Below are 1,110,734 nucleotides of genomic sequence, written 5' to 3'. Positions count from 1 at the left end.
AATAACAAGGCAGTGCCACACCACAATAGAGTTACGAGGATGAGAAGCTGCGCGGCCGAATTATAGCGTCGCGGGAATACAAAAGACCCGCTCACAGGCTACTTCCTCGAGTAGTCCGCCGGTATATTTTCCGGTCGTTAACTTCCACGTAAACGGGGTATTAAAGAGCCTCGGACACAACGTTGCAATTTTTCAACCGTTCATTATCAAATTACGCGACGCGGATCGTCCCGACGACAAAATTGTAACAATTCGTGCCTCTGGCTCTGGCATTAACCGTGGTAAACACCGACTTATTCATGCTATTCGCTTCCTCGTTACGGAAACCAGGAAAAGAATCGCACAATACAAGTATACCCCCATAACTGTTTCTTGCAATACTTTCTTCCTGCAAAATTATTCATACACCATGTTTCTTTCTCTTTTTCTCACGACGATGAACGACTACTATAACTTTTCTCCATTACACACGGGAAGTTCCGTTTATAGGAAACGATACGACTGCGATCATAAGAAAATTGTATGAACGCATCTTTTTTCGTCTTGTGAACAATAACAAAATCGCTATAAATTTTCTTCTGGCAAAAGCGAAAGTTTCATAGAAAATGAAGAAAGTCCAGGAAAAATTGGCCAGGTTCCAAAGGGTGAAAGGTTCTCGCGGCAGGTTGCACACGCATCAAGTATCCTCCCTCTCTCTCTTACTCCCCTCTGCCCTTTCTCTTTCTATTCCTCGAGTGAGCGGGAACGCGCAAAACGCGCGGATCACGCGAGCGGCCGCTTCACGATCTGCGAAACATCACGTGAAAATCACCGATCCGATCTCTTGTGTGCGCGGCCGCACCATGGGGGGGTACTTACCGATTAAATCGACAGGATATACTTTATTGGCTATTCCGTTATTACAGGCCGTAGCTGCGGGGGAATAGTCATTATGGATCGATGAACTCGATTGTAACGACGCGCCATCGGATCGCGCACGAGAAACGCTTCTGTGCTGCGTCCTGCGATACAACCTGTTGTCCTCCGTTGGCGCCAAAACGATTGGCCGCGAGATCCGTTCGCTTTGGCCCAAGATATTCTCCCTAATTCGATTCATTTAAGGTTTCTGTTGAACTATAATGGACTAATATGTAGATTTACTACCGTTCTACACAAGAGAATACAGTTATGGAATTCAGATCTCCTCAATTAAGATAGAAAAAAGTTATAATAATGTAATTACATGTAGCTACACGCTTATAATCCCGGCTTGACAATTTGAAGGATATCCAAGTTTTTCTCTCTGGGTTTCTCTACATTTTGTTTAGTGTATAACGAAACAGTTACTTTCACGAGGAGGAGTATGATGCGTGTGCAAACACAATGAAACTGGCCAAGCGGAGGTAAAAACCGCCGAAAGACAAAGGATTTTATATTGTAGCTTTTTCCACTGCAGGCGAAATAATTCTGGACCCCAACTCTTGTATCTTTGTAATCCCAACTTTAAAATTAGCTAACCCGTCAACTCAGCGTTCAGAAGGATACTGTAGGAATTGTAAAATGGGGCTTGGAAGAAGCAGTTAGAGGATTAGCAGCGGGGTTGCCGTGGTAATCGCGCGTAACCCCAGTAAAAACCATAAACTGAAGGCTGGCTGAACGCGACTTTTATAACCTGTTGTTTGTCCTATACATTCTCTAATTCTTCGACCAGTTTTTTCCTTGGTACTAATCATCTCTCTCTCTCTCTCTCTCTCTAATTAGGAATGTCCGAAATTTATCACTTTATTCTATAAAAATTTATAACGATTTGACAACAATTTGTCGAGATAAATGCACGGAAGAAATAATTTTTTTTAACAAATAAAAACAGCCTGCAAGAGAAAGTAAAATGAATACAGTTTTCGTGGTAAACGGGTCACTGGTAACAGATACTATTGATCTAGCAATAAGTACGTTTTCTCGGAAATACGTTCTATTGTCCAATCGATATAGTCTTGCATTTGAAAACCTCTGACCAAAGAGACCAACTGACAATTATCAGAAGCCTCTTTTCACTCCTACAAATTTTGCGCTAAAGGATCTTCCCACTTTCGAGTCCTCCGTTCGCTCCAGTTATTCCGTTCTTAGAGGTCCCAGCAATCCGTCCAAGGGTTAGGACACAGTACCAACGAGTGGTTCTCCTCAATACCGTTACTAGTTCCCCGGTCGGAAGCTCGCAACGCTCGAGTTGAGACGCGTCTCGGTCGTACAAGTCGGAAGATCGACGTTATTTTCTCGTCTAAGATCGATCAATGGAAACGCTGCACGCGAAGACACGCGAATCCTGATGAAATATTAATGCTCTCCCGGAGCCATCGCGCAATAACGTAACAGCCGGTTCTGTTACTCGTTCTCGGGCTGATGGACTTCTCTTCTTCCACCTGAAGGTATTTACCTCTTGTACACGCGGTGATTCGATGATAACGTTCAAGAAATTCGTAAGCTGCGCTGTACGCTTCGGAATAATGGAAGAAGAACTCTCGCAACTTCTCGTAACTTAGCGGTTAAGTCAATGACATTAACTATTAACCGCAGATTATTGAGTTATCTTATGGATACATACTGGATCAGCTTGTTAGGTTATGAGTAATGACCATTCGCAAGTGACAATTGAATATTCAATAGTGGCTATCGATTATTAATTACTGACTATAAACTGTCAATTACAATTGTCTATCTACCATCGAGTACTATTCATATGCGTTATCGATTACCTAGTATCGACTGTCAACTATGATATATTGTCTGTCGACGATCAAATACGAAATATCGATTACTGACATAACTTCAAAGACGTTACGTTACTGGAGTGAAACCCTAGAGCAAGCGTCCATGCTAGATTTCAATTACTAAAATCGAATTTAACTAGGCGATAATATATAGTGTACGTTCTTCTATCAGCATGTTTCTTCGATGAACAGGCCTCAAATTACAATTCCTTCTTTAGTCACGCGACAGAAATTGAAAACACGACACTTATTACTCGGGTAAAACGATTATACTGGAAATACGTGCGAAAGAGATAACACGTTCGATGCTCAAGCACCGGACATCGTTATCACGACTAGAAAAATAAGAACGGTTCAAGTTGACTGAAAATTGCTTTCGAGTGATTATTCGTGATTTGCATCCGGAGATCGTGGAGCTTGTTATAGTTGTAGGGTTTTTACTTTACTGAACGCTCGAGTGCGCTTGATAATACATAGGGAATTAATAAGTAATATAGTAAATGGACATGATAATGAGAAAGTGGGTTATTTAATTAAATGGAGCAGTAGTAGATAGACGAACGCGATTATAGCTGTAAGAAGTTATATTTGGAAACTACGATAAAGTTTCCTGTACTATATATTCAACAACGTCGACTGCAACGGTACATTTGATTGATTCCTTAGTAATTCCCATATTAATTAATCTAATGATTACCTGAGAATATACGTAACAACTTAAAAACGTTCCTACTACAACTTTACCGCCCTCGGCTAATACAACTAACCTAAACATCCACCCACTCCATTGCCGCCACAACTGTAATTATCCATACTTCAATTCAACTTCGTGTCTCAATGAAGTATATCAAACCTACGCAATAAAATCGCTGCGTGAGTTAATGTAATAGATATTAATAAACGCTATACAACAAGATAATAGAAAATGAAGTAAAACAAATTCTCTTTGCGGTTTGAATTATCTACGTGTATGGTCAATAATGAATATACAACGAGTGATCCTTCTCTGTGGCACAAAACGTGATCCAATTCATTGCACAACGATCCCCCAAGCTTCCAAAAGCTTAATAAAAACCGACCACGTAAATGTACAGGTCTCTTAGAACTTCCTCTAACCTATAAACTCTGTGTTGGCTCGTTAACGCGTAGAATATTACTCGAGGCATCCTCTCGTCATCGTAGTCCTGCGACGGTTTTGAATTTTCACGCGGTAACATGACTCGTCTCATCCCCCCCGCCATTACCCCTCTGCGCGTTCAACACCGCGTTGTTCCAGATCACGTGGCACGATCCTGAACCGCGCAGGATCAAGCCAGGCAGAGGCGGCACACACGGAGAGAGGATCTACAGTAGAGGAGGAACAAGCAGGGCAGACAGAGAGAGAAAGAGATAGACGGAGGAGAGGCCGTTGTCAATAGCCAGACTTGACTCATAGAAACGGGTTCCGCTCGCATTCCGGACGTCCAGCCTCCGCTGGTCACGCTGCCTTCCTTCGTCCAAGCACTCCAACTTCCACGACACATTCTCTTCTTCTTCTGTTTACACGTAGATATCGATATGTATCTGTCTGTGTGCCTGAACCGTATACCCGTGTACTGTATGAACATAAAAGAGCGTAGAAGCTCGAGCACGCGCGCAACCGTGGCGCGAATCGCGCCGATTCCACGCTTTTACTCGATACCGATGGAACACACCTGTGTTGTGCGCCGACTCCGTGGGAGCGCCGAGGAGGATCCGGCGCGTATTTACGAACTGAGCGAGGTTACAGTATTTGGGCAACCGAATAGTTTTCGATTTAAGGTACCATGTACTACTTCTTAACGGTTTAAACGAGAACCTGTCTTTGTTTAAAAATTAGTCGACTCACTGCGTTTACTGTACATAACGATTTCGTCAAATGATAAGATTCGAATTGAACTTTTCTCCAGGCGTCCACTACAATTTTATTAAGCGGATACTTTTCAGCGGCAGTGTACGCAAAGGATCATTGAATGTATCGAAGGTACATTCCAGAGAGTTAAAATTATCGTGTTTCACGACGCGGTCACGAGCAACGAGTAACAGCTCTGTCGTCGTTTGCCATTTTAACGTGAAAATGATGTATGACTCTTGTTTGCGGCCGATGCACGTGCAGACACTTCTACAGTGTGTCCGGTGAAACCTGGCACGTGTCATTCGCTGATAGCGGCTGTTACATCTCCGACATACTCGCGTAACTGTTCTTCAACCGCATACTGCGAAAATTATTCCGCGTGCCAAACTGACACGTGTTCTACCGAATACAAAATAATATATTCGTTCGTTTACTTGATCGTTCATTAATTTAATAATGTAAATTTTAGATTTGTACAATTATATTAATGATCTACACGTATACGATTAATTCTGTGACAAGAGGAAAGAAAAGACTTCGACACGTGCCGCAACAGGTGTTCCAATGGATAAGGAAGGAAAGAATGTCAGACAGTTGTTGGCTATTCTTTAGAAACCACTTCTCCTGCTTTAGGAACACTTAATCGAAGTAAGAGATGGATAAATAGAAAGTTAAACGAAGACTCTAACTCGACTGCTATCGTTAATGACCGCTCTCGATTTCAATCAAATTTATTTCCATTCGTGGCTTGTAAATGCGAACGTTGTCAGTGTGTAGCAAAAAGTAATTAAATGGTTTACACGATTACATGTTTTTTCAGTTAACCGAAGATATCGTATTTGCAGGAAGTTCTTCTAAGACAATAAGACAATATGCGAATGTAGGTCTCGGATATAGATATACTCACATGCAGCAACATTTACTCCCACACAAATATTTACCGACACTTCATTCGAAGCTGACATTCAGTCACTTTGATTTACGCGCGTACTCAACACCTTATTTTCTACTCATTATATTTCCCGGCCATTGTTTGAAAATACTTGACACGTGTCAAGTATATATTTAAAAATAGAATCTAATAATAGATAACTACAACGTATTGCACATATCCAGTGGTATACGCATGCAATGCTTACAAGCACGATCGACCACCCCTAAAGAAAATTTCAAGAAGCCAAAATACGACAAGAATCATAACTAACAAATTGCATTTTCACAAGTAAACTGGATACAGTCCATAATTTAGTTTAACGGGGATGCACCCACCAAAAAGTAAAAAGATTTTTAGAAAAAACTTTCCTCCACCAGTTACGTGTATTCGATCATTATTGGTGTAATCATTTTCGCAGAGGTCACCGTCAGGGTTTCGGTGCCGAACACCCTGTATACGCCTGAAATGTTCACCGAGGAACAATGGCGCCGGCATTGAATCTTTGTGCGCGTCCAAGCCGCGTGATTTACACCGGTTCCTGGGCCACGCATCGGACGCCAACGGCTGGAATTAAATTACTTTCCACGTGGGGCGTTCGCCTTTTGTGAAATCGACGCGATCCCTTAACAACGGCAATCTTATTATCAACGATACGCGCCGGACGTCCGTTTCATCAAGCGGCGCGTAAGAACCCGACGCGGGCACAATGCGGGCCTATTTCGAAGATGGTCGGGGCAATAATTAAGCGTAATTAATGTCTCGGGTAATTGGACTGGGAGGATGCTGGCCAAAGGAGGTTCCCAAAATCAGGGTAAAACGCCCCCATCTGGTTCGAAGCATGTGGAATTAATCGGCTAGTTAGCCGAGCGTAAGTCCACGTTGATCAGACGATGTGAACGAAGCCAGCGTGGAACACGATAAGTTATTCGTTTCTTTCATAAAAAATGATTCTCCGCTGGTTCTTGTCTTTTAAGATTGTGTCACAGTCGTTTATATAACTCACAGGCATAGATACAACGCGTTACCATTTCGTTTCTCTGCGAGCTACGCACATTGCACGAAAAAAAAATCACTCACCACTGTCCTCCCACGGAACATCAGAAATTCCAGTACGGCTAAGTCACTTTGTACAAGAAGCAATCATTTCTCTATCCGTCTCTATCAATACCCACACATCGTGTCACAGTCCTGTGCATGGAAGTGCAGAGAAAGGTGTGGGAGGTGGGGGTAGCGCGCGACGGAAACCACAGCGCAAGACGGTGAATTTGTGAAATTGGATGAAACTAGCTCGGATAGGACTTCACCCGTCATCGAAGAAACCCCGCGTAGCTCCTAAGCTCGCTAATAATTTTAGTTACGGTCCGTTCGTGTATCCAGAAAAGCAGCTCTCGTGTAACTCGAGCTGCCTTTTGTTGATTTCTATTACACCCCACCAGTCGTAGAAACCCGTTTCTGATCCCTGTCGTTCGTTCTAACTTCTGTTTACGAGTTCGCGATCTCAAGTTTAAACAATTACTTCAATTCGATATTTGCAGTCTGACTATTTAATACAAAGCATGTTTTTAGTGAAACTTGATAACTTTATAATGTTAGAAAAATTCTCTCTCTCTCTCTCTCTCTCTCTCTCTCTCTCTCTCTTGAAATGTAGCAAGTATTTTTTAATAAACCAGAATTAATGAAATGATGCAACCTACGTGGATTTGAAATTTAATGGAATGAAATGTAACGTTAACGTTGGAAACAGCAATTAGAAACTAACTAGCTGGTAATTAAGAGGCATACCGCTTTAATTCCACTTGATGGTGCACAATTTGCAAGTTGCATTTTTTATAACGTGTATCTGAAACCGTTTCATCGTTCGAGATGTGCACGTCTGTTTCACCAGGAGGGTGTTAACGAATTACGTAACATTTCTTTCATTGCGGGGAAGTGTTTTCATTTTACACGAGCCACGTGACTGATGAATGGTCACGGGACACGTGTTATTCACGTGACTAACACCGTGTGTCGCAGATTGTTTCTTTTCAAATTAAAATTATCCATCTTTTAATAGTAGATAATACAATTTTTCAATTTTTGGTTTAAAATAACATCAAGATGTATTATAAACGAGCAAAGGATCCGATCTTATTTGTATAAGAGACACGCGTACATAGTCGATTGAATAAGTGATTGCGAAACGGCTCGATAGTGAAATTTTTTTATCTTCGAATGCCTCAAATAACTTATACTACTCGAATCGTTTCGCCCGAGGGAAGTACACGTTTCAAAGACGGTAATAACACGTTTCGTTTCAAGGTCGCCGCGGCTCTATGGCATCCCGGCCCGCCAAGAGAAGTGAAAAAAATCTCTGTAACGCAGGAAATTTAAACTTCGAAACCCGAGACCCTCGATCCGTGCGCATCCCGGCTCTGTACTTAATGTAATGCGCTAATTAACTTTTCAATTTCCGCTTCGTCCCGTTCCGCGATAAACTTCCTTTCCTTTTGTGCCTCTACGGTTCCCTTTCGATTCGATTCGATATTCTTTTACCTACTTTCCCCTTTTTAAAATAAATTAACGAGTGAGAGAGAGAGAGAGAGAGAGAGAGAGAGAAGTAAACATATAAAATTGAATTTTCTTTAGGGTAAATTGAAGTCTTTGCCCGATTTGTACATACGCACTGTGAGCGTGCAAGACATACACGTGTACCAAAAATGACCAATAAGTATTAGACGTAATTTACCACGCCATCGCCCATCTTCCAAGAGCTTTCCCGCCTACAACGAAATACTCTATTCCTTATATTTCTAAGACTAGGCACTCGTATGAAAGTAAAACTATCGCGAGTTGTCATCGAGAGTCGTATCTACTCTCAGCTGGACATACATGTAAAATACCTTCACCGTCGTGACAGCATGATTCGTAATGATCATAGAAATCGCCTTATATTTACCGTCGCATAAAAACGAACCTTCGTTTCACGTTCTCCGTAGAAAGAGAGACGCGACGCAGCAGAACCCCTCGGAATCTCTCAAAGGTAACCCGTCTACCGCAACGCGCAGATCCTCCATTAGAATACTTGCACACGAGCACAAGAAACAAAGGAAATAGCCTTTTCTAATCTCAATTTTCCTCTCTCCGCGGAAAGAGAAATGTACGTACATGTATACCACGATGGAACCTCGCAGAGCCTATCAGAAGTAGAGCATCTACCACGGTAAAAGATCCTTTACAACACGCTACCCGCAGACACGCCTAAGAACAAAGGGAAAAAGCATTTTCCAACCGGAATTGTACACTGTCTATAGAAGAAGCGATGTACCGCTGCGGAAACTTCCCACTGTCAGATGTAGAACGTTCACCGGCGGTACTTAAGACAGACGGCTAAGATGCCAAGGAAAAAAGCGTTTTCCAACCACCCGGTTCCCACTTCCCCGTAACGGGCAACGAACGACGTAATAGGAACTGGAGGAATCCAGCGACGACGCTAGATCAACTGCAAGGTCAATGATTTTCCGAGCGGACCGATGAACTTAGGTTGCGCGCACGTATACCGTAGAGTAACCACCGCCGTCGGAGAGGAACCGAAGGAATAAAGAGGAACAGAGAGGGGAAGAGCAACAGAGAAGGCAAGGTCGTTGCCTAGATAACAGTTGCAAGGTACAGTTGGCTCGCATGCCTGGTACCATGCGACCAGACGCGATCATAGAACGAGGGAAAGGATTCCTGGGCCTCCATTAGCAGCAAATAGATATTTATTGTTCGCCAATTCGGTTAGTCAATTTCCCCAGGCTCGGTTGATGCACGTGCACGCTCGCTTTCGCGGAACAGGTTGTAGATATTCGCTGGGACCCAGGCTCGGGGAGAGCCGACTCGATGAAGAGGATATCCAGCGCTGGGAAGGGTAGAGGAAAAAATGGTGGATAACGTGTCCACCGTTTTACCGTTCAACGTAGCAGGATGTTACATTTCAATCGAGCCACGCGACTGAATGTGTAACTATCCTGGTTGTCTTGGGGACGAGTCGCACAATCGGGCGGGAGGAATTATTCAACGCGCAAACGTAAGTCAAGAATGTTGAATAAAATTGTTTCATTGAAGGAACTAATCGTACACCGTGTACGCGAGCGTATGTAACGGAGGCTTTTCATAAAGCTACTATAGTTATTGGTTTTCATTTAGTGCTCGAATTAATTTTTCTTTGAGCAATTTTTGCCTTTATACGTCATGTTGTAAAATTGCGTCGTTGCGTTAAAAAAGAATCGCAAGAAGTAGATGTTTCTAAATATTCAAATATTTAATCGGCATACGTACACGAATGCAGCACAACCTTGTCTCTACAGTAGCAGAGACTTCTTCCGGCAACAGTGCTTACAATGGCGTTGAAGCGCGTAGGAATCACCTTCCAGCATATTTCCCCAATGGATTTCGCATAGTCATTCCAACAATGTGGTTACTCGCATCAATAACCCCGTCTTCCTCTGTTTTTGCCAACGTTTACACTCATTATACTGATTCGCAGGTCCACTTATCCCATGGCCGCATAACAAATGTCCACCGAGTCTCCCACAAGCATCGGTTCCTTCACTTCCTCGTATTTGTTTCCACGAATGCCTCGAGCGCGACAACGCGATATCGATCACTGGATACCTAAATACCTTTTTTCTTGTTTGCTGCCTTTTTCTACACGATTCAAATATCGATGGAATTTCCAGATACTCTTTGAACGTCTAAATGAACGTTAACGTCGTCCACGTATTGTAACGCAACGGTAATACGATAGAGGAACACACGGCAAAGTGGTTGCCCATTTTTCTACATACCCCAATGTACCCCAATTTCCACCGTCTCTTTGAGATCCCGCATTTCAAATCTCTCTCGGCGCAGCGTAAGCGAGTAAGCGGGAACGAAACGGAGCGGCAGAACGTAACAATTTGAATCGGGCAGCGCGAGAGAATCGGACAGAAAAAGACCTTAACTCGAACGAAGAGGAGGCGAAGGTTACATTATCGGCGTGATATCTCGGCTTATTTTCTTTGGTCCGGTCCGGACACACGGTCGGGAAGGACGAGACGGGCAACGAGTGATGTAAGAGAGATGTACCTACAGGGCGCCTCTTCTTCCTTCTCCTCTTCCATCCCTGTCCTACACGCCGGTTCTTCGTCCTCCTCTACCCCTTTCGACCGGACCGAACGCCTCTCCTCCCTTCAACTTTCACGGAACGGTTCTCGCTTTCTTTCTGTTACAGGCACGCTGGGCCCGTTCGAGGGGAGCACCTATCCAGCCGTGGCCCGGTTGAATTTAACGTGGCAGGTGCCTGCTGAATGGACATTGGGCCCCGGTTCTCTTCGTTTCTTCTCCCTCTTCGCATCTCCCGCTCCTACGTCTCTCCCTCGACGATGCTCACGATGTCTCTCTTCATCGTTCGCGATCTTGCCGCTGCTTCTCTATCTGCCGAGTCTATGCCAGCGTTTCCCAACCGTTCGTCTCAACGGGCTCGTTACGTACACCGCCGGTATCGTTTCTGGAGTTTTCTCAAGCCAACATTCGGGTGCTCGGGACGACTTACCGGGACGAGGAATAGTTCGTTGACTTGCCACTGAAACTAATTGAATCGGTGGCTCGCGGAAGGGGACAAGATTGGCCGTTTTTGAATAACCGAATACTTAAATGTATCGCGTGTACAAGTATTGTACCGTACAAAAGTGGCTTGGCCCACTTGTAATATTTGACAATTTCTGCACAACTCGAACACTGTGCCATCCAAACAGACATTACTCTTAACTCTTCCCAGTGATTAGCGAAAAAGGTCTTGACTCGCAATAAAGGAACCTCTGACTGTGTAACAGAACAACTTTTGACTGTCCAGCTGTCGTCAAGCTGTGCCCTCTCGTGCGTCCCGTGTGGCTACAGCAATTCCAGTTTACTGCTTAAATATCATTTCAATTGACAACTGGTGTTACCATCCCTGAGACATATTCCATCGACTGACCGCCATAAAATTCTAACGGTCGGCTTGATTGACAATCTGCAGAGAGGAGAATTAGCTTCTACTAACCAGATGTCTTGCACGACAACTTTCCCTGCAGATGCGAATGATTTATTCGACGTTACACTCTTCTGAGGAGGCACAAGGGAAAACCTGAACCGAAGTCCAACTGTCTATTCATAAATCTTCTATTATTGGATTATACCATTCTAGGATTAAAAAAACATCTCATGTATCCGTATAATTTTGCAAAAAAAATTATGTATTGTACGTACGATTTTATAAATATTTATATACGTGTGTACTACAGCAATCCAGAGGGAAATATACAGGCCAGGCGTAATAGAAAGTTCAAAGGAGGAAACGTCCGAATAATGGAAGTTCCCCTGTGAAACGAAAGTATCGAGGATGCGACCGCTCGTATTTATTTGTCTGCATTCATCCCTGCGCGAAGCCGTACCCTACATGCTTCCCCAATTGCAAATGAATCCCGATGCCCCCCGGTCTAACTGCCTCGTTCAGTGGGAAAAATTAAGAAGAACAGCCCGTGCGACCGGTGGGGCTAGCGGACACGCCGGTTTCGCAAGCCGCCGCGGCTCGAAAAGGCAAGAAGTAAGAAGAACTGTCCGGCGGCGTGCTCCTGATCATTTACAGAGAGAGTCACTCTCGTTGACGAGCCTTCGCGTTACTTCTTTTTCTGCCCCGGCGACCTTCCATATCCCGTCCTCCCATCGAGAAGTCAACGCGCGTACGCGCGTACCATGGCGACCGGAGGCTGGTCTCCGTGCGCGCCAGCAAATTTGACGTGACGCCGGCCTTTTGTTCGCCTGTACGAAGCAAATTAACGCTGAAAACGTAAGGCCGCACGGGGAAAACCTGACTGTAACCGTTCTCATCGATTTTCTAATTTTCACGCCACCGGATAACTAAAAGGGTGAAGACAGACTTTGCATTTTTTAAAAGAAAGCGTGTACTATTAAATCTTTCTGTTTTTTTGAAATAATTACATCATTTTTGAAGATGTGACTGAGTGTCCTTCATAAAGAAAGGGTTAAGGAGTTATGCATACCTAGCCAGGGATAAGATAATGCGCTTGCGAGAAGGTGCAATGAAAGAACGGCGGGAAAAAGGAAAATTACAAAATAGCCGCGAAGCGACCGCACAAGTCGACAAGGCGACGAGGCGAGTATCGCATTGGCTTGTAACCCGACGTTTTGCTGGCATTTGCGCCTCTTAATGCGATCACTTTTCACTTTGCTTCCGTTTCTATTGCGCTCGTGTTCTCCTGATCCCTTGCTTCGCTCCCATCACATCCGTTTTATCGCATTCCATTTGGAATTTTATCTTTAGAATCGTGTGCTACAGAAGAAAACAATGTACATGAAAACTTTAATCGTTTAAAAAGAAACACGATACGTACACTAAAGTTCGCAGAGAGATATATTTCTTAAGGCAATGGTATTTCCCACATTGGTGCTTTGTTGATTGAAGGTTAATTAATAAATTACGACGACGCGTTAGTTCGTCATTCGTCGCAAACTAGTTAGTCAGCAACAGTTCAAGGTCGAGGGCGATTGCTCGATTCAAGGCCAGATCCCAGTTTCCTCGATTTTTCAACGTCTTATTGGTAACACGAGATGAGCGCGCGCAACCAGCGTGTACCTCATAAATTCGAAACCATTACCCCTCTAGCTTCGCGTTCCTCTCACCAAATTACGGGATTATTACAAAAGAAGCAGATAGTTGTGGAAATACTGGAGATATTAAGATACGTCTCAAACTGGGTCGTATATAAGGACACATTTCCAACGTTTTATTATTGCAACTCGAATATTCAACGAGCTCACCCTCTTAAAGTGAAAATATACGGCACGCTTCAGCTGGAATTGAGAGCAAACAGGAAAATAAGAATGACCGTTTCTTTAGGACCACATACGCCATCTCTGGGTCGCATACTAAGATCAATGAATAAATGACAATCGCGATGGAAAAGAGAAAAAAGGAGATGCACGTCTGCATTGCTTCAGTACCACGCGATTATCGCGCCGCAATACTGTCGTTTGGGAACCATTGGTGTGAAACCATCTAATAATCCACTTGTATCGTATTTATCCAGAATGTACGTTATATCGACGTTCGTATACAATAAATTAAGTGTACATCAGAGATCCTGTCGCACAGTCAATTCCTCTCTAACAACACACAGCACCATTAAAATGCAATTTACGTTCACACCATTTTCATTTGCTTTCAATTGTACAGATTCTTTCCAAGAACAAGAATGTGGCTGTAATTTATAACCGTAGCAACTATATCATCAATTTTTTTTCAAAATTGACTTCCACGCATCTTTCGAAATAAACGGGCCGTACAATATCGAACGCTAATGCGCGCTATTCAGCCGCGAGCTGAAGTCGAGCCGAACATAACCTCGCTGGGCGTTCAGCACTCTCATTAACGTTTGTTTTTCTCGACGACTAATTGCAAAATGTCGTGCGCCATCAACCGGCGCGGTAACGAGATACTTGGACGGAATTTAGCGTGCGCTCATGATTCACTAACGACCGACATTCAGTGACTCCGTTGTTAAAGAAAAGAAGAGGATATATATCACTTTGCGATGAAATATGGGATGCGCTTTCTCGCTGGACGCTGGCTCGAATGAACTGATGCTAGTTTTAAAAGGGATGAAAGAGCAGCTCGTAAACTAGAACACGGCGGGGAAAAAAATTGAAGATGGCGGTGAGTAGTTTCCTTTTTCTACAATGTTGCAAAGGGAGATAATTGAAGTGAATGTTTCAATCTCTTTAATAGTAATGATTCTCGATATTCTTCTATTTTAACTGGTTTTGGATTTCCACTTTTCATTTAGTACGTGTACGTATCTGTATATAATCGCGGCAAAGAGGTAACACGTGATTGTCGCAAGTGAAGTTCGTCTCCCCTGACTTTTCGCTGTTTTCACTATTTCCTAACTCCAACTTTGTGCTACAAACACGACAAGTCGCTCTTCGTGACGACGACGTGCGTAAACCCGTCGATGTGCTTTAGCCTCTTAATAGTCCGACCTTGAGCCAGAACTAAGGAGTGCCTTTGCTACAGGCACAACCTTCGTATACCTTCATCAGCAGGGCTCAGCCAACGGCTGACGGAACGTATTTTTGTTTCCTCGCGTTCTACGCTAATTGAATCGCGGAATTCTCCTTACCCACGTCCACCACATTTCGCTCTTGTCGGTCGTGTCGCTTTACGGATGTTTTCGTTTCGATCGCAATCGAGGATGCCGATCTCGAGACGAATTTTCAACAATATATCGATCCTTCGCAACAGACAATTATTTTTACAATCTACTACGTATTCATCTACGATAACTAATAGAAGATTCATGCATTCGAAGGACCATCACACTCGTAGAAATAGAAAATCAATTTCTGCAGGTCGATCATTTTTTCAAACAGTCTACGCGGCACCAATAGCCATTCATGCTTTCAATCAGGTGACAAGATAAAGGCGCGAGAACGGATACCTGTTGTGCATTGTGTGTAGCCTAACACAGAGCTGTGGAAGCTCCTTTTCCACCTTGAAAACTTTACCGATTGCGCAATTGACTCTTTGAAGAAGCGATAATATAACGTTCAATCTTTAAAATGGATTATCGTGGCTGCCAGACAAGGCCAACAACTGTGTAATACCGTAACACATGCTGTATAAACATTCTACGCTATGTGCCTCTAACAACACGTCGGAAAAAGAGAAGAAGAATATAACGTACAGATAACGCTGATTAAATATTACACAAATTTACGAAAGCAGCGATACAAATTAATCTGAAGAACAGTTCCACATGGATGAGAACAGTAATCTGTGTGAATTTGCTTTAATAGTCTATGCATTGTACTCGAAAACTTCAATCATTTGAGGCTTCTGCAATTCTTTTACGTTTCTGTAATTCTAAAGCTATGTTAGACTAAAACCGTGCTATAATCAACGTTATCATAAAATCAAATTATCGACGCACAACAAGAGAAAAATTCTCGGTCGATAAAACGTCACGGGGAACGCGGAAAATGTAAATGGAGTATTATGGGGCATGGTAGAATCGCGTTCCATCGGAAACAACAGAAGCGGCGTGTCTTCGCACGCAACTAACGCTCAAACGTCCGAAGACAAATTAATCTTCGCAACGATTCAATAGCGTGAGATGGAACACGTTCGAAGGAGTAACGGGTACAGATCAGAGTCGACGTGTCTACGAAATTACAGGGGATCGTCAATCTCGACTTTTCCGACATCTTTTGAGCGAACATGTATTCACATTGCTACGTAGATGCCAGAACAGTACGCCTCAAGATATTGTGTATATAAACGTATGTGGCGGAAGTTTGCAAGAAGTATTTCGGGTAAACACCTGTAGAGGGTGCAGTGTATACTGGAAGGATAATTCCGTGAATTTAAAAAGAATAGGCGCACTGCCACGCGTGCATGTATTTCATTCGTCCAATTGTCTTTAATTTAATCAAGAATGTAAAAGAATCATAATCTATACGCCTGTATACTCGTTAAAAGGAAAGAAATAGGTCAATTAAGAATTTAACACAGATATGAAATGCAACAAAGAGAATAAAGTTATGGCCATGACGTAAGGAACATACTAATCTCATACGTGACCCCATTATTTATGCCAACTGTGAACCATTTGCCTGATACTACGTCTGCTCACCGCATAACTGGAATTCTTTGACCCTTTCTGATTTCCATCTTTCTAACACGATTAATCGATTATTCTCTCGCGTACTACGATAATTTATTCGGTCTGTTTGATTCATGGCTAGCATATAAATGTGATATACAGATTTATTCGAGAAATTAAATAAAATAATTATTTTTTTATTTTATAAAGCCTATAACATCTTAACTGAATTATTTCGAATCGATTTGAGGATTGTGATATATATAGAGAATAATTAACTATTTTTAAGAGCCAAAAGTCGCTAACGTTTAAACAGCGCCATATGGTGCAGGATAAAGTAAATCATTGTTTAAATCCGTATGTAAACACGTAGAGATAGTATTTTTAGCACCGTTAAACGCTGGCTTGATTTAGTAGTTCACAGTTTGTGGTTTCAACTAATAAAACCAATCTGGCTCCTAATTATATACAAGTATGTTTTCTTGAATTTTAAATAACCGCGCTAATTTTTAGCGCAAGTAGATAGGAATATTTTAGTAACGCTCGTAAATCTTCATGAATTACCTGATTTTTGTAAAACGGATATATGAAGCATGTTTTGCATCGATAATGCATTTTACATAACGTATCATTCAACTTATATTCTCTTACGATAAGAAATGAAAAAAAACTAAACAGTTAGCGACAGATATAATTAAACATTAAATAAGTGACGACAAATTGAAAATAAATCTGTAAATCATATCAACTATATTAATATACTTATTAAATAATAATGATAGAGTATTATATCACTTAAAACGGTCTTATAGTTTCAACTATAAAAACATTGATGCATATACTGTTCTGCGAGAATAACGAGGCAGCTCGAAGGCGCACCATCTTTTTAAGTTTTTCGTTGAACAGTTGGCGCGTAACGTATTTATCGATCGTATCCGGCTGAAAAAATCGTTACAGCGATGATACGTTTGAAACAAAACTTGTTTACAGTTACCAGCCGTACGCCTCGGTACACAATAACAAATGAACTACTAAGAATCGGTGAAGACCTCACAAGTCAAGAATCGCGAAATCGATCGGTATTTCAAAAAGGCGAGAGCAACTATAAACCTATCGACAATTTGATCGCATGGCTCGTCGAACAACCGATCGTTCGAAAAGCAATCACGCGTCGACATTACTCGTGAAGCCGACAAAATCAGCCCTAAAACACGTTATGTCACACGCGCGGTTACAGACTCCGAATGTAACAACAGGTTGTATCGTAACTAACTTTGGCTGGCCAAAGCGAGCACCGCGACAGACATACCGCGACCGGCGAATTTTCTCAAACAGTACACCCATACGTACCCTTTCGAATCGGCCCGCAAAATTGGCCACTTTAACAGGCAGAAAAGATTCGCACGGGCGAGAAGGGTTTAACATAGAAGGAGCCGCGAAACGGCGAGAAAGAAGAGGAAAAGGGCCCGTCCAGATCCGTCCCTGGCCTCGGCGAAACCGGGCGGGCTGCTAACTCACCTCGTGCCACATTCCGCTGGCTCTGCCAACGTTTTCGAAGACGAGAGAATGCACCGAGCCGCGGGCCTGGCCACCGCCACCTTTTGCACCGAACAAAACCACACCTGCACCACCACCCGTTCCGCACTCGTCTCGTTTTTCTCCCGACGAAAATTCAAACGGCACACGTGAGAGTTTCAGCGGGCTCGCATGCCCGCGCGACGCGATTCGTCCGCGCTGCCCGCGCGCAGACTCCGAAACGAGGCTACCTCACACTACGAAGGAAACGTCAATCCGACGGATCGTCACGCGTTTCGCGGTACAACCGAATTCGTTACGAAGCCGGCGTTTACGCACTCCGCCGCGGGACGTCACACCTTAAACGTAGACCGTGCGAGCGATCAACACAGACTGAACCGCCGCCGCGCCAACCGACCGGCCGTGGTATACAGTGCAGTTCGTCGTTACGACGCGGTAGTGGGGATGCGCAGATCGCCCGTTTGTATTGGATTACCCCCACTAAGAAATTTGAAATTCGAGAACTGTTAAACAGTCGATGCCGCAATACTTAAATGTTTAATATCATTTAGTATCATTGTAAAAGAATAATGCAATAATTATATTTTTCATTTAAGTATAGATAATATATAAATTTTACGTGAAACATTTCTTCTAATGATCGATTGAAATTACTTTGTACTCCTTAACTGATCAAATCAATTTTTCTATTTGCATTTCTGTTGTATCGTATTGTCATGCCCGGCTTTTTACACGACGCAATAATATGAAAAAGAAACTGTATGTAGTTTTTGTAGAAAAGTGTTAAAACATCCACTCTGAAAAAAACTTTCCGCTGTAACAACACATTCTTAGTTGAACTCGTATCGAGATTTCATTAGAAACATTTTATCGCCTACTAGAAATAGCTTAAATATGGCGACCCACATAGGTATAGACCATTCTGTATAAGTTGACTAAGTTAAAATTAAAGTCATACACGTATATGATAATACGAAGTAACAGCCATATGTTGAAACCTATGTAGCAGTAAAAACGCAAACCTCATCGAAATTATAAGTACGTCGAAAGTAACGTTGAGATATATTTAATAAAATTTTAATTCATCATTATTAAGATAGGGAGATGTAAATAAGTAAATTGTGTATGTCAATTTATTTTTTGCCCATAATTCTGACTGTTATCATCTATATGTATATAATATATTTACGTATAAAAGTGCGTCTATAGTTGATATAATTCTAGCATTGAAATAATGATTATACAGATATAAGGATACGAATCATTATATAACATTCTAATAAAGTATATATTAATGTACGTTCTAAATATCTTGATATTTTATTGAAGATAGCAAATATATTGCGTTTCTGGGAAAGGATTTTACTGAACACATTAATTCGATTTAAAATGTATATTTTACATAGGTTCCAGTCTATGTTATTCCTAAACATATTTTTTATGTTCGCATATCATCCACTCAAGAGTGTATTGCTAAAGTAATCCAATATTACCTCAAGATGTATCATCGTATCTGAAAGCCGGTTGATATGAGTCAAACACAAATTTATTTTGTGATATAATCACTTGTACAGAATATCACGTTTAGTGAAGATTTACTGAATACACATAAAAGTTTAATCATAATGCGCATAGGTACTTTTATGCAATCGTATATTAATAAAAATTAGTAAAATAATAACCACGTTTCCTCATTTATCTTCCTTTCAATAAAGATCATTTACAACGTCTGCCGTTTCGTTTTTCGTCCCTCTCGCTTGTCCTAAACCTAACCGACGATTACATTCCCAAATTAACACATTTACATGTAATATTCTTTTCGTTTATAATCAATCTTTTTCTCGCGTGTTTTTCTATAAACAACCTACACCATAAAATTCTCAATCATCACACTACAAATCTCTAAATTTGTATTTTAAAGACATATAGTGCATAGTACTTTTTTATACTTTTCTTCATATATATATATATGTATATATATATTTTTTCAGTAACGTAAAAACTAAAGGAAAAAAGACAAAGGAATGAAGAGGGGAGGAAAACAATGTGCGTCGGGATAAAGAAATGAAAATAAAAATGTTCCGCTCTTATCGCCGTAGATACAAAACTTACATGGAAAACACTAATGGATTACCGGACACTTTCTCCTTTTTCAAGCAAAAAACAAATTCTATTCGCAATTTATTCGACTTGGTGACCGCGATTTTTCAATTCTTGACGAGTCGTTTATTTCTCCGTACATCGAACGTCATTTAGCACTAAAAATTATTACCCCCGTACCCACTTCTGATGTTCGTGTAAGGAACAAGCCTGTATATGACAAGATACCGATCTCTGTATATGGCAAACATATGAACGTTTTCATGCAATACATTTATTCTAATATAATTATTACGTAGTACACTCAAGCAAATGAAATAATCGTTTTTTCTTTTTTTCCCATGATAATTTATAATGACTGATTAAGCCAGAAGCATATTTATTTTAACGGCAATCTATTTTCCATGCAGGTTCCACATTTCTAAGAAACATCATAAATGTACAATATAACAAAGAAGGGTAGGTATCCTTCGTATATACCATCTACTATTATTCTTTTTCTCTTCATCTTTCTCTCCCTTTCTCTCTTTCTCTTTCGCTCACTCTGGCATTCTCTCTTTCTCTCTCTCTCTCTCCCTTTCATACACTTTCTTTCTATTTCATGTGCACTATCTCTCCCTTGAATATGCGATAAACAAATTTACACCGACGAAATACATTAACAGAGCTATCTAGTACTTAGAGCACATCGAGAAATACAGAATACAGAATAAAACTAGAAAATTTCAAGATTGAAGTATATCGCGTAACAAGTTTAAACATTTAGATTACCAGGGTACTTGTATTATCGAGGCGCGATAAAAAAAGTACCGATCCGAAATAAAAAAATGCATATTGAACAAGTCAGTAGCGTGTATTCTGTCAAGAGTTGGAGTAAAAGTTTATAATTATGTGTGTGTATGTGTGATTTCTTTCATTTTACTTTTCTGACAGTCAGTTACCTCAGATATCTCTCACCACACCTGTTGTAAGAGGTAAATAAGGAAAAAATTAGAAATTGTAATGGAATAACAGTATTGCATATTGGTGGTTAGCTCATAGGAACTTGTCCGTTAGAGAGTAGCCGTTCAACAGCAGCATTTATATCTCCAAATGTGGCGATTAGAGCTGAAAATTAGGTTAAAATATATATGAATAATTAACGATACATATCAGTGCACTCAATACACAAATTACAAGTAAAGTATAAATTAATTAGCCTAATAAGAATCAAATGATTCAATTTTATCTTTTATAATTTATACAATTAAAATTACTGCGAGCATTTCTATTATAAAATACAATGAAATGAGAATTACAGCAAAAAATGAGTTTGATTTGGTATTTCAAAGTGACGATGGCAAAAATTACAACAGAAATAATGCGCGCCGTTACCTTGTAAATTAGCCTCTCTATTAAGAAAGCCCATGGCTGTAAGTTGTTCTAATTGCGCTCTGTAACGTTCTTCCGGTGGCGGGACAGGTTGACCATCGACTTCTACACCCTGGTTTAATGCCATTGCCGACACCTGGCCAAATATAAAATTAATAGTTCGATTTTTTCATATGTAAGTCTTAACTATTAAAGAAATTTACCATGCGCGCCATAAATTGAGAGAATGCGTCTTGCTGGTTCGTGTCCGATGATTCTGTTGTTGGCGGTGTTGGAGTTGTCGCAGCTGCATTTGGTGTTGTAGTTGTAGGCGGTACTGTCAGTCCCATACTGAAAATTTTATATTATATAAATGCTGACACATAATGCTGAAATGAACGTATCGATATGTTCGCAACAACTTACTTTTCCACAAGGTCCGGAGCAACAGTACGTAACTGTTCCATTCCCTGCTGGATTTGCATAATAGCGGCCAAAGCATCCGGATTGGTGACGACATTCTGAATCTGTGGATTTTGCATCTGTTGAATAAATGCAGGCATCATAGCTCTCATCTGTTCCTGCATCTGCGGATTTCCACGAAGGAAAGGATTAGCAGAGATCATTCTGTTCGCCATAGCTGGATCTGCTGCTAGAGCTTCCAACATAGATCTCGTATACGGAGCGTTTAACATGTTTCTTATCAACTGTGGATTCTCCATCATTTGAGCTGCAAGACTTTGCATTCCTGGTGAATTTAGTAGACCTCTTCCTGGTTGTTGTTGCTGCTGTTGCTGTTGTTGTTGTTGTTGCTGCTGCTGCTGTTGCTGTGGCTGTTGGTTCGGAGAATCACTCTGATTCTGGGACCAGGGATTCGGCAATGGATCTCTATTTTCTTGACCTTGTTGTGGATTATTCTGACCGTCCTCACCGCTGTTATTTTGCACCAAAGCAGCAAATGGATTATTCTCATTGACTGCCGCCGCAAACATGGGCTCCTGAATATCACGATACATGCGACGAAGTGCACTATAACCACCAGGAATACTTTCTAGATTAGATATAGCTCTATCGTGAGAACGCATTAGTTCTTGAAGCATCGATGGATTACGTGCCAATTCTATAGTTTGTCTAAAACACAGAAGAAGATAATCAATGTAAAATTTATACCTTAAACTTATTTATTGTACTTCAAATCACTTTATGCTTACCTTAGCAACTCAGGATTATTTAACATATGACTAATTTCTGGATTACTCTGCATCAGTTCTCGCATTTGTGGATTAGCTGCAACCAAGCTACGCATGCTCTCTGTATCGTTCATCAAACTTTGCACCAAAGGATGGTTAAGTACTTGACGTAATGCCTCTGGATTTAACAACAACTCGCGTTGCATACGCTGTTGCAAATCTATAAAGCTAGTGGACCCTGAACCAAGAGATGCCAGTCCTACAAGCCCCCCTAAACTTCCTAATCCAAAAGGGCTCGCATTTATGTCAGCTATAAAATGTAAAATAAGATTTAAATTCGAATGTTATACTAAAACTAATATTTAGTAATATTTTTAAGTGTACATCTAATATAAATAGAAACTTATAGCAATAGATTAGTATTCACAATAATTGTCTTAACATTTCTTCATATGTACATAACATTTATTAAAAAAAGAATCTAAGTATCTAGAAACGTTTGACACATATTGATATACCTTGTGATCTTTGAGGTGTGGAATCTTGACTCTGATTAGTGGGGGTGCGTGGTGCTTTGATAACCAGATGCACCGTCAAACCATCTTTAACATTATGCGTACTTAAAGTTTCATGATCTTTCATGATCTTCCCAGCAAATATTAAGCATAATTGCTCCGTCTGGGCGTTGAACTTCTTCGAGATTGCTTCTTTGAACTACAAGTAAATATTAAAGAAACCAATTACCAGAGCTAACCCAACAATGACAAGTTCCTGTTATTTAGCTGAAAATTCGCAATATCCGGTGATATTTAAAAATACAGAACAAGGAAGCTTACGTCCTTGATACTAGCATCCTCCTCGATCTCGATACTTTGTTTCTCTTTCGGCGTTTTGACATTAACAGTAATTTTCTTTCGAGTATCCTGGCCTTCTGCCATCTTGAATCGGTAGATGACTCGTTACTTTCGACGCTTTCGATTCTCCCTCGTCGAGGGCCAATTGCGCACCGCTTTCCTCCGGATACTCGAATCCTCACTTTTTTTTTCCACCGAGAGGAATTTTCGTTCGCGAACCGATTCCCCGTAAGAAACTACGCTAAATTTTGTTAACAAGTTATTCCAAAGAACTATAAAGATCACATAGAAGGATCAACTTGCGCGACTATTCTATACTAAGCCATAATGTATAAAACGATGAAAAATACACGATATGTCAAGCCCCCGTAATATAGTTTCGTTTGGACATCAATAATGTACCGCGGTTAATGTAATAATAATCCTATTGTATTTATGAATAATTGCTACCTAAATGCGTGGATGATGAAGCAATAATCTTACTGAGAAAGTACTTGGTCTTATTTACAAAAAACCACGAATCGTTGCATTAAGAGGTTATGTCGCGCTGCCACTACCGTAACATTAAAATACTACCTCGACCAATAATCACACGTCACACGTTAAACATGTATCCAGGCACAGACCGTATCATTAGGATATGATGTATTTTATGAAGAAATTGTGAAATCTACGAATAATCATATTCTAAAATCGGCATACGAAAATTTATATTCAATGACTAATGTTTTAAACTATTTCCTTTTTTTTTTTAATTATCCAAAATAAAATGATTACTAATCGTTTCGAATCACAGATGTATTCCTGTATTCCATAGCAGAGTAGATACGTGTATTCCGATAAGTTCGATAACGTATTACCATGTTTCGATTTACCATATTATTCCCTTAAAAAATGTGGCTACCATTAGACAATTACGAACGATAAATATCTAAACCTTCCTGTTTTTTAATAAACGGTGAGAAATTGCGAAGGTAAGTTTATTTTTATTGAAAAATGTTTACCTAAAAATACATAATTCTTTTTAACACAAAAGACAATACGAGTGATTAAAAGGAAACCATTTTATTCTTTAGAATTCGTTCACGGAGGGGGGGGGGGGGGGGGGGAGATATTAATTCACTGGTCGTGTTTCAGGAGAACCGTCGATTTTTCTTTCTGGGTTTCCAGCCCTCTCTGACTCGCCCGCTCAGCTGATGTGCCGTAGCATCGCCTTGTTCGTAGCTCTTAAGAAGGGCCAAGTTTTTTATACCTTTCATTTCAGTACAAGGAAGCAGCAGATGATCATCTCCGTTAACCCAATGGGTTCAACCGTGACTTTTACTCGACGCCTTCCACTTTGTGTGAAATGATTCAATATATTCGATATTGACACCTGCAATCGAATAAATTGAGTTTAATTATTCGCGCGCAAAGTGCCTCCCAAAAATTACCTGTATAATATGTTATAATTAAAACTACCTGCACTCTTCGCCAAACCCTCGGGACTAAAAGTGAGGGTTCTTTTATCATCTGGGCTGCATCCGGTCAATAATGTCACTACTGGTGTTTCGGCATCGTTCGTCATGCCAACTTTCGTCTGTTGAGTAAGATAGTGACAGCATTCTATAATTTGAAAGAACAACCATGCTTCTTTATCCTTTGGTCTCGGCCCTTTAATATACGGTAGCGCCAAACACTCGTGAGGTCTTTGGGCTCTTAAAAATCTTGATCCACGTTTTAATTGAGCTTCCAACCAACGTGTTGCTTCTCGCGCTCGACCACTAATACGTTTCACCTCGTCCAATGCAGAAACAACTAGAAAAAAAAGAAATACTTGCGTTTAGCTAAACGATAATTAAGAAAGCATACCGTGTATAAAAATGAATCGATAAGTTGTACGCGTTCAAAATGAAAAATAATAAAATAGTTACATACCAACACTAGGGATCACAACGATAAACTTTTTAGCATACACTAAGCGCTTTAGCGCAGGTGTATGCTTGGCTAGAGCCTCATGATCGGGTACCAAATAGGGAGACATAAATCTAGATCTCAAACGAGTCTCTAAAGCACAGACTTCAGCTTTCAACCACAATTTTCCCATATGCCTCATTAATTTTCCACGAGAGTGCTCCACTTCCCAATCTTTACCGTTACCCTTCACATTTGAAGTATTTACATCAATTGTTATGAATAACCGTTTCGTTTCTTCATATTTTACTCCAGCGTCTTCGACGGAGCTAAGAAAATGGCCGAATTCAATTAATTTAAGTGCTCTCAATAAAGTCTCTTCTCGCTTGTTCATTCTATGTTTATGTAATATCTTCCAGTTCAAAGATTTTTGAGCATCTTCTAAAAGATTAAATCCTTTCAAATCAATATCTTCTGGTAACGGAATAATTTTTACGCATTCTTTCAATTTATCCACACTCGATAAAATCATACTGTCATCCTTACAATTTTTCAACAATGATTCCGCGTTTATGTTAATTAAATTTAATAGAATCGTAATGCGTTTCAATAAAATCCGTGAACTTTTCCCGCATATTCGTATAATGTCCGGATTGCTTCTTAACCAATCGCAGCATATCTTGATAGATGCCAGTACCTCTTTTCCAACTAAAATATTCAATACATCTTCCGATTTCAAATTTTGTTTTTTCAATTGAGCGATATATGTCACCCTATCCGAGGATGAGCTATTTTCATCGAATGTATCATTTGAATTAGTTGTGACAGTACTTCCGGAATTTGTTACTGAATCTTTATCGGTGACTTTTTTCTCCACTTGATCTTCAGGCGTTTTCTCGCCATTTTGCGAACAAATATGATCATTGGCCATATCGGATGTTTCACTTTTCACTTCAGTCTCTTGTCCGTTCATCTTTATCGTTTCAGAATTGTTGGCATTCTCCTGATTCGCTTGCTCAGACACAGCTTCGTCATCCGTAACGTCTTCAGACAATGCGTTTTCTTCGCTTAACACATCATCTTCCGTTTCAGATACGTCAGAAATGATCTCATCGCTAGAAGAGCCCATAGCTGTTGGATCAATGTCGCTTGCATCTGAATCGCTGCTATTTCTTCGTTTTCGCCGTCGAAGTTTTGTTAATAAACTTTTTGCTTTGTCACGAGTTTTTCGAACACCATTATGCATATCTCCATTGTTTCTCTCTGAAGATGTTCTATCATTTACTACCTTACATTCGTTATTCTCATCCGAATTTGTCTGTTTCACAACGTTAGCTTTTTCATCGTCCATAGCTTCATAATTGCAAACGTTATCTTTCGACTTTGATAATTCTAAATCAGGTAGAGGTAAATCTATGAAACATTCCTGGAATCTTGTTATTGTAAATTGTATTATTTGAGATAATATTGCCAATGTTATAGCAACAACACCTTGCACCTCACTCGATTCTTTGCTTTTCAATCTTGAGATGGACATTAGACAAATAGCTATTAATTTGAATATCATATCGTCGGTTAAATAATTCGTTTGTTCATTTTTGCAATTTTGAAGATATATTTCCAAATTGCTCTCCTGCTCATTGATAGCTGTATTATTTGGCTCAGGTTGTTCTGCACTTAAGCAGTTTTCAATACTAGTTAGAAGATCCTACAGAAGGTATAGAGTAAATAGAGATTAATTTTTACAAGAGTGGATTTAGAAATAACAATAGAGCACATATAAAACATTGATTCCCATTTTCTAAAAGGTAGTAAAATGTAGAGCCATCACTATACTGTCTAATCTGGTATAAACTAAAATTTGTATCAATTTGTTTACCTGACATTCTTGATTTATTCGATCAGAATTTGGTGTGTCATAATCCCACAATTGTAACAGGGAAAACAATTTAGATACACACATGTATGTAGGACATTTTTCATCAGTACAAATAGAGTGTGTAACAATGGCTCTCTTCAGGTTTCCTTCTGCTCCTTCAAACGGTTCATTGCATAAAACGCTATAAAATAATAGCTGTTATTAACTTATGCAACCATATTTAAAAAATATGAGATATTTGTTAAGTTAAAAAAAAGCATCATTTTTAAATTTTATCAAAAATTATAATAGGGCACTTTACAGGTCATGATTTTTTTTACATGAGTTTTTTATACCATACTTTCTGAAAATTATAATGTGTAAGTTCTTATACATTATAGTTAATAGGAAAGATGAAAATCTTGTGCTTCCATTCGATACATAAAATAAAAAGGTATTCTAACCATCTCATGTAGTGGTACACCGCATCTAGTCCATAATTTTTATTGCCTGCTATAGTACCCAATTGATTATGCGGCATTCCGATATTTGGATCGATCGCTATAGCCATTTTATAATACCTCTTTGATATCATTGGATCCCAATATGGATCTAATTCTAATTTATATCTAGCTAAATCCCCGAGGCATACCAAACTTCTATGAATCAAGCGCATAACACACTGTTTCACTTCTTCAGTATGATGTTTCGACTGATTTGTTTTACCCTTTACCTTATACAATATAGGGAAATAAAAGACTAGATTAGTTTTATTCTATCACGTCAATTCTTCTTCTTGTGTCCTACATGTACACTGTGTACATTTAAAAATAAAATATTGACATTTCCAGAAAGACTTACACTTGACAATCCCGTTACATTTTGTGTAAATGCAAAATCAATAGTACCAACTAGATCTAAGGCATATTCTAGTTGTAGTTTTAAAATCAGGTGATGGTAAAATCCAACCCCTACTGCCAAATGGACAGACAACAGTGCTTTCTCTGTTTCAGTCCATGTATTACCCTAAAATGAAATCTTACTGTAATCTCCATTGAGATATTAAGAATATCATGCTGTAACATTATAAACAGACTATGGTTGTTTATGCAATTGCACATTTAACATGTACTGCATACATTTTTTAATAAACATTAAATACCTTCCGTAATTTTTTTAATGCATAAACGATATCATAAAATGCTTTTCTCCATAGTAACTCCTCTGTTTTACGTGCATACCCAACAGGATCTTTAGTTATTAACCTTACACAATAATCTTTAAGCTTCACCCGCAATGTTTCCCCTGAAGGGGTAAATAAGTCTGTTATTACTAATGCACGGCTCTTTTGTTCGTCTAATCTTTTTGCGATGTCTGTTATACCCCTGTTAATTGAATGCATTTGTTACAAAATTCCACAATATCATATTGCTCTTAATAACATTACATGCAAATTTTGGTATCAGTTTGACGATACCTATATCTTTGAAATATACAAATTCGTTTTATACTTATAGTTAAGTTACATTAAATATTCATATAATAATGAAATTTTAGCAGGGTACATAGAAATTGATAGAGTAATCCCTTATAAGCAATATTTTCTAACAAATAGTATTAAGCTGCGCATAAAAGCGCGCCAATGTAACATGATGGTGTTACGGGTATAGGTTATGTTAGCGCAAGGTGAATTACGGATATTCTAGCAATATCGAAAAAATTTCGTAAAAGTGTAATGGACGAAAAATAAGCCTAATGAAAAAAGAATACTGTCGGTATAGTAGCTAGATATTACTTGTGCAAACGTCTCGTTTGTTCGAGGCAATCAGTCGTACGGACATCTGCTGCAGTGTTGTACGCCCTCCTCATTTTGCTTCGATCATTTTTCACTTTCTGACCGCTTCGTCATTATTCATTTTCCCGCGGTCTCCTGACACGCGCATCTCCGTCCTACGGTGAAAAAATTCGACATTCGCCCTCGTCTAACTCCAAAAACCTCCCACGAACTACAGAGCTTATCACAATTACACTGTACGCACACGTTCATATGGTTCGCTTATAATCGTCGCAAGGAAGTCATCTGGGATACCTATGTGGCAGTGTTGCCAAATAGAATATTTAGAAACTATACGCTGAACAATTGGAAGAATTTATCGCGAGAAATTTAAAGCACAAATTTTTATGTCTCCCATCGATTCAATAGATATCGAATCGTTCGAAACTCTATTCCAGCTGAATAGAATATTGTGCTTTAATATCATTTATATAATTGCTGACAAGATACATCATTGATTAGAAAAACTTGTCCATCTCACTCTTGTTCCTCGGGGGACGGAACGAGCAACGCTATTGCCATCTATGTATACGATGTGCGATTCTATGCCACTATGCGGCAGATTACAATACGCATGCCTACATGGTTGTTCTGGATTAATCGACTCGTTTGAATTTCTGACTTATGATGTAACTAAATTTTGCCGATTTTAACACTCTACAAAAATAATAGAACAAGAGATTTACTGTTTAGTTGTACATTAATTCTAATTTTAGACTTACTTTGCTTTAAATATTATTTAAAAAATTTTTTATACATATAAAATGTTGTCATTAAAAATTAACCTTGTTTCTACTTTATAACTTCTAAATAAAAGAATTTACATTATTTTAACAATTGATTATCCTGTATCCTCTGTGCTTCAATCTTTATAATGAACTTTATTATATGAATCCAAGAAGCTTAGAATGCTGTAATTAAATTCGAAAAATCTTAATTCGTTAAATGAAAATTGTTGCTTTATATTTTAAAGAACAGATTTACATTGAGAAAGGATTGCTATAAAGGTACGTTGAGAAATTGATGTGAATGAAAATTATATTATATATAATTTATTATTCAGATTTTGTGTTTCGTGACAATGAAACTATGGACGTCACAACTCCAACTCCTCAAGATCTGCAAAGGAAGCTGTATTTTTTAGTGGAACAACTCCAGCACATGGCTGGCGAACTTCCGCCGAAATATCAAATGCGCCTTCCTTATGAGTTATTATCAGGTCTAGCTAATTCTTTGTTAAATGACACAATATTTGAGATTGTTAAGGGACTAATGGAAATTCAGCATGTTACGGAAAAACATTTGTTTCAACAACGCCTTCAACTTTTAAATCAGCAGAAAATTGAAATGCAAGAATCTGTAACTTCAACGTCTACAGATGATGAAAGAACTGCAATAAAAGCAGCTTTACTTAAGAAACATAAGGAGGAACTAAAGCAAATGGATATGAAGTTGGTTCTGCAATTGGATCAAAAAGTAGCAGACCAACAAAGCATTTTAGAAAAGGCTGGTGTGCCTGGATTTTATGTTACAAATAATCCAATAGAAATTCAAGTACAAATGAGACTTTGTGACTTCATTATCAGACTGAGTAAAATGGAAGTACCAAGCTAAAAAGAGAAGAAAAAATATATTTTAATCATACAAGACACGAAGGAGGAATGTACATAAAGTAATTGCTTATCAATTTATTTATTTTAATAAATATTTTCTACTGTTTAATGCAACAGCATTATTGCATATTGCAAATATATTAATAAATCAATGTACAAAATAAAAAAATGATAAAAATTCCAATTTTAATTATTTATTTTAATTAACAAATTGTACAATAGTTGGATTAACGCAGTTTTTTATTGTTTATTTTTAGTTTGGTAGCACTTTTTAAAAAACTGGTATAAATAATTTAAAGAGCAGTATAACTGTTCTTATAGAATTTAACAAGGTAATTTTGCTTATAGAATGTAACTGTTCTCATAGAATTTAACAAGATAACTTTGCTTATAGAATGTAACTGTTCTCATAGATTTCTTTAAAGTAAAGGTATTTGCAAGTAACATATTCATAGAAAATATCTTTTTATTAACTATAAATTTGTTTATATAGTTATATACTAACATTTGCTCTAATTTATTTATCTCTAAAGTTGTTCATAAATTATATACATAATATTTATTTATATAGTAAGCAACACTGTACCATGAATAGAAGAAAGATGTGTGCACAAACAATAAGTCTTATTTACATTACATCATAAATATTGATATTTCATTATTCTTATTATTATTATTATTATTATTATTATTATTATTATTATTATTATTATTGAATTATTACAACCATATGCGATAATAACAAAAAATATTTGTTTGTATTTACAACATTTTTCTTTAATAAAATGTTCATAAAAAAGAAATTACACACTGCATCATGATGATAGCGAATGAATATATGAAATGAAAAATAAAATTTTTAATTCCTTCTTCTGGATACAAAGTGATACTATGTAAAACAGTGCGCGAGAAAATAAATCCTTCAATATATCTCGACTCCAATTGTTTTAAGCGGAGAATCATGTACGCGTACAATCATACGATGATTAGTTCTTAAAATGCATAAGTACTTGTTGCTCAAATAATTCAGTTTGTATCTTTACCCAAAAGTGGTGCACTTTGTGGTGGTGAAATATCTATATTTAAGGATTTTTGATCCTGGAAGGTAGTTTCTTGTTCTGGCGCAAAACATATGCGATATACGTCTTCGAAAGTCGAGGCAAAATGAACTTCAAGGCCGTCCGTAATATATTTGGGAAGATCATTGTAATCTTTCTTATTTTCCTCTGGTAAAATAACACAATTTACACCGACTCGTTTAGCCTTAAAATAATAAATGATTAATTACTACTTAGAATATTCTTAAATTACAGATTAATCGAGAGGAATTTAATTTGCTTAATTTTACACTTACGGCAATTGTTTTTTCTTTAATACCACCAACGGGAAGAACTCTACCCATGAGACTAAGTTCTCCGGTCATCGCAACGTTTTGCCTGATCGATTGATTCTTAGCGAGTGAAATTAACGCTATCGCGATAGTGATACCAGCACTAGGACCATCTTTCGGTGTGGCACCTTCAGGTACATGTAAATGCAGATGAGCGTCGTTCAAGAACGTATTTGTCGGATCTACCTGGCTCATAAAGTTTCTTGCTACTGTCATCGCTATACGGATAGACTCCTTCATCACGTCACCCAAATGGCCAGTGAATTCAAGAGTACCTTCAGCTTTCTTCGCGTCTGGAGGTTTTCTTATTCTTGTCTCAATGAACAGAGTAGACCCGCCCATGGCTGTCCATGCAAGACCCATGACTACTCCCGGAGGAGTCACTTCGTACATTCTGTCATGCGTAAACACGGGTTTCCCTACAAACTCGTGTAAATTATCTACGGTCACGTCGACTCTGTCCGTTTCTTTTTTAACAACTTTGAATGCGACTTTCCGATGAACTTTCTCTATGTGTTTCTGAAGACTTCTCACCCCCGATTCTCGGCAATAAGACTTGATTAACAAGTGAAGTGCGTTATCGTCTATAGTGATATGTTCACTAGTGAGGCCTGAATCGTTCATAGCTTGTGGTACTAAATATTGTTTGGCAATTGCCAGCTTCTCTTCCGCTACGTAACCGGACATGTCTATCATTTCCATACGATCTCTTAGCGGTTCTGGAATAGTGTCTATCACATTCGCCGTACAAATGAAAAGCACTTTCGATAAATCTACAGGCACGTCTAGATAATGATCCAAGAAGTTTGCGTTTTGTTCTGGATCTAGCATTTCCAAAAGGGCAGATGCTGGATCACCTTGATGGCCCCTGATTGAAAATAAAAACACCGCTTACATTTTTCTGGCAATATTTTTATAGTGTAACAGAAAAGGGATTAAGTAAAAAGTTAGTCAAAATAAATTTGTTACTACACACTTTCCAATCTTATCGACCTCATCGATGAGAACAAGAGGATTTTCAGTCTTGGTTTTTTTTAAACATTGAATAACTTTGCCAGGCATCGCACCCACGTATGTTCTTCTGTGACCTTTGATCTCTGCAACGTCTGTCATCCCACCGACGCTAAATCTGAAATACTCTCTGTTGAGCGCACGGGAAATTGACTTAGCTATCGATGTTTTCCCCACACCCGGTGGCCCATGAAAACATAGTATTTTTCCCTGTGTTGATCCTTTCAATTGACTAACAGCGATAAATTCTAAAATTTAATAATATGGACAATAAAATGAAATAATATGGACAAGAGGTAGAACATATTCTAGTTGAACGAATCACCTTTTACACGTGTCAATTATCATTTGCATCAAATATTAAATTACCTAAGATTCGTTTTTTTATATCTTCCATCCCGTAATGGTCTTTGTCTAAAATTTCAATTGCCTGTTGAAGATTCAAATTTTCTGTACTAGTTACACCCCATGGCATGGATGTAAGCCAATCCAAATAGTTTCTCGTCACACTGGAAATAAAATTATGCACGTGTTTAATGAGTACTGTTTGCATAGAAATGAAAAATTATTACGCACTTAAATTCACTACTGTGACTCTCCAAGAAATTCAATTTGTTTAATTCCTCTTCTAACACGTCCATCACTGTTTTTGGAACTGTTTTTTGCCTTATACGTTCCCTATATTTTTCTCCTATAGCATCCTTATCATCTTTTTCTAATCCTAATTCCTTTTTTATAACTTTTAGTTGTTCATGAAGTATGTATTTTCTATGTTGCTGTTTAACCTTCTCTTCAACTTCCCTGCCGATTTTCTGTTGAAGTTTACTTAGTTCATATTCCTTTTTTAAAAGCGCGAGTGATAATCGTAATCTTTTTGAAATCTGTAAATAAAATTATTACTTTAGTTGTACGAAATATTAACTTTAAGAATAGGAATATAAACAGCTTACATCCATTTCTTCTAGTACTTGTTGTAATTCTTGCGCATCTGCTCCCGTCAGTGCTGCTCCAAGATCACTCAAGTAAACTGGATTATCTACAACTCTTTGTCCTTGGTGTAACATTTGTTGTAAAGATTCGCGATATAACGGATTCATACTTATTATATCTCGAATTGTTTTAATTAATTCTTGTGTTAGAGCCTGTTGTAAAAAAGGCAACATTTCTTAATAACTAACGTTCTCTCATTCTAAATGTTTTCTACATTTACCTTAATTTCTTCAGTTTGCCTAAATTTTTCGTGGGTAATATTTACAACTTCTGCCATTAACAAAGGTTGAGTGCTGGTTTGAGCGTCACTTTGAGCGCCGGTTTGAGCGCTAGATTGATTATGAAGTGGAGCATTAGATTCTATGCCAGGCTCGGTTACAGATTCCGTTGAAGGATTTATTTTTTCTACAATCTTTTCCGGCGCTTCTCCTGTCACCTTAGTTTCTAATGGATTATCAATTTCTTCAGTTTTCTGAACTTTATCCGGGTCTGGCAATCTGTTTTCCATTTTCTTACGAATTAGCGACCTACGACTCGGTTTGCCACCAGAAACTGAATCGTCTACAGGGACGCGAATTGTGATATTTAATAGAGGAAACGTCAGTTTCATCTCTGTATATTAGCATTTATATACAAGTTATTTGCAATTACATACAAAAATAATTTTTAAGAAATACAATTAAAAAACAATTTTATTCGTTACAATAACTATAAACAATAGAAGATTTAAACATTTAATTGAACCACATTACTTACCATGAGTAGGTTTTGGAAGATCCTCCAGGATTTGACCAACAATTTTAATTCTCCTGTGCGCCATTACAACTAATCTTAATCTGTTCCCTAAATCTTGCACTTCATGTATTTGTGCAAATGTCCCAACCGAGTAAACATCATCTAAACTTTGTACAATTTCCGATTCGTTTCTACCAAAGTAATTAAGTTCAAGTATTAAGAATTATACTCATCCAATTCATCCATAAGAATAACTTTTATATCACTTACTCTTCTGTTTTCTTCAAAAATATCCCGACGTAAGGCTGATTCAATTTTACTTTCCTACGAATTAAATCCATGAGAATCGGATTACTAAGTTCTATAAGCTTTATAAATCTTGGAAACACAGGATTTCTATTAATCGCTATAACAGGAACATGGGGCCATACTTCAGGCACGACAACAGTCGCTGGCAATGAAGCTGGATCTCCGAGATCATCTTCGGTCGTTCCACTAGAAAACAAAATGCGATGCAATTAATGATAACTTCAAATCTCTGGCTAAATAAAAATCTTCTGGTCGATTGTAACTGTACAAGAAAAGTCTCAATGATACGAACATATTCTATCTCAATGATGAGAGAATAGAATTATAAATAGATTTAGAATGAACAGAATTTACTTGGTAGGATCGCTGGGCCGTTTAGTGGCAAACGATCTAATCGAAATGATAGCCGCGGTTTGCCGACGGCTGGAAATATTTCTGCCAAACATCCCATGGTTCTCGTTGAATTTTATCCTCCTGAATTGCGGTCGTGTATGCACTGAGAGCTCTTCGTAATCCGGGCAACGATTTCTGCAGAACGATCGAACGTTCGTCACACGGTGCCGGAATACCGGCAAAATCTTGAAATTCGCCGCTGTCATGAAGCGCATCGTTCCAAATTCACGGTCCCGTTTCGCATAAACGTTTCGTGTCGTAATAAAATTTTTTCCGTCGGCTCGGTGTACTTGAAACTTCGGAGAGGTTATGTATGTTACTCTTTGGTGCGGTACGCTGAGATTCGATCTGATGAAACTTTGCTAACCTAGAAGAAATTATTCGCACGCCGATCAGCTGTTGTGCGCAACATTACGAGTGTATAGAGAACTGGAAGATTATTTGGGACGGTAATCGTGCGTTTCCGCGAGACGATTTACATATTTCACATTTTATGAAATTTTTCGTGAGACAGGCAAGAAGGTGAAAAGAAATTGGTGATATTCGTTTGTTGTGCGAATGTCTAAACAGCGATAGGTATATTCTTTCACGCAAATACGTTATCATTGCTCGTTAATTTACGTGTAACCGTGGACATGTATAACATCGATGCGGATAAAGTTAACATAGAACATTGTAAAAAAAAATATTATTAGTTCAGTTAAGTATTAACGTAACGTTTAATTTTATGTTTACAACATGATTATTAGAAATAATACGATAACAATAGTCATACGGTGACTTTTCATGTTAAAGCGTATAGGAAAATGTAAGACCGTGAATGCAGCGCCGAGACTCGTAGTGCGCACGTCCTCGATTAGAAGTTAGCCGAGTGCATGCGTACGAGAAATTTTCGAACTCGAACCTTTCGAAGAGAAAACCCTGAACGAACAAATTTTGTTTTATTTTTGGCCTTTCTGATTGTTACTACCGTTTACGACACATTCTACATATGTATGTACATAACTATAAATACAACCATTCTAAAATTATATTTTCGAGGATATTATTATACATAATAGTACCACATAGGTATACCAATTAAAAATATTTCGCGTTCGTCTATTCCGAACACGATGCGAACAATTTATTTATAGTATCAATGTCTTTAATAAAACTTCGTTAATGATAATTATATACGTGAAATATAATTGTAAACAGAATAATAGTGAGCAATGGATAGATTTATCTCGATGGACTCGAATAGCTCAGGACCGTCCATGCAGCCCTTAAATAACGTTGCAATAAGTAATAACACATCAGTAAATAAGGAAAATCATATGATGGATTTAAAGAAGCTCTCCTCAAGTAAATAAAACGTTCATTTTAATTAATAAACGTCTATGCTTCGATTTTATTTAACAAGGCAAATTTTTATATTCATACTTGATTATAGGAGTTATATTTTCTGATAATATTACCAGACATAACTTCAGTAGGAAAGCAAGTTTAGACCCACCTTTAATTGCAGATGAAGACGACGATCAGTTCCTTGAAAAGCTAAAATCGAAAATTGATAAGAATTTGTCGTAAGGAAAGCTTTGCACTACCATAATTTTTACCTTTTTAGTTACTAGACTTTAATTATCTGTTAAAAATTTAGACACTGTAAAGAGAATTACAACCCACTTATAAGATATCAAGGTAACAGTATCACGAGGAAAAGGAAGTCTGTAATTGACGAAGCAACCGAGAACGTGATTAAAAGATTTAAATGCGATACAAATCGTTCGAATTCCGTGCAATTATTAAGTAATACAGACATGCAAACTAATACTCTATCTACTTCCGATATTCTAAATACAAATTTCAGGTATTTTTTTATCGACGACGAATATATATTCCTACATAAATTTAGCACGTAAAGTATATATATGTGCATGTATAAAAAAATTGCAGGATCCCTTCTAGTAAATATATATTTGAGGTGACTTCGAAGATGCAAACGAATACTGTAGATGAAACAACCATTTTTCACCAGCAATACGAGGAGTCGTTACTTTATGAAATGATGTTCCTCACACCTCCAGATTGTAATACGATCGAGGATGGTAGTGATTCATAAACTGAACACATGAAACGATATATTGAGATACAAAAATTATTCCGAATAATTTCTTTCATTATAGATACATATATATATTATTTTATGTAGATTTATAGATTGTCGCGTTTCAGTATATGAGAAAAATAAACATAAATGGTAATACTACGTGTTAAAATTAAACAATGTACAAATAATAATGCTCTTTGTAAATTCCAAATGATTATTGATAATATCAATAAAGAAAGGTTTATACGTTTGTCATTGGTCGTTTGACAAATTGGTCAGATTCAATTAATATGTAATTCGAAATAATCTAAAATTTAGTAATCAACATTATAATATTAATGATTTCAAAAGTTGAATTAATGTCTATAAGGAACAATATTCAGAAGATACTAACACTCGTTTGAGTTCAAATATCTAGTGATAATTTCAATTTAATTCACTTTCTGCCGTGTCTGATCTAACCTAACCTAATATATTTCATCTAACCAATTACAGTAATAGGGACGGTAAACAAATATTTCAAATGATTCGACGAATATCTTTGTATTAAACGAATTTAAACATGTTAGTAGCCCTAGCAGTACCGATCGTAACCATAATGATGCAAATGAAATAAACATTTTTTGGGAGTATGTAACGCGTTCGTCAGTTTAAAATAATGAGCGAATTTAAATTACATCATTTAGTGGTTGAATTAATTGGACTACTGGGGTGAGTGAAACTGAAATGTTTTTATACTGTTTTGTTTTTAACAATCTTTCGTTAATATTGACACAAACAAATGTTGATTTTTCCTAGGTTTGTTTGTATACCTAATGTAAATGTATATTGTAAATATGTTGTTATTGTTATTTGAGTTGTCGTTAGATGTTATTTGTTTCGAAAATTAGGTCATCTTCTGCGCCAGAAAAATATGTAGAAAAGATACAAAAGGAAGGCATACCAACGAGTCCAAGTGCTTTAACTATTGTTGCGTCGCAAAGCTCTATTCGTCACTTAGCAAAGAATTCACCAGCTCCTGAACTGTTTCTACAGAAATATGAAGAATTGAAAGCGAAGAAGTTAGTACATCACCATTTATGGATTTAATGTAATAATAGTACTGTAATGTTAATAAATAATCATTTTTTTGTAGGGTTGATTTATTAGGTTTATTTATTCAGGTATTAGAACTTATATCTGAAGATAAAGAATTAAAGAGTTGTTTAGCTAAACAAGCATTAACTTTGACACCGAATGCTACAAGAAATGCTGCTATTACAACAGAGGATTTACCGCAGGTTCCTTGCATTTTTTAAATACTAATTTAATAATCATTTAATCATGTATAATGCAGATTCATCATGTATAACGTATAATGTAGATTTGCAAGAATGTGATTAAAGCTGCTGTGGAAGGAGAGAAGAAATTAAATAAGCAAGTATGTGCAATTACAAAGAAAACAGAACCATCTGTAATAAAACATAACTGGGTACATGAGAGGCCTCGAATGACTTGGGACTTTCACAATGAACCAAATGTGATGCCATGCCAAAGTAAACATTGTTTTGTTATCATTATAGTCTAAAATATTAATGTAATTGGTTAACCAAGTAATGATATACTTGCAGAAGTTGTACCAATAATTTCACAGGAATCTATATTACTGTGGGACATCTTGTATTGCTTGAAAGGTATAGATGGAACTTACATTGTTTCTGAACCTTTAACAAGTCCATTTGCAGTGAAAACATTTAACATATCTTCAGATGTCGGTAAGAAAAAAGTAAACATAAATTTCATACATATACATTAATTACATATAAAACAAATATATTAAATTTTGCATTATTGTTACTTGTGTAGGTATATCATACAAACAAATGACACAACAGATATTACCACTTGCATCTCATTATTCTATGACTGCTAGATTTGTTGAAAAGAAAGTTTTACCTGAAGATGGTCAAGTAAATCATGCATTGAGAGGAGCTATTAAATGTTTACTAAAAGATTACTTAGTACGTATAGCATAAAACAATAAAGTTGCTTTTTGTAATGTAATAAAGTAGCAAGGAGTAAAAAATGAATAATCAGAAAAATATTGCCTTTTTTTTGGAGGGGATGTAAAATTATTCAGTTTATAAAATTTTTCAGTTATTTGTTGTACAATTGGAAATGGAACACGTACGTGGCAAATTAAATTTGCAAAAGTTATGGTTCTATATTCAGCCAACTATGATTGCAATGTCTATACTCTTCCAAATTACATCCACTATATGCAAAGTAAGTTATAATCTTGATTGCGTATTTTATCCTTTTAGCACAATCGATTGATCATGTAAAAGGATATTTTATTTTAGGCTAATGCAAAAGGTGGAAAAGTGCTCAGTCTTCTGCACGAACAAGCCAATAATATTAGTGGAGAAGCAAAGTTTAAAGAATTATGTTTGTTTCTCATACAAACAGCAAGTGTTCCGTACATGCAAATACTAGAAAAGTGGGTGTATAAGGGAGTTATATGTGATCCATATGAAGAGGTAAAAAATAGGATATTTGGTACAATTATTAATTTTTATCATGCATAATAAATACCATTTAAATTCATTCATATTTGTTAGTTTTTCGTAGAAGATAATGAATTAATACACAGAGAAGAACTACCTATAGATTATTCAGCAGATTACTGGGAAAAAAGGTACACTATGAGACCAGAAAGAATACCCATATTTCTTAATGAACATGCACAGACAATTTTAAGAACTGGAAAGTACTTTAATGTAATTAGGCAATGCGGTATGTAATATTGATCATATATCATATATCATAGATGTGAAATCATAAAAGTTTATTATAATTATATATAGGAAAAACAGTACAGTGGGGAAAACAAGAACCTTTAATTTATCAGCACCAGGGGCAAAAATATATAGCTGTCATTGACAGAGCATATTCCGAAGCTGCAAAAACTCTATTAGAAGTTCTTATTCATGAAAATGATTTAATGGGCCGGCTTCGTAGTGTAAAAAATTATTTCCTTCTTGCACAAGGAGATTTTGTGGTAAGCTTCAATTAAATTGTGTTATTAGTAACATATATATTTTTATACAATTACGTATCTCTGTGTTAATTTTAGGTCCAGTTTATGAACCTTTGCGAGGCTGAGTTAAATAAAAATATGTACGACATTTTCATTCACCGATTAGCATCCCTTCTAGAAGTTGCGTTGCGTATGTCTACTGCAGATTCCGATCCATATAAGGATGATCTGAAACCAGAATTGTTACCATATGATCTTCAGTTTCAAATGTTTAGAATACTTTCCATTCAAACCAGAGAAGAAAGAGGTACATATTAAAATATTTATATAGGATGCATTGAAAAATAGGATCAAATAATTTTGTTTTGACATTACATATCACAATGGGATTTTTTGTTTTAGAGTATTGTTTTCAGGCTGACAAAACTTTAACTGGTTTGGAAGCATTTGTATTTAATTACGACGTTAAGTGGCCTGTTTCTTTAATACTCAATCGGAAAGCGATAGCTTGCTATCAAATGCTGTTCAGACACTTATTTTATTGCAAATATATTGAAAGGCGCTTATGCAGGTTGTCCAAAGTTTATATCTACTATTTTTTGTGAAGTGGTACAAGTAATGGCGCGAACTCTTATCGTGTTTTCTCTTCCCTCCCTTTTCATTTCAGAGTCTGGGTGAGCAATAAAATTGCAAAAACCTTTACTCACTACGTAGCAAAGTCGTATAGACAAGCATTTTCGTTGAGACAACGAATGCTTGATTGCATACAACATTTAGCATACTATATGATGATTGAAGTTATAGAACCGAATTGGCTTACTTTTATTAGTAAAATGAATAAGGTATGATGTTGCATATATTTTTGTAAATTTAATTTTTCCAATTTTTTAATTATTATTCTTAATCATATATTTAGGTCAGTAATGTGGACGATGTTTTAAGCGTGCATCAGGATTTGCAAGATAGTTATTTAAAGGAATGCATGTTAACAGATCCTGATCTGCTTGGATGTATAACGGGCATTTCAACTGTCTGTATCGAGTTTTGTAATTTTATGGAGGTAAGCGTTACGATATTAGTATTATAAATCTGTAACTTTACACGAATAGCGACAAATTACTATGTAATTCTGCGTATGGTATACGCATATAATAGGGTTTTTTTATGTAAGGACCCTTACATAAAAAACACCTTGTATGCAAAATACAACTAAAACATTTTGCCTGAGTTGCATTGTTTGCTTTGATTCAGATTCTTTCAAATATCTTTGTTATCCATTAATATTTACGAAAAGGCATGTAGGGGTATAACTGTTACAGATATTTTTGATAAAATTATCTTTATCGAAATAAATAATATTATAGATATAACAGAGATGTTTTATCGTTTAATAACTTTACATTTAACCAATGAAACCTTGTTGACACTGATGTTCTACAGTTTCTCTTTGTATATCATTCAACGTAAATCAGAATTATTATTTTGATGTAAGGTTGAAAATGGTCAAAACCACAAAACCATTCTGCATGATGTGCTGATTAGAATTTCATATTTTTCTTACTAAATTTCGTAACAAACCAATAACTAAAAGACGAGTTTAGTGGTAAAGTGAATTTTAATATTTTACTAATGTTAAGCGTATGAGCCCATACTACATTGACGCCGAATTGACGTCCATGATTGGCGCCTATCAGGATGATGTCTATGATTCTGAGGTATACCCCCAAAATTATAACTTCGCTTCCATGCATCTGTGTAGTATTTTAGTATCATAATGCTTTTCCGTTTTAGTAAACAGTACATCTTCGGTATATCTTCTTTATATCTTCAGTTTATCATCAGTTAAAACAATACCCCGTAGATCATTTCTTGAAAGGTGTATAAAATGTACAAAAATTTTCAGCATGATTTGTATATTTAATATGAATTGAATTGAAATTTACTGCAAACATTTATTTATTTATTTTTATTTGAATTTATTTAGAGATTGATAGATTTTTTTCAGTAAAATATAAAGGAATGACTAGATTTGACTCATTCTTTTTTTTTTTTTAAACATAAACTATGTTTTAATTAGTACATCTAATTACTGACAGTCATGAAGGTATAAGCATGATACTTCACGCTATGAATTACAGTTTTTTAAATCATCGCATCGTATTTACAATGAAAGGTGATGTTCTTGTTTTTCAGCTGCAGGTAAATTAAATTTAAATGATGCAATGCGTTTGTTTGATAAATCATAATCTTGTAATCGTATATTTTATTAATCTGTTTCAGACATTGTTGTGTATGTTTATCTTTTACAATGTATGCTTCTTAATTTTAATTTTACAAAGGGTCTCGAACATTTACTGTGTATTAAATATAAAAGTAATAGTTGTATGTCTCTGTGATCTATTAGGAGGAATATGGAGACACGTCCAAAGAGAATGCCGCAAGTTTTGAAGAAACTATCATATCGTTAGACGAGAAATTTACTCAAGTATTAATTCGTCTTCTAGACAGAATCTGTGATCTAGGACGCGATAACAATAATGAGAAACTTCTTAATGTTTTTTGTAGGTAAGTTAGAGGGAAAAACTTATATATACAGCCCCTGCTTAAAGTTTGCTGGTTCTTATCTCTTTTTAGCATGCTTGTCTCGGACTATATCAAAACAGAGAGAGCAAGCTTTAAGCAGAGACTACTCGTACTTAATATTTGATTGAATCAGGCAACCCTCACACGTTGTAGAAGATAAGCTATACTCTGACATTCTTATATTATGAGAGGGTATTTCATAATGTTTTGTCTCAGAGTATCGTGTAGCAGGAGGATTGCCTATGCAATATTTTTCTGCATGAGTTTAAGAGGGGAAGTTCAACATTGTAATCTTATTTTATTATTTTTTTAATTCAGGCTAGATTTCAATTTATTTTATACCGACATTTTGATACGACGTGGAAAAGAAAAGACAACGCATGAGGATATTTCCGGTTAACCATTAAATACTTCTATTTAATAGAAGTCTGTATCATCGTAGATGTAGCCTTCTGGCTTCTGAATAATTCCAATGTAAAGAGAAATTGTTTTTCTATATAATATTAAAACGATCACAAAAATTAATAATTTAATAATTCTAAAAATTTTATCGACAAAAAATCCAGCTCGATTAGGTACTGAATCATGTTTTCTTGATTTAATTCGCTGGAAGTCGTGTATATTGGTTTATCCTGGTCATTGTGTAAAATTATGAAGATAAAATTATTAAAACGAGTACTGTGTCCATTTTGTACATTAAAAAAATAAAATCTATTTTATAGAAATGTAACATCTACAAAATTCACGTTATAATACTCAGATCACAAATATTTTGTGTAGAATCTTATTTCTGAAACAAAAATGCAACTTATGCTACATTTATAAGTTAATTAACGTTATATAGTTTATAAAAACAGTATTTGATATGCAGTATTTAACAAGTTTTATGCAATAATTAATTAGTCTGTATCATCCTCCTTATGATGAATTTATGAATGTGCAATTCGACGAACAGAGATTTGCACATATTGAACTGAAACTGTAATCAGATAATTCTAGAGATCAGCATTTTTTTAGATGTCTATCTTCCTGATCCAAGAAGTGAACTTACACATTCGTGACTTTGTCATAAAGGGGATAACGTTATAAAATGACCAACAATCAAGAATTTTTGTTTAGAGGCTTCATAATTAATTAATTGTGTTATGACACTATTACTGTATAATTTAATATACTACTTAATTGTACACACATAAATGGGCATTTTTATCGTATACATTGATTATCCCTGTGTACTTGAACATCCAAAATAATTTTGTTGTATTACGGAGTACGAGAGAAAAGTATTAAGTATTAATACTTAATATTAAACTATATTATAGTTAAAGTATTTATATATCAATTAAATAAATTATTATATGTAAATTAATTAAAGTATATTATATATCATATTTATATTTCCCGCTTTAGAGGTAAGAGAGAGAAAGCTATAAGAAGGAGTGAGACAGATGTTACCTACCCTACTTGAGAACCTCTGGCGCCATCTCTGTGAAAAGTGCTCAAACTGGTCGCACAGCGTTATCGACAGCGAAGTAAACTACTTAAGAACTACTAGCGCCATCTCTCAAGGAAGCGGTGAAACTGTTCGGGCATTAGTTTCACTACTTTCCACAGAGATGGCGCCACTAGTTAGCTGAGTTCACTTCGCTGTCGATAACGCTGTGCGACCAGTTTGAGCACTTTTCACAGAGATGACGCCAGAAGTTCTGAAGTAAGGTAGGTAACATCTGTCTCACTCTTTCTTATAGCTTTCTTATATATCTTTTTCTCTCTCTTACCTCTAAAGCGGGAAATATAAAAGTTATTTCCTATTAAAATTGCACGATATGTAGTATTTATTATTTATATTTACATATGTTACTTTACATTCTCACTTGCAACCGGGAAGCGCTGTATCGAGTTAAATTATAAACAATAATAAAAACTGCTGACAAAATTGATGGATGAAGGCCATTGGCAAGCGATGTCAGCAGTGAAACAGCACCGCGTGCTTTTCTGGTGCATTTCAATAGATGTAATCCTAGTGATACCCCTGTGGCGTTACGGAACCTGGGGGCGTCACCGTTATACGCTGGTGCTTTTTGATGTGTCATGCGATTTGCTGTATTGTCTTTGTATCTGTACATTATGTACTCAATTGGTTTATGAAACAAAACATAACACCGATGTCAACGTGATTATACAGTTATATGATAAACTATACTCATTAATCTACTATTTACTAGATAAAACCGTGTTTACTCTTTACTTAACAAAAACGTTCATAATTATAAGCGCGCGAAACAACTATAAAAATACTGTCGTGTGTAAAATAAAGGAATGGAAAGTAATATAAAAATAGAGATCGACTGTACAGGTTTCATTGAGAATCACTGCTCGAGGAAGGGATTTTATCTGTGTTGAAACGTCCGATGCCCTACTAGATACATGAAATACATGTATCCAACGTATAGAACACAGCGGACTGAGCACTTGTACGTTAAAATTCATCGCAATTCATTACGATTGATTTGATCCCCGTGCGTAACAATTACCATCGATTGTAACTGTAACGCAATTACGCACGGGACCTTTGCGGACTATGCAGGAGTGTCCTTACGTATTGTCGGAGTACGAGGAAATAAATCCTCTTCTTTACAAGCCTATTAACTCGACTCAACGTATCAAGGTATCTCTTTAAACGCAGTAAATAATCCTTACGCAATAATGATTCATTGGATACTTTCTATAATAATTGAACGCAAAGGAAAAATAAAAATGTCAAGTCATTAGAAAAGTTCGATTATTCTAATAACTTCTCTTTAAAATTATAGTAACTTGTATTGAACAAATTGCTCTTCTTTTGTTTGTTTCAGTATACATGTTTCAATACGTCTCCCAACTATATTATATTGGGCTCCACCAGTGGCAGCATCTATTTGTTCTCAAGAAAGCCATGCTCCTTCATACAGTTGATACCCTTATCGGTATATAAATTTTTATTAAAAATAAAGAAAAGAAAGAGATATTTAAAGGGCTTTTCCTTTTGTTTCTATGACGACAGGAAGGTGCAGTTTCTTGTGTTCTCATATCACCTGATGAGAAAACAATCGCTTTGACGACAACTCGCGGAGTGGTTTGTCTGGTATCTTTGAAACCAACGCCAAAGTTAATAGCCATATCAACGGAACATATTCATGAACAAATTAACTGCCTCTGTTGGAACGATAATAGCTCTGAAGTATACGTTGGAGATGGAAATGGTAAAGTTTCTGTTATGGTGCTCTCTATTTTTACGGTGAGATCTTATTTTAATATTCAGAATGCTTGTAATCTCTGCGTTTCATTCAAAAAAGAAAGATATAAGTATTAATAGATATTATTCGTTTCACTTATCAATCATTTCCTGCAACAGTGATATAACGTTATTTTTGTAACTTGTAAACCATACTAAATATAATTTTAAATATAAATATAACAGAGTATCGCAAATATTTTTCAGGTTAACGGCATGTTTCAAGCACCAGCGTGTACATTGATGAACTTAGATTCAGCGATCGTGCAACTTGGTTTCTCCTCACCTTTATTGTTAGCTTCAACACTGACGCGTTGTTATATATGTGATACAGTACAAGAACAATACAAGCAAGTAGGGAATAAAGCGCGTAACGGAGAATTTGGTGCTTGTTTTTATAAAATATATCGTACTCCAAATAAAAGTTCTCCGCTTACTCAAAAACAGGAGAAGTTGGTCAATAGAAAAGGTTCCTTTAGTTTCATCACTGAGGGTAACAGTAAGGTACAAGAGGAAAATTTTCCACAAATATTTTGTGCTCGACCGGGCTCCAGACTATGGGAAGTGTCTGCGAATGGTGTAGTGATGAAAACACATCAGTTCAAAGAAGCATTAGCTGTGCCACCCGTTACGATATGTAGACCAAATGTTAGAAAATCAATTAATCAAAAGCAAACAGAACAAACTTGGTTGCCACAGTCAATTAATTTCTCCCATTTATTCGTCATTGCAGAGAAGTATTTATTTTCATATACTTCTATCGGATTGTACATAATTGATCCTGTTACAGCAACCGTAGTACTATGGAATAACGAGTTCTCGAATATAAGTCTCGCGGAAACAATAGAGAACAATATATATCTGATGACTTCTGATGGGGAGTTTCATTGTTTAACATTGTCTTTTCTAGATTCTCTAATTTTACGATTGTATAATAAGAGGAAATATTATGAGTGTTTAGAGATATGTCTCGTGTATAAAATACAATTACAGAAATTAGTGAACGATATTGAAGTCAGTAACGTTTGTGATATAGAAAACAAGTTGCAAATACTTAGAGGTGACGAATTGTCGACATTGTTACATCCTTTAATACTCTTACTGGAATCCAATTCTAAGTTAGTGCCGAAAAAGTTGGAATCTGGTATTGTTGTCGTTAACTGCGGTAATTCCGATCTGAAAGAGGTGGACGATTTCAGATTTCACGCTGTATCGCATTGTTCCTCGCAAAACAACGAGAGCTTCATAGGAATCAAGTTAAAAACGGAAAAAGACAAATTAAGCGATTTGTTAAACGATCCTAGTAACGTAGTAGAAGGAAATAAAGATTCGAATCGTAATGCAGCGGATGAAATAGAAGTTCAGGAGAACACCAAGGAAGAATTGAATTCGAATAAAGGCGTGACGCAAAGAATACAAGCAGATCTAGAAGCGATATACACGTTAATTGATAACATTACTTCTTCGATAGATGAAGAAGAGTTAGAAAAAGTAATTTTAGACGTAGATTGGAGGATGGACGTGATCAAAGACTCGTATGAGAGCTTAACCGAATTAAAAAGTTTCGTGTACGAAGTACTGAGAAGCGTAGAACTGTACTATTTCAATGCCCTGTTAGAAAATGTTCCGATGCAACTAATACAGTTAACGGACAACGAAAATATCATCAAACAAATGACGAATGCTTTCGCTAACGTGAATGCGCAGAGTTGTAGAAGATGTACCTGTGGTAGCACGTACCTAATGAACGAAGTAGTAGAACCAAAGTTCCTGGGGATCGGCAGATCCCTTCTGAAGAAGATGCTAGACGAAAATAAAGAGGAATGCGTGAATTTATGTAATAAAGTACCTTACATGTGGCGAGAGTACTTATCATTGTATACAGAAGGGCACAACGTGTTGATGAATGATTTGCTGCGACAATGCCTTCAAACTAAGGACAATATTCTACTTTCTACTGTTTTGCCTTTGTTGGATGGAAAACAGTGGAATCTTGTGGCAACGTTTACTAACGAGTTACAAGAGGGACGATGTCTGTGTTGCGGGAAATCAACGAAAAAAGGAAACGAGGACGAGTCGATAGATTGGACTGCTGTGATATATGAAATCGCAAAGAACCAGGGACCTGACATTGCCATGACGCTCCTAATCAAATTGGAGAGAGTTATTCCGAATGTTCCTATCGATAAGAGGTAAATTATAGTTATATGAATTGGTATAAATATTCATAGTCTAGCAGTAATATCTAGATTTTAATTTGTTGCAGTATATTTCAGTCATTGATATTTACAAAACTTTTATATCAACATGGAATGAAGTGTGCTATTAATTTCAATAGATGTAATCTGGAATCATCCGAATATAATACAATGTGTTCAACAAAGGTAATTTACGAGAAATATTCATAAAGATGTAACCTATAAGGACACATATTTATGGATACAAACTACAGAAAATGTACAAGTACAAGAATCAATTTTCCATCCCCGCAAGCTAAAGAATATCCCTTCAAATTCTGAATAGCGCAAAATTTTATAAATGTTTCATATCTTTTACAGATTCGAGATCAGTTGGTAGAAGTTCTTGAAAAAGATCTAAGTAAACCGATTAGTAAAAACATTTTTGGGAACGGGGCTCATCATTGGGGAATGCATTATCAGAATAAATTTTCTACGTGCCCGTGTTGCACTTTGTCCCTTCAAACGCCAGTTCTGTTGGGCAATAACGGGATTGCGATATTCAGCTGCGGCCACGCTTATCATGTAAATTGTATGATAGAGAAGAAACTTACAGCTTGCAATCTTCATTCTTAATTGCACATGCACAACAAACAAGTACATTTCGTTAAACAAAGATACAATACTCCGATTTTCGTAAAAATCCTCCGCGCCGATGAGCTTTTAATCTACGGCTCGCTTTCTTACGAAAATCCCAGTGTAATTAGACTACGGACATCTATGCATTCACGGGAAACTTAAATACGTGGAAATGTACAAAATATTTACAATGAAATACACACTGTAGTATTTAAAGGGTGAAACAGATCTTCTTAGCTGCCCCATTTCTCTGGTATTTACAAAAATCTAAATTTGCATACGTCTCCGAAGTCTAATAATAACTCGTAAGCGTATCTCTTGTCATAATGTCTTTCATATAAGGGAAAGTTGCGCATTTTACATTATCTAGTCTTAAAAAAAAAAAAAAAACGATCACGCGTGCACATATAAACGTACATACAAATTTATTGTCGAAATACAAATTGTTATCACAGATATAAATCTCACAGTTTAACAATGAAAATGAATTTGAACTTAAAGATAAATTGTCGGGTACTCTTGCGATATAATTTCAACTGTATCCGATTAGAGTGTTAGCAGTTTTGACAAACAATTTTGTTTGTATAAAAAGTAATGAAAATTATAATAGAAATAGATTGTGTATATAAAGTAGTATACGAATAAAAATTGAATACCAAACGTTCTTATACATTGTTAATGAAATACATTTTTAAAAATTAGTGATGGAGATATTTGAAATTGTTGATAATTGCAATAAAATCAAAATAATTTTCCAAATGAAATAATTCGCTGTTTCTATTGTTGTGTATTTTAAAAAATTTATTCAGATACTTTGTAAGAAGTAATATACTATTTTATATTTATATATGTATCATAATTTGTACTTTTGACGATTAATTATATATGCAATATAGTTAATGAATTCTAGTTTCAGTCCAAACACTTACCTTATTTGTTATACTTATTTAATTTAATAAATAAATTATACAGAATGAGGCATCTAAAAGTGATATATATCAATATGAATTATAAAGATTGAAATAAAAAAACTTGTTAATACATACTGTTCACATTCTAAAACTAACTAGATTAAAAAAAAGTTTCAAAATTGCGAATTATACAAAGATGTATTCCGAAAAATATAAATTAAAAATTAATAAAATATAAATTAACATATACAACAAATATTTAGTTCACACGGAACACTAGATTGAGCAATATTTAATTATTTAAAATATTATTCTAAATACATTTTTCGTATCTAACAGGGAATGCATTAAGAATTCATTTCCTCATATCAGACTGGACACTGCGACCCTTATTGTACATAACCTCGATTTATCAAAGTTATCAAAGACGTAAGCTTCCCTTGCTATATTCTAATCAATGATATACCCCCCAAAAAGATATAAAATGCATCACAACAAGGAGATTGTTCTTTAATTCTACAAACATCGTATCAATTGGACTATTATCAAGATTCGGAAGACACCTAAGATCCTTACATGCTCTATTATATTGATACTACAAAAAAATGAAATTAGAAACATTCAAATGAAAATAACTATTTTCAAAGTATACGAGAACACAAACAATAGACATTCGTATGAGATAATATTTTCGAAATTCTATTTACCGATGCCTCAGTCTGCATGACATCCGATCTAATAATTGTTTACCCTACAGTAACGAGCCAAAATATTGTCAAATACTGCGAATTACAATCAAGGCAGTAATTCGATGCTTATTAACAGGTGAAATAAGTACCTTTCTCTTTTCACGCTGAATTCGTTACGCAAAAATTGCGAGGTTTCTGTTTTCAAATTTGCAAGCACGTTACTTTATATATTTATAAATACGTTATACGTTAATTGATATATCGACAAATACGATATTTAGAATATCGTTTTTTTTCACGAATGGTTGTAATCAACTAGTCGAATAGTAACATTGTCTTGTCACGCAATACTTAAACCTATATATATTAAGGTTACAACTTCTTTCTATAATAATTAATAACTCAGCGTAATGCAAAAGACGATGCAACAAACCGAATGCGAATAAAAATCTTTTTGTTCAGTATTTGCTTACATAAAATATGAATTATTCTCTTCTATTTGTTATATGAAAATTGATTTTATGTAGAATTTATGTAGATATAGAAATATCTGTTTCTTTTTTTCAATGAGTTATAGCGTATTCTAAATACTGCGTGAAGTTTCGCATTTTCTGGTTGTTTCCTTCGAATACAAATAAATTAATTGCATTTTATGCAATTTCATATCTTAATTAACGGACAATCATTACGTTCCTTTTAAATGATTTTATACAAAGAATTCAGTTTTTGCGAGCGCCATTAAAAACAGCTGAATTGTTCGTAACGATTTCTAGAAACTTTAAATACAAAAATTGAGAAATCTGTTCGACCAGATAGGAAGGCACAAGTGACTAGAATTCGTAAAAAATTCGTATCTTGGGAATACAAAATGAAATTGTACAATATTTATAAAATTATCAAGTCCATCATTTGTAAAATGATACTCAAATTTCAATTACTTTACTCGCTCTCATCTCTTCCATTTGATAATTTTGAATTTCGAATTGATTCTACATGAAATTTGAGCATCCGTGAGATCAATTATTTTCGAGAATTCGTAGAAACCAGCATGTTAACTAGGAGGGGATTACAAAAGAAAAATTGCAAATAATGTATAAATATTAGGTCATCCTATAAATAGTGCACTTTACTTAAAAAAAATTAAATAAATGTTTAGAATTATGCACGTTATTAAAACATCTCTCAACTAATTATTGTATTTCCATTTAAATAAATTTTTCTATTTCTTTGCCAAGATTTCTGGATGCTTTTTACGCTTATAAGATGACCCGAGACAGCTGTTCTTGTAATAATTAAATAATATTATTTAAACGAAAAATATTTTGTTCATATTTAATAATTAACATGTTAATGTCTTGAACTCTCGAATTTAATTTCGAATCTATTAAGGCTAATCATTCCTGCTTACACAGTTAAAGCAATTAACTAATTGTACGCTTAATTCAGGATCAGGGTAACATATAAATATCTGAACAAAATTTTAGCTCGTGTATCGTCTGGAAATATATATATGTATGCGTATATATGTATGTATATATATATATATATAAAATTATTCTATCGATAAATGTATAGAAACAAAGTGATCGAGGAGAAAACGATTTTTAAAGCTGTATTCTGTGATATATACACTTACCCCTTAACTCCATACACATTTCTCCAGGCAATTTCTATTTCCGACTTAATAAAATACGAACAGGTTTCAATAGTACATTATACAACAAAATCACATGCTATATGTATATATATATGTATAAATACATATGAAAAAGGAAAAGATTGTAACGAGTAGTTAGTGTGCAAATGGCGCCATGTGCACCATATTCGAGTGTTTTTACACTCTTTCGAACACTGTGTTCATTAAAATTGCGCATTGTAATACATTGTCTATCGAAATTGAATAAATTATAGTAATTAAGAGATGTCTTTCTTCTCTTATTACCTTTTGTGGTAAGAAAACAAATCATTTAAATTCATATAATAATTTTGCTTCTCTTGAAACGTATTTGATTGATAAGAAGACACCGTACACTTTAATATCTGCATAGCTATTGTGCAAAATCACAGAAAAAGATTCGTAGTGTGTACACAGTACTTCGCTTGTTTTTTTTTGTTTTTTCTTCTCTTTTGCAGGATTGCTTACATTTCTCTAGGTACTTTAAAAATGTTATAAATCGTGGTAATGCAAAGGAAATATATATAATTTTGCGAAGATTATAAAAGCTGATCCATTTCAGTGACAGTTTCCAATGCATTGAGAAGATGTTAATTAATTTTGTAATGTAATACGAACACCAAAGCTGTCTTTTCGAGATGTTTACAAATATTTTTGTGAATTGAACGTTTCACAATTTTGTGGTGCTTTCGTCTATTACAGCTAATACTTATTTTTCCCTATGTTCTAGTCTGAATTCTGAGTGGAATGAAAACAATTATGTAATGAAATCGAGAGTTATTAAATACTGAAAACTACGTGTTCCATTGCATAATTCTAAGTATATGCTATTATATATAATACTTACTTACAATAGATGTCAATAGATTTATAATGCTCTCTCGACATTACAAAAGATTTTTGTCGATTTCATTAAGATCATTAAATATTAACAATTGTTCATGTTGTAAAAGTTGAATTTCATATTCTGTTATCTTCACAGGCTTTCCTTGTTAATAATCGCATAGCTTTAATATCGTACCTACCGAACTGTAAATAGTTCATTTTCGATAATACGAAACAGTACAAAGCGCTTGGCGTTTTAAAAATTGAAACTGTTTTCCTTCCTTTCTGTTATTCCCCACTGTATATGCGCGTGTTTCCCTAATCCTACATTTCATTTTGTTACTCAACTTTAGATTTCTATTAACAAAATATGACCTTTATAAATATCGTGTGTCGTTAAATATAAAAATCATTAAAAAATAAAGCTACGGTTAAAATATCTCACAGCTCTTTGTACTTTCGACAAAAACCAAGTATAGAATTGTTCATTTAAACCGCAACCATACTTCTAACGAGAGTTTTCAAATTATGTATGCATTAAACTATTACTTAAGAAAATAATAAAATAAAGTTATTCTTAGAGTTAAAATGTAACTCTTCATGAGTACTCGTACATTTTCTCTAATGAAATACAAAAGTCATGAAAGTAAAAGTATTTGAATGAAGTTCAAATTTCAACACTTTTATCTAAAACTTTAAAAATTGCGCTTTACATGGACAATTCTGATGATTAGCACGCAAAAAATACTTGTCGCATGTTTGGATAACAAGAATGCGATGGCAGTCTTTTCTTTCTGTTTTCAATTTTAAATAAAAGAAAAAAATATGATTATAATTGCTGCGATCATGTAGATGGTCTCAATAGAATTATATTAGCGCCTGTTGGAATGAAATTGAAAGTTCCTCTTTCGTTCCGGCTGGATGAAGCGATGTTCGACGAACAAACTTTCTTGTTAAAAAAAAGAAAATAATAATTTACCGTTCAACGCAACATAAGGATTGACAACAAAATTTCTGAACTATCGTTTAACATTTCTTCTCTGCTCGTTTGTTAGTGAATCGCAATAAAAGTTTGTATATATATGTACAAAAAAGATCGCGCACAAAGTGCTAACAAAACCAGAAGATGCAAGCTTCTGTTGCAAAGTGCGTGAAACTCGAGGAAGTTTTTTTTCTAAGGACTACAGATTTATACATTCGGTTTTCTAAGAGCTCTACTTATAGTCGAATTGTTGATATTGTTCGGGGAAATTTGAACATTGCAAATGGACAATCGATGTGTAACTTTTGCGAATTCTTAGTGTGAGCTTAGATCTTTTTGTGGTCAAAGTGAACCACTTGAAATATTCTTATGTTAATCCTTTGCGATTCTATTTTTTCGTTATCACTTTTGTAACGGTAGTCATATTTAGATTCTAATATAGCTGACAATCAACATATTTTTATTTTAACAAATTGAATCTAAAATTTGTAGGAATTTTGTTTGTATCAATGAAACTAAAAAGACACTTAGACCATACTTTACTGCATCCTTCGAGCATTTAGAGCTACTAAAATAATTCACCAATTGGATAAATTGTATCGCAAAGTTATCAATTTATTCTTTTTTCTGTATTTTGAGCATTATACATCTATAATGCTCAAAGGATCAACATGTTCTGTACCCTATGGTTCATTAATAATAGCAGATAAAAATTTCAGTGGACAAACAAAAATACTTTTTTATAAGGAAATTAGAATTTCCATAACATTATTGTTAACATGTTATATCATATAAGTTATGTGCCATGTGGATCACTAATAATCATTTCAAGTTAGTACGAAAACAAAATTTTCACTAAATGAGAAAAAAAATATTTATCGTTATATTGTTGTACAGTAAGAAACATTCAATTTAATCGTCACTGTAATCGGCAATATATTTGTTGCATTTTGCCAGATTAGCATACAAAGGAAGTTGTACTATCAATGTTAAATAGTGAAATGTTATACGAATCACTTCCACAAAAACCAAACTAACACCTAATAATATGTATACAATTCAATTACTCTAGTTTCTCGAGAAATATGATAAATTACAGTTAATGAGAATAATAATAATGGAAACTGGTATAAAATAAAATGGTCTAAAACTTTGCAAACTGCAAAAGCAACACTGAATCGCAAAGGATTAATCAAAGCGTGAATAAACTTAAACAATTGGACTATGAGTTTTGGTCATGTGCTCATTCCAACAATGTCTCTTATCTCTAGATGCATGTTCGAGTTAATTATAGTACTTTTAAAATGGCACATCGAAAACATAATCGTTCACGAGACACGTACGTGTGTATGTGTATGTAGATGTGAAATGACATGCAAAACAGCTTCGTGTGTTACAAACATAAAAATTTGTCGGGATTCTCCTTTTTCTTTTTGTTGCACGACAGAGGATTAACTATCCTGTACTGTACTCTGTGAGACTTCTTCGTCCTTTTCCTGGTACTTGTTAAAAGGTACCAGACGCTCAGCCCTTAGCGGTCCTCTTCCCTTTTCACTCTCTCTAAAAAATGACGCTTCCGGTTAAAAATATATTCACAAGTAGAATGAAACAAATAAAGATTTGTTATAGAACTTCACGCATATACAATTTATATAATACATTACTAATAATTATATAATAAAGCGATCATTTGATATCATACATGTATAAAAGTGGACCGTAAAGGGTTCAGCTGAAGCAACGAACAACTATGCGATACAATAAGCGGTAGTATGTACAATTTGATCTCACAGAGCAATTATCATCGTTTCTTTTTAATTTATCAGTTAAAAAATCTTCGAAAGGTGAACCGTTCACGCTGTTCCCTAGCTTTTGGCTTTTATCTCCTTTAGAAAGAGAAAATTTATTATGTATATATATATGTATATTATATATGTATGTATATTATTTATCATTTTACTGGATAATTTTCTTAACTCTTTCATGCGCAAGAAGTGTTTGGCAATACTCTTCCTTTTTACATCCTTATAGTATACTTTATAAATAAATCGCAGCAACCGGATAACAGGTTGCTTAAAAAATAATATAGTGAATGATTAAGAGATAAACCCAAAAGTGATATGTTTTCATCTTACATCAGAGTAAGTTCATTAACAAGAAAATTAAATATGTAGAAGGAAAGGAGGTATTAAGCCTTAGAATATCCCATACTGAGCGTAGAAAAATACAGTGATAACGTTCTTTCACAGTCTCAAACATGAAAGAGTATCCTGCTGCTACAAGAATACTGTTTTCTAATCCTTGCACAATCAAAAATAGATATCACCCATAGTATCGCTATTTTTAAGTTGCATACTCTGAAAATATGCACATTATTCCTAATGTTACACCGTATTTATAATATATTTATGTACATTTGCAGTTCTACATTTCGGACTGTAGAAAAATGAGCAAAATCCTGTCGAAGAGGAAACAGAGTTGTGTATCTTACAAATTTTATATTCAACAACATTATGCACGTTACTTACCAGAAACGGTAAGAGATAATTCAACCATATTTGAATTGTTTCTTTTTTGCATCTTCTTCTGTATACTTATATTGCGTCCTTTAATAGGGCATTAAATAGAACAAGATGCAACAAAACCCACAAATCAATCAACGTATCTATTCATAGAGAACGTGCGAATAAAATTTGGTTCCGATATCTCTGATTTTTATTCAAATTGTGCATAAAGTTGGCAAATTTAATATTGGCAAGACAGACCATGCCGTATCCTCTAAAGGATCGTAATTACATGAAGCTTAATTACACGAGGATTAAAGTACACGTTCCCTAAGGGCGTTTAAAAAAAGAAAGAAAATCTCTTTTTGCTTCAGTAAATAATACAGGAACTTTTTGGCGATTTGTAAACTATATAGTTCAGTAAACATGTTGCGCTTTCACAATACTGTGCTTCGATATAAATAACTTTTATAGCCTTTGAACTAAATAGTGAAATGTAAGATGGCACTAACTAGAAACTAATTTTCCAGAACTACCCAGGTCAGCGATCTTAGAACTTCCATACTTATTTACGATTAGTGTAAAATTAACAAAAGTATAGCAATTATCAAATTACAATTATAATAATAGACTACTCTGCCTTAAATATAATACTGGTCATTAAATAAGAAATGAACCTTATTATTACAAAGTTGCTACAATTATGTCAATAATGCATTTAATCATTTTTTATCTTAACTAAAGACTTGGGTATTTTTGATAAACTAGTTATCAAGCACTTGACTATCAGAGCAAGTAATAACTTTGACATTAATCTTTCATAATAACTCTGACATCAATGTCATGGACAAAACTAGTATTATGAAGTAGAATATATGTTGGAACGTATACTGACCATAAAAAGTATTCATAAGTCGTGAACTCCTGACTTATACGAAAAATATCTTTTTCAGAGCAACGTTCAATTAACAATTTATTTGTTTTATAGCAATCAATAATATATTAGTTCTAAACAAAAATGAAGTTAAAGAGTTTGGTTTAGCGTTACACAGAAAAAGATACTGCCAGTAAAAATTAAAAGTCCACGATGTACGATTACTTTTCTCGGTCATCGTAATAATTGCTCATATTACATGTAAAAATATGGTTTAACCCTTGTTATTAACACACTTTCGATCCCTCGTGTAGTGGTTACGATTACACCAGAGATACAGAAACAAATTAATAAGGCAATCGAAAGTGTTTATATTCTGTTTTCTTCCCAATCGGTTCCACCTTTCGAGTATATAGTCTTTGGGGATATATAGTCTTTCGGGGTGTAGCACAAAAAAACAAAAATAACATATTTATCAGGAAGATTGTGTGTGCTGATGAATAAAGTAAAGACATATTTATCACGTATATTTTTTTCTTTTTTTTAAAGCGTATATATGTATTATAGAGTTAAGATACAATCTTGCATCATCGCTGAGGAGCTAGAAGACCGTTGACGAGAATCCAAAGTGTAATCTTCGTTCTTCCCTGAAGACAGCCACCAAAAACAACGCCCCCGTTCAACCAGGAGCGTTCAGGCCTCTTCTTCAGCTTCTCTGTAAATCGCAACTAAACACGTCTTTCGTTGCGCTATCGTCACTTTTCTTTGTTATTTTGTTATCGTTATTATTATTGTTATCATTATTTGCCATTTCTTTTTGATAACAGTTACTCTCCCTTTCTGCCCCCTTCTTCTCTGTCACGAAAACTAAACGAATATACTCTCTGCTTAAATGTTACATAGATATATGTACATATATATGTATATATATGTATACATATGCATATGTGGTGTATGCGGTCTGTCATTCGCCTCTTTTTTCTTCCGTTATCAGTATAAGAATGATATTTTTTCATAATATAGTATACGCGCTGCGTAAAAAGAGAAAAGAAAGGAAAAAAACACTATCGACGCGGCTGGAAAACAAAATTATACGTGAAAATCTCTACAGTCAGCCCGCTCATAACGCATTATTGAGGATAAACCCGTAAGAACCCCATTTCTTAAAAATGATCGTGATATATAAACTCTGCTGAAAGTTCGTACAGAGGCTCGTGAAGTATGTACCGAATATTCATTAGTGCGACACTTTCCTGACAAACATTCCCTATTTTTAGATGCCGTGATAAATAATCCAACTGCATCGAAAAATAGGCTTATGACATTAACATAATTACTTGAGAGAAACAATTGCCACGATCCATCGAGTAAAAGTAAATTATTACAGGGCACTACATAAAAATCTAATTCTTTTACTCTCTTAGGTTCCTACTAAAATTAAATCATTATTAAAAAGTGCTCAAATAAAAAGATACTTGAAATTCTCAAATGGTAAAACAAAACAAAATAAGATACACATCGGTTTTTCACGAACTATGATTAATTTCTGGCTAGTCACGTTTTGTGCCGACTTCTAAGACTCATGACTGGCTCGATCAGTCAAGAAAGTGTCGAGGTACTATGATAATACAGACAAAATACAGGTGATAAACATGTGTCCTCAGAAGAAGATAAAGTTGTGTGTGTATATGTATGTGTGTATCCTCTTGGGTCCGTTTCTCGATGAGGCTTGCAAGAAAATCAACGGCGAGAAACTGCGCGTTAGACCATCTTCTGTTTCATCTTCGTCTTACGTTTTTGGTCTCATTGCTTCCTTGTTCATTTCTGATATTCAGCCGAGAATCCTTCTTTTACCGGACTTTTAATGTCTCGAACGATGTGAAGAGTCTCCACGTTCGTCGCGACGATCTCTTTCCCGTTCACGTTCTCGTTCACGCTCCGGTTCTCGTTCTCTCTCCGATGGTCTCCGGCTCGACTCTCGTTCTCGCTCTCTGTCTCGTTCACGCTCTCTGTAGCGATCGTCATAATACCTACACAAGTCACGTCAGCCAATTATCTTACTTTTCCCGATTTACACTCTGTTATTTTGTGTTTTGTTAATCTTTTATTTTATATAATTCTGCTCTCTTTATTATACACTCATCTCTCAATTTATGCGGAGCACTCTACGTAGTTTCCATTTACGAGATTCGAAATTCTATGACGGGCATAAAATGCAATGATGATGAGAATTCAGAAATCGATTCGAAATTGTTGTCCTCGTCATTAGGAATAAAACAAACCTGTATTGTATAATAATTTCAATACATGTCACAGAAGAATAACCGATCCGCTGTGTAAAGCTGAGATCGCATCTGTAGAAAGTGCCGCGTAAATCGAGGGATGAGCGTATTTACACTTACTCATAGACTGTTTATACGCTACATGTTTCTCTATTTTTTACGCTACCTTTTTCTCATTCCTTTCCATTTTTACAATTTTTTACTTGTTACTCTCTCTGTTCGCATTGCGATTTCTATTTTGCAGTCTGCGTTTTGCTTATCGATTGATCTATAGGAAAAAAAAAGTTACCGAGCATTTGCAAGAGACAATTTACTGCGGAAACAGGTAAAGTTCTATATGAAACGTTTTCGAGCACTTCAGCAATTAAGTAAATACTCTAATCAACAAAGATGAATAATAATGTTACCTAGCTTTTTCAACTATCTGTAATATTAACTCCAATGGTCAGAAAGCACGAAATTCACTGAATTTGTACGACTTTCTGGTACAATTGTTACACTTTTAATACTCTTATGAACTCAAATTAAGTTGAAATATACTGTTTCTTTTTTCTCTATATTTCCCCCTTTTTTCTTTGATTTTGTTTCAATTTTCAGTTGAACCTTGAAGCAGTGTTTCCAAACTTCTTCTGGTTGTGACCCCCTCTTTTCATTACTTTGCATTTCTTCGAACGTTTCTCGTTCTACGTTTGATCAAATTTAAAAACTCCTAAGCGTCCATCTTTCGACGACTTCGATGACTCTAACGAGGGTCTGAGCGGATCATGGGTTACGGAGTCACTGCTTGAAAGTATTCCTATTCGAGGCAACTATTAATATCAAATTGTGATATAATATGTTATAACTGTGATAATTTTATCTTTAATCTGCTGTTACGTATCGAATAAGATAGAACTTTTTTTTTGTTTAAAGAAAATCTACATGCATTCACTTTAATGAAAAAAAAGTGTGAATTACCTAGACGCCTTGGAAGACGAGACGGGTGGCGTCTCTGGCGGTTCTTCTTTTACTCTTGGCCTGGCTGACTGACGTGTCGTACTAATGGAAAATATGCACACTTTGTTATGGTTTATACTGTTACCAGGCTTAGTACTGTTGCTTTAGTTAAAACAAACAATGTTACACAAGAAAACATTCAATTTCTCTCTATGTTCAACTTATTATTATTCGATCGTCAAGGATCTCATTCAATCTGGTAAAATTCAGATGAAATAGTGAACTTAGTCTATAACTTATGGCATACTTAAACGATAGAATTGATTTAGGATATCTGCATCCAAAACTATTGACTAAATTATAAGTATGATAATTATCGATATTTGTATTATTCTACAAATTATTACAAAGTACAATTAGCAGGTACATTTAAATGTAACGCTGGTTTTTGCGTTTCATTTATGCTACATGTGCTTGCTAACATGTATTCGAAGGAGTCTAGGATTCGTCGTTAAACCTGTAACCACATTGGAATTCTCGAAATTAATCTTTGAATTTTGTTTCATTTCATTCCTCTTTTCAATTCCTCTTCAATTTCATAGTTTCAGGATTACGACTATTCCATTATAATAAGATGTGTATACATATATCGTGAGCGTATTAAACTAAGAATAAGAAAGTAGATTTATATCTTTCAGAGGAAACATGAATTTTTCATTACTATCTGTCTCCGACTCTCTTTTTTCCTGAAGTTCTCCTAACAAGTTTTTGCTTGTGCGCCCTCGATATATTTTCTTGATACTAAAATCGGTATTACAATTAATATACAAGAATTAATCGTTTAACTTCGAAACAATTATTTTCACGAATTGTTTACATTACTAATTTGGAAAAAAAAGCTGCTGAAACGTATCGAAAGCTATTTAAAGAATAATTAGCTAATTAAACATATACACAAATTTTAACACTTGAAGTGTAAAACTGCATTTAGTTTACAAATTAAACGATTAAATCTCCACATGTTCTGAACACGTTTAGCAAAAGCTGACGTTTGTTTAGAAAACTTGCACTATCGAAAATAACTAAAGTGCGCATCCTATTTATATAAACGGTTTCTGGTAACAATTGTCGAAACGAAAATTACAACTAAACACGAAGAACGCACACAAAAAGGAAAAATTACGTTTATACGACTTAAAGAAAGAAGTTAACGTATGCTTACAATTGAACGAAATTTCTCGATTATGCAAACAGAAAGACTATTGTTACACGCATTTAACCTTTTATTGATGCAAATGAAATATTATTTAAAAGACATCTTGCAAAATTTTCAATGCACTCGTACATACGCACTTCAAGATGCTACGTGACAAAATAACTTGCTAAGGTATCGTTGGTAGTAAATATAGAAATATATGTACGTGCCAACACATTCTTTTAAATGTCCAGTGCATTTGACAAATGAATAAAAGTACATTATAGTATTCATCATAAATCCGTTAATCATTGGAATTACGAGCAACTCATTTGTCACTTATTATCATCTATCTAGGCTATTTGAAACTCGTGTGATATTTCTATAAAATATTTCAAGAATGACAAACAATTAAATCAGATAAAATTATAGAAATCTCCTCGTTTGCACGGTGAAGTTTACAATAAAAAGCTTCCAACTCGCAAATCAAACAATTTATGTACGTGATGCACAGTTTAATTACATTGTTGTTATAAATTTCCTAAAATAACAGTGTTCGAAAATTGAGAGATCGCATTACTGTAAATTTCATCGAGCATCGTAAAAGATTCTTCTTATACTTTAAAATAATAATTAAAGAGAATCATTGGCAATATTTCATCATCTATCGATGATCTATGTACGATTGGATAAAAGGATTAAAAATATCTGCTATTTCAAATCGAATGCAAGAATATAATCTTTCATCCTATTCTTTGTTATTTAATTTTGCAATGTTCGACAAGTAATAAATGCATAACTATGTCAATTAATTGTCGTTGCCGATAATATAGGCAAGTATCCTTGCTCGACTAGGGTTAACACTCTTTCAATCATTAACTCAGTCGAAATTATTACACGCAATAATTGATGGGCTAAGTGTAAGAAAAACAGTCCAAAACTCCATTACTTGGAAGTAGTAACACTTCTCTTAAAAGTGTTATTATAAAAAAAAAATTAGCTGTCTAATCAACGACATAATTTTTAGATATGAAAGATCATACAAAAAAATGACGAGAGTCCAGTCTCTACTAGAATCCAAAAAGTGAAAAATAATGTTCTACATCGCCTTCGTACAGACAGCACTCATACGAAACTAGTAGAAAAGTCTACTAAATGTAAAATACATTCATATGATGTTCCTTTAAATCGAAACCGTGTTATAAAGATCATTTGTACTCGAATTAGTTTTAAGTACATATTGGTTTCTCTAATCACTTGATCCCATTTAACTCTCATTGTTTGTCACTTAGACTATTCATGTCCAAAATATATTTGGAAAAACTATTGAAGAATCAATAAGACAGTTTGCTTCTTTCTAGATCAATACTATGAAGTTTCAAATAATAGAGTTAATTGTTTTTTCATACTCGGCCCATCAATGGCTAAAGATTCTCTTTGTTAAAAATTATAACATTCTACAGTTACATACACACCTTCGAAATTACGACACGGCAAAGTGGTTAATACCATTCCATATAATTAATAAGGTATATAGCATTATACCTAAATTGTGGGTAAAAATCATGAATCTTACAAATTGTCATTACATGAACCCGTAAAAACTATCTGTAGTCTTTGTCTGTAATTTGATGTACCGTTTTTAAATAATTGATTAATACTACGACTGAATGTATTTCAGAGTCTAAATAGATATAATCATTTTACAATTGAACCGATCCGTATTATAAATCAACGCGTTCTCCGTTTAATATTGATAATTACAATATTGTTGATTTAATTTATGAAGCTTTGAAAATTTTATTGCTATCTTAAATAAGCATTCAGTTCGTACGTTTCGGATGAACTTCATCTGGTAGTATCCTGTATGGCATGATTCGAAAAAATGTTTGAGAAATACGTAATACAATCAATGGAACTTATATTACTTATAATAAATTAATTTCGTTGATATAACGATATATCTATTGTTTAAGAAAAAAAAATTGCTTGTTTTACATGTAAATCATCCTTGAGATACATGATACGCTTTAGCAGATTATATGCTTGCACTTTAGAGGTAAAAAAACATATCTCTAGTCTTTGTTAATACCAAGTTAAAAGTTTGTCTAACGTACCACAAGCAGGAGTGATACAATTTTTCTAATTCTAAAAAATGCATTATATTTTAAAATGCAAGTAAAAGAATATTCATTATTCTCTTCTTCAACAGATTAAGTTAACCCATATACGATAAAATCAGGAACTAATATTACAGTATAGTACTTAGATATGTAAATCTTTATACGATATACAATATACTCTTAGTTGATATATCTAAAAGAAATATACTACTAGTTTCTCTAGTCAAAATGAACACTATTCTGATCAAATATATTATGATAGAGATGTGATATTTTACCCCTTACGTATAGACATATTTAATCGTTTTACTACAATGTAAATATTAGTCTATGTTACGTAATATATAAACATATCGTACTTGTTTCTCTTTTTATTTTATTTTTTTTAATCATACGCATACGCGGCTATACTAATAAACACAATAAATCATAAACCATGACTATCGGTTGATTCTTTCGATTGAAATGGATAAAAAGATATCCGGTAATGACAGTTAAATATAATTATTATGAGAGTTTGAGCTTACCTTTCTTCTCTGCTTCGCTCTCTATATTCCCGATCTCTTTCACGTTCACGATCCCTCTCTCTGCTACGTGATCTCTCCCGTGGATATGGTTCACTGTAATAACGTTCCCTGTCACGATCACGATCCCTCTCCCTTTCACGATCGCGTTCTCTATCACGTCCTCTGTCCCTGTCTCTGCTTCTTTCTCTATATTCCCTATCACGGCTCCTGGATCGTTCGCGTCTTCTTCTGTGGCTGCGTTCTCTGTCGCGTGAACGCGATCGTTCTGAAAATAATGATCGAACCGTCGTTAGTTACAAGTATATCCAATTTTATCAAGTTTTTTCTTATAAAAAAAAATGTAAAACTAAATTTATGTAAAGCTCTTTAAAGGTATATATTTTAAATATAATGGTAGTAAAATTTACCTCTACGTGGGGAACCATAGCTCTTGGTCTCGATACCGCGCAAAGTGTCTTGAAGAGAACTGACTAAAATTTTACATCTGTCATCTGCGGCAACCTTAGATTGTTTAATCAAAGAAATAGCCGTGACCAATGTTTCTACAGCACTTCCGTATTCCCCTGCCGCAGCGTCTGATACTGCTCGAGCGATTGCAGAAGAAGAAACAGTCCTATTTCTACCCATAATTTCCTCGAATTCTTGCTCTGTGAGGGGTGGAGGACCCTCCGGACGGTGATCCGGTCCTGGTGCACCATAAGGTGGCTGCAACATATAAAAGTTTAGCTTATTTTTGTCTTTAATTTTATAATTATTACATTGGATAAAAATAAGGTATAATATGCTATACCTGGGCTGCAGGTGGTCCGTAACCGTGAGGTGGTACATGAGGTGGTCCATGTGGTTGACCATGTGGAGGTCCGTGAGGTGGACCATGAGGTGGACCATGGGGTGGACCATGAGGCGGTCCATGAGGTGGTCCGGGTGGACCCTGTGGATGTTGTCCTGGATGTTGGTGAGGTGGTCCTTGTGGGAAAAATGCTGGATTCACATGAGGCGCTGGTCCTCCAGGAGGACCCTGTGGTGGTCCCTGTGGTGGTCCTCCATGTCCAGGTGGCGGTCCTCCTGGACCTGGTAACATTCCTGATCAATATCTATGTTAGCTTGCAACAAGATATACAGCAAGCTTACAAATTTTCGTGACTACCAAAAAAAATATATATATATATTATTATATTTCACCTGATAAATTAATTTTGCTTTAGGATATGCTTGCACAATGCTACAGATCATGACAAATTGATTTTCATATATTTCTATTCAGAATTAAAAACTACTAATTTTTTCATAATTTTAATTGCTTTAATATATAAGCTATATACTTTAACTTTCAATTTCTATTCTGTGAAATATATTTCTTACAATTGAATTTTTTTCCTTTATAATTAACAGTAATAATAATTTGTAGTTAATATGTCATTTATTTACGTTATTACTTGACTCCCTATATTACATTCATAAAAAACTATGCACTTCTCCATTGACTTTGTAATGTAAAAAAAATATTGTGCAACTTTTGCCTGAAACACCTTGTACCATCATACTCCTAAGCATAAAATTTCCCTCAATATCATGCATTATTGTATGATAAAATGGATGAACATTTTATTTTAATATTCAATGAACATCCTAAATTTCTCACCACCCATAGAACCTGGAGGAGGTCCTCTCTGTGGTGGGCCTTGACCAGGTTGCGGGCCTTGCATATGTTGATGTTGAGGGAAACCTGGTGGTCCCTGAGGCCCGTGATGCATTCCTATGCACATTGAATAATTACATCAGTGAACTTCTTTTAGAATAATTTGATTACATAGTAGTTTGTTACTTAAAGTAGTCTATTAAAGTTTTTTGTTGTATTTCACATTGTAACACTAGTACTTAACGAATACACGCAAAGAAGATAGCATTATCACATATCTATACTATCATGCACGTTATAAGTTATAGAAAAAAAGGAAGGAGAATTTTACCGTGATAGTAACACACGAAAAACAAAGTACATGAGTTCAAGATGTTTCAGTATATAATCTAGGCCTGTCCAAGTAGGGTTCACGCGAGTAACAGCAGAGTGAAGAGCGATAGTCATAAAAATATAAGAAATTTTCAAAATACGATCTTTGAAATGTCGCTTATTTCTTACCGGTTATTATTCTCGAAAGTCACTTGCAAACGACGACTTGGACAGATCTGATCTAATCTATAACGAATTAAGATTTGTTACAAACCTGGTGGTCTATTCCATTCTGGACGTGGCTGAGCACCTCTTGGATCACCTGGAGGTCCACCGGGATGTCCGGGTGGACCACGCGGAGGTCCTTGACCGGGTGGGCCGGGTGGACCACCGTGAAATTGCTAAATGGAGATAAATGAAGATTCTGTTTCAATCTACCATAACTAAATTAAATATCATTTTCTACATTTGTATATATACACATAACATACAATTAGTTAATAATGAAATTAGTTGACAACATATGTTTAAACTGACTTTGTAGAAAAAAGAATGGTAAAACATTAAAATATCAGAGCCAGTTATTAATTTGCCAAAATATTTTCATCGATATCTTATAGAAATTCAAGCAACCATTAAACAGACTAAAAATTAAACTGTTTAATGAATTCCTCAAAGAGCATTAAAGGACAGAGAATTTTAAAGAATGGATAATTTTTACAACGTGAAAAGCGAAAAAATCAACACATTATGTGTTACCTGTGGTATATGGTAACTGGCTTCTGAAAGGTCTCTAGTGCAACTCTGTTTACGCGAAGCGTAAGACATGTAAGTGCAAAAAATATTCTTGTAACTTGTATGGTAATACTATATCAATTCATATGAAATATGCTATAAAATGTTAAAAAAAACAACATTATTAATACTTAAAAAAGCCTCTAATTAATATTTCAAATATTACCTCAAAAGTTACAATACACACTTACATTAAATACAGATTGAATACATAACTACCTTTTATTTGCTTATATATCAGCCGAAAATCTTTGTTATGTAGTTAAATTGTAATTGATTCTACAAACACCTAAAGTAACCGTACACTTTGTTTACTCAGTTGTTTAACCTAATAATTTATACAAAATGGGACACCAAAAAGTTTCAAAAACAATTTCCTTACTCTTGATTGTAGTTCTATTGGTGATATTTAGCTTCTAAAAACACTTCTTATTTGTCTACTTCTAGTCAAACACCCTGTATACATTAGTTTTAATCAATTTATAGACTGTAACACAACACATGTTTACATTCACTTTAAATAAAATCAATACGTTTTATGCAAAATTCAACAAAGAATTGATTATTATTATTAAAAAGGTAAACAATAAACAAATCACTTTTAACAATAAAAATCAAACTGTTCTGTTACATACCATCCCAGGTGGTCGATGTTGACCAGGACCTGGTCCAGGGGGTCCTTGTTGAGGTGGACCACCAGGCCCACTTGGACCTCTTGGTGGTCCAGGTGGACCATTAGGTCTTGGCCCATTCCACGGGCCTTGTTGATAACCAGGAGGTGGTGGACCTTGATTAGGATGTCCGGGCAAAGGATGATGCGGTCCTGGACCGGGACCCATCGGTGGACCATGCATACGCGGTGGGCCTTGTTGACCGGGACCACCTGGACCTGGTGGACCCATGCCTGGTGGTGGCATTCTCTGTGGTCTAACACCTTGTGGTGGTCCCATCATCATCCTAGGACCGTGATTTTGTTGCGAATGCTGAGGATGTTGGGGATGTTGTGGATGCTGTTGATGAGGCGGCATTGGTGGCTGATGTTGATGTGGGTTATGGGGGCGTTGGCTCTGACTTTGCTGAGGAGCTGGAGCTGGACGTGTCTTACACTGAGACTCAAACTGAAAACACATACAGAGTTTTCAAATGTATAGAGTATCAGGTTTTATATCTGCTTAGTAGAGCGATCGAACTTGAGCCACGAAGTTCAGTGCAACCTAGCGATTGATTAATCCAGAAATAGCTATTACATTAATCTTAGAAAGGAAGGAAAATTTTATTGAAAACTATTTGATTAAGTGTTCAATGTTATAGAACAAAAATATATCTCTCAAAGTGTCAATTATTTTTTTCTTGCAAGTAAATATTTCTACATAATGAGGATATCTATACTTACTTGATTCAAAGCTTGTTTAGTTGGAAATGTTACTACTGGATTTTGTCCGTGCAATTCTTTCTTAGGTAATCTTTCCATACATATCCTCATGCTTTGTTCAGAACCCAAAGATATCACGCAGAAACCCTTAGATTGTCCATTAGCTCGATTTTCAAAAAACTTTACTTCAACAAAATCTGATACACCAATACTTTGTACTGCATCTGTTATATCTTGATCGCTTGTCCACTATAAAATAAAATATATTTATGAAGTTAGAGTCACATTAAAACATTTTCTTAGAGATCTGTTCAGTACTTTTTAATGAAATTCAATTTCTTTAAGAGATGAGCATATATGTCCTGTGGATTACTTACCCAAGTCAAGTTGCCAACATAAAGTTGATGACGTCTTCCAATTTGATTCGGCTGAATATTATTCCCAAGTTGATGATAGGGAGCACTACCATTTGTTTCTTCGTTTGGCGAGGTAGTATCACCACCACCGTCACCACTGTTTCCTGTAGAAACACCACCGTTACCGCCAGCAGGGGCTGCTATCACATCATCATATAAATCAACACCGTCGCCAGCAAACTCATCCTGAAACAGATGATTGAAAATGCTCTCTGAATATAATGTATCATCAAAGTTCAAAATCCAATTAAGTATACTATCAAACTACCCTATGATTTCAATGCTTATGAAAAAGAATATAGAACAGTTAATTCATTATTCGATTAAGTGGTACTTATAAAAATTTCATTTATGCAATGAATAAAATGCTTTATTAGTATTTAAAGTTAACAACATTACATGCAGAAAAACATTTATTTAAACTTAAAAAGTGACCAATTTGAAGTAATTGCTAGATCTAATTTCATTGGTAACATATATTTTAAAATTATAAAATATATTAAATTTTAGTTGCTCATTTAAACATATGTATTTTTTGTAATTAATTAAGACATTAATAGAAATTTTAATTCGCGAAGATCAACTTTTTGAAGTTAAAAGAAATGATCCATAAGTAATGCATAACTGTACAGAATGAATATTCTTTTAAGTGAAAACGAATTCATCAATTACTAAAATGAATGTGAGTAGTCTAAAAAAAGTATAAAATATTTACGTTTATATACGATTTAAGAAATCGAAGTAAGAATAAAAAATGGAAAAAAGTGTGAATTTTGTGAAAGAATCGGATCTCATGGACGCTCGCTAAAACCCGCAGAAAAAAAACGTGCAAAGAAAAACTCGCATTACGAATAATCACGAATCGCCTCGCCACAACCTGGCGGACCAAAAAAACATTCACACACAAGACAAGCGAGCGGACGTGAAAATAATAACGCTTGAAGAAGAAAATGGTGTCCCCGCATGCAGCATTAAAAAAGAAAAGAGAAAAAGGTCTGTTGGAACTAAACTGATAAAACGTAGTGGAGTAAATTAAAGTGCTACAACATTTGCCTTACCGCTAACACCATTTTGCTTTTCCTCCCGTGAATCTGTATTACACGTATTCGCTTTTTTTAGTTTCTTTTACCGACGCGAACGAACGTGCACGGTGCACGATAATTATGTAACAGAATACGGAGTGTTTACCGGCCGCAATAATCGAACGCAACAGCTATCCGTCACGAATGAAATTGTTATGTTAGAAACTTGTGTCCCGCCTGGACGAGAATCGGGCACCGTTCTCAGAACAATCGTTACCGTGTCTCTCCACCATGACGCCGAACAACCCCGCTCTACTGTCGCATTTTTCTCACAGTTTCGAACGGTTTTTATAAAGGCAGCCGATCAACAACAACGTTTACCCACCGACTTGTTACTTATTAGCAATGATAAAAACGAATTACCTGCGCGAAATCTTGCTCGAGATCGTCGGCGTACAAATCAATGTCACCGTCCGCCATTTTACGTACACCGACGCTCACTGCATTTGATGAAGGCGCCAAGCCTAAAGGGACGGCGGTATAGGAGAAAACGTGTCGGCGAATTGCGTTACGTTTTCCGACCGAACGGACGTGACGTCACTGCGCCATCTTGTTTCCCCTCGTGATAAACGACCAATTGAACCGGAACTAGAATTAAGGTTGCCAACCTGGATGGACGTTGACGAAATTTGAAAAATTCCGCATTTTCGTCTTTCTTACCACTACTTTTTTTTTCTTTCCTTCGAAGAACAAAGAAACGCTTCCTGAAAACTAGTTCGATGCATATTTAAAGTCTTCCAAAACATTAATAACTTTGAGATATCACAACTACGATATCTGCTTTATCGTTATTTTTCACTTATCTGAACATTTTCGCAGACTTGATACTTTGGAAAAGACTTGAGATACTTTGTTACAGGAATTGTTCTTGTGTGAAGTTCATTTATGAGAAAACTTTAAAAAAATTGTCAAATTATTGCATTTAAAAAAAGCATAAAAATTTATATATTTCCCTTTAATTTGTATCGCTTAATAATTAAGTAAAATTTATTTGACTGTAGGGAAAAGGATGTAGGGAACTTTTTACTCACATGGTGGCAGCTGTTGCTAAGAACAGAAAAGGATAGAAGATGAACTAATTTCGTATTGTGCGCTTTACTACACGAAAGTACCGACACAACGACCGGTTCGTTGTTCGTTCTGTGGTCCGTTTCTTCTTCTGAGAACAGCTTCAATCTTGAAAGGTATGCTTCCTCACGATTTTACCAATTCCATTTCGTCGCTTGAACGTCTCGAAACGATGCGTCCATTTAAAAAGAACCGTGCCTCCATTTCTTCAGTTTTCACGCATATATAACCCCGAAAATTGTTGCTCTTTTCGTCTGTCCCATGTGCACGCTCTTTATGTCTAAAAATTGAACCTTGCGATAGATTCGTGTTTTCTCGAACTTATCGTTGAAACTACGTCGAAAGTATAATTTGAACGTCTAATAAAAACGTGACGTAGCTGGTCCCGTCGAATAGCCGATGAATTAATGCGATTTCCGCTTTTTTCCCACAATCTCTCTTGTGTCCTAGCGAATAACCTTTCCCCGTCACGAATATGGTGACTTTCAAATGTCAGTTTAAACATTGTACAGAAACGAACCGAGATTAAGGAAATTTGTCACGCGTAAATCGTTTCAAGTGAACGTTTGTCGCGTTCGCACGTGCGGATGGACGAGATCCGCACTATTTTCCGTTTGGAATCTCGTAAAAATTATACTGCAACGTACAATTTAGTTTCCGCACGTTCGCAAATTAATAATTTTTGCCACACGATGTAGCTTTTATTCCTGTGTGAAATGAACATTTCATTTTTACGTTTCACTCCCGTTTTTCTAGACGTTCGCACGTTACCTATACAGATTCGATCGCGTACTTCTGTTTCTTTCTCTGTTAAGTCTTCCTTTCTTTGTATGAAAAAAGTAGAGATACGTCGATTACTAATTGATTTAAAAAGTATAATTGAAACACGCTTTTCAATCAAGCAATGTAGAACGGATCTCGCTATTTTTTTGATTCAGTTTCGAAAATAAATAAACGTCTTGTTAAACTTAATAAATGAAGGCTGTTTAGCCACTGCTTGATATTATTCAATAAAATTGCCATTTTAATAACAAGTTCAATAAACTGAAAGTCAAATCATCATGTGTCTCATGTATGCGAATTACATTTTAATTAAAAATTAACTATTTAGTTGTATCTAATAAAATAGATTGAGATTTAAACACTCTCAACTAGGTTTCTTTTGTATATAACAAAGTATCTAAAATAATATGAAATATCATTAAAATTTGTCTGTATATTGAGATAATAGAAACAAACAAGATGTTTGTAATGTACAAAAAGGGAAGAAAGCGCAAAATTTTTAACTTCTGATAAGTTCTGCTCAACTTTTATTCTATTCTATGTTTTATTGCTATCCAAAACACTACCTTTCCCTACCGAATGCAAGTGTTCATTTAGTAAAAAAGAAAAAACAAATATAAATTATAGTACTATGACAACTGATCCAGAGCGTGCTGGCGATAATAGTGAAATGGAATCTGTCGAAGATGAAGATGATAACAAAGCCCCAGAGCTTTTCTCCAAAATTTTAAGTAGGCCAGAGGTGTTAGCTGCTCTACAAGATCGTACTCCCTCAGGATTAGAGGTATTCATAGTTTCACATAGTGAATTACACATTTTTTTAGATCCTATAACAAATATACTCTACACACCTTCAAATACAACGCATCAAAAAAATCCAATTGATCCCTTCATACATTACAACCTAATATTTTAAATTTTGTACTATTGCATAATATGGCTCGTATAGAAGAAGTTCGATTCATCCAAATTACTGTACTAACTATCTAGATGAAGACCCAATTTTTTTTATAGGCTGTGCATTAAACCAAAAGAAACATTAATACATTCTAACAATCTTTAGCATATACGTAAATATCTTGTACAATAATTTACTGTTTCTGATATTAATAGCATTCATTTGTCATACAGTACTGTTAATATTTTGTTACTATTAATACCATGGATTATAGTTTAAGCAGATATATAAATTATTACAAACTGCTTATTTTTTTAACCATTTTAGTTGACCAACAATTTTTTTTTTTATTGAGCTATACCGAGAGACCTTATGCAATTTTTAATCCTCTTTTGTTTACATATGTTATTAAATATACTGCTTCTTTGCTCAGCTAACAGTTTATAGTATCAATTGTGCACTACGATAGATTAGATGTCATATTTATTTGATTAGTTATATATTAAGTTATAAAATTATTAAAAATATAGCAATTTACCTAACTATCCATTTGTGTATGTGTGCATGCGCGCGCGCACGCGCGTGTATGTATGTTTCAGTAAGTATCATAAAATAACAATTTTCTGTGTATGCATATAAGTGATGTCGCAAATAAATTGAGGGATAAGTGTATAAAAGAATTTCTAGGTATTAAATAGCATTGCTTATATTCTCAAAATTAATTTTGTAAGAAACGGTATTCTAAAAGCAACTTTTGATTTTTAGCCAATGCAGAACCTTCCAGCTCCCGTAAAACGTAGAATTAAAGCTCTGAAGCAGTTACAATTAGTTACAACAAATATCGAGGCGAAATTCTACGAGGAGGTACACGCCTTGGAATGTGTATATTACAAAATGTGCGCTCCTCTTTACGAAAAGAGGAGCGAAATAGTATCCGGTGTTTACGAGCCAACAGATGAGCAATGCGTATGGGAGAGTGATGACGAGGAAGAAGGGTTAACTAACGATCTGAAAACAAAAGCGAATCTCGAAGATGATAAATCGAAGATGACAAAGAAAGAAGAGTACGATCATTTTTCTTCCATTAAGGGTGTATTTGCTATTAAGGTGTACAAAAATGTACAATTTTCGTTAATTCTTCTGTTATACATTTAAAAAGTCTTTTATTTCTTTTTATTTTTTAATAATTTTTCTATTAATATTTTAAGAAATATTTGCACTGTAAAAAATTTACTTTTTGCTCTTGTAACAGTATTAATCACATTGTTAATGGATTTAAATAATTTTAGAGTCGAAAATGAAGATATTAAAGGCATCCCAGATTTCTGGCTGACAATATTTAAAAATGTTGAGACATTAGCTGATATGGTTCAAGAACATGATGAACCAATTCTTAAACATTTATATGATATTAAAGTGATATTCCTTGAATCTAATCCAATGGTAAGTTAAGAAATAAAAATCATTAAGGGAAAATTATACTAGTATATTTTCCGAGTAGAAATAAGAAAAAATGATAATAGTAATGCACAAATGGAAAGTATAAGAATAGCGTTAAAGATAATGAGATTTTTTGTAGGGCTTTGTTCTTGAGTTCCATTTCGAGCCAAACGAGTACTTTTCTAATTCAGTTTTAACAAAAGAGTACATTATGAAGTGCACACCCGAGAAAAATGATCCATTTAGTTTTGAGGGTCCGGAAATATACAAATGTAAGGTAAATATTAGCTTTAAATTTATCCATCTTCTTATCTGTATTGATTAAAATTTATTCCTCGTATAAAATTAAATGTACTTCGAAACTAATTTTTTTCATAGGGTTGTGTGATTGATTGGAAGAAAGGAAAAAACGTTACGGTAAAGACCATAAAAAAGAATCAGAAACATAAGTCACGGGGGTCCATACGAACGGTAACGAAAACTGTTCAGAACGATTCGTTCTTCAACTTTTTCAGTCCACCAGTTGGTAAATGCAGCCAACACTTTTCTTGCTTTATATTTTACTTTCATAAAATGGGGTGTATATATTCAATTCCGTTACGCATTATTCTTTCAGTGCCAGAAGACTCTGAAGCAGAGTTAGATGATGAAACTCAAGCTTTGTTAACCAGTGATTTTGAAATCGGCCATTACATTAGAGAACGTATAGTTCCTAGAGCTGTGCTATATTATACAGGTACCATTTTTGTATTCCGAAGAAAACGCACATCACAGAATCAATAGCTTGCTTCTATCTCCTCTTTTAAACTTTGCCTGATCAAACATTAGAAGAATATACGAGTATGAAATCAACAGGAAGTTTTAAGAATAATTAACATTTCAGGAGAAGGTTTGGAAGATGAAGACGAAGATTACGAGGAAGAAGAAGGTGATGAAGATGACCCTGAAGAGGAAGACGAAGACGATGAGGAGTCTTCTCCGAATAATGCACCACCAGGTGGGAAACAACAGGGCACTGATCCTAATGACTGTAAACAACAGTAGAATTACATACAAATTAAGCTAAGAGAAACAAAAATTGTTCGTGCGTACAGTAAACGACAACACACACATATACATACACACGCACACGCAACACACATACTAACGAAATCTGACCGATAACTGCCTAGATATCCCGCACCTTTGGCTCCAACGTAATCCTGTTCGTATCAATCATCTAATCATATCATATCTCCTATTCCAGATCAAGCCTAGACTCTTCGACACACCAGTGACAAAAACAAAAAAAAATTATGCGTACCCTCCCTTTTATCCGACGTTGACGATGAGATAGAAAAATATGGCTCATTAAACAGCCTAAAATCTAAATAATGTCATATAAGTATAAACGAATTGCGCTCTCAGCTCTACATAATCATTGTCATTTTTAATTGCTTCATTTTATACTATTGTTACGTTTATATACCAACAAGAAGAGTTAGTTGAATTTTTTTCGAAACGCACGTTGATCTATGGACAAATTTTTGGGTACTGTTAAAGCATTTTTAATACAAAAAATTGAAAAAAAGCAAACAGCAGATAGCGCTTTGTTTCTTACCATGTGACAAGCATTGCGCCATTTCCCCCTCCCTTGTTTTTTTTCTGTTTACTATTGTTCTTTTTTTCTAGGTTCATAGAATTTTCTTCGGTTATTACCTAAAGTCAAACCCCTTTTTTTAATGCAGTTTTATACTAAATTGTTTTCGCTCCAATTTGTTATGAACTTGAATTATACTGGACTTTGAAAATTACCAAGCTTGTGTGTGTTACCTTCACGATAAGTTGTTCCAAGTTTCTCGTGTGCTGACCTGCATTGTGTGCATTCGATATATGTATTTAAGTTAAATAAGTCCCTGCAATGCCTTGCGCAGTAAGGTAAGTATTGAAAGTATAAATTATTTGACAAAATGTATCTTTAATAATCTATAACAATAAAATAGTTATTAACTATTATGTTACGTGGTTCTAATAATTATATAATTATATAAGTGTTTGCAGTATATGTGCAGTAATAAAGAGAAAAGATTACGTTGCAATTATTACGTTCAGCGACATCTTTGAAGAGCTGTTGCAATGATGAGGTCAATGGTATCTATTATTTAGGCCTTTGTACTTTTACTGAATGATAACTCTTTCTTTCTCGGGACAGATAATTGCTGATAATGCAAGAGATTCGATTGAACCGATAGAGATTTCTTATTAGCAAAGATATTCGCATATTCGACGCGGACTGTTTGTATCGACTTAACATGTCTCGAAAGGATAAGCAAATTTTGAAACAGTTCTACAATTGTCACATTTTACGCGATGGAAAGCTTCTGAACGAGGATCTATGGGTTCGCGATGGGAAAGTTGTTAATCCGGAAAAAATATTTTACGATGAAAAGATCAAGCCTAATATTAGGATCGATTGTAACGAGGCGTTAATTTCGCCTGGGTTCATTGATCTTCAAATTAATGGTAATTAACAAAATTGTATTCATTTCTTTGAATTTTCGTTGATTACTAGACTGCAGATGTATTGTTAAACAACAAACTAGAATTTTATAGAAAATTTTTATGATTGCAGTTATAGATTTTAAGTTTATTCTAGTTATAATAATGGAATGTTTATTTTATCTAATTTATTAGGAGGTTTTGGCATAGATTTCTCATATAATATTACTAATGTACAAGAAGGAATTGATATAGTTGCTAAAAGATTGCTAGAATTCGGCGTAACATCATTTTGTCCAACTTTGGTGACATCGCCAAGTGAAACGTATAAGAGAATCTTGCCAAATATTAAAAAAACAAAAGGCGGAGAGCATGGTGCAACAATATTAGGCATTCATTTGGAGGGTCCTTTTATTAGTCCAAGCAAAAAGGGAGCCCATCCAGAGAATCACATAAAGCAGTTGGACAAAGCAAGTGTTATAATTATAATGTGAATGCTTGTGTAAATTTTTATTTTTGTGAATGCAACTAAAAAATTCTGAATCTAGATTTAAGCTTGGGTGTACAATACTTTTGTTGTAAAGCTTAAATGTATTTGCTAAACCTTTCGATTCAATATTAATTCTAATATTATTAATATTATATTTTTCGTTATTGATTTCAGGGCTTCGAGTCATTAATTGAGATGTATGGAAATTTAGAAAATGTGTGTCTTGTTACATTGGCACCAGAACTTGCCAATAGTGGATCTGTAATTACGCAATTGTGCCGAAGAAATATTAAGGTTTCTCTTGGTAAGGTAAACTTATGTTTATTGTACATAGTTTTCTATATAACATTCAAGTCTTGCCAGTTTAATAAATTATAATATTCAAGTTTTTATATTTTAGGACACTCCGCTGCAAATTTACAAGATGGGGAGGAAGCTGTAAAATGTGGAGCTTCTTTCATTACTCATCTTTTCAATGCAATGTTACCAGTAATTATACAAAATATACAAACCATTATCTCCTTTATAACCACTATGACATGACGAAATAAATAATAATTTAAATTTATAGTTTCATCATAGAGACCCAGGATTGGTTGGTCTGCTAACATCAGACCAAATTCCTCCTGGAAGAATTATTCATTATGGTATAATTGCAGATGGGATTCATACCCATCCAGCAGCATTGCGTATAGCTCATAGAACCCATCCTGAAGGTTTGTATATTTTCTTATTACAATATACAATCATAAACTTTCTTTTGTGCATTGCTTAGCACAGTTCGATATGAAAATTTCAAATTTCTTTATATTTCGAGGACTCGTATTAGTGACTGATGCAGTCTCAGCGCTAGGATTAGAGGAAGGAGTGCATCAATTAGGACAATTTAAAATTGAAATGCGTAAAGGACGTGCATACATAGCTGGAACAGACACTCTATGCGGTAGTACGGCAGAAATGTCGAAGTGTGTTCGTCATTTTAAAGAAGTAACAGGTAAATTTAACGTATATCTATCTGATATAGTTCTAATCATAAGATTAACGTAACTTTGTCTTATCGAGTATAAATATTTATACCAAGTACATTTTTTATAGGTTGTTCGATAGTAGAAGCTTTAGAAACTGCAACTCTTCATCCAGCAAGAACCCTCAGTATTGAAAAAAATAAAGGTGTCCTAAGCTATGGAGCGGATGCTGATTTAGTAATGTTGGACAACAATTTAGAATTGCTATCGACGTGGATATCTGGGGAGTGTGTTTATAGTAAGTGCAAATACACTGAATGTTACCAGTAATAGATAGTATTATCTTGATAAATGATTGAGAAATTTAATATCAATGTTTTAAAAAGAAGTAAACAAATGACAAAACTGTTTCTACGAGAATTTAGCATTATGTATCGGTATTGTAAGATATAATAGTGTCTCAATGACTGCCATTATAAATGTCTCGTGTTTTATGAAAAAGTTTCAGCTCCTCATTGTATTATTTGAGGGGAAAAGTATGATTGCTTAATCTGATAGAGTATTAGAAATTGTACTTCAAATACTCTGAATATAGCATTTGCATTATGCAGTATGCAGTGGCTGTGAATATCACATTTTTTGCTCTAACCAAAATTATATTCACCCATGTATGCAGATTGTACGTTATATTGGAACACTTTATACATGCAACGTAAATATGAATATTTTTATAAATGTGTATTTTCATACACCTGGAACAATGATGAATTTTTATCTTTATTGTACTCAACGGAATAGATTTGAAAAAAATGCTTATTTCATCAGTAAGATATAGATATAAGATATAAATAAGATGTAAGATAAAAAAGAAAGCACTGCATAATTTTTACTTTTATATTCCTTTAAGGCATATAGAATATTTATCTACTTAAATAAGAAATGTTATTTTTGTTATAAAATATTCAGACGATAGGTGAAAAAATATCGACAAATAAATTGTTATTTTGTAAAAAATCTATGCCTTATAATTTGTTTTTGCATAAAGTTTCTATGACTAAAAAAAACACATAAAAGAATTATTTTAACTTAGACAACGTTTATTTCGTCACTTTTCTCAAAATAAATAAAGTACATAGTTTTACAAAAATAAAAATGTGAGTAGCTATTACTTTGTTATTAATTTTCCACAAGAAACGTCAATTAATTAATATCATCAGTGATTTTACATTCATGTTATCACATTACGGACCGATAACGAGATATGCCATGTTTCGTATTGCACTGTTAGAGGCCATTGACGAGATATCTGATCCGCAACGTGTCATTACCACAAATCATGGCATAAATAATATTGTTAAATTCTTTTTAACACAAATATTTTCATGTGTATCATTTATATCATATTTTAATACTTAGCAGCACCAATGGTAATCCTAAACAGTATTTTGTAAACACTTTAGCAAAGCGTTAAGAAGTGTCCTGCTTACGCAAAAATTGCTATTTTATAATAGAACATTATTATTAGTTGCATCTCAAGGTAGAACGATGACGAAAGCCGAGCCACGCAAGGCTTATATGTTAATAAACCATGTCCTTCAGGTTGCATATATACTGCGAGTGTCTAATGCCGAATGAATGTGCCGGAGGAATGTCAAGAATTACCTGTAAACAGTAATTTTCGCTGCTATGTAAGTATTCCGTTAGTAGCAAATAATTGTAAACTAATTGAAAATGTGTGACAATCCAAGAGTGTTGATTTATGTTGGAAATTTTTCTAGAAATGAAGTCGTAATTATACAGTTTGTTGAAGTGAAGTATTGCGAAGATTTTGTTGTGCCCCGGCAATTAGAATACCGATACCGAAGGTGCACCATCTTTTTGAAAACGTGAAAGAAAAAGGTAGCCTTGAACGGTATCCACTGCTATCCGTTACTATAGTCATACTCCAATTCTCCAAGCCTTCACATAGGGCACAACATTGTGAATTTTTCGCGTTCTGTTCTTTAGTCTTTCTATTATAATTAGTGTGTTATTAACGAATTAGAAGTACTTTTTCTGGACAATGTGCACCCGGTCCTGGGATTTGCGAATGATCGTCGGGCAGTTGGTAACGGGCACTTATACTATAGGCAGGACTTTTCACTCTGACTGCATCTGGTTTAATAGCTTCATATGTTCCTGGTCCGGGAACTAAAATACGATCATCGGCAAAAACTTTTTGTCTGCTCGAAATTGAATAAGCTGGTGCCGTTTTCTTGTTTCCTTCCTTCGTTCCACCCAGAACGGAGGGAATGTTGTAAACGTTTGGAGCTGAAACAGAACGGGAATAAATGGATGGTATTTAATGACTCATTTATTATTCAATTATAAACAATATTTTTATCGTTGCATTTATGTTATTTGTCGTAATTACACACCATACAAATTTTTTAAAAAGTTTAGTTTGTTCTCAAACTGTTGAAGAATCAATATCTGAAAACAAAATGTAAACTTCCCTGTTAAAAGTAAAAGGCGTGCACATAATTATTTCAAATTTAAGCAGATACAAGAGTGCACTGTATTGTATATACTTCAGAAGGATAGATGCGAAGAAATTATATTCTTACAAATTGCGGAGAAAGTAAATGTCATAGATTTACCTGGAATGTCGTTTGGTCTGCTTATATTTGTCCTAAGACCAAAAGTAAATCGCAATGCTTTTTCCAATAAAAGCATAGCTTTCTCTGGACTGTATTCACCTGGACCTTTAAATGAAATATTTAATCTATTGAAGAAACACACAGAAGAAAACAAGATGGAAAATTAGTACATAATTGTAAGCTCACTATACCTGGTACATAATTTGCATCGTGTATCTCAGTTTTAATACCAAAACTGTATTGGGGTGATTTATTTAAATTTACCTTTTCAGGGTGGTAAGTTCCTGGAGCTAGATATTCGATGCATCAAAATAAGCATTATCGTACGAAACTTGTATGGTTTACGTTTAACGAATGAATAGTCTTAAAATCGTACTGAATATTGCTCACCAGGTATGTCGCTCGGTTTTTCAACAGACGTCCTTAAGCCAAACGAATATTGCGGCGACTTATCTAATTTGGCTTTTTCTGGGGAGTAAGTGCCAGGAGCTACAAAATTAAAAACGAAATATTGATGCAACCGTTAAAAGATGTGCACGCTTGCTTGTATAACCATTGCAATATGTAGCACAATTATGACACATAATTTGTAATTAGGAAAATAGTTTAAGAAATATTATGGACCATTGCAAAGTCTAACAATAAATTTTTTATTTTTAGTTAACGAAATTAATTTCTCCCACTTGAAAATTAGATAAAGCTTTTAGTGGTAAGCTCATAATCCCATAGTTAATGTATAATATATATATAATTAATTAACATGTTCAGTGTGTGAATGGTCAAACATGCCACAATTAATGTATGAGAGTGATAAAACAATTAAAATTATAGGCAAAAAGTTGTGCAAAAAAATCAAACAGTAACAAAAGCAGCCTCAGTATACTCTAAAATGACACTGTAATACTAATATTAAAAGCAGAACAAGTTGCACATTAAACAGTATTTGAGGTAATTAAATTGTGCAATATCTGTTTATTAGTAATTCGTTAATCAACACCGTTACCTGGTGTATCCCTAGGCCAATCCAATGACCTTCTATACCCAAAACTGAAATAAGGTTTATGTTCCAAATTTACTACTTTTTCTGGATAGTAATCAGCGGGGCCTACCGAAGCAATCAAAACATTAATAGTTTCTACGGACTGTTAAAACCAATACCGACTGATTCTCTAAGATAAGAAGCTCCAGCAACTTGCCAAAGAAAATTCACCTGGATTGCTGTTGGGCTTCTCTGGCGTGCCTTTTCCTGACAAACTATACTGGGGACCTTTATCTAAATTTACCTTTTCGGGACTATACGTTCCTGGTGCTATAATAATAAATAGAAAGAATAAAGTTGAGTAAATGCATGTCGGGATAGTGACTTTGAGCAGCCTATGCATATAGGTGAACTTTATTATAAGCTTGTTTCGCAAAAATTGGGGAGGAAACTGAAATTTGTTGTTTTAATCACCTGGATTGTCATTAGGCTTTTCTGACATTCCTTTCCCAGTTATACTAAATTGAGGTCCCTTGTTTAGATTTACTTTTTCAGGACTGTATGTCCCAGGTGCTAAGATAAAATAAAGTATTACGCATAATAGCCAATTAAATAAATAGAAGATAAGAAAATAATTGATTGTGCTAACCAGGGGTATCAATTGGTTTTTCAGAAGGTCCTTTCCCAGTTAAACTATACTCTGGACCTTTGTGCAAGTTCACTTTTTCTGGACAATAATCTCCAGGTGCTACAGCAGAGTAATGCAAGCAATAAAATAAACAATACTCTTGGTGAAAAAAAAAGCATAATAGTAATAGTAGTAAACTGACTCTAAAATTTGTACCTGGATTAGTGTTTGGTCTGTCAAGAGATGTTTTTAATCCAAAGCTATACTGGGGTGCTTTATTGAGTTTTACTTTCTCAGGAGCATACGTTCCTGGTGCTAAAAATGCATTTTAATTTGTCAATAATGTATTGTATTATTATCGTTTACTTCTTTTAGTTTGATAACTACAGACCTGGAGTATCATTTAATTTTTCATAAGAAAGTTTCCCACTTAAGCTAAATTGAGGACCCTTATCCAGATTGACTTTCTCAGGACTATAAGTACCAGGAGCTGTAAAAATATACTTTCATGTGTGACAATTGCAACGAAAGAAAGAAAGCAATTTTTCCTTTGAGCAATTATACCTGGTGTGTCGTTTATTTTCTCGAGGTGAGTCCTCAATCCAAAAGTAAATTGTGGCGTTGTGTCCAATTTTACTTTTTCCGGGCAATACGTACCTGGTGCTGAGAATAATTACTTAATTTCGCGTAAATAATCTTTGGCTTAATGTTATCGCTAATGAAATACAATAATCGCTTGTACACGTCTGTCTACGTAATACATCAATGTTACTGTAATAAAGGGTACCAGCGAAGACAACTCAACCTTGTCTACGCTGGTGCTACTATTTAAGGTTTGAATGTAGTTACCTATATTAATAAAAAGTACCATTTTTAATTTTTAGGTCATTGACGTAGTACTTTATTTAACAATATCTAAGCATAATGTGCATATACCAGGGGTGTTGTCAGGTTTCTCCGCACGACCTTTTCCCGTAAGACTGTATCGAGGACCTTTGTCTAGATTGACTTTCTCAGGACTATAGGTGCCAGGTGCTAAAAAAGTAAATTGACACGTGCTGATGGTAATATCATTTGCAAATAATATTTTCTCGTGATAAAGAATGTTTTATCGCTTTGCAGACTGAACAAATGGACGACTAGCCATATGTGTGCATGATACATTAATTGTTCATTGGCAACTCTAACGGAATGCGACTATATAACAGTAATGATTTGGTCGTCATGGTTTTCGTGTGGCAATCGTGTAAAATTTTCGTTAATTACCTGGGGTATCGCTTGGTTTTTCGAGTGGTGGCCGAAGTCCGAAACTGAACTGCGGTGTGCTGTCTAATCTTACCTTTTCCGGACAGTAAGCTCCAGGTGCTGGGTATCATAATAAAAAAAATATTCATTAATTAAAATATGAAAAGCATCAGGCACGTTTTAACTAATTTAATAAATTTCTTTTATTTCTAACAAGCAAGTAATAGTCAAACTAACTGATAATGAAGTGAAAAATAGTAATAAATCAAACAATTACTGCATATAATGAGACAAGAGAAAGGATTACATTAAATATGTAATACGATATTGTATTATTATACCACATGCAATGTGTAATTAGATGTGTTGGAAGCATCGATCTACTTGGAGAATATAGTTTAATAAGTTCTATAACAATCTACGAAGAGAGAAAAAAGGATAGCACAGAAACGTAAAATAAATCTAGTATTATTGAACATTGGAAAATAAGATAAGAAGCCAAACAAAATGATGGTAAAGTCCAAGATGCGATACCTAAACATCGAATAACATCGTATTCCTCTTCGAGGAACAGCTATATCTAGGTTTGCGCAGAATTCTCCGTTTTAGGTGTTCGCTAACAACCAACGACTAAGTTGTTCAGCGTGACATCGATTCTTCCTAAGAAATCATTTTCCTCGCGTACTCACGCTTTATAAATTTATCGTAAAAGTGGAACGCGTGTTTTTGCTCGTTTATCACTGAAAACACGCATTATTTTGCGATAAGTTTGCGTCTCGAAACTGTGCTAAACGCTTCAGAAAAGAATATGTTGTTTTATTAGCGATTTAATTATTTTAATACCAGTTGAACGTGACAATGCAAGATAGAATGAATTACTCAGAACTAAAGGTTCGATTAAGTATAGAAATTAGTAGCTGATGTCATAAAGCATAATTGTATTTATCGAAGAGAAAACGCTTCTCTCATCATCGCCTATTATAACTCGTTTGGTCGAGAATACAAGAAATTAATTAACTATATTGTATTATAGTAATAGATATTAGTAATTAATGAATTAGTACCTAGAAAGGTATAAAGTGACGCGGATAGGTAAGATTTATTGTTGTAATGTATTTAATTACCAGGAATATCGCTCGGTTTCTCCAGTACAGGTTTCAATCCGAAACTGTACTCGGGGGTTTTCTCGAGATTCACCTTTTCGGTGCAATAGTCACTCGGTGCTACGATTTAAGATGTGATTATGAACCATGATGCAATCGAAATATCATTCGAACACTTTATATGACACTTATTTTAAGACGTTCACAGATTTTTCTGATTCTGATCAATTACTTGCAATCTTCAAAGATCAAAAAAATGGGACACTTCTTAGGGCAGCTATTTTTTTTATACGATACATATATCTTTTTTTTTTTTTTTTTAGAATATATGCCGGATTTACTCACCTGGTGTACAGCTGATCTTCTCCGTCTGAGTTTTAATACCGAACGAGTATTTGGGTGAGCTGTCCAGAATGATCTTCTCGGCCTTTTGCGGATTATAGTCGCCAGGTGCTGGCGTTACTTCCTGTTTCGTGGATCGTGTACGACCGTGCAACGACGACGCTGGAGCTGCATCTTTTCCTGTACAGGTGGACATGCGTTATTAAAGAATGTTTAGAAGCCGAAAATTGAATTGCAAAATTACGAATTCATAGTATTCTTTATTTATTTAATGGTTTCGATCGATTTATTTGGAAAAAACTAAACGCGCAAAAGTTAACTTCAAAACCCGAGAAAGTTTTGAGACGAAGGACAGAGGTATTCCATAAAGTGAGGCATATTAAAGGCACATTCTTGTGGAATATCACTGCTCTGGAGTTTGATCGATACCTCATCTGGACATGAAACAACGTTTGCCCGCAGCATTCGTTTCGTGCTTGCACAGCGTTATCGCCTCGACTACGTTTGCCTTTGCGAAACATCGATTCGACGAAGCGAACAAAGTTAGCAATTTATGTTTTGCCCCTTTATTTTTTTAGTCTCACCTTTGGCACTGAGCCCTGAGACGTTGTATTTACTAGGACCAGGACCAGGACTGTCGTTCTTCATCGCGTGCCTGAACAAAATTAGCAGGAACAAAGCTTAAGTTAATTTTACGAGATTCTCAAATAAGGGTTCGCGTATGTTCTCTGTACTTTTGCATATTTAAACGTTCTCAGGCATTTAACAGATAGGTACAATTCTTACTACGTCAGTATTTCTTCATCGATTACTTTAATATCTTGTTATTATAGTGTCTGCGTAAGCTTACTGTACGCTTACTGTTTTTCGTACATCTGTTTTTCACGCGAACAAATCTGATTCTTAGAAAATAGTATAAACAAACGAAATTCTTTGATCTTGCTATGTATACAACAACGATCGTAATTCTTGGAACAGCAGAGGTTTCATATTTTACTTTAATATTATTGTAAATGATGCTCTATTGTTATTACTATTATTTACTATCACTATTGTTACACATTTATCAAAGTTGATTATTGGAATGTCATCCATAATTTCTGTCCACATTTTCAGTGCCTGTTCGAATAATTCTAAGCCTCTTACCTGCTACCGAAAGAGAATGCAGGTGCTCTGCCTCGTTTGGAATCAGGGACGGTCTTTCCTAAAAGATGTCGATGCACAATGATAATGTACACGGTTGGAAAATATATATCGAGAATATTTCATCGTTAGTAGAACGAGCAGGTAATTACTAAGATCAACCATAGATAGACAGGTATCAGAGTACTCATAGGCATCTTGGGAGTTGCATCATTTTTCAAAATAGCAATTTCTGAAAAGTCACTTTTCAGATTTTGTTCTCCCTTTAAAGAACGAATCCAAAGAATTACCGATTAACGGCGGTAAAGTTACACAAGCAGGACCAGGGCTACTGTATTCCGCCGCGATGGGGCCTCGTCTCTTCGTTGGTGTCCACGGCCTTTGCGTCATGCCACCCATGTTCTCGTCGATGGACTTTTACTTTTCCCTTTAAAAAGAAAACGGACAATCCAAACACTGAAAAAATCCTGGAACGTATGGCACAATTGTGGACTTTAAAAATTACGGCATAATAGAAAAAGCTTAATGGATACCGATGAGTATCTCCCAACCACTGTAATTACATTTAAATCGATTCTAATTAACATCTTGCTCTTTCAATAATATAATTTCGCTAAAGTAAAAAAAATATATTTCTTCTCTACAGTTGCCACTAATTGTAACGTTTCCGTAGGATAAAACCCAACGCGATGGAGTCTTCTAAATCTTGATAGCATATATCAATGTTTTTCACTGGTTAACGTCAAATTAATGTGTTTCGAGTTCCAATATAAATCGAGGAGATTCCTTTGGAATTGTGCAACAAATGCGGCCTCGAAAGACGGGCCACGTTGAAACGACTCACGAACAGCCATATAAGAATATGTCCATGGTGGGTATCCAGAATCGCCCACCAATCGACATTGGACTGAATAAAACATGAATATCACAAATTGTATTGCGTTTAAACAAGCCAAATAAATGCAGGTCGTACGGGTGATTCATGACCTACTTATAACACTTTGTTACTATACGCGTGTGCAGTAGCAGCATTCTAATAATTGTAAGTGGTACAAACTCTTACAGTTGGTTTGGATTATGGAAATTTATGTCGAGCATCTGTACACTCTGTTTGGGATGAAAAATAGATTCTGGAAATCTCTGTGATGATAAAACAGTAGGATATGAAATAACTTGCAATTATCTCCAAGTGTAATAATGTTCCATATTGACTGATACACTCGTTTTGTAGGTGTGCGGAATATCGATGCTCAAAAATCGCAAATCAAGGTGAATACCAAGGAATACATCGTAACTACTAATCACGCTCATTTCAATTGCAATTGCGAATCATTTACATATGATTCATCGCCTTTTTCGCTTGACATCTGAGACAAATTAATTAAAGGCTGACAAGGATAAGTAATCGTCGATCTTCGACTCAAAGTGAGAGTCGACAAAGGAAAACATTGGTATATTTCGCATTTTCTTTTCAATTAAGTCACTTCCAGAATCCCGAACACACGTACTATAATGTAAGACGAATACTAATTGTATTACATAAGGAAACATACATTTTTTTATATAATTGGTATGGAAATGTGGCATAACGTTAGAAAAAGTTAAATATAAGTTGGAAACAAGTCACTTTTTTGCGACAGGGAGGAAAAAAGCTGAGAGACACGCGACCAAGTAAGCGTCTCGGAGTTACAGAGACGTTGTCACGACCATCAAGAATCAATCATTTAATCGATCTTGCCCGATATGGTACACACCAGGGACTGTTGATCAGTCGCATATACCGGACTTCTTATAACGTGGCTAAATATGGTAAGCTACAGATAGCATCGCAGAGCATAGGAAGGAGGGTTAAAGTTCAACTAATTTTTGTTCGTTTTAGCACAACATGTAACTAACTAATTAACAGAGATACTTTTCTTATCTATTATCAGATCTATAAACAATAGAACAATCATTTGAAAGTAGATTTGTTTAGTTAGTTAAATTAATACACGGACAATATAAAGCAGGAGAAACATAATATTAAACTCATTTCATTATAGACTCAATGTAAGTTGAAAGATAATTACGTCTTTGACCAATTGGTATTTGTTTAGGTGCCAATGAGGACTTCGCATATTTTAAAAAGATACTGACCCTTCACATTTAAACACTGAGCAAAAGGGATTAATTGAAGGAAAACTGCACAGACAATAAACTGTAAGAAAACATGAATTTCGTCAAAGGTCACGGAAGCATCTGGAACTTACGATTCATCCCCATAAAAAGTAAGGATCTCGTCTTCACCTTACCTATTCACCCACAATTATCGTACTGCTCCCTGCTCTCTTTTTGGTCATACAAATCACGATCATCTACACTCGCACTCGCCTCCGTACACGGCCAGCTTTCATCTCCGTATTCGGGCGACGAAACGCTGCGAATCTTTTTCTCCGCGCGTGCATGCAAATCTCTCCATTTGCATACAGGCATGCACGCGTTTCATTAGATCGCTTGCTCATTGTTCGGCGACTGCGAGAGGACTCGCGAGTTTCGAAATGTCCCACCGCGGAGAAAGTGACGAGCGGATCGAACGGACCCAATCGCCGCAGTACCAAACGCCGTTATTTTTCTCCGTGCTTTGAAAAAGAGCCCCCCGTATTGAAATTAGATCTTTTTCAAATCACGCTCCGACACTTCACCGATATCTTTGACATATCTTAAGCGGGAAACGTCTAAACTCGTTTTGTGATTATAATTTTTTGTGTGGGAAAAACATTATTCAAAGTTGATGTGCAGATGTCCTTAAAAAAGTATCACCGGAGTTTCCCTAGCTGCCGTGCGAACTTGTTTTTATAATATTTCCGTGTCGAGGAAACGTAAAGAAAGCGAACAGAATTCTCCAATGGAACAAGAACTCATGTATAAGTTAAGGGACTTCCGGTTAATCGCAATTTAATTAAGCGATACTCGGTTGCATTACTGCGTTGCATTCGATTACACCATACAAAATTGCGTTCAACATTTTCAAATACAAGCTACATACCGTACGTATACAAAACTTATTTTTCGTAATCAGAACAAACGTTGCAGAATATACATTTATACTTTCCATTGGTTTTTCAGTGTTGCTCGAGATACGACCGCAGGGAGACGTTTATTTTTAGCCAGGCAATAATTTCATTGTATATCTTATCAAGCAGCAAACTGTTTACTTATGAAATATGAATTGCCACGAATTTTTTAACACAATTCAATCGGATGAATCATCGTCTTCGTCGAAGCAATAATAGTACTACGAAACAAATCGCCATTTATGCCTTTCGTAGTGTCACCGTCGGTGAATTCATTAATACACGACGATGACATAATATTTGTTTACGGTCGGATTACTCAGTTCTCCCCAGTCGAGGCTGGAGTATAATGGAAGCTGAAATATCTCTGACCGCAAGTATATTCATTGAATTTTTCAATTCCGTGAGAGGAGCCAAGAGAGAGAGAGAGAGACAGAGAAAAATAATACTTAACTTTTGTTAATGAATCACAATAGGTGTCGTTTACATCACAATTCATTGCGAAGAATACTCCACTTCAAGATAAATTACTAGAAAGCACAGTATGTTAATATACTATAACTGATATCAATTTATAATTTTTTTCTTGGTTTCAAATTATTTATTCAACATCATTAACGAGTAACTTTACTATTGAATTGCATAAAATAATTTTTTACCCATTTCTTCTGAACAAGTTAATTAATTAACAACCTGTTAAAAAAATTTCAATGAAACGTGTTGGAATTGCGATATTTACCTTGGTTTCGCGAAAGATATTGCAAACAAAAGCGTGTTTCGAAGGAGGACGTGGACAACAACGACAGCAGCTGATCGAGTCACAGGTTTACGTAGGAAAAATTTACTGAAGACAGCACCGGATATTTCACTGCAACACCTGCACCTGAAGCGCGTTACTGAGCGACTGAAGATTAAACGCCGCGCTATCGTCACATGTGTTCCCTTCCCCCCACCACGCGTCCCGTGGATCTCTACAATGCGCGTGCGCATGCGCCCTTGAATCGAGAGTGCCTGTGACGAAGTGTTTATATCTGTATCAAGATGTGCCACGATTAATCGTGGTATATTCTACAACAGAGAAACGCATGTATTTTGCTAACGCGTTACATGGATAATATAACGTAATTACAATGTTGAACAGAAATCGAAATGCGCGAGAAAGAGGTAACACAGTTTCATTTACGTTTTGCTGCGGTAATCGTTATACGTGCGAAACATTGCGATACAATTTCCTCTTCTGCCATGAGTTACGAAATGATTGTTTTCATTCCTTGAATAGTTACATCAATCGTATCAATTAGCGTAATTGTATTTTTAATGGTATCAAAGATGGATGAAGGGAGGATGTTGAGACTTCGATGATAGCAGGTGGTTCGAAGTCACGTGATCATCGGAGACCGAAAGAAGTTCAAGAAAAGATATGATGAAGCTTCGAAATATTGAGCAGTCCGGCGTTGGTTTAATAAATGGGAATATTGTTCGTGGAGAAATGGGAATACCGACTGAGAATTACAAAGGGTACCTGCTGGTAAGAATACCAAGATGGACTCCATTTTGAAAAACACGTTTTAGAAAGTAACGTCGTCGATGTCAGATGTTTATACGAAAAAGTATCTCCTTCGCTCCTTTATTAGGTGTACTCAGTTTCACAACCCACGCACCCTAACATTCTTGGTCTTCATCCTCGAGAATTTCGGCCTTGTCTTGCCCGTGCAAGAAAAAAATCAGCTAAAATTAGGGACTCACGTTATCATCACCAATGATGACGGTATACAGGAGTGAAGGTAAGACCTACTTCCGCTCTCGGCTATTGGATATGTAGAAAAAAGTTGGTACCGTTAATATTTCTGATTATTATTAATTAGTAGACTGTAGACGTTCGTGTGTTTATAGAATATTTCAATATAATAGAAAGGAGAACGTATTCATATTATTCAAACGTACATAAAATATTGAATATAAAAATGTAATACTTAGAGGGTGCCTATTTCTTTAATTGTATTTATAGAAATATAAAGTGTCACATAAATATTCATAGTCTATTAATTAGAATATAGAATTACTATGGATATTAGATATACTTAACAAGTGTTAATACTGCCTTATACTTTACATATTACCTGGTAACACTAGGAATAATAAGATTTACATATTTATTTTTCCAGTTACAGACTGCAGTCAATCACTACCAGTATGAGGAAGAAATAAATATACTTTTTCTGAAGTATAAAAGTTTTAAAACCTCGAATATTTGACTTTTTAACGGACTTCATTTTTTAAACCGAATTCTCCCCTGAGAGAAAAGTAGAGTACCCTGATTTTATCAAAGTTTCTACTCTTTTACTGTACTATTTAATTAACATTCAAGTAATTAAGTCCGCACTTTTCTCGTCCTTTAAATAAATTTTACATCGTTACAGTTTCATCAAATATTTAGAAACATATTGAACGGTTCTTCAAGATTTTACATTGAATTAACGCGTGTGAATGCGACAAGCATACGTTTTCCGTTGTTAAGTACCATAGAACCAGAACCATTATGAACGCCGCCTGACACTTGATCATTCCCCTCTCCACAACCGCGCTGACATCACGATACACAGAACTGGTCAGTAAAAGCTACACTTGCAAGTTAGTCTCGTGCATGACTATACAGGCTTCTCGAGGGACTTACGTTTCAGGTATTTTACGTTCACATTTTTATCCTTCTTCGTAAAAAGTGCTTAACGACAGTACGTCAACCTGATGATCTGTACTCGCATTGATTTACCATTACCACAGTTCACCTCCATCAAGTAGATGTCGACAGATTACAATCGAAGGTGTGTCATTTTGGTCCCCTAGAATCATGTTACATTCGTGTGCGAGAATGCTTTAAGAAGAAGTGTATAATTTTGCTTCCTTATATGTAGTAGAAACGAATGTATTAACCCTTTGCGGACGCGTGTCGGCATATAACCGTCTAAATTAATTTACAATTGTGGAGACGTATCATGAAGTGGCTCGCGTACATCTATCTTTCTGAACGATCAGACATGCACGGATATAGTAAACTAAATGAGTTAAGACTTCTTCTAAATGAATAATGGTTAATGTGGTTTATAAAAGTTCGCAGATGTAAGAAATGTATACGATTTCTTGGTTGTTCCGCTACGAGCAAATGCTACCTGTTGATTATCCGTTGACAGAGTGCTATTATTTTTCACTGCTCCCTTATAGATAGTCGCGCAGAAATTAATAGAGCATGAATAAATAATTAACATAAATGAACTGTTCAGAATATGGACACCTGTTTTAATCGCAGCATAATTTCGCGCATTGCACGCCGATAGTTATCTTCATTCATCGTCCCACAATGGTAATCTGATATTTTATTCTTGATAATCAAATTCGCAGCACTGTATACTTTCGGTATTATCGCAGCGATTGTTCAGCAGTCGTTTCAAAGAAGCCGTTGTCAACGTTTCTCGTTTGTCCGTAGGTGAATTAATGCTAACGACAGGAAACGCATCCGGACAGTATTTTTACTTCCATGCATGATAATTATCTATCACCGTATTTTTGGGAATGAACTGTTCCCCAATTTAAGAAACACACTATACACACATGCACATATGTTGTAATTATATATTATATTACATATAATTAATAAAAATTAAGTAACTGGTATTTCTGTTGTATAATTAAAAATGTTGATATTCATGTACCAATTTTTTAAAAATTACTTAAATTACTTTAATCGTGATATAAACTACTTATAACAAGTATATTCCACAGTCACTACAGTCATATACTTATTAGTGACATCACTATTGGTGCTATACAATGATGATTTATACACCTACGTACGTTGGGTATTCAGAACACTTGTGCAGTACCTTGCTTCGTTTCAGGTGTATAAAAATTGTCCATTTGTGTGCAGTATCGAACATAACATTATATTGTAACGTACTGAAATAACAATGTCAATGAATTATACTAACTTGGCCACATTTTTCAGATCCAGACATGCATACCGAAGACGAGAACGCGGAGATGTATCTTTTGCACGAGAGCAACCCGAATTGCACGAACTCTCAGACAATGTACAAGCAACTTTTGGAGGATCTACAGAAAGGGAACATCGGACACTTCGAGCGTTGCATCGAGCAGAGGCTAGAGAAACAACCGCCGAGCATCGATCTGAACTACGCTTATCCGGATCAATCGGATCAAACTTTGCTACATATTGCCTGCAAGGAAGGGCGTGAGGAATTCGTCAAGTTCCTACTGAGAAAAGGGGCGAACGTGAACAAAGTCAACGAGTTGTACAACCGTGGACCAATTCATTTGGCCACGGAACATCAGCGCTATAAGGTCCTTGGTATATTATTGGATGAACCTACGATAGATCCAAACTTAAAAGCGGGTGGGATAACAGCCCTACACATAGCGGTAAATAATAAAGATCGGATGTGCGCGGAACTGCTTTTAGAAAAAGGCGCTAATCCCAATATTCCTAACAGCCGAGCATTAACCGCCTTACGCATGGCTGCTATACGTAAACAAAAGGACATGGTGAATCTGATTTTTGAAAAGTCCAAACATACATTAGATTTGGATAGCTACAGCGATAATCCCACGACCAGACAAGTGTTGCAAGAGAATATGCCAGATATCACGTTACCCCCTGCGGTGAAACGAGACGTCAATGTCCACGATCTAAAATGTTATTTATATGCTAAAGACGAGGAGAACTTCTTGAAGTACTTAAACGAGATTCAGGACGATTTGAGAGACGATATTGTCGATATGATAGAGACGGCAGTGCGGAAGAACTTCGAATCGTCAGTTCGCCAATTGTTGAATAGAGCAGAGACAGTTAACTGCAATTTGAAGAAATCTGCGAGCATCGCTATTCAACAAGGATCACCGGATATTCTGCGTCAGTTATTGGATAAGAATATCGAAGATGAGAGTGATTTACTAATGGATGCTTGCGTGGAACTTGGTATACCTCGAAAAGGAGCATCGCATGGTACGAACGATCGTTTGGAATGTTTAAAGTTGCTTCTGGAGAGAGATGTGGACGTTCGATGTACGGACAGTAAGTACTACTACTACGCACTTTTGTCCTATATTTTACTCGCTAGATCTTTAGACATTGAGGTAATGACACGGTTAAATTGAAATACGCAGAAAAAGGAAACACTCCGCTTCATTATGCAGCCAGAGCCGGTTGCTCCGAGGCGGTGACGTTGTTGCTCGCAAAAGGAAGCTACATCGGTCAGATGAACAAATTCAACGTGCCACCAATCGCGGATATCTCAGCGTCCACTATATCCGAATACTTCGACGAGTGTATACAAGTGAAGAAGGACCTATTGAACGAGTATACGATCGAATTCGACTACAAATGTTTAATACCGCACGACACCTCTTACAAGGAGAATCGACAGAAAAATTCGATTAACCAAGGAACGGGAGAAATGGATATCTTTCAATTTATCGCAGATAAAAATGGCTTGAGAGATTTACTGACGCATCCATTGTTGTCCTCCTTTCTATATCTGAAATGGCATCGAATAAGATACATCCTTTGGCTAAACTCCGTCTTTTACGTACTGTTTTATCTGTTGTTGAACAGCTACATCCTGCAAATGATTTACATGAAAGATTCAGAAATGTCGAGAAACTCGAGCGTACACACCGAGATAGAAATAAAAGGATCGAGTTCCGTGGTCTTTTTATGGGTAGCTACTGGCCTAGCGACAGCATTGCTCGCAGTCAGGGAGATCCTCCAATTAATCTCGTCGCCGTGTCATTATCTGTCAAGTTTTGAGAACTGGATCGAGATGGCACTAATAATATTAGGATTCGCTGTATGGTACGATATGAACATACAAATCGCAGCTGTAACGATATTATTGTCCGCCTGGCTGCTGGTTACCCTGTTTGGCAAATATCCTAGAACGTCCATTGCTATTGAGATGTTCAAAACGGTATCGATCAACTTCATACGTTTCCTGGTTTTTTATGCGATTCTTATTGTAGCCTTCGCGTTGGCTTTCTTCACCCTCTTCAAGGACGCCGACGAAGAACAGAATTTCCTAGATTTCGGGCACTCATTGTTCAAGACAATCATCATGCTTACTGGAGAATTAGAGGCCAACGACATCCCTTTCGTATCGCATCCGATTCTCAGCCATCTTATTTTCGTGTTCTTCGTCTTTCTTATTACAGTAGTGTTGTTCAATTTGTTGAACGGGTTAGCCGTCAGTGATACCGCGCACATTCTGCATAAGGCAGAACTATTTGGATTAATTTCCAGGGTACAAGTTCTGACTTACATTGAAAGCGTGGCTATCGGAGCACCGTTTGTACATGGACGACATTGTATCATTTGTAACGGTTTGTTGCACAAGTGGAAGTGCAATCCACCAGCATTCTTTGCTCGGAAGGTTCTTCTCTTTCCGAGTTACTTGAAGAGCGGCAAGCTGAGCGTTAAACTGCACGACAGTTTAGAAGCTTATGGGAATAGCTTGCGTTATTCAGCACAGACCAGTGAGAATTCTAAGGGCAAAGTGCTTCCCAACATGGATCCGCAAGTTAAGAAACGGGTTAACGATATTCTGTCGAGGAGAAATCGGGAAACAATTGAGAAGAAGATCATCAACAAATTAGAAAGACTGGAAGAAAGATTTGTGGCGATACAAACTGCACTGGATTCCATACAACGGAAACTTGAGAATAATAACGTTATTGTTGCAGGAGCACAGGAAGATTAACATTAAGATTTATCCTTCTGTTGCCATAAATACGACTGATATCGTTTAGGTTGTTAATGCCCAAGCTGTTACTATATCGAAACCAATGTATTTTATACCTGTTTTATTTAATTTTATTATACTGTTTTAATCTACCTCGATACAGTGCTTGTTGGTTCCAAGTCAGAATGTAAAGTAACGTATGTAAACATAAATAATAAATACTACATATCGTGGAATTTTAATAGGAATCAGCTTTTATATTTCCCGCTTTAGGGGTAAGGGAGAGAAAGATATATAAGAAAGCTGTAAGGAAGAGTGAGATAGATGCTAACTACCCTTCTCAAGAACCACTGGCGCCATCTCTGTGAAAAGTGCTCAAACTGGTCGCACAGCATTATCGACAGCGAAGTAAACTACTTAAGGACTACTAGCGCCATCTCTTGAGGAAGCGGTGAAACTGTTCGGGCATCAGTTTCACTACTTTTCACAGAGATGGCACCACCAGTTAGCTGAGTTCACTTCGCTGTCGATAACGCTGTGCGACCAATTTGAGCACTTTTCACAGAGATGGCGCCAGAGGTTCTCAAGTAGGGTAGGTAACATCTGTCTCACTCTTGCTTATAGCTTTCTTATATATCTTTCTCTCTCTTACCTCTAAAGCGGGGAAATATGCAATAAAGTACAATAAAACTATTAAAATATACAATGCTCTTATTGTGACAGAGTTGTTTTGTCGGGGTACATATAATATAATTAATAAATGCCCCTATATCCGCTTGGCATTTCTTCGATTTTAGTTAGATAGCAAAAGGTACAATATAATTCTGTGCAAAATGTTTTTTTTATCAAAGAATAAGAACATACAACACTGTTCGCTTAATTAATTACAATACATATATATATACATAAAACAGATGTTTAAAAATTCAGCGGTTATATATAAAACTGACTATTTCTTCATAAATACGTGTCCTAGTCAATATTTTTATACGAAATAGTACATGTTTACAAAGATTAAGAAGAGTACGGTATGTATTGAAAGAGATTAATTACGAGTAGTTCTTTTTATCGATCAATCTTTTTTTTTCATCAATTTCGTTATTTCTTCGTGGTTTCTGGGGAAGCCGGGAAATATGTTTCGCTATCTCTTTGATCGCAGAAGGCTTTACCAGATCTTCCATGCCTTCCACCATCGGGAAATGTGTTGGATCGTATTTTTTTGCGAACACTTCCAAATGCTCGCTTCTTCTCCCGCCGTAAATTGGACGAATCGTCGCGTTACGTTCTCTAATCTGTAAAAATTTATTCAATTACTCCTAATATTATCAATAATATCACGATTTATTATCATAAAAAGTATTTCATCGTTTCACCTGTGCAATCTTTCCCTCTTCCTGATTCTTAAAAAGAACAGTTTGAAACGAAGTGGCTCTCGGTAATCTTTTGTTATTTTTCATGTGAAAAGTGTTCGACTCGTTCAGCAAATCGTCGCATGATCTAATACGACGGGATTCTTCTTTACCATCTGACTTCCTCCACTTTATCATAGAAGTAAAGAAATCCTTAAACGATTTACTTCTGCCGAGCTTCTTCGAAATCTTTTCCTCTGAATTTACAGATGTCTTCTCTATCGTATTTGTCTTACGTAACCGTTCGTTACCGTTCCTTCTCAAAAAGTAAGCATTCGTAAAATCCGGTTGATTTTGTAACTTGACTCGAGATCGAGAATAATTAAAGGAAGAGGAACCGAGATGTTTTTTCTCTTCATCTTCGTCGTTCATATCGACGTCCCTTTTTAAATCGCGTTTCGCGTATCTTTCGTAGTAATCATTTTTATTTCGCCCCTCGTTCGTTTTGAAACTATTTCCTTCTTTATTCGGATTTTCAAACACCAACTTTTTCACGTGATGATTTCTGCAACAATTTTTCGACGCAAGTTTCCTTTTTATCTCAACGTTCGGACATAGAGGAAGATTAGTCTTGGCAAACGATTCTGGTTTAGAGGTTGGTTTCGTTTTACCATCTCCAGAAGCTGCATCGCCGATTTTCGAACTCGAATCAGAAATTTCTCTCCCTACAGTTTTACCTTCGAAAGAACGATCAGAATTTAGGTTCGAGTAATCGGTCCTCTTATAATATTTCGCGAGGAACTCGTTGTCCGCTTTGCAAGTAACGTTCTTCTTCTCCAGGGAAGCAATCAATCGTTTCACAAAGTTCTGCGACTTTTCCAACGATGGTTCTTTGTTCTCGTCGGAAGAAGTCGGATCTTTCGTAGCGCATCTTTCTTTCTCTTGAAAATTCTCCGCAGTGCAAGCTCGATATTTATTTTCAACAACAAGAGAATTATTATCGTTGTTTACCACTTTCTCGAGAACGTCCGACGCGGACTTCGAACGATTGTTAGTTAGTTTTAGCGGCATCTTTTTCCTCACTTTGTTACCCTCGAATGTAAACGGATTGATGAACGTATAATTCGTTAATGTACCATTCCGGATCGATTGCGTTTAGCTAGACACTTGAAACTGAAGTGACGGGGATACACGGTGAATATATAATTTCGCGTTCGTCATTGCCAGATGGTAAACATAATAGAGGTCGAGCACCGATGGATATTTTCGAGTGTACGCTTCGTTTGAGTCGTTCTTAGTGTAACTTGTACTATCTGGTAACAAAAGTTATTGGTAATTATAATCGGAGAGAACGAGATTATTTACACGGGAACAATTTTTATGTACAAATTCTTTTTATAAAATGGTATCTTGTGATACAAACGTCGCATTCGATCCGAACTTGAGGATTTCTCGATGGAGACAATACAAGCAAATTTCAATTTATAACGACAAACCGTAAGGAACCAGAAATTTAAGAAACGCACCATTCCTGGCGTTAGCGACAGAAACTATTACTAGTAATAATACTGCATAAAGCAATGGTTTCTACTGCTAACGTCTCTCAGCAATAAAAAATTTCCATTTCAATAGAAAACATGCATCTCTCAAAAAGTTACAATGAAATAAGTTCAACCTTCTTAATCGCTGATTAATTTTGATATCCTTTCAGATGGAACATCAGAACGCAAGGAATTCACTCGCTCGCTATAACTCCAGATAGACTCGTAGTGTAAATAAAGTCGAATTGAAAGAGCGACGAATTTGAAGTCCAACGCAAGTCCACAAATCCAATCATCTCCACAGCTTCCATGGATCGCACGCCATAGAAAGTGACCTGAAATTTGTATACAATTATAAATCATGTTATAAGTAACGATAGTTACATCTGCATTCGACGTAAGTCTCCGGCATGCAACTGCATATAAGCACGCTTATGCAAGATTGCTCTTGCAAATGAGCTGCGAAATGTGATAACAAGTAAAATGGACTGGAAAGTTCGAGACGATTAGAGGCTGACTGGTAATCGGACACGGAAACAGTTATTAACTGAATTTGTCAATTACTTAACTCGCCCAACGCCCAGGACAAATAATTTCACTGGCCTCGTATTGTTACGTAGTTGGAATTGAAGAAGAAACGACTACTCGGCCAAACGAAAGTGCGCATTTTCGGTTTCGTAGCCTGCAGTGAAACTTCAAACTAGGAGTTACAAACAAAGTTACGCGTAACTTGCCTAAGTCTAAGTGTGTTTGATATTAACCATTTGCGCTTGGATGTACCCTCAGAGGGGACATTAACATCAATTACGGAGATTAAACTGAAGTTTCCTATTGAAGTGGAAATTTTCTATCGTTGGGAGACATTAACAATAGAAAATATTGCTAAAACAATGCTAACAATGCTAGGGACCAATTGTTCGACTGGAGCAATTTAATCAGAACGTCCAGCGAGTTCTACGCGGATCACGTGCTTTCTTCCATTTCTACGAGCACCACGCGGATTAGACGTGAAAGTGATGACATTCAAAGCCTGTACTTTCTTCGGGTACTGGCAATGATACGAGGGATCCATACCGTTAACCAATGGTGGGAGATTAGAAGGTGGGGAGTTACTCATCGGATAGCGTGGTCTCGTTTTATGAGTCTCGTTCGAACACTTCACCAGGACATCGCGGTGTATCGGAGTCGTGTTATCTGACATAGAAAAAAAAAGAAGAACGATCCTCCCGAACGAAAATCATTTTTTTTCTCTTTAAATGACAAACCTTTGGTTCTCACCAACAGTGACGTCCCTTTATTCTTCTTTTTTTTTCTTTTTCTTCGAATCGTTCGAATTTATCGGGGAACGTTAATGATCATTTGGAATGGTAATACGATCGGGATCGATTTGCTAGTGTCATTTATGGTGAACAGTTATATCAGGTAATAACGGGACAGTAGAGATAGAAGCGGAAGATTTTCGATGCGTTACAGGTAAAACTATATTAATCAGTGTAACTGCGGATAATCGTTCGTTAACGAGCGTGATTGTAATTGGGTTTGGTTCAGTTGTTACGGACAATTCGCGTGAGAAGTTGAATGAAATGTAAGGTGTTGAACAATCACAAGCATAAGTTTTCTAAACGCCCACAATATAAAAAATGCAAGTTTTCCAAGCACCTCTAGCCACCAACAGTATTCAAAAGATTAAGCTCGCTCAACGAAAATGGAGTGGTTTCGCGTGGTCGGTGGTTTTGCATAGTGTTTAAAGAGAAAGAGTGACAAAGGGTACTTTCGAGCTTTGTGTCTGGTTTTATTCAATGTTCGAATTTATGCAGTTTTTTTTATTCATTTTCTGATGTCGAGTCACACTCGACAAACGAGTGCAAACGGTTAATAATAAATTACATAGTTTCGAAAAGAGTGAACTTGGTTGTGGATATTTTCTTGAATTTTAGTGGAATTCAGTGTGGTTTAAGATTCCTCGGTAACGATAGCGCGTTGCAAAATTGATTTATATAATTAGTGGAGGAAGGAGTTTGATGAAAGTTAAGTGTACCGTTCAAGGATGCTAGTTTTTAATTATTTTTACCTTCGTTTGCATAACTAAAATTGCGTATAAAAATTTGTTTATTTCTTCCCTTTTCTATCGTATTTGTTTGCGATTTTCTACGTGGAAGACATTTTGCTATTTCAATGACTTTACAGAAGCGTGTTTAGCGTGCATTTAATAATTGAAGCCGCGAAAGATCGTAATACTCGCAATCTTTATAATCTCAGAGTGCTGCTGAAACCTTACTCGCGCTGCATATCTAGGGATCAGCTAAAAATCACGGGGCATGGAAGTGAAAGCGGGTTTCCTTTCTAATGTTCATCGAACAGAAAGACGAAGAAATGTATTTCGTTCCCTTTTATGTACATACGTGGAAAGCGATATTACGTGGTTAACAAATGAAGTCGATGACCAAACGTACCTGCTTAATTAAATTCATAGAATTGTGTTTTTTATGATAATCTGCTCGTTTTGGCAGCATGAACGTACATTGTTACCATCGTTATGTTACAATAAGTAAACGCACTATTACTGGAATTATGTTTTATTAATGCGTTGATTATTTAATAATCAGGTTTCTATTTTAATTAATAGAATGAATCAACGACTGGAATTGATGTTGGCACGTGGACTTTCCCGTGGACGGGGTGTCCTTCGGAGATCTTTATGCTCAGGTAATAAGAAGAAAAATTAGCGAATGACGACCTTCTTGCATCGATTAGAATAACATTAACATCTCATCTTTATTCAATAACCCGTATTGATATAATGTGTATGTCTTTGATCATGTATCATGTGAAAATATTATCTTCGCGCCGCGTGCACGTCAGGAGCAAAGAATTGTTACGTTCAATATTTACAGTTGAACTATTTCGCGTTCAAGGTAGTGATACCTATATGGGATACCTTTCATTTGCTTTTCACAAGCCCAAGTTTCCTGAGCGTAACTTTTCCAAGCGCCTCTAGCCGCCAATAGTAATCGAAAGATTAAACGTAAAGTACAAATTCGATACATACATTTAATCAGCATTGTACTCATCGCTGCATCCTCCTAAAAAAGACTGGCAGTCCGCTTAAAGCAACTCCAACTCGCTACATTGTCACGATCTACCTTGATCTTGAATTCAACTCGCATAGAATTTCCACGAGTCCCCATTGTCCACTGTCGTCTGCGTTACAGGTGCGGTGACCCCGACCAGGGACTGCGTGGTCGATCACGAAGCGACGATTCAGCCGAGACCGTACGAAGACATACCGGGACCGAGGCCCGTGCCGATTTTGGGGAATACCTGGCGGCTTTTCCCAGTGATCGGTCAGTACCAAATATCGGACATGGCGAAGGTGTCGCAGGTGTTCCACGACGAGTACGGGAGGATCGTTCGTCTGACTGGTCTGATTGGTCGACCGGATCTACTCTTCGTTTATGATGCTGACGAGATCGAGAAGATCTACAGGCAGGAAGGCCCGACGCCGTTCAGGCCGTCGATGCCCTGTTTGGTGCATTACAAGAGCGTCGTCAGGAAGGACTTCTTTGGTGATCTGCCTGGAGTTGTTGGAGTGTACGTAGATGCGTCAGAAGTTGCAAACTGGTTGCAGTAGTATCGATGGCTGTATTAAAATGTTTTGTGGTATTTAGTCTATCATAGAGCACTGAATTCTTAATTATGAAAGTGAAAGCTGTTCTGGATTTTAGTAAGGATAATTTTTGTAAGGAGCTTGGGAAAGGATAGCTTCATAGGTTGGAGGGAATAGTCAAAGGTCAAGGATGAAACATAGTTTCTAAGTGACACAAGAGTAGTCACAAGAGATAAATGATATTCAGGGTATACAACTGCTTGAGATGAATTGATATTTGCAAAGGATAAGTGGTGGTAGTTATGGCTCGTGAAATAGTGAGTTGGCATCCAACACAGTGATACCTTCTTAGCTCGTTTGTATCGGCGTCGAGGACATACTCAACGCCATGGCCCATTCGAATATTAACGCGTTCCTTTCTGCGTGGGTTGTGTACGCACCCCACGCTAAACTTTCCTTTCAACTCATTTGGAATTTCTTCATGCGGAATGAATAATGCAAGCGAACTTGTAATGCAAACTTCTCGAGCGTTATGTTTATTGTTTTGTTGTATCATGCACCTTAAACTCCACGCACTTTTCTTGATAACTGTGGTCTTCTTGTAAAAATTATAAAGTATACGCCAAAAGCGTATTCAATCGATGCAAGATGATTAGAAGGAGGTGCGATACACACTTAGTGGAACATTGGTGAATTTGTACTAATAGCAGTAATAAAGGTGGTAAATGTAGAAAAGTGTTATGATGACACGTTCAGAACGTCTGTATGCAAGGACAGTTGTACCGAGGTGGATTCTTGCTTGAGGTTCCAATTCTTCTCTCAACTGCCAATATTTACACAGCACATTTTCACTTATTCAACAGCTTATGCCATAAGCCTTATGCGTTTGTCCCATCTGTTACAAGAAATGAAGCGATCTCTACTCCGTGTCGCATCGAGTCCATGCTTGATCGAGTATCTCCGCAACCAACCTACAATAACGAGTAACCGTTACCAACACGTATAGCCAGGAAGGTGTAAAAATTAAATTGCTATCTAAATGATAATCTGAACAACTATGTAAGATTGTGACCTCGTACAACGCGTACAATCGTTTCGCAAGTTACTGCAATAGCTCCTGATACGCTGAATCTCATTGGTTCTTCAAATAGTTTTCGCACATACTCACGTCACGTCGAAACCATCTCGAATTACTCATCCATGAATGAAGCGTGTTATGTAAATACACGGAATGAGCATTAAATCTACCTTCTATCGTTATCTAGTAAAGACAAAGCCGACCTTTCTTCGTTCGCACGCGGTCTTCCGCAACCTTGAAACCACGACCTTCTAAACCCGGGAGTGAACCGGACGAGACAACACGTGCTCAACGAGTGACGTAATAGAAAATATTTGCCATTCCCCGCAGGCACGGCGAACCGTGGCGAGAATTTCGTACGAGGGTTCAGAAACCTGTACTCCAACCGCAAACGGTGAGGAAATACATAGGACCCATTGAGGTGGTCACTTCTGACTTCATAAAAAGGTGATTTTTCCTCTCTTTTAGCGCGTTCAATTTATTATCGAAACGAAGGTCACAGTTTCGATCAATCTTTATCCGACTACCTTTCTTTTCTCCCTCACATCTTTTTTCTGCCGAGAAAAAAAAAATTTTTTACTTATTTTCTACGATCTAAAAAAGTTCAATTTATTTTTCCATTATTTCAGCAGTTTGGCGTGTGTAAATAGCCCTGAGGGTGCAAGGCTAAGAACTTTTGGGGTAAAGTGTTAGATTTTTCAAACATTTGTCAATTCACCGTGGATCTAAAAAAGTATATAGTCAAGGTAGTCCGATAAGTAGTCATTCAGCTAATTGCAAATCGATTCAGATAGCAGTAAACGATGGATTGAAGAAATCCGTAAAAGGATGTGACGCATTTCATACCTGAATCTATTTAGAATTAGCTAAGTCAACCGTGTACCGTGACCTTTATTTCTTATCCAAGATTCTAGAGTCTATTCATTTGACCCTTTGCACTCGGCTCTTTCCCGGATGTTAACAATAAAAACCGTTGCTAAAACAGCAACATTGACATGTATAATTCTACATGTAACGTAACTGTTCATAGGATGCAAGAGATTAAAGACGAAGATGGAGAACTTCCAGGAGACTTTGACAACGAAATCCACAAATGGGCTCTAGAGTGTAGGTACAATACATGAGTGTCAATTACTGATTGTTTATATCTTAAAATTTTAAATTTCACTGAATATCTTGTCTATTTACGCTATTTTTTAGGTATAGGTCGAGTCGCTCTTGATGTGCGATTGGGATGCTTGGGAGGCACCCTGACCCCAGATTCGGAGCCCCAAAAGATCATCGACGCGGCTAAATTCGCGTTGAGGAACGTAGCTGTACTCGAATTGAAGGCTCCTTATTGGAGATACATTCCCACTCCTCTTTGGTCGCAATACGTGCGGAATATGGACTACTTCGTCGAGTGGGTTTCGCTAAAAATTACTTGGACAACCCGGTTTGTCTTGAAACACTTTCAATTGAAACGATTTAACATTTCTCAGGGTGTGCATGAAGTACATCGACGCGGCGATGGAGAGATTGAAAACGAAAACGGCTGTTGACGAGTCCGATTTGTCTCTGGTTGAGAGAATATTAGCCAAGGAAACGAATCCCAAAATGGCTTACATACTCGCCCTAGATTTAATTCTGGTTGGAATAGATACAGTACGTAGAGAGAAGCAAATCACTTTTTTTCTTCTAATCCATCGCAAAATTCAATTATTCCTATTGTATTACAGATTTCAATGGCTGTTTGTTCAATATTGTATCAACTAGCTACCAGACCGGAGGAGCAGGAAAGAATTTATCAGGAACTGGTGGAAATTCTTCCGGATCCATCCGTTCCTCTCACTACGAGTCACCTCGACAAGGCTATTTACACGAAGGCCTTCGTTCGCGAAGTTTTCCGGTATATAATTAACTAATCAGCAAAGCCGGGTACTAAATTTCTGGGGATTAAAGAAAGGAAATTTTTTTTGGTTTAGCGTATACTCCACGGTAATTGGAAACGGAAGAACGTTGCAACAGGATACCATTATTTGCGGCTACAAAGTACCAAAAGGGGTCAGTAATGTATCTTTAACGATCGTACCACCTTAGCTCCATAATCATCTTACAAAAGCAGTTCGATGATTATGTGCCATATGCAACTTAAACAATATTTTGTAAATAACGTTTAATTGTTTGTTGCCAGGTGCAAGTAGTGTTCCCGACGGTTGTAACAGGCAACATGGAAGAGTATGTAACGGAAGCGAAAACGTTTAAACCGATGAGATGGCTAAAAGAGTCTGCCTCCGAGAAATTGCACCCTTTCGCATCATTACCTTACGGCCACGGAGCACGCATGTGTTTGGGTAGAAGATTCGCTGATTTAGAGATACAAGTTCTGCTTGCTAAAGTACGTGCGAACGATATTTACAATGGTAATGTTCGTAGACAGCTGACGCGTTAAAACTAACGTTGTCTTCTTTTTTTTCAGCTGATAAGGTCTTACAGATTGGAGTACCATCATCAACCATTGAAGTACAAAGTCACCTTCATGTACGCTCCTGATGGAGAACTGAAGTTTAAAGTATTACCAAGATAGTCATTAAATAATAGAAATAAACAATAGTATAATTTATTTCTTTAAATCGCGTTTGTACATACGAATTTAAAGAATATTACCTAACGACGAATTTTAAATTCAAGGGTCCCTTTGGGGTGTACATAGGATTAATGTAATACTCTAGCCTCTCGTGGTGATATTCTATTCTGTAACGCTGTAAAATCTGAAACAGAACATTGCATTTGTAATCGTATGTATATAAATATTTTTATTCTATTTTTATGGTTATATTTTATTTCCCAATCTCCTTACGTTCGAATTTGATTGAAAGTGTATTAAAACGAACTGCGACTGCATTAACTCCAAATAACTTACAGACAGTACACTGTTATTTACTAACGCTACTTGGGATTACATTACAGAACTGATTAAGATGACAAGATGGATGTATGCAAATGAGCACGCATAATACGTTTCGCTGCATACCGTAACCATTCAATGTGTAAATAAGTCATCATTTTCTAGAAAAACTGGTTCATTGGTTCAGGTGAAAGTAACAAACTTGTAAATAACAAGAACAGCATACATCGTACCTCTCCTAATGATATTCCTACTGATAGGATTAACGTCCTCCTTGGATCACATTTTTTGTGATGATGTAATTATTAACCGTTATACGTAGGCTGCTTTGCGTAATTGTTCAGCCTTCATCCATTTTTCTACACCAATCAAAACAGTGAGTGTACGCATACACACTGGATGAGAAGAGTGAAGAAAATGTAATCATGTGTCTAGCACTAAATACAATGATGACCAATTATGACCAATTTAACCTCGTGTTATCTTACCAAATTAAGGACATTTAAATTAAATAATTATATCCTAGTATTATTCAGGTATACAGGAATCCACGTATATAGTGAAGTGACAATTTAATGGTACCCTAAAGGGGGACACCGTGTCCTCTGAGGAGGAACGAAAATCCAGCCGACCGGATAAGCCATTTATTGTTTCGTGGGCATTCACTGCGACCACTGGCAAGCTAACGGAAATTCTGAAGTTAAGCAAGAAGTCTATTATAAGTATTAAAATTTGTAGATACACAAAAAGTGGTCCTTTGCCTTTCCTCGTGGTACAATCAATTGAATCGCTGATTCGAAGGAAGAGGACAGAAGCGATGTTCACATTCCGATTTCAAATGTATGCAAAAATGTTCTGAAGAAATATTTTACAAGAAAAAACGTTTTAAATAAATTCTTCAACTATCTAGTTGTCGATCGGGCAGGATTTTTGAAATTTATTTAAATGTCACTGAAACAATTTAAAGCATCATTCGGTGACATTAACATAACATTATCATAGTTAATGGCAAATTACGAGAAACGTGACTTTTCACATTTCAGATTAAGAACAAGAATGATAAATGTGTCTTTTAAAATGATCAAGGCGATTCGTTTGATGATATAAAAGTCAATTTGCCAAATAAAATTTTAATTACCTTGCTAATAACAACAAGCATCTCAAGTTCAGCGAAACGTCGACCGAGACACATTCTTCTTCCATAACCGAACGGAAGCGACGCGAAACTATGACCAACGCCGTCACTTTGCAACCATCTCTCCGGAATGAATTCGTTGCTTTGTGGAAAGTACTTGTCAAGATTACTTATAACGTAATGTTGAAAGACCACTTGTACCTGATTTTTACAAATGAAACAATTTTTACGACACGTATATGAAACATGAAGAAGAAGATGACGAAATCAAATATTTCCTTACGCCTTTAGGTACTCGATATCCTTTAATTATCGTATCTTTGGTCATGCATCGTCCATTGCCAATAACTACTGGATACATCCTAATCAAAGCAATTATTGTAAGCACTATATACCAATACAACTGCTTTCGTTATCTAGAGTTAATTAATTGATTAACCTTAGGGTTTCTTTGATACACGCTTTTAAATACTTCAGCTTATCCAAATGCTTTGCATCAAGCTTCATGTCCTCGCCCGGTAGCACGTCGCAGACTTCATCGTAAGCGAGGTTCTGCTTCTCAGGATGCAATGCTAATTGGTACAATGTCGATGCAACTGCACTAGAGGTCTAAAAAATATGAAATTGTATCAGGTGTTAATTAAACTGTTAAATTGTAATTAGATACTGGTAATGATAATTACCGTGTCAATACCAACTAGAAATAAGTCAAGAGAAAGTATCGTCGCTAATTTGGGGTCATTTTCTAGAGCCAGAACTTTTTCCAAAAGAGACGGTTCTTTGTCAGAGCGCTCTGACTGTTTTATCCTCGTAAGAGCCGCTGCTGTGAATTTGGACGTTGTACTAAAAACGAGAATAATTTACAATTAATAATACTTTTACGTTTCTTCACTTTTTTAACTCGTAGATAACACTATTTAATATTTATACTTTTCTGTACTTAAGGAATTTATCTCTTTCGATATTGTACTGCTCTTTCAATTAACCTTACGATCGTATCGAGGGCTTTCACGTATTGAAGCCAAGTGGGTGTATTAAACAATTTCCAAAAGGGAATCTTCAGTTCTAAAACTCCCACGTTCTTGAAGAACGTGGTGACCGCGTCGATCAGTCGCTGAGTTTCTACATTCGCGTCATCGTCCAGGCAGCCCAGTCGAACATCCAATGCCACACGTGCGATTGCTACAAATGCAAATGCTCTTTCTCACTAACATTTAAGGCGAGGTCAACTTGACGAGCGAATGAATATCTAAACATCACTATAAATCATTTGTTTACTTACACTCCAGTGACCACTTGTGAATCTCGTTCAGAAAATCGTCCGGCACCTCGTCGTTCTCGTCCCGTATTTTATCAATCCTAAACAGATTTTCGAAGACGGTCAACGAGGTTTCTAAGATAAACGTGGCCAATGCGAACAGGAAGAAATGAGCAGAAAGAAAAGAAAAATTGGGACAACAGAAGAAAGTGAAAGGCAAGACGCGAACGTGCCACGTCGTGTAAAATGATCAATCATCAAACCTTTGAAGGAATACCAAGCTCGCCTCCTCGATGGCGTTAACGTACATTCTTGCCGTTCGTGGTTGCAACATTACCTTCTGCACCTTGCTCCGGAAATTGTACCAGCTCTCACCATGTCTGTAAATTTAACAAGAACATTAGAACAAATAACATATAAAACTGAGATCTGTAACTCTTCCCTCTGCTATCTGGTAACTCTATTCTTATTCAACAGTTTTCTCTTAATTTGGAGAAAACTATTTTACAGTAATTGACATTTACAGAGGAAGTACCATAATTTTAGAACCAGTTTGTACGAAAGAAAATCCGGACGATCGTAGTAATTAATAATTGAGACACGACAGCAGTACGAATTTTGGTCAGGCAAACATTAGGAAATTGGGTCGGTGCCGGTGCAATTGCAGCCAAAGTTGTCATTCAGGAAGGATACCGCGCGACCATATCAGATCGCGCGATATTTACTTTCTAGATAGGTAGTAACGAGAGCGTGCGTGACGCGTGCAACAGTTTGATCAACCCTTCGTTTGGGCAAAACACTCTCGACTAGTTTCCCTCTAGGCTCTGACACGAATACCATTTCCCATAACGCACACTTCGTTGAACAAGTGAAAGCTTGGTAAATCTTGTACAGGTACAGTGTTCTAATGCCAGCTATTTTATGGACCTGGATAGAATTATTGTGTAACAACATAAAAGCGGCTAATGTGTACTCTGCGATGTTCTTCACACGTTCCTCCAAAGAGATCTGTTTAAGAGAGTAAGATATCATAGACAGTAATGTAGAAGTATACAAAGCAAATCCTAAAGAGCGACGTATGAGACCTATGTTAAATACGACCCAGTTATCCCCACCGATGGAGGACTCTCCCTTGGACCCAGTCACGCATGCGATATATCAGTTTTTTCGCAGGTGTGTCTATCAACGAAGCAAAATGTAAATTCAATTGACATATCGAGGAAGTTTCTCTTGTCGAAATAGGATCGGTCACAGTGTACTTAATTCGGATCACGTTTACTTATTTAATAACGTAAATCGTTTCCTTTCGTGTATTAGAAACGTTTGTTTGAACATTCTGTTAATCGTATCTGCAACAAGATGAAATCAGATTTCGCAAGAGTGCGATGAAAACGCATAACGCCGAGTAGTATGCAAGAATGTATGTCATAGCGATGCTCTAACACGTTTGTTAAGTGTGCACGACTTGAACGCCGATGGAGTGTACACAGTAAATATTTAACCACTCCAGTGGTTTGTTAAACGGGAAATTATGCAACGTCGTTAAAAGATTCCTAGCTCCAATATTTGGTCATCACGATGGTTAATGAAATCTGCAAATAGGATGGAACTATGGTGATTCATGCGTGAGAGGAAACACCGTGTACTTTTCGTTTACCTTCTATTATTAAATGTTATGTATATCATTAGCAAAGAATTTCATCTCGGGTACTGTACCATTAGAATTGTGTAATCATAACGACGCGCGTGCCTACATTTCGGCTTCATTAATATTAATATATGCCTCCGCTGAATACAGGGGAAAGTTTAATAATCCTTGCACGATCTATAATCAGGCTCTATCTTTATTATTGCAATTCCGCGCGCGGTACTTTCTGTGAAGACAAAGAGATATCGTCGAAAAAAATAATAGTTAGATGACAGCATAATTATCATCACGAATGGACCGTGTAGTTTTGCGATTACTTGTGTAGAAAGTTTCGAATTTTTGTTCACGAAATGTTCCAGTCGATACTTACACAGCGATCACACCAGCGTTCTCTCGGAAAAACTCCTTTCTAAGCACATGCTTGTAATAGTCTAAGGAGGGCATCGAAGGTCTGTACGGCATCCTCTCCTCTTGCCTAAAGATACGCTCGATTTCGTTAGCATCGTAAACGAATACCATGTCCGGTCTACCTAGCAGGCCACCGATCTTCACGATGTCCCCGTACTCTTTGTACAACCTCTTTGAAACCTGATCCACAGCCTGGATCTTGAAGTTACCTGAATCGAACAGTTCCAATTCAATAGACCTGCACGCATTCAAGATCGTCATAATGATCGATCAGTGTACACAGATTTAACACTGGTCATGTATGTTGCTGGACAGAATTTCTAAAAATAAATCTTCAAATTTCTGCTGCGTCATGCTTGTCATAAAATAAGCGCTTCTATAATAGCATTAGAAATGGAGAAATTTAATTGTATATACCTATGAATGGTATAAATCGCCAGGTGTTTCCCAAGAACGGGATAGGTTTTGGTCCAGGTATGTCGGAATAGGGGCGACATCGTGACCAATTTTGCTCGTCGACATCTGTCGCCAAACTCTCCAACGTTCTAATAATTCTGCTCGATTGTATGATGGATCTTCTCAATAACTGATTGAACACAAAATTGAAAACGCTCATTTTCAACCTGCAACAAGTTCAATCGTTTACGTATAATTAGTGTCGAGACATAAATACAAATGTTACATATATATGAATTCATGTTCGAAATTACATCAGAATACTACGATAATTTATAAGTTATCGAAGTATTTCGATACCGGAGAGTTTAACAACTAACCAAATCATCGAGGAAGTGATTTACATATATGCATATATGCAAATGCACGAAGAGCTCTCGTTACGTAATATGTTAACCAGGACGAATTTAACAATTCGCGTGTCAAGATCGTACCTTCTGTTTCAACCTCTGATCCTGTCACGCCCTTAACGATATTATCAAAATTAATATGTTCCTTACATGATTGTTCCTTTTTCAGTTAGAAGGTCCTCTGATCGATTCGATTTCAAGTTACAGGCCACAATCCTCAAGCGGCAACCTTTGCGAGCCCTTTCAAGCGAAACCGCCACGGAATGATCGTTTGATCTCAACCCACTCTCAGAAATGAACAATTATCGCGCTTGGCTTTGAACATGTACATTCATCTATATTGTCTCTCTTGAATGAAATAAAAATTCAACGTATGAATTGAGAATGTGTGCGTGTATAGTGATATTATTCTAATATTGTTGTTTAATTCGATTATTTTACTTTTGTTATCCTAAATTATTTGTACGGTCTTTCGTTTAACTTTATGTTGCAAACGAGCGGACTAAAATCGTTAATTGTTCAACTTGTGCGGTCATTGTGCGTTTATGATACGTTTCAAACTGTTGATTCTATAGTTCCTCGAACAAATGTCGCCAGATAATAGCTTCAGGCTTTCTAATTCGTACTAGCCCAGCTCTGTGGCAAGAATAAAGGAAAAAAGGCAGGTGAAACAACTTCTCCATACAATATTGTGACAAGGGAACTCACTTTCAGTAACACTCTGCTGATACGAATCAAATGTGTTAACATTTAATTCGTTATGTGACGATTAATTGTATTTAGATTAAGATGAACGTTTACGTTTCGTTAAAAATTTGTGAACATTCGTACATTCGATTAATAAGATTACGATTGTAAATATGATCTTAATAAAAGTCCGTCAAGACACTTACCAGAATAAGAATACGATCCTTCCAAATACGCGAAACAAAATTTGTATCCTGTTTAGAATATTGTTACAATTTATGCCTGCTTAATCTACATTTAAAGCATGCGTGCATCATATTATCACTATTGGTTATACTAATTTCGATTTAAATAAACACGTTTCTTATTATCTATTTCGATTAACATTTGGTCTTTCCGACATTAATGTTAATATCGACTGTTATTAATTGTCACTAATCGCATCAGCTTTGCGAATACGTGCATCACGTACGACGAACCACTTTTGAATGAGAACACTTTCGATCGAGACAGGTGTTCAACCTACCCTTTTATTCTACAAGAATTCCCGCCAACTATTAGGCATTATTCAAATGTATTAGCTGCGTCGAGCAAAGATCTACTTTAGGTGGGAGATAATTATAAGAAGGGGGAAATCAGTCAGATTTCGATCGGATTGGTACACGATAAATTTTTCTCTGTAAAATATCAATTATACGTTTTCACATTTAACACTACTAATGCTTTTGTACAAATATCACCGTACATAAAATGTGTGTATGAAATAGATTAAACGAAATTAAATTTTAATTTTAAATTGATTCCTTTATATATTGAATTCAGCAATTCTATTGGTTGGCTATGACTTGGGCATTATTCATTGGACCCCAACGTGTCACGTGACTAGAGGAAATTTCAAATATTTGACTGTATTGGTTACTCTTGGTTTTTCCCGTCAAACATACTTAATGTTCTATAAGTAAGGGAAAGTAAAATATTATTTACAAATATAGATTTATAGCAGGGGAACAGGAATGGGGTTCTAAATAAAATTTATTATCGCATGACATATTAACACTTTAATTTTATGATTCGTACCACTTAGATTTTTTCAATTCTATCGACTTCAATTTATCCCTATACCTATTTACAAGTTTGTCCAAATTCGCATCTTCCTGGTTTACCTTTGTTCCTTGTTTTGGCTGCAACAAGAAATTCATAATTAAAAAATGCAAATAATTCTTCATGATTGTTTAATTTAACGAATTTGTGAAATGCTTACTTTGACTTCCTTTTTATTAGCAATTTTTTGTTTCTTCTTTACTTGCAATTTTTTAAAGGATCTTTTCATTTTCTTTTCCTTTTTTAACGTTTGGTTATGCACAATCGCTTGAGATTTTAAACTATGCCTCGATCGTAATTTAACTTCACCAGGTTTACCGACCATTCCACTATACAATTTTACGTTCGACTTGTCTGTATCTTCGATTTTCAACTGTTTCGAAGGAACTTCTCCGTTCGATGTTTCCGCTTTCCTCTTTACTCTGTTCCCAGCCCAAAGAGGGTTATTTTCACGACTCTTTTGAAGCCTCCTCTGTTTAGCGTTCACCATAACTCGGTTCTCTATCGAGAACGATACAATCGGCCTCTAAATAATTAAAGACTTGTACGTTAAAGTCTGTTTTATACAGGTAGGATGTATTGTATATTACGTACCCTTTTGGCAGTAAATATATTTGGATTGTTATTTATAGTTCTCAATGTTTGAAGCGCGTCTTCGTGTTTCGTAAATGAAACGAATCCGTATTCTTTTGATTTCCCTACTCCTTTTATATCCACGTTTCTAAGATCTCGCATGACGCGTGCCTGTAGGAAATTGATATTATACTTAGCTCCAGGGAAGAAATTTATTTAATACAAAATATTTATATTAATAACTACCTCTCTAATGACCGCTGTAGGAGGACTGTGACGTTCAACAATTTTTCTGAACTTAACATCGTCCAGCGTTGGTGGTAAATTGTGAATAACAAGCCGTACTCTCGATACAAACATATTTAAATTTCGCAATATTTGCGACTTCCATTGCTCTATTTGCAATCGTTTGGCCATATCCGCAGCTGAGACTCCGAGAGCAGCTGGACTTCCGGCTAGTACAACTAAAACATTAAAATTTATGCAAGGATTGATCTCTGATAATACTAAACTAAATTCTCGGACAAGTTTCCATTACATATATTAAAAATATATGTAACAAAAATCCACTCTTCAAAAATCTACCTCCTTCCTTCGTAAGATATAAATTTCTAGAATCTTTTTGCTTATTGTGTTTCAAATTTGCTTTATTTTCAACTTCGTTTTTGTCTAATGCTCTGTATGCTTCGAGTATTTGATCCTCCATTTGCAATTCATTTCCTGCTAACAGACACTTTTCTGCGGCCTTCACACTCTGCAATGAAATTGGGTAACAATATTGAATTTCATTAAAAAACAAATTATTTTATATTGTAACAAAGTCGCATACCTTAAATTTAACAAACGCTGTACCCTTTGAAAATTCTGTTAACGGATCTATGCATACGAGAGCGTAATAAACAGGTCCAAATTGTTCCATGTACTTCTTTAATTCGTCATTCTTCACAGAAAATGGTACATTTTTTAGAAATACAGTCTTTCCCTCAGAAATGTCGTGAGATTCAAATCGTGGACCCTTTGTTTCATTCATATTCACTTCTTCCTTTTCTTGGTCTTCATCTTCTTGATCATTTTCAGATTCTTTTTCGTTTGAATGCTCATCTTCGCTTTTTATATCTAATTCAACCTCTTCCCCTTCATTGCCAATTTCACTATTTTCTATGATAATATCGTGTTTTTCTTCTTCCCTGTATATAATTCAAATATTTTCACATGTATTATACTTTCAAATATCACCAAATATGTAATATAAAAGTTTACTAACTCATCTGAATCTTTATTTGCATCACTTTGCTGTGTACTGTCTGCTGTATTATCTTCTGTGTCACTTTCTTTCTCTATTTTAACTTTCACTTCATCTTGGTTTACATCTTCAGGGCTATTCTTAGAAAATTTATTTTTAGGTACAGCCCAATCAACCACAATAGGTCTATCGAGAAGTTTTTGTAAATTTGCATAATGTATAGCTTTAGCTGCACTTTGAACTTGTTCAAATTGTAAAAACGCACATCCAACATTTTTACCATCACTTCTCTTCAGAAGTTTGATTTCTTCTATTGTACCGTATTGACAGAAATGCTCTTTCAAATTTCCCTCTGTAACCTAAAATTTTAATAAAATTATGAACCCATTAAATGAGGAAAAAGGAATGTAAATTTATGATATTTCCTTACTTGGAATGGTAAATTTCTCACTACAATTCTTGCTCTTTTCTTACGACTTTTTTCCTTCAGCTGTTTCCTTTTTTCCTTTTTTATTTCTGATTGTACCTCCTCTTTAGATGCATCTTCTTCTTCCTTAATTTCCACTTTTCTCCCATCCTCGATTTTATTTGTATCATTCTCATCTTTTTCTAAACTTTCACTTGTATCCTGTTCATTAGTATTACCAAAACCTTCAGCATTTTCTAGTTCTTTCTTCAACCTTTCACAATATTTAGATTTCGAAATAGCCCAACTGCTGTTTATTATTCTACCAAGAAATTCGGTTTTATTTGTGTTAAATATCGCTTTTGACGCATCTCCTAGCTGTTTAAATTCAATAAAACAACATCCAACAGGCGTGCCATCTTCGCGTTTCGGAAAATTTACTTCCACTATTTCACCAAAAGGTTTGTACAATCTTTTTATGTCTTCCATTGTAGCCTGTTAACATAATCCATAAAGACAAATTTGCTAGTTACAGTTCCAACGTTAAATAGTAAAGAATCAAATGGGTATATCATATAAACGAACCTTGAACGGTATATTACGAACAATAATCCTAGGTCTCTTATTATCTTCTACGTTATCATCCGCATTATCCGTCAATTTGTTCGCTCTTTGTGACTTCCTTTTTTGTCTATAGATCCAAGAAGTCTTTTTTCTGTCAGTCCTACTACCTGTTTCATTTATAACACTGTGTTAATAAAATTCTGATATACGCTTTTAAGAGTCATTAAATTCAACATAACAACATACCTTTATTCCGCATTTTGAATGTTTCTTTTAATAGTACGCGTAACAATGCAACAATTAATAACAATCACAGTAATCTGTATATTTTAACTGGAAAATAAGAATGTTAAATAAACTTTTTAAAAATGTAAAATTCTCATCTGACATACCGTACAGTGCGCCTGCTTATTTTTTAGGTTAAGATCGTCGCGTGTGATAGATTACGGCAGTGGTTCGCAATCCATTGTCCGCGGAACACTGGTGCTCCACGAGAAAATTAAATACGTAATTAAAGACTGTTTCAAAAGAAAATGTCAAAAAGAAAATTGTTCAATGGGCCACTTCGTAAATTCTGAAATATACATTAACATAGAATGTAAAAATGTTTCAATAAAATATTTAAAAGAGCTAGTGAAATTGTCAACTTTCCCATCACAAAGTAATGCGATTGGATGATTTATATAAAATCGCGATATGTAATTTGCGATGTGTTCAGATAAATATACATTTGTAATCGTAAAAATCGCAAAGTTATATAAAATGGATGAATTAAAACGTCTGGTTAATTGGAGAATGGTAAACGCACTGTTTATCAACGCGTATAACACTTTTTAGAGAGCATTGTATGCGGCATGTACGTGTTAAATAATGAAGTACGCCTCTATTGAATAAAAAAAAGATCAATGTTAATTGGAAAATCGTGATTTTATTTGGCCACAAAAAGCTACTAATTAAAGAGTCTTTAAAACTTGCGGTCGCTTGATTGCAATTTAGAAACAGGCGCCGCTTGTAACGAGCCGATTCAATCGAGAAATTAACGAATGGGTCAGAGAATTTGAACGTATCAGTAGTATATTGATACAACAATAAAATATATCGCCAGCATCCGTATAATCTATCTTTGTCAGATTGGCCGCAACGAAATTTGCCTGTAAGAAAGGTTTCAAATTGGACGGAAGTACAATCGATACTCCAGAATTCGATAGTGGCAAAAGTATGGCCGAAAGCGGATTTTCATTTCTGCTAAAGACAAAACAGCAAACAACACAGTGAAACTATTATTATGACTGAGTTAAAAGTACTTTATTGCCTCCTCTTGTTAACATTTTTCGAGGTGACGTCACAAATCCGACCGTCCTTACATGGCCACAATAATGGTAAGCGTATATTTATGCTATTTTAATTATCTCCAGTTCACGACAATAATACAGACTTTAAACGATGCAGGCACGCTGTTATTTAAGATACAATCGGTCACTGTTTGTTCAAAATCTACTATTCTTTTAATATTGCATCGCGTGTTTCGCGACAAATTTTAACTCTGTTTTTTTTTTTCTTGTCTTTCTGAAATTGAAATGACCCTGCTTCTTTTTTAATAAATATATCGTATCCAAAGTAGGTTGATATCTTCTCTTTTTAGTGGGCTGAAATAAGAATTTCTTCCATTACTTTTAGAGCCACCAGTATTTTCCATTAATAGCTTTTAAATCCCTTCATATTGTGGAGTCATGTTAACGTCAATCATAGTGACAGAAATTTGCAATGTTTATGGTATCATAGCATGGCAAATGAAATTTTAGCATGCTGTTGTTAATTGGCAGATAATGGTAGATTTGTTAATAAAAATTTTATGTCATACTTGTTTCAAAAAACTTTGATGATCTAAAAGTACAATATGATAAGTACATCATTCCTCATTAACGATATCAGAGAACCCTTTCATTTATTTATTGATACAACAACTATGTGAAATTGTTAAAACAATTGATAACATTTTGAAATGTATAAAGTTTACCGTATTTCTATATTTCTCATATTTTACATTTATACAGGATATTAAAAAAATGATCTAAGACTTTAAAAACTTACAGTACCCGCAGAGAGGAATAAAATATATAATTAACACCTTCTATAATTGAGCATATAATATAAATTTAGGAATTTTCGTAGCATAAAATAATTGAAGATTTTTGCAGCCTTTGTACAGGATGATAATGACGTTCAATATCTTTTGGACAACATACCAATGTCTATGCATAAGGTCAGTTATATTTCTTTCTTTATCTAAATTATGCTATCTTCGTTTTACCTTGGTTTTTAGAGATATTATAGTTAAACCTTATAGTTTATCACCGTTGCAGTTCTCAAGTGCAAGCCATGTGCTGAAGAATTTGAAAAATTTCTATTATCAGTTATTCATTTTGCCTTTAACAAAGCTGGCTTATAATTTAGATAATTCCTCCAAGAACATAGTTTACTCTTAGAAAGATTAACAATAATAACTGTATGATGCAACATTGTGCAAGTTTCAAATATTTGTATGACTTTATTACTGGAATGAATTCAAGTATCATGATATAAAACGAGAATTTTTTTTTAATGCTCCTTACCCTCATTTAGTGACAAGTTATTTCTAAACCTTTCATTATTCTTTATTGATCTTTTATGGTATAATTTGTTGTATAATTTCACATGTATATATATGTATATATATATAAAACATTGATTTTTTTATGTTATAGGATTTTACTAATACAGTACATGGTGCTGGGTAAGCATAATACTCACTAAAATAATGGTGAGTGGAAGTAGGAAAGGTTTTCATTATAAATCTCCTTCCTTACTTTTAAAATATTCATACACAGTATTATATTATTTTCTATTGATGATTTGATTATGTGTAGGAAAAAAATTGCATAAACACTTGAATATAGTTTGGTTTTAATAAAATTAAAGCTCATAGTTGTAGGATAATTAATTGTCTTTGCATAATAATACAGAAATCGTGTCAACATATAGTATAAAATATTATTATATACATAGTATATATTATATATACATGAAATAAATTATGAATTTCATTTAATAGAGTAATCAAACCATTTAATCATTTCATCACAGTATTGCATTAAAAGAACAGCTTTCACATTCTAAACACTGCTTTACTAACTGTGATCACGTCAAACTAATTTTTCTCATACCTTTCCTATTTTCAATTTCCACTATTACAAGTATATATGAGAATAATTACTGAATACATTAAAACTTGAAGACTGTATTTTAAGGGATACGACATCAGATGAAGATAAATTGCAAGATTCATTATCGTATGTGTACTTCAAACCACATGTTTTGGACTTCAAAGAGAGGTATGTAAATTTTGTTAATTTACTACATTAATATAAATGAATATATGTATGATGAAGATGTTTCTGTCTTAGACAACTTGGTATACCCCACCAAGAAACTGTGATCTTATTTAATAGAGATCACAACAAAACAATCCATCTTTTATCAATTTCTGGGAATACACGCCATTTCCATTCATCATTCTTTCGAAACAAAGTAAGTCTTATATAATGTAAGATTGTATAGCTATAGCATTTTGAGTAAACTGGTTTTATTTAAATATGCATTCGTTCCTCAATTTATGGGATATGAATGTTTTAGACATGATTCTTCTTACATAATTTCAATAATTTGCCTAGGTAATTCCACCATTGGGGAATACAACATTTGATGTTGTCTTTCTTGGTCGAGAAGAAGGTGATATAGATACACATCTTCTTATACATACAACAGATGGAACTGTAAAATATCAAGTAATCAATTTATCATATTTATAAATACACGCAAATTCTAAATATATATATATATATATATATTTTTTTTCTTTTTTTATTAAAAAGACATATCTTTTGTGTTTTTAGGTAAAAGGTATTAGTGTCAGTAGTCCGTATCGACTCAGACCTGTAGTGGGTGTTAAATTACCTCTAAATGCAACATTTACTCCACTTATATACATGCACAATCCACACGCAGAAGCTTTACAGGTATGTATTTCTTACTTACGTCTTTTCTATGTTTATATTCACGTACAGTTTACGGTAATGCTAGAAACGATTAATTAACATAAATTTATCATAAAACTTGTCCTGTAAACTTATAAATCTCTATTCCAAAAAGCATCCCTAAATATAAAAGTTTAATTTTTATAGCGCTTTTTGTGAGTGATTTTCACGCTCACTCTCATGCGCTAACTTGAGCACGAAGAATTCCAAGAATCTAAACGTGCCACGGAGTCATTAAATGCTACACACTGGTGCGAAGTTTTCAGGTGTAACGGAGCATTATTATATCGCTCATTTTCTGCAGCAATGGTACAATTGCAAATTTGCCGTTTTCTAGTTATTAAGCGATATTATAATGCTATCGTCTGAATGCAACGTCATATTTCATTATGATGTATATGCATTCTTATAAAATTTCAATGTTACGAATCATAAATTTTTAGTTACACCATTGTCGCAATAAATGAACAATATTACTTTCATTTATTAATTATGACTACCTTTTCTATTTTCAAAGGTTTTAGAAGTATACAGTAGTGGTGGAGAATTTCAACTGGAATTACCATCAGGGGAAGCGGAAGGTTCACGCGAATTATGGGAAATTCCACCATATCAAACAAAGCCTATCATTAGATTACATTTTAATGCTTACACAGAAAAAAATCATACCGCGTACATTAGGTTTGTCATGCAACTATCGTTTTCTTATGAAAATATTTGCTCCACATGTTTATTCTAGATTCAATTGTTAACATTAATCCTACTTACAGGCTTAAAATAAATAATACTTCAGAAGTGCTTGTCGTAACAGTTGAAGTTGAAGTGAAAAGTGGGGCTGGTCTTCATTGGGGTGGAAGTTCTGGAGTAATTAATTTAGGTATGGGCGGTTCGCTTCAACCGCCTATCCAATACCCTATTGCTTTAAAAAACTCAGCTAAGAAGCCAATAAAAGTTATGGTAAATACATATAATCAGTTCAATAAATATATTCCTTCACTCTCTATAACATTTGTTTTACAGAATATAATCAGTACACCAGTTTCTAAAGCGTTGAAACTTCATTTCGAGCAAGCGGTAATTCCAGGGGATACGGATATACCGATCGCGATTGGAGCATTAATTTATGACTGTATGTTATGAAATTTTTATAAATCATGATGTATGATATATTTTTATTTTGTATAATAACATATATGACTCGTATGTTTCATCTTTAGGGAAGACTGGTTTAGAATTACAACACTTTAAAGGAAAATTAGTAATAAAAGCTATAGGTCCCGGTGGCTCTAGTCAAAAACTAACAATACCATGGATAGCACAAGTTCTACAGGGTGGACTAGAAGTAAACGCATCAATTACGCATTACTGTTCTCTCCAATCTAATCAAGCACGAAATTTTAGCGTTGTTAATAAATTTAAATTACCATTAGCTATCACAAATGTCACAATGTCATCGCATGTGAAGTCACTTTTTACGGTACGTTTTATTAATATAGAAATTCAAGACAAAATATTTTATCGCAATGAGAATAGGACAGTATAGTTGCAACATAATATACTTTTAATGAAATGTAATTAATTATCTATTCGCAACTATATTCTCCTCCATCAAATGTACTATAGTCTTATAGATTTTAATGTTTGTTAAAAAGTATATAGTTACACATATTAATGTTTTATTCTATGCAGATAAAAAATTTTATTCCAAGGGTGATAAAACCAGAGCAGAAAGTTAATATATTTTCTTTACAACTTGCAAAGGATAGAAAAACTGATAATGTGAAAATGGAATCATCAATTTTAATTCACTCGAATGTTTCTGTAACCGAAGTTCCACTACTAAGTTACGACGGGAAAGTAAGGAAAATCGTTCCCGAAGAAAGAGAAAGTGACGAGGGTACGATGCACTTCGGTACTGTCGGAAGTGGGACCGAGAACGAGGCTATATTCGCTTTGGAAAATCAAAATCCAATTAATATAGATCTACACGGGTGGGGGGTTAACATGCCTGGTGCGGTATTAGAACTGATGGGTTGTCAAAGAGGTCCAGCTGATTTGTTGGATAAAGAACTGCGTAATATAACTGTATGTAGTCACACAGGCAATGTGAGTATCAATATGTACATTCAACTTGTAACGTATAAAATATTTGAAAAATATTTAATAGTTATAGATTTAAGATTAAACAAATTTTGTTTTCTAATTGTAGCAATACATAAAACCCGGCCACTTAGCTATTTTTAAAATTAAAGTGAAAACTCCAATAGTTGAAGAAGATACAATTGTGGGCGATGTATTCGTTAGGACGACTTACGAGAGATTTATCCTGCCGGTCTATATGCGAGTAGCGCATGGAAGAATTTCTCTGAAGAAACTTATTTTTACGGATTGTTTTCCTGTAAGTGTGCGTATAAGATATAATTGAATAAATTCATTATGAAGTTTCTTTTATTTAACAATTTCTATGCAGGGTTCGATTTGCGTGCAACAAGTTAAAGTATATTCGACGTTTGCGAGACCCATGCAAATAACTCGAGTTGCGCCTGTTAATAAGGATAACAGAATAAAATATATTCCTTTAGAAGAAGCATCGATGCCTGTTATAACGAAAGGAGAAAATTACATTGGGTCAGTGAGGATCGAACCATCGGTGACTTGCAAGCATCATTGTTATTTGGGCTTGTCACTGGATAGTAATGGTAAGTTAGTCGATCTATCATCCGCATTTTAATCTGATTATTAAAATGTGAATGTTTATGCAAGTACATGATTTGTATAGAAAATATTATATATAGATACCACTCTGTTACAGCTGGTAAACAATGGTTAAACACTTTGAGCCTCCCATCGCATACAAGAGACTCAGATTTGAACTTGTTAAATACTAGATATACGCGTTTTCTTAACTCAACAGGCGGTCGTTCTTGGGATAATGTTACGATGCGTCTCGATACGACAGAAGTTCGGGGGCACAAATTTTATTTAAATATAAAACCGCAATGGCCCAGTTTATTGACTGGTTTCGGTAATAATAAGAATAAAATTGCTTTAGTATTTCCATTGACGCAAGTTGGGAATACGTCGTACAGCACGATTAAAGTATACAATCCAAGTACCAGTCCATTAATAATACAGTTAGTCATGGATTGGAATTATCCACAAGGAACAAGACTTTATCATTCATTACCTACTAAGTACGTATTACTTTGGAACAAATATATGTAATTTATTGTAACAAATCTGTATGTGTGTGTATAGGTTTAAGTTCACATGCGTAGAATGTGGATCTACAGTTGCAGAGGAGTTCAAGCTGGAAGAAAGTATATCAGATAGAGAAAGGTTTGAAAGGGAATGGGATGTGACAGTAGCATCGCAATCGATTCCCTTGTATTTGAAACCGTCAGAATCTAGAACTGTACGGGTATCATACACACCTTTCTCGTCTTCTTTATCATCCGCACTTTTGTATATTAGGTAAATGTAATGAATCTATGAAAGCTGTTTTAATAATACAACCGAAATATTTGTTTAATCGGAAATGAATAATGAACCTTCTAATTTGTAGAAACAACATGACTATACTGGAAGTATTACGTGTAATGGGCCAAGGAGCAAATGCACAATTTAGATTCGGCAATCGAAAGCCAGGTTCCACTACACCTTTACTATTCGAACTCGCGGATAAACATCTTAAAGATTGTGAACGTATGTACGTTTCTTCATCCTCGTTCCATCGTTTAAGCAAAATGGAACGATGAGAGCATTCTATCGAAAATCGCAATAATTCGGACAGTTAAACAAGCTGCAGCTAATTTTTCTTTAATCGGAAATATTGAATATTCTTTCATTAACTAACTTATATGCACAATACAAATTTTTAATAATTCGATCAATTAAAACGCACTTTTAATTTTTTATTAACAATAGGAGCACGATACAAGCGATACCCAGTTCCGAACCTGACGGTGAAACGATCCTTTATGGCAAGGAATACAGGTGAACTCCCTATAGAGATCTATGATTTTTATATTAATGGTCTACGCTGCGAAGGGTATGGTTTCAAAGTCTTGAACTGTATGTCGTTCAAATTAAACCCGAATGCCACGAGGAAGGTGGAGATAGCGTTCACGCCAGATTTCACTTTGTCGCGCGTTGAAAGGAAGCTTCTGATATCAACCAGCTTAGGTTCCGACAGCGATATAGAGAATGGGATGGTGATACTAAATTTGCTCGCCACTCTTCCACCGCAATCCTTAGAGGCTTGTGCAGCCGCGCTCATGAGACCATCCTGGGAATACGTTGTCCAATGGGCAGCCGCAAGCCTTTCGACGATATTATTATTATGCGTACTAGCTATTTCGTTCCTCGAGGCGGATCGGATATTACGTGGAGCCTTGGCCAGCTTTTCGCGGGAGAGTCCAGTGCAGCCGCCTCTAGATTTAAGGCTGTTGTCGCACATGCCCGTGCATAGTCAAGTTCAAGACTCCACCTTCTCGAAAGAAAAGTTGACGAACGAAGAAAAGCAGAAAACAACGAAGAAGGAAGAAGCGTACCCAGATTGGGCGTTGATGAACGTGAAAAAGTACAGGGAAAAGGATAATGCTCAGAAGGGATTGAAAATACCCGATTGGTCCGCGGATGAAGAGCGGAGATTCAAGTTAGAAACTGAGACGAAAGATTTATTGCCGTTCAAACGATGCGAGGAGCCGACTACTGTCGAGACTAGTGGTAACGTTATAAGCAATAACACGCTTGGTACCAAGAAAAAGAATGGTAAGAGGCAGAATAATGCGCAGGAGATTCAGATGGAGAACTGTCTAGTGGAGAACGCGTTTGCGGACACTCAGGGGGCTCAAGAAAAGAAGTATAGTGTAAATACATTTACAAAAACAAGCCCCGTGACAAACAGAAAAGGGAAGTCTAATCAGACTGCGAATGTTAAAACGGAAACGAAACTGGTCGACCATGAGGTCCAGGTTGACGCGACAGTTCTTCTGAATAACACTAGAAGTAATAAATTGGATGGTAAAAGGAAACAGACCGTGGTTGGGAACAGCAATAATAATCATGTGGCATTTAAGAAGTTCGAATCGAATGGTAATCAAAGGAATACTCATCTTTCGGAGGAGGAAACATCGTCTACGACGACAGAAAGCTCAGTTCAAGATGATCCACCGCCATGTAAGGTAAGAACTCTTAACAAATTCATGCAGATGAAACAAGATTACGTTTTTTTCTTATAATACATATAAATATTACTTATTACAGAATTTCGATCAACCTTGTGGGAAATCCGATAAATTACAAAGAAAGCCAGCGACCAAAAAGACTAAACCTCAGTCAATCGCTTCTGTGCCATGCGTAGATTATAGGGATAATTACGAAGGTGACTGCGACGACGACGAGTATGATAAGGAGAGGCACAACAATCCGAATAGATGGAAAACGAATACAGCAAGATCAACTATAAAACATCATACGACCCGTACGGTTGAGTCATCTTTCAAGTTACCACGGCAAAATAAAAATCCTCCTCGGAAGGATAAAGGATCTCAGAAACGTCGAGGCATTGATAAAGGACACATAAAAAGTATGCAAAAGTTTATTAAACTATAGAGCTCATAGTACCTGGAAGTATCTAGAAAGTTAATTTACGGTTTTATTACAGCGGCAACATTAAACGGAAATACTAGCCAAAGGGAAGATTCTACGCGTTCAATGGGGACAGTTTCCGTACCGTTACCACCACCGCCATCGTGTTGGGGTGAAAACCGAGCCAGGTTTAGCGACGTCGTGGCACGAAACCAAGAAAGTATTTCGCCGTTCTCGAGTTTAAATAAGTTACACAAAACTCAAACGGCCGCGCATAATTTGTCGATGGTCTTCAATAACGACACCAAAGATATAGATTACACTAAACAGCAATCGAGTCAAGAGTTAATACAGAGTACGAAGGAATACAGAATAGTATCGAAATCTTCATCCTTATGCGTTCAATCCGTTGAAAAAGAGATTCCGCTTAGTCAAGATTCCTTGAAAATGCAAAACAGTTCGCAGCATTCAAATAGTTATTTCATAAATGCCTTTACGGAACCACCAGTAAGTTAATATGTAAACTAATTCATCAATGATTGCTGTTAATTTAATTGCATCATAAGGAAAATGGAATATATATATATATATATATATATATTATTAAATATCTTAAAATTTTTCAGTTCGAACGAGAATTGATCCCATACGACGATCTTCCAGAAACCGATGAACCATTAATGGAATTAGAAAGTCCCGAAGAAGATACACGATGCCAATTATGGGAGGATAATAATCCCATGCTTCAACTGTTATCTGATACTACAAGTGGATTTCAGTTGGAGCCACAAAAAGCCTCGGAAAAACCTCCAATGCTAACAGACACGTTGAAAGGTGAAGAATTTAACCCATAGATTTATTAGATTTGATTACTGACTAAACACAAGGATTTTATATAATTTTTGTAATTTTAACCAAATGTGTAAACTTACAGATAACTGGGTAACAGTCGAAACAAACTGGGAACCGTTGTATACCAGGACGGCAGTAGGAGAAGAAAGAAGCGGTGTTTGGGGAGTAAATACAGGCGGTGTATGGGCTGCTGGTCCATGGGGTGCAGCTACACCACCTGCAGTTTCACAATTACCGTCACTACAAACAGAATCGGATACACAAGTAAGAAAACAACAAGTACACTTTACAAATTTTTAACTTTTTTAAATACACAATATAGAAACTTTTCATTTGGTCTTATCTACATTAATTGTTTGTATTTTCTTCTAGGAGAGATCAGGTTTCGATCCGTTTCGTTCACTCAGTACAATATGGACACCGTCATCCTCAGAGTCTTGGAAAAAAAAACATGAAGACTAATCTCGTTCCCGAAAAAAAAAAACAATTTTCGATATTGTATCTTGTGATATCTAGACCCGGTTAAAAACAAATTTTCTTTTCTAATACGGAAAATAATATATTTATTAGCCAACACATTTTGTGAACTACCGGCTGGTTTTTGTTATTATTCATGTTTCGAGTATTTTGTGATATATTGTTGAATAGTACCTCGCATAGCAGCGAATATAAGTTCAAACAAAATTTTTCTACTCGTTAAATTTTCACGTTATCAATTTGTTAACTTATGTTTACTATTGATACTTTAGCATAGTATGTTGAAATTTCTGCTATTAATTGGGAATCATCAAATTTTCCTTCTAGTTTCGAGTTTAAATAAACAACCAAAATCTGAATTGGATTGTAAAAAAAATTGAAAGTAATCGAAGCACAGATTAATCAAAGAAAGAGGAAAAAGTTTTTTTTTTTTTAGTTTGTGGATTTTTGCCTCTTGTTTCTATATTACTTTCGTTTTTATTTTGTACTTTCTGTACACGTATATGGAAAAATTATCGCAATACTCAAAGAATGTTGGTCTTGATGTTACGCAGAAAGAGGTAATGATTAAGTTATTTGGAACGAGTGAGAACTGTGATTTTTATAGTCTTGACTTGTAGAAATTTCTTCGGTAAGTTTTCAAAACATTTTACAAAGTTGTGATGTATACAAAAAAAATAAAAAATGTATACCTACTCTTCAAGACTGGTAATTGTTGTGTTCTAATCATTTCTCTCTCTCAATCATATTTTCATAAATAATATTTGGACTCTTTAGGTACAGCTGTTTCAGATGCAGAAGTAACTCGTACATATGAAGAAAAAGAATTTTACTTTTATGTAATAATATTAAATGATTTAATAAAATTATAATTTTATTAAAATCAAGTTACTATATATCTATGAAATTTTAATAATGTTTTCTCATATAATTTAAAAAAATCAATATTCATAATTTTATGTTCCATGGCACAAAGAATAAACCACGTTCATAAAGTTTATATTATAAATACATTAATGCATAGTGTAAAAGGCATCTAATATAAACCTCTTATTGATGTAATATGTATAAAAATAATTTAGTTCAATAAATTATAAAATGGTGTGCCTACAACCAGATTTTGTCATGTTGTTCATAACACGTGACTTGGTCTGTTGTATCCTTTGAAGAAGTAACTGTAAATGTAAACATTTTATATTCAAATATGTCGAATACGTACTATACATGTATCTATACATACTATATTCTCATTTTCTATTTTCTTCTGTAATTTCTTCCTATTTATTGCAGAACTACTTATCCGTGACGGTATCGCATTTTCACGGAGTATTTTTTCCTTTGGTTTCTGTTGAGCCATTATCTTCCTCAAGAGAATCTGATTCTCCCATTCGATCTTCCGCATTTCTTCGTCTGTAAAACTCATATTCCTCCTTCTGCTTCTTACCTGTTTAATTTCTATAGTGTTATCATCGAATATCGAACTTCTACAACGAACTGGGTTTATAATTTTACTGCTTTGCAATGTATCTTTAGGTTTTTCTTCACCATTTTCGCTTTCTTCGTGATTGCATTTTCGAATAGTAACCTCGGATAAGAAATGGAAATCGTTAAGAGATCTTGAAGTAGCGTTAGTTCCACCAGACTCATCGCAGGATTCATCGGAACAAAATGAGTCGTTACTGTAAACAGTATCTTCGTCAGTATCTTTAGCTAGATTTGCGGGTTGTTCGGTTTCTTCGGGTGTCTTGGGCTCTTGATGCTCTTCGTCCGTTTCTTCTTCATCCACCTCGTGAATACTAGGCACGTGGTTGAAACTATCTTTCATTTCGGAAAATTTCTCTTGAACCATCTCGTCCGTTAATGTTAATGTATAGCGACACTCGCAATCGGGCTCACTACCTTCTAAGCATGACATGGGTACAAGGATAAAAGTTTTGATAATAAAAAAATGAGATTCCAATAATAATAAACACTTAATTCGAGAGTATTTCCAAGTTGAGAAAGTTGGATGATAGATATGAGACCTGGTAACCATGTCAACGAAACGACAAACAATAAACTATCCATAAGCTTTGTTTTCAAACATAACTACAAATGCTATAATAAATTTCCAGAACTAAAGTTCAATAAAACATTTCCAAAAATAAAATATGTAATTTAATCATAAAAAAGAATCTGGAGAGAGTAAGTTTTATAAACAATAAGGTATATATTACAGAATTAGTCAATTATTACTATTGATTAATCAATATAAATTATCAGAAGCCCATTAATCCAGCATTATCAAAAAAATGTGTATGCCAAATTTATAGAACTTCACTATATCAAAAAAGATTCAGGGATCAAATTAAATTGCTTTTCTTTTTTCATATGATAATATATTTAAATATAAAAATTTAAAAATTGTGTTTTAATCATTGGCAAACCCAAATACTTTTAAACTGCCAGCATCACGTTTCCTGTCGTAAGTATCTTTGTCATCGCATGCGTATGCTAACAAATATTGTTTCGGATGCCATGCGACAGTGAAAGTTGCTGCTTCTACGGGTATATCTGCAATCTTCTCTCCAGTTTCAACTTCACCTATATCTATCACAAGATCTTCAGACGCTGCAGCTAATAATTGTCCATCATACGAAAACGATATAGTTCTCACTGGCCACTCTAATCTTGAGAATGTTCTTAAACAACACAGTTCATCAGCATCCCACAAGGAAACCAATGCATCTGCTGAACCAGTTGCAAAATACCTCCCAGTGGGATCAAATTCTATACAAATACATGTTCCTGGATGTGCTTTAATTACATGTAACAACTCCAAATCTGGATAGCTAAGGATATGTACACAGCCTTGACCATTAGTGAGATAAAATGTGTCGGAATCTTTGTTCCATGAAATCTCATTCACCTCAAAATTGAATTGTTCCTCTGCACGAATCTTCATGACGCGTGCATCAATGAAAGTCACTAAATCCTCTTTGTTTCCCACAGCTATCGTTTTACCATCTGGAGACCATGATATGTTGATATTTTCACCTCTTGTACTGATATTAGCTGTACATTTTTGAGTTCTCGTATCCCATATACGAACTGTCTTGTCTCCGCTAGCAGTGGATAACAATTCTGGATAGAACGCATGCCAGCATAGCTGATCCACGCTGCCACCATGTCCTCTAAATGTTGTTTCTTGTTTCTATAATCGATTGAAATTACCTCACCGATACAAAATTTATAATCTTGAATAATATGAAATATATGAGAAGTAACATTAATTATATCACATAACGAGTAGTTTAAGAAGTTAGTAAATAAAGGTATAATAGAATGAAATGCTAAATGAAGGTACTACACTGAAAGTTGAAAAACAAAAACTGGTATTAAGGTTATATTTATTTACCAAACGATCCGGACATAGGGAAAAAATACAAACAGATTTATCAAATGATCCTGAAGCCAAAAGTTTTCCGTCGCAACTCCATCCGACGCTGTGCACTTTCGCAGAATGACTCTGTTGTTCTCTAATTTTATTGTGAGACTTAAAATAATTGATTAAATCATCGACGCGGGAAGAGGACATTGTTCTTTTCGTTTACTCCTAACCTAAGTTTAATGATCTGAACTCAATTAACCTCTTTTCAATAAACTGTCACTTAAATAAAAAGACTAGTAACAGGCAAATATTTACATAATTCCCGTGATATCTAATAATTATTTACACATTACATATTTTACTAAAGAAGACAAAACAATAGTAAAATGTTACAATGACAAACACCGAATGACGCCTTTGGATAAACTGATTGTAGAAACTGGCGGGACATTTGAATAAACTCATTTTAATACTTCTACTTCAACCCCCGTAGTTTACCAAACTTTTATGCGTCAATCTTATAAGTTTAAAAGATATAAATATAAAATACAATATGAAATATGAGAATAACTATTTATATATAGTAAATAATATATATGTATATTTTAGGTAAGCAGTATTTTTTTAAATATAATACATATTGTAAAAATGGAAATCGTTCAGAAGAACATTCCTTATCAACAAAATCATATATTTGTTTATTCCTATTTTGTTATCAATAACTTAATACTTGGATAAACCAATCAATGAGTAATAGAAAATTCAAATTTAAACGAAAACTGAAAAGGTTATTTATGTAAACAACAGTTACACTACATGGGTATACCAATATTCGCATTCACGTGCAAATAGCATGAAATCTGACTCGGGACATTGTTGTGTAAATATTACGTGTCGATTTACGTATATAACGATAGAATATTTTTAATAATCATTTTATAATTTGAGACGAATATTAAGTACAATTTATAATTAAAGTAAGACCGATATCATTGAATGGCGAATACACTATAAAAAGTAGAGTATGTAGAAAAAATCAACAAATTATATACCCAAATTTAATAATATAATTTGAATTTCCATTTGAAAGTTTTAACTGTTACCAGGCTCGTTCCGTGCTAAAACATGTTACATGGAAGTATACATATCATGGACTTCACAAAAGTGTTCATAAAACTCTGCGGATTCTTTTTTATGGAAACGTATTCTTTACTTCTCAAGAACAAGAGTTACCAAGATAAACAAATGGAATTAAAATTATTCCCTCAATATTGTAAAATGTACCATATTTCAGAAATGGGAGTATGGTCTGAAAATTGCAATCTCACAGAGAAAGAAGATATAAATAGTATAAGTAGTAAACTGTATAACGGACTGAAAGAACTTGAAAAGCAAAACATTTCTGAGAAAGCAACAAATGGTAAAACAGTAACACAAGTTTTAGCATTGAAAAAGCAATACCCATCAGAGGAAACTGTAAAGCAAGATCAAATGATAAAAATTTTAGAATTAGAAAAGCAAATTGAGAGCATCACTTTAGAAAAAAATAAATTAGAATCCATCATTGCCAATTTACATACAAAATTATTTACATCATATCAAGATAAACTTGATAAATTGGCAGCAGAAAATATGAAAGTACCAATTCTCTGCAAAAATAAAGAGACGGAAAATATCAGAGACAATAATTCACTTTCATATGATCATGAATGCATTTATAAAAAAAAAATGATTACTCTTATAGAAAAAAACAAATTGCTATTAGAATTTAATGAACTTTTCACAGGCTTAATGGACGAAACTGAAGAAAATGGTACTTTGGAAGTAGAAATTGCAAAATTGAAAGAAAGAGTAAAAGTACTAGCTGAAGAAAATGCACAATTCTCCACCAATCAGTTAGAGACTATGGAAAATCTTAATTCTTTTTCTAATGAAAGATCTGGTAACACTTCATTGCATTTATTAACAACACTTGATAATGATGCTGGAAAGAATAAAAATGAACATGAAATATCAAATGTAGACACCTGTGAAGTACTGCTAAAAAAGTTTAATGAAATGATCGCGGAAACAGAACACCTATTTCATCAACAAAAACTATTGATCGATGATAATGAGAAGCTCAATAAAGAATTAAGTGACATCAGAAAATATATGATTAAGGAATTGATATCACTTAAATGTAATGAAAATTCCATAGATTTTTCAAATAAATCTGTAAATGAAATCTTTGTAGTTTTAATACAAACAATAGTATCCAAACAAAAAGAAAGAATTATGATCTTGCAAGAAGAATATGAAAGAGCTAGGCAAAGAGTTGAAAATGAGAAACAAGAATGGATAAACATAGCAAAATGTGCCACTACAATGGTGAAAGAATTGAAAGTGGTAGCTGAAAGGTTCCAAGCAGAAAAAGAAAGTATTCATGCTGATTATAAAGATCAGATCCATCGATTAAAGCATATTTTGAGAAAAAGTATTAGTGAAAAAAGAATATTTAAAAGAGAACTATACAAAGGCATCAGAAATGGATTCCAATCCCTTATAAATTGAATTTGATAACCAGTGCGAGGTTGATAATTGCTATAACAAAAAACAATGGTTGTTGCTCAGGAAATAATGAAAATAGAAAGACTGAATTATGACTGAAATATTAAAATACTAACAATACCCAATATGCATGCATTTTAATTAATGATGATAAAGATTTTAACTCTATAATCTACTGTATGTACTTAAACCTGAAATGCAAATTTATCTTTTAAGTTAATGTTATCGAAAAATACTTTATTTATACAATTTTAATAAAATATGAGTAATAAATTAAATATTTATATTTTTGTATAAAATTATTGTTCGCTAAATTATATAATTTACAATCCTCATATTACTCAGAAAAGGACACAATCAACAGCAAACCGTAAACAAAAAACGTAGATATAACCATAAATAAGATATAGCATAGATAACATTTATAATGACACTTAACAGAACAAATTTATCGACAGATGGCGCAAATGTTTCACGGATAAAAATTAATAACAGAATTATCTATATCAATTTCTACCTATTTTTTTTTTTGCGTATTATCACTTACAAAGTCTAATCAATAACCGAACTTTGTTCAAATATAAAATCTATCAGGGAGAAACGTCGATAAAAATATTAAAATATGTAAATCATACGCGCACCGTTTAAATTCTCCCGGGTTACAAAAATAAGGATAAACTTTCTAAAAATCATCGAATCGTCACAACAAAATTTGAACCGAAGATCAAGAAAGATCTACCTAATTTTATTATCATTGCATATCAAGTTGGATTTCAATTCTGTAAACAAACAAGACTGTAACGTTCTTTTACGAGTGGTAGATATTTAAAGAACTTGTGCATAGAAATTGCGATTGTGTTTGTATCATCGGACGAAAATGCGAGAAACGGATGTTCGTGTGCGATATATTCGCAGAACATCACCCGATTTAATTCCACTCGTTGCCTGATTAAAATATTCGATAAACCGGCCGTAGCGGCAAGTATACGACCAGTTTAAGAATAATGTCGACATCGTCGACGTCGTCTTCAAAGAATTACATGATAGCTCAAACTACGGATACCTAAATGAGATTGCTACATTTTTATCTCGCGTAAATTTTTTATCGCGAACAATAAGAGGAGAAGAAGAAGAAGAAGCCTTTAAAATCGAATAACGATTGATTATGATGCCACGCAGTCGTTTAGATGCTGTTTACAGAAGTATATTACTCACAAAATTCTTCACGAAAGGTTGGGGTAGTCCTCAGAATTTAAAAAGGTAAGAATATACTATCCTAAATCTTACTTAAAATAAACTTTTACGTTTTACTCGCGTTCGAGAGTGTTCGATATTATTTAATTTGCGCGGCAGATATATTGAAACTTAAATCAAATATTTTCGTACGAAATTGTTTGAACAGCAGGAAAAGTTGAAAAATGATATCGTTGCGTTCGAAGAACAGTGACGTAAGTACAAGTTTTGAATTGGACAGATTTCGGTTTCTTAATTGATAAAACTTACAAAATAAAAGTTAAAAAATTAAGATTGTTTTAGACGTTGACAAACATATTTTCATTGGTTATGTACAAGTATGACTAAATAAAGTTAAAGGTTACATTTTTTCTGAAAAAATTAATTTTTTCAAATAATCATCTATACGATTTTAATGTCATTGCATTCGATACTGATGATATATATCAATTAAATATGTAAAATTAATATATACGTGAGTTTTATGTACCTTGAAATCATTATTAAAATTGTTTTCTAGGATTTTTGAATTTAGAAGACGTCTTTCCAATAGAGAAACATGCTACAGTCTTATACCTCATGATTATCCAATCAACGTAACTAAGGTATATATAAAATCTAATTATTTAAAAATTTAAAAGATATACGCACATTCATGGATTGTCCTATAATTATTTCAAACAGGACGAAGAATGGTCAGATTGTCATATAATAGAAGGAAATTTTGAAAGTCCATTTAATAAACATCTACCTGGAATAATGCCTACTGAGACTATAACTGCACATTTTCAAGTAATATTACCAAAAAAATGGTCCTCTCATAAAGTAAAGCCCATTTGTTTACACCTAGCTGGTACAGGAGATCATGTAAGTGGTTCTTTCCTTTCTGGGAAATTAGATATGAAATATGTAATTAATCAATTGTATATTAACAGTTCTTTTGGCGAAGGAGAAATTTAATTGCAAAACCATTACTGAAAGAATCTGGAATTGCGTCTTTATTATTGGAAAACCCATTTTATGGTTCAAGAAAACCACAGAATCAAATGTAAGAACTTGTATTTATGAAGGTTTGTAACAGTAAAGATGTATTGTATTCTAAAATAGGTATATATTTATATTAAAATTCATGTGGTTTGCAGACGTTCTTGTTTGCACAACGTTTGTGACATTTTTATCATGGGAGGATGTTTAATAATGGAATCAATTGTTTTACTAAATTGGTGCGAAAAACAAGGTTTTGGACCTCTAGGACTGACTGGTTTATCAATGGGCGGCCATGTTTGTGTATTTCTATGTTTTATTTTTGTTCAAATTAAATATACTATCAGACATATAGAATTATCAGAAGTATAGAACCTCAATTATCGGAACATTAATCATCTTCCACACGAAATCAGAGCTATTCGATTATTCTAACAGCATGTATCACAATTATCTCAGATAATCAGGGTCCTACTGTAATACCAAGAGATTAAATTATATTAAAATAACTTGGTAAACACCAGTAACATATATTTGTGATGCTTTTTTTAGATGGCTTCTTTGGCTGCAACTAATTGGCCAAAACCAATACCGTTAGTTCCTTGTTTATCATGGTCAACAGCCTCACCAGTATTCACACAAGGAGTAATGAGTGCCTCAATTAATTGGACGCTTCTAGAAGATCAATATTTTGCAAATAAACTATATCAAAATGATCTTGCCAAAATGGTGAGAATTGTTGGTGAAGAAGTAAGTATACACAGTCGATTTAAATGGAAAAGATTTCTAACCATATTGTTTTTTACCTTATCTTAATTCTAACTATAAATTAATTCTACAAAGTATATAAGCAAGACTTGTAACATAAGGTAATTAATTTTCTGCTATTAGGATGCGTTTTTAGCTGGGCAACATTTTGCACAACACTATCCTGCAAGTATGAAAAGAGTTAACGAATTAAAAGAGAAGTCTGATGATGGTGACAAAGAAGTACGTACTATAACTGCCTCTGAAACTGTGATTAATAATAAAGAATGTAAGGACTGTGATTCACGAAACAAAGACAATAATTTAAAAAATGAAATTGCTGAGGAAAAAGCGGCAAGAATATTCCCTTTAAATCTTTTATCTAACAAATTCAAAATAAAAGATTCGAATACACTTAAAGGCAAGTATTTTTTATGTACGTACTTATATGAAGTATCACTAAAAATCATAAATTTGTTTATTTGTTTTTTATGAAAGATTAATTATTTGAACATTTCTTAGAAAGTCTGAACGCTTTGAAATGTTTGCATGTAATATTAACATTAGATTTCTGTTGAATCATCCATTTTTTTTTCTTTTTCATTTTTCAACGATGAATCAATTTTTTTGTGTTATTAATAAGTATTTACTAAACATAAATAACTATTTTTGTTCCTTAGTCTTAAATACTAATTTTAAACAAGCATGATTGTGACACATTCTATTTTGGCAATAGGCGTTTGTTTGTTACCAGTTCCAAAACATCCATTATTTTCCGATTGTAACTGGCGGGAGCGGGAGGCGCTACAATTTATGTGCGGTATTATGGACGAATGTACACATTTAAAAAATTTCGAAGTACCTGTTGATACCGAGTTGATTATAGCTGTTTGCGCGCGGAACGATGCATATGTGCCACGCGATGGCTGTATGAGTTTAGACAAAATCTGGCCAGGAGCTGAGATTCGATACATAGATGCTGGACATGTATCTGCATACCTCCTTCATCAGAAAGTATTTAGGTATATGAGTACTTATTTAAATGTAGAACATTTCTCGCATCCCTCTTGTGATTTATATTTAATTTTCTTAAACTTTTTAGGTCTACTATAGCAGAGGCATTTGAGCGATCAATGAAGAAATACCCTTTACAAGTCAGCTAATATACATATATTTTTAGTAAAAGTCTAAATTAATTGAAAAATACGTGAAAAGATTAAGAATACCAAAAGTATATCAGTATGATTATTCTTGGAATTAAATTTTATGCATACTAACAATAATATTAAAAAAACCTATATTTAAACTGCGTTTTTGAATATTTTACAATGTTTGCTACGTTTTTTTCTTGTGAACGACTTTACGAATAGAAGTGTCAAGAAAAGAAGCTAATTAAGCCTGTGAACAAGTGCAATACCTTACACATAAAATGTATAAAACATTACATTGTTAATAGCTATGAAAGAATTATATAAATAAAATACTATATTTTATAAAATAGAAATTTGCAACATACTGTGTACAGAGAAATAAATTATTTATATTATTATATTATATTTTTTGAGTTATTTTCAATTCAATCACATTCTGCTTTCTGTAAAAAGTTTTCTAATTTTAATGTAAGTATGAAAAAGTAGTCGATATCGATAATGTTTTAGAAATTACATAACTTTTTAAAGAAACACGGGTGTGCACTGTATTCGAACAATTTGAAAGACCGTAATGACGTTAAATTGCGCGGGCATTCATAAAACAGGAAGTACAGCAGCGCTATCTACAGGACTTACGATAGAATTGATTAAACCGGAAACTCCGTACCCGCTCGTGTAAAGGCCAGGAGCAAGCGTTGGCCACATGTGTTTTGCAGACCGCTTTTCCGTCGAAAAAGATCGCCGAAAATGCCGTGTTTACGTAATCCGTGGTAACGTGACGTTGAAACGGTGCTCCTAAACTCGCTGCTATTGTGACTAAATTCCTAGCCTGTGCACAAACAAGCCGGTAAAAATTCTTGCAAAATATAAAAAGGGTCCGTGGAGAAGAAAAATTGCTTGCACTAACGAGGTGTACTTTGGTTGTCTGCTAGCCTTCTTTTTCGTACACGGCACACACACTGCTTGCGTACCCGTGCATTTCCTCAACATTTCTCCGTTTGTCCACGAAAGAAAACAAGGTAGATTTAATCAACGTTTAATTATTCTTCATCGGTAAAAAAATGTTTGCCGGCTGATTTTCAATCGTCTTGTGAAATCGCCGAGTCAGCGTGTTCTTAACCACGCAACCGATCGCCTCGTGTTTTACGTCGTGTCGGAAAGTTCTTTGTACGTCCAATCGTCGGATCGTGATAGAACTATTTTCTCGAATTGTTTTTCCGCTATCGAGCCTTGACGGAATTTCAACACGAATAAGATCGAACGGTGAAAAAGACATTAATCTGGGTATATTTGGTAACGACCGCGTGTGCACGCCGCTCCTTCTGGAAAGAGCGATCCCTCGTGACGAGCCTCTCGAGTGGGCGTTCTCCTATTGAGAAGAGAACCGAACGGCAGGCTTTCTACGGTTAGATACGTGGAATTTCTGTCAAATTCGTGTATGTTCGTGCATATATCGCACGAATCTCGAGGAGACATGAGTCTGGTTCATGGCATGGAGGATGTCCCTAGATTGGTGCTTTAAAACCCGTATCGACACGCGAAACGTCTCGAATCTAAGACCAGGCAACGGGGCTACTCGGGTAGATTAATGTGTCCGAGGGTGCTCGAGGTTCCTCGGGACTTCACCACTGCCTGAGACAAAGCAACGTTCTGTGAAAGTTTCTCGAACCGAAATCCTCGTGTTCGTGCCTCGTGTTTTGTCTTTCGGCGCGTATTATCCAAGATGGCGGCCAAGGTGGCCAGCGGCACTCAGGGAAGTACCGAGAGGGAACAGGGCCCCGGGGTCTCTTACGCAAGTATCTTGAATCCTAAGAGCGGTAGCGAGTCTCGAGCGGCCAACAAGGGTAACAACAAAGAGAATATTGGTGGTCAAGTGGTTCAACAACAGTCTGTGCCTAACAAGGATCGTATCACTTCCCAAAGTTTGACCACCAAGGGGAAATTGTACCAAAGGCCTGGCAGAAGATTCAATCCGCAGAATAAATTAGAGAAGCGTTACGAGAATGAGTTACCGCCTGCTGTCGAACAGAACCAACCAGTTGTACAGAGAGAGACTTTGAAACAAGGACAAGAATCCACCTTAGAAGGCGAACAGATGAATGGCGATATCGGCAGTGACGGAGAGTTTCAGACTGTGGCGCCAAAGAGCGCCAGGAGGAAAGAAAAATTGAGGGAACAGCAGCGAGAGTTTCGAGAACGGCACAGACATCGTGATCACAGGCATCCTCTTCGTGGTCATACCGGAAGTAATGAGAGGTCGCATAAGGAACGAGAGCGTGGAGACAGAAGTGGTTTGGATTACGTCGCAGGAAATAAAGATGGCCCAAAGGACAAAGAAGAATCTGAGACAGAGTCGGGTGTTCAACCCATACCGCCCGTTAAATATGTTGATGCCCCTGCACCTACAATCAATGCTTGGACCAAAAGTAAAATCATACCAAGAACCCCACCTGCGAATTCTGCTCCTGTTATAGCTCCAGTGGCTACAGTACCTGTTGACAAACATACTGAAAAGGAGAAGAGAGTACTTCAACCACAGCAGCAACAAGAAATTATTGGTAAGTATCAACACTAAGTTCAAGATTTCTTTTGCATAACATATTCCAGAGTAAATGGTGCAATTTTGAAGGAGCAAATTATTTCAGGTAGCACAAACCAATAGCAATAGTAAATTCACCAATTGACTATTAATTTGTAATTATTTTGCAAGAGACCTGGATTACAAGCACGAATTTTTCAAATTTATAATGCTGATATGAACCTTGTACTATAAAAAATTATCATCCATCATTTTATGAGCTTTTTTTATGGTTACTACTATTTTATCAGGATGGGACTGTATATTTGGAAGTTATATTTCTAGCTTCAAACAGTGTATTTTTTATTAATACCACTTTAACTTCACCGTTTTTATTTTGATAAGAAACTGAATATTTTTAACCAAAGCAAATATTTAATTTAAAAAATATTCAATATAATACTGTTGTTTTGTGGGATTTTGTAACAGAATAATTTTGTACTTCGTACTTATGTTGAAAGAGACTTTTATCTAATTTAAATGTATGGAACTATTTTTTCAACCTTACTAATGATATGGATGAAGTATTTGGAGAAGGGGAATTTATAATCACTTACTCGATTAGTATTACATAATAACAGATTAAATGATAATAATATTAAATAATTCATTGCATAATAGAAAAATTTTTATGTTCTACAGAACGTATTTAAGTCAAAAACTATCTTGTGTACTCTTATATAATTGTTGTAAAATGGCATTTAAAAGTGTATACTGATAAAGATTACTATATGCACTGGGTGAGTTACTAAACATGGTATGAAACTTAAATTTATTCATCATGTAAAAAAATATTTTACATATAAGTTGTATGATATCGAAAGGTACATAAATTTACGGAATTTTAACCGTGAATTTTTTTTATCGAAAATATTCTTTTAATTCTACTAAAAGTAGAATGGATAATGAATTTTTTACAGATGATGATTATTCCAAAGTATCAAGCTTTGATTTTTTCTGAGCATAATAATTTGGAAGATGTCTATCATAGCGTTATTCAGGGTGTCATTGCATTCCTTAGTGTCCGTGCTCACCATACTAGCAGTTTCCGTATTGCGGCACTAGAGCGTTCGACACGTGTTAACACATTATATGGTCAATTAGCAAGCAAAATTATGATGAGAAAGCAAAATAGCAATAAACTCCATTATTTTTAGCATTTGTTGTTACTGAAACCATAACCACAAATGTTTACAATAAAACAATATCGTTTTATTCAAAACGAGTTGCGGTTTCTACTTCTAATGAGGCAAGTCACTTAAGAAAATTAAAATGAATTATCTGATAAACAAATAGGTTATTAAAAAAATCCTTTTTCTCGATACCATGCAACTTTTGCACAGAATATTTTTTTACACGAGGGATTTTATTTTGGAAAGTGTAATTTGAGTAATTAAGTTCAGTAATACATCCGTTATACAAGTTCATAGATTCATCGCTAGATATTGTGAAATTGTATAGAAATTACTTCAACTTGCCATGTTGAGAAGTTGACCGAAAAATAAAATAACCTAAAAATTCAAAGAATGTTCCGAACTAAAAAACGAAAGCGGGAAGTTGTGCAGCGTGGCAGTTTGAAAAATGATTACGGACGCTTAAATTGTACAAAGGAAAATTATGCTGCTGCGTGAATTGTCGCGTTGTTGTTCGATTGGATGTAGGAAACATTGATACGACAAATATTAAACATTGTTCTAAACGATTAACTTTAAGTAAATTCCTGAAACTGTAGTTCTCGTCTCAGAGACACAAAAATTGCATTCATGAAATGCATTTCTTTTTGCAGATCGCGAATAGTTTCTAAGTTTCTAAAAGAGCGGAATTATTCAGAAAGTACTCATCTGGGAACAAAATGGAGGTCTGTATTAGGTGAGACACAAGTTAAGAAATTCGAAATTCGTGTAGAAACATTAGATAAACTATAGAAAGAAGAGTATTCAGAGTCAACGTAGTACGATTTTGCCGTTGGTTTCTCGAATACTTCAAATCTCCCAGTCATAAGAAAAAATTTCCACGAAGCATGGAAATAACTTTTTAGTATTCTTTACATACACACAGTGTATGCTGCAAAGAAATAAATTAATCAGACGCGTGATAGAAAATGCAATTCGGTAGTGTACCGTTTTTATAAAAATTGCAATTATTTATCGTGTCTGTGAATTACATAAGAACATAGCATTATCCGTAAATAAAAGTGATCAAACATTGTTATGTAATAAAACAGCTTTTGCAAAGTTTGCTCAGCTGTCAGTTTACTTAGGGAAGAAATTACAATTCGATGTTAAAATGCTAGTGGATGTTGCACGCATCGGTAATTCAGGTGTTTGATCATCAGAACGATAAGAATAACGAATTTCGAATGGCGATTCAATCGTCTTATCTGAACACAGTCGGCTAGTCCTCGTTACACGTGGCAAGAAAACAACCGCGTTGGCAGTCAAGTCGCAGCGCACGTCACCTATAGTCTTTCTTCATTTGCATAACAAATTTCCGAACCCCTTCATGAACAGCCCTTTCTCTGCTTCATAAAACCTTCGATTACTTGGACCAACATTGCTGCAGTACACTAACGGTCCTAGTAATTTTACAATATAGAACCATCGTTATCACCATGAAAAATTAATGCGGATTGATGTTTTCAAACTAGTTTATTTTTAGTGGAAAAATGCGAAGGATGAGCAGCAAATGGATATTGTGTGCAATCTTATGTAAAACAATGTGGCATGTCATTCTAATAGAATTACTAAACAAAAAGTTAATTATAGTGTATATGACGAAAGGGGGAGGGACTGGGAAATAGAAAGGGGAATTAAACTATTAATAACTCAATGAAATAAAAATGTAGATATTGAACTACTGATGATAGGGTGAGAAGATTAGAAGGAAAGAATGATATTAATTGAATGAAAAACTAGTTATTCATGCTTTTACAGTAAACCAGTACTTTCGATAGAAGTTGACATAAAACTATCTTTGAACGCTTAGAGCAAAAAATTTTATAACACATTTTATAATTGAAAAAACATAGAACAAAAAAGTATAATGCTTTGTACTTTGCAACTAAAGTAAATTCGAACAAAAGCTTTATTTCAACAGATCAGTAATCTTGTAGAAGAACTCGGGAGAATGTGAATTGATGGTTAGTCACCTAGTGGCAAGCACAAGAAACAACATAAAATAACATAACGCAATTAATATTCTTATTCCCCTTTTTAGAACTCGACTTTAGTAACGATTTCATTGTTATTCAATACTCGAAGAAAATAGAGTGAATCAGGTTCCATTATTCGATTCCCATTTAGTGGTCTAATTATTCAATCCGCGCGTAAATTGTTAAGACGCCGAGGACAACGACATTGACACTCTTTCTCTAAGCGGTCGACAGTGGGACGTAACACGTGATGTAATTACGAGAACCTGGTAACTATATTACGTTCTTCTCTGTAATCCAGACATTCACTCTCGAATTCTTTTAGTATCTAGCCGAAGAACAGTGAACGCGATTAATACGCGACAGTCTTAATTTTATAAAGTCGTATTAGAATCTGCAGATAATAGGATTTATATTCCTTCAAACTCTATGATACATGGTTCACTTCGTTTGAATAATGTGGTTGATTTGACGAAATTGTAAATAAAGTGAATAGTGTAAATTATAATTTGATTCAACATTTCAATTAAATTTCAGTTTAGACACTTTGCTCATAATTTTATACAAACAACTGTAATATTTAATTAAAGTGGGTCATGCGTTTTTTGTTTCTGTTTTACATTTAGATAATGTTCACACGTCAGAAAACCGTCTGATGATTTGTGTTTTCCTAATTGTTTTCTTTTTTTGTCCGTTTTAGTGTTTTCTTAGGTCATCATTTTTTATTGTTGGTTGACTAAAACACGTTCTGCAACAAAATTGCGAGATGAACTGTGTAATAATTTCGCTCTTGCAAGGGAAAATTATAGTCGTTGGTTTTCTCATTACTCCAGCGTTCGATATACATTGAAATGTGTCGCAGAAAGTGAGAGTGGTGAGAGGGAAACCTGTTCCAAGCTGTCGGGGCCTTCTACCTTCGACAAAAGTAGAATCGTAAAGGCCAATGAATGCCTTCCAACCGTATGTGCGCGATACAGGTATTTCGAATGAGAATAGAAATAGTAAAAACATAGCAAAATGTCAAGATCATTTTCTTTTATTTTCGTACGCCATTATATGATAAAAGCATACCAGAAGCATACCATAGGTAGTATCTGGAAGATTGATGAACCTAAAAATTTTAAATGCTTATTTCTACTTCGTGAAAATGAACATATTGCGCATTCAGTTTGGGAGGAAGACAAAATGGCGCGATTCATTTTTATCTCGGTGTAAGAGTTTACTTCTTCTACATTTAATATTCTTCTAGTGATTCTTTACAACGGTTAACAAGGGCAAACACGTTTTCTTTCCTTCACGTAGCCCTCCTTATACGGCAACCATGATTTGTTCCTACGACAAATTTATGTATTGAATTGACCGGAAGTTGTTCAACGCCGCGTGCGCCTGTTATTGTGTTAACTGGACTATCGATGTAACAAGATGGAACAAATCGGTTGCTATCAAACTTCCCTGGTTAGTGATTGCGATTTGTAAGAAACAGTGATTTCTTCATATCATCCCGTGATATGACAAAAATTTAGTTTCTTCAGCACCGTTACCTTGCAACAACCGGTACGGTATAATAAAAATGGGATAAAATCACGTCATCTTTCTATCAACCTTTTGCACGTAATCGTTTAAATATTAAACACAATTGTAAATTGATCTTCTTAAGAATCGATCAAGTTTTGCGTCCTTATTAATCGCGAATTCGTCAACTACTTCCGGGGTACAATCGATATATCGTTGCCCGATTGCAACATTACCGTTCCCATTACTATCCAGTTGCTAACGGACTTTCTCAAACTGACGACAAAGGGGGCTGGTCGAAAGGAGATGAAAATTGCATTTAGTTCTGTTCGCACGTCAAAGGCTAGCCGAGGCAGCTGCCACTATTTACCGTGCTTAGGTCGCTGCAAGCCTTCTTCGATTCTCCCTTTTTGCCTGTCCGCTCAGTGCACCGTTGACTTCTCGAGCTGCAGCTGCAGAATAGAATACCGGCATTCTCGTTGTGTCTCTAGTCGAAAAAATACTGTAGTGCTGACTATCTGAAGAGAATGTTAAGAAATTTACAAAAAAAAAGAAACAAGAGCGTCGATATTTATTGTCGTACCGGACGCGTGAAAACATCTTTTCAACGAATATCGTACAACGATATTTTGTAGGTTAAGTGACAGAATAATATTCGTGCAACCGTAAATTCGTTCAAAGTGTGGTTTGCTATCGACTTGAAAGCGATAAAATTTATTGTGCGCTAGCTATCGTTTGTCCAGAAGTAATACCGCCAGTAAATCATATTTGTCTTCTATCTACGATTATTACTTATTCCTTGGATAGAGTAGGCGCGGAGAATTTCATAACATATGGTAAGAAGTTCATGTAGTTTTTTTCCTGTGCTAGATCCTTCTTTATGCGCGCACAAGGACGTCGGGATATACCCGTTGGGAAGATTAAAAATTATTACGTTTGATCTAAATTTCTTCTCGTTCTTTTTCTTTGCTGTTTCTAATTTATGCACGAACTTTCATCTTCGTATTGCACTTCAGTTCATCAACTTGAAACTGTGAAGAAATTGAACAGTGCAGGCAAGGAGAAAAAGGACCATTGAAGCCGTACGAACATACCTGTTGCGAAGGTTACTCAAAAAACTGACGAAGTGATTGTTTTCAGTGCCAAGTGTGTGATTGTGATGGTAATAACATTCATCGTATATACAGTCGTTATGTTCTTTTCTTTTCTCTACTGTTGTCTGAAAGTATCATTTTACGCGCGTATGCACGTTTACATAAATGTTATGTAAGGTCGAAGTATCCTCCCTTGTGTGCGAGCAATCCGAAGCCCAAATAGTGAGAATAACCGAGCGTTCGACGCAATCGTTGTTTCGTGTGTGAAGGGGAACCCTCTCATACACACACAATACAAGATGAAGATCAACAAAAATAAAAGTGAAACAGTCCAACGTGAGTGTCGCCTACTTTACTTAACCGTTCCCCAGCTAGGAATATTTTGGGACAATATATTACTCTAGTTTGGTAACTTAATCACTATTGACAATGTACACTAATAAACTGTAAATTTAATGCAAACAGTAGCACTTTGCATGCGTATTATATAACTTTACGTGTTCGCATTTTTAGAAGTAATAGTTTAGAAAGAAACATATTTGAAATCTCTTTCATATCAGCTCGATAATGTTTATTATTTTCAAACGAACGATTGTTTACATTGCAGCTTTGGTCTAACATGTCGTAATTGTTCTGATAATGTGCTTCTCCTGTCGAACTGACTTGGCTGCGAAACAAAATTGAGACAGGCCAGTTTGCCAAGGAGATGATACTCTAAGATAGCTTTCTCAGCCGGCAAACAGTGTGTTAAAAAACAGCTCGAAGCGAGATCTCGTCAAGCCGGAGTAAAAACTATGTTTTTTTATGCTCGTATAATCCTCGTTTTTCTTTTTGTATTTCGGGTATAACCCAAGTCTGAAATGTTTAGCCTCATCTAAGCCGCGAACCTTTCTAGAATATCGTATTACTTCGAACAGAACGTTTGCTCTTTTTCTCTAAGGTTATATCGCGCGTAACGCTCTATTGCGTAGTATTTGTTAGCAGGTATACTTTTATTTTCAATTTGAAGTCAGTTGTACATGAAATAAAACAACAATCATATTTTTAAATCATTTAAATGGAAAGTGAAGTATTAAGTAATGTTAAGAGAGAAAGGATTACTTCTTAATACGAAGAATATTTCACAACAGAATGGAATTTAATTTACAATCATTTTTCTTCTTAACTTTCCTGTTTGTATTACTTGCGTAATTGACATAAATAGAAATTGCAAGAGTTTCTAGTAACAAGAAACTTTCTTATTAATTGTCTCTACGTAGTAATTTAAAATGCATTAACGAAGTAGAATACTCGTATTCACTACCTAAGTACAATTTGCATCATCTTCGATATCTTCGATCGATTAAATCATTTGTTAAGTACAAACTAAACAACCGAGGGCATGGCAATGTTAACAGGCGATTAATATTCTGATTCGATTACGATTAATTATTTTATTCGATACCATAGTGTCTCCATATATCTCAATATCCTTCCAAGTCATCATCGACAATTCAAATTACATGTTATTTCTTTTAAATTCATTATTTCTTTTGAAATGCAGGTTGTTGGTATATCCTTACCGCTTTCTTAGTATTAAATGAAGAAAATTGCATCACTTTTACTCTAAATATGTAATTGCATAAGAAATAAGTACACTTAAGGTTACTTCGGCTTATATTCTGTTACAGATTTTGTTTCGTGTTGACTTAATTACTGCGAATAATTTTTACCCAGCTTATTAAAAGCCGATTTCGTGTTAGGTGGTCATCGAGATTGTAATACGAGAAGCGGTACACAGTGGCGCGCAGGTTTACTTTCGCTTTTGCGGTGATTTCTGCTTTTGAAGCAAACGAAAAAGATCGACTCGACCGAAAAGAGGTCAACAAGCAAATCTACGACTATATTACTTGCGTAATACACGTGCTATGTTCCTGGCCATGCTCGGGAAAATAGGTATTTCAAACATGGACAGTTGTAAATAAATATTTTTATTTTGTTATTTAAGAGTGGATTCTACATATTAAATTAATCTTCGAAATATTCTGTTTAGGAATAGTAGGAACAGTATTAATTTTACTGTAATATTTTCAAATTAGTATTGGACTCGCGTACATACTTCAATTTTAAGTTCCCCCGAACTTATTTCAAATTTTTTACGGTTCTGGCTACAGGATGCGCACACTGCATTACTTATTTATAGAAAATAAGGAAATCAACGATAAGGTCAAATTGTCGTTAGAGTGCGTCCAGAGGAGTTCGCGACATATTTATAGAATCTCTTACGTATAGATATATATGTGTAGTGCAAGCAGTATAAATCTGCATTTGAAAGAAGGATCATCTGGCGAAGTATACTATCCAAAGGGAAAACATTAGTTTTAGTAAATAAACTCGGGTGAAGAGTCTAGAAATGTACGATTTAAAGTTTAGCGTGGTTTATGTGGCCACGAACGATACTTGCTAGATGTGAAGGTGTTCTGACCTTGTTGAAGTACAATAGCATAAAAAAATGAATTTTCATTTAAATGAATCGAGATATTACGGGCACTTAGTATTATGCTTACATCACTGATACAAAATGCGTGGCACGATTATCCAATTGAAAGTGACTCTACTTGCTATTGTCATTTTTCATTGGACGATCGCGCGTTTGCGTTAGTGATGTCAGTTAGGCTAGGAATACTACTTGTGTTTATACTACCCTACACCCTAATTTTCATAAAAGTTAATCGTGCTGCGGAAAACTTGTGACTTTTCATCAAAGTTGTAATATGAAATTATTATTACTCGAGGGCGAAACGAATTATCATTTCGTATTGCGTATTTCCCACTGGTGATTGCGTATACGTATTTGAAGTTAACTTGAATAGTGTTGCCTTGTCGAACACAGAGTAGCAATTACGTGCAAAATGTAGTGAAACTGTTGTTTAGATTTAACAAAGATAAAAGATTATTTATTGCTTATTATGAGTTACGGTGTAGAAGTAATTTATTATTATACGTAGTAAACACAAGTGTTCTAACAAATATTAAGCTTGGTAACACTGAATTCAAATCTAGTTCTTTTCTACAATATGAGTCGATAAAGAGCGCCATTTTTTCCGGAATTCCTCGAGCTCTTCCTTTGTGGCATACTAGTTACAGATAAAAGTATTTATAAGACTCGTGGCGCACTGAAGATAATCGAGGTCACGGGGGTTTCTAGTAGATCATGAGTAACAAGATAAAAATAATGACACGATAGGAATTCGACTCGAATTGAAAGGTTGTACATTAATTGTATCAAGTATTTATTTTCCATTGCAGAAAACGGTATCAACGACGGGAATCAACCAACTATTGTCACGGCATCGAAAGACAGAAGAAAATTCAATCAAAAGGTAATTGTTTCATGGAAAATAATATTACGATAATCATGTCCTGCAATAGGAATATATTTTATGCTCGACAACCGCACAAATATCAAATCAAATGATAAATAAATATGAAATTATCTCTGAATTATTAACTCCAACATTTATTAATATTTTGTGTTTTATGGAATGTTTAATTTGTAAATTTAACAGGCGAGCGATTTCTCGGATATCGGCGATTGGCCAACTTTGGAAGCTTCAGGAGAGGTGGGTTAAGTTTAATTATTATTTTGCTTAATACACTTCGAAGTATCTGTTTAAGGCTGTCTCGGATTGGTGTACCTTTTCAAAATTAATTTTATCAAAACAATTCAATAGTACATCAATGTTTGCACTGTATATTCAATTACAAATAGTGACTCTAGCCTCACTGGTCTAACTAAACTGATAGTGAACGTATCTATTGCCGTCATTTCTCATTACACGATCGCGGCCACGCATTTGTATTATTGAGGCCAGTAAGACCACTATCACTGCTTGTATTTGTATGTATTTTGAAACATTGACCTAACTTTACCATTATAAGCCTGACTTGGTTGTATTATTGGCTATTTTCAATAAGTGTGGCATTAATTTAATACATACAGCTTTTATTATTATAAACAATATGTGCTACCAATTATTTCTGTTTTGCGGACAAAAATAAAAATATACTATGCAAAAGCTAGAACTCGTAGAGTATTCTCCATATACTTATGAGCGTAGAACTTTTGCCATAGTAATATTGAGTGCGACCTCATTGCGGATATGTTTATATTATCCACAAAATTTTATCGCATTCATACAGTCATATGTTTAATTAATATAATAACATAATATACATTATAATAAAGTCATCAATGGATATATTATGTGTCATTAAATGGAAAATAAATTTTTCCTTAGAAGAAGACAGCTGTGACAGCTCAAAAGCAAAATGGTGTGAGTGAACAAAATAATGGTAAAGACAGTAGCAGCAGTGCTATCGAAAGCAGAGGAAAGGAGAACAAAGAACAAAATCACTGTCAAGATGATAATGAAGAACCAATGGATGGCAGTGAAAAGAAAAAGAAAGGTAATAATCACTGATTTGTCTTCTTTATTGTGCGTGTATGTAACATATTTGAAAAAAGTATGGTAGTGGTACAACGAAAACTATTCTAATTATAAATCTCTAATCTTTAGTTCTCTTCTATTGTTGTAGTGAATAAGCAAAAATGGGTGCCGCTGGAAATAGATATAACAAAGAATAGGAGTAAAAGAGAACATTCTCCAAAATATCACAATCAAAGAGAAAAGAATGGTGAAGGTGAATTTAATAGAAATATTTAATTAGATCATAAAATAATTAAAGTTTGTATATAACTTTTTACATTTTATGAAAAGTTAATTATGGTTTGCCTAAATGTTGTATTCACTAATTTTGAAATTGTACTTTGTAGGAGAAACAGACTCGTATAGAAACCGGGAACACGATAGGCCACCATATATTACAAGAGGTGGTCGCGGTGGTCGAAGTTTCAGAGGGAGAGGAGGACGGGGTGGACGAGGCGCTTATCGTGGCAGTTTTAGGTACAGGCATGACCAAGACTATATGCAGGTAATTTTGTCTAATTCCGTTTTCCTTAATTAACTGTGATGTACGATAAAAATAATTAATAGTGAAAATAGAAAAAAATGTAACTTTGATATTTATGCAAATTTGCATTTCTGTATATTTAATATTATAATGATGAAAAGTTATTGGGAATCTCTCTGACCATCCCTTGACGAAGAACGAAAGTAGACCTGATGTTAAATCCTTTAGTATTATAAATGATTTTCGGCATTTAGACGAAATTTTTCAAAGTTTAAATATACTTTTGTAGATGCATAAATTCGGACTTTTGGATCCTAGTTACATGATGGCTTACATGGGAACATTTTATTTCAACAATACAAATTTCGTTAACGTAGACACAACGACGCTCAAGGAGTGTTTAAGGAATCAAATGTAAGTTCGATGAATCACTATGAAGGAAATGAAACTTTATCTTTTATTGTAATAGTATCGTTTGCATCTTTACAGAGAATACTACTTTAGCGAAGAAAATCTTTTAAGAGACTTTTTTCTGCGTCGTAAAATGGACGCACAAGGCTTTCTACCTATCACTTTAATCGCTTCCTTCCATCGCGTGCAGACTTTAACGACAGACGTAGGGCTTGTTATCGAAGCGATTTTGGAATCCGATAAATTAGAATTAGTGGAGGGATTTAAGGTAAAATAAATGTAATCAATTAAAAATTATATAATTTGCTGCACAAATCACAATTTAAATCCGTCGGCATATTTCTGTGCATTGGATGAAAGATTTGTGCTAGAACAAATGGAAGAGGATTCGCTAACACCATTAGTTTTATAAATGGGGTTTGAAAGTAGGCCTCCTCACAAATTCATCTTTAAGATATATGCTTGTTATGATGATTATAATGATGATAGTGATAGTAGTTATCAGTTTTTATTTGTATCGGAGAAAGGATGTTCATTTCATCTGTTTTTCGTTTAAATATGCATTATGAAACTGGTAAACATGTTTTCTATGATAACGTTATATTATACCTTTTGACAAGTTAAATGTAAAAGAAAAGTTAATTCTTAGGATTGCTGCACTAAAGTGTTACTGTTTCACTTCAATTAGGTCAGAACGAAAATAGATCCTCTGAAGTGGCCTATCTTGGACGCGGCTGGGAATCCCGTATTCTCGGAATCGTCTAACACCACAAATCGATCTCAAAACGAAGTAATACTCTCCTCCACGTCCGAATCCGATTTTTGTCCCGCTGCCAGACCCTTATCAACGATTCCTATTCCCCCAGTTCCGCGTGTTCTTCAGTCCAACCGCGTTATCCCAACAGTAGCAAGGGTGAGTGAGTCGGAAAGTATGTCGTCGTCGATAGGCGAGAGTTTAAACCCCGACGTGCCAGAGTTCGTACCAAACGAACACACAGACAAAAGTAACGGACTTGTTGCACCAGACAGTGGATGTGAAGAAGCCAATACGGAAAAACAGGAAGTGAAAAGCATTCCAGCACCATCGACAAATCATACGTCATCGCAATTGACCAATGAATCCTCGAAAATGGACGATAAAACGTCTGCAATGGCGAAATGTTCTAGTCCAAGTAAAGTACCGGAAGTACGCGTAAATGGAGAAACACAATCTTCCGATGACGTTTGGAAAGAAGTAAGTTCTATGGTGGAATCTTAAAGAATTAAACTCAAAGGATTAAGGAATGAATTTGGCAATAATGATGTAATAAAATATATATATTTCAAAACACGTTACGATTAATCAATGGTGGATAAAAATAAATGTATAAAATAATAGGTAAGGCGAAGGGTGAAATCATCACATAAGGAGAAGAACGAGGAAAAAGAAAAGGTCGATAACGTAAAAAGTGAAGAAAGAGAGGAGTTAGATTTCCAATTTGATGAGGAACTCGACATACCACCTCCTACTGGGCGCCACAATGCTTTTTCTGAATGGTTTGTTATTGCTTCTTTTGTTTAGAAATTATAATGTAATGTAAAACATGAAATTTACAATATCATTCCTAATACTTAATGTGTCACAGGTCTGAAGACGACGAAGATTACGAATTATCAGATAGGGATGTCAATAAGCTACTGATTTTTACTCAAACAACGGTGCCTATGCCAACGCGTATTCCTAAACATGAGGGTCATGATAGAACCGGTGATTGGACGACTAGGGTAAAAATGACTCAGGATCTCGAACAAGCCATCAATGATGGTTTGTATTATTATGAAGAAGACTTATGGATGAAAGATGGTCAACGGGTAAGTTTAAAATATTTCTTGGAATGTTGTCAGTACGTTCAAGATACTTTACTTACTTTACAGTATGGATCTTCTTCCTCGATCGGAAGTTATAAAACTGTTAATGTGATTAGTCAAGAAGATTTCGAGAAAATGGCTCCTAAAGCACCTAAGAAGGCTAATCCAGAAGTTCCTCCACCGCCACCATCGGCGATAGAAGATATGGAGGTGTCACATTCACTTCCAACGCAGGTACTATTATTATTCTTTGAAAATTCAAACAAACATCAGGCAGTAATTATTGTTAATACACTTCTGTTGTAACTATTGTACCGATAGGTGCCAACGGCTGCAGATGGTTTAGAGAGAAGAGATCGTCGGGTTGATAAAAACCGTTGGAATGACAAGATAAGAGCCGGTAGAAGTGGTAGAAGAGGAGTGGTACCTCGTTTCTTTGCGGTAGTGAAGGATGAACCATCGGTTGATCCTAGGACACCACGGAAGAGGAAAACGCGACACAGCAACAATCCGCCCGTTGAACATCACGTTGGTTGGATTATGGACGTCCGGGAACATCGACCGCGTACATATTCTACAGGGTGAGTTCATATTGAATGAAAATTGAATACATGTATAATTAAGAAAGAAACAAATTTCATTAAATATGTTATTTTTTTATAATGTAGAAGTAGCGCAGGAACGAGTCCAAATGAAGGTTATCTTGCGAGTAGCTACGGGAGTGCGCCACAGTCCTTGCCTACTTTCCATCATCCAAGTCATGCACTTTTGAAGGAGAATGGTTTTACACAACAAGTCTATCACAAATATCATTCGCGTTGTTTAAAAGGTAATATAAACTTTCATTTATTATTTACAGATAGTTCTTACACAATATTGTATGTAGTGATGAATCTTTTTATTTTTGTCTTCTTTTCCCGACTGAGGCAGATAATTATGCTGTGAAAAGAAAATCTGAGAATACTCTAATTGCATATGAAACGTGATTCGTTTCAGAACATAAATTTTAATCACATCTATATTTTCCAGAGCGTAAGAGACTTGGAATCGGTCAGTCTCAAGAGATGAACACACTTTTCCGTTTTTGGTCGTTCTTTTTACGGGAAAACTTCAATCGTACCATGTACGAAGAATTTAGGGCTATAGCCAAAGAGGATGCCTTGGAGGGTTATCGATATGGTCTGGAATGTCTTTTTAGATTCTATAGCTACGGTTTAGAGAAGAGATTTAGACATCACCTATACAAAGATTTCCAAGTCGAAACGATACAAGATTATAAAAGCGGTAAGTGAATTTAGTAAAATTTAAGTTGTATAAAATTGATGCACATATAGGTTGTTTAGCTACAACAGACTTTGGTAGCTGAATGGTTATTTTGTGCTAAAGCAAACGAAATGTTCTGTTGATATCGTAAGAACACTTTGTCTCGCGCGTGGTATTTAGCATAGCAACAAGTATCCATTATTAATAACGGCTGTTTATTACTTCGAATGTATTTTTAATATTTAGTTCTCGGTTTTAGGTCAACTATATGGATTAGAAAAATTCTGGGCGTTCCTAAAGTATTACAAACATTCTGATCAACTTCAAGTGGATCCAAAATTACAGGAGTATTTATCAAAGTTCAAGAGCATTGAAGACTTTAGAGTGGTTGAGGTAAATACTCGATTTAAGCACAACCAATAATCTACATAAGAAAAATTACAAAATATGAACTCGAAGAATATGAATTTCCTTTGATACAATATTTGTCCAATTAAATCGAAAACTTCACGTTGCACGTTAAATATAATATGAATTACGGATTACAGCCGCAGATAAACGAAATGCTGCAAGCATTTGCCGCGAACTCACGATCTCAAGCTGCAAAAAGGCGGAACAGAAGCGTATCCGAGAGTGCTGGTGACGGGGACGCATCACCTACGAATAGAGTCCGTCGATTATCCGGCGGTTCCAGTACTGTAACACTGCCAACATCCAGTTCTGAGAACAACCCTGCCGCGCAAAAGTCACGTGTCGACACGGTGAATCTCTCCCAGTTTCGCAACAGAGCCGGTTCATTTGGTTCTGGACGATTAGGTCATTCCAGGAGGCGAAACGACACTGCTACCTCTTCCTCAAACAGTCAGCGTGATCTGAGTAAACAACAACCACCGCGAGCCAGATTAAATTCAGGTTCATGCACGAAAAGCCAGGAGGCAAGCGGCAAGTGTACTGCCAGGGATCGGTTGCAGGCGTGCGTGACGAAGTCTGAACAAACGAAGTCGGTCACGATCAAGACGGAAAGCGCGTCATTTTCTCAGAAGTGAGATCAGCTTGATAACCGAAGGGTAAGTGCACAGGCACTTGCTCGATTTTGCTAAAGTGAATAAGTTCGTCGTTCCCGAGTTCGGAATACTAGCGGTTCTAACAGAGGGAATACATCCAGTTTGGGGAAAAAATAACATGGGAGTAACACAGTGTACTAAAGCACAAAACTCTTTGTATATAAAGACGGTCAATCGGTCAACGCATGATTTGACGTTGAAAAATGCATTAGGAAAGAATAATGAAACGCTATAAGCGAAGGTGAGAGGTGTACCTTCGTCCTAAGAGAAGTTTCGTCGAGCTGTTTTTAAGGTAGTTCGTTAAGGTTGTATTTACATATATTCCTGCCTGTATCGGGAATGTGTACTAAATACAAATAAAACTCTGCTCAGTTTGTCCGTTAGGATGCTCTCGCTAAAATCATGAGATGAGAGAAAAAAAAAGAAGGGCCAATAGTATGAACGAGCAAATTGAGAATCTAGGCACTACAATCAGTGCACACCTCACAATATTAAGAAATTTACGCGATTGCTTAAGGGAAGACAAGATGGTTTCCTTACTAACGTTAAATTTACCAAACTTACGTGCATTTTTCTCAGAAAGCATAAGAGATATCGAAACCAAATATGAACTAGATATTCTTTAGGTCTTATGGATATTTATATGTGTGTTAGAATTTTAAAATATTGCTTGGAATCAGAGATATAATTCTTCGGAGAGTCTTGTTTCAATAAAAAATTGTTATATTAATAAACAGAATAAAGTACAGAAAAAACAGCTTACAAATTCGCTTATCTGTTTTCGGCTTAATGTAAATTCCAGCAGTGTACATATTCTTAGAATTTACTAAACAAACGGAATAAAATGTTTTTCATGCTTCATGTAGGCAGCGTACGTGTCACTGAGGGTTAAGAAAAAGATACATAAAGTTGATAAATTTAACTCCAGTAAGATAGAATTTACTAAATCTCCCTTTAAGACTTTCGAGTGAATTTTTCCATCAGAGGTAGATGAAATAAGATTACGGATCTCTGAAGCATACGATATATAAATGTGCGATGGCATTATGATCTATCTTCAAAAAAGTTGCACTCGTCTGTTATAACGTTGCAAATTGAGAAAAATGTTCTCTTTCGTTTTATTATTCATTCGATGATTACTCTTTCATTAGTGGACTTCATTTCAGTAAGTGGTTGCTGTTCAGAAGTTAGACATTCTTTATGTATTCATGAGTACAAAGTTTACAATTCTCGAATTCAACGGCACTAAATGTTTAACAAACGTTGAATCTCAATGTCATCCTAGTTCTTGACTACGAATCAACACGAGCTTTATTTCAGACCTCTTTGTGCTTTACTGATATCGATGAACAATCTTGCTTTCAAGTTTTTAATGTGAGCAATTGGTGAATATATGGATGTGAATATCTCAGAAAACGTGTTTTTCGAATCACGTCAAAGTGCGCGTATAACATTTTAATGAGGTGCATATGGTTTTTAAATATTTCATAACATCACACGTTTTATTAGTCATCGTGCTGAGTAAGAAAAGTGATCACGCAAACGTGTAACTTGCACAAAGCGTTTGATTAATTGCGAACGAAAGTTCGAGAAGATTGCATTAATTTGAGAGAAGTGATTCTGCGGGAAACCGTAGTAAGTGTTCGATTCTCTGAGAACACTGAATCAATGCTCAATGTATTGAACCAAGTACTTTAATTGCTGATCAAAGCGAGAAATAACACGTGGAACGTACTCAGTTCGTGGCCGGTGCTTCAATGCTTGAAAATAGTTAAATACTGTAAATAGAACAGAATAATTGAAAGATTAAGTTGCTAATGTTTTTCATGGCCTTCATGGTTTTGCTAATAACAAAGATAAAGCATAGGTGTAAAAGCGAAGGTTCTATTGGCGTTTACTTTTGGCCCTTTCGCATGTTCCTCGAGAATAATAAGTTTTTGACAATTGCTGAACAAGTGCCACTTCCCATCTAAAGAATACCAGCAATCCCAAAGCTCGACATTACCAGTTTCACCTCTAGACGTCGAATATCGACTAACAGAGCACGCTCGCATTTATCTATATGCAGAAAAAAAGAGTCATGATTTTTCTATTATGAAGGATAGAATTTCTCTGAATGAAATTGAAATTTAAGAGAAATTGTACAGAATTTCTTTTAATCGGAATGAAAAATTTTCCAGTGAGTCTATTAAGATAGCTTAGGCGAAGCGAAACATTTTTAAATAATGCGTACTAGGTGCAAGTTTTAATTGTGCAACGAAAGCATTCAGTTGATCGAAAGAATGAAAAAGAGGAGATGCGTAAGAATTAAAATTGCTAGGAATTATAGTTAGCTCTAGTATATAGGGATGAATAGTTAAGGTAGATTAAATCTTGTAGGGAAACAAAATTAATTTTAACAGTTCAGTATCAAGTGAAGTATATGATTCTAATATTAATAAAACACCAGACCAATTATGTTATTTAAGAAAGGAAGCGCAGACTGAAGATTTATTAATTCATCTTAAAATTATTCTGAAACACGAATGGCTGGCTCATTCTTCTAACATAAATTGCTTTCCATCCGTTGTTGATGATCATTAGCTAATCATGGTGGTTTACTAACCAAGCGAAAGGGTTGAAAGATCGACGTTAAATTGCATCTAAGTGCCTGGAGAGTCTACAGATCCGTTCTTGTTTTTTCAATGTACTAGTCACGCACTGAGTCAAACGCATCGTTTTGCAAGAATAACTGTTTGAGCTAAGGGGGAAAACAGATTTTTTTATGTTACCTAAGAATTTTGAATTCCATACTTGTTAAATTGTAATAACTGAAAAAGAAAACTGTAACACAAAATGATTGTTTAAATTTTTGTAACAAAGGTGGATTCCTGTTGAACATGTTTTCTGTTATTCGTGTCTCGCAAATAGAATGTGGCCACCACAGCACAACCTGTGCTTTGTGAATTCATCATTTATGAGACAAGCACTTGTGTCAGTCTTGAGCTTGAGTACTTTTTATTCTGAAAGGATACATTTAGCTATTCTCTCTCACGTTCCTATATTATTCACGAGAGTTTTTAATTGTATACTAAAGGTATCATCAATTCTACTGTCCTTTAATGCAGTTGCATTTTTTTTGTTTTTTTTTTCTGTTTTTTAAATGTTTGACGTTTGTTCTTTTCCTTTTTGTTTTTTATGGACACACGTACGATATGTTTGTAAATTACTTGTGACATAGTTCATGTTCATTAATAATCAGTCTAATTGTTATTTAAATACATAGATAGAATTCGACGATGCTGAAGTAGTTAGCCACGATGTAATTAAAGGTGCGATGTATCTGGCTGTTCAAACTGATAGAATCCTACGGAAATTTGTTTCTTTTTCTTTCCAGTGGCCTTAAAATGGAATCAGATTGTGCCTGAAGTTTAAATGGGTTGCATCGAACTTCGTCCAAGTTCTCTTTAGCCGGAAGCCACTGAGGAAATTTCATCCGTCGAGTTTCACCTGGTACAAAATTGGCGGGTTCGTTGATTGAACTTTCAATCTGTCGCACGAAATTTTCTCAAACAATCGAAGGCTCGAGAGAGGGGAAAATTATTTTTAGGGAAAAAAACAATAACGGGACGTTTTTATGGTAGAATCAGTCGATAATTTACTGAAGTGACTTTCGTTGGAAAGAATGCGACACATACAACGTGATCATGTTCTCAGAGGAATGAAAAGTTTCATGAGCCGTCTAGTGGAAATATACCAAGATGTACCAAAAGTTCTGTGATAAGCAAATGTTACAAGAAAAAGTTATTTAAATCAGTTGAAAAGTTTTGGTCGAAGCCAAAATATGATTAAAGGGAAGAGATACATAATATATAGCGTGTCAGCTGTTTAGTATGGGATGGTATTAAGTTGCATTTAGACGAATAATACACCCAAAAGTATAATGGTTTGAAATTCAGATTTAGATCCGTGGGCCATTTGTACGTTTCTCCACAAGGTGTTCAAATAGCGGAGCTTTCCAGTTTAGACGTTCAAATCGTCTTCGATATTGACATTAGTCGATAAAGTAGGTATTTTCATTACTAGAACTATTGGTACATCCTTTTAAACCTTATTGTGCTAATATAAAGCATGGAAAAGTCATAGAATGCTTCCCATGTTCTCTATACACTTTCCATCTGTTCCATTTGTAGTCTTCCTTTTAAATCTTCGCCAGAACTGAATTTCAACTAAAAACCAAAACTTATGATTGCTACTTAACACTTTACGTTTCAGACATTATGTACGTACAATTGATTAATTGTTGGTTCTTTATCAGAGTTATAATTAGGAGATACTTGTATCGTTGTATGAATTATGATTACTCGTGCATCTGTGCTTGAAAAACTTAGTCTCGTACTAACTGCAAAGAGAAGGACGATGCTTTTTTCTTAGATAATGGTGATCGTTTTAGAGTTCCTATGTCCGTTCGAATTAACATTATTACTCGTGATGAGCACTCGGAAAGCGTTAAAGTGTGAAAAGTTATGTTAGTTCTTCTATGGGGGATGTTTGGTTTAAAGACTTGAAAAAATTAGGCATTCCTAGATAATTATACAAAAAGAATTCTTAAATAATACCTGATTTAGACTCATCAAACCGAGCAATCCCCCGAAATTCTGCACCACACCATACGATCTCCTGCAGTTTACATATACATCTGCAATGATGGTTATTCAGATGATTATACAATATTTTGTTAATTCGTTTTTTAATCGCACGTCGCGACTGTATCTGTTTATTGCCACGTATAATGAGTAATATTTCAGTGAGTTAACATTATTGTTTATATGTTTGTGAACTTACGAGGTAGCGTCGATACATTGCGAATGTAAAAATACGAAAATACTCGTCATATAAAAATAGAAGTTCAATCTTTAATTTACACAGTCAATCTTTATTAATGTATCGCTATTAACATTTTCAAAATGTCCGTAAAATTGTGCCTCGACGAGCACAAAAGTCAGCCTCTTTTGTAGTTCACGCAGTTTTTATCGTCCTGGTTTCTTTCGTATCAAGTCGAGTGTCATCGAGGCAACAGAAATGGCCAACTGAAAGAAGAACAAATAGAATGAAAAAGAAAATGCAATATAAAAGAGAAACTGGAAAAAAAAGTTGCATACACCAATCTTGAACGGACGAAGATCGATTGACATAAAGCGAACAGGCAGTAAGCGTGAATATGAATGCTAGATTAAATAAGATGGTGCCAGAAGAAAAAGAAATCGCTAAACCGAAACGAAGAGAGCCGCAGTTAAATGCCGGACACCATGTGTATAAAGAACGCGTTCGTAGATGTCTCTTTTTTTTTTTTGTCATTTCGAACGTGTGGTAACGTAGGTTTCAACTATAGAGATAGCTTTTAAGTGAGTGATTCAATTTAAACGAAAAAAGGCGCATTGCTGTAATAAAAAAAAATATCGTAGGCTTAATCGACCTTAAGTTAGGAGTAATGATAGGTTCATCATAGGCTACGATCGTCGTTCCGTTTCCGGTTTTAGTACTTCTAGTATTTCGTCTCCGAGAAGTTTTGCATCACTCTTCTGTTGTAAAATATCTACAAACAATTTCTAACACTGCCTCGATGTTAAATGTGCCGTGCATCATTTTTTTCTTTTGTTATTGTTATTTGTTATTTTTAGTGTTTAAGCAAGGTTATGTTAAAGGAGGGAAAGGTGGTCACGTGTGTACATATACAGAAGCACTTTTGTTTCTCTGATATTATTACTAGAATTATGGTTTCTTATCGTAAGTAATTTTCGTTCAATTGTTTGAGACATCCATCCAGTGTACATTGCAAAACGAGGAATATTCTTTTTTGTTAACGTGTTAACCGTCGCGTTACCTATGTTCTCGTTTTAAGATGATTTCGTTAAGGTTTCCACAAGTGTTAATTTTACATAGTACAATATATCCTCAATTAAGCCGAACTAAGCAGAAAAATGTGACGTAAAGTGCTACAAGATGATAATGTCCTTTGAGTTACGAATAGCGAATTTAACATCGAGGTTATCGCTTGTAAAGGTGCACGTTCGTTCGTCGCTTGGATTTCATTTTAATAAAACTGAATCAATCGCGTTAATAGGAATGAACAGTCGTAGGGCGAAAGTTGGTAAAAGTAAGTTGACAAATTAGTCGGAGTAAATCCCTTTTTTTCTTTCTACGTGAACGACGATCTTGTAAAGTACTGTAAATATCATAGCCTCTACCGTTATCCTTGAACATGGTCATGTCACGAAATGGGACGTCCTTATGTTATGTGTAAAAGGATGAGAAGAATGGAAATGCACTATAAATATTGCTATATCTTATATACTGTTACTTATATCCATACATATATATTCTATAAATATATATATGTATATTGCTAATAAATATTAATTTTACATTTAAGGCTTATGCTAAACGGTACACTCACGCGGGTGATGGGTTTCCAACAAGAAAAAAGAACAAGGTTGAAGAAAACCGTTTCCAATATAAAACGTACTTTCTTTCTTTTTTTTTCGTTTTTCAACACGAAGATTAACTCTCAACTACTTTTGTTCTTCTGTTTCTTTTTTGTCTTCATTTATTGATTAAGCTCTTATAATTATATTCGTATATGTATATACATACAAAAAATTTATATATATATGTCTTAATGATCATTCTGCATTAATTATTATAATTTTTTTTTTAAGTTCTCATTTTTGTTTCGTTTTATTAATTGTAATCGATTGAAAAAAAGTTATTAAAACGAAAAAAAAGATTTCTGGTTAGCGTGTAGCAATAAGTTTAAGTTTAATTGAGCAAGACAATGTAAATAGTTTGTGTTTAGGGTTATTTTTCAGAGTTGAGAGTTAATCTTTGATGTCCAGGAGTAGTAGAGACATTACGATTATCTTTGGTAGATGCTTAAAACCGATTAACTGGACATTCAACCGATTTTCCGTCGAGTGGAAAGGGTTTGGTGCAGAACAATTAGTTAGTTAACTAATTTGATTGCTCGAGGAAAAAAAATTAATTTCGGCCGAGAAAAGTGAATCGCAATATTCAATTCCAGAAAATAGGATTTCTGCTGAATTTCTAACGCTTCGACTCTTTTTCCTTGGCCATTTCATTTGGAAGGTATTACGAGACATATTTGTTTGCGAAAACTGATTTTCGTTGACGCAATATAGTGCCTTCGACTGAAATTTACCCAAAAACCTTACCAGCATTCATTCAGTTCTTAATTCTATTCCAAAGTAAACCGACTTTCGCTTTCGTCAAAGGAATAATGTAGCCTTAAAAAATGAACTGACTCTATTCAAGTTTTTTTTGGGAGGCGGAGGGGTGGTTGAGGCGTATTATAAAATTGACACTAATCATCGTTAACTGCAACTTTATGAATAACACCTTGATGCTTTAACGATGAACTAATTTGGAAGAGAAAGAAATGAAAATGTGCGTGCAGCGAATTGGAAGCGTAGCAAAGGATACATCAGTAATTTAATACTCGTGTTACTACTAACATTAATTGCCGATAGATTATTATCGATCGCCATAAGCTTCCTTAAATGAATTATATTAAACGAGAAAAGGATAGAAGAGGAAATATGTAAATCACTTTAACAAATTTTTACACAACAACTGTTCGTTAATAGAAGATACACAGGATATAGTTAGAATGGTGATAATTAGAATCGACTGAAAGTTGTAGACAACAGAAGATGTGAAAACGAAAGGAATAGTAATACTAAGGCGATTAGCGAAGTCCATTGAACAAGAATTTTAATCGAAACTTTTGTAATATTCATCCGTAGAAAGGAACTTGATAGAGAACATTGAAGACTACGATAACTACCATAATTTATACTACACCTCAAGGAGGGATAAGTGAATAATTAAAGAAATGTCAAATTAACGATTAAAGGAAAGTGGAGTAAAGTAATCTAATAAAGGGAAACGTCAATCCTACGTATTCTTAGCGCGTTAGTTTGAGAAATATGAAAGAGTTGAGAATGAAAAAAGAAAAACAAAAAAATATAGAACTTATAAAATAGGTTATGGTTCTAGCGTCACAAGATGGCGGATACAGTTAGAAAATGGCCGAATCGATTAACTGGCCATGGTTTCCGTTCAGCGGAAACGACCTACGTATTTTTCAGATTTAGCTACCGGATCTAGCATCTAGATGTCATAGATTGCGTTTTCTTACGATCTGAGCTGCGACGGTTTTTTTGCATAATAGACTGATCATTCGAGATCCTGTCGAGGTGAAAAATATCGATCATGTAAATATAATATACATACCTAGCATACAAATATTAAAAAAACAGAGAAAGAGATGTGCGCGCGTGTGCATAGGTGTATATGGTTGAATGAATGGATGGTGGGGAAAGTAAAATAAAAAAAAAATAAACATATATATATATATATATCTTATACATATAATTTACATATTGTAGCTTATATTGCCTAGAGATTTTCGAGTAAAGGTGAAATGAACTGTCGTGTGAACGATTTCCAAATCCTGTATGCGTTAGGAAGGTTATAACGTTTATGAGTGCATAAAGCAATAATGATAATAATAGTAATAATAATAATAATAATAATAATAACAATAATAATAATAAAAAAAAGGACAAAAAAACCGAGCTGCAAAACGAAAGATTGTGTTGCTCTTTTATCCTACGTTGTTCCCAATGAACAAACTGTGCAACATATCCATCTCCAGATAAGGTTCACGTTCTGATAAATTTTACGAAAGTTTTTAAATATTCCTATTTAGAAAGGTATAGTTGTACGTATTTTATGTTGTATATTAAAATTTCTTTTTCCCGTGCTTTCGAGAAACTAATCATTTTTGGGTTGTCTGCATTTTTCACCAGCGCTGAAGAAAAGGTGGCTGTTGTGTGAATTGGAAAGTAAATAAAAGAAGAGGAGAGAGGACCAGAATAGGATTGTTTCATTCCTTTAGAAAAAGAAGACGCGAGTACAACAAGACAGGGTTAAATTCCTTTCCGTAGCGGAAGAAATAGGAAGGAGGTAAAGGGAGGTGGGTAACTACGCATGTAATTCCTCGACCGGAACTACCGTGGGCCATGTGGCGGCGTAGACTACGGTCGTAACCATAAAGCTTGGAAACAGCCAGCAGATACAAGTTAACCTTCTGCCTCTCCTTGCTGGAGTAACCATTTACTATTGGCGCGGACAGGAATAAAACTTACGGTTGCAACAGTTCCTATTCTTTAATTATATAATATTTAGCAGTTCTGAATATTTTCTTACACTTTGATATAGGTGGACTCTTAGTAATTTTATTAGGAATATTGGACTTGTGGTAAACAAAGTTACTCGATATCTTTGTGATATTTTCAATTTACAAGAGCTTATGAAGATTTTCAATGAAAATTAGATGAAAATTTGAATGAAGAACGTCTAATTATAATACAAATAAATACAAGTCCTTTATTTTCTTAATACGGTCTTAATTACACTAATATCATTAGCTATCATTTATCCAGGGTGTCGAATCAGTCTTAAAAGCGTGCGTCGTCGAAATTTTGCCTAGACTTATCAAGAATACTGTGCAACTGACGTCCAAGTCTCGGGGACGGTGTCCAAGGTAAACGGCGTCCTAGACGTGGTGCGAATAAGGGTGGAAAAATTTGTTCGTCTGCGTAGAATTCCTCTTGGTCCTTTGGGAACCCGTACGAAAAGAATTCCTCGCCCGATTCTCTTCCCAAGCGGGGCGTAAATTGAGTCGGCTGTCTCTTTTCTGTTCCTGAAAGGAAATTTCATTTGGAGGTTCAATTTTTTGTGCAATCCGTAATCCTTCTTCCCTACTGAAAACCGTGCTGTTTTAAAGTATGTACCTGGAATAGTGATGACAGTCCAACGTGATCCATCCAGACCACTGTTGAGCGCTTCGAGGTCCATGTCCACTTCTGGTTTCCGGTCGGCTCTGCGACGTCGTCCAAGCCGTGGGCCGAACCACATCCCACTGGTGATACCCTGGGAGGTTCGTTTGATGCACTTGCCGTCGGTGCACGAGCCAAATTCATTGTTAGGCGTTCTGTCGTTGCTCACGCTGCTTACCGTATCTCTACTCTCTGTTGGGAAAAGTATTCTTAATGCTTTCCAATGAAATATAGTCAAACTAACATTTTAAAAGATACAACTGTAAGATATCCGATCCATACTCGAAAGAAAAGAAGGTATAAGTGAGAGGATATCGGAAGAGACTGAATTCAATTCATAGCGATGGTTTCTTATGCTCTCTTGGCTTCTACATAATCCATAGACATCGAGATTTGCGATATACATATGAATCGTGGAACATGCATTAAAACAAAATTTCAAGCCAAGTTTGGATTTATTATTGTAGCCACGTTGGTATATCCAATTTACTTTCATATGTTACCTGTATTATCTTTTATATGTTTGCACGATTCACTATTTGTAGAACGTACCATATTCCCCGCAAGCACAGGAAAGTAAGCAGACCGCACAGGCCAGCAGGCAGATAAAGGTGGCACGGTTAAAGGACGGAAACACCGCGGAATCGATCATCGCTTCGTTCGAATACACGTTGTCTCGAAACCTCGTCGGCAAGTGATGTCCATACCGTCTCTAGTCGCTGGTTTTATAGGGGTTGAAACTACCCTTACCTTTCTTCTACACCTTTTCTCTCCTTTCATCCTATTGGTCTTTCAATGGAAAATGCAATTTTTCTTCTCCCTTTCCCCATCGATTTTATTGGAAATGAACGTTCCAGCGCAACGTCTAGCCCCAACAGGGGGCAATCTTGACGGCCCACAAGCGATTCGTCTCAATTTCTATCGAGATCCACGGTCCTTCCATACTTAATGAGGATCCTGGATGCGTCCTAAGAGAATGTTTCTCAACCCTGTACTGATTTTTTCATTCCTTCTTGTTCTCTCGGTTTTTCTTCGACTTTACAGATTCCTTGCTCTCCATTGATTCCTTTCTACAAGTCGGAAATGTTTCAAGGGATGGATTCATTGACTCTGAAGGGATTTACGAGATGTATTCCTTTACCCGCGTCTTGGCTGTCGTCTTCGCATCTTGTTTTTTCTCTTAATTTGTATCAGAAACATAACATTTTGTGCAGGATCTATAAGATTTATGGGTTTCTAGTGTAAGTATAGAAAAGTAAGAATGTCTAATTAACTAGAAAGTATTACAAGTAATCCTTTGTGAATGTACACAGAAGAATCACCTTAGAAGTTTGCTTCACATGAACAATATGAAGATCACTTTATATAGATACAAACCATACTTATAGTTACTCGATGTATACCTCTTTTCAGTTTCAATATAAACTTCATACGTCTGCCGATATTAGAAATAATCTTCCCGACATTAAATCAATTCTCCTGCTATGTATTCAAGAGGAGAGGGACAGATGAACTGCGATCTAAACTTAATAATAACAAAATGAAAACAAATTACAAATTACATCAAATGATCTAATGCGTCTTTCAAAATCCTCATAAATTAATTTTCATTACCCATACCTTGCATCTTCTATATCTATCGAATTAGATAAACGATTAAACAAGGCAATATATATTAATATACAATTACCAAACGGTGATACGGCATGCTTTGAACAAAGACGAATACATGTCGGATGACATTGCGATATTCGACGTTCGTGGATAAGGATGAAAAGAGTAGAAGTGTAGGAAAAAAAGAAGACGAAGAATCGTGTGATGTCGCCCCCGTGTTTTCCCTTTCCTGTCGCGCGTGACGAATCGTAGTTGGCGCTACGGGCGGACAATCTGTTCTCGATTAAACTTGTCAATTAACCGATTCAATTTCGGGATCAACTAGACCGAGGAGCGTTGAGAGAGAATGCCCGCTACAGGAGTATAAAAGCAGGTCTGCGTCGGCTATCGGTGCATTTATGGGTCGATCGTCTTGGGAGCACCTGACTTAATCTGCTGGAAAGGTATTGCGTATTGGTGAAGAGAATTTGCGATATTAGAGGTTAACTGTGAGGTCAATTGTCGTATTCGTGTTTTAATATTCGGTACTTTCGTATATTTGTTAATATATTGTTTATTTCATGATGGTATGTCAAGCAGTTTAATGTTAAAAGAAGCATAAAGTGTGAGTCAAGATTGGTAATAATTTTATTAAAAATTTTATTAAAAATTGTACGGCGTAGAGAAACGCGTTCATTAAATATATTTATGGGGTGATGTAGGAAACATCAAGTCTTTACTGTATCGCAATAAGCGTTTCTGTCGAGATATTTGCGAGATACTAAATCCGAACACTCGAAGAGAAGACATAATCCATCTTACAGGAGCGCAGCATTGTTTACGTATGACGCACAGTAGTTCCGAAGGGTAAACAATTTGAAGCAAGATTTGTAGCGTTACGACCATAGTGTACCTCGTTTGGCTGCTTTTATCAATAATGCTCAATAGATTTACAAATGCCTGGCATTCCATTCTATCATCAGTTCTTTTTGCTACCTTATTGAGAGCAAAATTTAATTTATTATATATTTTTTTATTTGAGAGCGAAATAAGATAGAAGAAGATAACTGTAATAAGTGAGTATTGAAAGTATCATAAATAACGAGAAAGTAATATTGTAACAAATAAAATCTGCTCTCCTTAATAATTAATTTTATGGAACATGTGTCACAGAATTTTCCTTGGACGGCTACGAACATTATGGGCAACAAAAAATTGAACTTTTTCCCATTCTCTTATTCGATGGTGAAGAAGAGTATTGCTCGAATGTAGTAATTAGGAGGGGGAGGTTGGGGCGGTGGTTCACCGCGACACATGCTAAGGGCAGTTTTTCACAGAGCCAGCTTAAGTGGCCGAGTCGTTGCCTGTACTTGGACATTCCCGTTTGTGTATACGTGGACCTTCGATACCCGTCAAAGCAAACAAACGTTTGCTTCATACTTTTTTTTTCTCCAGTCCCGTACATGAGTTCAATACGTGTGCCCGCGTTGACGTACACTTGCGCGAAGATGCACAGACACGTGTAATTGTTCCCTGCCGATGTCGCTTCGAAAATATTCCCACGTAAGAAAGCCTTTTTCTATCTTTCATTCTTTCTGGTGAAGTTAGCTTCTCGTTCTTTTTGGTAAATATTCGATCGTATGAAAAGTAGAACGTGTTGGTGCTAAATGTAAGAGGAAGCGAGAAACGAGGAGAAAGAGGTAGACGCAAGAAAAAGTTAAGTTTCGAGTCAACTTGAAGTACCACGAGGATTGGATTAAAGGAAGTTCATGTTGGTGCGTTTTTATATTATTTTTGTCTTTTTACATCTACTTAATCTTCTCCAGTATTATTCCCATGTATTCTAATATCGATTGGTTAATTTCTTTGATCACTGTTTCATTGTTATATTGTGTAGATAGAATCTGGTATGGGCAACCATGAAATAGATCTCTACGCGGTATAAGTTAAATCCATTGTCTGACCGAACGTGGCACAGGTGGCGTTAAGAGAACAATGCGTAGAGTGCTTCTGGTTAATCTTGATCTTTCTTATCCTGTTTGATCGCGTGCACCGATGATTTTGGTATAGTAATAAATACTAGTCCACCATCGTTTCACTTATTTGTTTGTTATATGGTAAACGATTGTTTTATTTAAATATATTGTTCTTCTAGCGTCTTTTTATGTACAGTTTGTACACATGTATCAAACCGGAAAAAGTAATGGCGCACATGCATAAGATCTCTTTTGTCTATGGGCCCAGTGGCACGACGGGGGTTTCGTGGTAACGTTTTGACAAGAAAGCAACGATCTCTTCGCCGTTACCGAGAATAACCGAGTTCCTTAGGTACGGAGGAGTGTTTATATCGTCGATTCGGGCCACGGAGGTGTTCTGCGCTTCGTCAACTGAAGAGTTTACAAAGCGGTACCGATTCACTTTCCCGTGTTTAACACCTTCTATCGGCATAGCACGTGCCTATCGCCCCACCACTTTCATGTTTCGCTGCATCTTCCAAAATAGTCTGTACGCTTCAGGTTTACCTACGTTGCACTAAAATTGGAGATGAAAAAAGTTTAGAAGACGAACTCTCTTGAGGACATCCCTTTCTCGCTCTCGCGACCTGCGTGGACATTGCCAGGGGGATAATAAACTCTACTAAATCTATGTATATCGTATATGCATAGACATCGAGTGGATCTATATTATAATTGTATACATATGTATATAGTCACTAATTACAGTAGAGCCTTCGTTTCTGCGATTTCTTCGTTTAGATGCCAATAAATTTCGTTATATGCCGGCAATGTTTCCACTATCGAACCGACGATGAGGCAGCTTTTAAATTACTTGCCCCGTTCGTAGTATGGGATCAGAGCAATTGGTTTACGCTACAGGAAACCAACAATGTCGTCAGTACGCTATTATCGAGTCGTTTAAACATCGTATCGCCGGTAGATAAAGATGTCTTCGAAAGGCGCCGCAAATATTTAGTCTCGATTGTCGGGTGATTGTTTGTTTATTTGAAACTCGGCAAAATGATCTCTGAAGAGATGATGATGGTTGAAAATTATGTCAAGGCTAATTAGCTCCTTGCACTTTGAAGCATTTCGAATAGCAACTCCAATACCATACTCCTACTCTTTTATTATTATTCTTGTGGTTTTGTAGTTTAATTTGGAACGTGTATTCATCTAAAAAGTAAGGATACGTGTCCATATAAGGGTAATAGTATCGTTAGTTGAAAGTCAATTGTTTGAAATCCTTTTTAATCCTAAGAATATTCCTTTGTATAGTGTGTCTTTATTTCTAGAGAAATAAAAATATTATGCGAGATATGTGATTGGTCAAATAACGCTGCGCATCAGTACGAAAAGAAGGTCTTCCCTTACAATACATGTATCAGCAGCATGTAAAGATTAAGAGGCCTAAACATGTATCAAGTACCGGCGCCAGGATATCCAAGAAAGACGAAACCGTCGCTCCATTTAACAATGCTTTCACAGCATGTAGCTGAGGGAAACACATTTTCCATCCAAGTAAAGTCCTTGACATGAAATTCCAGGGACAGAAATCTGTACGACTCTGAGAGCGTTCGTCCTCATTTATTTTCACTTGGAATTAATTTTCCACTTCAATTTGTATCAGTTTCATTTCGTACTAATTTCTACTAAATTATTTCAGTTTGAAAGGGATAGAAAATAGTGGAAAATATAAGTTACCATATAATCTATTTATTGCTAGTGACTTTTTATACATTCCTAAGGATAGTTTATACAAAAGTTTACAAGCATCAGAAACGGAACATTCGCTAACGTCTAATGGATAGAAATGTGAAAAAATAAGATAAGAAGTTTCACCATTTAGAATTTGAAATGGTTGAAATATTTGAATTTCTTTTAATAAAAATTTCAACTGTAATGATGTAATATTACACTGAACTGATGATTAATCACCCCCAAAACAAACTAGCTACTAGTTCACCACTGAGGTACACACACAATTACACACACTTTCTTGATTGATTGAATTACGTTCTGGATATTTCCACTAACATGTACTTCATTCTTAATTTGTTCCTGTTTGTAACATTTTCGAAAGTACTAAGAACAAAACTTCAGCAATTTTTCCTCGGCTTTAATAAGTAGAGGACTAACGCAAATTATTACCAACTACACAAGAAACAAGACACTTCTATTTACAGGCACAACGTATATTCGCAGAGATATGTATTTACAAGTGACCACTTACATTATACAACAGACTCACCAACGCCTCTTTTGTCAGAACACCGGTGACCCACTTACCTTGTGATTGCGATTAAAACAATTGTATACATCGTCAACGAAAAGAATGGGACAGAAAAAAGTCATCAAATATTTTCAAATGTATAAAACGGATTTAAAAATAATACGAAGAGCAAATGATATAAAAATGTCATCTCTTCTTATCATTCCTTAAACAGACGCTCAACAAAAGTTTCAAAGGTATCACGACATTCAACGTTTTAATATTCTACTATATTTATCGAAACTTTCGCTTAATAAATTAATCTTATTTTATTTTACTAACGCTTGCTTGATGGTGACGAACGTAAAACTAACAGTTGTGTAGTATCGTGTGTACACTGTAAAGCGCAGAGGATTGTAAGTTAACGAAACTGTTAGTAACATTTATTTTCCAATGTTCTGCTGGCGATTTAATATTGAAAATCGAAGGAGACATAAATTTTGATCTCGACTTTGATAAATCATACGTATTGACTTGCACTTGATGCATTTCACAAGTATACCCACGATACGTTCCTCTCGCCTATTTACGACTCTCAATATTCGTAATAGCTAGCTGGGAAAAGTCGAGAATAATCGAAGGTTGCTCCGAATTTTCCTGGCCAGCCACCAAGCGTCGATCTAACCTGCGGTTCGATTCGTTTCTCGATAATCACGCCGGAACAGAAGCCACGCCGTGTCAGAAATAGATAGAGACCAGTGATTTTATTGCATCTGGTTGGTGGGCGATTCCTGCTTCAATTCGAGGGCCCACATATGTTGCGGCCATCCAGTTCGTCCTTTACTCTTCGACGACTCCTCGGAACTGAGACCCGACGCTTGATGCAAACACGACTCGTTCTGCAAGCAGAAATAATATTATTCAAGCAAACTAATAATAGAAGTGGTTCGAAGCTAGTTAAAATGTTTTTTATAAAAATACTTTCATAACGTTGAAATATAAATTGATACAAAATATAAGATACTTTTTATATTTTTATACAGGCAATTTAGAAATTGATGGCATTAGAAGAGAAGGAAATTCTTGGGTGGCGAGGAATCGCAGAAAAAAGAAAACCACAAAGCTACAGGGTGGTCTAATGGCAAACGCGTATCTTCGAATTCTGTTACAGAAACGAACAGTTTCATCCATAATAGTCGAAAATTGCATGCTCGATTTTATCCGAGTTTAACTAGTTCAACAAAAAAAAAAGTAAATTGTTCGACCTCGTTGAAAATTACAAACATCAAATTTGTCGAGGCAGGTTTTATAATATCCGAAGGACTATCAATTATTTATTTAAAAGAAAAAGAAGCATTCAGTTTCACGTAATATCTATCGATAAGCTCTACAATATTTCAAATCCACGTGCCAGATGAAAATTAATTCGTCGTTGAATGTCGCTGGAATGGCTCTGTCATAACATGGAAGACAAATCGGTTATACGCTTCGGCTAAGCAAGCTCGTTAAGAATTTCGACGACACGCGATGAAATTTTTCTCCTGCGTCTCTTTTCTTCGAACGACGTCGAGGTGCGATGACGAGTTTAAGGTTGAATTCTCAAGTGTCGGTTAATGAGATCCAAATTAAAAGGAGGAGGTTGTTTATTCGAAGGCAACGCATATTGGAGAAATCCCTGTGCGGTGGGGATCAGAATACACCCACAGTATCCCCTGCTTGTCGTAAGAGGCGACTAAAAGGGGGAAGAAAGGATTAACAAAGATGTAGAAAAGAATAAAGAATTTTAATTAAGATATTAAATGCAAGAAGTGTGCAAAGAGAATGCATAAAGTGAGTATGCAATGAGAAAACTGAGAGAGGAAAGCAAAAATTTACACAGGAAAAACATTGTTTAAAATAGTATAAGAAAGAACGTTTTCCATTGAGCAAAATAAGAGCGTTATACTTTTCTAAACACTATTCACTGGCATTAAAAAATCCAGTAGGCAATATTAAACCGTTAATACTCAAGAAGAGAAAATAGTTTCCATAAAGCTGTACATAAAACTGTTATCACGTAGTTACCACGAGTACGACATGCCACTTAAGATTAATCTCAGTATATTATATTTTTAAATACTCAGCGCTAACCTGATTCGCCTGAGCCGTCTTGCTCCTCCTGCCGTTCGACAAGATTTCCGCTCGGAAGGTCTGCGGTTCTTCTCCCTCGTCGCTCTCTAGGACCGCCATAAGGTATCCGATGTACGAGGCAGCCAGCCTCAAAGTTTTGATCTTCGACAACTTGGTGTCTGCCGGTACGTTCGGTATGCAATCGCGTAAGTCTGCGAACGCGTTGTTTATGCTCTGCGTTCGCCTTCTCTCTTTCTTGTTCGCTGTATTCCTCCGTTTAGGCCTGACAACCACACCGCCGTCCCTTGCCCCTTGTCTGAGGTGTTGCTGCAGGGACCCGTCGATCTGGCTCATCGAAGCGACCGTCGAATAGTCGCCGTCTCTTCTGTGGCTCTGTTGATGATGATGATGATGATGGTGCAGGTGGTGATGGGGGACATCTTGTTGCGATGGATATACCAAGTGGTTCGAGTAGTGTTGGGTCATCGAGGGGTGAGGGTATTGCTGCAGAGGGGAGTAGCTGGGTTCTTGGACGCCAATCTCTTCGATCAGGGGTGGCGTGGAGGCGGTTGGGCTACCGGCGCCTGAACTACCCCCGGAGATCCCGGAATCCGCGCCCCAGTACGTCGATTGGCTGTCGGCGTCGGGCACGTTCAGCGGACCTGTGGTAGAGAAATGGAGAAGTTCAGTGAGTCGTGTGCTACGTATTCCCTCCCTTCTTTCTTTGGTATTACTTTTCTTGTTGTTCTTAATAGGTTTTATAATTCATTGTTTCTTTTTTCTATTTCAGACGAGAGAGATGTTTAATTTCTCAGGTCGTACGAGTCTTCTGAGTTTCTTATTCATTATGAGTGTTGGATTTAGTTAGTTACTTGTTACTCGACTCTACTACGTAGTTGAAAATTTATTCTTTTGCTTGTCAGAAGAATATATATCATAACTCACCGTACGGTAATTGGGTGACATAGTTATAGGGTTGATGCCATTGCGGATAATAATCGGGCTGCGCCTCGTAGCCCCCCAGCATCATTGTAACTTCCTCTTCTACAAATTGCCACGTTTTTCACAGAAACTTCACTGGTCACTTCGTTTCTCTCGCAGTATCGTCCAAAACCAAAAGAAGCTTAATTCTTCTTGCACTATTAACTCCAACCAATCGGTAATTCCTCGATTAATCAGTTGCTTGTAGGAACTTCGGTAGTTTTTAGTGTTCTCGTATAATCGTACCAGTAACTGTGATTATATCAGAAATCTTGCGCAAGAAATAATCGAATCCTTGCAAAGGAAGTGTATAATCGCAATTCCAGATCTACCCATACAATCGCGATTTCCTCAAAAAAATCGCGTCGAAGGGTAAGGAAATCTTCAGTGGCGCACGCAAAATGCGTGAATGCAATCAATATTTCTTCCTAAGGCAAATTAACGACGACTGTACCGGAAGACGATCACACAATTACGGTCCCATCAACAGCAAAGAATATTCCAATCATATCTCGTTTGCAAATCAATAATGCCTAAAAGAAATGCTCGTTCAATTTCAATTTCACCACTGATTAATTTTATCGAAGGTTGAACGAAGCCCTCCTTTCTGTATCGAGTATAAAAATTGATATACCGTGAATCACTAGAGAGATGAACGAACAACCGGCAATTCGTTAGGAGAATACAATACTGATGGTTGCGATTGTATGCAGGCGCGTGACACCGCGGTTCTCCGAGTATCGGCGTCGATGCGTTTCCGGATGCAGGCCAAGTGACACTGAGAAAAGACCACCGATTTCGGAGATCGCGTCGAGTGCGTGGTTGCGTGATCCCGCTGGTACTCGAGCACCCTGGTTGTAGTGGGTATAGACACGAAGCCGAGGGGAGAGAGAAGCTCGAAGGGCGGAGTCGCGGTTCGTCTACGCCCATGTCCCGCGACCCGTGGTTTGCTTGATTCGATTCAACGATCTGAGAACGTAAAACGACGAAGGTGTATTTAATGTCTGCTATTTTGTAGAAACAAGAGGCGATCAGGACGTATAAGAAGGAATGAATGTCCAGAAGATGAGAAATCAAATTTTGTTGACGTCTACTACAGACGTCATTGCTGTGTAACTTCTAATTTTAGCGTGAACATTTGTGAGGATGGTACGTTCATTATGATTTTGGAGCAAAGATGGAAAGTTGAAGAAGTAACAAGTATTCGCTACCCGGAGCCCCCTCCACTCCAAAATGAAACGTCAGAGCAAGTAGTCAGCGCATCCGTTTTCGAGACGTGCATTTCCCCGAATTTCATTCGAGGGTCGTACTATTTTAAAATTCGGCGGCAGCATTTTAATCTGAAGTGTCGGATAGGTGGAAGGGATGCTCGAGCAACGTTTGATAAAGGTCGCCGTAATTAGCGGCAAGAAAGGGCTGAAAATAGTAGCGGTCAGCGCACGATCCTCCTCTCCACGGCGTGGCGCTACTTTAAGTGGCTTTATCTGCCTTTTTCCCAGGGGCGACGGCTTCAGCGAATGGCAAAAAGCCCCCCACTGTCAGACTGCGTTACCGTCAACGCGTCGTCGCTCCACTTTTTCACGTACTCTTGCTCGCGACTCGCGACATCCAACGAATTAATTTTCTTATCTACAATTGTGAAAGTGACTGATACCACTGTATATATGGTCAGAAGTGGATTCGATGTTGCTACGAGGGCGATGCCTCCATTATGTTGATCGAGTATAATAATAAGAGAATCCTGGTAATCTTGCTTTTAATCTTGTTCAGGGTTCTGAAAGAAAAGTTTAAGACTTTCAGATTTCAAGTTCATGATACCCATCCATATTTTAATCCTGATATTTAGCTTCTCTATTATTTCAGTCGTTCGTTTCTCCTTTTCTCCTTCAATTGATTTCAGCGGAACATCCCCTTCCACGCGTGTTGGTGATAGATTTCACACGTTCCACAGAGGAGCCGTTCAAAGTGACGTTTACGAGGATAAAGATGATTTAAGGTCAATTTTCTGGGAACGATGTCTTTTTCGGTAGAGCCGTTCACCCTTTGCCGCGTGGTCAAAGGGCTCGGGGCGATTCCGTGCGAGAAGAATCATCAGTCGGTGTTCCTTGAAATGCGACACCGTTCGAACTTTTATTAACCCAGATCAGGGACTACGTTCCCTTGACAACGAGCTACTGTATATATCAGTCTGGTACGAACAAAAAGGGTTTGTTTATTATTCCAGCAGCGCAGAGTAACCTTTCCTTCGGGACGACCACTCGTTGCACCCCTGTCGAGGTCCTCGTTGTCTTTATACTTGGGTTACATCGAAGTCACCGGCGCAAGTCTCGTTGATACTGCTTTCGTTGGACTATTCGCTGGATATCAATCTTGAGTAACTTTGATGAATAGAAACTTTGTCAGCTTGAGTCGCTTCACTTGTACTCTGGTGCTTCGACTGGATTTTGTAATAATGAACAAGTGAACAAGTATGTAGTTAATAGAAGTGAGGAAGGAATACCAGTACGTTCGGTGCTTTCTTCTAGAAAGAAAAAAAGCTGAAAGAAAAAGGGAAGGATGTCCGTGTCCGCATGTTCCGTGTGCCCATTGGGGTCCGTATATAGTTTAAAGGGCTGTTGCGTTTTCATGAATGAACCCGGCCAGCGGACGTAGTAAGCAAGAGGAAAAGGCAACCAGTCTTCACGACCATCTACCAGTTTATGATATACAGAGGACACGTGTACGCGATCCCAGTGTTTATGGTTCCAATTTGTGACACCGGAACGGATCCGAAATCTGACACGGTCGTGGATCTCCTTAAAATCGTTGTGACCTAACAATCGTAACTCATTTGTATCCCTTCTTGACCGTCCACTCTGTTAGCTTTCTAATGTTTGCGAGAGATATCTTTCCTTGTAGCCGGAGAAAGCGAATTCAAGTAGTTCTATCATATATACCAATGCTTTCTGTAAAATTTTGGATTTTGTATTCTTGTGGAATTTGTGATCTTTCATTGAAATTCATATAGAAATAAAAAATATGAAACAGGTGAACTGTAAGATCTGAGAATGTGAGAACTAAAAGAATGAAGCTGAAAAAATTGGTGAATTTTACCATTTTTAGTATCTTTTTTTACATTTCAAAATTTATTGGATGATTTCTACGATTTTCTTGGAAGGCGGATTTAAAACATTTGTAGTAATCGAAAACATTTCATGGTACACAATAAGAGATACAACAGATACATTAAAAACCGCACGTAAATCAGCTTGGATCAATAAACACGCTGTTTGAGACTAGCAGGAATTAACCGAAAAGAATTCGCTGTGGAACTTTTCAATACAATTCATGGAATAATAAAGATCCTTTTTGTCAAATGATTGCTTCTAAGAATTAAGCATAACTAATAAAAGGAAAAATATACAGAATAGAATTATATTGAAATTAACAATTTTAAGTGTTTTAAAATCTTTTTAGACAAGTTTTACATTATATATCATAATAAGGTTAATTTAATTAAGAAACAAATAAAAAATTCATTTCCAAATGAAAGATCACAAATCCAATAATCATTGGTCCTAATCGAACTGGAAAAAATGACATTTACCATGGATCTACAGATTCAATTATAGATCTCGCGATCATTCTTCGTCAAACCTAAGAAATCACATAGTAATGAGATCAATTAACTCGCTGAATTCTTCGAAACTTGTACAAATACCCGTATAATTAGCAAATTGCTCGATAGATTAGAAGAAGCCATTATTGATATAAGATCGGCGGTCTTATTTTTGGTTTTCCGTGGCGAACCTGCAACGCTCGATGGCGTCCGTCTCTGTCCTTTCTATAGGAGCTCCATTAATACTCGGTAACGCAATAAACTATATTTAGGGGGCGGCATGGCGTACACGTAGTATGATTTGATATCTCCTGAAACGCCACATGGCCCCTCTGAATTTCTCTCTTCCTCTCCGCAGTCACCGTCTTAACTCCTCTCGCTCCCTCTCCTTCTCCCCGTTTCAGTCTTTTCACATTCGCTTTTCCGTCTCTTCCTCTCTCGTTCTCCTGGTGGAACCTCGTCGTTTATATAGCCCTGTAACTTCTGCTTCTCTTTGAGAGATTAACTTTTAATGCCTATCGATCTCTTTAGAAATTGCAACTGGAAATTTTTGCACTCCCCTTTCCTTCTGCAAAAGTATTACTGTTCAATGATCGATGCTTCGCTATTGCGGTTGAATCGTTGTTCCTCGCGTGTAATTGATCACATGTGGTGCATATTGAAAAGGCTCAGGAGGCAATGGCGAATCGGGAATTCCGCTGATCGTCCTGGAAAGTTGCACGGGAAGTGCAAGAGTATCGGTGGCAAACGAAGAGAGACGGGAAGAGGAACCCACGTGTCATCGCGGGGCAAATAAATAAATCCCGGTGGCTGCGTTACCGACAGAGCGCAGAACACCGTGCCCCCAACTCTTTTGTTTACGTCTGCCAGCGTTTTCTGAAAAAATAGCCTACTTAAGGACGGAAATAATAATTAGTGAACGGGCCGGTCCGGATACCCGAGGCCACGAGACTGGCACGCGTTTCGCTCGGAAAAAATTGTTTGCCTCTCAAGTAGGCCATCGGATCACGGCAATATCGATGTCCAAATTTCAATGGACTCGTAATAATCGTAAAATAATTACAAGGCAGTTTTAACCACTTTGCTCTCCTTATTCTTACTTCAATAATCTCAACTGTTCAAGCTTCCAAGAAAGAATAAGCTCTTATCATATTCTGTCTATTTTTCAAAACAGTTGGGACATTTGGCTTGGTCAGCTCCCAGAGTCCTACAGAGAATACAGAATGTTAAAAAAACCGGCATTGAACTTGACTAACGTGCCTTTATACGTACATTCCCACCATCCTCGATGTCGAACTTCGAAAACCGGCCGGTTCACAACCCTAATAACGCCACGCTTCCCCAACCGTCATGCCTCTAATCGACATTCCACCTCTGGATCCTCCACCTTATCGCCGGAAGTCACTTAGTCGCGATATATCTATTTAACTTAATAATCGCGACAGCTCCACTTGTGGTGGTTAAAAAGGTTGCTCGCGTCGTGGTGGCTCGGACGCAGAAGCGTGGAGGGGAACGGCTGCTCCAACCCCAGATGGAAATGGATCGCGTATCATCCCCGCGGTGCGTGGCGGTCCGATTCGGTGTCTGCTACTCCACTCGGGGGTGTAAAAGTGGCGAGGGGACACACGCACCGCTCTGAAACGCCGGCAGCTTTTGCGTCGCCGGAACGTAATCCAGAACACCTTCTTCTAATCACCCTCTAATCGCTTCTATCCCTGTTTGTGGGAAACCGCAGGATATCCCCACCATTAAGGTATATCACCCTGTGATTGGTGAGCATACTTGAGTACTTATTTAGTTTTCCTTCAATAAGCTGCTCTTCATTTTTTTTTCAGTCTTTCCTTGTAAGTTTTTCAGTTATTGTCGACTGCTTCGTGTGTGGTTTCTGAGGGAGGTTTAGCGGTCTTCTTTGTGTCTGAACATGTCCAAACGATTGTTGATGATCGCATATATTTTATCACTCGTTCTCCATTTTCTATCTATATCGTATAATAGAGATATTAGTATTGCCATAAAAATTCAGATACGAGAAGACCCGGTTCGACTGAGATATTGTCCCGGAAAAGCGTGGTCCTTAGGAAAGGCGTGGTAATCGGCCGCCTGGCATCAAAGAGAAGAAATTAGTCGTGTTTAGAAGTGGTTGCTTGATCGCGCGGCATATCCCTTTGACAGCGTCTCGATGTGCTGTCAAGAAGTTTCTGCGACCAGACTAGCAGCCAGCCACTCGACCAATCACTTTTCCTGCTATCTGCCAGAAAAGATGAATCTAGAAATAAAAAAAGGCTTTAATGGGGAAAAAATAGAAAGAGTAGGGGTTTCTATTTTCATTCGTGTTTACTCTGTATCCGTTCAGTTAATGAAAATTGTTATTAAAATTCTAAATTGAGTTTGTACAGAGATTAGTTGACAAATTACTGCGTTTCAGTCACAGTTCCAGTAACAGTCACAACACATCAATTAAAAAATCAGTTACGCGCACGACTGATAACCAAAATTAATTACTTATATATAGACACATACCATGTGCAGTGACAATCGAGTGTACAACCAGATGCCTTCCATTATCACTGATAATTTACTACAGCTTTTTTCTCTTCGACTTTCCCTAACTTTGTCGCACAGGTCCACAAGCGTGATTCACTCGATTAACATTCTCCGATGATGTAGCTTTTAATCCGTACGCCACTTATTCAATGACTCATACTTCTATAATATGTACAGTATAAATCGTTTAGTTCGAAAACTCATTTCTCTCCCTTGGTTCTCCTGCAACCAACTATTCTTAGCTTTCGCTGTTTAAAATCGAATTTGTTTCATTCGCTCAAATATTAATTGACGTTATTAATATAATTGATGAACACGTGAGAGCGTAAAACAGGAAGACAGGTGTGGGCTTACGTATTTATGCGACAGGTTGCGTCGCGGTTAGAGAAAAGTCCCCAGGGATAGCTACCGTTTAGGGTGAATCCCTTTGGCGGTAGAGAATATTCTCGGCTACTTCTTTATCCGTTAGTTGAAGAACTTGAAACAAGGAAATCCGGAAATCGTCAATAATGAACCTGAAAAATGTTGTTTTCGAACGTTTACTTCCGTATCATTCATTACATCATGATACGCGTTGAACGATTGTGTAGGAAAAGCGTTAGGAAGATTGTTTACCTTGTTACGTTGGTTAATAATTGCTTGATCCTCTGCATTGGTATTTGGTTTATTTTATACCGTACAAGAAACAACAACATTCGATGTCTGTCACGCCATTTTGGTGGTAATGGACTAAGATCAGTCGGGAAGAGTCTGAAAAGAAGAAGAAGAAGAAAGTCGTCAAGGAGGGAAAGAAGTCGCCGGTTACGCCCTTGTCTCGAATTACTCGCGACGAGACAGGCAGCGGTAGTGGGCGTCGATCGGTAGGATCTCTTACATGAAACTCGATACGGATTTTTTCTCACCGACTAAATGCTTGGCGAACTTTTTACGAGAACCTTTCATACCACTCACTAATCTTTCCATTATCAACTTTTTCTCCTGCCTATATAGTTCTAATTCGATAACGGTGAAACGATGAAAACGAGAAGCTGACGCTGCAGTATCTCTGCCTCCTCTTATTGGCGTGTCTCGTGGAAAATTCCTGAGCTATCCACGTTTTTCGCGTAACAAAGAGATGGGGAAGAGAATAATCGTTGACGTAGGTAGCCGAAAAGCCTCGTCTCTCATGTGCAACCACTTGAGCCTTTTTATGCGTGCCTCTTCGTATTTCACACTCGAACCTCCGATTTGTCTTTCTTCTCGTTCCGTTCTTTTCTACCTCCCGGCTTCCCTAGATGACTCTTTTCGCGAAACAGACTTTCGTTTCGTTCGAATCTGCATCACGAAGGCTCAACAACAATGGCTTTATCAATACAGATGTATCTGCTTCTGTTAACCATGTGTCTCTTACAATACAGTAGAGCTGAAGTTTCCTGAATCCACTTACTTGAACCTATTAGAAGACAAGTGATTCATACATTATGTAATACGAAAAGCCTCTGGAATTTATTGGAAAACCATGATATAATTTCAGTAAATCTCTTCATAGAATTAAGAATAAAAATATACTATTTGTGCATTCTAGCATTCCAATGGCAATGCTTACAAAACTTCAGACATCGGGAGTACGCTTTCCTATGCTTACGCGTAGCTTGCAGATTTCTCCGAGGATGTTCCGAAATTTTCAAAAGAAGGATCCACGTGCATGCCAGATATCAAGTCGACCCGCGTTTCCTTCATACCCGGGAAGCACTACGGTCGGTTACGAAACCAGGATTCCGTAGGTATTGTGGCCTTTCCGGACACAGATGCAGAGTATTGTCTGCTCTTGGCTTTGGGTTACACTTTATTACATCGGTCGTCCTCCTCGATGGCGCGTGACACACGTTCAGTCCTTTGAAGAAGACATTTTCGTTCGGTTCTTTAGTTTTCCCAGCTCGTCGAGGGAGGTCGGCGCCAGTTTCAATGCGGGACGCCGGTCGTGTCGTCAATATCGCGAAAAGGAAAATTCTGGGACGCACGGATCGATGTCTGGGAAATTGGAGAACGTTCCGAGAGAAGAAATTCGACTTGGTGTCCTTGAAACCTGAAACACCAAGCGGAAACTGAATGGATCCGAGGTTTCCTAGCCCGGAAAAGGAATTTGCATTCTTTTACATTTCTAATGGCATAATTCTATTTCAGATCTATCGTGCAGTAACCACGTTCATACTTTTCTTCATAAAATCATGTCTTCCTTCCAAGTAAAAAGAAGTGATCCATATTACTATTTTCTCCTCTACATAAAGCTGCATATTATAAGCTCTACAATAAGATCTCCCAAAACATCTGCTTCCATGTCTTTCCACAGCCATCGAAACTATTATTCTGATCATTACTAGCAAGCCTCATTGTGTATGCTAATAACGCGTGGAAGAAAAAATGCGTGGACGAACGCTGAAACATGGAAAGCATGCGTTAGCAACGGGATGCATGAATTACGTCCACGGTAAGAATAGGGGGGGCACGAACGTTTCACCGTTGCGGAAAAATCGTGGGCTCGCAGATGTCGGCCACACATCGATGACGATCCCGCGCAGTGAAATCCACTCCCTCTGTTCCTCACCACGGGGTGCCCCGCCGCGCCACCGACGACTCTAACAACCTAATCCCAATCTACGCAATCACAACCTGCCGTTCACTCCTCCGCAATAACTAAAGTGCGTTCCTTTCTAAACGGTGACGGGATGCTGGGCGGCCGGTGACGATACTTTTAGTGCCGGCGGACGTTCATTGTTGGTGGGACGAGTTCATTAGATTATTGGCGATGAGTTTAGCGCAGGGGTCGGCAAACTTGCGGCTCGCGGATCCGCATTCAATTCTTTGGCCTCTTCTTTGTTGCGGCTCTGCCACAAATTACGATTGTTCTTACTTGATTTTATAGATACCTTGCTTATAACATTATTTAATTTCTATCAATGAACAAGATCATTATTGGCATGATGTAGAGTTTTATTTGAATTAAAGTTTATTAAAAAGAAGAATATATAGCTGTATAGCTGAAGTCTAAGATATTTGGCTCTGTTGGCTAATAACTTTACCGACCACCGGTTTAGCACATTTAAATCCGATAGAGTGACTGTGTTTCTGTAGATAAACGTTACTCAGTTGGCAATAATTGCAGGTGATCGTTTCATAGGTTAGATACATTGCGACATAATTTCTCTTTCGTACATATGGCATCGTACATAATTCATAATTCGTACATAATTCATCTTATGACACGATTTCCCTTCAACTGCATAGGTCCAAACTTACTCGAGGACACCGAAAATTGTTGCTAGTCCACAAACGTGGAAACTAGAAAAAAAAAGATCAAGTACTTACCAGAGCCCAGAAAGAAGAGATAAAAGTTTCTTCAACTCGAGGGCTTTTTCTCTTCGAGGTGGAGCGGCGTGGCTTCTTCAATTGGCCGCCGAAGTTGTTAATCGTTCGAAAGCACGCGGATCCTTTTCTAAATACTTGAAGAGGAAGAGTTCGTGAAAATACGGGTCTCGTTTTCCCACGGAAGGGCGCGCGTCCCAAGGGCGCTTTAAGCACGTGTTGCGACTGCACTTTGCAACCCTGGATATCTCCTGCGTTAATGGTGTCGTCGAATTCCCACATATCGAACCTCACAGCGACAATGTTTCCTAGCGATTCGTTCGATTATTAACGATTCAATGTCTGTCCGAAGAAACAAAGAGAAAGGTTGAAAATAAAAAGAACAATTAAGACCTCTGTTTCTCCTACAGCAAGCAGTGTCTGAAAGATAATTTTTGTAGAGCGTTGAGGTGAAATTCTTGGTCCGAATCAAACTTATCGAGAAACAGCAACGGGTTTGAAGAATGTCAATCTTTCGAAAGGGGTCCGACTTCCTGGATCATGCTTGGATCGATTTCTTCCACGGACAAAACAACCAATCCATTCTCTTCTCGTTTTACTAGTTGCTGCGGGTTGAATCGGGTCGGGGGAAGAGAAGCATGGGCGAGGTAAAAACAGTAGCCTAAGTAAACAGTGACACGAGCTTAGTCTAGTCCTCTAACTAGAAATTACTACAGATAGTATAGACTAGCAAGTGGAAAGTTCGCTCGTATGAGACATTTCTCCCACCACGACTAAAAGTCCCTTTGTGATGCAATCTGTGTAAGCAGAGGACACATATTGCATGGAAATAGTATAGTAATGCTGTGTAGATACGGGACGCGTAGAAACGTATATTAAGGACAAGAGTATTAAATATCCATTGTATTATTCCTTAAACAATTTATCCTTTTTTTCTGTATAAATAGAATACACCAATGTCCAAGTTAATACATTTTAAGTTTATAAAATTATAATTAACGCAATGAAATTATAATTAAAAGCAATCATTTCGTGTTAAGGAATATTGACGATTAGTTTCTAGGTATACTCGATGCACAGAAGAATTACGCAAAGCGGTGGTGATTATGCTCATATTTACTCAACTTCTGTGCAATTTCTTACCAAAAGATTTAACATTAAGCGTAATACTGTAGTTTATCAAAAGGATATTAATGACTAAATTAGTTTATCGTCAATCTTACATATAAAAGATAATCGTTTGTTATTGCACATAACTACCAGCGGTGTTATTAGTATAATTAGGCAAGTATTAAGTTAAATTATATGAATTGTAAAGAATAATGAAAGACCCTGTCTTTTTTCAGTTTCATCGTTCTCGGTTTCCTTTGTTTCGCTATTATTTGACCCCTCCAAAATCTATCACCCTTAGAAAACACGTCTTAATAATATATGTAATAATCTTCAATAATTTCTCACAGCTAATTTGTACCTTTATGTTCCCAACAACTATTGCTTCGTCTTTGCATTTAAATTATTACCACCTCGATGGATCAACATCGGCTCGAACGCACTTCGATCTATAATTATTAAGTACAAAATTCGATCGAATTTCAAGGATCAACCAGCTTAAATATCGATTACCAGGTTTGCGCACAATGTTCGCACGATATTTATGACTAGACTTAGGAACGACATATTCTTCGACATTGTTCCTTTCAACCGTTACACGTTCAATTGTTTTCTTTTTTTTTCTAGAAACATCTCCGATCGCTGTGATCGTCTTTCCAATTTTATGAACAAGCCAACGAGATGTCGCCTCAATGAACGAACGCATTTTATCCTTTCTCAAAACGAACGCAAGTAAACGCTTGGCCCGCAAGCTGGTTCAAAGTAATGCTGGCGAATCGTCGATTAACTGCCGTCCGTTTGATTCGATTCCTTTGATCTCTCTTTTCTCATCGGGTCTTCGGTCATGATCGATTCGTAGCCACGATCCGTTCTGTTCTCTGTTCTGGACTTGAACGACACGTCCGGATCGTTGTCGAAACCGTCGTTTCGATGAACGTTTCTCACTATTTGCCGCGAATCACCATTGTCAGAACCGATCACGAAGATGAAGGGGCACTTGTCGTCCCTGTCGTCAGGTTTCAGATCCTGCATGGAGGTGGAGTGATAAATTCCCCGTTGATAAGTCCCCGTTGTGACGTAGACGTTGTCCTTGTTCGATTTTTGGTTGAACGTGTCTTCGCAGTCCTGCGAAATCGTGCCTGACGACTCTTCCGTGGATCGGTAAATTTGTTTGCTGGAATCAGTGGAGCCGAATATTTCTCCGTGGCTTGGTTTCGAGACAAGCTTCGATTGGCACTTGCGATTTGAGAGAAGAGTACGATCGAGCGTCATGAAAGGCATCTCGAAACATAGTGTCCAGAGAGCGGAGAGAAGTATCGTGAGGCAAAGATTGCTGAAGAAACTACGTAGCTGAAAGTTTTCGTACGGTAATTAATTATTTGACGGTATGCGAGGTAATTTTATAGCTTGATCTTTTAAGAAATGAACGAATGTTACTTACAATTGCCATAGCCGAAACTATGCCAGTTGTTCGCACCGATCCAGCTTCTGTTAATAGGAAAACGTAGTGGCACAAATAAGCACTGTATGTTAATTTACTGAATGGAACCCAACCTCTCCAGGATAGAAATTGGCTCACGAAACCTTAAATGAGGGAAAGTCAGTACGTTTGGAACATTTGTGTTGTTTTTGTTCTACCAATAACAATATGTATCTTACCACCGTAACCGTGAGCGCAGCAGAAGATGATCCAAGAGACAGAGAGAGCAAAGATTTGTCTGTGGAAGCCCGCGTAGAAGCTCGCTTTCACTCTGTCGTAAGCGTAATCGTCAGAGTACATCCATCGGGGGCAAACGAATATGAAGAAACCGGAAACTGCGGCCACTAGCCATCCCAGAGTCACGTAAACCTGTAAAAAATCACCGATCAATTTAATTGAAGAACATTGAATGAAAAACAGAAATTAGAAACAGTCGAAATAAGTTCTGCTACTGTTTTTTTTGATGAGCATACGTTTCGTATGTAATGATCGCTTTCTCTTCGCTTCTGTAGAATTTCTCTTCTTTTTTCATTTCTAAACGAAGAAAATGAAATATGATTTGAAGCTTGAGTAGAGGCGTAAAGTCTTTTAGTAAAACTACTGTACAATAATGAAATTAATTAAGGAATACTATAAATATGTAATAACAATCAAATGTTCAAAGTAACGTTCGGGTTTGATGAGGCATCGTGAAAATCAACTTGTGCAAACTAGATACGTGGTATAACAATTAGAACAATATACTCACACGGCGAATTTTCAAAACTCTCGTCCGCTTCTTGTATAAAAGGTAACCGAGAGCAAGACCAATAACATAGGAACCATATCTACTGTAAACCTTCGTATAAATTTGTATGTAAACGTTGGCCACGTCCGTGTTACTAATAACAAAAAAAAAGGCACGGTAATTAATGCACAAAGCGCATAATTCGTTTGCTTAATTTTAATAATTGATTTGATTTTGAATTTTTAAATAGCATAACTATCTCTGCGATCGGTATTTAAAGAATTAAAAGATCACAAGAATCGTATGAACGTTTGAAGTGCCTGAGGATCGTGCTTTGCAACGCCAGTTTAATCATACTTTCTTTTGCAAACGATTGAACGAAAAAATATAAAAGAAAAACAATACAGGAAATTTAGAAATATAAAGTAGCTATGGGCGAAATAAATCATACGGCATAACGTTGTGTGCAGTAACAAGGGGGTCACAATAGAGACGTACATATGTACACGCTAGGTGTGTGAAAAAAGGCCAGGCCAAACATTATTTCTGTACACGAGGATCTATTTAAATGCATATTTAAATTAACAGCAGACATTTCAAATATTTACTATAAACTGTTCATTACTTGGAAACAAATGACATTGGGAAAATACTTATTAAACAGTTTATCGAGTTTGGCATAACTTGTTCTTAACACTCCACAGAAAAAAGGGGAGAAAAGTGAAAGAGGTAAATTTCAACACTCACTCCTTGTAATAGAGCATAGTCCCAGTGAGCTTGAGACTGAATGTTATTAGGAATGGTATTAAAACAGAGGCGATTAAGCCAAATGCGAAAACGAGCCAGAAGAAGATTTCTCGTGTGAACTTGAGCATAGGGTATAAAAAGATCGGCGACAGCCAGACGAGTTGCATATCGGTCGCCAGATACCAAGATTGAGACATGCACTAGAAACAGAAGTAAGAAAACAATAATTATTTAAAAAGCTATATAATCTCGGAGTTTTCGATTTGATACGTGCCATTATACAACATTGTTTTTTTCCTTCTCGTTAGAGACAACTATTAATCGCTACGTTAGGTGGTAGACGCGGGGCAACTGTATCATTATTATATTCCACTTACGATTCTAGGTAAATGGATGTAATTGTTCACATAGAGCAGGTTGGTCCACCAGTTTTCTCGGCAATAATCTCTATTGGCACCCACCCATTGGTCCCAATGTGGACCCGAGTTCACTTTGTAGAACAACGTCGCGTAAAAACCGATCATCATCGCGTACGCCGGGGTCAACCTCAAGTAACGATGAAGATAGAGACCGACTACGTCAAATTGACCTCGTGGATACTTCTCGTTCTTCATTAGGGCTGTGTACGCCATTAGAACACCGCTTATAAGAAAGAACGTATCGGTGATGATGTTCGCGTTCAACACCAGCATGTTGGCCCAATTTGTGTGCATCTTGAACAATGAAAGTCTTTGGTGAAGTTTCGTGCGCAGTAGAAAGCTATAGTTAAGAAAAATCTGAAACACCCTGCCGATAGATCAGACGAGTACAGTAACGTTACGCCGGTTGCTCTCCTCCAGGCGTTTCAGTTGCCTATTTTAAGACTACTATATTCGCATAAACACAACCGAAGTATTTCTTTCTTAATTATACAAATTATTTAATTATAAACGAAGAATCTCTTTACCTGTGAAATCTCGTTCAGATTCATTTTAACACCAACCACCTCCGTGTAATGTGTGTGACCGTATATGATCCAACAAATGCTGATGTAACGCAGTCCGTCGAGGCACTTAATCGAATCTCGATGCCTGTCTGTTTTCAGTAAATTTCTTCCATTCGTGTAGACAGAGAACGATGTCAAAAGAACGTGTCTCCTGTCTGAACAGAAATAGAATTTCTACAACAATTCAGAAGATCCTCAATTTCCATTAAAAAGCGTAAAAAGAAATTTGTTAATTCGGCGAAAAGTATAAGGTCATAGAAGCATCGTCAGGAATTGCTCATAAAAACGAGCATCGATAAAACGCTTATGTAAGGTAGGTAAAGTGTCCTTAACACTGATCGTTATCACGCGACCAAGAATCTTTATCGATCGTACGCAACGTGCGATCAATACGCCGATCTAATCTCTACCCGAGTGTTTTATTTTGAAAACGCACGATATCTGATTCGACGATGGATTCGCAGAAAATTTTCATTTACGTAACAGAACGAGCAACTCACCTTTTCGGTTCAATGTACTCAGGTGGCCTTGTTTAGCGATGTCGTAACTCGTGCTGGCAATTATGATCACCGCGAATATCGCGAGGATCGATCTGTAATTCGATGCGATACGTATTAACGTGAAAGTATCGCGGCACAGGTAGATGCGTAGAAAACAATTACAGTAAATTTAATAGCGATTAACGATACGATATAATTGTCATTCTCAATAACTAAGATAATAAATAAGATGACCGAGTGGAAATTAATGCGTACATGTATGTAAGAGAAGAAAGAAAGAATGATAAACAAGGACAGAAGTTAATCTTAATAATACTTTCAATAAATTCCAACGCTACCACCAATGAGACAAGTCGTACAAGTATGCTATCCGTCAATATCATAAATAGAACAAGTACGGGTATTTTACGTAAGGCAGATAATAAAATTCTGATTGACGAGTTTGCTGCGCGATGCACACGTTCAGCCTTGCCCTCGAAGCCGCAGGTAAACAGCGTGGTCTTATATTGCACAAACTACTGCGAAACCGCGAACATTGGAATACGATAAGACCAAGACTATCCACTTACCCACCTATTGTTAATCCGCCAAATTATATTTCCTATTATTTTTCATGTTTCTCGTTACGGAAATAATCGGCGCTAGATGATTAGCCGCTAAAGTATTACCGTAATATAATTAGTAGCGAACGGATAAAGATATTATAAAGGAAAAGAAAAATACTCTACATGTAAATCCAGTCGGTTACATCGAAGACAGCGCGATCCGTTTCTGCAGTTCGACACGACACGTTCACCACCATGTCCACACGATCCTCTACCTTCAGGGGGTCGAGGCCGAGCTCGAGCGTCTCTTGGATTTCCGTGTGATTGCAGCTCGATGGAACACACCACATCCACTCGTAGTTTATCGTACGGCCAGACTTCCATTTCGTGTACCCCTGAAGAATTGAAGAAACAAAAAGGACATCGTATCATTGTAATCATTATAATAAGTTGTAGTACAGGTGCACTAGGTAACACATAAGGGTAGGGATCGATGAGTGATAAATGTTAGCAGACGCATATTAACACACTAACGATATAACTAACGACAGTTCTTTTTTAATCTTGTGGGATAAGAATTCTTGTTCCAGACAGGAAAATCTATTTAAATTCTGAACTGAACCATGCGCTTTGTTCGTAAATAATTTTTAACCTAAATTTCATTGCTCCGTAGGGTTCTGCGCAGTATCTATGCGCATGCGCGCGACGTAAGGAATCTTTGAAATCTTACGAAAAAAGATTTAGTCTTTGTCGTACGATCAATTCCTTTCACATCCATGGATAAGCATAAGGATCAAAAAAAGAAATGTAAAGGATTATTTGGTTATGTTACAATGGAGAAATGAAACGAAAAGGCGTCCACGATACAAAAAGGTTAAGAAATATTAGGTTAATTAATCATACTGTGTTAGTAGATTAATAAGATGAAATCAATTTGACAAACTTCTGTTCTACTAAATCTGAACGACGATAGCGCTTGCACCTCGAAGATAGATTACCTCAAAGCGATAGGCGGTAAATGGTTTGAGAACGATAATGACTAACAAGATCGAACGGATAATATTTTCGAACAATGACCGATAACACGATAAATCGATCCGGGTTCAAGTGTGTTATCGCGATGGAGAAGATTAATATTTCTTTATTGCTATGCTACTTAAAAAAAAAAGGATGAATTTTACTTGTATGCACTCAAGTATCACGTTTGCAGATGCGGAGCAGATTTTAGAATTGCGTTTAATAGAATATCGACTTGGATTTACTCACCGAAGCGATGGCTATGTTATGAAGCAGATCACCCATATCAGGTTGGCGTGGTTTACCGTTGTCCTCTGCGATTTCGAAATTCACCATGGCACTGCAAGCCTTCCCAGTGAATCCATGTCCGCTTTTCACTTGCAGACATTCATCGTAATTGCCCAGTTGCTGGTAATTACCCGTAATTACGCCCGGTGGAATTTTCACGGATGCGTCGTACACTGAAATCGAGAAAAAGATTTTTGCACTTCTCTTTATACATTGTTCATCGTATTTTTCTATTTACATGTCTTTGATTTATTTGGGTACTCTGTCAAGCTAATTGAGTTACCCAGGACCGACTAACAACTCCTCTTTTACCAGTCTATATAATGTAAATGGAGGATATCGGTTACATCTTGCAAAATACATATGTCTCGTGTAATTCAACACCAGATTTGCGTAAACATCCGTAATTTAATAACACGTGCCGTTCGCGTTGACATTTAATAATTGCTCGTGTTTATGACAAACCTATTGAAATTGGTTAATGTTTTAGCGTGGACAGCCAAGGCGTCAAGGAGTTCTTGTGTCCTCAATCTCCAGAATGATAACGACCATAATGCATTTTGAAAACAAATTTTTTCTTCATATAAAAAAGGAATCAATTCTTTTTCTTATACAAGGTGGGAGGAGAAAATGTGGATTCGTGCATAATTTCTAAGTTCATTAATTTCTAGGCGTCATCGAGTAGAGTGTATGCACATGGTGATAAATAATCGAGAGAGCGACGTATTTAGGTGAACGCATAAAAAGTGAACGAGATGCAAGGCGTAGGATGTTCGATGCACACCTTGACTTCGAAACGTGATTGGAAATGAGCAATAAAAAAAGGTGTTGTAAAATGACAATCAACGCGTAATTCAAGCGATCGAACCATCTAAATAACGAATCGAGTTTCCAGGAAAAATGAAATTATTATATCCCTGTAGGTATTCAGTTTCCAAAGGGTTAAAGGTACTACAGATCGCACATTTTAAGTTAAACCGCCCCTTGTAGAATTCAATCTCTAAAGGTATCGTTTCAGCTCGATATTGGCGCGATGTCTACTCGGAAGTAAACATCCACGTTAACCGAAAAACATACAGGAATTGCGTGATATTGCATGAATTGTGAAACGAGTCGGTTGATAAGGGATAAAAGTGGGAAAAATTTGACAATACGATAGCGTGAATTTTTCGTTAATAATCGATAGCGAGGACGCGTTGGTCATTGGGAAACAATCGCTCGCAGCTGAATAGAAAATGAACTGTTTGATTGTACGGATTCATTTATCTAACTTAATGTGCAATTGTATTCTTCACTGTATTGTATCATTTTCATTTAGAGTGCAATAACAACTACGGTGATCTTTCGAGAGGATTTGATGGGAATTATTCAAGATTGATGAATGCACCGCCGTCAGAGGAACACGTCACCTTCGTAGAAACATATCCGCACGACTTACGATGTCTTTTACCTTTCGCAGAACCTTGAGATCGTTCACTCGACGGATTATATTGGTAACCTTCAATCGTGAGCCTCGTGCGACCGTTGTAATTTTATTGTTTTCAAGTAAGTACGTGCTAGTGGTTTTTTCCCTTCCACGAGGAATTGCTTTTGGTAAAAAACTCATGATGTAAGAGCATAAGCGTTATGAGAGACAGCGTGACAATGAGGCTGATATAAAGTATGACATAGGAGTGGAACTGTTCCATGTATAATTTGTACAATAAAATAATGTTTATTTTGACGTATTCACAGTATCATTCCCTCTGGTATATTGGCTTCAATTAGACAAGGCAAAACAAAGAGCTATCGATTTTAAAGGTACACTTAACACTTTAAAGATGTACTTTTTTCTCGACAAAATCGTGGAAATTTTCTTACAATTTCCTTTATGCTTTCAGATCGTAACTCATCGGGAGTGCTTGCACGCTTCGCACGTTTGGTACAGAGAAAATCCGTAAATCAAGTAAAATCGGGAATAAGGCATGCCCACCCTGGCAGATAGTAGCACGCGTTGTAGACATAAAATTGTTGAGATCAAATGTCAGTTGCGGCTCACGTGCACATTTAGGTAGAAAATTTTCCTCGAGAATCGATCCGGAAAAATACTTCCCACAGCAGTATCGAGAACGCGGCTTGGCCGTCATCGATGAAGATATCGACGGAGAAGCAAACGAACTCGTAACCTTAGAATGCTAATTCATTGCAAATGCGTGTCGATTCCCGAGATGCTATTAACCCCAGTCGCTTCTAGGAAAAGTGTAGTTATTTTATTTGCATCTATACTCCTTTTCCTTCACTTTGTTTCCAAGTTAGCTATTTTTTTTTAATGATCTCAAGTAATTTTATAACGAAGTAATATTGGAATATAAATAAGTAATAACCCCATTTCTATATTCTTTTTTTATATTCCATAGGTATCCACTTCAGTCGATGACCGTGATGCTCAGCAAGGACCGTTGGCGATCGAACTTTTGCCTTTCTTGAACAGGTTTTTTATTAGCGGACCTTTCCTCTCTCGAATCTACGAACCAAACATTCCTCTATACCGATATAGGAATCAATCGAAAAGGTATAACCCAAAGAGCATAATAAATTGAGGACCACACTGTTACGCGTCGTTGTGCAGCCCAAGGCTGCTCGGATGCAGAATAGAATTTTTTATCACGAGACTATGATCATCTCGGGCCGACGAATATTTATCGAGGCAACATAAAGATCAATTCTGACGTGATCAATCTACAATTTAGGAATCCCCATCATCGATTAATAAATGAAGATGTTGCGGACGTTGAAAGACTTTTAACGCTGTGCAATTTACGTACGTTGCGTGTGCCACGTGTGAGAGGGGACATTTAACGTTTGTATAAATAATTCGTTTTTATCCTCAGACAGATGAAAACGTGAGTTGAAGGATAAGAGCAACGGAATCACCATCGAAACGACTTTTCACCGACTGTAACTCTATAGTTGAATAACAGAATTGAAAGCAAATAACAACAAATTTAAACTAAAAGGGCATTGGAATTGTAGAAAAGTTGCTTTTAAACTATACAAAGTAAAAGCTTTTTTTCCAAACATTAACATGATGTTAATATTTCAGGAAAACTTTGTCTGGTAATACTACCTTTGAATGCTGGTGCGAGGGAATTGCATTTAATACTATCAATGCGAAGTATTAAATTATAACGCGTATTATTAATGAACAACATCGTAATCAACAAACAAGCTATCGAAACAGAGATTCTCCAGTTATAACATTGCTGATGGATAACAACATCCGAGTCAGAGAAACATGTGGTAAACTGATGTTGTGTAATTACGATACTGCAAATAATATTATCGAAACTAGCAAATAATGCGTCAAAACAATGATTCTGTGGCTACAATATCGCTAATGAACAAGATTAGGCTTGCCAGAAGAAACATACGAGCAGAATCAGTTATTTTGAAAACAAAGCCTTGGACAAAAACAATTTCTTTTTGACCAAAGAATCCATTTATATATCTTCTACAAAGAATTTTTAATTAAACTTAGATTACTATCGTATCCAAACATACGCATGGACGTATCATTTTACTCATTCCCCTGCAATTATTTTCAGAATTGTTCGCCGTGTATGCTGTATGGAAAGTAAAGCCAGAACGTCGACGTCATTCTAGGTATGCATTTAAAGTCAGTATAATTACAACTAAAAAGTATACTCGAAATAGTTCTCGTTTGAGAAACACGAAAATGATACTTTTAATCACATCGAAGCGCCAATAATAACAAACAATAACGCGTATCGTACGAGAGAAGCCTAAGAATCCCGTCAGAAAGAGAAAAGATTGATCGATCATTGGTCAGCAAGCAAAAAGACCGGTATCGATACACAAGGACGGTCATCGGCACGAGCGTTATTCCTTATTGACCTAGTTTATGCCTGTCTCATGACGCACATATCGATTCGCCAATACTGAAACGTCGTTTTCCTCATTCAGATCCTTTCTTTTTCTCGTTCTGCATTTCTCTATGAATCCTCTATAGTTCACTACTGGCATTTCTAAATGACGTCACTGGAACGTTACCACTTTCACATGTTCTTAATGAAACGTTAATTATGAAATATCGTTTTTATGTTCGTGATCCCGAGGTCCATCCGTGCTCTTCACCGGTATATAAGTACGCGTGTTTTGAGTCATGTACGTTTGCAAAACCGTTAGATATGATCCAATTTTCTAATCTGAATGTAAGCGATTTTATATTAACATTAGTACAGAACAAATTTGAACATTTGCTTCTTATCGAGAGTGCAATTTTGGAAATAAAATCGTACAAGAGTATTCGAGTAACACTAATATTAACGCTGATGAATTAGAATAATAATAAAGAGTTTTCTCTGGTGAATTATGCGATTCGACAATTTATGGCGCCACGTAAAGTGGCATTTGTTACGCTTGCAGTGATTACGAGCCTGTTCGATGGCTACCCTACTTGCGTCAGCTTAAGGTCAAGCACCAATGCTACACAAACCCGCAATTTATCGTGCAAACTGTTGCCGATATACCATTTCCTATATAGGATGATCGAGAATTTTTATTTCAAATATTTTATTTTAAATATGAAAAATACAAAAGAAAAAGAAAAATTGATCTCTGTAGAGTTCTAACAGTTCACTTTTTGATTACAGGACAGTCAATAAGCAGTCGATTGAAAAATCTATTCCGTGACGTACGAGGCCTATCGGGAACGTCAGTTTACGTAAAAGAGATGAGGTCAAGTTTGGAACGAGCGATGATCGACGACGGTCGTCGACCGTATTCAAAATGAAATTTTCAGTTAGAGGAACTACCCAAATTCTTTTGTCGAAACTGGCCGTCCATCATGGGTTCCTTTCACCAGTTTACTTGGTTCCTTTCTTTCGAGACGTCAGCAAGGATCGTTCACCCTATGGGGGCCCAAGAAAAAGCGGCATCGATCTCAGCCATCTAATTCGTAAATTGAAAAACTCCGCGAGAGGTGAATGACCCGTTGCACCCCCATTCAGCGAAATTATTTCGCAAATTGAATCGACCAGGGAGAAAAAAAAAGAAGCAGTCAGAAGGTGAGTGAAGAGAGAAAGACACTCGTCTCGATCCAGTTTCACGATCTCCTTTCGAATTTATTCGATTTTAAAAGAGACCGATAATTACGATGCTTGCAAGTATTACAGTCCAACGCAGAAATACTCGAAACCTGGCGCCAGGTCTTCCATCTCGCCACGTTATTTCGCATTTCATTCGGCAAGAGGAATAAAATAACACCGATCGATTCACTTCCAAATTCTCCACATTCGCAGCTTTTATATTTACTTCGCATCGTTCCTAAAGCGTGTACGATTAAATATTCCGAGAAGATAACTTGAAACTCGGTCGAGCCACAAACAGAGGTGATTCAATCGGTTCTGCATCGATGCCGGGGGCGATGTTCCAACGTTTTTAGAGCGGCCCGTATAGTTTTCGGTTATGAGGCGAGCGTTGGGCGTCAGTTTGGTAGATTGCTCAATTGGTTTTGCATAGGTCAATGAACTCTGGCTACACCTCCGAAATAGAAAGGAACCAATAGAAATCGCCCCGAGGATACCGTTTGACCTATCTATTCATCATCGTTATTGCCTACTCGTTGGCTAGCTTCTTAATTCCTCGTCTACTCGTTCAGTGAAAGGGATGACAATCCTTCTGGCGTACAAACGTGGAACTTATTATTACCATTGATTCCAGGTAACGCTGCTTAGAAATAAGTTAAACGAAAGTTTCATCCTCCTCTCTTCGTCCAAGTTCACGATCGCTGGCCACCCCCATCGAGTCAATATTAAGTTCGTTTCGTCGCGGACAATAACCGCAAGTCCTGGAATTTTCTCGGATCGTTCGGTGACGGATGCTGGCCTCCAACGTGTCCATAACGTTCTTTGCACTTTGCCTGATAATTCGGTCAACAAACCCGTGTCGTGAACCTCTTCGGCGGCATCAAACGCGATGCACTTCCCCGTGTTCCTTCTCCGGCCTTCCTCTTATCTTCCGTGCGTGCGATCTCGCGTTTTTTTCTCGCGATACCGCGAACACCACGCTCCCGACCTTGTTCCAAGTGGAGACAGATACATCTTCCCCGCGTTTCTCTTCGACTTACCGCTATTCTCTCTCGCGGCTGTCGAAAATGAATCGCGTGTTTCAGGGGAAAGGCGCGATAACGCGTCTGGTAATCAGTTTTACGCGAATTATATCTTTACGCTTTTCACTTTTGTGCCAAAGATGTACGAAATAGTGTCCGCATTTTTTTGAAGTCCGAGTAAAAAATATGTCGTACTGTTTTTAATTCACGCAGAGTGGCAATAAAACTCTGCAACTGGGTTTCATTATTGCGGTTCTGTTTAACAGTATGTATATTTAAAAGGCAATTAAGCAATATTGTGAATTGATTGATTGTAAAACTGGGTTTCATTATTGCAGTGCTATTTAACAGTACATGTACTTAAAAAGCAATTAAGCAGAGTATCGTAAATCGGTTACTTCTCTGAACGTAGAATGTGTAATGTCAACAAACATTACCATCAAAACCGCAGAAACTTACGTGCTGGTTGTGCAGAATTGATCAATGAAATATGGGAATTAAAATATCCGTTATAATATTTATATATCCTTCTTTGTGTAAAATGATTTCGAAGAAGCTAATTGAATTGAGAGATACCAATTTAAGAGTGCTGCCATACTTTGACCCTTGCGTATAGTCACATTTTTAATAATTAAATAATTATCTAAAACTGTTCGAGGAAACGATTAATTCTCGAGGTATATCAATTCGTTTTTTTTTTTTTCATACGGAACAAGTATAATATTATAATATTTTATGAGTCGCTGGCGAAACGCGCGTCGTTTCAAATTGATGATTTTCTCATCGACGAACAAATAAAGATTCATTATATATGAATCCTTAACGGTTTTACTCGAATCCACTCGAACAATTACCTTTTCTTCGTTTATTTTTAATTCCGCGTTCGCGCAATGAAACTTCTGATTAAAAAGTGACCCAGTTAACAGATTAAGAGACGTTGAGAAATTGTTAGGTAGATAAGGGGAGCTTATTTTTGGAATTAGATTACGTTATTGGTGTGTTATTAGCATATGCCTACGCCCGAAGTGGGCCGAATTTTAGCTAGTTTACCGAGATAATATCGCTACACGTACTGCACCGATTATCGTGCTTATCAACACCGATATCACTCTAATATCACTACTGATAGATGCCGATAGATAACACTCGATTTGATTACCAGCATCTCTTTTTGGGTAATCGCTATCTCGCAGTAAAGAACGCTTCTTATCTGATCGAACGATCCACGTCTGCAAGTAGGATCATTTGTAATACAGAAAAAACAAGAGACTCGTAGAGAATTAAACTTTAATGTACAGAATTTACGGTCCCGCTAAAAATATTTAAGATAACATCCAAAAGAATAAGAGCGCCGGGCAAGAATAAAGATTTGAAGAAACAATAATTGACGCAAAAAAAAACCGCAATGAAGACATCACGACTTACTTTGCAGGGCCCATGGCGTGTACCGGTCGAGCTCCCTCAAATAAACCGCGCTATCCTGAAGACATTTGTCCGACGCCCCTTCGGAAGGTGCGAAGGGTTTCGCCAGCAAGTCCAACAGCACCGTTTCCGGTTTATCCACCGCGGCCACCGTCCCGTCCAGCCCAATCGTTATTAACGCGAGAAGGCAAACGGCAACGGGAACGGCTCGGGGCAAATCACTGGAACCCATGACGTTTAGAGGATGGGAACACGGTTCGCACACGTATCTGTTCGACGGAAGCACGTGGACGTGCAGAGTCACGTGTAACCACTGGCTGCCGAGTGTGCACGCATAAAAGGACCGTAAGAGACGTCAAAACGTGGACTGTACGTTCTGTCAATCGCTGGTGCATTTATACATTGCTCGAGACCGGATCGTTGAGGGGGATAACGTAACAGTGGGATAGAACCAAGAACCGCGGCAACGCACGCCCACCGGACGGACTGCACTTGTTCCTGTCTTCTGACCAATTTTTACTTGCCTCCATTTGGCCGTTCAGATCAGACAATTCGGATTTGACGGGAGGAATTATGAATTCGATGAAATCTGCACCGCGTACATCGACGAATGATTGAACAGAGGAGACACAACGATCTCGAGTAGTGGCAGCCGTCTTCTTCTCTGGCATAAATCATTTTTTCAAACGGATCAAGTCAATGATAGTATTAATGATTGTTTAACGGTATCTCTTCATCTAAAACAAATTTGCAATCGATACGTTAAGAGCTGCTGAGGTTTTGTTGAAGACCTTTTACTATTTCTGTTAGCAGGAAAGGCCAGCAACAAGAATAATGTGGCTCGAGAATCGTCATTTTACCACCCCTCGTGTGTATGTATATAGATCGACGAAAAGAATTAAAGACTGAAGCGTCTTGGTCGAGAATGTAACACATTACGTGGAACAAGAAAAGGGAACATGGAATCCAATGTAGTCACCGTCTTATTGAGTACTCTATCCGACAAGCTTCACTTGTGCCTAGTCAAGCAGCACGGTATCTTTTCGTTGCGATACGTACCAGTAATCGCATCACAAATCTGCTTAAATCTTGCAAGAATGAATCAAATGGGGTAAACTGTCTGCTTACTAAAAATCAGTTCTGGTGCCTTAGTTAATAGGGACCAATGGAACCACAAAATGGCTATAATTCGATGACCCTTGAACAAGTAGGTCGTGCATCTATATGTGTGTATACGAAACATTTTTATTGTTTTTTTTTTTAGTACCAAACGCTTCTTTAAAGCGAGTCCCAAGTAATAAAAAGAAAAGCATTCCATTTATTATATATTCTTCATACACATACTTACAAACATATGGAATTTGGTGTTGAACGGTTGAACAATTTTATTACCACTTTCTGATCACGAAGTAACCTGTACCGATTTTCTTGAATTCCTTTTTAAGCTGTCCGATTTCGAGCATATGTCTTTCATCTCTCTTTCTCCTTCTTTCTCACCTCATTGATTGCGTGGCAATATGAAGGATAATTTGAGTCCACGTTCTGTTAAATGCGAATATAATCGTACTTAAATCGAAAATGAATTTGCTTTGCACCTCGTAAGTTACGTTGGAATACTACATCTCTCCTTTCGAGCATATTTTAATTGTGATAACCCGAGACTAACGATGCAATGGTATCCCAACTCCAAAAAGTACGTTTCGAGGTCACAGCTAATAGAATCACAGACTGCTGTCATCTCCAATTTGACAAATCTAGGTACGGTTTATTAAAAAATGTAATTATTCAGATCTGTAATATTTTTTGATCAATTTATAACAACAGGTTACAAATGATGTACACGTCGATTAGTTAGCCAGTGTTATCGGTAATGCGCTATTGAAGTGGGAATAGTTGACGGTCAAAGGCGGTAGAGGAGAGGAAAACGTAGGAAAATTGTGGCATTACGTAAACGCGTGGAACGGGCACGTGTTTACCGCGTAATTGCCTCATCCAATTAGAGGAAAACACCGCGAAAAATACGCGACGGGTTCGTTGACCGGAATCACGTGTACGGCGAACCTTTCCGTTGGAAAAACGCGTCAACGTGTTGATATCTTGCCACTTAACAGCCATTATCAAAATAAATAACGTTCGTCAAGTATCGCGGGTGAAATACCATCTTGTTATATTTAAATGGCGTAGAATTCTAGGATTTCCGGTACTTTTCCTTTTTTTTCCAAAACTTTCGTATCCGATTTGATACAGAATTTGGGTTATACAGGTTCAGAACCTTCGTTTCGTAGAAAGTTAGTGATTGCAGAGAACCTAGAAAAGTTGTGTGAAGAAATTCTGTTCTCTGTTCCTGAAAATTTCCATGACTCACGTGAGAAAGATATAGAAAATGTAATTCTTAAAATACCTATACATTTTTGTGATCGATTTTAATTGATTCTTAGTAATCGATCATTTTTAGCGCCGACGAGGGAAGGTGCAGAGATCATAGAGAGCATGACCGATAAAGATTACCATCCGGATTAAAAACGCTATTTGTTGGCAGATAATCGATACAAGGAAATCGAGTCGCGGTTATTAAACGCGAAACTCTGATACTTAATCAGGCTCGATTGATACTGTGCAAAGATAGGAACTGTGGAAAATTTCGTGAAATTGTTGTCGATCCTTGTTAATAGCTAATCCTGCGCTTTGTGTTTAGCAATTTTAGTTGGGCACAACTGAAACCTTTCTGCGATAAAAAGGGAAAGATGTATTTTATGTATTCATCGATAAAACTGAAGTTTAAGAGAGAAGAAAGTTTGTCAGGGACCGAAGATTAATTGTTGGAATTCGTAGGAGAAAATATGTAGGAGAGCGCCATCGAAGAACGTGACCAGGCGAACGTTTGGCCACAGGATTATTTTCACGCGTCAAAGTTTCTCGTGACGACCACGATAGTTCATTAACGATACAGATTTCGGCTGCCTCGGCGAGAAAGTTGAAAACAGGTCGATTTTTCGTCGGTGAAGGCGCATTGACGCGGTAGCGGGGCTCAATTTATAATCGAGCGACGAAAGGAAGAAGTCAATGCACTTTCAATGCAGAATCCCAACTTCCACTTAGTCTTTTGTCCCTGCGCCTATAAATATACCTGAGAACGCGTGGAAACCGGATAGACTGAACAAGTTTCTTTCCCGGTAACCTTGCATTTAATTGTTTCCAAAGTTACTTTTAAAGCTATAAAAGTGACCGTCGCTGATCTACTCGAAAACTCGTTAAAGAAAATAATAAAGTTTCAGAAACGTATCAATGCTCCAGAGTGCGAGCTTACAGCATTACGCAAGATCGATTTCATAGCTGAAGCGGAAGGCAAGTGTGCCGTCAAAAAGAAAGAAGTCGAAGACGTGAAATGAAGTTCTTTTGAAAAATATTTCGAAATCAAAGACACGTGGAGCCCACTTGAAGTTCCAACTCGACGCGTCACTTTTTATTCTCTATCTCTACACCTACTTCGATTCTTCCTTTATTCACAACTCTTCACTAACCGAATACTTTTTATTCTATGAATAATGAAATTGTATTTATTTTATCGATTTACCGACAATATTCACTTCTCTGCGCTGCTTCTTATGAAGTAAATAATTAGTGTTTAAGATTGGATTTTGGAAAAAGAATAATTTGTTTTCACGAAAGCATTGCAATCGAGATATTCTTTCCAGCGTTTAATGTATCGTTTTCAACTTACTTCCGAATGAGAAATCGTCCTCTTTTCAGTGGAACATGAATTGCGACGCGGTTTGTGTATACTGTGCTACGCAGCATCCGATATCTTGAAAATTCAATAATTAAATTCACTACAAAATTCTCTGACTATATTGTAAAATGCATGAATTGAAATTCCATTATTCTGTACAAAATCGATTTTTTATAAACTTTTCATGAAGTTATCTTAAGAAAAAAAAAATGGAAAGTTTGAAATATTTGACGTTTTATCAAACCATTGCAATCACTGCAGCATCGTGTCTGTTGAGTGTATTCAGTTGCCATACTATAGGGGTTCCACATTGATCTTGATACAAATAGTACGTTAAAAGGGAACACTTAAAATCTCTAAGTAATTTAAAGCACAAAACTATTATTTTAAATCATTCCTCTTATATCCTTACATAATCATTTCTTTCAAATACGGAGATGCAATGAAAAAAATTCAATTTTTGAAGGAGAAATTATTCAGAAACGAGTTACTATTACACCAAAAATATATATTTCGCGTATATGTATAACTAAAATACTAGAGGAAATTAACCCGTATAATAACAACATTACTTGATTAAATATAGTACATTTTTTCTACTATAATTTTTCTCAGCAGAACAAATGCTTTATAAATATATAAGCTGCGCATAAAAATTTCATATACATGTACATGTATACCATTGTTTAAAAAAAAATTACCAATATTTACCCTCATAGCTATTTATTAAAGTTGGAATAAAACATTTGTAATGTTTTAATATAAAGTTGTTCTAATCTCAAAAGGGACTTGCATAGTGAAAATTTTGCTACTTATTTAAAGAAAAGAAAAAATATAAAGACTGAAGCTACTTATTGTAAATGCAAGTAAATATAATATAGTGTACATTATATTGCTATTAATAAAATTTCCCTAAAAAATATATATATATATATATATACATTCTTTGTAATAAAATAACATTAATTGTGAATGGAATATAACTTATTCTCTTCAAGATTATTCAAAATTTTCCATTAATTCATCACCACCCTATTTTGGCTAAAATTTCTTTAGCATCTTCAAATGTTTTTTCTTTCGATTGCATACTGTTTACTTTGAACATCAAGCCTTGGTTTTCAAAGTGCTTGATTATAGGTACAGTTTTGGTAACATAAGTCTCGTGCCTTTTGATTAAAACCTCCTCGTTATCATCGGATCGTCCACTCCCTGCTGCTCCGCGCTTCAAACAACGTTGGGTGCATACTTCCTTACTGCACTCGCAGTATAGTACACCTTTTACTATACATTTGTCGCTCATTGCCTGTTGACAGAAAAACACATTATTCGTTCTAACTAATTAGAGCTATCAAACTTTGCAGTAATTTTTTTCAATCTTGTTCTCAAGCCGGCTAATTCATCCCTTTGCAATAAGATCTATTTATCATTGTATACCTCGTTCCAACCATTGATGTTATCTTCGTTCCGTGGAAAACCGTCGATCAAGAACCTTTTGTGCGGATTATCCGACATCTGCATCGCTCGATCCAAAAGGCTGCAAGTAATCGCAACGGGCACAATCGTTCCATTTTTAATATGATTCTCGATTAGTTCTCCGTATTCCGAGCCTGGGTTTCCGCGTTCCTCTCTCAATAAATCGCCAGCGGACAAGTGTACATAACCATACTTTTCGGTGATCTGCCAACATAAGGTACCTTTGCCAGCACCAGGACCTCCCAAAACAAATAGAACCTCGGGTTTCTGAATCGCGGACATTGTAAAAAGTCGCAGCCCAGATGCAAATATCTTAAACATAAAATAGTAATAATAATCAATTTACACACAGTATCCCAGATAACACAGCAAATCACATAACACTTCAAAAACCACCAGCGTATCACTGTGGCGCCGCCAGGTTCCGTAACGCCACAGGGGTATCACCAGGATAACAAGTATTTAAATGCACCAGAACAGCACGGCGTGCTGTTACAGTGATAATACCGCCTGCCAATGTCGTTCATTCACTAATATTCTCAGCAGTGACGTGCGGTGACATTTTCCCACTAAACTAAACAGTTTATTCATTTTGATTCTAAAATAGATTAACATGAAGCAAAGATACAGGATTATGCTTGGTTCTCTTAAATTTATAATTTAACTCGATACAGCAATTGTTAATTGCAAGTTAGAACGTAAAGTAACGTATGTAAATATAAATAATAAACACTACATATTGTGCAGTTTCAATAGGAAAACAGCTTTTAAACCTTTATTGTACATCATCATATTATATATCATTTTTATGTTTCCCGCTTTAGAGGTAAGAAAGAGAAAGGTATATAAAAAAGCTATAGGATAGAGTGAGACAGATGTTACCTACACTACACGAGAACCCCTGGCGCCATCTCTATGAAAAGTGCTCAAACTGGTCGCTCAGCATTATCGACAGCGAAGTAAACTACTGAAACACTAGCGCCATCTCTGTGAAAAGTGCTCAAACTGGTAGTACAGCATTATCGACAGCGAAGTAAACTACTTACCGACTAGTGGCGCCATCTCCACGGTGGGTGCGGAAACTACTCGACGAGTAGTTTCAGCATTCTTCACAGAGATGGCGCTAGGGGTTCCAGAGTGGGGTCGGCATTATCTGTTTCACTCTTTCTTATAGCATCTTTCTTTCTCTTACTTATAAAGCAGAAAATGTACAATATATTTACGTGTTATAAATTTTCGTTCTGATGAAAATGAATTACGTTTTATGAATCGCAAAGTTTCACGCTGCAACTTCCGAAAAACTTTAATGAATTTTAAAAGATGCACTGAACTTCGGTTTGAGCTGCTCAAGTGGAATTGGTTTTTAACTGCAGAGAAGTATAGTTTGCGACTGCGCACATTGACTATTATGCAACGGTCGTATGTATACGGTTCTGCTATAAAGCATGACTACTTAACCTTGTAGTATGATGTATGATGTTTCTTATATAACAGAAGAAATGCTGAAAGTTTTGTTGTCACGATGACTTAAAAATTGTAAATGGCAAAACTGTGATATCATTAACACGTAACTACCATTTTTTGGTAACATGAATTTCACTTAGAGATATTAAGGTTATGTGAGAAAATTGATAATCATTTATGACATAAAACATCAAGCGATGATAATGATACGCTGGTGTCAACGATTAGTCGGACCCGACAAATATCTAAGATTTCATGCACAATCTAGTCAACACAAATATATCGTTAATTACTTGTACCCTTGCAGTGTGATTCACACAAAATCAAGCGCACGTAGCAGATATGATTATGGCAATCATAAATCATCGCAAAAGGTACTGAACCCATTTAAAATTGTATCAGACAAAGATAATGAACCGACAGAACTCACTGGGATAGCAAACGTTGAGTTGAAACAGAAAATCACATTTGCTACAAGATTAGTAAATAATTGCCCATCTATAATACAACCATACTTAAGACTTATTAGATTGGACAAACCCATAGGTGAGATAAATAACAAGGAGAACAGATATAACTTGGTTCAATTGAATTGAATCATGGTGTATGAATGGTTATTAATTTTGGCATTTAAATATTTAAACAGATGTAATAGTTTACTAAATTTGTGTTAAAATTAGTTTAAGGAAATTAGTCTGAATAAGTTATATCTTTAGGTTCTTGGTTACTGTTCTGGCCTTGTGGTTGGAGCATAGCCATGGCAGCATCACCAGGTGCTCTGCCAGATCCTTATCTCTTAAGTCTCTTTGGAATGGGTGCATTCATTATGCGTGGAGCTGGATGTACTATAAATGATATGTGGGATCAAGATATTGATGGAATGGTAATACTGACTCAATAAATATTTCAAAAGATCAGACATTAAGAAAACCTTTTACTGCTAGGTAGCCAGAACAAAAAATAGACCGTTAGTCACTGGAGAAATTTCACCTCTACAATCATTGGCTTTCCTTGGATGCCAATTATCTTTGGGATTGCTTATATTATTGCAACTAAACCTTTATAGTATTATATTGGGTGCAAGTTCACTAGGTACCTTTTTTATGCAATTTAATACAATTATTTAACGTGAAAACAAAAAGAAACAATTAAGATTATTTGTTAAATTAGAGTCCGATTCTTTAGGATTGAAGTAAGTAGAAAAATAGTGTTTTAAAGTCGTCATATTTGTTATTACAGTCTTAGTAATATTATATCCTGTTATGAAGAGAGTGACATATTGGCCACAATTAATCCTTGGAATGACTTTTAATTGGGGTGCACTACTGGGTTGGTCCGCTGTGCATGGTTCGTGCAATTGGTCTGTTTGTTTACCCCTTTATACTGCTGGAATTTTTTGGACACTTTTGTACGATACTATATATGCACATCAGGTAAATCTAAAGATTCAATCATAAATGTAAATTACTCAAAATTGCACACACATCTATTATGTGTTTGTGTTGAATATTTAAACACACAATGTATCAACACCAAAGGGATTTTGGCTTTCCGAAAACACAAGGAAAGGTTGCCTTTAGCAGCTTGTACTGAAAGCAATAGCGTAATATTTTTCTTCTTGAATTATAGGACAAAATGGACGATGTCATAGTGGGCATAAAGTCCACAGCTTTAAAGTTTGGTGACAGAACAAAAATTTACTTATCCGGATTTAGTGCAGCCATGATAACAGGGTTAATTGTATCAGGTATATTAGCTGCACAGACTTGGCCGTATTACACAGCAGTAGGATTAGTTGGTACTCATCTTGTTAACCAGGTAGCATTGCAAGTAGTTTAAACAAAATTCAAATACTTCTTAATATCAAATAATATTATTATTATTTTGGGGAAAATAATACTAATATTAATATAAATATCCTTCTAGATCTATAGTTTAAACATCAACAATCCCGCGGATTGTTCTAAAAAGTTCATCTCCAATCACAGGGTAGGAATGATTCTGTTCACAGGAATCATTTTAGGGAATCTCCTAAAAGATTCAGTCGACAAAAGAGAGGACAACACTGTGCAAGAATTGGATAATGAGGCTACTTTCAATGAACCGAAGCAACACTAACTACGTCACTTCTAGAAGTAAAGATGATTAAATATAAGGGAAATGATATAAGTAACTGGCGGGTTCCAGTAAGTTAAAGAAATTAGTTAGTTTTGTTTTTACATTGGGTGCCATGAAACTACTTTTAATTTTCGCTTACAATTTATAGTATAATATTTTTGGAATCGTGAGTAATACTATTCATTGGAACATGTAAGTCATTTCAGACAAAACTAATTTTTAGCTGAGCATATGCTAAATTGTCAGATTGAAAGGAACGCCAAAGATTATTATACCATTATAAATAGTAAATATTTAACAACCGAAGATACTATTTCATTCAAAATAAGGATGGTAATAACGAACAAAGTACAAAGTAACAAAATTATCCTTCTTTTTTATTTAAATACTTATTCTTATTGAAAAAGACGTAAAGTACATAGTAGATGACTGTTGGTTTCTACGATTATCGAATCAACTTTTAGTGGACAACGTAATTTGACTATTATTTTCATTCAATTTAGTTTCATTATTTATCATTTCTGAATTACTATTTTCATACATTTTCGATGTTTCCAAACGATTCGTAGCATTCTGACGCTCTAATATCTTTAAGTCATATTGTTCTTGCGTTAGTAAAGATTTTTTCATTTTATCTAAAAGTTTTATATTTGGAAGCACTATAGCTAAGTATCCTCCTTTATGCGGAGGCTCCAACAAAAGTTTCGGATTTTGCAATAGCGCTTCGTTTACTTCCACCAATTTCCCAATTATACAACATTTTATGGTGTATGTCTTTCCATTTGAACAAGTGATTATACAAATATTCGAATTCGTCTGCAATGGTTGAGCGCCGTGTTTACTCTTACCAGAAACTTTGTTCAGAATTCTATCTAACTTATCGCTAACTTTGAAGTCCACTTTTGTTATATCTTTATCCTGAAAAATTGTGTGACTTGGAGCTAGAGTAAGCATACAAATACGATTACTATGCATTAAAACGCGAATGTCATCGGCGGGACTTTGTACATCTAACTTGTAATAGGCAGTAAAGTATCGTTCTGTTATCGTTGGAAATGATCCATGATAGTTTACACCTTCTAACATGTCTGTAATATCAGTGTCCGGTGGAAATGGGAATAAACTGTCGTCCTCGTCGTTATTTGACAATGGCGTTCCTTCGTCTTCATTATCCGTTAAATCTGTATTCTCCTGACATTCAGAGTTTCTATCTGTCTCATTCTCTTCTTTTGAAATAATACAGGAATCATGTTTTATGTCATTAGATTTGTTTTTTTTCGTAATCGGCTCGTTGTTACCTGAATTAATGTTCATTTTGTAAATGACACTTTATCGCAGACAATGTTCCGACATTTGACATTTATTTAAAACTTGTTTAACAGAGATACTTTTTATCGTTTAACATAATTATATGCACTTTAATATTTTTTATATTAAACGTTGCAATAGAAAACTGTAGAAAAACCTTACTTAGGTTATGTTTACATTTAATTTAATACAAGTGCCATATAGATACAGGCTTGTATCGATCCTCGTCAATGTGTAATACTAGATAAAAATAAGCCGGCAAGAACTGTCCAATGAAGAATCGTTCCATCTAGTGTTATCTACACAGAGTTAACCTCTATTGGACGATGATATCACAGCATGTTTACATTTAATATCACGTTAAAAGAGTATGATAATTAAATAGAAGTTGGCGATCGTCCAGAGAAATGACTTTTTCTAAAGGCGCGTCTCGAACACGTAACTCCCCAGATTTCTCAGTTTGTTATTGGTCAAGCGTGGAAGTGGGATTCAGACGGAGAAAGCACAAACAATAAAGCGATATTATAAACCACAGCGAAGGAAGTGATATCTAGAAAAAGAAAAGGATCTAGAATAAAACGCAACGGAACGAACCTTCTATGGTATCTCTTTGTATAACACTTTGTGGTGCGCTTCGATTCTTCTGAAAACAAGTTAAGGGAATACCGAATTAGAAAAGTTCCTACTTTTTGTATGTGTGGTTATGTTCGTCAACGGTCCGATTTACTTTAGCATATATGCTTTACGTACTGTAAACGGTGCCGAGCACTCAGGAATTTTGTAAATGACTTAGCAAAACGCGACACTATTTTTATATATCTACCACGTCACCCAGCCGTACGGTGAGAGACGTTTTTAACGGTAAAAATATGTGTTCATCGGGACTTCTGATATCGTAATCGGAGCAAAACATGTCAGAAAGGAAAGTGGATACGGAAATTGCGCGGAAGCAGTACATAAACGATGCAAGTCTCATTGATCAAGCCGAGATTATTGACGTGTCTACTTTTAACTTCGATGACACCGATGGCTGGTAAGTCGTCAAACGACTAACACTAATCAACGATGAATGTTTACAATTAAGGGGGTAGTCGAGCTTATTGACCATTCTTTAAGTTCTACTCGAATTTTTATTTCACCTCACGAACCTCGGCTCCTATTATGTTGCCTGATCATTTTGATCAAATTAGGAACAACTTAATGAAATTTCTGATTTATGTAACAATAACGTTTCATTAAATATTTTAGGAAATGCTTGTTAAGTCTGATGGTTTCGATTACTTGTGGACACTTTAGCGATGTATATTTCATTAAAAGTGAATCATTATTTGCCAGATTCTATATTTGTTCGCATTATATAAATAAATTTCTCCTTAGATCTAGTTGCGAATTGTAATTAATACTTATAGATTATTGGGTCAAGTAGAAAGTGTTTGGATTTTTCTCTTGTTAGATGTATTATCTTATTAATTGGTTATATTAATAACTAATGCGATATCTTTTAATCTTTATCATACTTGCTATTATTGTTCTTTGTTTATCTATAATGCGAAATATAAATGAATGTAGGATCAGTAAGTAATAAAAGATCAAAATACAATTATAGATCCTGAACATAATAGTATATTTGATAAATTTATGGAAAATAGGAGTTTGACTGCTAATGAATTATATAACAAATCGTTACAGCAATACGCCAGAGAAAATGCACAAACTTTCTATTCAATCTGGTGTGAATAAATTTCTCTTTTAGATTGATTTTTTTCTGAATTGTAACTAATGATCATTAATTATTTAGCAGTATATTGCTTATACTTATCCATATTTCTTTGTCAGGCTATGCGTACCAACAGAATATCAATCGGAATCCACTGTTCAAGATTTGTACACCTGGTTAAGAAGTGAACCAGAGCTAACTTTCTCAGGTATTAAACATTTAAATTATTTAATACGATTGTACTTAACTTTATGTTCAATCTCTATACGTTTAGTTAATAGAAAGTCTACTGATACAAGAACATTTACGAGACCTAAGAAGCGGTCTAACAGATGCAGTTTCGAATCTATTTTGGAGTCCTTATCTGCGCCTGTGTCTAATACATTTAAAACTTCAAATTTTTCAAACATAAGAGAAGATGTAAGTTTATTTCCATTCGTAGTATACAAGGTAGAACTTTGAAAAGGTGTTCTGTAATTAATTGAGTAGAATTTTTGCTTTAACAGTGCTTAACATGGTTTTAAATAGATTTTCTTTTTTATGTATAGTTAAATAAATATCAAGATATGTCTACTGCCAACAAAGGAGAAATTGTGCCTGCAATGTTAAAAATGACACCTATTGCAAATAATATTAGTTTTCTTGGTGATGAAGGTTTAATAGCATCAGGTCAAGAAAGCATGGAGATGTTCTTAAACATGTCTCAGTCCAAGGGAATTGATTCGTTTATTAACTTAATGGAGCCAGGTCTTAGCGATCCGCTGATGAATGTCTCACAGCCGTCGATATTTTACTCGTCTATTACTTCGTTGCCTAGAGATGATTCGTTGCATAATGCGGAATGTGATAAAGACGAGGAAATTGCAAACGTGACTCAGTTGCGTGGCGAAGAAATCGGCAAATACGAGGATGTTAAATATTTCAATCATAACGACACGATCTGTAAAAGCAATGAATCGCAAGACAATAACGAAAGCCACAGTCTGAGTCCAACTAATAAGACGTTGACGAACGACTTCAACAAAATTAATGGAACTTACAACGCTGACACGAGTTCTGGAACGTGCGTGTCGCTAAGTTCGAACAATGATAAATCTAGTACAACTAAATTGTCTTCCACGTATGTACATAAAGACAACGATGATACAAACACTTTGCGATCGGAGAATGATAAGAAAGAGGAAACGTTCAACTTGAATACCATGCATCACCCGACTGTTCAGAAAGCAGAGAACTTGCTTAATTTAAATGACACGTATTGTTCAACGGAGATTGAGAAACCTGACAATGTTAGGGCTTCGACTACTAAAAATGATGCGCAAGATAAAGATCAAACGTACGAACTAGAGAAGACTGCAGTTCACGATACACATAAAAACTCTCCTTTTTCGCTTGTTCACGATGACGCTCTGAACTCTACGTTCAAGTTACCGATTCCGCTTTGCAATCAATCCACTCCGAAAAGCATACCCGCATTGAATTCCACGTTCAGAGCGGGCAGCAGGCATTTAGAGTCACCTCGTGTGTATAGCACAACGATTAACTCGAACTTCAAAGCGCCGACGTTGTTGAGAAAGGAATTACTTGCGGAAATATACAAAAGCGGTGAGCACAGGCTGGACAGCACGTACAATCATGTGCAACCTAAAGAACATCAGAACGAAAGAGTCAAGGATGAAATCGCCAACGAATCGCCGGGTCGTATTACCAATAAAAACGATATTCCCGTGGAGAATAAATATAATACTTATAAAAAGGAGTCCTCGATCAATAAAATTAAGCCACGCGCCGAAATAGGGGACGAGGTGAAAGGTTGTACTGAAAATTCGTCGGACAAAAAGTATTACACGTTCACAAAGAAGAGTAGCAACCACGGCGGAAAGACTGACATGGAGAACGCGGAATCATTGGACAACGTAGATTCTATGTTTGTGAAACCACTGCCGAAGTTGCAGAAACGGAATCAGCATATTCCTCGGGTGCTCTCGAAGTTACCGCAGTTTCTTCAAAAGTCTAATCCGAATCTTGTATCGAATTCATTGAGAACCGTAAGTATCACAGGTGGCGCAAACGCGGTTGGTTTCGGGTACATGAAGGGCTCGCAACCGAACATCGTGAGGGACGTTGAGAAGAGTCTGGCGAGCAAATTGTATCCGTTGGGAAAGGTGAAGAGTGGTTCTGAGCAACGACTACTAGAATTGAACGCGGGTATGGGAGAACTTCAACTGTTGGGTGCTGGAGGTTCCACGGAAAGTATAGAGAGTACGCAAAGTGCTCATAGTGCTCCAGATCTGGATGACAGACTCAGTACTTGCTCGGACAGTAGTCACAACTCGTACACGACACCACCGATGAATATCGAACAGTTACGTCAGATAGTAAGGATGCAGGAAGAAAGTGAGTTACACGTTTCTTATTAACGAGAGAGAAAGTACAGTTGCGAAGGGACATGTACTTTAAATGTGTAACTGAAATATTCGCGCAAGTATAATTGCGATATTTAAGGTCGTTATTTAGAATAAATATACAACGAATTATAAAGAAAGGTAATGAAGTTGAGGGTGTAATAACGGTAGACACGATTAGAAACAGTGATAACAATTACTAAAGACAAATGAACGCTGTACTTTCTTCTTTAAAACGATATTACAACGTGAACATAAAAAGCGTTAAGTTTTATACTGGTTTTAAATTATAGGTTTGAATCAAGAGGATACACCTGGATCGAATAAGCGAATTTTGGAAAATACTTGGATCGATGGGGAGAAAGACTTACCGTCTCCTATACCAAAGAATGGTTGTGACAGAGATTCACCGTTGAGTATGAATTATAATATTAAAACAAGCTCCCCGCTAATAAGTCCCACGAGATCTAGTCAGTCGATAAATACTGATGGTAAGTCAATGCGTTCAACGAATTTTGTACACTTAAAAATGGACGTTTTTCAATTTTCAAGCTGCAAAATATATTTGTATTCTGCATTCTTGTCTAACGATTTTTTATAATATATATTTTAAGGTCATCCTATGGAAACTGTATTGAAACAGAATGGAGCAGATATGACGAAAAAAATTGAAGTAAGTTTCTTTTCATTTTTATCAAAGCAAGTTTAGCTGAAAGTAACTTACTCTAGTTGTGATCAGTAACTGAAAGAGGAATTATTTTTGTCTTTTTCTCCTACTCTTAATCATAGAACATGCATAGAACATTTGTTTGAAAAAATTCGCAATGATACTTTTTACTAAATATTATACTATTATATGTACAGGTTTTTAATAAACCAGTAATGAAAATTGAAAACAAAACAAGACTGCGACAGCCAACTAATTGGAATAGGGGAATTAGAGCGCCGAATGTAACGAGTGCTATTCCCAGACCACCATCACGTATACCGGGTCCCAGGTTTGTCAGACCAACCGTGAAAAATATCCAAAGTGATGCAAAACGAGGACATATGTAAAATTATGGGGAATGTAGAGGTCGGGGGGAGGGATGGGGGAGGGGCGATCAAACTATTCATTTTTAGGTAAAGTTCATAATTTAGTCTGTTCGTACAGTAATTTGTATAAAAAAGTGTTCTAAGTTATAATGTTGGAGGGTGAATCCTTTTAAACATGATAAAAATTCAGTATTATTAAATTTTCAAGAATAATAAAAAAAATGTCATGTATATCACATCATCGTTTCCGACCTTGAATTTATTTTTCTTTATAGAAGATTTAATTACAGTATTTTACAATGGCTTCAAAAAACGTTTAATTCTTTTAAATCGTTTCGCTTTTAAATTGCTTTTTGCTTAAAAATGCTATGATCGTATGGAAGCAAGAAATTACCCCTCCAAATTTTTATCCTTTCAATTGTTGATTGCATATCGCATTTATATTTCAATTGGAACTGATGATTTTAATATATTGTGAGATACGCGATAATGTCACGAATGTAATATAAATTGCCAGCTACATTTGCAGCATATGGTGGTCTCCGTTACATGTGTAGATATATAAAAATAATTTTTTATAAAAAACGTTGTTAAATATGGGATGAATTTGTCGTCAATAAAAGAATATATGCGTGACGCGTTTATTCCATTTTATGGATTAATAATGTAGCAAAAATATGCTACGTATGACTGTTGAATGAATATTTGGAACTAATAACTTTCATACAATTTATTATCAAAAATATCGCGTAAAAAATGAAAGTGGACTGATAGCATGAGTATTTAAGATTAGGAACATATTTAGGGATAAGTTTATTTAGACACAGTTATTTTTCTTAGCCAAGATGTTCGATCTACTGATTATTCTTGAATTAAAAACGCCGATATTGTCTTCAAATATAAATTTTTTATTTCTGCATAAACAAACATCTTTCCTCCAGTTATGCCACTGGGATTACCAATAAAAAGGAACTCTTGCAAGTAGTTTCTCCATTTTTCCCAGATGCCTAAAATCTTTGCTAGAAACATTGAGCTAAGTAGAACAGTGGAAACAAATTCACATTCCATATAAAAAAAAATTTAGAGTAAATTTACAAGAAGATATCCGAGCGAGAGAAATGATATTTTAGACATATATTTGGAACACTAATTTTCTAATCAGAACTAAAAGAAAAAAAGAAGTTAAATTTATAAATAGTTACAGATAGACCTGAAAAAGTATTAAAAGTTTAGAATTTAGCCATAAATTTTCATACACTTTTATCCATTTTTATAACGGTATACACATTTACTATCACTTTAGGAGAACAGACGTACATGTTATAAATGGCCTATATACTAAATTATATTAGATACAAAGCACTTTATGATACATTATTAATCCAACGCGATACACTTGTATATTTTTAATATTCTCGAGCATAATTTCTTACAGATCTGTAATATAATTGTATTTTTAACTATGATTTTTATAACGAACTTCTAGATGCTAGAAATCTCTCGAACGATCTTAAATATTACGACCTATAGCGAAATGATTTTATAATTTGACCAATTTCTAGATTTTAAATTGTAGTTACCAAAAAAAAAAAGTTAGCGTTACTAAATTGTTTGCATATCTCAAAAGTGATTGATGTCAATCATGCTACTATAAGAAATGTGAAATTTCTGATTATCCTGTTTATACATTAAGACAGAACGGATATAAATAGGCATACTGAGCAGTGTACACTGACGATCGAAAGATTCAAGTCATATGTTATTACAACTTGTATGTAAAATGTTTCAAGATGTAGAAGGGTGTCCTGTGGTAGATTTTACAACAGCCTTCCATTAATTAATAAAGGATGTAATCGATTCGAAACTAAGGAATGTAGTTAAATACAAAAGACTGGAGCATCTGTAATGAAATATCACGCTTGTATACTGGTATACAGGAACAGATATAGTAAGCTTCTTCTTGAATAAAAAAATTGATTGTCATTCCTAAATAAGTATCATGTTGCCAAATCAGAAACAAATAAAATAACTTAAATTTCATTACTAGGGTGAGTTAGAAAACAAAAATGTTTTATTTAGTTTTGGAATAGTACACAAATGTTGCCTTCCATTATCCTGCAAATGTTTATTTTCAACTTTTTATCGCATTGTAGGTTTCATTCGCTAGCAGAATTTAGAAGGCAAACATGGCATGACTATTCCAAATCGCAAATAAGAATGTAAAAACATATTGGGTTTTTCAGTTCACCTTATTTTGATTGAACAATGCAGTTGAATCATTGAAAAGTTTAATTTACCGATAACTTACTTTAAACACTACTTTTTTACAGTAAGAAGCTTGCTGAAAGGTGTATACGATAAATAGTTATCGTATACTTGTGTATTTCATTTCCGTCCTAAAACTGATTTTTCGAGTTAAAAGATGAAATTAAATGCTGCGGACATATCATAGCGTACAGATACTTTAGAAAAGAAACATTATAATCAGTTGAAATATACATATCTAAAGAAATTCAAGTTATATCACTGTTTCGATCGCTGGTGGGATAACGTGCTACGATAGAAACTTTGAATTTCGAATCATTATAGCTTGATGAGTACAGTGATAATTGTAATTAGGATATCCGCGTAATATCTCAATATGTAAAGTACCAAGCTTTCTGTTTTATTTTATGAAACATTTCTCGGTTTCAATGAAAGCTTTACAATGTTGACTCATCAGAGATAATCTATGTACAGGACTGTTCATAATAGTCTTATATTGTTTTAGAAATTATTGAAAAAGAACATAACTCAATGGGAATGTTATTGAAGAAACATTTTATAGATGTAGTTTTGTTTAGTAAAAAATCAACCAATGACTGGATCCATCAGGCAATGAGTCGTGTCATTATAATATTTTGATACATAAAGGAATTGAGTAAGCAACATATAATATAAATAATATTATTTTTCTGACAATGTTCCCTTTAGAGTTTGTTGGTTTCTTTTTCAATGATTTCTGTAAGATGCAAATAAGAATTTTATGAAAGTATCCTTTATATGCAATAATATCTGTAGGATATAATAATTTTTTGCTTTCTTGGACGCAGTTTGCAAACGATTTGTATTAGTTACTATATATACATATATATTCGATGCTCCTGTTTAACATTCCTCTTCTGTAATTCTTTGCTCGAAGCAATAACAGCAAGAGGAGTAATAAAGTGCTCATTCATCGACGCGGGTTCTTTCTTTTTCTTTCTTTCTATTAATTATCGCCAATTTTGCGCGCATACATTGTAATTTATCTACCTTGTCATTGAATTTTAGTGCTACATATTTTATAATGAATTGTTGCGCTTGTTGCTATGTTTGGATTTTTGTAACGATACAAGCATGGGTTTATATTAAGCTGTTAGTTATACATAGATTTCAAGCATCCATAATTCTACGAGATTAATTTTGGCAATTCTAATGGTGCGTCCGATGATGGTATACGCGTTGTTATTTCGCTAACTACTAAGAGCGACAAAATTGTTAATAAACAAATAAGAAATTGTTGATTAAATTGTTATACACGAGGATTTCAGTCTACGTGCGCAATTCTTTGTAAGTAGAACTGTAGTTCTGTTGTTGTCAGTTCGTTTAACTGTTCATAATAATCTTATTTTGTTAGAGAAATTACTGAGAAAGTAGTTAAAGAAATAATAACGTTTATGCAATCGATCTGGACATGCTGGATGGAAATGATGAAAAAGATATTTTGAGAAGAAAGAGGGAGAAGCAAATATTGATAGGTCTAGTTTTACATGACACGAGTTTCGATATATTTTTTAAAAGACTAGAACAGGGACTGGCAGAGATAAAATGATACAGAAAAAATGGTATTACACTTTGATATGGGAAATGGAAAGTTCTTTTCATTAAACGAATACATTCACGGTATAACATTTGAAAACTTGTATTCATGTTGTAAATAATAAACGTAGAAGTGATAGTCACATTACATACACGCATATATATTATATTCTTTATTTATATCTTTAAGTGTTAGACCTTAAGTGCCTTTATTGTATTCCAATACAAGAGAATCTTTTTATACATTCAAACTGAGCGAGTTAAATATTTGCTCATTAATCTTATTGTTCAGTATTGGTGTAAAAATTTCATGTGATCATTTTCTAATTAAAATCTATAGTAATGAAAGTGTAATAATAAATAATTCATCTTCAATTGTTTCCCATTTTTCCTGCATTAAACTACTGGAAACGTTTTTGAGTTTCTTTCCATAGAAATATTTCTTACATTGAAGAATATGATGCTTTATCATTATTATTGTTATATGATCTCTGTTTTTTTTTTTATTAAGGCGATGATTTGTGGCACATATTATTCTTAAGTTGAGATTGTGGCTCGGTCATGTCTTGCTAGGCTTTATAGCATATTTTGAAACTTTGTTATGGTTATATTATAAAAACAACCTGTAAAAAGTTGCAATTTGTATTTATTTTCAGATGATCGGTGAAAATATAATACCCATTGAACACTTCGATTTACAACATTAAACGTGGCAAGCTAATTACAGATTCTTTTCCTTTCTAATGTACACACGCACACGCTTGCAATTGAAATGGCTGTCTTAAGTTCTAAGTATTCACACTGTGTCGAAATAAAAAAATAAGTCGAGTATGAAACGTTACACTTATCAAAAGTCGAATCGGTAATCTAAATAATATTAATACTGTTTAATTACATGGAATATAAAATGGTATCGCGTTCTCGTTTTCGACAAAATTGTTCTTAGCATCGAGTAGCACCATTATTTGTTGAAACGATCGTTCAATTTTTACATACAGCAGTCCAATGTACCTCATCATAAACGAAATTCAAGGTGTATAAAATTTATAAAGTTACAAATTCCCTCCGACATTTTTATAACGCGTTACAACTTGTTGCAGTTTCGTGCTTTCGTTTGCATCTCACTTTATACTTTTCATTGTTACACCTTATCTTACTTTATACACAAACATTTAAATACCATACACGCTAATTTTCAGTTGCGAGTATATACTAAAACTAGAACAAATGATTTTCACAAAATCTACAATAATAATAAACTTTTGTTTCACATGTTTGATGAGTATAACATATGATTGTAAAAGATCCATTGCGCTTTTTAAAGAGCTTGAAAAGTACATGTTTTATTGTAATCAAGTAGAGATAATCACGTATAGTTTAAATCAACGGCAGAATAAGTCGCATGTCGCTGATTTAAATATATGTAAATGTTTAAATATTGTTGTGCGCAATGATGCGCACGATGAGGATGAAATTTTGATACTTTCTGCAATTCCCCAACGTGCAATTAACATTATGCAAAGGCACGACATTAAAATATTTTCGTCAACGTTTCAATAAATTCATTTTACACTGTGCATGTATATGGACACATCTTTGGTATATTTTTAAACGTGAAAATTAGGATGGTAAACCTTTCGAAATGATTAAATACACACAGAAGTAGTAAAATGAAAATAATAAATTACATATGAATCAACTAAATCCGTTTGATATGTATTTGGAATAGCAATGCCGATTTTGCATCGATAATTTGGAGTGTTACCTGTAAATATATTATTTTCAGTAATAATATTTCCGATCGATCTTATACAATGAAATTATATACATTTCTTGCGTTCTGCAAACTTTCTGATTATTACATAAAACAATTTTACGTAAAAATAATAAATTATGCAAATCGAGAATCTATTTCCGAACGAATGATTATTTATGTTTACAATAACGCAAATATTAAAGAACGCATTAGGAATAAATATATTCCTTAGTGTTATATATAGAGTTATCGTGAGACGTAACAGCATGTATTTAAACTATTTGCGCAAAGACGTATGGCATAAGAAAAGTGTAGTATACGCTCTATTCACTTTTTTGGTACAAAGATTGAATATGATTTTTTAGGCAGTAAATTGTGCAGTATATTAATCTTCATTATTGTATAATAAACGGTGAGTTATAATGTAACTACAAAAACATTGCCGCTTATCTATATTTACTCATAAGGCGGTTTTTGACCAGGTTTTATTTGTTACTCCCATACTACCGAACTTTTGTAATCGCACAAAAGAACATTATTAAACAATTATGTGCACATTTTAATATCTTTCAGTACTTCACCGTCTACTATGCACTTAACATATTAGTTTTGAGCATATAAAGTACCATTCGTGTAAAAATATGTTCACACCAAACAGTGAACATCTTAAAAATCAAACATTTAATTCAACAGATGTAATGTGTGAAATAGTTTCAGTATTGAATAAGAGAGGTGAACAGTCAGTGAAGTATTAATAATAAATTGTATAGTATGTTTATCTTTCTTGAATTATATAGTTTTTCATTTTATCATGAATGTTATTCGTCACTGAATATTTATACATAACATTACTATTGCAACTGTTATTCAACAATAGAACAACCTCGAACGTGTTAGAGTTAACAATATGATTGCTGTTTCATTAACACTTAGTTCGCATCGATTGCGATACATGTTTATCATTTAAAAATGGTATCTATACAATATAAGAAAAGTTATGAACACACAATTTATACTGATTATTTTTACAGTCAGTTTTTTTTTTAATAGAACTGTTATCATTACGGATATGTTTTTTTTTTAAACATCATTGCAATCTGATGATCTGTTGATTGTCCGTTGCAGATCTCTCTAATTAATGTAGTTTGTATGACACAATTTTTATATCGAATAATGTATTATATTATTCGCAGGCTAACTTACTATCGAAACTGCTCAAAGCGATCGCGAATGCTTGAAGCGTGCATAATGGGAATCTGTAGTCCATTGTGAAAACATCTTCTGCCACACGGCCAAACTGCATTACAACGTACTCAACTGAAACATTAAGTAACAATATTCGATTCAAGTAGGTTGAAGCATTTGATTACCTATATCATTTATAACATATACAGTGACAATCACAAGTATCATTCAAAACCATCTTAAGCCTTTAAAAATAATACAATACAGACCATCGCTATCATGTACCACTTGAAAATTTTTCACAGAAGCTTGCGTAACGCGTCCATGAAAATTAAGTACATACGATTGTGTATCATCATTCCATACAGGTGTCTTGTTGTGTAATTCTATTAAATTATCCATATTTTTTGTTTTCCACCGTTCTAAAAGAATGAAAAGCAAAATAATTAGAATAATATTGTGTGAATTAAACATAGTGAATCAGTTCCATCGTGATCATGAAATTTTTAGAAATAAGAACAGCATGCAGAACTGACAATTCGCACACACCAAGTAGCGTTTCTGATTCATCTCGCGGACAAATTTCAACTCTTTTTTGATCCGATGTCATTCCTGGAATAATAACAGTCATTTTACGTGGTCCTTTAAATCCTAAAACATTAACATCGTATATCACCGCAGCTAGCTCTTGTCTAGGATTAAAACGATCATCTCGTTTATCATCCTTAATTAACGAATATCCATTATCGTATACGGTAAACTGTGTTCCCAGAACATTTGATCTTAATTTTCCTATGAATGATTCCCCTGTCCTCGATAAATCCGTAGGATCAGTTGAAATTAAATAGTTACTTGTTGTACTCTTTTTTCTCTTACGGCCAGCCAACAAAAAAATCTATAAATAAAAAAGCAGGACATCGTTTACATTTTATTATTTATTTTTATTAAAGTACACGTACCTTTTTTCCATAATCTCGTTCTAAATGTAAAAAATAGGTTGGATATAAGCCGCGGTCCATACCCTTTCTATCACGTGTTATTCTGCACTTGTAATGCATTTTTTTATTTGCCGGTTGCAACACGAAATGCTCTATATTTCCTTCCACATTTCCCTCTAATTCTGGACTCTGAACGAACGAGAAATATTTTAATTTTTTTTAATTTTTATACTATTTAAAGAACTTACCGAAGAATTATTCTCTCTACTGATTAATGTGTTAGCACCGTCGGATGGAGCTACTCTGAGAGGCGAAGGGCATGGTATAGATTCAGAAGGTGAATGTACATCTATAGGTGATGATTCCTCATCTGCACAATCTGTAGTTTCCACAGTCTGATAAAATCCACCTTCTGCACTTATTTCTAAAATAAATAATATACTTTATTCAACTGTTTTAAATAAAATGCATAACATGTTATTAGTTTTTACATTAAAAGTTCACAATACAAGCATTAAAAAGTCAATTAATATACCATTGATTCTTGATTCCATATCCTTGTTCTCTGAAAATGCATTCAAATCAGAATTTGTTTGGGACATATTAAACTGTAACGAGGTATCGTACCCTGAAAGAAACAAAAGCGTTTAGCACATATAATTGTATCTCACTTTTTCTAATTCATTTGAACTTACCTCGAAACTCTTTACTTGGATTCATCCATTTGGTAGAATGACTCGTAATGTGAGTACTCGATATATTGGACGCTTGTACCATTCCACCAGCTCCGCTTTGCCTTTTCTGTTTCATTTTTTGCGCAATTATTTGTCTCTGTAATCGAACAGAACTTTTGTCGTAACAAACATCTTACTACCAACTGAAGCAAAAATTAAATTAGAAATTTGGTGCAAAGTAAATTTCCTACAACGCAATGATGTTTATGAATTTACAGTATAAAATTTGTTTTCCCCCCAAAGAAAAGGAAGATAATTTATAATTATTTTATATGAACTAAAATATATGACCCACTTTCTAATTACGTACGCACACGTAATAAATATAATTTAATTCGGACGTCTAACATTGAAATAGTAAAAGCATTTTTCCACGCACGATAGGATATATGTATTTAAACAACGATCGCGTTCTACTAAGTATTAAAATATCTTACAACGCGATGTAAATTAAAATCGAACGTTCGAAAATTGTTACATCAGGATCATTTGAAATTATCGCGAGTATACCTGCTGTTCGAGTTTTTGTTGCCTTAAATCCAGAGATGTCATATTGTCTATATGCGCCAACGAGAGCTGTCACACGCGATTGACTTTTACAAAATAATTTCGCTCCTCAGACGACCAGTTTGTTTACACCAAACATATCTCGTCGCCCGTGACTACCTAGATAACCCCACACTGTTAAACTGGATATTTGTCAATCCCTCTCCTGTCTTTTAACAGACGTTACAAAAAGTACTGCACTTCCATCTACGAGACAATATTCTATGCCACTGACCGTAGCGCCATGAGCGCGCATTATTTTATAATTTAAACTGAATTTAAAATTGTAATTGAAAATGCTTTTACTATTTCGATGTTAGACGTCCTAAGTAAATTATACTTATTACGCATGCATATATTATATGTGTAATTAGAAAGAAGGTCATATTTTTTAATTCATATAAAATAATTATAAATTATAAAGAGAAAATTCACATATCTTTTTCTGTGATGCTTTAAGTTAACTTCTTATTATATTTTGAAGCTATTCTTTTAACTTATTATTACGCTACAAACAGGTTCTGATATAGGATTATGAAAACATAATATCTGAATATTTGTTTCAGCAACTATTTGGCGCCCGGAAGAGGAACGAGATGTCATTAATTGGAATTCAAGTCGTAACTCCCCATTGAAGCTATATATAACATTTATTAACATTTACATGCGTTACTGTTTTGCATACTTTATAAGATGCGTATACGCAGAGTATATACTCTTATCAATCGAGTGATTAAATATTTACGCTACGTGTTAAACACTTGAAAATAATACTTCTTTTCACTTTACTTGTAGCAGTTTACAAAATACGTTGAGTTCTACTATTTTTTTGACATAACTTAACTAACTGTTATGATTCCCAATAATTATTAGTTTCATAAATATTGTAAAACATTGGAAAAAGTGTTGAAGAAAGTAAAAAGTAGAGGAACCAAAAAGTATTCAGGATATCTGACATACAAATGGAAACTGCTTGTACAGCATTTGAAATGATGATCAATTTTTTAATGTTTCTGAAAACAGTTTGGCATATTCGTGGAAGAAATTTGTGATTATTAATGATTGGGAATCACTGATTTACAGAGTTCGCACACACATTTACAGTTCTGAGATCATATTCGTGAACGATAACAATTAGATGGTTTTTGTAGAAAAATATAGGATAGCAATAAAATCTATGTTCTAAGGAAATACTGATCTGCATTTCAAGAAGGCGCAAAATTTTCTTCACTTCCGTTTCGTGCTTTTCCTATCCACTTTAATCATATTCGAGACCAAAAATGTAATCATATAATTTAAAAAATATACAAAAATAATAGACAAATGTATAATTTAAAATTTAAGTCTATTTCCTGTAGCACGAATAATAATATTTTTACAAGATGAAAAAGTAAAAATCCTCTATTTTACTGTCACTTTCAGCTTTTAATTAGATTCATTTTTATTTATCACAGGGATAAAAACTTAAGTGAGCATTATTAGCCAATATTATTATTATTATCATTATTATTATTATTATCGTTATTATTATTATTATTATTATTATTATTACTGCTGCTATTATTATTATTATATTATTATTAGTATTCGACCTAAATGTAGAATGAAAATACTTGTACAAGATTATTACTTCCAGGTAGAAAACTTATTTTTTCTTTTTTGAACAGAAAAGGAGACATTTCCCTTTATTGTATTATATGTAACATGTATGTAAAATATCGTTTCGTGTACTTTATATGTTATTGCATTTTCCTTTTTTATATTTCTATGGATAAAGATCTAATTTAATCGTTGGTCCAAACATAATATACAGCACAAAACAAATAATAAAATTATCTTCCTATTTTCTGTTAATTCTTCTACATAATTTATTTTATAATACTTTTGTGTGTATAAAATTGAAATACAACGTGTGGAAGCATGTTAACTATTGTTTGAAACAATAAATATGTATTGAAGAGAATTAAATATCTTAAAAGAAAGTAATGTTTGTACTCCTGCTCAGAGATATTAGAACAGTTGTTATTTCTAATGTAGCTTTGTTATATGATATAAATTGTTATTAAACACCATTTATTGCTAAATTTTATTCAATATATACAGAACATTATTCTACCAGTACTTGGTTATATAATACTATTATTTAAGTGCTTTAAATAATTAAACGTGATATGTTTAATATACAACATTCTGTTATGATATTTCTGCCATTTCAATTATTGGTCAAATATGTCTTTTAATAGAGTATAAAATGGAATACATGCCATTTAGCAAACATTTTTTGAAGCATTTATTACAATTAAGCAATTGTCCTAATACTTTTGAGTAGGAGTGTACATGAAGATTTTAAACGAATGAATGGAGAACACATTTTTAATGAACTAACATATGTAATATCTCATCGTATATCAACAGTCTTTGCCGTAACTCCATCAGCTCAAAGACTCTGTGGCACTCTTCAAAGGAACTCATTAATTTGTAACATGCAATCATGAATAACAGCCATAGTAATATCAATTTCGTTTGGGCAATACAAGTGATAATTTTGTAATTGCTTTCTTGTGTTAACTCAAATACGTAAAATTCATCATAGCTAATTTCAACATATAATGCCTACCAAAATTTGCATTTCAATAAATGAGTTACTAAAATATATATATATGAGTGTGTATATACATATTTCTATAAATTTACTACGTGAGACTGTTAGAATCTTTTGACTACACAAAATAAGTAAGGGTGATTCGCTTTATGATAAATTATTGTACCTTGTACATAAATTAACCAAGTGGAGCCCATACTTTTGCAGCAGATCTTCATATAAAATAAGACAAATGTAAGTTAGGTATGTATTATAGACGCATTTTATGAGTAACTTCGAGCATTCAAGTTAAGTAAATTGTCTAGAATATTTGCACAAAATATTAAATTTTGATGTAATACGTACCTTAGACACGAATGCGGCATTGTGTCTACCTGATGCCACAACATTATTGCTAAAAAAATACTCCAAGTGCGTAAAGGGCACAATATAGTAGCTAATGTTCCATACGCCAGCCAGAAAAAGTAAGCCATACACGTTTGCATCGTTACTAATAATATTATTGGTAGGTATTGCAAGAAAAAACAGATCTTTGACGATCGTTTGTCATTTGGTAGAGTGCTTTGCAGTCTGTAAAATAATTAAGTTTTTCATTTGTTGTCTTCTCAACAACAAACGTTGATATAACGAAGAAGAGAAAGTGATATACAGGAGAACTAAATTCGAGATATTCTGCCCAATTCAGTATATTTTATCTTACCGTCTGTCCACTCTGTTAGCTAAAATAAACATAAGCGGTAGATGAAAGGAGAACAACTGAAAAAATCCATAAGCATAAGTAAAGGCACCGGGTAAGTAAGAATTCCCGATATATGTTCCCCATGCAAAAATTATGCCTGTTTGATTTTCTATTACTTCGCCAATTGCCCAAGGACCTTGAATATAAATATTTATATTAAAAAATGAATTAAGGAAATGTAGTTTTCTTTTTTTATTTTAGTTTTATCTCATGATAACATAAGAAATAACTGATTGCTTACCAACTGTTAAATATAATGCATACATCACTAATGGAAAAAATAGACGATCGACAGTAGATAGGACCCATAATTTTCTAAGCCACAAATGAAAAAATTTTATTCTGAATCTTGGTCGGTGCATCTGTTTCTCTAAAAAGCATTTTAATTTCAGTTTACAAAAATATTTGAACTTACAATTTAATACTTATGTAAGTTAATACTTTTTAAGCCTTCTGCTATGATATTAATTGTAACATATAGTTCACTTACTCTCACACAGTATATGAAGGAAACGAAGTAAGCATAACGGGATTACTAATAATACCAATACTGTACCAAACAAGAACTGAAACTAGATAAAAAGAAAGGGTACTTTATATTGGTTTATATAAAAAATATAACTGGTTCGCAATATGTTACGTTACTTACGATGCTGCTGACATTTGACATAAGTATAAGTCTAGGTAAAACGCGGAAAGACAAACGAGATCCGTCAAGGGCAAATGGTTGAAACACTATTGTCTCCCTTCCATCCACGTCTACAACTCTTACCTGTAATTATTTTTGTTACACATTCTCAGTTTGTAAACTATTGCACAAAAATTTTATCCTAGCTAATGTTGAAGAACACAATTGAACACATTTTACTCGAATAGTGTGTATTCCACTTTTGTAGTCTGTCGTGTTCCATCTCAAAACATAAAGTGGTCCTTTAACATGTTCACATTCAAACCAAGCTTCATCGTCTAACTGAACTTCAACAGTTTTTATTGATGCTATAGAAAACGTCAATATCCTATAAAAAGAAAAACAATGTACATTAATAAAAATACACTATAATTAAACCAAAATATATTATATTTGTAGTTAGATGGAAAATAAAATCTATCACATTTTACCATCTAGCCAAATATTTTTTTTACATACAAAAAGAAAGGGGTTTACCTAATATGCGTAGATTTAATAGCAGACATTATATTTTCTTTCCTAGGCATCGTGTACAAAGCATGCTTAGGGTTAGTAATCAATACTACAGGCCATTCTTTATGTTTTACGTCAATGAATGAAAACTGACCATGATCTATCGCTGCTAAACGATACCTGAGAATAAGCGTAAACACCTGTTATGTACATAATTAGAAGCAATAACTATGTCAGTTTTAAAACTAAAATCTAATTTTAAACTAATTAAAATTATTTATGATTCTCAATACAACCTAATCTAATACTTATGAATGCAAAATGTATATACTTTACATTCTGTTATCTTTCCAATCTGCTAATTCTAATTCAAGAAATCCTGCTCGTTGTAGCGTGTACATATTAGGCACCGCTCCAGCAAGTGTATGGTAATGCCCACAAAGATATACCATGCTCTCTTCCTGTCTGCCTGAAAATATATCTAAGATTATTATTTCAAAATAACATGTACGCTATAATTTTTACATTCCAAAAGCATACACCATTGTATTCCGATCTTTTGGATGTTAATATAAACAGAAGAATACCATTTGTTAATTATTACCTATAATACTTCTAATGCCTGTATTAGTTTGCGATAGTATGCAGGATGTAGGATAATGGCCAAACCATATTATAAAATCTGCATTATTTGCCTGGGATTTATTTACTAAAGTGTATATCGTATTAATTTCGTGCTCGTCTAACATGCCAACGAAATTGAACGGCCTTCGCGGACCTGGTTTCAGGCAAGCATCTATTGCAATGAATGTGTACAATTCAGAACCGATATCTATAGTGTACATATAAGACCGTGGATGTTTCTTTCCTTGAATGGAATAGTTTGCATAATAGTTATTTTTCGACTCAAGTGTTAATACATTGAAATTATCTGAAACAAGTATAATTCTTTAATTTTTATATTCATAATATAAATAGCCTTTGTAATTACATAATATAATTCTTACCATGATTGCCTCTTACGTCTAACCACAATGTCTTTTTGCTGACTTCTGTATCATCTAATACACGTTTATAATATTGCCATTCTTCTAGTATTTGTTTTGATCCCATTTTGTCCTTGGCTTTCGCATCTGTCAGATCGCCTGTTACAAAGTTACAAATATAAAAATTGTTTCGCAAATAAATATTAACACATCAAATGAAACTTACCTGAAGCAAGCACAACAGAAGGCTTAATGCTACTCACAGTAACATTACAAAATTCTTTTAATTCTGTTATTCTAAACGGATCTTGAAATATACTTATATGTATATCCGATATCTAAAAACAATAAAACATTAAATTAATTTCTTGCCATTTTGTCAATTAATAGAAAAAAAGTGGAAGTTTTCATCGGATAATACAAAATATTTGGATATTAGAAAATTAGCGATGGGTGTTCGGATACAAAAGACTCTATTACGCTACAAGTACAGAATGCCAATATAGATTGCTCGATACTATCTTCTTCTCTTGTATTTCCAACAACCTATGGCACCAAAAATTCTAACATTGTTACTTCCAGATAATCTTAGACATTGAACTACTAAAGTCATTGCCTTGAAGAGATAACGTTTCATAATATAGACTCGTACAGGTCATTCGCGAATATAGCATCGCTCTCTTCTTATTGCAAAGCCTTAGTCGCATAAGTTTATCTATTTGTTTTCTTTTATAGCTTTGGCTCTTTGCCTAGCTCTTAGCTCATGGTCCGCACTGGTATTTTGTTATTACGTTATCCCAAGTACGCGGCGTACAAATGAAGACAATTTCCAATGCTATATACAAACCTGCAGAAACCATATCAGATGATCAAACGATGCTCCGATATCGTAAAGTTTCGGTTGCGACCATTCTTTCCCCGCATCCTTGTTGCGTATGGTGTCATCTAGTATATGGTTATCAACATTGATCAAATCAGCGACATTTGCTACAAATATCGACAGCATTAGTACAAAGACTAACAAAATAACGGTGGATTTCGCTATTTTCATTTTTAAAAGGTAATCTTCTAAATGGTTTTAGACGGCAACTTTCTTATCAAAGCCGACCACCTTCTGTGTACTCTTTTCAATGTTTATCGAATTCTACGTCATAGGTTATAGATCGCAACCAATATGATACTCGGAACGATACGATTTGTCGAGATCGTGAAACAGTCTGGTATCTCGGTTTTCCATTATTTCACGATTTTTCCTCTCGACTGATCGACAAATAATCGTGGTCAGGATGCAAACACCGTTCAAATGTCCGATCACAGCAGAACACCGAAAAGTCCGGCGCGTTCTGCGCATGACCGATCCATGGCGGCGGTGCTCATTCGAAATTTCGTTCGAACGAAGAATCCAGCACGAATCACCGCTGAACCCCACCACCGCCACCACTACTACCACCACCATCACCACCACCGATCATTTTCTTATCCGCATCGAGAGCGTCCGTGGGAGCCGTCCGGTGTCAATGTGTCCCTCTTACGAAAAATAAGGGTAGTGCTCGATACTTGACATATGTGGCCGATTTTTAACTGAAACGGCGCAACGCTCCTCCGTGATAATCAAATCTCTTCTCACCGAACGCTGCTACTCGCCGCTCGCAAACCGTACGTTCAATCGATTCGTTCCAACATCGTTATCGCACCGTTCGTTAAATCTCCTACGAACAGTTACGTTTCCAAGAAAACGATTTCACACTCGTATAACCTATTTTCGCGTTGATGATTGTTTTATTAATACACCGAACTCGCACGGAGACTTTTGTTGGCGTCCAATTTTTCAGGTTACATAAATTGATGAATATAAAATGCACGTCTAAACGGTTGTACCCGAATCGAGTCTTTTTTTTTTTTTTCAAGGGTAATTAGAATTTTCTTTTGTTACACCTTGAAAAGTTTCCAATCGATTTTGAGGTACTCGAGCGTTGGTTACTTTGGTTAATGCACGGTTGATTAATTGTTAATTAACCGACGGGTGATCTTGTTCCATTGAAGGATGTTTGTGCGCTCGTAAATATTTGCGAAGGGTAAACACGCGGTTTAATGGGAAATATGAATATTTCTCGTGCGATCGCTTGCATGCGATGACTCGTGCGATTTGTTCGGAGGATGAGGAATTCGGAAGTGAAGTTCCTTTTAAAGTGGAACAATAAAACGTGACACGAATGTGTCAATATATATATATATATACATAGTTTCAAAGCGTACGAGTTGTTAGGATCGATCCACTTAATTTATAATATCCGTCGATCCTTCGAATTTGTTCAGATTTATACGATTGAAAAATCAACTACTTCAAATTGTCATATTTTTGCAAAAGAATCGAAAAAGAAACAGATACAGATAAGATAGTCTAGGTGTTTCTATATTTAACAGTTTAAAATGTACGTGCAATGATTATCGAATGCTTTTCATGAATTTTAATTTCTTTTTTTTATATTTCACACAGATGGCATCTAGTGCACTAGAAGAAAAAATCAATAAAATTCGACAACAAAATGAAGAGATTAGGAGGAGATATGAGGTATACGTTATGATATAATAAACACATTACTTTAGCATGTATATAGATGGTAATATAAGCTTAGAAATGTGTGAAATTTATAACGATAACTTGCATTTGGTTATATGTGTATAGTCGTTTCATGAGCGATTATTTTTTATATTAGGAGGTGGAAGAAGATAAGAAGAACGCAGCAAAACTGAATGCTTTGGTGCAAATGGTACCATCAACGGATTGGCCTGAGAGGAAAGAACCGCCAGAGTTCTCGAATCCTCCTAAAACTAAACCGAAGTCAACCAAAGAGAAACATGAATACACGCCACAACCTCATGCAGGCGAAGGGAGAAAAGTTCATTCTTTTGCTCAAGTATGTAATAAATTCTTGTATCAAATTAATTTTTGTTATATCTATAAGTATACGATATTTGGAAAAGGTGAGGCATCTCGTATTTAATTTGATTTTCGAAGGAATATGAATGATGAAAATATAATGTTGTTTAGGGCGAAGGACCACCGCCGGATCCTAAATACAATTTTTTGGCAGATTCTGAGCGAGAAGAACCCGGTACCGAATACACAAAGGAAAATAGTGGGACTAGGTCTTATCATAAAGTGACAAGGGGTAGTTTCAGGAAAAAAATGGGTGGAAGAGATAGTATTCAGAAAGTATGTAATAACAGCATTTGTACTGTAAGATATATTATTCGTATTATTATGAAATATAAGGGACTCTATTGTTGTTTGTATGATTAGGACAGTAAACCAAATAAAGGGGGTTACAGAGATGAATCTCAGCCAGGATATGATGCCTGGAGAGCAGAAAGGAATCGTATCGATGAGGATCGTATCAGTAGACAGAGAACGGCGGAAGGCAATTGGCGTAGGGAATGGGATAATGATAAAGTATAAATTTATTTTGAAAATATCAAGTTGTCTCATAATTAGTGCAAGTATTCAAGTGGTACAATTGCTCTACATTACAGGTGCACATTATAGATGATGCAATGAAGAAATCATCAAGGCCTATGCTAGGAGATTTTACAAAAAAGGATTACAAAGATTCTGATAGAAGATATCATGCTAATAGTATGTTCAACTTTTATTGTGATATTTCCATATTTTATAAATATATTATTGTTGACACCGCCTTTTTCAGATAACGAACATGTCAATTATAGTCGTGGCGGTGGTCATGGTCGTCCACATCGTGGTTCAACAAAGAACTTTTATAGCAACTATGAAAATCGATCTCATAATACCTACGATCAACATAGAAGTACTACAACAGCATCAATGAAAACACCAATCTCACCAACTTCTGAAGAAAGAACTGTTATTGCAACCGAGAAGAGTTTAAAGGTTACAGTAAATCAAAGTAATGCAACAAAAGGACCCGTAATGAGTGTTAAAGGTATTATACATATATATACATGTATCCAATTATATGTAGAATGGTAAGTGAAATTTATATAAATATAAATTTTAGTGAATTCACCAAATATAGCTGGAACCGGAAGAGTCGGGCCACGACAAAGAAGTCGTATTACGTACAGTCATTCAGACGTTGACGCACCTCCATCCGAAGGAGAGCATTTCTTCCGTCAAAAGTCATTCGAAGACAAATCGAAGGGAACTTATTTCAATAACCAGAAGTTCTCTAATCTGAAGAGATCTCATTCTCAAAAGAAGAAAGAAAATGAAACAAAGTATCAATATCATCCGAAGAAAGATAGTGATGGAAATTCACATAAACAATATGAGAATGAATTTAGATCGCACTCTCAGAAGGATCAACAAAAATCTTATGCTACAAAATCGCCAAAACCTTCGAGGGGAAACGTAAGGATAATGAAACACGATTCCTCGAACGTGAATACTTTATGCGAAACTCAGAAGTGTTCAACCTCTAATGAAGTAAAACTTGAACAGAATGTTGAGTGCAATATTGAACATAATGTTGAACCTGTTATTGAGAATAATGCTGAACTTAATGTTGAACGTGACGTTGAACAAAATATTAAACATAATATTGAACATGATACCGAATGTAATGATAAACCCAACGTCGCATATAATATCGAATGTGATATTAAACAGAATGTTCAGCATAACATTACAACAGAGACAGTGCAGGAAAATAAATTCAACAAGATTGAAATATCCGATGTAAAGAATGAAGAAACAAATATTGAAGATGAAGCTACGGAGGAAGTATCATCAAAGAAAGAAGAAGAGACTACATTTGTTACAGACAATCCCGAGCATAATGCCAAATACGATACAAGTAAAGATGCGTTTGATAGCAAGAGCGAGTGTTCAGATCCTCTTGCGTGTAATGTAACAGAAGAATCGCAAGAGAGTAGCCATAAGTCTTCCGAGGCATTAGTTCCAAGCAATGATTTGTCTGATAAGGAACTTGTGCCAAACGAGGTATCGAACGATGTCGTCAATGTAGAAGAAACTTCTACGTGTGAAGTAGAGCAGACATCGAAAGAAGTTATAAATCAGTTTGTAAACGATAACTGTGATAATATCGAAAATGAAATTACAATCCAACGAAGTACAGAAGAGGTGATAGATAATTCTGCGTCTTCGTTGGCAGATAAAACAAATTCTGTGATAGAAATTAATAATCAATTGGTGCAATGCAATAAAGAGTTAGCTCGGAATGAAGCGTTGAACGCAGAAAAAGAGATGGATACGAAGAACGAGTCGTCCGATAAAAATTTAGAAGAAATCGTGAATTCTTGCGATAGCAAAGAGAAAGCAGAAGAAACGAAGGACGAAAAAGATGAAAAGGGAAACGAGGAGAATGACAAACTGTTGCAATAAGAAACCGAGATCGGTTCTCAATAATACGTGTAACAGACGTTACACTGGTACTTTTTGATATTTCTAATGCTGGAAATATAGATAGAAATATTTCCAATGCTCACTACTATTAAAAATAATCATTTCAACGTACGATTAGGAACGAATTTAATGAAAAGAGAGAGATATAATACAAATGTCCAAAATGAATAGAGATTAGAGGATTAATTTTCAGTTCTATTTCAATTTTAAAACACTTGATTGTAATACAGATAAGTACGTTCTATCTCGATTAATTTATAAAATTGATTAAGAATTGAGGAGGAATTAGAGAAAATGATAATCCATATTCAATTGATTTCACTAATGATGGTCTTTTACAAGTACTTGGAAATTTGTAGGTCTTTTCAGTGTAACGTCTGAAAGACATTTTCTAAAATAACATGTTTTCGAATCTTTATTGTAAGTAAGTGATATTACCTGCGCACAATCGTTAATGTTACTTGATTAATCCTTTGCGGTTTCGCTTCACCCATTTTTCACACTTTTTAATATTATTTTTCTTTAATATGAAGCTTCCGTTTAAGTACATGTATTGTCTAACTGAAAAAAAACCAATGTTATTTTTGTTGTAAAAGATTTTGTTGTATTGTTTTATTTTTTTCTTTTTCTTTTGCTTTTAGAAGAATACAGAACCGTAAAGGATTAACGCGCGATTAATCACTACAGTGCTTTTACAATACGTAGAAATGAACAAGGCCACGACTCGTATTTCTCTTGATATTTTATATAAACAATTCTATGACAATAGAATACTAACATTTGTTCAGATGTCGCGCTGAAATGATATTTTTATAATTGGCTATAGCAACTATTTAACTGAATATTAAAAATTGATATATATGTACATATATATAACAACATATGTACGTATATATGTATATATAAAGGAAAGCTATCGATACTTTAATATTTCGGGAATATTTGTCAATTTAGAAAAAGGAAAAAGAGATTGAAGTGCAGTTGTTTTCTAACATTTTGAATATCATAACATTTTAAATGATACACTATATTTATTTGATTTTAGTCAAGAAACAATGTTACGTTACTTTATAGTTTATATAATTTATTTGCATCTTTTTGCTAAAAGATTATTTATTGCACGTTTCTTTTTTTATTCTTATATGTAAGGTTTTGTTATATGCTTGCTTTATGTTTTATTTTCTATTAACGACATCGGATGTTAACAATTGGCTGAAAACTGCACCGCTAAATCTTATATGAAAAGAACAGAATCGAGCATGCAATAACTTAAAGAGGAGAATAGTATATAAAATACAGATCTGTTTATCTATAATATTGTTGATCAAATCAGACATATGAATATTAATGCATATGTTTATTTGTAATTAACACGTTCCAAATAAATTGAAATGTACGAATTTTCAATTGATAGAAAGTCATCTAAATCAGCATTTTTAAAGGTTTAATTGTACATAATAAAATGTAACGATTACGACCTTATTTAATTATCGATTAGATAATTCTTATAGAATTATATTTCTTCTGATTTCATTTTTTTTCTTTTTACTTTTTTTATTGCAGTACACCCAATGGTTAAAAATAAGTGCCATTGTAAATTGCTTTTTTTTAACGAGTTTGTGCGTGCCTCTGCTTCATTTAGGTGCCATTAATTTTTAAATTGTTCCTCAGATTGCTCTGTGCTATGATCCTCGAGGAAATCGTTGGATTCTACTGAACGTGGTGGTGCGTAATTCAAAGCCTTCATTAGGTTCGTTATTCTTAGCCACAGTTTTCTATTTTTAAGATTATTCTGATATTTGAAAGGAAAGAGAAATAAACAATAAAAATTGTTAGTAAAGTTCTGTTATTTAAAAAACGACCCATTGGCAAGCTTACGAGTAAGCTTACTTTGATCATTTCTGCATAACATTGCGAAAATTCATCGTATCTTTCGAGCGTCAGGTTCAAAAGGCACAAGTATCCCCATATTTCCGGATTGTGGTTATCGATTCTGTTCGCTTCCGCTAGAGATGCTTCCGCTTCGTGTAACTGGTTCAACTGAAACAAAACGTATGCCAAATGTATACACGTAGCTATGTATAAACGAAAAGAAATCGAAAATTTGATGATCAACGATGTTGTCTACAGGGGAAAGTTTTGGTTTAGTTGTGTCTTCATTTACGTCTCGAAAACTATTTTCTCTTACCTCGTAACAACATATACCGACGCCCAACCAAGTTAGAGAGGATGGTGAAAATTTACACGCGTGTAGAAATATTCGCCTAGCGCGGTTAAAATCGCCAGCATCATAATAATGGTATCCCAATCTGACGACAAGTAATTGTACACAACAATTTTGATTTTAGTGTTAAAACTGTGATTTAAATGTTTCTTCAATTACGAAGACCGGGCCGAATGGTTCATAATTGAATACTATTGTTGCATACCTAATTTCCACTAAATGCAAATTGTCAGGTCTGTCGAATAGCATACGCGCAAATTCGTAGTATTCCAACCCTTTCTCGATGTTACCCATTTTGTAATAACAATGGCCCATCAGACTACTGACCGAATAATCCTGAACAGATAAATTAGAGAAAGTTAACTAATTCTTTTCCTTCTGTCTATAAATATGGAACATCTTGTACATATATATTATATTTTAGTTTATACAACTAATAAGTTGAAAGCGCACAAACCATTCCATAATTGCACCGAATCTCCTCCAAGTGTGACAGTGCATCTTCGTATCTGCCACATAAATAATGCTCCACTGCCATATAGTACAAAACGTGAGTCGACCGGTTGGAAATTGACATTTCTTCTGCCAATGCGATTCCTGCGAACTAAAATCAATCTGTAACGATAACCATGAATTTTACCAAGTAAAAGGTAAATTCAAATTCTGCCGATAGATTTAGGGCTGATCGAATTTATGATGAATGCAATTTCTTCATAGAATCCCACCTCGCAAAAGTTTAATTTCAGTAGGAATGTTGCAACCGACATGTACACGTTGTCCGGAGGACAGTGGATGGAAGTCCATGAAAGTGGTTCTTGATCAAACATTATCGTGCGAGTTTTATCTTGCATACATTTCTCTGCTACACGAAGCGTAAGGTCCAGTCCTGTAATATTTAATGTTTGCGTACAATAAAGTGGTGTAAATGGTTGGACGAAATACTGTTGTGATTCATCAGTTTTTAAAAATATGCTTCAAATTTTTATGTACAGCTGAGCTACGAGTTAAACTATACTACTGTACAATATACGAACTGTTCTACAACGAAACGTTTGCAGTTGCCCCGACAACACAACTTTGTCACAGTAAGAGTCACAAATCATCATAAAAATGATATGTAATATGATGATATACAATAGAGATAATTTAACAGCTCTTTTCCTATTAAAATTGCATAATATGTGGTATTTATTATTTATAAATAATACAAGTATATAATTTCACGGGACGCAAGTGACATCATAGTGCTCTTACTGTGACAAAGTTGTGTTGTCAGGATGTATATTTTAATAATTTGATTCTAATTTATTGTATATTTTAGTAGTTTTATTGTAATTTATTTTATATTTCCCGCTTTAAAGGTAAGAAAGAGACAGGTATATAAGAAAGCTATAAGGAAGAGTGAGACAGATGATGCCGTCTCTTCTGTGGAACCCCTGGCGCCATCTCTGTGAAAAGTGCTCAAACTGGTCGCACAGCGTTATCGACAGCGAAGTGAACTCGGCTAACTAGTAGCGCCATCTCTGTGAAAAGTAGTGAAACTAATGCCCGAACAGTTTCACTGCTTCCTCAAGAGATGGCGCTAGTAGTTCTGAGTAGTTTACTTCGCTGTCGATAACTATGTGCGACCAGTTTGAGCACTTTTCACAGAGATGGCGCCAGGGGTTCTACAGAAGAGCCGGCATCATCTGTCTCACTCTTTCTTATAGCTTTCTGATATATCTTTCTCTCTCTTACCTCTGAAGCGGGAAATATAAAAAGATATTATATATGATGATATACAATAGAGGTTTCAAAGCTCTTTTCCTATTAAAATTGCATGTACGCTGGTACTTCCGCTGACGTGTTATGTGATTTGCTGTGTCTGGGTGATTTTTCATTACTCTCAGCTAGATTATCTTTGCCATCACATTTACAGTGACATACAATATCTGATTAATTACCTGGATAATATTCCGTTCGAATGTAGAAGAGATGCAAAACGGCCCATGCTTCGAAGAATCGCGGATGAAAGTCGACTATGGCTTTCAAAAAAATTTCTGCCTCTTTATATTCTCTATTTTTAAATAAAATTATGGCTTGCACCAGCAATCTGAAATTATATAATTGAAGTTTAATCGGGATTAATATTAATATTAAGTTAATTCGAATTAGTTATCACTACAGTCAACCATCGCACTGAGTATTTATTATCCGTGACGCCACTTCTACAAAAAGTGCTCAAATTAGTCGCATATTATTATCGACAGTAGCAAACTGCTGAAACGCTATCCTCTAATAAGAAGCACCAAATGCGTTGCTTGATTATAGTGGTGTTTAATGTGTGTGAGCTTTCGCAACGTATGTTCTTTTTTCCTTGGATACTGTATGATATTTCACTCACGCAATTGCATACTGTCTATCTAACTTGATCGCTTCTAAAGAACATTCCTTCGCACTATCTCTGTCGCCAATTTTATTTAGAAATATCGCATATTGCGTCCAAAGATACGGATCGTTCTTATTGGAAGCTATTAACTGTAAAAATAAGACATTAGAAAGGCCAAAGTTGACTTCAGGAAAGACTAATATAACTAATTTACTTTTGTGTAGTACACTCTGGCTCCAGTGATGTCTCCAAGTTCATAAGCTTCATTGGCATAAAAGTACATCTTCTTTAAATCAGCGTCATCTTGTAAATCTGTTAAGAATCGACCTTCGACCATTGTGTTTAATGCTAGATGCATTTTCTCCACTAAATACGTGTATATAGACACGATAAAATCCTATGAAATATTGGTAAAGTTTGTATAGAAAATTATAGGATATTTTTAAATCATAACATTCTATGATAAATACATGGCTTTTGTTGAAGTCCACCAGGTTTCTCGGCAGCTCGAATTTCTGATCTATCAGCATAGGAACTTTCATTTTTAACGTGTTACGTACAGTTAAATATACTCCGCTTTTATAAAGATATTGCGTAAAACATGTGAGCTCGTCCTGAAACGAGAGCGAGAACAGAATTTAATTAAATAAGTAAACTGATATTCAATTTAAAGGGTGGAATTTTACCGATTCTGGATCAAAGCAGTATTTTTTGCGTTGCTCCCTCTCTTTAATATATTTCCTTTCGTTTTCGTCACAGAAATCCTAGTTCAGAAGAAGAATGGAATGGATGAAAGAAAATTAAGAAAAAGAACAGCAAGCTCTTATTATGATTTCGATTATGTCCATACTTTATAGCTTTCTGTGAGAACTTCTGCCAGTTTTTGGACGCAATGAATGTATTGTGCTTCTGCTATATCAGCAGTATACGGATAATGTTGTTTTCTTTCTTGTTCAGGTATCATTTCGGCTATCCTTAACAGAAAATAATCCTTTTGTATGCAATAAAGAATTTATCAGATACGAAGATAAACATTTTACGAACATTATTTAGATTACTACAAAACTTTTAAATAGACCTTACAAATGTGTGTAATCGGCATCAATTCTGCAAGGAATAAGAGGTTCGTAGAGTTCTATCTCGATCACCACTACCGTAGGCTCTTCACTTCCAATAGTTGTTACAGGTGTACTTGGTACTGTTTCATCCTCCGATTGATTCGACTTCGTATGCTAGGATAGATTGTTCAATGAAAATGTGAAAATTCTAGGAAACAAAATGTTTTAATATAACAATTTTTATAACTTACTTTTGACGTTTTACTCCTTTTATCTTTTTCTTTCGACTCTTTACGCGGTGGCTCCGAAACGAATATATTTTGTTCAAGTCCCACTTTTTCAGTTATATCTGTTGGGCTATACTTATATAATTGTTTCACAATTCGACAACTTTTGTCTAGAGAAACAGAATTTTAAATGTTTAACATTTTGTGTTAACATGTTTGTATATACAGTGAAAAAAATGATGGAATTTACTTCCTGGAAAAAGTAGTTCTGAGAGATCCACGTAGCATTGATACAATTGTGTTGCGGGTGTTAAACTGGCAGAAGTCTCTTCAATTACTTCGAATTGGAAAGGCCAATATCTATGTCTGAAAAACAATGAATTTTAATTGATATCTTCAAAGAAATATAAGTTCGGTTAATTATCTATTTTTACAACAAATGTTCGTGACTATACATTGTAATATGGTTTCGCATAGCTTTGATCCCTCCTTCTCGTAGGATACATCTATTCAATGAATTCCATTCTATTCGCGGTACGTCTTCACAAGTCATTTTCTGAAATAAAATCAAAATAATTGTCTATAAACAGCGTTAATAAATTTTGGTAAAAGTGAATCATTTTATTCTTAGTACCGCTAAATCGAGCTGCTTTTTAAATTCATTTTTCACACCCATGAAATCGCAATCCAGTTTGTATTTCGACAATTGTGCTCGGTTCTCCACGTGACGCAAAGTGTTCCACCGTTTTGTTCTCTCAACGTCGCGATATTTCGTGAATACACCATGATCAAAAATTATATTTGTAGGGACCTAAAGTGGGGCATCGTAATATAAGATGACCTGCGCGAAAGCCACTATAGTGGTGCATAGCACCTAAGAAATTATACTTGTTACTATAGTTATTAGTCAATATGAGAATACCTCGTCTTCGATAAACGCTATCGTGCCAGCTTTATACCGTGAATTCTCTGTAAATGATTCCGGTGGATTGTATATACTTTCGATGGTGATGTGTAAAAAGTTTACTGTTCCGATTGACTGGAAGAACGGTATCAGATCTTGGGAGATTGTTATAGTTAAGCGTGGTAGATTCTGCCATGAAACCGATGTCCCATCGAAAGAGAAGTTTGATGTTTCCAGAATTAGTTTCTCGGTCAGTTTTTCTTCTCCTGGAATTTTGATATATACGTTGATAATGTTTGAAAAATTAAAATACGTGGAAAATAATTTTAATTACCCAATATTATTGGTATAAAATCAACATTGCAAATGCCCAATATCTTCGTTATTGGTGGGGGTGTTTTTGTACTGAATATCGATCTTTTTCTAGATTCATCTTTTGAATCGACAGATAATTCCTCCTGCTCGCATCCTACGTGTTCTATAGCTTTTACTGTGCAAACATATGTTATTCATAATATTTAAATTACAATGAATACATACAGTGTATAATACGAAATGAATATTTACTCAATGCAGGAGTCGATACAAGAGAATCAAAACTATTCTTATCACTTAAATTAACTCGCAAGTTAACGACAAAGTCGATGATATGTATCGACAGTTCTTCGTCAAAATTTCTCTTGATAAATACAGGATTGCTTTCTCCCAAAATAATGTTGTTATGTTCCACTATAAACGATACAGTTATGTCCTCTTTACGGATCTAGTTTTTTGGGATAATAGATCAATTAAATTATACTCTCGTTTATTCTTTGTTATTGTATAAGAATTAGTCGTGTTATCTTTAATGTTTACGATATTTTCAATAGAGTGCAGAGTTATCTCGATATTTTTTTCGTCCACTGTAGTTTGCCATCGCATCCATTCCTCCATTTTTGAAAATATTTTTACAAATTCGAAGATCCGATAACCAACATGAGAATCACGTCGATTCAGTTGTCTGAATGAAGGAAAACAAAGAAAAACGAAAGATGTTCTGTAAAAGAACGTATTCTACCAAAGATTATGACATTACATTTATTATTTAATATAATATATATTTTTTTAATAATAAATAATCCTACATACAAGTATGTGCGGACATAATTTAATATACAGGATGTATAAATAGCAAAAGTCGTGAGGAGCAAATTCTATGTTGCTTCATTGCTCATTCACAATTGCTTTTGTATTTACAGATATATATATGAAAATAAAGAAAATCAAATGTTCAAATAATTTGTTTATATGCTCTAATGATTAAATATTGTTTATATGTTCTAATGATATATTCCAATTAATTGTGATAAATAATTTTTTAATTATTATATTTCAAATACATATCATGTATCACGATTTTTAAAGCTTTTCGAAATGAAATCATTACCATCAGCAATGTATTCCTTTCTTCAATCGAATTTAGTTGTAATTTTCTTCCTGCAACTCCTTGTAGAAGAGTTGGTGAAGTAAAAACAGGCAAAACTTTGTTAAGCTCTTCGAATTATATAACTTATTTTTTAATACAATATCATAATGTTACGTTACGTGTATGCATAACAATTTATTAACAATTGCGCATAATGATCAGTTTCATCTGTTTTTTAAATTTATATCTAATACCTAACGAACGTATTATAAATTTAAACGTCACTTTAAAATCCCATTTTCTAATCGAATTAATAAAATTTCCAGCTTTAAAACTTAAAATTATCAATAGCATTTTTACAAGATAATAATGATTGCTATAAATAATATAGTTCATTTAATTAACAGTTTGAGCACTACAATTTTACTAAATTAAAAGTAACGAAACATTCTAATTTAAAAAAGTTTATATAAATCTTTTATAATTGTAACAAAATCGTTTGTTTTGTAAGGCACAACAGTTACATCTAGGTATCATCAATTGCTTTTATCCAATTGCAACAAATTTCTTTACTAAAACTCAAATAAAAAAATTCATATTATATAAATAAATTTCTTTCTCGTTTCCCCTCTGGTTTCTAAGTACATAGCTGTTATACAATGGTATAAAAAAGAAATGTACGGATGTGTACATTAGAGTATCAAAATGTGTGAAACGTTTCAATCAGTCGATGAGCGGAATAATCGTATTTTTCTTTTCTTTTGTACAGCTGAACTCTTGCGATTAAACGTTGGGGAAGAAAACATGTGTTTCATGCATGAAGAAAAAAAATATCAATATGGAACACGCTACTGGAACTCGAATTAATAGTTCCAGTTTCAGGTTTTTTATTTTGCAAAAAACAGTCTCTCGATAGACAAACAAGATGGCGAAGAGACGTGTAAAGTTACACGCATTAACCGTTTCATTAAAGAGTCTTTAATGTCTTGTCGATGTGTCTCAAAGTTGTGTCTGGTACAGCGTCTACAAGTGCTTTTCGAAAACCTTCGCAGTGTGTGAGACGTCGAAACATTCTCTTTGCGTGGTTTCTGTAAAATTATAGTTTATGATAAGATTTTCATTACAGAGAGTCGAAGAATGATTTATATTTTACCTAGCGTCCAAATTTCCATCGATCAGCAACCTCGCGCCTGTAGAAAGCAACTTATCTTTCACATCCTTTGGTAAGATTAAAGTATGCTCCGAGCCTATCCGATCGACTACAGAAGCCAATAATCTAGCTGTGGCTGCTCTCACAATAGCATTTTGATGGCTAAATAAATACAAATAACCATCTAAATGTGTTTATCGCGATGCGCATACGTATAAGAACGCAGATTCCGAGAAATTCCTAGCTATTGGTTAAAAGCCACTGTTTATGAGATAAATAATTCACCTTGCGCCACGTTGTACAATGACAGTAATCGTTTTGTGAGGCGGAAGATGTTCCACCATTCGATCCAAAGCTGCATTACTATCCGCTCGAAGAAATCGATTGGTATCTGCTGTTCTGTGAAGTAATGCTCCGGCTATGTCATCAAAGTCCTATTGAAATTAAATTTCATCATATAGATCAAGTGATTGTATAATGAGCACTAAATACGAACGATAAGGTTGAATTGCATACGAGTTGTTCGAAAAAGGCTGTTCTGATAATTCACCTGATCTATACCACGGATCTGCGAGCTAAATATGTCGCCGGATGCCAAGCACGCGGCTCTTGCTACCTGTGAACGGAGATTTTTTATATGTCGACCTAAAAGCCGGCTTATCGTTGCCGCGGCGTACACGTCTAGGTATTCCGGTTGTTGTTTGGCTATCTGGGACAATGTTTTTAACCCTTTCATCGTGATTTCCCTGAAAAAAATATAAGAAGTTAATTGTAGTAGTTGATTATATCTGTTCTAGATTTTATGAATAATATAGATGGAATATATTTTTAATTATACTAGAGAGAATATTAATAACATTATTAATATTTGATTTTATTAATAATATTAACAATTTACCAGTCTTTACTCTCAAGTTGAGTAAAGCACTGTTGCACAATTGGCTTCATCTTTTCTACTTTTTCTGGATTTCCTTTACTTCGACTTCTTCCTGCAATGCGTGGAACTCTGGAGGGCTTACGTTTGGTTAGAGTGACTGGTTTCACAGGTTCAGGCTGGACGTACAAAATTACTATATGTATTTAAATATATGCTTATTACAAACACTATGTAGTTTATTTCCCTTTTTTACGATATTACCTCAATTTTTAAAATTCCTGGTTCCATGTTCGTCTCACTGGAACTGTCTCTACTTTGCCCATCTTCCAAGTTGATCCCATTAGCTTCATTAACAAACTGAAATGAAATATCTTAATTAATATTACAAAAAATAGGCATTTGCACCGTCATAACTTACTCTGAGTGCATTTTCTATCGTTTCAATAACAGGTTCTACATGATTTTCCACATAATTGGATACTTCAGTAGAGGAGTGTGGTCTGGAGGCAATGATAATAGCTGGTGATTCCTCTATTTCTGAATCTCTGCGAGACTGACTTGGTTCTTCTGAATGTATGGAATCATTATCATCACATTGTACTACAGAAGAAACAGCTTTCTCTTCACTCGAATCTGCAGACTCTTTGTCTTCCAATTCGAAGCTCTATTAAAAATATAATAAAAATAATCAGTTGGGATAAAATATCGAACATATCTTGAACCATAAATGATAATATTTGTTTCTCGCATGGACCAACCAATTTCCGTGGACTGCTACGAGAATTACGCCTGGGTGACATAGATGTTTCGAGGTTGACAGAGTTCCTACTTGGTGACCGACTTGGTTTCTTAGGACTAGCAGATTTTCTCGAAGGCGGTGCTTCCGTGTCATGGAAGTCCGAATGTAGAATATCGCCGGATGCTTGCAAGCTCTCATTTGTCAACATCCGTTCGTTATTCAAAACGGACACGATGGATCTCTCTTGGACACTGTCAATATCATCCGCTCTGCCATTTTCATCAGAAGTGCTGAACTCGCTCTCGTTTTGATTCTCTTCGAGAAACTCTATATGTTCCAAGCTTCTGGACACCCCACGACTCTGCGTCCTAGACTTTGGTTCCTCTTCACTGCTCCAATCCTTGGACCCATCTTCATCGACGGACGTGATCGTTGCTTCTGTTCCTATTTCGACTTTCTGGTCTAAAGAAATCTGAGAAAGGCATAAGTGTTGTATAAGTCTTAAGGTGTTGGAATAAAAATGTTTTATATGAATTATTATTAAATTATTTACAACGAAATCAACTGTATCCCGAGCAGGACTGGACTGTCCGGTGATAATACCAAACGCTGCATCAGGATTTTGTTTTTCAGGGGTAGATGATCTAGAATCGCTGTCATCTTGAGTATCCTGCACGTCTTGCTCGGTGTCTTGGAAATCAGTTTCCAACGCGTCTGACGATGATAATTCCTGATCGCCCACTAAAAAATAATTTATAGCTAGTGATAAAAAATGTGTACATATGATCATCATTTTACGATCGTAGTTGAAAAGAATGACATTATAAAAATGTACATGGCGGTGGAAAATTTGATGTTTGTTATGCATGCGACATTTACGTGGAACAGTCTAGACGTTGCCACAAATAATGGCGGTGTATCACAAACTGTGTTAATCTCGATCTATTTGGAAACATTCCTTGTGTTTATCCTCGTTGCGTGTATATCTTGAAACGAATCATTACCATGCTTCAGAAAATAGGAGGGAGAAACACGGCGATATCATTCCATAGTTATAACGTTATTTCGAGTGTGCCTTATATTAAGGCATACTGATAAGGAAACCTTGATAATTATCTTACCATCTGTAGCTGTTAAATATTCTGTTTACCAATATTTCTTATTTTCCAAAACGTTTTGGAAATGGAATATTATGAATTGCACATGTTTTACGTTTTTTATATATCCACTTATTCATTTTGTTTCAATAACAAAATTACAAATTTTTAGTATTATTCGTTTAGGAAGTGTATACGCGGTTGCGAGCAAAATATTGATTACATCCTAGTCTAAGCTTTACACAGTCCTCCGAGGTTAAGAACCTCGCGTTCCAGTTCGCATTCGATCGTTTCAGCGGGTCCCACAGGTTACTCTGTATCGTTTTTAACGATTAAAAGTTTCCCTCGAAAGCTTCAACGATTTTTCTAATCTATTCTTCGCATCGCGATCCATTTATATAACTACAGACTAAAGAACGTGCTAATCTTAATTTCTTCAATAAATACTGACATATTCCAACGATAGGGTTTCGTTAACAAAATTTTTATAATAATTTTTGTTATCATTTTTATCCAAGGTTTATATGTATATTAATTTTAATCGGTATTTACAATTTGTTAAATACCTTCATATTTTGTCTCGTCCGAGTCCAATGCCTTCGTCCCAAAATTTTCTGGTAGAAAATGGTGCTTATTTTTTTCGTTATACTCTTCTTCGTTTACCGCTTTATCGCTAAAACAGAAGTATTTGATTTACAGATATTACATATATACATTTCTGACTATCGTTCTTGTATAACAATGACTTCCAATTATAATTGAAATATCTTTGTTTTTAATTATAAAAATATATTGAAAGACCGTGGAAATCATATGTACTAGAAATTATCTTACGTTCTTACTCTTATTACATAACATTAATTAAGTAAACCACTGTGGAAGACTAATATTAGGTAGAGATTGCGGCAATGGGATAAATAATACAAGAATTATTATAATTTATGGAAATCCTGGACCAATGTATACCGATTTGCCTACCAACAGGCGTAGGTTTCTTTATTTTTTTCACACTTAGAATTACTGAAATCGCTTCAAATATTTGAAAAAGTTCGAAACATACATTGTGTCACTACTTCGATTCAACCTCAAAGGAATCACAGGCGTGGTATTAGCAGTGGTGATAACCGTTGAAACAGAATCCTCCTCCTCTTTTCCAACATCAACCGGTTGTCTGCACCGAAAGGCACAGGGACAATAACGTAGAACAGTATTGGCGATCTTGTACTCTCTTCTTCGGGGATTATTCGGCTCTTCGTTGAAATTTCGATCTCTCTCTATCGAATTTACCTCCCCGTTTTTGAAAACCGTCACCTTCTCAGCCTCCTTGCCCTCTTCCGGCCAAGCACAGTACTTGAAAATCATTTCAGTCGATAATGGTTGATCGATCGCGATCGAAAGTCTTTGTTCTGGTGGCACTTTTTACACGTCTTACGAAAGTTATTTTCGCACTATCGACTCGTTTCATTCTTTACTTTTCGCTATCCACTTATGGTTAGATTTTTAATGCGACTAACAGTACCGCTTTAATTCTGGAACGAACTCTTGGCGTTCTTTTATGCCTCGTAATAACTATAGCAAAGAACCTGAAGTATAATAATTTAGTTGTAAGCTAACAGATATTTGCAAACTATTATCGACCTGTCACGGAACTAGTAAGCTGCATGAATTATAAATTATATTGAATCTATAAAATATGTACAACTTTCTGTTAGACATAGTTTTGATGAAAAATATTGGAAATATAATTATAAATACTGTTTAATTTAAAATGTAAATCCTATATCCTTTGATGTACCTACAAATACAATAAACTTAGAAGAGAACATCTATTAATTTGTTATTAAAGTATGCAAATTTATTATCCAATTAAAAATCGATCAAAATTTAATACTGCCTAAAACTGCCATTCCTTTACTTGTTAACCGATACAAGCCACTTGTAACTCATATTACTTAACATTAAAAAATCATTTAGATCGAATACCAAAACCGGGAGGCACCAAAAAGAGGGAAAATCAACACGATGATGGAACACCTTCATAACTGTCGCACGCACCACTTAGTGGTCGTAGTTTCGCGGCAATTAAATGGAGGTAAGTTCAAGCTACACTACATTGAAGCACATAATCGCGCACAATTCATCTTCTAAATCATTCGGACATTTTGACAAGTGGGTCAAAATGATGATTAATATTTTTGATTTTTTTTCAGGTAGAAAAAAAATTGAAAAAGAGGACGTAATTACTAGAACGCGACAAATGACGACGCACGCACGACTGTGCCCACATAGACGCCGGTCGTACCGACGCTGACCGCTGCCGCCTCCTTCCGCTCCGATCCCCCCTTTCTGTTCCACAGGTTCACCTGTAACCCTGCGATACCATATCGAATGGTTATACACTGACCGTAAACCGACCCTCCTCTTGGACATTGGGGTGGAAACTTACGTATATAGTCATGAACGTGGAGGTGAAAATGATCAGGTGGCGTAGACTGCCGTTGCGTTATCGGTTTTCATTATGTGTGTACTTAGTATTTTTTGTCTCACGTTTTTTTCACTTCCGTTATTTTTAGGGTCTCATTGAAATTGTTGAAAGTATATTTTCACGTATATGTAAGTTCAAAATCAATTCTTAAGCTGGGTACGCTCAAGCGTTTGAAGGCAAAACAATTGATTTTTTTATCCAATGTGATAACATACAAGGATTCATGTACTTTAATCGATACTTAGGGCTATTAATTTCAAGGTCATCATTCAGATCATCCATTGCACATTACTGAATAGCTTGTTCTTATATAGCTCAATGTTTTAGTTAAATAATTGTACTATACGTGTAAATCCATATTTAAAATTTCTTTTGTCATTTGAATAATGACTCTTTAAAGTCTACGTTACTCGAACACGATACGCTAATCTGTCTGATCTAACGATATAAAATTCCATACGTGCTAATAAGTATTTTCAACTTTTCGATTACTCGAGTTCTAAATTGTAGCATAATGTCGGCAGGAATTTCTTGTTAACGAGTTTAAATTGCTACCCGGGTAGCGTTCGGTGGCGTAGTTATTCAAAACGAAATACAACAGTAGTTTTGCTCTCACGCGATGTTCGTAAATCAGGTAAACAGAACCGAGAACGCGTTTCCCAACGTATCATTGCTAATTTTTTTATTCAACGTATTAATCCTACTCGCATGGTACATGTTCCGAACAAAGCTGACAAATATAAGTCAAAAAGAAACTTGTTGCTTATATTATTACAATTCAATTATTAAAAATACTTTGTTTTATGTTAATAAATATCTCTACTTCAACTTTTAAAACTTTATAATTTTCTCTTTTCATTAAATATAAACTTCAAAATCTTATAGAGCTATAAAAATAACGCCGCAATGATTTAAGGACGATTGAAAGGATAAAGCTCTGAGTCATCTTCCACGTAACATCGTTCCACGAAACTGATCGAGTAGATAAAATAAAATTGGTCATATACTATTGATTTAATGTGCGCCTAAACTGATCCTTAAAAAATCATCTGTCACGTTCCTAGAAAGGCCACTAAAAAATGTCTGCGGTGCTATACATGTGTACAGCCTGGTTAGATAAGAAAACTACGGGAACCCTGCATTTACTACTGTTCGTAAAAGCATAGTTTAGAAGTTGTAAAAGTAACACAATACGTTTGACATTATGACACCAAATAATTTGTTGCTCACGTATATATAGAGAAGCAACAATTTTCTAAGAGTAATAGTCGCAGAAACTATTGTTTGTAGTGTTTACCCCATTGCATGTACTCCTGATAAGGGGTACGTACTAGTATAGTAATTCTGGTTTTATTCTGATAGTACATGCCTCAAAAACACAAGCGCACAGTGTAGTTGTTCAATTGGAAGTGGTTCTATTTACTGGCATTATTCCTCTTTGGCTGGCCATGTAAAGTATTTGTGTTTGTGAGGCAAGTATGTAGTACAAGAATCACTTGTTTGTACTGCGCATGCATAAACGTGCTAAAGTAAAATGTGGTTCTATTAGTTTATACTGAAATGCCTAAATGGCGCCACTAGTATAGTGAGAAGAATGCATCTCAATAATTTTGAGATAAATTGTATGTTTATGTCACACATGCAGTGATTTAAAACATAAGTAAAAATAGAAATTAGTATTTGTATTACTTACATATCGTACATGGACAATGCGTGAACTTCATTAGAAACCGTTCTAACAAACTGTTGACGACGATACAATTGCGACGGAGACAGAGAACGCAATCTTCTTCTATAAGGGGTTTGAGTATGTATCGCAGGAAAATATTCGCTAGTTTGTGCGTCCGATGAAATTAATTCAACATCAGTAAGTTTCTGAACAGCCACATCGTTCGTCATGTGATGGAGCCTCGTCTGTAATACAAATTGGAAGACAATGGTATTTCATGCGTGGTGTGTAACTGTTTAGATTGGGTTTTAACATTAATAATCAATAAAGTTAAGACTCTCACCCTTGATATATTTTTATCATTACTTTCTCCAGTTCTCAGGTTGAAATTAGTTTTATTATATGCATATGTTAACGTGGGAGCAGTTTGCAATGGTCGAAACAAATTTTCATCGGCAAACCGTCCTTCTTGATTTGAAGACGTACTGTACCTAAGTAGAAACAAATATAGCATTGTTATGAGATTCCCTTATAAGATATAAATGAACTTTTATAAAATAAATTATATTCACATATTATGCATAACAAATGTTTGTTGATTAATATTTCTCGATAAAGATGACTGATGGCTGTCGGTGGAACTTGAACGAGAATATCTAGACTTGACATCAGACTTTTTCGAAAATCTATCTCTTTCCATAAACTTGTGATATATCCTGGAATTAACATCCGAAACTTTTTGACTGTTATTCTCCTCGGCACTCTACAATATTAATTATGTTAGTAATTGTTATGCAATTCTACATTATACTTAACACATGAGAAATTCACGAATGTAAATTGTTAAAAATGATTTCTATACAATTTATAATATTGTTAAACAATATATTACTGCCTTTATTTAGATAAAACTTACATTATAATCTACATTCCTATTATTTAAATTTTTCATTGAGCGATAATTATCGTAGTGCATATTTGTGCCACAGTCTTGTTGATTTTTTCTCCTTTGGTGATACATAGCCCCGTAACTTCTATTAATATTTTACGAATTTTTAATCTCTTTTCCCTTCATTTGCAGCAAAATAAATAAAAATCGAAGTGTAGTACCTAACGTTTTCTCCTGGAGAGTTCCCGTTGTCACTAGAATTTTCTGCGGTGCCCTTTATTCTTCTCTTTGAATTAATATTTGTTGACTCTAAATTAAGAGACTTCTCTGTTATGAGACTGTTTCCACTGGACTTTGGTCCACACTCTCGAGTATAAAGTACTGGAATTCTAGACTCTGTTTTATTGTTATTGTCCTAAAATATATATAATTTACATAATTATGTATCATTAACAATACTTAATCACAAAACACAATATAATACCATTCGCTAATTCTTATAATGAAGATTACAAAATTAAAAATATATTTCCCGAAGGGTCCAAATTGCTCTCAAAAAAATTTAATTATATCTGTTATTATTAATTAGTCAAAGTAACTTGCTAACCTGACATGTGTCTAACAAATGCGTGCAATTCAAGTGGGACATAATTTCAACTGAGTACCACCTGAAAGTTTTATCGTGGATTGACAACCGTGCCTTTCACGTGGAATTGAAAATAATTCGATACTGTGAAAAAATTTTCTCATATCCGTTTGCTCGATATAAACCGATAAAAAAGCAAGATGAATATATTCTCAACTCGTATTATTCTGAACTTATTCACAAATTGTACGAAACGATTAATCATTAATATATGTATTGCAAATCATAAATTTCATATTTGGAAAATAAATTATATTATGTTTTTTATTATGTTTTGTTGTTTAATAAAATATTTAAAGTAACCCTGGGAAAGTAAAAATGGTAATGAAATGTCGTAAATTATATATATATATATTTATACACAAAACAATTTACAAGTAGAATTCTAAAGAAAAGTCGAGATCTGTAACTTGACGTTGCTATGATTTAGTACCATTGCACATATTTCACAAACGGCGTTGACTTCGTGACACGCGAGCGAACCACATGTGAGCTTGAAGCTTTCGTAGACTCATGTTTTATTAATGAGCTCATTGAAATAGTTAATATTGTCGTGCTTGATATAACTTTTTACGTATGTGTGTAATTAATGAATTATGCCAGTTAATTCATGTTTACCCTGCGTTGACCCACTTACATTTGGTATAATGTCAAACATAGTTTCAATATATACAACTGTCATACTGCGGACGACTGATGCAAATTTATATTATTGTGCACTACGTTGATTTAAATTTTTACCTGATTTTGTGTTGGAACTATTTGCCAGACTACAGGCTGTTCCAACTTAGAACGCATACCAACTCCGAGTGCAACAAAATTTGGCCTCTCGCTCCATGGGTTTTCTCGGTAATTTGTATTTTCATTCCTACAAAGAAATCAATTTTTATCTTATAAATGATCACAATAATATCGATGAATAAAAAATTAAAAATTTCAATTTTATGACTGTAGCATATTACCCTGCAAATTTTTCTTTTTCCGACCTGGACGAAATAATATGACCTTTAGTACGTCCGATGCTGGGTGAGACTGAACCGCTTCCAGCTACAATCCAATCCACATCAGGACCTGCGTAAATGTAATCAAATTTTCGACATAATTTTCAGATCAGTTTACGATGACATCAAAAGTAAAATTATGCGTTGTGAGTTTGACTATGTTGAAGATGTATTCATTGATACGAACTTTTTATAAATACATCAAGAAAAACATAATTACAAATTGAATTAAAATTATGTCAATGCATGTACTGTATCATACTATGAACCATAAATTACAATACAGACTATAAATTACCTGTAGCTATTTGTACAGTGGGAGAAATTTGCAAACCGTACATGACGAGTCCATCAGCGGATACCAAAGGCAGAGATTTTCGAGCCAGACGAGCTCTGATAGCGGACATCATCGTTTCGCCATCATGGTAACCCTCGGATGCTCGTTTTCCTGCCGCTAATACCTCCTACATATGGAAAAAAGAATAATTATAACTTAACGTACTGTTAATCACAAAATACTTTTGTTGTACCACTGAAAATGATCAAAGGACTTATGTTCTAGTACCTCGGGTTCATAGATCTGTGCTAACACAGCTAAAGTATCGAGAGCAGCTTGACGTACTCTTCGTCGTCGATCCCTCACCAGTTTTGCCACTTTATTAGCTACAATATCCACCTTGAATTCCGTACTTGGAAACGTCACCAATGAAAAGATCAACAGTTGTAACGTATTTTCCCTGGTCTGCAATTAAATTGTTCAAGTGCAAGATACACATTTTACATACCTTTAATTAAATAGAACTTGTATTATAAATCTTTCGGTCAAAGTCCCACCTTTGCGTTTCTCGCGTTCAAGCACTGCGGTTGTAGGAGCTGCTCCAGAAGGAGAGCAGGCCTGAGCCTAAGCATCGCGATCCTAGCCAACTGCGCTGCACTCGGGCCACCCTGCCTTGCCAAACCCCATGCCAACTGTGGCAGTCGTTTCTTCAAAGCCTCCTCGCTCACTCCAGCTACAACTACCTAATGTCAGTATAGAATTACAACATTTCTTAAATACACGAAATCAAAACTACATAAACCTAGATATAAAAAAGTGCACTTGCGCCTCGTGTTTCATGTCCATAAGGTACAAAATTTATTAGCATTTTTATTCAAATATATGAGCCCTGATACCGAGTTTTATTATAAGTACTAAATGTCTAAGAAGGTTGTAAAGCTATAGTTATTACTTAATACGAACGAGAACTTTACAGTTTAATTCATATAAACAAAACTTGACTTTTTATGTATCAGCTTGGATTCTTTCCATGGAAAAGAGAATCCATGTTTCTCAACTGACAAATTTCGTACAGCATGATGTATTTTATTCTACGTACACGACGAAATGTGTGTACGTTTACGTGACCAGCAGAGCAACGAGCGATCTATGGAACCTGTATTTGTACGTGACACGAGCAGTATTTAAAGTCCCGTGGAAAAAAAATACTCGATAATTTAGAACTACACCCCAGCGATGATAAAGATTTCAAGCCGCAATTTTCTTTGCGATAATCTATCTAGAATTTTTCGTCGAAATAGTTCTAATAATATAGTTTCTCGTACAAATGACAGATTGCGAACTTAATTACGGGGAATACAGGAGTTTCCATATCCTTGAACAAAGATTAGATATAATCATAATCTAATTTGAGTCTAAAAATAAATTAGTACTAAGTCGATAAAATGTTACACGGCTGTCGGTTGATCTTGAGCGAATGCCTCGATGACTCACAGTTCTTTAAATTAACAAAACGATGGCATAGCTATGATTTAACAGTTAGATTGATTTAAGGAGGCAAATTTGCGAGTTACCTTCGCCACAGCCAGCCCTGAAGCAGCTACACGACAGCTCCTTTCACAGCCCAGCACTGCATGCAAAAGAGATCCTAATCGCGGCTCTATCGCGATCAGGGCAGAAGACGTTCGCAGAGCGGACGCTACTCTCTCCATACCTCTGACACGAGCGCGCCAATCGTCCTGGAACAGACATAAATTATGATCGAACGGTCTGTTTTAGATTACAGAAAAATATTAAGTAAATTCAAAAAAAAGTAAATCAGAAAAATATGCAGAGAGGTTGAATCGCGTTTCACATTCTGATATTTTATAATGTCTACGTACAGTCCTGTTATTTACTAAAACGGTGGTAGATCGCATGTAGATTTCCTAATGACATAGCAGAGCTATCTGCATATGTACATATAACGATGGCAGACAACCCATAGCAGCCAATCCAATCTTTTTTCGAAGCATAGATAACGCTAATTGCATTATCCTCGTGACAATAGGCGACGAACGATACATAAAAATTTTTTTCATTTAAGTTTGACATATCTAAACGCGTATACATCACTTGTATGCACTACAAAACGAAGCTCAGAATTATCTTCCTCTGACGTTAACGGAAGTTCAGAAAAAATTGTTGCACACCATTAACGCCTTCAACACGTACCGTTGGTCAAGAATCGGGAGTCGTCGAGTGAGCCTTATCGATCGTCGTAGCAAGTCTGAATGCAATGCACTGGTAACATCTGCATTCAATTTTTGATTCGGCTCTATTTACACGGAAGTGGTCAATATTATCGACTTTTCAGGATTCCATTGAACTTGCGGAAAATTGCGATATACACGGACGTTACATAGGTAATACCTACATAACACGTGCCGCAGGGACCTTGCAGATCTTATCGAAACTGTTCTTAGTTTCGTTGTCTTTCTATATATATTTCATTATTCCTTTTTCTTACACGGAATTTCATATGATCGGTTTTTTTCTCATGTGTGATACATTTGTAATGCAGTTAAAATACGGAAATTAAATCACTTTTAAAACCCGACAAGGCGTTTAAACACCTCTGGAAAAAATTTTTACAAATCAGATGTTAAATTGCGGATGCTCATGCAAATTCATTTTTTAATAAATACAATTAAATTCTCTATTTCTGATATACGTAAATTTCGTATAAATGTAGAAACATCGAACTTTAATCATTGCGATAATTGGATTTCCCAAAAGGATGAGAGGGAAGTCCTCCTATCCGGTTCGAACGAAACATAGCGCGAACACCACGTTCGAATTCGATATTCCCGCGTGAAATTCAATTTGCGTTAAAACGGCTCTAAAATTGGCGCCAGAGAATTAGCATATGCACATGAACGAGGCATTACTGGACCGGCGTGTCGCACGCAAAACCGTTTCTAATTATTTTCTTGTTACCCCGTAGTCGCGTTTCATTGCGAGGCGCATAATGTTGCTCGCACGGAAATCTCTCCCGTTTTTCATCCGCGGAATATTCATACTAGCCGACCGGCATCGCTTCGAATTATTTCAATGGCGTCCACGAGGGCCGTGGAAATGAAACAGCATGCATAATTCACGTAGTATTTCACTGCCACGAAGATAGGTACATCGTCCACGGGGAAATATCTGCTGGAAGCGTGATTAATCCACCTAATCACGTAATACGCTGCGGTTCTTTATGGTTGTCAGAGTGCTGGTGAAAACTCCGCAGAGGGGAGAAAAAAGCGATAACGGGCAATTAAAACATCACGGCCTGATATACAACGCTCTAAAGTGAATACAATACGTACGCTGTCTTTGTTATGCTGCACGCGTGTTTTTAAAGGCAAAAAATATGTGCCAGGCTGGTTCACTTATATTGGCTCATTTTCTTCTAGGTGTTCCTAGAAGTGAACTAACTTCTTACGGTAGAACAGGTAAAAAAGTTAAATCATTGATTCGTGTGAGAAAAGGAGCATCAGTTTCTTCATTTCGAAAATTACACTACGTCTATGATCAATATTAAGCGATACTATTCACTTTTCTGGTACTTATTGTACGGCACATACATATGGCAACATTCATAGAAGAGCTTAAGGTGGCCTTGAACTTCCGCTGAATGAAAGGAACATACTTTCACGGTCACGAGAAGCGCAACGTTTTTCCGTGACACCAATAATCACACAACCTGCCATTTCTGTTTTAACGAAACTTTCACATAAGCTCTTGAATCCATACAAATTTTTGTTTCTCGAGACAAGAAAAGTTGTTATATCCGCTTCTCGATCTGACCATCGAAACCACTGTGCTAACCGAATTGGTATGCAACAGAGTCTCTCAGGCTTTCGTGTTGAAACACCTTCAAGTTATCTTCAGGAACGGATTCATTCGATAAGCCCAGATAAGTTTAATCCAGATGATAGTGCTAATAAACGTTCATTATGAGAACGTATAATTTCCTTGTGGCAAACATTTATCTGACCTGTACTTAAACAGTGAATAAATTTGTTTAACAAGTCAAGAATTCACTTGAAATCGAGTTGTTACTCAGAAAACACTTTGTTGGATATAGAAGGAGCATTTAATTCATTCTGGACATTTGAATGTAAAATTTTTTACTTTAGTGTGAAAATTCTTGCTACAGGTGCTGTGTTGCGTAGATCCATCACTGTCAAAACGAACAAGAAACCGGTCAGTCAGTGTTTTGCTCGAAGGAAGAGCGAATATTTACTTCATTCTTCTCTTAAATATTCTTCAAAACCCGTAACAGTGCTTCTGTATCACTCTGCATATAAAGAAATTTTATTTGTATTTATTTAATAAACAGGAATTAAATAATTTTTAGAATGTGCTACATTTTTATCCAGAATTGTTACAACTGTTATTGCGATATGAAATTATTGTAAATGATATCTTCATTTTAATGTTTAGAGTGTGAAAATTATGCGTAGAAATCGTAAAAGTCAAACCATACAAATTTTCAGATGGATCATCGGTTGTGGATTGGTCTTTTTCATTATAAAATTGTTCCTTGTTACAGATGAAAATCAACAAATACCAAAGTTCGAAGACCTAAAGAAATTAATGGTACGTTATAAAATATTAAGAAAGAAGTTATTAATTGTTCTGTTAAAATGTTGAATGTTTAGATTGAAGCAGAAAGAGAAAATATTAAGCGACTATTGACTGTGAGATATACTTGCCAAAAATATAATCTAGGTACATATAGAAAACATGGTAAATTTTCTGCATTTAAACATCCTCCTGCACCTCAGTATAGCGTTTTTTACATTACTAGGTAACACATAATTATAGTTGATAGAAATATCTAAAAATCACAATTATTCTAACAATAACCATTTTAATTAGCAGCTCTAATTGCATTATTTGCCACGCAGATCACGCGATCTATCATACTGTCCGATTTACAAAGCCGGCAGTACAACATGGATATACAATATGTGTCTCCTAATGAACGTGACAGAGGAAGAGCTGAATAGTGGAAAGGAGCAGATATCGACCATCGCCAGAAGGACGATACCGGAACTTGAGTTTCCAGAAGCGGACGAGGTAAAACTATGTTTTTTCACCTCCAAAGATTCGTTTGGATTTCTTGAATTTTTTAGAATTGGACCAATATCATTTTTACTTAGAACCTTCCCTCTGTACAGTGAACTCAGGTAGATTGTTATTCCTGATTTTGATTCTTGATTGTTATTTGAAAATTAAGTTATTCATTAATTCTGTGGACAACTGTATATTTTAATGACACAATATTTTGTATACCTCAAAATATTATATCGGTGTGCAAATACGTGCAATGAAAATGTGCATTTCAAAAACGTCCCATTCAACTACACATCAACATCCCAACTAGTAGACTTAACCAGGTTCGACTTCCGCAGGCGTTAAGGACGACGAAGAAACTGCTGGTGGTAAGGCACCCGTTTGAGAGATTGCTCAGCGCGTATCGTGATAAGCTGGAAAACTCCGTGGCTGGAAGGGAACACGGGACACTTCACTTTTATCGTAAATACGGCAGCAAGATTGTTGAAAAGTACCGTGGTGAGTCACGACAAAATTATCGACCGCGATGTACATACGACCAGTGTTCGAGCTCTGGGTTAACAGTGAGAATTGTCTCCTTCTTTAAGAAAGTAATTTTACAAAGCTCAAACCAGACCAGGTGATTAGACGAAAGGATGAGCCACCACCAGCGGGAATCGAGCCAACGTTCCGCGAATTTGTACAATACTTGATCCATACGGATCTAGCTAATTATGGAGATGATCATTGGATGCCATATTATTTGTTTTGCGCTCCTTGTATTGTAGATTACGATATAATTGCAAAAGTAAGTGTTGGTATCGATTATTTTGTAGCCTAAATTATATCTAAGATTAGATTATAATATGGAAGAATAGAATCAAATATCATTTGCTTCATAGGTAGAAACATTATGGCGGGATCAGATTTACACGATCCATAAATTACAATTACAAGAGCTAATTAAACCAAGATGGCAACATAGCGCTGGTTATTCGAATGCATCAAAGATATATTTCAATCAGTTGAACAAAGGCATGGTAGAAAAGCTGTACGAAAAATTCAAGCTAGACTTTGAACTTTTCGATTATTCGCCAGATCTGTATTACCAATATGCTACAACCGCTTAAATATCTTCAAATAATTCGACTAATCTAAATAAGATTTGTGCTTAATAGCAACGCATTCTGTACAAAGACAGTTATTTGCGTCTATAGTCCTGTAACTTTTGAGACCTCGTTATCGAACGTGTCACTTTTTCGACCCACCTTTTCGTTTGTCCAGTCATTAATGCGACAGGGGACCCGTCGACTTTAGGACAGATCGTTCTGATACATTACACCAAAGTAGGTCAATCGATTTCCCAGGCAAAAGTTCGTCGCGTGGTGTAACGTGATTTAAACTCCATCAATTACAATTACCCACGCGTGTATCGACTCTTCGTTTCCAAATACATTCCTTTTCAACTTTTTTCCCTTTCCTGATTGTTCAAGTGAAGCTTTCGCATGCAAAGTATATCCGATGCATGGAATTGCTAAGAAATTTAGAACAAACACGATTACCATGGAACATTGATTAATGTAAGAGATAGCCACGTAAATGAGTAACCAACGTTCAATGCTTACATCGAGCACCTTTCCTGGTGCGCATCGATTATCTTAACCTTCCACGATTTTAAAAAGTGGTGCATATAACTATACAACTTGAAAATTTGCTATTTTTACGACTGGTATATGTTATAACAAATACTGTAATATAATTTGCAGTAGATACGTTTTGTTAGTAAAATTTGAGCTGCAAACCCGAAAATACAATTTGCAGTAATATCTCGTTAGAAAACTTACTTTATTATGTAGATCCTCCAATACTTCTTGTTCGACCAATCCCAATTCTTCCCAACTAGGTTCGTCCGATGCCGATTGCATCTCTCCTCCACCATACACAGCATTCTTATTTTTCTCGATCACACTCACGTCACTTTTATCGCGATCACATCTCGTCATTCGTTCACAGTCAACATTTCTCAACGACTCACAATCACCATTACCGTTCCTCGACCTGCCCATTACACTGCCCCTTAACTTCGCTGAACCTTTCTGCACGGTTTCATTTCCATTCACCTTAATTCCATCTTGATTCATCCTGGCACGTTTCCGTTCCATTTCATCGTTTTTCACTACAGCACCGAAGAAAGACTCGGCTTCTTGAACATTTTCTAAAGTTTCATTGTTTTCCTCTATATCCTTCTTCTGAGTATCCTCTGAAGTTTTTCCTTCTCTAATTTCTGTTACATTCTTCGCATTTTGAAATCCAGAGTCATCAGTGTCTAGCTTTAAGTCAGTTTTCGATAGCTCCAATTCTAAAGAAATTTCCTGTTTTTCGTCTGTCAATAAATAATTATTTTTCAAATCTTCAGGACCATCGATTTTTTCGTTTGAAGCCAGAGTATCAATATTTTGACTACTCTGAACCAATCTAATCTCTTCCTTTCGAACTTCCTCCATTTTGTCGCCTATTTCGATAACCTTTATGGTTTTACCATCTCCACTGGAACCAATATTCTGCTTGTTATCCTTATCCTCCTGTTTATTCATGTTTTTCTTCTTCTTTGACTGCTCGGTAACTTTATCGCCAAGCAGTGGACTAATGGTCCTGGTCAGTATACTTTTTTTAGGACTTAGTTCCGCGTTATGGGTGTATACTTCTCTCTTAGGACTACTGGAAACGGATCTAGATGTTCTTCTGAACTTCCCAGGTTCTCTGCGAGGACTACAAGGCTGAGACGAAGGTCTTGATCGCGTGGTAGGCATTTTAGTAGCAGGTGAAACTGGAAGTGGTATTCTAGTTTTGGGAGCAGCTTCAACAGATTCGGTATCATCGCTATCTGGAGTCCTCAGTTTAACTATTTCACCCCCAAAATGTACCCTCCTAGGTGTTTTTCTCTTATCAGAGTCTTCTTTTCCTTCAGCTGCATTTTTCTCATCTGTTCCACTTTCTTCGCTATCCTGTTCTTGCTCACTGTCCTCCTTCTCCTCAAGAATGGTCATAGTTATGGCTGTTTCTTCGTTAAACTTAATTTCTGTCTCTAGTACCACTCTGGCCGCAGGCATGGTTACATTGTTGACTTCATCCTCCTCTTCAGCGATACCGGAAGTGTCGCTGTCGCTCTCCCATTTACTCTCCAATTCTTTATTCTCCAGTTTCTCCACGTTCTTCGAATTTGTATCATTTTTAGTAGTTTTCTTGCTGGATTTCACATTATAGATCTTAGACAGGATCTCAATATTTCTTTTTAGTTTGTTGTCGTAATCCTCCAAGTAGCTCTCGAATTCCTCCACGCCTACGGCGTCCTGGATTTTCATCAACGATTTCAATACAGCTTCCTGGTGGGGCACTTGAGCCAGTCGAGATGCTAGGGCAATGGTCGCATCCTTCACCAACTGGGGATTGGGCGATGGACTGTTAGACGATGGAAATAGGAGGGACGGCACGCTTAAGATCACACCAGTAGTCACGTTAGTTTGGAAGGAGTCGCGCACTTCCGAACGGTTCAAGCCATCCTGAAGAATCTGCAACGGAACACTCGATGCAATTGCGTTCGGCCATCGATCCATGATGATGTAGGATAGTGGGGAAATCGCAAGGTCAGGAATTCCTTGTACATCACGAACTCGGCCAGTGTTTGATAAACATTCGAAAAATTTCGATAGACAGGAGTAATTTAAAGAAATGTAATTAACAAGCCTAAGGTTAATTAAGTGGGAATAACTTTGCTAGTGGAACATTTTTTTATAGCAACTTTTAGAATTTTTATATTTTATATTCTTTTCATTTCCTATCTTCGTGTACAAGTTAAATATCTAAATTACCTAAAGTTTAATAAAAATTGTTAAGTTAAGTTCACAGCAACCAGTGAACGGTTCACTTTTGCAAAGTAACTACTTAGCTATCGTGAGTCAACGGTGACTTGCGTGACCCAAAGTTACCAATCGGAAAGTTTCCTCTTTCTGTTGCACCACTTACAAGAAGTACTTTGTTCTACGAACATTGATGTCGCAATGTTTTAAAATAAATATTCCCTTTTTGAAATGCAATTCTAATATTTAGATAAATATTTGAATAATTTGTCTCTATGAAACATTCTAATATAAGTCTTACATTTTGGATAGTATTCTCCCTGTCACGACTATGAATGAGAAATACCCGGAAAGCGTCTAAAGCACCTTTCCGAACAGCGGGCGCAGGATGGCCCAAATTATTGACCAGCTCTGGCACCACTGGTTGCATGACCTTGTCCACGATGTCAGCATTCAAAGTCGGTATTACGTCTATAAGCACACGAAGCGCGTGCTGACGCACCTCCCATTCTGGATCACGCAGTCTTTCGGATATCTCCAAGAACGTTAAACGAGTATCAACTTCGATTGGAAATTTCCGAGTACGTACCTGCACAAACGCATAAAACACGAAATACTGAATTACGATTTAGAAAATAGTGTAATATTTTTTAAGTATGTTAAAATTTATTAACGAATATTTAAATATTTTAGTCTCTATTATTTGTGCTTTTTACCTACTAGACGATGTACAATTAAAAGTTATAACCGGTAGTGTACATCGAAATTTTATCGACTGTACACATCAATAATTCATCCGCAAAATACGACCGCCGTTAATCAGTCAGCGCAGCTATACCAACCACGTGTTCCCAGAGAGGCGTGAGCTGTATAGGTTGCCCGTTCGGCGAGGTCAATGTCATCTTTCGAGAGAGCCGCTGACGATGACCCCTGCGCGCCGGGCTCTCTGGCGTCGAATAAAGATCGAAGGGAGAGGACCGGGCCGGAAGCGGCGATGAATCCTTCTGGGGCTGCAGAGGCCCCGAATTCGTCGATCCTGTCATAGATGCAGCGAACCCCAAACACTCGGACATAACACCGTTAAGTCTCGTCTCTCGAAAACCACGTGTCCATCATTGCTCTTCGTGAGGATCGTTTCTCCAGTTCTGGATCATTCATTGGATCGTCACGCCAGTGAGAACCCTGATTGAAAGATTTGTTAGATATTTATCGTAAAGAAAATTTAAATATCTACTTTGTTTATAATGACACGGAGAATGTTTATGGCGCATGTAGTGGATGAAAAAAAACAGTTGAGTATGCCTGAGTTATATGTATTCGCAGAATAATGTGATAATTAATTACCAATCAATCAATTAACCAATTAATCAATAACCAAGATATGTACTTACAAAACACGTGCAACCTTGCAACTCTATCTAACTCATAACTTATCAGATGTTATTTTTAATATAAGTTTGTAATGCGCGCACGAACGAATATAGCTTCATAGAAGCGCAGGTTTTGAGCGCCTGTTGTTAGGCAACCCGTCATACAAGAACGTAGTATTATAATTCATGAAAATGTCTCCTTCAATTCTGCCTTTTGAGAACATTGAACCTTATTATATATATTACAAGAATTATATGAATATTCTTGAATATGAATTAATATTCCAGCGATTCCAACGATATCAACCTCCGCAATAGTCGATCAACGACGTTTCCTCTGCTTCCGACAGCAGCTGCATGCAAATGTATAAAATGATTGACATTACTAAGATTCTAGCTGTTTAACCACACTGAGACATCCTACTTCCGACTTTCGTTACGGAATCAATCAGCAAAGTCACGAAATCTATTTCAATATTAATGGAAATATCTTAAGCGTACATTTAAACGATGAACGTAAAAGATCATACAGTTCGAACTCAATAATAGTTTTGTATCAAGCCTCCATTTAGTTAAACAGTTTGAATAGAGATATAAATTCACTTTTATTCTTTGGAATTTAAAAGCGAACACTACGATTGCCAATACACTCACATTTACAAAGGAGAAAAATTCAATATGAAACTAAGCAGATATCACAACCACGGATAGCTATAAACAATTTCGTTCCCTCTATATTTTGCTCGCTTCTACGACGGTTCGTGTCAGAGACACGAAACGTGACGTTTCTAACAGTCGACTGAAGAAATCAACGGTATGATTTTCGTCTTAAAGCATTATGCCAACGAGCCACGTTAATCCTTATTCCTCGTAGGTTAATATTTTTAAAAAGGGAGCCGAGGCGGAGTCATGAAGTTTATCATCGGATCTCGCGACACGAACACCGCATAAAAGTAGTACACACGAAAGGCGGTTGCATAATCCAAAGAAAACGTGCGTGCGTCTCGAGAAGTCGGAGAAAGGAGAAAAGGGGCTGTCCAGCCGGCGTAATAAAAGGTGAATACTTTCCTACCGTATTTAACCCCGCGTCAACCGTGAAATTTTTTCCTCATCGTTTTTCTTTCCTTCCAATGTGCATTTTGTCGAATGATCCTATCGTGTTATCATCGTCTCCTTATAGCCTCCCGTAAAATGTTTATAGAATTGTTCCGGGTTCGCTAAACAACATTTAATATAGTTGAGAAACTTTGTTCGACATTTGTTTACATCTAAATTATTGGAAAAGTTGGTACAGCATAAAATGAATAGAAAAATTGTTAAATTTGTAGGAATATTTCTACTGATGAGATTAATTCTTTTCAAGAGCAATAGTATAAAATCATCTAATACTTATTTGGCGCGTTCTATTAAATTGAATCACATCAATAAAAATCGTTATACTTACCTAAATGAACAAAATCGCATAAATATATATAATTTATTTTAAACAGCTTTCTTTTCTTACAAATAGATATTTTATTATATTATAAGTATTACGTTATATGTCAGAAATATAAGTGCAACAATATGAACCGATGGTATTTCATACGGCGTGAATGTACAGCTATTGACACATTTATCTATACCAATTACCACAATTGCACAATTATAACATTTTCCAAAGAACAATATACAAATTACTTTTTAGATATGTGCATATATATCATAAACATAAATGGAGATTATTTTTAATCCGTAAATTACAGCCAGCAATATACAAATTACATCTTAACATGCAAAAGTGTATAACTTACCTTTTAATTATCTTCTCAGAATCGTGTGAAAGGTGGTAAAGATTTTTAATTTTAATGATAAAATTAAACATATTTCACATCTGAACTCTAACAACGTAGTTCACTAAATAGTATTCTGTACGTGCAGCTTTTCGTAATATTCCGAATACAAATTTCACGACAAGCGGCGCAACAATCAAAACAACAATCCAATACGAAATTCACGTGACAGCGGCCGACATGTGACTGCCGCCGCTGTATCCTGAAAGCAAGGTGGTTTGCAGGTAATATCGACCCTCTCCCCACTTCTCGAAAAATAGTCCGATGTAGATAGGTATGTATATCGTAATCACGTAGATGGAATTACGAGAATAACAAATCTCGACAAAAAGGATTTTCCAACGTTCGAATTTACTAACGTAATCAAATTTATTTCGTTTATGTTAGGTGAGTCAAATTTTCCCGCCAAATAAGATTTTAGCCAATTGTACCAATTCACTTTTAATTGGATGAAACGAACAAATAGAAACGTTTAAATTTAAATTAAGTAAAATAACTTGTGTATCCTGAAATTTTAAATATTTTTTGTTTCCACCATGCAGCAAAAGTTAGTAATCCCGATCTATACTATGTACCATATTATGAAAGTATAGAAATTGTCATATTTTCATGAAATATCATTACTCTAACAGGGCGCCCGTACAGGCAAATAAAAATTATAGCAAATACTGAAGATATTTATGAATAACAGAAAATGTTTGCAAATACTTTTTAATAAAGGGATATTCACGAATGGGACATTAAGAATCAATGGTGTATATCAAATATAACATAGCTTCTAGAATTAGATATATAATACCATGAGTTAGCATTCAAGAAAACTCAACTTTTTGCCATTCTTTTACTTCTTTGGTTTTAACTACGTCGGTAAAAAAAAGACTATTATTGAGATGTAAAATCATAGTGTAGCATAACTTTTTCTTTCAGCATTATATGACTCTTAGCCCCTAAACGGTGCTGCTCTGCCAGTAACAGTGTATAGGTATATTTATATGCTGCTATTTAGCAAAAAGAAATGATTTGAATTACTTATGTATATTATATACATTCATATGTATGTATAAAATTCATGTATTCTTCAAAAGTACGATATTAACCTCAAGTATGATTAATCAGATCGCCTTTTTTACAACTGACACGCAACGTTCACACTTAACGTTCATTCATTCTGTTCACGCGCAATTTTTTTTGTTACGAGTACTATCGCAATACATACTGTTTGACTCCCACAGGTATAATACAATTTTTCAATTAAATTAAACAATTACATGTAACAATTACATATAAATATTGCTGTAAGCGGAATAACACAAATAATAAAATTTATAATATTTAAAAACAAAACAAGGTAAATTGTGTTAAATTCCATAATAAAATTGCTTTTGTTCTGTACATACCACGCTTATAATGTTTGACTACGTGATATAAAACTATACAATAAAACGTAAAGCGTACATAAATAATAGGAAAAAATACCTTCATGTATGAGAAATAGTTAACAACGGCTTTTTTCTTATAATTGACTTCTACTAAACTAAGTTATCAGCTCTCGTTCGTTCTTTGGTTCGAGTGTTTTGTACTGGATTTTGTGAATACAAGATTACCGCGTAGCTCACCATAGCAATAGAAACTACAGTGTTCAAATGAACTGGAATACTGAATATCAGCCAGCATAGAGTCGCCGTGAATATCAGCTCTAACGCGCTGGCAAAAGTCTTCAAGATCGAGTTCAAATTTTTTAAAAAGAAACTCGTAATAATCCCGATCGCTGTATTGTTTAACATTATTAAGATCACCTTCGGTTGCATAAGCATACTAAAATCCACGTTGCTCAACATGTTGGATGTATTGTCCTTTGACACATAGAATAGTATAAAAACTATAAGATTACAAAAAATACTATCGATATACATAAATACATTTTGTACAAATATATTTATATTCGCCCCTTGTTCTTTAAGTAAATATTCATTGTAAACTCCTGCTAGACAGGAACATATCGTCTGAAAAAAATTTGCACAAAGAAATTTAAGTTTTAACCCATAATATTCTATAAAGAGCAAAAAAATCGGTTTCTGGATTTTTCTTACATATTTCTATAAAACTAATATTTAATTTATATATGTTGCACAGATAAAATAATGGCTTTCAAGAACAGTAGATTCAAAAATGCAACGAACATTCAAACTTCTCCTACAACCTACATATTTATGATTAATGTTATATATGTAATGCAATATGTACGTAACGTCGAATTCGATTTTTTTTCTACGATAAGTATTTCGGTGGCACATAGTAGAAAAAGCTGAGCGCACAAGTGTACACGAATTACACTTTATTCTTTTGGTGAGCGAAGTGTAGGAAAGGACGCTCCGCGGTTAGTGATCAACCAACCGCATTATCCAAAATCTAATCTTCCCGAAAGTGGTAACCAAAAACAGATTTCTGCAAATATTGTAGACGTGGCATTCTTCTAACAACGAGAACATCATCTCTAATTCAAATATACTTGTAAAATTTCAGCGTGTTAACAATTATTTAAAAGAAAATTTAGTAAAGTATATACACCTACCCAACAATTATCATTATACGAATTTATCGTCCCATGGAATCATCACGTACGGCATACTTGTGAAAATCATCAGTGAATCTGCCATAAATGACATCGATAACTTCGAAATATACGCTGCTGAAGACAGAAACGTGGAACAAACCATCCTAACAGTTATTGTGCCTCATATTAATAAATGGCATTACATTTATCTAGATAATTGTTGTAATTAAGCTAGTATAGCAGAGACTTACTAAAGTTAAAAGTGCGTTCATGTGGTTTAATTCGAAAAAATACAGGCTTTCCCCACCAATTAGCAAAACTCTTAAGCTCAGAAATAGTATTTCGCAGAAAATTCGCATATTTTCACGATAAACACCTGAGTCAATATTTAATTGCGATAAATACATAAAAGCAATAGATCATGCGGACCGGTATCTTGCATACTAATTGATTTTCAAAAAGATTACAAAACGGATTAAAAAAGTTGAAATATATATCATGCTGCAAACGCGTGCTGTTATGAGCGACACCGTACTTTCTTAAAATATTAAGAAATTACAATTTTAGTAAAAAAAGACTTCAAAAAGTTAGTCACCTATATACCAGCTACTCTGTTAGCCACTTTTTCATCCTTACGCAATAAATACTTATGGTACTTTATATGTAGCTAGAAAGTTGACCGCCGGAACGGCACAAAGACTAGAAGAATCGCATCCTTATCGCTTCGGATCATTCGATCTCGATAATTAAATCTCCTTCCCTCGGAGGAGAGGCGTAACTATTCCACTCGAATCAATTAAACTAGTATTGCTTCCGAGTGCCAACTTGCCAGCCACGCATGTACGCCACATAAAGAACGGTAATACGTTAAATGCATATTTCTAAAGTATTTTCGTTGATATTAAACTTAAAATATGCAATAATCCAGAAATCAAGTTTTCAATCTTTCTATTGTGAAATATTACCTTATATTATGCTTACCTGTACAAATACTAAAATTATGTTACTATTTAAATTAATTTTCGTGTTAAATACGCTGACGTTAAAGTCCAAATCTATATGTTTCACCATACATCCGATGGTTAGTATTATTAGCGAGAACCATTGTTTTAAAGACAATTTCTTATCAAAAACGACCTAAAACAAACAATAATTTAGATAACATTTTATCCCATTCCAACATTTATCACCAAAGTCTTTGATATGTACCTGGAAAATAATTCCAGTCATAACAACTCGAAATTGCAATAACACATAATACGTCGTTGGATCAAACGCAGCCAAGTTGACAAATGCCAAATTATTATACAGGCAATACAAAAATGATGGTATCATATACAGTAGCAACACTAAAATAGAAAACATTAAATTTAATATGTTTAGCACATCGAAACTGAAATATTCTTTAAGATTTTTTTTCAAGAAATTACTTAATTTTTTTAGACACAAACAACGCTGTATAAAACAACAATTAAATTCCAAAAAATTAAGAGACACGAAATTAAAAATTAGTACAAAAAGAGGTTAAATTCCATACACAACTAAGTTACATTCCTTTTACACCTGTAAAAAATATGTTAACTAAAAATAACAGTAATGAGCTGAAAACAAAGTCATATTATATATTGGTGTTAAGTAATTAACTAGCGAGATAATATTTATGTATGTCAGTCTATTATAGACATGTAGACAGACTTATCTAGTGACAGTGCATTAAACAAGTTCCATTATTTTAGGTGTCTACAATTATTTTTCATATAAGAGCAAAATTGTGTTACAGAAATATCATATACTACAATGGGCAAGTTTTCAAAATTTGTCACATTATCATGTAATAGTTATGTAACATAAGAAAAAGGGTTAGGATCTACAAATTATAGAAAATTACGATATTTTAATTTTAGAACTATTAACAGTATATTTATTCTAAAGTATTAATAACTAATTAATCATGTTATTCATTAATTAAGATATATGTTAAATGCTAAATTATACTAATACATAAAAATACCTTAATACAGAAAAAGTATACGTAATTTACTTTGATAATTTCTTTAAAAAATTCTTAAAGAATCTCTAAATTTCAACCTATCAAAGCATAAAATTACTGTTTAATACATATTTAAAACTTAACTTAATTGTTTGCATAAATTGTTATAAGAAACAATGATACAATTTAATTTTCACAGTACAACATTCTAATGCTGAATAGAATTAATAATTTCATAAATATCACATCCTATACAATGATTAGAAATTGAACTTATCAATTTATCTGGCCTTTCTTATACAATATATTAAACTGTAATTACACATTGAATCCTTAAACCGTTACTGGCATGTATTAAACCATGTGAAAGTCTATACATAATCTATCAACAATTTTATTTATTAGATATATGTAAATGTTAACTTTTTATGCAATTAATTAAATTATTCTTATTTTAACTCTTCATAAAATATGTATTTTTTTACCTCTTTTATGTTCTGTTATCTCTTGACATAGACTTCTGATGTTATTGCTGAAAATAAAAGAATAATGAAGTTTCTAGATACTCAAACATATCTCTTCTCTAACTAATTTTTTTTTTAACTAACCCCTGTTCTTTTTCTCTTTTATCTGAACGAATGATTGAGGCAAGAGTAAAAGGTCAAAATCGTTGCGATTAAAATAAAAGTAGTTACGCTTATTTCCGATGATTAAGACTATGACCGTGTCAATTATGAAGGAAGCATATTTTTAACTGATACCACATTGACTTATTTATCTTAATCAACACTTGTGACAGTTTGTTGCAATGGCATGTAAGGGTTACCAATGTATTAATAAACTAATATATAAAATAAGAATCAAAAAAGTCTCCTAATATGGAAGAAAGACATTCATGAAAGCCACGCATTATTTAAATACTTTCTAACATAAACATTTCTCATATAAAATGAAATTTAATATACTTTACTTACTCTTTGCAATACAGTACTGTCGAAGCAAACAATTTTAATACTTCTGTCATCAATACTACCATAACAATATTATATTCATAGTGGCCACCTCTCTGAGACCATGTTACAATAATACCTGCAATGATAATAATTTTGCAATCAACTTATATATTAAAATTACAAGGTTTAATTTTTTAAAAATTGTAAACAAATTAACGACCTAAATATCTCGATAGTTAATAGAAATTTTTATCGAAATTTAACAACAACACTGTATAATTATATCGTACACTGTAATAAACATTTAAAACCGGTAAAACAAAACGCAACTCACTAATGATAATTATAAGTAACTTCACGATAACTTCCTTTTGTTATCTATTATCATTGTCATATATCACTTTATGGCACTTGTTTTAACAACAATAAAAAATTATGTGAATAAAAAACGAACGTAAAGAAACTTAACCATACTAATGGTACCTTGGTTCACAAAAAGGGCCATGTAAGAAATAAAAATAACAGGACTCCATCTTCCCGGGAATAATTCTGCCCAATTGATGGTTCCCATTGCACACTCTGCACACGTTAACCAATATTAATATATATTAAAAACATTCGTGGAAGTATGTGTGTATATTAGTACAATCGTCTTCCTGTAGGAACGGTTGACATAAACTGATAGCATACGATTTACCAACACGTGTATCGTATTAAATTAACCGCGTTCACTAACGTAGAATGAGTGAGATAACATGTTTTTTTATAAAGCTTTATACAAACATCCATTGAAATACTCTGATATTTTATCTTTCTGAATATCTTAATGCATTCATACAAAAAAAATTAAATACAGCATCTACCACAACATATGTGAAAATTGACACGTTGCTTAAAAATTAGTTAAAGCGAAAATGAAAATTACGATCTTCCATTTTTCACATCTCAATCAAGTATTAATTTGCGTTATAAAATCTAACAAGATGAAAATGTAATGGCAATAATAAACAGACCGAAAGCATAATAAATATTCACGAGAGGCCACGTAAACATAAAAATATATATATATGCATAAGGTTATAGTTGGTATTTGTACAATGAAGTATATTAAATATAATAATTAATTCTTACTTTCTGAAATTTGAAATAAAATATTGTTTTTATATTAAGTAAAAAATTGTGGTAATTTGAATTATTTAATTTTGTTTACGCATGAAAGAAAACATCCATGGATTGTTTGTTTAAATATTTTTATAAAAACATATTTAACTATGTTTAAAAATAATTCGCAAATATTCGTAGCACAACTAATTTGCGTTAGAAATCAACGTTGGTAAGCTTCCAATATAGCTTACTGAATTTACGTGAATCATAGAGTAGTTCTAAATCACTTATCTAAATGGGTTGGGTTTCATTTTTTTCACGATAAGTACAAACGTATACATAGATATAACGTATGTACATAGATATAACTACACGTTTTATTTTTTACAATCTTTTGAAAATACACATCATTTAAACTCATTCGTGATGTATTACGCGAAATTTATTTACAAGTAGAACCGAAAATTTGCTTGTTAAGTGCTTTACAATTTTTTACGCTACAGTTCGTTAAAATTTTATGTTCCTTTCATAGTTAACAACTATCCCGTTTATTTATTTATTCTTTTCATTCGCCATGGAAGCACAATAAATAGAAAAGTATCTATCATACATAGAATTCGCTAAATGTACCATGAATTATGTTACAGATTGCTATTGTTACAAGTATTAACAATGCTTATCTACAAGAATGAAGGTTCCGATAGATTTATTACATATACGTTATAAATTACGCTTTTGCAATGTTTTCTAAACATAGAATAGACGCGGATGTAGGTAATAAATAATTTTTTTACAATAGAATGGTGAAATTACAACCATATTCAAATACCTGTTTGTAATTTATTACACATTGACTATGGATCTATCACATATGCCTATACAAACTTCTTTTTTGTTAAATAATCAATTATTTCTGTGTTTTCTTCATTTGATAGAACCTGTAGTCAATGTGTTGTACAGAAATTAAGTATTACAAAAAGGCAGTGCAACAGTGTGCACTAAAACTGGCTACGAGGAGTGAGAATTTTGTTGATACTTCATTATAAGTATAGCTTCAATAATAAATTGAAAAAAGAGTTATATCGTTTAATTAAAAAAAGTTCAAGAATACCAGAGGTTTATAATTTTTATATTAATTATAAATATATAAAAGTAAACTTGAAAAATTTCTCGAAATATAATCAGGCAGTGTAATAGGTATGCCTGTAAAAGTGATATAACTGTTTACTTTTCAACGTATTTTGTACCTTCCATAAATATTTTTGTAAAGACATTTAGTGCAATACTATATACTATAAAATGCAAATATTATAACCATTTCTATTAATATTTTTTTTCTTTCAAATCGTATTATATTAGGACCAATTATCAGTTCATTATAACATGTAGATGTTATACATTCAATACATGCATGCAAATCCTTGCATAAGCTGCAATGCATATGCATAAGCTTGCGATTGAAAGTTTTTTGATCCTGATAGAAAAAAAGAAGTATGGTTTAATGTTCATAAATATCGCAGTACGAATCATATATATAATATATATGAAGGAATCAATGATATCTTAGTTCATGGCACGTTACACTCCGTCGTAGACAATCACATCAGTAATTTGCAGAGTCCATTTCCTCTCCTATTCATCTTTTTACAGTAAGGCCACCGTTTAGCCATGTATGTAAATTAAGAAAAAAAAAAAGGAACGCTAAATCGGATATTAATATTGATATGATACGATTACAAAAAGAAATGCGAAAAATGCTGTTTCATGGAAGCGAAGTATCTTTCGAAAAAATATTGAACAAGTGCGTAAAAACAACTATAAGCGTAAATATAATCGCTGAAAGTAATGACTTAGTAAAATCACCAATATCTTAAAAGTACAAGTACGTATCGTGTTGGCCATCTTATTATCGATGATATATCGAGTTGCTCTTATAATGTTTCACAAACTACTTTCTTTAATTACACTAATATTGAATATTGTATTTGTAGTACAATTTAGTTCAGGAAATTGTAATCGACTGAAGGAATAAAAAATGTCAATTCTGATATTTTTTCGATAAAACTCGTCTAAAATGAATTTCGTTCACGCGTATTTATCACCATCGTGCACGATGTTATAAAACTCTACTGTTAAATTTGAGTGTTTAAATTTGATATTTCAGCATTAATTTGACGTTTTTAACTGTTTTAAAATTTGTTGCGTGATAAATTTAGTAGCCTCGCTTGCGTTAGGAATAAGAAACTTGTCCATGTCCGAGATAACTGTATCGTTATATTGCGTTGTACCATATTTAAATGTGATCAAATCCGCGTGTTTTTTTCTAGATGTTATTCTAACAATACTCGTTAACGGACGTTTCACAATTACGTGCGCTGCGCCTTTCCTTTCTTGGATTTCCCGAAGTACTATAAGGTGAGTGTCGGTAACCAAAAGTATACTAAAAAAAACCCAAAATGTGCAACGTTAATGAATAATCAATAACGTCAATAAATAGTATTCTCTGTTCATATATACATTAACATGAAATAGGAAAGGAAAAATAATTGATCCAATCTTAGATCCAATCTTCTTGAAGACTCACCTATCACAGAAATCTCCATTAACCTTTACTTCTTGACATTTAAAGGAATGTAACAATTTTGGATCCTTCATCCATTGTTGAATGGATACAACTTCAACAGGTTCTTCACTTTCGTTATTCGTCATAGTCATATCTGTGATACAGAAATAGTTTTATAGTAGTAAATGAATTTGTTTACGCGTTTGAATAAATATTAAATCAAATGAAAACTGTACCTAATTCTTGATCATCGTCTATACTAAATACTGGGCCCGTCTTCTTTTGGCGTTTAACATAGTCTAAATCTTTGCCGTTTCTATTCTCAATATTATTGTGAACACTTGCTGATGGATTAACAATATAATCGAACAACTTTCCCTTCACTTTTTTAATCTTTCCAAAGAAATCGGAATTATTATTCTTAACCTTGGCAGGACTTGTCTCATTAGAATTCGTCTCTGATATATTAGCACTACATACTAGACAATGCTGTGAATTATGATCAACGAGACTAGAAACGACTTCGTCGCCGAAGTATTCGTGTATAGCTACAATGCAAGTATTTTGCAATAACATGAATATTTTAAGTTAAAAGTTTGTAACAAAAACACAACATTACTTGTAATATGACTTGATATTATATAGTACCTTGATATCCTGATGTAACCATACTGACATACTGAGTGTGTTTTTGTAAAAAGGATGCTACTACCATATGTGTATAACGATCTTCCTCTTGCCTACCACTCCCTAAGAAGCAGAGGTGTTCACCCCCAGCTTGCGATCCAACAGCCAGTGCTTGTCGTTGGGCCTGCAACAATCCTTGCACCGCAGTGGCAAAAGCAGCAGGCTCTTGTAACATCTAAAATAATGTTTGCCATGTTTAAAGAAAGTACATTAAAACAAAAGAAAATAGTAATAAAGGAACATACCAAATTGCAATCTAAGTGAAATGCAGTAGGTAAATGTCCTGCATTATATTGTTCAGCTGGTCTACAATCGACTAAAAAGAATCTGACAGATTCGACAGAGGTGTTAGATATGGACGGAATTTCAATTGAATTTTCAACCAATTCTTGAGCTGATACGGGCAAACAAAGCGCGTGTGATATGCATTTCTCGTCAAAAGCATCGCCAAATATAATAGGATACAAATCCTGTTTAAAGGATGACGGTGTTTTCATCGCGTAATATTGAGCCAACGAGCAAAAGTCTGTCACATCCTCTGCTTCTAATGCACAAGGCATAGCAGCGATCGCATCTATTATACTTTTTTTATCGTTATCTTTCATATTTAAAATTTGCTCCCTATAAAAGATTGCATAATAAGTTTTATGAGAATTTTACTTTGGAAAAAGAAAAATACTGTGTACTATAAGAATGACAAACATTTCATAGTGGAAGTATTAATAGTCACTAATTATATTCTTTTCCCTATTTGTATTAAAAAAATATTGCAATTCTTACCTAGCATTTATTACCATAATAAGTGAAAGGAATAGCATGAAAAATGGGTCAGCTTGCATAAAATAGAGATCCCACATTGTACAAACAGCTGGCAATGAACATACACCAGCAAACAGAGTGGTCACCCATCCTTTTGTATACTGATCAGGAGATACTCTTTTTGTATCCAAGAAAGAACATAGTTCTGGTTCATGATAAAGTAGTAATAGTCTCAATACTGAACTGTATGTTTCACCTCTGGAAAGAATATTATTATTATTATAGGATAAAACAACTGCTACATATAACAAAAATGATATTTAGGTCTTATGACAGCATAATGTTAGTAATGAAATACTATACCTAGGAATATAAAACTCTATTATTGCTTCAAATAAATTATATGTTGCACTACGTGGAAGTTTTAAAGCTATTAAAGGGCCCAATAACTCTATCCACCCATTCCCCTTTTTATACTCTTTTCCTTTGGATTTACAATAAAATGTTAATATAGACTCTACATCAGAAACAACAGAAACTTTGTCTTCATCGTCATTTCCTAGTTTTGCTGCAATAAAAATATGTACATTTACCAATAGAATAGAAAATATTAGAGTTTAGAATTTTATAAAATCAACAATGGAAAAACCAGTAATGGAGAAATTCATTTTTCCATTACTTCTTAGCTTATTAATTGACAGAAATGACTTGACATTATACATTGTATCTAATTTCATATAATTTTCTTAATATAAAGGCAGACAAAATGAAATAAAAGAAACTAATATTAAAGCTTCTGTAAAGTGCACTGTTGGCAAACAATATTTCTAAGTAAACACTAAAACAGACAGCAAACATTTAAATGAACATTTTATATTTTATGATCCAAGGTTGACTTACATAAATAGATTATACAAATGTTAATCAAATAACTTACCAACCAATTGTTGACAATCATCACGTATAATATTTTGTTCAGGTAAATCAAAAACTTCATTGAACTGACTCAACTGATTACCCCGGTCTGTAACATCCAAACAAGCTTGCCATACGGCAGGTCTTAAATTTGTAGGAACCGACTGCCCTTTACAAATTGCATATATATCAGATGCAGATGGTATCTCTGTGTCAAGTAGAGCTGCTTCCAATTCCAATACCCTAAACAATGATTTTATGCTAGGTATTAACAAAACTTAATTCTTCTGCTAAATCATTGTTTCGATACAAATAGCAATACCTTAATACGATATATAAGATGTAATATCATATTAAGTTTCATGAACTTATTATTCAATGCATAGAAACAATTCGAGTGTACATTAAAATAATATATACTATCACTGAGGATGATCAAATGAACTAACAGAAAGAATGATATTTTACATTGCTAAAGGAATACATATTTTAAAAAAATGTTTAAAGAAATGTTATTATAATCAACATTTGACAAAAGGATAGCTGTCCTGTTACTACAAATTTTGTTACAAATGACATATGCTATTTGTAATCTTAATGTTTAAATTTTACATGAATATTTTCGATTAGAAACATCTGTAAACAAATAAACAAGTTTAAGAGGAAATATAAATTCTTAATATCCATTATTTGTCTTCGTATCGATGAAAAGGGATCAAGGAAATAATTTACATTGCAAACTGACGTGCACAATTTGCACGTAATCATACGCAGATTTGCTTATTTTTAGTACGTTGTACATTTCTAACATTCAAGGAAACTGATAACGGAACAGTGCCGCGAAAAATCAATCGACTTAGATCGTTAGAAAATTAGTTGAAACTAGTTTTGTCGATGGAACGACTCGTTGACGTTCAATGTTTATATAAAAATAATTTCACCGTGTGCAAATAGAAAAAAAAGTGGAACAAAATTTGAAAATCAGCTCACCAGGTGTTTTCATCTTGTAGTGCCATTTTGGTAAACGTCACGGTTATATCGTAATTTGCGGAATCACGAATTTCAATATATGTTACAATTTTCTACAACACAACAAATTTTTCTGGCTATCTAGCATTCTTCGTAGTGTTCCATAACTTTCATCACATTTCTCACGGCACACGTTTCCTTTGAAATTCAACGATCTATAGATAGCATAGACAAAACTTCGCTCCTGTTGACAGACCGTTGCCATCTTTCAGATAAAATTCTCGTATAGGTGTCAAGAAGACGCGCGAATATCAAATGGTAGTTTTCCATTCGCTAAAACATTGCGCTGGTAAATAACACGAAAGTACTTCAACTGGGATCAAGTAAATTTATCTATAACGAAGGAAAAGATTCATTTGTTTAATTATCAATCGAATTCACGCGTAAAAGCATTTCTTTTTCTTTTAATTTGCAATAAAACAATGATACTAAAAGATTATTTTCTGTATTTCTTTACGTCTTTATATAGTAAAGCAAACTTTCAACCAACTAAAAGATCTATTACATTTAGCAATCGTTTGTTGATGCGATGATATAGTAAAATATTCTATGAAAATATATGCGATTATCCTAAATTTGATTTTATTTATACCATTTTCTCGAATCCGCGTGTAATGCTCATAATTATATTTGGGATCTGAAAAGCCAGCGACCTATTTAACAGAATAATTTCAGAAGTAAATAAGAACCTTTTACATTCGATGATACATATGATTTTATAACGTAGGTAGTATACCTATTACAAAATAGCCATACGAAGGTCTTGTGACCATCGATAAGATTAAGCGCTAAGTTCAAGCAGCGGTGAAAATGCGTACTAAACAACTCACTTGGAGGATTCGTCTGTAAATGTCCATGGTGTCCTTACCGCATGGTTTCTCAGCTTTACATTAGTTTTCGCTGTCAGTCTTGGTCCCGGTGAGAGTAAGCGAGGAACGTGGAATAAACGTGAGCCCGTGACACGTCGAGACAGTGAAAAATTCGTGAGAAATGACCGGGGCAAGTGGCGCGAGCAGCGTGACCGGTAGTCCGCTACCAAAATGGCAACTTGCTTTGGCTGTTGCAGCGCCGGTCGCGTTAGGTTTTGGTTATATGTACTATAAGAATAGCAGCAAGCCATCTCCAAAGCCTGGCCGTGGTAAATCGATAAATAGCTCAAAGGAAAACGGTGCGTCAAGCGCTGATAAGCAAATTTCAATTGACAGCGATTATCCACCGAAAAAAACTGCGTCCGAAACAGAGGTTAGTAATATTTTTATTTAGCGATGTATATTTGAATTACCAGCCGATTCCTTCGCATCGACTGTATAAACTGCTATATCAGTCTGATGAATATTTTAGGTATTTTCAAACTGGATGTATAATTCCTCTTTATTTTTGAACCATCGAGACATTAATAATGGTTACTAAAAGTGGAACAGCTCTACTGTTTATATTTTGTATTTTCTGTATGCTAAATGGAAATATATCTTTGCAGACTCCATTGGAAAGAGCTCAAAGATTTAAGAATGATGGAAACGAACAGTTCAAGATAGGAAAATATGATGAAGCGATTAGTCAATACAATAATGCAATTGAAGCATGTCCGAAGGAAAATATAGAAGATCTGGCTACTTTTTATCAAAATAGAGCAGCCGCCTATGAACAGCTGGTAATATCTTTTTTGTAGTTAATAGTTCTTTTTTGATAACAGCACTCTGCATTAACTAGATTTCTGGTATTAATATGTATGTATTATAATGATATTTATATTGTAGAAAAAGTATAGCGCCGTAAAAACAGATTGTACAAAAGCTTTAGAATTGAAACCAAGGTACTCAAAAGCTTTGTTGCGTCGAGCAAGAGCAATGGAACAATGTGGGGAATTAGAATCAGCTTTAGAGGATGTTACTGCTGCATGCATGTTAGAAAGATTTTCTAATCAAGCAGCGCTATTAATGGCGGATAGGGTTTTAAAACAATTAGGTAAAATGTACATCCAGTGCATAATATACGTTTAATGAAATTGTATAAGGCATATAACTTTGAAAACTTTCCAGGTAAACAGCATGGAATGGAATACTTAGCAAACAAAAAATTAGTCATGCCTAGCAAATATTTCATCAAAACTTATATTATTACGTTCCATAAAGATCCTGTTTTTTTAAGGCTTCAAGATACCGATTATAGCAATTTATCACCGTATGTATTTCAAAATTATCGATCTTATTATTATTTTCAACTTAATGATTTTTTTTACTTATTTACATAATATTCAGAGGTTTTGCCAAGATCTTAGAATGTGTAAAGAAACAAGAATATGATGATGTAATACCACTTTGTACTGAAGAAATCAACAGTTCTGAACCTGATACACTGCCACACAAAATGGAAGTACTACTATTACGAGCTACATTTTATCTTTTATTAGGGCAGCATGATGCTGCCATTGAGGACTTTGGAACTATTATAAATAGTGATACTGTTGCTAAAGCTGTAAAAGTAAATGCGTTAATAAAGAGGGCTAGTTTATTTATGCAATTGGAAAATCCGGACAAGAGTTTCTGTGATTTTGAAGCGGCTGCCGAACTCGATCCTGAATGTGGCGATATTTACCATCACAAAGGACAGGTATTAATCCTAAAACTATATTGAGGGCGGAAAGTATACCTTTGAATGTGTACAGCTCGAAAAATATTAAATTTGAATTACTTGAAAATTTGGTTTCGGAAAACTGTTCTTAGAGCTAACGAAATAATCGTAATAAATGCAATAAAATGAAATTGCCATTATAATACGACAGGTGAATTTACTTATGGAAAAAATAGACGAGGCCAGAGAAGATTTCAGGAAGGCTGTTGAGTATAATCCTAACTTTGGAGTGGCATATGTGCAAAAGTGCTACGCAGACTATCGTTACGGTATGATAAGGGACAATCCGCAAGTAATGACGGAAGCTATGAAAAACTTCGAGGAAGCCTTCGAAAAATTCCCTGACTGTCCCGAATGTTACACTCTGTATGCACAGGTATAAATGAATATCTTAAATATAACACTTTGTGTATATATATATATATTGATGCTGATTCATATACATTTAGATTATGTATAAATTTCAATCTAGAATCAGATAACATATTATGCACTCAAAGTATTATGTTTCTTGTATATAAATTAATCACGCTGATCTGTCGCATAGATGCTAACAGAAAGGCACAAATTCGAGGAAGCAGATAAGTATTTCGCCAAGGCAATTGAGAAAGATCCAAATAACGCGACTGTATATGTACATAGAGGTTTACTACAGTTACAATGGACCGGCGATGTAGATAAAGCTATCGAGTACATCAACAAAGCGTTAGAAATGGACGATAAATGTGAATACGGATATGAAACACTCGGAACGATCGAAGTTCAAAGGTAAATTGATATTTTTAAATGTGTATTACTTATTTTCGTATATCATTTTAAAATGAACTTTAACCTTTTAACAGAGGGCACGTAACGGAAGCGATAAAATTATTTGACAAAGCCTTAGCACTAAGTCGTACGGCTATGGAAGTTACACATATTTTCAGTTTGAAAAACGCTGCGAAAACGCAGCTCATGATGGAAAAGAGACTAGGTGCAGGCGCAATGATGATTCACCAGAATGCTTCATAAGATTCTTTTTATAAAGCTACATTGATTGAAATCGAAATTTCAAATAAAACGAAAAAAGAAAGAAAATACACGTGGTTACCTAAGAACTAAAGAACGATGTTTCATATTTACAAGATTTGTACAAGACTTTGAAGTAGATAAAAGTTGGTAGTATGGTCACTAATTGCTTTTGCAAGTATACGCGTATATATTTGTTACTTACTCAACTTGTAAAACTTAGCTCAACTTCTAAGGAAAAACATTCAAATGCGTAGCAAGAAAACAAACTGACCGTCATTATTTTTTTGGTTACTTTATTTTAATATTTTTTTTTTTCGATAATCTCTACGACTAAGATTTTTGAATCTGCATTTACCATATAATATTTAATTTTTTCTTGTTAGATCTAAGATATTCTATAAAAACAGGATGCCTATTATCACTACAATTATTGATTATTTAAATTAAAAAAAAATATATATTTACGTCACATTTTGTCGTGTTTAAATGTTTAGTAAATCGTCTGGATAGCTGAAAATTTTTTGTTATATTTTGGGGAAATATATTTTGTAGGTGAATGTTGTCAACTAAAATTAATTAAAAAATACATATGATTTAATGGTAATTTGTAATAGTTTACTGATGATTGTAATCGTGAGGCCTCAAAACTGTATTTTATGTTACATTGTATATAAAGCTTAAAAACATTTCATATCTTGTGAAATTTATATGTGAAAATATTAATGTTATGTTATATTATTTTCCAAGTTATTACTATTTTAGTTTATCATAATTCGATTTCTGATAATATTATGTTATTATTTCATGATTAAAGGTCCTTTTATAACTTACAAACAGGAAAAGAATGTTTTATTTCCTGAGAAAAGTACAACAAAATAACATTTGCAATTAATCCGTAGCAACTGGTAAATGTAGTTTACATATTTGGTGCATTTGGATTAAAAAATTTTCGTATGAAATAAGTTTAGTATATAATATACATACATACGTATTGTTTCATTATGAAACAATAAGGTAACTTCATGTTTTACACTTATACCTATTTTAAATATGTGCCTTTTCAAACTTCATAAAATATGGAAGCAAGAGGGTATCTTATGATGAATGCTAATAAACTGCTAACAACCTAAAATATTAATAACTTATTAGCACATCAGATCTGTGTAAACGATTAATATACAGAAATGCGTAAATTGTTAGACCTAATTATTATTTATTATTATTATTTATGAAAAATCTTTTGTTTATTTTGTCTAACAATTTGCATATTTTTGTACAAATGTTGCGATTCCAGCTAAAAAATATTTGAAGAAATTAGTCTTCAAATTGTCTTATTAACGAAAAATGTTGTACACACCATCCCAAATGTAAAAAATAAAAGTTACGCGTGCGTGTAAATCTTTTAATGTGAGAGAATATTCGTGTAAGCTGTTGTTATTTTAAAGAAGATCAGTTTTTTAGGCCTGATTTGTAGACTATTAAAATATCTCACCTGAATTAGCAATAAAGTTAATGCGAGCGTTGATTCTTTCATAGGGCCAATTTTAACTAACACAAAATTAATTAGTGTGAAGTTATTGCAAACAACAACACCATTCTTGTTTTCTTGCCATGTTATTATATTTAGTTTCCTAAATATCCATGTTACGAGTTTACCTAACAGAGAGAATGGTGTCTTTAGTTTCAAATAAATTAACATACAGCAAAATATGCTTTCGTACCAATAATGCCAATCTCATTTTTATTAAATATGGTGGTGCTAATCTCCAATTTATCCGTTTCTTTATTGTATCTGTAAATAAATATGTACGTAGTAATTTAAAAACAAATTATAGAACCTTACATCTATACATTACAATTATCGAATGTAAGACTTACTTTGGTAGCCTGTGTCTAGGACATGGTATAAAATGAAATAATTGTGGTACACTATAAAGAAAATTGATTATTTGTGGAATGAAAAATAGTAAAGTTGTTTTACTGAAATGTCCAATAATACCAACAACGGCGAAGGTCATTCCAGATAAATAGCAAAAGGTGTCGCCCACAAATACTTGTGCTGGGTACCTTGAACAGAAGAGGAGCTTAGCAATCAATTTTGTTTAACTATATCTATTACTGTGAAACTGAAAATATATTGTAATTTTAACATTAAAACAACTAAGAAAGAAAAATATTACAAATTAAGGAAACATTTGTATCGATTAATTCCATAAGAAAAATTGATGTTTCTAATGAAATTAGTGATTAGATAAGTGTAGCTATGATTTATACTTGTAACCATTTCCAACACCGATTATAAGAAAAGAAATTATTTTACAAATCTTTTAAACATATAATATTTCAAAACATTCGAAATCGGCCTAATAATTATTTTGCTAATTTTAATATTAAATAAAGACCAAATAATGCATACTAATGCTCGTAAAAAAAAAAACAACATAAATCAAAGAACGAAGTACCTAAAATAAACGATACGAACTGCAAGTTTGCAGAATTTCTAATACAAAATTTGATTGCATCTGACAATATTTTCTAGATTTATATCAATATTCATTAATACAGCCAAGTTCGATGTATTATTAACATTTGATCCTCATGATTAATTGGTCTCTACTTCGGGACGCGTGCGCGTTGCGCGAAGTTGCGATCGCGCCTCCACCAGCGGCGAAGTACCGTACGAACGAAGTTGCCTAGGAGAGAACATTCGGGCGTGGTTTTTCAACTGGTTACGCTGTTCTCGTGGTGGGCGATCCAGAACTTCGCATGGCTCTTGATGGAACGGCGGGATATTTTTGAACAACGGGTTGGATTCGCACGACTGGAAGGTGGAAAAATGATGTAGCGTTATGCCGCGAACGATCCCACGACTCGGAGAAGACCGAACCGCGGCTAGGAAGCATTGATTCCATTCAGAAAAGAGGTTGCCAACGAAAGATCGAGGCTATTTAAAATTAAATGGCACGTCGAGGAGGGGTGACGTCACGATTTAAACGTCACGACGCAAAGGCATTCATATCATCGTAGCGTCAGACTATATTGTGAGTTTCTCTATCAATTATGTACACACACCTTGTATACCAGGCATCGTTGAAAACCCTACACCGGTTAACGCTTGAAATTTCTCGACACAAGCAGAAAAACTACACTTTCACACGTAAAACTTTGTACAACTGTAAATTTCTTAAGTACGTATACACGAAACGTCTTTGCATTCTTTTCACATTTTGAGAATGATTTCTAAGCGTTAGTTACCGTTCAGGTTAATTACGACTGGTTGCTTAATGCAAAAGTGAAAACAAAAAAAAAAACGTGAACATCAATTTGTTATACAATGTATCATCAACAAGTTCAAATTTGGTTTCATAGACATACGCTTATATTGATTGTTCGCATACTTTTGAGTGGGTCCTTCTGACAATGAAAATGTTATGATCAAAAGTAATTTTCTTACAAAAAGTAAAATGAACAATTAAGAAACTAAAGCAAAGAGTAGTGCCATGCAGCCCCGCCTAGATGGGAAACTGGTCTTACTGTATACACTGTTGGTCCTGCAAGTTTTGATTGTTATGATTTATGTCGCTACAACTCCACCATCCGAATTGAACGTATCTACGACTCATACTTCCGTTACGTTTATAAAATTCGAAGAGCCGCAGGTAAGATTCGATCGCTTAAAGGTACTTCTTGTCACTTGGTAGTTATACCTATAAAAGATTCAGGTGCATAATGAAAATTGCAGAAACCAAAAATTGAACGAGCTTCCAATAAAAAGTTTCCCATCTACCAGACAATCAATACAGAGATAGTGTTAAATGATGTCAGAACGTTTGCTTTGTTCGAAGTATACAATCATACAATTTGTTGGAAACATGGAGTGGACGATCAAAAAATGCGAAACAATGACGATCACCAGAAATGTATTTGTATTCATGGATGGCACGGCTCGGACTGTGGCCAGCCGGAAGTTGTCTGGAGAGCGATCATGGCTTCAAAACAGAACGTTAAACTGAAGCAACGTAAAACGGCTAGGCGTATCATTCATACATTTTTTCTATACGAATATAACTCGGCTGTTGCCGAGGTGATAGTAGAGGAACTATACAATGTAGTGGATCTTTTCGTAATCTGTGATTTGAGTAACACGGAGGATAATTTTCACCATAAGCTACTTAAGGGTTTACTGCAACAGAGACAGAGGAAAATTTTATATATTAATATAGCCGCGAAGATGCACAAACCGTCGAGAATAGTGTCCAAATACGTATGGGACAAACTGAAGACTGTAATACGTGATTTAAGGGACGACGATATTTATATTACGACTGAACCAGAACAAATATTAAATTCCAGGGCATTAATGTTCCTCAAGGTGTACAATGGATGGCCACAGCCTATTGGTTTTAGATTAAGGTGGTCCGTTTACGGATTTTTCTGGCAGCATCCGCTTAAGACAACGATTACAGTCGGTGCGTGTACGATCGGACTAATGCGCGAGGCCTATCAATCAAATTCCATCATGTTAGAGCAATTGGAAGGGGATTTGAGCGAAAGAGACAGCCTAGGTCTAGTTATCGGGGATTTGAATCATTATGGTGGGTGGTACTGTTATCTGTGTCAAGCACCTGCAAACATTGTAACGAGTTTACACAATAAAGTTAAATCCAAAGAGATTCGAATAGAGAAGACTATCGACGTACCATTTATAGAGGATCTAATAGGTAGCGGACTGTGGTTAGATGGGAAAACTAATCTTCTAAGAGTCTCTAAATCTCGGGACCTTTATTTCGCGCCTGAAACAATACTTAATAATACATGGAAGTACGACTGGCTGGTAGAAAATTTTTACGCTAAACTAGACTATTATTGACACATATTGGTCACACCTGACTGTGATATTAACTCATACTCAATATCCGATATAAACTAATACGATACTGTACTGAATTTATATACCAAAATAATATGTTGAATGAATTGTGAATGTTAAATGATTTATATATATATATATATATATATACACACATACATATATACATACATATAACTTATAAAGAAACCAGTTATACTTGTTTTTTTCTTAATCGAATATATATATCATTTCATATATTAATGAACAAATTTATTTTCATATGTTCATTTACCTCTTTGTATTACTTACCAATTAAACTTCAACAAGCCCAATGATGTAGCTATGTACGGAAGCATGAAGTACAGTGAGAATTGATGTGCCTTCCAAAGATCGCCCGATAACTCTATTGTATTAAACAAGAGGATGCTCATTGATATTATTAAACTTTGTCCAACTTCCAAGCCATTTATGCCAGCCAATATGTTTATGGCATTTGTACAGAACACTGCTAGCATTCCCATGTATAAATAATAAAATATCCATAGATCCACAGAGAAACCGAACCATGGTCTTAAGGGCTTGGGCACGATGATTAACGTGGAATTAAAATTAATATAGTATACCATTAAAAGCGGCAAGGAAGCAATAGTTGGCAATAATAACTTGTGCCGCCAACGAAGGTCCAACACGTCATCGGCGAAACCCAAAAGTAACATACAACAAATCGAAAGCAGACCCGCCAAAAACTCCATGAACTGTAATCGAAATATGATCTATTACTTCTCATTTTCTCAGAATTCCATTGTACGCTTAACCTTTTCAAAACTAACTGAGTGTCATATATTTCAAGTATTGATTATTTCAACCCTTTGCATTCTATACCTTCTCAAACATTAGCAACAGAAAGTCAATTCTCAATGTCTCCTTGGAGAAAACATCCTAGTAATATATTGAGTTAATACATTTTATGTTTTATCGAAAATGAAATTTAGTCTTGAAAAGGTCATCACTTCTATATAACCAGTGAATGACTAAAAATATTTTATACAAATTATCGTCTGCGTACCTCATTGTGAGGGAAGTTTATGTCATCGAATATGTAATTTGTAAAAGGTACAGGAATGAACAAGAAGAGTGTTATAAGGAAAACACATCCGGTAACAACACCCAAAGCTTCAGGCCTGTAAAGGAAATTGACATGTGCAGATTATCTGGATTTAAATTAACGTCAGCAAGAAGAAAAAAAACGAAGCAAAATATTATGTGACTTCGTAAAAACTCACACTTTTTCACCACTATTTTTATTCATATCGATACCGTATAGATTAGCTCTGATAAACATATCCTTTATTCTTGGTATCAAACGTACGGTTAAAAAGTATGCGATGATCGACATCGCAAAATTAATTAAAATTGGAAACAAAAATTTCCAACTGTCCTCATTGTACTTCACGCGCAACATTTTTCATAACATAGAAAAGTATAAAATGACCTGTAGACGGGGGATAAGTCGACGTGACCGGTTACCAGTTATGTATCGTTCTTTCGTGTAGATAATGTAAATACAACGAAGCCTCTTTAGAAATAGTGAGCAAAAGTATTGTATTCTCCAACGTGCACATCTTTTTCATTGATCTAAACTATGAATGCAATAGACATGTCAATCATGTAATCCATTGCAAACGTTCGCGAGAACGTACATTAGTCGCTACAGTAAATTATCGCACTAATAATTTTACTTGTAACGCCATCTTTGTTATAATTGAACTAGTGGCGACATCTCTACAAATCTAACCGAAACTATACTCCGATTAACTTGACTACATTTTGTACAGATGGCGCCACAAGCGTTCCCGTAGTTTTCATCTCTGTCGGTAACGATGTGCGAGCAGTAGTGTAAGTTCTCGCATACACACAGTTCACCTTGAGTGGATTACTTCCTACACAGTGATCGAAAAGAAAGTGGAAATTTGCATGTCGTGTCAAGAATATTTGAATCGTGGTTTTGTTAGTAATTATTACGACGTAGGCGGATTTTATCTTGGCGTTGCTCGAGAAAATATTCTCGAATGAAGTTCAGAGTTCGTGGTCCATGAGTACTTTTTTCATCCAGTGTATCTCATTACCGTACGTATTTAGGTAGGAGGAAAAATCGGTTGTAAGAAATTGCTTCATTTCATAAAAGTTTCAGAACGTTATATTGCACAACGACAGGTGAAACTTTTTTTTATTTCATTTCATTTTATTTCGTAACATTCACATATCATCTTTTTCACTATATACATTCATATTAAGAATAATCAGATTCAATGAAAATTCCTGCCGAATTATAGAATTTTATTGTACATACTTAAAGTTTAAAACTCAAATTTTATTTCCATTATTTTCGATGAAAATTGTTTTAAATGAATTTTTATATATTTATTAAACATTGTTGGGTTAAATATATTATGTGTGTTTCACTCGGGTACAACTGAGGTAATGTACATACATTTAAGACAAATTGTTCAATCATTTTTTATTTTAATTCTAATGTACAACGTGAATTATATTTCTTAATATCAATCGAAAAGCTTGGAACGATACTTTCCTCGATTAATTTTTGGTCTTTCCTAACCTTAAACTGTCAAATGCAAGGTGTACTTTTCTGTTCGTATTATTATTCATTGATCAAATTCATATGTGTATTGTAAGTGTAGATTAATTTTTTATCAAAGTTTTTTCCTTTACACGCTCCGTATAAATTTTAAGAAATCGTGCAGATCAATTTTCTATAGATTCTGTTAAATTTTCAATGTTTCAGTGATAAAACAGGAGTCGGTTATTAAATTTTTTTGCTATCGATCATTTGATTCGTATAGATGGACAGCGAGAAGCAAAAAGATGAGATTATCGCTTTGGAAAGTATTTACAATGCAGAAGAATTTTCGTATCGTAAAGATAACGATTCCTATCAATGTACTTTCAATGTATCCCTAAATTTGCCTGTCGATTACTACGTAACTTATAAGGACTGCAACCATGCGGATGAACCAGAGCAAAGAGTTAAAATATTACATTTACCACCGTTGAAGCTTCACGTTTTTTTGCCGGAAAGTTATCCTTCTGAATTTCCACCGAAATTTACTTTGTGTTCATCTTGGTTGCACCTGTCGTTGCTAACTAAACTGTGTAAAAAGCTGGACAGCCTTTGGGAGGAAAATAAGGGACAAGAAATTTTGTTTATATGGATTGCCTTTTTGCAAGACGAAACTTTGGAGTTTTTGAATGTACAAGAGAGGCTTAATATGAGCCGTGCGTACACGCGCTATAAAGAAGCTATCGAGAAAGTTCGCAGTATCCAACAAAATAAAATAGATAATGTAGGTAAAGAATATAATGCTGATGGCGCAAAGAACAAAGTGAAGGCTGATATTAATACTAAGCGTGCGAGTAAAACTCATTTAGTGCATAAACGTCATGATAAGAGGGCTATTCTAGATTGCCCTATAGGCAGAAATCCCATTCAAGCATTAATTGATTACAATGAGAAACGTAATCGAATTGAATTTAAGAAGAACTTCTATACTTGTAAGATTTGCTTCACGGACAAGTTAGGGGAACATTGTACACAATTTCTGCCTTGTGAACATGTGTTTTGTAAAGATTGCATAGCTGGTTACTTGGAAGTAAGAATTAAAGATGGAAATGTGCAAAATATTTGCTGTCCCGAGACAAAGTGTACTTCTGAAGCAACCCCTGCACAAGTATGTTTCTCGTTTTCTTTCTTTCAAGACGTATTTATTTGAAAACACATTTTTTCCAAATTGAGGAAGAGGAGTTTATTATGTATTCAGGATCTTGCTAATGCTTTCAGATAAAAGACCTCGTAAGTTTGGAGTTATTTGCAAAATATGACTCTATATTATTGAGCGCTACATTAGACACACTGGGTGACATAGTGTATTGTCCAAGACGTAATTGCCAATATCCAGTTAGTCGTGAGCCAAATGAAGAAATGGCAACTTGTCCGATATGTCAATATGCATTTTGCATTTATTGCAAAATGGTATATCATGGTGTAGAACCATGCAAAATTTATTCCGGTATATCTTTCTGTATATTAGTATTTACCAATTTTCTACAGTACTGTTAGTTTATAGATATTTAAGATTACACAGTTGCTAACAGTCATATTCTGTTAATATAAAAAATTGTATTACAGCTGAAATACACAAAATAGTATCTGAATATCAAGAAGCCTCCGATGATAAGAAACTGCAAATGGAGCAACGCTATGGTAAAAAGCAACTTCAAACTTTGGTAGACAATGCTATGTCTGAGAATTGGATTAAAAGTAATAGTCAAAAGTGTCCTAAATGTCAAGCTGCCATTGAGGTACATATAAAAATGACTTTTATTAAATTCCTTAGTTTTCATTCGGATTGAAAGTATAGTTGAACAACCCCAATGCCTGATGTATTTATTTGTCAGAAATCGGATGGCTGCAACAAAATGGTGTGTCGACGTTGTAATACATATTTCTGTTGGTTGTGCAATACCATTCTTGATCGTGATAGACCGTACGAGCATTTCCAAAATATGACTTCAAAGTGTTTTAACATGTTATATTATGGGATGTCAATCGAAGAGGAAGACGATATGGAAATCGATGCTGACGATATAGAAATCGATGCTGAAGATATTGATGGTGATGAACTATTTACATTAGGTGTTGAGTGGCCTTACGGAAATTTTGAATCAGAAGACGATGATTGTTTTGAATTTTACGATGCGTGAATAGAATATTACATTAAAAATAAATTATAAGCACGTTCGAAATCAATAGCTATTGCTGCTTTATACGCGAACGTGTTTCAATCTGAATTTTTGTGGTGTAAAAGAACAGTCTTAATTTGAATTTTTCTTGTTTTCTCGTTATTTATGTATGCATTCGTGACTGTACAAAAAAACGTATAGCAATTTGTATATTTTTATCAATTAATTGTACAAATATGAGTCAATGAATTCAGAATGATTTTCTAATGATTTTACAAAAATAATATTGTATAAAGCATGATCAAATAGTGTACTGAAATAGCATTTTATATTCTCGTTGGGGGAAAAATGTTACAATCATTGTAAACAATACATATACAGAATATAGGAATAAAAAAATTATTTAATAGAAAAGGTTTCAGGTTCTCTGAATTTAAAAACATTTGCTCATTGCTGATGACAAGTTGCCTCTTTATTACCAAAAAAAGAAAAAAAAGATATCAAAAAAACAGTCATAGCGCTATTTAGTATTCCTCGGCGCCCTCTCCTTCGCCCTCGGCGGAGTCCATGCCTACTTCCTCGTAATCCTTCTCAAGCGCGGCAAGATCTTCACGTGCCTCAGAAAATTCACCCTCCTCCATACCTTCGCCGACGTACCAGTGGACGAACGCTCGTTTCGCGTACATCAGGTCGAATTTATGGTCGAGACGGGCCCAGGCTTCGGCAATAGCGGTCGTATTGGACAACATGCATACGGCACGTTGCACCTTGGCAAGATCACCACCAGGGACCACGGTCGGGGGCTGGTAGTTGATGCCAACTTTGAACCCAGTCGGGCACCAATCAACAAACTGAATGGTACGTTTCGTTTTAATGGTAGCGATTGCCGCGTTCACGTCTTTGGGCACAACATCACCTCTGTACAACATGCAACAGGCCATGTACTTTCCGTGGCGCGGATCGCATTTCACCATCTGGTTAGCTGGCTCGAAGCAAGCGTTCGTAATCTCTGATACAGAGAGTTGTTCGTGATATGCCTTCTCTGCGGAAATGACTGGCGCATATGTTACCAAGGGGAAGTGAATCCTGGGGTACGGTACCAAGTTAGTTTGGAATTCAGTCAGATCTACGTTCAGCGCACCGTCGAATCGCAGAGAAGCTGTAATGGAGGATACGATTTGACCGATCAGTCGATTTAGATTAGTGTATGTGGGTCTCTCGATGTCCAAGTTACGGCGGCAGATATCGTAAATGGCCTCGTTGTCGACCATAAATGCACAGTCGGAATGTTCAAGGGTGGTATGCGTGGTGAGAATCGAATTGTATGGCTCGACGACTGCCGTGGATACTTGTGGTGCAGGGTAGATGGCGAATTCTAGTTTCGATTTTTTCCCGTAGTCTACAGAGAGGCGTTCCATCAAAAGGGAGGTGAATCCGGAACCGGTACCACCGCCGAATGAGTGGAAGATGAGGAAACCTTGAAGACCGGTACATTGGTCAGCCAATTTACGGATTCTGTCCAATACAAGGTCTACGATTTCCTTTCCAATCGTGTAGTGACCACGTGCATAGTTGTTTGCAGCATCCTCTTTGCCTGTGATCAGTTGTTCTGGATGGAATAGTTGACGGTAGGTACCAGTGCGTACTTCGTCTGAAGAAAGAGAAACTCGTTTAGTACATCATGAAGTGCCGTCCCAGGGTAAATCGAGCATACATATAATACTAAGAAATACCAACCAACTACTGTGGGTTCCAAGTCGATGAAAACTGCTCTAGGCACATGTTTCCCTGCACCAGTTTCACTGAAGAAGGTATTGAAACTGTCGTCACCCCCACCAATAGTTTTATCAGATGGCATCTGGCCATCAGGCTGGATGCCATGTTCCAGGCAATACAATTCCCAGCAGGCATTACCAATCTGGACACCAGCTTGTCCAACATGAACTGAGATACATTCACGCTAGAATGAAAATAAACATTGTGTTAATTAAAAAAAATTTGCGACATTAACGAGGTACAAATATTAGTTTTTTCTTTAAACAACTATCTAATAACATAATATTCTCTACGTAATTATTGTCAAATAATAATAATAAATAGTATATAGTAATAAATATCAATTTTAACATATTAATCCGTAAAGTTCAATGAACTATCTGTACATAAAAAAATGAATTATAATTAGGACTGTCTTAAAAGTAATAATATAAACTTTTAAAGCATAAATAATTGTCATTTATATCCAAAATATCGTATGAATAACAGTAGTTATTCAAAGTAAAAGTAAAACGTTGGAAGGATAAGTTAATGAATAGCGAAGCCGGAAGCCGGCCGGTATTTAACCGTTACAAAATGGCCGCCTCCTGCCCAGCAACAAAGCGCGTTCCTTCAACTTTTCTTTGATAACTCGTTGAAACGGGAGAAAAATTGGAACTTACCATTTTGAAGTGTAAAGTGGACCTTCGAAGTTATCGTAAAAAGGAATGAAAACGGACGTAGGACGTCGACAGTTGGCTAAAGCAAGTAATGGAGCTTTCGCTAACAACTACGGCAACCTCGCCCAAACTGCATCACCATCCGCTGGAACGGGTATTTATACCTTCGGTAGGTGACTCCGTCAGCAGGCTCTGATTGGTCACCGATGGCCTCATTCCCTTTCGTGATTGGTCTTTTTTCGACCGCAGTACCCACGACGACCGAACGCCACAGACCTTATACGGAAAATATAGTCCCCATATTAACGATATAATCGCTCGTATCATTGACATTAACGGCAACATATTCGTTTTACCTGGTTCGCTAAATTGGCATTGGATGGCGTTCATTTTCGGGTGAGATGTTTCGACAAAATTTGAAAAAATCAACTTGATTTTTATGGAAAAATGTAGTAAGGACGCCGACGGTTTCTTCCATATTTGGATTGTGCATTGTGATTGGTGACTCATGTAATTCATGTGTTCCCCTTGTAATGAAATGTAATCCAACATTTTTCTCATAAAATTACTTAAATATGAAGATATCATTTACAGATTTTCCTTAGGTAAACTCTGGAATACAATTATTCTTTTTGTCCTTTTTTTATATTTATTAATGAATTAATAATTATAAATAATATGAAGTAAACATCTGCACAAATAATACATACAATAAGAAACTTGTATATTTATTGATTTTTTGGCTCGTTGTTGGATGAATATGTTTCTAATATCTGCTCAGTAAAATAATTTCATTAACGTGTTAATATAGGTATATAATCTGGAAAATAATTTTTTCTGAGCATTTTTAAAATTCTTTGTTAACATATTTCTTACCATAGATGTTTGATTAAATATATGTTATATATTGTTGCATCAACATATTTCGATGTTATAACTTATTAAACTCAGTTAATTATCATTAGTTGGTTTCAATATTAGTGTAAATTTTGTTGTTAATACGTAAATTGAAAAAATAAAAAACCGTTCAATTCAGTATGGTATATCATGGGGTTGTGTAATATTTGGATTAAGTACGCCCATATTTGGTATTGATCTTGTCTCCGTATACCGGGTGTTCCAGAAACGTGATTGGAATCGAAATTTTTTAAAAGCGTATTGCGATTACTGCAAACGAAATTTCAACATCAAAATCACAATCTCATATAATTCTACATTTACTTAAAATAATTAGAATAATTAATTTGAAGAGAAATGTCGCGAAGATGATAAAAAAATAGTTCTAAGGATGCGCATACAGTGAATTAATCTAAATTTATTTAATAGTAATTATTTAATTCATTCGTTTCGAATAACATTTAACTATAAGATAAGTTGCATAAAATTCCAGTAAGGAATGCATCTCGAGAATGGCTCGTAAACTTCGGCAGATTGATTAAGTATACGATGGATTGTAGTTGATCTACTTCCTGTCCATAAGCATGAACCGTATCCGCTCTCTACTCTTGATTCTGCGATCTCACCTTACTGCGGTTTCTGACCTCTTTACAGCTTTTCATCTTTCATAGTAGCCATTAATTGCATCGTATTCTGGACATATTTTACTACATCTCAAGAAACGGTATAAATATTCCCCACATGCCACAGGTTAAGGGCAAGGGCTTCGTGTTACGTAAGCTCTACGATAAACATCTGCTCACAGGACATGCATTTTAATGGACTTCGACATAAAGGAATAGAAGTTCTTAGAAGTTATGCGATTGAATTTAATCGTTTGCCATTATCAACAGTGCTATAATAGTTGATACGTTATCGTATCAATATTAAAATATATATTATAATAATCCAGATAACAATAATCGCATAACACTTCAAAAAGCACCAGCGTATCATAGTGGTACTCCCAGGTTCCGTAACGCCACAGGGGTATCACCAGGACTACACGTATTGAAATAAACCAGAACCGCACGCGGTGATGTTCCATCCACATTATGAACGAATATTAAAAATGACAAAATTAAACAGTTTATTCATTTTGATTCTAAAATAGATTAACGTGAAACAAAGATATAAGATTATACTTGTTTTTATTATTTTTTATAATTTAAATCGATACCGCGATTGTTGGTTGTAAGCGAGAATGTAAAGTAACGTGTGTAAATATAAATAATAAATACTACATATCGTGCAATTTTAATAGGAAAACAGATTTTAAACCTCTATTGTATATCATCATATTATATATAATTTTTATGTTTCCCGCTTTAAAGGTAAGAGAGAGAAAGGTATATAAAAAAGCTATAGGAGAGAGTGAGACAGATGATACCGTCTCTTCTGTAGAACCCCTGGCGCCATCTCTGTGAAAAGTGCTCAAACTGGTCGCACAGCATTATCGACAGCGAAGTAAACTACTCAAGAACTACTAGCGCCATCTCTTGGAGGAGCGTTAAAACTGATCGGGTATTAGTTTCATTATTTTCCACAGAGATGGCGCTAGTGCTTCTGTAGTTCACTTCGCTGTCGATAATGCTGTACGACCAGTTTGAGCACTTTTTACAGAGATGGCGCCAGGGGTTCTTGAGTAGGGTAGGTAATATCTGTCTCACTCTTTCGTATGACTTTCATATATATCTTTCTCTCTCTTACCTCGAAAGCTCTTTCTGCTATTTACATGTTGCTAAGAAACGTCTTTGTAATGTAAACATTAAACGATGTAGAAGACTGAAGTAATGCATGTACGCTTATTGTACTGGCATTTTTGTGATAAGCGAGAATATTTTATTAAGGAATTACTGTTTTAAGTTAATATACTATTAATATGGTCAATGATGAGGATATCGATTTCGTCAAGGGATGTGTACAACATGTAGAAGATAAGAAAGAACAAGATTTAAGTCTTTGTCACACGTATCCTATTATAAATAAACTGCCAGAAACGAATGTTCTTACTAATGATACTAAAAATATACGAAAATTAAGTCAGGAAGCAACATTAGCTGAAGATGGATTGTACGTGCCCGACAATCCATTTATTTACAGTGACGTTAATCTCTCTGAGTTTAATAACATGAAGTTTTTAGAATATGAGTTGAAACGCAAGTTCTCTGGTAAATTATTGGAGATCGTAATTCGTGAAGTAAAGATCGATACGTTAAATGATCGATCGGAACCAATACAAATTACATCAATTCACTTGTTATTTAAACGGAAAGTTATATGCAAAGCGAAGAGTCCATTCAACAGAAAATTGCATAAATTGTTAATCAAAACTTGCGAATGTAATAATCTCTCCATACAAGTATATGCAAAAAGTGGTCAGTCCAGTATATTGCCATTACCATTGCCAAGGCGTAATGTTGAGAATAATAAAGTAGAAATAGATTTTGCAATAGGTGACAATTTTGGTAAAATACATGCTGGGACAGTAATATGTACAGTTACATTAACTAATTATGGAGAAGACAAGCAGGAGTCATACATGACTCATTTTTATAAATTAACTAATGACCCAAACGATCCACAAAATAGTCTATCTTTATTTAGGCCTTCGAAAAGCATTCGCAAGAAACAAATCAAGTATTTTTTACTGCAGGATCCAGCATTAATTTTTCCTACAGATTCAGAATTTGCCCCTAAGAAAGTTCAAACAGAAGATATTAAGGCACCAGATATAGTTGTAACCGAGCAATCTGTATTCTCTCTACTTGATATATCATTTAGAAACTTATTCCGAATTAACCGTCCTCTAGAATCACTGTCCGATACGCGTAAGCATCACCCAGTAGGGAAAACAGTTTTGAATGTTATCGTTCTACGAGGAATAGAAATTCCAATTAGAGAAGAGTCTGCGTTAGTCCAACCATTTGTAGAAGTTGAATGGGGTAATACAATTCATGTAACTCCTGTAGCAGAAGGGCCTGCACCTATATGGCAACAAACAATGCACTTTGAATTACCAAAGCAAACTGAGCAGCATTGTATAAAGTTTCGTTTGTACGATCAGCATCCAATTTGGGGTTCCCAATGGCTAGGTGAAGCCAGAATTCCTCTCGAACATAACAGAAATTATCAAGAACTTGAACGGTGGATTACATTATCTCCTTTGCTTAGTCCAGTTCTGTTATTTGGATATATTCAAGCTAGTCCTGGTCGGTCATGTACTCGAATTTACGTTCTGATTAAAATGGAAGATCTGAGTGCTCCTAAATCAGTTGAAGGTACTAGTATAAACGCATTACTAAAGGGTATTCAAAGATCTCTCGTTACATCGTGCAAAATTAATGGTGTGGAAAATCCAATGGATGCTGCGAGACTAGCGATGCTTTTGCCATCATTGCCGAATCATTACGGACCGATTACGCCTCGTCAAGCGTTAAATATAAGGAAAGTGGATCACTATGGAAGAGCAGCCTTACTTGCAGTGTTGTTACAAGGTTTTGATTTAAAAACATATGTGTTATTAGGCAAGTAGCGATTTTATATTTGAAGTAAAAAGTTGAAATTTCTTTGTAATATAAATTTAAATACAATAGGTTCTTCCCAAGTAAGTAAGTGGACATCATTTGTCCTAAGTACTAGCGAGAATGGAATATGCACCTTATGGGATGCAGAGATTGGATGTTATTATAAATTAGATGATAGCAATTGTCCATTAATGAAAGTCTCCCGTTTGATTAATTGCTCTGGTGTTAGTATATCGATATGTATGGTATTAATGCGTTTAAAATGGCATACATCATTACTATACAAATAGTTTAATATATTTATAGATATGGAAAAATCTACAAAAATCTGTTCTACCACATAATCTTAAGTATGATGTGAAATTAAGCAAAGAATGGCGACCAGTTGATGCTATTAATTCAGGAAAAACTGATCATACTGTTCAAGTACTTGAACTAAGTATTACAGAAGAGGAAATGAAAGAAATGAAAAAATCTGCCATGAATATAGAACAGGCCTTAAAAGATAAGCTAGCTCACTGGCGTAGTACAATTGGTTTGACAACAATTTTTAATCGACATGCAACGGCCATTTTGCGAAACTTTATCTTTAAAATGGAACCTTCTTCAGAAGTACAATTGGACAAGAGAGATTTGAAACAATTATACAGAGCTTATCATGTTCATGGTTTTATTTTGAACAAGCGTGAAAGTCATATTGATGATCTAAGCGAACAGTTACGTGCAACAAAGATTTATAACATTAATGGCCCAGTTGAATTTGCTGTGGTGTATTACATACAGCCTTATGTTGGTAAAATCTCTTCTACTTGGTTGGCTGTTATAATCCTTAGAAGTCGTGACTAATTAATTTGTATATAGCGTATATCATTATTGAGATAGTTAAATATATAGTACAATCTAAATGAATGCTCTCATTAACGTTTCGTATATAAAAAATATAAAAGAGAGAGAGAGAGAGAGAGAGAGAGAGAGAGAAGCACAATCATTCTTATACTAGATTAAATTTTAGTTTGATTTCAATACATACACATATTATAGTGATAATATATATAATGTAATACAGTCTTATAATGTTTGTATTACTATTAGTTTATTGAAATTTGCCGTTTCAGTATTATTAGAAAGGTATGGTGAATAAATGTCGTTAGAAATGAACGTAATGCATCTATTAGTTTTTTCGCATTGCGCAGCAATGCTTCTTTTATAACAATTACAATATTCTTTACATGTTACGACAGTAATAAAGTGTATATAAACCATGCTTTAGAAATGTTTTTAAATAATCAGACACGTTACTTGATTGACAGCATTTAATTGATTTTTACAGACGATTGTGATGATATATTTCGTATGTATGTACATCACGCTTGGACTCGAAACGAAATTTAGAAAAATTTTTACAACAATTATGTATTCTGTTTTTCACCGACGACTTTTCATTTGTGGCATAATATCTAAATTTTCTGAAGGATCTGTGTATAAAAAAGTCTCACTGTTTTGGTACTCTTTTTTTTTTTTTTTTGGAACTTGTAAAACTTTCCGTATGTAATTAATATGTGTATGTAAAATATTAATTGTAGAAAAACGTTCCGTATAAATGTTTATCTAACTTATCCATATATTACCAATTGACATAGTGAATCAGTTTTTGTCTTAAATTAAACTCAAACGAAAATTACTGCTAGTTTGTTACGGACACATTATTGATCATCTTGTATAACTAACAACAAATATCTTTAATTACCCTACAAATATCATAGCATTATATAAGAAATTAATTAAATAATAAAATCATTTACAAAAACAACATTAGGCTTGTTATAATAAAATTCAAAAGAATTTTCTTTACAACGTTTACGATGATGGTTCACGATTGTGTCGGAGTAGCGTTTCCCATTTATTCAGAAAACTCGTTTCTAACATATCTGAATATCACGATATAATATTAACTAGACGTCAAATGTGCAATAGTTGGTACGTTCTCAACGTGACCGTCATATTTGAATTCTAATCTTTGATTTACCGCGAGAAAGAACTACAGGCAGTTTTCGATACGACGATTTTCGTTTCGTTTTGTTTTCTTACAAGGCAGATTTTTAACCGTTGCTCACAGAAAAAGGATCGCTTAGTTTAAGCATACGCAACTCGTTATCGTACTCGATCACACTGGACCTGGTATAATTCGTCTATTGACGACTAAACAGCTAATATACTCGACTAATTTGTATTTACAGTACCTCGGACCAACGAGATCCGTCGATGGTCGTGTTCTGCTGATGGGCCAGGAATAAAAAAATCGCAGGCCGATAGATTATAGTCACGTCTATGTCGATCCGTCACAGAAACATCGGGCTTTTCTCATTAAACCCAATTTTTCAGCAAGTGGTTTAACATATTGTGCATGGCTCGTAAAGAACGAAACGACAGGAGTGAGAAGTAAAAATGCTAGCCGAATACGTTTCGGTTTAAGGTAATCGTTACCGATGGAACGACATTTCGAGGAGTTTCCGTCCGCTTTCGTTTTATAACCAACTATAGTTTTTAATTTGAGCGACGTTGAAATTTTAGTGAACAACTTAATAGTGCTTTTTTCATTGAATCTTCTTGGCTACACCGTTCGCGTATCCATTGGCGTGTCCATTCTTCATTTTTCCATTGCACACGACTCCGTCGATTACTTTGTTGGCAGCTTTCATTCTTTCCAATTGCCTTTCCGCGTATGCTTGTTTACCCTAGATAATGTTTTACGTAAGTTAAATGCATCAATTAAATACAGTGCTCTAAGCAGTTTAGCTTTTATACGTGTACGTATACGTGTATGTGTGTATTTTTTACGTTACCTTGGCAATGTACGCTTTCGCGTAAAAGTTTCCGAATAGAACGATGAAAGAGATCATGTAAATGACAAGAGCATACTGCATCCAAAGTGGGAAATCGCATCCCGATCGAATGCCGTTAATACCCAAGATCAAGGCAGTGGTGAACTGGATTAATTGAAGAATTGTCAAATATTTCTTCCACCAGAGGTATTTAGCTACGGACGGGCCAAGCGCCGCCAAGCCATAGTACGAATACATGAGAACGTGGATGAAGCTGTTTACCATCGCTGGTAGGAAAGCTGAAATATACAAATTTCTAATAAACAATCCGTTCTCTGTTATTATACGTTAATTATCTACTCACGCGTATCATGTATCATTTTGCAATTGCTTAGAATGTTTAACACGGATGAATACTTACTAGATCCGCTTGGGACCCACTTAATACCGATCCACCATAATGAAAACATGGTGGAGTGATGGTAAACGTGAAGGAAGCTTAATTGATTGTCCTTCTTCCGCAAAATGAAGAAGAACGTATCACAGAACTCCAAAAGTTTGCTAAAGTAGTACCACCAGACGGCATGTGCAATCTAATAACGAATACCAAGCATTAAACGAATATGATCTTTGAATGTACACACAAAATTTATTTTATATACTACTTTCATTATACCTGCAGTTCATCTGGTCGAGTAACTTGCCTAATCGGCTGGCATACGTAGCTATAACGTAACCTGGTGGAGGCAACGAATAACTGCAAACGACAAACGAAGTATGAATCTAAGTATCGATGGATATTAAAACGAAGCAGCGCGTAGCCAATTTTCATGGTGAAAGTAATATACCTGAATCGCGATGTATGCGTTAAGACAGGCCATCGCGAGATTGTACGGAACGAGCGCCCACGTTAGCTTGAAGGCTTTTCGATTTCTCATGACCTTTGGCCCTGCCCATACAATGAGTAAATACAACATTGTGTATATCAAAGTAGGTTTCGGCGAGTCGACCAGAAGCCACCCTCTCGTTCGTTCATCTGCAGATACATTAATTTTAAATTAAAAAGGTGAATCGTTTCGTTTGCTGTTTTAATGTCAACACTCACCGGCAAGGGATAGCGTCCAGAGGTAGTAATCGTAGGCGTCATTTATTAGAGTTGCCGTGGAATTGATTAAGTTCGCCATTGCCTGGAACAAAAGCACGAGAATTGTTTTATTAATTACTTATTGCACGTGCATATCGTATGCTACACTTATCGAAATCCACCTACAGTAGAAGTAAACTAAGCGCAGACGTGGAAGCGCATGGAGGAACAAGGCTGTATGTACGCTTATCTGTTACTGTACACAATTACTACGTTAATCTTTACTTATATAATTGTTTAGAGTTGTTATACCGAAAACATTGCACGAATTTCATTCTAGTAAGAATTTGTAATTCGTTCGACCCAAAGTGGACACGCTGGGATTATCTTCCAACGCGAATGTAAAGGCAGTTTCAATTACTAGAAACATATCTAAGAAGTTAATAGTTCTCAGTTGCGTTTCTTAAATTAAATTCTTCTCGAAGAATGCTTATAAATTGTAACAAAAGTATGATATTGCTTCTTCAAGGATAACCATAAATACGTTTAAGAACTCAATTAATCCCGACTAATGTTTAAAACAGCCTTACACCTGTTTTCTCCTGACCAACGATTATCTTTTATGTATTTTTTACTTAGTAAATCAGTACAACATCTATCAACGGAGACGTTGCAACTTTGTTAAAAGCACTTCGGATAGTTGAAGTTCGTTTGTATACATAGTTAATCTGCTAATATTCTCTAAAATCCAATCTAAAACTTCATCTGTAAAGGTAATACATATCTATATGCCAGTTAACATCTAATCTCCGTATCAAATAATATTTAATAATTTCTATGACTATAACATTTCGAACTCTAACTGCATGCGCGAAAGGCGATTCGTCAAGTGTGACGAATGGCGCCTAGAGTACCGTCACCTTTCTCTACTTCATACACCATCGCTGAAAGAATACTTGTACGCTTAGAGAACACTTGTAATTCATATTCACAAATTTAACCATGAAACGCATCAACATCCAATTACAGACCATTCGAAGAGCAACTTTTACTACCTTTTTTTGATTGTGTTACGATCAATCGAAAAGGAGCGATTACAAAAGAAGAAGGAATTGAAGCTTTCATACTTTGATTTCGTTCGCTAACGCGATTGGTCGTCGTTATCCTAGACTTAACGAGCAGGTTTAACGCGCGTTGTCCGGTCGTTCGCTTAAAGTTGGAAACAAGTCATATATAACTTTCACGGTGTACCGAACAGAACGAACGCTATCTCCCGATCGTCCGTCAGGGAAACACGTTCCGTTCGATCTTTCGAGCGGCTCGATTTCGAGCGGGTTCGATGCACCGATGGTAAGGTAGGAATGTCTACTTTCATTCGCGGTCCAACTTCACCGTGAACTTGCAACAAGTGCAAGTGCATCGCTCGGTTTGTACAGCGTGTTTAACTTTCATTCCGTTTTAATTGGGACCTTATGAGGCATAGATCTCGCATCAGTGAAAACATTACCATTTTTTTCTAGTCGTTCTCTATTCAAGATGGTATTTTCGATTCTATATCGTGAAACGAAACCAATTTTTTGTTTACAGGGTATAAACTAACGGCTGCGAACAAAATTACGCGCGATTCGCTGGTAATCGGACTTAAATATGACTGATATTAAATTTTAAAAGAAAAAATATTGCAACACTGACGGAAGTCTTCCGAAGCAACCACAACGCAATCATTAACCTTAATTGGAAGTAAAAATATTTTAATAATACCATTACTACGTAAAAGGGGGTTTGCGTTCGTAATTGTTTTAATAAGAAAGCATGTAAATCTCCGAAGAACAACGGTTTTTCCTCGACTATTAAACCAGTGGAACGAATGGATGACATTTCTTGTCCTTTAACCATAAGGAAATCGTGATATCGATTTTTATTAATCGTACACCTTTGGCGCGGCCACACCGGCGTTGATTTTCAAACAGCTGGCCTACGCGCGAATGATTTCCAGGGAGAAAGTACCGATAAAGTCAATTTATAATCGCTGGAAGCTGAGTGAAATCATCTGCACAGACCAGTTTCTTTGCTGTGGCAACGGGACGTGTCGTTGCACCTCACAATCGACATTTAATATAAGCCATTCATTACTTGGATCGATAAGCTAATTTTCTAGGCAGAAACGAACCGTTTGGCTGTACATTTAGCACTGTTTCTCCTAACTCGGATATTTTATTGGTTTTTAAGTATCCTTTTAGTATCGTTAATAGATCCTCTTATTTAATTGTGAAATCTGCACATTAATTGCAAGCAACATGATTAAGACACTTTCAACACTTTGTTACTTTTGGTCCATATAATTCTACTTTATTTCTTCTACTCTACCACTTTCCTAGTGTTTCATTTTTATCACTAATTTTATTTATTATAAATTATTTTGTAGTTTAAAAATTTCATTCTAATAGATCCACTATAAAGATTCGTTAGTAGACAAGATACTCAGATTGCGGTTGAATGAGAAATTGATTTATGCTTCGCTTGCATTCGATTTCTTACTCGTAAAGAGCGGACGCATTATTATATGTATGTCAGCTGAGTTATGTTTCCGTGATACTTTCTTTTTCGGGAAACTACTGTTTGTCCGAATAATATTTTGCACTCGTTGAAACACAAGATTCACCGATACGATCAATTACATTACAGTGCATGATTTAACCTTTTGTATTGTAATTTTAAGTAGACGATACGCTTTTCACGCAATGTACTTTCTGCATTTTTCTACTTATAGCGTCAAGGAATTTTTCATCGTACAGCAGAAATGGAAAAGACATTGCAAACATCTTAACGATTATTGGTAATATAAGCCTGACGATTACCTTTTTATGAATTTTTTTAATTTACTATACGTTCTCCAAAAGATTTCAAATCACAAATTCCCCATAAGAATCCACTACGAGGGATTCGATAAAAAATTCCATTTGAAAATGCAACTGACTAGAATCCAATTGTAGTCCTATTTTTCGGATGTCCTCGAATACACGAATCTCAGTTCCACGAAACTAAACTCCCACTACACGTTTCCCATGTAAGCTTCTCTCGTCTCTTACCTCGAATGTCACTGATCAGTCGGAAAGCTAACGGTGGTGTTCTGGTGATCCTTCCTGTCCTCCCGTCTCGCGCGAACGGCGAACTTGGAGTATGTGTCGTATCGTTGCAACTCTCCTCTCCGTGACCAAGATGGGAAACGGTCACAAAAATTCTCGCGTACCAACGATCCCGATTTCCCTTCGACCGTCTACTGGTGCACGCAGTCGCGTCCTCCGTCAAAGTAGCATGACCCGTAACGGGGACCGATACGACTTGTCGAGCAGCTGACACCAGCGGAGGTGCCGCCAGGGGATCTTCGGTGATCTCGACTCGTGGTTCACGGGAACGAGGGATCGTGATACGACGAGGTCGATCGGCAAAGTGACAGCGCCTCGCAGCCGCTCCGCAGGTCCGCTTTATAACTTTTGGTGTCGTCCGTCGACGATGCTCTTGCTGGTGGGCAAGTCTCGCGTCCCCGGAGGTGGTACGATTTCATCGGCACGTGAAACGTTAAATGAGGCCAGAACCCCTCCGCTTATGGTAGGTTACGTCGATCGTGGGGATAGATCGCGCGGAATCGGTCAAAACGATCGAGACGCGTGTTCCCACCCCACGCGGCGCTTTTGCCTGGTCTCGTCCTATCCCTCCTTTCGCGTTCCCGTCGAGGAGAACGAGCTAGCCATGGTCGAGGGGAACCCCTCGCGCGACTGTTCAGCTGCCACCACCTTCGATCAGAATGAAACCGTGATGGGATCGGTCCGAGCAGCACTGGCTACACGACACGTTTAATCTGACCCCGATTCGAAGGTAAAGGTTGGAATGTTCGGGTGGATTTTTCGAATTGTTCGGCCAAAGATGCTGCGGGAGGTTCGATAGTGATTTGGGACGGGAGAAAGGGAAAGGGAAACGTAGGGGAAGGTAGGACAGGTGGACGATGAAAGGAGGTTGGGTTCAAGGATGAGCTTGAAGTACAAGGAAGCTACGTTTGTTCCGTATGCTGGATGGTTCTTTTAAATATCGAGGAGGTACAGGATAAAGGAAAGTGGCTGGGGTACTATTAACACGTGGCTTCCGGAAACTGGGGGCGACAAATTTTTGAATTGAGGCAGGTCCAGCTTCCAGCATAAATTCGATAAACTACCAAGGCTTGTGCAACAGCTTTAAATATTTTTTATGCTTGATTTTATGGGAATTGAAAATGACACGGCGTTGAATTAAGGCAGATTAACTTCTGAGAATAAATTTGATCGAGTGGAGCCCCAGTAATTAACTTATTAAATAGCGTCGAGTGTATATTGAATATCGTGGTGGATTAAAAAGAGAAGATATTGAATTATAGAGCATTACGTGTCAGAAAATATATGGAAACTGCTAAAATATTACGATGTTCACACTCGTGGATGCAGGAAACCATTATATTGGGCTATAGTTTACGACTTGTCTTCTTTTCCTAGTTCCCAAAGGCATAGGTAGGCAGAGTCAAATAGCATTAAAAGTCGACGCGATCTCCCTTCTTTTTATTTCATCAGCATTACTTTTTTTTTCTTTCTCATGGAACATTTATAGTATCAATTACCCTATATACACTACAAGTAGTCGTAAAGACATGCACGGAACTATTTTACGACAGCTTCAAGAAAGCCCCCGCGGTCAGATGCAAGGATTTAAATATGGATCCAAGAGAAAGCGATGCAAGGTGTAAAACTCGTCTTCGAAGCAACAAATTAATATGGGTCAGTGGTCCTTAGCCATGAAACACGTCTCCAAATATGTGTTCAAATTGATTTGCTCCGCCAACGCTGGACATTTCTTCTAGGCTTATCCTGTCACCTTCTTCTTAAACGCACCGAGTTTTTCTACTCAAAGTAGGTCTGTTTTACGGTTCATGCTGATTTTGTTGTTTTTGTTATTTTCATTTCGAGAGTATGGATACACCGTTGTATATAGATTGCAGCATTTGATTGTGTTTGAGAGGCGTTTGTGGGGCTATAAAATTAAGGATGGCTAGGAAAATGAAAAGAACAGAGTTTGATTACGAAGCTTCTCATTGAAAAATGTTATGTTCCGTATGTTCCTCAGATTTTTCGACTGTTACAACGGTGTATTTGAAACAGAGACGTGTTCCGCTATATTGTGGAATGTAGTGTGACTGCAAGAGACAATCTTGTATCTAATTTATTGTTCGTATCCTGAATGGTATGTTCATCCTTGTTTTTAGTGTAAAGCGTTATGTTAATGAGGAGGGCGAGGCAGGTCGGCGGGAAGTGTTGGTAATTTTTTCAGTAAGATCAGTGTAATAGAGGAGGCACGTTGTCGCTTGTTTAGAACAACCACGCTGAAAAATAAATTGGGACGACGATGGATATAATGGCAGCGTGAACAACCGATAATAAGGTGAGGAATTCAGTTTTAAATCTCCACAAGTGTGTAAAATATTCTGACGTATAATTCTGATGAAATTTGAAATTTACTAAGCCATTGGTTTTTGAGATAACTGGACGTAACATTCATCTTCTTTTTAAATCAGAAATACATCGGAACGAAATTTACTTAATTTAAATAAAATAGTGATATTAAAGGATATAAGTCATATTTTTAATTTTACCTCTTAATATGAATATTCAAGTGTCGAAGAGAATAAATAATATTTTTGTGACATAAATTCAACGTATATTTCGCAATAACTTCCTCGACAAATAACTTCCTCTAGCGTACCAAAAAAAAGAAAAAGAAGGCAGAAGAAATGGAAGAAACTATGCATTTGATATGCAAATATTCGTGCTTCGTTTGCATAAAAATCGCCGACCTGTCAAACGTATCCGTGCAACATTTTTTAATGAACCAATAAGACCTAAAAATAAATTTTATTTTTAAATCGCCCACCGAAATATCCAACCAAAATATCTCGTTCAGACACTGGAAGTGTGGGTTGCATTTAGCACTCTTCTCGTTTAATGCTTTAAGATCAGACATACCTTCGCAAATTGCTTGGCAAATTTGGATTTTTGAAGATGATATTGTTGTTTAATGTTATTGATGAAATATTATTCAACGTTTTACCATCATCAATCGTATTCTGTAATCTGGTACAAAAGAGAATGCGCGGGAACGACTGAAATTTCTGATTAACATCAGAACTTTCCTCGTGTATTAATTAAGCGACTGTGCTCACATGTCTGAACGGAAGTTATAGCCATCCGTTCTTTATTAGCGTGAAAATTCTGAACCCAATAAACCCATTTTTTACGCACCAGTTCTCCTATTATGGCTATCAAGAACATTACGAAAATCCGAGGAGATGGCAATGAATTTGAGCGGTGGACACCGTGCCTCTTTGAAGAAGCACGCAGACGGAAGTGCCAGGGAACCAGTTTCGGTCTCCTGGATATTTAGTGGGCCGACCAGTCTGAATGCTTCTGTTAGGCTCGTTTACAGGCTGACATTACTGATACCAGAAGCCCGGTAAAACTATAATATTAACATCGAAGAAGAAACGGCATGAATTTTTTTTTTATTACGACATCGTGAGATAAGAATATGCCAATGATTACGAAAGTGATTTGAACCGGATCTTTTTCCTTGCGAGCTGTTTCGTCTCATCGCGTCGAGGAGAGCCTCTTTTTACTTTAACGGTTTTCTTGGAGCCTCTTTTTCCTTGAACGCTTTAGTATTTTGTCTCCATGGCGGAATTAAAAAAAAGTTTGAAATGTATTTTAAGTATTCGTCAACTGATGGACGGAAGTGTGCATTATCTCCTAATTGAGTGACATTTTTTGTCGAAAAATATACCTGCAGCTATGTTTGCCTTGTCCCAAAAGACGAAAATGGTAATTTCTTCAAATTTTTTTGAAAGAAGAACGATGTTATGGAATAATTTATTAGATCTGCGTCTGATAGCCCTAAATCGATCAATTTGAAAGAATAACGGGTTTCTCTTATATTTTATTCAACGTTAGAAACTTTTTTCAGGAATGGTATCAGTAGAGAGACAATGGTCGTAGAATTTACGTTGATAATGAACAACTATTATAATATCAAATAGAGTCACATGACCTAGAGTCTAAATCATCTGAATGTTAAAGATATAATTTATTTTTTTATCGGAATATTTTCCTCTCTCTTTCTCTCTTAACAACTGTAAGATAAGAAAACATTTTAACCACAAATTGCTGTTTCCACATGTCAGCGTCTATATCAACGAGTACTTTACATTCGCATTTGCTGAACGAGTCGAAATATTTATCAAACCTAAAGTATATTTACAGTCTGTCACAAAAGTCTACACGCGCATTGGACTCGTTTGAGACCCGTGTTTTAAATGTCCGTTTTCCGACGCGCATTTGGTCCCTGGTCGAAAGATAAATGTCAATGACTTCTCGGACGCTCATTAAGGAATCGTCTCCAACGATTCCTCGAGGAAGTCGTTCCATTTTCTGGCCATCCGAAGTGGAGAGAAAAAAATAATCTATTCCGTGATCCCTGTCTATTTATAGTACTATAAATGGACATTAAATTTGCATTAGAATAGAGGGGAGGAATTTCCTTTTCCCTTTCCGCTTATTGTACAAACTGTAACACGAAAATTAAAATACAATACGATGCAAAGACGGGATTTCCGTCAATGAGGATATTCTCGGTCAGGGGCGAGAAGGAAAAAAAAAAGGAAGCCGAAACGTGAAGAAAAAATGCACAGGCTGGTCTACAAACGCGCATACGCGTCGACGAAAGTAACCAACCCGCGCTTTCTCCTACTGCAATCAGATTTCTGCAGTTGGTTCATTCTTTTTGTCCCTTTCCTTCACTCCTACGCGGTTGATACTCGTCGAGATGTTATAAAATAAAGGTGAATCAGTTACGCCCCGTGGCAAACGATTCATGGACCGAACGGTAATTATCCGGAGGCGTTGCGATGCTCACATCGCGAGAGCAAGTGGAGATGAAAGTTAGTGACCCGTTTTTTGACGAAGGCGAGTCACTCGCCTCGATCTATACTTCGTTGTTCGAAAGGTGTCGATTGATTTGACGGAATAAATGTGAATATGAAAATAGTATCGCGGGGATGGATGAGCGAGCGTGTGTGATGCGAGCAATTGCATGAGCGCTTTGGAAATGAATGATAAGCGTAAAGAGTAGGCGAGAGAGAGTTGTGATGAGCGAACGTTGAAATTGAATGTAATCCAGTACGTTCCTTAAATTAGAATGCTCTTCTGTCCTCAGGTCGATCAACTCGTTTAAACGAAACTGGTTTGAATTTTGCAGAGTTATTCTTCAGAACAGAAGGCGTAGATTACGACGCGTGATTCCGAATACCCAACGACATCAGCTTGATTCTGATAATTTATACAGGTTTTGAATCCACTTCCTGCCCACACGTAGCATCACTTCGATCAGGTTCACAATGACGCAACGTTTGATAATGTATCTGATATTATTCTGAATAAATTTATATAAATAAAAGTAAATTTAGATATACTATTTAGTGCTACTTTGTTTCCACGTTTAATGAATATTTAACACGTATATCTATTCTATTTATTATTTACGCAATTTGAATAGATTTATTAAGACAGTTGTAGACAGGAAATTTCATCGAGAGGGAAACATCGAATATCAATTAAATCATTAAGTTAAAAGCGAACAAACGTCTCGTTCGTTTTGATTTCAATTAGATTTGTGGTTCCATTATTTCAGCTATTTATCGACAACTTTTTAACGACAATCGAAGATAACTATAATAGAGAAAAATGAAGTTGTTTGCGCGGACGAAACGGGACCAATAGAACCGAAGCTCGCCCGGGGCAAACTTTCATCCGGATTTCGTTCTTTCCCATTCGCATACGGGATCCGTGAAGCAAGTGCCGCTGTTGTTGACAGTATGTATTCACAACAATTACCACCGTTCTGCAATAATTATCGTTCCGTTTCAATTATGAAAATGAAACGTGCAAATTTGCATTTTCGACAGTAACACTGTTCGCCAAGTTCACGGAACGAAAACATTTTCTCATGAAATCTTCAATGTGCCAAACTTCTCTCGTGAACGAGCGACGTACAAGCTCTCGTAATTTAAAACGATGTACCTCGTACCGATAGGGACAGGTTGTGAAATTGACCATCGGTGGCACGAAATTACGCAAATCGGTCGCGTTTGCATTTTTTATGGCCCATAAAATATGCGATTGAAGCAAAGCACACGTCATAAAAGAATTCGAAATCTGCAATCCGTCAACAAGCATTTCCTGCGGTTTCAACACTATCACTTCACGACCATTACCAGGTAACAATGTTACGAAATTGTAACTTCGACAAGCCGAAGATAAGTAAATTGTCGCTGCTCGTTGTTTCACGCGGATCTATATTCTACCAGCAGCGTGACGCGCACGATTATTGTTAAATTAAAAAGAAGAAAGTATGCTACCCGTCCGCGTGTTTTCGATCGGTTCTTAGAAAATCACATATAACGGAGCTAATGGATACTCGACAAATTCCCGTTAAGAAATACGGAACTTCCCTGTTAGAGGCGACGATCGATCGTTATCCTCGATCAAAAATACCTTTCGTCGCTCTAATCTGAAGCACCTAATGACACACTTCGCGTTACGCGGCCGCGTGTATCGCGGAAACGAACGTTATGAAATGTTTACCGAGCATGTGTCCAACGAAACAATATTTAACCGTGCTCTTTAAACATTTGTTGAAGTGTTACGAACATTCCGAGAAGAGAACCGATCCCGCTGTCGAACTTAAACGTTTCATTGTTTAAGAATCGTCATCTTTTCTCGATCATCGTTAGGATCTTACGACGTGCGATTGGATGTTCTCTATAAAGCATATAAAAGAACCTTAAAGGGAATTTAAGTATTCCTAACAATTTTTACTAAAAAGAAAAGAGTTTGTTAATATCGTAATTATAAGCGCTCGAGCAGAGAACGCGAGTGATCGGTGACATTATCATAAAAAGTGTTAAATTAATCATTCAACCCATTAGCATCCAGGAACAAACAAAATTCCATCGTGTTATCCTTAATTTTTCTACGAATTCATTATCCGCCACGCTGGAGCACTTTGGCCGACGATTCCCCCGCGATACGAGCGTTCGAACTTTCGAACGAACTCTTATCATTTCGCGGGTAATTTGAAAATGTATCTCGAATTCGATCTAAACGGCCGGACAAGTGAAACTGGCTGTGAGAATCGCGCGGGAGCCGATTATCGGAACGAAGGGAAAAGTTGTTAGACAGAGAGTGGTTCCTACTTCCTTTCTCTCGAGATAAGTCGCCGGCTTGCTTGTACGTCTACTGTAATCGTAGGTATTTCCCGTTTGCGTTAAAGATGCGAAGACGATCGTGGGTTATCATCGATCGTAGGATCGGAAACAATCGACACGATAAAGAAGAAATCTGCGCGTTTCGATGGACGTTGAACGTTGGATACGATTTATTCGTCAAGTAATCATAAACGATCAAGATGAGTGCGAAATCGATACGCGAAACGTAAGAAAGTAATAATCCTGTTTTACATAGATCGAGATAGTTGAACTTTGATATCTCAATTATGCGTTTCGAACGTACTTATGGAGAGTGTTGTTGTACATGTATTCTGTGTACAGTAAGTAATGTTAAGTATTTTTGGACAGATGAAACCGATTCCGTTATAACGACCGAAGTATCTCTGCCTCCACGGTATTTAATCCTTTCACTGTCCCGTAGTTCCTTTTTTATGACATTAACCAGAACGTTTTACAGCGAAGGTGCTAAATGTTCCATGTAAGTGCTCCCACCGAAAAGAATTCGAGACCGTGCTAAATATCTCAATAAAATGCTCAATCGGAAGAAAAACTATAAAAGTAGCAATGGAGCTAGCAATAAATATGTGCGAAAATTTTATTTCAAAATAAATTATGCGAAATGAAAGAGTTTGAACATTGTAAAAGTTTCTCCTTGCTAGAATCTACATATGTCCGGCTAAATATAGTATTCCCTATTTACTAACTTCTTGTCAATTCTCTTACGCCTAGTAAACATCCGAGAGCATTGAATATCACTTTCTATCGAGAACTGAAAATGAGCAGCCTGTAATAAAGGAAACCTGGGAAAGAATGGACACAACTGAAGAGCGATATCCAGTTACGATCCATTCGCACATATTTATCCTATTAAAATATATTTATATTTATTATAAACGTATAGACTGTAAATGTTGACCCGATTGAAAGAAAGAACCAAGAAGAAACAGCAAATGGTACTCATCGCGCGGGGAATTCAAGTAGCCAACCGCGAGGTGACAGGACGCAACGGAATGCGAAGGTGTACAATAATCGTAGAACCGCGTTCGACCAAGAGATTAGCGGTGAATCCTAATTTTCATCGCAGTCAATGCCAATGTCAACGGGAGGCATGTGTGCGAGCAAATTGCATCGCCATTCAATGGAACTGGTGATACATGCCGGCCCAATCGGAGGCTGCCGCGAACTTTCTTCTGTACCAAGCAGGCTGAGCTTACCAGCGCGATCACCTCGCTTTCGAGGTCAATGTCTAGGCCCGAGGGAACAGCGAGAGGCATATGGGGTGCTCAGGAAGGAGCTTTCCTTCCGGATCCCCTCAATTGTGCCAAAAGATGGTAAATGTAATAGTTACGGCGAGTACATCTACGCTAGAGAATGCCTGTGAGCATTCGCGAGTACGCATCAGATCGGAGAACAATAACAAAGTGGACTTTCTACGTATTTTTCTCCGTCGCAGCTATTTTGGAAGCAAAAAGTAATCGACGCGTTCGATTTCTATACCGAGGTTGCAGTAACTTACAGTGTAATCGATTCGGCTGTTACGCTTTGCGCTTTTTTCTTTCTTTTTCCTTACTCGAATCGGTTCTTTCTTTTTTCCTTCGATTTCTCCGCAGATCGATTCGCATTTTCAGCCGTACACCACTGTTCGAAGAGGCAGCGAAAGTGAAATCCGCCGGACGCAACCAGCATGGAGGGATACCGCATGCATCTAATCGTAAACGTAATTTGTTCAAGCTTCAGATTACAGTCTTTCTAATCGAGCGACTTAACAACGAAAGTTACTTAAGAAAAGAGAGAAAAGTTTTCGAGTAACGCGAGTGGTCAAATTGTTGAATAATGCTTGGTATATCTTAGTACAAATCCGTCTGTAAACTATAGTTAAACTAATGTGGCAATCGCATGATCAAACTGATCAACATCATAAAGCAAAAAGAATGCTAAAAATTGTAATACAAAATTTTAATGTTCACACAATGGAATTTGTTGGACTTTGATCTACTCATATACTGTCAACGCTTCCAGTTCTTTCGAGAAAGGATTTGAATGCGCAATTTGAATCGTGTAAATTTACACGATAAACGAAGATTGTACAAAACGAAGCAAGAATTTTCTGAGTAAAGAAAAAAGGTGTGATACAATAAGTACACTTCCGTTGAACTCGCACGTTTCGAAAGCTGCGTCCTGTGTCCCCCCCTGCGGACTGCGAGGCTCTTCAAATCTTTTAATTGTTCATTTCATTTTAAAACCCCGCTCGATCATGATATGTCCCGGCAAACAATCATTTCACGTTGTTATGCGATAATTCGTCTCTAGAAACACTTTGCAGGGCCTCGTGAAACGCTTTCGAAGCTACACGAAGAATAATTACTTGACAACCGATATAGATGAAATTAGAATCAGACGCGTTCGATGAACTTACCGTCCGTTTTTTCAAAGTGCCACGGTGCTCATGTCAGGAACTCGGCCACTGGTGCTTTCGCGTCAAGGACCTCGCTGGCACGCGAGCATCATCGTTGTTGCCTGGGCCTTCGCTGTTTCGTTCACCCTCCGGCCTTTAATCGTTCCGATTTTACGAACAAATTCACGCAGCATTCATTCCACGCACTCTTAACGAATTTCCGGACGCGTACGGCTCACTGTGCACGATCCATCGGTGAAAATCGTGGGAGAAACGGCAGAGCAAAGCTGTTTCGGGTTCCTGGAGCGCGGACAGTGCAGGCGCCGGCTGGCCGCCATCATAGAAATCAATACAACCCTTAAGAGGAGCTCACGTCGTACGCATACTTTCACGGTTATTCCTCGTTTGCTAGCTGCGTTAACGAGATTTAAACGGGCTCACGTAGATCCCTATGATTTCTGAACGAATTTACGAGAGAACGGTGTCAGTCGTTCGACCAATATCCCATTACTAGTAATGCCGGTTTTGCACGCAATATTCGAAGATATTTGCCCTGTTCTTTTTTTCTATGTGGTAACAGAAATATTCGCTACTATTATCACAGACCATCAGTGGATTGAAATGGAAATTTTTTAATAAGGATATTTTCGATCGCACGTGTCGATCTTCTCTAATATAGTAGTTAAAATTTCAAAGAATATTAAATAACAGTTCATTAGCATTGAATGCGATACGAAAAGCATTGGCCATAATTCGACTCCAGTCGGTAAATTAGGTCGCGACGAACTACGCGAACGCTTTTCCTAAATTCCCCTTGGTTGTATAAGTTTGAACAATGTAAAAAGCGTGACTTTCGATGTTGAAGGCGAGCAAAAATGTGCAGGGAACATATTTGAGCAATAACCCGTCTGCAAATATAGAATCGCAAATATGCGTTAACGCGTATCCGCTTCCTGGATTACGGTCTTCCGTTATAGCCTTCACTTCCTCGGCATTTCGGCTGTGATTCTGTACGTGCACGTAGCTGACCAAGCTCGACACGATTTCTATCGTAATTGGCTTGCTTGAGAGAAGGATGGTTTTTATCCCATAATAGTGGGTAATTCGCAATAAGTGGCAAGAAATTTACTCGACAGTGCACAAATCAGGTAACACCATGGGATGCAGAACGAGATCGGGAAAAGGAGAACTCGTCCCTTTTTACTTGTAGAAACTTTGGACCAACCTGTACCTATAAACACTCGTTCGATGCTTCCAGTAGATGTAAATCAAAACGACGAATCTGATTGCTTCATCGCTGAAAAGAATTGAGAGTTTATTATTTAAGTAGATTTCGATCAGACTCCGGAACTTTGTTATAATTGAGAATTATAATTGAGAAATTTTTTTCAGGAACTTTGTTATAATTGAAAAAGAGAGCGGTCGAAATATTTCAAGGATCTGAAAGGCGATTCGAGTCTGGATTTACATGTAATAGTAAGAGGTGCCGATGGTTTACACGAGGAAAGGTTCAGGATTACGTTACGCTTTCTCGAACTATACATATGCAGAAACTTGTACGTACACTTTGTATACGTTAAATGTGCACAATGGAAATCCTCTTTCCAATCGAATTGTATCCTGTTCAATTGAATTCCAGTAGCTGTTCCTTGTCGAAGTAACTTCTGTTTGAAAATTAAATTATGTATGAATTTCAAATTGTATGGGTCCCATATTGTAAAAAATCTTACAGTATTGTATAGCACACAATATCTTTCTCATTTTTACTGTTATTCTTCGCTTTGAGTGTTGTACAGGATGTTGATTCATGCTTAATCATATCGAAATGGATACAAGAAGCTTTCATTTGTCACGATTACCTCGATGTCTACACTACTTTCGTTGCAATGAAAAATGTAACGATTAACAGAACAACTTTGACAACGCTCCTTCGGGCAGTCACATTTATCTTTCATAAAACGGGAACCATACCGTTGTTCATACAGTCGAGTGTAAGATATGGTGTGTTTTATAAGAGAAAAAAAAACAATAGGATTTATAAGTAATAAGAAAGAAACTGCTTGCAAACGTATATTATCCGCAGCCGAACAGGAAAGTGAAACGTCGAAAACGTGCAAAAGAACCTGAAACATATCAGATTATCTGGTACATAGGATTAAACAGCATTGCACTACCGGTTTCAGTGAAAATTACGTGTCACGCGCAGAAGAAAGAGACCGCTCGGAGCTGCCTCTTTCTTACTAATGCGTCAAGTTTCACTGATTTTCTTGATTGCTTCGTTTCTTGTTCAGAAACCAAGGAAAACCCGTGTTTTCATGCAGAAAATTTATAATTATTTTCAAATGATTAATTACAAGTAATCTGCACATACCTTAATTAAGGTTGCACGAGAACAGAGCAGCTTTGATAGAGAAAGTGAATATAATATCCATAGCATGTTCCGTTTTGACTTATTTGTGTAAGTATCAGTATAATCGCATCGACATGAATGGTTATAGCTATGATTTGATAAAAATAAAGTGTAAACAAATTTTGAAATTCCCAAACATTTGTGGTTTCTTAAATTTAAATGTAGAAATACCTAATATGTAACCAATACTTTATACGTGGCCACTATATATATATACTAACATATTCATCAAGTTTCATGCTGGCTAGTTACTGCGTGACTTATTTTTATTTTCAATTTTATCAACTGTGCCAGATCTCAATTCTTGAAATTTACCCATTTTGGTCAGGAAACCGGCAACCAAGTCGAGCGATCAACACGCATACACAACCGCATACTCATTGCAGTACGCGAACACTCTTTTGTAAGTAATAATCGAGAATCGTATTTAAACCGGCGAGCCGAGACAAGTATCAGCCCGTTTTTTTTAACCCCCCACGAGGCCACCTGCAATGCTAGCGAAACCTCAGAATAACTGTTCTTCAGATCACGACCCACACTCGGATGCCTCAAGGTTTTCTGTGAGGATAAAGCAAAACACTACACCAGACCACAAACAAAACGTAGCCAAATGTTTAAAACTAGATATTGGGATTCTAGAAATATTAAAAGTATGAAACTGGCTTTACGTGTAATAGTAAACGTTTCGACTTTACAACATTGATCTTTACAGCGAGAAATAAAGATGGACACGCGTAGAGGTGTTTAGATGGGCGTGTTTTTTCCCATCCAAAGAGAGAAGCGTAAATGGGACAAGCTAAACGACTACACAACCATGACTTTCTAGCCGTTGATGTCGTTTTTGCCGGGTAACCGGTTGCTGTTTGCCCTTCCGCCTACGACATTGCTCGAATTTCTTCCAAGGATATCGTGGTGAAATTGGTAACTTGGTACCGCTGAGATCAATGTAAATTGTTACGTAGATACGTAGAAGAAATGTGCATACAAATTGTTTTGATGTTATTGTTCTACAACAAGTATAATTTAAGTTTCATTTTTTCCGTTGATGAAGTTAACTTTACCTGTACACCAAGTTTCAACCCTTCATCTTAATCAAGGTAGTAGTCGTGGAGGAAATTTCAATCTTAAGTTCTTGCGCTATTTTGCTTACGAGATTGTATAAAATAAAACTGTTTTCAACACAGCATTCTTTGGTCAGGTATTTCTATCGGAAATACTCTGAACTCTATCGTAACAATGCGACGTAATGAGGTAGCTTGGAAAAAACGTAGGAGCCAAGTATAATGAGAGGCTATAAAATCCAAGAACAGTAATTTTATCATTATTCAAAAGTCAATAAGAATAAAAATCATTTCAGAGTGAGTGGCCAACGTATTGTACCTTTGATAGCTTCCGGTGTGGAAGGCATTTAGAATCAATCAAGGCACCTCTGTTTCCTGGATTCTGCGTTGATTTGATGAGTGTCAATTTTGCTTGTGACATAAGCCACAACTTTCAAATAGTTTCTAGAGAATTATAATCTATGTGGGCCACGTATTCCGTTGGTTATTATAAGCATTTAAAATAAAAGAAGGTTTCCATTGAAAGATAAGGACTGGATCCAGTTTAGAATTTGAACTAGAAACATATTTTCCTCCATATTCTATTCCCCTGAAACGAGTTTCTATTATCCATAACTAATCAGTCTTAACAATACTGTATATCCCAAAAAGTATCAGTTACTCTCGACTTCGTTAGTAATTAGAGCAGCACGATCGTGGATCAATCATTGTCGTCCATTGATGCGATCAATCAAAAAGCCCGAAATATCTTCCATTGGATAAACAATCCTACTTTGACCGATTTCAGGCCTATAAAATTCTGGATGAAATCTGACGATTCGTGAATGCACTTTAGTTGAGGTCGTCACCAGTGATCTAACATTAAAAATATTATCTCGATGGCCTTTGAAATTGCACGTAGAACTTCCTTCTATTCTATTAAAATGACTACTTACGGTTCACGTCTCTAATATACATATTGTTCCCCCTGTACGTTGATTAAAAAGTGACTGTGTACGAAAATTGCATAGCTATAAGGGGAGTACAACATGTGTTACTAAATAGCTTAGACACATATCTTTCACAAGTAAATCAGTTCAGTGCTGCCCTCTGCAAGATTATAAATATGTTACGTTTATAAGTGTAGTGCGCTAATAAATTGATAAATGGTTCAATTATCTAAGAGCTATTCACTCGTATGCTTGGAAAATCTACATATTTTCTTCATAAGTAGTGTATTGCATCAATAAACGCTGTTACTTTTTGTTAATTTGCACTGACTATTGAACTGGTCCCTTTAATTATTGAAATTCCTTTTACATACAAATAAAATGTTTCTTTTTTAACTTCAAACAGGTCAGTAGATTATTCTACGTATAATATGCACCAAAAACCAGCGGAAATTTAAATTTACAATTTCAACGCCAAAGAAGAACATTCTATACGTCTGATCAATAAGCAACGCGATGCTCAGATCATCGTAAAGTATACGAAACAATGGACACGAATCGGATGGAAACAAATCGTGCAAGGAAACCAGGATAAGGTGAAGGAGAGAATTGGACTCATTGAGGTCGCCGATCGAGGCCACGTTTTAGGACCAATGTGACGTCTAATCATGGTGCATGTGGATGTGATGCTGGTACCGTTGTCCTACCATAAAGGTCAGAGCCCGGAGAAGGGGAACTCCTATGGAGAAGCTGTATTGTAAGATAGGCATCTTGGACTCTCCTCTGACGCGTACGAGACGTTCTTTAAACAGCCTCTGGCGTCCCTTTTGAACGGACACTCGCACTCTCTCTTTAAATCTTTCCGCTTCATTCTCTTAGCACTCGGGTTACATTGATACGTGCCACTGTATTTTACAGACGTGCTGTTATTGTCCAACGGTACAAGCACCCGTTTGCGATAAAGCACACTGTTATCATAGAAATCTTTGTTCGCACAATGTTATCTGGGATTACGCTGGGTTTACGTTTGAAGTACGATACGAACTAGGATGCTTTGATAATATAAAGGCGTATAGATATTTTAATGAAATTAATACGTTAAAGCATACGTTATGTGAATAATGATATGTAGTAATATTGGATAAGAGTTGTTAGTTTGAAATGTTTTATCATAGAACAATTGGTAATTTGTAAAAATGTTAAGAATGATTGAATTCGTTACGCAACGTAAATCCGTACACGTGAAAGGTACAATAAGTTTTATCTACCATTGGGAATCAATTAATTTCCACCGTTATCGTACAAAAAACAGGATGCTTATAATCTTGCATTTTATTTTGTTTTTCAGATCAGAAATTTTACAAAACGCAACTGTATCGTAGATTCGTTGCGCAACGCTTGAAAAATAATAACCCTTGGGTCGAAGATATTCGACGATACTTGCAATTGAGATAGATTGCGCGTAACTGCCATTGTAATGGATTAATTGGAACGCATCGTGGCTAACGGGATGGTTAGTCAAAACGAATTGGCAGTTGTCGAAATCTTAGGATGAAGAACACGGTAGTCCTCTTTTACACGTTTCTGAAATTTTTCACGCAAGTTCGTTCTAGTGCAAGGTACCATAATTGTGGACAAAAAACACAAGCACACTATATAATTAATTAACAAATTCATTATACTTTAGTATTATATATAATTAGATATGTAAGGAAAGCCAATTTACGTATTTAATTAAAAAATTACCATTCTGAAGTGGAATGAGAGGCGGAAATAAAAAATAAAACACGGGAATACACGGCTGCGAATGTGTTAAGTTATTAGAATAGATTTTAAAAATTCGTATGCCAGTCGTAAACGTGTTAATGAATTTGTTTCATCGTTCTTGCAGTTTGCAAAATTTACAAGGTTTCCTTTATCGTTCTCGTAATTCCAAGGCTGCAAAATTAAAATTTCAGTAGAATATGAAAATTTGTTACGTTTTAAAGTTTAAAAAAATGCTTATTGTTTCTACAGTTTGTTGGCTGATGACGCAAAAGGCTCCACTTTAAAGTCGAGGATAGTTCTGCCAGAGCATTACGTGAAAGGTTCGTCAGCATTTCAATGAAATACAAAATTTTTACGATTCGTATCGTCTTGTTGTTTAGTATGTATAACTTCACTTTTCCCTTTTAACGTGCTAACTGTACTAATTATTCGAGAGAATTCTGCTAGAAAATATGATATTCTATAAACCAAAATAAAAAGAAATCAAGTAAACTAATATGCAAATAAATGCACAATACTATGCAGAAATCAGACCTCCGTCGAAGCAAGGTTTGCCAGTGATAGTGGACTTTAATATCTTCGTGGCTGATATCAACTCGATAAATGTCGAAGATATGGACTTCCGGTGAGTGAAACGGGTAAAATATTAAACGATACAGCGATAATTTTTAATCAAATGAATTGCACAATTTGTCATTTAAAAATTGTCATTGTATGAAGAATGGATGGGTTACTCATAACAATTTGGTAATATTGGCCCATACGTATATATATCGTAAAAGAACTGCATAAACATTCTTTGTCGCTATTTGCAATTTTTAATATTGATGGAAAGAATTCGTGTAGGAGTTACTATTTTTAGAATACTTTCAATCTAGAAGAATCAGTGTCAAAAGTTAAAAAATTGAGGCGAAGATTCTTTTATGATTTTGTGGGAAGTAGGTTTAAAGAGAGATAGAGGGAGGGGAGGAGAGGGAGCGAGAGAAGAAGAGAGTAACTTTACGTGGGCTCTGAAAATGTTAAGATTATTCATTAGTGAAAGCGGTCAAGGATAGTCAAGGGTAAAAGGATATCCTGAGGAGAGTATGTGCCTGAAAAGTAATTAGTTCTAACAAATGAATTGCAGTTATCAGGAAAAGTGTAAAAATAGAGAGAAATATAATACTAGGAACATATGGAAATAAAAATCGAACAGTAATGACACTGCTTTTCAAATAGGGTGGATATGTTCGTCCGTCAGAGTTGGATCGAGTCCCGTCTTGAAATGCCGGACGATATTTTTGAGGAGGGTGATGATTATGTGACACTGCCACCTGAATTTTTCGACAGCTTATGGCAACCAGATCCATATTTCTTAAACGCAAAAGTTTCTGGTAAGTTTCATGATATACGAATGCCAGATAAAGTTGAATTTGATAAAGAAATCCTAGTTCCCCTGTACATAAAACCGTAGATTGCAAAACACGTATATGTTATATTTTAATTTAAAATCAAATCAAAATTGTTTGCTTGCAGAAATCGCGGCGCTAAATCACAAATTCTCTTCTGTGACAATATACAAAAACAAAACGGTTAAATACTCGGCGCGGATGCACGCGATCATCGCATGTCAAATGGAATTTCAACTTTATCCAATGGATATTCAAACATGTCCCATGTACATAGAAAGTTGTAAGTTCGATAACAACACATGGCAAGTAAATAACTTGCACTCCGACCACTCTCATCAACTTTCCTACTCTTCTTATTTTTTCGTTGTAACAATAGTCCTGTGTTTATGTATTCTAAAGTGCATTAGATGTGCAATTTACAATTGTATATCATAACAACAAGATTCATACCTTACCTTATTAATATGAAATATTACATAACTCGCGACAGTTTCCTATCACAAAGAGAAGTTACGCTTAAGATGGGGTGCGGGTGACGTCACTGTGAACCCAGAACTGAAGCTTTTACAATACGATATCGGAAAACCGATAGTAGCTGAAGAAACCGTCGACTACATGCTCGAGAAGAGTGGTATGATTTTTCTTTCAATCTATAATGATTCAACTCCGAACCTTATGCAAGCATAACAAAGAGTATGTAAAATATGTGAAAGATATGCGATTTTGAGGCGAATAAATATAGGTCAGCCGTGGGCATAGGTAGGAATTCTGAAGATTCTTTAACGAAACAACACCCGATAACAGCTTATCTTGCATGAATCGATAAAACAGAAGACTCTATCATTCTATTAAAAAAATTGTAAATTATAATTGATACAAACTCACAGAACATTACAAAGGTATTTTGAAATTTATTGATAAATCATTCCTCTGCACCTAAGGATACTCTATATTCATTCGTGTAGGAAGGTTTATCAATATTCAGGGTTCGTCTCGCGTTAATGTTTGACTACTAATATTTTGGAATAGATAGAAAATATATGTCTGATTAATTTACAGGGAACTTCTCTCGATTAGTGGTCTTCTTCCGGTTCGAAAGACAAATTGGCCACCACTTGATACAGACTTTCGCTCCATCTACGTTGGTAGTGATGCTGTCTTGGTTTAGCTTCTGGTTAGGATTAGATGCAATTCCTGGTCGAGTGGCACTTTTGGTGACTAGTATGCTCACTCTGGTTACTATGTTTACTGGTCTAAAAAGTGATATTCCTCCAGTTGCTTATGTAAAGGTAGATAGTTTCATTGATAAATTGTAAAAGAATGTGCTAACATATATTCATCCGTATAGGCACTTGATGTTTGGATGGCTGGCTGTATGATGTTTGTATTCGCTGCTCTTGGTGAATTCGTGGTGGTGAAAGTACTTGACTTGAGATATCAGTTGGAATATGATCTACAGATGTCGATAATGTCTCGACATTACTCAACAGTTTGTATATCAACTGTATCATTGCCAGTGCATGTATAAACTGCTTTAACAATCAGATGCCTTGTAGGACACTAACAGATACGTAGCCAACCAATAAGAAGTATAGTACAGCCACTATGCTGTACTTTGGTAGTGATTATAGGGTACACCAATCTATGCTTGCTTATCAGAAAAGACATAATCAGCGTTGCAATAGAGAAGACTCAAGTTCTTTGTTATTTTTAGCGTGCAATAGCCATAGAAAAAAGCCAATGCATCTGGGACTATGATATAACATATGTACCAAAAGCGAGGAAAAAGAGAGCCGGTAGCAAACACCTATTGCAAAACACCTGGTTAGATCCTGAATATCCAATGATACGTGCGCGTAAAACAAGATCACAAAAGATTGACACTTATAGCAGAATAGGTTTCCCTATATTGTTTATGCTATTCATAGTTTTATACTGGCCGATACTTCTATTTAAAAAAGCGGCGTAGATTGTAGGTATACATATAGAATAAATCATTATGAGAAATATTTGTATGAAAAGTAATCCATTTTGTGGTTGTTAAATTATCATTAAAATCATATTTTTTAATCAATTTCTATTTCATCTACCGACGACATATCAGATTGATCGTCGATCTCCATTTCTGCGTTTGCAGTAGCAGCTTTTGCAACTTTGTGGTCTCCAACCTTCTTCAAATAACTCATTGTATACTGATTAAAATCACATCTGTAATAGTAAAACGATATAAATTATACTTGTACTTGTGTTTATAAAATTACACATTCATAGTCTATTAATTAATGATAATTAATTTATATAATAATACTAACATTTTACTCAGATCATCATATTTCTTTTGCATATTCTTTTGGAGCATTAATAATATAGGCATTTGAAGTGCAGAATTTATTTTTGGTCCATGTTTAGTCAATATAGTCTCTATCCAGAGGAGATAAAAATGTATATGTCTAGTATACTCCAATTCTGTTGCTATAAATTTCAATACTCTCTCAACATAAATATCAGACAAATCTGTTACGACTAAATCGACTGAAATCAAACAAAATAAGTATGTACATAGGTCAAGTAGTAGCATAATAATACATCGAAAGATTTGTTGGATGATTTACATCCGTTAAAACAATCAATTATTTTTACGTCGAATTTTCTAAATATTACAAACTTACTTGATGGACATGGAACATTTTCTAGTACACACTTTATTAACAACTTTTCATTCAGCCTCAGAGCCATCATTAACGCTGAAAAAAATGTGAGATTAACACGTTTCCGTTTATTTTATAGAAGTAAAAAATTATAAACTATAAATTTCAAACCTTTTGTATATTCCTTTTCGTACAACGTTTTCTTTACAGTTTCCGGTGTAATTCCCAGTTCTAACTGAAACGGATCAAATATAAAGCCAACATCTAATGAATATACCAATAATCCTTCTGTCGTTGCCGCAGCCCATGCTTGTCCTTTAACGTAAATATAGTAATTATTATTGAAACTATTCATAAATATCTTTGGCAACTAAACAAAAAAGTTAACCTGTTGGAGAAAACTGTAAACTATATACTCTAATTTCGGGTTTTATGTTCCTGCTTGCCATATCCCCGCTTCTAACACCTGGTAATCGCAATGTTACATTTCCACCTTCGTTTTCCTCGCGTCTTTCAACTAACGCTAGATTTCCAAATTCTGTTAAATTTCGCCTGTTTATAACATCCTGCGCAAATAAATTTTTATTAAAACAATGAATCGGTAAGATATGTTATCATCAATACTTTTTATACGATAGTACAATATAAATATGATAACTTTTAAACATGGCGAAAGAACACTTACATTAACCGCATCTAATGATCTATTCTGAGTTATAACAAATTTTTTTATAAGTATACATTCTTGTACATTGTAAATGCATACATTTTTAGACTGTCCACCAGCCAATATACATGTACCATCGGCTGAATAGCATAGAGTAGAAAACGCCCTATAAAGTTGATTTAATTAATTTTATTTGCATTAAAATAGAAAGATATACATATTCTTTCATCCATTGCTGTAAAAAAATAGAAGTGAACTTACTTGCCCTGAAGACTCTTCTTTGCCGTAATGAGATCAGTATCAGACCTTCCGCTACCTAAATCATTCCTTCCTTCGATGCTACCCGTTTGTGTTCCCGTTTTACAATGGAAAAACGATATTTGTCCATCCAAAGTAGCAACAGCTACCTCTTCACCGTTTGGTTTATAAGTGACGTATAAACCATCCGCAGTTAGTTGCATCGTTTCATGCACAGAACCGCTTTCGATGGCATTCCATATCTTCAAAGTTTTGTCCCAAGAGACAGATGCCAATTCTGTACTTGCTGAACTTGGATTGAATGCCACACTAACTACTGGACCTTCGTGTCCGCTTAATATCTAAATAAAAAATATTAAAACGAACATTTATATAGAGATGCAATTGGACGAAAGCCAAACGCAAATATCAAAGGTAACTAGGAAATCAATCCTCGACGTATTAATATTAAAATACTTATTAGATATATACCTCCAAAAGTTTACCCAGTTTAACGCTCCACAAATAAATGTCAAAGAAATCTTGGCCTCCGGCTGTAAGAAACTCATCGCTTGAATCTAAAGCAACGCAGGAAAATTGTACTGGCCGCGGTGAAGTAAGAGTTCGAAAATTCCTGTACCTTGTTAAATCATACGCCCTTACGGTTCCATCAAGCGATGCAGAAACAATAAATTTCCTATTATGACTAAACGTCACACCTGTTACCATGGACGTATGTTCGTGGAACGTGATAGTACAAAATCCATTCATTATATTCCACAATTTAACTTTCCCGTCGTCGCCACCAGTGACAATATATTGACCATCTGGACTGTACGCAAGACAGTTTATATTATTGCTGTGACCTTGTTGCTTCATGGCATAAGTTTCACTTTGCCATTCCCATACCAACAATTGCCCGGCCATAGAGCATCCTAAAGCGATCCAATCGCCGGTCGAATTTATGGCAATGGATGAAATGCACTGATTGGATATACTGAAAAATAATAAATATGTCAGTTAATAGGAATAATTGTATTATTATTAAATGTAATATAGATAACGTAAGTAATGCAAATAAGTAATACCTCAGGGAATGAATCATGTTCACATCGGGCATTTCATATAAATAAAATGAACCATTGTTAAATCCTACAACTAGGATATTAGTCTGTTGATGATATGCAGCTGCAGTAAGTATTACTTTCCCTTTTTCTTGCTTTTGTACTTCGTTAGATAAGTAATGACGACCTGACTTGGTATAACGTAATTGCTCAACATCTGTCTTACTTCCAGTATCCTTCATATCTCGTTCAGGTGAGTTTTCTATAATATATAAATTTCACAATATATTTTATTTCATGTTTAATAGTATCGATTCGTGAAGAAAAAAGAAATTACCTGATCTTTGTAAGTTTCGTTCATGAGCTTTAGCCTGTTTATCTGTTTTCTCTATGGCTTTCTCAATATCAACATCATCTTCTTCGTCGCTGTCTGTTTTCTTCCCCTTTTTAGGTGCAGGTTGTTCCTCTGGTACTAAATCTTCTGGATCAATTGTACACTCCCATAGACACAGTTGGCCGTTTCTATATAATAAATATGTAATCATTATATTGCACTTAAATTATTAATTTTCTTTTGCATAATAAAATGCTTTCAAAATTTTACATTTACAACATTTAGAATACCTACTAATAGTACATACCTACTAATAGTAAGCAGATCGTAATTTTTCTTTTCAAAAAAGCATGCCACAATTCCATCAGTGTGGCCACCAAGATTGAGATACCTGAAGTTTGCATATTTTTCTAAGCTGTAAATTTTTGTAACCGTGTCTTTAGAACCAACAGCTAACAATTTCGAATCATAAGACCAATTGATAAATGTTGTGTCATCCAAAGCAGCATGAAATACACGTTCCATGACAAATGGATTATATTCTCCTGTTTCCAATCCAGGAGCATTAAAGACAAATACTGAAAATAGTAACTACTATTAATTTAATTCCCCTCTTAACATTAAATGTAAAAACATATACTGTGCATTTAAAAAACTTACCAGTATGTTCTTTACATGCTGCAAAGTGTTTACCATCTGGAGAAAACTTTACACATCTGACACGTCGTTTAAATCTATACTTATGTATCACCATTCTACTAATCATACTAATTATATGGGCTTCACCCACTAGAAGAAAATACTTCAATTAATAAAAGCATATTGAAGCTATAAAGTTAACTGTATATATAATATATTTGGTATACTTTTCACTAACAAAACTTTACCTTCATTAATTGCTATTAACAATGCTCCATTAGGTGACAAGTCTATGCTTGTATAATTATATTGGCTCTCCACGGGTAATGTGTTGGACTTATTACTGAAAATAATATTTGTGAAATTACATTATTATTTTAATAAATTTTATATGTATGTTATGGTAACCATTTATACGTAGAAAATAATTAATACGCTTACTTTTTGAGGTCATATATTGTTATCCGATTTCCCACAGGACTAATGAGCGACGATCCATCCGGAGAAAATACTAAATCACCCCTACGATAAACTGCACCGAGTAAATTGCTGAACTATAAACATTGTACAACAAATATTTCACATCAACCATAGATGATTATATCTAAATATACGACTTAAAGTCATTGTTTTAATATTATTGGCAAAATATTGATCAACTATGCAGTTCATGATAACATGATAATAATATTTTAAACAACTTTACAATGGTATTAATATATGTGTATCGAAAAGTGAAATATAATGCCTCGTGAAATTAGGTTAGGAATATTGTATGAAAAAAATTAATAGTTATTTTATGTGGATTGGACTATTTATGTCAAGAGTCGTTCATTAGAAATGTATTTTTTACCTTATATGCAAACTTCATGTTTAATATACATGTATCTACAATTTTTGCTACGAATATTTTTCAATTTCATTAAGCACGTTTATTATCATATTTGAATCAGGTATATAACCACTACAGTACACCTTCCGCTCCAAAGATCCGATCACGTGTTGGAATTAAGGTGTTGGCTCAACATGTGCGAAACTTTCTATTGAATTTAATACTTGAATATAATGTGTTAAATAGTAATTAAATCATTAACAGCATTATAATACGCATACACTTTTAACGGTATTGCAAACTAGAATTAAAATTTGATCACAATTAACATAAACAGATAATATACTTGCTACAACTTTAATTTAGGTTTGCAATAAAAGTTTGAATGAAAAAATTCATTCCATGGAAAAAACAAATACTTTCATAAAAAAATTAAGTTAAAACAAACGATTAGGAGCAAAAGAGAAAATATCGTATGAAAATATGATAATCTCTATCGTAACTTTAAATGTTTCATTTATGTAATCGTCAGAAGAATGCTAAGATTTTCTGCTAAGCAAACATCGATCCTAAAAAATAATTGAAAATTTAGCTAGCCTTTTTGATTAAAAAAAAATAAGGAGATGTGTGTGTACAATTTCATTTGAATCTAGTCACATGTTCGTAAGCATTCAAACAAATTAACACCAAAGTACGGTATAATTCTTGTATAGTAGAATAAAGTGGTAACGAGCATTTTCAAATGAATATAGAGTGCATTTTAAAATCATTTATAATCGTAGAATTAGTTGTAAAATAGGAGTAAATGCAGGAAACGCATGTCACGCGCTCCTAGGAGCAAAAGCTTGCGCAACAGAGATGCGCAACGATCGGTTGAAGGGCCTATAGCGCTGCTTGACGTCAGATATAAAAGATGAGAGAGGGCACAGGATTCGCTCGCCACTCTGTAGCTCGGAGTCGTCGACCAATAGCGGGCGAATAGACATCGTCGAGTTTCAGCAGCCTTTTCTTCTCTCACTCGTCACTCGTCACATGACCCGCACTCCTGTACGGTAGGCCATATTTGACAGTGTCACTAGTTTAGCGAAGTGAGTGCGTGAAGATCGCTCTCCATCCGACGTTCGCGTTTCGACAACCTGTAAATACTCGTGATCGATTTGACCTACGAGCCTTGAAGACGTCACAATGAGCGACCAGCAGCTACCAGAAGATAGTCCTCTTTACGCGCCCTTCTTTGGCGTAATGGGCGCCGCCTCAGCCATTATATTTTCTGGTGAGTTTCAGTTGTTTGAATTCGTCCTGAACACTTGACCAGAGGGGAGCACGAACCCGATGATTTCTAGCTGGCCCAATAACGCGTCTAACGAGTTATCAATGAGGTGGTAGCCGTTAAAAAATGTATCCTAACATTGGCAGCTCAACCGTGCGCACGCCATTTTCTTCCCCACGGGTGGTACAAAGTATAGAAAAACAGTTAAAACCGTAACGATCGACTAATTTATTTGTACCGTTGAATAACGCAACGATCCCGTTCGATATCTAAATTAATTAGCCATTCGCTATTGACTCATTCGCTGTTTAATCGGTACCGATAAATCTAATACGACCGAACAGCCAGGATAAATGCGTATTCTCGCGCATCTCGATCAATTTATTTTGGTACATTTTATCGTTGTCAAGTGTCTCTGTCACCCCGTGATATATAATAGAGCGCAGCCGATACAGGTGTGTTCTAATCCTAAGTACCGAACTGGTCAAGGATAGAGGTTCAATTTTGAAGCGCCATTTTTCTAGGCACGTAGATCTAGGATTTCGTAATGTTCCGCAAATGCAGTCCAACCAGCTTAATTTTACATTACGAGAGGAAACATACGAGCACGCCGCATCCGAGGGACCCAGTCGGGTACTTCAAGACCGTTATTTCGTAATGTTGACCTCGTTCGATGACTTTTCTTTTCAACAAAAGTCTGCACCGTATCGAATATAATCGTAGGACGCGGGAGGCGGCTAATACCGTGGGATTTACATGCGGAATTGACGGAAGATTCCACTTGATCTACAACTGTTGATATTATCGCGTATCAATCTCGATTCAAGTCCAATTTCCGAGACACTTTTCAAAATCTCCTCTGCAACGATGGAAAAGAGAGAGAGAGAGAGAGAGAGAGCAAGAGAAGGATGGCATTATTCGAGACGTACAAACTTAAACTTTGAAGCGTCGTTGGTGGGACCCTATCAAGAAAATCAATACGAATCCCTTTTCCCGTGTGCGCCAGTCTTGAATGGACGGCGACACACGAGGAAGCCTGACCTACGAGACAAATACACGAGGAGTTTGGAATGCATGAAATAAATTTGATCTCTCCTCAAATTTAATTATCTCTCACTTCTCCAGAAACCTAACGCCCATCCATGTTGACATTGTCGTTCTTCTCTTTCTCTATGTACATATATATATATAAAATAAGATATATATATAAATGTATAATATAGAACGAGCCGACTATTGATCCATATCGTTCAAAAATCCAAATGTTCGCAATCGAATTAACTATCAAAATTGATCGAAAAAACTTATTCTCTGCTTGTGCCACGCCCCCTACTCACGGGATGGGACTTACATGATAATCATGTGACTGCCAACGTGAGAATCATGTGACTCGATTTCCAGTCACAGCGGCATCATTTGTCGAGACGTTGACTGAATTTTCCCTGTTTTTCAATTGGGAAATCCCGATACTTTTAAGAGGATGTCGCGATGAAAACAGCTACAATATGTCCATTTAAAATTACCGTAGAAATCGGGATCGTGACCTTCTCATTAGAGATCAATATTAAACAAAATCGATAGCCCTTGATGCTTACGGGATAATGCCGTCAACGAATCCCTATCTGTCTAGCTCTTGTATTGCTAGACGTGAAATAATTAAATAACAATATTTGATAATATTTGTCTAAATAATATTAAATTTATTACTCGACCGGTCTAATGTCATTTCATAAATAAACCATTTCTCATCATGTCTAGTCAACTGATTATCAAAATGTATAGAGAACCATATATTTTGTGTAATATTATATTCAATTGTAATATACTAGATACAGTCATGCTTGTTTTTAATTTCAGCTCTAGGAGCAGCGTATGGCACAGCAAAGTCAGGTACAGGAATTGCAGCAATGTCTGTTATGAGGCCAGAACTTATCATGAAATCTATCATTCCTGTTGTTATGGCTGGTATCATTGCCATTTACGGTCTTGTGGTAGCTGTTCTCATTGCTGGTGGTCTAAACCCACCTCCTAATTACCCTTTATACAAGTATGTTATACAACTTACTTAATTGTCTAATACTTTAGCCTAATTTAGTTCAAAGGTAGCATAGTAATTTAATGTGGCGTAAAGAAATATTTATATTTATATTCTTCATGTATTTTAGTACCGTGAGTATGTTCAGAACATACAGATTATTGCTTTTACTTGTACTGTGTGTCCAGTTTTGACTCCGTCACGGGTCTTGGATCATTTTCTTGACATAATCTCTTTTTTGTTACTTTAACTCTTTTTCTAATAACCTTAAGTCACATTCATGTGGCACAGTTTGTATTAGCATACAATATTTCGACATTTGAACCTGAAATGGAGTTAAAATAGGGACTAGATAACACGTAACAATATGTTTAGTAAAATATTAAGTGATACAATTTAATCATGTTACAAGTACTATTTATTTTCCTGTGTATGTTGAGAGCTAATTAGATTGTTGTGCAATAATTTCTCGAAATTAATCACTCTAAAAATTTTAGTACTGCTTCTCTCCATATAATTTCTGTTTAATCTGCAGTTTGAGGCTTTATCTAGTTTTAATTTTCTTTGCTTCACTTAACATTGGTATTTCGTCCCTCGATTTAGGCGGTTTCTTTTACTCGATACATTTCTTCCGTTTACACGATAACGATAAAATCTGAATTTATTTTTCCTGGACTTTTATTACTGACAATGCAAAATGCATTCACGATGTAAACGTACTCATAAATCGTAACGCAACTTGATATGAATACTTTGTTTTAGATGAGTATAGAACGTACGAAAGCCAACTTTGTTTTGTTTAATGGAATCATATTTTTAAGAAAATGGACAATAAAAAATGCTAGGCTACTTATGTCAAAGAAACATTAATTCAAAGTATGATTGAAATTTAGATATCTTCTAAAGTATAAGATTTTTCAATATAAACATTCTTTTTATTAATACTTCTTTCGTAGAGTATGCAGTGGACTACAAGGGTCAATGCGTTGAAAAATATGATGCCGTATAAAAGAACAAAGTTGAACTTCAGCCTATCCGCTTCTAAAAAAAATTACTGACATTGCATTGCATTCTTCTAGAGGCACAGTGAACTTCCATTGAAAACATTATTTCGAGTAACGAATGGTGCCAGACATAATTTCGTGGATCGATTAAATCTTCAGCTACGACTTCCGCGTGTACGAAGTGGAATATCTTTGTATCTAATTTGGAAATTTTTATTTACTCTAGTTTTAAGTGATCTCTCTCGCGTATATGAAAGATCCACGTGGAACCCGATATAACGCGTAAATCGAGGGACAACTGTACGCTTATACAGTAGAACTCCACTTATGTGAATCTGTTAGGGGACAAGCAGTTTGTATAACTTGATCGTTCATATAATAGACGTTCGCTGATTCTCTTCACTGCCTATTATTTTTCGTACTGGAGTGACGATACGGTACCTTCAATAGTAGCTCGGTTAATCAGAGCCGATTGAATTCAAATTAATTAAAAAATTGATCAAATAAATGGAGTTACGCTGCATATATACGTTCATTTGCTGCAACGATACCAATAATTAAAAATGTTCAAAATCTTATCTAGGTGGAAAAATTTGATTTCTTAGTTGTTATTGTTGCAACACACAATGAGCAATGTATTCAACTATTATCTTCTCTTCCTTGATAGTTAACAAACAATTTTTTGGTCTTTTTTAATAGGGGTTTTGTTCATCTGGGTGCTGGCTTAGCGGTAGGTTTTTCTGGTCTAGCTGCTGGATTTGCCATTGGTATTGTCGGTGACGCGGGTGTAAGAGGTACCGCCCAACAGCCTCGCCTCTTTGTCGGTATGATCTTGATTCTAATCTTCGCCGAAGTATTGGGTCTCTACGGTCTCATCGTTGCCATCTACTTGTACACCAAGTAAACGAACCATTTTAGTAGCAGGAAATGCAAGACTCGTCGCCTGCAAACCAACAGCGCTCCCCGACTATTATATAAATAATTTTACCGACTTGTTTCGACATTTTACTTAAAAAAAAAACACATTATTTTTCCATGCATACTCACGTTCGACTCATCCGAAGCATCCTCCTGTAATACTATGTTATTCAAGTTGATATATTAGAGTATCCGAGCATTTATAATAAGTAATAACCATGTTCATTACATTAAAACGAGGAAAAAACAAACTGTCACAATTGCTGAGAAACAAAAATACTGCAAAGCAAAGCAAGAGTGCTAAGAGAATCCAAATCCGATTTGTCGACTAAATAATTTTTGAATTGAGTGGGAAAGAAAGGAAAAAAAGTGATCCAGTCTTGCGGGAAGAGGATGTATGTACAGAAGATGCGAACAGGCGACAGGGAGTTACACTGAGGACGCTAAAAAACCCCCTCCCCCCCAAAAAAAGTATCCCATGCCGAAAACATTTCTCTTTCACTGTATAGTAATCATTTCGTAGCGTAGTTTGACATTGAATTATCAATTAAGATAATCGGCTCTACTGAGTGTATAAAGGATAAAAAAATGTTATCGATAAAAGAATACTTAGCACAATTACTGATATATATATACATATATATATATATATATATTAAATGCGATTGAAGATGGGCAGAATACAGATCGCAGATGCGAACGCGTTCGCTTGCGACAATTGTGTCTGAAGAAGAGTACGAAATAATTAATATCCAAATGAGAAAGTGAGGACATGCAACTGTTTGCGTGCGGGCGTAACAACATAATATGCGATGGTTGTACAGACCATGATATCTTGAGCAGTAAAAAAGAACACAGATGTTATACAATCGAAACTACAAGACACACACAAAAGTATAGTATGTGGGATGAAGTTTGAGAGAGAGAGAGAGAGAAAGAGAGAGAGAGAGAGAGAGAGCGAGAGAAAAACTAAAATGAATGTGAGTAGACAGTGGGACAGATACATGATAGTATTAAGTCAATTCAGAGGCTGCTGGGCGTATCGGGAATATTTGCACTTATTATTATTATGGGTAACGAATGTACGATTTCACAAAATGTTTTATGGATGACTGCAAAGGCCAGCGGTAATTCCCTTCTCTCAGCTAAACATACTTACTTCGTGTCTCACTAAAGTATATATAGATACATATATATTATATATACACCACGCATACATAATATATGTCCATGAAGTGACAAGTATGTTAAGGCGAAATAAAATAAAATAATTCCATACGTTCCAGCAGAGATGTATGACTACCTAAGAAAAAAAGGAGTTACGAGATAATAATGGCGAAAAGAAAATAATTTGTACATTCCATAAGTTCGTTCAGTGCAGGCGAGCGGGCGTCTTGTAATAACGCGACGGGCATAAATCTTTTAGCGAAGAAAACATCGGAAAGGGAAAAATTATGCGTTCGGCACTTTACATATTTATGTGTATTTATTTTTTCCAACATTTTTGGCGACATTCTTTTAAATGAATGTTATTATGGGGTTAGTTGAGCGAAGGAACGACAAACGTTTTGTTCAGGGGGTTCATTGTCATGGGAGCTGGCGGTGAACTCTCTTAGACGTTTCATGGCCTTTTTGATCATGGCCACCATCTCTCCCCGTAATAAATGCATGGTGTGTCGAAGACAAGGATTCGTTGCGCCCGCTTGCCAAATTTTATTGACTGCGCAGTATTTTCTATCTAAAAAAAAAGAAAAAAAAAACCACAACAAAGCTCAACGTGTAGGCGCATTTCCGGGAGAGAAAAAAAAGAGCCAAACGTTTAAACTAAAAGAACTTAGCCTGAAAACTGAATTCGAAGTAATAGCGCGCGAAGAATACGGGAATCCCGTGTTTTTCCGATCCATCCGGTCGAAAGAAATAAAACGAGGCGTATGCGCAATAGAATGGAAGTTCGTATAAGCTTCGATGTACTCTTTTCATTGTTGATGATCCTCGCTTGAAAATGCACCTATATTAAATTGCATTATCGAAGAACAAAAACTAGCCATTTGGACACTGGATTGTTTTTTCGCGAATTCTCTAACAACGATGATAGAAAACAAACAAATGGGACATAAAAAACGGCGTAACGAAAATGGAAGAGAGATCGAAAATCGTTTTTGCAACAAAAATTCGTAACTAGACGTATATATGATATAACACAAGTGATTGCGAGCCGGGGAGCGGTGGTGGTGGCTTTATGCAACGAGAGAAAGAATGAAAGAAAGATAGGTTGAGAGAGAGAGAGAGAGAGAGAGAGAAAGCAAACGCATGCAAGAACGATCCTCACTCTAACTACAATTTACACATTCGAGAAGATGCAAAAGAAGCACATGAATATATATTACGCCGATTACCTCCGTTCCCCTTTCTTCCTACCACACAGAATATGTTTCTTATCTCTCTAATCACGATAATTAAAACAAAATGGAGCATCTGCTATCTAATCATAAACTGCGCGTGTAATGTATATATCACCCGCCATATGCTTTACACTATACAATTGAAGTTCTTTAGGCTAGTTTAGATTAGGTATTATTGTATACCAATACCTTGGTGTAGCTGAGAGCGAAAGTAACCAATGTATGCTAATAAAAGAGCGCGTGTGCGTTTGTGTCTATTTGTATGTAACGTTTGCGAGCGTGTGCGATAAAGAAAGTGATTGATGAATGCGAGCACGAGTGAGAGTAAAAAAGAGCGTGATTGGGAGGGAAAAAAAGAAGAAAAGTGAGCGAAAAAGCACTGGCAGATGGAGGAACGACACCGCTATCACCGCCGCCGCCGCCCCCACGTACTATCTTCCAGTGTTATTTAAAAAGATGAAAAATAGACTCATTGTTAAGCGCAAAGTAAAAAAAAAAAGAAAAGTGATACTGATCAATAATAATTATTTATGTTATAAATTCGTCCTCGATGTTACAGAAAAAGAAACCGTGTTTAATAAAAATTTAATTTGGACAAACGGAGTATCAGTACTCACTTGTATCATCGAAAATCTACCTAACTGTATACATATACTATATTATTATTAGTGATAAGAACAATTATTAAACGCATCATGTTTGACGATCCATTTTTTATCACTGCCATCTCAACTTGAAGAACCATGCTTTCTCTATCGCATCACCGGTATCCGAAACATCTCTCATTGTAATATTGTTTGATGTTTCATGTGTCCACTGAGAAAAAAAGGAAAGATGAATAGATACGTGTACAGTAGTAGCTGGATAAAAAAAACGAAAATGAGAAAAAAAAAGAGGAAGGAAAATTACGTACCTTACGGAACAAAAATTTTTATTAATTCGCCAAACTCGTTTTAGTTGTAACTCGTTCTTTAACGATTAAGCGATCGATATGGTATTCGTCAGGTACTCAGTCTCAACGTAATTGTTCCTCGCTTGTGAATGTACAATTATTGTTTACGCAATGTGTTCAGTAAATGTTGATAATTGAATTAGCATCGGACGAAAATTGCTGTTAAAGTTGCATGTAAGGAAAATGCACATTTGTTACGTAACTCGCTCCACGGATAGTAAGAAAATTTCATGTGTGCGTTCATATTTATATAGTCACGTGTCCACAGATACACATATATATTCATACACGCATACATACGTACACATACATGGTGCATAGCCGGGTAAAATCAGGTCGTGCTCGAAAACGGATTGATATACTCGTCTTACTTTGATTTAAAACGGTGCAATCGTTGTTGTTAATCAGAATGCCACAGTTGATTCGACGAGGAACGTTGACGTATATTCAGGCCCGGATTAAGAGGGGACCGTGACTGCGGGCTTGGCTTCTTTAATTGGGTCTTACCTTTCAAAATGGGCTGGCAATCAAGTTTTCGGTATGAGAACAAATTTCGCTTGCCTTAGTATGTGAATTGTATATGTATGTAAAACTCCACGCTTTTATTTTCATTTACGATTCATTTTTTTACAAAATTTTCGTGCGAAAAAAAGAATCTTTTATAATACAAACAAATTTGCTAACCCACTCCCTGTTTTCTCCTTTTTACGTCTAGTGGTCTTCGATGGAGTCCTATTTCTGAGCCTGAGAAACTCTTAATCCGGAACTGCGTATACCGAGTGTAATAACAAATATTTGAACGATCGAATTTTTATGGAATCTTTGTGTAAATAGTTTGAACAAAAAAAAAAAAAAAGGAAAAAATATATATCGAGATGGAGTCTGTGATTAGTTTACTTTATATTGTATTTGTATTTCAGCGATAACTGTTCGGCTTTATAAATGTCGCAGATTTGAATCGTAGTCTATTAGTTTTTAATATGTATGTTTTACTGCTGGTCAGCTTCTCTATAGATACAAGCCAAAGATTAACCATGAACTTCGTAACTTAATCATGTTGTTGTCGGTGTATAGATACGTACGCTGGCGTTTTCCAAACTGTCTTAGAAGAAAACATACGTTGTCGTGTCGAGGAAGAATACCTCGTGTCAGATACGAATTATTGAACGCCACCGCTATCGAAAAAGGTACGATATTATTTGACGGAATGCTTTGCATTGTGCTGGAAAACGCTGGTTTGGAAAACGCTGAGACGCAAGTTAAAGTCTATATATGCAACACACATACATACACACACACACATAAATATACATCTTGCAGTTATTCTTTTACCAAACGTAGAGTAGATTATCGAGTGTCCTCGACACGATAACGGGATTCACATGACAAATAAAACCTAGGAGCGATACCTTTTTAGATAACATTGAAATCTGTTTCTGTTTTGCCGATTTTACAGCGAAAGTATATTGTAAAGAGATCAGTAAATAAAATAGTATATGTCGTAAAAGGTAAGATTATAAAATAAACGTTTCCGATACATATTCAAGGTAAACTTTTTACGATGTGACAAGAAATCATGATACATGTTTCGTTTATTTAGATGATATATATATATATACTAACGGCAGTTAGTAACGCATTATATCAATGTAAATGTTAGCAAGATAGGAAAAGACGTTCGTAGAAAGGAAAACGATGAAAATCGCTGAAATACATCGCGTATTTAGAATATTATAAATAACTATAATTTGATCGTATGTATGCAGTTGTGTTTTTAAAAAAGGCTCTACACATATACCAAATAAACACTGTTTATTAGAGCCAAACACGTGTAATATGCTATTCCGCATGCAGTAATAATAATATTATATATATGTACATATATTCCGAACGTACTTTCTCTTGTATAATAGCAAGTTTCCTTTTATAGTTATAATTATATTTATTTCAGTCGGACATGTATCGATTCACCTTCGATAAATCTTGCTAATTACCCGGAAATTGTTGCGTATTAACATATGTTTCTATTATTTGTTTTCATTATTGAATTATTCTCTATATATATGTACACACACACACATCTAACCGTGCAGTGTAAATAGGTAAACGTGTATATCGATACGAAAGTACTGTTCATTTCGAAATTGTTTTTAACGACATTTTGCTTCGCAAGTACAGTACCTAATGCTGTTTTGTACATTAAAATGTTGACGATTCGACCGTTCGAAACTTTTGCTTTCCCGTCTCGTTGCGCGTGTGTAAAGTTCGACGTGAAACGAAAAAGGAGTAAATAACGATTGTAAAAAAGGGGTCCCGATTTTTCTTCCAGTAGACCGATTCACATATTTACGATCGGTTATCGGTATACGTTCCGCAACCGTTTAACGTACTTTTAACTATAAGTTATCAGCGAGTACGTATACGTACAAAACTTGAATTTAGTCACGTATATTGCCGGTATTGCGTTTTCCCTGCTTGATTATCGTTTTAGCGCGAAATATACATAAAAAAGACGTCGGGTGACTCATGCTCACGTAACAGGACGCGTAGAGTATCGTAAAAAGAATTTTTGAGCCTGTCGTTGTCCAAGGCGTCGACGATTTATTTCTCTCTTCGTTCTCTTATTTCGGATTTAAACGAGAGATAACGACGCCCTTACATTTTATAGTTATCATGGTTACAATTGTGAAACGATATTTCTCCTCGATCACGTTCAACCCGTTGTTGATCGACGTACAGGAATGTGATTACTCGATTCTAAATCATCAGCGCAGATAAACTGGATCAAACGAAGCTTTCTAACTACTACGCACGTCGTTTTCACTGAGACGATTTCTTTTCTGTTTTACGTGTATTACCCCAGATTACATACATTCAGTCGTGGGCGAAATTCAGGACAATGCCGCTATTACATACATTTCTAGCAAATAATAAAATATCCACAAAAAAGACTGGGAATGTTAATCGCTTAGTTTCTGGTTTCGAATTCACGAGAATACATGCTAGCGAATTAATGCATCGCAGTCAAACGTTCGTGGCGATTCCGCATGAACGAGATTGTGAACATGATCGCGATGATAATTACATTTATGCGAAAGTAGCTTATAAAGCAAGAGACGTTATTGCAAATTGAGATTCTTATGCTTTTTAAAAGGATATATGTGTGTGTGTGTGTGTGTGTGTGTGTGTGTGTGTATGTGTGTGTACACACGCTGTACGTATTTATTAAAAATCACTTCGTAAATATAACAATGCTAGTCGAGAAAACAGTAGTTAAATAATAGAAATGGGTCAGATGTATTTTGTTGGTTTTCACAAAGTGGTTAATAGTATTGAGAATACAATGAATTATACTGTGTAGTGTTGAAACTGCCGCGTTTTAAAAGATGAACAAGAAAGAACATTAACATGTTTAAATAATATATAAAATATATGATAATTTTTTTTTTACAGAAAAATTCGTTTTTTCATACAAATTTTTCGTTCGTCATAAAAATAAATGGTGAGAGAAAGAGAACGACAGACACAAAGTCGTAAAGATCGTAATCCTAAGGACAGACATTTATTGATAAAGATAAGAGAGATGTTTTTTATCAGTTTAATGTCTATGATCAATTAAAAACGATTATAATGTAGTCCGTTATGTGAGAAATAATACTGACGATATTATACATGATTCGTACGTTGCATTATTTTTTTTTCGTTCGTTTTTCGATTAATTCATAATTAATATACGTGGAGAGAAATAAATTAATAAAGTTAAAGTACAATATCGCATGTTAGATAGGCTGAAAGAAATGGAATCATGTTTCGATTGATATTATTTGTTCGCTGATCATTATCATATTATGCTAAATCAGTTATTTATTTAGAAAATTATTTTTTCATTTTGCACGTTTTGTTATAAAAAAAAAGGAAAGCAATACAAGCGAAACACGTAAATAAAACCACAAATACCCATTTAAAATATTACACTAATGCCACTATCAAATGTATTCTACGCACAAAGAACGATATTATCAAGTGAACATAAATTCCTCACGAGAATTATGTCATATTATCTTCGAGAGACTTATATAAAATAAAGATATGAATACACATTTGTTCATACAATTTGTATTGAAATCGATTATTGCTTAAAACAAACATTTCTCTTGTTAAGTATAAATGAATTTTACGAATATTGCGTATCTTCGTGATACATACATAATGTGTATTCAAAAACGAGATGAAACAGATCTAACAATGATCGATACGACATAAGCATTTGGACTGACGACGTTCTGATTGCGAACCACCTGTTAAATGAAGAGAAAGAAAAGAACAAAATACTGTCCAATTCGAACACTTCAGTCTGGCAGCAGAAGCGTAAAAAAAAAGCAGATGATGGTAACGATAAGAATTCTAATTATAATAATATATACATCATTCTGAAAGATATTCACAAGTAACGAGAAAAACGTATCCAAATTCTTATGTTTAATTAAGTCTGTGTATAATTATCGATACATACAAGAAAGCTTAACAAGATTAATTCGATTGAAAAAGTGCTAGATTGGGAAAGTGAAAAATATTATACACAAAAAAAGTTGATGGATTTTCGATCGTCTAAATTAATAATAACAATTGTCTATTCTCTTCTTCCACCGTACACGAGAAACTGCGATATTGCACTAACTTTCGTTTCAAGCGAACTTATATGGCATCGTGTCGGTCTGAAGGATTCGCACTAATTAAAAGACAGAGAAAAAAAAACAATAGATCGTATATGTCGATGCTGATAGAATTCTAATTAGGAGACTACAAGTAGGAAATGAAGGTAAAGGTGGCTGTTGTGGTTCATCGACAGAACAACCAGGGGGCCATCTGTAATAAATTACACCAAGGTAAATTTTATTTCTTTTAAATACGATTTAGTCGTGTTTGCTAATTTCGTCTTTTTTTTTTCTTTTTATGTTAACGTTACGTTAAAGTGAATCGTAATATTGGCTGCTGGTTGTTATTGATTAATTACTTTAGAATAGAAGTAATGGAGCAGCAAATGTAGGTACACGGGCAAAAAATTGGTGTTTAGTTGAGATTGGTGTGTATATATTACGTGTATATGTGTTGATTTTGGTATTTTCAATTATTCCTCAAGATCTACGAATTCAGTTGTTTCTTTTTTTCCATTTTCATTTTTAAAGTTTTAAAGAGAAAATTCATTAACCGCGTATTTCTTACATATTACTAATATTATTGAGTCAGTCCTCTATTTCTGATCGATTTTTCTTTTCCTCCGTATTCTTTATAAGAAAAGATGTATTTCGACTGTTTTGTGATCAGTTTATATAATAGTAATAATAATAATAGTTAATAATAATAATAATATTAATAATAATATTAATAATAATAATAATAATAATAATAATAGTTAATAATAATAGATAATTCCTCATAATAAATGTAAAAGCTGGTACACAGAGATAACAAGCGACTCTCGCTGGTGCCGCGGACAAAAAGACTTACAAAAAAAAAAAAAAAAAAAAAAACGTGACACATGCACAATACTAGACAAAAACTTTGACAACACAAATCACCAGACTAATTTTTTTTGCTTTCTCTCGTTTCTTTCCACACCGATGTTCATATAGCGGCGACGTATGTTGAATTATATCTGCTGGCCCAATATGATTATAAATCATATCAATATTCAATTATCTAAAAACATTCTAAAACTTCTTGTTTAGAAAGTCTGTTGCAAACCACTCGAGGGGGCTGCGAACTATTTGTTTCCCGTTTCTTTTTCATTTTTTCTTATTTTTGTTATTGGACATTGAGTTGCGTGTATAGTCCTTCTCTTCGTTTTCCGTCTTCTCTTCGTCATTCTTCGTTTGTACGAGGGCTTGATACAGACTAACAAGATGTTTATGGCAATGGATGGAGACAACTCAATTAATAAAACTGAAACCGCCTGGTTCAGTAATATATAGATTAGCAAAACCCTATTTCCAAAATTATAGGTAGCCCGAAGAACGTAATCCACTTCACAGTTTTTGCATTCTGTAGTTTTTGTTGTTGTCGTCATCGTCGTTATGGTCGTCACTTTCATCTTCTGTGGATGCGTTATCTAACCATGTTAACCAACTGTTGACCTACACCATTTAATCATTATTGATTAATATGCTTTTTATTTGTTCCGATCATCGTAATCGTAACATACATTGTTAATAGGGTATTAATAAATATCAAAGTTTATTTATAAAGAAAATTAAAAATTATTAATAAAGAAAGCATAAACCAGAAAAACGCAAGACCTCAATAAGGCAACACAGTAACGTTCTAAGCTGATTTTGAAAGGGTACAGTATTATGTGGGTCATTTTGAAATAATTCTTCAACCATGGGTTGATGGAAATTATTATGTATTATTAACTGTTGCGAAACAACGTGTAAAGTTTTATTTACCTCAAATAATGCTTTGCCTTTCCCCGGATAAGCATCTGTAACGCATTCTTTCCACTTGAAATAAGCATCTTCTTCGATAACTTCTAATCGGTAAAGCCCGTCGAACCATCGCAGCAGCATTCCTTTTGGAAAATTGTGCGAGAACCAAAATGCTTGAAGCGCATGAAGAGCTGTCACTTGAGACTCTATATCGACGAAGAGTAAGCGCATCAAACGTGCATATTTCTCCAGTAAGGCCTTTTCTTTATCTATTACTGATTTGGCTACATTAGAAGGGTCAACGCCGGGTGCCAGTATTGTTTCCTGATAGAAACACGAATAATATAAATATATACGCAAATAATAATAGAAACACTGTTTCAATTGAGGAAAGACCAATTAAATATGATGATAAAAATACACTAGATGGAAAAATCGTTAAACAAAAACATGCGACACAATCAGAATTGGAAGTGTTAATGATGTTTGTATAAATTGATGCTTTTGTTTATTAACTAGAAAATTTGCATTATATGTTGTGGTATGTATCAATAGTGCCGATGGTATAAAAGAATCAACATGTACCAACCTGTGTAATGTATTTCAGAAGAACGTTCATCAAAGCGTTAATGAACTCTGAATCAGAATGATGCGAAGGTTCTAGCTTTTCTTTGATCCATTTGTAAAGAGTATTAGGGTTCGGGTCGTATTCTAATTGACGCCATATATCCCCTTGAATCTTAAGAAGGGGATAAAGGAAAGTCAATTCTCTGTCCTCTAAAATCTCCGCTAGTCTCTCTTTTGTCTTGTCTGCTTCGGGTAGCTGGCTGATAAGATTCACCTTGCTCTCGTTAAAGATCTGCGTGAGCCTTGCTTTGCCTTGGCTTTTGTGTAATTGCTGTAGCGTGAGTAAAAACAACGGATGGTGCTGGCCGTTTTCCGTAACGGCGACGAGATCAGTTAATTGAATTAAATTATCGACGATAGCCTTGGCTGTTAAAAAGGCAACGTGGGATGCTACACAAGGCACGGTACTCTCTTTTTCTGGTATATTAGACACTAGCTCTTTCCATCCCTCGTGTATCTGTTGTAAAGTGATCACGCCTGCTTTCTCCAATTCCACTATTAGCTTAGCCGCAAGCTCGCGCTCAGAATCCGTACGGTCGTCTAATGTATTCGAGTATAAGGTATAAACTGCATGACGTAGAAATCGTTCGGGTATCTTCAGATCTTGAAAAGCCGTTACTGCGTCTTGTATGTTCGTATGAGAAACAAGATCGTCCATAAGCGCGTTCACCTTCTTTAGTATCTCCTCCCTGGAGGTTCCTTTGTCTTTTCTATCGCGGGCCTTTTCCCTTTTGTCTACAGGACCTTGCTTTATTACGATCGCTGGTGCCAATTCCTTGTGCAATATTGACGAGCTGGGTTTCAATGTGGTAGTACGTAGAAGAGGTAATTCTGATGGCCGTCCTGTGAACAGATCTATCGATTTAAGTAATTAGGAACCGTGTTCTACTGTTATCATTTTATATTAAAATCTACATTCTAAAAAAATTGCAAGTGTTCGAATTACGTCTATATCTAATTTCAAAATGTTACTTCTGGTTGAATCACACGCACATTGTCGCAATATTTTTTCAACTGAACGTTTAAGTGTACGTCTGGTGACGGATATTTTATATAATAAAGTACGTACCACTGTTGAGAGGTAGATTAGGATTGATGTTAGTTTGCTTAAACATCATCGAATTGGCTGATGGTCTTAGCGATACTTCTTCCGGATGTCCAATCAACATCTTATTTTTATTGAAGCGTAGTTGTTCTTTATTGCTATCTGTAATTCAATCATCAAGTATATTCATTAGTAAAACACTTTTTAAACAATGGCAATGAATTGCCATTTAATGTTTGTTGGCTCTGGTGCATAAATCTGATTATATCAAATTCAAGTTTCAATTAATTATATTGCAGACTCTAAGGTGACAATTTCTAAGGTGGAATTGGCTGAAAAAAATCGTGGCAACTGTTATAACAAACACCTTTGCGCATTTGCTTGTATTCCAGATATGGGTGGATGTGGCGGTCGATGCGTAAACAAGATAAAATACGTACTGTTATTAAAGTTTTGTGGTGAATTATGTTGTTGTTGATTGTGTTTTCCTTGATAGTTATTCTGGTGACGATTCTGGTTCTGATAGTAACCCGGTTGGTTACGTTGATTGTGGCGGCCATAACCAACCCCGGATGTTCCAGAAAATCCGTTTGGGCTAAATGGAGATGGCATGCCAAACGAGGGCGAAGTCAACGGTATACTTCCCATCATGTCCATGTCTAATCCACCGCGGCCCATTTTCCTTAAAAATTCAGTTCCGAGGCGATCCTCGCGTCTATGGAAGCCGTTACCTCTCGATGATTCGTCGTTATCACCACGGATTTGATTGATGGGCATTGGACCCTCGGTGCTGGTAGCTTTGCGCGGTACCCAGCCATCACGGCGTAGCTCGATTACATCGCGCAGCATAAACTTGATGCGTAGAGGAAGATCTCTGCTCTCTGCCAGGGAGTTCATACGTCTGAAATATTGATCCATGAGTCCACGGCCTTTATCCGAGTCAAGGATACGGCCGCAGGTACGCATGATCTGACAGAGGCACTCGATATCCTCAGCTGTGTCCCCCCTGGATCCCCCCCTTTTCTTCTCCAGTAATTGCTGGATGCAACGATGTAAAATCGGTTCCGATACGATTCCCAATTTGCCCAATTCTCCGATGAATTTGATGTTGCCGAGCATCTTGCGCTTGGCCACCTGTCGGCGCTCCTCTTCCTCTGGGCCGAGTTCATCCTGATTCTCGAATGCCTCGCTTGCCTTTGAACGATTTTCGAACTCGTCTTTGCACTTGTTAAGCAGGAGAAGCGTGAATGTACTCTGGCCTTTTTGACTTTCGATAAGGGCTTTTCGTGGTTCAAAGTTTGCAGCTTCGTCAGACAGCCGTTTGCACAGCTGTGCATACATAGAACTGTACTTGGGTTCATCAAGTGCTTTTTCAAAGATCTGAAATAAGAAATTGGACGGTACATTTGATATTCTTATTTCCTTAACATCTCAGATATAAGACATTTCAGTTAAGAAGAGTGATATGCGTCTGTAGCTTTTAAAATAATGCTTACCAGGAAAATGACACCTTTGAGAATCACATCTGAATTGAGCTCAACGTTGAGCAGGTCGTTGCTCAGCTTTGCGAACTTTTCCGGCGTAAGCTTATTAAGAATACCCCGCACCTTTCTAAAGATGAGATCATTTCTGCTTTCTGGGGTGAGTGCATCGCGTCTAACAGTTGAAGGAGGGATCCAGCGTTGCTCAGTGGATAGGGAGCGAATATCGTCCCTGGAAGGCATCGAATTTTTTTAAATTTCAGTTGTGTTAACGGGTGAACAGTGAACAACGGAGGATTGGTTTTCTTTTTGATTTTTTTTGTTTTTTTTTTTGTGTGTAATAGAAAGAAGCGGCTCGTGTATGATTTCGTTTTTACAGTCAAGGTGACTTTTCTAGAGACCCTGACCTTCCTCCCGAGACACGAGAAGCACCCCCCGGTCCTGTGGGGTTGTCCGTTGTTGCGCGTGTTTCGGCCCCCTGAGTGATAAATCACAGCACACAGATCTTCCTTTAGGAAGCTGAAACAGAAAGATGATTTACAATAAGAATACCGTGTATTTTTTCACTAATTTATTGCTTACACGCATGCTACTCCATCCATGTTCGTTTTACTAATGTGCAGCCTTTTTTTGCACCTAATAATACAAAAATATGATATATTAACAAACATGCAGTTAAGATGCTTAAAATGAATGACTAGGCAGTCGATCACTGGAAAATATTACAATTTTATTTCTGTACATGAAGTTTACACATGACGATATAAAAATGTGATGTATTAACAAATATATAGTTACGATGCTTAAAGTACAAGTGACTAGTTGATGGTATCAAGATTATTTCTTTATAGAAAGAAGGAAATGTCAGTTACTTCTCCGATGACGAATCTAATGTTAACGCCAGCTGCGATATTAAGGAGAAATAAATAATTGTTCTTAGAAGTTATACAAAGGGCTCTTTGGTAGACATAGAAATTGATATGCTGGTTTCATTATATTGCATTTTGTACATTAGTAACAGATGAGAGAATTAGATTCATCCGATTTCTGAGAAAAATCTACATAAATGTACCATACACGTTAGGAAATTTAATATTACTTTCCTTCACCCTTCAAAGACGGTTTTAAATATAAATTTAATAATAAAGTAAATGTATTGAATGCAAAATACTCATGCAATTGTACAACAAATTTATTTATATATATATGTAATTGTTTTCATACATATAAAGAAAATATTATATATTCGTATGATTTCCAAGCTTCATGATACTCAAAACTATCACTGCATCTTTCAAACAAAATCATGCAAAATGAACGATGAACAAACGTTCACATTTATGACTAGAGTAACAAGTGACAAATTATATGACCGTAAGAACATCGCACAGGCTTATTTCAGTTTTTCTAACATCCAGTATTTCCTCTTTCAACGTTAAGCATTATTTCAATAACAGACATCTAAAGACAATGCAATGTAACATCAGGAATGCAAAATCACGTAAATAATAATAATAATGTTGAAAAAAGTAATACTGTTCTTCGATATGATCGCATATGACAATGGAAAGGACCAGTTGCTTTTCAGTCTCGGTAATAAGCGGATTCTAAACGGACAGGGTACACGGATTTAACGTGTGTGGGGCCTTATTGCGCTCACAGGTGAAGGTCTTCAATGGGCAGGACGAGGACCTTCTCCAGGGAAACGGCTTTGATCTTGAGGTATCGGTTACGAATAAAACAACCAAAAGCCGTGGACGATGAACGTGGAGAGAAGGACCGTATGTGGGGCGCGGCTCATGGTCAGACGGTCAATGAACCTTTCGTCGTCTCACCTCGACCGATCTCGGCTTCTATCGTCAGCCTGGTCGGGCGAGGTCGGACAACTTCGTCCTGAGTTCGACTAAGGTCGTCTTTGACCGCCTCTACTGAGCGTTCTATGTATTCAGGGTACGTGTGCAGCTGGGAAACCTTCGCTGTTTCAACTGCATAGTGGAGGAAAGGAATGGCTTCGTTTCTCGGGAACAAAAAAGAAATTCCAATATCAACTTTACGCCAGCTAACTACCGCCGCGTGACGTTACTCTTTTTTACGTTTTCAAAACGCTACGTCACGAGCGATATTCCTTACCACGAGAAATATTTATCACCTTTGCGGACGAGATGATAGAACGTATAGTGAATTTGATCGAGAGTATCTGGGGAATTTTTCGTCTGGCGACGAATATAGATTCTGGTTTATGCGTTTTGATTGATTTAATAATACATAATTGTGTGTAATATGTTATTGCATGAATTCTGACCATTTATGGTAATTTATGCGAGGTATGTGATGATTGAAAATCGAGGCCGTCGCGTAGTATTTGGCTCGTCCTTATTACATATGTAGCAACACGAGCTTCCTCATCGAAACGGAAACACGATAGTTTTAAGAATAAATTGATACTTTTGATTGTAACAGGTTAATATGCGATGTTGGTATAATTATAGGGGGATAGAAATGTCAAAGAAAGTAATATAATGTTATTTTAGGTTCACTCTGAATGAATTTCGGTAAACACTAATAGAAAATTAAATTTGATAAAGAAATTTTAGAATATGAATATAAACGTAAGACTTTCTCAATTGTGGAAAGTAAAAACAATCGAATTAGAGATATACATCTGCGTATGTACATATATACCGTGACTAAAGAAGCATTACCTTTAGGTTGCACGACGAAGGTCGTCGCTTGAAACACGCTTCGACATTGAAAATTTCTTTAGCGCATCAAACCGGTATTCGATCTCATTTTCTTTTAAATTTCCATATATTCGTTGCCTGGCAATTAAACAAAACTTTTGGGAAAGCAACTCCTTGACTAATTCAATTACCGAAATAACGATTGAAATTTCTTCGTAGCTCTAAATTTATCTGCTCAAATTTAAATATACACACTTAAATATCTATCGAACGTTTCAGTTACACGTGGCGTATAAAATCTCTGCTTTCTCAATTCTACGGCACAACTTAATATCGACAATTGTCGATGTTAATTTGTTTTGTGTGTCTTCTCGTTTTGCTGTTCGACTTGCGTGCGTATAGAATACAGATATTACAAATATAATGCATTTCACGTGTTAAACGTCCGCAGAGTTCCGAGATCGTGACACCGGAAGTTTGGTATTGCAGAGAAACAGTTGCAGCGATTTAAATGTTTTTCATTGTAAAGTAAATAAAAATTCTGAATTCCCTCGAGTATGTATATGCGCTCAGTTCTGAAAAAGATTGATAATAACTTGCCGAATTATGACTAAACGAATAAAAAGAAAGCAGAAATGTAACAGCACTTTTACGTGCAACTACGCGATGTGCTATAAAAGAAAAATGAAGCGAGACCTTCGAAAATAATTAGGTATGACATGAAAATACGTGACGTTAATAAATAGATTACAACGAAGCGATGTATAACAAGTATTCGTAATGCTTTTTGAAATACATGGAACACTCCATTACTGTTCCCTCATGACACGTCACTGATGCGCCGTGACGGTTGCTCTCTACGAGTTAGAACAAGGCTGCCAACTTTTGAAGGCCGATAATGCACAAGATCAGCAGGGATTGTAGAGGAAGAAAAAAAGAAAGGAAAGTGAAATGCCTTTAACTCGACCTAAACTTTTACATTGCTCATTTAAATGTCGGATGTATAAAATATTTATCTCTACCTTTCTCTCCCCCGCCCTAAACAAAATTAAAAAACATGTATCAAAAAATTAAAGTACAAGAAAGGATACTATTCTACTACCAACACTATACGCCGAATTGTGATCGCAAGAGGAAAGTAGCGTTACAACGAGAACCGAATTCTTTGTCTTCTCAATCTTCCACGTGTCATAACAACGCGCATATATAATTCATGCGATTAATTTTACATATCCTCGATATTCGATTTCAACCGGAATTTCGTTATACGATTCATGGTTTTTTTTTTCACGACACGTGCACGATCCTTTTTGTTCGCGTACACCCACGATCGGCACACAGAGGCATAGGCGCCGAATTTATAAAAAAAAAAATTCTAGCGGGATAAACTATGGAAACGTGTCACAGTTACGTAGCGGAGTGCAAATTAGCTGCGCAAAGTGGACAGCTGAAAGGAAATCAGTACGTCTATTCATAGTACGATAAGCGTTTATGTCTGCTGTAACAAAGAGGCCACATACGGCCGTCACACGTCCGACGTAGCACTCATATGGCCGAGGCGTTTAAAGGCAACACGGGCGAATGCGTTTGCCACGGGTGCGCCTGTTCTTAATACACTCTATGCCAAGTACTAAACGTTTCGAGGTTGTAATCGTTAGAATTATGGATCCTTAGTATACTGTTATAGCAATTAGAGTGATCAACTTTTTCCGATTAAAACGCGTGTTCCACTTTAAAAAAATTCATGCTAAAACGAACCACGTACACCACGAGTACCATTACAAATAGAGTTCCGTTCATCATTGCGATAATAATAAATGATGATTAAATAAGGACGAATCGGGAATTCGTTGTAACAATTCGCTCTCCGTTACTTACCGGTTTCTTTGTTCGAATTACGAAGAATTGTGAATGCGAATATAAATGGAATTAAATTTAAAATATATAAAATAATACACGTACGCGGCCGTCGTATCATACTTTGTTTGGGCATAGAAAATTTCAAAGCGAAACTGTCAAAAAGATGACAGTACACGCCTGATTGGGTTTTCGTGTACGCCTATGCTTGTGCGTGCACATTGATCGATGAATACGTATGTGTGACCCTTGCACACGTACATGTTTACAAGAATTCTGTCGAGCACCCGTGACAAAATAAACGCTATGAAATTTGTTGATTCGAAACGGAATGGTACTTTCGAACGTATCGCGATAGAGCAATTTTGAAAAATTCCAAAACGCACAAGAAACAGGCAATTCCTCGAGAACGATCACGTAGGCAGAGTATGTGGGGGAAATTCTAGAGTAAACGGACAGACTCGATTTTGCGAGTGAAAAGAAAGCGATACAATAATCGGACGTGAAGGAGCATACTAATTTCGGTATTCTTCGAACTGGGGAAGCTGGACAATGCGACACAAGGGGATCCGCCGCAAACGTTTAAAGCTTTACGTTTACGCGTAGACCGAACGGATATCGTTTCGAATGGAGATATGATATACGTAAAGCGTGAAATATGCATGCGAGAAAGCATAGAGCAAACCTACACCATAAGTCACATCGATTAAAAATGTCAAAGAGAGAAAAAAAAAAAAAAATGGGAGTTATGTAGGTGCTCGCCAACACTCGATTACCACTCGTGCATCGTTCATTTATTTCGCTATCGAGTCGAGAACCGATCGACCAGACGGAAATATCGCGATTATATTCGAGGGAGACTGGCAAAACGTGATGGGGAGCCGACAAACGGAAGATGCGTTCGGAACCGACATGACGCACGACCTATGTACGTGCTGCATTGACTCGAAAGCAACCCTCGAGAAAATTCTATTGAATTTAAGGACTTTTACGGGCACTTTTAATAGGAAAAAGCATGCACCGTGGTAATCCAGCGTTAAATTCGTTATCAGAGCAGCCGCACAACTGATAATGTGCAAATTTAATATGAAAAAACGATGAGAAATCACAATAGCGTTTACTTACGGCCGACGGTTGTTGTTTCTGAAGGCTTTCGCAATCTGTCGGTCGTACTCGGGAACTTCCGTACCGTACGTCTTGTCAAGCCAGTGTCCGCCATGCGACTAACCTCTCGTTCCACAGGAAGGTAGCTTATTAATGATTTCAACTGTTCGGTAGAAAAATTTATTATTAATTTTCCATACTTTTACTGACCTAAATGGGTTGAAAGGTTTTAAAATAATTATATTGTTAGTTTTATTTTTGATGCCAGCAGTAACAGTATACAAGACGGTATTTCAGACATGTTTTTACGAGTTGGTAAAAATAATTTCCCATTGATAGTTTTCATCATTTTTACGAGGTTAAATTGAGAAATGAGGATTTAAAAATGTTGCGTCTATTTAAAGTGTCGCAAATTATTACGTTGTATCGTAATAAGGCACAACAATGTCCATGAGACTCTAGTTTGAGTCTGGTAGTATCGCCGGTAGTTTAGACACGGCAACTATATTATATTGGTTCGTGTATTAGAAGCCAGATTGAAATTCGTAAAGCGTACGTGTTGTTATTAATAATTTCCTACGAAAAATGGATGCATCCTTATCGTATGCTACTTAAGACACGTATTCGTAAACGTTTAATCAGAATTTTGAAAAAATGTAAAACATCGGTAATATAGATATCTGTTAAATACACGGCTATGAATATAAGGGACCTATTGTCACATAGGCGGTGCTTTAGGTCGTTTAAGCAACTGTCAGTTTCTAGGATTCGATACATAAAAATAGTTTCAATTATTCAAATGTGAATTAATAAAGCAATTTCTATTTAGATATTAAGAGTATTTGTGATAAAATAATTCAGGTTTGTTGAACAACTTGTGACGTTCGTGTTCATTTACACAGCGTCGTTTCCCATCAATTGAACTGTTTCACCTTTATTCGTCGTACACCATTAGATACGAATGCTGTCTGGCTGCATGTAATCGCGTAGAATAATTGTAATACATCGACAGAAATTTTAATTAACCTCGTCGTTCGCGTAATATGGCGCAATACTTCTATTAATTGTCGTACCTTTTTTATGACAGCTCGCGAATCACTCGTCTGATATTTTCATTGTATTTCGTGGTGTTCCATGCTTTTTTTCATTTATTAACAGCATTATTGTGCGATAGATAAGTATAATTTAAAACCTAAAAGTAACTTAAAATATAGAAATAATTTCGTGTACGATTAAATTGATATACCCTTGGTTATGCACATGTAATGCACGTATATTAAACAGTGTTGTAAAAAGTTAAGTATAGCTGTCTAACTGTTTCAATTCTGTACATATTTACAAAATAAAAATTGTTGTTATTGTCATATTAAGTTAGACGATTGAAGATTAAAAGTTCTAGCGTAATGTATTCATAGGATTAAGATTTTACTAATGATTCATACGCGTGATAATATACCAGTGTTATTCATAGATGTGTCATACAAATCTTACGATTGCATTGAATATTTTTATGTAAATGGAAATATGTAATCTTGTGCAGGAAACTATTCGTATAGAATTTTAAATGCATTTCTTTGTGGCTCTTGAGTTTCATAACTATATTCACTTTTTATAAAGCTAGAATACATTATGATAAGAATTATACTCTATTTTCAGAATGGCTCACAGTTCTCAAACATATGGGTCCACGGATCAACGGACAGATGTACCTGATGTGGGATTCAGTCCCACCGAACTTTATAGTCTCAGTGAGAATATTACTACTAATATATATACAATTAACACAAGTTGGAGGACACTGGAACGTGCATACAAAAATATTGGAACCAATAAAGATAATCAGGGTTTAAGAGATAAGGTGTAAGTAATCATAATAACTTATTATAAGATGATCTGAAAGAAGAGTAAAGTGTTTTAATGGCATATAGTATTGTATAGTAATAATGTACACTAGATTTATGTTTAGTTTATATTCGTAATTTATTTTGTATGTTTTCCTTTTTTCTATGGAAAAAGGCACGTAACGCAATTAAGCACAAATCAAGTAGTAACCCAAACAAGCAAAAATATTGCAAGACTGACAGTGCTAATGAGGAGGGGAGATAAACAACAGAAACTGCAAATCGAGAAGCTCACCACCGATTTTAAAGATGCAGTAAGACGATACTCAGATATGCAAAAGGTGAGAAATACTTCATTAATGCATTATGGTCCACTGTGTGATTGCTTCAAAGACAATACAAATTCTATTATACGTAATTAAGTATTTAGAGCATAATATTATTAAATATTTGTAATTTCTTTTTGCAATGCAATTTATAGTCAATTGCGGAGAAAATGAAGAGACATATTTTGCTTACGACTAATGTAGAACATTCAATGGATCCAGAGGAAGAGGAACAAGAACTTTTACTCCAAGTTCAAGAGGATGAACACAGAGCCACACAAAGGTTTGTCAAAATACTCTCTATATTAATATTTTCATACAAGTGATATCACATTGACTGCGTATGTATTTACAATCCTACATGTGTACATATAGGTTCAGCGTTGTAATAATAGCAATATATATTTGTCACTGTTTCGAAAACTACAAATTTCTTGGAATTAGGATAACAGCATTGTAATCGTTGAGAAATAAGCTTTTAATTGCTCGTTGTCCCAAATTAGAGTGATGTCAATCTCTTGTTTTTCGTGCTTAGGAGTCTCGAATTTCAACAAGGTTTACTGTTAGAGAGGGAAGATAGAATAAAACGGATTGAAGGTGATATCTTGGATGTGAACCAAATAATGCGCGAACTTGCGGCATTAGTCTATCAACAAGGCGATACATTGAGTAAGCAATTCTGCTTCAACCCCATGGAAATGTTTCGTTATGTTATCAATTCTCAAAATGACGTTTTCATTGCAGATACTATAGACAACCATATGGAGAATGTACATGGGAATGTTGAGTTGGGCGCGCAAGAATTAGTCAAGGGAAGTAATTACGAAAGTAAATATCGACGAAAACTTCTTGTTCTACTGTTACTTGTGATGATAGTCGTTGGTGTACTAATTACCATTCTAGTCTCTAGATTAAGTTAGCGCTCCTGATCACCGTAGATACTCTGCAAGCATACGAAGAAGGTTGTCTCAATCTGTATCATTGGTTGTAGAAAACTACTATCGTGAAAAAATTAATAATTGCCAGTTTATATACCGGACATGCAATATGGGGAGAGGATAGACTTGTTTTATATTGATTTCTAAATTGATTAACGTATAACTCTAACATGTTATTCTTGTTTATCTTCAAGCTTGAAAAATATCTTGTACTTTTGTTGCACATTACTTGTTCTATTTCTTACTTTGATTCTGTAGCAATTTGAGTTTGTTAACTCAGATTGAAGTGGCACATAATGAGGGTATTCGGTATCTGTATTACATTTTATATTACAGCTCTAATTTTCTACAACCCGTTGTCTAGGAAGAAATTTGCCGTCTCATCAGCCGTCTTCACATTCTTACTTAGCACTTCTAGTTGTCGCCTTACTTACAAAAGTGGTGGGTGCAAACTAATTTACTTCAGTGTAATTGTTTTACATATGGTTTTTGTTGGTCTGCACTACGTGTAACTTGTCCTAGATATTCAAAGTGTTAGAGCAATACAGAGTAAGAAGGGTTATTTAACTCTAGGAAAAACTACTACTTTATAGGCGATGACTACCTTTGCTAGATATTTAAAGTCTACAGCTTTTAGTGTCGGTGTTCATCGTTGGGCTATAATAATCTATAAGGTCATAATGCTTCTAATTCGTTTTTAATTTTTTTCATTCTCCGCTAAGTATAGAACTTGAATCTTTTGAAACAAATTTTTTGTTGAAGGTATATGAAGAATGCAGTACGAAAAAGTATCTTTAAGCGAGTTAAAAGTGTACCTAAAAGTTTGTTTCAGAAAAATTCATTTGCTATCGCTAAATAAGAAAAATGATGGTGATCGTCATATCTTATGTGGTTTTTCTACGAAAACAGTACTGCATAATACATAAGATGTTACTCTTCTATTTCAGATTGCAAATATGGTAAATCACGATAATACGTGGATACTGTTACTTATTGTTTTTAATTCCAATGTATATTTAAATTTGCGTACTCTTTCTTTTGGAACTCATAGCATTACTGTTTTAAATATGACAATATTACGATACTTCCATTCTAGCTCAATATCTCGCCACACTGAATTTTACAAGTCTGTGGTTTAAACTAATTCATTCGATTTAATGTGTTGGGCTTAATTGGTATCGTTACGATTAGAAATGTTTTAATCTTCACATGCAAAAGTCGTGTAAATCGAGGGGCAAGTGTATTACCGAAATTTGTTGCCGAGCATACAGCTCCTTCGCTTTTACTAATTGATTACTTAAAATAGCGCGTTAATGTACAACATGTGGTGTTCAGAAGTAGAACAATAATACACATTTTTACTTCGCTTTTTATCTATGCATAATACAGGTACTAAGAGAATATTGAAAGAAATAGGTATCCGACTATACATACAGTAGGAGATGTTTATCGATGATTTTCTTAAAATTATTAACAAGTTCATATTTTTATAAGACTGTACGCGTATCATTGCAACGTTCGTTAATAGATATGTAATAATTTATCGAGATGGGAACGAAAATATGAAAAACGGACGGGAAAAAAATCGTATTCTTAATCTAAGCGCGGATAAATTGTATAAATGGTGAATATATAATTTTTACAATAATTATTTAATAGAATTGTAACATCCTTTTGTCACGGATTGCTTGTATGTCTGCTGAAGCTTGGAACGCTAACAACGAGGAAGAAAACAGAATCAATTAGCGTATTAGATTGAGACAACCATTTTCTGTAGATCAATTTGACTCTTGATATGATTATTAGGCATTCCAAAATCTAAAAGTCCAGTGATTACATTATCATTAAGGTTATAACTTGAATATTGTATATATATACAACTAACTATTGACATTCAAAATAAATTGCATTATATATGAGTACCAACATTGTTACGTCGTTAACGTGTACGCAGATATCGGTTTACAACTGTTTCGTTCTAACAGTAACGAAACTACGCGATATATACAGGCTAGTAAGTGTACAGTAGGACCTTGATTACGCGAATGAAGTTCGATTAATTAACTAGTTTTACTGTATTAGTTATGAAATTACGTTTTTTTCTTTTGTTTTTTGGAATGTGTCATGTTGTTTGTAATATTTTATTACTTTAAGAGGTACAAGTCTTTATTTATCGAAGAAATAGTAGGAAAAGAAGAAAGCAATACGTTTTATAAGATTTCAGCTTCACTGAAGTTCACAATAGCATTACTTTTCGTGAATTTTTTCTACCTTGATATTCTGTTTCGTTCTTTTTCTGAAATAATTTGCTGTGAATATCAATCGTGTGATAAAGGCCATATATACATAAAGTAATTACTTGTAATTACTTGTAAACAAAATGTGATAAAAAAAAGAAATATAGATAAAACTTTATTAAGCTTCGGAAAAAGCAAGACAATTATCGTTTGACGACTTCATTATCACAATATTTATAATTTATTGGCAATCGTGATGTACAAATTATGCTGTGTTATCAATACGTGGAGATAACAGTTTAACGTTCCGCATTGACGTTTTATTTATCGCGCATAAATTGCTCAGCTTTGTTTTATATACAAAATATATATGTCCATTTGTTATATGTATATATTAATAGTTTAATATCACTAAAAACTTATTTCATATTACATACCATGTTCTATATTTTATGATAGTTACTTTTATATTTACAAGATTATTTAAAAATTTGCGACGAACAAATTTATATTTTTAATAATTATATCCCTTAATCATTATATACGCGTAACAGTCATTTATAACAGTATAATTTATATAGCTCGAAGAATATCTAATATACATTTATATATTCTATATATCATAGTGTACAAAGAAAAAAAAGTATTCGAACGAGGAATACTATACAACAAGAATAAAACGAATGCATAGTAGAAGCATAACTTTTATGTTATACTACCTTGAACTGAACGCGGATGAATACTAATCCGTAACATGGTACTTGGAAATTTATATTTAAATACTCGATAAAAAAGAAATTTATAGAATAAATCGTAGAACATTCAGTCTTAATTCATGTACGTATCATTTTTGTTCTTTATAAACGACGAAACGTCACTTAAATGTGCGTAAGTATGTCGATAATTACAGTTGGAAGCAAAATAGAATGATAGTGACGACGCTAGCTATATTGCGTGTATAGATTCTCGCATCTTTCTAAGCTTTTATCTTATTTTGTTGCTGAGTTCGTCTAGCTTTTATTCTCGCCTGCAAAGTGAGCAGAAGGCCGGCGAGTACGTCGTGATTGGGCAGTTTCTTGGCGAACAATAAACGTTTAACCGAATCGTCGTAAGTTAATAAAGCTACCATGTTTTGCAGCAAAAATCCTTGACAATATTCTAAAAGCTGCGTGGCATTGTAGACCTGAAAATTATTACACGACTGCACTTCGTTTCTTCAACTGTGTTTGCAAAGATATAACTTTGCGCAAGTATCTATGGGTCCATCATAATTTATGCACGAAGGAAAACTTTCGATTAAAGATTTGGAGAAGATACCATACCTTTGCATGAATGTACATAGAAACGATATTGTCGAGATCAACCATTGATGAACATTGAGCCTCGCAAAACCTAAGCAAGCCGTCCAGTTGGAAGAAATTTGCAGCAGCCATCAACTCCAACACGTCGCTTTGATTAACTTCTAATGTGGCACAACCACCATGGTACAAGAACTCCATAACCATCTTAAAACGAAATGCAAGTTTTAAGAAGATGACTGGAATTGATTGAAAATGATTTAGAACATTATCCTACCTGGAAAATGTGGTACCGGATATCGTTAATTTGTACAATAGGAGGATTTCCTTCGCATAATTTCGAGCTCAACATGTTTCTGAATCTTGGCGACGACGTAACCAGAACGATTTTATGGCCGTAAAAAACTCTGCCTTCCACTCTGAATTGTACATCGCTCAACTCTGGATTATTTACAAACTTCGGATCAATTCTCGATCCACTGGAAAGTGTAGTGTCCCTGATGGGTTTTATTGGTTCCCATCCGAAGCACGTGCAAAATATGTCTGCGAGGAGAAGAGTCGTGCCTTCTTTCTGCGCATGAAATACGGGCAACATTTAAAAATTGAAGATTTACAATAGGACATCACAATCTTACAGCATGATCAATCAAAATGAAAACGCGAAGTGTGACTCACCTTACTATACCTAAAAATGTTAAACAACAACGGAAGACATTCTTGTACGAACTGCGTCGAGTAGTCATCTGGGCATACTTGAAGGAAATCTTGAAGCAATTGATCGATCACTGAATCTAATCTCATTTCGTGCGCCGTTGCGAGACTGTGCATCCAACAGTGTAACGTCCAACCGACTTTTAATCCACGCAGTTCCATCGTGATATCTGTAAAATTCGAATTCAAGCAGAACTTTGTGTAAACCGTGCTTTTAAAGACATTCTTAGAAATCTTTATTATTAGGAAAGCCACGATAATTGTGAGATATATGCTAAAGAAAGTAACGGCTCCGTAAAGTTATTAGTATTACCTAAATGATTGCTTTCAGCGCTATGGTACATCGCCTCTTGCAAAGCTTTAGTCTGGACCTTACTAAACACCGGCTCCTTCCCTTCCCTTCTGTTTCCTCTTCCATCTACAGTTTGCTGTTGCGGGCTACTACCTGCGCTACCTTCCGCAAGGATTTCTTCTAATGATAACACTTCCTTTTCCCCTCGTTTCGCCGAGAAATTTAACGGATGAGACAATAACTGATGAAGACAACTCCTTTGACCATGAGCTGTCGCCACTGATATTGCGCTACAAATGAGGAACAACTTAATCATTTAAACAATCTGATAGTCTGGTATATTGTAAATCTTCTGAACAGTGAACGTGTGTTAAACGTGTGTTGCAGTTTATATTGTATGCGGTGATAGTGTACATGAAACCACTTACCTGTAACATCCACGCTGAGCAGAACCAGAGTACGAGAACGAATCCTTTATGAGAGTTGACAAAAATGGTTGCGCTCCGTGAGCTAAAAGTAACGCCACCATCTCGTTGTTGCCGGAAGCTGTGGCTGCTTGCAACGGTGTAACCGTAGATTTATCTTCGCTCAATTTAGCACCACCTTCTACCGCTGCGCCTCTCTCCAATAATATTCTAGCAATGTTACTATGTCCTAACAGAGCCGTATATGTTAAAGCGGTCCAGTGTTGTGTCTCTGCATTGAATCCAGTTTGACTGCAGCACGTATTGTTGGAAACGTTGCTCGTCGCGCTTGGCGAGCCGGAAGATGAATTTGGGGACTGTGCGTTCTTCCCTGGAGTCACAATACCGGACGACGCGGCTGGACTTTTAACACTCGACACGCCTGGAGTTACTGGGGTCTTAGAAGGTGTGTTTGCCGACTGTCCACTAGTCGGAGGTGGACTTTCGATGTTCAAATCGGCCCCAGCGTCTAACAAAGCTAAAACAGCCGTTTCATCTCCGTTGATACACGCTATCATTAGAGCTGTGAAGCCACTGTCGTTCACGGTGTTGATTTTTGTCGATGGCAAGAGAGGCATGGCTTGGGCTATGAGGTCTGTACGGCCGCTGGTTAACATCTTGAAGGCCATGTCCATGGTTAGGAGGCGGACGTATTCGGTGTCGTCGATACGTTTCGAGCACACAGAGACTTCCTCGAAGCTACGGAAAATGTTGACATATAATCTTGCAAGATATAAATCCCATCTTCTCTCATTAGTGCATGAATTGTATTATGTATTACCATATTGGTCTGACCGGACAGTCCACACCAGGCAATAGTAATCTCGCAGCTTGATTAATATCATCTTGATCTACAACCAATCCGTGCCTGTGTTCTGCGTGAGCAGTCGCTACTCTCAACCACTCGACCAGCGGCGGAAGCACGACGTACGCTCGTTCGTACGCGAGTTCCTGAATCCCAGAACCTCGCTCGCCATGCTCTAACTGCATTAATATTACTGCGTCAGATTGTATTCCAAAAATAATGTCAGTCGATGAGTAATTCGTGCACATCTATGCGGTTATAGGAAAGTTGAGTGTGTAAATAAAGTAAGTATCGAGCGAGCAAACCTGAGAACACCTCATGTAATAAAACAGAGCGTTCAATGCCTTGGTTGTCAGTGGTATAGGCGAACGTCCTGCTTGTGCCACTTTTGAGATTAAATCCATCAGCTCTGACATCGATCCCACGCAGGTTGTTAGGAGAGACGGTTCTAACGCGGATCCTGCAGCGTCCCTTCCGCTGCGGGACGATGAAGAGGAATTGAGGGAACTGACGCTGGCCCAGCGTGGCATAGCAAGTGCGCCTGCAAATTATGTGATTGGGTAATTAGAGATAGTAAGTCTAATATTAAACGTGAAATAATTGTAAAAACGTGACATTTTTCGAGAGATGCTGACGCTAGACGATTCTACCTGATGCCGTTCGACCAGCGTTTAGATGCGCGTACGGTTGAAGGAGGCCCCATAAATCACCGCTATTCGCTATGGCATGCTCCAACATGGTCGCGGTCAACGTTGTATGAGGATCAGTCGGTATGCACTGCAACAATATTTCTTCGAGCAGATTTTCGATTCCAGCGGTCAAATATATAGCCGCGTACTCGTGTATCATTCTTCCTAGCCGTACATCAGACATCCAGCGAAGAAATCGTCCCACCGGTAGTTGTAGTCCGGATCGAGATGCTTTCGATTGCTTCAGCTGATCGCCAGATACGGCGAACATCGCTGCAGCCCGTAAGCATGCCTGTAAAAGGTATATAAGCTGACGAATGTTTTGTATTAAATCATTATTGGATCGCGATAAATTCTAACTGCGTATTTATGGTAACGATAGTTTGCTTGGAAACGGGTAGTGGTCCAAGGTCATTTAAAAGAGTAGTACACCTTTCATTCTCCCTGCACTACATCTACTATTATACTCCGATTTTTCTGAGATGCTTTCTACGTCGATAACTTTATATTATCAGATCGCACGTTACCTTGGTCATAGTTCCCACTAAAAGCAAGACATGTACAAAACAAAGGTTCATAGGAATTAGTAAATGATACTGGCTGTTACAAGGTTCATCTGTCTTGGCTTACCTACTTGTAGCGGGGTTAATTACAAATTCCATTAGTTGAGTTAAACTCTAATAAGAATGAACTAGAATCTACTAATATATCTCGTGTTCTATCTCACGTACCTTGGTGCAAGAGTCCGCCAAGGCCGGACAGAGGACGATCTTAAACGCGCTGTACACCTCGTGCTTGCTGCAGAGACCGACAGGCTTGGCTAGTCTCTGGGTTTCTCGGCCGATTCTAACCAGCGCCCGCTGCAGTAGATATGAGAGCCGGGGTATCGTCTCCATAGAGACCTGCTCCATGTGCTCCCTGGTGCGACCATTCTGCAACATGCGTAGCACATCGTGGTGCGTCCACGGTAATTGCTGTAGCTCTACCAGTCGATTATGAGAGTCCACCCAAACGAACTCGTCGGCGCTGGTCACGTTGGTGTTAATGGTCTCCAGACTTGAGTGTCTCATCAGCCTCCTTACAGCTGGTTCTGAACTCTCGGAACCGCTTAAGGAGGAGTAGGTAGAGGAAGACTTGTGGGAGCGCATTGTAAGCTGCTGTATAGCCAATTTGATGTCTTCTAGACCGGAGCCTGACCAGGGGACCTGTAACTACGGTAAAGCGATCCGATAAAGAAACTGAGGGGCCATGATGAGTAACGTGTAGAAGTACGAAGCATTAATTCGATGTAATCTATTGTAAATTGACAACGTGCCAGTAACTCTGTTGAAATACTCTCTTGAACTTCTTCCTCTGACTTAAGGAATACAGTAAGAAAGCAGGGTTTCTTCGATTACATGGGATCATTGGAAAACATAGTTCTCAAAGATAGAAGAATGTGAATGTTTGCGTGAGTATATATATGTATCATTGTAAGAAGGACACCTTGACAGGTGTAGCTCTGTGTCTGTTGCGATTCTGTCCAGATCTACTCCTGCCATTTCTCTGGGTAACCGAGGCCGATAAGCGGTCGTCCTCTGGCACAGAGTTCAGCTGTTGGGGACTGTGCGCCCTATGGTGACGATGCGGTGGTGAACTGCTGCTCGTGTGCCCACCTGTGTCCGACATGCTTGCGTGTCCGGACGATCGATTCTCATCCGACGAGCTATTACCGGTACATTCCGGTCGCCTCTGGAAAAGATAGTCATACTTTAAAACATTCGCCCTTTGACACCGTGAGTATATACACATATACGTATATAGCCGCACAAGACGTATGAGTATACTTGTTTAATTGTAATAAGTTTTTAAAATATGTTACAACGGTCGTTTGACAATTTTATCGAATGCATTTGGATAATGTGATCCAAGCGATGCGCAGAGATGTCTGCGAAAGGAGTCGAAGATTAATTATATATATATTATTTATTATTATTGTATTTGGCTCAAGAGGTTGAGGAAGATCGGGAAGTGATAATGAAATTTGAGAAGCACTTTGAAATACCTGAAGCGCGCGAATTTCGTGTAAACTAAGGTGATGGTGTTGAGAGTGATGAGGATGCTGAGGCGTTGGCGTTGGAGCAACGCTGTCCGTGTCCCTTTCCGCCACCATGTGTACCATATTGTGTACGCCGTTTTTTGGAGAACTTTCCGTGAAATCCTTCGAGTATGGAGGGCAATATAAATCTCGTCCGCTGCCGCCGGCGGGTCTAAAGGAAAAAAACATACGTCAGAAAGATAAAAATCTCTTTTCGAGAAATTACCATTTTAATATTCTCCAGAATTCCGTTTTAAATTAAATGAGTGTTTAATTCTTCTCTGCTTTTCCTCTAAATTGCCAGACACATTTTCTCTTTCACTAAAATTATAAATCATTTTATGTATCGGTCGCACTGCTTTCCAAGAATTTCAAAAATTGTACTAATTAGTTGTTATCACAGTCTCTCTCTCCCTGTACGTTCCGTATGTTTCCAAACTTTCGAGACGTTCATAGAAATAACGAAACAAACAATTTTGTTCGAAACCTCGGCATTAGTATACATTAGTCGCGCGAGTAGGCCGTTTCGTAGGGAGCACGTTACAGAAATGTTAAATAAATAAAGTCGATACTCGATATCCTGTTAGGTAAGTTTCTCGTTAATTGCCCGCCAAATAATTCAGGCAAGCCTGTGCGCCGGTTCGATTCTCGTTTCTTTTCTTCCTTTTTTTTAACTCGCCTCGAGAAAGCGAGCACCTAAGGAAGAATATGCATCCGTTCCGTTGTGTTCCGTTGAAACGGTTCAGCTTCGAGGAAAATCAGTGATTCCGACCGGGCACGGGTAATCTACGAGCCAACAAAACTCTGTAATCCCTTCATCGGTGATCGAAGAGATAAATAGGACGGTAAGGGTGGACTTCTGCGACGAAACGTAATAATTTACACGTTCTGATGTGATCCTGCGATAAATCGTATTTGTAGTTTACGACTTTGTGTCTTCTGAAAGGACAAGAAGGCATTCTGATATTACGTACGACACGAAACTAACAATATATGTAGCAATAAGCATATATAAAATAACTAGAATTAGAAGGATGTATAAAAAAATTTGAAAATTTGAAAATTAGTTCGGTCACAAAACCAGCCAATCATTCTCTCCGTATATATAATACCATTGAATCATTAAAAGCGCTCTCTATAGATGAGAATTAGTTCGCGAGGGTGGCTCGGTCGATAAGAACCGTCGATAAAAATCGCCAAGCCACGGTTTCTCGTGTGCTCGATTCTCCGCTCCCGAAATCCCCTCGATGTTACGTAACCAGCGATTGCACGCGAGCTAGCGCCGTTCCGGTGTGCAAATTAGTAGCGTTGCCGGCCGATACGATAGTAACGAGAGATTCACGTGATCGATAAGTACGTATCGACGAGGACAGATCGTGATCCACGTGTGCTCTGTAAATCTCGAACCGGAGCCCCTGTTTCTTTTTTTCTTTACCTCGGAGGCGATTGTTCGTCGCGCCAGATGCTCGCGAGCCACGAATTCTTTCTTGGCGAGTGAATGGCCGGGTACGGAAATAAATTCGGTTTGTGCCGGACGAGGAGAAAAAGTATCGCGTTCCAAAAATCTACGGGTCGTCCTCCCAACGATGCACCCGAGCCTGTAATTAATCGTAAGGGCCGGTTTCTGCGTAAGCATACGGCGTTCAGGCTCGCGCGTTTCCCATTAGGTCGCGTTTCCATCGCTCTGGCCGCGTGCTCTGACGGTTTGGAATTGAAATCGTTGAGAAAAAGCTTCAATTTCTAGCCGCCACGTCGAGTAGCCGGGTGAGCAAGGGGTTAATGGATTAAGTAAAGGCGGTTTGATCGATGGAAATTCTCTGGATGGAAATTATATACGTCGTCGGGTGAATAATGTTGATGTGGCTGCGATGGAGAGAACAAATCGACTTTGCTCGCTTTCCACCGGCGAATCAATGTGTGTCCAAGAGGGTAACGGCGTTGAGGTACACGCGAGAATTGATTGGTAAGTTTTATCGTGGAATCTACGGAGCTTTTGGCAAAAAATTTTGTTTGAAGAATTTCATATCGTCTCGGAAATATAGTCTTTATAGAGTATAGATTTAAATGAGACACCCTGCATTCATTCTATTATTACTGTTATCTTCTCTACATTAAGATGCAAGAGGAATTCTGATGTAGCAAAAATAGTTGTTACAAAGATGATATTCTACTTATTATAAGTATCAATTTCTCAGGTACCGAGTTATTTAAAAGATTAATGCTCATGTTAAACAAGTTGACTACTTTCAATTTAATTTTATCTACTTAAATAACTACTTCCTTCGAAATGGACCAAGACTGTACTTATTCTCTACTATTGGTGATATAAACAAACCCTGTTCCGCCACACCGGTAACATAAACTAGATAGTCTCAACAGATCGAACTTTTTTTTAATGCGTCCGACGATACCAAAACCTATAGGAAAAGCAAAACTTGAATTGTGTAACGACTTCCTTCTTCTGATTTAATTTTCCTTTTCCTCCCGTTCCAATGCATGCTATCAAGAAAACCAGTTCTCCCTTCGGATACGGAAAAAATCAATCAAATTACATACATTTCGTTTCTAATTATTACTAGGGCCAGCGTAGAGCATCTCGTTATTAATGCAAACAAGGCATAAAACATAATTGCAACTCCTTATATATCATAACAATAATGTACTCTTTGGTACCATTTAGAACAGAAATCTATGGCGTTGCAAAAGATGTGGTTCACGCTTTGAATCCGTCTAATTCAATTTTTCTCCTCAGCGGTTTTTTCCGCGATCAGAAACGACGGAAGCTGTACGTTCGAATCGCGTGACTCACTCGATATAAATTAATATTCGCAGTACGTGCACGCCTTCGAACGCACCTGCTTTTCACATGAACTGCCCCGCGCGCGCGCAGCCTTCCGTGGGACTTATTGGGCCCGGTAGAAACGCGCCCTTAACTGCAACTACGGATAGTCGGGTCGAAGGGGCGCTACTGCTGGTGAACGTTTCATTCAACGGGCCTTATCCAATTATGCCTGACGAGAATAATTTCCTCTTTTGGGGATCGGCATTCGACAAAACGCAGAAGCAAATCATAATGAATTATTGGAACGATAATTCTAATGGTTTCTGTTTTAAGAATAATCGTAAATGTCGAAGAAATTCTACTTTTTACAAAGGATTCGTTTCACAGAAAATATTCTGCACCGAGTTTTGCTGTACGTATAGTTTGATGCAGTGATAAATTATCCACTTTCCACGGTTCTTGGTAAAATACTAATTTCTATGCTTTGTTGTAGCTAGTTCTATATTAGCAATAAATATCTGCATCTAGACTGCCTTACTTATGCACCGGTAATTACCTGTAATCTGAAGAGAGATGATTCTAAATGACCTACTTCATTCAGACTGGAATATTTTCAATTACCAGCGTTTCTTAGTCAACCACGCGTTACGTTGATGAATCTCTTTAGCTGTGTACAAGAAGAGGCCTGCGTGGGATGAGTGAGAGTGCCCGTCTCAGTAAAAGGCGATCGAGAGTGAACCATATGAAAGGAAGCTCATGAAAACACATGTCTCGAAGAGGTTGCTCCAATAATGTGATCAGTGGGCTGCGGATGTTTATACGATTATGGAAAATTTATAAATAGAGTATGCTCAGGATGTGGAGGCATCACTTGCGCCAGTTAAGTAGATATATCCTCTATCCAAGCTCAATCGAAAGCGTCTATACGTGCGGGAATATAAATTAAAAAAAAAATGTCCATATACACGTAACAACTTAAATCCTCAGATTATTACTCGGTCCCACCAAAGGCACCACGCCTAGAGCATTAATTGATGAACGTGTCGTTCATCAAATTCCACAATCAAGGCCCTACAGTCTCTTACAAGTTACCGCAAAAACCGTTAAGCACCATGAAGAACGAACCATAGCGCGGTTACGCGAATTCCACGCGCGGGCCCCACGGTAACACGCTCATTTTTCATCGTCACGGTGAACACAAGATTAGCGATGGGAGTGATACAAGCCTGCCTGATGATTTTCGAGAAATTCGACGTTCGTGCGGTTCGTTCGCAGGAGTTCTCTCACTGCAGTTCTTTCGAGAACAGCTCCTGCTTCTTTTTTGCGGTTTCAACTCTGCGTCTGCGACGCGTTTGAACATGTTGCAACACTCAGAGTTGTGCGAATAACTTTCTGACTCGCTGTATACACCTGTGGTATTCACTTCGCTGCTATGACATTGGTATTGATTATCATCGATAGAAGAGAAACCGGTACTGAGAGTTAGCACGGTATATCCAAGATTTCGATAGCCATCGGTGCTTCCTATTGTGTACAATATTATCTCTCCAACGGACACGTTTCTTCCTTACCTAATTGACGCGGAGTTATCCCTAAAAGTTCCTGAAGCATCCTCGGAGGGAGTGCCCGCGTTATCTCTGATTTGCGATCAACGATGTCTCAACTGCCAATGGGCATTGAATATGAGAAAAAGATATTCTTTATATCTCTTGTTCCACGATTATGAAATTGATTTGATTAAAATGCTTGGAGATTTCTTAACGAAATTGTACGAATTTAAATTACAGGTAATACACGATGCGACGAACGTTCCTGATTCTCGTTTTCGACGTAACTGAAGAGCAAGGAGATGACGCCAGTGACATCCGGAACGGCTGCATTACTGGTCAAAAGTTCAAGATCACGCTGAAAGAACGGAAGAATGGACTCGGAAGAAAATTGGAGCGAAATTTCGTATGGCTCAAGCTTCAGAAGTGACTACCAATCTTTTGATCGATAGCGCATCCCCCCGTCGAGTTTGTCCCAATCAGAGAGGTAATACCGTGCTTATATAGATATCAAATTGCCTGGCTATCATCGACATAAATCATATCAATCCCATCGCTGAGCATAACCGAGAGGTATCATGCCCGTCGCTACGCAAGTCTAGAGTGATTTACCCCCTCAGGCGCCACTGCTGTACGAAGCTCCAGTCTGCCTTGAACCCGCTACTGTCTCCCGGCAAGGACCAATAATCCTCGACCTGGCTCTCGTCCTCCTCGATCCTCAGCACGTCCTCCCTGCTAGGGCTGACGTTCACCACAATTTCGTGCGTGACCTTGGGCTCTTCGTTCTCCACCAGGCTCACCGTTGAACGTTGCCTCTCACTCTGCCCCTTACCGCTACCTCTTCCGTCCTCCGGCCCGTCTGCTTGCTCCTCCTTCCTCAAATCTACCATCTTCGATTCGTCTCGAATTGCAACCTGAGACGAGGCTTCCTTCGGATTGAATTTATTGTTCTGCCTCTGATTGCTGTCACCAAAGTAGATCACAGTCTTATGAGCCACATCTCTGTCGGTTTTCCCAATATTGCCTCTGGTCACTTGAGTCATCTTGCCCTCTATCTCCGTCACGTGACTTTTCCCCTCAATCGTGGCGCCATCTCCGCGGTCGTCGGACCCCGGGTCGGCCGTGTTATTGCTGATATTCAGCCATTCTTTCGACGGTGATTTGCTCGTAAAAGGCAACGCGCGACGCAAGATGAAGTTGACGCCCTCGCGACGAGGTGGAGCCTCTAGGTTGCCGGGCATCGTATAGTCGGTTAACTCACGGCAGATCACGCAAATGCAATCTTTCCCGTTGCATGGTCTTCGTCCCCTTGATCGCATGTCATCTGGTGCACTCGCGCGAATACATTTTATTAGAATCCTCGAAGTCGGTGACGCGGTTTTACTAGAACCCTCGAAGACTGCAACCAGAAACAGGGAGTTCCGAGTACAGGGTGGTCGTCGGCCGGTTATCTGGGAGGATGTCCGTTGACTAACCGCTTTTTATCGCGTTATTCAGAACACTATTCTGATTATTCGAATGACGAAACGTTTTCTTCGACGCGAAGGAAAGATTTAAACTGTTAGAGCAATTCGTTGGCCGTGCGATGAAGTCCTTTAAGATGTTATGTTATTTGCCAGGTTCACTGATTGAAATGCACTTTGATACAAGTAACAAATTTCTTCAGTATCTCGCAGAATCAAGATTAAAGTGTCTTTTATATAATTTTCCTGTTTCAAAGTACGTACACAGCGTCTGCGAAAAGTATTGGCAAGAACCCAGTTTTCCTTTCGTTTGGTTTCTACGTTTCACTTCCTGAATGCCAAATTGTTATAGCAACATGAAAGTTCTGCTACATGATATGAAATTGAGCACCTTGAAGGTATGCTACAGTGTTACTAAATCCAATCATAGTTCAAATCCCATTAGCAAGCCATATCAATTTAGAGAAATTCAACGTTTAAGTAACGAATGATAAAATAGCCTCTTTTGTATAACAGTACTTTACAAACCCAAAAATGTATCAAATTTGGCCACGTACTTCGTAGCCACTGTACGCGTTTAAAGACATCCCAATCTGCCGATAAATTGTTCGTCTACCTTATCGACGCGATAAATATCCAAGCGAATCGCGTTCGTCTGGTCACGAATTGCGAATCACCGCGGGCAATCGGCGTTACCGAGTCGTTACGAGCCGTTTTTTAGCTCGCGTCCCGGTTCCGGCACGCGACTAAAGACATTACGGTTCGCGGCGACGGGATCAGCAGGTGAAACGCGCGCATTTCCTTCGCGGGGCGCAATGTCGACGAATAAAGCACGGCTACCGTATCACTTTCGTTTCGCCGCGTCTCTACCCCTCGAGCACCGGCGTAACAGTACCACGAAAACGGGGAGCTTCGACGGTTATCGCGTGGGAACGTTTTTTCTCTTCCTCCTTCCCTCTTCAGCTTCCTCCTCTTTTCTTTCCTCGTGAATGAAGAGAACGATCAGTGTACTTAAAACGAATGGTCATTACTATGCGTGTCTTTGCAGTACGGTTTATGGTCTCTTTGAGGAGGAAGCGGTGATGGACGGTCTTTATATAGAGTGTTCTGGAATGGGTTAAACAAATGGCTATTCTCTACTGAAAGGAAATTCTCTGGTGTCATTTACAAAGGAAACTTGACTCGTGTCGAGCTAAAATAATTTCTTTTCCAGCGTGATATGCAGATTTTTGGAATAGAACGATATTTACTTGGACACAATTCAAACGAATGCACGACGAATCTGTAATCTTATGTTCTAATCCTCTTATAACCGAGCATATGAGAGATTTGCTTAGAACCAAGTCCATTCCTGACTGGCAAAAATATCGTTATCCAAGAATTCGTGAGAAACCGTACCGAAATGCTCGCTGGGCGGCCAAACATAGAACACAAGAGACCAATTACGCGGCCTCGTGCGTCCGCGTGCGCGACTTTCACCGTTCTGCTCCGTGGAAAATCGATTCCGAACGGAATATCTCCAATTTCTACCAGCGTCCACTAATCTATCAGACTCATTCATAGGTTCTTCCATATAAATCGCCTCACGCGGCAGCAATCCTCTTATTTCCCTTGGACCACAATTCTCTCCTCAGCTGACTAACATTACCGAATATTCCTCGATGAAAAAAAAAAATATTAGACGAAACGTTACATTAACGCAACGTCTGGACATATAACTGGTTAAATTACTTTTGATCGAAGAAGACCGAAAGAGAGTGAATTCTACAACTTATATCTGAGCAATACGGAAGTAATCGTGATTGATGGATCGGGTCGTGGTAGTTTCTTATATAAATCGACAGATTGGTGTTAAAAAGATTGAAATCGAATCTACAGAGGCTACTCTCAAATATGCTCGCATTGTTCATCTGTTCTAGGACCATCAACAAGTGGCAGTAATTAAACAGAAAACCGTCGCAGCTACGAATACAGAAAAACAATAAGGAACAAGGACGACAAAAGAATTCCACCTCTGAAATCACACATCACACTTGGAGCGATCTCGTTTTTCAATTTCACTCACGCCCTCCCCCTCTCGCGACACCTTAGAAATCACAGTACCATCGAAACCGAGGAGAACCGTAATCTCCCATGATCGAGAATCATAACGGCGGTAGTAACGAGAAATGGTAAGTAAAGACACGGTATCTAATACAGTTCGTTCCTCGATCGAACAAGATCAAACCCGGCGGTGTTCCACTTTAAATCCACGTCCGGCGTATCGCACACGCGTCCCCAGTTTCTTGTCCCGCTCCGTAGCGTGGTTAAGTGCTGGCTGCCACTTGTAAACTGTTATGCTCTTTTCACCGGACAGAGAGCGTAGGAAACGGGAGAGTGCAAACGAACAGTGTCTTTAGATGCCCCACCATATACGTACATACGTATGTACCGCATTAAAGTACACGGATACGCACCCATACAATGCCGTGCAAAAGTTTGGTTTACCCTTCGCTATTCGCACGAAACGAGTTTTTTCACGCACTGTATACGGGGTTACCCCAGTAGAAATATTGTATTCGCTTTGGAGATATCAGGTATGAATTAAATGGTCTGTGCATTTCAATCAACTTTTGGTCAGCATTAAAACACTAAATACTTTCGTTGACCCTTCGTATTTAAATACTGACTAAAAGGGATTAAACTACTGATTAGTAAAATACAAGCGGGGAATGTTTGTTGTATCATTTGGGACAAGATGGTCCTTGAGTGTTTTCTAAATATTTTAGTTCTGATTATAGCTATCATTTTATCATTGGCGTTGCTGCTGGTAGTACGCAAATCGTATAACTTAGAGCGTGATGTAATATATGCTTCTAGCAGATACACTGTGCGTCAAAATAATGTTATGTAAGTATCATTTAAGATCGATATATGGTAGTATCTCCAGTTAGTGGGACTGCGTTTAACGAACACCATTATTTTAGCACCTGCAGGACTTCTCTTATCTAACCTGTTGCTGGTCATCGATTTAACGTGAAGAGTCGAAGCTTGCTCTCCGATGGAGTCGAATAAACGGAGTTCTATTCTAGAAATGGTATCGCGTTATGGATAAAATACAGATTGTGACTCTTATTTTATAATTACATAGTTGAGAAATACGATTGCTCAGAAATTGTAACACGCTGAAAACTTTTGAGCGGCAGTGTATGCAAACGCGTTCGCGTCTGTTTCGGGGGAGAGTTTCCGGCGGCCATCCTACTTCCTATGACCGTGTACTCGAATCGCCCTAACCACGTCCCGTGACGATTCTCGGACGCCGTGTTTTTTTTTTTTCTTCTTTTTTCCCCTCCACGATCCTTTCATCGCGCTCGGCCGGTCCCTTTTCTATGCAAAACCACGTTTATCGCGATCGAAGGGCGTTAACTGTTAACTGGCGGTATTGGGAAACGCGGTTGTTGCGTGTGTGCGCGCGAAGAGAAGGGGTAACGATCTGTGAGCGGGATTTACGGTGGCTATAAGATCGCATTTTTGTGTTCGTTTGCACGTTCGTTTGTTACGCTCGTTTCTAACGCACAACCATTTTTCTAATCGCGCGAACAAGCAGTCTGGAACCTTGAGTGGAAAATTGTTACGTATCCGTTGCAAAACTTTAGGCCTTTTTACTTAACGTTAGTATTTACAAGATATTTAATCGATTGTATTAACAACAGGTCGTAATTAAGTGATCCTGTGGAGGATTCATGAAAAAAATGTTCAAGTAGATACGGGAGATTCGAATTGGATGAAATTAAGCTTTATGTGCGACTTAATAATTCCAATTAGACAGGAAGATTAAGGGGGATTGAAATTCCACACGTGTTAACGGCTGAAGGGAGCACAGCTAATTGAAATTAAACTGCTTTCGCTCGTAAAACTAAATAAATTGAAAGGAGATCAAACAAACAACCGAGAGAAAAAGTTTGAAATTACGATTAAGTTCGTGTCGTAAACCCCGCCACATAGGAACAAGAACCAGCGGATTCGAGTTAATTGAGACATATTAGGGTAACAACCCTTAATGAAGCAGCTGCTCCAATTATACGTTCTTCAGTAGCTCCAGTGGTATGAGACAAATGATAAAGCACCATTTATATACAGTGCTGGACAAAAGTATTGGCACAGCATGATTGTTATGATAAAAATGCTTATAACTATGAAACAAATTGTTAAAAAGGAAAAATTTGTTTACACGTTTATTTATTTATTATTCTAGATTATTATTTAACAGAAACAGTAATATAAATAAAGTGATATGCGAAATAATAACAAAAACATATTTATTGAGCGTTTTAAGCATGGACAAAAGTATTGGCACAAATGATTGAAAGTACTTAGAAATTAAAAATTAATATTTGGTTGGCCCTCCATTCCTCATGATAACTTCCTTCAATCGTTTTGGCATTGAAGTTACCAATTTTTTTGTAAAATCCGGCTCTATATTGTTCCATTCTTGTAAAATAATAGCTTTTAATTGGTTTTTGTTTGTTATATTATATTTTCTAATTTTTTTTTCTAATTCATTCCAAACATGTTCGATGGGATTCATGTCTGGACTCTGGGGTGGGGTATTTAATGTATGTGCGGTATTGTAAACGATCCATTGTCGTACAATATAGGCAGTATGTTTTGGATCATGGTCTTGTTGAAAATAAAAATCACGCGGGAGATTTAATTTATTAGCACTTTTAAATAAATTTTCCTTTAATATATTTAAATATACATATTTGTCCATAATCTCATCTATGAATACTAATTCGCCAACCCCAGACGCTGCAATGGAACCCCATACCATGACTCCACCTCCTCCATGTTTCACAGTGGCTTGTAAATGTTGTGGATCCATTTCCGTATTTGGCTTTCTCCAAACTAATACTCTGCCATCTGATTTAAATATATTAAATTTAGTTTCATCTGAAAATAATACGTTATTCCAGAATGTGGGATCCTTTTTTATAAATTCTTTTGCAAATTCTTTTCTCATCTTCCGATTCTTCTTGGATATGTATGGTTTCCTTCTTGCGACACACGCAGAATATCCCGCATCTTTTAACACTCTCCGTATAGTTTTCGAACTTACTTCTTTTTTATTTTCTTCATTTAACTTTGCTCTAAGTTGTGATGAGTTTAATTTACAATTTATTTTCACTTCCTTTACAATTTTCCGTTTTTCTCTAACTGTTAACTTTGAGGGACGTCCACTTCGATTCCTACTTTTGAAATCTGATTGATTCTCAAATCGTTTTACGACACTTCTAATAGTGAATCGACTTCTATTAACACTTTTTGCTATTTCACTATAAGATTTTCGCATTTTGTGCAAATTTAATATTATTTTTCTCTCTTCACTTGTAGTTTCTTTCCCTCTTCTTGACATTGTTGCTTGTTATATTTCCTATGTTGCTAATCGACTGAACTTAAGGATGACTGTTAGAAAAAATGACTATCAGGGAATCCCCTACCTATACCATCAAGTGACAATCGGATTTTTTTCGGAGAGATACAACTACACTAAATTTTGTATAATGTGCCAATACTTTTGTCCATGCTTAAAACGCTCAATAAATATGTTTTTGTTATTATTTCGCATATCACTTTATTTATATTACTGTTTCTGTTAAATAATAATCTAGAATAATAAATAAATAAACGTGTAAACAAATTTTTCCTTTTTAACAATTTGTTTCATAGTTATAAGCATTTTTATCATAACAATCATGCTGTGCCAATACTTTTGTCCAGCACTGTATATATACGTTGGAAGGTAAAAAGGACACGAAAAATAAATTTAAAAAATTACAGCTATATTTATTCAACTATAATCATTAACTTCTAGAGTTGCACAATGCCTGATATTCACACGAGATCGATAAATCCGAACGATTGAAACGGTACCGCCCACGCGGCTCACGCTTAGATCGTACAACAATGAAAATAACCAAGGAAAGCCAGCCAGCTAGTGTCACCGGCTTCCGGTACCGTTTCACAATGGCCAGGAAAATTCTCAGGAGTTTTCCTACCGCAATTAGTCGAAGATGCAGGGATACAATGCGGAAGAGGGACAATTAAGTAGGCCACAATCATTTTGAGGAAGCGAGAACGAATTTAATACAAATTTTTATGATATACAAGAAAATAATTCAACAAATGCATTAAGAACGCTATTAAAAAGTAGAAAGAAGAAAAATGGATAGAAAAACAGCCGAATTGAAAGGAAATGAAAATATTTTCCATCGTTGAAGAAACAATAAAGCGAAACACAAGCGACGGAGAATGGTAAAGCATTCTAATTGATCACGAATGGCGTTGTTCTCGTTGAAATACGCCCGTGATAAATTCGCGTGAAAGTCATAAGGTAATTTTACTCCCTAGACAAACCGGTCTTCGTTTTTTCCCCCTTTATGAACTGCATTCTACGTGTACGCGGACGCAGGCTGCGCGCAGCGTTATTATTTAAATTCTGTTAAGATTAATCCCGTGTATGGAAATCGTGCTAGATACTGACTCTCGATCAGTTCTACCATTTGCATAAAGATTCCTTCGAGTAGATTAATTCGCTCGTTTTGTTGCGCGCACTTAATGGATGAACAGAGAGGAAACACTTTATTAAAAAACGTTACGCATTTGCTGCTAACTATAAAAAAGAATAATTCTTTTTTGTTTATTACAGATTTCTGAACGATGCGACGATAAATTTTCACGCAGGAGGAAAATCTTTATCACCGACAACTCCAAAGCAGGCTTGAATCAATTAAAAGCTAAGACGGAACATTGATGGGTTCCCCCAGCAGTGACCTCATAAAATCGCTTTAATTCCATCTCCCCTTCTGGAACGTCACTGGTACATTCCATCACCGCAGCCGTGTACAGCCACTTCATTCATAAATTCACTTTCGTCCCATTGAAACAACGCCATCGTTCACCTCTTTATCGGGCGCGCGTTTAATGAAAGACCAATTAAATTTATCTGAATTATCGGTTCCCTCGGAATGCCCCATCGACGACCGCAAACGGAACGGTCGCGCTCGCATTGCCCTTTTCCGGGAACGGACAGTAGCAGCGACGGAAGTCTTTAATCTATAACATAACGCGCCCTCCTCGAGAAAGGTTTCGCAAGGAGGAGTTCAAGGCGCGCATTGTCCGTGATCATCTGGCGAAACTCCGGTGTCAAGGGCGGCAACCGTTCCTCCTCCGACTGGAGGATATTAAATTAATTATCGAACCGTATCTTCCTTTAAACACCGCGATATCTCGCTCGTTGGTCTTCACGTAGTTGTAATCAAAATCGTACTTGCGTCATGATTACGTAACGGTCGAGTTAGCGGCGGCTATAAATCTGCTTCTTAGCTTGCGCGTGACGAACGAATTACAAAGGTATTTGTTTACAAACATATACGAAAAAAAAGTATAGACCTGTGTAATATGAATATTGAAATTGAGATTGAATTAATTTTGTTGCAGGCGGACCCGTTCGTACATACTCGTGCTTTTGTCCTGTAATACGAGTGAAATGCTGAAAGAGTTCGTGCTCGAAGGATATACGTGTACGAACAAACGTGTAGAAACGAAGTTATATAAATGTCAACACTTGTACGATGGAATGAAAAGTAGGAGACATTCGTGGACTCTTATACGAACGACCCAGTTAGTTATCTAAATCGTCTAGTTCTCTGATCATCGGGTTATATGTCGCACTATTTCATACATCATGAGATAGAAATTACGATTGTCATTTCCTAAACGCGTTAGTCATTACTGTGTCTCTGTTACAGAGCCTAAATTCAGTTGAAGTTTGACTCACTCGTTCAGTAATTAAGATCCGCTCCTGACTCATCCCATTCATTTAACAACCGGGGGCTAAGGTCATCCTCTCCCAATTAAACTCTTTACGATATGGTTCTCTCTAGAAAAGAAGTCACCGACATCAAACGTACAGCACTCTTTATCAAGTAAGAGAACAAATATCTAATTCATCTCTTGTAATTAATGTGTAACGAGTAGGCATTTTACATTATCGATACGTACAAGTAGATTATGAAACTAGATATTTTGCTCACCAGGTTAATCAGTGCAATTTGTCATAACTGTTGATTAATGGTTTCCTACCACTCTATGAAATATATTTGTATAGCGTTATAGCATACGCGTTTTTTTAGGTAGGTTTGATATTTGCGATGTTCAAGTGCTTAAAAAAAAATAATATACTTCAGTCAAAGGAGAGACAGAAAGGGGCAAGGAATTATGCGAGAGAAAACCTGGCGTCCCTTTACGATCTATAAAATTGTGCAGTAAAATTGTTAGAAATTTGTTGTTTAAGTAAAAACGACACGGCCAGGTTTAATTACGGTTCTACGGTGCGTTTAAACGTTCGGCTTTTTCGTCGAACTGAGAGAACGTGGAAATAATTTCGCAACGACACGGTTATTATTATGCGGAATTTATTCGACGCTATTCACGAAGACGTGTGCTTAATTGCAATACGGGACGGGTAATAAGACGGTGTTTCGAGCGCCGGAATCTCTTCTGGAACGAGGGGAATTTTGTTCACGGTTAACTGAAACGCCATCTACATATTTGATTTTTCCCGTTTGCGGAGGTGTGCTATTTATTTTTCAGAAACAGGATGGCCGTGTTTTCAATGATTTTTAACACCGTTCTAACGTAAACGTCAATTCGTGGATACCTACATAAATCTCCTTACAAATTTCATAAACTAAAACATCCTTAACAGCTTATATCCCTTTTCAGAAATACAATTTTCACAAGATGATATCTTCGAGCTTGCAACGATCGCGATAAGAGTTATCAGTGAAACTGAAGAAAGTGAAATCGTACAGGAAGACCAGCTAGGGTGAAGGAGTTACATACCTGACCTACCGAACTGAGGAGTAACCAAGATGTTATCGATCCCCAAAGAAAGGAAAAAGGTTGAAAAGGTACGAGAGATAATCTGCGTCTTATGCTTTGTTATTTCCGTTGCTTGTATTCTGCGTTACCGAAATATGTACAAAAACGATCGTTCGCCGTTATACTCCTGCCGATAAAAGTTTATTAACAAATCTACCAGACACGACATTCTACAAGACTCGCTACTAAAAATTTCTCGACCGTACAAGATGAAGAATCTTCACGTTCTGAAGTTAATTTATATTTCATACAATGTCGGTAGAAAAATCGGCAGACCGTTCCCAGCAATCATCATCAGAAACCGGATTCAACTCGAAAGTGCTACACACTTAACCCACCAAGGACAGAGTTCATACGGGTTCTAGTGCCGTTCTTCGCGACCCAAGCCACTGTACGAGTCCATCATATTACACGTACAGATTTCTGAACGGTTAACCGTTGTACGCTGTGCTGGGCTTGCTATTTTCAAAATTAATCGAAGTCACCAATGAAGAATTATCAACTCTTTGACTGCTACTGATAAGACAAACGATATCATAAAAAGTATGAAAGCTCGCAAGATCGAGAACGTCCTTCATCAAGATTAAGAACTCCTGCCTGGCACAGTTTCACCTGAATCGCACACGATAACTTTGATCTGAATCCTTCGCGTTCGCTCGACGCGCACCAGAAGCATCGCGCACGACGTCCCTGACCTAGCGATGCCACGTTTGAGTCGGTAAAAGCTAGTTAAGATCAGCATACGCGTGCTAAAGAGGAAGGAAAGGAGGAAAGAGAGAGGCCGTTAACCTAAATATCGCTGCCAGATCTGGCTGAGCATCAGCGTGCCATCCTCTCACGCGTTCTATTATCGCGATCACCCGGTTCCCAGTTGTAACGCTGTTGTTCCCTCCCTCTGCTTTCGGATAACTAATTGAAACGAAGCCCGCGACTCTCCTTTCGCACGATCGCGTGAAATCCTCCGTGGATTTCTATTGCGCCCGTCCTGGCGTTGCCGCGGAAGAGGAACGGGGTAGGACGACAAGATGGTTGTTCGAAAGAAAGAAATTCTTTCGCGGGAGAGCGGGTATCCTGCGACCAAGGGAACTTGGTCGGTTGATTAGCCGTGGAACGAAAGGAAATTCAAAGGGGATAGATGAAAAGTGAGAGTTCGCTGCTCGTCCCTGCTCGCTGATGAATCGAATAAAAGTGGAAAGTGTATTGTTGCGAGAACGAGAGTCCGACGAGAAGCCGATTTAATTGTGTGCTAACTCGATCGCGTGAAAATCTATATTTACATACACGTGCACATCGGTTGGGATATTTAGCCTGTGAATTCGTTTCGTGCATTCTTCGTTGGTATGTTGCGTGTGGGAAAGATGAGGTGTATTTTGTATTAGACGGGGTGTATTGTAGTTTTTAACAATAAGACGAAGGGGTCCACTGCTTCTTTCTACCAAACAGGGCACCCTGAATGGGTGGTGCAGGACAAAGAGCGCTCTGCCTTTATTTGGTGTCGTTGAGTAGTCGTGAACTTAAAGCATATTCAATTGCATCTCGATAAGTAGATGATACACACTTGTTGATAAAGATTACATTGTGTGTATATTACTTTCACAAAATTGTAGATTCGAGCGTATCAAGAACGTTCAACCATCTGATGATATTGATCGGTAACATTATATACGTGTCTCTCAACTTGATCCATTCAATGTTGTTCTATAGATCATACGTTTAACACAAGAAACCTGATACTATCCCATACGGATCTTAAAATCATGAATTTTAAAATGTAACGCAATCTCCACACGTTCCACGTAACGTATCATCGTTCTTGATCTCCCATACCCTAGCTAGATTTAAATTTTCAAAAGAAATAAAAAGAAATGCAAGTGGTAAAAGAGGGAAATTCCAGAAAAGGCGAAACAATAGCAAAAACCATTCCGATCGAACAATTCTCTCATTGTTATCTGTTTTAACGGCTCGTTGAGAACTTGATGGCGTGCCGGTTCGCCGTAACGTCTGGGGGAAACGTTCGACGTACTTACAAGGTATATCGCGATCGTGGTACACAGTTTAAACGCTACCCGCGACGTAATTGTTTTACGTAATACAACGTAACAGACTCGTGAGCCAAATAAATACTTGTACGTATACGTACATCGCGTGTTATACACCGTTACACGAGAGTTTCAGAACACTTGTCGCACGAAGAGTTGAGGGGAGAAACGACAAACAATGTTCGCCTTTCGTAATTTTTTTATTTTATTCTACATTTTGCAGATCCACCACCTCTGAGAATACATCGGTAACGTCGCTTAAAAGGGCACGAGGTACCACCAAGAAGGTTCTACAAAATGTAGTCAGCTACCAGAAGCATCCTAGAATCCCAGATTTTTCCCAGCATCCCTTATACGTCGTACATGAATCTTTAGAAAAGGTAAGTTAGAAGCTAGTACTTTTCAGCCCATTTAAGTGGCGCAGCTCCAATTCATTCTCAAATATAGCCATCTCTTTGTGGTATAAAAACAGCAAGTTTACAGATAGAAACAACAACTAATTTAATTATAAGAATTGATGTCCAGAACGTAGTCGTAAGGAGAATCTAATTCGTGACACCCTCGAACATCTTTCAGTTTCCTTTCGCTATCGAATTCCCTTGTACCCGAGCGAAACGACAATCTTGAAGTCGCGTACAACGTCTCCCGTCCTCTTACAGTCGAGTTATTCAAGCTCTGTCGCCTCCCAATTCTGGTCCTCGGGTACACGGTGTCCTACGGTATTTTGTTACACCCTGTACGTGGCCAGTGGTGTATTCGAATGGAACGGGACCCGTAGGAGAGTCGCGTCACCGTAAATCGGTCAGCCAACGAGCTACACGGACAGGCTTTCTCTTCGATAACCCTCGATAACCCTAGCCCTGACACGCGGAATATTTTACGCTTGCGCATCCTCGTCGTCGGCTCGCGTGCGCGCGCGCCTCTCGCGATTTCATTGATACCTTACCAGCGATTTGTCCCGCTCACTGTTTTATGGGGATTCGTTCTTAATTGCACGTCAATGCCTTCGGGTGTTGATATAAAGTATGTATCTGTGGCTTAAAAGACGCGTACACGGTTTATGGTGGCGGGACGCATGATTTACTCCGGTGATTCCCAGGGGCAGGGTGTGTTTTGATTGCTTCGAGTGAAAGGTGATTTAAGCCAATGATCTCTGACCGTCAACTAAGTTGTTAGAACTTAAGTATGAAAAATTTCAATGATCCTTCTGTTTCGAACAAAAGTTACAAAATAACATTTATAGTTATTCTAGTGTTGCTATTAACGACGTTGACTCACAAGAGGGTGAACTTGAAATAGTCTGATAAGTATCGTCTAGGATTTACGTATTAATACATTATTCATTAGTATGCTCACTTTCGATACAGTACATGTAATATATACCATTATGTATACATTTATCGCTGGAACATATAACACCATAATTTTGTGTCAATGTTAACAGCTTTTAAGAGTTAAACTAAGAACATTGACAAATTTTATGGCCATAAATTTCGATCAGTGGTATCTGCTTAGATACATTCCAATGCGAACGTTTCTCTTATAAAAAAAACCAGCTCAACGTAATAAAAAAATAAGTATTACACGTCCCTGAACCGGTGAACCACTCGAAGTTCCCTATTCATCAATTCCGCAACAATTTGCACACGTACATTACGATTATTCATACAAGACGCACGCTACGGTAAGTACGCGAGATTGATTTGGCTTGAGGTAGCGTAAACCACCATAACCATGAATAACAACCACATAACAAAGGCATTTACCGTGAACGCGTACACGCGTGCGCTTAAAGAGGTACGCACGCACGTGCGCTCGCAAGGCAGTTTAAAGGAAGCTTAAACGACGAGCACGTTGTATTTCGAACGAGTCAACGACCGCAAAAAAATACGCCAGTCATCTTTCGCTGTAATCGTACGTAAGAGGATCGTGGAATGCGCGAATGCAATCCCTACGGTATGAGAATGATCATCGCCGAGGATAAACACCCGAAGTGACGCGCATCCTCTAAGCTTCTCCTTCGAAAACGCGCGCGATTATTTATTAAATCAATGGAGGAAGCCCCGTGAAATCGCACGGCGAACGAATAGCTCTACCATTCTTCCCTTCTCCAACCCTATCCAACCACGTGAAAAATTGAAATTCATTTCTGACACGGTTGATTGATGCCGCGATGCACTCGCCTTGGGCCAACCGGAGTTTGCATTGTGTCTAGCACTCGCCAGCAGATGGAACTGCTTTCAGCTTGCGGTATTTTATCCTAAAGGATTCCTTTAAACTTGGAGTATAAGGAGTAGTTCATCTTTGAGTTAAGCAACTGTAGCTTCGTCCCATATCGATACGTTGAAATGAACTTAGGCTTATGAATGATAAGGTTTGTTTTCAGGAGCATACATTATTCATGAAAAATTGCGTAAATAGTTCTCCATTTGTTGGGAGTTACGAACACCATCGCGCTTTGAGAAATACTAAACGTTTAGGGGTGTCCTATTATTTTGTCACGGAGTGTATTTACAGTTTACGTTAGTTACTCCGTACGAGCCCGTTATGCGTACACACCGGGTGAACGAACTCCGGAAATTTGTGGGCCTATTACGTGAACCCTTAAATTTCAGTGCCTATTTGTATGCCGAACAGATTTTTCAGCGGCTGAGAGCCGTGGTGCGCGGCGTGGTGTCGATGGAACTAAATGATGGGGAAAGGGGAGGTGTGTCTTACGAATATATGCTCGTTCGACATCGTTAATCGAATCGGTCGTAATTACGTACATCGTAAATTTTAATGATCCTTAATCGGATCGGCAAGTGGACTGGCTTCTTTTTTAACGGTGTTGTTTTGAGATCCCGCGCTAAACATCGGACCGAAAAAATATTTCAGAAAAAAAGGAAGAGAAGACGGAACAGTTTACGCTCTGTGTTCGGAAACAAAGGCCCTTGAACTCTGGTTGGTAAATACCGCTGAAGATTATTTTTTGCTGGCTTCTGAAAACAATTTTCTTGATCTACGAACACTCGAGGAATCAAATTTATCGTATTGTAAGTAATGAATAAAATGTTTTAGGTGAACGATACTACTTACCTCATTGGGGTGTAACATAATTGAGATCCAAATGAAAACAAAAAAGCAGAATAGTCTGAAACATAATGCAGCGTTTTTGGGCATAACGCTGCTTTTTGGAATACAACTCTGCATTACAATATTACAGAACGGTAACATTGTAGGAATGAATGATCCTGCATATTAACTTGGGAGTAATAGACACCTGATAATGTAGATTGCGTCAATTTACGAGAATTTCATGCTCCAAGCTCTTATCGTAACTTCCATCTGAGGTTGCAGACGGTAAATCGTGTTTCCCTGGCATCATGAACGTCCTATGTTTCACCAGCGTTGCAAGGATCCGATGACGCACTGATACTGAGTCACCATCACGTTCTTAAGGAACGCACGCTCACGTTACAGATCATTGATAGGTAACCGCAAACTTTTAACCAATCGACTACCTGGCCGATCAAAAAAAGCAGTAGCGAATAATTTGAATATATATTTCAGCCAGCAACGAGTCCTGTGGAACTTCGTTACTATTAACGACAAAACGTAGTATGAAAGCTATAGATCATTGAATCCACCTTGCACGTAACAGATGCTTTTTCTGCTATATTAATTAATTGCGAGGATCTTAGATATTTCCAATATCACGGTCCACTGTGCAAAAGAATATTCGTATCGAAGTAAGTATAGCTCCTGCAGCGGTGTAGAAGAATATCTAGTTTCGCGCAAGAGAAGGTCAACGTTCCCAAAGAGATTCCTGGGCGGTTTTAATCGATCGTTATCGGGGCTAGCGGATCACCGTGAACGCGACCATTAATCAGATCTTCGTTAAGATCGATATCGATTACAGAGGATCGCTGGTGGATCAGGCGGCTGGAGGTTCACGGAAAATAAAAGAAGACTCACCGGCGTGGCTTGGGTCGCAGTATCTCGTGGCCGGAATCGGATATGCAGATACTCAGGCTCAATGGTCCCCCATAGTGTTCTGGGGGCGCACCGGTTTGGACGGTCTGCTGCTGGGGACTGGATATACCGCCAGAACCGGAAGTGCCGGTCAAAAACAACGGTTGCTGCCCGCAACCGTCCATCGTGGCTCGCTCGACGTTCATTGTGTCTCCCGTTGCCAATTGCGCTGGAAGACCTGCGAATTCAGGGCATTTTACACATCTCTTAATGAGACTCGTTATATTTTATTAAGAAATACTGGCTCTTAGCAAGACGGAAAGAGGTAATATTTTTATTTTACTCTTATCTATTACAGCAATCAGTTCCTCCGATTCAGGTTTGGATATAAATTCTTCCCTATGGTAAACAATATTCGAATGTATTATCAAAACTTAATCAGAAACAGAAAGTAAGGTAAACTAAATTAAGATAAAGCGAAACGCTATTAAAGCGAAGATTAAAATATCGTTGCCGATCTCTCCATCTTTACAAAGCAATTAATTTCTACAATTAACGCGGAATCCTATTTAAACTTTCTTCGAAGGTATCCAACGCATCTCAATTTCATTAGATAATTAATCATAATAACGTAACAACATCCTTTTCTTATCGCGAGCGCGGGTAAATCTTGCCGGTTAAACGCGGTGTAGAAACTCGACTCGAGAAATTCGCAGCGATTGGGAAAATCATCGGTGGAAAGTAATTGTGCGGGACTTTCTTTTCATGCGCGAAGGTCATTAACGGGCGTCTGGATGATTCTGAGAGTAATTAGCGGCGCGATAGTATCGCAGACGAGAGGAAACAATTACTCCTCTGCTTATGCGCGCGGTGTTTGTTGTCGCGCCGCGAACGGCGTTAATTATCGTTGGAAACGCATCGAACACGTTCAGAGGAAGGGTGCACGGGTGTTCGGTATGCCGTTTGTTCCGCGCGAGATCCAAGTGTCGTTCGGGAAAATTCACTGGAACTTTCTACATTCAGAATAGATAACAACACGTCTGTACATGGTGCGATGTGGAAAAGGATTGAGCAATCCAAAGAACTTACAGGCAAGTCGTGTGCATTGAAATTTCTGTCTGGAAGTTTGTTCGAATTTTGTTGAAGTTCATAGGTAAAAGACTAAATTAGGAATTTTACTTTTCGCCTGGCCATGCTTTCAATTATCATTCTTTTTGTTCTTTATTATCCCTAGTATTGAGAAATCGTACTCTTTGGCAATTCGCACGGTTGCAAAACTCGCAAACCTTGTGCAGAACCAATAACTGTTTCTATGAACTCCATTTGAGGTCAATTGCTTGCTACCCGTTTATTACGCAACCCCCCTAATGAATACAAAAAACACGAAATAATCGATTCTTTTTGCGAATCGGGGACAAACCGGTCTGCCGCCATTTTTAACGTATACAAATTGATAAACGCGTTCTACGTGTTAAGTAGATAATACAACTATTCTGAAAAGTGGCTACACTGGTGATACTTATACCATAAAACGAACAAAGATATCGTTAAACATTTTTTTAACCAGATTATTACCACTGGGATACTTGTTTCAATCAATTCACTTATTCTATATTAAAAATAGATTCACAATTAATCTCTTTCGTTACTGTACAATCGTAGAGATTTCGTTTGATGTTCAGAGTAATACGTTTTAATGATACAACCGGAAAACGATTTTTTAATAGGAATCACAATATTATAAATTAGATAGAGGTACGTTTTCTCTAAATAAAAGTCAAACTTTGAAACGACTTCGAAATCAAGGATTTAATTTACTGGTGATTAGAGAAGTATTCATTAGGGCCTGAAAAAGAGGACTCCACACGGTTGAATGCTACAAATTAGAGGGAAGAGAGGAGGAGAGATTTATGATTTATGAAGTAGAAAGCTGAATACCCTGAAAACTATTTCCCCGAGAGACTGTAGCTTCTGAGCGTAAAGAATCTCCATCATAAAGAATCTTATATTTGTCTTACGTTAACATGAATTTTGTGAATGTCGTAAATATTCCTTGATATCGGTTCGAATAAATTTAAGGGGCCCGAATCGCAATGAACACGTTAAAGAAAATAAGATTTAGAGTTCTCACGCGCCAGATTTAACCTCCGCTATTCATCGCTGACCTCGGAACCCACGAAAACTTAGCCGAAAAAAATCCCTCGGTATTCAGCGTCCATTCTTCTCGCGAAACGCTGAAGAATGTTTATCATAAGAATCGTAAAACTCATCGAACAATACTGGGCACCGTGTAACAACAATCGAATGATATCTGGCCAGGATCTATATACGGGAAAGCGAACGTCCAAGTTTCGTGCACGCGAGAGTAACATTCCCGTGCACGCGCGCGCGAATAGTTGCGCACGGTCACGAGCGAACGATCACGAAAAAATGTTGTAACACGCGCGCCTTTAATTTTCCCATTTGCATGCTGTCACCTTCCTTAACCTAAAGTTCCTCAACGGAAAAAGCTTAGACAACGATCCATACTTGCAGTCAATTACGAATTCCGATCGAACAATTTTTACAAGCCTCGAATTAAATAGAAATGGACCGGATGCACCGATCAACGATGGATACCTTCGTGTCCGAACTCTTCCTCGAGGAACTCCACCTTAACCCCGATGCTAGCACGATCTGTTCCGGGTAGTGATCCAGTTGATAACTGGTTTTCAATCAGTCGCCCGTAATCGCGCCCCAAACCCCGGTATCACATAGACGACGGTGTTTCCGTGATAATTACTGAGCTGGTAACTCGCGTACTCCTGCGTTCTATCGAAAGATGGTAGTTTCAGAATAGAATTCGATCTTGAAATTGATTCTTAGTCATTTTTACGTCTCATCCTTCCACGCGCAGATGAGAATGCCTGTAAGTAAAAAGTTGAGAAAAGTCACCGAACCGTACAATTATCAGGATCTTTCCAAAAATACGTTTTAACTTTGTTATACCATCCTCTATAACTCTGTATAATTGAATGCGTCTAATGTAAATTTAGGTAGGCGCCCTAAGTAAACCTTGAAGGTAGAAACCTAGCCCCGAATCCCAGCTTCCTAAAGTCAAACAATCCCACGGAAAAGTGGTCGAGCGTAAGAAGCTGATGGACGGACAAAGTGGCGCGTGTACGCATCGATGCACAGGAGCAAACAGCGGAGGGCGCGGCTCGACGGTGTCCCGTTGCGTAAGTGGACGGGCAGCGGTTGCCAGTGTACGCAGTTCGATTAACCCCTTGAAGAACTCCAATTCTCCCCGCATGACCGATCCGATAACTTCGCGAATAGAGCCATACGGGCGGGAGCGTGCGGACCTCTTGTTTTAACCGACCGCACGAATTATGTTTTGCCCGATCACGTGGGCGTAAGGTGCACCGGAGAACTGTTTTCACGTCGTTAAATCGATCGATAATGGTAGCGATAATAATGCCTCACGACTCTGCGCCCTAATAATCATTTTCTAACGTAGATGGAGTCACCGAGACGTTCCGAATATCTGAAATGATAATTAACGCATTTCGTTTAATAAGATTAACTGAATGCTAACTTTGAATGTTCGTTACGTAGATAATAGTGGTAAAAGTTTGTGACTCTCTGGCTGCAGGAGAACTGTGATTCATTAATTTCTCCTTCGTTGCATTCTAATCTCATTAGAGGATCTGTAAAAGTGGAAACTTTAATTATTTTTCTGCCTACAATGCTTGTACGTGTCACGTGCCACCCTATTGTGTTAGAACGACAGAAATTCTATGAAAATCTCTAATAACGTCGAGAAATTTCGAACGGAATAATCAATAATTTTCTCTATTTAAACTGCCTTGGACTCTCGTGCATTTACCATATACCAACAGCTTGAGATTTTAATTTCTGAAGTCTGATACAATTTAACGTGTTATAAATATGCATTTTACAAGTTGTAAAATGGGAAAACGAGATGGAGAAACTATAAAATATGGTTTTGGAAAGTGATTAAATGAGCATAAATTTTATTTGAATTATCTTAAAGGAAGATCATAAAGATTCGAATCCATAGTGCTCAGGAAAGATTCATCAGTTAGATAGGAATTCTTTAATATTAAGCTAACAACGGAAACTAACCAAATTTTAAATATTTAAAGCTTACTTTCTTTCCCGATACACATATAAAGAAATCTAGCGATTTCCAATCCGCTACAGTACTAAACGTAAGTAAGGAAAGGCCCAACTCTCTGCCTTCTGTCGATGCATTTAAATTTCTCGTCGCATACCTGCTTATAATCTAAGACTTTGCTACGTCACAGCTGTTAAAAACGCGCATAGTTTATTATACGCTACAAAGTTACCAAAAGAAAATGAGGGAAAAAAACGGACGGAGGGAAAAAGGAATCATCAATCCACGTTGGAAACGTTAAGCACAGGTGGCGCGGTGTCGACTTTTTGGAAGTTTCTGCAAACGAGGCACGACGAGAGCGTGGCCTCGTGTTGCTCGCTTTGACGGGCCCTTGTATGCAATTACTCTGGCTGGCTCCCAAAGTGCTTCCTTAAGCGTGCGTATCAGGAACAGCGCGTCTCGCGTCCTCCCTGCGTCCAACCCTCCTTCTTACCGCCGTTTCCACGCGAAGTGAAAGCACGCGCGCAATGCTGGTTGCCCTTTCGCGGAATTTTCATCCACGCGATGTTCGCGGAATACCGACATTCTTTAAGATCTTTCCAGCGTTTTTACCAGGCTGGAGTAAATAACTGTTTCGATCCTTTTTTTCGACGAGGCCTGAAAACGTCCTAGGACCAATTTACGGCTGTAGCGGACCGAGGAACTGTGTCATATTCTCGAGTCGTTTAAAATTTTAAGCGATACGGGAAAGTTGAAAAGGTGGCACGAACATCCCTCGATGTTCTACCTGTAGCACCTTTTATGTGCGGTTGGAAAATTATTTTCCAACGGCATGAAATTAGTATATTTAGTTTATATAGCAACTTTTCGAAGAAATGTTAAGGGATGACTGTAAAAGTCAAATGAAGTCGGAAAAAGAATAACAGAATTACATTTAAGTATTATTATTAGTATGCAAGATAGATCGTTAATGCAATTTTATTATTCTTGTTCTTTATCTCATCGGGGATTTTAAAATCATCAGAAGCTACGTGTTTCTTCGCAAGATGGCTTTAAACAACTCAGAAACATTGATTTTATTCTATCCTCTCGTAACCTTCTTATAAAATAACAGCTACTTCGTTTTTTTTTTATTTATACCATTCATTATGACTTGATTTCTCCTCGTATTCCGGTTCTGCTCTACTTCTATCAAAACGTTCGTTCGTTATCATTCCTGCAATACTCTGGACTCAATCTTCTTACCTTATCACAATAATAACCATGGACGTAGAATAACTATCGAGATAAGTTTAACGTGCCCGTTAGAGAAGCTAATCTTCCAGATAGATCCTTATAACAAGTAACTGTTATTTTACGACAAGCTGCTATAAATTGTAATTAATTATTGCTATCTTTAGGTTAAAACTAAAACCAGAATAACGTACACGTACATGTACTAACGAAGACCATTAACTGTGATCTTATTGCAAATAGAATCTTCTGACAATCATTCTCTTAAGTTAAGTGTTTCTGATTGTGAATAGTCAATATAAATAAGTAAAAAATTTCATCTTTGTTGATGAAAAATATTTGCAATAGATCTCTTGGATACTAGAACGCAACAATTTGTTTAATACTACCAGAGGATAACGGTGTGCCATATTCTCTTCATCTCTTTTACAAAATTATAATCTGTCAACCTTAACAGATTTCTTTTATCTCGTATAACTGTCAACCCGCCGCGGACACCAATCAGGGATCACTCTCATGGCGGTTGAAAATTACATGTTCATTTGAAAAATGTGACATCATCTTACCACACATTGAACAATCTGTTAATCTTAACTATCTCGTTCCTAAACGTGTTCAAATATAAGAGATATCCGCTGCACTTTTCGCTGTTCCATCGAAATATCGAGGATGTCGCGTAGAGTGGTTTTCGCATAGGTTATCGTTCGCGGGGAGCGATTTGTTGCGCGTGCGCGTGGCGACAGTCGGATATAATATGGACGGTCGGGGCGCTCGTGATTTACCAGTGGACCAGGAGAAAATTCGTGTTCCAGGGAGGCGCACGTGGGCGTAAACAAAAGTACGATTCTGCCTGGGGCACGGAATGTGCTGGACGCGGTGCTGGATCCTGTACACCGGCCATGCCGTACGGCATTGAGTGTCTACATACATACGGCGTGGCATGGCGTATGGCCGTCCGCCCCGCGGCCACCGCATTCCAACGGCTGCCCAAACCAAAACCTATATCGCGTATACCCATCTCGCTCTTCCCTTCTTCCCTCCAGCCAAGAGCTCGCTCTTTTTCCCTGCTGTCCTACTCTTTACCCCCACCTCAGGCTACCCTTACCGCCCTCACCACCGCGCCCCTTAACCGAACCCTTGCCTCGTAGCGAGCCTCTTCGCAGGAGAAACGCGGCTTTACATTGTTTCCTTCTCTGTTCCCCTTCCATCCCCTCCTTTAGTTACGTCTCTCTCTCTCTCTCTCTCTCTCTCGCTTTGGCATCGCGGCGACACTTGCCACGATCTCGCAACGAATTTCTCGATCGATGCCGGTCGATCGTGTGTCGCCTCATCTCGCGTATTTGGCAACCGAACGAAACCACCGACAGGTCGGCGTCCCTATTTTCCCGCGGAACATCACGAAACCGTCGGATGACCTTTCTTAGAACCGTAACCAATCGTCTCCTCCCCATCGCTCATTATTGCTTTATACGTTTCATACCTTGTCCTATCGATCCGGCAACGGAAACGCAAAAGACGCATTCCTCGTTCACGTATCACCGTGGCGATGGCTGACGTACCATACCGGCGCTTGTAGCAGTTCTTTTCGTGGTTTTCTTTCGCAATGCTACAGTAGGATGCACGTAAACGCTTCCCGCGGGACCGTAGATCAATACGATTTATAGGATCGTTATGAACTGGCGGATCCGTGGATGCGGTTCGGTGCAGGTAAACGACCACCGACGATTTAATAAGTCGCGGTGAAGCCGTTCATACGATATCGATATGTTGATAGTAGCAGACACTGTGTTTATGATCGTGCTGGTGAAGCTTCGAGCAAAACACGATTTAAAATTACGCTTTATATGCACCGTTCGATATATTAAGTAAGTATTCCTGTCATACTGTAACACAGTTAATTGCATGGTTTACCGATATTCCATGGATGAGTATGTCTGACATTTAGACAGACAATCATCCCATAGTACGGTTAATTATTTCTGAAGCGTAGGGGGTAGTAATCTATATCCTTATTTTGTAACTCTTCGATAATTTGCTTAGAAAGTTCCGTTTTAACTTTGCGGTACTGCTGGATAATTGGCAAACATTTTTATTGCCTAGTGAAACGTGTCGAATTGAAACTGTGTTATCACAGGATCGTGTTATAAGAGGATATCTCGCAATTTTCGTATCGCGTTACATCTGAAGCGTGATCTCAGGGTACCCGGTGGTATGGTGAGGCTTGTCCGTGTAACATACTATTTTGACAGGACGATTAGTCTTCGACTATGCATTAGGTATTAGATGGGAAAGTTCGATGCTGGACCCGTATCACTGTCTCCGTGTACGTCACTGAACGGGGCGAAAGTCCGAGAAGGAAGATCACGATCTATCAGAGGAGGTCTCTCGCGAGTGTGCAACCTACGCGGCAACCGGTTAGCTGTAAATCCTTCCAGAGGTCCAAATCGTTCTTTCATCGGAGATTTATGCGGTACCTTATGATTCCCAAAACGAATCAGAATTGGCGACTTGCTTGATTTTCGGCAGATGAACAGAGTTGCTCGGCTGCTGGAATGCTCGGCTGCTAGCCACGGAGATCATTTTGTCTACGCTCGAAGAAAAATTTCATTTTCGGGAAAACCGGTTTTCGCCAGTTATATTAGACATTAGAGTGCGCAAACTTTTCTGAACTGACCAGTTTACGAGGCATTTGACGACCGTACAATGCTAAGGACGACGTTGAATACTGTGAACATTTCAGTTTCTATGCGAAACTATGATTAAAACTGATACAATGTTATATCGTTTTGGTGACGATGATTAACACGCGTGTAGCTTGTATTATCGAACAGTACGCACAAGCTTGTAATTAATATCTAAAGTATTGCTTCAAGAATTAATTTTGTAATAATCAAGTCTCGTATTTACTTCGATTATTCTCTAACAACATTGCTAATTGTATATATAAATAAAAGATATATATAATAAAAGAGGACTGATTTAGAGTAGAATAATTTAAAGAACTTACAGAACTTTCTTCAGCGTGTCGGCAGGGATGAACATATGTATAAATTCAGCATGACGAGCACTCGTGAGGGACACTTCGTATTATCAACAAAAAACTTCACTGTACCCTCATTCAATGTTCACGTTGCATTAGCATGGTTTTATCCTCTTCACTATTCGCAGCAGAGGGAGACGCAAATACGGGGCACGTTGCGAGATTATGCATAACCGCCGTGGAAACGTGCACCACGATGTTCCGCGAAACTGTAAACACATATGAACCTTTTTTTAAAACTGTACACCACGCAGACGATGATGCTGGCGCAAACGCATGATGTGTCGAAATCAACAGTGGCCGCGGCCCGCGGGGACCAGGCGAATTCACCCTGTTTCTTTCAGATGTTCGCGAGTAATATCTTCCATCTCATTAAACGAGACAAAATATCCGCACACGCGTCCGACCGAGTCGCCGCTTTTCGGCAGCTGTCAATTACTAGCAACACAGGCGCCGCGTTTGTGCAGCATCCCAGCAGAACCACTTTCGGTCCAGGCTACAAAAAAGAAAAAAAAAACACACTCGTACGAGGAACGAGCGTGGAAGACGACACATCTGCCATCTGTTAACGATTACGAGAAACGATACGATGTACTTGTTACCGACAATGCCAAGCCAGTACATTTTACATTTAAAAATTTGCCAACTATCGTGCTCGACGATTATTTATTAAATTTGAAGGAAATTAATTTTATATCTATTTTCTAATACAACATCTTGTGTCAAGGTGTATTTATACATTTTGTTCAAATTTATATGTACAGAAATTAGTTTTATAAACAGTAGTGCTGTTAAAAGTCTGTCAGCTTAGCGAGACAAATTTTTAAGCACAGAGGAATCTTGCAAGGCGCAATTTTATAAAACTAACTTTTCGCAAACGTTAATATATATCTGTCTTTTTAACAGTAATCAATTTCAACGAAAAGAATCGTCTAATCTTAAGAATAACAGACTACGCTACTTTTCTTAGCGTGTTATTTGAAAGTCCTGACTTTCGCGGCAAAATACATGATACTTCCCAGGATAACCAATAAGCAGAGGCACCGTTTCGTCCGAAACCAATGAAATGCGGTGCTCTTCGTGACTTCGTATCTACCAGTAATGCGCCTCTTACTTGAGTTAAAATATTCATTATATTTTTATTACGTCGCCAGTAATCCCAACGCGAGTAATTACCGAAACAGTGGAACGAGAATTAACAATCTGAGCGTGTCCCCGCGAAACTGTTCGTGAACACAGCTATCGGTGTTGTCATCGCTCTGTATATCGATGAACGCGAGAAATAGGAAACAACTTCACGCGAGTTCGACGAAACGATACAAGTCAGCAAGTGATCTGAAGCGGACTGCATCCGTGGACAGTTTAAAGGGGTGTGCGCCCCGGTTACTCCCGTTACAAGTGTCGTTGTCCCGTTTGACGATAAACTTTAATCCGTACTATATGAATTTGAAATAACACGCGATCGATATGGGTGAGTTGTGTGATCATTCACGGGGCTACTCGTCCACGAAATATCGTCGAACGTCGGCTTGAGAGACGGCACGGCGATGCTGGCTTTGCGACGGCCGACTCGTCCAAGTTTTACCCTTTATCTACCATCTAGAACGTAACCAGCTCGCTTTCGTTCGTTTCAGGAGGATTACTCAGTTACTTTCGTAATTTGCTTGGCAGCCGGGAAATGCGAATTCTAATTCTGGGCTTGGACGGCGCCGGGAAAACTACGATCTTGTACAGGTGTGCATCACATTGACAAGCTTATCTACGTATCGGTTGACAGTTTATATTTTAACGTATACTCGAATTGGTATCAGATTATGATTAATCGGTTGCTCGTATCCATACGAGCGGTCGGATCATACGTTGTATCCTTGTGCATCGTGCTCGTCTCCGTTGGTGTTTATAACCGCAAATTAAATGTTTGTTTATGTGGTATAATCAATCTAACCCTTCTCAAGCTGGGACTTTTCGTAAGAAGGTTTCAAGAATGACCCATTTTTTTGTTACTAGAAATATATTACTAGTATTGATTAGATATATTTAAAAATGATAATGAAGCATTATACTGAGGAAAATTATTTGGTAATTTAATTGTTTAATTGAGTTGATATATTTTTTATTAATGGTTCGAGCACCATTTGACGATGCAGAATTCTCGTATTTGGTACCAGATTGTGTAGTTGAGAAACATAATCGCTGTGCGCATATATATCTATTAACTGTTCATTGAAGTTTTCTTTTGTTGATAAGTCAATTGATTACTTAGAAAGGATTTACTTACGATTATTGAATACTGCGTAGTAACAACTATCTTTTGTTTAATTTCATATTTATTAGGTTGCAGGTTGGAGAAGTGGTCACAACAATACCGACTATAGGATTTAACGTAGAACAGGTCACATATAAAAATTTAAAATTTCAAGTCTGGGATCTGGGTGGTCAAACTAGTATAAGGTATGTAGTATATGTCCACTATTGTAACAGGAAAATTTTTATTTTATCATTGTTATACATGTATTCGATGAATTTTCAAAGACAATTTCAAAGTTCGTTTCACCTCGCTTAATGTTTAATCGCTTAATCCGATATAATTGCATTTCGAGATCACATTAGTATTTTATATTTGTAGACCATATTGGAGGTGTTATTATTCAAACACAGATGCAATAATTTATGTTGTGGATTCAGCGGACAAGGATAGGATAGGCATATCAAAAGATGAACTAATTTATATGTTGAGGGTAAGTAACTTTTTACAAGCGATGTAAAGTTTAGTATTAATTTATTCAACAATTACTAAATATCATCTTTTGTAATATTAAATGCACTCTGTTCAATACTTTTCAAGCTACTGTAAATATGTTACTTGAGTTAACGTTTTAATACTTTGGGATGAAAGAGAAAAAATATGTACATAATAACGTGTCCATTACTATTTTGTTTTTTGTGGGTCATTCTTGAAACTTTTAGTACCTTTATAGATTACAGTACAAAAAGGATTAAAAGATCCACGTAGAAGATCTTCCATGTACAAACATGTATATTTTATAAAATTTAATCGAATCGTACATTTATGTTTAATAATATTGTGTAAAAACAAGAAACGATGTATGTTTGTACATATGCTCAGGAGGAAGAGTTACAAGGCGCCATTTTGGTGGTCTTGGCGAACAAACAAGATATGGCAGGGTGTTTAAGTGTCGCGGAGGTGCATCAGGCGCTCGGATTGGATGCACTTAAAAACAGAACGTTCCAAATTTTTAAGACGTCCGCGACGAAAGGTGAAGGACTCGATCAAGCGATGGACTGGTTGTCAAACGCGCTGCAAAGTAGAAAATGATCAACATTATTAAAGAAATTTTTTTATCCAAGCCTTACTGAAAAGACTAGTCACACGACTGTCGTATCGAACGACCCATATAGAGCTGGGCACATAATTCCTGTTTATTTATTATAATTATATTTTAAACAGTCTTACAGATTCCATTTTGAGAAATTTAATCCATGATTTATCACGATTTTCATAATGTGAAGCAAGTAATAAAAAAAAGCAAACAAAAAAAAAAGAAAATTATCTTTCTATAATATATACAACTTTGGGCAAAATAAACATAGAGATTGGGTTCGATTTAAGCGCATTTTTCTGTATTATTATTGAAGATTTTATTGTTGCTATGATTATTGCAATTTTTATTATTTAATAATGTAACCACAATTTTTGGATAACACGATTCTCTGTTAGAAAAAGCAATATACAATTTTGCCAGCTTTTAATAAATTTTACAAAAAACTTATGAATCCATCATTACATTGGCAATGAAAAGTGTAACAATGTCACTTTTGTTACTAAATAGTATTAGTTGAGAAAAAGATCGTTTATAAACAAAACGCAGTGAAATTTGAAATCGTTTAGAATGTCTATACTGACATATTGTGTGAATAATTATGTAAATACGCGTGTGTGTAAACTGGTTTAATTTCATTCATATATATTGTAAGACACATATATATGTAAAATGTTCTTTAAAAAAAAAAAACAGTTACGAAAACAAGAGAATCTGATCTAGTACTAGTGCACAATGAATGATGTTTATAAATTTGTTACATAGAATCTGGAAAGTGTTATACTGCCGTGCGAACGAAAACGAGATTAGTATTTCAAAACGATATTCATTTTTAATTCAAGCATATTCGATAAAAATCAAATATATCGTTAGGTTTTTATTTAATAGTGAATTATTTAATTTTAATACCAAATAATAAATGATAAAAGTAAGTATACTGTTCAAATGCATTTCTTGGACAGCGTACAGAGGTTTGATAATTTATGTATTTAAAATCTTTATAAATACTATTTCATAATAAAAAAAAATTGTACTTTAAACCTCAATCCGTAGTTGTGAAACTAACGTGACCGCACGAGGAGCGATCAAGCACGCAGCAATCGTAATAAAATATAAACGCACCTGTCGCGTTCTCTGAACGCTTTTAATTCTACCACTCTGGAATGCCAAATCTTTCGATTCGTTTTATTTGCGTGTCTAATTCCATTTGAACTTTCTTTCTCATGTAGAATATTGGACAGTCACGGCTAAAATAACAGGACAAAAATTGTGTTTTCAGATCATTACTGCCATGCTGGAAAGTATGCGCGAGCTACAAACCTTGTGCATATAACTTCTTGATGAAGGCTTCCCTGACACCTCTGACATTCTGTCCACAATCTACAATATTTCTCTTCCAACTTTCTGCCCTGATTCAACTCGGTCTGATAAACATCTGCTTCTTTTGGCTCGCAATATTTACACAATGCCATCTTCTCTCTGTCTGACGTTAGAACGGCTTTGCAACCCAAGCATGTCTCTTTTTTACGCGTGAACGCGGACAGTGCGCCGACTTTCGACGTGACGACTGACCTTGTGCGCGTATGGTCTCCTTTCAACAGAAGCGATTCAGCCTTTTCACCCAGGATAGGTTCAAAGATGCGCACCAGCGGTTTGGCTAGCTGATTTTCTAAATAATAATTTGTGTCTATAGGTATGTTATTTTCTAACACATAGATCGGATCTTCCGCTTTTTGATAAGCTGGTGTGCCCTTGGCTGCAGATATAAAGATGTACGGAACTCTGTCGCCAAGTTTCGGTGCGTTTCCAGGGTCTCGTTTCCTCATTTTTGCTGCTAGCTCTACGTGCGCTTGTTTAGCCGCGTAGTCAGTCTTTGTTAACTCTTTCGTAATCACTAATTGAGAAATATCAATGCGATTGCATAAGAGATCGCTTATCATCTGTTTTGCATATTCTAGAGCATCATCGGCGTTTCTGCAAAGAAAATATAACATCGGTTAAATAATTTTCTCCTACCGAAAGGTATCATAAATTTAATATAGTTGTTTTTGCATGAAAGAAGATTACCTGTCGATGAGTAATTTCTGCAAACAGGTATTCATCATGTTCGCAACCAATGGACAATTGTCTCTTCGCACAGTTTCCAAACCTTTGCAATCCATTTTATCGTACTTGTCCGGACGTGTAAAATATAGTCCAGCGTATCGTTTTTTATTAATCAATAGGTACGGATAATATACTTTTTCGAATTCTAGCTTGATCGGTTTCAAGAATTTTGAAGACACGTACTCCGCAGCTTCTCTACCGAGCTCCATTGCTTCTTCGACCGTTTTCACGCCAAATTTAACCATAACAGAATCAGTATCACCGTATATCACCACGGCATCATTTTTATACCCGTTGGCAGTACAAAATTGCTGCTCAACTTCGTGCTTCGTTTTTTCTATCATAGTACGTCCATACGCCGTGACACTCTGGAAATGAAATTTTTTTTAGTGCAAATGGCTGAGAACATAATACTCCAATACAAGTTGATCTTACAGCAGAAATTTCCAGACATGGTAATTTTCCCATTTGGGCACCGGTAAAACCATATACAGAGTTGGCGGATACTTTCAAAGCGTACTGTCTACCATCCAATACTTTTTGCTTCAATGGGTCGGTCTCTTTCTTCAGTTCAGCTTTGGCCACTTTCCTAGCCGAGAGAAGATTTTCCAGAATTTCCGGGAGGATCCCTTTTGTGATGTTTGCCTTGACGAACTTCGAATCACTCGGAGTTACGGTTATATCGTCCGGTTGTACTTTATATTTAACCTGTCTCTCATGGTTTAACAACGTCGTGTAGCACAGATTGTGTGCCATAATAATACTGGGATACAGGGAACTGAAATCCAAAGTGGCAATTGGGTTGTTGTAGTATCCACGTTTTGGCTCTATGACCGTGGCGCCTTCGAACTGTTCCTCGCTAGGCTGGCTTCGATGGACTGGCATTAAGTAGCCTCTTTCTCGAGTCTGTAATTACATCTTTTAATACTCGAGCGAAGATTTAGATTATTAGTGACCACTGACAGACCTTTCTTAAGAGTTGCGAAACAACTTTTATTTGTTGTCCTCGTGTTAATAAGCTGGACAAGGATACGCCAGTGACCCTTGCCATTTCCATGTAGATGAAGATACACATTAGCTTATCTAATAATCTGAGTGGCAAATATGCGTCTTTCAAACAATAAACGGCAAGTCTTCGACGGGTCTGTGCGTTACCGTTTTGTAAATCAGTAATAATGCTATGATGAACGTCTTCCTTTTGTTCTTGTAAAAAATGATAGGAGACCGCATTTAACGTGTACGATCTTAATTTGTAATCTCTAACCAATACCTAAGTAGGAATGTAAATTAGACCAGTGTCATGCGATGGTAGTTTCAGGCATAATTGATCTTACCAATAGCAAATCGAACGGTACTCGTCCTTCGAAATTAATGGACTTATTCTCGCGCCGACCCATTTGTTTGCTTTGCAACACTTGAGTTCTGATCACGGATTTTACGTTTCTTATTCGTCCGAGAAAATAGAAGTCCTTCACGTTTAGATGTTTCGCTCGATTTATCAGGTAAGGAAAATCAAAATTATTTATGTTGTATCCTGTGAAAATATCAGGATCCGATTGTCTGACGAAATCAGCCCATTTCTATTGAAAATAAAATATTACTGCACGTTATGATTCAACTGATGCGAGAATAAACACGGAGTGGATTCGTACCTCTAACATAGTTTGCTCTTTATCAAAACTTAAAACTTGAGAACCAACGATAGGCGCGCACGTGTCGAGGGTGAAAATATTTCGTAGAAAAGGTTCTGGTTCGCCTTGTCTTATTACCATGTTAGCAATTTGTATAACCGGATCATGATTTGGCTCAGGAAAGATACCTGTATTCAGAAATAAAAATATAGTAAATGTACAGATTTTCATGGATCCGTATAGAGTAATATAAAATTATTTATATATGTTACCTTTGCGGCCTGCGCATTCAATGTCGAAGCTAAGAATCCTGAACGGTGCAATTTTCGACCATTCTCCTTGCGGGGCATGCGAAATCAAAGCATCCCATGCGATGTCCGCCTCCAATTGACACCTTGTAGTCAATGGCAAGTTATGTCCGTGGTGCTGGCGAAGTTTGTATGCTTTCGGTGGTAACTCAATCCACGAGCACCCAACAATCGATGTATCAACCATGAATCTTGAACAAGTATAATTTATTCTTGCAGACTGACTCTTAAAATACAAAACATATACGACTCAATTGTTCTTTTACTGTTACGGATGTATACCTGATATCGAAGTCAATGTTGCTCTCAAAAGCGGTGTAATTGAAGTCGGGGAAGACAGTTGAATCTTCAACAACTTTCTTACAACGTGATACCAGTCTCGGTAGTGCCACTGTGATTTTCAAGAACAACGATTTTCCACTACCCGTATAACCGTACATCGGTTGTTTGTACACTCGTTCAACGCCCAAGACAGCTTCCTGGATATTTTCCGGATTCGATCTCATATCTTTCAACAAAGCTTTGTCTAAAGTATCCTGAATAATATATTTATTTTTGATTCAAAAATTGTGTAAACATTCAAAGACGAGTTATATTAATAACAAGGAATATATTGCACCTTGAACTGTCTACATTGGTATTCGTTAAAATTTTGTGGTGCAGTAACATACAAGTACGGAGTAAAGCCATGTACGTGGCAACAGACTGAATTTCCCAATTCTGTGACCCCAAACATTCTCATTATTGGCACAGGAGGTGTTCTACTACCTGGCATTCCAGGCAATGGTGCACCTAAGTAGAGAACGTTCCAATTTATTTTGAGATTTGTCAATTTTAGTGTTTGTAGCAATATTTACCCCAATAATGGTCGATGTCTATTTGTTGGAATATCAATGGATCTTTTTGTGGATTCAATTGTGGAGGAGGAGGTCTGCTCCATTTTGCAAATACATTTTCTTGTTCAGGACCCTAGTACCAATAAGAATGAACAATTATTTATTCTGAATAGTATTTTGTGTAATTATTTTTTTACTTCAATGCTGCGAAACATACACAACAGGCAGAGATACAGCGTTACAATATATGTATAATTTTAATGCGAATTGAAGGGAAATTAGCAGGTAAAATAATGCTTTTAGCACTGAATGAATCGTGACTGATTAAACAGAATATTATAAATAAAAAATATGCAAATGTATGTGATAAAGAAATGATAAGCAATCAGGAGTCAAGTTTAACGATAACATATGATAATTATATGTTAGCGAATATATATTGCTTTTATTATTAACTCACTGCTTTTGATGCTTGCTTTAATCGCACATCGATTTGCTAGGATAATAAAATACTATTTGAATTATTTTAAAGTAAAGTAAGTTTTCAAAGTTTTAAGTTTCAATCTTATCTAATAATAATCGAAAGGTAATAACATTTATTTCGTTAGGTTTTATATACCTCTTCTGCGATGTGAGATGTATCTCCAAATTCGTCTTCCATTTCATCCATGGTAGCCAGTTCGGCTTCAAATGATCCTGGATAATCATCCTCATCTTCGTCTCTGATAATGATTAAAGTATACAAAGAGATATAAATAATCAGTTTAATTATGAATGGAGATTGTCAAAATTGGATTGTGGACAATTATTTTGTGTCGATAGTTATTATTTACAGCACGCCTAACGATAATGGTCATTTTGTTAATATTTAAATTACATCAGCTGGCGCAAGAGATTGTCATCTTTAAACTAATGTAGCTTAAAATCGATTAACGAAATTAATTTAAGGTTACAATGAATTTATGAATACACAAAACAAGCGTTTACCGATATTTTGTCTTCTTCGATGTCGATGGTCCTGAAAATTGTTTCCTGCTCATCGTGTTCTGTTGCGTTCCTTTATAATACACGTATTAATCAGGAATAACTCGATTGAAAATCTTTACGATAGAAAATACGAAATTAGCGCGAAACCGTTTTGATGTCTACCCAGACGTATCACGGTGGCGCCTCCAGGTTCAGTAATGGCACAGGGATTATCATCAGGATTATACCTATTGAAATGCATCAGGGCAGCACGCGGTCCAGTGCTGATACCGCCTGTCAATGCTGTTCATTCATCAATTTTGTCATTCATGAAGTGATGTTACGCAGCGCAAGTGACATTACAATGCTTCTACTGTGACAAACTTGCGTTTTTCAGATGTATAGATCAGTAGTTTTGTTCTAATTTATTTTATACTTCCCGCTTTAGAGGTAAGAGAGAGAACGATATATAAGAAAGCTATAGGAAAGAGTGAGACAGATGATGGCGGCACTCTTCCAGAACCCCTGGCGCCATCTCTGTAAAAAGTGCTCAAACTGGTCGCTCAGCATTATCGACAGCGAAGTAAACTCTCAAGAACTACTAGCGCCATCTCTCGGAGGAGCGCTGAAGCTAGGTCGGTAATTAGTTTCAGGACCCTTCGTAAAGATGGCGCTAGTAGGTTTCCAGTAGTTCACTTTTCTGGCATTCGATACCAGCAACTCATCGATTGGCCACACGAAATCCCACTCGTATAGCTAGCGGACTCGACGGGGCGGATTATATTTCAAAATGGCTGGTCGTCAGCCGCCGTATCAATGGCAGCTCGAGATTAAAATTAGTGAAAACGTTGCACAATCCTGTATAAAGCTATTTTTTATGTTTGATTATTAGTTTAATAGTTTCCCTGGTGGATTTGCTAGTTATAAATGTCAACTACGATATTGTTATCAGTTAAAATTCTATATTATTATAATTGAATTATAAAAAAAAAATATTTATACGAAATAAATATTTAGCATAGGTATTTCAGACACGTCTAAGATCAAATGAAATTGTTTAGAGCATTATAATTTTACGGGAAAGCGGTTTTTTATCTATATAATAATTTGTATTAATAATATTTCTCTCATTTCTTATCTGAGAAATGAGAGAAATATTCGTTTACAAAGAAATTGTAAAATTAACCTAACAGCAGCAACAAATTAGTTTATTTATTAAAGTATAAAAGAATAAAATTAAACGGGGTAGATCTCTGGGCAGACCAATCACGTTTGGTCCATCACGTTTCTCGTGGCAACGAAACTTGGAGCGTATTTCGGTTCGAATTTTGCTAAAATTTTGGTAATCATTCTCTAGCGACTTTTATTCATTTATTTTCATCGGACACATTCAGATTATGTCGCATAAATGAATTGGAATAAATTTTTTACTGGTACCCAAGACCACGGCGATCACGCGAACGAAGATGAAACGGAAACGGAAGACGACGAGGACATCACCGACAGCAATGGAACCGTATCGACAGACAAAAAGCCAGATTTCCTTGGAATGCATTTCCACAAATTTTCACGCAACGATGTATTGCAACGATGCCTCGATCTTGCCTTCTTGACCATCAACGTGACAACCTTCGTGAGTAAGATTCGAGCAATTCCGTCGATAATTAGTCACCAAAATTCTTCGATAATTAGTACCCAAAATATACTTTGAGTAGGGTTATAGAAACCTTCTTTCTGAAAAAGTAACTAAAGCTTGCAGGTATCGTTGGCATTGTAATCTCCATATGGACCCTCACAGACAATAGAATAATGTCCAGACTGATTGGTCAACGTATTTTTATCAGAACGTTATTGTTCATTGGTATAGTAATCTCTCCAGTATCGTTACTGGGGATTGTTGGTTTACTTCGAAAGAGAAGGAAGTTTTTAAATATCGTAAGTACCGTGAAAATAATGAATTTTCTAGTCTCAATCATTCTGTCGCATTACAGTACGCGTTGTTCTTCTTGGCATTTCTTTGCGCGATATTCATCAGCTCCGTGATGAGCTTCCGGATCTTCGAGGAGATAATAAAGAGAGTTCAGGACGAGATGAGCACTTCCATCGAAAGTTATCATTCGTCCATATGGAGTAGGGAAGCCTGGGATAATACCCACAGATACGTAAGCGACAAGTACTTACTATCTCTTTCTCTCCCAGGGATCAGTCGATGAGATAAATCCTGTTTCAGCTAAAATGTTGTGGGATCAAGTCCGCGAAGGACTGGGCGAATTATCGCGTTGACATTCCAAAGAGTTGTTGCTCGAGATTCATCGAAGAAGTAAATTCCTTTGCTGCGTAACAAACGTATGATTCGACAGGAACGAACGTACGTTCGATAGGAACGAACTTGTTCCCTTAGAAAGGAAATTTGTTACAGTGTCTGCTAATGACGGAAGCCGTGGCTTATAAACCCGGATGCTTAAGGAACGCGGTGTTGCTATGGAAATCGTACATGCACACGATCAGTATCGTTGTACTATCGCTTTTCGTGATCCTGGTGAGTCGAGTGATCGCTCGTCGCGGGACTTGACGGTTTGTAAAATCGGTTAAACGGACTCTCTGCGTTTCAGTTGGCGACTTTCCTCCTCACGATTTTCATACTGGCTAGAATGAGAAGGCGAGGCTAGAATCGACGAATGAAATCGGCCAGAAACGTCGGGGATAACGCGTGGAAGTGAGAGACAGGTCGAATTTCACGTGAAACGAGGCGAAGGTGAACGAGGATCGATAACCGTATAGATGAGAGAATGACAAACTCGCCGTTGAAACGTTTTCCCGCTTTTATTATCATATATAGATCATATATTTTCTGAAAACACTTAATATATTGTACTTATGATAGTAATATTGTAATTGTTACTGGACATGCTGGTTGGGTTTTTTTCGCTACACACGTGTGCGACAGCGGAATTTGCTTCGAAAAAATTTCCCTTCTCGTCTCTCTCTCTCTCTTTCTCTCTTTCTCTCTCTCTCTCTCTCTCTCTCTCTCTCTCTCTAACAAATGGAACCGTTGATCCATGGATGGCAGTTTCGTCGAGGATATTTCTTAGTTTCTTTTCTTTTTCTTCTTCGTCGCTTCGCGCGATACGGTTGGATGATACACGGTTGTATAAAAATTCTGTCTGACCGTCGTTCGCATTCACCCCTTGAAAAAGGGGGTACCTTGTGTAACGTGCCGAATTTTCTCGAGATTCACGGAATCGATTGTAATAGTAATAATAATAGTGGGCAGAGTCCCGACGAGGGTAGGTCCCGTCGTTCTAATGCGCGACGTGAAATATTGACATCGTAACAATTCGTACGAATACGATACAGAGAATCTTTTGTGTCTTTATCTCTCCCATCGTCGCTCGGACTTTCGAGCACCGCCTGTGTGTCTTGCACCTTCTTCCTTCGCCCCGATAAACGTCTGGACGACATCTCTATCCCTTCGTTACCATCTACAGCACTCCCCGGATAAGTTCCTTTCTCTGATGCATTCGTAATCGAGACAAATTTACGGAAAATACTATCGCCACGTATCGTCGAAAGTAAAACTTGTCACCGTGCAATGCGAGATATCTTCGTAATCAATTCGAACAATTTAGCGTCCTCGCTAATGATTCTTCGATAATCCGTCAATGATTTTCAATAGAACGAATATTATATACAACGCGGTTTAAAAATTGTTTAGATTCCACCTGGAATTTAGTTAGTCCCTCCACGAGATTGGACACGCGGAATCTACGGATACTTAACTGGGGAGTGACCGTATACACATACATAATAATTATCTATATACTTCTGCGTGTATCCGTATACGTGTTCCCGCGTGCGCGCGTGTTTGCCGCGACACGCGCCTGTCTCTGCTCTGCGAGTGTGTGTTCGTGTGCGTGTGTACAGAGAGACATTGATCATAAGAGGACAGAGGGCTGTGGGTGCAGTTTCCAGGCAGGTTCCATCCAATTACAGATATATTATATCATAGCAAACATCGTGACTATTTACAATAAATACAATCGATTAGATTATATAAATAAAATATATCGTATCGTTAGTTTAGGTTTACAGCAACACGTGACAGTAAACAATTAGATCAGCGGCGAAGTAGCGTAATCTACTGTAGGGTAGTGGTCGTAGTAGCTGTAGCATGACTGACTCTGCTCGCATTCACTCGTTCTCCTCTTTCTCTTTCGCTTATACGTTTCTTACATGCACACGCACACTTTCTCTCTCTCTCTCTCTCTCTCTTTCTCTCTGTTTCTCTTTCATCCTTTCTCTTTCTCGCGCTCTCTCTCTCTCTCTCTCTCTCTGGATAGATCACTCTCATGTTCTACCGTGCGCTCAGACTTCTGTGCTATTTCCGGATCTCGACTTGTTCCAAGGTATACCCCAAAGGGGCTAAAGTTCGCCCCGCAAGAATCGAGTAATACACCCCACGTGTGGTCCGACGGATTCAGCTAGCTCGGCCAATAACTAATTAACATCTCGCGTTCAGTTTCTCTTTTTCTTTTTTTTTCCTTTTTTCTTTTCGTACGATCCGTGTGTCTGCGTCGTAGTGATAATTAATGCGATAATAGTAGGTATGCAGTTTAATGACGATCATATCTCGTTCGAGCTTTCTCTACCCCGTTAATTCCAGAATTATTTATATTTATATATTTATACGTATATTTATATATTTATATTTATATTTATACTCGTATTTATAAGTATGCTCGCGCGTGTTACCCCGCGGTCGTTAACTTTGGGGAACGTGTTTTATCTTTTTTTATTTATTTTTTTTTCTTTTTTCTTCTCATTTTTCTCTTATAGAAGGTTTTCAGCGAAACGAGACGAAACTTCACGGAAGTTAAGAGAGCGAATCCATTCATTTCTTTTCTTCATTTCGTTTCTCTTCCCTTTTTTTTGTTTTGTTTCTTCCGTTTAGCGGCGATTGGATACTCGGATGAGTACAATACGGGACAAAATTGTATCCGCGACCCTGCACGTTGAATGCGCCTTGGTATTTTTTTTTCTTCTTTTCTTTAAAATGCCGATCAACTCGCGCCGACCTGATCCGCTTCAATAATTTGACACTCGATACTTCTCTCTTTCTTAGTTGTTTTTAAAAAATAGTCGATTCTTTGAACGCCATTGCCGATTCCAACGGTAATACACGGTATATATAGATTACACGAATGAACAGGGGTTCGATGTTGGGGAAAACCTGTGGCTGGGAGGGGGGGTTCGGGTGAACTTCCGAGTGTTTAGATGTCCACGAATCATTGGTATCAGCTGGATCACCGTTAATCTCGAGGTCCGTTGTCGCGTGAGTTTCTTCTCGCCCTTCCGCCACACGATTCGAGTATAATATTGGCAGTACAAGTTTGGGAGAACATCGTGGCAGGACGAAAAAACAGCAATACGTCGGTTTGCTTACGATATCGAGCGTGCACGCGGCGAGTCCTCGACGAGTAAGTCCGTAGAATAAGAAAAAAGAACGAAAAAAGGAAGATAAAAAATATGATCGCCTTCGATCTTGCCAGGGCGCGAGAGCTCGCTTGGACCACAGAGTTTTGGAGGATTTTTGGTGTCGAATGCAGCTCTAAACACTCGCTCGAGTCAAAAATACGTTTACGAAGCTTTCCTATATAATCTCTTTTTTCTCTCTCTTTCTGTTTCTGTTTATCTCTCTATATATATACTTTATATCTTTTTTCTCTGTTCGTTTATACACTCAGCGTATAAGATAGTTCCATTTCTTTCTTTTTTTTTTTTTTTTTTTAAACGTTTTTCTTTTTTCATCGTTTCTCTCATCTGTCCAGACGATAACGTCGTTTTGCGCTGCTATCTAGCCGTCTTAAGAACGGGGCGCAGTCTAAAGCCGTATTCGCAAAATATCCAATTACGAGTATTTCAATGTTTTCGATGAAACGCGATGAAATTATAACGATCGAGGGGCAATCGAGATCGAAAGAAAGGAAATCAGAAGGATAGTGTCCCGGAGCTGGATGGAGGATCGTGTTGGGGATCGGGAAGGACGGAGTGGAGGTATGTCAGCTGGGGCTAAGAAGAGTTCAGACGTGTCGTGCACGTGGAAAGAGCGGTGGTGAACTGATCGCCACGGAAGGTGTGCTGCGAGGGGTTTTTTTTTTTTTCAGCGGGTACACATTGGTGCTAAATAATATCTCTTACGTATGTAGATGTATATGGCGTTCAGTACACAGCAAAAACGATCGGGTACCGACGAGCATTAAATTTAGATATACACACTTAGTTATTCAGTGAAGAAACATAGTTAACGTTCCGTTATTCATATCCAGCAAGCACAAATATGCAATAATATCTCGTGTATACGTATTATTTACCGATAATGGAGTTTATCTCTTCTTTAATCTTTCTTATTTCATCCCTTTCACACTACCTTTCATTATCGATCGATTTCGATTTAAACAGACAAACACATCGGCTGGCACGCCCGACGCTCCATTCAACCCCCCCTCCCCCTGGTTATCATTGTCGCGGAAGTCGAAAACGACGACGAGCTCCGATGTTCGCTACAGCATCTCCCCGCGCATCGTTCTCCCGCGACAATAGCTCTTCTCTTTCGTTCTCGTTCCTTTTATCTCGCTCTCTCTCTCTCTCTCTCTCTCTCTCTCTACCTTTCTCCCTTTCAAACAACAATATTCGTACGCGACGCAACATTAATTCTCGAGGAAGTGGACGCTAACGCTAATTGGGGGCAGTGGGTAGGACACATTCATCGTTAAAAATACCTTAGCCACGCTATTTAGTGTACGTGTGTGCGCGTGTACGTGTATACCGACGTCCTCTAATTAGTCACGCTCACCGTTTGTCGAACGTTGCACCGATATCTCTTCCTCGCGTGAAAAAGCACCACTTTTATAATACACCTTTTAATACCTCCATTCTTTTCCTTTCTTTCTTTTTTTTTTTTGGCTCCTTCCGCTTCCTAAATTCGGGACAATCGATTCGAAACGCGCCGCGTTGATCGCCAGCCTCGAACGAACGACGCTATCCTCCCTTCGTCATCCCCCTGGCGTTACTTCAACCACCGACCGACACTTTGCTCGACTCTTCAGCGTCCACAGGGCCATTCATTGTTGAGACACGCATGTGCGCGTTCCCTTCCGCGTGCCACTTGCGATCCCCTACACACGCACGATCAGCATACTCGTCGTGTGTACGTTCTCCTCGAAACCGTTTCGTTAAACCGATTTTCCGTATCTCGTTTCCGTCCTCTAAGTACGACTAAGGTATCGCGCGGAGTAAAACGATGCCGGATAGGTACACACGGTTCTGTTTCTCGCGTTGGTACATCGACGATCATCGCCTCGTGTCCTCCTTATCCTACTGGAAAAAAGTTTATACGTCAATGTAAAGCTATATATTGACTAGTTTCTCTCACTCGATTCGCCTCAACGACGAATGGCCTGGCTCCCTTGCTCTTCTCTTCGCTCACGATGACGCTGCGGTGCTTCGCCGCGAGCATACGTAGAGTAAACGATGGTGTGTATGTACACGTGCGCGTTACCACGTCCCTTGTGTCCTTCCAATGGGAAAAACGCGTGTCCTTCGGTCGTATCCACGAGGAACTCTTCTTCTTCTAACCCGTCGACGAGAGGGACAACGACAGGCGACGAGAGCTCTATTCGTCGTTCCCTATCGCGTGGCTGCCACCAGGACCGAGAGCTTTTCCGGAACGTATCCCCTTTTTCCCACGATGGCCGACGACGACGACGATGAGGATGCTCTTGCTGGTCCGCGAGTGTCGCGAGTCGCGGATGGAACGGTTCGCGCGCGGGCAAATAGTTTCCCCCCCCCGAGTATGCTTACACACTACACCCTAAATCGCGGTACAATATAATCGATATAACGTTAAATGTTTTTGGCATCTTCGAAATACACAAATAGACTTTGGTATAAAACTTTTTTTTTTTTGTTTCTTTTGATAGTGTTCAGTACATTCATACGAACGGCCGGCTGGCGGCTCTACCTTTATCCTCTTCCCATTCCTCTTCCGATCCGTCCTCGATACCCTTTCACCTGCCCTTTCGAACACGTGGCACGCTCTCCTATCCTACGCCCGTTCGGAAATTCCTGTTGCTTCGACGATTGGACAATTCTCCCAGCATCGCGCGCGCGCGCGCGCGTCAGGAGAGAAGGACCACGCTGGCTGAATCGTTCAACCCAATTAGCAGACCTTGTCCAGCCACCAGAGCTTGCAGGTGGGCGCGCCTCTCCTCCTGCGTCGTTTCTTGCTAGACGGGTCGACCGCTTTCTTCACGAACCGGATGTTGTACGGGTCCTCTGCCAGCTCCGGATACAGCTGCGCGTCGTGGATGTACTCGCCCTCGTAATTGGACGCGGAACCGGACTTGACGATCTCGTCCTGCTCGGCGACCATCCATTCTATTGTCGTCGGTGTGTTCGCCTTGAGGGCCTCGCGTTCCCTGTGCCAGGCCTTGCGGATGGCGGTCGCCTTCGCGTGATGTAGCAGTCTTTGTTTCTCTTTCTCGGCGGTGGTGCCGTACCGTAGGTTCACCACGTAACTGGCACCGTGGATCTTCACGTCGATCAACGCGCTACTGCCGCTCCCGTTGTCGCTCTCGTGCAGGGTCGTGTTCACTTGCCCACCAAGGCGTTTCAATTGGCCGCAATCTTCAGGGACTCGCCACGTTTCCTCTTTCACGAAGTAGAACGCGTCCTGTTGGGCACTGTGCACTACGAACGTGAACGGTAGGAAATAGGATCGATTGAACACCGAGGTGAACACGTCGCCGTAGATGGCGTTCGCGGTTGGTACGCTGGATACCACCGCCTGACCGTCCACAGTCCTGGATACCAGGATCCCCTTGCCGAACGGAGGATCCGAGGCTGCGCCCAGACGACTGGGTATCAGATCGCTCGTGTCCTTCTTCAGGGCTGAACGCGGTGACGCTGATAAGCTAACCGCGTCTCCAGAGTGCCTTTGAGCGATGTGAGCTAAGAAGCCGGATTGAACGCCCAGATTTCTGGTTCTCTTCTTCTTGCCGAATATGGAAGTGCCTGGACCTAGTGCCGGTGGGATGAGGCTGTCTGGTAGCTCGTCGGGGAACAGCTGAGGGGCGAGGCTCTTCAGGTCGTAGCCAAGGTGTAACATCCATGATATGTGGTCTGAGAAGTATACAATGAGCACGTACATTTTCAGTAACGTATCGTTTCTCGAAGATGCTGCGAACTTACCAGTTGGTTGATTTGGTCTGTCTGTGTGTCTAACATCGATAGGGTCATTCCCATTGAATCTGTACAGATGTAGATGCGTCGGAGTGTCCACCCTGTCCAGAACGTTCTCCCACAATGGAGACATCCACTGGCCTATCAGTGGATCGTAAACTTTGCCATTTGGCATGTGCACCAACGATGTTACCTGAGAAAGAAATAGAAGCCACGATCAGATCACATCTTATTGGAACTTTTTCTATACTCTTCTTAACGTACAATTGGTTATTCGTATGATAATTATTAATTTGATTAGTTTCTTTCTAACTTACTTGATCCAGAAGCCCTCCGCAAAAATCAACCGGCAAATACAAATAAGGATTCGAGTCGTAAACGATATGTCCGTAGGGTGATCGCATGATTTCCCTGATGCCTTCGCCATATTGACTAAAAATCATGATAGGAGTTCCACATTGATCAGTGGCGATGTAATACTTGTGCCGATAGACTTGAGCGTAGATTAAGTGTCCTCTGTCGTCGTACACCAGCGACATTAATTTACCGTCCCTCGGACTGTAAATCTGGCTGACCTCGTGCGGACGTTTCTGATTGTTATAGAAGAACTGGGTGACGTTCCCATAATTATCCTTCCTAGTAGCCAGTCGATCCAGATGATCGTAGTAATATCGCACGTCGAATCGTCCGCGTTTCGTTGCGCGAACCAAAAGTCCCTTAGCGTTATAATTGAATCGCTCCTCTCTGGCGTTCTGTACCACCAGACCTCTATTGTCATACTTGTACAGCCCTTCGCCAAATTTCACGATTCTATCCATGCTGTTGTACTCCATGGGTATAGTGTTTCCTCGATACGTCAGCGACAGCATATTCCCGTTAGCATCGTATTTAAATCCCCATGGCTCTTGGGCCTCGACGCCAGTCAATTGACCGTCGCAGTCCCAGGTGTAATTCTTCACGTTAGTGTACGTGTTCACAGCTACGTTACGCGTGTAGGTCCTGGTCTGATTGATACGCCCGCGCGTGTCGTGAGTGAATTCCATTCTGAACACCTCCAGTTGATGTATCGTCAGCGTTACCTGAGTCTCCAAGTATCTATCGTCAGTGATCCTCGAGAACAACGCAGTTCCGTCGAACACGGTTGTTTCGTTGGGCTGGGGTCTGGTCACCTTGAACTGGCCGATTTGCTCGAGCATGCCTGTTCTGGGACTGTACGCCATGGTGTGAGCCGGTAGAGTCTGGCCCCCGATTCTACCCTGCACGTTGATCAGCCTGAAGTTCGAATCGTAGTCGAACGTGAACTTGGCGTTGCTGAGGCCAGTTTTCGCGCCGAAATCGATACGCTCTTCCACCAACAGACCAGCGGTGTACTGATAGTCCCACTTGTACTCCACGTCTCGTTCAGAGTGGATCACTTCCGAGGGCAGACCGCTCTCCGTGTATCTGATCTCGCTCTTCCCATCGCCGTGGACAACCTCAGCTAGTTGACCCGACGTGTGGTATCTGTAGACGATTCGAGCCCCGTCACCAGGGAACACGGTTTGCAATAAATTCCCATCGTGGCTGTAGTGTTGGAGGTAGGCTCTGCTGCTGCCAGGTGGAGTGTACGTCACTCGAAGAAAGCCCAGGGACGCTTGACAGGAAAACGAATGCTTCGTTCCCGATGGAAGAATGATGTGACGCAGTCCACCGTCGTCGTCGTATTGCAAGGTGAAGTGTCTGTCGCTGGCCAGTGAAATGTTGGACAGTACATTGAAATCGTTGTAGGTGTACCGTTTCGTGCCGTCCTGACTATTGGTGACTTCGGACAGTTGTCCGTGACGATCGTAGCCGTATGACTCGTCGGATGGGCCCCATTTCCAGCTGTCTATTCGATTGAATCTGTCGTACGTAATGCTGAGGTTGTAGCCTTGCTCGTGCGGTTGCCAGTTCAACGGTAGGCCAGCAGGATCGAAAGTGACCGTTAAAAGCGGATTCCTTGCTTTGTCGTAAAACGTTTCTCGTCTGAATGCCTGCTCGAACTCTACACCGATCACGCGAGTGTCGTTCACCCAGATCTCTCTGTTCAGAGTCTGCTGGAAATGGCTGACGTCGCCGACTAGATTGTAAGTGGTGGTCATAGTGTTGGTCAGTTCGCCTAGACACATTAGCTGATAACTCCACATTGGTAACATTTCAGCCTCCACTGGTAACGCAGCTTCCAGCAGAGGGTGCTTCGTAGTAGCCGCGCTTAAAACTCTGCCACCGCCAGGAAGGAGGACCTCTAAGCTGCTGTTAGTAAACGCGATCGCCTTTTTAATTTTCGTGCCGTCCGTAATCGTCAGCATCTTCGACCTCTCGTTCTTCATCTTAAACTCGACGAATCTCTGTTTGTCCCCTTTCGACAAAGCTTGAAGCGGCGTTGACACCTTCACCGACAGACCCTCGTCGTCGGATAGGTCCGAGAACAGTTTCAATTTCTCGCCAGTAGGAAGTATTACGTCGGTGACCCGTCCCAGGCTGTCGTAATTATAGATGTACGTTTCACCGCCTCCAGATCTGCTTGTCAATAATCCAGTGGAGCCATCGTACGCAAGAGCAATCTCAGCTCTTCCTCGCTCGGACAGTTTCTCCAAGAAACCAACCGCAGAAATCTTCAGCTCGGACTTATGGTCTTGCGTATTTTCTATAGAACTTACCACGCTGCTGTAATCCCTCAAGAACTGAATCTTATTCCCAGCGCTGTCCGTGACCGTCGACAATTTGCCGAAGCTCGTGTTCTTGCTATACAAGAACGAGTAGCGAGTCTTGCCGGAAGTCAAGTCCTTCGTGGAGATGTGCTGACCGTAACGATTGAACACGTACACCTCGTTCGACGGCGGGAAAGGGATGTGGAACTCTCCGCTTTCGTCGTGATTCGGAAGATAGGGCTGTAACGCCAGGATGTGCAGGCTACCTTGGTCAGCCACGTGCAGGACTCCGTCCGGCGACACGGTTAGAGCAGAGATCGCGGTGAACTTTGCGTTCGACGATAGCAAGGTTTCCGTGCTGCTTGTGTCATCTGTGCACGAACAACTCTCCAGATCTTTGATGCTTGGAGTGGTATTGTTGCATTCGCATTGGCCGTGTAATCTTTCCTGTTGCTGTCCAGCAAAATGGGACATTTTCCCGGAACTGTCCACGATCTTGATGGAGTTTACTCTGTGCGAATCGCTCTCCGCTATGTAAAGCTCGCCAGTTGGGCTGAAGCTAACAGCCAACACTGACCCAAGAACTTCGTCAGATTTCTTAGGGGTAGTGGTAACCGTCGTGTTCACCTTCTTCGCATCGCTGTCGTTGCTGTTTCCGGTACCGCTGGTCTTGCTGGTGCAATGGAGCGGTGTACCAGCGACCACGCGCACTTTTAGGTCGCTGGTGAGTTTCAGGACGAGTCTGTCGTCGATGAAGTGAAGCGATCCGTCCAAGGGACTTAGGGTTAACCCGGTTGGCCATTGTAATTGGGCTTGATGAGCGGGTATAGCCCCGACGCACGGTGCTGGGGACCAGTGATTATGGTATCCGTGATGTCCCACCAAGGTGTGTATGATACCATGAGGATCTACCGCGCGGATGTTCCTCCCGTCAGCGATGTATATTGTTTTATCGGCGGCGATAGCAATTCCTGATAACACAAAGTGGATTGTTGTTATTATTTAAATTTTACACGATTGTTTTATACGATCGAAGCTTACCTTTCGGATGAGCCAATTTAGCGCGAATAGCTGGTCCTTCGTCACCGCAATGGCTCTCGTCACCAGGGATGCATCTTTCTCCGCTCCCAATCACCGGCTCGATGTTAATGCTGGGATGCTGGACGTCCTTTAACGATAGAGCTTTCAGTATTTGGTGTTTCTCAGGATCGCTGATATAGAGATGACCATCCGCAGGAGAAACGCAGAGGTAATATTCGTAAGCCACTTGAGTCGCGCTGAAAGCAGAACATCGAACAACTCTGTTAACCCAACGTCGTTAAAAAAAGATACATTGATCCCTAAAAATTGAAAGAAAGAAAGCTTTGCAACAGTGTCTCACGTTCGAATGGAAACTCACCTCAGAGTCAGAACAGTGTTCACATTCCCATCTGGAGTGATCCTGCGAACCAAGTTGAAATCGCCCACGTAAATGCTTCCATCTGGTCCGCTGGTCAACGCCACGGGTGTCAACAGCTTCTCGTCCTTGGCCAGACCGTTGCAGTCTTGGCAGACCAAACTCCTCTGCTGTCCAGTGCCCATCACGACCTTCACCGTGCGCGGATACTGCTTGAAATGCATCGTGGTGCCGTCCCCTTTCTGCAGTATCCCCTCGTGGAAGTTGTAGTGATGATGGATGTCCAGTCCCCAACCGCCTATGTCCGATATGTCGACGTCGAAGCCTTGCAGCGTGGCCGTCTGCGTTTCCCAAATCACCGCCGGGCAGGTTGAATGCTGATAGCCGATCGAGATCCTCGCCTGGGCGACGCCGTACACCTTCTGCTTGTAAACGTTCCGCTTGTTCCAGGCGAACGTGTGCGTCAGATTCGGGTCAGCCTCGTAGGTCTTCGTGTGCAGCGAGCCCTCGATCTCCACATGCACGTGCACGTGCGTCAGCGACTTTGGTATGAACGGCCCGGTCAACTGCATCCTGACGGTCGAGAGGTAGCCCGCGGCCTGGCTACTCTGGTACATCAAGTGTAGATTCGAGCCGGGGATGGCTATGCTTTCTTGGACGATCTGGAAGGGGACCAGACCCGGTCAGGTGCCAAGTGGCGAAACGGATGGGTTGTTCTTGTCAGAAGTTTGCTTTTCGATCAGGTTATTTGAATTTCAAATCGGAAAGGGGACCTGTGCATAAGGTGTCCCCGCGAGTGGATGGTCGAATGATACATGGTAATGCTGGGATAGAGGTTACGGATTTTGAGCGCTTACGGGGTAGCTCACCGCCATATTTGGGTATCGTGTGTAGGCAGGATGGTTACAGACGTGATTCGCTCGATTGTGCGATGATTTCGTTTAGAATAGTAGAATCGATCGCCATTACTTTTTGTAGAAGCATCATTTGTTTACTGTTACACTAATCGTGGAATAGTTTACCTGACTCTCGGCGAACACCAAACTCTTGCCCGGAAGACCGCCCACTTTTTCCGGCATCCAAGTGCTGACAATGATGGGCCTCAGTAGCTCGTGGTCGTGCTCCAGGCATGGGCCGTGCTCGCTAAATAGTCCCATGGATATCCCTGGGAAGCCTATTATATTGTACGCCATAAATGGTAAGGAACTTAAAAACGTGAAACACTCAAGGACGGAACAAAGACGGCACACACGATCAGCAACGGGTCCGTTATGGAATCCTCTTTAAACGTTTAAGGGTAACGACGAAGCAACCAACGATCAACGACATACATATTCTCCAATGAAGTACGTAACGAACAGAAAAAACGTAAACGAAAAAAAAAAGAAATTAAACGGAGAAACGGAGTATCGCGATGAACGATCATCGGACTGTTCAAACATGTATCATCGTTTGTATCGAACACCAATTGACGCCGTGACACGACAAAACGTGAAAAAAGGCAGAAGAAACGGAAAGAAGGAACGAAAGAAAAAAAAAAAAGAAAACTGATACAAGAGTTAATACTTACCGACTGCCGGACTCGGGGGTTGGTTCGATTTATGGGACTCGCCTTCCTCGTTAAGGGTCATCACCACGGGAGGCAGAACCACTATTTGATTCCACGGCACGAACACCGTCCTTGTAAGAGGTTTGAAGGGGCTACGCTGGAACTGAAGCGTCACTGCACCGCCTCCGTTGACCAGCACGTCGAACCTGATCGAAGTACGTAAATGCATTTCAGGCTATACCTTAGCTTCCGGTACTACATCGGGCTGCGGACTACGGACGATCGATAAAGGATACGCGTTGCTTCGCCCTCTTGGCCCGTCTCGAGATTCGTGATCTCGAAGGATGGCATTAACGTTCGGTACGCGTTTTTAGGGTAAATCGTGAGGAAGTTAAAGGCGTTGCCTTAACTTTATCTCTACGTTGGAAGTACTTTAATCAATTCCTCGTGGAACGTATAAAAAGTCTTTGGAGTACCAAAAAAAAAAAACACTTTCGAGTACAAAAAGTATCAATTAAATCGGAAAACAAGAAAAATTTCATTCACTACTATTTGTCACGGCCTTTTGTACCCATTTGACGCGAGAAAAATTCGATTCTCGAGCTATTTCGAACTAACATCGTTACCGAAGTAGGAAGAAAAACTACTAGCGCCCCCTACTCGGAGGGCACGTGCTACCCGGTAGCGGCACTCTCTCTCTCTCCCGTTTAATCGCGCGTTCACGTCACGCAGCGACGCCGGCAGACGGCGTAGCGAAACAAAAACGTGTCCCCGTCCGGTCTCACCCGCAACTTTTGCTCGGACACGTTTGAAATCCGATTTGAAAGTCCGCCGCCAGAGTAGACGAGCTGCGGAAACGTTTCGCGAAAGGGATCCCCAACGTAAGCCGTGCTCGCAATCAAGCTGCGACAAACGCGTATTTATTGGAGAGTCTGGCCGCAATAACTGCCAATCTATCATGGTCCCGTATTCATTAACCGGTGAATACAACGGCGGGGTTCTGTTGCGAACTTCCGTTTGGGATTACGGGAAACTACCAGCCAGAGAGCGAGACCGAGACGGCCAGGAGCGGAAACGTTGTCGTTTCGACGAGTTTCATCCGGCGTACAATCTGTCTCGCGTCCGCAATTCGGTATATTACTGGTAAAATTTTGCCAGCGATCCAACGGAAGGGGGGTGGGGGTGGTTATGGGGGGCCAGGGGGAGACGTAGGTCGGACTAATCACACAGGTTTGCACGGAGTAATTAGGAAGCTTTCGACATCATTAGCTCGGGCTTTGATGTGGTTTACCGGGCCAACTCCTCCAGCTCCGTGTTTCAGGATTATCCTCGCCAGGATTACTATATACCTGTTTGATATAGGTGTTTCACAATCTCCCCCACTAGCCCCATGCAGTCTCCCCCCCATACCCCCCTTTACAATGCATCCTTGATCCTATTACGAAGGATGTTCAAGCTGGCGTACATCAGATGCAAATATTAACGCCACGCATGTATTTCCTTGTCTGTTTTTCGTCACACCGTCTGATAGAGCTGGTTGTTCCCGATCGATCGAGTAACGTGAACGAATCTATTGTATTCTATCCGTTTGGCATGTTTGAACCGTTGCATTTGGAACGATACAAGTAAACGTGAATTTAAACGGTACTCACCATCCGTCGTCTCTGGTTAACGTGAATCCAAAGCGGGGGTCCCTGTCGACGGACACCCTGATGCCTACTATTCCGATCCCTTGTTCGGTTACAACTTGGCCTCGCATCACCGCAACTCGACTGTTACAAATCAAAAATATATCGTGGCCTCTCGAGGTTGGATCGTATCGTTGATCCGTTGAGCCGACGGACGCTGATCCGAAACTCTCGCATTGCATCACGTACGAAAATAAAGACAATGAACAGCTCCGATACAAGAAAAAAACGGGGGGGTGTAGAAACGGAGAGAACGTAAAGAAACTAAATAGACATTTTGCGTTCCGGAGATTGTCAAACATTCGACAAAATTTCGATTGAAACCATCCGCGGGTAGAGAAACGTGGGATAAATAAATTCTCCCGGGTAAAATTTGGATCGCGCAACGCGTGTATTCCTAAGGGCGTAGACGGCGAGAGCGCGAACAATCGATTCCGTCTGTCAAATCAGCTTCCGCGGTCAACGGTTCAATGCGATCCAATATTCTCACTTCGCTGCCAATACAATCCGCAACTCCATTCGAGCCGGCATTCACCGGCCGCATTAGCTCGCACAAGAGCAGCTAATGCCTCTGGTCGAATCCAGAAGCGATACAAATTGATTTTACAAACGGAACAATGCGCGGCGCTGGTGTGTACGCGGCGGACCAGATGGTGCCGGGCGTCGGTTCCACGATCGTGCACGGGTTGGCTGTCGTATCGTGTTGGCAACGACGCGGGAACATTTTCTTTTAGTCGCATTCACTTTTCTTGCAATTTGCATGGTTTCTGTTAATGGTTGCATTCTTTCAAGAGGTATTGCTAACACTTTTTTCTTGGCTTGATCGTGGGTAATTGTGTGGTTCTTCTCTTTTTTTTTTTTTTTCTTTTTAAAAGTATCGAGCAGATTGTCAATTCGGGAGCGAAAAAGAACACGATCGCCCCGAGGCAGGTAGTAATAATAATAATAATAATAATAAATAAAGGGCTGGGTGGTAAACTTTCGTGAGAGTAGAACTGCATGCATATATAATCATGTATAAATAGATACGTAATAAAGGCAATGAAAAATATGTACGTAATAAATCTCAGGGCTGGATTATCTGCGATATATAAAAAGTTGGAGTACGTTGAAGCTGAATATTTGAAGCGATCTGTGTATAGTGCTGAATATAATGAGACCGATGTAGGTGGGTAAGATAATAATAATGATGATGATAATAATAATAATATAGAGAATATGCGGTGTATCGGGTGCATACGTACGCAGCTTGTTATAGTGGGCAACGTTTAATGAACAACGTTGTTCACGAAGAAAAGAAAAGAGGACGTGGAAGCAAAGTAATTTGGTAGTTGTAACAAATTGAAAACTTCGAGCAAAACTTTACGAGTCTAGTCTAATAATTCAAATCTCAGGGGACGAAATCTAACGGGAACAATATATATTTTAATAACCGTTAAGAAGGCATATCGTTCTCAAATTGAAAAACTTCAAGTGTATATAAATACTTTACACGATTCTGCTCTCTTCGATTCGGTTAAACTTATTATCACGTGTTACCAACAAGTATACGACTACCAAATGATGAAGTGCTACGGAAAATTGATCGTAATTAAAAAAAGATTATTCTGTACACTCTCTGCACTTTGGAAAGCGTTCTGATACAATTAAGAATCGCTTTCAGTTCATCAACTTCGTATGAAAATACCAAGTTCGTGTCCACAATAAGCTGCATAGATGCACTCGATGTATGTATAAATATATATAGTATATATATTCATTGGTCCCTAAGGGATTGCGTTATGGGGTCATGATTCGTTCTTGGAGGATCGCACGTTCCCCCGAAATGTGACTGCGAAAGTCGGTCGACATCGTGCACGTACAGCGAAGAAACGATTTACGTGTCCCGATCACAAGATCGTCCCGCAAAGCGACCGAGAGGCTGCGAGCACCGTGCCACCGTTCTCGTTCGTTCGGCGACTTGGGGATCAAACATTGCCGTAGCGTACTGATCCTCCAAGTACGAGCACAGCAAGGTGGCAGGCACAGTCGTCACTACTGGTAAGAAAAAAAAAAATAAAAAAAAAAAAAAAGGGAAACAAGTCCCAAACCATAGTGAACGGCGTATAAAAATGAAACGCAAAACAGTTCTGAACCGAGTCGAAAGAACGAAACGGAAAGAAGAGAGAAACGGATCGTATATACAGAGTAATCCAGTTCGGACGAATGAAACGTTTCAGGGTCTTACAGGTAATCGAATTTGAAATAAATAAATCGTAAGAGTAAGTCTGAAAATGCTTCCTTGAAAAGTCGTGGTTAAGGACAGCGAGTAGAGTTCGCAAGTTCGTCGTCCAGGTATCTGGAAGATATTGGACCATCAGATTTTTTGTACGTAAGAGTAAAAGCTGGTGTTTCTTAAATATTTGCTGCAAAAGTATTAGAATAATGATTATCCTGCAGTGTAGTAAATCAAAATTGCATTTGACGAATAGGGATAATTAAGAATAGTTGAACGTTCCCTTTGAGGGATCTTATTAATGTAATGAGTACGACTTTTTAAGGAAGCGTTCCCGGATTTTTATGAAACTGTTCTGTTCCAACTTTCGATTCCTACAAGGACTCGAAGTTTCATCTGTCTGAATTGAAACAGCCTGTATAAACGTAACGTAGTCTATATGTATATTATCTAGAGCGATCTCGAGACACATCGAGATATCTTTCAATGGTTGGCGGGTATCGAACCTAGACGTGTGCAAGACTGAATAATGGAAACGTGGAGAAATAAAAGAAACTAATAGAAAAAAAAAAAAAAAAAATAGAAAATTAGAGAACGGACGGTGTCTCGATAGAGAGATCGCGCGATACTCCGACGTGGTGCTGAATTTTGTCTCTCTTTGAGTGAAATTTTTCTCCTCCTCGCTGCTCGGCGAGCGATACGATAACATCTCTCGTCGCGCCATTTTTCTTTTCCACCCGCGCGCGATTTTCAAACGTGTCAAAGACTTTCCTCTTTCCACCTTCTATTTCTTCCTCTTTCGAAACTCTTTCTCTTCGTTCCACTTTAGATGTTCGTTTCTATCACCCGTCCGCGATTATAATAACTTGTACTCGAACGATATCATCTGGCGGACTCTCCTTTCTCATACACGTTCGTATAAACGATTCAAAATCTACTCTTTAACCGCGAATTTCAACATTAATCGAAATGCTTTACAGTCCTCTGTTCGAAAAAATTTCTTTTCTTTTTCAAATTTCATGAGACACTATTTCCGGCTTTGACGTGAACCACGGACGTACATGGACGAATCGATATTCTCGAAAAGAGGGTTTCTGTCGTGTTCTGGTATGAGATATACTTTCGGTGGGTAGATAGCACGGATCGGTTAAAGACAGACACAGGGCTTTTGGTATAACGGGGTTATTGGCACATTGTAGACAGGTGATAACAGACGTAGACAAGGGACAAGGGAGGGATCGGTCGTAAGGGTCCTTCGTATCATATCATGTATCAAAAAGCTATATGTGTTGAACGGTTCCGATTTCGTAATTATTGCCGATCCGTCGATTCGGAACGAAGCAAACGTGACGTTAACACGTTTTTCCTTCTCTGTTTTTGTCCTTTATTTCTTTTTCTCGTCGTCGTGTTCTCTCGTACGCATATGGTACACGTAACACTTGATTCGATTTAAATGCGGCTGATATCTCCTCTGCGCACGTATCGTGTACGGTGTGATAATATTTATAGAACGATGTCGATTCGACAAACGACGGAAAGGAACAATTGAACAAAAAAATGGAACGCAATAATATACATGTCTTGACGCAAGAATAGGCGCGCAACAAAGTCAGCGGTTCGTGTAAAAATGCTAGGGGACAAAAAGTCACTAGAGACAAATTCGACAGTGGATGGTTTAGGGGGGAGAATGAAATATACACAACGTATACATAAAAAAGTGCAAGCCTGGCAACACAAAAACAACACAAGACCAGACAGGATGTATATATATACATATCGTTACGTTAAAAAGTACACGATTCTCAAACATACTATTACAATGGTTAGGTCGGTTACGGTATGTACCAAGGGTGGATCGTAGTAACAGTAGCTAAGAACTCAGCGCTAAACGGGACAAGATGACAATACATAAACAGAACAACAGAGAAAGAACGGAACAGAACAAAGATCGAAAGGTGGACAACGGCAGGGGTTTTGTAGACAACGATCATATGACGACATATCACAGATAACACAGAGACAATTCGATACGATTGTACTTTTAATGTAGGTGTGAAGAGAGAGAGAAAGAGAAAAAGAGCGTACGACCCCCTGGCTGTGGCTTCGTTCGCCAACGCACGATTTTAATCGATCGAGATCGATGTCGAAAGCGAACCTCTATCGCCTAGAGGTTATCGAGAAACCTCGAAAAGTAGATTTGTGTTTTTTTTTTTCACCGACCGGGCAAAGTCCCTAGATTAAAGGCGAGGCAAATGCGATTTAGATTCGAGTCGTTGCGCCGTCACAGAGCCAAATCCGATTGCTAAATGGATGTAAATTTTACTTTATCACCAAATACCCGATTCCCTGTATTGTTCAAAGGTGAAATAACGAAGCTGGATCGGTGAACATCATGGAAATTCGTTATCGCGTCAACTAAGCGGCAGCCATGGGGTCGTAGATGGAAAAAGATAGACGCACAGGTAGATAGACAGGGTGAGTACAGGGGTTGGAAAAAAGATAAACGCGATACAGCAGAGCAAGAGAAGGACGGAGCGACAGAACGAAAAGTACAGATGGAACGGTAGACAGCGATTGAAAAAAAGAATATAGAGGGGAGTTTGAGTAGGCGAAGAGTCGGGTCGAACAAGCGAAGTATGATCAAACACTGGCAAAACATAACCGATAACGTAACCGAATCGATAACAGGCTGAGCCAGGGACAATAAAGTAGGAGAAATGTAGAGAGAGAAAGAAAGAGAGAGAGAGAGAGAAAAAAGAGCGCAAGAGGGAAATACTGATAGACAGAGACAAAAATTATAACTGAAACGGAGTAAGAGAGAGAGAGAGAAAGAGAGACGAGAAACGCAGGCTAAGGGTATGAACATACGTATACATATATAGATAGATAGATAGATAGATAGATTACATATAATGGGACATACGAAAAAACATGTAAGATGAATGTTACGAGCGAAACGAGCAATTAGATGGTACTTTTTCTTGCTTTCTTTTCTTTCATTAAAAAAAAAAGGTTTGTTTTTTTTTTGGATTAATGAACGATTAGCGAGAGAGCTTGAGCTGCAACTTACCGCGGTGTAAAGGAACTCCAGAACGTACTACGTGTGGGAAAAAACCAACGAGAAGAAAGGGCGTTACCACGGTCACAGAACCCGCGTTTGCGGGCAAAAAAACGGACGCGCGTACGCAGCATTGCGCGAGCAATCGTCTTTTCGCATCATCGTGTTCCCGTACGATCATTTCTACACGCATATCCCACCCCGTATCCATTTCGATCAGAAATTTCCCGACGTACCGCACGAACTCTCCGGTTTCCATCCCTCGACAACCCTGTTACACTGGACACCCACCACCGGATCTTCCCCCTCGGCGAGTTACGCGACGCGGGTCTCGCGGCGAAAATCGAGTGCTCCATCGCAATGTTCCTTACGCCGTTACAGAAACAATAGACGTAGACACACACTAAATCAAGCGTACCCAACATACACACACGCGAGTCTTCGCCAGCCACGCAACATGAACGTAATCACTCGCAGACTCATTAAACATAGAGTGGTAATACACGTGACAGACACAAGTTGGAAACTACGCACATACATCTGTATAAATATATATATATTTATATACGATATAACCGCGTTCTATATGTATACATATGTATGAGCAATATACATATCCATACACAATCAGATATATATATATATAGATATATATGTATGTAATGTAAAGTCAGAGTATAGAGAGAAAGAGATGGAGAGCTTCCAGCATCTTTGCCGTGACCGATGGCAATCGCGAACGGATATCCGACACCGCGTGCGCGTTAACGAGACACAGGCGTCGCGTTTCGTTTCGGAATCCAGCGTTCTCGACGTCGACGCCGGACGTCGGAGACTCGAGTCGTATCGAGGAGTCGACGAGGTAACGCCGCGGCCGTTCGAAGGATCCTCTTATCGCGTCGGTCGTCGAAGCTGGGCTCCGGACTGACAATGAGAAGAGATTCCATCGGTGCCTGGACTGCCGCGTCGGCAGACGATCTTCGAATATTGATTACGCTGTCCGAGCAATCTCGACGCCTGAACCTGAATCTCTGATTCGACGCGATACTTGTACGTACGCGCGTTACCTGTCCGCTCGAGATTCTATTTCGACGAGAACGGAGGATAATCGCCGTTCTCTCGAGCGCCCCGCTAGGGAACGAGAGCGTTGCTCTCTGATTTATGCATTTACGTACTCGTTTTCTTCGATACTCGTCAGCTGATTTCGTGCAAGGACGAGACAGTTGCGATGCGCGAGTCTATGAATTTATGATAGCGAGGAGAATAAGAACGAGTCTTGTTCGTTATTAGATACAGGAGGGAAATCTCGTTCTTCTAAACGTAACGCGTAGAATCTTGAGCGGAGTTGGCGCGTAGAGAAAGTAGATAAAAAAAAAGTCGAGGCGGAGGAGACATTTCAAGACAGCGGCAAGGATGCTCGGAGAAAGTTGGTGATCAATACCGCGACGAGACAATGGACGCGACCACGGGTCCAAAGAAACTTCCGTTCTGCTCTCTGGACGTCTCTTTCTCCGACACGCGAGGAATTCTCGTGTATAGTATGCATCATGTTCCGGTGGCGAACTCCTGCAAGGTGGACGCGCGGGAAAAGCGACCGAACCGCGACAGATTTCAAACTTGTGTCTACCATCTCTAGAAATAATATTACTCGGGGGCGAGCCGACTCCCGGAATTCGTGCCGCTTCAATTCCTCTTCTCGTTAATATATATATTTTTGCGATAAAAATAATATATTGATTGGAAGTCTCGTTTCTTTTTTCTTTTCTTTTCCTTTTTTTTTTATGAAAACCGCGACTCGACACGCCCCCGTGCGCTTTATCTATGAATCTTCCATTGTCGGTGAACTGCTTAAACAAATGGCCGAAATAGCTGGTAAGTCACAAGAGAAATTTGGAAAACGACACGGTCTGCTTGTCGCGTTACCGTTCGAAAGTAAGTGGAGTAACACTTCTGTTAGCAATTTTTTTTTTTTTTTTTCTAGTATTTTTGCGCGGGTCTTTTAGCGAGACAACTCGATGCCTGGAAGCTGTACGCTGGAAAAACTTCGCGCGGGGAACTTAATATCCGCTGTAACCGAAAATCGAGTTTCTCGAACGTTTTCCCCGTGTGCAGACATTATTTTCCAATAATTTCTTTTCTTTTTTTCTATGCTCTTTTGGTCGTTCATAGTCTGTACGTAGAACGGAGCCTCTTTCGGTCTTCGGCTGTAGGGTGAATGGTGATCTGGTAGTGGCAAGGGTACACACAGAGGATAAACACTAGACAAAATACACGAATCCCCCGAAATGCGCTCGCGGCCGCTCCGATCCGTCGGCCAGCACGCGTCCTGAGCAAATCTTCATCAGTGTCGAACAAAGGACGCTGACCATGAACGCGTGCGACTACGCTCTCGTTCACCTTCATCCGCTTAGCGTGCCTTCTTTTTTTTTTTTTTGCTTTTCATCTACCACGGGGATGCAGCCAGTTCGCGAGACTGAAACGGTTCGCGTGCTCTGGAAGTTACGCGACACGGGGGACATAATAATATCCTATTGGACCTTTCTGTTAATATTTGAACGATAGAAAATTTCTTGGAAGTTACGATAGCAGCGTATTATCTACGTTTTAACGTCAAACTCGAGGGTTTCTAGCGGAAAGTTTCTGAAAAAGGACATCAAAGTTCACATCTGTCAAACCCATGTGACCACTTTTAGAGCGATACTTCTCGATACGTTGATTAAGCTGTAACGTATGCATAGTCACGGTAATGTCACGTTACTGAACGATATGCTACCGAAACGTAACCGATCGAATTGCGGAGAAATTTTATTAATCCACGTTCCCGCGAGGGAACGCTTCGAAATTGTTTCGAAGGGAAGATTAATCGTAGCATGAAACAGGACGCAATTGCAAGTGCATAATTAGCTTGAGACGCGTCGGAGCTCCTTTGATCGACAATGCTTCCGAGATGATCATTGACGCGTTCGGCATTCGGGGGAGGGAGGGGGTGAAACACGAGGAATAGGATGGTTAGAGGGTTGACAGGGTTGTCACCCACCGGGGGCTCACTTGATAATTCAGCTGTCACGGATATACCGGATTATTTGCCATGGCGGTACAAGTAAATCTGATTCAATCTCTTTTCTTTTCCTTTACTCTTTTCTTTGTCACTGAAAAGTTGCTCACGATGGGGGAAAAGCGTTTTGTTCGTACAGAAAAGAAACGGATTATTCTATCATGTAAAATTTCTTTCGAATTTATACCCTTCTCGAGTTTCAAACGAGAAATAAAACGTATCCGAGTGAAATATTAAAAGCGCGAAATGTACCGCGTTTGGTAATTACCGTAATTTATGGAAAATATTTTTCAAGTAATTAACCGATCGATTTCTTTTTTCCTCGACGAGCAGTTGTTGATCATTTTTTATTAAACGAACGAGAGTTGCGGGACGAAAAATTTTGCCATATTTTACCCCATCGTGAAAGCTTCGTCGGTAAAAATGGACCACGTGAACGTAAACTCTTCGACGGAATCATCGTCTGTGTGATCAAACACGTTGTGCTTCTCGAATAATACGATGCTTCTCTCTCGTCTTTTTTTTTTGTTTTTCTTTTTGCATGTTTATAACACACACTGCACATACGAATGTATATATTCCCGAGCTGTTTTATGAAACACATCACGGTCAAACAAAAAGACACCTCTCTGAATGAAATCAATGATCTGCGCAGTTCTCGTGAATGATAAAAAACGAGGAAAGTAACAGCCGCGTAATATATATATGTCAACGGATTCGAAAATTGTAAAAGGCCAGAAACTATGACACGCAGCTATGCTAGACGTTTCTTTCCTTCTTCTTTTTTTTTCTCTTCGTTGCTAAACGGTATGTGTGTCGACGACTATCGAACGATCCAGTCGTTGTTGTAATTGAAAATCAATCTTCTGGATATTTCCGAATTTTGCGAGAAGGAACGTTATCTTGGAGGAATAATTTAATTGTTGTTAAAATTTAAAAAATATTCATCAGCAAACGCTGTAATTCTATTGTTGGATATTCACAGGTCTTTTAATACTTCAAAAATAAAACAATTCCAACTTTCTATTCAACGTCATTTAATTAATTTCAAAAGTAAAGCTTCCACGTTGCGAGATCTCCGAACACGTCCAATGAATAACTGTAATTGTGAAGCTCATAATCATCGATACGAAGCCTTAAAAAGTTCCTTTCCAGCAAAATTTGATGAAAGAAAATTATCACGGAAACCCTGCGACACATTCGAGCCTTCCCCTTTGATCAGTCAATCTACTTTAACTGCCCGTTCGATCGAAATTAATAACGTGGAGATGTTCTCTTAAAACAAATGGACATAAAAATAGCACGAACTGGCAACAACGACTAGCTCGATCGCCTAAACACGCAATTATCCTGTTGGGCCTCGTAAAAATAAAGTATATACAACTAAGCGTTCCTCTATAATATTAGAATGATTAGCTGAATGTATAACCGTGTGAGAAGAAATGATCGATCTTACCTTTCGGTGTACTCGTTCATATGAACGTAGCTTTGCACGCTGTTCTCCTCAACGAGGAATTTCACGCGCTGGTAAAAGGACGCGGTCACGCTGGGCGGCTGTTTCCGGAGGAGGACGTCCACGGGGTTATTACTAGTAAGGCACATGATATGCTCTGCGCAAGCTGCGTGCGAGCAACACTCGCTGTCAGAACAGTCCATCATGCCATCTGAGAAACATTACTTCTTAGATCAACTGTACACTCGATACGGTTTAACGGAGAAAGCTACAGATCCGGTTCTGACTTTTCAACAGACAGAATCGTGTATCAACAATTTATCGGAATTTTGTAATCTCCTTGAAATTCTGTCGGCATTCGATTTTGGACCTCCTCGACGACACATTCTAGGAATGCGTTGGAAGCCTTTGAGGGGTTTAGAATTCCGTCGAAATTCTGCGGGGGTTCTGTTAAACTTGTTTAATAATTTCGAGATCTGTTCGATATGTCGGAAAGATCTTCTGCGGATTACGGAGAAACAGGCATGAAAAAGATACTTGTACTGTTAAATTTCGTGATTTTGCATTTTTAATAGAGTTTATTTTGCGAATTACCGGTTATGATTCTCCTTTTCTTTTTAAATGAAATTTTAGTATCACTCACCCTGATCGTTGTCAACAAAGTCATTACATTCCATCTCCAGTTGTATACTGCAATCCCTGCCAGCCCAGGCGGTCGAACATTGGCAACTGTACTCGCCATCTTGCAGGCTGCACAGTCCATGGCGACTGCATCCGTTCTCGCAACCAGCTGTCAAGGACACCGGATGAATGTTTTAATTGAAGATATCGAGCAGCGATCGAAGCTAATTGAAAGCCGATATTTTCCCTTCTATCGGTGAAATTAATGACACGCTTGATATATAGCAGAGAAAGATAAAAATAATTCTTCCAGAGGACGATTAATTAACGAGAGTCCCTGACCAAGTACAACTAACAATTTGATCGCAAATAACAACTTTGCTAGGTTTAAGCGACACTTTGAATTAATTTGAGTGGAGCCATTACTCGATTATTTCGAGCAATCTACCGATTTCGAGCTAGCTGTGCTTTCCTGCTCGTTTGTCTGAGAAAGCATCGACCTTTACTACTTGCCACTCTCACATACAAGAACGACAATCTTCTGCAACTCGTTGGAATTTAATTATCTCGATACGATCACGTATCGATATCATCAGTCTAATTTTACTTACGCAGCGTGCAATGTCGTCCGTTCCATCCTTGACTGCAAACGCAGGTACCATTCTTGCACTGGCCATGTTCCGCGCAGCGTGGATCGCACGGTTTCTGGTCGCACTTGGTGCCAGTCCAATCATCGTTGCATCTAAAATCCAAGGTCTCTTTAATCATCCGCGTCCGAACGATCTTCAGCGACATTAAAACGAGAACCGATCGAATCCAATTCGAGCGGGGGCGCGAAGGTGTTTTGCGCAATTTCGAACGAAGAATGCAGCCACCTTCGTCGGGCAATGCAAAATTGATTCTTCCCCGTGGAGCTGCTGACAAAAGCGGGGGTAGGGACACGGGGTTCCGTTCAGTTTCGAACTGGTCCTCCGCGCGTAGGGAACTTTTTGCACTCACAGCGCTCTTTCACGGAACAAGAGAGGGAGGAACGAGAGAAGGCGTCAGCTTTAGAATATGAGAAAGGAGATCCTCTTTCGCGTCCTTGATTCTGACAAAGGGACGCCAGGAAGGGAGGACGGTCCTTCGAGTCGTGATAAGTTGGCAGCCACCCTAAGACAGAGACTTTTTCTCGCAATTTTTCACCTCCTTAGTCTCGACTTTCGGTACCTCCGATATCCCCGGCAATTTACTCATTTTCACTCACCGCCCTCTAATCCCGCGCGTCCCTCCCTGCTTAGGATTCCGGAAATCCTGCTTGGAAAGTTGGAATTCGCCTTCTTTTTTCTCCCCTCTCTTCTCATTTTTAATTGTCGATAACTTGTCACCGTGGATCGAGGTTCGAGGAATTTCTGGCTGCTTTCGAGGCGCACGGGTTGTCGCGTTCGAAAGTTAATTTCAGATTCAAGTTTAAATACCACGGACTCTGGAAAATGTAAATGGAACAACTCGGACGTCGGGAAAATAAATTTGATCGTCTGAACCCGAAACGAGGGGCTAGGTTAAAGGGCAACGGTCAGAGGGACGGGGATCATTTTTAACATTGATTGCGGTAACGTGCGCTGGTAACCCATTTCTTGGTCATGGAGGATCCATAAAGATGACGCCAAATCCCTTATCCTTCATCACTTTCCGCAACGTTATCCTTCCTTTATCTATTGTCATAAATTTTCTACATGTAATCTGTATCTTACGAAGCGAGCGGTTCGCCAGAATTATCGATTCGACTACATTTTTGAAAAAGATTTCCACGAAATCGTGCCAATTATTTTCAACGACGATTGCGTATACTGACTTGCAGACTCCTTGCTCGCAGGTCCCGTGTGGTCCACAGTCGAGGCCGCAACTCGGTTGCGAACAATCCACGCCAGTCCAGTGTCCTTCGCAAACGCAGCTTCCGGACTCGAGGTCGTAGGTGCCGTGATCCGAGCAGCGGGGTAGACATTGGTATACTTGTTGGTCGACCTGGTTGCATTTCTCACCCTGCCAACCCGCCTTGCAATAGCATTTGCCTGCCACGCAGGCACCGTGGCCGCTGCAGTTCGGATCGGCACAATCGGCTGGAAGTTCAGAATCGGTTCTATTTATTATCTGTACAGATCGGTGCTCGTAGGAGATGATAGCAAAGGATAGACTGGGGGATAGGTAGAAATTTTCGCTGATAAACCCTTGCTCGCGCACGAATACGGTTGGCATTGTTTTCAAGAACGCGAGGCAACTTCCGGAAGAAGGTCGCGGAACGGGCGATCGCCGGTGATTGCGCCCTGGGCGCCGACGAATGGGCCAACTTTTTAAATTATGGCATCGGAACAATTGCATTATTCCCGCGGATCCCAGCTGCCCCGGGGAAATTATGAAACTTAATTCCAAAGCGTCCCGGCGACGCGTCGCCCGGTGCCGTTGGCTCCGTGTGCCACGGGACCAGTTATACGTCGCGTCTCCTAAGTATTCGCCCACACCCGCCAGAGGAATGTTTATCGTTGCGATATATATCGATACACGGATCCTGGTCCAGCAAGTATTGCAACGCTTGCAGCTCGCTTCGAATGCACTTCTACTATGCGATACAAATTATTACAATCGTAAACAGCATCCGTTGTAATTGCAGTTTGTATTAAAATTATAAAAAAAAATGTTCTTATGTACGAGATTCGTGAAATATAATTTTTGTGTTCGCGCGAAACGACCCATTGGCTAAAAATTCAAGATCTGCGAGTCGCGCGAGTCGCTTCATAAATCATTAAAAGAGACTCGAAGAAAAATCCGTGGACGAGATCGAAGTCGAACTTCGATATCACGCCTGCCAGTTCGCCAGGTACCTTTTTCGCTGCTAACGCGAGTTACAGGCGACGCCTTCTGCTCTCGATTCGCGCCGCCTAATCACCAAACAAATGCGACCCCGATCGCGATACGAGTATTCGGCGTTAATGCGAAATGAATAGCCCCATCGTCCGTTTGAAAAATGAAGGGTAAGGGCGCGTGACGGCGGGACCGTGAGAGTGTCAGAGACAAAGCATTCCTCCTCGCGCGAATAATTTCCCCATTCGTTCCAACAACGTCATTTTTCCGTCCTTACTTTCGCGGGACGGATGTAACAAGGGCGGCGCTCTCCAAGTCGTTTAACGCAAATTTCTACAGCCCCCGAATTTATCGTTCGACGCGTGACACGGTAGAGAGGGAGCGCGATCGCTGAACACTTGAACACTCTGGCAAACGCAACGACACAGTCAATCAAACGTGACCCCGAAAGATTCCGCTCGGAGGAATTAAAACGACCGCGAAACACCGCGAGACTAATCGCCCGGTTGAATTGTCGCGATGGCTGACCCATATGTAAATTCAACGAGGGAACGTGCATTAATTATAGGTTGTACACACAGGAGTATGCTGTCGGCCCGTGGACGAGGGCACCGTGCATTACTAATACCTTGCATCTGCCCAGGCGGTTGAATTATGGGGGAATTAATGGCGGCGTGACAAATATGAAGAAACAACATCCGACGCAGAAATAGACGCCGGGGAGGTAAACGTTCGTACGCGAGCCGGTCTCGCGTTTCCGCTGCTCATTTTTAACGGTAAAATATGGCGGCGCGCGGTCCGCGCGCGCGAACCCACGCTTCGAGCACAATGTCGCCGTTAATGAACTCAAAAGTTGGATCATCTGTCGCGTTTTAACGGCACATTTAAATTCCGTGTCCCGTGACGTTTCTTTTTCTTCGCGTTTTTTTCTTTTTTTTTTTCACCCGCGCGACGTTTCGCCCCGCTTCCCTTTGCTCGCTTTCACAGCGGACGTGCCTCGAACGACCTTCGTGCCTCTCTAATGGGATCCGAAAAATTGCGTTTAAACCCGAGGTCCGCGTTCGAGGCGCTTTCAATTTAGCGTATTCATCGAATCATCCGAATTCGAAGCGACGGGAGAAGCAACTGTCGTTCGATGGAATGATCGCCAGCCGGGGAGGCACGATAATTTTCATTGGCAGCACTCTCTCTGCTTTACGACGTCGATCTTGTTAATCCAGATTACGAACGCGTGTAGGGGAGGTGGTGGAGGCCGAAAGTAACTTTCGCTCGGCACGGTTTTACCACCGGGAACGTTCTTAACTGAAGGGTGAGCGAGAAGCCGGTTAAACAATCGGTCTTAAGGGGTCGTTACTAGACGTCGAAAGCAGACGTTGGGTCGTTCGCCTAACTGAACCCCGACGTTCACCCTACTTCGTTTATCCTAACCCTCGGCTACCTTTTTCGCGCAGATCTTCGTATTTTTATTGGGCAATTTCATTATGAAATTTCAATATCCTCCGTGACAGATATAGCGTTAGATGGGTTAAATGTTAAAATAATGAGCGCGTCGTTTCCGTTCCAGATGAGACTAACGTACGATAACGAGCTAATTGAAACGAAGCGACGATATTTCCGAGGGTGACGATAAATCGTACGATCCAAAGGGTTATCGTGCTTAGCCAGCCAGTGTTTTTAACTTACGCTCATCGCAGAAGGCGCCCTTCCAGCCAGGATTACATACACAGGATCCCCTAACGCACTGTCCGTGTTGATTGCAATCAGGAACTTGGCAGTCTCCTAATGGTATATCGCACTCGGCACCTTTCCAGCCGTCTTCGCAGTGGCACATACCTCCGCCATATTGTCCGTGGGACGAGCACAGTACAGGGCACACGCTCTTGCTGCAATCGGCTCCCTGAAATTTTCATCGACTCTCCTATTATCTCTACCGTACCTTTCCCCCCCCCCTCTCTCTCTCTCTCTATCCTCTATAAAGATGATCGACGAGCATCGTTAGCGATACGATTCCGCGATCTAATCGGTCCGATCGCCGTGTAATTTCTTTCCGAATAGCTACGTGAGCGAGGCTGATGGCAGAATTGAATCGTTCCAGTCGATTTGCCGCGGTTGCGCGCGCGATTTGTTGCAGCGAATCGTGCGAACTGTGGCTCCAACGATTTGGTTTGATTTTTTTTTTTTTTTAATTATATGCACATCGTGGCTCTCTTCTACGATTATTTTTTTTTTTACGCTTACAGGCCATACAAATAGTATTTTGCTCCCGTTCTACTTCACTTGGCCGCAGCAGAGCAATTTATTGCAACATCTTTACAGTTTGCACTTTCGTAATCAATTAACGTAACATTAGCGTAAGTACGGTCGTATATTTGTCTAGCCAAGGGGTGTATACTACCTGTCCACTTGATCCCGATTAAAGTGACCCCGCCTTGTCTGTTATATAACGGGTATTTCACCTCATCGGTGGAGAACTAACAAGGGGAGTGCCACAGCGTTCGGGTCAACGATTTTACTTAAATTTAGCGCACAGTACTTACCGTGCATTACAAAATGGCGTATCGAGCGGTCTCAATGCGCGTCATTCGAAAATTTCGAAGGAGCCAATTTCAATTAGGCTAGCAGTTGACAAACGCTCCCTGTACAAGAGCATCTATATAGAAATCAACGCTAAAGTGACCGATATCTATAAAATTACATTATCCATAAGTTTTATTCTCTTACTGGAAGATTTTTACACACCTTCGATCTACTACGTTTCCCAGTCCATCCCTTTAAACCCGAATCTCCAATGGAACCACCCTATTCTCTCGAAACTTCCCTTAACCTCAACAACTACATCGACGTCCACCCCGTAGCAACCCTGACTGACCCAAGACCGTGGAGTCTCCCAAGAAACCCGAGGCTACGCACCTGATATCCATCGTTGCAGTCGCACTTGCCAAGATAACACGATCCCCTGCCGGAACAGTCGTTGGGGCATGTAGTCGATACGCCTTCGGCTTCTGTCACGGCCAGGGTAACCTTGTACGGCTGCAGCTCGTCGTTGTACACCGAGAGGAACCATCGACCGGTGTCCAGATACTGGAGCAGGCTGACGTTCACCATCATCGGCTCGACGATCGTCCTCTTGATCAGCACGTGCTGGTACGATCGGTTGTCGCTGGTCCGCGGCTCGGTCGCGGCTGTTTTCATGAAACTGACCGCCTCCGAGCTGGTGTCACGCTTCAGCCTGTGGTCCACCCTGCCGCCTTTCACGAAGTCGACGAAATCGTACTGCGTGACGGTTGGCGAGACGTTACGTCGCCCGTAAACGGCGAAGTTCGCGCCCCAGGGCAGAGTTAGGTTCAGTCGGATGAACGCTGGCTGCTTGTTCCGGAACTCGGTGTTCCAGAATGAGTACGGCGGGATCACCGCGTGATGGGCCACGTTGTACGCCCTCAGCTCGAGCACTGCTGGCCACTGTTGCGCGGATTGCTGGATTTGAGGGTCGCTCTGTTGGTCCCCGGCGCTGTCCGACGCGCTCGAGTGCTCCGCGGTGCTCGTCGGCAGCGATTCTGCACAGAAAATCGAATTTTACCACAGATTTCCACCTGCTATCTAAGCTCGCGTAAAGATCGTGGAATTTTTTAATAAACTGCCACTGATACCTACGCGATATTTCCCTCGCAGACGTTCGTCAAATTTAACGCTCGTTTTATATATCTTCCCCACCCAACAAATCAGCTTGCAAACGAGGACAGCACCGCCCGTAAGCTTCGCGCAAATTCGTCCCGTGCAACGAATTACTCCGGGCGAAAGCGTCCCGAAATTTTATCGACGCGCGTAAATGTTTTTAAAGCTCCTCATATTTTCCTACAACTCGAGCTCCAACGTTCGCCTCGTAAAAATCTAAAACGCTTCGAGCGCATCGTCACCGGCCGTCGTTCCCCGCGTTGAACGCGTAACCGGGTGATACATTTCCGGGTACGAAATTTTTGTTAAAACAAGGATCAAAGCGCGAAGTATAATATTTATGCGCGCGATTTATAGCCACGGTTGAGGATTTCCCGCCGATTTTCACCGGCTCGGTCCGAGCGGAGAACGTTTAACCGCCGCGCGGGTTCTCACGGAGACCGGCGTGACAAATATTCCGAGGGCGTATTCCCGGTGAACGTAGCCGCCGCGCATCAGAACCGATATTATTCTCGGTGTGGCCATTGTATGGTTATATACGGGACGGCCGATATCAGGCCAGGGGGAAGCCATTCGAACGTGGCAGACGCCTCCCAAAAGCAATTACCGTGAGACGTCGTACGCCGGAGTATTTACATCATGCATAGTGGATGCAAATTGATACCGCTCGATATTTACCTTCGGTGGGTATTTGCGTTGATATCGGGTCGTGAACGTGCGCGTTCTCATGAGTGACGGTCTTCACGTCTTGGACCACCACGCATTTCGTGCTCTCTATCGGCCGCATGGAGCTCACTGCTGAAAAGAAAACAGAATTTCCCCTTTAACCGTCCGACGATCCTGCCCGTCCCTCCTACGGGCACGTCAATAACGCGCAGGGGTCATTCCTGTTTCTGGACAAACAGCCCGTTTTTTTCCGCGTCGCGTTACGTTTGCACGATGGCTCGATCGTTGCTCTGTGCGAGTTTTTAGATGCACGAGGAAGTCGAGCGAAGTCGAGAGGAAGTCTAAAGGTTTCGTATGCACCCTGGAACTCGTGGGATTTTAAGAAGCGTGTTTCTTAAGGAACACTTCTCAGCTTTGAACTTTGCAACCATGTATGGAACATGAAAAGTAGCGAAGTGACAAACCTCTGGTCCTAGAATTTGTTCTCTTTTAAAACGAAGTATCTGTTTTAACGAACCTATTCGTTATTTTCCCGGAAGCAACGAATCTTACGAAGAATGACAGACTCGCAAGAACCGGCGCGCAGCCCAACTACCAGGATATTACATCGCGAGGGACTTCCTTGGCGGTGTCATCCTTGGCCAGCCTTCTTTACAGACACACCCACACGTATAACGCCACTGTGCGTTCTCCGTGCAACAAAGGCGCACGCAATCAGCTTGTTATATTCTTAATGGCGGTGGCCGCCACTTGAGACGAAATAGCACCGTAACGCGACTCTTTTATTGCGCCAGGAATCAGGCGGAGGGCTTTGGCCGAACGTCTCGCGGCGCCCTAATGGGTTCATAAATTCGAACAATCGCTTTCAAATTACGATGGGACGCTAGATCCTCCGGACGCGATCTCAACTGGTAACTTTTCAAGACGGCAATCCGAATGACAAAGGCCGCGCCTCTGTTTCCCCGTTTAATGCGCGCCTCTCACTCCCTCCTCGGTAATTGGTCACCAGACATGGACGATGCAGTCGGTTATTCGCAAACAGCGGAGTGTGTTCTTTTTTCTTTTTGTATCGCACCGAGACAACAGATTAGGAAGTCCTGGCGTGGCGTATCTTTCCCTGATACCCTTTTCCATTCTTAACGTTGGTTATCTGGAAGAAGCATCTCTTAAGTCTTCAACTCCTAGTCGTTAACCCATTTTCGTTTGTCGGGTCATTACATAATGTCGGAGACGCGATTTATTCCGAAGAGCTAAATCCATTTTGTCCAAACACTTTACCACGGTACCCGTGATCCTACTCTGGGCATTTACAGCTAACAATGGCTCTATAAAATTTCCAAACGTCGCTCGAATCCTTCCTGCGCTCCTGTAGTTGACAGTGAATCAACAATAAACCGTATGTATAATTTTCTACTGTACGTTTTCGCGATAAATCATCACGGTTCACGTATAGAGAGTAATTGTCGCTGTAAGCAACGGTAATTCCCGTTACAAACGACTGTCCAACGTTGGCAACGCACGATCTTCATTATAACGTCGCCTCCGCCATGTTTGCGGCAGCGTTTTACAAATACCGTCCCAGAAACCGATATTATTTATGTGCAACTCGACATTAATGGGGTTGTAAAAGAAGTGGGCCACTCGATACTCTTTCATGAAGGTGCCTTAACTTATTCTATACATGCGCTTAATTTACCTCGCGCGCTATATATCTCGCTTCAGATTAGGTGGAGAGCAGCTGATAAATTGAAATGGAAAAAAAATTGGAGGAGACAGTAACGAGCTCGATTAAAATTTTAATTCAAACGCATAAAAACGCTGGCTCATGCCCACGCCTCCCCTTTGTTTCCCAATGATGCAATTAACTGTCACTAACGTTTTCATCATTCAGGTGTGGCGGTTTTGAATTTTTCATTATTTTTAACGGCACCCTTACGAATAATTAAAATGCGGTCTTCAAAGTAATTAAAAATTGAAAAGCACGCAAACCAGACGATGAAACTGTGCTGACAGTCGATCACGTTTTTTGCCCCTCTATAAATATGCATGGTAGAATGAACGCGAAGAGAATTACGAATGTAAACAGGCGTGTTTATTTCGACAGAAAAATGGGTAATCTCTCCAGATAGAGGATTCGTCGAAGCTGAATTAACACGGCGCTTCGTCGTTCGTTTAATCAAGTTTTTCCACGTGCGCGAAAACTTGGACCGTAATTATCCAGCAAAATTCGAACAATACATTCAACGCTTTTAGAATATTATCACACGTACATAATTTCGCGCAAAATTTAAGCCAAATTGGTGACCTGAATTCTAGGTATTCTCCAGTAGGCACTCTCGTACATGCGAGTACCATGAACCTAATTCCAGAGGAATCCCTCTAATTTGTCAAAGTGTCATTTCTTCGAAGAATTTACGCAAATTAATCTTTTGCCTCCCAAGTAAATTGACTAGGTACATCCTCGACTATTCCAATATTAAGTTACGCAAAGTATATTGCGAATAAGAACGTTAAACTAATCGTCAATGTTATTCGATGTCTTTATCATACCGCCATACTACTTGCTCTTACATCACTGACCTGTACTACTTGCTGATCTCTTACGCTACCAACCGATACCACTGACTGCCGCATCGTAGACCGTTACTACTGATTCTTGCATCATCGACCAATACTACTGACTGTCACACTATATACTAGCACCACTTTCGTATTAAAATATCTTCAGATTTATATGAAAAATGAAAAATAGTTCCACGCGAGTATGTTAATAATTTACATCATTCAGATCAACAACTCTTTCTAAGGAAAAATCGAGGGTATCGAAAGGAGATGCACATCTTTCCACGCGAAATGGAGATGGTGCGGATACTAACACTCTGGCGGGTTCTTAATACCCCTTCTACTCGTTATTCTTCATGTATATTAATATCTTCCGGGGAGGAGCGCGGGTCGGTTGAATTTAAAACGACGCGATGAATCCCACAATAAAATCCTTATCCGCGGCTAAATTAATTGTCCATCCCCGGTGGACGGGTTCGCAAGCATCGTATTAATTATGCGGGTTAACGAGACTTTTTAAAAGCGAGTATAACGTGTCTAACGACCTCTCGGCTTATCAACGCGCGCCGCTGGACCCGCGGCGGCCGGTTAATTGAATCCGCGTATCAGCGCCGCCCGAACGAGCTGGCAAATAGTGGATCACGTTCTGTTCATCAATATTGTAAACGCATGGATGACGGAGTTGTAAACTAATGCCACGACTTTACGTCGAACGGCACGAATCTGCTCGATTCGACCGGTTAAATCTCGTCAATTTCGCTGGCATTTCGTGTTACCCGTCGAGCGCGTCGGATCTTCCATTTTATCTCGTGTAACGATGAAACTTTCGTCTCAGAAATTACGCTGCCAAGCGTTCGCGTCACAATTTCAGTCGGTTCAACGAATATTACAGCGTTCGTATTTCTCTCCTCTCTCTTTTTTTTTTTTTTTTAATTTCTGCCTCCTATTTTTTCGGCACGCTCTCCTTGATTTATCACGCGACCTTTACTTTTTGCGCGCGATGTTACTCGCGCGCGTGGGTCACGTGGTGGAAGTGCCATCCAATCGGGCGCGCGAAGTCCCCGTCATATCAACGGGAACAGTAATAATTTGTGCCGGGTAATATTTTCCTTTCCCCGTCATCCGGTTAGATTCATGGGCCGGTAAATAGAATTCTGACGCGCGTGGCATTGCACGCGCCCGTTCCCATTAGAGCCGCGCTCACGATTGACATGTATATTTTATCAGGTCTCACCTTCGATTGCAATCTGTTCACGAATCTTTTTTTATCGAATTTAACATCCACAGTTCTTTATTGCTCTTCAAATTATTCCTCTGCTCGAAACAAGTACTCTTGAACAATTCGTAGCGCGCAGGATGCCATAAGCTTAACATCAACTGTGACGTTTTCGAACGAGTACCTTGGACATTCCGTGTGTTAAATAAATTCTCTTAGTTTCTACATCGCAGAGTTCTTTTATCGTTACAATATCGAATTAAGAGAAAAAGGGAAGCGCTAGAATACAGGTTCGTCTGAATTTGCGATCTGTCATTCGTGTATTTCCCTTCGATCTGTGGAAGAAAAAAAAAATGCGAAAAAGGGAAGCAACCAAGCCCAAGAAGCAAACGTGCAAGTCCAATTACGAGCGTCGTCCCTTTGATTTCGCTCGTCACCGGTGACAGGCAAATTACTGTCCGCGCGTGGAAAAGTTCACGCATGCGACCTCGATCCGGTCGGGTACGCGCTCGCGCTCGGCCCAGCGCCACGGGAATCGACTGACTCGGCCGACGGACGCCGTGTACTGCGAAATAACTGGAAAAGAAGGAGCGTCCCCGCGGGATTGCCCGTTATGTAACTATCGTTGGAAATTGAGTTGCAGTGAACTGTGAATGACCTTATTTCGCGAGCATCAGGGCCAGCCGCGGCCACGTCCCTCGTCTTCTCGATCGCCAATGGCTGCGGCTATCCCCCCCTCTCGTAATGCATCGCGGGACAGAAAGTTTGGAAGCGGTACGATTCCTGACATTTCCGAGATTAATCCCAGATAACGGGGGGGAACAATTTTTATTCCATTTAAGGTAGAAAATATCGGATTTAATCCTTCGACTGTGCTCGATCGATAACCGATAAAAATGGTTACAATACTTGCTTTGTAAACCCGCAATATGTGCCGACTGATTAAACTCTCTTTCAGTTAGTATTTCAAAGAGACGAGATATTAAAACCGACCGGACTTTTGGCGTGATTAATTGTTCGACGTTTTTTTAAAATTGTCCCGTACTTCTGGTTGAAAAAAAAAAGCGTAATTACCGAGTCTCTAGTTAGAAACGTATTAAAAGAGAAACTATACGCGACGATGGAGACAGGGAAGTTTCATCATCGAAATCGCCGGAAATTTGAAATGGTCTGAAGGATGAAACACCGTTCCTTTCCCCCGCCAGCCATCCTGCTGCCCGCCCAGCTCGCTCACCTGTCCCGTTCTAGCACCTTGATTCACCCTTTGATTCTAGACGCTGGCGAAGTCGGCTGGGAACGACAGCCAGCTCGATCGGCGGGAGCAAAGGAACAACTTTTTCAATTATATTCCCTCGGATCGATAGAGCGATTCATTCCCGAGAATGATTCCCGGATTATCGAAGGATTATCCGTTCTCCCACGCCCATCTTATACTTCCGCTTTCTTTCCGTGCGTTTTAATGAAATGTTTACTATCGACCCGCCTATCTGGTCCCCCCTAATCCACTGATACTGGTCGAGTACGTCGTTTCTGTCGGTGCTTCGAGTAAATCGAGGACGGTTCCCGCTGTTCCTCGAGTTCTCTTCAAAGCGAAGGTCGCAGCCCGCTAATGGCGGAGGCTTTGAGACGTTTCGGCTCGAATTCGATAGAACTGCGAACGCTGACAAAGAAATGATGTACTTTCGCTTGTTTCTGAATCAAAGTCGACGATTAACCGTGTTTGAACCTCGAAACTTCGCAGGCAAATAGGAAGGAACAGTAATTCTTATCCCGCGCCACGGCCATTAAAGGGTAATTAATCCCATTGAAGAGGATTCTGAAATTCCATCGGTAAATTCTTACGGATACGAATTTCTTTTCGCGGTCGGAACACCGCCGCGGGGCAGCGTCGAGAGCGTAGTTTGCCAAGTAAACTTTACCGTTGAATCCAACTAATTGATGTCGAAAAAGCATTCTATTCTTTCCAACGGCGGCGCACCAGGGCCATCGTTTCGAGTCGCAGCTACATGGATGCGATTTAATTTTCAGGCATCCTGCCGGGGACAGAAACGGGGCGGAGGAGAGTCCCCTCTTCAATTTATTAAATGGAAAGGTATACGGAGTGACGCTTAATTGCGCGTTAATACTACAGGGGGATAAATCTGGAGCACGAGAAAAGGGGGCTGCATATCGTATGAAATATAAGTTGCTCGTGAGATAATCTTTCCACTCTTTTTCTCTTTTCTCTCGACACGAGCTGAATTAGAGGAAGTGCTTCGATAATTTACACGCGTACTGGAACATATTTCGAATCGTGCATACGATTAAATATGAATCGATAACACCCGTTCGTTATTCTATATCCAGACTTACAAAGAGAGCGAGACGATGGCTTGAACGAAACGGGGAAATCTCGAGCATCGATCCTGGACTTCTTAAAAAACACCACCGCTCGTGGCAATTTACGTTTAAAGTTCACGTGGCCCTGCGACGATAACTCGCGAGCGCCGTGCAGAAATCAAAACAGTCGCGCCCGGCGTCGGAAAAATGGCGACGGCCGCGGGGGTGATTCGTTTCCTCGGCAAACACCGCGTCTCCCCGCGCGAGAGGGAACGAGAGGAGAAATTCGTTCTGCGATTATTAATAGCCGACGATTCGGACGGTCGTGGCATCAACAACAAATACCTCGAGCACGACCAAGTAACGAGGGTGATGTTTAAAGCGCGACGAAAAACTGGGGGCTGTTTCGATCGATTGATCCTGTTTTCGCTCCTCTCTCCCGCTACCTTTCTCCTCTTTCTCTCAAACTGTGTCTCTTTCCCACCGTCTTCTTCTCTCTCGCCTCGTCTGCCTCGTTCTCTCTCTCCCTCTCTGCTTCTTTCTCGCTCTCATTCTCTTCCTTTTGTTGCTCGTCCACGGAAATTGCATCGAGAGTGAGAGGAGGAGGAGATTCGAGACGGAGGTTGAATCTGGATAAGATTTTCAGCCGGCTTGGTGGACGCCGGCCGCGTAAATCGAATTAACGAGAAGTAATGGCGGTTCGCGCGCGCGCGAGATTCAACGAGCTCCCACCCTCTGTCTCGAATTGTTTAGACACGCGATAATTGGGGGGGGGGGGGGGGGGGATTATTTTCTGGTTGCTCGTAGGGATAATCGCGCGATATGTGTCCAGTGGAAGAAATGTTCCTCGCGAGACGTAAATTTACGCAAAAAAGTATTTCGAAAACATCCCTTCAGTAGTGCGTTTGCTTATTCAACGATTTATCTACGTGTACGAGAATTCCGGTTCGGAAATTACTTAAAAATTCGAAACGCCGCGCCGTCCATTCTAAACAGGTCCGAACTGTTTTCGAGAGCCGCGCGGAGAGAAAGAAAAAGGGGTGGCGTGGGTGTGGAAGAGGGTAGTTTGGATGCAGTAGCAAACAGGCAGATTGGATTCCCGACTCGATTTACCGGAATGCAGAAATAACAGCTGGCGAGGTCTCCTCGAGGCCGATCCGGCTTTGCAATCTTCTCCTCTTTTCTTCCTTCCGCCTTTCAGACACGCGAGAGAAGGGGGATAACGGGGAGCGCGGCGGAAGAAGAGGAGGAAGAAGAATGCGGACGCCGGATTCGAGGGACAGTTCAGTAACGGTGACTCTAGAATGTTTTATATAAACGTACGTGTGTGTATATGTACGTGTACAGTCAGCCAGGGAAGTCTGGGTGCATCCGTCGAATGCGTTATCCATGGGGAACGGCTTTAACTCGCGAGACAATTTCTACGGACGGACATCGAGTTTTGGAGAAGGGTAATATTCGTGGATGAAAATAGATTCTCTTTCTTCCTTGTTTGATGTACACGCTGGTGGAAGATTGGCTTAAATGACGCAACGGGGAATCGCAGCTGAGAAAGTCGCTGGGCAATTCCGTTTATCGAGCTTTCAGATTAAGTTCTACCGTTGCGAGATAAAGGAGCGACAAATTACACCGATTCGCTTGGACACGACATGCCAGGACAAGTAGAATAAACGCAACGCGAAGAAAACTAAGGAAAATACAGAAGGATGGCGAGATCGCTAACAAGTAGAACACGCTAGCAATGCTCAGCCGCAGTCTCGCGAGTAGAAACCACGATCTATGGTCAGACACTGCACCGCAAGTAGAACCAACGACTTCTGATCAGACACGCCACGGGAATTACATCGAAATCTGTATCGTAACTACAAAATTAGGGGAACATACATTATAGATGGCAAATCACGATTGTAAATAATGAAACTAACTAATCCTTTTACAGGAGAACCTTCGATTGCTGTTTTAAAACGTCTGAAATTTCCAAGCCATATAATTTCTACACTTTTCCAACGGACTGTACGCGCGTATAGACCAGTGTACCCCAATCTCTACTCTATTCTCTTCTCCTACGCGAAATCCCTTTTATTCCGTCCACCTTCGAAAAGATAAACCGTAATTCCAACGCGACGTGGACCTTGACCGTCGTGGTCCTTGATACGGGATCCAGGGATTTGTAGGCTAGGGCCAAATGCAAAAACGCAATTCTGTCGGGCAACGTCTGAGGGCCGCCACTGTCGGCCGCTGATAACAAGCGAGTGTTAATTTCTCTAATCGGTTCCCAGGCTTCCGTCGCTCCTTCTTTCCGTCTGGGATGCAATTTTCGTGTAACGACGGCCTGGCTAAGCCACTCGAACGTTGCCTTCTGCACCCTTCTGCTACCCTTTGGTCTCGCGTTGCTTACGGTTCCTCGTGATCGTCGCGCGAAATAGTTAATTGATATCGTAGACAATTCTAGATTAGATCACTCGTGCATAATTTAGCGTCAGTATATTTTATTAGCGGCCAGATAATTTTTTTTACAGTACAAATCCTCGTCTCGAAATTTTCGCAAGTGTCAAGTTTCTTCTGTTTCTCGTATAATCGATTCTCGCGTGACTGTTCAAGTTGGTCCTTTGTACTCCTCCTAGCGAACGAGAGGGTAGAGGGAGAGTGGAGTTTCTCGAAGCTGATCATTATTGGCCGGAAACGCGGGCCACGCTGTCGAAGCGCTTCCTCGCCATCGGTCAGCAATATTTACACCTCTCCCCCAACCGGATGGAAGTAACCGCCGCTCGCTGCTAAACGAACCATTGCGCTAGTAACGCTTACCACGCGGCACCGCGCGCTTCCTATCGAAGATCCGGACTTCCGTCATTAAACGGTATTTAATTCAGCGGCGCACGGACCACGGGAGAACATCTACGTCTACTGGTGGATCTAGTTTCTCTTCCTGCCCGCTCTAGGTGTCACTATCTGCTGTTACAACTGCTCTATACCTCTACTGTAGAGAGAGACAGAAGAGAAATCTCGTCTGCGCACGAGTCGAAATTTTCTACGACACAGGTGAATTGAGTACCAACTATTTAAAAGATTGAAATTTCATACTGACAAAAATTAGAGGGTGCACAGATCTTCTTTTTCGCCAAAGAAACATCCTAGTCTGCGAATTAAAAAGGGATGCTCGATCTCCATTGGCTAGTGGTTGATTTTGATTGAAGCATCCCGCGAAAAAAGAAAAAGGAGGAGAACGAGAGCCAGCGGCGTTATTGAATGATTCGCGGGCCGTCGAGTTTTATTGAAATATTATGTTAAAAGAGAAACACCGCCTGGCGACACGGAGGTTCGGTGAATACATTTGACGGCGAACGGGGGAAAACGGAACGGAATGGCGCGGTTAGAAAGCAGGAAGCGCGGTGAAAAATTTCAATCCCCATGCGTGTTGCGCTAACGGTGCCATGCGTGGCATACATAGGAGGGGGGAGAGGGCGAAATGCTGGATGAATTTTAATTCCAGCTCCATTACCGCTCGTTCATAAAACGCTGCCGATGTCGCTGTTCAACAGCCCATGCAAATTCGAAGAGGGAACCCGTTCGCGTCCTGATTGGTCTTTATTGGGATAATAAACCGTGAAATTTCATATTAACGAAACCAACCTGTCGAACGTTTTACGTGACTTGACAGGGAAACTACCTTTTTGTAATTGCGCACCATTGTACCGTTGAAAAGCGTTTTCATTTAGAGAAACAAACGCGTATCCTTCTCAAACGCGAATGTTTGAATCGGTCGATCCCGACACTACCTACCTTACCAACGATATGCGCGTAGCTTGTGAAGTGATTTCGCTTTCGTTTCCACGCAAATTACGTATCGAGAGTTGGCCAGATAGAAGTATCTGGTGAATCCTTAATCGAACCTACAACTTGATAATGAGTTATTTAAGGGGCAGAAGGATTTTCCAGGCGGAGTATCGATAAATCCACGGCGCTCGGCGTAAATAGGAGCCACCTGTCGGTGGACCAACGGACCTACTCGCGCATAATAGATGAATTAACTGTATTTTGATTCCAAACGCAGACGGCTCTTTGATCGCGGCCGTTTTCGCGTCACCGCGAACCGCATCGGCGAATTTCTGAACGCACCCGACCGTGCATCGATTCACCGCAAACCGAATTCGAGTCTCTTTGCTTTGAATTTCTGAAAACTCGCCCTGTGCCTCGGTATCGGTCAAGTGAGCTCCAATGACAGATTTAAAGCTGCCTGGGGCGAGGGGAGAGACAGTTTCTGATGTTTTTTGGGTCTGTTAATGTCGCGGTTACAGTGGTTTTCGATTGGTCGACGCGTTTAATGACGCGTTTGCGTTATCGATTCGCGATAATCAGAAGAGACTAATGACTTGTCTGATGGATAATGGTGTACGCGTAAAAGGTACAGGTGTACCGAAAGACGGGAGTTGAATGCTTCAGAAAATGGTGCATCAATTCCACGTTATTTCGTAATATGTACCGTGACGATCCCTAGATTAGGATTAAGAACAGAAAAGAGAAAGGAAGTAAATGTGTACGCTTCTTAAAATTCACAAGGTTCCAGGTGAACTTAATCATTAGTCGATCGGATATCCGACGTTCCATTGGGTTTACTTACTGGCGAAGTAAGCCAGCATCGCTGTCAGCGCAACAGCGAGGAGGATCAGCGCGATCGAGAAACACTTCCAGGAGCATCTGTGCTGGCATCGTTTGTCGATGTGAAAACGTGACGGCGAATACGGTGAATAAGGTGGCACCGCTGCAGCCCGGAATCCTGGCATTACCATGGCTTGACCTTGGGCGCCCACCGTTCCTATACCACCGTTCCCAGCAGCCGCCCCCAAACCACCACCCAGAGAGCCGACTGTCACCTGCTGCTGCGGCGGAGGAAGCCTGTAACAATTGGAGAACTGACATTATTACCTTGCTAATTACCATGCGATCCTGTGAGCTATTATTGAAACAGATCACTGAACATCAGCCAGAAAAATCCCCCAAAAATATAAAGATATATTCGATAGAAGCACGATCTATATCAATTGCCGTGGGATCAGTTTGAACACCAGCGTCTAACACCCACACCCTTCTCTCTCGATTCGAACCCAATCCAATTCACCCGTTCGACCAACAACTCCATTTACCCAACACCGAACGTTCACTCGAGACAAAAAACCAACGGTGAAACACGTTGTAGCCATCTAATTCATCACGTGATCGAGGGGAAAAAGAGTGAGAGAGAGAGAGGCGAAAGAAAAAGGAGACACACGCCAAGCGTGTAAAAATCGCCTCCATTAACCTGGACGCAGTTCTGTGCAGCGTCGAGCACGCTTCCGACGGAGACACCTCTCCGGGGTGACAGGTTAAAGCCTCGCCCTGTCGAACCTACATCAAGGATTTTATTTTCATCACTGGTGATATTTATCTTCATCCCCGTATCGAGAACCGTCCCCCGCCCCCCTTTCTTGTGCCAGATGAAAAGGGCAACGTCGAAACAGGGATTTAATACGGTGCGCCCATGGATAAGTACAGACGCTGATTCAGTAGCGAATGTTTACGAATGTATCTTGGGATCAGGGGTGGAGTGTGCTTTACTTTTCGGATCATACGTAATCGTTTTAAGTTATTGCTTTAAATTAAGTCGCTGTTGATAAGCAGTGGCTAATTTAATAATCGCGTTTCGTATACCTTTGGGATTAAAATGAAAGATAAGATGCAATTAGAAGCATAATCGTGAGTCACCGTGTACTACGGTCACAACAAATCTTGTCGGCTGCTATTTATGCAACGCTTGATTCGCTGAACGCGGAAAATCCCGCGGAAGAACAACGTTACGGCCGTAGCCAAATGAAAAGCGGACTAAGCGGCTGCAGGAACTTAACAATACCAGCTCGAAGCGGCAATATTGAATTTTCTGCTTAAGATTCTGTCTGCGATGGGCAGGTGTTGCAGCGGAGGGACGGAATTACGCGGCTTGAAAACGGCGCAAATTGGGCCACAGCCTGGCTGGCCGCCTTTTCGATCGAGGGAAATGGCGAACGAGGATTTGGACGAACGGATAATTTCCGTGGAAGGGGAAACGGAACGAGTTGTTCTGGGAATTTTGGGTGCTCGAGTTTCGCTTCTTCCTGTTGCGTTTTTTTTTCTTTCCTTCTACTGAAAAGGAGGAACAAAATTATCCTCGTGTACACCCACTCGTTGCGATACGAACTCACTGCGCGAGCCGTAAAGGAAAAAGAGCGAATATTTATGACAGGAAGCTTCGAAAGAATCTCGCGCGGTGAAATCACAGGGTTACAGCTCCGGCAGTACATCATCCGATATCTTTTTTTATCGACCACGTGGACGATCCTCGTGTTCGCCGCGCGTGGGGAGACATTAAGATGTCTCACCTTGCTCGCGTAACGTATCAATTATTTAACAACGTTGGACAAACACCGTAAATAATCGCGGCCAGTTCTCGCCGCTTCGCGATCCTATAAACGTCCGCTCATATTTCGTACGGCTTGGAAGCAATCAGACACGACGCAAACAGAGGGACCAAGAGCAACGAAAAAGCACGAACAACGCGACTGCAAGGGAGCTCAGCAGTGGGGAGGGGAACGCGGGAAAAAAGAAGAAGCAAATGTCGCGCTGGCAGAAGTCCCGAGACAACGTCACGCTGCTTTACCGACCGAGCGACACAGAAGAAACGAGCAGAAGGAGAATAGGTAGCGAGCGATAAATATTGCTCGACTCTTTGTTTTTTTTCTTCCACCGCGGATCATTAAGTTGAGAACAGACGGCGGCAGAAAATTAATTTACTAAAAGTATCGGCGCGGAGTCCGCGCGTACGGGAAAAACCAGCCGGCGAAAGAACTTTAATGGCGAAATAATGGGGGTCTTAAAAGTTGGACGATGGCCAGTGACATCTTATTCGATCTCTGAATCGCCGTCTCGCTTGGGAGTCGCCTTCCCCTCGCGGCTTTCCTACAGTCGTTCCTTCCGTTCGTCTTCCACGTGACGCGAGCAATTTATCGCGAAAAATACGCGGCTTAATGAACTCCCGACACCGGTGTCATGCGCGATATTTTATAACCGATGTAGCTGGATTTCACCTTGGCCAAGTATTTTATTTCGTCTGGGAATTCTCGCATTTGGACGAGCTGGAGATGACGATCTTATTATTAGAACCGAATTTATCGGTACATTCGTGTACATGATCGTTACCAGTTCTTACAAGGACCGCGGTTCGACGCGACGAGTCACTGTCACAGTCAACGCGCGTGAAAATAAAGGAACAAGTACTTTTTATCGAGTTACGCGACAATTTCTCTAAGGTCGATCGAGGCGGGGGGCCGTGTTTCCAGCTCGAACGTTTAATTGTCATTGGAAACGCAATTCCGTAACGCGCAGCACTAATCAACTCCCGCGGCGCGGATAAAGCTTTAATGAGATTGCGAACGTGGCGCGGTGAGGAAGAACGCGAGAACGAGAGAGGCAGAGGGACGGAGAGAGAAAGAGGAGCAGCGAGAGCGCGGCGAATTTTCCACGACGGTGACAAATAAATACAGCTTAGGTTAAGAACCTTCAGACAGCTGTACAACCGTTTCACTACGGATAACCGGATTCCTGATTGCATGTAACGGACAAATGAAGCGAGGGGAGTAGCTGAAAACAAGATGAACGACTGCCGCGAGGAGGAAGACGGAGCGGTGGCTGGATAGAGAGGGAAAAGCATGGCGGAAGAACGGAGTAAGCAGCAATTCGGGGTGTTAACGCCACGCGGCCCCCCTCCCTCTTCAAGCTCGGTAATCCGTTTGCGCGAGTAAAGCAGTTAGCGAAAATTGGGTTATATTTCCTAATCGATACGATGGATTGGGTTATCCCGCTGGTACCACCGATGGATCCTCGATTACACTCCACGCACCTTGCTGCCTTACATTTTTACGGTCACTAGTTTGCAGTTCGCTGTTAGATTATGGAAATGAGATTTCCAGGATGAAAAGTTTATCAAGTGTTTTATCTCGCAGAGTTTTTCTTCCCCAACCAGATTCGCGCAATAAAACGCGCAAGTGCCTCCCGCGCTGCGGCGAGGAAGTCCAGAACAAGTGGCGCTGCGCTAGGAAGGAGGAAAAAAAAAAAAATTCCCTAGCCAAGAAATCCCTCGAGGTGGCGATAAAATTGCAGCTTTCGCTATAAACCTCGCCTCCCCTTGACTCGATCCACCCGATATTCTAATTCGTGGCACGTTCGACCTTTCAGGTGGCGGCCATTCTTCCTCCTTCGTGTCCCGATACGCGTCCGCTCTAACCATTGAACGTTCTCGATGGCTCGCGCGCCCGCGCAACTGCGACACCTACACCGATTAAGGGAATTGACCGGTTGTCTGATATATTGGAAGTTAAAAGGGTAATTGCGGGTGGCGTTGCTGTCACATATTGAGTCGAGTGTTGTCTGAGTGGAAGATTGGAGCGAACCGAGCTGCGAGCCCGGGGGACAGGGCCGAGCGTGTGATCCAATTATGATGTAACGAACGCGTCGTTACTCGGAACACGCTTGATAACCAGACCGAATATAGGCTCCGAGCCCGTGGTCAGACGCACACGAAACGTTCTTTTCTGTCGGGACCCGGCCACTTCGTTAAGACTCGTCCGTTTCTGCTGCTTCGACGATCCCTTGATCAAGAGGAGAAAGATTTTCGCGGAGAACGACGGACGATTCGATACTTTTTCCTCTGGCGCAACAAACATACTCGTTCTCGAAAGCAACGTCTCCCTGGTGGTTTACCGTGGCACTGTCCACTCTCGCGAAATTACAATAATTTCCATCTGAGAACTTCATCCAATATCCGTGGATAATAACGGAGCGTCGTACGGAAGTTTTAGTCCATCAACGCGGCTCGAAAACCTAGACGGACGTATTATTACCCTGGCAACCGTTGTTTCGACCATTTCCCATCAAGCTGCCGTAGAGGTGAACGTATTTAAGGAAGGGACACTGGTTTATTTGTCGCGAACACGATCCACCGGGACGCGACCGTTCGCAGAATCGCGCGCGCGCGCGATGCCAGTCCCGGAGTGGCGAGTTACGTCTGAAGAATTCTAATAAAAATCTGACACCTCCGCGCGTTCTCGGAAGAAAGGTAAAGCGACACGAAGATCCGTAACTCGACGCAGGAGTCGTCGTCGCTTGAAATTGAATCGTAGTTCCGGACAAGGGAGGAACAAAAAAATAACAGAGGAAAGGAATTATGACCGGTGCTGTAACGGGAATAACGAGAACCCTTCGCGCGACTAAAGAAGGGTAAGACGATCCTGGAAAATTCAAACGTCCTTCGATTTTACCTCTGACAACGATATTATCGGCTAAGATGTAACGATGGATCGGTTTATGAATGATAACCGGCACGACCGCGTCGTCGCGTTAAGATTCAAATTATCGTACAATCGGTCAATTACCGCGTTGACAGCGTCCTCTTGTAGGTTAGCCGGTAAACACGGCCACCTAACCTCCGAACTAACCCTTCTTTAGCCTCTCGTTCGCCCTCTAATGGAGGCGATGCCTTTAAGAGCACGTTTGCTATTAATGGACATGATAGCGCTGAATATTCAAGGCGATGCCTCGGTGGAAAGGTCGGGACGTTATCGCGATTTTAAAGGAATCTTCGGAGCTCTCGCGTTCGATGACCTCGTGTGGTTTACAACCCCTCACAGAGGTGGAATCTCGTTTCACGCGGCGCTCTTTGAATATTAATCTCGCCCGGTAACGAGGAAATGCCGCGGCGACAGGATCCTCCGTTAGTGGGCCATAGGAAACACGATTGGCGCTTGGCTAATAATTGGCTAACGATGACAGTCGAAATGACTGGGACGAGAGAAACATCGCTTGGACCCGCGGTTCGTCCTCTCGTTCGGTCCTCTCGACATTTTCTAGGAATAACTTGGGGAATATTTTTGGTCCTTGCAGTCGATGCTCTTTGAAGTTCTCGAGTAGAGGTTCCTACCTCACTTGACTGTCGTTTTGACTGAAAATTTGACTAAAATTCCATACTCTTCGATTCTGAATCCTTTTCTAGAACCGAGAGACGATGCTCGACGACGAGACTGTTCGTCCACAGAGTCATCGTGTCATCGTTTCAGGGACCAACGCGAAACTCAGCTGGTACAAGGCCGGTCAGTGGCTGTTATCGAGCGAAAGGCCAGCGGATGAATCTTTAAACGGGTTCCACGGTCTCGTATCCCTCCGACAGTTGAACACGAGAACTGACGGCGGCTAATGTCAGTCGCGACGTTATAAAATGCGACACCAGGCAGCTGCCGCGCGCCCTCGGTAATACAATCCCGCGTAAATCCTGTCTCCTCTTCTTCCGCGGCCTGTACCAGCTTCCGTGGTTTATTGCTATCCGGCGTCGCGTTAAAAGGATACCCGGGGCTGCAGAGGGGCGACGCGTTACGTGGAAGTCGAGCCCGTTGCCGCGCTTCCTACGTACGTCATTCTTCTATTTCGACGCCGGTGATTGGTATCGATTGTTACCAGGTGCGAGAGTCTAGGAATTTTTGCATCCACTCGAACCGGGCGCGCACGGTCCCCGTTTGACACGGTTCAAGTAACGGGGAAAAGGTTTTGCTCTTGACACGCGCGGTACAATTTCGCGATGACGTGACTGAAATGCCAAAGTTTTCGCGTACGTTTTTTCGCTGCGACGAATTTTTAGCTTGTGTCGCCCGCTTTAGGGTCGAATGGTCCGCCATTTACGCGACGCTAAGCGATCGTAGACTTTAAGACGCGATATGGATCACAGTTTGCTAATAAGAAGACGAAAGAGTTGATAAAGACAGACTACTGTTGTTAATGAGATTAACTCGAAATGAACTTAATTCGTACAGAAAACTGATATTACAAATGTCGACGCCCGCTTGGGCGTCGTAGAAACTCGTTATAATAGATAAAGCCGCGTTCCCCGTAAGCCCACAGGGGCGAGAACAAAACGCATCAGCTCGGAAATCATTTCCCGATTCGCGAACCCTTGTGCCATAGGGCAAGCAAGAGATAAAATCGCGCGGTAAGCGAGAGAAATCGCTCTCCCTTTCACGCGCCGTGTCCTCGAACGAAAATCCGATCTTTACTTGTCACCCCGGGTTTAATGCGTGGACGCGTAATCTCCCTCCGTCATCTGCTGACATTTCATATTGTATCTTTCTGGACCCCGATTTCACGGGACTATTTCTTTTCAACGGCGAACAGTACGGATTCGTTCTTGATCGTGGCGTCAATTTCGAACCCATCGCTACCGTAGATCACGGTTCGCGAGACAGTAGACTCGTGTGCAGCATTTGCAACTGCGGCAGTGCGCTTGCGTGCGCCGCTCGACCCAAGCTAACTCGCACGAAAATGTTCATCTTGCCAGGAAAAATATTGCAGCGTCCACTTGCCGTTCTGTATCCTCCGTCTCTTATTCCGTTTCTTTATTGCGACCGATCAGAACTGAATAATGCAATGGGCGTTCTGCATTCAAAAGTGTATCCACCCCGCCTCGCCCACCCTCGTGGAAACGATACCATTGTGCATATATGGATAGATGTGTGCGTGCACAGGCGGTTGCATCGCTATACTTGGGTATACACGGTCTGTTCCTCTCTGTTCAAGAATTTACGCACGACGGACTTCTAGATTCGCTTCGTCGATAGTTTTAACACAGATTTATGCCGTTACGCGGCGCTCGCGGGAAAAATAGATACGGTAAGATGAGGAAGAGGATAAGGGTGAAATTGGAATTATGCTGTGCGTGCCGTGATACGTTTCTCCGTTCGCTGTTGGATTTCTAGTAGAAATTGTGCACCGTGTATCGACGTTATTCCACTGTTTTATCTTACATTGTATACGATACTCATAATCGTGATGATTATTCAATGAAATTAGAAGAAATTGAATAGAACCGACGAAGAAGTATTGAAATTCGAAAATCGCCCGCATCGTTTCTCTTTACCTCGTTTCTCCCATCATTTTTTATTCGTCGACTAAAATTCGCATTTCAGATACGGGACCAGGCACGCTGACAATCACGATTTCCCGTTTCGAGGCGTCGAAACGAGCGAGTCGGCGCGCGTCCGCTTCTCGTTTTGTCACCACGATGCAATCCGGCGGCAAGCCTGCCAAATCGACTGGTCGATTCGCCCGCGAAATCTCATCGCTTCTGCTGGCTGCGCCGTGTGATCAGCAACAGCAGTTTAGCAGAGATGGGAAGGAGATTAATAAAACGAATTGTAACGCAACCGGTGACTGTGATTCGCCAATCGGATTCTTCGACCGTGATATCGCAATTGCAAGTGCCATACTTCTATCCGTGAACTCGTATCCCCTCCTTTCTCGTTCTCACCTTTACGATTGTCGCTTCCGTACAATTATTCGCGTTACGTTTCATTTGCAGCGTTAATTACGATAGAAACATTCCTACGCTCGTCGAAATCAGTGGCCGTCTCTGGTACAAAAACAATATTTCACTCCGACAGAAAAATATCACGCGAAACACACTTTATCCTTTACCCAAAGCAATTAATCCTCTTACTCTGAAAAAGGGAACATAAAAGACCGCAAACTTTTTCATAGACCCTATACAGTAACCCACCAGCTCCACTCAAAGCTACCATGGCAGTACCTTTTTTAACAAGATCAAAACTCCTCCCTTAAAAACAACCCGGGTACACCTGAAACGCCAATTCTCGAAGAGTGTCACCTATTTAAGGGTGTCCCTATTCGTTTCCGCTCTACCAAGAGAAAACGAGGAAAGGTACCCATCTTTGTCGCAATGACAAATATCTTTATTAAGCGTCGAAAGGGTGCCACTCGAGTCACAAGGGACCACGGGAACACGTTCGACCTTATTCAGTTTAATAATATACCCGTACACCATACAGTTTGCAAAAGTCTTGCCCTTAAATCGGCGTACGCGAGGAAGGATCCAACAATGGCGCCGGTTCAGGCGTTTTTCCGTCGTTAAACCGGTATTCACGAGAGCGTCACAGCAGATGGCGTCCGTGCCAGTGGAATACCCTGGCGAGATTTGCCCACCTGAAATCCTTTGCCCGGTGTCGCGTTCAGTTGCGCGTAATATCCGTTTCAATTCGTTACGGGGCCATTGTCGGTGTGAAAATCGTCAGCGTTTCGAAGTCATCGATGGAGGAGCGAACGGCACGAGGTAAAGAGCGTCGAGGACGAAGCGTTGGAGGACGCGCTAACGAGACGGTTTAGCGAAGTGTTACCAGCTGACGTTTCTGTGTGCACGATTTTCTTTAAAACTTTCGGATACTGTGTGTCAAACAGGAGCGTGGGCTGGCAAGTAGCGCGCGTGTATGGTTTCTGTGGGACGTCCATGAATGTTTCATCGAGCAGAGAAATTTTATCGACTACCCAGGGGTTGATTTGTGCAAGAGAGCTTCCGATTTATCACTACGGTTATGTGTAGCCGGATCGTTAACAGCGTGCAGATGTTTTAAAGACTCGGCTGGATATAGGCCACGAAATGGGATGAGCGTGTTATTCGTGGGCGTCGCGGTATCTATTTTCGACGCTTTAATGAATTAAGAAAAATGGGCCGGCTCGTTTCTTCTGCTGCTCTAACCGTGCGCCAATTATGACTATATTTAAGTACGATCTATGATCTATTCCAACATTACGATTTTTCCCTCTCAACGCTTTTAACTTCCGTTATACGTTAGATTTATTTAGCGTTGGCGAATGTATTTTTACACGTTTTTATTCGTCCTTACGACGCCGCGTACGATAAATAAAGCTCTCAGCGCGGATTACACGGTCTAATAAAATTTGTATAATGGATCACGCGTTCGTTGCGCATCGTCTTCGCCGTGGGAAATATCAGACGCGAGGAGCGTCGGGCGAATACGCGAAAACTCGCGCGCGGGGGTTTCTCGTCCGCCGCAACGACGCCTCCTTCTTAGACGCGGCGTGTGCATCCTTTAAAAAGGTGCACCGCTATTGTCGAAGTGCATACGCGCGGGCTTCCACGACGCGAGAGGGCTGCGCTCTTTCGCGAAGGCTGACTTAAAAAGCGCCTTCGCCGGATACACACGCGATGCCAAACCCTTTGAGTCATCTCGAACGCGCGGCGAGAGATTCGTGGATCGGTTCGAATATTATTTCTTCGCCAACGACGAGGCGAAGCGTACTGGATCTACTCGTGTGCACGAGAGATGTAGACCTTGATTCGGTTGGAAAACATTGAAAACCGGCGAGTCGATGTTTCGTAACGCGGGACGCAACGGAACCTCATCTCTGGACCCAGAGATTGGATCTCGCGTAATTGAATAACACATTTATGGGATATGTATAGAGTCAGAGGGACGTATAAGTTCTCTCTCGCTCGCTGTTCCTTCAGCCTCGTCTCTAACATGGCCGAAAATTATGCACACCAACGATCGAAGCTGGAAAACGCTATCGCAGCATCGGATCACAGGAGTCTGGGCCGCGATGGATAGCGGCGTTTATCGAAACCGGTCACGTTCGACGCTGTTGTTCGCAACACGCGCTCCCTTGCGAACAAACGAGGCCGTGCGTCCAAGGAGAGGGACGGACGACAACAAAGAGGAGGGAAAAAAAAAGAGATCGAGGACGAAGAAGCGTCATCCGATGGAAGAAGAGACGTTATTACGAGATAGGGACGAATGGAGCAGCCTGAGCGGAAAAGATCGGCCGAGATGCGACCGAGTTAACAAGAAGATGGCGGAGAGTAAAGATGCTCGAGGTTAAGTTTCGCGGCGGCCATGTTTCCTTCCCGCCTCGGAGAGCACTCGCGAAACGTTGCTATTAAAATGTTCTCGAGACAAAAGTATTTGTTTAGAACGATCTCTGCGCTTCTTACGATTAACTTCTATGGTAGCCTCTCATCCACCACTCTCTGCTTCCGTTCCTTAACGCGCTTCTGCTCGAAAGAATCCGAGAGGGTTAGGGGAGGGTGTATCATCGAGGGCTTGATGGCGGTCCGCAAAAGTTTGCCACTATTCGATCATCCAACCCTTGGCGGATGAACGCCGCCTGTCGCATTCTAACAATGCGAACGAGGAAGAAAGAGGCGGCCGCGAACGAGTCCAGAGAAATAAGGGAGGGCGGATGACGCGAAAAAGGGGGCAGGGGAGAATATTACGCCACGTGTGCCCGTAATAAGACCGCGCGCGCGTGACGATAATGCAAAAATACCTGGCCACCGCGGCGACGTTTTTGTTCTACGCCCGCCTTCGCCTCGAACTCGCGTTCCTTCGTTTTCTCGTTATCCTCGCGCTCCAACCCGGGCTGCTAACCTCGCGCGTCCCTTCCTCTCCCTTTCTTCGCCCGCCAATACCGTCCTGGTATCGCGTCGTCCTCTTCCACGCCGCGTCGCTGAATTCGTTCGGGCGTGTCTCATTTTTGTATGGCCGCGACGATTACCGGCTTTGGCGAGCTTACAGCAGGGCACAGGGGGGAGGAAAAGTTGAATTTAGTTCCGCGGGATGATTACCCCTCGCGCGAAGACATCGCCGCGCGTTCCCAGCGAATTTTCGAGCGGTGGTTTCAAGTCTGATTAAGTTTGGCACACCTGGGTACACCTCGGTTTCGAGAGAGCTGATTTGGCTGCGCTGGGGTTAGGCTCGAAAAGGGGGTGGAGGGAGGAATTTATGGCTATTTTGTGGGTTGCAATCGGGAAAAGAGTTGTAATAAAGGGGTGTTCTTTCTGATGGGCATTTGGGTTGCGCGCAGCGGCGGATGGGAGGGTTGAATAATTTCGAACCGCTAACAAGGGGAGCATTTTAATTAATTTTAATATCAGAGGCACGGAGGATCTAACGAGCATAATGTATCTTAGTGGATCGAGATACAAATAGTAATGCGACCCGTGGACACGTAAATCAGTTTGTAGACGCTTCATCGGGAAGAATGCTGATTTTCATTCTTTACATCGCTGTATTTGAAGCGGTCAAACACTATGGACGATGGGAACCGTTTCAACGACGAATTATAGAACTCCCTTTGAACCACTCTAGCCGCTGTTTGTCGAGAAGAAACTTTCATCAAAAACACCGTTTGCAGAGAGTTATCAAAGAGAGTCCCGTGAATACATATCTAGGATAAAATCTGCTCTCAATTAATTCAGGAACATATTATGAAAATCGTTTATGTTTTGCATCAGGTCTTTCAGAGAAAGTTTCTCTGCGGGAAATACTGTTCTGAAAACGATCCGACTAGAATTCTGCGATAAGTAAATTCTACGTTGAGTTTCAGGCCATGTTGGAACTAGATTTAGACTTTGAATTTGATACTGGACCAGTGGTTGGATGTATCTCGTTTTTGAGAATATATTCCGGACTTTGCAATGGTATTACTTATCCTTGTTGGCCTTGATAACGTCCCTGGCAAGTCGGACGCTGGTTAGGCGTATCTCTCGGGCCATTCAACGCACCAATTGAAGTAATTCGTTATTATTTAATAGCCAACAAATGTAGCTCAAGGCTCGTCGCGATCGTGTTATGGGAAACACTTTGAAAAGGTAGGCCCTTCGAGCTCCGCAGTCATAAAGCTTCGACTCTGAAAGCTGCATCCTCGTATTTCGCCGCTAATCACGTTTTCGTTGGAAAGCGGCATTATTTACGGTTTCCTCGAACACGAATCCGTCGTTCGCGCTTCTTCTCGAAAAGTTCCAAGTGTCCCATTAGCCTGGAAATCTGGGAAGTCTCCGGTCAAGTGCAGTTCCTTGGAAACGGGGATGGCAAAACGAGCCGGGCTTTGACGTTTCCACCCACTTTCAGCTTTCTCGAACGCGAAAGGGCGATGGGTACGGGGGAGAGATTTTCGAAATTTCACCTACCGAGCCAGCATTCGAATTTCAGAAAAAAAAAGAAGAGAAAACCAGCGCGAAAGGTTCTCCAACGAGACCACGGTTGCTCGAAAGTTCTCGATAATTTAAATACGGAATTGCTCCGCGGATGTGAAGTTTTCCACGGGTACCCAGCGTCCCGATAAAATTTCTTGCGAAGAAACGCACAACTGCGAGGCAGCATTCAGAGGGATCGCTCGCGAGCATATCGTCCGAAAACTGGCCGCGGGCAGACAATGGAGAAGAAGAAAACCCGCTTCCTACCGGGCAGCACCCATTCGCTTAAGGGAGCGAACTCGATTTACCGCGAAGGGTCGGTCAGTGACGTAACGAAGTCGAAGGAAATGTCGGCAGAGCGACGGAAAACGGCGTGGCTAAGGAGAACGCCAAGCGTAAGGGGGACGAGCACGGCCGCCGCTGCATCGAAGCGCGCGAGCCGTCATTATTTTGAGTGCGACGCGGAGGACGAGCGGCGCCGAGCCGACGAGCCGAGAAACGCTCGAACCAGGGGCCGGTGTTTTCTCTAACGACGATGATAATGCCGTGTTTGCACGGCTCGCCTGCCCGCCTCGCTCGTCCCATTTCCGTGGAATAACAAATGCGAGCGGATCGTTACGCGGCACGCGACATTAACGCGTGCGATCCGTCCGCAGCTGGCTTCAATGACCCGAGAACTTGCCAAGGTACGAGGGAGAGTGTGCCGTGTGGCCCGCAGCGCCATCGTCGGGCCACCACGGTATCCTAAATCGTCCTTAACTTGTTTTACGTTACATCCGGTTACTCGAATGGGCAAATAACAAAATTTGACAGCGTTTCCACGCGCTCGCGTAGGATTAGCCGTGCGTTGCGGATGGAGCTCGTAATTTTTGTCGTTACGAACCTTGGTGCGACGTTACGCGATGAATATTGCGAGCTGGCGCTTCGTTACGCTCGCGTAAGGGTGAACGTTGGAATGGAAAATTCGTCGAACAACTCCATTCGGACGTAATGGTTCAATCGTCGTGATAAGTCCTGTCGATATAAATAAATGTTTGCAATATTCGTTAAAAACGAGTGACGAGCTGTCACTTACATGTCATATTGTGTTTACAATCCGACCGACGATCGATCAACAACTTCTTTCTCGCGAATCAAAAAAGCACTTTTCAATTACGCGCTGCGCAAACTGTTATATAAAACGAATCTATCCTCCGATGAAAAAAAAAAAATGAAATCCACAAGTACGACCGCTAAAACGAGAGAAATGGGAAAATAAAACAAGTTATCGTTTCGCTCCCCTGAAACGAATCCATTTAATTGCACTGTTACACAGACTCCTAGATATCGCAAACGAACAACCACTCCAATTGGAATGTTGTCGGTAAAAAATTACGAAATGAAGGTAAACACGAAACTAATTGTGATTTCGAGAAATTTTCGAAAGCCTCGCCTGTTTGCACGATGTCCGCTCGAATTCTGTAAAAATACGAAATCTGTTTGCCCCACGCGGAACACGCGCGCTGCTTGGGGCGAGGAGGAGGCGAATTAGGGTGGGAAACACGCGTTGCCCAGTTCACGTGGAAACGTTTGTATCGACGTAATTACGGCGTGCGAGTTGTTACGAGATAAATAATATTTACTCTTCATACGAGTGTACTCAGAGTCCGGCGCTCTTCAAGTAGCCACTTAGCCATGCCTGCCAGTTCATTGTCTGACGCGGAGCATCTCTTGTCGATCAACCGCCTATCCACCTAATAATGCCATTTTATCTTTCATCTGCCTCCGCGAACAGCCAACAGACGCGTATTGTGCGTGAAGTTGTCATTATCGCCACGCACCATACAGACAGAGTTCAAGGTAAAATTGAAACTTACTTCTGCGACGCATTAAATACTGTTAATTACTTTCCAAAGATCGACTCTCATAAACGAAGCTTTCAAAATAATATTCTCCTTTCGTTTTCTAATCTGGCCACGTGGTAATTATCTCTTCTATATTTTTACTTTTTCAGTCTTTAAGCGTTTACCATTTCCACTCCCCCATTTTCTCTTGTCACTTATCAGCCGATTAGCCAGCGAAACTAATTGATTCCAACGCGTTGCTTATTCTCTATCTCGCCTCGCGACTATCAACGGCTCTTATCTCGACTAATTATTCATAGGCTGTGTTATTACTCCTAGCGTCTCCTTATTAATGATTGTAGCGCGCGGCATGCAAACGTCAAGTGTTAACAATGCGACCGACGATTCTGCGGTTCGACTGATGCTCGAGATCGAATGTGTTCGATAGATGGGGTGGACTCGAGTGAGTGGTCCTCGAGGGTAGGTTATGGTTGATTCGCGACCGCTCTGAAGTTAATGACTGAATCGAGCGCGGAGGATTGTGTCAAGGAAATAATCAGAGTACGACGAGAGCGTCGAGTATAGAATATGAAAGTGGAGAAAACGAATGAAACACCCTGTAGATCGAAGCTGTACAATAATAAATGATCGCTCAGTATCTTTAAGCAACCGTTTGTCCCCAGTGTTCCTCGTCTTCTATTCGTTTCGGTTCGATCCGCCTTGGGCCGACCACTTGTACTCCGATCCGACCTCGGAAGAGCTGACCTCCGTCGTCCTGAGTCAACTGCGGGCCAGATAAATTTAATTTCAAGGGTCACGACTGTTCGCTGCATTATATATGTATGCCCTGTCTGCGGATTGCCTGGTAGCTGAAGCTGGCGAGTATTTGGGCGTAGCTCGGCAAGAGGAACGCGGGACGCATCCCTCACCCGTCCAATTTCCTTCGAATCTTTGTATTCTCGCGACTGGTGGAAAAATTAGCGAGAGACCACCGAAATTCGGTGGTTGGACTTCACGCGAAAACAATTTCCACCGCCCAGCAATTTGCCCCGCCGCCATTTTCGATTGAGGCTTCGCGTTCGCTCGTGTTTCGCGCGTTGGTTGAAATAAGGGAATCTTGGACATTCGCGACAATCGATATCACAGTGAAATCACTTGATACTTATGCTTCTTCTATTCATAAACCACCTTATGGTCTCCATTTCCAAAGCATAAACGTCAAGGCTATCAGTGCACAGAAGAGAAACACCGATAGCACCGCTGTACATCTCCAACGCGTTACATCGCGTCCCTTTGTACCAACACGAAGGACAATATCTCCGCGGTCTACTTCGACACACCTCGCTGGTCAAACACAATAAATCTACAAGCTCGCCAGATCCTACCAATAATTTCGACAACCGGATCGAACGTACAATAGGCCGCGCGTCACGCAGCTGTCCTCGCCGATGCGCAAGAATTATCGTCGCGCTTGTAAGCGCGACAAACGAATTTTGCCACGGCTAATAAGTGCTCGCAACGAACGCGACTCCCCCCTGTCCATCGTCTAATGAACTTGAAAATCACTTGATCGTGCGAGCTTTTACCCGTCGACTTCCGACCACGGGACCCCGTGTTCCTCCTCTCGCACGATATCGTAGTATCCACACGCATACAACGTGTTTGTCTATTTATAGCCTCGAGTAGAGCTTTCTTCTGTGTCACGCGGCGTCCATTCAAGCCAGTGCGTCCACGCGCGCGCGCAAGAACCATCAGGGGGTGGAGAAGCAAAGCGATGATAATTTAGAGCGGATTTGTGTAGCGCTGCTCAAGATTTTCAGTGAGATTGGTGGTGGAATTCGTGTTCGATGCTTTTCAGAAGCTTGTATGCTATATTCGAATGAAGGTTGCATAGTAGACACGAGTGCATTTGGTGATACTAGTATATGGGACCATGCGGTTGCAGTTACCAATATTTGTAACGATTTCTGTATGGACTGAGAGTGAAAAAATGTCAATGAGTATTGGTGAGACGCGAAGAAACTCTATTTAACCCTTTGATTGCTGTTGGTGCTTGAAGATGGTTAGAAAACTTGCAATGCAACATGGGATTCTGGATTTAGTAGGTATAAAGAGGCTTTAGAAGTTCTTATTTTGGCACAGATATTATCCAGTGGAAGATCTTGGTTAATTTGGCAAGAACCATCACGAGTGGATAGTTATCAGATCTTTGCCATGGGAATTTATTCGATCTACAACTTGATCCCACAAAAGGATCGTACGAAAACGTTGGCAACGTTCGGTCTATGTAAACGGTGATCGCCACTCGACTCGCCCGTTGACAATGTCGACGACCCATACACGATACGGCTGCCACCCTTTCAACGCGTCACGCCTGCAGGCGGAGTTGGTCGAACAATAATCGCGGGTGCTTTTCAGGATAGTGATCGATGATCGTTCTTTCCACCTTGCGGAGCTCGCGGAGCGTGTACTTTCGTTTCACGGAAAAAACGCGGCGGTGGCACAGAAAAGGCGAAGGGAGAGTCGGATTCCTTTTTTAAATTTAGGGTGAAATTCCCCGATACAGGGTGAGCTTCTTCCAGGTGCTTGGCTTTTTAGGTTCAGCGTAAAGGCTTTGATAGTTTACGATCTAATGGATCGATTAGTTTGGCAAGTTGGTAGTCCAAGTAGTCGTTGACTATTTTTAAAGAATTCCTTGGTCACTGTCGCACGGTTTCTTGCAAATCATTCGACGCTGATTATCAAGTTATCCGTTGAACAATTTGCTGCTTGTACCTCGTCCGTGAAACGTAAGACATGTTAGTTATGTTTCTTATCGGGTAACTACTTTTCGAGAGCTTCGTATTGACACGAATAAACGAAATCCAATAAACCTCCGGCTAAACCTGCGCGAGCGCGAATCCTTTCTATTTATTGCCCTCAAACTGTGCAGGCGGACAAGATTTATGACAGCAGGAAACCCGGTTTGATCCGTTGCAAATCTATCCGCGGGCAATATTTCATCCGATGCCGATGTACTTTACAGTTTTTTTCCGGAACTTATCCCGGATATCTCGGAATAAGCTTCCTACCGATCGATCCCGCTTCTTCCAGCTGACGCGTTACCAGCGACAAACAAGGAAATAATAAACGCTCGTCCAATTTGCGGCGTCTTGCTCGCGCATGTCAAATCTATGCCTTCAAATTCCTTCGTGAACTCGTGAACGTTGTTTTTAACAGTGGAAACAGAGCCACTTAAACCATAGAAACGCGCAGTTTACTTGGAGGTTTCGATTGGCGAATAAAAATAAGTTCGATAGAAAATAGACATCAGTCTGTTCATTGATCTTATCGAAGATTTAGACGCAAACCATAAATTACTAAGAATCGAGGAACCTGGTACGGATCGATGAAGATATATTGCATCGCTTGCCACGCGAATGCTTTCTCTGACACCGAAATGAAATACAATCTCGGAAATATGTGCCACACCGTAACCGTAACGACACCAGCAGACACATTAAACCCTTTACTCGCATCCCACCACAGCTTCCACTTCACCGGAGTAACTAACATTTACTCTTTAAATCATTTGGCTGTCGTAAATCTTCTAAAAGCGCGGAGCCCATGGACGAATTCCAACGGAGGTTATAAATTCCACCGAGAGATGATAAAGTACTTATCTAGCAAAATTGTGTTATAAAATACTTATACAGCCTTACGCATTCAGCGAGCGGTGTAAAATACAGTTGACGAGGGAGAAAGGGAATTCGACGATTAAATAACCGCCCCTTCTCGTTGAAATCGATCCAAGCCGCGCGTGAACGAGATCGAGAGGATGTCGAGGACTCCTCTTGTTGCTTCTTACGGATTCGTTTCCGTTAGCAACGCCAATGCGCGTTTCCGAATTTATAAAGACCGACGATGCATCACCCAAGTAAGGGTCGCGCATACCGGAGAACCAGTGGACGTCGATGGGCGCCCGTAACGGGGCGCAGAGGGCATTGGCGCGCCTCCTGGCGGAAGCACTATTTCAACGTAATTGTCGTTTCATCGTTCCCTCTCGTCCGTGCCGTCTCCGCGCGGCGTACATACCGGCTGTCACCAGGGGGATTCCGTCTTCGTGTGGGCCACGCACACGATATTATTGCATAGTTACGTCTTCGGCTGGTAGACACCTAGCCAGACGAAATTAGCCAAGCCACGGACGGCCCAGCGAGAGAGGAAGTCGCCAGAAAATGAGAGGAGTCGCGGCACTGGAGGGCACTTACCGACTTCCTGTGGCCAGCGGACTCGCGTTGCTCCTGTCTCGTCGTATCGAGAGGATACACTCCCGCGTTACGTTTACGGGAAAGTCGCCCGTAGGGGTGATATATTTCTGGACGCGTGTGCGCCTTGCGAGTTTCTTTGGTCAGATGTTATGCCGTTGGGAAGCCAGGTGCGCTCGATGGACGAGCCACCGGGGTTAATGCTCCTTTTTCAGTTATATTAGTAGCGAAGAAAGACTGAATGGTCGCGGGACCGGAAGGGTATGTACTTTCGGAACTGCGAATAGTTTTAAGATGTTTGGCGGATCGCGGATATTCTCGGCGAACTATGTTCAATCGGACTGTGGTTTAAATCGAGCGAAGCGACATTCGAGCAGGGTTTATTAAATTACTCGAAGAACAAATGAGGAAGAATAATGGAAACCATCGGTGCGCCTGGGAATGTAACAAGGTACGAGAGATGGATCTCCCGGTCGTATTACATTTCTCAAAGATCCGAGCGTCCGCCAGACCCGTATCCTCTCTAATAAAACACCATAAAAACCCTGTCACCTAATCTTCCCAATATCCTCGATCATCCGAATGCTACCTGTCCGGGGCGACAAACGCCAAGTCGATAAAACGATCAACGGTGGCGCGGAGGACCGTTCGGTACCGGAAGGCGTCGCTCGCATCCAGGCGGCGTGGCAACAATACAAATCGATCGCCAGGCGCAAACGATACAAGGACGATATCGACAAATTGGTGGGCCGGCCACGGAGATATCCGACAGAGTTTGTTAGTCCCTCGCGCCCAATCTGTCACGCATCGCCGCGACGTTTCCACGTTGTACGCCATAACTCTTCGCCCTTATGTACAACTATGTACACCTTTGCTACACCGCCACCACCATCGTCACGCACCCTGTTCCAGCCTCTCTCTCTCGCTCTCTCTCGCGACGCTTCTCCCCTTTCCCTCTGTATCTCTGTGCTCGACTCGCGGCTGAAGAGGTCGGCGTGTTTATTTCTGAGCGAGCTTCGAAGGGTGAAGACGAGGGGATCAGCAATAAGAAAAACAGCTGGGGCAAAGGGTGAGACTGCGGAAGATGGGAAAGGATCTTCCTTTGCCCCGGAGTTCGGGTCGTGGGATGGGTCGCGTCCGTCGTTAGCGATGGGATCAAGTTTAATATCTACCGAATTAATGGAAGATAAGGGTCGAATTGATGTATATTCGCGTAATTACAGTTACGATCCTTGATTGCCTCTGTAACACCGTGTAACTTGTGTCCTCTTGGTCTTCTCGCTTCGCTTCTCTTCTAAACTTTCATCCCCCCGCTGAGGTGTAAGTAACACTATCTACAGACGTGTTCTCAGATATTATTTTCGTTTCGTTAGACATGTATGAAAGGTTCCAATTTATAATTGTTCCAATTTATTTGCGAAGCACTTGAGTCCATCGCTGGTCGTCGTAGGTGTTAAATCGAAGGGTGAGAGTCAATGGAGAGGCGGGGTCAGAAGAAGCAGAGAAGCTGGTAGATCGCGAAGATGGACGCGGTTTATCTCGCACCTGGGCCTCTTCTAATTAAGAGGGTGTTGCTCGTGGGAGGGTCTCGCGACGGGGTTTTAACGGACACGCGGGAAATGGACGAGGTCCGTTTCTCCCTGATCGAACGATTGGGAATTTCTGATGCGAGGGGATTTCATTTGGTGGGAACTGTGCGTTCGTTGCGCCCAGATTTCGATGAACTGTTACGCGTGGGTTAGCCAACGAAATGTAACTCGTCTGCATTTCGTTGTTGGAAATGGTTAACGTTTTACGAAGTCGCGTTACTCGCGATACGTATCGTCGCTCGTTCTTCGCAAGTGTAATAATTTTATCGTTCAATCAAATCCCAAGTAACGAGGTTACGTACTACATTTTTTTCTTGGTCTTTAAAGATTATTCGAGATCCGAGCGAATGTTAAAGTCATACTCGAGGAACCTAAACGAGCTTCGTCACTCTTCTTAGTCGACTTCCTCGCAGTGGCAGCAGTCGGGGTCGCGTCGAAAAGTGGCGCGAAATTTCATTCCCTCGCGATATTAATTACGAATAGCCGCGACAGAGATTACAGGTAAGCTTAGCAAATTGCCGGCCGTTCGGTGGGGTGGGCCGCATTATTCAGTCGGAACACGCTTTCAGATTTTTACATGGCAGAAATTACAATGTTGCGTAACAGCCGTCCGGCACGCTAAGAAACTTGTCGTCCCGCTTCGACGGGGACTTTAAGAGCGCGGCAGGTGCGACGAAAAGCTTTATAACTACCAGTCACGCTAATTTCTCTTACGAGCGCCTAGCGTTTCGCTGTCTCCATGGAGAGATCACGGTCTCTATGCAGCGCGTACGCCTGCCGCGATAAACAACAGCCGTCCGACCCGACCCAACCACCCCATTTTTCGGGGACAAGTGGAGCGCGCAATGGCGATGCGTTCAACGACTGTTTAATCAATCGCCATTAGGGAGAATATAACGCGGTATCGAGCGTATAACGCAGTCACGATGCCGTTTGTAAACAGGGAATGCAAACGCAATAGCATAACAATCGGCGGGCGCACTATCAAAACGTCACTCGAACAATTCACTTTGCCAACTATTATGAAATGCGAACGTAATAGACAATCAAGAACGAAACACGGGATACGCGTCCCGATATGCGATATCACCGTTTCGCCTATTAATCTCGTCCGCCTCAGTCTGTCAATCGCGTGGACGCAACAGCGTATTCGTCGCGAACGATTTCGGCACTACTTTCCGTGCGGACCGCCGAATAATCGTCCCCCGATCGCAGCGGACGAGACAGCCCGATAGGGGACGGTAACGTGACGAAACAACGACAAAAGCATGCACTCGCGCGAACGGCATTAGCCGCATTGTGCGAATCGCGGAGTGGCATCTATGGTGGCGACGCGTCAATCCCTTGGGAGATTATTACACACGGAGAGCCGCTGGTTAGAGCGTGTCGCGCAAAGGCACGCCGGATCCGTCGTGAATGCCAATAGACATTTAGATAACAGTCTCAATAGGAATTACGAGCAGCCGTACGGTGGGCGGTAGATTAGTTGATGCCTCTGCCACCGTTTCCACGGAGATTAGTCGTGCCGATAAAACGTTTCGCGTCGCACTCTTTCCGTTTGCGGGGTGGACGATCGACTCGATCGCCTCTTCAAGTTTCATTTCAACCCCAGAGTTCACCCCACGCGTCAGACTATTACGAGTGGAGGCATAAGATCCTCTATTCTCTCAATTAAAATAACGTGCCACGCGCTAATACGATACTACTCGATTTAATTATCTTATTGTATTGAAAGGTTTTTAAATCTCGCAGGTAAACACGTGAACTGATTCGCGACTTTGTACTCGCAGGAAACGAGTTAACTATAAGAACGAGAACGGAATACGAGAAGAGGGTTTCGCGTGTGCGATCTTGAAAAAGAGCTTTCAGAAACGATGAAGGGCCAGCTAATTAAATACGCGAGATGTCTCGTTAAGATCGCTGATGAAGACGTTTGTCTGTGCCGCCACGGCGAGGAGAACTTTCGACTGTGGAAACGGCGACGTTTTGTCGCCGCGTTTCCGCTCGACTCTTTTCACCACCCGCACCCTTCTGCGTCGGCGGCGATAATTTACCAACGGCCGCGCGCGCGCTCGTAAACACCGAAGGGGGGAGAAGAGTTCGGGAAGTTTGAGTGGAAATATAATATTTCGAGCATCCCGCGAGTCGCCAGGTTGAGCGGAATAATTATGTGACCGTTCTGCGCCGTTGGATAACTTCCATCCCTCTTTCGGCTCATTTTCTGGGGACCAGCTAGTTAGAGACGCGACTGTATTGGTTCGAAACAAGCGGGACCAGTTACGTAGATGATTATAGTCCACCTTGGTTCAAGTTGCTCGCAATATTTCGCGTTCACTTAGAACACGAACATTCGTTACGTTGTATCCATCGCGCGTCTCCTGACGGATCGATCTTATTCCATGCAACCCAACTTAAAAACGAACCGTGAACAAAATTCGCGAGAACACGATTAATCATCCCCTACTGTGTGTCCTGGTGTTGCGTAACGATATTCATCTTTCTCGCGAGTTCGCGAAACCCTCGACAATGAATCCTGTTGCTTCGATGCTCGTCGAAGCGGAGGGCGTATTTATATATTTCACGCAATCCACGAGCACAAAGGGGAAGTCTATCGGGGGCGACGCGACTGTATCTCGGAAGATAACAAGGCGACACTCGGATCATTCGTAAAGCTGTCGCTCGAACGATATATCAGTATCCTTTTCGGTCGTTACCGCGGCACCACCCCTCGATGAAGGGGCGAGCCCGCGAACGGGACAAGTGGGCGACGCGCGTGTTAAACGAGGGAAACGCTCGCGTACCCGCCGAGCACAAAGCGGCAATACGACGGAGGCTTTTCGGTGCAACTGCACGGTCGTTAGTTAGTCAGCATTCATCATCGTATTGTTATCGTTAGCCACGGTCTTCACGGTTATTCGAGCCGCCCCGTCGGAATCACAATGCGACCAGATGCAGCCCAGGACGCGCGGCGCTAGGACACGCGTAACTTTTCTTCATTGTGCGCTCGCCTCGACATTGGCGATTCGCTTTTTTCCGTCGCCTGTCTGTCTGGTCAGGTTTCGATGCGCTTCGTTGCTTGATCGAGCGGACTGATGGGCGCGTGGAGACGCGGCGAACTTAATTTCAACCCCCCAATTTTATCTAAATTTTTGACACTCTTCAAATCCACGAAGTCTACAAGGTTCCACCATAAGAACAATAGCTAAATTTTAATTGAAACTCTTTATATTGAAACATTCGAAGCCACTGCCGCAAAGGGTTGACGATTCCCTCGACGAGAAGGCACAATTCTTTCGACTCAACTCCTGACGGACGAGAGCCACCGAAACGAGCCTGTCGAGAGGAAGTCGAATTACGTATGCAACCTGTTTCGGAGCGATTCAAGTTAGCGAAAGTTCGGTCGGTTTCCCGCGGCGACGGTGGCCTCGCGGAGCGAGCCACGGAGAAAAGGGGTGGAAACTAGTCGCGCGGAGTCGATGGCACGCGATGGGGTAGGGCGCGGGTTTCAAAAGAAACTTCTTTATTTCCAGTGAAAATAAATATTTGACCGGGCCAGGCAGCAGCCTGGCGCGGGGTTCCGAGCGGTTTCTTTCATTCTTAACGAGCGCAACCCCTGCCACGATACTTTCCAGACACCGCGTTGTTACGGCTTCACCTTTTTGCCAATTAGTTTGCTTTTCCGCCTCGATCGTGTACCCTGAAACCCTCCGCGACCGAGTGAATTGTTGATGGATTCTGATTGATGTTTGCAGTCGTTGCGCCGTTCTACCCGGTGGTTTTTTTTTTGTTTTTTACAGGTTACGATAGAAGGATCAGGATAGAAGCGGTCGCGTATGGGCTGGTCCCGTCGATAGTAACGAACAACTGGCAGGATCGAATCCTTGGCTCCCCTTCGAGGCATCCCCAGGCGAGCGTTGGGACGCATTTTTCGCGATGTTTCCCGGGCAACGATGGCCCCCGATAAGCCTGCGAGCCACGGGGAACCGAGGCTCCAGCTATTCTTTCTGGGTCGCTTTTAAATTCGGATTTTCCCGGCGTTCCCGTATCCCGGTCTGGCCTACTTCTCTCGCTGATACCATTCTGCATGTAACGGGATGAAATACTCGGCGGTGAGCGAGAAACAGAGACGGACCAGACGGAGACGGGCTGAGGTAGAGGGAAACCGAACTCTGTTCCAGGACTTCAAAGCGCTCCAGTTGGAGAATAATGAAATGTATACAATACGAGCGATGCTGCACGCTGGTATTCCAGTTCTTCTCCCCTCTCTCCTCTCCTCGCCACCCCCATCTATCTCTGGGGCTATCAAGAGCATTCGGTGTCTCTCTCTCTCTCTCTTGATTTCGGTATTTCCCGCGGATAAGGGCGAGAGAAAGGGGTTGGTGATAAATCAAGCCGCGATATTAAGCTTCCTTCGACGCTGCTAAGAAATTGTAAGAAGTGGAGCGTGAATTTTGTCCGCGCTGGATTAAAAGAGTATCGAGCCTGGCTACGACCGGTTAAGCCGTTACGTTCACCGAGATATTGAACAACGTAACTTTCGACTAAAGTTAATTTTTAGATATCGCGTGTTTCGCGGTAAAAAAAGAAGTTTCTACAAAATTGTCTTTTATTTTTGTTCGCGCGCTATGAATGCCTCGGTTGAGTAAGTATTGACTGCCTTCCTCGAACAAGCGATCCAATTATTTTAAATAGCAGTCCATTGGAGTCGAATACATATAATCGAATATGCATATCATTTGAATTGAAAATGTGGTCAGCCGAGGAAATCGTATAATTCCAGGAAAGAACGAGATATAAATACACAAGTTCAAGAGTGTAATTATTTCGATGGTTGTCAATTAGATACCGACGAGAGCTCATTCTGCGCTTCACCACAATTCTACCTCAAAAAAAAATGAAGTAAAAAGAAAGTGAAAAAGGAGCGCAACCAATATACTCTATATAGAAGCAAGTTTCAGGATCACTCTGGGGGGAAGCAAACTCGAAAAGGGCAGAGAAGTATCATTTTAAACAGATAATATTTACTCGGCTCCAGAGGCAAAAGCGTCTACGCGGAGGGGTCTTAAGGGGGCGAGAACGGCGGAGGGGATTTTTATTTCAATCGTTCGAGCTTCCTGCAATCCCCTTTCCGCGAGCGGCCGGAATAGCACCGCTATTTTTCCAACTTGTTTTGGACCGTGTTCCAGGTATACGTCGACGGTCGATCGGCCAGCCCCCGACTGTTGGGGAAACGTCGAACGGATTGACCCAGTTCGGTGCAGCGCGGGCTAATGCTCTCGCAGATAATGCGAGACTTTTCTCATTTCTGCGACGACGTTCCCCCTATCGGTCAGATAAGGTGAAAGGGGGACCACCCGTTCCTTCGTAATTTCTGGCGTCTTTAGCTGGGTTACAGGCGGCCAAACTTTTTATTGCCAGTTATCGTCGTTGTTGGCCTCGCGGACCGATAAAACTCGACCTCTTGCCGATCTGTTTGCGCCTCCAGACAGAAATTAGCTTTTCGTCCACTCACTACGCAAAGTATTTAGCGACGACGACTTCTCATTGCTTGAAACTGAGGCAGAAGAAAGCGTAACTCCACATTGGATTCTGTCGAGAGTACTGGTTCCAAAAAGCTGACGATTACCGATCGAACGTATCGAGTAACGATATTTGAATTTTTAAATCGAATGTTCTAGCACGTGCGAGCCCGTTAAGCAATTGCAGTTCGCATGACAACAATTATCACCGTTATCGCTCCCGTTCCCAGCGATCTCAACTCAGACGATTCTAATTTGCGCAATCACCGCTCAGAGGATAGGAATTTGCGCAATTACAGCCACGGCAAAACCACCAGAGGGCTTCACCGCTGGATCCCATTCGCGCAACTTCTTGCCGGGCCATTGTTTCATACACAGAGTGAAAATAAACTAGGAATGTGCCGTGAATTTCGACGGAATTCCCTGATAGAGATAGAGAAGGAACGTTAATCGGTCTAAAAATCATACGCTCGAACGTTACTGAAATTTTTCGCGAAAAATCCTCGAATAAAATATTGGACGGAGAACCGTGGAATCGTGTATCGCTTGTTGGCTCTTGTAGAACGTGACCTCCGCGCGTGGGAAGCATAAAAAAGGAATTATCACGATTCGCATCTCGATGGTATCTGAAGCACGCTTTGGGGCTTTCCTCTTTTCGCGCCCTTTATTCCTTCGTACACGCGTTTAACAACGGTAATCCTAACCTAAACATCGCCGCAGATTAGATCTCACGGGGTCACAAATTCGCAGGATGTCAGCCATTCGGTTCGCCAGCATCCGGGAAATCGCGACTACGAATCGAATTATCGCGACTAGCCCGATCGCAACTTGCGGAAGCCCGAGCGGCCGGGATAGCAATTCGCATGATCGTCGCTTAGCGCGGCTCTCGCGGGCTTGCAATTATCCTGACTGCAATTTACCGGGGATGCAACTATTCCGGCGGCGGACTCGAAGAATTGCAACTATCAGGATCACGCGATCGAATTTTCGGGATCGTTGCTCACGAAATTAGAGGCCACGGTTTGGTTTAGACGTTAAAGGTCGATCGTTAGAACGGGATTGATCAAATAATTCGGATTCACTCGCGTAATCTCCGGTTAAGAATCGAAGTTACGAACTAAATGGTAAGAGATATCGAAATTCTCTCTCCCTCTCTCTGTTCCGCGTTTCCGACAGTTTCCGAATACGCGAAAAATATCTCGCTGAAAGAATTTTTTCGAAAACGGAGAGATTAACCAAGTTACGAGCCTGCTGCATCGACCTGCGCCAGTGTGCGCTGTAAAACAATCGTTCGTTCGATGGAGAGCCGCGATCGTGGAACAAAAAGCGGTATCGATATCACATTTTTCTCGCACTATGTATTTATTAACATTCTACCGTATTTTTCGCTTGTTAAAACGGATTTAGTTTGCACAGCGCTGAAGGGTTTCAATGAACCTTTCACGTTCGATCCCGACTCGTCGAAGTTTCGGAACTTTCCAAATTTACTTCGCATCGTTCGCCAAAAATGAATCGCAAGTTAAACAAAGGCAGAGCAAATATATCGCGAACAGTTTTAAAAGACGGAAAAAGGAATTGGCTAGAAATATTCGCTATCCAGTCGTCCAAGAATCGCCCTTTACAGTTATTAGAGGCTGGAGACGGGAAAAGAAGCGGAAGAGGAGGAAAAGCGGCGGATGGGACAGTCTGAGAAGTGGCATTACATCTGTCGACATCTCCATCGGTTCGCGATAAAATAAAACCGCCGCGATCTTCCTCTTTCCGCGCGTTTCTTCCCCACCCCCTCGTTCTATCCAGATCCTCTGACTCCTGTTCGCTTCCTCGTTCGTTATCCTGTCCTCTCGCTCGCTCTCGAGTCGACCAAGTAATTACAAGTTCCTCGATTAGATCCCGTGGAAGCTGGCGCGTGCAGGTGTGCGCGCACGTCGTTGCGATATGCGAGGAGAAGTTCCTGGGCGACAGTCAGACGCCAAAATCCAGCAGACGGATTGGCAGCGGTCGTCGCACAGAGGCAACTTAACGAGAGAAATTGGAAATCTGATCGAGAAGAGGACGAGGAAGAGGAAAACGGGCTCTTTTAGACACTTCGCGTGCGCGAGCCATCGAAAAAATTTACGGGGAGAAATCGAACTCTCGCTTAAAAGCCGTTCACGCGCTTAGCAGATATTGTTCTGCGAACTTTGGCGAACTGTAGCGCAAAAAAAAAAATGGAGAACGTCGATAATTTCTACCTTCAAAGACTTGATAATTTCCCGATATCCACCGCAGGCGGTGAGTTTAAAAACTGCACCGTACGCGCTATTATCCACGTGCGTGGAGCTGCGTTTACGGCAAAGATGGATCGTTCACGGAAGGGTGAAGGAGAGACCTCCTTACGGGGGGTGGAAAGTGCGTACGAGGCGAGGAGTTTGAAGAGGTTCTTTCTTTTTTTTTTCGAGAACCGGCAGGAAGTGTGCGTCTAGCAAGTTTAGAGTGGGAGTTTGAAACTGTTGCTGGAGAAACTCCTGTCTGTGTTTGTTTCGCTGTTAGAGCGTACCTTCGGCCAGGGGGTTCCTGAAAACGCCTCCCGCGCTGCGGTGTTATTGTTTCCACTGGCGTTCCGGTGTGTCATATCTGATTGGTTACAGTCGTCTGGCTGGAACTTTGTTTACTTTGCATTTCAAATGCTCGGCTGAACTTTCAATGAACGGTGAGTGGGTAAAATCATTTATGCCCAACCTCAAACACCACCATTTAAAACACCTTCCTCTGTAACCCTTCGCATTTCAAGACTGCTGAATAAATTCCAATTTTTCGTTCGACGATTTACTTTCGCCTGGAACCAACGCGAAAGACGCAACCTGTTGTACGACGATCGTTGCGTGACTCGACCTGTACAACCTACCGAACTCCTTTGCCTAACCTTCGTCGTGGACGGTCTGAAACCCTCGTTTTCCCAGCGTTCCACGGGGGTGCTCGAGGCTTTTAATCGCCCCAGGCTGAATTGTTGGCGTCACAATGAAATTTCGAGGTTCGACGCGGACTGGATCTCTGGGCTGCGCGTGTACCGGACACCAGCGTGAAATAACGTTCGATGAAAAGCCGCGAGCATGGCCGCGGTTCAAGGTGGGCCCGCTCGAAAGCCCTTTGATGGGATGCAAATAAAGAGCAAGTTTTTTTGCTCGCGGTTAATACGGAATCTTAAATCCTCCCGAGTAAAGGCGGGGTAAAGGCGGAAAAATGGCAGACGAGGCTTTTGTCAAGAGCGCAGCTTGACTCTGGGAATTATCTCATATTTTGTTCCTTACAGGAAGCGTCGGTTCTCCAAGAAAGTCTCTAAGCGGACGTAGAGTTTCATGTCGAGCGTCTCTAATTGTTCTAATGCGATTTTCTTTACAAAATTTCTTTTCCAGCCACGAAACAAGTTTGTTTAAAAGGACTGACGGTAACTTTGGTAGCCGCAGTGTTAAAAAAACAGTTTTCAGTAGAATGAATCGACGTTTTTGGAATTACTCTTTTTATGTATCGCCTGATTTCGACGGGAAGCGATTCTAAAGTTTGATAGAAAAAAAGCGGCTAGGTGTAATTACACGCTGAAGGTGGGCGAGGCGAAATGAGACACTGGCAGGAGCGGAGTGTTTGTTTTTAAATTTGTAGAGGTACCTTTTCCGCGTGAAACTTCGTTACCAGGCAAAAAAGAACAGCTCGCTGAAGTTCGGTGACAAAAAACGGGATTAAGCGCTCGCACGACACGATGCTTTATTTAATCACGATTACGCGCGAATGCGTTCCAGAATTGAAGTAATCGAGTCTGATTCAGAATTTACATATCCAACTGTTTAAAGTTTAAATATACGAAAACTGTTCTAATAGCGCTGCTTTTTAACGCGTTAAAAAATCCAACTTTCCATCCATCCAACGATAGAGCCAGCCCCGTTTCTCTATTAAACACCTAGCGACGCAAACGGAATCTCGAAACGCGGACGTTCCCAAGATTTTCGTTTAAATTATAAATCGGTCGCCACTCCCAGCAGCGAGTCTAACCTCCGCGCCATCGGGGTAGTTTGAAGAATCCTCCTGCGGGATGAGACGCAGGAAGTCGAAGGAACGAGGTGGAACAACGAGCGTGGAAACAGGCTGGCGGCTGGGTGCGAGGGAGAAGAAAAATGGGACGAAGCTTATGCGAAGCCAATTAATTATCGAGCCCCCACTTCCCGTTCTTACGCTTCCACTCTACGCCGTTTATCCTCCTCCGTTCTTCGAGCGGCAGATATTATTCTCGCGAGCTGCGCCAGCCGCCACTTCTCCCGCTCGGTCGGTAAAATCGAGCTCCAAGCTGGGGATTCCCCCGTCCTCCGTTTTAGTACCTTATTTATACGAGGCCCTGCAGAGCGGTTCTGCCCCCGTGTCGAGTTTTGTATGCCGGAAGAATCCGGCGACGCCCTCCTAATGATGGTATTATGCTCGTTCCGTGAGCTCACGTGATCGCGTCCCCGTTTTGCGACCCCGCTGCCTCGCTATTTCGCTACCCTCGTCTGCTGTACGTTTCCTCTCCGAGCGAGTAATTATTACGCTCCTCGGAATTTCTATCGGCGTTGCTTGTTTATAATTGTTAAAAACGCACGCTCCGTAACGCGCGCGATACGGAAAAGAAACGAGGCGCACCCCCCTCTGGATACGTTTAAAGTTATCGTTCCATTTAGGCTGGAGTTTAAAACGAGCGACCCCTCGTCTCGAGATTGACTAGATTATTTAGAAAGGGAAGGAACAACATCCACATAATCGGTGGACGGTGTACTCTAAGTGTAACAATTGCCGAGACAATGAGCTTTTGTGGACGCGAAAGGAGCGTGTATGCTAAAGGGAGCCCGCGGTTTTCACAATGCGTTTCCCGTGGCTGGCGGAATTTTCTACCTGTTAGAAAATTACACGCCGCCCCCGGCTTTTGCGCGCGATTAATTTATTTCTAGCCGCGAGCGGACGTCACGCGCGGCGACTCATCGTTACCGGAGAACACCGGAACCGTCCCTCGAGAAATCTCGACGAAAGGTCGCTCTGCATCCCCCACTCTCGTTGTGTTTTTCTTCTTTCGGTCGTTTCGTTCTTTTTCTCTCCTTCGTACGTGTGTCAACGATGCTTCGATGCCTTGCAGAATTAAATTGGCAGCATCGAAACTCGATCACGGTACGCGATGGATCGTGTCAGAGGGTGGTAATCGTGGGTTTTCGATGTTACACGGAAAATCGTATCGTTCGAATCAAAGCGTCTAGCGCGCTAATTTTCGTTCAAGCAACATCGAGTATCGGTGCGCAATAGTTACAGCTTGTTAGAATGCAGTTTCCATTCCGCGAAACGGCGGACAAGTATCTGGTAGCTACCGTGGCGACAGTGTTCGCGAACAACGGGCGTACTTTTAAGTGCCATAGAGAAATTTCATTGCACGCGGCATCGCGATGGCAGTTTCCAACAAGTTCGTCGCCGCTCTCGTTAACATAATCGCGTTTTTCCCCGCGACGAGCCCGCACTCTTCCTTAACGATCAAATTGGCCGTCTTGTTATATCAAGAGGTAATCGATCTGCTTAAAAAAATATTCGCAACCGTAATAGGGCGAAGAGGAAGGAATACTTTAAAAATACACCTCCTCATTTGCTTCTTTACATCATCGATCAGGTATTTTCGAATTTCGAAACGTGAAAATCATATCAGTGTGGCCTAGATGGTGTAATTGGATGATTTAGTTTCGTTAACCCAAATGTTTCGCCTCGAATTCCCATCGCCACAATTCACAGTAATGGTATCCACGTTGTGTATAATTTACGCATGATTTTCAAGGTGTTCTAGAATTAGAAGGTGAGAGTTGCTCGCGAAGACTTCCGGTCGCTGTCGCGCGCTGGCGAACCCTTGGTCCTCGCGCGTCTACGAACCCACGCGGAGAGGAAAACACGCTGTACGTTTCGCGACAGTGTCGATGCGCTCGCGGGCAATCGTGATTTCGACCAATGTGTATTTGAAGAGAGGCCACGTGACTTTCGGTGACAGTGGAGCAATATGTATCCGCGCGACCGGCCAACCGTTAATATCGTCAAACGAACGTGACGATACACCCGGGGCCAACGAAACGCGCGCCGCTGTAACGTAAATATGACGCGAATACCCGGCTATCGATTGCGAATACGCTTTATAATATGCGACCCGATGGAGCTCCCGCCGCATCATTGTGCTTTGCTTGACAAACGCGACGAATTAACTGCGGCCTCTGTCGATGAGCGAATTTTGGCTCGATCCTGGAATTCCATTCCGCGTCGACACGTCGTAAGAGCTGGCTAAGGTTACGGAAGACTCTTGGGTAACGTCGCTCCAGTAACAAGGTGATTAACCAATTGATCGTGAATTGATTACGTCGTGCTCGTTTGTCGAATTTACCGCGACGATCTCATTTTTCTTTCGTGTACTTTTTACGATGTGTACAGATTGGAACGCGTTCGAATCGGAAGGATCAATGGTTAACAGCGGACAAGTAGAATTCCCAGAGTTGGTCCCGCGTGAAATTAACTCCTGCTCCTGCAAAGCCGAGGGGATGAATAACGCTCGCGTCCTGGAAAACAGCGACTTTTTGCCGCAACAGTGGATATCGTGTACCTAGAGGCGCGCGTCTCTTAACGCCGCCATGCCGCGTTTTAATTACGTCACACCGGTGGTACCAGAGACGCGGATGCAACAACTGGGACCACTCGCGTTCGTTAATTGGGATATAATTAAAATCCCGTTGGCCATGTTCCTAATGATGCCTGGTATCGAAGAGAAGATAATACGGTATATTTCATAGAACAATGGCGGTTGGCAATGTGACGCCGAGGCCACAAATGCGGTCATACCTCGTGCAGTTCGCTGTCCGTTAAAATTGTACGCTTTTCGCTGGAAAAAATGTACGAGATACGATACGAGTTTCGAAGGGATTTTAAATAACGAATATCCTCGTAACCCGTACATACGTATAAACCTAAATCGCAACTAATATTCAGCGTTAGAAGAAAACGAGCAACTCTTTGAGGTCGTCGAATAATTAACCTTTAGAGGGAAACAGAGATGGTGTAAGGACGATAACCGGTGGTAAACGCGGGAGGTAGGTACAGCCCGTGGTAACGAGGTTAACGATGAACGGGGCCGATAGAAAAAAAAAGTGGCCGCATCTTTGAATAAATCAAAGCGGGACGCACGGTCGCTTATACGACACACGGCTTAACGTAGCTGGTTCGCGGGAAAACAAGGGGTTGAAAGAATAATCGATCGTACCCGTGACGCCGCGGCTATAACACGATTCTGACCTACGACCGTGGCGCCACTCCGCTATACATCCCTCCGCGGCCGATTACGAAAGAACAGTCCTATCGCGGACACGTCGCGGCAACGTGTCGTAAATCGCTTTAATAAACTATGAATCCGTCGATTTGTCCGGCGATAGTGATTTACGGGTGCAGCCGGTGTTTACGGACATCGAGCAGAGCGACGACTATACCCAACGCTCGGACGTGACCTCGCATAATTAAATGCATTTTTCGTATCGCGCTCGATGACGCGACAAATGATCGGGGCGTGTTCTCGCAGGGGGTGCGCTTAGGGGCGAGCATCCGTTTAAATTCGAGAAATTATAATATCGTCCAGGTGGTCCAGGTGTTTCGTTACACGAACAATTAGGTCTTGCTCGTGATCGTTGGAAGATGGTACTCTTTGCGAAAAAGTGAAGTCATAATCACGAAGGGTAAATAAAAATGGATGACGTTTCAGATATGTATCTGTCATTTAGAGTCCGGTTCGTTATCGTGTCAGTGTGTCTCTTTATGGAGGAGCCCTCGGAGATACGCGAAATACGATGGGAATATTTGAAAATATACCGTTTCGAACGTACGCGCATCGTTAAAAGTTAACAATGTAACGAGGCTCGTAATTATACGGTCCCGTGGCATCTCCGTTTCGTAATTTAATTCCGTCGCATATTTTCGATGCGCAAATATCGTAACTCGTTTTTACGCATTCGAAAATGAGATTCGAGCATCGAGCCAGTTAAAGTTCTCCAGATGCGAGTTGAAAACTGGTAATTGGTTAATGCGCATGCAGAAACGACCTCGTAGTTTGTTAAACCGCACGAAACGGGAGACGGTGTCCTCGTTATTTATTATGTCCGCTGCCTCTACGTTCTCGGATTCATTCTCGAGGACGACGAATTCGTTTCGCTGCCGGATAAGTTTCATTTCATCAAAAATCCACCTGCGCGAGAAGCTTCTACCGTCACTTCCGGTTACCCTGCGCTTGTAGACACATTCGTATCTATAAAACAGGACTGTCTGGATGGAATGATTGACGTCTATAGATTATCAAACTCTACGGGCGATATTATATGAATTGTCCAAACTCGTACTACGTTCTCCGCCTGGTACGAGTTCCAGATTGGTTTCGAAACTTAATCTTAGAGCTAATATATAGCGAAGAGTTAATGTCACGAATCTCTCGCGAGGTTCTACGTAGATTCGTGTTTTAAGACCGCCAGAAATTATGACCGTGGTACTCTACTCCTAAAAATGTCACGTTCTCATATAAATCTGTATTACGAGAATAAATAATCATCCACACAACGACTACCCAATTTGCATTACGCGAAATTAAATCAATTCCGTAGAATGAAATAAATAACCCCTGAATCTTCGCTTTTACACCGCGTGAAATATTAACCAACATTTATTAGGGGCCATAACGCAAAGTTGAACGCATAAATATAAACCACGGACGCATGTGCAGCTCGGTTCGCGTTCGTTTTAATCCGCACCGCAAGATGAACACCGAATTTCCCTGCCCATGAACTCCAGATCAGCCGATCGAACGACAATCCTGCGATTTACGAGCAGTGGGCGGTCATTAGCGTGCTCGCGAGACCACTTCTAGCTAGCCGAGCGCAGCCGTCCCCTTTCATCTCGAATTCTATTAGGCGAGCGCACGAGTTTCGTCGATCTCTGCGTCGCATGCAACCGCAAACTACTTTCGTTTATCCACCCTTAAAAACTTAAAAACTATCCCACGCACAAGGGCAATCGATAATTCGCGCACACGAAACGAACCAAACCGACTATACATCCAACAATCGAACATTAAGAATCACAAATCTTTCTTCAATGGTCATACGCGATAAGTACGATAGTAACGTTCTCAAAAATGTTCGCATTCCCTAGTTACCAACGTTTGCTCAGACTATTATCTATTTATAACGCGGCCACGTCCGCCGTCCTCTTTCGCGTTCCGTTTTACGCGTCACCCTCTGATCCCAGCGTGTCTCCAAGCGAGGGTTACGTCTCGAGAAATTTTCGAGCGGTGTCTACCGTCATTGGGAGACGTCGCGTCTGCGAAAGGTTCGCATTAATCATGGCGGTCGAATTCACGGGAGTCGAAGCCCGCAGTCGAGCGACTCCTCAGTCGTTTGTCACTCCGCGCGGCCGCGGACCTCCTACGATTCTCCTTTGAGCGGGATTCCTGATGGAAACGCGACCACGCGAACCAGACCGTACAGTTTTCGCTCGAGGTTCACGCGAACGCGCACGCACGCGCGACAGCGACGCTCCCATGGTTTTATGGAGCCCGTGATCTTTCATACGAGAGGGGAGATCCGTGTCGTTTCGGGGTAAACGCGTGGATTATACTTTTTTCAGATGCCAGAGAACAACCAAATCTGAGTGGGTGATGGATACGACGGATATCTCGGACTTGCTTAACGTTTCACGAAGCTTTAAAGTGTTTTCGTCTAGGTATACGAGTACGTGTACGAGTTAATAATTAGTTAGTGGTCAGGTTGGGAGATGAATTTATGTATCGAGCCACGTTTAGAAATTCTTGGGTTAAGGATATCGATCTGCTCGATGGTATCGAATATCGGTTCGGAATGGAGGCAGGATATACGTCCAAAGTGCTCTGGTGGCAATTAGGGGAAACGCTGTGATGGCTTCCTAGTCAATAGGGATACAAGATATCATCGAAACGTTATTTGGAAATAAGAGAGGAATTTTTTTCTTCCATGCACGTTGATTCGAGTTTTAGGTAATTTCAATCGAGCAGAGTTGGTAGACAGTCGAGATTTATTTGAACAAAAGACCGCAACCATCGATGCCACTCGTGTCGCAGCCTTCTCTAGAAAAAGGGACGTATTAGGGAAGGAAGGTCTATTCGCTCGACCACTGAACCTTCTCCGCTGCCAATTTTCTCTATCTGCCCTCACAGGAGGGCGATATAAAAGCTCGTCCTAGTTCCTGGAACCGCCGTGTGTAAAATGTGTCCGTGAAATTGTTTGATCCTGGCGTGGAAGTCCATAGAGAAAGAGTAGACCGTGCAAAGGGCTCGATGGAACGAAAAACGAGGTGCGCGTATGTTAATGGACTCGTTGGCGAGGGTTTCGCGTTGGGGAAAACGATCTATTCGGACGAATCGTTAATTACCCGTGAAAAAGACGCGTGGACAGAGGGTGTCACGACGCAGCGCCTGCAGATACAGAGTGCCAAGAAAACCTCCACCGTCGAGCCCCGTCGCGAACGAATATCTACTTTTTGACGGACGAATGTGCACTTTCCCCGAGCTATGGTTATTTTCGTTGGGCGTGTACACCTTTACACGCTCCCTTTACGAAGAACCGTCTACTTCTGGGTAATGTACGCGCACGCCCTTTGCAAATAGATGGCAACCTTCTTTGGATATATGCACTCCACCCTTCGTAAGTAAAGGTCACTTTTTCCGACCCTTTGCGAATAAATGTTGCCTTATCGGGACGTGTGTACCACCCTTGTGCATAAATATGACGTTTATTTTTGGGCGTGGTACCCTTTCAGCTGTTTCTCATCCGATCCCATTTGCATTCTAATATATCATAAGACATACAATTGGTTTACGTATTGCGCGAATTTATCGCGACGGTATTCAAATAATACCACTTTCGCGAGATAAATAGTTCCATTAATTACACAAATCGGGGCAATACGATTTAAATATGACGCCAAGTATACGTACCCTCAACGAACCTCCACGAGTTCCACGTCAGACGGCGTTACAGGGGGTTAAATACGGTAGCATCGCACGAGAAACTCGCCTTTCTCCAGCGATATTTGATTCCCTACCAGCATGCCGGCCTCATCAGCCAGCGTGGATTCACGCTCGCGAATATCCTGAAACGCGCGCACGTCCTCGACTCCGCGAAATCCCTCGCTCCCTCCCACGAAACAGCGAATTTCAATAAAACGACAGTTGTCCCATTTTTCGCCGTAGCCGTTCGCCACCGCCTCGTCCCGAACGAGTTCGAGCGTCGGAAACTTTCTGTCCCTTTTCAACGGAGAATTCGATCTAAACTCCAAGTCCCGAGCAAGCGCGGCAACTTGCGAGAAACGTCAGAATTGAAACGAAAATTCCGAATTCCCCAGATATTTCCGAGTACGTGGTGGCAGGCTTGCAAACTGTCGCGATGAAAGCAACTCCCCGCCTCGCCCACCCTCGCAGCATCGTCCACTAACTCGCTGTACCGCGTATCCGCGTACGCTCCAAATTTCGATCGCGGCGAACTTTCAGTGATTTTCATCGCGACAAAAAAAAAAAAAAAAAAAAAAAAAACCACCCAGATCTCGCGTGCAACATTGATCAGCCGCAAGGCCAGCCGCGAGTTTCCGTCGCTGTCGAAACTCGATGAGGGACTTGGGCCGCAACCCCGTTCGCCCTCGTTTGCGCTTCCTTGTCCGCCGGCGTCGTCTCACTTTTCCGCTCCTCTCGTCTCTGTTTTCTATCCCCTAGACCGATATCGATCCCGACGACGTGACACTGCCGCACGGTCATTACTTTCTGCCCGTTTCCCTGCACGCGGCAGGCGAAATATTAACGCGACGCTTGTTTGCATACGTCGCGCGATTTTGGTTCCAGTAGACTTCCGGTAGAATTCGACTGAGCGCGCTTTGGTCGCGATACGTACCAAACCGTAGATAATTCGATCTTTTGTGAGTTTTTGTAAGAATGTCGATGGTATTTTCTATGGAATTTACATCTGTGATATGATATCCTCAATTCGTTCATTCAAGGATTGCCTATACGTCAATGATAATGATGAGCGTTATCTTTCGTACAGTCATCAGTCACGACGAATGGCCCTCGTTAACGTTATTTCTTATATGCATTTCTAATCCAGTCCCAGATGAACGCATCTAATTCCGTCCCTAGCGGGGGCATCGCTGTCCCCGTCTACGGCGGTCCTCGGTAATTTTGTCCCTAGCGACCGCCACTAATTTTCCCCTAGGCGGCGGGCACGGGGAATCTCGCATAAGAATTACATACGAAATATGTCGCGGTGGCGCGGCGCTCGCATGAAAACGAGAAAGGGGTACGTGTGTTACATGCACACGCAACGGAATACTTTATTCGCTTACTTAATGCGGCGGGCACTTGCAACTCATGTTGCTTAATATGTTCGCGGTACAGAGGGAGAAAGAGAGAGAAGAGTCCACGCTGCATAAGTGCACTCCACCTACGGTATTTTCTAAAGCGACCACCGCGGCGAAGACGGAATTTCTGGGAATGTAACTGCGGTCGTGATTTCGTTCCAGGGGCTCTTACTTGGTAAAAATTGCATACCTTCTCGCGGCAGCTGGATAATTTTTTGTGAGGCCAATCTTTTCCTCCAAGAGATCGATGATCGCTCCTTCACGCGAATTTAATACCCTCCCAGAAGTCTGCGAAAAACTTTTCGTTAAACGTACGCGCACGCCGCGGTTAAGTTTCAATTAACCACATTCAGGAACCCAATTACTTAACGCGGGTAGTCCGTCCCACCTAAACCATCCCTGAATCTTGTTCGAAAGTAAACACGAGTTCCATCGTTCTCTCGAATAGAATTCTTCGCAATTAAATATTCAAAGAATCGTATCCTCCCGAGTGGAACGGTACGATAACCATTCCGAGCGATCGCGGGCCATTGTTTCCAGCCGCGGATCGATCAGAAAAAAATGGCCGGAGGAAGAGGAAGAAGGAAAGTATACTTATTAATATTCTGCGTTTCGTAGTTTATACCGTATTTCCATAACCAATTAATTTGCGTCAGTTTCACCATTCCCGATATCGTTCACCCGCATCGATCCCCGCGTTCATACAAATTCACGCACACACACCCACTGTGCGCTCCACCTCTGCGCTATATATCGTCTTCGTTGAAAATATCAACCGTTGCCCGCGTATCCATCTCTCATCTCTTATTTCCTCCTTGAATCCCTATTCTCTCTCTAGCACTAGTAATTCTCGACGATCTCTCGACTAGTTGCAACATAATTTACCATAAATACTGTATATTTGGAATAAAAAAAAAAAGATGTAAGAGACGCTAGAAACGGTACGAACGGTTCGCGTTCTAGGGAACTCGAACAGACACGATACTTGGGGCGCGTCTTCCATCCCAGGGACACGGGACGCGGAGCGTCGATTCAATTTCACCGTTCCAGACCGTGGACAGGGAAAGAAGGGAGGATGGAGAGAGGCGAGGGGATGGCGAGAGGGTCCGGGAAAAGAGGAGAGGGTGACAGAGCGGCAGAAGATCGGACGGAGTGGCAACGCCACGGGACGGAACGAAAGAAGAGGGATTTAGCGGTAGGGAACGAAATGTAAGAGGTTAATTGGAACAGATAACTGCGTCTGCGTGTGTCGATGTGCTCTCGCCACCCTTCACGGTCGCTCCACCACCGCGCGCGCTTCTCTCTCTCGAGTCTCTGCCTTTTTCTTGTTTCGGGTCTCGATTTTGTGCCCAGGGTTCGCAGTCGAACGAACGCGAACGGATAAGCGCGGGGACGATACTTGGAGCATAAACGAGCGCCAACGAGCATGAATGAAAGCGGTTTGTCGGTTGCTAGGACGCTGGGCTGCGACGACTTTGGGTAACTGGGTTCCAAGAGCCAGCGAGACGCTCTTACAATACCGACGCGCGACCGTATCGAACGGAACCGATGCTGACACGAGCAAACAGACCCGAAATCAAATTGCACGCGCCTCGCAGAGACTGCATGCGCGCGTTTGCTGGATTTTCGCGAGACTGCGAGCGTTTTCTGTGCTCGTTACCAAGGGGATCCTGTCATTAACGGTTAGCGGCTGTCGCCTGGCACGCATTTATTTACACTGGGACACGGAGTACGCCGTGGTGCACTTTGACTGACGCGAGGAAGCGACGAAAGGGGATAAGGGAATGTGTATGCAGCGGATCGAGGAGGAAAGGAGCGGAACGGTAGCCGAGAGATGATGAGCGGAATCGGGGAAAAGAAGGTGGAGACAGTCTGTGTTTGACGGGAACTGGATACTTATTCGAGATCGCGTTCGAAAGGTAAACGCGCGGTAGTCAAGGGAAACGGAACTTCTATATATTTTCGTTAAGTTTCGAGGGCAGAAATATATGCGAAAACACGAACGTTGCTTCGCTGGCTAGCATATATATATATAAATGTTGTGATAGAAAACAGTAAGGCTATCCGATGCGAGCTACCCGACACGATTCGAACCGCAAACAATGAATTACTCATCCCTGAGCAAAAAGCGACGAAAACCCTCGCGATTCTAGTGACAGCCTCTCCACGGTCCGCCCGTCGAGCCAGAAAGAGAAAGCCGCTCAAAGAGATGCAGAGAACCGACACAGAGGCGAAGATACATCGAGTCAGCCACGGATCCCCGAGTTTCAACGAGTGCTCACGTCGTCGCTATTTACACGGGCTGCTCACTGCAGCTACAAGGCGATGAATTACTTATAACCCTCCTGAATCCCTCTCTCCGAGCCACTCCATCCATCCTGGTATCGCGTCTCGGTTGCATCCCCGCCGGTGCTGCCACCGTTGGTATCGAGCCGTCTTCTTTCACCGTTCTGCTCCCTTCTTTTTCCCACCCCTTGGTCCCTCCTCTTCTCCTTTTTTGTTTTACGCGCAGTCGTTGCGCATCCGTTTCCACCGTCTTCGAGTATTTATAAACTCGCCGATACGCGCGTTATTCCCGCGCGCAGTCGATTGCGTTTATTTATTCAGGCGTTTGCACTTGGCGACACGGTAGCGGGGCGAGGCAAGGCATCATGGTCTGGCCTTGCGCGCGTATTAACGGAGCCTGCAACTTTCACGAGGCGACGCCAGCGTCGATCGGGATGCGCCGCGCGTTTTCGATAACGTCTGTAACTCGTTCATTATTCATAGGCGCTGAGAGTTCGCCGGGAAACGAATCTTTCGGGACCGTGGAGATGATGGTTCGAGAGGATGCGCGGCAGTAACTTGAACGAGGCCATTTTTTTTAATGGACGGCTAAGTGGCGGAGGTTATGAATCCTGATGGAGCGGCCACGTGTAGGTTCGTTGATTCGCGGATGGGGTAGTTCGAATCGCGCGATACCGGAGTCGTGAAATAGAAATAATGCTAACGGGAACGATTGGAACGCTCGAAGACGCGCGAGCGACTAGGCGGTAAGTATGCAAATGGGACTGGGTAACCGGTAATTAATATCAAGTATACAGCACTGATAGTTCCGCAAGTGCCTTAAGTTTCGAGACCATCAATTCACGGTCCATCAGAAACAGGGGTGTTAGTAACACAGTTTGCGTTTCTGTTTAGATTCAATTTATGTTACCAGCACGGCAACTTAACACCACCTTAACTTAATTCCCGCCATATATTTGCCCGCATTACCATTTCGTTTCGCAAGATTAAGCATTGAATTTCGAGTCCTCTTTCAAACCGGATAAAAGAATCGTATTTATCCCTCTCATTCATCCCTTCTCTTTCCGGGCGTCGAAATTCCCGTGGAAAACCGCTAAATTATTTTCCGCCATCAATAATCATCCCCAAGGTATGTAACAATCTCTTCGTATTTTTCATTCGAACAGCCGACAAACAAAACTTGCTCATAAATCCTGCGAATCAGACCATCGTTTTCTCTTCTCTCTCGTTCGAAAACGAATAAATTTCATAAAAAGTCTAATCTATCTTCCCTTTCGTCCTCAGATATCATCCGTACCGATTTGATTCGCGGGTTACGCTCCGAGAATCCGTCTAGATGGCGCCACGAGTCGACAAAAACTACAACCCTCGTGGTTTCCGTCGAATCAGGAACGCAAATAAAGAACAAGAAAATGACTCAACAAGAAAAGGAAATACAACAAAGTTGTGTCTATCGAAAGATAATAAAAACAATTCACACGATAGACTATAAATTCTATCGTATCGCTAGCAAAGTCGAGATGAGTAATTAAGGATGAAGAAAAGAACACCGTGGGCAGGAGGCGGAGGATTCGATCAGTAAAGAGGGGACACCGCTGCGAGTGGCCAAGAGACGCCGCTAGGTATTAAGTAACTCGAAGCTCCCGTGCCTCTTATCGAACATTTCTCCGACCAAAACGGAGACTCGTTCCTCGGTGGAGCGTAACACGGAAACCGGAGCGTGTCTTCCCCGTCTTCGTGGCACCCCTTCGACCCGGCCACGTCGCTCCCCACGGTGTCCAAGGATCGCCCGTTAGAATTCTCCAACGTTCACGGCGCGGACGTCGTCGCTCTCCGGCGAGATAGATTTTACGCAAGAATCTCGGGAACGGAGGACGGCGCATTACGGATAATAAAGGAGATTGACTCTAAATTACAAAGTCCGTTGCAGACGGCCGCGTTGAATACCTCTCAGGCACAGAAGCGTCGCCAAATCGGTTTTACGGTCGGCAGGTGGTCCGACTGCTCTTCTCTCCGCACTTACGACTCACCCTCCGGCTACAGGAGCGAGTCGCTCGTTTCTCTCTCTCCGTTTAACCACCCTCTACCTCCTATCTCGCGCTCTCCGCCGCTCTCGTGGCCCACCCTAGTTTCTTCTCTATTAATTGTTACGGTTTCAGCGCCATCGCGCGACAGTGGCGCCGCCACGGCTTCGCCCTCGCTGGCCCGGTTCTAATTATACGATTAAAAGAAAGTTAATCCTTAGATGACACGCGGACGCGTAAACAAACGACGGGCGGAGACAACCGGACGGGACGGAATGAACGTCGACGACCGGGCGACGAGTAATTTAACGCCCCTCGACGAGATTTATTAAAATTCTCGTGGCCTTTTTTCTTCGCCTCTTTTTTTCACCGGTCGAGGAAAAAGGGAGCGCGCGCGGGCATGCGGGCACCGAGCCTGTATAAACGGTTCTTTGTAGCGAACACGCCAGCGGGGCAGTTCTTTGTGGCTACGGCTACGAATTTCCCTCCTCCAATCCCGTCGCCAATTTTCGTAGTTATACTCTTTTGTTCGTACCCGTAATTATAAACATGTCCGCGCGCAAGTTTTCTCGCCGCCGGAAGGTTCTCCGACGGCGATCCGACAACGTCTAACTTTGAACGGTTGTTACGCGGCCAAGAGGAATTCAGTTTGCCGCCAGTCGTCCCTGGAACGTGGTACAAATGTTGGCAAGTAGCGAACGGAAGAACGAAAAAGTAGTGAAATTTTCATCGACTTCTCGAAAAAGGAAAGCAAAATCCACCCTGGAGACTCGTGGAATATTTCCAATCAAGAGAGAGAGAGACCAAACCACCATCCGTCTCTCGAGTAATCCATCAGCGATAAATTATCGAGGAACTTGGAAAAATATGAACCGAGGAGGGATTATTGAGAATATTGGCCGAAGGTTTTCGAAATTCTACAAAGACCGGGTTCTTTGCTGAAAGTACGATCAAGCATTCAACGTAGACGGCCGAATCGGGCTTCCGGCAAATTAATCGTTGCCCATTGAAGCGGACCGAAAAATTTCATCCCTCTGAAACTCCTCCTCCGGGGCTTGCTCGAAGGTTAAATCGAAAACTGCTCAAGGATCCGTTTACGTCGGCCGCACACAGGCGCCTCTAATGAAATAAATTTCATTCCTCGTGCCCCGAAACTGGGCCACCGGCAGCCCTACACCCCCGCGTTGCCCCCTTCAATCTTCCGTCTAGACGCGCGGTTCCGCGTTCATGCTCCGGCTACGTGCTGAGCGGACTAGCCACCCTAATGCTATTAGCCAGGATATTTTCTGAATTATGAAAATTACCGTGAGCATCCTTTAAAATTCACTTGCGAGATCGCGAAATTTCGCTGGGGGACCGTTCCCTTAGTTTCACAGTTTTGTTTTTATTTTCCTTGGCGAGAGGAGTCGATGATCTCTCGAGATCGTTTTCATGTGTTCCAAGTGGTTAAGAATCATTGGAATTTTGTACGAATCGTTCGAGTGCGTATTAATTTGACGAAAGCAACGAACTACGAATAATATTTCGCTGTCGCAGAGCTATATCATAACCAGCAGCGTTCCGCAACGGCGCCATTTCACCAAAATTCAACTCCACCCAACTGGGCTTCATCCCGCCTCGCATGTACGTCTCTAACGAGATCTCTCCAAGCCCAGCATCCGGCTTGGTCGAAATTCCTCTTCAAACAAAACGCCGAAAGGAGCCAGTTAGCGTGACCCGCCTCACCTGGTTCTTTGTGGGGGTGGCTCGCGAGAAGAATAAGATCAAAGAACACCGAAAACCCGTTCGAATCGCTTGCCTCGTGCCGCAGCAATGAGCGAGCAGAGCACACGTTGCCAGCGACCACCTAAAAATTCCACTTTGAAACGCTTTCCGACGCATTAATGCCGGAAATATGAATCGAAACTTGAAATTTCACTCGGGTATTAACGTCACCTACGTTACCGACCTCTCGTCGTCCCTAGTCGATGCGAAACAAAATAGAAGCTGACGGTTAAAAACTCGCTCGGATAGAAGTCGGGCGCATCGAAATAACTAGAGAAAATGTGAAAAAAATTACGGAGGAAAAAGGGAGAGGGGGAAGGGTGAGGGTTTAAGAAGAATTTAAAACGCTTGGAAACGAGGTAGAAAGAAAGGCGAATCGCGCTCGGTGGTCCCGATAAAGAAAGGATACGGAGTGGTTTAACTGCGATGGGTAAAAGTGCAGCGAGATATCCGCTCGAAGGAGCTCCGACGCGTCGGGACGCTGCAACGGGGGCCCCAAGCTTACACAAAGGATAAAGACCGGTAGGTGGGTGGATGAAGCGGAGAAAGGGTTTGGGGCGGGGAGGAGTACGGTCTGCGAGGACGCGAAACGAGAAGAAGAGGAAGACGAAGGAGAAGAAGAAGTAGAAGTAGAAGTAGAAAAGAAAAGCGTGGAGAACGGAGACGACGCGAGAGCTACCGGGGAGGGTTGACGTTGGTAGCGCCCTCTGGAGACGGACTAGGAGTAGTGGGAGCATAAAAGGGGAGGGAAGAGGTGGAAAGAGGTTGGATCCTCGGCTTGGGAGTAGATTTTACGAAGGTGGATAGGTTCGAGGGGGGTTGGAAGGGGTAGGAACCTGGTATACGAACTGATGTCCCTTGAGGTCAGCCTAGCGTGACTACCTATCAATTGCCGAGACTGCGTCTAGCCCGCCTAAGTGACGCGATGTTGGATATACCCACTTGGATATTCTACAGACACTCTCCGACGTCGATTTTCCGTAAATACGCCGAGATAGCGTCATCCCGTGTGTACGTGCGTCCTCTTATAGTGCCGTGGCTCCCCGTGTCCTTTTTATTCCACGGTCTCAGGCTTCGCTTGTTTCTGAACTGTCGCTGGGAAATTTCGGGTGTCTGCACGGGCGCGGGCCTTCAACCGAGTTATTTCGAAAAACTCGGTTCAAGCGAGCGGAGATGCGTGTCCGTTGGCTTCACTCTGGTAGATGTCGGCCAGATATGAAATTCCATTAGCGATAGAAACATTTTCTCTGGTATCTTACTTGGTTTAGGGTTCAGGTTGTACCGTGCTTGTCGAGAGGTCGATACGTTACTTAAAAGATTCTTTAGTCGAGATTTTCCGCGCCCGCGAACTCCCGTTGTAACAGCTTCAACAGCTTTTCTCGCATTCCCCCCAAACTTTGCCATAAATGTGACTACAACGCGATTAGTTGTACTTTCGGTTACCTCCGGCGTTGTTTAAATACTCGGATACCGTTCAAAGTTCTTACGACTTCGATACTTCTCTATTCTATTATCGAGCCGACGTCGTGGAAAGTTTAGCCTCTCAATTTACTAGGAACGCTATATACGTATCCGCGCGTACATACCTCGAAATTCCTTTTCGAGTATACGAAACGCGGGTTTAAGTGAAATATACATTTTCCATTTCGAGCAGCCAATGACTCGTTTCGCAATTAGCGATACGTCGCTGGTGGCACTCTTACGTTCAAACAATACGATATCGTTGAAAGTAACGTAGCACGTTTATTGCACGGAAAAACAAGGCAAACCGGTTAATTAAACGTATCCAAACTAATTAAAGGCTTGAAACACGATCGAGCCCAACGTACCAGCAAAAGGTGCGTGATATCCTCCTGTTTTCGAACTTCTGTTTCCATTAAAAATCGTTCAGCACGCGTGTCGAACTTTCAGAGCCCGGCTTCGCGATTAATTAGCGAAGCCTTGCGTGATGCTTTGATTCGCAGCTTTCACGTGAGGCGAGAGCGCGCCATCAGCACCGTTGCCGAAAGAAACCCTCCCTATACGGGTCACATTGGGTCACGTAAAGGTGGATCGCGAACGAAACGATTCCTACGTAATTCACTACAGAATGTTAAGTGATAATGTTCTAAAAAAACCATTTAAGCACGCACATCCTTTTTTATCGCGTAATCTTTTTACACGCGCGAACGTACATATCCGGTTCCTCTTCTTCGTCTGGTAACACTGGTTGCTACTGAGCGACCTGCTCCCAAGCGGTAGGGAACGGAACCACGGTGAGATTTCAGATAGGTTATCGCGAGTGAGAAACTGGAAAGAAACGTCAGCCGGCCCGCGACTGTTTTCGGTCGGTGAGAGCGTGTAAACAGCGCCACCCGCCTCACTTCCGCTCGACGCTTTGTTTACCCGTGCCCAGCCCACCGAAAAGCCACGGTTCTTATGTTCCCCGCATCGTGGAAATGTTAAGGGCAGCAGAATCATCCGATAAACCGTGAACGTTGCGCGAGGGAAAGTTAAAAGATTGCCTGAGAATGGTCTGGTTAATTCGCGTACAACTGGTTCGGATAAGAGTAGCGTTTGCGAACTTTGTCTTAATTAAAATCTACTTTTTCTTAAGTAGTATGCCTTCCAATACGTTAACGAAAGTGACACGCATTAATTCATTTCGAAACTGATGCAGTGGTATACACGGAGGACGGATAACGTAATAACAAATAACTGAATATTTAAACGTACACGCGAGACAATACATTTCGCATCGGATACGAAGGCTTCTCTACCGTAGAATAAAAGAATTCCCGAGTCGAATTTCCCGCTGAAGTCTCGCGCGAATTATATCTGCCAAAAATGTTCGAGGACTCTCTCCTGACCTGGGGACCCGATGGACCATCGACCCAAATAATCCCCCTCTCGATTGTCCTCCGCTAACCAACCCGACTATTCATCACGTCTATACTCACCCCCCACCCCCCGCCTCCTAAAACGAGAGGTCACTCGAAAAATATTTCCACGTTCAACTGGAAACTGCGAGGTACAAATCTGGAAATTTGTCGAGTATACGCTTCGAACGTGATCGTTCCCGGGTCACAAGAAAATATCACTGCCGCGGCGATATATCCCGGGCCAAGTTGAATATTCCCACCGCAAAGGAAACTCGCGCCATCGCTCATCCCCCGTAACCACGGAACGCGGAGCCCTTATCTATGAATATCCCTCTCTTTCTGTACGCGCGTGTCCCTTAACTCCCTCCATCCTTCGGCAGAGGTATCAATCACCGGTGCAACGGCGAACAAACCCCGTGGAATGGGCTGGGGAAACGGTGCATCACTATGGCGGGCCCCGTTAATATCGAACGTCGAGGACGTTCGCGCTCGACATCACCGGGAGGCTGGGAACACCTTCTCTGTTTTTGGGGGTCCTGCTCGCGTTTCAACGGTGAAAGCAATCCTTCGAGACGCCGCGGCGCACCTTTGGGAACCGCTCTCGAGTAATCCGGGGAGCGGAGGGTGTTTGGGGTAAAAGATGTCTCCGTTTGGAGAACAGACGGACGGAGAATTGAACAGCGTGAATCTTCTTCGGTACTGCGGGACTCGTTGCCACGGGATATACAGGGTTTTCGTTTCGTTGGCTGGTCCAAACGACCAGGTAATGAGTTCCAGTGTGAAAGGAGGTTGAAAATGTGAGATAAGATTTTTTTGGGGGTTGTTGGGTTATCTTTTGTCGGACGAGAGGTGATCTGTTAGGTCGTGTGCGAAAGTCAAACGTAGCTTCGGTCAAGTAACGAATTTAACAAAAGGTATTAATTTGTTTTACAAAACAAGCAGATTCGTTGGTGTTTTTTTTTTTTTTTTATTATTTCTACCGCGCAGAGAGGTGGAATACGGGCGGAGAGAAATAGAGTAGAAGCACAGACGAGTTAAATGGATTAAACGGTTTCGAGTGGCTCACAATGGAAACTTTGAAATTTGATTTTTCCGAAAATGGGCCAAACGGATTTCGCTTTGCATTTCTGACCTGTTTTTATTTGTCGGATTATCCTTTTTGTTCGGTACCGCGCGGCCCGACTCGCTTTGTAAACGAATCGATACAATTAGTACTGCAATTCCTATGACGATGTATTAATAAAATTGAGACAGGAATACTTCCACATTTCCTTCCACCAATTCAATGATTAAAAACAGAATTGGATATAATAAATTCATGATTACCTTTTGAGGGGACTTTATTAATTTACAGAATGCACGAATATTCGCATTGTCCGGCGCACACCGAATATATAGAATCGAGCGAACGTTATATCGCAGAAACATTTTAAAATATCCACACCACCTATCTTTCCCAATCGATTCTCTGAAACCGAACTCACCCCTTCGAAACCCTTCCATCCATCTCCATAGCTCAACCGCTATCTCAACTTTAAGATTACCTCTCCTCAAATATTTTACTTTTTTTCATTACCCATTAAAATAATAATTCCTTTCCTCTAACCGTGTCAATCGCAGATTGCGTTACAGCTTCATAAAACGATCCAATTCGTTCTATCCTCTATCGTAGAATTCCACATTTCACTGGTACTACAGTTCCAACAAATTCTCTCTCTCTCTCTCTAAAAAAAAAAAAAAACAGTTACTCCTTCATCCTCCAATCTTCCACTTCACCCAGATGGTGTCCTGGCAGTCAGCCATTTGCCAGCTTCTTCAAAACGGTAAATAAACGTGGACACGGAACCCGAATCTGTCCGGCTTTCCCGCGGCGGAAGCGTGCGCAGGTCGACGGAAACGGCACTCGGAGAGCCCCGCGACTATCCGACGCGCGAGAGGACGCACGCTGGTCCCAGCGCGAGAGCCGAGCGAAAGGGACGGCAGAGAAAATGGGGGCGGCTAGGCGCGAACAGGGAGCACAGGGTGAAACAGCTCGTGGGCCTCCTCCGTTTAAGGCGAAATTGCTCGAAGAAACACAACGAACTCTTTATAACGAGCCATTGTGAGCCGGTTGGGGGGATGAGGGCCGGTTAGAGAACGGTGAAGAACGCTAGGGGCGAGGAAGCGTGGCGGATAGTCGGGATGGGCATTGGTGCGTGGCGAAACGGAGGGACGGCAGGGCGGAGTAGACAACAGGGAGCATAGGAAACCATGGCGGGGGTGGAAAAGGTGAAAAAAGGAGGCTGCGGTGGCCGGTGAAACGCGAAAGGAGGCGAAAGACAGGGGCAGCCGGAAACGGAGGAACGCAACGCGGTGAAAGGGGACGTGGCGAGGGGGTAGTAGGGCGAAAGGGGCTGGGAAAGGGTGGAGGATGGAAGCGCAGACGAAGTCGGTGGGGTAGATTCCGCGTAGCCCGTGGTACACACCGGGTATAGTAGGTAGTTGTTGGTGGGACAGAGTGATGCATGGCTATGGGGTCGGTCGCTTCACCGCGAAATGTCGGCGCCGAGCAGCCGCCCCGCGTTGCTCGCTCGCCTTTTACATACTCGACGTTGCTCCTCTGGCCCTCCTGCTCCTTCCACGACCGCCTCATCCTCTTCCACGCAGCTCCTATCACTTTGTTTGCCTTTCGTACGCCGCGTTACCTTTCGCTCCATCCGAGCAGTTCCCCCCCGCTCGCCGCTGCATATCGATCGGACATGGAAACGCCGGATGCACGGTACACGAGGACCCTCTCGTTCCCTTCCCTCCGGTTCTGGCCGACCCTCTTTCGAACTTCGCTTCTGAGTTCGCCCGAATATTTCGCAAGTTTTTTCGTTTCAATTAAGGGGACGCGAGCGAGTGGAAGTTTAGAGATGGAACGGTTTAATCAGCGTGGAAGGTGTAAAGGATTACAGTCGAGTCTGTCGGTACCCTGGTCGAACGTGCGAGCGCTTTGGGTCTTCGAAGAATGGGGGTGGCGGACGAACGACACCGGTTTGCGCGTCTTCGACGTCTCCTTCCTTTCGTAAAGTCGTTAAGATCGTGTGTACCATGCGAGTCAACCTCTCCCGAGATTTTTCTTCGTTACGTCAGCGACTGACCCTCCGCGCGAAATTGAGTTTCCTTGGGGCGTACGGTAGCCGGAAGGGAGTGTCCCTCTCAATTGTCTTCTCTACGGGAAGTTTTTTTTTTCAACAATTTGGTTTGATACAGAGGACGACGAATGCTTTTAAACGTTACTCGAATTTCAAACTTTTCGTCGTCTAATTGATTTAAACGGAGAAACGTCACGCTTTTGTCACGGATACTTGGCTAATGGTAATAGATTAATTTTAAATAAATTGTCGCTAAAAAATAAAATTTCGTTTGAGAGTTTCCATATCCAATGGAAAGTGAAGTTTGGTGTTCGCAGTGTGCGCGCGCTAATAGCAATCGCAATGGTCGATTGTGGCGTGGTCAGAGTTTTCTAAATACATTATTGCTGCCCCAAATTTGTACTCGTTGAATCGCCTTCATAATTTCGCAACATCGGCTAGGAGCTCGTATGCCTGTAAATCCTTCAAAGTGAATGGGTTAACCCAGGCAAAACGGCGGTATATGATAACCGGAAACGTATTCGCGGGCGGGGAGGACGCGGACGAAGATGAGGCGGCGTTTAACAGGGACCTCCATTACGTTCAGCGAAGTTGCACGGTTGGCAAACAGGTTGCACTGGGATTTCCGTGTTTGCGCCGATGCAAATGCGCCTGCTCTCTTCCTTTCGTACTTCGAAACAACCTTCGAGTGTTGCCGCCACCGTATCACTTTGTTTGTCTTAGCTCGAAGCTTTGATACACTTTCCAGCAGGTGAACCACCTGCATCTGTGTACGTGCGCAAGGCCTCTCGCGTACAGAGAGGGTACACTGTATCGAGGGAGAGAGAGAGAGAGAGAGAGAGAGAGAGGGTTTCTTATCTCGAACGGCACGGATAAGCGTCGTATTGTTCTCACACGTTATCACCGACCATTAGGTGGCAGGTTATCGTCTGCGGCGCTCCAGAAAACGGGAGTGGGAGATTTAAATTCTCTGGAACCGCGGACTCCAAAGGTGAAACTCTTTCACGCTCCCTCGCGAAAATCCGGTGAATTTTTTATCGAAATTTTCACCTCCTCTTTGTTTTACTTCTCGTTCTCGCGCTTTTTATCAGTCGGGTTTTCTCTTCTGCGAAAATGAAGCGGATGTGTTACATCACTGAATTCAATACCGCGGTACTGTTTTATCAAATATTTTTTTATAACCTCTATAGTCGTCGTCTAAGTCGATGTATGCTATCACTTTTTAGACAATGCAGCGACCTTTCCAGCAGATTGTTTTAGCATAGATTTTATTGTTCGTAGAATGAACAAATCGTTGTGGCATGGTAGAAGCAATTAACAATAACGATGGTCCTATAGTAGAACTCGTAAACGACACGGTACATTAGCAGTCAGTTATGGCACGTTAACCCTTATGGAAATGGACCTGGTAAGGTTCCAAAAAGTACATCCACGGCCATGCCAGGACGGACGAGGAGGAAGAGTTTTTCGGGACAAACGGAATCCAAATTAGCGAACGAAAGTTCCACATCCCCTATGTTTTCCCAGGACGTTAATTCCTTTTTGATATTATTCGCGTCGTGTGCTCCCGTAATTTTGTAGAGATAAAAGTGCACGTTGAATATGGAATTAACGTAAGAGAATTCTTCTGTCGTAATTTTCGCGAAATTTGTGACCATAATTTTTTAAGAACGAATCGTTCCTCCTCGAAATTGAGCAGTATCAGCTAAAAATGAGAGAGAAAGCAGAGGAATACTGGGTAATGTATCAGGGATATATTCGTAAGACTTATTTCTCGGACAATTTGAATTTTTGGCCCGCCTAGAGAGACTTAAATAATCATTTCCTGACGAATATCACGAAAGAGAAAATAGCCGGGCGTAATGCGCCAATTTAATTAGTATAACCGGCAATTTCGATTGCGATCGATGCTCCTAATGGCCGGTCCTGCCACTAATTAATATTCGCTTTTAATTACGTCCGCGTTTCTGAAACGAGCGCTCACGCGTCGTCGAATACTTCCGGTACTCGTTGCGTTCCGCGAGGGACTCCTCTGTGTCGCACGCGAACCAAATCTACCGCTGATTTCGATATATCGAAGAAAATTATAGAAAATGAACGTTCAGACGAAAAAAGTAGCGATTTCTAACAAGTCAAAAGGTCTCCTCGAAGTTGGTAAAGTTTCGAAACCGTGACTTTACACTTGCACTCGAAGATCCGTACACGACTACGTGTCTACATTGCGGTTTGCTTGTGTACGTATCACTTTCAGAATCGTCCTCCCAAAATTGCAAGCGAAAGTTGCGAATTGAAATTTCGTCGTTCTCGATATTTGCCTCGTCTCATCCCTTTCGTTTCAATCGATCTGTAGCTCAAACACCTTATATACATGTACGTATGCACGTTTGAACAGTAGAAGATTCAATATTTTCAGCTAATTTTCGATTAGCATCGAATTTTTCGATCGTTCACCCCTCTACTTCCGTTTTGTCTCGTTTCTCGCGGGTTCCTCGCATCGATCTTCCCGCGCGGGGAAAAAAATTAGGGTAGGCGGCGGTATTTTAACTTCCGAACGATTCAATATTGGCCCAACGCGTGGAACGCCCCCGGCTGTTTCTCTCGGCGGTCTTAACTTCGAGGTGGAACGCAAATAGAGTATGTAACTGAATTATAATTTCGCCGGTTGTAGGGGATACGAGAGACCTTGAATAACGTTGTGCGTTACGGGTTAGACTCGATTCAACTTTGTTTGAGTTCGTAAGTCCCTGGACACGGTGGATACGCGCGCGGGCTTTCGTTGAAAAATTAAAGCTGATATTTGAGATCCCGCGTTACAGCTGCGTGGCGCTATAGAATCGCACGAGCCACCATTTCTAACGGAGCGTCGTCTTAAAAATTGACAGTCAACTCGTGATACATCAACGTATGAATCTTTAAGCGTACCAGCGACGAACACAAGCAGGAATGGTATTCCTTTTATCAGAAAATCTGTAAGGCAGCGCAAACAGGGGAGTTAAAATATTTGTGGATCACTGGCAGGCTAAAAGATTAGAAAAATGTGCAAGCCAGCACGGGGGTTGAAAGATTGAAAAATTTGCAATCTGGTAAACGAGAGGAGCATATAGAATCATATTCCCGCACATTTACATTTTCATTGTTAAAAGTGATGCAACAAACAGCGATGATGCGTTTGAAAAAAAAATCGGTGAGAAAAAAAAAAAGAGAAGAGAGCAACACTCGATCCAAAAAATAAACGTTCGAACGATCAAGATTTGACAGCGCGAGGCGCGTAACGGAGGAGCGACGAAAATGGGAAGAACGGTGGGCGGAGGTAGAGCGAGAAGAGGGTTGCGATGGTTAAACGAAGGGTAGACGAGACGGGAGGCTTCGCGAGTCTGCTGGAAGGCCAATATAGGTGCTCGCACCGTGGAATTGTAGCTCGTTTCGGAGGTTCACGCCCGAAGAACGGGGTTAATGACAAGCCCGGCTCTCGAGAGCGTTTCGAAATCGATTCGTGTTCGATGAGAATGCGCTGATTCGAAACGGAAAACTTGCAACTAACGGCGGTAACGGGAAGAGGGGGCGCGCGGAAGGGATATACCCCTTTGAAACGAGGGTTCGGAAGCGGCGTTATTGCGCGACGCCTCGCCTCGCCTCCTCGAGCGGAACGACGGAAAAATTATCGGATACCCCCCGGAATATTTGTTCGATTTAGTGCGCTCGTCCAATTTGCGGTTATTTGGCTCGCCTGTTTCTTGGTCTTTCGGGTTCTGTTTCATCGATTGCCTGGAAAGGGGTGAACGAGGAATAAACGGTCCGTGCGCCGCGGTATTTACCGGCTACTTAAACGGGGATGTGTATATCTTCTTAATTATTAAGGAGAGGCGCGCGTTCTTTTCGTTATTGAACTCTGCTTGGAGGATGTTATTTTTAATATCTTTCAGCTGGACGCGTCCTTTTCAGTCCCAACGAACCACTCGTGCCTCCTCGAAATAGACACCCTCGGTACTCGATTGCACCCTTGTCCCGGAACGCGTCGACCGTGAAATTAATACGCGTTTTTACGCGTTTCGATCGAACGGACGTAGAACCGTCGCGCGGCCAATTCGCAATTAACGAAACGAGACGCTCGATTTCGAGTCGTACCGAAGTCATCCGTTTGCGTGGAATTCTAGACCAGAGCGAAATTTTTGTCCCAGTCGCGACTATTTTTTGAATCGGAGCACAATCGTGGCGACGATCGGTGAATTCAACTCGCGAGGAAAAATGATAAAAAAAAAATAAACACTGTACACGACGAGATATTTAATCGAGACAATTTTCACTGATGCGAATATTATGTGTGGGACACGGCATGGTGTATTTGGAGAATTTCTATCGCCACTGCACTATATTACACGTTCTCCAACGATATTTAAATGGTTCTTTTTAACGAGCTATCTTTTTGTTTTCATACACGTTGCGCAATATAAATTCTTCTTCTACCAACGTTTGTAAGAATGCGTGCTTGAATGAGAATTTTAATGATTTTTGTATTACCTCTTTCACCGTGAACGCGCGCGAGCGCAGTGGAATATTGTACGAAACGAAAGAGAATTCTTGATGCGCCTTATTTACCAGATTTTTCGAAGCATTCAATTTTTACTTTTAATTCGTTAAAAACCTGAGGAGCGCCCAGCCAATTTCTAAAGGTTTTTTAAGTAGAAGATATCAACGAATAATACACGGCGCGTCTCGAACGAACGTTCGCCATCGCACAAAACCTTATTCTTCTATAAAATACCTAATACTCGAAGAATTTCAATATTCTCTACAACTTACGCGTTTCGCAAAAATATTTCCTTTCATCCTTGGAATTCGAAGGATTTCCTTGAATTTTTCAGATATCTAAACCCGGTAACTGGCTCCACTGATAGAATATCGAACACGAATTTCGCGCTCGAATATTTCTTACCAAGTTATACCATTTTTAATGAAATTATATATTCTCGTGCTGTATATGAAAATCTGTCTCGTCTAGTTCTCTAAAAATTAGCGTTAAACAGTATACGAAAAAATTCAGATCGATGGTAGTTACCTTATACGCGTATATTATCGTTCTTATCTGTTGAAGTAAAAGAATATGAAATTCTAGATGTTAATTGCGGAAATCGATTAAGAAATTCATTCTCCGCACATTTTTATATTCAATAACTCGATACGAACGACCGTGTCTCCATTTTCTTATTCCACTGACCGCGTCTGACCATCCACATCTACTGATCGCACCCAAGTCTCCATATCTACTGTCTGCGTCCGATTTTCTGCATCTACCGACATTTCCTTACTTTCTACACGCGATCAACCACGGTAACTGATGCGAATGCATCTAAGATATCTCAGCGGTTGCCAAAATGAGATAATCCGCTTTAAAATGTGACCATGATCCAAGCTCGGTACCAAAATGGTTCAAATAGACTCCGGACAAATGGATACACCCGATAAAACGATCGCAGCCACGGTTTAATTCGCGACTTTATAACATCGAGCGTCGCGTATCGCGGGCCAGATCTCGATAACCGCGGCAATAATAACAGGCATATTATCAGTCGATCAGTTCTGGCGTTCTCGCGCTATAATTGTGCCATTCCGCGCGGCAGAGAGGGCGTAAACACACCATCAAGGGTGAAGCGCAAATGAAGCTTACCCGGGTAGGTTCGATTGTTCCCGCGTCGTAAATCGAAAACGGTGATTAAACTCGATATTTGTCGACGCTATTCAGGCGGCGGCGGTCGGGAAACAACCGGTTAAAAGTACGCCATCGACGACGACGTGCTGCTGCTGGCTGGCTCTCACCCCCCTCGCGAGCGCGTTCGACTTTATAAACGTGTCTCGGGTAAATGAAAGTGACATTCCAAGTTTCCAAAGCGATAGCTCCTCCCGCGGAATTCGAAATCGCGTAACTCGGATCCTCGCAACTTTTCCAAACTGAATCTTCCCGACGATTTCATAATCCGATATATCAAGTATATATTTCTGGTGTCTTCGTGGAAGTTTCATTGGTTTGTCCGTACAGAAGTGGTATCTGACGTATCGTCGAGCATCGTTTCTTCTGGTAAACAAAATTCTGCGTACGTCGATTCGTAACTAAGATCTTTGTTATCTCTACAGTGTCCACGTGTAGAACGATGAACGGTCCGACGTAAATAAACTACAACGCTACGAACGCGCATGAATATTCGCGAATGGATACAGCACGGTGTTATCAAGTCGGCGGAGTTGACCTTTGGAATTTTTAATTACTCTCGCTTTATTGAAAATGCTGCGCGATTTCGAACGCTCTGAATGGGATATCCCGTTGTTATTCGTAAATAGTGGAGCGAAATTAGTTTGCGTTAACTTGCCGGTTATCGTTCGAGCATAAAACTCGCTGCAACTACGAAACAAACTGGAACTTCGAGGGCGTATACATATTTTCACGATCCCTCACCGCCGTTTTCAACCGGTGGATCCGTCCATGAGTTACGAGCCATCGCGTGACGGCAATAAACCATCCTAACACATTACTACCTCCCCCGAAAAATCACTGACGATATTCCACTTGCAGCTACCCCGAACGACGCACCGGAATTATCCATATAATTCGTTCAACGACTTCAGAGCAATTCCTATCGCAATTAATCGATTCTCGACGAATCTCCCTCAATCAAATACATCCCAGATATACATAAAAAAAAAGTTCATCGTAGTAACTCGTTGCACAAGAATGAAACACCTTCCAATTATCCCATAAAACCAAAGCTTCAACTTTCTTAAAATACACACGCATACGTATACACATACGTAAAGCCAGAGCAACGCGTGCTAATCCCAGTTAACAGACATGAATCTTACCGGACGTGGCGTCGTGGTAGCGGCGGTGGCACGGGGCTGTGAAAGTTCTCCATCATCGAGTACGAGTCCCGCTTCGCGGCGGACTTGAGATGGTCCTCGAGATGGTCCAGTCGCAGCAGCTCCGGGTCCCGCGGCGAGTGCAGCTCACAATGGGCGACGTGAAGCAACGGCCTCAGCGACGAACCGCCTTCGCATCGTTGCTGCCGCGAAGGCGGCCTCGCCACCTGCCTCTCTACACCATCCGTCGCGTGTTGCTCGTCGCCCCAGACCTCGAACTCCCCCGCCGCGGAGTAGTCGCCGAATCCACCGTTACCCTTCACCGTTGCACCCTTGTTGGGACGATCGTCGACGAGTACGGGCCACGGGGAGGCCCGTTGCTCCTCGTTACCCTCTGCTGTCTGCCTCTCCTCCTGTTTCCGTTTATACTTGACCAGGTACTGCCGCTTCTTGCTCGGAAGCGACAACGACAGGCTGCCTCGATGACCGGAGCAGCGACGGCCCGTCAGATTTCCGGCGGACGCGCCGCGGTCCGCATACAGGTCCTTCCACGAGCGAGGCAGAGCGCGTCTTTTGCCCTTCAGGACGTCAGCATGTCACGCCACGACGATTCGATGAGGCTGTGCGCACCCGCTGGCTGCTTCGCGTTATCCTCAGGCTGTTGCTTCTATCGGGGCCGCCCGTTAGAACGGACGCATCCCACGGGCTGGTCTCGTTCTCGTGACCGGCCGCCGGCTATGGACCAGGCTAACGTGCACGCAAACTTTGTTATCGATCTGTCAACGCCACCGAGAAAGTTCAACTCCCGCGCGAGCTTGCCGAGAGGGAGGTTAAGTGGATGGCCCCAGTCGCTGGCCCGGCGTCAATTGATAAACGGTTTCGTTTCTACGGTGCACGGAGTCACGGTGCAACGCGGACGATATCGTTAATGGCTCGTTGGCGAACGAAAGTTTCGACGGGAGCTTCTCTTTTCTTCTTTCCTTTTCTTCTCTTTCTCTCGATATCCTCCGGATGATCCTTCCGAGCGGAGAGACTTAACGGACGCGCGGAAAATCTGATTAATCCTCTTTCACTGCACTGCGCGAGCAAACACTGAACGAGCTCGATGCTCTTAACACTGGACACTTTTTCCTCACCAATTCCAAGATTCGTCGATTCTACCGGTATTACCGCTGCTGGGAGTGAAGGGGCACAGCCAACAACGTACCCTCAGCGGCACATCACTATAGACAGAGGCAATTCTCGTTCTAAGAGCTCGCGAGCAACGAACGTACGTCACCGGATACTCTCGACAGGGACGAACTAATTGGGTCAGCGGGTTGAGAACCGCACGCAAATCCGTGCCGGTGGAGCGTGAACAGCGTGTGTGCCCCTAAGGTCCCAGGGGTGCAGACGAAGAGACGTTAGAGCCGTCGATGGGGTGCTCGAACGATTCTTCTCGACGACCTCCGCGATTTCTTTTACCAAAATACCAACGACTCGGATCAATCGACCCCACTAGTCTCGCGTGGCCGAAAATCGTACTCCTCGAGAAGAAAACTTCGTCGCACTTTACGGAGTGCGATGCTCCGATAACGATCGGTTAGAAGCGTGGGTAGAATCCGCCGCGAAATGTATCCCGTTCGCGTTGCTCGTCAGCTTCGTTCGCCGCGACGTCGAGCGTAGCCACGGACAAGGAGAGGAGAGAGCGTGGACGCGCGTAACCGTGATCGCAGTCTACCCCTCTTTATCGCGCACCGTCAGTGACAAACGATATCTCGTCGGTTGGCAGGCCGCACTCGAGGGCAACGTACTCACCCGCGCTAGCTGCGGATCAAAGACTGACGGGGTACGGCGCCGCAACGCCCGGCACGGAGTGACACTAGTATCCCCCACCACGTCGTCCGCGCGACGCGCGTGCGCGCTCGCCCCGCTGAAGCGAGTCGACGGTGAACCCCCTGAACGAGAACGCCGCCAAGCGGGTGGTGCGTTCACCAGCGGTTTTCGACGGCGCCGCGGCCGTCGTCCTCGCCGCGGCTCGCTGTGTGTCTACGCTTGTTTTGCGACGCGGATCCAACCGGGGGTGTCGATATCCCCGCAACTTCGTCGCTGTTGCGAACTTTCGAGAGGAGTTACTCGTGGGACGACGGCTGGAAAGTTCTCGGTTATATATTTTTTTTTTCTTTCATCATTCTTGTTTTTTTTTTTGTTTTTCGATAGCGGTTTGATTGGATTTGGATATTTTTGATGAGACGAGTCGGGGCGGGGGCGACGGTCGGGGCGATTCGAAGAGGTGCGTGCGAGGTTTCGTGCCGCTTGGTCAATCAACAAGTTTTGGGTAACAGTGGTGAACGGCGGATGGTGCGTGCGGTGATTTTTATCGTGGATTTTGTGATCGTTGGAAAGATCGGGGGGTGTTCTTGAATGGCGCGAGGGTAGATTTGATTTGCTGCGATACGGGATACGCTTCGCGATGCTTGATCGTCGAATGGTGCATTGTAGCCTTTTACAGGTTCGATTATATTGGTACGATATTGATCGACGAGTAGTAATTTGTTGTATTTCGTTGTATTTGAATAAAGAATAATATGGATGGTAATGTTGCTCGTCTTTCAAACACTTTCGATGGTTAATAAAAAGGTATCCCGAAATTGTGCCATAATGGAAACGAATATTGCGTCGTGAAACGTGAAGAAGAAGCTGCTTTTTCCATTACTGTAAATTTACTTATTCCTTTGTTCCTTATATACGCGTTGCTGTTCTGTGAACCGTTTTTCTTTCTTATTAGCTTCATTTTCAGCGCGGTACACAAAAGATTATTTGCAACTACCTTAGATGTCGCAATCTCCCTTTGATCCTCACTCGTAAATGAAAGGAATTTCCATCCATAATTCATAAGACTCGGGTATATTGCACTTTCTTTCTACGAATATGGACGTATTTCCGTATCTGTTATCCACGTCGCGCTATACTTAGGGAATTATTATATCTTTATGATAGGTTCGCAACGGCACGCTAAAAATATCCACGTAAGAAACGAACGAGGACATCGTCGAAAGGGTGGCACAAAATTGGATCTATCTTTACGACGAGTTCGGAACGGTTCTAAAAAAAATAATAGCGCCTCAAATTAATTGCTTCCTCGTTGTCATTCGCTATCGAGACCATCGTGGATAATAATACCGTCCCAAACAGTATCGAGAAAGTTAAAAACGGTCGAAAAAGGCCATCGTCATGAACGAGCCGTCGTTTCCTTCAACGCGGATAAAGGAAATTTGCTGAAAACCAGCCAAGCCAATTTCAACCGACCGCGGCGTATATATCCGCCGTGGTGTAACTTCGTCGAAGTGCCTCAATCATTTACGCGTCCTCTGCGGGGGCGAAATAACGATACTCGCTTTAGTAGCCGGCGTGATAGAGCAATGCAGTGAATTAACTCTTTTAACGTTCACGGTTTCTCAACTTGGCGCGGGAGGAGCGATCAATCGTTTTTCGTTCGAAGAAATTGTTTCTCAGGTCCGTGAGAGTAAAAAATGTCGCCGTTTACAACGTTGTAACTCAAGTTTTTATTGTGGATCGACGCGCGACCGAATCAAAATTGATTCCCTTCTCTCCCTTTCGGCGGTCAGATATCGTCGAATCGTTGTAATATATCGTGCCGCGCGGGTCACCGATAACCCACGATAACAGCCACAAATTAGGTTTCTATTGGGAAATCAAGACGTCCACTCGTGACAGAAATGCGGATAAAATAAGATCGAGGGGTGGAAATCTTCGTTTTATCGCCAGCTTCCCTTTAATTAAATATCGACGCGTAAATTTTCGTTAACTTCCTTTACCATTCCGTCGAAACTCGGAATTTTCTCGCGCCGTGGAACGTTTTGAACGCACACGGCCGTTTTACGCGAACGAATTCATTGCTCGCTGCGGGGATATAGTTAGCGTTTTCAAATTGGCGAGTTACCGAGTGCACGCACAGGCGCCAACGCCTATTTGGCCATTTTAGCGCGAAAATTTGCGATCTCGCGTTGAATTCTGAACTGCCAGCGATTCGATGCAAGCGACAGAGGTGCTTTCGACGAATTATTAAAAGAATATGGATGGAGGAGGTGAGATTCGGTGAAGCTGAGCGAAAGATTCTGAGAATAGCTCGAAGATGAGAATAGATGCGATGTACATCATATCAGAGAAGATAGAACTGGCGATTATTTATTTATGGCGTTTTAAAGAATCACGCAAATGAATCTACGATGTTCACTGACATTTCGAATCATACAGCATTAATTATTCGTTCAAACAGATTGGAAACGAAGGTACTAACGGTATTCTGAATTATTCGTCGGTCTGTCTAAGATCTTCGAAATAAATTTGACCTGGTACCATTTCGAGCGATTAATACGCTTTAACTGAATTTTCTAAAAAGCTTTACTTCTACGTCGAACAGAGTTTATTGGCGACAAAGCTTTATTAGAATCGCTGATTGAACAAGTTCGAATATATCTGTAGAAATCCTTGGGCGTAGACTTCGCGAACCGCGTAGACTTTCAACTATTCGAAACGTGGCAAGTGAAAGCGGGGCTGCATTGTAAGCAGGCAGACGACATGTAAACAGCGCCATCAGCGATCGTCCCGGGCAACAGAATGCATAGGACGGGGGATGCTCGTCATATCTCTGGAAGAAATTCACCATCGCAGATATCCACGGTTGCGTAACGACATCCTCCTTGAACGTCGTTACGCCCGCGTAGAACGCGAAACTCGAGTTCAACAGATGCATCGATCCGCCTCTGAACCGTTTCGTTTGCGATAGAAACATTTAAAGACTGCGAGGGATCGTGATACGAGCGTCAGGGGTTAAAAGCACGCGTCCGAGAGGCACGGAGAATGTTGGAGAACGTTCTGGTCGCGAGTCGCTTGGCTTTCGTCACGGCCAGATTCAGGGAGGGAAACAGATAAACTTTCGAGGTGACATAAATTAGGCCTCTCCTCGTATCTCAGATCAGGGGGCTGACTGTTTTCTGACCGCGACGCAGGCATTCTTCATTCTTTATAGAGTCGTCGACTCGAATGAACGTCAAAACAGCATGTTAATTGCGGTCTTAAAGTAAAAATGTGTTAAAGGGGACGGATTCGAAGACACGCATGGGGTGCGAGCCGCAAGTAAACGCGTCGAGGTATTGGATAATCTGTAATCTGGTGTTTTATCGTAAGAGGATAGAGCAGGAGGACAAGTAGAGATAGTGTAGAAGCATCATCCCAAAAGAAAGTCGAGGAGTGCATGCCGTGGGAAGAAAAACCCATTAGCCTATTGGGTTATCGGACCAACCACCCAAGCGTCAGGAGAGAAGTACCATTCCTTTTTTTTTTTTTTGGTACTTCAACGATGACAAAGTAATGCTTGACAAAAACGATATACCGTCGTTTGATTATCGTTATTTCCTCGTAACAACATTTTGGGGTCAGAACGTTCAATTATTACACGGTGAAACAACGTCGAATTGTTGAAGTGAGGGAATAACACCGAGCAACGGTGCAGGGTAATAATGGTTACGAAGGTAAATGTTAACGCGATACCTGAAGCATATTAATTGCGAGCGCAGTATGTAATTAATAATATCGCGTTACAATTATCGATGGGTAAATGGTCGAAGGTCGAAGTCGATATCGGTAGACTATCGCGCGCCGTGTCACCAGTGGGAAGGAAAGACGAAGAAGCATCCTGTACCGATTGACTTCCGTCGCGATAACGCGCTTCGAATCGTAAAAATAATTGCCTTCACCGCGGTAAACGCTCCGCGCAATTGCGTCCCTCCATTTTAATCGGACTTGCGTGACAAATGTGCCGCGTGCACCGTTAAAACCGATCTGGGAACAGCGCGAGCAGACGCGTACGCAGATTGATCGTGCTTTTAAAAAGATACAAAAGCAATTGGAACGAGGTTGAGGAGACGTCGGATGGTCATGGCGTTCTCTCATGAATAAATACGCGGCATTCGCGCCGTTCTAGCTAACCGCTAATTAAACGTGTCCCTCGCGCAGACTCGTAAAACCAGCGTTTCAACGGTTCGCCAGTTCCGTCAAAGAGCGCAGCTAGAGCGTCGTCGGCAGCTCGTCGTCGATTTAATCCCATCGAAAGCGGCAGCCTCTCCGCAGCCGATTATACCGTGCTCGAGCGAGACCGCGGGTCCCGTCGTCCGCGAGCTCGAATTTATAATTAAATACTCGATCGTAATTTTCACGTGCGTTCGGGAACGAACGCAGCCAAGCCAACGAGAACGATCCCACGAGTAGATCGAGCCGCCCTTTCCGCGCGCCACGCTTCTCCACCACAGCCAGGGTACGCGTGCAGCTAGACATCTTTGCAGACTGCGACGAGGGTTATAGAGATACTATTGACTCTCGAAGCTATTCCGACGAGAGCACGACTCGTGAGAGAGCCTGCTCTCGCTCGCTGGGAAGTTTAATTATCCCCTTCGGTACATCCTGCTGGTCGTTGATACTGGCGAACAATCGTGGACGCGCTCGCGCGCAGCCTCTCTCCACGTTCACACACGCGTAGCTGCTATCCTACGGGCGGCGAATGGAGACGCGTCGATGGGCGAGAGAGTTGCGAAGAAGGGTCGGGGGGAGCTAGATGGATGGAGAAGTTGTTTTAGCCGAAATCTGCCACGGCAGCCTACAACGTTTACCCTTTTAGCGGTGGCGACCCCCGCCGCCACTCGGCCCGCACGCCATTCTTCGCACACTGCCTCCGCAACTACTCGGTTACGCCGTTCTACCGTGTATATGGGGTGTTTCTTAACGCTTCATCGAACGCTACGTCCAGGGGACACTTTTTTTTTTTTATTGCTCAATTCCGTTCTGACGTTCATTTGGTTGCGCTTGGCACACTGGACTGCGTTCTTCATGCAGACGCATACTTTTGTGGGATAATGATATCGTGATAATACCAAGGATTATGGTATTATATCCGTTTTGTTCTCGACATGCTATCTACGACACAGTCCACAGTGACGAAAGGGTAGCGCGTGTCAGTTAGCCGTCCTATAATTACACTGACTTGCGTAATGCACTAATGTGTTTGAACGTCTGTAAAATCCATCCTGTCGAGTGAACACCCTGTATACGCATGCAAGTACGCAAAGTACGCTATGACCCGAAACGGGCGGCGCAGGGGGCGCAGGTGGGGCGGAAGGAAAATTCGCGACAGGGCCTTTGATGTCGCTTAAACAGAAAACGTCGGCCCCTGCTGTTCCACGGCTTAGATTCTTCCTTCCTTTCTTCCTTCCTTCCTTCCTTCCTTCCGTCCTTCCTTCCTTCCTTCCTTCCTTCCTTCCTTCCTTTCTTTCTCCTTTCTTTCAGCCAGCTAGCTTCTTACGCTCGTCTGTGCTCACAGCACGTCGGACATCTTTGAATCTCCACCCCCCTCGCAACCCTCTCTAACCCTCCCGCCCCTTATCACCGCGCATCTCCTTAGTCCTTTAGTCCTGGCCGCTTTGAGAGGCCGCCACGACTACCGGCAGTCCCGCGACGATGAAGATATCGCCTCTCTCCTGCCATAAGCACTCATTTCTTCTCCTTATCCGCTCGATAGGCACTTCTCTGCCTTTGGGACGTCCGGTTGGGCCAGCGAACCTTCCTGCCTTTCTTCTTCGCTACGCGTGGAATTTGCATCGTCCCTCTGCGCGTATTACACGGTACGCACCAGGTCTATCGAATAAAAGCGATGCCGACAATGCGCGTGCACAAAAAGATACGAGGAAAAAGAGACGGTTGCGATGCATTCCACTGCTCAACGGTCCCACATGGCGTTTTCAGTCGCGCGTTTCTATTTCCCTCTTGTAACCAGATTGATCGTGGTCGAAGTTTCATTTGATAACCTGTTGAGAGATTCGAATGCGGTACACGTTCGCGCGACAAGGTTCTTTCGTCTCAGACAATTCGCGTTCGTTTGGTAGGGTTGCGTCGAGTCGTACGCCATTTCGCGAGGGCCACGTGACCGCGCGCTATCGTCGAGGCGGGTAGAAGTCCCGCAGACAAGTTTTATCGACTACGTACTACTTACGAACGACTGACAGATCGGGAGACGATAGCACGCTCGAAGGCGATAAGCGGCGGGACGGGTTTGACGGCGCGTTTCTTGCGTTTCAAGCGGCCTACCCTTTCGCTGCGGGCATTGTGCGAAATTTCTGCTTGTTTTACGAGAAACCAGCCGACTGCCCGTGGCGTTTGTGATTTTAACCCACGCCCCATACTCCGCTTCCTCCGTTGAACGCCCGCTAACTCGCCCTTTGTCAGGGAACGTTTGCACAGCGAAATTCGTGCGCGTGTTCTCGCAGGCGGGGCCCGCGTTTCCGCGCGCTTCGTTTTAGATTTTCTAACTTCGTCGTCGAACACGAGTACACCCGCTGGGTAGTTACAAAACGAAGAATTCGACGACCACGAACGCGGCGCGCGCCTCGGCAACGCGACATTCATACGACTGCCCATTGTGATGCGTATGAATTTTTAGAGTTTCGAAAATTTCTCCTTTAATTTCGGAGAACCATGCGAAACAGCAAACAGCAACTGACAAACGAGATACACGCGATAGGAATTCTGTATTTAGTAAATTAACTCTGAAACGCGTACGCGAACGTTGTTCCTCCAATACAGAGCTGAGCTGGATGAATCGTAACCGTTCAATTACTCTATGATGAATTACAATTCGTAAGATTGATACCTGTTATCGGTTTACACGCTCGCCAAACATCGATAGCCGCCACTGTTGGTGTACGATCGTGTTGCTTTGTTTCGCGTTGCATCGGGTATTAACTACTTCTGTGGACATCATAGTTTCACGAGCGGAATTTAGTGGACGAGATATGGGTAATAGTTATATTTTGCTTAGAAGATTCGCAGAGAACTGTTTCGTTTTACTTCGCGGTACATTTTTAATCAAATAACTTGAAACCGTGTAATTTTTAATGGCTACATTTTCCTAGCTTCCTGTTCCTTTTTTAGCAATCCTTCGCTGCTGATCATTTTTCCCCTACATTTTCGCGAAACTCGCAACCGTTCCGTAACGTCGGAGATGCTTTTAATCCTTAATACGCGAACACGATAGAATGAAAAGGCAGAAGAAGGCATCTGCATCCTTTATGGCGCTTCCTGTAAGTATTACAACATGAAAATGGTGGAATTAAACGGAAGACAGGGCCGTTAACGAGGAGAAAACGTTAACTTTGTTTCTACGTTTAAAACAAGTACTTCTAGAATATGCAAAAGTATACGAATTGTTCTGCTAGCTTATTTAATCACTTACTCTCAGAACGATAATATCAACGGTATACATAAACTACGTCTATCAAATTAGGGGTTAAATAAAATTCTTTATTCGATATTACGTTCATTACGAGAAATCTTATTGCGATCATCTTTCGTATTCTCGTACGAGATAATTGAAGAGAAAGCGTTGCAAAATGTATAATCCGATATTTTATAGTTTAACGCGCGCATAAGTTACGACGGAAAATTTTCACTCGAAAATGGCTACCGGATCGTTCCTGAAAGGATCGATTTCTCATTCAACTCGTCCTCGCAGCCGTAAAACCGCACAGCCGCGTATCTTTTGAACCGCGCGCGACGGTCGCGCGAGAACAATCGAGATCCACGAGGCAGCCATTCCAGCCGCGATGCTGGTTCCCGTGCCTTTTGAATTTCCCCGGGCCCCGTTAATTCAATTTTAAACTAATTTCCTTAAACCGTTCTATATGCATGGATATTGTCCGGCGGCCAATCTTGCTAAGTTTTTTAATTCAATTTCAAACTAATTTCCTTAAAGGTTTCGACCTCCACTCCGAAGATCCGTGGCCCGCCAGGCTGGCCAGTTATTATACACGCGAGCCTACCAGCTGAACGACGCTTACTGGCGTCATTAGCGTCGCATAAAAGGAAAGCGGACAAGTGGGAAGTGAGGTGTTTCATTTTATCCTCACTTACAGCTCTCTGTCGAGCATTACTGGCTTACCGCGACCCTCTGTGCGAAGAGAAACCGGTGATTCGCGATGTTTCGTTGGTTAACAGAGAATCACGCGACATTTTTAACCCCTCGCACGCGGATGTCTCTTCCGAGGGGATTATGGGAGTTAAACTTATTCCATTGCAGCTTGTCGATTGAAATGGGAATGGAAATTGAAACGGAAAGCGATAGTTCTAATCGAGAACTAAGAGCATCGCGGCTTGAACACTCTCAGTGGATAGACATCCTCATGCTCCTTCCGTTCGCCACGTGACGCGAGACTCGCGGGACATCGCGCGTCCGTTCGCCAGTTTCACCTCGGCTGGAACGTATTAAATCTCTCGTGACAATGACGTTTGCATTTCTGAAGTGCTGACGCGAGCCATACAGGCCGCGCACTCGAAACAAGCGTATATCGTTTTCACGTAGACGCGATGTTTTTTTTTTTTCACTCGCGATACTCACCCGCGTACGAGCGTCCGATACGGGGAACAGAAAACACTTGACGCTGGCTGTTTGCTCGAACACGCGGCAAACATGAAATCTACATGTACAGTGTCCTCTGCCTGGCGGAGAAGCCATGGGATGGTTTCGAAAAGTAAACATAAAAAAAGAGATCCGCGCGCGAACCTAACCATCCCCTATCCACGAGGTTGCACGCGAATTACAACCTGTTCACGAGAAACCCAAGCAGAGTCCTCGAGCATCGATTCGCTCGATGAACTTCCAACTCTTCCCACTTTCCATGAGGTAACCATCGCCAATGATTAATCGCTCGGACAGGTTTGCAAGAAGTGAAACTGGAGTGCTCGCGGAGGCACGTAGGGCCGTCCCATCGTCACAAAAAACAAGAATCACCGGCGTGATTCTCGCTCGTGTGGGACACGCGTTGCGTGCCCCCAACGATAACGTTTTTACGACTTTGTCTTCGGAACCACGCGGTCGTGCGAGGCCGTGAGCGTCGAGCAGAATGGATGAGCCTGCGAACGCACGGCCACGGTCACCCCGTAATATCGCGCCACCGGGAATACGAGGGCGGAGGGGACTGCCTGTCTGATTTCTCCGCCATGCCGGATAGCACGCCAGTCGATGCTGGGGATCTCGGAATTGTTCCAGCTAGCGATGGGCGTTCGATGCCCTCCGAGTTCTTGAACGATTCGATGCCGCAGCCGTCGGAATGCCTGCTGAACGTTGCAAATTATGCACTGACAGAGGGGCTATAATTAGATAATTACTCGGATCAATTCGTATCTGAGATAGTCCGCGTAATTTCTGGAATGATAAATTACAGGGAGTTTACGGGATTCTTGAGATATTGGACCAAGTTGGTTCGATTTCAATCGATTTGAATAAAAAAAAAATGTGAAATAGAAGAAGATTTGTTCTGTTTTTAATGAGATCTCTGATTGGAAGTATCCAGAAACGAAAGCTAGGACGAGGAAAATAATTCGAGGCATCTCGAGTCCATCGCTATCGCCATTCCTCCGTGCGTTACATCACGGGCGTTTCTCGCCCCCTTTTTTTTATCCCTCGCGCTCACCATTTCTCGCCTCGTTCCTCGAGCTGTTCCTCGGGCAGCCATGGAATCCGACGGCCGTAGGTTCGTAACAGGCCGCCTGTCTGCTTATTAAAAGGAACGGGCTCGTTTTATTTCGCGAAGGGAAACAACCGGGCAGAGTAAATATGTCGGGCCGATGTGTGTCCACGTTGTCGCGGAAACGCGGCTGGCGTCCTTTGAGTGCCTCTTACGGACGACGCTATTTGACGCCTCGTTTGCTCTGTGATTGAACGACCCGTTTCGTTTGCTCAAACGGCGCTCGCGTGCCCCGTAATTTATGGGAACACGCGTTTTTATTAATTCCCATCGTGCCTCGTAACAGCCACGATCGACAGAGCTGAACCTGTTCGCGTATCTCGAAAATGATAAATACTTTAGACGAAATACGAACATCATAAACTTGTTAGAATTAACAAGTTTTCTCTTTTTAATGTACCTAAGTCAGTTAAAAAAATTGCAGACACTACGATGGTTCGGTTACCATGGAGCTATTCAAACCTCCCAGTTACCACGATCAATAAAAAAGAAAAAAGAGATCGCCAGAAAAGTCATTACTGGATGATACCAACTTTACCATTCACAGCCGTCCCCGTCTCTCACGGCTAAAGTTCGTTCACCCTGCGCAACTCGTCATTCACACTTTCACCCCCGAGCCAAACGCACCATGGAGCCCGTCAGAGGGACGATGAGTACGGGGGCGCGGCGAAGATCACAATTGGCGCGGATCCAGGAACCGCGTTATCGTGACCGTTCGCTGGATGAACTCGAACTCTCGCTGACTCGCCTCGAATCACGTCGACGGTCAGCACAGGGGATGATGGCGCTGCCGGCAAGCTTCGCGAAGGGGGTCAGAAACTCGCGTTTCGACAGCAACGGGAATAAACGTACACTTTGGTCCCGTCGACAGAAATACCAATAGGGAGCAATAAAACAGGCTGGCAGATTGAAATAAAGATTCGAACCGGTCTCCAAGTGGAATGTCTCAGGATCGAGAGCAAGTGGGCGGCCCCTGCGTCAACGACGTCCCCACAGACGTCATAATATCCGACAGGATGTGACGTTAAACGGCTGTGTGCTCGCAATGCGCGGTCCGACGAAAGGCGGCCCGCGACTGATCGAGAGGTCGATCCGTTGTTCGCGGAACGCCGGTTGCACGGTTAATGGGCAATCGAGGGGCAGACAATGGCGAGCCAGCAACGAGTCCTCTCCATGGAACCTCCTTAATGCCGTTCGCTTCTTTAAATCACAGCCGGCCGTTCCGTTCGTGCCAACCTCGACGAAACCGCTCCCCGTCTCACCCCTTCGCTCGCTCGAAGAGGAAGCTTGTATAGTAGCCGATGAGTGTTCCGGGAAGAAGGGTTTTCGCGGTGAAGATCGTTCAATGGACATGGCGCGGGGCTCGAAGGATTCATTTTTTGCAACGGTGTCGTCGAGCCAAGCTTCTCTTTCTCTTCTCGCACGATTTTTCTTCGTTACGTGCCGATTGGATGTTTCCTGGGGCGCGATGAGTTTCGTCATCGGCTGTTTAGTCCGTTTCTTACGTCGCTTTTACAAGCGTCTCGCCACCTTCGGTTATAACAGTGAACAGCTTCGAAACAATCGTACCCAGCTTCGTCGTTTCGATTTATAACTCCATTTACGTCAATCACTGTTCTCTCCGTAAACGATAAATATGTTGACCAGTTCATCCAGTCGCGTGTGCAATGCTTTCGATGTTTCACGCATCATAAGCATCGATGTATATTTTTTGGTGTTTTTTTTTTTTTTTTTTTCATTTAGACAGACCGGTTCGGAAATGCTAAAACGTCGCGACGAATTAAAATTCGCTGGTTGCCCCGCAACGCGTTTGTCGACGGTCGCTTAACGGACACGCTGCGTTTCCCCGTGACAAGCGCGACGCGGGGAGTAAAAAGGAAAAATATCTATATTTCCTCCATGTAATTACAGACGAGTCTGTTTAACGGTGATATTTTAATAAACCGTTTTGCCCCGTAAATCCGACGCGAAAATCGAGCAACAACGAGCGGCGCGTGAAAAATTGCTACGCTCCGCGACGAAACGCAGTTTTTCATTCGCGTGATTGAATTTGTTCGCGACGCGGTGTAATTCCCGCGGAGCGGTGAATTTTAGACATTTTTATTGAAGGCGGTGTAACGTTCACTTTCGACCTTTCAATTTTGACAATCGCGTTTTGTTCGTTAAACCCCGAAAGCTTAATAGAGAAATATAATCCAACCGTCAGCGCGGCCATACGAATAATCGCCGTTGAAACACGATTCCCAAAAAACAGGTCCAACGCGCGCCTGCACCCTAAAATACGTCCCGATGGTTCCGCGCGTGGCTCGACCAACCCCCGCGGAACTTCCCGTGCACGTGCGCTCGCACATTCCCGGCGTGCGCGTGCATAATGCACGGCGAGCTAGTTTCGAAGAATGTACAGGGTGTGCTGGAATCGACGAGGGGAACTCGATGAAAAGTAAATCCACCGTCTTTAATAAACTCGGCCAGGAATGCTGATGGTTTCACGGTGAACCCTTTCCAGACGTGGCTAACTAACCGAGGTCGTATCGAAAATAATGGCTGCGAGTCTTCTGCTCGAGAATACATCGTGCCATTTTGAAAATCTCAACGAATTTGGAGCATCAATTTATCCCAAAACAAGATTTCGTACGAAGAAACTTGTTTTACATTTTCGACTTGTTTCTTTTTTTCGGGTAGATCCACCCGTTTGTACCACGAATTCGAAGACACACTGTATGAAGCTCGCGGTACGAAGGTCCGAAATGTATTCACCCAATTATCTCCGCATCGGCGTGCCGAACCGCACCCCCGCTGCAGCGTCCCTACACTCGAGAGCCGACTGGGTTCACCCGACTGTTCCCTCCCTCCCGCCCCATTCGCCGTACCATCCGTTCACCATGCTTGACGGCGCATTTGCATGGAATGCATTCATATGAAATCGACCATTCTTCCAGCGACTTCTCGAGCGGACCGTGTATCCCTTCCCGTGAGCGCGTGTTCGCCTTGGAAGTGAGCGCGCCCGCGCGCCAGGTAAATCCCGACGAGGACACTCGAGGGACCTGGGCTAGCGTTCGTCGTAGAAAATTGGTTCCGGTAATGACGACCTATCTTCCGGTTCGCCGTTCCCTGGCGCGACAAGCGCCGGGTATTACCAGCCTGGAGACGGTCTCGCGACCTTGCTACCGCCTCTAAATGTACGAGCTCTCGTTGGAAATTTGAATTCTCTCGATTTTGGTGAACTTTGAGTAGCGAAAATAGATTTTCGTTTAGTGGTATGCGTCGTCGAGGGTCTTGCGAGATGGGAACAGTATGTAGGGTTGGAAGAATCTATTCTTTAATGACCTTGAGCGGGATGGACGAATGGGGTTTTTTGTGCGACCGAGAAAAGTAACTCGTTACGAGTCAATGTCTTGGCATGTAGGAAAGATGTTGCAAAAATTCTTGAGGACAGTTTAATGGTATGGAGATGCATAGTTTGTGGCTAGTTTTGTCTAGCTGGATGACGTTTACAATTATTTTTCTTCGTCCAATTGCTTTAAAGAGTTCCAGAACTGCTATGAGTACTACTATTAATTACTGTCACGAGTATCGAAGAAATATATGGATAATTGTTTATAGAACGTAAATATGCGAGTAAAAAGAATCTTTTCAGGGATGTTTGCAAACAGAAACACCCTTCGCGTCTGTAGCACATACCAACGCCCTATAAACGCTCCGCAGAGCCCGTCCCCTTCCGATGGACCACCTAGTATATAAAACCTGATTGCATTAGCCGGGGAAAATGGCTCAGGGGTGACGTCCGCTCGCGTACCAGGCTTTCCAGTCTATTTTTTCTATTAGCTCGTAGCGTCCTCTATTAATTTATTACCCCGGATTGCTCCAGTTATTGCGTCCCGTCCCTTCTTCGCGATTCGATCGTGATTCATGGGACTTAAGCGAGAGCAGGGCGGAAGCGTCACTGGACGGGAAGGGTGGCCATTAAACAATTGGCAAAATTATTTTTCTAACCCCGTGCGGAAGATAATTCCTCCATGTGTGTCGCATCATCCAACGAAGGGGGTGCGTTCTAACACCCGTGAGCCTTGAGTTATTGTGCGCACATTTGGCTGGCGGATCTAATTTTTTCAAATCACTTTGGCAGTCTAGATGCGCGTATGGCTTCTCGAATAATGGGCCACGAGTTTCACGTAATCACGAAGTACGATAGGGTGTCAATTTTCGCACGATGTTATATAATTCAATTAAGCAACGTATCCATGCGCGTATTTACGTTTTAACTGAATTTCAATTGTAAAGGGACGGAGGGCGCTGCAGGAACAAATATGCAACATTAACGCGAGCAAATACGCATCGTCTGCGAAAATGCCCGTGAAAATGTTATCACGCTTGGACATAAATTACTCAAGACGAATCCAAACTACCGTTGCAATATTTTATAAATCTGTCCCTCGCAGATTCCTCTGAAGCGTTCGCCGGACGAAGATCGATGGCGTCTCACGGTGCCAGCCATGAGCTGCAACAGGAGATGTGGCAAATAATTAGAGGCGGGGGACACGGTAAATAACGAATGGCGTTTGCGTTGTTGAAAATCACTGGTCGATCGTTTACGCCAAGATCACTTAGCCGAAAGCCGGTCTGTTTGCCGTTCGAGTCAAGCCAGCACGCCTCCACTGTTCACTCTGTTCTGCGCGTGATATAATAAACAGGCTTCGATAGTGTTTGAGTAAACCGTGGAATAATGCACATCGACTGTACGCGATGGCATTAAGATGTATTGTATCCACGTTCCGCGCTGTAGTATTCAGTTGGTTAATTTGTTAACGGCAGGGCTGGATTGATAGGTTAACTTCGAAACGTGGCGTCTTTGACGGTTCCTCGACGTTTTCGTGACTAACGATGTGATATCGGAACTCCCTCGCATCTATTTAGTACTGAGAGTTAATAACGTGTCGTTGCGTTTCTCTCGTACTTAAAAATGACAGACAGCGATATATTATTAACGCACGATGGCATAGATCGATGCGTCGCGATGAAGCGTCGTTTGTATTCAGGATTACGAGTTGAGACAGGTTTTTCTTTTCGAAATGTAATTACAACAAGTATGAAGTAAAATTTGGATGAAATATAATTGAACGCAGGAAGTTCATGTTAATTTAGATGGCATTACAGCCGACTAAAATTTGCATGATTACACGAGGGCAATTGCCGTGGACGCGGGACCGTTACTTGCAACATGGTAATTCGTTCATATGGTAGGCGTTCGCGGGTGATCGTAATTGGGTGAATTGTAATTTTTGCGAATGCAAGTCACTCGGCCGCTGCACGACCGCGACACACCAGCTTCGACTCGATCGATTACAAAACCGTCCGGGTTACAGATTTTACTATTGCGATTCCACTCCCCCCTGCTGCAATTAATCCGATACCAACTCGGTCGAGCAGAATTCCTCCGATTACAACCACCCGTGATTGCAATTTCTGCGATCGCTACTCTGTCCATTCGCGATTCTCGCGATCGCAGCTCGCTCGAATGTAATTCCTGCGATTGCAAACTTGCCCGTTTACAACTTCTTGCGATCGCTACTTAGCTGGTCCATTACAATTGTTGCCAGTGCAGCTATCGCGATTGAAAACTATCAGGTTGGGTTAGATCGTTCGTCTGCGAACTGCTATCCTTCCAATCGCGATTAAAAATCTTGCGATTTGAATCGCATTCGATCGTAGTCGAAATTTTTTGTTCAAACAATTCTTTCGTGCTGAGAACCACTTGCTGTTCTCTCGCGACGCCATAAAAAACAGAGGGAACGAGTTGGATTCTCTGGAAGACGTCTTAACTACACGTAGACGGCTCGTGGTAGCGTTCGAGCGCGTCTCTGGTTAACGGCCCGGAAAGCGAAAGACCATTACGGGGAATCACACGCTCGATGACACTCTTCTACTTAGGAAACCGTATTAGGCCGGCCAGCTCGCAGCTTAAATCACCGCGGGCGACTGCGAGGCTAAAGGTCGATACGAATTTATGCGCGTGTACCACGCGTTCGTCGCTTCTGAGAGGAAACAGGATGTGTCGAATGCTGAGGAGGACTTGGCTGACTTTGGCTGCCACTTCACGTACGTACAACAGAAGATCCTTTACACTGGTAGTGTTACGTTTTCAGAAAAATGTAGACTGTTATCTATTTTGTGGGGTTCGAAGCTCATATTCTTGGCCCTTGGCTAGGAGAGCGGTTTCTGACGAACTCATGGTGTTGTCGAGTGACACAATCCAGGTCTGTTTTATCCGCTTTTGTCCAAAAAAGTCAAAGCAGCCTTGTCGCTGGTTCTTGAGACATTAATGAGAGAGAGAGAAAGAGCGAAAGAGGAAAAATTTGTTGAATTTAAAAATTAGTCAGTCTGCTCTAATATCGGCAGTCGTTGAAGCGGAACGTTTTGGTATCGGAAGCACGCGAGGTATTTAAAATACACGCATCAAGGTGAAAAGAAAATGCGTTTCCAGGGGTCTGGCCCCATCTCCCCTCTTCGTATTACTCGATTGTTCGCGTCACGTTCGTTAAGAATTCCGCGCGCCGCGGACGTCGCGCGCATTAGGGCGTGACTTGTTTTTCGCATTCGCCGCGCGATCATATAATATACGATTTAAAATGCCGCGCCGCTGTGTTCCACGATTATGATAATGTAATCGCCGCTATGTATAATTTATAATGTTGTCCCGCCCTCCGACGCTTTCCTCGCGGTTCTCTCCCTCTCTCTCTCGCTCTCTTTCGCGCTCGATAAATAATATTACGCGCTCATCATTCTATCGCGCACCGCCCTCGCACCCCTTTGTCGCCCCTACGGCGCTCGTCCGCGTTTATTTCGCTCGATCCTATCTCCGCTCGATCGATTATCGACTGTTCGCGGCGGAAACCACCGCGCCAGCGGTTCCCAATTTTCTTTCCTCGTAAACGATTAGCGGGGGGCACGAATTTGATACCGGCGGGGAATTTCCCAACCGACGGAACAGCCGACGCTGAAACAATGCCGCGATTAAATCGTTTTTATTCTCCTCGAGACAATTTCCTGGGGGTTACCATTAATTTTAACAAGACGCGGAGAACGGTCGGTGGAAGGTTTCCGCTCTGCGCGAGGTTGGGAAATCGGAAACCGCTCGGCGAATCGATCTCGCAAAGTCGCCGGTCGGCCATGTTGTTTCGAGAATGGAGCCAGCGACCGACATCCCGTTAATTGGCGTAATTATTCAACGAGCCGATCGGAACACGCCGCGCCGGCGAATTTTTGCGATCGAGCGGATCGATTAACGAGTGCCTCTTCGGACGGGCCAAGAGAAACTGGGGCGATTAAGATATATCGACGGCCGATTCATAATTAAAGCCAACGCTCGGGGACTTACTTCCGCGCGAGTTCTCAGAGACCCGGCTGTCGAGTGTCTCGGTGAACGACGCGACTGTTCCTCGAAGACGCGTACAATTTTGTTGCGCGCTGATTTTCCAGCCTTTTCAATTTGGATTTCATCGTAGAAAGGATAACATCGTATTTGTCTACGATTGTATAATTTGTAACGACGAGCGACGAAACGAGAATAAAAATAAAGTCGAAGTATATTATTTCTGCTACGATTCTCGCGAGTGAATTCGATCCGCGTATTAGCAGATATCAATAGTTAGATTGTAAAGTTTGGGAATAAAGAATTTGTCGGCGGTCTGGATGGCTTATTGGTATAGCAATCGCGCGGCGGAAGGGTGGAAGATTTGGGTTCGAATCCTGATCCAATAATCCGATCAACTGGTTCTTTCTCCGGTTCCGTTTCTATCGGACATATTGATGGAAACATATCGGTACAAATGTAAGTCTATCGAATGAAAACCTCCTGGAATCCATTAAAAACGAGCGGGATCCTAAGCAATCCGTCGCGAATAAATGTATAATCGTCGTATCAAGGCGATGATCGTTTTCACCGGGAGAAGAAAAGAAGCCTGCACACGTTCAGGCAAAGAAAAATAATGCCCGCTCCTTTCGTACTGTCATCTCAAAAGACCTGCATTTAAACGATGCATTAAACGCGGAAAAAGGAGAACACGAAATTCCGATTCACGCTAACCGGAGAGCAGAACGAAAAAGAAGAAACAAAAAAAGAAAAAAAAAAGAAAAAATAGGAAAGCTCTCTTCAAAAGAGTGCGTGGCAAAGCTTTCCAGGAATTCAATTCTCTAAACCCCATCCCCGCGCAGGCTTGCTCGAAACGAAACATCACGAAAGCTCTAAAGCAGAATTTAGCAAGGTTTCCACGGAAAGCGCAGCGAGAAGCCCCCAAAGCGTCTCCGCGGATCGCTTAATTAATTCAAAGATAGCGCGCCTCGCGTCGACAGGGGTTGGAGGGCTGGGGTGGCGGTCGCCACCCATGGAACTTGCTCGTCTGACGAGCGACAGCGTTTAAACCGCGCGTTGCGCGATTTATAAGACGGGCGGAGGGGACACGCGCGGCGTCTGGTTGATAAAACGCGACGCGGAACACATGGGGGATGCAGATAAAGTTAATGGGATTTTATCTGGCCGCGTGGCGCGCGAGATCTTAGCTGGGCTGCTGACCAGCCTTCCACTTTCGGGACGCTGGCTGGAAGGGTGGCTCGGCTGGAGTAGAGCTCTTCTCGGTCCCCAGCCCCCGGACTCAATTAATAAAAGAGCTTTCTGGCCGTCTCCCCGCGTGGCTATCTTCTCCCCTTTCCTTTCTTCCACGGCCAAGGTCCGCTCGTGGACGTCGAGAATGGCCGACGCTTGGGCAGCGCCCAGACAGCGTCTCCGTTTCGCGCAAGCGAGCTCGAGCCGCTTCCATAAAAGGTTTCAACTTCTGCCAACCGTACAATATGATATTCTTACTCTTCTTAAAAGCTCAAACATGTGGTGCTCAAACTAACTCAGCTTATTGTGAGGGACGTGGAACAGCAGCGACGAGTGTAACGTATAAGAAAAACCCAATGGTACCAGTTGGACGACCATTGGCGATCGCCACTGACGAACAATTCTCCCTGACATAGTCTAATATACATCCGAAGCACATAATTATACAAGCACGAACCTATTCAACAACCTGAATACCTATATATACATACCTCAATAAAGCCCAGCTTGAAACGGCCGCAACAATAATCTCATTCCCTGAAATAACCTTCTTCCGACCAATTTCTATCCACCACGGGTAGGTTGACGATTTCAATTTAAAAGAGAGAACGAGTACGACATATATAATCCAGTCCGTGAAGCCAGAAACGGCGAGGGCAGACGTCTCTGGTACCCAGCTACGATAACCAAGGTTGAGCACACGATCGACAACGATACGACGCGGATGGAGCCAGGGTTGGGGTAATTGATGGAAGCGCAAGGAGACGCGGATTGTTTGCCCGTGGAAGGATTGACCGGCGGTAGGCGAAGGCACTCAGCCACCCCCGTCGCTGGTTTCGTTTAATTCCTCTCGCTGGCCACTCGTCCGCTGTCTCGCGGGCCTTGGCGAACGGCGATTGGCCAGCGGCGCCCCTGTAGCCGTTGCGGCCACGTCTAACGCGAGGGTCGTGTAATTAATGCTGCTAATATAGCCCAGGATCCGGCTGGGCCGCTTTCGACACTCGTCCTCGCGTGGAACGGCGATAAGTGCGTGCGCGTGCAATTTCCACCCCAACGGGGACGGACGTTAATTGCATCGGACGGCCGTTTCCTTGATTTTGATCGAGCGCTGGGACGAGGCGGGGGCGGGAGGGCGCTGGTTCGGGTTCGGTAGGGTTTAAGAAGGGAAGGTTCGAGGGTTGAAACTGGGCTGATGGGCGGGATGGGAGGTATGGACTTGTTGCTTCTCTGAGTTTGGGGAAGTGTGAAGAGTCGAGTGGGTGGAACGGGTTTTGTTCCCATCGTTCGCCTCGCTTTTGGTTACGTATCCGTCTTCGTCGTGCAGCAGACACTGCCACTTCGTGATATCGTTGCAGGCGAAAGTATTATTACGTTCAACTAGATGTTTCTGATTATGGACGGACGACGGAAATTGTTCGAAATGAAATTTTAAGGGCCGCGAGAACGATATAACAAGTAGACTGGTAAGAATTTAATCAAAGGGTGTAGAAATTGACTTACGAAAGAAAGACTCGTGAAAGAGGATCGTTGTTTCCTCCTTGACAAACTTCTTGGAAATGAAAAAAGATTCCTATTGGGAAAGAGACACCGGTTCAGTTACCAGTTCATCTCGAGGTTCAAGCGACGATCGAGTAATATTAAACGTTGCTCGCTTCTGCCTTTAAATTAAAATGAAAGTTGTCAACGGCGCTCGCAGACAGACGTGCACACTCGTCCACCGTCGCGTCCACTCTCGTCTACACGTTCTACCAACAAATTGTCTCCAACATACTTAACACTCGCAATTTCCAATTCAACGAGGAACGCGTGGAAACGGTAATTCAAACCCTTCTCCCTGAAACGCTGGTTTACACCAGCGTGGCATTATCAGAAATGATTGACCGTTCATTCGACAACCCTATTCGATCCCGCCCTCTCTATACTCCAGCGACGGGTGGAGAAAAAAAATGAGACAGTGCCGTTGGAAGTAGCGATCGGTTGTCAACGCGACTTCAACCGTGGCATTAATAAACCAGCGTACAGAGTGGCATGATTCACGACGATCGTCGAGCCGTCGCGACTGCCCTGTCGTCCCTCGCTCAATTCTCCCAGGGAGAATTACCCTCTTCTTAACCCTCCGCTATTACGGTACACGTTTGGGATACGCTCGAGTTTGCCAGACTTTCAGGGCTCGCTTTGCCGCGTAATAGGTGTTAAGCATAAAAACAAGCAGGTTTACACGGGGGTCGACCGCGAAGTTTACGCCAGAGGAGGGTCCGTGCGCGTAGCCGCGTTTTGAAATCGACCGATCGGTAATTACGGATCTGCGTTCATCGACGAAAATTGGCGAGGTCGAAGGAAGGAGGGGTTGGTGACTGTCGCGGAATCAGCGGGAACGCCGTTCCCAGGGAGTGGCAAGCGGGGTTCAAAGTTCAGCCGCGAACATCAAACGGCCACGCGGGATTACCACGCGTCTCTCGTCCTCCCTTCGCGTGCACATGTCACCGACCGCGTACGAGTGGTGAATGCGGCCGATGCCGCGCGTTTGCCCTCCGTTCCGCGGGCACTACACACGGATCGTTTGTGTCTCGCGTACCAGTCCCTCCGCGCGTATTCTTCTGCTGGGGTTCCGCGGCGACCGTTGCCAATGGGGCCAGAAGAGGAGCAGGGGAATGCCAAGCGTTTTTCGTCTCGCGCATCGTCCAAAGCGTTCGAATTCTTGCCATTTTTCGGGAGCCTCTGTTGAAAGATGAGGCACCCGACCAGGGCTGTAGCAGCAATTAGCGAAGGTTACAGTTGGCATCGTTTTTGTTTTTGGGACAGCGCATGTTTTAACGTTTCTACTTGAACGTCGATTCGATGATAAATAACAGCAGCGTCAATTTAATTGCGTTTTAACGCTGGTATATAGTGTCGCAACGGTGAACCATGGAATACTTCCGTTTCACTGATTCAATTTGCGGTCCCACTTACCATCGAGGGTTACTTAATAGCTCGCGAGGCACGAAGCGTGGTAAAAAGTGCTCGACCTTGAACGGAAGACCCGCCCCAGCAGCGGGAAGAAATTACCCGCGGCGTGGTAAATCAGGTCTCCGCCGGTTCGGAAGTTCGGCCCAGCGGCGATAACTCGCGATTCCTGGGGGCCCTGGGACGAATCTGCAACCGCCAGGATTAGGCACGTCCCGTCTAACGCGCTGGAACGAGTCGAGTTTGCGGAACTTCCTTTCTCGTGGTCGTATCGTGTTTCAGAAGTTGCAGCCGCGTCCGCGCGCGCACGCCACCTACATCCTCCTCGACGTGTTTACGCGAAACGCCGGAATAATGCATGCAGAAATTGGGCTCCGTCGAGTCAACCCGTTCGACTGCCTCGACGCTCGGCTGTTCTTCGTTTAAACTGGTCCTGCGGATCGTTGAACCCGGGTATATGAATATAACGTCGTGGCATTTGGCGTCGTTTTGATAAATCCTCCGTAAATTTATTATTCTGAAAATGGCGGTCTCGATGTTGGAGATGGTCACTGCGCAGGAATCAAACGATGAAACATTTTAATTTGAAGGTACGACGCTGTTGGGGTTGCTTTTGAAGGATCACAAGAGGAGGGTAGAAAGCTATAATTGAATGAAACGATACACTTTCGCGTGTATCGTGTAAAGGAAATATTAATAGTGTTGTCGCGTACGTATTCAGCGATGGAACTGACCAAATTGCATCGATCCCGTCTCGAAGACCGTCAAAGCGGGAGAATCGTTCCCGGATCGATCCCCATGAATCGTTCACGGTCGAAGGCTCCGCGGGCTGCTATTTTCGACGTATACATTACTCGGCCTATCGACGAGCAGGGAAACGTGCCTCCCAGAACAAAGAGGGTAATCGCGGACCCCTCGTCGTATCGTACTTATTTCGCGACAGACGAGAACTGTCAGCGACACGCGACGCTGTTTGACGCGCGTCCGTGTGGTGATTCCACGTTCTACGTTACGCACACGCGGACGTCCCTCTCTCTCTCTCTCTCTCTCTCTCTCTCTCTCTCTCTCTCTCTCTTTCTCACTGTGTGTGCTATTTTGTTTTTATTCCTTTCGTTTCGAAACTGTTTTCAGAGACTTGTCACGGCGAACCATAGGCTCGATCGAGGGAAACCGATCGAGTTCGTTGACCGTTGATGGTCGCCCATAACGCTTCTGTCACGAACTTGTCATGAAATGGCGGGCGCAGAGGTTATAGTAATCGTTGGCTATTTTTGGAATTGGACGTATGAGAATATAACAGGGTCCGTTGGTATGGGCGTATGGAAAGTGTCGGTTCCGTTTCGAGTCGTGCTTTTAGCGTTCTTAGTGACGTTAATATTCGCTCGTTACTTGTACCTTTAACGTTATCATTCCTGTTTAATCCTAATCCGCGTTGTAATACAGTAATTGTGTAAATTTCGTAGAATTTCAATTACTATTCCATCAAGAGGACCTAACAGAAATAAATCCAAACCGGAATTTCCACCGTTTTCGACACCGTTGTAACGGAGCAACAGGTATACAATTTTAGCCACCCCCGAAACATAAATGCGTAATTTCTCATCTCCTACAAATTTCACAATCACCATTAAATACTAACAAATTTCCGACACAAATTTGTAACACAATTTCGTTAGCAATTTCCGTTCCGTTGGTTCGTATTACAGCAAATGCAAGCGGCCAATCAGTAGCCGCGTTAGTTACAGCGCGCCGGACGCAATTGAACAGAGCGAAACGGAACGCGGTGCAAGAATAGAAGGGTGAAAAAAGGAGGCATTCTGACGGGATGAAAATTCTTTCCAGAAAAACTCTCCCCTTCTCTCGCCGTCTCCCCCTGCTCCTCGTATGCAAGTAGGAGCCTATTACACGAGCAGATCGAATCATGCCAGCACCCTCAATGCATGACGTAGCTGGCAAGGGTGGCTGCACCTTGCAGCCAGCACCCTGCACACGTATTCGATTGGCCGTACTGCGTCGCAACGCAATAATATGGCAACGATCCATCACACCTCCGTCGTCAATAAAACATCTGCCGACTCTTGCCACCCTCGCGCGACCTCCCTGCTTCTCCCTCCCTCCCTCTCTCTCTCTCTCTCTCTCTCTCTCTCTCTCTCTCTCTCTCTCTCTCTCTCTCTCTCTCTCTCCCTCGTGTACTTTCACTCTTCTGGACCTTTTTTTGTCGTCTTCCACGGAACGATCGATGCTCTCTCCGGTCGCTTTCTATACCCTACGCTCGGGTCGTGCGTTGGGTTCAAGTTAGCGGGGAAAAAATTAAATGCTAGATACACCGCATACGGTTATTAAAAATTCCACAATTTTTCTTCTTTCTTTCGAGAGAGACAGTATTAATTCTCACGTGAAATTTCGATGAATAAAATCATTAACTAGTATACATTCTGCGATGGAATCGATGGTCAGAATTGAGGGGGTGAAGTTTAGCAACTAGCGCCGCCTGCGCAGCGCAACTCAACGTCGTCGTTCTCGTCGATTCCTCGCGAAATTCCGACTCGCCGCGTCGCGTGCATGGGACTCTCGTTTCGTCGTGGAATCTGTCCGTCTGTCCGACGGAGGGTGACAGGGCCAGACAAGAAGACGCGGCTGGCCTCTTCCAACGGATTGGATTCCCTTTCATTGAATTGCAAAGCAGCGTTCGACGAATTTAACGCGGGAAATCGCGACGGCGTGTCCTTCGTTCGAGGAGAGGCGGGTGGTCGTCGTCGTCGTCGACGTCGCGAAAGAATATCGTTCCTCGCCCCGGTGCCGTTTGATCGGTGGCAGGGGAAATTCAATCGAGAGTGCCAATTATCGCGCGGAATCGGATACCACTTCCCAGGGAGGACGAAAGAGGGACGTTCCGCGGCTATCTCTGTGCGTCGAGCTGTCCGTGCGCGCTGTGCGCTCGTGCCACGAGATACCATCGTGGCGAGGAACGGGGGTGGTTGCCAGGGAACGAAATAGGAAACGCGACTATTTGAATGCCGGAATATTGGATACAACGGCGGAATAATGAGCGAGGGGCTATCGTGCACGCAGCGAGCAAATTACTCGCCTCGAAACGCCGGGACTCGCAGAGGCAACTCGCGATGTAAATATCGCGGAAGGGATAGTTGCGATTGCGAGAGAAAAATTTGCCTCCAATGCCTCTGGCCTGGAAAACGCTCCGCTTCCATGATCCTCGATCTCTTACGAACCCTTAGCGCGACATTCGCGACGTCGCAAGGAGAACGCTCGCGATCGAGCAACCACTAATTCGCATGATCAGAACGACCAGAGGTCGAAGTACACAGGGAATGCAAAATTACGCGGAGGAAGAGGTTCTCTTCGGAAAAAGCGTAGCCCTTCGGCTAGGCATTTCAGCTCTCGACGCCTCAAGTGTCTCCCTCGGCCACGTAAACGAACCGAGGAGAAAGGTGGCGGGGTGGCTAGTCAAATCAAGAGGGTAGCCGAGGGAGGGAGAGCCTAGCCGGCGACGACCTTCGGTAACGATGCAATAACATTACCATTGAGGTTCAAAGCCAAATGAATGGATGTATTCCACGTGTGCCGTGGCAGTTCTGCGAGCCAGTCGAGCAAGGGTAGCGACAGAGGGGCGCGGAAAATAAAAGGCCGCCGCTAGAAAGAGCCGCGTAATAGCCTGTGTTACCTGCCCCCGCTGTCTGCGTTCTCCGTCCCATACCACGGCCCCGTGTTTTCCCTTTCACGCTGCCTTCCACGCTCTCACACCCATCTTCCCGACTACGCTATTCACGTCCGCCCGATTCGATAGTCTTTGACCGTCACTTTCCCCTGTCCACTATCACGACTCCATTGCGTATCCAACGTTTGGTTACCATTCGACCTTCGCTCGTCGTTCTATCCCTCCACTCCGCCTCTTTTTTACAGTTTTATTGTTCCTCCGGGTGCAGAGAGTTGGTCCTCTCGTGCAGATGCATTTCGAGGGTATTTGGAAAATTTTCCAGAGAGTTTCTACGCGATATCTGTGTACCAAAGAGTCCCAAGTGGTTAGGATGTAAGAGAAAATCGAAGGAAAGCAGCTCTCCTCGCATCAGCCTTTTCTTTCAGCCAGCTTCGGAAGTCTGTTCTACAATTACAGCTGTTCGCAGGGAGAAACACGTGTTGCTACGTGTCCCAAAAGCCACGAGAGCAAGCACCAGGGACGTGTATCTTAAAATTCCTGCGTCGAACGGTGCGAAGGTGGCCCATCCCTGACCTGGACACGTTCCACGTTTCAAAAGACTTCCGCTTGACCTTCATCGAACAGCGAGAACCGAGGAAAGACGTTTTCCACCCGCTGTGAAATTTTCGGTCGAGGAAATGCGAGGACACGTGTTTTCGACTGTTGCTCGCCCGTCTTCTCGACTTTCCTGCAGTTTGTTAAACAGCTGAAACCGGACACTTGCAGATGGTAGCTTTCACCCTCGAGCAGCGAGGAACTCTTTTCCAATTTTCATCCCTCGCGACCAACCAACGAGTCCCCGAACGTTTCGCGAACGGTTCTGGTGTTAACGAGAAATTATTCGACGCTCGTCACCGCGCGTCGAGCGGCCTTAATTTCACCGCGGAGACGACGCTTTGTCGTGCAGTCGCAGCGGAACGCAGTAGGGGCGGTACGCGGAACGGAGTAATTTCGATTTCCGGCGCGCGAACGGGCGACGGAGGGCGGGAGATGTCTCGCGCGCGGTGTGTGCTATATTGTATTCCGTTTCGCGGCTGTCGTATCCATTTTTGATGGCCCCCGGACAAACGGAATCGGGGAACGCTTTATGACGAGCGACACGGACGCTCTTTGATGTTTCTTGCAGCGACTTTGTTGCGCGACCCCGTAATAACCAGCCAGCCAGGATCCTCCACTGGGATCCGACGCCGTAACGCGGCCTCGTCTTCCCATGGAAATGTAACGAGACCGCGGAAATCTCGTTCGCCGTCTCGTTCTCGAGGCCCTCCGCGAGCTCGCGGGGCTTATAAAGGACGCGGCGGTGGTGGCGCTCGCGTCGTTCCTCTCCACGGCTGTTTGGAAAAAGGGCGAACTTTAATATGCCGGGTCCTTTAATACGCCAAGTTCTTACGGTGTAACGTACGGGAACAGATAGGCAGAAAGGTGCTTTTTACGCCGCGAGAGTGAAAGTAAGGCGACAGTTTTTTTCCTCCACTTTTTATTCGCCCTCCCCGCCCGATGGCGGTTCTGAAGTTGACGCGCTCCTGTTTTATGCAGCGCGAGTTTTCCGCGAGGTCAGGCCGTGCCTCTCCACGCGCGGACCTTTTTTTCAGGGGAATCTCGCGTTTAAGGTGAACGCGGAAGGGTTGGCACTTTTTTTCGTATTTAAACGGGCGTTCTGCTCGCATTCGAAAACGTTACGGTCGGACGAAACGCTGGCAGCGGAGATGAAAATAAAGATTACATTAGAGTATCGGGAAATGTAATTTTCTAAACTGGAAGAGCTAGACTGCAATGTAAATAGTTCGCGTGGTATGCGATTCTTTGTATCATTTATTTCCGCTCTAAATGCTTTCTTAATCCCGCTATTCATGCGCCTCGAACACTGGGGAACTCGCGGCGGTGGACGCGGGACTGCGAAGCGTTCCTCGTTCCTCAAATTATAAAACCGCATCATGCAGGTCAATTCGTGTAAAACGTCGCTTCACGTAGCTGGCCAAGACGCGCGTGTAGGTAGACGCGCGGACTTCTAAACGCGTTACCGCAACCTCCCATATAAACGTCCGTATGCCCTCGTTTCAGCGAAGTTGGATAGATACGCGCAGAGTTAACCGATGCTACGTTTAAAGCTACCAGTAAAATGGAAATGAAGAGTAAGAAAAAGAAAAAAATGTAGCTCCAAGCATCGCGCACGTGTGCTGCACGGTATAACGATAAAAGCCGTACGCGCGGCAGTCCACCACCCTGTTTCGCGTATCCGAAATTTTTCGATGTGTTCCACCGTACGTGGAAACCGTGGACAAGCTGGCGCCAAAGAGTGCGTATTATTTCCGTTGAGTGTCGCGTGGAAACCAGTCCGTTTCGTCCGCGCAAGGGGTGGGTAATGAGAGGGTGCAGGGTGAAATTGTCTGTTTTCGAGTAGCGGCGTGTGCGCCGCCCTGCGAGACGTGTCATTAAAGATTGTTTGAAATTCGTTGCGTGTCGAACGAATTTTCGTAGCTCGATGGCGGAAGACCAGGAATAATCGGTGTCTATCCGCTGCTCGATGAGTCAGTTCCGCGAACCGATTCCGAATCCACGATTGCGATCGCACACCCGTGCACGTGATTCTTTCATTTCGTACGTAACTCTCTGTCTCTGGTTTATTACCGCGTTTATCCTCGCGTTCAATTCGTCTGGCGATTCTCGGAGGAACTATTTCGCGAGGAATCTATCAAATTATTAGCGACTGTCGTCGCGCTATTATGCGAGACGCGGTAAATTCAAATTACAATCCCCACGCCACACGTCGGGGACTTGAAAAAGCAGAAGCAGACGACACTCGAGGTACCCGATAAATCAACCGATCAATAACCTCCACTGTCGCATCGAGCACCCATAAATCTCCGTCTCTCCTCTTCCTTTGATCGTGGCTAGAAAAAAAAAAAAAAAAAGCGGACCGAGAAAGACACACGCGAGTGCGAACAAAAGAGACGAAAGAAGCAAGCGAACGAGAGAGGGAGAGAGTTTCGACAATGAGCCCTCGTCGAGGAAAAGAAGTTGCGCTGCTTATCGGTCCTTGAAATTCTTGCGGACGAATGCCGATACGGAATTAATTCCGTTCCTTTTAACCGGCAGATTTAATAAACACCCCTCCGCGCTCGTATCGCGTTCCCTTTCAATACGGCCTCGCCCCTGTTTCGTTCTTTTACCGTGGCAGGGGTGCACCTCTCGACCATCCCAACCTTTGTGTCTCTGCCTCTGTGCGTCTCTCTGTTCGCGGAACGGATCTTTATGGCGCGCGACGCGCCGCACAGGGGGAGAGATTCACCGTGGAGGATGAACCGTGAAAACGGCGCGAGTAGAGATAGTTCGATCGATAAACGCGGAGGCTCGCCCCGTTCTCCGAGCAATTACGCCGTTTAAAATGATCCCCGTGGCACCGGCTGATGGACGAGCGACTGCAGCCGCGATTTTTCGACCGTGCCTCCCCGTGAAATCGATCACGTATCCGGCCATTTAATGTCCCGGCTCGATGGAATCTCGGCTGTTGAACGGAGCCGACTTTTGAGGAAACAGCCACGGGAAGAAAAGTTGGGGCGTGACAATTTACGGGCTTCGAGGCTATTCCCCCGTTTCGAGAGGACGGAGAACAGTCCGCGAAAGGAGTTAATTGCTCGGTTGAGCGACGACTATTATAGCGCGTATTTCAATACATCGCGGCGACTGACAATCGGCACGTTAAATGGTCCATAAACCGTTCGGTGTCTAGATTATAAACTCCGTACAAACGGTTAAACACGAACGCGATAAACCCCCCTTTTTATCTATATGGTTGTAAAGTTTTATTATGCTATAACTATGTTCGTAACGCGTGATGCTTTAAGTCAGCGCCTCGGAACGTACTCTTCGAATATTATCAATGGAAAGAGTGAATTTTATTTTTCTACGATATTAATTGTGCTTGTTGAAGAGACTCTAATGAAAGTCACGAGTAGATTCGCGCAAGTAGGTTCGAACGAAGGATTCGAAGTATTCAGAGAATTTACGTCAAGCGTCCGCGGTGGGAGCCAACTTTTCCACATCCCTCGTCCCATTTTCACAACCGTTCCATTTGTTTCAATTGTCCAAAATAACAGTAACGCGGCACGCGTTTGGCGTTATCACTGCATACGGTTGCAGAGGATCGCTTGGGGGGCGGGTGTTCCCGGTGGTATCAATGCGTTTCTTGCGGCGCACCCGGGGGGACAATAGCCGCGACACATATTAATTTAAACGAACGCATCTCTTCTTCTGCCCGTGTCCCGCGATAACATCTACGAGAGCCAGCCTGTTGCGCCGCCGCTGCATTAAGATAAAAACGCAAGATGCGGTCGGACATAACCTCCACCTACCGAACCTTAATCTGAAGAAATGGAACGAAGGAAAAAGGACGGTAACCAGAAGAGCTTTCTGTTAGAGATAAATGAAACGTTTATGGCCATTTATCGTCAGCTTTATCTCTGGTATTGCCATCGAGCTTAAGCGTATCCGAACAACAACAAGACGAGGGGCCATTTTAAGTGAATGCTAGAATTGAGTTACAAATTTACTGTCTACGCTGAGGAATATGTATTTACGATGATGAATTGAGACTAGAATTTGTACAGATCGTATCGTAATTACTTCTGGGGTATTGTAATCGACGAGAGGATGCACTCCTGATGGATCCCTCTTCGTACGAAGGACTTAAGCGGTGCCGTCGAGCGATCGAGCCTCGACATCGCGACAGACGCCGGTTCCTGGCGCGCGTTTCGGGGCTGATTCGATTTCGCGGCAATTAAGCGATCGCATTTGTCGGGCAGACGGCGAAAATTTTCATTACTCGCTCGTCGGGGTCGTAATAATTCGGGCGGTGCGCGCGTGAACGCGGCGCGGTCGGTTCTCACGTCGAAACGCGATAAACCGTGACACGGGCACGCGGCGAGGGTCCCACCGCGAAATTAATGCCATCGTTAGGTTTGATTAAAGTTTTTACGAGGTGTCAAGCGGCGGCGTCGTGTCCCGCGATTAAACGGCTCGCCCCGTTTTTCTTTTTTTTTTTTTTTTAAACCTCCTCGTCGCTACCTGTCGTTCAACCTGATCCGCGCGATTACGCGGCCCGCGTAGCCCCGTTACCGTTCTTTTTTTTTTCTTTTTCAGCCACGCCACAGGGCAGACGGTCGATGTGGCCGTTAAGCAAAATCGTTAGGGGAACCTCTTTTTTTTTCTAGGGTACCAGCTGCTTTTTGGGCGTCGAGCAACGCGTGCAATGGATCGTCGAACTCAATAACTAACCTCCGCTAAAATATCGTATATTTCTATTCTATCAACTTCTGAAACGAAGACGAAGAGTAAGAAGAGAAGAAAACCACTTGGACAGCAACTCTTCCTAGCTCGCGCGAATTTGCAAGCCCAGTTTTATCGAGGACACCAGTTTTGTCGGGTTCGCAGCGTCATGGCGGCCACGTTCGCGGTCGCGCGGACCAGAGCCAGGAGCGAGAGGAATTCCGGGACGCCAGATGCGGCGCAGCCGGCGGTTCGAGGATCTCCGGGGCGACAGCGGCTTGGACAGAGGCAGAAACGCGGCTCTGCGATCGGTTCATCCCTCTCTGGCTACCCTTTATCGTCCCCTTCTGTCTGTTTGTCGTCCGCTTATCGCGCGGCCCGTGACTTCTACCCGCGCGTGGGTTCTCTTTATAGTTGGCACCGCAAAGGAAGTCGTGCGGCCGCGAACTTGCCCGGGGATCGCCTCCGAGGAGACGGCGCGGTGCGCACTGTAAACAGAAACGCGGACGGGGATCCGAACAAGCGGCACTCGCGCCAACTTGCTCGGCCTGCGCCGTTTCTTGCACGTATAATGGCCTGGCTGAGGTAACTCAAACAGCCTTGGAGAGCGTTAGCCCCCCGTTGCAGGCTAGCCTTGGGCCGTGGTCGCAGTGGTTTCGCTGGGATTGTAGTATTGGTCGCTGATGGTGCCTCTCGCGCGACTTGATACGTCGCTCTAGCCTGATGCTCCAAGTTCTCTATTAGAAACGCGTTGAATAAGTCGCACGATTCAAGCAAACTTAGCGATTTCTATAGCGATGTAATTGCTATGGAGCTTGGAGAGTAATTTTTTTCCCGCGTGGGCGTCGCTGTGGACGCTTATAACAAGAGAAAGGGTGGCCAGGGTTGCAAAGGGGTTGGGGACGGTTGACGGTCGCTTTGATTTTGTTTTTTATCCGTGTCACCGGGGAGGTAATTAACGAATCGATTAGCTATGCGATCGAGGGTGGAGCGAGGTGCTTGAAAACGTAAGAAGGGGAGTATAATGTGCAGGGCTGTTTGAAGGGGCCCTTGCGGCTTTCTTGTTTGTAAGAGTGTTTGTTCTTTGAGAGGTTACGTTTACTTTGAAGGCTGGAATAATTTGACTTTGTCCCCCAGCAGGGGACTCTTATTTTGGCCTGCTTGTTTTAATAACCATTGGTTACTCTGGTTCGACAATTTCGTTGCGCGCGTCACATCCAGGTTTTAGATCGCGCAATTACTCCAGATCCATCTTGGAATGCATACTAAATTTCGTACCGGTAAATACACGTCGAGGGAGCATAGAAATTTCACCAGTGTTTAATTTCCGGTTTGATGGATTACAAAGGAAGAAGCGGGGAACCGCTGGAAGATAAAAATGGAAGATATTGGAGTTTAGCGTGTTCAGAAACGATGAATCATCTCGATCATCATTAACAACAGTTACATTCTAGATACATCATAAAACTCTCGCAACAACATATTGCAAGAAGAATTAAAAAAAAAAAAGGAAAAAAAGGAACATACAGCTCATCCTGTAGATCTATCAAAATCAGCAACGGGAATCAAAACAAATGGAAATACCTCGCGAATTGTGCCACCACGAAACAGACCAATAGTTGAATGAAACGTGGGAATCTCGAACCATCGTCCTGGTAACTTATAATATTCCTCTCCGTGCGATTGCAAAGAACTGACGCGTGCGCGTCCCAGGAGCAAAGCTATGTAGGTGACGAACCGAGGGCAGGGCGTTATTTATGCTCAGGGAACCGGGTCGCTCGAAATTCCGAAAAATTATTCCTCCCAGCGGGCGTGCGTCGAGGATTTTTAAATATTCCATGCGTCATCGCGCCACATGAGGCGACGTTTCGAAGTGCAAAAGGGAAACACGCGTTTACTTCTTTATCCGCCATCTCTGTATCGCCATCGCTCGATGAAAAAATAAAGAGTGCATCCATAAAAGAAACATGAAACAGGGCAACAGCGGGCGTGACGTATACACATATACACGTACACACACACACACACACAGTTCTTTAATATCGATTATTGAATATCGAACGTCGAATCTGTTTCGTTGGACGTCTTCAGAGTTTCGTAAGCAAGACGAAGCAAGGTACAAGTTTACACGAACTTTTTTCAATCTGAATATCGAACTGAAATTTCGACTAGGCCGTACGCACTACGCGTCAGTCGATGTAATTCATAGGCCATATTTGTAGCGAACAGTTTTTCTTCTTTTTTCTCACAAAGCGCCCAGTATCCTGCCGCATGAGGTAAAGGATTACAGAGTTATATACGCGAGAGGGTCGTGAATATGTAACGTATGTAGATCGCACGGCTCGCATAATAACGTCCCTTTTTCCTTATTCTCACCTTCGCAGCTTTTTTCCTTCGTCCATCCGGTCGCGTTTCCTCCCACGCCTGTCTCGAGTCTGTTTTTACGATTGCAATTTCGAATTTACATGAGAGCACCGCCTGGCGCCCCAGTTGCGCGGCGCAACGTCCAACTTCCTGCCGGTGTTCGATTTTTGATCGAGTGCGGAGCCGATTTCGAGTTGCGCACCGGACAAATCGATTTAATATTTACGCCACTGAGTTTTTCGTCGCGCGTATTTAATGTCGTCGATACCGCGACACTATATTCATAAAGAGGATATCGGTTTTTTTTTTTACAAAAGCGCTATCATAACGTTTCAAACTTTTTTCACGCAATAAAACTTTCTCGTTAAAAGGATATCGATTATTCGAATGTTCGAAACGGTCTAAGTTAATCTGGGTCAAATGCGGCAGAATCTGTGCCACGGCGGGGTAAGTTCTCAGCGAAAGGGTCGCGGCGTTCGCAACATGCCCATATATTACACCTGACTAATTTAGGACGGTTCCAGACACGAGTATTCACCGCCAAGGCGTTTCTGTGTACGGATTCCTATTGCGTCCCATTTCTAAACACTGTTACTATTTCAATGTACCCTGTGGTTTCTACCTGAACAGGCTACCCCAACGTGCAACCCTTGCGGGTGGTATGAAAATTGACCGACACGCGTTCTTGTTTCCTTCAACGATGACTAGCTTCCCTTCAAACTTATTACACGTGGAACGTGGTCTCAATTAAAACCTCGTCGACTCGTCGAACAGAGTGGATGTCCAACAAAACCACCCCATGCTTAAAGTATCTCGAGCCACTTTATCGTTGGCGGAGCAGAAACAATTCCGATGGTAACTTCTCGACAAACGTTCCCAATCTCAAGAATGGGCCACCAAAATGCATCAAGGTCCGCCAGTCTAGACGCGAGCCAAGGGAACGACTTTCGCAACGGGGTCGACGGAGGTTATTCAAGCGACAGACGCAAGGTTTTCCAGCGGTCGTGGCTACCTGTTAGCCGTCGTGCCCGGTGCTCGTTAGGAGCGGAGCTTTGTCAAAGAGGCGGACCAAGACGCTAATTACAGAGGGGGCTACTTCCTGGCTACGTCTGTGCTTCCTTCGCGGAACAGAGGACGACGCCAGGTCAGGTGATCACGCCGCAAAGCGGCGGCTGGCGTCGCAGACCGGATGTTGAAACGGCCGCCAGGTTTATCCCCAACGTACGTAGCCACCCTGCGCGACGCGCATCAAAGCCAGACGTAGATCTCGCGCTGTCCTACCCGTTTTTCTCTCCTTTTCACTCCCAGCGACGTTTCATCCCCCTCGTGGAGGGATGAGAAATGAGAGACGCGCGAAGGCAACGCGAACGTTCGTCCGTGCGATCGTTGCAAGCCTCTTCCTTTAAGGAAACGATGGTTAAATTGTTTACTGGGGACGTAAAAACGCGGCTAGCGGAGATGAAGAGCCGCCATGCCTACCCCTCGCGACCCCCGTTGCATTTCACGCGGAACGATGCCGCGCGTATTTCTGCTACCCCCGCCAGCGCCTACGGACAGGCCTGTTTTAAAAGGATGAAGCGCGCCCCGTGACGGCAAGGTGTGTCCTGGACGTGAAATCAATGTTATTTCCGCCTTGGTAGCGCGCGCCGTCGTTCAGACGGGAAAAAAGTGTCGTCGCCGGTTTCCCCGCGACGAGCAGATCGTTAATGTTACCGTGAAATTGGAACGTGCCGTTCGAATTAACAAGATCGCGCCCAGGCATCGATAAAATTGACCTTTTCGTTGCGTTCACTTTTTCTTCGTTTCTGTGTATTAAAATTGTTGGAGTAAACGAGTTGATACCGTAAGAAAGAGATACTGGTTGCAATTGTGTAGAAAAATAGAAGCCAATGAAAGTTAATAATTAACGGGAACAATCTCATCGTGATTACGTACGTAAGGTTTCTCAAAGCAAGAGGTTTCGTTCTCGCGATATCCACCCTCGAGCCTGGACGCCCATCGCGAGATTACTCGTAAGTGCTCGGCGCGCGAGAACTTCCGGACCGATTTTTATTTATTCCCGCATCAGTCTCGTCTGAAGCGTATTCGAATCGTCGGCTGGGAAATTCTGTAGTTCGTCGAGAACGCTTGTTGCGCGGAACCGACTGTTCGAGGATTGTTTCGATTTGAAGAGGACCTTTTTTCTCCCGCGGTTCGACGAGGTCGGCGAGAGGTCTCGTAGAGGAATTTCTATTCCACGGTTGCAGACGCGAAGAGCTGTGCGCCCTTTATTTTAGAAACGAAATCTGTTGCTGAAAGCAACGGCTGCGAATATTTTAGAAAAGCGGTGGCTGTTCGCAGAGAAGCACAGCCACGGGCGTCGAGCCTAACGAAGCGAGACGTTCGGATGGTCACTTGATGCGTCCGCCATGCTCGTGGCATTACGCGACCTCTAGAAAAGGTAATGACACCGTAACTAGCGTCTTGTTAGCGTGGCGAGCATGGACGTAGCTCCTCGTCGATTTTACGGTTACGCGAGGTATCCCTCGAGCTGCGCCGCGGGCTGTTTATAAAAAGGGTCCGTGAAAACGGTTTCCGGCGTACAAACTGGCTTCTCATTTACCCCACGCCGGCATTCGCGGAGTTGGTTGCGTGCAAATTTTGTCGCTCACCGTGGTTGTCGAGAAAGAAACTCGCTCGGCGTTATTCTTCGTTCTGACGCGCGCTTCATTTCGCCTGTTTCCCGTTTGTTTGTTTGAAGAGGAGCGAACGCCTCCGATGGAGAGGATGGTGCATCTCTCCTCGCCTTGGTTTCCGTTTCAACCGGCGGCGTGCTCCTGACGACGAGCGTGCGTAGCTCGTTTCGCGGATTACGCTCCGAATAAAACAGAAGCGCACCGTAAATGGCGCCGCGGTTTTAGTTCAACTGTAATTACGTTTTTAATTTATACGACCGAGGATATATCGCGCGTGGAATGTTGCGTAACGGTTGAACAATTTTTTTAAGATCGTAGAGCGACTCAAACGAAATTTCATGTACCTGTCAATTGTACTTGATACACGTGCGTGTATACGTATAGATTTTATTAGGCTCAACGATAGACAAGTTTCGAATATATGGGCATTGTCGCACGTAAATACTATAAAGATGCACGAGTAATCGAAACAGGGAAACCTGCGACTAATTTATTCGGATTTCCGTTTTAGAAGCATGGAAAACGAAAACGGATGACACTTGACCACGCGATACTCCGATTTGTAAGCCCACCGGGTTTTAATTATTAATTCCCGTGTTTTGTGTTCTTCGAGGAGGAGAGCTCGGCTAGAAATATTGCCCGCGTAGCGGCGTATTTCTGAAAGAGATCGTGACGCGGTCATGGAGGAACAGCGTGAACCAACGAGATCGAGAGATACTCGCGCGGTTCGCAGCAGGGCGTTCCAAGAATTATGTCTCTATGTTCTTCATATTTTTTCGATGTATGCCAGAACGTTGCAGCAGACGTCTCGTATCTACACGAGGAGAGAGAAGCGTTTAGAATTTACAGGGTAGATTCGACCCGTTTAAACGGAGATTTAAAAACATTGTTTCGAAGTTAAATGGACACCAATGATCTTTATGCTCGTGCTGTTCGAAATTATACAGCTTTCATTCTCTCGCAAGATAAATTAGACTCTGAATACTATGGAGAGTCACTGAAACGACGTTCCATCTCGCAAATAATCATTTAACGCATTCTGTGCCTCTACTCCCTTTTCTCGATGATTATAATCTTTGTATTATTGTAAAAATTGCAAATGAAAAGTGTCTAAAAGTCGATCCAGCACTGTCAACCGCCATGACAGTATCATATCACTAATAGTTGGAAGGTTAATGCACAATCATGAAACGACGTCAGTCAGAACGTCCCAAACGCTGACGGAAGCGAAAGGAACGAACCAGTTGAAGACTTGGCGTCTCTGCGCGAGGAAGGTTAAAGTGTCGCGGGCTCCTCGCTTGTATTACGCATTCTCTCTACGTGGAGAAGATTTTAAAAAGCCTTTCTGGTACCGGGCCCGGGGATTCTTTATTTATGAAGTCAAGCAGCATACGACACTCTGCTGAATTCGCCGTGTCCTTTCGACTCTGATATATAGAGACGTACTCGCGCCACCATGTGTACGAGTATAGAAACGGACATGGCAGGTCCACGAGGAAGGACGTGTCTATCAAACTGTGGCTTGGATGGGTTAGGGAATGCGAGTCGGTGCTGGAAATAAGGAATAAATCGTCTTTGGTCGACCAGAATGAATAATAAATAATTGAAAGTAGATGGTTGAAAATTTCTACTAACGAATGGATTATAATCGATGCGAGAGGGTGGTGAAAAAGATAATGAACAAGATAAATGGTGTCTCCTCCTGGAAAAATTGTTTCAAATGGCAAAAGGAATAAAAAAATAATTAGTTTCCGTTTTATTTCGTTTCGAGGATCGAATCATCCGTTACGATTTCTCTAAAAGATGGCGGAACGTTCCGTATGCGAGTCGCTCGCAGGAAGACGATTGGCTCGGACAAAAAAATCGAGCGAAACGCGAGTGAATATCCGCTCGTGCAGATTTATCGCGGGCAGAACAGTGTACACGCGCGACAAGTGGAACAACTCGAGGCGGAATAAAAGTTACGGCACGGGGGGGAACGTGATTCCGCGGCTCCGATAAGAGCAGGATAAATATAAGAAGGAAGAATACGTTCGCGCGAGCCGGATGTATCGGGCAGAAACCAATATCAATTCGCGAGCCGTCTGATTTATCGTGCCGCGCGGAATTTTCGGTTTCCACGCGGGAACTGGGTTATAAGCTGCGTTCCTTATCTTTGTCGCCGGAACAACCGCGATACCACGGCTGTCGATAAGAAATTTTGCGAACCATCGAATAAACTAACTTTCAAAACGAGAACACCCACGTACGTACAAAACATTCGTCACGCGGCTACAATCGAAAGCCAGAGAGAGAGAGTCTACTCTTACTTAATACGCACGATTACACACCACCTCTCATCCCTCAGAGATCAACGTTTCAACCCTCGCTACGCAAAGAAAAGAAGAATCGAACCACGGCAAAGGAGATTTCGAATGAGAGATCATTTTAATATAAACCCTTCGCACGTGGCTACCCTCGCCAACGAATAATTCCAGTCGCTCACTCGACGCAAAATACCCTCTTTAACAACAACCACCCCACACCCCTAATTAAACAAATGAAAATTAGTACCCGCGTTCCCGGAACATTCCACGAGCGTTCATCCCCTATCCCTCTCGCGGCAAATAAAATCCAACCCCTGACGGGCGCGCGCACCCGGAAGAGTCGCACAAAGGCGGGCAAACAACTCTTTCGCGCTTCTTCGTTATTAATCGAACTTACGAGAGATAAACGCAGTCGGGAGGGACTGGCGCAGTATTCAGGCTTCGAGATGATTACTGCCGCCTCTCGTCCGGGCAAAGAATAATACGGCTGGCTCGAGGGGAAAGGGTTTAATAAGTTTTCCAATTATTGTCGCTCGATATCATCATTCCCGTTGGATTGGGACGCTGGGAATGGCCAGGATGGCTGGCTCGAGGGATCGAAGGGGCGAGACTGTCACGGGCACGTGTTAGGCGACCTCCAACGGTTGCTAACCCCTTCGCCTCTCCCTCTGGCTCTCGTCTACCGCGCTGACCGAAGGTAGACGGATCGACGAACAGCCTCGTCGGGATAGCAGCCTTTTGACGTTGGTCTCGAGCATCCGTTTGCCGGATAAACAATTTTCTCGTCGACGGACGTGGAATAACAATCGTGCTGTCGACGATGAGGAAGATTCTCGATGAAATTTTTGGCAGCTCAAATGGGGATATCCTGGTTGTTCTAAGTAGTTTAGTCAGCGGCACGTTTCGTTGGGCGAGGTCGATTAGAATTTTCTTTTTGATCGTCAATTTTAAACGAGAGCGTCGTTTTTATTCTTGTGGTTCGTTTCGATGACTCTGCGAATTGTCATTGATTCATGGAAGGAATTCGCAAATTTTGGAAACGTCTCACACGTGAGTGAACAATCGAAAGAAAGTACAAGGACTAATATCGTAAGGAAAAGTCGGTTTCAAAGTATTCCTTTGGCAGTATTTCTAGATCCTTTCCAAGAATCGATAAAAAGGAGGGAAATTGAAGCTGCAATAAAGCACGTGCAGATTTAGGAAAGCATCGTTTGGGCTTGACGCACGAATAGTATTTCAAGTCGCGTAGCCTTTTGACGCACCCCTGTGACCTGGTGCCTCCTCGTGATCCCGAAATCGTATGCCCTCGTAGCTTTCGGTGTCTCCGATACACGTTTCTCTTTTCTACGAATTTTCGAGGTCTATCCCGGTCGAAAGAATCGCGGGTCCCGTATTTTTGTGCGGGAAGGGGAGGTTTCCGTTGGCAGATTTCAATATGTCCCTGGTGCCAGTTTGTTACACGTACAATGCTCGCAATTTTCTTTGACAGAAAATACGTTTCGTCAAATCTGACGTTAACAACCCTCTTACGATCTAGTAAAATTCACTAGCTGAAACTGGGTGTTTATTCGATATCATTAATACAGCGGAGGAACAGCAATTTGGATCCGTGGCTGGGGGAGCCTTTCATCGAGGGTTTAACCAAAAATATCAATTTCCACGCAGGAACAAAGCGTGCCGAACGGAATCACCGCAGAAATGGTGTAAAACTGTTACAGGCACGTATCCACGGGTGGTGTGCGTCGACGGGAAATCTCTGGCAACCAGAGGGTTAGCAGCGGCGCGCAGTGAGATTTTCTATTTACACGGACGCGGTCCGAGCGATCCGGGGCCGATCGATGGGACGAAAAAAATCGCCGCGAAAACCGGCGCACCGCCGGCGAACAACAACGATCTAGACGTAATTTCCATCTCTTTCCTGGCATTTAATTTCCGCGGAATTATCCGGCGAACGAGTCGCCGCTCCTCCCACGGCCGCCATTTCCACTCTGTAGTCATCGAACGCGAAAATGCGAAACGCTGGTGGTCGAGAACGTGGCGGGACGAGGAGAGAACGAAGGGGGGTTGGGACGCGGTAGGGTATGGGTGTTCGAACTCGACTGACAGCGAGAATTATTTCATTCTATCCCGTCCGAGGATCGGTCGCGAAATCTCGTCGGTGGCTGACTTTTTTCCCACCGTCCTCCCCGTCCTCCTTCCGTTCTTTCCTGCCTTTCGCTCGTTTCCCTCCATCGTGGCTCGAATCTGCTGCCACGACGCGGGTACACGGTTACGTTCTACTGTCGATCATACGTACGGGGGATGCTTGATGGATTCTGGCGGTGAGACGCGTTCTTAATGAATGCATGAATTATATCGTAAAATTAATGGCCGTCTGTGACGCGAGCTCTCGCGTCGCGGTGTCTGCAGATTACGAACAATGAACGTCTAAAACTCGTTCAGATTACGTCTCTCGAGGGTGTTGATATCGGATCCTGTACTTGTAATCTTCATTCGCGTCCACCTTCTCATTTGTTCGCGATTACTTCGTAGATTGTCTTCGAAACGCGTTGCTTTACCCGTAAAAACAGCCGAAAAATCGGAAAGCGCATCCCTGATTGACAGTCATCCCCCATCCGCGCGTACGAGGGCTTGAAGAGGTCCGTGACGGGAAGAAAAAAAGAAGGGACCAGCCTCGAGGACATTGTGCGGAAGAGTGCGCGGGTAAATCTGTCTGGGCCACGCTCGACCACGGAGATTATGGAAATTCCGAGAAACGGACACGACGGACCCCTGAAAAGGATAGCGGGCGAGCTGCATTCAGCCTGCCTCATCCGCATTGTGTTTGCCTACGAACGCCCCGCGTTCACCAAGGGTCCTTGTCAACGGGGGTTGCTCCTCCGCCGTATCGCCACCTTGCCCCTTCAGAGCCCGCGGCATTATTTTTTGACCGGCTGTTATTTCGAGCCGTCGTGTCGCGAGTGTATACACATACTTGTTACAATGTGTCCCTGTGGCTTTACGAGAGCCTGCAGGGTGACGTTCCGTTTGTCGCGGCTCGTTCAGTTTGATCGAACGATGATGATGACGTGGACGGAATCGAAGCTTCGAGGTAAGTACGCGTGCGACGCGTTTACTTGTCGTTAAAACTGCGAACGACGCGTTGCAGACGTCTGTGTTTCACTGTCCATTTCAGAGGGCTTAGACGACGACGATTTTTAAATGTCTTTAGAATATCTCGAGGTATACACTTTGGAATAGGACTTTAATGGATCCTGTTTTCTGATGTAAAGAAGAACGCATCGATAGGTTGACAAAAAAAAAAAATCCGACATCTTTGACTCGCACGCTCGAGGGATCCGTAATGCGGTCGAAGAAAGCAACCTTTCATTTCGCTAGCTGGCTTCTATGTAGAACCTGCCCTTTGAGCGTGGATCCAAGAATGCGAACGCGGACTAGACCCCTGGCACCTCGCTGCGACGAAAAACGGATTTTCCGCGCTGATGAACTACAATGGCTGTACAGCTTATTCCTCCCTCGGTCGCCCCCTCGTTCGTCCCTGTTCCAGTTTCACGTTTCCATGTGAAGTGAATTTGATGTATATTAATTCCCAAGAAACTCCGTTTCCCTTTACAACCATTGTACGCCTAATTCTCATTAATTACCGAATGCGCTATTAATAATACGTTGCTAACAAAAATGGCTGCTAGCGTTTTGCCTCTGCGTTATCGATTCGCGCGTTCCTCGTTAGAAACGAACGCAACGACATTGTAAGCGCGTTTCGTTTCTTCGTCGCGACTGTCGATGGTCCCGAAGGAACATCGTTTGTTCTCTTGCTCGGAGGTAGCTAATTATCGATATAATTGTCTCAGTAAATCCGTGTTTCTCCGGGGTTTTCAATTCCGCCTCCTTTGAGGGCTGATAATCGGGAATTAAGCGACGAAAGGACGAGAAACGGAAACTGGGCCACTTGGCCGTGTACCAAGCGCGCCGCGAAAGCCAATCGCCGAGCGGAACCGACGCGGTGCCGCGAGTTTAAACAGTGGAATTGCCCTCGGAATAAATAACAGGCTCGGCGATATTTATAGGCAGCTACTCAAATCCCGATCGAGTTCATTACGTATTTAATAAGAATGCTTCCGGCGACGAGACACCGTCTGGCTCGAGCCGTGGCCAATGAGTTCTTAACGAAAGACACCGTTCGACAAAATGTATTTCAGCTACGGGAAAATTGGCTATTAAATGGATGAAAATACCCCGTCGATCGCTAAACCGATCCCATTCCGCGTAGAAAGAATAATCACCTTTGTACGCGACGTATTTATGGCGATGGTTCTCAAATTATTTCTATCGATGAATCGACAATTTTTATTTCATTCTCAGACGACTCTAATTCCCTGTTTTCTTTACAATAGAAGAACACAAACTCTTATCGCCTCGATGAGTAACGTTCAAGTGAATGCAACGTAGGAATCTGTTATTCAACAAGAATAACAGTAACCCTAATTACCCCTGGAATCTAGCAACCTGAGAAAATATCTGGGTTATCCTACGCACCCTGCAGAACGTAGCGAGCGCCATTCACGTTAACTAACCGCGCTTCAGGTCAGACCCACGAGCGTCGAGCAGAGTCTAAAGCAGAACCGAATAGCCAGAGAAGTTCCGTGAACCCTGTCTATTTAAATCGCCTCGTTATCTCCATCTTGAGAAGCCGTTACTATTTTCCTTCTCATTTATTATACGACAGCATTGTGCGTGGCTCTCCGCTATGCACCCCTCCAGTCATCACTGGCAGACCCGTTCGGTATTAAATCGGCTATCTCTCGAAATCTTCGCCCGGATCGTGTTGCTTCTATTTTTTCCATGACAAGGGCTGGCCCTGGTAACCCGATAGTTTTCCTCGTGGATCCCCGAGGACCTGCACGCCGCGCTGCAATTATCCGATTTGTCACGGCGGATACCTTCCCCTATCGAGGCGTTGTAAATACGAGCCCTGGTATGATTCAGTCGATCGCGGATTAAATAAGGTGAGCTGAATGGAGGTGAAACCTTTACGCGCTGGCGATCGTCGCTGATTGTATCGCGCGTACAATCGTGAGATTTCACAAGTGCCCCCCCAAACAACCCCTAGCTCCCCTTTCTTGTAATCCCCGTACAGTTAGTAGGTATTCGCTGCTCGTCGACGTTATTACACGCCGCCAGATCGATTTGTAATACCTTTTCGCATACTCTTCTACATCTACGAGGTTACGAAGAGATTACTTTCCCGCTTCTATTCGTCCCTCCTCCACTTTGTGTCTACCAAATATCAGGGACATCGTGTATAAACCATGCTATGAATCAAATTTATACCACTGCGTATATTGGAAACCTTGAATCTGCCTAAAAAATACTTTTAACGACTTCGAGAGAACTTCTCGAAAGCCTAATCTTGACTAAAAAATTCCACACGCGATGGCGGTCGACGCTCTACCGAAGAGGGACAGTCTGGCGACGCGTTCTCGACGTTTAAACGGGGAAAGCGGACGAGCATCGCGCTTATTACCAGGGCCCCGTGTCAACCGGTAGGAAAAAAGATGAATTAAGCGGCGAAAGATGGGGTGGGTTGGACGCGGGGGATGAAAATCGTGGGGTGGAGCAGATCAAAGGGCGTTCGCGACAGGGAACCGGCGGATCTCACGGAGGATCTCCTTTCGCGCGTTTTCGATTCGCGCTCCACAGGATCGTATATTATCGTCGTCCGTCTCCTGGATACACTCAGGGAATCGAACGTAGGACGGGGCGACGGTGGACGTAGCCGACCTCGCCGCCCCGAAATTTATTAGCTCTAATTCCTTTCATGTCACGGTCAAAGGTAAATCCCCGCTCGCCACGGACACCGTCCTTTGAAAAATGTCGCGAGGGTCAGGCGGCCTCTGCCTCGCGCCACGAATTCGAATTGCTTTTGGATTATGAGCTATTGTTTCAGGACCTCGCGCAGCTGGCCCGCAATATCGAGTGTTTTAAAGAGATTGCTACGATCTCCGGAGGTGGCTAAAAGCATGATTAATTGAGTTCCTCCGAGTGTCAACGGTTCCTGTTCATCCGACCGTGATTTATATATTAATTTTCGTCCTAAGAATTGTACCAATGTACTGTATAATATTATCAGCAGAGAATTGCACGATAACAATAAGGATGGCGACAGAATGATGCATCGTCGAATTTGAAAAATCCACTTCAATCGAGGAATAAACTGGACGCGATCGTTTCAGATCCATCACGTTCGATTATTCCGGAAACAAAAGAATCGAGGAAAAATGAGATCTTTATTAGAAAAAAGTCACGGTTCCAACGTCTCTGTCCAACTTGCGATTCACCTCACACTCGCAACATTCACCTCGTCGTCAAAAATCCGACTGATCCACCGCAAAAAAAAATCCTGCTCGTTTTTCCTCGATCCCTTTCGTTCGTTACCTCGATTCATCAGACGCGTATCCAAGGGGTGGCGAGAGCCTACGTACCTGCAACACAAAAAGAGAACGACGTGTCAGATTAATACGATCGTTCCACAGGCAAAGGGAAGAAAATCGAAGGAAACGCTCGGCCTCGTCGAGGAGGGAACCGTTCGACCACGCTCGCGAGGGGGTTGCGCGAGGCAAATAAATTATTTTTCCCCCGGCTCGCGTACAAACAGGACTGCGAAGGGAAAAAAACGCTCGCGTCTCTTAATGAACACCGGTCGGGTGTTCCTTTGAGCGTTTCTTCCGGAATTGGCTCGGGTAAATTCGTAGATGAACATCGACGATCATCCCTGACTGGTAAACGTTGGACCCTGGTCGCGTCTCGTGGTTTATTTGCAGCATCCGATTTATTGTCAGAAGAAAACTCTGTAATATTGACCACTAATCGATCGTGGAATTCGTCGATGCGTAAGCTCGTATAAAATGTTCAGACGTATTTGGCAGAAATTTTGGGGGGATGAATGAAACTGATGTAAGCTGATGAACAACATTTTATAGCGTTAAGAACGAAACGATTTTTGTTAATGTAACAGCGAAGTTCGCTTCTGGGACGATACTCGAGACTGTCGCGTGACACTCGAATTAATGTGGACTGGTCGCTTAGGGTTCGCGATTAAACGTTCATCGCGCACGCGAAAGGGTGGCAGAGATTACTTCTTTTCCACGACTGTACGATTTATTAAAATATCAATCCGTTTCATTTGAACTGGATACAAATAAATAAAATCACACATCGCTTAAATTTCCTCGGTTTTCGACGTTCTCGAACATCATACTCGCGATCGCAGGCGGACGAGTAGAGCGGATCCAAGTCCAGGGAGGATTGCCGTTGGAGTGGCGTAACGTACGAGCGTGACGGTCACGCGATCGCTGGTTGAACAACCTTCGAGACGATATACGACTATTCGATATTAGCATTTACAATTTCGCCGCACGCTAAACACGCTGGCAACCCCATCGTGTAATTTACCCCGCGATAGTCGCGCATTCGCGTTAACTTAAGCTTCAAGTTCAACTCTTAATCGTTCGCGATTACGATCTGTTCGAACCGTTACATTTATTAATATCAAACTTATACTATTTCGAACTCGCTCAACGATCGTACGTGCAAGATTAGAAGACAGATAGAAAGACCTGTTAAAATTATATAAAAAAACACCCATCTCTAAATCGAGAACGAGCCACGTCCCACGCAATTCGCACGCAAACACTTGAATCGTTCCGCGTACTCGACGCTCCTCCGACCTACTCTCGAACCTAAAATCGATCCATCCGCAAGCTGTACCCGCGAGTATGTTTCGCCAACGAGGCTCTTTGTATTCCGAGTCGCGGTTAGATCCTTCTGCACGCAAGGATTCTCGTGGCTCCCTTTTACGCGGCCGTGTAGGAGAGATCGTAATCCTTTCGGCACTCGTCGATCCCCGGCTAGGAATCGTCAATGGCCGGTAATTTTCGCCGGTGACTCCGTGATTCTTGAAACGTTAATCTGCCGTGGCTGGAGGGGTTCGAACCACTCGAGGATCGGAGCCGAAAGGCAAGGGTTGAGGGATTGCGTTTACCGCGAGGAAGCCAAGATGGAGGGGACGCCTCGCGTAATCCCCTTGATGAGCTGCTGCCCTACGCGAGAGCGGAGAACGCGCGCCTTTGTGCCTCGCTCCATCCCTGTCCCTCGAGCGCGTTTCAGCGGCAAGTTCCAGGGTCGTACTCGCGTTCTGCCACCTCCTCCTCTGGCTAGGGGTGGATTTCGGGTGGGTTCGGTTTCGATAGTCGAACGAGGGACTCGCGGTTCGAGGTTTCGTGCCACGGAGCGACGAGTTCGGGGACTCTTCTCTGGGGGATGTTGCGGGCTCTGCGTGTTGTTGGGGCGCGCGGAGTCGTGGGTCGGATGAATTTTCGTTTGCTACAGCGCGTCGAAAGGCTGTACTTATGGCGATTATGGTATAATTTACCATTACGAACCAGGAAATAACATATGGAACCGTGCTCGAAGAAAGTACAGCGGTGATAATGAAATTTGAAACGCAGCGTCGATTAATTGGAACACGGGTAATAATAATCACCGTGCTGTACCTCCATTTGCATGCGACGTCATTAACGATACCAGAACCAGAACCAAACGTATTTTCCATCCGCTCGCCCCACCGTTGGGCCATTTGCCTGCAACTTCTTCCAGCCACCGGACTCATTAACCCAATTCGCCGGCTCCTTTAGTCGAAGCCTCGCTGCAGTGTGGGTAAAAGTAACGCGGCGAACGTTAACCGCGACGAAAAAACGAGCGACTGGAACCGATGCGCCGAACTGGCCCTCCGTTAATTTCAGTAGCCGCGACAGGAGAAGAACGAGGCGAGAACAAGGTGATCGAAGAGTGACACGATGAAGTATGAAGATATAGAGAAGCTTGCATTTTCTCCTCGCTACCTCTATCGCTTACAATCTTTACACTCAGTGATGCGAGTCACAGTTAAACGATAAAACACGACGATTCTCCATTTGAATCGATTTTAAAGTCCCACAAATACCTCTAACGTATTACACGTGGCTCTCCAGCGGCAGCTCGCTCATCCCACTTTAAACAAACCCCATCGTCCCTCTCTGGACTCCCTTTTTCGATCTCCGACCGCATCGTCTCGCGATACAGCGAGGTATCCATCGATATTTCGGTAATGAGCTCGAGTTTCTGGCCAGCTAATCCGGATTCCAGGTCTGACGAGCGCAGCCACGATATACCGTGGAGTCGTTGGATGGAGCAACAGATATCGTCAGGACGTTTCACCGTGGCTTAATGCAAGAACTTTCGACGACTCGATGCCTCCGACCACTACGCGCGCGCACCTTCTAATTGCGTTCCGACCAGAGGAGTACCTACACGGTCCGCGCGCGCGTTATTGTTGTCATGGAGTGGCGGCATTGGCGGTTGGTTTATGAGTTGGCCCCCGCGGGATTGGTTTTCGGGTATTTTGTTGAGTTGGATCGGTGAGTGGATTGGTCTGGGATTGCGATGTTTTTGGATAGAGGTGCCGGAGCGGAATGGAGTGGCGAGACCGGCTGGATTGTTGTAAGTTGCAGGGATTTAAGTTGGAGTGGTTAGCCGGGCAGGGATCGCGGTGTGCGTTGGGAATCGTGGAATTGAGAGGGGTAGTGGGTGATGCTAATTAAATAGGGAAATCGCTCGGATCAGCCTCGAAATTAACGTGCCTTTTGTTCGGTACGAAAGAAGTTTCGTTCACCACCTTGGTTGAATATCAAACTAATCCACATTCGTTTACAGTTATTGGTCAATATGCGAGGTACACGTATTTGCGTATCTCGATGCGAAATTTGGTTAGTTTAAACATGGCATGAACATTATAATTGAACTAATATCGCTAGTTGGAAAAATAGAAAAATCGTACCAAAGGCAAACACAATCCTATCGTCCTACTTTATCTAGTTTCAATCATTACCCTCCGCTTCCATCTGCCAATTACTCCTTGTTTATCCACCCAGCACGATAGACCACGGGACCTAAAACTGCGGACTTTCACTCTAATCGCAACAGAAATTGCCAGCGCGCCGTCCACCCTACGCGCTCGTTGCATGCACAGAAATCACGCACCGGACACGTTACACCGTACCCATCAAATTAACCCCACCGAGCCGCGTCCCCTGTGGCGCGATATCAACGTTAATTACATCGAACCTCTCTTATGCATTTCTGCGGAATCGTGGCTCATCTGGCATCGTAGCTAGCAACGGTTATCTCGCAGGGCCAGACGAACGCAATCTGCATTCGTCTATAGCGGAGGAAAAGGTGCCCCGTAAGTTCCTCCTGAACGACACGATCGTAATTACTGCCACTGCTTGGTCTGCTGTACCAAACACGGATCGCTAGAACCATTCGAATCCAACATGGTAATTCACGAAAAACACAAACGCTACAGAAATTCTGTCATCATTGTACCAGTTATCTCGCTGAGTTTCGAGCAGACGAAGGTTGGTCACCAGAACCTATGGTCGAGGACTTGCCCAAGTTCCAAACAGAGCTCCCAAGTTCGGTTGATTTAATATACCCGTCCCGTGGGAGGCGGTGGGATCGTCGCGCGACAATAAGTGGCTCCAGCGATCCGGACTCGTTCATTACGCCCGGTTTGTTTATCCTTCCATCTGTCCAACCCGGTGATCCTTTAATAATCCTCGAGCAGCCGGCCGTGCCCTTCCGTTTGGACCCTTTCACGCGCGGAGAGACCCTCGAACCGCGGCAGGGCCCTGAATTCAGGCTTGTTGAAAGCGACGCGGGCATAATCGGTGCTCGCGCGGGTCGACGTAACCGCGGCGAACCTTCCACGACCGGCCGGTTCTCGCTCGGTTCGTGACGCGCCTCGAGCATCGTTTACGCTCGGCTGCGTCGGAGAAAGGCGGATATAGGGAGGGTGGCTGCGACGAAAAGCGGGGAACGGGGGTGGAGGCTGGCTAGAGGGGTAGAGAAACGGGGGGGTGTGCGAGCAGATTGGTGCGAGACGCGACAAAGTTGGCTCTGAAATCCAATTAATTCAGCCTCTGTCGTAGACAATACGGTCGCCATCTTGATTTGGAAATCTAATTTAGCCGCTCTTTATTTATGATAACGCCCGCCACTTATTGTACGTCGTGCCGGTACAAGGGTTCGACAAAGGATTGAAGACGATGGAGGGTGCCGTTGTCATATCCAGCTTAGACGCGGCGGGGTCTACGCTTTGCACGCCGCGCAGGATCCTCGCGCGGCGAGGGTCCTTTACTTGATTTTCTTTAATACTCTCGTTTTATCAACGACGATGACGGTGGTTACGATGGTTTGTCGTGGAATAACAAGATTTTTATCGAAGTTCTCGTCCCAGGATCGATAAAAGGAAGAGTGTATCACTAGCAACGTGTACGCGGAAAGACTACGCGAGAAGTGATTTAATTGATTCCGAATATCAGTCTTTTCAGAAGTACCTTTTTCTTCCATTCGTGCGATACAATTCCACGCAACGAAACACCGTGGTACTGTGCTAAATTCTCAATCGATACACTGGATACCATCGATGAAACTTAAATCGGTAGCGCACAACCCCCGCGATGCGTTTCGTACCTTCCATCGCGATTCCTGGTTCCTGGAATCCCTCCTCGAGCTACAGACCAAAGTCCCTTCTTTTCCATGCTATCCCGCCGCCTAATTGGCGGAGGGCTTATGAAATTTTATGGCGTAGTTATTCTGTTGGTCCGGCGCGATTAACGCCGCGAAGAAATTAATATTTATGGGGTGGGGGGAGGCCTCTCGTTCCTCGTGGCGTAGGAGCGTTAATCAATTTCGCGCGCACCGTCCGCTTGTCTATTAACCAACGAACACGGTCTTGCCATTAAGGAGATTTGTCGCCGATAAAGCATTCGTAACGGCGGGCCCGGTGTCTTATTGCCCGCCACCTTTCTGCGTCTGACTGGCCCCCAACCCTCACCGTCGATCGTCGATTAGATTATATATTACAGATAACGACGCAGCGTGGCCAGGATATTGGCACGGATGCAAAGTCGTCGAAATTGTACGTTCGCGAAATAGTACGGTTACTTTGGTCATTCGTTGGACACTTGGTCTGGTTGACCATGTGACTGATAACTCAACTAGAACTACGAATCGTGAGGTGCTGATAACTCTGAATGGGTTTAGAATTAGTGGATGAGAAAAATGAGTTTATATTCTGGCTATTGTTCTTCGAAAGTGAGGATGCATCGCAACGAGCAAATTTCAACCTCCAGTTACCACAACCCCTACGAATCTTCACTATACATGGGATATGTCAGTAGCAATTTCGACGAAAGGCATGCATGGACGTCCTCGAAATTGAGGGATCGAATGGAAGCCAAAATTCGAACGATTCTCGTTTCTTCCAGAGGGTAGCCCCCTCGCAGTTGCGACTGAGGAATTCCCAAAAGAATTTCCATAACACGTATCCGCCATTTAGACGAGGGGTAGACGCAAAAACTCAATCGCGCTAGGTCGCACCTTTGGCGATATATCGAAAGTGGAATCCTTCCATTTCTTCAGCGATGGGGTTCGAGCGTTTTGGCTTTTTCGACGAGAGGATGTTCGTCAATCGACTCGACAAGAGATACCACGTAATCAGGTGTCTCTCGTTAAGCAAGAAATTTTCGTACGTTCCAGGCAACTGCTATAAATACCAGACACGAGTTTGTTAACGCTGGTAATTCAACTAGAAAGCTGTCTTATAGCGTTTATCGTCACAATACCGGGCCGTGTGCTGTTTGACGATCTCTTGATCGTTCCACCAGCCGCGCTCTTCAAACAGACCCCACAATTATATCAATTTATCTAAAGAGCGGCGGTACGACACGAGAATGGGGCAATTCGTCATCTATTGACAACTCGGTGCCTCGGCACAATTAGAGGTTACAGATTGGATACACTTAAACCGAATGAAGAACGTAGTGTCAATAAGAGCTCTTTCTATTGTACCGCAGAAAAAAAATCGGTTCCATTAATGGCGAAGTGGATAAAGGGGAGAATCCTCCTGGGCTAGCGCTAGTAGCGAGTGGCGTTTTGACGACATTTAAGTGCCGTTTATTCACTTGTAACATATTGCGCTGATACCAATTTACAGCGTTAAAACTTGTTTTCTCTACACTCTACGAGCGATATTTTTCACTCCACATTCCACTATTCTCGCTCGACGGCTGATAACGTCCGCGCAAACAATTTCATACGATAACCAAACCGTATCGTTCACGCGGAAATATGCAAAAACGTCCGCCTACGAGAAGCATCTTACCTGCTCGACGTTCATTTGCATATTCTTGCGTTCAATAACAGCGTCGTTCGCTCAGTTTTCGTAGGTATAACAAACTACGTTCGAGAACACAAGCGGAGCGTTCGCTGTTCGTCAGAAATTGTACCAGCCAGCGCGTGGTCCCGCGATAACCAGTTCCATTTTTGCCTCCACGACGAATGATATATCAATTAACTCGACGCGCATCCCTCCAACGCGCGTCTCGTCACGACCGTCTACATCTGTCCTCGTTAAACGTTACAATATCGTTACCACGATCGATCGCGAGGAGGTTAAGCAACGAGGAGGACCGCGTCGCGTAGCGTGCCAAGGGGACCGCGAGCGAACCTCTCAGGGGACGAGGAAGAAGAAAGATGGCCGCGAGAACGGAGGAGGAGAAAAGAAGCGAACGCCGTCTCCCGACGACGGTGGTACCCGAGATGCTTCCGGGAGCCAAGAAGTACTTTCAACCACTTGCGTTCAATTACCAGTGGCGAGGTTATGTCGGGCTTCTCGTGTCGAGGCCGTAGGAGTGGTCTGTTCGTTTCTCTCATCCCTCTGCCGCGGCAGGCCCGCTTACGAATCTCTTTTAGCTAACGTCTCACCCCCGCCCCCGCGTCGAGCTCGCCCTGCTCCAACTTCCCCGTCGTACGTCGCCGCTATCGGGCCATCGCCATTAAGGTGTGCGTCCCGGGTGAACTTCGAGTTTACCCAAGACTGGACACCATTTCGAGCGCGTCTAATCGACCAGGTCTTAATGAAAATGATCCCTGCCGCAGGCCCCTCTCACGGCGGTTCCCGTCTCCTAGACTCTCGTTCCTTGGCCAACGTCCATTTCGTTGTTTGTTCATTCGGCCGTGGTACCGGCGATACCAACGACTCGCACTTATCGTTCTCGCGGGGGCCAACGAGGAGTCGAGGCGGAGGATTCGTTGGACTGTGTAATTATGAGAGCAGACAGTGGCGTTACTTACGGATAATCGAGCTTGCTAATTGCTGGTCGATATTGCAAGAAGACTGTAATCGACAATGTAATAGACATACGTCCTCGTGTAATCACCTTGGCGAGATGTAAATATTCGAATCTCGAGGAGGACGCGTTAGCTCGTTAGACGAGGGCTGACGTTAACCTGAATTCACTCAGCCGTTTCGTTGTTCACTATGCTGGGCCCATAAGTCGGCGAGTTTTACGAGGCGTGCGATGCCCGCTTGTTGAAACATTCAGAAGATTAATTTGAATGAATGACAGACTGGACGTCCCAGTCCCGTGGGAGGGACTGGTCTACGCCCCGGTGATTGCCGCTGAATGGCCTCTTGCTTTTGCACCGGTGCACTCCTCTCTCTCTCTCTCTCTCTTACTCGACCTCGCTTCCTCCAGTTCGTTGCAACCGTTCCGTTTCGGCGAGCCAACGTTGCTGATTCGAGCCGCGTGAAATTGCTTCCCGAACAGTCGTTTACTAGCGTTTAATTAGGGGACGCGCGGAGGATGACAGGCTGAGGTTCACCTACTGGCGAGATCGATCATGCTCTTTTCCTTTGAATTTCGATTTTGGATATCACGAACCAAGGGACCAGTACGTTGTGCCTCGTAGAGTTCGTTAAAATGATTATTTATCACTCTGAGAAGGGGAAGAAGAGAGGAAGAACGTGGGTTTCGTGTAATTAACGGCGAATTCGGCTAACCAGCGAACGCAGCTGCGAGGGACCGAAATTACAGGACAAAAAGACTGTGACCCAAATTCGGGATGTCGTTACAAAGTTTTCTTAGGATGGGGCATCTAATTCCGAGAAATCACAGGGAAGTACTGCCGACTTTCGTTGGCACCCGGCAGGTGCTTCTCTAATTTGTGTCAACCGCTTATTAAATTCCGAACTGGATTACCGTAATCGCGGGTGGAATTTCCGGTCCCGCGGTCAGAAACTTCGCCACCTTCGAATTTTTCCTCTCGTTCGAACGTTGCCGCCGCGCGCCAACCCCTCGTCGCGCTGTTACCCTACAATTTACAACCAGACAGGTGTATTTCCGGTTTCGTTCACCAAGAGACCCTCATTTTCAAATACACATTCAGCGTCTTATATCTCGTATAACGCAGACGCAAATAGTAACTAATAAAATTAAAAGAGAAGAACCTCGATATCGTTGAAGATATAATTTAAAAGACATCGATTATCCCGCGTAACCTTGAATCCACCCTCGACACTTGAAGCAATTCCACGGTTCTTCGCCGATGCTACGCCATTGGCCGTAACCCCTCTGTACGTCCATATAACTTTCAAGAAGTCGCTATCCCCTCGACACCGACGATCGCGGGTCAAACGGGCGACAAAAAAAGAGTCAGACAAGGTGACAACACAGGCCGAATAAGATCAGAGCCGTGTACCCTGGTGTCGCGTCGAGCTAATCAAAAATTCATCGCCGCCCCGTCGGTTCCCATCTCCGTCGACTCGACGCCACTTTTATATCCCCCGCTCTATTATGTACGTCATCGGGTATGGCCGTATCGCAGCGCGCAGATGCATCGCTGGCAGGGGTGCAAATAGGACGCAGATTTCTCGAGACCGTCGGTCCCGGGGCGCGTCTGTTTGTCATAAAGGAACCATTTCCAGATCTGGATCGGCCTCGACGAGCGTCGACGGCTCTGCGTCCGAGTGTCCTGCCAATTTCCGGCGACCCTTCGCGGACCGTATCGAGTCGAGCGATCCTGCTGGCCAACGCGATCCTGCTGCGAGCGTGTTCGAACGCTGGCCGCAAAGGGTGGCTGCTGCGCGTGCCACGGATACGTTCTCGGTGGAATTCTTTCTTTGAGAACCTTTCAAATGTCTCGACCGAGAGAAAAATATATGGAAATCCTCGTGGAGCTAGTAGCTTCGCTCGTGTGCCTGCTTCAGCCACTGGTTCCAGTAATTGGTTCGAACGGAAGTCGACATTTGTGTAGGATAGAACGGAGGACTGACAGTGATTTAGGTTGACAGTTGTCACTTCTGATTTCGACTGACGTACAAATTTTATCCAGCCCGTATACGGGCTGAACGAGGCTGAACCGAAGATGGCTGAGTAAATGGCTCGATCACTTTCGATTCGAAGATTGTGCATAAATAATCGAGGGAGAGGAAGCGAGATGTCTCTCGTTGAGAATGGAAGAAGCAAAGAAGCAATCGTCCAAGAGTGTACAGAATGCGAGCTGAATTCAAATTGTTTCGCGCCACTATCGTTGCGCGCTAAAAGGGGTTGAAGTAGTCGAGTCAGTACGGCTGATGTACCACGCGCGGGGGTTGTTTCCTGCCGCGGTTTCTGCCGCAGTCAGCATGACGATGATTCCGAGTCATGCTGATCCGGAAGCGCGTGCCGCGGTTAATAAGGTGGCGGTGCAAACGCGGCAGGTCCGCGGTGGAGTTAAGGGGATTAAACGGCGGATGATCTTCGTGCACTTTCGAGATCATACGGGATTAAAATGACGGTGTACCTTGGGTTTCGCTGGCATAGGTTTCCGTCGATTGGATAAAAGTGGAAATGAGCGTAACCTCTTCTCGCAGGCTACGTTCCTTCGAGTATTTAATTATATAATTTTTAACATCTTTTATAAAAATTAATAAGCGTATTTCGTGTGCGTCTACGTCACGCGTATATCTCGCGACAAGAAAAAGAGGAAGATCGACGCGTTTGAATTTTCCGTGGACCATTTGACCTTGTATAAAAGACCCTATGTCACTGTAAGTGACTTCTCGAGAAAATAAATGCTAGCACGTCTGGAGATAGTGACACCAAGAAACCATCGAGGTCCTTGTTCCTTGTCACTTCTTATTTATGACATTCTAGCCGTCCATCGCGCGGAGACCGTACCCCGACGTTCAGAGCGCTCTAATTGATATACACATTTTCCCACGCCCGGACACGTTCCGTTTATAAATTGCTGACACAAACCTCGAAATACCACCCGCACCGAAATAATTAAAAGTTAAGCCAGTAGTGCAATAAAAAAAGCCAATAAACCGTAAATCCATCAAACGATAAACCACCAAATCACTAAATAATTCGCGGCGCAAGCTTCCCTTCCTAAAACCACGCTCGAATGGCGTTACCACCCAACTATAAACCCCAAGTCCATCAAACGGTAGCACCATCGAATTTTCCTAGCTCGCACACACACACACCAACGCGAATCCAACCAGCGTTCCACGAGAAAGGAAGAAAAAATACAGTTAAAGAGAAGGCAAAGCGTGGCGAGGTTAAAAATCGCGAGTGGCGCGAGGCGATACCGGAAACAGGGGAAGCCCGGCGGCCTCCGGTGGGCCACGCGAGCACCCCGCTCGATTATTGTTCCCGCTTTACGAGTACTTGATCCTCTCTCCACGCGAGAAACGGAAATGCTCCAGCGGCGCGGGTGGCGCGGGAGCGAATTTTCGTAAAAGATCGCGCAACAATGAGTCGGCTGAAAGGATCGGCTCGACCTACTTCGCCGGACCGGAACCCAGCCGATTTTAGACGCCAAGTTAAACCGCGGAGCTTTTCAATCAACTTTCCCCGGAAAGTTTCACGAGTATGGCGGAATTGGACTTGCCGCGGCGGGGTAAATGGCGCGTCGCGGGGGGAAGTGGATTATTTTCCAGTGGTTCGCTCGATCCTTCCCCGCTGAGAATAAAATCTATACAACGGATCTCTGTTAACACCGAAATATTCTCCACGAGAAATTTCCAAATACTCTGATCATCTCAAAAGACATATTTATTTTCAGTTCCACATTACCTCGATCATTTCATTTAAGAAGCGTCAGATGAACTGTAATTTGGGAAAATGTGGAATTGTAATTTATGTTCGTTACTTCAAGTGGACAAGAGTGGCTCTGAAAATCTCCCTGATCCATTCTCACCGCTGAAACTCGCCATTTTCGAGTCGTACACCTGCTCGCCATCGACTTGAACGTCCTCGAAGGGGAGCGTTGCTCCTCGAGAGAACGGAAGCTGGGTAGCGAAGGAAGAGAGGCGACGAGACGACGCTTGGTGGCTGCTATCGTCGTCGGGAACAAGTCGCTGAGAAAAACTGGCCCGACCCAGTTTCCAGCCCGATACGATGACCGTAGCCGGCGAACACCGCTTCGAAACGATTTATGTACAGACTTTTTCCACCTCTGTCCTATTTTTTCCCCACTTTTTGCCCGGTTTAGTTCCCTCTGTCGATAGATGCAATCTTTTCACGCGAGATTTAACGCGGATGAGAAATAGAGGACGCGAAACTGCGGAGTTCGTTGCGTTTTCCGTTGTCGCGGAACGATACCTTGCCAATCGGACATTTTGTTTCGCAACTTTTTGGGTAACGCGAGATAGAGACAGTTCTTAACGATTTAACAGCTGATCAGACACGTAAGAAACTACTTGCTGTTGATTATCAACATTAGATGACCAACAGCTTGCTTTGTGACTAGTTCTTGCTGTCTCTCGTAGACTAATTAGTCTGTTGGATGTTTCATTTCACGATAAAACCACAGTCTCGAGCCTGATCAATTGAAATGCACCCAGAAGCAGTCGTTTAAAGTTCGCGCAAACATTCGAGGATCAGCTGCAGCGGAGGATATCAATCGCGACTGTCTAAATGGAGCAGGTCCGCATAAATATTGCACGGCCGCTAGCCATTCTGATTTCGAACGGACAGAGGAAAATTTTCGAGCCGCAGACGTATCCCGATATGGCGGACGATGATTGACGTCCTGGCGAGTGGACGTGAGCGGAGGATCGTACGAATTTTCGTCCCTTTCGGCGTTTCCCGGTGGATCCTTGAAACGCGACGTTTCGAATCGAAGACCGGGTGAACGCGAGCAGAGCTCTCTCTTCGTCGAGGCGAATTTTAATCCGGGGAAAGTTCGAACGGGGTCACAGAGCGGGGAACTCGGCGAATTAGTTCGTCACGATCGTCCGATAACTTTCGATCGTTTAAAAGGCTGCGGATTCTGCAACTTCCAATATCTAGATGGAAGAAAAGAAGTGGTTACAGCGGCGCGAATCAATTCCTTTCGATCTTTGCTGACCGAACTCCATCGTTCCCTGTTATCGCGATTTCCACGCTATTTTGATTAATCAAATTTCAAACTAAATCGGGTGAATTTGAAATTGTAAAAAATATCCAGCGTCATCTAACGTCGAACTACGGGGCACCTGTTAGACCGTCTTCGAACGAAACCAACGGTCCCTCGAGCCGTGTCCTCCTGTCCGTCGAACGCTATCTGGCATCTGCGAGGTATTAAAAGCGGTCGCGTATGGGGAGGGACGCGACGGCGAAAACATTATTTCGTAAGAACAGAGGCGGGCTTTGTGAGCGGGACAGTTTGAAGTGCGTCCATCAGGGAGCAGATGCCGGGGGCGCACGAGTGCCGTTGAATCATAGATTCCTAGATTACAGGCTGACTGGAAGGAAAGCGAGAAAGGACCTCGCTGAAACGCAAGAGGACGGGATGAGAGGGTGTCGGTGAAACGAGAGTCGGCTGGAGCCAAGGGGGTAGGCGGAGGGCTCGGTTGATTTAACGGAGAGCTCGTTTCTGACGAGGCGACTCTGTAATTTTGTTACTCCGCTGCTTTTTGCCTTTTCCAACCCCACCCGCCTCCTTTTTTGCCGGATGGAGGGATGAAAAGTTGGCGCTCGCGACAGTCCCGATTTGTAAATAAGGACGTCTGAAGGAGCGCGATTGAAATCAGGACCGACGGTTTATTCTTGGTTTCTGTCCTGTCCGACGCTAGAGCTTTCGAGTCATACGTTCGATAGGAAGAGTAGCCTCCGCTCTACGACGTCGCCTCCCTCGTTCGTTTATTTTAGCTGCCTCTGGAACAATATCCACCGCGCGTACCTTCGAATGGGGAATAAAAAACTGTTTAGAGGCGCGCGGAGTTTGAGACGCGGTCGGAAGAAGAGCGGTGTGAAATTATTGGACTTTCGTAGGATTTACGGCTGTTTTATGGCCCGAGCCTTTGACGTAGAACACATGGCCCAGCCATTCAAGGGACAGAGTTGGAGCCGCTATTGGGTGTAACAAGACCGACTGTGTACTTGGAGAAGAGCAGTAAAGATGGAGAACACCAGTCGAGTACCGTTCGAATCTGGAAATCCGTGGGACACCTTGGGATCCTCGCTTCGAAATGACGCGCGGGTAAACTGTAACGCGAAGGAGTTCGAGGAGCTCGCGCAACCTCCCAATTCGTAATCCTCTTTATCACTCGCGCGTTACACGGCTACGATCGAAAAGATATTCATCTTTCGTACATTTCTCTTCGCAATAATGGAAAACATTGCGCGTGGTCACGTAGAGCTTCATATTTTTCAAATATTTCCCGTACGGTCTAGACATTTTTTCTGTTAGTTATTTCATACGAATTCCTCTTGCTCCCTCGTCCCTTCGTACGTGCATAGTTCCCTTCTTTCTCTCTCTCTCTCTGTCTCTCTCTCTCTCTCTCTCTCTCTCTCACAGACCCTCTCTCTCTATTATTTTACATCGCGTTGACAGGATTCATGCCCGGACCGCGAGGCGACGCGCGGCCAGTTTTTATTTCGCTAATTATTGGAATACCTGAATGCCAGTCAGTTTTATTCGCGTCCCAGGGGGAATTTTCATTAGCAGCAGTTTCAATAGCGGCGTGTATGCCACTTTACTGATTGCGAGCCGGCCACAATGGCCGGCGAGCGCTGCGCTCGCCGCGAGGATCGCCATTACGAACTGAGCCGCGTGAAATATCGTGGCCAATAAAATTTCATGCCCCCCCGAGTAATTCTATCGTTGCTCACCGCCGTCTGTCGAAGACACGCTCCCGCTGTACGTACCCGCGAAAATTTTCGAACATCCCCCGCGATTTACGAACGAGCCACCCCTCGTGCCCAAGCGTATGAACTGCTTCGAATCTCTCGCGTATCCTCGACGTATCGCCATTGCTATTCGTCTCAGAGATTCTTTGATAGCTGTTCGACAATGCGTTCGTAGTAAAATACTATAACGCGAGGTAGTAAACCGTCGTAACTGTGAGGTACTGTAAATAATTACACCATCCGGCAGAAGTTACGCGTGTTGACTGAACCTCGACGGAGAACAGCGGCAAACATCCCACGAAACCCCAAGCAATCTCTCTGAAAGACAGCCAACTGGTTCTCGAGCGTATCATGTCTGGCGCGTAGCGTCTCCCGAAACCAGGGCTTGTTTCAATATTTTCGTTCGCGCGAAGAATTTGTCGGCGATCCGGCCGGGCCCATTATTCGAGCCCCTGCGATCTCTCCGTCGACGGGACCCTTCGTCTTTCACCTCGAATTAGGGCGGACCGGCGCACACGCGCTCGCGGAACGGTTCATAAATAGTGGAACAGTGTCGAGTTTCTTTGACGGCGGGCCGTCACGAATTTTTCGGCTCGCCTCTTATTTTCAGAAGCGACGATTAATTTTCAGCCCTGACGAGCTGATGAACGACGGTACGAGCGCGGCATGAAAACGAGACGGACGTGGCCTGGCGAGAAACTAGAGGGAAGGGATGGAGGATAGGAGAGAAAGAGAGAGAGAGAGAGAGAGAAGGAGCGATGACAGGAGCACTTTGATGTCACGAAACTCGATTAAAAATCTCTGCACCCCTCGGAATGGATTGCAGTCGTACGCGGCTGTCGAAGAGGGTTAGGAGCCGAGTTTGTTTCTTCGCGTGTCCATCCGTACCGTCGCTGCCGAATTAGCTGGCCCTATTATCGAGTGACAGCTACCAGATTTCGTTAAACAATTGCCACCTGTCCTGGTCGAACGCGACGAGATGCGATTGGTTGTTCGATGGCTTCGAATGTTAACAATTTAGGTGAATATGTACAGTTTTTTTTAGATAAATGGGAAGCTTGTAGGAAATAAAATTTGTAACTAAATTGTAGAGGTTTCTGGCAATTCGCATCGATCTAATCTTTGACACACGCAAGGCGGAAAGAAGGGGCGTTTAAAATAAACAGGAGTGCCATTTTGCATTCCTGCTTGCTCTGTTCGCCAAACGATGCTCGCTCTAAACGCATTACCGTCACAGAGTGTTTTGAAAAAGCACACCTTTCGCTGATTCCATTCTGCGAGGTATCCACCAGTGACACACATCGGCTGCGCGCGCTAAATCGAAATTAGACGAGCGAAGCAACGCGTGTGAGATGCGCGGTAGTCACGGAATGTCGAGGGCTCCACTGTTTTTTTTTTTTTTTTTTAAGATTTTACATTTCTAACTGGTGGACACGGGTGTAGGCTTTCGCGACAGACTGTATATATTTTTCTAACAGCCTGGGATAAAGATTATAACAGCAGGCCGACCGGTTCTCGTTTGATTAATGGAGAAGCAAAAACTCGTAACTTTGGTCAATGTTATCTCTCAAAGCTTTGTCTTCCGCGTGGCTTGCGCCTCATCCAAACTCATTTTCATAATTGCGTACCATGTCACAGCTTCTTTTTTTTTTCTATCTCGCGACCCTATTCCCGCCATCTTTTGCAGTCAACGCGCCCTAATTCTCTAATTCTCGTTCTCTCCGCGGTTTCTTCACCTTTTTTGCTCTTTCTTTGCGCGCACAACGGCGCGTTAAAAACATTTTTAATTACTTTAAATTTCGTCCACCGACGTTTATTACGCGTCACGTGGCCAGATCGTGTAATCAGAATGTTTGCCGCCCCCGTTTCCTTCCAGCTTTCGTCCACAACTTTTTTCGATCAATTTCATTCCACTTTTACACTAAAAAAGAACATCGATTGTTGGAAAGCTTGTAGCCTCCGACATTTTGTTTGAGAAGGAGCTAATATCGAAGTGGTTAGCGGTTATCAAAGTTCCACGGGAAGGTTTATCGCGTAGTCAATGCAGAAACGCTTGATTTCAAGAGGAGGCCATTGGATAAAGAGTGAAACAGAGGAGGCAAGGATCCGCGTATCGCACGGATACAAATGGTCACTTTTACTTTCAGAAGGCGTGTTCCCATAGTTCAGTCCGCATTCGTTACACGATCCAACCGGACATTTGCATAAATTCAAATTACACAGCTGTGCGAGGCTCGGCTATGAATAAAACCGAGCGCAGAAACAATGTACATATGCGATACATTAGTTGAACGAGCATCGGAGTGGAACGCTCGGAACGATTTTGTCAATTAGGCTAACGAGTCGGCCGAATTCCATTGAACGATACTGATAAATTATTAATCCGTCCGTCGACGGTAATTACACGGCGCATGTATGTTCGTGGCGTGTCGGTAGTTTCCTCGAGAAATAGGTTGCAAATATTATTTCAAACCAGCCGAGTTTCGCGGCGCGACCGATCGATTCGTCGTGTGGACAGTGCTCGTTCGATCAGAATTAAATCGTTGAATTTCCAATTTTTCGTTCGATTTTATGTACGATACTCTGACGTCCTTCACGTTTAATGTAACGTAACCGAACAAATTGACTGCAGCGTCAGATTTTCTGGGTACCATGTACAGGGGCGTTTTAAAATCCAGCGATATTCTAGGTCAGCGAAAGTTCTAATTAACGTAAATTATACATATTAATCTCGCCAGGCTCCATATCCGCTGGCAGAGTGGCGCGATCTGTAATCAAAATGCAGCAATGCTTAAGCGTCACCGGCTAAATGCAAATTCGATCGCAAAATAGCTCGGAAAATTCCGTTTCGGGTGTGAATTTAGAATTTTCTCGAATTCGACCGCGATCAAGATAAAATCGTTGATGGATTCACTGACACGCGACAATAATAATATAATTATTTCGTTTTCCATTATTTTTAACTGTTTATTAGAATCTCTACGATTCCATCTAATTCGTTTAGTACCCCTCTCTTGTTTGTAAAGCAACATTCGGTTTACGTTAGGTTAGAAACGAGTAATTTGTACGAGTCGAGAGATGAGACACGCGAATCGTGCATTAGGGTTGAGTCTGTGTGCGGAAAGGTAAGGTCGTCGATCGATGCTGCTCGCCACACGAAAAGACCAATCATACGAAGTCGTTGACTTTTCGAAGAAAGTCTCTGGTAGGTATAATAAACTGCTATTTATAGAACTCTCGTTCCATGCTCTTGCTTATGCGTGCGAGTAATACGACTTTTTTCTTCTTTTTTTTTTAATTCATATTCAATTTCTGTCACACACACACACACACACACACACACACTGACGCGTACATGCAAGAGATAGTCGATAGTATCTGAAGGTAAAGTATGTTTCGTTGAAAAATATTTCCTTCCATCATCAGCTCGAGTGAAACGAAATTTACTATTATTTCCAGTAGTACGAATCAATGATATCGGATCCATTATTCGAGCAGGGGCGCTTCGACGTCTGTCTACATTAATTTCAACTAACAACGTCAGGCAAATGAAACTGCGTCGACGTCGGAATATTAATGTTTCGTGAGTTCGCTGAGAAAAGATGCTCGAGCGACGGACGAACGAGACGAACGCGTGATCCAGTCACGGGGGATCCGAAGATCCAAGGGAGACCCAATAAATCACGTCTGAGGGAAAGGCGGGACCTCGGGAAAACAAACAACCGGTGGCAGCGAAAATAAACGCGGCGGACGCTCGCAAATCGAACGAGGGCCAACACTCTTCAAACTCCAGAAATAAAAGCTTCGCTCGACAGCCGATGGCCGAAACGGTGGCGGAAGGTGAATGGACCAAGTCCACGAAGAGAGACTCGCGCGAAGACGAAGACCTCCCAGAAGTAACCGTCACGGTCCAGGTTACCACCATTTTTCTTTACGCGTTCTAAACCATCCAGCCTGCGCGCATCAACCCTTACGAAACAGCAATATGGTAAATTGGTCCGATATTACGATTGACGCGTTCGAGGACTCTGTGGATGGTCCGATAGACAGACCAAAGGGGTTCTAAACAAATAGCCACAATTGAATAAACTCGAAACTATGCCAGAAGTATACTTCATTCGAGTATACGCGTATCGTACTAAAGCACGTTGAAAGTGCACTTCGAGATTGTTTCTATTGAAAAAGACTCACAGAACCCTGCTACCCTGAAGTTCGCAAAGGTCGCTATGCTGCTTCGAACGAATCCCAGAATATTAATTCGAACAGTTTCACCAACGGTTATCCTCGCAAGCTGACGAGAAAGCGTAACGCGTACGCGTGCGTTTCGACTCGAGCTCGGCTGCACGTGAAAATCTCCGCACGGTCAGTTTATTTTAGACAGAAGACGAGAATCGAGCGAAGGGCTGCGCTCGAGGGTGTGTTTACGCGCGTGTGCACGCGAGGAGGAACGGCGGAGAGAAAGTGCAAGCAATTTCACGGGCAGCACACGACCCGAGCCCGCGGCCGGGAGGTCGAAGAGGGTAAAAGGCCGCTGCAGCGCCGCCCCGCCCGAGTGCAACGCACTTACACCCCGGTCCCACCGTCCATTCGTGTGCATCGCTCGCTCGTGTTGCGTTAAACGTGTTGCTCGGCGCGGGCTGCCAGCGACGATCAAAAGTGCCGTCGCGTACCACTTATTGCGGAGACAGGCTTTTTTTTTACCCCTGCCTCGATACGAGAAGAGGGAGTCTTGCTGCGGTAGAGCGAAAGGACAGGAGGAGAACGACCGTGGAAAGGGTTGCGGTTCTTCGAACAGGGTTACTCGAGGGTGGATCTGTTTGGAGAGTTTCGATGGATGATACTTTTCATTACTCGACGTACTAGCTCTCTCGTGGTTGCTGGTACAAAGAACGCGATTTATTGGTAGATTTGAACAGAACAATTTGCGAGTTATTGGACGAACGTTCGACAGTGGGATGTTTTAACGATAGTTTTAATTGAGATCGCGCACGATGTACGTAAGATCCTCTTTTTCGGTTTAATATTAAAAACTAGTCTGGTATCCACGGTGGAGAGTGCAGGAAATTTGCCGTGAAAACAGTTTGAAACATTCTAGAATATCAGAGCACGGGATTTCGTGCATGGCGGCTCGCCATTCCGTCCCGTTTCCTCTCTCTCTCTCTCTCTCTCTCTCTGCCTTTGTATCGCGGGCACGCCGAAGGGACACGGAATCCCTGCCGGTCGTATATAACAAGTAAGTCGAGAAGAGCTTCCCTCCGCGTTTGCCTTTTGAAAGTAAAGAGTTATTTAAATAATAACCTTGCCTCGCCATCGCGCAAAAGTGTAACTGAGATTTCGCTCAACCGTCTGGAATAGAATGTAAATGAGAAGACACTGCCAGTAATTATCTCTATCTTTCTCCGCTGGCCCCCGCCGCGTTTTCGCTTCCCGTCCGCCATTCCGCTGCTCGAGCCCGGCCAGCCCGGTTCCACCGTGTCGGAGCTTCCGCGCTTTCATTGCGCGCGCGACTCTTTGTGTTTACCCGTGGGGGGTCAGTACACGTTTCCGTTGAATTCATCAACGCTGTTGACAAAGCTCGCGCTTCCCCTCTCTCTCTCTTTTGCCATCGCTATCGATAATTTTTAATTGCGCCTCTCGCAGACAACGGTTAATAATCGACGCGGAATTCCTGCCAGGGCCACCGGTTGAATTCCGGAAGGTAAACGAAGCTGGAGAACAGGTACCTTGCCCTAGCGTATAATGATAGCGAATAAAATCGAAGATCGTTTGTAATGTTTCCTGTTTGTGTATAAATGACGAGTATCTGAGGATCGATATCGATAATGTTTAAATACAACCGGTAAAGGGAGTGAAGTTACGATTTATCGAATATTGAATCGTAAACGGAAGATTCTGATTAGAGAATGTTTCTGGTATGGTTTTTGGAAAATAGTCTGGCACGATGGTTTGTTCGTCGAACAATCGAGAAGTCTCCCGGCAGATAGGGGAAAAAAAGTAAACGAGTGGCGCATCTCGAGCACCGTTCAACCCGCGTTTATTATCGGGGTTAACGCGTTAAAGAGCAATCGAGGCGGCAGCCGCACATGTCGCCATTGCTTCTGCGTAAATAATGCTCGCCACTTACCGGTAATAGTGTCATTCATCGCAGCTGTCAGACGCACAAAACGCGGTGACGCAGCGGCCGCGGGCGTTCACAGTGCTCGAAACGATCGAATAAGTAATTGTAACGAAAACGATCGCCGGCCATTGTGCGGGGCTAAGCTCCGTTTAATTTCGGCGTTAAGCTTTATTCAATTGGACCGCCGTTACCGCGCCTCCTCTGGCGTCCGCTGCGCGTCCTCCACCTCTTCAAAGGCGGCGCGACGGTACCGTTTATATTGTTTATAATACGTACGCTCGATCGTGAGTGGCAATTATTCCTGGCTGCGGTTTGTTTGAAGGTTTCACGAGTGGGCTTGCACAGGATGGCAAGGGTCGCGTTATCGGTTTAGCGAGGTGCGAACAGGGCCAGCTCGAGGAGCCGCTCGAAATTTACAACTGTCTCTGGCGTTTTTTTCTTTTTTCTCACGCGATCGTGAAATTTTTGCCTGGCCTCGAAGAGTATCGATCGCGATACTTTTAAACGCGCCACGCGGTACGCTTCTGGCCGCGAACGGTAATTTAATTTACTGCGGCGTCATTATCGGATGCGGCCGTGTAATTAAACAATCATTTCGATCATAGAAACGTACTATTTAAATCGGGAATTTTCGCGGTACCATCGTTTAATCAGCCGTGTCCATCTGGGCCGTAATTCATTTCACGACGATAATTGGATAACGAATATCGGATGTGCCATCTGCAAGTGAGCGTGCACCAATCTCGTTCAACGCTTCGCGTTTTCACGCCAGTCGAATCTGTTTGTTCCTTTGCTTTCCTCTCTCTCTCTGTTGTTTCTGCTTGTGCGACGCGAAAAAAAACGAACGATTCGTAGGATAGCAGTAAAAAAAGAGAACTCAACGATATTTCGTAATACACAGGGTGCGTTAACGATTAGACTCCATAAAGTATTTCGATATAGACGTCCCAAAAATCATTACCTACGCCATTCATACATTTTTCATACCTTCCAAACCTTATTTCGTATGACAATAACACTGCGCAAACTGGAACATCTGTAAAAACCTCATCAGCTCCCTTCTATTCCCCTACAGCGATCTCGTAGAGTCGACACAATCTGCATACTGATTCGCACAACAGCTCTAATAGAATAATAAGCCCGCATTGGGCTCGATTCAGCATCGAAGCAACGAAGACCAGCTACACTTCGCGCGGATCGTGCAGAATCACGGAAAATTGGTGGTACCAGGCTCGTTAACGCGCGCATCAAATCGATATCTGTCCTCCGAATAAAAGAGGCCTTAGCTCGTAACACAATACTAGCGATACACGCGTGAAATATTGCATCGAGGGGACCAATTTCCAGGCTCTTCGGGACATCCATCGAGAGTGAGAGGGAGAGAGAGGGGTTAGGTTCGTCTGGCATCTGCGAGGCATGTGCGCGATGGGCGCCCCGCGGCGCGTCCACCGATTCTCTTGCGGCCCGAATTTGTTTTGGGCCGCTGTTTTCCACGGGCCCGCTCGAGTGCCCACCTATTACGACCATTCGGAAATCACGGTGCCTCTTTGTATACACATAACAACCGTATCCAACGAGTGCTTTCGTTCCGCCATCATTTTTTTCTCTCTCTCTCCACTGTTAACAGTACGCTCTCGTACCTTTCTGGTTCCCTTTCGTTTCGTGTTTTTCTTTTCCTTTTCTTCCTTCTATACCTCGCCGTTGGTTTCCACCGCGCCCATAGGCCCTCTCCGTTGTTACTGGGCCGTGCTCGTCGAGTGTTTCTCTATACAGTTGCGAATCACGTACGCACCGCGGCTACACGTGGCGGTGGGAATATTGTTACTGGTCGAAGGAGAAAAAAAATACTGTGGATCCTTCAGGTTGCAGTTTCGATGGAGGGTAGTGGTTCCCTTTGTTACGTCTCGCTACGAGCAGCGTGCGTGCCACGGGACATCGACAGAGGTTCTGTCTTCCCGCAACAATAATCGCAAATACGCGAGCAAGAATGAAAAAGATCCGTCCGGATTATCGAGCGTATTCTAAACGACGTTTTCCTCTTGTTCGCGTGCGATGCAAGAAGAAGCTCACGAATTTACGAGCACCGTGTATCGCGGCAGGAAAAGCAACCCCGACTTCAAAGCGGAAGCAGGCCTTCCGAGGTACGCGACAGTCGGTGGAATCGCGTGACCGTCAGAAACATCATCGCGGTGGGATCGTGGCGAGGGACGCCTTCTCTATATTCCGCTCGACGTTTTCCTGAATTTACGCCGAGGATTTCCGCGCGGTCGCGTGTTCTCCACTGCGTCATGTCGCCATCGTCGACCAACCGACTGTCATGCTCTCAAATATTTTCGCTATATCACTCCCTGGTTGGTCTCGTATTTTAACTCTCCTCTCGACTCTCTCGCACAATCGAATCTGAACCAGCTCGAAGTTTATTTCTCCTCAACTTTTAAACAATCCCTGTTGGAGGAACTAATTTTGAGTTCGTCCGTGTACCTCGAGAAGACGGATCGAGCTGGTAGATCATGCGAATTTCGATTTAACTTCGGAAAGTTAATATACACCGGATAACCTGTTTTCAATTAACCGCTTATCGCGTTGATTGCTTTGTGGATTATAATTAAAGGCGAAAATATACGGTTCATTTCGGCCGAACAATGCAAGTGATTTAACCGAATTAATTTAACCAACCAAATTAAACGTTCGCCTTTCAATTTCATTATTTCAATTTGTTATTTGATTATTTAATCGTTTCAATCCCGTCGATCGAGACGGTATCGTTTCAAGTGAAAGTCGGACAACCAACGGGTAATTACACAGAGTCTTCCGCGAGAAGTGACGCTTGGAACGTTACAAACGGTTCCATTGGCACCCAATTCGTTCAAAATCGAACGAGACGGAATCGAAGGACAGAAACTACAACTAAAAGTGTCATAGACGCTCTAACCTACCACTTAACCCGCGCGACTGAATACTACTTGCCTCCGCTTGCCTCCAACAAACTCCTGCTCGCCACTCCACTTCAATGGCCGCACGGTTTTTCTTTCTTTTCAAATCACCGAGAGATCCGTTCCATCCTTCAGCGCCACGAAATAACACACGGATTAGATAAACGCGGTTCGTTCCCCGCGGGGCGCGTCCCAAAAACGCGCAAGAAAACATTTCAGATCGCGCGGCGAGGCCACGAGAGCCCACGCGAGGTCTTCTTCTCCTTCATCCGTCCCTCGTAAGTGCGGCCTCGCTGGACTCGTTAGCCGAGGCTCCTCGTTTTTGCCCGCTGTCATAGATGACACGTACCAAGAGGCCGGTATCTAGCGGGTTTGCATGAGCGGCGAGAGTTTAAAAAGTAAACGCGGACCAGACGCTAGACACCACGGCCCCTGGCGAACCTAACCAAGCCGCGCTAACTATCCCGCCCAGCAGCTCTTGCTGTCTCTTTTCCGCGTGCACGCTCTTAAGGCCTGCCGGTAGTTGCTGGAAATGACAGGGCCACACACAGCGGCGTGTATAATGCACTCCAAAGCGTCGGCTAATCGAATCACCGGCTAAAAGCTTCGTCAAATTTTTGCTCACGGAGTGACCGGTGCTGCCGCCGTCACCCGCGCCCCTTAACCGTCCGCCATCTTGCCGCACGGACGGGAAACGACATTGTTTGGAGAATTAAGTTATTTTTCGTGATGGAGTTACGCGACCCCTCGGACGATCGTCTCTGCGACGTCGCCTTTTTCCGCGATGTTTAACGCAGATTGGGCGAGCGTTACCCGGCGTGGTTGATGCGATTTTTGCGAGAGATTAGGCGGACGCTGGCAAGTGGAATTGTTCGGGTAAATTGTTGGAGATGGCGGCAATTAACCCTTAACCCTTCGTTAAGTGCACTGCGACTTGCTTCGCCGCTAATCGCCTGGATAACGGGTTAGTAACTATTCGATCAGTTGTTGGGGTTTCGTTCTTTCTTTCGACGTTGAATAAGAATCTTTGTTTCTGAAAATTTGTTGGATTTACGCTCGCTTCGCGAATTGATTATCGTCAAGCTTCTTATTTCCGCGCGCGTTGTTCGAACGAGTGTCACGGAAAAATATCAGTTTATTATCACGGGAAATGGAGAACGAGGGGGAGGAAGTGGTGTAAGCGTACTAATGCGTAGCGTGGGCACGCGAGCTTTTGAATTTATGCTCAAACGTAATAACAGCGTGGCGCACATGAAGCAGTGGAGAGATCAAAGGCTGCGGCCGAGTTATGATACTTGTAACACGATGATCTCGAAGTACCAACGCGGCGGAAGTACGATCCGTGTAATACCTTTTACTTCGCCGTGGCAAAGCGGTTCGGACGGTTTAACAAACGAAATGAATTCAAACCCACGCGGTCATTTAAACAAAATGACTCTCGCGAGCGGACGGAGCTGGTGAATTAATCGAAAATAAAGAAACGCGTTCGGTGACTTTTAGCAGCCCAACGATGCGGCGATTTTAGTATCCCGCGGCCATTGGTGTGGCAAATAAATGTTTCGCGAAAAACCTTCTCTATACCGGGAGCAACTTTATCCAGCTATTCGAAGCAAATATTCATAATTACTGGCTGGATTCAACGAGCAGGAAAATCCTGTCGCGGTCGTTGTTCAGGATTTGTGTATCGTTGTAAAAACTTCGACGAGGATCGTGGAAAAATGGCACGGTCGAATTTTATTTCATATTTTAATTCGGTCCATCGTTTACGAAGTCAATTTTCGCCAGAATTCCACTCTCTCTCTCTCTCTCTCTCTCTCTGCTCTCCATTTTTCGTCGGTAATGAAACAAAGGTTACGCGATACGTAGTTTTTACAACGTTTTTACGGCGGGAGAATTTTTGCGCCCATCCACCGTTACACGGCGGTACCGATGTTAAATTGTTATTAACCATGGATGATACTCGTGGAATTTTTCGGATGTTTCATCTATCCGTGCCTGGTCTCTATGTACTGAGAGATTAATTACCGTTTAAACTTTCCCTCTTCCCTTCTTTTTCGTCGGTGCGGACAGTCCAATGACAACTGAAGTCCATAATTTGCGCGACACGAATCTCGATAGTGTTCGTATAGGAAAATCTAGATTTAATATTGGTCGTCAGAAGAGAAATAAAAATCGATACTAGACTAGATTCGATGGACAGATCATTTTTATCATTCCACCCTTCTGTCCAATGCAAAATAGATCACTTGAGCATGGTATCGGTTAGAAAAATATTCCCATGCGTTGAAAATAGTAGCAGCAACGAGCTACTTAACAGAACCGTTCACAGGCCACTCGACAGCTAAAGACTCGCCACTGCAACCCTTAACAAAAGCGCGAGCACCGCCGGTTTTCCTGTCGACACTAGCCTGTTCAAACCTCCATCGACACCACCAGACGTACATTCACCGAGCCAAGGAAACGGGGGGAAAAGGCCAGACTAAACAACAGAAGCAGTACAGGAAAGAGATCGCGGGACCAACGAGCCAACCACTGAGAGGGTTAATCCGAAAAGGGCCGATTAACTGCGTGTGTATACAGGGTGTGCTGCGCGAACAGTCGCAGAGTAGTTTCCTGTCGCAATTACGATTTATATCGACTTTAATTTTTTACTATTAAGCGAGACGTTCACGCAGAGCAATAGTACAAAAATTTTGTTGCAAGACGAAGGAAGATCCGTTACAACTGCGTCAAATGCTTAACGACGAAACGATAAAAAGTTGACGATCGTCGACAAGCAGTCGAAATCTGAAAACGTATCAGGAGTGATTACGCGCGGAATGTCCGATGACAGTTCACGCAGAGCCACCCTGTACACGCGACGAGTTTAAAACGCGTGAAAGAGACGAACGTCGAAGCGTCTCGTATAGCCGGGACGAGTAGAGGGCCTAGTAGACGGTGTATGATCGGTGTGTTGAACCGTAACGAAAACAAAGGGTCCATTGGCTCCTTGTGCACGGTGCACGCGCATAATGCACCCGCCTGGCCTGGCATATGGCAGCTAGGTACGCGCAAACAAATACACTCGACACTCGAGCCCGCCAGACGAGACGTCGTACGAAGCCCACGGTTTTGCCACCTTATGGCGCGCGATTTCGAAAATCGCATTGAACCGACACGGCTGGGGCGAGGGTCGGGGCGGGTTGGTTCACGCCGGCCACGCTTATTGTCCCGCGCGACGCGCCGCGTGAATTAATTCCCCGGGCCCAGGATCGCGAACAATCGCCGATGCAGCGTATCTCGCCCGGTCACACCTCGCGTGCAACAACGAGATTGCAGCGCGGCTGGAACGGCCACATTTCGCGTGCACCAGCCACGCTTCGAGCCCATCGTTCGAATAATGATATCGAAAGTCCGTCACGTGGTGGTATCCCGCCACTTTCGCGCGACGATTCCACCCCATCGAGGTTATTCTACCCTGGCGCGGTTCGACGAGCGTGGAAAAACGCGGCTATCGACGCCGCAATGGCGGATCGTATCGTTCGACGGCCGATAAGGGGCTTAGGAAAATCGGGTCCGCCGGATGTTTTCGCAATTTCGCGGAAAAAATGAGGGTGTCAGGGGCTGGGGCGGTTGCAGGGTTGGCGGGAGTTGGATTGATGGACGGAGATTGCGCGGATCGGTGGATTTCAGGTATTTGAATCGATAGTCCGCGCGAATTGGCCTCGAACATTTGACGATTCGATCACTTCGAGGCGGGTTAATTCACGGCAAGCATCTTCGAAATAATATTTTCTGAAACAAGCTGTACCTACGCGCGAATTCTGATGCCCCTAATAAAACACCCCTACGAGTCCCTCTGACGCGTGCTACGAAAACAATGCAGTTAGGGCGCGACATTTAAAATCGGTTGGTCGGTTACGTCATAGACGTGTGTGTGTGTGTGTGTACGGGGTATACACGGTGGTTGCGGGTCAGGGGTGACTCCGTTTCCAGCGGAGTGAAACGCGGTTTTCACGGTTGCCGCGAGGGTTGCGGATCAGCTGGCTGCGCGCCTACCTTTTTAAAATCCGTGTGTAGGGTGCTTGTACGTCGGTCTAACGAGCGCCGTGCAACGATTCCGGGTACGCGCATAGGCCTGGCACAGCCTGCCCCTCGACAGATATTGAATAACACGGTTAAGAGCCTGTGTAGCATGTTAGCGGTTTGGGGCGGGACAACGGAGAAAGGGAGAAGGGTAACTGAACGGGGTAAAGGTAGAGCGCGTTCAGTGTTCCACCTTGGCTCTCGTGTAGGAGCTTTGTAACGACTGCTGCTGGGAAAATCTCCTCGATAACGGGAAAAAGTATAATGTTGCGCTCCGCTTTGGGCACGCCAGAGTCCTTGCGTCGCTTATTATGGGAGTGTAATTATAAATGTAGCGTTGCGCTGTAGAATAATCGGGGGCAACGTACCGTATTAATGCGGGGTACGTGTACAAAGCAGATAGGAATAAAATGTGCGCGCCGCTAAATGCAAAGTCTTTAACTTCGAAGCCGGGCGAAGGAGACGCTCGTCGTCGGGATATTACTCAATTTAAATGCGAACCAGGGCAGAAAAAAGAAAGAGAACGGGGATGCGAGGGGTGAAAGGGGATCGCGATGGAAGGAAAACATCCTCGAAACTTTGCTGCCGCTTACGCGACGTCTCGTTACGTGCTGGTAAACACCGGCGTGCTCGATACCGCTTTCACAGAGTTTTCTTCGGCTTTGCGTTCATTTTTTACGGTTATGGCGTCGGTATCGGGCTACGGATTTCTTTGTCCCGAGCGGCGGCGATGTAAAACGTTGCGTCGATCGTACGAAGGAAATTCACGTTTGTAATTGTTAGTCAAAAAATTAGAAGAAAATAGTAACGTTAGTTTGAAACTTTTTTTTGGAGATAAAACGTGTCGATTTATGAATGAAAATTGTGTTCCTTCGATATTTGTGTCATTTTTTATTCTACCTCTTATTTGTCGAGACGTGTCCATCATCGATCGAAATCCGGGTAAATGGCCGCGAGGTTACCCTCGCCAAGTAGATGCACGTGTTCCCGAGGAGTTATCGGCGAAAAGGTATTCGTCGTTCTATGTGACAGATAAAAGGACCAAGCGTATCTCCTAGTTGAGCCCCTTTTCCCGGAATGTGGCCATTTTGAGGGACGATCCTATGATATCGCGATCGTGTCCCCATCAGGTACTCTCTCACTTTATTAAAACAGGGTCTTGGACAGATATAACATTTCTGTAGCCGCGGAAAAGGTCGGGAGACATTCGACACGTGTTACACGACATGTGTCTCATTTCGTCGAATTTCGTAAAAATTGATTAACAAAGAAGGTGAATAGAAATCGTTCTCAAAAAGAATCGCTCCAACATTTCACCGATACTTTTTCCCCTGATTCCTCGTGAAAGAAAAAAAAAAAAAAATGGATTTTCTCAGCATTGTGCTCTTTCACGAAAACTTGTCAATCTCCAGAAGTTCGGGATTAATAGAAAAAGAGGGCCCGCGTGGTATTTAATCCAACAGAACTACGAACAGTGTTTATCAGTCTCAGAGACGTACAATATATATATATATATATATATGTGTGCCACGCTTTTTATTCATCGACCACTCAGATATATTTGTCAGCGGGATAATCTTTTTTTTTCCGTTCCGTAACGCCCGACCAGAGAGGTCTCGCGTCGATTCGGCTGAAGGAGCACGAATCTCTGCCGCTCTGGGGGCTGGAGCGACGCGTAACAAAGAACCTCTTGCAGACTCCCCGTAACATCTGCTCGTCCACGAGAAAAATACAAACGTCGCTATATTGTGATCTCCGTCAAGGTATACGGATCAGGGAATCAAAGATGCACCGTCCTCCGGGATCGGATTAAGTCGATGCAGTCGTGCCCCGCGACGTCTCTATCCGAGGTTAGAGGCGCTGCCCTCGGAATATAGAACTGCGATTGCAATCGAATTATAGTTTCGACATTTCACGGTTTCCTGTTATCCTTTCGAGCTTCACTTTTACCATTTCTCTCTCTCTCTCTCTCTCTCTCTCTTGATTCTTCTGTAAGATAGAATCGATCGATTCCAGTTTACAGAAATTTTATCGAGTTCAGAGTAGCTTCGAAGAGTCCTTAAATTTTGGTACGGTTGCTCGCGAGGCGTCGTTCTTCAGCGGCATTGCGCCGTGAAAGGTGATTTGCAGGGGGCCAGGAAAGCGCGAGCCTGATCTTTGATGGAAGGTCTGTGTTCGCGCATAAGTAGAGCGATTGTACACGCGAAAGTGCGTACATTACCCGTCGCGGATGCACTCCACCGATAAAATGGGGCAAATCGGACGGCTGGAGGAGAGACGCGCCATCCGCGTCTATTTAGGCGCTAGAAATCTGAGTCCTCGCGTGGAATCAACCATTCAATCGAGTTTCACGGTTACGGATTTGATTGCAGACGAGCTGGCTTGCTCGTCGTAGGTGTGACGGGTCGAATGGTGAATCGGTTGGTTGTGTGTATCGTCGTTAAATAAAAAAGCGTCCAGGAGTTGAATCGAAGGTCGGTGTGCATTAAAGTCTTCCAATAATCCAATAATAAATACTTTCGGATGAAATGGACGGAGCAATGGGTCGGCCTATTGTAATCTAAAATCGGTTCGCGAATCGACTCTTGATTCGCGTCGATTCGACTGCTCTCGCCGGTACCCCCTTTTAAGTCTAGTGAATCCGCCAGTAGCGATTTATGTATCGTTACGAGTGCAATCTTTATCCAAAAATAAGTCAAGAGTGTAAAATGAAATTCTCGGATACGATGTCGGAAATCTATCGGGTCTAATGAAAGAAATGTACCATCAGGAACGTCTGTTACATGCCTGATCTTCAATTTTAAGACCGTTCTCAAAAAACATTATCGCAACGGTAAATGAAGTGTCGCGTTCCCGATCGGTCGTGCGCGATATTTCGAAACAGAAATAATTCCATTCCCATCCTTTTCACGAGTGATCAAGGGAAAATCCAATTTGAACAGGTTTCGTTTTAGGGATGAAATAGGGGGGCGGTCCAAACCCACACAAGCTCGCGCCTTGCGTCCTTGTAAATCTCGCCGTGAACTCGAGAACGTTGTAACTTCACGCTTTTTCCATCCTTCGAGCCCAACCCACCGAACATTATACGTCCGTGGTGGTATATCGTTTCTCCAAGTAGCTCGCGAGATCTGCTGACGTCTTTTGAACAACTCCGGACGGAGAAGGGGCCCGCGATTCAAATTACGTTAATATCGCCGGGGCGGGGAATTTTTCGTATCCCGACGATTGTAATTGACGTCGTCGCATTCAGGGTTCGTTCGCCCGAGGATCCAGCTGTCACTTTGAATGGTACGTGATTGGGAGGGCAATGAAGCGAATTACGAGGCGAATGTGCGTGGAGAGGAAAAGGGGCGAAAGTGTGTATCGCGAAGTATCGCGCCCAGGTAGCGTGGTATATCGCTGGGCGACAACCCCTCTTCCAGCTAGTGATAGTAATCTCGTTTGACGGTCTAACGTATACATGCTCTGTGTCCTTTCGCTTAAACCTGGCGAGCAACGCGATTTCGTGCCATGGTCGAAATGGGGATTCTCGTCGAATGTACTTCACGAATTCGCTACTACAGTGGTGAATTCGTTTATTGTTTAGAGTTTCGATCTCGTTTTCAACGACTACCCCTGAACAATCTTCCTCGAAGACATCGACTATCTTAAATTTCTACATTTTCTGATATAAAATCGCGTACGAGCAATAATTTCTGACAGTCGTCGATGAACTCGTTCCAAGCGTTCGAGTCGTCACACCTTCGTGTCCCGACGATCGTAATTGATGGTTACCGGGGCTCGAAGTCCCGTCACTTTGAATGGTATATGATTGGACGGGCAACGAAGCGAGCAGGGAGCGCGAGAAATAGGATGCGGAGACGGGAACGTTAAAAAGGGAGGATCGCAAGGCGGGAAGGGTGGATTCGGGCGCAGGAGGGAGCATCGTCGCGCGGTAGGTGGCGAACTACTTTTATGTGTTCGCATGAATGTACACAGAGACGCGTGTGTACAGGATACTCGATGCAATTCGACCTGCTTCGATTGCAGTGTAAATGTTGATCTTAACGGTGCTTTAGCGATGGACAAAAATCGTGTGATTCGAGGGTGTCATCGAGGGTGCATCGTGCTGTTCCGAGTTTTCGATGCGCTCTTTGCTTTAGAATATTTCGACAGCGTTTTTTTAATCATCTTCCACGATAACTGCTATTAGCTAAGAAACCATTGAGCATTTTGATAATTCTCTTCGATTACTCGATCGTTTTTATAACAATTCGATTTGAAAGGGTCGCAGAGAAGCATCGAACTGGTACAGGTAGAATCGCGTTACAGTCAGAATGAATATTCAAGCTGAAGGTTAGGGTGTCCGAGAAGTCTGACTCTCAAGACAAAGCTGTAGTAACGTAATAAATAACGGAGAATTGCAAAGGGATATTGTATAGAGGACCAAATGAAATTTGATCTCTTCGCAGCGAAGAGGAATCTTAAAAAGAGAATTCTATCGATAATAAGGACGACAATTCCTGCGAGGAGACCAGTGAATACGAAATTGCACGGTGATACAAAATCGTAAGACGAGGAGAGGTTCAACCGCGGCATCGTATTTGCATCATTATATTTAATTGCTTGGCGATTGTGTCCGCTCGATTTCCCTCGAAATCTTCGAAGCCACAAAAGGCACAAGTTCGAGTACAATGTTATCCAATCACGGGTTTTCGACGGGGCTAATATTTACAGAGCGATCCAACTGTCTCCGCTGGCGCAGCCACCCCACATAATGCACACATACTTACCACGCATGTATCATGCGCACAAGGATGGCACGAGCTTTCGAGGCTTGAAAGTAACAAGAGATACAAAAAAAAAAAAATTCGTGCGACGCGTTACGAGGTCCCCTTCGGAGCACCCAATTCTTGCCGGAATTAATATTTACAGAGTCATTCAAGTGACTCCCGCTGCCAGAACTACCCTACGCAGGCCACGTTACATATATTATACATATGCTCGCGTCTACGCGTGTACAGGTGATTTCATTGTTGCGAACTGATTTTCGTCGACGAATATTAGGTATGCAAGTAGAAGACGAAGATATACTCGTAACTATGAATTACTTTTTTCCGTTCTTTAAAGTATATTGCTTTCATTTCTAGTCGAGACTATATTATTTTTGTAAGAATCGTAGAAAACGATCATTCACATCGCAGAATGCTCTACACATTTAATCCTAAGAGCAAGAACAAAATACAAACAACAACGTATACAAATCTAGCTGCAAATTAAACCAGATTCCGTCGATAATGAAACAGCCTGTACATACGCAAACGGTGCGACACGTACGCAAGCTGCACACACGTGCGTGGAGCCAGCTTTGAGGGTGGTAACGAAAGCCCCAACAGCGGCGGGGTTACCCAGGTAACGCATCATTCCCCGTGTACCCATGGAAACCGGCCCAGACTCCGATCTCTCCCATCAACAAGCCTTCTCGCATTCCAAGCTGATCCGCGCTACCTCTGATCGCCATGAGGCCATGGGAAGTCGCGTGCGCGCCACGTGATCCACCGTCCGACCGGAAACCGATGTGCCCTCCACGTGACGAAACCATAGACCATCGCTGTTCGAGGGGCTTAACCAGCCTCGGATCGCTGATTAACGGTTGTGTAACCCTGTTACGAGGTGAAACGTGGCCCCGATGGAAATCCATTTTGTCGCAAAGAAAGCATCGCGAGCCTTCCAATCGGGAAACTGTATAGAGGAGCAGCTCGAGCGACGTGTTTGTCGTGTCGAGCGAAAAAGGGCGACCATCGTCGACGAACGCGACGGTCGTTATCGAGGGACCAGACGAGGAACGGAAGAAGAGACGAATAGCAGCGACGAGGGGCAGGTGGAGAGGCGGGTTAGTGCCTAGAACCGGTTCCGTAAGAATCCCCTTAATTATAACCGATCCATCAGCATTTCCCGGCGGGATTTAAGTAATTAAGTCCGATTTAACGAAGAATAGGCGCCGGCGACAGGAATAAGAGTTGGAATAGCTAGAGCAGCTATCATCAGCGACGATAGGGAGGACGAGTCGAGAGACGCTGCGGGGGTAGATGAGAGATGATGGAGGGAACGAAGAGACGGGCGAAAAGGAGAAGAGAGAGAGAGAGAGAGTGAGAGCCAATGCCAAATGGTCCCGATATCAAAATAATTGCTCCATCAAAGACTGCTCTCCGCGCTTCTGCTTCTCTGCCCACCGTACCCACCCCCTCTCCTATAGCCACCCTTGGCTAAGACGGACGGAAGATTTATGCTTTGTTTGACCGTCGTTAGGTTGCGTTAATGAGAGGAAATTATTTGGTGGCTCGGGCAAGCAACGGGCCGCAAGGTCTAGTCGCAATTACGCCCGGATCTCAACCCGCGTTGGGCACGCTTGTCGACGTCCATTGTATCCTCTCTCTCGAGATCCTCCTTGCTTCGTTAAAGCATCTCGCGATTCGACGGATGTTAACGACATCAGAGGCGAGCAACGGCTACGCAGCGTGGAATCTAAAAGGTTTCTAGGTTAAGTATCAGTTTTTTTTTTTACAATTTGCTAGCTTGGTGGTGAATGGGGGTGGACGAGACGCGAGGATAGTCGAACAGTTCTTGCATCGAAAGCAAGGCGGTGCTTTAGTAACCGCGGGTACGTTTCATCCGTGAATGGTTTACAAGCTCGATTAATCGACCTCTGTTAATAATTTACGAGCATAATCGCGTCGGTCTGTTTTTCGAAAGAACGTGGCCAGCCTGTGCAAACGGTGCGCACGCCAGCGTGCACCGCGCACACGTACGCGCCTAATGTAATCGAGTAATTCGTACGAATGAGAAACAATTTGCACCGAGCCCGTTTTAATTTCAATTTTGATTCGCACGCTCTGTACACCGCGTGCGTTTCACCGTGACAAATGTAAATCGTGGGCAAACAAAGAATCGACGTCGATCCGCCGCGCTGCTACGTGCTCTTCGTTCTTTCGTTTGTTCACGTTCGTCGGACGTAACGTCGAATTGCCTTCAGCTACCGTTTAGAGTTTAAAATAACGAAATTAGAGTGTTTTTTATTCAACGACGAGATTAGAAGGAACGTGGCGGACAATAGCATCGAACGGCCATTTTACGGAATATTTGATCGAACGTCCAAAGCGTTGATGAACTGGTAAAATCTATCGAAATATTTGCCACTCTAATTAAACATAAAATTCACCGCGCGAACGGTGAACGTTGTTCGCCCATTTCAGCGAGTAGCAATTTTACGCGAGCAATTCTGTGCGTTACGAAAGTTTTCAATGAGCCTAAATAAGCCGCTAACATTTTGTTTGCGTTCCGTAAGTTGTCGAAACTGTACGGGGCTGGGCAGCCATGAAACGTTAACGCGGGCCCATTTTATTCTATGAACACCGCGAATTTCGCTGCACCCCAGAATGAAATTGTAATACCTCATTTGGTCCCCGGAGTACTGTTACTTTGAAATTCCATCCTGTACTTCATTTCGCAGCTGGAATATCAAAGTATCGCGGGCATTGTGAGCCGCGCGAAGGAATTTCGACGCACCGGTGTAAAGTGGCGCCATTCGTTCGAACGGGGATAATTGCGCCGCGCGAAACGCGATTCTTTGCGCTAATGACAAGCGTAGCTGCTTGGCGGAATGATTTGAAAAACGACTGCGGACTATTATTATTCCTCGCAATCCTTTCGTCGCTATTTAATCTGCTGCGCTGATCCAATTTTACCTAACAAAGTACAACAAAGTAGAACAAAATTAACTTCTCAACAATTATCGTTACATTAAACTTGTCTGCGCTCTCGCAAAGATCTCCAATGATAGACAAATAAAATAAATAGCGATAATTAAAGGTGGAAATTTCGGTGGATCTCGTTCGTAAACGACTGTATCGAGCAACTGCGAGGAAGGAACGAGGTCCGTCGAGATGTACCATGGGCGGCGGCACATAAATTCGGTCGGGTAATACTCGAATTAGTAGTTGCATCCGCAGTTGAACGCGATGAATTACGAGCGGTCCATCTCAAAGACGATATGCTGAATCGGTCCGGCGCGGAAGTTGGCGTAAGCTCGGCCGCGAAGGGGTCGCCGAGCGCAGCGGCACGGACAGACGTAGAAACACGCCGGGCATGGGTTATGAGAGATAGATAGATCGGGGCCACGCTGTTCGTCTGGCTTAGCGTGCAATATTGGTTACCGTCGACGTAATATAACATCTTGTAACGTGAAATGGATCATAATATTCCCGATGTAATGCCGGCTATCTATCTGGATTCAGCTTTCCGGCACGGGCGCCGGTTAATTTCGCGTGGAATTACATCCGATTTATTCGACCGGTGGAGAACGCGAACCGTGGCTGCTCTGACATCCGAGCGACTTCGCCAGGGCAAATTGCTCGAGTTTCGAGCTAATTATCGCGCGCGTTTCGCGTTTCTTTCTTCCTTTTTTTCTCTTTTTTTCCCTTTTTTCCCTTTCTCCCTCCGCGATACTGGACGAGACGATACCCGGGGATGGGGCGGCCCCGATACGCGGGAGGGAAAAATAATTGGCGCGGCTGTTTTTCGCGGAAAGCCTGACCATCGTTCGATTTTTGCATTTTCGACGCTGGCTTTCGGGGAAAGCCGGTTACGCGCGCGGCCGCGCGTAATTGGCCGTTACGCGACGACCGGATTCAACGTCGCGGTACAATCAAGAATGGGATAATACCTTTGAAACTGGCGGAACGATTTTTTCGAATTCACGCGGATACGCGGAGTTATGGAAAAATTGCCGCGCCCGATTTTTTTCCATTCCTCAACGAGAATGTAAGAGTATTCGGATTCGGTGAATCGTAATCGTTCCCATTAATGCCTCTATTTACACCATCGTTCACCGATAATCCTTGTTTCGTTCGTCGACAGAAAAATTAGAACCGATAATGCGAAATAGAGAAACGAAACGCTGCAGCAATTTAGTCGTTCGCTCTTTTTTTTTCGAACGAAGAGAAAAAGAGGGAGCGCGAAAATATCCAGCTCACCCTCTGCAACGGGAACCGTTTAAATCAGAGCAAAAATACCACCCCGTTAATACTGTCCCGCGACTATAATATCAAAGTACGAGCAGACGCGTAATTACATAAGTCACGGTAAACATTAATATCGCGACGGTTTTTTCGATCGCCGGTGCATAAATTACGCGGATCGGTTCCCATTTTTGTTGCGATCCGTCCATCCTCCGGCTGGACGATCGCCTCGCGTCCGACTGTCTATTTGTATAGCCGGGTCCGCGCGCGAATGCAAACGTGCCCTTATTATAATGTATTCCCTTCGGCATTGCCCTCTGAATCCGGCCCCCTCGTGGTGGCCGCTGAATCCCGACGTTGTAACGTTTAGCAGAAGGAAATCCCGCGGGGTTAACCGGCCTCTGACGGTTCTATATAACGCGTCGTAAACAGAACGACAGCGAGAACGACGTGCACGAAAAAAAGCTGGCTTTTCCGCGACGTAGTCCTAAATATTTTTTACTGCCAGCTCGTCCAGTCGGACGGAAGTTACGATTATTCGCCTTATTACGGGTCTCCCTTGACGACCTTCTTCTTCGTACGCTACTTGGCTTCGCCCTTACCTCGAGGCCATGTTGAACGTGAGACTATCCGAGAACTTGATGTATATTAACATTGAACTACAAGCTGCAGACATTCGTTTCGTATACTTAAACGAAGAACGATAGTCGTGTTAAGGGTATTTTCTTAATTTAAGTTAATTGTTACTAATTAAGTTAATAGTTTTCCAGCGCGCGTTAATAAATACCTAAATCCCACGCATTTCGATGGTAACCATCCCAGAGTTTCTCTGGGAAATGCAAAACCGCAGAGGCTTGTCTGAATGTATTATAAACTTCATTTACCCGTAACTCCTCATACACGCAACTGCGGCACGCGATCACCGGCGTACGTACACGGAGGACATCGGTGCTTGTTACAAGCGTCTCTCTCTCTCCCTCTCTCTCTCTCTCGCAATATCGTCCAAGTGTGGAAACAATATCAGCTACACCACTGGCATCGAACCGGAGTATACTCTGCAGCGATATGCATTCAACTAGCCCGGATGCTTCCTGCTTCGATCTGCTCCTCCGGCAGGACGCAATTGCATTCCAGCAAGTTCCACCCCTAAGGCACCTCGTGATTTCACGACGATTCCCCACCGTAGAATCCCATCGTGCCGAATTCAACGAGCGGAAAATTATTGCACCGCCGTCACGGGCGTACGTCGTCGGTTCTTTAAAATATTCGTCAACGAATACGAGTGCAAGCGTCTAACGTAGTTGCATCGATGGCAATACCACTGTTCTTCGTGCGACATTTTCGATTAACAGGCAACTGGCGTATATAAATTGACGCACGGGACATTTAACGGACAGAACAGGATCACTATCGCGTCGATCTTGTAACACGACCCACCGTCACGTTCTACGAGGAACGAGTAACAAAAGAAACCACCCCTAACTTATATCTATGCAAAAAGCTTGGACACTACGATCTATCACTCGCATCTGAGTCGAAACTCGAGGGCACAAAGAATCCTCGATCTTATACAATTTCCACGATCGTACGATAGTCTTCAGCGGAGCCTGCTCTGGAGGCAGGCGAAAGAGGGTGGCTGCTTAATTAGCTACGGTAATCACGAGCCGAAGGGGGCAAATCCAAGTTTGATTTACCATTCACCTGTTTTATCTGGATGCAATTATGCACCCCTCGATGTATATCGGGGAATACGTATATAGGCGGATTATGCAAAGGCTCATCGTTCGTCGATAGAGAGACGGTTCGACTGAGGGTGGCAGGGGTGGATAGGGGCGCGGAGGTTGGCGAGGGGCTGAGAGGGGGACAGGATGCTTTTCGCGTTTTGCTCGCCACCCCTGACCCGCGTACAGCTGCATAACTCCATTGTTGTATCGATTGTTGGACTACGCGCGCTAGGCTTTGCAGTTCATCCCTCTTTCGAAAGTGTCGGGGGTGAGGCGGGGGGCGAAGATGTCGGCTCGGGTTAACGAGCTTTTTCAAACTCGATTTTGATGGCGAAAGTAAGGGTAAGACGTGGACGAACTGTCAAGGAATAAACGGCTTCGCACGTGACACCCTCTGCTGGTCCAGCACTCTTTGCTCCTCCGCGATGGATGGTTGTTGTTTCTTTTTTCGACGAGGACTCTTGGCTGGTGACATTTTTCGATTGTTCTTGGAAGTTGTCTCTCTTGAATCTTTGATAAAACTGGAGGATTAGTTCGTTTAAAACTATTCAATCTCGATGATGATTTATTTGTGTTTAAAAACTGTTCGATATTCGCATTATAAACGGAATTTGTTGGCTCTAAAACGATTGCGTCGCGTTCCGATTGAATTTATTGTCTAATTCACGGTACAACGCATAGATGTTAATTATAATCTCAATTAAAATGTCGACCCATGTCGAGCGTTTAGCAATTAGCGAAGTGTTTGTGACTGCCACTAATTACATACCTTTGTCGCGGCTCTCTCGCAGCGTAATGCTCGTCTTTGCATAATTTTATTTAACGAGGACACCGCATACAGAGTACCGATCGAACAAGATACGATGCCTTCCTACAGAGTCGTAATAATTACGTAATATTGTCACCGGTGGAGTTGCTTTAATTACTATTTCCTTTTTGCTGCAGCGTTTCTTGCAACGGTTTCATAACAAACGTATCTCCTCCCCAGCAAAAAGAAAGGGAAGAAAACAAATTGTTCTTAATAATCATCTCCAGTGACGGCGCAGTAATATTGTTTTGCGAAAATAACGATATTCGAACAATTTTTCGCGCAACTTTTTCATCGCATAATTTTAATCCAAGAATACGTAATGCTAAATAGAAACAAACGGTAAAGGACAGAGGTAGTCGCGTGAAATTTTTCCCCAGTATTATTGTCCCTGGGAACTTAATCGAAAAGCGTCCAACAGCTGAGCTCGAGGAGGGGCCACGTCAGCGCGGCGTTGTTTTCAGGAAACGAGCTCGCGCTTAACCCGGTTCCCTAGCCGGGGCACGACGGATAATTAAAATAATAATTGTATTTAAACAGAGCTCTGAATCGGTCGTATTTACAAAATTACGAGAAATGCACGGGCGTGCACAAAAGACTTGTACGCGGCACATCAACGGGGTCGTCCGCAATCGTCGTAGGAATGGGGCAGAGAGGGTTGGCGCAGCGGTTACCGCGCGGGGGGTTAACGCGCGAGAGGGACGCGATTAAACGAAACGAGTATAAAATCCAGGAGTCTAATGTACGTAATCCGGGATGCAATTTATTCAGCGAGCCCCGTATAAACGGACGTTTACACGCGCAACACCGACACAATCCGCATCGGGCGTCGTTTCGGATTTCAAAATATTAACGATTCCATCCCTCCGGCTATTAGTTGCAATTATTCGCCAAGCGGAGCTTGCATCGCGTTTCAAACGTGGAAATCTCGCTGGACGTCGAGTCGAGAGAGTCTGTGTTTCGCTGGAAATTCGCGTGAATCGGTTCTTCTCCTCTCTCCCTCTCTCTCCCTCTTTCTCTCTTTCTCTTCTTTTTTTATTTTCGATGGCGGCAATTTTCCCTTGGTTTTTTCGATTGCGTCGGGTGAAATTCTTGCAAGGGAGGACTGCGCGAACCTCATCACGAATACTCGCACGCCTCGTTTGCTTTAATTCCAGCCAGACATGTCGTTCGTATTAAATATAAATCGAATTCTCTTTCGAATTGCCAACCGCTCTCCTCGACGAATATTCGAATGAGCGCGCGCGTAACGGCACCGTGGTGGGTTCCATGGCGAGGTTGCCCCTGTCGTTTATCGTTGGTTTCTCGGTTCGAGAATTCTTCGTTATTTCGATCCAATGTTTTTAATTGATATCAAGCGATTTGTTATTCCTTGAAATATTTGCAGTTGCGTTTCACCTCAAACGTCGCGTCGTATTCCGAAAATAATTATTTTCGAGGCACGGCTGAGTTCTCGTACAGGCAGCAAGTATCGAAAACATTAATTATTCAATATTCGAAACGATATAAAAGAGACGCCACCACGTGTCAGATTTATTCGCTTCCTCCAATTGAAAATAAAAATAATTTCGGTGGGACATCTGCTAAATTAACAGCGGAATCATCGGCATAATCACTGTTAATTGACAACGATGAAACCTGCTCACCCGGCAAGAACGCTGCGGCACTTCAGTGCCCAGAATTACCGTACTAATTATATTACTGTCGGAAGTATCAACTTTAACCTACAAAAACATTTCATCTACCATACACGCGAACAGGACGATCACGGAAATAACACGATAATTAGTCATTTATGTCATCCACTCGTTTTTACGCTGAGAAAGACGAGGAGTTATAACAAATGTATCAAGGTATGCCATCGAACGATTTCGGTACTCGCAACGATTACTATTCATGCAAAAATGTGCACTGCAAAAAATACCATTTCAATCGCTCCTCTAAAGTATCCTACAAAAACAGATCAATCAAATGACAAATGATAGAAGGGATCGTGGTTTTAATTTTCGAATTTGCCAGACGCTTCAATCTTTCACTGTTGAATTTTCCCTGATAAAAAATTCCTTTTATCATCTGTTATCATCCCCACACTCGAGGTTGCTCTACAGTTTTAAAACACTTTATACACCAGACTCCTTTAGGAGCCTCGCGGTAAGGATGGTTTTAAAATAGTTCCGCAGATCCTTGGCCTGCCTCTAATAGCTCAGAAGAGGGAAACCTCTTCTACCCAAGCGAGGCGTCTGGGATCTGAATCCGGGTGTTCGTGCTTGGTAAGAAAAAAGGGATATGCCGCGACCCGAGCAATAAGACTTAACGATGTGGCAAGAAGACAGCACCCAATGGAGACGACTCGTAAACCACGCGACCATGTCTGATTCGCGTCTTGGTTCAAGATGGGGCTGAGACGCGATTCTAACAACGACAGGTGCGACAGGAACACAGTGTAGGATTTTCGAAGGCGATTAATTCAAATTACAGACAATCACGACGAGTTTGGCATGGTGAGTCGATTAAGTTGGTTATCTTTACACGATCTGTACACGACTAACAGAATTTAACTTTGCCTTTCGAAATACTTTCTAAATCAGCGTAGCATTTTCTACCCCAGAAGTTAAAAATAACCGCGGCCATATTGTAAAGGGGTGTACGGCATCTTGAACGCCTGGCGTTGCCAAGATATTAACCTCCTTCCGGTTTTTGGATCTCCTTTATTTATGGAAGGTTACGTGATTTAAATATTCAGGGGGTGGTTTCTCTTCATTTATCTTGTCGCGTTACGCGGCACCCCGTCGCGGTTCCCGGCGCGCAATACGCGACGCCCAACCCCTCCCGAAAACTTTCACGACACCCTTTAAAAACTCTCGTTTCCCCGTTCGAAATCTTTTTACCGACTTGCGCACGGCCGACAAAGTTCGCGTCCTCGCGATTCATTGGTTACGCAACGTTATGCTCGTTGTTCCGCGGGAACGGTTTAAGCGATTTCGAGGGGGCGACGGTTCCTCTGTCGCGTGCTTCATTGCGTGTAATTAATTACCGAGGGGGCGCGGGGAAAACCGGAGGAACATTACCTACGGAACTTTACTTATCGTCGCGCGTGATCTGAAACGCGCGTCGAAATCTTTCAGAGTTGAATGAACGCGTCTCTGAGCGCACACTGTTCATTCCTTCAAATACGTATCTTAGAAATAATCTCAGAGACCTTAGTTTAACACTGACGCAAGTACAGGTTAGCAGCGCGTCAAACGAACCATCAGAATCTCAGACAAGTTGAAACGATGACCAACAGTGTGTACCATGCGATTGTCCATTCGGTTGTTTTCACGATTAGAGCGGGGATCCGTTGAAAAATTCACGGTTCCCAGCGATGCTCGCGCGTTTCGTCGCCGGTATACAACGGAACGAGCGGTTAATGCCCGGAAAGGCGAAAGTTACGGGCAGAAAACACACTTGTCGGGAAGAATAATGGCGGACGGTAAGGGGAAGCGGCGTATACCCGAAAGCACCGGTACAGCGCCGCTAATGTATCTTTATAACGGGGGCGAATCGAGTTTTATTACGGCTCGAGATTCGCTTGAATATTCTCGCCGCTGTTTCCGTTTGACCCTGGCCTGTTGCTACGCAACTCTCGCCAGCGATATACCACGGAAACGCCGCCCGTTGGGACGGTTGTTTTCGTCGCGCGCGACGTTTCTTCTCGCTTTCATTTAAAACCGCGCCGTGGTGGCCCGTGAAACGAGGAAAATAATTCGAGTTGGAAGTTCAGCTGCTGGTGGTGGTGGGATCTCGTGGCTGAGGAGAGAAAAAGAAAGGGAGAGGAGGGAAGAAAGAAACGTGAATTAAAGTCAAGCCCTAAGCCGAGTGGGCGCGACGAGTAGGAAGTTTCGAGGGCGGTTTCGCGGCTTATTTGATTTTCCATGGGGTGCGCAGGGAGACCTACTCTCTTTTTTTTTTTTATTAGATTCGAGTAAATTGATAACAGGTAGTGGTGAGATTTGATTTTCGAAGAAATTTTCATGATGAATTTTTGGGGTGAGATTTCCTGGCACTGGATTTCTAAAATCGATATAAATCACGAAATCGTGCAGCTTTTGTATGCTATATTTATATGCTATTTATACATATAAATAGAAAACAACTACAAGCACCCCGTAAACATTGCATTATTAACTTTTCCAAAGCAATCTACCCAACCATTCAACAAACTTCACCGCGCTACTCCCCTTGCGACATAAAAAAAACAATATTAGTTCTCCCATACGCGCACCTAAAATAAAACTTCCCTATAAATTTGTAACCCTTAAAAGCTACTACGCGAGGAGGGAAATCGCGTTAATGCGATCATGAGTGAAATTTCACCCTTCTATATTACGTTCTATTTTAAAGCTCAGTAAAAAAAATATCGTTGAGCACTACCGTCGTCTACGTTTCACCTTTTTTATCAAGATTGCCTGCGCAAGCTTAGGCTGTTCAGCGTAGGCTTAACCGAACGAGATCCGATCGAAATAGAAAAAAGGAAACGAAAAAAGCATCAAAGAATTTCAGCGGCTCGAACAACTCGCTGAATCTCGAAAATAAGATTCCTCGTGTCGCGAAAGTGTATTTACATCCTTCCAGCTCCCATTTTCGTCTGTTTACCCAGCTCAAATTCGGCCGTATTTTCTCCCGCGCCCGGTTGTCAGCGAGAAGAAAGCGCAGGGAGGAAAGAAAGAGGAGCTCCCGCGAGCTTTGATCTCGACCCTTGCGATCCGGCGACTCCTCACGATAAATAAATATCCTGGCAATTTGATGCCGGCCCATTAGAAGAAAAACAAAAGTAACGCGACGGAACGGGATTTTCCACGGAGCGGATAATTGAAATTGGAACCTCGCTCGTTCCGCGTCTACTCTACCCGAGGAGGAGTTTCTTTCCTACGCGTCCTCCTCCGTTTGCATTACAACGACATTTCTGCTGCTTTTTAATTATGTCCAGCGAGAGAACTCGAAACTGGGAGGGTTCGTTTCCACTTTCGTCACCATTTTCGGGACCTACCACCGAAGAGAAGCTATGGGCGGTCGAGGACGCCATAAATCAGGCTTTTCGGAGGCCTCGAGTCGTGAGCACTGATCCTTATAATTGGGTATGGCATCGCTTAGCCATTTGTGTGGGTTAAACGTCAACGTAGTTCGTTATTTAAGTATTTTACAGCGATCTAATCTCTTTTTGGAGCTGCGCGACTCGTGTCAGACGATGGTTCAAAGTATTCCAGGTATCAATTCCCGTGATAACCGCGATAGCTCAGACTGGTATTTCGTAATTGATGGCTCAATTTAGTTCCAAAGATGATTGTCACATCGAAGGAGAGTATCGCGAAATGTTGATTCTGACTAGCAACGCGCGAGATCCTCGTTAAACGCAACTAAGCCACCCCCATCTGACATCTCCGGTTCTTCGTTTCGAATATTCGATTCGATCGTGATTTCATCAATTCGAACGTTCGTCGCGATTTCCTCGCACGAAAAAGGGATTCAAATTTCTCGATCACGATTCTAAATGGGCACCCCGTCGAATCCAACGATGCCGCGTCTCTGCTTCTAGTGGACGGCTCTGTAATTCCCCGCTGTCCGTTTCTCCGATTTCAATTTTGATGAATTTGTTTACGAAAAAGGTGCGCGGTCGGACGTCACGTCACTCCCTCGAATGAAAATGTCCGTACACTGGTACCGCGCGGTTCCTCGTTTTTTCTCTCGTCCGAGACGGACGCGGTCGCTCGACGCAGGTTCCAGTTATCGCGCGTCAAAGAAAGATTTATGCTGGCCGGCCACGTAACGCCCAGCTCGATCACAATGCATCTCACATGCAACGGCGCAATTACCGGTGTAATCGAGAAATCCTTGCGCCTCGATGATCCCCGCGGTGAAAATGGAAGCTCGCGCCCGGGTGTGTGCATTAATGGAGCCGGATTCCCTCGATCTCGATGGTATTTGGTAATGGGACTGCTATTAGATTGCGCGCGGATTGGATCTGTCTTCGTGGAAAAATTTCGATTAAAATATGCGGAGAACCTCGACCAACGTCGATTCTACGGTAATTGAAAAAAAAAAAAAAAAGAAACAGCGAGTGGTAGATTCGAAAGCGAAATAAATGGATGCTTTTGTGTCTGCGCGATAAAACTGGCAAAGGAACCGAGTTTTCTCGATAGATCGTAAGTACGAATGTAGACGAGAACGATCGATTCATTCTTTAACCCGATATTAAATTCCATAAATGGAACAACCGTTTTACGTGTAACGGAACGTTCGTTGAGGTCGTCCTTGTTGTAATTAAAATATCCAGTACACGCGAGTGAAACTCGATTAGTTGTTACAGAGTTATACTGCAACACGAGCGTTCCAATTGAACAACGCGCATATGCGTTCACATATCGACGGTCGAAGTAGAGAAATCGTGACTTCGAATATCTTGTTACCCTCGCGCGTTAATTTTCCGTGTTAGAGTTGGGGAGGAAACATTTACACGCGTCGCGTTCGCTGCGACGTGCTCTCTCTCTCTCGCGTTCCTCTTCGTTTTTTCAGGCGCCATGACAGCCGTCGACGCGAGCGCCGTCCATTTTTGCGCGATACCGCGGCCAAAAAAGTTTTATTGTGCCGCGACGCGTAATTAACGATTAATTAGGGAACTTGTTTAATTACGAATTTAAATTACCAATATGACAGAAAGTTGAGCGGAGAGGGAAATTTTAACCGGTTCGAGCGTTCCGCGGGTGACACGGCCGTGCTCCAAGGGTGAAGAAAGGCGCGCGGCGGCGCGACGCCCAGGGCATGCCACCGCGGCGTGGAAAAAGTGGGCGCCGTCGCGCAGACAGAGCCGTTCGCGGTGATATTTTGCGCGAATTCGTTGCTTGTCGCGTTGTTCACGTCGGCACCGCGTTAATTACTGACCCAGTTTCGCGTTTCTATCGTCGCGTGACGAACTTAAACGAGTTTTGCCACGCTTCGCGCTGTTTTGTCGTTTCCGCCCGCGATACTATCTTTCGCCGGCTCGCGTTCTGGATCAGGCAAGTGTTCAACGGGCTTAGAGAATATTTCCCGGGGATTTTGTTAATATCACAGTTCAGTCTCGGACAGGAAAAAGTGAAATATCCGCCATTGCAAAGTAAGCGCGCGTAACTTTGTTCGACTAATTTTTCGAGCCACGGATGCACCAGGGTTTCAACGCTGGAATTTCGAGAGCTTGTGCGCGTTCCGCTTTTGTACGATGGAGGCTTTAACCTTAACCTTTGCTGCGCGTCGTCTCTAACTGCAGCAGGTTCAGACAATTTTCTCTCTTTTTATCGATTCGTACGTATGATTCATAGGAAGCATCGCAAACATCGATAAAGCGAAAGTGTATAAGTGTCATAAAAGTAGTGTAGAAGAAAATACAAAATTTCTTGGTAGTTCTCAAGAAGATTGGATACGAATATTTACAGACGTGCACGTAGTCAACGTTGGCCATCGGCACTCAAGGGATCAAGTGAATGTCTCTGTTACTTCCGTTCCGCGTGTTGGCTCTTCGATTTTACCAATTGCTACGAGAAACATAACACTTATGGTACCTTCCAAGGGCCTACGGCTGTATACCGCATGTTCGCGCGCCTTTAGACATTCATATCCAATTTTCTCGAGGGCGATACCCCGTGTGCAAGAATTTTCGCGTACAGTTTATGTCACTTTCGTGGGTAATAAAATCCTCTAACTCGTTCGAATTAAAATTCACCCGCGCTGCAATCTTCTTCGTAATACTGCTCACATTTCTATTCAATTACGCACAATGAACTTCAACCACAGCTACGCGATCGTACCTCGCATTGCATCAAACCGTCTGTTCAACAAACACGATATCAGTAACGCAACATTAATTTCATAACATATACATTGTACTCGACAAAACTTTTCTTCTCCTTACTTCCATTGGAATTATACAATGTGAGCGTCCACAATCGCGCCGCCATTATATCGTTCCAGTACACTAAACATACCGCGAAACGCATCGTAATTGCGATAGTAATGTGCAATAGCTAGCAACGAATCGTAATTCGTCGGAAAAAACGACTTCGCCACGACTAGGGCCTTGGGTCGCAGGAGTCTCCACTTAACGAACGCAGGCAAGTTGTCTTCGTGGCTTTACGAGCCTCGCGCGACTGTTGCTCTCGGCCTCGCCGCGCGATATCGATCATGGCCGCGGCCAAAATTACGTTCCACTGTCGCGGATTTACGCGCGAAATTTAACACGAGCACGTCGCCGTGTAAGCTGGCTAAAAGAGGTTGCCGTCGCCGGAAAAATATTACCAACCGTATCACGTGGTGTCACGCGACCCGCCAAGAGAGAGAGAGAGAGAGAGAGAGAGAAAGAGAGAGAGGACGCGCGCGAGGGTGCACGCGGATTTTTATTAACACTGCCAACGCCGTCGTGTACGTCGTGGTCCCGACATTCTTCTTTTTCACGCGCCCCCATACGTCGTCCTCGCGGGCTGCTGCTGGTAAATGGGTAAATGGTGGTACCGGTTCGTTTTAACCCTTTAACGTGGAAACGTTCCCGGACGCGATATTGGTACAGATGGGATTTAATTCGTTCAGATTCCGTTTCATTTCGATCCCGTTTCTACGAGCGCAATTTTTGCTCGAGTCAGGTTAAACGGACGAAGAGTCTGCACGGATCAAACCTCAAATATTTTCTACAATTTAATCGTACTATTTAAATTTACACTTTATACATTTCGCAGACGGTTCGTGCGTTTTATTTTGTATATTACTCGCTAACTTCCAGATGATCAAAATTACTGATTCGTAAACCCGTCGAGGGATCGAGTAATCAAACTTTCAAAGAATCGCAATCAACCCAAACCCTCGGTCCTGCGACGGTAACCAACCTGGCGTCTCCAGCATCCCCGACACCTCGCTACAAAACCGCCAACGGAGGAAAGAAAAATAGAAGAACGCGTGCATTAAAACTCTCGTTTCCCTTGGTGCAGGTCACAATGCCGTATTCAGTTGAATTACACCCGACGAATTTCGAGCGTGCCTCAATTACACGTTACAGACCCAAAGAATAGTAATAACAACGACAACAATAGCAACGAGGATATTGTAACGCAATTACGCTTGTGTTCTTCTAGCGTACCAGTCCAAGAGATGTACTCCTGGTCCAGGAAACGATTAGCAGGGATGAGAAAACGACGAATGGAAAGAAAAACAAGGGTCCAAGCCGTGTTTCGCGAAAATCGTAATAGTTACTTTATCGTCTTATTTTATTCGAAGAAGGAGAATGGTGGCTGGAAAAAGGAGGAGACGCGAGAGGGGTGGATGGAGGGTTGATAGAAACAGAGGAGGGTAGGATCGCGCGAATTGAAGCCGAGATTAAGACGTCTGTCTGCGGGGATTAAGGTCTTCATGTTGATTAATTTAAATGGTACCAGTGGCGCGCGCCAGTAGGACAATGGCCGCCGTGGCCTGGCGGAAGGATATACGATAAACAACACGGTTTTCGAGCGGCGAGCTTTTGGGAATTACCGGAGGGTCGATGTTAAAAGTGGTCGCGTTAAATGAAGCGTGCTCGACGAAAGTTCGGACTCGACACTGGACTCGACACGGATTACACCATTGCTAGATAATCACGGGATACGTACGTGTTGTACTTCTGTTGGAATTTTTGCTGTAGCCTGGGTCAAGTGCATTGACCAGTGAAAGTCATTTTCTATACTATATTGCAGTCAGCTATTATCCTTTAAGGTTGATCTGTCGTAGTAGTACACGTACAGGTCTGTATAGTTACATATTTAATTATATTTTGATATATTATCTGTGTTTACATTTCAAAAAACATTATCAGAGTTCAAGTTCTGTAGTTGCGTTCATTTTATGCGATATTTTACTAAACACTTACCAAGGTATTTTGAATTGTGAGAATCTTGTGAGTCATCGCTGCTACTTCCGGATTCACTGTTTATTATTCTAATTTTTCTATTTATCACACCTGATACTACGTCGCTATCATTATCACTGTTCACACTTGCTATACACATGACAGATGAGTTTCTGATCAGTTGAAAATTAAACTCGTGTTAAAACTTGAAAACGAGTGGTGCAAAATACGTCGTATTCAGGACTACAGTCGTAGAGGAATTTTACGTCACAATGTCACTTTCCAACCGAAGACGTAAACAGTAGTAATACTTCGCTTCTATCAACTGGAGATAACAAAATTCAGTATAAATACAGCCGCTCGAGGTGCCACGCGAAACATCGTGGCGAGTGAGAGTCGTCGTTCGAACGCAGAAGGTTAACACTTTTCGATGATGGCGTACGTGTACTGCGATAGTCGCAAAGGATTCCTCGACAAATCGAGACCGACCAGTGGAATGTGGAGCATGGTGATCGATGGAAAAAAGGTAGGAAAACTAAAGGGGATTCGTTCAAGTATCGCTGGACGATAAATCTACCTGGGGTCTTATCGCCGCGCCTCATAATTCTGCGATCCCGTGTAAAACACGATGGCGTCGTTTTCACCGTCGACACTTTGAGGCCCGCCGTATCGCGGCCCTTTGTCGGCTGCGAACAGGTGTAACGTTGTTTATTCCGAAAATATTGTACCAACGTCAGCTTTACAACGTCGAAATTGTAAATTCACCGGGTTTCATTGCGGCCGATATCCCTGTTCCGATCCGAGTTATTTACGTTTCAAATTTTGAACGTCATGAATATCATTGCATATGTATTTGGTTATTGCAGAAAATATTTTTACGAAATTTTCCTCTGCATCGCGATCGGGCAAATTGTACGCGAGGAGTGATTAAAATTCACAATAAAATGTTATGAATTTCGTGCAAGTGAGCCTCTTTAATTATATTAAATTACGGGTTTCAACGTAGAAAAATATCATTCTCTGTTATTGTCAGGCAGATGACATGAAATAGGTGCGGAAAGTTTGTGCACACGCTTCGAGAATATCCACAATATTAGAGAGACAGATCTTTCCTTCTCATAGAGTAACGACAAGGATGTTTTACTTTCGAAAGGCTTCGCCATGCCAGCAGTCTCAGGAGTAACGATATCGGTTAGGTAAAGCTGGTTAAGGTGGAGTAACGATCGTGGAATGAGGCGAACCAGAGGCTTTGCTCTCGACCAAACCTTCCTAGCGGAATTGCTTCAGTTAATAAGTGATAAATGTCAACGATGAACGTCTTTGATCCACCGTAACGAAACAAAGAGCGCCATCGATCCGCCATCGCGATTCCTCTGACGTGCACAGAGGCAGTTACGCGCTGACGTTAACAATGAATTCAAAGATCATCCAGCTTGTATCTTTTTTAAAAACATAATCTGGGGATCGTGGTATATTGTTCAATTTTCACCACACTATTTTTTGGATAAATAACGCGCAAACAAGTGAATACGAAAAAGTGCGTGTTCTAGTTCTCGCTGAAGTATCGCCATTGTTCGAGGATGTTACGTTCGCATCGCAGTGTAAACACACTGCTTTACTGAACCAATTTCTACGTACCTTGTTACTTTATTAACGAAGCTAATTAATCAGTATAAAAAATGCACGAAAAGATGAATATTATTCAACAAACCAAACAAGAACGACTAACTCATCCTTAAAAACGATATTAAAGAATCGTTCCCTCTAATTTCACACTGAAACTATCCCATCCGTCTCATTCGCGCGAAACTAAACGACCAACTTCGTCAACCAACCCCCTCTCCACGCCACCTCGCTTCCGGCGAACGTTTGACTTGCGAATCGCATTAATATATCTTACAAAACTGGCCGTCGGAGTCGAGCAAATTCCAAAGAAAGAATTTTCCGCGAGGACCATCAATGATCATTACCACTCTCGGTCCAGAACCGCGCGGATCGTTAACGATCCTCGTCGAGCGGCAGCTGGGGGAGGGTTGAAAAGAGAAAACAGAAAAAAAGAAAGAAGAAGAAGCGAGGCTAGGTCCAACGGATGTGTCGGAACAGCGAGAGGGAGGACGGAACCTTTGGCGAGGGTCCGCACGCGGTGTGTGTCCTTTTAGCTCGGTTGCCTCAGCAACAGAGTACCTTCCGTCTCGCTGACCCGCCGTTTCCGGTGACACGGATGGCCTTTCCTCTCTTCGACGGTCCAGCCCCAACTGGAACGCGTCTCCGGAGGTGGAGAGGCGAAGGAGAGAAAAAAAAGAATGCCGGTGTTGGGGGACGGAGGTAAAGGCCGCCATTGTTCGCCGATGACCCAACTATTTTTCGTCGTACGGACGAAAAAGTTGCGCGATTACTCTTGGAATTATTATTCCCCTCATACAGGGTGGCTCGCTCGAGACAGATGCCTTTGTGCCTCGCTCGATTTACGAATATCGCTCGAACGAACGGAATGCGACTCGGCTGCGGGGAACGATCGGGATGCTTTTGCGGTTTCGACGAATCTAATGGAACGGACGGTCGGAAGTAGATTGCGAGATGAAAATGTTCGATGAGAATGACGAGGCAAGATGGCGTGGATTGGTGGGTGGTTGTATATTGCTTATTGAAGTTTCTTCTTTTTTTATCGTACACGCGATGGTCTTTAAAGAACGTGGTAGTTTATATTGATAAGATTGATAAATATTGTACGAAGTCCTATCGCAATGTCGCATTCCATTGGCTTAAAAATAAAATGTACACGCGCGCGATCCGAACTCGGTCACGGGCTGGTGGATTAATATTTAGTCGACCGAGTAGGCAATTCGATTACACAGATCGCGACAATTTTTCGCGCCGTTTCGCTGCGGGAAACTATATAAACGGCGTGATTAAACGCGTTTACTCGCAGTTATTCGTCTGCGACCGTGCTCCTCGCGGGGCGCGCTTAATCGCGAGTATAACTCCATTAAGTCACGCTTAAATATCACTTAAACGCCGCGCGGATTCATTCTCCTTGGCCCATTACTCTCCCGCTGGATAGCATCGGGAGAAATAAGAACGTGAAATTCGTACACCAGCCCGGAAAGTGATTCACGCCGCTTTGCGACTGATTGTTTTAGAATGTGCGATTTATTGCGTTTGTTTACTGCGCTCGAGGATCGTTCGGAAAAATAATGGCCCTCGAATCGCCATATTTGCGCGGTCTAATCTTTCAACAGATTAGAAACGTCGCTTTCGAATTCTGCGACTTAATCTATAGCTTATGGTACGTTTTTCAGCGAAGGAAATCGTAGTTCGAGATTGCTCTGCGAAAGATTAAGTGGAATTAAATTTCTGTCGATTAATTAAATTGTTCAGTTCGTCGAAGATAGTCTGCGCTGCGTTATAATATAAATTAGAGTGTTAGAAACCGTGTTCGAAAGAAAAGATTAACTTTGGAAGGTCTAAAGAAAACGGAAATGCGGGATAGGAGGAAAATCGATTCGATTCGAGCTGGGTGCGCGAACGACCACAATAAAAGTAACGACGCGGAATAAAGGGCAGCCTAATTCGATATTTCGCGTGCATCGGCAACGACGCTCGAACCGACCACGAAGAAGGGAGAATAGGGACGGGAACAGGGTGAAATAAGGGGAGCCGCGGTACGACGTTCTAAATATTTTAAAAGTTCGGCTCATTTGAATTGAAACATCTTCGGCTCTCCGTCCCCGTTCGATCGCCGCCATTTTGTCCGCGGTTATTGCGCTTCCGACCACGTTTGCGCTCTATTCAACCGATTGATTTGAATTTTCGCAACTTTTCGCCCGTTACTCTTATTGAAATTGTGATGCGAGACCCGAAAACTTTTAATATTATCGTTTCATACGATAGGGGAATGAAACAATTTTGCGTACCCATTGAACGATCATCAGAGTCCGTTTCTGTCCCGTTGCTTCGTAGAAAATATACGTCTGCTTCGTTAATTACGATTTTAAACGACGAAATTTTCCAATATTTCCATAATGCGGACAGATCCCAAAAGCGTGTATCTCTGAACGTAAAAATAATGGAACTTTTCGCAGCTTCACGAGCTGCAATCGGGGATCGGTGGAAATGTTCAAGAATCGTCGCGACTAAATTCGAGATCGTCGTTTGTTTCGTTGGTCTGGTGCATGGATTTTATTGGCCGCGCGAATGCGTGCTCAGGGAACTGTTAATGACTCGCTAATTGCCGAAAGTGGCCGGCTGAAGATTTGTAATCGTTAGAGAGACAGCAAACGACAGCCACGCGGTGGATAATGGCACTTCTGCGGTTCGATATCGTTGTTTTCCCGTCGCTAATATCGCTACCGACCAGCCAAGTGTTGAGCGAGCTGATGGCTGAATGCGCCATTAAATTAACCGTTGCTCGATGAAAGGTGGCGGGGAATTATTTATTTTTCAGCGAAATATTTAAAAACTGGACGGTGCATCGACGTGGATAGCGTGTATATATACCTTTTAGAGCCATCAAACTAGAAATTAAGTTATACAAGCTTCGCAAGTGTTATTTCACTCGTACGAAGAGTGCATCTTGAGGTACACTCGAAACGCAGTATAAAAAGTTGAAGTACTTCAATAAATCAATGGCAATGTTCCTTCATGCAGTCACAGTGGCAAGTGTTCTTCAATGCTCTCCAGTCAATGGCGAGTCTCTCTTGCCAATATACCCACTGTCCTTTTTCTAACAATGTAACTCAACAATATACCTTTCCTAGATAATACATGTTCAACGATTCGATATATACACAAGCGTGTACACGTATAGTACAGGATTATGACTTGAAAGAAATAAACAAAATCGATTTTCCGTCATGAACTAAACATATTGATTGGATACATTTTTTTCAAGCTACATTTCCATCAAATGCCAACAACGAACCGCAAAACCATAAAACGCGCAAACAATAGAATTCCCTTGCTAACGAAACGGCAACAGAACGGTCGGAAACTAACATCGAACTTAATCGAACGCTCGAAGTCACGCGGCAAGTCGTTGCGTTTCGATCGAGATCGATCGCTACGGGTACGGAGGGGATGGCTGTTTGATTTCGCGACGCGTTTCCGGGGCAGAGTCAACAGCACGGTCGATTTTTCGCGGCTTAATTCAACCGCGCGAAATCCGGCAACTAGGTAAACCGATAAGTCTCGCGGATTTGTCGGCCGTCGCGCGAAAAATCCGCTTACGCGAACTGGCTTACGCGGAAATCTGTGTTATTGCCTGCTGGAATATGGATGGCGTCGAGCGGCATTCTCGATCGAGATCTCGCGCGGGACATTTCGTCGCGTCTAAACTCAAGCCCCCTTCACTCACCTGGTAACCGTCGGGGTGGATGCGACTCCTGGGGACCGGGCAGGGTAGCTTCGTGGATTCCCCGACATCAAGTACTCTGCAACAGACAAAACGGAGACGAGCATGATCCATCGTGTCTTAGCTTGATCATGCAAAGACGCGCGATCGATTCTAGTCGATCGAAAACGTAACATCGAACCAGCAAAACGTATCGATCGTATTGCAATTGTTCCTAATCTTTAACTAACAGTTTCGTATTTAATTTATAAACGAGACTCGAACACAAGCACCACAATTTGACGTCCCACTGGACGACCATTCCAGTCACGCGTTGCGTAAACTGTTCACAATTTCTCGCGTAATGGCGGACAAAATAGCCTCGATTGAAACGTAACGAGGCTGGTAACGAGACGAATAGAATCAGCTGTTTAGCTGAAATCCGAGGACGGCCCGGTGTTTCCGTCGTTACAGATTAACAACGAGCAACTTCCGTAAAAGTAACGACCTCGTAACTAGCGTCTTGTTAGCGGGACAACCGGGAGAAGGTACGGCGTGCTGGATGATCTTCCAGCTAGCGGGAACTTGACCCACGCTGCCGTCATGGGATAATTGAATTTATTAGATACCAGTCGCCCCTAGCTCGGACTTTCGCTCTGGTGTCCACGAATTATAGTCGCGCGGTTGTTTTCAAGCTCACCCGCGGTAGACGTTCCCAAGGGTGCGTTTCTTGCTGCCTCTAATTTAGCTTATCCTAGTCGATATCGTTGCCAAAGCTGTTGCTTTCAGCCAGCAACGCGAAATATCTATGATTGTGTCATAAGTTCGATCAAAGTGCAACTAATTCGTAGATTGATAGAAGCGTAACGTGGAAATGTACGTGTGGATAAGAAGTAAGAAGTAAGAAGCCCCTAGGTTAGATGCACGCACCCTCCTCAACAATTCCTTCCACGTACCACTTCGAGAACCTTTCGTGTCAATACGTATCGAACAACGAGCAGTGTTCCTCCGCTCACCTCTGCTTACTTTCTTCCCCAGGACGTATCCTTGCACACGACGCTACTTAAAATTCCCTCAGTCTCGTTGGTGGTAGGGCAAGGAGAAAGAAAACTCGCGTACCCCTTGCAACCGGTTGTAAACACATGTACCACATAAAGATACGCGTATTAGCGTACCGACAGTCGGCTGGGCTGGTTAATGTTTTAGCCTCCTTCCCAAGACCGATGGCAGTCTGACGTTGCAATTCAATTCTGCACGAAGGAGTGCAGAAGTCCCCGTGCTCGAAACGTCGTGCATATTCTAGCTGACGGGACTTCCCGAGCCGACTTCCCTTTATCTGTATAGTTAATGAGTTCATAACTAATGTAGCTGCTACTGACGTGGTCCCATCGATCGGAGCTAGTCGTCCGGTGCACTTTTTGCGTCCCTCGACTCCTCTCAGGATTCCAGAGGAGCGGAGTCGAGGGTTGAGACGCTTCGATCATCCGCGCAATGCGTGATGACGTTATTGTTCGCCTAAAACTACTTCAGACGAAGATTCGAACGCGTTGGTAGTGGTCAGGTTGGTTGTGCGGCGATTGTTCGACTTGTTTTGTCGTGGAGGAGCTAGCGAGCAGAGAGGGTGCGATAGTGATGGGTATAAGAACGTTAAACTCACGATGTTAATCAGTTTGATAAAGCGTAACGTTCATTTTAAGAACGATTCTCAACTTTTTAACAGACTGAGTCTACATTTCATGAACGATGGAGCCGGAAACTGATATCTCGTAATTGCGCACCGTTCGAATCGAACTTCCTCGAGTCTGAAACAAAAGGCTAAACGTGCTCTCCGTTATCGAAGGGAGTAGAACCCGAGGAATCAAGTTCCCAGTTATTTTTCCAAGTTACCAATTAATGCAAACGTTAAAACCGAGATGGACGAAAAAAAAGGCGGGGGAGGTGGAGAAGAAAGAAGTTGGGTCGGGAGGAGAAAAAAATTACTGAAGCTGAACGGCGAGTCATTAGCGAGCAGAAGAAAGGAGGTTAACGTTTCTTCTTGCGCTTCGACGCAGGAAAGTTTCGTCTTCATCGGGCCGGGGGCAAGGTTGTTTCAAGCCGCCTTTCGTCCCTTTATCTGCCCGGCAATTCGTCAATGTCCTCGCGTTCCAGGATTTTTACGAAATTCCCCCGGATCCTCTGCTACGCTTCGGTACACAGCAGCATGACGAATCGTCGTCGCGATATTGTTCTTTTCGAATCTCTAGGATTTACGAACTACCCAGAGCAAACTGGGTACGCGCGCGCGCTCGCGCACGCACAACCAGATTGAACGCTGGTTTCTTTCCTTAGTTTTACTGGGACGGTATATGTATATATGAAAAGTATTACGAGTTGGAAGGCACTTTTTAAGCTGGTTGCCAAACTCTTTCGCGGAGAATAAATTACCTCTGAAATTTCGCGAGAACGAGGTCCCGAACGCAGCGGTTGATATTTGGTTCTCGTCTTCGTTTTGCTTCTAGAATGGCCCCTTAAAATTTCTTCCTGCGATGACCAAACTCTCCGAGCGTGTTGCACACGTACCATTCTTACGTGCATTCGCTAATCGCGAGATCATATGCACGTACTAATCTTAATATCGTTCTTGCCATGCTTCGGAAATGAACAGCCTGCGAAAAGCAAACTGCGAGCACGTGTGCGCGCGAGTAATCACGCTGACTTAACAAACACCCTGATTCTCCGGGAGCAGCATCGTTTCGCTATCTAAAAACTGCGCGGCTAATTTCAAGGTGGTTCGCTTAATCCAATTTACGACTCGGTGAAACATTTGTATCGCGCGAGATTGGCTTATGCTAATCACGCTGGTATGATTTTACACTTGTATGCTCGTATTTATAGTTCAAAGGAAGAAGCTCGCACGTTTTCTTTCTCTCTAAATTTATATAAATCACTTATAGAGGCACGTTTATCGACGATTATTAAAATCTGTGATTCTGAAAGTTACATTAAAACGCACAGGGAGGCTAGATTGCGCGTTACATCCATTACGTCTCGTCTGACATAACGGATGCGTAACGCGTGGCGTCCGATAAAAATGGCACCGTAATTTTCAACCGTTTCAGAGTGACATTTCCAACCGTATCTTGGCGTGCATACATCCACAGACGCTAAATTGCGATTTCCCCAGCCAGTTCCCCCCCTCGTATTACCCCGTCCCACGTAGAATAACACAAATGAGCCCTGCGTTTGATTCGAACCGAACAATCCTTTGAAACATATCCCGCGCTTTGAAGCGACGTGTAACTGCGTACAAAGACGCAACATCGCGAGGAGTCAATTGATAGAATCAGAGGGTGTCTGTTACCCTGGCCGACAGAGGGCCGATCGTTGGTACCGAAGGACGCATAACCCGAACCTTACGATCCTTCGTAGCCACGATCGAAATTACAGCGTCATTTGCACGTCGAGGGCCGAGATCAAAGGCTTTGATCGTTGCGCGCTGGAGACACTGTGGCGGATCGTGCGGGGCGCCATCCTTTGTAACGGCGGCGCATAAATTGTCGTCGCGCGTCTGACATTTGGTCAGGGACCGTTTCCTGCGTAAACAGCCGGAAATTCGACGAGAAGCGTAGAAAACGATCGGTTACGCTTAGAACCAGTACGCGTTTAGGCGCGTTTGTACGCCAGGGGATCGATTGGTAACCGTGGAGAATTGCTGGAGCGATTCTGGAAGGTGAAATGAGACGAAAGTGAAGAATAAGAAAATTACGTGCGAGGCTTCGTTCTCGAGGGAAACGATTTCAAAGTTCCGTCGAGTAGCGCTAGCAGTAGTAAGAGTCCATTATAAGTCCGACGAGCGCAGCCATATTGGTCCACGGGCGTTTCTACGCTCGCAGCTAGAGTTTAAATACCGTACGAGCTGTTTTTCGGTTCGCGAACAGTTACAACAGAATGAAATAGGAAATCTGGCTAGAATTGATCAAAAAGTACTTCGATATCTCATATTCTCCGCTGGTCATCGTCGGAGGAACGATTGTCGGTCGTCATCGATAGTTCGTTTCGTTCGCGTGCTCGCGCGTTGTTTGACGTCGCTGTTTTTTCGCGGGTTGTTTATTGCCAAGTGAAAAACGATTCCGAAAGGGGAGGAAGACCCGTTCGAGCGTACTCGTCGGTATTTCCGACTGCTCGTTTCCCCGTGTTATTCGCCCGCGAAACGAGTCCTGATCAGGTGCGCGTATAAATTTCAATGCAGAGGGACGTAGCCGTTTATGACGTTTATATTTTTGACAATTCTCGTCGATCTTGTTGGTCATTATCACGAACGACTCCCTCTAACCGTAGAATATTTAGAAAAACTTGAAAAACGAATTCTGATTCAGGTTTTAAAGACGATACAGATTCCAACAAAGTTTGCAGAGTTGTATGAAAAAGAAGAAAGCAATCTCTAAGCTCTCAATTACGACTACTGCTTTAATAATAAATAACTACTTACTCGTGGTTAAATACGTTTGGAAAAATCGCCAGAAAGATTTTGCTCGAAGTTATTCAAAGCAGGCACTGGTCATGTCTGATTGAAAGTGGACCAATGAATGGTCCAGCACATGGCCAGTCGTGCAGCCATTGTTGTTTCGCTTCGCGAGGTAGTTGAATAGGGGATACAATTAAAGGCCACAATAATATTCCCCCAATTCCTTAATCCTTCCATTACTATGCAACAATTCGAAAGTTCCGGTCCTTTCAATGCTTAATTCGTTCCACCTAGCTGTCCCCCGCTTCGAGTCCACCAGAAAATTATGAACGGACTATAACCGTAAATCGTTTTCGTTCGATATCACGCTGGCGCACGCTTGAAACCGGCGAAACTCGGTGCACGCGTTCGAGCACGCTCCTCAAATCGATCAAACTGTCCGTCGTTCGATGCAAAGCATCGCGGACGATTGACACTATTTTTTTTTTTTTTTTTTTTCATCCGAAACCGTACGTATCGACACCGGAAGGGAGGATCAATCATCTAGCGTGACTGTTTAAGCTCGCTCGATGAAATTGCCCGCCGGTTCCGCGGTCCGTTCCGTCTCGCGATGTTCAGTCGTGTCTTATTAGGAGGATATTTTATGTTACAACCAAATTGATCGGTCAAATTGCTCGAAATCACGTTCGAGTGCACTTTGCCAATGCGAGCCTGTCATTTACTTCAGTCGAGATATCATTTCACGATATCTGCTCTCGTTTCATCCCTCGTAATCGCTCGTTATTTTAATCGACTCGAAACATTTTGGCAAGTCCACCACGTTCGTGTCGCTATTTTTTTTTTCGAGCTCGAAGACTGTAGGCAGAAGTTCTACTTGAGAAATTTCGCGGTAACAAGTTCTAAATTGCAACAATGTTCGGCGACGTTCGCAGCCAAGCGGGCGGAACGATCGTCACTGATCCGTCCCGTCTGTCTGGGCTCGAAAAAGTGTCATTATCCGCTAATGGCGCGGCAACAACTGGGTCGATGCACCGGTACGGTTAATGACACGGGCTGCTTCGTTCCGTCGACCGTACGAACGATTATCTTGCTGCTCCGATCGCCCAGATATTTATTGTTCATTCCGAGCGATCGAAGATTCGCTCTGTTCCTGCTCTGAATTCGACCATTTTCTGGCGAAAAGAGTATCGATGATGGATACGCGAACTATGCATCCATCGTGTACACCGGCAAACAATAATCCTTCGCGCGAGAACCGCAGTGATTCGATTGTTCGAGTGGCGCGCGTAAAATCGATAGCGATATTTTCGAAATAGGCAAACAAAATTCCGGTTACGAGATGCAAATGAACAACCTCCTCCAAGTCCACGGCACCATAACCAGCATCCTCCTCGAGCCGACTCGCGATCGAGTCACGAGTCCCCCTTAACAAGAACGAACGATTCCCATCAGGCTAGGTAATGCACCGAGCCTCCATCCAAACAGCAGAGGGGAACGTAACGGGAGTCAAAAGCGAGGGCGAGATAGAAAGCAGATGCGAGAGTGATAACCGGGACGATAGCGAGCAGTTGGAGTGACAGTCGAAAGGGCGTGCAAGAAGCGCGACGGTGGTGAGGCGCGAGGGGGTGGCGGTTGGTACGTTAGAAAATGGAATTTCGGTAGCGAGGGATGCGAAGTAAAGAACTGGGAGAGCCGGCAGGTGAAGGAACAACCGGGTGGAGTGGGACGGAGCGAGAGACCTGGATAGAGAGAGGGGAAGAGGAGGAGGAGGGCTGGTGGATGGCTACGTCCGTGGATGGAGTGGATACAGTTGAGTCTGAGGGTTTCTTGGTTGTTGGGTGTTTGGCTGTCCGCCAGGGAATCTCTGGAGCGCGACGGTTACCTTTTTCTCCTCGGGGAGATCTCACACGTACGTACACCACCGACTCGAAACTTTCGAATCACTACGCGTTTCAAACGATGCTGGAATTTTCAGAATAAAACGTGGAATTTGTTATCTTAGAAAACAGCTCGTACAGTCGGGAAATCAGTCGGAATAATGGGAACTGCCGTGTTGGTACCTGAGGTATCAATCTCGAGTTGATATGAAACTTTTGGTTGCCGTTGTGTTGGCATATCTATAGTTACATTTTATATTATAGGTCGTGTGCTAGTAAGCAGGCAGTCTGATTGGTTGCTTGAGTAAAATACTGCTAAACGAATTATCGATAGAGCCATTCCTCTGTGACTTGTAAATTAAAGAAGAAACATAAAACAACCCTTATCATCTGCAACCACCGCGCGATAGGAAGCAATCCAAACAGACGAGACGCATCGACTGGATCTGGCTCGTCCATCGTTTCATCCCTCGCTATATCACCCCATCATAACCCCGTCGTTCTTCTCGATCCCGACTGAAACCGGTGGTAAAACGTTTGACGCGGGTGCGCGTGTTCCCGGGCAGGTAAACACGGGCTTGATTAACGATAATGGCGATCTAGGGCGATCCCCGATAGTCCGGCACTCGATTGCGGGATTTGAAGAAGGGGGCGCGAAGGACGGGCTATGAGCATCGTGCAACGAAAACGGCCAGCCAATGGGACAACGGCCGGGCGAAGGTAATCCAAGGGGGTGCGTGCCCAGGCATCCTGATCGCCGCTTTAACCCCTTATAGGTTTGCATGATGCGTTATGATCGTTAACAGCGTACCTTCGTGAAGAGCCGCGCGGATATTGTCCGACGACCGCCGCCGCTCGTGGTTAATCGGCGATCGTTGCCTCCATTGGAAGCTCCTTGCCCACCGCCGCCACCCCCAGGTCGGCGGGCAACCCCTGCGCCGCGTACCGCGCCGTTTCATCGCGGTGAATAGCGGCCGGATTAATATAGTTGCGAGCTGGTCGTCGAAAGCCGCGAACTGGCGAGCCGCGGTGCAATTAGCGGCGAACGTAAATGCCGTCCGGGCTGAGTTTCTCGCGCTTCGCGGGCTATTAGCGACCGTTATGAAAATCATAGGGATGCCGTTTGGATTTCGCTCGCGGAGGGCGATCGAACCAGTCGATGCTTAGATTTTTAGGAAACTCTAGCGTCAGCCTTCTGTTCCGTAATATATCGATGATAGTAAAAATTTGAAAACGCGCGGGTCGAACTCGCACTGGCATCGAAATAGAAACATCGCAACGATCGTATTAAAGATACCGTCCTGTATGTAAAACGTAGCATCGCGGTTGTAACAGCAAATCATGATTAACTGGTCTGGGACAAACGAATGGGACGGAGCGGAATTAAAAAATTGCACGCATGTAAATGATTCGTTTTATCGAATCGAAGGGACGCGCCCTGCGCGAGGAAGAGTTAATTGAAACGTTCCGTCTCGCATCGTATATCACGAGCGACCATTCCGAAAGAGAATGAACTTTCCCTTCTGTGTCAACAAACGTCTCCCTGCGCCACCCCCCGTTTCGCACCCCTCCGGCAGCCGTGCTCGTTGCCAATATCCTCAGGATCCTATCGGTTTGGCGACTAATGAATGTTTATTAGTACAGGATCTGCTGACGTATCGTTCGGGGCTCGAGACGGATCGATACCGGTCTAGACGTTTGTGCCTCGAAATAATTGCTTCTAACCTGATACGAGATCTACCAGCGAGGGGATGGGCTGGCTTGCAACTGTTCATGGAGAAACGCTTCAGCACTGGCTGATATTTCGAGAATTTTCTAAAAAGAGAACCAATTTCTGTTCGACGTTCCCCTGGGTACTGTATCGAGGGATGAAAAGCATTAGAAATGATTCCTAAAGCATACATATATACCACACTATTGCATCAGAACACATCGAATGTAATTTAAAGCACAAAATTCAACTGTTTCTCCTTTGCTTCTCTGACTTATCAGAAACTACTCTTTATTCTTTCCTGTCTAACCGTAAGTAAGTTCGACTGTGCTATTAACAGTCTCAAACCACGTCGAACTTAACTCAAAGCAGAAAACTCAACGGCACTTCGACCGTCCGCGAGATTTACATCACTCACAGCCATTCAATTCACCAAAGAGTTCGTTATCCAGCTCGCGGATCAAAACGTCCAACTGCAGCCGAGATGCAAGAAAGTGTCGCGTTTACGTATCGCGCGGACACATGCACGTTGCGCGTATGCACGTGGACGCGTGCGTACATGGCCGCGTTTAGTGTCCGCTATTAGGAGAAAACCGGAAATAGAAGTGGCTGAACTTTAACTAGCTTCGCAGCGGAATGGTCTCGTTCTCTTCATCAACTCAAACTGCGGGAATTAGCTTCTGGCCCCCGTCCAGATTACTTCTGTACGCTCTCTTCCGCCGCGTCCCCATTTATCTCGCGCCCCCACCACTGAGAACCACCCTGAAACTTCTCCTCCCTAATATGTTAATTATGAAAACGATAAGAGAATGATAATCAGCCGTGGTTATTTCGAACCCTGAGAGGCACCGACACCGTACCAATCTCCCCGTTATTGCCGCGCTGGGACGAGCCGGAAGAGGCTGTCGTCGTTCCTTCGTTCGTTAAGAGTTAACCGTCGCGGAAGACGCGACGGCGTTTCCGTTTTTCGGAACACGAGCCTCGTTTCATCGGTTTTTAATTTAAATGCTATTCAAATTTTACGTGAAAAGAATTGTAAAGGAAATTTATTCCAACATTAACACGAAAGACAACGAATCGTTAAGGGATAGTTTCATCAAACTCGTTACGTACCTATATAATTAAATGTATGCGTATAATTGAAATGAACAGCTTGTTGCGACTGCGAGTCACACTTTTTCAATTACACGCTCGATCGGACAATTGATCAACGAGCAATTAACGCTATTCCAACGATGCTCGAGAGACGCGATTCACACTTACGGGGGTGGCAAACCCCGCGCCACCCTCGAGTACAAAACACGGGGGCGCGCCAAAGGTGCCACGCTCTACGCACGTTCGAGTAAAATATCATTAATGTAACGAGTCGAGCGGGGTGTCGTTTAAACAACGCCCGCGCAAATGATCCGATTCGTTAATGCAGTCGCGAGCGACCGGCGAATTACCGTTCGAGACAAACGATTATACGATTTAACGGGACGGTTAACGCGTCGATATCGTTTTAATACGTTCACTGTCGTCCGAATAATTCCGACCACGCGTCAGTGGCACGACGAACGCGATAAACGAGAAACACGGGAAGACAGACAGGCAGACAGGGTGCTTTGTGTGACGTGATCGCCAAAAAAGTAGTATCTCGACTGTTTTTAATAATAAATTCCTCGAATTAAACAGCGTGGTACTCATCCCTCGGAGTTCGAGCCAATTTCACGGATTATTAATTAATGATATGTACGAGAAAAAAAAAAAAAAAAAAATGAGAGAAAAATCGAACGAACGATATCGTTGAAAGAATTATAACGAGAATTAGCAGGGAAAAGTATCGATACGTTTAATTCCCGTCTAGATACGAACGGCGCGTGCATTACGCGAGGCAAATTCCTGGTATGGCCGCGGATAAATTGTAGCGAGCGTCCTCTCGCCGCGTCGGCCGCCAGCGAATCGCGCATTTGCGTCACGTAACATGTTTTACGTGGCCGCTTTTGTTCTGCATGAATCTTATTAGCGCCAACCCATTTTACCGGGAATCGAGTTAAATGCAGTTTTACGCATTAAACCGTGCGCACTCCTGCCGCTTGCTCGCCACCCCCTCAACGATGGCGGGGGACGACGCGCGGCGGGCCGTTCGTTACTTTCGCCGTTGGCTGTCGATCACTCGGAGAACCATCGATTTATAATTACCTGCCGCTTGACACGTTTACCATCCCGGCTTTTATGCTGGCGAAACTGGGGGAGCGGTGCGGTGTTATAAAAATTTTCATACCCAGGGGGAGAATTTATTTATGATTTCGATGCGCTGCAACAAAAGCCAGCAACGGGTTGGTCGATGACTCTTCGACTGTGCCGCGCTAGAACGAAACACTATTTATTACAGACAAAAACCGCTGCTCTCATTGTGCTCGGTACACTTTGTTCGCTCTGTGACAGTTTTGCGAAAGTCTCTGATTTTATCGAAAGCAGTTATACACGATTTGTCTACGATATCCGTAACCGCGTTGTCTGTCGCGCAAAGACAGCTACGCAGACTTTACTTTCTCCCTGGGAAACCTATCGTAAACTACCCCCGTCGCGATTCGCGGGACCGCAGTGTCCACCAGGACGCGGGCAACAAATTACGTTCGATCCGTGAAGCGTCGTTAATCCGAGCAAACACAGCGTTAACGCGTTTTAAATATTTCGTTCGTCGCGCTGCAAGAGTAAAGGAGCGAGGGATGAAGAAGGCGCGGTTGCGACGCGGTGGTAAAAATACACGGCGCGCAATTTTTTTTTTTCTTTTTTTTCTTCCTCTTTTTCTCACCCCGCGGCATTGTTTCCACGGGGAAAGTGGTTTATATTTACCCTCTGGGGGAGGATGACTTTTATAGGAGAAGCGGAATCCCATCAAGCGCATAATATAGTCGCCTATCGAGTTCGTTGGGAGCGGCGCGCAATCGACGCGCGAACAATACGCTCCGTCCGGGGCGATATAGTCGTTAAATATTTCGTTTCGCCGCTGTATAAATCGTATCCGTCAAAGCGTTATTTTTTTCCGCTCCCCCACCTTCTTCGTTCCCACGCTCCCTTCCTCTCCACCCTATATTTTTTTTTTTTTGTTTTTTATATCGCCCGCTCCTTTTTTTCTTTTTTTATTGTTTTAATCCGAACTGTTAATCTCGTAGATCGATCTCTGGCCGCGGCGAGTAATTCAATACGAGCCGGGGCGAACAATTTTCATTCATCAGCGCGAATTCCATCAGCGAAGATATTCTGACGCGTTTGAAACAGCGCGCTGAAACGAGGCGGAGGGAGAGGTGGAGAAAAAAAAAAAAAAAAATGGGAGAAAACGCTTTAGTGTCGAGCTTCGACGGGCTTTATAGCGTTTTATAGCGTTCGCCGCGTTATAGATGGCGCTGCGCGATGTTGCGCTGGTGAACCGAGAGGTTGGACGGAGAAGGTTGCTCAGAGTTGGCTATTCTATTTACCATTTTGTCCAACGGATGAAAGATCGTCGATTGTCGTCGTTGCTTGGCGATCTGTGTGAACGTTCGCGGGGGTTCCTTTGGAAAAGTTAATTGGGTGTTGTTAGGGGAAACGGTCTTTCTCGGATGCACTCACAGCTTCGTACTGTGTCGGGGGCTGCTATCGTCATTTATGGGTAGTATATCGTAGTTATTTTCCGTATTATTTTCGAGAAGCTATATAAAACGAAATGAAATTGACGTATGATCGCGATTAAAATGTTTGCTCACTGTTATTTTGAAATAGATGGGAAATAGAGAAGAATATCGACCTCTCGAGTTATTAATTCATCTTATATCTTCCCGTTTACACGCGTATGCATTTTGTATCGTGGAAATTTTATATTGATCGAATGGGTATAAATATTTGTTTACCTAGAATCCATTTCGATATCCACTTTATAGACGGGTAAAAATTCTACCGCGTGCATGGTTCAATTTGTTGCGCTCAAATATTCCAACGCGATTCAGCTAAATTGAACGAGTAGAAATTAACGATTTCATTTCTCGCTTATTCCTTTTTTCGCGTGCACGACCGTTCCCAGCGTTAATCGTCACGGCTTCGTCACGCGTAGGTGCAAGGGTCCCTCGATCGGGTGCAGAGAGAAGAATGGTCGGAACGATTCTCGCAGGTCGTCGATTAAACGCGAACGAACGAGCTGGTTGCAATTTAAAGGGGACGATGATCACTTATGGAGACACTTGTTTGCGTCGAGGCGCGCTTCCGCGCGGCAGGCGCCGCGGACTGAAGCCGAAACGAGGGATGACAGAGGACAATTGACGGCCGCGGCGATAGCAATGCCCATTTTATCCCCAGGAGGATATAAATAAAACTCAAATTGAGCGAGGGTGCTCCAACGCCGCGCCGCCTCTACAACAATGTATTTACGCAGCCAGCACTCTTCCACCCCGTAATTTCATTTTATATAAATGTCCCGCCGACCCATAACCCTTCCCAACGTCGATATTTACATTTTTATTCGCGCTGATAATTTTTTTTCCCTCGTCCTATCGCGTCGCTAGAAAGGCCTCAGGTTTTTATCACAGCCTCCGTGCCTGTTTCACAAAGGGTTCACGATTCGTTCTCTAATTTCACGAATTGTTGAGGATGGATAATACGATTTTTTTTTTAAATTATCTTTGACAAAATTATAATTGTAAATGTGTTCGTGCATGACACACGGACGTTTCAAAGATAATGCGCTTAACGAGTTAATATTTCTGGCATCATTGTCCACCGTGCGCTCACCTGTGCGGTAGCGCTCTCGTTACCTCCTCTCGAGCTAACAACGCGCGAAATTTAATAAAAGAAATTCCCCATAATAGAATCCTCTGACGCCATCTTTCAATTTATTCCATCACGCTTTTACCTAGCTATTTATACACGGATTTTTGTCTCTAGTGCAAAATGAATAAGACAATCCAAAAAGATCAGGTTCTCGTTATAAACGTCTACCCGGACAATCCGATTTCTTTATTTATACCATTCATCCGAAGATATCCCCGCGATTAATACGTAAAAATGAAATATCACGTTACCGTTGGATGGCGGATGATCTATTCGACCAGATGCAATTAACCGCGTTTAGAATCTTCGACTGAGACCAGCGGCTACCATCGTGGAGGACGTCGCTGTTGATAGACGCGCGGTGGAAACGTTCAGAAAAGGATGAAACAAAAAAGCGTCGGCGGACGGCACCCTCCGGAGGGCGGATTGCATTAATTCCGCGCACGACGCGTAACCCTAGCAATAAAGTGGCGTAATTGCCGATGCGTCCGTGCCCTTTGGGCGAGAAGAACACGACAGAAAAGCCCATTGGTGTCACCGTGGGGCCGTGGGGTGGCCAGGAGGGGGGGCGAGTGGGAAAGGTGGCCTTACAAATCCAACTCGACGCGCCCCACACGGGGCACGCAGACACGGAGCCGACTTATGCGAGCCACGTGCGCCATTCTAATTTGCTTACGAGCAACGCGGCCTTAAAGCAGAATGCGTTACGGGGTACGCGTACGTGCGACGACCGCCACCGCGTGAACAATGCGACGTGGTCCTCCTCGTTCGCCTCCTTATTGTCCCGCCGTTTCACAAACCTGGACATCATCCATTTGCTCGGCATTTTTCGCTCGAATAATGCGCTCTCTTTGCGCGCGTATCAATAACGCGTCGCGGTTCACTGTCGTTGGTTTATTACCACGACAGCTGAACATTAGTCACGTTCCAATTTTGATAAACGGTTAGAATATTGTGGTCGTTAATAAACATGGAATTTTTTCGATACTTCGATTAGTGCCACTGGAGAATCGATGGGGTGGTGTCGATTCGAAGTAGGTTGACAAGGCGAATGATTTTGTAGGTTAGATGGGGTGAACGAGGGGTTGGTCGTTCGAGTGGTTGTTGCGTTCAGTAGAATGGGGTGAGCATGTAGCGGCTTTATGCTGGACTTGTTAATTCGACGATAAAATCTTATCGTTCGATATTTCCGGATGTCTGCTGGGTAACGCAATGTTCAGTGTAACGAATGGTGTACTGGATGTAATTCAGCAACACGCGTTAGAGTGACGCGTGTAACGTTTGTAAGTATCGTTCGAACGAATTCGGAATTCATTTACGGTAGCTCGCGAGCAGCCCCTTATTCTCCTCTTCGACGGCGAAATCGATGCGCCCGCCGCGGCAAGACGTAGCAAATTTTATTCCATTCCTTCATTTCGCCTCTCTATCGTATCCGGGCCAATTTAAATTCCGCCAGAGACTCACGCGGAAAGCCTGAAGGACCTAATATAATCCCGGGTACAAGGGGTAGCCGGTACGCCTGGGATCTAACCTGCATACATTTCCCAAATAGGCGCGTTAATGTTAAGAATACCGCGCGCGTGTTTTCACGCCGCGGAGGGACGGAAAAAAATATAGCCGTGACGAAAATGTCAGAGGGGTTCGTGCCTTGAAATCTAGACCAGACATCTAACCCCGCAGTTTCTCTCCTTCCGCCTGCGATACTTGACGGGAATTCCAAAAGCGTGATTATTCAATGAGGAACGATATCGCGGGATAATTTATAGCCGCATTGTTGCGCGTTAAAAATGCACCTTACAAAATATAGCTCACGACTCGTGCGGCGTTGGTTGAATCTTTAAAAAGTCGTGGCACATAGTAATCTCGATAATGTTTGTTTCACGATTTAATTTTGACGACGAGAGGATGAAGAGCGCTCGCGGTGATGAGTCAGATCGGTGTATCGATTTAGGGGTTGGTACCTCCACTCGAAACAGCACTGGCAACAAATAGCGCGGCGTCTATTGCCTCGAGTTCATCTTTGAGAGCAGCCCAGAACTACGAGAATCGCGTCGCCGAATCCCATTTACCGCGATATGCCTGGCGTGGCGTAACTCGGCAAATTAGATGACGTCGTAAGGTAATTTGAGCGGTCCCGAAGGAGCGGCTTTAATTCCGTGTAAATAGGCGAGCGAACAATTTGCAGGCGGAAGCCGGCCGGATGAAATTCGCGATTTGACCGATAATTCTACCAAGTTGCCCGCCGTCCGGGCATTTGCATTGTAAATCGCGATGTTGCGCAGCGTGGATCGCTTAAGGAGCCGGCTGACAAACTTTCTAATCCGTGTACAACCCCCCCTCCGTCCAGGTGGCGCTTTCTCCAACCGAGGAATCGGTACTGTCGCGCAACGGGTAATTCTGAGTGGCAAAAATTCGATAACTCTCGTTTTGGTTTCGTATCGCTTTGAAATAATAGCGGACCTCGACGACGCGTCTGTCGCTCTCTCGTATCACCTTTAACGGATACAGTTTCGGGTCAAAGTTAAAAGTGGACCCGTTGACCCGACCTCGTCACGAGCGATCGATCGCCGAACGATCATCATCTGCCAATTATGAACTCGTTTCCGGCAGTTGATTGCTTTTGTAATTGAGAAACTTCTCGTTCAATGGTCGTGCTCGTTCTTTTGGTTGTCGAGTGAGACTTATATGGTAAGGATAGTTAAGAGTTCGCGGATAACTAATCAGAATTACATTAAAGAATTATTGCTGTTTCAAGAACGTTGTAGTAGTTAATAATCTGTTGATCTTAAATGTACTGTTTTCTCGTTTTCCTTGCAACTGTGACGTCTTTATCGAGATAAACACACCCAGGGTAGGTTTAGCAGGAAAGAAAAAGTATGGACGCATACCAGCACGAGAGAACAACAACGTTCTTCGAATAAAGCCCATATTTATTCTATTTCCAGGATAAATGTAACGCGGTAGAGGGTAAAACCGTAACGCGGAGCAAACATTCGACGCAATTCCCAAACAAATCGTTGGAAAGGGTAAACGAATCAGTCTAAATCGAGATAACCTCGAATATCCATCGAGACCACTAACTTTGACGGACAAAAGTTCGATTCAAGCGAACACACACAGTCCGCGCGCTCTCGTTCCTTCGACGAGATTGAAAAACGTGGCCTCGCACGCGAAGGCATAGAACGCAAATTCGATCGAACATCCACTTACCAACACGATCTATGTCTTCTTGCGTATAGTAGTGATGCATCGTTGTTGCTGGCTCGGGTTGCGGTAGCAATTGAATCACTCGGGCGACAGTTTATGGCCGTACGATGATCATCATGACCAATACAGCGGTCACTTTACTCCGCTATTACTCACTTCCATCTCAAACAGTCGCGAGACCGCCCATTCGCCACTTCCTGCACCGGTATTGTCCCCGAACGATCACCCCCTGTTTCCAGATCGTTACACCCGTGCCACACGAACTCCAACGGGAATCCACGGAAAATTCTTTAGTCCAGTCTCCGCCAGGCAAAAACCAACCACCCCTCGCGTGAACGAGAGTCAAGGTTTCGACACGGTTTCCGGCGGTACCGCACGTATTCCGCGTCGAAATAACGCGAGAGAACAAGTCACACCATCTTCGAACGGTTCGAACGGTCGTTTACCTTTCTGTCCACGTTCTACGGTCCAACCAACCGAAGGACCACCGCCGGTGGTATTCCTCGCGATAGTCCGTATAATCCGATACGAACCAGCCACGACACACCTTGTCCCTGTACGCGACGCGACTAATTTCCGACGTGGCTGTCAAACCGACTGATATATCGACGCGCGGACAGGCCGCCTCACGGGCGACGCTGTTTACGTGTACGCGCGGCCACGGACGTACACAAGCGTGCAGGCGACGCTCGCGCGTCCACCGGAAACACTCGCGGCCACCGGATTAGTCGCGCGCGACATTCGACCAGTATCGCTTGAAGGTTATAACGAGGAGGAGTCGAAGACGCCGCACACGCTCGCGTCGCAGGTGGCGGTTGCTCGCGTGGCGGGGTTCGCCGGCGGTGCGACTGGACGCGGACAACGGGTGGACGGTGGCGAGTGGAAAACGCGCGAAACTCGACCGGGCGGATCGATCGTCGCGATGGAAAATTTGCCGGCTGCTGGGCCGCGTGAACAACAATCGAAACACGGGCCAAAACGACAGGTCCGACAACATTGTGATGGAAAACGGTGGCGCGCCGCGCGAGTCTGCGCGGAACGTCGATCGTGCGGCGGCCACGCTACGCAGACTGCGGACGACAGTGGCGCCATCGCGAGTCGCCGCGGCAGCGTCGAGGAGGTTTCGCCGCCACCAACCCCCGCGACATCCTGCCGCTGTCTACCGCCACCTACGACCACCCCAAAATCCCACCGTACCCATCCCTACGCGTTGGGAACGTTCACCGGCCTACAACCGCCGCCGTTCGCTCGTTCCACTGCTATCCACCCCCGACCCGCCGCCGGTCGCTGCGGTATCGATTGGCCCAGTTGTCCCTCGTCAGAACGCGGCGGTCGCTACCAACATCCGAACCGTCGCGCGCGCTTTCTTCGCTTTCTTCTTCTTTTTTTTCTGCTTCGTCTTTGCTAGCTTGTTTGTTGGGTTTGGATGGAACGCCTTTGGGGAGAGAACGAGGTGGATAGTATGATTGGATGGTGTGGATTTTAGCTTAAGTTTCACGGAGAAGGGTCGTGGAGAGGGTAGTTGAAAGCGATTGGGAGATCGGAGGGTGGTTGATAAGGGTCAAGAGAATTCCGGTGATTTTAAAGGTGAAGTTGGATGTTGTTCGGCTGGAGCATTGGGTATCGTCGCGTGCTGGTTACGGGGTGTAATCCGTGGAATCAGAATCATATTGGTTCGTCCGGATTCTCGACTGCAGTAAGCAAACGATCGTGTCTTCGTTTAGTGGCAACTAGTCGACGACTCTTTTACCAAAAGGCATCGGCGCTTTGCGATGCTGGCAAAGACGAATCAATCGCACGATCCGCGTGCTCTTCGGATTCCGATCCTCACTTGAGGGCATCTCAAACAAGTTGCCCACGGGAAGACAATTACCAAACTACAGGGTCCCAGTTGTAGATATTCGTTACAGAATTCGGGACGCTGCAAGAACTTTCGATCGTGCTGGCCAATCCGCCAGGCGATGTCGCGTTCTCCTAGAGGAAGCTATTCCGAGCGTTTCACGGCGATACGCAGCTTCTGAAAGCCGAACTTGCCCGGGAATACGACACTTCTTCGGCTTTATAGCCGATAAAACACTCTTCTACAATTTGGTCAAACGTTTCGATGGTACCTTCCACGGGTGTCGTAACGCGTATCCTGTTCACGAATTCATGGTGCGAATATCGCGGCCATGTTGTATTTATCGACTACTTATTGCGACGAACAGAAAAGTAATAACACTGAACGTGCGATGGCATTCCTTTCAGTCACTCTTGAAAGTTTGATATATCGATATATTTCATAATCTTGCCAACTATTTTGAACCACGCAACGATGTCGTTTACGTATCAATACCGACACACACGCGCGCACACAATAGCACAGAATTCAGATTAAGGGCTTGGCAACATTATGCGATGAACATAATCAATTTGGCATCGATTATTCGACCGCACAGTGGCATCAATTGGACCATAATTTCTCCCCTTAGCGTGCAGTCTAATAGCCCCCTCGAACGCCAAGAAGTCGAAGAACGGAACGGAACGCGAGGAAATAACGTTGCGAGCGCGAGGATACGTACGTAGGGACGCGCGGCGAACCGAAACGACGCGCGTAGGTCAGTTCGTTAACGATACATCGGTCCCAGTGGAGTTCCCATATTTTTCTGGCGACGCGTTTCCAGCGATTCATTAATTGCTGACCTTGTTAGCGTGGCATTGTGAAAGCGGCGGTCCCGCAACGGTGCTTGAGCCGCGCCCGCGGGACTTGCCTCGACCAAGGGGACAAAGACGGAGGACAGAGAGGACCCGAGGTGGAATCGATGGGGGACCAACGAGGAGAGAGAATCTCGCTTCGCACTGTCATGCATTCAGCCCTGGCACATAATAATGCCGGCTCTCCTTTGTCGTTTATGCGCACCCCTCCCTCTGTTTTCTGGCTCGCTCCAGCCACGATCACCGGCTACCATCGCCCCGTATTCCCGTGTTCCTGGCGAACTACCGCCTAACCTACCGCTTTCTTCCACGCCTCGTGGGCAACGCGCGGAGAAAGACCTTCGCGACCACCTCCGTGGGAATTCGAGGATTTTCTTGAAAAAGTTCGCGGATCTACGGACTTTTAGAGCCGTTGGCTTCGCGGGCGAGCCTCGACGCGAAGATTTGCTGTGCACTTTTTTTTCGTGGAATTATTACGTATTAATGGCGCTGTTGAAGGGTTGCATCGTGTTTATCGGTACGGATGAGTTTGAATCGACACGCGTCGAGTTCTTTTTCAATAAATATATATGTCCCTTTAATTAATCAAAACGCGACGTATTTTTATTCCAACCCCCCAGGTATTTCTATCCGCAACTCGGCTATCAGAGTGTTAAATTTAATTTGATCTCGTTATCTGCCTTTCAAATAACACGATCCGCCGTGGACATCTTCGAAAAAGAGACGAATAACAACGCTCACAGACTCTCAGATGAAATTACGCCCCTCTGACTGTTTCATCAGTATTACCACCCTCTTGTGTCTCCTCTTTTTTTTTCCCTCTTTCCCTTCACTTGTTGTTTCTCTTTTCGCTTTTCTGACGAGTAACACGGAGAAAGGGTGGCATTTCTTTTTTTATCGCAACCGGATAGAAATATCAGCCCGTTGAATCTGGAACGCGTTGCGCTCAATTTTTGAAGAGTTCCATTTTCACGGTAGACGAATGCAAACCGCAAGCGGGGCCTCTCCAGCGATGCTTACCTCAAAGGATATTTTTTCTTTTTTTTTTTTTTTATAGTTCCGAAATATTCATGGAAAATAGTTCATCCGTTGTCGACGCCATTCGGACTAGAACGGCGGCGAGTTTTCATAAAGAGGACCGCCAGAGAGTGTGTTCCGCGGAACAGAAAACTCTGAAACGCGTGTACGACTTCTTTCACGCGACGACGGGATCATCGGCACGTGAAAGCTCCGCCAGTGAGTCGGAAACGTATCCAGAGACACGGCGATCGTTGCCTACGAACGATTCTTCCGTAACTCGGCACTTCGAAACGCGAGGATCCCTCGAAAGAAATTGCAGTTAATTGTCCTCTCCCTCCACGATGCATCGCGATCGACACGCATATGCAATCGTTATATTGCAACGAAGGTTATATCGTTTTATTGTTTTCGCTATGTTAATATTCACTTCGCAAATGGTAGCAAATTCTATTGTTATTGGAAATCACGGAGAACGGTCGAACAATGGTATTTTAAAGAATAATACATACACCTCGATTGTTCGTTCCCTCTGGTGTATACATACAACTCTAACTTTTTGCATTTATCGTAACGTGAAATCGAATGTCTGATATATAATTACGATATAAATTCGTTAACGCGCGGAAATATTGTAGGTCTTGTTTCGAACACATCTGCCACCCCATGCCAGGAATGTTCCGATACCAATACGTCAAGGTATCGATGATTTTACTGATTATCACCGCAATAAGAGACATCGATGCTAAATACATTCTACATCGAAGCAAAAACTTTGAGAATATCTCTCAACCCTTGAAATTCCTTCTTTCGCTTCGTTTAATTCACGATGATGCCAGACAATTCCAAAGATGTTTGAACGATGAATCCAACGTGAAACGAGGGGTCGCGAAACGGCACGAACGAAGCACACCCGCGGGACGGGAAGCGTTTCCCTAAAACAGACCAATGAGCCGTCCCTGTCCAACATAGATCAGTGCCCCGGGGGTGTTAACGCGCGCGCGTGCACCGCCGCGGCGGGGCGATGCATCATGCGTTACAGGATTGGTTCCACCTAAAAAGAACAGGGCCCGTAACAGCGTGGACATTCGACGTCAGCGGCTGGAAATGGTTGGAAAATAACGAAAGTAAAACGTCGCCCATTCATCGTCACGTACCGCCGTCTGTTCGCGCGCGATTTTTTACCGCGACCCGGCAATTCGCACTTTTATGATTTCGTTTAAATTACACGGGAACCGGGTCCCGTCGTTCGACCGAAAACATTACTTTGGAAAATTGAGCGCGCACGCTGGAGCAGAGACGAGGAGGAGGGCGGAAACGAGCGGAGCAAGCACGGGGACCGCGCGTTATTTCCATAAATGTCTCGATGCATCAAATTCGAACGGGAGAGCTTGGACTTACGTGGAATCGATTCCTTCGATCACATTCAGTGGCGATGGAAGTTTTACCGACTCGTTTGGGATCGTTACTGAATCACGCGTACGTTCAGCTTCGTTTCAATGTATTTTGAACAGCAAACAAATTATAAGATAGAAATTGAACGCGTGGGGTTCAAATGACACAAGCAAAGCGATCTTCTCGAAACTTCAGTGACAACAGTTTTCGTCATCTGTTAGAAATCGTACCATCAACCATCGCCATAGAATTCCATTCACGTGGATCCGCGCTATTAGCAAAGATAATTCAGTGTTTAACGTAAACGTTAACGCATTCCTCGAGCATCGAAATGTTTGCAAAGATATACAGCTCGTGAAAGTAAACCACTGCCACGACAGATTCCTTCGAGTACCAGAACCCATTAATTACAACGGACCTTAAATTACATAACTTACTACAGGGCACTATGTTCTAATTTGCTCCGATCGTTAAAAGTGTCCTCGCCTTCGGTTACATCCATATTCATCGACCATTTTCATTCCTGCTCTTCCTTTTTTCTTTCTTTCTCCTCCATCCGTTCCCCTCCCTCGAACGAACCGACGAACGAACGAATTCAGAAAGAAACCGCTCGATTTCTCCTCTACGCAATTATCGACCGGCGGTCGTCCCCTAATCATCGTTTTGTAAATTAATGGCGGGTAACGCCGCGTCGCTTCGCGGTTGATCGTGGCGTCAGGAACGCGGATATAATGCACCTATGCGGCATCTCCAATTAACGCGGATGACATCGTTGCATTCCGATAGATACAAACAAACCGGAGTACGCGCGCGCGACAACGTTCCTCGTTATTATAGAAGGTATAACGAGAGGCTGTAATTACCATTGTATATACGCGCACTTCGTTATCTACGACGAGTCGTTGCTAATTATCTGTTCCACTTTCAGCGGCTTTTTTTTCTCCCATTCACCACTCCCCATCGGTGTTTTACTAGAAATTCCAATGACAAGTGTTGAATTGTCGCAGAGTCGAAGTTTTATAACCGACTTCATTATGAATCCCCTAATGCGGGCTAGTCAGAGTATCCGACGTAAAGAAATGTCTGTTTCTCCATGTCAGATTACCAAGGTTAACGTGGCTAATAGTTGTAAAGGATATAACGGTTTTAAATCGCTTTAGAGCACGATTTCCATTTCTTACGCTCTCCTCCTCGCCGTCCTTTATCTCTCGCGGCACATACTTTCCTCGGTGCTCCCCTTTTTATTCAACCTCTCGCGCGAGAGAGCGTACCAGCCAGCTCTTCCCGGGGTCGTCGTCGTTCTCAGCGAGATCCTCGAGAAAAAATTAATCTTGTAATTTCGAAGTGGCTGAGGAAGAGCCTGGGCTCGACGCTGGCGGCGTTCATCCTGGAGGGGTACGGCGGCGTCTCAGTCGAACACGCCCGTGAGAATCCCGTTCGAGGCTGCGCCCTATTACCAAGCGCGAAAGTAGGAGGGCACGAACAATTGGTAACGGTGAATTCGGGGTAATTCGCGCGACACAGGTCGCAAAAACCGGTAACAGGATTCCGCGTGACGGCAGGATGCGCCGACCGGAAATCAAATTCCCCGAGCGGAGTCACGCGGCCGTTGGTAGGAAAGCGAACGGGCGACTAAGGGGGCGGATGGTGCCAGCTGATTAAATCAACGAATCGAAACTTCACGGCGAGTCGCGGTCATTCAATTTCGCCTGGACTCTCGAAGGCTTTCCGTTGATACGAGCACGGCTTGTCGGGAGCGCCGCCACCGCTAACGAAAAGTTCCCACCGAGCCGTGGAGCGCAGTCAGAAAAAGGGGGAACAAGACTGGCGGAGAAGACAGCGTTGCAGGGGAGGTGTGCGGGAACGGTGGCCAGAACGAGAGAAAGAGAGACCAGTCGAGTTGGGCAGTAGAAGAGAACCGAGTAGTAGGGGTGGTTGCGTGGGGGTTGGAGACGAAAAGACAGCGAACTCGATGGGCCACGAGGATAAGCGAGAACAGTCGAGCAGAAGGGGTGGGTGATGGGGGTGGCAGACTGGCGGGAGCGTATCCACCGAATCACAAATGAGTTGCGAGACTCGATTAAGCATCTTCCGGATGCATTATTAAGGGTACCGGCTAAAGGGTGCGGTGAAGAGGAGGGGGGGCGGGAGTGGACTCGTCCAGAGGGTTGGATACAGCGACGTCAGTCGACAGGAGGAGGGTGCTGGCTCGACTAATGGGTTGTAACTGGTGTGTGCTGCGGATTATATGCTCCCGGTCAAGCCGGTACAAGCTGTCGTACCCGGAGCGACTCGAGTGGATGGAGTAAGAGGGTGGACCCGAGGAAAGAGGACGCGGATCTATCTCTGGGCTGGCTGCAGGCTTAACCTCGAGACTTCATGAACGGACAAGCGTGGCGCAAGAGTTCAGGTAAGATAAGGGCCATTCCCTTCTTCGGCTCTTCGTTGCCGCTTCGAGTTCGCTGATGCCTGGGGGCGGAGGGAAATATCTGGCCCGGCTCTCTTGGCTGTTGCGACCGAAAATCCGAAATCCGGGCAACGCTTTCACGGACACGCAGCCATCGCCGGGCACGGTGCAAGCGCAGCTTTCCGACGCTTAACGCCAGATTTCGCGACACTCCGCTTGGTTCTCGCGAGATGCACGCTAAATCTATCGAGGACGATGACGGGCCAAACGGCGAGCCGAAGAAATGAATTCTAAAAGGCGGATTCTCATAATAATTTAGCGATCGTTACGAGAGCAAAATGCAAACGTACACTCGCGTTTCGAAATTGTATTAAACAGCTGCCAGTTTATCTGCATTGTATAAACCATTATAAAATGCTCGATTTAACCGCACCGATGCGCACATCAATCGGTAATTAAACAGATGCGATTACCAATTTCGCTCTGACTCCGAGAAATTAATTCGTACAATTAATCAACCCCCGGCGAACATCGAATTATCGCGAACCGGATGGAACTTAATAAAGAAACGAAGAATTCATTACGATCGTTAAAAGTGGCCCGTGGTCGTAACGAAAGTACGGGCCCCCTGGATGGGCGTTGTTCAGCGACCTCGTAAAGATAAAGTCGCAGCGGATGACAAAATTAGAAGCGACAAGAAACAGAGGCGGATTTCGCCAGCGACGTTACACTCTCGAGGAACTTCAGGCGGAGGCGGCGGTAAAATAGGAATTCTATAAAACGGCGCATTTTCGGCCGCGAAGCACCCAATTGGAGGCAAACGCTTCATAAGAAACGCGAGACGTCGCGCGGACAGTCCCATCCGCGTCGTTCTCGGCACAAGTATCCATAACCGTGAGGACAGGTCAGCCCTGGAAAGGGGCAAGAGGATACTTCGCGCGAGATTTCAATTTCATAGCGCGCCAGGACGTAATTCTCGCTTATAAACGCGAGAGGCGCGGCAATAAAAGTTACTAGGCTGTCCTTCGGAGTGACAACCTCGGCGAAACGGTGGCGTCACGGTTACGGATGAAACGTGTTGAGGTGAAACGAGATGGAGGACTCGGATGGCGACATCCGGACGTGTACTTGGATCTTTTTACACACTTTTTACCTGAACCCCAATCGAAATCCGTTGGTAAGACAAAAAGAAGCTCAATAAACGTAATTAATCCTAAACATCGATACGTAGTTTGCTGCGTCGTCTCGTGCGTTTCGTTGCGGGACAGGTAATTACTATTACCACCCAGGTCAGCTGGTATTATAGATCGTACATCCCGTTAAATTGAAAATCAGAAATTACCATAAAAGAGCAACAAAGAACTCGCCCCGTGGAGAAATCAGTTAAAGTGAATATTATTTAAATCCGTCAGAGTAACGGGAATATCGCGTGAACGATTACGCTGGGCTTGGCGACGGTGGGATCACCGCGGGGCGGCGGGCAGCGTTACTATCGCAGCCGACGCTACCACCAGGGGCACCAGCAACGCTATCAACGCCACCACCACCATGGCCAGCATCCCCATCGCGACGACCGCCGCCACCACTGGCAGCGTGGCCGGCGGATAACCTCCGCGTGTAATATTATTTCAGGTATGCGTGTGCGCGCACGCAGAGGCCCACGTTTAATGCGTACACCCGATAGAGAGGGTCGCGTGTGCGTAGTGGGACACACGGACACCGCGATTCGAGGGGCCGGTTCTATCGTTGCATGTCGGCTATCTGAGAGCACGCGAGCCACCATAGCGCAATCGACCACCATAAAGGGAGATAGCCGGCCGAATATCTGCGAAACGCTCTCGAAACGGCGTTGCTTTTATTTGTACCCGACCAGCGTCGCCAGTGGACGGCTTTTACCCAGTTATCTCGGTTCTCGCGTATCTGTCGCGTTCGAATGTACCGCGTCATTAGCGGCGCCTGAACGCCGGGAACCAGCGCGCGGGAAGTTAAGCCGGATTTAGACGCGAGGTAGAATAACGTCGAGCGAAGCGCGACTCGATGGGCTACGAAACGGCGCATTTGGGCGAGATTTGAAAAAAACGTCGCGGGGGGTCTTTAAAATTTATCAACGCTGGTATATAATAGACATATTCGTGCCTCGTGTAGCATTCTTCGATCGTCAATTTTCACTCGGTGCAGAAACAATTTGCCAATCCCCGATACGAACGATACAGACGACCCACGGACCCTTTTTCGTTTAATATAATGTAAGCTGTAGCAGAGTGGACTATTTGCAGCCAATATCCGTAAGCGTGTACGCGCCTTAACGGCGTTTCGGACACCGGACAGCCCCGATCCTATCTTCGTGTAGCTCGCGAGAATTGCTTCGCGCCTCGCTGCCCCGTCCTTTATGTGCTTTAATATCGACGCGTGTTACACGGTCCGATCGGCTGATAACGATATACTCGATCGACGAGGGTGGCCGCCTTGGGTCGTCGAAAAAAAAAAGTTGGTCCAGGAGGGGAATGGGAGAGAGGCGTCACGTGCGCGAGATCTTGATCGTGTCCCATCGTCGACGCGTTGGGCGCCGCGTTATTCGTGCTGACAGTTGCGCACCGGAGATGGCCCCGTGATTACGCCGCCGCGAGGATAAATCCTCCTCGGATGGGGCGCGCGACTTCTGGCTGCCCGCGTCGATCCACGGACGCGCTCGTGAAATCTGTGGTGACGCGTACACCGACTTGATCCTCGAATCTTTTTGGCGTACACGGTAGATGCGGCGTTGACTCGACGTAAGCTGGTTCCGTACATTTCGCGGTGAAACGTTTGCTCGAGCACTTTTTTGAAAAGTAAATATTGCGAGGTTATACAATGCTTGAAGTTCTTGTCAATTTACGAAGTAATTCAAGGACTTCTACAATTAGAGTCTTTTCGAGAAGATTTCTCTTCTCCTCGATAGAGCCAAAGATGTTTCGAGCAGCAATTTTTGAAAATGGACCGTGATAGCACGATAAACAGTATCGTTATAACAATAGCGTCACTGTGCTATCGACAGATATTCTTGGACAAATACCTTAAGCGCCAATACCACACCCGAAACAAATATAGCGTTAAACAGACGACACATGTCCGATATTTGCCCGTCAATTCTAACCACATTTTCGCCGGTGACAGCGCAGGCGATAATCGAGCCGGGCCGCGCGAAAGAAGCAGTCGCGTCAGCGTGCAAACGTTCAGGGAATACGGGTCGAAATGGTGCCGTGGCAATTTGGAAGAACGTGGACGAGTTTCGCCATAAGCGTGCCGGATGTGTGCGGACATATGGTATGCGCGCGATTAAGTTGGGGTTGCAGCCCGTTCTTCGGACAACGTGCCGCCTCTCGAAACGTTCACCAGCCCTCGTATATTCGAGGCTTTCTCGCGTCCACGTGACACACTGGCGACAATAATTTCCGTCGGGCTCAATAACGCCGAGATTTCGCGCGCCTGTATCGCATATTCCGTACCAGCGGCCATTCGCCTGGCCGACTTCGAGGAACGTGAAAAATTACCATCGCGCGAAAAAACAGTTGGACGATTCTGTTCGATGGTTCCACGAATTGTAATTTCTCTGCAGATTTTGAAAGAGAAATGTACGCGTGTGATCTCTAGAAAACTCTAACAGAGCATTTGTTTGTTTGTTATTTATTATTTATAGTTTAGAAAGGAAGCGAAAGAGTTGGACAGCAATGTCTATTTGGAAAGAAAGGGACGCTCTCGCAGCTTCCATAGACTGCATACCATGGATGCATTCCCAAGGTCGTCCACGAACAATCCAATGTCGCGTTGCAAACGCGCGGGAGGGAAATGACGGCGGGCCAGGCGACTGTAACTCCTCGCTGACCTCATCCTTTCCAGTTTCATCCCCGTCTGGCCCCTTTGCCGATGTGTCCCCGCCGACAACGAACCCCGAAGATCAATACACGCACTGCCGCTCTCTCGCCTCGCATGACTTCGTACGGATTCTTCATTCACCGTCGGCTGTTTTGTATTCCGGAAGCCTACGGAACGCTGTTTTCTTGGTCATTTATCGCGCGTTATGCTCGTCGTCATGAATATCTAACAGATTCGCGTGTTCCGCTTCCGTTCCGTTCCATTACTTTTTGCATTGCTATTCATAGACTATATTAACAGGCTGACATCCTCCGTTCCGGTAGCTGTCGTTTAGTTAATGGGACAAATGTCGTTTTTTACGCTGCCTCCGTTTCGAGATGCGTAACGTATTACCTCCTCGGGGTGATTCGCGATTTAAAATTCACTAAGCGACCGGATGGAGAGGGTACGAGGTGTACAAACGCCGAAGCACACGAGTAATCTCGCTGCGTTTATTAAACGAACAAGTAAAAGTGGAGCTCGAGAGGTACGAATCGATATTTCTCAATTTGCTCGGAAATCGAGTCGAAACTAAGCGAACGCTTCTCGAGATCCATCCGCTCGCGACTTATTATTCGAAGGCAGCGAGAACGACGCGAGAGGGTAGGACAGAGTTACGGAGACGGTATTAGAAAATTTATACGACAGCTGGCTGGAGTGTGGCTGCACGAAGAAATATGCGCGTCGGATAATCGGATGGAAGTTACTGCGCGTACGTAAATGCGAATCGGAAACGCGTTATTCGGCTACTTTTAAAAGCTGTTTTCCACCTCATAACGTTGAATTCGACGAGCGCTGGCTGGGAACGCGACCCGCGAGGCGCTGCGGAATTTTTACAACCGCTCGCCCTCTCGCGATATCCCGCGCGAAGATTCCCGGTTATCGTCGTTGCATAATTCCATCCCGCGACGTTTTGATATCCGATCGAACGAGATCGTTCGATTTAAGATTGACTTTCGCAACCAAACAGAAGTAGCGACGTATATGGCGTTAAAAGTGAGAAAATGCCCCGTCGCTGTTCAGCTCTTTTTTTTCGAATTAAAAGCAGCGAATAAATCGATCCCAAATTTTTACTGCTATTTTTTTTTAGATATGAAAGCACATCGAAAATGATTAAAAGTATAGCGACGTTAGCCTCGTATTTGCCTTGTCCTAGTTGTCAAGATTACCCGCGCATAATTCTTAAGGAGGGAAATTTAAAGTTCCTCCAGAGTGCAAACTTGTGTAACGCAAGGACACATTCATCATGTTACAGATCCACGGCTGAACTTTAGGATATTCACCTTCGTCCCGTGCAAAGTTGATCTCGTTAAAGTCTTTGCGTGCTATCCCATCCGTTTATACGTTCGGCTTTACGCGAGTGCCAGAGATGTTTTACGTTCTTCAAATTCGTTTCGTTTGAAAAAATCCCAGGGGAACGTTGGCTTTTCGACCATTATCATTAACGCCCCCCCTTTGAAACGCGGCGGTCGCAAAGACTCGCGGGGGCTCGTTTCGAAAATGAAATCAATTCGATCGGCGTAATTCCCGTCGCTTTGACAAACTTCGCGCGTTGATTCAAAGATTAATAAGCGGCCCACTTTCGAGGCTCGATTTAATTAGAATCGTGCGACAACATCCGCGCGGCGCGCGGAAACAATCTGTCGCGGTGATTGGAATTAAAGAGAGCAAATACAGAGGAGAACACGGCGCACAGGCGCGATGGGACGGCCGTCGAACAACAGCGGCGCTGAACGCGGGTTTCACCAAAATGGAAACGAGTTTCTTCGCCGGGCTCGTTTTACAATTCCGTGTGAATGACACGCGCGGAAAACAGGTGGACGCGGAAAGTTGGCCGCGTTGAACGCCCCTGGAACCACGATCATTCGCATGTTCATTAAAACGCAAACGAATTCCACGTGTACCGCAGAGCCGACCTGACTCAACCAGCCGTCCTGTTTCTCAGCCACGGCCGCGCTGCAGCGATATCGGCGAATGCCCGCCGCTTTATTGCAAAACAAATATTTGAGTGTCCCCCGTGTAGAGTCGGGAGGAACGCTAGCCGATGTTGTGCTATTCAAAGAAATTGTGGGCATCGCGTGTGTATTTTGGTCTTGATACCGAGTACGGTTCGTGTACTTTGAACGTTTTACAGACAGATGTACCGTTCGAAGTTGTGTTACTTGAGGGAATTCTGAGCGTGACGTGCGTTTTGCTCTTGTTGGAGTATCAAGAATCTATTAATTTTACGAATACACTGTGGGATATCTGTGCAAACTTCTTTCTTACAGAGTTGCGCGTTACGTCTGACCATACATTTACCAGAACTACTACTGCGGCTCTACTACTGTGTTCAGTGACGCCTCGCGCTGGCGAACGTAGGTTCGTAGGTCGACTTTATATCCGTGTTGTTCTATCAATCCTTAACATTTCTCTGACTAGTTAAGCTTCATTTAAAAGAAGCTACGTAGACGTATTGTTTATCAAAAGTATTTGAAATCCGCGTCCATAGAGAAGTATTACCATCCTACCGTAGACCTGGCCATGCCACAGTCTTGTTGACCGTCGTGTCGCGTTCGCAGAGCAACGTCCCGACGTGTAACGTCGGTTTCTTTCGCCCGGCACCGACGGTGGACGCCTCTTCAGCGTCATTTATCACGACCAGGCTGTACGAGCCGTGCGATAGGTTCGTTTCATTTGCAACCGCGTCCATTAATACTGGCCGCGTCGCTCCGTAATTCTTTCGTGTCTCGTAAGACAATCGATACTCCCTCCGCCCGTCCATTTTTTCCGTTCGCCGCGACAGACGAGGAATCGATCCGCCTTCGAGTTAAATAGGAGCATCGAACCGACGCGCGGCTGTCCTCCGACTGGCTGCACTCGGAGAACAATTTTAGGAGACCGTCCTTAATTTATTTTAGACTCCGCTTCCCGCTTCGTTCGCAGTCTTCGAGGCCGCCGGGGGTGTAATTATAGTTTGTTTCGTACTTTGGCGCAGAATCGTAGTACCCCTTATCGTGGTAATATCTTCTTAATTGCGCGGCAGAGGACCGCTGCGATTGTGGGCCGCGATTATTTTCAGTTTTTCAGTAATTAGCACGGCTGAACGTTGCAGCGTATCGATAGTAATAGACGATAATAACAGCGACGGTTAACCCACTGGAATACCAGGCGAATTTATCAGCGAGTGAACTGGGTCGAACCGCCGAGCAATTGTAAATTGTACAATAAACGATGACTTTATTTCAGGCCGGTGCCTGTGAATTTTCACCGTCGCTCGACAGACGCGCTGGCACACACGGAACACCATCGCGAATGCTATTTCAATTTCCCGTCGAAAGCACAAAAATCCAGCTATTACCTGAAAACTGTTCGCGCGCTCCACGAGAATTCACTCGCAATTAATTTTTTAACAAGCCCCGCGCGCTCGCGCGCCGCGACGGAGGCGGCGGCGGCGGCGGTGGTACGCTCTCTGCGTTCGCCGCGTTAATTGCAACGCCATTCATCGAGGTAGTCGAGTGTCCGGAAGTCAGAACGCATTGTTTTCTTCTGGTGCGTGCACCATCGCCTTCGCTGCCGCCATTTGTCACACCTATCGTACGGTTACGCGATAGGTGCGTTTCGTTTGCAACCGTGTGTTCATTAATCCACGCGGTCGTTTCCTGCTGTACGCGCGAGAATTGATGTCCGCTCGTCTCTCTCACTCTCTCCCCCTCTCTCTCTCTCTCGCGCGAGGAGAAACTCTTTGAACCCTTTAAGGGAACGATTACGCGAAACGTCGAGCGGAATTAATGGCAAAGAAATATATGGCGATCGCTATCGTCCCTTCCTGTAGGTTTATGAAGGCGCAGCGTGTAAAGATTAGCTCGTAGCTGCGGTTATTAGGGTTTCCATGGTGCAGTTGTCGAGGGTGACGCGCGAACGATTCTCGTTCGACGCTGCACCGAGACGCGTACCATTAGAAAATTAATTAAGCGATTATACTCGATTTATCGCTCCGTGCTACGAACTGTACTATACTTAGCGACGAACCGTCGATGTAGTTCAAAGCGAGGAACGAATCGACTCGAAACACGTTGAACCAACGATCTCACCGGTTCGCGAAGGAACCACGAGCAACAAGGATCAGAGACACGAGTAAGAGCCAAGTTCGAAATTCTATTTCCAATCTCAGAATGGAATTCTTCCGCGTTACGTCGCCGCTCGTTTGTCTAACTCGAGGAAACGAGGGCTGCGGGCATTCCAGCCCTTCTCCCCGTCGGAGCTCTCTTCTTCCGCATTCCCCGCCCGTTAACGATCCCGGCAGCCCATATCTCCTAAATTTCAACCCTAACGACGCGAACCCACACACACGAGGCAATCAAATCCAACCCGTTTCCGCCTGGCGATATCTAAACATCGCCCCTCCAGCGGACGCGAAAGGAAGTTACGCGTACGGCTCTCCTGTTCCAGCTTCCGGGCCACGAATTGGTCGCCGCGAATAAAGCTCCCCTAGCAGGCGATCTTCGCATTAACATTCGAAAAATTTACGAACCACGCCGGACGATCGTGCTGGGGAGGAGGGCGGCTCCGAAGATGCATGCGTTTTCCAGACACAGACAGGGCGGATAATAAAGAAGTCACCCCTCTGACGAGTTTCTCCTACGTCGATGCACCTTCCTGCTAACGACTAGAGCGCTACTCAGACGTTGCGAACTGGTTTTTCGTTCACAATTACATACTAGACTACGTTCCTTCTACTTTTTCAATGTGTTATAATTTGAACAAAGTAAGTCAGAGTTAGTTTACACTTTGTATCTACAGAAACTATGTTGGTACAGAATATGATACTCTTAGAAATTGATTAAGAAATTTGTAGTGTCAGAGGAAATCGAATATGGAAATCGTGTTCCCTTTTTCACGTATCTTCGCAGCTACTCCTACGGATCTCAACTTTTGCACGGCATTGTACATTTCATCTCCACCCACCCTCTGTTTACTCTTTCTCTCTCCATCGCATCGCTCGACGAGTTTTCGCCCAAGCAAAGATTACAGCGGCTCCCAACGAAATATTCATGCCCACCCCCCCGCGCACCGCACAATAACCATCGTGCTAGACCGGCGCGCCATAATAATACTGGCCGATATTACAGTCCTTTTTTCGCCTAGGTCCCGCAGGAGCCGTTCCGGCGGGCTCGCCAATTCGTGGAACCTCGCGATCCATCGATCCTGCCGCTTCATCTTCGCGACGTTACGGCCATGAAACGGCGTTACAACCTTTATCGGCGCACGTCGATTACTTCCAGCGGCCGATGGAACGAGCTCTGTTGCTACATCCTCGTTGCGGAGGAAACCACGGTCAGATCGATTCTCGAGAGCGAGGACAGAGAAACGAGTCGAAGAGTTATTTGCCTTGGGCGTAGGGAGTATACAAGTTACCGTGCGTTTCAATTGTCACATCTTCTATTATCCTTCATCGAAGAAAAATTGCTTGATTTTTGTTTAAAGTATCGTCGACGAGAGACCCGTACAATCGAACCAAATCAACTCCAGGCTGAGCATTCCAGTGGCGTTGCGTTTCCAATCAATGGTATCGCATAATTTCATCGACCTGCCCGCCTCGTTAATACCGTTTACGTCGCGATTCGGCTGGCCACAGATCCGTAGGATGAAATTCGCATAAGTAACGCGGCGGGTCCCGCGCGTTGATCCGTCATTCGAGATGCGCGCGTCGCCGTTTCGAGGTATCGCGACGCGCGCGCCGGCCAATGAGATTAGCCGAGCCCCCGGGCAATCGCTAATACTCATATAATTACTAATAACAGGAACCCGTTAATATATCACCGCGAGGCGGCCGCGAGGAGATGCGTATCGTAAAATTGCATCGGACCCGAAATTGCCGCGCGGCATGCAAATGACCTTAAAGTAACGCGTAATCAACCGTGTCGTCCGGTGCGAGCGTCCACGCGTTATTACCGCAGCGACGCTCGCGCGTTCCCGCTTTAAAACTGACGCGCGCGCGCTTTTTCCCCGTTGTTCTCTGGTAAACAAATTCGTTTCGGTGTAACGGTTCGCGTTACCTGATTACTCGAGTTATTTCATTTATCATGGACGAGAGTCATCGAACGCGGAGCGCTCCCCGCGTTTTACGTGACTTTCGTGCAACGATATACGTGACATTCCTCGCTCTCATTTTTTCCTGGTTTTTTTTTTTAATATTCACGGATTCGAAAATCGAGGGAATATCACTGTACGAATATTTACAGGATTATCACCTTTTCTTCTGTTTTTTTTTTTTTTTTTTAACATCGAAATTGTACCCCTTTCCGTGTTTGTGTCGTTTCAGGTGACGTTAAAAAACGTGCAACGGAGCGTACGCGTTACAGAGAGAGGCGCGCGCGGTCTTTTCTATCGCTCGAAGTCGTCGACTTTCGCGAAAGTTCCTCCCTGGAAAATGGAAGAGTAACGCGGATGAAAGACGGCCGTCAGAGAGTTTCCGGCGGATAGGAAAAGTCGGCCGTCGCGGGCCACGTGAAACCGGTCGAGCCATCCCTCTTTGCCGCGTGTGCGCGCACACGTACCAACCGGCACGGGGAATGGAAATATAGGCGGTCATCCCTTAAACCAAAGTAACGACAGCCGACGCCGTGGGCGTCCATACGTCTTCCACCTAAACCGACCAATAAATCGAAGAAATCGATTGCTGATTGAATGGGGCCAAGTAGATTGCCGTTTACTTTCCCTCTTCGTCTCCTGCTACGGTGAGTATGCCTCTCCGTGCATCTTCTCGCCGGGTTTCCGCTCTCTTGACGCCCTCGAGGCGTGAGCTGCTTAACCGGGAGAAGAAGAGTCGCGTGGTTAAACGTTGGCGAAATCTATGCCCGCGATGGTTCGGGTTGGGTTAGGTTAAAGAGGAGGAAGGGACGTATTGTTGGGGGTTGTTTGATTTAAGGAGGGTTTTCACACATAACAAGGGTCGAAAGATCGTTTTCTCCTTTGTTCTCCGTTAGAGATGAATGCTTTCTAGTGTTCGAGTTGATGCTGGCGCCATTTTTATTCCGCACCGCGTGAAGCATCGCGTGCCTTTGTTTCTCCTTGCTTTTTGCTTATTCTGTTCTAGGATTATGAAACGGAGGGGGGGAATCGCCTCGTTTTACACCGATTCTTTTCCGCGCTCGTCGCGCGGCGTGTTTTGTGCGCCGTTAGAGCGGTGGCGGAAGGATAGAGCGCGTTTCAACGGAAGAATGCAACGAGAGGAAAGAAATAACGATCTTTTTTAACGCTCGCAATGAAAAGTGAAAATTTCGAATTAAATAAAGCGTTCGCGCGATAATTCCGTGAATGCGGGGAAAGTTGGAAAGCGAACGCGACGAAAGGGGAAGAAAACAAACGGGCGGGAGCGCACACGTACATCCCTGAACGCGAAACGGAAAGCACACGACCGTAGAGCAAATATCGCGTTGAATGGTGGCCAGCGACGGTGTATTCAGGGGCTCGCCGCGATTCGTCTTTGTACCTCTCCAACTCGCAACCGACGAGCAACCCTTAAAGTACCTACAAATCACCGGCTTCCCAAAGGACGTGTTTCCACTTCCTTCGAAAACTAAAGGCAACTCGATCCCGAGAACCAGTCAATCTGGGACTCTGAAATTTTAATCGACGCGGAGCAACCGCGATCTATCATCGTTACGTTCCTCCGGTTACGTGTTCGATAAATGAAAATTGCGTTAACCCGCGCGGGGTTCGTAACGATGGTGCATTTTTAAAGCGGCTAGCCGCGCCACGACTCCTCGCAACAGACTTATCCACTGACTGCGTCGAACTGCATTCGAAAAGAGGAAACTTACAATCGGATAGTTTCAACAGATAGATCGGAGTAAAGAAAATTGGTTTTTCATAAATTTCACGCACTTGTCATCAGCTGACACCGAGAAACTCGATCAGAACCTTCAAAGTTGATTATCAATCATTCGCCACAAACGATGGTACACGAATTTCCATCCCCTACATTAGCGAAACTTAATATTAACCAACAAGAGTCGAAGTTTCGCGTTGGGTGTTCGCTCCAGACGCCAAGAGCGACGCGTGCGGCGTCGATCTCAGCTGCACACTCAATCGCGGCCAACATATTGCGTCTGATACGCTATTCCGGCTTAAATAATACAGAACAGGGTTGTAATTCGCGGGGGACCGTCAACGTCAACCGTTCCCCTCATCGAGCTGGAATTAGGAGGGGTAGCACGGAATTTCAAGGGGTTACGCTGATCGTTGATCGGTCTATCGTGGCATGTAACCCTGGCGAAACGAGGAAAGAACGAGTGACGAAGTGGTAGAAGAGAGAAAGAGAGAAAGAGGGGCGACACCGCGAAGGGGTGGCTTTAAATGATCTACGGACGAACCACCGCATTTCTGACGTGGATAATGCAACGGGAATGCACGGGATGCGCAGCTGCGAAAATTAAAAGTGTAAGTGGAAATCGATGGCGCGAATTTCGCGTCTCCTCGTGTCGTGGTAATTTCGATCGAACCTGGTGTAGCTGCTAATGAAACGTGGATTGGACGATACTGGATATATCGTTGGATACAATTCTTTTATACGGATTAGCGAGTTGATGATAAGAATCGTCAAGCATTGGGAGATATTTTAGAACTGTGAGAGAAGTATGAAAGAGAGCGATGAATAAGGGAAGATCTTCTTCGTTGCGTTGTTCGTTACCTGCGAAAATGTGCGACGATTCGCATTTCGGGGTACGCGAATTTAACGTCGAAGAATCGACGTGCAGACGTTAATAATCTAGATATAATTCCATTTGAACTGTCCATTTCCGCTGGAACACTAATTGTCATTTTCGCCGTCCTGTTCCCGACGCATGAATAGCCGAATGCAATTGGGAAACGTACCTGTCGCTCAAGGCTTATTGAAAAAGCTCTAGTGACAATGAAAGAACGAAATCATTATCGAGCTAACGTGTATTCCAGTCGGATGTCTCGCTACCAATTTGTATCCCTCCGTGATAATTTATACCATGATCCAATGAATGTTATACGCGATAATTTATGTCCTGGCCGTGTCGAAAAATTTGCATATCGCGTCAAGATTCGATATCGCAATTTCCATTTACACGGTAGACCTAATTAAAATTAAATTCCAGCATCAATCTCGTACGGAAAATTATTTTTTCATGTAAAACCGACGCAAGGTGTAACGAGAGATGGTATCACTGAACTCGAAAAACGGTGAACTGTTTTAATTGATAAATTTTAACGAAACTTGAAGAACAATATGTATGTCGAGAAGTTAATTTTAATTAAAAAATCCGCGCTTCAAGGTTTACAGCTGAAAATTTTCATTTATAGCAGTAACGAAAATTAAAAGATGTTAAATAATATTCTATTTTTACATAGAAATGACTTTCAAGTACAACGCGAGTAGGCGCCTAGCGCATAGCACCTGCTGCACGCACTAGCAAAAACTGAAACACGTACTATGATCAGCGATGTTTCGAGCTCGGCCGCTAGAGGGATGCGACAATTAAGTCTTTCTCGCAAGAGATAGTTCACACCGCAGTATTTATAAGATGAGTCATCGCGTAACGAAGTTGTCGATGCGAAATCGCGAGAACGATTAGCATACGACGAAGAGCATCTTTGCGATGCCTTATGGATGATGCTGCCGTTGTGCAGGAATGTCGCGATGAATTCCCTGACCCCCTGCGACCAAAGAGTGCGACGACCCTCAGCCCTCTGCGACCCAACCCTGCGATGCCCCAAACCCTCTGCGACCCCAACCCTGCGATGCCCTGAACCCTCTGCGACCCCAACCCTGCGATACCCCAAACCCTCTGCGACCCCAACCTCCCAATGAGAACCCACCCGACAAGACAACCCCCATCATCCCCACAAAACTACCCCACCCCCACAAAGAAACTACTGCGACCTCAACCTCACAATGAGGACTCACCCCAACGCGAAACTATTACCCCCTCATAAAAAATCCAAAGGAATATTGCAACAGATTTTTAACAATATTTTTAAAATTTTTATTACAATGATTAACCATTCAGAAGCCCTCGCGGACTCTCCCAATCGGACTCAAAGCTATTGCTACACGAAAACCGTAGTTAAAGGTACGATAACACTCTTTGAATTACTTTCATAAGCACATTACCTGCACCGATACACGTTAATTTGTCATTACTAGAGTTCGCGTTTAATTAACCCGACTTTTCAACTTCAAAGCGAAGTACTTGAATCACGCTAATCGCGAATCGTCGAAAAAACAGGAGAGAAACCCGGCTGTTTCGCGTGCAGCGATCGTCTCCGATCTACATTTTTAACTACCCTCCGCCCCATACCCCTGACCAAATCCATAGTCACGCGACATTGATTCGCCCTGTCCACGCGATATTATCTCCATCCCCGGGAACGCTTTTGCCCTCCGCCTGGTAAAATATATCGCGTCGTCAATTACGTACATCCAATCGAAACGGACAGAGATCAAGGAGTATCGGGCACGCGATCGGTTTCTGATGGCGTCCCTCTCTCTCTCTCTCCCTCTCTCTCTCTCTCTATCCCTCCAATTCGATACCAGATAAAGATTGCCTCGACCGGAGTCTCTCCTTCCCTGGTGTCGCGATGTAATATTTCTAAGTTGCAGAAATATATTGCAACAACGCTGGAGGCTCGAGCATCCCATAAACCAGAGCCCATCCGCGATGAACAGAGACGAGGCATCCGGTAACGCCGCGCAGGACGGAACGGGACGGCTGGGTATCGAAGTCTAGGCAGCTCGGCTCGGTTGATATTGAGAAACAAATTGAATCTGAACGGTGTCATAAAAGATGGATATCAGGTTGCACGTGCCCCGTCCCGCCTCAAATATTGTCTACAAATTCGTTACCAACTTCGAGCCACCACCTCCTCCCTCTCTCCCTCTCTCTCTCTCTCTCTCTCCGTCCGTATCGGACTTTATCAATCTCTCCAGCTGTCGGTCCGTATTCTAGCCATCGGCCAACTTTCGAGGCTGCGCGGGCACGGAGCTCGATTCGCGTCGTTGATGCATCCCAGATGCGGATATAATCGATCGGTAGCGCAGCACCGGAATCGTGGGTTCGCGACTTGGAACAGGTTGACGCGATAAAAAGCTGATAAACGCTGGGGAGCGTTGCAGATACTGCCAACAGGAGTTCGAGAAGGCTTTTTGTTGCACCGGCGGGGGGTCGTTAAGGGAAAGATTCCTCCCAACGTGGGCCACTGGCTAAAGGGAATATATCTGGGTTTCTTGCACCGCGCGAGCGATTGTTCGAAAGTTTTTCTTGTTTGTTAACTGGGAGATTTTGCCTTCAGACTTAAGTTCGTCGGAATATCGTTGCGTCTAGAGCTGTAAATAGCCGCTGTTGGAAAATTGACGTCGGTTGATCGTTCGTACTCGTTTAATTCTAGTTTGAAACTTGCATCGCGAAGAAAGGTGTTCCCAGCAGCTAGAAAAACTAACCGGAAATTAGCGAAGTTCTTGTCCAGCGATGGAATTAAAGCCGACTTATTGAGTCGATGGTGTTCGCCGCGATCTCCCGTCCGATTCTGACACGGTAAATTCCGCGCGGAGATTTTACACTAATTTCGAGAGAATCGGTGCGCATCGTGTACACGATTCCGGGCAACAATTCGGCCCAGTTTCCGCTCGAAGAACGAAACTCCGTAATTGTACCGCGGCGCTGTTCCCGATCGGGCGTAGAACGCGGCGGCGAAACGACGCGAAATTGGAAAACGGTCGATCGCGGGAGCGGAGTGGAGGCCTGTATTCAGAGTTGCGAGCGGATATCTGCTTGTATCGGGGCGCATTATCGAATGGAGCAGCGCGGAATAATAAAACGGATCGGCGCGCTCGATAAGAAAGGAATACGACTCGAGTCGAACACCGGGGCCCGCTAATAATGCAGACATCGCGATCCTCCTCCTCGAGCGTTTTCACCGTTAAAGCGCTTAAATAATCGTTTATTCCTAGGGAATTCGCAGCCCCGCCGAGCGGGAGCCTGGTGATCTCGAGGATATTGCCTGGCTGGCGAACGTGTTATTGGAAACGGCACGAATAGCTACGCCGTGTGCGACGCCGCGTTACCGACAACGGGCAGGAGCCTTTCGTTGCCTCCTCGCCGGGCATTAACCAAGTTGTCGGGTTACACCATCCAGCCGGATCAGTTTCAAATCAACCCTGGAATACTAACAGGATTTCGGAAGCCTGCGAATATTTCACATTAAACCGCGCGTCCTTCCGCGCGATTCTACGTCGTTCTACTCGAAACCAGCAAAAAGCAACCGCGGACTCGAGGTCTCGATTGGCTTCTAATTAACAGCCGACGAGTGTCCATCCGTTTCTTCCTGGCCAGCGAAAAAATGGGTCTCGTTACCGGGACCGCGTACGTGTAATTAATAACGCGGGCTCAGATCGGGCTAATCAAAAAACCATCCCCTGTGCACGCGTCGGGAGGAGAGGAGGGAAGTTCACCGTGCGCGAAGCTGTCGAAAAAGAGGAGGAAATTAGACTGCTTTTATTAGTCCGGCACTCGCGTTCGACAAATACGGATGCAAATGTAAAAATGGCTCGGACTCAGCCGGACCGGAAACCCGTTTCATTCATATTCATCTGCCGGCCGGTGGCCGTCGCTGCGTTGCCGTTGTATAGCCCGCGGAATTTCTTCCATCGCGACAGTCACATTCAATCAACACCGTACCTGTCTCTACAGGCTGCTTCAGAAGTAGAGGGTTGAATTATTCGAGCACGCGTCGTTCGTCGGTCGAGGCGAAGGAAAGTGGTTTCAGCGCGAACGACAGGCTTCCTGTACGCGAACATTTTTGTCTGGTACGACTGGACAGGTTGATACCAACTCGATACGAGTGTTTCGTTCCGGTAAAACGACTGTAAATGAGAAAGTATCCCTTCGTCGAGGTATTCGTGGGATGTTCGTTCTTCTCGCCACTTGACTGCTCTCCAAAGTGTCGTCTACCGTTTCTGAAACGCTCGATAGATGTACGCGTTTATGATCTACACGCGCAGGCTACGGGTATGGAAATAAACTGGTGGCACGGTATTTTTTGCCCGCGGCATGGAGCCGAATCGGGCGTCCCCCTCGAATGTTTAGCAAAATATTTTATGCGTTCCAGAGAGGGTGGGAATCATTGCGTATTTACGCGGCGAGTCGCGAGAGCGCGGCACTGTCGCGGAAAAAACCACGGGATTTCCGGACGGAGGGGCCGAGGCTGGCCGCCTGGCTGTTTGCGCTCCGATTTGTACCTACCGAGCGGCGATTAAACGCCGGGTTACTTTTTGACGTGGTTAGGGGATTCGATGGGGTTTTAACTCCCCTTTTTGCGGAGGAGCGAATCGAGTTGGACGTGTTGCGTTTGCGTACGGCCAGGGGGACGCTTAAGAAGCGCTTTATGGCTTCCTCTCTCGATTAATTATTTTACACGTAAGAAATTGGCGATAGGATTACAGTAAAATCGATGACTCAGCAATCAGTAGACGTGCTAGAATTTTATACAACTTGTTCTCAACGCAAGCTCATTCAAATGTTTAGGCAAGACTTGAAAGAGGGGCGATGCAATGAGAAAATGCACATGACCTTCTTCGACGTTTCACGCACCTGGCTATCCGATATTTCTTACAAATAAATCGCTGAAATATCGTTGGAACGCGAGATACGTTCCGCGTTCGAAATCCTCGAGGAATACCTCGAATTCTCGGTTAACGCCGTGCGAAATAAGACAGGACGATCGCACGGGCAACGCTATCGCGCGAATAAGAATCGAATCAGGCCGCGGGACGCGGCGATCCGTGTTTCACGAGCGCGTTTCCTCTCTGCCTCGGGGGGGCGGCCGCGCTAAAAGCGAGTTTCCGTAATTCCCGCTGATCCAATTACGCTAACGCGGGGAATAAGTTAGCGCGGCGCGGCGCGGCCATAAGCGCGCGATTTCTAAACAAAGCACGAACGCCGAAACGCAGCCCACTCTCCGCCATCCATTCTTAAACCGCATCCAACCGGCTAATTCGAACTCAAATAAAAGAGTTTCGGCTGGGAGAAATGGAGCGCCCGCCGGAACTTCGACCGCCCCTTCGCCGACGAACCTTTGTGTAAATGTTACGTAGCCTCGTTTCCGGCGCCAACGCCTCTCGCATAACTCCTGCCCTGTGCCTCTCCGGGGCAGCTTCGCAGCTCCACGAACTTGTACCACGGGTGTGTGCACGGGAAAACTGTCCATCTTGAATATTTTCGGTGCGTTAACGATACTGAACGAATCTAGACAGGATCGCGATGCTTCGAGGGTCCATGTATTATTTATGACCAACTTTCAGAGGACTTTTAATAACGGCGATAACGCGATGATACTAAATTCGAAGAGTAAACGGGGCAATGTAACACGCTTCCGATAGGAATGAAACGAGCCGACGGAAAATAGCGGGAACACAGTGCATATCGAGAATATTGAAATGGTTGAATGAAAGCATAGATATACACGCAACGTCGGCGGTACCAGCAGTCGCTTTGTCTGGCCAATAGCGAACGCGATCAAACATTTCACCGATACGTCTCTCCTTTCGTCGTCGCCGTATAAACGGACAATATCCAGCGAAAACTGTTTACGTAGAGAATCGATAGCCGCTTGTTGCGTCCTCACGGGCCACGTTTCTTTCATCCGGCGTAAACACGAGCCAAGCCACTCGAATCCAGCGCGGCGTCCGCTCGTTTCGCACGAAACCGTGCGCAAAGGCCACGTAGCCGTCCGCCTTTGTGCAACGAAAGACCGGGGCCTCTCTGTTCGCTTTTATTAGATCCCCGTCGCGACTACGTGTACGTGAATACGAAACTTCGACCGACGTGGGCGAGAACAGGCGCGCGCGCGCGCGCGCGCTACGCCCATGGATCCCTGTGAACTTTGCTCCTCCTTAAACCAGGCGAATTAAAGGGCATATGTTGCCGCGAGACGAATTGTAAAAAATCCTCGAAATCCCTGTTAAAGACCCCTCTGCGCGATCTCCATACGCGCGCGTTCCATCCCTTTTTCATCGACACGTGGGTAAACAATCTGAATGATCTCTGTCCTCGTCCATCGCGCCCTTTTCAAGCCTCTGTTAACGCTGAATGTCTGCGTTTCGGTTCGTTTTCACTGCGCTGCGCACACCTGCGCGACGCGTTGGTTGTACGAGTTTCACGAGACGCGACCTGCAGTGCCGACGGAGTCGCGAATGGACCGTCGAGTTGAATGAAATGGATTAGACGGCGTGGGATGACACGAGGACCGTTCGAAGTACCTTGTCGGGTTGTCTATTGGATTCTGTACGGTTTCATGTGGACCGATAGCGAGATTAATTCGATACGGTGCTAGAGAACGCGATACAGATGGCTGAGCGTGTAGAAGATCGGTATCGAGTTCGTTACACTGACGCTACGTGGTTGGAGAACACGTTACGCACTGGGGTGTTTAACGATTTATGGTTTTTTCGATATTTTTTTCCTTTTCTGTCTGAGTGGGAAGCGAGGATTGATTGAATGATTCCTCGAGGTAAAAGCATCAGCTTCAAGGTACATATATTTACAAAAAAATTATGTTCTGATTTATAAAAGTGAGAAATGAATGGTAGACTTGAAATCTGCGTTCGCGTTTATCTCTGCTGTCTATAATATCGAATACGAGGGGATTGAGTTACGGTGCTGTACAATCTTAAATCAGAAGTGTACACGGATTGAATCAGTCAGTCAACCAGCGATTTCAATCACCGACGTCGGAATATCAATTAATTGTAGGAATTACCGGGCTGATTAGCCGTGATTAGTAAGTATTGCTCAGTAACTTCCCATTTGGCGGACGTACGTATGTACCTGCTCTCCATTGGGACAGCTGAGCGATATGGTGTAATTAGGACACGAGTCTGGTCGACTGCAGCCGCCATATTTTACATTGTATTATATACGTCGTCCTCGACGCTATAGCGCCTACCGATGAATACAACGCCACCGCAGGTATACGCGTCCTTCGTACTCGTACGAGAGAATACCGTTCAGATTTAGCGTATGCGATACGTCAGTGGGAAGAAAAATTCATTTCCATTGAAAATAGACAAATACGTTTCCATATTTTCGATTCGCGAATAAAAAATGAAATCGAAAATCGTTCGAGAACGACGAGAGAGCTTGCTCGTTTTAATAACATTGCTGTCCGTTTGATTCGAGATAAACCCTGCGAGGACTGTTACACGGGACTGGTAACCATAGGATTCTGATGATTCGTCCTCATAAACGTCAAATGAGCCGAGGCGTATCCATCGGTTGAAACCGTTACTGTCACTCCAGCTTGGGAAGAGTTATGCGTTTATTGACGATGTCGTATGGGCTGGGCGGAACCCTCGGTTATCCGTGAGCCACGACTGTCTCCGTTTGCTACGCTATTTTACCTTGATTAGAACCGTGTACCGCTAGATTTAGCCGTTTCTAAAGAAAGATTGCACCGATGCATCGATTCGAATAGCGAGGGGGAATAGAAGCGACGGAAAAGATTCTCGCAACACTTTGTTGAAATTTCGTAACGTACCTTTGAAATGGAAAATAGAAATAGAAATTTAAACTCTGAATTTCGAGTCCTTTGCAGCAAGAGTTAAATGAACTAGGAAAAGTTAGCGAAATTCATGGCTGAACAATTCATGGTTTAGCGCAGCCGTTAAATTGGAGTGTTTCAATGTGTTCCGTAAAAATTGTACCACAAAGGCAGTTGAAAGTCGCTTACAATGGAGAATGGCGCAGTTTGCTGGCTGAAAAATAGAGCAATTTTAGAAACGGCGGAGTTTCGTATTACTATTTAAAGTGAAATATTCAGTTCCCCGCGGAAACAATATTAGAAATAGTGTAAAACGTTGAACGGACCCCGACAAAAGAGTATGCCCGATACTCGAACCAGAACCATTCATGCGTGGTTGCATAATAGCAGCTGGTATCGATTCATCGCGAAACCATTACATAAGTGCACTGTTCCTTTTAACAAAATTTTGGCGCTACGCGAAATTCCTTTGAACCAAGAAATACCTCCGCGCAATAAAGGGGATATTCCGCCTTTAGAAGTTCTCGAAACAGTGTACCGCCATTACGCGTAATGCTTTCGAGGCATCCGCGCACCTAATTCCATTGCAAACGATACGAAAGCTGTCAAAAATTCGAGATCCCCTCGTCACTCTCCTTTCCAGAAACAGATATTTATTAAATGAAACGCGTAACCAACCGATCCACCGTCTAACAATCCGTTCTCCATCCGCGCAGACTGAACGAGCCGCCACCCGAGGCGCACCTAAACCGCAATAAAAGAGTTTCGCAGCCAAATATCGAGACAGCCGGCCACGCCGTGCCTGTCCAATAACGGCGCAAGTTTTTCAGCTGGAAGGTGCCCCGGGTAATCGGTCTCGCTCTATCGAGTAATAAATTTCGTGTCCGCGACGCCACGTGACCCCGATTCCGATCCTCGAACGTTGCCCCATCGTTCATCCTATATTTTATCGCGTCGCTGAAAATATATTCAGGAAAATCCACCGTAATCGCCGACAGTTCTCCTCTTCCGCCGCTTCCTAACCGCTTTACCCAGCACGCTCCGGCTGGCTAGAGTTGGCGCACGGCTCGCGAATATAAGGGGTTGCTAGCGGACCAGACGAGCGCATGGAAGAGGAAACCCGCGGACTGAACTCTCGCTGGTCAAAGTGTACGATTAAATTCGAGTTGCTGCACAGGAGACACGCTGACGAAAAACCGTGCTCGAGTATCCGAGCTGGGATCCCGTCCGCGTGACCGCGGATCAGCTTTCGGATTCGTCGAGGATTTCGATCATTATCCCTCGATAAGAGCCGAGGACACGTCGCTGCGAATCGATGAGGGGCTCGCGGCAGCCGGTCGGAGGGTTGTTCTTTGACGCTCCCGCAAATCCGTGCGCGCGAAAACGATTAAGCGCCGGAGCGCCGGGCGAACGAGACGCGCGTCAGGGTGGTTCGAGTTGCGGGCTCGTTGTACCCGGTGGTTGGGCTCGCGAGCGATAATTCGCGGCGGAGTCCTGCGCAAGGGGGATTTTGGGATTTGGTAATTACCGTGGGACGATGGTTTTTGATTAGATGGCAGATCAGACGACGACGAGGGTGGCGACGAGGGACACTCCACTGGTTTAAGAGTGATTTCTTGTTTGGGATCGGGGTTCTTTGCGATGGGAGACGGTGATCGGTTTAACCCTTTCATCGACGGCTATGTAGACGAAGTTACCTCGCTCCCCTTCGAGGATGTTTCTCTTTAGAATAAATTAAAGGGTGTGGACGCTGTCGGTTGTTTATCATTGAGGACGAACGAACGATTAACGAAGTAGATGGTGAACCACAGTTCATCGATCACAGTCACTAAGAAAAGAACGAGAGGAAACATATTTTTAACGTACCTCGTATGGATTTTTCTATGTCCAAGCGAAAAGTGCTGCTGCGTTTAGGAAAATAATAAAGTAACCAACATGGAGCTAAAGAGGAACACTTGTACACCTCGGTGTCCACGAATGCGAGGTATCGAAAGGAAAATAAAAAAGAGTCCTCGTCGCTGCACCGTCAAAGGCAAACTCCAGTTCAAACACCGCAATCTCATTGCAAACGCGTCTCCCTGGCGAGGTTCGCCGCGGATAGGGGTAGCGGAGGAGGGCGGGGATCCACGATGAAACGGGCGTATTCCGGTCGCGCTCGCGCGTGGACAAAACATATTTGACGGGCGGACGCGCGCAAGTCGGACCGCATTAAAATTACATTACTTGGCTAGCTGTGAATCGCGAGACGCGACGGCCGCCCCTTGATTACCGGGTTTAATAAATTTCCTCGGGATTAGCACGAACGGGGCTGCGGCGCACGTGACCGGTTGGTAAAACGCGCGGAGTATACGCGTTATTGCAAGCTGGGATAAACCTCTCTTTGCGTACACCCGTGGAAGTGTCAGTTCGCTGTTCGTTTAGTATTAGTTCGGGATCAGTGAACACCGCTGCAATTCCATAGATCTAATCACGTATCTCCTCGTCCAATCGCGACACGAGCTCTTTTAATTCTGCATTTCGGTGGCCATATAGAAAACGCTTTGTCGCGTAACGTTCTTAGAGAAGTAGATCTTAGTCACGCCATCGCGAGTCTTCCAATAATGACGAACGCGAATGGTCTGCGGCTGCTTTATTGCCTCGTGATCGCGCCGCAGGATCCTTTTCCGCGCGGATTGAATCGTAACGGGCGGAGCGTAACAACACGGAGGCGACACGTGTCGCGCGTCTCGCTAATACCCGCTGAAAAATGATTTCGCGAGAGCCACGGGGCGCCATCGTCGACGAACGCGCGATTAAACGTCCAATAAATAGTAGCTGGGGCTCGAAACCAATGAATTCCCCCTTTCGCTGCGTCGTAGCCATGATTATTGCGGGTTCTAATGATTTTCGAAGATTATCGTGTCGCACGAGGTGCACGTGTTGCGAGGGTTATTTATGCGTGTAGTACGAAACCCTCGCGAAAGGTAGGGCGAGAAGGTTTTGTTGCGGCTGAAGATTTAGGGGTGAGGAATTTCATAACGTTCCTGCGCGCGCGCTGCTGGTAATTAATGTACGTTTATGCGAAAAAGTATCCACGGCCCAACTTAATCCGATCCACCGACTTGGTCCACCGGTAAATCAGCAAGATGGCGATGGCACCGACGATCCATCATCCTCCTCTCTGGATTCTATTTTGTAGCATGCGAATCAGAACAAACTGTGGCTTAACGATAACGAGAGTCTGAGTGGCGTGCAAGGGGGTGGACGGTTCCGTTGCGGGGGCGAAGCGCAGCGCGAAAAAGACGAGGAAAAGGGTCGACGCTGGGCGGAACGAGCGGAGCGAGACAGAACGGCATTTGCACTGGCTCCCGGCCAAATCCCACCTCATCAAAATGTCGGGAAGACGGCTCGGGACGAGTCAAGGCAACACAGTCTGAATGTCATCCCTTGAGGAAGTATCCTGCCTAGATCTGAGGCTGCACGGAGCAAGGGGGAGGTTGATATTTTTCGACGATGTACAATATAAGGGGTGGAGGAGTCGCGACGAATACGGGGGGTGCCGCGAGAGTCATCGTTCATGCTGATCCGACCGGCTCTTTGATCGCCCTGCTGCGCCGATCAGCACTTTCACAGCGATGCGATTAATTGTCGCGCGTAGAGGGATACTTTCTCTCGCGTGTAGCTCAGCGAGGAAGACGGCAAATGTTGCAATTTTCTTTGACGATTAAAATCGAAGGGAGCGTTGTACTTTTATCCGAAGCGCTTTGAAAAGTTCAAGCAGAACACTCTACGTGTAATATCGTATAATTCTGCTAATTCTAAGCATGATACTTCTTACGTTCCATTCCCTTTACTCCGCATACATCTCGATTCTATAGTATTTATGATATACCCTGGCAACCCCTGGAAAGACCGAAAAATAATTAACAAGATACCATTTCGCGTCGGCAGCTTATTCACCTTTGTCCGCGAGCGCAAACGTTTGTCTGTCCCAAAGGATTGAGAGGTCACGCGACACGAAACGGGAGGAAACGAAACGGAACGAGCATTATCATCGACAGAGGGAAAACGTGGCGTCGTTCTGTAGCTGCGAATTCGCTCAAAGAGCCGCGTCTCCCTTTACGCTCCGTTTTATTCGACGGCTACGAGTAGGAGGCGGTAGTATTCTTTTGAAAAAGGGACGATCGTGTTTCGTACAATAAATGTTCTCCGTTTTCACAGACGGACGGGCCCACCTCCCTGCCGGAGGTGCCTCGCCGGAAGCTGCAAGCATCCTATTATAGACGCGCGATCGCCACCCTCGCCCCTGACGCGCACCCACCGCCATCTGGAAGGAATTCTTCGTGGCCGATATGAATGAATAGCGACGACGTAATAAGAGATGAATCTTTTAGCGATCTCTTCGTTCTCGTTGTCTGTCTATAATTCCTCGAGCGCGTTTCGTTCGCGTATAACATGGGATAAGGATGCGAAGCTGTGCGCGAATCGATTTCGCGACGAGCAACACCGTAACGACGCGTTCTGAGATCCTTTCTGCTGGAATGGTACGGTTAATTTGATAAATATCTCTCGTTCTCTTTTTTTATGTCCATTCCTCGCTGGACAATTTGTATTAAACAAGTTTCCGGTTTACGTTCGTTCAGTTCACACGTGTTTGTTTTATAATAATGTAATTCATATTAGTCCCCGTTGCAACTCGATATTACGAACGCGTTCGACTAACTTGTTCGACGAAACATCGGCAACAATATTGAAAGCAGCGGATGCGCCTCGCGCAGCGTGTTTTCACGTACATCGAGCTAGCTGCATTTATTTTCGTTTACAGCGGCAAGCAGGCTTTCGCGCGCGTCCGCTGGCTCTGTTTTCGCAGATTTTGTTCCCCGTCTACGCGTTCAACTATTTTATACGGTAATATATTGTTCGACAGTGGAACAAACTCACAGACGAAACGCTGGGACGGACACTCTGGTCTACGCGGAAACGAAAAGCAACCATCGAGCCGCGGAGAAATTTCACCGGGAAATCGGATTCCTGCTTTTGTTCCTCTATACATAATGCATTCCTCGCTCTATTTCGGTTATATTTATCAGAACAGAATTCTTCGGAAGCATCGCTTCGAATTTTTTTTACGCGTGGCAAATATGGAAATGAACAGAAAAAAAGAGAAAATATTGCGGAAAATATAAAGTGATTGAAGGGTGTCGCTTAATTTACAAACTCAGGATTCGTTTCGCAATTTTTTTATCGGTACACCACTATTTCTATTCGATGCTTTCCCAACGCGCGTTCGTTTTCAACTTTTCCAACAACGAATGGCAGTCTCTCAATAAAAAAAACTGCTCACTTCCAATTTTGCGATGATTAATTACGATTTTTTAATTCGCAAAAAAAATGTTTCTATTCTCTCGCCAAGATTAGTTCGCGGGTGAATATTAATTGGGCGTTCGTAGTTTATTTGCGCGACCCCTACGCACGCGTACATCCCCGTCGAGGCAGACACGATTCAGTGTTTTAATAACGAGCACGGCAGAGCTTCAGAAAAGTTGTTAATTAATTTTTTACCGCGATGGAGAGCATCTAAGTAGCCGGATCGTTAAATAATCCCGAACTTTCATGGTCACGTACACATCGCGCGTCTCATTCCAACCACCCCTATTGCAACGTATCCGAATCACCTTTTTCTGCTACGCATCCCTAGTAGCGACTTTGCCTCCCGCCCCTTACGACACCCAGTCACCATTAGTTCCCCTAATTTTTTACACGCCAGAGAAGCTCCAATTCAGTCTAACAACGCGCGATTACCGATCCTCCTGGAGCGTTCTCCGCAGCACGCAACCGTGGCCATTAAAATAGTGTCCGTTAGATTCGCCTTGGGGTGGGCCCGCGATTGCACGTTTCCCGATCAGGCTTCTCCGTTTCGTCCATATGCCCACCGCCACCGTGACAAATTAGTGACGCAGCTTTAAGCTAGCGGACACGTGCGCACGAATTTCGCAGCGGCGCAAGGTGCACGGTACCGGAAACTCTGGCGAGAAGGGGCGGATTCGGGGCGTGTGTGGAAGCTGTTCGAGTGGAATTAATGGCTGAAGAATGATAAAAGAAGGGTAGTTGGGCTCTATGTCTGTTTAGAATGTTCTATGAATATTACTCAATGTTTTTATCGTCGATGTGAGGAGATTAATCGTTAAGTCGATGGAGAGAATAAAGTGATGTGTCATATTTCAATGGACCAAGTATAGGCGTTCTAAAGTGCAAGAATAGGAGATAACCTTGGACGGTGTTCACTCGTGTTCGTTACAATAGCAGCATCTCACCAAAAAGAGGGATGCATTTCCATCGAGCCTGGGTTGTGAATTCCACTCAGAAACGGGAAGCACGCGGCAGCCTGCAGAATCGTCCGTGTTCTACGGATTATCTAAATTAACTACGAAACGATTACGAATGCAGCGCGGGAGAAAAGGGATAAAGGGTGGAACAGCGAGAGGTAACAATGGACGTAGGAAAGTTTGGAAACTCGCTGCGTCGAACGTAATATCGCCAGCGTGTTTCACGAGTTTGTGCGATTTTTGTTTTTTTCTGTTCCTTTTTTTCCCGTTTTTTTTTTTTTTTTTTTTTTTTATTTTCTTTGTGGAAGGAAGAGAGACAGGACCTTGTTATTTCGTTAGCTCGCTTACAATGCGCGCCGGCAGCATTTTTGGGGAACAATGCGAGCGAGAGCGTGGCCGCGTGCGTTCGCCCGAACAAAAGGGGCCAAGGGAGGAGAGAGACTTCGCAGCGAGAACGATAATTAACGGCTTTGATTCGAACTTTCCCTTTGTTTGTCCTCTCTGACGTTCTTGTTTATTGACCGTTAGCAACGAGCTTCTTGTAGCTTGCTGACTCTTCCACCATTTCCCACCCCCGTTTCGCACCTACGTTTTTAATGCTCCAACGAGTGGTCAAGCGACACGGTTTCGCGATGGAAAACTCTTCTGGATCGATTATTTTGACTAGAACGAACAGTGACGAGAACGACAGAAGTTACCAGTAATTTTTTGTTTTAAAAGAGAATCACGCATCGAAAGAAACATCGTCAACAATTCGAAGCTTGCCTTCGTTCGATGAGCAAGCCATCAGAAGGTTTCTCTTTCAGCGATTCGTCGCGTGCGCTTTAATTCTCGCATACGATCCCCCCTGAGAAGCCTTCATCCCTAAACGATTCAGAGCGATGCACACGTATCGAGCTCGAGCAGACGGATTCGCAGACGATCGGGACGGGACGACACGTGCGTCGACGTAACGTGGCATTACTCGTTGAATCGTCCGTGACGGTGATAGGGGACGACGCGAGACGAGCCGCGCACCTGGCAATATCCACGAGATTACAGGTTGTCGTGCCGTGTTACGCTTTGGTGCTCATCGTTCTGGAAATGAATAAGTATGCGTCCAAGGAGGCGCTCCCCAGCCCTTGTCGCAGGTGGTCTCCGCGGTATTGTTCGTCCCACTTATTTCGATACGCTCGCCACGATCCGCTGAGGAGTCGAAGAAGAGGGTGGACGATGCTCGCGAGGATCGCGCGAGGAATTTAATAAACGGCGTATATTTCGATTCGTACTTAGTTAGCGTTGAGCTTAAATTAGCGTTCGACGATGTTCGATATGAGTCTTCGTTTCTTAACGTTTAGTCGTGTATATCGTTGCTTAGTAATGTTAGTTTTAAGTAGAATATGTTTCGCAAGCTGCTGGCGGAAAGTTTTGATGAGGACGTTCAAACAATTGAAAAATATTTGACGCCCATGTGTACTCATTTACTCAAAAGTGTTACGGGTTGTGGAAGTTCTTGCTAAACGACCGGACAGCTGACCCACTTGGGAACTAAAGCGATCTCCGCTCTAACAAATTTTCAAAACCTGTTTCCTCGCAGTTTCAGCTACATGTCACAAGTTCATCAACAGGATACGGTTCTTAAACGTTGGCATAGTTGTTACGGTAGTTAAGAACTCTTGATAAGATACATTTGCTACGCGAATGCGTGAGGCTTTCGTGTCTTCTTAAACGTTTGAATGAAACAGGAAGCATGAAAGTTTTAACTAGTTCACCAGCGTACACTTCCTCGACACTAATAACCGACACAATTGCTTGATCAATTCAATACCTTGACTATATTTGTTAACATTAAATTACACATGATCGCTGGATAAGTGTATTCGAATAGGAACAACATAAGCCTCGCGTATAATATAGAAGCAGTCGTCCATGAACGTTCATATGGCGTACAAAATAACAGGTGGTACACAATACGCAACGATGACTTGCTCGTTCTAATCATCGTCGCATTCCCCAGCTACCTCCTCCATAACGGACTCCCAAATTTTCGAATGCTACCCTAAAACCTACGGACCAACACCAGCCAAACACTCCATTATCTCTCACCAGCCAACCGATCACCGACATCATTAATCATCGCTTATCCCTTATTCATAGATCGTCTCCCTATCCATCTAAACAGGACAGCAGACAGTCATAAAATCGTTAACGAAACCTCCGCCCCGTGGCGGAGGAGCTTTCACCGTAAAACGGTAGATTTGCCGAAAACCGTGCGCTCGAGAGTTTGAAAAGCGCGACTCGACGACCACTCTGGGTGTAATTGAAATTCCCTCTGAACGGTGTTTCCCAGCAATCAGTTTCATTACGCTCGCCATTGTCCTCGGTCTATCGTCTGAATTTGACGCCCTCCGAGTGGAGGGCGCCACCGTGCGCGCCCGATCCAGTCGAGGGCGGAATTTTTAAGCGGGACCGCGCGCGCCATCCTCGAGCACGGACGGCGGCGGCGGCGGCGGAACGATTTTTATTTCGCGTTTAAAAGGAGCGACCGTCGCGTATCTGCCGCCGCGCGGAACACTGTAAATGGATATTCCCGGGGGACTTTTTCAGCGCGAATAATTAGGCTATAGAGGACGCTTCACGGTCGCGTACGAATGCGAACTTCTGCCTCAAAGATTTCGCTCGGCTCCGCCGGCGATGAGGTTTGAAAAGGGGCTCTCTCGCCGCCTGGTGGGGTTATATAGCGGAGGCGGTTGTCGCTTTTAATTTCCTCTCGAATTTCGGCTCGCGACGCGCATTTTCCCCCGAATGGACTCCTTTAAACGGGCGCAGAGAATGTCGAGCGCAACCGTCTATTCTTTCCATTAAAAAATTTCGAAACCAGAACGACCCTCAATGGGAATTCCGTTCCCGTGAATGTCTTCGACGACTGAAAGGGCTCTGGAACGCTGGCGCCGATGCGAACTCGCCCGCTTAAGCGACCCAGTTCAAGCGGGACGCACGCTTTCCACGTTCGAGGATGTATCCTTCGTCTTTGTCGAGTTGGTCGAGGACTAATTGCGATTTTTTTTTTAGAGATCCGCGATTTAACGTAATTCCAGGATTGAATGAACGTGTACAACTCCATTTACCTTCTGTTCCTAAATAGACTTTCGGACTCAATGGCGGTGGGCTTCTTTGGACGGCTCCAATTTCTAAGCGCGGTTAATCGATTCGCGAAATGTTGAACGAGGAGCTCGTCTCATTTCGCAGCTGTTATTAAACCGCCTCGATATAGATCCCTGTAAATTAAACAGGGGTCTATACGCGAGAAATCGATGGCTATGTGGGTAAGAACTTGCGGAAGTAGAGATTGTCGGAGAGCTCTGTAATAGCGAGCGCTGTGGATGTCGTCGTATGTTCGCGGCGACCCGTTAACGAAGGCTAAAGATAGAGAACTGCATGAATGAGAAGGAATATTGTACATCACATCCGAGCGCTTCGCAGCGAGCTTATTTCTGACGCGATTTGCCTGGCACGTGCAGTCCTATTTAACAATCCGTTCGCGTAATAAAATCAACGAAAGTTGATCGTTTAATTAACGCATAAAGAAAACGTGGCCGTCGTATTTAACTCGAAATTGAAGCTTCGCGTCCGTGGAATAGAGGGATACGTAAAAAAGTCTGCGCGCTCGAAACTGGAAGTACACAACTCTCGATCCAATTAAAACGACCACGACTATTCGCCCCGTCACGATCCCTCGCTCGTAACTTAACGCCGGCCTCGTTAGCCCGATTCTTTCTGGCAAATGGAAAACGTGATGTCGCCGCGGAGCAAATGATTTGTACGCGTTATCACCGCGGGAAATTCTACGACGTTTGAACTTCCACGCGGCCCGCGATTCGCAATATAATCACGTTCGACTGGCTTTAAACTAAGCCCGCCTTGAGACCGATCCGGCTGAGGGAAAATTAAAAGTGGAACCCGGGCCCGGGCGCAGAAGTCACGCGTGAAGAATCGCTCGGAATAACGCCGGTAATGGAAACGTTTAACTTTCTATCCACCCCCCAACTACGTTACGGATTGACGAAAACGCTCGGCTTCTCGGCTGGTTTGCGTCCGGGAACTGTTTCACGGATCAAATGCGAAACATCGATCGATAACGCGGGACTCCCTAGGAAATTATACAACGGTGGACGTTATCAAGTAATTATTTTTCTTTAATGGTGACAACTCCTTCGAAAACGTCCAATCAATTTTTATTTCCCACTGAAAAGATTCTCTAGCTTGATCTTCAAAAGGGTCACGTTTATCATAAAGTTTATAAAGATTTTATAAATGTTTTCAAGCATTTCAAGCATCAAGCAGTTATAAATTAATTGTAGCTGTCATTTCTCTCTACACGATTTTTATAACACCTTGTTACAATCTGAAATTTCACAGTACGCTCGCGTATTACTTTTAGGAGGACCCAACGTTTTCCCACGCCACGACCCGAAAGTTTTGTATCACCGGAAAAATGTGATTTTTCATTCTTAACTTTCTCCGTTTGATAGGCTTACGGTTTGACGGTAAACCGTAAACTTTTTCCGGGGGAGTTCTCGTCCGGAAGGTTTGCCGGGCGAGTATCGATCCCCCATCCGTCGCTTTTATTTTATCCACGTGAAAAGTCGACTAACAGAAAGCCAAGATGCAATTTTCTATATAGGGCAGAGTTATCTTGTGCTGGTCCCTGGAATCAACTCAACCGAGGAAAATAAAGGATAGAAGAATTTCATTCCTGATCCTCCAATATGACGACGTCCCATCTTCGAACGTTCAATCCGCTCCCGCCATCGTTTTCATTCGCAATTATATCACACTTCTGACAACGGTTATCGAAACTTGTTAATCCAGCGTGTATACGTTACGCTTGATTTGATCCTGCTGCGTCAAGGATTCGGAGATGTATGAAATGCAAAGTATTAAATGTGAAATGAGAATATAGAAAATGGTCGGAATATAAGCTAGGTAAGAAGCAATGGTATCATGCTAACGTAGAACCCCTAACGTCATCGACTGAAGTTTTATCATGCATACTTTATGAGACCAGTTATTTGAGATTCAGCTGACGTGTGACGTGTAGGTTATTGTACTCCGCGAAGGAGTGCTGTTTAAAAGTAAAATAGAATGTCAGAAAAAATATTAACAATCCATCAGCGATCCGGTTTCGCGCGATAAAAGTGTTCAAAGATCAATTATAACTTTAGTTAAAAAAAAATTGCGGAGATAACTATCGCACTAAAATAGCAGAAACCAATTTGAAACGTTATAACTGGTCCCAAGAATTCCTCTCCTTTTTAAAACGCTCCTCTCGTTTCTCGAACTATTAAACAGCAAGTACTCGTCGAGCGTGTACTACGATCGCTTCTCCGTAGATAACGTTAATTAGTTTCTGTATCTTAACCGAAGTGGCTGTTTTTACATCGAAATAGAGTATTCCTTCATTGTCACGGACAGTGTCTATCCTTCGCCCAACTTTAATTATTCTCTTCATTGGGCAATCTAAAGTTTACTTCTTAAGCGTTTACCTCGAAGCGCGCGACTCGCTCCGTCGAAGCCAAGAATGGCACTCGGCATTTCTCGCATTTTTCATATTAAAATCGACCCAAACGTTAGCAAAACTTTGATTTCTCGCGATCTAGTAAAATATTCACTCGATAGCTGACGAAAAATTCGTGGTTGTACCACGCGCAATACCCATGCACTTGCAGTTGGCGAGAGCATTCCTCCTCTATCTGGCCGCGTCCGCGGGTCAGCGCGCACCCCAATAAGCGGCGTGTGTCGGCTGGTCGAGAAAGAAGAGGGCACGGATCCGCACGGAGGGACGCCACGGTGGTGTAACGTAGCCAACCGTGGCCATTACGCGGCGGTTAAGCCGGATGATCGATCGATGGACGGAGCCGCAGTGGCGAGTGCCGCGCGGCGGTACAGATAAATTAGATGGGGCCTGTCAATAACGCTCGTTAGCGTGGAAAGCGCGGAAAACGCCGCAAGGCCAATTATGAAAAGCGCAGCCACGCCAGCCGGACGGGCGGAACCGCGAAGTGCCGCGCGGCCGTGAAAAACAGAGCGCTGCGGCTCGTTTGAAAAACGAGCCAGGCGAACGGAAACGGCCGGGGCGAGTCGAAAATGAATTTGCGGTCCCTGGTCCGATGCGCCGTGGCCGACGTTCGGCTGCCTCGTTATCAGATGGACGTCAAAACGCGCGTACGATAAAGCTTCCATCCGCGAAGGGCGCGCGATGGACGAGGTGGGACGCGGCTCCAGTTCCCTCCTCCTCCATCAACCCCGTAAACCGCTGTCCCTTTCACGCCTAATTCGTCCGACCGCCGCGTAAATCGAATTAATTGTTATTCAGCTTTCGATCGTATGATTTCGCGTTCCGTCGACGGGGACAGCGCCACCTGGACGGAACGCATTAGCCGCGTGAACGTAATTGGCCGGTGGCCGGTGGTCGGCGTCGTTTTTGCTCGATGACAGCTACGCCGCGCCGCTCGTTACGCTCTCTTCTGGGTGGGAATTTCGTGCTGCGTTGCGTTGCACGACCGCCCGAGGGTGGTGGGCAGGGGCGAGCGCGGGATTTGGATTTCATGGGCTCCGCCAGGGTGGCACGGGGTAGAACGCCGGGTGACTGACGTTTTGTTGCCGTCACGGCGTTGTTTGGCGTGTTGTTATTTTCCCGGCCGAGTATTTTGTTGTTTCCGGAGTAAATCAGTGTTATCGAAAGTTATGGACAACGGTTGGATTAAACAGACCGGTTGTTCATTTCCGCTTATTAATATTCTGTATTAATATTGAACAGTGGCTGTAACAGCGTTAACATTCGTCAACCGACGCGGTCCATTCGCGCGTAACGCGCGTAGTCGGTAATTCGGAAACGGGGTGAATTGCCTTTGTGAGGCGTTTCTCGTGACAATGTCCATCAAATTCTAATCTTATCTAGCCTGTGACCTTTGCTATCGCGATACCTACGTATCCTACTCCTGTTCACGCTTCTCTGTCAACTCGAGCCTCGCGAAAAGCCCGTCAGACTGACCGATACACCCCTTACAACTCTCCGTACAGCCCCACAACCGGTTCGCACGCGCCATGAATCGAATCTAATCAGAGTACACCTTGGCGTTGCTTTAATCGCATTCCCAATCGCGATTTCAATAACAATTTAACCGTAACCAGTTTCCAAGGGTTTTATCATCGCGCGCGGAGGGTGGCGCGCGCGGGCGCGCAGCCGTGGTTCACGCGCGCGCGAAATTCGCCGGGAATCCCGCGTGAAATTCGCAATGGCCCTGGCAATCAGCCGCCATTCTCCCGTTGTTGCGTCGCAGTTACGTGCCGCGCTTTCGCGCGTTATTACGCGAGTATGCGGCGACCGCTGGTCCGCGCCGCGCCGTGGACCTTTTCCTCGCTGCCTACACGCGGCACGTACGTTCCCCAAGGGGAAGCCCAGGCTTAATTAAGCGAGCACCGTCGTCGCTCGTTCGCCTCGGCTTATTCGAATCCGGCGTCCATCCGACGCTGCTATTTAAAACACGCTTCGCAGCCTGTTCTTCTGGTTCGAGCTGTGTCATGCTATTTGTCATTCTTTGGGGACTAATTTAACGGTGGTATCGTCATAGGAGAAAGATGGTCAATGTATACGAAAGTGTTCATGGATGGATTACAACTATACCTCGAGCGGAGAATAAATTTAATCGCAAAGTTGTAAGTTTTATAAGCAGCAATAATGGAGAAATGTTAAAACGAAAGGTTGGGGTGTGTAAAAAGAATGCGAGTAAATAAAGTTGGTTAAATTTCAAATGTTTAAAAGAGTAGCATTAAACGTAGAGGGAGATTTTTCTCGCCATCGTAAATGTCTCGCGGGACATATTCCGCGGACGGACAGCGGGCTGGCCAGTCGCGTAGAATATCGTTATACGGGCTGATTAAACTTCCCTGTAAAGTTACATTAAATTCGTGGCTGTTTAACCTACTTGCGCGATGTTGTTCCGTGATCCTTGCCGGTGATGTATTTTTTTCAGCTACAACCTTTTCGCATTTCTATCCTTAATTACGTTGCCCGCGGCTCGTTGCCGCGAACTTCTTTTATTTCCGGTCGTCCGCTCTTCAAGGGCCAACGAAACATTCCATAATTGCGCTGCGTTATCTTTGCAACGAGGGGGAAAAAAGGAGCGAACGAAAAATCGGGCTCGCCATCGCGCGATAATTGAAGCCACGTTTGTTTTTTTTTTCCCTCCCTCCGTACCTCGCGCGCGAATTTCTCCGAACGATTCGCGATAACTCCAAAAAGGAGAGGAATCAAACGAATCAATTCGAAACTGGAAATATTTACAGGAATCGATGAAACGAGAGTTAAAGTCAAATTTAATCGATGAAATTTTGTTGGTTAAACTTTAAGCGCGGTGTTTCCCCTTTTTTTCTGTTTTTTCATGGAATAAATAAATGAAGAGCTCTCTCTGGAAAACGCGAGGGAACTCCGTTTCGTCGCGTCGATTTATAAGCACGAAAACGATGAACATTTAACAGGAATAATACAGGCTTCGTTATTTTCTTTCAATCTACTCCGTTACTTTTACTCCTCTTTTTTCCTTTACCTACCTTGATACAAGTTATTACGTCGTTATTCCCCGGCAGGCACACCGGGAGCGTAACAAAACGTTTTTATGTACACTCATTATGGTGGCTGAATAAGTTACAGGCTTCTGCCTTTGTAATGCTTCCGATCGATACCGCGAATTCGACGTTTCCTCGTGTTTCACTGGAACCGGGAGGGGCAGAAGGTGCTCCCCGCTCGGCCTCATTGTCAAGCGCGGTGTTCCGCATTAGGAAGTATTCGATGATAGACCAAAACGAAACGACCTCGGCAACAAGCTAACCCGGGGCTCGCCCTTCGAACCGCGGCGATCGATTTTCACATTGTTTTATCGCAGTTAGCGAACATTACCTGGGAACTAGGCGCGCCACCGGCACCCACTATCCGCCAGATATTTCGCCAACGGCCACTGCATAACATTAATGGGATTTTTGCATTACTGACCCGTTTAGATTCTATCAAAACCCCATTACAGCGCCGCATTCGTTATCGAGCCGCAAATTATTCTACGGGGGAATCCGCGGACGATCGTCGATCTTTCGAGCCCTCTCTCTTCTTACTTTAGGTTAGGTCTGCCAACCCCGAACCGTTCGCACACCCTCTCACTCTCTCTCTCTCTCTCTCTGTAACCGTTTATTTATGGACCGATAAAAAGCGGATAATTTTGCGTGGCCAGGCAGCCGCCTATTACGTTATAAATTATCGTTCGGCCACCGAGGCTCGAAATTAATTACCACGACCCACGCTATCACTTTTATGCGCCGCGATAACCGCCAACTCGCGGAAACAATGACGGTGGATGCTGTATCTTTTGGAGCGTTATCAACGCGGCCCGGACCTCCGCGCACGGCGAGCAGGGGGTGCTGCTGGTGGTGGTGGTGGTGGTGCTGTTTCGCTCTCTGGTCCCTGTGCAATTTTCGAGCGCCAGTACAGCACGCCGAAGAGGCCACTCGACGCGGCATTGGAAATCAATGTGTAAGCGATTGTGTTGCTTCGCTTGCCGAGGGTATGCCGCTCGTGACGCTGGAAATGAGGTATAAAAGTGGTGATACTGGTTGTTTATTTAGCTCCGAGCGAGTAATGTGTCTGTGTTTGGTGATCGAGCTGGTCCCTCTTTTAAGCTTGTAATATATAGACCAGTCCTGCCCGTATTTTTGTCCCGAACCCGGCGAGCCCGCTGTTCTTCCGCCCCTCGGAGAAATTTGAAAAAGCATTAAACAATTTGATGGTCCACGATATTGTTTACCTCGACCCTCGCGTTCCCGTTTATCCAGCTAGACCTGGCGCAGGGAGGCCAAGGCGCGTCTCCAATAACCAGCGCTACGTAGCGAGGCAACGACGAGGGGTTGCTCGATGGCGGCGGGTAGGGGTTGACTCTCGTACGAGCAGGTTAAAAGACGCACGCGAGATTCTTTCCTCGAGACGGGTCGCGTGCGCCGTCGCCCCCAACCGCGCGTCCGCGTTCCTCGTCTGGCAATCGAGTTTTCCGAGTGGCGCGGTTGGGAAAGCCGCCCTCTTCTTATTTGCAAGATCCGCGCGCGGCAACCGGGACCGCGGCGCTACTCGACCGGCGGCTATAATTGAAGAATATTGCCCCGCAACGCTCGCAAATGGAACACGACTCTAATTTCATTATCCGGTAGCGAGGCGCGCGGCGACGTCGCCACAGAGGGAATACCTCGCGAAGGTGACTCCGACCCACCCACGGCGCTCCTCGTATTGCTATTAGAGCGCGGCAGAGTGGCTGCGGTGGGGGTGAAAGAGTGCCACCACCCCTGTCGAGTGGAGAGAGCGAAAGTCGTGAGCGTTCTTCATGCGAACGTATTACACGGAGAGTGTTTGAAAGGAAACGGGCTTCAGCCATGCGTGGAGAGCTTCGTTTCCTGCGGGGAGTTTTGGGCAAGCTCGTAACGAGTCGGTTTCGCGTTGACGCGTTCTTATCGTTAGATGATTGTCTTGTCGGAGGATCTAAGCGATGTAAAATTAGATGGCGTGGTTCTTGATTTTTCTCTTCGTACAGATTTATCGAATATATCGTTCTCGACTGTGCTTGTATTATATCCCCTCGTTGGTGGTGGCTAATTATATTTTCCAACGAAGATCCAAGTTAACCGGAAATATCGCGTCGCGTGGAAAGGTATGGACGTTATTTTTATCCAATTACCTCTGCGATCTCCGACAGAAGAAATCCGATAATGTTTCTCTATCTCCTCTATTCAAAGGGGATCCTTTTTATCGCGTATTTCGAGGACAAAGTTTGGCGGAGGGCATGCAGGCCGCACTGATTCCCGTGCATGCTTATAAAACACGAACCATAAACAACGATCGTGTTTGTGCTCCACGGAGGTACGCGTTCCTACCGTTCGCTGGATTTACTCATTATCTTTTAAGCCCTTTCAGAAACGGGACGCCGTCCCTCCCCCGCCGTACAACAGGAGGAATCAATACCTTTCTCCGCTCGACAAAGAGACTATTTGCCGTATTACTAAAGCTATATAGTGATCGCCTTCGAGCGACTCCTGTGGTATTAACTCCTTTCTGCAACGGTCGCGGCCACTCCGCGTTCGATTGCTCCGATGTCGGACGATTCTGGTCCCGATATTGAAACGATTAAAAATTGCTTTCCGCGCGATAAAAAGGGAAATTATATTAATCCACGTAATTACGGGCTTAATTGAGAACGGTCGATCTTGAAGGGAAAGAGAAGGAATTGAAAAGTTTGTCGATTCGCCGCTTTGACTCTATGTCTGGCGTAGTGGCGACCTGTACTACTGGACGGGCGAGCGTCAGTAGTACAGCTCAATAATTCCCGCTCCGTTGTCAGAAATTGCATCTTCACAGTATTTTACGATCACACATAATTAACAAATCTTAGTTCGTTGCGCGCACAAACTCCGGAACGCGGTGTCTGGTTAAAATTAATCGCAGCAACAATCAGGATGTAATAACAACTTATTACGAGCGTCGACACAGCTACTGCGGAGTTTGAAGTATGGAAATTGGAACAGATCAAGACCCGGCAGTTTACTTCCAGTTACAGGAACCGAAGTCTCCGTCTCGCTACGAATTAATTCCGGATGTTGAGTTCGGTTTAATGAATTCTACCCTGAGTACACCGTATCCGTGGTAGTCTTTGATAATTGTATCGCACGCGGAATCTATTATGCACGCGCGTGCACCAAGAAATGCGACTACCTTGGCGACGGAAACAATTTAGACGTTTCGATCTGAAACATCCTGCGGAACGACAAGTATCGTCCGCGCTCGTCTCTCCGCGCTATCTATTTATTCGACCGTGCGCGTTGGAAACATCACTTTTGCCCGTTCGAGCTATGCATTACAAATCACTCGGCCACCGAACCCGTTGATCCATGCCAAACGACCAGTAGTTTCATCTATCTGGTAGCGGCGGCCGTTATCATCGCGAGCTACCGTATTCAATCTCTGGCGGGTAATCATCGGCGTGGGAGGGCGGTCGGTTGATCAGAAAGCATCGTGGAGCGGAGAGACACGCGCGGGCTGCGCGGTGGACGGAGAGAAAGTGGCGTTTCCTCCGCAGCCAGAGGGCGATGATGCGATCACACGAGCCACGAGGCCGGACATTTATACGCATTTAACCCTTTGACAGCCGGAAACACGCGCGGCGAGTCGGCCACGCATTCGAGGCACATGCCTCTGCATCCAATTATCTCACGGCTCGCCGACGCTAATTTCGTCCATTCAGATATCAACTCTGCCGTCAATGGGCGCCTGATTACCGATTGTACAACGCCTCCTCCTCTCCTTCGAACCCCCGTTAAGCGTGTCCACACTTTTTCCCTCGTCTCGAACCGAGAGCTTATATTTTTTCTGCCGCTGCAACGAAGACATCGTCCAGTAGAGATTAATTCGCTGCTTTTCGCATAATTTTTGTAACACTAGTAGATTCGACTGAAGATGGCGCGTCTTGACGATGGCTTAGACGTAGTCGAAATCTTCGAACGCTCTATTGACGTTATTCGTCGATTTCGAGAGGGGAAGACAGACTCCATAATCGATCAGCGGCACCGCCTTTTTGCCTGATTTTTTTTCCGACGACAGTTTGCGTAACCAGAGTAAACAGACCGGTAGAATGGCCGTTTTCAATCGTGCGGTCGAGCGCGCCACTCCATCACGATAATACGGTTCGGCGGTCGGCTGTCAATTTCGAGGCGCGCGGTCGTAAACACGGGTATTCCATTGCAGATAAAACTTGCCCGTTTGACGGCTAATGACGCGGCCCATATTCGACGCGGCGCGTCCGTCGCCACGGGCAAATGAAATCTCGCGCGAATTAGCCGGCCGCGGAACCGCTGTTTTCGATGCCATCGATTTATTGCCTAGTCGTAAAAATCGCTCGACCGCGCTGGATCCGCGCGGGCCCTTTTGTCGCGAGTCGTGCGTTCGAGCGCGCGTCGCCTCGCGTCGACGGTGTTTCGAAACGACCCCGCTGCGAACGTTACGCGCCACGTCGACGATGGTTGCGATAAATGACGGAAATTGTAACACCGCCAGTTGAAATACGGTTACGTTTGCTGGCTCGGTTTTTCGAGGAGCTCCGCTCGCGGATTATTGAAACGAGTAACAAACTTCTGGTGGGTTTACACGGAGGTCCGATTCCGATCTGTCCACGGGGATCCAATTAATTTTTAATACACCGATCATTCGACCTGGATCGATTCGAACAAGCCACGCTTCTTTCTCGTTCTTCGAAGTTGCTAACGAGGAAACTTGCTCGAGGAGATTCGCGAGGAAATTTAAACGCGCCCAGCACCGGGAACTTCGTTCGCGCCCTCGCGTAGACCGAGTCCCGCGACGATGATAAAGGAATTCAATATCGTACGTTTAGCTGCGAGCTGGGCTAGTCAGAGGCTGAGAATGAGAAAAAAGCAAGTTCGAAGTTGCGTTCGTTGCGCGAAACGATCACGCTTCAAAGGGTATCGAAACGATGAACCGAGCGAGCCGTGTAATTTGTTTACACTAATAGTGCAGCCCAGGCAGAAACGCAAAATGTACAGTTGAATGCCGTTACGAATGCAGTTTTGATTGAAGCTTAATGACGGTAATGGAAGCGATTCGATGTAATCGATTCATTAATTAGTTAATCCGTTTGGTAACGTGGGGGACGGTGGATTGATATATCCTTGCAAATTATTTTAACGATAAAGCTTCGTTTCGTGCCACAGATGGGATATTTTCATACGTATTCTAAATTCGACGCTGTTAGCTTTCAATTACGTACGGTCAATCTAAGTAAATGCTCGCTGTAATTCGTTCTACTTGTCACCTTTTGCACGCGCGTTGCTTTCGAATTGAACGTAAAAATGACTCATTGAAAACTCTGACGGGGTAATCCATGCTCGCTCATGGATTCATTGGGGCGGTAATTTAAGACGCGACGAGCGGTGGACGGTAACAACAGATGGCCCATGAATTCCCGATTAGTCGCGGCGAAGGATCCTCGCGGAGAGACTTTAAACGCAGCGCGTGGTCAGGATTAAGAGGGATGATTCCGCGGCCACGCTTCGCCATCTGGCCACGCGCTGGAAACGATTGGAAGCGGGCCTTATTTCGTCATGGATCATCGGTTGTAATCGCTAGGGTTGCGAGACGCAATCGACTTTGCCCGCTTCGAACGGTGCGGGTACTCTCCTCCGCCACGTTTCTGCAGTCCCAACGCATATATTCCTGAGCGTCGGTTTGGACAACAGGGGTTGTAATATCTGCGTCATTTTATGGTTACGATTGTAAGTCACCGTAACGAACGCATCATTCCGTAACGAACGCGAAGAGCGATGGTTCGAATCGCTCGGTGGCATACGACCATCCTGGTGAGGTTACTTGGCTGGAAAATTGGTTCGAGTGGGTTTGTGTGCGAGAATTATTTGCGGTTGTCTGAAGGTTTACTGGAGCTTAGCGTCAGCTTCTTCACGATCTGTCTTCCGTAGCAATTCTCTGCTAGGAATTATTTATATGGAGAAACCCACGAGTACACTCGTCTAACATTGAATTCAAACACACCCTAGATCGCAGTCACTTGTTCTCACAAAGAAAGCATACTCGACGACACAAATCGCCAAGGTTAGCTTCGAATTACAAAGGGTGATCGATGACTACCAGAAAATGCAGACCCAATCGGTATCGTCCGTAGCGGAAGACACGAAGAAACGCGAGCCCCAATGGGGGAGGGGTTGTAGATGGTGGACGCAGCGATCGTTCGCGACGGTCGAGCAGCCTCCGGTTGTTTGCGGTGGGGCCTGAAAAAGGGTGGCGGCAGTTTCGTGCGAGCCCCGTGAAAACACATTCCCTCGCGAGCGCATTACCATATTTGCCAGGTTTCGCCTGTTCGCTCCGCTCGTACGCGCGCCTACCAGCGTTCGCGTGCACGTAGGCACGCGCATATACGTGATAGGATTGCCTCTCGGCGCCGCTTTCCTGTTTACCCACGCCGTCGCGGCGCTGCGCCGGAATTCCTGGACCGCGAATAAAATAAAAACGAATTAACGCGAAAACAAATAATCCTTAGTCCGTGGTCCTGCCCGTCCGCTCTGCTGGGGGTGGAATAATCGTCGACGCAGGCTCGCCAACGGTGTATCAGCAGCGTCCACGTTCGCGCGATTCCGATCGAGCGCGGATATTCGATTCGACCATGAGTCGAACTTTTTTCATTCGCGGATGGTTGATGGAGATTCGCGGTGAATTATCGAATGAGATCGTCTATCGTTACGGTTGAAAGTTTACGAGAGAAGAAGACAACTGACTCGTTTTTGAGCTAGCAGGGGAATGGTTTTCGAACTGCGAAGATTGTTGTAAAAATGGTCGGTTATTGAAGTCAGGAGGAATGAACCGCACGAAACTTTCATCAATTTAACGATGGCCAGCGCACGAGATAATAACCAAGGGTATACATTCGCGGTGGTTATTCTAAAATTACGAGAGAGAACCTAATTTTCCAGTTGCTTTATTAATTATGCCACGAGGCGTGTTACGCGATGACCGGAAAATGGCCGCAAAAAAATTTGATTTGGAAGCTGGACGCTTGTAACGTTCCGCGGGAAATTCAGGTTAAAACGAATTAAACATTAATTTTTATCGTTTGCCTGCGTGGTCAGCCACTAATTTTGCCACCGTCGATGCAAAGTTTTTTATTGAAACAGCGTGAAACGAGAAGAAGAAGCGTTATAAAACGTAGGATATGTAATCGAATTCTATTAATTATTTATAAGGACACTTGTTGTTGAAAGCGTGTGCAAAATCAATGAATATGTTTATTGAACGAGTAAATAGTGAGCGAGTAACTCAGCTCACTCAGCGAGTAACAGCTCTCTTCAGCGTTGTCCCCCCGATTTCAACTTTAAGAAACAATTTTCTCGTTTGAAAAAATGTTCCAGATAGACTAACACTCTTTCCCCATTAACCCACATCCATCCCATGCGAAGACGAGGGACATCGGCACAGTTTAACTTCGGCGACAAACGACCTGGTATTTTGTCGGCCCTCTAAATAAGGGCTAACTAAGTACCGGGTCATGAAATGGAAAATACAACACGAGGGACAGAACACTTGGTCGGGAAACTATCGGGTCGAAAAGTTTGCCTTGCCTTCGTGCCTGACACTTCTAACGAACGTGACTGCCACACACGCGTACACACTCTCGCGCCTCGAACCACGTGTGCAACGAGGCGAGATTCGTTTTCGTTTCGATCTACTCTCGATATGCGCGTCGTTCGCGTACGATCGAGTCTACACCAGCGATTCGTCGAGAACGCGGTTGGACGAAAGTTTCCAGGTCCGCGAGCGCCATTAACGCACACGATATCGCGTCGCGGTCGTCTACGCGTCTTCTATTAAGAATTTCGCTGTCAAGTGACAGCGACAATGGAGGAAGAGAAGCCAGGTTAGGTATTCAAAGGGCGGTATTGTGCGACTGCTTCTCGCAATGTTTGTACGAGGCTGTATCAAAAGCGCACTGTCTGTAACTACCGCGTTATAGCAGGCTCGTTATAGTACTCTGTTACAACAAGGTTGTCAAACGTACCCACCCACTGGCGCAATTCCCGGCTAAACAATTCCAATTAAACCCGAAAGCCTGTCTCGAATTCACGGAGCAGCCTCGGACGCGCTGCTGGTCGGAAAATGATTTGGACAGCGCGGCGCGACAATCGGCATGGGATGGCGCGGCGGCCGAGCGAAAAAAAGCTTCCACGTTCATCCCTTGAACTTTGATCCCCCGGTGGCATGCCGCTGACAACTTGTTCAATGTTTACTCGGTCGTTTGTCCTGTAGACCGGTATTTGGTTAATCAGCGAGTTAGTTGCCCATGCTCGAATTCCTGTCACCGTCCCCTTCCGGTTTGCCGCTCTATTTGCCCCTCTTCCTTCCATCCAACGCCCGTCCGACCACCGCCCGCCCCTCTCTCCCTCTTTCCCTCGTCCACCTGTTTTTCCATCCGCGCGTTCGTCGGCCCTTTGTCGCGCCAGAAACGCGCGTCCCGCCGTGCGGAATTTATCGAACGCGTCCGCTCGTTCACGCGACCTAATGTTTTCCACGTAAATCCACGGATAAGATCTTAGCGCGACCAACGCGCCACCCCTGACGATTCGCCCCGCGAGATTACGAAACAATGCGTCGCTTTCCCCTTCTGAATGTCTCCGTTCTCTACGTTTCTCGTCTAGTTTGTTAAGATCTGCGAATCGTATAGAACGACACTGTAACCGATCCGACCCAGCAGCGAACTCGCAACGAGGGGCGAGCAGCGCGCGAAATATTGCATCGAAACCGCGTCGACGTACGCGTCAACAAGTCCCAGTTTGCCGACTCGTCGACGAACTGGGTTACCAATAACTCGGCAAACTCGCTAATAAACAGCAAACATCTGGCACAATGCGTATCGACGCACAGAAATTCCGATCGTCTAACAAATTAATCGCGCGTGCCCGTCGATTGGATATCGGGTGTTCGTACCGCCGTTCGGTAATTGTTCGTTCCATTAGAAACGTTCATTGTCCGCGGGTGAGCGACGCCGCGCGATAATTAACGGCGGAGGAAAATGATAACCTTCGTTCCCGGCGAGTAGGTCGAGAACGCGGCGAGGAATCGATGCAGAAACATTTCCCGCTCTTACCCGCGGGACCGCGTCGCCCCCTCTTTGGACCAGCGCGCCCACTTCATCGCGTACAACGGTGTCTCGCACTCGAACCGGCTAGAATTCGTCAACTTTTAACGATCACGATACCGTATCGTCATTGTTTGCTCGCGTTACCGTCTCATTATTTTCCCGGGGAAAGGTAGCGCTTGTTAAAACCAGCCGAGCGAGCAGGGCGGCTAGACGGAGCCGGGCAATGTTTTAAATTGACTCGCCGCGCGCGCATAAAATCCACGGGATGTTCGCTGGTAACCGAAAATCATGCACCCTTGGATCCTGCGTTACATAATGTTTTTCCACTTTTTTTACACCGTGCGTGCCTTGTTCTCTTTATTCTGGACACGCTGCGTTGCTCCGCGTAGAACTGTATACGTGTCCAGGGGAAAGGAAAAGGACTCCCCTGACAAGCTTTCCCGCGAAATTTTCCATTTCTCACAGTTTGTACGTCGTGGCTGTGCAACGTGTGTTGACTTGGCGCACAGCTGCGTAGGTAGCGTTACTTGTGCGTGAATCGAGCATTACAACAGCCAGGTGGAATGGAGATACAGTCGCGTAGGAGGATGCACAGAAGGAAATCGTCGATGCAACGGAACGGAGGGATCTAGAAGGGGAGGGATTTCGAGATGGTCGACAAACGTGAGCGCAGATCGGAGCGCAGCGCACAGTCCCAGAGTTTGACGCGCGCGGCAACTTTCCTAATGATCGTACGAAGCCCTCGGGTAGTCATTCGCGGAGCCATCGTACGGTCTAAGTGCGGTAGACATGGAAGCTCGATTAGAGACGGCGGAATCGCGTGCATAATAAGCGTAATGTCGATGGAGAAATCTACCACTGCGGTCTAACTCTTCGAATTAGTTCTTTAACATTTTCCTGGTAGAGTAATCGAAACAGCAACGTCAAGTTTCTCAAAGCGCTTCGATATTACCCTCGATTAATCGCGAAGAAAAATATGGTAAAGTTGAACAGACCATCGTGAGCTAGCTGCGACTAGAATATAGTCTGACTCAGGTGGTTCGATTAGATGCAATTGTTCAGTTGGGCACATCGAAACAGGAGCCAGTGTGGATATTCGCGATCGTGACTGTTTAGCGTTGCTGTTCCAAGTGTCGACGGGTCGATCGAATATTAAGCAGGCAAACTGGACGACGGTGAGTTAAATACGAACGAGAAGTCCGGGGGATGATGTTGACTCGGGCCAACGCGATCCGCGGTTTCGAAGCGATTTTACTCGACGATGGCTGCGCCATAAAACGAAGTCTCTTTAATTGAGTTCGTGCTTTGACGAATTGTATTCTTCCTTCTCATCTTTTACTTCCCATGAAACAGTAAAGAGTAAAATCTGTAATAATAATAATTTCCACATCACAGTGGTATAAACTGAAATAACAAACCCTACACTCCTGAATCTTCACTTTTCACTTACACCTCCGATACTTATTGCAAATCTGCGCTGCTCTCGCAAGGTTACGTAAAGATTCTGCGAATGTAACCAGAAGAGACCTGCGCGAATTCCACGGGACGTGCCTAGTCGATGTAGTTTGGCCCAATGCGGAAGAACGTCCGAGGGTAGAAAGCGGGCCTTTGTGCGCCACGGCGAACTTGTCTTCCTCTTTTCAAAGGGCGCACTCGCAGGCCCGCGCGCGCAGGTACTTCACTGAATCCTGCCCTTCCGTTTTGACTAACTCGATGACGCCACCGCGTGTACGTGAACTCTCAGAAGACCCTGTGACAGGTCTGAATGGCTGCTCCGCTTGGAAATGTTTCCCGCCGGCCTTGCAACGTGTTTCCATGTCTGCGCGCTGCGGTACCGCCGTTCCTCTGGGCTGTACACCTGACGACGGCTGCGTAGATTTGACACTCTTGGCTAACGGAGGCGCCTTGGAGCGGACTTTGATTTCGTACGTTGAAAATGTTTCGAGTCTGCTTAGGGACGGGTACAGCTAAACGTTTAAAAAGCTGTTTCGTGTGCATCCATTTTTTAAAGATTAAGCAGAATGATTTTGGGAAATGTTAAAATTAGTGGTCAACTGATTGTCCTTGCATCTAAGAATGTAGAAATTATTTGATCGATGGCGTATAAGAAATGTACTAGAATTGTATGGAGTTTTGTATATTTATTTTTTTCCGACGCTAATTTTCTCTGTTTTAACGAGATGGTATAATATAATAGGCTTGCAAGTTTAACTCGACGATACTTAAGACGACTCGAAGGAATAAATCAAATCCGTGAACGCTCCTCTTGCCGCGCACATCGAAAATTTCAGTACCCGCCCGATTGAAGCCAGCAAGAATGGAAGTTGTTTAGTCTTCCAGCGCGCTGTTTATTCGCGAGAGCAGAGAGGATTCGCCGCTGCTCCAGAGGGTTAACGATAACAGCAGTGAAGCATGCGAAATTAAAGTTGTACTCCTCGGAGCCAGATAGCCGGCGAGTTACTCGCGTTACTCGACTTTAAAGCGGTCAGAGAGACGCAAACCTGAATAATTGCGTTAAGCCACGGCGAAGTAAGAAATACCGCGATATTTCATGCAATAAACCGCGGCTATATCGCGGTAAGCTCGGCTTTAAACTTTCAGACGCGTCCGCGGGAACTTCGGCGACATATCACCGGCAAACGTGAGGACCGGAAGTATTCTTACTCGGCTGCTTTTTTGACTGCGTCCAGAAGAACTTTTTTTCTTCACCCGTAATTAGTATTTTTTGTCGAGAGTTTTGTCACGCGTTCTCGATAAATAATTAGCATACTTCAAAGACGCGATACAGGTACTTCCATTTAACGTATGCTAGATCAGTGCGTACGAACAATGCCAAGCAGGTTGTAAATTGACAATTTCCAATCGTTCCCCGCTCGTTCGCGTAACCTGAAAGAACTGGAGGTGACGGATCGACTCTGTCTTTGATCTCTCGAATCCTCGCGAGTGTCCTTTCACTCTTGAAATACTCTTTTGGGGGATGTGCGAACAGCAGAGAAATGAGTATCGTTTGTAGCCCCTCAGGGATGACTGCGCCGCGAAAGTTGTTTTATACTGCGGGAGGTTCTCTTCTCATATTTTCAAATTTGTCTCGCGAATCTGTGATTCGCTTGTTCTTTTACCTTCATTCTTTCCCTTTTTACTCTCCATAAATAAAACGCGTGGAGCAGGGTGTAGCTGTGGAATCGAGAACGCGCGGTTCAGATCTTCGTGGTAACTGGGAGGAGTCATCCTGAAGTTCATTTATAATATTTCATATCCACCACTTTTTAACTGAAACGAATTTCTCCATATCATGTACAATGTATGTAAAATTAAACTGAAATATGGAAGAGAATTAACTGAAACGGACGAAAAGGGTCGAGAGGGTTCGCATAGCGTTTCCAAAACTGTCGCGGCGATAAATTGAAACAGCGTTAGGACATCGGTATTCCGAGAGACGCGTTATATCACGAGGATGCGTGATCGTTTCAATTCGTTAAGCCTGGCTACCTTTCCGCGGCTGGAAATCTCACGAAAGAATGAGGAATCGCGTTTTCACGAGATAGGGCTGTCTCGCGCGCTGTCTCCCTTCTCTAAATTCACCGGCGGTACCACACGCGCGGCGCCACCCGCGCGCGCTGAGCGATTCGAAATGGCAGCGGCGTATTCATCTTCGAAGATCAAACTACACTTCCTTCCTTCCCGCAATAAATCTTTCCCAGACATTTTTTTTTATCCGAGCGACCACAAGGCGCGTTCCACGCGCGATTTTACCCCCGCAGTCGACTTCTCCGCACCGTTCTGCTCGTGCTTGACGGCTGCGTGTCCGTTTCGACGACCAGTGATGAATCGCGTGCAAATAACATTGAATCTCTGCCTCTCTCACTTGTCAGTTCGGTTACTGACACGTACTTCCGGCTACAGATGTACATATTATATCATTCCTTCGATAGTTTTCCAACTATTTCTTCGTTCAAACTCGTATACACTTTAGGGGTTGTTAGCGATTACTCAGCTGTACATTGCGATTATTCATTACAAATTAGTCACACCATAACGCGCGTCATATCGGTCAACAAAAAACCCAATCAAACCCCCCAAGCGCTACAGTAAACAGCAGCGTATTATCACTCACCGTTATCTTCAGCCATTCGCATTATCTTTCATACACCGTTCACCAAACCCCCTCGTATATCTGACCGTCTCGTGGAGCTACGATCGAGCCAGCAAACGAAGGTACACCCGGGTGACGTTATCGTCGAAAATCGTTCTATATAAACACAGGACTTATCCGGCTCACCCCTTTCCCGATACAACCTAGCCCGGTCGAGATTGACCGGGGTTCGAGGACGGCGGACAGGGGGGTTGGCTTGGCGCGGGTGAACCGTCGTGCTCCGGCATATTCATGAGCGCTGAGTGCGCAGGGTTTGAACCAATATACCGCTTCTGTTACGCCGCCTGTGTATACGCGAGCCCACGCACGGGACGTGTGCGCACAAATACACGGGAGACGCGGTCGCGCGCTCGCCATAGAGCCACCCGACTGGCGTACACGACGACGAACAGGTTAGTTTGGCGCCGTAAGTAAGGGTGTTCCGTTTATTCAGCAGCTTTCGCGCGGTTATGCGACAAGCGCCGGAGAGAGGAGGACGCGCGTCCGCGGACATTGCAACTTCCGTTGATCCGATCTTCGCGGCGATGTTCGCTAGGTTCCGGGGTGGCAAACTTGGGTCGCGACGGCTGGCGAATGGCGCGTGCATGGCGAGCGCAACGGTGTCTCAGCGTCTAGGTAGCCGTTTTTCAGCCACATTTTTGCTGAGGGATAGTTCGCGGTTACTCGTGCCGCGGGACGTTCTTCTCGTCTCTGTTTGAACAGCGTCGATCGCGCGGCGAACTTTTTCTAGAGACACGCGGTTTCGTCTCTGTTTGGGGAATATTTCGGTTTCTCGAAAACCGTACGAATCGTGGTCACTAGTGTTTCTCTTTTGGCCAGTGTCACGATTTTCTCGCGCGAAACTCTAAAGCCAGCCCTGCCCCGCAACATCGCGGCCAGATTATTCCACTCAACGTGCCTGGAATTCCGTGCACGGGAATCCCGCGTTTCTAGTCCTTTATTACGCATTTTCCCAATAAACCCCGGCGCTCCTATTACACCCGGGGCCGACGCCACAAAGCGTCAGCCCCGCTTTCGAAACCACGCTAACGCGAATCATCGGCCATTATCGCGGCGATCTAGCGCCGTCAATTCGAGGGATCGACGCGATCGGCCCGGCGAGGGCCCGCCTACGGTACAGCGACACGCAAACGCGCCCCGCGTTGGAACGTGACTCGCGGCTCGATTCCCTTTTCAACTCTGCCTACCCCCGCGCAGTTCCCGCGCTCCATCCGACTCTGGCTCGTGAAAAAGGGACGACGAACCTGGGGAAAACTACAGAGCGCTGCGTCGGCCGTATCCATCGGCCGGTCGTATTTCAAATCTGACGGCTCGCATTTTGCATGCACCGGACGGAGTCGTACCGGTCGCCCCATCGACCGCTCGCGTATGTAGGTCATTTCCATCGCGGCTGAAATCGGTCCGATTACACCACTATCGGGCGCTGCAATTACTCAACGACGAACAAAAAAAAAAAAAAGAAAAAAAGAGAATAGAGAACAGAGAGGGAAAAAAGTGGAAAGAAATAGCGGGTCAGAAGTAAAACGAGGAAAAAGACACGGAGAAATAGGGAGAGAGGGAGGGGGATATTTATAGATAGGTTCCTGGGAAGCTTCGAGCAGAATTCAAATCGCATTTCAGCGGCCGTTTCCACGGCCTCCAGGTAATCCACCGTCTCTCTTTCCATCTCCCGATCTCCCTCCTTTTCCCTGCCATTGTGAGCCGGGAGAACGAAAGAACGTGGCGAATTGTCGGCAATATTAAACTTCCATCGTCAAGCCGCGCCACCCTCTCCTGCTTCGCCTCCTCTCCTTGATATATGTGTAGATTCGATACGGGAAACTCGGTTGCGAGGCCGGTTGTTTGCAGTGTCCGCGCGGAGGTGGGCAGCGGTGGCAGATAAAAGTCCACCAGGGGCAGTCGGATGCAGGCGTGCCCATTGAAATACTTTAATTAACCCTTACGGCGCCTCCTTCGTACAGCCGCCCCTCGTCGCTGCCAGCAGCGCCGCGCAGTTTGCTTAAAATGCTTTGTTGCGCCGCTCAAAGGTACAGATACAACCGCACCCGCCCCTGCGCAGATTGCTCGTGCACTCGAATGTGTAAATCGCTCGTTACCGAGCACCAAAGACGAGGGCTGGTAAGAATGGCTCCGAGGAAACGGATGGTTCATTTTGTTAGCGTGACTTCAGCCGAAACACAGGGGGAACCACGTTGCGGTTTTCGACGATTGAAAAATTGGAACAATTAACGTGGAAGCCTTTCGAGTTTTCGAACCGCCGGACTATCAAACCCGGTATAATTGTTCGGTGCGAATACGCGCGTCCGCGGTGAAATTTTATAGTTTGCATATTGGAACGATATTTCCGTCAATATTAAACGTCATCGCGACCAGGCACGGCATTAACTAATGTACAACGACGTTAATCTATTTTAGCTAACCGTAGACCGTAGCAATCATAAACTATTTTGCATATAAACCATTCGCGCTGGCCTGCTCGTTGGAAAATCATTTTGCAATTCATTCCACATGACACGGGCCCGCTAACGCAATGAAAGTTAAGCCGCGCCCGACGCGTCCAATTCCCGTGAAATCAACGACGTTCATCCAATGAACGACGGCCAGTTTTTTTTACCGTGGCCGCCATTACGTACTTCCACGTGCCGCGAAATAAATTGCTCTGCACAGAGTACACCCTCTTCGCTTTTTCACGTCCTCGAGCGTTTATTACACCAATTTTCAGTTCATTACCCAAAACGACGATCCCAGTAAATAGCCGCGGCGAAGGAGATCCAAAATTCAACCGAGAATCGATTCCACTTCGACTACGAGCGACCTACACTGAAACCCACGTTAGCTTCCCTAGCCGACGAAACGCTCGATCCTCCCGTCGCGTAGCCTCGAAAAGCTTCAGAGGGGACTAGAACCGGGGAGAAAAGCCAAGAGGACCAAAACCAAGAGACAACACGAAAACATTGCGACGTTTCGAACGGTCCCCGCTAAGGAGTCCCCGGGACACGGAAACATTTCCCAGCGAGTTTTCAGTTCCGTGAGTAACAGCTAACCGGGTGGTGCCTGGGAGATTACATCGGTACTTACTCGGAGGGGGAGGATGGTCGCGCAAAAAACAGAATAAACAGGGGACGGATCGAGTCGAAGTGTGTCGAGTAGACGTCGTGGAAACGGATGGACCGGACGCGGGAACCGTTCGAAGACGGATAGTTTTCGTTCCCTTTCGCCGATCGACTAGGCCAACGACTACCAGCCGTCGTCAAAGAACCTATCGATCTAAGTCGAACAAAGGGGCTACTTTAATTATCGACTCTGTCTACCGCGCGTTCACTGGCACACCCACTCGACTATTTGGTGTCCTTTGTGTCGCGAGCTCGAGCTGCGGGCGGAGTTGCGTACCGGAGGGATGGCGAGGAGGGTTCTGAGGGGTATGGGATGGCCGCCGGTCCGCGCTGTCGTAGCTTTCGCCCACCCCGGTGAAACAATATGGGCCAGGCCCGTTCGTTCGTTCGCCTGCCGGCGTTAATAAGTAAATACGAATTAGCATGCCGGGCCCTTTGCCGATATAAATCAAACGAATTAATTATGGCGGCGACACACGCGGCTCGCGTCACATCGCAAACCTTTTTCGGACGAAGAAAGCGCCCTGGGAACCGACGCCGGCTGCTTTGCATATTGCCCCGCGTAAATACTAATAAATCCCTGTCCGCGGACGCGCACGTATACGGACGAGAGGGCAATTTAAAAGCTGCGCCGGGCCTGCTCCGTTTAAACGCCACGCCGTGGCGCTGCTTCGAAGTCGGGGATTCACCGAGCTCGAAGGATTGAGGAGCGTCGTGGCGTTTGGAGTTTGCTGTTTCGCGGCGGGTTTCTTGCTTGGGCTGTTCGCAGACTTGTTGTTAATTGAAATTATTACATGCAGTGGGCAGAGACGTATGCTATTTTTAAGATGGTAGTTTTGAGTTAGGTTCTGGCTTGTTCGCGATCTTCCGTTTACTTTGACAATTGTTTTTCTCGCGCGAGTTGTGGAGCGCATCGACAAATTTTGCTGCTCAAAACTGTCGACGGCGACATAAAGAACAGGCTGTTTTCCACGTACCGACAAATTCGTTCGCTGGAATTTGCTTTGCCCGGGAACTCGATAATCTCCCGAACAAAACGAAAACAATCGCAAATCAGAAGATCCCCCCGGCGCGGCGGAAGCTCGATAACGAAACCGAACTTTCGCCATTCGTACACTTCCGCGGTGAAATATCGAGTCCACCGATAAAAATCGAGAATTACCCCTTCGAATATTTTCGTACCGTTCGATTCGCGAACAGCGCCCGGCGAAACTTATTTTCCGGCTTTTAATCACAAAGGATGTCCCACGGGTACGTAACCTAAGATACTTATTTTCTGTAGCGGAAGGAACGAAATAAATTCTCCAATAAACCAGCGCGCGCTGGTTGGCTGTTTTCCGGATCGATCCAGGAACTTATAACTACCATCTGACCTGATTGGGTTGGTCATTAAATGCTACCCTTTGATCTGATCCTTTAACGTACCCAACAATTAAATCGCAGTAATAAACACTGATCCATATTCCGACATCAGCCGCTTAATAATTCTCGTTTTAACGATCGCGTAATGCGAATTGTTTGATAACCAATGTGTTATGAAAGAAGTATGTTACGCTTAAGTATCGTACACTTTCGTCGATGTAACTCGTAGCCGTGATCGACGACGGGGGTTGGTGTTAAGCGTAGAATGGGGTGAAATTTCTTAAGACCACCCCCTTCGATAGAGAACGATGTAATTCAACGTGACGAGCGGTCATCGTTCAGTTGGGGGCTAATCGAGTTACATGTCCGATCGCATTACCGTTACCCGTTGTATACTCGAAGAATACTTGAAGCGGACCTTAATTGCTGCCAGTCGATTGCAGTTATTTAACGATACTTCAGAGACATCGTTTATAGCCTGTAGGAGCGTTCGAGTTTCAAAAAAATCGTGAAGCGTTTACGGAAATGGCAAAATTAGAGTACAGGCGTAGATAGAATTGGGCAGCACGCTGGTATCGATGATTGACAGCAGACGCATTATTATTCGATTCTATACCCCGGTAATACAATACGAACTGCACTGGTAAACATATCGATTTCCGTGGAATGACGTAGTGCTGCTTTCAGGGTAAACAACATATGGTTCACCTGTGACGTAGCACCACGTCATGGGCCAACAAAGTGACAATGGAACAATGAGCATTCTGCGGAAGAGTCACTACATCAAGGTTCGAGTGCGGCGCGCGGGGGTTGCCGCGTAAGTAGCTGCAGTTCGATGCGGATGACATTTCATTAAATATGCAGATCGGTGCTTAAAAGCGAGGCAAATAGTAATCGAGCGGTCGCTGGCAGCGAGACGCGAGAGAATTATGTGCTGTCGATTGATCTGTTCGCTTTGGCAATCGCAACGCCGGGGGTTGCATAGAGAAAAACTTCCCTTTAAATATATATTAACGAATCCATCGAACGCGTATCAGAATTCTGAATAGGATAATTCCCGTCGTTCCACCCTGTACGCAAACATTCAACGGAATCCCTCGCGTGCATCCCGTTCGTACGCGCCACCTTTTCCTCTTTCAACCCTCTCTAACGTTATGCAACGCCATACGTTCTTCCAATTTGGCAACCGCCTCGAATTACCAACGCGATCTCGAATGACAGTCCCTGAACGATGCAACGCGTAGCGCACACGCGCGCGCACCCCTCGAGCGCGCGACTACGCGCTCAAATTCCTTCCATATTTAATTTGCGCCGCGGAGCGAGGGGGTGGCCCAGTGGTTCGCGTCGCGGCGCACAAAGACGTCTCCGGCGACGATTAAGCCTATAATCGAATAAACAACGAGCCGACGTTGCTCGTTTGGGGAAGCTCGCTTTATCTGTCACACACAGCCACCGATAACGCGGGGCGAGTCGGTGGTACGCGCGCGTGTGAGAGTGCATTATGCATAGGAGGGGGCAGCATAAACAGCTCTAGGAGAAACCGAGTGGAGGATAGGCTTTTCATTACTGTTTGGTATCGTGTTTCCAGCTACCCTAACGAGTCGAATGAAGGGTTGTCGTGGCGTTCTACGCGAGCTGCGGATGCGGGGTCGGGCACGGTGGAGGAAGGGTGTAGGGTGGGACTCTGGTGCGGGCTGGCGAGAGTGAGGTTAAACGGGGATGAACGAGAGAGAACTGAGACGGGGTTGTTTGCAGTTTCCCTCTAATTTTGTTGGAAACATCGTTACACCTAGATCGTATCATCTTGTTTATGGGCTTATACCTAGATGTCGTTCGATCCCAGCCGCCCCTCTGCTCGGCTGGTTGTCTGCCACGTTCGTTCGCCGTTTTATTATTTGCAGAGACGACAAAGTAACGGAGACAGCGAATCGTTACGCGACGTAAGATCGTATCAGAGAAGCAGGACTCCTTCAAGTTCGAACGAGGGCGCTAACTGTGCACGCGAGTACAGAGGGGCGAGGAAGCGTCCTCGAGCATTGGACAGATATTTCGGCGTCTACTTTAGCTACGCGGGAGCATCACCTCGCCGAAACTCCATTTACGTCCGTCTGACAGGGCGATGTACTTTTATTGAAAAGAAAAATATGTATTGGATAAGTTCACCGGGGGAGTTTGAACGACATCGGGGAGAGGCGAAAGCTCCTTCGGTCGTTTGGGAGTTCCACGGTCGCTGGGACAAGCGGGGGTGACGTATAGCGATATTTTGCGGCCATACGACGCGGTTTCACCCCCCACCCCCTAGTTTCTGTTTATCATTGCATTACCAAACTTGACCAATTCGCTTCTAGCATCTCGGTGAGATAACATTGGCCACAGGAATGCTCTCCATTCTGGAAGTTCCTGGGAACAGCCACGAACGAGGTACCGTAGACGGCTACGCGAGACCTACAAGTGTTTCGTGACGCTTCTACTCTTTATGGAATCGCGGTTCCAAAGCTTTCAGAAAGTTTCAATTTTGCTTACCCTCGAAAGTGGTTCGTCGAAGACCAGCCTTCTCGTTGCTCGATAAAAATTAATTTCTGTCATCGTTCGAAACGGATCGTGGTTGAACGATCCTGAACGGGTTCGTCGCGATCTGGAGAACGCTTTACCCTCGCGACACCTCGTAATCAGTCAGCGACGTGCAGCCGCGCGATGGACAGCGACGGGGTGGCTCGTAAGCGGGGTACAGAAAGGGGGTGTAGGCGGGACGATGGGTGCGTTGTACGTTCCGCACGCGCGGAAAAATAAATCTTATTGTTTCTGGAATCGAGTTTACCCGCGCGGTCCGGCTGTCACGCTCGTCAACCGGCGCGGCAAAAAGTTTAACGATGTTATCGCGCTGTCCAAACAGAGGCGGCGACGCACGCGTGTGCAGGGAAATGTACACAACGCCTACGCGACGCTCTCGTCGCGTCGCTGTGATTTAGCGCGCGAGTAGAAAATTACCCCTGCCGCGGACAGCTTTCGAGTATAGAGACGTTCCTGGGGAAAACATGGAACGTGTGGACATTACCGTCCACTGTTGGACGTAAATGGTGTATCTCGTCAGCGCGCAGTTAAAATCCATTACTTTTTCAAATTACCCGAATTTAGTTATCTTTCCCGCCAAATTTTCGCGACTTCTGACGGCCCATTTCTGGCGAAGCTTTTCATTCTCTTCAATCGCTTCAACACGAAGGTGTTTGTTTCAGATATTTTCCTCCACGGTTGTTTTGAATTACGAAACAATTGATTCAAGTTGGAAGTTCCAAAGTGTGTCTGTTGTTCGCGAGAGAAATTACTTGTGTGTCTAGATGTAATACAAACTTTGAATATTTCGAACAGTGTCGCTTTTTCCTCGAAGAGTAATGAAATTCCTTGCATGCACCTGTCGTTTACGAAACCATGATTATATAGATAGCGTTGACGTGGCGCTGTAGAATATTTTACGATAAAAGAAGCTTAAGAGGAGGTCGCTGAGAATTCTCCAACGTAAAATTTCAAAGGAAACCCATCTTTTCTCGCTGTCCCGTCTTTTCAATAATTAACTAACAGAAACAAGCAAGTCGCTGCTCCCGACTGATTCTACATTTTTAATTTCACAAGCTGCGTCGCGAAAATCTCTTCGTCAATTAACCGTGACGGTAATTTATACTCCCGAAGCCCAACTGATATCGCAATTTCCATTCAAAAATGAACACCGACGACGACGACGACGACGACGACACTTGTCGCTGCCCAAGAAGTGGAGAGCGAAAATGGAAAAAACGAAGACATCGGAGGCAAAGAATTTTGCTCGTCCCCGATAATTAATAACGAGAGGGGTCCGCTTAACGAGTGATCGAAGACTTCGAAACGGTCGAGCGAAATCAGGGAAACGGGTAACGAGCGTCACCCTTAAATCCCGCCGTTCACCGCTCGCAACACAGACACGACGAGCCCCAGAAAGGAGCGACGGAGAGGCTCACCTTCACGAGAGAACCCCATCGATTCGATCGTTCAAAAACGATACAATTAACGTCAACCTGGGCGCTTTTCGTGGGCCGTTAAAAAACGAGCGCGAGCAACCGCCGCCACGGGCTGCTCCCGTCGACGCTCCGGGGGCGACTTCTCTCGAATAATTGTCACGACTTTCCAGCCCGTTCCAGCCTTCCTCCGCCTTTCTGTTCTACCAGACGATTACGCTGTTACGTTACACCGTCAGGTGAAATATCTATCCGTGTCTGGCGTTGAAGCACGTAACGTTCGATCGAGGCGACGCGATAAACCTGTCTACGAACGCGCCGGATATTAATAATCGCTCGCGACGATCCCATTCAGTCGGATTCGTAATATACCCTTTGGTATCGGCCTCCTTTCGTATTAGTAGAGCCCGCGCCATGCCCGTTCATTGTCATATTGTCGCACAAGTGGCATTGATAGGCGCTGCTTTAGACGGCCTCTCGCGTACACGAGCCGGCGAACATGCTCAACCGGTCCCTGCGTTCTGTCTGTCCCCCGACTCTGTCCTCCTCTGGCCTTCTCTTGCCAAAGGGAACGGTCGCTCCAGGTTCTCCTCCCGGGTTCACTTTGCACTTGGGTTGCAAGATCGTGCACGCAGCTGCGGATGAGCATGTACAGGGTGGTCCAGTAACGATTGATACGACGCTTATATAATACAACGTGGAATAACCAACAAGTTTTACGTTTATTCCCTTACAGAATTCAAAGATCTTACTGCAGAAAGACTCCAATAAACGACTGTATGTTATATATTTAAGTGTTATGTATTCAAATGCAACAGCTGTTTCAGATGCACCTGACGTAACGATTACAACTGTTAATTTAATTGCTGAAATTAACATTCTCGATCCTCGCAGCCACCGCACGCTCGACCCTCAAGCATCAATCGAGCCAGTGCGGCCATGGAAACGCGAATTGGTACCGCGAGGCAACCAGACGCCGCGCGGATTGTCTCGGAGCGCGGGTACACGCGTAGGAGTTCCTATTACGGCAACCCCGTCAAAATATAATCGCGCTTCTACACACGATTCCGTGGGAACCCGCTGGCTAGGCACCGGGGATTTCGGATAACGCGCAACTGCAGCGACCGCGCCGTATTGACGCCGCCGCCGCCGCCGCCGCGATTAAGCCTTTTGATGCGATCGCCGTGCCGTGATCCTTGAAACGGGCCCAGCGCGGGTGGTCCCGTTCACGGCTAATTCTCGGATTTCGGATACAATGGCCATTGTTCGAACGCCGGCTGGTTCGATCGCCGCGCGATCGACCACGTGCACGCGAGAGCCGAACACCCCTTCACCCGTCGATGCCGCCCTTGTCTCACCGCGAAATTGGAATGCGCCAACGGCGATTCTGTTCATTACGCTCATCCTACGCGTGTGCGCCTCTGGTTCGCGTTCGTTCGACGACGAGTGCGTTTTATATTGTACGCGATCGTTCGACGCGAACGCGCGTAGGATTTTTCCTCGCTGCGGTTACCGGGTCAGCGAGATTCGACTGGAGTGGACGTAGGGGACCCGAGGATTGGGGGAACGGGACTCCTTCGGATGTTGGCGCTTTACTTGTGGGTCATTTTTGCGCAGAGATAGGAGGGATAACATGAAACGACTCTGGTTACAGAAATTAAAATGGGAATTGATAGTTTATGGTAATCGGTAGATGTAGTATATTTTTTTCTGAGGAGATATTACAATACTAGTGTCTGTACGTGATGCTTTAATTACGATATTATACTTTGGACAGTAATAGATTACTCAATAGAGTACTATGTTAAATGTATTCTTTATTATTAATGGAGCGATAAATATATTGTTAGGTATTGAAATATTTATCGTGTAATTAATTAAACTTGACAGGTTGCCTCAGCTACATCATTTCTTATGGACTTATGGCGCGATTTATTAAGTAAAGTGTTAAAAACTGTTAAGAAATTAATTGCGTCCTGGTAAATGTGTTTTGCTCCTCAACACCGATACAGCGTGAGTCTATATAAAAACGTATACAAATTTTCATAATTCTTCCGCCAGTTCTATTGGACGAGGAAAGACTTGCAGCTCGGTCTAATTCACAATATTGCATAACTTTGAATTTCAAAAGAAGCAGAAGTAGACGTTCCACTTAATTACCAGGCAACTTTAGCGCTCAACGTCAACAGGGTCAACAGCGGCGTTTCCTTCCTCTCTGATGCCTCGCCACTTCCTCCATTGGAGGCAAACAGGACGCGTATTGGCAGACGTTGGATAACTGACAGAAAGATGCGCGCGAACTCTCTCCCTCTCTCTTATACACTCTCGAGCATCTTATATCCCTGTAATATCAAACTTTCGTAATATGTTGCATGCGAGAAACAAGATTTAGATGCTTAAAGTCGCTGGAACTTGCAATTCCGCCGTGGAGTAAAACGTCGAGGCAAAAAGGAAAGCGGAAGAGCGCAAAGAGAACCCGGTGTGGGTAGAAAAGAAAAAAAAAAGGAAAGGAGAGAAAAAGGAACGAAACGGAGAAAGAAACGTGCTCGTCGCCGGGGAGTCCTCTTTGACAGAGGAGGGGCAGGAAAAAGGGTACGAATTCTGCTCGTAAACCGCGAACAGTTATTATACATCTTCCACGAAAATACTGGCTGCTTAACGAACCTATTCAATTTATCATCTCGCTCGGTTTCATTACGCGATCCAATTAGTAAGCTCCCAAAGGCAGAGGACGCATAATTCTTGTTAACTCCCTCGCGCGAAGACTTCGCCGTTCGTTACAGGAACTAATTAATTACTAGAATTTTTTCGTCACCCTGCCGAGGTGCGACCGAAATAATTGTCCTGGCGACCATCAATGCTTGTATCGTTGTAATTTCCCGCGATTATCAACTACCGTCTATAAATCTACGCGCAGATATAATAAAACAAGAAACACGATACCTTCGGGTATATTCGAACCTCGATCAAACTAGTTCGATGTCGTAACCAGGAATCAAAGTGACCAACCTTACTTTACGAATGCACAGAGTTACTCAACAACCAATTAATCTCGATGGATTTCACGTGAAACCACCCTGCGGTCGAACGAGAAATATTCCAGGGAAGAAATTTGACGATACGAATGTTTAAAGGAAGATCGGATGTGTCTGGAGTGTACGGAGCGTTCGAGTTTTACGCGACTGGACCCTAACGCGGGAAGCGATCGGAACGGAAGTGGCATGTAAAGTGCGCAGCGTATCGTGCACAGCAATAGAAGATAGAAGTTCCGGGTACTTCGTGACAGGTCCCCGTATTTCTCCCGTGGCGCTCGAAAGAGAGAACTCCAGGAGGCCGTGGACGATTAAGCCCTTCACGCGTCTCTCCTTCGAGCCGCTCACCCTCCCAAGACAGAGCGTATCAATTTCCTTTAATGTCACTTTGACGACGCCATTAACAGATAGACATACACCGGCTCCATCCACAGCGCCGTTTACCTACAGCGTCTACCTCCGCGACAGTCAATTGAAGATGCACGTCTGCGGGGTGTTGCGGATCGACCGTGTCGTATACGCGCGTATTAAGCCGGTCTTGATGGATCTACGGCGCTGAATCGCTTTCCAATTTAAATCTCGAATCGATTCTGGCTACATCGCGCGGTGCATTGGTTCCCAGGCCAGCAGAATTTAATTAGCGTTCGAAGGATTAGCTTGTTAACAACAGATCGATTTAACGTTTATTAGACCCAAGGTGGTTCTTTAGGTGTCGCTAGAAATAGCAAGAATGTAGACTCGTGTCGTGGAGTTAGAGAAATGTGATTTTATAAGTCCAACCGTGGAGAGAAATCGATCCTCTGGGAGGAGTTCGAGTGTCTTCGATTATCCTAACCCTTTTAATTTCAACCCCTTAATCAATTTCCGTTCTTACTCATCGACCGTTTCCTCCTCCAGCTCCATGCGCGCCCCCCCTCGCGTATCTTCATTTCACCCGGCCACTTTTATTCTTATCTGTCGTCGCGCGTATTTCCATTTCCACCAACGCGTTCCTCCCTTTCTCGAATCCAGACGGGCGCGTAGTTGTTTACGCGGCCGCTCCTCTTCGTTCGCGATCTCAGGCTAGGTGGAAACAGTTCCCGCGGGTGCAATTGTCGCGGCACAAATTACCGTGGACCGACGTCGTCTGGGTCTGGGACCGACCGAGCGCCAAATACTCCGCCATTTGCCAGAGGCACGGGTGCCGCGCGCGTGCCAATTCCTCTCGCACCCTCGTTTCTTGCAGCCCCTTTCTTCGTCACGTCGTTTACGTCGCCACGTGAAAATGGGACGGAAGGGTCTTAGCTGGTGGTTAAAACTGAGGTTCGTACCGTGCTTTTTCTACGTTTGCTTCCGACTATCCCCTTCGATGACGACCGCTGCACGGTCGTACAGATCGTTGTCAATTATATTCGCGACGAGAGATTCTTGTTTTAGGTCCACGTGGTACTTCAACAGAAGCGAACAATCTCTCGCGTTAAACCTCGAAGGCTCGACAACGCTAGCCAATAAACAAACCCATCGTTCAACCCCAAACAAACAATCCACTTTACCTTTTCGAGAGCACTCGCTACTTTGAACAACATTACCGAATTCGCCTCGACGCTCTGGTAAAACATCGCTACACACCAGTTAACCCTAAACCGAAAGAAAAAGAAGAGGGAACCTGCGAAGGGTGAACCGGAAGCGCTGAATGCGCGGTAGCCGTCGAAGCTCGGCGGCTTTCACGCGGTCGCGATCAGATCGTGCCTGACAAACCGTGAAGAGTGGAGCTTTCTCAATGCCAGTCGCAAAAAGGATGTTTGCGATTTCTTTCGAATACTTGCGTTGCGTAGACACTTCTTACATGTTTCTACGTATCGATTGCGTGTGTTAAGCAAATAATCGATTAATTATTAATTAACTCGAACAAGTTCTAGCGACAGAATTGCCATGCTTGGATTCGAGAGTGAATTCTGAAATGAATCGATGCGAAAAAAAATTGCGTGGCCTCTCGAATCCAAGCGATACAGCGGCGGCACGTCGAGCGATCGCGATCGACGCTCCACCATGGAGGCCGGGTTTTGATCTCTGTTCCCGTTAACGATGAAACATTAATTTCGACGGTGTCCGTATTTTCCGAGTTGTTGCCCGAGCCGTTGTTTGAACAACGTTATCGATAACGGACGAACGTGCCTGCCGCGCGATCTTCTTCGTTGTTGTTTCACCCGGCTCGATTTTCCTTTTATTGCCGCGGATTGATAAACGCCTCGCTGCGAGCGGTTCGATGTATCGCGCCAGGCGATTCAATTCGAGCACTCGGCAGGGTAATCAGCGTAATTTGCGCCTCGCCGCGGTGCCGGGCAGAAAAATATTCCAAGTGGATTAAATTCTCTCGACGTTTCGTTCTCGCGGCCACTCCTCCGGTGTTTCGTTAGATTTTCGATTGTTCGAGGACGCGTTCGGTTTTAATGCTCGCCCGTGAAACACGCCGCGCGTCATAAACGAGACGAGCAGCGGGTAGAACGAGATTCGTGCAATCTCTATGAGAGCCACGGGCATCTCTTCACATTTTGTAACGCTTAACCGCTTTGAATATCGATGTCAGAGCCGCTTTGCCAGGCAGCACGCAAACACTTCAAACGGAATGCAAATTACGATACTTATTACGATACTCAACCGGGGCTGGATTAATTCGCTCGCGTGTATATGTATATATAACGTGATTTCGTTTCCCTGATCATTCATTATACGTCGCGTTATTTTATACCCGTTCTATTTCAATTTGTCATTAATGTAAAGTGGCCCGCTAATAAAATCCGCGTCCATTCCGAGTGACTCGGGGAATGCGCGTGGTCCTGCGCGCGTTCGCGGCTGCGAAATTTTCACCGATCAACGTTTACAACGAATATGGGGCAGAAATTAAGAACAGGCAATTTCGCTCGGTCGACGTAACGAGAGGACGAAACCGTTTAGCCTCCAAAGTGAACATTGCGGCTTATAAAGTCGCACGCTTCGCGGGGTATCCCAAAATTGCCGCAGTCGACATCGATTCGTTCGGAGTTTCAGTTGTTTTCGAGCATTCTGGACCGCGAGCGAAAACGAATAAGTTTCGTGCCAGGCGAATGATACTGATCGCGACGAACTATCGCTCGATTTCCACGAGATAGTCTCGATTTAATTGATATCCTTGAATTTTTATGCTCGAGCGAAGAACCAGGGGTTGGTAACCAAGGGGTGGAACAGAGGAAACGACGAAGCGACCGTAGTCGTAACGCGGCGAATTAAAGCACTCGCGGACCCACGAGGAAACAGTCATTACGAGAGTTTACGGCGACGAGGTTATAATAAAGATCGCGATCTTTAATGTAAGCAGGAGTATGGACATCGTTGCGTAGCGCGCGCACTTCCGAGGAACGTGCCAAGGCGATGGGGCCTGGATAAAACGTTAACAGCTCAACCCCCCACCACCCTGTAACGTATTAACGCCTGAATTGAATAACGTTACGGTCCGTTATTTCCGTCGAATGAGAATTTTTATTCAGCGAGCGTAGCGTTCGCGAATTTAATGGCCCCGCCAATTGCTCGGCTCGTGTTTAGAGAAGTTTTATTGGATCATCGCGAACGTTCCCATGGCTCTCGACAATATTCACCTCCGAGCGATATGACTTCGCTGGAATTAAACTTCTCCGCTATTTTCGAACGCCATCGTGTTCGTTGCAGTTTCCGAACGAAATACAACCGCGCGAGTTTACTCGAAATGCAGAAGAATCGATGATTTCTCGGGGTCAATGGTGGGCCACGCGTTAACTGTTGCGCTTCGAGGCGAAGCCACCCCTTTCTGTACACGCATTACACGGCAACACCAGCATCGATCCACGCCATCTTTCCATAACCGCAAAAAAAACTTATTCCCTTCCACCTCATTTCTCGGCTCCTGAAATCACTCGTCGTAAACAGAAACGAAAGAAACTGTCCGTCCACCTGTTTCGTTGGAGGAAATTCACGGCGAGCGAACGCGCGGATTTCATCCGCTGTCGCCGAGGGGGTGAAAAAATTTGAGACCATTCACGGAATGCAATCTCAAAACGCGTAGCTAAAAATGCACCCTCGCAATTTCGCACGTATTACCGCAAGAATGCGACGGAAGGGAGGGATGGTCGGTCGGTCCCCTGACCGAGTCAAGGGAGAGAAGGCACGCGTGCGTTTTTCCGTCCCCCTTTCTTTCCTACCCGCGTAATGCGTACACGGGGTAAAGTGCCCCGATATCTTCCTCTTAACGTCACTGTCCAACGAATTTTCTCATCCCCGGCTTAGAACTCTGCGCAGGCGAGGGGCGAGCACCCTTTGGAGTCCGGATTCGTGATTTACGCGCGGTGGACTTGCCCGTTTAAGGGTGCGGTTCGCGCACTAACGTTCTCAACGACGATTACAGTTTTTTCAGTTGACGCGTCCCGGAAAACGTGCTTCTCAGTGCTTTAATCCCTCGGCGTTTAAAAATTAGATTCAAAAGATTCTGCTTTCGCGGAATTTCTCGCAGGGATTCTTGTAAATCTTTAACAAAGGCGCTTCTAAAATTTAATTTAAATTCTTCTACCTTTTTTTTTTTTCTTCCTTCGCCCTACATAGCAGCTTTTGTTCGGGAAAACACGGCTGAGCGGGTTAATTAAATTCTACAACGGGATTGACACTTGATCGTAAATTGTGCGTTATAACGTTATGCTTCCAGCGCTGTACTTTTCTTTTAGCGTTGATTACGCGTTAGCTGCTTGGATTGTTTCGGTACAATGTAGGCGGCGTGTTGTAAAACGAATAGAAAATCTCAATTTGAAGCAGGGATACCTTCGTTTACGCTTTACAAGCTTAAATTACATGTAAAAACGGTTACGCGTACAATATTGTTGAGATTGAGTCTGAAATTTAATTATAAATAATAATTGCTGTAACGCGTTTCTTGAGAATTTCGTAAAATTATTATCTGACAATAATCTGCGATGTACGAGACGTCGATTTTTAGGCAGGAAATCACGAAATTCCTCTTTCACCCCCGGAGGTAACAACGTCTTATCAGCCTTGCTGCCCAATAATGAGGGGAGAGAGAACGTTTTATAGATCGCGAGGCATGTCCATGTTTTAGCTACATAGTTCGCTTCATCATTAATAATATACTGTTAGAACCTCCTCGTATCGGAACGAAACGAAACTGTTGTTGGCCTTAACGAGATGCTCCCTTCGACATAGTTATTTAAAGACTAGCCTGCGTACACAGTCTTCGAAGCGGAGGATGGCAATTTTCTCGATGAAACTGAACGTTAAGACGTTGCACACGTTACATTCATCGTGTACGAACCGATTTCTTTGAATTCGCAAATAAATTACTACTTGGAAATTAAGCGAAATTAATAATTTTCTAGGAAACATCCTTCTAGATCGTTTCCAAAATTTGTTCAAATGTTCTTCAAACAAATGGCCGTCACTGAGCCGTCCAGTTCTAGTTTTCCACTCACGCTCGTGGTCCTGCTATCCGTAACAACGTCGATCACGCCTCTGACACCAACAGTCTCGACGAGCCGCTGCATTCCATCGTTCAAGATTCCCGTCAGCTGTTATAGAAAATATTAATTTCCGTCAGCCATAAGTAGCGCGCGGCGATAAGCAATTTATGGGGAGTCGCGCGAGACGATTTTTCAAACGGTCCACCGTCACCGTCGCGCTCGCGGAAAATGAATCTCGCTGAAACGCGCGAGGAATGCGACACCCACGCGTGAATACACCGACCGGACTCGACGCGCGCCGAACAGAGGTCGGTGTCTGTTATTTTTCTTCTTTTTTTTTCCCGTTCTCCCGCCCTCTTTTCGTGCCGCGCGGTCGATCGTGGCCAACAATAACGCAATTTCCGCGGACGCGGAGGAAACGTCCCCGCGCAGCCGGCCCCGAATAAGCCGGCTCCGTGTTATTTACGCAAAACGGTGATAGAGGCCACCGCGATATTGCTGGGAAATCTAAATTAATTGCGCTTTCTGCGATTTAATACCAGCCGCGTATTGATCGCGAGGGGACCTGTTCATGGGGCACCCGTGTGCCTGCGTCGCGTTTCGACGGTCGTACAGGAATTATCGTTAATCAGTCATTGCCACACAGGGACGTATCGGTGGCAGCATAACCGATAATTCTTTTACCTCGTTCCGATTCGCGCCTCTCCTGTAATATTCAGTTGAATATACGCAATTCGTTTATGCCGCACGGCTGACACGTTTAAATCGATGGTAAAGTAGGTAGCGTCGATTACCATTTTACTTAAAGCGTACCATTGAATTATGATTCCCTGACGAGAAGTGTACTGTTACGTTAGTAACTTGTTGCGCGACGAACTCGACTGCGTGTTATCTGTATCAAGCCAAGAATCTTGCAATTTTTCACCATAAAACATAAGTTAAAACGATAAGGTGAGGCGAAAGGAAGTAAAGGGTTAATGGGAAGAAACAGGTATATCGTGGCTGAAATCGGAGAAGTAAGGGAAACGTTGTCGATGTCGATCGATCGAGACTTGGCATTAGCGTAACTCCGACCTGGTTGCTTATCAACGCTGATCATCGGCAGTTCGCGATTTAATATAGGCCGAGTTAATCGGCCTCGTCAATTGCCCTTATAGTAACAGGAATTTTTCCGCTGAAGCTGGCCTGGCGCAATTAAAACTGGCTGAGCTGGGAAACGATGGCGGTGATCAACGCTTAATGCACCCCGCTACGATGCAGGAACTTCTTCGCTGGTGGAATACCGTCCGAGCTGCGTCAGCATAGACAAGGATACCTCGGAAGTACCGCGATACAGCTATAATACAACTGTGGATGTAACGCCAGGCGTTCCCCGTCGAACGGTCGAGAATTGCATCGAGACAGGACCAATTCTCGGTGCGGATATCGTTTTCAATTCGATGAGGAGGCTACGAAGACAGAGGTTAGGTTCGCAGGATGGTCACTCCATGCTGTCTGTACCGATCGCAACAGACTTTGGACAGTGTAAAACGATAGTTTCTGATGGTTGATTAGATCAGAACAAAATAATGCTTGCTAATAACGTTTTCTTATCGCATTGTTGAATCGGTTAGAACGAGACGCGTCGTTTTTGCGGGAATACAATTTCGTTCGCCGCCATGAGACGGTTGCGATGGTGAGCCAAGCGCGGCTATAGTCCAAGAGTGTTTTTTCCCTGCGCATAATTACGCGCCCGGTGAAACTACGTTGATTAAAGTTTCAGTTGAAAAATCAACGTCGACGGAAGCGCGGATAATGGAGAGCGCTCGAACATTCCCGATCGAACGAGGAACATGGAAACTACGGCCGAGTCTCGGTTATCCGGCGCAACCCCCGGGCCCCTTTCGCCTCTTCTATTCACTGTTGCGCAGGCGAAGTAGTTTCAATCTGGAAGTTGCCGACATCATAATTTCTGAACGTCAAAGGAGCAACCTGTGCGCGTCGCTTATCCTTCAAATTACATTCAACGTTAAACATATCACACAGCCGATTGGACCGGGGATGGATACGCGCGTGCGAGGCCGATGAACTCGAGGGCGAACGCGAGCGGGCGAAAACGAGCCTCTAAAACGAACAACGGCCGCGCGATCTTTCCGTAGGCCTCCAAAACGATGCTTAATGCCATGCCAGTTCGTAGAAGACTCGCGATTCGCGTGGCCCGTTAAGAAAACCGACACGGACGCTTCAGATGTTTTTCTAATTATCACACTTTACAGCTCGAAGCACATAGGCAACTTAATTTGCGTATTTTCCGCGATTTATGTGTCGTAAATTTTAAGAGCTCGACAGTAAACTGCAGGAGGAGAGAAATAACGATACGTCGCGTACGCACTCTCGACCAAATGCTCACGCAAGACACAACTTGCGGTAACAGTCCAAGCGATCGAAAATTGATGGAAGATCGTATCCGAGGCAATCGGAGAATAGTATGTGCAATAGTAGTATGTGACTAGAAATTCTAATCAATTAGTCATTTATTATATAACGAGTGTAATAATCTCATGAATGCGAGAACGAATAAAAACTTATTTACACTTTATACGTAAAGATTATGTTATCGACATTAGAAGTATGTGTGTGATCGCATGTGCGTAAGCAAATTGGAGTAAATCGATTATTTAAATATTGTAAATAACGTTCAACTACCTGAAAAATTAACACTATAATTAATCGTTCTTTCTTCATTATATTCACGCGTAAGCAATAAGATGCCAAATAAAAAAAAAACGGATTGTATAGAAGAGTACGAGATAGTACGTGGTATGGGCGCGACGGTACCGTCGCGCCCGTAGCCCGCAGGAGCATTAAATCCGGGACATCCCCTTATTACACGGCATGGTACGTTGTTTTATTAGACGCTCATCGCGTCGGGGGTACCGTTAATTTAACCATGGCGGTTTTAATTTGTCGTGGTTGGCGTCTCCCAGTCCGGACTCCTCTCGCAGTTTCGCGTCGTTTCGCGCCGCTCCGCGAGTCATAAGTCGGCTCGTGGATAATAGAATCGGAATCGTGGCCGTTGGAATGCCTAGAACGGCTCCAGTTCGCGCTTGATCGGCGCTGAATGAAAAAATTTCATTTACGAAACGCCGCTAAACCCTTTCAACGTGGATCCTAACGCGGGGCACGGCCATGAAACACGGTAACGCGCGCACCCTGCGACCGAGCTGCGTGAATAATTGCCGGAGGGATACGGAGCGATTTGTCACGCGGCAATTTGTTAGGTTCGAATGTTTCGCTATTGATTATTTAATGGGATCATATTTCTTGCCTAACGAGTGATCGAGGGCGATTTCATTTTTGGCCCGCCGATTTTTCCCGAGCAAGTTTGATTTACGCTCGCGTTCTATTCTGATATTGTTCGCGGACGTGTTCGATGAGCAGCTACAGCGAGGAAGTTGAGCAAATTTTTTGCTGGACACCTTCGTTAATTGTCAATCGTGAACCCTCTGTTTCCTTCTAGCTAGCGCAATTATGTAATCACGCGTCGCGATGGGGCTTGAACTTCGGTTCGATCTAGCCAACGAAGGGTGTAAATCTTCGTCACGATCTTCGCTGTCACCGTTGTCACGTGTACCTTAACAATTGTTACGATAGTGGGAAGAGATGTTAGTAAATTTGCATTTGATACGATTTCTTAACAAATAACAAACATATTTATTGTAAAACGTATGGCAAATCAAGAGTCTATGTCTGGTGTGTGTTTAATGTGGTACCAGCGGTAAAGTTAGGATGTTTTACCGTGGATTCGGGTGGAGGAGTGATTAAGGATGTGGCGAGTAGATAATCGCTATTTGTAGGACATCTACTAATTTGGTTTTTTCGGGGACTGAAAGGGAATCAAACAAGACGCGAGAATTGGGATTAAGGGTAGCAGGTTTGAGAATGAATACAAATATTAGTGCGCTTGTCGCGAGACAGATGGCAAGAGAGGCAATTAGAGAGTAGTATATGTCTTATAGCAGAGAAACGTATAATTTTTGTTCAAAACCATCATTACCAAAATATCCCCTCTCTTCGTACATTTACAGGCTTCCAGAAACCCCATATTTGAATCGATCTGCGAAGTTTCATGCAAATCTTTCATCGATAATACTCTTTCTTCATTGGTATGCGATTTAGAGCATGTCGCACAGTTCACTTTTTGTTGCGTCAAAATTTAGTTATGTTATTTTTATGCACCTAGACTAACTACCATAACATTTCATCAGTTAAGAATTTTCAATCCTTTTTCGACAACATAAATATATATTTAACTGTCGAATTGTCGTGTTAATAACTGTCGTAAGATCTGAATTGAAAGTTTACTAAGTAAGACAGTAAATTACAATAATTATCATTAGCAAGGGGCTATGACACCGAAAGTAAATCATTTCTTTCGATGAAAGATTTCTATTAATACGGTGGCTACGTAATTATGAATATGACCCAACTATTTCATGACGTAAATGCAACAAAGCTGTTGTACTACGCCCTCATGAAATTCAAAGTTCGCTTGTTTACTTTTATGAAATAAACATGGTGTCACATTATCAGGGTTAGTGTGCCTTAAATAAATGATGAGACGCGCCAACAGCCTACGCGTTTGGCCGTTATTCCGTCCGTGTTACCTGACCTGCATCACTTGGATTTCGAATTAGCACCGCCAGCGATCTAACCAGTGTCTTCTTGATTTTTAAGTATTCTCCCTACGCATTTAGAGAGTATAACAAGACTTGCAACTACCTTCAAATTCTTCCCTCTAGTTTCGCTTAGAACTTTCGCCACTGTGTTTATTTATATTTTTCAGTGCTGCCACAAGTGTGCACTATCTCTTAAATGACGTTTTGAATTTCAATTAGTGTTATCGAAATTGATCAAGAAATGGAGGACAGAAAATTAGTGTCAGGGATATGTCTATCTATAATTTGTGTGACGTGCTATCAACCGATCCAGGCGAGTGTACAACATTCGCAAGCGATGACAGAGGCACTTCCTGCGTACGCGATGTCTGGTTTTACGGAGTACTTGAACCTCACCGGATGTCGAAAGGAGATGGAAGAATTCCGCCAGGCAGTGGATCGTCGAACAGTCTGGGCTCTGAGAAGTTAGTAACATTTGATAAAAAAAAAAAAATTGACACCGTTAGAGCGACAGTGCGAAAACGTGGATAATCCAAATTTTAAACTCCCCGCAAACAAGTGCAAAATACAACGTTAATGGATGGCAACGAAGCAACACTCGCGATTGTGATGGGATACAAGGGGATACGCAGTTTCGCGCTAATGTATCTTTTCCATTACTTTATTAATTAATCTCGTTAGTAGTCGTCAGTTCTGGTTTGTCCACGCTTTATCGTTGCTTTGATACACGGTGTCCGACATTTATCACTGCATGCGCATAATCGTTAATGTTTTTCAAGTGTTGGATGCCAGTGGACTGCTGCCATACGGATTCACCAATGGGCAGAATTATTGGCTGGGGGATCGCATAGGATGCAAGATGCTGTCTGATAAGATGGCAATACGGTACTCAGAGGACCGTAAGAAGAACAATTCGTTGTACAGGAACCCGAAAGAGGAGTTTCCGCCGTTCGAGTTGAATTTCTTCACCAGCAGCATCCGTCACGATAGTGTTCTCCAATATAACTTACCGATGGAGTGGGAAGTAAGGCAACTAGTTTTTAATACGCAATTAGCTAACAAGCGGTAGAAATGAAATTATTGTTTATTAATGTCAGAAAAATCTGAAAGTAACGTCTCACAACAGTTACGCAAGGAAAGCATAGATCTCGAGTGAATTTAAAAAATGAACAGCTGGCTTGCAAAGATAGCGAATAAAGTGCTGAATTGTCTGCTTTCAGAATATAGTAGTGCTTGGACTTTGCTTACCAGCTACGTGCACTAAGCATGAAGTAGCCACAATGTTAAACAGAATGCTAGATAATGGAACTCTATTCGCTGATGAACTTTATTCAATGAAACTCAAGTTGCAAAGTGTTGCTGTCTTGAAGGTCGACGATAAATGGCTTCAAGACAGTAAGATAATCGTGGCACTGTACGTATGCAACATACAATTTGTACTCGAATTAAGAGGACACGTTCGAGGCACGCGCGGGCGGGTATCGTTAAATATTGTTCTTACTTCGTTTACAGATTTATTTTGGTTTCGTTAATGGCGATAGTAATAGCTAGCACGTTGTACGATGTTATGGCCTCTCAATCACGTTCACAGGAAACGGAGTGTTCGTCTGATCGTAAAGAAAATACAGATGGCAAGCTGCTCTCTTAGATGCCTCTCGTATAAGAGCTGAGAATGTTCACAAAATGTATTTCAATTCTTTGAACAGGGTCAGAGACTCGCGTGCAAGTACAAAATGAAAATGATGATAAGAAAATAGAACCTTCGAAGAGGAAACTGGATAACGGTTTGAGAGAGTATTTCGTCTGCTTCTCTTTATATACAAATATACCGGAAATATGTACAATGAATCGAAACCCTAAACATGTGCAGATATTTGACGGGATAAAGACCCTGTCAGTGTTATGGGTCGATTTAATCCACATCATTTTCTATACATTCATATTTAGTGGTAAGTTACCTTCGATCAAGCATAATTGAGCAAACACGATTATTAATCAAATACAAATACCGTATTGTACCCAGGTAATCACGGAATATTTGCGCATGGAGGGCTTGTCTTCTCTCTACCAGTAGTACTCTATGGTTCGGTCGTGGTGGACACATTTTTCTTTATGAGTGGCTTTTTTTTGATGCGCCATTTTCAATCGCAGGAGGCGCAGCAGGAGGCACTAAGCCTGACAGCAAAGTTTGAAATGTTTCTCAGTGCTTTCTACCACCGATACATCAGGTACTTTATGTTCTGGTACATCTTTCCACCTCTAACATTTCTTTCAGCATAAAATTACGTGCACGAATTTTAAAGGATCGCACCAGCATACTACGTTTTGCTCCTCTTGGCGATGATCTTCTTCTCCTGGCAAAAACAATTTTCGTTGTTCAACGAGTTCGAGATAACAGGCGAACTGTGCGCGAAATATTGGTGGAGAAATGTTTTGTTCATCAACAGTTTCTTTGAATGGGAGGATATGGTGGGAATTACTTGATTAGATTTTATTAGAGCAGGTTTTTATTGGGTATCTATACCGCAGAGATATATTTCAGTGTATGAATTGGACCTGGTTCCTAGCTGACGATATGCAGTTCTTCCTGTTTACTATGTGCCTCCTGCTGTTGTCGATCACGTAAGTTCTGAAAATCTGCCCTTTATCGTTTGTCGTTGAATCTGAAATTCCTTCGTTCCATGGAATCGTTTAACAATTTTAGGCATCGTCACGTTGCTTTGTGCCTTGCCGCCATGTCTATGGTTGGATCGTTACTCGGGATCGTATATACAGCATACTATTTTAATTACACTGCTATGTAAGTAAATTTCAGACTATTCGATATTGGTTAGAAAATCTTAAATATAAACATACATATATTCTTTTTTAGGATCGACGAATTCCATGATTTGGTGAGGCATGTATACACGTTCCCGTGGCTTAGAATATCGCCATATTTGTTAGGAGTGGGCGCATGCATACTTCTTAAGAAATGGAACTACAGACTGAATTTGTCAAAAGTAAAATATCTTATCTGTATTCTTTGTAATTGTATGTACGTTATCGTTTAATCCGATTCACGTTTCAGAAAGTCGTAGTTGCAATTTGGATCCTAGCATTTATTACGCAATTATGGGTCATATATGGAATGAGCATTGAACCTATATCTAAAGGTTACACCGTTTTCCATACAGCTACATGCAGAACGTTCTGGGCCCTTAGCGTCGGTTGGGTCGTAATCGCATGTATCACACATAACGCTGGTATGTGAATCTTTCCTTAACAATTAATCAGTATCATAAAACGGTATTCTTCTAAATGAGAACATAATTCAGTTTCTTCCCTATTTATTTCAGGTTTCATTGAGAAAATCTTATCGTGGGAAATATGGTATCCCCTCAATACATTGGCGTACACCGCTTACCTCGTAAATCCTGTTGTAATAATAGGACTCTACCATACTTTTAGCTACCCGTCCTACATGGATATTTCAATTGTAAGTGCAATGGTATTAATTACATTTAAGCGGTATCACTGTACAGTTTGGAAGAATAATTGAACCACTTGTTGGTTCTCATTTCTATTTACAGTCTCTCATGTTCCTTGCAACAACGATTCTCACTTATGTTTCTGCTCTTGTACTCACGGCTACAGTAGAAATGCCATTCATTGGATTGTTGCGAGTTTACGAGAAGAGAAAAGCTGCTAACCAGTGTACATAAATGTCACAGATAAAACATAAACTTCGTACATAAATTAGATATAATCCTGACACATGAGACGAGTGATGTGAAATAAAACGGAACAGTCATAGATTGGCAAATTATTTCTCCCATACAATTCTATGTACTGATTGCTTCACGCGTTGCCAATCATTTCATCCCGATTCTTCGATTTTTTTGTCGTTCATCGAAAACACTGACGTAGAGACGCGCGTTTTACGAGGGTGTTTTGCGAGAGGACGATGGACGCAACGGTACCGTCGCGCTCGTAGCCCGCAGGAGCATCAAATCCGGGACATCTCCTTATTACACGGCATGGTACGTTGTTTTATTCTCATCTCATCGCGCCGAGGGTACCGTTAATTTAACCATGGCGGTTTTAATTTGTCGGGGTTGGCGTCTCCCAGAACTCTTCTCGCAGTTCCGCGTCGTTTCGCGCCGCTCCGTGATTCATAAGTCGGCTCGTGGATATTAGAATCGGAATCGTGGTCGTTGGAATGCCTAGAACGGCTCCAGTTCGCGCTTGATCGGCGCTGAATGAAAAAATTTCATTTACGAATCGTCGTTAAACCCTTTCACCGTGGATCCTAACGCGGGGCACGGCCATGAAACACGGCAACGCGCTCACCCTGCGATCGAGCTGCGATTTGTCACGCGACAATTTGTTAGGTTCGAATGTTTCGCTATTGATTATTTAATGGGATCATATTTCTTGCCTAACGAGTGATCGAGGGCGATTTCATTTTTGGCCCACCGATTTTTCCCGAGCAAGTCTGATTTTCGTTCGCGTTCAATTTTGATATTGTTCGCGGACGTGTTCGATGAGCAGCTACGGTACAGGAAGTTGAGCAAATTTTTTGCTGGACACCTTCGTTAACTGTCAATTGCGAATTCTCTGTCTTCTCCCAGCAAGCGCAATTACGTAATCACGCGTTACGATGGGGCTTGAACTTAAGTTCTATCTAGCATTCGAAGGGTATAGATCTTCGTCAAGTTCTTCCCCGTCATTGTTGTCACGTGTACCTTAATTCTTGTTACGATAGTGGGAAGAGAAGTTAGTAAATTTGCATTTGATACGATTTCTTAACAAATAACAAACATATTTATTGTAAAACGAATAGCAAATCAAGAGTCTATGTCTGATGTGTGTTTAATATGGTACCAGCGGTAAAGTTGAGATGTTTTATAGTGGATTCGTGTGGAGAAGTGGTTAAGGATGTGGCAAGTGGATAGGTCGCTATTGGTAGGAAATCTGCAAATTTGATTTTTCGGGGACTGAGCAGGAATGCAAGAAAGGCGCGAGAAGTGGGATTAAGGGTAGCAGGTTTGACAATGATTTCAAATATTAGTGCGTTTCTCGCGAGACAGATGGCAAGAGAGGCAATTAGAGAGTAGTATATGTCTCTCAGAAGAGACAAGAAAACTGGAATTATTTAAATTTCTCCGATAAGTCGCTATTCCAAGTCATGATAATCTGTGGCTTATTGTGTAACGCGATTAGACTATTAATCAAAGAGACGCACTCGTTGTTCTACAAAATGTATACTTGCTGAAAGTAAAGGAGAAGTGTATAATTTTTGTTGAAAACCATCAAAACCAAAATATCCCCTCTCTTCGTACATTTACAGGCTTCCAGGAACCCCATATTTGAATCGTTCTGCGAAGTTTCATGCAAATCTTTCATCGATAATACTCTTTCTTCATTGGTATGCGATTTAGAGCATGTCGCACAGTTCACTTTTTGTTGCGTCAAAATTTAGTTATGTTATTTTTATGCACCTAGACTAACTACCATAACATTTCATCAGTTAAGAATTTTCAATCCTTTTTCGACAACATAAATATATGTTTAACTGTCGAATTGTCGTGTTAATAACTGTCCTAAGATCTGAATTGAAAGTTTACTAAGTGAGATAGTAAATTACAATAATTATCATTAGCAAGGGGCTATGACACCGAAAGTAATCATTTCTTTGGATGAAAGATTTCTATTAATACGGTGGCTACGTAATTATGAATATGACCCAACTATTTCATAACGTAAAGGCAACTTAGCTGCTGCACTATGCCCTCGTGAAAGCCAAAGTTCGCTTGTTCATTTTTATAAAATAAGTATGGTGTCACGTTATTGGCGTCAGTATGCTTTCAATAAATGATGAGACGCGCTAACAGGCCACTCGTTTGGTCGTCGTTCCGTCGGAGTTACCTGACCTCCATCACTTGGATTTCGAATTGACACCGACTCTGATGTAACCAGTGGTTTCTTGATTTTTAAGTATTCTCCCTACGCATTTAGAGAGTTTAACAAGACTTGTAACTACCTTCAAATTCTTCCCTCTAGTTTCGCTTAAAACTTTCGCCACTGTGTTTATTTATATTTTTCAATGCTGCTACAAGTGTGCACTATCTCTTAAATGACGTTTTGAATTTCAGTTAGTGTCATCGAAATTGATCAAGAAATGGCGGACAGAAAATTAGTATCATGGATATGTCTATCCATAATTTGTGTGACGTGCTGTCAACCGATTCAGGCGAGTGTACAACATTCGCAAGCGATGACAGAGGCACTTCCTGCGTACGCGATGTCTGGTTTTACGGAGTACTTGAACCTCACCGGATGTCGAAAGGAGATGGAAGAGTTCCGCCAGGCAGTGGATCGTCGAACACTCTGGGCTCTGAGAAGTTTGTAACATTCGATAAAAACAAAAAATTGACACCGTTAAAGCGACAATGTGGAAACATGGATAATCTAAATTTTAAACCCCCGCAAACAAGTGTTTACATGTACGATCTGTGAAAGCTCGGCAAGTGTTACGTCCTCGCGGATCAAAATGCATTGTATAGCAACGTTAATGGATGGCAACGAAGCAACACTCGCGATTGTGATGGGATACAAGTGGATACGCAGTTTCGCGCTAATGTATCTTTTCCATTACTTTATTAATTAATCTCGTTAGTAGTCGTCAGTTCTGGTTTGTCCACGCTTTATCGTTGCTTCGATACACGGTGTCCGACATTTATCACTGCATGCGCATAATCGTTAATGTTTTTCAAGTGTTGGATGCCAGTGGACTGCTGCCATACGGATTCACCAATGGGCAGAATTATTGGCTGGGGGATCGCATAGGATGCAAGATGCTGTCAGATAAGATGGTAATAAGGTACTCGGAGGACCGCAAGAAGAATAATTCGTTATACAGAAACCCGAAAGAGGAGTTTCCGCCGTTCGAGTTGAATTTCTTCTCCAGCAGCATCCGACACGATAGTGTCCTCCAATATAACTTACAGATGGAGTGGGAAGTAAGGCAACTAGTTTTTAATACGCAATTAGCTAACAAGCGGTAGAAATGAAATTTTTGTTTATTAATGTCAGGAAAATCTAAAAGTAACGTCTTACAACAGTTGCGCAAGGAAAGCATAGATCTCGAGTGAATTTAAAAAATGAACAGCTGGCCTGCAAAGATAGCGAATAAAGTGCTGAATTGTCTGCTTTCAGAATATAGTAGTGCTTGGACTTTGCTTACCAGCTACGTGCACTAAGAATGAAGTAGCCACGATGTTGAACAAAATGCTAGACAATGGGACTCTGTTCGCTGATGAGCTTTATTCAATGAAACTCAAGTTGCAAAGTGTTTCTGACTTGAAGGTCGACGATAAATGGCTTCAAGACAGTAAGATAACCGTGGCACTGTACGTATGCAACATACAATTTGTACTCGAATTAAGAGGACACGTTCGAGGCACGCGCAGGCGGGTATCGTTAAATATTGTTCTTACTTCGTTTACAGATTTATTTTGTTTTCGTTAATGGCGCTAATAATAGTTAGCACGTTGTACGATGTTATGGTCTCTCAATCACGTTCACAGGAGACGGAATGTTCGTCTGATCGTAAAGAAAATGCAAATGGCAAGCTGCTCTCTTAGATATCTCTCGTATAAGAGCTGAGAATGTTCACAAAATGTATTTCAATTCTTTGAACAGGGTCAGAGGCTCGCGTGCAAGTACAAAATGAAAACGATGATAAGAAAATAGAATCTTCGAAGAGGAAACCGGATAACGGTTTGAGAGAGTATTTCGTCTGCTTCTCTTTATATACAAACATACCGAAAATATGTACAATGAATAAAAACCCTAAACGTGTGCAGATGTTTGACGGGATAAGGACCCTGTCAGTGTTAGGGGTCGATTTAATTCACATCTTTTTATTCACATTCATGTTTAGTGGTAAGTTACCTTCGATCAAGCATAATTGTGCAAATACGATTATTAATCAAATACAAATACCGTATTGTACCCAGGTAATCACGGAATATTTGCGCATGTAGGGCTTGTCTTCCCTCTACCAGTAGTATTCTATGGTCCGATCATGGTGGACACATTTTTCTTTATGGGTGGCTTTTTTTTGATGCGTTATTTTCAATCGCAGATGGCGCAACAGAAGGAGGCACTAAGCCTGGCAGCAAAGTTTAAAATGTTTCTCAGTGCTTTCTACCACCGATACATCAGGTACTTTATGTTCTGGTACATCTTTCCACCTCTAACATTTCTTTCAGCATAAAATTACGTGCACGAATTTTAAAGGATCGCACCAGCATACTTCGTGTTGCTCCTCGTGGCGATGACCTTCTTCTCCTGGCAAAAACAATTTTCGTTGTTCAACGAGTTCGAGATAACAGGCGAACTGTGTGCGAAATATTGGTGGAGAAATGTTTTGTTCATCAACAATTTATTTGAATGGGAGGATATGGTGGGAATTGCTTGATTAGATTTTATTACAGCAGGTTTTTATCGGGTATCTGTACCGCAGAGATCTATTTCAGTGTATGAAGTGGACCTGGTACCTGGCTAACGATATGCAGTTCTTCCTGTTTACTATGTGCCTCCTGTTGTTGTCGATCACGTAAGTCCTGAAAATCTGTCCTTTATCGTTTGTCGTTGAATCTGAAATTCCTTCGTTCCATGGAATCGTTCAACAATTTTAGGCATCGTCGCGTTGCTTTGTGCCTTGCCGCCATATCTATAGTTGGATCGTTACTTGGGATCGTATGTACAGCATACTATTTTAATTACACTGCTATGTATGTAAATTTCAGACTATTCGATATTGGTTACAGAATCTTAAATATAAATATACATATATTCTTTTTTAGGATCGGCGAATTCCATGATTTGGAGAGGCATGTATACACGTTCCCGTGGCTTAGAATATCGCCATATTTGTTAGGAGTGGGCGCATGCATGCTTCTTGAGAAATGGAACTACAAACTGAATTTGTCAAAAGTAAAATATCTTATCTGTATTCTTTGTAATTGTATGTACGTTATCGTTTAATTCGATTCACGTTTCAGAAAGTCGTAGTTGCAATTTGGATCCTAGCACTTATTACGCAATTATGGGCCGTACATGGAATGATCATTGAACCTATATCTAAAGGTTACACCATTTTCTATTCAGCTACATGCAGAACGTTCTGGGCCCTTAGCATCGGTTGGGTCGTAATCGCATGTATCACACATAACGCTGGTGTGTGAATCTTCCGTTAACAATTAATCAGTATTATAAAACGGTATTCTTCTGGACGAGAACATAATTCAGTTTCTTTCCTATTTATTTCAGGTTTCATTGAGAAAATCTTATCGTGGGAAATATGGTATCCCCTCAATACATTGGCGTACACCGCTTACCTCGTAAATCCTGTTGTAATAGTAGGACTCTACCATACTTTTAGCTACCCGTCCTACATGGATATTTCAATTGTAAGTGCAATGGTATTAATTACATTTAAACGGTATCACTGTACAGTTTGGAAGAATAATCGAACCACTTGTTGGTTCTCATTTCTATTTACAGTTTGTCATGTTCATTGGAACAGCGATTCTCACTTATGTTTCTGCTCTTGTACTCACGGCTACAGTAGAAATGCCATTCACTGGAGTGCTGCGAGTTTACGAGAAGAGAAAAGCTGCTAACCAGTGTACATAAATGTCACAGATAAAACACAAACTTTGTACATAAATTAAATATAAACCTGACACATGAGACGAGTGATGTGAAATAATACGGAACGGAGTCATAGATCGGCAAATTATTTCTCCCATATATTCCTGTGTACTGATTGATTTACGCGTTGCCAAACATTTCATCCCGATTCTTCGATTTTTTCGTCGTTCATCGAAAACACTGACGTAGAGACGCGCGTTTCACGAGGGTGTTTTGCGAGAGGCCGATGGGCGCTACGGTACCGTCGCGCTCGTAGCCCGCAGGAGCATTAAATCCGGGACATCCCCTTATTACACGGCATGGTACGTTGTTTTATTAGACGCTCATCGCGCCGAGGGTACCGTTAATTTAACCATGGCGGTTTTAATTTGTCGGGGTTGGCGTCTCCCAGCCCCGACGCCTCTCGCAGTTCCGCGTCGTTTCGCGCCGCTCCGTGAGTCATAAGTCGGCCCGTGGATCATGGAATCGGAAGCGTGGCTGTTAAAATACCTAGAACGGTTCCCGTTCGCGCTTAATCGGCGCTGATGAAAAAATTTCATTTACGAATCGCCGCCAAACCCTTTCACCGTGGATCCTAACACGAGGCTCGGCCATGAAACACGAGTCGCAGCAACGAGCGCACCCTGCTACCAAGCGGCGTGAATAATTGCCGGAGGGATGCGGACCGATTCGTCATACGGCTATTTGTTAGCTTCGAATGTTTCGCTATTGATTATTTAATGGGATCATGTTTCTTGCCTAACGAGTGATCGAGGACGATTTCAGTTTTGGCTCGTCGATTTTTCCAAGTATATCTGATTTACGATGTTCGCGTTCGATTCTGATATTGTTCGCGAACGTGTTCGATGGGTTGATACTGTAACAATGAAGTTTAACTAATTTCTTATGCAGGAAAATATCGTTGATTGTTAATTGCCAACTTTCTTTCCGCCTCAATTCGATAGAATAGAGGAAAAACTATGTACTCGCTTATCAGTCGGATACCACGGACTGTTTCGGTTAACGTTCACGAATTAACCGCAAACAAGGATTGCCAGCAAGGGGAGTCGGAAAGAAGTTTCAAGACCAGCCAAAATCGGTGGCGAAGTTTCCAGCTGGCGGCGCGGCAAAAACAATAAGCGCGAGCTGATACAACGCGGCCTCGTTAGCCGGCAATAACTTATATTAACTTGTTATTTAATTAGAAGTTACGGTGAAAAGCCGTCGCGTCGCGAGGGTACAACAGTCGGAGTCGCGGGAGCAAGATCGAGCCTCGTTAAAAAGCGTTCTTCAGCTATCGTCTTCCTCTTACCTAACTCGCGGATGAGGAAACTATCCTCTAATTAGCGAGTCGCGAAACTCACCTGAAGCATGTCCCGAGACGCGTCTGCATTTTTGTCACCCGGGGATGATTCTACATTTCTTCGACTCTCTCTCTCTCTCTCTCTCAAACGTTTCATCGATTCAACTATTTCGATGAAAAACAGTTGCCAAGAAAATATTTTTACCCTATGGGCAATCAAAATTCGTACACACTATCAATCGTGGACCAAAATGACCGGCAAGATGTTCAATTCCTGACAAGTCCAACTTGATCAGCGCGTTCCTTGCATCCGGATATTTAACAGTCGTTCTGGAGGGTCCCTTCTAACTAACTTAACTGCCCCTTTCGACGAAGCGTGATCGCCAAAGCCCCGTAAAACTCGAGAGGCCGCCTTTTACTTTTCGCGCGTGAAAGATTAGCTCGGTTCCCGTTCGAGCCTTTTCCGCCACGTACGTACACACGTTTCCTCTGCGTAACAGGAGGCAGATAGAAAGAGGGAGAGGCCAGGCCAGGTAGCACGGGACCTCGACAAGAAAGACGAAGGTAAAAGGATTTACAAGAGAGACCAAGTTAGGGGAAAAGAAGAAGGACAGGAATCGGTAGGAAGGAGGGAGAGTTTAGGTGCGACGGTCGTTTCAAAAGGTCTTCGAGAAATAGCTCTCTCTCTCTCTCTCTCTTTCTCTCTCTCGATTTTCCTTTTTTTCTGCCCTCTTTCATCGCCCAGCGTGCGTCGCGCGAGAGTCGCTGACGGTGGTAAAGTATTCAGGCCAACCCCCGGCAGTGAAGTCGCTGGCTGTCCGTGGCAACCCCCCCTTTTCCTTTTCCACTTACAAGCCGTATAATTTCCCCTAGCCCGTGCATCATATACTCACTTATTTTTGCGCTACAATGAACCGAGCGGACGCGGTGGTGGGTTAAACTTGGGGGCGGTCGAGGGGGTTCCCGCAACTGAGGGAAGAGCGAGAAGGAGAGGGTTCGAGGGTCGCTGAGGGCTGAGGAGGAAGAAAGGACACGCGGGAGAGAAATCGAGGGGGCTGGGAAAGGGGATGGAGGGGCGATGGCAACCCTACGAGCCCGTGGCCGGATAAATTATTACTTTCGTTCTTGGTGAAGCAATATCTGTGCTAATAGGAAATCACGAAGGGCTTCCAGTCTTCCCGCGCTGCCGGATCCCCACGACGACCTTTTCGCCTAACGACGCCCGTTCCTCGTGGAGATACGCTACGGACAACTTGTCAGAGGGGCGGTCGCTTTCCCTTTCATCGCGCCCGTTAAAAAGGATATGAGAAATTACGTTGCCTCGTGTGAATCCGCGTCACGCTCTGTTTTTTTTTTTTCTTCCTATTTCTTGGGGCTACACGTCTTCGTTTTTCCTTCCTCGAAGATGCGTGCTGTGTATTGGACGCATTGGCTGGCGATAAGTGGAGGAAATTTGGGGCAAGATGGTTTACGTCTTCCTTTTTGCAACGACAGTTAATTATCGTGGAATCACATGCGCGATTAGGAGGAAACATCGGAAAGTAAACTTTCGAGAAACGAGTCGTTTCTGACGAAAGGGGACGGAGTTTCAATCCCACCGTCTCGCAGCGAGGCGAAGCGAGGAGGCGCCGACAGATATTATACTTTCTCCGAGACAGACGAGTCCCCAAGCCAACCCAGGAACGCTCGCCCCTTTCCTGTTTTCTCGAAAACAGCTCGCGCGGGTTACGGGAAACGGGGATGGCGGAATTAATTAACGTCTTCTTCGACGTGAAATCGAAGGCACGCGCACCTTCGAACGTAGGAAGCGCTCGTGTACGAGCGGTGGAGGGAAGTTAACCTGGCTGAGCGGCGGAAACGGTGGCGCGTGACAAACAACGATCCGGAGCAGTTCCCAGGAACACCGACTCGCCTGCAGGACGGGGACTTGCCGCGGTAATTATTGTTATTCGGTCTGTCAAACGGCCGCTCGGCAGACGTAGTTACTCTCTCGCGGATGCGCCTAGGATCTCCGGTTGGCTGACGAGGCGAGCCAAGATGTAAATCCCATTAGCGAACTTGACGCGACTTCCTGGCCCCGGTGGCTGCGTGTCGCGGTGAACGTCGCGGAGGGGAAACAGGACGGCCTGTTGGGGATGCTGATGGGAACGACGCTGGAACGTGGATTAATGATTTAGAAATTTCAATCCTCGCGCGAGGCTCGACGACTTTTCCACTATTTCTTCTAATAATTGAACAACGACTTCTCAAAAGTGGTAGGTAAAATCACGTTTAGAATTCGAATCTTGCCGAGTTACGCATAAAAGCTATCGCATCGAGTCGTTTCAAGAGGGCAGTCGCAGGTTTCGTAAACTGTAAAACGACCATGGACAAATGGTAAGGGACGTTTCATCGTGGAGAATTCGCGCCTCGATAGTCGAACGGAAGAACTAATCCATAGGGGGTGAATCGGTCCTCAAAACGGTAATGGCGGCGGTCGAGGCAGCGTCCTCAGCTCGCGCGCGTACGCGTCTTCCCGCGGAGCGCAAGCATCCGGTAATCAGATGCCGAATGTCTCGTGTTTGCGGAGACGCTCGGCTTCCGCGTTAATTTGCAAATTTAAATGCACGCGCACGTCCCTCTCGTGACGGCTACAATTACCAGCGCGTATGTTTATCCCGCGTACTCGCGAGATTGGAGTTTTCGGACACCTTCATGGGGGGATGTCGCCAGCGCCTCGAAATGTACGCGATAGGGGGCTTGGTTTGGGTGTCACGTTAAGCTTTTAACCGTGAAGAGCGAGAAACGCGCGTGCGATGCTCTTAGGAAGTCATCGTACGTTTTAAGGACCCGTACAGGGTCGATTGTCACTCGCGATAGCGAAGCGCGTACTTTAAGTATCGTTAACATTGTTGCTTGTTTAAATATTTGAATTTTTCCTATTTCTCTTTTGATACCTCGCTTCAAACAGTTTAACGAGCGACGTCGGAGGCAACTTCATCGCCGCCAAATCGCAGGACTCTCTGCAGAGCAACAGTGAATCGCGGAACCTCGAACACAACTACTGAAGGCTGTAATATCCTTATGCGGTCATCATCCAACTGTGGAACTCGAAATTGCAAAACTATAAACCTTAACCTGCAGACCTGGGACATAAATTTGTAATCGTCGACATTAGGCTAGGCTGAGATTCAAATCCGACGGTCATTCGATGCTCGAAATTGGATTGTATACGATAGTTACGACGTACTCGTCTTACGTGCCATTGCTGGCGTAACGTAGCTTCCGTAAACGCTGCTTTACTCTTGACGAATTCGGCATCCACGCGACACAGGGTATCTCACGCGTGATCGCAAAACGGAAGGATTGGTAATGTGAAACATCGAGCGGTGAACAACGTTTGCAAATTAGTTACGCGCACCACTATTTCCGCCAACTTCACCGTACTATGACAGACGACGTACCGCAGCGAGTGCGTCGTTTACGGAAATTCTGAACATTCCAAGCATCATGCGTCTCTGTAAAGCAAACATTCGTCGCTTTCCCGAGCAGCCGTGAGAGAGAAAAGCATACCAAGCGAGCTGCCGTCGGACATAGCGTCAGAGTCGTGTCAACATCGCCAATGCTGGTACGGGACGATCCATATCTACTCTACAGCGCGTGAACTCTCGGAAATTAAGATAAACGAGATACTTTAACGCGGGTAGGACCGACTTTGCTTGTTCCTCAACGAGCGAGGGGCGCACTGATTAACCGTTGCACAAAATTTACGACTTGGCTCGCAGTTTTACGATACGGTTGGATTATAATTGACGCGCGACGCGTTCTTTCACCTCGAAACTTGGCATTCCTGAATGGTCGGCCAAGGAGATTAGGTGTACGGACCGAGGCGAATGGACCGAATTTCTTACGCGCCTCTGCGAAATATTCATCGGATGGGAAAACTAGCGCCGAGGTGGACGCCGCGTGTCTCCCTCGGGGGGAAAGAGAAGAATTTCTCTCCTGGCCTTATAGCGAGCGTTTCAAAGGAGCCGCCGAAATAATCCGCTATGCATAGCTTCGACCCTTCTTCGCGCGGCTCGCTATTAAATTCGGATGCGCGCGAGGTTCACCGGAGGCTACGCGAGCCTCTTCCTTCTGATCTTTCGTTGGCTGTTCAATTTTCCACCCCTGACATCGTTACACTTGCGCACCTCGAACGACAATTAGAATTTTAACGACGATCGCGATTCATTTTCCAGTTCAACGAGATGCATTGTATTGTATAAACGCGAGATTTTCTCGCAGTCTCGAGACACTTTTTGGTGGTCTCGCGAAGCGATGCAAACGAAAAGCGAAACGATTTACCGCGCGCAACTTCGCGGCTAACCTAATCTAGCCAAAGCGTCGTACAATGGCCAGCCGCAATCGCGTTTGAAACACCGCACGGGTCAAGATCTCCACTTGACCAGAAACATAAACTCCATTAAAAACTCCGAAAGAGCCCCTCGAACGATAGCGATCGCAGATTCCACGCGGCCGTAAATTCTCGCCTGGTTAGCCGGGTGGACGCGAAAAGCAACGGCATCCAGGCGATTCCCATCGTTTTACGACACCGTTGAAACGCTCCGAAGCAGTTCCAGCGTCGCGTTCTCCGACGCGATTACGACTAACGACGACGGTTCAACCGACGCTAGATGTAATATCTGATAGAGCGGTACACGTAAATGGTTTTAACTGTCGGCACCTTTCTTACCGTGCGTGCGTCGATTTCATTAGACGGCCGATCAGCCACGGCCCACCTTACCGATGCACGCGCACGCCGGCGGCCAACCCTTTTCTCGCTGCTCGATATGCGCGCGACACCGTTTCAACCGCCATTCGTAACGCGAATAGAAATCGGACTCATGAATAAATCAGCCGCTCGCTATAATTTTGTTTTGTCCCCAGCTCTGGCTAATGCGTCCCCGCCGCGTCCTGATTTTCCGCTGCGAATTCGGAATTGCGAGGCAACTTTCGCACGCTGCCGCGTATTCTTCAGCGTTTCAACGAGAGGGTTCAAGTACGGATCTCTATAGAGGATGCAAAACTCATAGACGGCACATTTTTATGAGATTCACCGCGTGGGGGTGGTTTTCAACCCTTTCTATATCGTAAAATTGATCAAGTAAGCAGTCGCGTTGAAACTGCAGGCGATTTCCTTTTTCTTTGCACTTGGAAGCGTTTGCATTTCAACCAAGACACTTTCTCACTTCCACTCGTTCGTCTCCCTCCGACTTCCTCGACTACCCCTTCGCCGCGGCGGGCATTTTGATTGGCCTATGCATTCTTGAAATCGCCCCGACGCGATTTCACGCGCATGAAAGTTTAATCGCGGCCCGAGTCGCCCCGGAAAGTAATCCAGGACGGTTCCTTTTCCCCTCCTCGCGGAGCTACGTCGAGAATTTTCGCGATTCCGGTGAACGCAATGGCGTCTGCAACAATTCTGGCGAACACAGTCGCGATTTTACTACAATTCGATACATGCACGCGCGACGAGATTCCTTCCTCTGTTCTTCTAATTTCCTTCAAGAGGATAACACCCGCCATTTTGACGTATGTACGCTAACAGCTTCGCTGATTCGAAAGGGCGCAAGGACATATATTCCACTCCAGTAATTGCAATAGCAATTCACGTACTCTCCCATGGCAACTGTGCACCCGTGCACCAAAGACTATATTTACAAAGATAAGGATTATAACGTCTGAGCCGGTGTCAGTTCACCAGTCGGCTGGCAAAGATTTTTCCGAGGCACCCCTCGGAAGCGGCACACGGATTATACATCGGGGCATGCATTATGGATATGTTTAAGAGGGCTGCGAGAACCCCACCGAACAGGTAAGTTTACGCGAACGCCGTTCCAGCGAAGTTTCCTTTGAGATTTTATCGGCCAGCTTTGTTGAATAAACGACGAGCGATGAATGGAGGAAGATGAAAGGGACGGAGCTCGCGCGATGTTCGGTTTCAGCTAATTCCTGCGTACCCGAAGATACGCCACACCTTGAATTACTTCTAAAGGAAGACACTCTGTCCGCTCTCAAATTCGTTGAACGATAGTGAAAAGAAATGTGAGAACCAATAGCCGTGCATTCCGATGATATTCGACGTCAGTGCAGATTCTACGCGCGGCGTATTTCCACGCGACAGACGTGAAAACGCGTTCGCGTGTCTCCTTTCGTTTCGATGCCCAAGATGTTTCTCCCAATTATCCCATCCAGCCAATAGCCCTTCGTCGATACGAGTGAGATCGAGGCAGAATGCGGAGATCCACGCTTCGAGGACGGAAGCAATGCGACGAGACAGCCGGTCGGTTGGTCTGCGAGGGTGGCAATGGACGGCAGCAGTCCGCGTAGGGGGATGGTTGGTTGGCCAGGAGAAAAGGTCCGCGTGCGAGGGGACAATTTGCTGGGAATTTCAAGAACGCAACACCTTGATCGGCGCGAAATGAAATAAGCCAACGAATATTAATTCGGGTACGCCCATAGGGGGGCCGCGAGTTGGGGGCCAGCAGACGCGCGGCGTTCGATACAGATTATCTGACCCATCCCTTCGTCGCGGACGCGACGCGGAGGGTTTCCTGCTGGCGTTGCCAAGGAAAACGCACCAGGCTTGATGCGTCTCTCTCGACCGTCGTATCGACGGATCAAATATTGCTGGTGGCTGAACGAATGGGACTCGGTCGACTGTTACTTCACACTCCATATTGGTTTATCGTTCGCGTGATTTTACGTTACTGGCAGGTTTCGTCCAATTTGGGTAATTGAGTACCCCGTTCGTGCAATTGTATTCAGATTCTATCGATGTTTCGAAAAATTCGAAGTTCACAAGAGATTATTCTGCGCTAACGTGGACAGACTATAGTTTAACAGCCTCCAATGTTCACGTGCGAGCCAGTGTGCACTTTTGTAACGCTGCGGGGTCACGCCATCACCTCCGAGATTCTGCTCGATTTCGCACGCAACTTATGATCGCTACGAACAGAACATTATGTAAGCCGCGATAAGCGCGTAATAGTTCATTCTAATCGTTATTTAAAACGGGCCTTCCCATCGTGCCGGACTTGTTTAACTCCTCTGTAATCTTCCGGGAACGTTACTAATTGTATTAGGCCGGATTTATCCGTCGTCCGGTGCAGGAGTTTATTAGGCTCGCATTCGTCGATAAAAGTCGTGTTTTCTTTATACTTTTCTCTTAGTAAAAGAAATTCAAACAAGAGTAACACTGTTCACGTTAGTGCACGATGACTTGTCATTTCATACACACGTGCACGAACTTTGTACATGACGCGCGATAACATTTAATAAAGAACTTATAAACAACGAAACGATCAGAGGAAAGCGGAGAAAACACTGGAAGGCTCGACAGCACTCGTCACGCACTTTCGACTCCTCGTCGAACCGGATATTCATCGTTTCCACGGCGTATTTACAGGATCGCGCAAACGAATCGGACGTTCCCAGGACTCGCTGGTCGTTGTTCCTAAGAAACTTGTCCGACTTGGCAAACTTCATTCGCATAAACGATTTTATTAAATTCTCCTCTCCCGGGATTCGCAAACACGGTTATATCGGAAAGTAACTTTCTCCCCGATTATAGAAACAACGATCAAACCCAAGGTGGGGGGTGCGGACGGTGGAGGAGGACTGAATCATTTACGAGTTGAATATTTATGGAGCGACGAGACGGAAGAGGACATTTTCGACTTAACAACTCATTAATAAGTTCCCCGTTAAACATGGGCCGCGAAACTTCCGCTGTAATTAATCGACCGGTTTGTTTTATGAGTTCTCGCGTTCAACTTTCGTAAATAACAATGGACGCGACTGCGATCCTGTCATCGACACTGCGAGGTCCCTGACCGAGTTACATTTTGCACGATACAAATTGCTACTGCTAATAATAAGAAGAATCTACAGTTTCTGAGGAGGCTCCGTTGAAATCGTCTACCAAACATCCAAACATCTCGATAGCTCTGAACGCAGAGGCGCGCGTTAAATCTGTTTAGAATCGGCAGAAAATTTACGGAGCGATAGTCTCGTTGTCAAAGTAACATCAACGTTATTCGTTCGAGCGATAAGTTTGTCAAGTTTCGGCGCGGTATCAGCCGAGACACACGGAATAGAAGCGGCACAGACGCGAATGGGAACCGTGAAGCGTTGAACTTGTTGCGGCGCGCATTAAATCGTCCTATCTTATTAAACTTCTTTGAGCTGGAAGTTTATTTCCCCGGAAGCCGGTGTTTCGTGTAACGAGGTTCCGCGCGCCGCGCTCCACGCTGGCTCTAGTCGCGAAACCGCCAAGATTTAGTGAAACTGGCGTGCCCCGGAAGAAGGGAGAAACGGATCGATCGAGTGTCGCTCGTGGGACTCGCTTGGGACCAGAATTTATCCTGCCGCGATCGAACTATAATTAACTCTCGCAGTAAATCGGTAATTCGAGCGACGATTTCGATAAAATCTCGATTTTTGTTCGTCATCCATTTCGCAACCCCTTAGAAAAAATGATTTCGTTAATTGTTAAATGAGTATCTTGTTCTATTGAGATTAGAGAACGATCGCAGACGATTCTCGTAAGAATAACAAATTTTTCTTTCGACCACGATTCTTCAACTGCATCGATTCCAGGTTATGGTTTTTATCCCAGTAGATTCTCTCGGTCCTGATGAATGCCTGCTCGAGCCAACCGCTTTCCTGCCTTTGTCCACGTTCTCTACAGTTCTAATCTGAAATTAATTACACGAGAAACAATTTCTTGCCGCGCCCACGCCGCTGTCTCGGACGTTCTTCTCGCCTCCGTGACACCCCGTCCCACGACATTTTCCTTCGCCCATTAAATACACCGGAACTTACCAAAACGCTGATAAGGATTATCGCAATTTCGAAACGCTTCTAAACGGATACTAATTAGAAGATTTTCGAAAAGACATACCCGTCATAGGAAATGCAGTCTCGTTTGTTCGCGATCGATTAATTCGTTAATAATCGAGAAACTTTATTTATATACATCGTGAAAGTGAACCGATGCTTTCGATTAAATTGTATATTTTACATTTTTTAACAATCGGTTTACGTAAACCTGTATCGCGGAGCAAATATTTATCCGCGTGTTCGCAAATATTTTATTTCTTGCACCGGTGAGCTGTAGTGGATTAAAAGAGCGCGGGATGTTACGGAATACACCTGCATAAAGTTCCCCTATTATTCCACGCGCAGAACCAGTTTCGCTGAATTTCGTTTAACGCAACATCTAAATATTTCGTTCGCCAAGTAAAACACGACGCGGTGGAGCAATAATAAATGTAACAAACTGTGCACAAAAATTGTATCCCCTTTGAATAATAAACCATTCGCGTTCGCTCGCGGTCATTATTCAATATAAACAAGTTTTTAATCAAGCGAATCAAAATCAAATTCAGTTAAATTACACGACCGTTGGATGACCGCCGTTTTAAATTGTACTCGACGATCGTTAGGGAAACGATCGCAAGACGATGTGATTCTCGTCACCGTTCGAGATGTCACGTTTCCTTCTTTACTCCAGAAGAACGAACGATAGAATGTAGATTTCGGCAACGAAAGTCGTGGTTCCACGCGCTGACGTTCGTATCCGCACGGATGATATATTAGGTCGCGAGCCATCGATTATTGGGATACGCTTATCCGGAATTCCGATTATACGAAAATCTGTTCTACGGAATATCGATCAGCCGGGACAACGATGGCAGCCATGCGCGGCGAGGTCTTCCGAGCTTCCGTTTATTAACAAGCTAATATCGCCGCAAAAAACGTTGGACGGTATTTGTTCGATGCAATGAATATCCAAAGAGCGGAGAACCAGAGGAGGAAATACGAACGAAAGTAACGTGATCATTCATTTAATTAATGACCGTCTTTGTTGCGGATTCCGACGGGAAGAGGAACGAGCGGACCAAAATTACGATGGGCCGTCGACAGTTATTGTGCCTCCGGCTGCTTAAATTCAATTTCATCGAAATTATAGCGAATACAAGTAATTTGCACACGTGAAAATTCATTCCTCTGATTAGCAACAATCTGAATATGAAGAGTGCTGGGAGCTGTTATAACTCATTCTGTTCGCGGCAGCTATATTCGCGATTTCCATCTGGCAAGCCTACGTCGACGAAGCCCGGCGTTAATTGGCAATATCTTTAAATCGCGCGGCACGATTGTTACTACCGGGTCCACCACCCCGTCGTAACTCCAGGAGCGGCTTAAACGCGGCGACGCTGCCGCGCCTCGCAACTCAGGGCATTACCGTGCAAAAAACGTCGGTCGCTCGCGGAAATTGAATCTCACCTCGCCAGCGCAAGACGGGGACTACTTATAAGCGTCTGCTTCGCTGGCTGGATTTTGATTGTAAACTATCCTGTCCCTGTTCATCCCCTCATCCGCGTCCACCCTCCGCGCAGGCCTCTGATCCGTGAGGCTGCGCGATCACCGCGGATATTATTGGAAAAATATATCGGCTACGTAAAACCGACCGGGAAGCCTTTAAGCTGAAAATTGCTTCCAGTTGAAAAGCAGTTGCATCTGGTGAAAGAATATTTCTTTTCCTTTTTCTGGCGATAGTTTGGATTTCAACCCCTCAACGCGTGTGACCGAGTAAATTCGACGATCATCGCTGTAAATGGTAAACCTGGATAGATATACTCCCCGAGACATCTGGGGCAGCAGACGAGGGGTGGCGTTTCGTTAATTACAATCATCTAATTAGAGCATCTTCGCAGCCCGCTGGAACTAGGGATGATAAAGCCAATTAAAAAATTTTAATTTTCACGTGCTGGAAAATGTAATGAAATTTTTCGCCGTTCGTTTCGTTTTTTCCCGTCCCCTACCCCGGCCCCTTCCGCCGCGCCCTCTATTTCTTTCGGGCTGCATTCCATTTGGTTTTTTTCATTCTGTTTCAACCCCCTCCCGCCCCTGCGCATTCTCCTTTCGCCCGGTTGTTTTTTCATTTCACGTCCTTTTGCTCTGTTTTCGTCACTGAAATGCACTCTGCACATTCTGCGCTAATTAAATTTAATCTTACCTTGGAAACCGTTTCCGTTACTCGCAGCCCGCGAGATTCGCGTAACCGCCTACCCGCCGTGGATTTTATCGCTTATTCCGTGGATTATCGCGGAGAATTATCGTCTATCGCTTCCTCCAAAGGGATTTCGCCTTAATCTTCGATCGTTGAAAATAACATCCTCCAATTATAATTCAATACGAAGCATCGCGTTAACGCATCAACCCCATCAGAGTCTCCCACAGTAACTTAACGTACGAAGATCGTAAATAAAAAACTTCTCCAATCGTGACCTTCGTTTCGAAAGCTCTAGAAAGCACGCGATACGCGAGGACGAATATGGACATTCCAGAAGAAGTCTGCGGCGCGCCAATTAATCCCCAGCGTTGCTCGATCGCCGGGGAACGCGCGGTCCGAGGGTTAATCCCCGTGGCGCATACCGTCCGAGGGATGCTTTATGCCGCGCCGCCGCGGCATCGAACTTTCGTAATGGCTGGCACGGCGTGTCGCGGACAGCCCCGCGGACGTCTTATAAATTTCCAGACGATAAGTGTTTCGAGGCAGTGGCGCGAGCCCAGCCAGCACGAGGCTATTGTTGTCACCAAAGCGATAAGATCTCGCGCTAAATCCACCGGTCGCTCGCCTCCGCGAGGACAGTTTGAGTTATGCCGGGCTACCGAGCGTCGTCGCCACTCGACGAGGAAACGCAAGGGTTGCCCTGGGGGGAACTCCGTGGACAGAGGACGAGGGGAGTGAAAAAGCGACGAACGGACGACTGAGGGTGAAAGGAGGCTACCAGAGAGCGAGAGAGAGAGAGAGAGAGAGAGAGAGAGAGAGAGAGAAGGACGATGCGAAGGATTTATAGGAGGCCACGCATCACGCGACTCGGTGAAACGGACTGTTAGGCCTGCGGACGGGTATTTGTGAAACGCGCCGCTCTTATCCGACCGCTTGTTTTCGGGATATCAATGCGGGACGTGAGTTACGAATATCGGATGGACCATTGGAGCGCTGCTCGATTGGGGATAGATTTGTGTCGGGGCTAGACGTACGGGGGTTGATGGAGGGACCAATCGAGGACTTTATTTCCTTTTATCAGTCATCGGGTACTCGGTGGTCTTTTAAGTTATGGTTATATCGTGAATATACAAGTGATCGTATTTTAGGATCGTATAGTGGAGGATACGATTGCGAGCGTCGCTTGATCATTGTTAGAATTGCACTTCCTGTTTGGAGACTGTATTGATGATATCGTTGTGGGTGTATCGAGACTATTTTAATACGAGGAAAAAGTTGAAAGGCGTTGAGATTTTCGAAATCGTCAAGTTACTCGAAACTTTCGTTCGTCGACGATGTCTCTTTTTCGCGCAGTTGAGATCAAAGTGACTGCACGCTGACTAACCGTGATTTGTCGTGTTTGAACGTTTCGTCGGGGCTCGATGGGAGACCGTTTGGCGTATCGATCCGCGAAAACACAGCGAAAAAATACAATTCTGCCGGACGCGAGCTCTTTTCCGGGAATACCGTGCACGGGCCATTTGAAAATCTGTTGACGAATTTTCGCGTAGCCATGAATATTGGCTACGAACCGGGCACACTATTTCCTAATTCGATAGCTCGATGCAATTATTCTTCCTTCTATTTCTCTCAATTCGTTTGTGCAGAAAACGTTGCAACTAATATTTCAATACATCCGAGGAATTGGAATATCGATTAAATTAATATAAAAATTGAGAATTTTTAGATTAATAATTTCTAAATTTTACATTCACTACAGCGTATAAATCAATAATTCCTTGTAGGATTACACGCCAACATAGTGATCGATCACCAGATCATACATCTATGAATATATGGGAAGTAGAATATGTCATAAAATGTCAGACGCGGAATGGATTAATTAATCCGTGGTCGAAAACGATCACGTGTCACGATGCCCCTTATTTCGTCTGCATCTAAAACAAGATGCATGACGAAAGATACGGTACTGCGTCATAGTTCGCCTGTATGATATACCACGTCAACAACCAGCAACTTTTCCAAACTGAAAGACGTAACGTCGTGTCATCAGTCACGGGAGCAGCGACCTGCGGAAGCGAAGCCTGAAGTTCGTTTAAGCCTTAGAAAAAGCTATGATGAATCAGAGCAGCGTACTTCAGCGCTGATCGCTCTATGCCGTGTTCCGAGTATTAAAAGTGTACTCCATCCACCATCCTACCTACTTAACCCCTTTACCCATTCAGAAATGAATTTTTACACAAACTCGATGCTTGCGTCATTCCTCCTGGAAGTTGCAGCGTGGAGAACTTCCGAGATCCCGGAAGCTTTCAGAACTTCCAATCACGTTAAAACCACTAGCCTCCGTTAAGTCCTCTCAGATTAGAGAAAAAAAAAGGAGGAGAGGAAAAATGAAGCAGTGCAACAATGTTCCACGAACTACAACCCCGGCAAGAACCGCAGTGTCGCATTTTCTCGTACCAACGAAAACTCATCCACTGTCCTCATTTACAAATCAAGCGATTCGACTCGAAAGATCAGACGACGACCGTTATCGTTCGCTGAAGCAAAGTACTCGAGCAATTTCCGAAATTTTACGCTATAATCGTTACTTCGAATCGTCCGCTGGCATTAATCGAATCTTCGTCCACTTAGTTGCCAGCGGGCACGCATCCGCGGCGAACTTCCGGCGAGGGCAGAAGAACGCAAACATTCGTCGACTCTCCGCGAGCAAACAGCTATCTCTCTCTCTCTCTCAGCTCGTGGATCGAATTCGTCGTTCCGCGGATGGGGTGTGGGCACGCACAGAGGGAACTCGAGTCTCGGAACGATTAAGGGAGCCCTTTGAAAACGACGGCTGGAGGGCTGCGAGTTCGCGGAACGCCGCTTGAAATAATGTAGTGCGCCACTCGCGGAAGCTAATAACTGCGGTCGCTGGATCTGATGATATTTATGCTCGCGGAGAGGCGGAGGGCGAGCGAGCTCGAAGGGATGACTGGGGGTGCGCTCGTGTGCGTCGCGTCTGCTGGTTTCCTCTCTCTCTCTCTAAGGTTTCCTGTTTTTATTGGGGCGCCGGAGTGGAAGGGTATTTGATTGGATTGTTTCGTTCCGATATTCGGAGGTAAGGCACGAACGAGGCAGTGATAAAAAAAGTTATGGCTCAGAAATCGCGGGGAGACGCAAGACGGGAAGCGGAGGCATTACCGGGTAACGAAAAAACATGGAAATAGTCGCGGTAAAAACTCGAGGAGTAGTTCCGGAAGAGGGTTTCCTTTATTTTCCAAACGCATAAATCCCTGCAAAGACACGGCCGCGGTGCGTTCGAGATGGTTCTTCCAGTTTCGCAACCGCGGCTGCTGCACCGCGCGGATCCCCGAGGTGCAACAATAATTATTTCTAATTTCTAGTTATGCAAAAATACGTAAAGCTTAAGTACAACGGGTAATAATAACCATTCCTACCGAGACACCCTCGGGGGTACGGTAATTTCGTTGCACGGAACGCAACCGCGAAGCCTAGACCACCCCGGTAATTCTGCGCGAAACGACGACGCTATTCGGGAAATACGCGAGGCTGCTGTTCCTCTCGAACGGCGAATCCTAGCAGCGATACGAATTCTCAAGGCAACGCCACATCATTCGTCTAATCCATGACATACTGACTATACAGAGTATCATCCCTTAAACTTATTAAAACCACAACTGCAGACGTTCGAGTACATCCGCCAGCCACAGTCCCTAAAAATTGCCAAACAACCCCCGTACCATCGATACCAACACCCCTGCCACGCATAAACCGCATTAATCCCGCTGAAACAAATCGTTACGAACGGCGAAGGAGCTTGAAGCGCGCTCGTCACCACGCCATACAGGGTACACGAAATATCACTGTACACGCGTCTGCCGCGCGTCAGGGGATACAAAGTGTCGCGCGGGTGTAGCCGGTTAAATACGGGGCTGCAGGGGGCAGGGGTTGGCCGAGGCACGGGTTGTTGCGTTGATCGCGCAATAAACGCCGCTTAACTGGCGCGGCAAAAGTGCGACACGCCGGTGTCCGCGTTCAGTCCGTGGCCGCGGCTGGTTACCGGGTGGCCCCGTCAGAAAGCGCTCGTTGACATTCGATGCACGCGCACAGCCCGTGAAAAGGATTTCGACGTTATTGTCGCGCCGCTGGCGGGCCCGTAAAAAACAGTAAAAATTACCCAGCCCGTGTATAATTCGACGTACACCAGGCTGGAAGCTGATTACTGGTCCGGGAAACGGGGTGGCCGAGGGGTGGTTGAAGCCGCGCTGCACACGGACGGCTCGAGGGGGGACATTGCTTTATTGTCCACGCAAGAGTTGCCGCCTGGCGTATGCATCCCCCTCTGTGTCCAGCCAGCGGCGCCGGTTGGTCACGGGCCGCGTAATGCCCGGCATTATCGCGAAAAACACGACCTGGCCAACGATTTTTCGCCCGCCGTCATTGCGCGCTGTCGCGTCCTGTTCGCGCTTTAGCGGCGCGCTTAACGCGCCGCGTTAATGGCCGCTTTTCAATTTCGATCGGCCGCGATTATGGAGAGAAATTGTCGAGACTCGGGTTCCGTTACTCGGGTTTAGATTAAGCGGGCTGGATGAAACTGAGGCTGGTCGAGATCCGTGTCAATTTAGAAGGTTTTGGGTTCGATTCGAAGAAAATGGAGGCAGCCTGCTATCGTTTGGATACGTCGATGGTGGGAGATATATAAATACGATGCACGATCGGTTGAACGAAGCTTCGCTTTTTATAGATCATCGAAGGCCTATCGAAAGGCGTTCCTACGTCGGTACCTTCGTGCGCGCGGTTCACGTGCCTGTACTTTTCCGCTGTTTAAATGGCATAAAAATTGGAACAAGGTCGACGATAAACGGTTCGATTTTTTCCACCCTGCGGATGGGATGATCGCCAGTATTCAATGAAGCTTCGCGCTCCGTTAAAGCGATACGGCTTATCGAGAATGCATTACTATAAATTCACGTGTAAACATAGCGAGCTGTGCGCCGAGGCGGACGATGCGCGCACGTACGCGGCACACAGCGGCGGAACGGGTGCCCGTAAAATTCGGGTGATCCTAGGAAAATACAGATAGAACCAGCCAATCGTTTCGTATTGCTTTGCGCCAGCGACCGGAAACAATCGCGTTCGGTTAAATGCCGCGCGGTTACCAGGAGGACTCATAATCTCTTTTATTGCCCGTTTTCGAATGTCAGTGTTGTCGAGCTTCCATTTCCAAGCGTAGAGGATAACGCGCACCTATACGTATATCGCTTGACCAAGTAGAGATAAATTCCTCGAAAGGCCAAAGAGCTTCTCATTAGTATCGCGCTAGGCTTATTTGCACTATCTAAAATTGTTCAACATAATTTGCATTCGAGAGCTAGCAATTGGCCATGATTCAACGGTGAGACGCGACACCAAAAACCGGGAACTTTAATTAAAACAACAGAGCGAGGAGAAAGAGGGAGAACAATTTGCAAGTAACAGCTACGTAGCGTGGGAAGGGCGCGATTCGTGGGCAACTCGTAGCCACATCGAACAATATTATTAAATGAAACACCGCGTCTCACGAGCCGCGTTCAAATGCGTCCCACAATATTATCAAATCAAACACCGTCCAATTTGAATTTAATAACACCGTCGCGCGTATTTTTAAGAATCCGGCCGTTCTCCAGAGGGGAAACCGCCGCGGCGTTCGCTGGTACACAACGTATAATACCATCCGTCGAGATGGAAGGAAGCTGGCGGAAGGAAGATCGAAACTCGATCAACTACGGTGCGCACGTCGTGGCGGCGATCGTGTCAGTCCGTCGGTTCGAAAACACGGTGTAACACGGTCGAACACTCGAAAATATCGTCTCCAGGCAGCGGCCGATGATTAATGGCCGACGATAACCGCGCTGGTTAATGCCGCGTCCCTATTATCGTAGAAGTGTTTATAGCATCGGTAAACGTGAATCGAACGCGGTAGTATGTAAATCGCGCACATAACACGCTGGTACACAGGGCGGTACACACAAGGGAGGGTTCGCGCGCGCGACGCGGAACATTCGGGAAAAGTGGCGGCGGCGGCGGCGTCGCCGGAAGGGTGGCTGTTACGCCCCGGTATATACAAACGATGTTTAGTCACCGGGCAATATACTAATGGTATGTACATAGAAATATAGAGAAACGAATACGAGCCGAGTATATTTGCAATGAATTAACCGGGGTGTTAATGCAAAATCCACGGGTCTACTCGCCATTAGTTTAAACAGATTCCCAGCGCTCCGCGACCTCGCGGCTGCACACCCGAGGACGCGAAATTAAGCACACACCCCGCTCGAAAACTGAACCGCATTATCTCGAGCCGTTCGCCTACTCGATTTTCGTTCCTCACGCGGTTCGCTCGATCGTTGTTTGAAATATATAAACCAGCGATAATCGCGCGCGTACTGATATCTATTGGCAGGCGTTTTGATAAACGCGATCGAGGGATCGTGGTGTTTGGCGGATCGACGAACTCGTGTTGCAGACGTAGAATAATTTCCACGGAATCGCAGACGTTATCCCTTCGTCCTGTTCGAAATTATTCTCGCGACATTCGCAGGGCGATCCGTTCTCCCACGGCGTTCCCTCGTTCGTGGATGACGAATTAAACAGTAATCAGTTTTAATAAATTCTTCTTTCCAAGGGCCGTCGAACGGGGGCGGAGTGAACGGGCTGCGCGACTTCCTCCGCCGCGCGGAGATTTTATCTCTCGCAAAGTTTCATAACTGGCGGCTGCATTGGTAATGTATCTTCGAGGATTCAATAAAGCGGGAAGGGCCGCGGAAATAATGAGGGACGCCGCCGACGCGTGCACTTCGTCAGCCGTTCTCTAATTAATTCCGGGCGATCGCGTAGGAGTTCGATCCTACGCGTCAGCGATCGGCACGCGTTACCATAACGAAAGGATGGTCCAATATTGCAGTATTCCGTATTCAAGGTCGTTCATTCGATCCTAACCTCTTTGTTCAAATTATCGTATCGTAAAGACGTCAAATTATCTTTTACGAGTGCGTTCGTATTGAACTCTATCATTTCCTGGAAAGATTCTTTCATCTGTTAGAGAGAAAAACCCAAATTTCACCTTTAGACGAAGCTAATCCAAAGTTCTAACGTGGTATTACGGGACGCCATGACAGCTCGCGAAGAAAATCCCAATACCGTCGAGATACGAAATGCAATCGAGTACTTACCTGAATACTTCTCCGTCTGCATCTGTTCGGTTGACGCGGCGAAGTTTCCCGTGGCGTTAGGTGGATAGCCGTTCCGGTTCTGTTGCGTGCGCAGAGTGTGCGTCGCGTGCAGAGATGGACCACGCGGAGGGACTTCCGGTGGCGCTGGCTCCGGCGGCGAGTCTCTGCCAGTGTCTGCGAAGGATCGCGTAGCGATTTGAATCGTCGCCTCTCGTTCTTGCGTAACGTAAAATATCTATGCGTGCGTTTTTATGCGAAAACATCGTCGCTTCGACTTCGAACGACATCGAGTAATCGCTAATCGAAAATAGTGACAACGAACCAACGAGACCTACCTTTAACAAAACTGAATCAAATAATTGGAGGATTGTTTCAAGCGAATCGTCGAGCGTATCTATTTTATTGCAATTCATGCAGAAAATCGCAACAGCCAGCAGCGTTGAGAACGACGATACGATCGGATTAAAAGGGGGATCACCGGCGCAACGCGCATCGCAGCGACGTCGGGCATCAATGGGCGCATCGACGCACGGGACGCCATAGGAAGGACGCGTCTTCATCGACGCGTGACACACAACGTTTATTTCACGGACGGATGATTGCATATAACGGCACAATTATATGTAGAGTCCATTCTCTCTCATTTGCGTCCCCTTATCCACGTTCGCGTGATACCGCGATTACCACCCAGTGGAAACGCGAGCAATTAAGCAGCATCAATAACTAACCGTCTCCTAATTACGTTTCATGCATGCGGGTACGAAGAATCCATTTCGAGCGGGACAGTGTCTGATCGATGCGCCAATAAAAAAGAAATGAAAAAGAAGTAACGATGATCGAAGAGGCTCGACGGGCGAAGGATTAATCGCATATTGTAACGACGGTCTTACTACAAGGGGGTGCGTAATGCGAATGTAAATTTGCTGGCTTCCGGCGAACGGAATATGGGTCGTTCATTAATTCTCTCTAAGAATCGTTAAGAGATACGTGACGCGTGGAACGCATTGACGATCTGATCGCGAGTGCGCGGTGGAAATTCATCGCGTTTTGTAAACGCGCGACCGAAGGAACGACGCGATGGAGGATCGATAGCTGCGAGTGCGGTTTTAATTCGCGGTCTATAGACGCGTAATCTCGAATCGTTGGACATTTTTGAGGCTCCCGATATTTTCGAAACATTTCGCGAGTGTTACGTAAACAAACAAATTGGATGTAAATAAGCAGGTAGAGAATGTAAACAGAGAGAAAGAGAGGGAGAGAGAGAGAGAGAGTGAGAGAGAGAGAGGCTGAAAATATAAACGGAGAACGTGGACGAGCGGACAAACAAACTGGACATGTAAACAAGGAATTGAAAAGAGAGTGAATAGAAAAACCGAACGCATGAACGAGAAAAAAAAAGAAGAAAAAATATATTGAAATATTTCGAACAAACAAACCGGAAAAAGCAAATACGAAGGACGCGACTCTGAAGCTTTTCTTTTTAGAAGCCATACAAATGCTTATCTTCTGTACTAATTTTTTTTTTTTTACTGATAATTACCGACTGTTAGACAAAACTGATAGCGTTTCGCTAGATTGTAATCCGTAACGCAAATCAAAGTCGCGATAGTTCCTCTTGAAATGTCTTTAAACGCGCTTGAAACTTTTCTGCAACGCTCCAGCTCGCAAAGTTCGCGAATCATTAAAATGGGATTTTAACGAATAGTAGTTGTTACCGTTTGACTACGGGAATGGAGGTATTGGAATATGCATCGCGCTTTGATACCGTACCCAGTTACTGTTTTAACATCTTTGATGCATGTGACGTATCGAAATAACGAAACGGACTCTGGAGGATGGTCGTTCTACAATTATTCCCTGTAGTTACTAGTTCGTTCCGTTCGCCGCGACGCCATTAAAACGATAAAATTACTCGCGGGACCATGTTTCATTTTTAAATCGAAATAGAACGATCCCTCTCTCCTAAAATTGCTTGTTCGTAATCTGATCAACGAATTTCAACTTTACACTAAAAAAAAAAAAAAAAGAAATTACAGAATGTTTTTCAAACGATCGACTAAAAAATACTCGCGATATCCCTCGATATATCAATATCGTACGTATCCAGGATCCGTTTCACCCCTCGATATTTCCAAATCGCGAGACACACGAGGAAAAGAAAGCGAAATTACATCGAGGGTGGGCCAATAACGCGTCCAAGCTGGCAGCAAGAACGAATTTTCGCAACGGGCAGCGTTCAGCCCCGCTTTAAATGTAAACGCTTATTACGGCGTTAAAGCAGCGGCGGTAATTCTAAAAATTTTTCATTTCCGGCCGGGGCGCGGCGTTCCGGGCCCTTAGGGCTCCGTGTTTCGTAGCCGAGTTGCTTATAAAGTTATTCAAACTTGTAAGGAACTCTTCTCGACGAATAATTAAAGTTACCTGAATGCAAAGAGCACAAAAGAGGGGCTGGCAGGCACGCTGCGAGCACCGCGACGCGGGGCCCCGTATTCATGAAACGGCTACGCGCGCGTACCAGCCCGGATGAACGCCTCGTCGTAATCATCGTCGTCGTCGGACACGTGAACGGGGTCGGTGAATTAAATTCCAAAAAAGCTCGACGCATCCACGGTCTATCCTTTTGACGAACGTGCGCACGCGAGAATTTTGCGAACGTCAACGAACGAGTAGTTTACTGCGAACGACGAGAGGCTAGCGTTGAATCGAGTTTCGAAGAGCCAGTCACTTTCGCGATTTGACTTTTTAATTACCGAGCGGAGAATGAAGTGAGTCGAGAGGGGTACGTTGCAGCGTCGAGGGAAGCTCGCGAATGTTTGTCTGCTTAAACGAAAGACGTAGCGTTTAATTATCGGTAAGTAATCATTGAAACTTGAATTTCAATTATAAATCGTTGCGGGACTGCGACAAGAACTGGTCGTGTATAATAAACGGGATACGATCGTTGCTTCTTCTGTCCGTCGAATTAACAAGTTTTGCCGGAATTAATCGCGCTGAACCCGTGTAAATTGGAATTTGTAGACGGGATCCGTGTATCTCGTAAGAACACGCGGGGATAATAGAAACTGCCGGCAATAAGGGACGATGACGCGGCAAATCGATACACCCGTTAAGCATATATATATAATTAGGGCAATGTATAACCATTAGGGGTTGTTAATGTTACAGGGCGCATTATTGTAAATCAAGGTTAACTGCAATACGGCGGTTTATTACGCTTTCGCGAAGCTGTGTAACTTGGTTTGCGGCAACTCCGATGCCGGATAATGGAATCCCGCTCTTCGGCCATCTGGATTAAAATGTATTAACTTAGCGATCCCGGTTCGACCGTCTGAACATACGCGCCAAATTATTATTCGTAATATAATAATTACCACCCTTTCCCGTTCGATATAAATTAGTGAACGTAATATTAAACTCTATGGAAAAACGCTTCGTCGAGTCCACCTGTTCGATCACCGAATTGTTTGCTAAATAAAATCTCTAAACTTGTTTTCGTTGGCTCGCGAGAAGGCAAGGAACTAGAAAGATGCGATATGGAATTTGAGGCGGTATAAAACAGCGTCGAACTAAATTTAAATAGCGTGCATTCGAGGCGCGAAATGGCGTTCTATGTGGACAGCGGTGCAACAGTGACACACAGTGAATTTGTTACGTACCTGTGAAATAAATTGGCCTGGACAGTGCTGCGCGTGAAGGAGTGTGCAGAAGAGAAAAAAGGTGCGTTAGTGCTTGGCGAGGTTTTAGGCTGTGCACGCGCGAATTGGTACGTGCTGTTACGCGATACAAGCCAGCTAGGTGAGCGATCAAAAAAGCCGGGTGACGCGTGGGTGTGGGGCGAAGGGGCTAAGGAAATAGAGAAATGAGCGAAAAAAATGGACGAAGGCCGTGGAGCGAAAATAAACGAATGAACGTTGAATGACGCGGGGTAGTCACGTTGAACGATAACGACGATGTAACGAGATCGCGCGCGCGGCCTGGATTACGAAGAATCGTTCGCCGGTAATTAGACCGTTCAAGCTTGCTTTCGCTGGTGACAGCGCTGAAAACTTTGCTCATTAACGCGAGCCTCGTTTTACGTTTTTTCCCCCCTTTTTGTTCCTTTATTACTCCTTTGTTGCTCGTTTTTTCGTTGCGATTTCCAACCGCGATAATTGAAATTGAAGCGCGACACGCTCGAGACACCGCGATGGCCCCTGACGAGGCGTCGTGCCAAAGTTTGACGTACGACCTGCGAAGCAAGATCATTGAAATCGACGAATAAAGGATTCGTCGTGAAACAGTTCGAGCGATCGAGTAACGACTGAGCCCAGCGGTTTCAAGAAGAACCCAACGTGGACACAAGGATCAGCCTGTTGATTACGATTACGTTGGAATTAGCCCAGAAGGATTGGTCAGCGGCGCGAATTACGAACAAAGTCCGTTCCCCTTCGACACGCCAGCTCCACCAGTCGATATCTCCCGTAATAAGCGGTAATAATTGCTTAATTAAAGCGGATCGTGGAACGCGCAATGCGTTCCTGTCAGCGGCAGCCGCCGCCGTTCCGTATCTTGGACGACTTTACCGTCGAAACGTACATTCGTTGCAGTTATTGAACAATCCGCCGGCATTGTTCGCGTGTTGGGAACACCTGTAACGCTCGATTACGAAGTCGATGGCTCGTGTTGACGAGAAAAATGTCCACACCGCCCTGTGACTCGGCGATGAATTATTCCCGTGCTTTTATTGCTAACAATGCCTCAGGATTTGAATCTGAAACGCGTACCCTCTTTCTCTCGATCGTTCGAAATCTGATTCACTCGACTGTCCAAGAACCATTCGCGTTCAAGAATGACATAAAAAATTTTGCAAAGAGAATCGACGAGCCACGCATGGCAGAATCATTTCTCGACTCTCGTTTCGTCTGCAATCCCGTAATCCGCGGGATCCACTATCGTAGTTTTGGGTCAACGACGCGTGGCTCGCGGGCCGTTGTCACTGGCGGTAACCAACAATAACAGTATCGACGAGTCGTCACGGCTGTCAACGACGGTGTCCCATAGTAGATTATAATCGTTCGACGGTCTATGTTTTATTTCGTCTGTGCGCGATCCGTTTTAAACGGTACGCGCGCGGCATAATGCGAGCTGGGGGTAACGCGTCGCCCGCATGCGAGTCGAAATCGATTGTTACCAACGATGACGGCCCGCGCGAACGTCATTGACTGCGGTTCAAATCGCATTGTGATCTCTGTGATGGATCACCGTTCATATCGAGGCGTGCATCAAATCGAAATCAATTTTCTTTCGCGATCGCCGGAATTATCTTCGCTCTGTGCACCGAACGCGACCAGTCGCCGCTACCTGAACACGGAAAATCGCGTAACTTTGTGAATGCATCGCGGTGGTTCACAACGGGCTTTGTAACTTGTTTCAACCCTTCGTGTAATCTCATCGATCTCTAAATAATCACTTTGAACGAATCCAATTTCTCTGACCGCTTCGTTCCACTCGTAGCCGCTAAAATGTACGTCCTCAGAGTTATGGCGGCTTCGTTTCATCCCCTGCGGGGAGGGATTTAATAATTTCGAGGATGCTCACTTATTCGCGCGACGAGAACACCGACAGGTCAGCCGGAAGATGGAAGTTTCAGTCGATCGTCGGGAACCAATCGCGGATCGCGTTGGTCATCGCGGACAAAGGGGTCAGCCGGGTTAGCCCTCGACCGTGGATAGAGTTAGTCAGACGCCGGCAAGGGTGAGGAAGGTGGCCGACAGTGACTTGATGCGGTTAGCGATTCGCGCTGCTAACTCGATTTGATGCTCTAATGCCTCCGTCACGCCCGACGTTGCCGCGTATTCATGTAAATACGAATTATTTGCTGGTTGCGGTCACGACGTTCGTTGACCACCCGGGTATCTACCGAGGATTCGCTCCTCTTGTTTTCTGCAAATTTCCCTGTGACTCGGATGGAATTATAGTGCCCAATACGGTTACTGCTAGACGCTTTCGCTATATCGCGACGTTTTTAGTTTGACGCTGTAGAGATGATAAAATCGTTCAATTTTATATACTATAATAATATTTATTTTTCACTCAGTATTTTTCACTCACTCGGAAATCTGAATTCGTGATATTAACAACGGAATTGAGTCTGGAAAAATTGAGTTACACGATTTTTCGTTTGGCTCGAATCGAACCGGATCGCAATTTATTTTCGCAATCATTTTTGAGGGAAAAGATAGTTACGCGAGCTTGATAAATTTAACGTCGATCGGATAGAGCTCACCGTCTCTCCTTAATGGCAATCGGTTATCATTTTTATTCGAGCCCCCTAAAGGTAGCCCCGTTACGAATCTCATTCCCGATGATAACATCCGATAAGGTTCGCCCTGTTAAAGTTTCCGCGGACGAGGAACGGGAATGTTCCGTTTGACTATTTGCTTTTACCGAAACGTACAACGATTAAGCTCGATATTAGGTTACCACATGCTCGTAGATATTCGGGGGTTGGAACGGAGCGGAAGAAGCGCAACGGTAACGATAATGGCGAACACGGACTATTGGCATAGTTTTCAAGCGGTGCTTAAAATTATTCCTATTTCGAGGAACCTGGCGACGATCCAGTCCGCCTCGTACTTTCCAGATAAAGAGTCCACTATTTAAACAAACACGAACGAAATCGAGAGAAAGGAATGAAAAACAGACACCGAGTTTTCCACTTTTCCAGAGCCGGGCTGTGCAACTTCTGAGCAGATCGGTCGAAATTATGTTGCTCTTAAACTGACACTATTATCACATCAATATCGATCTCATTACTCCTATTTAATCCTCAACCAAACGAGACGTTCTGAATAAGTAAATGAAAATAATTGCACCAAAATAGAAGTGTCGTTCGTTTAACCATCATTATCTTTAAATGGATACCGACACCTACCAGAAACAAGCTAATAGAAGAAAGATACTTTATTTTATTCACGATCGATACCACTACGCGTGTCCCCGTTTCCCTGCTCTGTCCGTTCTTTCTGTTCCTTTCATTTTTTCTTTTTTCATTTTCGTTCGTTTCCCCTGTAATTTATTGGGCTTCCCCAGCGATCGTATTTCACATTAAACTGCCTAGCGATGGATCGGATGAGCGTGGCTCGTTCGAAGATGCGGCTGTTGGCCGCATTATTTGCAATTTAAATAATCCGACAGATCTGTGATTAATCGGCCGGTTCGACAACATTTTTACCGGCCGAATAAGCTAATGTCAGCCAGTTCCGGATTTACGTCGGTGAACGCGGCCCGGACAGGCGAGATTGGCCGCTGGTATATTTTCTGGGGCAATCGCGCTAATCGATATCATATTTGTTTGCTGCCCGCGGATTCGTTTCGGGAAATTAAATTCACCGATCCACCGTCGGGGCACGCGCGTCCTTTGATTCGCCGCCTTAATTGCCTTCCGTCTTTTTATTCAAACTATAACAGGCGATTTTTCTACAAGATCGACCCTGACCTGGTAAAATGTCTTTTTGAATCGCGTCGACGCGCGCTCCATTCTTTTCGAAATCGTTCCCGTTGAAGTATGTACTGTAAATATACAAGTTTTCGATGTGCAACGTTGCAAATGGCTATTTTTAACGTGGGACCAGAATAGAAAATGAAATTCTATTTAGAGGTACTATAGGAATCGAAGGATATTTTATGGAGAACCGACGTCATCTTGCTGATCCGTAATTCGACTCTGAATCTTCGACGCTATATTGCCCGTCGGAATGTCCCTGTGGTCTAATGGAGGCATCTCGTGGTATCTATTAGCGAATGGTTCCCAACGGTCAGGGCTTGCCCACGATAACCCCGTGCTCGCCACCGTCAGAAAGACGATTGATATTACATTAGATCAGCGTAGTCTAATATAGGCCAGTCGCAAACCGCGTTATTGAATTGCTGGTCACCGGAGACTGGTCGCAATTACGATCTCCCGCCGACCTAAACTTCCTACAGTCAAACTGAATACACGTTTCTATATGCGTATATACATATGTAAAATTATGGAACTCTTCATTCGTGGCTCTTTTCGAATGCTTCAGATTTTTCAAAAGTCGCAAATGACAGGCTACGCAATGTCGAGCGAAGCCAGACACCCTTCCTCACGACGACCACTCACCCCTTGCCTTCATCTTTCCTCCCCCAAACGTTAGATTGATTTTACAATTTCTCATTTCACGGTCCGAAAATCATCGAACAGACCAGAGGCTAACCGGAGGCGACGCACGCAACGTCAGATACGCACATCCGCCATGTCCTCGCTCACGTGTCATCGATACGTCAAAGTCAAGAAGTTCCAGGGAACGACTTCGCTTCAAGGGGGATCCCCGTGCGCCTAGGGGTCGAGGGTTCAACCTTGTATTAGTCTACGCAGCATCGCGCCATCTTCGTACATTACCAGTCAAAAGTCGAGTACGCGTGCTTATGAAGGGACATTCCTAATATCGTCAGAGCAATTGACCACTTTCGATAACCGATAACAGTACGAAACGACGCCTAAAAGTTTGTTTTATAATCTTAAAGTTCTCGTTCAACTGTCCCGCGTGAAGCAGAGATACGAGAGACGCGTTCGAACTTCTGAACGGCGATGTACCCGAGCTTATGCGCGTAGCTGAAGGCACACTGTATAGCCGTCCAGGGTGGGATGGCGGATCTTAATCCGCGCCGCTAATTTCCACGGAATCTACGCGTAATGCGATCACACTTCAGCAGGCAGAGGCAATGGCTGGCGGAGCAGCAAATTCCCGGATGAAACGATCCATGAAGGCGCGCTCGATCTTCGCCGCGTTCCCGTGCCCGCCTCTGACCTTCCATCTCGCCTCAGGAGCGTCGTTGTTTCGCGATATCGACGGACGACTAATTGGCGAGCCCTCGCGTCAACGAAACACCGTCGCCAAACGAGATCCGGCGAAATTTCGTTTAAAAGTTTACCCGACCAGCCTCGCCGCGACTCTGTGGAAAGAGAGAGAGAGAGAGAGAGAGGGAGCGAGAGAGAAAGCCGAGCAACGCGGGTCCGAGAACTCGAGAAGCCGCAAAGCTACTTTCTCATCCCCGTGGTAACGCTAAAACTGCGTTACGCGGCGCACCGAGGAACCTGCTACGAGAGGCCGTGCGCGCACCAGCCCAGGCCTAAATACCCACGGCATTCCAAAACAATATAGCCGCCTGGCTAACTTCTAACGCTGACCTACGTTCTAACTAGCCCGGGCTCGCTACTCGCAACTGCTAACTCGGTTACCCCTGAGGCTTCCCGAGTACGCACCCCGCCGTCGTTCCCCGTTACCCTTCACGCAGCCACCGATGAATCGAAACCCTGTCGGACAACGGCGGCCCCGGGAACATCGCTAATGGACGACATTTACGAACTTTCTACCTATCTGTTGCTGCAATTACACCCCCCTCTGTGGACAGCGATACGCTTTTTTCGTTCATTCGACTAACGACGAAGTGAACTTTTTAAAGAGCGGAAACAAGATCACATTTACATCTGGGAAGAATGTTGTTTCAACACAGAAAGGAGCTACGTAAAGTTCCAGTGAGGTCCAAGAAGTTTCGTTACGACGCTTATGTGGAACGTTGGCAATGAAATTATACTCTGTCTCTTGTAGTAAAGAACTTTTTTTTTTACAGAAGGCTTGCTGGGTGTCCAAGCAGTTACCACTTAACAGTCTATTCTAAGCACCTTGTCCGCGTTCAACAAGCTCTTCCGCGCGACTCTGGCAGTGAAGAGAGAGCGAGTGTAACGGGTGTCGTTGCCGTTACACAAACTCGGCGACCGGTTACATCGACGAGCAACGACGCCGCTGGATCCGACAATAATGAACTTAACTCTCAAAACCGAGAGTCCCTTGGTTATTTAATGAGCCGACGCATAAGGCAGTTTGTCGATTACGACGCTGTTAGCCGCCGGAACGGTGGCCCGCCGTCTGAAACGTTTGCCTTTGCCTCAAGATTCCGCCCAGCCCCCCCCTTGCCCACGGCCGTTTCGCGAAACATTGCAATTACCGCGCTGGGAACTAAGCGCCGAGCGAACCAGAAATTCGAGTGTAATTGTCCCGCGGTAAAGATCGGCCCAAATGGGATCCCGGTGGATCCTTTCGCGTCCCTTGCTTCTTATCTTTTTCCAAGAAATACGACAATTTTCTGCTCCCTCGATTTTAAACAGACGCCAAGAGTCGCGTTCGTTAAATCGTCAGACTATAACAAATTTTCAACGAATTGCGGATCCATCTCGACGTTGGATCCGACGTTCGACGGTTCGAATCTTCGCGCCACGTTTCCACGCGTACCATTCGCGGGCGTAAAGTTCGACGGGAATCGTGATCCGCGCGGTAATCCGATCGTCTTGGTCAGGATCGACGCGAAACGCGTACTGCAACGAATGGTGGCGATACGTCGATAAAATCGTAACCTCCTCCCGCTGTCGCGCGTCGAATAGGGTGACTATTAATATTAAGCTTTTAACGAGGAACACGTTTACACGAAACCCGATTTAACTCCGGCCAGGGGCTCGATACCAGCCGGTAATCCTGTTAGCCCTGTAATCGTATTTAAGGCACGGATCGTTAACTTATCGCTCCGCGGGAGATTTTACGTTGCGATTTCCGGGACCGGTTACGCTCGCGGCGATCGATGAATTTATCCGCGCTCGCCCATCCGATGTCGCTAAAACGCGCGCGGGTTTTCTAACTTCGTTGCATCCGATACTGGTCGCCAGGGCTAACCAGGTACAGAGTTCACTTAGAAGGGTAATACGGTGTGCTCGAAAATTTTCTAACCTCGTTTCCTAATCTCAGCATTGTTGATCGCTCGTGACCAGTCGCGAATGAATTCGACGTCGGACGAGGTGATCGCATGCGATGGAAGGAACGATGCAACGAACGATGCGAGTGATGCAATGACAGGCGATGAGAATGACGCGTGGAATGATTCCATGATTTGAAGAGATGCGAACTTACCATTGGCGAGATGCATGCGGGAGTGCTCGTCCGGGAAGACGGTTTCTGAACGATCGCTGGCCGTGGAGCTGCTGCTCAAAGCGCTCGTGTGACCTCGCCGCGTTCTCCGCCCCAAGGTACCACCGCCTGTGCTCGTCTTTTTCGACGGCGCCGCGTAAACCGTTTCACCTGCGGCGTATCAGAATCGTTGGAATGTTTTTGGGTAAATTAGAATAAATTTCGAAGCAGTCTCCTTGCGGTGGTCAAAGCGGGTGGAATTTTAAAGTTCGCGTAAGTTTCGGGGAGAATAAATTCTGGACAACCGTACCGTTCGCGCTGCGGAACTCGTGACTCGCTCTTTCGCCATTCCGTGCTTCCTTGATCGTAGATGATAGCAGATGATACGGATGACACTGAGTTTCACGGTTGAATAAATCAGAGAGGGTACTATAGTAACGTGAGAATTCTCGAAACGCGTGGCTAAGTCCAAACGAGCTAACGTAGCCTGAAGGTATTTTGAAACGAGCGTGGGACGAGCGCGATCGATGGCAAGAATATTCCAAAGTAAATGACGTTATAGTAGATTGTACGGAATTAAAGATACAATTGTTCAAATGTTAAAAAATCCACTCGATCTAACGCGACGTTCGACGACACCTTCTGTTTGAGCGGACCGTTTACGAATGAAACGGACGAGCAATATTTACGGGAGCGAGAGATAGGAGCACGTAAATACTACGCGTAGACGGGTGTTTCCCTCGTATTAATCGAGTCGACCGAGTTGACTCGTAACACAACAACGGAGGACGAGTCTCGCGAAATTTCTAAGTGCTGCCTGCGTTCCACGCAGTTGCGTGCGCGCACGAGGGAAGGAAGGTAACCTCGCTCGCGGCTCTGTGTAATTAGCTTCGTACCGTTGCCGTTGCGGGATCTCTCCGATGATATGCTCCCGTTGTAATGATGCCGGCGGGAATTGGTGTTCTCCAGGGGAAACGGAGACGCCTGTCGGTGATTCGGCGTCAATGTTGGCGGCGGTGTTGGGAACGGCGTTGTCGGGTTATCAGTGGTCGCTGCGCCCTCTGTATCGGACCCTGTACGGTACGATCGGTCACCAACGCCTGTGGACATACATTTTGCGTGGTATCAACGTTTGGAGTTCCATGTAAGTATATAATTTATGATATTACTTTAATATTAAATCCTACGTTCGTCTTTTCTTAACCCTTCCATGCGCGACTCCTTTTAAGTTTACTCGCAAAGCGCACAGAAGTTGCTATTATATGAAACGTCTGTTCTTATTTCGTTATTCTTCAGTGACAGTGTTTTATGTAAACGGAAGTGTTACGATTTTTATAAATTATCCGCGTATAAGTATCGTACGTTAATACCATTAATTTCGAATCCTGTTCGATCTCATCTGCCATGGCATTCGATTAATTCACGAACAAAGGGTGGCTTATAACCCCAGCAGATCGAATCGAGCCTATCTCGCAGCGTCTACATCTAAACGCATCCACGTTGTCATCGGCTTGTCCATCGATTCGAACGAGTGTCCGACGCGTCGCTCGCTATGCAAATATGGTTGTTCAAGATGGAACAGAGACGTAATCATGGACGTCGAACGACGGACCGGTGACTCTTGATTGCATTACCGTTTCTGGTGCCTATCTCATCTGGTAGATACGCGTGCATGCATAACGCGCGTAACATAAATGTTCTATGCAAATGCGATGAACTAATCGAGGATAAAAACTGTCAAATCGAGGGATAATTGTGTTCTCGATATCCAACGCTATTCTCGATATTGTAATTCGAAATCTTTCGTCTACCCGTTACGAATCATCCTAGTTTCGCTCGAATCGCCTCGCACCTTCGTATCCCGTCAACGCTTAGGCAGCCTGCACACGTTGACGATTGGCTGTGACGCTACCGACGGTTCGTCACGTCGGAATATTCTTGTCGACGATGCTCGACGGTCCGTGAAGCGGGAATGACAGTGCGCGTGGCTCGATTCAGCGCCGATTCAACGACACCTTGGTGGAAACGTGCCCGGAATTTGCTCCGCGCGGTTTCAACAACCGTGATTCTGTTTTAATTCGAGCTGCGCGCCCTGAACTCGAATGAATTGAATCGTTGACGAAATGCCTCGAGAACTTTCGATAGTTACACGCGTGCTTTACTTAATTCCCTTCTTTTTCGATCTTGAGACGCAACTTTGCGAGGTGGTTACGCATTTTTACGCTCTGATCGTTATATTTCAGAACGATGAAGGTTAAGTCGTCGAATAAGAGAGAACGTAGATTGCTATTCGGTGATAAAGTTAATCGTAATTGAATAGGAGGGGAATCGCGAGTAAAATGCAGTGCGTTGGAAAGTGGCCAAGATGTCTCAGTTGAGCTGATCTTGGCCGTAAACCGGCGAACCGTTCGAAAAACAAAATGGTTGCGGAAAAAGTAACGGCGGATCGGGAAGGTGTAGAGGATAAGAACGGCAGCTCGTTGGCTGGATTAGGAAGGTGGTTACAGCGAGTGTTTCGATAGCCACCCTCCTATTTATCAGCGTGTAAACAGGTGCGAGGCTACGTGGTGGAGTACTTAAAAAGGCCAGCGTGTTCCGGTGCTCCTTTTATCCCTGCTCGCTATTTAACCTCGCCGTGTGCCGCAATAGGAGCAACTCGAAATCTTGTTAGAGGTTTCGAGTGTGATAGACGTGACCTTTCACGGGGATCCTTTGAGAACGGGGTTAACGTTCACATATTTTCGGAATTAAGCTGCGAATTTTCCACCCTGACTTCTCCTTAATTAAAATCATTCTGGCTTTCAATTGAATTTACGAAGAACGATGGTTAGCTTAAAAAAAAAAAGAATAAATACACGCGTAGAAAACAAAAATGTGCGATCCACGTAATATGTGTTTCGCGAACGATCGTCTATTTTTCATCGATTTATTGTTGCCAGTTATACAGTGACAGCGTGACTGGACGGAAAGGCAGACCGCCATTCGTTTTGTTCATTGACAGATAATTGCCCGTCGGATGTACGCGCGATCTAATCCACCATTAAAGTTACTCTGGCCGCGAGGAACAAAAGGGTAGCCGGATAGCGGGAAAAGATGGGCGGCAAAGGAGAAGCGAGGGGCGAGTTTTAGTATGGGAGAGACGAGGGGATTGAATTTTGTCGGTAATTAATGAGGAAAGTTTTACAAATAGCCGAAGGCATAGTCGCTAAACGCCTTAGCGAAACCGTGAATTCCATCCGCAAGCAAAATATCTCGCGAAAGTTAGTTTTTAATTGATAATTATCTTTCCTGGTATAAACGGTAATCAGCGTTCCATTCCGTTTCCCTGTCCACCTAATTGCTCGTTCTTGCCGCCGCTGAACTGTCGATTCACGAAAGGGAAACCGTGGCGAGGGTTTCCGAGAGCTATGAACAAATTGGCCGTATCGAATTTCAGGATTAATGGCTATTGTTAGAAGAGCAGAGATTTCACGGATACTCGACAATTAATTTTCATATTTATCTACATCGATCTATACAACGATCACTGCTAAAGAATCACTGCTACGACGGAGACTAATCTCGAATCGCTCGGAAAATTCCCCGCAAGTGGACCTCTAATCATCCTGGTGTTAAGTTCGAGGTGGCTCCGATTCTAAGGGATAATTCCACCCCCGTTCACCGACAATTCCAGAGCGAACCTCAATCTCCACCCCATCCGTCCCGCGGAACGCTCGCCTACGTTCGCGCTATCGCGATAACGAGACGGTCCGCCCTCGCGACATCAAAGCTCGGAAGCGGAGCGTGGAAGCCGGCGAAGAAGGCAGCCTGGCCGCGATATAAAGAGAGATACGGGCAAGATGGGCAGCGACGATAGTCGAGACGTCTGAGAGAACGAGTAGCCGAGGGCCCGGGCAGCGGCACTGATATTGCTCGCATTAAACTTTCATATTCAATCTTGCCACCCACCGTTGGGCTCTTTCCCTCGTTGCTATCCCTTAGCCGGAAGGTCGTGGCGTCGAGAGCAACCTCGGCCCCTCGCGTCAGCCCCACATGTAATTGTGTTATGCCCTCTTCTCCCCCTTCTTCTCTCCCATACCCTGCCCCTCCCTCCTCGTTTCCCCAGCTCTACCCGCTTGGTTCCCAGAGACTCAGCTTCCGCCCACCCCGTGCAACCCGCCTCGTGACGTTTCTTACGGGTACTCTCCCGCAATTTCGTGCCGCGTTTTCTATGGATTGGATTTTCTAATTCGCGCACTCCCGCGGCTTCCGTCCGTGGAGCCGCGCGGGGCTGGGTTTTCGCGCGGATCGCAGGAATCGCGCGATACGTATACAGTTCCATTTCAGCCCAACTCGGCGGAGATTGAACGTTGTTTGGTATGCGCGGTGTGTAAATCGCGAGGCGTACGCGTGCGTATGCTGTTAAATATTTGTGGATTAAATGTTTTCCGGTTGATTATTTGCCTGCGCGTCGCCGGATTCGTCGGCAGTGGCAAGTATGAATTTGTTGGTAGGGAAACAAAGTTTAGCTGGGCGTAAATTATTTCGAACAGCGAACGGCAATCGGTCGTCGTGGCTCGACGAGATTCGTAAGGCAATATCGATAAGATACGTAACCGAGCGCTGAATGTCCAGGCTAATAGGGACAAACGACGGTTTGTACCATTTGACGCCATATTGCCCGTAGCCTCCTCCCACCATTGGCTGGCGCTGTATTCACGGTTATTCTTTATTCCGCGATGTCCCCTGTCCCGTATCGCGGCGCGTGTAACGGCGTGTCCGGACGCGTGAAATAATAAAATCGATAGTCGAACCGGGCCAGATCCACCGTGTCGCCTGGCACTTCCGGTTGAAAAACTAAATCGGCCCGGCGGAGGCCGTGAACAGAAAAATAATAGTGTTCCGCGCGGCGTTCACCGCGCGGCCGACCGAGCAGCCCATAGAATCGCTTTGATTCGGCAGCGGTGGCGGGTCTGGTCCCCGCGCGCCATTCATTGTGCCCGCTCGGCGTTGATTGGAAATATTGGTTCGTTGTTTACCTTTATTCTCTGCCGCCGGTATCTCAGAACAATGTCCGACCCGGGGCGGGGCTGGGACGCGCAACAAGCGACCCTGTTTGCCTTTTATTCCGTTTCCCAGTGATCTTGCGAGTGCCACGGCTCTCGAAGCCTGTCAATTACGCCGTCGTATTTACGTGCCCGCGTCCCCCGTTGATCGGAACAAATAACTGGGCATTCGAGCGGACTTGGACGCCGGTGGAGCTTCCATTTATCGTTATATTTCGCGAAAATTCACCTCTTTTGTCCCGCAGCGGCGCTGTCCGAGTCGCGAGAGCCACTGTATCCGATGAAAAATGAGCGGACCATTTCTCTTCGATCCCGTCTTCGATGGGACACAATGCGATGCTGGGAACGATTACTTTTAACTAGACCCCCGGACGATTTTTATCGCTCGATGAAGTATTCATCTGTATCGGGTTTCGATCGACGACAAAATGTAATCCGATGCGGTCTCGAGGCCCACGCGAACTCGACGAGTTTCATAGATCTCGTTCAAGCTTGCGTCGCAGACCTGTAAACCGTGACTGCAACCGTCACACTGTAAATCGCTAATAGCCGAGCGAAACATAACTTGACGACTCTGTTGCGTTTCCTCCGGCGGCGTTGCGGACCTCGGAAGTTGCACGCGTCGTAGGGGTGAATTAGCGCTGGCGAGCCCCGGGGCGGCCAACTTTTCCGCAAGCTCGATGGGACGCGCGCGTCCAAGGTGCACTCTCGATGCTCGAGCGTTCGCTGCTACCATGGCAACGGTCCCACGCAAACAAAATCCACCCCACGGAGACCGCGGGCTGGTCCACGCCACGGAAGGAATTCCCGTCGAGCCGAAGAAAGCCCCGCCGCTCGGTCAAAGACAGCAGTGGCCGCCGCGAATTCCGCTTCCGGCCACCAACGGCCGGGATCAATCCTTGCGGGGCTCGTTACTGCGGAGCCTGAATCGCTTCGTCGAAAACCGTTGGGCCACGGAGAATTTACGGGCTGCGATTTGCGGACCTGTCGGAGAGTGTAAAGATGTTACGCGAGGGGATGTTTCGGGTATTAGGACTTGGGGAGCGAGAAGGCTGCGGGTACTCGGAACCGGGGAATGTAGCGGTTGTTGGAAGGGATTGCTGCGGCGAAGGTGTTGAAGTGAAATGATTGTAACGTAGGGAGTTGATTAAAATAATTGTTCTTTTTGTTATTTGGATTCGAAAAGTGAAAAGTCTGTTTGGTGTTAGTAGGTTGTTTAAAGCACTCGCCTGTAGATCGATATTTGGTTCATTTTTAGTTCGATAATCTTTTGTTTAATTATAGTTTATTTAAGGAGTGGAAAGTCAGCTGATTTGGTTTGACTTGACTTGTTTAATTCTGAATTTTATTTCGTGCCCGACACGGTTAAGAATAGAATCGTTACATCGCTCGAGTTGCAGACCACGGTTACAAGCCCTGAATTTTGCACGAGATTAAGGGTATAATTGTTGAGCTGTCTGAACCCGTAGACCACAACTATGCGGTGTGTTAGGCTTAAGGAATAGAGACCTGCTAGTTACCAGAGCCATTCATCACTCGAACGCAAACAAACCAATTGTAATATCGCCTTGTGATTCTGTTGAAATGTCTGCGAAACTCTTCGTTTCGCGGTACAAGAACGAACCGCGATATTGCAACGTAAATTGTAAGAAATATGCGACGCTGGAACAAAGTGACGAAAAATTTGGCTCTAGTTGTGTATTTTATCGTGGCCCCAATTAGGGCTGAAAGTCTAAAGTATCCAAGCAATCAACGCGGAGCCAAAGATGTCAAGCCTAATGAAAATGGACAACGCAATCTAATCGCAATCTGCGAAATCTGCCGCACTCAACGAACTCCCCTAATTAGTTGCGAATAGTGTTACGTCCGAGGAGGATCTCTTCGATCGTGGACCCGGTGACGATTAATTTGGAACGTTGGTAATTTTATGCGTTTCGGCTAACGAACGCGTGGGGCGTTCGACGAGGGTCGCGATGAAATATGATTGCCAGAAGATGAATCGGGGTTACAGCCAAATTACTCGCGCACCCGAAGCCTGCTTACTCGGCACTTGTCCCCGGCGATAAATACAAATTAGCGATAAAGAAAAGAGGACGACAAAAAATGAGCGTTGAAGTTGACTTTACGAGTTTCGGACGATTAAGGTCGCTTCTTCCATTGCGATTTAAAGTGGACATAACCTCTTTTACGCTACCATCAATTTCATTTATCTTTCCCCTCTCCTCTTTTCTTTACCTCCCCTTCTCTTATTAATCCCTTGCGTCCCGAATTTAAAGTCCGCTCGTACGAAGAGAATTCGTAAACGTTTCGCGAACGTGGTTCCAACGTTACGCGAAATAATTTCCGCGAAAGATGCTCGCGATATCAGCATAAAAAATCTATTTACTTCGCGCGCAGTCATAAATCCATCGGCGAGAATTCTCGCCCCCTTCTTCCAAGTCAAACACGGATCCTCGAAATTTGAATAGCACCGACGCGTTCGAGGCTAGCCTTTCCCTCTCGACGCAGCCTAAATCAATATGAAGCTTTTACCCTGCAACTTAGGGGAGCCATCGAGAACAGGACACGTCCACGGAAAGGGGCTCGCGCAGCCCTTACGTATATCGAAATTTAATATATATAGAAAGATATAAGATCCATCGAATTACCCGGCGAAATCGATGAGATGAAATATCGAATCTGACCCGCAATCCGTGTCGAAGAAAATTCATGCAATCGCGTACGTAAAAAGGGGACCACTGTAGCCTTCGTTTCCGCTAGAAACGAGGTTAAAAATCCATCGACTACGCCTCGCCATGGTTCCCGCCGTTATCGCGCAGTTTTCCTCGAGACAGCTCTCGAATTTTCCCTCGTCTCACCCCGGTAGAACTCGCAGAACGCCCTGTTCAAGATCGCGAGGGAACGCAAACACAGGCTAGCAACACCGAGTCGGATCTAAAGAAGCAGCGAACCAAATTCCGAAGAAACCAGAGTGGAAACGATCGTGCGCGAAGAACCGCGTTTCATCTTCCCACGAATGGTCGCTAAACAACCCTGTTCACGGCTCCGCTCGATCGAGTCTCGAGGAACGCGGCAGCCGCGCGAATAAACAAGAAGAGGCGAGCGTACGCGCTCGAGGAGCAAGAGGAGGGTGCGATATAGGAAGCAGGGAAAAGGAAACGGGGGCATCGTTCGAGGAAAAATCGATTCGACTTCCGCGCGTACCGTTGGTCATCGATTCTCTCGGCGCTCTTGGCCGTCTCGCAGAAATGAATTCGCTCCACCCCTTCTCGCCTCTTTATTTTCCAGCCCCTCCTCGGTTCCTCGCCGCGTCCCTCTTTTCCATCGTCCCTAATCGCTCGCCGTGAGAACCAGCGTGCCCTACGCGTACGCGCGTCGATAGGGCGGCGAAGGCGGAAACTCGCGGCGGGTTATCGCGCGGCGCTGCACGATAAAGAGACCGGATGGAAATACGCGCAAGAGGTTGTAGCCCCGCCGCGGCACAATGTGTCTTTTTACTAACTGTCATATGCATAGGGAACAACGGGGGCTACGTCTACAGAGGCTGCTATCGAAAAGCAATTTCCGAGACGTCAAATGGAATGGAATCGAGTCGGGGGTAACGGGGGTAGAAAAGAAAGTTCGGTGACATTTTCGTTGGTAAACCCCCCCCTCACACCGGCCACCCGTGGCTCGAGATCACTTTCAACGCGAGAGTAAGACTTTACAAAAAAGAGAGAGAGAAGGAGAGGGTGGATGGAAGAGGATGAGAGAAGCAAGGGTGGAACCAGAGGGGACAGGATGAAAAAAGAGGGTAAGAAGCAACGAAGGAGGAACCGTATCTTCAACAGGTGCAAAGTGTCGTCCGTTGAAAGGGCCACTCCTGGTTTCGCCTCCTGCTTCAGCCTGTTCCTCTTCCTTCCGCTTCTTAAACCGCAAGCTCTTTGACGGAAGGTCTAAAGCCGTCCTCATCTTTGAAGAATGCGGGACGCGGACTGCGCAGAGTCGTAATAAGCCGATGCTCCGTTTGGGAATCTAATGTATTCGTTGATGAGCGTATGCTCGATCGTTTATCGTCTACCTGGACGCGAAGTCGGCGTTGAACGCGAGGTAATTTCGAGTGGATCGCGTTGATCGTCGCGACCATCGAGTAGAGTAAAATACGGTGGTCTCTCGACTAAAATAAACCTTAGACGAGGCAGCTTCGAAAGTAGCGCGACTGCATCGAGTGTCCCCCAATCAGGCTACCCTCGACGAAGCATAAGAAACCGACTGCTCCGCGGAAATGGTGTTTCTGTAACGTTTAATCACATTTGAAACGGGCAAAGGAGAACGGTCGCGCAAACGGTGTTTTCGCGTCGCTTAACGAGTCCTCGGTTCCTCGTCCGAAGACTCGCTGCGGAGTGTATACTTAACCCGGGAGGGATAAAGCGGGCGGCCATTTTTGGTGCGGTTCTGCGTTTGAGAGCGGTCTAAAAGCAATGGCGGCGGGAGTTAAACGTCGAACGGGAAAGGCAGTCGCTGCAAGTGGCAACGGGTAATTTAGGAAGCGATGGAAAAGCAAGGGACTCCGAAAGTATCATTTGAAACTTTTAGGGTGGGTCTTGCTTTGCTGTGATTCGGTCGCGCGTGCATGTCCGCGTTGGTCGCCGATGGAAATTCGAAATTAGTAAATCAAAACTTGCCGAAGCGAGCTGTAACTTGTACTTTTTCGTTTATTCCTTCTTTCCTTTGCTTTTTTCTTTCTTTTTCCGCGCGTTCCTCAATTTTCGATTAACGTTTTCACGTCTATTTCATAGTGGACATTCTCGAAGCGTTTTGTCGCGCAGCTGGCAACGGCAAACGTGTCGCGAGCCGTTAACGTTTTAAATTAGTTTTACGTCACCGGTGATTGCAGAATAATTACAGGCGTTCCTAGAACTTATATCTACCAACAGGCCGCGACAATCTGTAACAACTTCGAACGGCTTTAAATGGCCGCTTAAACCGAGCGCTCGTTCGTTCGAGGGGCTCGAAAATATTTTAACGCGTTATTCCGCGGCAAGGAAAACAAACCGTCGGTGGAAATGCAGATAAAGGGGCGGAAAAAAATAGTAGTAGCGAACACGCCGCGTGACTAGGGGCAGGGAAATTGAAATTTCAGAGCTCGACTGTATTCCTGGCTGGACTTACGCCGCATTCTACCGGCTAGTCGCGTTATTTTCGAGCGTAATGAATAGCCGCTACACCTGTTACGGGTCTATGTTTCGCGAACACGACGCATAACTTCCCTCGTCATCATCATCGATACCATGAATTACTTATCGACGCGTTTCATTATTCGCTGCGCTGGCGATAGCCCGGAAACCGCGACCTGCCTGCCCGCCTGGGAAACTTTCCCTCCCAGCCGAGGCACGCGAGCCTTCCCGTCGACTTTCTTATTTTATATTCCTACCTGTGATCGTTTCCGGATGGGAAAAACACGCGCAGTTTCTGGTCGATATGATTGGCCATCATTAGAAACGATAAGCGAGGTCATGGGTGAAGTATGAAATATTTTTACTAAATAAAATGCTCAATAAACGATTATTTCAATATCGAAAGTAAAGCAGACGAAGAAATAAAAACTGATCGCTAGCGTCGCGTTCGACTTTCTTCATTTTATGTTCGTCAGTTGTTTTCTGGTGGGAAAACCGCGCGTACCGTTTCGAGTTCGACGGAATTGCCCGACGAGAACCAACCACGGAGGGGAGGGAAGAAAAATTAAACGCGGACAAATATAATCGAGCAGAATTTCCTCGAGACGAAGGTATTCCATCGAGACGAGACGTTGTTGCGTTCGTGGGGCGTAGCGCGCGAAAGTCTGGGACAAGTCGCGGCCGGATCGATTTATTGCTTGGGGCGGAGGATCAAGGGACTTGTCATGGGGGTGATTGGAAGCTGGGTGCCTCTGATGAATAAAAAAGGAAGGCATTTATGGGTCGAGTGATTACCTTGAGCTATGAACTCGTTGTTTCTGGGATTTTACGTCTCTCTTCTGAACAATGATTAAAAGGTTCCGGGGAGGGGGGATGAAGATTATTCAAAGTATTCAATTTTCAATGGAAATTCAAATTTACATTGCCAGCCACGAGGAGGCAATCTCGACTGTGAAAACGATGAATGAACGTTTCACGTGGAAAGAGATACGTAAGTGTGTCAACGCACGGCACAATTAAAGTAGTAATAACATTTCCTGGCGGGGAGGCGGAGGCGGAAAGGAGATTTAATGCCGGTTTCCGGGCATGAAACAATCTCAGCGGCGCGGCTGGCAATGTATCAAACAGATTAGAAGATCTAAACCCGCGGCATTACGGTCCCGGAAACGGCCGGCTCGTAACGTATTTCAACGGGTTATCGTTCGCCACGGAAACACAGCCGTGCCGGCGAGATGTGCATTGTTAAACAGCGAACTCGGTAAATTCATTATAACGCGACTGGTTCGGTTGAACGGGCCGTGGAGTTGCCTTCAAGTAACGGCGGAGGAATTGATTTGACCGCTTTACACCTGGAAATCGGCCCCGCTTTCCGCAAGTTAAAAGCTTCTTTCCAGTTCGTCGAAGAGGCTCGTAAGAAAGTTGGACCGCTTAACGCGTTGCCCGTGTGTTTCTTCGGTTTTCTCCGCTTTTCAGAGTCCACTCTGGATACGGTTGAAACTTGCAGGCGAAATTTATCGAAGCGATACTTAACGTATCGCGATTACAGACGAAAACGATGGAACTCTCGCGTAACTATTTTCGTAGATTCGTTACACGACCAGATCTCTTTTCAGTTTGCGCGAACGCAGATAGGAGGGTGGAAAAATCTAGCCTCCGCGGCGTGTTCGCCGCGAAACAAGAGCGGAAACATCGGCAGACGCGGCCCCTCGGATCGGCGAGACGCGAAGCGTGAATAATTCTGTCTGCTAACCATTCATTTCGCGGCCGATATAAATTATTGCCGCGAACGCATTAATTTCCTTTGCGAATAATTAACAACGGGCCGGACAACGAAACCTTGCCGGCGATGGTCAGTCTTACCGCCGTGCAACCCCAGCGCGCTCGCGCGCGCTCGCTCGACACCTGAAATATTAATCATGACTTACACGCGGCCGAACCACGGGTATTCTCTATCTGCATTATTAAGTGGGCTCGCGCACGAGCGTAGGCCCGGTCGTTGCCGCTACGAAACGAATATGGATGGCCCACCTTCGACGGTATTGTTCTCGAGCGAGGAGAAGTTGCGTTTCTATGAAATCTATGCCACAGATCTTGTAAACTGCATACAGAGGCATCCGTGTACTATTATTTAATTGTGAACGCTCGCGAATTTATGATTGAATGGTACGCTTGACGATTGGTGATAGCGAAACTTGTGGAATTCGCAAGGGCGACTAGCATTTCTAAGCGGATAGTAACGTCGATCTTCCATTGCGTTAACAGAGGAGATAATGTAACGCGTCGAGGTATTCTTTTCGCGGTAGATTTGGCGTAACGAGGCCAGCGACCGTCATCGTCCTTGTTCCTTCGGAACATTACAGTCCGTCTGGCACTCGGGGCTGTAAAAATAACACTTCCGCCCCGTTATACCCAAGGGCATGCATAGAAACATGAAGGTTCGTTAAACACAACGTGATTTATTGGTTTTTCGCCGGGATTTCCAGGGCCCCTCGAGTGTTCTCGTTCCAGAAAACCGTTCCGTTACCTTTTTCTTCCGTGAAACGCGGTATCGACGAACTTATGACGCGAACGTTCGAATACATGCTGATGCAGCGCGAGCAAACCCCTGGCAATCGTGTTTTCGCATTTTTTCCCCAAATAAATATGTCTGCGCGGAGTAGACTCGTTCCTATCGATTTTTTTCTTTTTATCGCGCGAACTTGCGACCTCCGCGGTTTGGTTCGACCCGCCGATCGGTGCATCGAGACGAAATTTCGAATAGATCGCAAGCGCAAAAATTCCACGAACGAACGTTCGAATAACCGTGCGATTGTTCTATTATTTCAGATCAGGTTTACCAGGCGAACTTCGATATCACTGGGGCAAGTTCCGCGCGGATCGTTACAGGGACGTTAACAGGGCGCAGCAATTGCACGATGCTCGAAGGGCTATTCAGACGTCAGGACAGTAACCGGACCAGCAATGTGTACGCGATCGTAAGTATAGATTCGGCTGTAAGTGACAAACTGTCCACCGAATGATAAGGGATTGGAGATCGGCTAATATCCAAAGTTGCGCCACGATCGTGGCTCGATAGGACGCGGCTACCGATAGAGGCGAAACACCCCGCGACGGTCTAATATTTCCGAGGTACAGGAGTTATTGTGCCGTTCCACCTCGACGTGTATTCGTAACGCTGAAACACGCCCGGTATTGGAACAGTGTTCTATCTTTAATTCATATTCCTTGTACCTAGACGGCAACGCGAACGCGGCACCGCATTTGTTACTGTTATCGAAAATAGCTAACCTTTGTAGCGCCTCTGCGTGGGGCGTGTCGAGTACGTACATCGATTCGAATGCGTTCCAACGCGAGTTACATTCTCTAACCCGCGCCCCCTGTCCCTAACGAATATAAATCTCACGTAAAGTTGGGGAAGATAATTGATCAAATCAAAGTATTGCTACCGCGTTGTTCGACAAGTAGCGGAGAAATCACTTTCCGACCGTCGAAACTCGCAGAACGTTCCGAGACGACGTCGCAAACCCGCTCGCGATCGCTTCGCGTACTTAAAACGGTGGAGCAGGCGGTGGCCGCAAGTTTCACTCTTCAATCCAATCACCGCCATCGCGGCGGAAGAAAAACAACGCTGTCGAGACGGACCGAGGAGACAGGCCGCGCCATCTACCTCGACTAAATATTTTAAGCGCGCGATCCATTAGATCGGCCGGGCGTAATGGCCGGCAAAGTATTAAGTCCGTTCGACGGTGAAACAAAGTTAGCCGCGAGGGAGTTGGCGGGGTTGGGGGCTGCGGACGGATCGCGTGGTCGACGGCGAAACGACGGCCAGGCTCGAGGAAGCCCTCGTCTCGTCTCGGATTCGATCCCAGCCGCAGATGACGGGAAACTGCTAATAGGAGGCAAGTTTTAAATGCGTGTAACGTAATAACGCGTGCATTAGGCGACTACTATGGCGTCGACGGCGTCTGCGGCGGGCGACAACGATAGCTGGCCCATTCTCTGTAAGGGGTAGTTTGCCTGACAACTCGATTACACGATGCTCGGGACCGGCTGAGTGGCAACTGGTGATATATGGCGCCGCGTACACACGACGCCCACCGCCTCTCGAGTCACTTAAAATAATGAGAAACCCCGGTGTATCGGCTCTCGGCTGCGCTCCTTTCCCGCCTCTACTTTTTACCCTCTCGACGAGCGTTCTCCCGTGGTCGTACGATGCGTCCTCGTTGTTGTCGTCGCGTCAAGTCGCGAAATATCCGAGTTACTTTTTGATATTCACAGAGGAATCGAAAGGATGAAGCGAGATTCGAGGATCGTCGCGAAATTTCAACTCGTTCGCGTTTTGCGCTCGTACGACAAAGGGTGTTATGGTATGTCGAGATACGAAGAGCGTTATTTTTTTTTTTTCTTGTACAATTAACGATCTCGTAATTACGTAGTTTGGTTCGCGATAGGATGTTTCGCAATTGAAATGAATTCGTTTGAAGGGCCCTCGCAACGTTAACATTGGAGAGTGTACTTTTCGGAATTCGACGATACGCTCAGTAGCGACAATGGAGAGGCACCGATAAACTGCTCTCATAATCATAGCGAATTTAAAGGTAATTATTGCCAAATAAAACCTGAACTCATTTGTTCAACTGTTAAATTAAACGTGCGCCCTCCGAATTAACATGAATTCAACAATTCGACAAAGACTGTCAGGCAGCGGGCCGTAACGATGTAGGTACCGTTCGTAATGATATACCAACGTTATTATCCATTTTACCAAAGGGAAGAATACATTACCCGGCACAAAGGTTACACGTAATAACACGTTACTGTCAACTCTCGCGTCGATCAATAGACCGCCAAAATTCAAATCGTCGATAGCCACGTTTCCGCGTCGGCTCACCGCGGCGAGATAAAAGGGAGCCGTACATTTTCTCGCTCGAAAATATCGCTCCGTGCTCGTGCAAATATTAGTATTCATTACGAAGGTCGACGCAGAGTCGGGACCTCGCAATTTCACTCGTGATTTCGCCGAGTAATATTTACAATCCGCGTGTCGACGTGGAAACGTTTCTGTTTGATTCTGGACGAGTTTTTGGTAAATTGTACCAAGTACCAAGTCGCGGAACTTTAGAACCGCGTACTCGTCGCCAGACGTTGAATACCGCACCAGCGTACGCTCTTATTTACAGCGACCACTCGAGCGACACGGGAAAATTGACACGCGTTCCATAAAGTCCACGTTCTGCTTGAGAAAAGAAGAAGAACCGACTTTGGATCTCGACTTGACGCCTGCTGGATGAAAAATGTGATCCGACACGGGGTGCCAGAAGCGGTTGCGAACCATCCACATGCTTGCTTTCGAATCAGGCGCAGGGAGAAACGGTTTAATTACTCCTGGGCAATAATAAACCCGGGGAAACATCGTCTAGCATCACCATTTGAATGAAGGGGCAACGTTTTCCTGCCGGGGTAACCTTACCTCCGGCGTGTTTATTCTGCCGATGAGAAGCCGCATCTATGTAAAACGAGAATGATATTTACGACGGGGTCGGTATGTAGAAGCAGGAACGAGCTTTATGATCAAGCTGCGCCACGGCGGAAGGAAGGGCGGGCTCGCCACGGGAAACGGGAGATGCGTATCCAGTTCGTAATTTGTGTGTAGCCAGTAATTTCGTTCTTGCGCCGACTGTGATGCCTGTTGCTTTATAACGTCACCCTTCCCTTCGCCATCGACCGACTGTCGATCGTGATCACGAACGACTCGCGTCAATGATCGTCGACGAGCTTATCACGCGGTACGATTCGTAGCCATCTAAAACGAATCGACGATCGAGAGAAATCAGCCGTTTTTCCGTTGGTGGATTTTTGCGTTCGCAGAAGGCAGCGGCCACGTCGCGCGGCGATATTAACGGCTGGCATTATCCACCGACGCAGACGTTTTATTTCCACTTGACCGTCGATATATCCTGGCAAACTGCCTGCAAGTGCCAGCGCTTCGTAAGCTGGATTCGACGAAATCGCGCGATTCGTTCCTCGTTACAAGCAATAACAATCGTGGCTGTCAGTCGAGGGGGGTAGGCGATCGTTGACTGCCGAATGCGCAACGGTTACCCCAGGATAACGGGTCGCCATCGTTCTAGCGGTATTATATTAGCCTGCGTTGCATAAGGAAGCCGTGGCAAGAATTTCCAGGTGAATTTATCGGCGAGTTTGCACGGGTACACGTGTACGGGAGCAACGTGCTGGACCATGTTGCGGTAGCGCCTGCTGCGCGATATAGCTCGGCTGCGGGAGCCATATTGTCGCTTATGGTTGTTGCGTAAGGCTAACCCGCGCGCCGTTCATCCGCCATCCACGTCACACGAATATTAGGCCCTTTGAAGTAATTCCCTCGTACCGCTAACTAGTCGCGCGCTATGTTACACACCAGATTGCTACACGTGTCTACGCGCGAGCAGTTTGCTTGGTTTACTGTCTCGTTGCTCTCGATTCTCTGAAAATATTCTGAAAATAGCAGCTGTCTCTCGTCTCGATCGCTTCAGAGTTGCAAAAGAGATCTTTCTCAGAAAAAAACGGAAATTATTGATGTCCTCGAATTTAGCGACAACCGATACAACCACTTGGATCGAGTTAGTGTACTTTCACACCCGATGTACGATATTTCCAGATAGGTATTACAAACAAATTTCCACGTAATCTCGATCGCACGCCTCGGATAGTCGTGGAGCGTGGTGCGGAGGTGGACGCGGAGGTGGAGGCCACCGGGGATTCCCCTGGAGGTACTGTCGACAGCAGCGCCGCGAAGATGGATACACGGGACGGTCGATAAGATTTATCAGAGTTTTCTTGTTACGCGGACGGGTGCAGTCGGTCCGACAGAAATTCGATCCGGTGCATTTTAATGAACCGGCACGCCGGCGATAGAGTGATTTAAATGGATCGACCGTCTATAACACAATTATTCAAGAGATCGGCCGAGGAGAGAGGCTGCCTGTAATTTGACGTTCAAAGCGATTCCCAGACAGGTGAATTTCGATCGCGCGATCAGACGTCCTTAAATTATTCATCCCTCCTGAGAGCCACGGGCACCCCGCCGTGCCCTCGTCCCGCGGCGTCGACCGCTTCTTTCTATCGCGGTCTCGCTCCCCTTTGCAACTTCGCCCCGGCACGGACGAAAGAATAAGTGGAAACGGGGCGAGCTTTCTTCCGCCGCCGCGGCGAAACTTTTGTATTACCTTGTAACGAACGTTGGCCCCGTCTCCCGGAACTTCGCCCACCTAATCTCGTACGTTAGCGTCTTCCGCCACTCTGACCGCCGGATGTATGCCGTTAAGTTTAATCCAGAGTTAGGGACCCGTTAAGTAACCCTTTCGCGAGGAAATAGGAGCAGCGACGTCGCGAGTACAGTCGTCGATGGGAAAGAGACGATTGCGATCCCGTGTTTGTCGCGCGACACGCGCCATTTTGATTCTTCTCGAAGCGTCGCTAGAAATCCATAACTCGCGGCGCTCCGATTTCATCGCTCGGCAAAGAAATATCCTGGCAGTTTAATTCCTCGTGCGGATCATTCGCATGTATCGCGGCAGTTTTTCATAGACCCGGGACCACCGGCGGCCCATTAAAAATTTATTCTTGGCTTAACATCGTTCGCCAAGATCCGCAGGAACGTGCCTCCGCAACTCTGTGCAGTTCGCGGTAAGCCGAAAATACTCGGCGGCGAGACGGAAAGCTCGAGAATCCGCGGACTGTCTCGATTCGCTGCCGCCATCTTGAAACGGCGAACCTCGTCACGCACGTTCCACTGTTTTATATTGTAATTGAAATTTTATGCCTTGAGAAGGGCTCGCCGCGAATTAAATTCTTTAACAAGCCCCCCCTCTGTTGGTACGTTCTCTGCGTCGGTCTTTTTATACGAGCATACTAAACTTTTCATGCGTGCGCCGCCAGTATAGAAGCTCGAAAGGATTTAGGTTTGCGAGCTGCGTATGTCACTTCGGAATATATACTCGGAGCTTTCGTCGTTTAGTCCAGACTTCGTTAAACGTCTCGTCTGAATACCATCCCGGGCTACGTGTAAAATATTCGTCGAACAATTTAACTCGCACTTGAAATATTAAAAACATATCGAACGACACACCGATCATCGCGTTAAGAAGAATCCCTTCGATGTCACCCTGGGCAACGTAACGCGAGGTTACGCGCGGCAGAGTGGGGCGCGGTAATTAACGCGCGATTCCCCATTGTACCTCTATCTGACCGCATCAAATTAATAGTTCGCGGCGTCTATGCAAACACGAGGCGGAAAATCAACACTTACAATGCCGCGCGCGGGAAGCTATACATTATACCGCGCGTTATCGGCGCCGCGCGGAGGTCAATATTTTCCATAGGAAAGGCAGCGAGGCGTGATGCGGGGCACCGTGGCCCCGGTGTATGTAATGAGCTGACAATGTTACGTCCAAAGTGAACGGGGGTTGAACGACACACGGGCCAGCCCCGCGATACCGTGGACATCGGTGTATTGATGGCCGCGCGGACAGAGATTAAGAGACGCCATCTATATTGACGGGAGCGTCGAGATCTCGCTCGTAACGCGGCCCACCGTTACATGTACATACGTATATACATATACATATATATATAGCCACGCGATGCTCGACGGCCTGTTATTAAAGCCTTACTCGGGGCTCTATCCGTGGCAGGAGATCGTAAAAGGTATTTCGATCCATGATATAAGACGGTGAACACGACAATGCGGGCTTTTACGGAGCAGGCCTCCGTCGTAACAGGCCTGCCAATCGTTCGTAACGCGATCCACCACTTACACCCTCGCGGAACGTAACGGCGATACCTAATAAAATGTCGCCGGATTATTTTTCACCGAAGGACCTGCGCCAGGGAGCCTTTGAATCGACGTAGCCATTAACGCAACATAATCCTACCGGACACTGTACGTACGAGGCTCTGACGGTGAGAAAATACCTAGCTCGAGCCAGCCGTCGAAGTGCTATGGTGTCATCGATGAAGTTTCACGCTCGACGTAATCGTTCGCCTACTTACGAATCATCCAGGCGATTCGCGGCTAAATAATAAAGCAAAGACTTAAAATTACGTGGTTCGCGGTTGTTTGGCGCGGGCGCCATTCGAAACCCGTTCGCGATTGCGAAATTGATCGCGGGCACCACGATCCATGGCGCTCATCAGTTATCGTTGCCGGTGCTCTAGACCGACGCCGGGGGTTAATTAACCGCGCGATTTCAAGGCGGCGAGGCGTCTGCAGTGCGGCAATCAAGCGTGCTTCTCGACAACGATCGCCCTCTCCCGCGGCTGGCATCGAATATTTCGTGCGGTAAAACCCGGCGTCATATCGATTTCTGAATGTACGCGCGATGCACCGACTCGATTACGAGCGGATCCCCTCGCGATAATAAGACGGTTGTTCCGTGGCGTTTGGAAATTCGCGCGTCATCCCGCTCGCGACAGGAACACGGCAGGTGTACGGATTTCGACAAGTTCTACGTACACCTCGTTACGGTGGGGAAGCTCGATGCCGCGGTACCGTCCGCCATTGGGTAGCGCGCGGGTGTTCTCGCAATGTCCGTTGCGGGAGGGAAGAAGCTATAAACTAGAGGAACGGTGTAAGTCGAGTCGTTTCGCGGCCGATGCCGGGCCCTCCCTTTCGATACACTCGGTGCGCGGTTACGTGACACTGCGCCGTGGCGAATCGAGTCTGGCCGAGTCGGGGAGACCGGTCGGGTTCGAGCAAAACGAGGGGCTTGTAAAGGGAGATACGGCGGGAAGGGGGATGAGAACGGAAAGGAAATGGGAGAACAGGGATGAAAATGGGGAACGCCGATGTGGGGTCGAGGCTGAGCGGCGTATCCAAGCTGGGAGGGAGCGGTAATCGGCAGCAAGTGAATTGGAACAAATGCAGACAGACGTGAGGTGGGCTGCTGGCTCGCTTGATACCGCAACCAAGAAATATAGTATAAACCGAGCACTGGTATTAATTGAGTTCGCCCCCTTCCGTCCCTGTAACCGGCCAGCCCCCCTTTCCGTCTTCCTCCTCTATTTTATCCGGCTTCAAGACGAATCGATGAAACGTTCCGCGGTGGCGAAACGGGAAGTCGAGTGCTGCGGAACCGCGCGATCAAGGCGAACCGAGGTGACCGGAGTCACGTTTCACGTGCTTCGCGGCGATGGGACTGGCGAGAGACTAAGGTGTGCCATGGGTGCCGCTTACGCGTCGCCGTTCATTCATAGGGGATGACTGTGAACTGTGCAGGACGAATGAGACTTCACTCGCGTTTATCCCTCGATCGTGGCCCGTCGCACAAGCTACTTCTATAAGTCTACCTAATTAATTTCGATCTTGTTATCGAAATACGCGAACGCCTGGCAAAAGTTACGAAGAAAGCATGCGAATCCACGATTCGTCGATGCGCAACGATATTACCGCCGCATTCACAGCGTACAGGACGCGGATCGTCCAGCGGGGGTGGCAGGGTACGAGTTTGTAGATTTAATCGAGATAACCGGTCGCGTCCGGGGTCAAATAATGGTCATGCAACCGGAAGCGGCGATATTAAACTATTATTTGCGTAAGTAGTAATCCAAATAAGCTGTCAATGATAATGCAGTTATGCGGTGCGTGATATTTATACGGCAGACCGCGAACGTGTCGCGCAATCGATACGCGCCGTACAAACGAATCGCGACGGAGGCGACGGTGGGCATTACGCGTGCATATACGCGAGTGCGCGCACCGTCAACGGGGACGTCGCTTTTAATTCTTCGCTCGAAACGTTCAAGCTTCGCCTCTTCGACGGGCGGTACCACTCGCACCCCCGTCGAACATCATTTTTAAGGGCTCGCGTACTCGGACAGAGTCCGTGGCGCGGCGCTGCGAGCGGTCCGCAATCCGGATTTCGCCTCCGAACTTAATATCCGGCCACGCTCGTAGACGACGCGAGGAAGTAAAACTAATTTCGTAAATCCTTTAATCTACGCGTTTGCCGGGGAGTCGAAGGAAGATTATAGAAGGGGGAAGAGCAGAGAGTGAGAGAGAGAGGTGGAGCGGTTGCCGTACCGAATGGTCGAGAGCCGTGGTCCGCGCCAGTTTGATGGAATATGATGAACGAGCCACCCTGAACTTTATTATTGGCGGCGGATCCCGAGTCGAAGGAAACAAAAAAGTTGCCGTCAGCCAACCACCGTGTATCGTTCAGCTCGCGTCCAGCGAGCGGGGCCTCTCTTTCCTCGACAGGCCATTACTCGATGATCGCGGGTGTTCGCGCTGCTGCGCCCACCCTCTCGATCTTCCATCGCTCGCCCCCGCCGCGCAGTCGATTTAATTGTTGCAATTGGAAGTTCATAGGTTGCTCATTAAGTCGCTCGTTAAAGTTCGTTTGAATCCAGCCGGAAGAATGGCCGAACGAAGGGTCATCCAATCAGGGCTGCGCCTTAGAAGTCGAATCGTTACGTTAATTTCTTTTGTCTAGGCAGCGGCTGGGCTCGACGAGTCGCGAATCGGGCTTCCGCTTAACGAAGACGACGGGTCGCGAGTTCTTCCTTCGCGTCGTATTTCGACACTTGTTTATCGTTATCGACGCGTTCGATTCTGTGGTAATTATTCGACGCGATGGTCCTGTGACTTCGTTCAGGTTGGATCCTTCTCTACTCGAGGTACGCATTGACAAAATCAATCGAGAATGCCAAACGCTCGCCCCACCGCGGCGAAGAAAATTGCTATTCAATAACAGATAAAATCAATCACTACGACGGTAATACTTTCGCCTGCTGCCGCCCTCGAAATCCGCTGTCCCGTGGCCCCTCAATAAATTACCAATTCCCTCCCAATATGTTCCATGGGAACTCCCATCAAACACCGTTCCTTCCCCAAACGTTGGGTAGCCGCGCGCGCGATACCGACCGCCTACGCCCGCGGAACTTTTACCCGGTACGTCCGGCGCAAGGCTTTCGATCAAGACATCAAACATCAATTATATCATCACTCACTTCCATACTGCTGCGCCAGGAGGGAGGCGAAAACCTGTACAGGACTGCGGGAGCCTCTGCCAGTGGATGAAACGGACGCGGGGCCGACGGCGTGACGGGAGTTCTCTTCGTCGTCGCTGCTCGACTGGGCACTGGGCCCGTAACCGCGCCTCTCTCGCCATTCCAGGGACCGTTGACGGCGCAGCCCACGGCCCCCGTTTCCGTGACCGCGGCCGAGCGTGCCCTCGCCGTCCATCACTGCAGCATCTGCAAGTATACACGGAAATTGCTATCAAAATCATATTAAAATCAAAGTTTTATGATTGCTTGAACGATCGGAGTTTGAGCGATGTTCGCATACATTTGGATATTTGAAGGAATAGAGCTGTTTGCAGTTATTTTGACAGGATTAATTGTTTTAATCGACACACCAATGCTCATATCGCGTGAGCGTGCCGCGTTCTTCGATTAAGAGCGTCCAATTTTGCTGGTCGTCGGCAACATTTAATTACTCGGGTCATCTGATCCGCGCGGAGAACAGGGTTCCCCAAAGATCGATAGCATCTTGAATGTGTACGGGATCGGATAATTGAGTGGTGGATACCTCTCGAAATTCCCATGGAGACGTCCTCGCAGCAGCGAGTAGCTCTCCCTTGATTACAGGGACAGCTGATTGATGCTTCGGGGTACGATCCGAGCAGGCTGATCGACCACCTTAAGATCACTCGCTGCTCCTTGGACTATGAAATTTCGGTTTCGAATCGCCACCGCAAGCGCGACGGATTCTACGGGCTTTCCGCTCCCGGACTTCCGTTCAAGGATTCGCTCGCGGCCACTGTACACCGATGCCTCGACTACGTAACCCCTTCGTCGAGCTTCGAGCAGAATTCGCGAGCGATATTTAAATCGTTTAAAACGAGAGTAGAAATTTCCAGTCGTCTACGATCGTTTGGTGCACCGAGTATTGTATCGAGTCGTGCGCGCGTTACATTCGTCGTTATCCAATTACACCCGCTAGCGGTTCCGCACACTCGTGGGCAATTACAACAGGTAGACCAACCTAGCGGGCCAAGGAGGCGCGGGAAAATTCCGCGTTACAACCGTTGCCCGTAGATTTTTACACGGCCTAGAAACCATCGACGGCCGCGTTCGTTTCAATTTCAAACGCTCGAGGCCGGCATCTCTATGGAAGAGCAAATAAATATTCAGGTACCGGGAAACGTTGGAAACCACTTGAACCACGTCGATTTCAGCGGCGCACGGGAGGATGGGCGAACGAGAGGCAGCGGGCGGGAGAACGAGCCGACCTCGAAATTAAGAGCAACTAAAAATTCCCGTTCGTCGAAAGTTTATCAGGGAAAAAAAGAAGAGAGCAGGAGGGGGGAGGAAAAAAAAAAAAAATACCCGAACGCGATACTAGTTCCACGGCACACTCTGCTGCTCGTTTCGCATCGCTCGACCGTTCTCCAGCGAAATTGACATTGCTCGAATGTCTACGCGCGCTGGTTATTTAAAAAGATCAGCGAGTATCGAATTCGCGGCATTTTTCGCGTGCATCGAAGGTATAGTTCGAGGTATCGCGCACCCCCTCGTAGCTCAAATATATTCGAATCGCGGGGGTGGCGAGCCACCCTCTGGAGAACGCTCGCCCTTGTGCATCACCGGCCAGCAGCACTCGTAGCCACTTTTCTCACTTGCCTGAATGCCAGGCTAACAGGTCGCATCCTCGACAGACGAGGGTGCTTTACGATGTTTTGTTTCGCCGACCCTTCAGACCACGGCCTCCTTCGCTCGCGTGCAAACGCGCCCGGAACGCGGCGGACTTGTCAAACCGTAAGTGAATCGGAAAACTCGGCGGCGAGTTAACGAACGGAGCCAGCCAGCCCCATCGCGAGGGAGGTGTGCTCGCAGGGCGTCGCTGAGATTTCGGGAGGACTTGAAATTGCCTCACTCGAGGCGAGGCGCGGTCATTGTTGCGGTATCGGACGGAATCCGATGCCTGTTGACTTTGGAGGAGGGTAGCTCTCTCTCTCTCTCTCGTTGGAAATCGGTAAATTGCTCGGATATTACCTGAAAGCGTTTTCTCGAGACTTGTCAACCGGGAACCGCCGTAGAATGGCCCAGAATAAACTTCAATTTGCCAGGATCGAACGATTTTTATATAAACAAACGGAGCTACTCTCCTCCGAGGGGTTTCAGCGCGCGGCGAAATACCTGCGCTCTTGGAACTGTTTTCGTTCATAAAAGTACACGACCCGGCATTCTGCATGACGTTATAAATAAGGCTTTTATAGCGCGTCATTTACGATCGCCAGCCTTCCATTGTTCGTTTCGCGTATTAAGAACAGCGACCGCCCTTTTAATAGAATACTCCCACGAGGTGCCGTAAACGCGGACTACTCAACCATAGGGTACTCTTATTGCTATAACTTATAACACGTGGCATTAACGGCCGATAATATGACAGTCTTGTACGGTATAAAAAGTTTTACGCGAAAGCCTGTCGCGAAGTCACCGCCTACGTATTCTTCCACGATGTTGAGACACGTACGTTCCTTTCTGTATACACGAAAGGAAAAAAAAAGAGAAGAAGGAAGCGGGTCATTCGTTCTTTTATGAATAGCCTCGCGTAATGTTCCCTTTAACTACTTCTCCATTCTTAGACGGAATATTTCTTCGCGAAGAGATTTCCTTCTAAGAGCGTCCGTTTGATAGATCTCCCGTTTATGGCCGCCATTTTGGTACACTGCAATGAAACACGGTTCTCCAGCAATAATCTCTCTACGTTTACTATGTTTTGACACGACGTTGCACCGATTCTTTCGCGATCTAAATTCGTCCAAGGATGGTAATTATCAGAAGATGAAAGGTCGACGATGATGGAGGTGGAGAAAGTATCGGGGAAACTTTCACGTTTCAGTTAGATCGTTGTCGCGGGGAATCCGGACAACTTCTTGGCAATAATATACACGTGTGACCCCCCGTCCCCGCAATAAGGCCAACTTTTTTCCTAATGTCGCGGCCTCTTGACGTCGGATGTGTCCAACGTGTCTCCCATCCCAAGACTCTCCGTCTCCCCGCGTTCAATTACGATTCCCGAGTTTCGCTCGTGCGTGAAATATGACGCCGTTGCCTCGTCGGGAAAACAACGCCGCGATGACTCTAATTTCCTGGACAAAAGTGGTACCCGGCCACCCGGGATTGTTTCAGTCGTCCGGCGTCCACGGCGATTTATTAACCGATCTAAAACTTACGACCGCCGCTGGCCGCTTCGCGTGCTCGGGATCTTGAGAAATTTATCGGCATAAAAACCCGGGAAGATTTTATTTCGACTCGAGCGAACGAATTGGATCGAATCGCAGAGAGCGCTATTAAATACGTATCGATATAACGTTTATTAGAACGGTACGAGTATTAAGCAGTAGATCATTCGTATTTGCGGGTGGCTACGTGCGCGGCGGTGAAATAAATTAATTTCAAGTACCGGTAAATGGCAGTTAACGTTGCGTGTGTCACCGTTTCTTAAACTATGGATCGCGATTCCGAATGAGGTCGTAAAGCGATATGTCGTGGTCGCATTGAAACGTGACTTTCTTTCGCTAACAAATCCTGCTACAACTACATACATTGCTTGCCAGAGGAATAAACAATTTATGGAGAAATATGTATTTTTATATCTCTAGCTTTACTTTTAAATCCAGTATCGCGTAGCACTCTCGATGATAGAACGGGGTCGTGACGAAGGAGAACCTCGAAGAAGCGCTTCAGTGTACGTGTAGCAATGAACCGCACGAAGCATTAACCCGAGAGCTATTAAAAAATAGAATAGCTATTGCCGTCTAGCCTGGCGGTGCTCGTTCGTTTCGTGATTGAAACCACTAGCCGAACCGAGCCACCGTTACCCAGACCAGCAGCCAGCCCAGGAATTCCGTAATCGAATTCAAAGAACATCGACCGAAGTTCCTTCGTGGCGATAACGCGGAACAGCTTTCCAGGAACGGCGAAAGAACGGGCGCAAGTTAAGCGGTCACCGAATTCCGCCACGCTCTTCGCCCTCGGAGCATAAATCAGTCTGGGGTTGCGCGAGCGTCCGTGGTTAGTGTCGCGCGCGCGCGCGCGCAGGCATCGCGGTGTTAAAAAGCCCAGCGAGTCGTGGACAAGGCTGAGAACGTATGCGCGCACACGTAAAACCGCGAGAGACGTCGGAGATCGTAATGCCACCGCCTACGCTCGAGGGATATAGTGGCACTCCGACTTTCAGGCCACGAATTCAGTCTTAGAGGTAGAGAGAGCGCCGCCATAAAGGATCTTAAGAGTTTCCTCGTGTTCAAGCGAATTGACCGGGATTTGCATGCCGCTCCGGCTCGCTCGTCGCGGGCATTCCGCGCGAAATGTCGCCGCGACTTTTTAAACGGCGCGTAATGAACGCGACAGCCGGGCGACATTGTTCGGTCCGCGTCGAGCTGGACGACGATAAGAAGGACATCTGAATGCATGGAGCACAGGCCGTGGCACTGGCTGGATATGCTCCGTGAGACCGTCACCGAGAGTTTTGCATATTCATCGTGGATCCCTGACGCTCGTCAACACCGTGGCCCCGCGCTTTGGATCTTAAACGCTCAGACACCCGCGCAGGCTAATTATGTCTGTCTGTAATCTCGTCGATGGAGCCCTCCGCGTCGTTCGATGAGCCGGTGCCTCGTGAAAATTTGAATAACCGCTAATTACGTGTCTCGGATGGTTTCGAGACGCCTCGCGTATTACGCGGCCCATTAAATTCGCTTTGAACGCGACGCGGCCGGATCGGTATCGCGTCGCGTCTCGCCGCCATTGCGCGCTGGCACAGAAAATGGCGGCCGCCCTGCGGAGCGTTTCGTTGAGCGAGAATCGGTGTACCGGCTGGGCTGATCGAGCGAGACGCGGCTCGATGGGCCACTTCATCAATCTCCGTGCTCGAACCTTCTCATCGGGATACGTATCAAATTTCGGAGCGTAAATCGACGCGTTCCTGCCGCTCTCGTAGCCGGGGATGGAATGCGATAGATCGCGATGCAGGTTGTTGCGGTGAATGCGTCTTCGATGGTGGCTCGAAGTTTGCTGATCTACTCGAAGGTAATGCGTTGCGTTCGACGGGTGGGGTGAAATGATGCGTGAGCGATGTTGCTTGGATAGGAAGTTTCAGGCATAGAAACGATATTGCCGCGGTAAATTCATAGTGTAACGTTCCCCTCGATCGTTCTCCATTTCACATCTCAGCGGGAGCAACAAGAAAACCTACATCCAAAACTATCACCAGCCATTTCCACGGGTAGTATTTGGTTTCTTAACCATTTCAACCACCACCCTCCACGCGATCGCGTCACGAAGTCTCGTCGAACGAACGATTCACTGGGCCCAGCGTCGATCGACGAATCGACCCCTCGACCCCTGAGAAGAAATCGAGCGGCGGATTTCGCGAGGATCGACCCACCTGGCCCAGGAGACGGCGTAAAATTACACGAGGCGCGGGACAGGCGGTATTTTGCGGCGCAGAATGTCAATTAAACGGCGTGGCCGATTAACCATAACCGAAACCTCGACAAAGGCCAGAGCCGTGCACCGTTTCGCACTCCGGTGGGTTCATCACGCGATAATTTATATGGTAATTCCAGGGACGTAATAAGTCCCCCTTGGCAAACTCTGGCTGCCGCCACACACGAGCCGAGCGTTCTACTACCGCTGGCCCCCGGACGGTTCCATCGGGAGAGGACGGGCTGCCATGTACACATCATTACTAAAAGCGGTCATCGATTCATCGAGCCACGGCCAGCGACGCCCGCTCGTCGTCTCCTCGCTCGATCCTCTGCTCTCTTGTAGGCGCGTACACGCGTCTCTGTGCCGCGATCACGACCTCTGACGTACGTGTACGTACACGCGGTGCATGTAGGTAGGGCGCGAGGGTGCGGCCGCATGCGAGAGGCCATTGTCGAATTTTCCCACCAGCTACGGCTCTACGTGTTGGATTTAATTAACACCATCTCGTTAACTTTCGTTACGGGTCGCCGTGTTCCGATCGGATCGCCGGGCAAAGATGAATTTAAATATAGAGCCCTTTGCCACCGTGATTACCTCTGGCTCTGCAGACTCGTTAGGCTATCGTACGTAGGCTTGCAGTTCATTTTCCGTGGCTCTTCTCCTCTTTTTTTCTCTCCCTCTTGTTTCCTTCCTTTTTTTATCGGCTTCGACGTCGTCGGTGGTGCCTCTGTGGCGCTTCGTTCGACGCATTTTGGGATCGTGGCTTTTGCGGAAGTCTTGCTTGGACAAAGAGATCGTTGCTGATGTACAATTGTAGCGTCGTAGTATTCGTTGGTACGATAGATGGTATGGAGTCGCGAGAATTTTGTTAACACTTGCCACGTACGGTCGGTTATCGTTTAAGTGGAACAGCATGTGGGAGTAAATGAAGATGCGGATACCGATCTCGTTCTTAGATTTATGTTACCCGTTTAATTGCGCGAATCTTGATACGTACGCGGGGCATTTCGTGCAATATTATCGAGCTTCCGCTGCAGCTTGCATATTTTAAATAATTTCAGTGCTCCCGGACAAGGAACTCGGCTGTTCTTCTGTTATTAAAAGCGCGCGTAGGAATTTCATAACGATTTTATTATTTAACATTTTTAAACAAATTCCGAGATTCGATTCCAGCGGACGTTTCGCTGGCGCTGGATGGCCAGTAATTGAAATTCTTCGACGAGACGATTACCAACGGGCACGTGAAATGTATTCGAAAAAGTGAGCGCGCACGGTTACGATGTCGATTCACGCGAATCAGAGGGTGGATATTAAAAGCAACGATAATCGATGAGGATGGATGAGGTTATAACGTAACGGCGGAACGATTTACTCGTAAATTTTGTTTGTACACGGGAAATACACGGGCGTTGTGTCACTTTCAAACGAATCGAGTGCTTCAACTTCGTTACGGATCATCAGAAATTTGTTATAACCGTGCGACAGTTATTGTGACTGAAATAAAAAAAAAAAAAAGAAATAAAGAAAGAAACGAGGAAAAAGGATAAAGCGCGGTATTAATAAGAGAAGCGAAAGGGAATACAAAATTTCCATCGCACTCGCGTGAATATATATAGGATCATTCGCGCGATTGTTAGCAGAGCGTAATTCAGTTTTGACCACGCGAGAACGACAAAGAAGAATGTTGTATGGTTTCATGAATTTTAATTTCCCATGACTCGATTATTTCCCGGAAAATCACTGACACCACCCGTGTTTTTAATTAAACGTCCTGGCATACGCGGTGTTGCACGCTCTCGATTTAATAGGTTATTATTATCATTGTACGTGGGAAATACTTTGTCCGGCAAAGTAATTGAAAAGCGAATTATCCATCGGATTACTTTGACTACTGCTTCTCCCGCGTCTGTTTCGGAATCTTTGATATTTTCCAAGGAAAATCTTTCGCGAAAGAGTTGTTTTCACACAATAAACGCGTGGTGTAACGCAATAATTTGATAAAACGGCACTTCGTTTTGTTCCAATAACAACGCGATGAATTTTTCATAAACGCGCACGGATACGTGGCAAACAAAAACGTTACATAGAAACCTCAATTTTTAATTTTCATTACTGTACACAATTGTTGGAAAAATTGATGAAAAAGTGCCGGTGGACGAAGAAATAGCATCGTAGGATCCATCGTAGCTTCGAGAGCCGTGTTTAAGCCAGGCGAGTCGATGGAACGAAAACAAACCGAGCGGAGAAAAGGGGAAATTACCGCTTAATTGATTACAAGGGAGAATTTCCACATTCGTCTGCTCGCGGGGGTCAAAGCACCGGCCGTTTGAAGGCAAACGGAGCCATTGCTGGATCCTTCGAAAGACTCTCGTTTGAGATCAGGAAAGAGAGGACGTGGTTCTGACTGCAGTGATTGCAAACTCGATTGTCAGCGTCTACTTCTGGCTTTGTGACTATTCTGGCCCACCTGATGAGATTCGCAATTGGCTGCGCAGAAGGATACGTGAATGTTGGAATATTTAAAAAACTTCACGTTACCCGCAAACGGAGGTGGCAAGTTCCACCGCTATTCTTGCTCTCCTCTCTCTTAAGTTTACATTATAACCGCTGCAACTTTTCCAAGTAACGCAACTCGTAATTTCGAATGAATTACCAAAGAATAACTAAAAATTTTTATAATACTGCCACAAGCGTGATGCTGGTTCGCGTGACTCGAAAGTAGCGAATCTATCGTGAAAGAGTGAAACGTTTTCACGCTCGATAATAATGATCAGAATCGTTCGTTCGTTAAAGGAGAAGGTTTGGAGAGTTCATCGGGGTTCGATCGATCGAGCGAACCCAGGGAGCCGCGTCGACATCGATCCGAAGAAAGAGGGCTTTTAATTTCATGGCGCGAACGGTGACGCCGCTATTGAATCGGTTTCTCCTCGCTTTACAGCTACGAGCTTCATGAACATTTTCACCGATGTTTTCTCCAATAAAGGAAAACGATACCTCGACCTCTTATCGGGTCCCCCAATTTGGTCAGTAATCCCGAGGAATGCAATAAATTCTCCGGGACTCTGTCAACCGGTAAATGCCACGGATGCGCGCGCGGTATTCCGTGGTTCGTTATTTATCGTGCAACGTAGCTTACAATTAGTTTCACTCTTGATCCTGATTTCGGTCGAGCGCGCGGCAAAAAATTCTCGCTTCGATGATATTTTATCGACGTCCCATTTCATATTCATACCCTCCCCGCCGGCCATTACGTATGTATCACGCGTATGAAACATTTCAAATCTTTCTAAATAAAACGCGTGTCGCGCGTTTTAATTGGAGGCGGAAAGCAATTATTTCGCGCGACGAGATTGGTTAAATTAAATTCTAGTTAATTAGACGCGATGAAATACGAGGAAGGATACGAGAGATCGATTGTTCGGGAGGCGATGTGGAAATAAAACGCGTGCAAATGTAACGAGGAGCGGTGAACAGTAAAAATGATCCTGAGAAAATGAATATTCGCGTGCGAGCAATTTTAGAAACCTATCGCGTTCGACTAAATCTGTACGTAACTCTCTCTCTCTTTCTCTCTCTCTCTCCCTCTGTACTTTCAAACGCGCTGTTACAGATGCAAAGCCAGACCGAAGGGATCGGTTTCCAAACAGACGATCGGTTCGATCACGTCGCAAGGAAGCCCCCGGATACATTATGGGGGGTTCGAACGTCCCAGCTGTTGGTGGTGTATCACGGCTGCGGTAATCTACGAGGCAGTTTCGTCTTCATTTGCCAAATGGTCGGTAAATCCGCGCGTCACCCACCGCTATTGTCAAGGGGTGAGGCAGTTCAGCGTCGCGTTACTGCGAAACTTAACTGCGATGTAAACTCACTTCGGCCGCCAGATCAACGTTTCCAACTAACACCGAGCCGCCACGGGCGTTCAGCGATTCGCCCATCCGGATTACGTGCCCGCCGCCCTTGATCTGTTCCTGGTCACTTCCGGCCAAGGCGGATTTGTTTTACGCGAACGCTCGTCGTTCGAGGACGCGGATTCGTGTTTCACTCGAGTTCCTCAGCTTCGCTTGGGAACGGTTTTTGCTGGAAGTTCCAGATCGAACGGGTTGCGTCGTAAATTTCAGTGTTCAAGTTTAGGCTGCATCGCGGATTTATCGATGAAACTTCTTTCGCAATTTTTTACGATCGCTGGTTTTTGGAATTCTTCTCAACTTCAGATAGTCGTTGCAGACACGCGCGAATACATTTGGGAAGCTCGTCTGTTGTGGTATTAATTAATTAGCCAACTTCGGATGGGATTTGTAGAACTATGTATACACGTACGCGTTGATATCGAATCGTATATTATGGTAGCGTATAGAGCGGCTCGTGAGATATGCATGCAGCATGTCTTGGGAATAGAACCGTTTGTATTCGATAATTAAGTACGTAGTTGGGCTACAGAGGTTGAATGTAAACGTCAAGTTTGTTGTCGGGCAATACTCGTCATTATTTGACAGTTACCAACTATCGAAGTTCTACATTATATTGGGCAACAATGGAGACTCAATGGATACTTCAAATGTTTGCATATTAGATTGAATCGAGCACTCAGGAATTATGTAGTTGGGTACACACTGGGAAATTATTATGATCGTCAACATATTTATTCAGAATAATTAGGTGGAACAATCCAAAGTTACGTATATTCGCATATTTTAACGTAGAATGTTTGATATTCTCAACTTCCGTTGAAAAACCTTCGTGCTTCCCTTTGACACTAATTACTGTAAAATGTTTTACAGAAACAGATTTTCTTTTATACGAAAGCAGAGTTATTCGATTGTTAGATGATCGAGTCGTACAACTTCTATCATAATTTGTTCGTATAATACAGGTTCCATCGTTTGCCACAAACGTGAACGATAAGAAGGGGAGAAATTCTAAACGCGCCTTTGTGCGAAAGAATCTATATACTTTTATGAGAAACCGCAGTTTCGTATGCGCGTCCCTGTCCGCGCGGGCATGAAAAACGAGCGAGATCAGTCAGCTGTAAGGAAAACCAGCGGAAAAGTAACTTTCGCCGAACACGTCCGCGCGTTCCTCGTCGCTGGAACGAACTTAAACGTACATTCCACAGTGCTTTACCACTAATTCAACGTAATTACGTTATACACTCTGATACCAGCTTAAAAGATCAAAGTGTCGCGCACCCTACATCGCGACGTTTAAACCCACACGTACCCTTGATGAATTTTTTTCATCAGCAAAGAGCCATCGGGCTCGAGTAATTTAAACTTCAAGAAGCTTCGTGCGCCGGGGACCGGAAGTGCTCGTTACAGGGCGAGAACCAACGGCGACAGTGGCGAGAAAGCGGCTGAAAGCTGGCTCCGCGGGTACGGAATAGGAAAATAAATCGCTCGGACGAAAAAGGAAAGGAAATAAAAAAAAAAAAATGAAGCACTCGGTCAACGGTCGCGAAGAGGAGGCACGAGTAGCCGCGAGCTACGAAAAGGTCTCGAGGAGCCTGTTTCACGATTTACATAAGCCCCCGCCCCCCTCTATTCGCGAAAGGATGAAATGTTTAATTAAAAGATCTCTTTCTTCGATCCCTCTGACGAACTACCAGGGCTGTCGTTAATTCTTGCCGAGGAAAAGAAAATGGAACGAGGGCAAGCTTCGCCAAGGGTTGGACGAGAGAACGCTTGGTGAATGGATTCGGGGATTAATAAATCGAGATGGTGCGCGTGGAGTCTGTTAAACGAATAAAACGGTCGAACTCTCTCGTCTTTATTAACCGCACGGCCACGAAGACTTCGAGGCCCGAAATCAAACGTCGCCGAATTACCCGTCGGACTACAGCGCGACTAATCCGTGGGAGCTATTACCGCCTAGAAAGGAGACCCGTAACGATGCTCGTTCCCCAAGACGCGCAAAAACGACGGACCGGCGACCGCCTCTTCCGGATCGTATATAATTCCAGGCCGTTCCGTGTCCCCGTGCTGAGAAAAAGCACCCTCTCGCTTCTCTAACGACGGTCCGCGGCGCAATTGGCGAAAAGTAGGAAGCGTTGTCCCGCGATATAAAGCCTCGCGATGCTTCCACCGCTCAGTCCTGCCGTTCTCCCCGACGCGAAGAATGCAAAGCGGAACGAGCGTTAAGTAAAGGTCCCATCCGCCGCCATCCGGCGCGACGTTTTACGCCCTGCGCGCCCTGGAGCAAAGCCTCTTACGCGCAAGTAAATTGTAAGTCCCTTATAGCCGACTGGTCAACGGCGTAAGCACTTTCGGCTCGCGTCCCGGGGAAAAACAGCTCGGGCCACGACCTAAGGAGATTAGAGTCGTTATTGCGCCCGCGTGCGGGGGGGACGAAAGCTGCAGACGTTCCGCGGCGGAAAACTCGCGAGGACGCGTCTCGTTCGCCCTCGAGGGTAGCCGCGGAAGACCGCGAAAGTGACGGGGACAAAGGGCGTTCAAAGGAGTCCGCCTGGCAGCTACGCGTTACGCGCGGACAAAGCCGCGAGACGACTGTAATTTACACGGGGCTGCGATTAACAAAATTGTTGGCTCTTCGAAATCGTTCTACGCTTTCCATTTCGCTTTGATTCGACGCTGAACGTGCCTCGCGAGGGATGAACGAGAGGATAGAGGAATTACACGGTTCGCTTTCGTTCAGCTGAATCGAGGGAGCAGAGCGATCATTATATGTCAGATTTTGCTCGAATATATCAATTGATGTGTGATATAATAGAAGATGAATGAATATACTTACAGTGACACGTCAGACTGGTGGTCAGAATCTGTTTATTAGCGTCCGCGTGCTCGGCAGAGCTGAAACCCAAGAGAACAGACTCTTTAGTACTCCGCAAAGCAGCTGCCGATCTCGTTGGTAACGCTCATCCATCGTTACTTCGATCAGATGGATTTAGCGCGTAGAAAAAAAAAAAATGTTCATCGGTTGCTAAAACAGACCATCTCGCGGCATGATTATTTCAGCCAGGCGGAAATAATTAATCGTCGCATAAAATGTATCGGTGGAACTGGGATCCAAAGTTGGCGCACGCACGGGCCCATCCGACGAGCCGGTGTTCGTTAAATATATATTCTCGCTTAATAAATTTACGAACGGTATCGCGGTCCGGATATCCAGCCAGCGTATCTGGCCGCGCTTACCGGCAGCTCTCTGTTGGCGCTCCGGTTAATGAAGAATTAAAGTCGTTTCTATTACGGAACAGGGCTGAAACGATACACCAGGCCGAGAGCCGCGGCTGGAGACCGCGCGGATTCCGAGGATCCGCGGGCGGTGCATGTTTGATGCCGGAAGTGCTTCGAGGCCCGGGCCTACCCATCCTCCCTCGCTGCGGTTTCCGCAACCTCCGTAGGGTCATTAGCCAACCATTCATTATGCAAGTGCGAGGTAGTATTGCGTCAATATGGGGGGGTGATGGTGGAGTGTACGTGGTGGGAGAGGGGGCGAGGCTGGGCGGCAGATTGTTGGCCCAATCGATAACAATACGCCGTGTTTACCGGCCGGATAATCAACAAACGCGGCTTCTGCTAGCTCGCCTACCTTCGAAGACCAAGCAAGTGGGAATCGTGTTTGAACGATCTGTCTCGTTTCGAATGATATTGGCCCGCGGAAGTGTCGCCGCCTGGCCTTCGTGTCCTGGTCCTCCCGCGTCTCCGTGTACTCGTCACCGTCTCCCTCGATGCTGTCTCTGCCTATTTGCGAGGTGCTACCGCGGATTTCAATGCCACTCAGGATGTTTCTCAATGGCGGCTCGCCATTGATCTCGATGGCATCCGGGGGAAGAAAAATGGTGCTCGATCGATGGCTGGGGTGATGCGTGTCTGTGAGAATCGTGGCCAGGTCGAATGATGGCGCGAGAACGACGCGGCTTGTGGACGGGTTGCGATTATCGACGAAGTACAAATTTCGAATAATTTAAATGGACTTCGATCTATGCACCTCTGCGTCCCGTTCTGACTAATCGATCCCTCCTCCAGATACAGATATCCCAGTAAACGTATATCCGACGCTACACCCTTGATATCACCCAGATTTCTCTGTATCACCTGATACCGTCCCACAAACTTTAGTCACGCAACAATAACGTTCGCTAATCCACCCTATAATTCCTGCCACCACTCGTTTCGTTCTTTCCCATCGAAACAAGGGGTTACACAACCTACAAGGGTGTGTTCAAGTGAACACTCGAGGATTCGCTCGGACCGGGTACCATTTTATTCGCATGCACACTGAGAGGCTCGCCCAACCGATCGCACGCTCGCTTGTCAGCGTGGACATCGCTCGTTGAGTCACTCGAGCTGGTTGCAGCCCCGCCTTAATCCTCTGTAACCAGCAGTTTGCTTCCTTATCGAAAGGGAAGACTGACAGCTGACCGAGGTTTCTTCTATCCGATACTCGCGAGTAGGTTCCACCCAGCGTGACAGATTAACGACGTAATAATACGACAGTAGCGGGGATGTTCGGTGGCATGCAGCGTCGCAGAGAGGGTCAACTATTCCAGATGGACCGCGTTAGGTAATCCCGGGTGCCGGGCCACCGGTCAAGCAGCCGGAATTCGATATTCGGCGCGTCGTCGGGCGCGACAGACAGCCCGGAAGTATGAAACACGAAGATGAAAGGAGGAGGGGAAGGAGGCGACCCGGGCGATATTCCGAAACGGGAGGCGACTCGGAAAGAGCAAGGGTTGGAGAAAGGGTGGCGAAAGGGCGGAGAAAACGGTAGAGGCGAGGGTAGACGACGGAGAGGGTGGCCGCGCGTGAGAGAAAGACGGGGACCACCGCTGGACCCTTTGATCTAAGTTTCTGGGAATGCAGGCCGAAGGGACAGCGTGCGTAGCTGCCAAGGAAGTTGCCGTTAATTTGCTTAGTTGAATTAGATTGTGAATTTTGCACCGCAGTGTTTGAGCCATCGTTGGGTGTCTGCCACCTTGGCCACCCTTCGCCGCCCCTCTCGTCGACCTTATAATTACTGTTCTATCTCCAGGGAGAAGTTTGCCAATTCGTTGCCGCGACAGAAATCCGCGCTTTGATCCGCCGTGAAGCGGGCGCGCGTCCTCCGCCGCCCCTCGACAGGCCTGCCGACGAAGACACTCTTCGCGAAGAGCATCCATCCCGCGGCGCGATTATACCGGCGTGATTTCCGTCGCTTTGACCCGGACGCTAAGCGGAACAGATGATCGCGGGGCGAAGACGCTGTACAGCCGGGAATAAAATTAATCTGACATCAATGGGACATGGGTGTACCCGGTTCTCCAGGGTTCAGGGTGGGATAGCACAGACAGCCTTGGATTATTTCGGGTTTAATAGTTGGAAATAAGTACAGAGCTCTCTCTCTCTCTCTCTCTCTCTATTAGAGGGAGGAAAGAATGAGAGGCGTTTGGGTGGCTCGCGATGTTGTCGTTCCGTTTGATGTCGCGTCGGGGGTGGGCTAATGAGATCTCTTTTTACCGTTGATACTCTTGCCAGCCTGTTTAAGTGGAGTCGGTAAAAGGGGGCGAAGTGTGTAAGAGATGGTTCGGAAGAACAGCCTCTTGGAGTGTTACGATAAATGCGATGATAAAAACAGTACTCTCTGTACAGTGGAAATGCATCCCCGTGCTTCAACCGCATTTCGAACCGCGATTCGTTGCAACGCAAATCTCCCGTTCGACTCCCACTTCTCGTCTCAAATGAGATAAAGAAAGACGAGAGAGGGGGGAGGGGGGCGTAAGAACGGAACCAGGAATAAAAAGAGAAAAACGAAAGGAGAGGAAGATCGTCGAACCCGTCGACCCAAATTCGATCATCGTCGAATTCCTGACGGCGCGCGGTCTTCGTGATTCGCGTGCGGATTGCGATACGGGCAGACGCACAGCCCCGACTGCATCGGATGGGCGGAAGAGAGACAGGTGGCCAAGGGGGTTGGGGCTGGTAAACGTGTGTATACGTGTACGCGGTATCGTGCAGGAGGCGCACGCACGGCGTGCAGTCGTCGGATATAATCCCGTGGAAACGGTGTTCCCGTATGCACGAACAGCCGGCGTACACGTGTGTGGTGCACGCGCCGCGGCACCCGTGCGAATCCTATACGGCGGGCTTCAGGCACGAATGGGGGATCAATGTTTTATCGATATTGCAGCAGACGCGGCACTGATACGTCTCGAGTCGGCCGTCGCGCATATATAGCGCGTGCTTTCTGCCGTTTGCCGGTGGATTTATGGATTACCGTTTGTTTATCGTCGCCCAGCGCAGACCTTTTCCGCGAGCTGCCCGCGGGGATGATTTTTCTGCTGAGACGATAGAGAGAGAACGCGGCGGGGGCCGTTTAGCGGGAATTTCCCTGCTGATCGTCGGTCGCGAGGACGCGTCGTCGCGTTCGTCGTTCACCCGAGTCATTCGAAATTACGAATACGGGAAACGATTCGGAATTCTGGACGCGTATCGTTTTAGAAAACGGCATCGACGAACGTAGGCGACGTATATTTCCCCGGAACGCGGGGCTCGAGGTCGCGCACGATGTTTCGAGCGGGATTACCCGCGCGCATTCGAGCGTAATCGTCGAAACGCTTGTCTACCCGCATAAAGTATCGATCAACGCGGGCGCCTGACGCAGGCTTTCCGCCTAGACGTATGCGAGTGTGCTGTCACACAGGGGCGTCCTCGGGAAAACGCGTCTCTCCGCGGAGTGGAGTTAAAAGGCGAGCGCAATTTTATCGCTCGGCCGGCGTATCGAACGCGCGGTTGACGCGTAAGCGGAAAAAAATTCCAGCTTCCAGCGATTAGGACGCGAGGGGGGCGAGGGTGTAAACAAAATAGCGGCGCAGTCTTCCAGGCGCTATGCATGAACGCGCGGCTAGAATCCGCGACGTCGATGTCGTACGACGGACGTAAACGAGAGAGAGAGAGAGGAAGAGGAGACTGACAGAGAGACGGAGGGATAGAGAGGGTAAGACGCGAGGGTTGGGATGAAAGAGGGCGATAGGAGAGGGTGGAGCGAAGGGGGTAGGGAAAGAAAGCAGAGAGGTTGCCGCCGTCAGGAAACTTTTGTTTAAAATTGGAATTCCTTTGCGGCTCGTTGGGACTAGGAATGCAGATAGGGCGGAGGCGACGAAAACCGTGAGAGTGGATGAAAGAGGGAGAAAGAGGGATGGATGGTACGGTAGGAGGGATGGCCAGGCGTGGGTACCAGGAAAAAGGCAACGCACGATATTATTTCATCATAAAGGGAAGCTTCTTACCCGCGAGGGAATACTTTTTGAGAAGAGCCATGGTCGAAATTTGAACGTCGACGGCGTGGAGTCGCGGGGAGGAAGAATTGGAGCGAGAATGCTTTATCTCTTTTGCGATTTTCATGATAATTCTAAACCTTCATAATATTGGAATTGTATGGATGTGTCGTACGATGCCAAACAAGAATTTAAAATTATTTAAACCGTGATACGGTCGATGGACGAATCGACGAATTCCAGGGGCAGCGATCTTCTTCGACTAAGGACAAGATCTACATGCCGACGGACGAGCCACCGATGAACACATACTATTCGGTAAACCATGCCAGCCGCTTAATTAATTTGCAGCTATCTTTAGGGGCGGCTAGGACCACGTTACCGGTGTACGTATGTATGTCGCCGCAGTTAAACGCATTAACCCGTAATTATCGAAATTACAGAATCGCCAGGAAGCCAGTTGGGGACTTCCCTCGATATCTCCAAGATAGCCCTCGCCCTCCCGCTGTCTTTGCCTTCCCTCCGACTCCCTGCCGCGCCATTGTGCGGCCTAACGCGGGGACACTTGGACAAGTGTCTCATCTTGGTAATTATTCGAACGCCCTGCTGGCCCCGTTCCTTTGCCTCCAGACGTGGGATGACGCTGGTGAGTCAGTTTTAAGAAATTGAAACTCGATCGGGTTAGCGGTGCTAATTGCACGAATTAACGGCGGTGTAATTAGAATTTCTCGAGAGGGCGCGGTTGGGAACGCGTCGGAGAAACGTGTTTGGATGGAGGGGTGGAGGATGAAAGCTGGTTGGAATTTTTCAAAGTCTGTTCGCATAAATTCGTCGATCAAAATAATATCAACTCGGAATCCATTAAACGTCCACGCCATGAATCTCAATCGAATTGAATTTCTCTTACCCGACGTAGCGATGCTTCGATCAATTATGCGTTTCATTACCATCAGGAAACGCTTCTCGCGAAAAGAGAAGAAAGCAAAAAGAGAGAGCACCGTTCCAGTAACGGTAAAAATGGAAGGCGAACGTCGGGGAAGTAGCAGGAAGAGGAAACGGAGGGTAGACACGATCGAGTCTTTTCAGGGAAAATGGCACCGCGCGACGAAGGAGCTCCTTTAATTTGTAGAGGGAACGCGCGAACGAACAGCCCCGGAATCTGGCATCGGGATTGATCGTCCGGAACTATGAAATATCGTCGCGGACGATGACGTATTTCGTTTCGTCCGTCACTCGTTCTCCATCCTCCTCTTTTTTTTCAAGACACCCATCATGAATATCGACCAGGCTTCAATCGGCCAGCAGATGTCCGAAGAAAAATCTACGCGAGCTGTACCTCGCCAACGCGTCGCCTGTGTGACATTCTGCGTCGTTGCGCGCAATAATTATGGCAAAAGTTGCGCACGAATCACGTCGATGAAGTAGCGAAAGAGAAGAACGATGACATCTACGTATGCGAGAAGATTCGTAACGCTTCGCGCTGTCAAGATTAATTCTTCGAACGCAAAGCTTCACGCGTCGAATCCACGATTTTTTTCTTTTTTCAGCAGAGGAGGTATTTCTGAATTTCGAACGGCGAAGCGAAGGAATTCGAAACGGTGGAACGCATTATCCGCGAAAGCGTATTAACAGAATGAAATGGACGGCGGGGATAGGCGAGATAGTAGGAGAGGCGGGTTAATTTTTACCATTATTCCCGGCAGCGGCACCCTTTTAACCGTTTCCGTCTTCCAGTACTTTTACCCTGATGAGCTCTAGACAGGGTGTGGCTGACTCTGTCAAGGAAATTTAGTGGCGATCCTGGCGACCAGCAATTAGAGAAAGTAGGTGCGCATAAAGTTTCTTCGACCGGTAATGGAGCGGGGAAGGCTTTACGATCGCCGCTTATCCGCCGGTATATAACGGGAACGTTTCAGAAACTGTCTTAATTTGAAACATTCGGGCTTCATTTACGACGAATTTCAATTCGGACAAGGGAAACGGGCTTCCCTTAATCGCTCGATAAACTGCGCCAGCGCTAATTGCGCGCGTGCGAGAAGCAGCCCACGCTTGGATCGCGTCGCGCGATTTCCACCTTGAAAACCAGCGAAAAATCGGCTCGTTTAGGGTAACTTTAACCCGCGACTGCCTACAGGCAACATCGATCGAACAGAGAAAGACCAATATAAATTCTTCGAAACACCGTAGAATCGGTAGAAAATTGCCACGAAACGTTTAACGCGCAGGTAGACAGAAACGCAACCGTGATAAATATTTCGGAAGACGGGATCGATCGTCCGCCAGCATCCGCAAATCTGCGAACAGAGAGCCCCGAGCCAGCCGGTTGGGAAGGGATTGCGAAGGGGCTAAAGCGGGAATAGGAGGACCGTAGTAGGGAATCCATTACACTGCCTCGTCCCCGATCATTCGGGCAATTAAAGCGAGGATCGGGCAGATAGTCGCGTGCATTATTTGTACGCTAATGCTCGGCTCGATAGGAACGATCAAGCTCCGAGCCGACAATAATAACCTCGGCTCGGGGTCTGCTCGAAGCAGATTACGCGGAGAGGCACGCGAGAGGGCGCGCGTCTGCGTGTAGACGCCAGCGGCGCTTGCCCACGACGACGATGCCGACGTCGACGACGACGATGGCTAGGTACGTCGTGAGTTGTTCAGCTGGCAACGAAGCCAAGGGTTTCGCTGCTGCCGGCGTCACAACTCATCCTAATTACATCTACCCTCGTTTCCGGATTCGGGAGAGCCTTCCCTTCAACACAGAGGGTACACTAGGCACTTAATTAGTATTGCCGACCGGACTCTGCCGGCGCTGGGCTTCGCTGCAATTGAGACGTTTAACTATATTTCCGTCCCCGAGGACTATTACCACCTTGATTTACGAGGCGAGAGTGAAAGAGAGAGAGGGCGGAGGGTTCTTCCCGACTACCGGGGGGTGGCTAATCGCGCCGCGAGGACAATTGCGGACTCGCGACGCGAGGTTTCGAATCTGCTCGATTTAAAGCGACTACCCCGTTGTCCCGCGTTGCCAACAGTACGAACGCGCGTTCGCGACCGATACAGTGACTAGTTTGGAAAAAAGGTTTCGCGGTTTCAGAGCGGAGGGAATGGAAACGATCCCTTTGTGTTTACATGTAACATTTTTCCGGAACCCTCTGCCGCGGACAGCAGGGTAAATTAAATTTTTGAATGCACGCCAGCGGAGTTTGAGAAAATTCGAGGGATAGAGAAATATCGATATTTCGAATCCAACGGTTGGGTTCGATAGAATTGTGCACGTTTTCGGGGGTAACGATCTGCGTCTAAGCCGAACTCTTCCAGGAAACGTTCACCCTCTTGCTCGGAATTTCGCGAAACGGCTGAACGCGGTTAACGAAGCATCGGGAGGGCGGTTTAATTGAAACGAATTCAACGTGACTAATGAGACGGTGGCTGGCGCGTAGCTCTGGGATGTGGATATACACGACAGCTTGAAGTGGGGCCGCTCCGGTTTCGCGAATCATTTATAACCGGCCCCGGCTAAAAGATCTTAACGCTCGCGTGGCGTAAAAAATGAATCGGCCGGCCGACTCGAGCCCACCGGCAATTTCATCCCGTTGCTACATTATTTCTAATTACCAGAGATTTATTAACGGGGTCCCAGGCGGGATCCGCTTCCGTCCTCCAGCCGCACGTCTATCGCGTTTTCTATCGCGAACAATCCCGCTCGAGCGTGTACTCGCCGCGTGTAATCGCGTTTCCGCGCCGCTCGCCGATCCTTCGAACAACTTTCTACGCCAGCCGATGAGAAAAATGGCTGGCGCGATTAATACATGGGATCGCTGAGAAGCTTTGACGCGCGCCAGCGTACAAACTCTATTACCAGCGAGCAGATTATAAAACCTCTCTCTTAATTCCGTACTTCCGTTTGCCATCCAGTAACGCGATGTTACAACGGTAATCGATCGCGCGTATTTAAAAGATTTACACAAGCATTAACCGAGGGCAAAGAGTCCCGCGACGTGGACCAAGCCTAACCTCGACCTAACCCAAATTTACGTTCTTCGATTATACCGGAAGTTTGCGTAATTTATTCGAACTCGGAGTCTACCACGATTTCACGCTATATTTTCATTTCGCTTTGGTACACGGCTCCCGGCGCCTCGTAAATTCAAATTACCCGCGCATTTATTGCTTTTCCCTGCGGCCGCGCCGGTGGCTGCGAACCGAGCGACGCGGTAACCCAGCTTACAAGGAATACCAGGACGCGTTACGCCGCCGCGCAAAGGAGGCCTCGATGTCGCGTCGCGGCCATCACAGGCGACGAATTCCGCGCCGATAAATTCCAGGAGGTTATGACGCGTTCGCCATAATCGCGTTCGAGGGCGCCGGCTGCCAAACGTCCAGCCACAATGCCCGCTGATTATGAAATCTCTCTGTTACCGTGGCCGTCGAAAATTAGACACATTCAAATGCTTATCTCGACTCTAGCGCGTTCAAAATTATCGACGGAATTATGGTGAAGCGATTTGCTCCTCGGAGGGATGTTGTTTGCTGGTCGCGAATTGCGACGCGTCGCGTTCGAAAACACCGCGTCCACGCGAATTTGTTGGGTACCGATCGCTGCAGAAAGCGCGCATCAAAACTGAACTTCTACTCTGGTTAGTCGGATAAATCTTTGGTATTTATGTTCCTTTATATCGTCATGCATACCACGGTTCGTTACGTCTCGTCATCGACTTCGTTCCATCGAAATAAAAGAGGCATCGTCGTGTCATCGAGTTTGAAGTTTATGCCTGCGCGCGAGAATCGAGGGTGAGTTTAAATGGCGGAGAAGAACGAGCGGTAATTCAGAGCCTAGCTGTCGGAGGGAGGTTAAGTGGAAAGCAAGAAAGTCAAATTGTTGGGCGCGATCCTGAAATTAGGACGAATCAGCGCCGAAGGGTGTGAATAAAGCGTCGGGTAATGTGAGAAAGACGTTTCTGCGATGGATGTTTCCCGAGAATTATTTCTGACGAATTCGATAAGAGACGCTAAGAAGTAACGAACGATTTTTCTGAGAATTTTTCTGAAGATTGTACAGGTTGGAAAATAAATAGATTACCAGGCGGATCATAATTGTAGTGGAGGAGTCTGGCACGATAACTTGGCGGATTAACTTCTCACAGCCAGCAGCCTTCGATGATTAAAAAATTGCCTGTCAGTCTCACTTGCGCGATTCATTTCGCGTTTCAACTTATTTCTCATTCGGCCCTTCCTTCAACCCTTCGCGTTATCCCTATCTCAGGAGGTGACTGATTAAAGAAATCCACGTCGGGTGTTCTCATTTCAGGCTAGACGGCTGTCAAAAGGTCGCGTTAATTGCGCCATGCCTGATTGATTAAGGTTCCAATCCTATTAACAGCTGAAGAAGATTAGACCACCTATATTTGAAGCAGAAACAGAGGGCCCGATAACGATGTTTCGCTAAGTGAGTTTAGATCGTGGTAATCCCTTCGAATGCAACAAAAAAAAATGTCTCCTGTCGATAAAATTTGCCAACCTTCTTCCGTTTATTCTGTCTGTTTCTACATCGTGCAGATGTACAGGGTGTCTCACTCGAAAGATTCTCTGAACAATCCGCTCGCAGGTCTCAAATCTTCCCTTAAAATTCCTGTGGAATCGTAAATAACGATCAGACGTACGAAAGATCTCTGGCAAGATGGAAAACGGTCGCGATGACAATTACGCGAGCACGCTGTAATTGGAGGTGTAGAGGGTCTCCCCAGTCTAGGGCATAATGGGCGACACATTTTGCATGAGAATACAATCAGCGCGATTCAGTGGCCGCAAATACGGAGCGTATCAGTGTGAGATCTGTTCTCTGCATACGTAACGATAAGTCAAACCGGTGATTGAGAGCGGCGAGGCGCGCAGCAGAAGAGCGTCGGCCTCAATAGAGCTAATTTATCTGATTAATGCGCATGGCTCGCCTCTCTCGAATCACGGTTATTAGCGGCTTCGAACTTTTTCACGCGCCGCGAAGTCGCACGTACGACGGACGCGCGTGCTTTTCACTCGAGCCGACGAACCGAAACGAATCCGCCATTCGTGGCCGTTCGAAAAGCGCGCGCCTGCCCTCTGATGGCCATTTCAAATCCACCGTTCGCGCCGTTTCCTCAATCGATCCACCGTATATATATACGTACGTACGATACCAGAACTAGAGAATCTGCAACGATCGATACGTACGATGAGAAGAAATGCACGAGTCGAACATCAGTCCTCGATTCACGCTATACTTACTCCTCCATCTTGTTGCTTTCATTATTGTTAATTACACTTTGTTAACTATTACGTATCGATAATACTATCCGACGATCCAACCACTCTAACAGATTAATTCTCGACGTGGATGCCTGTGAGACTGTACGAGACAGAGCGAACGTTTTAAAATGGCGTGGCGCAAATATCGGGGCGCAGAAATTCGAGCACCGGTTGAAAAACGTTTACATCGTCGATATTAACGGCGGATATTGTGTTGCCGTAATCCCCGTATTAATAGACACGGGCAATTAAAACTTGGCTGGAACGTCTGCTGACGTACAACGGTACCGGCGGCGGGGAAATAGGGGTAGAGCGTTGGGGTGAAGTTCGTTCCGCGTGTCTAACGGAGCCTCGAATTCGCCGCGTATCGCGGCAGTTATGCGAATTGATACTGGCAATTAAAACTTTCGCCCCGATCGTGCTATGATTTCACCCGTAATTGCGTTCCGCGTTCTAAAGAGGCATCGGCCAGATCGAAAGGACAGCCTCTCTCTCCTGGTTAATCTCCGCGGGGTTACGACGCTTTTATTTCACGCGATCGATTCGATCGCGAGCGCGTCCGCCTCGCGAACCGCCGCCACCGGGCGAAAGTGAAATATTTCGCTGGCGAAAGTTTTCTGAATTCCATCCGGGGAAACAGTTCGCGCGCCTCGTATCGCGTGCCGCGTTCCTGTCTCTTAGCGCAGCCTAAAACGATGTCAACAAGTAGCCGTAGCCGTTTCGCGAAGGCAACTTCTCTGGCGATAACCGCCGACTCTTCGACGCGTCGCTCTGCCCGAGTATCCGTCACAGAAGAAGAATATGCTCGTGAGAAGCAGAGAGTCGAGGGATGGCAGCGACTCGGAAGGTGTGAAACGAGGGAAATCGTCCTTCTGAAGGGGCGCTGGTTGCTTCGAAGCGAAAGATTAAGGAGGGTGGAACCATCGCGAAGGGGAGGAATACGCGTACGTATAACTGACAATATAAAATTTAACAATTGCACGGAATTGTACGGGTGTTTGCGACTCTCGATGCTGATCCGCGCGCAGCGTCGCGATAAAAACGGCTTCGCTCGCGCGAAGTCACGAAGGCTCGCCCGCGGAATTGGCGAGCGTATAAAATATAATCGACTCGGTTATTAAAACGTACGGCGAATACTTCATTAAACTGTTCATCGAAATTATCATATTAGAGTGGACTTAATTACGGGCTCGCGGGGGAGAACGCAATTAACGCACCATCGGCGACGATCGCGATCCACCGCCGCTCGCGGTCGGTTCGTCCCCTGGCGGGCAGCGGGATCTCGGAAATTATTTTGCCGATAGATCACGCGTTGATCCCGTCGCTCCCTCGCCGGTGGACAAAAAAGGTGGAGAAGGGGCGACCGTGGCGGTGGGAGTAGGAAAGGAGAGCCATATAACGGTCGATGGCACGAAATATCGCAAATTGGTATTAGCGAGCAATCGAGCACGAAATAAACAATCGTATTTAAACGTAGATCTCTGCCACGGACCGCCATCGTCCATTTGTCAGGGAATATCACATTTTTCTACTTGACTGGCTCCGTTACGGGCAGATCGCCTACCGCTGTACAGTGCTATACAAAAGTCTCGTGCCGTCAATTTTTCAAAGTTCATATTAAAAGTAATTCATGTAGAAATGATTACCTTTGAAAGATAGTTGCAATCGTAACATTGTAACGATAGTACATTATACATTACATAACGATAAATTATATAATTTCAATTTCTAATGAAGCAACTCTGCCGAAGGTATTGTTGCGTAATTTAGAACAAATCTCACCTTTTACTTACTATCATCCCCTTTTTATTTCTCGTATAAGTTACAATAAGAACAGTTACAATAACTAAGTTACAATAAGTTACAAGATACAATAATAGGATCAACGTATCGCGTGCATTCGTCACCGTTCATCCTTGATACACCGCGAAAGAGTTAATTCCAGTTACGAGACTATTAGACGATCACGACTTTTGCGCAGTGCTGTATGTACGGAACGAAATAAATCGCGGCAAATAAAGAAAGCGGCAAGATATGGCCTTCTCCTCTTTCACCCCTTAGAATCTCCCCCCTTCTCCACCTCTCTCTCTCTCTCTCTCTCTCTCTCTCTCTCTCTCTCTCTCTCTCTCTCTCTCTCTATCGCTACCACCACCTTAGGTATTTCTTCCTTCTCCATTTTTTTCCCTCCAGTCCCGTTCCTCCCGACGTTTCCTCTATCCAGTTTCGCCCAAGACTTTCGTTGTCTCTCTGGAAAGCCTACACCTCCGCGTCTCGCTGCAGGATGCCGCGCGATGGGTGAAACGACGACGACAAGGAGGGGTCGTCGAGGAATGAGGGTGGTACCCGCCTCACCTTCCCGTTCTTACTCTTTTACTTCGAGCTAGCTGGTATTGTACTCTCTTTTGGTATTTCTAATAACTTCTTCTTCTTCCTTCGCTCCTTCCGCTCTCTCTTCCACACCCCCTGGTCTCGCCCCTCCGATCCCGTGGAGCGACTGCCTCTACCTCCGCCGCCGTCGTTTGTTCTTTCTTTCCTTCTCTCTTACCTTCCACCCCGCGTCTGGACTTCACAATACCAGCCAGTAATCCGACACTATCGGACCTTCTTCCCTCTACCTCTCTCTCGCTCTCTCTCTTTCTCCCTCTCTCTGAACCTACCCCGCACCGATCCTTCGTCTTCGCGTTACCGGGTGCCTGGTTGCTCCTCAGCCATCACCCTGTTCCTCCGTATATAACCTCGCCGTCGTCTACCCTCGGTTCCCTCTCTGAACAACAATTACTCCGCCATATTGTCCGCTCTCCTATATCGTAAACGAAAGAAGTAGCGAACGGAGGGTAGAGGGCGGCGTCCGCCAGCCGAAAGACGAACAGAGACCGACGGATAAAGATGGGGCGCGGGACGCGCGAGGTGGGATCAAGTTTTTAATCACTCTCCAATGTCAGTGGGAAAAGAAATGCGAGGCGCGCGAGAGGCCTGACTGCTTTTTCTTTTTCCCCTGTTTTCCTTTTCTTTTTTCTCTTTTTCCAGCCCTCCCTTCTTTTTCTTTTTCGTGTGTCAGCGGAGGCGTAAGTATCGCCGCCGCTCGCTTTCTCCCTTCGTTTCTCGATTCCCGTGTTCCCTCCACGTTCTGGCCTTACCTTTTCCCTTTTTATTTTTTTCGTTCTTTTTTTTCTTTTTTTTTTTTTTGCACGCGCCGAACTCTCCCTCTCGCGTTTTGTGCGCGTTCCCCGGGAGAAGCCGGCGTTTATGCAGACGAACCAGCTTTGTGACTGTCGGTGAACGACGCGCTAACGATCGTACCTGAGATCTTCGACGCGCTTACGATCGATAAACGAGCGTGGATGATTTTCGTGCGTCTACTCTGTTCCATGTTGCTCAGTGCTTTTTCGTACGATTGAAAATTTTGTACACAGATCGAGTGGTCGTAAACCATGGTGCTTTTTGGTAAGGATATTTAGAGATTTGATAAAGGTTGAATTGGGTTAGATACCGGAAGAAACGTTGGCGTAGCACAGTTATTAAAGAAGCTAGTCGTAAAATTGTGAGACTACACCCGACCTAGCTCAATCTTTGCTCGTAACTCGAGCAAAAGGATTTAATAGAACCATATTTTCAATTACCCGAAATTATTCGTGCCGAAGTGCACAATACTCGTGCGAATTAACTTGCAAACCGTGGTTTATCGCGGTTTGTGTTACAAACTAATTTAACCGATTAACGCAGTTACACGGGGATTTTTCGCTTAATCCGCGTGGCTGACGCGAGCCAATTTTTCTGCCAACATTATAACCGAACGCTATAATCCCCGTTCCGCAGCGGCACAATAATAACAGCGTTAACTTCATCGCGAATTCCATGCATTACGACAATAACGATCGTTTAATGCCGCATTACGTGGTAACGAAGCCACCGAGTAATAACTTACGACCATCGTTATCGCTTTATTCGCCTGATTAACTTTACGCTCGCGACGACTCCTTTTCATTCCCCCGTCCGCCGCTCTTTCCTCCGCCATCGTGTCCTTCTACGCGAAATGGAACCGCTCTGTCGCGTTTCGATCAGAAACGGTTCGACTCTCGCAAACCAAACGCGACGATGCCTTATCGCGACTGTTACGAGTAGATTTTTGCTCGTCAACGAGCCGAGATTTATTCGAGTTACGAAACGTCCTCGATACTTCGACTGGCGTTAAAGGAAACGTGGATCCACCTGTTATACGTCGCGGACAGAGTAAAGTAAAGGCGATACTCGACGAATCTGGCCTCGAACGACTCTGACTAGCTTCAGAACAGATCTCATCGCTCGGCACTCGTTTTCCCCGCTTAATCCGGAATGATTTCGTTAGTTTCCCCGTCTCATTGTCCTCTTTGCGCGGGCTGAATCGAGTGCCCTGGAAGCACGATTTCCATCCGGCACTGGCGAGCAGGTATGTAATTATAATTTCTTAAGTGCCGGAGCATTTTAATAACTACTTTCGTTGGCCCGTCGTTTAGCCAGATGGAACTGGCGGACGCGGAGACGCGCTGGCAAAGAATGTGAAACGGTTCGCGATTAAAGAAACGGATGGAAATGGATAATTGCCAGGGAGCTGAAAAAAACGTAAAGGTTGAGGGCTTTTTATTCGAGGGCTTTTTATTCAACGCTCGACTCGTTGACGATGCTTGTTCTCGTCGGACGGTGACATGAAAGGCTAATTAATACCGGTGCGTTTGCATCGCGACTGCTTATTTTAATCAGAACGCAATGCCTCACTCGATGTCGCCGCTCACGGTTCGCGGAAAATGTAGATTTCAGAGCTGTTCGTTCTTTCCGCGCGGACTTACCGTCGAAAAACAGTGTGCTCGACGATTAATTTTTTGCAGAACCGAACCAAACGCGTGAAATTGTTCCGATACCGTAGGCGACGATTGCGTACAGTAATTCCATTTAACGGGTTTACGCTTTCCCTCGAAAAGCAATCATTCTAACCGGACATCACTCCCCCTCGTACTCGCGCGGCTGTACGTATAGACGGACGAACACTGTCTCTCTATGTTCTCAGGCATCGATGACAGAGCCATCGATCACTTGACGAGAATCCTACCCCCCCTGTACATCGACACGCGACTTTTCATTTCGCGCGGCCAAGCCCTCTGCCATTCACCCCCTCGATTACCGCATGCATATTCCAGCCGCCGTTTACGTCGCGCCGCGCCAAAGATAGCCACGGCACGACGCCGGTTTCCTGACGCCACCGTCGCCGTCTGTGCTATAGATAATTCAGAACATAGGTGAAGACAGAGCGATAATGATAACGCAAGGACAAGGTACAACGTCGGCCCCTATAGATTCTAACGTTCTACGTTTGTTGCGTGTACACTTGTCAGCGACATCGATTTCTGTTTCAACGTTCTGTTACTTCAAGCTGAGGCTTTGCACGTCTTTACGCGTCGATTGTAACGTAGCTTCGTTTTGTGATAATCGCAATTGTGTAAAGTTAGGATCTGAGACGTTTATATAATTTTCAGATATTATAAGCTGGAGATATTACGCTCGAATTCTATTTAGCAACTCGACGCGAAACTCGTGGTACAACGTTGAGAAGTAGAAACGCGATTGTAGAGATAGCGGTTTTCCGTGGAGCGAGGAATCGAGTAGAAAAGAGGGAATATAGCGAGAACCCACGGCTGATTCCGCTGCGAGCCACCGCGTTTACGAAGCGAGACACGTGCAGGCATATCTGCAACCGCGAACGAGATCGATACCACGGAACGACGGTGTTCGTATTCAACCTCTTTTATGACCATCGCCGCACTAAAAGGCGCCACGCGAAATCAGCCCCGTTGACTTCGCCGCGGTTCGATTGATCCGGTTAAGCCCGCGCAGCACCACGGGAACGCTTTATCGATACGAATGATAATCCGTGTCGCTCGTACGCGCTCCCGCTATCTGCCCGGTGGACTAAACGCAAACGTGCCCGACTGATAGGAAAGTGCATCGTATTTTCTGCCTCTTTTTTTTTCTTTTTTTTTTCGTTTGGTAGTAAAATGAAAGTTATGGAAAAAGGTAACTGGTCGCTATTTTTTTTCACTTTTTTCTGAGGGAATTGAGATTGGAGTTTTATTATTTCGTTGTTGTTTGTTTCAAATCGTTCGGTGTCTTTTTTGTCACGCGTTATTTGAGTGAAAATGTCCACTTTTGATGGATCGATCTTGATAAAATAATAATAATATGTGTTGCCTTTAATTTGCTTATTATTTTTGTTAAAGTTAAAAGAATATTCTCTTCTGTTTATCGTAGTTGTAATGTAATTGCTTCTAGTAGTGCAGTTTTGTAGAATTATTCATACTCAGAGGGTAGTTTTTTTGTGGGGAATATAAAAGTTCAGCTTTCGATACAACTAACCCCATCGTTCGAGAACAGCCAGTTTCCACCCCTTGCGAAGACCTTCGACAGGCTCGATCGGCAATTACTACCCCTAACATATTTCTTCCTTACCGACAGTACCGAATAAAACTACCCTCTGCCGTATCAACATCCCCTCGACAACCCTGTTTCAACCCGGCTTCTCTGTTTTACCCTTCCAGCTATCGTACCCTCCGGAAAATATTCCACGTTGATAAAAGAATTCCCTCTTACCAAAGGGTTTCTTACTTTTTAGCCAAAACGCCACCCCTGTCAATTTTAATTAAACCAAGCTGCGTTACGAACGACATCGAGGCTCGTAATTTTCATATCGATGTTAAACGATGGGAACCGATTAATTTAAGTGGAATTTCTAGCTTCACCAAGAGACGCGACAAATTTCCTCTGCATTCAGTTTGCGAGAGGTCATCTCGTTGCACAGGGTGCATCGTCAAAGAGAGGGTTACGCCTGGTCACGATGGTCGACGTTAAAAGTATAAACGGACGGCGGTACACGAGGCAGCAAGTAAATTACCCTCGTATGACATGTCTCGTAATCACACGTACCGTACGGAGAGTACCGTTTTGAACTTTCCAGGTCAAGAAAACTCGATGCCAGCCCAGAGTGGCCAATTCAACTGCTGATGAGCTGCTACGTGAGATGGGCCTCTAATACCACGAATTTCACCTAGTTGTCGGCTAGACCCACCCCCTTATCGGGGATCTACCAGCGAGCCTTTGATTGTTGCGCAAGTAATTCCGATTCGAACACGCCGAGAGGAATTCACTGCGTCTTTTGTTCCGACCCAACGTTGACCTGTACTACTGATTTAAATACGGGCAACTAATTTCGTCTCGTTATATCGATCCTATGAGCTTCGAATTACGCTCAACTTGCCGCAGTTCATTAATGAATCGTTCCATTTCGTTAGATATGAAATTTTCGTTTAAGAAAGAGGGAGGGTAGGTTCCATGTTCCATGTTTAACAAGAAAGAATCGAATATGCAGTCTATATTAGATTTTTTTACGAATCAACAAGAATTCGAAGACGAAAACAGCATTTGGTGAAAGAGGATCAGTTCGAGGGTCGTAAAAGACCTGGTTGTGATTGCAGATCTGTTAAAAACAGCCCATAGAAGGGGATCAGGGATCTTACAACGTCGTAGAGTTCCATTAAACCCGTATTACCCATCGAACGTAGCTCGAAATAGGGGTGGGATCGGTTCGAAACGAGAGTTTGACTCTCGGAGCGTACGCATAACGACGGAAAAAATGGGCGCTGGCTTGTATAGGGGCCGCGGGGTCAGGGATCGTGATAAATATAGGCGGTTAGCCGCGTCGAACGCGGTTTTTCAGCGCAGCTTGCGATAATGGCCGAATTATTTGCATATTCGCGGGGAACTGCGCGTGGATTTACGCGGTATGCGGCCGCGAGCGGGGCATTAAAGAGTTATTATCTCTTTTGTAGCGGGGGCGCGTAGCATTCCTCCGACGGAACGACCTTACAAATGTGACGTTATTTATCACCCGAACGCTCGCGTGTTTCTAGCTAGGGAGCGTATCGTATTAGTTATTGTATTGCCCATTGGACAACTCGTGAAATATCGGCGCGTTCCTTTTCATTTTCGAGCCTCTAAATGCATGAAATTCCAACGCGTTCAATGAAAGTGTTTATTTTATTTGTTAATCGTTAAACGTTCCGCGCGAGTATATCGAAAATTGTCAAGTTCAAGGGGACGTATCAGAATTTACTTTAAACGCGTGTGCATTCGTCTAAAAAAGATATTTAGCATTGTTACTGATGCACGCGGCCATATTAAAAAGCACATTCCCGTTTAGCGGGCAAGGACCAAGGGAAACTTCAATCTCGTTGCCGCCCATCCCGCAAGCTTCATTGTTGTTTGCGTGCTTAATGAAATTATGCCATTTAGAGATTAATGTCCCGCGCTAAGAGCATCCGTCCGCGCGTTTTGTTCCTCCGCACAGCGCGGAGGAATGGAAATTTGTCGAGTCTCTTCCGGGCCGCGTTTCGTCCCGTTGATCCGCTTCCTTTTTTCCCCGGTTACCCGTATTTGTTTGTTTGCCTGTGCGCGCTTGCTCTGGGGAAACAGGGTCTCTCGGTTTAGGCGTGTTTGTCCGCGAATGCGTTAGGAAATAGAGGCACGGCTGTTTGTTCCACTTTCGCGAATCGTCGCGAGACAACGTCGAACGCGGACTCGAGCGTAGAAGAAACGACGATCGAACGATTTCTAGTAAAACGTCGGATCGTTGCGGTCGTAAGTAGCTTCAAGAATAACCAGCTACACCTTACCGCGCAAGATTAACTCGATATTCCGATACGTGGCGTCGTCGACGTGATTCGAAATGCTATCACAACGTTTACCTTCCCCAGTCCACGGAATATCCAACGTCTTCCACTTTCTCGATCCGTGTCTCGCGACCAGAAGATCATCCCAAACCGTGAAAACATTCGCAAACAGTGTCACGATTCCTCTATACTCCTGGTCGATTTCATTCGACCAGTCCAGCGCGTCGAAATTGTTTTTGTCGACCCTTCGCGTGATCCATCGGGAAAAGTGTACGACGAGCCGACGATGGGGCGCGCCGTATTGAAATTTCCATGGATATTCGACGCGTAGCAGTCAACGTACCCTCTGGTAGGGGTGCACACGTACACGTGGGCCCGGTGGCTTTGGTACGGGGAAGGTCTTAGGGTCTCTATTGGATTACAGAACAAGCGGCTAGCACTCAAACCTCCGTAACCCCGCGCCACGCTCGGGGCAAAGTAGTTTAGCTTTCGAGTATAGCCTTACCTATCTAGCCTTAGCTTGCCTGTCCATCCGTTACGTTATGTATCCAGGATGCACCCCTAACCTTGCGACTCCCTTGGTCCCGCGTCTCGCCTATCTTCCACCCCGTGGCGCTTCGTCTTCTCCTTCTCCTTTTTTCCTTTCCGCCTGCGTCCACGCGCAGGTCAACTAAATAAAGGAGCAGTCACTTCGCGTCTGATCTACAGGAGGGTGTCCGTGGTACGCGCCGCCATTCACTATTTTTCTACCCCTTCCTGAAGGATCGATTGAACGCCCTCAACTCTTGGGCTCTGAATTCTAGTCACCGGATTTTGGATCTCGAAGTTGTTCCCTTAGAGATATATCATTAGCACTTCTCGACGTGGCTCGTATCGCATTGCAGCGTTAAATTAGCGGCGCCAGTTTTCCGACAACGTTCGCCAGATTTATGTTTGGCGTGGTAGCGGGCACGCAGGGTAAGTCGAGGAGCAAACAGCGGTCGTATCTTGACCCAAATACCCGGAATCGTCCACCAGCTATCGGACACTGCGTCGCGGGTAAGTTGCACGAGTGCTGGTCGCGGCGGCCACCTATGCAGAAGAGCGTAACGCGGATGCGGGTTGCGCGTTGCGCCCGGATGCTCGCGTTATTAAAGTAGTAAATTTCGTCCCCGCTAGGGTATGGATTAGACCTTGCGCCACCGCTCGGAACTCCTGCGTTCGACGCAGCGTTCCGCCGCTCGATTCCCTGCGTCCTGCGGCCGAAATTGTTGCCGTGACTACTGCGTACTCGCGGTTCGGAGATCTATGGATGATCCGGGAAGGGTTGCGGTGAATTTCGAATCAGATTGCGCCGCTGATAAGTTGTCTCTGTTGCGGAGATACATAGCGAACAGAGACTGTGTGCACCTTTGAAATTTCGAATCCTCGTTTCTCTTTTCCCTGGCGTTTCAAATTTACGAGCAGAGTGACTGGCGATAAGCACCAGACGAGTATCGTGGATTCATACATTCGCGTTGTACTGTTCTGTTACGATACTCTTGGTTGTTGTCCACTTTCATGATCAGAGGGGCTCGATAAAATACGCTCTATTTTTATTGCAGGTAAGATGGGTTGTAAACGCAGCTGCGGTTGGAGCAACGTGGATGTAACGCAATATCGAGGCAGTAAATTCTATTTGTCTCGAGCTTGCAATGTGAGTTATAAGTGGCCTACTTAGGTATTCTAGCCTGAAGATTGTAAAGCCAAAGTGTCTTCCCGTGTTACAACGGTGGCGCGCAATTTCCATCCAAAGGCCGAAGTTGTTGATAGAATTCTTGGGCAAAGAATTCCGCTATGAAACGACATTGTTAACGTGGTAAACTTCGTTCTTGTTAGTATGTGAATTAGGCGTTACCTGCTTACGCGTCTCTGTTAGTCGGGAACTTTCGGAATTTTAATGAAATTCTGTTGTAACTCGACCTACGAGATTATGTCTACTTTGAAATTATTGAAAACTAGCGAACACGAGGATGTATCCTTCCTACTGAATGCGAGTGACAATTGTATTTGCGTCAGATGTTTCTTCTGAGATTGATCAAATGGAGCCAACAATTTCGTTGCACTTCTTCATAAAAAATTACCGTCCACGCCAATATTAAAGTTCGACTACGAAGCTTCTTCAGCCACGGTATCTTCAGAATCTATACAGTCCATCAAGTTCGCGTAGAACTCGGGGCAACTTTATGATGGTAGTAAAATCTCAGCTGCGGCATGCGGGTTAGACTGCAGTTGCTGTGTGCTTGGTAGCCTAAAGCGACAGGACTAAAGTTAGTTCTCGTTCCGCTGTACCAGTGTTTTCCGCGAGAATTGGAACTGTGTCACACGCAGCGGAACGGGAACGTATCCGCCAAATATTTAATTGGCAGTAAAATACCTTCGAGTCGTCTTTAAATATTAATTTTTAATCCACCAAGTCGAGCCATCTGAAATTTCCAGAGAAAACCGAAGGTCCCGCTCGCTTTCCGCGGTACGTAAAATGATGTCGTACTAGTTTGTAACATCGGAACTTCTATGCCGCCTATTAGCCGGGAATTACAGGAACGGAAGTAGCATCTCGTGGAAAAGGGTCATTCCAGCTCCGGCTACAGTTGTATCAGCCGTGACACATTGTTCGGGCGCGGAACTATGAAATATCCGTAATCTGTCGGCAGAAATGGGTTAAGTTTAACACGAAGTTATTGAAGTAGTAAATTTCGTCCCTGATAAAATATGGATTCGGTTTCTCTTGCACCGCGGCGTGCTAACTTGAAGCGATAGGAATTCAAGTTGGATACCGGTTACATCGTGACATAACTCCTCACGAGTTTAATTATAAATCATCGAAATAATAAATTAACCACCCCTCGAAACGATCAGACTCGACTGAACGAGTGGATAATACGTATCGATAAATTCCTTTTATATTACTCTAAGGGGCGTACAGATTCGTAGTGTCAATTACGTGTCAGAGTTCTCTTCGTCCCGAGATGTTACAGTTCTCACTGGCAAGTTCTAAAAACGACAGTGGACCTCCATTTACCCGAAGCAATTCGTATAATAGCGGTTCACCGACTCTCCCTAGACCAGCTACGATTTTTCACGTTGGAGCGTCGTCGATCGGCGGTAAATCAGGTAAGAGGAGTCCGGCGCGAGTTCTTTTCGAGTCCGGGCATTCACTAAAATTTTTCGTCCCAATAAATGCGGTTCGGATGAATGGGAGCCCCGCCGTGGTCGAAACCTCAGAACGAGCGGAACAAAGAAATGAACTCACAATACTCTTTATCGCGGCGAACGGGACAGAATAAACGATGGGCAGAAATTTCGGAAAAATTCCCACGACCCGCTATCGAAACGTGCCGTGTAATTTCCGCGAACGGTAGAGCACGGAAGCTACAATTCGTGGCATGAACAGATCGCGTGGGGGGGTGTAAAAATCATTTCTACGGCAAAACAACCGCCGTTTTCGTTCGAGCGCCGTTTCACCCTGATTTCACCCTTAACGCTTATCAGCCTTCGAAATGGACAATGCGGAGGACGGCGTTAACTTTTCCGAATTCGCGTAGGAAGCGCGAAAAGCGGAATTCCCGCTCGCGGGCAGTCGCAGCTGGAGGCACGATCGCGGTTAGAGACAATTTCGAGGTTGGAGCTGGTCGCGGCGGAGGGTGCGCGGGCGGGCCCGCCAGTCGTTACCCCTGGAAATAAGCGGAAATCGAAATTGACGCAGAGAATTTGCCCGCGGACGAAGTTCCCGGCGGATGGAACGCGAGGCGGGGGCCATGTTGACGAAATAAAACGGGGAATAAAGTTACGCCGTGTCTGCCGCCCCTCCCTTCGTCCACCTCGAACCCCTGGAGCCAGATTTATGGGCACCGCCCTCGATTTGATTTACAATTGATTCTATCCGAGCCTTCTCGCCGAACCGAACTTGTCCTAATAGACGTTGCCTGTCGATCCTGGAATTATTAAGATGATTTATCGTCTCGAGCGTTCTCTGGTTCACGCGCGATTGTTTCGTTAATGTTTTAGCTGCGTACCAGGTGAGCGGGACATACAGCTGCGTTGTAAAATCGCCACGGGTACGAAAGGTGGGTCTGTGAAATTTATAACAGCTAAAAAATTCAAGTTTCGGATTAAGTTCGCCTTATACCGAGCCGCGGTGTCGTTCATCTCGTATCTGACCACCTGTAGCTGAACAGCGCACGATGTATCGGGTCCGTGCGACGTAATGAAATCGATTGTTCCGTATAATTCCTTCAGGACGCCACGCGATCAATATTCGTACCGTTTCTCCAATGCTCGGACACGCGTACTCGGAGATATTCAGATATTCGGGAATCTTCAGCCTGAATGGCAATCCCTCTTTCGATATCGACTGCACGCGATCGATAGCATCGTCAATATTTGTCGGTATCGGTAATATGATATATAGGTGGGGATACATTGATCACGCGCAGCCCATTTTATGCCCGACGCTCGATTATACGACTCGCTCCGGGTGATACGTTTGTATAATCGAATTTTTTTGTCCGTCCTCCATTTTCGCCGCTGCTGCGAGCAACCTCGCAGCTAGCCACGCCGCCCGTTCTCCTTTTACGACCCCGATAATCTATATAGCTTTTAAAAATAGCGAGTAGACGCGCTTGTTTGTCTTGTCACGGCGAGAAGACCGATAGGAATTGTCTGGTCCGTGTTTGGACGCCCTCGTTTTATAGTATAATTTCCTTCCCTCTCGCAGTCCGTCGCGTGTGCGAACATTTCTGTTACGTCTTTTATTATTTTTGCATCTCTGTGCGTCATAGTCGCGTCGAAGGTACTTGGCGGCAAGAAATTAGGATAATGGACGTCGAAACAGCGCGAAGTTCGAGTTTGCATTTCCAAAGTCAAAGAATGTTGAAGCAATTTACCTCTTCCAGATGTCTGGTATTTTTAATTTTCCCTCATTAACATAGCTTTGATCTGAGCGAAGCGCTGCTGAACTTCTTGTTACACGTTTATCAAATTCTTAATTTTCCATTTCCAAGAGAAAATCTCAACCTTCGATATTTGATAGAAGTTGAAACACTCGAAATCAATTTATTGCATCGTGTAAACCCATAAATCTCGTCACATTTCGGTACCGAAGAACGCCTCCCATCATCGCGCTCGAAACTCCAAGTATAATTAATCTGTTTGTCAAAGTGATAAATTACCACGTGCCGCGAACCACGTGGATTCAATAACCTATACTGTAATATTTAAATGACTCTTGACACGTTCGTCGTGTCCTTCGTTAATCACGTACGGGAACTTGAAGCCTTCGTTCCTCTTTAATATCCGACATTACAGCAGATCGGGGAGATATCAGTGAATGAGCAGATTGAAGGAACGGTATCGCGAGTTTGAAAACTGTTAACGAGGACCTGGCGGTTGGCCAGTTAATTAAAACCAACATGCTCCTTAACTGGATTTTCCACGGAATCATTTTAATCCACACCGGCCTCGCGGACACTCTTAATCCCGCGATTACAATTGTATGTTTGCGAAAATCCCACCGAGGGGATGAAGAGAGAGAGAGAAAAAAAAAATCAATCGGTTTAAATGGCGCATTTAACTCGGACGATAATTATTTTCACGAATGTCCCACTTTACTCGATTACTCCGAATACATCGATGATTTCTCAATCTCTCACGACGAGTCGTATCCTGCTCTCTCCGGGTCGATACTTTCCGAGCTTCTCACGAAGACACTTGGCAAGAGTGTAAAAATTGCACCACCGAATTTCCAGCAGCGTAAGAGCAGCTTTCTCGTCGTTTTCGCCTGGCTATCGCGCGGACACTTGACCCAATGCGTCCCACGGCCTGGAGGGTATCTATGCGCGTTGCGCGAGTAACAAAAGGAAGAAGGGAGCGAGACCCACCCCTCGCGAATTCCAGCTTGCGAGATCAACGTGAATAATTGATCGCGGAGCTGGTGCCTATCGAGGATCGATGGTAGTAACCGACGGACCCGTTACACTCCCGGGGATCTCCTTCGATGGAAAGCAAATTGAAAAATCGGGAAATTAAACGTCGCCGATCGGCACTTTAATCCGCGCGCGTTCTACTTCCCGGGCATTGTTCGAGCGATGGTGAACGTGGAACGCTCGAAAGAGCTCGAGCCATGCCCGCTTTCAGCGGCGGATATTTGTACGCGAAGATCACGGCTGTTTGTTCGACCCCGTTCCGCTTTTATAAAATTCGGGACAAAGGTTATATCGCGCGGGGACGCACTTCCGGTAGATTGAACGATCGCGAGGCGGAGCGGCCGCGCGACGTAGGCGTCCCGTTCAGCGTTGTTTGCAGAAGGTGTCGGGGAGTTATTCGTTCGGTTTCATCGGCGTCGACATCACTTTGCTTAATGAGGCAAAGGGAGACGGATCGGTCTTGGTGATTCGTCAGAGGCGTCGTCGATGGCGGAACTTGTCGCGTGTTTAAAGAACGCTTGGTATAAGCGTATCTCGCTTCCGATCGGAAGCAAACTAATCGCGATCGCGAGTATAATTATAATGGATGACATTGTACATGACATTCGTATAATTCCGTTATTGTTACTGTTAATGAAGGTTATCTGTTGTTTATTAGACGAGTCGGATATTTAAGGCGATTATTTTGTGCCGACGCGATATTCGAACCTCTCAGTGCAGTTTAATTGATTCATAAACGTATTTTAAGGACCGTTATACCTGTATTTCAGTATCATATAAATGAATCAATTTCGAGCGCGCACTCGCTCAAATGTGTCGACGGTATAAATCGCTCGAATTGGTATTACCAATATCAGTGTTTATCCATTTATTTAAAGACCAAAGCGAACGTCGGTTGCGTCGCTGTTAATACGCCAAATATATTTCTTATCCAAAGCTATCGCCTAACAACGAGTACAAGTTAATTTTATAACCGAAATCCGTCTCGAGAATCAAATACGAACGAAAGTCGCAGAGGGCATTCTCGCTATTAATACGAGCTATCAATTCACGAAGTCTCCCGTTTCAACCGATATCAAAATTCTGGACCGACGTCGTCCCAAAGAGCTACCAAACCGCGGACAATTTTCGTTTAATCATCGAGCTCGCTTGACAATCGTACCGAAATGCGGCCGTCGCAAAACATTCCGCGGTAATCCACGTCGAAAAGCCAATTAACCGAAACACCGAAGTTCGCCAGTGAGGAGACAGAGCCTCAGAATTAAAATCGATAATCTCGAAAGGCTAATCCACTTCCAGTAGCGGCTCGCGACTTTCTCAGGAGAACGGCGAACCGTTCTCGTCGTCGAGCGCCGCGGAGGAAGCGTCGAAGAGTGCTCGCTCCTCGAGCAAGGGCGGAAGCTTTCCTGCATCGGGGTTAGGAGCGTGGAGGGGTTCGTTCGGGCGTCACTCGTAATTGGAAACAGCCGCATAATTATTCCCGTTGCCGCGTTCTTGTCCGGCCGCGTGTGCGCGCGTTGAAGCGTCGGTCCTAACGGATCCTCGCGGGTAAAACAGCCGTCATTAACGTAACCTCGCCCTCGTCAGCGCGTGGATGATGCTTCAAGTGTCTTCGGCCCACTTGTCGCTTGGCGAAACTCTCCGCGGCTGGGTGCATCCGGGCCGAAAGCGCCTTTGCGGTCCGCGCACGGCATAATCGTTGCCGCGAAATCCGATTGCGGTTGTTCCGCTGGATTAAATGGCGCCTGAGGCCCCTACCTCTCTCTCTCTCTCTCTCTCTCTCTCTCTCTCTCTCGCTGTGTATCGTGCACCCTTACGCGGCGCTGTAATCGCCTGGGCTCTTGATACGGCCCCGTGAAAACGTTCGCGTAAGCGTTCGCGTGTACCGTCCTGTCACGGCCTGATTCGTTTGTTCGCCGGGCATTGTTAGTTCACCGACGCGGAGGACCGATTCTCGTTGAACCGTGGCAGATCTCGCGGAGCAGAGGAGAAATTGCACGGCTGGCTTTTGTTTAGGTTTCGTTCGCTGCACTTTTAGACGCACGTTAGGTGATCGATGTCTGGGGACGTTAGTCTTCTGTGGAGATCTATTGGAACGTATTCGATGTGCTTTTCGATTTGGATAGGAGGTTTTTTTATTCCCGTTACTGAGAATTGTAGAGTTTTAAAACGAGAATTAATGGTTAGTCCTGTATATCGATCTTATTCCTGTCAAAATACCATCAAATATCGGACCGTTGAACTTTCAGCTCTCGTCGATGCTCCAGAAACACTTTGGATATATTATGTGACATTTATTTATATAGCCCAGCTCCGACCTACTTCGGAACTTCCATTACCTTCATCAATAAACTTTTTCTCAAGCCCCGTTCGAAGTTTTCTCGAACAGGAAGGGAGATCCGATTGGCACGGGAGAATTTGGCTTCCTCCGGTCTTATAATCAACACTGTCTCCCGCCTTAATTGGCTAAAAATTTACAGCGTCGCGCGCAATAAAAAGTTCACCAATAATCCGAATAACTGGCGCAGGAACGTCGCCGCGAATAATTTCCGTGCGATTTTCGTTATCACTCGTTCGCCGAACAATTATTCCTGACGAAGTTGTGGGAATGAAAGTTCCTTTTGCACGGTTGACCGTCGCGAAGCGATTCGTTCGAACGGACAGAAGCTTTTCGGGCAAAGGGAACGAGGGAATCGAAAGCCTTTGCCTCCGCTTTCGCTCCATATTATGAAAACGCATACGTGAGAGACGATGTTAAAATAATTGACACGAAATATATAATTAAACGGGAAGATCCGTGTTATCTATAGTCACGAAGTTTAATTGTGGAATTCGTGAATTGATGCACTATGTCATTTCTCTTTCCTTTTTTCTGTTAAACACCAATTTAACCTTTTTGTAATTAACTGTTGTTGTAGAAAACGTACCTGTTCGATTGTTAAATTTTATATAATTGGCGCTGGTTACTTGATGCTGTGTTCGCGAATAAATTCATGGTAGCGGATTATTTTTGGTGTAATACGCAATTATTCGCTGATTGGGCCAAAACATCGCGCGAGAGAAATCGATTCGTTGCAACGAGAGCAGAGCACAGTGTAGGAGAGATTAAAATACAGGGTATAATCAAGAAAACTCGCGGTACTTTCCGACATCTGGAAATAAGTTTGTCTACGAACAGTGAACAGAGCGAATCGTATTAGTCGTCCCATAAATTGTTAACCAACTTGGGCTTTAAATATCAGGTAGCTTCCGTTTGTGATGTAAATGCAATTCGAACTATGTAGCTCTGACCGAGAAACCGGTGGCCTATGTGTATGTGCGGTTCACTGCTAAATGGATGGAACGGGGAGGACCAATTGCTTGGACTGCGCAATCCCCGGATCTCGAATCTATTCCATTATTAATTACGGAGGCATCTAAAATCCATCGTTTACGCAACATCCATTAATAGAGGCGGGATGCCTCGTCAAAGCGCGAGATCAGGCTGGCTGGCCAGTAAATTCGCAATTTTACTTACATACGTATATACCGATCGCGCGGGTACTTTCGAGTTCGCGGTTAATTAAAATTCCGTCGCATTTGCTCGCAAGCCTGCGAAACTCTAAACAGAAACTAGTTCCCTTACTTGAGACGAACAAAGAGTTCCGCCGGGAATTTATGTTTTGCATAGTTGTTGTTCAGCTAGGGCATCAAATGAGACGTGCGAGAAAAAGTTTCCCTCTGTCCTAGTTTCTCGTCTCGTCTTATTTCGGTGTAACGCGGCGTTGTGGCCGCAAGAAACAGGATACCGCGAGAGAGGTCGAAGAAATTGAAGCGGATGATAAAGAAAGCTGAAACGGACGATTTTCTCTTGACGATAGCCATATTGCTATAACGATATCGATCGAAGTGTACGTAATTAACGAAGTAACTCTAAATTTCATCCCTTAAATAAACCATCCATAATCTCGTTATCAATACCCACAAACAATCTCGAAGACGCATCTGTTTCTAATACTCTCCTCCTTCATCCCTTTTCTCGCGATTTATTCCAAGAAACATCGCGTCCCTCAAGTTTCGTCCAGCATGCGCCATCTATCCTACGATCAGTCTCACATAACCTTACATCAAACCTTCCATTTCGTCGACTCCACTCTCCTCCTGGGTCTCGAACAACTACACGGAAGCTACCGCTCGACTCCAACGACACCCCTGTATCCCAAGGAAGCTTTTTAATATTACGTCTCATCAATCTCTCGGATGCGCGCCCTCCGTCGCGACACTCGTTCCTTCGATGCCGTAACAATGCCTCGGAGGAGGCGAACGGAAGCGCCGAAACAGGACCAGGTTCCTTTTCCGTTCGTATTCCAGCGACGTACGACGATCACCGCGCTCTGATAACGCTCGAACACGTCCGAGTCTCTCGTCGAGTCCCACGGTTCGCGCCACTATCTCGCCCTTTCTTCCCCAATATCCTCTTTTCTCCCCTATCTTGGGGGCAGCTCTATATTTTCCTCGATTATCCGCCGGACGACAATGGATCGAATCCGAGTATGGTCCGGTTATGCCCTCAGCTGGTGGATCGAGTCCGGGAAGATCGCTTTCGGTATGCGAGTCGGGTCTCTTATGTGACTTTTATGATGTCTTGAGTATCCAAAAGTCGGCTGACTCGATGACATTCGAGTCTTTGGGGACGAAACTTGAAGCGCGTTGCTTCTCGAGGGGCCGCGAATGGGTGAGAACGGAAGAGAGGGAAATGAGAAAAAGTGATACTCGTTTTAGTTAAATAAATAAGGGACAAGGGAAGCTTAATTCAGATTTTCAGACTCGATCCACGATCCCAGCGTTTCTCGTCGGACCCTCTGTCTCTGTCTATTTTTCTAGCGGTGCTCGATACCGGTACCGCGCGACGATGTTATTTCGAGGGACAAGACGGAACGGCGCAGGGAGGGAAAAAAACTCCGGCCAGTCGTTAATTCCGTTCTCCATCCGATCGCGAAATCTATAGTCGAGCTTTGTTCCCGGATGGCCTTACGAAAAACTTGTAACCGAGCAATTCATTCGCGAGTGGACGTCTCTCCGCAGCGAGATAATAAATCGCGCGTTCCTCGTTTCAACGAGGTCGAAGGGAAAAAAACTGTGCAGCTCCCGTTGCGGTTTCTCCCCTCCGAGAACGGAAGGCTGCTGTTCTGCTTTATCCGTGAGCAGAATAGACGCGGGAAGAACGTGTTTCTCTTTTTTTACGAGCCTTGGCACAGATTGCGAGAATCGGATGATGGAGGTTTCGGGTAAATTGCTGTTTTAATAGGTGTAGGCTTTTATTGGGTACCAGGGTACGTGTACAAAGCGGTTGGTTTCGAGATGCGTTGGACGATGCGGTGGCATTACGATTAACAGTCTCCCTTGATAAACGAGACCCTTGAGACGTCACTGCATTTTAAGGCGTTTCGAAAAAACTTGATTTTCTACGCCAATCCCACTTCGAAGTTATTTTTGAACAGCTGTCGAAAGAGCAGACAAAAGTAATTCTCTATATTCGAGCCTGAAGCTTTCAAATCTATTCTCATAATCGTATTTTAACTCAGCGTCTCTTGGCCAATTGCTGCGATAAAGGGCGATTTTAAAATGGTAAAATTCGATCCGAGCAACGTGGATTCAACCATGCGGGATTATTTAATATAATTTCTGATTTGTCGCGAGTTCAGTCAACCAGTGTCTATGAATACCACGAGTAATTTCAAGTGCCTCGTAAATACCGCACTCTGCTCCGGTAAATGTGGTCGTCGCGTAGCACGTCGGTCTTGACCCTAATTTCACGCGCGCACCTACAACCCGTTGAGTTGCCCGACTCTGTTGCTGCGTTTAGGGAACGATAAGAAATTAATTCGTACTATCTCTTTCGCACCAATAAACAAATTTCTTCAACGTATTAATGAAACACGGAGTACTCCTACATTTTATCTGCATTTTTCCACTCTTTTTTCAGTCGACTTTTACTATATCTAGACTGAAGATGCGATTACTTATTGACAGGAGAAGATGTTGCCAACCATTCGTCCTTATTTTCCGACAGAATGTTACGTCAACTACAGGGTAGTGTGCAAACATCAAGATCTCGAAAAGAATATGGCTATTTTAATTCTCCTCGATTAAATCGAGCCACGAGTCGTCAGGACGAATCGAAGCAATCCTCCCGTATTAATTCGAAGGATTCTTTGGACGAACCTCTGTCTGGTCCCTTAAATATTGACCGAGCCCATCGAGGAGACCTAAAGATCGCGAGCTCGCATCGGATCGGCAATGAAATCGCCGAGTGTCCTTCGAGTAATTCTCCTTGGTGCTTCTTACGGCCCTCGATTCGCGTCCATTTAATTCCCATTAGCCGGCGTCTAATTAATACGAACGTGCTTCTTGCGATCCAACGGTGACCAGGCCGGTCGGTGGGACGACGATTCGCAAACACTTCGTTCTTTATGCATTATTAATCGCGTGGCGAAAGATGGGATCGCGTTGCCGATTCGAACGTGCGAGCGAAAACAATCGATGGTACCTGAGACCTTCTCTTTCGTGCCCTTAAAAAAAAAACACGTCACTGATATTTCGATTTCGAAATATTCGAGTTAATTAAGAAACGCCTCGATTTCTTCTCATCGATCGTGAGATATTCCATCACGCTCTCATCCTTACCTGTCAGCAATTCTGCACACCCGACAGAGGCCAGAATGAACTTTTTTTCGTCCCGCCATTTAATCGCCCCTTTGTCTCCAGCCCCGTGTGAATATTTATCGAAGTTAAACCGAGACGAATTTAATAAATACGTTATAATTTAATCGGGGGCTCCGGCGGCGGGTAGCTGGGTCGAGGGGCTCGAGATTACGTGCCTAAGGGATCGAACCGGGAAGAGGGAGCGAACCGCAGCGGTGTATAAAAACTGCGGAACGAATCCCGGTTAAAAGGCTGATGAAGGATCCCGTGGACCCATGGGGATGGAAAGACACGCCGTGCGCGAGAGAAGAAGGGCCGCGTTTATGGTATCCCTTAAATTTAACCGCGTTTAAGACGCGAGATTAAAAGAATGGCTCGTCCAGATTCGTTCTTTTTTGCTGAATAAGTATCAGAATACACACGTATCTTTGCTGATTAACAAACGTAATATACATTTATACCCGTACAAAATCCCACTTTTAAGTGTTAAAAAAGAAAGAAGAACAATTCCGCTCGAAGTATCTCCGCTCTTAAAGACACCAGCCTCGCCAGCGAGAATCTCGCTTCCGCGAGTGGTTTAAAATCCGCGGTCATATCTCACGGAGCAACCATCCGAACCGTGTTCAGGGTAACCGCCACCTCGTTGCGCGATAGAAAATCCCCCTAATTAGGCCATTTGAAGCCGAGCGCGGGGCCACCATTCCGCGACGCGTCTTTAATATCCGTCCCGCGAGGGTGCCGAGCCTTAACCCGGAAACCTCGCGGATCCTCGAGCGGCGCGCTGCGTCGTTCAGGCGTCGGGACGCGGTTGTCTCCAGGCTCGGAACGATAATTGCTCAAAGGGAGAACGGCGCGGTCCCAGTTTCTCCTCGGCCGCGAGACAATATCCTTTATCTCGCGGCCGTTCCACCGTTATCAGGAGAGAACGCGCTCGGTAACTGGCGTCTGCCCCCGAGATTCCCGCGGCGAACGAACGCGCGTACCGGAAAAGAAACGGGGCCGCGCGCGGCCGACGTCGGAACGACGCGGTCCAAGAGATAATGTTAATATCCGGCTCGGTTTTCTAATTGCCAATTATTTCAGCTTATTCCGCTCTTTGTTCGCCCGGCCGCGCTGCTTGCCTGGGAATCCCCGAAGAATCTCGGAATGCCTTCGCCGGCTGCGCTCCTTTATGCGATTGCCCCTGAACTGGCTGGAATTTTCTCGAGCCAGGCTGCCTCGTCGGTGAGTCGCGCGGCTATCAGATTTTCATTCGATGAGCTTCCCTCGTGGGGCGGCGATACCGCGGTGCCAGCTTGCCTTTTAAAAGCTCCGACTTTCCGCCGCTCGACCGTGTCAGCGTGTCGCTTTTCTGAACGCGTCTCTCCCTTTCTCGTTGCACGCGTCCTTTCAAAGAACGCGATCGCTTCAAGGTGGAATTCCTTCAGGAGGGACCCTTTTAAATTTTGAATTACATTTTTCCCGCGCTCCCTCCGCGTACCGCAGAGATATACAGCTTTTTTTTTCTCCTCTTTTCGAACGAGCTGCGTGAAAGTTCGAATTTTTGCCGAGGAAATCGTGACCTATTTATCGGTCGAACGAATTTACATTTTTGTTCTCGCGTTGGGAACAGAGCGTTGGTTCCATGCGCGTTTCATGGCTGCGCTGCATTTCGTTTGTAGTCTCGCGTGTCTTTTATTCCCTTGTTCACGGTTTACATTTTTTGTTTTCGATAATTCGCGGAAAAATTCGTTTCCAAATCGCGTTGGTTCGCTTCTTCGCTTTCACTGCTTTCACGCTATCCATCTTTATCGAGCTCAACGATACAACTGTTGCTAACCGAAGACGCAACGCTAACATATTCTACGAACGCAATCCCTCTGCAACCACAACCACTAACCTAGCCTGACAATAAGACGCGTGTACGTTCGAAAGCGCTCGTTAATCCTACGTTAGCCCGCTGAAGTTCTATTTTGTTCCGCTATTACTTTCGCGGGGATTTGAGGGACTCCAGTTCTACGGAATCCCATGCGTTCTTTACATTTCATTTATCGAAATTCAATAGCGTCAACTATGAACAACTCGAAAATTACACGCGACTAGCCCAGTCAAATCTAACGACACCAACTCACAGTTAATCACAGATCATCCGCGTGTATCGACCAGCTTCCATCGTTTCCTCCTTCCACTGCTAAAATTCCCACCCCCTCGAAGCGACGCCGAACTGCAGTGGCCACATTTTAGCCCAGTCACGGCGATATCACGAGCGCCACTTTTTACCGTGTTAAAGAATAATCGTTTCGTTCGAGTCGAGCCGCGCACAGGATCGAACGAAGGGGGGCGTGGAAGGGTGGTCAAACGGAGGGGGACGGGCCTAGATTAAACACCGATAATACACCGTCCCGATACCTTTTTGGCCCGATGCACTGGCCGCCTCGTTATCCGCGCCACCCGCTGCACGCCGCGCCACTCGCAACCGGCGGCTCCACAAATTTTGCAAAACACCGATATAAATCGTTTGATAACGCGTCTGGCCCTGGGCGTCGATGTATGTACGCTGGCGCGCGGAAAAACCGCCCCACGCGCGACGGACGGGGTGGAAAAGGGGAAAAAAGAGAGAAACGGCGGCTGAGGCGGGGGTGGGATCGGTGGAAATTTGGCGAAACGCCAGCCATGGGACTACGCCGTTTGCAAGGCGAGTATAAACAACGCCGCGTATTACGGACCCGCCGGTTACAGACGCGGCGGGTTACGCAGCTGATATCGCTAATTGCAAAAACTACCCTCGCCGCCCAACCCTACCGCTGGCTGCCCGCGACTTTTTAACGCGTCGCTACGATTTTAGCTCGTCCACTGTTAGGACGCGACTACGCGTCTTCGTTACGTTCACATTGGTTGGAAATGGACGCGTGAAAATATGTCTCTTGGAATTCTTCAAACGCGACATTCTTTATTCTTCCACTGGGGAGGATGTTTGTACGCTACGAGGGCTGCGCGAGCTGCGAGTCTCTTTCGCAAGATTCATTTTCGTTGCCTCGTTGACATACTGAAATAATTCCGCGATATTAATCTGGTTTCGATGCTGCGCACAGTGTTTTGTAATCTATTCGATGGAGGGTGTGCGTGTATCGGTGCGAGTGGTAAATGTGCGGTGTACCAGCGGACCTAGAGGTGAGAGAGATAGACGGTGTCGAGTTATGTGTTTGCCCAGAATAGCGACTGAAAATTTGTAAATTTGCAACCGAATATCGACCAGCCATTACTCTTTAACGAGGAGTAGCGATAATGTATGCGGAGTATGGAATTGTACGGGCTATTGTTTGCCCGAAAGTGTGACCGTAGGATGGGGGCGCAGTTGATTGTTCGGGCCGTGCAGCCCCGAGTGAATGTTGATGTTGCGGTTTCGCTGGGAAAAGTTGGATCTCTTGACTGTTCGTAATTGTTTTAACGAATAATTTCACTAGCCGGTCTCTGCGCGGCTGTAGGTGTTTGACGCGGACGATAGTTGCGGATTTTCCACGATGATAGTTTCGAGCAACGGTCCATTGCACGGCGCACGGTAAAGGGTAGAGGATACGGTTAGTCTTAAACGCGCGTGTACATTATGGCATTTAATTTTCTCTTTGTAGGTAATTCAGAGAGAGAGAGAGAGAGAGAGAGAGAGAGAGAGAGAGGAACGATTCCGAGGCTGGAGCAATTAACGCGCGCGCGTGTGTGTCCAAAGGAATTCCTGCGTTATAAGTTGTCGGTGCATCACGGCTGCTAACCTCGGGACGGAATGCGGGCGCAAACAAAGGGGGCGGTAAAATGTTGACAAATATTTGAATACGCCGACAATTGCATACGCGGCTAATTGGCGGGTTATCTATTTAAATGAATATTCAGAAGCTCGGGAACTCCAACATGTTATGTCTGTCAGATATCCTCTTCGTCCAAACATAGCCGGGGTTAAATTCAGACGTTAAATTATTCAAAACTGTTATCGTCGAGTTGTTACGGGCACCAGTCTGACTTAACGTATCGACAAGACGATGAAAATAAGACAAATCGGAACTGTCTAAATATATTTCTCGTCTCGATCCATATTCAAATCCCTTTCACTAAAATATGAGCAACGATCGAACGCCGTGTACGCACGAGAACAACCCTGCGCGCATCCTAGACCAGTAACCAGTTTACCCTGGTGCATTTTCAATCCGAATAAAGTAACTACAAAGTCTCCAATTCCCTTTAGTAACTGCTCGAATCGACCTTTATTCATTACTCGTCCCTCGAAAGCCGAGGAAGCTTCCAGTGGCCCCGAAACACGAACAATATGATTTACTGCGGCGGAGAACAGCGCCATCGTGGGACTCTAGCTTCGAGGACACCCCCGCGCGCAGCCCCAGCCTCGTCCAGCGAACAGCCGCGTCTGACCCGGGGCAAAAATCCTGACGCAGCTTCTTCTTGAGGAAATATTTTTAAAGGGCGGGCAACGATGCGCGGAGCTCACGGTAATTAAGCATCTCGCCGGTGCACGGGCTCCGCAAGCCGGGCAGTAAAAACTAAATAAATAGAGGAAGAGGGCGAGCGCGGAGGGTGAGTCTGGCCGCGGCGCGAAACACGCCCGGGTGGATCGTGGCCTGGGTCCCCGCACACGCGGACAGAAGCGAGGCTTGCGCAAACACAAAGGCTCACGGTCGAGGACAAACAGCGGGGCTGCGAGCTGCTGCGACGTGCAGCCCCCGGGGCGGCGCGGCCTCTGCCGCCCCCGCGAGAAAGGAAGGAAGGAAGGAAGGAAGGATGGGACAAAGACGGAGGGGCTCGTGCCACGGACTGAAAAGATAAGGCGAGAGCGGATGGAACGTTGACATCTATACCCGACGCTGAACGTCCCGCGTTCGAGGATGCCCTCGTGCTCGAGTGCACGCGATACGGTTTCCGGGTGAGACACGGAGACGATGGCAGAGGATGCGTGGGGAGGATTTTGTTTCAGGGTGCGCGTCGTTCGATCAGTTCGTTTGGTTTCGATAAGAAGTAAGAAGAGACGTTGACTGCTCGTCTACGATTTTTTCTTCGGATGTGGGTTCTTGCATGATATCGGAAGCACGAAACGGTACGCTGAGATATTAAAGAGTATGGAAAACGCGTTAGAGTGGTAGCCTGGAAATGTCGTACGGTTAACAGAACGCGCGATATCCATGCGGCGTTCCAAGTGCGCGGTATCTACATACGTATCCGGTTGAAAACGAGTACTCGACACGGGAACATATGCTTACTTGGCTGCGAACAGGCGCAGATTGCGCGCGGGACGCCGTCAGCGGGCCTCGAGTTCGTTCGCGCGCGTCGCCCCATTAGAATCCAACCCCGTTCGCGGATTTCGAGTGCGGCCCGCGACAAAATGTCGCAGCCGTGTAAACGCGCCCCGACAATCGAAAGCTCGTGTTGCTTTCGAAGATATGCCGCCCGTATACTCGCGGTATTAAACCCGTGTACCACGCGTGTACTCCATTTTCGACGAGCGTTCTCCATTTCAAGGCGGCTGTGTGCGGGAACGCGTACACCGGCGGCGCAAGAAACCGACAGGATCGTGGAATCCTTTGAAACCCGACCGACGCTGGTCCGTAAATAACGTTATGGTATCTGCGCGGGGGTCTTGGCGTGTTACGCGCGTTTTCATGCTTCCATCCCCCCTTGTTTTCTTTCGCCGGTAAAAATTGACAGACGACCCGTGTTTGTCGGTAAATAATTTTCTATTCAATCTAACGCGTTCCACTTCGCGATTCTTCCCCTTCAGCCGGAATATGTGCGCGCGATACTGCAGTCAGACGCGACAGTAAAAGAATTGGAAGAGTTATACGCGGCCGCAAGATGGTGGCTGCAAGACATGCAACGTAAGTTCACTTTGCAATAAAACAAACGCCTGTTACATGCCTCGAGCCCCGCGAGCAACTTGAAAGAAATATGGAGAGGTAAGAGCTGATAGTTTATTCAAGACTTTGGATTCAGTCCCTGTTCCATTGGTATTATTGCCGGATATTTCGAGAGTTCTAATCTTATTATTGAAACGAAATGGTAAATTCGATTTGGATCCGTGAATCTCCGTTGTGAGGTTGGTAAGTGTTTATAAGAACTTGTGATTCATTTTACACCCTGTTTTAGGCGATGAACAATTAATTTATTGAAGCGCAGGAAAATGTGCTATTTACACGTATAAATGGTTAATCAGCATGTATTAATTTTACGTCCGTCGACTAGTCAACTTGCACAGACAGAATCACGGGATTTTTCACGGCTAGCGTAACCTAAGCGCTTTGATCGTTCAACGTTGATAGCTGCAATGCTGGCGATATCAGCGATATTCGATTTTCCGCTAGAGTGGTCGCTGGCTTTCCAGTCGTCTCTAAAAAAAATATAAACGCCCCATGGTCAAGCGATTTTTGTCGGCCGCGTAAGCGAACAGGTGGGCCGTGCCACGGCGTCCAATGGGTTCTCTCGTTTCCGAAATGCGAAAAAACAAACGGCTCGTTTCTGTATTTATAATAATGGCACGGCGAACGATCAAAATATTCTCACCAATTACAGATTTGGATTTCGTCGAGTTAGAAAACCTATCGGTTTGATTCATAATGAAGTGGCAAGGAGACCAGTGTGAATTTTAAGTGTTCCTTCCGTGCTGTAGAACGATGTTATTGGTAGAATATTTTTGTTAGGACGCGGTAGAATTTTAGCTTAAAACAACAGAAGCGCTTTCACGAATTTCGACGCGAGTTCGTGCGGCTTGTTGTTTTAGCGGGGGATTATAAATAACATTTAACTCACCTATTATTTTTGCCGCTGGATATGTCAGCGATCGTTCTGCAACAAAAAATAAATACATCAATTTTTAGTGTAAAATTCACGGGAGGTAATTCGTTCCTCGATTCTTGCTTAATCGCGAGAACGTAGGAGAAGTAACAAACGCTACTCCTCTCGCAAAGCGCTCATAGAAGTTAAGGAAGGTTAGTGAATATTGGAAGAGAAAAGCGAACATAACCGAGAGCTGTCTTACTTTTGAACTTCAGAAAGTTTATACGTGTCTTCTAAAATTCAAAAGAGGATAACTTGAAACGTTTACAAATAATTCATCTTCCAGCCTTTCCAGTATTCGATGTACGCTCCTTTATAGGGAATTGGAATATTACAGACTTATCGACAATGGTAATTGTATACCCGATAGCGGGCTAGCGAAATCCTGAAAGGTTTTCAATTTTATAAAATCCCGAATTACATTTTTCATCGCGCGTCTCTGTTCGGATATATTTAAGCGTAATCCGGCTCCATGTCCGTTATGGCAAAATGGTATTTAATAAAAAAATACCGAGGAACGTCCAATATCATTTCGACCTAAAGGACGTCAAATAACGGCAGATTAAACGACATTTCATTTTTCGTAGCGTGTGCCGCAGGCAAACACTAGGCACGCTCTCAAATACAATTTATTAAAAAGATATCGAACGTCCGAGTGGATATTTCGTGCGATCTTTAATAATGGATTTATTTCAGACCGGAGTGCAACGATCGTTTACGTGTTTTTCGCGTACGTCGAGGGGTGGTAATGCGCCGATCCCAGAGATTAGGCCACAGCTGAAAGCTGACCGAGTATAATTTATTGCGCCTAATCTGGCTACGTCGCTTAGGTTGCAACTAGGTTAGTGGACGCGTGCTCATCATCCGCGGGAAGGTTCGTCGTACTCTCCAGCTACGTGGTGTAACTTAATTTGCGATACTTCCAGCCCGAAAACCAGTGTGTCGGTAATTAACAGAATTAAGGGATGAATGTTGCATGCGTCGCGCCCTCCCCGCCGCTACCTTCGAGAGGTGAAACGCGTAAATCAAGCGGCGCTTTCGTCGTTAAACGAAATTGGATGTTTGGTCGAACGTTTGCGAACCGGGCTATAAACCGGTCTGTCTCGGTTTTTATATATTCCGCGTAGAATTTTCCGCGTTATATTATATCGATACGAGCGAACGAATAGCCATTTCGTAAAATAATTAAATGGTTTATTATTGGAGCGGCGCGGCGGATTATAACTCGTTTAGCAGTCCTCGATTTGGTAAATTGAAACTGAAGTTAGGATTGAAATGAAATTGCATCGCGGATGCAACTTGTGTTTATTATATTTGAGGTATAATTTGCGCCGCGGGTGTAACTCGATATTAAAAGGCAGGAAATCAATTATTCCTGTCGCTCCGCGGGCTTCGCATTCTCGCGGATAAATTGAATAACCTATCCGAATTGCGTGAATTAAAGAATTATTCGGTTGGGTATGAATCAATTTATATGCAATTCCCGATCCACTTGGATACGTGTTATAAAATACGCTTCCAATCTTCGTTCGAATTTTATTCTAATTGCCTGTTTGCCGCGAATCCATTCGGAACGGTTAGAATTAAGATTGTCCCCTTTGTGTATTTCACCCCGCATTGAATTGTAAAGTAATTTTATAGATTAGAATCTGGCAGTTTGCGTCGGCCTGTCTCAAGGTTCGTTAACTATAACGAGAGTGGACTCATTCTGAGACGTTGCTTTATACTCTGGAATGATCGAACGCCGCGTTATTACCGACTCGTACTACTTCGTCTTCCATCAAAAGGGAGCTAACGCGAGCTACGTGTGAGCAGGAGAAGATGAACGACCGTCTCGTTAACATTTGATTAACGTTCCAGTTCAGATCGTTCATGATTTCGTTCTTTAATTTTTTTAATTATCGCATCGTTACTTTACATTTTCATTATTCCGCTACGTACGATCTGTACCGTGACTCCGGACACGCGGAGACGAATTATTAAACCGAGCAAATCGAGATTCAAGTGTACGCTGCTGCGAATAAAGTGGTAAAGATTGGACGATTCGAAGGAAACGACGGCGAAACGGAAGAACCGAAAGATAATTCCTTCCACAGCCAGGCGCCATTCTGAACGATTATCCGTCGAATTTATCGCGCGCATATCTCGCGCGCTGGTGGCGACAATAATTTATCGTCACTTCGCGTTCCAAAAAATGCCTTTACTGATTCATCCGCAGACGCATAAAAAGCACGCGGCCATACGTCACGCCGCACCGCCGCGTCCCTTGTTCCATTTTACGCACACGCAAACACCGCGCATTATAAAGCGCGCCGTTGCCCCGCATACGATATTTCCCATCCGTCTCTTTCCTTTTTTTTATTCTCCGCTCTTTTTACACACTATCCCGTTTTTTCCTCTCCCCCCTGTCCGCGTCGCGCGTCCTTTCCCGCGTTGGCCAGCGTCGACGCCATTGCCGCGCGTAAAGGATAACGGAAGTTCCGTGAACTCCATTATCACTCGATGCCCCCGGTCTTATCTGTTAAGTAACGAATCTATTAACGATATTGGAAGGGCAAAGTAAGTCGGGAAGTTCGCGTTTCGATTCTCGGTAAGGGAAGCTCATAAACGGAAGGCAAACAGAGTAAAATATGAAGTAGACGGAAACGAATTACCCGATACCGATATTCCACCATTACAGAACGCACGGCCGTTAAATCCATCGGTTACTTTTTCCACCTTATCGGAATTCACCGAACCTTTCAGCCGAAATCATAACGGATTGACCTACCGCCCTCGATCTATCATCTTTTAACGCAATTAAACCACCGCCTCCTCCGTTTAATAATCGACGAGGCATCGCCTGTAAATCCTATAAATCAATTTTTACGATATCGAAAATCTCCAACGTCCAATTCGAGCGTTACAAGGAAACGTCCGACGTGCGAGTGAAATTCTCTGGAATCAAAAGCGTCTGGTTCCCGAGGAACGGAGGTTGATATTATTGCTCGGACTCGGGCGGTGCTCGCTGCTCGTCGAGCAATCGCTCCTTCGGATCTCTTCAGCGAGATAACGTATTGCTCTCTTCGTGCAAGTATCCTTGGCCGCAAGAAAAGACTCGGAAGCAGCGGCAAGATAACGGACTTGGACAACGTGTTCCGTCCACGAACGCCTTTGTCGTAGATTAGCACGATTCCTCAGCTTCGCGGACTCGAGTCCTTGAAACTCGACGCCCAGGATAGTTCTGGGATATTGTTTTCTTGCTATCTAAACGTAATTTCGGGTTACACGACGAGAAACAACGAGGTATCCGGGGTACTGAATCACGGGAATCGGTCGACCGTTTCCGGAGCTCGACTCGATGACGCGGTTGACTTTCCCTTAGGTAAAGAAAATTTGATTTAAGACGGTATCCTCGTTTAGAACTTAATAAAGTGGTTAAGTTCCTGGTTGTACAAAGTGTTCCGCTAATTAAGGTTCAGTTTGGCAGGACACGATGTCTCGCGCGAAAGGGTAAGTCGAAAACGCGGAGGAAAGTCGCTGGTCCTGGACAGATTAAACAAGTTTTTAAATTTTATCTCCGCGGAGATTAATCCCGCGGTTGTTCCGCGCACTTCCAATCCCCGAACCCGTCGAGAAATAAAAAATTCATTTCTCTAAATCGAAGAGCCTTTTAAACGACTCCAGTGCAAAAATAATAATGTTCCGAGCGTACGACGCGACTGAACGGGGTGGAAAAATTGATATATATAATGGAAGAGCTAGAACGGAAATGCAAAAAGAGGTCCGGGCAGAAAGCTCGATGGAGAACGATCGATTATTACGGTCGTCCAGGGTAATCGTTTTTTAAATCGCGACTCGGTCTACGCGAAATACGTAATCATCGTGAAATGCGCTTTAAAATAAATAGCGACCTCGCCCCCCTCTGGCTGGCTCTCCTCTCCGTTCCACCGGGGGGTAGATACTTGACGGTATCGTTGAACGTAGTACGCAAAGTAAGACTTTTCCACGGCACTTCAGACTTCTCCGGTGCGCCAACTATAAAGCTATTTACGTATCCCATTTCCCGCAAAGGGCAATCTTTCTTTCTTTTTCCTCTCTTTTAGCCTTTGCCTTTTTCTCTCTTTCTGTCGTAAATATAACGCCGGCGGAAGGGGGCGAGGGGCGAGACGGGGCTGGGCGGCCGCTTTCAGCGTTCTCGAAAGACGTTCAAGAAATTCGCAATGTCGTGGCTCTCGCCGCGAAGTGGCTGTTACGGATATCGTTGAGTCCCACGGCAGTCAGATTAACGAGAGGGACGCGTGCGTTTCACTGTCCCGCTAATTCTTCGCGCCCTCACGTTTGTTTCGCGAGTACGTTCGTCGAAATTGCTCCTTCGAAACCGATAGTGCACCGTAGAAGGTTTCAGCTAAACGCGCTAATAAACAGGAAATTATGGCGGGTCTTTTTAGATCGAGTAGCGAGACTCCAAGTAGTACGGACGCATCGATGGTCAGGCATCCGTGCAGACAAGCGCACGTCGGCTGTGGAAATCTGAAATTCGCTGGAAAATAGGATTTACAAGTTATTCACAACTCGTGAATGACTGATCGAAATCAACTAAATCTCTCGTGAAAAATATTCGCGTATTTTTGTAACATTATTACAGCCGATACAACAAATATTTCCATACACGTTCCACGTTCCATCGTTCAGAAATACGATGATTTAATCTGGCTGCAAAAAATCGATATCGAAAAAATTAAACGTACAACCAACCGATGGTGTGTCCGGTGCAAAAATGGAGATACAAATGCCTTCGCTACGTGTATATTAAACAACAGGAAATCTCTGTACGTTTGATGGAATGTAATATAAATCTCGTAAAAATAGATCGAGGCAATGTTTTACTTGACTATTTGCCGGGAAAACGAACGGAACTCCATTTGGACGTTTCTACGAAGAGCTATTTAACCTCGACGTTCGGAAAAAAAAAAATTGAAATGCACCTGAATTGCTTCGTATCTTGTTACCAGAGTGTATTACCTTTTATTATTATTAAATCATTTTTAACAGATACGAGATCAATTCCACGCTGGAGACATTTTCCATTTGTATTTTATTCGCGATTTAATCCCATTCAGTTGGCTTCGATTTCAAATTCATTGCTAGCTCCATCAATCTACCGTTACTGCTGCCGAGGTATTTGTCAGAGTCACAAATTGAAGGGACGTCGCGGTAATTAAATGCGAGATGCGATTTTTCCGAGTCGAATAATTAGTATTATCTTCCATCTGGAGATGTGCCACCACGACGTGTGCATTAAGAAGTTACATGATCAATCGACAGACTAGAACCAGGGAGAAACGAAGGGGTATAAGATCATTCATAGTCAGGCGCATTTACGCCGGCCGTGATACGTATTCCATCTTCCTTCGTCTTTGAAACCTTCCGCATATCAAATAAATTATTCATGGCACTGCAGTTTTATCAGTAATACTTTTTACGCCAACGCTACGACAATTTCTACTAAATTTATTAATTTCTTGCTGAAGCTAACGATGGTACATCACTGAAATGATAAATTTCAATATTTTATGGCTTCCTTTATAAACGAGGGTCACAAAAATGGCATATTTTGTAACTCACTTAAGAAACGAGCGGTACTTTGATAACGCATTCCCTTTCACGCTCGCAAAAATTACTTCAAACCCCGTTTCTTATACAGTGAAAGAATTTTCTTCTACAAAGACACATTGGAGAACATTATCAATGAAAGCACTTGAACTAACCGTACAGACTTTTGCAAAGTTTCAGGACTAGTAAAAGACTCGCGCGAAGGTTGGAGAGTCACGAATGTGCATTTTTCACATTTTCATCCCTCGAACGCGTATCCGTGCCGATGCAAATTGGCTGTCGCAGCGTGCGAATAATCGACAGAGTTTTGTCGCAACAGCACAGGCCTGAGGGGCTATTCGCTAACAAGATGTCAACGATTCGAGGACGCGTGTTCACATATACGCGCGCACACGTTTCGTCGTCGCGTGGATGATTCCAGGCTGCGGCAGAAACAGAACGCGGAACTCGTTCCAACCTTTCCTCGTAATTCGTCCACAGGATTATGAGAACGCGATACGTAGCTCTCGCGCGCGCTAATAAATGCCATTTCCAACTGCTTGGAGTGCCGCGTCGAGTTTTCTCGCGGCATCTCGCGAGCGCGCCGCCGCCGCCGCCGCGAAAATTTCGCTCGAGTGCATCCAGGAGATGTTGAAACAGGATTGTTCGTATGATACTTCAGAACGGGGAGTAAAAATATTTTTACGCGCGTTTCAAACCGTTTAAACGCGACATTGTCGCGTGAACTTTGGCTTAATCCACTTAGAAATCAGTTCCCCGATTCAATTAGCTCTCTTCTCGAATGCTGTTCTTACTTATCTCGCCACGCGTTTGTTCCCTTCCAGGCTGAACGGATGGTCGGCGAGAGTTATTTAAAGTTACACCTTCGAGTGCGCGAGGAATCTCGCGGCTGAACTTATTTCTAAAGAACGACGCGCGTTAAAATCCTCTTCTACCCGAGCCTACGTCCCTAGAGCGGGCAGCAATAAAGCCCGCGATAGTACGCGGCCGCTTTGTAATTACTGGTTTTAATCTCGCAACATTATTTCTGAAGAAAAACACGCCGGGAGGAATTTCCCACCGTGGCGGGGGGTAACAAGAGTTATTCATTGCGAAGCGTTCTTTTCGTTTATTCCGTTTTACGCTTTCCGTGCTGTATTTACATAATAAAGAACAAAAAGAAAAAAAGGAAGCGAAACACCAGACAGTGGGTGCATAGAATCAACGTTCGCCTTACTTTCGCCTTCCTTGATAACCTAATCGAAGGAATGGTACATAGAAATTCGTTATCATCCGGTTTTATCGATTAAAAATGTTCTCACCTCTGATCGATTTCTTTCTGTCAAATACCAGCCACATCGAGCTTGCGGGTATCGAATTACGACCGTACGCAGATACTTAGCCGCCTGCGTTCTTCTCAGCCACAGACGATTAATCTTATTCAGTCTCGTTGAATAAGCGTCAGTTAACAACTATCGATCAGAGTGGCGAGTGAATAGGACCGTGTTAATTGAACGCAATTCAAGATCGAGGGCGTCTAATTAACACGGCGGTGGCGAATTTCTCTGCCAAGAATCGCTTGGCCAGGATCTTATCGCGGGAGCGTGGCGCTAGTGGCGTCGAAGTTCGCTCGCAAGAACGCGACAGAGACGACTGTCGTCGAATTAACGCGGCGCTTCGCTTGTATTATCAACACGACGATAACAGTTGTTAAAGATCCGTGCTCGTTGATGGCGAACGATCGTTTCATCTTCTTTCGTCGCGTTCGAACGGTTCGCTCGCTAACAAGACGAATCGCGTGTCCCTTTTTCCGTTGACACGACACCATCGCCGCGGTAAATCACCGCCGAGCCGACGATTAATTGGGTCAAAATCATTATCAGCCCTTCCCGCCGGTTTAATGATCTCGACCCTGGCCGTTCAACTTGAATTACCGCCGTCCACGATGCATTCGTTGTCGCATCCCGCAGGTATCCGCGCGCATGCACGTACACCCGTGCCTGTACACGCACGCGAGGACACGCGAGTGTGCGGGGATATAGAGAGAGGGATCGTGTTCGAGCCAGGACGCGTCGTTCCAGATAATACGTCAACAAGATCGAGCCGAATTGATATAGGACGCGCTAGGACCGTTAATTCCGCGTGAAACGGCAGGAAGATATGGACGGAAGGAAGCGGCGGCCGAATATCCGATTAAGGTGACTCCTGTGAATGCGATCGAACCACTCGTACATCTTCTCCTGGCTACAGCTCGCATAACTGCTCCGCCGGAGCCAAGATAACGTTGTTATCGTCCTACCATCCGGAGTTGTTTTTACGATTCGTTCTCGTTCCCGGAACGCGATCAGAAATCTGTCGACTCCTCTGATTTCTCGTCTGTTTTCGCAGGATCTGCCTGCATCAAGTTAGAATTTTCGTATTACCATTCTTTTACTTTGCTTTTTCATTTCTGCAGAAGATCAACGCAACTTTCTGTTCGATACTTCTTTCTCTACTGTTACTCGTCTTATGTCAGTCACTTTCAAGATGGCACGTCTTGACAGGATTTTCATCATCCAAGCTAAATCGATGAATATTAAAGTAATCCTCAGCGCGATTCAATTCTTACGGACATCCTCGTTTCTTTAATAACGAATCAATTTCACGGATGATGCGTCGATGAATAATATTTTCCGCTGCTAGCCACGCGTCGCTAAATCGGCGTTCGCCACGATTTTTACCCCGCCGTTTCCGGCTGGTGCACCCGGTGCGCGTTAATCGCTCGGAACTTTTTAGCGAGAGTAATTCAGCCGAGTTTTTGTTGACCGTGCTATCAATCGTTCGATTCGTTGCACGCGCGTACGCCAGTCGACAATGCGAAAAATCGTTTTCTAATATTAAACGTTAATCTCGATGGATAATTCGCAGCAGTTGGTCGCGTCGCGCGCGATTCTCTGCGATCGCTGACCGAACACTCGCCCAAGGGTTTAGCGGATTTTCAGCGACGAACGATCGCCGGCTCCGAAATCGACGAAACAAAAGTACACGGTGTAAATAGCTGATTTCGCTGGTGCATCGGAGAGATTTGCCAACGGCAATCGTCCGTGCGTATTAATGAAAGCGTCTGGTTATTGTTTCGACCAGGGACGGTCGGGAACGGCGGCGCTGATGTCGTTCGAATTAATTCGGTTTATCGGGAAACCGTAACATGCACCACGGGACACGGGACTTGGCAAAAACGGCTCGGTCACGACTACGTGGAAGTGATCACGCGTGGACTCAATCACGGAAAATAATCCGCGAATACCGCGTGTAGACACACGGTTCGCTCTGGGACGAGGTCGGCGAATTGTACCGTAAAATCGTACCCGATCGAACCGCTCGTCGAGCTTCCCAGTTTCGGTACACATCCAGCAATTATTTCGTCCTTTTGTCCCCTCGATTTCGTTCGCGATTAAAGGGACGAAAATGGAAAATAATTTCGATGGCCCCCTGCTGAAGACGCTATTTAAATGGGAACAAAGTCCGGCTGACGTGGACAAACGGGGTGCACAGCGTGGTCCATCGTTCGCACAAGGTTAGAATCGCAGACGAGACGGGCGCAGGAAAAATCAATTTCCTCCTTCACATCCCAGCCGATCCTCGAGCTAAGCGGCGCGATATCCGCAACACGGAGAGCGTGCGGCGAATTAAAAGGCAAACTCTGTATAGATCGTTGTACGCGAGCAGAACGAATGGCCTGGGACGATGGTAACCGTTGTTTCGGGGGCGTGCGGACGAGCCACCGTCGGTGGAAACCGTCGTTCCTTTGCACGTACGCCTGGTACAGAGAAACCAGGCCACCGTTGCATTCTCGCCGCGGCGAACTGCGCGCGAATGTGCGGTTTCGGTGTGCGGCAGGGGGTTGTCGCGGGTCGTGCAGGAGACACGGGGACAAGTCGGCCACGAACAACTTGAACAACTTCACAATGCCCGTTGCCTTTCCCGCGGAATAAACTTCCGCCGCGTAACTTTAAAATTGATGATCCCCGGCCCGTTGGTGCACGCGAGTGTATCCCCTCGACCGGCCGTGGCCTGTCGAGGTTTATCGTTGCCCCGGGGAGATGCTGCCCGCCCATGCCAAGAATTTATTTCGGAACGCCGTTTAGCGGCACGGTAATTATGTCTCGGGGGTAGAAAGAGAAACGTCCGCGTGTCACGCACCGATGCCATTGCAATATCGCTCGGGGAACGTGCGACCGGAAACTTTTCCGCCGAACCACACACCGTACTGTCCTTTTTAGTGGATGCTCTTCGCTTATTGGAATTCCGTCTTCCTGAGTTTTTTATTACGTCGTCGAATCGATAGGTTATTTTTGGTAAAGTTACTTTTGTACATTCAGTGATCGAATGTTTTTGATTCCTTTGCCAGGATTTCCAGCCATTCCCTTTTTTTTCCCCTTAGTAATATTAGAGCTTAAGAACTCTTACCAATTCAAGTTCACAATTTTTCGCTTGTCTCGTTGTATAATAGTGCACGAGGTATCCTTGAAAGATGAAATTGTCAATGGAACCCCAGTGAGATAAGACAGGGTTGACAAAGTGGTATTCACGTGTTAGTAACCGAGGGAAGATAAACCGGTGTACATGGCGGATGGTCGGTATGTCAAGATCAGCGAGTAATCTCCATTATCGTGGTCTCTCGCATATGAGCATCTCAAGCTGGCCGGCGTTTCCGGAGTCCGCTTAGAGGTAACGTTTACGAGAGCTGAATGGACGCGCGCGAACGCATCCGGGTTAACGGAAACGATCGTTCAAGGTTTGATCGTGGAAAGGAACCGGCGTATGCGACCATAAACTCGCGTGGACAGCGACGTGGGCGAGAAAAATTTCGCATCCTGTAGAAATCGCTTGGCATTCGAGTGTAACGTGCCGAAAGTCGATACGAGGGCGCTTCGTTTATGGACCAGTGGGCTGGCCGATCGACACATCCTGCCTGTTGGGTTCCTCCTCACCGCAGCTGGTTTCTAAGCTATTAAACTTTTCGTTCGTCGAACTGTATCGCTAAAAATATCGAACGCTCTTAAATTTATTGACGTTAGCAAAGATACGGTGCCATTGTTTAAACGAAATTTGCACGGTAAGGCGCGTTAATTCGCCGCTGTCTCGTTTTCGACTGGCTGGAGTGAATAATTAAATATGGTCCTAATTACGAGGGCATAAAAATATGATGGCAATTTGGGAATGGAAGGAAAGCGAATTAACGAAAATATGAAGCGTTTTAACCTAATATCCTTAATGGAGTTCGAAAATTAACGAAATAACATGGCTGGTCGATCAAAGCGACGCGCATTTCTTGTTAACTCGAAATTATTTTGCCTTTTTCGCGTTTAAATTCCATCGGGGTCCTGCGCGTCGACTACAGCTGTAACTCCCAATGGAATTTTCATTAAATATGCCGACATTTACAGTTTGCCAATGATACGAACGTGTACGTGATACGAGAACGGAACAGGATCATTTTGATAACCTTTTATCATTTACATGTTAACAGACAATACAACAGGGAGATATAGAGAGTGAAGAATTTGTCATACCAACGTTCAATTCGAATACAGAATCAAACGAATACTTTACCAAACCTTGAAACGATCGATTTCGTGTCTGCTGACTACAACGTCGCATACGTTAAGATCCAGTCAGAGATCCGACGTTGCCGTGCGATTTAAAATAGCCAAAGACTTCGACAACTCATTCGCGCATTGTCGAAAGTCTCTGGAAAGTTTTGAACGACGCTGTACGATTTCTCATGCGCGGCACGATTCACCTGTATTTCATTCGCGACCTACGAGGATCCGTCACTCCAAGAAACTAATCTTAAATCCCGCACCACGCTTCCAGCTCATCAGCCGCGGGAAAAACTTTCGTCGCAATTGGAATTAATTTCCAAGATTAAACACCGTCGGTGTCCCGTGGCTGCTCGCGGTGGCGCGCGTAAACAAAATGGCGGAGGCAGGCGTCGTGCCTCGCGCGCGCGCGGGCAAGAAAATCCGGCGGCCGCTTCCGTCTCGCAAGTTGGCCTTGTCCCGGGGTTCGCCTCGAGCTTCGGATAATTGTCGGTGAGTAACGTCAGCCCCGACTAAGTAAGATTTAACTCGGTGCAACGCGGTATGATTCGGTTATAACTCGATATTAACTGTAACGAAGCACGTCTTGCCTACTCCGGCTGGCTGAAGCACCATCGGGTTAACGAAGAACCCGTGTGCGTCTATACCGAGCCGTGCTCAACCCGCTCGCTGACCTGCACGCGTACACTTGCATACAGGGTGTTCGTTTCAGCCCCGCGCGGCGAAACATCGTGTAAACACCGTTCTCGAGAAGCGGACGCGATATGGAACCGAAATTTGTCTTAAGGCGAGCACGGGCATGCCTTGCTTGCGAATCCTTGCCAACCCTCGCGGGTACCAAAATGGAACGATGTCTGCGAACATCCCATGGAAGTAACAAAGCTCTCTGAAAGTGGCGCTATGGGGTGCTGCGGACGCGTGCAGGAATATTACAACGATGAATATTCCACGACCGCCCTGAATTAGTTAAGAGGGTTACACGGACCTGCGCCATCACCGACAACAAGAAAAAAAGCAGCGTACACCCATTGCCGTTCTAAATAGTCAGGTTAACGTCCGGTTTAACCGTATCTTCGTTCCAAACGAGGCTCGCGGGTTTTCACGATTATCTTCTTAATAATTCCCATCCCTCGTGGAATATTTCACCCGGTCCAGGTAAAACAGACACCCTGTACGTACAGACGCAAACACGCATACACGCGAGAATTGATACGGACACTTACGCGAAGCTACACAAGCACGTGTCAGGGGAAAGACGATATAGACAGCGAATGGGAGCTCAGAGGGGGAGAGAGAGTACACAGTTACGGCATACGGTAACGCGCCAGTATTGATAAACATCTTCATTAGCTGGCGCTGCTGCTTGCGCGCTATCAGCCTAGAAACCCCCTGTGCACCCACCCCGGAGCCGGTTCTCCACCTGCGTCGCTAACCTACCCTGCATTCCTCCGATACCCGTAGACACACGATTTGCCAGCGATTTCTAGCCGGGATTACCGTTTGATGCGAATTAAAACGACACGTGTCACGGCGGTTTCGCGTCTCCACAGCGGAGCCAGTTTCGGCGGCGGGCTGGTTCTGTTCGTTTGGTACTTGTTGTTGTTGCGCTGTTGTTGTTGTTGTCCTGTCGCGATATGCCGCGGGAAAAGTTCCGACCGTGTTTGGGAATGAAGGATGAGTTACGGTCGAAATTTCTGTGCTCGCGGTTTCGGGTACAATGGTACGCTGATTACTTGCCCATGCAGTTTCCTAAACACTTGTCATTCACACTTAACGCTTAGCGGGGTGTTCGCATCAGCCGTGTACGTACTGGAAACTTCCCTCCACGGGATTCAACGATTGGGCCGCGCGCGTCAGTTGCCGAGATTCGGTGAGACGTATTATCGAGTTCGCCCATTTTCTTGTCCCTCGCGCTGGTTATTCGGTTATAAACGTTTTCGAAAGTGCAAGCACATCTTCGGAGATAATACGTGTACAAACAAACGATTTAACTGTGAAATCAAAGCCTCGAGGTGTTCGTAAAGAGCGAATTCTCTCAATCTCTTTTTACTTAGCGAGATATTTAAGCTAGCGTTTCCTGGTCCACGTAGCAGAAGGTAATAGTATAAACTGGAATTTACAAAAATGGACCGAATGGAAGTCAGTAACGACATTAAAGAGTGAAAATACAAGACCCGCTCGGTTCATTAACTGCCCTTCCATTATTGAAATAACTTTCGCGCGGACATTTTCTACTCGCGCCGATAATGTCGTTCGATCTTCGCGTCCCGACAACGACGCACACGAGGAACGTTCACGCGACGATATAGCCACGGGGTAAATTTGTCCGGGTGCTTCGCGCGAGCGTGAAATAACTGCTCGCCTCGGTTAAAAGTGGAGTCCATAGGTTTCGTTGCACGCTGGAAGGAGACGCTGGGATTCGGTTTGTAACGGTGTAGTTTACGGACGCTGGTTAAATCGGCGAATTGTCCGCGTCCGAAACGGGGATTGGTGCGCGCGGCTAAGTAACGACCGAGAGCCGTAGCCATTTAACGAGCCCTTAATTCGCGGACTCCGTGACTCCGAGGCACCCTCGCGCGAGGTAAAACAATCGTACCGAATCCGATAAGCTAATGAAGTTTCGATGTCGATGCTTTCGCGTGAAGCTACGACGGTTGCCATTTCTTCTCGCCTGTCTCTAAAGAGTCCACTTTCCAACCAGCACGGTGTATTCAGCGTTTGCGAGGGAAATACGAGGAAAAGGTGTATCTTTCCAATTAGAATTTTTATATTAGAAATCTGAGAATGTTCACGCGAGGTCGACGCGTTCGAAGCGATTACGCGAAACGGTAAATCAGTTTGTTTAACAAGGATCGTGTCCAAACACGGTAACTGGATTTCTGTGTATCCCGTACGGGCTACTTAACGCGTACCCCCGCGATGATTTATGAGTGGAAGTTTACTTCCTAAGCCAAACGACGTGTGAGCGATTATATCCAAGCTATAATAAGGAATTAAAACCAGCTACCGTGCGCCGTAATATCCATCGCCGTGGAAAGTATACGGATTTATTATTTTGTGCGTTTAACTAGCTTCGCGCAGGATCCGACCACGGCGACCGACGACGCTGTATTTTTACGCTGCGACGACGAGATAACGAGACGAATTACGGGGACGCTTCTTTCGAAGCGATTCGAGCCGTTCGAGGGTGGATCGTAACGAGGGCTTCGGAAATGAAACCTCGCGGCGATTACTCGCTGTTGTTATACGGATCTCGCGTGAACAGAAGTAACGGTAGCGAATGCAATAACGGCGACATTAGCAGAAAGCAAGCAAGCGACGGGCGCGGACGCGTAAGCGTGGCGAACGGTGGATGGGATGCAAAGGGGTAATGGTCATAATCCTGTTACCAATTCCATTTGTCGAAACAAACGAACTCCGACCGGTACGTGCCGTCGACGCGCGTATCTACTTCATTGTCGCTAATACAGTTTCTGTCCCCCCTACGAATTGGCCCCGAGACTCTATCGTCGCTAATTAAAACGCCCGCACCGTCAGACTTCAGCGGGCCCCCAGCGTGGGAGCGGACGCGCGTCAAACGTAAGCGTGTAACGGTGCCATTGATTAACGTCCCTCGAACAGGGAGACGCGGAGAGTTGTGGACAAATGTCCGGTCGATTGAAAAATTACGAACATTGGATTCTCCGCATCGAGCGTTTAAACTGCTCCATTTTTTAAATTTGAAACCCTGTTAAACAAATGTTCGATGAGACTTTAAAAAAGTCTTACGACGCCATCATTTCCGGGAACAGAGTCGTTCTCGACGCTATTATCCCGACTATGGCCGCAGTGCAGTTCAACAGATAGACACAATGGCGATGTTTGCACCGCACGGACATGCATAGCCCAGGCCAGTAGATTAGGTTGATGGGTGGCGCAGGGTAGGACTGCCCGGCCACGATATGCTTACTAGATTGATAATACTGGCATGCCCGGGGATCGAACGGCCAATAGATAAGTGGAAGCCCCCCCGTATAGATCCTCAGCTAGGTCATATACTACTCGAAGCATCTAATTGCTCGTAAATGACGGATCGCGACGTCAGCTCGAGTGGCGCGGAATCGACTTGACGATCCCTCCGCAGGCACGTCTCGATCATCGTCTATCTCTGTCCACCGGCTCTGAAATACCGTCTGATTCGTCGATCTTTTCATTTTTAACGCGAATGGATTACAGTACTTCGAGCCGCTCCTGCACTCAGACCGTTCCTCCGACTGCGTTTCGATACTAAATATATCGGTTACATATCGGAGCAAGTTCCCTCCGGGACGTTGCTTCGCTCCATCCATCCAGACTTAAACTTCAGAGACTCCAGCGGCGGTCTATGCGTCTCTTTGATCCCTCAACCCAACGACACCCCCTTTCTTCCCTCTTTCCGTTCTGTCCCCGGTCTCCCCTCTCGCCCAAGACTCTCTCCGTCACTGGTCAACGCGCCCTCCTAGCGCGGCATCGCGTTCGATCCACCTATCTGCGTGTCCATCCATCTGGATTTCAAATCTTTAGACCCCCGTACCCGCTCTTTGATGATCCCGGATCTCTCTGTCACTGTCGCGGCTCGGATTTAGAAGTAGGTCAACCGGAGCGTCGCGGATCGGTTTTTCCAGCAACGCAGAGTTCTTAGGGAAGAAAAAAAAAAAAACGGGAGAAAATAGGAAATTGAGACTCGATAGGGGTCGACGAAAACGGTTGTTTTATGGATACGCGTGCCAGTTTCGCGGTACCGCTAATGGATTAGATCGAGCGCGCTTATCGCGTGTTCGAGATCGAACTTGTCAGCTCCCACGAAAAGTATCGCCGTTTCCTTTTTTTTTTCGCGATACCATGCCTCGCATCCGGTTGGCGACCACACGTAACGCGAGCCAGCTCTCTCGATTACGGTCCAGGGTTTTATAGTCTGGTTTATGGCTGTGTTATTCAAGAACATCCAAGACCATGTTAAGGACATGTCGTGACCATAAAACGTCGTTCGAGGGACATTCCAAGTCACTTAGCGGTTATTCAGGGATCATTCAAGGTCACACGGGGAATGTACAAGGACCACTCAAGACCACTTAGGGCCGCACCGCTTTCACCGTGTCTTATCGACGGACCTACTAAAGTTTGAGGAAGCTTGATTACCTTATTTCACACGTTTTTGGGTCACTGCGCCCTGGAATTGTTCAGAAGCAAGCGGAGTTATTAGAATGGTCCGTTTCGAGGTGTCCCTTCGGCGCGTTCGAAGTCGTTGAGCGTAATAAATCTTGGAAACGCTGGCAAGCGCAATGTTTTCCAAGTTCGTCGCGCGACAAACGCGGGACGCGCGTCGAAAACGGACATTCGGTGGAACGAACACGAACGCTGGGGCCGCGATTCGCGTAAGCGCGTTCGGAACGGTAATCGAGCCCCCTAACGAGAGCGCGGCGGACAAAACTGGCGGCGGTCCGAGCGCGGCGCGAGCCACCGCGGCCATCGACCGGCGCATAACGGGCATGGAATTTTACGGATACTTTGAAAGGGGAGTTTTTCACTTTTATGGCGAGCGGCTGCATAGAAATGCACTCCGCGACAGGAATATTGCGCGTCCGTTTCGAGCACGCCTGACCATGGATAACGCGATAAACTTTACGAGCCGAAGCACGCCGCTCGTAATGGATTTGCAATATGTTGCAAACGGAGCGCGCCTAGCCGCGTGAAGAGCGCGACAGCTTGCCATCCGCGGGATTAATACGGGATAAAACCGCGTCCCCGTGAAATTTAGGGGCCATGAACGTTGGATCGACGCCCCGTTGTTCTACTAACTTTCGTTTCACGTGTTTCCTCGGCTCTCCCGGTGATTAATTACGAGCACTGCGCTTTACCGTGGTATTAGCCGAACGAAAATTCGTTGAACGTGTCCGGGGATTATATCCGGTATTATTTAACGGAGCCGAAGGAAATTTTTGTCGACCGACTCTGGAGAGCGAAGCAAATGAAAAACGAAGAATAACGAAATCGCGTAGGACGGTTACTTTTCGAGATAAACGACATTGAAAATCCGCGATAAGTGAGTCCGCTAGTGGTAGGAGTCAGGGTTAGACGCGCCAGGATCATCTTCCTGCGTCGCACTGGCGATTGACTTTCGTCGCTAGCGCACTTTCGTACGAACGCGCTACGAATTCTGTTATCCTCGATCCTCCTCATATTTTCGAACGTGGAATCAACCAGAAAATTTTCTACCAACGATTGCCGAACGAACCGACGGATTTGATTGATATATCGGGAAATTATGAACGCTTTATGCGTTTGTCGTCAGCCACGTCGAATTTCGAGACCCTTCTGTCGCTGGCCTCGCGCGTCCGTGAATTGAATCCATCTATCAAGTTCAGCCATCGCGATTGGTGCTTAAGGTCGGTTTGTATCCCGGCTTAGAACAAGATACGTTGATTGAATAGCGGTTGATATACGAGCGGCGATATCGAAAAAAGGAGACCGTATCAATCTGCGAGCAACCGGCGTGCGCCGTCGCGCGCAAAAAACTGCCAGATAAATAACCTTTAACGAGGCATCCGCCGGAGCCCAATGTAACATCTTTAATTCCGCGTGCTACGCCCCGGGAATTTTGTTACGAATTTAGCCGCCGTTTCTGCTCGATCCGTTCGATCCTGACCATCCGCGTGGTATCCACGCCGCGATTCATGGAAACTTACGGAATTTCCTCGCGGCACGGGTCGAGTAAATGTAACTCATGCTATAATCGATCGCGCAAGTAACGCTTTTAACTGCTCATCTTGTAACGCGTTACACGATGCGAGATTATATTATTATTTTACCACGACTCACTGGTGACAATATCTCTTGTTAGAATCTTTCAGCTCGAATTTAATTTTCTTAAAAATAACGTTTCAAATCGATGTCGAATAAATTGTATAAAATAGAACTCGTATTTTTCGCGGATTACGTGTCGTTAGCGAACAATATTTTGAAATCGCGTTTCAATATTTTTTCGATTCGAAAAAGAAGCTTCCAGTCGATTTGAATAAAGCGTGCATCGCGATGGATATTCGGCACGGTCCGATTATGCTCGACTTTCGGACGGAAAATTCACAGCTGTCGAATCGTCCGGGAACGAGGTTAATTTTTGGCGGAACGTACGGTCGAACTTCGAGCGGCAGTTTTGAAGGCTGGATTTCGGTTTTCGATAATTACCGCGTGCCGCTTTTCAAATGGCCGAAGCTGAACGAACTTCTGGTAATTGGAACCGTTACGAATGCACAATGCGTTTAATTGTTGCCGCAACGCTGCCCAACGGTTCTGCGTTCTCGCGTACGTTACGCTGCGACAGTCGAGCTAATGGCTGGGAAAAATTTTAACACGGTCTCCACGTTGCATACCTTATCGCCTTTTTTTGCTTTCCATCACTATTCAAATAAAAAAATTACTTCGTAATTAAAAACCTGCTCACGTTTAATTTTAATAAAAGCTTCATAGCGCACTATTTTCCACGTCTTTAGCGTACGAAGAAAATCCTCTGAATTCGCGAGATTAGATTTCCAGAAGAGTTGTTTTCTCTTCTTAATTGTCCTCGCTGTCGCTCTTTTATTTTTGCGCAGAATACTTTATTTCGAGAAACACGGTGAGATTGGAATCACCAATTCCACGCTTGGAATGTAGCTATAGATTTTTGGACGAGTACCTTAATTTGTAATCAATTTGGAATGGATATTCGATTTTCTCCACGAACGAGCGTAGATAATGGGGTAGTAAAACAGTGGAAACGTGGGTTCTTAGAGGACCACCGGCTCTATAATCTTCTATAGCAGAGAAATCAAATTAAGTATCACCTTCCCGTGAATTGTACGTACCAATTGAATATTCTTTGGCACAATGGCGGTTCTTCCCGACTAAGTGTGCCACGAGGATTCTTATTCACGGAAAGGCCAGTCGAGATAGTCTCTCCTTGTTCCTTAGAAAATGATAACTGTTCTGTAAGATCAGTTTTGAAATTACACAGCGTTAAGACCGAGAATTTATGAATCCAAACTCGGAGAGCCAAGATCTCTATCCACGAAATCCGTACGAGTTAACGCTAAATTTTATTTCTTCGCCGTGAAGCAATTAATTACTCGTTCGCGTGTGTGCATTTTTAAATCTATCATTTAGATTGGTGTCCGCGTGAACGCACCGCTCCTATTTCTCGTAAGTATTCTTGAAACTTTAACGTTGCACTCTCGTGAAATTTCCACGCTATTTGCGTCACGCTGGCGCAAGTGGAATTCGATGAAAAATGAACGAAACGAGGTTCGCCGTTCGTTTATCGATTTCGAACGCTTTGGAAATCGTCCACGAGACAGAGAGTCAAGTGATTCTTTGATTCATCTCGAATTTTGTTTTCAATAATTCATCGTGGAATTCGAGCGACGCGCGGACCATGGAAGGGTGGTCTGGCGCGGCGCGGAGTCGAGATCCGGTTTAATTCGCGGAGGAGAGTGGCAGGTATTAAGTAACGAAATTAATCAGACTTAGGCGCAGCTACGTAACTCGGCTATTTCATTCTGAATCGATACCGGTATCGAATCATCGCCAGCTGCGATAAGTAATTTACTTATCTAAATTCACAGTGCTTAGAATCGCATGTAAATCCGCCTAACCGCGGCGCGACGACGTCGTTTAATTCTCGAAGACGAATATCGTTCTTAGTCTGTCGCGATATAAATGTCGCAGCCTTCTAATTAGCTTCTGATGAGCCAGTAAAGTCGAAGATTACACGGTCACGAAAACCGACGTACCAATTTACTGTCATTCGTCGAGCTATTAATATTATCAACCGCGACGTTCAATTACGCGGGGTGTTTTTCAAAACTGGCACTCGGTAATTTTCAGACTGCGCGCCCATCACGGGTGAGTAATTTCGTAGAAAAATTTCTGACGCATAACACGTAAATTTCGAGGCCTTTATAAATACCCCTCATAATTCAACGTCCCTCAACTTCCTTAATCTTATCCGCGCTCTGCCATTTCTGCAATCGTGGCAGACCATCTTTACGACCTATGTTTAAAACCGTTATCATACTTTCACTGATCGCTTAACAGATTCGCGGATCGATAGCGGAGGAACGAGCGAACTGCAAGATCAACCGGATCAATATCCCCAGGAGAAGATCTGCCTGACAGATACACTCGATAAAGCAACAACAGAAACATTTCCAGGTGAAAAATCGCCCATACGAAACGGTTCAGGTAAAGCGAACGGAATTCCACGGCAGGGGTTGTATTATTCACAATTACTATTATCAGATTCCCGGGGGAGTAATAAATCTGCAACACTACAGTTACTATCTAGCCAAGTCCTATATCACTAGGCATCGCCCTAAGACCCAATTCCATGCGAATGATCCCCTCGATCACTCTCATCGAACGGCCTCGCAGCCCCCGTCGATCTCCGATTCGCGAGAGGCGAGTGCTCGCGTTTTCACAGCGACGCGCGTCCCGTCGAGTCACCCGAGGCGACGCCGTCCGCGTCGCGTCGCGTCTCGTCGCGTCTCGTCGCGTTCTGTAAGCCGCGCAAAGTGCACGCGTCAAGCCTTTGTCGCGCGTTAGAATACGAGGATGGCCAACGCCGAGGCGGCGCATACGTCATTGTCCGACCGGGCGTTCTGCGGTGGTAATTGTCATTTGATCCCGGTAACTCCCGGGTATATATGTAGCATCCGCGGCTCCTGGCCCCGCCTCGGAGACATTCATCATTTACAGACAATTGCCTCAACTTGCCTCGCGCGACGCTCAGGCCAGCGTAACCCTACCGCGGCGTCCTCCTCGTTGTTCATCGGCGCAATATATATTCTGCACGCGACTGCCAACTGGGTACACGCGTAAGACGACCGGATGGTCACTGGATACTACCGGTTTAATGGGATACTTGTTAAGCTTTCGCTACGTCACTTTGACTGGGGTACACCGTGGCACGCGATTCCACTGCATTTATTTCTGAATTTGGAACTTTGCAGGATAAGAATTATTATTATGGGATATTTCGTCGCGTCGTGTTGGGTGATATAAAATAGAAATAAAGTGATTCGAAGAGCGTTAGAGTTACGAAAATGTTGTTAAGATCCCAGCTGCGATCCACTTTTCGACATTTCCATCGCATAATCCATTAATGGCGGCGCAGAAGGCCAGATGGATTTGCGGGCGAAACGCTGTCACGTCGTATCGATTATTCATGGGAGGAATCACGTAAGTCGTTTGGTTGCGTTTGCAATATTCGTTGCCGTTTCCCATATTCATGAGGGGGACCGAGTGGCTTTGCCAGGAATTTTCTGAGTGCAGGCTGCGATAGTTTTACAACATTAGGCTTGCAAAGAGGCGTACGTCGACGCCCCGGATGGATCCTGCTGCGTAACCCGGTCAAACAATCCGACAGATTGATTCTTCTCCCCCGTCGGGAGAGATGAAACTCATTTCGCTCTATAATGCGCTCCATCAGCGTTCAGCGAGCCTGCAAATTTCAAATACAATTTCGCGCGTACAGCCACCCGTATTTAGCGGCCATTTGGAAATGGAGTTTCAAAATTGCTAAGCAAATAAATATCGGGGGTTGTGTATAACGAATTCGATAATTACTCGGAACCAATAATCCTCGTGCTTTTTATGCCGTAATTGATAGGAGTTTCTCCGCGATAAATGCTCGCTAATTAAAAAGAGCAGTTTCGAGAGCGTCTGGTATCCGAATTGAAAATATTTCATCCTCGAATCGAGGCGATGCAAAGGGATACGAAGAACGTTTCGTTCGTGACTGCGTTCTGTTTAATTGCGAGCTAGAATTCTTCATCGATGCTGTTTATGAAAATTACGAGTACTTGTCGAACCCGGTACTCAAAGCATCCTCTCGGTCACTGTCGATTAAAAACGAAAATTACACTTTTAATATCTTCCTCGTTGTTGCAATATTAAACGGGGGAGGTCATTTTCATGACCTGCGATGCGATGGTATAAAACTGAAAAGAAACGCAATAAATTTTCTCGCAATTGAATATCGCGATATAATGCGCTATTGTGTTAAACGGAAATCCAGGAGCGTAATATGACTACCTCTAGAGAGAGAGAGAGAGAGTGGAATGTAAAAATATGGGAATGGAATTCAATCTTGTTCGTCTCGCTTCGTTAGTTTGATTCCCGGTGAGCTCTGGCAACGACTGGCTTCTGTCGATAAATTTAGTAAGCAAAGAACGCGGTCACTGAACGCGACGCAACCCTTTCTGGATCCAACGCAACATCGCTAATGTTGCTTACAATAACTAGAGAAATCCAGAGCACGGAAATTTACAGAATCGTCAATTAATAGTTTAATACGAACCCGCGTATTTGTCCAACGCGGATCAATCGTCAAAGACACGCAATCCTGTTACACAATTGCGAACGGATCGTTGTCCGCAGTTACACCCCTTCATTTGTTACTTTACACGTCACCAGGATCCCGGATCCGCTCGCGTCACAACGGGGTTCGCGTATCTCGCTAATTAATTCGCCGTTATATAAATAAATAAGCCGGCTATTATTCGTAGAGGCGGAGCAAGCTCGAACCGGAGCCTGTATTATTCAAAATCGAACGGAACAACTTTGTTTCGAACGCTATCCGCGCTCTGTTTTCTGGATCAGGAATAACAGACTCTTCCAGCGGTTCGCCGGCCAATGCAATGGCGCGTAAAAGCGGGAAGAGAGTAGCCCCGCTGCGATTTTGCAGCGCTTGTTAAAATTCAATGGCTTCCGAGCAGCGCGAACTTTTGTTGGCTCCAACTTTTTGATTTTACTCGCTGTTTGGAGAAAGCGACGGAAGTTGTTAGCCGCGCGATATTATAAGAAACTCGCAATTAGAGGGAGGGATGGTCCGATCGTGAAACGAGGTGATAACAATCGGAGGATTCTCTTTCGCTTTGAACAGTTTGACATCGCTGTCGAGGGTTGCGAATACATTTACCAAGAAACGTGCCACGAGGATTGGTCTCGGTTTTAGCGTATCCCAGTCGCCTTTCACGTGTCCTTCGCAGCGGCGGTATTTAGACCGATGAAACGCTTGCGAGGGAGCAAAGCTTGATCCCCATAAGCCACCTCTGAGATATACCGTGCCTCGGTTGGCGTTTTTTCTGCTGTTAAAAAGCTGCGATACACACTGGGTTGGTTGGTAATACGAGCGTGATTTCTTTGCCGCTGCTGACCCGAGCGATTTGTCCGCCCTTTCCCTGTGACATTTTTTTATTCAATATTCCGTAAAAACAGGAAATTATCCGGGTCAGCTGATCTTTAAAGGTCTTCGAACAAATTTCGCATGTTATTATCGCATTGAATAACGAAACAGCGAAAGCATCGAGGCAGTGGTTATTTAGAAAATTCAGCTTTCGAATCGATGAAGCTGAGGCTTTCACAGGGTGAACTTTTCAGCTAATCCTTCGTCGGAGCCACGCTTGGCGTCCGAAAACCAGCAACACGAGAAACATTTAATGCCTTTTGTGCCCGTAAAACTTTCGAATGCAACTTCCGAAATAATTCCGCGCCAGTGTTCCAAGCACCGCGTTAAAATCGAACACCGTGGGCTCTCTCGAACCGCTACACCCTTAAACGCCGCGAGCGCGATCAATTTTTCCTTCGTCCAAACCGTCCGAAAGAACGGCGACCGATAAACTTCTCGTCCCATCTATCCGTCGTTTTTTCCTCGCGTTCGACGTGCCCGGACGCTTCCCACCGGGGCACTGCGCGCCTCGATTAACCGATACGGATCGCAACGGCTCGAGACGAACCCAACCCGCAGGCATGAAACGCGAACAATTAGCACGGCAGCGATTCGACCCGCTATCAAAGATAATTACGCCCCGGTGGGGTAGTGGCCTCGAACGTCGCGATGGCAGACATTTCATCGTCGAGGATCCGGATTATGAGATGTCGGACATCCCTGCCAATTTCGACCACGAGATGCAAGCATCTCGCAGTGGAGATCCTCCGATTCGATCGTTCGGCATTTCTAGCATTAACCCCCTGGTATCGGGGTCTCGAGTTCGATAGCAATGCAGCTAGGATCCCTTCCACTGACTATACGCCCTCTGCAACTTCGCCACCCCCTTGTACACGGAACAGAAAGCTAACTAATTTTCCCGGCTGGAAGTCGCGGCCCACATCTCGCGGGGTTGAATGAAATCGTCCCTCGTTTTAATCCCAAACGGCAATGCCCCGTTGTACTGCTTGTCGCAGGAACGCACAGCCTGCGGTTCGGTTCGAGAAGTTATGAACGAGTCGAGGTACTGGGACTGAATGTATGTATCTAAGAATACCTATGATCGTAATTAAGCTGGCACGCGAACGATGAATTAATGTGTAGGTGCAACGGTGGTGCATCGAGCGAGATGCATCCGCGAATGTCTCTCACGTGCGTAAGCATGTGTACGGAACAACTGTACTGGGGCGAAATTATGGGGTAGTCATACGAGAAATTATGATTTTTGTATGTATTATAGAGAGACGTTAGATATTTTGTGTACGAAGAAGTCCGAAGTTTATCGATTCGACGAATTCGGTAGTGGCCCTGTTAACATCTTCCAAGACCCATCACCGCGGGTATCCTTCGTCAACGGTCTGTTTCGCAAAGCTGTTAATTAAGGACAAGGTCACGTTGCGCGTTAACGCGAAATGTCTTGAAACGCCTTATGAATATTTATCGGGCCACCGCCAAGGGGGGAAGACGCAGATAATTATTTCAAAACTTGTTACCCGCCATTAATCGTTCACGGTCGTTCGGTGTCCGCGAGCGCCGTTCCCTTTGTTTGCATTAATTTGGCAGCCGTTTGGGCTCGCGTTGCCCGAGAGCGCGGCGAAGGGTTGAAGGTATCGTTTCGATGGATGTTTGCTTTGCGATTTAATCTGTTTTGTATTTCACGTTTGTCCCCGAGAGATATTGCAGATAAATGGTGCTTCGCGTTATTTATTATCGTATTGTTTCTTGCGGTACATTCGAAATGCTGTTTGCAACGAAATTATTTTTCAACGAGGACTATTCACGAGACAAATTAATAACTTAATACGATATATCCAACGATATCCCCTGAATTTCATAATCGAAAGGATTCAACTTGCTTCTGTAGTGGCTTCGAGAACGTTTCGCCGCGCAACGGTAGCCAAAATGGCGGCTGAGTCTCGAATGTAAGCACTGGAAGGCGGCGATCTGAATCCAGCTCAGTCTCGTCGTGAATCTCGGGGGTAACACGCCGAGAAACTCTGTTTACGATCAGGAATCGCGGAATCTGGAGCTCTCGTTTCCTTTAGATCGAGCCACCAACGCGTAAAGAATGATTTAATGAATTCGCCAGGTCTGGGCCACGCCAGAGCAGCTACGGTTCGCGAGGTGTGTACGTAAGTACAATACCCGGTGAATCTGCGGCTCGGCAGTATATCGCGAAATCGTGGCCACTGCGGATCCAATGAAAACGAATCAACGGAGATAAAGTGGCTACCGTAAACTGCATAATAAAACGGTATCTCTGTCAGTTTGTAAAGGGATATTTTATATTCCGCGTTTCACTCCTGGTGTTCCTTTCGGTTATTAACCGAGGAGCGATGATGGCTGTTTACTCGCTTCTTTATCGTTCGTATTCTGGGAATTACTGCCCTGACGCGTATTGTATTTGGTTTACTTGCTTCGTTCCCTGGGTTATTGTTCGGCTGTGCTCATTTTTCTACCGATATTTGCGAACGCGTTCAGTTGCCTGACGAATTGGTGTTGGTTTACGTCCACCAGTCGCTGGTTTTCATTAGAATTTCATTAGTTCGCGAGTCGAGGGCCTTCGTATGTTAATAACGAGACCGCGAGTGTCTATGGGAAAAATATTCCTGGAAGCGTGGATTCATTTACGAGGAATTCAAACGTGGAGAAGGACATGGGCTCCCTCGATGTACTGTACGATAGTATATCGAATGTATTTATTAGAATATGCACTTATCGCTGAAATATATTTAACAGTGAGACGAGTGAAGCATACGAAATAACAATCCTCGTGCGCACTTATTTACTTATTTACGTTTTTCATTAATTAGTTGTGAGATTTTCAAGTTTAGAAGCAGGACGGAACACGTGAAAAACGGGTCACGTTGGCTGATAATATATGTGAAATTAAATTAATTTCAGATTCGAATAATTATTCATTACATGCATAAATAATCGTACTGCTCCATCATTAAACAAATTGACCTGCTAAAATATTCCATTAGTTGGATCTCATCCCTTGTACACGGTTGAATTCGCGCCGGTGAAAAAGACGCCGAAAGACAATGGCAAATCATTTAAGCTAATTAATTTCAATATTTGTCGACGTTCTATAAATTTATTAATTAGCATCGTAGAGGCAGATGAAACTACTGTAATTTTACGACCGCGGGGTTTCACGTATCACGTTACGATAATAATAATTTTCATAATTATAATTGAATTTTCGCATTCAGCATTCGTAACGTTAATATTAGGAAGATTTAGTTACATCGTCCGGGAAAGTAATCAACGATGCAATTATCAGCGGATGATGATTGCAGAATTTTGCAGACTCCTCGGGAATCCTGTCGACAGGACGGAATAATGGCGAGAGAAAACGGCATGCGCGGTGAATATCGGGATTATTCAATGATTCTACCGTGGCACGATGTAATAACGAAGCAAGAAATCGAATTTCGACGAAGCATCGGTATCACCGTCCACTGCAAACGGTTTCTGCATTTTTAAGTAAGACGCTCCGAGGAGCCACGGGGACGCTGTAAATAATCCAGATTGCTGATCCAGTATTCGAGCCCTGATATTCGGTTTGATGGAAGATTGCCGTCCCAATTGAGCTATTCAGACCATCGACAAATTCTTTCTCCCTGATCCTAATATTCCAGAAATGGCTACCTATAATTTAATGGACATAGCTCCGCGAGCCTGGCTATTTGACTTTCTTGGCATGACTACGTCCCGCTACGTGGCGATAATTTTAAGGCGAACCACGAGGGAATCGTTTCTAAATAGTTCCATCTTATGAATCTCAAGGTATAATCTACCATAGAGAATCTAATTCCATTGCGACAGTTGTACACTCGTCAACTAAATTGAACTTAAAAATAATCGAATACTTTTCAGTGTAATCGAGTAAAATTGAAAGCGTCGCCGCGCCGACAGCGCGGCTCCAATTGACATCCATCGACGGGGTTCGCTTTTAGGCAGGGCTTAAACGCGCTCGATATAGGCTGAAGTCTGAGGCGGATAAGTTTAATGGGCCGCGACAAAGCGGCTGTTTGTCACGGGATCGTGCGTACCACCCGCGTAACCTGACAACATTACAATTAACGCGACCAGCGGCTGTTATTCGACTACTTAACGCGCGTTTACCGCGGCGGCGGCGGCGGCCGCCGCCCTATCGCCCGGCCCGTTGGCGCCAAATGAAGTTTCAACGCAATTACAGCGACGCGCCGGTAACAAGGACGCTGGAGATCTCTTCTCATACATTTACGCTCGGTTTCATTTCGCGTTACCGCGGCGTTATCGTTTCCCAGCCCGATTCCTCCTCTTCCTGCGACCGTCGCGCCCTCCGGTTCTCCATTTCGCTCGCTCGCTCGCGTCCGCGGCTGCTACGTCCCACTCGTTCCCCTTTCTTTCCTTTTTTTTTTCTCCTCGCAGCCGCGCCATGAAATAAACATAAAATTAAATTGGACCTGGCCGACAGGGATTTGTTGAGTCGAGACCTCGCGCGCGAACGAACGAGAGAGATAACAATTTCCCCGGGAGCCAGACCAACCGCGAAAAATTATCACGGCGATCAAATTTCTGAGACGATTTAGCCGTTAATTGGCCGACGAGCGGAAAATTGTGATCCCGCGGAGCTTCTTCCCGAATGCGAGCAGAGTTGTACGTGCGTATAGCGGCCGCATGGTGAAACGGAGGCTGGTTTTTAGGAACTTTGCTGAATCTTCTTGCGTCGCTTTTATCCTCCTCGCGGTGACGTTTAAATATCGAATTCACTTTATGTGATATCCGTGAGAGTTGCGCGAAAGTTACGCTGCCTGGAGATGAGAAACGAAACGAATTATTTATGGCGGGATACCGTGTAATCAAAAATGTAAAACCCCCCTCGCTGCGAAATAAAATATCAATTTCGGAAGTTCGCCGCTGTACGTCAAACGATGAACCCATTGAAATTTTCAGAACGCGGAGGCGAAAGTTCGCGGGCCGGTTATATTTTTGATGAGCGAATTGCCTCGCTATTTTTATCTGATAAGATTGATGATATTTTTACGCGTGCTTTACGGTCAGAGAATTCGGAACGGGGGTGATGAAGAACCTCATTGATTTTCGGACGATACATCAGATGCGCCATTGTGAATGAGACCCAGTTCCGCGGTAAGTGAATCGAGGAGTAATCAGAAAAGTTGGTACGGACGTAGAATCTAGTTGGGTTAATGCACTTTTTTTCACACCGGAATTACGGACGAAGTTACCGAATCGCATTTACTTAATACTTTGTTATTAGTATTGACCTACATCTATCGAACGACGGTACCGTGAAACGAGTTCGCTTTAATCTACAATAGTACTAACGTTAACGGAGATATAGAAAAGTTTCCAAGTAATTATAGTCTCCATTAAAGAAGCGAAAATGTATTAATATATATTAATACATTAAAATGTATCGCGATCGACTGCAATTTGCTTACTCTGGACAGTTCTCGAATACATTTCCACATTTAAAAAGAATCCCTTTGTTTTCTATTAAATTTGCCAGAAGACTCAACGTTGCTCCATTCCACCACGTTTCTCGATCGAAATTTGCCAAATTGATTAACGCGTTGTTGCAATAGTTCCGTGTTCAAGTTCGCAGCGATGCTGGCAGTTCGTCGCGTTTCTATAAAACGCAAACCCTACGAAAGTTGGGAGCGCAGCGATACACGGGAACACTCGAGCGGCGACCAATCGTTCTCGATCTCAAAGCGAAGGTGGATTTCGAAACTTTCCGATTCTCGACGGGATTGTTTTCAAGTAGCGCCGTCGGAAAACTCGAAGATTGAAATTCCGGGTGGCGCGATGCTGTTTGAACGACGTCGGGGCCGCTGAAAGGGTGACTTATGACTTCGCGCTGCAGCGTCGACCAACGCAAACACACGTTCGTATATGCGCCGCCATGGTCCACCGTTGTTTACGCTTTGGCTAAAATTTGAAACATTTCTCTGGGCTGCAGTACGACGGCGAGAGGACGCTCCAACTGAACAAGAACCGGCTCGTCGATACGTTACACCCTTCCGATCACTTTGGCCAAAGCCTCTTTCCAGCTGACGCGGCCATATTTTCACTCGGACTGTTCGCTTTTTTACTAGGAAAAAACAACGTTATCCGTGTAAGAGATCTCGATGATGATTAACGACGAATGTCGATAAGAAGGGAATAAGAATTGAAGACAATTTGATTGCGCGACACGCAAGGGATGATTTTGTACAACGGATCTACGTGCACGCGTGCGCGAACCCTTTCACGGAACGTCATCAAAGAAACGGCAACGATTGTGCTCGCGAGTCTCGAAGAGATGCAACGGAAGCGTGTCGCCCGCCAGCCGGAGGAAGCCGTAAAAACGGAGGTGACGCGGAAGGGATGAAAATGGGTTATCTTTGTGCCAGTAGCCAGGCCCTCGTTCGCGTGACGAGCAATAACAGCTTTTTAATTCGACTAACGAATTTTGCTTCAGTTATTTATTCAGGGTTCCGTGAAGATTAAAAAGCTTGTTAGATGGCGGTGCAAACCCCGCCCGGCCGCTCCGCCCTCGCGTTTACCGTCTCTTCTTCGTCCGAGCCGAACAAGAGCGGCGAAATTGAAGAAACAACGCGGCCTCTTTGACCCGGCCCGGGCTCAAAGCGGTAATCAAAATGAACGCGAAAAAGTTTCGCGTTCTGGAAAGAAATTAATTTCGCCCCTTTGATGTAATTTATTAGTTTCGTACGCGAAAGTAAAGGGTAGGCGGGGGGCCACAATAACGGCCACGCTTTCTTCCCCGCGGCCCCGTCCCGTTTAATAAGAAGCCGGAACACGCGTCCACCGGCAGCTTTTGTTCGCGACTTTTCGAGTTTCCGTTTGTTTGCCATCGAAGTATGGTAAACTCTTGAAAACATTAATGGATTTCGTAAATATTTTTTATTAACGTAACTATAGGACTGGAATCTACGTAGACGTTACACGAGGACGTCGATAAAATATAGAAATAGTATTGTATTTAATTGTAAATGATGAATAACGGCTAAACCTGTGCGAGACCATTTAAAAACGTCCAAAGACGTATCACGATTACTTTTCGTTGCATGGTGGAGGATTGTCAACAAAGATCGGTTACGAAGCACGTACCCTCGGGTACACGCGATCCTTCCAATTGCATCCGGCCCATATTTATCGCTGAAACGCGCGAATTCCAATAGGGGAGGTTCCACCCCTTGAGCGCAGCGCGAGTTCGAGCACCGTTCGCCGCGTGCTTAAAATATTTGAAACGCCGGCAAAAGGGAACCCGCCGCGGCTCGAAACGTTGAAGAATTTACGCGGCCGTGGAAACTGCGTCCATTTTGCGCCGCGTCGCGAAAGGGACGGCGGCTGCGAGCGCGTAAATATGAGTCCCAACGTGAACGACGGTCCTCGCGGATCTTCGAGAAGCGTCGAAAAAGATAAACCGTCTTCTCGACGAACGGCTCCGCGTAGCTCGTTTATTCCGAGCGAGCCTTTACTAAATCACCGCGCGAGTGGTACATTAGCGGACTTTGAAAAAAGAAGGAGAGGAAGAGGGCAGGCGGGCGGGGAAGAAAAGGGGTCCTCGAGTGGAATGCTAATTGATGCATTAGAGATTTAACGGTGTTCGATGCACCGGCGCGACCTTTTGTTTCGAGTGAAATATGGGTCGCACTGGCTGCGCGAGGGCGTTTATCTGCGAGCGCTGTCGCAATTTAGTAATTATTTTCAGAGGCGGGGTCGTAGCTACGGCCGAAAGATAAGGCAGGGGCTTTTGTACGGCTTGAAATGTTTGGATTGGGTTGGTGGAGCGCGCGGGAATACTCGATTGGCGATAAATATTTGAGAACATATTCGTGCCGCAGCAGAAACGCGCGACAGAATGGCTGCTCGGTAAATTGTGAGCTAAGAATCGTCAACGGAAATGCTGCCACCTCTTCCCATCGTCGTGTAGAACGCAAGAAAAAATGAAGCAGACGCGATCGCATCTCGGTACGTGTTAGCAGGTTTTAGAAGGCGGTAGGACGGGCGATCGAGTAATTTTAATTTAAACATTCCTAGCTGCAGCTGGGCGGGTAACACGAACGCGAGAGAAGCATCCGTGTATGTCCGTGTAGACGGTGGAAAGCGAACGGGAGCTCGCTCGAAAAAGCATCGAATTTCATGGAACGGCGCAGAGGATCTTAGCAGCGGGTCCCAGCGGAGCGTATTCTCCTGTAGGATCTCCGTTCGGGTCGGCAGCAAAATCGATTACACGCGAAGCTTGGAGAGCGGTCGGACACTCGTTTCCGGGGCAAACAAAAAACTCGCTGAACCGGCGACGGGCTTCTGTCTCTCTGATATGCAAACGTAAGCTCCGCTCAGGTGTACGTATGTATAATAAGAGGGTCCGGCCAGATGCAGGATTATTGCTGCGCCATCGTCAGCCGTGTACGTACCGCGTCGATGGAGAAGAGAGAGTGAGAGAGAGAGAGAGAGCTGTGGTGGTAGTGACGGTGGTGGTGGTGTAGTTCCGAAAACGGTTCGTTCGACGCTGAACAGTGCCGCGGTAGGGTAGTTTCGAGCCCGAAAGAGGGAACGGAATGGCGAATGAGGACGACGAGGAGGAAGAGGAAAGGGTGCGCGGTACGGTTTCACCCGAATGCATCGATAGCACTGTGCCCCAGTTCTTCGTTTCTCCCTCTTTTTCCGCCCTCCTGCCGCTTCTCGCACCCCCAGACCTACGACCGTCACCCAGTCAGGTATCCCCTTCCCGTTTTTCCATCGTTTCTCGTCCCGTTCTCGTCCCTCCCGTCCCGACTCCATCGTCCGTGCGCTCGTCTTCTCCTCTGCACCCCCTCCCTCGCGTCGACAACCCTGCCCGCTCGCCGCGGATTTATAGGCGGCCTTATCGCTACATCCGCACCTCGATAGACTTACGACGATACGGACGCAATCTCCAAAATCCTTGGAAATACGTGCCGTTGGGAAACTCGCGACTGAGTCCTCGGGTCTCCACGGTGGGAATGATTCCCCGTCGACGCTTCTCTCTGATACTATTCACGGGAACGCGTACGGAAATGTGTGCGAATTCTGGATAGTTTGCACGCGCGCGTGTGTCGGCGCCAGCCGAGTTGTTTGTAATGCCCGGGTCGTTGAAACGTGTCGGGCGGGGGGCTGAAGATGTTTGAAGTTTAAGTCTGACACAAGAGAGGTCTCGAAACTTTTTGATAGACCTCCGTGTCTGATAGTCTTGCGCGAGTTTCGGAATTTTGCCAACTCCTCAAGACGCGGAAGTTTCGAGATTTTTGAACGCGCTCCTGTTTCGAGTCCGGCTTGATTTTTCTTCGGAACTCGCGGCGTTTATTGTTATCGCGCGATGATCAACTTCGTCGCGTTTAAATATTCGCGATTTTATCCGCGGAAACGATATCGCGTATTACAATCGTATTTCGCGAGAGTAAACGAGAAGAGCCGAATTATTCGCGAGCTGGCGCAACTTGCTCGAATCAATCCAGCCCAACTTTTACAGGAGAAATGCAGGGGCAAAGTACCGACCACCCTCGACTCGATGACTCCGAGCGCTCTGAAATTCAAATAACTTTCGTTAACCCCGGACTCATTTTATCCATATTGCGTTTCGCCCTCGACTTATAGCGCAATTTGCATTGTAACACTTGGCCACCGCTTATCAACGATCCGGGGAGCACGCGGAACCCGTCGAACCACGGCAAGTGGATTCTCGAATCCGCGCGACGAGCTCGCACTTTAACCGTCGAGGAGAACTGATCGCGCTCCAGGCGCCATTTTTCATTTGTCTCGAGGACAGCCTCGGTCCCTCGATCTCGTATGTACATTTACGTAATGAATCTGTGCAAAGAGAATTAATTAGAATTCATTTCGTTCGATCCAATTTAAACGAAGAATACATTAGGCGCGTTAACTAATTCGACGGAAGATCATAAGAAAGGAATTCATAAGAAATTTGGTAACGGATGCTCGACGCTGAAAAGGAATTCCTTGGAACGTTTTTGTTATTTTAAATTTGACGAAGTCTCGCAGACTTTATTCGGAATGCAATAATTAAATCAATTCCTCCGACATCCCGTCGCTGCTATTACCACCTGATTAAATATGTATAACACGCCGCCTGCTCAATCGCAACGAACTAATGGCATTTGCGATTAAAGCGCGGATCACTCGATGTTACGCGAACACGGATCGGCTGATTACGAGGTTGGTCAACGGTTAATTCTTTATTACGGCGTTCTTATCGTTCGAAATAGCATGCAACTGTGCGCTTCCGATTATATTTCCCGACTAAAGTGAAACAAATAAAAACCGATGAACAGTTCGCGAGGAAAGAACCGTCGGCCAATCGCGTGACAATCAGCAGAGGCAACGCTAATTTAATTCGATTATTTTCTTTCCGCCTTTAAATTATTCAGCACCCGCATTCTGGTTGTACTTTAATTCAATGAAAAATTACGCCTGACGGTTTTTAGCGCCGACACAAACGGGCGAACGGGAAGCAACATTTGCGTCCCGCTTTAACAATTATATGGCATCAAGTTCGATCGATTTTTGGATGAAAAACCCGCAGGGGACTCATTATCCCGTTATAGTTCCTAAATCACGTTGAGTTACGGAAGCTGGCCCAACACCGGTTCATTTTGCGATCCCGCGCAGAATAGCCTGGGCCTCGCGAAATTTATTGAAATAATTATACAAATTTCTGGGCGTCGACTACTCGCACATCCTTTCACCGTTCTTTCAAAGACAATGTCTCCGCCCGTTGAAATATTATTCAGATCCATTATACGAGGGACCTTAACCTTCCTTTGGTTTGTATTCGATACCCACCTAGACGGCTCTGTCCGACAAAGAAATCTGCAGGCAAAGAGCATCGGTATAATTAACCATCGGGAGGCGCACGGATTCGTAACATATTTTCCATCGAAAAGGCGAACAGTCTCTTCAGACGGAATTAAACAAGTGAACGAGATGAAAAAAAGGGGCCTCTGCATGCAAAGTAAAAGCGAGTTACTCCTTTGTCTGGCCCTAGGATCCACTTCTGGCAACATCATACTTATCCAAGCTCGGCTATATGCAGACAATCCTTCAGCGACTCATTGTCAATTAATTCGTACGCTATTACGAGAATCTCTACCTTTATTTTTTTAATAAAAGACAGACTGCCTTTATAAAATGCCAGATACGATTGCACAAGTTCCCTTTTAAAATAGGTACATTACTAATTGATCATCGATACCTGATTTTGTCCGATCGAACATCCGAGAATAGAAGAATGGACATTTAAACGGGAAGAAGTGACTCGTCGACGAAACAAACTCTCGCGTTCGTTACCCAAGAACGCGTCTCGCAGTTAGCATCGAACAGAGCGAGAGAGATCGTTGAAGAAGCAGGGAACGCTCGAGGTCCCAGGCTCTACCTCGCTGACGCCAAGTTACGTATATAGCACGGAAGTAACACGCGTCACTAGACGATTCAGGCTCACCAGTTTGCGTCTCGCAACCGCGTCGAACCCAGCCTTCGTCAGGGCCTCTAACAAGCGCAATTAACGGCCAAGATATTCCGCGGCACCGTTCCATCATTCGACCGGTTTCACAGCCGCGGCTCTAAAACTGGGACGTGGCGCAAAAATTCCTCGCGACTCGCCACTGAATTGATCCAGTTCTCGTCGTCTCGCAAGCGGTGGCTCGATCGAGCGTACGGAATCTCCATAATTCTCGCGGCGCCATCTCTTTTATGCCAACCCCGAGCCAGCAGCCTGGTTTAACTAGACTTAAAGGTCCTCCCTGATCAGCGATTCTCTGTTTGACTGGCGTAACCTATTTCCCAGGCGGGTTCGCGGGACCAACGGCGGAACGAAAACATCGTGGAAAGAGGAGAGGTTGAAACAGAGGCCGTCGTATTTCCTGACGCGACACGGTGTACACCAAGGCGCGGCACGGAACGAGCGGGTCGGCCCAGAGGAAGGCGAGCGTTACCTGGCGCCGGGTTTAATGGTTGTACCGGTCTGAAGTTGCTGGTCGACCCGAAGAAACGACCCGGTTTACTATAAATTTCAGATAAGCCGAGATTTACGGCCGGCGAGCAGTTAAGACGTCGCGCGCCTGCGTCTATCGCGGGGAACAAACAGACCGCGGAATTACCGTCTTCGTTCCGTTTATCGATGCGAGATTAGGATCCGGAGCCTGCAGATCTGCCCATTTATGCGCGCGGATGTAAATGGAACGGGCGAGATCGATCCTCGAGGTGCGCCGTTCGATTGCCCCGCGGTTCGACGCGTTTTTGCGCGAGATATCGGGGTATCGGAATATGCAAAGCTTCTCGCGACGTGTTCAAGTTTCGTTTCACTCACGGACAGATTCGTTCAGGGGCTAAACATCACGCTGGCGAAACAATTTTCCAGCCGTTCTAGATGGTATTGGTTCGCGATGCCTAGCACGGATGTTTCAGCGTTTCCAGGGATCCCCAGTGTTATCCGGAGAAGCATCCCCCGGTCTTTGCTGTAGCAATTCGTACTAAGTTCCGCTGTGCGTGTGTTGAAATTGAACAGGGATTAAGGGGATAAGGGAACCCGGATGTTTCAGATTTTTGTTCCTTGCCAGAAAATCCCGCGTTCTAGCCCGGGCATGTGGTCCTCGCGAGACGAGGTTTAGTGCACCCGCGAGAGCTAATTTATTCGGAGATTTTGCAAGAACAACCCTGACTAGACAACTTGCAGAACATTCCAGAGCAATGTTCTGATTTTCGATCGCGAACCAAACCGTATGGGAAAGAGAACGAAACGAAGATGTAATAAACTGATCGAAAAGATCGATGAGACGTTCTTACCTTCGAAAACTATGGGAACTCTGTTTACAAAATGATCATCCAGCTGATAGTACAGAATTTACATCATCCTCGTGAACATACTGCGTCGCACCGAGAATTCATTCATCGCGAGTGTACTTAGCGATAACCTAGCGCTACCTTGGCAATAACTTGGTCTACTAACTTAACGCTCCTGTTATGGTAACGGAAAGCTGGCCATTCGCAATGCATTCGCTCGCCAAAAAGACGGGGGGACACAACGAGCCAGCCGTCCGTAGTCTCGTTGTCAAATAAACCCTCCTATGACGCGCGCAGTTTCAAAGATATTAATATGGCCGTGTAGTGGCAGCTCGGAGAAGCCGGTCTAAAGGCAACCAAGCGCGGCGCGATTACAGTTAAATAGCGACGTCGTGGTCGCAGCGTGGAATATCTTAGCGGACTCGAATGTACTCTGCACGTAGAGCGATCCACGAATTTATTGGCCGTTCCATTCGCCGCGATAAACAACCGCTACCGGTCGTCTGGTTATTAATTTCGAGCGTTACGTTTCACCCGCGGCGATGGGGGTTTACAGCGCCGAAGGAGCTGTCCCGCCTGTTGCGTGCGGTAATACGTTTGTGGACACGGTTACGTTGGGAACACTGACGAATGTAATCATAATTCTCCGGGGACCATACACCAGATAAAGTAATACTAATAAATGGAAGTAATTAAATAGCGTAACACAATCCGTAATGGTTGCGAGTGAGAATGAAAGGTCACGGAGCTTCCATGCTGTTAGTGGCATAAGACTTAGTTGTATTTTACGTAGTTTCGCCTTACTTTTTACACCTTATTAATTACTTGTTACTGGTCATTCGTTACAAGGACTTGAGAGCAAAATATAAAAGCGGAACCTTTGAATTCTGTGCTGGTAAATACTGAATATTCGAAGGCAAACGTTTAAGCAAAAGATCCAACGACTGTGCTTATGGCGTTAAGGTCGCCGCCATCATTGACGACGTAAAAACACGAAGGTAAAAGAGGATCGAGGAAAAGAAGGGAGGCTCTGCCATTGTTATTCAAGGAAGGAAAACTTAATGGCTCGCCATTCGATAAGAAAGGCGGTTTGATTTTTCGCGCGTAATCGGCCGAGATTAATCGAGAGGCGTCACGGATAAGAAGATGGCGGCGACGCCATCCTGGATCGCGCGACGAACGACGAAAATAAGCGGATCCGGTGCGATTACGCGAAATTTAACGCGCGCGAAAATACGGGACGATTCGCGTGAATTCGCTCGTCACTAATCCGGCTTAAATGAGACAAGGATAATGATATATGAGCGGCAGAGTGTGACGTCAAGGTCGACGGCAACCGACCGTGAAATACCGCCGGGATGAAAGTATTTTATCGCCCCTCTTTGTGGATACACTTTTTCGAAAGCGAAACAGTCGCGTCTGTGCGAGGCGCATCGATGTTAATGGTGGGCTTCTCTTTGTACGCGTGGACATTGTCGAAGACATTGAATGGTTGCGACTCTCCGGGACGAATAGGGTTGCTTTGTCGTGTCCCAGAACGACAAGCTTTGCCAGGCTAAAGAGAAGGATTATGGATCGGAACGGAATATTTGCAGGAACATTTTGAAATTTCTTTTTCTTTGTAGCAGCAACCATCGTGTTTTAACGTACTCGCCAGGAAAAGAATTTGCCACGTATTTTCCTAGCAATTACAGATGACAATTTTTTAGCGGTCCGTTCTGTATACATTCGAGAGTGTCAATTAAAACTTTCGTTTGTTGAAATAATAATGTACTTTCGTAATGTCGTAAATGTTGTCGTTTCACGCGCTATGGATCCGTCGACATAATTTCGTCGAAGTAGTTAAAACAAACTTTAAGTCGAACAATTCTCGATCTGCAGGATATTCGTTAAAACGATCTACAATTTCAGGGATAATCTCGTTGCAAGAATTAAGTGTATATCCAGAGATATACTAATGTGTAAAAGTTACGAGGCAAGACCTATTTCAAGGTATCTTACGATGTCTTAAAAATATACAAAATCCGATGCAGGACGGAGGACACAGAAATTGTCCTTCTAACTACAAAATATATTCCTTTTAAAGTAGGTCAAGAGTCAGCTGATCAGAAATTCCTGTATACTCATAACCCTGTGAGGGCAGTGTCGTAAAACGTCATACCGAATGTCGACGTCGAAGAATTTCCATATATCAGTTCCTCTCGAACATCCGAACCGCTACCAAGTTTCGTAGTTCGATCAAATTTCCCTCCAACGTATTTGAAAAATTCGGATTCCTCGGATTAGAAAACGTGGCAGCAGTCGAATTAGAAAGGAAACGCGCGGAACCGCTCGAGGATCCTTTTTAAATTGAACGCGCGAGCTCTCATTTCCATCAATCCGAATGCAACATCCTGGACGGATTCTCATCGCGGCCTGGCGCAATTCGAAAGTTCAATTTTTCGCTGTACATCAAACGGGAAGCGCGACTGCCAAGGCAATTTCTGGGGAGATTAAGCATTAGGAAAGGAGCGAGCGCGGGGTGCAAGTTGCGGACAAGTCGGCCGGGAGACGAATGGTTGTAGAGAGCAGAGACACGATACTCGACGCGGAAAAGCGTTTAGACAGTTAGGGTAGTTCTGCTCGCGGAAGAGCGATGATTTACTGGCAGACATAAATAATCAAGTATTTCACGGTACAGCGAAACTTTCGACGATTATCGAGCGACGCCGTTTCGAAAAGTGCGCTACCCCTCGGGTCGGTGAACGACGCCTTTCCGATTGAACTCACAATCCAATCGAGACGCGGGACGTGCGTCAATTATTATTCTATTTCTCACCGTTTCGAGTCGTCTTGAACGATTCCAAAGTGATTCGTTCGCTGTTCGCTTCGTTCGTTTCTTATCATTTCATTTTCCACGGGAAAATACGAGATACACGCGCACCTGCAACGAGAAACAATTAAAACCGGCTGATGAATTTTTAACGCGAACGAAGAGCGCCGTCAAGCTGGAACTTCTCACTCTTGAATTCAATTTTTGAAGATATACATGAATTAACATATTTAGGGCACTGGGGATGACCTTAATCCTCAACTACCAGGGGGCTAAAGTCAGACCGTGCGAACACTTCAATTCTGAGGCAAACTGTGAGCGAAATAACGAAGGAACTTGGTCCAATCCCAACTGTAACATCCGTGAAACTTTGCTGGCAATAATTTTATACGGTACTCGAAGCCGATGTTAAATTTTAGCCAATCCTCCAGTTTTTCACCGCTTTCCGACCGTTCCATTTGTTTTCACAAACGATTTTTCTACAGTGATAAAAAACAATTGATATTCCAATATTATGTCAAAAATGGGAAACGACACGTATCAATAACAATTTACTGGATATTTTGTTTACAAAAAAGCGGTTCGACCGACTGCGGCGAAGCGAAATTATTTTCCCGTGCGCGCTCCTTTGAGAAATATTCACGGATGCGCCAGCTATCTACATGTTAATCGAACGTATCGATGGTAAGGTACGAGTCGTCGAGAATCGATCGCGCAAAGGGCTGGTCGTTAATTAAACCGCGTCAATGGCACATATTTCACAGCCGCGTATTTCCTGTCGGTCGTGTCCATTAATTTACAAGCTTGCCCGCGTTGTTTCCGTTGGCACGCGCTCGTCCGTCAGGTTTTATTGAAAATTTTTCAACCCCGCGACGCGGACGCCGCGAGCAACTATTTTTTGACGAGCGTCCCATCGGCGTTCGCCAGATCGCGGGACGTAATCATCGCGAAACGTTGACTTCCGCAAAAATTTCATCGCGGTCGACGAATAACGAACGAAGTTTCCGAAATCGAGTTCAAATCGTGATTTTCGAACGGTCTCTCGCGCGCGTTACCCGCTACGATCCTAAGAAACGATTTATTATTTCGCGATAAATTATACGCGTCGAGTGTACACGGATAGACGTACACGGTGTATGAACTGAAATAAGAGGAAGTTCCATGTCAAACATTTACAGGGCCGGGAGTGAGAGTTAGAGGGAGTTGGTAAGACGAACTTTATAAGTTCACCGAGAACTTTTACAAGAGTTGCTTTTACGAAGATATCGGCGAAGATGGACTGACCCACGGGAGTTGTTTTTCCTTGTTTCTCAATATTCCCTAACTCAACCTAACTTAAATATGCTCCCATCGCTGACCATTATCGGATCTACTTTTATTTCCAAAACTGCTACACTTTGAATACACAAAATTAAGGTGTATATATACAGAGAAACGTAAACTAAATAAATTTTCGTGGTCGCAGCGAGAAGATTAACGGGAAATCGGCAGATCGGTGAATTCCCTGTTCAATTATCGAGCTGGTGGAAGATTTCTTTCGGATTGGCATCGCTGCGAACGTGTTAAACGCTCGTTAAACACCGATCCTTGCTCGCGGTCCGTGTTTGTCGTCTTTCACTGTTGCTTCAATGGGCGGATGAGCAATGAGCTAGAAAAGCCACGCTCGTTTAATCGACGGAAGCGGCCGCGAGATCGAATTGCAAAACGAAAACCATTATCCGGCCGTACGCGGGAATAATGCGAACGATTTCGCTTATATATCGCGGGCTGATTCAGTGAATCGCCGCTTTGCGACACTTTACGATTCCTATTCCCGTCGAATTACGAGCGTCAAAACGCCCGATGGAATAAAACCGGATCTCGTAAAACACGCCGTTTAACGCATTGCTAATGAGCGCCACGTGAATGCGTCTGTTAGGCTTTACGAGTGATTTACGTTTGAATGATGTTAAAGAGGATTCCCGTGGACGGCGAGCCGTGCTAATTATTCGATGGAAATGTAAAGGAGATCGCGTATAATGATACACATCCGCTTGGTACCTGGAAAATACCAGACTTTTATGCGTTCATCGCTTTGATATAGTTTAAACAACGATCAAAGAAGATTTTTAAATAATATTCTGCTGTTTATCGAATGTCCATAAATACGGGGACCCGGCGGCCATCTTCCAGGCCGTGGCCGCAGCGCAGCCATTACTGTTTCCCTCGCTGCCAGCAAGTTACCCCTTTCTTCGTTAAACTTATTCGATCGTTCAACCGCGCGATCTCACTCGACGACTACTCGAACGGGCGGCAAACACGAGGAACTCGTATTATCACGTGTCGCCAGCGCAATATTTCACCGGCACTTTCGAACACCGTGCCGCGCGACGCGTCACATCCGGTGCACGCGTCGCGGCTGGTCCCGGTCACGTAGAGCGTCGACGGTCGTAAAACGATGGTAGGAAGGCCTGGTTTTCCACCAGCATTTGCTGCTTTCTCTCAGCCGTGCACGCGGAATCCCGCGTCTATAAATCGCCGCGCGAATCGTTCCGGGGGCGAAGTTGCCCGAGATTGGCCCCGGCAGTGCACAATAACTCGCTGCGTTAGACGGGGCAGGATTTTTGCCGGTGGATGCGTCGTGTGTACGCGCAAATACCGGCCGCGAGCGTTTTCACGCTCTGGCAAACTCTGTCCTATTGAATGAGTCAAGAGCACCAGGGGTGAGAGGGTGAGTGCGCGCTCTTGTTGCTGCTGGCCCGTTCACGGCGGGCAAACGCACGATCGCTCGATAACGCGAGCGACCACGATATTCCGTGCACCGATCTTTCTCGCCTCTACTCCGCGTTTCGCTCCGTAATTACGCGCGATGCTCCCAGCGACAGAGAGATCCGCTCGCGTTTGCGCGACTCCTTCGTCACCTTTGCAAGCGGCTTCGCCACAGCGTCCAGAGTGACGGCGAAAAGTTTGCGGTTGTTGGCTGGCTCGTTTCGTGTTACACCCACGATTCGTGAAACTGACGATTTAATAACACATCGAATCGGTTATTAAACGGATAACATCAGTCGGGTAGAAAAATGCAAAAACAAGGGGGGGAAATGACATGTCGGGAAACAATAGCCGTGTAGAAAGATGGATCGATACATTTTTAACTAGACAGGCAAAAGATATTAAATTCCTGCAGCACGGTGGTATCCTTTAACATCGTGGAAAAGTGTCTGTGTCGTATGACCAAAGGATATTGCGTAGTATCGTTGACATACACGTTGAAATTGTCATTGCGTACTTAATTTTCAGAAGCAATTTGTGGAGAAGAAATTGACAATCGATCGGCCGTCGTGCATGTATTAATATGTAATGAAGAAAGTGATTCGCGTAGTAATCTCGTTTCGTTGCATTTTATTTAATTAAGATCGCAAGAGATGAACTGTTGACGAACAATATTTACGTGTTTAATATAATTTCGTGTTCTCAATATCGCTGCTTCTACAGAGGAACAACTTCGTTAGCTCCGTTAAAAGCATCTGATTGTGGACATATTAACAACCATCGTATAATTACCTTTATTTATCGGGCGTAATAACAGAAGGGACTCTTTGATTTATGGAAAGGAAACGTTTTAATAATCATGTTAAAAACGTCACGTGGCCTGAATAATTCATGCCGTTCGTTACCGAGGCAAGAAATTATTTCCCCTCCCCCATCGGACTTTTTAACTTTTTAGAAAGCAATTTGAATTAGCCCCGTGCACTTGAACAACCGACAAAGAAACTTGTTCCAAGTTTAATTGCCGCAGCTTTACTTTAATCTTGATTAAGTGGCAACTACTAATTACCAACTTCCGATCGCGGTTCCAAAGGGATAAACAGTAACGAGTCGTTTTCAAATTTCACGTCTCAAAGTTTCGCATTCTTCATCTGGCCGGACGGTATCGCGCGTCGATTATTACATCGTCCATTTTTTCAACGTCTCCGTAAGTTTTACATTAAACTTCTACCCGATTAAACAACTCGAATACGAAGGATAGAATCCGGCTGGTTTTTATCCATCGAGGCTTACAAGCTGGCACTCTGACCGTTTAACTGGCTGCTCGACTAATCGAAACGCGCGTTTAGGTGAAGAGTCTAATTCTTTTTAACCAGCAGCGCTCTGGGGGGAAAGTAAATTCAAAAAACGTGCGAATCGTGCAAGTGGAATGTATGGCGGAGATGGATTTCGGTATTCAAAACCACGGGGTTTCTAATAGCTCACAGGGACGATTCGCAAAAAATCGTGGTGGAGATTTCCACTTAGGGGCTCCGACAGAACGTGGAAGAATAATACTCCCGGAAGGATAATAAAAAATTATTACCCCCGCAGCTACAGCTCTTGATGAAGGGGCGCACGGACTGGAATCGTAAAATTTTATTAACACAAGATCGTTTGAAATTAATACGAACTCTTTCTGGCCGTTTCTCCCGTATATATGTTACGTGATAAAACAGATCCAGGCAATAAATGAAGTGGAAATTATTAGCTGTACAAATATGGATTGCGCTCGCCATGCTTGTGCAATTACGCAGAGAAAAAGGGGAAAGTTGTTGAAGTATATGTTCTGGCTAATACATACACGTGTACGATTCACTAAAATAATATAATATTTGTATTACTCTTGTGCATTTTCGTCTTTTATGGATTTATTAACCTAATCTAACCCAGCTTATTTCGTTTCATAATTATTTAATAGTATTTCTTAGGTAGCCATACAAATTTAATTTCTATGCCGGCTTAAACGATTTCCTAATCGAAAATTGTTAAGCTTTATAACTATCTGGTCTTCAAATTTATAACGACCGGCAAGTAATGCAATTTGCAATATCACTGTTTTCTGAAACAACAATGCTTGTAGCAATTTATCCATCCAGCGTGGATATAATATGTTATAACATCATAGTCCCGTTAGTTCAGCATTATTAATCCTGGCAAACAACCAAGCTACATTGATTTAGTTCACCAATGTTATCACCAATTGAACACCATATGACACAAGTTGAATTATTAACAATTACTGCCTGAGATGAACGAAACTGTTAACCTAATTATACCCGGTCCAAATATGTTCCGGATAATATTCCACTGACGACGAACTCGAACTGGCAACGCAAGAGCGATGACGCGGACGATTACACGAAATGGAAATTGACGGTCGAACGACCGAAAGAAATCGAGGAGAGAAACTCGAAGATACTTCGAGGGAGCAACGAATCATCTGGACTCGATCGATGAGATTCGACCAACTTAACTCTCCCGCGCGGATGAAGCGTTCAATCAAAATGGAGGAATTCCATCGTGGCGTTCAGCGTCATTATCGGTCGGCTCCGATCCCCGCCGCGTTTAACCGTGCTTTTTAATTTTCCTCCGCAACGTTCCGACGCTGTCGATACTCGCGATTTATCCGTTGATATTTTAATAGCACGCGCGCGCGCGCGCGCGCACCCGCTTCAGTTCCGATTTTACAGATTGTTTGCCCGGACCAACGATTGAAAAGCACGCCGGCCGTGCCACGGTGAAACCCGTCGGATCATTTCATTTCATACGCACGGCTCGCGTTTAATTATCAACCCCCTTTTCGGTTTTTCCTGCCTTCCGCTCGGCCGGCGCTCGTCCAACGACCGCTCGAGCGTTTCGCTTTGAACGCTCCGCTGCTTAATAACACTGTGAACGGGCGAAACATTAATAATCGACGTTCGACGAGCGCTCCTAGCCGCGGCGTTTTCATCCCCGTGGCACGAGCGACGCTTCCCAAAGGGTCGCGCCGAAAAGTTACAACGCTGCAACATCGGATGCCCCCTGCTTTGCTTATTGGAAATCGGTTCTGTCAAAGGATTAGTAAACGATCGAGCTTCTTAACGTTCGCCCTTTTTAATTGGATCCCTTTAAGATTTTTTAATTGGATACCTCGACTGTACGGTTTCTTAATTAGATGCCTTGTCTGTAAGGTGCTTTAATTGGATAATAAGAAATTCACGAGAGAAGGGTCAAAAGGAACCTTATAAATAAATAAGTTATTATTCCTCACTCCTGTCGGGTTCTAGAGAATTTCTATTAAATTATCTCTCCTCTTCGATGCCGGATGATTCGTTACGCGACTGTTATTTTTGGTCTCCGCGTTCGAACGAAAAATCTACCCGGCCACGGGACCACGCGATGCCATCCAATGCCCAGCCCCATCGGGCGATGGTGTCCAAACTACACGGTATCCAACGAGACTCGCAGCCGGTTTGCGAACGAACATCGTGTCGCGCGATTCCACCGTCGACCAGGGTAAAACGTGCTATAAATTCGCGACGCTGGTTGCCATCGTTGGGACCATGCAACGACTGATGAAAGGCATGTTCTCGAGAAATATAGGTCGGTAAAAACGAGGGAAAAAAATCGAGGAAAAACATGCTACTATGTGTACAAATAGAACGCAGGATTTTTCTGTTTTTATTTTTTTTTTTTCCTCTTTCTCTGTTAATTTCTTGTTACGGGAGCTACGGAATGGAACGGGTATTATGGCAATTCATGGTAATGATGCAGCGAACGAGTGTAGCGGGTTGAATGGTACTCTGTAATCGAGAAGGTACTTTCAATGGCCCATGTGTAAGTAGCTGCACGTTAGTACTTAACATTTTTACCATGGCTCAAAATTGTACATGTTTCCGTAGTTTATCGCTGTTCTTGTTTCCATGATTCGCGTCTCTTTACCTTCGTTTTATTCCGCCAAGTTCCGTTTAACTGCGATGCATGGTTCGAATAATTGGTACAATAACGCCGTTCGAGTTGAATCATACGGAATTCTGTTCTCGTTTCTTTCAGTCGTGTTTCCCTTACCTTCGTTAATACCGCGATTTGCTATTGATTTTTCTCGTTTTACGTTCCTTGTTATATCAGCCGATTAATTTGTCACGCGTCGCTTTAACGAGAAATACCATTCCATTCTTTCACTCTGAACGAGAAAAGAGAAATAGCGAGCTACTGCTTATTCTCTGTCTCGGGTGTTTTCGAAATTGTTAGAACAACTGCGATCTTCGTGACTACTTTCGGTTCATAAAGAAATATAGAAGAAGATATCGGAGATTTAAAATGACGGCACGAAGTCTTTCTATATCTCGGCGTATTTCCGTACGTGCCTGTTTCCGTATCAGAATATTCCCAGTGCGAAAATCACTCAGATTTCTCGCTGGAAGGCGGAATTCTCCGACAGGACTCCTTCGCACTTAAAGGATGTTGCATCCTGTTCGTGAAAAAGCATGTACACTTTCGCTTTAGATCGCGCGTTCGTGGAATTCATTTTTCGATTTTCTCCCTCGGGTGCTGTCGATTTCAGATAATCAAAATTCGTGCTCCACGAAAAACAGAACGCATCGAATCTCGAATAAGTCGCGATAATAACATTTGAGAAAGGTTGACGACTACTAAGACAAGGTGCAATAATTCAGAAGCTCTCTTATCGCCTCTTTTTTGCTTTTCGAACCTCACCAGCTATATATATATATATGGCGAGCCTTGTGTAATCTAGAAGACGTTCCGGTGGCCCAAACGTTAACCTTAATAAATGATGAAGAGGGGAAGACAGCGGACGGCTGACTGGCCCGGCAGAGATAATTCCGGGCGATTTTTCACCTAGGGTTAAAAAGCGTCGCGGCCTGTCAAAAGTGTTACAATAGCGAGAGCAGAGGAGGCCCTCGCATTCTTCACCGAGTGTCAAAACCACAAGGACAAGTCGTAGAAGAGGGCCACTTTGTTATCCAACTTACATTCGATTAATTAGCAACAAAGAGACCGACCGTGGAAAAACGTTCTCGTCCCTGGTTCATCGCGCCGTTTATAAAGCGCCGCTCGCGACGGTTCTCCACCGTGTCACTTCAACGTTCTCCACTGTCCTCCCCTTCTAATTCCATTTTCTCGACCGCTGATACTCGTCCATCCTGATCAACGAAGAAAGAGCAAACATTAGTAGAACCAGCCTCTGTGCAGCGTGCAAGAAAAACAGTTCGTGCGACGTCTTCTGATCAGCTCGAATAATACATTCTGAATGTCCGTCTCGCGACAGAAACGATCCATTCGCCGTAGGCAGCAACATTTTTTTGCGCGTGCACTCGACGTGGACGACTGGGCGTCGTAACCGTGGCTCAAACGTAGGCGTATACACGTCCACGAAACGTTTTTCCAGGGAGTCGTTTCTGGCACGGGACGCAGTTACCCCCGGCGGCTGCGAAAGAAGGATAGACGCGGCAGCCAAACGTAGGGATGGCTGGGATCGATCAGCTGATTCCTCCGGGGTGCGCTAAAGTGCCGCTTACCATCCCCCTGCGGCGGCTGAGGGCCGCAGCGCCGTGCGTACCGCCCCTATATGCGCCCCGTCGCTCTACGCGCTGGTCCACACCGCAACAGGCAATATAACTTTCTCGCCAATTAATTTCCCGGCAACAAACGGGCACGAACGGACCAAGTTAAACGACGCCAACGCGCATCCGGCGACGATAATGAGGTTAGACGGGCATTCGCTGTTTCGGGTGCCGGGTTCAGCCTTCGGTTACGTTCGACGCGCCAAACTTTTTGCGCGTCCCGACCCGCGGTTCCGAGGGTTCGTCGAAATTTATAATATCCTGGGTTCACCAACGAGGCAATTCCAAGGTAACGTCTTAACGTTCGAACTCTTGGCGGGATGGATAGCTCGCGGGAACTTCTGCGGGCTGATAAACTTTATATTAGACTTGTATTCTCATCCCGTGGAAGATTTGCGAAAAATTGTTTGAAACTTCTGCGTGTATAGGTTTCTCGATTCTGAATCTAGTTTAATCACGTCGTAAAGTAGTAGTGCAAAGAGCAGAGTGGCTCGTAAAAACGGCTGCGATCAAGCGGCAGTCCATAAACGATCAATTAACTTGGAGGAAAGTTGAACACGTTACACTCGGGTGAAAAGCTCGTTGAAGTAACTTCCGAAGGAACTCTTTGGAACTCGCGCGAGTTAAAGCCTCGCATTGCCTATGTACGTACAACTTTCAAAGATAATTACTATTAATCAAAGAGCCCGGTCCCGCCGCCAAACACTGCTACAATGCGTCACCTTCTTTCCGCGAGGGATTCAACCGCCCTCCTCCACTCGCCTCCGCGCAACCCCTTATCCCTTTTTTTCAATTCATCCTCCCGCCTCGACGGTATGCTCCACCAACCGTCGCGCTTTTGTTCCACCTTTTTTCTTCCCCCGTCCGTCCGACTGTTACCAGCGCTCGGGTGTGCTTTTACCTCGCTACTCCGGCTGCTTCATACTTTCTGTCGTCCGGACCTACTTTCGGACTCATCGCCATTCCGGGCGTCCTCCTCCTCCCCGTCGCCGCCTGCTACCGCGGACGGCGCTGTTCCATTAATCAACTTGCAGATCCCCGCTTATAAAGAAACGTTACGCGTTTAAGGGAGCAGAAGTTACCGCTTGGCCGACGTCCGAGTGTTGCGAGTTTCCGTTCCTCCATCCGGCTGAACCCCGCACCCCAACCCCTTGCTAATCTTCTGGCCACGAATTCGCGTTTCTCGCTGCGATACGGTCAATTTAGATTTTTCATGCTAGATGTAATCTATTACGAGGTAGCTCGGAAGTGGTCGCTTTGTTTATCGTGTTCGTGGATTTTAAATTCAGCGAAAATACAGAGGAGCGTCACTCTTTATAGTGTTCTGTGCGAATTCATTTTATTCTCTATTTATTCTCGCCCTTTTGATTCTTATACGTAATCGTCTCACTCTTTTTCACCTCTATAAAGCTTCCTTGTTAACTTTTCTGTTCGAAAGTACGAAATTCAGTGGCCAGATCGATGAAATTTCTCGCGAAGGTTGGACTTAATTATTTACACGGCGCATACAGAATGATTCCGCGGAGGGTGCCTTCCGGTTATCGCGTTTTCCGCGCGGCAGACGGGCAACCGAGACAAGAGTCGGAAAAAGGACGAAGGGCGGTGGAGGGAACGCGTTAACTTTCGCGGGGACGATTCCGGGCGCGAATTAAGAGGAAAGCTTTCGGAAGATGGATTATAATTGCAGGGGAAATGCTTGAATTATGGAGATGGCCCTGGATGGCTTCAGCGAGATTAACGGAACTCTGAAATAGATGTTGCGTACAGTTCAAACTATGCTGTTACGCAAATTATGAAACGAGACAGCGCGAAGGGAGCTCGCGATAGTCGTACACGACGAAACCCTATTATTTAACGCAGTATTTTGCCATTTTGATATCGTCAAATGTTGAAAATAATTTGCTACTGGTTTTTCGACTAGAAGAAGGATCTGTATCTCATTAATTTTAACTGTTCTTTCATAGCAAGCGCAATTAAAGTTCGAGGCAAATACGAGGTAAGCATCTGAAGAAAAAATCCGATCAAGTTCATGAATCGCTGCTCCGTAGATGTTTAAGTTTAATTTCTTAAGGAGAATTTCTCCATGGTAATGAGGTTAAATTATTTTATCAGGAGAATTCGATAATTGCCAGTTACATCTTTAAGGGTTTCCTTACTCGGAAATATACCACGACTTATTACCAACAATAATTGATAACAAATATAACAGCCCAATCTTCGATTCGTGACGTCAAATTAGGTTAACAGCAGAAGAATTCGTGTCTCTTGTCTCATCGAACAGTCAGAATTACGGTCTTTCGAAGGGGAAGGGCTGGCTGGGTGCTCGTTTCACCTCGATTTCATCGGTGAAACGCAAAATTAAATCGAAATCCGATGCTATCGCGGGCTTGGATCGGGCGGAAGGGTGCTCCCATCGAATTCAGTGGAATCCCATCGCAACTCGTATTCGCGTGCTCGTACTTTTCCCAGCCGACGTGAAGACGACGTGCATTCGCGCGACGAATTACGCAGACGGTGGAGACACGTCCCCGCGACGTCGATTGTCGCCGTTCGATGGTTCTGTCGATGGAAAGTGTCTTCGAGAAATTAAACATTTCTCGTTCTCCTTTTTCTTGCTTATCAAGAGCATGTAGCGCCGCAAGAAGGGACACGAGGTCGCGTAGCAATCTTTCAAGTGGCGGCGCAACGTGTGACAAAGTACAATCAGGGGGTGCGGCTTTACGAAATATTGCTTTCGTGTATTCTTCGAAATCTGACATCGTATTCTTGGAAACTCGACGTCTAGAGAAACGGTAGTAAAACACACACGATCATCAAGAGTCAACGGATCTAATGGCCCAAGGGTTGAAACTTCATAAATTGATCACGATAAATCACTTTTAAATTTCACGACTAACGATACAACATCCCGTTCGATGATCACAGATGCTCGAACGCTCGCGTAAAATTACCACGTCCCCATATTCGATCCAGCGACGGTGGCCACGATGGAAGGGCAATACCCAGAACAGAGTAACGAGTCCGAGAGCAGATCGAGAAACGGCGGAGGGTTAAGGTGGGGGCGGCGCGTTCGGATGGTTTGGTCGGGTTTTCAGGGAATTTCCCCGTAGCCTCGTGCGCAAATATTTATCGACGGTATCGGGAGCCGTGCAAGCTGTTACGTACGTACACGTACGGCCGCGATGCACCACTTACGTAGGTCGCGCGGCGGTACCCACCGGAAGAGACAGAGGAACGGGCACGTGGGTGGTGCGCTGGTATTCGTGCCGCCTCCCAGTATGCATCTGGGAACCGTGTGAATACATGCATAAAAATGTCTACTTTTCCGCGCCCTCGGCGTGGTTTCGCGGTGGCTGAAGGCTTCCTCAACGATCGTCGCAGGCGCAACGTCGCGGGGGCCGCGTGCACGGCGTGAAAATGCCTTCTCTGGATCTGGGACGTGGCAGCGAAATGTTAACCTTTCCAGCACGTCGCTGGATGATTACGTTCACGACCTACATCAACCGCGTACGCGTCCACAAGCCGAGCCGTGTGTGCTCTAGCCAGCGCGAACGTTTTCAACGAGCGCCACGGCGGCGCGAGAAAGCGTCGGGGAAAAAGCTGCCCGGACGATTCCACCGGCTGGCGTTGGAGGCGGCCGGGTCGAGGGGATGGAGATAATTTCCCGCAGATAACTTTGACCATGCAACGAGCTTTGATCGTCGTCGCCACGCGCGAACAGAGCTCTCGAGATCGTTTCAGACTGACTCCGTGTGCTCGGCCAATTTCCTCCATCCACCCGCTTCCGCTTTGCGCGTTTTCTAAAGGATCTTTTTCAGTTCTCTTTTCTTTTCCTTTTTCCCCTCCATGGGAGAAACGTGGACGCGTTGAAACACGCTCGGCGTGCGCGAACGTTTCGGGATAAAGGTGACGCAGTTTGCGACGGGATCTGGAATGTTTGGCGAGGGCACGGGCGCACGGTTGCACGGTCGCGGGATGGTTACGCACGAAGCTTGCCAGGCGATGGAAATCTAGGAGGGTGGGAAATGATTTCGAACACCGAACGGCGCGACGAGAGAGGCTGTTGATTAATTTTCCATCGCGTGGTATCGAGTTTTTTGATAAATTGATCGCCTAAGATAAATTGGATGGCGCGAATGGTTAAACTGTACATAAAGTTGATTATAAAGCCGTGTTTTATATTAATATTCGTTTCGAGTGAACTCGCGGCGGCGAAACACGTGGGTATAATTATAAACGGCTGGCGAATAATTTGTTATTTAACATCTTGTGTATTCTGGCCCCGGCGTTCGCGTTTTAATTACCATACATCAAGCTACTTCTGTTCGTTTATTAAAGCCCGATTTTATACTAATTTTCGTTTCAATTATGCTTCCGCGTAACGCGCTGCATGAATTATTTAATTTTGTTCACGATACGAACTCGACATATAATATGCCGGAAAAATACAATAATACGTTTAGGAAACCGAAATCGATTCTAATAGAAACGTAATGAATAAATTTCAGTAATAATCCAGCCGGTGTGACAATAACAACCGTAGCTGCTGCAATAATAGTAACAATGTCAATGTTGGTAAAAGCAATGTAAAATACCAACGATAATGACTGTATAATAATAGTAACAATAATTACGATACCATCAAAGGACTGAATTGAGAGCTATTATAATCACTGCTTTTAGAACCAAGCCTGTCAATACCATAAATAGTGCATACAGAATACATAACGGTTGCATTTCCTGATGCATAAAAGATCTCTCTAATAATTCTGGTATTATACAAACGAAATCATAAATGAGATACACCTTGACTAACTCGACAACTGGTTCATAACAAGCTACTTAACACATTCCCCAATTTAATCACTGTCCATCCTGTAATCCATCATATTAACCATTATCCATCCGATAATAATAACGTCTCGCACAGTTACGTAGAAGAAAACGATTCGCAATGTATTGTTCTTCCTCGAATCGAGACGCAAAACTTCAAGTGTCGAGCTCAACAACAGTGCACCGTCCAATAAATCATTCTTCCCAGAACCCAAACCACGCCACTCGCCCTATCAGTCGCTCCACCCTCCTCGTCAACCCTCTTCGCCCAACGCGATACAACGAAGCGAGCCGCGTTTAACAAAACGCGTGCTGTAAACGCGTACGCGGGTAACGCGAGCCGGACGAGGGATTAGCATAAAAATGTGAAATCAATCGAGCGAGCAGCCGCCTCGTCCGCGTTTCCGTCTCGAATCCGGCGCGTGTCTCGACTTGCGTCGCGGTGATCGCCTCTTCGTTGTCGAGGGAGGGCTCGTGCCTCGGTAAAACGACAACCCCACGGTCGGGGTATAAATAATTGTACAAAACGGTGGCGCGCGTGGATCGCCATGGCGTTCTGGCGCGATAGTGAAAGTCACGCAATAAAATCATTCACCCGACGAGAAATAATTTTCGCGGAACTTGTTGATCGCGTACATGCACGAAACGGTGATAAAGGGACGGCGAGGTGGGGGACGCATTAATTACCATAATGTTATTTATATATTTCTGTAATGCACGGTAACGGAAGGCACCCGCGCGCGTGCAGCGCGGCGTGAAACGAGCCGTGCACACCCTTCGACGATCCTGTCGCGCCGTCGTTCTACTCCTTCCGCTTCTCGTGCTATGATGTTCGTGGGAAACGTGTTCGATGGCTGCGCGTTAACGCCTGCCATATTTCTGCTGAAAAATATGGAACGCGCAACAAAAATGGAACCGAAACCGTGCTACCTTTTATGAATCCGCGAACGTCCACGGATCGGCACACCGCGACAACGCTGACTCATTGAATCCAATCAATGAACGCAACGGGACCGTCGCGATACAATTTTCCAGCGGTTAGTCCGACGTGATCTGTTAACCTACTTATAATGATTACACTGCGCTCCGCGCCGTTGCAGTTCATCGTGTAGAAATAAATAATTTCGTAGCGTAACAAAATTGTTTCATTTATTAGTCAAGCGATCCACTTTGCGTCCCATTATATTTAAAGCAACTTTTACAGTGAATTAAAATTTATAAATCAGTCCAGCGGATGTTAGTGTCTGGATAATGGTGAAAACATCCTGTGGAACATCAGATTGATCTCGTCGCAAGTTTAGAAGCTACGCTATTTCAAGACTAATCAGTCCCGTTTCTACAAGTTATAAGCATTCGTATCGCGAACTCGATCACAGCACGCACAATCACCATTAGTAAGTCGCACGGAAAACCTGGCGTTTCCGTTCGAAACGCCCTCTCTTCTTACCTAAACACATCTCGTTTATCGATCGTTATCGATCGTTCGACGCTCCGCCGCGGAGTAACGAATTCGCGTTAAAAGCAATAACGATCTCGCCTCTCCTTAGCGATGCATCGAGAAATCAGCGGTGACGGACTTTTAAAACGACACGCGCATCCGTATTCGGGGCACGTGACTCGCGTGCTGCATCGCGCAACCGGAAACCGATTGGGAAACGATCCACGCGCCCGTTACGTATCGACCCGCTTCCCGATATGAATCTTGTTCTTGCCTCGCTGAAAATCACCGCAGCAACGGCACGTCGGCCGTCAACGAGCGAACTCGGCCGATAAACCGATGACTCGTTGCCGAATTCCGGCCAGAATGGCTACCACCCTGCGGTTCGTACTGTTTCCGGCGCCTCGCGCGGTTGAAAGGCGATTTAGAGGGGATTTCGATGGTGGATGTTGAATATTATGTTTCGGTGATTCGGGGTTGTGCGTCGTAAAGTGGTTGGCGTCGAGGTTTAATGGATTTTGAATGTTTATCGGCGACTTGGAGCGGTACCACGACTATTCCACCGTCGTCTTCAAGGTTATCTAACGTTACACCGATATTTAAGTTGATACCCATGAATTTATTCGCGTAGAATAAAAAAGTTCGTATCCCTGAACGCGCTTGACGCAAACTTGCGAGTCGGATTGATTTTCCTACGTTTTGTTTCAAACGAATGCCAAAGTTCTCTAAACAGTTATCGATAAAGGCTCGAAGATCAAAGGGACTCGCAGGGAGCGAGCGTAGTTCGGCGTGGCGATCGAATAAAAGCAGCGAGATACACCAGACGCGTTAGCTGCCGTTCCATCAACGTCAAATTACAAAGAAATAGAACTTTCAATCACGGCTGGGCTTTTGTCCGCGTCGGATCCAGCCGGAATCATTTCGCCGAACGAGTTATATCCCCGCCGTAAATCCGACGCGCGACGCAATAACATCTAATTGCGTCTGAATTAGGGCAGAAACGAAATTAGCTAACGTTACAACGGGATACCGTGGATGGTACGTACGCGGAATCTGGGTTAAACGCTTGATTACTCTTCAATTTTGTATTCCCCTATCAGCAGACCGTACGAAATATTGGATTCTTCGTTCTATCGAATTTTCACGATTGACTTCAGATACCGGCGGCTGCTGGCCACCGTCGAGCCGGTATCCGTTCGAAATCTATCAAAGAATTTGATACGACTCGACTTATTACATCCTAACGAAAATAGCGGCTGCCCTTCCGGTTCGTATATTTCACTGTCACGATCGCGCAAAAACTCATTCGGCTCGTAAATTATTACGCTCGACCGTAATTCCGGTTCAAGCGTCGCTATCGTCGATTCCTAGTTGTCGGCTCGCAACGCCTCGCATCGGAAAATGTAGCCTATTTCAGCAAAAGTAACCGATCCCGTTATATTGGCTTCGATACGGATTAACTCTATCAATTAGCAATACCGTCGGCCCTGGCCCGGACGGGTTGCAAATTAGAATTATTATTCGCCCGGCGAACGGCGCGGAGGAATGCATTTCGGTTCGGTTCGGTTCTCCAATCTTGCCAGCCAGCAACGCGGGTTTCAACGGGATTAAAGTGCACCGTGGGATCGTGTCTACGAGCAGGCCGGATGTGGTGGCTCCGCCGCGCCCCGTTCCGGCCAGGTATATGACATTGTGGCTCGGTCGGAACCATTTGTTTTGCACCGCAAGTTGTTCGAGGCGTAGCGATAAGCGTGCGACTACATAAGTCAATTTCAAGTTTCTCCGCTGGAACCAGCCAGCACCCCGCCGTTCTCCGCACCCCGAGCCATCGCCTTCGCAATAAGGAACTGCAAATCACGCGCTTACGTTTACGAGAAACTTCGATATTGATCTCGCGGGCTCGAAACGGTGCTCGATGAAACATCGCCGACGGCGATCCACGTGTTCGATAAACATCCGTCGAAAATTCCTCTCCATCGTGAAAAACGAGAGCAAGGTAATGTTTTCGGTTTCGTTAGCGGATGCGATTTTTCAAACGCCAGACTGACTATACGTGCTGTACATTTGTACTTTAAGAAACGTTTTCTTTTACGCAAACACGTGTTATACAATATTGTACGATTAGATTTGGAGAATGAAGAAATGAGGGCGAATGTCTCGAACGAGAGAGGATCGTCATCTTTCGTTGAAACATTGAGCACTTACTGTCTGATAAAAGGTGATAGATGGATCGATGGTAGCAGATATTAAAACGGCAAAGGGATCACTTTCTTGAGCTCTCCCGGGTATCAATATCCTGTTTGTCTGGCTCGCGAATATCGATGCTAATTTAAGGGTTGCGCACGGTCTGTAGCGATAAATTGAATCGCAAGCCCCGCGTGTCAGCGCCCAGGAGTCATAAATCATTCATCGTCCGTGTAACTCGAATCGATAATTCCCGATAACCCTTGCCTCTGAACGTGCCGCAGATATTTACAGCGTCGCCGAAATTTCTGATTACTCATTCCTATTTTCTCGCATCGCTAACTTCATCTCGTCCAATCGCACGTATTTGTTTGCCAACATATATTTTTGAAATCAGGATTTTTCTTGGTTATCGTAGCTATCTCGTTCTCGTCTATCCAACGGAATGGAAATATTAACGTATCGTTCGTTTCACAACGTTATTGTCGGGTGTGTGGATCAGGAATCGTTCTTAAGCATCGCATATCGCGTCCTCGAGCTTTCACCTGCACTTGAAGCGAGAAAGGCGAGCCCGATGCGGCACGTTTCGAGGCCGCCCGGTTCCTCCATCCCTTGTTTAGTTCTTCACGCCGCCACCGGCACGCTTCATCCCTGAACTCCTGACACAGAGTCGAGATGCAATCGATAACCCTCGATGCCTTTATACGCAAACATCTTAATTCACCGAGCGTCGTCGTTCGCGATCGTTCCTGGCGTTGTTTGGCGTTGTCTGGCGTGTAGATTCACGTGGCGAATGCGCGTTGAAATCGACGCGAATATTGACGCGAGGGGTTGTTTTAAATCGAGTCCAGCAACGTTAACGGGAGAAATTTCTGTTGCGACAATACTTGCTCCCGTCGGGCGTACAGTAGACTCGGCTCGAGCAGGAAAAATCTGTTTGCGAAAGGTCGACGAGCGCCGAAGCGCTTCCTCTTAATTAACTCGACTCGTTAATGAAAGCCGAAAAGTTACCGCCTTGAGTGGCGAGCACACATCTCATAAACTCGCGGCGGAAATCCTTTTAGATAAGGCTGACGCCTCGAAGTTCGTTCTTTGTTCGGTAAACGAGCTTAGCGAAATTTCTACGGACGCGAAGCGCCGGCTAATTGTTTGGTCCCGCATTACGCGTAATTATCGCAATAACGTACGCGCGTGCGCCTCCCACGGACGTGTTTACTGCACTTTCGGATATCGGATGCGGATTGCGCTCGTACTTAACGTTTATCCGCGCAATTCCGCACACTTCCACGAATTTTACGCGCCCTCGTTTACAAGGAAACTTCGTTTCATCGCGGTTATTGGAATATTCATAATTCACGAGAGAACATTGCGCACAATCGACTGTATTTTCTGAAAGCAGCGATCCTCGAGAAGCAAAGATGGGTAAGTTGATTGATAGCAGAATGCATAAGTTATGAAACGTGGAAGAGCAAACTTAGGAGATAGTTTGAAGTATATTGTTACTACTGCCAACGCGTCTAATATTAGCGCCAATGCCGCGAATTTTTCGCGGTGAAGCGTGTATACCAAGAAAAGAATATCACGTTATATTTAAAAGAATAAATCGCGAAGCGAGGGAGAAGCTGAACGAACATCAAATTGAAGTCGAATAACGCGATCTGAGTAAATACTCTGGCATCCTTTGCGCGACAATCTCTCCGTTGCGCTTTCCAAATCCCTGTTTCCCACAGCTTCCGCTTTGAAACGCGCGCTCTGTATCACGCTACAATGCGACGAGAAATAATTTGCCCGCGCCAGGCTTTTCAAATTAGTCGGAAAAATAGGTACGCGCGATGCATACGACTTCGCCCCGTTTCGTTCACCGCAACGCTCCCCTTGTACAAATTTCTAAAATATCCGCCGACCGCGAGCGCACGCGAAAGGACTAGTCCGCTTCAAAGCTGGGCCGAAACGAAACAATGAGAACCACGCGCACGCAATTTCCACTATCCCGATCCGTTCTGCTCAGAATTCCCACCGCGGCAACAAGGCGTTCCAGATTCAACAGCGAACTCTTTCCATCCCTACGCAGACTTCCGTTTCGATTTTTGCGGGCGTAATTCTGGTCCACTCGCTTGAGCCATCGTATGCAACGGAACGACGCGACACGGCCAAAGAGAACGATCTCGCGACCGATTTTACGAGCCGTATAAATTTTTTCACGCCTCGACCTGGTCGCCGTACTTCGTCGACGCTGTCCTGGCCCCGAATATTTCACGACGGCTCCGCCAGGAAATCTGCCCCTTCTGTCGACGCTCCCCTTCGCGCGAAGGGGTAGCACGTGTCACCTGTCATCGCGCACAGTCAATCGAGCGGCGATACTTTCGCCGCGATCGACCGTCCTCTCGACGGGTTCGCCTCCGCTCGGCCATTTTTCTTCGACCCCTCGCGTCGAATTCCACCCTCGCGAGGACCACGGCTCGCTGGGTTCCGTGTTGAGCGTAGATTCGGAGAAAGTTCGTGGCTGAGTTTCGCTGTTGTCGGAAACGAAGGTGGTTCGAACGTGTGCGAGAACGTGTTAAGTGGTCGTTCATCGCGTGGAAGCACTTATTAGTAAAAATTTCGAGACAATTACTGTATTTTTTTTTTTTTTTAATAGCGATAAACTTTCTGAGTGTTCCTCGAAAACTGGCGAAGCAACTTTCGATTCGATAGCTACTCCAACGACTATTCTCCTTTATTTTTTAGTACATGGAATAGTGACTTTTTAGTCGGTCGTGTAAAACTGCTTGTTAATTTTTGAAACGCATTAAACGCCAATTTTGAACGTACTTTTTTCTGGATAACAAATTAATGTTCGTTAAAGGTTGCAACCAGCTTCGAGATTAGAACGTATTTGCGCGGTACACCTCAAGTTTTAAGTTGTAAAGCGAGCTCGGAGAGCTGGAACGAATAAACCAGAAGTTCGGTGCCGGTAGACTTGGGAACTCGTAGAATGTATTGGAATTTATATTCACGTACACATCTCTATTAGTAAAGTAATATCGGGGTAACTTCTCAAAGGTAACCATCGAAAGCCTTTATACCGCGATATATGAACAAGGCTATTTTCTCCATTATCCACTGGGTTTACGCGTACCCCGCGAACACCAAAATGTACATTTAGAAATATGTCAAACTTGTATAATCTACGATACGAACATTTCACTCGTAATAAATAGCAAGCATCGCTAACAAACTGCACCAGAGATCTCACTAATTATTAGAGAATGCAATAGCAAATTATTTACGACGAACAACAGTCAGAGTCGTTCGAACTTTTGGAAACACTTAATTTATCCAAGAACACGCAGACTTCCGTCAAGCAGGAGTACCATTGCGAAACGATGCACACGAAGGAACGAACTAGACGAACGAGAAGACACGCAGGGATCTCCAACAGCGAACGAACAATCGAATCGTCAGTGGACGACGGGACGTCGCGTTTTCTCGGTTCATTAGACAAATAATTTCCCAGGAACGATCGAGAGGACTCGTCTAGAAAATCAGTTACGCGTGTCTATCTCTCGCGAGCGTAACAATATCGTGCACCCGTGGAAGTAATAGAAAATGAACCACCGTCTAATAACAATAGTCTCGCGAACACTATCTACCTTTAATGGCCGCTCTCTTTATTCCACTTCTTTGTGTCTGCCTTCGCGGCACAAAGCGTTAACATCCAGCGACACGGCGATGGGAAGGAGATCGGTTAAGCTTGATACGCTTCGTACCCCGTAATTGGTTCTATCCAACGGGTTCACTTTGTTCGTGAAGGAAGAGGGAAACAGCGCGAGTTCGGCGGCGAGCGGAGGGCGAGGGACAAAAATGAAACGGCATAAACGAGACGCACTGTTTATCCACCTTTATAAGCTTTCCGTCGGCGGGCTCGCGAAAAACTGCAAGGTAAATACTTAAAGAAACGTAATATCCACGAAAGCGGATACGAGGAGCGTGCCGATGTCAGAGCCGACGCTGAAATAACGAAAACGCACCGGCGAATACCAACGTCTCGCGCCCCGGGCTACGCTTTGCGGAACGTGTACGTACACGGGTGTCCTGCAAACCGTGGTACCGCGCCGGATGGGATTCCCTACGCAAACGGTAAATCGGAAGAGGAGCATATTTAAAAACACGCCTACGTTTTCGAGAGAACCCATTTCCCGCGTGTACGCGTGTTTAACTCTTGAATAATAAATCGATGGACCCTCGCGTTGATACGCATCCATCTCTGTTAATACTTTTCATCGAAGTGTCGCGTGACAATACCACACTTTGAGTATCGATTGATACGCAGACGAATCTACCTTGCACAGTCCACTTTGATTCGAAGTAAGCTCCCCTCGACGCATCGCCGTTTCGACTAATAACTGTAATACGACCGGCGAAACCATGAAATTTGTTAGAAACGAACGGTAGACTACCCTTTGCGGGGTTTCGCGGTCAGCCCATTCTTCTCCGCGGAAGTAATCGTTCCGAGCGAAATACGGTTCCAGCTTTTCTCCCGCGACTAAAAGATTACCTCCTTCCGCGAAACCCGCTAAAATACACTTCGCGGACGATAATTCCGCGGGCGCTCGCCTCGATCATGCGAGAATCCTCGACGATCTCGACGTAATCTGCGCTTGTATCACTTTCAGTGGTCGATGCAGGCCGGCTTAGCCAGGAAAAAGTAACGACCGTTGCTGGTCCCGCCTGGGAGATACTAATACCGGGTTTATCAATTCTTCCACGGCCAACGGAAACAATTCCGATCGCCTTCGCTGAAACATGGACTCGCGTCGTTGCGGGCAAGTGTAGCCGCGTTCGATTTTTACGGTCCTTTACGGACGGGATTACTCGGACCGTACACGAGAGTGGGTTCTAATTGGTAGGCTGAGCGATCGCGCGATTATCGTTCGCTGTTCGATGGGAATCGATAGCGCCGCAAACGCAAATTGAGACTCTGTTACCGGTTGTTCAGCTTGCGAACGATCGCGATTCCTAAACTGGGATCACGTTGGCGATAAATTAGGTAACCGTAATGGCTTTTAAAAGGACTCCGCTCATAAATAGAGATTTCGGATTCTTCCCGGGTGTGCACGCGGTGCAATTATAATTTTTACTTGGCGGGAGCAGCAACGCGTTCGCAAACTTTTTCCAGCAACATTGCATATTCATAATTTCCCTGCTGTTTCGCGAGGTAGCATTATCCGCCAAAATTTTAACCAACATCCGACTTCCGTGCAACGTAAATCATCATTTAGTTAAACATTATTGCTCTGAAACATTCGGAATCAAAAAATATAACAACCGCGAAACAACCATGATTTAGCTGGACGTATCCCGAATACAGGAAGCAACTTTGAGTTTCGCGAAACAAACACCGCGCTACGAGCTTCGTCGACATCCCCATTACATACCCTCAACCCTTTCAGCCGTTACTTCCGTAAACGAACTGGCGTAGCTAGAAAACCACCCATTATACAACGTGAGTATCGGAAGAAAATAGAAAATCCCTCGAGTTCTCGTTCGAGACCCGTACAGGAATATTCGATTAGACATCCGCGAACTGTGAAGAGCGAGGCACATCAAAGCGGCGTTGCACTTGGTCGCAAGAACCCAATATCAGACGCGATCGATCCGTCAATCCCACTGGCAACGGATTAACATGCTCAATAATTCCGGCTACGGATCGCAACGCGGATCCCTCAAACGGGGCGCAAATCGAGGCTGCAAATTTTCAGCATTGAGTACACGCGAGCGCGGAGGGCAGCGTCCGTGGCCACCAAAACGGCCAGCCGTGACGTTTAGTCTCGAAACGCGTCGCATTATAATGGAACTTTAATATCAATTTATGGTAAGCGTTCCGTGATGGCTTAATCTCCAGTTATACCCAGTCCGCGCCGGTCTACCTAAGGGGCTTACAGTTGCTTCGCTCTATTACTGATGTATGCGTGTTCACGATCGGTTGCGGGGTTGCGCTCATAGGCGTGTTCGAACCGGCGCCGCCGATCCACGCGAAGCCGCGCTTCCATCAATTCCGCCCCGGGAATCCCCATCGACGCGGGCCCCGACATTTATTCCGCGCACCGTCCGCGGTTTTAAACGGCGTTACTTCGCCTCTATCCGCGCATCCCGCCCGGCTGTTTCGCCTGCGAGTACCACTTAGAGCTATTTTGTTGCCCCGCGCTATCTCCTCGAACGCAATAACCGGGTAGACTCGCCGGATAAAAGCACACGCTTTCCACCACCACCCCCTCGCACTCTTTCCCTCTCCGTACGTAACCGATTTTTCTTTATCCCACGGCCCACGGTTTCCTATTGTTCCGCGGCGTAATTAAAATAAGGACGGGTACGGTGTCTCGCATAAATTGAATCTCAACGCCGCGGAACCGGTAACAATTTCTCGCCTCAATTAATAGAGATTGCTCTGTAACTCCGCGCCGAGGCGCCACGGGATTTTATTGGACACCGAAGTTCGTCCCGGCTGTTTTACGCGTTTATCGATTTCCCGTGTAATTGTAGGCTGCGGAGGTAGACGATGGTCTGCTGTAGTGTCCCGGATAATGGATCTCTGAGTGCGTTTATGGTTATTGAGGATCTGGAATTCGTTAAGGCGGTGAACGCTGATTTTGTTGTCGAGATAAGATCGATGGATAACTCTGAGTGCAGTCTTCTTAGTGCAGAACGAAGTGATCGTTACTCCACGATATCGACATCTAAATTCTACGATACGGTTTAATGCTCGTTCGAAACACACTCTGACGGTCCAACCACGAGCACGTTGCTCGACGTTGCCCGCGTTTTTCCACCACCGTGCAGGGGGTGTCTACCGACATAAACAACGCAGTCCGCGAGGCACTCGCATTCAAGTTTCAACGGGGGACACAATTGCGAACAATGGAATTACATATCTCGAGCACCCGGTTAACGCTCTATCGCACGTGAGGGACTCGCGTGTTTACATTGTTAACAGATACCGGGACGGTGGAGTGCGCGAGGCGATGTCGCCGTTGCAATTCGCGTGAAACCCTCCGGCTCGAACCCGCGGCCCCGTTTCGTACGCTTTTTCCGCCGCGAATTTACTCGTCGCCGGCTACAAATTAGTCATCAGCCGGAACAATGTTATCGGGGACGCGGCGCGATGCAGATGGAACACCGGGAAATTCGTCCGCTGGAAGGAAAAAAGGCTCCAACTGCGGGGAAATTGAATCGTAGAGTGGACGGCTCGTTGAAGCGCGAGGACAGATTGCGGATGCCACCCGCGAGATATATTTTTCGAGAGCTTTCGTACGTTAGACGGATGATTCCTGCGGTCGTTACTCGACGCACGTTCGATCGCGACACATTTCTCGTCGACCTTGTTAAATCTGTTCTGCTCGTTGGAACTACTTAGGAGGCGTGTTACGTGTAACGCAAAAAGATTCGAACGATACTGAAGCGGTTACAACCCCCTCGTCGGTCCGTATGCATGAAACGCTCGCGAAAAGCCTTTCCTCGAGTCAGACCGGTTGATGGATGATTCCATTTACATAATAATCGGTGAATTCGCGATAGAAAGGAAAATCGATAGGGAGGAAAGTTGTCCTTGTTCGACGCTCCGACGTCCTGCGAGGAGGACGCGGCGAAGTTCGCGAGGGTGTGCCAGCGTCCGGTCGACGGATCCGGTGACGCGCGGACGTCGCGCGAACCTTTTTCCGTTCACCCTTAATTCCTGCGAGTTTCGTACGCGTTTCCTTACAGGCGTCGCCGTTGGTGGGGTGCTTTCTCATGTTTAGTTAAAGTAAATAGAGGAAAATACGGGACGGGACTGCCTGAAATTGCCGTAGGGCCGGCGTGCAGATAAAAATGTCACACTCCGTGTCTCCGGGGAATAAGTGAGCCCAAGAGTAACTGTGAGTGAGATGTAGATAGAAGGTAGAAATAGCAGAGAGAGAGCCTGGCTCGCGTGTTGCTCGAGAAAACCGTACACGTTCTTTGCGCGGCGGCGCCTCCCATCGCTGTTAACTTTATCCTTCATCTATCTCCGGGTCGGGGTTGCTCTCCACGGGCTTTGGTCTGTCAACTGTTTTCAAATTAACGGCCACCATCGTCAGACCGCCGCTAAATGCACTCGTCGCTTTCTTATTTTGCGCCTGCGCCTCGTAGAATTACTTACGACGGATTCGAGGGCCGAGTCTTCCGTACGCGTGTCCCTCTTAATTAGTTCCACGGCGAATTAATTACTTCCAAGCGATTCGCGATTCGTCCGAAGCGAACTGAAAGGAGTTCGACTCCGCGAATCGGTCGAACTCCGTTTTAACCACCGTCAACGTTTCACGTTAATCCGTTATCTTTCATTAACGTTTGATGGAGGGAGGGACAGTAATTATTCACGGCACGGCAATTTCGAATGGGATCGTCGAACATTCGGTGAGCCGCGCGGGAGAATTTTCTATATTTAATAACAGCCTGGTTATCTATTCACCGGGGGCGATAATTGGGTTGCAAAATTCAAGCGATACGGCACTTAGATAACGGGGATTATTAAGCGGCGCGCATCTTATTATCGACCATTATCCGCATTTTACGATCGGCTCTGGCGGAGCGTCAAAATATACAATTATCGAAATATCGATTATCGTCGATAATTGCAGCCGCATAACGACGATCTCGTTAGCGACCGTCGTCGTCCCGCAGTCACCGTTTTATCTATCTTACGTCTCCGCCATTAAAATCGAGACGCCTCTGAAAGAGGGAGCGAGAGGGCGATGGAGGGTGGAAAAAAAAAAAAGGAAAAGTGTGGAGAAAGGAGAAAATAAAGGAAGAGGAGAAAAATAGTGAGGCAGGGGATGAACGAGTATGACGAGGAGGAAAAGCAAAAAAAAGGGGGTAGGAGCGAAGAGATCACTGGTCGCGAGATAACTCGCGGATAACAAGATCAAATGGCGCGCCATATTCATTTCCAAGTCTATTCAATCGAACAAACGAATAACCCGACCCATTGTATTCCACTCGCTAAACTTAATTGCTGCATCGCCGCGAAAGTAGGGGGGTAAAACGTGGTTTTTCATTCGGTTTACAGCTGGCGGAACTCCAGATTGAAATCAACCCCCCGCTGCCTCTCTCCCTCTGCGTAGCGCGCATTACATCAAAGGTTAATTAGATTTGTTCGTTCCGGAACAAATTCTCGTATCACGGTGAAGCGCGTTATGAGGATCCGACACTTTTCCGTAATTAAATGAGAGAATGGAGGGCCGGGTTCGTTGAGGAATGAAATAAATTCTGGCGGATGCGTTTCGCGCTTGATAAGTCGTATCCGACGAGAGAAATTTCGTTCTCAGTGTACTTAGGGGACAACGAATTTTCGATACGAACGAATCGAAGGCGCGTCTTTGCTTCTTTTATTATTAGCGGAGCCGCCGGATTCGATGTGACGGACAACCGTAGTAACGTTACTTCGATTGTTTCGAGTATGATAGATGCTCGGTGATATGGGAATATTCTACAAGAATTGGAAAAATGATTTATGTTCGAGGAACCGCGGCTCGACCACATGTAATTGATCGGGACGCGTCGTAAATTAATTTATCACGCAGTGCATCGTAATTTATCGTGTCGATACATAGTAATGCACCGCATGAATCTATAATATTTGTACATCAATCATTATCGCGGAACCGGGTGAGACTACTGGTTCTAATTAGAATTCGCAGAACTTTGCCGCGCGTAATAATAATTAACTCGTTCGCGGTGTAATTCGATTCGGTGGAGATTCGGTCAAGTCGTCGAACGCGATACTGTAAATTTACAACTTCGAATTGCATTATTCATAATACGATAGAAAGAGTTCGATAAAATTCTAATTTACATCGACCGTACTTTCGTTTCGATTTCGCTGAATCAACCCCTTAGTAATTGAATGATACGACACTTCGTTACGTTCTGAACGTACCAGCCTGTAATTATACAACTTCGCATTAATGCGTTATATAAAAATTATAACACTTCGCCGCGAAAGACGCGCGGGATAGTTCGCGAACAATTTCCATCCCCTCGACTCCCAATTCCCCCTCAGCCACGTTCGGCAAATGTATTAAAATGTCCGTTCCTTCGGACGAGTGCAACGAACGAATGGCAGAGAGGAGCAGACACCTTTATAAGTAGGAGCTATCAGTCGAAGTAAGACGAAGGGGGCGCCAAAAGTAACTTAAGAGCTTTCGCGGAGAACAATTCCACGCTTGGATGAAGCCTCGAGGAAGGAGAATCGCGTGTCTGGACGGGTTCGTTCCTGGTTTGCACTTTGGTAATCCCCTGTCCGACAATGCCGGCCACGAATGCGCCCCTTATTGGGTGTATTACCGTTCATGAGGGCTGTAATTACCGATAATGCCCGAAGAACTGGACGCCATCCGCCCTTTTCATCCCCTCGATCTTTACGTGGTCGAAATATCAAGGAGCGATCCAGGCGCTCGACAATTCCGTCGCTGACGAAGGAGCTGGTCGGTACGCTGTTTATTACGATGCAACGTGGAGGAATAAATGGGGTTGCGGTGCCGCTAGTAGTACAAGTCAATAAACGAGGCTCTCTGGCCCTGTTTAGAGATTTACAGAGGAAATATTGTACTTTTTCAGTAACAAGTGACAAATATCATTCTCCTTTGAACGATAGGGTTGAAGTTAACGGAAGTTCATCTTTGACTTGCGTTCTATTTGCAGAAGCGGTGCAGTCACAGTAGTAAATACAAGTAACTTGCGCGACAAGGGACTTTTGTCTAACTGCAGACCTGCTAGTTCCGTGTAAATTCCGGGCAGAGCGTAACTTCGAACGCTCACGGTAGAAAGGGTCTTAGTCAAATCTTGCGCGAGATATACCTAATTAATTTTATACAGCTTCGACGTTATTCGCGTCGTAAAAATCTCGACGCGTAAAATTCTAAGGCTCGAGAATATCGACGGTATAAAAGTCACCGTTGAAAAAGGCTGGGCTTTCTAACAAAATGCAAAGTATACCAATCGATCCTTAAGTTCTCGCGCAAAAGGATAATTAATTGCCTCGGAAATTATAACGAACAACGACAGCTTGTCAGGGGGCTTGTCGTCCGAGACTTTCGAACACTTTCAAAACCGTGCCACAGCGAAATGGCTTACAAGTTGGTACTTGTTCAACAACCTCGATCGTTCAAATATTTATTGCTTCTTTCAGCTCCCGAGTTGTTCGGCAACCTCAGTCGTTAGAATATTTATCGCTCCTTTAAGCTGATTGAGTCTTACGCTGCTACGCTTTTTTAACACGCGCCATATTTCCTCGCGGAATAATGCACGATCGCCCTCATATTTTTTAACCACCGAAGAGCAGACGCGAGGCGATCATTAATTTCGCATGTTTCGTTCCTGAAAATTCCATCTCGAGCAGATTTCGAAACAAACGGAAATCTTTTGTTTTTTTTTTAATCCAACTGCGTTAATTGTTGTTTAAATACGCGGGTTCATTTGGGATACCGTAACCTGGCCGCAACTACGGATTCGTATCGAGTTCTCAGCTTGTTAATATTTACATCTGCGATTACACGCTGGGCTGGTGCACGGGGATAGCATAACCCCCGCGTGTTTAATTACACGCGGCAGCGCTGGAGATGGTTAAATAATACAAATGGCTTTCGCGATAGATTGAACGCAAAGAAGCTTCCCGCGGGTTCTGGATCGTCGCGAGTAATATCTTCGCGGATCCTGTGTAATTTATGGCGCCTGGTAACGGTGTCAAAGTTTCGGCTGAAACGGTTCTTCGGCTATTTTCGAAATATAACTTGTATTACGGATTCGCTGGTGGGTATATTGGGCTAACCTCGATTTATTGGCGAGTAGAGGAATTGCATAATCATGTAGCTGTTCGAAGCTGAAACGATCGGAATGGAAACGAAACTTTTACATTGTTATCTGGCAATTTATGCGACACCTGTTTCCTTCGCGATCGTTTAATCCGATGACGAACGAAATGCTCGTCATATCGGTGTTAAGAAAATAAATTGCGGATCGATAAACTTTTGTACCCACTTCTAAAACGTGATACGCGAAATCGACGTGTATCAACGTTACCGTCGCTTAATGGCGCTTTCATGCGGAAGTAAAACGAAGAACCCGGCTAAATGGCGGCTCGCCCTACGTGCAAACACTTGGCGTAGCCGCGGTATGTAAAAATCGCGGCCGCGAACGTGTTCTGGCTTTATCTCGTAAATTTCGCGTCTCGCTCAACTTTTATACGAACGTACTCGACGTTTTTTTATGCCCCGGCGAGCCCTATCGGCGCGGGGCGCATTAAAACCCGGGCAAGAACACGACGGGACAGCCGCGAAACAAGTCCATTAAAATCGATCGCCGGACCAGGAATTAATTACGAATATGAATTTCCCAGAAACAGGCCGGGCTCTCGAATACGCCAATCTCTGCGCTATTACCGGAGCACGTTTTCTCCTTCGATTAATTACCATAGATACCCGCACGGTCTGGCTGGCGTACACACGCATAGGCGCGAGCGGAGATCAATCACCGGCGGGGCATAGCTGTGGTCGTTCGGTTCCGTTATAGAGAATTTCGCGAAATGGGTCGGCCGAAACGGTTTCGATTCGCCTTGTCGTTGTAAATCATACGGACGGGCTTTGTATCTCGAGCCTCCTTGTCGCGGTTGTTTCCGGTTCCCGCGACGGAAAAATTTCCCGAGTCATCCGCTAATATAAAACGGTCGGCTAGATGACGTACAGGTTCGATTAGACGAAGAATTGAAAGGATCGCGGCTAGACGCGTGTCTTCGAGTGAAATGAATTAAACGATGGAAGTTTTCCTCGCGAAATTCTCATAGAAATTTGTTCCTTTCCTCGTTCTTAAGGAAACGACAGAATGAAATATGTACGCGAGCACGATGGCTTCTTCGAGGGATGAATCGAATTTAAAAGGATATCGGTAAATCGTGAATCAGTGTAAATTATTATGCACTTCATAGCATAGACGCATTACAAGTGTTTCGTTTAATTAATTCAGCTGGGAATTTAAAAATCTAGTGTTATTCTATACTTTCTAAAATTATGGCCGGAAATTATAGCTCTTTGGTAGCTGCACCGAGTGCGCCTCGGTGCTAGATCAATATTTTCGTTCGCTAGAGGCTTGCAGTCTTCTTGTTCCTCTAGCCGAGTATGCCGAGGGAACTATAGCAATGTTAGTATTATTATCTGACGAGAGAACAGAGATTTTGTCGTTTTAAATTTTCCAGTATAATACTGGAATTGAAGTCGATACTGTAATTTGTAGCTGCTTTAAATTATTCAATGATAAATATAATATTGTTATAGCAGAAGCTCGACTAAATGATATTACGTAACAATATGCTCTGATAGGTGAATAACGATGATACGATTGGAGAAATTAGTCAGTCTATCGAAGGTACGATTAACGTGGCTCTACTGCAACTGAAGTAAAGCTATCGAGCGGTAAACTCTACTCTATCGCTCGACACTTGGCTGCTTCTTCTTCACAGCTTCTTTGTTCCACCTCAGTTACGACAGCCGAGGCACGGATGTGTACACATAAGAGAGACAATATAGCCTCTAACGAGAGGCGGAAAGTCTGCCTATGTGAAGAGTGAGAAGCAAAAAGGAGATGACTCTAAATATGGTCAGACAGAGATTGGTCGCAGAAATTGAAGTAGTTAGAGCGGCTTTCGAAAAAATTAAGGGCTCGTAAGACCAGCAGAAGTGGCTGTACAGCTATTCTCAGGATTGCATTTCATTCACGCTTTTAATGCTATAATGTACAGCGGTTTTTTCTGCTTTTTTTAAACAGCATTCGACTCAGACCGATGTCGTATCAGCGGCGCGGTGAACTCGCGTTAGCGTGTTAACGGATGGTTAACGCATTCCCATATCTGAACGATACATCGGAGGAAAGCACGGTGTGCTTCTATTCTTGGAAAGCACGCCGACGTTACACGTTGCGTTCGGAGGAATGCTGAAGAAACTCCTCGATTTTATCGAAGAATTATAATTTCGCAAAGGTGATATTCCCGGAAATACAGTCGCCAGAATTGATATTACAAACACGGCACTATCAGATGGTAGAAATGAAGGGGTTAAGCCGCCTCGATGGGATAATATGCTCCCACTGCTGAACGCGTGGGAGACGTCATCTTTAACCCAGTCGAGGGAGCAGCGTAACATAGATTAAAAAAAATTATACCGTCCAACTCGATGCATATTTGAACACTTTCGAACCGTACTCGATGCATCTAACTGGTTCATGTTTTTCTTGGGAAAAGATCGGATCCTAGATACCTTCTAAATTCAGTGTAAACGAGCAACTCACCGGCAGCGTTGGCAGAGTTGAAAATAAACTTGGCCGTCCGACTCGCCGGGAAACAGAACGTAAGAGGGGCGTTATTTTTAGGAGAAGATGAAATATTCATACGGGAATATTTACTACGGTTTAAATATGTTAACAGGTATTTTGAAAATAACACGGAGTCGTAGATGGTAGTGCGCGATGTTGCTCAAGGTCCGTATTTGCATGACCGTGCCTCGTAGGTCAATTTTCTGAAGCTCTCTACGTTTCACGGTTCACTTCCAACCTTTTCAGAAATGCATACCGTCACCTATCCCTCACACGCACGCACGCACGCGCGTATATGCGCATTTTTTAAAATTAAACAGGCTCCCTTGAAGCTACGGGCACACCACACTTCAATCTGCAAAAATAACGTGCTCGATATGCATTTTCTCTAAATTTACGCTTCGCTTCTAAGAGGAGAAACATGACGTGCTTCTTGTTTACTAAAATTGACCGTGACACCTTTTTTAACACTTCTGTCAGTTCTTTTTTTATTCGTTAAAGTTAATTTATTGAATCGAAGACCGTTAAATAATGTAATACGTGATCGGTAGAGAAATAATAAAAAGCTGGAGAACGTCTGGCGCGATCATCTATTTCCTTGTCGCGTCAATCGCATGTTCTACCACTGCCTCGCGCGATACCGTCTTATACTACTTGCTTTTATTTCGTTCTATGCAGTGGAACTTGTTACGGCATGTATATCGCGCTATTCAGTGTTGGTCGTATAAAGATAGGCGCTTGATACGTTTCGAACTTGTTAACGATTTTACTGTTTAAGAACTTGCTGTTAATGAAATATACAGGGTGCTTCAACTCGAATTATAATCCATCCCACTGTTAAACTGTAACTTCGAAGACAACGATCGAATTACTCTTGAAATTTCTAATAGTTTAATGTCTAATAGTTTAATAAATAGTTTAATGTTTCCTCAAAGAACACCGATATTTCAAAAAATATAAAACAGTACTGTTCATAGATTTTATTCGATCGCAGCATCGCCTATTTTTTACATTCCTTTGGGAATAGAAAATCGTTGAAATATGAGTTCCGAAAGCTATTATGCCTCTAGTTTCCAATTTACAGGAAATTGATTTTCCTTGTGTGCTCGCATGCTGTCGCGTACGTTTCAATATTGGTGCGTAACAATGCACGCGACTCTGTCATATTTTCAGTATCGAGCGACAAAAATATACAGACCTCCCCCTTTCAGCGTTAACATTTCGAAGACCGTTAAAGCCGAACGAAAAAGAGGATGAATTTCACAATTACAGGTACACGATTCAGGGGCATCTCCGACACCCTATTCGAGAACGGTCAATCTTCCGCACCGAAGATCAATTCGATTCTCTATCGAAACACGAAATAACGTAACACGGTTCGCAAACATTTCCCCGACGCCGGCTAGAAAATCCCCTTATCCCCGTTTCACATCGACAGCCGCATCCTGAATAGGATAACAATCGTCAATCGAGGCGGAGGCGAACTTTAATATTTCCCCGGGTCGATGAATGAACCTGCAGAATCTCGCATCCGGGTGGCATTCTACGCAGGATTTTCTGCTAGCCCCCGCGCGACGAACGAACGACGAACGAAAGCCCGTCAAACTACATCGGGGCGAGGCCGCGATGCGCGCCCTTCGAACGTTTCATCAAATTCTAACGCGATACAAGAACGTGACAGAATTCCGAGCGGCTCCCACGACGTTCTCCCCTCGCTGCTACCCTCGCGGAGTCGCGTCAGGCATAAAAATATTTCTCTAACCGTTCCGCAGCCGACGCTAAGGGGGACGCGCGCCCAGCAGACGCGCGGACGACCTATCGGGACCAAATACACTTGTCAACTGTGACCGATGTTCCGCCATCGTCCCAGGATTCCGAGGTATTGCGTAACGCGTAATCTTCTGAGAAGGATTCGAGGGGATTACAGGCGGAAGTGTGTTCGATATACTTGGAAACTGCTTAGTTGACCCTCGGAGGAATTTACTGGTGTCTTGTTGCTACTGTACGAGTTACTCTCAGAGATCTATCCACCTAGGTATTTAAAGTAAAAAATTAAAAATTACAAAGGCAAAAGGGGTAATCTATCGCTAAAGAAGCAAAAAAACCCTGCATCGATAAGTGTGCTCGTAACACGGGAATCATTATCCATCTCATCCTCGATTATAATCAAATCCCCTTGGCGAACGGCCGAAGAAGCTTACGCTTTAATCTACCGCTCTTTAAAACAATATTACTTCATCAAGCACCCCCCATACCATCTAACAACCGAACGAAGGAAACCAATCAACCCGGCGCTACCCAAAATTCCTCGAACTCCTCAATCCGCAACCTTCTATCTCCATTTTCTCACTTAGCGCCGTATCGATCTTGCCCCCGGACCGGCCGACAAAAGACACGAACCTAACCCCGACCGAAACCCTCCCCGGTCCGTGAACGACACGAGTACTTCCCGGTTCGCTCCAGATCCTCGGCTAACCGTCTGCAACAAGCATCCAACCCTTCTTCTACACCGCGTTCCTCCGTGTCGTGCTGGATCGTGTCGCGATTCCACGTGCGCCCAAGGTTACACCCTCCACCGCCAGGTACTCGATGGAACACGCTTCGCCCGCGTCTCGCGGCCAGCTAAGTCACGTTCGACAGCATGTAACCGGGACGCGATGGTTCTATCATCCGATGGACACCAGCCGCTCGTCAGCCAAGTCGTTCCCCGTTTCGTTATTGATTCCACGCGAGGGATGAAGTCTGATCTCGCGGATGAACGAGGATGCAACGGAAGATGGGACAGGCGAGTCGCTGCCACGAGCTGAACGTTTAACTTTAATAAATATTCGAGCACTGTGGATGATACGAGAAGATGAATATGAGGGATTGGAAGGTGGTTTGCGCGTGATGCTAGCACGGGGAGAAACGGTGCGCAGAGAATGGTGGAAGAGGATGATACTAACTACCTCCTTATCCTCAGCGACGGAGACACCAGTCAAGGCCAGGGGAGGTCAGGTCGGGCTGAGTCGGGAGAACCTGGGACAGTTAAGATAAAGTAGACCGTGAGAGAGGACGGTCGTCGTCGTCTTGGCCCCGGTCTCGATTTTTCTCTCTCGCAGAACCAGCCGACACCTATGTTGCGTTCTCTGGCTTCGCCAGACCTGCGTTCATCCCCGGTGTTTATGAACGGCGACTGTTAAGGTCAGTTAATTTCAGGCTAGAGGAGAATGAAGAGGGGGCTACGTCGGCGCGTGGTTAGTCGGCAAGTTTCTTCCAGGTCGAAGGAGCGAGATAACGCCCCGGCGAGTCGCTCGTAGAATGGGAAAAACAGCTGCATGATGAAGATTGGTTGAGTCCGGATAATCAACCTGAGCTATCTGCCGTCCCTCCCGTTCTTCCCGTCTTATCCGCCCCCTTCTACTCTCGCTCTCTCCCTTCGCTTAGCCATCTCTTGTTCTACAGACTGCAACAAAAGTTCTTCCTCCTCGAGATTAATAATTCACCGCGCGATGAACTGGAAAACAGCGAGAGTATAGTTGACGACGCGTTCATGAGGTCCGCGATCCTGACAAACGATGTCTCAACTTCATTTGTGCGTCTCACCTCAGGATAGAGAACGAAGAGGAGGATAGATTGCATTACACATTATAGGTCCAATATAGATCTTCGCTTAATTACAAAGTTTTGACAAAAAGTAACCAAGGTATCTTGTGACCTATTACTTGTAGAACGTTCTCTCATCCTTCTCCTGCGTTTCCATTATCCTCGCCCTGGCGAGCAGCGATGATGCAACTGCTGGCAAATCGTGACACTTACGTAACTTTCATCACCGGATGTACGTTACGAGGGTTATTTAGCTGAGAAATATCGCGTTCCAGGGGATAACGTCGCCAAACTGGATCGAGCTCGATCAAGAAAACAATAATGACCGGGGAAGCGGCGAGCCAACGGGGCGAGCAGTCCGTATCGGGGGGTAGCGAACTCGCGGCGCGGAGTTACGGGATTCTTCGAGTGCTCCTGGCGACTGTAGACGACTTACTCGATGCAACTTCACTCGTATAACTTCATCGCGCAACTCTTTCGTGCCGCTACACTAAAGAGAGTTACCGCGTCTCCGTCGCGCTGTATTAGTCCTCGCGACGCGGGACGTGTCCACATTCGAGGAATTATCAGGTCCCAGCGGGAACATCTTTCTTTCTCTCTCATTGCTAGAGCGCAACTTGATTCCATGGAACTATGCACGATCGCATTAGCGTCACCTCTAATTACATAAAGGAATAAAAAGATCGCGTTCGAATCAACCTGCTTTCGCTCGTATCTCGATCGCACGCTTCCATCAACCGATCGCGCGCGTCATATTTTAAACGCGTCCCGCGTCGCACGCGTCTGATATTCAATTAACCGAGCATATAATGGAGTTCACGCTGAAACTGGACAAATAGCGATCCCGTAGATTATAGTCGTTCGGCTAGCCGGGCGCGTGAAATATAGTATTACGGGTAAAGCGATCGGAAAAATCGGCCCAACTTTTCGCGCAACGTGATATATCCGACGCTCGGCTCGATTGCCGGCACCGCACGGGGGACGAGCGTTTTCGGCGTAGAGAAAGCGAGGGACGGGGACGGAATAACCGACAAATAATCGATAGGTTTGATACGGGGAACAATCGAGCGTCAAACAATAGCGCGGCACGGTATAAATGTATATAACAGCAGCGCGGGGAGAGCTTACACTTTTAATATGTCGCGAAACGTTGAATCGGGCCGCTTTGTGCAACAGGGAGCCGGGGGACGGATAAAGTTCGATGGAATTCCGTGATCAACGAAACGCATTAACCGCCGATTAGAATTTCATCCCGTTAAATCGCGTTCACCCCGTTACAATACCGTCCGACCCTTATTTTATTATATCGTCGCAATCGGATTAAAAAGATTCGATTACTTATTATTCGACGTGAAACCGGTCGGACGGTATCCACGCCGGCGAGAGGGGCATGAAACGCTTCCTAGCCGGGTTCTTTCCTCCGCGGAGTCCCGACGAAATTGATTTCAATAAGAACGACCGATCAAGCAGATTAATCACATTTCCAGTCTAGCTTGCTCGAGTCAAGTTCGCCGGTATCGAGGGTACTAGGGTGATAGATAGAGGTCGAGGACGTTTTAACTACACTTTTTTCACGGCCCCATTAAAATGGAACGCAATGAAACGAGAGCAGATCGTGATACTTCGAACGCGGAACAGCGTGAACGATGGTTTTTTTTTTTGAAATTTCAAAGCGAGAGTCCCTTCACGGGTCGAACGATAAGGTACGTTGACGAGGGATCGTAAAAGTGGTTAAAGATTGGTATGGAACGACCGGGTTGGTCGCAAGATGACTCGACGCTGGCACATACCGTAACTGAAATCCGGCCAAGCACCCTGTAAATGGGCCGGGTGTTCAGGGAGGGCCGTTTCGAGCGGCGCGTCATAGTTCAGTTACGAAATCATACGTTTCACGCGTTCATTGCTAATTCGCCACGCATACCGATCGTGTAACGCGCGCGTCGCGGCCTAAATGCCGCATTGTAGGCCTGGCGCCTACGCAATTCCGCTTAAGTGGCGAATAATTGATCCGTACAATGTGACCGTGGCGTGTTCCATTGTAACTGAGCTGGCCTACTTTCGTTTACAATGGTCGTACGGCCTATTGGAAACAGAACAATTTCGCGGTGTTGATTATCGAGACTTACGTACGCGTGCGTGAGCGCGCGAGCGCGCCAGCTTGTTCCAGGAGTTGTTCGCCGATGCATCTAATAATAGTTAGCCCAGAATCCTTATAATACCGCGGCATACCGGGCCGCGGTACGTTAATTAACAATACCAGCCTGGAACGGCGCCGAAATTTCGTTTCATCGAGGCTGTATAATTCCTGCTAATTGTTGCATACCGGATCGGCCAGTATTCAGTGTCTACGGGGGGATTTGGTCGTTGGGAGTAGTTTTACCAGCGGGCATTGCGGATTACTAGGGGGATGTACAGGGTGGCTAAGCGGATGAGGAAATAGAATTGTGAAAAGTCGACGCGAATAGCAAATGGAACACGATTTTTACGTCGTGAAATCGATGTCAACCGAGCGGACGTCGAAACAGAACTGAAATTAATACGCGAAAGCGATGTCGACGCTACGTACGAAATATCACGAACAATCTTCTATCATCTTTCGTATTTTACGAGACATTGCGTATAGAGTCTTTCACGTGTCTAGCGATCAGCTCGTTCATCCCTCTGAGCCCGTTTTTCCCTTCAGACTACGACAAAACGCCGCTAACCGATTTGTCCAATGATCGTACGTATCTCGAAAACGAGAGCAAGTCCCAGACAGAGCGGGACGATTGAAAGTGGAAAACAAGGACGCTCGCTCCGGAGAATGAATAGTCTTCTGAGTCGCCTTCGTTTCTCTCAATCGTTATCCAAGAGGCCGCCACAAAGCGGGGAACGGACGACGAACAATTACCGCTCGAAAGTCCCTCGAAATAAGGTCAGCCTCAGCGACATCCTACCAGCGATGTTGCCGTGTTTTTCCGCCGCTGGATTTATTGAATGTCATCGTGTAGACGTATCTTTGTTCCCGGGGACACGAAAAGGACCGCAACGTTTATCCCAGCTCCTTCGAGGCGCGCATGCCTGTCCATTCTCCTTTTTCTCATCCCCTATCCCATCCTCTTAGCCGGCCGTTTTAATAACATTTGCGGGACCAGAAATAAATAGTCATTTTCCCGGTGATCGATGGAATCCGTATTAACGAAGGGTCGACCAACCACTCGCATCGTATCGAAGAGGCGTCCCACTTCGGAGGAATCGCGTGTCGCAAGGGGGTGGTCGCTTGCATTCGTAAACTGGAGAGGCGTGAAAAATCGTACGTAACAGGTTTTTATTATCGAGCAAGGGGACAACGTTCTGCTCGTTCGTATTCCACTAGCAGCGAGGAGTTAAGAATTCCATAAGCTAAAAGCCCCGGGCAGAGATTTCTCGAGGACGTCGCAGGGGGGTGGGAACCACGGCGTGGTGCCGCGACGCTTTAGTGCCCCGGCGGGCAATCCGCCGAAAACGGTTTGCGGTGCCTTTGCACGCCCAGCCGTGGACAAACGAAGCAATTTAATTAGCATTATCAATGCAATTTCCGCGGCGGCGTCGGAACTAATATTGGAGGCGACGAGGCTCGCCAATGTACGTACGTAATGTACACGATATTGGACAGAACGAGAGACGAACGGGCCGGGGCATGTAGTAATTCTGTAATATTGCGGGTGACGGTGGTTAGCCTTAGGGAATGGGCAAACAATGACGTTCGACCGCTGCGGCGTCGATTGCCGCGCGCGGCTTGCCCAGCGTCGAACGATGACAACGTAAATACGCTGTACGGAATTATTTGCCGGATGCTTTGGGAATTGCCGCCATTCCTGATGCTCTCGGATGCGTTCGTGGATCGAAAAGAGAGGGACGAGTCGCGCGACGTCGAAGGTTCGTCGTTGCTCTCCTCTTATTTAACGGGAAGCGTTATCGATTTCAAATTTTCCGGCTTGCCGGTGATCTTGGTCGCGCGCCCGACACCAATTCCATTTCGCCTCGCGATCGTAATGGAAACATACGACGGTTTATTCTCGTCGTCTCGAAGAATCGCGCGAGCCCCCGTTTTGCGACGGCAGTTGTAATACGCGAGGCAGACGTATCGAAACGTGTACACACATCCCACTGTATGTAACTCCGGAAATAGGAGCGGCACACGGGCCCGTAATACATTGCAAACATTTACTTTGCTCCACGCTGTCGCTCATATTTGTCAACAGCTCCGCGACGCTAAGTAGCGATGTCTAATTTGTTCTACGCTCGATCGACCGTTCTGCCCCTAATTTTCCAGGGATGAACTCAACCTCGCGTCGCTGAATTAAAAATGACACTCTCCAAACACATCCTCCTATCCGAGTGACACAGTGAAAAATATTCGTCCCTCCCTCTGGTCGTTAGAGCGGCCGCATATCGGCAACTTGAAATCCATCGAGCGAGCAAGCAGACGAAATACATTGTACACAATAATCAGTAGGAAAGCGTAATAAAAGTAAACTCCCGCGGTATCGACCATCTGCATTCGCCCGAGCAAACACTAAACCCGACGCACTCGCCGTCCAATACACACCAATCTCGATCCAATACCTTGGAGAACACCGGGGGAAAAGAAGAGAATCGCGATAACAATGCGCGTCTCTGGTCTTTAATGAAACTCGTCGAGCCTGGCGATCTTTCGAAGCCCGGCTAGGCCGCCGTCGGTGATTAATCTTTATGAAAGTCTCAAATATTAAATTTCATTCGGCGACCAGCAGCAACAGCGGCAACGGCGACGGGCGTAGGGGGTGCGCGGTTCGCCAGAATCGGACACAACCAATAGCCGGCGTTTCTCGTCGAGCGGCCGAAAAAATGGGGAAAGAGATGCGTATGACGTTACACTCGAATAAACTAATTTTGCTCGAGCATCCCCGCCAATTTATCGAAGGAAAAAAGGGGGCGGGGGGTAGAAAAAAAAAAGAAAACAGGCTGGCAGAAATCCGGACGATTGGGTGACTTTTGTGTGCGGTGGAGCCGGCTACAAAAGGGACGGGGTTGCGGACAGGGGATGCAGGGGGAGCTGGAAATCCGCTGACCGCGGTTTTAATTTCCTTTCGATATCCAGGCATCCCGAAGGTTTTTCCCTCTCTTGCTCTATTAATTCTGGATACCCTTGCGGCCGCGTTATTTTATACCTACGCCATAGAGAGACAGACCCTCGATTCGGCGCGTGTGCGTTCCCTATACGTGACCGCGTGCGCGATGGCTGATCTGTTGGATCGTCCGGGGGAAAAAAAAGGAGAAAACGTGCTCGCTGGAACGAACCCGCGTCTGACGGATTTCGACGTGGCATGGAATCGAAATTTCGCCTCCCTCCGACGGTTCTTCATTTCATTTTCGGCTAGAATTTTTTCATTAAGGTAATAACTAGCCTTCGCGGATATTTATGGATTAGCGGATAATCTCAATACCTATAATATACGAAAGCACGTACCGTTTCGCAAAATTGGAAGCTGGACTTATTACGCGATGGCTTGAAATTCGTCGTTTTACTATAATTATCAGTGCTCGAGGCATTTGGACTGCGGAGTTATTCCTGGAACTCTCGTCGTGTATCGCAACACGCGATAGAACACGATTCTTTCGCGGAATGCGAGCGAACGTACGTTGTGATATTTAAAATGTGAAACAAATTAGAATCCAGATTGCGTTTCTTTTAATTGCGTCCACAAAAATATAAATCTCCGCGGTCTAGAAATAATTAAGCGCGCGCGGGCGAGCCGCCCCGCTCGTTGTTGCCGGCGAGCGCTGTTATCGATTGTACGGTTAATGTTTGCGCGTACAGTTAATATTTACCTTTGTAATTTGCCAACGGTACGAAATAAAATGAACGAATTTAAACGTGAACTGCTGGCCCCGATTCCGGCTAGCTAGAAATTTTTTGCCGCACGTCCGAGGGAAGAAATAACGGAGATGTTCTCTGTTGACGTTCGCGCTCTGGACGAAAGGTTTATTGGCGAGAGGAGCTGAAGAATATTCAGTGGTGTCCGGTTTATGATACGCTCGTTTTTTTCCTTAGCTTTCGTTGGCACGGAGAGTACAATAATTTGGAATTCGTAGAGAGATATGTTCGATTTCGGTTCGAGGAAAATTGAGAGAAGAATTTTCAAGCATCACCCGCGCTATACGCGAAACAGAAGCAATTCTATTTACAATTAGAATCGAAATTCGCTCCATTTTGAAAGACAATTTCTTTTCGCGTTACACATTCATCGATTCCGGCTGGCAAAAAAAACGAGTTTTATTTTCTAACGAATGCGCTTCCATGAATATCATATCAAAGCTCCATTTTCATCTAAAGTTCTTTCTGAATAACGAAGCGAACGAGTTCCAGCAACGATGTACAATATGAACGGGTACACGGGGACACAGCGATCTGACACAGTTCTGGAAGCGTGTGCGTGGTGCGGTCAAAGATCGGGGATTAAATCAATCGATCGGTCGCATTACGCAGGCGAAATCGCCACGTAGGTTAGGAATGCAAATGTTTACTGAAAGAGTCCGTCGCGCGCGCGGAGGGTTGCACGCGCCTCGAGTGTTTGAGGGAGGGTGAATGTCTGAGAGTATGATAACTAATACATAACCTCGGACGTCGCTTGATCGGATGAAAAGTAGACGGGAAATATTCAACAATCGCGCCAATTTGGCCAGTCGACATCTGCAGCCTCCTGGTCTCCTCCTCGAAATTGAACGCGTCTGCTACCTGTACACCGGATGTCCCAGCGGGTAGTCGTCCAACTACCCCTGCATATCTTTTGACATGTCGCACCGTGTCAAAGGGATCCCGTACCTCGTAGCTTTACTTTATTTCTGGACAAAGTTCCAGCGAGAACAGGACACCGCGGGTATTTTTCAGTACGCGCGCATGCGGGTGCAACGAGCAAAAAATATATTTCTGCATTCAATATTTGTTTCCCCGTTGATTTATTAACGTCCTCGTTGATTAGAAATTTAAATCCATCGTCATTTATTACTCGCGACAGCTAAATATTCTTTCGTATCGGTCCACGCTAAAGTAATTATCGGCGAGGAGACTTCTCGCGCAGTGGATATGCATTATTGGCCAGGAACGTGGTATTAAAAATATATTAGCTGAATATCCGAGGGAATTTCTTACTTTAATTTAAGGTAACTTGTCAAATATCTTTTACACGTGCCAGACGGATGTCAAATTCCTCTCGGGGCACCCTGTACATAATACATACGAATGCGTCGATCGTTGGATCCTGCCGCGGCCGTCTGTATCGGCTTTTTCTATTTCCACCCAAGACACTCCTCCTCGGGTATTCCTTCTAGGTATTCATAACTCGGAATTTACAACTCTCGAGCGTACGGGAATAAGCATGCCCATCCCCTCGAATACCAGCGCTAACTGGATTGCCCCGGGAATCCTCGAGTTAACTTTAACGGCATCGAGCGGATCACGTTGACAAAATTCACGACAGGCACGAATCGTCGCAGAAACCACGCTGATTGAAACAATTAGGAACGTATTTCGAGGTCGAACGAGCCAGCGGTTCGGCTGGTACGTCTGAAAGACTGACGCCTGACAGCTGTTACAGACTGTTTCAATTACTCATAGCAGCTGCTGAAAGTAGTTGCTTTTTTTTCTGGCGCTCGATTGATTTCAGACACGTGAAACGGCTGCGACCTTTTCCAGATATCAAAGTTCGCGTACTTTGATTATTACTATGACACCCACGAATCAGGCCAAGAAACTTCAAAGCAACGCTTCTCAAAGTACGACTTGGGTACAATCAAGCGACGCTTCGATGCGCGAGTGTACGTCTTTCTTCCATTTTTAGTTAAAAAAGAAAAAAAGCGTGATGCTTGCGCGTCAAGAAGTGACACGCTCGCACCCAAGACAGTATGACTCCTGCAGGCGAGTGACTTTCTGACACGCGAGCATGCCATCCCTTCTGTTTCAACTCGGAAAGAACGAAAGACACACGCGCATTAAAAAGTTGCTCGTATCTAGTCTATGTATCGTGAACAGAGTCGCACGAATATGTCTCATGTCTTTGCGCCATTACGATCGCGACATTTTCAACTCTGCATAGAATGCACACTTGGAAAGAATGTATTTGCAATTCCTCGTTAAACGCACACAGCGATCGTGCTTTACTAAAAATACCAAAGGGAGCGCATAATTCCGGGACGAAGGGCGTTATACGAAAAGTTTCGCCCGGAAGAACGGACGAGGGTGTAGCTGCAGCTGGCCCCGATGCACATTCCCCGCAATAATTCCCATTTCCGCTGATTATTGGCGAGCTGTTTACGACGGGGCACAACCGCGCCCCCGCGCTCTATTACGACGGAAGAGTTTCTCACCGCTATTCGTTACCATTTACCCCCGACTACGGTCGCGCGTCGCTGTAAATACTCCTTCCGCCGATAGGATACAGTTAGACCTTACGATTCTGCGTTTAGTCGAGATTGCAAGGGGATGATGCAGCCGGAAAATGCTTGAAGCCCCAATTCGTAACTTTTTCGGGGTTAATTCGATAAATTACGAAACAACTCGCTTCAATTTATTCCAGTGTCATTGTAAAATTGAACTTAAACATTGCGCACGTATCGTACATCGACGAGAGGGCGCGTCGCACCCCTTTTCGTGGAGGAAAGGATGGAACCGGATGAAAATTAGCCGTCGGTAGGAGGAAATCACAGAGAGCGGGGTGAACGGTCAGAGGAACCTGAGAAGAATTTAATCCGGAAGCCTGGCAATGAATACGGCACGCTGCCGATGCAGAATTTAAGAGGTAATTAAGTGCGGACTATGGGCAAGGAGGAGGGTACGAATGGGGTAAGAATGTTGTAGATATCGATGACGTTTCAGAAAACTATTTATTGCAGAATATCGAGGATCTGCATTGGAAAACGGAATCGAGGCATTGCTTAATCGTAGCTACATAACTGTCGAGGTAATATGCATGGAATTTGCTATGGCTTTAATGAGTTTCAAGAAAAATCCAATCGATGTTAATTAATTACTGTTGATTAAATATACGCTGCAGCATTAAATATCCAACTACATGGAAAAACTAATAAGTCATAGAATTTACTAAAAATTTAATATTATTCTAATAGATTTCAGTAAACAGATTACGACGGCATTGAGTTTTTGTTTGTCCCTTTGATTTAATAATTTTTAATAACTTCTGTTTCAAAGCACACGAAACGAATCACGGGACGCATAAAAATGAAAAACACACGGCGCAGCGACAGGGGAGTATTTTATTTTTTTTTTCGGCTTCGACGTATAATTTCCAAATATTACAAATAAAGTAACAGTAATTGTGCCGCGCGGAGGCTCGATGGAGCAGAATTTTCAACTGACCGGCAATAAAACGCATTTTGCCGTTCACCGTGCTGCAAATAGAATTTCACTGATCGCTGCGTCGACCAGGGACAGCGATGCAAATGCAGGGGCTAATAATTTAAAAAACCTGTCGCGCAATATCCAGCAACGATAAACGATACGAGACCTCGGTCTGTTTTTTCGACACGTAAGTGATCGTTTCGCTTGGTCTTTATTGCTTTTCCTCTGGTGCCTGAACTTTTATCGCGACGATCACGATCACTATTCGTATCGATTGTGCCATTCATTTACACACACGTGCACGACTTACCGTTATTACACACCGAATGTAACAAAAATGATAACTTTGCACGCGCGTGCTTTCGAGCGTTGAATTATTAAAACGAGCTTCGTTCGAAGTGTCGCAACCCTTTTGGAAAACGACGAGCAATATTTCAGAGAGGCGATAATAATCTCCCTGGACCGATCGCGAGCCTGGTCATCGGCACTCTCGTTGAAAGCGACCACCCCTCCATTCTTTCGCGGGTGGCCGGTCTCGTATTCAGATTGAAATGTATGTAAAAGGGCCGATAGGTACACACTCTCGAGAGTCCCGCGTCTTGGCCGTCGCCACGGTGGTCCATCTTCCCCGCTAAGTAGAGTGTCCACTATCCTGCAGATGCTTTCAGCGGCGGAGAGTCGGAAGGAGGACAAGTGTAGACACACCGAGGCACGCGGACGGGCCGCGTTATGTCCCTGTTGACTATCGATTACCGCTACGTCCTATTTCTCAAGCATTCTCCACCCCTTTCGCCAGACGCGAAAATTGATGCGAGCCCGGCGAAACAATCGCTGGGAAAGGCTTGTTCGCGGTGGATCTCGTTTACAGCGGACTGGTTCGAGAGTCGCGCGAAATTCTGACGAGCCAGCCCCGCGGTTGGGACCCTCGTTTTCAATGGACTTAACGAACGTAAATAAAGTATCGATAAAGTTCCTGACATTTGGTCTTTTTCGTCCGACTCGTATTAATGCACAGGGGAAATTTGATTCCTGAACGCGAATGCTCGAGCACTCGGATTTACGAGTCCAGCCACTCGAACGTATACTCATAGTCATAATTAGACCTCGAAACACAATTCCGGTTGTAACGAGTATTTCGAGCACTCTGATACCCTCGAAACGAGAGCTCTAATTGATACACTTTGCGTTATCACAAAATTCAAAGCCTCGAGCCCTCCTGGCGCTATTGTAAACTGAACCAATAGCCCGTTCCCAAAGAATTCTTCAACACTTAATCGACTCGGGGCTGTTAGCACCTCGTGGCCACGAATTAAACGCCGGCATTAAATCGTCGCGTTGAAACAATGGCGAGACGGAGGCGTTCACAAAGGACAGGCGCGTTTAACCGCGTTAAACACCACTCGCGTTTATTACGCGGGAATCCACAAGTGTCGACGAACGAAAAAGGCTCGCGAGAAACCGGCGGCGTCGCCTGGCAGCGGTCGATCCGCCTCGCAATCAACGGTCGTCGAGAAATTTTGCAGATAATTCGAGAACAATGAACCGCGCCAGGTTCAAACGGGACAAACGGTTTTATTTCTCCCCTCTTTCTACCCCCGTCAGAGCTATAGCTGTCATCATCACAAACGATCTTTCCCTTTCCGACGAATCCCACTGAATACGCCCGGATGAGGCGTGCTCGCGCGCTCCAGCGCAAATTTGACACATTTCCGTCACGCGAGAACCACGTTGCCGGCGCATATTTTCGCATTTTTCCTACCTCGTAGTCGCGCGGCTTTCTCTCAGGCATTGTCACTCACGGCAGCCGCTACTCACTCCCGAGCGTTTCACTTCGTTAGAACAGTTTGTCGTTCGCCACTTATTTCCCTCGTTATTCGTTCTACCCTTGCCTCCGTCTTTCCATATAATCCTCGTCGATCGCATCCATCTACGCGTATTTCTTCAAGTGCGATATAACGCATAAACGAAGATGGAATCAAAGTTGAAATCCCGTAGACTCTCAGAGCAAGATCTTTTTAAACGCTCAGTACATTCTCCTTGCCACTCTTCTCGTTACGCCATACCAATTCTGCCCCTCGTTTCTCGCCCTCTGACACCGACATATCGCGCGCCGCGTATTCCGTCCGCTCGCAAACAATGCTACGAGCGTTGTCCCCGCGCCTCCGCGGTGTTTTCGACGAATAAATTTAATTTAAATTTTCCTGCAGTTCGGAACGTTTATTAAGTAAATATATCACGCGGGACAGCGGTTTATACGCGTGGACATTTTCCGCGGGGCCCGGCGTCCCGCGTTTCCCGCGCCAATTTCTCCACCCTCCCCCGAGCGACGCGCGTAGTAGCGCGTCCCGTTGCGGGTTGCGCGGCCGTTCCTCCCGCGTGACGTATGGCCGGGGCGAAACGTCGAAACGGGCCGAGCAGCGCGATGTTTACGCTATTAATTTATTAAGTTTCGTCCTGTCGCTTCCGCCTTTCCCCCGGCGGGAGAGCCAAGCGCAACGGGCTACTCGTAAAAATCGCGGTTAAATTCATTGCTCCGCGCGACCGTACCTCCGCTGCCTCTGTGACTAATCGGAGGGAGGTTTCGCGGGACGTCTCTGCGCATAAATCTTCCTCCTTTCTCCTCTCCTCTCCTTCTCGCGTCGATACAAACTAAATAATCGCGGAATACTAATGCATCGCGTTGCTGGCGGGCAGCGACGGAACTCGCGTTGGTTCAATTAAATTTCGAGAACCGTTCATGAGATAATTCAATCTCAGAATTACGTTTTATTAATACGTCGAGTTGGATGAATTTGTTTCAGCAGCGTGTGGCTTGATTTCCTGGCATCTTCGAACTGCACGCGAAACGAGTAAATGTAGGAGGCCATTACGTCGTCGCGCAATGGACGCATCGTCGAAAGACTGGTTCGATGTTGGTAGAAAAAACGTGGAGGAGAGTAATATGCCGATGTTGAACGGTTCGGATGGTACACGACAACGTAATACCGCTATTAAGCTGTTAACCGAGGCATCGAACGTTCCTGAAATAGCGCGCAGTAGAGGAGCCGAGCGTTAGTCAGACAGACGGACAAAGGCTAGCGCGGGTAGCGAGGGGTAATATTTGCAGCCATTAGGAAGCAATTAGCCAAACGCGGACGGCCCTTTCATCTTGAACGAGCTAAATCCGATACTTAAGCCCGGGAATGTTTAGCGTAATAGGAGCGGCGCACTTTCGCCGCGGACAGAGAAAACAGATCGGCGACAAGGCAACCGAGGCCAAGTTCCGATTCGCTCGTACGCGTACGTTCGTTTCGAATCGGTCAGAATCCGATCAGAATTAAGCGTCTCGTGAGATTTCATTAGGATTGATTCGATGGATGTTGAACAAAGTTGACGCGTTTGTATCCTTACGGGAGCGTGACCTTTCAAAGGAAATTTATTGGGCTTAGAAAAGGGTGGTTCGCAGGGTATACACTTTTCGCGATTATCGATTCAATTATGCTTCTGCTATTTTTCTGTACGAGAAAATTTCAATCACCAAAAACTCCGGCTGAATTCCAGAAGAACCGGCGCAACTAGCTCGCAAATAAAGGAAAACGAAACTTGAACCCGATATCCGATTCTTGCCGCTAAATTCGATCAGATCGGTTCTCGACCGGCATTAAACGTTGGATCGAAATTAATCGCCACTCCCGGGGAGCAGCCTGGGAAATTTCATCGCGAGATCTCTCTCTGCAAAAGCATATACGCGTGTACGGTAGTTGGATGGAGAACTAATTTCGTTCTTCGCCATGTAAAACTAAATTAATCTACCGTCGTATTATTATTTAACTCGATCAATTATGCACAGTGCGCTGCTCGTTGCTCGTTGTCTTCTAAATGTGCGAGTCGTTTGCAATTGAATATGTTAGCACGCTCGGAATCGGACATTAAATTCTCGGCGGGGCAATAATTCTGCGAGCAGAGTCCACTGCTCGAATTTCAGCATCCGATCTCTCCTCTTCGCGTTCATCGAGCGTGGCACGCTCGCGTTAGGTATTTGCCCGTTGAAAGCTCCAAGATTCCGCGAGCCCAGACGCTCGAGGGTGTACGGTGCGCTTTTAAAATTCCGTTTGTAACGGCGCTAACTCGCCGCCGCGCGGCTGCTCGAAAACTCCTGGAGCACGTCCGCCGATGTCACAGAGACAATTTACGCGACCCTCCTGTTCGCCGGCTGATCCTGTTTCCGTCGAAAAAAGGCTGGTCACGGTACTGCGAAACGAAAGAAAGAACAGCGCGGGACAGGGAGAGGTAAAAAACAAATACGAACGAACGCGCGGAGCGAAACCAGGGGCGAATGGAGGAGGACAGGAGAAGACGAAGGTCGGGTGGAGATCCCAGAAGCGAGATACGCGTCGATAAAAGGTCGCGAAGAGGGATGGAGTCGATAGAAATTGCCTCATCATCGGGTGGCCTGCGAAATAGTAGCCGGGCCTGGTTCGAGGATTAAACTATTGCAGGGTGAATCTTAAACCGCGGCGTAACGGGACGAGGAGAAAGGGGAAAGAGGAAGAGGAAGAGAGAGAGAGAGGGTGGCTCGTTTCCATCGAGGCGGTCGAGCCTTTTGATTTGAATGTAAGAGCGATTTTCCGTGCAAGAAGCTTGAAAATGTAAAAGCCATCCGTTGGAGGGTTACCTCGAGCCAAAGGAAGGAAGGGATGGAACGAAGGGTAGGGAAAGAACTCGGGCGGTAGATAGGGACAGGAGAGTAAGGGCGGATAAATAGAGAGACGGTGGATAGGTGAGAGAGGGCAGGAGTAACATAATTGCTTTTGCAAAGAAGGTCGCAAATTTACCGTTCACAGTCGGTCAGCGCGGCTGAAAGTGTCTTCTCGAGCGTAAGCTTTTTAATACGAATCCGGGAACTACTTCTGGTTTTGAAAGCGCCGAAGGAGATCGCTCACCACCTAGCCCAAACCACCATCTTTCCTCTCTCTGCCCGTCCCTCTATATATGTTTCCCCTTCGCATTCTACTCTCTTTCACCTTACTCCTTTCGTTCCATCGTCCCTGAGTCGGCCAACGTTATATACCAATCGCTTCTTCTGCCCCGTTATCGATTATCGATATTTATTGCCAGCCGGTTAGCCCGGTTCACCTATATATATACAGGATGCGTCAAAAATGTTGGCTTCGAATTTGGATAGAATTCCTCCGTTCCAAAATAAGAACAAAATTCGTACAAATTTTCCTCTGAAACATATATATCCTTCGTCGAGGTACGATCACGATAAATTTACGACGTGAAACAAATAGTATCCAGTAACTCGTTAAAATAAGGGTTGAATCATACAAGGACCGTCGAAATCATTAAACGATGCTACATCTAAACGATATTTCCATGGTTAACCGTACAGAAATCATTCGTCCCTGTTGCAAATGTCGCGAAACGAATTTACCACGGTCTCGCCCCGCTGTTTTGGCACGGCCTGTAAACAGCGCTCGGCGTTGAAACGCCGGTGAAAACCGTGGCAGGCAGGCGCACGGTTTTCTAAACGGCTTACAAATCACCAGAACCGTCTGCTACGGGAAACGAGCTTTCGTCCAGCTGTGCTGGCTGCGATGGAATCACCCGATAGGCGTCAGGCCGATTGTACGTTATCATCACCGACTCTGTCCGGTGACCGGTGTCGTCACCCGTGATACTCGCCGACGAATTTCGCGCGCGTCACCCGCGAGCGTCCCCGACGCACGTCCGACACCCGCTCAGGAGGAGAGACGGCTGGACTTCTCCTCTTCCCGAGATTATTAGGCCGGCTGTGAGCGACGTGATTTCGAGAGGAATTTAATTATAGTAGTACCGCCTCGTTTGTTATTAGCGAGATTATTGTTTTCCGTGCCCGCGCGTTCGTAATTAAATTTCCGGTTTTGTTCGCGAGCCCGTTTGTTATTTCGCTGATTATTTTCGGGTATTATTACGCCGTCCCGCGTTTATTATTAATCGTCGGATTATTATTTCGAACCCGCCTATAGAAACTCGGCCGTTTCCAACCGGCGAATATATATTTGCGGAACGGTTTAGATAAATTGTAAGCCGAACGAAATGTTCATCGTATCGTGAATCGTACATTTAGCTCTCTTACTTCTGTCGGACGGGGAATCGTCTTTATTCGATTTTCGTCTGGGACGAAATCCGCGACGAATAATCCGCTCCGCGGCCGAAAATGTGAAACGAACGACTGAAACTCGACCGCATAAACCATCCGGCGAGAAACTCGGCGAGTCTCGCGAGCAGGAAGTCGCAAATCGATAGGGGGCGAAGGGTCGCGAGGAACGACGCAAATTTTTCATCGGTCCCCGTCGCGGCCGCTTCCGTTCCGCTTGCGTACAACGTCAAACAACGGGATATGAATGTTTACGAGCGGCACCGTTATAAGAAGCGCGATTTACCGGTCGCATTTCGCGAGACGTCGCGTGTTCTGCGGCCTGGAAACGTTTCAGGTGGTCCCTGCCTTTCCGCTCGCCTCGAAACCATCAATTACGCGGGCCGAGTTTATAAATTCATGCGAGCGCGCGTAAAAGTAGGCTGCTCGTGTTCATTTGAAATATATTCACCTCGCGTAAACCTGCCTGGTATCGGTAATAATCGCGGACGCAACGACGAAACGAACGCTGTTCGAGGGCGAACGAGAGAGGAGAGGAGAATCGTGACGCCTTCCCATTGTAACGGGATATTAATCAACTGCGTATGGTCTTCGAACAAATATCGCGATAAATACGTGCGCGTTTAATATGCAAAAAACGCTTGAAACGCGGCTACGTGTTTGCTAATGAAATCCTTCAGGAAGCCCTCCCTCGGCTCTGGCCGCGTTTCAAGCGGACGCGGAAGAAAGACGATAATGAAGAAGAATAACTACGTTTGCCCGGGCGGGCAGGCGTATCCGTAAACACGGCGTCCGAGTTTTATGAAAGCAGGAAATGAAAACAGGTTCAAAAGAACCCGGACGCTCTGGTCAATGGACAAACAACTGCGTCCCGTGCTCTCCGCACGGTTGATTTAAATAAATTGCGCGATTCCCCGTGAAAAATTTCGTTCGTTCTTGGCGCCAACTGGGAGGAGCATTTCGTTTTCTTGCTCGAGTTTACGACCAGCAGTTCAATCGTGCTTTTAAACTTATTGCGCCATTTTATATTCGACCGACGATATTGTTCTTTCCTCGAAAATCCTCCAAAAATTTCGAGGTCACCTGATTTTGACTATCGTACCAAAAAGGAACCATCGATTTGTCGTATGAAGAATGAATAGCAGTTGGAAATTAACGATACTGACGAAAGGTGGATCGATGGACCGTCGAGCGGACCGCGTAAGACGCGGCTAACCGAATTTCGTTCCAGGATAGCGTCTTGTTATTCGTTTATTCCAACGGGCAGTTCCTTCGAGAGCGAACGCCGACATATCGTGGCCCGGAGTCGCGTCAGTAAGATCGTGGCCCCTGGAGACCGATGGGCTCCTCGATAATTGACTCTGTCTTCGGCTCCAGGGTTCGTTTCCAAGGCACCTAATTTATTTCCCCTACGTGGAGAGCGGCGTATATATTTTTCGCGCTTGCTTCTGCCAGCCGGCCAACCAGAGGGACGGAAGATATGGCCGGACACGGAGTTCGACTGTAAATTGGACCAGCCGATTTGTGTCCCTGCCTCGATGGGTACGGCATGCCTCTCGCGAAACGGAATTACCCTCGCTCGATCGTTTCCACTCCCCTCGCCGCTTCCTTCGCCCTTTTCATCTCTTTCTTTGCTTTTAAAGGGACAGAAATCTCGCCAGTTTCTCTCGCGAACACGCTCACTTGTATAGATCGGCAGGAATGGCGACCGTGTACCGAAGGGTGGACATCGAAATTGTTCTACAGTTCGGGTTACGACCGAAAACTGGGTTGATTCGGAGCTTGTATCGTGGAAAAAGTTGAGAGCGTCGGATGTGCTTTTAGAAATTGAATCCTGTTCGATCTGAGCGACTCGTGTTGCGATTGGCGACGATCTTCACGGGTTCTTTAAATATGCACAACGAAAGCGAAACGAGAAAATAGTTGCGCAGAACGCCAGTTAAGAGGAAGGAAATCTGAGAGATATCTGTGTCAGGCTGTATCAATGTTAGTAATGGACAGAGCGAGCGAAATCCCACCCCGAAACGACTCGTCCGTGGAGACGCCATTGACCGCAGACGCCTTTAGGACTGGTTCCCAGAGAAAACTGGAATCGTCGACAAAACCGACAATTTAAAAGGTCGAAAGCTCGACAAAATCCAAGTTATCTATCGAGTTTCATTCGGCAGTGGTCGATCGCAACCACTCGTCGGAGTGTAACCAGAGAACCCGGATGCGATATCAAAGTGGTATAAAAGCAACGTCGGTCTCGCGTTATTTCTCAGTTTTAATACACATCGCTAGATGGAATTTTATCGTCCAGAACTTTAAACGAATTACATTCAATGCATATGCGTTATTCATGGCCGAATAACCATTGACCCTACACTACTTGTAAAGTCGATTCATCCCTGACGAGGTACGGAATCTTTAAAATTGTTACGTTTCACAAGTTATTCGGTTAATATAGTCTCACGTACGAGAACATTCAGAGACGAATGGTGATTACATCGTTAAAATTGTAGCCGCACGGTACAAATGAATTTTTCTTTCACGTCAGACCGCTGGCCAACAAAACTTCCGATACAATACCAATTTAAACTTCCATCAATACAAAATGGCGAGCCCCGACATATAATAGCCCTAGGGTCCAGAATTCGTAAGTCTGCGAGGACGTGATGCTACAGGTCAGCCCATAAATTAGTTCCCCCAACTGGGTCAAACTATCAACCCCCCAGCAATGGAACTCGCTTCTTACGTAGCGACAGTCTTACTCGTCGCGCGGAATCTCCAATTTCCCAGTTACCTTTCCGATCGCTTTTCGAAATACGTAATCGTCTAATTCTCGTGTGCTCATCCGCGTTGGATCTACGGGCGCGGGGCACTTAATAGGCTGCTCAGAGTTAACTGGCAACATCCAACGGGAATGTTCCACGCGAAAGATCCTCAGATGTACCACGGATCCCGTCCATCGCGCGGTGGCATGTTCGCGAGCGAAGAACAAGCATCGTGCGAAGCATTAAACACGAAAACGGCATATCGATTGCGGTGCCCCCATCAACTGCGCCAGCCGCAACCTGGCGGCGTTTCGAAACGCCGATACGTTCTTCCATTTCTGGTACAAACGACACGATCGTCGAGCGAGCATCCCTCGCCCCCATCCCGTCCTGATTCGCACCATCTACGCTACCCATGAAAGTTTTATAGGACCCACCGTGTACCGCGGTGCAACACGTACCCAGCCAATAACGATTGTCTCGCGCGAGGCGTCCTGTAATGGAGCGTGCACTCGCTCGCAATAACTCGATACGAACTCCACCGCGGCGCAAGATGCCGCGAATCGTGTTCGAATAAAAACCACGCCGCTTCGTCGAGTGTATGCGAGTGTATGCGTGTGTGTGTGTGTGTGCACCATTGAATTTGAAAAACGTCGCACGTCGCTCGAATGGAAATTATCGATTACGGCTCGTCACAGGCCGCGTTTAGGGGTTCGAATACGAGCGAGTTTATCGAAACGGGGGTCGAATCTGTCATTCGACTCCTTCTTTCGGTTGGCGAAGTTTATGCTACAGTAGAAGATTAGAAATTTATAATATTTTCCTGTGGAACTCCGATGGATTCAAGAGTGAACAGCACGGAGCGCTTTCGCAGTCGTTAGACAGCTCGACTCTAGCTGTATTTGTGTTTAATTACTGCGAGCGTTTAGTGTGCCGCGCTCTGTTTGCAAAGACGAAGAACGTGGGAATACGTATTATACACAACGGACAATATCTGAATTACTGAATTTTGTTTCAAGTTATTTTCATCACTCGTTTGGAATTATCTTCACTCTTTTCAATCCTCTACATCGTGATTGTAAATGAAACGCAAAAGTTGTATCGTTCGCCGATAAAACTGTCTCGATTCGAGCAATTAACATTTCAGTTTATTACGATTTGTTTACCGGGGTTTCATTTGCACGCACACCTCATTTAAAAGAAGCAGAGGCACCTATTTAATTTGCCTAACAAATTCACCGTTAAATTCATTTCTGCGACGCGTCCCGTACGTAGCGCGAATCTCCTCCCCGCAGTAACGCACACAGAATTTACAGTTAATTAATAATTGACAATTAGCGATGTTGCTTCATCAGGGGAGAAAAAACTAGCGATAAAACATTTCCATTTTTCCTTAATGAACAAACATCATGCGTCACGCAATCGGACAGATTGAACCGTGAGATTACGTAAACATCTCGTTTGCTGAATCGATATCGGCCGGAAACCGCGCTACAGCTTCGCGGCTGGCACGGGCGCACGGCTGCGAAGTAGTCGTTAACGATTAATGCGCCGGGTTATCGTCGGATCTCGGTGAGTTAAGGCGATATAAATTAAATTTATCAAGGAAAAAGCGTTCCCGTGTCGAAGTCGAGTGCAGCTGCTCGGACAATCGAGACTAAAGGATACACTTGGATGGCGTCCATTGATGTACTTGAATCAACCTCGAGAAAATCGCTGGATTTCGTTCCCATAGCAACTTTTCTATCCCTGTGTCGAATACAATGCTCCGCTGTGGACGAAAAATGATTATTTAAGAGTTTAAGACGTTAAGGGCGAAGAGTTTGGCACGCCATTTTGTTCACCACCGCCGTCGCAACGATTTCCGTGCGAGACGTCGATGAAAACCGCCCGTGGAATCGCTCACGGCGCGCAGCAGACCGACTTGTGTAACGATACGGTCGCCGCCGCTGAAATCAGATAAGAAGCGGCTTGATCGGTGGCCCACTTCGCCGACCTGTTTGCATACCCGTACGGATGCACTTTAAATATATAATGCCGGAACCGGAGGCTAAACTGTCAGAGCCACGTGCTGTAATGAGAATAGCAGATACCTGGCGAGGCCTCGCGTGCCGCGTCTAAACGAAATTTCTCAACGAATGAGAGAAACCAAGACACCTGGCCACGTTGCGCAATTGAAGGTCAATTGCATCGACGTTACGTTAACAATCGAGAGAGTATTTACACGTGTTCGTTGAACAATTATACCTGTGAAAATGTTATCGTCAACGCGGAACGCAGGGATGAAAGAAACATCGAGAGATTCTCGAATTTATTATTGTTTTCACGTTATGAATTTTGCAACGATGGTGTATCAAATTCACAGAGCAACGCGAGTCGGATAATAATTATACAATATAAGCATTGAGAACGGTGCACAGTTACGCAGCTGCTTTTGTGCAGATTCCAATCAATGTCTGGCCGAGTACGATTCCATTCTACTTGCTACATTATACCTTTCTCTCTTCATCAAGTTGCAACATTGTTTTCGAAACATTCGATATTCAGAATTCTTAAAATTTGCATTATTTCAGAAGTCAGTTTAACGATAATATCCCTCTCCTCTGCGTAAAATTAATTTTCAACGCAAGACTGGTTTTTACGCGCTGTTGAAAGTAACGAAATGAACGCGATGCTCGATGTTCCATGTGTCGTGCGACATAAAATAACGTGGAAATGTGTATACACGATGTTATAATTCAAATCTAGCGTGAAACATCACTGGTATCCCGTTATTTGAATAGCGCAAGAACTATCCGTGACGTATTCGCATAAAGTTATTCTTGATACAGTGCGAAGCGTTCCCAGAGTTATTCAAATGGCTCGGATATCCGCCGCGGAAACCGCAAAACGCATTGACATTGATGGAGCAACTTCATCGCGGACAATCTTTATTCGTACATGAAAATATTACAGAACAGTCTATTCTCGAACGTTTTATACATCAAGAGCCAATGCTCGTCTGGTGAAACGCAGCCGCGTTTGCGCTCCCACGGTCGTGCTGTTGTAAAGACGATTTGCTGAACCATTCTTCACCCTGTTACCTACTGCTTCGCGACGTTTTATGTCCCGTGCTCTTAAAACTACCTGCATTTCATTCTTCGTGAATTCACTTCACGCTAGCAGCTACCTTTTTCTCCCTCTACGACTACGTGTTGGTTTGTTCGTTGAATTCTCAGTGAAAGAGCTGTAGTTTGTACTGGCATACTAATTTGGATTGTTAAATATTTCTGTTACATAAAATAGCAAGTCTTGAACACTAAGGAACTTCGAAGACATCGTGATGTAATTCAGACGAACGTAACAGCGAGGACGGAGACGCTATCGGTAATTTAAACAACGCGTACCACCTGCGAATCTTTTCTCTCCCAGCTTACCATTCTCCCTGACCAAGTGATACATTTTCCCGTAGCGAGAGAGCAAAAAGAAAAAAAAAAGAAATAAAAAGGAGAAAAGAGAAAACGAAAGGAAGGAAGTTAATTAGTTCCTTTGGAACGTTGTATGTTTCACGTAGGGTCAGGAATAAGTGTATAACGTGGGGTGTGTAACACGTGAGGGTAATAACCGTTTCGACGCGACTGTGTCGGAGCGCAGCCCGCGGTGAATCGGGAATTGAAAATAATTTCCAGCGTAGAGCGAGGAAACGCGATTTAATTAGCTGTGAAACGACATTTTTTTAGGTTCATTAAGCGGTAATTGGCAGGCAACCCCGTGTCCCAGGGGTTCGAAGCCGAGAGATATTTTTTTTTTCGAGGTACGCGCATCTCTTCCGGTGTGAACACATTGGGAACGAGACCGTTGAACGGCGACGCGGCTACCACCATGGTGTACACAGTAGGCATGGCGTAAATCAGTGGACGTTACGAAGGGCTAGCGAACTAGTGAATTTTGATACAAGAAATTAATTTGCTAAATTAATGGTTCCTTGCTTTTCGAAATTTCCACGCGAATATTAAAATCGGTACTTTATTACTGCCTTTACATTTTTAATTTCGAACGACGCGAGCCGCGACTCCACTATCTTCCAGAAAGCATCAAGTGCGAAACATACTCTCCCGGCTCTTATGAACGTTATTACCGGCTCCAATTTTATCATCATAATCTTGGGAAGCTAATATTCTTCAGCGCTCTTTACCTTCCGGCTAATGATAGTACCTACGTACGTTCCCAGAGCCATGAGTAGACATAATTACAGAACTTATTAGAGAACTTATTTAAGAACCTCCACTGTTTTCCTCCCTCGCTTCTTCAATTATTTCCCACGATTTCCAAACGACTCTACGTTTCCCCAAATCCAACATGCGTGGACAAACACGCGATCGTACGGTTCTGGAAGAGTAATTGTAAAACGCGAGAGGGACCTTTTCGAACCCCTCGCACTAACCCCGATTTCTAACCGCGAGTTTAAAACACACCATCCCCCGTGTTTACCGCGGTGTTTACGTTAATGCGCGATCGACGCAGCCTGTTTTCGTTCCGCGGAACTTTCACGATTCCACCGCCGCTCCCGTTCAACCCTCCCGCGGCGTTCACCCCCGACACGAATCAGAAAATAACTGCGACACCGTGGCCGCTGGCAGCGCACCCCGTTCGCCGAGAGTGCCGTTCTCGTGCAATTACCCTCCTAGCCGTCGACGGCTCAACTAACGGCCGCTGTTTCACGCCTGCCACCGCGGCCTTTACGCCGGTTTTCAAAACAAGAAGCATAAAGTTTTCATAATAACGCATCCTCCTCGTCGGTGGATAGGGAGACCCAGTTGCCCGCAGGATGCACACGAGAAGGGTCTGCCTACAAAGGTTCGATCTTTTTTTCCTGCCTCTGTCGCATCAGCACGGAACACCGAACACGCTAGATTGCGTACGTACGTGTGTGCGTGTGTGTGTGTGTGTGTGTGTGTGCAGATGTGAGAGTGAACGCGCGCAGACGCGAGAACCCTTTCACTGGGTAAGGGGTTAATTTTAGAGATTTCCTCGCATTCAAAGGACACCGTTCAACGGCTTTGGACACTTTTCGACGGGGAAAAAGGGGTAATTATCGGCGGCGTTTCACAGTAAATAGCACGCGTAACTGGTTCCAGAGCGGAACAGGAGTAACGCGTCCCGATCGTGGCGTAATCTATTTAAATTAAATCCGCTTTGTGCTCCACTTCTTTTTTTCGCCGCGCCTCCTCTTGTGGGGGACGCCAAAGGAGGATCCGCGAAATTTTCAGCCAACACATTTATCGAACTCGACGAACGGAGTTTAGGTAAACAACGTCGTGGTTAATGATTTGCAATCATCTTCAAGCAGCCAAATTAACAAATTCAATAGTCGACGATATTCAACGATATTGCTTACTAAATCCAGGACGCGCCGCTGATGTTTCTGTGGCGCAACAATTTCACGCGAGTGCAAACAAAGAAATGGTACTTATTACATTTTCTATATTCCCCGTGAAATACCAGCGGCTTTGTGCCCCGACAGCAGCACCTCCTCTCATTTAACACAACCATAAACGAGAACTTTGCTCATTTACCACAACCCCGAACGCATCCTCGCGCATTCCGCTGCACTTTATCCAACCGCGGAGCGCGTCAGTTCCAAAAATTAAACAACCGAAGTAGAACACGGACCGGCTATTATCCGCGAGGAACCTTTTCAAAAAATCCCCCTGACCGATATCCGACCAACTCGAACGAGCCCTCGAACCGTGACGTTCGAACGCGCGTGGCACGCGTTATTTGCGCCCCTCGAAAAACGAATAACCTCGGCGGAAAAAAAAGGTAAAAAAAAAAAAAAAGAAAAAAAAATAGGGAAAGGAAAAACAGACAAAAAATATACGTAACCTCTGTCGATCGTTACGCAACGGTACGGAATCCCGCGGAATCTCGCTTGGGAAGCGCGCGTTGATTGTAAAACCCTTCTCTAATCAGGTCAACCTCTCGTTTTTACAGCGTAAGCTAGCCTAGTCAGGGGCACAAAGGCCTGCTGTTAGGTTCGCGTCGATTTTCCGTGGCACGCTCAATCTGCATACCTTTAACCGATTAATGACTCCAATTCCTCGTTCCTCCATCGGTTCCGCGTCGATCTGCGCAAAAACTGGGACAGCTTTTTGGCCCTCCGCGTTCCTGAATTTTTGGACCCGTGATAGACGAATTATCGAGGTAATCCGACGGCGGGAATTATTCAATTTGCTGGCCGATTTGATGGTCAGAAAATGGTGTTCGATTGGGATTGCCGTCCGGGAGAGACTGATTGAGGCTCGACTGCAAAAAATGGGGCGCCAACTGATTTTTTTGTCATTTATTGACGTCGCGTATCTACTGATAGCGTTGGCATAGTGTTTGGAATTTATTTTGTTTTATTTAGTTGGAATTCATCGATCCCTCTCTCAATGGTGACAAAGTCGAGGGAAATATTTCGATGTTACGAGGTGTGCAATTTTTAGACCCATTTGATGTTTCGCGTTTTTAACTGCGATCGTTGGAACTGAACGCTGAAAGGGTACTTATTATGTATGCTGAAATCGTGTCGTAAAATGTTAAATTTTCTCTGCCTAGAACAACTTTCGTTTCTCTTTTCGTGTTTAACGTTGAACCGAAATTGAATCGAGTTTCGACGAATCCGATCTCCAGCCCAATTATCGCAGATTATGTTATACTAATTTACATTTCGGTTAGACCGAGATTAGTCCAAGTTTGAATCAAGTGTTTGATAACGCATGCGATATATTCGAAATATGTTTAACTTCGATTATGTTTACACGCACTCATATTTACATTAACTTCGCATTAGGTCGAATTAGCTTATACCAGCTATTCGATTATGTACAAGTTATATCTAGGTTAGCTCTGAGCACAGTTTGATAGATCGAAGCTGCATTGAATTATATTTGATCGACATTAGGTGGAGGTTAAATTTACTTGCAAGGTTTGACTGGTATTAACATCAATCGAAACGGGGAACCGGAACGTTCGATGCTGATCGAGCTAATTAATTATCGAATTTCTCTGTTCCCAAAGCTCTCGCGCGAGATCGAAAGTCGCATTTGTTGCCTCAGCGTTTCCTTCAAATTGGCGTTCCTTTCAGTTATCCGTTCCAGCCTTGGGAATCGATCAACTGTTCCTTTTTACCTTTGTATTCCTTCAGTTCTCGAGAAGGAACAGCGGCAAGCATTGCTCTTGACACAACAATTTTTCACACCGTGTCGCGATCCAAAGGAACGCCAGCGTTCTGAAAATTCGTCCGTCCGTGACTGTTTCGCGAGCTGTTTTACTCCACATTCCGCGCGGACTTTGAGGAAATTTCGTCAACGAAGAGAATTTCCAAAGACGAACAAGGTTCGTAGACGCGGAGAGCGTTGGCTGCGATTCATGGTCTGTACGACGACGCGATAACGAAATTTTGGCACTCGAACGACGTAATATGCTAGAAGGATCTACGTTATTGAGTCTCGTGCAAGATTCCGCGATTAAAGGCTCGGTGTGGGCGCCACCCGAGATTGAATCGTTCGCTGGCAATAAGTGTATCGTTAGGGAGCGCACTTGTTGCTACGAAGGGCTTGATAAACGATCGTTTTTCGCATTATGGAGCTGTTACCAGATTAGTATCCGTGAAATTGTTCCGTTCGTGGATGGTGTCGTGAATGGGAGGACTTTTTTCCAATGTTATTCCGCGTCACGTTCCGACAAGTACATGCTGAAGCGTATATTTAAACATCGGGGCTGCACATTACAATAAAATTGATGCGTTGCAATTAAACGCATGGAAATATATATTTGTTCGGCACGGTTAACAAACACTGAACGAAACACACGCACGGACTGCACGTTCACGGGCGTGCCAAGGATACATATTTATGAAAACTCGTTCGTAACGAAATGATACAGTCGCGACACTCGCAGTTGTTTATAAATACAGTGAATTAGTTAAACAACTCCTGAGTTTTAATGCTCCGCGCAACATATATTATTCATCGCGATATATCCAATGTAACCAGCTTCTGCGATATTAAAATACGTGACGCTGGTTACACGAAAGTGTTCGCCAGCAACTGTTCCACGGGAACGAAACGTTATATCGCGTTGTGTATTGTTGTACGAAATTCATATTTTTAAAAGCGGAGTGTCTCGTTCACGGAACCATGCGACGACCAAACGACCACCGTAAGCGTACCTAGTTATCATAACTGCAGTCCTGTGCGAGAAAAGATCGACGGAGTACCATTCGCGAGAGTAGCCGCGCAACAACGCCGGCCACCGCCGTTGACGATGTTCCAATGGAGACAAAACTTGGTTACAACGCGAACCGCATCGTTTCCTTTGTGCACGCCTTCCGACGTAGCCAAGCATCCTCTCTCGCGTCAACACACCGCGTCGAGTCTTGCGAACAATGTAAATCACGTTCCCCTTCACTAGCGTCGTCGTTTCTTTCTCTTTCGCGGAAGCTGCAACATCGGTTGCAGAGCGTCTGTGGCGAACCGCGTTGACGTTATTATTTAAAAACCGCCGCTTTTGTTTCCGTCGACGCGCGGTGTTCGCTCCCCTCTGGCGCAGGGAACCACAGTGGAATCTGGTGTTTGCACAGTCGAGCTCAGTGTGCACAGCGATCTCTCGATATACGATCGCGAGTCGATGCGAGGGACGAAACGATACAAAGGGGGTCGTAAAAGCGAGCGGCGTTCGCGTTGACAGGGATGAGCATGGAAGAAAATCGGACGACGAGCACGAGGTTGGCGATGATAACGAAAAGCTATCCTGGACAAAAACAGGGAAAGCTAAAATGCTGGGAACGTGAGCGACAATGACGAAGAGGCGACGTCTAAACAAGGGCAAGAACGAGCCCGGCGACAATGGGAATGTTGACGACATCGAAGACAAGTCTGAAGAACGACGACAATAAGGAAGATTACGATAACAACGACGACGACGATGAGCAAAGGAGGATCGAAAACTGGAAGAGCGAGCACGAGGACGGTGAACGACGCCCGGACGCTTTCGCGAGGATGGCCCAGCTGATCGATAGCTGTCGGTTCGTCGAGTAACGGTTCGAGTGGTTTTCGTCGAACCCGCGCCGTCTCCGGAGAACGTTCGCATTCCCCTGCTGGTGGAATAACGCGCGGCGCGGTTTCATTAAATCCTATGGTCTGCGATAATTTCCGGCGAAAGAAGCGGTAGATCGAGCGTAAGCCAGCCAAGATAAGTACACGACGGGGCTCGAGCCTGGGGCTCGGTCAGGCTGGAGCAACGCCGTGCCGATGACAGGGCGATATGTCAAACCATTGTCCCCGTTGGTTCTATCGCCGCCGCTCTCCTCTTCCTCTCTTTCTCGCTCTCCCTCTCGCCACCTTGCTTTTTGTCTACGTCACGCAAAAACCGTCCGCCGGCTAGCGACGGTCGATGCATAAAACAGCCGCGTCCTTTTCAAAGGATCTTTCACGCCACGCCACCGGGGAGGATCGAGCATGCGTGGGTCGCGCGAAGGTGACTGCGTCAGTGGATTCTGACTATTTTATATCATCGAACGATGCGTTTCTTCGCTTTTCTTGGGGTTGTTAAATACGCCACGCGAGCGTCGAACTGCGGTTCAAACGATCGCGTTAAATGGAACTCCGTATACGTATAGAGTACCTAATCGCGTAGTATAAATAGCTTATTACCGCTCTCTTCTAACCAAATTCTCGATTCGAGTGGCACTCCATTTTCCGCTCGGGAACATCCGATTCCACGGGAAAATACTGTAATTTTAATGGCGCGGACTAGGACAGAGGACGATGCACTCGAGGAACGTAGCAGCCGACTGCACGCGAGACCCTAAAAGTCGTGCCCGATCTCCCCCGCCGGCGGGAAACAAAAGTTGGATCGAACAAAGCAATTATAGTCTTGAAGTTGCTCCTGCTCTACCTGAAACTTCTAACCGCATCTGGTATTCATCCGGGAGACTGTAATAAAGGAGAGGACAAGACGGGAAGCGTGCTTCGAAGAGCCGCGCAACTTTTCACCTCCACCCTCCGTCGCCACCCCCAGTCGCCGCGCCCCCTGTCCCGTTGCTGATTCAAAAAGTCACCGATTGTCGATCGACGAACGTAATCCGACAATCGGGAACTCCGTCTACCTTGAACGGGGCCAGGATCACCGTGTTCGATGGTTCTGGTAAATACCTTCGGGTAAAGTGCAGGTTGATCAAGAAGGCGATATCGGGTAATCGGTTTCGCGTGGCGTTTCGAGTTCAGTCGGCGGGTTTTAAACAAAGCCAAGGGGCAAAGTGAAATTTTCAATCGTCCGCAGCTGTTGCTTTCAAAGTGTTCCATTTGATTCCCTTCGGTCAGCTGGAACAGCTACATTTTCGAAAAGGATCGATCTGAATTCTTTGAACGAGTAAATTGAATCTTCGCTGTCGGTGTATACAAAACGGGAGTTTCGCGGTGGAAACGCGGTTCCACGTTTCCCTGCTATTTATTGCTCATTTTCTAAACGCGAACGAACTCGACGCGACGCGGAGGATCGACAATAGAGATTCGTGCCCCGTTAGATTCGCAACATTTCGCGTTCAATTAATCCCAATTTCGTTAAACGACATTCTGTCGAAGCATCGGCTAAACGAAATCTCCATTTGCCCCGTCGCAATATGTTTAAGTGCATCGGTACGAGCTCTCGCGTTTATTTCCCAAACCGTCGCCGTTCCGGGTACGTACGAGTGCCTCCTCGCCACCCCCTCACCCACTTTCGGTGCCTTCTAATTATATTTTCCATCGGCGACCTCAAAGTAAATGAAACTTGAATCAAAGTCTGGTCTCGTGGCGTGGCGGTCGCGCGGAAAGCTTCTGCAGAGGAAACGGACGTCGAGGGGAAGCACGCCGGTGGAAACGGAAGTCTGCGCCCCGTTTCCGTATATATCGTAGGCCCCAAAGTAATCTGAAAGAAGCCGAAGACCCGAAGAAAGGAGGAGGACGAGCGTTCTCCTCGATAAAAGCAATTATTGTGCGCAGCCTCGACGTTCCACGCGACACAGCAAGAACTCGCACGATGGGGAGACATCGAATTTCCGGCGTTCCCGCTAAATTGGTTGCGTACACTGTGTGTACGGAGTACGTTTCCGATGAAATTGTACTTGGAAATGGTTCGTCTTCCGCGAGCAAAGCCACGAATATGCAATTCAGGATGATATCTGATATCCGATGACTTTCAACCGATTCGATTCTTGTACGATGCGAGAAATTTCCATCCATTTACCAGGTTTCTTAAAAACTCGTACCTTAAGAACGGTGAAAAAAAATAAGGTGGTAGAGAACGTATCTAGAGCGGCGTTGCGGCGGTTGGCGTCGCGGGAGCCCCATATAAACGCGGTTGTTTGTTACAATTAGGGCCACTCTTCCGGGCAACTCCACGCTTCCGCTCGCTACCGTTTCACCCCCCGACAAGACCACTTCTTGGCTGCGGCGAACGGCTGCACTCCGCGCCCCAGGATACGCGTTCCAGCCATCAGCGTCACCTCGAGCAACCCCGAATGGAATTACGCGAAATGGCGCTCTAGCCCGCGTTTTCGTAATATTCGAGGGATCTCTGGTCTACCCACCCTGTTGGGTGAAAGACGGCGCCTATTGTGCGTGATTACCGACGCACCGTCTAAGTGCTGCTACAAGTGCGACCGCTTAATTGTAAATTGCGCCGACACCCGGCCATTGTGCTGCTGGATTATGCCGTTTTATTAATTCGATCGACGCTACGCGCGCGCTGCGACGACGATTAACCTATTTGCGTCCTTGGAAAATTCCGTCGACACGTAAAACTGTTCGTTCTCGAACGGCGAATTGATCGAGCGTCGCGGCAGCCGAAAAAGACGCGAGTCCACGCGGAAAACTGGGGCGAAAACATGTGAAATAACATTTTATCGTTTAAGGTCTCGTTTTCGAGAAAATCGAGTTTGCAAATTTAACGAGTGCACTTGGTTAACTTGCAAATGAATACGGCTGGCAGAATCGGACGGTTGTTCTAGGCGAACAAAACTAGTCGGAAATGTGGAGTGACATTTTTTCCGTATCGAGCTTCGTTATCGAGCGAATCGATGTTGAACCGACACGTTTAACGAGCTTTTATCACGCTCTCGAAGGGAAGGGATGGTGCACGACGAATAAGCAGCAGATTCCCCGTTTTATCTGTTCCCAACCGTTCGATCGTTTCGCGTAATTGAAACGAATTCGTGTCAAGGATCAACGGGAGAGCCGAATCCTGCGCGAATAAGTGCGGGGCTGAGAGAAGGGGCTGGGATACGGCCACGCGGAGGAGGATAAGTTTCGGTTCGAAAAACATGGAACTGGATAAAATAGCGCCGCCGTAAAGGAAAGCAATCCGCGGAACTGGGGAATCGTTCTTTACGTTCTATTATAATATATATTCGGACGTGGCGCGGGAAACGTATGTCCTCCCTGGGGTTCCGCGAAGATTGTACCCGGATCTTCGGCCGGAAAGGCACGACATTTGCATTTCCACCCAAGTTCCGTATACGTATTGCTCATGAATATAGACAGATATGATCCTGTCCTCGGAATGCTTTGGCGTTAGCTTTCTCTCTCTCTCTCTCTCTCTCTCTCCCTCAGTGTCGATCGAGCCCTTTGTGCCGCGGAGTCAATATGCTGTCGCCTTCAGAAAGTGTCCACTCACTTCGATGACCCGCCCCTATCGATAAACGGACTTTCGGATACACGCGACAATGGGACGCGCTTTGTCCCAAGGAATCCCGGCGTGTTATTAGCTCTCTGAATTCTGACGCGATTGCCTCGCGGTATTGAAACTTGCGTTCTCTTCCGTTGTTCCTGTGCTGCACGGAAGCGTCCCTCGGACGAGTGCAACATCGCTGAAACGCACACCTTCCGGAGTATGCTTCTCGTAGAAATTTCCAATATTTTCCTCGACGTTATCCGCTCATAGAAACGGTACAACTTGGAGCTTGTTCGTTCTCAAGCTACCTCCGCATTCACCCGCAACCTTCGTAGGTCCAATTAATTTCCACGCGGTGCTCCGTGTTATACCAATTGTTGATTCAAGTACCCGCAAAAAATGATGTTTCCGCGTACGAACGAAATATTTGTCTCCCCAGAATCAGGTCACTTAATTACCCCGTTCACCAGCATCGTGGACAAACCGAGGAACGAAGCAGATACCATTCGCGCGTGCAGAGAACACGTCGTATTATTACGTACAAAATATCGCGGGGAAAAGTTGTAGCGAGCGCATCGCGGAATTGAAACGCGGAATCGAAATATCGAAACAAGGCTCGATCTGTTTGAAAATTCATAAACCGCGAGGCCATCTTGGCGAATCGATACGGCTGCGGTGGGGCGTGCAAATAAAAGATAGCCCGCGGTGGCTGGTGTTTCTCGTTTCGATAGATTCTCACGCGCACGCAAACACACACGACGAAGCCGTCCGTTGACGAGACTCGAGCTGTCGGCCGGAATTTCTCCGGAGCACGTTCTCGTCGGGTGACGCGGAGAGAAAAAAGCATCCGCCGTGCGAAACTACCCTTCCCGCTGATACAGCGCTAGGCACAGTTTCCCCAGGAGGAGCGTCCGCCGTTCACGGCTGTCTGTAATTTCCATAGCCGTGCGAAGAACGCCCTGGGCGCGTGTTACGACAGCTTATCCGATCGTTTCTCCACGGGAACTCGAGCTGTCGTCCCGCGACCTCATTAGCATCCACCCGGATCGCGGCGGTAATGATATTTTTCAACGAGTTCGACCGAATTAGTGTCTGTCACGATTTAATTTCGGGGAAACTTTCTTAACGGGGCACGGTTAAGAGGCGGCGGCGTCCGCTCTTAACCGTTCCTCGCCTGGGCTGAGCTCTCTCTCTCCTTTCAGATTGAAGCGTAATACCGACGATTTTGTTTCGAGTTATTGTTCCAGTGCCGCGTAGAATGCCGGGGCGCTGTTAAGATGTGCTAAGAGGAATTTTAATGCGAAATCCAGGCGCTACGTTCGAGGGAAATCGTAGCTTCGCCGAGGTGTGGGAGGTTACGCGCACTCGGCCGGCGAAAGTATAATTCTCTTCAACGTTCTTACTGAATTTCGCATTAAGATTCCTTAAAATAATGAAGTTATGGCGTTTTAAGCACGGTCGTTTGTTGAGGTACGTACGCCCGTCTAACTCTTGTTCAGAATTATTCTCGCAGAGGGATTTTACACTTTGTTTCAGTTATACCGTTAAAGAAAATCCTGCTAGAACAATTAACGTGTTTTCATTGTTCGTTATTTTTTCCCTGTAATTACCGAGGATAAATAAAGAACTAACTCGGTATACAAAGTGAATTTTCGTCTAAAATAAAAGTAACTCGAAAGTGGAATTAAAAGGGTCCAGAACGAACGTGAAGTTGCTTTAGCAGACGAAATATTGGACTCGCAACACGGTAGCGTTCCGAAAGTCGAAGGCGCGAACGATCACCATCCGGGGAGCTACGACGTGGGAACGTCGGCCATAATAGCGGGAAAACTGGAAACTAGTATCGAGGTAATCTCCTGTTCGGGAAATTTATCCACCATCCAGCCGGCTTCCTGCTACATCGCTCTTTCCAACTACTCGTCCGACCTTACCGTTTCTCTACGATTAACATCCACGGATCCCGGGCTCCCGTTCTCCAAAATTTACTACAAGATAAACTTGTTCCCACGCGCTCTTTAAATTTCATCCGGCCCCGGGAACCGATGCGCGATGCATCAGGATTTAAATTTTAATTGGATGCGACTAAATTGCCCAAGAAATGGCCGGGAGTACCGATCCGTTCAGGGAATTTTCTACGGTTAATCCAAGCCACGTGAACGCGTTCATCTTGACCATTAAATCGAGGGATATTTCATCACGTACGGACTTTGCTTTCCATTTTTATCTCCAAATACTTACTTCCGTGAGATAACACTGCCGATCATTAAATTCGATTTCGAACGAAACACTCGAAATCGGTGAAATCACTGCGAACAAGAGCCTCGAAAGGAAAAACAACCCCCTCGAACGGAACATGATTCCCATCTCTCTGGGCGATCTCGAAAATGTTATTATTTAGACCATCGAGCTGTACAATTTCGAGTTGTAAAAAGACTCGCGCGCGACCCTTTTTAACGAGCAAAATTCGATTCGAGTCGATTCATCGAACTGGCCGCGCTAAATACGAACAAGTGAAGAGAACGCTCGCGGAGAATGCTCGTTCGACGGGCTTACGGGACACCCTAGGTTAGAGAGGGCAGAGTAGGGGTGCCGCAAAGCCTTTTGAAAACGTTTCAGCAGATAGAAGTCTGTTTTCGAGGACAAAAAGTGCAATTAGTCCGGGTGGTAATCGAATGGAGAATGGAAATAACACCTTTGGAAAAACGAGGGGTGAACTTTTGTTCAGCGTTGGTATTTCCAGACGCAGCCGAGGAACCGTCGGTCTGCGCACTAAATATGTTCCCGTCGAAAGAAAAAATAGCCTTGAAAGCGTCCTTTTCCATCGATCCGCCGTGATCCCGGAGCACCGACCCGGCGCCGGTCAAACTTTCCGAAAGTGCTCTCGGATAAACAGTATAATTCTGTTAAAGAAACTATCGGAGCCGCGCTACGCAAACATTTGGAGTTTAATTAAATCGGATCCGGGCATTTTCAGCGCATAGTTCCGCGAAAGACTGGACGAGATGCTCTGATTTCTCTCGAACGGAGACACGCTTATTTCGCGTAGGAATCGCGTCGATACTTTTGCCAACCGTGGCGCGTGCATAAGCATCGTTGCGTTTCGTTGGGAATGGTTGGGAACCGTTAAGCTCGCGAATTGCCGACAGAAGCGCGCGTTTCATAAATTCGCAGAGATAACAATCTTGAAAGCGACGCGGAAAGCTTTCGCCGTGCTTTTTCCGGGTGAAAAATAAAGGCCGCCGCGCGTCCGCGTTTCGTTTGACGGCACAAATAGGCAGCCAAAAGGGTATATTGTTTTGACAGCACCACGGGATAACGGGCGCAACTACCAATTGGATCGTGTAAGGATCAGAAGGCACTCGGGTCATTGTTCCCTTCGGGGCTTGAAAGCGGGCGGGCCTTCGAAAGAGACTGGCGATGGTTATGATCGACAGCAATATTTCTGATTGAACATCGTTCTGCGATCGACACGGACAAAGGAACGTGCTGCAGAGAGGTAATTTCACCGCGCGCCGATTCGAGTGTCGTTGTTACTTTGATCCGTTGCCGGAAGGCAACGTCGACTAAATAATTATTATTGCCCGAGACTTTGCGAACGGCACGATATCAAATGTTGGACAAGTTTAATAAGGGGTAGAGGACAAAGGGGAGCTAATATTGAACGAGCGAGACGACGGATGTTCGAAAGTTCAGTTGGGAGAAACGAGCAACGAATAATTGATATACTCGATTGGATAAATATCTCCTTTGTTTTCAATTATTCTTGAATACAATGGGTAATTCTACAACGTATCCCAAGCTAACGTTCCTTTTTCCAAACGTACCGTTCGGAGCACCGAGATCTTGACAAAGTTCGAAACTAGTTTAGGAACGTTAAAGTCGACTCCGTGCATTGGAATAATTTCCTAATCAAAAAGGGGGCATCTCGCGAGCAAAAGTCGTAAAAGTGCCCCCGCGTCCCATCGCAATCGATGGATCCCTCGTCTCACTCTCTCTCTCTCTCTCTCTCGCGTCCCCGCGATAAACAAATGCCGGGCGTATCGTTAAGAACATCTCGGTGCTTATGGGACACACTACAACCCGCATATTCCATTAAAGTGGTGGGCTATAAACGCGAGAAAAATTCATTTTTGCATGCGAGCCTGACGCGCACCCGGGGCTATTTTCAAGAATAAAAGTAGCTTCTTTCCCGGATGAAATGGCACCTCCGGAGAAGCTGAACATCACGTACACGCGTACCCTCTATACATGCACGCGGTCGTGCGCGGCCTGTGCACGATAGCCGATAGAGTGGTATCATAAAGCCATACATAGGATATGAAGTCTGTATAACCGACAATCTCATTGGATAACACACAATGCAGGATGGCATCCTTTACGCGAACCTTATCGATGCATCTTCCTTGTCCCGCAACGCTTCCAGTAGTATCAATTTCTTCGATATCGCGCACCCCCCGTCCGCCATTATGGAAATATTTCGAACGACCCCGCAAATGGGGATACAACAGCCGCGAGAAGGTTTCGCCTGAGAATAATTCGATATTCCTGCGGCGCGTCGAGGTACGTCTAATCGGCGTCGATTTCGAATGTTCCCGCGTTTTCGATGAAATACTTCTTCCCGATCTGCGCGCGGGAAGCGGTTACGGATTCGCTGGATGGAACAGAATTGCTGGGACAGTGGCAGATATTTCGCGTTCTTCGTCACTTTTATGATCTCTAGGTTTTTACTTAAAAACCGCGGACGGATAAATTTCCGTGACTGAATTCTCGTGAATGTTGGTATCCGAAATATCTAGCTCGGAATTAGTGGTCGACGCGCAAGAGAGATTAATAATGATACAGCAACCGGGTTCTGTCGAAAAAAAAAACTCCACAATTCACTATGCATGAAATTGCATCGAGAGTTCGGAATTCATAGTTCAACTATTGGAAAGGGGCGCCACGAGCAAGAATTTATAGCAAACAATAATGCCTCCCCGGTGTATTCGCTCCGCATTGTACAAATTCGGGAGGGCTCGCAATAACGAAAAATGAATATTGTTCAATATTGAAACTAGAAAGGACCAACGACATCGATACCGTATAATATTCAATACGTTCATGCAGTTTTACAATAACTCCGAACAAAGAGATTTTAACAATTAAAGAGTTGCAAGGACCAGCTAGTTCATGTTTTTTTTTTTTTTTTTTTGACAAAGAAATCCGTGCGAACAACGGCAGGGAAATGGCGGAGGCGCGCGATATTTCGGGAGCAGGCACACTTGTCCGAACGACAGAAAAAACTTACAAAATTACTGCTCGTGTCTCGCATAAATCACTCGGGGCGAGGCAAAACATTTTACCCATCAATTCGCCGCGATCCTTCATCCACTTTCATTGGAGTCAAGTGGCCCCGGCTGATCAATCATAAACTCGGCTAACGAAAGCCATCCCTCCGAACAACGAACGAACGCCATCGAAAAACGCGGTCGGGCACGCGCGATCGATAAATCTACGCGCGCATTCTTCCCAATCGACGCGGAACACGGCGTCACGCAGCGCTCTCGCCGTCCCACGATCCCTTCAATCTCGCCGATGGAACGACGTTCGTCGCGAAGAATGTAACGAGCATACGGCGCGAAGGGGGCGAGCAAAAAGTAGCGACGAAACGACGGCAGCGGTGGCGTCGATTCGACCTTTAAATCGCAGTTTAGATACACGAATAGCCGGGAACACAGACGCGCGCATTGCATTAAAGATCCTCTCCGCCATTAGCGTTGCAGCTGCGCATTCCGTAGCCACGCGCGTCGAGATAGATCATTAACTCTGGGGTCGTCGGTCGTAATACCCGCGGATAATACGCGGATGGAGCCGCTACTTTCCCTCTTCTATCCGTGGTGCTCGGATACGAGCGAGCAGGGAAGCGAGTCTCGAGATAGGAAGGTAGAGAGTCGTGCAGAGCGATGGAGAACGACGAAGGAGGAAGACGTAGGAATCGAGGAAACGGTGATGCGCGTTTACGATAACGTATTACCCCACCTTTTGTCTAGAGATATCGCTATCTTTTTTCATTATCCCACGAGCGGTACAACGCGTTTCGAGTGAAGACTTCCGGCTTCACAGATCGCGCGCGATGGCTTACGATTTTGATAGCGGCGGCCACTGCTCGCGATGGATGCGACTCGAGCAGCTTCGAGGATCTGGATGAGCAGCTCGCGGGGCGAACCGGCGGGACTTCTAGACACGGAAATCTCTCGAGCAAGGATCCCTGGAACCGGGAAACGGAGCATCCAGGTTGTGATCAAGCTTGATAGAGTCACAGAGCCGCGTCGGTGAACAGGAATGGGACAAAGAGACGCGCGAGGGTGCCCGTACACAGAGGGAAAGAGCTGTATCGGTATCAGGGCGCGAGAGGGGAATATCAGAGGGGCTGGGGACGCGAGGGGGCGGGTTGGAAATGGGTTCGGCTGTCACATACACGTACTCCCCGGAGCTGCAAACTGATAGTGGACAGATACTGCGCATTCGTGGCGCACGGTTAGAATTAATTGCCAATGTTTGGCTCGGTACGTGGATATTGGGATGAATGTTCGTTAGCGTACACGGCTCCCCTAACGTTAGCCGGCCGAAATGAGTTATCCTGTCAGAACGGTACTTATGTGGGACGGTGATGCTCGAAAACGAGCACCGTGTCCAGCGATAATAGGACCCGCGGCCCATTAATCACGCTGGTGATCCGAAAAACGACGGATCGGATCGCAGCCCGTCGAAAATAGTCACGGACTCGGCCGATCGGCCCGGACGTTTCGAATCCTTTGATTCCGCTCCCCGTTCGACGGGCTGCGTTACGTAATGCGTCAAACGTGACACGCCGGCAAACAAGTCGCGTCGTTACGCGCTCGATGCCTCGACAACGAGAAGCTAATCTGATTCGATCGGTCCAAGCGACGGTGCGACGCTAAAAATGACTGCTGATGATCGGTGTTGGGGCCATTGGTAGCTCTGGGAACAACTGCGAGATAAATTGCTGCTTACAATTCGTTTATCTGTTACTCCTGAATGTTTCAAAATTCGAGAAACGCGACTTGAACGTCCAACTAAAATCTGACTGAACGATGAAAGTTAGTCGAATCGTATAAACACGAAAGAGAGAGAGAGAGAGGAACGCGCACGATTCGACTCACGGGATGAACAATCCCCAATTCTGGTTACTCTATCCTCGAGGAGCAACCAGACGCCAAGTTCGTGCCCGGGTAGTCGTCTCCATTCCACTTCCCTTCCGTCTTGCACCCGCGTTCCGCTTCAAAAATTACGAGCGCGGCTTAACCGCGGCCGGAAGCGGATTAACGGTGGTTAAATATCACCAAGCGGGGACGAGGCAGAGGTGGAGCCGCGAAAAGCGCGACGATGGCGTTAAACGCGACACGCGAGTGCCTTAGATATACGCGGAGATACTGCCGGAGATTTAGTCGGCCCCGCTCGTTACCATTTCTCCGCTGATCTTTCGTTCGTTCCTTTCTCACGGAGTAGATAACGGAAGCACGAGCCGCGTACGTATCCAGCGCCGCTGACAATTTCGAAGTTAACGACTTCACAGGATACAGGGGGGATTATGTTAATGCGATGTTTCGGTGGATCGCTTCCGCAGCCAGATACGGCGTAGGGGTTGGGCGCAGTCCGGCGGGGGTTGCTCCGCGCACCGTTGGACGATGTATCTTTCTCTATGGATAAACGCCTCCGACCGGGATTAGCTCTCTCAGGCCTGAGCTAATTGCGCCACCCGTTCTTGCTCCTACAAGGGGTGCGGATGTTATCGAGGGCGAAGAACGCGCGGTGGTATTTACCTCGTGTTAAGCGCCGATATCGTCCGCGGAACTCTGCAGTTCCTGCTCGACTGCCGTGCTTCTACTTTTTCATTCCACCGACGAGAGACGCTGGTGGAACAGCAAATGCAAGAATCGCGCTTTGCTGCGGTGTTAACGACGATACCGGATTGCAAGGTAACAGTGAATCGTTAGATGCGATCGTGCAAGCGAACCGTGCGGCCTTCGAACGAATGAAAATATAAGTTGACTCTGTTTCCTCTGGTTCTACTTTCTGCGTACTTTAGATATTCATTAGACAAGGGTGACCCGTTAATGGCCACGGTTAGTGAAACTGGGTTGCACTTTAATCCGCGAGGAGTTAAGTTTCGTGTTCGGGTAAATTTACTCGAAAGTGGCCCGTATTGTTTGCCGGCAACGGTGCCGGCTAAGCTTCCGCATAACTATTGGTTATTACGTTCTATGAAAAATGTAAACAAGATGCAGATGATTTTATAATAAAAACTTTGCCCCCGCGTTCCATTATCCCGTAACTGCGTTTTAAAGTGGATGAATTTATCCGCGCGATGCTGAAAGATTGCGTTAGAACAACGCGAGCTCTGATGTAATGGGAGAGATTCAGCGAGACTTCTACGTGGCGCCGATACTTTATACGATACAGCGTAACGTTGAAAAGACGAAACGAGTAAAAGATCGATCCATCGAAAATTATTTTAATAACCTCATCGTTCTCGTTACGAGAATTATTAATTCCCAAAATATAGGTTCCTATTCTCAGTCAGCAAAAGACATTTTAGACGTTGTGATTAATTGAAGTTTGATTAAATTACCTACAATTTGGATGATTTGATTGGTCTATCCTCCGACGCTACGTGCGCATCCTCCGTCAGATTTTAGTTAAAATAGCCAGCCGAATAGCTAGAATAAATCCTAGTAACGGTAGCTGAAAAAAAAAAGTTCGAAAACCGTCGTTACCGGAATAGCCGTGTAGAACGTTTAAAGCGTCGGGAAAACACGGGAACGATCAGCACTTATTGTTAGTCGAGCATTTTTCGACGCGTAACAGCAAAAGTTTGACCCGTTAAACAGTCCCCGCGGTTCCAACGCGTCACCAATTTGGAAGTTAACGATACGATCGTGTGCAGCCTGGATTATGTTAATGCGATATTTCGGTGGAACGGCGAGCCAGAAGCAAATAGGCGTACGTATATGTATACAATGTGTCCCAGCAGTGGCGGAATGTTCATTGTTAGATATCGCGCTGTAGTTTCGCGTGATACAGGGAAACGTTTCGGACACAACTTGAATTCTAATAGCTTAATACCGAAGGAAGAACAGGAGGCGATACAGAATGCGATTTCAAAGTCACTCCGCTCTCGAATCGTCCGATAAACGGCCGATATTAGATCGTAGGGATGAACAAAGATAATCGAACGTCCAAGCGACGGAAGAATATAAGATGAAATTGGTCCTCGTTCAAACCTGGTCGTAAAGTCGTACTCGGTGGCATGGATAACTTAATTTGGGTCGTTGTAGGGCTCGATAGATTTCAGCAGTGCGCTCACGATATGAACTTTTCTCATCTACTCGACCTCCTGAACAGGCTGTATCAATTTGGCACCGATCCTTTCGGGACACCCAGTACTTACATACGTACGAGCGGTCCGCGTGCACCCTTAGCAGCACCAGGCGCCCCGTAGACCGTGGAAACGATTATTGCGTCGGTTATAAAACGTAACTACTTCCTTCCGTGGCGGCGGTAAAGCGCGACAGTTTCGTGGACGCCTCCATCACGACCACCCCCTCCGTGTCTGTGGATAATGGTAAGTGAATGAAGTCCGGGCGGCCCAAGTGTCTGGCGTTTTAAATAAAAGCGACGGCCGCGTAACGTGATTTTTCGTCGGACGATCCTCGTCGAGGACCTGTCCTCCGTTGTCCATTTGCGCGCCACCCCTTCGCAGCTTAGGCAGTGCTCGTGGCATAATTATTGCGGCGCGATCCACGCGACGGCGCGCGTAATAATCGGGGCGAACCCTCGCGTGTCGAATTCTGAGCCGAGCTTCGAATTTCTGGGACGCGTACGCCCCGCCAGAGAGAAACAGAGACGCGGGCTGAGAAATTCTTCGGGAAATTCCGGGACGGAAACGAGCGTGTACCTTATTTTCCCTGGTACGTCGTCCATGTACGACAACCGATCGACCGGAATACCCTATAACGTGGCTCTGATTTACGGCCGCGACAGACGCGCCCCTGTAAACCTCTTTGGGCTCAAAGTGCGCTTTCGAATGTAGTAAATTACCGCTAGCGTGTTCCATTGGATTTTCGTTAACGCTTCTTTTCATACTCGGTGGTGCGTGCGTAAGATCGCGCGTCTTAACGCGCGGAAATTAATTACACAGGGTTAATAGGTGAAACGTGGCACACGATAAAAGTGATCTTCTATTGGAATATATTATTTCGCGTTTACGAAGATACGATGAGAATCTGTTTCGTTTATTCGACATAATGTTGAGCCGGTTTTTCGGATACGAAAGGGTCGCAGGAAAAACAGAAACGAAAAGGTTTCATCGCTATTCTAGTGTTGTTTTACCGATACGCAGTTTTTTTATTCCCTCTAGATCGTGAAAAACAAGCAACCGACGTGTTATATTACACGTTTGACTGAATTCGAGGAAAAACTCCGCCAGTACACTCTGGATCGCGCGCGAATCCTTATGCGAAAAGTCCAGCGTCGAATGTTTGCGGTGTTAAATTCCTGTTGTTTCGATAATAAGCATCTTTAACGGTATTAACAGAGTCGGACGAATTAAGAAGATTAGGCGAGGATTTACGAGAACCTATTCACGGCGGGATCCCTTTAATGGCGAGTTTCGAATCGTCGCGTTCTTGTCCCGACTTTACGAGCGAGGAGCAGCTCGCATTGTGTGGAACTGGAATTTTTCCAATTTATATTTGCATGAGAAATAAAATATAATGGCACGTGAAATGTACAAATAAGAACGTAAAATAAGTACGAGTCTTTTGTAACGGCAGTGCAAGTTACTAGACAGGACGACAGGAAATGATGAACGGTTGTATAATAATAAAAGCGAGCAAAGTGTGAAGATCAGAGAGAGCACTCTGTAGAGATGTCACGAATAATGGTCGGGAATAAATTTAGCCGGTGCGAGCTTAAAGGGGGCAGTAGGAACGATGAACAAAACAATTCGAACGAACGACTGGATTTGTGCTTCCATAAAAACCGAGAGGCGAATAATTTAAAACGCATAAACTCTCGCGTGTAACTTCTTATCGACGTTCGATGTCGGAGCGAAATTAAAAAGCTCAACATTCCGCGACACGATAAATACGTTTATAATTAATTTAGAGCCCATCGGAGCGGAACAATGGTTTGAAACTTTATATTATTCTACTTTCACGGTTTAAATCTTTCAAGGCTCTTAACTCTTATTCTCTCAAGATTTCTCTTTATTCTCGGAGCCCCACACTCTTTATTATTTGATTGCTCCGCTTTGAGGAGCTAATTCACTTACTCCTCCGCTATATTTCTGTATAAGTTGATCGCGTGATACCTCGAGTCGTACGCTTACGAGTAAAAAAATTTGAGTGAATGAAGCGATGAAATTATTCATGAATTATAGCCAAGGAATTATGCATTCAAGCGTTGCATAAAGACACCTTACTTCCTCAAGACGAATTTTCTGATATTTCAGAGACCGGATGGGAGATTTTCGACTAATGCCTGGCGGGTGACGAAGTTTGCGCGCAAATTTGTTGGCACTTGAATTTTGATCGTGTTTACGGAGACACTTTGTAGACTTGAGGCGAAGCCCGGACGAGCGATCGCGACTTAATGCACCGTAAAAATGAAGTTCGAACAAGGGGAGTGTCATGTTCCCCGCGAACAGCTTCCAATACACGGTAATCCGAAAGGAATTAAAAGTTCCACCGGTGTCTGATAGGATTTGCAACGGACAGGATGTTCCATGGATCGAGCCATTAAAACTTCGTCTATTAAAATTATTAAGATCCCATTAAATCAGACGCGGGCCATTCGCGACCGAACGAATCGAAAAATCGCTGTCGCGGTTAGAATTCCTTAAAATTGAGAGTAGAACGCGCTCGAACTTACGTGGTGTGATTTACGACGTGAGAGAGACGTAGGCGTGGGCATCAGTGGGAACGCAGGGCTTACCTGAAAAACAGATATCCATGGATCACTACCGATAAATTATGGAAAAGGACCTGCGCGTCGGTCACTTAGCTCGTCGCGATTTCCACAACGAATTTCAAAGCGACCCACTTTTACCTCCCGCGTGAAATATTATCCAATTACCGGGAGCCTTCGAAACGCACAATTAGCTCGTCACTTAAGAGACAACGTAAAGACAAAACGATGAGGGGTCGCGAGAGGAAATTGCAGGCGAAATGTTATACGGACGCTTTTAAAGGAGGAACAGGATAACGCTCGTTAGCGTTCTCCGTTCCCTCTTTTTGTTTACGCTGCGCGATACAGCGGGTAGGAAATTGCGCGAAACTTCAAAATATGCACGCCAACCTCTTATTATTCCGGCGCGATTGCGTTGAAAGAACGCCCGGTGGAACGGGCGGCGGGGCGAGGGAGCGGGAGGGTGGATAGGAGGGTGGGCACCGGTGTATCCATTGAACCTTTGGCCCCATTGTCTGCGCCGGCTCTTTTCAAGAGTGATAAAACAAATGGCCTCCATAAGTCCATCAGGGAACTCTCGTCCAAGTAATTTGAAATAGATTCCCCGTATCTCAGTGGCGGTTTGCACGGCCCCTTTCTTCCCGCGGCCGGATGGAAACCGATGGGAAGAGCGTATTTCACCCGCGTAACCGTACATACCACCTTTTAATTTTCTCTTTTTCACGACGTCATAAAACCACGACGGAACCGTTGCCACTGAATGCCGCGAATTTTCTCGGCATTAAGCCACTCAGCCTTTGACTCCTCTCCTTTCGACGGTGTTTTCATCCCTGAAAAATTGTAACTCCTCCACGACTCTGAAATTCGACGTTCCCCTCCTGGCTCTTCTTACTTGCTGCGTTTCTAATCTATATAAAGTGGTTTACAACAACAACCGCAGAGTCATAGAATTCTCCTTTCCCTTTCATTCCTTAAGTTAAAGTCTTCGGACGAGTTCGCTGCGACTGTTCAACTTTCACCCTCCGTTTCGAAAAAATCGTTCGCGAATAACAGGCCATCGAAGCTGGCCGCAAGAACGATTCGAAAAAAGGGAAATCCCTGAGAAAACATAACCACCCCATTGGGGAAGATAAACGAGCGAAACGAAATCACCAAACACCGCTACCCCAAATAGCAATCCTCCACGCGAACTTCCTTTCGCCGAGAGCCCACGAAAACAGGTGTTCTCATCAAGCGAACTCGGCCAGCGAAACGGTTACAGCGAGGAACAAGTTGGAGGAACAAATACGTCAAGAAAAAGAGGACCGAGCGGCGAGCAGCCTCGCAACGCGCTCCATTCTTTCCTGTCACCCTTCCATCCGTTTCCCTCTTTGGGCCAAATCACCTCCCGCAACACGCTCGCCGAACCTAACCTCGAGAAACGACCAACCACGAGGAGGGGCATATATGCGCGAAGGGAGAGATGGACGAAAAAAGCGGATCGGTGATGCACTCGTTAGGCAGGCCGAGCAACGTTCGTTCGAATGGCAAATTGCCGAGAATCGTTTCAGCTGGCGTTCAATCGGGGCGGGAAAGGGGTGGTCGAAAATTGGCAGCGATAAAAGAAATGGCCGGCCTCGTGGAGTCCCTCGTCCCTCTTCTCGCGGCCGTGGTCGAGCATCCCTAATTAGTCGGACACGCGCGGCTTGTCGTTTCGCCGATTCTGGCCAGCGGCACGTCGTGCTCGCCACTCGTACGGGGCGACGTTTAACCCACATTTCCACGGGGATGCGTGCCCGGGTCCCCGTGTCCGCGAATAATTAGAAGGCTGGCCCGGTGGTCGCGCGTCCGCCTGTTTTTATCGCCGTCGACCGACAGAAACTGCGGAGTCATCGCTTCGTTCCGGAAATACGCTACCCTCCTCGTTCGAGCAGTTTTCGTCGCTCCTTTCGGCCCGTTCGGAGCTGCGACCGGTTTTTTTTTTCGAAATATTACTCCCAACTGTAATTAAGGTCCGCGCGAAAGCCGGGAAATCTGTGGATCGTTTTTGCTCGAGAATTACAAAACGTCGCGGCGCGAAAGGGATCTGAAATTGCCACAGACCCCGGAGGTATCGGAATGATAATTATCCCCGACTTTAATAACGATCTGTAATCCGAGTACCTTACGGATACGTACGATTAAGCGGCACCTTTTACTGAGCGAGACTTTTTGCGTCTGAAATGAACCCAGCTCTACGAGTACGCGCACAGTGAACTCGATCCCGTCTCTAGTCACGGATCTCGCGAAAGCCACCTCGTGTACCGCATAAACGCATCATCCCTCCGTGTGTGCGTGCTAATGTATTCGGTAAATTCAATATATCGAATTTGCCCGTACAAAGAGGAACGATTATAAACGATACCGCATTACCAGCGACAAGAAGAGTGTAACGTCGTGTGGGTAAACCAAGAACCGTGAAGGGAACGTGAAAGCCAGGTGTGAATTTCATTGCACGCGACCACGACCGCGTTATAATTCCTGTAGATTGGGCGGAGCTGCGGCGGCGATAAAAATGCAAATTGCTGCCACGTGTCCGGTCAGCAGGGCATCTTGGTAGCTACGCGATTCTCGCTCGTAACGCGTCCACATCCTGAAAGGATAGGCAGGATTTGATAACACCTGCGGGAAATTTGATCAGCAGTTAAATAGGAAATTATCGCGTCCTAAAAATAAAAGATCGAGGGGAGAATTGTTCCGCGAATCGATCTCGATCCATCGCGTCGTTATGAAAAATCTTTAACCCATCCTGCGAGCGCGTTTGCGTCGTAACAATTTCCACTTGGCTTCGTTTCACCCTCCGGCTATCCCATTGACCCGAGGGTATTCCCATCGCTGTTGCCTCGCGCTGACCGACTCGTGTTTTTCCCACCCTTAACCCGAGCCGAGCGTGAGGTTAAGCGCGAGGGGTAGAACGTGGAACGAGGGAAGGAGGATCGTTCTATCGGGCCATAGGCCGGGGCGTAAATTCGGAAAAGAATCGGAGGAAACGTCCGAGAAATATCCCTATTATGATCGAGCAGAAACTTCTATTGATTCGGGGGTTACGCCACGGCGATAGAAATACATGGTCGATTTTTATTTTCCCCTCTTTTTTTGCCAATCTCCTCGAACGACGTCCGATGGCGAAGATATTTTCCTGCAAGTACGAGAGGCACATTTCGCAGCTTCTTAGAGCTGTTTATTACCGTTGACAGGCTCCAAAATCGGTGCGCGTTGTTCGAAACATTTTCCAACGAAATTATGAATAATCGACCAAAGTTTATCGAAACAAATTTTGGAACATTTATTACTCGGAAGTTACGTCGTCCGCGTGTGGCGAAACGTCGATAAATTAATCAAGCATCATTTGATAAACGTTCAATAGAAGAGTGTCGTAAAAAGCGGAAACATGGGTGGCGTATACATTATTCTTGATTCCGCGCGTCCGAATGAGCTTACCGAATGATTTATCGCCGCGTGTAATTTCGTCAACTTCATTCTCTATGTTTCCTGGGTAACGGCAAAATGTATGGTTCGCGGTCCACGGAGTCTACTACATCACGGTTTCGTCGGTGTTAGCGTGTGGTAATGCAACGTAATTGCCTGTAACCTATCCAATTTTTTCGTTCAATTGGACGTTATTGTCCGATACGTCGATAATCGTTTATTTCGACAAACCTGCGAGCTGATACAGAGATATTCCGATACGGATTGTACTTTACATTAAGGTTCTATGCTGCAATAAACTCGTTCAATCGTGAAACGTATTCTTTTCACGAGGAAGAAGGAAACCTGCAGCTATATGTGCAGACACACACACGCACAAAAGACGATATCGTCCGTAAATACGGATTTTGGTTTTGACAGCCACTTAGGGACATAACTCCGCGGAGCTTTTACTGTGGAAGACTGATTAGCCATTAGAGTAATGCGCTCGCGAATGGCAGCGATCGTTTTAACCGGATAAGACGTCGCTCGATAGAATTGATACCCATTGACAAATACGTTTAAGGAACGTCTACTCGGACCAATTGAGCCATTAATTTATTCTTCGCCGTTTCCGCCCCCTCGATCCGGCTCTTTTCAACGATCGCAACGGAGACGATTTTCCGCGACGTTAAATTTCCGAATGAAACATCGTGCTCGACCGGTCCGCGCGGGCCGGCGCGACGAAAAATAGAAAAAGGAACGGGAGGAATGGAAGAAAAATACGGGGAGACAAAACAGCCATTCCGCCCGTATGAATGTACCGCGTCCCCGTCGCGGAACGATTACTTTCTGCACGCGTGCAGCGTCCGCATAACATTTCGCCCGGTGCGACACGCGAAACCATTTAAAAAGCCAATGCAAATAAAAACCGTGGTCGATTGTACCCTGAACCGTCGGCCGCCTGCCATTCCCGTGCTTCCCTCCCTTTCTGCGCGGATGTTGCAACCCGTGCACCTGGAAATTTGCAACTTTCCACCGAATAGCTTCCCCCGCTAATCATTTCCATTTGTAATCAGACCGTGGTAGGAAAAAATTGAACGGCCGCGGACGTCGGATCGACATTTGAATTTTACTCCTTCCCTTTCAGCGCGTTCTAAAGTTGCTAACGAGCAATTAAAATTGTTCAAGAACCCGTCCTCCGTTGAATATAAATCGAATCGCTCTGGAATTTAAACAGAGGGGCGCGCGTTTTTGTACCGTTCCAAGGGACACGCGTACACTTTCGCAATCTATTAAGCCGAAAATGGAACTTACAATCTAGCGCTTTCATGGGGCACGGGGATGAACCGTTTGAAAAGCCTGTCGAGAGGATTGTCGAGCGGCAATCCAAGTTTCGGGGATTAATATTTAAGCTATTAGAATTGAATTGATTTTTTCCAAGTTTTAATACGATATAGACGAGCTCGGGGAAGGCGGTAATCCTAGGTCGCGCGCGGCGTTTCAAACGAAAAACGATTGGAAATAGGTCGGGTATAAACATTTCCCATCGAATTTATAATCCGGGTAGAGCGCATCGGAAATCGCCTCGTTTTTGCAAATCTGATATTCCGAAATGGCAGTTGTCAACGCGCCGATCCGTCGTTCGATCCGCGCGAACGAAACGGAACGGCTGACCGAGAGAAGAAGGGCGTTCGAGCACCCCCTCCGACGCGATGACGTTTCCATTTCTCGCAGGGCGTGCATCGTCCGCGACGGCGTAACCTGTATCCTGGCGAGCGTGGCGTTTTTCTCCAGGACGAAATTTATGGCGAGGTAATAGAGGGCAAATTAGAACCACATGACTGGCTCCGCCATCAATCTTGCCGCGCTCCGGGCACGAGCGCTCGTCCGACCGCGGCGAATAAACTGAAACTTGTCGCGTGGCCGTGCTACGCGACGCCGCCGCGAATTCCACCGCGTCGGAAGATTAAAATCTTCCGGGGACCGCGCAACCCTTCGGTATCTAATTATCCTGCCAACGGTTATCTATACGGTGGAAATCAGCGCGGGGATCGTACTTCATAACCCAGTAGGGGGGGAGCCGGGAGCAATATTTTTACGCGGGCATCGCGCTCACCTCCGCGAGATTTATCGTTACATTTTCTCTGGGGCGAGCCCGGGTGTAAGTCGAGCATTCCTTGCTCGTTACGCGTCCTGTTTTTCTCTGCTTTCTTTTCCTTTCTCTTCATAGTTAGAGAGGATGATGATGACGATGGTCGTGGCAAGAAAATAGTAACAATGAGTGGAATGTTATTTCTGTCGCGGCAGAATTTATGTTTAAGTACGCGCGTTAAGTAAATTCATCTGGAAGAAAGGTTGCGTGGGATGTACTAACGACTGGTGTCGCTATATAAATGTTCTTCTGGGCGTTATTGCATCGCTTTGTATCAGCTCTTAGATCAGCTCTCGAGTTAGCGTGATCTAGCAAACAACGTCGTCCAATTGTCGTCTGCGTGCAAAATAACACCCAATTAATGGCGACGGTCTATCCTAAGGAGCTGCTTAACTCGACAGCAATTTCACATGGGCAAGACCGAGCTTAAGAACTGGGTGGGAGCCTCGTGTGTCCAGGGATCCACAGTCGTTGGATCGTAGAACCGCGGGATCCGATTAGGAGCAGCTCAGCCGGCTCACGCGTGGAAAAACTATCTTCACGGTTCGTTAGGTATGCGCAAAAATTGCTGCTCGACGCAGAGACGCGCCCGCCGCTCGAGCAATAATTCACTCCTTACCGTTCCGCGACGTCCGCGTGGAGGGCGGGAAAAAAAGAAAGAAGAAAATAGCTAACGAGCCATATGGTTCCAGGTGAACGCCGCGCCGCAAGCTCGACGACGCCCGCGACCACATCGCGTTTCCGGCAGAGCCGCGAGAGACAGAGCGCGGCGAAAATTGCTCAAGACCAGAGTCTTTCAACCCGACGGGACTCTAACGCGAGACGTTTCAGCCGTGGCGAAATTCAAAGCGCCTTGTGCAATGGCACGGCCCGAGCCGGACGGAAACACAACGCCCGGAACCGCCTACAAAGACCATCGCTGCTAATTAGTGAGATTACCGCGGCGCCATGCTCTCGCCGCGGTCTCCGGGTCGACCTCCTTTTAAATTCCAGACGCGTCTCCACGAAAATCGCGATACGTCTGCCTCCACGGACAGAAAGGGGCGAAGCGCGTTGGTCCTGGCTTTGGGGGGGGGGCTCGAACAATGTCGCGAGGGAGACACCATTCTCGCGACGGGACGCTCAGACTTCGCCTCGAAGAAATTAGGCTACCGTGGAGGGTGAACGAAACGGTGCCTCGACGACTTCGAATCGTAAATCTTAATTTTATACGCTTTGATGGACACGGTATATGCCAGCCGTAAAATAAATCGTTAACTCGGATGTAGCACTTGTTCACGATACTGTCATAAAGCATCGTTTGGCTGGAGAAAAATCGAGCAACGACCTCTGAAAGTTTCACGGTTCCAGCCGCGGCGAGAGAGAGAAGAGGCGGTGAGATTTATCAGAGCGAACGATCTGAACGAGATGGACAAATTTTAAGTTCACCGTCGCCGGAAGAAGCGGCCGTTAGGTACGCAGGGAGCCTGTAATCCCATGCAAACGACGGGACTGATAAGCGGCCGGGAAATTGACTGGCGTTAGCTCCTTCGGTACGATCGTTGCTCGGTTTACGGGACTGTTTTGACGAACTAATGGGCTGGTTTTTGTTACGATTGCGGAATAAAAAAATCTTCGACTGGTTATAAAAGAATCGGTACGGAGTTTTATCGATGACGATTTTTGAATAGGGGTTCCGCGACCTAGTTCTACGATGTTCAAACCAGTTTTTCGTTTCATCATCTACCATCCTATCTGTCTTTTCTTTTTAGATACTTGCAGAACTATCTTTGGCCCTAGAATCTTTCAAACACATCAAAACTTTAAATTCACGCGCAATATTAACAACGCTTCAGAATTGGATCGAGAAATTGAACATCTGGTTAAAGAAAATGAAATGTTTAAATAAATATTTCTGCTTCCTTGACGTTCCACTTATTAATAGAAGCGACGGTTTAATATTTGAAACACGGTTCGAAATGTGGAACATTATTACTGACATTCAGCCTGCAATTTATTAAACGTGTACTATGTACTACATTTTATTTATGAACCGTAATGAAAACTGCGACATGCCATTCTTTTCACTTTTCAATTTCGATGTATCAGCTACGGTACATACGTGTCTTTACCATATTTATTCCGTTTAAGCATGAAAGAACTGCACTTGTATAACCCAGTTCACGACCCTTCTTAACAAAATCGGCTCGCTGCGAACTATTATCAACGTTCCTTTAACAAAGTTTGTATAATTTTTTGTCTCGCGCGCGAGAGTCAGCCAGCATACTCGTTTGAGAGTGCTGGTTTTCGATTGTAAATTACTGGTCGTGTATATTTTGTGTACAAACAGGCTCGAGATGTGTAGAGAGATCCATTGAACCGTGTTTTAGTCAAGTGCGCGCGCGCCGCAGGTATTTCAAAATCGATTTCCACGAAAGCGCTGGCTCGCATGTAAAAATTACATCGCACACTTTCGATCCGATCCGATTTTTCCGAAAGAACCGACCCCGCAAATTATAGCACGCCTCGGTCTCGCGTGAACGATGGAAACTTTCTCCAGCTCTTACCGCTCCCGATATTAATTGCGACTCGACCGATTTGTCTTTTGAAAGCGAGTTCGAGCGTTGAAAATTCGAATCCACCATCGCGAATTTCGCTACAGTGGCGGCGGAACTTTTCCACCGACGAATGCAACTTCTAATTTTACAAGGGGAAGACTTTTCTCCGCGCAGCTCGCCGACGGAAATTTTAAACTCAGAGTTCGCCCGAAAACCGCCCCCTCGGTTCGTAAACCACCCTCGCGAGATTCAAGCTGACCTAACCTCGCCGCGTCGTAAAGCTTCATTACAGGACCGAGTATTCGACGAGACGGAGGGACACGACTTAAATTAGCGATAACATCGTGCATCCGGAAGTGCGGCGCAACCCGTAGCCGCGCGCTTTGTATTTATTAATGGCGAACCCGCGGCACCAGCATCGTGCACGCGTTCGCGCGACCACCGCGCGGGTACAAAGACGAGTATCATTTCCAGAGGATACGAACACCGTTGCCCGGCTCTTACTTCTGGGGTACTTTGCTTTATTCAAACTAACAAAGTTCGTGGCCGTGGTCTTCCGTGGAAACTACGCAAAAATACAGTGACGCCAGGCGTGTGTACGTGTTCCGTGTCGCAGCCACGAGTGGAGAGCACGTGAATGGCGGTGCTCGCGACAGACTGCGGGTATACGAGCGTCTTTGCTTTGGAACTTCAGGCGTATCATAGACCAGAATGGACCGGGACGCCGGATGAACCCGTATTTTCCCGTAATTGCATTACCATGGTGTTCCCGGCGAAAGAGAATAAGATACTCGGCGCTGTACACACGACGAGCGTCGCGCGCGTGGGTTTTATGAAATTTCGGATTAACTGCTTTCGGATTTACGATAAAATCGTAACGTGACACGAGTCAAAATTCCAGATGACACGGAATTGGATAGAGGATGGTTAATTAATGTTCGTTGGAAAAAGGAATGCGTAATGCAAGACAACGTCCAGACGTCGTCCACTTCATGCGCCATTAAACCGTCTGAGAGACGTCCGATCGCGTCTCGATCATACGTCACGATTGGTCCAGATCGAGTTGTCTCGTGTTATCGTCACGCGACGGTATCCGTAGCGGGAAAAAATGGTGATATCCTCCTGCACCGCAATTTACGATCTAAAAGCATCGATGACAACTCCACCCAAGGCTGGCGAACGTATTATCGAACAGCGGACGGCGATGTATATATTGCTGTAGAAGGCAGCCACGCGTAGGAGGCGGTCGTGGCGAGGCGCTAAACCGGAAATCTGCATGATATTTGACGATTCATAAATTCCGGGTGGCGGAACGAGTGTGTCGTACAAAGCACTTATTTCCACGTGACGGTGTCACGTTTAAGCGGTTCCCAGTGAAATCTCACCCGCGGGGCGCGACTCGCGCGTGGATGTTACGCGAGCCTACGCCAACGGCGTAATGAAATATGCTTTCCCGATATTCCAATATTGCCGCGGAACAATTTATCTCCTTACCAGTGGCCAAACGCCGGGGCTCGTAATACGATAATGAAAAAAATCGCGCGCAAAGCTACGAATAACTGCTGAATATTGTTCCCCATCTGAACGGCTCCTGTGAAGCTTAGCGGCTGGTAATTGAAAGTCTAAGGCTGATTTATTGGTACATCCGGAGCAGGGATGTAAATAACGATCGCTACCATTGCTCTGGCTCCCCTCGTCGGATTTAAGAATCAATTTCTGTTCGATGCTCGGTCGTTATCTCGTTGTACTTGGACTTTTTTTTCTCTATTTCGCGATAGTTGCGCTAGTTGGACTACGATTCTTTGCAGAACTTCGTTACGCGAAATCATTTAACGTTAAAGTACAGTTACGACTATTTATTGCCTGCTACGATCGTTCGTCACGCCTTTCGATGGCAGCGTCACAATTACAATCCTAGTTAAATCGATAGAGCGTCTATTGGTCAAGAGACATCAATTATTCCACTCTTGTCAACAGATTACAATAGAGTAGCTAATCATATTTGTGCTGCAATGTGCATGTTTGCATGTAATTGTACCGTTAAATATAATTCCGCTGTTTCATACCTTAATGGCTGCTTATCGCGCGTAAAATAACCAACGTCCATGCGCCTGCATCGATTTCACGATACCTTCATGCGACACTGTAGCCACCACCGATTAAAAGGCGTCCGATTCGAAAGCGTAGACACACGAGAGGTGCTTTTTGCAGCCACCAGATAACCATCGAAGAAGTCCATTCGAAAGCTCCCGATGGCGATTCCCCAGATGAAGAAGATCCACTTTATTCTCGACGCGGAGGATTTTTCGAGTACCAGCCTGGCGAGGCGACGCGCAGTGGAGAGAGGGAAAGTGGCCGGTTCCATTAGAAAGGAAAATTCTCGGAAAATGTTTCGATTCCAGATAGAGGCTTGCCCGAAGATAGTGGATATCGGTATCGTTTCAGTCGAACGAGAAGACGGGGGTGGCAGTCGGTCGAAACGTGTCGGGCGAGGGCTGGTCGTCGGGTCGAGGACGTGTCCGGGGGTGGCGTGCGAGGGGCGGATGGGACGTTTGAAGAAAGAGGCTACGGCGGAGGTATCCGAGGCAGAACAGACGAGCGCACTCAGCAAGGGATACCGAGCTGTCTCCGATCTGACACGCTAGGATTACCGTCGAAAGAGGAAAAACGCGTACGCCCTTCCACGCGTGGCTACGAATGGCAAAAATAGAGTTCTCGCCTCTTGGCGTCGGCTGGCTGGGGCAAAACGAGAAAACGGCGTACGTACACGTCGTTCAAGGGCTCGCGTGGAGTGTGCGAGAAGGCGCGTTTAGAGGATCTGTTTGGGAATAATTTCAGCTAGCTCGCGGGACCTTGCGAGAGTTTGGAGGTTCGTTGGAGTGTTGTCCATCGACGCGAACGTTGACAGACTTTTGTGGTTACGTCTCTATTTATTGCTTTGTTCCGTGCGACTATAAAAAATCGTGCGGCCCGTTCGATTTCATTTACATTCATCACCGAGGACTCCGCGTCGAGCCAGCGACGGCCATCGCGCGCGTTTAAACGAAACGGAACGGCCATCGACATCGATGCAACTTTATGGGACCCAACGAACGCGTCGCTGATACGTGTAAATAGAGTTCAGAGTGAAAACTGAACGCGCTGTCCGCGCGCGGCGCGAAGAATGATGAGATACACACGAATAACCTCCTTTCGCGCGATTCGACCCATTTCGCGGGACTCCGTGGAACTTGCATCGTCGATGGAAGAAGCGTGCTCGAAATTGAATTATCGCCGGCCATATTTCAAACACCCGGCGCGTGGCCGCCCGTTCCTCGATGTACAGTGGCCACAAAAAGTATCCGTACATAACCATATTTCCCAATGAGGCGTTCTATCCGATCAGATTCCACGTTTTACTCGCATAACGTTCGACTGTTGCAGCCTCGTAAACATACTTATTGTGTTAACTCCTCGTCCGCGACATGGCCGTTTTATCGGCACAGACCAAATTGCGTTCGTGAACTTTTGTTCGAAAAAATCTGAAATATTCGACTTAACAAATTGTTACATGACGTTGCAGGGACTCCGATAAATGTTCTCGAATTTGTCCAAATTTTTTGAGAGACTGATACAAAAATTTGGTTGAACGTAAAACAGCCAGATTGTAAATGATGTTGGTAAAAATATGATTTCGGACGGAAGGTGAACAGGATATTTAACCTGTAATTTTAAACGATGTCCCCGCTACACGTCAGGTAATTTTTTCTTTTTGACAGAAAATAGCAGAACAGGCACCAAAAATTGATACAGAGAATAAGTATCGAATTACCCGTGTAAAATATAATGGTGTGTCAAAAGATATTAATATGTTCTGGTTAAACAGCATACAAATATCGCGAAAATACTTTCTGCAGCAACTGTATACGCCACGACGAGATGCTCGAATGCGCGAAATGCGTTCCTGCCGGTGCGATTAATACTCGAGATTAATTAGCCGTGATTTATAAAAGTCCCCGTGTGGCGTGTTGCCGCGTTCGAAAAAGCGGCGAGTTTCCCTCGAAATTAACCTATTAAATCGTTTGCGAAACGAGTTTCGCCGGATCCGGTTGAATTCGGTTTCGCCGCGGTTTAATTACCCGTCCATTATCTTCTCTTCATTATCCGGATTAATCGGCTATCTGTAAATTAAACGTGACGCGCGCACGAACGTGGCGATGGCGTGTTTTCCCTCTGCCCGCGATTCTTTAACGAACGCGATTCCTACGTAATGCTGCAAATGAATAAGCGTACGATCTCAATAAACGCTTTGCCGCCATTCGTACCCTTTCTACGTTTCTGGTCACGGTAGCCTCTTCGTGTGCGGCTATTTTTCATGATGAAACGAAACCATTTGATCTTTTCACTCATTCCTCCACTCAGTTTTGTTGCTTGTATCTTTACCCAGGCAATTGGGGTAAGCAAAGCGATGTTTCAATTATTCTTTGTCTAAGAAACAAATTTCTGTTCGATGGCTGTCTGCCTGCGACTCTTCAACAGGGCACGGTTCCTACGGAATGGTAAAAATGAGAGAATTAATGGAATCAATGAACGCTTTAGCGTCACCCGTCCCTTTCTACGCCCCTTCGTCACGTCGCCGTTGGCTGCTTTTGATCAAAGTTTCACGGTGAAAAAAAATTTCAATTAAACGACCTCCCGTATCCGTGGCGCTCGCGCGCGCGTCCAAGACACACCGGCCGTGTCCCGCGCGGAGCGTTATAAGTTATTCCCTTTGAAACCCGTTCAGATTAGAAGAATACATTTTTGCCTCGTACTTGCCACGTCCTGGCCGACGGCTCTTTTATGAGAACGGACGAGTTCGAGAGAGGCCGACAGCGACGAGGGATGACAGGAAATTATGGCTGGTTCGCACAGAGATCATAAAGCAGATTACGTTGCGTTTAGCGAAAAACAACATTATGCACGGTCACGGCAAATTTCATTGATAATTACTTGGCGGACGTTGGAGGGGTAATAGGATTACGGTCGAAAGCGCGAGTGTCGGGATTGAAACTCTTGACGAGTTTGAAGGTTCGAATAGCGGTGGAAGTGCGAGCGCGATGTTGCCTCCAACATGGGGCGGGGATAAAAATGCTCGAAACGAGTTAAGGCGCGAGAAAATTGAAAATTTTACAATAATATCACGCTCGATCGAGTTCCATAACGCGTTCCAGATGATCGTAAAATACCGCGTGGCAATTTGGCCGCAAAAAAAATGAACGCCTCCGACTAACGAGAAACCCCCATTAACACCCGGCCAGCTGTTGCATCAGTCTCGCCTTTGATTTCATTATTCGAACCGTTTCGCGCTCGCAGCGTGGCTGGTAATAAGCTCCAGAGCCCTTGTACAGCCCGGTGACCGCACACGTGCGGTTATGCGAGGCTGCACGTGCCTCGATCGCAATAAGGAATATACGTAGCAGCTAACTTTTTATTGAGATCGCGCGCTAAACTGGCCGCCGCGTGCGCTGGGCATCAAGTAAAATACGGTGTTCAATAGAAAATGTTGAAACAGCGCCGCGGACCATCCAACCGGTTCCTTCCGTGGCGCGCGCACACGCCGGTTAATACACGCTCGTAATTTAATAAGAGCGGCTGATTAATGCGCGACTTTTTCAATAATTCACACTTAATAATCGCCGCGCGTGGCTACCTCGCGCTCGCCGTGTTATCGATTATTAATTGCTAATTATTCGTCCATTATTACACGTTACACCCGAAGCGTTACGAGCGGACCGCGCGCATAAATCACCCGCCTCCGATTCCGAGCGGGCGGCCGCTCTTCGAAAGAAATAACGCCGAAATCGCGGTAAATCTCTCGAAACAGAACGGATTGGATTAACCGCCGGTGTCACTCGCAATTCGCATCGATCGTCGGGAGGAAAAATTCCGAATTAGCCTGCGCGACCGGACCGCTCCGCCCCCCTCTCGTTTCCCCCGATGAAAATTGTTGCGAGTTCATCGGTTTCGTTTATCCGCCTGATGATCGCGCGGGCATAAATTGGCCGGTTTTAATCTCGAGCGTTGAGCACAATTGGCTTGATAAAAAGAGGAATTCGTTCGCTGCTAATTTCCGATAGCGTTCCGCTTAGCTCGGTGAAATTTTAATACCTGCCTCGAACCTGTTCGGGAGTATTTTTTTGCAAATTAAAGATAAACAAGCGAATCGTTCGCTCGATACTTCCTCGCGTCGAATCGTCGGACGAAAATCGAGGATTCGCGACGCGCGACCTACCCTGTGCAACGAGGGAACGTCCGACTTCCGGGTTAACGATCCAACGGATACAGTCGAGCCGCGCGGAATGGTCGCCTTCGTCGAATCGCGCGCCGCCTTTTGTCACCGGTGAAACTATTCTCTCTTTCCGCGGTCCCCATTCGCCGCAACAAGGTTTAATCTGCTTAGCCGCATTTAGAACTACGTGGGAAACTGCACTCGTGTAACTAGATCGTGAAATCTAGCGTGTCCCTAAAATCGGGGCCGTGTTCCTGTCCCGCGTGAGCAATGGCGCCACGTCCGCCCACGGTGTGTCTACAAGCCCGCGTTACAGATTTAAATAGTCCTCTCGCAGCGCCTCGTACACGTCCGCGGGCGGCCAACACCCAGCCACCCCGATCGCCAGCCCATCCCCTGGATCATCGCGATCGGAAGCTTTTGTAATTTCATGGTCCCGCGCGCGCGCCCCGTGTTTTTGCCCCGATAAAGATTACGGGGGAACGTTCAACTCGACGTTAATCGAACGACGACGACGACGAGGACGACGGCGACGACCCCCGTTCGGGTCTAATGAAACGATTCGCTGGATTCCACGGGAAATCGCGCTGTACCAGCAGTACTCTCTGCTTGGTTCCACGGTAATTAGTATCACGTTTTTGTCGAGATCTTTTTGCCAAGATCGACGAGAAGCGTCGAGGAGCGTTACTTTTATTTGCAAGATATTTCATTTACGTACGATCGGTCCTAGAAGCGTACTCGCGCCCTTTGCACTATGGGTTGCGCGCAATTTTTCGCTACTCTTGGCAGCGACTGTTCAATTTCCATCTGCTTGACATTTGCCGTCCGAAACGGCGCTAAAAATGCGACTTCGCGTCGTCGTGTTCAGATATTCGCTGGGACGCGTTTGTTAGGCAACGTTCCCGAATTCTGCTGCTTCCTATACGAGCCGCATATTTTGTTGACAGAAACAGGTCGTATTGATGCAGTAGCAGATGTTCCAATAGATATTCCAATAAATGCTGTTCGTTTCCTAGGAAATCTGTCAAGAAAACTCTTCCGTCGAACCGTCTTAAGCGCGGATACGATCCCGAAAATAACCGGTCCGCGCAATACATAAGAAAATAGTCGCGGCATTATGAAAACTGAATGGAAATCCGTGCGAAATTATTTCGTCGCTTAGAACGCAGATTGGGACGGTACGGAAGACGAAAATGTATAATAACGTTTTTCATCCGAGATCTCGTTTTCGAGAAAATCGAGTTTAAAAATTTCACAGGCGCCCCCAATGCATTCGGGTAACCCGCGAATAAATACGGTTATTACCAGGAACGGGAGGATATTCTACATTAAAAAGTAAGTCGAAAATGTAGACCGGAATTTTTCCGTCCGGAGCTTCATTTCCGAGCAAATCCGTATTGAAGATTCAATTACTTTATTTAATCGATTTAGGCGAGTTATTCGAAAATGAAGTTTCGGTCGAGAACATTTCCTCCTGACTCTTCACGTAAAAGTGTCTCATTCTCGATTGCATTATCAATATACATGTTACTCATACTTTTGTGAAATTACAAAATTTATGTGCACTTAACATCATCTTTGACATCGACTGCAAGAGTGTACACGTTTTTACCTAATTTACGTACGAATCTGACTCGACAGTACCTCGAATCCCCTAAGATAATGTGCCGAACACACGCGCCCCCGTCCGAAATCCAATTTGAGGCGGCGACCTCCCCCGTATCCCAAATATTTCATTCACATCCATCGCTCGCGAAGCCATTCATGCTGTCAAGTAGCCGCGCACCCTCTCGCCCCGAATTCTGATCGTCATTCCACAGATTCCCCGGTCAAAACGTCCCGCACGGACACTCGAAGAGCAAAGACACTTCTGCGATTCCTCGCCAATTTCGCCGCCGTCCCCCCAACGTTTAACCGGTAAAGCAGGATTATGGAATATCGATGAATTTTCGAGTTTCCACCTAACGGAGAATTTCTGCGTGTCATGCATCCACAATTCCAAGGAATTTTCTACAACGGTGTACCAACACCATTTTTCGTCCAACGATCTGACACTCGAACACCTTCGTTTCAACCCTTGTCTGGTATAATTTCGTGACAAGTTTAAAAGAATCCCTGTGACAAGAACAAATCGGACGTTGTCGACAAAATCATCCCTCTTGCCACAGTTTATAGATGGAAGGTTCCAAAATGGCCACGTATTCCACGAACACGAACCAGCGATTGCTCCAGGCCACGCGGTACAGCTGATGCATTCTCGACGACTGATTCGATATCAATGACGTATAGGACTTCAGTGGAAATTCTTAATAGTGACTCGATTAGTCAGTTAAATATTAGACTGCGTGCAACACGTAGCGCACCCTCTTTCTCGAGCCCTTCCGTCGCCAGAGCCAGCCATCGTTCGCCGTCAAGTTTTTCGCCCCGACTCTTTCTCCCCCCACGCACGCGTGCGATCGCAGTTTTTTACGCGGAGCAAAACCACGATGTTGGCAACGTCGGAGGAACATAATACCGGATACAGCTTATCCGAATGCTGATGGAGCCCGGGAGAATCCGGCGTAAGCGCGGCCGTAGTAGGCTTACCACGGCTTAAGGGTCGCTCCTCTTCCTCCCTCGTTCGCGTTCTATTTCTCTCTCTCTCCCTCTCTCTCTCTCTCTTTCCGTTTCTTTTGCTCGTCCTCGTTCCTCTCCCTCTCTCTGTCGCTGGTAAGCTATCGTCTGAGCGGCCTCGTCTCGTGAAATACGCCGCATTCAAAAAAGTTATCCGAAGGCAGAAAAATGTTTTGCTAGATTATAAAATAATACCCGGCCCACTTGCAGCTTCCCTCGAGCGAGCCCTCTTCCCACGGATGTCTATCCGCGGTGTCTACTTTTTCTTCCCTTCCGTCACCCCTGGTTTCGTTTCCACGTTTGGACGAAGTGACACTTATCTAAGCGGAGGATTGAGCAGGCTCGAAAGGGGTTCGCCAATTTAGGGTTTTAATGTGGTCGCGTTGATGAGTTTATCGTTACAACGCGGAGATTAGCTTCTTTGCGTCGTATATTGTCCGACGCGAAAGATTTTTCTACCGCGTTTTTAACTGCAACTGCCTAATGAATACCTAGACGCGATAATTCTTTGCGAGGACTCGCAACGCGAGACGCGATGTAATTGAGAATAATACGCAGACTTTTCTACGTTTCATCTACGCGCTACCCGGTTCTGGTGCACAATATCCATTCTTATTATTCTATTATCATCGTAATGCATCGCGGAAGGTAAATTGAATCGGAAAGATCGAGGGTGCACCGATTGAAAGGCTGTGTAAGGAAAAAGGTAGTGGCAGGACGACTGGGGAACACCTTTTTATTTTTAACCCAGGGTTCAAACATCTATCTTGTAAGGTCATTCAAGTTCACAGCCGTACGATATTAACTTTCGAAAGATGGTATCTGAACAACGAATAAGCTCATGCTAAATGTAATATAATTCGATCTTCCCAGTAGTAAAACTCAATGAAAAGTCAGACAGTCATCCTCCAGCTTTGCCAAAGCCAAGCACCGTCTCATTTGCCCATACAGCAAACGAGACTCGACCCAATGCGAACCACCATACTCCTCTCCAACAGTAAAAGGGTTAAGACGCAATCCATGAAAAGCACGAGCAGCTTTAATCACATTTACTCGAACCGCTCGAAAATTCCACGGTTCGCACTCTCACGCGTAACCGACGGAAAATCAGTCGTTACTTCGTCAGGCGAACTCGATGGTTCGTTCATGGTCGTTTATAAGTTACAACGTTCGCGAAGACGCGAACGCGAAACACGGTTAAAAATCAATTAAGCCAGAGGGTGGCGGTTGGACGCGACGCGTTCTCCATTAAGGCCAGATACGCTCCGCGGTGATTGCGTTACTTCTCGTTCGAAATGGAAGCGCGTCGCGGTCGGTTAGCGGTCCATTTTCCGCGGAAGAAGAAACATCGCTGGGGGGACGCGTCGGCCTCGAGGATTAGCGGAACGAAGACCATGAGGATTGATCGCGGCCTTTCTCCGCGGCGGATGTAGGTTCGCAGGGCGGTTCTTAATGTACTTTCGCCTGTTGCGCGATGGAACCACGGGCTTTCGCGTGGAGCTCGATTATAACGAAGCGGAACCTCGCGAGGAATTAGAATTTTAAATATGTTTGTTCGAGGATACAATGCATCCACTTTATACTTTATCGTCTGGATGTAGTTTCGTGTTAACCAGAGAATCTACCTGCATCACGAGAATTTATTGCGCTTCCACTCTGGCTGTCACAGACTCGGGAGGCGACTATTAGAGAGGGAAGTAAATGATGCAGGAATTGCCGGTGTTGTCTCCGTGCAGCTCGCTTGCTTCTTGAAATGCCCCGGTAAAATGGGAGCGAGGCACATCGAGCGCGAGTGAAACGGAGAAAAAGGTACGGAAATTTGTTTCACGACGTGCCGCCTCGTCGTGGAAACAGTTCCAAAGATTAAGAATAACATCACGACTCGTATATATGTGAAGTATACGCTGTAATTACAATTCAATAATAATCAATCGATTATGTACATCGTACACGATAAAACTTCCATCCAGCCATTCTTATGAGAATAAACAATGATTTAATTCCTTTAAAAAAGCCAGGAATCATTTTCTGCAGTGATTTTAAATACACTACGTATAAGTACGCCTCTGCGCAACGTCATTAAAAAATATCACCATCAATAATCCCAGTAACGTGCGCAGCCCGAGTTTCACACAGCGCCCAAGGATCCACCTCCCTCGAGTCCCAGAGCTGGCGCATACCACATTCGTCTTCCAGTCGATGACGACATTCTTTCAAGATTGAGCCGCGGAACGAAACGGACAGAAGACGAACGAGGTAGAAACTGGCACACGTTCGCCGTCGGATTCGTCGTAGGCTGGCGAGGGGTAGATTAATGACCGGAAGGATCGGATAATTCGTATAACGACCGGCTCCGGCGGCGAGTTCACACTCGATAAAATTTCCAAAGCTCCGTCGTCGACCCGTTCCACCTACTCTCCGCGAGAATATAACGCGACCGTCCACGGTAAATACGCGCATACGTAACGCGGCCGCATAATACGCGCGCGCGTGTGTGCATCGAGCGCTTTTCCATTTCGACGGAAGAATCGACGGAAGGGGGGACAAGACGTACTTCGCGGAAATCGCAAATTCGAAAGCACTTTTCGCATTTACGGTTTAGCGACCTTTGCTCGTGAGATCCGCTGGCAGACGGCTCTGAGAGCGGATGAATCTCGGTCTTATCCCGCGTGGCGTCGACGAGCACTGGCGGAGGGCCGCGATTGGTATTTCCGGTGCGCCGCGCGGTTTCAGCGGTAGGCTCGTACTACTTACTCGTCGTTCTTGCGCGTCGCTCCTTCCGTTGTTCGTGTTCTAGCCTCGTTCAGATTGGTCAAGTTATTCGTATCCCAGTGACTTCGATCTAGTTTCAACAGGGTATCTAGATCCAAGTCGTTGCGATTTAAAAAGCTTCCAGATTGCGTTCTTGCTAGTCAAAGTACCTTAAGCGAGGGATAGTCGAATTCAAGTTGTTTCAAATTCAATTATCTCCAGTGATTTGAACGCTAATCGATGATCGAGGCGGAAAATTAGCAAATGCCACGTGACGCGAGTGGCATTATATAATTCGCGCGACGCGAGGAACAAAAATGCTGCAACGACACGGCACGACCGGACAGACTGCATTCGTTAGTTACTTTCCTTTGCGTATAATTACACGTGAATCGTCGTGCAGGACAAACGAGCGTTCGCATGCTATTCATTTCACCGACATCTGTATCCTGTTCGCGGGATCCTTTGTCCGTTATCGGTAGCTTTCGCAAAACGGCGGCGCTTTGTTCGATGCTCGGAGCTTTCGCAAACAAACTGACGGAAAACTGTCGCCGTTCGTACCCGTCTACGCGGGATATGTACGAGCGTATTGTTCTTCTCTAATTGACTGATTGGATTGCTGCCACTACAATTATCCTAACGGTTCGATTATCGGCGTCGAACCCCGCGGAAAGATATACGCCCCTCCTTTCATCGTTGTCGGCGTCGATTGCTGGCTGGCCCCTCGAGAGAGTGTCTGGCAATAAATAACGCGCGAACGATCGTTAAAACTTCCTTTCTCCTATTGGTCTTTTCCGTTCCGCGGAGTAATATATTTTAGATAGAGATTGCTACCAATTTCAGTTTTCAGCGGTATGAAATTTATGGATCGCAGGATCGCTCTATCCGCTGCGAGTTAATCGCGGCTTCGTTACCATTGCCACGATTCGTGTTAAGGGAATCTTCTTAAACGCACCGATGTTCCAGCGTTCTATCGAAACAATTAGAAGCTACGAAAATAAAAATGGCAATTCTGACGGATCATAGAGATTAGATGTTCAACTTTAATCGAGCATTGTAAAACGAGTTCGATCGCTCCCGTCTAGTTCGAAACACCATCCCCTTCTAGAACCCCTCGTCCCACCTTCGACGTGCCGCGTAACGCTCAACCTCGTCCGTTCGATAGAGCAATGAATAACCATTCGGTCCGTCGCGTACACGGGGAGCAGCTCGGCGAAAAAGGAAACGACGCGGCGAACGTTGGAACTGTAACAGCCGTTCCGATACATTAGCGGCGCGAACATTGTCTTTTACGCGCGAGGCACGTCACTCTGAAACTCCGTCGGAGCGGCGCGAAAGTACCGATTCGCCACCAGCCGTTAAGGGAAAGTTCGACGAAGCCCGATAGGAGCCCTGTAAAAACCCGCGACAGCCGTTCCCCAATAAGCTGCGAAACTGTTTCGCGCGATATCCGAGCGTGACGTCCGCTAAATCATCCGACGACTACCCCCTTGTCCCATCGAATTGCCGTAAGCTCCATCCAGAGCGTGTTAAACGCGTTCCGTGCACTTTGCCGGCGCAACCGGTGCCACGCCGGATCGGTACGGATTTCTATGCGCACGGTGACGCTCGCAATTATCCTTAACGCGATTGTCACTAATAATCCGACCGTTAAGGGAGCCAGCGTCGAACAGCCACCGCTTCCACGGATCCACAGCCGCGTGTTACGGTCTACGTGACGCTGATTTTAAAGGGAACCCGGGGGTTGGCTTGGGCGCCGCAACGATCCTTCGCGGAGACACGAACTTCTTTAAACTTTCTTTCGTTCTACGGGGTAATCGCCGCTTTCTCGAACAGATTTGGTGATTTGCGTGTACACGAAGGTCTTAACGCGTTGAGAAATCGTAACGTTTGAACGAGTTTCAAATTCTTCGCGTCCTACGTTCGCATAAAATTAAACAGCCGGATAGTTGGCTGAACGCGAAACCACACGATCGAATAACGCGATTGATTTCGCACAAATCGAAGCAAAGTGAACGGTGCGAATTACAACTCGGTTAAACGCTTTAATCGAATGGTAATTTACATTGTTCGCTTGGCTTTCGATTTTCTAAAATCAATCGAGCCGATCACCCAATCGTGTAATATCGCGTTAGAGGATTGAACTGTAGCAGTAGACAGTTAAAGCTCGCGTTCCTTCGATACCGATTCTTTCTATTGGTATTTAAATTGATTCGAAAGCAATAGGCAAACAAGACATTAGCGCACATCCAACCCTTAACATCGCGCATGACGCGCGTTTGACGGAATACAAGAAAGTTCGCGTGCAAGTTAACAAGATAGCAACTGCCAAGCTGCTATTGTACCAGATGACAACTTCGTCTTAGTTAAACGCCCGAAGGCGAGTACTGTGCGAGCTAATTTTCGAACCCGCCTGAAGGGTGCAACTATCGTCGCTTTTCTATGCGAGCAGAGAAAAGAAGGCATCGAGAGAAACTATTCGAAACGTGCAAGGCGAAGATCTTCGAATTTTGCGTTTCACGTGCGCATACGATACACGATCCAATGCGTTCGACTCGCGTAGTCGCAAGCGGAAGTAAGACCTAATTCGATTCCACGGAAAGGAACGACGGTTTTTATGCATGCAGCGAGTTATGCCGATTGTAGAGCGCGCATCGTCGATCGTGAATCTCTCCCTTGAACAGGCTGCGGAATCCCAGGAACGCTCCAACAGATCGCGACGCAGCGTATCGTCGTTCTTTATACGAATTCCATAAAAGCGTCGGCGATACTCGTCGTTGTAAACGCCCGTTACTGGCTACCGCCAGCACACAGATCCGATTCGTCGACAATGATGGACGACAGCCGTTGAGGGATGCGGTTCCGAACCGTTGCCTGTTCCAGCTGTTACGTGTTTTGATGCGTAATTTTTTCCGTTTCAAATTTATCGCTCGTGGCTTTTCGAAAATCGTGAGATCGCCGTGGAAAAAACCATTGAACATCAAAGAGGGAGGATCCGAACGAGCGTTACGGAATTCGATGTCGCGAAGAAACACCGCGAGGGGGTATCGTAATGATAAAACGATGAGAGGTGTGGCACTCGATGGTAACATTACTATTTTAAGACAGCTCCATAATGTTTTATAACCCGCGGGCGAGGCGGCCTTTTTTTATAGAGGCGAGATACAGGTCGTTCTTTTATGATATCGATACCCTTTAATGTGTACACATTTTCTCGGGGTTTTAGATGATTTTTATGTGTTTCGAAATATATTCGTGCGCCTTAAAATAGCTGTAAAAGTATAATACACGTTCGCCCGACGAAACCTGATTCTTCAACTCGCCCCTCGTCCTTCGTATCCGCGTCTGAGAGCAGGGCTTTCGAAAATCCCAGCGAACTAGCCACAAGCTACCACTCGCGCCATTCTGTTTCGATGAACCTGAAATTAGTGGAACAGCCAAGCGATATAGATCGTCGCGAACGCTATCTTTGAGTCTCTGTCGCGAAAATAGAGCGAACTAATCCCTGTTTTTCTCGAGGAGAATTTCCGCGACAAGACCGCGAGATTAAATGCAAAAGAGGGGCGAGGATTCGAGGTCTGTATTTCTTATTTGAGGAGGGGCTGGCTAAAGCGGATTGGCGCGATCGAATGTACGCGATATTCGAGACGCGACTAGCGAGCAACGTTCCCTTTGATTTCGCGTTATCGGAGCCGAATAGTCGATCCCTCTGTTACGCCCGTTGCGATAATCCATGCCGGTACAGGCTGGTTTAATACTCTGTGACTAATATGACTGCTACTGTGTGCATCCATTTCTCCGAGTAATCGGAATTGGCAAAGGCTTGTTTGCTGTTTGGATTCAAAGTATTGTTTAAATAGAGAGGGAATTATTATAATTAGTAGTTGACATTTTAAAGAACTTTCGCACACATCCACGGCAACGATCGACAGGAATTGGACGAATTCATTGACGGAAACGTCGACTCGTAGATTTATATCCTTGAAATCGCAAATACGGCGGGCTTATTTGCTCCCGCGAAGATTTCTCGTTCTCCACCTCGAACGGAAAGCAAAAGGAACAATTTCCCCGGCGGAATTCAATATTTAGCGGATAAATTCGTAAGCGAGGAAATCGAGTGAAGCCGGCGAATATTATATTATTGCCAGTTTTTCCACGCCACGGCTCGATATTCAGCGGATTTCACCATTTCCATTTTCCAAATAAGCTGCCGCCTCGTATAAAATAAAGAAAAAAAGGAGCCGGGTATCGATTATTATTTTTTGCTCGTCACAAGCGGCGGAGATTTTCGTTGCGGAGAATCGATTCGTTCTCCTCTTCCCTTCTTTTTCCTTTTTTCGATCGGAGGAATTCTTTTCGCGCGCGATTCACGGCGCTGGCCAGAAATTCGGCGGCGGATCACTATAATTTATTAAAATGCGGTTACAGTCGGCTGGATATTAATGAAAACGCGCGAGAGCGAGCGAGAGATTTGCATTGATTAGCCGCGCGCCGCTAATTAAAAGAGACTTATCTGCGGGTTGCATTAAAATGTAAATCAGACCTCGAGGTTCGCGAGCGCCTCGCGTTCGAGTTGACCGGTTCCGCCGTTGGAATCTTCCGATTTACGATTTCAGAGCCGACTGATCATTCGTCTTCACTTTCGTGAATCACTTCCGCTTTCCCATGAGCGGAATAGAGAGCCACGATTGAATTAAACAACGCATCCGCTCAACATCCACTCGTCTGCTCTTCAATTTTGACATCGAACCAACGACTCGAAACACAGAATTGCAGGTTTGCGAGCAACACGAAAACCTACCTGCACGAATCTGCGTATTCGAAAAGAAAAATTCTAATGCGATGTCGAGCGCGTACGCGTGGCGCTCTCTGAAAACGAGATAAAAAAAAAAGAAAGAATAGAAGAACCGCGCTCGTATGACCGAATCGGCATGAATAAAGTCATCCGTTGAACGAAACGAGCTCCCGTCCGCGGCTGATGGAAAATATTTTCGTAAATCCGCGCGCTACCTTTCGAACTGGCCTTGCAGCTTTGTGGGAACATTGTCCTTCGAACAAACGGGCCGCGGGTAGCGAGGCTCGAGCCCGCGATTAACCTGCTCCACTTCGCTACGGCATTATCATTATCGTGTCCTCGTATAACGCACGTGCACACGAGAAAACGCCGGGTGTATTGTGCGGGCTCGTTTCGCAGCAAAGTTTTTTTGAATAACAGGCCCCGGAGTATGAAAAATAACTCCCGCGGGCTCTACCCTTTCGCAGACGCGCGCGTGTGCCTCCGCGAGGACTCGCCGGGCATATTTTATAAAGCCTTAACCAGAGCCGCCGTTCTCCCTGCCGCGAGTCCATTGTATCCGCGCTTCCCTTGCTTCGCATCGAACATTTCGTTTGAAAATTTTAGGACCTACGATCTCTCCTTCGATTCCTACGTTTTTAGATTAGTTTAACCTCGATTCCATTCTCTTTTTAGCTCTTCAGACTTGTACCGATTCGGAACTCCTTAAAAGAAGTACGTTCGTTTAAGCTATTTTTGGAAAATAACAAAAATTAGCAGTAGTTGAAATGATGAAAATGGATCGTAGGGAATGTAATACCACTGTGTTGTTGTAACAAAGAGTGACAGTAAGTGATTTTTGCGATCTACATATTTTATGGAACTGAGCACTGGTATGTCCGACTTATTTCGGTTTTATACTACTTACGCTCGTGGAACTGAGACGAAACGTATGGAATTATAAAGGTATCTCTGGTAGCCAATTAGGTCAATCGAAAATACGAGTACACGACCAAAGTATAACCTATAATGCACGGTTATATAAAAATATTCATTATTTATTAAATAGTAATCTATATCTAATTTTACTCTTGCAAGGTAAAAGGCCACGAATTAAACATTAGGTATTACTTGGTAACGAAATGGTTAGGTGATTTGTGACGTGTTGCAAATTCAGTTTCCAGCATGTATTATACGTTCTAATTATTACGTCACATGTTTCATGTTGTACAATTCGTATCGCGTTAATTATATGTTAACATGTATACTATATTAAAGATTCCATACATTCTGATCGTGATGCCATTCGTTGGAACATTCCGTGGAATATATTAAGAGATTGTAGTTTTAATCAATCACACCCGAAATCTCGCAACGTGTACACACAGAGTTGGAGAAAAATCTTCTATCAAGCAAATGAACAGCCATGCGTCACTCGAGAAATGTCGAGGATCCGGCGCGGCAAGGGTGGTACCGTCGCTTTACAACCGTACAGGATATTAATGTCGCTGCGAACAGAGACGGTTCGAAAATCTAGCATTTAAACCGTCGGCGAGTAAACGCGCCGTAACGGAATATTCGCAAGTCAGGAGTGCCGTCCGATAAAATGAAATATTTTCATAACATGTCGAGGGCGCATTAATTCGTTCCGTCGGGAGAAGAAATTAATTAAAGCTGGCGAATAAATTAAAAGCTGCTCGCAGCGACGCCGAAATTTATTTATCGAATGAAAATTTATGAAAATTTATTCCGATACTTAATGAACGGAAATTTCTTCGCGATTTAGCATCGCTAATATTTGTCGGCCGTAATTTCGATCGCGTTGTCCGCGTTCGCGTACACCAGCCGCCCGATAAAAGAGAAATCAGATTCGCTTGTTTATCGACCGTTTCCCAGCCCCTTTTCACAGTCCCTCCCCAGACTAAAGTGTCCCGGGGAGAAAACTTTTAATATCCGCGAGCGTGCGAGCCCGCGAAATCGAATCACTGTAATCAATTCGTTTTTTAAGAAAACACTTTACCCTCGCGGTGCCCTCCGCGAGTCTACACGCGACGACGTTATCCTTCCCTATCATTTCAACCGCAGTACGGAAAGGGTTGCGATTCTACAAAGTTTCATTGGTAATATTATATTATCGTTTCTTGTCTTTCCAACCATGATGCAAAGATGCAATGCAAGGAAACCAGACAAATAATCGCAGCTGGCCTGATAGCAATTCTGTTCTACGATTCCTCGATTATCCAAACTCTCTGAACGGAACAACGTATCGGCGAAAAGTGTTTCCATTCGACGCTGCAAGTTCCCGCTCATTTATTCCGAAGCAACACTCGCGATCGACTTCGAGTCTCATTACCTTCAGCCGATCGAAGCCTTGTTGTCTCGGGTTCCAGAGAGAATGAGACAAACACGCGTGCGTCGGGGACGTAGCGTTCGAGACATCCGTCTCCAGGATCCTGATTTCAATCTGGAAGCTTCATTTGCATTTCGAGCTCTCCTCCAGGCCGAAACTTTGTTCAGCAATTAAGATTCGCGGTTTCATATTGTTGTAAGTCATTCCTGTCTTGATTACTCGAACGTGTGCTGCTTGAATACTCAACAGAATCTTCATCTTCTATTAAATTGATTAAAAAATATTCTTTTCACCAGTTAGTAAAAATACGACTCTACGTGGACCAATTTCAGTGTCGTTCACACAAAGAAGAGAGAGTTTCGCTGACAAAAAAATGTCGACAGGTCGCGCGAGCTGCGCTCGTTAACTCAGTTGGAAATCAACTTCCTTGGATATCCGAGAGCAAACCTTACGCCGAAAGTTCCATCCCGGCTGGATGAGCAACGAGCTGCTCGGCTGGCTGGGCCAAACAGTCACCCAGAGTAGGAGGGCATAATCCCTCCCCCGCGGGAAGTTAAGTCGGGACAGATCAAGTCGAATCCGTCGTCTAAACGAAACGGGCCAGTTCTCGCACGGGTACGCTCGGTGTTTGGGCTTGGCTGGGCGCCGCGAGGGCGACGCCTCGAGACGTCCGCGAGCCGGATGGCTCGCTGGTACCGCGCAGGAGACGGTTCTCACGGGCATTGCGCGCGTGTTTGCCCAGCTCGACCAAGTGTCAGCGAGAGAACTGTGATTCTGTTGCGGTAGACTGGACCGCGGCCACTGTTGAGTCTTCCAGCGAGATTTCCTTGTAAAGGGCAATACGCGGGCAGGAGGATCCGAGAGAGTGGGACCAGGGGAAAGTTTCTTCGGAACTGGCTGCTCGAACGACCTCTGCGCGACCTAAAATCTGCTTTGGATGAATTTAGCGTGACCTTGGGCGACCTCTCGATGACCTCGTTGCGGCGTTGAATAGTCGTAGAGTGGTTTGGTGAATAAAATATATTTCTTTTTTTGACGAATACTGTACAATTCACTCGAGCACATCGAGTAACAGTACTTCGATATCAATGATCCTGTAGATCCTAAGAGGGCTCTCGAAGCTGTACTCCTCTCTAACTTGTTCGTAAATTAACCCTCTCGATCGAGCAGTTATCGCGGTTGGTCTCTCGACTAAAGTTAACGTTTCGCGGACTTGCCATGGAAAGGAATGGAATTTAAGTTTAATTAAAATTGCTCGAGACTTCTGAACCGTCCTATATACCCGCCATATATCCGATGGGGGGAAAAGTGACTTCGAAACTTCGTTCTTCAACGTTTTCTATCGCGGCAGAGATAGAAAAAAGGGGGAAGGAAAAAGCTGGCAGAATTATCCTTCGCTAGCATTGTAATTGATATTAAAAGTTCCAACAAGCCGGTCGTGAAACAGCAAGAAAATGACCGGGGAAAGTTTTTAGGAAGCTTTTCCCTACTTTATACTTTGTCGCGGTTTATTCTGCAGTTGATGGGAGCCGAGATAGAACGGGACGCGAGTACAAGTGCTCATTGGCCGCTGAAATTTCCGGAACAAAAAGTCAGGTTGCCCGCCGCGGATCGCGTGTGAACCTCGATAAATTAGCGTCCACCCCGTTCGATGATTTTCTTTCACCGTTTTTCGCTAAACGACGGGGGCAGCGAACGACCGTGATATTACGTTCTAGGCTGGCGTTACAATTGCGTCGAATATTCGGCCGAATGGCCGAAGAACGACGAGGGCTAATGAAAATTTGCAACGCTGGCTTGAACGGCGAATCGAATTAATTACGCGACACGGATGGAACGTTTCGCTGTTTTCGAGAGTACAAAGAGTTCCATGTTTAAACAATTATTAATAACGCAATATACTAGATTTTGGGGAGATTTAATTATCCTATGTCTCTGGAAATCCTCTCCGTTTAGTGGATATTAATTTCTATACCAAAAACTTATTTACTTATACTACTGAAATCTCTTAGAGCAAATTCGAAATACCTTCGAGAGTGTAATCTTCAAATATCAGTAAATACGTTTAAGTGATTGTAGATATTTACATAATCTGAAACATTTAGTTTAAAATACTCATTAGAAGATAAATACTTCTCGGATTTACTTCCACGGTCTCATACTTTATTGACTCGCACTACTGAAATATCTTGGATCTACATTGAAATAAACTTAATATCCAAACAATGCTGAATATATCTAAAAATCTGTACGAATTATCGTCGTCTGAAGTACTTTTTATGCGATGTGTGCGCGCCCATTCTGATACATAGTCAAATCCATCGCTGGAAAATTCACTTGGAGACCGTAAAAATCGGAACGGCTACGGTGTATAACAATATTCAATCAACCGTTCGTCCAAGGGCCCAGCGAACAGGTGCGCGGAGTACACGAGCCAGGAGAGAAAAACAGGTAACTCGATTCGTCTAAAAAGCGAATTTATCGCGCAACCCCCGCAAACTCGGCGCTCCACTTCCCAGCAGAGACTGGCCGTGAAAAATAGCGACGGTGATTGATCCACCGTCCGCCTCATCCACCGGTCGTTTCGTAATTATGCAAATCTGCCTCCGCGTTCCCGTCGCGCGTACATTTCTCTTCATTTCGCGGGCACGCGTGTACAACCCTCTCCGGCGAGGACGCGTTAAAGTTCTCCCTCGAACGACGAGAAACGCCGCGCCTCGATCGACGATACTGCTCGAAAAATCGGCTGACTCGTTTTCAATGTTGGCGGCTGTTGAATCCTCGCAATTTTTTATGGGCGAGATAAGTGACAGCGTTTTGTACAGTCGCAGACGCAGAGGGACAGAAACGCGCGCGATCAATTAACGTCGAAAAAGAGCGGGAAAGCAATTATTTTGAAACGAATTCCCAAACTTCCACAGAGAGGACAGAGATAAATCCGATCCAGTCATTGTACGTTTTTAATTAACACGTCCAAACAGTGGGTCAGGACATCGCGCTGTAACGGACTGTGTTGCTCGTCGATGATTGAAAACAGCTTCACGCTGACTGGTCGCAACTATTGGACCAACTACTGCTCCGCTTTCCCACATTTTTCCCCTCTTTGATTTTTTTTAATCCGCGCATCGAACATCGAAATTTTGCATTCGAGCCATTTTGTATTCTCTTCGAGGGGCACAATCACTGAAAATAAAGGTAATGGCGCGTGATATCCCGGAGCAACCTCCATTCGTATAGTTCGCCATCGAATAGAATATTCATATACTCCCGCGCGTGTATCAAAAACATATGTTAAATCGAATATGCTGCGTTATAACGTATGGAATACATGTATATTCAAACGAAATATCCTGTCGGTTTTGAAGATGAGAAAGTACCGAAATAAAGTGCATACGGATGAGCCTTTTTTGTTTCCCAGCCAATATTTCGCTCCACTTTACATTGCAGATATACCCTCGCGTTCTCTTCCCGTTATAAGCACAATTGGAATATTTGTTAACTGAAAACAGCTATTCGCGAACTGCTGTATCGCTCGAGTACGAATTCAAATTTTCACGCCGCGGTTCATAGTAATCTACACTTCACCTATCGACGATCCCAACTTCACGTATCGACTTCCATTACCCTCGCATCTACCATTCGGACTCGTAATCTCGCAAAAATGTTTTAAGAGTCCTGCGGAACGCGGCTCGTAAACCGGCGTAGTCAGGATTTACGGTTCACCTCGCGGCGTGCTCAAGTTAATTCACTGGCACCGCATCAGAAATCCAAATACCACCAATTGCGTCAAGCAATTCGCTCATTATTACTTCCTACCACTTATCCCCGTTTCCCACGGCACCGCTCAATCTTGTTCGCCCCTCAAGAACGGGCCAGCACGCATTTGCTCGTCGATTGCCCGCAGCCCGTAATCCAACACTCGACCGCTGGCCATCAGTTTCCACGGGACGAAATCGTGTAATTTGCGAACGTTCGTCGATACTTTCTCCAGCGATTCGTTTCTTCGCAGCGTGCGATTAGAACGTGAATTTACGAAGCTGGAGGATCGGTTGGTTCGCGCGCAGATCCTCGATCCTTACGCGCAGGGACGCGACTCTGGGTCACGAGTCCAGCCGACCTGATAAAATCACACGGCACGGTGACTCGACTTAAGGGCCCCGCGTCCCATAACTCGGAACTTCGTTTATCAAAAGATGTCCGCGGGGAGTCGCGCGTTAGCTAGGCGAACCTAACGTTTAACTAGGCGGACTCTCGACTCGATTTACGAGCGCGAGCTTCGCCCGACCCGGCCGTATTTACGGATACCAGAGTCGACGTTCGATATCCTCGAGGACGTTCGAGCCGTTTCGAGGGAAACGGGCGTTGCCGTTCCGTTCCGTTCCGTTCCGTTCGCGCCGGATTGGAAATCCGTACGCGTGGATATTCCGTATTTTAATCAAGTCGGCGAGAGTTTCGTTCTGTACCGGCGAAATTTTACCCGGCGTCGGGGAGGAAATTTATAAGCCAGATTTCCGATATCCTGAGAGTTTCAGCTATTTTAAGAACAATGCGTCCGGAACTCCATAAGTCTACTATTCGATTATTAAGCGGATGTTCCTAAGTAAAATTAGTTAGACACGTTACGTTTCAAGGAACGATGCAGGATATCGTGATTATATTATTCGAAATGGAGTCTGCATTAAAGTTCCTTCAATTCTTTTAACATCTTCGACAACTTTAGCTTCGTCTAATGGAACTTGAAAGACGATCTGATTATGAGATTAAAAGCAACCGTTATACGGTTGATCCATAGAATCGGTAGAAATAATTAAAATAATTCTATTCCACGGAAATCGGCGAATTAATATTGATTAACTTTAAATTGTAAATTCGGGTACATGCATATTTTCCTCGGGCGCAGTCGCTGAATTGTTCGCTGAAATTCAGCGAACTCTTTCGGCTACACCTGCGGGCGTAGTGTCCGTTAAAACTTGCAGGGGATAATTAACGTCCTTCCTTAATGTTGAACGTTTCGACAGCGCCATTAACGTCGCTAATTTTCCAACAGAAACGACCGAATACAGGCTCCCGTGTAATTATAGAGTGACAAATGCTTCCGGTTATTAGTCCACCAAGACGTTCGTTCGTGACGTTTCCGTGCTGACGACGCTTAGCACGTGAACCAAGACAACGGAAGAGAACGGACGGCTCCGATGGGCGCGAGCCGTTCCGTAAACACCACAAATCTCGATGACCACCGTCGGACGTATTAGCGTCTCCGGCGGAAGATCGCGTTCGACGGGCGCAAACATGCCTCCTGGGTGGTCGATCCGCCGATTGCCCCTGCCCCCGAGGAGGATAAAAATGAAATACCGCGATAAAGCAAGAGTAACGACGGAGCCGACGTTGATGCGAACGAAACATCTGTAACGGTAAGCTGCTGGGAAAGCGGGACATTGGAATCGGGTCATCTCGTGAGAAACTTCAGACGTTTCTTCTCGTGAGAACTGTAGTGATTAAGTGGCCGTATTTCTTGGAAAAAGTGGACCGTTGAAAAGGATTCTGAACCGCTGTGGCACGCGAATCGACGATCGTTTCGAATCTGGGAAACTAAACTTGCATCGCGTATGTATTAAATAGATATTTTTACATTCTGCATTTGCTAAACAATTTTCTCTAGCTGTATTTCAACCTTCCCTCAAAATGTACGAACCAACGGAAAGAGGAATCGTCGAATTTGCTTACGCCAGATCGAATCATACATCTCCTTCGTTCCACGATCGTAATTAATTGATCGGTGGTGGCGACGCGTCCTAACGATAATGGCGCGAAACAGGGTGTCGCGTATTTTCAGTTCGCCTAATGCATTGCAGGACGGCTCGGTGCGTATCTTTTGATCGCGGCGAACCATACCCCGCGACCTAGCCGGCCCGTGCACCGACGCGCGCGCGCCCCCAGACTCACCCTGTGTACCGTTCGGTATAAAGGATCGTTATTTACGGCACGGTTTATATTTCATCGGAATATAATGGAAAATGGACCTGGCGTTATGCGCAACGTATAGTTTCCCCTCCCTTGACCCCGCGCATATATTCTTGCCGTTCTCACTTTGGCGTGTGCCCAGCGATGCATTTTGACATTTGTTCGCCGTTGAAATATGCACCTATAAGCGTCTCTGTAATTATTCGCCCCGTTATATTCGCCACGGCTGTCCGAAATTATTTATCCACCCGCTGAGAGTTGCGACCGTTTCGGTGTGGTCATGGACGTTCTGTAGACGGTCCTTCGCGGACGATTTAGCGGGTGCGCGAGGAATGAATCAAAGGAGTCCTCGGAGGAAAGTTGAGGCGAGTCAATTTAGGGGGCACGAAATTCTTGCGATATTCGCGGAGGTCCGTGAAGTGAATGAAGGGTAATTAAAGAAGCGCGAGGAATGTTTACTTCGCAGAGTTTTCAGTCACTCGAGGCGGGGATCGCGGAGAGAAATTTTGACCCGACGAACCAACAATTTCTCAAGCATTTCAGCGTTTCTTTACGCATTTCGAGCGTAAGATAATATTACGTTTATTCGTAACGCGTTCCATTTTCCTCGATCCTCTCGAAACAACCGTGAAACCTTTCAGCCTCTATTTCTAAATCTACCGAACTTTGCAGCCACTTCAATCTCCTCCTTTGAAAAACCAGTCTCTTCATCGCGCACAAAAATCCGTGCGTGCCCGCCGCAGAACTTCGCAACTTCAAAAACTGCCGCTATCCGAACAAGCTCGTACAGAGAAATTCCCCGCGAACTACACGGTGTACTACTAAACAGCCTTTCAAATTTGGCTCTTGGAGCGATCAAAAAAGGAGGAAGCGCCGATGCGCGTCTAGAAGCATTCAGAAGGAGGGGGAACGTCTACAAAAGTCAGTTGGAAATCGGGGAAACGTTGTTGCAGGAAGGTAGAAGCAGTGAGCCGTGGCTCTGGCGAACTTTTTCTCGGTTCGCGGTCACAAGCGGCCGTCAAAGGACGCAAATTCAGCGGGGGACCAAGATGGCGCCGGGAAGTTTCGCGCGGAGTTCCGGATGGCGCGGCGGTCTCTCGCCGCGTGCACGTGCGTGGGGCTTTGCATACCTATAGGGGGAAGGCTATTCGCCCGCGAGAAACTTCTCCGTTTATTTTATTCCCAGACCAGCGAGACTGGCCGCGACGCTCGCTGCTTTTCATCTTACGATTCTTTCGACGGAGTTCCCCGGCTGGATGTGGCTGCGAATAGAGCGCGGAGAACCGGGCAGGAAACCGGCTCGGAAGGACAGACGAGAGGGTTAGCCCAGGGGAAGTGAGACATAGAGAGGCAGCGAGAGAGGGAGGAGGAGTGGGTATGAAAGTGGGCAGGCTACGGATTGTTACGAGACCGGGTTTACGAGCTCCCGGTGGACAGGAAGCCAAGGAAAAGGGGACACGTCGCTCCTCTACGAAAGGGGAAAAGCGTTATCTTGTCGCGTGTGACTCGAATAACGAGAACAAGCCTCCGTGAAGTCCGCTCGCCAGACGTCTTATCGTGGGCAACGTTAATGCGATTCCTGTTTCTACAATTCCCGGTCCTCCGTGCTCGATTTCGTCACCGTCGCCCAACCCTCGGCGAGGCTGCCTCTCCCTCGACTCGAGACCCGGGTCCGAAAGTAATTTTTTATTGGCCGGAATAATGGAGGAGACGCTGAGGCTGGGACCAGCGCTGGAAACGGGGAACACACTCGATAATGATGGCCGGTCCGTTGGAACTCGAGCGAAGTTGAATGCAACGGGTGCGCTCCGGTTGATCTCTTTTTAAACGGGCGCCAGTTCCGCCCGGGAACGGATCGTTACTTTTTGGTTATCGTTAGCCGTGACGATTTTTCGACTATTTACGGTAGTCGTGGACCGTTCCGTGAGTGGAGAGTAACTCTCTCGGACTCGAAACTCCCTGATATACTTAGCCGTTCCATTTCAGCTGAGAGCAGCTGTAATTCTTTCGCGCTGCTAACTTTCCAACTGAACCCATTCCTGATACGTAGTCAGTCGATGTACCACGAGTTGTCGCAACGGAACGCCACTGCAGCGTTAATTAAATATTGACAAACGATTGAAGTTATCGTGCATTCATAATCGAGGTGGTAACTCTAGTATCTCTTCGATGTTTTCCAAGCAACTTGAAATTCCTTCTCCACTCGTTGCTTCTTGGTTCCTCGACAGGGAACTCCTCGTAAAGATCAATACGCGCTCCTCCGTTTCCTCGTGTGTCCAGAAAATTATCTTGGACGTAAAGAAAAATACTGGAGTAGTAACATTTAATCCAAAACCCAAATAGGAACGCAATTTCTGTAATGCAGGATCGATCGAGGCAACGCGGAACTTGACGATTACTCTGCCGTGTGAAAAACAAAAAATATGTTTCCCGCTGGAGCTCGTAACCGCGTGTACACAAGTTCGTTTTCACGCCATTTAATTTGACCGCGCGTCCAACGGTGCAGGCGTACGGCGAATAAAAGTCGTCCGCGTGACAGCGGATGGGTCGACCCGCGTACGGCCGGCAAATAAGGTTAACGCGAACAGAAGACGATCGAATCAATGAGCGGGACTTAATTGGAGAGTAATTGGATCGCGGCTGGCGATATCGACGCGGCAAGGTGGATGACACAGTGCGAGCCGGCCGGAAGTACGTCAGAAATGACAAAGTTTGCCCCGGGTAATCTTCCGTTACCCGGGTTTCCACGGCCGATCCCGATAGGCGTTACAGTCCGCCAGGACGGCTCGGCCATTAATTCAAACTCTAATCTCGGAGCGTAGTTTCCATACTTTTACACTGATCCTCAATTTGGCGATTACTCCGCGCGATGGTACCAGAGATTCACCGCGGTAGAACGCGAATTTGTCACGACATCTATTTTATAGGTATCATGACCCGTTTCGCGGCGCCGTTTAAAGATCGTCTATAAATTATGCGGACGATGCCGGGGCACGTGATATTAAACGGCGCGCACCGCGGCGTAATGCCTTCATACATATGCAACGTGGTGGACGGAGGGGGAGGGAAAAAATTCTGAAACAGAGGAGGATCTTCGAGGGCCAACGGAGCATCGAGAGGAAGACGTTCGATGCCTCTCCACCGAGGCGAAACGCGGACGCGTCTTCGAAGCATGGTAATGTTCCGCAAACATTTGCTCGCACTTTTACTTAAATGTTTCCAGCGAAATATAAAGACGTAATTCGATGTTCTTTCTTACTTTCATGGTAACGCGTAAGATTACCGAAGATTGAGAATACTTTATTCCTTGTTGCATCATCGTTTCATCCTCTTCGCAATTTATCCAACGCCCATTTCGCAGACAAGGGATTATGTAAAAGGAGTCTTCCGCGGGAGATTCGAATTGAAATAAGAATACGCGTCAGGTGCAAAACTGAGGCGTTCTGCGACGGACTTAACGACTGGAAATTAGACACTGGCGTTGAAATGGAAGCTGTCAGGTCCAAAGTAAGTCCAAGCGTATTAAACGAACGAGGGTACCTAACGGTTCCGGAAGCGAACGAGCTGTCGACTAACTCTGCTTCGAAACGGATTCGCTAAACGAATCTCCAACTTCCCCGAACGAATTCGTACCCGTATTGTCTTAAATCGAGCGGCGACTGCGTTGCCCCGCGTTCAACGATACCCTTTTATATTTATTAGCCATCGTCGAACGACAGGGTGGAGCGCGAGTGTCCTCGAAGGGGTGGGAATTATGCGCAGCTACAATTAGACCGCGTTTTCATTTCGGCAAAACCGGATCCCGTCCGGCAATAAACGGATTTGCCGCGCCTCCGTTCAATCAACGCAATTTATACAAGAAAATCGACAGCTAACCGATAATTAACAACCACGATTACACGCTGGGTATACTAATCAACGCAGTATAGCGACGCGCTGATTCCACTGAATAAACTGGTAACAGTATTACGTGTGTACACAACGGGGCGAGCGCGGCCCAGATAACTAATGCTAAATCGAAATAAATTACTCGTGCCTTTAGCCCGGTGATAAATTGTTATTGAAACTTCTCCAGCGGCGACCGCACTTGCGTTTGTACGTTCCGGGGAAAATGGCGGGATTAAAACACGCCCGCATCCGAGTCTATTACCCGCTGTACGCGCGGAAGGAGGACATTGCCGCGCGTGTGTACGTTAGCGGCCTCCGTTAAATGTAATGAAACCACTTGCTTTACAACTCAGATTGGTACCGCTGACAAAGAACACGCACCACGGTCTGTTAGCCTTATTAAAGTATTCCTATTGCACGGAACAGCTGTACCCGCGTTTGGTCCAAAGTCAACTTTTGCTCGATAATTAAAATTCCCGAAAGGGTGGAAATGGTAGATCTGCACCGCTGGATGATACATGGAATTCCATATTTTAGACTCGGACTTAACACTTTATGATCGTTGAAAATATGAAATAAGAAAATTTGCAGCTGTACGCGATGCATAGTTTAATTACTCCATCGAATAAACCGACGCGTTCCCTTTTTTCCACGAACAGGGCGCATCGTCGTCCATTAATATTTGACCGAAACAGCACGCGTCGATACGCAATTCAATTGATATGCAAGTGACAGCCGTAACTATTACGTAATCTGCGCGTAAATTTGGTATGCCTCTCGTGCGCGCTGCCAAAATGGATCGAAATTATGGCCGGTCGTTGTGCCCGCGAGTACAATGATAATTCACTCGCAATTAATATCCCGTTTACGGGGAAAAATTTATCCGATTGCGCGGCGCGTATTAAGCTGTTTCGGTCGCGCGCCGCGAGAAAGGATCATAGTTAAACGCTGTTCGCGAATTGAATACCATTTGTTTTCCTTTTTTTTTCCGCGGAAGATTAATTAACCGAAACGGGCGCCGGTTTATGAATACTGTGGTTATTAACAGGCTTTTTTACGCGCGTACGTATAAAACCAATTAATAGCTTTTAAAACAGCTTTCAAAAAATATGATAACATTCCTCTCCATTCAGGAGCTAACAATTATTATCGACTCGATCGCTTTCAAAACTAAAATTTTTAACACAACAGTTCTAGAAATTCATTAAACTACGTGTATCACGTAAACGTGTAGCACCAGCAAACATTCTGCACGCGAACGTATACCAAGAGCAAACAGTCTTCGATACACCGTCAAATATTTATTAGCACCAGTGCACACACGCTCGCGATGCGTGCCAACCGCGATGATTACTCGATTACACGCGTCGATCCGTCAATCCCCAAAAGAGTCGATCCGCGAATTACAGCAGCCGCTGAAGCTAACCGGAACGAGGTACGCGGGACGAGAATCTGCAACCGAAAGGAGCTGCATCGCCCTACTAACGTCGTTGGCTGCGTGCGAATCGATAGACGACGATAGTCAGGCTAAGCGGAGAAAAATGGGTTGGGCAGTCGAAAACCAGTCGAAAAACTGTTCAAGTTTAACAGGCGAATGCAAAGCAGCGAGTGGTTATCGCGCGCGTGCTCGCTCGCGCGGTGATTTATCCTCCCGGAAGTCGGAACCTGGGCCACACCGTTGGCCTACATCGCGTGAAGGAGTTATGCCCGCGTCGTGGCACCAGTGTCATACCAAGCCACGCCGTCGCGCGAGACGTACGAGGTAACAGGGGCATCACCTTGCTCGAGCATCGCCGGAAATGCCGACGACAACGTCGGACACGGAACAACGACCGCGGACTACTCGCGTTCGAGCTGGTCTGGCGAGGACGCGTCCGCGATAAGCGCGCCTGGCCATCGATCCGCGGGACGATCGGCGATAAAACTCGCCAGCTGATAAAGCCACTTTCTTTCTCGCCCTCCTCGCACCGCTCGTTCGAGGGGTGAATCTATTCGGTAATATGCGCGGGATCGATCGAGCCGCGGGCACGCCATTACTACCCGTTTCCTTGTCTCGCAGGAAGGAACTCGATCCGTCGAGGTCTTCGATGGACGACTGGTACGCGAATCGGCGATCGCAGTGGCTTTTGGACATTGGTAAATGTGCTACTGATTTGTTACGCGTAACGTAATGATAAAGCATATTCGGTTAGGTTTGGACAGACGCGAGAGTTTCATCGTATTAGACGCCGATCAGCGACTGAATTGGAAATATCGCTGCTTTCCTCCAATAAAATGCGTCAACATTTTAAGGTCATCAAGCGGGAGGCGAAAGGTAATAAGTCAGAAGGAAAATGTGCGAGGTAATTCGGGTCACCGATCCAGTCGGACAAAAAGTAGAGTAATCTCCTTCCCCGAGTAATGGAAGCTGGTAAATTACGGTCGCATCGAAAATATCCAAATATAATACTCGCTGACTTCTTGTTTCCTCTAAATCCGTTGCGTGTGATGTCGAGTAAAAGAAACTTAATAACGTATGCAACGAGAAGAACGTATTAGTAGAACGGAAGTTGCATTAGATTACCAGGACGTGGAGCATCGCGCGCAACGACCTGCGAACCAATAATTTTAGTGAATTCAGGGATATTATTGGTGGATTTGCTAATGCCCGTTGGCTGGTGGATTATTGCGCCAGAGGGTCCTGCTCTGAGTAATTAAGCGTTAAACTTCGCGTAGCGCCCTACTATTAAACTATTCATAATAACAGTCTATACGTGCAAGTCTGCATTAAGTTGCGTTTCGTATCCGAACTTCGTCCATAGACAACCGCGTTGCGAGAGGATACCTCGCGATCGCGAGGACGCGAGGGCGTCTAACCTCCGCGTGGGTCGCGGAGGGGCGAACGTCCCCTGCATTTTTACGTAATTGAACGGTTGTGATCCGGTTGTTCGTGGCAATTAGCGTAATTTCAGTGCTTAAGCAGAAAGCATTTTTTTTCGCGACGCGTACGGTTTATCGCGTGCTCATCGTCGGCTAGCGTGCAGAACGCGGAGCCATTGAAATCGATAAGCCAGGATATTAGCGCTTCTCTTCCTACCCCGGCCATTCTTTCCCTCCTGTTTTCTATTCTCTACAGGGACGCGACACATTTACGTTCCTTACATTACGACAGATTTCGACGCGTACTTTCGATTAGTTCTTTCGCTGCTGAAAACCCAGGGACGTTTCTTTATTTTCATCGAAAGTCTGATTCACAGAAGAAAATCTGGATTTAAATCCTCGCATGCGTATAGATGGTTTCATTTCTCTCTGTGCTTGCCGGGAATTTTTAATTTTCTATTTGTAATAAGGAATATCGTGATTCGTAACGTCAGCGAATGTACGAAATAGTTAAATTCGACGGTCGACGAGCGAGAGAGCTGTCTGCACGCGACAGAATTAGACGCGGAACCGCGGAAGAAACGGGGGAACATCTAGACGGGACGATCAGCGAACAACGCGGGATATATCGCGTAGACACGGGCAACGACCGCGATATTCCGGCGAACTTCCGCCATTTCCGTTGGATTAATACAATTCCGTGGAAGTTTAACAATCCGCGGGCGCAACTAGCTAAACTAAACAGATTTCGTTGCGCGAGGAAACGTCAATTCTGACGTATGCGTTTGATTTTAACAACTTGTATACACACCGACACCGGAGGCACGGGGACTCCCCCGTAACTGACGGCTTGACGTTTGCACGCTGATGTGTACTGATTTTGGATTTCCATCCGCGGGCGGAGTGCACGGGGTGCGGTTCGCGGGGGGCGAGGGACGCTCGTGCGTTCGCCGCGTTACGGGTAACGAGGAAATCATGCCCCGTACAATTAATCCTGGCCCCGGTTTGAAATCGTTTCGACGAAATACCCTTAATTGCCGGCCGCGATAGCGCCAAGACGATCGACCATCGAGAGCGCGCTACGCGTACGATTTCCCACGATCGCGTTCGTTCCTGGCTTCTCGAGATATCGCTATCCGCGCTCGTAATTCGAAACCGAACGAAATTTGCCGCGCGCGAAAAACGAACCAGAAATACAAGTGGAAATCGAAGGTAAAAATCGTGGAAACGAGGGAAGACACCGATACGCGGAGTTCTTTCTCGCGTTATCCCCATTGGCAGGATATACAACCGGGCGGGGTATCCCGATCGCGCTTCAAAACGATATCGCGTTTCCTATCTGCGATGCATAACGTGGATGCGCGCGGGGATGTAACGCGACGCAAAGAAGGGTGGCGGTCGTTGGATGGGCAGCGGCAGGGGGGGTGTAACAAATAACGCCCGCACTTATCTGAGTCATGCACTTTTCAGTGACAAGGGCGTATGATTTATTGCCTACAAGCTTGCTACAATGAGTACAGGACGTGTTAAACTGACCGCGTTCATCATTAAAATTAATGGGTATTGGATACCGGCCGCGCGGCCGTACGAGGAGGGTGGGTGGAGGGTAGGCGAGGTAGATAGAGAGCCGGGCTACTATGGCCGCCGGAAAAATCTCGTAACCATTTCGCTCTTCTAATTATTCGACCCGTGTTCCGTGCGCCCGGTGAATATATTAAAAAATATTCATCAGCCGGCGATGGAACCGCGGAAAGTGTTAATCCTTTGACGACAGACGAAAGTTTGACTGAATTTTTACTAAATCGCAATTTTAACATCTATTTCGCCGATAAGTGGACGCGTTCTAGTAAAAATGATCAAAATTGCGCAGCGTCGTACCTATGGCAAAAGAATTCCAAGCGCGCCTCGTTCCCTCTTGTCTTGGACAGAAATGGGTTAAAGTAAACGAGGGTGAAAAAATTTTCAAGCTTGTAGTACACGGTTGGTCGAGAGGGAGGGTACGGGGCTTTTGAAAAGGGCGGGTTAACGAATTAAGAGTTTGAGGATAATTCAGAATCCTTTGTGCTGATAATGGAGGGATAGGATTAAATAATATTTAGAAGGAACTTTGATACGCTTCGTAATTAAATGTAAGGCAGAAATGTGCTATATTTCAACTTTGTTGGAATATTGTAATGAAACATGGAGCTTGCAAGAAATTATAATGAACCTGTTATTCGGTAGAAGGTCGAACTATCTAAAAGTAAGAGAAGAGAAATTAGCGTTGTACTACAAACGAAAAGCATTCTATTATGCTAAAAAATTAAAATCTATTATGACATATTCCTCGAGGTAAAGAACAAACAAAAAATATCAAATTCAATAACACACTAGTAACACGTGAAAACTGGTTCAGCCTGAACCACTTAATTCACCACCATCCATTAACGAATTCTCTTCCTTCACCTCGTCAACCCACTTAAACCTTTAAATCCCTGACCCTTTCTCTACCACCAGCCTCAGGCGGAATCGCTCGTCGAAAAAATCACTTGAAACCCGTGCAATCCCAGCGTCCTCGGTTCCACAAATTTCGATTGGTTATTCAGAGAGAGAAAGAGAGAGAAAGAAAGAGAACGAGTAAGGTGAAAAAAATAGGGGGGCTTATTTTAACGCGGAGTTGGCGCGCGCGTTTGAATAAAATCGGCGTGGTCGGCCGTCGACGGCGTTGAATCGATGCCCGGCCGAGCCACGGGTGAATTTTAAACCGACGGCGAATTGAAATTCATAATACGCGGCGGATGTGAAACCCGGCGCGGGTCCGTCGCGGGTAGACGCCGCGGCCGCGTAAAAAGCACTTCCGTAGCCGGCAGTAAAGTTGGGGAACGCGTCCGCCGCGCGGCAATTTGCGCGAGGAGCCCCCGTTGCGGCGAGTCCTCGGCCCGCGACGCGGTCGAATCGTGCATGCACGCGAAACCGACCAATCCCTCTCTGCATATACGCGCGCGCGCGCGCGCGCGCTCATCTCAGGTGTTTAACGTTCAGCGTCGCGAAATTGTCCCGGAAGCGACGCGGTCCATTGTGCCTAGGCGAATATGAAACGTGTTAAACTAACCGCCAACATCCATTAAAATTAATGGGTATTGAATAGCGGAGATGGCCCGACGAGATGGGGCGCACTGCAAGTCGGATGAAGTGCTACATCGTCGCCGGCCAGACGCCCGGCCTGCCACTCGGTGAATCACTGAAACCTTTCAGCCGCCGATATAAAGTACTCGTGATCGGGAAAAACCTCCGATAGAGGAGCAACGGAGGGTGGGACGGGTTGCTGGTAGGCGAGGGTTGAAAATGTATAAAGTGGGATGTTGTGTATATATGACAATGGGCTTTTTCGTCGCTCAGTGGCACAGCTCTGTCTCCAAAGTATCCAGCTATTCGATAGCGATATAAATATGATTAACGTAGATGGGACAATGGACCCTTGCGAGCTATCGAAATACTCCCCCCCCCCCCCCCCTGTAATCGTATAAATTTATCGCGGTAGCCTGGAATTTGCAAACTCCCGTTTTGGAATCGCTAGTTCGCACACGTTCCCACGGAGTAATTCGCGGAAAAAATATTCCCTACGAAAATAGCAGTTCGCGCTACCTACATTGCTCTATCAGAGAACGGAGGCAGGAGAGCAATATTATGGCTTTGCGCAATAACAGCAACGAAATTTATATTTTCTTAGTTGCAACGGAGTTAGTCCTGATAGTGTCTTATTTAGTTTAGCGTGATAAAGACGAGTTAGGGTTATTATACTGTAACTCGCTGAAGGATACTTCAAAGGCAGCCCATTACAGCTAAACGATTCAATGAGAATGCTTGGTAAACTTCGCTCGAAATTGACCTAGAATCGGTGTATCCTTCTAATCGCCCTTTCGGGAGCCAACTGTACATTCGTTTTATCCCTTCAATTTATCATCTGCCGCTATTGCCTATCGTTTGTAGGGGTCGAAGAATCTATAAACTATCGTAATATCCTCGAGCGTGCGCCTCAAAAAATATATTTCACAGACAGCCCGTCTAATTTCCATAATACACCCGCTATATTCGCACGCTACATCGGTTCGCAATAATCGACACGCGATTAAGGATCGTGGCCCCGTGTTCTCGCGGCGCATCTGCCGCGAGTGGTACACGTAACCGCGCTCGTATCGAGAAGATTTCTCGGTTAATAACGGCGAACCAACGCGTGCAAAAACATCCGTAAATTCCGCGGAACGATTCGAGAGGAGGAATTCCATTTGAATAATAAATGAACGCTCTTTGGGGGGATGAAGAGCACGGCGAGGGTGGTAACGCGGAGCATGCGAACAGGAGAGTTCCTCGGAAGAGAGCGCTAATTCCGCGCCGGGGGAAGAAGTCCCGCCCTTCGTTGGTAACAACCGCTTTCGCGTTTCAGTTCGAGTTATACTTGACCCAGTGCCTCGGGGCGCGGTAATCACTTTTCTTTTCCGATGAATTTCCCTTCGATATTCCCGGAAGTTCCGCCGCGACAGCCGGGACAGTAGACTGTTCGTTTTGTACGAAACTTCTGGGAAACGGGCTCGATAATATGCAAAGCAGTCGGTCACCGCCAATGGCGGATCGCGACCTATTATGCAATAAGAAAGACGGGACTCTACTTATTTTCTACGAGTCTGGTCTCGCGTTCTTTGCTTTCCGCGAAATCTTTGATTAATGTTCTTTGATAAATCCGGCCGTGTAAATTATCGACGATGCGGTTTAGTTGATAAACAAGCGAAAGAAACTGATACTCGATTACCCACCCGTGCAGTGCCACGGTTAACTATTTCCGGATGTTTCCTGCATCTGCATTTGCATCTGCTTTTCAGTTGCACGCGTTAAAGTTCGCTCGATAAGCTGCGTAAAATGTGTAAATGCGAGAGCAATATCGTTTAAAGTCAGAAGTTTCTGTTTCCAATTCAACTTCCATAAATTTCGTTACAAAACCGACTAACGAGCCAGGCGGAACGCGCGGCCGAGCTCGTTGAATTAAAAGGGGAATCGACGTCCCGTTAAAAATTTCGACGCCAGTTGAAAACAACGATACGCGTTGCGCCCGGCGCACAAAGATGCTAATACTGATTACGCGTCGCATATTGCAGACATTTAATGTTGCGCTGCGTGGGAATCTCTGCTGGCTTTTTAACGAAGCCAATCGCCGCGCCACGGCGATGCGCCGCGGATATTTTAAATAACGCTGCGAATGTTGTAAACATTATTACACGCGGAATTGGAGAATTAAACGATTAATAAATTACGGGGAAAGGAGCATGGTAGTTTTTACGCGAACATTTACCGTTACCGTTCTACGGTGTCGCGTTTCAAACTTCGCACCGCGTTTCAATTTCTACCTGCAACCGATCTTTTCATTTCGCAAACGCTGTAATTCTAGAGGAAGCATCGCGTCGATACCGCTGTTGTCACTGATTACATTACTAAATGACGAACGATAAATATGTTGACGCGTCCGATCATAATTCACGTAAACATCTAATTACACCGAATTTATCGCCGAAAACAAATGAAGCGGCTCCTTGTTATTTATGCGTGCAGATCGACGGGGCTACGGGAAGCATTCGAATGCCTCGATTGTCACAAAAATCATCCATGAGGCATGAATAACACAGAACACTCCGACCGTACATCGCCGCGTGAATAATGATTTGCATACAACGCTCGAGCGAAACGAATTCAATCTGTTAAACAAACCATGACCCGATCGCTGAAACGAGTCCGGTGGCCAAGGAAAAAAAAACGCCCCGCGTGAATATCAGAATAAAAAACCGACCGTGCGACGAGCAAGCTGGAACCCTTTCGAACGAAACTGCGAAACGAGTGCTGTTCCGTTTCGAAAATTTCCACGAAACGCGAGCAATCGTGCACGCGTGCGAAGAATAAATTGCGACCCTCGATAGCGAGTATCCCGTCTCAGAATGTATCGATCGTTCGCTCGAACCACCCTTGATCCACCCCCCATTAGCGTGCGTATTCCCGGATATTCGACTGCGTCGCGAGTGATGCACGTTGCAGCGATGAAATTTCGCGGACAGGTCGGAGTTCGCGGAAGCGGGAACAACGGCGAGGAGGACACGGGTGCACAGGGCGAGGAGGAAAGCAACGCGGCACGGCACGGCGAGGAGGCGGCCCAGGTAAATCGATCTGTCGGCGCACGTAACACGCGGTTAAGTAGCGCGTTAAAACTCCGCGAGCGTTCCGGGTATGCTTTCAGCATATTTGCATAGGACTCTACTTTGTGGCGCGTGCACGCGCACATGGGTGCACCCGTCCCGCGTTCACGGTTACTGGAGTGCAGCGAGCTCCTCGTCTGACCAAGCGGAACGGCAAGTGGATCGACTCGTGCGAAGGCGGCTTAAGGTTGCATTCGCGTCGAATCATCGATACTTTTTGTCTGTACACTGCGGTCAGTGCGATGGTGCGATGATATCAAACGATAGTTCGTTTCTTGCTGACTCTATCCTGATGACAGCGGTCATCGCGCGTGGAAACTTGGCTTGAAGGGTGCGCAGAGGATGGATACGTCCGGCTCTTGAAGAGGAAAGGAAGTTCCGTGATCAATCATCCGTGGACGATTGACTGTGATCGCGTGACTCCGTTTAGACATTGTTTCGAGCGAAATTGAAAACTCGCGTGGAAATGTTTTCCTTTCTGTTTAAAGCGATCTATTCGGTCGATTGTGGGGAGACTTTGCGTGGAATGATAGTGGAACGGTACGAGGGATGATGAATATTCGGATATTGAGACTGTTTTGAAATATGGGATAGAAAATATTGAGCGGCGTTGGTCACTTTGTTTCTAAGAATTTTTCAACCGCCTGACGAAATGAAATATACATCGACGTGTCTCTCCACGTTGATCACGGTGCTCTCTTTTCAATCGATCATTCTATTTCTATTGCTTCAATTCGATAAAATAATATAACTTTTATAAAGCGTGAACGAATTGGAGCTTTTTTGTGTTAAATATTTTATACACACGTAGAGTTGGCAGACATTCGAATGTAGTTATCAAAGAATGAATTGATAATGATGGAATTAAACATCAGACAGTATCATTTAAACGAATTGAGGTTCAGGCAAGATACTTTTAGTCACGAAAATTGGATCGAGAGCCATTAATGTTCGGAACACTCAGAAATAACACCCGGTGATAAAAAGAGCCATCGATATTGGAAGCGTGAAACGCGGAACAATTGTTATTGCGCGCAATGAATTATAAAACTGAATTTAAAAATTACTAGCAATCTCAGTTTTCAAATGTGAAAGAAATATTAGTTTCAATTTCGCGTAACTACTTTCTTTTATTACAACCAATATACCACGCGGCCACCATTTTACACAACATGCGATAGAAATCGGAGCAGGAACCATCAATACCAAAGGCTCTGAATGGCAAGAAAGTATTGCCCTCGATCGTACGAAACGGTTAAAACAAAACCTGCAACCATTCTCTCTCTATCCCTTTCTCTTTGTTACCCATACTTACGAATCTCTGGCAAATTAAAATAGTACTTGTTCATATTTCCCTCACAATTATGGAAATACAAAGCGAGAACGCCGGCAACTTTAAACATCCCAAGCATAGCTCATTTCTATTACACTTGTATATTTAATCTTATCCTTCCCAAAGGAATACTCGTTATGTTGGGTCAGAAATTTATAATAAGTTTCACAGACAACTCGTAGGGTCTCCTTCAATTAGCGACATTTAATGGAAAAATTACTGACTAGCTCGATTGGATATCTCCTATTTCTAGTAATATCGAGAAATATGCGAAACGTTATCCAAAGAATTTCGAAGGAGAAATATCCCGAAAGAAAATTATTTTCTTTTCGTTTAATCCAACTCCTTAAGTAGCGAGAAACCATTTTGCATAAATTATGAGCGCTTCAAGCTGTTTACGGCCAGGAAATATTAACGTAAGCGTACAGATGCGTCGTGTGGTAAATAAACTTCGTCACTCGGTTCGCGAAACTTTTTCCCACGAACTCTGCGTCCCGACGAAAATTGACTTCGAAAACAGGCAAGAAAAAACACTCACGAGCCCGCGGGTAAACTTCCAGCCCAGACTTAACCCAAACGATACGAACCCCCGATGTCGAAAGTTGCTCGTCTTCCGAGATTATTTCGCACATTGTCGGTACGAGTGGATATAAATTAAAACGCCGTTCGATTCGTTGCGTCCCGACGTAGTACGAGATCGTGGGATTCCAGCGACATCAGGAAATAAGTAAAAAGCAGCGTTGAAGCGCGGTAAAACGCGGCATTAAAAACTCGTCCTCTTTCTAAACATCGCTTTGCGCGGCCTCGAAAGGGGAGAAAAAAAGAAGCGTAAAAGGGTAGGAAAGAAAGAGAAGAGAGAGTACGCCTTTTTGCAGAGCACAGGTCAAGCAATAAAGCGACGTATCGTTCCACATTTCCTTTTTTCTGCATCACCGTGTGTCCGCGGATCACCTTTGACGTTACGTATCGAGCCGCAATACCAAGGAAAATTACGCGCTCCTTTTTTTTTCCACTGGAATCGGTCAATAACTTAAGTTACGCCATCCCCGTTCAACCCCTCCCAGCTAACTCGTGCTGCGAAAGCAATCTACAGTTAGCGCGCAGCAATCGCACGGATAAAATAACGTTATTCGCGAGTGTTAACGAAAGTTTCAACTCGATTGCCTCGGTCAGTGGTACACAGAAGGTATTCGGATATCCAGGATAGCCGATGGAATTCTAAGGGATGATTCGGGACGCGAACGCGAGAGTAGAATCGGGAATCGTTGCGAGCATTGAAAATCGCATTCGAGGCTTCGTTTCCGCGGAAAACGAGATTGAAAACACGTCGAGTATGCGCGCACTAATGGCAAGAGCCTCGCAGCGAGTGCGGCGCGGGTGCCTGCGCGCAGTCACCCAGAATTTTCGTCACGCGCCGCACTGGGAATGGCCTCTTACCATTAGTGCACGGTATAGTGGTGCTTAACTGCGCGCGATAAAAAATTTTTTGCCCAAAATTTTTTTAATCTCGCTCCCTAGAATTGTTCCGACTGACAAAAAAAAAAAAAATACTGCGCGCAGAGAGAGAGAGAGTCGGCTCGATTAAGCAACCGGGAAACGCGCCTCGAAGTCACCCCGAGCCTCCTCGAGCGGCGAGCGCGAAGGGGTGGGACAGGTAACTCGGTTAATGACTGACCATCGTAGCTGCCATTTAAAAACCGACGTCAGATCGATATTAATAGGCATTTAAAGCGGCGCGGTGCACGTGTAATCGCGTGAAATCGTGCCACGCCGTGGAAATTAACCGCGCGCGTAGTAATAAAAAACGATTACGGGAGGTAACCCGCGGTTACCGGCGATGTCACGCGCCGGGATCATTTACGAGCGAATCATTGCCGGTACTGGGGATAAAAGTGTACGCGCGGGTCGGTTCACCGTTTTGTAAAAGCGAGCAACTTAATTTAATCCGGCGCGCGTAGGCCCGGAACGCGAGCGCGCTACGATTTAATCGACGATTACGGGCGGCGAGTATCGCGCGCGGTGGCCAGCGACGGGTTTTGCGAAACGCCATCCGCGGCTCGCGTTGGTTTCGGGGTTGTTCGACGGATTGTTTATCGAGGTCGCGCGGCGACGAACTTTACTTTTAATGGGGCGCGGTACTCGTTAGAGCTGGCAAAAATTGTTTAACGCCACCGCGCGAGTCACAGGTGGCTCGTCAACGGTGGCGGGGCTGACACTTTCGTTCGAAAATAGAATTACGCGCCTCGATATGAGCGACCGAAATGTTTAATTAACGTAGTCGCGTTAAAAGTTTCTGGAACGGTACGATCTTTCGGCAGGCTCGATTCCCGCGGGTACCGCGAACAACCTGGGATCCTAGAAATATCCGCGTAAAACGCTAACGAGAGCAATGAACGTGGGAGAGCGTGGAATTATCGCGACGAAACGTCGCCCCCGCGATTGGAGGACGTTCGTTGCGCGCGAAACGGGTAAATTCAGTCGCGAAACGACGGATTTCCTCGCGATGGTGAAACGAGGGAAACGCGGAGCTCGCCGCGGAAAGGTGGAGCCGCGGTTGAGGAAAGTTTCCCGTGATTTTCCGAAGAATTCGAACGCTCGTCGGGGAAAAGGAGCATCTCCTTTAGTCGCGACGCTTTAAGAGCGCGGAGGCGATCTGGAAATGGGTCGAACATTTTAAAAGAGTATAACGCTCGTTAAAATAGGCAAGCGGAGGGCTAGTTAAGATGAATCCAGGAATCTGCTTTAATATACTTCGCAGACGTTGACAAATTGCTTCATTCTCTCGGAGCGATTCGCAACGGTGTAACGCGATGGTCCGATTCGCGTTGGCAAGTATAAAACGCTCGCGAAATTGTTTGGGGCGAGCTGCGGTCTTTCGAAGTGAACGTGACTCTTCGTGTCGGACTTATTTCGAGTTCTCTCTGAAAATCGTATAGGGATACGTCGAAAGAATACTGAGAAAAATGAAAATGACGATCTTGCTTGGTATCTTCCACTGATTCGATGATTGAATAGTAGATTGTGGGATGCAAGTAGTATACTGTGAAACTGATCAGACGTCTACTCCTCTAGGCACGACTACACAGAATCTACACTAAATTGCAGTGTTTTTATAGCGTCTAACCAATATTTAACAACCTCCGCAATTACAAAGAGAATAAAATTTAAAGCACATGTATAATTTAAACAAGTTTGGTAGTCGCAGCACTAATTAACTCTACCTCCATTGGCCATTACGAGCGCTACGTGCCTTAATTTTCGGGCTGAACTCTTTTCCACAACTCAGCCTTGTAACTTGTTCCAGGTGAATACGCCAGAGTATTTCCACCGGCTCGTATTAACGGAACACTTTTTTCCCATATTCCGGTGAATACAACGTTCCCCTAAGTCCCACCAGCCTCTTTTCAAACTAGTCCGCACGCGGTCGTTATTTCTATACGATATTTCGTCGCGATGCTTCAACCAGCCGTGAAAAAAAGGCACACACGCGTATATGGGTCGTAGGGAGTAGAACAAATACCGGAAGTATAAAGCTCATAACGAACCGCGCCACTTCCTGCTGCTTCTAGTGCGTGATTCAAACGACGCGCTGCTCGGAGCGTTCACCGTTTAATTAAGCGAATTTTTTTCACCTTCCCGACGGAGGAGCGAACGCGAGGAAGATTAATCGATACCGTGAGCCGATCTAGGCGTCCAACGAATCGTAAATCGACATCCAACAACCATCAGCGGAGACAGTAAAATTAGAGAGAAAAGTAATGAAACTTTTAAACATCCTAATTACGATACTACAAGGAAACGAGAATCATATCTCTCGATACACGTATGTCCACACGCCACCCACGTAATCTATCCAGAGTGACTCGTCAGTCGAGCGAATCGATCATAATCGCAGAGCACGTAGGTAACCGCGACAGGACTCACCTCAATTCGATGCTTTGATTCCGCTTGTCATTGATGCTGACGATCACGTCGCGTGGCTGTATGGTCTTGTCGTCGTTGCACTTTGCGGAGGTCACTTTGCCGCACAACAGTTCACCAATCTGAACAAAACGGGTGCCCAGACGCGGGGGCTAGCGGCGTGTCACACGGTGGCACGGGCGAACGGGTGGCATTCAACGCGGGCGCCGCGTCGGACGATAGGGTCCCGTGGACGAACGCGCGGTTTTCTACCCCCCCACGGGGACGCGGCGAGAACGTTTTCGATCGCGAGGATCGGACCTCAGAGAGCCAGGCAAACAGTTCTCATTTCACTGCACTCCCCGTTCACCGAGCGTTGTCGCGTGGAAATCGGTGCGCCGCGGCTCGCCCCCAGGACTCTTCGATCCTATTTACCTTCGTTCACACGCGACGCGAGAGAAGGAGTCTCGTCCGTAAACAGGACCGCGATACACGGATCTGTCGACGATCGCGCGCGTATACACCCTGATCGAGTTCACTGCAAGATTCACCGGGAACGCGACTCAACGACGACACGAGAATCGTCGATGGTGTGCCACACGTGACGAGAGAGACTGAAAAAACGTAGTTAGGGACGAAATAGAGGCGCGGATTGACACCAACAGACTCCGTTCAGCGATCGGTGGAAACTACTTAGAAAGTAGAGACAGGACCAGTAGTGCAGAGAGCCTCGATGGTAAAAGGAAGCGGCAATTGGATACGGTAGAAGCACACGTAACGATTACGCGAACGACAGCCAAAGGGCAGCGCGCGGATAGAAGCAGCGTGCGTGTTTGGCCGCGCGACGACGTAAACACTTCGCACGAAAGCTCTCGACTGGCTTGGCAGGGATGACCGAGCGGCACAGTTCAGTGGTTCGCGCAAGTAGCTCGGTAACGCGGCGTAACAGTGCGCAAGCTGTGCTTTTGTGCGGCAGATGCAGCCCCCGGTACAATCGGTTAGCTGACAGTTACTCCTCTCCCTTTCCGCTTCGGTGCCAGAGCTGCTCCCGCCTTCTTGCGTCCTACCGCTTCGTCCTTCTCTTCTCTCTCTCTCTCTCTCTCTCTCTCTCTTTCTCTCTGGTTCGTATCGACGTTCGTTAACACGCGCGTTAACGAATGCGAGATTTGATAAACGCGCGTTCACGATGCGTCGGTGGTAAGTTTCCTCGGGGTTAACAGCGTCCTCCACCGTCGGAGGTGTTCGAAACGTGGTTAGCTGCGTGGAGCCGCGCGGACACTGCGTTCTCCCGTTTCCCTATCCGTCGTCGTACTGACGAACTCCGTGGTGAGACTGACCGTCCGACCTGTGTGTACCTGCGCCGCGGCAGAGCGGCCACGGTGGATCGCGAAAAGTAACTGGCAAGCCGACCGACCCCGATTGCCTCGAGTCTGCGCCCTAGCGACATTTCTCGTGTACCGGATATAAAATATAGACGCCAGCTACCGTGTACGTGTACCTACGCGTCTCGCGCTCTCCGTTCTGCTCCATTCTGCTCCACTCTGCTCCACTCTGCTCCATTCTGCTCCATTCCGCCTCTTCCATACCCTCCGCTCTCTAGTCACCTTTCTCTTTTCCCTCCCTTACACCCTCGCGCCTGTCCGTCCGTACGTTCCTCCGTTTCGTTTTACTTTGCCACGCGCGCCTTCCACTATCGTCGACTATACGCGAGGCTTAAAAAGGAAGAAACCTTCCAACTCCTCCTTCCCTTGCTTCCTCGTGCTTTTTCCTTTCTCTCTCTCTCTCTCTCTCTCTCTCTCTCTCTCTCTCTCTTATTCTCTCGCAAACCCTCCACTACTTTGTTTGCCCGTTTCCTGTTTTCTTCCCCACGCTTTTTCTTCTTCTCGTTCTTCCTTCCTGTCTGTTTGCTCCTCTGATCCTCTGCTCCTCTGTGTTCCTCGCTTCCTACTCCCACCGTCCCGCAGACGCGTTACCAGTTTCTTTTCCGCCTTTTTCCATTCCTCCAGCCGCTGCTACGGTTCCAACCTCGGTGTTACACTGGCGAACAGTGTCGAGATAAAAGTAGGGAGGCGTCTCTGTCATCGGGTCACTCGAGTTCTCGCCTTACGGGACGAAGTTCTCGATTGGCCCGCGGTTTCGCCCGACCCGGGACCTGTTAAGTAGAAATCGGGTTTCCCCTCGAGTTCGCGCAGAAGTTCGTGTTCCTTGAAAACTGAAGAGGATTCGGGCAAGAGACAAATATTCGAGCGACGTGTCCGCGTTCGCCACTTGCGCCCCCATCGCTGGGTCATTCCGATCTTGCTAACCGCCGATTCCGGTTATGGAACTTCGAGGGATCTTAATTAAATTCGATCTTTTCTCGGTCGAGATCTTCGATCATCGAAACTTTACATGCATCCATATTTTCATCACGGCTGGTCGCCGTCGCCGTTTATTTTCAATCCAGACGCGTATCGATTCTATTAAAAGTTAAATCTGGGATAAGTGGCAGGACTCTTTCGATGTTATCGATGCGATATCCGCTGAATTATATTCCTCGAACGGTCTTTTTGTAACGGGATATAAGAAAATTAAGGCATTTTAACTGCATCGATTTTGACAGGTGGAATATTTTATTCAACCGTTTCTGTTTTAACGTAGCGATGGACTATCAGTCGTATAGATGTCGCTGGTTGTTAGGCACGAATCGGATCTGATTTAGGGGCTGGTTAGGTCGAGGTTAGACGTAGGCTACCTGTAGGTCCGGACTGGGTTACATCTGGATGAAATACTGCCCTCGTACACGTTGCCAAGATTCTCCCACCGAAATGGAGTTGTCATTTCCTTACGAGCCGGAATTTGAGTTATGTCTAGATTAGATCCGAGTTAAGCAAACTTCTACGTACAGCTCGGTAAAGTTTCTTTCGGAATTGGAGTCGTCACTTTCGCGAGGATCAAGTTCTCGCAAAGGCGAATCGATCGAGGCCGACTACCGCCTTCCGTTCAATATCGGCATTCCCACGGTTCAATCTCGAAACTCGAAAAATTCTTTGTCTGCCAATAAGTCTGTTCCGAGCAACGGTTAAAAATTCTTGTTCCAAGTCGACGGTACATTTTCCATTAGCGCATCATTTTTATACGATACAACTATTCATTCTTCTTTCTATAAAAGACTTTGGATTCGAGGAAACTTCCTTCATAGACGTCACTCTTCTCTCTTTTTTAAACTGGCATATGCTAATTTGTCAAATTTGCAACAGAACCGCTACCTCCGACGGCGACTCGCGAAACATTTTTTGGTTATTCCGGTTACGCGGCGAACGCGAATTTTCACCGCGTTAGCCGCCTAACGCGATGAAATATTTAACATCCTTTGCGCGCCAACTAATTTCGCGAGCGTTTTCTCTTTTCGCTGTTTCGCCCGCATCAATTTCTTACGAGCATTATGAATTTTCCAGCCGGCCTCGCGGAAGGGTTCCGCCGCCGCGAGGAAAGGGCGGCCCGGCTGTAATTATGTTTATCATCGACTTTAATATACATATTTATCAGCGCGTTTAAAACGTGATTCGAGTCCGTGAACGAGTAAGTGGGTAACGTTATGTAAATGTTACCGGAGACGGAGCTTTGTGTCCTCGTCGAATATAAATCTATAATGCACCAGGCGGTGCATCTGTTGCTTCTTTTCTTCGTCTCGCCTTTCTTGCTTGCCAGTGAAACGTCTCGGCGGAGCCAACCGAAAGATACAAACAGCGTAACGAGCCACGCCTCTGGAATACATTAACGCATCGTACGTTCGTTTCTCTTGGACCAGCTCGTTTCTTTCTCTGCTTATCGCTCTGCACGCGCTCTATTAAGAGCGAACGCGAAATTACGATGTCACGAGGATTAATCTGAGATTCGTATCGCTCGTTCGTGTAGCTCTTCGCCGCTACCGAGGAATACAGCCGTTCGTGATCATTATGTTCTTTTAATGCCGAGTATTCTGTACTTCTCTCGATAACGCTTTCGCGTAGCGCCATGGTAAACAGAATGGTAACAATGTAGGGGGAAATTATTGCACAGCACGCATTAATTGATTAATCGATTGATGTATGGCTATTCGATGAGGGCTCTCTTGACAATGAAATAAGGCCACGCGTAGTGGTTTGTCGGTACAACTCTTGCCATATACAACAAACCACACTTACAATACTTCAGGGGTCCAAGCGCGCGATGGTGTCCACCTCGCGGGCATTATTAACGAAAGAATGGACGAAATAAGGTTGCACAAGGTGCCTGAACCCGCGATTAATATTATATCCTCAATTAGTGACTTGCGAAGTTACGCTCGGAATCATCCCACCCCCTAAGCACAATCTGTATCCGCGTCACGCTGCACCCCAATACGCGAACACCGCTAACTAGTGGATCCGTTTTCACGGACGCTTGAACCCCGCCATTAAATCTCTGTGTTCTCCGATTTCGACTAAATTATTCGGCATATTATATCGGATCGGGTGTATCGAGCCAGCGTTACACAGTTTGTTGGCGGACAAAGTGAATGCGAGAGGGTGTTTCAGCCGGGTCATTACGTTTCGTTAATGCATGGAACCCCATGCAGAATTCATAGACCGACGAAACGCACGAATATAACCACAGTGCTCTGTCCCTGTCTCCGTCTGGCTGGTCCCTTCTCTGTCCAGCCAGTGGCACGTTCCTGGGAAGCGAGCAACCTGTAATGGTACGTTGGATTTCGCACCGCTATCGGTTCTTTAAACATTGATCGCACGGTCACTTATCCGGGGCGCGGATCCGCCCGCGATTCGTCGGATCGAGTGGAACGGAAAAATAGCTCGCGAATCACGAGCCGGATCGAGAGGTTACAGAAGGATCTCGGTTAAAACGTATTTAATCCTGCAGGCAGCGTTCCGAAAACGCCACGAACCGCTGTCGTGCGATTAGAAAGTATTTGACGACGCGCGCGGTTCGCCGGATGCGTTTCCGTAACTCCCGATGGAACGAGTGCAAACACGAACCGTTTAATACCGTGTCACTCGGTTATTAGTCTGGCAATTACTTAATTAGCGCGACGAGGAAACGAGTCAAAGGTGCATTGTTCGCGGCGCGGATCGTTGATCGCGTTCCTCCGCGGTAATGCACGGCACGCGTTACCTATGCGGGTTAATTGCGTCGACGCGCGGCCGCGACAAACGGTTCGCGGCTTTACTCTTTCGCGGGACCTCGTTGTTGCGCGTCGCGACGGTGGTAACGAAAGTGCCCCAGCTCGGTAGATTCCACGTGTGTATTTATCGCGCCACGTCAGGAGTAAAGGGGTGCATAGGGGTGGGTGGCGCTACGGTCGGACGGAGCGCACTCGTCCCCGTTCGGAAGTTGACAATTTTAGATCTTCGAGTTCGCGAGTAAATCTTAACTCCGAGGGGCTGAAAGTGGAATCAAAGTTTTAAGTTTCACGTACAAGTTTTATCTTCCTAGCGCCATTTACGCGAGAGGGAGAGAGAGAGAGAAAGAGAGGGAAGGACAGAATAGCAGGGAGCGCGCAAACAACCGGAACAAATTTTGCCGTTCCGAATTCTTCCTGTGTCCGCGATTATTGTTGTTCCACTTGGACGACGCGGGAAATGTGATCGGACAGGTTTCTTCCAAGTTGCTGTACTAGCAATTCCTGAGAAATGCTAATGTTTCACGCCAACGGGCAATCCATTTGAGTTTCACTTTTGAAAATGTAAATCTCAAACTATTGTATTATATTATACGTCTGACATTTAGGTCGTTCTCGGAATTTCTCAATGTTCAACGCTTCCTCTCCCGGACTCGCTGCGAAGTATGTTGTATGAATAATGCAGGCAAGTATGCAAGGATCCATTCGACCGTGGACATGAAAAATGCGATGATTATTACCGCGCTAATCGCGAAACGCGGAACCTGCTTTCTATACGTTACATTCCTAATCCCTTAATTCGTTTCCTACGTGTTACCACCCGAGTTTTAACTCCACTGAAACTTAAACCCGCCAAACACATATCTTTATAAAGTAGCGAAACTTTTGGCATATTTTCACGTTACTAAACTTGGTATGCCGAAAAGTTCCTACAAGCTCGCACACCCTTATCATTTGCGCCAAAGGCGCAAAAACAACTTTCATCCTTTAAGAAATTAGTTGCGATCTCCTGGTTACCTTTGGTTTCTTCGATGCGAAAGTAACAGATTGCAACGATGCGATTACAGAAAAAATTTGAAGAAAACAGTACGCAACGCTGCGTTACTCGTTTAACGCGACAAAGCTCTCTTTGAAAATCACATGGGAATCTGAACGCGAATTGAAACGCCAACAGCCGTCCACTTGGTAACGCGGAACAAGTAATTCGCAGAGAACGGTGGAGAAATGCAGACGAAAGCTTCGTATGTACAGCGAAACGGCGGAAAATTAATCGGCCCTTAACGTTCTTGCACGCGTATCTGATGGCGCGCGCATGACGTAACGTGGAAACGTTAATTCCTGGCAGGACGTACGCGTCGTGCTCTGTGTGCACCTTTGCTGTATCACCAAACCGTGCGGGATACGGTTCGGAATGGCACGGCGGCCGGCAAACGAGAACCCTGGCGTCATTCTAATGCATCAAGCGTGCGCGTGTATCGAACAGACTTTGCTCATAACGAGACAGCCGTGTTCATCGTGATAATCTGGCTTCGAGTTGCAAGGATTTGCCCGGCGGAGTCACGTTCCGCCGAAACTCTGGCAATTTTCTGAGGGGCAAGCGGGGGGGTGCACGGCCTTGTTAATCGCAACCAATCACCGATCGACTTCAGAGAAGAACCGAAAGTTTCCAATTTCCGCAATTTAATTAATTACGCGCGAGATTCGCGAATTTACAATCCCCTAAATCGATTTCAATTAAATTTAATCGCGAATCTAATTTCAATCACGATCGAGAGCGAACCGTGTTACGGTTGGCGCACTTGTAAAAACGAACTGAGAAATACAACGGGAACTTCGAGAAAGTACCGATTTTGTTAATTAACTTCCTCCGCGCGAGTTAACCAACGTTTCCATCCACCGGTGTCGCTTTCGTAAACAACCGCAGCTCACGGCGAGCCGGTCTGACCGGCAGCTACGTCTTCCACTTGCAACCCAAATCGTTTCGCTTTAACGCTCCTACGAGCGCCCCTAAAGTCGCGTCCTAAGTCACCCGGATTAACCGCCATTCGCCGCGAGCCGATACGATTTCAGCCAAGATGGTGGCCGTCGAATTCCAACCAAGGCTGAACTTCGATCCCCGAGGAAGTCGGTCGGACAACACAAATCGCCCGGAACAGCCTTCGATACCGGCCAGATAAGAGAAACTCCAAGCTCGAAGCTGAGACCGGATGTCGTCGATGGCACGGAGGATAGTGGCCCAGGTCGATCACCCTTCGATCGATACTCGCGTTATTCTAGCCGATTCAGGTGTCGTTACATGTTTCAGCGAATTGACTTAAATGTCACTCGAAAGGAGTGCCAATGATTCGTTTATATTTGATCGCACGTTTTTTCTACGTGCATGGTTTTGGAACTCTACTTTAAACCGGATCTATTAGTATCAACGAACATCGGATGGCATCGAATGATCGTTTCAGTGAACGCATGGAACAATTTCAGGTTGCCTCTTCGCTAAGTTTCGCGGCACGTACCATAACCGAACGTTTATTATATTTCATGAGAAAACGACATTGTTAGGAGTTCTACTGTATGCACCGCGAATCCTCTGGATCGTTTAACGAAGATAAAAGTTGTTACAATCTGTAGTCGCGAGCGTAACTCGAACCTGTCAGGTTAATATGATTGTAGGTTATACAATTTACTTTAATATAATAACGATTAAAAATCCCTTCTGCTTCAAATTCTATGACCATCGAAGGCTAGTATATTCTTTTGTCGCATGGAGTCGCGCGATATACATGCCATACATGCGTGTAAGAACGTTTATCGCGGTCGCGCGATATTTTCAAGCGACGGCGGAACGAGGCATTGGTATAGAAAAATTGGTCCCCGGAACAGCTGGTGGCGACGCGGTAAAAACGAAAGGCAAGACAGCCGAGTTTCTTACGAGTATCATCTAAGAAATATGATTCTGATTGTGCCTGACGCAATAACATCCCTTAGACAGCCCCCGTGCATGGCATGCAGTCAGCCTAGTCACTTGTTATGCATGATATATCGCGGCGTGCTTTCTACGTGTCTTCGTTATGCCGGGCGTTCATATCTCATCATACCGTGATAGCTGGCTCTATTACGCGAATTTTCAAAATAACGTGCCAATTATCCGCGGGGAATCTGCGGATCAGTAACGCCGCCACGTATCAAATTGAACGTCGACGTTGCACAACTACCCGATGGGTGGGGTACACGTTGAAATATTTACAGCTCGATGAAACGACGTGAAAACGTAAATCGACCGATCAGCTAACGTAATTTTTATAGTTGTGCGCAGAAATTTGTAAAAAAATCGTGTTCTGTCCGTTCGAAGGAATAATTTTATAGCATGCATAAGTTAAATTTTCATTATTTCGATACGATGCTCGATAGAACTGTTTCCGTTAAAAGTAACTACCTCTCGACTTTTTATTAGTAAAAGATGTATGCGAAAGATGTGATACCAATTCATTTGAGATTAACTGATGCGACTGGAATATTTTATTATTTATTCTGCACGTTTTGGTAGGAAGCATCCTATATCGGATAAATATATCGGGATCGAATAACCATATTTTAGATTATTACTGTTACTAAATGGAAATACAGTTATTTTCGTTACTGACGACATGCGCAAATGTTAACAACAATTTATAACAAATATCTTTTATGTCCCCAAGTTTTTATCTAAAAATATAATTGACTCGCGTCACAAATCCATCCCCATTATCGAAAATCCCCTCGCCAGGACTGTGAAGAGACGCCATTCTTCTCGCGTTCAGGGTAGTATATTTATTTCGGTGTATTCAAAGAGATAGGGGGGTTGAACAGCTCCGAACGGCGTGGCTCACTAATCTAAATCGCCATCGAAAACGTTGACCCACATATTACGCTTGAACCCGTGTTCCGGTGGATTTTTATGCCAGCAATAAAGTCGTCGCGATAACGCGAGGCGTTCCGTATAACCGCTTATTGGTACTCGCGTAACACCACCGTATTTAAATACTAACACTCCGTAAAAACGTTTCGCGTTTCTTACGTTAACGTCGCCATCGAAACTCACTGGCCTTTCTGGCTTCTACTGTCACTCCACGATGAAGGAGAACTTTGTTACTGATAGCGCCATGAAAGTCAACGAATCGACGAGGAATCGCGGTGATTTTTTTAAACGAACGCGCGTCGTCGACGAATCTACGAAATAGCGGTGAAAAATTTCGAGGTACATCGCGGTCCCTGGAAAAATGCCACGTTTGAATCGCTCGGTATTTTCACGTTAAAGAACGTGCAGCCATGAAACGTTCACGCCGCGCTATTAGCTCGTAAGTGACCGTTATACGTAACGGGTTCCACAGATACGAATCAGTCTGCTCATAAACGCGAATTTGTATAAAACTTCCGACGGTGCGAAACGTTCGACCGCGAGCGTGTCGAAACGAAAAAAAGTGATTCCGAAAGCGAGACGATAAAATGATAATTAAAAATAATAGAATCGCGTGAAAATATGAATACGCGACGGTATTCTCCGCGTCCTTCTCCACCCGGAAGAAGCTGTTTCGTTGGACGTTGCAGGGACTATGGACTATTTAAATTCCCGCGCAAATGAAGCCGGCTGCGAAGGGGTGTTTCGCGTAACACGGAATATTTTTGCTTAACGCCGGCGTTTATATAAAATTAGTAGGGTGCAATGGAACGCTCGTTAGATTCCCGTGTTGATCTCGCAACGGCATCCACCCCCGTCGTAGGCCGTCTCGCTCAATCTCTCTTTCCCTCTCGCTCTGTTCCTCCGCGGGGGTTTGAAGTTTATGTTTACCCTAACTTCGGCAAAGAATGTATCAAGTGTGTACTATCCGTCTCGAGAGTTTTACCGTTCCCGCGAGCCACCGGCACCGTCGCTCGAAATATTCTGATTAAACGTCGGGGAACGCGGCTCTTTCCGACTGCAAACAATAAACATTTCTGGCTTGATGAAAATTCTATTGTACGATGAATTTCTCCCGCAGCCATCGTCCCCGTCGGGAATTATTACCGTAATTAAAAAAGACAAAAATCGCTCGACGGATGGTCCGGACTCTAACGAATCGTCGACGACAGAGTTGATTCGATCGTCGCGTTATTTTATACGCTGCGTATGTTATTCGCGCGCGTTCGTGAGATGTAGATTTTGAGACACGTCTGGGCCAGCTTTTTATTCCTTCACACCCTTTGGATTTGTTTAATAAAGATTGATCGACGCTTAGAATCAAATCGAAGGGTAATGGTTTATGGGAAAAAACATATGGCTGGCTCGATATTTTTCAATTTAAGCATTTCAACGTGACTATTCTACATCTAATTCTGAAATCGAAGTGCGATTGTGTCAAAATCGAAATAAGTTACCGTGAGAAGCATTCCTTTTCCTTTCACTCGCTAAATACTTTAAACGTCTGAACCCTTTTTTACTCGTCGATACAAGACCGAGCGACGTGTAACTCCTTTCGTATTCAATAATAACGTCACGCCGCAACGTAGCAACGCAACTTTGAATACGTATATAACAAAAGTTCGAAACTTATAAGATGTCAAGAACTTTCTAAGATAATACAACAAGACGCGAACGCGTTCTGGCAACGGAACCACCCCCTCGTTCACCCTCACGCCTCGCCCCCTGCGCTCTACGCCCCTCACCTTTACTCGCGGCAACAACTTTCCCAATTTACTATCTATGACTGCGTCTACAGATTCTAACTCGATATACGGGGAGGCCTTTTAATATTCATTAAATCGCAGCCGGCCATCTTAACAGTCATTTCACGACTCGCTTCGTTGTCGGATTAACTGTCCATCCTCGAGAGCGTCGCGTTCCTAACCGCGCTGTATCCATTTTACGCGTCCCTGTATTTAACCACCGCTGAAAATTTTTGATTTTCTACAGAAAACAAAGGTTCGTATCTTTACAAACGAAACGCAATCGCTAATGAACACGAAGACTGACAGTACGGTTATTCCAGTACGGTAACTTTAAAAGAGCTTTTTCCCAAAATGTTTCATCTGCTTTACGCGATCTCTTTCCCGGGATATTTTTCAATTTTCCCGTCAGTTTCCATGATCTTTGCTTCAACAGCGATTTCAACTCTGTAACGCACGTATCTTACGGCTTCTACGTTCACAGTGTTTTAGAAACATTTCAATTTGTCTGACGGAAGCTTTACCTCCATTGACCATCGTGTTTTACGAGCGATCTTAAGCCCGCCTCGAAATGTACGAAAGACAACGGTTAACAGCGTTCTAGTCGACGATGCGGTAACGATAGAAGTACACTCCCTGAGCGAATAATCGAGACATCCGACCGCGAAAGCGAACGAATCTCGGGACGATCGTCGTGGCCCCGCTTGGAAGCGTGCCCCAAAAGAAAGCATCGTTTTTAACACACTATTGCGGGGCGCGCCATGAATGCATAAAGCGGGCCGGTTCCTGCCATGAAATTTTCATAACTCACGCCACTTACCGTGAATTTATGCCCGGTCTGGCCGCATTGCTGGCATTACCCCCGCGCGGGCGGCGCGCGACATTTTATCCAACATTTATGATCACTATAAGCTAAGACCGTTGCCCCGCGCGCCCGTATTTTTCACCATTATCGGCTAATAGGGCCATAAGTCTTCGTACGACAGAAATGAAAAAGCGCGCCGGCCACGCATCCCTCTAATGACCCACCCCCGCCGCGATACGTCGGACAATTTGGCTTTAAAGGCGGCCACTGCCGTTGCGGAGCAGCGGAACGACGTCTCCGTCGGTTTGAGCGACGCGAAAGAACTTTCATAGGGGGTGACTACGCTTGCCGGCGAATAATTACGGAGCTCGACTTTATATACGATACTTTCGAGACGCCATCTTTTTCCTACGCTGCAGTAAAGTACTCATCTTTTTTCAGCAAAGTCGCATCGTTCTCGTTAGGTGTTGCGCTTCGTACAACGCTAGAGACATACGGATAACACGTAAAGAGACATGGCGTACATCCAAAAAACATCACCAGTAACAACGTATCTCAAGACTCGGGGACTATCAGCTCGTTGTCGCGTGATAGACCCCACTCTCTCGTGCCAAGCTACGGAAAAAGCTTAATCCTCGGTTAGTCGCGAGAGCACGGCCGTCGATTCGAGCCGCAAACGTGCCTGTGGACCAATGGCTCCGGATGCTGCGAGGCACCAGCCCGCTTTGACAAGTTTACGACGTTTAACGGGATGCAAATGCCTCGCGCGCCACCAAGCCGGCGATAAAGAGTCGGATACACCGACGTAATTACAACGGCGCGCGGTAATCCTGGTATAACAACGGACTGGGGTGGTGGTGGCGAGGCGTAGACGGAGAATGGTGGACCAGCGAGCCTTCTGAACGGGGGTTGGCCGTGTTTGGCCGCGGGACTGGCCGAATGCCAGCTGCTAGACGGCAGAAGTGCCGCTTTCGACTCGCGAACGGATCGTCTGTGCGCTGCGGACCTCGGTGCGTGTGCAGCCTAAGTACTTATCCACGACCACCAGTTGCCTGGTGCCTTTACACCGCCTGGAACCGCGCGTGCACGGTTGTTTAGGGGGGTGAATGCGTTGGGATGGTAGACGACGAAGGGTGCGAAGACATTTTTGATTATTTGTGGCGCGGACGGTTGAGGAGGCGCGTCTGGAATTTAGATAGTCGTGCCGCGGATGGGGCTGGGGTTCAAGTTTTTATGGCGGGTGGTGTTTTATGGGGTGGAACGAGAGTGGGAATGTCTGAATGTCTTCGTTAATGCGCTAACCCTTCGCGAGCTGTTACGAGTGTGTCTGTGATCACTGTTCTTGATTAGGAAGCTGGTGTACATAATGTGGTAGATAGAGTTTCTTGGATATTAATATTTTTTCAATGATGAAGGAGAAAGTCAGATTCTTCTTGGTATTGATCTATGTGGGAATATTTAAACGTAGTTTAGAAAATGTTAAGTCTTTGTCAGTATTCTTCGTGACCAGCCCCAACAGCCGAGAATGAAGCTTTCGCGCGGAGACTTCCGGCAATGCTGCCCGGAGCGCATCATCCGGGACGTTTTGATGGATCTTCGTCGAGCACTCGTGACGCGACTCCTTGATCGATTAAGCTGCCGCCAATTCGACCTGATCTTTCGCCCTTTTTCATTTCCCCGCTACCTCCCTCGACTTGTCGACGCGCCTCGAACTTCCGCCACCCGGTGTTCGAATAAAGCGATCCGTCAGCACGAGTTCGACAATACAACTTTAATGAGTTAACGAGCGACACCAACTGTGTCAGCCAGTGTAAACGCTCGGAACTTTGGTAACTCGCGATTAGTCGCTGGTGTCGGTTCGAGTTCGATGCAAAGAAATTTCAAGCACCGTCTTCGTTACCGAAATGATTAACTTCAACGATGTGAAATTGGCTCGAAGTTGATCGCGAGAAAGAGAAATCGCTTCGTTTTCCTTGCTCGCGCGACGTTATTCGCATCGCGTGCTACATATTTACCCCACCCTCGAGTCTGGAAAAGCTTCTGGTATTCTATTTCTACTGATTTAACTCTTAAAGTCAGAAGTTAATATACTATCGTGCTGTTATTGACAGACGGATATCTGCATTTAATATTAAATGTCTCGCAAATAGCTTTAAACTTCTCAAACATTCTATTTATTGGATCGTTCGCGGCGATATCACGGTAATAAAAATGAACAAGCCGTAGCCGTGATACGCTTTCGAAACGATATCCTTGAGAAACGTTTACCGATCGAAAAATCGACCTTCGCGAGTTCTCCGTCGCTAAAGAAATTATCGCGCCCCATTTCAAACGCGACCAATTAATTCCTCCGACAGCTTTCTCGTTTATTAAAAATAGAATTTGAATGGATAGCTGTTTTGATACACGCGCTGACGCTATACACGATACCTATGTATTGATTTCTCTAATAATTAAATAGCAGAGAGATATCGAAACGAAGGTAGAAAAATCAGCCAGTGTTCTCTGGCGCGCGTCACACGTGAACGCGCAACGCCATGTTGGAAATGAATGTAAACGGGTTCTCGCATGTTTATCCGCCGTTATACGGTTTCAGCGGGAATAATTGCTCGGCCTGTAATTTTTACAGCGAGCCAACGTTGGCAATAGATATCAACCCGTATAAATTGAAGCGACCTGCCGCGCGCAACAGCAACGAGAAATTTTAATTTCGTTCGCCTGGAAACGCAGAATTAAAATTTCACCGTCCGAATTTATGGCATGTAGCAATTACGACGGTAATTACTCGGTCGACGGGGACGCGCGTCGGCCAAGACGATAATTTCCCGTCCTCCTGATAATCGTTAACTAAACGCCGCCATTTTTACCGTGATTTCGCAAGTTTCGAGAGGGTTGAACGCGGGGACCGACTGTAAATTACGATCGAGTTTCACGTTGGTTAGGCATCGGGGCGAGCCGAGCAAAGTTCAAAAGATCTATCTCCTGGCTTAATGAGCAGTGAAACGCGACACTTGTCGGTAATGAAATCAATGTACGCCCTTAAGTACCTAATAAAAATCATACAGGCGATTTAACAGGGAATCGACTTCCAGACGATACACCGCTGCACAGGAGGATTCCAAGCTGTTACGATCGTTTGGCACCGCGCTGGTGCTAATGCCTTTCGACTCGATTCTTCGATCGTCTGTAAAAATGAAATACCCCGGACATTCGAATAGAACTTTTATTTTACACGTATCATCGTTGCGATGGAGCGACGTGTAACGAATCGTCGCGTCTATATACCTTGCCGTCTGTCATTTCATATCGAACGACAATTTAAACCAGGTTTTGTATCAGTTTCATTACCGTATGAACGAGCGTAACAAATACACTGAAATATTCTTGCCATCGACTTTTCGTCAACCGTCAACGTCGCTTGATACCTTGTCTAACATCGATTTTCACTTATGGTGCGCATCGCGCAAGAACGGGTGCGCTGGTGAACATTGTAGAAATTGAAATATCGCAAATACCTTGGCGAGCCAACGTTAATTCGGAGAGAGAACGTGACAGGAGAATTATTATACGAATGTTCGCGCTGTAAATCAGTCTACTGTTCGCTCGACAGATTTTCAAGATTAATTCTAATCGAATTATAAACCGATAACGTGCTTTTAATACAAAACGTTCGATAAACCTGTTTTTTTTTTCTTCTTTTTTTTTTATAAAATACCATCGAGACTCGGTGTATTCCGCGCGTTCGAAATAGTAGTCGAAAAATGCAAAACCTATTCGATACCGTTCACAACGGGCACCGTATCCGAGAACTCGTTCAACACGGATACGACCAACACCGGGCCGTTTCCATTTTTGCGCGATGCAACCCGCATTATTCCATTTGCATCGGGAACGCGGCGAGCATAAAACGGACCGAAATTCGGGGGAAAATCGAGCAACTTGTCGCCAATTTCCAATGGCCGATAATTGTCTTCGAAGTCGGACCAGCTCGTGCCAGCTATTGCACGTGACTATCGATTACCTATACAGCGGCTACAAAAAGTATTTGTACACTATTCCATTTATCATGCCCTTTACACGCCGATCGATCGGCCCCGAATATCCGTGCAGAGAATCCTATCGCTTAACAGATTTAATGCGAACACTGAGTCGCGTATCTGCTCGATGCAACGATCCACGATTAACTGCAATCATTAAATTCGTAGACCACCGAAGAACTCGTGGACGAAGAAACGTACCCTGTCCACGATACGTCTGGTCGACAGATCGGCAGTTTCATCCCCCGAACATTACGATTACCATCGTAAACGCTCGCAGAGGATGGCAATATACCTCGTCCTATGGCGGATAACAATTTCGCGTGCACGTCCAGGCCCGAGGACGAGTATTTCCGCTTTTATTATATTTCCATGGTACCTCCTAACGAGATATTGATACAACCGGCCGAGAGAGAGAGAGAGAGCAGCTGTAACTTTCTACCCTCGAATACAACCCCCTGCCTCTGCTTCTCCGTTGGCCTCGAGTATAGACTCGTCCGCAGTCAGTCGTCGTTACGCGGCAGGATGGGCTCGATAAATCCACGTTAGTATGTGCGGAGGGTTGCGAGAGCGTAGCCGGTGTGTAACCACCCTTCTTGTTCTCGAGCGTCGTCCGTAACATCGTCCCGGAGTTCCACGACGCCGGTGCGCCACTCGGAAATTTATTATCGAGACGCGAAGAAAAAAGGGTGTACACGGGCCCGAATCCTGGTCCCTGGGTCCGATGTCCTGCAGTTTCGAAGCGGATTCGTTACTTTCGAGCGAGTTTTCCCGCTATGGATCACGCGTTATCGTCGTCTCGAGCGGATAGAGTTAGTCAGCGTCGAGGACTTTTAGATCTTAGTGGATTAAACGCGTGTATTGTTCCAGATCGAAACGAGATCGCGTTCGAGATATGGTGTATATCTTACTAATGAATTCACCAGCGTGACAAAACGTTTCCATCCTTTTCCACTATCGTAGCATAGTAGGGGTTCTGTATGGACGAGGAACAAGTTTGAACATCGTCCAAGTACACGTAGATAAACTAGCGTTACGAGCTCATTACGAGCGCGATATGGATGCCTGCGTGCAGCTACGCAGCCGTTCTGTCACGCGACAATTACATACCATGATCAACGAATATGTAATAACCGGCATTTGTATTAGAGATAGCATTAACGAGTAAGATTCGATCGTTTCTATTTCCTAATCCAATTATTCTTCCCCTAAAATTGAATCTCATTTCATTATGAATGCCCGCTGTGCATCGCTACGACTACGGAGCGCAGGTAATCGTAACAATGCTAATTTTCAGCGTAACAGCCAGATCTGCTATCTTGTTTTACTTTGTCGGACGGGTACATCGCGGTAGCCGTAGGCCACGTCCATGAAACAGTTCCAGGTTCGAGGGTTCGCCGGTTAGAGAGGGTGGAATTATTTTTCACACGGACGCGGCCCACGCGTAGAGCCCGCGATCATTGATAGCGGGGCTCGCAAGCGGAGGCTTTGAAATTTTCAAACATCGCGCCGCGTAATGATACCTCAACGACACGGCTGAACGCCATTGTCTTCGCTGACATGCGAGCATTAATTAAACGAGCCGTGCGTCGATGTGCTTGTTGCAGCAAAAAAAAAGAGAGAGAGAGAGAAGAGAAGAAAAAGTAGGGACGGGATCACGAGAGAAAAATAGAGCGAGAGAGCGAGGGAGGGAAGCTTGGTCGGCGCGACTGCGAGCCCTCTGAATCCCTAACGAGTTACACGTTTTATGGCCTGTACGCGATATCGGTGGTAATATAATAAATACGTCCGTGAAAATACGTTCATACACGGTGAACAAATAAAATCGTCCATAAAACCTCGTCGTTACGTTGGAGAATTCGCTGGCACGGTGAATGCGCGCCCGGGAAAATTTGTTCTTATGCGACGCACGCAACCGAGGCTTGAGCCCTCGTAAAGCCAACTTGTATATAACGTCGCTTAAATGTACCGCCTAGCAAGGTCATCCATCTTGAGGGGCGATTCGCGATTTTCATAGGCAAAAATTCGCTTGTTCCGCTGTGACATCGGAAACGCGTAACCGGGGCAAACATCGAAACGCGCCCCAATGTCTACTTGAAGAAACGATCTCGTATACGTGTACGCATTTAATCGATAAACGATGAATTTTGGACTTCGAAAACTAACTCTCGAAGAATATCCAGTAAATGTTCTATCTAGGGTGCGTTGTTGGGTTAGGGTTGAATTTGCGTTCAGCTCGCAGGTTGTAAAAATCGAAGGAACGAATCGTTTCTAAATATATGATTAAAGATGAATTTATAGAGTGATTCGAGTGTTGTGTAGAGCCGCAACAGAGATCGCGAACAATGTAAATCGAAGTGAGGAACGAGGGGGTGGAAAGATGTAGAGCAAATAGCGGCGACGGAAATCAAACATGGTGGATGTACGTAATGGCGCAACGAGAGAAACTAGGTAGGTGAAGGGGCTATAACGGAAATTTACATATCATTATTTACGCGAACCTTATTCACACACGATTAGAGTGTGCTCTGGAACGTTCGCTTTGTGTGCACGCGGAAACTTCGCGGCTTTTGTCTCTTCGCTAGGGTGAAGATAAAGCATTTTATCGGATCAAAGAAGTTCCAGGGTGCTCGTCGTAATTCCTGTAACGATTAATTATCGATAGTTACTAGGGCGAGCGAAAATTTTGTCGAAAAATTAATCGCGTTTTGATGGATTCATTAATTTAATTGTACAATGGTAAAAGAAAGGAAGTGCTGGCATCGAAGGGTCGGAAGCTACAAATCAAACGGTGAAACTGTTTTACGAGCAGTGGTGAAGTCTTCCTTTGTACTGAGTGTCGACTGAAGTATATTTCAATTAATTAAAACAATGATCGTCCCTCTCATTATTTAAAAATTATATATATTATTTTTAATTGTCAACCATATTTAATATTTAATATTCCAGTATTATTTATTATACATTCTCAGAATTGATTTTCTAGTAAGATAAAGGTATGAACTTAAAGGGACCTCCATGAACAGCAGCTAATAACTTCCGCGAAATTAGAAAATACATCTATATGAACATCCTATACGTCATACATGACGATAGAACAAATAAAAAACGAAAGAGACGTATCTTCTAATGCATTACTATGACCCAAACATGGATGGATTTAAAAGTCTATTATCATTTTCGTGTCAGTCTCAACCTTATCAATTCAGCATAGAATAAGATTGGAATATAAAGATTAAATGAAATAGAAATCTATCTAGATACACAAAACATTACATTCGATAATAATTTTTTAAATGAACGTCGATTCATGTCTAAACAAGTTACAGTATAAACCTATTATCTAACGAGATTTCATCCCCTAAAATCTGAAATACCAATCGTGCGAAAGGGTTGCTGATTTTGATTTACCCTCCGTAATTCAAATCAAAAGGTCTAGGAACTGCATTTAATTCCAAGTAGATAGAGTCGCGTGAGATTTCTTCCGAGTTTCGTAGATCAATATCAGGTTCAGCTTTGGTCAAAGTCCTGAGAGTTAGTAAAATTTCAGGTGGACTTATAAATAACTTAAAAGTAATGCGTAGTCATTAGCATGATATGGTTTTCGAGAGATTAGTTTCCGAATAAGTGTCAAATAAATTATATTTCCCGCTTTAGAGGTAAAAGAGAGAAAGATATATAAGAAAGCTATAAGAAAATACCCTTGGCGCCATCTCTATAAAAAGTAGTGAAACTAATGCCCGACTAGTCTCTCTCTTACTTCTATGGTTTCGTTTTGAAAATTGATCTACTATAATGAGGGTTACGAAGTTTTGTTCTAAATCAATTAAAGCAAAACTAAACTATGGCAGCCATTGGCTTCTAATTATTTATTCAGTAATTGTTAATTGTATCGTATCACTATATGATGCAATTAATAATTACGCGTATATTAAATAATTAGAACCCGGGTCTCACCACGTGGAGGTTGCTGTGAATGGAGACCCACCCTAACCGCATCCCATCCACCCTCCTTTCATACAAGATATTATTAAATAAAACCTCCTTCCAATGTACATTTACAACAGGCTCGATGTTTGATCCGTATGCAAACGCACAATGGAAGGAGTTCCATAAAGAATTATCGCGAGAGAGAATTGTTACAAATAAAAGGAGAAACACAAACACCCTGCCTAGCCAATAATTGGTTCTAATTCTTGTTAATTAATGTTCTAATTAAGTTAATGATTAAAAAGATTAAAAGTTTAACAAATTTGGAATTGTAAATAAAATACGAGATACTTACATTTTTGGCTTTTGAAGCGCAGCTAGATCCTTTGGGTAGACAGCAATGAAACTAATACCGAGGCAGCAGATATTTAAAAAAAAATTAAGAAACAAAAATATAAATAAAAGACTACAATACTATTGCCATTTACGAAGCAAACACTGACTCTACTTTTTCGCGTATGAATATTATAAAAAAAAAGTAATTAAAATTAGAGCAACTGTGCTCAAAACAATACTAAGACTATTTATCGTAACAAACACTGACTCTACCGACCGTATTGCGCGCGATCACCAAAATATTCTGAAAGAAAAACATTGTACATGGGGGAGCAAGGGATAAATAAAAAGCAACACACAATCTACTGTCGTATTATTCTGCATCTTTTTCCGATCGAGCGTTTGTTCAAGAAAATATTACTTCCCTTTTAAATTACTTAACTATGCAAAAATATATGTATATAGAAATAAAATAGATTATAAAGTTTGAATATATTGTAAAATATATCCAAATATTATAAACTATTTATGAACACATTAAGAAATCATGATTGATCTACGAACATTCTATTATGATTATTTGTTATCAGAATTTAAAGCTATATTATATATTATAAATATTCAAAATTGCTTGCGAGAATGATTATTAAACGAATAACTCATTACTTGTTACATACGTCATGTTTTACTATCAATTATATATCAAATGATTAATAAAAACGTAATATAAGTTTATACTATACGTTAAACATTCTCACTGTCATTGCGTCACACCTCTTTCAATAATAATTATAATATTACCAAATTTCCATGAATGGTACCATTGGCCTTTATTATATTAATGATTATGATGATCATTACTCCTTATCCATTATTTGGGAAGATATAATCGACCAAAGTTCTGTAACAGAACGAAACAAAACAATTAGAATAAATATACAAAGCAGTAATTACTTATATTAACATTTTATAATAAACAAGTTTATAAATCATATTTTCAAAATTCAAGCAAAGTCTATGGACAACTATGAACAATGAAACGCATAATAAAAAGAAAAGTAAGAAGAAAATTCGAAGATAAATTCATATTTATAATGATGATGTTCAATAAATAGTTAATAATTAATAATAAAGTTAATAATAGAACTACGCAGTTGATAAGCAAGCGTACGAACGTACCTCGAATGTAGAACTCGACAGCAGCGAACGACATACGCCTCACCGCCAGTAGAGGACGACGCGAACTGACTACCGGTACCACTTGCTGCACGTCCCGGAAGCGTCCGGACGAGCGCGAAGACGTTCGAACGAGACCGAAAGCGCTCGAACGTAGTTCTCCAAATACGCTTCTACGTTTCATTTCGTGGCCTTGGTACTTCGCTATCTGCTTCGATTGTACACAAATCAGCTAATTGAGAATCTACTACAAAAACACGTCCCGAAAATACGAGTTCCAGGAAAATTCTCGTGCGTATTTTTCTGAGAAAAGTACGCGCTGTTGTGTTATGGTATACATTGTCCTAGATAATTTGCACAGAAAAATTTGTAGTGTTCTGTAAATATATATCTACGCGTAGAATACTGAAATACTCGAATTCTTGTCGTAAGAACGATACTATTGCAATAAATCTATTTCAAAACGAAATTCAACTATCGGAAGAAAGGAATATTAACATCTTATAGTTAATTACGAATATTGCTGAGTATTGCATACTGCTGTTTAATTCGGTTTTTATTAGAAAATCGATCTCGAGTATGTGTAACTCACTTCACATCGAAATAATGAAGTAAATGTTAAATTATATGTATTTTAATTATTATATACTGTTATATTTAGTTCGAATTCAAACCATTCCGTGTTAAATTGATTATTTATACCTTTACTTCGTTGATAATTTTATTTTGTATCAGCAACAGAAAATGAGGGGACCTTATGGATAGAGGATCAATTCTGTTTTACCATCAAGCAGTAAGCTTGATCCATTAAATTGATATATTTTGTAACAGAGGACACTTCGTTACCATTTTAAAACACCTCGATATTCAAATATTTCATAAATTACGAATCATATGAAATCTTTGAAAAATCGATTATCCATTCCAATATATAAATCCAAGTTATCCATCGTAGTTCCAAATAAAAAATAAATTGAACTGCTTGTATCCATCCTAAGTCGAGCTCTATATGAAAATCGATAAGTTCCATTATCCCATTATCACGGGAGACCAGCTGACGTTGCATCGTACGAATAATTGCACCGCGAAAACACCTGTCTTCTCTTGTTTCCGTCGTTCATACGTTATCGTGCCATCGTTCGTTATGATGCTCCATTCGGATCACGTTTGCGATATATCCGAGGATGAAGGAGACATATTGTTCCTTCCTGGGAAATGGCCGCACCAGAAACTGTACGATTTTCTGCGTACGTCTTTACTGGCATCTCGCAAGAACCCGGCAGCGTTCAAGTACCTACGAAGCACTGCCTCCATAGTTAATGAAAAGCGTCGTCACTGGCGGGGTTACGCGCACATTATTCATCCCTTCAGCATGTTCAGGTACAGTGACATCCACGACGTGGTAACGAGATCGTAAAGTCAGCTCGATGTCGAGGTGCACCCGTCTGAACATCCGGATGAGCGACTCGATACTCGGAAACTATGAGGAAAGGTGCCATTGTCGAGCGCGCCCTTTCTATTCTCTACGCTTTTATATACGATCAGCCGTGCTCGTAAGCCCCGTTGAAGAGACTCATTACCGTAAAAGGCGGCGCAAGAATGCCTCGTACAATGTACAGTTAACGTAATGATAAATCGTTTCGTGAAAGTTTCCGATAACTGTCCGCGCATCCGGTCCACTTGGCGAACGCGCTACGTCCACATAATGTCCCACATTGTTACTGCAGGCACTGCTGGGACTTCTTGATGGTCTTCGTGATAACCAACTTACTGATGGTCGTCCCATATCAGGCCACCTTCGAAATGGTGAACAAATCGAAGATGTGGAACATCGGCAAGAATATCTTGCTGGCGATCTGCTGCCTGGACATACTAGTGAACTTTACGACCGGGCAAGTATCGCGTACGACTATTCAGAGTTCGTAACAAGCCACCAGTGCGTTCTGACAACGTTATTTATACATTTTCAAATGAAATTACGAAACTCTTCATTTCTAGATACTTCGACAAAGAGCTACACGCGGTGGTGTTGGAGCAAAAGAAGATAGCGCGTCGCTACGTGAAGTCCAGTATCTTCTTCCTAGACGTGTTAGGCTCCTTCCCAACGGATCTCTTCTACATGACCAAATACTTCGAGTACATGATGGCTCGCAAGGCATCGTCCCTCCTATGCATGCTCCGCGTCTTCTCCCTCAACTCTTACATCGACAAGCTAGCTTTTGCCTACGACATCCCCCTGGCTCTCCGAGAGTTCGGTCTGATATTCTTCTGGATGATACTCTTGCTACATTGGCAGTCCTGCTTTCACTGGCTGGTGCCTCTGGTAACAACGTCCATGTCTCTGCCAGAACGTCCCTCGAATAATTCCTGGGTGCACGTGGATAATCTCTGGGAAGCGTCAAAGGCCAGGCAGTACCTAGCCAGCACTTTACGCGCCATAGCAACCTTCACCAGAGCCAATTTGGTCTACAATGACCACAACAACGCGGCTGACATCTACCTGACCATCGTGCTGCAACTGTTCGGTATGGTAGCACCCTGGTTCCTCCTCACGCACGTCATGCAGTTCTTCAAGGGTGCCAATAGCTCTCGACTTAGGTACCAGGGCACCGTAGCCCAGCTGAGGCAGTACATGAGGCACAAACAATTACCGTACCCCACTCAGAGGAGGATTATTCAGTACTACGAGTTCCGTTTCCAGCGTAGATTCTTCAGGGAGTCCGAGATCATTCAGACGCTCTCGTTGCAGATGCGTCACGAGATCAGCATGCACTCGTGTCGCAAGCTGGTCGAGAACGTGACGTTCTTCAACAATCTGCCGTTAACGTTGCTGGGGCGAATAGTGGGGCTGTTGAGGTCTGAGATTTTTCTGACGAACGACGTGATCGTCAGGGCGAATCAACCTGGCGATTGCATGTACTTCATTGGCACAGGCACCGTGGCCATTTACACGAACTCTGGCAAGGAGGTGTGCCATTTAGAAGATGGCGCGCACTTTGGCGAAGTCGCCCTCGTTATGCCCAACGAGCTGAGGGTGGCCAGCGTGGTGGCCGTCGAGATGTGCGAGTTGTATCGGTTGAATCGAACCGATTTCGCGAGGACGATACACCCGTACCCGATGCTCTGGGAGACGATCAAGAAGATCGCGATCGAGAGGCACGAGAAAACGATGATTCTCAACGAGCAGTGAGATCGTTGTAGCAGTTTCATTTAGATTTACGCGTTAAGCTGCCTCTTGCGCGGAGGTATGAACGCGTGTGAAAAGTTGCAAGATACACGCGGTTTTATCGTCCTTTAACAAGGCGTACGCGCGCACGAAAATGAACATTCGGATCGCGCTATCGCGCTAGTTTCCCCGTAGCGATCTATCCTAACAAAGAATTACCATTACAATCCCTAAAGTTCCAGCGTGTACTTAACAGCCTGAATACATTAGAACCGCTGCGCGTTATTCAACAGTGGTTCCCCCTTTGAAAACAACTCTGTATAATTAACCTCGGCGAGCAACGCGGCAGCTCCAACAATATCGTCGAATAAACTAGAAACACGACAGATACTCGCATCACGATCCTTATCCTTGTGCACATAGGTACGCGCGTTAGATGAATGGCATCTTTTCATACGCGTAAACGTCTAATACATTACCAGCCGATATATTGTTACCATAATGCCACTCGAACCGGCGGCGGGAGAGTTTCCGTTAGATCATCGAGTCCGGCGAATCGTTAATGAACGGCGAGCATAATAGCCGGGAAATTGTTAAGGCTGCATCGCGTCTCGAGCATCTGATAACTGTTTCTCCGGGGCTGGCATTAGCGCGGAAGATTTATTGGCGCAATTGCGACCATTTTTGCCTGTCGTAACAGTAGGCTAGCTGGTGTGTCTATGCGCGCGCGAGCGCGTTCACGGCCTAAGGTGGGATAGCGATACTGGAACCGACAGGACTGCAATTTCCAGCGTGAGCGCGCGACCCGTTATAGCGATGGTGGAATGAACGTGGGAAGAAAAACCGCGTCGAAAGCGTTGATTTAGTCGTTTAGTATCGAACGAACGATCTCGAAACCGAGAACGAGCTGCTTCCCGAAGTGAAACTCGAAAAGTTTCAAATTCATCGCGTTTAACATGGCTATCCATATGCTCCGCCATTTGTTCCAAGTACCAGGACGCTTGCTTGATTGTGATATCATCCAAGAAATTCATCAAATCTCATCTACGTCCATTTTATGTCCATTAAAGAGCGTATTGAGACGCGATTGAGTCCAACGATTGAGAGGGATTAAGGATAAATTAGATATTTTACTACGAATTGTATTTGAACGTCCAGGCTCTGAATAGGTGGAAGGAAACTTGAATGGCGTCGTTATTACGCCAGATGTTGTTCCAAGTTTTTATCATCGGTCACTGTTTTAAACGACAATGCAACGTCCAGATGCAAAGTGGGAAGTGGTCAGCCGGTACTGCAACGATACCAGAACAAAACTTGTTTCGTACAGAGCAATGAGTCTATTGTCCTGGAATGCGACTGCGAATAAAAGTTCTCGTTCACCTACAATCAAACCTTTCGAATTCGAGACACTGTCCTGACGTATAGACTCGGTGAGCGCGGCGCGCAACGCCGCGTATATCACCCATCGACTTAGCTTTATGCGAATAGTCGGGAACGAACGATAATGGATAAAGTAGCGTGTAACGCCGCACGGTATTCTATTCGATCGAAATTTACGGGACGTCCGAGTATTCGATTAGTCGATGGTAGCGTTGGAAGTGGTTACATTTCATTAGAGGTCGGTGGGTGTGGTCCTCGCCTTTTGTCACGTGGAATAACGTACGAACGACGCTTATCGAAAGATCGTAGATATAACGGCGGACGAAAGAGGTTGAAAACTCGAGTTACGCGCGCTTCGCGTCCTCGTTACCATCGCCGTCCTCTCCGCCATCGCTGTGTCATCTTCGCCATTCGTTTCCAGCCGCCAACAATTCGCTCGAAAAATCCCTCGCGAAACCTATCTCCCGCTGAAGCATTGTACGCGGCCCGCGAGCCCTTTATTCAGTTCCAGCGGCAGAGCCCATTTTGACGGGGCTCGTTAAAGCCCGCTAGGTCCGGTCGCGTCGTTATCCGGCTTGTCCGCGGATATAAGTCCGCCGGTTGATTGTCCCCGGTGTCTCCGTATATTACATTTAGAATGCACGGGCGCGCGAGGAGAACAGATCTGATTTACTTCACGATGCCCGCTTATCTGGCGGAGATTCGCGTGTCGAGTTATCCCTGGGCGACCGGTTCCACGGCTATCTACGTGCCGCGATCCAACGATACCCGTTGCCCGTTATTAATGAATACGGTTTTCACCGGGAATTCGTCGTTTTGTTCGGCCGCGTAACGAGATTTCGTGCGCCGGCTGTCGCTGGGAATCACGCGGTCGCTAGCGAAGCGAAGGAGCTTCCTCGGTCCCGGCTGGAAACTGTGGCGGCGTAAATCATCGCCGTCGCACGTACGTCGACGACGGTGGAATCTTTAATTGGGAATTCGTTGCGTATACGATGGCGAATAGCAGCGTGACGCTGTTTCCGCGGCTATTTCGCTTAGTCGATCGACCAAAGAATCCCCCGATTACCTGCGAGGAACTCTTCCCGTGAAGAAAAAGAGAAGATCGCGTCGTCGAGGCGCTCGCTCGATGTCCATAGCGTCGGCGGTGCAGAGAGGGCCGCCCATTCCGGCGAAACAATGGTTTGTGCGCATCGACGCATGGGCAGAGTGGCGCGCGGCCGATGACAATGAAACGCTTAGGAGGGCTGGCCATTGTAATAGGTCGGCGATGCGCCTGCTTGGTAGCTCGGTGCGGTACGCGCGCACCGCGTATCCCTACCTCCTGTGCCTCCTCGCGAAATCTGTTAGCGGAAAGAGGGACTGGGTCGACGAGTAGGCGAACAGCCTAACCGCGATAGCCCGTGACGCTGCGCGACGGGGTGGGGGAGCGGCTATTGTTATTAGAACTCGCAGCAGAAGACGGACGGAACAATTGGAACGGAGAAGGAGCGAAACGGGGACAGGCATTAAAGGAGACGCGACAGGGCGACAGGAGAGGGACAAAGAGGGGAAAAGAAGAAGAAGAGGAAGCGAGCGGAGATCGTTGCGGCTATGGTTATGTGGCCACACCCCGTGGAGCCAGCCAACGGGCTCTCTGCCGTCTGACGACCCACCTGACCCCACAATGGCCAGATCCGTCCGCGCATACCATCCGATGCATTGTTCCCTCCATTGCCACTTGAGCGCCGTCCGCGCGGACCGAAAGGGGGATGATGCTCGCCCTGACGGACGGATGCACCGGCTGGAAGAGACGAGGTAACCGAGGGTGCATGAAAAGGGGGCCGGGAGGATGATGGACCAGAGCTCTCTCTCTCTCTCTCTTTCTCTCTATCTCTATCTCTGTTCCTCGTCCGCGAGGAACGAGCGGGACAAACGACCCTGCCGCGACAGCGACCGCGAAGAATCGGAGGACGTGTTCCACGGGCTCGCGCATTCTCCGCGGCCTGGCCCGGGTCGTTAACGCGTTTAACGGACCGTGAGTGATGCGGATCGCGATACTTCCTCCAGAATACCGTGGCGACCGTGTCGCGTTGGTAATCCGAATCGGTTACGCGTCTCCCTCCCGCGCCTCCGTGTCCTTTCTCCCATGTCCCTCCATCCGCGAGATGTCTCCGCCGCGAATAAGGGAAAATAGGGAGGATGACATTGGTACACCCGGTTCTTGGTGGGGGGATTCTTGAGGACGGGCGTGGGGATGAAGTGCCGTAGGTTCGTCGTCCGGCTAGGCCCGGGGAAATGTAAACTTTGACGCGAAGTAAAAAGACGCGGAGGTAAGACGAGTTTCCGTAATAAAGTGGCGGATCGTCGCAGGAGTGGTGTCTCTGTCGTCCCTAAAAAAGATACCAAGTACGGTTTCCGACTATACTGTAAATGGCAGTATCGTAAATCGATTGTTGAAGTTCTTGGTATGCACGGAATTGTCGGTTTATTCGAGATTTCCGACAAAAAGTGACGCTTTCGTCAATATACGTTACTATACGAGTTAAAATTTTTGTTCAATTCAAAGACGAGAGCTTAGAAACAGAGACACGTACCTAACGATGCATAAAGTAGTAAAAACTTTCCCGTTGAAGACTCTAACGAAAAATAACAGAAGGGTAGAACGAGTTGACAGAAGGGTAGAATGGAAGTTTCAATGCAGCCGTCGAAAGGGCGCCTCGCGTTCTTCCGCGCAGCGTCCGGATCTCCGAAGGTCTTCACGCAGCCTCCTCGTAGACGGGAACGCGGAGCACACCTATAGCAACAAAACCCGGCGACGGCGACCCTAGCTACCTTCTCCTCCACGGTGGGTCGATACTCTGCGGGCCAGCACCCTCCCCCAGCCTGCTCCGCGCTCTCTTGCCGTGCACCCTCACCCCTCGCCCTATCTCTCTCCGACCGTCGCGGTCCCCCCCTGTCCCACCCTTTTCCCGTTTCCCATTTCCACCCCTTTTCCGTGCTTGCTCTCGCGTACCCATCTTCGCCCACCATCGTGTACCCGTTCTCTCCCTCGTCCCTTCCAACCTCCGTTCGCCCAACGGCGTTCCTCCTCTTCTTCCATCTCTTCGTCTGATCATCCAACGTCTCCCCGCCGGCCACCACCGCCACCGTCTCCCTTTCACCCTTCTAGCCGCCCTCGGCCTGGTCCATAGGTGTACCGGTTGATTGATCGTTTATCGATACGCGGAGAGAGAGACGCGAGCCGGCCGGCGAGTTGCGGCTACGTCCTCTCTGCTACCCTCCCCACCCTCTTCAAGCTTACGCATTACACATTTATAAGGGCGTTAAACACGAGCCACATCGACGGCATAGAGTGCTGTACGACATATATATATATCCTCGTTTTCCCTCTCCCTGTACACTGCACCCCGACCACCCAAATTCCCAACCTCTTTCTCCTCTCGGTACAGACCCACCACCCATCCACCCGTGTCCGTCTTCCCTCCTTGTCCCACCTTTTAAAACCGTCCGGCCGCCTAGCTAACGGAGCCCCCTGGATTGGTTTTCTATAGGAAAGGCCATGCTCGATTGGTGTCGGTGTGTTTGTAAGCGCGCCGGGCAACATCAATGTTTCGACTCGGGCTCGTCCGCCCCCATTATTTCATCCCCCCCGGCCGCGGAACCGCTACCACCGGCTGGCTGCCAGCGTGCAACCCCTCGCCCGTACGTCTCACCCGGTCCAACCGCGTCTCTCCTGCTTCCTCTCCCTCTCTCTCTCTCTCCCTCTCTCTGCTCCTTCCATTATCCGCGCTCTCCGCTCCTCTCTCTCTCTCTCTCTCTCTCTGGCTTTCTCCTCGCGTGTCCCGCTCCACTACCCCCTTTCTCCGTCGCTCCCACCGCGATACCGTCCGCCTGTCACTATCCTCGCGCGGTCGTAACTTTCTCCCACGTACACGGACACGCGGACACGTACGCACACCAACGCTCCGAATCACCGGGCTGTACAACCGATACTTATCGATATGGGCTTCCGTTTACCGTTGACTACATACGTAACTTAACCGGCGGCCCCGTGCACTTCCGAAACTACTGTATCAATTTTTAACTGCGCGCCGGATTTATCGAGGCTTATATTCCGTTTGCTGCGCGGCCGCGCTGTCCATTGGATCGGCGATATTTCAACCCCCGCCCGCTTCCCATCTCGCCTTCCCTTTTCTACCCTTTCTCCCCCTCTCGTTGTCTCCGCGCACCCCTTTTTCTCTGCTACGACCAGGATACACTGCGAACGTCGCATCGACCGATAATTCGAACGAACGAACGAGCCAAATGAAATTAAAACCGCTGCGCTGTTCGAGCGGAAGAATTAACCACGTTCCACGTTGCTTTCTCTATAACAATCGACGTGCACTCTTAAAAATATCTGCGCATCGCTAAAATCATCCCCGTCATCCAATCTCCTTCGCAGCAATATCCTCGACCATTATCGTTCGTAATTCTCGCGGTGTCGATTATCTAAATTTGGGCGCGCTGTCATCGGGATCGGATGAAAGGGACGTCTCGCGACCGATAGAACGGAATCGCGCGCAACCCCTATCGAATGCCGGCTTCCAACCGTGACGTGGCATTACGGTGTTGACTGTCCGTCACACATCCCCGAGCCCGAATTACGACGTTTATAAGGTAGTGTCAACAACGGTGGGTAATGACGTGCGGCCCCCATGGCTGGCCAGCATAGGAGCCTGCCAGCGGGCGGTCGGGCACCCGCAACGTATCATCCCGTCACGCTACATTGAGCGTCATTGTCCGGCCTAAAGTCGCCGTTTATCGCTCAACGGGTGACGGCATGCGGACCGAGGAAACCACCTCCACGGTCTGCCTCTTCCTGCCTCTCCGCCTCTCCCTCTTTTTCGTTTCCTCTTTTTCTGCGGTCGTCGCAAAAGAAAAAAAAAAAAAAAAAATGCCCTCGAATATAGCGGTTTCGACGATGGAATTATGGCGACGGAAATATTTATTACGTTTCGGTTGGACATTAAACACGTGATGGCGCGCAATGGCGGATAAAGTCGTTCCAGAGTACACGTATCTGAAAAGAATTTTCAACGGATTTCTCTCTGATCTTTATTTACTTGAATTATAGGGGGTTATTTTCCTTTTGGAGTTTCGTTTTATTTTTAATGGAACTCGCCGGAGATTCTCTATAATCCGTTGGAAAGACGTAATGGAAACGAACGTCGAAGTAGTTTACCGAGCGGCGCGAATGTTCAGCACCTGCGAGTGATAGAAATGAATTGTGCAATCGGTAGACAAGCGGAACGCTCGCTCTGGTTACACCAATTCCAGCGGAGCGATGCGGTAAAGGAAGAGATTTTCCGTTAAGTTCGACAAAGGAAGCAGCGTCGGTTTGGATACATTTCTAGCGGATATTTGAGAATGAGCATACGGAATTATTTGATCGCTTTATTACTTTAATTACTTCGTAACTCGACATTTTCCATCCCCCGGGAAAAGAGAGTGGCCGAGCGAAAAATAAATCGAACACTATTTCTCGCGTTTGCACGTTCCTGCGTTAAAAGAAAAAAGAAGGAGAAACATAAAAATATACACCAGCTAACACCATTAAGAATGGCAACCCAAGGGGAACGTTGAACCGTCTCCACTTAAGCGCCCCAGCCCCAACTACGACATTGAACGACAGCGTAAGAGCATCCGAGGAACGTGTAACACGTTGCCCGTCTAAATCAACGACGACTGGGAGGGAAACAAACGTCGTTTGTATCCGGATGCGCCACCCCAGCCGTGCCAACTGATCTGCATAATTCGAAACGGGCCCCCGCGTCTTTGCAGCAGTCACCCCTCGGCGCTAACGAGACCACCCTCGCGCGTTAGGGACGTTTTCTGCAATTCACCTCCCGATCCGGCGTTCCGCGCGCAGCCAACACTCGATTATCTTTCGCGCGCTGTTAAGGCATTCACTGCAACTGGTGGGTAAAACGGAAGATATGGCCGAGGCATGATTTGCAAGAGGAGGAGACAGCCGCTTTAAACGCGAGCCCCTGCCTGGCCGCGCCACGAAGGAACCGGCAGCCAAACACAAAAGGGATCGGTTATTAATCTACGTCAAAGTTTCACGGAACGGATCGCGTTACCGCCTCCGAACGCTATTCGCTTTTCCGCTCGTGGACGCGTAAAACTGATTATAATTGTGCAGGGATTGCTCTTTTTATTTCGCTACCGATTCGCGTTGTGGTTCGCCGGTACCGCTGTGATTAATAGCGGGATCTACTTGCACGGCATTAAATCTACCACGCGGCCCACGTTAATGTCTCGTTCGAGTTTGAGCGACGCTTGTCGATAAATCGACAGTAGCCGCGTGTGGTCCGCGAGTAAAACTATGTTTCGCTAATCAACCATTTTAATTCCGCTCGCCAATTTTTCCGTCGACCGTTGCGCGGAAAGCGGTACGCGTTAATGAAGTAGCTCGATGTCGGAAACGTCATAATCGAGCGTTATCGCGACTCGACAGCCGACAGTTTTCTTTCGCCTTTATCCTTTTCACTGCTCCATCGGCGGTAAAATCGTCTAATTAAAATTGTGTACCACGTTGTAGACGCGATAACGAAGTAGTTCTCGGTTGCGTAATAGCGCGTATTCTTTTTCACCTGGGAACGAATTCTTAATGTTCACCGCGAGCGTGGTGCAATGTCTACTTTACATCTACTTTACGTGTTCATTCGGTCGTGCGCGAACGTGAATGGCCATGAAATAAACGGGTAAATATAAAATATTGCATACATTCAGAGTCTTCTTCAGGATCGAGAATAATATACGAGTTACTTCGTATGTAACGTATTTTACAGCATTTAACGCTCCATACGTTTCGCCAAGTTTCCCAAGCCTCGTTTATCCGTCATCGGTGGGGAAAAAAAATCAGGTCGATCGACACGGTTTCCTTGAAACGTCATCCCCGAACCCGAAACAGGCAATTTCGCCACGCAGAGAATTCTCTGCGTGGCGACTGATCGAGCAGCGCAAGAAGTGCTTTCGAAGAAGTCGATAATGAACTAAATGAGCGAGTCCTTCGAAACTTCGGCCATTTGTAACAGCGAATTATTCGGTTCCGAGGGCGGTTGCGCAGGCACAACATACTGCAAGTCATAGTTTCTAAAGAGCGCGGCAGCGTTCGTCCGCTTTCATTATAAGCCTCGAGGAAAAGGACTAGAAAGGAAGGGCGGAGGGTGAGCTCGGTAAAGTTTATGAATTTTCGCGCAAACGCTCCTCCACGCTCTCCTCTTCGTCTCTGGCGCTCGTTCACCGTAATGGCGCGGGTAGGGCAGGCAGCGTTTCCGTCGCGCGCTCGCGATGAAACGATCTCTACGTGAGATGAAAGCAATCGGGATCGGGGGATAGTTGCTCCGTGGCCTCTCGGTTTTTCTCGTTTAAACGCACGCGCGACGATTAAATGGCTTCATTTACGATTCCGCGGTCGCTTCGCATTCCTCCGCGATCGATCGAAATCTATGTCTTAATCTCGATACGTGCCGCTGCGGTACGTTCGACGCGGAGTGGAAACCAATCTCCTTCGATGTATCCGTTGAGGTTAAATGTTATTTCACCAATTATTTATACGACGAATTTTATATAAGAATCACCTCGGATCGCTTCGTTTGTCATTCCACGATTAAATTACACTCGGTCGAGGAGAGAGAAAAAAATGGAGGAATGTGGCTCGTACGCTTTTGGACGGCGGTGTATTTCACAGCAGAGTGCCCTGAAAGGAGAAACGAATTCCGGCGGATGTTTGAGCGGACGGTCAATTGCTTTCGGCTTATCCCTCGTGACGCGCGCGCTTTCTTTCGCCGCGGTCGCACCAGCTCTCCCATAACTCCTCTCCGGCTGCTCGCTCTCTTATATCATGCGACTATATTCCGCGAGCATGCAGCGGCACGGTTTATCATTCCGCACGAATTCGACGCGGCGGACGCTGTGTCGATAACGATGCCCGAGGTGAAAAGAAGAGTCAAAACCGAGTAGACACGGGGGACTGGCTGTTCCTTCATTGCTCGCCCGCACGGAATCGGAGTTATTCGATGCATCCTGCCGATGACGACTGATCGATATTCCTTGTAACGAGGGATGACGGTCCGATCGTGTACATTTTCTCCGTCTTATTGGTCGAAGCAATTAAGCGCCTCAAAACAAAATTCTACATCTTTCGAATGTAAAGGCAAATTAATGAGAAATTCAAGTATGTTCATTTCGATCGCAAGAAACTGACAGTTGAGTAGCTACGACGTTGACGATATTTTTATAATAAAAATATAGTCTAATCGGGTAGTTGAAAGAATGACCGCATCGATCGCGTCTGGTTTTGTGTCATAAGAAGCGTGCAAATTCAATTATGGATAATACCGTACGTCGTAGCCGTAGATTGTGTCAGATAATTTGATGATCTTTAAAAGGAGATGCTTAAGAGACCGTTCTTGCGGCACAAAAGCCTGTTTGACTGGAAGCAATACGGTGTGCAACTTTGTTGCACCTTCGTTTGGGTCTTGTTTGGATAAACCTGTTCCGAGGCAGACACAAAATTGACTTTTGGACGTCCATTTAAGTCCAGTTTAATGTTTTTGTTGCGTACCACGCTTGAGATTTAATCATATTAATCGTCCTCTTGTTAAACATGACAGATATCGTTGAATTTAATATTCGATCTTATTTATCGTTGATAACATAACTCGATGAAAGATTCTGTAGGCCATAATAATTAGAGTCTTAAACATGCAACGTTTTACAAACGATGTCCTATCATTATGCAATTCAAGAGTTTATAAAATACACGCGGTTAAAATTTTATGAAAAAGAAACGAGATAGAAGCGAACACGCATTGGTAAATGCGCTCTTACACGCTATTTCTAAAACAGTAAAAAAAAAATATGCTAAATTTATCGTTACACTAATAACCACAAGTATTTCACAAGCAGCCACAGACAGGCTATGGTTTTACAATTATTATTAGTGACCACTATCCATTGAAAGTAGTCCAAACAGGTGTCGTATAATTCTACACTTCATTTAAATCAGCGTTCTCCTTTCGAATGACAAACGCGAATAAATGATGCAATCAATACAAACCATAAACCAAATATACTATTGAAAACCATTCTATATTAACCCAAGTCGACGCAATTTCATCAGTCCCGAGTCTTAAATGTAAATTTTTTCCACTTTCCCAACTCATTACCCATTTAATGGACCTTCTGCAGTCGATATCTGGCGACAGTAATAAATTATTAGCCTAAAAAATTCCGCTCATACGCTCTCGTTATCGCGCTACTTTGTAGCTCCGCAGAACTGCGACCGACAGAAATTCTTTTCCACGTTATTTTCCGCGGACTTTCAACTACAAGCGATTTCTTCGACCTATCGATTTCCACACACGCGGCAGGGTTAATCGCGAGACTTCCAGTCGGCTAACAAACTTGGAGTTTTCACGGTGCACGCGTTGACCCTGAGTAGAAATCTCACGCGGAAGTTCAGTCGTTTTCTCGCTTCGTCTTCGCGGAACATTGTACGATCGAGGATGGATCGGGAAGGTCGTCGACTCGCGACCAGCTTCGAGAACCGTGGTTATGGTGTCTCCATTAAGTCGCGAGTAATGCTAGTTACCAACGTGGACATTCGCCGCTGATAGGGAACGAGAATACGAGCGGCTGATTGAACGTAATATCCACGGTACTAAACGGTGTAATTTGGAACGGGTATCGGATGGACAATGGGCGATTCGATTTTATTACACGATATACGCTATTATCGGATATTAATTGCAATTGATTTTAATTCCTCTAAACGCACATCTTTACAGGTTACCGTCTGTCGAAGACAGTAGAACAGTAATAAAATTGCTGGAGTGTACAACGCGGATAATTTGATCTACCCATAAAACGTAATACGCGGTTGCTTTCTTCTACACGCGGGCAGAGCAAACCCGTTCTGCTTTGGAACAATAATCGTTCGACCAACACACCGCTGAACTTTACCGTTTCACTCATTTGTGAAAGTGCATCCGTGCGTAATTGCATAGAGTTTTATAGCGGTAAGTGCACGGTAGTTACAAACATATCTTCCACCGTGATGGAGTAGCGAATAATAGACGAAAGATGATAGATTGAACCCAACGAACCGCCAATAAACTTCTGCGTTACAATTCTCAGTGCTTCGATTCACTTTTTCGTTCGACACGAACACCTAAATATACCAGAATGCAAATTGAACTCTCAATACTTCCGAAACAACGAAAATCCTCTTCTCGCTCGTCTAGAACTCACCTCCACCGTTCGAAGAACCAAAGAGAACGTTCGACGTTGGTTCGCGTCATGCTGGGGATCGTAGTGTTAAAGCTGGTAGCGTGACCGCGCTTGGTCCCATCCCTCTCCGTTGAACCAGTCGCACGAGCGGACAAAAGCGTCTCGCGGTCTGCTACGGGGTTCCGTGACGACGCGGTCGAGCCGCGAGGCCGCAGGGACCACCCGATGCGCGGGGCATCTGAATTAATTATTTGTTTTAATATAAGATCCGCGGGGTGTGATTTAGTTGGCCGCCACGGGGCCAAACGGACGGGTAACTGGCATAAACAAGTCGGCGCGCGAGCTGGAACCACCTCTCGCCTCGATGAGTCAATGGCCGCTGCGACGACGGCGAAGGTGATCGGGGTGCGAACGCGGTTGGCTGGGGCGGGCCGCGTCATTGTTGCGCGGCCAGGGATGGAGGAGGCACGCCAAGTTTGCTTTATCGAGGGAATTCTGATTAATGGGATAGGTTTTCGGATTCGGTGTCGCGGAATTGGAACATGCCGGGCCGAGAAAGGAGATCCGACCGATTGTATTTATGGACAGATGCTAGCGAGGATAAGGGCGGCGATACGGTTTAATTTACGACGTCGATTTTTACTCCCGATGCCTTCTTTATTTGGGAAACCGTTTACGTGTATCCAGGTTTCGTGCGAACGTTCGCGTCGTCTTTTAACAGGACCGCGCGCGCCGAAGGACGCTCGCTCGTTCGCGTACGGGATCCCGTCTCGCTCCTTTTTACGGGGTCGTTGAAAAGGATTAATTTATGTAGAAAGTAGGAAGATCGGTAGACGTATTCGTTTAAATCATTCAACTGTTTCCGCTGGCTTTTTCTTTTCTTCTTTCCCGCGACTAAGGAGGAGGCATAACTTGTTCCAGTCGCGTGACTTGTCCTGTGCGTTAAACTCGTTAGTAAAACCGCCTATGTGGCACACCTGTGCCGAGAATTATTCGACGTCGGGATAAAAGATTTATTTCTTGCAACTGATGACTGAAATTAGTAGTCATGCCGAAAAACCTTTCCACGTGTAACGAATGCAAAATACCAACGGTGTATAATTAATAACGTAAAACAAGCGACATTTCGTTTCTGCCGGCTTTTAATATCATACACTCCGGTTTCGCGACTTCTGATTCCATCAGCGAACGCCTTAAATCGAGCGCGATCCGCTCGAGACAGATCCAGACGCGTAAGAGAGCGGTCGGTAGAAATATGCCCAAGAAAATCCACGGAGCCTCTCGTCCACGCCGCGAGACAAGGTTGACGACGGCGGTCGTCGACAATTACCAGCCAATTAATTAATTACCACCGAGAAACCGATCGCGCGCGTATACGTCGCCCGGCCGCATAGTCGGGGGCCATTACGCGCGTTCATACTGAAAGCGAATAAATTTCGCCCTATCGGACGATCGACGCTGAAATCGAGGATGAATAAACAGCCTCGCCAGCTGTCCCGCGCGACGCTTTAAAAGACGCCCGTAAATCTCCCGCGTATCTGTCAATAACGTAATTAGCATAAGAAGCATCGGAATCTTATCCGCGGACATGACGCTGGCTAATACCTATTGACATTTTTTAAATTAATTAATATTAATCGCTCGTCAGATGCGCCGATCAGTCCGCGATACGACCGCGCCAATTAATCGCCTCTATAATTCATATAATCCTTTACTTGGTTGATTTCCCGACGAGGCTGAACCGCGTGGCAGATGAAGGGGCGTGATAAGAGCATCTCTGGATACGGTAAAGCTCGCTATGTCTCAATTGCTGCAAGCCCTGATGGAGAAACGCTCTGCTGCTAAACGAGAGAAGGAAATCAGAGGGAAAGAAACTTGGAGATGCCAATTTTTTTTATCGCAATTACCATTGTAGCGTTCATAAACGATGGTCGTACGTTTGGCGCAAGTATCGGAGGGATCATCGCACCGTTGAGGAACAAGGCAGAAAGGGGAGGGTCTGGAATCGGACTCGACCTCGGCCTGGGAAGCTCGTTAATGGAGGGAAGGTCGCGTGTAGAGGAAAGAGTAACGTCCGAAGCTATTGGCCGGCATCGGGAGGTCGGCAGCCCACTAATCACCGCTAATGTTAATATTATGCAGCGACCACAATGCTCTACGTGGAACCTCGATAAACCACCGTTGGATCCGGTCGAGATGTATGCACCACTCGCATGCGAGAACCCTTGTCCGGCCATCCGCGATGCCTCCTCCCTACCGTCACGGGCGTAACGCGATGGGCTGGAATTGTTCGACGCTTCCGTGTTTCAGCCAGATCGAGGAGGATCGCGGATTTTTCTTCCCGGTTAATTGTGATAGCGGCTGGCTGCACGCGTACCTCGCGCGGATGCAGGTAATTTCATTGTAGACAGTTTAAACGGAGGCTGGGCTCGCCTTTTTGATGTTTGTACGCTGTGGATAAGCTGGACGGACGAGCGGTTCGTAATGGTGCCCCGTGGTGAACAGGATACTCTTTCTATCCCACTGGCTTTTCTTTAGTTCCAGGTTCACTCGAATATTAAAAGTTCCCAATTTGTTTAATTCGTTTAATCCTGCACATCGTTCTCTACCAATGGATGGATAACGCATGCGAATTTCGTAACGCGGTATTATTTCTTACAAACTCCATAATGCAATGTTTCCTGACACAATACTGATTTCTCATTGCTAAGCGATTACTTCATCCTGCAGTATATTCTAAAGAGCTACTCGATGTAAACACGTTCTCATAAATGGAGAAAGTTAACGAGAGAATAATGAGAAAAAGATTGTGCGGTTTCCATTGAATAAGGATTAAGAAATTCATTCAGCAATTATTACACCGTCGATGGATGATGTTGTATGATAGATTCAGGTGTGGTTCGTATTCAATCAACCATCGAGTTAACCTCGAGTCGTTCAAAGAATAATCTAGGATCGTTGATGCTTTCATCCACTAAGAATCGTCTCGAGACGCTAGCCTTCGATCCACAAACGCTACATTGTTTCCTTCGAGCTCTCGCGCAGAGCCTCGTCGAGGAAACTGTTACCCTCTGGAACCACTCCCCGGTAAGTAAGAGTTCCGCCAGCCTCGCGTGCGTCTAAACCCAACTTTAAGGCGTGACGCTCGCCCGATGGGTGCATCGCCGGTTCGTTACTCTTTGCAAGAATGCGCGGTTCATAGATCAGCTCGCGGGTTCTGTAATTCAGTAAATTTTGCACCGCTTACGCACCCGCAACACCCATCCGCGATCGCCGGCCGGTTGCCCGCGCGCTTGCGGAAAATTAATGCCCCGGCGAAATTACCATTTATTCCCACGTCCCCAGCAATCAGGCAGCGCGCGGATAAATGCTAATGGATGGCCACTGACAGCAAATTGAATACGCGCATCGATTCCAAGGCGATGTCCGCGCGCGTACGCCACTTCATCAACCGCGTGACCGAATCGTTGCGTCGAAGCTGGCCCGCCATTGACAGCCGGATATCCGTGGATTTCAAAAGCGTTCCTATGGGACGATAAGAAGTGCTGTGGCTGTTCCCTGTGTACAATCGAAAACGCGTGCAACGTCGATCGAGGGACAAGTAGCATCTTCGTCTTAGACCTCGCGGAACGTTCCTCGTGTGATTTTGGAGCGTGACTCACGACTACCCCGCGACGCCATAGACTGCGAGTACGGTCGCAGATTTCAAAGGAGAGCCACGGAACGTCGGATTGCCACGGGTGGCCAATTAGAAATGCACCGATCGGCGCGTACGTGTGCGGTTGCTGTGCTCGTGTGTCGCGTTCATTGACAAGCCGATTTTTCTCGCCGCTGAGGTATCGCCAGCGGTCACGCGATTACCGTCTAAAAGCTAATAATAGCGCGCCGCTCGTGACGCGTAATCGGCTGCGTATAATGTTAATTACCAGGTACCAGACTGATTAATTCGACCCGTGGCCGCTTTTTCACCGTGGGAACAGCAGGCGGAGACTAGCTGTCGACCACTGATTCATCCACGGGAGGATGCATTTGCATTCTTCGTTCGTATCATTCTTGTGTCGTTAAGTATGCGTTGTTCGATCAGAAATTTCAAGCCGACTCTTCAATCGGAAGACAAGCGTCTGAAGATTGACAAGTTGACTATTTTCACCCTTCTGGCGAGGAAGATTTATTCGGAAATTTCTAGTCTAGATGAACGCGAAATGTGAGAGACACGACTGCGCATCTGAATTCACGCTTCTTACGAAACCATCTCGTTTCGACATCGCAAGACTTGAAACCGCACACGCGTAAAACGCACCACACCTTACCCTTCCCACTCTCGACAGCTAATCAACGCGTACACTTGTTCCCTGTACGCATTAGAAACGGCGTACGGAACACAAAAGAGGAACACCAATAACGTATCCATCAAACGGTACAACCGAACACAATTAGTCATCGGCAATCACGCGGGACGGTTCGAAACACGCTCGCACAATACCACCGTCTACTCTCTGTTCCCGGTGCACGCAGGAATTCCGTTTCACAACACTACCGAGTTAAACGCCGTTGCAACAGACCAGAAATATCCAGCGCGATATTAATTTATCGCGAGACCAGCGGGAACCAGCCGAAAGAGGGACGAGTAGCGGCCATCCGTTGCTTGGTGTCGCAACGGGGATGATAAATTGTGCGCCGCGTGACGATTCGAACGCGCGCCATTCTAAACGCGGCATTGTTACGCGTATTAAGGGCTTCGACGCCAAAGGAAATCGCGCTGACTCGACTTTACGAGCTCGTATATTCGTCGTTTCGGTCGACGTTCTTCGTACACTGAGTCCATCCGATCTGTTTACGGGAACAACGGTTACTTTTCGACGCGTGTCAATTTTTGCGTTCATCGTCGATACGTCCGTCGAGGATAAAGGATACGGATCCGTTTGTGGAGACACGCGTCCGTTGAATAAAATTATAGGTTGCGTATTTAAAACCTGTTCTTTGTCAACGGAGCTTTTCTGGGTGATCGTGATCAGATGCATGTATAATAACGCGTGAATGTCTCGAGTTCATGATTTCGTATTTTTTCCGTAAAAGCGTTATTAAATAGAACGCGCTCTGTCGTTTCGTTGATTGATCGCTTCGCGTAGAGAGGAGAAGGGCGTTCGAAAAGTCGTTAATGGGTCTGTGAAAAGTACCCTCGGTGAATATCGTTCGGATACATTCTGCTTCGTCCAGCGGTGCAATTTAATAATGCTGCGGTAAGTTGGAAATATAAAAGGTGGCTCGTGAGACCGGGATTCGAAACGCTTTTCCATGTTCTTTCGCTTTGATGAATGTTTCCCCGTTCGCGATACGATAATCCGATACTGGAAGGGAATATCAGAAGTTTATTAAATGCCTCGTCCCTGTTTAGCTTGCACGCCCACGCACGGTACGTCTAAAAGCTCGTCACCGCTCTTGTCGTCGACTAGCCTCGTAACCAATCCTTTTCCCACTTAAACGCTTTCCCGCATCGTTCAATTGAATACCTTACGCCCCGTCGAATGACCGCCAGTTTGACACCAGCCGAAAATATCCTACCCGAGACACTAATGGACCCATTATCTCAGGACTAATGAACCAACCCCGGTAATTTATCTGAAGAATAGCAGGTATCTCTCACGAGAAATCCCAGCTCCAACTATCCACTCTATTTACCGTGCCGATAAATCCGACCTGGGGCAATCGAAAACCCACAGATCCTATCTTCGCTCTCTGCCCCTTTCGTCCGGACCAGAGCCTCCATAAAAGAGGAGAACGACAATAATGGAGAACAAGAAGAAAGAGTTCAACGATCACGAGGAAATTCCAAATGCGCGTCTTAATTGAAACGACGCTCCGGGTCGCTTTGGGTTGAAGTATGTAAATTGCGACAAATTGCGATGCAGCGAGAACTGTCCAATTCAATAAGTAGTCGCGAACCTCTGACAAGTAACGTAAACGGTATCCAACAGTGTTTCTGCGTTTGAAGCGAGAGGCGTAAAAGGCGAGCTGGCATCGTAGAGGAATCTCAGAATTGGGCTACCTTAATTGGGGGCGCAGGGTGGCTGGGACGTTTCTTTGTCAATCGTGAACGTTTCCGTATTCACGTGATCGGGGCGTGAATTCCGCGTATTTAAGTGTCCGCGGCGGCGTGCGGGCTTTCTCCTGCTCCGGGGTAATGATCCCTTTGTCCAGGCCGGGTGAACGCGACTTTAAGTGAAAACGTCCATTCAGCGGACGACAACGACGCTTTGCACCCTGAATATATTGCACCCGATTGCGAGGGGAAGATAAGTACCGGAGACCTCAGTCTCTCCCGTGGCCGTCCGTGGCTTCTGTGCAGCCTTCGACGACCAGAAGAAAGAAAGGTGAGCAGAAGGCCCCCTTTTTCCCGCCCAACCACCTCGAGCCACCGATCTTTCGTCCTCTTTCCGTGCCGTTTCTCAGCCTTTTCTTCTTCTTCCATTCCCGCCGCTTCCTTGCTCGCAGAAAAGCGGCTTAACGCTCGATTCTTCGCTGAAGATGGAGGGAAACGAAGGGCAACGAGCCGCGGGGTTTATTCATCGGCAGTCGAAACGACGGAACACACCGTCATAATGCGATCTCGAGGCTGGATGGAGGCGTTCAGTGGCTCGCGACGCGAAATAAAAGCTGATTATTGTTGCCCACCTTGCAATGGGGACTCGCGTAGCCGTCAATTGAACGCGGAGAATGCGCACTCGGAGTCGTAAACATGTAGTTTGATCCTTGAATGCCCGGCTCGAGGATTGTTTTTTGCGATCCGCGCGGGTTGGATGGGTTTCTGCGATGCGTGTGTCTCCTCGCTTCGCGGAGGGTGAATGAAAGCGATCCCTTTTCTTCTTCCTGTTCTCTTTGGAAAATGCTCGCAATTATTTCTCCCAGGATTTTCTTGGTATCGATACTTATAGGTGTTCAGAATGACAGGTGTTACGGGTCAACACTTTCCTTGTCTTTTATATCTTTTCCTTGCGAACATTTTATTGAAATGCGCGGCAATTAACGGGGTAGTCTTTTTACGGGATCGCGAGAATTCTGATTGAAGGATACTTCGTGCGTGAAGCGCGTCCATTGGCGAGTCGACATTGAACACATTTTTCCCATCGAAATAATAAATGTGCGCGTATTTAAATCGTTCCGCTCAAATTAGAAAGATAAGCTAACTTGAAATGTTGATAGCTACTCCCAGCAGGAACGTTAGACTTTTCAGTCCGCCAGCTTTTACGAAGCAATAAAAGTAGCTGGAAAAAAATGTAATAACTTATAGGAAGCTTTCCCTGAGAAAATGAGTCGGGAAAACGCGGTCTCGATTGTTATCGCGAGCCAATCTCCACGGAATGACTCCATGAAATAGCCGTTCCCTCGCACCGAGCTAATAAAATGATCGTCGAATGCCAGCGACTCCGTATCCTAATTAATTTCCACGTTCCGATCGAACGATCCCACACTCGAAAAAGCACGACGACGCGGCGCGCGATGCGAATCCGCGGTACGACACCGATCTAACGGCGGTTGCCGTTGTTATCAGCCACGAGGCGGACAAATATCGCGCGGAATTCCGTTCTTTTCTCCCCCTACGGTAGAACCAGCCTCGATTTACCGGCGTCGAACGCTATCAGTGGCCGCTGTTAGCGCGCGTTACCTCGCCAGCCTGTCTTCGCGGGCAAGAAACGCGGGAGAGATCGATTCGACGTGTTTACGCGGTCGCACGGCCGTGTTGGCGGAAAAATTAATTAACACCCTCCCGCAGATAAACCGCTTAGTACGGATAACGTTCGCGGCGCACCACTACCAAGCGGGTAATAGACTGGTCGAGCGATGGGCTTAGATGCGAACGCGGCAGCGCATAAACGGCTCGCCAGTGGCTCTATTAATAAGATTCCACAGCTTAGCGACTGGAATGCCTCTTTTCTTTTTTTTTTTTTTTCTTTTTTGTCATCTTCCTCTTTTTTTTCCTATACAAGACTGGATAGAGGCGCGACGTGATATCGCCGTTCCGAGAGCGACGTCGATTCAGAAGCCGATCTCGCCGCGAGATTATCGCGATGATCGTCCCGCGGGGCACGCAGAGGCGGCTCGAACGCGCTGCCAGCTAGTCAACGACCGGAATCCCGTCGACAGGGTTGACCCACCGATCTCACCGAGATCGAACGGGGAGATCGAGCCGGGATCGATAAGAATTTGGTCTATTTGGTGTGGATCTCGCTGGCTTGTTAGCTGGCTTGTTGGTTAATCAATTACACGCGGAGCGTTGCGACGAGGAAATCACGTAGAGCTTCGTTTAGATTTGTTCCGATATGCCCGAGCTCTTTTTCTGGCGTCTGCGTGTACCGCTCCGTTCGTTCGACAGTATCGCTGAAAATGGACATTGTAAATTATCGAAGCGGGTACCGTCGACCGATTTTAATTGGTGTTGTCGGAACGGAAATAAAGTAGCGAGCGTTGGCTCGCCTCGTCGACGAGGCACGAGGCACCATTTCGAGTCTCGTAGCGAAGTCGAGGCCACCCGTTTCTTAGAACAAAGCGACGGTCTCCGTCGCCGGCTCGCGGGACGAGTTTTTGAAACGTGGCAGATGCGGGCTCGACGGAAGAGCTGAATGCGAAAGGGGTCCCGGAGGTGAGAAGGTCGGAGGCTTTGACCTCGTGAACCAGATTTTTTTATGGCGATGTAATCGCCGGTTGGATGATGGAGTGGATTTTGCACGTTGAAAGGCGAAGCGTGACAAGGTGTAATTGAACATCTTTTTTTTCTCCGCGAATGAATTAGACACGTAATTTGTACGTTATTGCTGTCTTTAGCCAGTGTTTAGCCACGGTTGTGTTACTAAGAATTGGATTACATAAGCGGAGGATCGTACGAAGGAATATCGCGAGAGGCCAGCCGAACGCGTACCAATTATCATTCGATATTAGACTTTTCGCGAAACACTATCCCTCCTAATTATACGCTTAAACGGTTCATAAAATTCGCTCGTGGACGTGTTTCAGAAGTTGCATAATTTAATCGCGGGCCGATATTTTCTTCCACGCGTTTGCGTTATTCCGCGTCGAGTGTATCATGCCAAAATGGATTTAATTATCCGCGCATTGTGAATATTAAGTAGAGGCGATTTCGAATGAGTATCGGACGAGAACGAGTTCCTTATCGTTTCGACAAGTGGCGGGCACTAATAATTCTTTGCAACTAATGGAGTAATATCCGCAATAAAACAAAATTGCTTTTAAATATACGAGCCACTCGACGAGCGAGCCGATCGATCCAACGATTTCTATACATTCGTGGCACTGGCAACATGTTGCGGGGTAGTAAACTCGAGTGCCTGGTAATCGGACTGATTAACCTCGGTTCGGCGCAACGTTGCCTAAAAAAATTGGAGGCGAGTCAAAAGGTGGAACGACACAATCGAAAGCTTCGATCAATCTGAAACGTCGAAGGCTTCGAATTAATCGACTTCCTGCCAATTCATCACCGGCCGCGCACGCAACAAGCACCAGCGTCTAACCACTAACAATTCGCACTCGGTCACGGTAAATGAAACACGCGAAACAACTTGAATTTCCAGAGGAAAAGAAGAGGGGAAAAAAGGAAGAAAGGGAAAGAGAAAGAAAAACGAACGAGCCCGAGCAAAGGCACCATAATCACCGTCCGGTAGATAGCATGATAGCCAACCTGTTAAAGCAACTTACAAGCCGGTGAGGCGCTGCATAAATCGCAGATGATAAAGGCAGGACTCGCGACAGAAATGGCCGTTAATTCAAGCATTATACGTTTAACGAAGGACTATTAATAGAGGTGGCCGCTAGCGGGGATGCTGGTGTCGCGTTTTGAAAAGCGGCTTGCAACGCGGCTCGCCACCACATATTTGCACGTACTCGCGGATAGGTATACCTGCCGGGACCCGGTGGTAATTGCGTACCCGGCTTAAAATAATGAAAATCTATTAGTTGGTAGCGGCCTCTTAGGCGGCCACTTATTCCGAACGCGTGCGATCGTCTAACGAGACAGGCGAAAAGAAAGAAACACCGAGCCGTGGAGAAAATGGTCCGATCGATCCCGTTCCTCGCGCGATGGACGCGCGAAACTTTCCACGCGTATACTCAACTTTGTTCCCAAGCTCCGTTAATCGCGCGCCGCATCCAATCGCCTATATCGAGAACCAATCGACATCACCCACGTTATGCACGGCTCTCTCCAAGAGTGCCTCCTAACCTTTAATCGAAAAGAACCAAACACCTCTAACCCCATTACCCATCCAGCAGCAGTTCATTAATCCCCTTATACACTTCCCTCTCCGGACCGCATCGACCCCTAAACGCTCTCACCCACGCGATTCATCGAGAATCACCTCGAACCTCGGAATGGCAATCGCGCCGCGTAAAACCTAATCGAGTGTCGCGCGATAAACACTAACGAGTAGTCGATATCGCGAAGTTAACTCACTCGTTCCAGCGTTCGTTCGACGTTCAAAAAATGCTCAGCGGCGATACAGTTTTTTCGAGCGCGCAGACAGTGAGGACCATTTAGGAGCACCGAGAAACGTCCCCAATTAAGGGCCCACGGTCATTTCGAGACCGCGCTAATTCGTTTTTACGCACCCGTGTACCAAGAAACGGAGTATTTCGAGTGAGGAGGAATGCGCGTACGAAAGAAGGGGCGAGGCGGACTGGTGCGTCGGGACGACGACGTTGCTGTCGACGATCGGCAGAGGCTGCTTGGCTCTCGCTCAGGGATCGAGGCGAGCGGCGTCTCGGTCGGTCGGGGTCGGTGACTCGAACGGTCTCCGATCCGTCAGTCGATTACTCCGGGGATCTTACGTGAACATGGAAACAGGTTCTTGGAATCCGGTTCTCGATTCTACATACGACTCTAATCAACGCGGCTAGATTGCTGCATCGTATAGGCCGCGCGGCGGGCAGCTATACCGGACGGTGCGTTGCGTTCGTTCGTTATTCCCTTTGGTGGAGCGCGCGTTCGTTTGTTCGCCACGAATGGGGGGGGGGGGGGGGGGGGGGCCCAGTTCGCACGAATCTTTCGAATCGCCGTCGACGAGTCTGCCTCTTTGGCGACTTTGATTAGACGCGTCTTAACGCAATTTTGCTCTGTCTACTGATCGATGTTTAGTAGAAATGGTACCTGGAAGAATACCGAATAGCTTCTGCTCGAAGACGTTTAAAGGAAACCTATTTGCGTGCATTATATCAAAGTGCTTCAGTCGCGCTCGATAATCACGAGCAGTTTATCGCACACTGTTGAGCGTTTACGAATGCAAGAAACCAGCTGAACATACCTGACGCATTAACGCAATCACGCGATCGAAGCTTCGAATCGTGCGCGCTTAAAAGGAGAATCGTTTAGCAGGCAATTGGAACCGATGGTCGGGCGAATACGCACCTTTGCGCGAAAAGAAGTAACGAAGAAACGACGCGAGTGCCTCTTTTTACTCGACCGCGTCAACATTGTTGACAGGATATGGTTCGAGTTCGGATCGGTAGCAATGCCCGTTGTTATCGCGAATCGACCGGACCGGTTGCGATTTTGTGGCCACGATCCGACTGCTACGGTAGCCACCAATTATCGTTAATTGAGATCCCGAAATTGCAACGGGAACAGTGGCTGCCGCCGGTTCGGATACGATCGAGAGGAGATCCGACGGCGGTGAATCGAGCCGCTCGCCGGGGCAGAAATGGCCGAGCTCGTCTCCTCCTGTGTGGCATCGTAAACGCTAATTTATATCAATCATACCCTCTGCCAACAACGTTGTCGCCACGGGAGGCTATCGCTGCTGGCGACTCCCTTTTAATACTCCTCCGAGCCGGAGATACGCGCGATTATTGTTCGTTAGGTTGCGAGATACGAGGTGCGGGTCGAGGAGATAGGTTTTTCGATTTCCACGCTCGAACAAATCTTCTTTACGTGAGGAAACTGATTTGTGGAAGTCTTTTTATAGCGAGTGGTATTTTTGTAGACAGTAATGCCTATAGTTAATTAATAACGGCGTTGCGAATTACGCGTATCGTAGCAACATTGCACGCGCCTAACTGATTTCTCAAACCCTCGTTTACGTCGTCTGATCAATCGCACGAAATGTTAATCCACCTCTGCTTTCCCGATGATAAGTGTACTGGCTGGCTGCGTAGAGCGTTGGAAGAAATGTACGCGCGGTGCAAGAGGTGAAATTCTGTCTTGTATCATTAATTCGTCGTAACTGTTTCAGCATGCGATGTGGGACACGTCGATGTCATTGATCGAAAGGAACCATAATCCCTGACAGAACGAAGAGGCACGCACTTCGATCGCTGGCGAGAGTTTATCATACCGCTCGATCATATTTCTTCCCTCGACCTTTCCGTGATTCCTTCTTGTTCCCCATATTTAAACGAGTCACCCGGAGGCTCCGTTGCAGGTACGTGGAGTCGATTAAAGAGCTTCCAGCGGTGCAAAGTGGCTACCGCTTATACTTTATCCGATACCGATGCATCGCTCAAAACCCTAGAAACTTGCTTCATCTACTCGCCGCATAAATATATTCTTCGAATAAAGTGCATCCACTATTGAGAGAGACGTGCTCCAGCGCTAAACAATTCGCGGTGAAGAACGTGGACGCAAGGATCGGCGCAAAGTAGGAAAGAAGAAGAAGAAAAGGCGTACGCGTCGCTCGATCGGTGTCAATGAGATGCGCGCGGGCCAGAGTCCTGGTCCAAGGTTGTCCACCTGCCTGGCTATCTATCCTATCCGCCGCGTGTCCACTGCCCCAGCACGGGCACAAGCGTCGCGATCGCGGCTGGACGCGCGACACTTCGGGCCGTCGCCTCGAATGAAGACATCCCGCTCGAGCAAAGTGGAGGAATCTACGTATGCGGAGCCGCTGTCACCACGCGTCGTTGCGTTCCGGAAGTGGTCGATATCCGCGATAAAACCCGCCAACCGTACCGACCAGACCCGACCAATTAAAATCAGGGGACGTAACCTGTGTGTCGGGCGAAGAAAAAAAAGGAAATGATAACACCTATTGCACTCTGGACGAGGCAGACGGTGGGGACCCGTTCCACCTGCTCGAACCGTTTCGCTGTTCACCCGGTTGGTTTACGATTCCAGACCCACCGCGGGATTAATAAGGACTGCGCGGATACCAGGAGACGCGGTTAGCAAGAAGACCAATTAAATTTCGCCCGCCACGAGGATCCCTCTGTCGAAGAAACTGCTTACTTAGGGCCCCCTCGAGAATAATGTACCGCATTCCAAATGAGGTGATTTACACAATCGGAGCGCCGGCGGACCCTCGCTCTCGAAGCAACAAGTCTTTTTGCCGGAACCGTCCCGATCATCGTTCTCCGCTGGTTTTCGACGATAGAATCGAATGTATTGCGAGTAACAGCGAGTGTGACTGGATAATCTCGAACGATTCGCGATTACTCGGAAAGAAAATGGAAAGGAGCCTTCGATTTGAGGTAAGAAACGAAGTGAAACGAGACAATCGATTCGCATAGTTTCGTTTCAAGTCGCAGGGGTGTAACGACGGAGGCACTCTAAACGAGTAATAAGCGGCTAGCGTTGTTTCGACGTCGTTACCACGAAAACAGGTTTCCGTCTTAATACGTTCAGAAATATCGGCTGCTGCAGCCTTCATAGTCTTTATAATCGATGTAGATTATGATTATTGCTTGAACGTTCTGTGCTCGGGAATGCGTGCTCATCGGAGGCGGATTCCTATTTGATCGGCGGACTGGTACTTAGAAGGCATTATCTGGTTATCGAAACGAGTCTAGGTTGGATATCTTTTTAACGCGATAACCATTTTTGTCGGAGGTTTTTCCATGAATAACTTGTGTTTGACGTTGCGTCTAATGAAGCCAGCTTGTAGGTAAACGACTGGCTTATTTATGCAGGCACACGGGATTTTACAAAGTGGTGTTAGATTCTTTTAATATCAAATATAACTCGTCTAGTATACGTTCTACTCGAAGAATAATATAAATTCTAATTTATCTAGTCTGTCGACCCTAAATCGCCATAAATACGGCCGAAACAGATTTATGTCCGACTTGATGTTTTAATTTAACGTATTATACGATTAATTTTGACTAAATTCCTACATATATCTAATTTTCCAACGCAACTCGATGCTTAAGAGTCTAAAAGTAGATCATTTACTTATCTGCGCTATGGATGGATATTACGTGTAAATTCCATTAGGTTCCTACCGCCTCGCGCCAACGGGACTTTTACGAAAAAGCCAAGGCGGTATTACAACGAACAAGTTATCACGTATCCGACTGTGTCTAGGAGAATCTATATCTTATGCTAATACTAATAACTGTCTAGTATCGTTGAATTTGTTCTGCGCTATCTGAACTTGCGATTGCGCCCCGACAGGTATTCGCGGAAAAAACACTCGCAATGATACGCAATTTTAAATTGCTCCGCTACGAAATCTTACACGCGTGAGCGTATACCTATGATCCTCGATGAATCGATCTTTGGAATAAAAATCAGCCCTGTAACGCACTTTCTCTCTTCAACGCGCCGCACGTGAAACCCTTAGAACGCGGACATCGCTCAAACGTCAAAGCATCGTCTTACGTACAACTGGATACCAAAGCGAAGGATTGCTTCTCCCGCAACTATGTAATCCGCGGTGGTCATTTGAAAGTACGCGCGCTTGCAAGCGGATACGTAATACATCATCGTGGACAGAGTGCATGGATGCGAGTCGATCGCCGCTACGTGCCGGCAGGTGTTGCCGGTTCGCGGTAATTTTGCGAACCGGGTTCCAATTCCAAAAGGCAAATAACCAGAAAGGGAGAGAGAAAGAAAGAGAGAGAGAGAGAGCGATCGAGAAGGGCACGATTGCGATAACTGCATTCGCCGCGGTACGAAATCTGTCGGGCGACGACGATCGAGCCAGCAATCGCGCCGATTGCGAGGGACACGGTGGCTGTCTGTCGTTGGTAACGCGATGAAACGCAATATGTCGAGGTTCGAACGCAGAAATGATCGATGGGATGAATTCGCGACGCTCTTGACGGTTCTGACGTTGTTTCCGTCAGGGACGCGGTTGTCTTCTTCCTCGATCGTTTGATCCTCCACTTGGGTATGAGGATATTCGCGTCGATACAATTTCAATTCGATAACAACTTGTTCTGGCATTTATTTGAGGTGCGTGTTAGATACGTAGACATAGCAACCTGGAAGAAAACTGAGAAAAGTACGCTCTTCCAGTTGCAAGTAATCATGCGTAACGCACAACACAGCATTCCTGGTTTTTCTGTTCTCTCTAGCAATTACCTGCCTCGTTAATTATTAAACATATTGTCGATAATACCGTACGAATGTTATTTGCGGTACACTTTGCATTCAAACGGAAACGGGAATACTGATTCTTATCTAGAGGCGACATCTTGATTCCAAATACCTAAACGGCGGAAAACTTTGTTCCTACGTTATACTTGTTTGGAACAAAATTTATAGCACGTAGACAGTAGTAATATACGTAATTAATTAACCAACGTTAATACACTCAACGTATATACTTATCGCAAATGTCAAACTGCCTCCGTACTCCTCCTACCTCGTAAGCCTTTACTTGTTGCTTCTAACTCGTAGCCAGCGTCATAATCGATGTCTTGTTTCGCAGCTTACGCAACGAAGCCTAACCGCTTCCTTTTCCGATCGAGGGGAGGGGATCGAAAAAGGAGCAGAACCGTTTTCACAGCGCGCCATCCTGTCAGAGGTGTGAAACGCGATTACAACGAGAGACCGCGGCCGGTTGTTCGTCTCGCGTCGAATTTGGTATCAATTAACGAGATCATCTAGAGGGCCTCGTATATGGCGAAGTTATTCGCGGCCGGCGTCTCCCATTTGGAAAAGTTACCCAGCGCACCGCGACTTCTTCCGCGTTCCCCCGCGCAACATATTTCTCGTTAAGATGTTTATTTCATACCGGCCGCTACGAGGGATTCAATTAATTTCCTTCCTGCTCTCCCTGCTATCTCCGTCCACCTCGGGCCCCCTCGTCCCAACTTGCTCGATAACTCGAGCAGATTTCCAACGAACGAGATAAAAGGGGATCATTAAGAATTTAAACCGGGTTTCTCCTCCTCCCCTGAAATGTATCTACCCGCGGTCTACTTTCTCCGATTGGACGACGACGACGACGACGACGACGACGGCTCGCTCTTAAAAAAACTCCGAAAAAGGAATCGGAAAGTGACCCCAAGCGTAATGATCCGCGTCCTGAACTGTCTAAGTACGCAACGATCAGGGAGGGACCGTCGCTTGGTACCACTTTTTTCACTCCACACTTCGTGAAGCTACTTAACATCTGATTACGATGGTCCTCGATACGAGCGAGATACGCGAACCGATCGACTGCAAACAATACCGTGGTCGAGGCGAACTCCCTAGTACGCACGAGATTTTATTACCTTCCGGAGAACGGCAACATCGTGTACCAACATGGCCATAAAGGACGCGGTGAGCGCTGGCGCGCGCTCGCGGCGATACGTAAAAGTGAAACAAGTTAGTCGGAACCGCTTTGCGGGTCAAATCGTCCGCGAGGCGGTCGATTGGCGGAGCAGTGACGCGACCTGAGGTCACGGAACGGTCGAGGGTACACGTGCAGCTCGCGCAACGGGCAGCCGTGACGTGTCGGTCGGTCGGTCGGTCGGTCGGTTGGTCGGTCGGTCGCATACCTGTAACAAGACGGACAATAACAGGCGTTACAGCGCGGCGTGCGGGTCGGGGATGTTCGACGCGGACCGCGCGCACGCTGGCTGACGAGGGGGACGCGCTGAGGGGGGGGGCACGAAACGACCGCGCGACACACGGCGAACAGAGGAGAGCAAGGATCGCCGAGACAAGGGAGAAAAGGGAGAAAGGGAACGGGTGAGCGTGATACGCTCTTCAGCCGGTGGGAAAGAAGAGGCCTGAGAGTGGATCGAAGATGTAAGAAGGCCCGTGCATCACCTGTGTCGGCCCACGGCCCACGGCTATTGCCGCTGGCGTGCCGATGCAGCCTGGCGGCCCGAACGGGCTCCGCGCCGAGGGAGGGGACTGGTGGGGAGAAACGCGGGCCCTGTCAGCCGCCGGTGGGGGGAGGCCGTGCTGCGTGTGTGACAAGTGAGGCCCCGGGAGGTATCGGTAACCAGGCCTGGGCGCAAACTTCATTTCAAATCGAGATAAAAAAAATTGGGACTTCGGTTGATTAACCGTTGCGATCGTTTCTTTTTTCTTCTTTTTTATCCTTATCGCGAAACGGGAAAAAGCAACTTCGTTTCGTGCGTCTGAAGATCAGGAGACTCGTTTCCGAGAGATTATTTAGTTTGGCGAACTTTTTCGTACTTAAAGATAGACGCGACACGCGTAGAACGCGTTGCAACATTCGTACTACGTTCATTGAGAAGTCGTTCGATCTTTTTATCGAACCGATATAGGATCGCTTCGAAATACCTTCTAACCGAATGAAATGGCGGAACGTATAAATAATTATTCGGAAAGTGTTTCGCCGTTTTTTTTTCTTCTCCAGAGTGCGGTCTTGTCAGTAGCAACCGCAATCACGTGGACGCGTACATGGGCCGGCAGAAATCAGGTGGAGGATAAAAGAAGAGATGACTGTGGTACAAAGGAAGATAAAGGGATCAAGTATTCTCTGTTACCGCGAGGGCAAAGGGTGGAGGGAGAGAAGCGTTCTGGAAGCGAGAGAGAAACCGCGCGCGGCTGCCCTCCGGCGCTCGTCCGACGGCATTCCTTCCACCGACCGAGTCGCCTCTTCATTCTTCTTATCGGCTCCTCTTTCTTCCTTCCCTTTGTACTCCCAGGCCCTTCTCGTGCCTCTCCGCCCCGGCGTACGGCCGCTTAGGTCCCAATTTTAGCCTCGAAAGACGCCTAAACACCCGACTTTGTCACCTGCCGCATCCTTGACCCTCGTGGCTCTCTTCTTTCTTCCTCCTCCTCCAGTCTCGAGGCTCAACGACCACACCTCGAGCTGCGTGTCTACTTGCTTAGCTCTCTCGTGTCGTATCTCTGGATAATACAATACCCTGTAACGGTCTGCGCTTTTTTCCTCGTATGGTGACTACGTATCTGTAGTCGTATCTGCTCAACCGTCGCGTCGTTCCTTTAATGCGACAGCTGAAAAACTAACGTATGATCGATCGAGTTTCACTTGGAATCCGGGTGAGAAATGGGGAAACCGCGACGTAATTTACGTAGCTGTATACGAAACTATAATGTTATTAGTTGGAACAGTTATTGCAGCCAAGGTCCTCGATAAATCGGCGAGTATAGTCGCGTCAGGTTTTGGATACGTAATGGCGAACCATTTGCCTGTCCGTCCTGATGCACGAGCGGAACACGATACCAAAAAGCGAAACAAGTGTACGCGCGCACCTTTGGATCGCGAGCAACGATCCTTCCTGTCTCGGGTGGCCGAGATTTCGTCCGCGGTCGATGATCGATCGAGCCACGCTCCGCACTTCGTACCGGATTTTCGTGGTTTCCACCGAAAGGCTGGTTTGCTCGCGTGATTGGCTCGTTTTGTCAGCGTCGTACTAGTGGAAACTCGAACCGAGAGTAATGGCGCGCGTGTTCGGTTGAATTCCGTCGTCGCGCGGGAATGGTTCGCCGCGCTACCAAACACGGCGACCGAAACGCGCGCGCCGCCGCGCGGAGAAAGTCAGGGGAAAAAGAAAAGTTCAATTGTCCGACTGGTTTTACCTATCGTTGGATGTTGGAATCCGTGATCCAAAGAACGCCCGCCCAGACGCCCAGAACCGGACGGAGATACGTGATCCTTACTTAACGAGATCTATACGCGATTGTATCGTAAATCTTTACCATCCCTTTTTTGTGGGACTCTTTGGAAATTGTACGAAAACTTTTTATACCACTAAACTTTTCACCAGCGAATATTTCCGAAAACTGGTTTCATCCCGTGTCCAACGAGAGTACCAGCATCCCCGTAACTGTCGAGGAGAAAAATGATCCGTCGACAACCGCGGAACAGGCCGAAGATCGAGCGCAACGGAGGATACTGTGACTGGCGATGAATCTCGGCGGCGTAATTAAAAGTAATTTCCTTAAGCAGCGCGGCATCGGCCCCGGCTGAATTTCAACGCGCGATAACATCAACGCCGCATAAGTTATACGACGCGCAGAAAAACAAATACATTTCCGACCGCCGGGTCATTATACGTTGCGTTATTTATCCTTGATGATCATGAAATACCGGTTACCAGCGGGCCGGCTTACGTACAATAATTAACGTACGATAGTAATAACGATAATTCGAGATCTCGCGCAGCATTCCGCGCTACCGGACAAGCAGCTGCCGGCACATGAACGCGGGGCCCTTCATTCATCGATCCTCCGGCTTATGATTCGCCTAGGGAGCCGTGTCTCTGATCTCCGTTCCGGGCTTTATCCACCGTCCAGCTCTATCAACGTTTCGAACCACTGTTATCTAATCGCGGCAGGCATACCGTGCTCGCTACCACTCGATTCGTTCTCCATCATGGCTGCCCGCCTCCTGAACGTTCTCGTCTCGATCCGCGAGCTAAGCTGACATGCGCTTATAGATACATCGCGGATCCACCAGGAAAATTGTATAAATTCATGCTACCGAGGAAGAGCGTGGAGGAAGGAAAATATTTGATAATCGTTGATAGTAAGAACGCGTGCAGCGAATTTAACCCTGGCGATCTTAGAAGCATGGCGACGCAGGCGTGCAGCGCGGATGTCTGACTGGCAGTGGCTGTATCTACTGCCGTCGTTTCTCGACTGGGGACGGTCGCGGTACACGTTTTCGCTAGTGTGGCCAATGAGCCCTGATCCGGTACACTTGTCGCGTTTCCTGTGGCTGTCGTTACCGGCGAACTATAATAATTATCGTCCGGAAAAATTGTCGGATAAAGTATTACTGGTAATAATATAAATTTAGCACATGCTTTTAGTAGTTTTAAGTTTTGGAGTATCCCCCGTACGCTAGAGAGCGGGCAAAACTTTCCGGCGGACCCTAATATATACAGAGTGGAGCTGGAACGAACGCCGCGGGTCGTTTCCTCGGTGATTTTTACTCGCGGCAAATAATAAATTATCGGCCGGCCGTGCGTAATCGGGCTGGAATATAATCTGCGCATGGACAACCGTATCGCGCTGCGGTAGCTGCGGAGGCTCCCTCTTAGCCTACAATCTGTCTTACATATTCATTATGGCTGCGGGCTGAACAGGTATTATCTTAGATGGTCGGTTTGGAACAACGCATAGCTTGTAATTTTCAGGGGGCCCCATGGACTGCCCCTCTTTACTCTTCCACGTCCTCGTCTCTTTTTTTTCTGCCCTCTCTCTCTCACCCTCTTTTCTCCCACACCTTATCCCCTAACCTCTCGTCTTTTTTCTCATTTTCGATATCGCAATACGAGCGTGCAAACGAAAAAAAAAAATAGTTTACAGCTGCAAGAAGCGTATCGATGAATCTTCTTGGTGCGCTATGTACTCTGCGAAACACGAGAAGGAAGCCACGCATCTGAAACGCGGTGGTCGACGCAGTTGGTCCGGCCTGGCTCGGCGATTTTGTGCGTGGCTCCGCGTACACGCGCATGCCGCCAGATGATATCGACGGTTGATCGTAATTACCGAGCCTGCGTCCGTCTACCTGTCCCGCGACGATCCTCGTATTCCCGGAACTCCGCGCGGCGCCTTCTCCGGAGAACAATCACCGTCCGCCGGCCTTGCGATCGTTCCACCCTGCGTTGCGGTCGCGAGAGACGCGCGCTTTGCGCTTCAGAGGTTGGCGCATTGCTTCTGGGTCTCTGAAAAAAATCGAAGAACGCGCCTCGATATTGGCATCGAACGATTTCGTCGAATTGAAATTAAAATGCGCTATGTGTGCTTGTAATAAAAGAGAAACACGATCGTCTTGATGGGAATGTGAAGTGATAAAAAGTGTGGGTGTACGATACTCGATTTTGTATCAGAGTATAAAGCGAAGGGTATACAGAACCCGAAGGTAAGATAGCAGCTGACCATTATGATGGGGTTCTCCATAATGGCTCCGAGCGGCTAATTGATTTCAGACGCACTATAAGCTGTACTATAATTAGGGTCAAAGATTTTGGCTGCCCGAGATTATTCCTCCGACTATAAATCACATCAAAAGTGACTCTTCAAACCTGATATTAATAGTCCCATTATGCGAGTCATATTTTATGTTGCACGTGACAGTGGCATCTATCGTCTCATTGTTCCTTTTCAAAATGTAACGCACTCTCTCTCTCTCTCTCTCTCTCTCTCTCTCTCTCTCTCTCTCTTTCTCACTCCCCCTTTCTCGCCATTCACAAAACATCACCCTTACACACGAATAGACAAACATTCCAGAAAGGACAATTGTATCGTCAGCAAAGAGGGTTGATCGATAGGAGCGATAGATGGACAGCAGTGGTGAGTAGCCGGGTACTCGCTGCGGCGGCGGAAGCGGTGGGTTCTCGAGAGATCTCTCGCGCGCGAATTACGCCCCGATTCCGTGACTTCTGATGGCGCGTTTTCTTGACATCGCCGCCACTCGACGGTGCCACGGCTCAGCATGCCGACACTGGTACAGACAGAACGAGAGAGGAAGAGGGATAGAGAGAGAGAGAGAGAGAGAGAAAGAGAGTGCAAGATCCGTGGCACCGAGCAGGTGGCACGTGAAGTGAATGACTGTAGGGACGATGGTGGTGGCTGGTCCCGAGACGGAGAAGGGGAGAGAAGGTTTAGCGAGTAGCGTGAGTGAGGTGTGTAACTCGAGTGAGCGGATAACGCGAGTTTGGTGAATGAGGCGAATGAAGTGAAACGCCGCCAAGTCGACGGCGCGTGCAACGAGTGGGTGATACGCTTTCTAATTATCGAGATTAATCCGACGGGAAATAGAGGCGGCCCGTGTGCCAGCTTCGCGCCGTTCCCTTTTTTCTCTCTCTCTCTCTCTCTCTCTCTCTCTCTACCACTCTCTTTCTCTCTGTCGATCTCCCCTTTCGGCTGCCGCGCGCTTTGCGCTGCCACCAGACTTGACACCGGTTCTGTTATTTTCCCGCATGCCTGCAACCCCGCGCCGAACGCGGCGTGACCTGCATTCGGGCTTGTTTACGCCACTGTCACGCGTCGCTTCGATGGAAAATGGCTGCGGACTAGCGACTCTGCGACCGCTCCACCCGTGCCATCCCTCTGATCCTTGGTACTTTGTAGTTCGCAGCTTTGTTCGTCGAGCTCGCGTTCTACTCGCATAGAAACCGGTCCGCTCTGAAACGAGACTGATGAAAGGAGCTTTATCTCAACTGCCATTGCGAAATATTGCACCGTTCGATACCACCGCGTAGACATTATCACCGTACCACCGAATCGTATTCACTTAAAATATACCTACTGTACTCGAAAATACCATCGTCTTTAACGAAACGACAATTCATTGACGATAAATCCACCGCCGCCAGCTCGTTCACCAAAATCGGACCACCGTACGCCCAGAAACGCGCGCGGCGCAAGTAACAACGGATCAGCATTCAAGAAAAAGCACTAAGAAAGAGCCGGGGGCGCATTAGCATTGTTCGTACCCGGCACGGTCTCTTACAAATTTCCTAACATGGAATGTTGCCGGCACGAAACACCTTGCGAGCCGTCTCTCGCTCGCTGGCTGGGAGCTGGAACCGGGGCATACTTGTCGTTCGCCAAGGCGGGGTAGCAAGTGCACCGGCAACAATAATCAATGGAGTTGCTGCATTGGGGTGTGGCGCGCAGTACCGGCGCCTCCTTGCTGTCCGACGTACTTCGATCGTACCCCCTTGCCAACCCCCTGGCCAACCCTCCGCCGAGTTCCTCCTCGCTCTTGGCCCCCGGTCCTCTCCTTTTCTCGTTCTCTCCGCCATCCCTCCTCTTCCGCGGATATCGACGAGCCACCTTGTGCCCTTCTTCCTTCCACTTGGACGCCGTCGACGGAAAGCCAGCCGAGACGGAGGAGAAAAGGATGGTCGCGTTCGAATGCGTTTCTGCTATATTTTCGGTAGTTTCTTGGTGTTGTTCCGGAAAGTACAGTTTACGGTGGACGACGGAGAGTCGCAGGATGGGGCGACTCTGTTTTCGAAGCGACCTCGTCGTCTGCGTCGGTTCGACGTCGTGGGCTGTGCATGAGAAATTGTTTAAAGGAAAGTATCGAGTTTGCGAAAGGATTAAGAGAGCAGAGGCGCGTTGCTACTCTAATCGGTGATGCATTTACGTTCGTACATAGTGCTTTCATCTTTGTAACGAATCAACGTCGTATATGCTCGACTGTAATAACTCAATTTGAGCAAGGCATCAATTACACATGTTCATCGCATCACTTCGAGTATTCGGTTAACCGCTTTATTATGCGCATTATAACTAATTAAAAATAAATTGCATCGAATGAAACCAATCAAAGTATCCCTTCCCCCGATCTATGGAATAACAAAAAATAGATTACACAACGTATAAATTGCACTCTATCAAAGAAGCATAAATTGCGTTAAAAACATTTCGCCGGCCAACTTTTACACGGATCTCATCTCGTGGAAACCAATAATTTCCTGCCAGCGAACCGTCGATGTGTACATTTGAATAACTTCTTTCGTTTATTAGGCATTTGGTAAGCAATAAAAATAGCTAGAAACGCGTTCCTGCAGAAATCTCGGTAGTCTGTACGCGAAATATTTTCATACGCTCTCGATTGGTATCCATCGCGATGGAATCCGTCCGCCGCTTTCCCTCCGTTGAACCGTTTCACGCGGCCCAGACGTTTCCGTGACGTCTAATTAATTTGACCAGGGTAAATTAACAACTGTCCGGCAGGTCTGAGCAGCGGCGTTATCGGCGTATTAAGACAGTTAAACACAGGCTGTCACCGGGCTATCGATAAATACAGGTCTTTCGGGTGTCCGCGGCGGGCCAGGTAAAAGTGCGGCTTTCAGCCGGCTTTGGGACTGGTTCCAACGGCGAGGGCACGCGTGGGTGGAAGACCAATCACGGTAGCGGGCGGCGGCGGTGTGCATTGCAGAGCGCGTGCAGGTGCAGCGCAACGGAACAGTGGCAAAAGAAGCGGCGTTGCGCTGGTCAGCGCTGACACGCCCGGTTGGCCGCGCTTCCGGCGCCACCGTCGAACGCGCCGCGTTCCACAGCCTGCTGGCGCTTACGAATTTGCAATTGCGCGGCTACACACCGTATTGCGAGTCACGTTCCGTCGTAAACGGGAACGAGCGTCGCCGAAAGAACCCGCTACGCTCCCCCTGCGAGTCCTCCGTCCGCCGTTACGCCTACCAACGAAATTTAAACCGCGGAGAATCGTGGATTAGGAAGACGATTGCGAATAGTGATCACTTTTATTTGAAATCTTTGATTGCGAGACATGTTTTAGGGATTCGATCGCTTTAATGGAGGTAATGGAACCAAGTGAACGTAGCCTGGAAAGTGCAGCTCCTGATGTCCATCGTGTCAGACAAACGCACTTGGAGCGGAGAGGATGAAATGTTCACGCCATTTCAAGTTCGTTCGAAAGGTAAACCTGACTGATTTTCATTTTCAATCTTTAGAGAACGATCGGAAATATGAAAGTAGCGGACGAGGATGAACGGGATAAAAATGTGTTCTTAACGGTTTCCGATTTCTCTCGTAGACGTGTTCCCTCAAAAGACCCCCATTAATTAAAATACAGCACTGTATATGAACCTCGAATCCGGGTTTAATCTTACTTTATTGTATCCTGTAGGATATATATATAAATAAGATTCAAAACGTGTATGAATTTTCACTCGTAGGTACCTTACAGACGGGTTATAATTAATCATGTAATTTGTGTAGTTTAATCGTACTTTACTGTACACATGAATTATTCAGATTTTCCTTGTAATTTTCGGCGCTAATTGGTTTGATGAAAGAGAAATATATACTATTACGTATGCGCTAAACCAGATAGCATACATACGTTAAAATAAGACCACTCGTCAAGTAGTTCATTTGGAAAAGTTGACTGCTAATATATTTTAGCTATCAATCTTTCGACTTAGTTAATAAACCTTGACTTTCCAGTCGTAGGATGGCCTAGTTGAACGAAGTTACGCGATTTTTCAAGACGAATCGCCCTCCACAAGGGATTTTAATCGTTTCCGGGGGATGCGCGCGAGGGTAGCGAGGGCCGCGAGAGCGGACAATTTAAATGCGCGTAGCCGTTTCTAAAATGCTGCAGTTAATTAACATAAATAACGCGTACATACGCAGGGTAGGAACGGCTGCGCACCGCGCGTCGGTGAGTCGCATCGTGGCTGTAATGTTTAAACGACAGCGCTTTCTACGGTTCGGCGCAATTTATTCAAGAAGCAATTACCGCCCGGTTGCGGCTATACGTTATTACAGCTAATTGGAAATCGACACTATCAGACGCACAGAAAGCATCGTGTCTTGTACCTCTTGCGTTAATCACTTTAAGTGGAAGTCGGTAATTAGTATTAAGCGCGGGCAATTTCGCGTTCGAACGTGGTCACTCCGTGATCACGATTCACTTCGATAAACTTGATCGCGATCCCGTCCATCCTCTAGCTCGCCGTCGCTGCCCTGTTCAACGACCACGCCGTTGTCGCGGCGAACAACGTCCTCGAGCGTCGCTTCCGGTTCACGGAGCGCTCAATTGCACTGCGCGCGGAGTACTTCCTCGTTCGCGGGAAGATTTAAAATCGTTTCGTGCGAACAAACCGTGCGCAAGAGCAGACGTTAATTCAGGCTGGTCAGAACGCAGAAGATGACGTCAACGTTGTCGCCTATATCGCACGTTTATAGTAGAACGATTCGACGGATCGATAATTCACTTTCGTCGAACTCGCAACAATTTTCAAGTACACCTAGGAACTCCGACATCGATCAAGCCGCGTTATCGATTTTACACCAGCAACCGACGGCCGTTTGATTTTTTCGACAGTTATGTCTGTCGATTTATTCGCGCGGCAGTTCCTATATTTACATACGGTCCCAACGAGAAACCGGTAGCCGTTGCATCGGAACGCTCGCTCGCATCGGCGTGTCGCGCGAGGCAAATCAATTTCCAATCAACCGGCGAGACACGTTCGCGACGGTAAGCAACGAGACACCGGCGGACACCGCTAATGATATAAAGCGGCTAAGAATCGGGCGTGCAACTGCGAATGACATTCGTTTTCGTCGACAAGACGAAGAGCATGTCCAACGTCGATCGATCAATCTATCGCAGAACCGCGGAGCCGCGAAACGATCTTACTCCGAGCCGCCATCGATCAATGGCTGAAGTCTGGATAACGCTGCGTCTGGACAGAATGCGTGTCGTCGGAGGTGGTTATGCCGTAAAAATGATATTCCCTTTGACTTTACTTTTAAATTATCGCGAAATGATGAAAAATTGCAACGATCGTTAAAAACAGAACACGTATCGCGTGCGTGTTGGGAATATACGATCGGTAGACGGTAAATTGAGCGACACCTTAAAAAAACTGGAGTAACGGGAGCGTTGAGCCATAGTGATCAAGGTTTGTCATATGTCGTACACCGATAAGTATCACTTCGGAGAGTGATCGCCGCTGTACACCTGTCTTACCGAGTTTTCTAATAAATCTTCCATCGCGTTTAACTCTCAACATTGTTAAACGTGTTCCCGATCCTCGCCGTTGCACACCGGGATAACGCGTTCACTTAAAGCTCGTAAAGTAGCGTGACGCTAGAGTTTCATCCCTCCCGGGCACGTTACACCGCATACTTTTTTACCCGCAGGTATCATTAATTACGATATGCGTATCAGATAAAGTTACGTCAGCATTAATTCCTAACGATTATTGCGTTTAATGATACCCATATCGTGGCAGCTTTTTCTACCGAGTAATTTTGTAACATTACCAGCGGCGGTTACTCGGGTAAGCTGTAATCATCACGTGCACACGAGTCACACGCTTGTCCGGAATTAACAAAAGGGTTAACCTGTGCCAATTTGCCTGGGAGCCGAGGCCCGTTTCGATCGCGTCCAACCGACAACCACTGCAAACTCCATCCAAGTATCGCTGAATATAGATTAACCTAAAGCAGGATTCTAGCTTCCGCTTTTTTGCTTGCATTCGAAATTTGTTGTCTGAACGTATCGATCAACCGCTGTGAATCGTGCACTTCCACTCGAACGTACGATAACATTATGCCAGTGATAATCCTAAACAAAAATGGCCTGCAGAATCTGTAATCGAGAAAGGTGTACCGTTCCCACGAGCGTATCGCGGGCAGTTTTTCCGATTCACGATGAGCTTGCAAAGCTAAATGCTCGGTAGCCCGAAATCCCGGACGGTACCAACCGGAACGTGATCGGGGCCATTGTGTGCCGATTGTCCCATTGAATGAGAAACATTTTTAGACACCACTTAGGCGCTCCGCCGTGGGGTGACACGCAACCACGACTCATCCTTATCTCTGCTCTGGCTTTTTTTCCGTTCTCACGCGCCTCGTGGCCATTGTCTGCGGCGCGGGCTTTTAGAACGGCACGTCATCCGCATTCTAAGTGAGCGTCGAGATGGAAAGAAGTGCGCGCGACCGGCTGGATACTTCGGTTGATTTATCGGCATTCAGTTGCCGATGGAAATTTAATCAGTTTATCGTGCGCGCCTGTGGGAGAGGAGCTATTTCAACTTACTCCCATATCTAAGTCCGTATTCTCTCACGTAGCAGATAATTTCATCATCAGTGTAACATCTTCAGACCTCTCGGTCTAAACAAAAACTTGGAACCTTCTTCTACAATTACGCGGCAACGGCACGCCGCGATACCCGGTAATACACTATAATACCATCGGAACATTCTTCAATTCCCCACACCCAATTTTCCCAACTGCGGAAGATGGCAGGACTGAACGAAGTAAGTAAACGACTGATATCGAAGATTACGGTTCAACGAACCCATGAGAAACCCGACGCGACGACTCGACGAGCAAAAGCTCCGAGTCGCGGTGATGTTCGACGATCGATCAACCGAACAATATGCAACCGCGCGGTAAGCAGGTAGCACTTAGCTGTATCAGGCCCATTTAATATCTCGCTGGGCCTACAATTTCGACACACCACGGGCTGCTGTTCTTTTCACAAGGTAGCGTTAATCGCCGCGCGCGTCCGTCAAGCGGGATCGAGTAAATTGCGCGAGGCGATGCTCTACGCGCGGACCCTCATTACTCCTCTGGACAGCGTTGTTCAGAGTACAGCGCGGTGTATTGTCCGCGGGACAACAGTTTTAATTCTTACTCCGCATCTTTATCATCGACTCTATTCCAGGCTCGATAATAACGCTCGTCGCGATACTAAATAACCACTCTTGATCGCTTCGACAAAGTCGCACCTAATCGCGCACGAGTCCGATACAAAGGTTCGCAAGGCATAAGGAAACGTTCGCACACACGGATAAGCGGCTTCGTGCACAGGCGGGACAGGACCGCGATGGACGTCGCGGCGAACAATGTCAATCTCTACGTATATACGTAAAGCGCGCTGGAAGAAGGAGGCGAACGGAGAGAAACGATTTGCCGTAGCAGCCGGCGGGTAAAACTTCGTTTAGCATCGGGGTGAAACAAACCGGTCGCGTGCGTGTTCGCCTGCGTACACGCCGAGCGGGGCAGAGGGTCAATCTCCTCGCGTCTTCTTCTTCTTCTTCCTCCTCCTCCTCCTCCTCCTGCTCCTCACCCTTTCCCTTCCGCGTAACTATTTTCTTGTTTCTCCTCTTCGACCGTCCACCGGCTCCTCTTCGACCGCTCCGCCGCCCCTCTGCGCGCGCCCCGTCCTCCTCGCGCCCGTGCGTGCACGCTTATTGGCATCAGGCCTTTTTCTCCTCATCTTTTTCATTTTCTTCCGCCGCTTTCTTGCTCCTCTCTTTGCTGCTTGCTCTTCTGCTCCCCTCTGCTACCCCTGCCCCTGGCCACCCGTCTGCGCTCGTTCGCTCGGCCGGAGGTCGAGCGTCGTTGTCCCTCGAGAGTTTCGCGAGGAGGAAAAACAGCGACCCGCGGCGGAGGCGGCGGTCGCAACGGCGTGGAAAAAGCGGGAACCAGACGCGGGGCTATTCAATTCAGTAGACGCGAGAGGTAATCTGTTACTTCCGTTCGCGGCCGCTATTAGGCGCGCGCTAATTACGATTTTATGCGGAGCGCGCGCTGGTTCGCGCGCACGATGGAAATCTGTTATTATGTCTCTATCGAAAGGCGGCAGCGCCGCGTGTCGGGCTGCGGGTACGCGTCCCTGGTAAATAGAAGGCACGAGGGGAGCTACTTTTGATTTCTAACGAGCCACAGAGTGTAATAACAATGCGATGGTTGTTGATCTTAATTGGTGGGCTGTTCGAGACGCGAAATAATTGGAAGAGTTTATTTCGAGTAATTAGTAGACTACGGGTTTTACGCGGGTGTAATTACTTTGAATATGCAGAGCATAATTAACCGTACGGTGTACTACCTATTTCTTCAAGAGTAAATGGTATTCTTAGTCCGTTTATTTTTTTGTTATAGTGATAATGTTTTGTACCGTTCTGTAAATGAAAAATATCATTCCACGCTCATATGTCCGTTATAAATGTTACAAATAATAAAGGACGAGTAATTGAGTTACCATGGCTCGCAGAAAATATCAGCAACAAAGGAGCATAAAGTAATAGTTTCGATAGCAGCGTTGCTCGTAACAGCCGTTCAACGTCATTACAGCCTCCCATAAGCCTCTAAAACAAATCCTGCGCGTCCTTTCCGCGTGCTTTCCCCGTCGCGCGAACGATCATTAAATTAACCTCGAGATTACGCGCTAAATTTCACGGAATACGTCGAACGTTCCCGCCGCCCGGCTAATTCATACTATTATCGTGGATGTATCATCATAAATTTGCATACGCTATTACGACAATCGACGACGTCACGCGAGACAAATCTCCGTAGACCATTAAGGCCAATCGTTTTGACACATTTCCCTCCGAAGAATGGATCGCGTTCCGAACGAACGCGTCTTCGATTGGCCAAAATCGTCTCTTATTTTCGCAGACAACACGTAACACTTCTAACACTAACGCAGAAGCGTTGTCGCGAGATCCATGACCAAGCCACTGTAAATGTCACACGAGCGCGCAGATCCGACGCTGAACCGTGCTTCGACGACCGATCGAAGCCGCGCGAGAAACGGAAAGGGTGGACGATGCTTCCTTTCCATTCGCGGCCCCGTCGGCTGCACGCACGTGAGCGGAGGAATCGCCGTGAAACGCTAACGTTATAATAACGGTCGTAACAACGGCAAGAAGTCGTAATTTAAATTGAGTTTCTCGGTTGTCTGGGTGTAATAGCTCTATCGCACGCCACTTGAACGGAAACGCGTAAGGAGAGGCCGCGGACCGGAGACGGGGCCAGACAGAAGTTGGAAGAAAGAGGAGACGCCGGTGGCGGGTGGAAGCGAGACGCTGCCCAGCCGGAGTGAGAAGATGGATCACGGTGGGTGGGTGTGAGTGATATCTGGCGACCCAGGTTGGGGTGAGCTGATCTAATTGATGGCTGCGCTGGGGACAGAGCCAGGATATGACGCGAATCCATTGTGGCCCACATTATTATAATATATATTATATACGTATCCTCTCTCTCTCTCTCTCTGCGTCCCGCAGTTTTTTCTCTCTTCGACCGACGAACGAGCGAGGAACGCGCCGCGGGGAAAGAAAAGAGACAGGGTGACGTGCTCGATGCGGTGTAATAATCCGGTGACATTGTTCGGCGCGACAGTTAGGGAGTGCGGTCAGTAAGTGTCAGACAGATTGCGCGATTGTGTATCGACGATGAGGTGTCTCAACGGTGACGTTTCTTACCGAGCGATTATCACGCGGATTGCGGTGCAGTGATCGAGACCGGGTGTGAATCGTTTTCATCTGACATCCTTTCTTTTATTCGATCGAAACGGTGTTCGTTTTCTTTACTGATCGAGATAGAATTCTGTGGGTAACGTTTTCCATAGGAGTTGCGAGTGTCTTCGCTGAGACAATCGTGTTTCGACAAACTTAAAGACGAATAAACCGTGTCAACGCTTCCTAGGCGATTTTTCCAAAGTCCTGAAGGTATCAGCGCCGTCCCACACAGTCGAGGCATCGTTATCAGTAGCGAGATCTTTGGGGGCGGCGCGCCGGATGCAGGAACCGCAGTGGCGAATCCGGGGGCGCGTTCGCGCATCTTCAAAGTGGCAGCTGCCGATCCCTCGGCCCGGCGATTCGTTAAAAGACACACCGGTAAGTCGTGCATGTCGCGCGCTAGCGCGAAGTCAAATTGAAACGCAACCACTCGAAAGTGAACGCGTGTGCAAAGAGTGAGAGAGATAGAGAGAGAGAGAGAGAGAGAGGGAGGGAAGGAGGGCGTCTTGAAGCAGGCGGGGCGCTGTAAAGTCTTGCGAGTGCGCCTCGTCTCACGGCATTACGAGCCCTGAAACTTATAATGAAGAAAATCCACGAGACGATCGAATATAGGAGACGGTAGATACGTGGGTACGTATATAGAATCGCTAAAGCGAGAGGAACGCGGCGCGGCGTCCTCCTCCATTGGCGGCCGCCACTCCCTACGACGGTGCCACCCTTTTGCCAGGCCTTCGGATTCAAAGTGTCCTCGTTATAACCGAGTGGATGCCATTTTAAGCGGGGCAGGCGCGCATCGCGCGCTCCTGCCGTCTAACGTTTAATTGCATCGGACTTTAGCGCCGGATATAACTCCGCTGCCGGAAATTAACAGACTTTAACTATTGCCTATACGCGCGGACACGCGCGTATAAATTATAGACAAGAGAGAGAGGGAGACGTGCACTCGCGTACACTCGCAAGACACTTGTACGATTTCACTCGACAAACCGACTTGGGATTACTTCTTCCTTAATTTATTCGCTACTTGAAGAATTGCGAACGATAGCCTATAAATTAGGCTGTGAGAATAAGCGCGCATGGTGAATCGAATGAGCTTACAACCGTTATTAGAGAGAATCGAGAGAAACGTCGCGACGTTATAATTAATGCTTCGATACACCGTGGCGATGGGTTATTACCCATTATGCAATACGTTTGCATAAACCTAGGTAGAATGATTCGAACTCTCGCGCCTTCTTCCGGGTCATCCTCAAATCTCCTCAATTTTCCACGGTAATTTCGACCGATCTTCGACATCCACGTCGAGCGATCCGCCAGTCGGTTGACAAATTACCGAAAAAGCGAGCTGGTAATCAGAAACAACGGCATTCCACGCGCGCGTCCATCGAAGAGCCAATGGTGGGCTCAGGAGGCATCCCGTCCACGGTCCCCGGGGTCCGGAGCGGACGATCTCTGCGGCGATACATCGCGCGAGACACTTGGGATCCTCTGCGAGGGGGGAGGGAATCGGGGGCCGAGAGGAACGCGTGGTAGCACCGCGAGCGGTGGTCTCGGTTCGAACTTATCGGACACCCGATGGGCACCGCCGGGGCCCGAAATAATTGCCCGCAGTGAAATATAAATGATACCAAGATTGTGGAGCGGGTACGCGGGGGGATGGGCCGCGCGGCCGCCGCTCTCCTCGCCACGTGTGCGCCCGTATATGCGTGCGTGGCCCGTCGACTGGCTACTTGGTACGCGAGACGTACGCGCACGTAATTGCGTGCCCGTCCTGAAATTATTCATCTCCCCGACCACGGCTGATCCCAGGCACCGCACGGACCGGCCAGCCACCACCGGAGCCAGCCCCAGCGGTATGATAATGCATAGAAGTGCCAGTCATTATACTTATACGTAGCCGGTGTATCCACCGCCCGTCCTACCTACTCGCCACGTAGATTACACCACCTCGACCTGCCCCCTTCGCATCCCCCTCGCTCCACGCCCCTCACCCCTTTCCCTCGAGGAGAGGCCTTCGCGTCTCTCTTACTTCACGCTGCCCTCTCGACGATCGCCTCTGCTCCTGCGACGGTTCCGTTCGCGAGCTACCTCCGCGAAAACACGACCGCCGAGCGTATCACGGAAAACTCGAGGCGAGTGTGCGCTGGCGCGATTTTTCACGCGCGAACGAAATCGAGACAAATTTGCTCGGTGAAAATGAACAGTCGGGAAAGGAGTATAGATTTATTATTTTCTCCTCTCTTTTTTTTTCTTCTCGCTGGATAGGTTTGATATATTTCTGTTAATGATACGCTGCGATCTTTTTGCGTTCGAAGATTAATGCGGGGTTCAGTTATCCAGAGGAAATTCATGCCTTAACTGTACATGTAATCGTGATGGATCGGTCAGGCCTGAAGACAATTGCATGTACAAGGTGTTTCATAACGCGCGAGCCCGTTGCCTTGAGAACGAGTTTGCTACGGAATTCGTATGAACAGTTATGCTACCCGAGTTTTGCGCTTCAACGGGTCTCAAGACAAATGTCTGGTCGAAGAGTACACGTTTGAACGATTCTCGATTAGATAAATTAGAAACGAGGGGGAAACCCGATTACACCGAAATCATATAACATGCAGAACTTTTAAATGGAGTATCTGGTCGTTAAGTAGTTTCCCTCGGAGAGCAATAGAACATACTGAAAGGATTTACAGATAGCAATGTCCCACACGCTATGTAAACCATAAATAGTAGACAGGTAATTAGAATCGGTTACAGCTACTCAATTTGCACCAGGAAACATAAAGACATCTATAAATTACAGACAAAATTAAACACGATAAATGACTACAGTAAGTCACGACTGTCTACGTACAGTTACCACGAGCGTATTAAACGCTACAAAATTTACTGTTATAATTACATTTATATTACATTTATATTGGCCCTTCTAAAACATCTGCGTGCGTATAAACTTCTACGATTCATCAAGAATACAAGTAAGACGATACGTTTATTACAATCGCCGTGATTCGTCACCCATCAATTCCACAGTTCCCCTGCAACCGTTGACTATCCAATCGGATCGCGTGGCCACGAATCCCGGTTTCGTAACGTTATTTTCCTGAAAGTTCGTTTCACGGAAACCAGAACGGAACGTCGAGGCCAGATTTCCCCGGGCGACACTGCGCTCGAAGCGATGCGACGCGCTTGGTTTGAATAATATTTAACGCGCGCCCTCCATTAAGGCCCGCTGCGCACTGTCAACCGGTCGCTGGCGAGCACGAAGGCATCAGCGAGGCGCAGGCGACCGGCAAGGTGCATTGATTAATCGTCACGAGCGAACATGTGCGTGAAATCGAACGCGGAGAGATTTAGGTGACTGCGATATCGATAACTTTCGTGTCACCCAGTTTGGTGTCCTCGCTCGATTCTCTGGTTCTTCTTTGCTCCTCGATCTGGGTCCCGAAAAAATTGGGATTTTGAAGGACGCTGGTCATCGACCAGCAATCGACGGTGAGCAAAATGCCTCGGTTTGAATAGAGTTCAACCAGCGTTTCCCACTAAGCGGAACTGCGCGAGTCAGGACGTTCGAACGATCCAGCTAGGCGAGCTCGTAATCTCGAGCTCGTTCGGTAACGTGCAATTACACGCGCGAGTCGTCGTGGTGCGTTTACCCGCGTCAGAAGCTGGAGACGCGTCGCGTTCCGCCACAATGTGTCGTCCTCTTCTTTCGAGAAACTTCAATTACGCGCGAAACAGGGCAGCGTGCAATTACCGCGCGTGTACGCACTCTCGCGTGCGCTTCGACCAGTTCCTTCTCGTTCTCGTTAAGCCGGACGGGGCGAGGTAAACGGGCGGTTAACCGAATTTCCAGGGAAGTTTTCTATATCCCTCGACGGACGCGAGCACGGTGCCACGCTCTGATTTCAGCCATTAAAACTCACTTAGGATAATACCCAGGTGATTCGTTTTTAAACGGAACAGGCTCGACCGGGGCAATTTATCTCGAATTCTCGCGATGGCCCCTGGCTGGTCCCAAAATGATATCGCCCATGGTGGATGCTTTCAGACACGTAGCGCCGAGAATAGCAATTTTGGCCGCGGTCCCGCTCGTAAACGGCGGAGGAGAATGCATTTTTGCGCACCGAGAGATATTCAAACACCGTTAAAGTTAATGGCGAACTGATTGCGAGCCGGCTAATCGCGTTACAATTTGGAGGAACACCGTTTGCTCGAGAGGTATCGCGGGAAATAACATCTCCCCTTCAATTTCCGACTGCACGCAACTCGCGACTCCGGTCGACGGTCAGGCGAGAGGAAAAAGTCGCGTCGAACGCGCGCGTCGCCAGCGGAAGCCGAGCGATTCGCGATTCGCGTTATCGAGGTCTCCGTCTGTCCATCTCGGGCGACGTTCTCCCCGCAGCATCCGCTTTTGTTTCCCGGCCACCGAAGATAATGAACACAATTACGGCGAGCTTTTTGTTCTAGAAATTACACAGTGGCGCGCGGATGCATGTCTGCGGCTGATTGCTATGCCCCGCCATCCTCACGGCGATCCGCACCGGCGTCCGCGGCGCGCCTACGTGCACGCTTACAGACTTGCACGCGGCGGTGCGCGACGCGCGGCCCGCGTTTATTCGCCAACACCAGCGAACGAACGAAGGATCGCGCGACGGTGTGCGACGGGTGTTCTGTGTGCACGCGGCTCGAACCACCACCGGCGCGGGAAGACGACGAGCACGAGGAGGGTGGGTAGCAGAAGCGACGGCGCAGGGGGACAGGGACACGGAGTAAGCTCTAATTGCATTCAATAAAGCAAATAATAGCAAGCTCATTAGAGCAGAGAGAGGAGCTGGCGAGTTGACCGCGGCTCGTATGCCAACCTGCCTACGCTGTCGGACGAAGGAAGAAGAAGAGGACGAAGGTGGAGAACGGGGATGGGGATGAGGATGAGGACGACGATGAAGGAGTGAGAGAGAGAGAGAGAGAGAGATAGAGAGAGAGTGGGAGAGGTAGAGAGAGAAAGGGAGACGGTGGAATTGGTTTGGCGACCGAGGTGGAGGAAGAGAGCGGAGAAACCGGGTAGAAACTGGCGGTCGTGCCGTCGTATCGTCGCGAGAACCACGGTCCAATGTCATTTATTGTCCCTGGTGGACAAGCGCAGTTTGCCAGAGCGCACCCCTCTGGCCTGGCCACGTAGAGCGATACGAACGGGCAGGGGAGGCGGAGGGAGCCGCGATGGCTGGACGGGCCCGGTCTATATGAATGGGCAATAGCCATGCAACCATCCGCGTCCTTCGTTAGCTATTTATCCCCGTTTATTATTATTCGACCGCATCCCATATATACTCGCGATCCGCACTCAACACTGTATACCGCGTAATCGATGAGTAGCTATTCCCAGGGAATGTCAGCCCGTTCCCTGGGATCCGGGCAACCACGTGAATTCTTTCCTCTTCCCGCTTTACACGAACAGCTGTCTCTGCGTATATTATTTAATGCGTACCATGTCGATCGTTTTCTTCTCTCTGTCTCCCTCCCTCTCTCAATGAGTGTTTCTTCGTTACTTTCTTCTGGTCGATCAACCGACGAATCGGTCTGATCATGGAATACACAGGACGAACTTACCTCGCTTACACACCCCCTGCGCTTTCTCACGCACCATTTCCTAGTTGATGCGTAATTGCGACAGCTACCTAGAGGGCAGAGAAACGTGTGAAAGTAAAAAGGCCAGGAAGCCAGAGTCGGAGCAACGTCCTCGTGGCCGCTGATAAGCGCGCGAATTCGAGCGTACAGGCGAATTAATCAACTCCTTAACCCCCCCACACCCTTACGCGTGGATAGGGAGAGAGAGGGAGAGAGAGAGAGAGAGAGGTCCTCGCAGCTCGCGAGAGCACCGTCCGTTTTTTCGCGTCCTCGGCCATAAAGGACAACACCTGAACCGGATCCTATTTCAGCTTAACAGGGAGGCGTACAACGAAGACCGCGGTCGTGCTATGCCGTGTCGTTCAGGGACACGAACAATGAACCAACGCATGGACAGGAAAGCTCGTTCCGAACAAATCGAAGCCGTCCTTCGTGGAACGGAGATACCCAAGAGTTGCACCGGACAAAGGAGCCGGGAAAGGGGAAGAGAAAGAGAAAGCGAAACGGTGGGTTCCCTAAAGGAGTCGCGCGTGTGTCTGTACGTGTGTCGGGGGTGCGTGGGAGGGGGAGGGGTGCAGCAGACGGGCAGAGGAGAGCCGGCCGCCCCCGACGCGAGTAAACGCCGGTAAGAATGGCGATTCTGCTAATGTATTCCGCGGTTCTGCGCGCTCATTATTCAGCGATAATTAATTGACGGCTATAAATAAGCGGCGCGTCCCGGCACCGCGTAAATAAATGGTTCGCGCGAACCGGAATGGTAATGGTGACTTTGACGGACCGTTTAAACTGGAATAAAGCTTGGATACCTCGTTCCTAACCCCCTTCCCCCCTGCGGTTTCTGGGCCCATCCGCGAGCACTCCGCCTAACGAATATAACTCACCTGCCGAGGCACCGCTAACCGGGGCCCGTCTATACGGTGTCGTTCCGTATCCCAGATAGAACAGGATGTCGCGCAGACGCTCGCGTTACGCGGCTGCTTTCGCTCGCGCGTCTTCGATACTCCATTACACGCCCTTGGAAAATCTATCGTTCGTTCCAAAGAATGCAAAACCGGAAGCAAATCGAACGGCTATAATTAACTCGAAGCGGTCTCGCTTCGCCTGACCGTACTCGATCGATTCTCGCTACGTTCGCGTTCGATAAGCGCCGAAAACGAGCAAACGGTACGGCGTACGCGCGTTAATAAATGTTTCCCGGGATATTTTCCCGATTCATCGTATCGAAACGATTCGACGAGTCGTAATTTAGAAGATTGTGTACCAGCGGAGCCCGTTTTCCAGGACTGCAAACAGCAGTTAATTGATCGTTATTATCAACGGGTTGCCCCGGGGTTGCTGATTACGCTTGGAAATGTTCCATTCAGCCGCGGCGTTCCGCGCGTCGTTGCCTAATTCTATTTGCAACAAGAGTGCCAGACAGAGACGAAGCGGCGAACGCTCGAACGGGCCGGAGAGGGACAAGGCGAGCGTTCATGAAAGCGGTACGAGTTATTACGGCCCCGGCTTCAGTAATAACCAGTGGCTTTCCTCCGCTTCCTCGTTCACGCCCACTGTTCTAACGTTGGACAGTGCACAATTAATTCCCGGCGCAACAGTAACTAATCGCGGCTTAATCCCTCTATCGTGGGTATAGATGCGGCGAGCCGTTCGGCGAGAGGAGAAAATCAACGATCATCCTTGGCCGGTGCGCGGCCTCTCTTCTGGGCATGCTTGAATCACGGTCGAATTCGACATGGCGCGCGCGTGTTACAGCGGGTAACAGCTACGAAACTGGACGTTCGAGCTATTTTTTCCGCGCTTAGACCGGGATCGTACGTAAGACACGATATGTGGAGCAGAAAGATTTAATCGGTGGTTCGAATCGTAAGGTTATTACTTCCTGTTGCGCGCTCACGACGCCGAGAATTATAGTTTCGGTCGTGTCGATTGGAATGTTTCGAGAAAATCGTTGGAGGAGCCGATTCAGGTGAGCCGTATCAACGAAAAGCGGACCGTTATCATAGTTTGCTCGAGCGTCCTCGTCGCAGTCTACGCGTAGCGATCTTCAGCCTCGAGTGGAAACACCATCGCACCGTCGTCGTCGCCCGTCCCAAACTCGTATTTTATGCTACATTGACTTCCTTTCGAACGAGCTCGCCGGACTTCTTCTTTATCTTCGCCGAGTTACAACCAGCCAGCAACAACGTCAAGAATGTTCGCCGAGCCGCTGTTTCCATGCGGCTGTCGTCCTCGACGGGACGCAGGCGGGGACAGATCCGTATCTGATCGCGCGAATCGCCGAAAAAAATAACACAATGAATTCTGCCGCGTTATCGGGCGCGTAATCTCGAGAGTCCCGCGGAATCCCGCCTAATAACCTTTCCGTCGATCGACATTGTTATGGGCCGGTCATTAGGGCCCGAGCGGCCCCCCTCGCCCCTCCCCTCTTTCAACCCCCGCCGGCCGCCACCGCCGCGCGCACCATCGGCTTCTGGTGCCGCTCGGCCGGCCTGGCCAAAAAACGTAGAACGGTCGTTTATCGGGGCCCTTGCGCCGTTGGGTCTCATCGGCGCGCACTTATCTCAAGGGACTTGAAAATCCGGTCGCATTAAGATATCTATCGGAACAACGGATGTGCGCCATTAAACTTTTACTTTATTTAGCGCTCGGAGCGGCGCGCACTCTCCCAGGGCGACTCAACAACGGGAACGGTTCCAAGGCGGGGGACGGCTCGCGAACGGGGACGAGAAAGGGAAATCGCGAAGGGTGAAAACGTGGACGTTCGGGAGAACCGCGGGGGACGACGAGGAGGAAACGGTAGCGAGCTGTCCGCCCGGCATTATCCACGGTATGCGATTGTTCCTCGCCCTCGAACGTGTAATTATTATTTACGTTGGCTCCTAATGACCGGCTCTTGCACGACACCATTTAGAATTGCTAATGGCCGAGCATCTGCGCGCGCGGCCACTGTCAATAGCCGGTAAAACTCATTACCTAGCCGGGGTAACTAATTGGACGCATCTGGATTGACGGAATGCCAGCGTACGATTGGTTATTAAACCGGGCAACTTGCCGGGGTACCCAAGAATCCTTATGTTAATGCCACTGGTATCATTACGGAATAGGAGCATGTATACGTCGCTCCTGAGGATCGTTTATGTATGGAGGATGGTTTATTAGTCTCGGTCGGACGTTTCTTTCCATGACCGTCGTAAGGAGAACAGCGGAGGGTGGGTGATGGCGGGCAAAGAAACCGGGTGACTAACGAGGAACATCGTACAATTGGCACGCGTCTATTTTCAGACTTGGTATGCGCGTGGATAACGAATTCGAGAGGCCACACGAGTGAAAAGTCAAATGGAAACAGGGTTGCGAGAGAAAAGGTGAGAGCGAGAGCGAAACAGAGTAAAAAAAATCGTCTGATCGCAACGAAATCTGTGTGAAAATGGAACGAAAGCGAACGCCAGTCCACGTAAATGATTGTTAACCGTTTCTCTACTGCCCAGCTTCGAAGCAGTCGGTTTAGCTAGACAGTTACGAGCCTGGGGCTCGTTACGCATGCATAGAAGCGAGCATAAAACAGTGGAAGCTCCCTGCTCCCCGTAGTCTCTGCGTGAGCAAACGACTTTGGAAACTTTCAAATTTCTTGAGCACTGCTCGTCGTCGAGGGATTAGGCACCTGGACGCTTCCATCTGCTCCGGTCGCGACGCGACGATTCGGTCGATGGGCACGAATTTACGGATTCACCCTCTTTTTTGCGCGCACATCGAAGCAGATCGCGGCGAAGCGAAGCCAGCCTGGCGAGAGGGCCTTTCTCGTTAGCCGCCTACATTATATTACCCATCGAGGGGCATGCATCATTCCCTCTTTATGTAAGTATCTATAACAGCCCGAGAAACATTTGCAGCTCGCGCTCGAGCCTCGCGAGGTAGACGCCGGCCCGTGGAGAACGCTCGCGTGGGCAGCCGCGCGACCGACCGCGGCTCGCTCGCCGCAGCAAGCGGAATTGATGTACTGCGACCGGGGAACAATGCCTCGTACCAGAACGACGGACGCCCGTTGCCTTGGACTGGGCCCACGTGCTCCTCCCGGCTTTTTTCCCCGTCTTCTTGCTCGACCCGACACCGCGCCTTCGCCTGCTCGCTTCGAGGCGGTTGATGCAACGAGGGCGTGAAGACGCGGCTAGCTTGGTCTTGTTGCATCGCAGGAAGACGGTCTCGTACGTATCGTTTCTATCCCCGATTGTCCTTGGTGCCAGCCGTACCGTGGGATCGGAAAGAGTTGAGACCTCGTACCAGCCGAAAGAATCGATAAAATCAAACTGGAACGAATTAAGCTCGCCAGGTATAAAGCCGTTGGCGGCCCTCCTATCTGAAGTTTGCGTTCGCAAATAACTGAATACGCGTGCAGGGGTAATTAACCATTAAAACGGACCGTGCTCGTGATTGCGCATTGATTCCATCTAACGTTTGCCGGTAATCAGGGGACTCTGATAGCACGCGACCGTGGTACGTAATTCTCGATAGAGCGACGCGTCCCGATGGTATCTCCGTGAGCGGATATTGTCGTGAATCGTACCGAGCGTCCCGCCCTTGAAGATTACGCAAGAGCTATAATTATTGCCTTACATTGGCAGAAAAATGATAATTACTTTACATGCTTAATTACGCTCGCCCTTTCTCTCTCCCTCCCAGTTACGAGAGGCGGCATGTCCCGATAGGCCGCGATAGCGCTTTAATGGGAGAAGAATTAATTATACGCTGCACGCAATACGAAGAAAGTATCTCGCCGGTTTTTACCACCGGGTAAAAGCATTAGGCGCTTAATTGACCGGACACTGCGTTAACGAAGATCAATGGCGGGCACGTCGTCCGCGATCGCCCGTCGAAATAATGGTTTAATTGCGCGTCCCCGCTTCTTGCGGACGAATCGGAGCGCGATGAGGATTCGCATCGACCATGGCGTTCATATCCAGCTTATAGCTGTCCATCCCATACTTATTACCGGACCATTGCGTTTATTAAACGATCCGTGATCGATACGAAACGCACGGTTCGCACGCGCGTGCTCGAGCTGAAACTAGCTTTTAATCTCTTCGTCAATCGAGAAAGCGGAGGATCAGAAAATCTCTGAGCGAGAGGCAAGAGTAGGGAAGAGTGAGCGCGGGCAATGGACGAAACATTTACCGTGGCTGCGGCGTCGTATGCACCGGTGCATTGTTGCGCTTTGCCCGCGATGTTATCTGCGCCGGTGACGTTGTCGTGAATTGTAAGACACCGGCGCGCGGCGGTCCGCGGGGACGGAAACGAGCGGATCGAACGAACCCACGGCCACGTGAAATATACGTCCACGGTTTCGCCTTCTATCCGGCCGATTATCTCGGAGCCCGCTGTCGCTCACGCGGTAATTGTCCCTGCTCGGGGACCGACCGGGGACCGACCGGGTACCAGTCGGGGACCGTTCGATGCTTAATGAGACGTACGATTGCTCCCAATTTGGTATACGCGCATACGCTACGGCCGCGCGGATCGTAACCCGTGGATCTCGCGTAAATCTCCGTCGCGCAGCTGTCGCGCTATTATGTCGCGAAAAATTTACTGCGGCCTCCTCCTCGATCGTTGGCGACGTCGCGATTGTTCTCTTACTCCCCTGGCTTTGTCAACGTTTCTCTTCTATCTCGTTGCGGTTTCTTATCGCAGGAACTACATCTGAGTACATAGAGTACCATTAATGAATATTTGTAAGCGAGCGACAACATTTAAGTTCGTCCCGCTTCTAACTCGGGGGCGGGAGGATGGCGTGGAGGAATTGGAAACCGCCCGAAACGCGAGTCGCAAATCAGTGTTGACAGAGAAAGCAGAATATATTCGCGGAGCCGTAATCCATCGTGAATCGATCCCGCAGATATATCGGGCCGTGCGAACTGGAGAACCGTAGCTCCTCGTGTGCCCACGACGTATGCTTACATACAGAGTGTCTTCGAACCGATGGTGTACACCTATTTCGACCAAGATCTGTACATAGAAATTCGCATGAAAGAAATAAATTGAAAATATGATTTATCCGAAAAGCGTCTGACATTTATGCTAAAGTAATGTAACAGTTGTTAATATATGTGGATACAATCAAGCGTACGTACGACTCGAAAACGTTCAGCATTTACAAATGATTCGAAAGTAAAGGGAAATTATCGTTTTACATCTTTTATTTGATTCTAGTGTTCGAGTTGCGCGGAGGCACCCTGTACATTCTCGAGTATCGATTCGAGAACCGATGCACGGACCTAAATAATGTATGTCTGGTACTCGCGACGAGCCGGCAACTTATCTCATTATGCAATCCGAATGTTTCGTGCGCGATGAGCACGCGCTTGCAAATTAACACGCATCCCTAACAATCGCGAGAACTGGAGCAAAAGCTAACAGTATTTCGCAAATACCTCGGCTGTTTCAACCGAGTTGCCCGACGATTGTTAAACCGTATACCATTTTCCAGCGCTTTTGCTCGTGAATTATCGCGCGAATTACAAACAATGAGGTGAAAGCGATAATACCCGAGCGAAACATTCTTCCGAGTTATTCAATGATCGCATTATTTAGGTTGCCTATTGAATATTTAACTTTATGATAATACAGGTTGCGTGTGTCTCTATCAATTCAATCATTGCAACACCGCTATCGATCTTTGGACTCCGTTACTACGAAACACGGCGCACGAAAGTTAAATTATGAGCTGGAAATTGACAATTGCCCGACATTATTCCCCTTTTATGATCGTTTCAATCTATATACCTTCTCTATGGTTAGTCTATCCCGAGGTAGACAGAATTTTAAACGAATTCCTCCGAGTTTACATTGAACGAGCGCGCAACAAACCGTCAGGTGCACGGGATTCGTTTCGCAACGCAAATTCTCTTAATCTCGCTGCTGTGCCCCGAGCGACCGTTTAACGATTGAATTCTTTGACAATTTCCGGAGAACGGTTATCAGGGAGCGGGGCGAGTCGACAGGATTCGAGATACGCATAATTGTCGGGTGCGTTTATCAAGGGGGAAGGTCTTCCACGAAAGCTCGTTATTCCGCGAATTCAGCCGGACGCTGAAAGGTAGCGTTTGATTAAGCCGAAGGATGGATCGCGGGAGCGGTTGCGGAATCTTACGGGTACGCGCGAACACAGCCGATGATCGATCAATAGCGATCTGGCTAAAAAAATTCGTGGTATGCGCGATGATTCAACTATTTCATTAGCTGCTTGTTAACATCGCGCACCCTTGACTAATTGGTGGCAGACACTGGCTGGTCGGTTGCGTTTCAGCTATTGTCAATTGTGAAACAGGCTTATTAGCCGTATTCAATTGCTTAATAAAGCAATTTATCATCGGTGGTCAGCTCTTTCTACCTCGTATTCTAATATAACTCATCGACGATCGAGAGACGATGTCGAAACGTACCGCCGGTACCGCTCTCGCGTCGACTTAACTTTGCGCGAGCAACTAGAAACTTGAAGATACGAGTGGGATGACGCCGGCATGAAGATGTCCGATGTCCAACGGCCAATATCGTTAAGCTTGAACGCGTTCGTGGTAACCGCAAACGCGTTTCCTAGCTCGCTATCGCACTTTCCAGCGTTAGACCACATCGAGGTATCCACGTATCCCGATATCCCTCATCGGGGATCATCTAAGCGCGATCAAATTAATAGGTACCATTACGCACTGCACGCTGTCTCGTCCGGTACCGCGTCATCGACAACGAACGTTCCCAAAGAATATGCCACAGCGACGTAGCAAGTCTTAAGAAACCACTATTCGATCCCAAAAAGACCCACTGGACAGACAAAGAGAGAGGAAGAGAGAAAGAGAGGAACGTCTTCGAGGTGTGCGGTACCAACCAAGGGAAAGGTAAATTCCAGCGAGCCGTCTCGCGGAGATTTTCCCTCGGCCAGGAAGTACAAATCCCGAACAACCATTCGTCGTTCCGATGAAATTTATCACTGAACACGGTACGTGTCTTACCCGGAGAGCCACGTAGCCGCGCACGACAGCAACAAATAGGTACTTAGGCCCAATGGGATGTCCGTCCTGGGGGAACAAGCGCGGATTCTACCGGTTTTTAATAATTGCACCCAGTGTCCTCACCCTTCGTGGGATATAACCGAGCTTATCTGCCGCGGAACATTCGAACCGGCAACGCGGGGATACACTCTCGTTCATAAATCAAGGTACGCCTTGATACGTTTCGGATGAGGATGCTACGAGTGTTACAGTTGCAAACTAAAGCTGAGAAATATGGCGCGATTGGTGTTCAATGTAAAAATATCGATAACTTTTAATGATGGATATGAAAGATCGAACAGTTTTGGATCTCCATAGTCTCGAAGGAGACGACGGCTCAGCGCACCCTCCATTTTGCTCACCTTCGTTCTTTATTTAAAACCGAAGTCACGCCGCTGGTCCCCGGTTTCATTCCATATCCACTCAAACGAACGTTCACTTGTTTCTTTTTTTTTTTTTTTAATCGGCAAGTGTCCAATAATTTGTGGTCGAGAGTGTACCTGGGATAATTCTTGCATATCTTCGCGCTGATGCAGGCGTCCGCCGGAAACACGTGCGGTCGTCAGTGGCGCCGCGGTACATTAGCGTCGATGCCACGACGGATTCCATCGGCCCCTTAATCGCGCCGATACGCGCCGAGGAACCATTAAAAACGGGCGTCTCGAATTATTACAAATTCCTCGTGACGCGTTTCGCGCGCTCACCTGTCGTAAATATTTCGCTTTACAGCGCGGTTAACGCGTCCACCGGCCGAGCGTTGATCATAAAAACGGTGGTTCTTAATAAACGAACTGCTAACACAGTGGTGGTTGGTCAAGCGCGCGCGTTCGGACCGAGAAACCGCTGATTTGTAAGTGGCAACTTGTAGCGTTTAATCGCGTGTTCGGATAACGCGACTACATTTTTTGGCGAGCTTGTCACGGCAGGACTTTTAATTACTCTCATATCGTAGTCATAGTTGCGCGCCTTCCTCTTCGAGTGTTTACGTAGAATCCTGGCGAAATCGCAAGGGAAGCAACAATATGGCGTTGACCGTAGTTGGTATCGTAGCTTTAGACGACTAATTGGTTTTAAAGAATGCCTACCTTCCACAACGCCAATATTATCTTTTATACCTCTCGAACCGTCGAACAAACATACTTTGTTAGCAATTACGAATCTCTGCGAAAGGGATATTCCTGACCCGCAGGAATAAACCTCAGAATATTCATTTACCCGAAAAAGAAAAAACGGAATTCAAACAATTTCGGCTTGCCAAGCTGTTTTACACCTGCTTATAAAACCGAAACCAGTGTGAACTTAAGAATTCTTTAATTCCATTTTACAACCCGTCATTACAAAACACATCCGATCCGAACAATAATACGAGAAGATATCGCGCGTAAAGAGCCAAGCGTAAAGCACACAATCCTCGCTCGGGAAGCTCATTCGAATCAATCGAATCTACTATAATCCCTTCGGCGCTGCTAAAAAAATCCCTGATTCCTTGAGAAATCTCTGACAAAATCAGACACCTATCTCGCACCCCGCAGCCATCGCCACCCTCGCCGCTCAGGTGCACACCGCGTAGCACCCTCGTCCATAATCCTCCGCGCTGATCCTCGAAAGCATCGAGCGTCGAGATCCCCGCAGGCCACAGGAACTCGTCCGATCGCGGCTGGGAGAGCCGCCACGGAAGAGCGGGACACCGAAAGGGACCGAAAAGGAGGGAGGACAGGAGACAAGAGACGAGAGCGAAGGAGTTACGGGAGAGTCGTGGCCCGTCTGACAGTGAGGTGTCGGGTGGTCGGGGTCCGGGCTCGCTGTCAGCTTGTCAGCCTGTCAGCCCACGCACGTTGGCACCGCGCGGCAGTCAGCCCCGGCATGGATTCACACCGACTGTTCGCGCGGCGCGTGCACACAACCGCGCGTACCGCGCTCGCCGCGCATTGTTCGACCGCGCGAACCGCGCGTACCGTCGAACAAGCGGACGCGTACGGTCCGCGGCTTACGCGGCCGCGTCATTAGTCGCTGGCACCGCGGACGTCGTGTCCCGTGACTTCGATCCGCTTTAACGAGCGCTCCTCGAAAATTCCGCGCGCGGTTTCTCACCCCTAAAGGCGTCCCTACCGATTCTGGACGGCGAACATGCTCGCGTGCAGCCTCGGATTCCTCGCGCCGGATCGTGAGGAGATTAAGGACGCGTAGATGGAGAGAGGCGACTATTTTTTTTTTTTTTCTCGGATATTCGAACCTGTGAAACGCCGCGTGCGCGTTCGACGCTCGTATTTCCTCCTTTCCCGTCCACTCTATCATTATAGTTTAGATGTTCCTTCGATATCGAATAGTTTGAATATCATTTATCCCAGCCGGGCTCCTCGAGCATCGAGGAAATTCCTATTCACACGCGTCACGCGATCCCGTTTCGTGGTGCTTGGCTTCGACATTTTTCTCGCCACTGGAAGCCGTGACAGGCAAAACGGAAGACGTCCGCGAGTATAGACGGGACGCGCATAACGGGTGCGGAGGGTTTCGAGGCTCTGGTAATTAATGTAATCGAGATTTACGCGAGGCGGAAAGATGGCTGGTTGGCGATTAATAAAAAGGCAGTAATTGGCTAATTAAATTTTTTTCTATTACAGATGTAAACATTATCACCTGTTATCGAGATCGTGCGAATGCATTGCTCGTGATAAATTTACCACAATTTACGAGATGGATAAGTCGGCTGTGAACAATAAAAATTGAACGACTCCATCATTGATGAGAGCCAACTGTTGTAACGAGCGATGTAGCTAGGTGTGAAACAACAAAAAAATTGCTTACTAAAGTGTGCAAGAAAGCACAAGACAGGAGAATGATGGAAAGTGTACGAAATACACGAAACGAGATTAGTTGCCGCTACTTAGGGCAACGTAGAGTAAATTAAAACGGAATCGACCTTTATTAAAACAACACAGGTCTTTAGCAAAGAGGTTGTTTCACCATATATGTATATTGTTAGCGGTTGTTGCATTATAATCGGCAGGAAAGAGACCATCGACGTCATTTGATAACTGGCAGCCACGCAATGGCCGCCGCCACGGTGGAATTAATATCACGCTGTTGGCTACGATATCGATCTATATTACGTATCTGTTCATTCATTCTACAAGTCGACTCTTATCCGAAACTTTCCGCGCGTGGACGTCGGAACGCGCAGGTCGATGCCAATCTTGTTCTACGCGCAGCCGCGAGACGGAAAACGCTACATTTGGAGTACAGAGTGCGACTGTTTAGACACGCGCGTGTACAATATCTGCCTAAGGAAACATTAAAGTCAATTAGTATTGATCGCTCACGCGATGTCCGCTCGGAACCATTTGCAACGGCATGCGCTATCGTTAGTCAATCTGATCAGATCGTGTCGTTGCGAAAAACCACGCGGGGAAGGATAAGAACGCTGCAACGCGCCGCGGGCACCTATCAGCTCCTACTATTGAATTATTTAATTTATATATAGGAGCCTCGTTTCTGAGAGAGCGCCGCGCGACACCGCAGAGCCAATAAGTCACGGCTGGAGATGATTTATGCCCCGATCCGCGATAATAACGCACGCGATAATTAATAAAACTCTCGATTATTTACGATCTCACCTCGCCCCGTGATCTTTCTCGTGATCTCGCCTGGAGAATCTCGATCGTCGTTGTTCGATTGCAAGAACTGAAAAAGATCCGCGCGACGTCCGCCATTTCCGTTGCATTGGGACAGGACCAGCGACGCTTGTTCTCCACGCGAACCCTCGGGCTTCCTCTGTCTCGCGGGTTCACCCCTGAACGTATCATTATCCGGTAAGCCATCTTAATTGACCTCACCCCGTACGGTGCACGGTTGGTCGGTAATCGACGCGATTAAATCGACCGATCGCCAGCGCAAAGAACGTATATGATAATTCAGTGGGTAACCAAAGGCGGCGGTCAATGTTCGCGCACCTGTTCTCTAAACTCTCTCTCTCTCTCTCCTCTCTCTGTTCCTCTCGCAGTCTGGTACCCTCGCGTGTCTCTTTTCATCCTTCGTAGCCTCTCACCGCGTTTCACGCTCCTTCTCCGTCTGTGTCTCTCTGCACCGTGGGTCAAGGCACGTCTAGGTTGTTGGGAGGCCGTTTACCCCTTTGCACGATGCACAACACACCCGTGCTCCTCTCTGTTCGCCCCCTGCTTTCGCATTGTCTTACTTTTTTACCGTTTCTGTCACGATTACGGCCGCAGGTAGGTAACCCCTCTCGCGCGAGACGGGGGTTGGAAAGTGGGAGCAGTGGAGTTCGAAATGCAGTGGAGGAACGTGTCGCGTGCGATCTGGATGAAGGACTGTCTTCTCGCTTGTTTACTTTAGCCGCGCGTAAAAAGTATCGCATCGATTGCTGGAGGCGAACAACCTGTCGACGCGGAATGCGCATTGAGCGGCTGGAAAATGAAACATAACTTTGACAGGAATTTAAAATGTCTGGAGATCATTGAAGCAGCAAATGAAAGGCAAAAATAGATCGAACGTTGAAAAACTATTCCGTCGAGAAACCGCGAGCTAAGTAAACGACTGAAGAATAAGTAAAAAACATTTTTATGACACCAGTTCACTCGAAACCAGAAACAACTTTTTGCAAATACGATAACGAATTAATGGATTTTTCCACTCGGATATTGCGAAAGAGATCCCTTCACTGTGCATTATGAACCCATTCAGGAGCCCACGCGTTATGCCTGCTGAGCTCATCGAATACGAGTACGACTCTGTAACGTAACAATAACAGTTTCCGGTATTATTGATGCACCTCGCTTTCGCAGAACACGGTTTCCTCAACGCCGCGAAGGGTTCGCCCGCGATCGAGCAGAGTTGAACAGCCATAGTTGGTCAACGGGTGAAAGGTGGATCGTTTCAGATGCGGAAACGTGTCGCGAGATCGGTGGGTTCCGGTGCACGGTCATCGTGACACAGTCATCGACTGTCTCCGCGAGGGATAGCGCTGCCTTTCACTAGACGAGCGGCGTCCCAGAAGATTTAATAGGCAAATAGAAAGACGTTCGCGCGTATAATGGACGATTATCGTAGGATACATTCTGGCTGAACCGTCGCGATCGTTGAATGGTGAATGATTGCGGCGGCGCTGCGCGGTATAGAAATAAAATTGCGCTCGATGGGAGAAACTAAGCGAGGCGATGTCGAGTAATAATGGTTAATAAATACCTCGGCGTTAATCGAAGCCACGTATCGCTTGCGCGAGAGCCAATCTCGTCGACTCGCGGCTCGTTCGATTAATTATCCCTGACGAGAGCTTTTCACCGACGCGTCCGACAACTGTTCGAAATTAATTGCTTATTCTCTGACCGACTGGCCGACGACAAGGAGTGCAATGTCACGAACGCAAGGTCAATCGAGGAATGAGAGATGTCATCGGCTGTAATCCTCTTCTCGCGCCTCGCACTGAAGATTGCGAACGAAGTAACGGACGGATGCGCATCGCTTCGATAAGAATTGTCGCGCCTCAAGAATTGCGCGCGGCTTTTACGCTTAGCTAATAGTTCTCGCTTATCCGGTGGTTGCAACAAAATCACCATCAACCGCGTCGGGGAAACATAAAACTATTAAAGAGATATCGTCGAAGAAAATTAATTTCCTGTACCGGGTATGCGTTTCTATCGGTAGGGGAAATAAAAAGGCAGTTTCCACGTTTCAACCGGGAGCCAGCGCGCGACTACGCATTGCCAATTTGTAGACTCTCGCATGCGTGGCGTGGACGATTCGCAGGGAGGAGGAGAGAGAAGGAGAGGAAGAAAGATACCCGGCACAGTGGTGGTGCGTACGCACGCGAGAACACCTACACGACAACATCCGGTTGCGCGTATCCCAGACCGTTGTAGTCCCGGTTTCTCTCCGCCGCATGCGTTATAATCTCGATATCCCATATATCCACGTACAAGACATGCCTCCCATTTTAAATATACCATCGTGTAATTCATAATAAATGACTTATAAATGCAATATACTTTTTGTACGGGGGTATCGCGCGCCCGTTGTGCGAGCAACCAACGCCGTGGCACCTCCTTTTCTGCGGCGCGCGGCACAGCGCATGCGTCCCGGCGTCTACGCATGCGCTCAAGACACGCTTATAGCACGGGCGCATGCGTAGCCGCGTGACGCGGTCGTTTCTCGCTTTTTATTCCTCCCTTTGCGGCGTCCACGCGTGTAGAGGCGCATTTTTATCGTCGTGGAACGCTTCTTCTTCTCCTCTCTTTCTTCTTCTTCTTCTTCTTCCTCTTCTTCTTCTTCTGCCGCTGCTGCTGCTACCTCTTCCTCTTCTCCTTCTCCTTCTTCTTCTTCTTCTTCTTCTTATTCTTCGTTATACCGCTGCGATGATTTAAATAATTTAAAAGTGTATCGCGTAACGCCGCTACCTCCGCATTCCAGTTTACCCGACGATATCGCGTGCCTCGGTTTCACTGTTCCGCCGGCTTAATTTCGATCCTAGAGAGCAAATTGAATCCCGCGCACGCCGTTGCAGAGTGCCTCGCGACGATTGCGTTAGCCGACGCACGCACACGTGCCTTCGTTTCTTCGCTCCGTTGCTACGACCGACGCATAAATTGCTTTCATTGAGCGCCGTCGCGTAACGATTCCACGAGATACCCGAACACGATCGTCTCGCGCGCTGCGCCGTTACTTGGACGCATGGATTACCACCTAATTCCAGAAAATCCAACGATATCCACTAAATATCTAACGAAACCGATTCGACGAACGATAGAGCGGTCTCAGCGTTGAAGCAACCTTGTTTAAATTCGAACGGCAGAATCGTGTGCGACTCGGTACAAGAGGTAAGGTAAACACGCGACGAAAAGCCGTCTATCGAGAGATCTATCCCCGGCCACTTAAATGGTTGTCACCGATACGAATTACCTTGCAGTCTCCAGGCCCCAGGATCTTTGTGTTCCTCGTCTGCATCCGGTGGTTTCGAGTGGGACGAGCGGGGCCTGCGTGACCGTGCCTCCGGTAAAAGACACGGCGAAGATTTATCGAAACCCGATGGCGGCAAATGCGCCGATATATATGTATATCGGGTTTTGCCGGTCGAAAACTGCTCGAAGAATCGTTCGATACGAAAAATAAAGGACCGCCGCGGCTCGGTCGCCGTGGTGCCTGCGCTCGCGCGCACACCGCCGCGCTTGCCAGCAGGGGTGCGATTAATCGTCGTAAGCAATCGCTTATATTCCGGAATTTTAATTCGCAGTCAGTTAAGCGCGCCGGTTGCCTACGTGGACGAACAAAACGTCCACGTTCCGCTGCGAAAACCGTGGATACAGGCGGCGCGAGGACGGCTTGTATCTACGCAGGCCACGGCGCGGCTCGACACCTGCGTCGGCGGTGGACGAAGCGGTCGTACCGGTCGCTCGGTTGGAAAAGTGACGACGATATACCTTGCCGCGTTAACGCGAACGTGCTCTGTCTTTCGATGAAAATTGTCAGCTGGAAGAAAGGGATCGATTCAGGCGCGCGGTGGAACGCGATTTCTGGTTGGCTCTTCTGGGATTACCTATTCAGCGGGTATCCGGATTCTTCGTATATTAGTTACGCGCATCGAGATTAATTTTATTCTCGCTCGAAGAGCTGAAGAGAATTGTCGAACGTTAGCTCCAACCAACTTCGATTAAACGCAACTGATTTTTCTCTGGCAAACCAGTACCGAGGGTACTCGAACGATTAATATCATCGGACAGAAAAGCTACTAAATCTCTCGTCCAATTACTATTTTCTACTTCTGGAAACTCGAGGTTATCCTCCGGTGGTCGATAGTCCGGCATCGGATCCTTATATCACGCCGCGTTATTCCCCCGCAACCCCGTGCAGGTTCGCGTCGCCGGACGGGCCATGCCTCTTTTTCACGTGGAACGACCGGAAAGTACGCCAGGCATGTGTATTACTTATAATAGCCAGCTGTACGCCGGTGGTGTACAAAGATGTAAAACGCGCGTTGCGCTCCGGTATACCCGACGAAGATTCCACGTCCCCCGCAGCGGGGCGCCGCCGCTAAATAATGCAATAACATAAGAATTATGGCAACTTAATGATACTTTATGTATAATTATACGGCTACGTTACAGGACCGCGTCGCCAGGCCGTTTCTGTCCCCGTTTGTGGGTGGCAGAACCGCAGCCTATTCCTATCCTCCCAATAAATCGCGATTCGCCTTGCGCGTCGCGTGATTTTCTACCCCGACGGCGTTTCCATTGCGCGCCGCCATCTTCTTCACCGCGTCACCGTTCGCTCACTAGAACTTAATAGAAAATCAGCTAGCTCCGTTGCGCTCTGCTTAACTCTGCTCGCTGTGTGATCGAAGACGACGACTGCGAAGACGATGACGGACACGAGGCGGTTCGAAACTGAAAAATCGACGAACGGATATTCGTCGTATCAAAGGCGACGCGATTTGCATTCCCAACGGGTGTTCAGCGCAATTTCGCTCCCTTTTTTTCGTCCTTTCGAAGAACGCATTAGCATACCCACGTATAGTGGACGCGCACCAAGAATGGAACAGAGGACGCGTCGGTTTTTACCCCGTCCCGCGTCGTCCTCCGGTATTATTCTCGCATAATGCGGACGACATTAAGTTCGCGTTTTCGAAACAAACGTTGCAACCTCGAACGGCGAGGATGGCGGCCACCCCAGTCGCCGTTAGGCACCCCACGTCGAGCGTGATGGCGGCAATTTGGCAGAAATCACTCTCTATGGGTGTGCACCGTCGCGACGATGTTCGAGCAAGCACGATGGGGTAATTGGGAAAGCTCTCGCGCGGCGTATTCGATATTTTTCTCACGACGCCGCCCGTTGTCAGGCACTGTGTCGTATTTCGTCGAGATTAGCCCGGTACGGTGTCACGCGAGTGCCCCGACGCGTCCACGGGGGGACTTTGCACGGGTTTTCAGGTGGCGAGTTAAAAGCGGCACGGACGGTTCATTTAAAACACGTTATACGCGAGTGGTAATGGCCTGTCGACCGTAATTGTCGATCCTCTTAAACATCTCTTCGATGCGTGTTCACGGGTTTCGAGGGAGAGCCGTTTTTTACTCGCATTATTAACTGTAGATACATCGATAAGCGTGCGGCTGCGCCGGTTTTTAGCCACGTTAACGGAATACGAGGGAGAGATCCGCGCGTGATATTGTACGCCTGCTACCACGGCCGTGAAGCGACCGGTAATGCTTATGGTTTTGTCGCCGCGTCAGTTTTTTCGACGACCGAAACGAGATCGTTTCGCTGCTTCCGTGTCAATTACTCGAGCGACGGGATCTTTCGGACGAGATTGAACCCGAGGCTGGCCAGCGTTTTAATGGGACGAGATATGGCCCGGTTTACGACGGCAAGGGATTGACAGGGGAAATAAAGATCGACGGTTTGCCGATTTTAACGAATTTCTCGCGAATGCGACACTCTTTTTACATATTTCATTACGCGGCCCACTCGCGTGCTTCTTTTTTTAAATATGTCGAGCACAGCTGCTCGTTCCAACTATTAATACACTTCTTTCGGTGGCGCAAGGTGTTTGCAAAGTGCTTGTAATCTACTTAAAAGCATTCCAAATACTTCACTCGCGAGGTAATAATTGCATTTCGCATCGATCGCAAGAAAATGCACATTTCGCAGACTGGACAGCTGTCCTACAGTTGTATCCTAATATAATTCGACGTGTTCCTCGTATTTTCGATCCCACTCGAACTCAGAGAGCTCCATTCGCGCGGGGTGTCAACCAAGCCACCCAGGATTCTCGAAGAGCGCTAGAAGGGCGACGCATCGACGCTCGATCGTTCGTAACAACGCGTTGCTCCCTCTTACTTGATCTATAGACATCGATCTATCGAAACGTGGAAACTGAAACCTGCCAACTAGCTCCAACATTCTTAATAGATTCCCAGCGAATCTCTCTGCTGTGAAAAAGATCCACGAAAAGTGGAGAAACCGCGAGAAAGAAGACACAGGGGATGACCGATAGGGGAGGCAAGAAATTGTCCACAGTGGTGCGCGAAATCGCGATTACCCGGCAACCTGTCCGCAGGTAGAACGACGGAGCCGTGAGATAACGAGAGCCAGTGCCCTTCGAAAGTTTGACGAGCGCGAGCGTATTTCGTGCAAGCCACGGCCGAGGAGAGGATGCGGCCGAAAAAAATCAGCCCACGGAACGAGCGGGCACGCGGTGAGAGGGGCGGTGGCACCATCGGGGGCAGGAGGGGCATGCAGGAGGAGAGAGAGACTGGTAATTTATAATGTGTAATATGTAAAGTGGTAATGGACGGCCGGTTGTAGTGGTCGCGTTCGATGCAACCTGGAACTGCAGGTTGAGAGAGTCTCGAGGCAGCGGAGAACAGCCAGCCAGGCAACTGGCCGCGCGGAGATGTTGCAAGGGGGGACCCCAGGGGCGTCGTATGGGGTACCTGGCCCCGTGAGGGCAACGACGGCGCGGGGATAAGGCGGACGACGAACGGCGAAGGGAGACGCAGGAGGAAATCGGACAGCGGGAGAAAGAGAGAAAGGCAGCCGAGCAAAGGTGGTAACGTTGGTCAGCAGAAGGGAACGAGGAAGATGGAAAGAGCGAGAAAGAGAGAGAGAGAGAGAGAAAGAGAACATCAACCGCCACTGCTTGCGTGTCGAGGCTTAATGAATGCAAACCACGATCCGGAGGCAGCCCGCTCGACCTGTTGTTTTCCAGTCCAGATAGCCTATAATTTTTATTGTCACGGGAGAAATAGCAGCCTGATGGAGGCACGGCTTATCTTGCTCCTCGTTTTGCGTCCCGAGCAAGCATGTCCCATGCGTTTTGTTGCCCTCTCTTTAACCCTCTCGCCGTCTCCCCGGCTCGACGCGGTCCCCAGCCCCGGCGACACCCTTCGTTACGTTCTCACCACCTTCTCCCACCTACGGACGAACCCACCCTCGAGGACTCTTCCCTCGCGTCCCCTCTCGAAATCGACGGAACGTCTTCGCGATTAGCGGTGGATAGATTAACGCGATGGAAAATGGCGATAACGGGGAACCGGTACGCCAACAGCGCGGCGGAGCGCGCACGTTCCGGGTTTCCAGCAGCGAATCCGGTAACCAGCGCTCGAACAATCGTCCATTATCCGAGATATCGATTCCGATGCGCGGTGCACGCACGGGCAGACTCCTCGCGGAGAGTATCGCGGATACAGAAGAATTTCGAGCGTAGCCGGTGCCGCAGGTGTACGGGAACGCGATGATGGCCAGAGACCGCGCAGAGGAGATCGAGGACTCGTAATCGGCTTCGGGGAATCGCATCGGGAGTGGAATCGATGAAGACACGTCGGATCGCCAATAACGATTATCCTGGCTACGAGGTATATCGTTCTCCCCGCGCCTTGTATTCAACGAGCCTTGTTATACGCTCGTTGCGGCGGCGCATTGTCGATCGGGCTCGAATGGTTTCGTGGAATCTCGTACTCGCGAGATATCGCGAACCTACGGGAATGGTGGACGTTGACGATGCTACCAGCGAAATCGGTTGCGTCGCCCGTTGAACGGAAGGGGAACGATTTAGTTTGAAGAAAATATCAGTCTCGTCAGTTTATCCCGCGTAGCGGAGCTGGTTCGCGTGACATGATTTCGAGAAGAATCACTTCCGGTGGCAGTAACGCAACGCGGAACGTCATCCAGAGTAGTCGACGCGTCCACGTGCGTACGGTTGATCCTGCGTGGTCGTCGTCGTCCTCGTCGTCGTTATTATCGTCATCATCGGTTGCAGTGCAGCGGCAAGAAATTCCATCGGGCGAACGGTATAGCGACCGCAGGGCAATCAGCGTTAACAATGTTTTATTGTTACGTCACGGATCGACTCGGCGTGCACGTAGCAGACGGACGGACAGCCGTGCATTAAGCTTATCATAACGGTTTACCGCTAAGTCGCGGCCAGGAGAAATAAAGGATCGAAAAGGGGTGGAAGGGGGCGCGGCGGAGGCGAAAAGAAAGGGCAAATCGAAAGGATCCGTCGCGGATGCACGCCTCTCGGTCCCTGTCCTACTGAGATTCGCGTGCACGAACATTTCAGACGGAGAAAGTCTCCCAGGCCGTGAAACGCCTCGGTCGAATTCTTTCCCCTCGCCTGGGTCGTGACGAATCGACGCTGAAAACGCGATCGTCCCTCTGATTTCCTAGTTTCCCGTTTATTTCGCTGGCCAAGGTGTTAACGCGAGATAACTAATGACCGAAGACGCGACGCGACGAGTGGAGACGCCTCGTGTAGAATGTCGTAGACAGTGTCGCGCATCATCGAACGTCGTGATTGCGAGATACAGGTATAACGATTCCTCTGGTACGAAATTTCTCCGAACAGGAGGAAAGAAAGTAACGCTGGTTGGAAATTCCACGCGCAACACCCTGTATGTGACTCAGCGGAGGTGGTCGATGCAAAAATTAGCTGCGAATGGGGCGGGAGAAAGAAAGTAACACCTTTGGGCGCTTAATGCAACCGAACGTTTCAGTTAACTGTACTCCTATATGATAGGTTGCTCGGTCTCTGTTAGATCGACTAATATATGGCGCATGAAATGAGCGAACCCGTGAGCCGGAGTGGACGGTCGAAGGGGAGTTAAGGTGTAACGGAACCCCGATGATCCACGTATTCATCATGCGCGACCTTAAGCGAGAAAAAAGTGACAACCAATTTATAACCGAGATAATTACAATATCAAGTGGCTGGCTTTTAATATATGCTTAATAACCAATAATGAGCGTGTCGACCGATCGATGCGCAGGTACGAGCCGATCTTTCTATTTATGGATTCCCTTTATATAGGACCGTCCGCTGTGAACCGTTCTCGTGAAAATTGCCTAATTATTTCAATTTATTCCCGTACCAAAGTATTCCGTTATGTTTACCTTGGACGAAAATTCAGATTCTCGCGGTTCTCCAGGTTTTTCTCGGATTTCCACGGCCAAATAGAGCGCGAGGGGCCAAGCGTATCTCTTTATGTGTTCCACGAAGTTATCGTTCTAATATGTTTTCGGGTATATACCCGCTTGTTATCGAACAAACGAACAGCCAAGCTTCTTAGCGGTCCTTTGTGCACAACCGCGTGCATTCACTCGCCCAACAACGGCCACCTAAGTCGGCTGATGCTGAACAAACTATATCTCTTACTTTTTCCTAAACGCAACGATTCAAAGTAGCTGGATCTAATGGCAGAGTACATTAGAGAGAATTCCGTTGCATCACACGACGAATACAACATTCGACAAACACGCCGCGCACAAAGTGTCTTAGCAATAACTTTCTAAGAAAACATTTCCAGGCCCATAGTTACAAGACTGCTTTTTCTCGGAACTGCATTTCTTGTCCTGTTCCAAGCGAACGTCTTTCTTCGACGTCTGTCCATTCGACGACATCCTTCTGCAGCCTCGAGGACAGTCGCAGTTGTCCGACGCACGAATTTATACCACAAGAATCGATCGGTTTTACGGTCGAACAGAAATCCACTGAAAACACAGTTAATTAATTGAATTAGCGTCGCACAGACGGTACATTGTCGTCGAAAAGATGCACGAAGACACAATTTTCGAGCACAGAAATCCGAAAGGGGAGGCACGAACGCGAACGACGCGGAACACTCGCGTCCGGTTAGATAGGCGTCGCTGGTACAAGTGTGTCATCGAAACGAGCGAATCTCGCGGCAGAGGACTAATTGACAAACATTGACGAACCGCCGGTGTAATGCCCAAAGTGGCCTTTGTTGACACGAAGACCTTTACTTGGACAACGCTCGCACCGTTTTCCCACAAAAGCCGTACACCTTCCACTCCATTTGCCTACCCACTATACTCTCTTGCGCGTTGTACGATCGCTCGAAATGCGGATACATAACGCGTCCCTTTCTACTCGTAGAAATTATTCGCGAAATTCCTCGCTAACAAAGATTCATCGCCTGGATACTTGCGTTTCTCACAGCAGCAAGAGGATAGCATTTCTCGCAAATGTTTCGAACTTCCATTACAATTTATCCTCTGCACAGCGTTGAACAAAATTTACTATCCCCTCGAAACGATCTTAGAAATCAATAATATCAATTATGTATATCTCAATTTAATTCGCATCGCTCAAATGTAATTCCGCCGTGCAATGGGGAGCGTTCGCCAAAATGGATTCGAAATCACGCGACGCCCCGCGCGAGGTACAGCTCGCAGTCCTCGAAACGAGGATACCCCATCGATCATCCCCGATTGCTTTCGAACGTTAACACCTCGAAACGGTGACGAGATAACTCGCGTCATAAGGAAATCCGAGGTTACGTAACGATCAATCGAAGGAGAAGCGTTTATTTGCGTGGGACAGACGAAGGGGAGGAGGAGGAGGCGTCGCTCGCAAAAAGGATTCGCCAGTAATCCCATGCAAATTGTTAAAGTTGAACCATTAGCGGGGACTAATGTCGTTCGCCGCGGAGACAGGGCGAATATAATATCGATGGGTTTGACGTGGGCTTACAGCGTTCGATTGGCCGGATAGAGACCGGGGGCTCGAACCCCTCATTATTTATTAAATCATCGCGCCGCGGAGTCGGAGGAGGCGCACCGGCTCTCGGAAATTCGTTTTGCCTGAATAAGGCGAGGCCGCTTTAAAGGCGGCCCAGCGCGGGGCCGTGCATTATGCAAAATGATCACCGCGAGAATAATGGGCGCCGCTTTTAGCCGGGCGCACCTGTCCACGGTGGTTGCCGTGAAAAACAGAAGAAAAAGGGAAACGGGTGGAGAACGGAACGGCTTGTATGTACGCTTAGCCAGCCGGGAGCTCTTAAATCGTACGGAAAATACGCTGGACGGGGATTGTCAGTCGAAATGACACGCGACGACGTTCGTTGATCGTGAACTTGAAGATGGTAAGCTTAACCGGCGTTCGAGGTGATTAAATACGTTTAATACTTCCTAAAGTCGAACGTCGAATAGCCGGACAGGGTGGTAATTAAAATGAAAACAAGTGACCTTTTAACTGGCGAACGCCGATGCACAATTTAAATCCCCGACGGGCCGCGAAAGTCGCGTCTCGAAGTTCGTAGAAAACGTGCAACGCGAACTTATCCGCGATCTCCCGCGTTTAAAGCCAATCAAATATATCTCACACGATCGCGCATTAAACGACGACGTCAGGTGTTAAAGCGACGTTAATCCCCGGAACACGCGAGCCCGCGGACGCGCCATACGCACCGATGACGATCACGTTATCTAATCTCGAGAAATTCAGTATTTTTTCCTCACGCAAATAAGCCTGGCAATCAACCGAGCATCACCTTCTTCGACTACGCTTCAGTTACGCTCGAGCCGCGCGATCCAACGGAGCGGTTCATCTTCACCCGTTTCCTGCTCCTCCGCGGTACGTAACCCCGCACGTCGCGATAGAGACGCTATCAATCATCCGTTTTAATTGCTAGACAAATGGAGGTATTAGGCTACGTCCCGGGAATATAAATAGTACCATCGCGCGCTTAATATTCTATTAGCTTTAGCCGCGACCTTTCTCTCCGTCCTTCTCCGTCCTACTTAAAGAGAGCCCAGAGAGAGGTTAAGTTTGCCGGTTAACTTAGAGCCTGTAAACGACGGGTTCTTGCACAATCCCCGAACACAATAGTTTCGTTGAACCTGCTGCGAGAGCTCTCTCCTCTTCTCTCCCGTCTCGTTTCGTTCGTTTCTTTTTCCCGTCTCCCGCCTCCCTCGGTGGTCTCTTTCTAACATTGAGCGCTTGCTCGAATCCAGGCATCTTTATGAAAGGCATAAACGGGTATCGTCCGTAACGGTACACCCGGATGGGAATGGTATTCATAATTATACAGTTGCGACACACGCGTTATTTGTTCAGAACGAAACTCTCTTCTCATTGACCGGATAAAACGTCAGTGTAGAACGTTTATCGCCGTCGCGCGGCACGGCGTTCTTTACGACTGATTGTAAATCGCCGATTTCTCACCGCGTTACGTTCGTCTGGACGTAGTTGCGCGCGGTTAACGAGTGCCAATCTGTTTCGATCGATCGATCTTGCCAGATTATATGGGGTGCGCGGTATGGAGTCGAGCGTTTCCATGAGTGTCTGTAATTAGCGATTTTTTTTTTTTTTTTTTTACTTCGAAATTGCTAATGGCGCACGAAGAGATACGGAAAGTGCGTGCGAAGGGACAGTAATGAATGAGCGTCGCAGAGTTATGCGCGGGATCGAAGAGTTTCCATAGTGGCTCGGATACGATGACATTCATATTATTCGTGAAGCGATAAAGAAATACTTTCTATATGAAATCCTAGGATGTAGATACATCTAAAAGTATTAAGTTACAATAATAAATTACTAGTTTTATGGACGGTAATCTTAGAACAGATTTATATGCTTTACGGGTTTCCTACTTTCCAGACGGCACTTTATCGTGGAATTTAAATGCACTTGCTGCCTCTAATGAACTACCGAGTGTATTATAAAGTTCAAGTCGCCGGGTTGATAGAAAAAAATACACTTAATTATTCACGTGGAAGAAAGCGACTATGTAGCCGCGTAAACGAGAAGCAACTGAACATTATTGCAGGAATTCAATTTGTCTCAAATCGTACCTCATTAAAGCAATTCATGCTCGATACATACCGCTTAATCGCACGATATTAAAATGATATTCAAATGATAAAAAATGAAAATCCTTCTTCCGAACATCACGCGTGAGGTTAGTATGATTTAAATGCCATTGCTTACGTTCGTTTAATGTCGACACGTCGCGTAGGAATCACGATGACGCAGAAAACGAAGAGAAGTGTCCACTAGTGAAAACAGCCGTTACCGGAATTCTGTTTCTAAAACGAGCGATCCGATCGTGGCGCGCGCAACAACCGAGAGATTAACGCGAGAATCAATAGCTGCGGGACCAAAGTCCTCGAAGAGGCATCCGCGCGAACGGGGCCAACAATAAAGCACGCGAACGCGCTGGGCCCCGTTGAAACAGGATTTTAATGGGCTAAAAGGAATCGCCGGGGTGCGTCGAAGGGCTAATAACAGTTCGTTCCACCTTTTCATCGCCCAACAGCGGGAGCGTCTCCGCGGCGCGATCGCGTGCGTGCAGAAATTCGTCCGCGCAAATAAGGCGGACGCTTTTGAGCCGATTCTCGGTCTCGCCCGGACAATTTCGGTGGCAATCGAGGGCAATTTAATCGTCTACCCCATCGGCGGCCACCACCGGTGAAACAGCGAGCAGCGTGAAACAGTCGCGCCTCTTCTCTCCGCAAATAATGCAGGTTCGTTGGCCAGCCAGGCGACGTTTTCTCCCTTTTTTCGCCCCGCTCCTCTTCCCACCGTTCCCGTTACACACACCTTCTTTGTTAACGCTCCTCTCGCTCGCTCCAGAACCCTCGCCTCCGCTCTTCCCGACGCACTCCGCGACTTGGCTGGAGAGGAGAAAAGCCGAGTTTTTGTCGCCCCATTGTGTCGGCCAGGGTTGCTGCCACTTCTGCTCTTCCATTGTACGCATTCATCAGCGTATTCATTCATTTCGTTCGCATTGTCTCGCCGCTGGTCCTCGCCTAAGGTCCTCCTCTCGCTGCTTTTCCATCTCATCCTCTCTTCGACTCATCGGGTCCGGCATTATGCTCCGCGTTAACGATGCCCGCGCCGTGAGACGACGGCCGAGGAGGATCGTCTCTCGAACAAATTGCGGCTCGCGTGCAATTTCTGCGTTCGTGACTTTTGCGAGCCACACAATTTCTCGCGGATTAACTGCCACTTTTTTTGGACCAGATGATACCAAGGAATACCCAATCGATCGAATGAAAATTATACAAACATTGTCGCGTTTCAGAATAATTGCGAGATATTAACAAACGCGCTTGACGGTTGTTTTCTCCAAAGCTAACGACGCATCTCATCAGGTTCGCCAAGCGAAAATTCCTGAGATTTCATAGTAAACTGCTGCGAAGCGTAAGTTCATAAAAGTTTCGCAACCTTCGCAACTGAATGCAGACAGCAAAAACCACGCACGCCGCCTCCTCTTCCGTTGGAGAGCGCATTTGCGCCCGCTTCGCAGAGCCGTCGTCTTCGCGGTACCGCCGCCACCCGCTCGATAAACAGTTTACATCCCCCTCTTCCGGAATTCAGCCGATTCCCGGTCGTAGGTGTGTAACAACGTCCGCCTGGCAGTTTCCTTGGGCGAAACTACGGCTCCCCCCGTTCAGCGCGCTCGCGAGGGGTGAAGTAACAATCGCATTTCCCGCCCGTGAATTATCGAGCCCATGCAATATCGTTGCGGATATTGTTTCGACGCGCAGCAACACGGTTAGAGGAGTCGGGCGCCGCTCGTATAGAAAACGACAATAGCGTAAACTCGTTGCGGGGCTGGGGTTGCGAACGGGAGCAGGGGTGAAACGAAGGGAGTCGGATACGTGGAAAAGTTCGAGTGCTGGATCGAGAGAGTGGATTAGGCGGCAGTCACACTGCAACTACCGATCGAAATTAATTTATATTACAAACGCCAACGCGTTACAAACGACTGACCTAAAAATTCCGAGTGAACCTACCACCTAAAAGAACTTAGACTACAGTGACCACTGAAAGTCTAGTAAACGAAAAGGTACCAACAATGGATGACAGTTGTTGGTGGTTACTCGATGACTAGCGGATCTCTCGGCACAACCCAAAGCATCGTCGTTTCTATATTAGTAACTCGACTGTGGTTCTGTACGACTAGAGCCTTACAGACGAGAGGCCAAATACGAGGCAGAGAGACGCGTGGGAGGGCGTTCATTGTCGCGGCAGCTAGAGCCATTTTCCCATCAGTGGCAGTCAATCAGGTCTCTCGCTCGAGCTCAGTCAGTCAGTCAGTCAGCCAGCCGTGGCTTCAAGTAGTCTCTCGTTGCTCGCCGACCTACCGAGCATGGAAATACAATTACCACCGCCAGGAACACTATGCCTCGCAGCTCTACCGCCATCACGGGGAACGGCAGCCACCTTTCTGCCTTTCTCTCTCCCTCCGCCGCGCTCCACCATTCAGCCCTGCCGGCCGTAATGACGTTTGATTGTGCGCCACCGACGGATATTCGATTAAATAAACAATATTAGATTCGCAGCCGGAATTCGCGACATCGCCGCGTTCTCGTTGTCCCGATCCACGTCCTCGTTCCACGATGGTTTCACGGCGTCTGAGCGGCAGTGGAACGCCTTCCACTTCGTCCTGGCGCATCGACCGGCAGCGAGAGGTGGTCCCGTTCGAAATTACACGGTTCGAGTAACGAGGCGGAAAAAAAGAACGAACGGGATGGAACGCGTTCGATCGATTGGTTCCGTTTCGAACAGAGACTCTTGGACGTTCCAAGGGGATGCTTGATTAACCTACATTTAAACGCCGTTTAAATCCTCTCCACCAGTGACGGGAGAAAATACTCCTCCGTTGCAGCTGAACACCGTATCGAACGTGTCAAGGCTGTAATCGCGCGTCAGGGTAGCAAGATCAAGGTTGCTCGTCCACGGTCGGTCGCGGGACTGGCTCGTGGATGAAACTCGCCGGTACCGTTATAATCGTTAAATGTAATATAGCCGCGTAAAAAAATATGATGAGTTAATAGTAATGCCGTAGCCGTGGCCGGAGCAAGACTAATGCCAGCGTGCGTGTAACGCGATGCTAGATATAATATCGATGTAAGCGCGACGCGACGTTCCATCGGTAGGTAATCATTTTGCGGGCCGATTTATTCGTACCGATGAAAAGTGTACATTGTACCAGCGGGTATTTCCCAGCAGAAGAACCTCGCGCGCATACTTTCCCAGGGAAGTAAAATGAAACGACGACGTGCGGAGAAATGCGGATCGGGATAAGAATATTCGTCGAGGATGCATAGACGCGTAGGTACTTTGGTGGTAATCGATTACGAACGAAACTCATGCGCGAACGTTTAAAAAATGCGATGAAATTATCCACGATGCGCTTACACAGGCGATCCGATAACTCTGGCATGAAAGGAATTTTTGGCACAAGTGCGCAGATTTATGAATTATCGGTGGAAAAAGTAGCCGAAACTGTTTATCAGTTCGATGATGCGCGCAAACAGAAAGTATTTTGCGCTCACTTTCGCGAGGATCGATGGCCACGAGCAAATCGAACGCTCAAAGACCGATCCGTTCGAGCGGACCACACTCGCGTTTCCACCGGGCAACTGGTTTTTTATCGCCCCGCAGTTAAAACCCCATTAAACGTGTTTACAAATGTCTTCCTCCTCGAATCTGCCAATTTAGATTTGCAAACGGTTCGAGCGTGGAATTCGTTTAACCAAATGATCGAATTAAAAAATTCTCGAGAACACGATGCGACGCGGGGATAGGTTCTTCTCTTTTTTTTGCTAGGGGGAGAGGTTGGTGAAAACTCCGCGGATCCATAAATCGCGCGCATGTTCGAACGACGCGTCGTTTGAAGTAACAATTTGTATCCTGCCGCCGTGGCGACACGGGGATTGGAAGCTCGACTCGCGAAGACAGAAGAAAAATCTGGAAGGTAATCTCGAGTTGGCGAACCGAGAGACGAGGACCACGGTCCTGGCAGTCTCTGTGATTGAAAATAGAACTCGATTCCGCTTCGACGTCGTCGATTCCGTCCGCATTCGAGGAAGTTGCTTCTTTGATAGTTCCGCGAGTGTCTGCACGCACCAGTGTTGGACTGATAACGGCATAAGCGAGGGTAAATTCGTTCCAAGACCATATCCTGAACAGGATGCTAACCTCGGCAGGAGGACGGAAACCTGAAAAATTGTCCGACTCTCCGTTTTTCCAATTTTCCTTTCCTCGCTCGTGCAACCGCTTCGACGAATAGTCTTAACTCTCAATATTTTTAGAAGCTCTACGATTGTACAGAAAAAGCTGAAAGCAAGCGGAATTAGATATTTGATTGCTTCTCTTAACGACAAAAGAATTCGAAAATTACGATTAGGTCTGTGATGTAATTAAGTGGAACAATTTTGCATTAAATCCCATTAAGATCGTCTCGCTCGCTCCTCCAGCGACAAAGTCCTCGCCGGCGCATAATTAAAACGGAAAGGCGTCGAGCCGCGGCAGATTCGGGACAAGAGGTCTAATTATTGTCGACATTATTAGCGCTCGCGGTAACAGAAAGCGTTTCGAATGAAAGCTGGCTGAATGGGTGCGTCGGAGGGCGGAAAAGCGATAGATGGGTGGCTCGCAGACGCTGCGGCGGCCCGAGGAACGCTTCGACGAAGGAAACCAGAAGCTACCAGCTATAGACCCGGCATTATGTCTCCGTCCGCCTTGCACCGGCACTGTGTGACGTGACGTGAGTGTTCCAGACAACCTAATTACATCACAACATAGCGCCACGCTGTGGGCCACCCTTCCCTATACTCTCGCCACCTATAAACCACCTTTCCTTCGCGCCTACCCTCTCTTCCCTCGTCTACGATCCAACAACCCTCCTCTATGCCGCGACGTGGCACATACTTTCGAACGAAGCCTCGCCTCTCGTTATTTTTATCATCGCAGAAAGGATTTCGCGAAAAAATCAGAGATATCGCGCAACATAGAAGTGGAGCGATCGAACCAAGATTAAACCCGGCAACTCATCAAACTCCAATTTAGCGGAGAACACGGTCGACCTTGGTACCGCGTACGTATCAACGACCCACGAGACGGTCATTCATAAAGCAGGCAACGAAAGTGTCCGCGTGCCCTTTCGCCGTACTTTCACTGGCGGCGGGAACGAGTCAAGGGCGCTTGCGATCACGACACGCTTAATCGGTGCGTTCGCCAGGTTAAAAACATCATCTGGCAATCTGTCGTCCGTATCGGGTAGCGTAGAGCGGCCATATAGGAAGAGCGTGGCTGCTCCCGCGAAGACTAATCGGCCGATGTCGGTATTGGCGGCGCGCGGATGGCGCAGCGTTTAAACCAGCGGATCGCGACGTACCAATTAACGGACGGGACGTTTCAACAGATTGCACGGGAGGTACGACGTCGACGCGGTCGTCCGTTACCGGGCTTTTTTTTTATTTCGCCTGCCTCCTTCCTGCATCCGATAAATCGAAACCCTTTCGTAACCGAGCGCCAGGCTCGTTTCGCGGATACTGTTGCACGTGACCGGAGAATGGCCACGGTACGCTCGGCACGGTGTACGTCTCGCGGTTAACTTGGGGATTAACGACAAAGTGGAACGTGACCCCGTAATAATCGACGCGACCGGCATTAACTCGATGGACGAGCGTGCGAGCACCTGATGCACCGACGTGTTACGCCGTTACTTCTCGTTGGCTACGAGCAATTTAACGATAAATGTAAACCTCGAAATGAAAACGACACGGAACGGATTACCCTCCTAATATGGCCGCTCGTAACTTTCGCGATAATTTAGTTTGCGATAAAAAGTATTAATTACCCAGATTTTTAAATAACACTCGTTCGATTTTCTGGAGCATAAATTGGCGCGGTTTCCAACTTCGTTCGATTATTACCAGAGAGATCGCGCGTTTACAACGGCTAATAATGCTCGTTACCTCGTTAAGGTATACGTTTAACCATATATTAATTAATGCCTTGATTTCTAAGCGGACTATTGACTTTCAAATGGTCTCGAGAAATTAATACAAAATAAGAACAGAAGTGGTAGGAAAATGGAAATTGGTATCCGGCGGCCCCGGCCTGGCGCGGGTAATTAAAGATTAATTAATAGAAAAACAAACCGGGACAGGTTCCGCCGATACGTTCGAACGTTAAAGCTGGAAGCGACCGCGCGAGATTAAGCCTCGAATGATATAAAGGTTAACGATTGAAAACTGACCAGCGAAGGCGCGTATCAATCATTCGCGTCACGTACGCCGGCGTCAGGCGGGAGTAAAATTACGAGCCGCCGTTACGCGTGATTTTCTGCTCATTTTTCAGATTGATCCGCATGTTTTTTAGGCGGATCCCTGTCGTCCGTGCCGGCCGAGTGTCTTCGATAGTTCCACGGCGATTTATCGCCGCGGCGTTTAACGTTATTTATGGACTATATGCAATGGCGGATCCTGCGCCCAGGAATTTTCCCGCCGCGCGGATAAACAAGTTTTACCGGGATCGACGACACGTGAGAGTTGTGGCAGAAACTTGTATAAACACGCGTATCGACGTTCGTTACCCGCGCTCGTTACCTCGAGCGTGGATAGCTCGGATTATTCAAATCAATCGAAGGACTTGACGTAACAAATTCGCGCGCTTATTCGAGTCTTCGAGGGAGACTACCCCCTACCGCAGTTATCTTTGCCACTCTGTCGGAAAACAAAGATGAATACCCGAGAAATCACGCGGAAACTGGAAAGGAATTAAGAAACGGCTAACCAATGATTAGGAACGAACGAGAGCTGTGTTAGTCGAAGACGATCCGCTCGCGTATCCGCGATCAATTAGGAGCGTCCCGCATCCTCCTTGGCGGGTTCCATTAACCAATTAGACGAACGCGTAGGTACGGTACGCGGTGCATCCTCTGGGTATAATTAGAAAAGGAAATGCCCGCGGTATCGTCTAACCGGGAGCAATTACATTTTCCCCCGTTGGTGTACTTTTCCCGAAACGTCTTTGTCGGTGGCCATTACCGTGAAAGCTCGGCTGCCGGTATCCAAGAGCCGGAGAAAAAGTGAAGCGGATAAGTAAGGAACTGTGACTAATAATGAACGGTGGCCGCGTTACGCTCGCCCGTTAGCGGCTGCTCGGCTCCTTATGCAATGCAAATAAACAGGAGCGTTTTATTACGAGCGCGCGAGAGTACGCGCGCTTTAAGGGGCATTCCTATTAGGGAGGTCGGCTGTACGGGGGATTTTTGAACATTTTCTTTGACCCGCGCACCTATAACGTATAGCCGGTTGAATTTTTTCCCCAGGCTCACTTATTTACATTTAGAGTACGTTCTGTGGAATTTCGCTTTTCTTTTTTTCAACCGCCGCTAATGTTGTATGGTAATTGAGATCTTTGAGTTTCCTGCGCCCGAGCGCAAGCTCTTCTTGGTCTTCAAGATCGACTCGCACGGTGGTTCGCTCTCGCCACCGCGAGAGTAAGATCCGCGTAAGCGCGACTATTATCTGATCCAGTCCGGAAAGGTTAAAGGCTGAAGTCTCCTGGTTCTAATTTCAGCGTACGTGGCACGAGATTATTAACGACCAGGTGTGCATAATTCAATGCTGCCGCGCAGTTAAAAGAATGAATAATTAGCGTCGATACGAGTGGACGCTAAATAGTCGCCGTTAAGTGACAACTGTCGAATGCTAATCGAGAACGTTACATCACGCCTAGGTGACAAACGATTAAATTATGGGACCGATCTTTGCGACACCCTTCTGATCCGATCTTATCGTTCATCCACTGCTCGCGGACCTTTTTCGAGCCGCGTGGTATCGCGCAACGTGGCAACGTTAATCCTTGCCGCGTGGTACCGGTCGACGTTAGCCCCGTCATTAGCTGGCGGTAAAACCGCGGTAAAAACGATCGCGTGGGAGTGCGGCGGAGTGCAAACGCGCGGTTTCATCGAGCACTTGGACCGGCTCTCGCGCTGGCTGGCCACTGACCTTCGGATAAAAACGAGCCACGAGGAAGGCTTGTCATTAGGCAAACGGAATGAGTCGTGACCGCGACTGCGTTGGTTCCGCGAGCGGACCACTCGCGGGTGATTACGTCTTTGTCGTGGTTCCGGGAACCGCGGTCGAAGGCTCGCCGCGAGGTACCCGTAATTTTGTTTTTCCACGATTCCGCGAGGCCTCTATCGATGTACGCATCGTTGCGATACACGCGCCGCTTTATGTTGGATTACGGATGGAAATGCCTGGGAAAATGGGCTGCTGAAGTTGCTTTCAACTGCTCCGAGGGATATTAAAATAATGTAAAGCTTATAATAGAGTGCACGCTCGTCCATAAAATTAAAGTGATGGATCTTTCATCTTCCCTCTCCTTAATCAACAGTTAATCATCGCACGCATTATTCATCTAATAAAACCCACTGTTTTCACGTTACCACGGTCAATTAGGCGCTCCGCGAACCCTCACCGCGACAAAATCGTAGATATCGCATAATAATCGTATACACTAGGTCGCTACGCGGCACGTACGTACACGGATGCTATCGTTGCTCCTCAGGAACGTGGTCACGCTACGAAACACTTTACGTAAGTAAACGCGTACCTCGTAGACCGTCGAGGAAGACGATACAAAAATTGTGATACGGTTCTTCTACAACGCTGTTGCTCTGCGAACACGGTTCGGAGACAGTCCAACTCTGATTTGTAACACTGTCTGGAGACGCTTGTCCAATTGTACCAAACATCTGAGAAAACATAAACGAAGTCCTGCTTGGTTTTGGTGAGAAATTTTGACGTAATCGAGCCAGAGTAACGTTAACGCCAGGCCCGTTTCGAGTCCGTGGCGAGTCCAAAAACGGGCACGGTTGACCGCGATCGCGACCATCGGGCCAATCGATCGATCGCTGCCGTACGTCGCATTCCAGGAGATCCGACGATCGGTGTGCGCGGAATATAATGCGTAGCGGAGCGCGTAGTTGGCCAAGCGGGGCCGCGAGGCTGCAAGAAACCGCTGCCATTCCTGAATCAGGCCGCGCGGTAGCCGCACGTCCCGACAGTCTGATTAATAGCTTTAATTAAGATATTTAATTGCTTTTATTTTTATTTGCTCACGGCGCTGTTTGCACGGAACGGCGCGACGTCGCGTCAGACACGAGGACAGGGTGGGTCGGACGGAAAATGGGTCTTACCGCGAGGATACGAGCACGATGGTACACGTGTAGCCGAGTGTCGTGCGTGCATGTACGTATATACCTCTCTATAGGATAGGGTGGTAGTTTTATTTCATACCAGTGGAGCGAAGTTGATAACGTTACTCAGTGTCAATGTGTGCACGAGTGTGCAGTCGATACTTCCAATACTTGCATCGCGGGAACACGCTCCTGAATTTCGCCCACCGTTCTCATCGAAGAACAGTCGACCAAACACGCCCCAAACAAGTAACACCCAACCCCTTATTCCTGCGGAGTAGTTCTGCACGCGGAATTAATCGCGGCGACCTCGATACCCTTGCTGTCTGGTATCTGATACACGAAGAGATCTAGCGACGTGTTCGCGGCACGTCGTACAGCGGGGTGTCTTGAAAAGGGAACAGGCGACGCCGTGATAAACCGGCGGGGCATTGTTCGCCAGCGGCGGCAGACAATACGGGCAATCACGTATGAAGGAATCGGTGATTGTTTCGTTTTCGTCGTCGCGCCGCGGCGCAGAGAGGGTTGTTAGGTTAGGCGACCCGCAAACCGTCGGAAAGCCCGCGCGTCTGTATGCGAGGACGCGGCGTGTCGGACGTGGATGGACGCGGTTTTCTCGATGAACCTCGACGGCGCCCGTACGTGTGCGCCTCGAGTGTGAAGCTGGTCGGGGGTGGCGCCTCTCAGAATGGAACAATCAGGCGAGAATCAAGCGGCCGCTTGTTCCATATGCGGGCACCGTTCGCCGCTCCTCCAAGTGGACGAACAATACCGGCCCGCGACAATTATTGCAATTATCAACCGAAACTCCGCCGGAGAGCAAGGATACGGTGCGAGCGGACGTTAAGTCGGCGCCATTTCCATGAAAATGAACGCTCGCGAGCCTCGGAGCTCTGCCTCGCATTGAGCTGAACGCGCAACGCGGTTCGAGGATGTAATATTTCGGGAAACTTGCGCCGCTGGGCGAGGCGCGCTGTTGTCTTCGTTGGGAATATGCAAATTGATCTAACGCGCGGTTGATTTTGGACGACGAGGGCGTCGTTCGTCGCGCGGTTGGGAGGTAAAGTTTAGGTGCGTCTATCAAATACCGGAATAATATCCAGAGAATAATTGTCAGTTCGTACGTGCGATAGTGTTCGTTGGTGGAAAAGTTGTCGACCACCCGGAAAACTTGCAACCACGACGAGACAAACCCGGGTGAAGAGAAAACGCTATGACCGAGTTCGAAATAGAAGCAGCAAGCGATCAATGGCGAGCGTGCTCGAAACTCTGAACCGGGGTTGCAACGCGCGACGAATACCAGCATTGTCGCAGCCGAGATCCATCGGTGTCAGCGGAGGAGGGTCACGAAGAGAAGAAGGCGAGCGCTTTTTTCCTCAGCGCGCGGATTACGCGGCGACTGGTGTACAAGCGGATGCACCAACACATCGCGCGCGAGGGCGACGAGAGCCACGACGTCGACGACGGCGGCGGCGACGGCGACGAAAACGATGGCAATGACAACGGACAAAGGGAAGAAAAAGTGCGCGGCCAGACAAAGAAACAAATTTCTAAAGAGGACGCCTCGTCGTGGTTGCTGGTTCGTTGCTGGCGACGCCGTGGTAATGTTGTACGCACGCGATCGCGGCTAACGATGGTTAGGGACGCCGGTGGAAGAAGAGCCGAGCGAGGCGGTGACACGCGCGCGACGGTGCGACCGAGAGAGAGACGCGGACCAAAAGAGAGGAAGTAAAGAAAAAAAAAAAAAGAAAAAAAGAAGAGCCACAAAGGGCGTAGTACACGTATCGCGCGTATAAATGACAATGCCCGGGCTGCTGGTGGAACTGATGAAGTGTCGTGTCTGTGTTCCTCGCTCGTCCGCCCTCCGACAACCACCGCCCATCATCCCCCGTGAGACTTTATCGCGGTTTCGAAGGATGGTAACGGTGGTGGTGGGTTCTCATCCGTCGCCTCGCCCTCACACCTCGACGCGGAGGGTGGCTGCGCGACCCTCCACGACGGTTATTGTTGCGGTTACCGGAGGAGCCCTCCGACGACGGAGTTAATTGGGCGACGATTGTGCCGCGGCGGTTGCTTTTCTTTCTCCACCCGCTGGAAATGCAGAAGCGCAACCGCGCGCGCGTTGACCTCTCGCTGCGGCACGACCCTGACCGGAGGGGAACAAAGGTTGGATAGGTTTCCGCGCTTCCTCCGTGAACCCGGAGATATCACAGGGCCCTCGTGAGTTAAGGCTGATGTCGGTGGTAACGATGCCGGTGTAAGGTGTTGTTGCCCGGGTACGATGGAATTTTCGAGGTTCGTTAGTGTTCGGTAATGGGTGGCTTGCGGATGTTCGCGCGGGTATTACGTATTGAAACATGAGAAATCTGCATACCGGTTGGAAATATGTTCATATGCCGCAGAATCGATAAGAAGATTTTATCCATAATGGCCAAGTTGAAATTTAGATACGCGTTGAGTAGAACGTAATTTTCAGCGTGGAGAAAGGAGCACATTTGCGAGAGAAAGGCTCGTTTCTCCCATTGTACTGCGATTTAATTGATGCAATCGTATAATTGTATAATTTCTACTCCGATGCGTTATCTGCAAACACGGTATACAATATATTCAGTAATGGCAACGACGCAAAAAATCACTTTGCGAAAGCTCACGCGGGTACATTGGATAATGGAAGATTTCACGCACGCATGCTCGCGCGCGCGTAGAAGAGAACAAGCGGAACAGTGAAACAGTTCTGCGACGGAACTGGCATTACGGGCCATTCAAATGCCCGATAACGCGGGGCCAATAGTCACGTCACGACGATCAATACCACGCGCCCTTTCATTGATTCCGGCGTAATTGCATTTACTTGGGCGTTTTCGCCTAGAAACCTAGTGACATTGACGTTCACCTTCGGGCTATTCATCTATCGCCCAACCACGCGCACCCGGCACCCTTCTAAGTGAAGTCAATGAAACTGACCTTTCTCATGTAAATGCGTCGTGATTGGCAACGCGCGCACAGCTACGCGCCGTGGAATTAAAGGTTTAAAGATAAGCGGGACGTGTACCGCATGTGTAGCACCGTCGCCCGGGGTGAAAAAGCGACAGACGAGATCGATGCAATCCTTTTATCATTTCCAATGGTTTCGTCGGATAATTAATTAACTCACCGCGATGATTTACACGAGAATAAAGCTCGGAGGAGACATAATTTCGTTACGTAAAAAGATGTGTACACACTCGTTAACCACGCGTCGCGATCTAATCGCGGCGAGAAAAGAATTTAGAAATGCTTCTTATCCGACGAAATCTCGAAAGGCGATTAATAGTCGCGCTCATAAATTATTTCCCGAGGCGGGCATTATCAACCTCGATCGTCCGACGTTTAACGCCGCCTTCTGCGCTGCCCTTAATGAAACGAATTACATAAAAGCTCTTCCTCGATTAAGGCCTAAAAAAAACGTTATTACATCGCACGGAATAATTAATTTGAAATTAATTACCAGACGAATCGGGGCTAGACGAGCGTCGGCGAGCGAGCGAGCGAGCGAGCGGATGGTGAAAGCGCCGTGTCCCGATTTTTCAGGGTATTTCGCCAACAGGAACAGGAAGCAATTTCACCGCGAGGAAATCATTGATATAATTCCATCGTGAAAAATAATAAACGGCGGGCAACCCTGAAACACTCCGACCGGTAATGGTCCGCGAAACAGTACGACCGTCGCCTTCCCGTGGCCTCCTTAATTACGTTTCGCATTATTCCGTCCATCTCTTCTTCTTAATTATTTCAATTACGGAAACAAACCGCGAGCGTCCAGAAATTGCATAACTGGCGACAAAAGCGGAAGCGGCGTGGCTCTAGCGAGCGATCCGTTGAACGTACGTCGCGTCGCACGCGCGTCTGGACGTGAGAGAGCAAATAAAAAAAAGCGAAAAGAGAAAAAGAGAGCAAGAAAGGGGGTAAAAACAAGCAGAGGGACAGATACGAATCGGCAGATATCGAACATCGATACCGCGCGCTGTTCCACGCTATTTCCGTTTCGGCACAATGCAATTAATCACAGTTATTCGTGCATTTACATACCGATGGAGATCGTTCGATACAGTTTGCCCGACGGGGAAGAGAACAGGAACGATTACCGAGACACCTGTCCCCTCGCATATAACGCGATCAAAAATTCAACCTCCCGATGGGAGGATCCAATCCGGTCTTCCTCTCGCGAATGGCCGTCCGTTAAGTAGAAACAGCCACTTTTAATCGTACGGTGCTGTAAACGCTGCTTCTCACCCTATTATCTATTAAACGTACGTTTTCACCGCAACGCGGAGGATGAAAAAGCGTGGAACAGAGATCGAAAAACTTGTCTTCGAACCGGCTGTTCGCGGAGCGTAAGTGTAATACAGGTCCGCGACGAGGATCGCTGAGGAGGGCCGACACTAGCTGCACGCAACCAGCACACGGACACCGCGTCCGATCACCGCGCATTGTTCTCCGGGGAGGCGCTCCCGCTAATTGCGCATTGTATACCATTGTTGCTCTCAGCCGGTTAACTCCTATCGACCTGCTATCTTTATATAAAGTAACACAAAACAACGTAATTAATTACCAGTCTTCGAGGCATTGTTAGACGATAAATAACGCGCGCCGGAGCCTACGTCCAATTAAAATATTCAGCAAGACAAACAACAATGGGACGACCCTCGGCCGTCTCTCCCTCCCGCCGCTGCAACTGCACCGGCCTAGCGACCATCCGCGCGTATCCGTCTCTTCTCCTTCCTCCGTAATACCCTCCTCTCCACCGTCAGCGATCGCGGACGATCCCGCGATACTTCAGCGGTTAGATAACGCCAGCGTGCTTGATTGTCCGCGATAAATCACCGCGGTATCGTCGCCGCGGAGGATTAATCGTGGAAAACGTTCGCGGACGGACACGATTTTATACGAGACCAGTTGGAACACCCTGTATACCTTATCTCGGCACGCAGTCGAAGCGGCCATCGAGCCAGAGGCGATCGCTGGAGACCGTTTCTGGGCAGTGGCGAACGTCAGCCTGGTTTCCGCGGAATACGCGCACAAAGCGGCGGCCAGGAGGGAGGCCCCGACGAAACCGATCCGATAGAAGAGATCGTTACGCGTTACTCGTAGAAAGCAATCGAACGGCCATTGTGTCCTGAATGGACACGAGTGGAACGGTAGAACGTATCGTAATTTAGATTGCTGGGAACATCGAGGACGAGAGAGAGAGATGGAGGCAGGGATCCATTGAATTATAGGATACGCGCAACGAAGGAATACCAGCGGCACGATAGGCGTAGCGATCGAGCGGCGAACGGAAACGCGCGAAAGAAACCACGAGCGACGACGGTGTTGTCGGTCGTGCCGGCAATTTAATAACGATCAGCTGCCAGCTACTGGACTGTCCGCGCATACCTTCGCCACGACTCTCGGGTACGGAGCGATCTTTTTAACGCCTCCTGCGCGGTTGTCCGGCAATTGAAATATGTCGGACGGTGTTAGGGGTTCGGTTCCGTTCTTTCAATCATCGCTCGCCTTTGTCTCGAAATAACATGCCCACTCGCGCACGGGTATTGTGCGGCTGGAAAAATCAGCGTCTCCCCTGCCACCAACTCGTTGATAGCTGAAACCTCGCGCATAACCCCGCGGTGCTGGTACCGCTACTTAACAGCGTTGTGATTACAGGTTGTCAGCCAGTTTCCACTTTCTAATGCGACGTATCACCCGGTGATTTTTTCCCGTCCCGCAGTGAAACTCGAATCGCGGCGGTGCCGATAAGCTTGCGTCTGATCGTCGTATATCTTGCGTAACCCCCTGTTGCACGTCGCGTTCCCTTGTTTTGACAGGCACCCAGGGTCGGTCTGGCTTGGACCGATTTCGAGCACGAATATCCTCGGCGCCTCCCAGCCGCTGGTGAACGTTCTCCAGTGTAGCACGCGGACCAGGTAGCGCAGGTAGCCGCTTGGCTGTCTCTCGAGAGCGACGGCGATATTTCATAACGCGACAGGTGACTGATGACCCGATGGAACGCGGCGCAACGGAAATTACGATCGAACGGAACGAGGACGGCGACATTGGTTAGCGGCCCGTTTGTTATCGCTCCTCGATGGACGATGATCGAACGCTGGGTAACAATCGATGTCGTAATTTCTCCGGTGTATTTAATCGATATATAAATCACTTCGACCAGCGAGTGATTCGAAAGTTCGTACTTTTTTCTATAGACGAGGTTTCACTGTTTATGAGATCACGGTATCGATGATCGTCGATGCTACGGATACGTTTAACAGTGTAACGTGGCTCTCGAGTCTCGAGATAAATGAACTTTTTCTGGTTCGAGAAGATAGATTTGTATTTCCATCGCTTCCTCTATTAGCATACCGACAATGAGTAGGCAGAGCTGAAGAAGAGGGACGACGAGCCCCTTATATTCTCGCTGATCAGAGGCGGTCACTCGCGAACAGCGAGAGTAATTGCAGGCAATCGTTCACGCGGTTACATGGCAATTCGTTTCCCTAGTTGTAACTGGCTGTTGGGCCAGGGAAGCGATTTCCTTGGCAACACGTTCAGGATGGCTGGGCGATGTTTCGTATACACCACCATCCGTCGCGTACTCGGTTCGACCCGCGCACGCCGGCGACTTATCAGCAAGAAATTGCCTCGAAGAAAACAAGGCGCTGCATTCTCGCACGCTCTAACGACGCGGCTATCTTTCAGGGATAGTTTTCCTCGTCCATCCGCGAATGGAACAGTGGGAAGAAAACGGGAAGGAGTGGCTGCCGGACGGCCGTGCGCTCACGTACCGCCATTATTACAAATTAGAGGAGGCAACGATGGTTCTCGCGGTCGGCTGTGGATAATGTAAATCCGCTCGGTCGTTCTAAGCGGAACCGCGCACTGTCAGCAAACTCATTTCTCCTCGGCTTTTGTCCGACCGACACGGCTGCTTTTCTACAGCCGTTTTGTCTCGACTCGATCGCGATCTTAACACTCCTTCCGCTGCAAATTGCTTGCGAGCATTCTGCTAGCGCGCAGATGTTTGATACCGAGTAAAAGTTCCTGACGGAAGCCGCAGTCGAACAATGGGCGATAGAGGGAGTCCTGAATTATCCACACCTGTCCACCGGCTAATTGTAATGTGACGTTTAATGAAACATAAGAACGCGTAACGTTCTTGCCAATTAGGCTCGACGTTACAACCAATTACGTCGATAAAGGGAGGCTAAGGAAAGTGCACCGCGCTTACTCGCTGCGAACGCGCGTCAGAAGCTTCGTTTCTTGCTAACTTGGTCAGTGAATGGTGAAATACCATATCTGTCTACCGTTCGTACACCTCGTTAATTAACTTATAATATTCCACCAAAAAAAGCCAGCTCCGTTTCACGTTTTCGCAGCCCAAAGTCTAAAGACCAAGCCCTCCGTTAGCGATATCGCGTAGAGCTTGCGCATTCTCACGGTGGTGCGAGTCAGCTCGCTCTTACACGCGTGTTCGCAAGCTCTACACGAGGTGTAACGCAAGCCTCTTCTTCATCCGACGTTTCACTTCCCCTCGGACTCCAGCTCGTAACCCTTCTTCGTCTTCATCCTCCGCCTATTCTCCTTCTTCCCACTGTTCCTCGGATTCTCGTTTCACCCACCTCTCGTTCTGCTTCCCTTCACTCCTCTTTAACCCTTTCTCTCTCTCTCTCTCTCTCTCTCTCTCTCTCTCTCTCACTTCCTTCCACGATCCCTTCTGGCCGGCTCTCCGTTCGTCTTCGCCGGTCCGGCCGCGTTATTTATTGCCAGCAGCAACGGCCGCGAAACTTAAAGCCCGCGCGTACACGCGTGTACAACTTTCTGCGTGCGGTTTTTACACCGTGCATTACAATGAGCGCGCATGTACGCATTATACTGTCCGGGTGATTCATTGCCAGCCGATCCTCTGGCTGCTTAAGAAAATACGGAAACTATAATTGCGCGAGACTTATGATGCCTGGCCCTGTACGCTATGGCGACCGTTCTCGCTCGCTGGACAACCGATGGAGACGAGAGAAAGAGGGAGCGCAGAAAGGATGGAAGCGTGTTTTTCAGACAGAGATGGAGGGGATGCGCGAGCAGCGAGCATTTATGATCGCTGAGAAACCTCGCGAGATCATATCGCCGGATCTCTTCATCCGCGGAGCCGCGCTCCCTCCATTGAGTCGTCCATTGTCGTTGATCGTGACAGTGCGTAATCGTAGCTGTTTTATTGGCGGTTGTAAAGTAATCAGTCGGCTGGAATGTTTAGTATTTAATCCCGCGGACGGGATGATGCACGCCGGCGTAGTTACGCGCGTGGCTGATGGACGCGCGGACGATGCTATTCCGTAGGAAAGTTCCTGTTGCCACGTTGGGTTACCCGTTTCGCGACGGGAAACGGTGATTACGGATAAACGCGAGCTTAATGGCCGCTATAATTGCGGTTAAACGTAGCCTGTTATTAGAGGCAAGAACGCATTTCGGGGCGACAGGAAGGACGACCGTTCATTCCGCGTTCTTTCGCTTCTCTGCCGACGCCACTCTCCTCGATCCATCAATGGGATCGTCTTCCGATTGGAAACGATCGCAATGGGAAACAGTACGCCGATTACGAAATACCTGTTAACCGGCGACACGTTAGAGGAAGAGGAAAAAAAAAAGGTTTATTGATCGAGCGCATGGGAAACACTGTTTATGCCCGAGAAAACGTGACCGTTCCAGAACGAGTTTTTAACGGCGGCCCGTAAAGTACCGGCGAGGAACGATCTAATTTTGTTTCAATAGTATCTCTGACGATCGACAAGAAACCGGCGGACCGTACGATCGTTACGCAGATACGACATCCGCGCATCGATTGGTCCTTAATGAAGCAAATCCAGCCGCTTGCGAAACGTCTACGCGCAATCCCCAACTGGACACAATCCCGGTCCGCTGTTTGCTCTTTCTTAACAATTCTTGCGTCTATCATCCGCGATCGGCTCGATGCAATATTTATACGATTATATACCTGGATCCTGGCGGAACGGTTCTCCGCAGCAACGGTAGCTGGTACCACGGAGCGTTACGCGAGGCTACCGCGGGCCAGCGTGGGTCAACGCGGGTCACGATGGCGACACAGCCTCATCCGGGCACGATCTAGCCCGCGGACAAGTCGTAAGCGGAGATCTCTCCGCTCTGTTACCCGGCCACGCACACGGACACGCACGCGTCCGATTCTTTCTTTCTCCATCTCCTCGATAGTGCTCTCGGGTCTAGCCGAGTCATCAGCATTGCAGTCAGGTGCCGCTACTTGCACAACCCGATGGATTCCATCTCGGGAGCCGGACGGAGGAGACCGCGGGCCCCGCCGGTTTCTATTTTCTCCCATCCCCGGTGCGCTCGACCGATTTCGTCGGGCCTGCCTCTCTGGCCTATGTCGATTTATAGTATCGCGGCCCATTAGAGATAATTGTTGTTGGGGCAGCGGCTCGAGCGGACACGGGCCACGCTTGTTTTTCCTCTCGCGAGCGAGAACAACCGCCGATCCCAGGTCTACGCCTCGTCGCGGGGACCGTTCCTATTCGCTGTCCCGCGCGTATGCACGGCCGCGGGTTGGTTTATTACGTGCGAAATTCTTCGTTAACCCGTTCGCCGCGCGCGTACGGACCGCTCCGCTCCGGTGTTTTGCGGTGGCGCCGGTGCTCCGGCAGGTACGCCATTCGGAATGTCGCTCCGTGCCGATTAAACTATTAACCCTTTGCGGGCTACGATTTTGTTGCTCGAATAAATTCGAACGGAATGCGGTGAAATACGTGAAAGTCGCGGGCACACTGACTTACGCTCGCGTCGCACGTTTCGATCCTTCTGTTGTTGGACCCGTGTGTTCATTGGGAGACGAAAGTGGTTCGATGGATGGTTTTTAGTCTTCGCCGGATATTGTCTCAGGTTGTGGAGAAATTTGTGGGTCACGAGTTTGGAGAAGAATACTTGGAAAGATAGCTTGACGGTATGATATTAGTTTGCAATTGTTTGACGATCTTGTCGCTAGGCAGTCGAACATCTGCTGGCTTAATAAGCGCCGAAGCAACTGCAGACTTTCCAGCGCAACTCTGTGCCAGCGAGAAAGAAGTATCGTTTTGACATTTCATTAATAATGCAGCTGGTTTAATAATAGAGCTTCGGGGTACATTATATTGATGTTGCGTTTAATACGTTATCATTAATATTTCATTCCGTTGAACTTTGCGCTGCGCCGTTCTTAATGGGGAAGACAGTTTCTGTGTTTCAAAGTTACGAAGACGTAATGACCACGATCATTAATCTATATTCCGTCACGGTGCGAGATCTCGAATTTAGATTTTTCACACGGATTTAAAACTGATTTTCGTAAAGGGCAGTAAAAACGAAACGGTGTCATTAATAGATAATTAACTTTTGTAATAACGATAGCTAATTTCCTTGTGCTCAACGTTACGGCGCTCCTTTTGCATCCACCGGTGCTGTAATTAAAAGATCATATTGAATTTTTGCAGTTATTATTTGAAAATAGCGCTTGGGCAAGCCTAACGAGAATTTTCTGCGATCGCTGAAACGAGCCACTGATTCATTAGCAGCGAAACCGAATGTTTCAGATGGGATTAATCGATCAACTCTACGTCACGTCCACGCTGTCTCCGTTGTGCCTTCCGCATTTGTTAAACGTAATAGAACGTCATCAGACGTCTTGATGACTAATTATCCATTTCCTTCTGTCCATCCACGACTCGTTGTTACTAATATAGCAACTCCGCTTGATGAGTTTGTCCCGCAGAAATTACGATATTGAAAACAAAACGAAATAGAACTGTTAATCATTTTTCCTCTAACCAAAAAAAAAAAAAAGAAGAATGAAATTTGTCTCGAATCGAGACACCAGTCCGAATCCTTCTTTTCTACTGAATTAAATGGACCCTCAAAACGTTGTTTCGTCGTTTTATTTGTCAAGATCAACATGAAACGATTTCCCTAATATTTCAACAGCTCTGCTCGGAGCATGACTTACTTAGACCGACGGATCATACTCTCGAACCGCGTTCCACGTTTGTTTTTCGCCAGGCTTTTCGCCGACTACTCAAGATAACGCCAGGACAAGATCCGCGATCCGTAGGCAGGCTGCAGACCTGGCTATTAATCTTACGCAATCCATCTCGTTCGGCTTGTACGGCTTATTAATCCCAGCAAGCGACGAGGCGATTCACTTTTCCGAGATTCCGTTCGAAGCTGGTTCCAGAGCCGGCTGGCTGAAAGAAATGGCAGCCAATCCCGGCTCCATTTTTCCTTTTTCTTCTCTTGTTCTCGTTCATATAAATTCCCGGCGTAATTTAGATAATTCTTCCTGACCGGTAATAAACTAATGCAGGGAAAAAAGAGCACGGCGTGGGTTGGAATATTCCTCGGGCGTGCGTAACGAAAAAACGACGGAGCCTGATAGAGGAACGAAAAGAGAGAGAGAAAAACTGTCGTCGCGATAGTAAAACAGGATTTCTTATTAACGCGGTATTTACGATCATACGTATCGTCAACGGATTCTTGTCAGACCCGTTACGCGCTCTAGTCGATCCATTTTTCACGGTTCGTTGTAATGTACGCAATTTTGTCGAAATTACATATGAAAATCCATTTAATGAAAAGACGTTTGTAGAAATCTTTTACCGTCTGACTCTTATTGCTCGATCTACTTTGGCGCGAAAGAGCACAATCAACGAGAAGAAGCTACTCTTGTCCTCTACTGTTCGAAATCAATAAATTTCTTTCGCGTTCAATACTTGTGGTATTTAAATTCTATTTAGATTTGCATATACGTTGAATCTCGTATTTGCCAGCGATCGGTTGACAGCGCGCAACGGACATTAATACAAAATAGACCGCATCGAGCCGTCGAGCCAATAAACGATAACAAAATAACACACGCATTACGACTTCCCGTTATTTAGCTTTGAAACCAAAGCTACGCGTCCCTGGGACCGCGACTCTTACAGGATTCCACGAAGCCGTGTTTCATTACAAATATATACACGGGCGTGCGCGTGGAGACGGAAAATCGGTTTCGCGTGGCTCTCGCGGTTCGAACGGCGTGACGTTTTCCAGAACAAAACTCGCCTACGAGGAGAAAGGTGGAAAAAGAGTGGCAGGGGCAGGGGGTATTATGTAGTAATGGAGGAAGCTCGACCGGTTAATCCGAGAAAATTAGCTGTACAAACGCGCAGGAGCGCGCTCGTGGTTCTTTGTGGCGAGAGGAACACGTTCGTCGTTTATTGGAAGCGTATGCAGGTAATAAAGAGCATGTGTGAACCGCGTGGAGTTAAGGTGAAGTTAATGAGCGAAAAAGGAAGTAACGAAGGCGGAATGAGGATATGGCGTGTCTCATAAACCGTGGACAAAAATTCGCCGTTTGCTACGCGGTGTAATTTCGTATGAGATATGTCGTTAAATGTATTTTTCGAAATTACCGCTCGAATACTTGTTAATGAACGTTGTTGACATCAAACGATGCGATTCGATGACGATCCGTCGCGCTGATACATCTCATTAGACGATACCAAATAAAACCGATAACTCAACGTCGAGCCTTAATGGCTCAAGGTGATACTTTCCATTATCTCCGCAGCTTGCGTCGTTCGAAATTGAAGAAACCCATGCGCTCCACGCCCTCGACGGCTCGATCCGCGTTGTTCTGCTAGTCGTCCACGGCCGGCTGACAGTAATATTCGAGTGGCCATAGAAAGCCTTCCTATTTTCCTCCCGTGGCACTTCAAAAGGCCGGAGTGCGCGCACAGCGGCCATGTGGCCGCGTCCCACTGCTACAACAATTCTCTTAAACCGGCCGGTTTACGTTTCCGCGGCGGAGCCCAGCGCCGCGGTGCTTGTAAAGGGGCGACGATTGATTGATACTCCTACCGCGGCTGTCTTTACCCCGTACATTTTCACCCAGCTTTGTAACGGGCTGCCTCTGGAGCAGAGGGTGCGGGGGCTGGGCCCCACCGACCCGAAATGTGCCGTCTATTCGCGCGACGAGTGATGCACTCCACGCACCCGTCCAGCCACCCTTTCTTTACGCGACGCCCACGCGCCGCTGCGGCCACTTCCGTCTTTCGTCGTGTATACGCGCGGCGAAAGAATTCCTCTGATCGGCTCTCTCTGGCATCTTCCAGATGACGCTCCTCTTGTCTCGCGCGTGAGAGATTTAAAACGACTCCTCCTCGCTGTTCAGGGAACAGTGGGATCCACGGCAGTCACGCGCGTAAGTGCCGTTCCTGGATAGTGTACGAGCTTTTGTTCCGAGATTGTGTACGTTAGCGGAAACCGGGACGCGAAGTGGTTGATCGAGGTGCTGACGGATCGAGGCTCGAGTCTGGACCTTTTGTTTATTGGGCTACTGTTCCCGCGGAGTGGTTTTCGACCGTTTGTTTATCCAGAGGATTAATTGCTTATGGTGTAACGTTCCCGCGGATCCCATAGCCGTCGCACTTGGAGTAGACTATAAGCCGAGTGGCTTAGCCTCGTTGCTCGCCTCTTCGATTTCCTTTCCATCCGCGATACCACCACCGAGTGAAATCATCAGCCGTAATACCGTAACCGCGTCTCGTACACCCACGATCGCAACAACGAACGCAAACATCCGTTTCGCGAAGAAGCGTATGCGCTCGTTGGACTATCCCGCGGCGACTTCTTCTGTATCCCGTCCCCAAGAAGTTCGCGCATTAATTACGCGGAGATGATATATCGGCGGGAAACGTAGGCGACAACCCGGCCAGAAAGGGTTCATTAAATCGGCGGATACCGGTGGAAAAAGGGTGTAATTGATTCGCGCGTTTCCCGTGATTTAGATGATTTACATCGTTCATTAAGGAAGCGTCAAATAACTCGGCGCGAGGAGACGCGCAGGCGAGCCGGTAATTCTAGGAGGGGTGGAGGCGAAGGGAAGAAAGTTTAGCTGGTTGTGTCGCGCGCGCGGAACGTGTTCCCGCGGAGCGAACGCCGTGGCTCAGCTGGTATGTACACGGGGATTCACATGCAACGGGGCGAGCGTTGCATCACCGGACTCGCCGCGGCCTTATACGTTTCTTTGCTTCCACCGGGCTTCCTACATCTGGTGATAACGTGCTTATAAGGCCCGATCTTCGAGAAACCCGAGGGGCCCGGTATAGCTGCGCGCCGATGCAATCCGCGCCGCAGGAACGTCGCTCGCCCCGGCATCGCTACAATTCCGACTTCCGATTTCTTTCCCCGATAAATTATGGAAACCCGGCTCGTCGCCCGGGGAACGAGTCCCGCAAACGAACCAGGCCGTTCCGTCGACGGCCAAGCTTTTGCAAAGGTAAACGGACGCGTTACGCACCTGTACCAGCGACGGGACGGCCGTAATCTAACCTTAAACGTACAGGTACACACGTGCGATCGCGTTTTGTAACCGCTCGCCATGTTTGCCGGCAGAATAGCCGCGTAATTGGATAATGGACAATGGAATATTAGTGACGAGGAAGATCCTCGCTGGTGACCCATCGCATTGAATTTCCCTCGTAAATTCAGCTAGCTGCGAGGTATTATTAAATGATCGGTGCAAACATTGCCTGGAATTGCCTTATGGAAGGAACGAGCGAACGTGACAAGGCGAGCGACGTGTTCCTCGAGAAGAAAAAATTGTCAGGAAGGCAGTGGGAGAACAGGAAGAACTCCGCGCGTCGCTCGTGGAAGTTGTCTTTCCGGCGCGGAGTTATTCTACCGTCGAGTCGAGTCATAAGCGGCGATGGGTTCGAGTTCGATACGCGTGTCGCGAATCCGAGTCAGGTTTCGCTCAGCGCGATCCGAACGTTAAACTCGTGAGAGATCACGTTCGAATGTTCATCCAGTTTCGCGTGTTCGTTCGAACGGTTCGGGAAACGGGGTGCGAGTCGAGTTCGAACTCCGTGGTCGCTTGCAATTCAGTCGATACCATCGCTAGACGTAAGAGAGCGCGAAGGATATCTGGCAGGCACATTTCTACGGTCGGGGCCGTAAAGCCGACTAACAGTGGCGCAGCAAAGTAAATGTTATAACAAACACGGTGAGCAGAGGCCGCGACGCCCCGCTATTTAACATTATTTAGTTTGCTTTGTGGACGTTTAAACAGTGCCTGCCTACTTTTTGTATGGATATTTGATGTGCCTCGGCCGGCCTCGAACCCGCGCGTGTGTATGTATAAACGAGGATCGCGTGTTTGTTTTCTAGGAGGCACTATTCAAGCAAGAATGGCCAAATCGTTCTCTATGTACGCGCGTACGAGCAACTATGGCGTATAGTTATCGAGCGGTCGCATCTTGGGAATTATCGTCCAATCAGAGAACCAGATTCCCTCAGAAATTAGAGTCGATCGAGATAATCCTGACGTGTTTCGATACGCGTGGAAATAATTTCGCGAACGTTCAGCGTATGTTAATTCTTATCTTCGCGGTGCATCGGAGAAATATGTATTTCTCACGTGTTTGTCGAGGCGTGGTCAATCCCGAGGCTCGATTAGATACGAACGAGCCAATCGACGGCTACAAGCCTTACGATAATATTGTTATGATACGAACAAATAGTAATAAGTGTGGTTAAAATGTATTGATCCCCGTGGTATGTCGCGTTCCTGTTTGCCCTCGCTCTATACAGGTATGTTAACAACGCTGGACGGCCAGAATGTTTTCCTAAGACTTTAGTTAGACTGTGCGATCCTTTTATTTTGATAAAGATAACATTCGCGCGCCGGCGAGGCGACGAACGTCCGCACGAATTATACGTCGTTCATCGAGATGCTTGTGGAAATAATATCGTATCGAAAGTGGAATAAAAATTATGAAAAGAATGCGCGCGAGTAAAGAAAGCAAGCAAAAAAAAAAAGGAACGCGCGCGAGAATTTGAAGCGTTCGAAGAGCCCGCGCAAAATGGAGCTGGGGCGGGGAATGCAGTCGCGGCTCTTCCGATTCCGAACGATAGCGATATATTTTTCTCCCGATGTAAAGAACGCGGCTGGCCATGGCCGGGGGAAGATTTACACGCGTATTAAATTACCCGCGACTTCGTGACACGCAAAGCAGCCTCTTCTGGGTGGAGCGGCGCGGCGAGGCGTGTTTCGTTGTAAGAGCGCCGCGGCTCGTTGTCCCGGGATAGCATAGAAATCAAGATAGAAAGCTCGTGTATACCTGGAGACGCCGGAGACAAATGGTTGTGACGTACGACGCCGGATCCTCTCAGTCTCTCTTTCTTTAAACCGGGAGAACCGCTTAAATCACACCCGGAATATTTACGATACGCCGTATCACGTTTCAATATATCTTATTGTACTCGCGGCCCGCATATCCCCCGGGACACGGGACGAAAAAGGGTTTATGTAACGCCGTCATATTCACCGGCGTTCGCCGCGTCGTCGGTAATTTTCGACGCTGCACGGCTGTTGGAAAATTAAACGCGCTTCCGATGAGTCCCACGAGGACTGGGTGAAAGTTGACAAGCTCGAAAGTGGTTAAACGCTTCTAAGGTGGTTACATCTTACGAGGCCCGCTCGGACGTAGCGGGCTCCGTAAAAAGGGAATTGCGACGAACGTCATCGGGAACTGTGGGTGGACTGTAAATCGCGTTAACCTCTGTCACGATCCGTGGCAAGAAAAAGCGTTTCTTACCACTCTAATAATACTAATCAGTGGTTAATCGCTGGTCGGAATGAATACGCGGCTAATTTGATTAGGCGTGACTACTTGAAACGACCGTGATTATTATTATATTGGAGCGGGATCCGGTGCTCGTTATTAACGAAAGGCAAACAGAGCTCCCGCGTTGCGAAACGCGTCTACGTATGGAGTTGGTGCGTCACGACAGTTGATGCTGGCCAGCGCGGTGAATTAACCTTTTGCGGCGTGTAATTGTACGTTCCCGTGCAGTGGTCGCGCGGATCGCTAAGCTTGTGGTCTCCTAAAACAAATTGGCTCGAATCTCTTAAAACGCCTCGAACGCTAGAGAGAGTGCACAGATTTTCCTGTATCGTAATAACAGTTAATCGTATCATCGAACGCAGAAAAATGCGAGGATCGAACAAGACTCGTCGCGGTTCTAAAGGAATGTCAACTTCGATGTAATACAGAGAAGAGACTGTCCAACGCGAACAAGCAAGGTTGAATCGATCGGGCAACAGGCGCCCGCGCTGGTTGCAAGACGGAAAGTCTCACGGAAAAGGCGACGTCTTCCGAATCGGTGTTGTCGCAAACGAGCGCAAGAAACGCAGCGTCGCTCGCGCAGCGTTGCACCCGGCGCTACCGTAACGGGGTGCAGTTCTCCCATTCTCGCGTTACGCAAACCCTCATTAAACATCCTATTCTCGGGTGCGATTTAATCGAGCGGCGTGCCTGCCTCGCCGCGTCCTATCGACCTCTCCTTGTAAACCCATTAAACGCGTGCACTACCGGTTGATACACTTCGCGATTACTTTCTCTCCTTCGTTCTCCGCTCTCGCAATTTTCCCATCAATTTCGAGTAACCATTTTATCTCGTCTCGATTATATCTCCCACTCTCGATGAGTTCTTCGACTGAAATTCGCTCGACGACTCGAGAACGCACCGCGGGCAGGCTCGATCGTTCTGGATCCGACTCGATGCAGCATCGACGAGTAAAAGAGTCGAGGAGGGACCTACTTTCTACCGTAGTTAGCCTACTACCGCCGTAGTTAGCCTACTGTAACGCTCGGGTATCCGGCAGCGCCCCGGGCGATACACCACTCTCGCTTCGAGATGAGATCCGCACCGCTCGGACCGGAGTACTCGCGATGTTCCTCGTGTTGCTGCTTGTCTACATCGTGTTCGTTCCTTCCCGGTCTGCCACCATGCGCCAACTTCGTTGATCTTGTTCTTCGCGCGTTCTTCCAGCATATCTTCTTGGCGATGAAGACGCTGCTGTTGGTGTTGCGGAAACGAAACGACGGATCGTTGACGATTAAAATGTAACGAGGGTGTAGCGTAGATTAATAGCGAGGCGAACGAGTGGACCAAGAGACAACGCAAGAAGATGGACGACGGATCTCCCGCGAAGATTACGGACTACCGGTGGCTCGAGGCACGCGCTGCCATTTCCGATTCACTGTGCGCGCCCCGTGTCAGATGGTCGCGTCGACGCTGTACCGACGCATGAGACGCAGAGTTGCGTAATGGCTGGCGTCCACGTGCTGGAGATCACCGGGGACTTTGGATGCCCTTCGTGGAAACCTCGCAGAGGGGTTATCTCTCGCTGTTGCTCGCCGACTGAATGGTTAATTGTCGACGAATAGGGGTACACGATGCTCGCCAGCGATACGCCACGGAGATTCGATCGGGGCTACCGTTATGGTTGCTGTCCGGATTGACGCGTTTCTCATCATCGTGAACACGAACATACATACCTGTCTGTTGAATTGCAGACGTCGATAATAGGTATGCGTTCGTACGTTTCTAGGAATGTTTAATTTGAATAGAAAAGAGTCCAGCATGCAGATGATATGGAAAAATATCGTAGGTATATTGCGCGCAATCAAAAATAAAGATCTCTTCGAACGTATGTATGTATTATATAACCCGTGTTTCACATGACCATCAGCGTTGCGGAGGAAGAAAAAAGAATCGAGAAGGAAGCAGCAATTTGTGATACCTGCAGCTGCGCTTAAATCCAAGAGCAATGCTTCTTCGCAGCGAAATATGCGCCGCCAATAAAAGTCAAGCGCGTCCCAATAACTCTAGCTACGGGCTCCGCGAGCTTAACGACTCGCGTAAATCGAATCGTTTCCACCTGTTCCGGTTCTGCGACCGTAGAGAGGGACCGCGCAAGCCAAAAGGCTCGAGGAGAAAGATGGCGGGGGGAGGCGAGGTTGGAATCGCGGTTCGCGATTCGCGAATCGCCGACGCCGAGTGTGGTGGCGTGCCATTATAACCGGATCGGGCGTTGTTTCACGGGTGAAGTTAATCCAGTTGACGAAACCCGATCCACGGCGTTCCATTTACGCCCAACACCGACAATCGATTTCTGCAACACATCCACAAATTTCAGAATCGGCCGGCGCGGCCAGCGTCTACCTGTTTTTCTGGTTCGCGTCGTTCACTTGTTCCCTCGGCACGGACACGCGTACGTACGCGCCCGTTTATGCGTCGCGAGCACGCTACGGTCGCGCGGAATTTGCGCCGGAGAACGTCTGGCCCGTATATCAGGTACTCGCGCGTTACCTGCGATTTAAAGGGCGAGGAATAATCGTTGGTGGATATGGTGGATGTAAACGAGGCCTCGAGATCGACGCGATTTGCGTGCCGCGTGTTCCAAACTTGCCGTGAACGTAACGTGAATCGGGAAAGATTACGTTATACTTCAAAAGGAAAGGTAATATATTCGAGGTTTAGAAAGCAACGCTCGCCGCTGTGACCGGTATGAATAAACCACTTTGTATCGGCTCGCGTTCCGACAGGCTCAAATTCCGGAATGTGAAAAGCATCGATGGCAACAGGGTTCAGCCGATGGAAAATCGTTGGCACGTCCGGCAGGCAACGAGAGCCCATTTCACCGGCCACAATACTGGTGCGTGCGCGCGCGTGCAGTGGCCACTCGTCGCGTTTAGATGCGCGCAATATGCACGGCCACCGCAGGCTCGCGGAAAAATGCGAGGGAAAGTAGCGGTGTAACCGCGCTTATTAAGACGTCGTTGCTCGCCCGGAATCTAAAGTAGCTGCCGGTGGTCTAGCGCGAGCTGATGGCATGCCCCGAGCGTCCGCTTCACTCTGAAGACGTCCGCTCGCTTTAATGCTCGCTCGAAAGAGCCGTGGAACGAAGGTATTACGTGAGGACGAATCTTGATCATGGGTCGGATGACTTCAGACGTAAAAATGACAGGAACAGCTTGAACAATATTCTAACAGAGTCTGTTGTCCGTTCGTCGATCTAATATATCCTACTTGCCTCCCCTCCTCCCCTCCAAAAAAAAAATCCATAAAGATACATAGCTTGAACAAACAATTAAAAAACATCAACCAACCCTCCTTTATTAATTACACTGAAAACCATGGAGCCAGGTCCTCGTCAAAGCTTCACCCTTCATACATCCACCCCCGTAGTGCGTTTACAAAAAACAATATTCAAAACAGGAAGGAAGGTAAGCGCAGGAAATGTCAGAGGCAGAGAGATAGAAGGGAAAAGAGCAAGAGCCTTAAAAACGAGAGGAGAAGGTTTAGGGTGGCGCGTGTCCGCGGTCAAAGCGCCGGTGCTGTGATCGGCTGGCAAAAGGGGCGAGGGATGAGCAACGGAGTGCCGCGAGTTTCGGAATTACCGGAAACAAATAGAGAGAGCGAACGGGTAGAGATTCAAAGTGGCGTGGAGCGATGCTAACCCTCGCGAGGACTAGCATACGAGGAAGGAAAAAGTGAGAACTATTTTACAAAAAACCATTTTCAACAATATCCTTATCCACAAAAGTGAACGTGTACGAGTACGAATCTCGTTTGACCAACGGTGGTGGAAAAAAGAGAGAGTCGAAGAAACAGGAGGGATTCGAAGACCCAGCCAGAGAGGAGTAACCCGTATCGAGGAGGAAAGAGAGGCGAACCGAGTGAGCAGAGTGGAAGCTCGTGGAAGAGGGGTGGGCGCGCAGAGGGTGAGAGAGGCTGGGACCAAAGCGGCGTACACGGTAGCTCACATCAAAGAGTCGTCTTAATAGAAAGCCTTAGAGGCGTTTGTTCGAGTCTCCTCATCTGACTAAATATTCGTAGCTGACTGAGGAGATATCGGCGGGCCAAGATACACAGAAACGTACGCGCGCGCGCGCGCGGATCTTACGTATAGAACAAACAGCGGCGCGCGCTACCCAGGGCACTGGGATTACGTTTCCGTTCACCGTGTGCCTTCTGGGTAACGATCGTTTCCCGCATAAGTTTCTCCGAGTTTCTGCAATCTGCGTGTATACATATCGGGAACGCCGGGGCTTCGACGAAATCCCCGATAGCCGTGTTTCGCTGCGGATAGAGAGAGGAGCGTGGCCCGCGAGCGGGACGGATCTATGCGGACATATAAGGCGGCGGTGGTGGAGCGAGCGCGTCGAGTCTCCTCAGGGGGATGAGCACTCCCGTCTTCGCCGACTCTCCCGTCTCGCTGGAGACGGTATCGCGAAGAATTCAGAGGACAGAAGTTTTGCGCGACTGGCAAACGAGCTGAATTTCCAGCTAATTGATAACTACCGTTCGCTCGAGACGTTGAACATTGGTAAACGGTCGGTAATCGAGGGTTTGCAGAGGATCGGCACCGAGGTCGCTTTCAACGTCTACGTTTCAGTGGTGTGGAATGATGAATGCGTGTGGACAATGTACGCATCGCGAGAGTAGTAACAATTTTCAAAGAGAAGGGACGCACTGGGAAATCTATGGGAATCGAGGTTCTTTTATCTTTGCACGGATTGCAACAGAATGAATTTACAGGTACGACAAGATACATTCAGGAAAGGCAACTGACGGTCTAAGTGAAACGCAAAGCTTGGGAACGAGGGTATAAATAAAATGAGAGAAGAAGTTCTCTTGAGTTACTAGCCTTCTCTTGAATACTATCCAGGTCGATTCGACAGGCTTGACATTTCTACGAACATCCTCCGAAGAATTATTGCCTATTAATTTTAATTACAGACCGCTGAATCAACCTTTGATAGAGACGTAGCGATCGCATAAAGTACAATTTTTCAAAATGCTAATTAATCACCGCGAGTTACATTATTGCATTGGACACGCGTTAACAAAATTTTCACGCTTAATAAGCGGACTCAAGTGCGCTTAGATACAGTATTAATGTTGCCTTTAAACGAAGATCTGCCGTGGAATCGTAAAGACAGAGTTGAATGAAATTTCTCAGACACGCGTAGGAAACCGTGCTCGAAGTTTCTTTTTACGTTCGAGGCGAGACAATTAAAAGCCTCCCCTAAGGACGCCTCGCGATCGTCGAGGAGCGTCCATCGTTGAACCGACCCGGCCGTAACCTCAATTTCACAGTTCGCGTTCGCTCCCGTTGCACATTGTCGATTAATACCTGCGGATATATACGCGACCGCGTACCCAAACAGGGAGCCGCGTTTGATTGATTTAAATAGTCCCCCCTTATCCTCTGACAGATATAAATGAATCGGATGCGCCCGTTACTAAGCGCCATACAGATGTAATCCTTTAAAGGGATATTCGGCCTGTGTTTCGGTTCGGTTAAGCTGTACAAATAGACGTGGGATGTTCGCAATCAGCGTTGGCCTCTCTCCGGCCCAGCGGCGGGCTGGGTCGTCGGCTATTTATAAATGAATCGCCGCGCGGGACACACCCCTCGGCGAATCAGCATCCTTCCGTTTATTATTCGGCCTGGTTCAAGGATTGCTCCCGATTATGTCCTTTCCGCGCGACACCCGCGTCCTCTTTCAGCTCCAAGTTGACAAGGTCGAACAGTTCGGGTTGTCATTCGAAGGACAGCCCGTCGACTGATCCCAAGTGCGACCAGTGCGACCGATCGATCAACGATTACTTATAGCGCGGTATAGTTATTTCCGCGTATTCCATCATTGCGCGTGAAGTACAATATGTAGGTCAATTCGGATAGAACGACGCGCATATTCGTACAGGAGGGAACGACTAATTAGCACGGTTCGGCAAAAGGCAGAAGCCTTTAAGTCTTTAAATTCGAGCGTCCACGGCGGAGGGGAACGTTACGGTTAACAATTATTCGAGCACGAGCCGAGAGGCGGGCTCGTGAATTTAACAAGATCTATCAGTGCCTTCCTCGCTCGCCCCCGTCCCCCACCTCAGCCGCCGACGAAGCCCGTGGCGCACTCCAGTTCTCGCGAAGATCTTACCGCCGCGAATCATCGTGCCAAACGACCTCGACGGTAACGACGACGGAGCCTCCGTCGCTTGTTTGTACGCTTACTTTGCTCCAAACTCTCCCTCCGCCCACCCCTCCGGTCTACCCTTCCGGTTCTCCGTTCCCGCTTCGCTCCCGCCGCGCTTCGAATCTTCCGCCATTGTTTAAATACAATTTTGTCGTTTACTAATTAATGCGCTGTACATCAAAGAAGATGTTTATTGGTTCATGTGATACTAAAGAGACGGTAACGAAGAGGTAACTCGCTAAGGGAGCGGTTGAAGGAGTGACGAAGGGCGGCGGGGACGTCGACGGAAACGGCGGGACGGGTACTAAGGGGGGGAAGGGGGGAAACGAGGGATGCCGTACGGCCATGAAAATATCTATATAGGAGGCTGCAAGTGGTGTTCCTTCTCCCACTTGCCGCCCCTTGTTCGCGGCCGTCCTTCTTCCACCCGGCTCTGGTCTGTTTCCACCCCCTTATCCCGTCCGTCTCTCCGTTACTCTCTGTTGCTCCGTCCTTTTATCCCCGACAAACGACGCCAGCCACCCACAGACTCATCAGCTAACTCTGTTTCAGAGTTACAGGACTTCTCCTGCTTTCCGCCGTCTCTCCCTCTCTCACCCCCTCGACGTCTCCCTTTCGCGTCCCGTGTCTCGCGCTTCACGGACCGTTCGCCTCTGCTCGCCTCGCTCGCCCCGCGGTATCGTGCCGCCGAATCAGCCGTAGTTACCTACGTAGGTACCACGTGTACGTGTACGCTCTATACAGAGGAAGCCCTCCTACTCTCTTTCCATCCCTTTCTCTACGGGCGCCCGTCGACGTCAAACGGAAAGCAGCGGGGGCACAAACATCGTCGCAGACGTAGAAAGCAAACGCCCGGTAGGCGTTTCGGAGCCGGCGGACGCGGAAAATCCGACCGACCAACTTGTTCGAGCGTGTAATTCGAGCGCGACCTTCCTTCCTCCTCGACTGTCCGACGCGACAATTCATCGCTGGCCGCCTTCGACTTTTGTTTCTCCCTCGAAACGGATCGACTCTTTTTCTCGCGCAGCGTCGACGGTACTATCCGTGAGGATCGACGATTCCTCTCTGGCTCCCGGCGCGGTGGTGTTCGTGAAAATCGTGCTTCTCGTCTTCGATTACGAGCGATGAGAACCGATGCACGGGCCAAATAGAAACGTTGAACCGGCGAAGATGCATGCATCTCACATCTCAATCACGGCGGCGATTGGCTTGCAGCAGAGCGTGCGCGATCGGCCAGCGACGTCCCACGCGACTTCAATCCCCGCATTAGGCGTCCCTCCTCGAAACGGACGCAACGTATATACTCGTCGCACGTCCGTGCAAGCGTTTATTACTCTTATCGGTGTCGCTACTGATCGACGTCCCCTCGCGCAAAACCCCGAACGCGGATCAGACTCGCCTCGCGTCCAGATAAACTCGTTCATCGACGCGACGTTCCTCTTTTCTTTGGTCCTCCATGAAATATGTATATATATATATACATATACGTATACAGATCCGTGATCAGCGCGTCGATGGACTCGACGCGGAATACTCGGAGCGTCATGTAAATTTCTCGCGTGACGGAGCAACCGGATCGTTACACAGAGGCCTGTACGATACGTCTTTGGGCTCTTCTCCTTCCTTGGCGTCCAGGAATTCCAAATGGACGAATGGAAGCGCCGCGGCTCTCTTTCCGCGCGCGGCACACTCTTTCCCTTCCTTTTCACGCTGATCACTCTTTTTCTGTCTCCCGTGCCCCTCGCCCGTTCACCCTCTCGCTCGCCCCCGTCTCGTTTCGCTCATTAATTTTCCCGCGCGGAGAACAGTGAACCAGGTCAACCGCACAATGCGCAACACCTTGCCCGGCATAATGCGAAGGGGTGGATTAGAAAATGCAATCTTTCCTAATGGATCGGAACGAGGAGGGTAAAGGGGGAAGGTGGGCGAAAGAAGCGTAGACGAACGGCAACGGCGAGCTGGTGAACGGGACAGGGATAGAGGGAGTGATAGAAGGAAAGGTGGGACAGCGAGTAACAGGGTGTTCGGGGAGGGAGGCATAATGAATGCGGGGATCATAGCGGTGGTAACGTGGCGATACAAAGGAGGCTTAGAAAGCCCGATGGAACAAAAGCGGCCGGTGATTGATCAGCCCTCTAGATGCAGCCTGTTGATACTACCGTTCGAGAGCCGCCGATCCATAGAATTCTCTGCAGGGCTCGGACGGGAATGAGCCGCGGAACGGCGGTAAAAGAGGCCCCGAAAAAAGGGCGGTAGCGCGAGGGAGGTCGGCCAGGAAGGAGAATCTCCGGGTTCGATTCCGTCGAACGACGCTCTCGAAGGAGTTGATACGATACGCGCGGATCGAAAGGCGAAGAGGAGAGTCAGGGATGCGAGCGTGCGTGCTAGTTTGATAATTACGCGTTGGAGAGGGTTCCAAAACCTGATTTACCACTCGAGATGTAATTAGTCGTCGTTAAGAGAGTACATCTCGAAAAATGTTCAGTTCTTCTCCCTTTGCCCGGTAAAACTATCGGATATAGATAGTCGGATGGGTAGGTGGTCCCTGGTACGGGTTAGGTTAGCCCCGTTAGACCTGCTTAGTCGAAGCTGCGTAAGGCGTGGCCAGACGTCCCGACGCGGAGCAGCGTGGAAAAGCACCGAGTCCAGATAGGGAAGGAATAAACGGTGGAAGTAGAATGGTAGAATGAAAAAAAAGGGAAAAAATTGGGAAAGGGGGGACGAGTGCGTGGACAGACAGACGCGGGCTGTGAT

At 44.0% G+C, this 1,110,734-nt stretch overlaps 55 protein-coding genes and 2 long non-coding RNA genes across 106 annotated transcripts; 29 read left to right on the top strand and 28 right to left on the bottom strand.

Annotated features, from left to right (window-relative positions):
• Positions 1–20,685: 20,685 nt before the first annotated feature.
• Ubqn (ubiquilin) lies at positions 20,686–23,790 on the bottom strand. The gene is made up of 7 exons (XM_076892574.1): positions 23,228–23,790; positions 22,910–23,105; positions 22,413–22,701; positions 21,628–22,332; positions 21,426–21,552; positions 21,226–21,358; positions 20,686–20,958 (listed from the first exon to the last, which is right to left on the bottom strand). The coding sequence occupies exons 1-7, from the start codon at positions 23,327–23,329 to the stop codon at positions 20,882–20,884; spliced, it is 1,629 nt and encodes a 542-aa protein (XP_076748689.1). The 5' UTR covers positions 23,330–23,790; the 3' UTR covers positions 20,686–20,881.
• A 421-nt stretch (positions 23,791–24,211) lies between these two features.
• On the bottom strand, positions 24,212–29,144 carry Smg5 (Smg5 nonsense mediated mRNA decay factor). Of its 2 annotated transcripts, none has more exons than XM_076910905.1 (8): positions 28,792–29,144; positions 28,159–28,381; positions 27,840–28,022; positions 27,461–27,729; positions 27,018–27,198; positions 25,163–26,846; positions 24,707–25,042; positions 24,212–24,620 (listed from the first exon to the last, which is right to left on the bottom strand). In XM_076910905.1, exons 1-8 carry the CDS (start codon positions 28,863–28,865, stop codon positions 24,553–24,555), a joined length of 3,018 nt encoding a protein of 1,005 aa, XP_076767020.1. In that variant the 5' UTR covers positions 28,866–29,144; the 3' UTR covers positions 24,212–24,552. The 2 variants fall into 2 exon arrangements, with proteins under 2 accessions (XP_076767020.1, XP_076767021.1); XM_076910906.1 differs by having other exon boundaries at positions 27,858–28,022; positions 28,792–29,142.
• Positions 29,145–29,822: 678 nt separating this feature from the next.
• Positions 29,823–30,447, top strand: Gdl (gonadal protein gdl). Its single transcript, XM_076911128.1, has 2 exons — positions 29,823–29,837; positions 29,894–30,447. The coding sequence occupies exon 2, from the start codon at positions 29,920–29,922 to the stop codon at positions 30,442–30,444; it is 525 nt and encodes a 174-aa protein (XP_076767243.1). The 5' UTR covers positions 29,823–29,837; positions 29,894–29,919; the 3' UTR covers positions 30,445–30,447.
• Positions 30,448–31,169: 722 nt separating this feature from the next.
• On the bottom strand, positions 31,170–35,603 carry Lon (lon protease homolog, mitochondrial). Of its 2 annotated transcripts, none has more exons than XM_076892543.1 (10): positions 35,233–35,603; positions 34,840–35,064; positions 34,591–34,760; positions 34,055–34,446; positions 33,795–33,986; positions 33,421–33,725; positions 33,214–33,353; positions 32,810–33,092; positions 31,798–32,701; positions 31,170–31,706 (listed from the first exon to the last, which is right to left on the bottom strand). In XM_076892543.1, exons 1-10 carry the CDS (start codon positions 35,484–35,486, stop codon positions 31,470–31,472), a joined length of 3,102 nt encoding a protein of 1,033 aa, XP_076748658.1. In that variant the 5' UTR covers positions 35,487–35,603; the 3' UTR covers positions 31,170–31,469. The 2 variants fall into 2 exon arrangements, with proteins under 2 accessions (XP_076748658.1, XP_076748659.1); XM_076892544.1 differs by having other exon boundaries at positions 31,171–31,706; positions 34,055–34,395.
• A 101-nt stretch (positions 35,604–35,704) lies between these two features.
• On the top strand, positions 35,705–37,402 carry LOC143422159 (uncharacterized). The gene is made up of 5 exons (XM_076892607.1): positions 35,705–35,847; positions 36,472–36,618; positions 36,707–36,839; positions 36,914–37,123; positions 37,210–37,402. The coding sequence occupies exons 2-5, from the start codon at positions 36,486–36,488 to the stop codon at positions 37,373–37,375; spliced, it is 642 nt and encodes a 213-aa protein (XP_076748722.1). The 5' UTR covers positions 35,705–35,847; positions 36,472–36,485; the 3' UTR covers positions 37,376–37,402.
• A 292-nt stretch (positions 37,403–37,694) lies between these two features.
• On the top strand, positions 37,695–43,980 carry LOC143422185 (gamma-tubulin complex component 2). Its single transcript, XM_076892647.1, has 17 exons — positions 37,695–38,074; positions 38,254–38,424; positions 38,499–38,643; positions 38,727–38,898; positions 38,974–39,117; positions 39,209–39,363; positions 39,500–39,628; positions 39,706–39,882; positions 39,964–40,138; positions 40,210–40,403; positions 40,479–40,689; positions 40,785–40,953; positions 41,050–41,224; positions 41,299–41,442; positions 42,020–42,097; positions 42,787–42,947; positions 43,284–43,980. The coding sequence occupies exons 1-17, from the start codon at positions 38,022–38,024 to the stop codon at positions 43,363–43,365; spliced, it is 2,535 nt and encodes an 844-aa protein (XP_076748762.1). The 5' UTR covers positions 37,695–38,021; the 3' UTR covers positions 43,366–43,980.
• Positions 43,981–45,417: 1,437 nt separating this feature from the next.
• Pink (WD40 repeat domain-containing protein pink) lies at positions 45,418–49,281 on the top strand. The gene is made up of 6 exons (XM_076911079.1): positions 45,418–45,633; positions 45,821–45,931; positions 46,009–46,242; positions 46,447–48,431; positions 48,506–48,623; positions 48,798–49,281. Exons 1-6 carry the CDS (start codon positions 45,547–45,549, stop codon positions 49,050–49,052), a joined length of 2,790 nt encoding a protein of 929 aa, XP_076767194.1. The 5' UTR covers positions 45,418–45,546; the 3' UTR covers positions 49,053–49,281.
• Positions 49,282–54,719: 5,438 nt separating this feature from the next.
• Cpsf6 (cleavage and polyadenylation specificity factor subunit 6) lies at positions 54,720–70,741 on the bottom strand. Of its 9 annotated transcripts, XM_076893127.1 has the most exons (13): positions 70,558–70,740; positions 69,074–69,298; positions 68,718–68,945; positions 67,960–68,442; positions 67,289–67,333; positions 66,804–66,930; positions 66,221–66,334; positions 65,369–65,661; positions 64,986–65,283; positions 64,579–64,843; positions 60,755–60,835; positions 59,964–60,065; positions 59,407–59,545 (listed from the first exon to the last, which is right to left on the bottom strand). In XM_076893127.1, exons 1-12 carry the CDS (start codon positions 70,612–70,614, stop codon positions 59,987–59,989), a joined length of 2,295 nt encoding a protein of 764 aa, XP_076749242.1. In that variant the 5' UTR covers positions 70,615–70,740; the 3' UTR covers positions 59,407–59,545; positions 59,964–59,986. The 9 variants fall into 9 exon arrangements, with proteins under 9 accessions (XP_076749244.1, XP_076749236.1, XP_076749237.1 ...); XM_076893121.1 differs by lacking the exon at positions 59,964–60,065 and having other exon boundaries at positions 58,026–59,545; positions 70,558–70,739; XM_076893122.1 differs by lacking the exon at positions 59,964–60,065 and having other exon boundaries at positions 58,026–59,545; positions 65,369–65,649; positions 70,558–70,738.
• Positions 70,742–71,225: 484 nt separating this feature from the next.
• Nap1 (Nucleosome assembly protein 1) lies at positions 71,226–75,958 on the top strand. 3 transcript variants are annotated; one of them, XM_076892953.1, is made up of 9 exons: positions 71,226–71,378; positions 72,673–72,829; positions 73,709–74,007; positions 74,233–74,386; positions 74,523–74,660; positions 74,762–74,909; positions 75,000–75,119; positions 75,267–75,380; positions 75,630–75,958. In XM_076892953.1, the coding sequence occupies exons 2-9, from the start codon at positions 72,677–72,679 to the stop codon at positions 75,638–75,640; spliced, it is 1,137 nt and encodes a 378-aa protein (XP_076749068.1). In that variant the 5' UTR covers positions 71,226–71,378; positions 72,673–72,676; the 3' UTR covers positions 75,641–75,958. The 3 variants fall into 3 exon arrangements, with proteins under 3 accessions (XP_076749068.1, XP_076749067.1, XP_076749069.1); XM_076892952.1 differs by having other exon boundaries at positions 75,267–75,958; XM_076892954.1 differs by lacking the exon at positions 72,673–72,829 and having other exon boundaries at positions 71,231–71,378; positions 75,267–75,958.
• A 112-nt stretch (positions 75,959–76,070) lies between these two features.
• Positions 76,071–78,665, top strand: LOC143422377 (N-acetylglucosamine-6-phosphate deacetylase). Its single transcript, XM_076892956.1, has 7 exons — positions 76,071–76,885; positions 77,057–77,331; positions 77,526–77,655; positions 77,752–77,840; positions 77,923–78,067; positions 78,169–78,345; positions 78,447–78,665. The coding sequence occupies exons 1-7, from the start codon at positions 76,675–76,677 to the stop codon at positions 78,644–78,646; spliced, it is 1,227 nt and encodes a 408-aa protein (XP_076749071.1). The 5' UTR covers positions 76,071–76,674; the 3' UTR covers positions 78,647–78,665.
• Positions 78,666–79,394: 729 nt separating this feature from the next.
• On the bottom strand, positions 79,395–90,364 carry LOC143422374 (uncharacterized). 2 transcript variants are annotated; one of them, XM_076892950.1, is made up of 20 exons: positions 90,188–90,364; positions 86,686–86,822; positions 86,399–86,456; positions 85,837–85,907; positions 85,256–85,432; positions 84,932–85,030; positions 83,829–83,927; positions 83,499–83,597; positions 83,127–83,225; positions 82,954–83,052; positions 82,779–82,877; positions 82,584–82,682; positions 82,409–82,507; positions 82,166–82,264; positions 81,959–82,060; positions 81,346–81,444; positions 81,147–81,245; positions 80,956–81,060; positions 80,367–80,626; positions 79,395–79,978 (listed from the first exon to the last, which is right to left on the bottom strand). In XM_076892950.1, exons 2-20 carry the CDS (start codon positions 86,792–86,794, stop codon positions 79,895–79,897), a joined length of 2,055 nt encoding a protein of 684 aa, XP_076749065.1. In that variant the 5' UTR covers positions 86,795–86,822; positions 90,188–90,364; the 3' UTR covers positions 79,395–79,894. The 2 variants fall into 2 exon arrangements, with proteins under 2 accessions (XP_076749065.1, XP_076749066.1); XM_076892951.1 differs by lacking the exon at positions 81,959–82,060.
• Positions 90,365–90,968: 604 nt separating this feature from the next.
• Positions 90,969–91,684, top strand: LOC143422423 (uncharacterized). The gene is made up of 2 exons (XR_013101714.1): positions 90,969–91,276; positions 91,614–91,684. It is a non-coding gene; the product is annotated as an uncharacterized LOC143422423 (long non-coding RNA).
• Positions 91,685–91,891: 207 nt separating this feature from the next.
• On the top strand, positions 91,892–96,219 carry Pain (transient receptor potential cation channel family member painless). The gene is made up of 3 exons (XM_076892742.1): positions 91,892–92,129; positions 93,449–94,534; positions 94,627–96,219. The coding sequence occupies exons 1-3, from the start codon at positions 92,093–92,095 to the stop codon at positions 96,213–96,215; spliced, it is 2,712 nt and encodes a 903-aa protein (XP_076748857.1). The 5' UTR covers positions 91,892–92,092; the 3' UTR covers positions 96,216–96,219.
• A 6,083-nt stretch (positions 96,220–102,302) lies between these two features.
• On the top strand, positions 102,303–106,376 carry Cyp301a1 (Probable cytochrome P450 301a1, mitochondrial). The gene is made up of 9 exons (XM_076892920.1): positions 102,303–102,678; positions 104,103–104,219; positions 104,803–104,879; positions 104,973–105,174; positions 105,254–105,416; positions 105,491–105,660; positions 105,737–105,815; positions 105,946–106,149; positions 106,231–106,376. Exons 1-9 carry the CDS (start codon positions 102,452–102,454, stop codon positions 106,336–106,338), a joined length of 1,347 nt encoding a protein of 448 aa, XP_076749035.1. The 5' UTR covers positions 102,303–102,451; the 3' UTR covers positions 106,339–106,376.
• Positions 105,943–116,943, bottom strand: LOC143433501 (uncharacterized). Its single transcript, XM_076910840.1, has 30 exons — positions 116,735–116,943; positions 116,510–116,655; positions 115,949–116,419; positions 115,540–115,877; positions 115,105–115,462; positions 114,861–115,029; positions 114,522–114,739; positions 114,297–114,446; positions 113,863–114,228; positions 113,670–113,782; positions 113,521–113,622; positions 113,204–113,278; positions 113,081–113,123; positions 112,959–112,972; positions 112,808–112,855; positions 112,545–112,638; positions 112,418–112,483; positions 112,286–112,365; positions 112,065–112,199; positions 111,819–111,827; positions 111,526–111,731; positions 111,071–111,317; positions 109,316–109,432; positions 109,077–109,153; positions 108,781–108,976; positions 108,478–108,637; positions 108,234–108,403; positions 108,078–108,156; positions 107,798–107,995; positions 105,943–106,522 (listed from the first exon to the last, which is right to left on the bottom strand). The coding sequence occupies exons 1-30, from the start codon at positions 116,745–116,747 to the stop codon at positions 106,415–106,417; spliced, it is 4,566 nt and encodes a 1,521-aa protein (XP_076766955.1). The 5' UTR covers positions 116,748–116,943; the 3' UTR covers positions 105,943–106,414.
• Positions 116,944–117,455: 512 nt separating this feature from the next.
• Positions 117,456–128,185, top strand: Tmem131 (Transmembrane protein 131). The gene is made up of 24 exons (XM_076892919.1): positions 117,456–117,535; positions 117,619–117,867; positions 118,687–118,751; positions 119,233–119,261; positions 119,776–119,859; positions 119,932–120,055; positions 120,199–120,312; positions 120,421–120,543; positions 121,079–121,242; positions 121,332–121,518; positions 121,582–121,690; positions 121,779–122,038; positions 122,251–122,667; positions 122,771–122,959; positions 123,032–123,260; positions 123,374–123,755; positions 123,820–124,035; positions 124,127–124,266; positions 124,489–125,747; positions 125,830–126,151; positions 126,230–126,660; positions 126,780–126,987; positions 127,088–127,269; positions 127,378–128,185. Exons 2-24 carry the CDS (start codon positions 117,774–117,776, stop codon positions 127,465–127,467), a joined length of 5,418 nt encoding a protein of 1,805 aa, XP_076749034.1. The 5' UTR covers positions 117,456–117,535; positions 117,619–117,773; the 3' UTR covers positions 127,468–128,185.
• Positions 128,186–128,385: 200 nt separating this feature from the next.
• On the bottom strand, positions 128,386–129,605 carry LOC143433643 (uncharacterized). Its single transcript, XM_076911086.1, has 2 exons — positions 128,723–129,605; positions 128,386–128,657 (listed from the first exon to the last, which is right to left on the bottom strand). The coding sequence occupies exons 1-2, from the start codon at positions 129,515–129,517 to the stop codon at positions 128,574–128,576; spliced, it is 879 nt and encodes a 292-aa protein (XP_076767201.1). The 5' UTR covers positions 129,518–129,605; the 3' UTR covers positions 128,386–128,573.
• A 233-nt stretch (positions 129,606–129,838) lies between these two features.
• On the bottom strand, positions 129,839–131,241 carry Tex (THO complex 3 homolog tex). Of its 2 annotated transcripts, none has more exons than XM_076892866.1 (2): positions 130,880–131,241; positions 129,839–130,675 (listed from the first exon to the last, which is right to left on the bottom strand). In XM_076892866.1, the coding sequence occupies exons 1-2, from the start codon at positions 131,057–131,059 to the stop codon at positions 129,893–129,895; spliced, it is 963 nt and encodes a 320-aa protein (XP_076748981.1). In that variant the 5' UTR covers positions 131,060–131,241; the 3' UTR covers positions 129,839–129,892. The 2 variants fall into 2 exon arrangements, with proteins under 2 accessions (XP_076748981.1, XP_076748983.1); XM_076892868.1 differs by having other exon boundaries at positions 130,913–131,241.
• A 3,310-nt stretch (positions 131,242–134,551) lies between these two features.
• On the top strand, positions 134,552–137,801 carry LOC143422298 (protein ABHD18). 4 transcript variants are annotated; one of them, XM_076892856.1, is made up of 9 exons: positions 134,552–134,662; positions 135,156–135,240; positions 135,320–135,502; positions 135,571–135,683; positions 135,778–135,916; positions 136,172–136,369; positions 136,511–136,655; positions 137,121–137,388; positions 137,469–137,801. In XM_076892856.1, the coding sequence occupies exons 1-9, from the start codon at positions 134,568–134,570 to the stop codon at positions 137,527–137,529; spliced, it is 1,287 nt and encodes a 428-aa protein (XP_076748971.1). In that variant the 5' UTR covers positions 134,552–134,567; the 3' UTR covers positions 137,530–137,801. The 4 variants fall into 4 exon arrangements, with proteins under 4 accessions (XP_076748971.1, XP_076748970.1, XP_076748973.1 ...); XM_076892855.1 differs by having other exon boundaries at positions 137,103–137,388; XM_076892858.1 differs by lacking the exon at positions 137,469–137,801 and having other exon boundaries at positions 136,511–136,791; positions 137,121–137,293.
• A 1,118-nt stretch (positions 137,802–138,919) lies between these two features.
• On the top strand, positions 138,920–155,774 carry Larp (La related protein). Of its 5 annotated transcripts, none has more exons than XM_076893016.1 (17): positions 138,920–140,075; positions 149,141–149,214; positions 149,401–149,454; positions 150,136–150,301; positions 150,431–150,535; positions 150,669–150,826; positions 151,095–151,219; positions 151,295–151,484; positions 151,905–152,450; positions 152,595–152,752; positions 152,842–153,067; positions 153,131–153,298; positions 153,386–153,645; positions 153,733–153,893; positions 154,094–154,348; positions 154,587–154,720; positions 154,876–155,774. In XM_076893016.1, exons 1-17 carry the CDS (start codon positions 139,241–139,243, stop codon positions 155,371–155,373), a joined length of 4,113 nt encoding a protein of 1,370 aa, XP_076749131.1. In that variant the 5' UTR covers positions 138,920–139,240; the 3' UTR covers positions 155,374–155,774. The 5 variants fall into 5 exon arrangements, with proteins under 5 accessions (XP_076749131.1, XP_076749130.1, XP_076749133.1 ...); XM_076893015.1 differs by having other exon boundaries at positions 150,133–150,301; XM_076893018.1 differs by lacking the exon at positions 138,920–140,075 and adding an exon at positions 144,106–144,223 and having other exon boundaries at positions 150,133–150,301.
• Positions 144,443–145,628, bottom strand: LOC143422417 (uncharacterized). 4 transcript variants are annotated; one of them, XR_013101712.1, is made up of 3 exons: positions 145,129–145,628; positions 144,995–145,050; positions 144,443–144,578 (listed from the first exon to the last, which is right to left on the bottom strand). It is a non-coding gene; the product is annotated as an uncharacterized LOC143422417 (long non-coding RNA). The 4 variants fall into 4 exon arrangements; XR_013101711.1 differs by having other exon boundaries at positions 144,995–145,628; XR_013101710.1 differs by lacking the exon at positions 144,995–145,050.
• Positions 155,775–164,899: 9,125 nt separating the features above from the next.
• Positions 164,900–165,967, bottom strand: Pban (pheromone biosynthesis-activating neuropeptide). Its single transcript, XM_076892739.1, has 3 exons — positions 165,846–165,967; positions 165,249–165,485; positions 164,900–165,157 (listed from the first exon to the last, which is right to left on the bottom strand). Exons 1-3 carry the CDS (start codon positions 165,943–165,945, stop codon positions 164,913–164,915), a joined length of 582 nt encoding a protein of 193 aa, XP_076748854.1. The 5' UTR covers positions 165,946–165,967; the 3' UTR covers positions 164,900–164,912.
• A 1,856-nt stretch (positions 165,968–167,823) lies between these two features.
• LOC143433500 (uncharacterized) lies at positions 167,824–168,843 on the top strand. Its single transcript, XM_076910839.1, has 4 exons — positions 167,824–167,892; positions 167,944–167,962; positions 168,060–168,449; positions 168,784–168,843. Exons 1-3 carry the CDS (start codon positions 167,824–167,826, stop codon positions 168,410–168,412), a joined length of 441 nt encoding a protein of 146 aa, XP_076766954.1. The 3' UTR covers positions 168,413–168,449; positions 168,784–168,843.
• Positions 168,844–171,539: 2,696 nt separating this feature from the next.
• On the bottom strand, positions 171,540–174,531 carry Hand (heart- and neural crest derivatives-expressed protein). Its single transcript, XM_076892878.1, has 3 exons — positions 174,150–174,531; positions 173,226–173,866; positions 171,540–171,994 (listed from the first exon to the last, which is right to left on the bottom strand). The coding sequence occupies exons 1-3, from the start codon at positions 174,232–174,234 to the stop codon at positions 171,860–171,862; spliced, it is 861 nt and encodes a 286-aa protein (XP_076748993.1). The 5' UTR covers positions 174,235–174,531; the 3' UTR covers positions 171,540–171,859.
• Positions 174,532–185,431: 10,900 nt separating this feature from the next.
• On the bottom strand, positions 185,432–199,270 carry LOC143433499 (O-acyltransferase like protein). The gene is made up of 12 exons (XM_076910838.1): positions 199,001–199,270; positions 198,603–198,912; positions 191,030–191,241; positions 189,947–190,158; positions 189,219–189,310; positions 188,680–188,873; positions 188,111–188,446; positions 187,734–187,933; positions 187,008–187,140; positions 186,439–186,628; positions 186,221–186,363; positions 185,432–186,129 (listed from the first exon to the last, which is right to left on the bottom strand). Exons 1-12 carry the CDS (start codon positions 199,268–199,270, stop codon positions 185,563–185,565), a joined length of 2,859 nt encoding a protein of 952 aa, XP_076766953.1. The 3' UTR covers positions 185,432–185,562.
• A 3,913-nt stretch (positions 199,271–203,183) lies between these two features.
• Positions 203,184–204,163, bottom strand: Dak1 (cytidine/uridine monophosphate kinase Dak1). The gene is made up of 2 exons (XM_076910912.1): positions 203,764–204,163; positions 203,184–203,632 (listed from the first exon to the last, which is right to left on the bottom strand). Exons 1-2 carry the CDS (start codon positions 204,121–204,123, stop codon positions 203,354–203,356), a joined length of 639 nt encoding a protein of 212 aa, XP_076767027.1. The 5' UTR covers positions 204,124–204,163; the 3' UTR covers positions 203,184–203,353.
• Positions 204,164–205,424: 1,261 nt separating this feature from the next.
• Coq2 (ubiquinone biosynthesis protein COQ2, mitochondrial) lies at positions 205,425–207,384 on the top strand. Its single transcript, XM_076911112.1, has 6 exons — positions 205,425–205,812; positions 205,983–206,149; positions 206,211–206,358; positions 206,506–206,699; positions 206,896–207,084; positions 207,193–207,384. The coding sequence occupies exons 1-6, from the start codon at positions 205,464–205,466 to the stop codon at positions 207,382–207,384; spliced, it is 1,239 nt and encodes a 412-aa protein (XP_076767227.1). The 5' UTR covers positions 205,425–205,463.
• Positions 207,385–207,761: 377 nt separating this feature from the next.
• Positions 207,762–208,761, bottom strand: LOC143433663 (protein Abitram). The gene has a single exon (XM_076911113.1). The coding sequence runs from the start codon at positions 208,696–208,698 to the stop codon at positions 207,838–207,840; it is 861 nt and encodes a 286-aa protein (XP_076767228.1). The 5' UTR covers positions 208,699–208,761; the 3' UTR covers positions 207,762–207,837.
• Positions 208,762–209,226: 465 nt separating this feature from the next.
• On the top strand, positions 209,227–214,984 carry LOC143433582 (uncharacterized). The gene is made up of 7 exons (XM_076910958.1): positions 209,227–209,725; positions 210,529–210,617; positions 210,684–210,829; positions 210,958–212,806; positions 213,108–213,305; positions 213,429–213,487; positions 213,679–214,984. Exons 1-7 carry the CDS (start codon positions 209,604–209,606, stop codon positions 213,868–213,870), a joined length of 2,655 nt encoding a protein of 884 aa, XP_076767073.1. The 5' UTR covers positions 209,227–209,603; the 3' UTR covers positions 213,871–214,984.
• Positions 214,985–219,673: 4,689 nt separating this feature from the next.
• Ktub (Tub domain-containing protein ktub) lies at positions 219,674–223,098 on the bottom strand. Its single transcript, XM_076892873.1, has 8 exons — positions 222,813–223,098; positions 222,264–222,399; positions 222,104–222,196; positions 221,817–221,992; positions 221,590–221,757; positions 221,180–221,525; positions 220,900–221,052; positions 219,674–220,762 (listed from the first exon to the last, which is right to left on the bottom strand). Exons 1-8 carry the CDS (start codon positions 222,852–222,854, stop codon positions 220,629–220,631), a joined length of 1,248 nt encoding a protein of 415 aa, XP_076748988.1. The 5' UTR covers positions 222,855–223,098; the 3' UTR covers positions 219,674–220,628.
• A 1,666-nt stretch (positions 223,099–224,764) lies between these two features.
• LOC143422220 (transmembrane protein 62) lies at positions 224,765–229,561 on the bottom strand. Of its 2 annotated transcripts, none has more exons than XM_076892701.1 (13): positions 229,164–229,561; positions 228,543–228,654; positions 228,338–228,475; positions 228,109–228,261; positions 227,667–227,799; positions 227,355–227,510; positions 227,058–227,205; positions 226,839–226,961; positions 226,680–226,761; positions 226,431–226,559; positions 226,151–226,325; positions 225,796–226,020; positions 224,765–225,662 (listed from the first exon to the last, which is right to left on the bottom strand). In XM_076892701.1, exons 1-13 carry the CDS (start codon positions 229,365–229,367, stop codon positions 225,629–225,631), a joined length of 1,812 nt encoding a protein of 603 aa, XP_076748816.1. In that variant the 5' UTR covers positions 229,368–229,561; the 3' UTR covers positions 224,765–225,628. The 2 variants fall into 2 exon arrangements, with proteins under 2 accessions (XP_076748816.1, XP_076748815.1); XM_076892700.1 differs by having other exon boundaries at positions 224,768–225,662; positions 227,935–228,261.
• Positions 229,562–230,097: 536 nt separating this feature from the next.
• On the top strand, positions 230,098–234,241 carry LOC143422430 (uncharacterized). 3 transcript variants are annotated; one of them, XM_076893054.1, is made up of 8 exons: positions 230,098–230,148; positions 230,814–230,888; positions 231,034–231,234; positions 231,369–231,533; positions 231,621–231,770; positions 231,851–231,953; positions 232,024–232,278; positions 232,354–234,240. In XM_076893054.1, exons 2-8 carry the CDS (start codon positions 230,814–230,816, stop codon positions 233,697–233,699), a joined length of 2,295 nt encoding a protein of 764 aa, XP_076749169.1. In that variant the 5' UTR covers positions 230,098–230,148; the 3' UTR covers positions 233,700–234,240. The 3 variants fall into 3 exon arrangements, with proteins under 3 accessions (XP_076749169.1, XP_076749167.1, XP_076749168.1); XM_076893052.1 differs by lacking the exon at positions 230,098–230,148 and adding an exon at positions 230,410–230,505 and having other exon boundaries at positions 232,354–234,241; XM_076893053.1 differs by lacking the exon at positions 230,098–230,148 and adding an exon at positions 230,459–230,488.
• Positions 234,242–235,081: 840 nt separating this feature from the next.
• On the bottom strand, positions 235,082–241,708 carry LOC143433498 (cilia- and flagella-associated protein 70). Its single transcript, XM_076910837.1, has 21 exons — positions 241,658–241,708; positions 241,357–241,554; positions 241,069–241,264; positions 240,836–240,991; positions 240,520–240,767; positions 240,232–240,408; positions 240,053–240,153; positions 239,848–239,963; positions 239,622–239,767; positions 239,396–239,544; positions 239,163–239,286; positions 238,783–238,926; positions 238,527–238,709; positions 238,328–238,461; positions 237,888–238,036; positions 236,670–236,830; positions 236,402–236,548; positions 236,150–236,280; positions 235,909–236,029; positions 235,611–235,760; positions 235,082–235,512 (listed from the first exon to the last, which is right to left on the bottom strand). The coding sequence occupies exons 1-21, from the start codon at positions 241,706–241,708 to the stop codon at positions 235,369–235,371; spliced, it is 3,126 nt and encodes a 1,041-aa protein (XP_076766952.1). The 3' UTR covers positions 235,082–235,368.
• An 840-nt stretch (positions 241,709–242,548) lies between these two features.
• On the bottom strand, positions 242,549–265,051 carry LOC143422443 (uncharacterized). Its single transcript, XM_076893074.1, has 25 exons — positions 264,845–265,051; positions 262,524–262,863; positions 261,983–262,270; positions 259,669–261,393; positions 254,311–254,475; positions 253,294–253,479; positions 253,025–253,201; positions 252,758–252,923; positions 252,421–252,529; positions 252,200–252,326; positions 251,034–251,227; positions 250,840–250,957; positions 250,496–250,686; positions 250,267–250,414; positions 249,948–250,168; positions 246,336–246,442; positions 245,226–245,413; positions 244,692–245,144; positions 244,352–244,597; positions 244,195–244,290; positions 243,955–244,109; positions 243,607–243,802; positions 243,342–243,490; positions 243,060–243,218; positions 242,549–242,994 (listed from the first exon to the last, which is right to left on the bottom strand). The coding sequence occupies exons 2-25, from the start codon at positions 262,752–262,754 to the stop codon at positions 242,874–242,876; spliced, it is 5,916 nt and encodes a 1,971-aa protein (XP_076749189.1). The 5' UTR covers positions 262,755–262,863; positions 264,845–265,051; the 3' UTR covers positions 242,549–242,873.
• On the top strand, positions 257,211–258,985 carry LOC143422440 (carbohydrate sulfotransferase 11). 2 transcript variants are annotated; one of them, XM_076893068.1, is made up of 6 exons: positions 257,211–257,365; positions 257,428–257,572; positions 257,673–257,848; positions 258,184–258,343; positions 258,433–258,632; positions 258,727–258,985. In XM_076893068.1, exons 1-6 carry the CDS (start codon positions 257,222–257,224, stop codon positions 258,952–258,954), a joined length of 1,053 nt encoding a protein of 350 aa, XP_076749183.1. In that variant the 5' UTR covers positions 257,211–257,221; the 3' UTR covers positions 258,955–258,985. The 2 variants fall into 2 exon arrangements, with proteins under 2 accessions (XP_076749183.1, XP_076749186.1); XM_076893071.1 differs by having other exon boundaries at positions 257,428–257,576; positions 257,677–257,848.
• Positions 265,052–266,227: 1,176 nt separating the features above from the next.
• On the bottom strand, positions 266,228–271,112 carry Senju (UDP-galactose transporter senju). The gene is made up of 6 exons (XM_076892884.1): positions 270,864–271,112; positions 270,402–270,516; positions 269,913–269,959; positions 268,647–268,786; positions 268,419–268,574; positions 266,228–266,886 (listed from the first exon to the last, which is right to left on the bottom strand). The coding sequence occupies exons 1-6, from the start codon at positions 270,949–270,951 to the stop codon at positions 266,413–266,415; spliced, it is 1,020 nt and encodes a 339-aa protein (XP_076748999.1). The 5' UTR covers positions 270,952–271,112; the 3' UTR covers positions 266,228–266,412.
• A 1,524-nt stretch (positions 271,113–272,636) lies between these two features.
• Tbc1d23 (TBC1 domain family member 23) lies at positions 272,637–277,670 on the bottom strand. Its single transcript, XM_076893055.1, has 9 exons — positions 277,399–277,670; positions 276,431–276,651; positions 275,857–276,061; positions 275,515–275,751; positions 274,980–275,355; positions 274,696–274,909; positions 274,284–274,595; positions 274,069–274,201; positions 272,637–273,924 (listed from the first exon to the last, which is right to left on the bottom strand). Exons 1-9 carry the CDS (start codon positions 277,422–277,424, stop codon positions 273,651–273,653), a joined length of 1,998 nt encoding a protein of 665 aa, XP_076749170.1. The 5' UTR covers positions 277,425–277,670; the 3' UTR covers positions 272,637–273,650.
• Positions 277,671–278,230: 560 nt separating this feature from the next.
• Tom70 (translocase of outer membrane 70) lies at positions 278,231–281,173 on the top strand. Its single transcript, XM_076893057.1, has 8 exons — positions 278,231–278,679; positions 278,915–279,088; positions 279,195–279,402; positions 279,477–279,618; positions 279,696–280,047; positions 280,220–280,444; positions 280,616–280,836; positions 280,911–281,173. Exons 1-8 carry the CDS (start codon positions 278,428–278,430, stop codon positions 281,077–281,079), a joined length of 1,743 nt encoding a protein of 580 aa, XP_076749172.1. The 5' UTR covers positions 278,231–278,427; the 3' UTR covers positions 281,080–281,173.
• Positions 281,174–281,833: 660 nt separating this feature from the next.
• Positions 281,834–287,596, bottom strand: Alg7 (Alg7 dolichyl-phosphate N-acetylglucosaminephosphotransferase). Of its 2 annotated transcripts, none has more exons than XM_076893067.1 (7): positions 287,459–287,596; positions 286,998–287,112; positions 286,241–286,686; positions 282,958–283,146; positions 282,801–282,871; positions 282,572–282,735; positions 281,834–282,205 (listed from the first exon to the last, which is right to left on the bottom strand). In XM_076893067.1, exons 1-7 carry the CDS (start codon positions 287,560–287,562, stop codon positions 282,140–282,142), a joined length of 1,155 nt encoding a protein of 384 aa, XP_076749182.1. In that variant the 5' UTR covers positions 287,563–287,596; the 3' UTR covers positions 281,834–282,139. The 2 variants fall into 2 exon arrangements, with proteins under 2 accessions (XP_076749182.1, XP_076749181.1); XM_076893066.1 differs by lacking the exon at positions 287,459–287,596 and adding an exon at positions 287,215–287,452.
• On the top strand, positions 283,772–286,146 carry Mgat3 (beta-1,4-mannosyl-glycoprotein 4-beta-N-acetylglucosaminyltransferase). 2 transcript variants are annotated; one of them, XM_076893064.1, is made up of 3 exons: positions 283,772–284,120; positions 284,449–284,738; positions 284,822–286,145. In XM_076893064.1, exons 2-3 carry the CDS (start codon positions 284,580–284,582, stop codon positions 285,947–285,949), a joined length of 1,287 nt encoding a protein of 428 aa, XP_076749179.1. In that variant the 5' UTR covers positions 283,772–284,120; positions 284,449–284,579; the 3' UTR covers positions 285,950–286,145. The 2 variants fall into 2 exon arrangements, with proteins under 2 accessions (XP_076749179.1, XP_076749180.1); XM_076893065.1 differs by having other exon boundaries at positions 283,772–284,738; positions 284,822–286,146.
• A 1,138-nt stretch (positions 287,597–288,734) lies between the features above and the next one.
• Positions 288,735–512,333, top strand: LOC143422434 (E3 ubiquitin-protein ligase RNF14). 2 transcript variants are annotated; one of them, XR_013101715.1, is made up of 5 exons: positions 288,735–289,677; positions 289,788–290,016; positions 290,136–290,308; positions 290,405–290,836; positions 512,322–512,333. XR_013101715.1 is itself a non-coding variant. In XM_076893058.1 (4 exons), exons 1-4 carry the CDS (start codon positions 288,793–288,795, stop codon positions 290,708–290,710), a joined length of 1,593 nt encoding a protein of 530 aa, XP_076749173.1. In that variant the 5' UTR covers positions 288,735–288,792; the 3' UTR covers positions 290,711–291,108. The 2 variants fall into 2 exon arrangements, 1 of the variants encoding a protein (XP_076749173.1); XM_076893058.1 differs by lacking the exon at positions 512,322–512,333 and having other exon boundaries at positions 290,405–291,108.
• Positions 291,140–293,286, bottom strand: LOC143422435 (tubulin alpha-1 chain). The gene is made up of 3 exons (XM_076893059.1): positions 293,128–293,286; positions 292,427–292,649; positions 291,140–292,340 (listed from the first exon to the last, which is right to left on the bottom strand). Exons 1-3 carry the CDS (start codon positions 293,128–293,130, stop codon positions 291,214–291,216), a joined length of 1,353 nt encoding a protein of 450 aa, XP_076749174.1. The 5' UTR covers positions 293,131–293,286; the 3' UTR covers positions 291,140–291,213.
• LOC143433580 (coiled-coil and C2 domain-containing protein 2A) lies at positions 295,905–298,448 on the top strand. Its single transcript, XM_076910956.1, has 3 exons — positions 295,905–297,587; positions 297,657–297,811; positions 297,894–298,448. The coding sequence occupies exons 1-3, from the start codon at positions 295,943–295,945 to the stop codon at positions 298,431–298,433; spliced, it is 2,340 nt and encodes a 779-aa protein (XP_076767071.1). The 5' UTR covers positions 295,905–295,942; the 3' UTR covers positions 298,434–298,448.
• On the bottom strand, positions 298,783–314,555 carry LOC143422310 (very long chain fatty acid elongase 4). 2 transcript variants are annotated; one of them, XM_076892875.1, is made up of 7 exons: positions 314,267–314,555; positions 301,515–301,596; positions 301,258–301,445; positions 301,086–301,166; positions 300,831–301,002; positions 300,431–300,708; positions 298,783–300,322 (listed from the first exon to the last, which is right to left on the bottom strand). In XM_076892875.1, the coding sequence occupies exons 2-7, from the start codon at positions 301,591–301,593 to the stop codon at positions 300,182–300,184; spliced, it is 939 nt and encodes a 312-aa protein (XP_076748990.1). In that variant the 5' UTR covers positions 301,594–301,596; positions 314,267–314,555; the 3' UTR covers positions 298,783–300,181. The 2 variants fall into 2 exon arrangements, with proteins under 2 accessions (XP_076748990.1, XP_076748991.1); XM_076892876.1 differs by lacking the exon at positions 314,267–314,555 and adding an exon at positions 301,676–301,703.
• On the top strand, positions 319,131–323,774 carry Alka (glycine receptor subunit alpha alkaliphile). Of its 4 annotated transcripts, none has more exons than XM_076893062.1 (10): positions 319,131–319,359; positions 319,994–320,158; positions 320,662–320,732; positions 320,938–321,037; positions 321,631–321,785; positions 321,928–322,083; positions 322,294–322,434; positions 322,863–323,092; positions 323,152–323,292; positions 323,518–323,774. In XM_076893062.1, the coding sequence occupies exons 4-10, from the start codon at positions 321,027–321,029 to the stop codon at positions 323,770–323,772; spliced, it is 1,089 nt and encodes a 362-aa protein (XP_076749177.1). In that variant the 5' UTR covers positions 319,131–319,359; positions 319,994–320,158; positions 320,662–320,732; positions 320,938–321,026; the 3' UTR covers positions 323,773–323,774. The 4 variants fall into 4 exon arrangements, with proteins under 4 accessions (XP_076749177.1, XP_076749178.1, XP_076749175.1 ...); XM_076893063.1 differs by having other exon boundaries at positions 319,994–320,247; XM_076893060.1 differs by having other exon boundaries at positions 319,994–320,264.
• On the bottom strand, positions 323,780–328,478 carry LOC143422428 (periodic tryptophan protein 2 homolog). Its single transcript, XM_076893047.1, has 15 exons — positions 328,246–328,478; positions 327,834–327,946; positions 327,641–327,735; positions 327,414–327,542; positions 327,061–327,331; positions 326,757–326,941; positions 326,444–326,681; positions 325,848–326,352; positions 325,380–325,717; positions 325,137–325,284; positions 324,840–325,017; positions 324,623–324,766; positions 324,473–324,547; positions 324,116–324,335; positions 323,780–324,011 (listed from the first exon to the last, which is right to left on the bottom strand). Exons 1-15 carry the CDS (start codon positions 328,261–328,263, stop codon positions 323,870–323,872), a joined length of 2,799 nt encoding a protein of 932 aa, XP_076749162.1. The 5' UTR covers positions 328,264–328,478; the 3' UTR covers positions 323,780–323,869.
• Vha16 (vacuolar H+ ATP synthase 16 kDa proteolipid subunit) lies at positions 329,188–333,910 on the top strand. The gene is made up of 3 exons (XM_076893073.1): positions 329,188–329,497; positions 331,352–331,541; positions 333,233–333,910. Exons 1-3 carry the CDS (start codon positions 329,410–329,412, stop codon positions 333,435–333,437), a joined length of 483 nt encoding a protein of 160 aa, XP_076749188.1. The 5' UTR covers positions 329,188–329,409; the 3' UTR covers positions 333,438–333,910.
• Nat1 (N-acetyltransferase 1) lies at positions 341,673–352,193 on the bottom strand. Of its 4 annotated transcripts, none has more exons than XM_076893050.1 (8): positions 352,047–352,193; positions 346,791–346,902; positions 346,399–346,615; positions 345,343–346,282; positions 344,927–345,064; positions 343,820–344,712; positions 343,252–343,554; positions 341,673–342,939 (listed from the first exon to the last, which is right to left on the bottom strand). In XM_076893050.1, the coding sequence occupies exons 4-8, from the start codon at positions 346,241–346,243 to the stop codon at positions 342,832–342,834; spliced, it is 2,343 nt and encodes a 780-aa protein (XP_076749165.1). In that variant the 5' UTR covers positions 346,244–346,282; positions 346,399–346,615; positions 346,791–346,902; positions 352,047–352,193; the 3' UTR covers positions 341,673–342,831. The 4 variants fall into 4 exon arrangements, with proteins under 4 accessions (XP_076749165.1, XP_076749166.1, XP_076749163.1 ...); XM_076893051.1 differs by lacking the exon at positions 352,047–352,193 and adding an exon at positions 346,966–347,059; XM_076893048.1 differs by lacking the exons at positions 346,791–346,902; positions 352,047–352,193 and having other exon boundaries at positions 346,399–346,626.
• Syx13 (syntaxin 13) lies at positions 352,555–356,090 on the top strand. Of its 2 annotated transcripts, none has more exons than XM_076892880.1 (6): positions 352,555–352,577; positions 353,682–353,885; positions 354,042–354,207; positions 354,348–354,475; positions 354,728–354,861; positions 354,937–356,090. In XM_076892880.1, the coding sequence occupies exons 2-6, from the start codon at positions 353,683–353,685 to the stop codon at positions 355,110–355,112; spliced, it is 807 nt and encodes a 268-aa protein (XP_076748995.1). In that variant the 5' UTR covers positions 352,555–352,577; position 353,682; the 3' UTR covers positions 355,113–356,090. The 2 variants fall into 2 exon arrangements, with proteins under 2 accessions (XP_076748995.1, XP_076748994.1); XM_076892879.1 differs by lacking the exon at positions 352,555–352,577 and adding an exon at positions 352,726–352,886.
• LOC143422469 (ankyrin repeat and BTB/POZ domain-containing protein 2) lies at positions 357,422–393,290 on the bottom strand. Of its 4 annotated transcripts, none has more exons than XM_076893133.1 (14): positions 392,774–393,290; positions 384,417–384,651; positions 363,671–363,875; positions 363,112–363,357; positions 362,358–362,837; positions 361,588–361,918; positions 361,243–361,478; positions 360,914–361,116; positions 360,097–360,831; positions 359,690–359,958; positions 359,341–359,546; positions 358,943–359,236; positions 358,690–358,872; positions 357,422–358,550 (listed from the first exon to the last, which is right to left on the bottom strand). In XM_076893133.1, the coding sequence occupies exons 2-14, from the start codon at positions 384,617–384,619 to the stop codon at positions 358,344–358,346; spliced, it is 3,798 nt and encodes a 1,265-aa protein (XP_076749248.1). In that variant the 5' UTR covers positions 384,620–384,651; positions 392,774–393,290; the 3' UTR covers positions 357,422–358,343. The 4 variants fall into 4 exon arrangements, with proteins under 4 accessions (XP_076749248.1, XP_076749249.1, XP_076749246.1 ...); XM_076893134.1 differs by lacking the exon at positions 392,774–393,290 and adding an exon at positions 387,067–387,166; XM_076893131.1 differs by lacking the exons at positions 384,417–384,651; positions 392,774–393,290 and adding an exon at positions 368,645–369,399.
• Positions 394,106–396,441, top strand: Arl1 (ADP ribosylation factor-like 1). Its single transcript, XM_076893072.1, has 5 exons — positions 394,106–394,277; positions 394,441–394,540; positions 395,141–395,257; positions 395,433–395,544; positions 395,934–396,441. Exons 1-5 carry the CDS (start codon positions 394,274–394,276, stop codon positions 396,141–396,143), a joined length of 543 nt encoding a protein of 180 aa, XP_076749187.1. The 5' UTR covers positions 394,106–394,273; the 3' UTR covers positions 396,144–396,441.
• Pold1 (DNA polymerase delta 1, catalytic subunit) lies at positions 397,238–537,075 on the bottom strand. Of its 3 annotated transcripts, none has more exons than XM_076893044.1 (14): positions 402,016–402,079; positions 401,648–401,750; positions 401,489–401,524; positions 401,050–401,161; positions 400,812–400,984; positions 400,475–400,728; positions 400,157–400,383; positions 399,906–400,072; positions 399,588–399,833; positions 399,221–399,523; positions 398,689–399,159; positions 398,215–398,621; positions 397,468–398,121; positions 397,238–397,394 (listed from the first exon to the last, which is right to left on the bottom strand). In XM_076893044.1, the coding sequence occupies exons 1-14, from the start codon at positions 402,066–402,068 to the stop codon at positions 397,298–397,300; spliced, it is 3,303 nt and encodes a 1,100-aa protein (XP_076749159.1). In that variant the 5' UTR covers positions 402,069–402,079; the 3' UTR covers positions 397,238–397,297. The 3 variants fall into 3 exon arrangements, with proteins under 3 accessions (XP_076749159.1, XP_076749160.1, XP_076749161.1); XM_076893046.1 differs by lacking the exon at positions 402,016–402,079 and adding an exon at positions 537,071–537,075 and having other exon boundaries at positions 397,240–397,394; positions 401,648–401,743; XM_076893045.1 differs by lacking the exon at positions 401,489–401,524 and having other exon boundaries at positions 397,239–397,394.
• LOC143433497 (tetraspanin-15) lies at positions 403,403–404,566 on the top strand. Its single transcript, XM_076910836.1, has 5 exons — positions 403,403–403,627; positions 403,747–403,929; positions 403,986–404,156; positions 404,225–404,314; positions 404,414–404,566. Exons 1-5 carry the CDS (start codon positions 403,403–403,405, stop codon positions 404,564–404,566), a joined length of 822 nt encoding a protein of 273 aa, XP_076766951.1.
• On the bottom strand, positions 410,207–979,019 carry Ten-a (Teneurin-a transmembrane protein). Of its 6 annotated transcripts, none has more exons than XM_076893038.1 (26): positions 978,906–979,019; positions 811,153–811,188; positions 772,313–772,371; positions 760,076–760,321; positions 738,762–738,965; positions 737,869–738,036; positions 730,558–730,584; positions 726,902–727,075; positions 603,920–603,995; positions 446,827–447,101; positions 436,124–436,243; positions 434,684–435,327; positions 433,457–433,670; positions 430,770–431,034; positions 429,547–429,677; positions 428,958–429,104; positions 428,318–428,525; positions 423,822–423,848; positions 418,501–418,620; positions 416,870–417,054; positions 416,322–416,464; positions 415,303–415,961; positions 414,945–415,180; positions 411,552–414,874; positions 411,244–411,427; positions 410,207–411,174 (listed from the first exon to the last, which is right to left on the bottom strand). In XM_076893038.1, exons 4-26 carry the CDS (start codon positions 760,308–760,310, stop codon positions 410,213–410,215), a joined length of 8,727 nt encoding a protein of 2,908 aa, XP_076749153.1. In that variant the 5' UTR covers positions 760,311–760,321; positions 772,313–772,371; positions 811,153–811,188; positions 978,906–979,019; the 3' UTR covers positions 410,207–410,212. The 6 variants fall into 6 exon arrangements, with proteins under 6 accessions (XP_076749153.1, XP_076749152.1, XP_076749154.1 ...); XM_076893037.1 differs by having other exon boundaries at positions 416,322–416,473; positions 978,906–978,951; XM_076893039.1 differs by lacking the exon at positions 423,822–423,848 and having other exon boundaries at positions 416,322–416,473.
• On the top strand, positions 697,898–701,360 carry LOC143422368 (nose resistant to fluoxetine protein 6-like). Its single transcript, XM_076892943.1, has 12 exons — positions 697,898–698,120; positions 698,436–698,680; positions 698,877–699,070; positions 699,169–699,287; positions 699,363–699,605; positions 699,680–699,884; positions 699,960–700,125; positions 700,199–700,278; positions 700,529–700,658; positions 700,727–700,901; positions 700,995–701,134; positions 701,229–701,360. The coding sequence occupies exons 1-12, from the start codon at positions 697,898–697,900 to the stop codon at positions 701,358–701,360; spliced, it is 2,052 nt and encodes a 683-aa protein (XP_076749058.1).
• LOC143422367 (nose resistant to fluoxetine protein 6-like) lies at positions 703,834–707,343 on the top strand. The gene is made up of 13 exons (XM_076892942.1): positions 703,834–704,042; positions 704,416–704,660; positions 704,857–705,050; positions 705,149–705,267; positions 705,343–705,585; positions 705,687–705,867; positions 705,943–706,108; positions 706,182–706,261; positions 706,344–706,439; positions 706,512–706,641; positions 706,710–706,884; positions 706,978–707,117; positions 707,212–707,343. Exons 1-13 carry the CDS (start codon positions 703,916–703,918, stop codon positions 707,341–707,343), a joined length of 2,028 nt encoding a protein of 675 aa, XP_076749057.1. The 5' UTR covers positions 703,834–703,915.
• Positions 979,020–1,001,125: 22,106 nt separating the features above from the next.
• On the top strand, positions 1,001,126–1,003,168 carry LOC143433496 (potassium/sodium hyperpolarization-activated cyclic nucleotide-gated channel 1). The gene is made up of 3 exons (XM_076910835.1): positions 1,001,126–1,001,358; positions 1,001,706–1,001,870; positions 1,001,977–1,003,168. The coding sequence occupies exons 1-3, from the start codon at positions 1,001,126–1,001,128 to the stop codon at positions 1,003,166–1,003,168; spliced, it is 1,590 nt and encodes a 529-aa protein (XP_076766950.1).
• The last annotated feature ends 107,566 nt before the right edge of the window (positions 1,003,169–1,110,734 follow it).

The sequence above is a fragment of the Xylocopa sonorina genome, chromosome 3 (assembly GCF_050948175.1).
Source record: "Xylocopa sonorina isolate GNS202 chromosome 3, iyXylSono1_principal, whole genome shotgun sequence".
Lineage (NCBI taxonomy): Eukaryota > Metazoa > Arthropoda > Insecta > Hymenoptera > Apidae > Xylocopa > Xylocopa sonorina.
The sequence above is the reverse complement of the archived record's forward strand: the minus strand, read 5'-3'. Positions and strand labels throughout refer to the sequence as shown.

What these genes read in the sequence shown, in the direction of transcription:
- LOC143422374 (XM_076892950.1), bottom strand. Translation starts at nt 86,794, where the DNA reads ATGGGTGGCATGACGCAAAGGCCGTGGACACCAACGAAGAGACGAGGC. An exon ending in GAAGATCAGCTGTACACCAG is followed by an intron (nt 85,031 to 85,255) that starts GTGAGTAAATCC and finishes CTTAAATCGTAG; the next exon opens with CACCGAGTGACTATTGCACC. An exon ending in AAAACCAATTGATACCCCTG is followed by an intron (nt 82,508 to 82,583) that starts GTTAGCACAATC and finishes ATTTTATCTTAG; the next exon opens with CACCTGGGACATACAGTCCT.
- Tom70 (XM_076893057.1), top strand. Translation starts at nt 278,428, where the DNA reads ATGACCGGGGCAAGTGGCGCGAGCAGCGTGACCGGTAGTCCGCTACCA. An exon ending in CAGCCGCCTATGAACAGCTG is followed by an intron (nt 279,089 to 279,194) that starts GTAATATCTTTT and finishes TTTATATTGTAG; the next exon opens with AAAAAGTATAGCGCCGTAAA. An exon ending in TAGGGTTTTAAAACAATTAG is followed by an intron (nt 279,403 to 279,476) that starts GTAAAATGTACA and finishes AAAACTTTCCAG; the next exon opens with GTAAACAGCATGGAATGGAA.
- Cpsf6 (XM_076893121.1), bottom strand. Translation starts at nt 70,614, where the DNA reads ATGGCGGACGGTGACATTGATTTGTACGCCGACGATCTCGAGCAAGAT. An exon ending in AACATCGACCACCTGGGATG is followed by an intron (nt 67,334 to 67,959) that starts GTATGTAACAGA and finishes TCGCGTAAACAG; the next exon opens with AGTTGCACTAGAGACCTTTC. An exon ending in AGAATGGAATAGACCACCAG is followed by an intron (nt 66,335 to 66,803) that starts GTTTGTAACAAA and finishes CAATGTGCATAG; the next exon opens with GAATGCATCACGGGCCTCAG.
- LOC143422428 (XM_076893047.1), bottom strand. An exon ending in ACGAAACTTACAAAGATCAG is followed by an intron (nt 326,682 to 326,756) that starts GTAATTTCTTTT and finishes TATATATTATAG; the next exon opens with AAAACTCACCTGAACGAGAT. An exon ending in TTTACAGTTTTCTCCAACAG is followed by an intron (nt 324,767 to 324,839) that starts GTTAACTTTTTT and finishes TTTACGTTAAAG; the next exon opens with GACAAGCATGGGCTGCGGCA.
- LOC143433496 (XM_076910835.1), top strand. Translation starts at nt 1,001,126, where the DNA reads ATGCTCCATTCGGATCACGTTTGCGATATATCCGAGGATGAAGGAGAC. An exon ending in CATCCCTTCAGCATGTTCAG is followed by an intron (nt 1,001,359 to 1,001,705) that starts GTACAGTGACAT and finishes TTGTTACTGCAG; the next exon opens with GCACTGCTGGGACTTCTTGA. An exon ending in CTAGTGAACTTTACGACCGG is followed by an intron (nt 1,001,871 to 1,001,976) that starts GCAAGTATCGCG and finishes CTTCATTTCTAG; the next exon opens with ATACTTCGACAAAGAGCTAC.
- LOC143433500 (XM_076910839.1), top strand. Translation starts at nt 167,824, where the DNA reads ATGCTCAATAGATTTACAAATGCCTGGCATTCCATTCTATCATCAGTT.
- Gdl (XM_076911128.1), top strand. Translation starts at nt 29,920, where the DNA reads ATGGACGTCACAACTCCAACTCCTCAAGATCTGCAAAGGAAGCTGTAT.
- Arl1 (XM_076893072.1), top strand. An exon ending in GGTGGTCAAACTAGTATAAG is followed by an intron (nt 395,258 to 395,432) that starts GTATGTAGTATA and finishes TTATATTTGTAG; the next exon opens with ACCATATTGGAGGTGTTATT. An exon ending in AACTAATTTATATGTTGAGG is followed by an intron (nt 395,545 to 395,933) that starts GTAAGTAACTTT and finishes ACATATGCTCAG; the next exon opens with GAGGAAGAGTTACAAGGCGC.
- LOC143433498 (XM_076910837.1), bottom strand. Translation starts at nt 241,708, where the DNA reads ATGAAGCAACATAGAATTTGCTCCTCACGACTTTTGCTATTTATACAT. An exon ending in TGTATCGACTCCTGCATTGA is followed by an intron (nt 240,992 to 241,068) that starts GTAAATATTCAT and finishes ATGTTTGCACAG; the next exon opens with TAAAAGCTATAGAACACGTA. An exon ending in ATGCGAAACCATATTACAAT is followed by an intron (nt 239,964 to 240,052) that starts GTATAGTCACGA and finishes ATTGTTTTTCAG; the next exon opens with ACATAGATATTGGCCTTTCC.
- Senju (XM_076892884.1), bottom strand. Translation starts at nt 270,951, where the DNA reads ATGGGAACCATCAATTGGGCAGAATTATTCCCGGGAAGATGGAGTCCT. An exon ending in GGCCCTTTTTGTGAACCAAG is followed by an intron (nt 270,517 to 270,863) that starts GTACCATTAGTA and finishes TTATCATTGCAG; the next exon opens with GTATTATTGTAACATGGTCT. An exon ending in TAATTTTAGTATTTGTACAG is followed by an intron (nt 266,887 to 268,418) that starts GTAAGCATAATA and finishes AATTTTTTTCAG; the next exon opens with ACGATATGTTCCTGTCTAGC.
- LOC143422469 (XM_076893131.1), bottom strand. Translation starts at nt 369,351, where the DNA reads ATGCGATCAAGGGGACGAAGACCATGCAACGGGAAAGATTGCATTTGC. An exon ending in GCTCAGCGTGGATGTTACAG is followed by an intron (nt 359,959 to 360,096) that starts GTAAGTGGTTTC and finishes CCTCATTTGTAG; the next exon opens with CGCAATATCAGTGGCGACAG. An exon ending in CTATGTACATTCATGCAAAG is followed by an intron (nt 358,551 to 358,689) that starts GTATGGTATCTT and finishes AATAATTTTCAG; the next exon opens with GTCTACAATGCCACGCAGCT.
- Coq2 (XM_076911112.1), top strand. Translation starts at nt 205,464, where the DNA reads ATGATAATGATACGCTGGTGTCAACGATTAGTCGGACCCGACAAATAT. An exon ending in ATTGGGTGCAAGTTCACTAG is followed by an intron (nt 206,359 to 206,505) that starts GTACCTTTTTTA and finishes TTGTTATTACAG; the next exon opens with TCTTAGTAATATTATATCCT. An exon ending in ATACTATATATGCACATCAG is followed by an intron (nt 206,700 to 206,895) that starts GTAAATCTAAAG and finishes CTTGAATTATAG; the next exon opens with GACAAAATGGACGATGTCAT.
- LOC143433663 (XM_076911113.1), bottom strand. Translation starts at nt 208,698, where the DNA reads ATGAACATTAATTCAGGTAACAACGAGCCGATTACGAAAAAAAACAAA.
- Larp (XM_076893015.1), top strand. Translation starts at nt 139,241, where the DNA reads ATGGCGGCCAAGGTGGCCAGCGGCACTCAGGGAAGTACCGAGAGGGAA. An exon ending in ATGACCAAGACTATATGCAG is followed by an intron (nt 150,827 to 151,094) that starts GTAATTTTGTCT and finishes ATACTTTTGTAG; the next exon opens with ATGCATAAATTCGGACTTTT. An exon ending in CCGATGACGTTTGGAAAGAA is followed by an intron (nt 152,451 to 152,594) that starts GTAAGTTCTATG and finishes ATAAAATAATAG; the next exon opens with GTAAGGCGAAGGGTGAAATC.
- LOC143433501 (XM_076910840.1), bottom strand. An exon ending in TTGAACAATTAACGATTTTA is followed by an intron (nt 112,366 to 112,417) that starts GTCCGCTCGTTT and finishes CAAATAATTTAG; the next exon opens with GATAACAAAAGTAAAATAAT. An exon ending in AACGCTGGTGTGATCGCTGT is followed by an intron (nt 109,433 to 111,070) that starts GTAAGTATCGAC and finishes TTAAATTTACAG; the next exon opens with ACATGGTGAGAGCTGGTACA.
- Ktub (XM_076892873.1), bottom strand. Translation starts at nt 222,854, where the DNA reads ATGACATCTCTGGATTTAAGGCAACAAAAACTCGAACAGCAG. An exon ending in AACAAAAACTCGAACAGCAG is followed by an intron (nt 222,400 to 222,812) that starts GTATACTCGCGA and finishes GTTCGATTACAG; the next exon opens with AGACAAATAATTGCGCAAAA. An exon ending in AGTGGTACATGATAGCGATG is followed by an intron (nt 220,763 to 220,899) that starts GTCTGTATTGTA and finishes TTAATGTTTCAG; the next exon opens with TTGAGTACGTTGTAATGCAG.
- LOC143422220 (XM_076892700.1), bottom strand. Translation starts at nt 229,367, where the DNA reads ATGAAAATAGCGAAATCCACCGTTATTTTGTTAGTCTTTGTACTAATG. An exon ending in AGACGTAAGAGGCAATCATG is followed by an intron (nt 228,262 to 228,337) that starts GTAAGAATTATA and finishes TACTTGTTTCAG; the next exon opens with ATAATTTCAATGTATTAACA. An exon ending in TGTCAAATGTCAGCAGCATC is followed by an intron (nt 226,762 to 226,838) that starts GTAAGTAACGTA and finishes CTTTTTATCTAG; the next exon opens with TTTCAGTTCTTGTTTGGTAC.
- Cyp301a1 (XM_076892920.1), top strand. Translation starts at nt 102,452, where the DNA reads ATGGCGAAGGTGTCGCAGGTGTTCCACGACGAGTACGGGAGGATCGTT. An exon ending in AATATGGACTACTTCGTCGA is followed by an intron (nt 105,175 to 105,253) that starts GTGGGTTTCGCT and finishes AACATTTCTCAG; the next exon opens with GGTGTGCATGAAGTACATCG. An exon ending in TTCGTTCGCGAAGTTTTCCG is followed by an intron (nt 105,661 to 105,736) that starts GTATATAATTAA and finishes TTTTTGGTTTAG; the next exon opens with CGTATACTCCACGGTAATTG.
- LOC143422185 (XM_076892647.1), top strand. Translation starts at nt 38,022, where the DNA reads ATGAGCGAATTTAAATTACATCATTTAGTGGTTGAATTAATTGGACTA. An exon ending in AAATGTGATGCCATGCCAAA is followed by an intron (nt 38,899 to 38,973) that starts GTAAACATTGTT and finishes ATATACTTGCAG; the next exon opens with AAGTTGTACCAATAATTTCA. An exon ending in ATGATGTCTATGATTCTGAG is followed by an intron (nt 42,098 to 42,786) that starts GTATACCCCCAA and finishes GTGATCTATTAG; the next exon opens with GAGGAATATGGAGACACGTC.
- Ubqn (XM_076892574.1), bottom strand. Translation starts at nt 23,329, where the DNA reads ATGGCAGAAGGCCAGGATACTCGAAAGAAAATTACTGTTAATGTCAAA. An exon ending in CACACCTCAAAGATCACAAG is followed by an intron (nt 22,702 to 22,909) that starts GTATATCAATAT and finishes TACATTTTATAG; the next exon opens with CTGACATAAATGCGAGCCCT. An exon ending in GCTCCGGACCTTGTGGAAAA is followed by an intron (nt 21,553 to 21,627) that starts GTAAGTTGTTGC and finishes TAAAATTTTCAG; the next exon opens with TATGGGACTGACAGTACCGC.
- Tbc1d23 (XM_076893055.1), bottom strand. Translation starts at nt 277,424, where the DNA reads ATGGCACTACAAGATGAAAACACCTG. An exon ending in ATAGAGTTTTATATTCCTAG is followed by an intron (nt 275,752 to 275,856) that starts GTATAGTATTTC and finishes TATTCTTTCCAG; the next exon opens with AGGTGAAACATACAGTTCAG. An exon ending in GGTTACATCAGGATATCAAG is followed by an intron (nt 274,596 to 274,695) that starts GTACTATATAAT and finishes CTTGCATTGTAG; the next exon opens with CTATACACGAATACTTCGGC.
- LOC143433582 (XM_076910958.1), top strand. Translation starts at nt 209,604, where the DNA reads ATGTCAGAAAGGAAAGTGGATACGGAAATTGCGCGGAAGCAGTACATA. An exon ending in TTTCAAACATAAGAGAAGAT is followed by an intron (nt 210,830 to 210,957) that starts GTAAGTTTATTT and finishes TTTTATGTATAG; the next exon opens with TTAAATAAATATCAAGATAT. An exon ending in TCAGTCGATAAATACTGATG is followed by an intron (nt 213,306 to 213,428) that starts GTAAGTCAATGC and finishes ATATATTTTAAG; the next exon opens with GTCATCCTATGGAAACTGTA.
- Lon (XM_076892543.1), bottom strand. Translation starts at nt 35,486, where the DNA reads ATGCGCTTCATGACAGCGGCGAATTTCAAGATTTTGCCGGTATTCCGG. An exon ending in CGGCCCAGCGATCCTACCAA is followed by an intron (nt 35,065 to 35,232) that starts GTAAATTCTGTT and finishes TTTGTTTTCTAG; the next exon opens with TGGAACGACCGAAGATGATC. An exon ending in TCTTCCAAAACCTACTCATG is followed by an intron (nt 34,447 to 34,590) that starts GTAAGTAATGTG and finishes GCTAATATACAG; the next exon opens with AGATGAAACTGACGTTTCCT.
- LOC143422298 (XM_076892855.1), top strand. Translation starts at nt 134,568, where the DNA reads ATGATGCCACGCAGTCGTTTAGATGCTGTTTACAGAAGTATATTACTC. An exon ending in AGAAAACCACAGAATCAAAT is followed by an intron (nt 135,684 to 135,777) that starts GTAAGAACTTGT and finishes TGTGGTTTGCAG; the next exon opens with ACGTTCTTGTTTGCACAACG. An exon ending in GTTTATCAATGGGCGGCCAT is followed by an intron (nt 135,917 to 136,171) that starts GTTTGTGTATTT and finishes TGCTTTTTTTAG; the next exon opens with ATGGCTTCTTTGGCTGCAAC.
- Nap1 (XM_076892952.1), top strand. Translation starts at nt 72,677, where the DNA reads ATGACAACTGATCCAGAGCGTGCTGGCGATAATAGTGAAATGGAATCT. An exon ending in AAGATGACAAAGAAAGAAGA is followed by an intron (nt 74,008 to 74,232) that starts GTACGATCATTT and finishes AAATAATTTTAG; the next exon opens with AGTCGAAAATGAAGATATTA. An exon ending in AGCTGTGCTATATTATACAG is followed by an intron (nt 75,120 to 75,266) that starts GTACCATTTTTG and finishes TTAACATTTCAG; the next exon opens with GAGAAGGTTTGGAAGATGAA.
- Syx13 (XM_076892880.1), top strand. Translation starts at nt 353,683, where the DNA reads ATGGCTCACAGTTCTCAAACATATGGGTCCACGGATCAACGGACAGAT. An exon ending in CAGGGTTTAAGAGATAAGGT is followed by an intron (nt 353,886 to 354,041) that starts GTAAGTAATCAT and finishes CTATGGAAAAAG; the next exon opens with GCACGTAACGCAATTAAGCA. An exon ending in GAACACAGAGCCACACAAAG is followed by an intron (nt 354,476 to 354,727) that starts GTTTGTCAAAAT and finishes TTTCGTGCTTAG; the next exon opens with GAGTCTCGAATTTCAACAAG.
- Pold1 (XM_076893044.1), bottom strand. Translation starts at nt 402,068, where the DNA reads ATGAGCAGGAAACAATTTTCAGGACCATCGACATCGAAGAAGACAAAA. An exon ending in AAGAGCAAACTATGTTAGAG is followed by an intron (nt 399,834 to 399,905) that starts GTACGAATCCAC and finishes TATTTTCAATAG; the next exon opens with AAATGGGCTGATTTCGTCAG. An exon ending in TACCGTTCGATTTGCTATTG is followed by an intron (nt 399,524 to 399,587) that starts GTAAGATCAATT and finishes ATTCCTACTTAG; the next exon opens with GTATTGGTTAGAGATTACAA.
- Pain (XM_076892742.1), top strand. Translation starts at nt 92,093, where the DNA reads ATGACTATACAGGCTTCTCGAGGGACTTACGTTTCAG. An exon ending in TCGAGGGACTTACGTTTCAG is followed by an intron (nt 92,130 to 93,448) that starts GTATTTTACGTT and finishes CACATTTTTCAG; the next exon opens with ATCCAGACATGCATACCGAA. An exon ending in GGACGTTCGATGTACGGACA is followed by an intron (nt 94,535 to 94,626) that starts GTAAGTACTACT and finishes TGAAATACGCAG; the next exon opens with AAAAAGGAAACACTCCGCTT.
- Pink (XM_076911079.1), top strand. Translation starts at nt 45,547, where the DNA reads ATGCAGGAGTGTCCTTACGTATTGTCGGAGTACGAGGAAATAAATCCT. An exon ending in TACAGTTGATACCCTTATCG is followed by an intron (nt 45,932 to 46,008) that starts GTATATAAATTT and finishes CTATGACGACAG; the next exon opens with GAAGGTGCAGTTTCTTGTGT. An exon ending in TGGTGCTCTCTATTTTTACG is followed by an intron (nt 46,243 to 46,446) that starts GTGAGATCTTAT and finishes AATATTTTTCAG; the next exon opens with GTTAACGGCATGTTTCAAGC.
- LOC143422434 (XM_076893058.1), top strand. Translation starts at nt 288,793, where the DNA reads ATGGACAGCGAGAAGCAAAAAGATGAGATTATCGCTTTGGAAAGTATT. An exon ending in ACCATGCAAAATTTATTCCG is followed by an intron (nt 290,017 to 290,135) that starts GTATATCTTTCT and finishes ATTGTATTACAG; the next exon opens with CTGAAATACACAAAATAGTA. An exon ending in AATGTCAAGCTGCCATTGAG is followed by an intron (nt 290,309 to 290,404) that starts GTACATATAAAA and finishes TTTATTTGTCAG; the next exon opens with AAATCGGATGGCTGCAACAA.
- Pban (XM_076892739.1), bottom strand. Translation starts at nt 165,945, where the DNA reads ATGATCGATTCCGCGGTGTTTCCGTCCTTTAACCGTGCCACCTTTATC. An exon ending in CTGTGCTTGCGGGGAATATG is followed by an intron (nt 165,486 to 165,845) that starts GTACGTTCTACA and finishes TTTTCCCAACAG; the next exon opens with AGAGTAGAGATACGGTAAGC. An exon ending in GACTGTCATCACTATTCCAG is followed by an intron (nt 165,158 to 165,248) that starts GTACATACTTTA and finishes ATTTCCTTTCAG; the next exon opens with GAACAGAAAAGAGACAGCCG.
- LOC143422377 (XM_076892956.1), top strand. Translation starts at nt 76,675, where the DNA reads ATGTCTCGAAAGGATAAGCAAATTTTGAAACAGTTCTACAATTGTCAC. An exon ending in CATTGATCTTCAAATTAATG is followed by an intron (nt 76,886 to 77,056) that starts GTAATTAACAAA and finishes CTAATTTATTAG; the next exon opens with GAGGTTTTGGCATAGATTTC. An exon ending in AAATATTAAGGTTTCTCTTG is followed by an intron (nt 77,656 to 77,751) that starts GTAAGGTAAACT and finishes TTTATATTTTAG; the next exon opens with GACACTCCGCTGCAAATTTA.
- LOC143422440 (XM_076893068.1), top strand. Translation starts at nt 257,222, where the DNA reads ATGCGTAGAAATCGTAAAAGTCAAACCATACAAATTTTCAGATGGATC. An exon ending in AAGACCTAAAGAAATTAATG is followed by an intron (nt 257,366 to 257,427) that starts GTACGTTATAAA and finishes TTGAATGTTTAG; the next exon opens with ATTGAAGCAGAAAGAGAAAA. An exon ending in GTATAGCGTTTTTTACATTA is followed by an intron (nt 257,573 to 257,672) that starts CTAGGTAACACA and finishes ATTATTTGCCAC; the next exon opens with GCAGATCACGCGATCTATCA.
- Vha16 (XM_076893073.1), top strand. Translation starts at nt 329,410, where the DNA reads ATGAGCGACCAGCAGCTACCAGAAGATAGTCCTCTTTACGCGCCCTTC. An exon ending in CTCAGCCATTATATTTTCTG is followed by an intron (nt 329,498 to 331,351) that starts GTGAGTTTCAGT and finishes TTTTAATTTCAG; the next exon opens with CTCTAGGAGCAGCGTATGGC. An exon ending in CCTAATTACCCTTTATACAA is followed by an intron (nt 331,542 to 333,232) that starts GTATGTTATACA and finishes CTTTTTTAATAG; the next exon opens with GGGTTTTGTTCATCTGGGTG.
- Hand (XM_076892878.1), bottom strand. Translation starts at nt 174,234, where the DNA reads ATGATGCTGGGGGGCTACGAGGCGCAGCCCGATTATTATCCGCAATGG. An exon ending in TGTCACCCAATTACCGTACG is followed by an intron (nt 173,867 to 174,149) that starts GTGAGTTATGAT and finishes TCTCTACCACAG; the next exon opens with GTCCGCTGAACGTGCCCGAC. An exon ending in AGACGGCTCAGGCGAATCAG is followed by an intron (nt 171,995 to 173,225) that starts GTTAGCGCTGAG and finishes TTCTGCTTGCAG; the next exon opens with AACGAGTCGTGTTTGCATCA.
- Alka (XM_076893060.1), top strand. Translation starts at nt 320,197, where the DNA reads ATGAAGAACACGGTAGTCCTCTTTTACACGTTTCTGAAATTTTTCACG. An exon ending in CTTAAACGCAAAAGTTTCTG is followed by an intron (nt 321,786 to 321,927) that starts GTAAGTTTCATG and finishes GTTTGCTTGCAG; the next exon opens with AAATCGCGGCGCTAAATCAC. An exon ending in TGTCTCGACATTACTCAACA is followed by an intron (nt 323,293 to 323,517) that starts GTTTGTATATCA and finishes TGTTATTTTTAG; the next exon opens with CGTGCAATAGCCATAGAAAA.
- LOC143433497 (XM_076910836.1), top strand. Translation starts at nt 403,403, where the DNA reads ATGAATTGGAATAAATTTTTTACTGGTACCCAAGACCACGGCGATCAC. An exon ending in CCATCAACGTGACAACCTTC is followed by an intron (nt 403,628 to 403,746) that starts GTGAGTAAGATT and finishes AAGTAACTAAAG; the next exon opens with CTTGCAGGTATCGTTGGCAT. An exon ending in GAAGGAAGTTTTTAAATATC is followed by an intron (nt 403,930 to 403,985) that starts GTAAGTACCGTG and finishes GTCGCATTACAG; the next exon opens with TACGCGTTGTTCTTCTTGGC.
- Nat1 (XM_076893048.1), bottom strand. Translation starts at nt 346,626, where the DNA reads ATGCCTTCCAGGGACGATATTCGCTCCCTATCCACTGAGCAACGCTGG. An exon ending in TAATCTACCTCTCAACAGTG is followed by an intron (nt 344,713 to 344,926) that starts GTACGTACTTTA and finishes TTAAATCGATAG; the next exon opens with ATCTGTTCACAGGACGGCCA. An exon ending in TTCTGAAATACATTACACAG is followed by an intron (nt 343,555 to 343,819) that starts GTTGGTACATGT and finishes TGTTTCTATCAG; the next exon opens with GAAACAATACTGGCACCCGG.
- Tex (XM_076892866.1), bottom strand. Translation starts at nt 131,059, where the DNA reads ATGTCCTCTTCCCGCGTCGATGATTTAATCAATTATTTTAAGTCTCAC. An exon ending in CCCTATGTCCGGATCGTTTG is followed by an intron (nt 130,676 to 130,879) that starts GTAAATAAATAT and finishes AATCGATTATAG; the next exon opens with AAACAAGAAACAACATTTAG.
- LOC143422430 (XM_076893052.1), top strand. Translation starts at nt 230,449, where the DNA reads ATGACTCGTGCGATTTGTTCGGAGGATGAGGAATTCGGAAGTGAAGTT. An exon ending in AGATTAGGAGGAGATATGAG is followed by an intron (nt 230,889 to 231,033) that starts GTATACGTTATG and finishes TTTTTATATTAG; the next exon opens with GAGGTGGAAGAAGATAAGAA. An exon ending in TAGAAGATATCATGCTAATA is followed by an intron (nt 231,954 to 232,023) that starts GTATGTTCAACT and finishes CGCCTTTTTCAG; the next exon opens with ATAACGAACATGTCAATTAT.
- LOC143422435 (XM_076893059.1), bottom strand. An exon ending in CTTGGAACCCACAGTAGTTG is followed by an intron (nt 292,341 to 292,426) that starts GTTGGTATTTCT and finishes CTCTTTCTTCAG; the next exon opens with ACGAAGTACGCACTGGTACC.
- Mgat3 (XM_076893065.1), top strand. Translation starts at nt 284,580, where the DNA reads ATGCAGCCCCGCCTAGATGGGAAACTGGTCTTACTGTATACACTGTTG. An exon ending in TAAAATTCGAAGAGCCGCAG is followed by an intron (nt 284,739 to 284,821) that starts GTAAGATTCGAT and finishes TGAAAATTGCAG; the next exon opens with AAACCAAAAATTGAACGAGC.
- LOC143422367 (XM_076892942.1), top strand. Translation starts at nt 703,916, where the DNA reads ATGACAGAGGCACTTCCTGCGTACGCGATGTCTGGTTTTACGGAGTAC. An exon ending in AGTAAGATAACCGTGGCACT is followed by an intron (nt 705,051 to 705,148) that starts GTACGTATGCAA and finishes CTTCGTTTACAG; the next exon opens with ATTTATTTTGTTTTCGTTAA. An exon ending in TTCTACCACCGATACATCAG is followed by an intron (nt 705,868 to 705,942) that starts GTACTTTATGTT and finishes CGAATTTTAAAG; the next exon opens with GATCGCACCAGCATACTTCG.
- Alg7 (XM_076893066.1), bottom strand. Translation starts at nt 287,393, where the DNA reads ATGTTGCGCGTGAAGTACAATGAGGACAGTTGGAAATTTTTGTTTCCA. An exon ending in TAAACTTCCCTCACAATGAG is followed by an intron (nt 286,687 to 286,997) that starts GTACGCAGACGA and finishes TTTCGATTACAG; the next exon opens with TTCATGGAGTTTTTGGCGGG. An exon ending in CCTAGACACAGGCTACCAAA is followed by an intron (nt 282,872 to 282,957) that starts GTAAGTCTTACA and finishes ATTTATTTACAG; the next exon opens with ATACAATAAAGAAACGGATA.
- Tmem131 (XM_076892919.1), top strand. Translation starts at nt 117,774, where the DNA reads ATGACTGAGTTAAAAGTACTTTATTGCCTCCTCTTGTTAACATTTTTC. An exon ending in TGGAGCATTAATTTATGACT is followed by an intron (nt 121,691 to 121,778) that starts GTATGTTATGAA and finishes TTTCATCTTTAG; the next exon opens with GGAAGACTGGTTTAGAATTA. An exon ending in GCTAACAGACACGTTGAAAG is followed by an intron (nt 126,988 to 127,087) that starts GTGAAGAATTTA and finishes GTAAACTTACAG; the next exon opens with ATAACTGGGTAACAGTCGAA.
- LOC143422443 (XM_076893074.1), bottom strand. Translation starts at nt 262,754, where the DNA reads ATGTCCGAGTGTTTGGGGTTCGCTGCATCTATGACAGGATCGACGAAT. An exon ending in TGAACGCGAGAAACGCAAAG is followed by an intron (nt 253,202 to 253,293) that starts GTGGGACTTTGA and finishes ATTTAATTGCAG; the next exon opens with ACCAGGGAAAATACGTTACA. An exon ending in ATTGTACAACGTGGCGCAAG is followed by an intron (nt 243,219 to 243,341) that starts GTGAATTATTTA and finishes GTATTTATTTAG; the next exon opens with CCATCAAAATGCTATTGTGA.
- LOC143433643 (XM_076911086.1), bottom strand. Translation starts at nt 129,517, where the DNA reads ATGGTTACCAGGTCTCATATCTATCATCCAACTTTCTCAACTTGGAAA. An exon ending in AAATAGAAAATGAGAATATA is followed by an intron (nt 128,658 to 128,722) that starts GTATGTATAGAT and finishes TTACATTTACAG; the next exon opens with TTACTTCTTCAAAGGATACA.
- LOC143422159 (XM_076892607.1), top strand. Translation starts at nt 36,486, where the DNA reads ATGGATAGATTTATCTCGATGGACTCGAATAGCTCAGGACCGTCCATG. An exon ending in TTTAAAGAAGCTCTCCTCAA is followed by an intron (nt 36,619 to 36,706) that starts GTAAATAAAACG and finishes ACTTGATTATAG; the next exon opens with GAGTTATATTTTCTGATAAT. An exon ending in ATTCTAAATACAAATTTCAG is followed by an intron (nt 37,124 to 37,209) that starts GTATTTTTTTAT and finishes AAAAAATTGCAG; the next exon opens with GATCCCTTCTAGTAAATATA.
- Smg5 (XM_076910905.1), bottom strand. Translation starts at nt 28,865, where the DNA reads ATGAGGAGGGCGTACAACACTGCAGCAGATGTCCGTACGACTGATTGC. An exon ending in CATTAAAAAAATTACGGAAG is followed by an intron (nt 28,023 to 28,158) that starts GTATTTAATGTT and finishes ATTTCATTTTAG; the next exon opens with GGTAATACATGGACTGAAAC. An exon ending in GGGTTTGGCGAAGAGTGCAG is followed by an intron (nt 24,621 to 24,706) that starts GTAGTTTTAATT and finishes ATTCGATTGCAG; the next exon opens with GTGTCAATATCGAATATATT.
- LOC143422368 (XM_076892943.1), top strand. Translation starts at nt 697,898, where the DNA reads ATGGAGGACAGAAAATTAGTGTCAGGGATATGTCTATCTATAATTTGT. An exon ending in AACAGTCTGGGCTCTGAGAA is followed by an intron (nt 698,121 to 698,435) that starts GTTAGTAACATT and finishes ATGTTTTTCAAG; the next exon opens with TGTTGGATGCCAGTGGACTG. An exon ending in TCGTAAAGAAAATACAGATG is followed by an intron (nt 699,288 to 699,362) that starts GCAAGCTGCTCT and finishes TTCTTTGAACAG; the next exon opens with GGTCAGAGACTCGCGTGCAA.
- LOC143433499 (XM_076910838.1), bottom strand. Translation starts at nt 199,270, where the DNA reads ATGCCAGAGAAGAAGACGGCTGCCACTACTCGAGATCGTTGTGTCTCC. An exon ending in ATCTGAACGAGATTTCACAG is followed by an intron (nt 188,447 to 188,679) that starts GTAAAGAGATTC and finishes TCATTGTTCAAG; the next exon opens with ATGCACACAAATTGGGCCAA. An exon ending in ACATCCATTTACCTAGAATC is followed by an intron (nt 187,934 to 188,110) that starts GTAAGTGGAATA and finishes TTCTGTTTCTAG; the next exon opens with TGCATGTCTCAATCTTGGTA.
- Dak1 (XM_076910912.1), bottom strand. Translation starts at nt 204,123, where the DNA reads ATGTTTAAGATATTTGCATCTGGGCTGCGACTTTTTACAATGTCCGCG. An exon ending in ACATCAATGGTTGGAACGAG is followed by an intron (nt 203,633 to 203,763) that starts GTATACAATGAT and finishes TTCTGTCAACAG; the next exon opens with GCAATGAGCGACAAATGTAT.
- LOC143422310 (XM_076892875.1), bottom strand. Translation starts at nt 301,593, where the DNA reads ATGGCGAACTTAATCAATTCCACGGCAACTCTAATAAATGACGCCTAC. An exon ending in CTGGACGCTATCCCTTGCCG is followed by an intron (nt 301,446 to 301,514) that starts GTGAGTGTTGAC and finishes ATGTATCTGCAG; the next exon opens with ATGAACGAACGAGAGGGTGG. An exon ending in ACGCATACATCGCGATTCAG is followed by an intron (nt 301,167 to 301,257) that starts GTATATTACTTT and finishes TGTCGTTTGCAG; the next exon opens with TTATTCGTTGCCTCCACCAG.
- Ten-a (XM_076893037.1), bottom strand. Translation starts at nt 760,310, where the DNA reads ATGGACGGCGAGGGCACGCTCGGCCGCGGTCACGGAAACGGGGGCCGT. An exon ending in AACGCAAATACCCACCGAAG is followed by an intron (nt 435,328 to 436,123) that starts GTAAATATCGAG and finishes TTTTCTGTGCAG; the next exon opens with AATCGCTGCCGACGAGCACC. An exon ending in CAGACCAAATCAACCAACTG is followed by an intron (nt 411,175 to 411,243) that starts GTAAGTTCGCAG and finishes TATACTTCTCAG; the next exon opens with ACCACATATCATGGATGTTA.
- LOC143433580 (XM_076910956.1), top strand. Translation starts at nt 295,943, where the DNA reads ATGGTCAATGATGAGGATATCGATTTCGTCAAGGGATGTGTACAACAT. An exon ending in AAAAACATATGTGTTATTAG is followed by an intron (nt 297,588 to 297,656) that starts GCAAGTAGCGAT and finishes TAAATACAATAG; the next exon opens with GTTCTTCCCAAGTAAGTAAG. An exon ending in GTTTGATTAATTGCTCTGGT is followed by an intron (nt 297,812 to 297,893) that starts GTTAGTATATCG and finishes ATATATTTATAG; the next exon opens with ATATGGAAAAATCTACAAAA.